The sequence below is a fragment of the Typopeltis vanoorti genome, chromosome 11 (genome assembly GCF_054136105.1).
Source record: "Typopeltis vanoorti isolate ZY-2024b chromosome 11, IOZ_Tvanoo_1.0, whole genome shotgun sequence".
NCBI lineage: Eukaryota > Metazoa > Arthropoda > Arachnida > Uropygi > Thelyphonidae > Typopeltis > Typopeltis vanoorti.
Window position 1 is genome coordinate 100384644 of NC_143559.1, and position 1020357 is coordinate 101405000.

At 35.8% G+C, this 1020357-nt stretch overlaps 2 protein-coding genes and 1 non-coding gene across 3 annotated transcripts; 2 read left to right on the forward strand and 1 right to left on the reverse strand.

The window, feature by feature from the left end:
• The first annotated feature begins 34028 nt into the window (after positions 1-34028).
• LOC150101876 (uncharacterized) lies at positions 34029-35354 on the forward strand. The gene has a single exon (XM_090399923.1). It carries the CDS (start codon positions 34029-34031, stop codon positions 35352-35354), a length of 1326 nt encoding a protein of 441 aa, XP_090256049.1.
• A 77403-nt stretch (positions 35355-112757) lies between these two features.
• LOC150101877 (serine/threonine-protein kinase ATR-like) lies at positions 112758-973354 on the reverse strand. Its single transcript, XM_090399924.1, has 62 exons — positions 973231-973354; positions 955549-955719; positions 941176-941306; positions 913970-914052; positions 888263-888377; positions 865607-865740; positions 857435-857564; positions 829990-830169; positions 823099-823310; positions 799797-799890; positions 788615-788703; positions 781135-781310; positions 775592-775665; positions 756856-757023; positions 753617-753720; positions 745433-745531; positions 735531-735589; positions 707504-707599; positions 676359-676473; positions 666252-666519; positions 645434-645508; positions 634433-634546; positions 631442-631636; positions 611971-612147; positions 592850-592942; positions 564434-564591; positions 525400-525519; positions 510277-510381; positions 497859-497973; positions 493629-493697; positions 471305-471393; positions 458299-458434; positions 446467-446609; positions 442903-443020; positions 431517-431654; positions 418763-418937; positions 403193-403374; positions 384521-384626; positions 375999-376149; positions 374638-374728; positions 362444-362506; positions 350291-350406; positions 331080-331218; positions 313974-314116; positions 307094-307193; positions 302617-302733; positions 283954-284129; positions 274060-274255; positions 260008-260118; positions 245877-245945; positions 244304-244506; positions 222205-222334; positions 210295-210384; positions 207720-207827; positions 184810-184967; positions 178456-178551; positions 166613-166766; positions 153581-153646; positions 139237-139322; positions 120029-120131; positions 116068-116181; positions 112758-112970 (listed from the first exon to the last, which is right to left on the reverse strand). The coding sequence occupies exons 1-62, from the start codon at positions 973352-973354 to the stop codon at positions 112911-112913; spliced, it is 7770 nt and encodes a 2589-aa protein (XP_090256050.1). The 3' UTR covers positions 112758-112910.
• On the forward strand, positions 576413-576494 carry TRNAS-AGA (transfer RNA serine (anticodon AGA)). Its single transcript has one exon. It is a non-coding gene; the product is annotated as a tRNA-Ser (tRNA).
• Positions 973355-1020357: the final 47003 nt, after the last annotated feature.

Genomic DNA, 1020357 nt, shown 5'->3' on the forward strand with positions numbered 1-1020357 from the left:
TAAGAGAGACACGGTTAGATGATGGTGACATCCTCACAGGAATAGCAACGAACGGATGGGATATTTTTTGTGAAGACTAACAAAGACGAAAGAGGAATCAGTGCTGGTTCTAAGGGTTCTGGCGCTAGGATGCAATTCTAAGTTCACGCCCCTTTCTTTTCTTAATGTACTTTAAATTTAAAGGTTAAGAAATCTAAACACATATTTTATGTTAAATTGTGTACTTTTAAATATATATATATTAACCATCCAACTGGCCAGTGCGTCTATATATGTCCAGGAAAATCTGGATACGATGAATGCTATCAGTTGAAAGAATATGAATAAGAAATGCGATTTGGCGGCCACGTCCATTAGAAGGTCGATAATCCTTTACACTTAAAAGAACCCCTTAACCAGATATCCCACGATCACAGCTGCGTCAACAAGAAACGAAGTTCTCTGTTCTGGGCTGGGTAACTGCAATTTTAAGTTACGAGGGTGGTCTGAAACTTTCTAGTCCTGACTATGAATAAAAGGCATTTATAATTTCACAGTTAGTTTTATTTTTCGACATAATCTCCCATAAGACTAATACATTTATTCCAGCGATGCTCGAGTGCTATTATCCCGTCCCAGTAGTGATTCTCAGTAAGATCAGCAAAATACCCCTCTACAACTGCAATCACCTCTTAATTCGGAGAAAAACGTTGACTAGAGAGGAAGAGTTTATTTTGGGAAGATATAGAGGGAGCCAAATCTGGGGAAGAGAAGTCAGAGAGAACGACATCTGGGGAATATGGTGGATGTTCCAACAATTCACAGTGCCGATCCCTTAATTTTCCCACTGCCAAAACACCTTCGTGGGCAGGTGCATTGTTCTGATGAAAGATTATTTTTTCATCTGCAAACCAGGTTTTTTCTCACGAATGGGCTTCGTCTATACTGACTAAACTACAGAACATATCTTGTTCATAAAAACAGAAAAACTTGTTCTAAAACAGCAGCAGTATATCTACATTTGTAAGCATAGCATCGTGACATGCATATTTCCATACATTGCAGTAGTGCAAGGTAAAATAAAGGATAATGTTCAAACCTTAGTTATTGTAATAAATGCTTAATGGCATTTTTTTCGGAATATTTTAAAATAATTGTTTAACACAAGCGCGGAAATTAGCAAGAAAATAATTTCCACAATCTGTTCTGTAACACATCTTCCAAAATAAAATGAATATATATATATAATGTATTTTACCTTGAGTATAATAAATGTTAAAGATACCAAGCTATTTTAAACCTGGTTTTACTCCATTTCCCAAGTAAGCAAAAGACAAACAAGTCAAGCCCCTGCAAGTGTCGCAAGTCTAGCTGACGCTGCACGTAGTGCAAGACCAAGGCAACTCATGGTAAAAGTAAAATAAGCTCTGATCACTAATCTTAATATTTACCCTTAATGCAAAGCACATCTCCTGGAGGAGATGTATGATGCTTGGTATTAAAGGCAAGGGGCACTATACCCAAAGTAAAATATTTTCTACATTTATATCTCCTCCTGAGATTTTTATTTAATAAGGTTAAAACACCTTATGGTAACTTGTTCTGGTAAAATACTTATAAGTTCTGTATTACTAAAATTTTGGTATTTCTAGCCTGGCTCCCACTGATAAGACCTCGATAGGGGTCGGAATTGGTGGGAGCTGGCTTTGAGAGGCTCTGCATGGAGATAGGTTTTTATCTGTCTCTGAGTAGAGCCACTGCTGAGATTTTGGCTCTGTCTGGTGGTGGGGTGAGCCTGCCACTGGGTAAAGACAACGCTGAGAAGTCCTTCACGGTGACGGCGTGAGCCTGTCACTGAGTGGAACAACGCTGAGTTGGACGGTCTTTCGGCCACTATGGAGTGATCTAGGGATCGTCATAATTTTAGAGAGGTCTTTACTTAAATGCACCTCAATAGGGGTCGAAACCGGTGAGGGCCATTATGAGTTAACTCTCTTAAAGTATTTGCCTTAAGGGGGAGCAATTTGAGTCTCCGGGGAAAGTGTTCTCCGGCACGGCCCGGTGAGGAGCTTTGTGGGGGAATGCTTGTCTTCGGAATATGAGTGGTTCTGCTCGGTAGTGGTGGTGGGTGGAAAGCCATCACTGAGTGGATCCAACGCTGAGATGGACGGTCTTTCGCCCACAATTGAGTGGCCTAGGGATCGTCCGAATTTTTTGAGACGGCTTTTCTTATTCATAAGGTCGAAACCGGTCTGGGTAGTGGCCCCTTGCCTTTAATACAAAGCATCATACATCTCCTCCAGGAGATGTATGATGATTTGTATTAAAGCATCATACATCAAACAGCCATTAGGCTAACCGCGAGGACGCTTTCGTACTACGCATAGTATAATAGCACCTTCTTAGTACAATATTGCTTTATTAGTAAGAAATAGAAAAACAGTAATTAAACGTACTCTCATACTAATGTGTTATTACGAATAGGAATGTAATAACTACGCAATTATTAGTACTAGTTTACTGATATTCACCATTAGCATCAATGTAATATTAATGCTAATATATAGTGAACAGCTAAAGCTATTTCTGATAGGTTTCCGCTATTTCAATATTGTTTACAGAAGAAGCGAGCTTTTAATACACTTTTAATACACGCAGGTACTGAAATAGCACATTTGTACACAACAAATGACAGAAGTCACCATTCAGGAGGAAATAGAAATCTTTATTTGGACTGCCCTTAAAAATATTTTTGCCTGTAAGAGCATTGCCATTGATTTTTGTTTATAATGGTTGCTTAACATTCTTTATCCTGTCGACAATTTTCAATTATTAAACATGGCTTGTGATGGATACCTTCCCAAGATAGCAACCTCTTTACTGTAATGTGGTTAATGTAAACTCTCGAAGTATAATGCTTTGCCGTATGCAAGCAACGACGATATTTGCACTGTTTATATTATTCCGTCAATCTTTTGGCTTTTCTCGATGAATTCTGATGGAAGACAAGGTTTATATGTACGGGAGAGAGAACTTCCTAGTATCTACCAAATTCCCACTATATTGCGTAAAACGGCTGTGCCAAGCATACATCTTCAGTGGCATAGAGAAAATTAAAGAAAACAAAACGATATTTGACAGTTGTTATTAGTAACTATGTAAGGTAGTTCGGAGTGAGGGAATTAGATTATGATAGATATTAGTGTAACCTACAATTACTCAAGCATAAGGGACATAAGCTGTTGATACGATAAGACAATATACTAATTACCTCTCCTTAATTTGGCACCTAAATCCAATTTAATTGATTCGACACACTTTAACTAAATTAGCCGAATTTTCGTTGTCGTAATGAAAGTTTTGACAATTTAATACACTATTAGAGGTTAGTATTAGAAAATTAATTATGGAAGTAAAAATGATAATGTTTATCTGCTAGTGAAAGGCGATGTACTCGTCTTCAAAGTTGTTTACAACTATGATATTACGCTCAAGGGGCACATTTGAATTTATTCTACTTTTTTCTAGAGTGGCGTCAAAATTCACTCTGAGAGGTTGTGTCTATGTCGTTACTGGAAGGGAAGTAAATGAAAAGATTGTTTAAGCCGAATAAATATTATATTTAACAGGAACTCAATCTCAATAGCTCTCAGAATTACTAAACTAGATTGGAAGGAATTTCTGAAGCTTTCTCACATCGATAGTAAACTTATTGTAAATAGCTTATCATTTGTTAGAACGTCACTTCTTCAAGAAATTCCAGAAACACTTTTGAAGTAAGTTAAAATACTTCTCGGTTCATTAGAATGAATTCTTAAAAAGAAGTTGCAATTGCTACATAACCCAGGAGTTACTTCTCCTCAAAGAACTAACAATTATTTTCAGTCATTTTGTACACATTTCACAACAAAACTTTCGTATTGTGTAGACGTTTTCCTCACTGAATTATATTGTAATAAACGAACCTAATTAAGAAAAAAGGAATCCTCCAGGTGTCCGCCAGATTATATCATTTTCGACATTAATGTCGGAATCCCTGATTTGGACAACAAGAGAAAAAGAAAACCAGAGAGAGTGAGAAATAGAGAGTACATTCTTCTTTGAAATTTGAGTGTAACGAGTGCAAATGCAAAATAGACTTCTTTGGAAGGATATTAACAAAAGATACATCTTTCAATTATCTTTCAAATGGGACATTAATAACCAGAGCACTAAACTTCGAAAGATGAACAAACGAGGTGCCGACAGAATAACTCAAGTGATGTTTTCACTACAACAAAGTCTGCAAATAAAATGCCATCGCTGAACTGAACTAGCGACAGCTAACTGAGCTACTTTGTTAGCGTAAGGTTGACCTCACTAAATAAATTAGCATCAGTGGTTTATTATTTTATTCTGAAAAGGCCAATTAAGTGATATATTCTGGAATAAAAATAGTGAAAATTCATGCCATGCTAGAAGAGTATTAGTAACTACAAAAATGAGAAATAAACCGTGTTCAGTTTTTTAACTGCGGTATTTAATAAAATATCTGTTTTATTTCTAATGAATTCTACTTACTTTTATCACTAGAATATTTTTCTATTGCGCACGAACATTAACATCCTGTGTCATTACATTTAAAACAAAGGTTGCGATTTTTATATTATAAAAATGTTGCTATTAAAATTAATTTTATACTAAGAGTAACGTGTTTGATTATTATTTTCATCTACAATACTTAATTTAATATGTGGAAGACGCATCATACTTCTACGTGGCAAGGTTGAGTCTCTAAATAAATTCGAGTGCACATCACAAAAATAATGCCAACTTTTTTCTTGATAAAAATAATCCCAGCTACAGACGAAACTTGTTGTGTGCATTATTCGCTAGGATTATAACACGAAAGCAACATTTTCGAAAAGTGAGTGTACGCGATTTCACAAGAAAGAAATATCAGAATAAACAAATATGGAATGTCTAAAATGGGGATTTTCGTCGACTGTTCTGATCGATTTTGATGGCCTTCGCAAGCTGAACTAAGAATGTAATAAAATAATAATCTGCGGAAAATATGGGCCCCTAAGATCCGCGTCCTGCGAATTTGTCAGGACGCGAAGAGATTATAGACATAATTTCAAAATACGGTGGTCACTATATGTCCATATGTACATTTCTGTATGGCCAGTTATGCAGGTCAAAAAGCCCTCCAGGAGAAAAAATCCTCCCACTTACATATGAGACCAGCTACCTCAACTTGAGTAGAAACGATTTTTAACCAAATATAAAAATCAATAACATATTCACAGCATTTAAGGAATACTTTGCAGATTACGTCTAATTTATGCGATTTTTTTCAATATACATATATTTTATCCCCTGTCTGTACCTTGCACCGCGCGTATGCGCATGTGCCGTGTGTGCAGTCCTTTATCGAGGAGATCACCTGTTATCTCTGCGTAAGAAACTCGTTGCTTATTTGAATACGAACTTAAAAATACAAGTTCAAAGTAAATTTGTTAAATTTTCGATGCTATTATTTTCACAAGCACACAGGCTTAATTTGTACTCTAATTAACCTATCGGTATGACCGACGATGTCACGATAATGAGGACACGCAGGCAATTCGATTCAAGTTTTAAGACTTTCGACATGAATTTAAATCAAGCGAGTCAAAAATAAGAACAATCTTTAAAGATGTGAATAAAATTAAAGAAGCGGGTGAAAATGTTATTTCTTTCTCGGCAAAACACGATCATTAGTTTCTCAGATTGAAACCACCCGAAGTTGGAAAAATTGCTAACTGTGTGGATCGACAATTTAAATAAAAAATCAGTACTCTTCGACAATCAATAATACTGAATAAGGTGTTACATCTGTAAAGAATAACAGCAAAAAAAAATAAATAAATTCACGAAAAGACGTGAAAACTTATCGTATTTCTTGGAACTCATCCCACATAAGACAGGGATAACCTGTATGTTTTTAGATTTTAAGTCCACGATCTAGTGAGAGCTTTTTTTTTTTTTGGTATTTCTTGACGAAACATCAAGTCCTTATTCATGGTCAGCTTTAGATCAACTCTATAACTCAGGAGTAGTGACCAGCTCCCCACATTTTAAACGCCTTCTGAATGCGATTTCCATATTTGGAAATTGTACTTCCATGAGGTTAGTGATCATGGCAAATTAGTCCCGTTTCACATCTTCAAACTGTATTATCGCAAAGGGAATTAAACTACATTACTACACATAATTTTCATCAACATTTCTTTTCTTCAGTGTTTCAAAAGGCTTTCCTTACTCGTATTAATTACAGAACCTTTTTTTGTTAGCTGTGTTGTCCTCCAAATATGGTTGGAATTCTTTGAAAAGAACTTCAAATTATGGCAAAACCGTATCGACCCTAAGTTTAAAAAAATATTCTCGTTTAGTCTGTTCTGGTGAAGAATAATTAACTTTGTTTTAGTTCTGTTTCGCTGTTTAGTATTGATTATATTATATTATATTAGAACACACACACACACACACACTCTTTGGATGCAATTTTCAATCGACTGCCTTTTATGGTTTCGTTTTTATATCTTCATTTGGACGCCTTCTTTCGTTATTCGTTTTTTGTTTATTTTTCGGTATTTGATGTTACATTTTTATTAAACAGCTGACCTTTCACTGTACATGCGAAAGGTAAATATTCATAGCATCATTTTCTCCTTCTCTTTTTTTCGTAAAAATCTAGACTAACAAAGTTTTTTTGCGTAAAAGTTATCAATATGAAATTCGTTTTTATTTAAAATATCTATATAAAACGAAACCATTAACTAAATGAAGAGAAAAAAACTATTGGTAACGAAAATTGTGTTTTCGATGAGAAAATATTTCTTTTGGTGCATGATTGCTCATCGCCAATTGCAAAAAAAAAAAATCTTTACAGCTTCGATAGGTAAACATTCAAGAATGAAAGCAAAAAGTAATTTTTCCTTACGATGTTTGTAATAAAATGCATTTCCCAGTCTGCTAGTAAATATTTAACTACGTTGATCATACATCCCGAATTTTTGTATGCTCTGAAAGTTACAAAATTGTTTTTTTAACTCATATACATATTTGGGATTATTTATTGTTTACTGGTGAGGGAACAGTAATGTTTAATTATGATGGTTCTCCGACGCAATGTCTACGAGGATTATTTTTTAACCTAATACAGTAGTCCATATCTCCAACTTAGTGCGGTCCTTCTGTTAAAGTGTATTATAAAACTGGTATACTGCTTCGAAAAAAATTTAATTGAGTACTTTAATAGGATAAATTTACTTTGTATTTCATTTTAAGATATTTAATTTTAGGGAGAATGTAGTAGTAGTTTTACTTTCTTGTAGATTTCCTAATCCTGTTGTGTCGAATCTTATTAGTTTTGTTGATGCTTTCCTGTATTTAAAAGATTCATATTCTTTTATTCGCGTTAGTAATTGGTTCAAGTTCATTGCTGCCGACATGTAATAATATCTCGCGATCTCTCCTCTCCGTTTAAGTGAACAGTGACGCAGAATTATATAAAAATCAGAATAATTCATGGCAATCAGTTAGATAATATAAATTTATTCAAGAAACATTAGCCTTTTCGTCATTGAATATGGATAAGAAAGTAAACCATTTATTATTCTGCCTGAAACGAAGTAAATTTAAGTTGTACACACAACTTACGTTTGAATAGAACATATTACAAATATCTTTATTTAATACGTTACTAACAAATACAGTTAACTTTGCAATTATCAAATTGATACACTTTTATTAAAAATGTGTTTAAATAGACGTGAAATATTGACTAGTTGTAACCTTCTTAATAAAATTGTGCCATTAAGATGCTGTTATGATCAAGATTGACACGTTTAAAAAACTTTTTTATCAAACATTTTCGACGAAACTGTGTTGACAAATATACTTCAAAACTAAATTGATTACTTTTGAAGTATAATTCTGTTTATTTTAGCGCATATAACTTGTTGTCTACTTCCTTTCAATTACCTTAGAAGGAACCTTTTTCCTAAAAGTATATTTATAGGAGAAAATACTCTGATTCTATTATTGACAAAGATGGTAAAATCATTTGAAACTTATAACGTCAAGCGCGTAAAAAATAAATATTTTGATTATGTATAATAATTATATTTTAAATAACGAATTCAAATGTAAGAAGTGTATCTGTTAATATGCTCAATATTTTGATTAGGTAGAACACATTTAGTTGAAATAATGAATATGTGAACTGTATCTGTTAATATGTTCACATTTTTCTAATAGTTAACGACTCTCTGACAGTAAAAATGTATCTGAATGATTCTAGCAAGACAATTTCACTAGAAAAACTATAATAACTTAAAGGCTGCCTTGCTTGGAAATTGTAAATATTCTCGTTTCATATATTGAAATAGTTACAAGATCTGGCTTTCAGTATTCTACTAAAAGTTTGCATCAAAAACTACAAATTCTACTGACCTGAGTGTGTTCTTTATTTAATATTTCATAAATCAGTTTAATGGCTTCAGGTCAGGGGCTGTTTTCTATTGCGTGCAAATATGTTATCTCTTGTAAAGTTGTTGATAATTTAACGGCTGAGTAACGTTTCTTGGTTATTTTAAAATTCAATCAATTTACCCCCCCTATTAGGGAAATAATACATTTAATTAAATCTTATAAATTGAATAAAGAATATCATTTACTTGCTTCAAGCACTGTATCGTTTTATTTCGATAGAAAATGGCTTCTGATATAGTTAAATCCCCCCCCCCAGAATCATAATTACAATGTTCAAATGCACGCATTAATTAATATGGCTTCCATGGTGATATCTGCAGTAATACAGGGAAGCTACATCTTTTATTTTTGTTGCCCATAATTGAAATGAAAATTCTATGAATATTTAGATAACTTATATCTGATTGGTGAAATTAATGATTCCAGCATTTTCTTTTTAAACTCCTAGAATGTTTTCCAGAGTTTTTACACACTCACACTCTGGAAATTAACTATTACAGTGACCGGCTACTAACATTCACACAATGTCACTCTCAGTTAATTTAAATCTATTTTGTGCATTATTTCTATCATGTCATGTCACTTTTTGTATCATAGTTTGCTACTGAATTAGCATGACAATATCAGTGGCAAATTCTCCATGCTCGCTGCGCAAGCTCATTAATTCAGAAAGAAGTAGTATTTATTAGTTAATAAATTCATGCATTTATAATCATTCCATTTAGGCTTTTATTTTTGTAGACAGAAGACGTCTTAAGCTTGCGCAGCAATAATTGGGCTTTGCATTGTATATCCAAGGCCAATGCTTGCTCGTCTAGTCAAAGCTACCTTGGCTTGCTCCTTTGTAGGTGCTTCCAGGTCCTCGCTGCAGCACTGTGATATCATACGCGCGCATAGCCATTTCCGTCTTCTTAAACACAGGCAATACACAATCAAAGTAGCTCTAGCCAGTAAGCATCAGCCAGCCTTTACAAGTATGCGTGTTGCTTGGGAAAATTAAGTTACAACCAACTTTTTATGTCATGTCCAATCATTAAAGACAGGAAGCGTATTCCTTAAGGCGGATATGACGTAATACTTCCGAGTTTCCATAACAATAATAGCAGAAGGAGAAAGTCACATTCTCAAGAATAACACAACCTAACAGCATAGTTCAGTATCTAGTCTGCGTCGAAAATTAGCGAAGTTCATATTTTTCGCAGTGTCATGGATAAAATAAAAATTCAGAACTAAACAATGATTCATTGGAATCGAGGGAAGAAGGGAATATTTTAACAAGCTATGCGCGCGACGATAGTGTCGGGTAAAAGATATATAATTACAAATAAATGAGATAGAAATATCTCTCACATAACCTCTGTCTAATAGCGAGATATTTGTACTTCGATAATTCTGCGATAAGGCTATCTATTTTGCACATTCAAAAGGAAGAATTATTTATAAAACACAGAAAAAATATTATTTAAATTAAGGGGATATTAAATCCCACATTGTTTTAAAACCGAATAAGAAACTCAAAGATTGGAATCAGAGAGTTTCATGTCGAATATAGTAAAATAAACTATAAAAGTTTCGGCGACTCACACTTATGGAAAATATCAAGAATAGCGTCAGAACTTTACCACCTTTGCTGCGAGTTGCCCGAGTTTGTGTTACGTAATTGGACTACTTGCATTAGCTCACGCTAGTAGTTCGCCCACCGATTAGATGTCCCTCGACACGTCTGCGCATGTCAGAAAAAAGAGAATCCATTCCGATAATAGGGTAATCAATCTGTCATCTGGGATGCGTTTATTTATTATTACAGGTTGGAAATTTTAGCTTTTCTTTTACGAACATTGTAGTTTTTAAAGTGTAACTATTTCGCTTGTATAACAGTTGGAAAAATGTACGTATTAACAAAATTAAAAATGGTATAGCATAAAACAGAAATTTAACTAAATTTATTTTTAAGAAAGTTTTCTATAAAATTAAAATAATTATACAGAAAAACAGAAATTTTTTCAAATGAACTTAGATATTCTAAACTTACAGTTGAGAGAACTGGCACACTTTAATGTCCTAAACCGATTAATTATTTATGACTTGTTGTGACTCTTTTAACAATCCCACGCAAAAAAAGTTGAAAACAAAATACCATTATCAAATCCTTTTAATCTTCATAGTCATCTGAATCGGTGTCCGAATCGCCATCACTTTCACTTAAACTGATCACCAAAGGTTCGCATAATTCTTCGATAATTCCGTCTCTGTCCCCATACATATTTTCCAATAAGGTGACATGAAAGCAATATTTTCCCCAGTTTTGAACTGTAATACTTTCAATCGCCTGTTCTGAAAGCTTAAAAAGTTTCGACATGTAACTATCTCCAGTTACGTTGCGATGGCGAATGAAACTTTTCTCTTCTACCCAAACATACTCAATAGTATTAATATCGCAATGATATGGTGGTAGCCTTAAAGCTAGAAATCCATGCTCTTTGAGCATCGTGTCTAATTTAAATAGTTTAGTTGTCGGCGAGTTTCTTTGACCAATTAAGCAATTCAATTTTTCGCATATCTGGGGAATGCGAAATGTTATTTGCAGAGAGCCAATCCATAAGAACTTGCTGCTTATTAGACAAATTTGGAACATTGTTTGATTGAATAGAGTGATATGAAAACGTTATCAATTATAACAACAGCTTTTTTAGGAAGGTTTGGAATCAGATTCTCTACTACCCACTTTTTGAAGATCGTAGAATTCATTTGCCTATGGTAATTGGCTTTGTATAGTAAGTTTGAATTCGGTAAAAAAAAAACATTTCTCCACTCGCACACAAAATTATTATGTGCCTTGAGGCATTTCCGGTTTGTAGCACTCCAATTCTTCTTTAGACTGCCAACATTTTCCATAAGTTAAATTACTATCAATCCAAGTTTCATCTAGATACACAATCGGTTTTTTCTCCTCCCTGAAACGTCTTATTGCTCTCAAATACTGCGTTCTACATAAAACAATGTCACTTCGCGCCATGATAAGTATCCTTTTATTCTGGAACTTTTTAAAACAAAATCCGATTTCATGAAGTATTTTCCTTAAAGTTTCTCTTTTCCAAGGAAAATTAATTTTTTCTTTAAGCACAGGAATCAATTTCGGAACAGTTGGCACTCTTTTATCGACCACGTAAAATTCGTGAATAGTTCTTATAAGGTCTACATCAAAATCATTCAAAGCTACGGTTTCGATGGTTTTCTTTACTCTGGCACTTTTTTTAGGAGAATTAAATTTTGGCTTACCATCACCTTTTGATTCCCTACTAACTCTTAACAGTCGACCCCGATACGTCCGCAATTGCACGTTTTATGACTTGAGAAATGGGAACAAGGAGACGATTCTTTTTCGAGAATGTCAGCACATTATTCAATATTCTTTTGCAAGAGCTACTGAAACGTTTAACAACAGAACTTGTTGACTGTATTGGATCCATCATAAAAATTAATAATAAAAAATAATGCAAAAAAGCAACAACAAAACTCAAACTAGTATATACTAGTAAAACGATAGAAAAGCACGTGATTTCGCATGTTGGCGAACAATTCGTACATCCTTCATTTCTTTCTCCCCTTCAGCATGAATCGACTATTCTTGGCAAAATGCCAAGAAGAAATCTACAAACGGTAGGCAAATTAATATAGTGCCCGATACTTTTATAGTTTATTATACTATATTCGACATGAAATTCTCTGATTCCAATCTTTGAGTTAAAGGTGAGATTGCTAATATGAGTTCGCTCTCTTAAAGTTTTTGCGTTGAGGGAGCAATTTGAGTCTCCGAGGAAAGTGTTTTCCGGCACGGCCCGTTGAGGGAGTTAGTCGGTGAATGCTTTTCTTCGGAATATGAGCGGTGCTGGTGGTGGGTGGAAGACCATCACTGAGTGGAGCCAACGCTGAGATGGACGGTCTTTCGCCCACTATTGAGTGGTATAGGGATCGTTCGAATTTTTGGAGCCGGCTTTACTTACACATAAGGCTGAAACCGGTCTGGGTAGTGACCTCCCACTATAATGTAATAACAGCATATATTTCCTAGGAAATGTGTTTTACATTATGAAAAATACCAAGAATAGCGTTCAGAACTTTGCCACCTTTGCTGCGAGTTGCTCGAGTTTGTACTACGTAATTGGACTACTTGCATTAGCTCACGCTAGGAGTCGCCGATACTTTTATAGTTTATTATACTATATTCGGCATGAAACGCGATAATTCCAATCTTTGAGTTTCTTATTCGGTTTTAAAACAATGTGGGATTTAATATCCCATTAATTTAAATAATTTTTATATCGCCGAAATGAAGCCTATTGGCTCTTTATATTTATGTAACAGAAAAATTATTTCAAGTAGCTATAGGATAGCCTGTATGTCCTATATGTGCGTGTCGGTGTATGTGATAGAGAGAGAGAGAGAGAGAATCGAATAGCAGAAAAAGAAAAGTAAAATAAGAGAAGAAAGAACCAGATAATTGTAGATATTGGTGACCCACTTCCGTTGTAACCCGTGCCCTTACTTCACTGTATCTTAAGAATAATTCATGTGACTGTTGGAATTGGTTTGCGCAGTCTGTGATCCACTCCCATGCAACAATCTGGCTACCTCCTCCTGACTTTCAGCGGCGTTTACAGTAACGATGACTCAACGCCTGCATTCATCGACTAACTGATGTCTTGCAGCCCATGTCCAAGAATTTTGTTATCAAGACCTGCCTTGTTCTCACTCCATACGCGAAATGAAAAATCACTCCAAAACGCCGACTTTTATGCCCTGGCATATTTGCACATATATCAATGACAATGCTACTTATTTGTATAAAATAAACAGAATTACCAACCCTTTTTACATATTGTACTCAATAACTCAATATTCGATGTTTTTGTCCCCAACCAGAATTATCATGATTTTTCTATTTGTTCCTTAATTTATGGAAACCAGTGTATTTTGCCAATTGAGAAACTCTATAATTCTAAACTATTTTTAAGAACTTTAAGAACATTGTAATTTTTTTCTGTATATGATGAGTCTTCGGACTCCTTGGAGGTGTCACGAATAATAATAATAATAATAATATTAATAATAATAATAATAATAATGTCGATTATGACTTGAACTATGGCAGAAACATGGAGGTAGTTCTTAAGGGGATAAATCTTTCATTAATTATTTAACACATAACTACCATCAGCTATAAATTGTCTAATGAAATAATCTGCGTTATCTCAGAATATTCATTTAGATAGATTCATTTATCTAAGGAAGATCCCATCTTCCTTTCCTTCGGAGCTAGGCTAATGCTTTGATTGCGGAGGGGGTAATCTTGAGCACTTGAGTACTTGAGTTCCTAAGATGGGATAGTGAGATTAACCGTTTACTTTATTTAACTTGAGACGTCAATGCTCGCAATAAAGGAAGTATTTTAGCAAACTATTTGAAGAAACTAAAGAGCATTAAATAACGATTTAATTATATAACGAATTTTAATATTTCCGTTAATATGGTGTTTATAAAAACTTGCTTTGTGTAATGATCAGAAAAACCAGGGGCTTTCTCAATTCCGGGTAGCTAGGAGGCTATTTCTTCTTACCGAGAAAGAATTTTCCTTCGAAATAGAAAGATCCTAACCTATCAAAAAAATAACAGAAGAATTCTTACACCACCAGATGATTAAGGTGACGAATTTCATCACAATATCTCCTTCCATTTGATTTCTCTTCATGTGAAGTTGTCTTCTAACAGGAGGACATTTAAAGTTTGTAAAGAATTATTTCTAGTAAAGACCCAGTTGATCTTCACTCCTACGTAATTGCAAAAGACTAAAAGGGTCTATTTCTACACCTCTTTCGTTATTTATTTATTTTTCAGTTGTTAACCATAATACCTACGACCCGACAAGGCTGTCTAGTTACGTTCATTGTGCCTACACAGGGCTGGCTCTACCGACAGTGAAATGCATGCATTTGCATGGTGCGACAAGTTTTGGGGGCGGCAAAATTGCGTTTGCTCTGCGTTTGACGAGCATACTCGTCTTTGCTATTTTAATGACCCATGCAGATGCACATTTTCTGAAAAATTCCACCGTTAAAGAGTTAATTGGCTCTCTCTTTCTGTAAAAACTACATAAACTGCAGTTTTTTATTAACTTTTTTTTCATTAACTTATGAATTTTCATTAGCTAAGGCTACTATTTAGAATTTATGATCAGAAATAGTGAAGCCTAGCTTAGCAATATGGCTTTTAAGACGTCATTAAAAGTGTTGGAGATAGGAGTAACAAAATATGCTATTGCACGGGGCGGCAAAATTCCTAGGGTCGGCCCTGTCCCTACCTCTGAACATGCAGTTTCATGGGATGAACTAGGTTTAAATTCACGTAGTATGGGAGCCAATTATTCTGCAAATTTAATAGCAGCATTCACTTCTAATATTTACCAAAATAAAACAATAATAAAAAAGGTCATTAAAAATTCCAAGCAGGATCTAGCATTAAACACGGTATTTTATAAATTAAAAAAATATAGAAAGGCGCTTTGTTAAAAAATCAATAACATATTTTTTTCATTTAGCTAATAAAACTGAAAATAAAACCTTTAAAACCTGAGTAGAATTAAAAAAAAAAAAAGATAATAATTGGCTTCTGTAAAACACTACATATATATTATATTTTAGTTCAGAGTGTATCTTTGCTTGAAATTAATAAACTTGAAAAATGGCTGCAAAATAGATTATGTTCTTCTATTGATAAGTCCTCAAGCAGACAAGACCTTTTTTTTTTTCTTTTAACATCAAATCCAACTTGCACTTCTCATCTTACATTGTAAGCGAAGGTCAGCAACAAATGTTGTTGATTTCAAAGAAAAACATTCTTTTCTTATTTGCCCAGCTCCTTTACGTCTCTGTCTGCCAGGAAATTGTGTTACTGATTTTGGGTTATCCAATTATGGTTGAAGTGAGAATAACACCTCATCACACTGGGAAAGATTACGTTCAATTTCTTAGAACGGAAATGAAACATCGTCAGAAGCCGTAGAAGCAAGATAAAAACGATGTCACTTATAGAGTGATATTCCCTACTTAATAAAAACATTTATGTCTGACTTTTATTTTCTGAAAAGTTGATTGATTTGATCTAAAATGCAACACAATTAGACACTGAAATGGATGAAGTAGGTGGCAACTTAATCCTTTTCATTAACTACTGGTAACCTGTGAAGTATCTCAAGTTACATGTAGCTCTTTGTTGTGCACTTGTCCTATATGTGTGTGTGTGATACGTTTTCTGTTTTCCATCTATGCTTTGAACCAGACATCCTCCGATTTCGAAGAGTGTTAGTTTGTTCAGCAAGGTTTTGTGTGTTAGTGTCTAAAATGGTTTCGATAGGCCAATAAAACAACTAATAATTTTCTGTTTTTATCTAACCCAAGCTTTTATTAGGTCAGTGAAATCTTCCAGGAATGTTGTTGTTGTTCCTTTATTTGTTTGAAATCATATTGCATTTTTGGGATGATTTCGAATTTGTCAATGTATGTGGACAGTTTGCGATACACAGTGCGCTCCATAATTTGGTTACTTACCGACACTGTGTCGATTGGTCCGTAGTTACTTATAGTGTTTCTTTTTTCGTGTTTATGTATGGGGTGAATAATGTAGTCATTACTGTATCAGGTAAGTACCCCGTCTCTACGACTTTATTTATCAGTTTAGGTTAGTTGATTGTCTTTTGATGTAATTTTGTTTGATTCCGTCTATGCCTGGTTCTTTGTTAGGGTAAATTTGATGAATTGGAAGTGAAGGTTCTTCCCTTGTTACTGTTGGGAAACGGGCTCACTAGAATGTTCGTGGTCCTAGGGGAGAATATTTCTTTATGTGAGAAGAGAGTGTTTCCAATAGTTTTTGGGAAGAGTTGAGAAAGTGCTGATTAAAGTTGTCTGCCAACTGTTGGAGTGATTTGGGCTAGCAAGCCAATCCATGTTTTATCGTTTCTGAGGCACTGGCTCTGTGTGTATTATTGCTTAGCATTTCATTGATAAGGTGCCAGATTTCCTTCATGTTTCTTTGAGTTGTTGTTAATTTACTTTTATAATAGTGTTTCTTTCTGTGGTTAATATGTCGTCTGTTATCCATGGAACCCATTTGGTTTGGGAGTATTTTGTATTTTTGTCATTGATTTCTTATATATTTTATTAAATGTAAGTTTATGATTAGTATAGAGTAGCGAACAAATTAATCCGAACATTCACATTTTAAACACTCAGACTTGAAAAATTCGGTTACTTTGCCCAATTAATGTGTTGGTGATATGTAAAAGCATGAGTGTATCACCTTAAGACACTTTTTACTCAGATCAGAAGATGCAACCAAACATAATACGAAAAAAGAATTGCAATTAGGAATATTAAGCGTTAGCTCTATCTCTGTAACCAATATGGCACTTTTAAAGGGCTGACAGCATAAACTCTGGGGGAAAGATGAGAAAAGCAGTTTTGCTACAAATAGATAAAAGTTATCTGAACGCCAGCTTGTTTATAGTGTGTGTGTGTGTGTGTGTGTGTGTGTGTGTGTGTGTGTGTGTGTGTGTGTGTGTGTGTGTGTGTGTGTGTGTGTGTGTGTGTGTGTGTGTGTGTGCGCGTGTGCGTGTGCGTGCGTGCGTGTTTCTCTGAGTGAATATGTTGGGAGGCCCCAACAGCAAAATTTAAATAGATTGCTTTGAAACGATGCGGTGGGACTAATTTAATCCATAGAATTTACTAAATAAAACAGCTTAGAGATATAAACATGCTCAGATGTGGAAAATCTCTTCACTTACTAATGAATGAAATTACTTCTCAAGAAATTATATTCTTGTTCTAATTCTTTATGTGAGTGTTAGTAAACAAAGTTTGAACTTGAATTATCTTTACGAGAAGGCTACTAAGTATATATGGGCTAATGACTTTACATTAATTGCCTTAGTATAAATTGGATAAAGGATTAAACAAGAATATAATTTTCTTGGCAAGTTTGATTTTATTACCATCGTTAATTTATTTTGCGAAACAGTACCATTTAGAGGTAGTAGATAAAACGATTTTGTTTGACAACTGAAACAATGGATATTTTGTAGAGAAATTAAATCTCCCTTTCAACTGAGCCAACAGTTATTTCGAATTTTTCAATGATACAAATTAATAATTCTGCCATAGCTGTGCAAAATTTTAAATATCGTATACTAAAGTATAGAGCCAAGACGATCCAATTAGGCATAACAAGAATAAAGTAATGAAGGATATTATAGATCCATCGATGTTTTATAACCAAATGTAGTAGAAAATGAAACAAAAGACGGAAAAGCTTTAAAAATTACTAAAGGGCTCTAGAATTGTTTCAGGTGTAATTTATGCAAACGAGGGCAATTCCAATATGTGTTCAGTGGGGATGAAATTATTCAGTGATATCCGTGAGTACAATTCTCATGCCAGGATACCACAACCATTAGAATGTTTCCGTCTAACCATGCAGTCGACCGGCCTGATAATTTTAATGCTGTGTGTTGTGGCTATCAAGCACTATTAACTTTTTAATAGTACTGTATATAATTATTTAATGGTAATATTTATTTATATCCACCCTGGGTCCCAATCCAACAGGGCTTTGGCTTAGAATCCTGCTGAGTGACGGATATTTCTCAATGGTTCAAAGAGACAGATCATGGAACGAATAGGAACCAAGAAAACTTTTTCCGAACTAAATTGCAGATTACTTTAAAGGAATTAAATTAAAAACTTCATAAGAATGTGAGAGAAATATGAAAATAAGTAAATGTTTAAGCGTCCATTTCAAACTATATAAATAATCCCGGGAAAATAGATAATTTTTATTCTAAAGTTACCACCGAATGGTCAATATTCTATACTTAGAAACAGAACAATATTTGAGACTAAACTATAAGCAGACTAGCAACGCCCTCTATAATAAATAAATATAAATTAAAAAATCCAGCTGTTGCATATAGATGAAGCTATGGTGTTATAAAATACTTTTTTGTGGTTTTGATGCTGTTGGTATTTTGTTTTTAGTAAAGAATGAGGGAAAAATTATTATTTTTTAATTTAGTTTTCTTTTTTTCGGTTATTATAATTTTCTGAGATCGATTGGTATTGCCGTCACTATCAACTGGAAAGATCTGAATTGAAATCCCATAGAAGAAACGAAATATATATTTATAAGGACTCATCAAAAACCTAAGGTGTATTAGTTGATCTTTATCTGAATTAATTGCTTAGGGTAATTAAATTCCTTAAGTAAAATCATTTACATAAAGCAAATGCATTTTTCCTTCAATAAACAACAACAAAAAAAACCTGATTGATTTATGGATGAGAAAAGTTGTTGGTTTCTAAAATATATTACATTTACTTATATTATACTTTATTTTATTTCAAATTTGCTTCGAAACTCCCTAAAACATGCAAAGAGAATTTGCAATAATTTTCTAGGAAAAAAAAAAACTTCCGTAGAAATATTTTAAATAAAATATTGGTGGGTAATTTAATAGAGAGAGCGAGAGAGAGATTGCGAGCGAAGAGCCGTTGAACTCGAATTTACAACAAGCACATCTGAAGACGTGCGTTAAATGCGATAGCATACAGCAAATAGACTCATTAAGAGTGCAGTGTGCTAACACTTAAGTATTTCTTTTTGTTCCAGCAATTTTCATTAACCCAAAAGAAACAAAATGATCCTGATTAGGGTAATTATATATATATATATATATATATATATATATATATTATCCTTAGATATTTAAGACTGATTTTATAATGTATCGAAGATACCATCTGTACTATCATGAAAATGATTAAAATCCAAGTATCTAGAAAATTCTCCGATTCTATATAAATAAATATATATATATATATATATATATATATATATATATATATATATATATATATTCTAGAGAAATTTCTCTAGATTCTTCTCATATCAACAACAGCCTAAGTTTCAATCTCTCTGACGCATACGTTGCCTCTGTTCAGTATTTGGGCACTCGCGACATCGCGTAGTCTTCGTTTGTTTGGAACTCAAGCTCGCATTTTGTTTTCAAACACAGTACTTTCTTTTTTTATTTGTTCTGTTATTACAATTTTAAGTCTGTAATTCTTTATATATTTCTTTGAATTTGATATCTGAAGATGTTGATCAATTCAACGAAACTAGTAAACTAGTGGTATCTTTTCAAATATTCCATGTCATATTTTTATCTCTCGGTATCAGCGATTAAAGCTTTTTAATAATAATAATAATAATATATATATATATATATATATATATATATATATATATATATATTATCCTTAGATATTTAAGACTGATTTTATAATGTATCGAAGATACCATCTGTACTATCATGAAAATGATTAAAATCCAAGTATCTAGAAAATTCTCCGATTCTAGTAGTGAGAAGGAATATAATTTATATTCTTGTCTCTAACAGAGGAGAACTTGCACAGGATTATGGTCCGAGAGGAGAGGTAACTTCTTTAGTATACTTGGAAAGAATACTAGTTAAGAAAGTATGAAAAGTGTTAGATGAATGGAAAGAGTCTTCTGGTATTCTGAACAATGGACAATCTGTATAAGGCTATTGATTCACTAATATAGCTGTTATAATCTAGTAATCAGAATGTATACAAGAATATCACAAACAAGATCCTTTTCCAGTCCTCAACATACTCTTTATGATCATTTATTTTCCAGTTTCCTAGTTTTATATGTTAAGATATGATAAGTACGACAAAATGAAGCCGCTGATTCTCGAACTGTGTATCTCAAGTGAAGTTTGGACTATTATAAATTTTGTTTTACGTGTGACAATTGGAATTGTTGCATGACATCCAGACAAAAAAAGTCTTGTGAAACCTTCAATTTCGATTGCTAGGTTAGATACTGGTTACTTAGAAGAGAAGAATGAGATAAAAGTATGATTTTCTTGAAGGAATACAGCATCTTCTCACCCATCCTTATGACTACCAATTTACTTTTAAACTGGAGATCTCATAAACGTTTTTCGCATACTAAATACAGTTTTAACTCAGTCTTTCCAAATACAGGACGGTTTTCATTTTTGGACTGCATGATGAACAGATACTATAATTCAACCATAGCCGAAGAACGGATACTGCACTGCAATCCTATACAAGCTGTTTGCACACAACAGCTCGAGAATTACTCTTAACACGTTTTTAAAATCAGGAAGTCGATTATTATTATTATTATCAAGAGATGTTGTTAAGAGAAACAGGAATTTTTAAAACTTATGAAATTTCATATATATTTAACTATAAACTTTTAGATAGTTTTGTAAATCTATCAAATATTTTATTTTAAATAATCCTAAGTTGATTAATCATATTTGTTAATACACCTTTACTTTTTATTTATGTAGAATTTTAAATATTTAAGTTGATTTGCTGCATCAGATTGCTGTAACCCTCCTGCCATGATCAGAGCTTTAATAACTCAATAACACCTTATCCTACAGTGTCCTCTACAGATAACGGGGAAGATGAAAAGCATTCTTGCTTCGCCCCTTTAAGCCAGTCCTTATAAGGACTATAAGGACTGCATCAGATTTACATGTGACAAAACATTTCTTAAGGAAATCTTCAATGTATTTAGTCGTTTCAGAGCCTTCGAATTTATATATCAAGCACTTTTTTCACATAGTAGGTAAGAAATCCTACTCGAGTTCATTCATAACATTAAAACTATTTTAATATCCCCGTGAAACCATGCGGTTTTTAAAAAATAGACTCTTAATGGGTCTGAAGAATAACAAAAGTCCTACATAACACTGATACAAGTGTGTATAATACACAGAAGTAGTATATTTTGGAAGAATTAAGTCACACTAACGCACTTCTGTCTGTAAATTGTATTCTACGACCAGTATGCATATTTCTAGCAAACGTTTATTTCGAGCAAAACAAAAACAGAAATTTCAGAAAGAAAAAAAATGTCGGCTCCCGTATGAAACGAATTAACACACTTTTAGTAATTCTTCTTCGTTTACTGCCAGGAGAATCGAACAGAGAAGTTTTCATTCCAACGGCATCGTTACTGTCAAGTGCGCTACGGACACTGATGTTCCGAAATAATATATTTAAGTAAGCCTTTGAAAGTTCTATCTATTAGGTGTATGGAGGTCTTGTTTTCGTTATATAACTTTTTTATATTTATTTCAATTAGGAAATGAAGGCGAAGCACATCGTTTCATACTAATCAAGTATTCGGTGATCTGATGTACTCTCAATCCCGTCTACCTTTCGCTTAAATTACTGAAATATATTCCCTTAATCAAGTATTCTTAACTGGTTGCCATATCCGCCTGAAAAGTGAATCTGCCTAGCAGAGCAGAGCAGTCCTTGGGTAATGGATACAAGTTATTGGTGCGGTCAACTTGGAAATCATTTGCTTGTCTTTAAATTCTTGGTAATCTAGCTGGGAACAGTCAGTACGTCCTTTTGTCACACTACTTATGTCTTTTCACCTAAGTAATTTAGAGTCAGTGCTGAAAATAACTTTTTACACTGATTGTCATAGAGAGAGAAAGAAAGACAGAGTGTGTGATCTTTTCTTCAAATATTACTGACATTAGTCTGTTATAGCACGAATCATCATCGCCAAAGCTGAAGCACACGCGCAATACTTCAATCACGATTATTTCCTTCTAAATCGGTTTCATTTATTTCAACATTTGAAACTCGTGTTCGGCAATTTTCCAGAACTTAATGTTTGCCGAAGCATTATTTAATGGCGATCAATACGTCATCATTTGAAAGCATCACGCGACATGCTTATATATAAATGCGAGCTCTTTCATGCAGTTTCATTTATAAGAAAATAATAAAATTATCACATTCTATATTTCATAATATAATACAAGGTTTGAAAGGTTTTGCAAACGTAAAGTCACCAATGATGCGATACAATTTCATTTCACACACACACATACATACACATGAAAAAATAAATATTTATTTTATTTTTTTGACTAGATGGGTGAAGCAAAAATGCTTTTCAAATTCCCTGTTATCTGGAAAGAAAATATATGAATAGGGTAATATAGTGCTATAAGCTCTGATCATGGCAGAACGGTATCAACAATAGCCAAAAGTGGGATATAAGCGGTTATATCGGTTACAAGGGGTGCAATTATGAGGTAAATGGTCAAAAGGTTTGGGGTAATCAGTTAGCTGTTTTAGAAACAAATGAAGAAATCCATATTGGAGAAATTAAACGATAGCATAATATTACTTTAACATTTGCCTTTAACATCTGTTTTTGTAATTGCGCAATTGACTTCTTCAGAAAATAGTGATCAGTAATCGCGTGACAATATTACCTTAAATCATTGATAAATATAAAGATAACGGCACATATAGGTTAATTAGTGTAATAACTATTTCCGAAATAAAAATAACATAGCTAAAAATTTGCTTACATAGTCTGCTAGATATTTGAATACTTTTATTATCTTACAGTTTGTTAAAGTATTTACGCAAGAAAAACTCTAATAACTTAAAGTTGCCTTGCTTGGAAATTGCAAATGTTCTCGTTCATTTGTTGAAGTATTTACAAGATCTGGCGTTCAGTATTCTACTGAACGTTTGCATCAAAAACTGCAAATTCTAGAGAACTGGGTGTTTCCTTTAACATTTCATAAATCTGTTTAATGGTTCTAGAACAGGGGCTGTTTTCTATTCCGTGCAAATATGTTCTCTTTTGTAAAGTTGTTGATAATGCACTACCTGAGTAAGGGTTATTTTAAAATTCAATCAATTTACCTCTCCTATTATCGCTAGATGATAGTTGAAAGGGGAAATAATACATTTAAGTAAATTATAGAAATTGAATAAAGAATCTCATTTACTTCCTCAAAGCATTGTATCATTTTAATTTCTATGGGAAAATGGCTTCTGATATAATTAAATTTCCCCCAGAATCATAATTACAATGTTCAAATGCTACGCATTAAAATGGCTTTCCTGGTGATATCTGCAGAAGTGCAGGGAAGCTACACTGAAAATGAAATGAAAATGAAAATGACGCATGTACGCTCCAATTTTACATGCAAGTGGTAAAACCAGGAATATTTTCCAGAGTTTTTACACACTCTGAATGGAAAGTATATGACAACATTATGATCGCGAGATAATCCGTTTACCTGATTCTAGAAACCAGAAATGGAATGTTGTCATCTAATTCAGACTCATCTAATTCCGAGATAGGAATAATATTCTGACTAGACGAAAAAATTCATGAGAAAAGACCCAGTTTGCAGAAGAAAAAATCATCTTTCATCAGGACAATGCAGCTGCCCACAAAAGCGTTGTGGCAATGGGAAAATTAAGGTTTTTGGAACATCCACCTTATTCCTCAGATTTGGCTCCCTCTGTCTTCTATCTCTTCCCAAAACTAAAACTATTCCACGCTGGTCAGCGTTTTTCTTCGAATCAGGAGATGATTGCAGCTATATAGAGGTATTTTGCAGATCGTAATTAGAACCACTACAGGAACGGGAAAATGGCGCTGGACCATCGCTGGAAAAATTTCTTAAAAATTATGTTGAAATATAAAAATAATTTTGAAATTATAAATTGTTTTTTTTTTCATTGTTATGCCGATAAATTTTCAGTCCACCCTCGTATTCAGTGTCATTATCGTCTAAAAAATAAAATAGAAAATAAATATTTGCTATATAAAAATATAACAGAAAATAAATAAATAATAAATATACATAAACGTTCACTAAATTTTTAGAGGCATATTTTCTTTTGATATGTAATCTTTGAGACCCCAGGCGCGTGCCTAGTGCGCCTATTGGGTAATCCGCCACTGACGAAGGAAGACACCTGAATTGAAAGAAATACAGGACAGCCTAAACGAGGAACTCATCACACGCACATAATAAAGAAAACATTCCTATATCTGATAGGGTAAATATGCTTTCTGAAATGAGCGAAAAATGCCTAGACTTTGAAGATTTTTGTGATATTGTAGAGTTTATTCTTTGTCTTCCAGGAAGTGCAGCACCTGGTGAGAGAATATTTTCTGTTATGAACAGTATGTGGTCAACGGAGAAATCTAGATTGAGTGTTGAGACAATAAAGGCTATGTTAGTTGTAAGACAAAATTGTGTCATGGAGTGTGAGAAGTTTTATGCTAAGGTGTTGAAAGACCAAACTTGCTTCGTAAGATCACTTCATCGGTGAAATATTCATGGTTTGATCGTGGTCTGAAAAACAGTCCCAATCTACGCCTAGCTAAATTTTTGTATAGTAATGATAAGCTCAATATGTTTATGTAATAAAACTATTTTATCGTCTTACTTTTTCATGAATACAGAATATTACATAACTCCAGTCCCGTTTTGCAATCTCAATGTCCCGTTTATGTCTCATTGTAATATGCTCAGCCTAGTACTAAATAATTACTTTGTTATAGCATGAGTAGACTTCTGTGGCTAATTGGTTCAAAAGGTATATTTCGGTGATTACACCATATTTATTTATTATTCAGTTATATAAAACACTGAAATAATAGTTCCCGACAAGTTTCGTAACTCGTAGGATTTACATCTTCAGGGGGTAAACAGTATAACTTAAAGTTTAAACAAGAGAATTAATAAATACAAATCATAACTGTCTGGCTATTCATAAACACAAATAACAAAATGCAGATATAAACCGTTATTGACGTTGAACAATACTGGACGATGTCACGTGTTCTTGTTCTCGTTCTTACAGTCCGAGCTCAGAGTGAGGTAGATTCTTTATTAGAGCTGACCAGACTTGATGGAGAATTATACCTTGACTTTTATTGCATTAGGTTGGATTTTTTAACATATTAGCAGCTTCTTTAAATTTTCTTATATAACTGTTGTTTTCTATGTATGACATCGTCGTTTTTTGCTAGAGCACATCGTGTCCAGTAGAAGTGGTATAGAAAGCAAGACCCGTTTTTTCTTCTCTTTTGTATTGTACGTCTTTTTGATGTTCAGCCATGCGTATTTCTCCAGATCTTCCTGTCTGTCCTACGTAGCAAATCCCGCAAGAGCAATAGATTTTGTAGACTCCTGGTTTTTTAAGAGGATGATGAGGTGGTTTTGGTGGATGTAGGAATTTTGAGATTTTTTCCATAGGAAGGAAGGCTACTTTTATGTGATGTTTGTTCATTGATTTGGCTAGCTTATCTGTAACATTTTTGATATAAGGAAGCGAGATTGCGTTTTTGTAATCGTGTTTTATTGTTTTTAGCTGGAGGCATTTTAAGGATTCTCTAGATGGTTTTTGTTTCATATACATTCTGTTGGAGGATTTGTGTTAAGTGTTTTAGTTCTTCATTACATCTTTCTTGTGTGCTGGAGATATTGTATGCTCTGTCTCTAAGAGTTTTAATTAAGCTTATTTTTTGTGAAGGATGGTGGTGTGAGGTCGCATTTAGAAATCCTCCAGCGTTTGTCGGCTTCCTATATACTGAGAAGGAGAGTTTACTTTCTTCATAAACTTCTAATAGAATATCCAGAAAAGGACGTTTTTTATTTCTTTTTCTTGTTCTAAAGTGAATTTTATGGTGTTGTGCAAATTGTTGAGATAATCTTTGAAATTGATAAGTTCATCTGTCGTTCCACTGAATATGATGAAAATATCGTTCACATAGCGTCGCCATATTTCTGGTTTTTTATGGTAATTCTTAAGAGCACTGTTTTCAAATTTTTCCATAAATAGATTTGCTAATACCGGTGATAATGATGAACCCATTTCCAATCCTTCTTTTTGTTACCAGATTCTATCTTTATAGGTAAAAAAAGTATTGTTTATACAATGTTTAAAAAGATTCAAGATGTCCGAAGGGAAGAGGTCTTCTAGGAGATTCAAAATTTCTTGTCTCGGGACGTTTGTAAACAAGCTGGTAATGTCGAGACTTGCTAAGATGTCTGTTGGACCAATATGTATATCTTTCACTTTTTCTATGAAATGTTTACTATTTTTTATGAAGGAAGATGTTTTTCCTATATGTTGTGAGATCATGTTGGAGAGGTATTTCGCCAAGTTGGAAGTCGGTGAATCTCTTCCATCTACTGTTGGTCTTAAAGGTATGTCTGTCTTATAGATCTTTGGAACACCATATATTCTTGGTATCAAAGGATGTTTTGATTATAAGTATTTTTAAGTTCTTCCATCCAGAGAGGCACTTTTTTATTAGCTCATTTGGTTTTTTGTGTGTAGGCCATTTCGGATCTCTGTCTATGAGTTTGTAGGTGTTGGTATCTTCTTGAAGACTTTTCATTTTGTTATCATATCCTGTAGCATTTAAAACGACAGTTGCGTTGCCTTTATCCACTTTTATTATGACAATATTTTTGTCATCCTTTAACTTTCTAAGGCAAACGTATTCATTGTAAGGTAGATTCCTACGAGGTAATCTGCTTTTTAATAGTAAAGCTGTACTTTCTATAAGGATAAGATCTGTCGTGTTGTCCGGTAGATTTCTAATTCCTTTTTCTATTTGTGCTATGATATCAATTTTTGGAAGGAAACGTGGGGTTAAGGGGAAGTTAAAACCCTTAAGAAAAAGATTATTCTCCTGTTTTGTTAGGACTCTCGATGAAAGATTAATAACTACGTTTGAATGATCTAGTTGTTTTTTATGTATTTCCGTCCTCTGAAGGAGTACGTTGAACTTATGAATTACTGTATGTTTCTTCTGTTCTGAGATCGCTATTGCTTTGTTAAATGTAACACTATCGATGTTGTTCCATTGGTAGGATGGAAGAGATGTGGCCAGTTCATTATGAAGAGAAAAAGTGTTATTACTAATTAATGCTAATACATCTCTAGTAATGACTGTAATTCTTTCTCTTAGAAAAGCTAGTTCAATTTTATGATAAATTCTGGAGTCCTTGTTTGTGTGGAATATGCATTTGATTTTGATGATTTTCGCGATGACTTCGTTATCTCTGCATCGGATGAGGAAAATTAGACGATGAATGAAGTTGAGATGTTTAATGCGTAGTTTCTCTAGTTGTATTACTTTATGCCAAAAGCACTCATCGTAAGTTTGTAATTGCAGGCGTAGACTTCTGTGGCTAATTTCTTGAGGACATACTTTGTTATAATTATATACTACAAATTTTATAACTTCAGTTCCTCAATACGATATACATGTCCGATTTCTTCTGTTTCTCATTTTGTTATTTTTAATAAATGTATTCTTAAATTCTATTTTACTAGGTGGCGCTGTTCAACACGTTGTTTTTAAAAGAATACGAATTTGTTATAACGGAAAATGGCGTTATGTTTGTATCCAGTGTACCGATATGCCACCGTCTTAAAGAGTGTCCTAAAGATGTAATATTGGTTTCCGTAATTGGCACTGGTGGAGGGAATTACAGTGAAATCTAAGACGTAAGTAGTTTGGATATTAATTACAGAATATATGTATTTCTAAAGTGCGCATAATTCGATAGAACGTCTACTTGAGGACATGAAACGCTGATTTTAAGTGCATGGCTTCTCTAATTTATAAGATTATTATTATATTCCACACACGTTATGTACAATGCTGTAATGACAATTTAAATTTATAGCTTCTGTAACTTATAAGATTATAAACACAAACTCAAATTCTGCTATTATCATTCAGTGGAAAATAGCATATAGCTAGATACATGTAGGTGCGCTCTGCTAGATATATTGTGATTCCAAAATGTAAAGTTAGGAATTTAGGATATTACGCGCGATATCTTATAGGAGTAAAACCTAAAACAAGTACTGTATTTGTTATATTGCTTTTTAATGATGTCTGTAATGCTTTTACTATCACTGTAAATAATTGTGGTCTTGTCTTTTGATGAGAGGATTTGAGTTGTAATTTCAGGAGATATGTAAGTGAACAAACTATATCAAGTTGATCTTCTTGGTTGTTTGAATAACACAAGATGCTGTCTGTAACAGCTTCTTGTATGATGGACCGTCTGTAATATACCATGAAAAAGCAATCGATGTTTCCTTCTATTTTACTTCTGTAAGAGTATATGCGATTTTAACCAGCTTTCAGTGATGTCGTTTCCCTTCATATATGTGTACTTTGCTGGATGAGATGGGATGAGATCACATATTGTAGCGAAGCGAAGGTTCGTAACAGTTGAAATCTATATTGACGTTTCCGTTGTATCGTTCGGAAGTAACTTCATGTATAAGACAAAATTCGAGTGTTTTCAGGAGAAAGATTGGGTACTTGATCAAACTCAACAAGCAACTTCGTTATCAAGAAAGGAAAAGAGAACAAAAGGAAATGGGTGAAGTTAAGTATTTGTGGAAAGAGAGGGTAAATTTTTCACGAGGAAGGACGACACACAAACCTATTACGAATTAAAACTAGAGACTAACTCAACGAACGAAATCAAAGAAATCAGTAACCGAAAGCTGAATGCTAACTAACTGTGCATATCTGATACAAAGCTTTTCCAAATGTATATGAACTAGCATTGAATACGTTGGATATAACTGCGACTTACAACTGTAAAAAACTAATTTAACCTGTGTAAGAACTTTTTAATGCTACTTCCAACTCATACCATGCAAATATTATATGGATAAGGTAAAATTTAGGTACTTTTATGTTGCTTTTCTCAAATTCAGAAATTGAATGATGTATAGATATGCTAGTATTAAGTGGGATATGAATCCAATAACTTGAATTTGGTGTATTTTCTCACGTTAATTACGACACCTTTCATGACTGTTGGGATTAGAAGCGTCCAGGTGGAATAATCCTCTTTTAAGAATAAAATACTTTTCAACTACATCCACTATAATCAAATACGCTGTGCTGCAACAATGATCATTAATGACGAAATATACTTGGTTTGCTATATATCGTGTACACAACGGCACAATAGGTTTATTTTATATGAGTTAAATAATGCTCTAAAGACATTAAAACATGACAATATTATACTAATATGTGATATGAATTTGTAGGTAAATAAGAATAATAGCAAAAGTGAAGAATATAAAACTATATTTTCTTCGCATCAGTTTCTTGCATACACAGAAGGTAATACAAGGTAAGCATGCAATTCACCAAATTGTATTAATCAGATATTTATAAGCAATGATGTGTCCTATGAGGTATCCCTCCGCAGTCTATCTAATATAACAGACTATCTCTCTATCTCTACCGCTCAGTAGTGATAGGAACAATTCTGGTAGTATTAATATAATCGAAACCAGCATAAATTAGAATACACTTGAGAAAAATATAAGAATTTACAAACTATCATGCGATGACCTATTAAATATAAATCAGTTATATGAGGAACTCGCCTAGAGTAACGGTACAAAATAAGATAGGAAGAATCCCTGCGGTTTAATTTTTGAAAATAACTATAAAAAATTCGGTAGTCGCTTAAAGAAAAAAAAACAAAATCCCCCCCCCCCAAAAAAAAGTAATGAATGAAGGGTTGGTAATCACGATCACTGCAAATACTTAACAAAACTGAAGTGAATTCCCAGAGTGCAATGATGACTCCGCTGTTCTTTTCGAAACGAAGGATCGAAAACTGTGGTAATTTCCAACTGTGGTAAATCTTGTTTTGCCCGTACAGACAAGGCGAAGTATGTAAGTCACCTCTCATGAATACCTTATTCATTTTAACTATATTCAATAAATGAGGATGAAGCAATGAATGTATTAATCGGATTAAAAATTGGGAGATATGTTCATATAAATGTCCAAAGGTTACAGTTAAAGTTTCTTTATACATTAATAAATCTTTGGAACAATGGAAATATTTAGAAAGCTTGAAGATTGCTTCAGTTCTTCCGTTATTCAAACGAGATAACAGAAATAAAATCAGAAATTAACCAATATCTATATTATCGAGTCTTAGATGTTATTATAATCCCAATAATAAAAAAAACGATTTCTAACTAACTAATCGCTAAGTACATATCGTTTTACGAGTCTAATTAGTAATGTTCAGATTCTGATTCGATACGGAAAAATTTCTGTCGGAGTTCCACAAAACAGTTTAGTGGAATAAGTAAAGGAATGCACACAATCGTCGTTTTTCTTGACATATCTAAGGCATTCGGCTGTGTGCATTATTTCTTAAATCCTTCTGAAAATATCTAGATAGATACGGTATTATAATAATATAATGATTGCTTCAAATCCTATTTGAATAAGAGTAAACAATATATATCAGCTTCCCATATCAGCTTTATTATTTTGTTACACTTCAAGAGTGTAATAAAATAATAAAATACGGAATCCTACAAAGTTCAATGCTAGTGTCGATCCTATTTACAATATACAGGGTGATCGAAATTAAAGTATCCCTGTTTAAGGCCTTGTGAAGTGACATCCAGTGACCCAAATGCTGCGAAACCTTGCAGGAATACATTGTTCTGAAGTGATGTTGGAGGGGGGGAGGGGAATTCCAAGTTTAGACCACGAGGGGAGTTGTACTCGAACATACCAGATACATTGAAATTGTTTATGATGCAAGTCGGCACGTACCAGGAGGATTTGAAAAGATGAACAAGGGATTTTTTCCTTTCTTTCGGGTTAATACCGTCCACAGTGGTGGACTAACTTTGCCCTAAAGTGAAGCTGTACTACCTGAACAATTGCAATTCTGTTACTGCACTCCGCGAATTTTGTTGCCTTAACAAATGTCGACGAGGTCCACTATCTCCATGTGCTCTGCGATGAGTATGCTCACAATATGAATATACCGAAATACTCACAATTGCAGGGTATGGGCTGCGCAAAACCCGCATGCAATGTAATAAATTCTTATGCATTCACCCCAAATTACTATCTGGTGCAGCTTTCTTATTTTTCTTTTATCATAGTATATCAATGAAAATTTATATGTATATTTCACCTTCACAAATAACGTAAATCAAAATGCAACTATTAAATGGCACGATACGAATTGTATTGGTATTCAAAATTGTAACCGGGGGTTAATCAAAATTAAAAACACACAAAAAAAATAAGTCATAAAGTATTTGGATTTACATATCGAGAGTCAACCCAAAATTGAACTCCCATATCTTATTTCTAACAAATAAGTGGAATATATTAAGATCGTGATACCATTCCTGAGTAAATTCTTTCTGGCAGTCAAGTACTCCTGTAGGGTGCAGATGAGTACAGCAATCTTTCTTAGACACGAACACAAAACAGAATAATCAGAACTAAGGCCATTGCTAATTTCTTCACATATCCAATTAGCGGCCTGTTTCCCATTATAGAATCTATTTACATAATAGAATAGCATATGAAAGAATAACATGATAATTTTCTTTGTATATATGTAGTCGCCAAGGTTAACAAAGAAATTTTTCATAAAAGATTTCGGTACTTATTACCAAGCACCTACAACAAATTCCTTCGCCGAAATAACACCAACACATACTACTAATACAAACGCTAACAGACTAACACACGGCAAAAAATAAAGTTGGTGTTTATTTTTACGTATATTATAAGATAACACTAAATGTTATATATTATTTCTCAGGAATTATGTTGTTTGTTTAATTTTAGTTTAATTTTGCAGCAACTGCCTCCATTTGTGTGTTATTGTAACCAGTAATTCGTTTAAATTTCGCATGCATGGAGATTCGGACCTACTTCAAAATGATATTAATGGCAGTAGATGGTATAGTTGTTGGAATGTAGCCTGGTTAGATAGAGGTTTAAGACAAGTGCATAGAAATCGCGTAGAAAGTTTCCTACCTCGATAAAATCTTGGTCTCTACAGTTGTCTCGTGATAATAATAATAATGACTACCTAAGAGAGGAAACTGTGGATTCAGAATGCTGATTCGTGATAACAAGCCTGATGTGTGCAAGCCTATGTTATTAGACTTCCACATGTCAGAGAGAGGCGTTTTACGTCTTATTGGATATAGACTGCTCAGTATTGACATGTCACATCTCCAAAAGTGTACAGGTCTTGACTGTGTAGACGTTGAATATAACAGCATCCAAGATTTCAGCATGAAAATAATTTCAGTTGTCCAAAGAATCTTGTAAAAATGCGCAATATTTAAATTATGAATTAAAATATTTTAAAATAATATTTTGCAGTCATGTGCTTTACATTTTGACTTATTTAAATAAATATAAGCATTGATATTTATCGCCTATCATGCTGTATGATAATTCTTTATTTATTACTGAAGGGAAGAGTGAAGAAAATTACTCTTACAGAACTACATCATTAAACAGCAGTGAATCCGTTGCTAATTCCTCTAATGAAATACATACTTTATATAGATTTATATTACTAAAGTATTACTATAATTGAGGTATAAATAAGTGAGAACGTTCATATAATTCGTGGATTGAACATTGTTTAATTAGTATATTCCGAACATTATATGTTACAATTTTCTTTAAAATTCAAAGTATTGCAAAGAATATTTATTGATAAATATACATCTACAATGCCCTAAGAATCCGTTAGAAAAGAGCCAATGGCATTTAAACTGGGGCACTCCTAAACAGAGGCAGGCAAATAGCTGTAAATGTAATAATTGCAAAGAATATTTTTGATATAAGTAAATTTTGTCTCTGTAACGACTTCACAATATTTATCACAATTCGTTTTTAATTTTTGTAGGAAAAGAAATAAATTAAAAATTAGCTGACGCAGGCAAAGAAGAGAAGCTGATGATGATGATGCCATTCTATCAACATTAAATGTACAAATTATTATTTCTCAACTAGTTATTATTAAAAACTTGGATACTAAAAATTGAGTCAGTATCGAAACAAGGACTAACTGAAAGAACTACTCAAAATAATTTAAGCAAAACTAAATCAAAAATAACCATTGCAAAGCATATGGTTAATAATAGTTGATATTTAAAAAATTACAGGAACACGTCTATTGATGTATGCTCGACAAAAAGTCATTTAAAGTGTCAAACGTTGAAAGAAATTTTAGAAACTGGATGCCTTAAATGAACTTATATCGTACAGACACAAAGAACACATTTCTCCTTTCTATTTTACGATATGACATTTCGAAATCAAGGGAGCTGAAAACACCTGTGATAGTAATGCTTAGCGAAAAGGATGTCTGGAAATATCTGTGGAAAAACTTATTTTAAACCAATTAACTTGATAAGACAATTGTTATTTCAAAGCCATTCACAACATGTTTTTTATGAAATTGTCCTAAGATATTTATAAAATCCGGGAATCTTAACATCCATTTATTCGCTCACAGTAAGAAGTCTTTCTCTTGTGCAAAGTGTGGCAAAGACTTTTCCATATTAAGTAAATTGAAAAGTGATTTGTAAAATCACACTGAAGAAAAGTCATTCTCGTGTGAAACTTGCGGGAAGGAAATTTTAAAATCAAGCAACTTGAAAACCCATTTGGTAGTGCACACTAAAAACCCATTCTACTGTGAAATTTGTAGAATGGCATTTTCACGTACAAGGACCTTGAAAACCCATTTGTTAGTTCACACTCAACGAAGATCATTCTCCTGTAAAACTTGTGGAAAGTTATTTTCACAGAAAAGTAACTTGAAACCCCATTTAGTTGTACATACTAAAGAAAAACCATTCTCCTGTGAAACTTGTGGGAAGGCATTTTCACGGAAAAGTAACTTGAAATCCCATTTAGTAGTACATACCAACGAAAAACCATTCTCCTGTGAAATTTGTTGCAAGGCATTTTCACACCCAAGCAGCTTGAACACCCATTTGTTAGTTCACACTCAACAAAGGTCATTCTCCTGTGAAAATTGTGGGAAGGCATTTTCACAGAGAATACATTTGAAAGGGCATTTGTTAGTTCACACTCAAGTAAAACCATTCTCCTGTGAAACTTGTGGGAAGGCATTTTCACGGAAAAGTAACTTGAAAACCCATTTAGTAGTACATACTAAAGAAAAACCATTCTCCTGTGAAATTTGCGGGAAGGCATTTTCACGGAAAAGTACCTTGAAATCCCATTTAGTAGTACATACCAATGAAAAACCATTCTCCTGTGAAACTTGCGGGAAGGCATTTTCACGGAAAAGTACCTTGAAATCCCATTCAGTAGTACATACCAATGAAAAACCATTCTCCTGTGAAATTTGTTGCAAGGCATTTTCACACCCAAGCAACTTGAACACCCATTTGTTAGTTCACACTCAACAAAAGTCATTCTCCTGTGAAAATTGTGGGAAGGCATTTTCACAGAGAATACATTTGAAAGTGCATTTGTTAGTTCACACTCAAGTAAAACCATTCTCCTGTGAAACTTGTGGGAAGGCATTTTCACAAAAAAGTAACTTGAAAATCCATTTAGCAGTTCACACTAAAGGCAAACCATTCTCCTGTGAAATTTGTGGAAAAGCATTTTCGCATTCACACAAGTTGAAAATTCATTTATTAGTTCACACTCAAGAAAGACCATTCTCCTGTGAAACTTGTGGGAAAGCATTTTCACAGTCAAGTCACTTGAAAGCCCATTTAGTAGTTCACACTAAAGAAAAACCGTTCTCCTGTGAAACTTGTGGGAAATCATTTTCACGGAAATTTGACTTGAAATCCCATTTGTTAGTTCACACTAAAGAAAGATCATTCTCCTGTGAAATTTGTGAAAAAGCATTTTCGCATTCAAGCAACTTGAAAAACCATTTGCTAGTTCACACCCAAGAAAGACGCTTCTCTTGTGAAACTTGTGGGAAGGCATTTTCACGGAAAAGTCACTTGAAAATCCATTTAGTAGATCACAGTAATGAAAAACCATAATCTTTTGAGAGATGTTGAAAAGCATTTACAAGTCAAGTAACATGAAGGGACATTTAATAGTTTACAGCCAAGGAAGCCATTCTCTTGTCAGAGTTATGAAAAGGCATTTTCACAAGTATACCAGATGAAAAGACATTTTTAAATCATAATCAGTAAAATATAGTATTTTGAAGTTTTGGCAAGGTATTTTCGAAACTTTGTAATCATTAAGCCATTGATTAATTCTACCTGAGGAAACATCATGTGAAATTTGTGTCAAATCATTTTCTACATTAAGCGACTTGTAAAGCCATTTATTGGTTCATACTCAATAAAATCCATTTTCTTGTGTCGTTCGCTTTGACGAGCATTCAGATTTTAGAGCCCACTTATCACTTGACAGACGCAGTAAAGAAAGACCATTTATATCTGAAACGATTTTTAACGAAGGCATTTCATCGTGAAACGTTTCCGGGATGAATTTAGTAAGAAATGCATTTAAGAGTTCAAAATCAAGAGAGACCTTGTGAACTTTATGCAAAGTTTTCCCATATATATAAATTAAAAACAACACTTTACACTTCAAATAGGCAGTTTTATTTTATGTATCTTGCTGAATTGCTTTCACAATTGAAAAGCTTGAAACAAATTTTCTTAGTTTCATCATTATAAATGTTTTTAATGTGCAACATATGAAGGAGTTCTGCAAAATAAAATGATGTTATTAATATAAGTTGTAAAATATTAAAGAAATGATATTAATAACGTTTTTGTAAAATTGTAGCCAGAAAATTTATTATTGAGTGTCATGCTATACTTTTCAAAAGCCATTTCCTTGTATATGTTCAGAAACCTAAATCAGGAGATCCAGTTTACTACATCCACTGTTACTAAGAAGAAACGCTTTCTAAGTTTATTATAATCGTATAATTAATCTCAAGATGTCCAGGCCTTCTTATGCGCTAAATTATTTTGGTATTAAACATGAATTAAATATTTTGCCATCAAAAATCAAAATGGAAAATTTCTTATTTTACATTGAGTAACGTTCTCCATTATAGAAACTCAGCAGGTTTTTGAATTCAAATGAACCGAATGATTTCATAGTCTCATAAATTTCAATGCCTTCACGAATTATACGTAATCAGTGCTGTCTATTATCAATAAATTAACATGTGTTTATTCCAAACAGTTGATATTTAGTGTATTTTAAGTGTGGCCATATTCAAAAATTCATTTCATTCTGTTTCTAAATTGATACATTTTCAGAAAGTTTCCGAAATCACAGTTTCATATTTTGGAAATATTAGTAGAATAGCAAAATATTTGGTAATCATCTGATCTTTAGACAGTAAAGAATTAGAGTTCCCAATTTATTGCTGTGGTTCTTTAATCTCGATTTGCACTTTGCGATGATTGAACAATTCATGATTGAACCATTGTTAAAGATTTCATTCTATGATTTGTAATTTATCATTCTCTTTTTTAAACTTCAAGTGGATGTCAGTTATATACGTATTTCTTTTCTCTTTTTCCTGTTTTGTCTTGTTTAGTAGTATTTTAATTTTAATTATCACGTAATATTATTTTCAAAGAAACTTCTGCTCTACCTTGTGATTATTATTTATGTTTATCCATTTTTAGAGTTTGCGAAGACAGTCCTTGTAAACGTATTTTTGTGAAGCTATTCTGATTTATCTTATTACATAAGATTAACAAAATAAATCTTATTTTAAAATATGAAGCATGTTTCTTATTCAGTGAAATAATTTACGGAAAACGCTAGATAATACTCAACTAACAGATGGGGTGCGGAATTACCTCGTCTGCTAATCGTAAAAACCACTTTGTTGAAGATAATAAATCTTTCTCTTATGCAACGTGAGGCAAAGCCTTTTCGGTATGAAGTGAATTGAAAAGACATTTATCACTTTACACATATGAGGTACCTTCTCTTGCGCAACTTGTTCGAATTCATTTTCATGATGAAGTAACTTTTAAGTCATTTTATGTTTATACTTAAGAAAAAAAAATTTTGAAAGCTGCGGTAATCTATGTTTACAGGCACATAGTATGAAAACACTTTTATTACTTGAGCATCACTTAAATTATGCATCTCTCGAATCTTTTGAAATCTTTGAAATTAACACAAATTTTGTGTTAATTTTGAAATTTCACAAAATTTTTCCATTTGAAACATTTTGTGAAACTTGTGTTAGATTATTTTCTAGATTAAGCGAATTGGAAAGCATTGACTGGTTCGAGGTCAGGTTAGTTTGAAATGCATTTAATATTTCTAAACAAGGAGACATTTTGAAAATTTATGGCAGACATTTTTCAAAAACATGAAACTTGCAAAGAATTATAAAGATTTACACTCTAGGTAGAGTATTTTATTTTGGTCAATCGTTTTTATATGCTATAAGAACATTTTTCTAAAGAGAAAATGACTGCACTGATGCGATTTTTGAAATAGTTAGTTTACTCATTTTGATAAATATCATTTTTTGTAGAAATTTAAGGAAAGAAATTTTAATAGAAACGGGTCATGCCGCACTTTTTTGAATGCGTTCAGAAACTTAAATCAGGTTATTAAGAGTAAATATATTTACATCCGGAACACACTTTTCTACAGAAAACCAGAACAGTTCTTTCGATTTGAAAAGAATCGGTTCAGTTCATTGTATTGTAAAATAGCAATGCCTTCGTTAAAAATATGAAAACACGAATTAAGGCCTTTTTATAGTAGCGAATGTTTTTACGTATTTTAATGTGAGTGAATTCTTTCAAGACGTTACTGTGAATAATTTGAATAATTCAAAAGATGCTTTTGATTGTTGTAAACTGAATATTTTCTGTGGAAATTGTTTCCTGACTAAATGCTTCATATTTTAAAAATATTAATATCATAATAAAATATTTGGTCAACATCTGATTTTTCAAACAATAAATAAATTCAGTTCTTTATTTGTTGCTGTGATTGTTAATTTTGCATAGCATTTTATGATTTTATTAATTGATTAAGAATTATTGTTATGGTTTGCAATTTCATTCTCTTTATATTAACTACAATTGGATGGTAGTTATAGGCGTGTATTTCGTTCCTATTTTTTCTGTTTTTCTTGATTAATAGTATTTTAATGTTAATTATTATTCAATATCCTACTCAGATATCTTCTGTACTTTGTGGTTATTATTTAGTGTTTATATATCCTTAGAATTTGCAAAGACAATATACTTTTGTACACGTATTTCTGTGATTTGATTTATCTTATTACATTATGATTAATAAACAATCTTGTTTTAAACTGTGTTGTGTTTTGTTATTCAGTGCAATAATTTACAAACTACGCTACAAAAATTATCAGTCGAATGCAAAAATATTTCAATATACGAAATACGTTATTCTTTACCAAAATCTTATATTACTTTATATTTAATTTTTTTTCTACCATTTTAACGATGTACAGATTGTAACTGCGTTTAAGTAGACTGTAAGCTGTGACGCCGTAGAAAAGCCGAGCCGTGGAATAAACGTAAATTATGGGAGATATTTTCAGGAGAATGAGGCATAATTTTTATATTACCAACATACGAAAAGTGGTAAACATTTTGAAGCTACGGGAAAAAAATCTACAGGAAGAATGTCGTATCCCTTTTTTACTACACAACAGGAACTGTTTAAATCTACCAGTTACATGAAATTAAGAAGCTTCCCGTCTTTCGGTTTAATTATTGCTTTTCCCATGAGAAAAGTCATTGCTAGAAATATTTTTTCCGAAGTATCTGCTCTGCTATGTAGAAATTTCTGTTGATTAGTGAAACAGTCAGTCGATATATATGAGTTTCGAAGCTTATAATTTCGATTGTTTTCCTTCCACTTCTGGAAGCATCTGATTCCGTCATTTTAATGTGTTTGTTTAATGGCTAATTTCCTTAACGTCGATAAGTTTTAAATAAAGGGATATTTATTTACACGGAACTTCATATTTTATATAACATTATATATATTCTGCTGAAGAGGTATATACAGTATTTGAATTAGAGTATATTCGAATTAATATAACTGTGACAACTGATAATCTCTTCATATATCTCGTAGTAATCCTGCTTAGCACCTGCGGCATTACAATTGCTATTTCTCTCGTCTTATAGATTAACTTCCAACCAAATAAACAAATCAGCATTGCTGATTAGCAGGCATTCTGATTCCAGTAAAAGAAAAAAAGCAAAATAAATTCTCCCTTTCTTTTATTTCACTCGTATGGATGAAGGACCGCCGTAATAAACACCGGTCACACCTCCATCTGTTGCCACTGGATGTTTCTTTATTTTAGCCCATTATCCACATTTTCTCAGAAATTAGGCTATCTGTAAATATTGTTCGAGTCGCTTAAGTTTTAAAGCTAGTTAAATGGGGAGATGCAATATCCTCTGAAGACTGCACTTCAACCAACCGAAATTTCTGATCCGGTGATTTTCACCTTTTCATGGTATTGCGTGATTACGGTGTAACTAGATACGGGATTAAAGAAGATCCTCGGGCAATCTGATAATTAGCCAAAAAATTGTTTCAGTATTGGATACCCAAACATAAAATGATGGTACAACATGAGGAAGTACCATGCGACTGTGCTATACTATCGTTAGGCTTAATAATGCCCTCTGATTTTGGCAGAAAACCAGGACGATACAGTGTCGCCCTCATCCGAATTTACATGCATTGTCTACATCACTGCTGTCCAAAGCAGTGCCCGCGGGCCGGATGCATCCCGCGGTGCGATTTTGTGCGCCTCGCTATCTGAATATAATCTGAATCAAATGCTTATTAGATATTTCAATTCCATCACCAATCCAGAATCTCGATGTTGGTGATTTTATTTGGTATTTTTACATTTCTATATACGCATGTGTTTTTCGAATATTAGATATGTCGAAGAAGTGTTCTTATACTGTTTTGTTCCAACGAGTGTACTACTGGCGCCCGCGAGGAACGTGAACGCGCAATTAGTGTTGTATGTTAAGCTATCGAGATTGTGTCGCTGCTTCTCACCAAAATACTAGATACGCATTGTAATGTGGCTCTCGGATTACCTACCTTTGGAAAGCCCTGGTCTACATAATTCTTCTTACGGAAACGAAACCAGCGTGCAAACAAAATCAGCATAGCTGCTCACAAAAAATAAAACATCGTGAGCAGTGTGTCTAAGGGCTTCGAAATGTTATACTAAAGGTAGAGTAGAATAACATGAGTCATTTGGAAATTCCAAATTTCCTATTTCCAATTTCCTATTGCCAATACAAACAGCGGAATATAAATGAATACTATAAGTGTAGAAATGGCTTTTAAAGCAAATACATTCCAGATTTTCATTCGGAACAAGTGATAAATATTATTGAACGAAATGGCATTTAAAACCAAAACCGATCGTTTTTCGATCGATTGTGAATCGATCGAAAAACAAAAACAAACATTCCACAAAAACAGAATACAATAAATGAACAAATAAAATAAGATAATAACAGTGACATAGTTTCACTTATTTCAGACGTAATTCAAAACGATCTTGTCCGTTGCTGCGGCTATGTTTCGACAGAAAATAAATACAAAAAATCGTTTTGAAAATGGATTAAAAATATAAGAAAAATCTGTTGACCACATTTTAGCTGACAGTGGCTTTAAATGGATTTTTTTTTTATTTTAGAGGGATAAATGATAATCTTAAAAAAAAGAATCAAAGGAAGCAATCTTCGGTGTAGGCTGAAATCAGTTGAAGTATTTTTGCAGAAGAAATGAATGAGTTGGAAACTAATAAACAAGACCTTGGTTACCCAGTGTGAAAAGTGGGAAGAACTGCTAAGGATAAAAACAATAATTTTCGTAAAGATGACTAAATATTCTGAAAGCTATTCAAAAAGCTTCCAATTGGTGTAAAGTATACTGTAAGAATTTCAGCGATAATAAATTCCATATAAAAATTCATATAAAGATATTGATGGCGCATGGAGCTTCTTTCTGTGACCAGGAGACATTAACTAAGAGCAAATGAACTTTAGTGAGTTAATCATCGGATACTTAAATTTCATCCGATGTGATACACCACAGAAATACTTTTTTGCACAGAAACACACGTGTAATAAACGCAATCATTAAAAACAAAGAACTTGAGTGTGAATTTTATTGCCGTAAATTTTTCTACAAACTGTGAAGGGGTTCATGAGTATGAAATTCAAAATAAGTAAAAAAGTAAAAAAGAAGACTCATCACTGAGATAATACATTTAATCCTGACTGTCTATACGTATTTGTATATTATATTATTCTTTTATATTTTGAACAACGTAGGCTTTTAAATAAATGAAAAGGAAAGGATAACCTTTAGTTTTATCATATATGTAAATAAACATTTGGTAAATGTAAAATGCTTTATTTCTACTTATTAAAATTTTCTTTCGTAATGTGTCGTATAAAAGAAATCTTTGTATGGTTACGGCCTGTCGCAAACTATTTAATTGCGATATTTATTTGTAAAAAGATATCATCCCAAAACTAGCTATTTGTCAACTTAAAAAAAAAACTTGTAAGAAGAAAATAATGAACTTTAACGACGAGGTTGGCACGTTAAGCAACTGTAGTTTTAACGTGTTTTTTTTTTACCTTTCTTGTTACTTACAGCAACAATGATGGATTTTACCTCCGTTTCGCCGCCATGTTCTTTGACGCAGCAGGCAGTAATGCGAATGGGCAACGTTTGTATTTCTGAAGAGTAAGTTGATATAATGAGAGAAATTAGAACAGAATAGGATCTAAATGTTGGACGTTTAGGGAAGAAATATAGTTTAATTGAATGGGCGTTCCTTTAGTGAAAATATAAGAAACAAACACCCCTTAATAAACGCTTAATAAACGGATTAATTTCATTTAAACGCAGCTAGCAGGAGTGTCTATACCTTTGTGCTATGTTTATTTTCTTTATGCATATTATTAATTTTGTAGGTCCTTTATCTTTAGACGATACATTTGTAGCATTAATGCAGATTTTTGTACATAGCGCTGACGAAATATAAATATTTTACACATTCAAACAATACTTAAATTCGCACTTAACACTTTTTATTTTTTTGAAATTAATTTTATTAATTAATTTCATTAAATTAATTAAGATATTAATTTTGAATTTTCTATGTCTCTCACTCAATCTATTAAGTTATCGACTTTTTACAATAATATTCAGGTTCCCGATACTGTGATAATCACTGAAAATTTATTAAACCATTCTGGTAGAGCACGGACGACAGAGTAAAAAAGAGAGACAGATGCAATGCAAGAAGAGTGAAATGTCTAAGTTCGAAGTGCGACAATACATATTCATTCCTTTGAAATTCTCTTTCTGGAGAGAACCTTACACCTTTTCAAACCGAACATAAAAAATCCAATTCCATATCTATATATAAACATTAAATTCTGATACATATTTCTTTACCAATTTATAAATTTCATTTGAATTATTTTTCCCTCTTCAAACCTGCCAGTTGAAGGTTTGAATATGCCTTAACGGAAGACTCAGTCATTATTATTGGGTGACACCCCCAAGGATTCCAAAGTCACATCGACGGAGGGCATATACTCAACTCAATCCACCAACAGCAGCAAACCGAATCATCTACACCAACGCCATATGCTGTCCACCACCACTAGTATTTTCACAGACAAACACAAACATCAATGCAAACGGCGGGATTTGAATCCCCAGCCTTTTGGATGGAGAGCGGGTTCGCTAACCACTTCGCCAACCAGGCCGGTAAAAGTTATTCTTTACCAAAGGTTTCTCTAAAGTATACAAATTTTCTGAAAATGTTTCATTTCCCTCCTGATTAAAAAATAATAATAATAATAATAATAATAATAATATAAAGATCATTAGACAATGGAGCTATCCTGCTTCTCCAACCTGAGGCTGAGTTTAAGGATTAATATAAACTTTTTATATTAATATTCAGTTTATTTTGTCAGATATTCCTTCCTCACCATGTCAAACCACAATACCCCAAAATAAACCAAATGTATTCTGCAACAAGCAAATTTATTATAATTATCATTATTAAGTGACACCTCCAAGGAGTGTTGGATTCATTGAGGGAGGGCATCTATTCTACAACTGTCCTCCACCAATTAATCCACCAACTACAGCGAACCAGCATCATCTATTTTCCACCACGACCACCAACACTAGTAATTTTTTGTCTATAAATTGAATGTATTCTCAAGGACAATTTGTCTGGACGTGGGATTACGAACCCTAGTTTCAGGAAGAAAACACCTACCTTCGTGTGAGGTCGGCTAATTCCCCTTCAGTTGAAAAACCCATAAAGAGAATCCTCTCTTCACCGCGAGAATGTAATTTAAGCCTTTTCTAATCGAAGGGCACAAGGTACCTTCGTTCCACCAACTGAGCTACAGAGGCGCTATTTGGTTCGAAGTTTCAACATCATACAACAAGCACTAAATAACAGATATTACACAAAAACACAAATATAAATTTATATCCAAAGAACCCAAAATGGATGAAGTGTTTTAGGTCCCATCAAATGAAAATGTTCAAACTGAATACAGTTACTAAATATAACCGCATCACGATAATAAAAATAAAATAAATAACAAATTTATCACTACTGAGGCACACATCCTACCTTCCTTCCCTCTCTTTCACTTCCAGCGTGCCCCAAACAGAATGAACAAAGATTTCTGGTTCAGTTATAAATCTATTCAGCTACACACTTTCTCACAATGAAATGGAAGTATTAAAGGAAGGTTGAAGAGTTGTTATTCTCTTCTCTCACCGCGAAACACGTTCCCAGAATAGAATATAAAATAAAAGCTTTAAGTATGTTGATAACGTGAGGTAGAAGAAGCGTTTGGGCGTGAGGAAAGCTGTAGAATTGATTGTGATATAGAGGAAGGGAGTGGGGAAAGTATTGAAGAATCGCCATGGAGAAGTGATGCTCGTAGGATCAGAAATCATTTCTTATGTTTGTTTACTAATACCAAAAGCATTCGAAATAAAGGGAATGATACTGTTGCACTGATGACTTGACTGACCCCAAAATTGTTGGGGTCAGTAAAGATGAGGTTAGATGAGGGTGACATCCTCACAGGAATAGCAATGAACGGATGTGATATTTTTTGTGAAGACTAACAAGGAAGATAGAGGAATCAGTGCTGGTTCTAAGGGTTCTGGCGCTCGGATACAATTTTAAGTTCACGCCCCTTCCTTTTTTAATGTACTTATTTATTTGAATACCTTAATAGAATAAATTTATTTTGTATTTCTTTTTAAGATATTTAATTTCAGGGAGAATGTAGTAGTAGTTTTACTTTTTTGTAGATGTCCTAATGCTGTTGTGTCACGTCTTATTAGTTTTGTTGATGCTTTCCTGCAATTAAAAGATTCATATTCTTTTATTCGCCTTAGTAATTGGTTCAAGTTCATTGCTGCCGACATGTAATAATATCTCGCGATCTCTCCTCTCCGTTTAAGTGAACAGTGACACAGAATTATATAAAAATCAGAATAATTCATGGCAATCAGTTAGATAATATAAATTTATTCAAGAAACATTAGCCTTTTCGTCATTGAATATGGATAAGAAAGTAAACCATTTATTATTCTGCCTGAAACGAAGTAAATTTAAGTTGTACACATAACTTACGTTTGAATAGAACATACTACAAATATTTATTTAATACGCTACTAACAAATACAGTTAACTTTGTAATTATCAACTTGATACTCTTTTATTAAAATTTGTTTAAACAGAGGTGATATATTGATTAGATGTAACATTCTTAATAAAATTGTGCCATTAGGATACTGTTATGATCAAGACTGACAAGTTTAAAAAACATATTTTTCAAACATTTTCGACGAAACTGTGTTGACAAATATACTTCAAAACTAAATTGATTAGTTTTGAAGTATAATTCTGTTTATTTTAGTGCATATAACTTGTTGTCTACTCTTTGTCAATTATCTTATAAGGAACCTATTTTCCTAAAAGTATATTTATACGAGAAAATGCTCTGATTCTATTACTGACAAAGATGGTAAAATCATTGAAGCTTATAACATCAAGCGTGTAACAAATAAATATTTTGATTCTGTAGAAAAATGTTATTTTAAATAATGAATTCAAATGTAAGAACTGTATCTGTTAATATGCTCAATATTTTGATTATGTAGAACACGTTTAGTTGAAATACGAAATATGTCAACTGTACCTGTTAATATGTTAAAATTTTTCGAATAGTTAACGACTCTCTGACAGTCACAATGTCGGAGATGTATCTGAATGATTCTAGCAAGACAATAATTTCACTATAAAAACTATAATAACTTAAAGGCCGCCTTGCTTGGAATTTGTAAATATTCTCGTTTCATATGTTGAAATAGTTACAAGATCTGGCTTTCAGTATTCTACTAAAAGATTGCATCAAAAACTACAAATTCTAACGAACTGAGTGTGTTCTTTATTTAATATTTCATAAATCAGTTTAATGGCTTCAGGTCAGGGGCTGTTTTCTATTCCGTGCAAATATGTTCTCTCTCATAAAGTTGTTGATAATTTAACAGCTGAGTAACTCATTCTTCGTTATTTTAAAATTCAATCAATTAACCCCCCCCATTATCGCTAGATGATAGGTGAAAGGGGGAAATAATATATTTAATTAAATCTTATAAATTGAATAAAGAATCTCATTTACTTGCTTCAAGCACTGTATCGTTTTATTTCGATAGGAAAATGGCTTCTGATATAGTTAAATCCTCCCCCCCCCCGAATCATAATTACAATGTTCAAATGCTACGCATTAATTAATATGGCTTCTATGGTGATATCTGCAGTAATACAGGGAAGCTACATCTTATATTTTTGTTGCCCATAATTGAAATGAAAATTCTATGAATATTTAGATAACTTATATTTGATTGGTGAAATTTCTGATTCCAGCATTTTCTTTTTAAAATCCTAAAATGTTTTCCAGAGTTTTGACACACTCACACTCTGGAAATTAACTATTACAGTGATCGACTACTTACATTCACACAATGTCACTCTCAGTTAATGTAAATTTATTTCGTGCATGATTTCTATCATGTCATATCACTTTTTGTATCATAGTTTGCTACTGAATTAGCATGAAAATATCAGGGGCAAATTCTCCATGCTTGCTGCGCAAGCTCATTAATTCAGAAAGAAGTAGTATTTATTTGTTAATAAATTCATGCATTTATAATCATTCGATTTAGGCTTTTCATTTTGTAGACAGAAGACGTCTTAAGCTTGCGCATCAATGATTCGGCTTTGCATTGTGTATCGAAAGCCAATGCTTGCTCGTTTAGTCAAAGCTACCTTGGCTTACTCCGTTGTAGGTGCTTCCAGGTCCTCGCTGCAGCACTGTGATTTCTTGCGTGTGCATAGCCATTTCCGTCGTCTTAAACACAGGCAATACACAATCAAAGTAGCTCTAGCCAGTAAGCTTCAGCCAGCCTTTACAAGTGCGCGCGTTGCTTGGGAATATTAAGTTACAACGAACTTTTTATGACGATGTTATTGACCAGTTCATAAAGAAGAATCGTAGGGTAGAATTTGTATTCAAGTAGCTAAATTGAAAATTATAGAATATCATTTGTAAAATAAATGTTGTATTTGTATGATGAGATGTATGATCAGATGTACATTTCTAAATAGATAGTTTTAAATGGTCAGCAATTCCTAATCAGACTTCAATCACACCTCTCACTCCCTGAATGATAACAAGAGCAAGCGTAAATTTCAAGACCAGCATTCTCCCCTGGACAATATTCCATTTCTGGCCTCTAGAATAGGAAAAACGGATTATCTCACCGTAGATATCTCCTCGTTGTGCTAGTGGTCAATAAACTTACAATCTGTAGTAGGGGAAGGAATGAGCATAAATAATTGAAATAAAACTATACATTGCTTTCTTTAGTGATTTTATAATTAAAAAAAGATAATCCGCATAGTAGAAAAATCAGGAATGTTAATTCAGTGTTCATACATTACGAAATAATTCGAAAGATGAACTATCAAGAAAGTATTCTATACAAATTTCTTAATTTAGTAAAATTAATAAAGTCAACTCAACAAGAATGTTATCTATGAATTAGGTGGAATAACAGCGAGGAATTGTCTGTGAATAAAAATGGGAATCTCTCTGTATAAGGAATATATTTTCATCGAAATATTGCCTTTTCCTGCTTAAGGTTTTAACGGTGTCTAAATAAAGAAAATAAATTTAATTAAAAGATCTGTCAGGTCCAATCATTTAAGACAGGAATCGTATTCCTTAAGGCGGATATGACGTAATACTTCCGAGTTTCCACAACAATAACAGCAGAAGACGAAAGTCACATTCTCAAGAATAACACAACCTAACAGCATAGTTCAGTATCTAATCTGCGTCGAAAATAGGCGAAGTACATATTTTTCGCACAGTGTCATGGATAAAATAAAAATTCAGAACTAAACAATGATTCATTGGAATCGTGGGAAGGAGGGAATATTTTAACAAGCTACGCGCGCGACGATAGTGTCGGGTAAAAGATATATAATTACAAATAAATGAGATAGAAATATCTCACACGTAACCTCTGTCTAATAGTGAGATTTTTGTACTTCGATAATTCTGCGATAAGGCTATCTAATTTGCATATTCAAAAGGAAGAATTATAAAAAACAGAAAAAATATTATTTAAATTAAGGGGATATTAAATCCCACATCGTTTTAAAACCGAATAAGAAACTTAAAGATTGGAATCAGAGAGTTTCATGCCGAATATAGTATAATAAACTATAAAAGTATCAGCGACTCACACTTATGGAAAATATCAAGAATAGCGTCAGAACTTTACCACCTTTGCTCCGAGTTGCCCGAGTTTGTGTTACGTAATTGGACTACTTGCATTAGCCCACGCTCGTAGTTCGCCCACCGATTAGATGTTCCTCGACACTTCTGCGCATGTCAGAAAAAGGAGAATCCATTCCGATAATAGGATAATCAATCTGTCATCTGAGATGTGTTTATTTATTATTACAAGTTGGAAATTTTAGCTTTTTTTTACGAACATTGTAGTTTTTAAAGTGTAACTATTTCGCTTGTATAACAGTTGGAAAAATGTACGTATTAACAAAATTAAAAATGGTATAGCATAAAAAAAAATTTAACTAAGTTTATTTTTATGAAAGTTTTCTATAAAATAAAAATAATTATACAGAAAAACAGAATTTTTTTTCAAATGAACTTAGATATTCTAAACTTACAGTTGAGAGAACTGAGACACTTTAATATCCTAAACCAATTAATTATTTATGACTTGTTGCGACTCTTTTAACAATCCCACGCAAAAAAAGTTGCAAAAAAATACCATTATCAAATCCTTTTAATCTTCATAATCATCTGAATCGGTGTCCGAATCGTCATCACTTTCAATTAAACTGATCACCAAAGGTTCGCATAATTCTTCGATAATTCCGTCTCTGTCCCAATACATATTTTCCAATGAGGTGACATGAAAGCAATATTTTCCCCAGTTTTGAACTGTAATATTTTCCATCGCCTGTTCTGAAAGCTTAAAAAGTTTCGACATGTCAATATCTCCAGTTACGTTGCGATGGCGAATGAAACTTTTCACTTCTACCCAAACATACTCAATAGTATTAATATCGCAATGATATGGTGGCAGCCTTAAAGCTAGAAATCCATGCTCTTTGAGCATCGTGTCTAATTTAAATAGTTTAGTTGTGGGCGAGTTTCTTTTGACCAAATTAAGCAATTCAATTTTTCGCATATCTGGGGAATGAGAAATGTTATTTGCAGAGAACCAATCCATAAGATCTTGTTTCTTATTAGACCAATTTGGAACTTTGTTTGGTGAAATAGAGTGCTATAAAGCGTTATCAATTATAACAACAGCATTTTTAGGAAGGTTTGGAATCAGTTTTTCTTCTGCCCACTTTTCGAAGATTGTAGAATACATTTGCCTATGGTAATTGGCTTTGTATAGTAAGTTTGAATTCGGTAAAAAAAAAACCATTTCTCCACCCTCACACAAGCAGCATTTCCGGTTTGTAGCACTCCACATTGTTCTTTAGACTACCAACATTTTCCATAAGTTAAATTACTATCAGTCCAAGTTTCATCTAGATACACAATCGGTTTTTTTCTCCTCCCTGAAACGTCTTATTGCTCTCAAATACTGCGTTCTAGATAAAACAATGTCACTTCGCTCCATGATAAGTTTCCTTTTATTCTGGGAATTTTTAAAACAAAATCCGATTTCATGAAGTATTTTCCTTAAAGTTTCTCTTTTCCAAGGAAAATTAATTTTTTTTCTTTAAGCACAGGAATCAATTTCGGAACAGTTGGCACTCTTTTCTCGACCACGTAAAATTCGTGAATAGTTCTTCTTATAACGTCTACATCAAAATCATTCAAAGCTACGGTTTCGATGGTTTTCTTTACTCTGGCGCTTTTTTTAGGAGAATTAAATTTTGGCTTACCATCACCTTTTGATTCCCTACTAACTCTTAACAGTCGACCCCGATACGCCCGCAATTGCACTTGCACGTTTTATGACTTGAGAAAGGGGAACAAGGAGACGATTCTTTTTCGAGAATGTCAGCACATTATTCAATATTCTTTTGCAAGAGCTACTGAAACGTTTAACAACAGAACTTATTGACTGTACTGGATCCATCATACAAATTATCAGAGTATATACATGGTGCGTTCTTGTACATCAATAGAACATTTAACTTGAAAATATCAAATATAGTAATAAATAAAGAACAAGGGGAGAGAGAGAGAGAGAGAGAGAGAGAGAGAGAGAGAGAGAGAGAGAGAGAGAATTTTCAGCGGCGTTTACTATAACAATGACTCAACGCCTGCATTCATCGACTAAGTGATGTCTTGCAGCACATGTCCAAGAATTTTGTTATCAAGACCTGCCTTGTTCTCACTCCATACGCGAAATGAAAAATCACTACAAAACGCCGACTTTTATGCCCTGGCATATTTGCACATATATCAATGACAATGCTACTTATTTGTATACAATAAATAGAATTACCGACTCTTTTTACATAATGTACTCAATATTCGATGTTTTTGTCCCCTAACCAGAATTATCATGATTTTTCTTTTTGTTCCTTAATTTATGGAAACCAGTGTATTTTGCCAATTGAGAAACTCTATAATTCTAAACTATTTTTAAAAATTTTAAGAACTTTGTAATTTTTTTCTGTATATAATGTCGATTATGACTTGAACTATGTCAGAAACATGGATGTAGTTCTTAAGGGGATAAATCTTTCATTAATTATTTAACACATAACTACCATCAACTATAAATTGTCTAATGAAATAATCTGCGTAATCTCAGAATATTCATTTAGATAAAGAATGAGAGACTATCTCTTGGGATGAAATAGTGCTGCATTTTATTTACAAGTATGTAAAAATGATCACTATAACTGTTAAAATAATAATAATAATAATAATAATAATAATAATAATAATAATAATAATAATACGATTTGCTACGAACCAAATATTTTCAGGAAAAGGATAATTTTCAATGACGTCATTATATAATAATGTCCAATAACATGACTTTAATGGAAATATTTTTTTTATCACGTAAATATCGATAGCTATTAATTACATGTATTTAATGTAAATGTTTTCATTATAATCTAAAGATAAATAAGTATTAATTATATAAAAAACAAGCAGTATCTATTTTATTTTTCGTCATAACTTAAATACCAATACCTAACAATTATATTTATTTAACTAAAGTAAAGTTGTTATTTATTACTAAAATGTGTCAACTTTAAATTAAAGTTTAATATGCATTCTCAATTAAACATTGCAAAATTAGTTAGGTTAGTAGTAGGAGAGCACAATGGAAAGAGCTGTGCAGTCTCGTTGTCTTTAGAAGGGCAGCTACACATGAGACTGACGTCACGATGGCAATCAACAGCTCGATTAAGTTACGGTAAATAAGTTCGTAATCTGGATCGAAGAATGAAGCAATGGAAAATCAAACCTGTAACAAGAATATAACTATTAAAAACAAACATACTATAATTGTTAAACGTGAGCGGTTTCAAGAGCACTTCAGGGGCGTGGGTTTTCTTTTGGGAACAAACAACTAAGTTGGTTTTGAACAAGCATGATTGATGCAACCATGAAAAAACAAACCGCGAATGAAAATAATGCTGTAAAACTCTGGTTACCACGGAAAAACGTTTCGGATTTTAGCATTATTACATTAGATGTTTGTAATTACATTAATACAGCCAAGGTAACTAGTAGAGATGAATTTCATGAGAGCATTCAATAGACAAACAAACATATTAAAGAAGACATCTTAAGGTTTTGCGAAATATTAAGATAGAAAATAGAAGGAATGAACAAAAGAAACTAAAAAGTGACAAATTTATTTCACTGAAAATGGTAGACTTTAAATGATACCACTAAAATGAAATAGATACGTATTAGAATAAATCGATAAAGTAACATTTTGGGGAATTCTTGGAACTGCAAATTCTCTTTCCCGACTGCCGAAGATTAAAAATTGGAAGCACTACATAAGAAGCATCCCCGAATATCGCTTTTTAATCAATATTAACATTCATCGTAACGCTAATTACGGGTATAGATCAGACTAATATGGTCTGTTCCAGTCTCATTATCCATATTTTTTCCTTTGTTAATATCCAATATTAACAAAGGATATTGTTATCTTTCGCCATCAATATACATTAATCACTTTTGCAGAACCATGCATTAGAACACAATCATTTCTCGAGTAATTCCACTGGAGCTTTTCGGATTTAATTAAGTAAAAGCAAATGACTTCACATAATTCATTAAATCACAGATACCGTTAGGATTCATTCACATTCATACGTATAATCATATTCATAATTTGACATGGACGAGGAACGTATCCCAAGAGATTGAAAATAAAGTCTCAGAATGGAAAAAAAAAATAGTTTGGACTGTTAACGCTCGAATGACATCGCATAACATAAGCATAACATTACTGGCTGGATGGGTGAAGCAAAGATGCTTTTCGTTTTCCCCTTTGTCTATTAAGGGAGTATTTTGAGTGGATTATTTAATGTGCTTTAAGCTCGTCACGTGATGGCTGTGAGTTTAGCTGTGTTTAGCTGGACGTAGGATGGACTTTGGTCTTTTGTGTTTGTATCTTTCCACTTCGTTATATTCTGAGGCTTCCTTGATCAATGGATTTGGGTGGTTGCTTGTTGTGGCAAAGAACTTCTCAGCAAGATCTAGAGGAAGGAGATGTAAGGGATGTTGATTCAATGACATAAAAAAATTAATATTTCTATAATTGCTATATATAATAAAAAAATGGTATACAACTGAACAAAAACATTCTTTAATTTTTCATTAGAAAACTTGCATTTTCTGAATAATAATATTTGAGATTTTAGTCATATTTTATTATTATGCTATCTTGATATGATTCTTCCATTGCATTCTATTTTGTGCAAGATAATTCAGTTTGTGTATAGCGTTTCCGCACCATTTGACGATGTCATCGATCCATTCTCTGTTTGGTCATCCTCTTTTGTTCTTTCCTTCAATCATTCCAAACCGCAACGTTTTTAATTTTCTCTCATCGTTCATTCTACATAACTGGCTAATAGACGTAGTTTCCTTTTATTTTTTTTATAATTTTTTTCTGGATCAGGTTTTATTTCGGTTTTATTTGTCTGTAGATTTCCTCATTGTTCACTTTCTGTATCCAGCTTATTCTCAAGATCTTTCTATACCACTTCCTCTTAAATGCCAATATCCTCCATTCACATTCTTTCAAGAGCATCCAGGCCTCGCATCCATGGAGCATGCTGCTGAAGATACAGGTTTCTACAATACGCAGTTTAGTTTGCATCTTTATAGCTCGGCTCTTCCATATTTTGTCCATGGCTTTTATACTAGTTGTTGCTCTGGCTATTCAAATTTTTATCTCTTTTTTGTGGTCCAAGTCATACGTCATTTGGCATCCAAGATATGTGAAGTGTTCCACATTTTCCAGTTGAAATGTGTCTATCGTAACTCTGTTCAGTAACTCCTGTTGTCCGAATATCGTTGTTTTAGTTTTTCCAAAGTTGACATTTAGTCCATATCTTTTTCCTTCTGTGTATAGTTCCAGCCTTGCTGCGTCTTCAATCAGGACGATGTCATCTGCAAAGTAGAGATAGTTTATTCTCATGCCATTTATTGAAATGCCTCCAACTACTTCTTTAATCTTATCTAATGTTCTTCCCAGATGTGTGATGAAGATGACTGGTGATATTGGGTCCCCTTCTCTTGTGCATTGATTAGTGGCAAACCAATCTCCAGTCTCACCTGCTATTCTGATTTTTGCTTGTGCTTAGCTGTTTTTATCTTTCAGCAGGCGGGTCAATTCATTATCCACAGCATAGGATTCCAAGACAGCCCATGTTATATTTTGGTCAATATTATCAAATTCTTTTTGGAAATCCACGAAACAGCAATATATCTTTTTGTTCTTTCTTCGAGCTTTCTCTGCTATTAGCCTTAGTGTGAGTGTTTGTTGCACTGTACTTCGATCTTGTCGAATCCGGCTTGCTCATCCGGAAGATGTGCCTCCATATGCCCCTTCAGGCGTTCTGTTAGTATTTTCATCAGCATTTTGCACTCATGCAATAGTTCTGTAAATTTGCCTTACAGACAAATATGATTGCTTTGTGTGGAGATAACACGAACATAAATTTTGAATGTTACAAAAGACTTGGAAAAAATAATGTGTGGTAAAAACTTGAAACTGAACTAAAGAGGCAGATTATCGGTATTAGTTGTGGGGCACACATTATACACAATTGTCTCCAGTATGCTGTCGACTGTTTATCAATTTATATTGAATATTTTGCAGTGAAAGTATACAAATATTTCAATTTACTGTGCGACCACAGATGCGAGACCCCTCGATATCTTCTGCGCATGACAGAAGAAGGCGAATCCATTCCGATAAAGTAATCAATCCGTTTCGTGGAATGAGTGTTTATTATTATACGTAGGAGAATTAGCTTTTCTTTTATGAAAATTCTAGTTTTTAAAGTGGTAACTATTTTGCTTGTACAGCAGTTGGAAAATGTTACGATATAAAGCACGTGATTTCGCGTGTTGGTGACGAATTCGCACATCACCTTATTTCTTTCTCCTCTTCAACATGAATTGACTCTTCCTGGCACATTGCCAGCCGACGTTCTCGTATGTGTGATCGGACAGTTTACACAGTCAGTGTTGAAGAACTGAAAAACTTTTGTGACTTTGCAGGAAACAATTACACTAAATTGTTACAGCATGGAAAACAACACGTTGGTCCCTTGGTCCATCAACTGTCAAAATTTTAAGCATGTTTAATGGTATTCATTCTTATTTCCTTTCTCAAGAAACGTTATGTTGCGAAAATTGTTTGTAGATCGCTGTGTGAAATTGTAGTTGTCATTTGCAAGAGATCAATGTTCCAAACATACAATAGCTTAATTGAAAAGATATTTTAGCTACAAAAGTAGCCATGAACATTGAAAATGTTGTAAACAATTTAGAGTCCAGAAAACGTGAAGTGTTTGTAACTACTGGTGTCAAAAAACAACTGAAAATATTAGTAGATTCAGGAAAAATTTATGAGGCTATGGTTTCTGAGGGTAGTTGAGAATTTCTATGAAACCAGCTTAGTGAAATCAGCTTATGAAGCACTGAGAAGTTCATGTGGGTGCTGCTAAGGACAATAGCGGATTATGTTCCTTTGAGGCCCTAGGCACAATTTTGTTATAAGACCCTTTATGTAAAAGATTTTTTTATATTAAAAAGACAATAAAATCCTTAAACACTCACAATGTTTTTCTTTATAATTATTTATTTATTTATCTAGTTAGCATTACAACTTACAATGTTACCTTTCCTGCTTTTAAATCTGCAAATTAATCGATATTGTTAACATAATTTAACATAACTACATAATTATCTATAAACATTATAGATAAATCATTTAAATTAGTCTATCCGAAACTATTTCTTAAACGTTTTGTTTTTAAGATCGAAAAAGAACGTTTGCCACTAGCATTACTCATTGGTAAAGTAAAAAAAAATTAAGATTATCTCTACATTAGGAAATCTACTTTGCAAACCATCTATTATTGTTTTATACATTTGAAGAAGACACGATCCTCTGTCCAAAACGAAACCGAACTTTTCGAAAATAGAAGAAACTAGATGCGCCTCCTGTTATATCTTTTTGTTGCCGCTTTAGACAAGCGGCAACCTTTCTTAGTGTTGTGTCAACTGTTCATGACATTTGTTTCATTAGAAGCCGAGTGAGAGTGCGTTTTGACGAACGGTCGGAAAATGAGTTTCAAACCGAGAACTGCAAACGACTTTTGTGTTAAACTTGGTAAACGTTTTACCGAAATGCATCATGTGCTTCAAAAAGCATACGGTGATGAATGCTTATCCCGTACCCAAGTTTAGAGTGGTTTAAGCAATTTCAAAGTGGTCGTGAGACGCTTGAGGACGACTAAAAGTCGGGCCGACCAAAAACTGAACTGAGCGAAGTTAACCTCCAAAAAGTGAGTGATTTCATCAAAGAAAACCCGAAATCGTCCGTGAAATTTATTGAAGATGATTTGGGGATTCCACAATCAACGCACAACATTTTGACCGATATTCGGCCTTTCGTAAATTGAATTCGCAATTTGTTCCCCACAAGTTAACCGACGACCAAAAAACGTGTCAAAATGAACACTGCAAGGACCTCATTAAAACCGCTCGTAAGGATTCCAACTTCCATGAAATGATCGTTACTGGTGAAGAAACGTTTCTTCACCAGTAACGTGTTTTGAGTATGAGCCCGAAATAAAGCGCCAGAGTGCTGCGTAAAGACACCAGAAGAGGGACATCCAAAAAAAAAGTCGCTTGGAGAAGTCAAAGTAAAGACAATGCTGATTTGGTTCTACGATTCCAAGAGCATTATCCACAAAGAATTATTCGTTCCTCCTGGCCAAACGGTCAATGATGAGTTCTATCTCGAAGTCTTGAAGCGATTGATAGCGAGAATTCTTCGCGTACGGCATGAATATAGTGACGACCGACCATTCGTCAAAACACGCTGTCACTCTTGGCACTATAACTCGGCTTCTAATGAAACAAATGTCATAAACAGTTGATACAACACTAATGAAGGTCGCCGCTTTCGACAACAATAAGAAACAACAGGTGGTACCATTAGTTTCTTCTATTTCGAAAAGTTCGGTTTCTTTTTGCACTGAGTAAAATGAAAAACCTCATCTTCAAAATACGAGGGTGGTCTGAAAAGTTTTCAGCCTCGACCATAAATGGCAATATCGGCAAGATTTTTTTTAAGTTGGTACATCTTTCATAAGCATCCATATGAAATTCTAAGTCATTCTATCGAGTAGTTTGTTTCATACAGCTGTCTGTATCCCTTTAAATGGATAAAATTGGGTATCGTTCGGTTATAAAATTCATTCTAAAAGAAGATTTAACGCCAAACGAAATTCATTCGAAGTTCGTCAAAGTTTATGGACACTCTTCTCCTTCGTTTTCGAAGGAGAAGAGTAATGGAAATGGAATTAGGAAATGGGCTTCCGAGTTTAAACGTGGCCGTACCAGCCTTGAAAATGATCCACGTGAAGAAGGACGTCAAAAAAGTGTAATAACACCAGAAATCGTTTCTCAAGTACACGATATGGTATTGGATGACTGGTGAATCAAAGTGCGTAAAATTGCTGAGACTATAGGTATTTCAAAAGAACGTGTAGGATATATTTTGCATGAAGAATTGAAAATGAAAAAGGTTTACACAAGATGAGTGCTACGCATACTCACAGCAGATCAAAAATGCACTCGCATGAAAATCACTGAACAGCGCTTGGAGCGTTTCAACAAGAATAAAACTGATTTAGTGAAGCGATTTATTATTATGGATGATATTTAGATTCACAATCACACACCAGAATCCAAACAGCTGTCAAAACAGTGGACAGAAGCCAATTGTTCAACGCCAAATAAGTCGGTTCCATTAGCAGGGGAGGTCATGGCATTGGGATTCTAAAGGCATTTTGTTTATTAATTATCTTGAAAAGGGTAAAACAATAACCAAGGAATATTGTTATGAGCTTCTAACTAGACTAGACGAAAAAATTCGTGAGAAAAGACCAGTTTGCAGAAGAAAAAATCATCTTTCATCAGTACAATGCACCAGCCCACAAAGATGTTTGGTCAATGGGAAAATTAAGGGAACTGTACTATGAATTGTTGGAGCATTCGCCATATTCCCCAGATTTAGCTTCTTCTGACTTCTATCTCTTCCCAAAAACTGAAATTCTTCCTCGTTGGTCAGCGTGTTTTTCTTCGAATCAAGAGGTGATTGCAGCTGTAGACGGGTATTTTGCAGATCTTACCGAGAACCACTATAGGAACGGGATAATGACACTGGAGCATCGCTGGAATAAATGTATTAGTCTTAACAGAGATTATGTTGAAAAATAAAAGTATTTCTGAAATTATAAATTCGTTTTTTCCATTGGCCTATAACTTTTCAGACCACCCTCATATTTAGTGTCAATATCGTCTAAAAATTAAACTAGAAAATAAATATTAGCTATACATAAATATAATAGAAAATAAATAAATAATAAATATAAATAAACGTCCACTAAATTTTTAAGGCCTTTTGTCTTTTTGGTATGTAATTTTTGAGGCCCCAGGTACGCCCCTAGTGCACCTATTGGGTAATTCGCCACTGACTAAGGAAATCAGTATTAGCTATATAAAAATATAATAGAAATTAAATAAATAATAAATATAAATAAACGTTCACTAAATTTTTAGAGTCATATAATCTTTTCGGTCTAAGGAAGAAACCTGAATGGAAAGAAATACAGGACAGCCTGAACGAGGAACTCATCGCACTCACAGAAACAGAAAAAAACTCGTGTATTCGATTAAGGCATTTGGATACATGTAACAAAGAAAACATTCATTTATCTAATTAAAAGAAACACACGTATTAACCACAGTGAAAATTATTTAATTGTAAATATTTCATCCTAAGTATCTTAGGACATCATCAGTACAGTAGTTTAAAAACAATAATAAGAATAACATACAGTTAGGGCGAATGATTACAATAGAATCTCATTAAAAGTGCGTAACGTGTTACAGAAATTAAAAAAAAAATTTTTTTTATTAATTATTTAACACAATTTTTTATGACAATTTCCAGTACTTTAGGAATAGTAAGAACGTCGTTGCGGTTTAAGTTTGGTCTGTGTAGTAGGGCTTCAGAACTTTCTTTGTATAAACGTTCATGTTTATATAAAGATCTATGTAAAAGTTTAGACTTTTCCCAATGGATCCTATGGCTTGGATTTTCAATTCCGTGTTGAAAGAGGCCAGATTTCTGCTGTTTAAAAAGACGAATGTGGTCTTGATGTTCCGAGATGCGTTTCTGAACAGACCTACCTGTCTGTCCAAAGTAAGACAATTTGCATGAGCATGGAATTTCATGAACGTCAGGCAACATCAAAGGTGAGAGTTCATCCTTAAGAGAAGGTAAGAAGTTGTAAATTTGGTTGATAGGTTTGTAAGTAGTGGCAAAATTGCATTTCTTCATAATTTTAGGAAGACGTTCGGAGATGCCTTTGACGTAAGGTATGGGAATCCTATGGACTTCTTCCTGTCTGGTTTGATGTGTGTGGAGAAGTGACTGATGATTTTTTGAGTTGTTTTCGGATTATATCCATTTAGAATAATTTTCACTGTGGTTTATACGTGTGTTTCGTTTGATCGCGCCACAGGTTTCGTTATTTAAAAAAAAAAATTTCTTTATCTGATAGGGTACAGATTTTTTCCTGAAATGAGCGAAAAAAGCGTAGACTTTCAAGATTTTTTGCAATATTGTAGAGTTTATTCTTTGTCTTCCAGAAAGTACAGCGCTGTTGAGAGATTATTTTCTGTTATGAACAGTATGTGGTCAACGGAGAAATCTAGGTTGAGTGTCGGGACAATAAGAGCTATATTAGTTGTAAGACAAAATTGTTTCATGGAGTGAAATAGTGTAGTATAATGATATACTACAATACCACCATATTTTAATAAAATAATAATAATAATATTGTAATGAATGCAATAAAAGTGAATACTGTACGCTCATTTTTAGTAACTTCAGCTACGCCACACAGTATATATATATGTCCCGGTTTCTGCTGTTTCTCATTTTGTTATTTTTAAAAAATGTATTCTTAAATTCTATTTTAGCAGGTGGAGCTGTGCAACACGTTGTTTTAAAAAGAATACGAAGTTGTTATAACGGAAAATGGCGTTATGTTTGTTTCGTGTGTACCGATAGGCCACCGTCGTAAAGGGTGTCTTAAAGATGTAATTTTGGTTTCTATAATTGGTACTGGTCGAAGGAATTACAGTGAAATCTAAGACGTAAGTAGTTTGGATATTAATTACAGAATATATGTATTTTTAAAGTGCGCATAATTCGATAGAACGTCCACTTGAGGACATGAAACGCTGATTTTAAGTGCATGGCTTCTCTAATTTATAAGATTATTATTATATTCCACACACTTTATGCACAATGCTGTAATGACAATATTAAGTTTATGGTTTTTGTAATTTATAAGGGTATTAACACAAACTCGAATTCTGCTATTATTATTCAGGTGAAAATAGCATATAGCTAGATACATGTAGGTGCGCTGTGCTAGTATACAGTATTGTGATTCCAAAATGTAAAGTTAGGAATTTAGGATATCACGCACGATATGTTATAGGAGTAAAACGTGAAACAGGTATTTGTTATATTGCTTTTTAATCCCGTCTGTAGAGCTTCTACTATCACTGTGAATTATTGCGGTCTTGTCTTTTGATGAGAGGCGTTGAGTTCTAATTGCCGGAGATATGTAAGCGAACAAACTATATCAAGTTGATCTAATTGGTTGTTTGAATAACACAAGGGATGCTGCCTGTAACAGAGTTCTTGTATGATATGATGGACTGTCTGTGATATACTATGAAAGAACAATTGATGTTTACTTCTGTCATAGTATATGTGATTTTAATTAGCTTTCAGAGATGGCCTTTCTTTTGATATATGTGTTCTTTGCTCGATCAGATCACATGAGATTCAAGAGTAGCGAAGCGAAAGTTCGTAACAGTTTGAATGTATATTGACATTTCCGTTGTATCTCCTGAAAGTGACTTCATCTATAAGACAACATTCTTGCATTTTCAGGAGAAAGATTGGTATTAGACCGGCAATAGCGCAAGCCACCTGGAAAGATATTGTCCTGTATCCTTTAATTATCCGTAACATGTTGAAATTTGTTTTACGTTTTTTTGATTTTTGTGCATCTTTCCAATCAGATGCAACGTGCAATATCAATGAAAATGTAGCTCTGGTATATGTTGCACTCAGCGTTCTTTGACCAAATCCCACTTTTTATTCAGTGACACCAAAATATTAGAAGTAAATGGATGGCGGAAGCAAAAGAAGTCAACCAGATTGTAACGGAACAGTTTGATGAACAACTAAAGCCAGTGACTTTCTATATAGCGAGTACTTGATCAAACTCAACAAGCAACTTCTTTATCAAGAAAGGAAAAGAGAGCAAACGGAAATGGGTTCAGTTAAGTATTTGTGGAAAGAGAAGGTAAATTTTTCATCAGCAAGGACGGCACACAAACATATTACGGATTAAAACACCAGACTAACTCCGCGAACGAAATCAAAGAAATCAGTAACCGAAAGCTGAATGCTAACTAACTGTGCATATCTGAAACAATGCTTATCCAGATGTATATGAACTAGCATTTGAAAACCTTGGATCTAGCTGCGACTTACAAGTGTAAAAAACTAATTTAGCCTATTAAAAACCTTTTTTTATACTATTTCCAACTCATATCACGCAAATATTATATGGTTAGGATAAAATTTAGATAATGTTATGTTGCTTTCCTCAAACTCAGAAATTCAATTATGTATAGATAGTATTAAGTGGGATATGAATCCAATAACTTCAAATTGATGGATTTTTGGACGTTAATTAAACAGAGAGTGACTGTTAGGATTATAAACGTCCAGGTGGAATAATCCTGTTTTAAGAATAAAATACTGTTCAACTACATACACTATAATCAAATACTGTGCTGAAACTGATAATTTATGACATAGTAAGAAATATTCTTATTGCTATATATCGTGTACACAATGGCATAATTGATTTATTTTATCTGAGTTAAATAATGCTCTAAAGATATTAAAACATGAGAATGTTATATTCATTTGTGATATGGATTTGTAGTTAATAGCATAAATGAGGAATGTAAAACTATATTATTTTCGCATGGGTTTCTTGCATACAGAAGTAATACAAGATAAGCATGCAATTCACCAAATTGTATTAATCAGATATTTATAAGAAATGAAGTGTCCTATGAGGTATCCCTCTACAATCTATTTAATATAACATACCACCTCTCTATCTCTACCGGACAGTAGTGATAGGAGCAATTCTGGTAGTATTGATATAATTGAAACTAGCATAAATTAGAATACATTTGAGAAATATATAAGAATTTACAAACTATCCGGCGATGACCTATTAAATATATAAATCAATTATATGAGAATTCATCAAAATAATTAAATGCAGATTTCAAATCATAATATATTAAAAGAAGTGTTAAAAAAGGATAATCGCGTACGCTTGATTACAGATGGATTAAAAATTATTAGGACTAAAAATTAGCATAGGAAGTATCCCTACGGTTTAGTTTTAGAAAATACCTATAAAAATTTCGGTAATCGCTTGAAGCAAAAAATAAAAACGAAAAAGAAAAAAAAGTAAGGAATGAAGGGTTGGTAATCTCCATCACTGCAATTACTAAAAAAGTCTGAAGTGAATTCCCACAGGGCAGTGATGACTCCGCTGTTCTTTTCGAAACCAATGATCGACTTTTCCAACTGTGGTAATTCTGATTTTGCTCGTACAGACAGGGCGAAGTACGTAAGTCACCTCTCATGAATAACTAATTCATTTTAACTATATGCAGTAAATGAGGATCAAGTAATGGATGTATTAATCGGATTAAAAGATTGGGGAATTAAAAGATTGGGACAAAGTTAGTGATGGCACTAACTTTGCCTTTATACATATTAATAAATCTTTGGAACATCGGAAATTAATAGAAAGCTTAAAGATTGCTTCAGTTCTTCCGTTATTCAAACGAGATAACAGAAATAAAATCAGAAATTACAGACCAATATCTATATTATCGAGTCTCAGGGGTTATTGAAATCCCAATTTAAAAAAAAAAAAAAAAAAAAAATAACGATTACTAGCAAACTAAGTATATATTCTTTTACGAGTCTAATTAGTACTGGTTCAGATCCGGGTTCGATACGGAAAAAGTTCTCTTGCAGTTCCACAAAACAGTTTAGTGGTATAAATAACGGGATGTACATATCCGTCGTTTTTCTTGATATATCTAAGCCATTCGGCTGTGTGCATTATTTCTTAATTCCTGAAAATATCTAGATACATACGGTATTATAATAATATAATGATTGCATCAAATCCTATTTGAATATGAGTAAACAATATACCAGCTTCACATATCCTATTTATTAGTTTGTTACACTTCAAGCGTGTAACAAAATGATAAAATACGGAACCCTACAAAGTCCAATGCATACTGTTTTCAATATACAGGATGATCCAAATTAAAATATCCGTGTTTAAGGCCTTATGAAGTGACATCCGGTAACCCAAAGGCTGCGAAACCTTGCAAGAATACATAGTGCGGAAGCGATATCGGCGAAAAAGAAAAAGAAAAATTCACCCATCAGGGGCGTTGTACTCGTAAACACCAGATACATGGAAATTGTATATGATGCAACTCGGCAAGTACCAGGAGCATTTGAAAAGATGGACAAGGGATTTTTCTCTTTTGGGTTAATTCCGTCCACAGTGGTGGCACTAACTTTGCCTTAAAGTGAAGATGTGCTACCTAAACAATTGCAATGCTGTTTCTGTATTCCGCGAATTTCATTGCCTTAACAAATGTCGACGAGCTCCACTATCTCCTCGTGTCAGTATACTCATCAGATGAGTATACTTGACAATATGAATATACCGAAATACTCACAATTGACGTGTATGGGCTGCGAAAAACCCGCATGCAATGTAATAAATTCTTTTGGATTCACCCTAAATTACTGTCTGGTGCTGGTTTATAGCTTCGTTTATCATTATATCATTTTTCTTTCGGGGCATTTGCCAGTCGGGCTCTGTAACCTGCTCAGTTACTGAGCAGGTCACACGAACCGGCAATATGATAAACAATTTTTTTGTGCATGGATTGAGTTATTTTCATGCAGGATGGGTCCCTCCACACTTTGGTCGATCGGTACAAGAGTTTGATCAAGAACATTTCACGGACGCCAGAGAAAAGAAGCATGCGTTTCCCATTTCATGAGCGCCTCGTTCACGTGATCTGACCACCCCTGTGTGACTTCGGGCGCTGGGGATCTCTCAAAAATAAGGTTTATTGGGGTCATCCTGATAACTTCCAAAATTTGAAAGACAAAATAACTCATGATGTGCGTAACATCTGTCCCGTCCAGCTGAGTTCTGCCGTTGAACACACTGCTAAGAATGCACTTTGTGACATACTGGGAAGGGCAGCTGATTGAAAACCACAGCCCGTGAATACTTAATGGAAGTGAATAAAAATATGTAAGTTATGCTTCTGTCGTTTTCCTCCTTCCTTCTTACACACACACACAGGGATATTATCATAAATACATTCGGTACATCATAGAGTGCCCTCGGTTGGTAAATTTTGGAACAATATTTTCTTAAATATCACTCTCGCATGATGGACAACGTATTCGTGAAAAGTTTCGCAGCATTTGGTTCACTGGATGGCAAACAGCGATAGTTTATTTTGATCACCCTATATGTTAATGATTTGTGTGAGCACAAATGTTTTGGCTAAATCATATCTTTCGCTGATGAGACTGCATTAGTATATACAGAAACAACCATTGAGGATTTGAAAATTCGGATTAAACATGATTCGTTGAAACTAAATCAATGTTTTAGAATGATTGGTGTTAAAATCAATATCAATAAAAGTTATTTATATATATTTCACCTTCACAAATAACGTAAATCAAGTTATATAACGTATAACTTGTAAATCAAGTATATAACGGAATATATATATATATTAAGATCGTGATACTATTCCTGAGTAAATTCTTTACGGCAGTAAAATACTCCTGTAGGTTGCAGATGATTACAACAATCTTCTTCCTTTGACACGAACGCAAAATAGAATAATCAGAGCTAGGACTATTGCTAATTTCTTCACATATCCAACTAGCGACCAGTTTGCCATTAAGAATCTCTTTACATAATAGAATAGCATATTATTATTATTATTATTATTCGTGACACCTCCAAGGAGTCCGAAGACTCATCGCGGGAGGACACCTATTATACAACCGTCACCACCACTACACCGAACCTCTACTACCAATCATCTCCAGCATGGCCATCGACCGCCCACCACCATAACTAGTATGAAAGAAAATATGAAAGAATAACATGATAATTTTCTTTGTATATAATGTAGCTGTCAAGGTTAACAAAGAAATTTTTCACAAAACATTTCAGTACTTACTTACCAAGCACCTATAACAAATTCCTTCACCGAAATAACACCAACACATACTACTACCACTACAAACGTTAACAGACTAACTCACGGCAATAAGTAAAGTTGGTTTTTATTTTAACGTATATTACAAAATAACACTAAATGTTGTAATTTATTTCTCAGGTATGCTGTTTATTACGTGTACGTGCCGTCATAGATACAGAAGTTTAATGTTACAGCGACTGCCTCCATTTGTATGCGTATTGTAACCAAGTAATTCGTTTAAATTTCGCATGCAGGGAGATTCGGACCTACTTCAAAATGAAATTAATGGCAGTAGGTGGTATAGTTTTTGGAATGTAGCCTGGTTAGATGGAGGTTTAAGTCGCGTGTTTCCTACCGCGATGAAATTTTGGTCTCTACATTTGTCACGTGATAATAATAATAATAATATTTTTTTTTTAAACATTTTATGTCTCAGTATAAATTACATACAATAATAATATTTACAATGTTTACAATAAGGTTTATACAGAATTTTTGAATTTAGAATATAATAATAATAATAATATTTTTTTTTTTTTTTTTTTTTTTTTTTTTTTTTATAAACGACTTATTTGTTTTTACAATGAAAATGATAAGGTTTACTATCACACAGAGTATCTGCACACACACAATGAAAAACATATTATAACACACACAATTCAATAATAATAATCATTTTTTTTTTTTTACATTTTATTGTCTCAGTATAAGTTACATACAATAATAATATTTACAGTATTTACAATAAGGATTATACAGAATTTTTTTTTTTTTATGTCTCAGATGAATTGCATACATAGTTGCTATAGTAATTATATGTATATAATATTTATAACGCATTACACGTGTGTATAACAGATACTTGCAAGTTAGTAATTTTCTTCCTCGAAGCTTAGCAGAGCTTATCTGAGGAAGATAATAGATGACAGAGGGTGGTGGTTTCATGGTTGTGTTCCTATAGTGGTCACAAGCCAGGTGTTGATTTTACTGTTTGTTGGTACGTGCTTGAAAGACATCGACTGCTATTACAGTTTAACTTTTTTTTTTTTTTGTGCAAATAGGGTTGGATTTAGACATGGTGTGTTTGTTTCTTTGTGTTCTTGTAGTGGTAGTTTTTTGAGAGGGGGGGGGTTGTTGTGGTTTGTGTGTGTGTATGTGTGGTGGGGGAGAGAGAAACAGGAATTGCTCTAATTTTCATTCTCGCTATAATATTTATATAGTGCCTGTTTCAGCTCTCTGTATGTTCCTAGGTTTCTGTTGTCGAACGGCAGTTTGTTTATCATGTCAGGTACGTAGAAGTTTCGGGTGGCTTTACCGTAGTGATTGTTGTACTTATATGTTATGTAGTTTGTTGACTGTGGTCTTGTTATTTGATATGTTGTTCTGGTTACTCTATATGTTGGGCTGTAGTAGCGTTTTAACATGACTGTGTAGTGGCGTAAGTGTTTCACCTTAAATATTTTGTGTTTTGTCCATGCTTCCTGCATAAGAGTGGGTTGTTCCCAGAATATCAGTTTTATCATTTTATCTTGCAACCATTGTAGCCTGTTAAGTCTGTAGTCTGCGCAGAATGCGTATGATGTGATTGCATATCTTAAAATGTTTTCACATAATGCTTTATAGATTAGTATTTTTATGTGGGTTGGGGCAATGTCTTTTAATCTGTATAGTTTGCTTGCTATTATCCTAAGCGTGGTATGTAGGTAGAGTGTATGGCTATTCCAACTTTGATCTGCATCGAAGTGAAGTCCAAGGTAGCGTGTTGTTTTCACCTGTGTGATGGTTGTGATTTTAGGTTCTGCACTTTGTGTATAGAAGGATGAATGTTTGATAGTGAGATATTTAGTTTCTATGGGCAGGGTTTGGGGGTTTTTGAATATCATTAGCTTTGTTTTTCCAGGGTTTATAAATATGCCGTTTTCGGTTAACCAGTTAGTGATTTGATTGATGTCGTGTTGCATATTTTTGTAAGCGATTTTTGCAGTGTTGTGAATGGATACTATGGCAGTGTCGTCTGCATACAATAAGATTTTACTTTTTAGGGGGAGTTGGCTTATGTCGTGTGTGTGTATATGTTAAATAGAATGGGAGATAGGACAGCTCCTTGCGGTACTCCACAGGTTACATGTACCTCTTTGCTGTGTGCTGATCCTATACGTGTGATGTGCTTTCTGTTTTTTATGCTTTAAACCACTGGTGTAGAAGACCTCCAATTCCGATATGGGTAAGTTTCGTTAACAAGGTTTTATTCGTTAGTGTGTCAAATGCTTTTGTTAGGTCAATGAATACCACTAATGTTATTCTGTTTTTATCCAGTGCAGCGTTTATTAGATCTGTGAAATCTTCCAGGAGTGTTGCTGTTCCTTTATTTTTTTGAAAGCCATATTGTGTTTTGGGTATGATTTGAAATTTTTCAACGTATGTGGAGAGTTTCTGATGTACAATGCGCTCCATGATTTGGTTGATTACAGGCAGCGTGGCGATAGGTCTGTAATTACTTATTATGTTTCTTTTTCCCTGTTTGTGTATGGGTGTGATTAATGCAGTCTTCAGTGTTTCAGGTATGTGTCCCGTTTCGAGGATTTTATTTAAGTTTTTGTATAACTGGAAGTAGGTCGGTTGAGTGTTTTTTGATGTCTTTTGGTCTTATTCCGTCTATCCCCGGTCCTTTGTTAGGATTAATTTGTTGAATTGCCAGTGATAGTTCTTCTTTTGTTACTGTGGGGAACCACATCGACTGGGTTGCTCGTGGACCTAGTGGAGAATGTTCGTATGTGTGAGGAAAGGTTGTTTCTTGTAGCTTTTGGACAGAGTTCACGAAGTGCTGATTAAAGTTGTTTGCCAACTGTTTAAGGGATTTGGGGTCGCAGGCAAAGCTGTATTTTATTGTTTCTGTGGCAGTGGTTCTGTGTATATTGTCCAGCATTTCATTAATCAGGTGCCAGGTTTCCTTTATGTCATTCTGTGCTGTTGTTAATTTCTTGCTGTAATAGTTTCTTTTTGCCGTTCGAATCTGGGTTGTTAGGAGATTCCGTTTTCTTTTGTATTCAGCTTTTAAAGCGATATTGTTCGGTGACTTCTTAAGTTGTTTCCATAGGGCATCTTTTCTTTGTATGTCTGTTAGTATGTTGTCTGTTATCCATGGATTTTGTTTCGTTTGGGGGCGTATTTTTATTTTTGTTAATGCTTTGTTGTATATTTTGTTAAATGCAAGTTTACGATTATTATATACAGCTTCAGCAGGGTCTAAAGATGCTATCTGCATCCAGTCTGTTTTTCTGATTTCATCGTTCACTATTGCTTCGTTTACTGATACTGTTTTGTAGTCTCAGTGATTTTTATGGGTTCTGGTTCAGTGTGTAACTGCAATGCTGTGAAATAATGGTCTACTAGTTTGCATGTTATGACGGCTACTGTGTGGCTGTTTGGAGGGGCCCTTATATTTATATGATCAATGCAGGTTGAGGTTGTTGTGTTTCCGACTATCTCTTCTCGTGTATACGACTGTATGGATGGGGTTATGTTATATGCCGATAATAGGTCTAGGTATTGTTCTGTGTTGTTATTTATGTTCCTAATGTTTATATTAATGTCTCCTATTATTATCAAGTATTTTGAGGTGCCTACTTTCGTGGCTGAAAGCCATCTATTTAGTTCTTCTACGAATTTTGTGGTGCTTAAGTTGGGTGGTCTGTAAATTGCGTTTAATATCAGGGAGTTTTCTTGTTTGAAGTTTTTAATTTCGATGCATATGTTTTCTGCGTATTCTAATTTATAGTTTATTTCTGTTACTTCTAGTTTATGTCTGGTAAATAATAATAATAATAATAATAATAATAACTACTAAGAGAGCGAACTCTGGGTTGAGAATGCTGATTCGTGATAACAGAGGCTTGCACATATCAGAGAGAGACGTTTTACATCTTATTGCATATAGATTGCACAATATTGACATGTCACATTTCCAAAAATGTAAAAATGTTGACTGTGGAGACGTTGCAAATAACAGTATACAAGAATTCAACATAAAAATAATTTCAGTTGTCAAAAGAATCTTATAAAAACGTGTAATATTTTAATCATGAATTAAATTATTTTAAATATTTTAAAATAATATTTTGCAGTCATGTTCTTTACATTTTTACTTATATAAATAAATATAAGGCTTAATGTTTATAACCTATCATGCTTTATTATAATATTATAATTTTGTATTCATTACTGAAGGGAAAGGTGAAGATAATTACTCTTACAGAACTACCTCATTAAAAAGTTGTGATTCCTTTGCTAAATCCTCTATATAGATTTATAATTACTATAATTTGGGGTATAAATAAGTGAGAATGTTCATATAATTAATGGATTGAAGATTGTTTAATTAGTATATTTCGAACATTATATGCTACAACTTTGTTTAAAATTCAGAGCATTCCAAAGAATATTTTTGGTGGAAGTAAATTTTGTCTTCAAAATTTACTTATACTAAAATTTACTATCAATTCACAATTTTTATCACAATTCGTTTTAATTTTTCTAGGAAAAGAAATAAATTAAAAATTAGAAAAAAAAAGAAGAAAAGCTGATGATGATGGTGGTGCCTTCTATCAACATTAGATGTACAAATAAATAATTCTTAACTAGTTGTAATTATTAAAAACGTAATACTAAAAATCAAGCCAGTATAGAAACAAGGACAAACTGAAAGAACTACTCAAAATAATTTAGGCAAAACTAAATAAAAGGCAACCATTGCAAAGCATATGGTAAAAATAGATGATATTTAAAATATTACAGGGAACAAGTTTGTTGATGTATGATCAACATAAAAGTCATTTAAAGTGTGAAATTTGAAAGAGATTTTAGAAACCATTTTAGATTACACACACAAAGAACACATTTCCCTTTTCTCTTTTACGACAAGATATTTTGAAATCGAAGAAGCTGAAAACACCTTTGATAATCCATGCTTAGCGAAAAGGATGTCTTGTGATATATGTGGAAAAACGTATTTGAAACCAGGTAACTTGATAAGACATTTTTAGTTCACAGTCATTCACAACAGGAATCTTATGAAATGTGTCCTAAGATATTTACAAAATCCGGTAATCTTAAACGCTACTTATTCGCTCACAGTAAGAAGGCTTTCTCTTGTGCAACGTGTGGCAAAGACTTTTCCATATCAAGTAAATTGAAAAGTCATTTGTTAATTCACACTGCAGAAAAACCATTCTCGTGTGAAACTTGCAGGAAGGCATTCTCAAAATCAAGCAATTTGAAAACCCATTTCTTAGTTCACACTTCAGAGAAATCATTCTCCTGTAAAATTTGTTTGAAGGCATTTTCACGTTCAAGCAACTTGAAAACCCATATGTTAGTTCACACTCAAGAAAGACCATTCTCTTGTGAAACTTGTGGGAAAGCATTTTCAGAGACAAGTCACTTAAAAACCCATTTAGTAGTTCACACTAAAGAAAAACTATTCTCCTGTGAAACTTGTGGGAAGGCATTTTTACGGACAAGTGACTTGAAATCCCATTTGTTAGTTCACACTAAAGAAAAACCATTCTCCTGCGAAACTTGTTGGATAGCATTTTCAAAGACAAGTCACTTGAAAACCCATTTAGTAGTTCACACTAAAGAAAAACCATTCTCCTGTGAAATTTGCGGAAAGACAGTTTCACAGTCAAGTAGCTTGAAATCCCATTTGTTAGTTCACACTAAAGAAAAACTATTCTCCTGTGAAACTTGTGGGAAAGCATTTTCACGGAAAGGTGACTTGAAATCCCATTTGTTAGTTCACACTAAAGAAAAACCATTCTGTGAAACTTGTGGGAAAGCATTTTCACATTCACTGAACTTGAAAACCCACTTGTTAATTCACAATAAAGAAAAACCATTCTCTTGTGAAACTTGTGGGAAGGCATTTTTACGGACAAGTGACTTGAAATCCCATTTGTTAGTTCACACTACATAAAAACCATTCTCCTGTGAAACTTGTAAAAAGGCATTTTCACAGTCACGCAGCTTGAAATCCCATTTGTTAGTTCACACTAAAGAAAAACCATTCTCCTGTGAAACTTGTGGAAAGACATTTTCATACTCAAGCAACTTGAAATCGCATTTGTTAGTTGCAAACTAAAGAAAAACCATTCTCTTGTGGGAAGACATTTTCGCGAAGTGACTTGAAATCGCATTTGTTAGTTCACACCAAAGAAAAACCATCCTGATGTAAAACTTTTGGAAAGACATTTTCAGTCAAGCAACTTGAAATGCCATTTGTTAATTCACACTAAAGAAAAACAATTCTCCTGTGAAGCTTGTAGAAAGGCATTTTCACAGTCAAGCAACACTTGAAATTCCATTTGTTAGTTCACGCTGAAGAAAACCATTCTCCTGTGAAATTTGTGGGAAAGCATTTTCACATTCAAGGAATTAGAAAACCTATTTTGGTTCACACTAAAGAAATACCATTCTTTTTGGAGGTATGTGAAGTAACATGAAGAGACATTTAATAGTTCACAGCAAAGAAAAATCATTCTCTCGTCAAAGTTATGGAGAGGCATTTTCCCATGTATACGAAATGAAAACAGTTTTAATTCATAATCAGTAAAAAATGATCATCTGAAGTTTTGGTAAGGTATTTTCGAAATTTTCTAATGATTAAGTCATTTACTAATTCACCTGACACGAAATTATGTGAAATGTGTGTCAAATCATTTTCGACATTATGTGAATTGTAAAGCGATTTACTGGTTCATACTAAGTAAAATCTATTTTCTTTTGTAGTTTGCTTTGATGAGCATTCAGATTTTATAGTCGCTTATCAGTTCACAGACGCAGTAAGGAAAGATTATTTTTATGTGAAACGATTTTTAACGAAACGAATTTCATAGTGAAACGTTTGCGAGATCAATTTGGTAAGAAAGGCCTTAAAAGTTCAAAATCAAAACAGAAACCGCGTGAACTTTAATGCCAAGTTTTTCCCGTGTATGTAAATTGAAAACAATAATTTACACTTCAATTAGGCAATTTTCTTTTATTTATCTTTCTGCATTGCTTTCACGGCTGAAAAACTTGAAAAGAATTTTCTTAGTTCATCATCATTATAAATGTTTCCAATGTGCAACATATGAAAGATTTCTGCAAAATAAAATGATGTTATTAATAGAATTCGTAAAATATTAACGAAATCATACTAATTAGTGATATTTTTGTGGAATTGTAGCCAGAAATTTATGGCTGAGTGCCATGTTATACTTTGCAAAAGCCATTTGCTTGTATATGTTCAGAAACCAAAATTAAGAGATCCAGTTAACTAAGAAGTTAACTGTTAATTACTAAACGAAATGCTTTCTAAGTTTATCATAATCGTGTAATTAATCTCTCAAGAAGTCCGTTTCTTCTTATGCGTTAAATCATTTTGGTATAAAACACGAATTAAATATTTTGCCATCAAAATTCAAAATGGAAATTTTTTTATTTTACATTGAGTGTCGTTCTCTAATATAGAAACTCGGCAGGTTCATGAATTCAAATGAACCGAATCATTTCATAGTCTCATAAAATACAATGCTTTCGCGAATTGTCCGTAATTAGAGTTTTTCATTATCAATAAATTAACGCGTTTTTATTCCAAACAGTTGCTCTTTAGTGTATTTTAGCTGTGGTCATATTCAAAAATTCATTTCATTCTGTTTCTAAATTGATACATTTTCAGAAAATTTCCGAAATACTTTACTTCATATTTTGAAAATATTAGTAGAATATCCAAATATTTGGTGATCATCTGATCTTTCGAACAAAAAAGAATTAGAGTTCCCCATTTGTTGCTGTGATTGTTAAATCTCGATTTGCACACTTTGCGTTGATTGAACAATTCATGATTGAACCATTGTTAAGCTATTCATTTTATTATTTGTAATTTATCATTCTCGTTTTTAATCTTCAAGTGGATGTCAGTTATATATGTATTTCTTTTCTATTTTTCCAGTTTTGACTTGTTTAGTAGTGTTTTAATGCTAAGTATCACGTAATATTATTTTCAAAGAAACTTCTGCTCTACCTTGTGATTATTATTTATGTTTATCCATTTTTAGAGTTTGCGAAGACAGTTTTTCTTGTAAACGCATTTTTTAAAGCTGTGCTGATTTATCTTTTTACATGTGATTAATACACTGTATTATTTTAAAATATGACCTGTGTTTTTGTTATTCGTGAAATCATTTACAGAATACGCTAGAAAATACTCAATTAACGGATAGCATAAGGAAGTACCTCTTCTTCGAATCTTAAAAACCACTTATTTCACGATAAGAAATCTTTCTCTTATGCAAAGTGTGTCAAAGCCTTTTCGATATGAAGTAATTTGAAAAGATTTTTATCACTTTACACATAGGAGGTACCATTCTCTTGCATAACTTGTTCGAATTCATTTTCACAATGAAGTGACTTGATAAGCCATTTTACGTTTATACTCAAGAAAAAAAAATATTTTGAAAGCAGTGGTAATCTATTTTGACAGGGAAATAGGATGAAAACACTTTTATTACTTGATAATCACTCAAAGTATGCATTTGTCGAATTTTTTGAAATCTTTGAAATTACTCCATTTGAAACATTTTGTGAAACTTGTGCCAGATTATTTTCTAGATTGAGCGAACTGGAAAGCCATCGACTGGTTGGCACTCAGGAAAACCAACTTTCCTGTAAAATCTGCGGTGTACCGTTATTAGTTTACACAAGAAGTCAGGAGAAGCTATTTTTTGAAAATTTGGGGAGACATTTTCAGTTTGGTTTGAAAAGTGTTTATTACTTCACACTGGAAACAATTTTTTTATGAAACCGTTTTCGAGGTCAAGTTAGTTGGAAAGGCATTTAATACTTCTAAATAAGGAGACATTTTGAAATTTTATGACAGACATTTTTCAAAAAGATGTAAATTGAAAAGACGTTTATTATTTACACTCTAGGTAGAATGTTTTATTTTCGTTAATTAAGTTGCCACAAGATGCTCACTGCTAACTAACTTTGAAACACACTTCTTTCTTTACATTCAGTAGAAGTCGTTTCTATATGCAATAAGAACATTTTTCTAAAAATAAAACGACCTCATTAATGCAATTTTTGAAATAATTAATAAACTCATTTTGTTAGATATAATTTTTATAGAAATTTAAGAGAAGAAATTTTACTAGAAATGGGTCATGCTACACCTTTTTGAATAGTGCGTTCAGAAACCTAAATCAGGTTATTAACTAAGTATATTTACATCCGGAAACACAGAAAATCAGCACAGTTCTTTCGATGTGAAAGAATCGATTCAGTTCACTGTATTTCAAAATACAATGCCTTCGCTAAAAATATGAAAATACGAATTAACGCCTTTTTATAGTAGCGAATGCTTTAACGTATTTTTAATGTGAGTGAATTCTATCCAGATGTTAACTATGCATCATTCAAAAGATGCTTTTGATTAACTGAATATTTTCTGCGGAAAGAGTTTCCTAATTACTTCATATTTTGAAAATATTAATATAAAAAAAATATTTGGTCAACATCTAATTTTTCAAACAATGAATAAATTCAGTTCTTCATTTGTTGCTGTGATTGTTAATCTTGCATACAGTAACATTTTACAATATTATTAATTTATGAACAATTCATTTTATAGTTTGCAATTTCATTCTCTTTATATTAATTACAGTTGAGTTGTAGTTATAGGCGTGTATTTCTTTTCCTATTTTTTTGTTTGTGTTGATTAATAGTATTTTAATGTTAATTATAATACTATTTAATATTAATTATTAAACATTTAATAATTATTTAATATCCTACTCAGATGTCTTCTGTACTTTGTGATTATTATTTAGTGTTTATATATCCTTAAAGTTTGCGAAGACAGTTTACTTTTGTAAACGTATTTCTGTGTTCTGATTTATCTTATTAAATTGTGATTAATAAACAATCTTGTTTTAAAATGTGTTGTGTTTTGTTATTCAGTGCAGTAATTTACAAACTATGCTACAAAAAGTATCAATAGATTGCAAAAACATATTACAGTATAACGAATACGATATTCTTTTCCGAAATCTTATATTACTTTATATTTAATTTTTTTTCCTACCATTTTAACAATGTACAGATTGTATCTGCGTTTAAGTAGACTGTAGACTTTGATAATGTGGAGAAGCTGAGCCTTGGAATAAACGTAAATTATGGAGATATTTTCAAAAATGAGGCATAATTTCCAAATTATCAACATACGAAATGTGGTAAATATTTTGAAGCGATAAGAATAAAATCTCCAAGACGAATGTCATCCCTTTTTTACTACACAACAAAAATTGTTTAAATCTACCAGTTATATTGAAATTACGTTTCAAAGGCTGTTTCAATATATGAAACAGCCAATTTCCGGAAATCATTAATATAGATTAATAAAAAATCAATTGTCTAATTAGCTTTCCGGCTTTCGATTTAATTATTACTTTTCCCCATTAGAAAACTCATTGCTGGAAATATATTTTCCAAAGTACCTGATCTGCTCTGTAGAAATTTCTGTTGATCAGTGGAACAGTCAGTCATGATTTCAGATTCTAAGCTTATAATTTCGATTGTTTTCCTTCCACTTCTGGACGTATCCGATTCCGCCATTTTAATGTGTTTATTTCATGGCTAATTTCCTTAACATCGATAAGTTTTAAATAAAGGGCTATTTATTTACAGGCAACTTCAAATTTTATATAAATTGATATGTTCTTTTAAGGGGATAAAAATCCTTTATTATTTTACAGCCAGTATGCGAAACTCTAAGAGCGAAAACTACGATCTACGAGTTTCACGCAGACGAACTATCGGCGAATCCAAGCGTAAGTGACTACTTGGTAGTACAACACCAAAGCAACTCGAAGCAAAGGTGGAGCAAGCTCCCTCACTATCCTTGATATTTTCTCATAATGTGAAAGCATAGCTCCTAGGAGATGGAATACTGTTTTTACATTATGAGGAGAGGTCACTACGCAGACCGATTTCAACCTTTTTTGAATGTAAAAGTGAAACGGGCTCTAAAAATAAGTGATCACTTATTTTTAGAGCCCAACTCTGCGTTGAGCTCACTCAATGACAGGCTCACCCTGTCACTGAATGAGCCCACTATCCCGAAAGATCTCCCAACTCTGCGTTGTTCCACTCAATTGCAGGCTCACCCTGTCACCGAGAGGAACCTCTCAGTATTGGCTCTTCCCAGTGGCGGGCTCGCCCCACCAACAAGCAGAGCCATAATCTCAACGGTGGCCCCACTCAGAGACAGACAAAAACCTATCCCCAAGCAGAGCCTCACGAAGCCGCTCACTGGTTTCAACCTTTTTTGAGATCTTATCAGTGAGTAGGTAGACCTGGATGATATCAAAGTTTAAGTGAAAAGAACTTACATACCTTCACCTATACGAATGCCAGAGTGGTGTGCCCATATATATAGCCTTTCGGGGATAAAACCGTTTGAAAATATAGCCGTTTGGCTTTTCGTCTTAATTATAATATAATATATAATATATATGGGCACACCACTCTGGCATTCGTATAGTGAAGATAGGTTCGGTTTAAATATAGAGTTAATTACACCTATTATTTTTAAATATTTTGCAATTTTTACGTTTATATCTTTTTCATTTTCATATGATCATGCATCCTAGGTAGTTAAATGAATTCATTTGTTCTAAGATCTTGTTATCTAATACTATTTTAGTTCTTGCTGGATCTTGTCCTTTAAAGGCCATAGTTTTTTGTTTTTCTGTTGGTATTATCATACCATAATCTTTGGATATCTCATTTAGATCTAAATGAGATACTCGTCTTTACCCGCATTCCTCCTTTTATCCGTCAATTAACCCCTCCTCTCATTAGCCTCAACATCGCAGTTCAGCTCTTCATTCGAAGAAGAGCCGTGAACTGCGAAAAAAAAAAAAAGATTCAAACTTCCGTTCAAAATTGTCGTAACTACTATTCTCCTTGCCATTCCAGAGTGGGTGAAGATAATCTAGCAATCTCAGAGCTCTCAAAACAAAGTTCCCCCCCCCCACACACACACACACCTTTCTCGTGAGGAACATCCCGCTTCTCTCCTCATCTTACATGGTAATATTAAGATCTCCGTTTCAGATCAGATTTCTCTTCTTTGGCTGACTTGGACCTTGAGCGTTTCCTGGAATGCCATATCCTTATTGTGGTGAGGCAGGGATTTTCATAACAGAAACGCAAGTTTCTTTTCATGAAAAAAAAAAGCAAGCCAGACGGGTAAATTACTCACAATTAATAGCCTCAATGCAGCGACATTATAGGTCAGCTGGTTCTGTCTTAATTACAACGAAACGAAACCTAACTGTCATCGCATCCACAGGCTCCTCATCTTCTTCCGAAAACTAGGCATTCTCTTCCATCCAAGGCATTTTTTTAACTGCACACAACTACTAATCCATTAAATCTCTTTAGAATACTGTTCTCCCTTTGGGAAAGCGAAACCAAAAATCTCCCTGAAAATCTTCGACGAAAAGAGAGAAATCTGCCTAACTGATATCCATTATTCACCCATCCTCACACACACTTTCTGCCTTTTCCCTCAGGTATTTTCATAGACGCCGCATTTTCTAGATGGCCACCATCATTCCTCCATTTCCCTCTGAACACGAAAGACTGGTGACCAACTTACAATTCGTCAATTCATTTTTCCTCGTCAACTTGCGTTTAATGTGATTGTGTTGATCGTGAAAAGGACCGTCAATTTTGGAAATTTAAGATACTTTGGCGGATATCCTACGACCGTCAGCAGGGAAATAATCCGCCGCGTTAATACTATCGCATAATTTTCGATCTCTCCAAGACATTTAGAGACTTCTGCATTATTCGGTTTTCTTTTTTTACAAAATCAGTCTAATTATCGATTCGAAGTATTCCTCTGGATCGTGATTCGAATCCATCCCTGACTGGAACTAATTTTTCATTGAGTGTTTTGGTAAAAATCAAATTTATACAGCGTCAACTGTCGCCGTCCTTTTCGTTACTACGTTCTCGAATAGAAATAATTCTATTTTGTCTCTCACAAGGACAAGAAACATCTTCTTAGTTACTAATTCGTAATGTCGAGTGATCTCGAAAGCAGAAATTCGATCCACATCTCGAAGTGTTATCAACTTAAGCCCGCGCGTATTTTCAAGAGTCTGTACTAAAAATCGCGATTGAACGAGATTGCAACGCATTCTTTATAAATGAATTCCAAGGCTTGTTTGGCCATCCATTTATTTTTAATTTATTTATTTATTCGGTCATTTTAATCTATTTTTTTTATTTAACCTTTACAGTTAAGGATTGCAAAACTAGAAAACTGATGCTCGAAGGTTTTGATCCAGCCAATCCCTTCACTTGGCACTTCTGCGTCGGCGGCCATTTGCTCGAGGAAGGTAATTAAGATCGCAATTAAAAGCAATTTTTATTATTCTTACGATGATTACAAACTCAGTTTCCACAAACAGTCTTTTCTGTTTATCTTTTTACTTTCTGACCATCCACTGCTCGTTATTTCGATGCATCCTTCTCGGCTTATTTGCCGTCTAAGCTTTTCTCAGTTTTTACGCTCTTCGTTTCTGGCGAGATGCCGCTGACGAAACCCGTCAGAATGAGCAGAATTCGATTCACGCACGCAGAGGACTCGGAGTTCTCACAGATTCTCCACTCAACGAATGGAGAATTTTTTATGAGTGTTTTTGTAAACCGTGACATGTTAGAGTTTCTTTGTTTTTTCTTGTTTTGATCTGATGTATCTCTGAAAAACATGAAAACCCCATCGAATGTATTTTGTAACGTACATTTACTCTCGTGCCCAGCATGCAATTCGTAGAATTCACGTCGATTTTCTGCTGTAGCTAAATGAACGTTTCTTGTTTGAAAAGTGAAATCCTAAATCAGTCCAAAGTTATTAATCGTGCAACACGTGCATGCATATTGCATACACATGAGTTGCACGCACCAGCAGTATCTGTTGCACATCTGGTCAATGAAAACTGTTTCTTCTCACGGATTCTACTTTTAAATAGTTGTTTAATGTGATGCTCGAACAGTCGACATCCTTCTTCGAAGCTCACTCTAGAATTGCATTCTTCAGTTAATCATCGTCTTGTGTGATTCCCTTCGTCCAAAAAGAAACCGAATGTTCGATAGAAAATAAAACACAAGCCAGTTATAATTATTCAAATCATTTATTTCAATCAATCTACTCTCCCTCAGCTTCGATGCAGCGTTTGGCAGTCAATTCATTCGTTGAATGAGTTTTTAATATCGGTTTTGGGAATACTGTTGAGGGTCGTCGTTACTGCCGCTTAAACGTTTTGAATAGTATCGTATCGCTTTCCTTTCATCGGCAAATGAAGTCGGGGGAGAGAAAGTAGTTACAGGGTGCTAAATCAGTTGAATACGGAGAGTGATTCAATACACAAACTTAGTTTTTACTCAAAAACTGTCTCACACTGTTCGAACGGTGAGATGGTGCATTATCGTGCAAGAGTGACCGGCTGCCTGCATCACGATATTCATGCCGTACGCGACGAATTCTCGCTATCATTCGCTTCAAAACTTTGAGATAAACTCACCATTGACTGTTTGTCCAGGCGGAACGAATTCTTTGTGGATAATGCACTTGGAATCGTAGAAACAAATCAGCATTGTCTTTACTTTTGACTTCTCCAAGCGACTTTTTTTCGGATGCCCCTCTTCTGGTGGTCTCCACTCAGCACTCTGGCGCTTTATTTCGGGCTCATACTCGAAACACCACGTTTCGTCACCAGTAACGATCGTTTCAAGGAAGTTGGAGTCCTTACGACCGGTTTCAATGAGGTGCTTGCAGTATTCAATTCGATACATTTTTGGTCGTAGGTCTACTTATGGGGAACAAATCGCGAATTCAATTTACGAAGACCCAAACGTTCGGTCAAAATGTTGTGCACAGTTGATTGTGGAATCCCCAAATCATCTTCAATCAATCTCACGGACGATTTCGGGTTTTCTTTCATGAAATCACGCACTTTTTGGAGGTTAACTTCGCTCAGTTCAGTTTTTGGTCGGCCCGACTTTTAGTCGTCCTCAAGCGTCTCACGACCACTTTGAAATTGCTTAAACCACTCTAAACTTGGGTACGGGATAAGCATTCATCACCGTATGTTTTTGAAGTATTTGATGCGTTTCGGTAAAACGTTTACAAGTTTAACACAAACGTCAATCGCAGCTCTGTTTGAAACTCATTTTCCGACCGTTCGTCAAAACACACTCTCACTCTTGGCACTATAACTCTGCTTCTAATGAAACAAATGTCATAAACAATTGACCCAACACTAATGAAGGTTGTCGCTTTCGACAACAAAAAGATACAACAGGTGGCGCCATTAGTTTCTTCTATTTTCGAAATGTTTGGTTTCTTTTTGGACAGAGGGTGTATTGCAGCGTTGGCATTGAGTGAGATTGTCACCAGGCACTCGCTGTAGTAATGCGATTCTACATCTCCATTTCGCTCTCACGAACACTAGGCACGTGACCTCGCTGTTTCAACTATTCTTTCAAGCGTCGGTGTGGGCTTCGTTTTGAGGGTTTTTAGAAACTCGCTTTAAGAAGAACGGATGACGCAAACCGTGTCCTGCAGCTTTCTTATTCCCACCGCATTTCAAAAACTGTAGATTACGTCAAGGACTTTAATTTGTACACGTAAGAGGTATTTCTCCGTTCGTAATCGACGTCATAAACTGCAATTAACATTGTTGAGAGGAAATCAAAGTTTAAGTAGGATTCACATAAGACCTTGTTTTGGGTTTGTTCCAAAGTGAAGAGATCATTTGAAGCTTCCCTTCGGTTTATCCTTCAGCCCGAGAATTAGCACGGAGTGCCACAAACAGTCGTACGCGAATGACGAGAAGGGGAGTTCGTTTCGAATTATCTCGAGAACTCATTTTTTCCTCTCTTGTGTGAAATATCAGCTCGAACGGACTGCGCTCCTTTCGCATCCACCTCAATTCACGCAGAAAATTCCGTGGTCCCCGTCCAACTGATTCGTCTTTCGAAATTACTTTTCTGATCCCCGCACGAACTGACATTTAATGTGTCCATCCGACATTACGCTTCCCGACCGAAGGCATTTCGACTGAATCCTTCCTTCGCTTGCATTTCTTGCGGTGTTTTGACTGAGTCCGAGAGGGGATGTCCCGCTCGGTTCAATTTCTTTGTCAAATGATCAACTTGGCGCCCTCTGTTTTGAAGTGGGCGAATCCATCTGACGCCAACCCTTCTTTAATACGAAGTCGCCTTTGTTTTAGAAATGCCAGTGCAACTAACACTACGAGGGGGAAACCTGCGCGAAGTATGTCGGACGATGCTGGTTGTTGTACTGTTTCGTGGAAAAATGCGTGCAAAACAAGCGAAGGTTCTACTGCGTGTGCGAGAAAAACTTGCTCGGAAGAACAGTGCAGAGTAAGAACGTTTCAATAATAATAATAATTAAAATTCGCTTTTCGAGAACCGTAGCTCAGTTGGTATCAACGATGTCCATCTATTCCGAAGTGCATCGTCGCGACAGGCTTTGTACTCCGCAAATCGGCCAGAAGAACATGCGAAAATCAGAGCAGTAATTCTGCCCTTACGACGACATTTGCTGCGTTCGTAATTCTAAACACCCTTTTTCTGAGGAGAAAAAGGCGGGGCGCAAACACGCTCTTTCAGGATTAAAACAATCCGGTCGGAGAGGAGAAGGCGGGATTTCTGCTCGCTGGAGTCGTGGAATTGGACTTCGATGGGTCACCACTCTGAGCAAAGTGCCTGCGGTCCTTCTTCGTTTCTTTCCCACTCCAGAGATTGCGCAGGTCTAAATCGGAAACTGAACACTGCTGCTGTTCTGTTTCCAGAACAGCAGCAGTGTTTTGCCACAGCGAATCGCAGACGACAGGATTTAATCGTTTTTGAAAAATCGGTATACGGAGAGTTCATCGAAAAAAGAAAGAGTTAATCGAATGAACAATTCGTCGAAAATGCAATTCATAGAAAAAACAATTCACCGAAAATTTTAACTTTTCGAAACTGTTATGATGAAAGTGATCCATTAGAACAAATAGTGAACCGTGCCGAGTGAGAAAGCAATGGTACTTTAATAGGGAATAATTATAGAGCAATATGGCTTCTTATTGTGTTTCTTGCCCGATAACTGTTTCATGTCTGTTCATGGGTCTGATTTGCCTGTTACCTGAAGGAAAAGCCCAGCCTACGCAGGCTCCATTATTATTATTATTATTATTATTATGGTTACTAGTAGCAATATGCGACTTCAATTACAGCAATTATTATGGGATGATTTTTATTCATTCGCTCTTTGAAACTTTTACAAGAAAATGTCGAACCGTTCCAGTTTTCAGTTCAGCTATATTCGGGGCAACAAAGAAATCACGTGTCCAAATTATGTATTACAATAACTCTCTGACTTAGCGGAATTTGTGATTTCAAGAAGCCGTCTGCACCGTTCAGTTTTGGTTCTAAATGGATCACTTTTATCATAACATTTTCGAAAGAAAGTTTCGCAATGATATTTAGCGATTCCGATTTGGCTGGATCAGTTTAATGACATTTTAGTTAAATTGGTTTTTCGATGAATTTTCATGGAACCGAAAAAAACGCATCGCTTAAGAACGATGCAAATCCAAACCACGATGATGATTGAAAAGCCACATGCTTATTCTTGACTCCCTCGGATTAGTCACAATGCGTCCTTTGCTGTCTCCCAGAACGCGACGAGGATCGTCAGGTAACTCAGAAATGCAAATAGGAGAGCAAGCGACTGAGTCCGTCCAAAAAGGACGCACGGAGTTAAAGGACATTGATGTTCTGGCTCGGTCTGTGATGCTTCGGCCGTCACACGAACCGTTCCTGTAGGATTCATAAGAACCAATTCACAAACGCGCGAGAGGGAAGGGCATACAGGCACGTTACAATACGATGACGCTGCTGTTGTTGTATGCAGCCAGAGATTCTGAGGAGGTGATTGCCATCACAAGCTTTGTTCCATAGCGTGGGAATACTTCAACTGCAACGGTTCCTTCAGCACTTCGACAGGGAAAATGGAAGATCTTTCTCTGTGTTCCCATCCCAACCTGGAAGTGGTTTGAAAATCCGCCATTTTGGCAGCGATCACGAAGTGGAAGACGGTGGTTTACGTGGCTTGGCGATTTTCTCCACACAGGCATACAACGGCTTGTACGCTGCTGCACCAAACGTATTCAAACTCACTAAGAAATGACGTATTTGTACGATTCCTATTGATCGGTTTTACTTCATTCATTGCGCTGTTCTTGGACTTGCCTTCGCATTTTATGGTTCAAATTCCGAGACTATTGCTTCGAGATGGAAGTGAATTTGGATCAATGGACTAGCGGGAGAATAATCACGTGACTGAAACTTGTGAAGTTTGGGCTGTTTGGAGTTGCGGCCCAAGCAAGTGAGGCTGCGCTTTCTCTCTTTCGCAAGATGGAATCCCCGAGTTTCGGGGATCAAAACAAAATCTGGTCGTGTATTCAATGTGTTCATCTGCTGCAGTTGGGGTTCTTTTCTTCTTGTGTAGGTTGGAGAGCTTAGCACAAGAACCTTTGCATGATGCGGGGATGAGCGCATTAAAACTAAAAATTTCTTTTGGCGAGCAATGCGACAGTCGATTTCTGACTGAAATTGTCATCAAGACAACTTCGTTCAATTAGAATGGTTCATACAAATTGGATTTTGCATGAACCGTGTAGTGACAGGCATTGTACATTGCTCTGCTAACAGGGCGTACAGGAGACGAGGCGAAGAAACAATTCATACAATTCATCATTTAGGGTCTGTACTGTATTATTCGTATATTTTCACCAGAAAAGACCCGCATATGCCTTTGTAGTATTTAGAAATCCGTGCAGAAATATGCAACAAAGGATGATTATAAGGACGCCACTATGGCTGGCATTTTTTTTAAGGGAAGACGGAACGTGGAGCTTTTCCAAGTAAGCAGGGTGGTGGTGGTGGCCTCGCGCTGGAAATCTTTTGAGGACTTTCTCAAACGTCCATTGGGATTCAATCCTGTTGGGTGGAGATGCTGTCCATCAACCGGTCAGGTAGAGTGGACTATAAGGAAAGAGCAAGGGGGGAGGCTCATAAATTCTTCATAAACGTTTAGTTAAAAGTAATTGTAGGCGTTGAGCAAAAAATTAATTTCAATTCTATTTCATCTCCCATAGCTTGCTTAAGAACAGTGTTCTTTGTGCGGCAGAAGTCAACATCCTTCAGTTGCCTTTAGTTGGGTCATCATCAATGTTCTCTGGTTAACGCAAAAAGATTACGACAGGTGACGCATCATGTGGCGCCTTTCGCTGTCCAATGAATTTGCTGATTTACATGTCTTGAAGACGAAGAAAGAGAGCAGGCAAATATTCTTTTAACTTCCTGATTTTGCACTCACGTGATTTAGCATTGCTTTCTTTTTACCGGGTTTGTGCATTTAACGCGATTTTGTTTTGCTGTTCTTTTCAATTCTGTTTTGCACAAACTGCCGACCTCGTTTAGAGATACGGTTGAATGCCTCGTACGCGCGTGAATGAATAGGGCAGATTCATTCTGCCACTTGGAGAAGTGACATTACAGACTGCGAAAGCAGGATTCGCTGCTCTGATGAAGAAAGGGTTGGGGGGAGGATCAGGAACCTACCAAATTATCACACCCGACGTGTATTTCAGCTGACAAGTCTTGCATTTAGCTGGATGGCTAAGTGATACATATTCTTTAGCTGTTCACTCTCACAGTGACACAGACGGACCTTACCGGTCATTACCTTTGTCGAACGAGCATCTCTAGCTTTTCGGCAAAATTGAAATACGTGAGGCGAACACCTCGTGATAGTACTGATGGTGCATCCAAGTGGACCTGGTTCTCATGGGCCAGATTTTCAGTCGCCATCTTGCAAGCGTTTCATTTGATAATCCAAGCACAGTCGAAGGATCCCAAGAGAAAAGCGAATCTTACAGCTCGGCGCAATGTACAAATCCGAACCTCCTCGAAAAGGGAACGAAGGTCACTTGACTTCGGAAGCGTAAGCGAAAGTTAAGATTACCGACGAGTGGTGATTTTGCGTTCGCCAATGATGTTAAAATATTAACCAAAACTCTGGGGTTCTTTGGGGGGGGGGAATAGAAACAGGATCCAGTGATGGGGTTGTTAACAGGCGCATCAAAGATTAGAAGAGTGTGCTTCCACACACAGCAAATAAGCACCCCTGTATTCCAGTAGCACTTGGAGGAATCCTCCACTCCAACCACAGCAGCGCAGTAGTTGGATGGGCACGCAGGTCAAATAGCGTTGATTTCCTGTGTGTGGGATGGTGGAGTGAAGGCGGCCATTTCAAGATTCTTGATGCGGCTTCATATTAAATTTGGTGTGATGGGGACATTTCGGGAAATGCTCACTGCAACAAAAAGGGAGGGAAAATTAAAGAACGCATAGGTCCCCGAGATTCGTACATTTATGAAGAGTCATTCTTTCATTGGCATCTTAAATGATACAAAAAGAGAAGCTTGGTGGAGTTTAAGAGCAGGTGATCAAGGAGCTCGTATTTAGGGGCCTACAAAGCCTTGGGATGCCCATTGAAGCTTCCCCCGTTGCACATTCACATTTGGATTTCGTTTCTAACTTGAGTCTCGTTAAGATGTCGCTCCCGGCAACTTTTGAGATTTGAGAGAAATCTTCCGAATGGTTCGTGTTGGAAAAGCCCTCGAGCAAGCAGAACTCTAATGTGCGTGTCAAGCAGAACTCATGGGCAGCTCGTGCATAGACACTGCGGAACTGCAGCTCCCCAATTTTTCTCGATATATAAATATATTTATTAATTTATTTACATTTGCTTATATTGTTTAATTTTATCATTAGCAATCCTATACAATTCTCTTATTTTATATAAAAAATAATAAAAATTCATCTTGTAGCACTTAGGGGGGGGTCGAAGGAGGCTAGCAGCACTGTGTTTATTACAGTCATATTGCTACGCGGGCAAGCATATGCACGTCATAGTGAGATGCGAGCTATTAGCGTAATGTGGTACTGTCCGTCGCACAGTTCCACTGTTGTTTATATGTAGTTTACGCCAGTAGTAAAGTGTTCGTGGTGCTTATCGTGTTTACTCCGTCTCTTTAAATATTTGGACATTACAATTAAAGACATAAGATTTGTTGTAGTTTTTATTTTAGAACATTATTGGGGTTATTGACAATTATGACCTCAGAATTTTTAAGTAATTTTGCATTATATCGAACTGTATATTTTTATCCATAATAAACAATATTTGTTCATATTTAATTTTGTTTTTAATTTTTACCATAATTTTGATATTTTATCCAAACACGTATACAGTATGAATGTATATTTGGAAAGTTGCAGCACCCCCACGATTTCAAGCCACGAGCCGCCTTTGTTCATGCTACTTCTTAACCAAAGAAGCCACTGATGCGCCGTTTATTGCAAGTGGATGACTTCCAGGAAGAGTGTTTGAACTGTAAATTCGCCTATAAGTGCTTACGAAATGCATTTAATGCGTCGACACTTCATTTGGGTTCCCCGAACGAGGGAAGCGCAATTTTAAGCTGGTACGGGAATCGATTACTTCGAACTCTCCTACATTCGCTTCAAAACAAAACAAATTTTTTAATTTGGTGCTCGCTATAATTAAGGACGATACATTCACACTTTTTTTTTTTTTTTTATAAAACTCAGTCAGTAATATTTAGTAATTCCTCATAGGCTCACTTTAGTGAGTACGGGCATGGCGTACCTGATGCTGGACCATGCTTTGCTTCATGTAATATACGTCTGTTATACTGGTCCCTCCTCTTCTTTCTTCTCTCCTTGCTCCCCACCCCGAAGGAACTAGGAGACGAGTATAAATAAGTGTTCTACTCTGGAGCGAATAAAAAGGGAAGAAATACTGGAGGTGGGTAGAAGGAACGACAGGATTATGCGAATGAAATTGGGTCTTGGAGAAGACCAAGTGGTAATCTTATGTGAATATGCCCCGCAAGTTGGCTGTACAGCAGAAGAGAAAGATGAATTCTGGTACGTGCTAGATGAAGAAATGAGGGAACTGGAAGAAAACGAGATGGTGATTGATCGTCGGTGGAGACGTGAACGGACACATAGGGAGACAGAATAAACTGTGAAAGGGTGCATGGTGGCCAAGGAGTGGAAATGGTGAACCAGGAAGGAGAGAGGATTTTTGACTTCGCAATAGCGTTTGATCTGGCAATTGCGAACTCCTTTTTCTGTCAGCGAGAAGAACATTTGATAACACTCAGAAGTGCAACAACAGTTCACAGATTGACTACATTTTGACTAGAAGAAAACATCTTAAGGCAATAACAAATTGTAAAGTAATCCCAACAGATCAAGTGGCGCAGCAACACCGGCTGCTGTGCAGACTTTAAAATAAGATCGAATATAAGAACCTTTGGAAGCCATGGGAGGAAGACAAGTGATTTCGCTTAAAAGAAGAGAATGTGAAGAACCGTTTTAGGGAGAAGATGTAAGAGAGGATTTCGGATGGACTAGAAAGTGTACAAGATTGGTGGAGACATAATTCAAAAGCAATTCTGAGTTGTGCAATAATAATGCACAAGAAGCAGTGACGGTTAAGAGGAAGGCGGCCAAGCCTATGTGGGAGAGCCAAGAGTGGAAGAGGACGGAGAGGAGTACAGAGAGAGAAAGTGAGAAGACAAGAGAATTGTTGCCAGGCGAGGGCAATGGCATATCAAGATCTTTATGATCAATTAGAAACAAAGGAAAGACAGAAAAATTTATTGATTAGGAAAAGGTAGAAATAAGGCATCAAAGGATATATTACATGTGAGACAGATCAAAGACTGGGGGAAAGGTATTAATGAGAGATGTGGATATAAGAAACAGATGGAGAATATATTTTGAAGGGCTTGTGAATGCAAGGAATCACAGAGAAGATGGGGAGCTTTATGAAGGGATGGTGCAGAACATTAGTAGAGTGGAAGTGAAGGAGGCCATAAAGATGATGAAGAATGGAAAATCGGTGGGCCCTGACAGGATCCCAGTGGAGGCATGGAAGGCACTAGGGGAAGAGGGAATTGACCTGCTATGGGACCTGTTAATAAAAGTTTGTCAACAGGAAAATATACCCAAGGAATGGAGGGAAAGTACTCTTGTCCCCATCTATAAGGGTAAAGGGGATGCGCAAGACTGTAAGAATTACAGAGGAATTAAAGTTGATGTCCCACACAATGAAAATCGTAGAAAGGGTTCTTGATGGAAGATTGAAGAAGGAGGTGGAAATCGCAAAGGAGCAATTTAGCTTCATGCCTGGTAGTTCGACGATAGATACTATCTTTGGGTCACGGCAGATGATGGAAAAGTTTCGAGAGAAGCAACGGGAGCTATTTCTGGTATTTATTGATCTGGAGAAAGAGTATGATAGAGTGCCAAGGCAAGAGGTCTGGAGGTGTCTGAGGGAGAAGAGGTACAATAGATGTACAGAAATGTGAAGACAAGAGTTTGGACCTGTCTTGGAGAGACAGAAAGTTTACAAGTGACAGTTGGCTTGCATGAAGGGTCAGTATTAAGTCCGTTCCTGTTTAATATTGTGATGGAGGAGGTGAGAGAAGATGCGCCTTGGAAGATGTAGTATGCAGATGACATCGTGCTGTGTGCAGAATCAGCAGCCGAAGTGGTAGCTAAACTGAAAAGTTGGAGGAAAGTACTGGAAGAGAGAGAGGTATGAGACTGAGCAGAAGGAAGACCGAGTATATGTGTTTCAAAGTGGATGACAGCCAGGGGACAGATCTGGAGATGGAAGGAAATGTCATCAGGAAGGTGAATGACTTTGGATACTTAGGTTCAAAAATGAAAGAGGATGGTGAGGCTGAGAAGGAAGTGGGATGCAGGATGGAGGAACTGGAGATAGAGAGAGAGAGAGATGGCTGGAGTGCTATGCGAAGAGGGTGCCAATCAATCTAAAATGAAAATCTACAGGACAGTAGTGAGACCAACTATGACATTTTCTCTGGAAACTGTGGCCCAGAGGAAAAATAACATCAGCAGGATGGAGGTAGCGGAGATGAGAATGCTTAGGTGGATGTGCGGTGTAACCCAGAAAGGATCATCTGAGAAATGACTACATAACTGGAACGGTGAAAGTTACGAACTTAGGAGCGAAGATACAGGAGGCAAGGTTGAGATGGTTTGGTCATGTGATGAGGAGGGAGGAAGTGTATGTGGGAAGAAAGGTCATGCAGATGGATGGATGTGCAGGGGAGGAGGAAGCGCGGACAGCCAAAGAAGAGATGGAGGGAGATGGTTGAGGATTACTTGAGGATGAAGGAATTGGATGTGGCTACAGCCCAAGAAAGGAGGTTGTGGAGACTCACTACAAACAGCGACCCTACTTAAGTGCGAAAAGCTGCAGAAGTAATATTTACTAAACGAATCTCTCGCTCCTCAAAAGGTTAACTCATGGAGTTCCTTGGATGAGTTAGATGACTGCACAAGCGATGACATTCTTTCTACAAACCAAGCATTTCTGTGTCTGAAATCCTCCATTAACATAATGAAGGCCCCTACTAGCGCTCCCACCCCGTGGATTTTAACTGAAAACAGCACTCGTACAAACATTCATGGAGTAAAAACATTTCGGTCTTTGGACTTTTGGCGATGAACCCACCGAAACTAAAACTTTTGCAAAAAAGCTTTCTTGAGTGAGTTTTATTCTCCTTAACTTCCCCAACTGTCTTTTAGAAAAAACGCTCACGAGCAGAATATTATGAGTACCCACCTAATTGCGTGTTGGTCCTTTGAACCCGTCTTCGCATCGATTTCTTTAATCCAAGAAAGATGTCTTAAGATATTGCGGATCACTTACAGTGAATAACATTCAGGAGGTCAGCGACCGAACTAGGCACTGGAGTCGGCCATTCGATGCTGCGTTACACGTGATCCCGCAAATGTTCAATGGCATAAATATTAGGCTGACAGGGGAGCATACGGAATGCTTGGATACGCTCTTTTGAACTGTGCTTGCACGATGCGATGGATGTGACAGTGGGCGTTGTCTTGCTGGAAGAGTCCAGACCCATTGAACCCTGGTTGTCCGAATGGTTAGCGTAGACGCTCTCCAGCCAAGAGGCTGCAGGTTCGGATTCCGCCAGGGGCATGGATGTTTGTGATTGTCCTACTAATCAATTACCATCGTACTGCTGTGACTTGTGTCCTAGCTCAGGATGACCTTTGTGTTTGTTCCATAAAAAAATTCAAATAAAATCCAAAGAACTATGCAGGACCTTACGTAGTCAGACACGATTTCCCAAGTAAGAATTGGTCATCATGAAGGTGTTCATTAGGGATGAGAGGGGCCCAGTGTTATTCCCGAGAAAACCCTTCATAACAGTCCACTTAGCCAGAAACGGATCGGGCAGTCGTAATGTTTGGCTCACGAGTGTATTTCTACAGGAGTTTGTAAGGAATTGCAAGAACAATTTTTTCCTGTTCAGCTCTTGATTTTGAATTTCGTGTTTCGTTGTAAACTCTGCTTGTCATTTCAAACACAAGAATGCATTTCAGTAGCGATTTTATACGAACGTTGTCGAACTCTTTTAGCGATGTTAGTTACGAATCATCCAGAAATAAAAAATCAACCAACTCAATTAGTTCCAGTAAGTAAAACACTGATGGCGCTAAGCTTAAATTTCTGTGAAAATTCTCTGGGATGTCTATTTTAATGACATCCTTTCCACGTGTTTCTTTTTTCATTTGAGATATTTGTTTAGATTCTCAGTCTTTCAAGATTTATTAAAATTAAGATAACTCGGTAACGTAAATGTGTTATTTGATGCTTCTTGTGTCTTGAGAAGATTTATTTTCATTGCATTCCCTCTCAGGCAATCAGTTTTGGTATGCCGAAGGAATGAAGAGCACGTACCTTCCTCCTCCCTCAGGATGGAAAGAAGAAAAGGTCGGATTCATCGGAGAAAACTTTTTTGTTGGGTGTATCTCTTCTTAACCTCTTCTCGTGACGATGATCGCATTTGCAAACACTTTTCGATTCTCTTTCATGAGTGTCCCTTTCTTTCAACAGTCAACACGTTCAAATCAGTGCACACGTCAGTGATGTCGAACAAATCTCTTTTAATTTCTGATCGTCAATCTTTCTTCATTGCAGTCTAAAGATGGATTAGTGCACCGCGACTCAATCATGAGCTTCGTCTCTTTTCCAAGGGATGCTCTGTGGGATTCTGATCATCAACATTCTAGAGCGACCCCGCCACTTCAAAAATTCCGTTTTCCTCAAACCTGACGCAGGCGCAGCTTCATCCATCGAATAATAAAACAAAATCTCCAGAGCGTAGGACAGCGCGAAGTTGTAGACTTGAGGGTAAGAAAGGATTTGGGGACAAGTGTCAACAGTTTACTCCAAACAACAAGCAGCGGTTCCAGCCGATGATGTGCATATCACCCCTAGACTCTGAGACAGATGTATAAAATGTAGATTAGGTCACATCGGAATGTGGTGCAACGCAAGTTGTCGTGCCACACGACCTCTGTCGATTGTTCTCATTCCGAGAAGAACGGGTGACACGAGATGCACGACTCCAAATCACGTGTGCAGATGGAAATGCAGCTTCCTGTGGATGGTTAAAGCGCTTTCGTATACTCTTGGTGTTGATTAGGAAGGGACATCCTTGGGAAGGATGAAGGAATCGGAAGAAGATGCTTACACCATCCCCCTTTTAAAGATTCGCCGTTGTATCGCCCTCGGTCCTACATATTTTCATATCGTGAGCGACTCGGACAGTTTCTGATTTCGGAATTCAAGCAGATGGCGGCAGAGAGTTGCCGATGTGTGAAGCAAACCTTTCATCGAAATGAGAAACTTCTCGTTACGAGGGGCTTCTGAATCGCCGAAGCCCTTTTCACAGTCGGTTTGGCTTTTGCATGCGCCATTAACAAAATCATCCGAACTGGTCAGTCCCGAAATCCGTTTCTCGTGCAGCTTCTGACTTCTCGAGCCCACATCTCATTCTCCTCTTCAATCTATCTACTTACGTTCCACGCGGCAATTCTCTCTTGCTCCTTCCCCTGCAACTGCTGAAAACGCGCACCAACAGATTCCTGCTTTCCCTTAAACCCAAACACGATGCGACGTGCAACATTTCGCGTGAGGACCTTGAAAAACATATTTACATTCCTTAAAGTTAATTATCGCATAAGAACTAAGAAACTTATTAATTTTTATGCAGCAAGCATGTCTGACACCGTCTCGAAACCAGAGAAAGAGGAAGAAGAAGCTGCCAGCCAAAGCAAAGATTCGAAACCTCTAGAAGAGTCCAGGATTGAAGAGCCTTCCGAAGATGACATGGAAGCGTTGGACGAAGCCTTGGAAGAGGAAAGGAAGGAAGAAGCAAAAGACACCACCTCCAGCGCGCCAGTTTCGTGGTCATCTTCCCTTCGTTCCAACTTCGTGGTGGTCGTGTTCGTGTGTATTACAGAAGCAGTTTAACTTGCGAGTCTCTTGCAAGATACGAAATCTTGCAAGAGACTCGCTTAATTCGTCCTTATTGCTTTGTACTTAAATAAGTTGTGCATTTTTAACGATAGAGGGCGTCATATACAGTGGTTCCAAACAGGTATGGGCATGCCTACAATTTGGATCCGGACAGCGTCACGACAGATGTTTGGTGTTGAGATTTTTTATTTGGAAAACGGGGGGAGGGGAATCAAGAAAAGACCTCTTGAGTTTTTCCAAGTTTGCGCTTAGCCCAGAATCCTCGAAGCACGTGAAAAGTCTTGAAAACAGCGTAGGGCTGGTGTGTGTGTGTGTGTGTGTATGTGGGGAGGGGGGGTTGAACATGAAAACAATTTCGTTTCTGCATTTACTTTTTTTTTGCTTGAATTTCATTTCACCTCCTTCAAAGTGCTTACGATTTATTAATTATTTCAGTCCGTCCGCTCAGACTTCGTGCTTGCGGTCATCACAAGAATTTGCGGAGGAATTTTGTTAGTCAGACTAACAAAATGAACACTGGAGCACGTGATTTAATTGGACTTTCGATCGGATCATTTCGTTGGCCAAACGATCTCAGCCGATATTAACGAGTCGCATTGCGGAAGAAGAACGACCGCGATATTTTGGAGAAGCCCCTTTCATGCGAGTTGAGTCGTTTGGAAACAAAAGGACTCGTGTGGCAACCAAGAAAAAAACAAGACCAAAGGCAGTAAATGTGCGATGATGTTCGCTCACTCGTCGGTATTTTACAAAAAGGCTTACCGATCGATAGCCCTTGGTGAATATCGTAAAATTGTCGGATATTTCTCGAAGAAAATAATCACAATCGCATATCCAACCTTGATTCTTCTGATGAATCGGGAATTCCTTGCTCATTCGAAGAAATGGGCTTTTAGAGGTTGCGTGTGCTAGCCGTTCAGAGTTTGCAACCGCGGTGTGTGGGGAGGAGGGGATCAAACTACAGTGCACTACTTCGAGGCGGACCATTTTAATTAATGAAATCAAAATTGGCTGCAGTGCATGGTGGCGCCACCAAAGAGGAAAACATGTTACTAAAATGCTCCTCAACGAGTGTTTGCGATCAATTTCTTGCGTTTTGAAAGCTGAATAAAAAAACTACGGAGTTCGGATTTCAAGGCCTCGGATTTTTGGGCTATTGAAAGAGGGAAGGGTCAAGTTTTGAGAAACACTAGCGATACCGCATGTTACAGGGCAAGCAAGGGAATGTTTGATTTCGAGCCCCCCCCCCCCCCTTGCGTTCATTGGTATTGTGTGTTGTAACTGTTTCACCAAAAGACTAAAGTCCTGATTTTGGCGCCCTCTATCTGAAAAAAAAAAAGCTATCATATATTACTAGAGTCCTAGAAAGTGCTAGTTTTTTCTTAATATGACTGTCTCCCAGATCTTCGGCAAGTTAATACAGCCATATTTGTTGAGATTTGGAGTGTGTTTTAGGGCTTCTGTCGCCTCTAAGAACAATCTCTCTGATTTATACGGGTTTCTGTGTATAGAGGGCGCCAAAATCAGGACTTTAGTCTTTGTGTTGCTGCTACAATTTTGTTTAAGTACACCATGTTGTTTTAGTCTCGCGTATTGTGACAAACAGTGTTTTTGTGCTCTGAAGATGCTGGTTATAATACCAGCGAAATATCAGCATCAAGTTAATAAATTAATTATTTACTTAGTTTCTGTGTTCTATTATACCGTTAAAATAATAAACAACATGTTCGACGAACACATAAGTCTGTCCACACGTTTAAGGATTCTTCACGGAGACGATATCGTACGCAAGACACGACAATATGGTAAGTGGAAGTTGAAATTGTCGCGGCAACTAAACAGGTTAGCCTTCTTAAAGAGGTGCCGAGACACCAAATTAATACCGAACTGTTTTAAAATCAAAAACAAGTTCCACTCGGCCAAAGCCCAACGCATCTATAAACGAGCGAGTGTAGGGCTTTTACGTGAACAGATTAACACCACTCGCCGGGAATTAGCACAAGCAAATACAACCATCAGCGCATTACGAGAATCACTGCATAATATTCTAAATACGGAACTTTGGCAGATCTTAGAGAACATCACCGACGCAACGGCAAAAAAAGAATTCGACAGAGTCAAAAACCGGCACCAAAATAAGTTCGAAAATCTACAACAACGGAACACCATACAACGACCGCAATTACAACAAGACCTCGTCGTCGTGAATCTATCGTCACTCACCTTAAGCAAAGAAGCCACGACTGCTTTAAGTCGAGGGCACAACTTTGCCATAACTCCCAAGCAAGTTCCAAAAGCCGAAATAATGGCGTCCATCGAACGAGGAATATACGACATGCCTCCAACAATAGCTAACAACATACGTTTAGATATGGCCAACATCCTAATCAAGTCCAAGCCTCCCAAAAATAATATCCCACATGAGGAATTCATTGCTATAAAAGAGCTACACAACAACAGCCAGATTACCATAACAAAAGCAGACAAAGGAAATGCAACCGTGGTGATGTACACAACTGAATATGAAAACAAAATGCACACACTATTACAAGATCAGTCAACATACAAAATTATATCTCGCAATCCCACCAACACACAAAAGAATAAGGCACGAAAATTATTAAAAAAAGTCACTTCCTGGCCCAAAGACACAGTTAACAAACTCAAACCCTTCCATGTTAAAACACCGAGGATCTATGGATCACCAAAAATTCACAAACCAGGCACACCCCTACGCCCAATTGTGGACAGTATAAATAGTCCCACATACAAACTGGCTAGACATTTAGCGAAGCTACTAGCCACTCTCACTAACAATTCTCCCTCCTTTGTCAAAAATTCAGCACACTTAAAAAGCATCTTACAACACCTTACCCTAAAAAGCTCAGACTTAATAGTAAGCTTTGACATCACTTCACTATTCACAAATGTACCACTAATAGAAACCCTCAATCTACTGAAGTCACACTTCCCCCCTGATATATTTGAACTATTCAAATTCACAATACATGCAGGATATTTCACATGGAAAGGGAAAATATACAAACAAATTGATGGGACAGCCATGGGCTCCCCCATTCCCCCCCCCAGCCAACTTTTACATAGAACACCTGGAAAAAGAAGCAATCAATACAGCCACTCTCAAACCAACACTTTGGCTACGCTATGTTGATGATGTGCTTGTATTTGGCCACATGGCCGAGACATTGAAAACATTCTTAGCACATTTAAATAGCCAACATCCAAAAATCCACTTTACTATGGAACTGGAAGCCAACAACTGTCTGCCCTTCCTGGATACACTCATCACACGTCTCCCAGATGGTTCCTTATCATTTTCAGTTTTTAGAAAACCCACACATACAGGCAGATACTTACACAAACAATCACACCATCATCCTTCTCAACAATATGGCATATTAAAAACGCTAACCCATAGAGCGAGAGCAATCTGTTCCAATGACAAGGCTCTTACTGCTGAACTGACTCACTTACGCCACACCTTCTTGGCCAACAGCTACAATCCACATAAAATAAACAAAATACTAAACACTCCTAAGAAACCCCTCCCACCATCCACCACAGAGAACTACAACAAAATAGTCACCATCCCTTACATTAAAGGCACATCCGAAAAGATCTCAAGAATTCTCAATAAACATAAACTACGCACTACATTCAGACCATGTAGCAAATTAGCCACCCTCATCCGCTCACCCAAGGACAGCATTCCTCCTTTATCACATCCAGGAGTCTACCAAGTACCCTGCTCATGCATTCAAGCCTACTACGGTCAAACAGGAAGAACTGTGAATATCCGCATCAGCGAACATAAACGATACGTCCGGAATTATCATTATGGGAAGTCGGGCCTAGCAGACCATGCACTGGATACCCCTGCACACAGGATCAACTGGAAAAACACAAAAGTACTACACAGAAACCCGTATAAATCAGAGAGATTGTTCTTAGAGGCGACAGAAGCCCTAAAACACACTCCAAATCTCAACAAATATGGCTGTATTAACTTGCCGAAGATCTGGGAGACAGTCATATTAAGAAAAAACTAGCACTTTTCTAGGACTCTAGTAATATATGATAGCTTTTTTTTTTTTTTCAGATAGAGGGCGCCAAAATGAGGACTTTAGTCTTTGTGTTGCTGCTACAATTTTGTTTAAGTACATCATGTTGTTTTAGTCTTGCGTATTGTGACAAACAGTGTTTTTGTGCTCTGAAGATGCTGGTTATAATACCAGCGAAATATCAGCATCAAGTTAATAAATTAATTATTTACTTAGTTTCTGTGTTCTATTATACCGTTAAAATAATAAACAACATGTTCGAAGAACACATAAGTCTGTCCGCACATTTAACACAAAGAGATGTTTGTAACCTTCGCTGGTTTGCTGATTAAAGGTTATCGATCGGCGAGTGGGAAAGAATAACCGAGTACATCCTAGGACGTTGTGCGCAGCGAAGAATTCTGAAGGCATTTTTAAAATTTCATTTGATTTTAAATTGCGGACAGTTTCTGTAGAGAAATGCTGGCCTTGCATTTCTCTGCAGACGTTGCACCGCTGCTCTTCGACCAGCAAGTTCGCCCTGCGTAGCCATGGATGTTTTCCCTCACCGAGGGATGGATTCATACCCCCCTAAATCGTTTTCGCATCTTTACGTGAGTGTACGGTATTAATCCGTCATATCGCTTAACATGGTGCGACAGAAAAGCTTGCCTATTCCAAAATTCGGTTACATTACAGCCAGACTGTGGTAATGACTGGGAATGTCCATGAGAAGACATCTTGCTTCACGTGGCTTAGTGCTATCACAGCCCACAAGTATCGTTTGGGATTTCTTACAGTACCCACATTTCCTTGATAATCCTTATTTAACACTGCTATTCGGCAAGGTCGTCCGCTGATGGCATATCATTAATGTCGATGCTTCAGGAACATTCCAAGCGGGCAATAATCCTGCTGCTACTCACGCGAGGCACTTCTCCAGCTTGTACGAGATTTAGTGGTGAGCGTGTTGCCGAAGCCCGCGATTTGTTGCAGGTGGAAGTCTTCACAGGTGTGTAGCATTTATTCCAACATATTTCCGTCTCCCTCGTAATTTCAACTTGGCTTTCGTCCGTACGCATGTTACCAAACAACAAGCCAAGCTTCTCCCAAACACTTCTCTCCTCCTCCAAGTATACCGCAGTGGAGAGTGTTGTGTTCTCCCCCAGATAGAATAGAGATCGCATATAGAACGTAGTTTTCATCTCCTAAGGAGCAACGCTGACACTCTAATCCAGGGGTTGGCAACCTTTTCAGACTCCCAGGCCACATTCAACTTTTATTTTTAATAATCGGGCCGCAAGCGTTTAATTAAGAGAAAATAGTGATTCAAAAAAAATACTTAAGTTATCAATTTTTATTATAGCAATCTTAGTAACACAGAACTATTTAAAGTACGACACAAGCATGCAAATAAAACGCAATGAAAATTATTATCACGTAAAAACAAAGTAATATAGTTTATGCATCACGCTACGTGTGTCTCCCTGCTTAATGTGAACTTTGTGATTATTTTCCCTTAGCCGAATTATCTAGATCTACATTATAACCTGAGGAGCAAATTCGAATCGAAGCATGCAAATATTCATCAGGCATTCGAAAACAAAATTTATTTTTTCTAAAACTCATGGCAGAAAATTCTTGTTAATGTATGTGCTTCGAAATGCGACTATCATCTTCTTTACAAAACTGATTAATCCTTCAAAAATTTTTTGGTAAGCATCGATAAATTTAAAATGCGCTCTTTAATGTTTCTCGAAACTGCAGACCAAAAAATTGCAAGGTTTGAAGGCATTTCTTCGATTTTTCATAGGAATTTGTTAACGGTTGTTCCGAGTCGCATTTTTATCATCTTCTTTCCCACAGGTAAAGTACGCCCACAGATACGAGCCCTTCGACACTTTTACGCATGTCATAAAAAGAAGAATCCATTCCAATAATAGGTAATCAATCCGTCTTCTGCGATGAGTTGTTTATTATTACATCGAAAAATTAACTTCTCTTTTATGAATATTGTGGTTTTTAAAGTGGTAACTATTTTGCTTGTATAACAGTCGGAAAATTTTACGTATAAAGCATGTGATTTCGCGTGCTGGTGACCAATTCGTACATCGCCTTATTTCTTTCTCCCCTTCAACATTAATTGACTCTTCTTGGCAGTCTTCCAACGACAGCTCTCTATACTGTGGGCGGACTATATCTATGTGTAGTCTGCAAATGACCCTGTATTGACTCACTTCCGAATCTTTGCTATGCAATGACCGTCGAATTTCTCTTGCTTTGGTCTTTTCCGAAGAAAAACCATTCACATCTCCAAGATGCAAGCCTTCATACGAATGAGCTTCCAGGCAATTCCTCCGTTAAAACCTTGCGAACGTTTGGGAGGACATCGGGTTAGGGAAAAAAAAACTCTACATTGAGGCCAGCGTTGGAAAGGGAAGAAAATATCGCTTTCTTCACAATAGACTGACCGCAATGTCTTGTGAACACCGGAAGAAAAAATATCAAGAAAAGCTAATTAATCACATTTAAAATAAGCAAAAAATATAAATAAATAAATAAAAAACCTCAAAGAAATGAGCAACAAACTGATCCCCACATAAGAGAGCAACAGCGCGAGGTCATTTGTGTGCTACAATACTTTAAATCGAACAACACACACAGAGAGAGAGAGAGAGAATTAAAATGGAACGACTTGAAAATATCTCGCTACCATCTCAGCTGTACTGAGAGCGAGCGACCTGACAGCAGAACGCATTTCTCATGTGAGGCAAAGAAGGAACGAAGTGTTGTGGTGCTGCCTTGTCAGGGACATTTTTATTGCAAACAAGAATTCGAGTTTTCAGCAGAATGAGCTTGACTGAAGTCGAATCCCATTCGCGGATTCAAACAAGAAACGCGTATGCAAGTGAGTGTTCATCTCCTCGTTGTCTTCTGTTAAGACAGTCGCAATAGAGGAGAGGTTCGACACCCCTTCACACTTCAACTGCCGACTCGCTCAACCAACAGTCTTGTTTTCTCTTTATTTCTTACTTTCAAAATTTTGCCGTCGCCTCTAAAGAGGACGATCTTCAAATAGCTTTCGTCATTCTCCTTAACTTTCAAGATACGCTCATCCTCGACATTATCACACAGCGGATTGGACAGTTTTTGGGATCGAATAACGCCTCGAAGAACTCATTAGGGTGGTTGTTTTAGTTCCCCGATTTGATTAAATGTGTTTTCAAGATACGTACCTCGTGCGAATGGCTCTTGGTCTCCCAGAAGATCGTACATTTTTCCAACGATGTGTCTGTCGCCCACCCAACCACTCGAAGCTGCTCTGTACTTGTGCTCGAGCCCTTCATCGAACCAGTAATCTCCGCCTAGCAAGTGAACGAAGGAATGAACATTAAATAGACAGAAGTCAACAGAAATGCGAACTAATTTCGATAGGATTTTTTTTCCTAGAAATATTCTCGAATGTGCTTGCTGAGCTTATTTCATTGCAAAATTGTAATGCTGGCGCAATTTATGTGGCGTGATAGTTTTATGAACTCACGACCCTGTGTGAGTACAGTTCCGGTAGGCAGCCACCGGTGAGCTCCCGATATTCTTGGCTGCATCCGTTCAGCGTACGATACAACAGCCAACACTTTCCGGCGAAAGTTTTGCAGAACTTCCCAGAAAACGAAGGGGAAACAGTTCTAGAAGAAAATGCAGCGTTAAACATCAGCTCTATAGAAAGTTCTACCTAACCGGATCGAGCGCGATTTCTTTCCTTTATTCATGAGTCCCCATGGAAGCGTTTAAAAATTTCATCTTACCACGGAATGAAAGAATAAGGAATATCCGCTGAGGTCGTGTTAGAGCTAAGAAAGCAAAGAAAGTTTTGATTTCGAAGGTGATTTACCAACAAAACACCTTTCGCAAGAGTTGCCGACGTGTTGCGCTAAAACAAAACTACAGTTGCTGTTCAAGAATCCGTATGTTTGCCTTTCATTAGTTGTTTGCAGATTCTAAGTGTTAGCCCTCATCAAAGACAAGGCATAAATCCCCAAGCGGGCAATATCCTCTCGAAGAGTATCACAGCTAGTTTCCTGCTCGCAAATTGTGCATTTTGCATTCTGACCTGCAGTGGACTCCTGATTAGTGCAGAAATCGATGCCAAGTTGAGTAGTTTCAGGCTTTTTTTTCTTCAGTCAAACTAAGGAGTAATCAGGAATGTACTTATGAAAAATACCCAACGTCTGGATTGAACTGGCTGAAATACTGTTCCCGAAGTTTTGACCATTTCGGTTCTCTGCCCCGAGTATGCTGATTGGTGTTAACTATTCGAAACACATGTCACGAAGCAGTCAAGATTTAGTAAGTAGCTGTTTTTAATTAGAAATTTCAAAACTACACTGCCTGCAACATATTATCCTATCGTAACACCTCTTTCAAACTCCGTCAGTTCCTCGCAGCAATTTCACCGTTGCACTGAATTGGGAGCATAATAAATTCTTCAGTTTACACCGGCTACAAACAGCTGACTCATTACATGTCACGATGCATCTTGCCCATGTGGGTGTTCATTGACTCTTTGCATTGAAATTTCTAATTAAAAAGAGCTACTTACTAAATCTTGACTACTTCTTGAGATGTGTTTCGGTATCACTTGCAGTTGACTGCCTGTGCTTGCATCTCAAATTGGGCCATCCCAGATCATTAGTCAGTGATACCATATTGAGATGCAAACGCAGGCAGTCAACTGCAAGTGCTATCTGCCATGGAAATCACAAAATGATTTCCATGGCAGAACCGCAATATGCAAGCCCTGTATTATCCGATCCAACACACAGCGTCGTTTTCAGTGATGCAAAGAGCGTGTACATCGTCTACCGAACAGATGTATGGGTGTAGGTGTGGCGGATGCCCAGTGAAAGGGCGTATCCCCAACTATGAAATTTGGAAGTGGCGGACTTCTGTTTGTGATACCATGAACATTGAACTCCGAGAGGTATCGAACCATTCTGGACAACGCTATGCTTCCTACTTCGGCATTTCTACGGAACTGACCACTGTCTTTCAGCAGGCCAATGCTCCGTGTTACAAGCCTGTTGCTGCTTTAATTGCATGGTTTGTGGACATGAACCTCACTACACTTGACTGGCTTCCACAGAGGCCCTATGGAACAGGCTCTGTGGGAAGAAATTCGGGTGAGATCGAGAGACATCCGCGCCACAACCCAGGAAGAATGGTTCTTGATCGCTATCGCACCCTTGTGGAAAGTGCCCGTAGGATTGCTGCAGTCATCGCAGCGAGAGGAAGTCCTGCATCTTCCTTTCGCTGCGATGTCCGTTGCAGCGAAAGGAAGATGCAGGAAAGAAATCGACGGACACTACGGTGTCCGTCGATTTCTTTCCAAACTGTGGGATTTTGCTTTTAGGTTAGCCGTCATCTAGAAACGAGTGAACTGTTCCAGCGAGAAATAGTACATGCCTGTCTAAACGGCGTAAACAGAACAATTAGGTTATCCGCAGAAGTTCCATTTTTACGACAAAAGTGTTTGTAAATATGATAAATAACCGTCATTTATGGGAACACGCACCAATAGAAATGAATAATAGAAATGAAACAAGCAGCGGCAAATTACGATCGTGGAGATGCAGACAGATTAGGGCCGAACTAATCGGGTATGCCGAAACAATGTTTAGCGGGTGCGACTCGTCTAAAACGCTCAAGATCCAACTGGTTTCAGACAAGATGCAAACTGCCATACGAATGAGCTTCTAAGATGCGAAACATGTGGGAGGACCATCTCCCGTGCTAAAAAAAAAAAAAAAAAAAAAAAAAAAAAAAAAAAAAAAAAAAAATCCACATTGAGGCCAGCGTGGGAAAGGTAAGAAAATATGGTTTTCTTCACAAGAGACTGACCACCGGAAGAAAAAAATATTAAGAAGTGCTAATTAATAATCAGATTTAAAATAAGCAAAACAAAACAAAAAAAAAATCTGAAAAGAATGAGGTACAAACTCATCCCCACAAGAGAGCAACAGGTGAGGTCATTTGTGTGCTGCAATCTTTGAGATCCAACAACAGAGAGAGAGAGAATTTCAGAAGATTCTACTGACTTATGATTCTATTTCAGATGACTGAAGTAGAATCATTCGCGGATTCAAACTAGAAACTCGTATGCGAGTGAACGATGAAAGAAAGAGTAAACTGAATGCCGTTTTTAAGCACATCATTTCAAATGAAGGGCGAAACGGGAACTGCAGAAGGAAATAGAAATCAACGTTCTGGGACTTTGCTTCAGTAAAGGGCACGATTGTTTATTCTCCCCGTTCAGGACAGTTTCGAAACCCAGAGGTGGAGTTTTCCAGAAACAATTAAAATAGAGGTTGACATCGCGAGAACGCCATAATAAGATCAGTTGATATTCCTGTGCCTAGTCTTACCTCTCGATTGTTTGCTGGCATTAAGCGACACCTGGTGGGTGCTGCTGATGTTGTCGTTGTCCGGAAGATGCAATATCCATGGGATTGTAGCCCAGCATATCCAATAGCAGCCAGATCGGTGGCCAAGTTTAAAAATGGGCATCTTGAGAAAACAGATGCTCCCAAGTCAGGAAGAACTTCCACAGCGATCACACCTAAAAACATCGATGTATTGCATGCTATGATCTTTGATGATAGACGAATACTAGTCAAAAACATTGCAAAGACTGTGGGGATATCCAGGGAAAACGAATTGGGATCATTATCCGCGAACATCTGGACACGCAGAAGCTCTCACCAAAGTGGGTCCTCAAATGTCTGAATTTGAGGACCGACAAAAAGAGAGAATGTCTGTCATCTCAAGTGATTTTGGGTCATTTTGAGAAATCAAGTGCCAATTTTTTTTTTTTTTTTTGCTTGTATTCTGTTAATAAACATTACTTCATCACTATTACCCAGAGACCAAAAAATAGTCAATGGAGTGGAGACACAAAGGTTCTCCACCGCCAAAGAAGTTCTGAACCCAAAAGTCGGTAGAGAAGGTTCTTGCTATTGTCTTTTGGGACATGGATGGTGTAATCCTTATCAAATCGCAAAATAAGTGAAACTCTTACAGCAGCAGATTATTCAACAGTTCTGAAGGAAATGAAGGAAAAACTCCGTTGGAAACTGAGCAGAGGAGTGTTGCTTTTGCAGGACAATGCACATGCTCACATTGCATATAAATCCCAATGGAAAATACACAACTTGGGCTTTCAATGTCTGCCTCACCCACTGTTTTCCAGATCTGGTCCATCTATTTCCTATTCCTAAATTTAAAGAAACACTTGAAAGGAACAAAATTTACCACAGACGATGAAGTCATATCTGCAGCTGTGAACTGGTTTGTGCAACAAGAGAAAGTATTTTTTTCTCAGAGATTGCAAATGATGCGGCAGCATTGTAACAAATGCATAACGCTTTGTGTGGAATATGTAGAATAATGTGTAAGTTACATGTTTCTACCTCAATTCCTACATGATGATTATCACAACTTTTCAGCACACCCTCGTATAGCCTTTCTTAACAGAAAATTCTGAATGTCTGGCAATCCTCTAGGTCAGTGGTTCCCAACCTTTTACCACTTGTGTACCCCTTTTAAACCCATTTCTATAAATTGTATCCCTTGTTTTTAAAACAGCTGTTTTTAAATACTGACACTTTTGATGCACTTTTCAGTGCATCAAAAGATGCAAGATACCACCGGTTGGGAATAGATGTTTTAGGTCAAGCCTATATGATTTTTTTTCCAAAGTGAAGGCAGTGTAGCTAGATTGGCTACTGCTAAGTTCTTTGATGCAATGATTCGAACCAACACTCGAAACTCGTGTCCCTCTATTACATGCTACCTTGGGTAATTATCTCTCAGAAGCTGTTATAAATTTCATTTCCTTCCTGCTCTGTGACCTTTTCTCCTCCCAATCTATGTCCCCATAGTTGAATAATAATTACTCAATCTGCACTCATCTTGCTACTTTGCCAATTAATATCATCTATATTCACCCTTATAATCACTGGATTATAGCGGCAACCAATTACACATTTTATTCTGTTGGTCTCTATCTCATACCAAACAGCCTCAAATGAACTGCTCTCTGCATCTGTTCACCCCCCCCCCCCCAATGTACTTCTACAATTTTTGGCTTCAATTTCTCTGCTATCATTGGCAACGCCTATCCTGCTCCTTCTGTCCTCTCTGAAGATTCCATATGCTAAAAATTCCTCTCTTATTTCAAATACTTATGTCATTAGTATACAAAAACTGTAATACCCCTTCGTCCCACAAACTCTCTTACACCTTGTATTGCTTAGCTCACTAAAATTAAGAACCTGGGATGCTACATTTAATATAATGTGATCATTCTCCCACTTATTTGCCTTTAGGTTGCCTTGGCCAATGCTCAAAACTTTCTACCTTTCCTGACTCTGCACTTCCGAACTATCACTGAATAACACTTTCTCAAGATCCTGATCCCAAAATGATTCAAATGCAAGCCTTATCTACTTTACATAAATCTTTCCATCAAACTCACTCCACACCATTCCTCCCACAATCTGTGCACTCTCAATAGTGATCATGGCTCTCTCTCTGTCTCAGCTTGCCTCTATCATATTATGGCAACGGATTCCCAACCTTTGGGAATCCGTTGCACTGGCAATTGTTTCATCATTTTGCATAACTTGTCACCGGTACCTGCCAAAATAAACATCTCGTTCACGTTCACTCTTTGAATCCTTACAGCATCAATAACATCCTTAATTTTTGCCCCAGGAAAACACAATTTCATCCCACTCCTCTGTTCAATGAATCATCATACAAAATCTGATCCTTATTCTCACCTTCACGCTTTCATGTTCCCTTGCATCTCTCCCTTCTTTCGCTTCCGTACCTCACATTTTGTCCTGTGGAGAACTGCATGCAAGTGCACTATCCTTTCCATTATCATCTGGTCATTCTCTTCATTTTTCACTACTTCATTCATACTCATACTGCTTGTAACACCAACTTCACAATTACATTATTATGCATTTCGTCTTTCAACTCACTGCTATCATTCTTCTTACTCTCTTCACACTTGTGGTATTCACTCCTGAAAGATTTTTTTTTACCACAACACAATTTAACTGCGTTGCTTTTTCACTAAAAAAAAAAAAAATTACTGTTGCTTTTAGCCATGACTGTCAATCGCAGTATAGCTTGAAACTTATGCAGAAAGTGACCATAAGAGAGTTGGTTGAACATGTTTTCCTGAATCAAACATTAAAGATCTGATGTATGTTATACAGAAAAACAAAAGGAAACCGAGATATTCATATTAGTAGGAACTTTAGGTTTTTTTTTTTTTTTTGCAGAACTAATCTGACTATAAAAGTTCAAGGGTTAGTAAAGCCAATCTCATAAGTATCATGCTTATATTTGATAGTGAGGAATATCTGGTCAGAACAATGGCAGCGCATTAGTTATTATCGGAGCGTGCCCAAGCTTGTCTGTGGATTCTTCATTGTATGTATCGTTTTATCAGTAACGAGAGCTAGTTTCATAAAGGTAGTTATATACCTAAGCATAGATGATTTTAATGAGCTTGGTAAGACCATACCTGATGACATATTTAACAAATTTAAAGGAGAAATCAAAGAATCATTCACAGTACCTAAGAAAGAATCAACAAAGAAACTGTTTTCAGAATATGATCAGTGGAAGTGGCACCAACAAATAAAAGGCAGAGCAAGGTGTTTCTCAAAATATATCAATTGTACCGACAAAACCAGAGGATCCGGAAGAAGATAAAACAACAGCAAAAAGAATAGGGGATAGTACTGGTTTAAAAATAGATAAAGAACAGGTATTTATGAGAAAAGAGGAAGAAGAGAACATGATACCTGATGAACGGGGAAAAAAAGAAGCAAACATCAGTGCTTTTACCACAGTGAGACGGAAAAAAAAAAACAAGTTCGTACCTAATGTAAAACCGAAAAAGGAAAACCGGAAAGAGAAAGGGTCTGCTGCTGTAACAATTTATGAATAAGTCAATTAAGATAATTAGCATGAATTGTAATGGAGTAAATAACCAAGTCTCCCAAAAATTACTAACAAATACAATATACCAGAACCACGCAGACATAATCATGCTACAAGACACCAGATTACAAACACACTCAGAAACAGAACAAAAAAATACACAGAAATCTGCAGTGCCATTACTACATTATCGGCGAACCAGCACAACAGCAGCATTGCAGGTTTAATGACTTTAATAAGAAAGAGAAGTAACATACAAATAATATCACATTGCACTTTAACAGAACACAGAGCACTAGAGGTTGAAATAGTCTGGGAAGATCAAATAGTGATTAGAATTAGAGCAGTGTTTGAGGAGATGACATATTGATGTCAATGCAGAGATGAGTATCGCTGTCCTGTTTATGAGGAAATGGGCACCCTAAAGGCAAAGTCATCATGTTTGACACCTCCCATCTCCCCTGGTAGCCAGTCACCCAATAGGGATACAACTAGACAGAAGACTCTGCTTTACGCCCCATGCAGATTAAAACTGTTCAAAAGCAAACAAAGCATTAGGACAACTTAACCCATTACTGAACTGATGCAGTCGGCTATTCACAGAAAACATGTTGCTCCTATACAAGACAATGATCAGACCAATACTGTCATATAAATTGCCAAGCTAGGGACACACGGCAGACTCAAACATCAAAAAAAATATATATATATATATAGACAAATCATACAATACAAGTGCATCTGCATGGCAGTCATTGCTCCACGGTTCATGAGGAATGTACAGCTTCATCAATAAGCTGATATCCCATATATCGCAACTTTGCAACATAAAATGGCCACAAACATTTTTGCCACCCATTAATTCACCAGGCACTGGACTATGATGAACACGTCTTCAAGACACAAATGTCCCAAAACTGTACTGTTTAAGTAAGTATGAAATACAGTGCTAATCAGCCCAGAATGGGTGAGCCAAGTGCTCACTATGCAAATCTAACTTTTTTTTTCCCCTTTCAAAAACAGATAAAGAACCAAAGGTTGAGTTCAACTTGTTAGCGGCATTATCTGACCCTGGTATCTCTTCTGGGTCTGGCTTGAGAGTCTGAGTGTGTTCAGAGTTTGATGAGTTTAGTGGTGTTCCTTTTGGATCACTCATTGCATTATACACATCTGAAGGGGGTGTGCTTTGCATTATGGGATACAACAGCATATGACGTCACTGGCCTCTATATACACTTGGTCCAAGTAGGTTTAGTTTAATCCTTTATCCACATGTAAACAAACAAAGTTTGTGCCTGAAGTATCTTCAGGACTGAGGCAACTCGTAGTAAAGGTGGACTAAAGTTCATATCACTTGTTTTAGTATCTTCCATAATGCAAAGCACATCTCCTTGCGGACATGTATAATGCTATGCATTAAGGGAAGGGCCACTACCCAGCCTGGTTTCAACCTTTTTTGAGGTCTCATCAGTGGGAGCCAGACCCAGAGGTGGTGATACTAAGGCGGAAGTAATGGAGAAATCATATTTACCTATACGAGTTACCAAAAGGTGTCTCACCTTATTATTAAATTACTCTGGATTAGAGAAAGATGTTAGAAGTTTTTTTCTGTTTGGTTAGACTATAATAAATTTAAGTTTAATCCTTTGTCCAACTTTATTAGTAGTTGTGACGAGACCTCAATAAAGGTCAAAACCAGTCTGGGTAGTGGCCCTTCCCTTAATGCATAGTATTATACATGTCTGCAAGGAGATGTGCTTTGCATTATAGGAGATACTAAGACAAGTGATGAGAGCTTAGTCCACCTGTACCACGAGTTGCTTCAGTCCTGAAGATACTTCAGGCACAAACTTTGTTTGCTTATACTTGGATAAAGGATTAAACTATATTTATTATAGTCTAACCAAGTGGAAAAAACTTCAAACATCTTTCTCTAATCCAGAGTAATTTAATAATAAGGTGAGACACCTTTTGGCAACTCGTATAGGTAAATATGACTTCTCAATTACTTCCACCTTAGTATCACCACCTCTGGGTCTGGCTCCCACTGACGAGACTTCAATAAAGGTTGAAACCAGTCTGGGTGGTGGCTCTTCCCTTAATGCATAGCATTATAGATGTCTGCAAGGAGATGTGCTTTGGATTATGGGAGATACTAAGACAAATGATGAGAGCTTAGTCCACCTTTACCATGAGTTGCCTCAGTCCTGAAGATACTTCAGGCACAAACTTTGTTTTCTTACACTTGGATAAAGGATTAAACTAAATTTATTATAGTCTAACCAAGTGGAAAAAACTTCCAATATACAAGTAGGCTAGTTGTGAATGTACTTGATGTGCAAACTTTGCTTACACTTAGATAAAGAATGCAACAAGTATATACTTTCTTGAAAAGTTTTAATTTAATGAAAATAAATTGAGAATTACAAAGGAATTTCTCTACTGAATGATTTGTTTTAGATAAGATTATTCAAGCATAGTTGAGAAGAAATGAAAAAAAAAAAAAACTTTGGAAGTGAAACTTGGAGAAGAAGTTGGATTCTTGGCAAAGATATTGTGGAGATCAGATTTTTACTTTAAAACAAACAGCCAAGAAATTATGGGACCACAACAATAACCTGCAGTTTAGATTTGTAGAACTGAAACAGACAAATACCATATGGCGTTAAGAAAAAATATGTTCAAAACTCTACGATTATATGGATAAATGGAACATTATATGGAGCAATATCAAAGGAAAATGAAGTATAAGAAAAATTAGGAAATAAGTTAAATATGGAAGTGCATAATAGAATAAGCAAAGCTGATCAGATGGGAAAAGTTGAAGACATTCACATGAAATAACAGAGGAATTAGTGCAAACACTAAACTATTAGTTTTAAAAGACAGTGCCCAAACTAATTTTAACTTATTGATGGGAAAGTTGGGTTGGCAATAAAACAGTTGTTCAGAGACTAGAGACTGCCAAAGTCAAGAGATTACATTAATGGCAGAATATTAAAAATAAGGGTATTAAAAAAGGAACTTGACATTATAATGAAAGGTTAGCAAAATAGCTGTTTGATGCTAAAATGAGGCAGAAAAAGACAACTTGGAAAAAGACGGTCGAAATCTAGGTACACTGATATGATTAGTAGTGCTTTAGGAGATTAGAATATAAGATAAGATCTGATGATATTGGATTCCTGACAAACAGATTAATTTGAAAGGAAGAATAATCTATTGAAATTAATTTTTAGTGGAACCTGTGGCATAGTAATTAAATAATAAAGCAACATGTTTTGAGGTTGCGACTTCGTTATTCAAAAGCAAATTACCTCCATGCAATTTATCAAATGCTGAAATTAAAGGTCTAACTTCTTTAAGAAAAGATAATACAATATCCATTTCTAAGGCCGATAAAGGAAAAGCTAATGTAATCATGAATAAGACTATGAGACAAAAGTATCCAGCATATTAGAAGACACCACGACCTACCAAGAGATCACAAGTAATCCTACTAATTCACTAATTAAACAACTAAATAAATTACTTGATGAGGGTATAAGTTGGGATCCTAACTACGTGGATAAAATACGCACCTACTTTGGAAGAACTCCTCGTCTTTATGGACTCCCAAAAATCCATAAAGAAGGCTGTCCTGTACAACTTATCATAAATTGCATTGATTCTCCAACTTATAGGATTGCAGAAGTATTATCACGTTCCTTAAGTGCTCTCACTGGTCATTCCAGATCCTATATAAAAAACTCAACAGCTTTTCTTGAAAAATCAAGGATATTAAAATTACAGATTCTGAAATATTAGTCAGTTTTGACATAATTTCTCTCTTCACCAATATCCCATTAATCGACACAGTCAATTCTTTATATGAAGATTACCTCCAGATATTGCAAGGATATTCGAATATGTCATCCACTCAGGTTATTTCAGTTGGGGAGGGAAAAAAAAAAAAATTCTACAAACAAATTGAAGGTACTGCCATGGGTAGCCCTCTGTCTCCACCTTTGGCAAACTACTATTTGAAACAATTTGAAGATACTATGTTCTCATCCATTCTTCCTCAACCATCTCTTTGGTACCGTTACGTTGATGATTTTTTGCTGTTTGGCCACACAGTGAAGATGAACTTTCCACTTCTCTACAACGGATAAATAACCTTCACCCACGCATCCAATTCACTATGAAAAAAGAAAACTCTGGTACTTGACCATTTTTGGGCATCCTCCTTACTAGAACGTCTTCTGGTACCTTATCTACAAGCATCTTTTGAAAACTCACATTTACTGGCAGATACATTCAAAAAAGTCTGCGTACCACATGTCTCAAAAATTTGGCATTCTTAAATCTCTAATTCATAGAGCACATAAAGTTTGCTCTTCCCCAATAATCTTACAACAAGAAATTTCCATTATTAAAAAGTTAATGGAATCAAATGATTACAACTCCAATCAAATCCAACAGATACTTGACTTTTATGTTCCAACACCTACAGTCCGCAGGTGTTGGAACTGCGGACTGTTGAAGACAGTCCGCAGTTCCTATTCCGTACATTCCAGGAATCTCAGAACCTATAGGTAAAATTCTGAAAAAGTATCAATTGATTCCAACATATATTCCTATCAACAAAATTTCTTCTTTATTACCTTCTACAAAGGATAAACTGTCTTCTCTATCTTTGGCTAGTGTTTACCAAATACCTTCCGAATGCGATGTCTCTTATTTTGGACAGACTGGCCGTTCTTTGAAAAAAAGAATAAAAGAACATCAATATTATATTGATTATAATAAACCTCTGAAGTCTGGTATGTTGCAGCACAGTATTGACTCTACTCATAGTGTCCAGTGGGATAAAGCAGTTCTCCTCCATAGATGCAGATTCAAATATGAACGCTTATTCAAAGAAAGTTGTGAAACTATCTTACACCAACCGAATGTAAATAGAAATGACTGTATGTCTCTCTCAAAAATCTGGGAGACTTTTATCTTATGTAAAAAAACCTTTATCTTAATAGATTAAATTTGTTATTTCTATTATTTCCTAGCACACTGTAACAATTGTATTTTAATAGGTGATCCATCGAACGTTTTGCTTGTATTCCATTCCTATTACTGCTACAGACACTGAAGATGTACTATTAATTTTAGTACGAAATATCTGTCCTTTTACTAATTAAAGATATCACTGTGGTTTTTACGTGTTGCTTTATAATTTAATCTATTGAAAGTAAGCTAACAAAATTCATGATTAATCATGGAGTACTATCACACAGTATTCCATCTAAGAGTGTACATATTAGGAATTTAATGATGATCATTTCCTAATTTGCACACAAAATCAGTTCTAGTAGGCCACAATATACTAGTAATTTTCATTAGTGGGTTGGTTATGTTTCAAAGAAAGCAAATCCAAGTATTGCTCATGCTATTTCTTTTATATGCATGTCTAGAAAGATTGTCATTTTCTAACACAGTATTATTTCAAAGGTAACGCAATGCATTATTTTATTTCTTACAAGGTAGGAAACTATTTCTCATATTTATTTAGCCTTGTTAAGTCTTATGTACACAACAAAACTTTCAAAAGCTCAATATCAAAAAATCAACTTCATCTTTTATTTAATAAATAATATTAGTTCATACTCAAGCTTAAATAACTAATGATGAGAATGTTAGAAATGAAATAAATCTCTAAATACAATGTAGATCTTTTTGTGTGTAAAGAATAGGAACTAACAGGGATAAAGAAAACAAACACACACACACACACACACACACACACACACACACACACACACACACACACACACACACACACACACACACTTCTTAATTAAATGCAACTGTATATAAAGTTTATTTTTGTAATTTGCTATGTACATTGAAGAACATACAAAATTCAAAATGAATTTTCAAAGCTTTACAGATAAGAACTGATACAGTTCATGTTAAGACATTAAAAAAATGCCAGCCACTAGCAAATAAAAAATTTCTTTTGAAATATTACATATATGCTGCCCATCCAACATACATTTGACAAAGATTTTTTTGATCAGTTGCTTCCTGAAATAAATAAAAAAAAAATAATTTATCAGTTATATAAAGAAGCACTGCATTTTCATGATGCATTTACAATTAAAATATACAAAATACCATCCTCAATTTTGATCTAGCTTGTCTTAAATGAACAGTCATAAATTCATTTAGAAAGATTTTCATTGTTTCAAGGTTTCTGTGGAGCTAACATATAATCACAGCATTTAGTATAAATCCACTATGTTCACATGGGACAATAATGATTTTTGATAGCAGATAAGATAAAGAAAGTATAAATTCATGACTCATAAAGAATACATCATTCAGGATGATTATTTAGATTTATTTATGCCAAAACAACTTTGGTGATGAGTAATATTGCTATGTTGGTAAATTGCATGTATATTCTGGCTGGTTTGTATGTTTTGTAGGATAAAGAACATGAAATTCCTGGAATGAAAATCCTCACTACCATATGAGACTGACTAACTTGTAGTTCAAAAAAGGCCCTTATAAATGTTCCTATAATGCTGAAATGGGAATAAAATCAAGTTCTTTCTGATCAAAGGATAGTTACTCCTGACTACACAGTTGTTTGTCCTCCACAATCTTCCACTTATCTTCTCATGGACAATGTTCAAAAAATTAGCAAAACATATAGGAAGAACTGTAAATCTCTAAGTAATAAACAGAATGGATCTATACTAGATTAGAGGAATTAATTAATATTCCACTGGTTTAAAAATATGATTGGAAATGTTCCAATTACTTTTAACATTAACATACAATAGCTCAGAAAGACCACATTACTAATGTACTATATAGGTTTCCCGATAATGAATTATCCGGCTGGAAAGTATGATATGACAAGCTTAGGAGTTTGATTGGTTCAGTGCATAGCATGTACAACTGCAAGGACTAGAAGTTGATAGTGCATGGGAGGTGGTTAAGAAGTGCTTGCAGGAGGCAATGGTTGACTGTATACCAAGAGTCCGAATAATAAATCAAGTAGGGATTAAATGGATGAATAACACCATTAAGCTTGAGCTGCAAAAAAAGAAACAGCTATGGAGGGAATTTAAGGAGAAAAGTGACTGGCAGGCACATGAACGGTATAAAGCGCAGGCCAGAAGGGTAACGAGTGTGGTAAGAAAAGCAAAAAAAGGATTACGAAAGAACATTGGCCATGCAGGCTAAAGAGAATCCTAAACAGTTTTTTAGATACGTAGCAAGTAAAAGGAAAAATGTACATGGCAGAATGATTTTAAAGAATGCCGATGGTAGGGAGGTAACTGAATCAGTTGATATAGTTGAGTTACTGAGTGAGCACTTTGCAAGAATATATCATCCAGGTGGTGACATTGCAGAAACGAATAAACCAATAGATTATACGGGAATTGTGGTGAATGAAGTGGAGGTGAGTAGTCTATTGAATATTCTCAATGTCAATACATCTGTGGGATTGGATGGTATACCAGCTCGTGTTGTACGAGAAGCAGCTAAAGAATTGTCAGTACCCTTGACCATTTTGTTTAATTTGAATCTTGGGTCTGTGTTAGTCCCAAGGGGGTGGAAAGAGGGGAAAATAGTTCCACTGCATAAAGGTGGTTCCAAGACTGCTGTTGTAAATTATCGACCGATTAGCATATCAGGAATCATTGTCAAGGTCTTAGAGAAATTAGTCAAGAAAAGAATACAGGATTGGATAGATGAAAATGGAATATTGTATGGGGAACAACATGGTTTTGTGAAGGGTAGATCATGCCTCAGTAACTTGCTCACATTTTATAACACAGTGACGGCTGAACTGGATAGGGGTAATGGGTTTACAGTAATACTACTGGACCTTGCCAAGGCTTTTGATAGGATACCATATGGAACCCTAATCAGTAAACTGGAGCAGATGGGGATAGATATAGGGTTGGTGAGATGGATAGGAGGGTGGTTGAAGGAGAGGTACCAGAGAGTGGTTTATTCAGGAGTGGAGTCTAAAAGATGGCTTGTGACTAGTGGAGTGCCGCAGGGCTCTGTTCTTGGACCACTGCTTTTCAATTTGTTCATCAATGATATAGGAAAGGATTTGAGAGGAAGTGTTCACTTGTTTGCTAATGATGCAAAGTTGGGTAGAGCAATTGTGAGTGCACAGGATGTCAAAATTTTACAGGTTGATTTGGATAGTTTGGAGGACTGGGCTAGGAAAAATGGATGTCAATTTAATGTGCCAAAGTGTAAGGTTATGCACTTTGGGATGAAAAGAATAGCAGCAATATATCGCATTGGTGGAACTGTACTCCAGGAGATTGATGAGACCAGGGATTTGGGAGTGTTGGTGGATAGGGAATTGAAGTTTAGGGGGCACATTGCAAAAGTGACTAAAACAGCTCACCAAATCACTTGGCTTCTGAAAAATACTTTAACATGCAGAGACAAACAAGTTGTTGTTCCTCTATATCGAGCCTTGATAAGACCCCATCTGGACTACTGTGCCCAGTTATGGGCACCAGGGTTTCTTCGTGATGGGGAGGAAGTGGAGAGGATCCAGAGACGAGTGACCAAGATGATAGCAGGTCTATGGAATGAACCTTATGAGAATAGGTTGAAGATTTGTGGGTTGCAGAAATTGGTCGATAGGTGAAGGAGGGGTGTATGATTGAGACATTCAAATTACTGAAGGGTTTCTATAAGATTGATCCAGAAGATATTTTTGAAAATATGACTGGTGGTGGGAGGACTAGGAGCCATGCATGGAATCTGGAAAGAGCGTGGTTGACAAGGGTGTTAGAGCTAGGTTTTTTCCTTGGAGAGTGGTGAACGAGTGGAATAAGCTTCCAGAGTCTGTTGTGGGTACTACGACCGTGAATGAGTTCAAGGCAAGGTATGATAGATACTGTGTGAATGTCGAATAGTTGTTCTTGACATGATTATGGCCTCCCTCGATAAGTCTGTCGACTCCTTGGAATTGCCCGGAACAATAATAATAATAATACGTTTTAAAACATTTCATGCGTGCAATTGATCAGAAATTTAGGATGATATCCTGACTGATTATTGCATTGTTTTATCCATCTATGTAATTTATGTATTCACTTTACATTTTCTTATAACAGAACAAATGCAACCATACCTGAATCAAATAGTTCCCCTGTCCTTCTATTGACAATGGAAGACCCTGTGGTTTATTCTTTCCCCGAATGATTCCTTTTAAACGCTGCTCTATATCTTGAACATGAATCATAGCCTAATAAAATAAATTATATATAAATATAATTCTTCATTCTCATAAGTTGTGCAATAGTTTAATGTTATTGGATGAATTTTATTAAGCCCACAACACTAAACATCCCATCCCATTTTGTCTTTCAAGTCAGGCTCCTGACTTTGGCTTCTGCTTACTGGATAGGGCAAGTAATCCTATCTGTTGCACTGTTAACTGTGCCTGTAAATTATGCATGTTCAAAAACACAATTTGACAAGAATCAGCATATTAAATTGCAGAAAATTAAAAAAAGTAACAGTCACTGACTGACTATAACTTTTTTTTTTAATTATTAAGATTCAGAGTTTAAATGAAGCATTACTCATTTAAAAAAAATGTCCTTCTGAGAATGAAGACAATTCTATATTACTTTCTGCAATATGGAGAAGCAAATAAAGGTACACAACACCTAAGATCTATGTGAGATGAATGAACTGAATGTTTCATTACCAAACAGAATGCATTCTACTTTTAAAGTCTGCAAATTATTCAAATGCCTGGTTTTTATTAGGATGACCCAAAAGTTTTAGCCTTCAGAATTTTAATTATACACCTCATAAAATTGCAAATGAAAAAGACTATTCCAAACAATATATAATCTATTATGTGCTATGGTCTTGATCCACAAGTAGTTCAAACTCTCCAAAAGACTGCGGGTTCAAATCCCGCCTTGGGCATGAATGTTTGTGATTGTCTGTCGAAATACTAGTGGTGGTCGGCAGTAGATGGCATTGGTGTAGTAGTGGTCAGTTGGACGATTGATTAGTGGAATCAGAGCTGTAGAGCAGGTACCCTCCCTCGATGAGTCTTTGGACTCCTCGGAGGTGTCAGATAATAATAAAGCAAACATCCGGTCTCAAATGGCTGCCCTCAACAATAGTGAGACATAACCACAGAGGAAGTGAACCACCAACCAGAGTAAGCAATAACCAGGTGGCACTACGTCTAGACTGTAGGCTTGGGGAGGTAAAAGTATATTTTTATGCTACATCACTATTCTTAAAATAACCATAGGAATGATGGAACCAGATGCAGGCATCTCCTCATGCATAACATTAAAAATCTCTTTATACAGAGAAATATGCAAACTAAGACATCTCATGTACAAAAAGTGAGGCAGCATCATTTACCTGGAATAACATTTACCATAACATTCTAGTGAGCAACGCTTTGTGCTAATTTCTAGCCAGATGGGTATATTAATGATAAAGATGAAAAATTTTAAGGATATTTTCTACATTCTACATTAGAGGGCCTCAAAGCAAGAGTTGAGATATACATTTTCTGGAATGCTCCAGTTTCTTTGTATTAATTTCTTATTAAATAATTAAGGTAATAATTTAGTATTTCCATAAATGGTTATAGATCAGTACTAAGAAACACCTCTGGTCATAAAATTTGGTTTCCTTCACTGTTAACCAATGTTTCCTCTAGGCCCTAGATGGCGAACCTATGGCACAGGTGCCAGAGGTGGCACGTCCGAGAATTTTGCTGGCATGCCAATGATTTACAGGTGATATCCTTTTATATACTTATAAATTATTCAACTTTTTTTTTAATTATTACAATACATACAAGTTAAATTTTGTTTTACATGAGAGAGCAGCAATGAAGACGTGCATATGATAGGTGCGGTATTAACAAAAGATCACACAACCCAAAGACAAAGGCAACCGACGATTGTTGAGTTGAAATGCTAATTCTCTTCAACCAAATTCCATAACATCTGAAACTGTCATAACAACATTCACTATATATTTCTTAGTTTTAACACATTCATGACGGAGTGTCATTTATCATTCCAAAGGAACTTCTCATTACTGGCAGGCTCAACTCACAAAGTTTCAACCCTTGGTTGAATTTTATTGTTGCTTGTTTGCATTTGAGCTGGCAGGCGAACTCATACACTCATTATGTGGCATATTTCAATTCAGAGTAGAATTTTATTTGTAGTTATCCTTTGTAATCTGTCATAACGATATTGAGCATTTCAAATACAATAAAGCAAACACTTATTTCATGTAATTGAAAAATTGGACAATAGTTTTTAGTTAGATACTGTGGTTCGGTGCAACATATGGTTTTGCTTGAGTCTATACAGCATAGTTTCTGTGAGAGGGGGACATGTGATTCATTAGTTAGTGCCGTTTTTATTCCAGCTGTGTCTAATTTCACTATTTTTTGAGAAATGTATTACACAGACTGCAAAAGCCTCTGTACCTTATTTAGGGATACAATAAAACTACTTGCTTTTCTTGCATCTGCAGTATAATGGCTGTTGAGGAGGGCATGTTGTTGACCATGGGACTGTGTTACTATCACTTCATTAACATGTTTAAACATTTTTTGTGTGCAAGGTATATGCAAAACTTTTTAATGTCTTTTTTCATAAAGTAAAATCAGGGGTGCAAGTTATACGCGAGGGCAAGTTATATTCGAGTAAATACGGTAAGCATTCTGCCAACAAATTGACATCCATCTGCTACTTCCCCTGCTCAGCTGACTTCTATGGTGAGTTGCAATGCATAAATATTTTTGTCATTACCATTTTTTCAAACCAACATCATTAAAATAAATTTAATAATACAATAATCAATTTTGCACTGAATAATATTATAAATTTATATATAAATAAATATTATTATAAATAAAATATTATTTATAAAATGATAAATAATTACTTATAAAATATATATATATATATTATAAATTTATGAATTAATTAATTTTCTATTAATTTTTCCCCTATTAAAAACTGCCGGCACGTCAGCAACTTGATTTGTAAATTTTTGGCACGTGCACATAAAAAAGTTTGCCACCACTGCTCTAGGCTGTGATTGTGCACACAGTTGCTGGGAATCACGGCAACTGTGTACACAAAATTTTTGCTTACTGAATTTCTAATTTACAATCAATATTTTTTGAATGTAATATAACAGTGAATGATAGGGTAAATCATATGTGTTGCTTATTTTATTTAGTAAATTCTTCAATGTTTCCGCTCCCATATTACTTTAACCCTTTCCAAATTAATATAATTTAATTAGCTACTTTTAGCCTATACCATGTGAACAAACCAACATTGATCAGCAAGTCTGCAGGGGCATATTTGTTTAGCATCTGCTGTCTTGATGGTATAGTCACTTGGACTTGTGCAAACAGTGATGAATTTTTGTAGCAATGCAAAATTAAGAAAATTTATTTAGTGTTCACAATTTTATAGGTTATAGCTAAACAAAAAAAAAAAAAAACATTAATATGAAAAATATAATATTAGCAGTTTTAGTGTGTAAAAACCCTCAAAATATCACTGTTGAAATTAAAGCAGAAAAGAACTACAAATTCATTTAAATTTGAGTGGTTGAACAAATTTGGCATAATTTGTTTATAAGCTACATGTATATGCCATATTTAAATAACTTAAAGGATAAGCATTCAGGTTGCCCTTGTGGAAAAATTTAATATGCAATGTACCAAATCCTGTAACAAAGATGATACCACAAATTTTAGGCATATCAAGAGTTTGTGGGCTGTGATTTTCACTATTGTGAGCACAGGCTACTACACACATTGAGTCGAGTCTGAAACTTGCACACAAAATGTTTTTTATGCATACATGGGCCAGAAAAAATTAGAGGGCACATTGCTGTTAACCTAATTCTTTGAAAATCTAGATGTCAACTAAATATCTAAATGTAATGGAAGGATAAAGATGGTTGTTAATTTACAGTAAGAACAAGTTTTATTTTCCCTCAGAGATCAGATGTTAAAATAGCTTCACAAAGTTTTAATTTTAAGTATATCAAGTTCTACAATTTCATGCACTAACCTTTTCATTAGTAATTTCTCCTGAATCTGCTGTTTGACACCGTGCACCTCTTGATGGTTTACTCCATTCCACTAGAGGATCATGTATGAAGGGTTTTAAAACGCTATAACAAAAAAGTTTACTTCTTAATCATAATAAAACAAAAGGGAAAAAATTCTGATGAAAAATTTTCATTCGAAAATCATAAGATGTTGAACAGCATTCAAAGTAACAGATTATTTTTCTCTAAATACTTAATGCTAAATATCATAATGAATACAATATACTACAATCATGAATCCGGCAACAGAGATAGAATTCAACATAAAATAAAAAGATTTCCTCTTCTTATACTTTACATACTGCACATTACTGACTGCTTTATAAAAACTGTTTCAACAGAAACTGTCAGGTCAAGTGGATCAAATCTCTCCATTTCTTTCTATCCTCACAAATTTTTACTTCAGAAATACTGTAGCACCTCTGGTTTATTTTTTGTAGATCTTCTCTTGGCTAGTCTCTCCACCTTTTCTATGGTCTTCCCCTCAAATTTCATTTCATACATTCTTCTTGATATTCTTCATAAACTCATTCACATTAGAAGTCAAAATCACTTTAAGCAAGAATTCAAAAGCATTTCTACAACACGTTTTAGTCCTAAACTATTCCCAATTTACATTTTTTTTTCTATCTTTTCTTGTTTTTGTTAACACTGTTCTTAACACGTTCACTGCCACGCTACTCGGGCATAGTTTGTTACCGTATGCCAAGCATTTTCACTTCTTCAAGGTCAGTACAGGTAATCTCGTTGCCGGTGGTAAGCGTCATACGAGTATATTCGTAGTTGGCTTGTAAGGCTCATATACCATCTACGAGCATACACACTTTCGCTGACAGCTCCGCACACCAAGCATTTTCACCTCTTCATAGTCAGTACAGGTAATCTTGTTGCCGGCAGTATAGTATGCATCATACAAGTATATTCGTAGTTGGCAGCGAATGTGTTAAAACTAATTTCTATTGCAAGTATTCTATTCATGTCTCTTTTTTGTTAGTCTCTCTATCTCTGTTGCATAAAAAACAGGCAAAAAAATAACTTGTTAATCTGAAGCTTGCATTTCAGTGGGACTTCACTGTCCCAAAACAGACTACCTACAGTGTTAAAAAAAAGTTTAGTCCAATGAAATCCTCCTCATTATCTCCTAGTCTAAACTTCCACCACTAGAAAGTATACTTTCCAGATATTTGAGGTTTTCACTACTCTTCAAATCTTGCAATTGAGTCTGACAGCATTAACATTTTCATTTCCACTACAATTTTAAACCATATGTAAACCAATAAGACACGAGAATTATAGAATGTCTAGGGAGGAAAAGAAAATTAAGCAGCGAAATAAGAAACAACAAAGCACAGAATCAGGTAAGTCCATAAGTAATGAAAATCAGGTAAGTCCATAAGTAATGAAAATCAGGTAAGTAATGTTGCGTAAAAAGGATGTTATTTGGTATGGTGACTCTATCATAAAACACACTGTTGAAGAGTGGTTTAACTTCGAGTTTTCCAGCAGCAAAAACTAAAAATATAATGCAAGCAATGCAAAAACACAAAAAGAAAAGAAAATGAGATCATAATTGTAGTGGGTATTAATGACTTAACTAGCGACAAGTTCAGTATGAGAGAGGACATGAAAGGGCTGTTGAAAGAAGCAAGAGAAAGTGAAAACAGTAAGTATATTACCTCTATATGATAAAAATGAATTAAGAAGAAGGGGCACTCTATACAAACAAAATCATCAACACAGCCAAAGCAGTTCAAGGAGCACATGGAAACATCGAAGGCTCTTCAAAGGACGAGACAACAACAAAAACAACAACAAGAAGGAGTGGCTATGATGGGAAACGATTCTATGCATATTTTTTCTTTTAAGGTTACATGGTGGTCAGCATTCATATTTATAAATTTAGGGATACAAAATGTACATGTTGAAAATATTATTTTATTAATTATTAATAAAATAACACTTGACGTTTTGACTCCTGTACAGAGGTCATCATTAGAAGGATGCATGCGTATAAGGAACCAAGCTACATGCTCTAGCTCTGTATACTGGTAAACTAAATCTACGTAGTTAATTAATCCTTTTTCCTAGCCTGACCCTAGGGATGAAAAAAAAAAATTAAAAAAATAAAAATAAATAGATTAATTAAATTAAATAAAAAATACAACTACAATAAACCGCTGAAGTCCTCATGTATTAATATTCTTCTGGATTTGTACAGTTCTGATTGTTATAATATGATTTCCTTCAGTTGCTGTTGCAAACACTTCACCAGGTTGTCTTCTTATAGTGGGATTTTTCTTCGGCTTGTTTAGGTTGTTATACAGGTTGTAGATGGGTCCTCCGCATTCTTGGAATGGTCAGGCCATCATTTTTGTTGCAATTTGGGCTATGTTTGAGCATTTCACATGACTCTTTAAATTTCTTTTCAAACCAGGTTTTGGTGTGGTATAGGGACTTGGTATTTTTCTGATCAATTCTGTGGTATGTTTGGAGTGCATGGTCAGAAAGGCCGGTTTGTCCAAAATGGAGGCATTTAATGTGTCATTTGTGTTCGTCTTGACTAACTGGGATAGTTTGCCCTGTTTCCCCTATGTATGTTACATATACATTGTATATGGTATACCCCTGGGTGGGCTAGGTGAGGAAGAGGTTCTTTAGAAGAACTGAGTAGGTGTCTATATTTTTAGTGTTCTGTCTATTTTTTCAGAAATGCCTCTAACATAAGGAATGGCAATAGCATTCCTGAAATCTTTTTTGTTCTTACTGCTATCTTTGTGAATAGTTTTTTTACTGTATCCATTTTTTATAAATGTTTGGTTGATGATCTTGTATTCCTGGTTTAGAGCTTGTTCATTAGAACAAATAGTTTGAGCTCTGTGTTTAAGGGTGCTTATGACACCTAGTTTTTGTGTTGGGTGGTGGTAAGAATTTTTGTGTATGTATTGGCCTGTGTGGGTAGGTTTGCAGTAGACTGAGAAGGAGAGACAGCCAGAGAGAAGATGTGTGATAAGTGTGTGTCTAGGAAAGGAAGAGAGTTGTTTTTTTCCATTTCAATGTTGAATTGGATATGTTTTGGATGATTTGGATATGAATTGGATGTATTTAGTGCTTCGCAGCCATGGGGCCAAATGGCAAAAACATCGTCGACATATCTGAGCCAAATTTTGGGTTTTAGACATGCTGTCTCTAGAGCATGTTTCTCAAAGTCTTCCATATAAAAGTTAACTATTGTGTGTGTGGGGGGGGGAAGCGATGAGCCCATGGCTGTACCTTCTTTTTGAAAGTAAAAATCGTTTTGCCACACAAAATATCTGGAGCAGAGTACGTGGACAAAGAGGGCCATGATGTCTTGTAGAAATATGTTCTGTAAGAGCAAGATAGTGTCATTGATTGGGACATTGGTAAAAAGGGAAGTTATGTCTAAGCTGACTAATAAATCTTGGTCATTGAGTGTAATGTTTTTAATTTTATTTATGAAATGTTGTGTTTTTATTTTTATTTTTTTATTTTTTATGTAGGAAGGGGACTGACCTACCAATTCTTTGAGTGTGGCCGCTAAATTTTTGGCTAAGTGATAATTTGGGCTGTCAATTCCTTCAACAATCGAACATAATGGTGTGTCTGCTTTGTGTATTTTTGGTAGGCCATAAATTCTGGGCGTGCGGGCATAATGAGGTTTTAATTTTTTTGTTGTTTCTTCAGGCCATGTGTGGACCGAAGTGTATTTTTTTTATTTTTGGCAGGCCATAAATTCATGCCCAGAATTTATGGCCTGCCAAAAATACACAAAGCAGACACACCATTACGTCCGATTGTTGAAGGAATTGACAGCCTAAATTATCACTTAGCCAAAAGATTAGCAGCCACACTCAAGGAATTGGTAAGTCAGCCTGCTTCCTACCTTAAAAAAATAAAAAAATAAAAAAAATAAAAAAAATAAAAAAAATACACATTTCATAAATAAAATTGAAAACATTACACTCAATGACCAAGATTTATTAGTCAGCTTTCACATAACTTCCCTTTTTACCAATGTCTCAATCAATGACATTATCTTGCTCTTACAGAACATATTTCCATACGACATCATGGCCCTCTTTGTCCACGTACTCTTCTCCGGATATTTCGTGTGGCAAAACAATATTTACCTTCAAAAAGAAACAGCCATGGGCTCACCGCTTCTCCACCCCCACCCCCAATAGTTAACTTTTATATGAACGACTTTGAGCAACATGCTCTAGAGACAGCATGTCTAAAACCCAGATTTGGCTCAGATATGTCGATGATATTTTTGCCATTTGGCCCCATGGCCGCGAAGCACCAAATACATTCCTCAGCCACCTAAACAAACAACACAAACATATCCAATTCAGCATTGAAATGGAAAAAAACAACTCCCGTCCTTTCCTAGACACACTTATCACACGTCTTCCCTCTGGCTGTCTCTCCTTCTCAGTCTACCGCAAACCTACCCACACAGGCCAATACATACACAAAAATTCTTACCACCCACCCAACACAAAAACTAGGTGTCATAAGCTCACTTAAACGCAGAACTCAAACTATTTGTTCTCATGAACAAGCTCTAAACAAGGAATAAGATCATCAACCAAACATTTATAAAAAATGGATACAGTAAAAAAAACTATTCACAAAGATAGCAGTAAGAACAAAAAAGATTTCAGGAATGCTATTGCCATTCCTTATGTTAGAGGCATTTCTGAAAAAATAGACAGAACACTATGCAAATACTACATTAAAACCACCTTTAAACCCCTGAATAAGTTAAGACACCCACTCAGTTCTTCTAAAGAACCTCTTCCTCACCTAGCCCACCTAGGGGTATACCAAATACAATGTATATGTAACATACATAGGGGAAACAGGGCAAACTATCCCAGTTAGACAAGATGAACACAAATGACACATTAAATGCCTCCATTTTGGACAAACCAGCCTTTCTGACCATGCACTCCAAACATACCACAGAATTGATTGGAAAAATACCAAGTCCCTACACCACACCAAAACTTGGTTTGAGAGGAAATTTAAAGAGTCATGTGAAATGCTCAAACATAGCCCAAATCGCAACAAAAATGATGGCCTGACCATTCCAAGAATGCAAAGGACCCATCTACAACCTGTATAACAACCTGAACAAGCCGAAAAAAATCCCACTATAAGAAGACAACCTGGTGAAGTGTTTGCAACATTCAACAGCAACTGAAGGAAGTCATATTATAACAATCAGAACTGTACAAATCAAGAAGAATATTAATACATGAGGACTTCAGCAGTTTATTGTAGTTGTATTTTTTATTTTATTTTATTTATTTATTTTATATATATATTTTTTTCATCGCTAGAGGTCAGGAAAAAGGATTAAGTAACTACGTAGATTTAGTTTACCAGTATACAGGGCTAGAGCATGTAGCTTGGTTCCTTATACGCATGTATCCTTCTGATGATGACCTCTGTACAGGGGTCAAAACGTCAATTGATATTTTATTAATAATTAATAAAATAAATCATGCCAACTACAGACAAGAGCACAAAAGAAGTATATGCAGGTAGATTATTATGTCTATACACAAATGCAAGGAGTATCAGAAACAAAGTTTGTTGCCTTGGTCAATATGATTGGAGCTCAGACTGTAGGCATTAGTGAGATCTGGCTATCAGAATCAGATATATTAACTGGTATTGAGTATAAAGGGTAGAGTATTTTTAAGAAGGATAGACAGGATAGGAGAGGGGGGGGGGGAAATGCTTTAATGATATCAGATGACATGAATCCAGTTAGTGTTGAGACCTATGATTGTAGTACTAGTAACAGCATTTTATGTGGCAGTGAATTTGAAGATATCTAGGTGAGGTGGAATCTAACAAGATCAATTACATACTGGGGTTTTGTTACAGACTTGGTGGATCAGTTGCTAGTGATGAAGAAATGAATCACCAAATTGGGGTAAACGCTCATGAGAAGAATGAAACTGAATTTGTTGAACTGTTGTGAGACAACTTCCTCAAGCAGCATGCAACAGAAGGAACAAGAAGTTAACAAGAAGTCAAGAACAAGTCAAAGAGTGTTAGATTTGATTATAGTGTCAGAGGGTGTTCCAGTTAAAGATGAAACTAATCTGCCTCGTCACCATGAAAAACGAGGTGACCAAATCTATGTTAGAAAGGGCTCATAGAAGATGGCAAAGGTGGTAACTGGTCTTTAGAATGTGTAGCATGAAGACAGATTGAAAGAATGTAATTTGCAAGTCTCATGAAATAGAGGAGGGGGGGGGATATGATTGAGACATATGAGTTGGTCGAGGATCATTACCAGATTAACATGGAAGAAAGTTTTCATAGAATGGGGAGGGGGGGTATAACAAGAGACCATTCCTGAAAACTGTGGAGGACCTTGACATGAAGAAATAAAGAGGTCATGATTCCACTGTCAAGGTCCTCCACAGCATTGTTATTATCTAATGTGATGACTTCACAACTTGTGAAATGTGGCCACTGAATTTAAGGTCCTTGTCCACGACCACTTCCAGATTTCTCATCTCTTCTACCTCATTCAAAGATTCCCACCAAGTGTATACTTTGCAACCCACTATTGCTCATCAGATTTCAAAACCTTACACTTTGCAACACTGAGCTGATGGTTCCACTTACCTGCCCATTCATACAATTCATTCACATCCTCCTGTAAGGCCATAACATTTGCTTGACTCTTCATTGTTCTCCCCAATTTTGCATCATATGCAAACAGTTGCATATCATCAGTTAAACCCATTCCAATATCATTAATATACAAGTTGAACAACAACAACAGCACCAATACAGATCCTTGCGGCATGCCACTTGTGACTTTCCTCTTTTGGGATATTACACTCCAAACGTGTGCATAAAGTTACATAAAATGTTTTGTGCAACTTTGGATCAGAAGACTAAAAAACAATAATCAATCATAAAGGTCATCCCACTTAGCATTATTATAATTGCCAGACACCACATGGATAAAAGTGGGTGTGTGAGTGTAGCTCTGGCAGAACAGAAATCAACTATCATTATGATAGTTGATTTCTGTTCTAATAACATCCACTAGTAGGCTTAGAAAGATCTCCACCTTGTATATTACAAGCTTAAGTAAGGCGGTTAAAAAAGTTCCATATTTGGTCTCTAGAGAGTAAGATTTCAGGATTAATTATCCCTCAGCCAATGTATACTATTAATGGCAATATACAATATGTTTTACAAAAAAAAAAAAAAAATCAATAATGATGACTATCTTCAATCAAAAATAGTCATTATCTATATAACAAACATGAATAAGGCAGGGATAGCAGAGAAAGAAAATACAGAAATACAGAAATGTCATCATATTACCAAGATAAAAAAGGATGTAAATAATAATAAATGTAAATAATAATAGGCAACAGTGTTTGGGGCATAAAATTCTTAAATGATGGTCATTTTCAAGTAAAGTGATACAGACAAATTTCAAAATGAGAAACTAAAAAACATGTCACCCTTTCATGATACCATCAAACTGAAAGTACCAACAATGATGGAAAGAATTTCTTGATTCCTGAGAGAGAGAGAGGGGGGGGGGGGCAGATGACAAAGAAAAAAAAGGAAAAGCTGGTTCTTGCTGGAGAATTAAACAGCAGAGAAGGAATCACAGATATACTCAATTCAGGGAAAATTTTTAATGTCAAGGACTGCATGATTTTTGTCCAGGACAAAGACTAATCACTAGACATCATCTTCCAAATCACACACATACTCAATTCATACAGAGAAGAACACACACAAGAAATAATAATAATAAAGTCTTACTAGTTATCTATAATCTTCAAACTAGTTTAGGATACAAGATATGCAGGAGATATGAAATAGGAAGCAATAACCATTTAGTTCTGGGCAAGATAAAATTTTTCATTATTATTACAAGGATATCTCTGCAGAACCTGAAGACTCACTGTAGGAGACCATAATAACTCTATTCACACAAGATTTATCATATCTCTAAAACCAGACAATGGTGGCCCATCCCATTCATTCACCACTAGATTGTCTATTTCACCCTCATCCCCTCTATTCTTGTATTGAAAAATTTCCTGTTATCAATCATATAAAACTTTTTTAGTGACTTTGTTTTATCATATGCCATCTATTTGGGTCATCAACCAACTCCTGCAATCCATAAATGTTCATAAATGAGGAAGTAATGGATTCATGTGACCAAGATGGTAAGTGGTCTGTGGACACATGAATCCATTACTTCCTCATTTTTGAGATGTAACTGTATCAAAGTTTCAAACAAAGCTTGCACCTGAAGTATTTTCAGGACTGGGACAACTCGTGGCAAAGGTGGTATAAGTTCTCATCACTTGCCTTAGTATCCGATAATGCAGACATGCATAATGCTATGCATTAAGGGCACGGTCACTACCCAGACTGGTTTCGATCTTTATTGAGGTCTCATCAGTGGGAGCCAGACCCATAGGTGGATATTAAGGTGGACGTAATGGAGAAGTCATATTTCCATATGCCAGTTGCCAAAAGGTGTCACACTTTATTATTAAAATTCTCTGGATTAGATATGAGTTGATGGAAGTTTTTCACTTGGCTATGCTACCAATTATATATTTGGTTTAATCCATTATACAAGTGTAAGCAAACAAAGTTTGTGCCTGAAGTATTTTCAGGACTGGGGCAACTAGTGGCAAAGGTGGTATAAGTTCTCATCACTTCCCTCAGTATCCCATAATGCAAAGCACATAACCTTGTGGACATGCATAATGCTATGCATTAAGGGAACGGTCACTACCCAGACTGGTTCTGACCTTTATTCAGGTCTCATCAGTGGGAGCCAGACCCAGAGGTGGTGATACTAAGGTAAAAGTAATGGAGAAGTCATATTGAAAATACTTCAGGTGCAAACTTTGTTTGCTTACACTTATATAAAGGATTAAACCAAATATATAATTGGTAGCATAGCCAAATGAAAAAACTTCCATCGACTGTATCAAAGCATTACCTCTCATTTTTCTTTTCACCTCTTTTACCTTGCGGTGTCGAGGGTTTATTAATCACCGGACCTCAATCATTCACAAGATAAGGTGGTCAGCCCTATGCCCCAGTGTATCTGCAGTGGAGTTAAGTTAGTTCTCAAGGCCAGTCTGCCTGCTTTGTGGGATGAAAAACTCCAGGTAAACTGGGGAGAAAAACCCTACTGTCCACGCCCAAGACTGGCTAACTTGGCTATGGCTGAGGAAGATCCTTTAGCTCCTCACGTCACCGAACGGAATCGAACCTCGGACACTCCTTCCCCAGACATATGGTTGCACACAGCCACTAGGCTAACCGTACAGACTCAAAGAATGATAATCACTTCCATATTTCTGCTTATCAGTGTGTCATTCAATAACTAAGTAATCCTATTTACTTTGGAAATATGTCTTCTGAACTTCAAATCCCTAACTAAAATCAATTTTCGGGAGTTCAGTTCCATCAATGCAGTACAGCTTGTGATGATAAAAAGTGAGTAAATTACTCACTTTTTATCATCACAAGCTGTACTGCATTACCCTTCTCTATGGAAGACAACATTCAAAGCCATGTTGTCTTCCATAGAGTGGCATATTTCTATGCATCCATGGCTGAATTTTGCCTTTGGCCAACTATTACAGTGCCTTTCCAACCACTCCAGAGATACTAGTCATTCTCTAATTTGTTAACCTTTTATCTTCTTTATGCAAGAGAATTATTTTGTTCTTCCACTACCTGTTGGGACCAGACATGAGACCAAAAATTAAACAGCCTGATCAGAAACACTGGTAATTTGCACATTCTCAAAATATACAAGCAGTATATTCACATTAATATATTCTGCAATATCCTAAGTATTTCCAATTCATCTGTCTCTATTCACAAATCAGTTCCAGCCATACAGTCATTGCATCGAATCATCTGGGATTTTCTTTAGCCTGCTTAGCTAATTTCTTCTTATAGTCTAATTTTGCCTTGCCCACACCCTGTTGGTCACCTCTTTGTGCCTGTAATTTGAACTTCCTTTGCTCTCTGCAAATGTCATACTTATAAATAAATGCAAGTCTTCAGACCTCTTTAAAATGGAATAATTGCTATAACAAATTTGTAATGAAAATTGTCATTAATAAAGACAGTATGTCAGGTGAGCGTAAGGCTGAGAAGAAAGAAGAGGTGTTAGGTATGAAAAAGGAATTCACTCGTATGACAAAGTAAGAGAAGAGAATAAGGAAAGAGTCTTTTATGATGAATCTATAATAAGAGGTGTACATAATGAGAGAAAGACTAAATCTTGTTTCCCTGGTGGAAAAATTAATCATATCAATGAGGCTGTTAGAATGTAAAAATGTGATTGAGAAGAGATATAAGAGAATTACTACGTGAAATAAAAGAAGATTTTTCTCTATGATGGAGGTGAGTTGAGGGAAGAGGGCCATGAGTGCAAATGAGTCAATGGGTTGTGTAGAATGGTGAGCAGTTGTAGACTTTTGGACTGAATATGATGGGTACAAGGAATTTTATATTGGGCTGACAGACTGCACTTAAATGGATTTGAAGTAGGTGTCGTGAGAAAGCATAGTCAGAGAAACTTGATCTACTGGGGGGGGTGAGAACTCATATAGGCATTGATCCTATCCCTGTTTACCAATCAATGCCTATATGAGGAGGTACAATATTTTCAGCGAAGAGAGAGAGAGAGAGAATAGGATGAAGAAAGGGGTAATATTGTTGATAACAGTAGAATTTCAAGAAAAGAAAGAGCAAGAGTTCACCATGAAGACAGAGATGTAGAGGGCAGTGCATCTGAGTCAATCTTGCATAACAATGGGGCCCAACAGGTCAAAATATACATTTTGTTGCAGGAAAATGATACTGCTGGAGTTTCAAAGGCATTTGACATGATAAAGCATGGAAATTTTTTTATACAAACAGGAGCAAATGGGAATGGATATGAAGCTAGTCATATGGATACTAAGGTGGCTGATGGAGAGATACCAAAGAGTAGTATATTGAGAAGTAAAATCCATATGCCTAGCAGTGTGCTACGAGACGTTGTTCTTAGACCACTGTTATTTAAATTTTACATTAATGATATATGAAATGATTTGAAGAAGAAAAATTGAGTGTTTGTTGATGATGCAAAAGTGGGTAGTGTAATAGTTAACCAAGGCAATGTAGAGAGCTAGAAGAATTTATTAATGAATTCCAGTTTAATATGGAAAAGTGTAAGGTTATGCAATTTTGGATGAAAAGCGAAGAAGCTTTGGAGATGTTGGTGGATAGTGAGTTGAAGTTCATTCAACATACTGCAAAAATGGCCAAAGTATCTCATAGGATTACTTGGTTAATGAGGAACACACTAACATGCAAATAAGGAAGTTACTATTTCTTTTTATAAGCTTCAATAGTCACATCTAGCTTACACTGATCCAGGGCCGGCAAGTTTTTTGGAGGCGGCAAAGTTGGCATAAACTATACGAAAAAATAAGGGAGAAGGGGCAGCAAAACATGCTACTGTATAGGGCAACTATACGAAAAATAAGGGAGAGGGGTAGCAAACTATGCTACTGCAAGGGGCGGCAAAATTCCTAAGGGCTGCCCTGCACTGATCATTGTATGGTCACGTGGTTTTCTACAGGATGAGGAAGTGGTAAAAATCCAGAGATCGAATGACAGAGAGTTTGCAGGTGGCAAAAGTTGGTTGATGGGCTGAAAAGAGTCGATATGATAAAAATGTGTAAGTTACTAAAGAGTTTTATAAGGATTAATACAGAGGAAGTTTTTCAGAACTTTGTTTGGGGGGGGTGGAACAGAACAAGGTGTCATCCTTTGAAATTAGTAGGAGTGTGGTAAATAAAGGCCTTGAGACTAGATTTTTCTTGGATTTTGAATGGTGAATGAGTGGAATGAGTTGTCAGTCTATTGTTAGCACTTGGTCAATGAATGCATTCAAGAAGTATAGCAAGCATTGTGCGGATAGTCTGGGTCTTCTGTGATGAGTCTTCAGACTCCATGGAATGATTATAATAATAATAATAACTCATGAAGATAGGCAGGATGTGAAAAACATCAACTGCATTCTTAATAATAATGCTGGCCTGATTGGCCAAGTGGTAAGCATATATGTTCTCCATCCAAAAGGCTGCGAGTTTAAATCCCACGTGGGCATGGATGATTGTTATTGTCGGTGAAAATACTACTGGTTGGTGGTAAGCGGTAGATGGCATTGATGTAGATGATAATGCAAGTTGAAAATTGTTGTAGTTGGTGGATTGAGTGGTGGACAAGGAGAGTTGTATAGTAGGTGCCCTCCCTCGGTGAGTCTTTGGACTCCATGGAGGTGTCGCGTAATAATAATAATAGTTTATGGAATTTCTGTGGAACTACAAAATATTTGAGCATGATTTTTGGTGAGGACAGTAAATTAAATATGAAAAGAGAGAGTAAATAAAGCTGATGTACTTGGGAGAAACTGAATTAATCTCGGTATTCAAGTCAACTTTAACTTATGGATCTGAAAGCCAGATCAGAAACAGAGGAGCAATCAAATAGTGGAATCATTAAAAATAACGATATCAAGAAAGGAAGTTGACATTGTTAGCAGTGAAGAATCTCTGAGCAGAAGTAATTCAAGGTGGTATATGGTTACTCAAAGTTCAGAATAAAGATCATAATAAATTTAGTTTAATCCTTTATCCAAGTGTGAGCAAACAAAGTTTGCACCTCAAAATATCTTCAGGACTGGGGTAAGGTGGTACAACATCAGGCAATTCTTTGCAAAGGTGGAGCAAGCTAACATTCCTCCTATCTCAGTATCTCCCATAATACAAAACACATCTCCTTGCAGATATGTATAATGTTATGCATTAAAGGAAAGGCCACTACCCAGACTAGTTTCGACCTTTATTGAGGTCTCTTCAGTGGGAGCCAGGCCCAAGTGGAGATACCAGGCAGAAGCATTAGCAAGGTCAACTCTATCTATAGAAGTTGCCAAACGGTGTGCCACCTTTTTATTAAATTACTCTGGATTTAGAGAAAGATGTTGAAAGTTTATTTTTCACTTGGTTAGACTATAATAAATTTAGCTTAATCCTTTATCCAAGTGTGAGCAAACAAAGTTTGCGTCTGAAAGTATCTTCAGGACTAGCGTAAGGTGGTACGACACCGGGCAACTCGTTGCAAAGATGGAGCAAGCTAACATCACTCCTATCTCAGAATCTGGAAACATCTGATTTCTCAGAGCTTAACCAGGTGAATTATTATGAATAAAATCAATCATAGGCACATTCAGCATTGTTTAGTATATAGCAGTGGTGTTCGACCTTTTTTACTACGCGAGCTACTTTTCTATAAAAAGTTATTCGCCGATCTACTCTCTTATATAGATCACGTTCCCCCAACCTGATATCTGATTACGCACAAATAAACAACTAAAAAAAAATACACAACTAAAAACTTTATTTGTGTATTTAAAAATTTATTTATCACTTTTAATTATTTTAATACAACAAATATTTTAATACAACAAAAAAAAATATATATATATTGAAATAAAATATTTATTTCTCTATTTTGGAAAACCAAAGTTGGAAAAAACAACAGATTGATTACAAACTCACAAATTACAGGAAAGGCCGGTTGATTAAAAAAAAAAAGTTAACGTGAAATTTGGCATTGTTTGGACCTCGCAATATTTTCATAGTCAAGTTGATATGAAGAAGTGGCCAATCGCAGACAATCATCCAAATGAGCATTTGTAATTTGGTTTCTTAATTGATTTTTTATGACGGTCATATTTGAAAAAGCAGATCCTGGCAAGTATGTCGATCCGAAACACGACAGAATTTTTCGAGCAATATCAGTTAATACTGAGAATTTTTCATGTGCATACTTCCAGATGACGTCATTGTTTACTGATTTTAAATGTAAACTATTCTGAATGTTTATTATCTCAAGTTCTACTTCAGCTTTGTTTATATCAAACAGCCCACTAATTTTATTTGAAATTTCTGTGATGTTCAAGTTTTTTTGAAATGGATTGTGAACTGGATTTCTTGAAATGTGATTGTTGGTGAAAATACTACTGGTGGTGGTAAGCAGTAGATGGCATTGGTGTAGATGATAATAATAGAGATCATAAATATCAAATTTCATTAAATTCCATTACGCTAAAAAGAGTTTTTATCATTTCAAATAAAAACTGTCCAACTGTAGCAAAAAGAATCTTTCATCGAGCAGTCATCGCATTGATAAAAGATACAATAATTTCAGTTTTATTAAAATCTTGAATTTATTTCTTCCTCAACTAATTCTATTGCATGAATAAATTCTTTTAAATCATAGCGAAGCATTGAAATTTTAATAAAGTTTAATAAATATGGGAGATGTCTAAATTCGAGGTCATTTATATTTTTCTTTAATAAAAGTAAGTATTGTTGGAAAGTTTCTATTGAACTTAACATGTCAATTAAATGTTTATCTCTACCTTGTAACTCAAAATTTCAATTGCTTAATTTTATACAGAAATCTACTAAAAATTATAAGTGTAACAACCATCTTTTATCGCTCAATTGTGGATAAATATCTCCTTTTTCATCAAGAAAAATTTTTATATCGATAATTAATACAAGAAATCTTTCTAAAAATTGACTTCTGCTGAGCCAGCGAACATTATTGTACAACAGAAGTTCTCTATCATCATCTGCCTGTAATTTAAATAACCACCGTTGCAGGGCTTTTCCTCAAACAGAATTTACAATTTTAAATGTAATATCCAAAACATCTTTTATGTTTAATCTTTTACTGCACAGTACTTGTTGGTGAATAATAAAGTGGTACATTAAAAAATCTGGATATTTGTCATCGTTTTTACATAATGAAATGAAGCCTGATTTATTACCTATTATTGCAGGAGCACCATCAGTAGTAACAGACACAAGTTTAAAAAGCGGAAGTTTGTGTTGTTTCACAAATTCATCAAATTCCGAAAAAATGTCTTCTCTCCTAGTCCTTCCCAATAATTGTATAATTTTCAAAAGTTATTCTTTACTTGAATAATCTTGAAATGCCATGGGAATAAATACCATTAACTGAGCAATATCAGTGAAGTCGTTTGATTCATCAAATTGTAATGAAAACGCAACACACTGGTGAATGTCCGATTCCAGCCAGGTTAATCTGACATTAACCTGACCTGGAAACTTTTCTCTGGCAATTGGAACTCTTCCTTTTGGCAATTTGAAACCTTGTCTGTGGCCTAGAAGTAGTCTCTCTCTCTCTCGCAACATCTCGAACTGAGAAGCTCCTTTCTGGAAGCAGGAAACTCCTCTCTCAAGCAATGTGGATCCGGACAGTTTCTCTGACGGCGACTCTGGACCGGGCGGTCTCCTTTCTGACAGCAATTCTGGAACCGGGATCTCTTCTGCTTGCTTCAGTCCCTTTTTATTAGGCCCTCCTCTGAGACCTCGCATGAAGTTTGGCAACCCCACAAAGAATCGGTATGACTTTCATCTTAAGTTTCAAGTTCGGCACACTTTTTGTTTTCCTCCACTTTCTTTTGATTGTAAGTTGCCGGCCATCGGAAAGTTGTTTGAACTCTTTCTGACTGACTTCGGAGATGTTTACACTTAGAGCCTGCAAGCCTTTCTCATACATACAAGTTTCAATAACAATCTTTCTAATGCTGCCATGTACAGCTTCAGCGACAAAAACATTGCCTTTGTTTTTAACACTCTAACATATTCTTATTAAAGCAGTATATACAGTTAGCTTCAAAAGAGTGATTTACAAAAATATCTAATACCAACTATAACAAGACAAACAATTTTATATTTTATATTTTATATTTAATAAAATATAAAATTTTATATTTACAATATAAAATTTTACAATTTTACAATATTCATATGGGACTTAACCTAAGTAAAAAATCGATGTAACGTGCTTTGGAATATTTAATATTTAAGCTACGATCGAATTTTTACACTTTGCTTATAATCGTATTCACTCGGCTCGCTGTTTGACTTCCACTGATCCAAATTAATTTATTTACCCAGACTTATAAGAAAATTACTGATTTGACAATTTTAACGATAAATAAATAAACAATAGCAATACACTTAAAGCAAATTAAAAATAATACAAAATAATGATAAATAAAATATTATGTTTTCAGTTTTAATTAAATTTGTAAGTAAGGAGGAATACACAAGAGCTCGACCAAAAATCGCTCTGCGATTGACGGGTTGACCACCCCTGGTATATAGTATAGAAGTAGAGCAGAAGTAAACTATGGATTATATAGTAAATATAGTAAACTAAGGATCAGGCAAGAAAGGCTAAATCAAATTATGAGAAGTTAGCCAAGCAGGCCAAAGGAAATCCCAAAGAATTCTTTCATTATTTGGCAAGTAAGAGGACGAATGACTATGGAAGATGAGTGATGATAGTAGACAGAAGCAGATAAAATAGTTGAGATACTGAGTGACCACTTTGCAAGGGTATATCATCCTAGTGAGGCCACTGCTTTAACTTATATGACAGACATTAATGTGGGAATAGAGGTGAATGAATTGGAGGTTATTAGAATATTGCAGAATATCAATGAAAATACAGCTGTGGGGTTAGATGGGATATCAATGAGGGTTTTGCGAGAATGTGCAAGAGAACTGGCAATGCCTTGACTAGACTCTTTAAGTCTCAGCTGTGGTAGTGTTCCAAGAGAGTGGAAAGAGGACAAAATAATTCCTTTATATAAGGTTCTAAGACTACAGTATCAATTATAAACCAATCAGTATCTCAGGCATGGTGGTAAAAGTACTAGAAAAATTGGTGAAAAAGAGAATTCAAGAATGAGTACATAAAAATATGATACTGTATGAGAGTCAACATGGCTTTGTGAAAGGTCAGTCATGCCTTAGTAATTTACTAACTTTTCATAATAGAGTAACAGCTGAGTTGGATAAAGAAAATGGCTACATGATTATTTTGCAAAGGCATTGACAGAATATCACATGGAACTCTGTTACACAAATTAGACATTTGTGTCTAATTTGTGTAACAGATTAAAAACATTAACTTTGTTTCCAAAGTCAATGTAAAACACTGACTTTGGAAACAAAACTCAACATTATTAAGGATTTTGAAGGCGGAATGAAAATTTGTGAGCTAAAAAGAAGTTCGATCTACAGGAATGCATAGTAAGAACAATCATAAAAGAAGGGTTTACAGATTTTGGAGGACATAGATTCTGACGAGGAACGAATTGTAGTCACAAGGTAAGGAATAAAAAAATCATTAGCTTGCTATGAAGAAATTTTGCGTGACAAGAAAAAGACATGCCGTCAGACGAATCTATTAGATTTTATGAAACCATTGACATCGAAATAACTTTCTTTTTTTTTATGTACGAAAATCTACAATTATGATTATATTTCTTAAAAAATATAGGTGTTTTTGTAAACCTTTGGTCCCAATTAACTAATATTTTGTATGTAAAATTATACCCAAGTTACACGAATTTGACATACGCACTTTTTGTTGATCCCACCTACTGCGTAACTTTGGGGTATGACTGTATTCAGTTGTTTTCTGATGATGCGAAATTAGGTAGAGTAATAATTAATCAAGGCAATATAGAGCTTGCAGGAAAATTTAATAGGCTGTCAGTTTGGACAAAAGATAATGGGTGTCAGTTTAATGTTGAGAGATGTAAAGTTATGCATTTTGGGATAAACATATTACAAGTCGTGTATCATATTGATGGGAATGTACTCCAGGAAAAAGATGAAGCTAGAGATTTAGTGGTGGTGATAGACAGAGAGTTAAAGTTTAGAGCACATATTGCTAAGGTAGCCAATAGGATTACTTGGTTATTGAAAAACACATGTGACAAGTAGAGATAAGGAAGTTGTTATTCCTCTTTATAAGGCCTTGATACATCCACATATGGACTACTATGCTCAAGTCTGGTCCCATGGGTTTCTTGGGAATGAAGAAGCAGTGGAGAGGATTCAGAGGTGAGTGGCCTGTGAAATGTTCCCTATGAGGATAGACTGAAGGTGTGTGGATTGCAGAAGTTGAGGGATAGGAGAAAAAAAAGGGGATATGATAGAAACGTTTAAGTTGCATAAAGGAGAGACACACATGGAAAATGTTTCAGCACTTAACTAGAGAGAACAGAACAAGAGGTCATCCCTGGAAGTTGAATAAAGGTGTGGTTAGTAGGGGTGTGAGGACTAAATTATTTGCTTGGAGAGTTGTGAATGAGTGGAATGGATTGCCAGAGTCAGTTGTAAGTGCTTTTTCTGTTAATGGGTTCAAGGAGAGGTATGATAGATTATGTGGATAGATTGGGTCTCCTGCGATGAGTCTTTTAACTCCATTGAGGTACCCGCATAATAATAATCATGGGAAGTGAAAAAGAAATTATCTTTGAAAAACAATTCTTTTGGTTATGAATGCAAAAAAGCAACTAAAATCACTAAAAGTAACAGTAATAATCCACATGTAAAAAGGAACATTTCTGATTTAAAATGGTGGCAGCATGCATTATGTAACAACTGAAGACTTACTAATTCAAAAGTAATAGTAATCCACATTAAACAAGGACAATTTCTGATTTGATATGGTGGCAGTGTGCATTTTATATACTCAATTTAAACACATGAATTTCAAAGGTGAAAAAAAATGAAAAACAGCATTTCTTCATCATCATCAAATTCCTGAATGTACCCTCAAGGGGTGTACAGGATATGATAGTACTACATGAAAAAAAATTACATCATTACTAACTTCCTATCTACAATTTTCCTCCAAATCAGTCTGTTACTTGTGAAGACTCCAACATTACCAGATCTTATATTTCTATTGTCTAAGGCACTTTGTAGCGTATCAATCCACCTATATCTTGGTCTTCCTCTGGATCGTTTTGCCTGCCAACCTGGCAGAGAACACTTGTTTTGCTAATCTTTCTTTGCCCATCCTGTTTCAGACAGCATGTCAAGACAGCATTTCTTTTATATATAATTATATAATACATACTACTCAGCAGAAATACAATATAAGATTCATAACACAGTGTACATAAGGGCATAATATAAATATGCTATTTTACCTCATGAGAGCATCTGTCTGGCTTCTTGTAACTCTCAAAGTTACTTCACATGCTTTACGAAATATGCCTTCACATCCTAAAGGACCCTATGTTGTTAAATTTTTAACATTAATATACAAGGTCATTTTAGTGCAGAAAAATATATAATTTTTTAAAAATAAAACACAATATAAAATATTAATGAAGATGGTTTTCTTTTAAGTTATTCAGGAAACTCCAATTAACTCATTATTAATTGGTAATTTGATTACTGGAGAAGGATAAAAGTGGATTTCATTAATTCCTGTCAATTATATATTGTTTTGTGTAATATGTTAAATGTCTTAAAATAGGATAGTTAAGTTTTAATTGGAATACTAAATCAAGTCAAACAGAAAATTAAAAGTACTTTTCATCCATCAATACCTTTTCATGCCTGCATTTCTTTTCTGGACCCAACACATACCGTGCATTTTTCAAAAGTATCAATGTAATATTAAATTCAAAAATTTCCACTATACCTATAAATAATGGAGCAGACATGGTTGCAAACTATTCCTTCCTGCAACTGGACAGGTACACTACTGACTGAGGAAAAATTTATATGAAGCATGTAGGTGATGTTAGCTGTAGATAAGTAATTATTTACAGCTAGCATCAATTATAAGCTGATGTAGATAAGTAATTATTTTTAGTTATATCTTACTTATTTTAGATGAATGAGCAAGCATGTGTATGTGTGTATTGGGGAAATTTTATATGGGATGTTGTTTTAGAAAACATTTTAATACATGCTACCAATGTGTACAATGAAAATGGCTGCCGAGTTTAGCACGAGGAATCTAGTACGATGTAGCATATGTTATATGTATGCATTGACAAGAATGAACTGGTAGTAATATGAAAGTGTGAATGAAGAGAGAGAGAAAGAACATGTCATAAATGTTTCATGTGCTATTGCAAGAAATGCGAGTTGTGAAGAAAGTGGGAAAATCAAATGATGAATGTTAACAATGTAAGGAAGGATAGCACGAAAAAAATGGCTGATGAAGTGATGATACGGAATAATAGTGCTCAAAATGAGCGCATGAAAGAAGAGGCCAATGAATTGATGATAACGAGTGAAATAGCACACTTATGTTACATCCTTAACAGGACAAAAGAAATGATTGTTGTGTGGCATAGCAGGTGGGAGAATGAAAACAAATGTAAATTTGAAAAGTATGAAAGTGCGAGAAACTGCAAATAAGGATATGGTGTTGTACAGAGATTTGATTATAATAATAGCAAATAAAGAGGTATACTAAATGAGCAAGTGACAAAAGCATGTTTCCCAGGTGCAAAAATCAAGGATGTTATTGACACCGTTAGTCTGCAGAAGGGAGAAGTGGAAGAGATGATTGTTATGACAGGAACAAATGATTTGAAAGGGGAGAAATATGCAATGAGAGAAGATATGAAAGAGTTGTGGCAAGAAGTAAAAATGAAGAGTGAGGAAGTAAAAACTGAGAGTCTGCTGCCTCGGTATAACAGGACAGTGTTATATTTTTTTTCTTTCGTTCTCTTTATATTCAGTTAATTTCACTTATACATAAAACGTTTCCTTCGAATGGTTAAAATACTATATACAGTTGATCAGGTGCTCGTTGGCACAAAACACATCGTTTCCTTTTCGTATGGATTAAAGCATTGGTTTTTAACAAATTTACGATTTTCGGACAGTCAGTCTAATGAGATTTAAAATCTTCAATATTCTGCTTAATCTTCTAAGTTCATTTTTCATTCTGAAATACAAAATTTCTTCCTTTCACAATCATCCTAATGTTTAAGGGACAAAGAATATGTAAAGTACTTATCTACACCGCACAGGTTTTCAGGGTTCCTTCCTTCGTAGTGGAAACTTTGTTGTTCAAGGTCTGTTGCCACGTGGGAAATCACGTGTATTCTTCGAGTCTGGCCTCGCTTCTTCAAGAGTTACATTGGTGCATTTTTTCTTTACTGACAGCCCGTTTCTTTATCTGCTGTGATGCCTTGGCGGAACTTACGGTAGTCCACTCCGGGAACGTAGGAGATGGACATCACTGACCACTGAGGAGCACACGGAGAGAAAACCGGAACAAACAAAATGGGGGGGGGGGATCCAGACCTGTGTTGCTGCATATATTCTCCCTTTCCAGTGCCCTCTTTTCGAATTAGATTTGGCATATTCGGCTTTTCGATTTGTCCCCGACTGGGTGACCTCATCACACCGCCATACAGGGCTTTCCATTTTCGGGAACATGTGCCTCTAGATTTTTTCCACGGGCGCTTACAATACTACAGTGGCATTTGAGCAACATTCTGACATTCCTGCATGTGTAGTTATAAATCATTAGTACTTATCTTTACACATATTCTTTGATTATTTTATATTCATAATTCTATTTTAGATCTATCAAAACGTATACTAAATATTTCTTTCATCTTATTGATCATGATATTAATTCTTTTATGATATGTACTAAATCGCTGAATAGACAAATATGCTCTTTTAGTGGGGAATATTCTGTTAGATTCTGGATGGATGACCGCATTGTAAGTGAGGTTGCCCCCTTTCAGATCTAACAAAGGCCCCCTGCTTCTAAAAAAATTTTTCCCCGAGAAAATGTTTGTCCTCAGTTTCCCTCCTCGATGCAATCCATTGATTTGTGTTGGGACCTTCACTTGTTGCTTGATACACATGGTTAGTTTTATTCTTCACATCCTGCTTATTCAGACCAGCGCACTCATCTCTAGTTAGATCATTCTTCTCTGCTTCCTTTCCTTGATCTTTGCCAGTTTCCGGTTTTCCATTCTTTTCCCTGACCTTGGCGATGTTTGATTCCGGCTGGGTGTTAGCTATGTGCCCTTCCCTCTTTTTCTCGAGTTCTATAACCTCCTTACTTTCAGATCTGTTGGACGAGGATTCTTCGCCTTCTCTTTGATTTCTTTGCTTCTGATTTCTTACAGCATCATTTCCTTTTCCTCGGAACTTAATGTTCTCTCTCGGGTAATCGCATTAGAAGCCATGCTTCCTAAGAAAATCCTCTCCTAGAATTAATCCCACTCGAGACGAGTTCCCAGGTAGAATTAGGAAGTTATGCCATGCATGCAGATTTAACCCAAGTAGCTCAATCCTTAGTCTAACATATCTTGTGGCATGAATTGTGGAAGGAGATATTCCCAATAATCTAACTGGATTTCTCAGTCTTTTAGCTCTTTTACTCACGTAGGCCCCAGTTCCCTGAGACAATTCTCAGAGATTAGGGAAACTTGAGAACCAGTGTCAAGCAGTATTTTAAGATTCCTTCTGCAGACCCTTGCATTAGTTGTTGTTCCAGAGAACTGTTCCTTGCCCTGTTGTTCCTCATTATCAATTAGTCTGGCACAAATGTGAGACGTGGTTTCAGACTGGTACCTAGTTCTCAAGGATTCCGGTGTTATAAAACAGTCTCGGGCCAAGTGTCCTAATCTGTTACAACTAAAACACCTGGGAATCTCTCGACGGTAGCCTCTTTTAACCAATCCGTCCGAAGACAAAGGAGAGTTCGATCCACATTTGGCCGACAATTAGTTTTTCCATAAGGGTTCCATTCTGTCCAGCAGTGGTTGTTGCAATTTCTCAACCTCCCCATGAATGAGATTAGTAATCTTACTCTCTTGTAACTCAGGGGGCTTCTGGTCACTAGAACGATCTAGCATTAATAGACTGATGACAGAATTAAGTCGTTCCATGAGAGGCTGTTGTAATCTCTCGACCTCTTGCCTGACCAAGGAGCGGACTTCACCAAATTTGCAGGCATTGACAGTGACACTGAAGACTGTTTCAGTTTTATTTTCTCCAGTAGTACTCCCTTGCATCCTCTGACTTTTTTCCTTCTTTGCTATTCCTTCCTTTGTTAGACTTGGGATCCTATCATCCTCTCCGTTATTTTTTACAGCATTCACATGGCTTATAGCAACTGAGGGACAGATGTCCCCAAGCAGTTGTTCTCTTTCAACAACGGCATCATAACATTATTTCAGATTTGTTATTCCCTTTGCAAAGGCTGCCTCCCTTAGTTCCTGTCTCAGACCGACCCTGAAGTGCTGAAAAACAGCCCAATCTAGATGGCGTTTTTCTTCGTCAAGTACACTCAGCGTGTTTGCAAAAGTGAGCAACCTGTTGCAATATTCTGGGACGCCTTCTTTTTCCTTCTAGTTCATCTCTTGGAGTTTCCAGAGATTAGGTCCTATGTTCTTGGCCTTGGCAAATTGGGAAATAAGGATCCCTTTGAATCTCTGGTAATCCAACGTTTCTTTCAGGAGGGGTGAGGAGTAGAAAAAGCTTTTTGCCCTTCCAGTTAACTTACTGTGAAGCAGTATAAGCAACTGGAAGTCGCGCCATCGCCCTATCCTTCTAAGTTCCACAATGTACTCAAAAAAGGCCCTCACATCGTCGGTTTCTTCTCCCGAAAAATGAGGGAAAATCTGCTGGGGGTTGATGCGCCTAAAAAATTCTGGATCACTTAGCTCTGTACTAGTTGGGAGAGACATACTTATCCCTTTTAGCTTACACTACAAAATTTCCCTTCAAAAAAAAAAAATTTTTTTTTTTTTTTGTTCTTCGCATGTGACTGACACCAACTCATTGTATCTGATTAAATTCTTTCCTTTTCATGGATCAAATACATCCTGTTGACTGCGCCATTGTTATATTTTTTTTCTTTTGTTCTCTTTATATTCTGTTAATTTCTCTTATACATAGAATGTTTCCTTCAAATGGTTAAAATACTATATACAGTTGATCAGGTGCTCGTTGGCACAAAACACATCTTGTTTCCTTTTCGTATGGATTAAAACATTGGTTCTTAACAAATTTACAATTTTCGGACAGTCAGTCTAATGAGATTTAAAATGCTCAATATTCTGCTTAATCTTCTAAGTTCATTTTTCATTCTGAAATACAAAATTTCTTCCTTTCACAATCATCCTAATGTTTAAGGGACAAAGAATATGTAAAGTACTTATCTACACTGCACAGGTTTTCAGGGTTCCTTCCTTCGTAGTGGAAACTTTGTTGTTCAAGGTCTGTTGCCACGTGGGAAATCACGTGCATTCTTCAAGTCTGGCCTCGCTTCTCCAAGAGTTACATTGGTGCATTTTTTCTTTACTGACAGCCCATTTCTTTATCTGCCGTACTCTGCTGTGATGCCTTGGCAGAACTTACGGTAGTCCACTCTGGGAACGTAGGAGATGGACATCATTGACCACTGAGGAGCACATGGAGAGAAAACCGGAACAAACAAAATGGGGGGGGGGGGGGGGTCCAGACCTGTGTTGCTGCATATATTCTCCCTTTCCAGCAACCTCTCTTTTCGAATTAGATTTGGCATATTCGGCTTTTCGATTTGTCCCCGACTGGGTGACCTCATCGCACCGCCATACGGGGCTTTCCATTTTCGGGAACGTGTGCCTCTAGATTTTTTCCACGAACTAGCACTCACAGGCGCTTACAATACTACAGTGGCATTTGAGCGACCTCTGCCCTTTCTTAGGCAGTATACTGACATTCTTGCATGTGTAGTTATAAATCATTAGTACTTATCTTTACACATATTCTTTGATTATATTTTAAATCTATCATAATTCTATTTTAAATCTATCAAAACCTATACTAAATATTTCTTTCATCTTATTGATCATGATATTAATTCCTTTATGACATGTACTAAATCGCTGAAGAGACAAATATGCTCTTTTAGTGGGGCATATTCTGTTAGATTCTGGATGGGTGACCTCATTGTAAATGAGGTTGCCCATTTCAGATCTAACAACAGTGAGAAGAAGGGCCAAAATTGCTAATGTGTTCATGAGAAGATTGTGCCAATGGAATGGTGTGCAGATTATTGATCTATGGTGAATTTGATGGATGAAAGAACATATATATTCCTGCTGGATCACATTTAAATGGTTTCGGAGTTAGATGTTTGGAAAAGATGTTGTTTAGTGAGAATTTGGAAGTGTAAAATCAGGGAAACTAGAGATATTAGGAAGGTTGCAATCAAGGATGTGTCTGGCCAGCCTTGTGATAAATGAGTGTACAGAAATTATTGTTATTATTATTACTTTCAAGAGACCTCCATGGAGTCAAGGGACTCATCACGGGAGGTCCCACTCTCACATGCACAGCCCATCGTACCTCGACTTAAATGCATTCACCGTACCTGCACTCACAACCACTCTTCATGCAAAAAATCTACTTCTCACCCTCTTGCTCACACCTACCTTATACAGCGTTCAGGAATGGCCTCTTGTTCACTCCTCTGTCTTCAAATAGTCTATGAAAAATCTCATCCATTCTCAATTTGTCCTCGTATTCCACATTCCAGATACCAGAAGTCAACTTAGCCAATTATCTCTGGACCCTCTCCAACATCTCATTATCCGTATGAAAACCAAGCGACCAAATCTGTGCACAGTAATCCATATGAAGCCTGATCAAAGTCTTGTACAATGGAATCAAAACATCCTTACTTCTATGCATCAGTGTTCTGGAATCAAAACATCCTTACTTCTAGACATTATTCCCATAATACACTGCATCATCCTCACAATTTTAGCAAAATGTCCATGAAATTTCAAGTCTCCATCCACCACAATCCCCAAATATTTCAGCTCCTCTAGAATATCTCCACCATTCCTATAATCTGCATTCCATCTCTGCTTCCCAAATTTTAAAACTTTACACTTTGCAACATTAAATTGACATCCCCCCCCCCACACACACACTTGCCCAACCAGACAGCCTATTTAGGTCCTTTTGCAAGGCTGCAACATCTGCTCTCCTTCTCATAACTCTCCCTAACTTTGCATCATCTCCAAACAACTGTATATCACCATTTAAGCCCTTTCCAATGTCATTTACATACAAATTAAACAACAATGGCAACAAAACAGACACTTGGAGCACACCACTAGTGACTCGCCTCTTCTGGGATATCACTCCCTCATACACAGCCTGTTGATACCTATAAGTCAGTCAATCTCTAATCCAATGCACTAATCTACTATACAACCCCATCTGTTCCAATTTAACTACTAGTTTGTCATGTGGTCTATCAAAAGCCTTTGCAAAATCTAAATATACTACTGTATGTGCATCCCTCTTGTCCAAAGTATTTGTCACCTTGTTATAATAAATAAGCAGATTGCTAAAACACGATCTTTCTTTAGCAAACCGACACTGCCCATTAAAGAGAATTCTACTGCTGTCCATCAGTTCTGAATCCTTGTCCTCACTAGCTTCTCCAACACCTTGATCATGACTCCAAACAAGCAGATTGACCTATAATTTGAAGCCTTAGTCATCACCCTCTTTATGAAGCGGAACAATTCTGCCATCTTTCCACTCCTTAGGAACCTGGGCTAACCTAAGACTCATTAAAAATGTATGTTTAAAAAAAAATAGTAGTTCCAAAATTCACCACCATAGAGCATTCAAACACGGGATTTTGGGATTTTTCCCTTCGTTCTAATTGTTAATACCATCCATAGTGATGGCACTAACCTTGCTGCAACTAGCTTTGCTTGTGGAGTTGTACTTCCTAAACAATTGCACAGCTGTTGCTGCTCTCCATGAATTTTGTTGCCTGAACAAATGTCGACAAGGTCAAGAAACAGGATCATTGGGAATTCGACCTGGCAGAGATTGCAAACCAATCAGTTCACAACAAGTGAAAGAAGTTGCTACTGCCATTGTCGAGTAGGCCATGAATAACAGCATAGGTTCCTGCAGTGAATGCAACGTATCAAGACACATGGATGTGCCTTTCACAACTGTCTGGAAAATTCTACAGCTGATTCTGCATTTCTACCCATTCAAGATAATCCTGACACAGGAGTTGTGCCTGCAGGACTTTGAAAGTCAATTGACATTTATTTTAACATTCCTTGCTCAAGTGGAGTTGGACGCTGCATGACCATGGATGATTTTGCAGGGAGATGAAGCTCACTTTCACCTGAATGGAGCTCTGAATACCCAAAATTGCCAGATATGGGCTACATAAAACCTACATGCAAATGAACAAATTCCTTTGCATTCACTCAAAGTTACTGCCTGGTGTGGGTTTACAGCTTTATCACTGGCCATTCTTTGAGAACAACACCAGTTGGATCCTGTGACCTGCTTAGTTACTGCCAAGAGGTATCACAATATAATAAATGATTTTGTTGTGCCACAGCTACAACAGCACCTGTGTATGGATTCCATTATTTTCATGAAGGATGGAGCTCCTCCACACATCAGTCGATCTGTACAGAAAGTTCTTCAAGAGCATTTCATGGAAGCCAAGACTGATCAGCCATGCTTTTCCCCATTGCATGGCCACTTCATTCACCTCATCTGATCCCATGTGATTTCTGACTCTGGGGATTTTTCAAAGACAGGGTTTATCATGATCATCCTGGTAACTTGCTAGTGTGCTGAAAAACAATACAGTGCAGCATGTGTGCAACATCAGCCTTGACTAGCTGCATTGTGCCATTGAACACACTTGGCAAATGATGCAGTTTCTGGCATACCAGGAAGGGCAGCACATTGAACAGCCTCTGAATGTGTAATAGAAGTGAATAAAAATGTGTTATTTATGCTTGTGTCACTTTTCTCCTTATATACACAGAAAAATTATGCCTATATCCAGTATATTGCACAGCACCACCTGGTGGTGAATTTCTAAACGACTTTTTTTTTACCCTCTGATATCACTTCTGCATGCCATGCAATATATCCTTACAAAGTTTTGCAGCATTTGGATCACTGGGTGGCATTCTACAAGGCCTTAAACTGGGATACTTTAATTTTGATCACCCTGTATATTATTGCTATTATAACCACAATATGAAACTATTACATAGTAGAAACTCCAGTAACTGTGTTAAAATGTACTTTTAATTTTAATTCATTTATTTCATGATGATGATTTATAATATGTATAAGTGAGTTTTACTATATCACATTATTTTTGACAGAATGTACACTTTGAACAAATATCTGGTTTAACAAATGGAAATGGAATAAAATACTGTGTGTATGTTAAAAAGACAAGAAACTATGAAAAAACCCAACTGCTAAAGTTACAAATGCCAAACTCAGGCTAGTAAAACCACATTGATATGGCATGTAGTTTCGATACAATGATTTACTGTTGTAAACAAGAAGAAATGTATCCATGCAGTTCAGTTTTCTAATATTTGTTCTTTGTACAGCAGTCCTAACAATGCTATTTAAAAAAAAAAATAAATAAAAAAAACTGGTAACTTTTTTAGTGCATAAGAGAAAGGAAGAGAACAAGAAGTTACCGTGAAAGTGGTGTAAGAGTGTGGTTAGCAAGGGTGTTAGGACTATGTTTTTTTGCTTGGAGGGTGGTGAATAGGTGTCCAGAGGTGGTTCTGGATGCCTCATCAATTAATGAGTTTAAGGAGAAGTATGACAGGTATTGTGTGAATGATGGCTAGTGCATCTGAATAAATGGATCTCCCATGATGAGTCTTCCAACTCCATGGAGATACCTGTATAATAATAAATTATTAATAAACTTTATAGTGCTTCTGTGCATTTCATAGTTTGTTTTCTACGGTGCAAGTACGACTTAAGAATAATAATCTTATTTTTAAAAAATAGCAATATTATTTTCTAATTTCTGTTTAGTGTAGATCTAGATATTTAGTAAAAATTCAAAGTGTTGCATGATTAATGCAGCACATGGTATCATACGATGTTAGCATGGAGGACTTTGTGATTGGTGGGGTAGCATATGTGAAATGTACTTGTTACCAAGGGTAGATATTTTGAGGTTTAAAAGTGAGAGTGGTTAGAGAGTGTACACTTGTGGGTGTAGTAAGTATTTCAAAAGTGAGATGGAGAGTGAAATAGGAGATCTCAAGTGTGAAAATGTGTCAGACAGAAAGCAGAGGGAAATGAGAGAATGAGTATAAGTGACCAAAATACAAATGATAATAGAAGATGTGGAGAATAATTATTATTATTATTATTATTATTATTGTTCCGGGAAACTCCAAGGAGTCGACACTCATCGAGGGAGGCCCTAACATCAGGTCAAGAACAACTATTCAACATTCACACAGTATCTATCATACCTTGCCTTGAACTCATTCATGGTCGTAGCACCCACAACAGACTCTGGAAGCTTATTCCACTCATTTACCACTCTCCAAGTAAAGAACCTAGCTCTAACACCCTTGTCAACCACGCTCTTGCCCAGCTTCCATGCATGGCCCCTAGTCCTCCCACCACCAGTCATATTTTCAAAAATATCTTCTGGATCAATCTTATAAAAACCCTTCAGTAATTTGAATGTCTCAATCATATCACCCCTCCTTCGCCTATCGTCCAATTTCTGCAACCCACAAATCTTCAATCCATTCTCATAAGGTTCATTCCACAGACCTGCTATCATCTTGGTCACTCGTCTCTGGACCCTCTCCACTTCCTCCCCATAATGAAGTAGTTGTAATGATATATATATATATATATATATATATATATAAGTTGTACAATAGGTAATATGGAAATAGTACATGAAAAGTGCAGTACAATGACAAAATTTTCTTGGCAGTGCTTCAAAATGCAAAGTGAGAGTTGGAGAGACTGGAAGAACCACTTATTAAGTATCGGGAAGGATGCGAAATATGATGATTCTATGATTAGGAGTGTTCTAGATGAGAGAATAATGAAAGCATGTTTTATGGGATTGAAAATTTTCAGTGTGACTGAGACCATATGCAAGAAATGGATGATATGTTGAATGAGGTGAAAAAGGACAGCAACACAGTTAAGACTGTAAGCCTGTTATTGCCAAGGCATGACATGAATGAGGTTGAGAGATGATTCCTAATAATTCAATGTGCAGCCTGTGCAGAAGAAGTGAGGTGCAGTCAGCAGTGGCGCACCCAGAGGGGTAGCCAAGGGGCCCGGGCACCCCCCAAAGAAAGAATAAACACTAGAAAATTTTCCAAAAATCTTTTCCTAATTAAAATTCATTTTTTTTTTATTTATGTTTTGTCGTGTCTTCTATTTTTATACTACTTATGAAGTAGCGATCACTGCAGATGCTCAGTCATAGGTCGTATGCGATGCATAGTGTGTATTCGCAAATCGTCCACTCAACTCGCCCCCACCCCCAGGTTAAATCCTGAGCGTCCGCCCCCCCTCCAAGATTAAATCCTGAGTGCGCCACTGGCAGTCAGTATGTCAATGTATGAAGTGTTTTTTTATTGCAGAAAGGATTTGTACTTGCAGGATGATTGACATCAAACAGATTTGGTGTTAGGCACTTGGAGAAATTGTTCAGTGAAAGAGGGAATACACGTAGTGGGGAGGCTGAAATGGCAAGAAGCATTAAGCGAAACAACATGTGAAAAGCAAGATTGTTATAACACAAAAAGTGAAAGTGAGAGAAGGATAGTATGGGAAGAATGAACTCAAGAATGATAGCACTAGTTTAGTCAGACAAGAAAAGCAGTGACTGTAGCAGTGGAGGTAAGGAATTTGATTGATAAATCAACTCAGCATGCTAATCATGCATGTTCACTAATGCAAGAAGCATCAAGAATAAAAGCAACAAAAAACCTGGTTAACAAAAAGGGAATATCCTTACAGAAATGGGGAGAATGTTATTAGTACTACAGATGAATTGAATCTAACTAAAACAGAGATCTGAAATGGTGGCGGTAGTGGTAGTATGAGTGATCCAAGGAATGGGCTCAAGGTTGTGTGTTGTGACATAGTGGTTAAAAGAATAAAATATATAGTTGCACGCTGCTACAGACCAGGGGCATCAGAAGAGGAATGTGACTGCATAGACAAATAAACCTATTGGATACAAGTGGTACTTTTTATCATACTTGATGAAACACTATGGGAATATAAATTGAATAGAGAGAAAGAGAGAGAGAGAGAGAGAGGTGAAATACGCATGACAAGAAAAAATAGAATTTATAGATATATTGAGGGATAACTACCTCAATATATCTATAAATATATTGAGATAGTCAGTTATTGAGAACTAAGTAGCATGTGATGGAAAAGACTCATGGTGCAATAAGAATAGTTCTAGTAACACCATCTGAGAATTTGTATATAAATGAGGTAATTGTTTTGCTTCCAACTGGAGATAGTGATCATGCAGTTTTAACTTGGGAAGCTGGTCATGCAAGAATGGTGAACATAAAGAGATATACGCATAAAACTATTAAGACTGGTGATCATGATGAATGAGAAGACAGCTTGAAGCAGTGCCTTAGCATGACAGAGTATTCAGCTTTTTCTGATTGTGTCACTAGTTAAAATAATAAATCACATTACAGCTAAATAGAGGATTAAACTTTGAAGTAAAAGCTGTATAAAAAAAGAAAGAGTTGTGAATTCTATAGTGCGAGAAAGGTGATGACCAGGCCCAGGAGAAGAAAAAAACATGATAAGAGAGCGGTAGACACAAAAATAAAATTGGTCTATGAAAAGCACTTAGCCTTGAGGACAAAGAAAAGATATATATTTTTTTTTTTTACTTATGATGTGGTAAGTAAAAGGAAGAATGATTCCCTTGGTAAAGTATAAAAATAATAAAAGTTTAAATGAAATAAAAATGAATTAAAATCGAAAAAAAAAAAAATCCTAACCTTATGCAACTATCTCTGGTATCTATTTTATTCCGGATTTTTTTTTTTTTTTTTTTAATGAACTGATCGTAGAATCTTCCATCCGTGTTTAACGCACGGCTATTTAAAAGTAACTTCTTCCTTCGGCTCATCTCTTTCAATGCTCGAAATGAAAGCGGACAACTTGGTGTGTGTGTGTGTGTGTGTGCTAGAGTCGAGAGGGAGTCATCGCTTTAGTAATATACATCATAGGCAGACCCATCAACTATCTCGGTACTAAGACAAAATTATATGAAAGGACAGAGGAGGATGAGTTGGAGGTATTAAAGCTACTGCAAAGCTGAATTCAAGCACAGCAGTGGAATTGTGTTAGATATCATTGAGGATGGTAAAGGAATTGAAAAAGTTGTTTTTTTTTTTTAATTTTTTTTTATAGTATGATACAAAATTGATTTCAGGTTAGCAACACTCTGAAGTTGTAGAGGTTATCCTTTGCGTAGAGGTAATGTAGAGGTTATCCTTTGCATAACTCAAATATACATTTATGTCCACAATGGGTATGGAATGAATTCATTTATTCTGAAATATTTGTGCCTTTATTTAATTATTTTTAAACTAATTCTGTGAATATTTGTCATTTAGATAATTCTCCAACTCACAAATAACATTGAAATAATGTTTTAAAATATTTTTTTTGAAATTTTCAAAAAAAAATTCAAAAAGCCTCTCATTAGCCTCTATATACAAGTAGACCAGTTGTGAAGTTATTTCACACACAAACTTGTTTGCTTACATCTGGATAAAGGATGAATCCAAGAATATAATTTTTTGGCATCTTTAATTTAAAAAATATATTTTTATTAGAGTGAGGTACTGAAAGTATCTATTAAGATTTGAAATATTCCTCAATTCACTTTCTCTCTCTCTTTTGTATAAGATAAAAAGAAATCTTCATGAATGTTTCTATAAAAAAAACATGACTTTACCATTTCACCAAAAAATCTATAAAAAATCATTTAGAATAGATTACTGTATGAATTTAGAATAAAAAGACATTTACTTAGTATCACTGGGAAAAAAAAAAAGTGATTTCTCCAATATTATGGAATGAAAAAATTAATCAAACTGCCTTAATATGTATATTTTGCCATAATTTTAATTACAGGAATCATCAGGGTACTAAATATACAAAGAATTACACAGAAAGAACTACAAAAGTTCTTATATAGAAGCTACTGTTAAGTAGCTAGTATATATATTTAATTAATCATGTAATCTGATTAATTGTTTGTAGTTCTTTGTATAATTCTTTATATTTAGAAATTGTAAAGATGCTGAAAAACAAAATTAAGGCAAAACATACACAGATAACAATTTCACAGAACTAGAAATGGAGAATGGATAAGTATCACAATTTTACCCTTTAATTTTCCTTAAGAGAATTAATACTAATCAAACAGTTTCATATCACCACAGGTGTTTACAGGGGATAAACATCACAATTTCATCCTCTTATTTCCTCTAAGAGGAAAAAAGAAGCCAATCAAGACAGGCACATATATTGGTGAAATGTACTAGAATGACAAGAAATATAATTTCAGCGATAGCACAATAATAAAGTTATACTGCAGGGCAATTTTCAAAATCTTCTGCTATCAAAAGTTATCTTTGATTTCTATGAGACATTTACCATCGCTTCCACCATATTATGAGTAAGACGAAAAGGAACACGTTCAGGCCAATCAAAAGTTTCTCCCTAAAAAAAAAAAAAGCAGTTGAAACTTAAAAAATTTTTAGTGATTTTGTACATTGGATATTTATAAAATGACCAGTAAAATAGGATACTTTAAAAGTGAGAAGAATGATATTACTAAAAAATTACTTTTTCCACTGATATTATATATTTAAAATCAAATGAAGATATTTCATAGAGTAGAGGGAGGCAAGGGTAAAATTAGAGGCCATCCATGGAAGCTGTATAAAGAAGGTGTGAGTAAGGGAATGAGAAGCAAGTTCTTTCCATGGAAAGTGATTGGTGAATGGAATGCATTGCCTGAAAAAGTGCGGTGAGTGCAGAAACTGTGAATGGGCTCAAGGCACAGGTAGATAATATTTTAGCATGAGAGAGTGCAATGAGCCCTTTGACTCCATGGAGGTCAGATGTTAACAATAATAATAATTCATATGAATGGATATGTAAATTTATTTATATAAATTATTGCTTATAAAATAAATTCAATCATATAGTGTTAGCTTGTGATAACAGATTATAACACATGAACTGTAATCACAAAGTAACATATATTAAATATTTCATGAGCAATAATTTAAATTTTCATGTAAACATAAACTTATAAAAACAAAATTATCAACAGGAAAAATAGCACTTTATGAAATGCTATTTTTCATAAAAAAAAAACATTTGCAATGTGCAAACAGAGTCTGTGGAAAATATGGGTTTAAGTCCTGCAATTTTTGCAGATTTCTCCCCCCCACCTCAAAAAAAAGTTATGAATCCCACTTGATAAATTTCAATATATTTATTTTAGACTCTATTCAGCTATATTCTGTTTATTTACTTATCCTGTACCACAAAATTAGTGTTCAACAGTCATTCTCTGAATAAACCAAAGCAACTTCGCAACTTTATTTCTTAGTATAAAAATAACAGAACAATAAAAGAGTACTGAAATGGTATGTTACATATGTTCCATGCTAACACATTTAAAATATGAATCCCTACAGTTGTTAAACTCACAAAATAAATGAACTTCTTTTCTGAACTGACTGCAATTTGTGTAATTTAATTAAAATCAGTATGATATAAATTATAACAAAATAAATTCCACTACCATATTTTTCTGTTCAGACATTTCATCATCATCCTACCTATCAACCTTAGAATGGGTTGAGGCTACCATGAACAATAGCTTTCCAACCCAATCTATCTGCAACCAAGAGATTTAAATTTCTGTAAAAGTTCAGACCACATATACTCTTGCTGTTTTTTTTCAATTTCCTTCTAGGTCTTCCCCACTTTAATTGTTTTTCTTTGATTTTCTTGGTGTTACTGAAATATATCCAGTATATTGCACAGCGCCACCTGGTGGTGAATTTCTAAACTATTTTTTTTTACCCTCTGATATCACTTCTGCATGCCATGCAATATATCCTTACAAAGTTTTGCAGCATTTGGATCACTGGGTGGCATTCTACAAGGTCATTCTACTCTGATCTCCATTTCAGTCCATGTTATTTTATTTTTTCAATATACTGAGTACCTCCAGTTCATCTAACTCAATGTTCACATCAGTCTCTGTTACCTCAACTACCAGGTATCATCCAAGGTCACTTGGATGATACCTGGATGATATACACTTGCAAAGTGATCTAGTAACTGAACTATTTCTTCTGTTTCTGTCACTTTTCTACCATCAGCACTAAGTAAAGTTATCTTTGTATAATCATTCTTTCTCTTACTTGTTACATAGCAAAAAAACTTTTTTAGATTTACTTTATCCTGCTTAGCTAATTTTCTCTCAAAATCTCATTTAGACTTCCATACCATACTAGTTACCTTACTTGCTTGTGATTTATATTGCCCATGGGAATGCTGATCACCTTGTTGTTTACATTCCTTCTACAATGCCTTGTTTTTTTGCAGCTCCTGCTTTAGACTGCTAGTCATTCACTTAATATCTATTTGGTTTATCCTCCTGACCTTGGGTATGCACTTTGATACTTGCTCAAACAGTCCTTGAACACTTCCCATGCACTAATAACATTCATTCCATGTAGTTTCTTATGCCATGGCATTGCTCCAAGTTGCCTCCTAAGTTTGTCATAATCACCAGTTTTATAGTTTTACATAAACCCTTTCTTGACTGAAATTTCCATATGTTGAGCAGCCTTCCAGTACAAGACTGCATGGTCACTTTCTCTGATCAAAGGCAGAGTTGTTACTGCAGTACAGACAGATCTTCTGATGTTATTGCCAGATCCAACACTCCCAAACCCCTGGTCCCTTCCATCATGTGCTGTTTCAGGTAATTATCTCTTGGTAACGGTATAAATTCCATTTCCATTTTGCTATGTGCCCTTTCCTCCTTCCAATCTATATCACAAAGTTGAAATCTTCCATGATAATTGCTCAGCTTGCACTCATTGTACTAATCTGCTGATGTATATCATCCACATTTTCTTCTGGACTCCCAGATCTACAGCAGCAACCAATAATGCATTTTATCCTATTGGCCTCTATCTCACACAGACATTCTCAAATGAACCATTTCCATCAGATCTACAATCTTCCTTAACTTCTATTTTTGTTGGTTGAAGTTCTTTAGCCATCATTAATAATACTGTCCTCCTCCTGTCCTATTTCTTCTATCTTCTCTGAAAATACAATATCGATTACATTCTATTCCTGTAACTACATCATTCTCTGACAATCAGGCCTCACTGATGACAATAATTTCTGGCCAAGTTCATGTACATGTATTTCAACATCCCCTTGGGCCCACAGTTACTTGTACATAATGCCATTACCTGCCAAATTAAGATTCCAAAGCTGAGAAACTGCACCCAGCTCTTTATAATCATTCCTGCACACTCATACTTATCTATCTCAGGGGGGCTAGACACATGATTGCTTCCCCCCCCCCCCAATATCTCTAGTTTCCCTAGTTTTGCACTTCTAAATTCTCACTGAACAACACTTTCTCTAAGAACCTAACTCCAAAACCAATCCATACTGCTTATACATCTGGAGTGGGGCTCCAAAAAAGGCTCCCTCAAAATGCTTGACTCAATACAGAGGGGGGGGGGGGGGCAATTAGATTGATAAATGACCCATCTCTTACCAACTCACTCCCCAACTTTAACAAAGACATTTAGTCTCTGCAATTTGTATATTATATAAATATTTCCATGACAAATGTTCATCTGAAATAGCATCCATAATTCCCCATACTCAGTACTAAGCCCGTTGAAACACACACTGCTGCCCCAACATCCTTTTACAGTACACCTTGAAACTCACAGAACAAGTTTCTTTTCCTCTTCCTTCATCCCTGCTACTGATGTATTTCCCAAGGAATACAATATACAGGCGTAGATCAAATGTAAACAAGTTTCTCCTTTCCCAATCCACTATCCAGATATTTTATTAATGTACTATAGGTTGATCAACCAACCTATCGTATATGGCACAACATAAAAAGTGCAGTCCATTAGGCATATACAGGTCCTTATGTCCATTGAAATCACTCTACACAACTATGAACTGCACCATTCCTCCTGCACAATCTTCTCATTGACAGTCATGGTCCTTTTTCTCAATTCTATCTTATCATACCAAGACAGCAGTCGCAGAATCTTTACTTTTTTACTCTTCATTTTTGCTTCTTCTAACAACTCTTTCATATCTTCTCTCATTGCATATTTCTCACCATTCAAATCATTTGTGCCTGCCAAAACAATTAATTCATTTGCTTCTTTCCTCTGCAAACTTAAAGCTTTGCTGACATCCTTTATCTTTGCATCTGGAAAACATGCTTTTCATCACTTTCTCATTCAGTATACCTCTTATCACTGAATCTCCATACAATACTATCTCTTTTCTTTCAGTTTTTCCCACTTTTATACTTTTTCCATTCACTCTTTCTTTCATTCTCCATCATTCTGTACCACATGCCAATCGTTGCTCCAGCTGAATGCACCATTCTATAGAGAAAAATCTAAGTGCATTCGTTCTAAACTTCCATGGATGCTCTCTCATCCTTTCTGCACCCTCCATAAAATGAAAAATTCCAACTACTGATATCCTGCATGAGCTTTTCAGAAGTTTGTAAGTCACAATTATATCACCCCCCATCTTTCTTCTATCTATTAACATCTGCAGCCTATAAATTCTCAGTCTTCACAACCTGCATTTTACAATCCTGATATCATCTTTAACACACTCTAATGTATCAGCATTATCACAGAAACCAGGAAACCAGATCTGCATACAACAGTTCAAGTGAGGTCATATTAAGACCTTGTAAAGAGGCAAAATGATTTCCATATCTTTATGTGTTAATATTTGTTTCAGCATTGCAAAAAAAATTATCCTCTAAGTTTGATTTGCAATATTTGCTATATGGCTTTCGAATTTAAACTTTTTATCCACCAAACTCCAAGATCTGTAACTTGATCGATTTCTTCGAGCATAATCCCATCAATATATGACATTGGATATCTCATTACACCAAAGTGTGTGACTGCATTTACTAACAATGAACTGAGAGCTGTTTCTACATACCTAAAATTCTAGTCCATTAAATCATTCTGCAAGTACTGCACGTCAGCTGAATGTCACCTTTTCAATCCTTCCCAATGATGTTAACATAAAGATTGAATAACAATGGATCAGGGACCAATCCCTGTGGTACACCACTGGTCACCTTAAATCCTGCAAACTCACATCTCCTATATACCACTTTTTAATATTTGTCGGTCAGCCATCCTCCTACCGATGCAATTCATCCTGTTTTTGATAGTTTCTTCATAATTTAACCTGTCAGTGATCAATGAACCTTAGTAATTGAATTTTTTAAGCTACTCCATTTATTGCCTTCCCCTTTTAAGTTCTCCATTTCTGCATATTTTTGCCATTGTTTTGATTTTACAAAAATTTATCTGCACTGCATAGTCCTTGCTATTTTTATGTAGATTTCATTCATATACTTGAAGTTTTCCTTATCTGTAAAAAATAATATATCATATGAATATATGATGTAAATATTGTGCATTCACAGTTATTCCCATGTTTTCAGGGATAGACTCTTTTACCAGTTCCTCTAAGGACAAAGGTTAAATAAATATGGTGAAAATAGACATCCTACATGATACCTTTCATATCAATGGGTATCTCAGAAATTTCAATTGATTCAAATTTTATTACTATAGTATTTTGTATCATGGAAGATGATATTAACTATATTTATTTTTTGTTCTAAAATTTAAAACAATTTACAAGTATTTCTGCTTATTTAGATAAATGCTTGCTTAAAGTCTATAAAGCAATAGTAAAGTTGTTTTTTTTTTATCCCACATCAATTCAAATAATTGCAAAAGACTATAGATCGCATCAATTGTAGATCTTCCTCCCCATAATGCATTTGCAATTCTTCTAAATTTTCTCACAAGTTGCTTTAATTCTGTTCTATATAATTCTAATAAATAATTTATATGTGTGACTTAATAAGGTTATTGGTCTATAATTTGCACATTCCTGAATACCCCTTTTTCCAGAATACAACAAATTCCAGTCATTAGGAATTTCTCCAGAACTTAGGATTAGTTGAATAACTGCACTAAATAATGCTTTACTGCTTTTCCAAAATTTGCTATACAACAGTGGTCAGGAATCTAATGTATTGTATGACTGAGATATGCCTGTATGCTAATTATGCATTATGATGGATAGCTACATTATGACATATATCTGCTTTTTCATTAATCAAATTTGATTTTGCTTCTCTACATTTAGATCCAATTTTATTTTTTAACTGTTTGTCATTTTCTAGTAATGGAGGAAAGTGGAAGGAAAGTTTTTTTTTTTTCTTTTGATGCGAGAGGCCTATTATTTCAGTGGTAAGAAAGGTAGTATTAGGTCTCCCTTTTTTCTGTAATGTTTGTTTTATGTCCTCGAGAACTGCATTTTTTTCCTTCTTGCCAAAATTCTTCTGTTTTCAAGAGTTAAAATTCTCATCATATAATTATATTAGGTATAGTTTCTGGGAAAATTCCCATGCTACTCCTCTTAAACACTATTATTATAATTAGGGCTATTATAACCTGTTTTTGTTTAGGAGTGTCCCTTATTTTAAATACATTGGATATTATTATTCAAAAAAGGGGTATATATATTTTAGGGCATTGTGGGTGAGTATAGAAGGCAATTTTGTACATACCTTGTTTGAATACTAGGATGTCTTCAAATTTCATGATCCTGATGAAGGTTGTTTATAACGAGGGGGGAGGGGGAGGAAGGAAGGGAAATATAAATTTGGAAACCCAGGTTTTATGTTAATAATATATATATAAATATATATATATATACACTATTGTGTTTAGGGGTGCATTGGGGGAGAGAGAGAAGGGGAAGGGTTTACTTATGGAAACTACCTCCATTTCAATTCATACCACTCATATTCTGTTAAAAAATCAGTCATCCTATCACAATTTATCAATACTTACAAATTCTCAACCAACAGTAATTATCTTAACATGGAATTAAAGTATTTAACACAGGTTTTCAAAAATTGCAACTATCTCACACATCTAATAAGTTATGCGAACAGTATGGCAAAATCCCGTCATAACAATAATACAACCAAAACAGACTTCCCTACACATATGGTTATCAAATTGCCATACATCCAAAACACATACAAAGTCTACAAATACATTTTCAAACACACGGACTATAAATTAGTATTCACCACAAACCAAAAATTAGCAACTCTCCTAAAACCCACTAAATCTCTCACACACAAAGAAATATTCGAACACCACAACATAGTCTGCAAATTTCCTTGTCAAAAAGACTGTGACGTCACCTACACTGGCTCTACAAATAGGTCTTTATGGACTAGACTACAAGAGCACTTCAGGGATTGCAATATTCCCATTCTAGATTATCTGAACACAAAAAAAACATCAGAAATTGCAGCTCATGCCCTTGAACTGAAACATATCCCCCAAATCGACAAGGCCATAATCATAGACAAACAAGACAATGAAACAATGCTAAGAATATCTGAAACTATTGTCATAAAATGCGATGAAAATTCAATCAACGTCCACTGCCTCTACCTAATTTCCAAATGTTGGACGATCCAGAACTTACAAATTAAGCCATGCCTCTGGCTATTTAGCGACAATAAATGCCCTTATTTGGCAGATTCAACTTTCAGTCTTGACATAGCCCTACACTCATTCCGAAAATGTTCCGATGATGATCAGTCGACCGAAACGGTCTACACCTCGTTAATGCTCTCCCCTGCTGCAGTTTCCCCATAAGTAAACCCTTCCCCTTCTCCCCTCCCCAATATGCACCCCTAAACACAATGGCGTATATATATTATTAACAGAAAACCTGGGTTTTCAAATTTATTTTTTCTGCGTCAACCGCCCCTCCCCACGCTCCCTTCCTCCCCTCCTCGTTATAAACAACCTTCAGCAGGATCATGAAATTGGAAGACATCCTAGTATTCAAACAAGCTATGTACAAAATTTTTCCACCTCTTTTATTCTGCTATAATTGCCTTCTATACTCACCCATAATGTCCTAAAATATATATACCCCTTTTTTGAGTAATAATAGCCAATGTATTTAAAATAAGGGACACTCATAAACAAAAACATGGTATAATAGCCGTAATTATAATAATAGTGTTTAAGAGGAGTAGCATGGGAATTTTCCCAGAAACTATACCTAATTTATATTGTGGTTTGTAACCTTAAAACCCTTTAACCGTTGGCTCTCTCTACTCAATACCCCCCCCCTTCTTCCCCCTCCGTCACACAAAATACACTTTAATAATAAGATCGTTTTAGCACACGCTCCAAACACTAGGCTATGTCATGGGCTCATGTCATACATTCAACGAATGTATAACCCTCACAAAAGTAACCTACCAGAGAATCATCCTCACATACACGGTACAAAAAATACACATAACATTCCTCAAGAATTGCCTACATCACAATGTCACACCAAACTTTGCTACAGTACACAGTAACTGCTCCATTCCCGGGAATAAAAAAATTTGCTGGCGGGCATCACACGCACTCGTAAAACAGGCCATACATGACAGGATTCAGAAAGAAAAATCAAGCTTATTCATACATGCACAATACAAAATGTAGATTGAAAACCTTAATGACCCCAAAAGAACGGGCAGTTTTCTCTGAAAGTACCCAAACACACATCAATGACTACGTGCTGTTAATTGAAGCTCGACACGCAAAAAAATAGTATGCCTTAACAGGCACCAAATACATAATACATACTGTTCCCAATCCTTCAGACACCACCACCTCACGACCCACACACGACAACTCCATCAAAAATCTGTCACACCACATTCTCACACCCGACGAAATCACCATCCTAAACAAAGGACTTAACTTCGCTATATCCCCTAAATATATACCAAAAAAAGGCATCATGATTGAAGTCCAAGCGAAACTTGAAAATGACCCAAACAGAGATACAATATTCCAAAAAATAAACAACATTATAAATAGCAAAATAATAGTGAAACCCAACATTACTCCCAACTTACAAAGAGTCCTTTTATTTTTAAGATCATGATCGCAAAAGCTGACAAAGGAGATACTGTAGTCATCATCAACAAAACCGATTACCATAACAAAATAACGGCCATCTTAAATGACCAACACACCTACCAAAAAATCCACAATGATCCTACCCCCGACCTCATAAAAGAAATCAACAGCACCCTACACACCTTAAAAAGTCAAAACAAAACAGATAAAACCACAATGAGACACACAACCACACACACTACCTGCATCCCCTATATGTTCGGGAACATCAAAACCAAAAAAGACAGTTATCCGATATGACCCATAGTCTCCTACAAGAACACCACCACAGCTCCTTTATCAAAATTTGTTGCCAAACTCATCAAACCACTACTAACAACGTCTATCTGTATGATCAAAAATACGGCGACCTATTCCTGAAAATAAATAACACTACTCCATCCCAAGATGACATCCTCACCTCACTAGATGCAGCTTCATTATACACCAACGTGGATGTCCTCAGAACATTAGATGCCATATACACATACTACTCACAGAAGACCACACCCTACACACACACAAACACAAAATTAACACCAAATGACATCATTAACTTGATCAAACTCACAATATCTGCCAACTTCTTTAAGTTCAACAACTCCTTATATGTACAAATTTTCATTCTCCCAATGGGCCAAAACATCAGTGGACAACTAGCAGAAAGAATTATTCCTGGCACATATAGAATCACTTCTACTTCACCATTCCCCCCCCCCCCCCTCGGCATCACCTTTTATGGCAGACGATATTCTATGCATTGGTAAACCCTCACACATCTCTGCCTTACAAACATCCCTCAACGATTCACCATGGAAACAGAACAGAACAAATCCATCAATTTTTTAAACCTGACATTAATCAGAGGCAATAACAAAATAGCTACGAAGATATTCCACAAACCTACACATATCAGAAACTACCTCCATTTCAATTCATAGCACTCATATTCCATTAAAAAATCAGTCATCCTATCACAATTTATCAATGCTTACAAATTTTCAACCAACAGCTTAACACGGAATTAAAGTATTTAACACAGGTTTTCAAAAATCGCAACTATCCCACACATCTAATAAGTTACGCGAACAGTACAGCAAAATCTCGTCATAACAATAATACAACCAAAACACATACAAAGTCTACAAATACATTTTCAAACACACGGACTATAAGCTAGTATTCACCATGAACCAAAAATTAGAAACTCTCCTAAATCCCACTAAATCTCTCGCACACAAAGAAATATTCGAACACCACAACATAGTCTGCAAATTTCCTTGTCAAAAAGACTGTGATGTCGCCTACACTGGCTCTACAAATAGGTCTTTATGGACTAGACTACAAGAGCACTTCAGGGATTGCAATATTCCCATTCCGGATTATCTGAACACAAAAAAAACATCGCAACATCAAAAAGAAAAATAAAACACAGAGCACAGGGAAGACAGAAATTGCAGCTCACGCCCTTGAACTGAAACATATCCCCCAAATCGACAAGGCCATAATCATAGACAAACAAGACAATGAAACAATGCTTAGAATATCTGAAACTATTGCCATAAAATGCGATGAAAATTCAATCAACGTCCACTGCCCCTACCTAATTTCCGAATGTTGGACGATCCAGAACTTACAAATTAAGCCACACCTCCGGCCATTTAGCAACAACAAATGCCCTTATTTGGCAGATTCAACTTTCAGTCTTGACATAGCCCTACACTCATTCTGAAAATGTTCCGATGATGGTCAGTCGACCGAAACGGTCCACACCTCGTTAATGCTCTCCCCTGCCGCAGTTTCCCCATAAGTAAACCCTTCCCCTTCTCCCCCCCCTCAATATGCACCCCTAAACACAATAGCGTATGTATATATATTTTTTTTTTAAACACAAAACTGGGTTTCCAAATTTATTTTTCCTGCATCCATCCCCCCCCCCCCCTTGTTATAAACAATCTTCAGCAGGATCATGAAATTGGAAGACATCCTAGTATTCAAACAAGCTATGTACAAAATTTTTCCACCTCTTTTATTCTGCTATAATTGCCTTCTATACTCACCCATAATGCCCTAAAATATATATACCCCTTTTTTGAGTAATAATAGCCAATGTATTTAAAATAAGAGATACTCCTAAACAAAAATAGGCTATAATAGCCGTAATTATAATAATATAATTATATTTTTTCTGAAAATCATTTTATGTATTAAAATCTTTAATACATAAATAATACATAATTTAGTGGCTATGCACTTTGCAACCATATGCCCGGGAAAGGAGTGTCCTGGGTTCGATTCTTGTCAACGACATGAGGAGCTTAAGGATCTTTCTCAGTCACAGCCAAGTAAGCCGGTCTTGGACATGGACAGCAGGATTTTTCTCCCCAGTTTATCTGGGGATTTTCCTTCCACAGGCAGGCAAACCAGCCCTGTGAACACACGCAGCTACAGCCATAGAATATATGGAGGCATAGGGCTAGTCACCTTATCCTCGTGATGGGTATGACTTAGAAGAGCTTAATATAGCTCTTCTTAAGACAGCCAGTAAGCCTAACACGTAGAAGGAAGAAGATCAGCTATAATAAGCATTCATTATAAACACCTTTTTCCTGACTACTGTGAACTCTTGTTATAAAAGACTTTTATTATACCTGACTTACTTTATTGTACATTTAAAAATTACCAGAAAGGTGGGGGGGGGGATTAAAAATAGGAAGTGAATTTAATGGACAGAAATGCTCAAATACAGAGGTATAAAAGTTTTACAGAGGCTGCACTGCATACTTCAGAAAGCCTGGTCAGAGAGTCAAATTCCAGATGATTGGAGGAGAGCTCTCATAGTATCCATCTATAAAAAGGAAAATAAAATTGAATGTGAGAATTACAGAGATATTTCCATACTAAGTGTTCCTGGTAAGATTTATGCAAGTGTACTTGAGAAATGCTAAGAGAAATTATGAGAGGGAGGCTTCGTGAAGAACAAGCTGGATTCAGGCCCAATAGAGGTTGTCAGGATCAGAATTTCACTCTTTATGAACAAATAGTTGAGAAATTATGGAAATATAACAAGAATTTATATTTAAGTTTTGTTGATCTGGAAAAGGCATATGACCAGATGCCAAGAGGAAAGTTCTTCAAAGTGTTACTGTTATATGATGTAAATGGGACATTTTATCAAGTAATACATAGTCTCTACTTACTTATTCATTATCTATATGGATCACATTATAAAGGAAAGTGGTATGAAATCTGATATCAAAATTGATGCTGTTAATATTAGCTCAGTACTTTATGCAGGCTAAATTGAATAACTGTTGTAATAAATTTGGTATGAAAATCAGCAATAAAAAGACAAAGACAATGAAAATAGGCAGAAACATTGAAAACATCAACTGTATCCTGAATGGTGAACCTACAAAACCAAGAAAACATTTCAGCTGTTTAGGCTGAAATCTTTTTAGTGAAGATGGTAAATTAAATATGGAAATAGACAACAGAATTAGTAAAGCTCTGTTGTGGTAGGTGAGCTGAATAAATTTGTATGGAATAAGAAAGAAACTAGTCAAAACACTAAATTAGCTGTATACAAAATGGTGTTCAAACGAATTTTAACTTATGGATCTGAGAGCTAGGTTAAAAATAAAACACTTGCTCAAAGACTGAAGACCTTTGATATGAGGGTTCTGAGAATGATTAATGGCAGTATCACATTAAAAATGAGGATATTAGGAAAGAGTTAGCTATTGTTAGTATTCAGGAATGCATTAGTAGAGCTAATCTTAGGTGGTATGGTCACTTAAACAGAATGGGAGAGGAAAGATCAGCAAAAACAAGTGTTCTTTGCCAGGATGGCAGGAAAAAGACCAAGAGATGGATTGATACAGTAAAAAGCACCCTAAGAGATAGAAATATAAGATCTGATAATATTGGAATCTTGACAGATAGATTAATTTGGAAGAAAATTTTTGAATGGAAGTTAGTAATGGTGTAATTTTTTCATGTAGTACTATCATAATTATTCTATAGGACTCCCCCCCCCTGTGGGTACATATCAGGAATTTGATGATGATGAGTAAATTTAACAGCGAGAGTTGGAGATTTGGCTAGAAATGCAATTAATCAAGGTAACTTTCATGATCCATAAAGCAGGTATCAAAAAATTATTTGCAAATAAACAAATCAGTAAATAGCAATGCCACAAAAGATTGTACTGAATATTAAGATTTTCTAAGAATTTCATTAATATATAATGACTACAAATATATTTTACTTAAATTATTATTTTTCTTGTTCAGAGAAAATCATCATCATCAGATAGAGAACATCAAAGAATATGTACTACCTTATTGAAGAGGCAGTTAAAATCCACATGGACAGTGTCACCATTGCTGGAGTCAAACAGAATGTTTTCACCATGTCTATCTCCCAATCCTAAAATATAACCTACCACACTTATCACTGCTGTAGTACGAGCATAAGCAAGTCTAGCCATGTACCTAAAGAGAAAAATAAAACAAATTCCAAGGAGTTTTATTCTGCATGGGACAAGAAAACCCGAGTTGTCTCAAAAATGCACTTATAAATTTACTAAATGAATACAGATATCAAAGTTACATAATTGGAAGAAAAATTGCAAAAAAAAGTTTTTTGTGGCATGCAGAAGTAAAGTTGTTCAAAAGACATTCTGAGAATCATAGCTGTTGACTAAAATGATGAATCAACTAACTCAATAAAGCATTACGCATATGCCCAAGGTAGAGCCTTTGAAATCTATGACGGCAGTTCATGGCTAGCTTGATACATTGATTGCTGAGGACTGTGCATGTGTATATATGCACAGCCTATATAGGCTTTTATATATATAGTCCTCGGCAATCAATGCATCAATCTAGCCATGAACTGCAGTTATTGAAGTCAAGTATACAACAGAAATACAGAGAAAATATTATGCCCAGTATTCCTACAATTAAGCTGTTATAGGATATACTAGTAAATGACAAAATGCTTACAAATTTCTTATAACTTTTAGAAAAACATAAGGAGCATTTATGATAAAGATTGAACAATGGGAATCCCACATAACGAGAATATTATTTATACAAACGATAAATGCATGCCACAAAAAACTTCCTTGCAATTTTTCTTCTGGTGCTGTTTTGGGTAAATGTCTAGATGGAATATACTGAATTCCAGTATATTCTCTCTAGACAATCAGAAATTGAATATAGAAAAAAGTTGTATGCACAAGACTGGTAACCACAACAAACAGCCACACAGTAATGTTACATATACAAAACATTTTAAAGAATTTTCATTAATTATTTGATATTCAATCTCTTAGTGTTCACATAAATATTATTATTTTGCATGGGAATCTCCATAGAACAGAGTCCAAAGCCTGACTGCAATCTATCCAACATGATAATGATATTTACTATATCTCTCTTCTTCTTCTTGAGTACATTTTCACCAACAAATCATTCACAATCCATTCCATTCATTCATCACTCACCAAGCAAATAATGTAGTCTCTGAGACCTCACTCATTGCTTATTCAGTTTTCAGGGATGACTTCTTATTCTGTCCATCTAGACAAGGGCTAATCAATTTACTCTGTATTAATTCTATAAAACCATTTTAAAACTTAAATATTTCTATCATATTCCTATTTTTGACTTATCAACCAATCCCGAATTTTGGAGATAATTTATGGCTTTATTAAAACTTAAAAATGAAAAAAAAATGAAGGTCATGAAAGTGGATAAGGGCTATGCAACTGTAGTCTAGTCTGCAACCACTTAGATTTCACTCATTTTTAAGAATGTAATTTGAGTAGCAACCCTTCTAAGAAGACCGATCCGCCTATGACCTGTTAAACTACTATCAGAAAACCATTCACCTACTTCTGATAAATGTCACTTCCTGGTCACTGAAAGACACAAACAAATTAAAACCTTATAATTCCAGATCCCTCCCCCCCCCCTTTCCCTCAATATATAGGCTGCCTAAAACTGAAAGAAAATGTGCCATTATGCCCAATTATGAATGGCACAGATTTGCCTGCCTACAAACCAGTCAAACACTTAGTCAAAGTGTTCTCTCATAATAATACCCCTTCATGTATAAAGAACTCTGCTCACTTTAAGTGCAGCACAGAAAATCTCATCCTCCACAACACTGACTTAATGGTCAGCTTTGATGTTGCCTCTTTATTCCCCAACACGAAAAGGGAGATATTGAATATGACACCTCTGACCTAATTTGCAAGCTGAATTTCCTCCCAATATGTTCAATCATAAACTCATACTATTCAACAAGACAAATTCTACAAACAAATAAAGGATCTAGAAATGTTCTCTGCTCTTCCTATCCCCTATTCTACAAATATAAAGGATCTAGAAATGCTCTCTGCTCTTCCTATCCCCTACCAATCTAAGCAGGCCTTTGTGGAGAAGTTGGAAGAGCATGCCTTAAACCAGTGGTGGGATTCAGCTGATTCGGCAGAACCGATACCTAATTTTTTGTTGAGTTCAGCAAACCGGTTGTTAAAATGGCACTTGTAATCAGGGCTCTCTTTAAGGTGGGTGCCTTGACAGCTGCCCAATGTGGAAATCACAAATTTACATTCCTTACTCTTTTTTAATGTTCATCTGCGCAACAGCGTATTCTAAGCACCCGTAGTAATGTTCATTTCATCCATAGGTGAAAAAAATTAGACGGAACTATGCTTGTAATATTTATTTATTCATTTAATAAAACTCGTTATACCTTTGATGAAATACTAAATTTTTATTCCCTTGCGTTTGTTACTTGTAAACAAACACATAACAAAGAGAAAAAGTGCCAAACAAGGAGGGGTGACATGCTGTCATTTGTTTCAGCTTTGTGTTACGCCCCAAATTCCCACAAGATATTATGAGTGCGATGGTGTTCCCTGATCGGTAAACTTTCCCGTGACAAACAGGTTTGTCATACACGTTATTCTATCGTATTTAATCTGCATAGCCTTTATTAATTCAGCAAGAAATTTTTGTTTAGTATCAATAAAATGAAGAAATGTATGTTCTGACTGAATGTTTATCAATACTATAAGCACAGTGCTTTGTTTATATGATGAAAATGCAACAAAGTTTGACAGATTTTTTCAATAAGAAACCAAAATCGGTGTTGTATCAGAACTGGAATTGGATGGTACAAAACAGTCACAAGCACAACCACTCCAATTTGAAAAAAGCAGCACGTCAATTATTGAAATAAAAAATGATAACAACTCCAAAATTGAAAATAATCTTCCTGAATGCTGGACAGTGCAACAATATAAAAATTTTGAAGAAAAATATGATGGACTGGTAATTTCTAACAAAAAGTTAGGTTGCGAGTATTGTGCAAAATATGACTTTATAAAAGAGAAAAGTGTTCGTGTGTCAAAAGAATGGAAATGTTTTCAGATTGAGACATCAGGGAAAAATAAATAAATGCAACAAACTTCTCTAAAGAAAAAATGAAAGAGCATTTGTCATCAAAAGTTCATAACATTTGTAAAGAGAACTTAAAACAATGTGAGCAGGATTCAATAACAAAAGTAATAGATATCTTCTTCTCTTCCGTCTAAGATGGGTTGAGTCTTCTCTTGAGCAGGATCTTCCAGTCTTCTCTATTCCTTGCTGTTTGAAAAAGTTCCTTATATGTTCTGCATCCCGAGATGTTCTTTATTAATTTCAGCCAGGTAATTCTTGGTCTTCCGGGTCTTCTTTTTTCAGTTGGAAAAGTATTAATTAGAACGTTAGGAAGTCTGTCTGCGTCCATGCGTACAGTGTGTCCAAACCATCTCAGTTGTTGTTTTCTAATTTTTTCTATTATTGTCTTTTTATACAATAGTTCTTGTCTGACTGTGATGCTTGTTTTCTTTTCTATCCAACTTGTTCTATTTATTTGTCTTAAGCATTTCATTTCAAATGCCAGCAGTTTTTTCTCCTCTCTTTTTTTAACTGTCCAAGCTTCTGCTCCATAGATGACTGTCGGTATAATTATTGCTTCATATAATTTGATTTTGGCTTGCTTAGATATCTTGTTTGTTTTCCAGATTTTCTGTAATTTTCCCATGGTGGTCCATCCTATCGCTATTCTGTGTTTGATTGTTTTGAGCTCATCTATTGTTTCTGTTAGTTTTGATCCAAGGTATATGAAGTTATCTACTTGTTCTCCATTTAGGGTGGCTGAGATGGTAGTTCTGTTCCTCCCTATTTTCATCACTTTTGTCTTTTGTATATTTATTGTCATGTCATATGTTTTACAGGTTTCGTTTAGCTTGTTGATCAACTTTTGTAGTTCATTTGGGGTTCTTGCAAGAAGGACGAGATCATCTGCATATTTGATATTATTTATGTTTAAACCATTGACATTGATTCCAGGCTCATTGTCTATTGCCTTCTTTACAACTTCTTCTAGATATATGTTGAATAGGCATGAGGATAATAGGCATCCTTGCATTACTCCTTTTTGGATCTCTATGGGTTCTGTTGTGAGTGTGTCCTTTTTAATTATTGCATTTGTCTTAGAGTAATATTTTATCAGAGACTGTATTATATATTTGTCTATTGCTTTTTCTAGTAGAATTTTAAGAAGGATTTCTCTGTTGATGTTATTGAAAGCTTGTTTAAAGTCAACAAAACAACAATATAGTTCTTTATGGTCTTCCCAGCTGAGCTCTGCTAGTTGGTGCAATTGCAATGTGAAAATTTGGTCTACTGTTGAATAGTTTCCTCGAAAACCAGCTTGTTCTATACCTATCATTTCTTCATAGGTGTTTTTTAATCTATTTTGTATAATTCTTATGAATATTTTATAGTTGTGAGGGAGTAAATTGATTGGTCTGTAATTTCTGCAGTCTCTTTTGTCTCCTTTCTTGTATATTGGGATGATCTTTCCAGTTCTCCAGTCATCTGGGATCTCTCCTGTTTGTAGTATTTTATTGAATAAGGTTATTAAATATTCTATTGATATGCTGCCTCCATATGACCACAGTACAGTAGGGATAGTATCAATGCCTGGTGCTTTATTGTTTTTCATCTGTTTTATTGCATATCTAACTTCTTCTTGTAAAAATTTTGGGTGATCATTATTTTCTTCTATTGTTGGCATTGTAGTTTTGTTTCCTTGGTGGAAGATAGTCCTAAAATGGTTTGACCAGATTTTTCTTATATATTCAATATTCCTAGTTTCAGTCATCTTGTTGTTTATCATTGTTACTGCTTTTGTTGAAAATTCCTTTGTAATTTCTCTTACAGTATCATGGAAGACTTTTAGGTTGTTTTGTTGGTATGCTTCTTGGCATTTCTTAGCTTTTTCTTCTAACCATTTTTCTTTGGCTTTTTTGCATAGGTTATCAACTTTATTTTTTAGTGCTCTGTATTTTTGTCTATTCTCTTCATTGTTTCATTGGTTTACAAGTATCTTGGCCTCTCTTTTCTCTTCTATGGTAGCTATGATTTCTTGGGTTATCCATTGTTTATTTTGGGTTTGGAACCTAGAGTGTCTTTTGCAATTGATAACACTGTTTCTTTTCTTTCTTCCCAGTATTTTCCGCTGTTCTGGAAGATGGAGGGTTTTAATTTCAAGCACATCTGTTCTAAAAATCGACTTCTGTTTGAGCTATCTTTTAGTTTTGATAGGTTGATGTTTTCTTTTTTCTGATATTATTTTTCCTGTTGAATTTTATCTTCACTTTGGCAGTTAATATTTCGTCATCAGTGTCAAAATCAAAACTTCTTAATGTTCGTACATTATTTACTGATCTTTTCCATTGTTTGTTTATGATGATATAATCTATGCAGTTCTTTATATTACCATCTGGGGATGTCCATGTATATTTATTATTAGGGCGTTGATAGAACAATGTTGATGAGAACAATGTGTTTGTAATCATTAGATCGTTTGCTTTACAGAAGTGGAGTAATTGTTCTCCTCTGTCGTTAAGCTCTCCATATCCAAATTTTCCGATCACATCTTTTTTGTCTGCTGTGAACTGTCCTATTTTAGCATTAAAATCTCCCATCACTATCATGAGTTCTCTATTTTTGGGATTATTTATTTCCTGTTGTAGTTCTTCATAGAAATTTTCTATTTCTTCCTCTGAATGGTTACTGTCTGGTGCATATATTTGGATTATTTTAATTGTTTGACCTTTTTCTTTTGCTTGAAGTTTGGCTGTTATTATTCTAGGAGACACTGGGTTTATTTCAATTACTGAATGTGTAAGTTTCTTTTCAATTAATAATGCAACTCCTTCACTGTGTATGTTATCTTTTCTTCCTGAGAAGTACAGTCTTCCTTCTGGTAAATCCATGAATCCATCTCTGCACCAATGTGTCTCTGATAAACCTAAAATACTCCATTTCAGTCTTTTTAAATTTTCCTGGACTAGTTGCAATTTTCCAGGTCGGTATAGTGATCTTATGTTGAGGGTGGCTACATGTTTCACATCTGACCACATTGCTGATTTCTCACCTACTCTATGTGGTCTTCGAGTAGGCGCGTCGGTTGTCCCGTATACAGTAGCACTATCTTGGTTTGTAGACTTTCTCCTGCTCATGAAAGTTATTGGCATAATAATGTAGCCAGCTTGCCATGCCTCTGCTACATCCTTTGGTCCACAGCACTTTATTCTTTAATCAGAGCAACCCATTTGGGTTTCCCCCATCCGCCACCCAGGGGACATGCCTGGTCTTGTAGAGTATTTAATACAGTTTACAGCCTGGCAAAAAGATGTAAACCGTTTTCAGACATAGAAGATGAGATAGAGGTGCAAATTAAAAATGGATTATATATGAGAATAGGATTACATTCTTGTAAAACTGTTGTGAAAGTAGTTGATTTCATTGCAAAGGAAATTAAAAAAGAAATATTTAATAAAATTATTGAAAATAATCTGAAAGAATGTTTGATTATTGACAAAGCTTCATCGATATCCTGCAAACCAGTTATTATACTTTTCTTAAAAGTTGAGGATTCAGTTACATCACCAACAATTTTCGTTGAACTAGTTGAATTGGAAAAACAAGATGCAGAGACAATATGTTCTTCAGTTATGGAAAGTTTAAATAATGTTGGGCTTACTAAGAACTACCTAGAAAAAAATTTAATAGGATTTTGCTCTGATGGTGCCAGCGTTATGCTTGGGAGAAAATCTGGAGTGAGCACTAGGATTGCAAAAGAGTTTCCAAACATAATAATATGGCACTGTTTAAACCATCGCCTCCATCTTGTTTTAGATGATTTTCGATAAAGGAAATAGAGCAAGTAAATCATTTTAAAATATTTATTGATAAGATATATACTATTTTTCATCAATCCAATAAGAACCAAACTGAACTTTCAAATATATCTGAACAACTTGGAATTGAAATTATAAAGATTGGTAAAGTTTTGGGACCAAGATGGGCTGCCTGCAGTTTAAGGTCAACCTAGGGTTGACCTTAAACTACAGTGCTTATCCAGCACTACATCACTATTTTTATTCAAATAAAAAGTACTTAGGTATCACTGCCCGTCTTGAAAATATAAATTTTATAACTCATTTGTCATTGATGATTGATATTTTAAAAGAAATTTCTCTTCTTTCAAATGCACTGCAAGCAAGAAATATAGACATAATGAAGGCTGAAAAACTTGTGATAAGATCTATTAAAGCATTTCAAATGCTTGGAAAGGAAAAGGGTCCATACAAAAAAAAAGTTGATGAATTAATTACTTCAGAAACCTTCAAAAATATAAAATTTGTAGAAAATCATTGATTTTTCGATCTTCCTCGGGAAAGACTTTTAGAAAACATCGTAACGAATTTGAAAAAAAAAGACTAATGGATTGTGAATATTTAAAAGCAATTTGTAGCCAATTTCAAGATAGGAATAAATTACAATTTCTCAATTTTTTGCAGCCAGATTACTGGAATATTGAAGAAGTACTAGTTTCATTTAAAGCAGCTGAAGAACAATTGCTCGTATTTAATGACATTTTTAATTACCAAATTGATATTAATGATTATCGAGATTTCGTGGAAAACATTTTAAAAAATAGCGCTTTGATGGTTGTATATCGTGCCTCCTTTCCAATGTTATATGAGTGTGTTTTCCTTACTTTTTTTTTTATTTTAAAGTATTTTTTCCAAGCTTTAATGATGAAGAGAGAAGCAGTAAAATTTGCTAAAGAGTAGAAAAGGCAATAGAGCCATACTGTCGGTTGTATGAAAAAAAGAAACAAAATGCCCGCCAAACTATGTTAGCTCAATTGTTTGTTAAGAAGTAGAATAATAAAATTTATATTCTGAATATGTTTTACTGTCTTTCAGCTTCATGGTTTTCCTTTAACTAGGCCCTGAGACATACAAAAAAAGAAATCTGACGAACGAATTATACTGTTTCCCATAGGTTTCAGAGAAGAGAATCGCCTAACTGTTTCTAATATATCAAACACAATGACTATTAGTCTAATCAGTCTACAAGGAATGGGATCCTGCTCCTACAGTGAACATGCAGAGACAAACAAGTTGTTGTTCCTCTGTATCGAGCCTTGATCTGGACTTCTGTGCCCAGTTATGGGCACCAGGGTTTCTTCATGATGGGGAGGAAGTGGAGAGGGTCCAGAGACGAGTGACCAAGATGATAGCAGGACTGTGGAATGAACCTTATGAGAATAGGTTGAGGATTTGAGGGTTGCAGAAATTGGATGATAGGCGAAGGAGGGGTGATATGATTGTGACATTCAAATTACTGAAGGGTTTTTATAAGATTGATCCAGAAGATATTTTTGAAAATATGACTGGTGGTGGGAGGACTAGGGGCCATGCATGGAAGCTGGGCAAGGGCGTGGTTCACAAGGGTGTTAGAGCTAGGTTTTTTACTTGGAGAGTGGTGAATGAGTGGAATAAGCTTCCAGAGTCTGTTGTGGGTGCTACGACCATGAATGAGTTCAAGGCAAGATATGATAGATACTGTGTGAATGTTGAATAGTTGTTCTTGACCTGATGTTAGGGCCTCCCTCGATGAGTCTGTCGACTCCTTGGAGTTTCCCGGAACAATAATAATAATAATAGGTTATTATGTAATATATATATATATTCGATTAATGAGCCTGTTTTAAAGAACGCATTACGCGAACTAATCAAGGGATTGCAGTATAACTCTTTCTTATAACATAATCTAGTTTTGTGTACCTCTTTTATTGTTCTTATTTAAGTATTAATTGTATGAAGAAAGTTTGTTTTTCACTTGGTTAGACTATAATAAATTTAGTTTAATCCTTTATCAAAGTGTGAGCAAACAAAGTTTGCACCTGAAAATATCTTCAGGACTGGGGTAAGGTGGTACAACACCGGGCAACTCATTGCAAAGGTGGAGCAAGCTCATAACACTTCTATCTCAGTATCTCCCATAATCCAAAACACATCTTACGGATATATATAATGTTATGCATTAATGGGAGGGCCACTACCCAGACTAGTTTTGACCTTTATTGAGGTCTCTTCAGTGGGAGCGAGGCCCGAGTGGAGATACCAGGCAGAAGCATTAGCAAGGTCATCTCTACCTATAGGAGTTGCCAAAACGGTGTGCCACCTTTTTATTCAATTACTCTGGATTTAGAGACAGATGTTGAAAGTTTATTTTTCACTTGGCTAGACTATAATAAATTTAGTTTAATCCTTTATCCAAGTGTGAGTAAACAAAGTTTGCACCTGAAAGGAGATAGGAGAGATAGAAAGGAGATTGGTGTGTTGTGAGCTTGCTCCACCTTTGCAACGAGTTTCCGGGTGTTGTACCACCTTACCCCAGTCCAGAAGATACTTTTAGGTGCAACTTTGTTTGCTCACACTTGGATAAGGATTAAACTAAATTTATTATAGTCTAACCAAGTGAAAAATAAACTTTCAACATCTTTCTCTAAATCCAGAGTAATTTAATAAAAAAGGTGGCACACCATTTGGCAACTCCTATAGGTAGAGATGACCTTGCTAATGCTTTTGCCTGGTATCTCCACTCGGGCCTGGCTCCCACTGAAGAGACCTCAATAAAGGTCGAAACTAGTCTGGGTAGTGGCCCTCCCCTTAATGCATAACATTATACATATCTGCAAAGAGATGTGTTTTGGATTATGGGAGATACTGAGATAGGAGTGTTGTGAGCTTGCTCCACCTTTGCAACGAGTTACCCAGTGTTGTACCACCTTACCCCAGTCCTGAAGATACTATCTGATGCAAACTTTGTTTGCTCACACTTGGATAAAGGATTAAACTAAATTTATTATAACTGTATGAAATAATAAACTACCTTTCGGTATATCATTTTTTTTATACTTAAAATGTTCATTAAGGGAGCGAACTGGTTGTTAAATTATTTGAATCCCACCACTGCCTTAAACTCTGTCCCACTCAGACCTGACACTTGGCTATATGATGCAGATGACATGTTCACCACTTGGTCATATGGCCTACATACTTCATATACTTTCTTTCTCATTTGAACAGCCAGCATCTATCTAATTCACTTTAGAAATAAAAAGCCAACAACAGTCTACTCTTCCTTCTTCACTCATATTCTATGTCGACTATGGGTGACACTATAAAGGTGACAGTCCCAACCTAGTTACTCTAGGTGTTTCTAAATACCTGGAGTGACTATGTTAGAAGTGTTGGAGAACACAGAATTTGTCCATTTTCTAATATTATCTATCCAGGTGATTCTGTTTTTTATTTTTATCAGAAGTCAAGCCCTCTGGTGCTATTTTGGGTAAACCATCAGATCTTACCATGTGGCTCAACTACCAGAGCTGTGTTCTGACAATGGAGCACATTTTCCTTCTAACCTCATCATTTGTTATGCTGCCATGTATGGTATTTTCAAAAGTTTTCTGTAGCACTTCATCTCGAAAGCCAATAGCCTTTTCTCACCTCCAAAGAGTAAGACAGAGTTAACAAGGATGTTGATGAGGTAAAATATTATAGTTAGCTGTATTTATTATCCTTCCAAAGGGCTGTAACTCTGAAGGATGACAGTTACTTCAGCAATGCATATTTTAATATCATGTTTAGATTGGCCATCTCTGTGTTGTACACATCAAGTGAATCTTTCTACTTCTTCCAACTGTTCATCATTAACCAAAATTTTCATATGCTTTTGCCTAAAGATATCATGTTTGGTTTGTGAATGCTGATCTTTAATCCATAATCACAAAGCGCCTTAGCAACGCTGTCTGTTAATTCCTGTAACGGATTTTCATTTTATCCTTCCTAGATATCCTGATTACAGACAGATCCTTGAACTTTCACTGTTCAAAGAACCCCCCCCCCCAAAAAAAAAAAATATATATATAAGTAAACACATCCACCAACCATCCTTCTTTCTATCTCAAAGACCAGCTACCTCTGGATCTGACTAGGGCTTACCAAGTAGCCTGTAGTTGCAATCTTTCTTACAACAGGTTACTTTCTTATTTCTTACTAAACAGGCAGGAAAGTAAACATCAGGATATCATGCCTTGCATACCTGCCACAGGATCCACTTGAAAAACATAACCTTATTTCACTAAAGCAAACACAAATATAAGAGATTATTTCTTGAATCTGTCTCTGCTCTCACAAGCTATCTTAACCTTGGCAAATATTGATGCATTAAACTGCTTCTCATGTGGGAATTTCTCATCCTCAGATAACCAACCCCCAGTGGCCATGAATATTCAAATCTAGTCAAATAGGTGGCACACACACACATACACTATTTAACACTACGGGTCTTGCTTTGTTTCTCTCTTTCAGTTTCACTTGTTCACCTGCATGCATTACATGAGTTGTCCCCTAAGAAATGAAATTATGAAAATTAATTAAATAAATTAAATTAAATTAAAATAATAAAGCAGTTGTCGATGTTCAATATTATCCCTTAACTACAATGGTTTGGCATATTAGAGTAGTACTTCTACTAGTTTACTTCCAAGTACAATTATGTGATGTGAACTTGTTTGGAAACTAAGCGAAGTTTTCTATTCCAAAACAACCAGAAAGAGATTTGACTTTCTTTTTCTGGATTTTAAAATCTAAACATATTTTACTAACAACATATAGTATTCAGTAAAGCTAAATTTAAATACTAATTTGCATTTCTTTATATTGCCAACAGTAAAACAAAAATTACTTACCAAGCTGTAGGATCTGTAAATGTTTTTAAAAACCATTCACTAAATACAGGAGGATAGCGAGGTAGAAATTTTGTCTTAAAAATATTCAGTTTCTGCCTTAGAAAGGGGAGATTAAAAGAAAAAAGAGCTTTCAGATTAATCTTGTATAAAAAATAATTCGAATTTTTTACAGAAACAATAATAAATCTAAAAAATAATTCAATCTTCTTGCCTTTGAAAATAAAGATTCAGTTAACTTTAAAAAAAAAATACTGATTTCTGAAATTAAAATAATAAAGCAGTGGTCAATGTTCCATATTATTAAGCTAATAAATAATTTATTAACTATAAATGAACTTATAACTGATTTATGGCTTAACACTATATGTAACGATTTCAACTTAGAGATAACTTTGCTTGAATTTTCAGTCTGGTTGTTTTGATTACACCTAAACAACTAAGTACAATAGACAAGAGTAATCACTTCTGTAAACTGCATGAATTTTTCTGCTGGTATGCATATTATGCAGGATGAAGCACCTGAGATTCTAGGAGAAAAAGTCCTTTTGCTATTTATGCAGAAAGAAAAGAATCCTAAATTTAACTGCACACACTTGGCCTATGCATCTAGTTCAGTTTCAGACTCCACTAGTCTGGAACTATGTCGCCACTCAATGACAAAGAAACTCCTCCCCCACAAGTACTGTTATGTGGCAGTTTTCACCAAATTTTGTGAAAGGCAGAGATAGAAATCATTTCTATTACTATTAGGATTTCTTACAATTTCATTTATTTTATAGAGAAACAAAACAACTGAAATTTAATTATCATTTTTGAATAATCATCTTTTTTTGAACCATTTTAGTAATCCATCACTACTTCTAACTATAAATTCACATGTAAGCCACAGTAATTAACTTTTTAGTAATATGTAAATATTTCATCTTAAGTATCATAACACATCATCAGTTATCCTCAACTGTATAAAATAGTCCTGTATACATAGAGGGATTCCAATGTAAGCATGAGCATTAATGTTTTTTGAATGTAATTACTATTGTTGTTTATAACAGTACTGATGATGTATTATGATACTTAAGACGAAATATTTAGATATTATTAAAAAGTTAATTACTGTAGCATATGGGTGAATTTATAGTTATGAATACTCCACAAGTTTCTCTATATAAGAAAACTACTTCTCCTGTTAAAGAAACCTAATATAACATTTATGGTAATTCGATGTAAAGGAACTTTTAGGTCGCCTTTTGGGTATACAAAGTCAAAGAGAATTTTTTGGTGCAGTATAAAACCATTTTGATATAATGCTTATTATATGAAAATGGTTTTAACACCATGCCCAAAAAAGAGGAAGGGCAGAAGTGTCTTGACTGGCAGATCTACTTTGTGAATTTTAGATAAGCTATTAGTGAAGAGGATTATTATCATCATCATCATCATCTGACCTCAGAAAGTCAATTATTCACTATGGACGATCCTAACTTTAAAATGCAATGCTCATCAAACTGCATTCACTACTTTCTCAAAAAAAAAGACATCACCAGCAAATTTCCAAGAACTTGCAACATTAAGTTCTTGGAAATGCAACATTGTTACACTATCAATAAATACAAAAATTCGTTGCGACGGCTACAGTCTCTGGTCATTTGATCGACTACGAGTGGTAATATTAGTGTTACATTTTTTTTGTTCAGGATTTCATTTGATAATAGGTAAGTTGTAGGTAATATAGGAAAATTTTCTTTAATATATGTTTTTATTTTGGTTTTTTCTTCTTTTTTTTTAATAATTAAAATAATTTTAATCAGGATTAGAGTTTTGTGGTCGAAAAAGTGGATAGCCGTTAGGTGAAAAAACGAAATAAATGAAACTTCTTAAACATTAAAAGGACAAAATCTGAACAAGCAGAAACAAAGACATCTGAAGATACAATAAAACTTTGTGAAGAATCAAATTTTTCATAAAGCGAGCCAGTTGTTAAAAATTTACCAACACACCACTGATCATGACTGAAAATCAATAGTCACTTGTGTACGTCTTGAAATCACTTCTTGGTTAAGATAACTTTACTTAATCTAACTGTTTTAGGTGGTGCAGCAAAAATAAATAAATATTCCTAGAGCTCTATGAGAAGATAGATTTCAAGAACTTTGTGTCTTGGAGGTACTATGTGACTCTTCAGGGAAGATCGGAAGCATAGAACACAAAATTAACAGTAAAAGAGATTGGGACACAACAGGTGTATAAAACAAACTACTTGATAGAATGACTTTCAATTCCACATGGATGCTCATGAAAGTTGTACCAACTTAGGAAAAAAAATTCGTGTCGATAGTGTTGCCATCTATGCTTGAGGCCAAGAATTTTTCAGACCACCCTCGTATGTATTTCTAAACAAATCTAGAATAAGTCTTTAGCATCTTAATTAAACTGACTAATTGGTGTAACAAATTCAGTATGAAAATTCAACAATAAAATGATGAAATTATAAAAATGGGCAGGAACATGGAAAACAAACTGCATTCTCAGTGGAGTACATGAAACATTTCAGTTATTTTGCATTTTTATTGAAATGCCAAATTAAATGTATTATTATTACAGGAAACTCCAAAGAATCCTTACACTCACCAAGGGAGGCCCTAAACATCACATCAAGAATTATCCAACATTTGCGCAGTATTTATCATACTTCGTTTTGAACTCATTCACGGTCAAGGAACCCACAACAGACTCTGGCAATCTATTCCACTCATTCACTACTCTCCAAGCAAAAAACATAGTTCTAACACCCTTGCTAACTACACTCTTACTCAGTTTCCATGGATGACCCCTAGTTCTCAATCATACCTGTTCTGAAAAATTTCCTCTGTATTAATCCTGTAAAACCCCTTCAGTAATTTGTATGTTTCAATCATATCACTCATTTTCCACCTATCAACCAGTTTCTGTAACCCACAAATCTTCAACCCTGTTCTTGTATTCCAAAGACGTGCTTTCATCTTGGTCACTTCTCTCTGGATCCTCTCCATCTTCTCCTCATCGCCAAGAAACCCTGCCGCCCAAATCTGCATGCAGTAGTCAAGATGGAGTCTTATCAAAGCTTGATAAAGAGGAACAATAACCTGCTTGTCTCCGCGCATCAAAGTATTCTTCAGTAACCAAGCGATCTGATGAACTGCTTTAGCAACTTTTCCTATGTGGCCCCTAAACTTTAACTTCCTATCCATTTAACACTCCCAGGACTCTGGGAATGTTAAATGGATAGGAAGTTAAAGATTAATGTCAATTTTCTGGAATACAGTTGGTACTCTTTTCACACCAAAATGCATAACCTTACACCTTGCTACATTAAACTGATATCCATTCTCCTTTGCCCAATCTGCCAATCTATTCAAATCATCCTGCAACATTTTGACATCATCTGTGTTAACTGTTGTCTACCCAATTTTGCATCATTGGCAAATAACTGAACAGTTCTTCTCAGATCCTTTCCTATATTGTTAATGAACAAATTAAACAGTAGCAGTCCAAGAACAGAACCCTGTGGCATGCCACTTGTCACAGGCCTTCTTTTGGACTCTACTCCTGAATAAACTACTCTCTGATATCTTTCCATCAACCACCCTCCTATCCATCTCACCAACCCTATATCCATCTCCATGTACCGTAGTTTACTGATAATTCCATGTGGTATCCTGTCAAAGGCCTTTGCAAAGTCCAGCGGTATCACTGTAAACCCATTTCCTTTATCCAACTCAGGTTTCACTGTATTATAAAACATGAGCAAGTTACTGAGTCATGACCTACCCTTCACAAAACCATGCTACCCCCCCCCCCCATACAGAATCCCATTTCTATCTATCCATTCCTATATTTTGCTTGACAAGTCCTGATATGCTGACCAGTTGGTAGCTACATCAGTTTTGGAGCTTCCTTTATGCAATGGAACTATTTTCCCCTCTTTCCACCCCCTCAGGACAAACCCAGAGCTGAGACTTAGATTAAACAATATGGTCAAGGGCACTGACAATTCCCTCGCCACTTCATGTAATACTCTAGCTGGTATGCCATCCAATCCCACAGCTGTATTTGCATTAAGGTTCTGTAATATGCTATGCATCCATTTCATTTACCTCAGTTCTCACACAAGCCTTTGGCTCTCTCGTTCCTGCAATATCACTACCTAAATGATATACTCTTGCAAAGTGTTCACATAGTATTTCTACTATTTTGACTGATTCAGTTACCTCCCTACCATCGGAATTTATTAAAATCATTCTGAGATATACATTCTTTCTTTTACTTGCAGCATATCGAAAGAAATGTTTGGGATTCTCTTTAGCCTGCATTGTTAACTTCCTTTCGTAATCTGCTTTTGTCTTTCTTACCACACTAGTTACCCTTCTGGCCTGTGCCTTGTAGTGTTCAAGTGCCTGCAGGCCACCTTTCTCCTTAAATTCCCTCCACAATTGTTTTTTTTTTTTTTTTCAGCTCCAGCTTAATGATGATATTCATCCATTTAACTTCCACTTGATTTACTCTCTTGACTCTAGGTCAAGTGCAGTCTGCCATTGCTTCCCTCAAACACTCCTTTACCACTTCCTATGCACTATAGATATCCAGGCAATCTCCTAAGCTTCTCATACTTACCAGCTCTACAATTCCACATATACCCAGTCTTAACTGAAAATTCCACACATTTAGCTACCTCCCAGGTCAAGATCACATGATCACTCTCACCAACTGGTAGCAATGTGGTCATATTCATTATGGACAAATTTTCAGATGCAATTACTAGATCGAGCGTTCTCAAACCCTTAGTATATTCCATCACATGATGTCTCAGGTAATTATCCCTTAATAACTGCATAAATTCCATTTCCTTCCTTCCTCTCATGTGTCCTCTCCTCCTTCCAATCTATGTTCCCATAGTTGAAATCACCCATAATATTTACCTGCCTTTCACTCAATGAGTCTAGTTATCGATGCAAATATGGAACTAGATAGTGTAGATGAGGAGTAAGTTAAATAGATTTAAATGGAATAAGAGATAAATTAGCTAATTACTAAACCAACATTACAAGGTTTTCAAACCAATTTTAATTTAGGGATATAAGGAAAGATCCGAGAAGCCTCACACAGCAACAAGTCCTCCTTCCTTGGTGTTGAAACAGTTTACACGCTTGCCACAGAAGTCTATCATATAATGTGTACATGAGACAGGAGTTAGCAGTGCAAGCATACAGCACATTCTTAAAGTAGCATGAAAAATTTACATCCCAAGATTATTACATGCAATGAATGAAGACGATCCTGATTGAAGAATGCAGTATTGTGAGTGGTTTCAACACATGGTAGATGAGGAGTTTGTGAGGAAGATGATTTGCTCTGATGAAGCACAATTTAAGCTTAAAGGAACAGTGAATTAGCATAATTATGTTTACTGGGCTCCAGAAAATCTGGGCATTCATGTGGACAAGGCGGTCAATTTATCGGGGCTCAATGTCTGGTGTGGATTGTCATCTAGGGGTTAAATAGGACCATTCTTCTTTGAAGGTTCTGTTACTGGTCGTGTACCTAGACATGCTACGCACATCCATTTTACCTGCCATTCATGCACTTTATGGTAACGATCAATTTCTCTTCCAACAAGATGGCGCAACACCAGACTACCACAGAGCTTACTTCGATGAGAGTTTGCAGGGACAATGGACAGGATGAAGAAGTGCAGTTGAGTTCTCATGTTCTCCTGATTTAACACCCTTGGACTTCTATCTATGGGGGACTCTAAAGGATGCAGTGTATCGTAAAAAAACAGCTACACTGGTGGCCCTTTGGAAAGGAATTGAAACGGCATGTGCAGCAATCCCACTGGACACTTTGGCAAACATTGCACGGGCAGTAGTTCATCATAATAATAAGTGTCTGGATGCTAATGGTAACTACTTTGAGCACCTCGTGTAATTGTAGAAGTCAAAGGTAACTTGTATTCATCCCTTGATGTCTGTATAAATTTAGTATTAATTGAAGTGTGTACAGATTTTTTTGATGGACTCTGTATATATATATATTAGAAATACTACAGGAAATAAATATATCATGTATTAGAAAGAAATGTCACAAATTAGAAAGATGAAATGGTAGCATATGTTTACTATTTGATGATAAACTGCTATAGTGTGACTAGCTTATATAATTTCTATGATTATAAGGATTCAAAGCCATCATTTATGAATAAACCAAACAGACTAATCAGATATAACATTATTAGGCATACTTCTCCACTATTAAACATGACTCCAAACTAGTTTATTATTATTACAAAAAATATATAGGAAATGGAAAATAACTTACTCCAAAGGGGTTTTTAACTCGGGCATTATGTTACGAACTTCTCTTGCACTGGTATAGATTCCTTTTTCTTTATAAATTTTATTTAAAATTTGACGCAAGCCTGCAAGGTTTGGTACCCATTCAATAAGTCCACATTCTTCATTTAGTGGAATGACAGCCTAAAAGAAACAAATATAACATTAATATAACATTTATGTGTATTTAATATGATTACATTCAGAACATTAAAGTTAATTGCATTCACTGATTTACACAGCAATTCTCATTAAACCTCATAGTGTAAATGACTGAAATCAAAGATATCACAATGTTGAAATGAATGAGCTGGCTACAAAAATTCATACAAACTTATGGCTGCAACTATTTTGCTAGTAAGAACAGGAGATATGAGGAAAGAAAAGTAAACAAATACCACAATAGTGAATCCAAAGTTTATTAATCATGAACAAACAGCATCTGGTCAGTTACAAATAGTTTACAAAAAGCATTTAAACTGTACACTATTACAGTCAACACATACTGAGCCCTGCTGTAACAAGAATTCCTAGTTCACTGAAGAACAGATAAATTATGTATCACCATCCAAGGGTTTCAATAGTATTCCATTGCTTGTCACAAATGTTATATTGTTGGGCTCCTCTCCAGATGGCTTGCACAAGCACATAAGGAGGAGAATGGGAGATTCAGAAGACCATGAAACTGGTCTGTTTCTTCTGTTTTATTCATCAACTGGCTGTCCAAATATCACTTGATATTGCAAGTGGAATAGGAAGCAATACGACACTGTCTGTTGTGCTGTGGAAACTGCTCTGACAGAATTTGTAAAATAGGTTGGGGGGGGGGGGGGGGCTGATAGTCATGGTAGTAGTTCATAAATACCAAATATTCCTACTCATACATTTACTATAAACTGCTGTTGAAATTACATTTCAGTGCATGAGTGTGACTGTGAATTTTCATCAGCGATATGTGCTAGTTATAACTATTCAAAATTTCCATTTAGTGTGTGAGACCTGCTTTCTTCATCACTAACACTCAGCTGAGAAAGGTTGGATACAACTATAGAAGCCATTTGCAGAGAATAAACAAGTTGTATGTAAAAGAAATACATACTGATCATGTAATACCTGTCACACGGTTAACCAGGAAATTTGGTTATGAGCAACTGACTACATGGCATTCTAGAATTATTCAACAACATGCAGAACATCTTCCATATTCCTTTCCTTTATGCTTACACAGCAATCAGAATACATCATGAAAATTATGGAAACAACTACTGTTTAATAGTAATTAATAGTAACTCTTTCTTCTTTCACTACGCATTATTCCCGCTTCCTATGCAGGGTCCGTGTGTTACTCAGATGCGACTTCTTGTTAGTACCACTCCCAACCGACCTGTCGCCTAGCCTGCCACTAGGGGGGGGAGATATATTTTTCACTTTAGAAGCATATGTTCACTGGGACGGTTTGCCTGCTTGCATGATGAAAAACGCCAGATAAACTGGCGGGAAAAAGCCCTACTGCCCGCGTCCAAGACTGGCAGTAGATACTACCAAAGTTTATTATAAACCAATATATATATATATGCTAACTCATATCACCACCCTTTGCAAAAATTTGGAGTCATTAACACTTAAAAACAAAGTTAAAACAATTTGCTCTAATGAACAAGCTCTTAAACAAAAATTACAAATTATTAGCAATACATTTATAAATAACGGCTACAGCAAAAATACTATTGATAAAATTCTTCATAAAACTTTATTAAAAAATATTATTATATATTACAGTAAAACCACAGCTATTCCATATATAAAGGATTATCAGAAAAAATTAAGAGAATCCTACACCATTATAATCTTAATGCCACATTTAAACTACCTTTAAAATTAAAAAACACATTCCACTCCTCTAAGGATCCTCTCACCCAGGGCTGAATTAACCATTAAGCAAAATAAGCACATGCTTAGGGCATCATGGAAAGAGGGGACACCACAGAATTTCTGCTTTAGTTTGATGACGAATTTAATTTAAATTAACTTTTAATTAGTTTTTCATTGTTTTTATCTTTTTTTACTGTTACTTACTGTTTCAATAAATAATGATGTGTAGAAGGCCTAATAAAACTCTAACCACATGCATGACGGTTCGTTTACGCCGTATTATCGCTCACGACACTTTCTGGCACTACCATTGCGTCAAATGAGGTAATTTTTTATAATTAACGTAACCATTTTATTTTTTATTTTCCTGTCTGTTTTAATAAATTATGTCTTATAAAAGGCTCCAGAAGCAAATATAAAAATCACACGGTATGTGATTTGTTTTATGTGTAACTGTAACTAATATTCAACAAAATAATCTTTTTATTTCTGTATTTAACAGATTCCAAGAACCAAGATGAAACATATTCAGTTAAGTGGTGCACAAAAGCGAAAACTATCAAAAAAGAAACAAGAGGAAACTTTGGAATTAGATTCCAAGACGGCAAAGCTGACTGATTTCTTCACACAAGTTCCACAACATCATATACCAATTCCTGATCAGAGCCAATCTCAGTCATCAGAAGTGGACACAAATACCACTTTCATCACTTCAACATCAAAATATGATGATGTTGGAATCATCTAGGTGTCACAAGCAGGTTCATCTAGCACATGTCTCACTACTGACCTCACTTTGTCTGTAAATTCTCTTGATATCTCTACTGCAAATGTTGATGCAAGTTGCTTTACACAACATTCTGAGGTTGAAATAATTGCTGAAAATGAAAGTTTAGTGGGCCATGGTGATGGTGGTGAAATGATTCAGTCTGCAAAAGATGAAGTAAATATAGCAAAAGAGCCAGGGTTGTGGCTTGATTTCTCTGCTGATGATGTGGCTTATTGGACTGCTTGTGGACCCAGTGATTGTCAACACCACAATGGGCCATTTGACAAGTCTTACTGACATTTCAGTAGTGGCAAACCAGTAAGATACTGTTTGCAGAAACTTTTCATTGGGACAAAAGCTAATGGCGAGGAATACAAGAGAGAGTGGTTATTGTATTCACCATCAACGGGATCAGTTTATTGTTTTGTTTGTAAACTGTTTGCTCCTAAAAATTTCTCACATTTTGTTACAAAATGTGAGAAATACTATTGTATTTCTCACATACAATTTTATTTTCTCACATTACAATAGTATTGCGAAATACTATTATAATTGATCAATGAAAAAAGCACTACTCACCGAGACTCTATACTAACATACTTAACTCGCAGACAAGGTGTAGGGTTGGGACAACATTTGGAGAAACAAATTCAGGAAGAGTGTGATTACTGGGAACATATCCTGAGGCGTGTCACAGCTGTTATTCGTACGTTAGTTGAATGTGACTTGGCTTTTCACGGAACAGAAGAAAGATTTGGATCATTGTGAAATGGGAACTTTTTAGGGCTGCTTGAACTCATAGGTCAGTTTGATCCATTTTTAGCAGGTCACATTGCAAAATATGGAAATAAATATGGCAAAGGAAATCCTTCTTATCTGTCCAAAGCCGCCTGTGAGAAACTCATTCAACTGATGGCCCCAAAAGGTCCACGTGCTTATTGTTGATGAAGTAAAATCTTCTGGTTATTTTAGTTTGTCAGTTGATTCAACATCAGATCTGTCACATATCGACCAGTTAAGTGTTGTACTTAGGTACTTAAAAGGTGAACGCTTTTTAACCTTTCTGGAAATGAAAAGTCATACCAGTGAGGAAATGGCAAATCAGGTGTTGCAGTACTTAGGTAAAGTTTGTCAGCTAAACTTTCCAAAATGTAGGGGCCAGTCTTATGACAATGCTGCTAACATGTCTGGGCGTTATAAAGGATGCAGCAAAAAATTTTAGAAACAAACAAGTTTGCTATATATGTGCCCTGTGCAGCTCATTCACTAAATTCGATAGGCCGAAGTGCTGTTGCTGTCAAGAGGCAGTTAATTTCTTCTCTACAGTGCAGTTGCTCTATACCTTTTTCTCAGCCTCAACCAGCCAGTGGACAATTCTTAAAGGTTGTATTAGAAATGAAAATGTCTTAAAATCCCTCTCTGATACCAGATGGGAGGCACATGCTATGGCAACAGCAGCAATTTTGAAATCTTTCCTTCAAATTTTAGAAGCGTTAGACTCTATAGCCGAAGACCAGTCACAAAAGGGAGACACTAGAAGAGAAGCAGATAATATTGCAAATGCAATGCAAGAGCTAGAATTCGTTTTTATGTTGATTTTTTGGGATGAGATTTTGCAAAATTTTCATGGAGTAAGCCAAGTGCTACAGAATGAGGATGTCAACTTAAAAACATGTGCAGATCTATATGGATCATTAGCTGAACAATTGTGCACTTCACGGAATGAATTTGAAAGATATGAAGCAGCTACAAAGGAGTGCTACCAGATGTTGATTACAAGGCAGCTCAAACTCGCAAACGTATCAGAAAGAAGGTACCCAATGACAGAGATGCTCCAGAAGTATATCTGAATGCCAGAGATAAATTTCATATCACCACCTTTTACACAATTGTTGACAAACTTGAAACTGAGATGAGAAGAGGAGGAGAGATATACAAAGAAATATCAGAGAGATTTTCTTTTCTAAGTGATGTGCCACATAATGCTGCTTCAGTGACTTCATCATCTACTGAAATTGAAAGGTATTCTCAGTGTTGTCAAAAGCCGATTGATGCTTATCCAGAGGACTTGAACACTAATTTCTCAGCTGAGCTTCAGAAGTTTCACTCATATGTGCACCATAAGTTCAGGGCAACAAAAAATGTAAAAACAAAAAATGTAAAATGTAAAAACTGAACTTTATTTTATAAAGTTCAGTCATGCTGAACTTTATAAAATAATTGTAGAAGACAATATTGAGTGTGCCTTTCCAAATGTAGACATTGCCTTTTGTATATTTTTAACATTAATGGTCACAAATTGCTCAGCTGAGCGTTCATTTTCTCAGTTGAAGTATATTAAAAATCCCATCAGAACTATGCAACAAGGCAGGTTGAATGCCTTATCTCTACTAAGTATAGAAGCAGATGTGTTATGTAAGATTAATTTTGAGGATCTGATCAAAGACTTTGCAATTAAAAAAAGTAGGAGAAAACTTTTCAAATCTAAATAAAGTTGAAGTATCCAAAAATAAACATTATTTTCCATCTTACTATAAGTTTTGTTTCATTTTGAAAAATAAAAATTTATTTTATGATTTATTATTGTTTATATTTTGAATTACATATATATGGGGCACCAAAATCTTTTAAGTGCTTAGGCCCTCTATGGGTCTTAATCTGGCCTTGCTCTCACCCCACTGGCACATCCTGAAATTTATTGCATCTATTGCACCTGTAACTTACCTTATATTGGGGAAACTGGACGTATATGTAAAAAAGAACACAAACGACACATTGAATTTAACAATTTTGGTGAAGCAGGCCTCTGAGATCATGCTCTTAACACCCTACATCAAATTGATTGGAAAATTACTTGTTCTTTACATCATACAAAAACCTGGTATGAACGGAAATTTAAAGAAGCCTGTGAAATTTTGATTAACCACCCTAATCTTAACAATAATGGTCATAAAAATCACAAGAATTTGGATGGCACACATTCAGCCCACATTTTACAGCAATCCTGACTTTAGGACTCTAAGCAGTTTTTCAGCTTTTATTGGCCACTATCCATACCAGTTGGTTGGAATTTATATGTATACTTATATAAGTAATTTTCTTTATTATTATTAATTTTTTTTATAAACATGTTGCTCTCCAGCCTAATTTAACTTTGTAACCTAATAGATAATAATAATAGGACTCTAGCTTTGATGCAGTAAGGTTTTTTTTTTTTTTTCCCACTAGAGGTCAGGCTAATAGTTATAACAGTTGGTCAGTAGCTTTAGCAAACCATGTAGATTGTAGTGCAGCTTGTTTCTTTGTATATACCGTATTTGCCAGCGTATAAGATGCACTTTTTTCTTTGAAAATAGTTCTGAAAAAAAGGGTGCATCTTATACGCTGATACTCAGTTTTTTATTACTTTCATTTCTGGAAATTTTCTCTGTTCCAAATTATGCGATTTCTTTCTTGCTTCCTTGTGGTGTGTGTGAGAGCATTCCAGTTATGTAGAGTTCAGTGGACACATATGCACTGTCATTGACAATCACAGTTGTGTTCCTGTTTGTTTAAACTTTTCAATTGTTGTCAAGGTTGTTGTGAATGGTGATAAATTTCTGCCGTAAAATTTTCTCTAAATTTCTTCACAAATTATGACTGAAAAACGTCGGCATTGCTACAATATTGCATTCAAGCTATGTGTGATTGCGTATGCTAAAGAATATAGAAACAATGCTGCAGAGAGGCATTTCAGGCCATCACAACTGAGAAAATTATAAGAACTTGGCAGAATCAGGAAGAGGAACTAAAAAATCTTTTTTTCCTAAAAAATGTGTACAAAAAAGGGGATGTGTCTTATATGCCGGTGCATCTTATACACCGGCAAATACGGTATGTGTATACTCCAGATGATGACCTTACATGAAGGTCAAAACGTTGAGCGTTCATTTTGGTTTATATTAAACTAAAGTTTTACTCTAACATGGTAGTTGTTTCCATAATTTTCATGATGTATCTTCCATATTCATGTTGCTTCACCATTAATTAACATGTACCGACATTGTATGGGTTTAACTAAATGATTGGTTTCTCTGCATTTCAGTGCTTCCATATTCTTGCCGGCTGAGTGGTCAGCATATCCACTCTCAAGCCAAAAGGCTGTGGGTTCGAATCCCACAATGGGCATGGATGTTTGTGATCGTCTGTGAAAATACCAGTGGTGATGTTGGATGGCATTGTTGGAGATGATGATGATAGTTGTGGTTCATTGTAGTTGGTGGATTCGGTGGTGGAGACAGAGAGTTGTAAGTAGGTGCCCTCCCTCAATGAGTCTTTGGACTCCCTGGAGGTGTTATGCAATAATAATAATAATATTTGTGCCATAGAGTTACTATTAATTGTCCACGAGGTTAGCCTAGTGGCTTTGTGCTTCGCAACCGTATGCCTGGGGAAGGAGTGTCCCAGGTTCGATTGCCATCGAAGACGTGAGGAACTTGAAGATCTTCATCAGCCATAGCCAAGTTAGCTGGTCTTGGGTGCAGGCAGTAGGGTTTCCCCCACCAGTTTATCTGGCGTTTTTCATCCCACAAGCAGGCAAACCGGCCCCGTAAACATACGCTTCTAAAGTCAAAAATATATTATCCCCCCTCAGCGGCAGGCTAGGCAACAGGTTAGCTGGGAGTGGTACTAACAAGAAATCGCATCTAAGTAACAAACGAATCCTGCACAGGAAGCGGGAATAACGCGTAGTGAAAGAAGAAAGAGTTATTAATTATTTACATGAAAACACAAGGAATAAATATTTATTTAGATAAAGTTAAATATTTCGGCCTGAAAATTACAGATTATCTTGAGTGGCAATGATCATTGATTACAAGGTAGAATGCTAACAACAGATTGATTTGGAACAGAAAGAGCCACGTGATGTTATCCATAAAACAGCATAATGGTATAAATGAAGACACATAAGTTAATCAGATAAGACTTTCCCATATTTTAGATAAAGATAGGCAGTCTTTATGATTCAAGTTTGGGTAGTGAAGCGAGGCCTCAGCACTCTCTTTAAACAACAAATGCACATATTTGTACCAACAATGAAGAAGTAAGCCATCAATCCTACTTCAGTTTGTCTGAAGTAGGATAGATGACAATCACAATCACTCCCTCGTACACCAGAGAGAGAGATACAAGGAAGCATTTATCTTTTGAAGAGGGAAAAACAATAAGATCAGCAATAAGATGTATATTAACCACAACTTCATGTTTACCTGCTTGGAGTTGATTGTGTACAAGAGAATAGGCTTGCATTAAGGTAAATGTTACGAGCACTTGGAGATTTCATAGTTTCCTTCAGTTTTGTGAAACTATCAACTTGTTTCCCCCTCTTCAATAGATAAATGCTTCCCTATGTCTCTCCCTGGTGTATACCAAGTTCCTTGTGATTGCCATCTATTCTACTTCGGACAAACTGAATGCTCAGCAGAAAAGAGAATACAAGTGTTATATCTTGTTTGTTTTGTTGTTGATATTATTAATGCTTATTAAAACACTTAAGGAATTGAACAACGTAGTTAAGAATATATATTAAATTATACTTTAATAAATATTACCAATATTTTGGCAACGTCACGTTGCCATCTTCTAAAGGAACTTACAAAAAAGGTACGTGCACGTAGACACTACAACACAGTAACTGGGAATGAACAGATGAAGCTATTATTCTCCTCAAAGTCCTGACTGTGCCCTCTAGCAGGCTGAGTAGGCGTTCTTGGCCGTTGGGCTGAAGGTCTACTGATGTAAGCCTCCCAAATTTGGGGCAGTCGCAAACAAAATTCTCCAAACCTCAACAACCAAATTTGTTGAGGTTTGAAGAATTTCTTAGAATTACAATCCCACCAACTCTCAAATTAGAAAACTTCACAGACTCCTTAAGAAAGTCACTTCTTGGCCTGTAGAACCACCAGATTAAAGCCATTTAACTCTATACCCCCCCCCCCCCTATTTACGGACTCCCAAAAATAGATAAAGAAAATGTGCCATTACGTCCCATAGCGGATGGCATTGATTCCCCCCACATACAAATTAGCTAAACATTTGGCCAAAGGGCTCACACACACACACACACACTATACTGGCAACACACCATCACACATAAAAAAATCAGCCCATTTCAAAGCCAGCATAGAAAAGCTTACACTCCAACATACTGACATAATGGTCAGCTTTGACGTCTCCTCTTTATTCGCAAATGTCCCACTCAAGGAAACTTTAGAGCTAATCCAAGCTAAATTTTCTCCTGATATCTCAGCCTTATTTCAGTTCACAATGAACTCGGGCTGTTTCGTTTGTCAGGGAAAATTCTACAAACAAACAGAGGGGTCAGCCATGGGTTCACCACTCTCCCCACCCTTGGCCAACTTCTTTATGGAGACCTTTGAAGAAAAAGCCTTTGCCTCTGCCCCACAAAAACCAACCATATGGCTTCACTACGTTGATGATGTGTTCGCTATTTGGCCACATGGCTCTGAAACACTTCTTTCCTTCTTAACACACTTAAACAACCAACACCCCAGAATCAAGTTCACCCTGGAAAAAGAGGAAAACAACAGCCTCCCTTTCCTAGACACACTAGTCACCTACCAGCCTAATGGAACCTTGGTTTTCTCAGTTTACAGAAAATCCACCCATACAGGCAGATACATTCACCAACAATTCCCCCCCACACACACACAACAATATGGAGTGGTGAAAACACTATACAACAGGGCTAAACTAACCTGTTCAAACGACTTGGCCCTAAACACTGAACTAAATCACACCCTCAACACTTTCTCAGTCAATGGCTACTACCCCCCCCCCCCCCCCAAAAAAAAATCCAAAAAATATTAGAACCTACTAACCACAGATTCCCCCCCCCCCCCCTCCACAACAAGGATTACTCTAAATCCATCACCATTCCCTACATCCGAGCACCTCAGAAAAGATTACCAAAATCTTAAAAAAACATGACCTGACCTGTTACAGACCTTACAGAAAATTGACATCCCTTATCCATTCCACTAAAGACCAACCACTTCCCCTAGACCTACCTGGTGTATACCAGGTCCCTTGCAGTTGTTGTAAACTGTCTTACTTTGACCAAACAGGCAGGGCGGCGAATATCAGAATTTCTGAACACAAGGACTACATCTGTTTTCACAAGTACAGCCATTCTGGTCTTGCAGACCATGCTCTGGATACATGCCACAGAATATGGTGGAAGAAAGCTACACTAATACACCATAGCAAATACAAATTCGAAAGACTATTTATGAAATCAGCCTCAGCCCTAAGAAATTCTCCAAACCTCAACAAATTTGGTTGTATGCGACTGCCCCAAATTTGGGAGGCTTACATCAGCAGACCTTCAGCCCAACAGCCAAGAACGCCTACTTAGCCTGCTAGAGGGCACAATCAGGACTTTGAGGAGAACAATAGCTTCATCTCTTCATTCCCAGTTACCATGTTGTAGTGCCTTCGTGCATGTGCCTTTTTTGTAATTTCCTTCAGAAGATGGCAATGTGATGTTGCCGAAATATCGGTAATATTTATTAAAGTATAATTTAATATATATTCTTAACTACGTTGTTCAATTCCTTAAGTGTTTTAATAATGCATAACCAATGTATAAGCCTGTCTACAAGTATTAATGCTTAATATTGTTACTATTTTACATATATGTGTATACTCCATATTTCTCATATTAACTATAGTTCGCCCACAGATTAGAGACCCATTGACACTTCTGCACATGTCCCAAACAGGAGAATACATTACGATAATAGGGTAATCAATCAGTTTTCTGGGATGAGTTTGTTTATTATTACAGGTCGGAAAATTTAGCTTTTCTTTTAAAAATTACGAACATCGTAGTTTTTAAAGTGCGACTATTTTGCTTGTATAACAGTTGGAAAAATGTACGTAGAGTATTAACAAAATTAAAAAAAGGTATAGCATAAAACAAAAATTTAACGAAATTTATTTTTAAGAAAGTTTTCTATAATATAAAAATAATTATACAGAAAAACAGAATTTTTTTCAAATGAACTTCTGATTTTTTTCAAATGATATTCTAAACTTACAGTTGAGAGAACTGAGACACTTTAATGTCCTAAACCGATTAATTATTTATGACTTGCTGTGACTCTTTTAACAAACCCATGCAAAAAAAAGGTTGGAAAAAAAATACTATTATCAAATCCTTTTAATCTTCATAGTCATCTGAATTGATCCGAATCGCCATCACTTTCACTTAAACTGATCACCAAAGGTTCGCATAATTCTTCGATAATTCCGTCTCTGTCCCAATACATATTTTCCAATGAGGTGACATGAAAGCAATATTTTCCCCAGTTCTGAACTGTAATACTTTCAATCGCATGTTCTGAAAGCTTAAAAAGTTTCAACATGTCAATATCTCCAGTTACGTTGCGATGGCGAATGAAACTTTTCACTTCTGCCCAAACATACTCAATAGTATTAATATAGCAATAGCATTAAAACAAAATCCGATTTCATGAAGTATTTTCCTTAAAGTTTCTCTTTTCCAAGGAAAATAAATTTTTTCTTTAAGAACAGGAATCAATTTCGGAACAGTTGGCACTCTTTTCTCGACCGCATAAAATTCGTGAATAGTTCTTCTTACAACGTCTACATCAAAATCATTCAAAGCTATGGTTTCGATGGTTTTCTTTCTCTGATGCTTTTTTTAGGAGATTTAAATTTTCGCTTACCTTCACCTTTTGATTCCCTACGAATTCTTTTAACAGTTGACCCCGATACGCCTGCAATTGCACTTGCACGTTTTATGACTTGAGAAAGGGGAACAAGGAGACTGTCTTTTAATGATTCTTTTTCGCAGAATGTCAGCACATTATTCAATATTCTTTTGCAAGAGCTACTGAAATGTTTAACAACAGAACTTGTTGACTGTACTGGATCCATCATACAAATTAATAATAAAAAAATAATGCAAAAAAGCGACAACAAAAATCAAGCTACTAGTACAGCAACAGACAAGAAAGCACGTGATTTCACATGTTGGCAACCAATTCGTACATCCTTCATTTCTTTCTCCCCTTGAGCATGAATCGACTATTCTTGGCGAAACGCCAAGCAGACCTACAAACGGTGGGCGAACTATACCTCTTAAAACTCTTTCAAAGATAAATCTTGTCTTGTTTAACCCTCAACTATATTCCTTGTCTGCTGCGCCTTTGTTGTAATCTTTCGAGGCCTCTCCTTCAATCTTAAATTGTGTGCAAAGTCTTCAAACAAGGAGAATTCTCCCTGATCTATAAATTCTGGGGTCAAGTCCTTTTCGGAATCAAGAAAATTTTTTTGTTTAGCTGCACCATCTTGATTGCTATACAAGACAGAACTTCTTGTCAGGGATTTGACCTAGAGATTATCACGATTCCAATAAATATGAACATTAAACAAGCCCTTATTAATATTTCTAAACAGCAGTCTTAACCATTTCCTGCGTTTTTTTACTTATATAGGTTCGATATTTTTAGCAGGTGGTGATTGGCTTGGAAGATCATACACATATTTTGGGTTAAGAAATAAAGAAATTTATTCATTCTAAAATACAATACATGTTAATCAAAAACTAAGCTAAATGGAGGTCCCAAAAATTAATTATGCAAAATTTAACAAATAAGATCTAGTTCACAATAGGTATCTCTCATTAGGTGATATTAACAAATCCAAACTGTCCTTAATCCGATTACTTAACACAAATATGTAGATGCATGCCTTCCTTCTTCCTCAATTAATGCAGATACAACACATCGAATTCAAACTAATGACAATTCTTGTAACTCTACACTTCCATAACTACAAAGATCCTTGTTAGAGGAATAGGTACTAAAGTCCTAAAAATCTGTCTGAACAAGCCCGATCCACAGGAAATTTTACACTGTAGCTCACTCTGGCCTAAGAATTACACAATACAATAAGAAATAAAGTTTTACATTACCAACCAGATGAATTCATTAGGAGATACTTCTCATCATGTCTTCTTGTAGGTTTCCTTTCAGGTTGTCACCCTATTCATTGAGCTGTTGTTCCTTGCCTTGACTTCTTTACCTTATGTCCAAGAATTTGTCTGGCAGAAGGGTATGGCTGGAGCTATACAAAGTTTCAGCATATGCTGTTTGTCCCGTCGCATAGATGACTATGCTCAAACAAGTCCGCTATTTTGACCATACCGCCGCCACTGAACGACTCCCGCTCGACTCCGTCACCTCGAAGCTACGACCCTCCACACGGAAAACCACAGAAACCTTAACTAGGAATGAAAAAGGCAAAAAGACCGTGAACTCGCGTCGCTAAGACTTTTATATGTTCCATGTCTGTTCTCTCTAATACGTCACTGATTTGCAGATGCCACCTAATTCTCCTTGCACACCACACCTTCTCCTCTCATTGCGTTTCTGCGTGGGCATCTTGCACGTGCCTTGGGTTCATATAGCAACTGCCTGCAGTCATGTTTATAATAGGATTACAATAGTTTATTCTAAACTCTGACCTTGTTGTTACAATGTCACCTCTACATTACCTTATTTCTTGTCAGTTATTTAAGGAACATATACAAAATATTTACATAGAAAAATTACATGAATGGACTATTATTATTAAATATATACAAGGATTTCTATTATTATCTATTTACAAGTAATTCTTTTTAGGAGATTTCTTTGCACTTCATTTAAATCCTGAATGAAATACTCAAAGACAATTTAAGTGTTCATTCCAGATTTAACATATTTAATTTGGAAATAATATTTTTTGTATATTACTGAATATTGTCACCTCAAGGGGTTTTGTAAAAGAACAGAAAAATAAGTGTAAGATTAATTGTGTCTAAAGAAACCTCTTAGTCACTGGTAATTCTAGATGGATTAAGGTATTAACAAATGACCCGGGGCAACTGTAACCTCGAGGGTCAATAGTGTGCGGGGGTTTCCTGTCTAAACGCAATGAACGAGAAGGGTGACGGGTGCAGACCACCGAAGTACCAACGAGCGATAACATAAGCGAACCCCAAGATCATCCGAGACAGATAAATAGCAGGTTGCAATGGCGAGAAAGGGAGTTCAGTGCAGCGATTCAGTTTGGTTCCTGGCGGAGCAGTTCGTGGAGTTCGAGTTTGTCCGGTCCCATTCCCGGATCAGCAAGAAGTTTCGAGGTCACATGGGTTCCGACCAGAAGTTATGGGTTCCAGAAGTCGACGAGGTTCCGGAGTTGAGAAGTATGATGATATGATGTACATTATGGCAGCAGAGTTTTGATAACATCTTGGGAAATGATTTCTAATCGCCATTGGAGACTTACGTTCCAGATAGTAAATGCCAAGAAAGCGACATGACTAAGATAAACGGTTTTAGAAGAAATTAGATGCTGAGTTTTCATGCCGTTAAGATCCAAATGTTTGCCAATATTAAGAGGAGATCTCACAAAATTCCCAGAGATGATATCCAAGTGCAATACTAAAGTCAGACGGTAATAGAAGGAAGTGCTTTCAGGGATCATTCAGAAAAGACCAAACATCTGTTCAAAGTAAGATCTTTCCTTTGTTTAGCTAGAAATAAGAAGATTGTGATGGTGATTTAATTAAGGGACTTGTTTTATAGGGATACTTGAGGACTTTAGGCCTTATGCTGATATTTGAAGTATTTTGCTATATGTGAGAGAAGGTCTGGCTAAAATTTAAGGTGAAACATTGTGTATTTAATGTTATAGCTATTGCCTAAACCTGCAGAATGTTATGTGAAAATTGATCTGAGTATTACCAAGTTTAATGAGAGAAAATTATAGACACTTGGTCTTACTAGAATTGATTATGATAAGGAACTAAATTGTAAATGTAGTCATTAGTTGTGATTTGAGGCATAGAAGCTAATTTACTTAGTACTTAAAATTGAGCCATTGTACATTTCACTGATGTTAAATAAATTGTTTTCTTGTTTAAATAACCTGCCTGATTTCTATTTCCAATGCACTACTCATTAATTCGAATCTGTAAGCCTTAAGGTAGATATTGTCACAACTGCATAACAAAAAATTTAAGTTGCTAGATTTATTCAGAATTAAGAGAGTAAAGTTCTGTGTGGTTTACTGTGTTATTTTACATAGGGAGATTCGACTCCCACCCACGAATCTGGTGGCGCAGCTAGAAACTAAATAAATTTTCCAAATTCAGTTGAGAATAAATACCAGTGAGTCAATCAAAGAAATTGGCTCTGGCCTGAGGTGATTTCTTTGTCCTGCAAGTTTTGCACACGAGCTTTATATTATTTGCGGCCATAAGTCAGAAGTATAGTAAAGGTTAAGAAGAAAGGTTTAAATGAGATAACTATAGTTTTTTCAAAGGCGAAGAAGACAAGATATATTTGAAGATTTGATAACATTTAAAATAACTATAATTTAACAATGGTGCAGCTCTCTTTAAACGACAAATGCTCAAATTTGTACCAACAATGAAGAAATAAGCCATCAATCCTACTTCAGTTTGTCTGAAGTAGGATAGATGGCAATCACAATCTCTCCCTGGTATACACTAGGGAGAGATACAGGAATGTTTATTTTTTGAACGAAAAACAATAAGATCAGCAATAAGATGTATATTAACCACAACTTCATGTTTACCTGCTTGGAGTTGATTGTGTATGAGAGAATAGGCTTGCATTAAGGTAAATGTTTATGAGCACTTGGAGATTTTATAGTTTCCTTCAGTTTTGCGAAACTATCAACTTGTTTCCCCATCTTCAATAGATAAATGCTTCCCTAAGTCTCTCCCTGGTGTATACCAAGTTAGTTGTGATTGCCATCTATTCTACTTCGGACAAACTGGATGCTCAGTAGAAAAGAGAATAAAAGAACATCAATCTCATATTTACTAAAGGAAATCTGATACATCTACTGAAAGTTCATATTGGAAAGTCCCACTATAAAAAAATTCATCCGATTTCTTAGATAAATTGAAAATGTTTCCTTACAACCCACAGATCTTATGGTGAGCTTTGATATAGAATCCCTATTTACCAACGTACCTCTTAAGGAGATATTACAGCTACTGTTAAAAGGGACCAGAAGACAGAGTTTCCATTTAGACAAAATGTAAGTGTTCTGCTATTGATTTATGAAGTCACATTTGGATTTGCTGATGGCTGTTTTGCATTATTATACATGCTTTTGCACAGGATGAATATGAAGCTGGATTCTTCTAGCAAGCCACATGCAGTAAACGGAATTTTACTCTTAATTGCTTTAGTATATCTTCCATTGAACCACGGCTTGGAAAGTGGATAAGAATTTTGGATAGAATGGGGAATGAAGGCTTCATGCTAGTGAAGATAATTTCTGTAACTCACTCAGAGTAAGTGTTTGGATCAGAAGAGTAGAAGCAATAGTCAGTTCTTGAGGTTATCCCACTCAGTACTTTTGTAATGCTGACCTTGTATGGGGTTAATTAAATGACTGCTTTCTCTGCATTTCAGTAGGGTGACTTGGAGGAAGTTCTATGTGAGAAGAAACTTGCACAAGATTGTGATTTGAGTTACCAAGAGGAGAGGTGATCTGAATAGTATATCTAGATGGAGAACTGGTTAAAAGAAAGATCAAGGGTAATTGGGAGAGTGGAAATTACGAATTTTGAAAACCACTTCGAATTCTTCACAGCTTGGTCAGTGGTATTGGAAAAGGGAAGTCAGTTGGAGTTATGGACATTAAAGTTACCTAGGAAAAGGACTTTGATTTTTGGTTAGCTAGACCAGTGCTTCCCGACCAATGTGCCATGGCCCACCAGTGTGCCGCAAAAAATTTAACCACAAAGTCCTGATTATGGGGCGACAGTACCGGAGAGCTAGGCTGCCGAGTGGTTCCCTTTTCGCTTTATTGCTCTTTTCTAGCTGTGCACGTGTGAAGGCGACCTCACAGAATGTCATAGGCGCCATTCCTCCCTCCCTCACATTTTGCATCTACGACGCAGAAGATCATTACTCTGCTTCAGTTCCACCTCGTCTGTTGTGTTATGAGAGTGCCAGTCGAGTGGTACTAGAAGCGTATCATTTTTGTAAGAACTGCGTTCAAGTGGATGTTCAGTGTTGCTAAGTGGTCTGTGTAAAACACCTTACCAGGAATGTCTTATTGCATCTTTTTCTGAATTTGTGTTTTAACAAATGTGATAGTTTGTGGAACATAAGTCGAATTGTTATTATTTGCTGACAAAGACGCTTTTTCCTGTTACTGTCGATCTATAACATTCATTTTAACTGAAGCCATAATGGTCATACAAGAAAGAAGTACCTTCGCATGATAAAATAAACACTGGCGAGTCATTTTTTTCTTATAGTTAACCATTTTTTCGTAATGTATTTTTTTTGGAATCAAAAGGTATCCGAGATATTTTCTGAACAATGGACGCTGACATTATGAGTTACAAAATGATTAATGTGTAATTTGTATAGCTTAAGCTTGGTAAATGCAGACTTTCTGTCATTAATCAGCATTTTCCTAACATAGTTTTGCGTGTTCGGTATTTTGGATGCCCTAGTTACAATGTCTATTTGATATCCTCGATTATAATGCAGTATTTTTAGTTTCATGTGATTTATATTCTTTCTATTCAATGGCTTGTTTATTTGCATATATTTTAATTCTATTAAATTTAATTTTCAGTTACCCACAATAATGGATTTTCTAAAAAAAATCAGAAAATCCATCAAATTCGCGAGCCCAAGAAAGTGAACCAAAGAAAAAGTTTAAGATGCAACATAGTCATAGACTATATAAAGAGGATTATCTGAAATTTGGTTTCGTGTGCTCCAATAATTCTTCTGTGCCTCAATGCCTCATATGCCTGGAAATTTATCAAATGAAGCGATGGTGCCAAGTAAACTACATCGACACCTTTCTACCAAGCATCCTTCATACATAGATAAGGATTTTAACTATTTTAAACATCTGCAAACTCAAATTCAAATTTCTTTCATGAGATCAGCCACAACGGTATCTAATGGAGCTCAGGAAGCAAGTTACAAAGTTGCGAGATTGATAGCCAAGAAGCCTCACACAATTGCCGAATCACTCATTTTACCAGCTTGTGTGGAAACTTTCAAAACTATGCTGGGAATCAATGAAGTAAAAGAAATTGAAAAAGTACCGCTTTCAAAGAATACGATCAGCAGGTGCATCGAAGACATGTCAGTTAGTATAGAAGGAACACTAATCCACAAAATTCGTGAAGTTAAGAAATTTTCCTTACAGGTTGATGAATCAACAGATGTTAGCAACTGTTGTCAGCTAATTGCACTTGTTCGAATTCCTGATGAGAAAGGGTTGAAAGAGCATTATTTATTCTGCAAAGAACTTCAGAAACAAACAACTGGGAAGGAAATCTTTAAAGTGATCAATGAATACTTTGATACAAACAAAATTTCATGGAAAAATTGCGTAAGTTTATGTACTAATGGCACAGCTGCAATGACAGAAAGGGTCAGAGGCTTGTCATCCGAAGTTCGGTCTGAAAACCCTGATGTTCAAATAATACACTGCTTTATTCATAGAGAAGCTCTCATGTCAAATAGTTTACCTCTAGAATTAAAGTCCACACTTAACGACATTATAAAAATGGTGAATTTGATCAAAAGTAGACCAATTCAATCGCATCTTTTTTTCAATTTTATATGATGAAATGGGATCAGAGCATCAATCTTTGTTGTTCCATACTGAAGTTCGTTGGCTGTCCAGAGGGAGAGTTCTGTCCAGAGTTCATGAGTTTTTAAAGTTCAAGAAGAATTAAAAGTATTTTTTGAGGGTAACTCTCAGTTACCCTCAAAAATATTCAGCTAAGTTGGAAGACAATTACTGGTTGCAAAAAATGGCCTACTTAGCTGACATATTTGAATACCTAAATGAACTTAATCGAAAAATGCAAGGACCGCTTGAGAATATATTAACTTGCACTGAGAAAATTAATGGATTCAAAAACAAAATTCAACTTTGGAAAGATGTGGTGAAAAATGGTTCCCTTGAAATGTTTAGTCAGTGTTGTAGTTAATCCTAAAAAAAAATTACTAGAACTTGTAGATCAACACCTATGCATGCTTGAGAGAAAGCTTCATCACTACTTTGAATTAACGGAGACAAAGAAATTCGATTGGGTTCGAAATCCATTTGCATCTTCATTAGATCAAATGGCATTCGATTTATCAGTAAAAGAAAAGGAGGAGTTATTAGACTTAAAAAGTGATCGTACCCTTGAAGTTGAGTTTAAGGATGTTCCATTATCTCAATTCTGGGTAACTGCAAAAAAGGAGTTTCCATCCATCGGCAAAAAACCTATAAACATTCTTTTACCATTTGCTACAACATACATGTGTGAACAAAGTTTCTCTTCTATGCTCACTATTGAGAATTTAAAGAGATCATCATCGAAGAGTCTTGGTCATGAATTGTGTGTAGTTCTTTCGACCATAGACCCAGATATAAAAAAGTTGTGTTCACAGAAACAAGCCCAAGTATCTCACTGAAATAAGAAGGAAATATATGTATTAACTGTGGCAAAAGAATATTGTAGATATTTATATTAATACTTAAAATGTTTATTTTGTCATTAAATTATTATTATTAGCATATTTGTACATAGTCAGCAATTCTTTTGTATATAATTAATTTTACTTTTGTATTTTCACATCATAATTTTGTAAAATAAGTGTTCTAAAAATTTAATCAAAGTTTTACTCAGTCAAATCTGACAATTTAGTTCATAGATATGATATAAAAACTATGTCAAATATCAATCATTGAGGATGTATGGATTAGGTATTTTCATTCCATTTGTTTCATTTATTTCATGCTTATGACTGCATAAGAAGACTTATCTGAAACGAATGTCTAGCTGGAATGTTTATGTATTATAATGCAAAAATATTTGAAAGAAAGATCTTATTAATTGAATCTCTGTATGAAATAGAAGAAATTAATCATGTTAGTAGAAAAATGTTCCTTCATGGTGTGTCGTGAAATTATTTATGCTTGTGAGATGTGTGGTGCCGTGAAAAAGGTTGGGAAGCACTGAGCTAGACTGCAGAAGATCTAACTTCATGGTAAGAGGTTAGATTTTTGAATTTGGGAGGGGTCAAAAGCAGAGGAATTCTAAATTAGGAATTTTTTGGCAAGAATGTCAGATCCTTTAAAGGCATAGGTGCCTTCTTGTGGTAAAAGGAATTATGAAGTAATTTGGAGAATGACAGTGGATGGACTGCAATCGATGAAGCTGCAATTTGGTTTCTTTCAAGAGTAGGTCAAGTTCAGATGTCTGTAATTGATGAGGTATGTCACTGATGTCACATATGTTGGTAAAGTGAATATGCAAGTGATTTTTCCCCCCTTTTCTTTTGTAGGGATTCTGATATATTGTACTTGGTTTGGTTTATTTGTTGGGATCAGTTTTTAAAGGAGATTTATTTTGATTACAGTTTGATGTTGTTTGTACATTTCATTTCGGTTCAGTTACAAAATGATAGAAAGGAGGCATGAAGTGAGAGGAGACAGACTTTTGACATGACACTTATAAAGATAGCAACCAATCTCCTTACCATCTGCATGGTGGCCTAAAAATTTCAAGAAGATGGATGGCATACATTTGGCTACTTATCTTTTTAAATATTTCAGCAAACCTTCACGTTAGGATCTAAGCAATAATTTCAGCTCTTATTTCACATATTGGCCACCATCAATACTGCTTTTGTTCTAATTTAACTGTGAGTAATCTCTAGCTTGGTGTGGAAAGAGTTTGCAGGATGTGAGTCACCTGGCAATGGGCAGAGGGAAATGGCAAAGAATGGTGAAACAGTATCACATACCAAAATGAAAACTGGACATATGGGCACTAAACTAATGATGATGATGAATTTCTAGCCTAACTTTTGTTAATTTATCTGTTAGTAATTTCTAGCCAACAGACAGTTTTGATGTAATAAAGTCACTTCACTGTGACTTTAGCATGTTATGTGTATTGTAATATAGCTTGTTTCTTTGTATATATGTATATACTCCAGATGATGACTATGATATGAAGGCTCAAAACATCGGGTGATTATTTTGGTTTATGATATTATAACACAACAGTTGTCTCCATAACTTATTAAAATGAATACTGATCACCATGTAATTATAATAAATAATAAATTTAATTTAATCCTTTATCCAAGTGTGAGCAAACAAAGGTTGCACCTTAAAGTATCTTCAGGACTGGAGTAAGGTGGTACAACACCTGCAAATTGTTGCAAAGGTGGAGCAAGGTCACAACACTTCTATCTCAGTATCTGCCATAATGCAAAACACATCTCCTTGCAGATATGTATAATGTTATGCATTAAGGGGAGGGCCGCTAACCAGACTAGTTTCAACCTTTATTGAGGTCTCTTCAATGGGAGCCAGGCCCGAGTGGAGATACCAGGCAGAAGTATTAGCAAGGTCATCTCTACCTATAGGAGTTGCCAAATGGTGTGTCACCTTTTTATTAAATTACTTTGGATTTAGAGAAAGATGTTAAAAGTTTATTTTTCACTTGGTTAGACTATAATAAATTTAGTTTAATCATTTATTCAAGTGTGAGCAAACAAAGTTTGCAGCTTAAAGTATCTTCAGGACTGGGGTAAGGTGGTACAACACCTGCAAATTGTTGCAAAGGTTGAGCAAACTCACAACACTTTTATCTCAGTATCTCCCATAATGCAAAACACATCTCCTTGCGGATATGTATAATGTTATGCATTAAGGGGAGGGCCACTACCCAGACTAGTTTCTACCTTTATTGAGATCTCTTCAGTGGAAGCCGGCCCGAGTGGAGATACCAGGCAGAAGCATTAGCAAGGTCATCTCTACCTATAGGAGTTGCCAAACGGTGTGTCACCTTTTTATTAAATTACTCTGGATTTAGAGAAAGATGTTAAAAGTTTATTTTTCACTTGGTTAGACTATAATAAATTTAGTTTAATCCTTTATCCAAGTGTGAGCAAACCAAGTTTGCACCTTAAAGTATCTTATGGACTGGGTAAGGTTGTACAACACCGGGCAACTCCTTGCAAGCTCACAACACTTCTATCTGGCTCCCACTGAAGAGACCTCAATAAAGGTTGAAACTAGTCTGGGTAGTGGCCCCTTAATGCATAACATTATACATATCCACAAGGAGATGTGTTTTGCATTATGGGAGATACTGAGATAGAAGTGTTGTGAGCTTGCTCCACCTTTGCGACGAGTTGCCCGGTGTTGTACCACCTTACCCCAGTCCTGAAGATACTTTAAGGTGCAAACTTTGTTTGCTCACACTTGGATAAAGGATTAAGCTAAATTTATTATAGTCTAACCAAGTGAAAAATAAACTTTTAACATCTTTCTCTAAATCCAGAGTAATTTAATAAAAAGGTGACACACCATTTGGCAACTCCTATAGGTAGAGATGACCTTGCTAATGCTTCTGCCTGATATCTCCACTCGGGCCTGGCTCCCACTGAAGAGAACTCAATAAAGGTCAAAACTAGTCTGGGTAGTGGCCCTCCCTTTAATGCATAACATCATACATATCTGCAAGGAGACATGTTTTGCATTATGGGAGATACTGAGATAGAAGTGTTGTGAGCTTGCTCCACCTTTGCAACGAGTTGCCCAGTGTTGTACCACCTTACCCCCAGTCCTTAATATACTTTAAGCTGCAAACTTTGTTTGCTCACACTTGGATAAAGGATTAAACTAAATTTATTATAGTCTAACCAAGTGAAAAATTAACTTTTAACACCATGTAATTATGAAAGAAAGGACAAGACTAAGAGATCTGGAACTGTGCCAATAACAAATATCAATTCAAAAGTACTGTATATGAAACTTCTTTAAAATGTAACATCAGTTGTCACAGAAATTTATTCTGAAATATGCCCTTAAAACTACTTATTGTAAATTTTCCAAAATAAAAAATTTAGTTTCAAACATACAATTAAAATTACTTTTATGTTTGATAGTTGGAAGTGTTTGTTTCTAGCTATGGTTGTATTGTAATAGAAGCAATGTGTTTAATATTTATTTTTTTATTTAATATTTAATTATTATATTATTTATTAATTTTATTAATAAATATTATTATATTTATTTAATATTTGAGTGTAATTTATAAAGCTTTTAAATTACACTCAAATTTTTTAGATGAAATCACCTTCATCACTTACATATGTTCTGATATAAAGCTGTCTCTTTCTTGATTCTGGATCTCTCTTTAAGTACTTATTTACCAAATTGTTGAATTCCATAAGCCTGCAATCTTTTCTCAAGTCATCCTGATTAATCAAAAAAAAAAAAAAAGTTTAATTTATTTATGAAGGAAAACTGAATATATTCTATATAAATATACAGAGGATAGTGATCTGTCAGTTATCTGATTCTTGAATGGGTTTTTGTGTGTGTGTCTCAATGTGCTTATGGGCACTAATGATGATGAATTTCTAGCCTTACTTTTGTTAATTAATCTGTTAGTAATTTCTAGACAACAGATAGTTTTGATGTAATCTGGTATGCACCATATAATAGTATCCTCAATTATACAACCATTCAATTATTTGACTGGAAAACTGCTCTCCTACTGTGGCATGCGCACGCACAGGTATGGAAATCATTTGAGATAACATTAAGATTATTTCACAATGGCATTTTTATAAAACAATATTATTCATTATCGCAGCATTAGGCCTAGAATTGTTTTTGGTAAGCTTTTTGATACTGTAAGCTTAATATATCATAATTTGAATCATATGCTTTTGTATTGTTTTGTCTAAGGCCACTAAAAGATCTAATTTAAACCAAAATGGAGATGAAAAATATTAATCTTTTATCTCTTCCATCCTATAATGGAAGTGATTAAATACATGTGCATCCCTAGTCAGAAGTTCAAAGGTATTTAATGCAGCTGGCTTGCTATTCCTCTGTTGCATATAACCCTAAGAGCAGGTATAAAATCTGCAAATATATGTATTCATGGAACTGGTTTCCCAGATTGTACAAACCTCAGTTACTAAGAGAAAAAAAAAATTGTCACCTCTGAATGATACCACTAACTCTCCTTCAGTTCAAAAGGGATATATAAAGGTTCTGCGCATCATATGAGATTCAAATCTAGGTGTTTCCACTCAAGGGGCTAATGTAGTGAAATCCCTGTAATGGTATCCCATAAATGAACTATGGAGACTCTTCTCTCATAGAATATTGAAAATATTTAAAAAAAAAAACTCAAATTTAAAATTTTTTTAAATTTTAAAACAGGTACTTGGAGCACCACCCAAATGTGAGAGCAATATTCTACAGTCTGACAGATTTGGGATTTGTATAGAGTTAGCTGGACAGCTGAAAATAATGTCTTGTGGGGGAAAAAAAAAAAAAAAAAAACCAATGGTAAGATTTGAAGCGTCTGTAGAATGGTTAGAGTTAAGCATCAATTCAAGAAGAGAGAGATGTGGACTCTTGAGCTGAGTTATCACAGGGAAGAAGTATTAAGATCTTTACTCTGTGGAGGGGAAAAAAATTGAATTTCTGAAGCACAGAAGATGAATAGGTTGTCATTACATTGAAGGATGGTATGGAGATCAATATTTAGGACTTTGGTCATAGAAGATCTTGAAGCTTGGGATGTTTGAGCATTGCAAGGTGTGTCACATGAATAGGAGAATAGAGAATGCTATCACCAGCAAACCTATCAATGGTTATCTAGTCCTTGTACTCATATGACAAACTTTGCTATGCAAGAAGATCATTCATGGGGTATGATGAAGAAGACAGATCATACAATAGATTCCTGAGAATACTTGCATTGGTAACTAAATCTGAAGAAGAACACTACACCATATATGTAACGAATGACCCAAGAGAAAATTGGAGATTCAATTACAAAAGTGCAAGGCAGTTCATAAGATGGCAATTTCCTGAGCAGCCTCTATGCTAGACCCTATCATACACTTAGATTTTCTTACTTATATTTCAGATTTTGAATTTTTTTAAGTTTCAATGAAATTCTACCTCACTATTTTACTTATCATTAATATCATATTCATTCATCACGATCTACATTCACAATTTCGACTTCACTGCCAAATAGAGCAAAGGTAGGCAGTGATATCCTCATATGTTCATTAATGTCATCATTAATTACTGTCTTAATTTAAAAAAGCTGCAGTCAAAAACACATTCTGGTGGGAAGGGACCCCATAGAAATAAAGGTTTGCTTATGTTTTTACATGAATATTAGTTACTAATAATGTTAATAAGCTAATACTTCATTTACTGTTTTAGTAGGCACTATCAGAGTGAACAAGATACAACAGCAATTTGAAAAATAATTCAGTTGAAAGAAAGACTTGTGGTTATTATGTGTTAATAATGCTGATAGTGAGTGAATTGTTTTTAGCACTGCCATCTGGTTTATATATAAACTTTTTATATATAAAAAGTTTGTATATAAAATATCTATTAATAAATAAATATCAATAAATAAAAATCTTGATTTTTTTTTTAATGGCTATCCCCATCCAGAATTTGGTTTTATAGATTGTGGCTGATTATAACCTCACAAGATTTTTTTACTGCATATTTATAAGCACAATGATCTAGTAATGATATTCTGTTACAGTGAATCTGATTTATTAACAAGGCATTATCAGCTAATCCTGATTTATTTAGAGAAAGTTTTCGAACAAGTTACAATTTTGAAGATTACAGAAATAGTCTTTGAGTTTAAAAAAATAAATAAATATTTACCTTAGGCTTACACATCATTATGTAGAGATTACCATCACTACCTCTAATAGTAATTTTCTTGGGTTTTTGCAATGATGGGAGTATTTCCACCTGAAGAAAATAAATTTAAATCTATAGATTTAAATACAAATTTAAATCTATGCTTATAAACACTAGCATTTATAACTCATTATTCACTCAAAGTAAATGAGTTATATTCATTTACTTTGAGTTAATGTTCTTGGAAAATTCTTCATTTTCAATGGAATATTTTTACATATATGCATATTGTTGCATGCATGTAAAAATGCATGCAAATTAAATTAAATGTTTTCTAAAAAGTACACAAAAATAATTGCTAATGTTCAAGGAATATACCAGTCAAGGTCAATTTAAAATAGGTTGGAGTGTCATTATCAAATAAATTAAAGTCTACAGATAATAAAAGGAAGGATAATATGGATCTGTTCATATTTTATTGCCAAATACAAAAACTGAAAAGTTTTAAAATTTACTAGAGAGCTTATGAAAATATAAGCTTCCTTGGCTTGCACTACTTCAAAGACATGAAGTAGTAATAAATTCTACTATTATTAGTAGACTTTATACTACTAATAAATTTATTAGTAGTATTTCCAATACTACTAATAAATCTGCCCCAAGAATCTTAGTGAGCTTTTCTTACAATATTTTTTTTTTAGTTCTGTAAACTTCTATCAACTCTGGTGTTTGTTTCTGCAAGTACATCTTTGAGTTTTTTTTTTTTTTTTTTTTTTTTTTTTTTGTCTTCCAAAGCTGTTGCTATTTATCCCAAATTTTCAGTCCTTTTTCCTCTTGATCTTTGTTTTGGTAACAAGAACCTCTTCTGCTGTTTGTTTGATTAATTTTCTTCTTATCCATTTTATCCATTCTTCATTTATGTCAGTAGAGACATTTCATTTATTTATTTAGCTAATAACATCTCATACAGATAGAAAATGATAAGAGAATAAACAGATGGAACTATTACATAAAACAAAAAAAGCACTAGTTTAACAGTAAGATTATGAATCTACAATAAAATTTCAGATTCATATATTTAATTTAATATCAAAAAATTACATAAGTTTAATAAGATTAATGGTCTGGCTAAGCTGCCACAATCACAGTATGGAGAATCATTCCATTTCCTTTTGTGGAGCATCTCTTTGCATCTTCCATGTCTTGTCCTGATCCAGTTAAGTGCGGACCATAGATGCCTTGGAAGATCAAAACTCTTTATTCTGGCAGTTGTATCATAACATCTAAGGTAGAGGTTTAGTTTGGCCAATATAGTTTCCAGGCTGAAGTAATATCAGCAGATTCATGCAACAGCACTTCTCTAGGCAGGTTCTCTAGATTTCAGTCTCTGAGTAGCTGTGTGGAAGATTTTGTATATTGACAAGCCACCATTCTCAATCATTTTATTCCATAAGTTGCGTAAAACCTTTTTCTTGCATAGTGGAGGAGGAGCAATATTCCTATTTGTTGGAAGCCAGTAAGTTGGTACTGATCTTATTGTTCGAGAGATGTCTCATAGCCTAATTTGAGATGGACATCAATGAATGGGATACAATCAATTGGAATTAGTGGAATACGCTAATTCCAATTGTCAGAATGTTTAAGTGATTTTTGAAACTCAAGGATCTGTCAAGAATTACTCCATGATACTTTGTGGTTCTGTTGTATTTTTCCATGCTATTTCTAAAGTACTTTAGAAGTATAGTTTGATTGGTTGTTATTTATTATTAAAGCAGTGATTTCCATTTTCTGAAGATTGGGGTTGTAAGCATAAATATTTAAAGTAGATGTCAAGTTTTCATAAGTTCTCTGTTAGTATATTTTCTTCAACTTGAAAGATGGTGCTCTGAGTTGCAGTTGTAGTGTCATTTGCATATATAAATATCTATGAGACTGTGATGTGGATGTCGTAAGTGTGTATAGAATGAGGAAGGACATAGCATAATTTTTGTAAACATGCATTGAACTGTGGATGTCTTGGTACAAGAAATAAAACACCTATCATGGGCCCACTCTTTACTTTGATAACCAAAAACGCAGCCGACATGCATGCAATCTGTATGCATTCTTAATTTTTGAAATGGTTTTTTGTTATGATTTTTGTATGAAGTTGGTAATTGGTAACAAAATTTGTATGGATGATTTATGCTGAGTCAACTGTAGATGTGATATGTTTATGCCAGTAGTCAGTGAATCAAGAAAGAAATTCAGCTTGATAAAAGACTTACCTACTGAACTACTAAACGTTAGCAATTATATATTTAGTTTAATCCTTTATCCAAGCGTGAGCAAACAAAGTTTGTGCCTGAAGTATTTTCAGGACTGGGGCAACTCGTGGTAAAGGTGGAATAAGTTCTAATCACTTGTCCTAGTATCTCCCATAATGAAAGCACATTTCCTTGCGGACATGTATAATGCTATGCATTAAGGGAAGGACCACTACTCAGACCAGTTTCGACCTTTATTGAGGTCTCATCAGTGGGAGCCAGACCAGGATGCCAGACCCAGAGGTGGTGGGTCTGGCTCCCACTAATAAGGCCTCAATGAAGGTCGAAACCAGTCTGGGTAGTGGCCCTTCCCTTAATGTATAGCATTATACATGTCCGCAAGGAAATGTGCTTTCATTATGGGAGATACTAGGACAAGTTATCAGAACTTATTCCACCTTTACCACGAGTTGCCCTGGTCCTGAAAATACTTCAGGCACAAACTTTGTTTGCTCACACTTGGATAAAAGATTAAACTAAATATATAATTGGTAGCATAGCCAAGTGAAAAAAATTCCATCTACTAAAAGTTAGATTTCGTTATTACTTGCCAAAAGGCAAGATCTTTTTTGCAACAGAATATTATCCTTTGTTTATCTTGTGGCTCTGAAATTATTTTAAAAGTTCTTTATATTGTTGAGTTTAGAGAACAGGTAGAATTATTAATGATATCCTCTTGTTTGCCTCTATAATTTCTTCTGCTATTGTCCAAACTTGCAAAAAAATTTAAGTAGCATGCATCTCACCATCCATTTGCAGTCCAGTTTTGCCCTGACTGTATTACTATTACTTCTCTTCATTTATCTGTATCCTCTGTCCAGTAAAACAGGCTTTCTTCATCAGTGTTTCATAGCAGCTAAAATTTGCATTAATTTAAAAGGAGAATTAACAGTCTCTTTCCATCTCTCTAAACTTGATCCTACCTAGAGTGCTAGTGTACCATAGCTTTCAACCTTTCATGGTTGCTAAAGGGGGAAAAAAAATTCAACATGTCTCTTATATTGTGTCTCTTTTTTTTTTTTTTCTTTTTCCATTGTCTATAAAGGATTACTTTTAAGACCGAGAGAAAACTTGCATTCATCAACTAAAAGAAAAGTGAATCACTCCATGATACTTTGTGGTTGTGTTGCATTTTTATCATGCTATTTCTAAAGTACTTTAGAAGCTTAGTTAAACAACTGTCAGGCCAGTGCAACCTAATTTAAACCCCTAGGCAGGGCGCATCAAAGCACTGCTTATAAATTAATGAAATATTTGAATAAATCAGAAAAGGAAATGCATAAATTTCAGGAATGAGTGGAATGGAACATTACAAACAACTATGGTACAATCCATCCCTTAATAAAGAAGAAACAGAAAATGAACATGTAAATAAATACAGGAACAGATTTATTAAAGATGGTGAAATTGGAAAATGCTTCATCAACAATAAAATACAGAAAAGCAGAAGAAATGATGGAATCATCTCAGAGTTAATTAAGTATAGTGATACTGCTTTTAAAGTAAGTATTTTAAAGTAAGTTGAATCTGTTAAATAGTTATTGGATTACCTGCAACATATTCCAAGAATAGGAAAAGGCTAAAAAAATATCAGTTTTTAAGAAGGGAGATAGAAGCTTATGTGTAAATTACAGGGACTTTAGCTTATTAAATACAGCATGTAAATTGTATAGTAAGATTTCAAATAAAAGACTAGTCACTACTGCTGATAGTTTGTTATTAGAGGAACAGGCTTGATTTAAGAAAGGTCAAAATTGTATTGATGATGTATTCACACTAAAACAAATCATAGAAAAAAGATGAGAATCTAATTTTCAGGTTCACCTGGCATTTATATATTATGTTTTATGTATTATGCCTTTGACCAGGTAAAGACAAATATTATAGAATACAATAGAACACTAAGGCTATTCAAAACAGTTATTAAATGCAATTAAGAGTGCATATAAAAATACAACTAAAAAATCATAAATATTAATTAATACATAGCAGAAAAAATAGAAACTAATCAGGGTGTCCTGCAGTAATGTAGTCTTCCTTCTACCCTATTTAGTGTGTGTGTGTGTGAGAGAGAGAGAGAGACCAAATATACTGTATATATATATATAGATGACCTAATAAGAAAGTAGAAATGAAATCTGTAATCAAACAATGCTTCTGCTAATGATCAAATCATCATACACAATTCAGAAGACATTTACAACAACTAGCTAGTGAATACAATTTACTAATTTCATTAAAGAAAACTAAAACTATGGTATTCTGGGATAAATATTGCTTGAAAATCAAACTCCAAAACAAGTAACACCTTTTCACTATTTATTTTCAATGATGAGTCTCTTGACTCCATGGAGGCCTGAATAATAACAATAATTTTCAATATTTATTATCTACATTATAGATAATGATGCAGATAATAAATTACACCATTTTAAAGCAATGTGTGGTACTATAAGACGAAAAACAAAATGAAATTTCTTAGAGCAGTTAAGCAATGTACAAGAACGGATAGAATATGGAAGAAGGAAGACCACCAAAGGAAGCAATAAAACATAAACATTAAATAATGGCATAGTCTTTTAGATGCTAAACGCTTTTAGACTATAAGTTGAAAGAAGATTATGATGATGTGGCAGGAACTCAAAAGTTCACTGCATTGATTGTTTTATATCATATACATGACAAAATATTTTCAGCAAAAACAGAGACTATATGAAATATGAGGCTAAGAAAAGAGGAAGAAAAACAAGCCAGGCTCAAGATAAAACAGACGTTTCTAGTACCAGACATTTACTTCAAGCCAAAGAGTCAAAAAAGCATGGGAATATAGCAAGGATCTACATTAAAGTTTTATGTATTCAGAAATGGCTTGTGATGAGGTTCTCAGAGAAAAATATCCAAAAAACTACAATTATATATGGTGTAAATGGGACATTATACATAGAAAGATATAGCCTATACTTAAGTTATAAGACAGGTGTCAGAAGTGAAGGGGATACCTGGAAGACAGTTTGCAGTAACAAAGGTTATGCCTGATTCATCAATTATATGGATAGCGTTATAAAGGAAATTGGCACTAAATCTGAGGGACCACTTATCTTCTTCTTTCATGAGTGCCACAATATCAAAATTGGAGATAGTACAAGATATTCACTTTAAGCCAAGGAGTCAAAAAAGCAAAGGAATATAACAAGATTCTATATTCAAGTTGTGTGTATTCAGAAATTCAACTCAGCTCCTTATGCAAGATGCTATATTGCTTATTTTTGTGGATCCTTTAAAGAAAATGCAAATTAACGGAAACAGCAACAGTGAATATTTAAAAAAAAAAAGAAGAACAACGGTGAGTGTTCATAATTCATGTTGTATTAGTCTTTCTTTCAGGGTTACATGTTTATCAGCAATTCATTATAAACAATTATGGAGAAACACTACTGTGTTAGAGAACTTCTTTAATTAGGTTAAAATAAAATTGGATGTTTTGAACTTTACATTGAGGTCATCCTTAGGAATATATATATATATATATATGAAAGAATGATTATTAACTCCGTTAACATACATATTTTTATGAAGAATTGAATGACTAAACTGAAATTTAAGTAAAAAAGGTTTTAATATAAAAACACGACTAGTTTTGGCCTGTAACTTCATCAGGTGACATTATAAAAGAAAGAAAAAAGAAAAAACACTAAACACTGAAGGTTAAAAGACTATGAACAACATAGAGAGTCTCTATACATAATTAGCATGAAAATGTTGTAGTTGTATTTAAAGCTGTTCTTTCGTTTGTTGCATTGTTGGGAGAGTGCATGCTTGCAGCATCACGTGAACGCCAGTACATGATTACAGCTGAATGACTATCTGGGAGGTTGTAGCTCAAGTTATTATTTAGATGAACAGGATTGAAGATGATTTCTCTAGATTCCACAATTTTTCTCTCTAATTAATCATTGCAACGGAAGATGTTAGTAGATATTTTTCCCAGCAGACTTTGTGACTTTGGTTTTCATCATTAGGATTAGCCGAGAAAAGGATATGACTTGAAAACCAAAGTCACAAAATCTGCTGGGAAAAATCTACTAACATCTTCTGTTGCAATGATGAACGAGAGAGAAAAATCGTGGAATCTAGAGAAATCATCTTCAATCCTGTTCATCTAAATAATAACTTGAGCTACAACCTCCCAGATAGTCATTCAGCTGTAATCATGTACTGGCGTTCACGTGATGCTGCAAGCATGCACTCTCCCAACAATGCAACAAACGAAAGAACAGCTTTAAATACAACTACAACATTTTCATGCTAATTATGTATAGAGACTCTCTATGTTGTTCATAGTCTTTTAACCTTCAGTGTTTAGTGTTTTTTCTTTTTTCTTTCTTTTATAATGTCACCTGATGAAGTTACAGGCCAAAACTAGTCGTGTTTTTATATTAAAACCTTTTTTACTTAAATCTCGGTTCTAGTCATTCAATTCTTCATAAAAAAAAAAAAAATATATATATATATATATATATATATAAATGTACACTACAGTGGGCTAAATATAGCTGCTTTGGTCAACCACTGGTCATAGCCTGACCTCTAGTGAGAAAAAAAATTAAACATCGATGGTTACTTTAAAGTTCTGGTCATTGTCTGATACTCACCAGATCTTAATCAAATTAAATTCCTGTTCTTTAGGTATCCGAAATATGTGCGATGTGTCTGTTTGAAAAATTGTAGTTTTATATATATATATATATATATATATATATATATCCAGTATCCAGGTAGATACTTAACAGGGTGCATCGTGAGAATATATGGCCAGCCTGGCTGGCCGAGTGGTTAGCGTATCTGCTTTCCAGCCAACAGGCTGCAGATTCGAATCTCACCGTGGGCATGGATGTTTATGATTGTCTGTGGAAATGCTAGTGGTGGTGGTCAGTGGTAGATGGCATTGTGGTCAGTTGGAGGACTGAGTGGTGGAAACAGAGCTGTAGAGCAGGTGCCCTCTCTGCATTCCTTTAAAGGCTATGTGGAGGTCTCCTCTCAGTTATACAGTTTTGACCTTAACAGTCAGATATGAATATTCAATAACCGGGGGGGGGGAACTGTTACAACATCTTTGCGATAACATAAGCAGTTTAACAGTGGTAATAATCAAATGTTGCATCAGAAATATACACAAGTGCCTACAGTTTCTTTCTTATATTCTCATATAATCTCTCTCTACTACTTTGAAAGTGCTATACTTTCTATAACATAGAAGAATTAATCTTTACTTTGATATTAATTTTCTATTTTATAATACATAATACTATATTAATAGAAATGGAAAAAAGAAAGTAAAATATTCAAAGAAATTTAAATGGGTGTTGTTCCCTGATTATGGAAGGGGATTGAAGTAAACAGAACATAGTGTGACTGCTACTCAATATTCAAACTAGGCACCACACTCCATCCATTCACCATGCAAAGAATAATAGAATGTTTCTCTCTCTCTAAAACATCAACATGAAAAGTATTCATTTGCAAAACATTTAACAATACAATCTCACCAATCTACTAAGCTGCACATGCACAGACATACATACATGTATGCATGTATGTATTTTTAAAATGTATCACAACAACCGAGTAAAAGCCGATTATCACATCTATAGCCTAAATGACGAGGCGTCTCTAATGAACATACAAAGGAATTTTAAAAAAAACATTGAAGAAAATAGGATTGAAAATAAACAGGTTAGTGTTCCTCAAACGTAAGTTCCATTCAGTTTTTCCCAATTTCATCTCTTTTCAAGAAAAGATAATAACGGAACACGCTAAAAGAATTTACCGTAAAGCTAAGATGGATCTCCTCAACGAAAGAATTTCATACACAAAACAAAACGCTGTTTAGCTTTTTTGTTCAGCACAAAAAAGATCCTTAACTCAAAAACTTGAAGAAATTATGGATAATGTTAACTTACATGATTTTATCATTAGCAGTGAAGAACAAGCCACACAAATACAAAACAAGAATAAATATACTCTTATCAGGAAATTTAACAATCTAAAAAGGATACAAAACAGATCTGGTCATAGTGAAGCCCGTATTAATCCTGAAAAAGTTGTAGTGAACAAATCTTCTCATATTTTAACGGATGCGGAAACGGATATTCTTAGCAAAGGTCTCAATTTCATTCCCTCACCAAAATTTATCCCTAAAGAATCTCTCCTTACAAAAATAGAAAAGGCAAGTACACTCATTCCTAATCATTTCTAATCAAAGGCAAAACTTCTTCGTATTGAATCGATTTTCATTATAAATAATGCTAAACCTCCAACAGATAATATTTCTCTGGCTGAAAGACAAGCCCTAAAAAATCTAAATCAGAACAGTAGCATTATTATTTTACCTGCGGATAAAGGCAATTCCACGGTCATCCTCAACTCCGAAGATTACCACAACAAAATGCTTCAATTACTTGGAGATAGTTCGACATATTCAATTCTTCAGGAAGATCCTACAAGAGAATTACAAAACCGTACAAACAACTTGTTAAAGACTGCGAGTGAACTTCCTCATAATGTTCACCTCTCTTTACGCTCTCTACAACCTCTTATCCCACGCATCTATAGAGTTCTCAAAATATATAAAGAAAACATCCCTCTTCGCCCAATTGTAGAAGGATTTGACTCACCTACGAACTTTCAAAATATCTAGCAAAGTACCTCAAGTGTTTCTCCAATAAATCTTCATCTTTCATCAAAAACACCACAGATTTTGTTTTGCATATAAAAGATATTCCCATCAATGAAAATGACATTCTAACAAGTTTTGACATTATTTCTTTATTTACTAACGTTCCTATGGACAAGGTACTTACATTACTAAAGGACAAATTATCCAAAAAAAATGTTTACTTTATTAAAATATTGCATTCATTCTGGTTACTTCAGATATCAGGACTCCGTTTACCAACAAAAACAAGGCCTGGCAATCGGCAATCCTTTGTCCCCAGTTCTAGCTAACATCTTCCTTGAAGATTTTGAAACGAAAGCCATATCTTCCTTCTCATTTAAACCAAAAGTTTGGAAACAATATGTTGACGATATCTTCATTATTTGGAATCATGGGCACACATCTCTCACAGATTTTCTTCATCATCTAAACATCCAACATCCTAATATAAAATTTACTGCTGATCTAGAAAATAATAACTCCTTAGCTTTCCTGGATGTCATGCTTACATGATGCTCTGAAAGATTAAAAATCTTTATGCACAGAAAACCTACTCATACTAATAGATCTGCATAATCTTTCTCATCATTTTCCACCACAAAAACTAGGAACTATATCTACCTTAGGACACAGAGCACGCTCTCTCTTGAATGAACCAGATGAACTACAAAAAGAAATAAATCACCTCACTCTTATCTTTAAACAAAATGGATACTCTGAAAAAAAACGATTAAGAAATTTCTTCTGGATCCTCCTAGACAGTACACAACAGAAACTATTAATTTTAAAGGTAGCATCTCCATTCCATACATTAGCACAGTCTCTAAAAAATTAGCTAAAGTCCTTAAAAAATATAATATCAAGACGTTCTTCACCACACTTCCTAAAATCGGTTCTCTAATCAGCCACCCAAAGTCTATTCATCACAACATAAAATATCCAGGTGTATATAAATTATGGTGCGATTGCAATATTCCTTATTTTGGACAAACTAACAAATCTATTGAACAACGTATAGAAGAGCATAAGAGAGACATCTCTTACAAAAGATCTCATGCAACTGCATTATCCAGTCATGTTCTTTTTTCAAATAATCCTAATGATGATCAACAAAGCCACTCCGTTTGCTGGGATAGATCAGAAAATATCTTTTGCTGTGATGATGAGTTTGAGAGGAAAATTGTAGAATCAAGGGAAATCCTGCTGAACCCTGTCCACTTAAACAACAATTTGAGTTATAACATCCCAGATAGCCATGCTGCAGTTATTCAATATTGGCGTTCACGTGAGCCTGCACGCACACTTGCAATAAACAATGGCACACCTGTTAGAACAACTTGAAAAAATACAACGTTTTTTATGTATCAATTACGTGTGGCAATTTTTACCTGTAATTTCCAGTTTGTTTAGATATTTCAATGTTTATTACTATTCTTTTCCTTTAAGAATACCTGAGGAAAGCTGTTATAAGCCGAAACTAGTCGTATTATTCTTATTAAAATCTTTATCAGTTATCTCGGTTTTTAAAATGTATCACAACAACCAAGTAAAAGCGATTATCACATACATATATACAGGGTGTTCGGGATAAATTTGACATATTTATAATTAATTATATTTTTCCGTAAGTTACATGTATTAACACACACTTCTCTTCATTTAAAAGTTTGGACCCTTCTTCATTCATATACAAGATGTCAGAAAGGATGGATAGCTGGAACCCACCTGAATCATGGAAGAGAATAACTTGTATCATGATGATTCGTGCCCGCCATCAAAATAAGGATATTACGACTGCTGCCCAATGCTCCCTGAATACAGTAAAAACAATCAGGCATGAACTAGAGACTTGCAATGGTGACTACGAGGATGTAGCAAGAAGAAAGATCCCTAGCAGACGATCTGATTGCGTTCGTACAGCAGAATTCCTCGCAAATCTGCAGGAACAGGTGTTGAAGAACCCTGGCATTGGAATTCGGGCTTTGTTCGTGGAGTTGCTAACTGTAGTCAAGCCCTGGATAACAAGGGTAGCCAATGGTAGGCCGTATGTATGGCAGCAGGATTCGGCCCCTTGCCACACCTCTGGGAAAAGTCAAAAATGGTTGTCTGAAAATTTCTACGACTTCACCAGTCCAAATGTTTGGCCTCCAAACTCCCCAGACCTTAACCCCATGGATTATTTTGTATGGGGCGCAGTTGAAAAAGACACCAATCGCACTTCCAGTAATACAAAAGCCCAGTTAATGGATAAAATTAAAACAGTTTTTGCGGCCCTTCCCAGGGAGACTGTAGCATCAGCTTGTTCGAGGTTCCGAAGCAGAATTGAAGCTGTGATCGATGCTAATGGTGGTTATTTTGAGTAAATCTTGTTGATAGTATTGTAATTAACTCTGCCTGTAATGTTTTTTTGTCAATTCATTAAATTTAATAGATACAAAGAAGATTTTCTTTTTCCTTACGAAACTGTCAAATTTATCCCGAACACCCTGTATATATATATATATTGATGTTTTATATTCATATGGAATATTCCAAATTAAAAAAAAATTATGTAAAATGCAGACTTCATTTTCAATGCGAGACTTTTCTGTATAAAGGGATTTTTGTATGCATCTGGGAGGTTGTAGCTCAAGTTATTATTTAGATGAACAGGATTGAAGATGATTTCTCTATATTCCATGATTTTTCTCTCTAGTTCATCATTGCAATGGAAGATGTTAGTAGATTTTTCCCAGCAGACTTTGTGACTTTGGTTTTCAAGTCATATCCTTTTCTCGGCTAATCCTAATGATGAAAACCAAAGTCACAAAGTTTGCTGGGAAAAATCTACTAACATCTTCTGTTGCAATGATGAACCAGAGAGAAAAATATAACACAATTCTGTATAACATAATTTAAAAAACTACTTACAGTATCTTGGAATCCTTGAATGTACACACATTTTTGAGGGAAGGGATTATGATCATTCCCAATACTTGAATCACTGGGAAGTATAACAGATGTGGTAGACTGAAGTGGTAGTAAGATTTGGCTAAAAGAGCTAGAAATTTTTGAGATAATAAACTATCTAAATAAATAAATAAAACAGAACAGTTAAAAATAAATATTTAACAAAAAAGTAATAAAGCATATGAACTCTAGAAATATTTTATTTGGTCTTCAGCATTATTTATTAAACTTTATTATTTAAAATCAATCTACTGATCTTTTATGAAAAATTTTATTTGACAAAATTATTTTCTTTACATTATTTATTTTTAATATGTCTTCTGTGAAAGATTATAAATATACATTTTATTAGTACTGTAGATGGGGTAAAGATTTTGTAAAAAATATTTTTATTTATTTTTTAAATAATCTGGAAATCATGTTCTAGAGATCACATATGAAACTTTTGCAATAATAAGTAATGCAGTGGTATTGCATCGATCATTGATTTACTGATGCTTGAACATTCCCAAATGCCCAAACATCAATAACTTAGTTGAAAATCTTCAATAATAGTAATAATAATTATTATTTAATTGGGAATAACTATGATGTCTAACGACTGATCACAGGAAGTGTTTACTAACTGCAATACATGTTATGCCGCTTTTTAAACTTTTTGCTGACAGAGGACAGAGCATTCACAACTGCCTCTGGCAATGCACTGAACTCATTCACTCACTCAATCTTTCTCTCTCTACATAAAAGATCTAGTCCATATGCTGTCCATTGCAGAACAATTTAAATAGGCTGTCAGTATGGGCAAAAGATAATGGGTATCCATTTAATGTGGAGAAATGTAAAGTTATGTATTTTGAAATAAACAGATTGTAAGCTGTGTATCACATTGACGGCACTGTGCCCCAGTAAATAGATGAAGTTAGAGGTTTAAGGGTGGTCAGACAGAGAGTTAAAGTTTAGAGGACATGTTGCTAAGGTAGCCTATAAAATTACTTGGCTATTGAAGAACACATAAATAGGTAGAGACAAGGAATTTGTTATTCCTCTTTATAACGCTCGATATGTACACATCTGGATTACTGTACTCAAGTCTGGTCACATGGGTTTCTTGGGGATGAGGAAGCAGTGGAGAAGATTCAGAGGCAAGTGACTAAAATGGTGAGTGATCTATTCCCTCTGAAAATAAATTGAGGATGTGTGGAATGCAGAAGTTGGTTGATAGGAGAAAAGGAGGGGGATATGATAGAAACATTTAAATTGCTTAAAGGGTTTTAAGCAATATAAGAATGATGTTCTGATCACTCCAGCCAAGTGCCGAAATGTTTCAGAAGCACTTGGATGGAGGGGCCAAAACAAGGGGTCATCCCTGGAAGTTGAATAAAGTGTGGTTAGTAGGGATGTGAGTGCTTTGTCTGTAAATGGGTTCAAAGAAAGGTACGATAGATTGTGTGGATAGTTTCAGTCTGCCACGATGAGTTTTTGGACTCCATGGAGATGCCTGTACAATAATAATAATATACCCTTGCTAACCATGCCCTTACATAATCACCAGGTGGGACCCTCCTTTCCCACCTTGTTCTCTAATCATGTATTGAAAAATTCTCTTTTCTGTCTGTCAGCTCAACTTTGTAACACACAAATCTTCGGTCTATCCTCATATGGAGCACTCAAGAAACCCAGGTAAATAAATCTGTGGACAATGGTTTTAACATCCACATCTTAACATATTTCTTAATAATAAATTTAGTTTAATCCTTTATCCAAGTGTGAGCAAACAAAGTTTGCACCTGAAAGTATCTTCAGGACTGGGGTAAGGTAGTACAACACCGGGAAACTCATTGGAAAGGTGGAGCAAGCTAATATCACTCCTATCTCGGTATCTCCCAAAATGCAAAACACATCTCCTTGCGGATATGTATAATGTTATGCATTAAGGGGAGGGCCACTACCCAGACTAGTTTCGACCTTTATTGAGGTCTCTTCAGTGGGAGCCAGTAGGTAGAGATGACTTGCTATTGCTTCTGCCTGGTATCTCCATGTCTGGGTCTGGCTCCCACTGAAGAGACCTCAATAAAGGTCAAAACTAGTCTGGGTAGTGGCCCTCTCCTTAATGCATAACATTATACATATATGTAAGGGGATGTGTTTTGCATTTTGGGAGATACTGAGATAGGAGTGATGTTAGCTTGCTCCACCTTTGCAACGAGTTTCCCGGTGTTGTACTACCTTACCCCAGTCCCGAAGATACTTTCAGGCACATACTTTGTTTGCTCACAGTTGGATAAAGGATTAAACTAAATTTATTATAGTCTAACCAAGTGAAAAATAAACTTTCAACATCTTTCTCTAAATCCAGAGTAATTAAATAAAAAGGTGGCACACCATTTGGCAACTCTTATAGGTAGAGATGACCTTGCTATTGCTTCTGCCTGGTATCTCCACGACTGGGACTGGCTCCCACTGAAGAGACCTCAATAAAGGTCGAAACTAATCTGGGCAGTGGCCCTCCCCTTAATGCATAACATTATACATATCTGCAAGGAGATGTGTTTTGCATTTTGGGAGATACTGAGATGGATAATGTTAGCTTGCTCCACCTTTGCAACGAGTTGCTCGGTGTTGTACTACCTTACCCTAGTCCCGAGGATACTTTCAGGCGCAAACTTTGTTTGCTCACACTTGGATAAAGGATTAAACTAAATTTATTATAGTCTAACCAAGTGAAAAATAAACTTTCAACATGTTTCTTAATATCCAAGTGATCCTTTGAGCTTTTTTACCAACCTTTGCAATATGTTTGCTGAACTCCTTTGTTTACCATTATGACCTGATCCTGGCTTCATCAATTCTTATAGTCTAGTTCAATCAGTACAGCACACAGCTTTTAATGTTTTCATACTAAAGTGAATAAGTTAAATTTTCTATATTAAGCTAACAATTACTATGACAAGACCTCCCTTCTGAAAGTCATGCTATCTTCCTGGGGTATCCTATTATTCCTATCCACCCATTCCTGAATTCTGTCGTTAAACTTTCCCGATATTGTACCACCACTCCTGAGATATAATTGGTGTATAACTTGTTACTTCTGTCATGGAGTATCCTTGAGATAACAGAACTATCTAGACCTCTTTCGACTACCTTGGAACTCCACTTGTGCTGAGGTACTACCATTTCTCTTGCACTTACCCACAACATGTACAGGCCAATATCCTATCAATCTCATCGTTTTGTTCTCCATCATCACAGAACCAGGTGACTATATATGAGCACAACAGTACAGATGTGATCTTATCAAAGCTATGTAACGTGGAAGAATAACTTTCTTATCCCTACAACTTAATGTTCTATTCATCAGGGACTCTGCAGCATAACTGGGAAAATGATGGGACAATTGCACTCTTTAACTGGTAAAAGTAAAGAGGAATGTGTTCTGTAAATTGCATGCGTTCTCTGGCTGATTTGCATATAGGCAAATCAGCCAGAGAATGCATGCAATTTACAGACAAAAATTACTGCTGGTATGTTATATATGCCACTATGTATGTGTGGTAGATAGTGCTATTGTGTGCAAATGGATGATGAATTAGTGAGATGATGAGTTGTGTGGGGTGAAGAACAAGGCATACCCATTTTTCCTTATCAAACTCTGCTGTCGCTCTAAATTAAAGATACCACGAAATTTATAATAAAATAAATTAATTAAATAAAAATAAAAATAAAAAATAAAATAATTAATTTATAGAATAACCAAGTGGAAAACTTCCAACTGCTGTCACTATATTTCAGAATATGAGCATATTGCTGAAGCAAGACCTATCTTTAGCATACCATGCTCTCCTCTATAGAGGATCAAAGTGCTATTTACCTATCCCTGAATGTAGGTCCTAACCAGCTTATCCAATCCTTTAATGATCACTGCAGAGATACTATCAGTCTATAATGGTTGCATAAATTCTAACCCTACATTGTATAATATAATTATCTTACCCTCCTCCTACTAATTAAGTTGAAGTAATTAACTAATTTGAAAGGATGTTTGCTGATAATGCAAAGTCGAGTAGGGTAATTGTTAATCAAAGTAACGTAGAGAGCTTGCAGGATGCTTTAAATAGGCTGACAAAACATAATGGATGTCAATCTAATGTAGGAAAGTAGAGTTATGCATTTTGGGATACAAAGATTACAGGCTGGGTACCACATTCACGGAACTGCACTCCAGGAAATCGATGAAGCCAAGATTTGGGGGTAGACTTGAGGTTTTGAGGGCATTGCTAAAGTGGCTAGAGTAGCTCATAGGATTACGTAGTTATTAAAGAAAACACTAAAAAACAGAGATAAGGGAGTTATTATTCCTCTTCATAAAGCCTTGATAAGACCACATCTAGATTATTGTGCTCAAGTCTGGTGACTAGACTTGAGCACAATATTGATGAGGAAGCGGTGGAGATGATCCAGGCAAGTGAGCAAGATGGTGAGTGGTCTGTGGAATGTTTCCCATGAGGTAGAATAGAGGGTCTCTGGATTGCAAAAGTTGGTTGATAGGTGAAAATGGGGAGGGATATGATAAAAACATTTAAGTTACTTAAAGGATTTGCAGGGGAAATGTTTCAGTACTTTGGCTAGGGGTAGGGGAGGAGTAGAACAAGAGGCAATCCCTGAAAGTCTGGTTAGCAAGGACGTGAAAACTAGATTTTTTGCTTGGAGAGTGGTGAATGAATGAAATGGATTGCCTGAGTCAGTTGTGAGTGCTTTTCTATTAATGGTTTCAAGGAGAGGTGTTAAAGATTTTGTGTTGATAGTGTGGATATCCTACAATGAGTCTTAGGACTCCATGGAGCTGCCTATGCTATTATAAATAATAATTAAGAAGCATATTCATATCAAAACTCAAGTTAAACAAAAAGATTAAAAGTTTATTTTTCACTTGGTTAGAGCAAAATAAATTTAGTTTAATCCTTTATCCAAGTGTGAGCAAACAAAGTTTGCGCTTGAAAGTATCTTCAGGACTGGGGTAAGGTGGTACAACACCAGGGGCACTCCTTGCAAAGGTGGAGCAAGCTACCAGCACTCCTATCTCAGTATCTCCCATAATGCAAAACACATCTCCTTGTGGATATGTCTAATGTTATGCATTAAGGGAAGGGCCACAACCCAGACTAGTTTCGACCTTCATTGAGGTCTCTTCAGTGGGAGCCAGGCCCAAGTGGAGATACCAGGCAAATGGGAGATACTGAGATAGGAATGTTGGTAGCTTGCTCCACCTTTGCAAGGGGTGCCCTGGTGTTGTACCACCTTACCCCAGTACTGAAGATACTTTCAGGCACAAACTTAGTTTGCTCACACTTGGATAAAGGATTAAACTAAATTTATTATACTCTAATCAAGTGAAAAATAAACTTTCAACATCTTTCTTTAAATCCAAAGTAATTTATTAAAAAAGGGTGGCACACCATTTGGCAACTCCTATAGGTAGAGATGACCTGCTAATGCTTCTGCCTGATATCTCCACTTGGGCCTGGCTCCCACTGAAGAGACCTCAATAAAGGTCGAAACTAGTCTGGGTTGTGGCCCTTCCCTTAATGCATAACATTAGATATATCCGCAAGGAGACGTGTTTTGCATTATGGGAGATACTGAGATAGGAGTGTTGGTAGCTTGCTCCACCTTTGCAAGGAGTGCACTGGTGTTGTACCACCTTACCCCAGTCCTGAAGATATTTGCAGGCGCAAACTTTGTTTCCTCACACTTGGATAAAGGATTAAACTAAATTTATTAAAAAGATTAAAAGTAACGATAATTCTGTAGCACAATTCTTTAGCCTGCATGCTGATATACCATTCAATTCCAATGAAATGTTTTTATTATTATTATTATTATTTCGGGAGACTCCAGGAGTCCTTAGACTCATCGAGGGAGGCCCTAAACATCATGTCCACACATCTATCATAATTTGCCTTGAACTCGTTCACCATCATAGCACCCACAACAGACTCTGGCAGCTTATTCCACTCATTTACCACTCTAAAAGTAAAGAACCCAGCTCTAACACCCCTGCTAACCACATTCTTGCCCAGCTTCCATAGGTGTCCCTTAGTTCTCCCACCACCAGTCCTGATCTCAAAAATATCCTCTGAATTAATCCTATAGAATCCCTTTAGCAATATTCTCAATCATATCTCCCCTTTTCCGCCTATCAGCTAGTTTCTGCAACCCACAAATCTTCAACCTGTTCTCATATGGTTCATTCCATAGACCTGTTATCATCTTAGTCACTTGCCTCTGGATCCTTTCCACTTCCTCCCCATCAAGAAAGAACCGAGGTGACCAAATCTGGGCACAGTAGTCGAGATGAGGTCTTATCAAGGCTCGGTACAGAGGTACAAATACTTGCTTGTCTCTGCTCATCAAGGTATTTTTCAACAACCAAGTGAGTTGATGAGCTGATTTAGCTACTTTTGCAATGTGCCCCCTAAACTTCATCTCCCTATCCACCAACACTCCCAAGTCCCTGGCCTCATCAATCTCTTGGAGTACAGTTCCCCCAATGTGGTATACTGCTGCTAATCTTTTCACCCCAAAATACATAACCTTACATTTTGTCACATTAAATTGACATCCATTCTCCTTAGCCCAGAACTCCAATCTATCTAAGTCATCCTGCAAGACTTTGGCATCTTCTGCATTCACTATTGCCCTACCCAACTTTGCATCATCAGCGAACAAATGAATTGTTCCACTTAGATCCTTCCCTATATCGTTAATGAACAGATTAAACAGCAGTGGTCCAAGAACAGAACCCTGCGGCACACCACTAGTCACAGGCCATCTTTTGGACTCTACTCCTGAATAAACTACTCTTTGATATCTCTCCATCAACCAACCACCTATCCATCTCACCAACCCTATATCCATTCCCATATGTTGTAGTTTACGGATTAGTATTCCATGTGGTATCCTGTCAAACGCCTTTGCCAGGTCCAGCAGTATCACTGTAAACCCATTTCCCTTATCCAGTTCAGCCGTCACCTTGTTATAAAACTTGAGCAAGTTACTGAAGCATGATCTACCCTTCACAAAGCCATGCTGTCCCCTGTACAGTATCTCATTTTCATCAATCCATTCCTGTATTTTTCCCTTGACTACTTTCTCAAAGACCTTGACAACGACTCCTGATATGCTGATCGGTCGGTAATTTGCAACCGTAGTCTTGGATCCTCCTTTATGCAGTGAAACTAATTTCCCCTCTTTCCACACCTTCGGGACTAAACCAGACCTGAGACTCAGATTAAACAACATGGTCAAGGGCACTGATAATTTCTTAGCTGCTTCACGCAAGACCCGTGCCGGTATACCATCCAATCCCACAGATGTATTCACATTAAGGTTCTGTAATAGACTAGTCACCTCCACTTCATTCATCACTATTCCCATATAAACTAATGGTTCCTTCATTTTTTCAATGTCACCACCTGGATGATATGCTTTTGCAAAGTGCGCGCTCATTAACTCCACTATATCGACTGATTCAGTGACCTCCTTACCATCGTCATTCCTTAAAATCATTTTGCTGTGTACAGTTTTTTTCTTACTTGCAGCATGTTGAAAGAACTGTTTGGGATTCTCTTTTACTTGCATAGCTAGTTTTCTTTCATAATCCGCTTTTGCTTTTTTTACCACACTCGTTACCTTTCTGGCCTGCACTTTATACTGTTCGTGTGCCTGCAGGTCACCCCTTTCTTTAAATTCCCTCCACAGTTGTTTCTTTTTTTGCAGCTCAAGCTTAATGGTGTTATTCATCCATTTAACCCCTACTTGTTTTACTATTCAGACCCTAGGTATACAATCAGCCATAACCTCCTGTAAATGCTCCTTGACCACTTCCCATGCTCTATCGATGTCCAGCCCTTGCAGTTGTACATGCCATGGCACTGATCCAAGCAATCTCCTAAGCTTGTCATACTTGCCAGCATGGTAATTCCACATATACCCTGTCTTAATTGAAAATTCCACACCTTTAGCCACCTCCCAGGTCAAGACCTTATGATCACTCTCACCAGTAGGTGGCAACATGGTCATATTCATTACAGTCAAATTCTCAGATGCTATTACCAGGTCAAGCACTCTCACACCCCTAGTATTTTCAATTACATGCTGTCTCAGATAGTTATCCCTTAATAATTGAATAAAATCCTTTTTCCTTCCTCACATGTGTCCTCTCCTCCTTCCAATCAATGTTACCATAGTTGAAATCCCATATAATAATTACCATCCTTCCACTCATTTCATCAATTTCCCTATGCATACTATCTCCACCATCTATTCCATCACCTGGTCTATAGCAGCACCCAACTGTATATTTTATTCTGCCAGTCTCAATCTCACACCAAATAGCCTCAAATGAGCTCCTTTCACTATCCTGCGATACAACTTCAATTCTCCTTGGCTGCAGTTCATCAGCTATCATCAATAATACCCCTCCCCCCATTTTATTCTCTCTGTCCCTCCTAAACACACTATAACCTACACATTCTATCCCACTAACTATATCATCTTCCGTCAGCCATGTTTCACTAATGCCAATAACCTGTGGCCAGGAAGAGCCAATCAAGGCCAAAAATTCTTCCTTCTTGTTCCCAATACTCCTGGCATTAGTATACATGAAATGCAGTGATCCCTTAGTCCCACCCCTATATTGATGTGTTATTCTAAATGACCCATTCCCGTTTTTTGTCCTTAGTGCTGGCTCGGGTACATTATATACATTCTTACACTCATCTGTCAGTGATGTCTGACAGATGAGTGTACTTATTATATAGTTGCTTAGTCTAAATTATTATGTGAACAACTAACCATTTGCTGGGTGTAAAATAATAACCAAAATGTGAAACGGCTGACTTCTGAGACACATGGTGCCTCCCCCCCCTTCCACTGTGATGCTACGAAAGGATTCTGCGAGTGGTGCTAAGTGCCGCGCAACATAGTGAAAGCATGACGTATACATCGATGATGAAAGAGAGAAACGGTGCGGTGTTTAAAAGGAGATGTAACGCTACAAGCAAGGTTTTTAGACGTTTTCCTGCTGCTGTATTCCTGTGCCACAGAAGTCTGGCTGGTATGGAGCCTCCACGTGGGTTTCCTTTGTTCGAGGAAATTACGACCAAATGACCAAGGGAAGTTACCAGTCGGATATAAAAGCCCAGCAGATTGTGATAGTGGAAAACTACAGAATAATTCCAGTATGAAGTATAGAGGGAAATCGTATAGAAAATCCTGAGGAAGTGTGAAGAAAAGCGATCATATAAGGTTGTTGTCTGACGAAAAATTGAAGTGACCAAAGTAGCATACCAGCAAATCGGTAAGGTGAAAACTTTATGTCTACTAACTAATGAATTGAATGTGAAGATTTTAATGTGTGTGCTAAGAGACATTTCTTTGAACGGTTGCTGATAGATTTAGAAGGAAATATAAGTGTCTCATAAATGTATCTTGAAAGAGAGTGAATTACAAATGTTCTTATTTAAATCTGAGATATATGTAAAATTTGAATAGGATTGTTAAAGAGAATCTTGAATGGAATTTGATAAGTATTAAGAGTAAATTTTAAGTGATTTGAGTAGAAAATTGAGACTAAGTGATTAAATGTTAGTATTCATGTTTCTAAGATAGAAATTCATAAAAAGGGATGATTAACTGTATGTAAGAGTGCTAATACTGTATATAAAATTTAGTTGAATGATTAATTAAGTGCTTCTAAGTGTAATATATGATTTCTACATGTAATTAAAATGTTTTGTTTTAATGTGAATGTTGTCTTGCCTGTACTTGATCCTACTGCACTTGCTCATAAAATATAACAAACCACAAAAGGGTGGGAAATTGTATAATATAAGGTCATGACTGCAAGTTGTAAATTTATAGCTGAGAAGAGTGGTTGCTGACTGTGTTCTAACTCCTTGGTCTTACATGTTTAGTTTATCCTAGGATTCAGGGTGGCACAGCATATACAAATAAATTTTCTCTGAATTTGAAAAGGGAGATAGAACCAGAGCTGAGACAAAGAAATAGGCATCCGCCATTTGCATTTCTTTGTCTCACAAAACAACAGCTTCATTATTATCAGGGATTCGGTCAGTAGCGTTATTGATAAGAAAAGATTAACCTGGGAGTAATAAGTGTAGGATAGAAATAAGAGTTATAATATATATATAGTTGTAATAGAGATAAGAAAGGCACATAAAGATAAGATATGACACAACACCTGGTCATCACTATGCTAGTGATATAGTGACACAATCATCCCTTCCATCATACACTTTTGGTACTTCAACTTACTGTATTATGATTTTACTTTTATACTGAGCAGTACTATTTTTTAAGTTCTGTACCTAAAAATCCTTTCAGTAATTTATTATTATCCCACAGGCATCTCCATGAAGTGAAGATGCCTATGGGATAGAGAAGGAGAAAGGAAGTAATGATAGGTTATACACAGGACAAATACACTCACCCACTTGAGACATGAGATATACATGATTTATGCCTCATTATTTTTGATTCACCTTTTGAATATAGTTAACGATCTATCTCTCTGATGATGTCCACATAAACGTTGGATGGATATATTGGAGTTTTTAATAAATTCTATATAATTTTTGTTACCTGTGTAAGCTGCGAATGTTATTTAAATGTCTAGTGCATATGTTCCTCTTAAATATATTAATTAGTAACTTATGTTTCTAATATATCCCTCTATTTCACCTATTAATCATTTTTACTAAACCACAAATCTCAATATCTATCCTTACATAGAGAGAGAGCATTCCAAGATATTTCTCACCATTTTTGTCTCTCACCTACGAAATCTCTCCACCACTTACTTCTTCATTATCTACAAGAAACCAAGGAAACCAAACCTCTGCACAGTAGTCCACATGTAGATACTAAAGCCTAACACAGAAGGATTATAATAACCCCCTTGTCTCTGCTTGTGTTCTTCAGCAGTCATACTATGAGCTAGTCTGCCTAATTTACAATAATATAGCAGATTTTCTAATTCTACTCTCTATTTCCAAATTTAATTTGCCATCTAAACTAAAAATTGCACCTAAATGGTTGAAATGATTTACTTGTTCTATAGGTTCTCCATTCTGGATGCAATTAATGTTTTCCATATTTCTGCTCATTTTCACTGTCTTTGGCTTTTTATTGCTAATTTTCTGACCAAATTTATTACAGCATTTATTCAATTTAATCAAAAAATCCTGCAGACTTGAACTGGATTTATAAATATAATATCATCTGCATAAAATAAACAGCTGAAGTTAATATTTCCGATTTTGATATCAGGTCTAATATCACTTCCTTCATAATGAAATCCACAATATGATGATGAATAATAGTAGTGATAATGTACACCCTTGTGTACATTATATGTACACAAGGGTGTACATTAATTACACTTGATTTAACATCCAGCCATCTTTCTGAACCTTTTTCAATTCTAACTGCTGACTTACAACTCAAATACAGACCAAGTATTGCTTGATATAACACCCCATTTACGCCATATAACTGAAGAGTTTTGAACTGTTTTGAACTGTTTTCTCTTAACAATGAGTAATATGCCTTTAGCAAATGCACAAAAATACATACAGTTCCTTATTATATATATTCCAGTGGCATTGCGTGCCCATTTCGGTTGGGTGTGCTGCCATGTGGGTTATACAACACACAACACATGCTGCAAATTCACGTCAATTTAACTGTATGCATGGGCGTGCGTCCATAGAAAATTTTCCAGAGGAGGGTGGGGGGGCAAAGCTTGGAGACAAATAATTACAAATTTTTATAACTATCGATTTAATTAAAGAATTACATCAATAAACGTCTATTAATTTTTTAATGAAATTATTTATCAATGTAAACTATAAATACAGTACATTATTTTCATTTTACATCAATTTTAATGATCTTTAATTCTTGGAAAAAAAAAGTATTCCGAATTAATACAGTTTTAGCATAATTTCATATATAAAAAAACTGACCGGCATATTTTATTAAAAATCAACCATTTAATTAATCCCAAAATCCTAAATTAAATTATTTCAGTTTAAAAGCAAAAAAATCATAAAACCAACAAATAAAAATAATATTAAATTACATACACTTACCTTTTAAAAATGTATTTTTCTGTTTAAATTTGTTTCACTATAAATTTATAATTTACACTTCACTCAGTGACTCACTTAGACACAGAGGGCAAACGAACTGGTCTCGTTGTTCACGAATCAGAAAAAGATAAACCAAAAACAGGAACACATGTTTTATTGCTGCAATAAAACACGTATTCTATGGCTACCCTGCCATGGGCCAAAATCATAATACAGACCAACTCAATAAAATTTTAAGACAGACAAAGCTTACATATAAGGTTACATATCTCAATCACTTTTACGATTATGATTTGTGGAATTTTTTACTCGAGCCTGGGGGGAGTTCCTTGATTGCTTCCCTCCCTCTGCAGATGCCCATGACCGTATGACTGCATTTTTATCGATGTATGAAAGTTTTGAGAGTGCAGAGCGCATCAGCACTCATCTCAATTGGTCCAATGCAATTAATTGCAGGATAACTTTGAATACTTCTACGTAGAGTGGGGGAACAATCTGTTTGTTTTAAGATTTATTAGAAAACAACAATGAAGGAGAATGCTATAATCGGTTGGTATATTTGAAATACTCAAAGATGAAAATATGTGAACCATCATTTATAAGACATGTTAGAATAAGAAATGAAAAGAAAGAATAAGTGCAGGTAGAAATACTTTCATTAATTGTAAACGAATTATTAATAATTAACATTTGTCATGTGTGTATAAGTTGCTGAGTAGAGCAAATAGTACGATCCTATAAAGTCTAGACATGAATAAGTGAATTTATGATGGCATAATTAAAAAAAAAAACTTACGAGGAGACAGAAAATGGCAGGAATAAATATCATTTGATGGAGCAGTGAATCATCTCATAAAATTTGTTGCCCGTGTTATGTGTATTTCTCTGGTTTGTGTATATTTTGCTCCATTTTTCCAAGAAATTTCTTTTGTTTACTGAGACTCAGTATACATAACATCTGATCATTATCGGAATTATCCACACTTTCAAGAATCCTACATTCATCAGTTTTTTTTTAATTTTTTTTTTTTTTTTATCAGCAGTTCTTCTGTCTTATCAATCTCACATATGCTGGTATTTTGTTGTAGATCAACGTCTTATAATACACAGAATATTCATTTTTATTCAGGAATAGATTTTTTTTACTGTCTGTTGTTTCCGAAGATTAGAATAAAAATGTCTCAAATACCGTTAACTTTGCAACCTTAACAGATGCTATACTGCATAGCAAGAGAAACATTTGTTTTTTCTCCTAACATTCACTTTCAAATTTTCAGTTCCAGAAAACATGTGCAACAGCTGTTTGTAATAAAGCCATTGGATATAGTAATCGCTCAACTCATGACAAGTGACAACATTCAGTTGGATTGGTTGACACAATAACCAATCACAGCCGCTAGGTGAGCTCAAAATTTTAGTTCACCCAACCCCGCCTTCTCAGCAGTTTAAAAATATAAGAAAGCTAAGAATTTGGCCTGCTGCGCCCTCTTTACATCTTTTCAAAGGGCGCAAAGGTTTATGCATTTTGAAAGCACACCAGGGGGCTATTAACGCGAATGTGACGTAATGTTTACACAGCAAAAAGTGCCTCCTTCATGAAGCACTAACGTATTACCCTCGTGAAGAGGACAATGAAGCATTAATACAGTATATTGTGTTCAATTTTAGGAATCGCGCAAAGTCTGCAAACAATTGGGGAAGTCGAATGGGAATAAATGCAAAAATATAATATAGGTGATACTGATATTTCGTGGATGAGCACTGCACATCTAGCACACCCGGAATATTCGCCCCTGATATATTCCAATATCTATATATATTCCCATGATTTCTCAAGTTTGTCTTAAAGGAAAATCTGATCCTGATAATCTGTTTGGGTTCATCTCCAAGCTTTCCTTCTATAACTTTTCTCATATTCAGTTTTATTTCCCTTTTATAGAAGATTAATGTAATAGATCTACTCCAACCATCTGCAATTCTACTCTCTAACCAGGCCTTCTGAATTATGCAGTGTAGCCACAGTAAAACTTTTATACCTCCATATTTTGAGCAGTCCTGGATGAATTTCATCTACTCCAGCTGCCTTTCAGAGTTTTCATGGCTTTTTTCACTTCAAATATTGATATGTATTCTTGATTGCATTCCTGTTCAGTGCTTTTCTGTCACAATGCTGTCACTGCTTGTCTAATTTAGCAATGTGTCAAAGTAATAGGTCATAGGAGCAGAAGAGATATCCATAACTAAGGTGGACACATTACCTCTGATTTTGGAAAGTGACCATGCAGTCTTGACTTGGAAGATTGCTAAAAATGAGGAATATTCTGCCAAAAAGGGGGAATAGGACAATTGGTTCTAGGACAGAAATCTCCAATTACAGACCAGTCTATATAACTACAGTTGTGGTCAAGGTGTTGAAGAGATTGGTTAGGAATAAAATAGAGGATTGGGTTAATGGATATAGCATTCTTTATGATAGTCAGCATGGATTTGTAAAAAGTTGGTCATGTTTTAGAAATTTACTTGCATTTTATGATAAGGAAACACATGTGTTACATAAGGGAAAATCATATACAGTAATATTCTTGGACTTTTCAAAAGCATTGATAGATTACCATATGATAAGTTCAGTATGAGAGAGGACATGAAAAGGTTGTTGGAAGAAATGAGACTGAAGAGTGGGAAAGTGAAAATAGTAAATATGTTACTTCAATATAATAAAAATGAATTAAAAAGAATGGCTACGATGGCAAATGATTCAATGCATAGGCTGTGTAGAAGGAATGGATGTGAGTTTTAGGATGTGTGGAGTGAATCTGAGGGAAGATTAGATTTGTATAAGAGGGATAATCTACACCTGAATGTGTTTGGTGTTAGGAGTCTTAAAAAACTAACAACTGGTATGATACCTAACACAGTTTTGGGAAAATTAAATTATAATAGGACAAATAGTGAGAATATGAGCAACAATGTTATATAATTGTGCTAATGATGGGAATGGGCATTATCATGACAATGATTACGAGGAGAGAACTCGTATGCCCTTGTCTGCAATGTGCATGACTTTGTGTTCATCCAGTTCGAGCCCATCAGACGTGTGCAAAGATGTCTACACGTATAAGGCATAGAAAAGAATAGAGATCTGCAAGTTGTCCAACTGAGTTATGCACATTGCAGACAAGGGTGTACAAAAGAACATGCAGGTAGGTTATGTTTATACATGAATATGCTAGGAGTATCAGAAACAAAGGAGTAGAGTTTGTTGCCTTGGTCAATAAGCTGGGAGCTCAGATTGTAGACATTAGTGAGACTGGCTATCAGAATCAGACATACTAACTGGTATTGAGTGTAAGGGGAGGGGGTATAGTATTTTTAGGAAGGATAGACAGAATAGGAGGGGGGGGAGTGCTGCTAATGATATCGGATGACTTGAATCCAGTTAGGAAAAGCCATCCTCTTAGTTACGTTATTATAAACTATTAGCGTAGTTAAGAGGATGGTTGACTGACAGATATCAAAAAGTTGTATACATGGGATCTGAGTGCAAGATTTAACGTAATTAGTTGTGTACCACAAGGATCAGTCCTTGGCCCACTGTTATTCAATCTGTACATTAATAATATTGGGAAGGATTTGACAATAAAACACAGGCCGATTATAATGATTGAAAGCATTTATTTCAATCAATATACACTCCCTCAGCTTCGATACAGCATTTGGCAAGGTCAATTATGGAAAGAATCAAAGTTGGAAAGAATTAATTCATTAAATGAGTTTCTTATATCATTTTTTGGGATACTGTTAAGGGTCGTGGTTACTGCCACTTTGAACGTTTTCAGTGGTGTCGTATCGCTTTTCTTCTATCAGCAAATGAAGTCGGGGGAAGAGAAAGAATCACAGGCTGCTAAGTCAGGTGAATACAGTGAGTGATCCAACACACAAACTTGGTTTTTACTCAAAAACTGTCTCACAATGTTCAAATGATGAGATGGTGCATTATCGTGCAAAGGTGACCAGCTGCCTGCATCACGATATTCATGCTGTACGCGACGAATTCTCGCTATCAATTGCTTCAAAACTCGAGATAAAATTCACCATTGCCGTTTGGCCAGGCGGAACGAATTCTTTGCGGATAATGCCCTTGGAATCGTAGAAACAAATCAGCATTGTCTTTAATTTTGACTTATCCAAGCGACTTTTTTTCGGATGCCCCTCTTCTGGTGGTGTCCACTCAGCACTCTGGCGTTTTGTTTCGGGCTCATACTCAAAATACCATGTTTCATCACCAGCAACGATCGTTTCAAGGAAGACTGAGTCCTTATGAGCGGTTTTAATGAGGTCCTTGCAGTGTTCAATTTGATAAATTTTTTGGTCGTTGGTCAACTTGTGGGGAACAAATCGCAAATTCAATTTACGAAGGCCCAAACTATTGGTCAAAATGTTGTGCACAGTCGATTTTGGAATCCACAATTCATCTTCAATCAATCTCATGGACGATTTCGGGTTTTCTTTGATGAAATCACATACTTTTTGAATGTTACTTTGCTCAGTCCAGTTTTTGGACAGCCCGGCTTTTCATCGTCCTCAAGCATCTCATGATCACTTTGAAATTCCTTAAACCACTCGTAAACTACGGAATAGGCATTCATCCATATGCTTTTTGAAGCATTTGATGCGTTTCGGTAAAACGTTTACCAACTTTAACACAAAAGTCAATCGCAGCTCTCTGTTTGAAACTCATTTTCTGACCATTCATCAAAACACACTGTCACTCTTGGCACTATAACTCGGCTTCTAATGAAACAAATGTCATAAACAGTTGACGCAACACTAAAGAAGGTTGCTGCTTTCGACAACAAAAAGATACAACAGGTGGTGCCACTGGTTTCTTCTATATTTGAAAAGTTCAGTTTCTTTTTGGACAGAGGGTGTAGAGTACTTGCGGAATGATTTGAATAGGCTGGAAATGTGGGTGGGCATGGGAAAACGGATGTCAGTAAATACAAAGTCATGCACTTTGGAGTGATTATATATCTAATGTCTTATTATATTGGTGGGATTATGCTAGAAGAAACTGATCAGGCTAGGGATCTTGGAGTGTGAGTATTCTGTTCTTTGTTATGATACTTTAGTTTTCGAGAGAACTGTTAACACCAATTTCAACGGGATTAGTAAGCTGAAGTTCAGGGGATATGTAGCAAAGATTGCCAATACAATTCAATAGATAACTGCATTGCTTAAAAAGAACTTTCACATGTAAAGATAAGGATGTCACTTTGCCTCTTTACAAGTCCTTGATAAGTCCTCACTTGGACTATTCCACTTGTGTCTGGTCTTCTGGTTTCCACTGCGATTCTGATACAGTGGAGAGAGAGAGAGAGAGTGCAAAGGTGAGTGTTAGAAATGATATTAGGATTGTAAAATAGTGATTATGAAGACAGATTGAAAATTTGTAGATTGCAGACACTAGCAAACAAAAGAAAGAGGAGTGATATGATTGACCCTTACCAACTTCTGAAAGGGTCATACTGGATTTCAGTTGATGTTGATGGAATTTTTCATTTTATGGAGAGTGGACAAGAGGGCATCCTTGAAAGCTGAGAATGAATGCCACTTAGAAGTGGGTGAAAACTAGATTTTTCTTTCACAGGCTAGTGTGTGATTGGAATGGATTGCCACTGGATGTTGTGTGTGCAGGCAGTGTGAATGAATTCAAGAATAAGTATGTGATAGCTAGTGCGTGTAGTATGTGCCTCCCTTGATGAGTCCCCAACTCTCTGGAAGTCTTTTAATATTTGGTGTACAAGCTGCAGAGGATGGGAATAAAGAATATTGGTTAGATGAACTAGAGACTGGTTCTCTGAATGATCAGTAGGTTGTGTATGATGGAACAGTGTCTCAAAAAAGGAGGTAACCAGTGGCATTCCCCCACTGTTCTTATGCCCCTGCTGTTTAACTTGTTTGTGATCGACATATCATGTGGACTGTCTGGGATCTTCAGCTGTTTGCTGATGATGCAAAGTTGGAAAGAATTATAAGTAGTACTGCTAATGCTAATTTATACCAGGAAGATTTGAATGGACTTTATACATGGAGAAAGGAGTAGGCTTGTAGTTTTAATATCAGTAAGTTGTAGTTTTAATATCAGTAAGTGCAAGGTGTTGCATTTTGGAGTGCTGAAATATAAGCAAACAACTGAAGATCCCCAGTTTAGTGGGCATATTGCTAGTGTTGCAAAGGCTACATATCAACTCACCCCAATAGGGACGGAGGAGAAAAGGGAGGAAATGCCATATGAATAAATAAATAAATAAATAAATAAAGGACTATGGACTGCTGGCAATGGAGAGAGGTTGAAAAAATGTGGATTGCAAAGTTTGGCAGATAGGAAGAGGATTTTATCAGATTAATCCAGATGAGATTATAAAAAGAGCAGAAGGCAAGAGGGGAAAAACTAGAGGCCATCCCTGGAAGTTATGTAAGAGTGTGGTGAAAAGGGGTGCGAGAAGTAGAATTTTTTTACATGGAGAATTGTCAATGAATGGAATGCATTACGAGAATGTGTTGTTAATACAAGGAGTGCTAAGGATTTTAAGATTCAGTATGATAAATAGGTTGTCTGTTGAATGAACCTCCCATGATGAGTCTGCTGACTCCATGGAGAGTGTAATAATAATAATAATTCAAAGTGTGAGAACGATCAACAAGTATAGAATCTAGTCTCTCAAGCCAAAATATTGAAAAGGATATTCAATTCAGGAAATAACAGTAGTTGGGGAGCTTAAAGGGATGATGCAATTTCTATATACTAATGCCAGACGTATCAGGAACAAGGAGGAGGAGTTGGTTATTGCAACCTCCCCAAAAGGTGCAGGCATTAGTGAGACTTGCTAACAATAGATGATGTAGTTTCAGAGAATAGAATGTGAAGGGATTAGTATTGTTAGGGAAGATAGAGAAGATAAGATGTTGTGTGTGTGTGGGGGGGGGGGAACTGTTGATAACAGAAGATGAACTGGAGCAAAAAAAGAAAAGAAAAGAAGCAGGAGAGTGGTTGTTCATTCGCAGCACTCTGATGTGAGATCAATGCCAATAAGACAAAATATACAGTTGGTTGCTGCTATAGGCCATGGGCTTCCAGGGATGATCTGGACGACACACATCAGCAAATTAGTATGAGTGCAGTTCGAGTGATTATCATGGGGACTTCAACTATAGAGATATAGATCGCAAGGAACAGAGATCACATGGCAGGATAGAAATGGAATTTATACAACTGAGAGATAATTACCTGAGGTCACATGTGATGGAGGCAAATTGAGATGCAAGAGTATTGGACCTAATCATATGATCAGAAGAGATATCCCCATAACTAATGTGGACACATTACCTCTGATTGGGGAAAGTGACCATGCTATCTTGACTTGGGAGATCATTAAAAATTAGGAATATTCTGCCAAGAAAGGTATGTGTTGAATTACAAGGCAAGTGATTGTGTGAAGCTGTGCTATGGCATAAAACCCTGCAAGGGAAGAATGTTAGTACTGCATGGGAGATAGTTAAGGGACATCTACAATAAGCTATATTAAATTGTATGCCTAAGGTAAGGAGGGTTAATCAGATAGGAGTGGGATGGATGAGTAATATCATTAAGCATAAGCTTCAGAAAAAGAAAATGCTGTGAAGGGTATATAAGGAGAAAGGTGAGTAGCAAACTCAAACAGTACAAGGGTCAGGCAAGAAGAGTTACCAGTATGGTAGGCCAAGGGAAACCCCAAAGAGTTCTTTTGCTATGTGGCAAGTAAGAGGAAAAATGACTATGGTAAAATAACCTTAATAAGTGTTGCTAGTCACAAGGTGACAGAAGCAGATAAAATAGTTCAGTTACTGAGTGAATAACCACTTTGCAAGATATATCAAAGAAGTCAGGTTAATGCTATGATGTATGTGACAGAGACTTATGTGGAAATGGAGGTGGATGAATTGGAGATTTTTGGGATATTGCAGAATCTCGATGTGAATACAGCTGCGAGACTAGATGGGATATTAGCTCAGATTTTGAGACAATGTGCAAGAGAACTGGCAATGCCTCTGACTATGCACTTTAAGTTTTAGCTCTGGTAAAGTTTCAAGGGAGAGGAAAGGGGGCAAAATAATTCCCTTGCATTGCATAAATGAGGTTCTAAGATAGCACTAGAAAATTACAGACCCATCATTATCTGAGGAGTCATGGTAAAAGTACTGAAAAAATTGATAAGAGAATTCAGGAATGGGCAAGTAGAAATATGATACTCTATGAAGGGGGTAGCAGAGCTCTGTGAAAGGTCGGTCAGGAGTTAGTGATTTGCTAACTTTTAATAATGGAGTGACAGCTGAGTTGGATAAGGGATATAACTACATGATGATTCTGCTAAATTTTGAAAGGCATTTGACTGAATACCACTCTGTTACACAAATTAGCTGTTGGAGACAGATATTAAAAAGCGGTATGTGAAAAAGCAGAATCCAAGCAAAAGCTGGTTATTAGGGGCGTGCCATGCTAGGACCACTACCGTTTAATTTGTACATAAATGATATAGGAAATAACCTGAAAGGAAATATTCCATTGTTTGTTGATGATGCAAAATTAAGTAGAGTAATAGTGAATCAAGGTGATGTGGATTTCATTGCAGGACGATTTAAATAGGCAATAAGTATAAATGTAAAGTTATGCATTTTGAGATAAATAGATTACAAGTGGTGTACCACATTGACGGAACTGTACTCCAGGAAATAGATGAGGCTAGGTATTCAGGAGTGGTTTTGTAGACAGAGATTGAAGTTTAGAGGACATATTCAGTCTCCCGTGATGATTTAGACTCCATAGAGGTGCCCACACAATAATAACAATAATAATTACTCCAGACATCTAGAATATCTTTTTCATGTCTCCTTTATTACCTCTGATTCCTTTTACAGCATTCCTTCTTCTGAGCTTTTCAATAGCCTCCAGAATATTACCACCTTCCTGATATTTATTTTCTATGTTCTCACCAAAATCCTACCACGACTTTTGTCTAGCTAGTTTTACAGCATAGTTTGCTTTCTTACATTTTTCTCTGTATTCTTTTAAGAGCACAAGCTGACTCACTTGCTAGGAACTTTCGATACGTTTTCTTCTTTCCCTTGACTGACTCTTTAACTTCCCGAGTCCACCATGAAGTGTTGAATTTTCTATTCTTGTATACTACCTCACAGCATGCCTCTTTAGCTGATTCAATGTTTTCTCCATGGTTTGATTCTTGTTTTCACACTATTTCATTTTTACTTGAATAATGTTTGTGTATTTCAGTCACCAGTTCACCTCTGAAAGCTGTTCAACTTTGATTTATTTTAAACTTTCATTCGCACTCTTCTTTTCAATATGAAATTCAACTTTATTCTGATCAAAACTAAATGGTGATTATTTCCAATTTCAAATCCCTTGTATACTCTAATGTCTTGAACCAGTGGATGAACATCATTATCAATAATACCATAGCCAATGAGACCTTTCTTATTTCTTGTGTCTTCTCTCCAAGTGAATTTGTGCATGTCTCTATGCTGTAACTTGGTATTAGTAATAACTCTCACTAAAGCAAACTTTATAGAGAACTCACTAACTATAATATATGACTGACATAGTCATTGAATAAAGTCCTGACATAGGGGTACAATAGTATCAGTGCTATTCTAAGATAAATTTGGTCCTCATGATTTCACCAAAACTGAGAAATGAATGTATAAGTCATCACTGGTAATTAATTCAAAATACATTTACTGTGCATAAAATTGGAAAAAAAAATTGAAGAAAAATTTCATGGAATATTTTCTCAATTATAATTTTAAATTTTAATGTAAACATAGCTTACCTATCCTCCACCATTCTAGGTAGGACACGAAAGTGCTGATTGATACTTAATGTAGCGGCATCAGTAAAAGTTTTGTTAGTCAGTTCTAGAAGTTTATCAACAAATCGTGTAGCATCTTGAATAAATTTAGATAGCTCAGGTTTTAATGCTTTAGCTCTGGTAAATATTTCTTGACAACGCTGAACTCTCATAGGATACGATGACTGTAAAATACAATTTTCATTAGAACAAGTTCGCTGACTCTTGGATTCAAAATCTCTGAAAATAATTACAATTAGAATCAATATTTTAAATTGATATAATATGTCCTCCATAACCTTAAAAATAATTCATTTATTATTAAAAATTATCCTGTCTACCAGCATCTCAGTCCACATATTCTCAATCAATCCTGATAATCTACATTCCATAATCCTGATATCATCTCTATAGCTCTTTGCAGACTTTCCATACCATTTTTTCATTCATTTGGAACCCAGGAGACCAAATCCACACACAGTAGTCCAGCGGCAGTCATATCAAGGCTTTGTAAAGAGACAAAATGACTTCCATATCCTTACATGTCAAAGTTTGTTTCAATATTGCAATTATTCTCCGAGTTGTATTTGCTATTTTTGCTATGTGACCTTTGAACTCAACTTTCTATCCACTATAATTCCAAGATCTCAAGCCTCGTCAGTTACTCCACACATAATACCACCAACAGAATGCACTGTTGGATATTGCATCACACCAAAATGCATGACTTTACACTTACTAAGATTAAACCGAAAGCCATCATAATTTGCCCATACCTCCAGCCTATTCGAATCATTCTGTAAGTGCTGTATATCAATACTGATTGCACTGCCTATCTTTGCATCATTAGCAAACAACTGAAGATCTCCTATCAACCCCTTTCCAATATTATTAATGTATAGATTAAACAATAATGATTCAAGGACTGATCCCCGAGGCACACCACCAGTCACCTTAAATCTGACAGATTCACCCCCCCCCCCCCAAATATCACTTTTTGATACTCTGAGATTCCAATCCTATATTCTCCAGTTTATGCAACTGCCTTTCATGTGGTATCCTATCAAATGCCTTAGCAAAGTCCAATAGTATCATAGGCTGTCCATTCCCTTTATCCAACTCAGGTGAAACTTGATTATAAAATATGAGCAAACTGCTCAGACATGACCTCCCTTTAGTAAATTCATATTGTTCCTTGCAAAGTATATTTTGTTTGTCCACCCATTTCTGTATGCGAGTTCTTACTAATTCTCTTAAAATCTTTACAATTACTCCAGAGATACTGATATGTCACTAGTTAGATACAGTTTTTGCCACCCTTGAGCAATGGGATTACCATATATTCTTTCCATTCCTGTGGGATCTTTCCTGAGCTAAGACTCAAATTATACAAACATCTCAAGCCAGTATGGTTGAACATTCCTTTAGCATATGTGTGATATCCCATCTGTCCCAGATGCCAAATTCTTATCCAGGTTATGTAACAGCTCTAAAACCTTCTTCTTATAATAAAAAAATATCATTTGAAACAATTTAAATAATAATAATAAAGTACCTTTGATACAGCCATCATCATCCACATTGCCTGCTGGGAATAGGTTACTAATAATTTGGCTATGATTTCCTACAAGTAAAAAAGAAATGATTATGCATGTAATATTTAAAAGAATTAAGTTATTAGTGGGTATAGAAACATACAGTAAAAATTTAATACTGTATTGAGTACTGAATATAAGTCCATTTTTACTACTTTTGTGTACATGTCAATATATTTAATCTAAAATCTTTACAATTACTCCATTACAATTACTAATAATATTTGATCACAAAAGAAATGAATTATGAAATAATTAAAAGGGGAATCAGTAATAGAAAAAATTAAAAAATATAAACATAAATGGATGGAACACGCTGAAAGAACGAAAACAGAAAGATTACCAAAACAAGTCTTAAATTACAAACCAGGTCACCCTCTTAAGAGATTCAACAATGACTTCTAAGGCAGGAACAGGCCATTCTAGGCCTAAATCCTTGACAAGCATGATGATGATGATGATGACAATTACTAATTGGTTCATAGTTAGAATCATCAGTCTTTGCACCATCCTTGAGCATTGAATTATCATACATTCTTTTCATTCTTTCCTATGGGATCTTTCCTGAGCTAAGACTCAAATTATGTCAATGTTTTAATGATAGTAATTTGTTTGTTCTTTTATTTATAATGGTCATTTTATACAACTGCATAAATATTAAATAACACCCAATAACTATATTGGGTGTAATTTAATATCTGCCATCTGCCAGACTGTTGTGAATCACAGAAGAAGATTGACTGAGAGGAATTAACATGAAATAATGTACAGTGATTTCTCAATTATCCAACCTTCAAATGAACAAACTTCCAATTAACTGACTCTTGAATGGATTAGTGATGACTTCTGATACAGCACCATGTAATTATACCTTTAATCATTCATTCAACCAGCAAATTGTCTATGATCAGGTAATTGAGAGATTACTGTATTTGTATCACTTCAGAATTGTCCCTTACAGCCATTTGTATTTTAATAAATTGAATGCTTATTTTTGACTGTTCAACTGATTTAATTTTTGCATTTATTCTTCCTGCACAATTTATTATTATTTGAATGCACAATTAGTTTCATCTTTTTAGAAGACTTCATCGGGTGCATAATACGAAAAGAGAAATACAAAAATATACATTACAAGAAAACAAAGGCCATAAATTAAGTTGCAAATATACTGCTGACATTTGAAGGATGGATGCCATTTTTACACTGCCATGATATCCTGTATGCCAAAGTTGGAAAGCTGAAGAGGGACAGACAACCAGGTTATAGCTAAGGTTAGTATTAAGATGGAGCAGACTGAGGACAATTTCTATTGATTCCACAAATCTTTTCTTAAGCTCATCATAGAATCTAGAAATGTTTTCTGATTTGTTCCAGATCACTGAGTGAGTGATAGATTCTTCATTGCTAGAGTGAGCAGAATTAAGAAAGTGATTAGATAGTGCACTGGTTTTAGTTCTGCCATATGAGATGCCTCTTACATGCTCATGTTATACATTTGATGAAGTCTAAGAAGACAAAACAAGTTTTGTGTTTAAATAATAAATAGTTTCCCCCCCCTCTATTTTGGTATCTCTCAGCTTCTAGTCATTTATTTTTTTTCTTCAAAATATATATATTTATATATATAGTGACTGTATTAATCACTATATATTGTTGAGAAAACTTACTTTGCCACACTAAAATAATAAAATGTCACAATTAAATTCAAGCCAAAGAATTTTGGTTCAATTTTAAAGAACATTCTAATTGCTCATGTCAATGTTTAGCCTTCATTGGATTTTATAATAAAAATAAAATAAAATAAAATAAATCTGATGTTTAAGGTTAATTTTTTGTCAGTGTTAAAATCACATTCGATTTTTTTAAAAAAAACTTGCTTTAAAAAAAGTGTTAAATTGTTTAGTGTGGCTTCTATTTTTTTTATAATAGTGCCCCCCTCCCACTCCCCACTCCGAAACTGGATAAAGGTGTTCTTCAGTAGGTTCATTATCTTAATTTTGCTGGTTTGCATTGTTGTTATTTGTTTTCCTTCTGATGTTATACAATATGAAAAATTTTGCACTGGATTTTTCTCAGTGGATGTGTGGAGAAATTGTTACACATATGCATCAAAAATGTCAAACATTTATGGACTGTTAGAGTGAATTGAAACGAATTAAAGTATTAATGTGTGTGTGAGAAAGAGAGAGAGAGGCATAATAATAGGTTAGGGCATTCCAAAAAAGAGAAAAGTGTTGCTAAGAGGAGTCAGAAAATGAACAGAAGAGTTAATAATGACAGTAATGAAATGGAAGAGCTTGCAAGAGTTGAAAAATAAAGAATCAAATGAAACATTTGAAGTATGACATTGAATGTCTAAAGAAGAGATTGACTAATGTAAATGAGGAGGAGAAAGTTAGTAGTATGAAGCAAGTGTCAAAAGATAATCATGTATTATAGGGATGAAATTTTGTGGTAAATAACAGGGTATGTAAAACACAGTTTCCAGGTGGACCATTGAAACAATAACCAATGATTTGCATGTAATGAAGGAAACAGAATCAGGATTGGCAGTAGTTGTAGGCACAAATGACTTGGATGGCAAAAAAAGGAATGCAGATAGGGATTTGAGGAAGTTGCTGCATTAGGTAAAGAATAAGGTGTTGGTGGGACAGTGGTTAGCATGTTATTTAGAAATGGTAATAGCGAGATGATAAGGAGAGCAGAGATAATGAATGGTAAGATGGATGAAATGTGTGAGGCAAGGACTGCCTCATGCATTTTGTGGATATGTGTATGGAGTGAATTTGAACAGAAGTTGGAATGGTTTAAGGTTAATGGTTTCCATTTGAATGAGTCTGGTGTTGGATATTTGGAGAAACTGTTTTTTGCTGAGTGCAAAAGGTGAGACAATGTTAGTGTAACTAAGGATCAGAGAGGGAGAGAGACTGTGAAGTAGATTGTAGAAGAAAAGGAGGAAAATGGATGCAAGGTTAAGAAGTGATTATAGCTGGATAGAATGATGGAATGCATAAAGTTGGGGATGAGAGTGATATGAATAGAAATCAGAGTAAGAATTAGGGAAATGGAGGTGATTAACCAAAGAGAGAGGTGAACTAAAGCAGCTAGAGTATGGAGTAATGGTACTGGTGGGATGATCTTAAAAAGAGAGTGAGATTGTTATGTTTGTATACCTGTTAGGAGTATCAGAAATTAGGGAGCTCAGTTTGTTGTATTGATTGAGTCAGTATGCCCAAAGACAATTGATGCATGTGAAACTTGGTTGTTCAAGGATGATTATACTCCATGCAGGAGGTTTAATGGAATATTATCAGCACTGAGAAAGGATTAAAAACAATTTTAATACTTCCAATATTTCGTCTCTGTCACAGAGACATCTTCAGGGATTACAAAAAAACCTTTTGCAACAACACACACACAAATATAATACAATAGTAAGTGAAACTAAACTAAACTGAAACTTTTGGATACAACCCACAGGATCTCCTGGAAAAAAAAACACCATGCTCTGCCATAGTAAATTCAAAAAAGAAAGACTATTCTTTGAATTTGCATCTGCACTCAGGAATCAACCGAATTTAAACAAATACGGTTGCATTAAACCTCACAAAATTTGGAAACAATTATTATCAGAGATCCCTCTTTACATCCTAGGCCACCTGCTAATGCCCATAGAGGATGCACCACCTAGATAGGACTTTAGTTTCACTTACTATTGTATTATATCTGTGTGTGTGTTGTTACAAAAGTTTTTTTTGTAATCCCTGAAGATGTCTCTGTGACAGAGATGAAATATTGGAAGTATTAAAATTGTTTTTAATCCTTTCTCAGTGCTGATAATATTCCATTAAACCTCCTACATGAATTCTTCACAGCACTTTATTTGTCAGAAGTTGGAAAAAGGAGAAACATGCTGTTAATAATAGCAGAGGAAATGTGTCCAGTAAGAACGAAAGTTGAAAATGGTAGTACATGTGAAGGTTTTAAATCTGTTTAGTATGAGGTTGAAATCAATAGAATAGCATATCTAATAGGATGTTGTTATAGGCCAGAGAATGTAGAGGGTGTTGATTGTGAAATGTGTAGGCAAATTGGTTGGGCATGAAAAAGGTAATCCTGATGGGAGATTTTAATTATAGGAATACGGATTGAAATGAGAAGATTGTGTGGGAACATGGACAGTGAATTTTGATGCTATCCTGACAGGATGTGGTTGTTAATGAGGTATCAACAATGCCACTGGTATGTAAGAGCAATGATGAGGTACTTGTTTGGGAAATGGTGAAACAAAAAAAAGAATACATATGAAATTATAAGGTGGATAATTATGAGAAGCTCTGTAGTCAACCAGCATCAATACCCTTCAACAGAGATACCTAGGTTGATGAGTTGTGCAGAAAAGAAACTCACAGAGCATGAGAACTGATTAGGAAGCATTTGATACAAGCAATGCACAACTGCATACTAAGTTAAGTGAATAAATAAAGTAGGAGAGAGAGAGAAATGGATGAACAGAACAGTTGGTAGTGATCAGGTGCATGAAGTATAGAATAAAAACATGGTAAAGAATGAAAAAGTAAGTAATATGATGGAATTCTTTTGCTATGTGGCAAACAAGAAGAACAATAATTATGAAAAAGTGACAATAGCAATAGTTATGGTAGCAGAGTGACCAATACAATGGATATAGTAGAGTTATTTAGCGAGTTATCAGTACATATTATATATTATATTACTGTAAGTTATGTTGTGCAACATGTAGAAGAAGTGGTAAATATTAGGAGAATTAGAGGTGAAAGGATCACAGGTTTATGAGGTATTGACTGGGTTAGATGTTAATAAGGCTGTGATAATGGATGACCTATCACCATATATTTTAAAGGCAATCCTTGCCCTAGTTATTTAATGAAAGCCTGGCATTGGGAAATGTTGCTAACAAATAGAAAGAAGGCAAAATAGTACTATTCCACAAGCATTGTTCAAGTCAGAGGTTTCTAATAATAGGCCAGTCTGTATATCTGTAGTTGTAAACAAGGTAATGGAGAAGTCGGTTATGATTACAATACAGAATTGAGTTCATAGATTAGTTTACATGGGTTTGTCGAAAGCAGGTCTTGTTTTGGCAGTCTAATTGCATTTATGATGAGGTGATGAATGTGTTGGATAAGGGAGAATTTTATACAGCAATATTCTTTTCCTTTACAATACATTTGATGGATTACCTCAGGATAGGTTGGTGCACAAATTGCAGATTTGGGAATGGATAATGGATTGGAGATTAGTCTCTGATACCAGCAAGTTGTGTATGATGGAGCAGTTACCCTCTGGTAATTGCTCCATCCCTTTGGCACACCACTGGTTACCCTCTTTCTCAAAGAAAGAGGGTAACCAGTGGTGTGCCAAAGGGATGTGTTCTCGGGTTCCTGCTGGGAATCTTCAACTGTTTGCTGATGATGCAAAGCTGGGGAGAATTATAAGGAACATTGCTGATATTAATACCTCTCAGGAAGATCTGAATACCTTTTAGCCTGGAAAAATAAGTGGAGTTGTAGTTTGAATATTAATAAGCGCAAGGTGTAATATGAGTAAAACATTCTTTTATAATGAACAGCATTCCCAAGAGATGCACAAGAAAGTCAACACAAAAAAACTGACACAAAACATAAAACTAAATCAGAATTATGTACATAAATCTCCTCCTCTTCATCTGCCAAAAGTGGGTTGAGACTACCATGAACAGTAGCTTTCTGTCCAATTTATCTGCCGACAAGTTATTTAAATTTCTGTAAGAGTTCAGACACCATTTATACTCTAGATGTTTTCTATCCATTTCCTTCTAGGTCTTCCTTGCAGTATCTTTACTTCTACTCTTCCATTTTGGAGAATTTGAGGAAACCTTTCAGTATGCATTCTGTACACATGTTCATATCATTGTAATTGTTTTTCTTTGATTCTTGTTATTATTGAAATATGGTTGTGTAATCCTTCTCCGTTCTCCTGAACTATTTTTATTTTAGTCCATGCTGTTTTATTTATTTTCTTCAAACACTTGTTTCCAAAGCCTGTCACAATTTCTGTTCTCTTCTATTTGATAACCCATGTCTCTGCACCATAAAGAATTGTAGGGAATAGCACTAAGCTATATATTTTGATTTAAAATCTTTGAAGAGATGTGTATTTTTCCATATATTGGTAAGTTTGGCCATAGTAAACTACCCTCAACTTATTCTGATTTTTGATAGTTATTTATAACATGCCAAGTTATTGAATTTTTTAATGTCTTTTCAGTTTATTTCCTTCCATTTCTATCTACTGCCACGGTTTTGGTTTTACTTTACAATAGTAAAAGTTATCTGCATGGCATAGTCCATGCTGTTTTTATGTAGGAGTAGGTAAATAAAATTGATGATTAAACTGAAACATCTTTTTCTAGTTTTAACTCATTAACTAAAAATTCTCACTCATTGGAAGGAGCAAATGAGCACATTTTTCAAGCCATGCCTTGCATGGCTTAATATGTTTCCACAGCAATTAACCCTTTGATCAATAAAACAGTACATAATACATTGCCATGCTTCTATCTCCAAAACAGTATTGACTTATATATCTGTTCAAATTTTAACTATAGTAAAGCTATAAATTTAAATCAGCTTTTGAGTTTTGGTGGGAGGCACTCAATCTCTTAGCAACCTTCCCTTTTTTTTTCTTTTTTTTCCCATGTATTTATAAGCCATAAGAAGGTGAGATATGTATTTTTAACTCCCTGCTCAAAGGATTAAATAGTATTCAAATCAACCAAACAATATCTCTGCTATTTTCTCCTAACTTAGTGCAAGTTATGTTGCAACATTCTATATCATTAATGATTAAAAAGTATGCATTTAGCATATTTTGTCATTCTTATATAATGAGCTAAGAAAGAGGAATAAAACAATGAACTAAATGCAAATCTAAGAGCATCTGCATTTAATGAGCACTACAAGCTTCCAGTGGACAAAAACTCATTCCACTACAATACAAAAACTTTACATAAGAGTGATATTATTATTATATGGGTGTCTCCATGGAGTCATCGTGGGAGGACCACACTAACCTAACCTTTATACACACAAGACCTATCATACCTCTCCTTAAATTCATTCATTGTCAGGCACTCACAATTAATTCTGGCAATCCATTCCACTCATTCACGATACCTCAAGTAAAAAATCTAGTGTGCACACACTCTTACTAATCATACACTTACACAATTTTCAAGGGTGATCTCTAGTTCTCTCTCTCTCTCTATGTTGAAAAGTTTCTTGGTTCAATCTTATAGAATCCCTTTAATAACTTTCTAAGTATTTATCGTGTTCCCTCTTTTCCACCTATCAACTACCCCCCCCCACCCACACACACACCTTCAACCTATCCTCAGACTATTCCTTTTCCACAGACCTGTCACTAGCTTGGTCGCTTCTCTCTGGATCACCATCTCCAATTTCCAAGAAACCCAGATGTTCTAGGACAGAGCCTTGAGGCACTCCATTAGTCATCCTCATTCTCCTAAATTCCACACCACCATATACTAATCTTTGGAGTTCCTCTGTTAACCCTTCCTTCAATCCATGCCACCAGTCTCATATCTATTCCCATTTGCTCCAATTTATGTGCTAATTTTCCATGCAGTATTCTGTCAAATGCCTTTTTGAAGTTGAAAATATCACAGTATGGCCATTTCCCTTATCTAATTCTGTTGTCACTCTATTATAAAATGTGAGTACATTGCTAATAGCAGGAACTACATTTTAAAAAACTGTGCTTCCCATGTAGAGTATCATATTCCTATCTACATATCCCTAGATTTTACCTTTAACCAACTTTTCCAGTACTTTAACCTCTGCATCTGAGATACCAATTGGTCTAGAATTTGCTACTTATCTTGGAGCCACCTTTATGTAATGAAACTATCTTATCTTCTTTCCACACCCTTGGAAACTTGCCAGAGCAGTGACTTAGATTTAGCAACTTTGTCAAAGCCAGTGTCAATTCTTATAACACACAGGCTAACATGCCATCTCATCCCACTGTTGTTTCATGTTGATATTTTTCAATATGCTAAGCACCTCTAGTTTATCTACCTCAATTCTAACAGCAGGCGTTGTCATATCAACAACTGCAAAATCTTCACCCTGATGATACTTTTGCAAAGTGATCACTTAGTAACTCAACTATTTCTTCTGTTTCTGTCACCTTCCAGCATCGATTAAAGCTATTCTTCCATAATTATTAGTAGTACTGGCAACTCCAAGGAGGTCTTACACTCATCAAAGGAGACCCTAACATCATGTCAAGAACAACTATTCAACATTCACACAGTATCTATCATACTTTGCCTTGAACTCATTTACAGTCATGGCACCCACAACAGAGTCTGGCAGCTTATTCCACTCATTCACCACTCTCCAAGTAAAAAACCTAGCTCTAACACCCTTGCTAACCATACTCTTCCCCAGTCCTCCCACCACCAGTCCTATTCTCAAAAATATCTTCTGAATTCTTCCTCTTATTTATTACACAGCAAAAAAACTCTTTTGGATTTCTTTTAACCTGCTTAGCTAATTTTCTCTCAATCTAATTCTTGTCATCTTTCTTGCCTGCATTTTGTACTACTCACAAATATGCTATCACCTTTTCTTTATATTCTTTCCACAATGATTTCTTTTAACCTCTTCTTTTATATCACTATTCATCCACTTAACCCTACTTGGATTTTCTTCCTGATACTGGGTATGCAGTCCGATACCATTTCTCTCAAACAATCTCTGACCACTTCCCATACACTATTGCCATTCTTTCCTTGTAGCCTTGTTAAGCCATTGCTCTAAGATGTCTGCTAAGTCTATCATAATTACTGGTCATAGTTCAACATAAACCCATTCTTGACAGAGCATCTGACATGTTTAGCAATCTCCCAGAACCAGACTTCATGGTCACTTTCTTGATTGGAGGGAGAGTATGTACCTTAGTTATGGATACATCTTCTGATGCTGTTACCCAGATTCAACACACTCAAATGCCTGGTCCCCTCCACAACCATGGTAAGATGAAAATGGAATTTATACAGTTTCTAAGGGATAATTACCTGAAACAATATAAATTCCATTTTCATCCTGCCATGTGTTCTTTCTTCCCTCCAATCTATGCTCCTATAGTTGATGTCTTTCACAATAATTGCTTGGCCTGCACTCATTGTGCTAATCTGTCAATGCATTGCATATAGATCAAAGAGTCCACATCTTTCTGTGGACTCTCTGGTCTATAGCAGCAATCAACAACAAATTGTTTGGCCTTTATCACACACCAGACAGACTCAAATGGACTATCTCCCTCAAACAAAAAAAATCTTCATTAACTACTATTTTTGTAGTCTGCAGTTCTTCAGATAACATCAGCAATATTCCTCCTTTTGTCCTATTCCCTCTCCCCGTGTCCTGAAAATACAGTACCTCTTGCATTCTATCCTTGTATCTATATCATTTTCTGTCAATCAGATCTTGCTAATGCTTATAAATTTTGGCCACGTCAAGCTGACCAATACCAAAAACTCTTCTTTATTTCTGATACTTCTAGCATTCATGTACATGCAGTTCAATATATTCTTGGATCAACAGCTACCCTTACATAATGTCATTACCAACCCATTAGAAACTTTATATCTTAGAATCAGATTTATTTATCAGGTATATATCAGACATACTCATTTGTCCTAGATTAATCATTACAGATATAAATTATTATAAGAAAGGCAAATATGCAGTTGGTCCTTATTATATAATAAACACCATTGAAACAAATTTGGCTACTATAACAAACTTCCAGAAAGATCCAACTGAAGTCTTATAGACACAATGCTGTTCTAATAAAATTCACTACAGAAAACTATCCACTGCAACAAACTACTCCTGCGATCCTTACAGGATACAGTCAACTCTCACTATAAAGAATAGTGAGAGTTGACTGTATCTGAGAGTTACTTATACCCATATATGAAGAAAATTAAAAACAAATAACATTAACACTCAATTACCATCTTGAAAAGAAATAAAAGGAATTATAAGTAAACATAATGATAAGCTTAGGTGTTAATGATTATTCATAATAGTGCTTTACAGCATAAATAACATCAGAAGACCAAAATAAATAATTTACTGACTTACTAATATTTTGCTGGAATTTCAAATCAGCATGTTCAGAGCCCAAACTACAACTGACACAGCACTTAATTAGATTGCTGCACAAACAACTCAAATTGTAATTGAAAAGAAACTAATATCCTATCAAGATGTCCTCTAGAGACTGGATAAAAAAAATAGTTACTTCAGAGAAGGCAAGATAAATGTGGTCTTAGAATGAGTGTTTCCCAGATCTTAGGCAAATCAATGTAGCCATACTATGAGGGTCAGGGAAGTGTTTCACTGCCATTGCAGATTCAAAGAACAGTCTCTCAGAATTATTGTGACCTCTATGCAGTAAATTGTCCTCTTCCATTTAATGATGCATGAAGGAGCATTCAGGGTATGGCCTTTGAGTCATGAATTTCTATTGATTGTAAATGTAGTTTTTATGTTCTTCTGAACTCAACTACATATGCAATATGATGGTGAGACAATGGTTGACACTTTTTATCCAAGGGCTACAATCCCCACTAGATCAAAAAAAAAAATTAACTAACACCCCCCATAGCCAACCTTTCCCCTTGCTTTACTCTAAACAGACTACAAAAATCTCTCACCATCCCTTATATACATATCATATGTAAAAAACTGTTAAGATCCTAAAAATACGATCTGATGACACCTTCAAAACACATAAAAAAATTATCATCTTTTATCTATTCTACTAAAGATCTAGTAACTACCCCTGAACAGAATATACATCTGTACAGAACACCAGTACAGATATAATGAAACATGGAAGTGTAATCAAAATTATTATTATTCAAGCCTCCATGGAGTCAAGAGACTCATCGTGGGAGATCCTTCTTAGGAAACACAAAGTCTATCAGACCACTCCTTGAACTCATTGACCATTCTTGCTCTCTCACCACTCTCCCTCTCAGGCAATGCATTCCACGGTTCAACCACCCTCCACGCAAAGAAACCACTCCTCACCCTCTTGCTCACAGCTTCCTTTCGTAACTTCCAGGGATGGTCCCTTGTCATCGCTTCTTCCCGCTGTTCCACCAAGTGAAAGAACTCCCCAGTGTCCAGCCTGTAACTGCCTCTCAACAGTTTAAATGTCTCAATCATATCGCCTCTCCTCCTCCTTCTATCCACCAAACTCTGCAGTCCACATTTCCTCAGCTGATCCTCATAACTGATATTATACAATCCTAAAACTATCTTTGTTATCTGTTTATGTACCCTTTCCACAGTTAATTAATCCCCTTCAAATCCTGAGGACCAAATTTGAGAATAATAGTCTAAGTGTTGTCTGATCATGGTCTTATACAACAGAACGATAACTCTTTTATCTCTGCAGGTCAGCATCCTCCTCAGTATTGCAGCAATCCTCTGGGTTACCATCACCACCTATATAATATGCTCTCTGAATTTCAGTTTTCTATCAATCACCTACCCTCCCCAAATCTCTAGTCTCCCCTACTTCCTCCAGTACAGCTCCTCCAATTGAGTATGCAGCCTCCCATCAATGGATCCCAAACTTCAAGACTTTACATTTTGCTGCATTAAACTGACACACTCCATTCATTTGCCCATCTGTATAGTTTATTCAAATCCTCTTGCAGGGCTGCCACATCTGCACTATTACTGATAACGCTTCCCAGCTTCATATCATCCGCAAACAACTGAATATCCCCTTGCAATCCGACAATGTCATTAATGTAAAGGTTGAACAATACAAGTCCCAGTACTGAGTCCTGGGGAACCCCACTTGTAACCTTCTGCTTCCTTGATATCTCCCCCCATACACAACTCTCTGATACCTATCAGACAGCCAATCCTGAATCCAGTTGAATAACCCAACATTTAAACCCATGTGTTGCAACTTAAATATCAGCTTATGATGTGGCACCCTGTCAAATGCGTTTGCAAAATCCAAAAAAATGGCAGTATATGCCTTTCCCTCATCAACTGCTCTTGTCAATTTATTAAAAAAGGCAATCATATTACAAAAGCAAAAGCGCCGCTTAACAAATCCATGTTGATTATCACAAATAACATTACCCTCATCTGCCCAATGCTGTATATAGTCCCTCACTAATTTCTCCAAGACCTTATAAACTACTGATGACACACAAACTGGCCTATAATTAGACACTTCCAGTCTGCTACTGCCCTTATGCGATGCCACTATCTTACCTTCCTTCCATTCCTTGAGTACCTTTCCCACAGCCAGACTTTTATTGAAGAGCCAGGTCAATGGAGCTGTCAGTTCTTTAGCACATTCATTCAAAACCCGTAGCGAAATACCATCCAGTCCCACAGCTTTACTGACATCCAGAGTACTCAGTATTTGGAACACACTCTCTTTTGCACCTATAAACCTGCCCTATCCCTCTAGTATTAAAACCTTCTTCTCCAGGATGAAATACTCCAATAAAGTGCTCATTGAACAACTCCATTATGTCCTCTGCATCAGTCACTCTATTCCCATTTTTATCCCGCATACACCAAATTGTGTCTGCTTCTTCATTCATCGAATACAGCTTGCTACTGCTGCTAACAAATATTCCTTCACAATTTCCCAAGCACTAATGATATCCTGGCCTTCCAATTCCGCTCTTCATGGAACTGCTCCAAGTTGATATCTAAGACTATTATAATCACCTGCCTTATAATTCCACATACCTTCCCATTTCTTTGATACTTCTGCATGTCTATTCATCTTCCAAGTCAAAACTACATGGTCACTCTCTCCAACTGGTGGGAGAGGTGTCATCTCAGTTATTATCAGCTCTTCTGATGCTATGACCAAATCCAAAACTCTCGAACCTCTTGTTCCCTCTATTACATGTTACCTAAGACATTTGTCCCTCAAGAATTCTAGAAATTGCATTCCCTTATTACTACATGCATTTTCCTCTTCCCAACTTATACTGCTATAGTTAAAATCTCCCATAACAATCATTCTTCTTGCAATTGCCAAGCTTAACTGCCTAAACATCTCCTGCTCTCCACCTCTGTGCTCCTTGGTTTGTAGCAATATCCTACTAAATTCCTGTCTTGGCCACTTCTACCTCACACCATATGCTTTCATAACCATTAGTGTCACTGATTTCCAAAGCCACCACTCTTAGAAGACATAAGTCATCACTTATCATAAGCAGTACTCCACCACCACGTTTTCCTTTCCTATCTAATTTGCCAAGTAATTTGTATGCCAACAGTACTTACTCTGGTTAGTAATTTGGCTATGAAATAAAATTAATTTGGCTCATCATCATCAAATTCTTGCCATGTACCCTCAAGGGTTGTATAGGATATGATGGTATTACATGAAAAATTTACATCATTACTAACTTCCTATCTACAATTTTCCTCTACATATTAAACTCCAACATTATGAGATCTTATATTTCTATTGTCTAAGCACTTTGTACAATCCACCTATATCTTGGTCTTCCTCTGCGTCTTTTTTCCTGCCAACCTAGCAGAGAACACTTGTTTTGCTAATCTTTCCTCATCCATTCTGTTAAAGTGACTATACCACATGAGATTAGCTCTGCTAACGCATTCCTGGATGCTGACAATGTCAAGTTCTTTCCTAATATCCTCATTTTTAATAAGATATTGCCATTGATGCCATCTGTTCATGCCCCTAATCTTTCTCAGGACTCTCATATCTGCAGTCTCTAGTCTTTGATCAAGTGTTTTACTTCTCACCCAGCTCTCAGATCCATAAGTTAAAACTGGTTTGAAAACTGTCTTGTATACAGCTAATTTAGTGTTCCGACTAATTTCTCTCTTATTCCATATGAATTTATTCAATTGACTTCCTACCATACCGGCTTTGTTGATTTTTGGCTATATAAAACAAAATTTGGCTATGAAATAAAATTAATGACTATTTTAATCATTAACCTACCTTTAGCTGCTCAAATATTCCTGAATGTGAATGACATATTCGTGAAATCATCTGAGGAAATGCAGTTAAAAATTGGTATGGTGGCAACTTATCAAGCAAGCTGGCTATAACCTAAAAAAAAAAAAAGAGTTAACAATTAATTTTCACAATAAATATTCTTTGTTGCTATTTCTGGTTTAAAATATCAGGAATCACTTTTCTTGGCTATTTAACAGTCTTAAAGCAAGTGCATTTATTTTACAGCTAACTGTTTTAAAATACTGATGTTTTGTCTGTGTGCTATTGAAACTGGTATGAAATATACCATTCTTTCTTCAAAATGTAGACAAGAAAGATCTAAGCAATGAAACCTGATATGTTTTCAGGGCAGAAACTTAATAATAATTTATTCGTTTTATTAAAAATGTGTTAAAATATTTAATTAAAGTATAATATAGTCAGTGAATTTAGAGCTCATGTAAAAGTCAGGTTTTTTATCTGTTTTATTATGTTTTACTTTCAGAAAATGAGTACAGGTAACCCTCGTATAATGCAGATGTTAGGTTCCATAGAAATGCCGCGTTATACGAGACTTAGATCACATAGAAAAAGTAGGGTTAGGTTCCAAAATCGTTTTTTTTTTTAAAATAATATAAACAACAATGACATATCCAACAAAAACAATATTTTTATTTAATTCAGGTAATTCATGCAAGTTAAGAAAACAAACTACGAGACGAATATGTAGTATAAAATTATAAAAATTACAAATTGTACATAAATTTCATTGCACATAATGCCTAAATGTTTTTTAGACACAATGAAATAAAGCGCATATTTTAATCGTCATCACTGTCTTCAGATATAATATTTCATAGATGTTCTTTAAGTGGCTGGAGGTCGTCACCACTTGAAATCTTTTGGATATCATTTGTATAATTCTCATATGTATGTAACTCACCAGAAAATAAACTGCTCAGCTTGAGAATAACACACTTATGATTTTAAATGCGCTTTACTGGCAGAAAACGAAATCAATTTTTAACAATAAACACTTCATACAGTAAACCTTAGATGGTGAACATTATGGCACTCATGCCAGAGGTTGCATGTCTGAGAATTTTGCTGGCATGTCAACGATTTACAGCTGATTTCCTTTCATATGCTTATAAATTATTCAAGTTTTTTTTTTTTTTTAATTGTTACAATACGTACAAGCTGAATTTTGTTTTACACAAGACAGCAGCTATAAAGATGTGCATATCATTGGTGCGGTATTAACAAAAGATTGTGCGACCCAAAGACAAAAGCAACAGACAAGTGTCGAGTTGAAATGCTAATTCTCTTCAATCGAATTCCATAACATCTGAAACTCATGGCAATGGCAGATCCAGCTCTACATAGTATCACTTACAGAAACTAATCTCTTAACATAAATATCCATTTTGCTATTTAAGAAAGAGTGGAAGAATATTACGTATTTCGAGTTTTAGCAACAAAGTGGCAGCTGTTCTTCACCATAATTAAAGATAATCTTACCTTCCACCAGTAAAATATAAACATTTATTATAATTATAGTCATTTCAAAAGTTCTAAACACAAGAAATATAATAAATTTAGTTTAATCCTTTATCCAAGAGTGAGCAAGCTACCAACACTCCTATCTCAGTACCTCCCCATAATGCAAAACACATTTCCTTGCGGATATGTCTAATGTTATGCATTAAGGGAAGGGCCACAACCCAGACTAGTTTCGACCTTTATTGATGTCTCTTCAGTGGGAGCCAGGCCCAAGTGGAGATACCAGGCAGAAGCATTAGCAGGTCATCTCTACCTATAGGAGTTGCCAAACGGTGTGTCACCTTTTTATTAAATTACTCTGCATTTAGAGAAAGATGTTGAAAGTTTATTTTTCACTTGGTTAGACTATAATAAGTGGAGATGACCTTTCTAATGCTTCTGCCTAGTATCTCCACTTGGGCCTGGCTCCCACTGAAGATACCTCAACAAAGGTCGAAACTAGTCTGGGTAGTGGCCCTCCCCTTAATGCATAACATTATACATATCTGCAAGGAGATGTGTTTTGCATTATGGGAGATACTGAGATAGGAGTGTTGTGAGCTTGCTCCACCTTTGCAACGAGTTGCCCGGTGTTGTACCACCTTACCCCAGTCCTGAAGATACTTTCAAGCACAAACTTTGTTTGCTCACACTTGGATAAAGGATTAAACTAATTTATTTAAATTAAATAAATTTATTATAGTCTAACCAAGTGAAAAATAAACTTTCAACATCTTTCTCTAAATCCAGAGTAATTTAATAAAAAGGTGGCACACCGTTTGGCAACTCCTACAGGTTGAGATGACCTTTCTAATGCTTCTGCCTGGTGTCTCCACTTGGGCCTGGCTCCCACTGAAGAGACCTCAATAAAGGTCAAAACTAGTCTGGGTAGTGGCCCTCCCCTTAATGCATAACATTACATATATCCGCAAGGAGATGTGTTTTGCATTATGGGAGATACTGAGATAGGAGTCGTGAGCTTGCTCCACCTTTGCAACGAGTTGCCCAGTGTTGTACCACCTTACCCCAGTCCTGAAGATACTTTCAGGTGCAAACTTTGTTTGCTCACACTTGGATAAAGGATTAAACTAAATTTATTATAGTCTAACCAAGTGAAAAATAAACTTTCAAAACACAATAAATGTTTGGTTGTAAAATTAAACATTTATTTAACAAAATGCATTTACAGGATTTTAATGTAATCTTCATTGTACCTTATCACTGCTTCTCAATATAACAAAACATTTCTCACAGTGCTTTTTTTTTTTTTTTTTTTTTTTTTTTTCAAATTAGGTAACAGACTGACACCTGGAGATCTTGTAGGAGGGCAGTACTGAAGGTGGGTGAGGTGATATTTACCATCCAAAGTTATGGATACTTTCCAGTACCCATAACAGATACTGCTGAACATGAAACATGTGGGCTCATATGAATGCTGCTCTTCGCAAAATATCCATGTGATGATGTAATGTTCTTACTTCGGTTGTAAACCAGATTATGAATATAAACATAGTATACTCGTTTTCCATTTCTGGATGGGATTTTTGTTTCATGAAATAAGACTTCAAAATTAAATCAGAACTGGAGTCAAATTCTTATTTAATTTTGAAGTCTTATTTCATGAAACAAAAATCTCATCCAGATTGGAAAACAAGTACGCTCGTTTTCCAATCTGGATGGGATTTTTATGAATTATGAATTTTACGTACTATGAATATAAACACAAAAATGTGTTTATATTCATAATCTGGTTAACAACCGAAGTAAGAACATTACATCATCACAATGGGCAAGCATATGGTGTGCAGAACTTTTGAAAATACTAGTCCACATAGGATGCTCTGGAAGAGACTTTATTTCTATGACATAGTTAAGAGACAACTATTGCTGTTTAAGTGACTGAGCAGGTTCATTCACCAGAACAATTGCAATAGATGATGTGCAAAAACCATTTTATGCTACTCTGCCTTGCAGAACTGTAGATTTGAGATCCATAGTCCAGTTTTGAATGTATACGTGCACATTAAAAATGAAGCAATGAAAACTGATTTCTCCCCATTCATTAGAAGACAGACTCTGAAGGAGATTCAGTGATATCTTATACTATTCTCTAAGTTGATCGATGAATATGTGGAAGGATGAATCTTAAGAACTTGACTTCTGTTTATTCTTAATTATTCTAGATGAAAAGTGTGTTTTTCGTAGAACTATACACACTTACTTTTCTTTTCTGAAAACCTGAACTAATTACTAAGAGTCCATGAAGAGATATGATCAACTGATTGTTGAAGTTGTCTTTCATACCTTTATGTTACAAAAACTGACAGTAAATTGTGAGTTATTGACAATAAAGCATTGCCTACTGTGGGAGGAAGCTGTTCAGTAACAGTTAATTTTGATAGCAAAGAGTGCGCCACACTTAAGACAAAGTTGGGGAATGCCCTGTTCTTGATGACATGGCTGAGGCAGCATACTTTCCATGGACTTCGTAGACTCGACTAAACAGAAAGTTTTTAATAAATACAGAAAATGGCCTCGAAGTCTTAGATTACAGTTCTTTTAATATGCCATATCTCCAGGCTGTGTCATAAGCTTTTTCCATGTCAAAAAACACTGAAACCAGATGTTCTTGTTTCAGGAATAAGCCTCTAATATAAGTTTCTAAATGAACCAAATCGTCCCATGTTGAACGAGGTCTAGGAAAGATACATTATATGGGTTGAACAAAAGATCACTGCTTTCTAATTAACAGAAAAGTCTGGCATTCATAGCAGATATACAGGTGACTGTTTCATAAACAAATTTAAACTGAAACATCACTCCATCTCCACTCAATGTGTCAGGCTTAGTAACCTGTCTGGGTCAAGTCATATGGCTTTATATAAACTTTAATTGTGTAGTTTGCTAAGTTTGTAAAGCACATATTTTCTAGCCAGTTTGTATTTCTTGTGGGATGAAAAACTCACATTTGTAACAGATCTGTAGTTGAAAAGTCCTTATACAGGAAGGTGCATCTATGCATCCTATCTAGGATTCAAAATTGGTTTTTTTCCAACCATAACATGCTAATATGAGCTATAGAAGCTGTATTAAACAAAAAAAGAAATGACTATGGTGTGTTTTCATAAGGGATTGTAATAATTAAGCAACTGTATAAATTATTGAGTTCAGCAAATATATTTCAACAACAGACTAGGAATATCTTTATAGCATGTGGGACAACATACATATCACCATGGTCAAACTCTTGATATGTAATATACAAAAAAATTCACCAAAAACAATTTATTGAAAGAGAATTTATCGAACAACAATTTACCAAAAGGCAATGCACCAAAAAAACAATTAATCAAATAAATAATTCATCAAAAATTCATTCAACAGTTTATCAAAAGACAGTTCCTTCAGTAAACAATTCATCAAAAAAACAATTTATCGAGAAGCAAATCATCAAAACTACATCAAATGAACACTTCAATCAATAATGAATTATAAGGTGTGAGGAGAATGTTTATCAAATGACTTCAGTTATATTGGATTGACTGTGATGCTGTTGAAGCTTACCAGCCAGTATATTTAAGTACAAGAAAAAAGCAAAGAAGTAACTTGTTTTGTTGATACACAAATGTGAGGAGCATAAGAAACAAAGTAGTTAAGTTTGTTGCTTTAGTGAATACATTGTAGCATAAAATTATAAGCATTCATGAAACCTGGCTCCCAGAATCAGATGTAGTAACTGGAATCAAGTGTAAAGGGTATAGCATTTTTAGAAATGACAGAAGTGATAGTAGATCGGGGGGGATACTGGTAATGATATCAGATGATGTAAATCCAGTTAGAACAGAATCTCTTCAGCACAATAATGGTAATAATATAGCATGTAACTGTGTATCAGGAAATATGAAGCTATCTGGTATGAAGTGGAGGCCAACAGAAATAAATACATGGTGGGATGTTGCTATATACCTGGCAGTTCATTTGATGGGATGAAGAAATCCATTGCCAAATTATCCTGATGGATAACTATTATAAGTGACTTAAATTATTAAAATATTGTTGAGCAGCAGAAAAAATTCATGATAAGAACAAAGGAGAATTTACTGATCTGCTATTTCAAGCAGTATGCGAAAGACAGAACTCAAGGTCAAAGAGTGCTAAAATTTGATCATAGCATCAGAAGGTGTCTCAGTTAAGGATGTGACTGTTCTGCCACCAGCTGGTGACAGCAATCAAAGTAGCAAACTATATGGATGTCACAATGAGGACAGGTTACATGTTTAACTACAAACCTGAAATATGACAAACTCAGGAGAATACTAACTTTGGTTCTATGGCATCAGTTACTGAATGGGAAGGATATCAAAAGAGCATGGAAAGCTTTGAAAAGGTATACTTAAATGATGTGGTATCTGAATGTGTCCCTAGAGTTCAAAGAATAAACATGATGGGAATGATATGGATGAGCAATCTTATTAAGCAAGAGATCCATGACAAAAATGTCAGGGAGAATAAGAGCGTGTGAGGCGTTATGAAATATATCAAGTACAGGCAAGAAAGGTAGCAAGGATCATATGGAAAACTAAGTTGGATTATGAAAAAAAAATTGGCTGCACAGGCTAAAAGGCAACCCACAACAGTTTTATCGCTATGCTGTAAGTAAAAGAAAAAATGAATGCTGAAGAATAACTTTAGTAACTATGGACAGAACACTTATCCTTCTATCAGAAGCAGATGCAATACTTCAAATAATAAGTACTCACTTTGTCAAGATCTATCAACCTAATATATATATATATATATATATATAGAGTGCACAGTGAATAGTTCCGTGGCACTCCTTGATGTCAGCAAACGTCTTGCTGAACAGTACCGTACATTTTTTGCAATTCTTCAGTGACCATCTCATCTCGAAAGAATTGTGGCCTCCAAGGTCACCAGATTTGTCACACTAGATTTTTTTCTTTGGGGATATCGCAAAGGTGTTGTTTATTCAGAATAATCCTCAAATGAAGGTTCAATTATAATCTGTATTTGTAGCTATTTCATTTTTCAATACTTTTAATTAACCTTGAAACAGATATGTGTTATTTCTGGGTTGGGCAACTTTACGATCACCCTGTATAATGAATACTGTATGTGTATATATATATATATATATGGAGGCTTAAAGGAAGTGACTTGTAAAAGTCTGTTTGGTCTTGAGTAATCACTGTCTACACAATGAAGTAGCACATACACTTGCAGAATAATATTCTAAAATACAACAAAATAATTATTACAAGTCTGGATGACCACTCCATATGTTATCTGCATCTTGGCTAATATTAGATATTGTTACTGAATATTTATAAGCACTACTATTTCCTAAAAAAAATTACTTTTCTGATGAATTATGAAAAGAATTCATTGAAAAATTATTTGTGAATTGTTTTTTGATCAATTGCTTTGGAAATGAACTGGTGTTCAATTAATTGTTTATTCAATGAAATGATGCTTTTCAATGAATTGCCATTCTTTAAATTGCGGTTTGCTAAACTGCACTTTGATAAACTTTCAATTAACTATTTTCAATGAATTTTCATGAAACTCTTATTTGTACTCTCAAAGGATGTACAGAATATTACACACATGCTATTTCTACATATTTAAGTCTACATTATAAATAGGTTTCCTATTAATAATTTTCTATCAAATAATCTTATCTGTCAAGTATCTGATACAGTTACACCTAACAATTCTATCTTATGGCACTTTTAACTATGTTAATCAACCTACATCTTTTCTTCCCAGTTTATCTGGGGTTTTCCCTCCCGCAAAGCAGGCAAACCAGTCTTAAGAACACAACGCTTCACAGACAATTACACATGGTTGAGCATGGAAGGGTAACAACCCCACCTCGTAGTGAGTTATGAAACCTAAAAATGGGAGGCCATGGCCCCCTACATGGGGATGTAGTGCCAAAGAAGAAAAAGAAAAATCAACCTACATCATGGTTGTCCACTGAATCTTTTTCCTACCATCCTGGCAAGGTACATCTATTTTGCTAGCCTTCTTTCTTTCTCTCTCTGTTTAAGTGACCATGACATCTCAGATTAATTCTGCTCACACTTTCTTGAATGAAAACAAAGTCAAGTTCTTTTCTAAGATCATCAGATTTAATATGATTCTGCTCTTGATGCCAACTGCTCATGCTCCTAATTTTTCTCAGAATTCTCATGTCTGTAGTATAGTCTTTCATCAAGTATTTTATTTTTAACTCAACTCTGAGATCCATAAGTTAACATTGATTTAAACACTTTTATATACTGCTAGTTTAGTGTTTTGGATAATTTCTCCATTATACCATATAAATTTATTCAAATGGCCACTGAGCCTCTACATCTCAATCAGTATTGACTTGGTGATACCTGGGTTCAAATTCAGTGTAAGACACAAAGAATATTTATAAGAGTTTTTCTCATTTGAAGGTCAGTTAGCTGGTCTCATAATATGGAGGTAGGAGCATTTTTCCCTGTAGAAATTTGTTTTTTAATCTGCAAAACAAGCAAACTAGAAGAATTCATGCAATTTATAGATATAGTATACTAATCTCACAGTCTTAGCTACTTCAGACAACAATCAACTGTTTCTCCACCACATCAGCTTTGCTCATTCTATTATCTACTTTTAAATTCAATTTGCCATATTCACTAAAAATCATGCCAAAATATTTGAAGTATTTAACTTGTTGATTTCTTCCAGATTTCTCACTGTTTTTCATAGTTTTGTCTTTTTTATTGCTTGTTTTCAAGCCAACTTGTTAGAGCAGTTCTTCAATTTAATTAACAAGAGTGCTGAAGACTTGTACTGGATTTATTTAGGAATATAACATCATCTTCATAAAGTAAGCAGCTGAATTGAATATTTCAAGTTTCTATTAGGCTTAATGCCACTTTTCTTTTTTTTTCATAATGTGATCCATATAATAATGAATAAAAAATAGCATATATCCTTGATCTTACACCTGATTTTTCATCAAAGCATCTTCTTGTACTTCCTTCAATTCTAAAGCTGATTTATAACTTAATCTAGTTACTTATATTTGTGAAGGGTAGATCATGCCTCAGTAACTTGCTCACATTTTATAACACAGTGACGGCTGAACTGGATAAGGGTAATGGGTTTACAGTGATTCTACTGGACCTTGCCAAAGCCTTTGACAGGATACCACATGGAACTCTAATCAATAAATTGGAGCAGATGGGGATGGATATAGGGTTGGTGAGCTGGATAGGAGCTGAATTGAATGGATTCAATTCAGCTCCTATCCAGGAGCTGAATTGAAGGGTGGTTGATGGAGAGATACCAGAGAGTGGTTTATTCAGGAGTTGAGTCCAAAAGACGGCTTGTGACTAGTGGTGTACTGCATGGCTCTGTTCTTGGACCACTACTTTTCAATTTGTTCATTTGATCAATGATATAGGAAAGGATCTAAGAGGAAGTGTTCACTTGTTTGCTGATGATGCAAAGTTAGGTAGAGCAATTGTGAGAGCACAGGATGTCAAAATTTTACAGGATGATTTGGATAATTTGGAGGACCGGGCTAGGGAAAATGGATGTCAATTTAATGTGGCAAAGTGTAAGGTTATGCATTTTGGGGTGGAAAGAATAGCATCAGTATATCACATTGGTGGAACCGTACTCCAGGAGATTGATGAGGCAGGGGATTTGGGAGTGTTGGTGGATAGGGAATTGAAGTTTAGGGGGGCACATTGCAAAAGTGGCTAAATCAGCTCATCAAATCACTTGGCTTCTGAAAAATACTTTAACAAGCAGAGACAAACAAGTTATTGTTCCTCTGTATCGAGCCTTGATAAGACCCTATCTAGACTACTGTGCCCAGATATGGGTTCCAGGGTTTCTTCTTGATGGGGAGGAAGTGGAGAGGATCCAGAGACGAGTGACCAAGATGATAGCAGGTCTGTGGAATGAACCTTATGAGAACAGGTTGAAGATTTGTGAGTTGCAAAAATTGGTCGATAGGCAGAAAAGCGGTGATATGATTGAGACATTCAAATTACTGAAGGGTTTCTATAAGCTTAATCCAGAAGACATTTTTGAGAATAGGACTGGTGGTGGGAGGACTAGGGGGCCATACATGGAAGCTGGGCAAGAATGTGGTTAGCAGGGGTATTAGAGCTAGGTTTTTTACTTGGAGAGTGGTGAATGAGTGGAATAAGCTGCCAGAGTCTGTTGTGGATGCTACGACCGTGAATGAGTTCAAGGTGAAGTATGATAGATACCGTGTGAATGTCGAATAGTTGTTCTTGACATGATGTTAGGGCCTCCCTCGATGAGTCTGTCGACTCCTTGGAGTTGCCTGGAATAATAATAATAATATGTACCAATTGCAAACTTCTGATAATATCTAATATGTGTAATAAATTGTTTTTAGTCTCTTTTTTTGTATAGCTTTTGATAATACCTCTGATAATGTAAGTCTGATGACTTATGGAACTAGTAGGGTTATGTTCGTTTAGTTTTATTAAACTCATTATTTATCTTAAAACATGGTCTCAATACCAGAAGCTGTTTTCAGAATTGCTAAATCACAGAAACTTACATATTCATCATATATAACCCTGTATCATATTCCATTTATACCATATAAGTGTAGAGTTTTGAAGAGTCTTATTCTAGACACTTTATCATATGCCAAGCTCCAATTCTACAAAACTTAAATTTAGATCCTTGTTTTATTCTTGATTTCTCGACAATCTGTCTTAAAGTAAAAAACTGATCCTGGTAATTCCTATTGGGCCTGAACCCAGTTTGTTCTTCAATAGGTTTCTCTTCTGCAATTTTTCGTAAGTTTTTCTCAAGTATGCTGGTATAAATCTTACTATGAACATGCAATGGAAAGTTCCTTAATTGTTACATTCAATTTTATTTCCCTTTATGATAGATGGATACTATGATGGCTCTATTCAATCACCTGGAATATGATCTTCTGACAAGCTTCTGAATCATGCAGTGTAACCACTGTAAAACTTTTATACCTCCTATATATAAATACCTACATATTTGAGCAATTCTGTTTTACATCCCCTACTCCAAAGTGCTGATATGTAGTCCGACTACATTCCTCATGTATATTTTCTACCATTGTTCTGTCATTCTCATTTAACAATTTTTCAAGTATCCAGACATCCAGAATAACTTATCTTCAGTTTTTATTTCACCTTTGCCATCTGTGATTCTCTTTAGAGTAGTCTCTCCTCCATTACAAAGCTTTCAGTAGTCCTAGAATATTTTTGCTATCTTTGTGATATTTATCTGCCAACTTCTGTCACTTTCATACAATGCTGTCATACATTTTCACTACATTCTTACTGCAATGTAAAAATCAGAACTTCATTGAGTCCACAATGAAGTTCTGATTTTTCCATGTTTGCAGAAAACATCACTACATTCCTCTTTGACTGAATCAAACTTGCTTTGTTTAGATTTTGTTTTAGTTCAAGTCTTTAAATTCTTTCATTTTTTTCTCCAATGTACAAGCTGTTCAACTGACCCTTTTTCAAACTTTTGTATATATTTCTGTTTACAATATGATCCAGCTTAAAACTAAATGGTGATCACTTTCTGTTTTAAATCCCTTATATGTTCTTGTGTCCTAAACAAGTATGAAGATATCAGCATACACACACAGTAATATAAGCAATATAACTTTTCCTATATTAATGCCTCTGTAGCAAAGTTAGAAGAATGGCAGAACATCGTGCTCTTTGACCGGAAAAGAACTGAGTTCAATTCTCATCATGGAGATGATGAGAGTAATCGAGTATGGACTTGAACATCTGAAAGTAAGTTAGCCAATATCACATGGAGGAAGCAGTGTTTTTTTTTTTTTCCCCTATAGAAATTTGGGTTCACATCCCCTACATAGGTAAATCACACAGAGAACACATGCAGTTAACAGACAAAAATACTACTAAGCGGTAGATGCTATAGTGTCTAGATGAAGCACTGAATAGTGTAGACAATGTGTTTTGTAGTATGGGGTGTCCTCATGTGATACGTTCGCGAACATGGAGACATTATTAATAATAATTCTTATTATTATTTCTCGTGTGCTCTCTCTCCATGTGAATGTATGGGCATCTTTATGATGGAACATTTTATCTGTAATGATTAGTCCAGAAACCCAGCACATGCTTACCATTACATATGCACACTTTTTTTTATTTTCTTTTATTTTTATGTGGCTCTCATGCATTAAAGGGTTATTTGTGAACCTATAGTACATTCATACTGTGGGTGGGTTAAGGATTTTTTTTATATATTTTTATTCATTTTTTTATTATTATTATTTTTTTTTTATCTGGTCTGGAAACCTTGCTCTAAAGACCAAACATGGAACTCTTTCAAGCCACTTCAATAAATGGGGCAGTAGCCTCATACTGCTATGAAGGTCATTATTATTATTATACAGGAGTCTGAAGACTCATCTCGGGAGACCAAATCTATCCACACAATCTACCTCTTTTAGACTTTTGTAAATCTATAATAAGTGTAATAAATTTAGTTTAATCCTTTATCCAAGTGTGTGCAAACAAAGTTTGCACCTGAAGGTATCTTCAGGACTGAGGTAAAGTGGTACAACACCAGCAACTCCTTGCAAAGGTGGAGCAAGCTACCAACACTCCTATCTCAGTATCTCCCATTTTGCATTATGAGAGATACTGAGATAGGAGTGTTGGTAGCTTGCTCCACCTTTGCAAGGAGTTGCCCGGTGTTGTACCACTTTACCCCAGTCCTGAAGATACTTTCAGGTGCAAACTTTGTTTGCACACACTTGGATAAAGGATTAAACTAAATTTATTATAGTCTGACCAAGTGAAAAATAAACTTTTAACATCTTTCTCTAAATCCAGAGTAATTTAATAAAAAGGTGGCAAACCATTAGGCAACTCCTATAGGAGGAGATGACCTTGCTAATGCTTCTGCCTGGTATCTCCACTTGGGCCTGGCTCCCACTGAAGAGACCTCAATAAAGGTCGAAACTAGTCTGGGTAGTGGCCCTTCCCTTAATGCATAACATTATACATATCCGCAAGGAGATGTGTTTTGCATTATGGGAGATACTGAGATAGGAGTGTTGGTAGCTTGCTCCACCTTTGCAAGGAGTTGCACCACTTTACCCCAGTCCTGAAGATACTTTCAGGTGCAAACTTTGTTTGCACACACTTGGATAAAGGATTAAACAAAATTTATTATAGTCTGACCAAGTGAAAAACAAAATTTTAACTATAATAAGTGTGCCCAAATCAAACCATATTGATAAGAACTGAAGCAAGGAGAGATTATATGCCAATCACAAACATCAATGCCTATGGTGGGATTCAAACCCGCAGCCTTTTGGTTGGAGAGTGGATACACTAACCACTTGGCCAACCAAGGCTGACATAAATATCCTGGTGTTTCAAATGTATAATTTAATTTTAGAAATGTTCAATGCATAGTTTTAGTTATTACTAAGTAACTGATATTAATAAATTTAGTTTACTCCTTTATCCAAGTGTGAGCAAATAAAGTTTGCACCTGAAAATATCTTCAGGACTGGGGTAAGGTAGTACAACACTGGGCAACTAGTAGCAAAGGTGAACCAAGCTAACATCACTCCTATCTCAGTATCTCCCTTAATGCAAAACACATCTCCTTGCAGATATGTATAATGTTATGCATTAAGGGAAGGAACCACTACCCAGACTATTTTTGACCTTTATAGTCTCTTCAGTGCTACGAGTTGTCCGGTGTTGTACTAACTTACCCCAGTCCTGAAGATATTTTCAGGTGCAAACTTTGTTTGCTCACACTTGGATAAAGGATTAAACTAAATTTATTATAGTCTAACCAAGTGAAAAATAAACTTTCAACATCTTTCTCTAAATCCAGAGTAATTTAATAAAAAGGTAGCACACCTTTTGGCAACTCCTATAGGTAAAGATGACCTCGCCATTGCTTCTGTCTGGTATCCCCACTTCTGTGCCTGGCTCCCATTGAAGAGACCTGAATAAAGGTCGAAACTAGTCGGGGTAGTGGCCCTTCCCTTAATGCATAACGTTATACATATCTGCAAGGAGATGTGTTTTGCATTATGGGAGATACTGAGATAGGAGTGATGTTAGCTTGTCAGTCCTGAAGATATTTTCAGGTGCAAACTTTGTTTGCTCACACTTGGATATTTTCAATAAGTAACTGAGTAGACAAAACACAAACTTGCTAAAATATCAAACTTTAGTGGTTAAATGTATCAGAAACGAATTAAGTTATTGCAAAATATGCTTTATAATAAAAGCAAATATCAGTATAAAATATTTATAAAGTTAACATAATTTACATAAAAAGGGATAAACTGAAAATGTGCCAGCATCGTAGAGAAACACAGAGTAACAACATGTTAAGGGACTTTACATTTATGTGTAATACAAATCACAAACAAAAAAACAGGCAAAATCATTAAGTCATTACCTTTGATGTAAGCTGATTAAGTAATGATTCCAAATTATTAACATTTGAGCTACCTCTTTTAGACCTTTGTAAATCTATAATAAGTGTGCCCAAATCAAACCATATTGATAATAATCGTGGCATAGAGTGGTATATATGCTTAGAACCAAACTGAAGGGAAAGGCCAAAATATTTTGCAACATGAACCATAAGTTCCCTGAAATTATAAAAAAATGGATATCAGAATTTAAAATAGTATTTGACAGCTTAAAGTAAGCATATAATAGAACATAATAGTAATAAAATGCATATACAGTAAAACCCCATTTTTACATTCCAGCAATTTACGTTTTCCTGTCATTTATATCATTTTCTGTTGGTCCCATCTTAAGGCCTATTCTTACGATATATTGTTTTCCCACCATTAACAACTTGATGTGGACGTTATTTCCCATGATTTGCGATTTGTTCTTGGGTGGCAACACTGATTTTCGAATCAATTTCCTCTCATTCAAATCGATTTCTGTTCCCAGAAATCGATTTGAATGAGAACTGGGAACAGAAATTTGCACAATTCTGTTCCCAGTTGGTGTTTCTTTTGGCTGTGGTTTCGTTTCTACCATCACAGTGAGTAGCATGCTTGCAGCAGTGATGTAGTAATGAGCGATACTGTGAATTTTCAATCAGAGTACAAATTGATACCATAAAGTTTTCATATCAGTAATTTTAAATTGTCAGTAGCTCGTGGCACCCATAATGCGTTGTGATGTGATTTTACATTCACAGTGCTGTATTGAAATCATGAACAAGGATCATACACAAATTGTGAAATCACATTCACACTTCTACCAAGTATGGATTGATAGTTTCAAGACTCATCACAATATTGTGTATAATCACAATATTGTGACAAGTCTTGAAATGACCTTGAAAAGTGTGTGGAGAAAGTAAGAGTGTTTCAGGGAAAACTGTAAACCAGTGGAAACATGAACTAGACTATTATTCAGGACTACGAACTGAAAAATATTTTTAATGTTGATGAAACTGGGCTCTTTTATAACATTCTGCCAAGTAAAACATTGCGTTTTAAAGGAGAGAAGTGTCACAGTGGAAAACTCAGAAGCAGAGGGTAACTATTTTGCTCACGGTCAATGATGATGGATCATTAAAATTACCTCCACTGGTAATTGGTAAATTTAAGAAGCCAAGGTGTTGTAAAAATGTGAAAAATCTGCCTACTAAGTATGATGCCAACAGCACAGTATGGATGACCTGCAGCATCTTCACATCCACCATGCATGCTCTGGATGCTAAAATGGGGGGGCAAATCACCACAAAATACTACTACTGCTAGACAAATGTCCTGCACACCCTATAAATCTGCAGCTCAGAAACATTACATTAGTTGTTCTTTCCTCCCTAATTGTACAAGTGAGCTTCAGCCATTAGATCTGGGCATCATCCATGCATTTAAATGGAAATATAGAAAAATGCTTGTAGAAAAAGCTGTGTTTATGCATGATAATGGTATGGACCCAAAACAAATATATATATATATATATATATATAAAACCATAAGAAAGAACATACTAGTAGCAGAGTTATGAAGATAACTTATATTATTATATCCTCATATGTTCCTTCTTGTAGTTATATCAGTTGCTTTAATATCCTTTTTGTTCTAGGTATTTATCAGAACTTTCCAGACCCCTCCATGTATTTACATTAGTGGGATAACACTAATCTGGCAGTCTTTCATACGTTTCTCACATCAGATATCACTGAGAAAACCAATTTTTTGTTGCTATTAATCTTCAATAGAATCTGTTATTTTAAATAATGGACACAATTGTAACACCTAGTCATATGATAAATAGGAGTCTTACTTTAAAAAGGAAGGATGTAATTATCACTGCAAGCTAAATGTTAAGAATTACTTTGTGTACATCTTCTTAATAAGAATTCCTAACAGAAAGAAAGAAAGAAAGAAAGAAAGAAAAAACTTTAAGAAAGGTTTCTGCCATCCAACAGATACCTTCACCAACACATACACACAACCAACAGTCATTTAATTCAATCAAAAAAACAATTTTTTAACCATGTTTTGGATGTTAGGAAGCACTTTAAAACATTCAAATTTTGTATCCCTTTTTATCAAACATACTTAAACAAATACTGTTATTAAAAGTAAATAAAGCTCTGCACTCTTTCCACAGGCTTCAAAATCCTGGGAACAAAATTTGTGCACAATAGTCCAGGTTGTGGTCTGATCAGTGCTTTATACAATGGAATGACAACTCTTATCTCTGTAGTTTTGCATCCTTCTCAGTATTGCAGCAATCCTATGGGTTGCCTTCACCATCTTTGCAATATGTTCCTTGAATTTCAGGTTTCTATCAATAATCATTCCCAGATCCCTTGCTTCCCCTACTTCCCCCAATACAGTTCCTCCAAAAGAGTATGCAGCCTCCCATCAATGTATCCCAAACTTCAAGACTTTATATTTAGCAGAATTAAACTGATATCCCCCATTCATTTGCCCGTCTGTCCAGTTTATTCAAATCCTCTTGCAGGGCTACCACATCTGCTGGCCGGGTTGGTTGAGTGGCTGGCATATCTGCACCCCAACCAACAGGTCGTGGGTTCGAATCCCACCATTCCACCTAAAAGACAATCACAAACATGGATGTTTGTGATTGTCATTTAGGTGGAACATGAATTTCATTGCCTGGTGTGAGACCCCACTTACTGGAGTCCTGAAGTGACTGAAAAAGTTGCGTGTTTGATCTCTCAAGCAGGGTTTCTGGACCATGTAGAAAAAAAAAAAATTAAAAATTAGAAAAATATATAAAACTGACAAAAAAAAAAAAAATCCTTAACCCACCCACAGTATAAATGTACTGTGAGTTTAGTAATCATCTTTCGTGGGTGGTAACCACATAAAAAAAAAAAAATCTGCACTATTACAAATAACCATTCCCAGCTTCACATCATCTGCAAACAACTGAATATCTCCCTGCAATGCATTGACAATGTCACTGATATATAAAGGTTAAACAATACAGGTTCCAGTATTGGGACCTGTGGGTCCCCCACTTGTAACCTTATGCTTCCTTGATATAGTCCCCTCATACACAACTCTCTGATACCTATCTGATAGCCAATCCTGACTCCATTTCACTAACCTGACATCTAAACCCATGTGCTGCAACTTAAATATCAGCGTATCATGTGGTACCCTGTCAAATGCCTTTGTAAAATTTAAAAAAAAAAAAAAAAAAAAAAAAGCAGAATATACTTTTCCCTCATCAATTGCTTTTGTTACTTTATTATAAAAAGCAATCATATTACTAAAACAAGAGCATCCCCTAATCCATGCTGACTCTCACAAACAGCATTATCCTCACTAATTTCTCCAAAATCTTAACAACTACTGATGAAATACAAACTGGTCTATAGTTTCGCACTTCCAGTTTGCTACCACCTTTATGCAATGGCACTATCTTACCCTCCTTCCATTTCCTTGGGCATCTTTTCCATGGAAAGACTTTCATTGAAAATCCAGATCAACAGAGCTGTCAGTTCTTTAGCACATTTGCTCAAAACCCATGGTGAAATCCTGTCTAGTCCAATTGCTTTATTACCATCCAGAGTACTCAGTATTTAAAATACACTCTCTTCTTGTACTTCTGAAACTCAAACCTGCCCTATCCCTCTACTATTAAAACCTACTGCTCCAGGATGAAATATCCAATAAAGTATTCAATGAACAACTCCACCTTTGCATCAGTCACTCTATTCCCATTTTTATCCAACAATGTCATTCTTTTACAATCATTTCTCCTCCTACCCACAAGAATTCCTTAAGATTTTCTTTAGATCTTGGGGCCAATCAATTCTCATATTCCAGTTGTGTCTTCCTTCCCATACTAGTCACTCTCCTGGCTTGAGTCTTATGTTCCTCATGCATCTGCTCTCCAACTCTCTCCTTATATCTTTTCTATAATCTCTTTTTTACCTGCAGTTCCTGTTTGATATTGTTTGTCATCTACACCAAACTGTATATGCTATTGCTGCTAAAAAATATTGCTTTACAAGTTCCCAAGTTGATAATATCTTGCTCTTCCAATTCCTCCATCCATGGAACTTCCCCAAGCTGATATCTAAGACTATTATAATCACCTGCTTTATAATTCCACATAACTTCCTTTCTCTTTGATACTCCTGCATGTCTATTCATCTTCCAAGTTGAAACCACATGGTTTTCATCCTTCTCTCCAACTTATGGAGGGGGGGGGGCAGAGATGCTATCTCAGTTATAATCAGATTTTCTGATGCTATGACCAAATTTAAAACTCTTGAACCACATATTCCTTCTACTGCATGCTGCCTAAGACATTTGTCCCTCAAGATTTACAGAAATTTCATTCCTAACTACTACTACATAGTTTCTTCTTCCCAAGTTTTACTGCTGTAGTTAAAATCTCCCATAACTACCTATCATTCCTATAACTCTCTCTCTCTCACATTCCTACTCAGATTTACTTTGAATAGTTATTTCCGGTCACCTAATCTCTTCTTTCATGCTTCTTAACTTGTTCCTGAGACATTCCACTTCTTTTTTCAGCACATCTCTCTCTCTCTGCAAGCCGCTTACTCTTGCTTGATATTCACCATCCCAATCAACACCACACCATCTTCGAAAACTTCATGATGTTTCAAACCTACTACACTCCCTACTTTTATATTTTTATTCACAATCCACTCATTTTCCTTGCTCTCAATCATGCAACTCCTCTCTCAGTCAGTATTCACCCATTTCTGACATAACACTGTCGAGATCTGTTAAGCAAATTTCTTAATCATAAAGTTCTTCCTATTTTCTATATTTTCCACAGGCATGGACTCCCTAGTCTCTTACCTGCCACATCTTTGTTATTTGCAGAGGCATATAACAAAGATGATATAAAGACTGTATAATGTTTATAATGTTTAGACTTTTAAACTGTAAGAGGTAGTTACAGGGTTGGGACTAGGGAGTTCTTTCATTTGGTGGAATAAGAGAAGGATTGAGGAAAAGGAGCTATCCCTGGAAGTTACGAAAGGAAATCGTGAGCAAGAGGGTAAGGAGTGGTTTCTTTGCATGGAGGGTGGCTGAACTGTAGAATGCATTACCTGATAGAGTGGTGAGAACACAAATTATCAACAGGTTCAAGGAGTGATATGACAGACTTCATTTTGTAGGATGCACCTCCCATGATGAATATTGTGACTCAATGGAGGCCTGAATCATCATAATAATAAATACAATTCTGGTTCTAAGAGAACCTTGGTGATAGTGTGAATGAACTCAAGAAACAGTATGACCAGTGGTACGGATGATACAATGGCCTCCTTGATGAGTCTCTGACTCACTGGAGGTCTCTGGTACCAACAATAATAATACCACACTTATTAATACTTAAATCATTTGTTCCTATGAGTGCTACCATCTCTTTTATTTTCTGTTTCTCAGTTACATTCATGACATCTTTAACTTGCACTCCTGCAAAGCTAGAAATAGTGATTCTATCACTGAGTGCAAATTTAATAAGCAAATCACTGTACCATATTATATCCTGCATACTACATTCTTCTTGGCTTACTTTATTATTATTGTTATTAACATTATTATTACTAATTGACATCTTACTAACTTCAGTGTTTTATTGTCTCTTATGCTTATCCTGAGATTTTCTAGACATTTCACAACTTTTCTAATACTGCAATGATTGTCTAATAATTTGTTTTAATGTAGAAATTTGATGCACCCAATTATTTCCTATTTCTTCATTGATATTATCAATATTAAGGGTGTATTGTTTTTGTTCAGAGGGTCAAAGATTCTTGTCACTAGAATCAACATAGCCTTTGATTTTAATGCAACTCTACTGTTTTTCTGTCAGGGTTCTGCCATTTTTACAAACTACCTTCAATTATTAATGCATCTATAAATATATTAGAAAATACACCAAATACAATAGACACACTAAAAATCACAATGATATACTGAAATAATAATTAATCTAGGAAAACATTCAATAAAACAAAACAAAAAAATTACCCGTCTTAAAAAAGCATTCAACAATTTTTTGGACTGCAGGAAGTTATTATACAATAACAACAATAAAATTATGTCTACACTGCTTGGAACAAAGTCAAGGGACACCATAGTATGAGGAACAAAAGCAATGGTGCCCACCTTAATAAGATCTAGGACCTCCTTTCTCTGTGATGACTGCAGCAATCCTACGCAGCATACTTTCCACAAGCGTGTAATAACGATCAATGGGAATTTTGGACCATTCATCCTGTAGGCATGTGATAAGGTCTTGTACTGTTGTGGGGCAGATGTCCCTTGACCTCACTCAATGCTCCAGTTCATCCCACAGATGTTCAATATGGTTGAGATTAGGGCTCTGTAGAGGCACGCCAGTCAAGTGCAGTGATTTTCATGTCCACAAACCAACTGCAATTGTATAGCAGCAGCCTTATGACATGGTATTGTCTTAATGAAAGAGGTAATGATCAGTTCATAGCAATACCACAAACTAGAAAGCATCGCATTGTCCAGAATGTTTAGATACCTATCAGAGTTCAATATTCATGGCACCACAAACAGAGGTCAAACCAGGAAAAACAGGACGACACTATCACACTGTCACCTCCGAATTTCATAGTTGGAGTTAAGTACTCTGGTAAGAGACGTTCGCTAGGCATCTGCCCCATCCATCTGCTCAGTAGAAGGCGTAATGTGATTTGTCGTGCATAACACAACTTTCCAAGCTTCCATGTCCCACTATACACACTCTTTGAACCACTAAAGATCATGCTGCCTTTTGGTTTGGGTAATGTGGGGTTTGCATATTTCGATCCTACCATGGAAACCCACTGTAATTGCAGTGATTCTTGGATTGGAATGTTTTTGTGCAGATTCATGTTTCAGTCAATGCCCAAAACTTGACATTCAACATGTCGACCAACAAATGGCGTTTTTTTTTTCTTTTCATATTATCCTTCGTAAGCACCCTACAGTCACATTCAGAAAGTGTGGTGAGTCATCCACTGAGGGTAACACTTGCAGTTGACTCTCTGTGCTTCCATCTCAGTATGGTATGTGGCATCCTATCACATTGCCTATTTCACCCAGACACAGTTGCACTTATTTGGGAGTATCATATTCCTCCAATTTATACTCGACTGCAAGCATATGACTTGTTATGGCACGATGAACTCTGCCCATGGGAGGTGCAGGGGATGTCCATTCACTTCTTTCTAAGCAGTGTATGGTGCATGTCAAAAAAATAGTTGTAGGTTCAATTGTTGTAATAATGAATGAGGCTGCTATTCTGATCATATACACTGTTTATTTCCCAACCAGAATTCCTGACAATCCTCTCAAATCATCTGATGTGCTGGATATTTTCTTATCCAGCTTTCCTTCAGGTACATTGTGGAAGTAATTGCTCCTCTAGATAATTCGGATCACAATTTGATTCAAGTTTCATCTCTAATGGAATGCCTTCCCCTAAGCCATTCACGACCTCATGTATTGTCATCAATACAAGTGGGAAGATTTCTGACTTACTCATCCTTTCCATGGTTAGACTACTGTTTGCCTTGTTGTTTATTTTTTAACGGTATATATTAGAACACAGAAACTAAGTAAATAATTAATTAATTAATATAGTTAAAAAATAAACATGTTCGACAAACACATAAGTCTGTCCACACGTTTACTGTTTGTCTTCTACAGATGCAGATATTTGTTGCAATTTTGTTATATATTATCCATTTTGGAATGAGGGCCTGCATTCTATACTCTTCTCAAAATTCCAACCCAACATCCAAGCCTTAGTTTTTCAAAATGTGTGCCAGGGTGGTCCTGGCTTGAGACTAAAACTTCAGCTTGATTTGGCTCATTATTCACCCACTTCTCTCTTTCAGATGGCATTGCTACCATCTGGGGGGGGGGGGGGAGGTTACCAGGTGATAATAACCCAGTCTTTTTCAATGCTTCCAAAGCAGTTTTGACATTTTTCTCACAAAAAAAAAAAAATCTTAATTATTCTCCATTTACCTTTGATGATATTTGGCTCAATAGCCAAGACTAGATCTTTCTTCTTGGAGTGACTGTTATTCCTGGCATGATCACACCATTTCTATAGTAACCTCAGCTTCCAAAAAACTTAATTCTTTTCTTAGTAACCTCAGCTTCCAAAAAACTTAATTCTTAAAACTTAAGACATTACTTTATTACATTCTTTTCATCCCCTCCCCCATCAGCTCTCTTCAGCCACTGTCTCATGGAAATATCTATATGAAGCAGTGTGTTCCATACAGATATTTCCATGGATACTGTTCAGCAGAATTAGCATCCGTCTTGCCCCCCCCCCCCCAACTCCATTTCTACTAAAATTTAAAATAACAGTAGAAGTTCAACAGTAAAAACAGCTGAACTGTCAACTCACCAACTTGTTATTCCCATTCATCTATCATTTTATCTACCTTAGTATGAATAGTGAATAGCCTTCCACATGAAATATTTTCCAAAGATTACAACTTCTAGCTCTTCAAAAAGAATACAACAGATTATCTTGCTATTGATCTACACATAGCATTTATCTACTATAAGTCTTGCAGCCTTTCTCATGTGTGAGTGTGATATTAAAAAAAAAAAAAAAAAAGAATACAATTATGGAACAAATCTTATCATTATACACAATCATTTCCTTATATTAGAAAATTTTCATGTATGTTGATGATACTAAATTTACATTAGCAAAATATTATTATTATTGCACAACACCTCCAGGGAGTCCAAAGACTCATCGAGGGAGGGCACACACTCTACATCTCTCTGTCATCATCTACACCAGCGTCATCTACTGCCTACCACCACCACCACCAATAGTATTTTCACAGACAATCACAAACATTCATGCCCATGGTGGGATTCGAACCCACAGCCTTTTGGCTGGAAAGTGGATATGCTAACCACTCAGCCAACCAAGCCGGCAATACTGAATTTAACTGAATTAATACTGAAGTTAACTAAAGAAATAGCAATTTCTAAGGTTTATTATGTGTGTTTAATTTCTGTAAATTTTAGGCATGATTAAATCATCATCATCATCATCATCATCAAATTCCTGCCATGTACCCTCAAGGGGTGTACAGGATATGACAGTACTACATGAAAAAATTACATCATTACTAACTTCCTATCTACAATTTTCCTCCAAATCAGTCTGTTACTTGTCAAGACTCCAACATTATCAGATCTTATATTTCTATCGTCTAAGGCACTTTGTACCGTATCAATCCACCTATATCTTGGTCTTCCTCTGGGTCGTTTTCCTGCCAACCTGGCAGAGAACACTTGTTTTGCTAATCTTTCCTCTCCCATTCTATTTAAGTGACCATACCACCTGAGATTAGCTCTGCTAACGCATTCCTGGATGCTGACAATGTCAAGTTCTTTCCTAATATCCTCATTTTTAATATGATATTGCCATTGATGCCATCTGTTCACGCCTCTAATCTTTCTCAGGACTCTCATATCTGCGGTCTCTAGTCTTTGGTCAAGTGTTTTACTTCTGACCCAGCTCTCAGATCCATAAGTTAAAATTGGTTTGAACACAGTCTTGTATACAGCTAATTTAGTGTTCCGACTAATTTCTTTCTTATTCCATATGAATTTATTCAATTGACTTCCCACGATACCAGCTTTGCTGATTCTGTTGTCTATTTCTATATTTAGTTTATGATTAAATCATAACATCCTATAATATTGCAGTGCATAAGCATATTATATTCATAGTTGCCTTATTCAATTATCTATTTTTGAAACTACATTTAACATACTGAACTTACGCTTTCTTTTCAGGTTTGTCCATAGCACTAAGCACTCTATCAAAATATTTAGCCAGATGAAAATTACTTTCTTCCCATTGTGGTTGAATGGTTACTACTTCTCGATACATATGAATTAAGGCATTACTTTCAACTACAGCTGATTCTTCACTGTATTTAGCTAGCAACAATTTGGCCTGCAGAAAATAATTTGAAAATTCTAAAACATGCAAACACAGTAATAATAAATATCCCTTACTGTTTTATAACAAAGGGTCTTTGAAATTTAAGAATTAAGTTGATAAATAATGTGAATTAAGTTGTCCAACAATTTAGTTTACAAAAAAAGCAAATTCTATTACATCCCTTAAAAGAAATAGTTATAAAGAAATTCATGGTTATCTTCCTTTGAAACATTAGAAGTTCTGAAAGAGTTTATGAGGATACAGCTTTCAGCATTAGAGTTGACTTGATATTGTATAATTTAAAAAACAACAAACTTGCATTTTTCACATGTAAATTATAACTATGCAGAATATTTTTTACACTTGAATTTATAAAATGATCAAGAGTTTAATATTTACAAATACATCTTTCAATTATGCATAAATAGCTAAAATGTTTTACTTGTTCAATAGGAGAACCTATTGAACAAGTAAAACATCAACATGATGCAGTTGATGTTTTCCATGTTCCTGCCTCATTTTATTGCTGATTTTCAGATGAAATTTGTTACAACTGTTAGTAAACATGTATTTAAGCTTAGGTACTGATTTACACCCATAATTAAATTTAATAGAATAAATAGAACACAAACAAATAATTAAACAATAAGTTTAACCACTGTGATATTTTATTCCTGTCACAGACACATCCTCAGGCATACAATATTAAAACTGTATTAACACACATAAAAATAAAAATACTGCTGTTAGCTAGCTGTAGCTGTTGGACAGGAGACCTAAGAATTAAAATTTTCCAAATCTTGGGATATCAACAAAACCATATTTATTTAGATTAGGATGGTTTTTTAAAATCTGCTACTCATTTTAAAATCCTACTATGATAAAGCATAGCAGTTTTTTCCATCTGATTGTGTGCAAATTATCCAAGGCATGGTCAGCTAGACTTAACTGACACCATAGTGGTGGCAGTGGATGTATTTCTTGTGTTCACCAAGTGGATGTCAACAGATCCTCCTAGTTTGACCATAATATAATAAGTTGCAAGAACAAAGGAACCCTGTAAGCACCTGAAACAGAGAGAGGAGGAAGAAAATCCATGGGGGGGGGCTCAGAAGTAAGGCCACCTTCAAATGAGGTGTGAAAGCAGTGTAGATATTTCTTTTAAAGTTCTGGCTATTTTCTGTGGTAACCTGGATATAGGGAACAGTAATAGTATTACTCTAGTCTATGCTAAGAGGGATCTGAGGAGATGAAAGGAATAGCTAACCAGTTGATCTTTTTGACATTACCACTGGACAGAAAGGGCAGGTGAATAAAGAAGAGGTCAGCTGAATGGGAAGCCTGGGTAGAACACAGGTTGGAAGCTATGCCAGCAAGGGTTTTGATGACACCATATTGTCAAGAGGGATATGCTAAAAAAAGTTTGTATTCTGTGTGAGTAGCTTTTCTGTAGAGTGAGAAAGAATGGGCACCACTGGGCAGATGTGTGATTAGAGTAGAAAAGGTAAGCTACAGATATTTTCTTTTTCTAGAGTGAACTGGATTCTTGGATGCTGCTGTTAAGGTGGAGGAGGAAAGAGTCTCAACTTCTCAACTTGATGATGTGTTCTCTGAGCCAATAGAGAACACATCATCACCAGGCCAAACAGAAGATTTAAGAATGGCAGTATCAAGAGCCTGTTTTTCAAAATGCTCTATATAAAAATTGGCCAGAAAGGAGAGAAAGAGAGAGAGAACTCATGGATGTACCTTCTATCTATTTATATAAGGTATTCTTCTAAGAGAAGTAACCAGTATGGATGGCAAAATTAACATATTGACACTGGGTAGTGTTTGCATGTGTAAACTGCCAGCAGAAACTAAGCTTTAACATATGTATGCAGCTTCCACATCAGGGAGTTGCATTTTCACAAAGCTTATACAACATGTTTGTTGCAACTTATGTGAAGGGTCTTGATGAAACTGAATATCTCAAATGTAATTTGAACTGATTTCAAGTTATACATATATTCTCACACACATCTTTTTGCTTATATAAATTGTATGCTTTCTGAACCTAATAACTTTAGTATATAAACAGCTGTTACACGTATTTTTGGAACTCAAAATTTGAAAGCAGATGTTAGGACAAATGTGTTTAGTTAGCTACAAGGTTTAATGTTACAATAAATCTGTTTTTCTTGCATGAGTGCAGCACAGAGTCTGAGGGAGGGGAGCGTTTTTCATTAATGAATTGCCATTCCAGTTGTCACTAATTACAACAATTGTTATCAAATATAGAAGCATGCTGGCATGAAGAAATGAACAATGTCAACTTTACCAGATCAAGTCGCAAGGCTTGGTTACTGCTCCCCAGACTGGGAGGCACCTGCACACTTCAAACAAAACCAAAGGAAAAGTAAACCCTAACAGTACTGCAAAAATCTTACCTCAAAATTCCCAATAGATACTAAAAAAAGAGATCCACTGATTTTATAAAAAAAAATTTTTTTTCTTATCATGTCCTACATCTACAGCAAACTTCATTCCAGTAACCTTAGATGAAATTAATGCAGCATTCAAACTAACTAAAACAGGTAAAGCTCCTGGCGCTGATGGCATCCTTCCAAACTTTCTTATTCACCTTGGCCCAAAAGCCAAATCCTGCTATCTAATGTCTTCTCCTCAATAATATATGATGAATGGCTCCCAAAACTTTGGCACAAATCAAAGATAATAACCTTACACCTCATTTACCCATTAAGTCAACTGATGACCCTAATAATTTACACTATAGTATAATTCTGCAATCCTTACAAACCTTTTGAAAGGATTATCCTCTCTATGATTTCTCCGATAATAGAAGCCATCATAACCAGTGAACACACTAGGTTTAGACCTAGTAGAAGATGCTGCAACCAAGTCCTAGCTCTTGCAACCAACATAGAAGATGGATATCAAAAGGGTTTAAAAATAACAGGTACTGCCTTCATAGACCTAATATTAGCTTATAACACCATATAGAAGAAAGGGTTATTGTATAAAGTAGCCAAAATACTTTAAAATTACTAGAAAAAATGCTGTCCAATAGGAAAATAAAGGTTCATCTGAATTCACAAAAAAGTAAAGCATTTATCCTGCAGGATGGATTGCCACAAGGATCTATCTTCACCCCAGCTTTACTCAACCTGCACACAAGCGATATCCCTCCAAAAAAGTTTGTTGAAAGTTTATCTATGCTGATGACATAGCTATCATCACTCAAAACAGTACCTTTCAGGCCTTAAGAAAACACTGAACAAAGATCTGAGTTCACTATAACATTATTTTGAAAGCTGGAGATTATCTCATAATTCCAGATAAACTATTGTTTCTATTTTCCACCTAAATAACCACGAGGCTCATAGAAAACTAAAAATAAACTGCAACAGGACTCTAATCCATGAAAGGAACTCTTGTTACCTTGGTGTCACCCTCAACCATAATCTAACTAACTGAAAACATTTGGAAAAAACTAAGATAAAGATATCTACCAGGAACAAGATCATAAACAAGCTGACAGGCACAATTTGGGGTTGTAATGCCTCGACTCTTAGAATAGCATCCCTCACTTTGGTCTTCCCTGTTACAGAGTATCGTTTACTAGTTTGGAGTTAAAATCACCACACAACTCTCGTGGACACACAGCTTAACATAACAATGACAGCCATCTCTGGTACCTTAAGATCTACTCCTCTCCCATGGCTAACTGTTGTTTTCCACATCACTTCTCCATGCTTCGGAAGAGAAGAAGCTACCATCAAAGAAATAAAGAAAATCAGAAATAACACATACCTTCTTAAAAATCAAGATATCTCTCCACTTCCAACTCACCACTTTACCTCAGTGGAAGTATCAGGCAATAGTCCCAGGACTGGTGGAGGAAACATTGGAACAAACTAAAACTACAAAGAAGTACCTGATTGCATATTCAAATATCAAACCTTCAGGAATCAATTTACTACAAGACCTCTGGAGCCATTTAATAAATGGGCACAGTGGCCTTGTCTGATCCTAAATCAGTTTATCTGGCTCCAGAAGTCTCGCAGTAGATTGATTCCTGAAGGTTTGATAGTTGAATCTGTTTGGTTAAATACGAATGGTTTCAATATGTATATAGTTCTGCTCATTCTTTCCAATCAACAAATACAAAATGTTATATTCTAGTAATAAAAATCAGGGAAAAGAAGGAGTAGCCATAGTATTCAGCACTAAATATGAGGATCTTCTTAAATGGTAAGCAACATCAAGTAGAGTGATTTGGGTTAATATCAGAATGAGGAACTAGACAATGAGACTTATTTGTGCTTATGGTCCCAAAGAAGGTTCTACCAAGGAAGAAATGGAGGAATTTTTGGAGGCATTAGAGAAGGCAACTGACACAACAAAAAAGGAAAAGTTGGTCCTTATTGGAGATCTAAACAGCAAAGTAGGAAATGATTACCAGATATATAAGAATGTTTTGGGAAAATTTAGAGAAAAGAGCAAAGTTAATAATAATGGTAAGTACTTGCCAGAATTCTGCTCAGGACATGGATTAGTTATTGCTAACACTATGTTCCAACATAAAAATATGCACAAATTCACATGGAGAGAAGATGCAAGGAATAAGAAAAGTCTCATTGACTATGTTATAGTTAACAGTGATATTTTCCTACTGGTTCAGAACACAAGTCTATACAGAGGATTTGAAATAGGAAGGGTTTGTAAAGAAGTTTTGAAATGAATCAAAGTTGAACACCCATCAGATGTGAACTGTAGTCAAATACACAAACATTATTCAAGAAAAACTGAAACAGTTTGAAAACTTTGATTGATTAGCCAGAGAGCCATGTGGTGAGGTAATCTGTAAGGATAGAAAAATTAGAACTCCATGGTGGATTCAGAAAGTTAAAGAGGTAGTCAAGGAAAAGAAGGAAGCATGTCGAAAGTTCCTAGCAAGTAAGTCATCTTGTGCTCTTAGGGAATACAAAGAAAAATGTAAGAAACCAAAGCATTGTGTAAATTAGCTAAAAAAAAAAGTCACAGGAAGATTGGTAAGAACACTGAAAATAAATATCAGGAGGGTGGTAAAAGATTCTGGAGGCTATTAAAAAAGCTCAGAAATAGAGGAAAGAGTACTGTAAAAGGAATTAGAGATGATAAAGGAGACATGAAAACTGAGATATATGGAGTAATTACTTGGAAATACTGCTAAATGAAACAAGCAATGACAGCATGGAATATACGTAGGCTGTTCAATACGTAATAAGACTATATTTATACAGAAAACAGATTACCTTTAATCGTCATCATTTACATGGTCTTTTTCGAAGTAACTACTGTGAGACGCGATGCATTTGTCCCAACATTGCGTCCATTTCTTAAACACATGTGAGAGTCCGTTTTTTGAGAGTTCTTCCAAAACCACCTCTGCAGCTTTTACACATGCTTTGATGCTTTCGAAATGGCAGCCTCTTAGTGGTTTGTTGAGCTGAGGAAACAGCCAGAAATCGCATGGTGCGAGATCAGGACTGTATGGAGGGTGTGGTAGGATATCTGTGTTGTTCTTCTGCAAAACGTCCACTACACAACCAGCAATATGTGGCCTTGCATTATCGTGGTGCAATAAGAAGCCATTCTTCAGCAATGGACACTTCCCTTTGACGTGCTTGATGATAATCGCTGCTGTGTTGATCATTGTCTCTGTGATGGACGTTGAAGGTCTTCCCTTACATTCAAGATCTTCCACATTTTGCCTTCCTTCCTTAAAAGTGTTATGCCAGCAAAAAACAATTGCCCTCGACATTGCTTCATCATGGAAAGCTTTGCGTAGTGTCCGATGCCGATTTTTGCAAACGCACCCAAAATTTAATCGCATAACGCTGTTCCAGTGACGCTTCCATTTCGAAGACTGGTCGCACCTCGTAGGTGCGGTGATTAGCACTTGCGTTTAGTCACGTGACACTCTGGCACATCAGTCCGTATACGCCATCTATCAACCTTTTTTGTTAATACATACAGCAACATTTCTTTATTTCACAGAAATTAATATTGTGATGAGTGGTTTTGCCACAATAAAATTAGTCTTATTACTTATTGAACAGCCCACGTATATCTGTACTTGAAGTAAAATAAAGCTATCACAAACCTGAAATGTTGAAAGCCAGTTGGAGTAGATGAGATTCGATCAGAAATTCTAAAATATAAAGGTATAAAAGTTTTACAGTTTTGCATAATTCAGAAGGCCTGGCCAGATGGTTGAATTACAGATGACTGGAATAGAGCACTCATAGTACCCATCTATAAAAAAGGGAATAAAGCTGAATGTGAGAATTACAGAGGAATTTCCTACTGAATGTTCCTGATAAGATCAACTTCATTGAATTCCTGCCATGTACTCTCAAGGGGTGTACTACATGAAAAATTTACATCATTACTAATTTCCTATCTACAATTTACCTGCAAATCAGTCTGTTACTTGTCAAGACTCCAAAATTATTAGATCTTATATTTCTATCGTCTAAGGCACTTTTTACTGTATCAATCCACCTATATCTTGGTCTTCCTCTGGGTCTTTTTCCAGCTAACCTGGCACAGAATACTTGTTTTGCTAATCTTTCCTTGCCCATTCTGTTTAAGTGACCATACCACTTGAGATTAGCTCTGCTAACACATTCCTGGATGCTGACAATGTCAAGTTCTTTCCTAATATCCTCATTTTTAATATGATATTGCAACTGATGCCATCTGTTCGTGCCCCTAATCATTCTCAAGACTCTCATATCTGAAGTCTCTAGTCTTTGGTCAAATGGTTTACTTCTGACCCAGCTCTCAGATCCATTAGTTAAAACTGGTTTGAACACTGTCTTGTATACAGCTAATTTAGTTTTCCCGACTAATTTCTCGCTTATTCCATATGAATTTGAATTTATTCAATTGACTTCCTATACCAGCGTTAGTTGATTCTGTTGTCTATTTCCATATTTAATTTACCATCTTCACTAAAAATCGAGCCTAAGTAGTTGAAATGTTTTACTTGTTCCACAGGTTCTCCATTCACAATGCAGTTGACATTTTCAATGATTCTACCTACTTTCATTGTCTTTGTCTTTTTATTACTGACCTTCATACCATATCTATTACAACAGTTATTCAATTTACTCAGGGAATCTTGCAAACTTGTAGCGGATTTATTTAGAAGTATAACATCATCCGCATAAAGCAAAGAGCTGACATTAACATCTCCAATTCTGATATCATGTTTAATACCACTTTCCTTCATAATGTGATCCATATAGATAATGAATAACAGAGGGGGATAATGTACATCCTTGTCTCACACCAGATTTAACATTAAGCCATCTTCCTGTACTTCCTTCAATTCTAACTGCTGACTTACAACTCAAATATAGACTAAGTATTGCTTGATATAATGCCCCATTGACACATATAACTGTAGCGTTTTGAATAGCTTCTCTCTTGGCACCTTGTCATATGCCTTTTCCAGATCGAAATACAGATCTTTGTTATATTCCCATGATTTCTCAACTATTTGTTGTAAAGTGAAGATCTGATCCTGACAGCCTCTATTTGGCCTGACTCCAGCTTGTTCTTCACCAAGCTTTTCTTCAACAATTCTTCTCAACCGTTTCTCAAGTATACTTACATAACTCTTGTCAGGAACACTCAGTAGAGAAATACCTCTGTAATTCTCACATTCAGTTTTATTTCCCTTTTTATATATGGGTACTATGAGAGTTCTACTCCAATCATCAGGAATTTGTCCCTCTATCCAGGCCTTTTGAACTATGCAGTGTAGGCACTGTAAGACTTTTATACCACCATACTTCAGCATTTCTGGTCGAATTTCCTTTCCACATTTCAAGCCTTTGATGGCTTTTTCTACTTCAAGTATGGATATGTATTCCCGACTGTGTGCTTGTTGAGTGTTTTTTACCACTGTGCTATCAGTGCTTGTTTCATTTAGCAATTTTTCGAAATAATTACTCCATACTTCAAGGATATCTATTCTCCCGTTTTCATGTTACCTTTAAATCTCTAATTCCTTTTACAGACTCTTTCCTCCATTCCTAAGCTTCTTCAACAATCTCCAGAATATTTTGCCCCCTTCTTGATATTTATTTTCTATATTCTTGCAAAAGTCCTCCCATGACTTTTGTTTAGCTAGTTTTACACAGCGCTTAGCATTCTTGCATTTGCCTCTATATTCTCTAAGAGCACAAGCTGACTTATTTGCCAGGAACCTTTGATATGCTTTCTTCTTTTCCTTCACTGCCTCTTTAACTTCCTGTGTCCCCCATGGAGTTCTGATTTTTCTGTCCTTGCAGAAAATTCAGCCTCTCTGGCTGAATCAATCAGAGTTTTCTTCAATGCTTGCCACTGAATCTCCAAGGTTTGGTTCCTGTTCTCAAACTCTTTCGTTTTTTCTTCAATAATCTTTGTGTATTTTAGTCTACAGTTAATATCTGAGAGCTGCTCAACTTTTATTTGCTTCAAAACTTTCTTACATGTTATTCTTTTCAATATGAAATTCAATTTTATCCTGCTCAAGACTAAATAGTGATCACTTCCAATTTCAAATCCTCTGTACACTCTATTGTCCTGCACCAGGGAGAAAACATCACTATCAACAATAACATAGTAAATGAGACTTTTCTTCTTCCTTGCCTCTTCTCTCCATGTGAATTTGTGCACATTTTTATGTTGGAACATGGTGTTAGTAATAACCAGTCCATGTCCTGGGCAGAAATCCAACAGGTATTTGCCATTATTATTAGCTTTGCTCTTTTCTCCAAATTTTCCCAAAATATTTTTACATGGCTGACAATCATTTCCTATTCTGCTATTTAGATCCTCAACAAGGACCAACTTTTCCTTTTTCATTGTGTCAGCTGTTTTCTCTAAAGCCTCAAAAGATTCCTCCACTTATATCTTAGTAGAGCCTTCTCTGGCACCATAGGCACAAATAAGTCTCATTGTCCAATTCCCCATTCTGATATTTGCCTACATCACTCTACTTGACACTGCCTGCCATTCAAGACGATGAGCCTCGTATTTTGTGTTGAATACTATGGCTACTCCTTCTTTTACTTGATTGTCATTGCCTGAATATAACATTTTGTATTTATTGCTCAGAAAGATCTCACCAGTTTTTGTCTTTTTTGTTTCCGTCACCCCTATTATGTCGATTTGGTACTTATCTAATTCCTCAGCTAGCTCCATTTCTTTGCCATTCAGGCTTCTTATATTGATAGTACCGATCTTTAACTCTGGTGATGTTGAGTTGGGGTGTGTGCTTTCAGATTTGTTCCACTAGCTGACTTTTTGCTGTTTGCCCTGGTTCCCTGGCGAAAGCAACAGGGGCCTTGTTTAACTGGGCGATGCCCCAGCTGGCATGAAATTTTGTCATGTTGTACCATCATTTTGTATATTGATTTAAGCCAATAAGAATACAATTTGGCCGGCTAAATCCCAAATTGCCAGCCTATCCTCATTCATTCAGTATCCAGGTAGATACCCAACAGGGTGCACTACGAGAAGGTGAGGATTGGACATTAGGTCAGAAGTCCTTGTCAGTTCTCTGCATTCCTTTGAAGGCTATGTGGAGGTCTCCTCTCAGTTATACAGTTTGACCCTTAAGCACCCCTCTTGCATAAATCTTACCTCCTGGTCAGATTTATGCAAGTATTCTTGAGAAATGGCTAAGAAAAACTGTAGATGAGAAGTGTGGAGAAGAACAAGCTGGGTTCAGGCCAAACACAGGGTGTTAGAATCAATTTTTTTTTTTTTACTTTAAAACAAATAGTTCAGAAATCATGAGAATATAACAAGGAGCTGCATTTAAGTTTTGTATATCTGGAAAAGGCATATGACAAGCTGCCAAGAGGAAAGCTCTTCAAAATGCTACAGTTATACGGTGAAAATGAGACATTACATCACTCAATACATAGTTTCTATTCAAGTTGTAAATCAGCAGTTAGAATTGAAGGAGCTACAGGAAGATGGTTTGATGTTAAGTCAGGTATGTGTTATTCATTATCTATATGAATCACATTATGAAGGAAAGCAGAATTAAGCCTGATATCAAAATTGGAGATGTTAATCTCAGCTCTTTACTTTATACAGATAATGTTATACCTCTAAATAAATCCAGGAAAAGTCTGCTGTATTTCCTGACCAACTTGAATAACTGCTGTAATAAATTTGGTATGAAAAAAGCATTAAAAAGACAAAGACAATGAAAATAGGTGGAAAATATGAACTGCATCCTGAATGGAGAACCTATAATATAGAACAAGTAAAACATTTCAGCTATTTAGGCACAATTTTTAATGAAGATGGCAAATTAAATATGAAAATAGACAATAGGATTAGCAAAGGTGGTATGATAGGAAGTCAGTTGAATAAATTTACATGGAATAAGAGAGAAAATCAAAACACTATATTAGCTATATACAAGAGTGTTCAAACCAGTTTTAGTTTATGGATTTGAGGTCTGGGATAGAAATAAAACACTTGACCAAAAACTGGAGACCACCACAGATACGAGAAAGTTTAAGAGAGTTCTGAGAAAGTTTAGGGGAGTGAACAAATGGCATTGATGGCTGTATCATGTGAAAAATGAGGATATTAGGAAAGAACTTGACATTGTTAGCAGAGCTAATCTCAGGTGGTATAGTCACTTAAACAGAATGGGAGTGGAGAGATAGCAAAACAAGTGTTCTTTGCTAGGCTAGAAAAGAGGAAGGTCAAGATCTAGGTGGATCAATGCAATAAAAAGTGCATTAGATCACAAATATAAGATCTGATAATGTTTAAGCAACTCTGATCCACTCTTCTAAGGATAAACTCTATTCCATAGTAAATCCTGCAGTGTATAAAGTTACCTGTCAACTACTATGAGACAGACAGGAAGATCTGTTAACATCTGCTTTGAAGAACATAAAAAATACATTTGCTACTATTATTATGGCAAGTCTGGATTCGCAGACCAAGCTTTAGCCACCCTTTCATACAAGATTAGATAGAAGAAAACCAATGTGCTACATAGAAATCATTACAGATCAGAAAGATTACTTTTAGAGTCAGCCAGGCTATGAAGAATTCCCATAAACTGAACCAGTATGGATGCAGTAATTTGTCAAAAATTTGGGAAACTGTTATTTTAAGATCAACTCCTACATACCTGTAATACTTCTTTTTTTACAACATTTCGGAAGATAGATGGATAATTTTTTGGCAGCTCTGCAACACTTGGCTATAGCTCCAAGAAATTATCAATATGAAAACAGCTGGCATCAGAAATCAAAAATAATCATAGTATTTCTTTTTTATTTTTATTATTATGGAATCCAAAGATTTATTGCAAGAAGTGGACATTATCCTACACAAAACTAATCAAACAGTATCTTAAACTCATTCACTATTTCTCAGGCAATAAATTCCATTCACCAACCATTGTCCATGCAAAGAACCTACTCTTACTCTTCACTCCCCTGCTCACACCCTCCTTTATACATCTTCTAGAGATGCTCTCCTTCTATCCATCTTTCTCCATTCTATAAAAAATATCTTCCGCATTTAACTAATAATTTCTTACACATTTATATGTCTCAAACATATCATTTCTCCTGCTATTCACATAACTCTGTGAATAGGATTTCCTCAATTTGTTCTTATACCCAACACTGCCTTAGTCAACCTTCTCTGGACCCTCTCCAAAATATCCTTCATCACATGAAAAGGGGAGTAAAACAAAATGGAGCAATGTCATTTCAGATGATTCTCTCTCACACAATTCACTTAATTATGAGATCATTGGTGTTATCAGCAGCAGCAGATGAATTCTCTTGACCAGCTTTAAAACTTGACTTTTTTTTAACATATAAGTCCTTTCAGACAAAGTTTTCCAAAATGATCCATCAACTTAAATTTATCCACCAACCATTCCATTCACCATGGAAATTCAACATCCATAATGCTGATCCATCAACATTAACTTATTAAGCTTATCATGTGTTTCTCATTAAAGAATAAGTCTCATTTTATCAACTCTAAATGCTTGATAAAGCACTATAACTTAATGTTACAAAATTTTGACACGTTTTTGTAAATTCAATTGCTGCTTTGTTTTTTTTTTTTTCAATGACACTAGGCAATTCACCAGGCACTTTTATATTATACAAACAAGCCTGAGCTTTAAACTGCATAAACCACTCACAACTCACCTAGAAAGGTGTCGCATATATGCTAGCCAGCCATTTTTAAATGATACTGGCACCACAAGCAGTGAAGTGAGATGAATAAGTCACTCACAAACATAAATGTCCACTTCCAATATGTATTCCAATAAGTAAGCCAGTTTAATGATATGTGTATCACTAGAACTAGGAGCCAGTTCTGCTGGAATAACTACAATTTGTTATCCTCTGGCAAGAATATATCAGAGCTTTAGACACATCTTTTATGCTGTTGGGGGGGAGGGGGCTTCCTTCTACACTGAAGGATTTTGTGTTATGATGGTTACATCAAAAACCAGTTTATAAATAGTTTTTATAGATGGATATTCATAGTTCAAATGTTTATCAAGAATACGTAACACATCCAAATATTTAATTTTTTTTCAACGACATTTTTAACAACATGCTATCAAGCACTTTTGTAGCATGGTCAGTGACATGTATCCTTTGGCTAAATAGACCTGGTTCATTCTCTTTGGACTTAGTCACATTTAAATGGTTGTGGTTATTTAACTATTACAGCAAGATCTAAGGCTGTGAACAATATGAATTATATTTGTCAACTGTGTGTGTGTGTGAGAGAGAGAGAGAGAGAGAGAGAGAGAGATACCAAATACCAAGAGTTAACTGCAAGTTAACACTTGGTATTTGCTCAACAGGAACATCTGCAGTTCCACCATGAGGATAATCATGGATAAAAGGTTCTAGAAAATGGAAATGGAAATAAATGACATTTTTTAAAGCTGTGTGAACTCTACAACTGAGAGGTCACAAGACCTATAACATAATCATACTATGTGTGAGCAAATGATTAGGAGGTAATCTATTGAAGTGTTTCTTGAAGAGCTGAGGTTGAAGAAGCTTATATGAGAAAGACTGTCATAAAGAATAGAGGTAGATGGAACAAAAGATGAAGACTTTGTGAGGGGAGTCATCTGTTAAGTAGAGTGTCCTCTTCTGGGCAGCATCACTCTTGGGATAGTTTTTTTGACACACTACTTCAAATATGAAAAGAATATTCTAAGGATGGCTAAATTTAGTATTTATAAACAGTTAGGTAAGGATAATGCAGGTGAAAAGTAGTGATTTGAATGAAAGATGACAGTAACGTTTTTTGGAGACTGGCAAGGCTATGCATGTGATGATAGGACAGATGTCAAAATTAATCCAAGAAGAGAAAATTTCATCTTGACCAAACACTGAGAGGAGATCTGAATATTATTAAAAGCAGAGGGAATGAAGTAAGATCTCTGGTCAGAGAAATAAGAAAGATTAAGTTTTGGTAACATTGAAATTCAGTAGATTATCTTATCCTTCATGGGAGGAGAATGGTGAGGAGATATGTTTAACACATTGTAATGGAAGATTTGAAGTTTGAATCATTTTGAGTACTACAAGTTTCTCAATATAAAGTCTACTGTCATAAGCAAAACTATGGTGAGGATTTGATATTAATGAAAGAAGGTCATTGATGTACAGGAAGAAGAGGTGAAAGAATAGAGCCCTGGGGTACCTAATCATAAGACAAGGAAAAGACATCACAAGTGAGTAGCCTGATAAGAAGGCCTCTATGCAAGACCAACCCAAGTGTTTTGGAAATGTCAAGAGCGACTACACAAGTTTCTCCCAACTTTTCCATTCCATGGACATGTCCAGAGGTGAGTAAATAAATGCATTTGATGAGGCCAGGGATTTGGGAGTGTTGGTGGACAGGGAGTTGAAGTTTAGGGGGCACATTGCAAAAGTGGCTAAATCAGCTCATCAGATCACTTGGTTGCTGAAGAATACTTTGACGAGCAGAGACAAGCAAGTTATTGTTCCTCTTTATCGAGCCTTGATAAGATCCCATCTTGACTATTGTGCCCAGATCTGGGCACCAGGGTTTCTTCTTGATGGGGAGGAGGTAGAGAGGACCCAGGGGCAAGTGACCTAGATGACAGCTGGTCCATAGAATGAACCTTATGAGAACAGGCTGAAGATCTGTGGGTTGCAGAAATTGGTTGATAGGTGGAAGAAGGGTGATATGAATGCTGAATAGTTGTTCTGGACATGATGTTTAGGGCCTCCCTCGATGAGTCTAAGGATTCCTTGGAGTTGCCCACAATAATAATAATAATAATAATAAAATGAATACCCACAAGAGGTGGTAAATAAATGCATCAACTTTCAACAAAATTCTACACATCAGCAAAATAATAGTGATAAATCCCATTATATGGGCCTTGTTATATGCTCAAATGAGATATGTAGCTGATAGTTAAGCAGCTATTCATCAAAGGCAGAGTGATCACAATCAAGCTGCGTTTATGTATTACTAATTCTCTTTGATGTTATAGGACTAAAAAGAAAAAGAAAAAAATAGAATAATAAATATGCATTCATTCAAGACAGTATTCACCAGAATGTGTTGTTAAATGTACTGCCTTAAAGTTATTTTAATAAAACATTACAAAATTACACATTACCTGAGACTTTCATATGAAATATAACAACATTGTTTTCAGTTAACTAATGTGTTGGACGAATAAAGTGTACAATCTATTAATTTTGATATATTTCTGTTCAAAATGGACTAGCATTTGCAAACATTGTGTTCTAGCATAAAGAGGTGCATAAATTCACATGGAGAAAACACACACACACACACACATACACAAAATATAAAGATATACTATGTGATTGTTAAAAGTGATATCATTATGCTGGTTCAGGACACATGAGTATAAAGGGGTTATGAAATAAGAAATAATCATAATTTAGTTTAAGTCAGGATAAAAATGAATCTCATATCAAAAATAAAAATGTATATAAAAGTTTTGAAAAGAACCAAACTTGATCAATTTTCATATGTGAATTGTAGTCTCAAGTTAAAATAAACTTACCAAGAAATTACATTCTTGTTTATTCTTTTATTCAAGTGCATACAAAGTTTGCATGTAAAGAATCTTCATAACTAGGTACTTGTATACAGAGATTAATGACTTCATATTAATTGCCTTGGTATTCCATAATGCAAAACATACATTGTTTCAGACAATGTTCAAAACCAGACCAGTTTCAACCTTTATTGAGGTCTCATCAACAGGAGCCAGACCCAGAAGAGATACTAAGTTTGAAGTAAAGCAGAAGTCATGCATTTCCCATATGCAACTAGTGAAAGGTGTGCCAACTTGTTATTAAAATTTTCTGAATCAGAGATAGTTCTCAAAAGTTTTCACTTTGTTAACAGTTAAATTGAAACTTGCCAAGAAATTATATTATTGTTTATTCTTTTATCCAAGTGGATGCAAACAGTGAATCACCATGCAGCCCAATCTTTATGACTAGGATACTTGTGTATAGAGGTTAATGACTTCACATTGATTGCCTTATATTGCACAATTCAAAGCACACATCCTTTCAGATGTGTATAATGCTATGCATTATGAGAAGATCCACTACCCAGACCAAACAGTTGTAGAAAGTTTTTTACACTAGACTCAAATATACAGATATTATATATAAAGATACATATACAGATATTAATGGAAAAGAAATGAAAGAGTTTGAAAACAAAAAGCAAATCTTGGGATCTCAGTGGCAAACTTGAAAATATTGACTGTTCAGCCAGGGAGGTATATGGTGAAGGTGTTTGCAAGTACAGACAAACATCCCAACTTCATTGGGGGATCAAGGATTTCAAGAGGCAGTCCAGGAAAACAAGAAATACTAAAAATTCTTGACAAGTATGTCAGAAGATTTCCTGAAAGAATACAGAGAAAAAAAAAAAAAAGTAAGACAGCTAAGTCACAGGAAGACTGGGATGAAGAAAGAAGTTAAATATTATAAAGATGGCAAAATGTTTTAGAGGCTATTGAGAAAGCTGAAAAATGGAGAAAAGAGTACAATTAAAATAATAAGAGATGAAAAAGGTGACATAAAAACTAAACATAAAGAAATTCTAGATGTCTGGAGTAATTACTATGAAAAGTGTTACATGAGTGACAAAACAGTAGCAGAAAATGTGCATTACATTATTCAAGGAGAATGCAATAATACATATCTTGAGGTAGAAAAGTCACTAGAAACTTTAAATGTGGAAAGGCAACTAGAACAGATAATATTTGGCAGGAATACTCAATTATGGATGTATACAAGTTTTATTCAAAGGACCGGTCAGGACAGATTCCAAATGACTTTTTTTTTTCAATGTGATCCCTCCAATAGAAGTTATAACCTTATACAATCAGCTCTTTCAATAGCAAATATCTTATAACAAGCTTCCTCACTATAACAAAATACTGAGTCCTGACCAAATCCCCTAAATACCTTAGGGGATTTGTTAAATGCTATGTTAAAAGAAATTTGGTATAGAAAACTATCTGCTATATCAAACTAACTGTTCCAGTAGTCCTCACAAATATGCTATAGTGAGAGTTGATTAGAGTACATTAGTATTATGGATGGCTTATGGATTTTTTTCTATTTTTATTATTGTATATAATTTTTTGTATCTTTATTTTTTTCATAACTATATGTGGAACTTTCTCAAGCCAATTCAGGGCTGCAATAAATGAAACAGCAATCTCACACTGGGTAATGAAATTCATCTCCCAGATAAAGACAATCACAAATCCATTCCCATTGTAGAATTTGAAAACTGCAGTTTGTTGGCTAAAGTGTAGATAGAGAGAAGATAGAAAGGTTTGGAGTAAAATTTTCACAGTACCCATCTATGAAAAGGAAAATAAAACTGAATGTAGAAATTACAAAGGAATTCTTGATATTCTAAGTAAGATATTCCAACTTACTTGAGAAGAGTAAGAAAAATTTTCGAAGAGAAACTTGGGATAAAAACAAGCTCATGCAGAGAAAATAGGGGATTCTCAGGATCAGATTTTTACCTTAAGATGGATAGTTGAGAAATCAAAGGAATGTATTTATATTATATGTATTTATAGTATATGTATTTAAACTTTGTAGATCTGGAAAATGCATGTGATAATGTGCCAAGAGAAAAAAGCAATTAAAAACCCAAAAACTGTACAATGTAAATTGGAACATTATACAAAATATTTAAGATAGATATTATTTCAGGAAATTTTTTTCCATGTTACTCTTCTAAATAAATATTAATTTATATGACTATTTTGCCTATTTTTCTTTAGGAGTACCCATAAAAGGGGTAATTTCTAAAGAAAAAAAAGGCAAAATAGCCATAAAAATTAACAAAATACTTAAGTTGTAAATCGAATGCTAGAATTGAAGGCAGGTACAGAAAGGTGATTTTATGTAAAATCAATTGCAAGAATGCAAGCTACTTCCATTCTTTTCATCATCTGTATGAATCATATTATGAAAGAAAGTGGCATTAAACCTCATATGATGCACTTAGAAACATTTAACTCAGCTTCTTTCTTTATGGAGATGATGTTATACACCAAAATAAATTCAGTATAAGACTTCAGCACTCTTTAACGAAATTTAATTATTGATGAAACAAGTCCGGTATGAAAATCAGCAATAAAAAGTCAAAAACTATGAAAACATATAGGAACCTAGAAAAGATTAACTGTTTACTCAATGGAGAATGTATAGAACCTACCTATACAAAATCCTCTGGTTATTTAGGTGTAATATAATTTTTAGTATAAATGACAAATGGTACAATAAGCAAATATGGTATGGTGGGGAGCCAGTTGAAAAATTTTATATGTCATGGGGGGGGTGGAGGAAGGGAAAAGATTAGTCAAAACACTAAATCAGCAGTATACAAGTAAGTGGTCAAGAATCTGATAAAAGATATTAATAAAAACAGCTGATTCAAAGGAATAAAAACAGTCGATCAAAGACTTTATTTCTAACCCACAGATATAACAATTTTGAAAAAAAAAAAAAAATAATAATAAGGGATGCACAGATGATCAATGATTGAATCATTAAAAATGAACTATAAGAAAGTAATGTAAGTAATAATGTAAACTTTTCATGTAGTATATACTTGTACTATCATAGTATCTTGTACACCCTTGAGGGTACATATCAGGAAAATCATCGGGACTGAAGAGTTACTCTACTAATGCATTATTTAATTCACTGACAGTGAAGGTTATTATTGTGTAATTTTAATAAACATCAAAATTGAGTGATAATTTTTTCTCAAAGTTGTAAATGTTAAACCTTGAAGCTATCATTCTAGTTTTATCATGTAAATACACATCAAACAAAAGATAACCAATGGATGCTACTTATTAATTTACCTTGGCAAAACTTAAATTATCAGTCTGTAGAGAACCACTATTCAATTTTGCTATATCTTGTGGGAAATGATCCAGAATACCTTTCTGAAGAGTTGTAATAGCCTGCTCACCTTCTCCCTATATAAAACAAATTAATAAATAAGAATATTAATGAAATATAAATTTAAAAGATATATAGAGTTTCAATATTATTTTTACACATGAAAAGTTGGTAACTTATAGATAAAACATAATGGAATAGCATACCTATATCTTGCAATGAAGTTACTTTGTCATTTTCTTATTACATTCTACATGTTTTGTGAAAACTTTTTTATTGCTTATCATAAACCTGTCAATCACATAAGAATAATAAAGAATACTTGAATGCAATAAATTTATTTTAATCCTTTATCCAAGTGTGAGCAAACAAAGTTTGTGCCTGAAAATATCTTCAGGACTGGGGTAAGGTAGTACAACACCAGGCATCTCGTAGCAAAGGTGGACCAAGCTACCATCACTTCTATCTAAGTATCTCCCATAATGCAAAACACATCTCCTTGCGGATATGTATAATGTTATGCATTAAGGGAAGGGCCACTACCCAGACTAGTTTCAACCTTTATTGAGGTCTCTTCAGTGGGAGCCAGGCCCAGAAGTGGAGATACCAGACAGAAGCAATGGCGAGGTCATCTTTACCTATAGGAGTTGCCAAAAGGTGTGCCACCTTTTTTATTACATTACTCTGGATTTAGAGAAAGATGAAAGTTTATTTTTCACTTGGTTAAACTATAATAAATTTAATTTAATCCTTTATCCAAGTGTGAGCAAACTATTAATAGTGTCTGTTAATAGCTATTATAGAACACATTGTACTTCGGATAACCTATACCACTAAATGGATCTTATAATCTCTAAATGCTTCAATTGTTGGCATGCCTACCAGAATACAGATAATTCTAAATGCTCTTGATTTTTTTTTACCAATAATCCATCTAATACACCAATGATGTTGCTTGTTAGTTCAGGTTGCATTCTAGTGTTGATTTGATTTTTCTCCTATGGAACAACACACAAGAAGCCATTCTCATTTGTGTGTTGTTTGGTAGAATAATCTTTGGTCATTCTACTAAGTAGAATGATTTAAGAATAGCATCATAACTAACATTAAAATCTCATCTTCCTTTCCTGTTATCCTATGATAGACCCCATGTAGTCAAAGACACATCACAGGAGGACTCATTGTCATGAACAAAGCTCATCATATTGTGTGTTAATACATTCACAACTCTCCATGCAAAAAAAAACCTGCTTCTCACTTCCTTGTTTATGCTCTCCTTATACAGCTACCAGGGATGATCTTGTTTTCCTCCTCCTACCATTTTATGAAAAATCTTTTCAACATTAATCCTATAATAACCCCTTATCAACTTGTACATCTATATCATATCGCCCCCCTCTTCCTCCTATCAACTGGACTCTGTAAATTGTATCTCCTCAACCTTTGTTTATACTCAATATTCCAGAGACCAAAAACTACCTTAGTCAATTGCGTCTGGACCCTTTTCAGTATCTCTTTATCCTTTTGAAAATCGGGTGACCAAATTTGGGCACAGAAGTTTATGTCATCTCATCAGAGCACTGTACAATGGAACAAGAATTCTCTTACTTCTACAAGTCAGGGTCCACTGCATCAGCACTAAAATTTGTTGTGTGCTCTTCACAACTCTGGCAATATATCCTCTAAATTTTATATCCTTACCTACCACCACCTCAAGATCTCTTATATCCTCCACCAATATATCCCCACCAAGCATGAACTCTACATCCCATCTTTGTTTTCCAAATTTTAAAACCTTACATTTTGCAACATTGAACTGGCATCCCCCAGTCTCATGCCCATTCATGAAGTCTATTCAATTCTTCTTGTAAGGCTACATCTTCTTCTTTACTCTTCATAGTTTGCCCCAACTTTGCATCATCTGCAAACAACTGAATATCACCATTCAAATTTTCCCATTATCATTAACAGACAGATTAAACAGTAAGGGTCCTAAAACAGACCCTTGAGGCACACCATTAGTGACCTTCCTTGTCTGGCATACTGATTCCCCATACACAACTTGATGATATCTATCAGATAGCCACCCTTTAATCCAACATCCTGATCTAGTATCCAACCCCATCCACTCCAGTTTGAATATATCAGCTTATCATGTGATAATCTATCAAAAGCCTTTGCAAAATCAAAGTACACTACTGTGTATCCATCTCCTTTGTCAAATACAGCATCTCACCTTATTGTAAGAAGTAAGTAATTTACTAAAACATTACCTCCCTTTAGTAAATCCATGATCTCCATCAAAGATAATACTGCTGTTGTCAACCCAATTCTGGATCCTGGTTCTCAATAACCTTTCCGACACTTTAACCACAACACATGAGACAGATTGGCTTGTAATTCAATGCTCAAGTTTGTCACCTCTCTTGGAAGTGGTACAGTCTTGCTTTCCTTCCACTTCTTTGGAATTTTACCAATGTAAGATTCATATTAAACAAATATGCCAAGGAAGATGTCAACTCCCTGGCATATTCCCTCAAAATACATGGTTTGATATATCATTAAATCCTACATCCTTATTAACATTCAGTTCACTCAATTCCTCATATAACTCTTGCTCACTCACAATCAGTCTTTCCTCCTCTACTTCTCTTAAACTTTCCATGATGTCACATTCATAAGGCTGAAAGACCATTATGAACTGCTCGTTAAATATCTCAACTATATCCTGCACAGTAGATATTCTTATACCATTCTCTCCAATCAATGTCATTCTACAATAATCTTTTTTTTTCCTGGCTATATATCAAAATATATATATATATATATTTAACTAAATTACTAAAAGCATATGAAGAGCCAAAGGCTTCAATTCGGTGACGTAAAATTATTTAAATTAAGGCAGTGTTGCACTACCAAATGGGTTATGTGTTGCACTATCCAGGTATTTGCTTACACTTGGACTCGCCAAATTTTATATAGTTTCTATATTCGGCATGAAACTCTCTGCATTTCTTTTTCGGCTGTGAAACAATATGGGATGTAATATCCCTTAATTTGAATACTATATATTTAAGTTTCCAAAGTACATGAATAATAAATGACTCTGAACCATAACAGATACTATATTTAAAAATTATTTCATTTGTAAAAATTCAAGAATTTTTAAATATAACACCTGTCAATCCACTAACCACTGTCCAATTAGCAGGATTGAATCCTGCCATGTATGCATGAAGTGGCTTAAAATGTTCCATGTTTGGTCACTAGAGCAGGGTTTCTGGACTAAGTAAAAAAAGAATATATATATATATATATATATATAATTGATAGAAATAGAAAAAAATATTTAGGTCCACCCACAGTACAAACATATTATAGGTTTACTAAAACCTTTCATGTGATGGAAGACAGACAAAAACTTAAACAGCTTACTAACAGCTGCAGGTAACCAGTAGGTCTCCTATGAAAATAATATTCAGACAAGCTTAACAGAAAGTCTGTAAACTAATTTTTAACTCCAGAAAATTATTATAATAATTAGTTAAGAATTAATTTTTTTTTCTAATTTAGAACTGGCCTTTCATAAATCATCATTCAAAATACATGAGGTACTTTATAATCCCTACAAGGATAGATTCAGATTTGCCAGTTGCAGAAATTGGTTGACAGGCAGAAAACAGGGTATATGGCAAAAACATCTGAGTTATTAAAAGACTAATAGGATTGATACAGAATAAATTTTTCATCACTTGGCTAGAGGGGGCATAAGAAGAGAGAGAGAAAGAAAGAAAGAAGAAAATGACCCCAAGTTTGATTCTCATTGTGACAAGAGGAAACTTTATATGGGGTTTTTCAACTGAAGGTGAGTTAGCAAATCTCACATGGAGGTAGCAGGATTTTTCTCCAAGAAACTCAGGTTTTTCATCCTGCATAAAAACAAATCAACCACGAGAATACATCCAGTTTATGGGGGGGGGGGCTATTAGTGGTGATGGTGGGCAGTAAATGCCATTGTGTATAGTTGGAGAATTAAGCAATAGAGATAGTGAGTAATTGGAGAATTAGTAGTAAGATAGACAGTGGAACGTACATAGTGTTGTGGAGTAGAGAACCCTCCTGCTACGAGTCCTTGGTCTCCTTGTTGGTGTCAAGTAATAATAATAATGATAATAATCATCCCTGGAAATAGGATGAGAGTGTGACAGTAAAGGCCTCGGGATTAGATTTTTTGCTTGTAAAGTGGTGAATGAGTGGAATGATTTGTCAGAGTGTGTTGTGAGTACTTTGCAAGTTAATATGTTCAAGGAAAGCTATGAAAGGAATTATGTGGATGGTCTGGGCCTACCCACACCAAGTCATACGACTCCCTGAAGACTCTCATACATTAATAATAATAACTAAAATGTTCACGTTTCAAGCAATTTCTTCAGGTACCTTATTCCAATGCCATTTGGCCTTCTCCATAAACACTTTTGGTGAACTAATACTTCCAGCTTCTAAAAGACAACTATATGCCCTCTGTTGATGACCACTCCTATAAAAATAGTAAAATAAATATACCAGTTTATTTCCTTATAAAAATATAATAATAATAATCCTAAAGTTTCACCTACATACTTTGACTTTTTGTTATTAATGAATATATAAGTATAATTATTATGCCTCAATTTTGGCATTTCAACATAGTAAATATATGCTGCAACAAGCAATTGTGTTATCGCAATTGCTGTTCATTGTGGTGATGAACAGTGTCCTAGATGTGGTTAATGACTAGAAAGGTGAAATGGCAGTGTTTGCATATGATGTAGTGATTTGGGCACATTTAGAAGAAGAACTACAGAAGAAACTAGCAAATGGAATAGTGTGACACAGAACTGTGGATTACACATTAATAGTAGGAAGAGTGATAGCATGGTTTAAAATCGTAATGGAAATATAAACATTAATGGTATTAGTTACAATGGGCAAGATTGAAGAGTAGTGAAAACTTCAAATATCTGGGAAGTATACTTTCTAGTGATGGAAGTTTAGACCAGGAGATAATAAGGAGGATTTCACTAGGTTAAACATTTTTTTAACAGTGTAAGTAGTCTACTTTGGGATAGTGAGACCCCACTTAAGTGCAAGCTTTTGATTAACAAAAGTTACTTTTTTTGCTCATTTTTAACTCATGCAGAAGAAACATGGAAACTAACAAAAAGGGAGATGAATACAAGCAATGGAAATGAAAGTTTTAAGGACAATGTTGGCAAAAATAAGGAAAGACAGAATAAGAAATGTGGATATTAGGAATAATTTATGGCTAAAAAATTTTAAGAGATTCTTATGAACACTCACTTGAAGTGGTTTGGACATTTAATGAGAATGAACTTAGAACACTAAGAAGAATAAATGAAATGAAATTTGAGGGGAAGAAACCAAGAGGAAGACCTTGGAGAGACCAGATAAGAGAAGATCTAGAAAGAAGAAAAAACATATGTATTTGTCTGCTCAGAAGTGAGCAACTTACAGCTTTATACAGCATATAAAAAAAATTGGTATCTACTTTTAACTTGTGAATACATAGCAAGGGACTGCAGAATATTCATAGTATATCAGCAGCTAATGTACAAAAAGGTTTCTGGGAATTGTTAGGCATGTAGCAAAAGGAGAATGAAATCAGAAATATGCTGCCATATTGCACCCAATATGGCACATGCCTTTTCATTTGGAAGATCTAGATTCTTGTTGGAATTTGAGAGGAACATTCATAAGTTATAAGGATTTTTCGACTAATTTTATTTTTAAATGCTGCATACAGAGGTGGCAGTTTTACCGCTCAGAAATTTGGGTTCTTCATATCATGAAATATGCAAATCATTCATAGAACACATACACACACACACACACACACACAAATATAAATATACTAACTGGAGAGCAAGTCAAGGTGCAGGGATATTCAGTCATAAATGTCACTGTGATGATTTTTGTATTTTTTAAATAACTTGTGTTAATAAACTTCTTAGAGTGCACTATTGACTTAGTATACTCCTTTTGTGAAGAACACGAAAATTACATATGTGATCATCTGTAGGGGAAATCAGGACTAGCCTACCATGCTCTGGATATGCCTCACACAGGATTAAATGGAAGAACTCTGGCATTACATCACTATAGGTCTGGGCAGTGCCTTTTTTGCTGGCGGTATGCAACAGTATGCAGTACAGGCACCTTTTTTCTTAAGTTTTTAAACATTTTGCGATTTATTGACAGCAAAATGTATTATAAATATTCCGATAGATGGTACTGTGTTCACAAATTTAATTTTCAGTTTTGATTACTCATAAGTTGGTATCTTGCTTTCCTGTTTCATAGGTTAGTACGCAACCCGAAATAGGAAGTTGTGTTCACTTCCGATTGCTTCCAATATCAGTTTATCAGTTCTATATTCACTCTGCAACAGGCAGGTGTTCACGTGAGTTTTGAATTAATCTAAGTTAAATCAGTGCAATCATTGTTCAAAATGAGTAAAATAAGTAGTTACTTTATGCCAATGAGTAAAAAAAGGAAGGAAGAAGAAGAAATTGTGGAATCTACTTGTGATACTGTAAAACAGAAAACTAGCACCAAAAATACACTTGGTGAAGAGGATCATGAAACCAAGACCGAAGATCCACGTGGTCAAAAGGAAGCAGATTCTGATAATGATTGGCCCGAATATTGGACACTCGCAGAAAAATGACTTCTGCGAGAGAAACGAGTGGCTGTATGTCAAGAATAAAATGTTGGGCTGTAAAGTGTGTAGTGACGTGCAAGTCTTGCCGTCGATAAACACATGGGAACAAAAATTTCAGTAGAGTGGGCAAATGGTAAAATCAGTCATTTTGGAGAATCTTGCAAACAACAGTTAATGTCATTAAGAAAAAATATTTACAATCATAAGGAGAGTGCAGTGCACAAAGCATGCCAAAAAATAAAATCTGAAGCAAAAAACAAAACATTAGAGAAAGTTTTCCTAAATACTTTGTCTCATAATAAAGACGTAACAGGAAAAGTGTTTCGAACCGCTTACAAAGTCGCGAGGAGAAATCAATCATTTAACAACTTTGAAGACGAAATAAATTTACAGGAACTTAATGGCCTAGACATGGGATATATTCTTCATTCTGCAAATGCTTGCATTAACATTGTGAGCCACATCGCAAATGAAATGAGAAAAAAATTAATAGACAATATAGTGAACTCCAAGAACAAAATATCGTTACTTGATGATGAATCGACAACTGTGAGTAACATAACATTGATTGTTACTGTTCATGTAGTTTTTCCTGAACTTTCGGCTCCTGTGAGTCTTTTTCGTAAATTTGATCAAATTATCAGATGCAACTGCAAGAGGAATTCTAAACTCTTTTAATTAGTCATCTTGAGTGTTTAGGATTATCTGAAGATTACTTACAGGAGTATTTATTGTCTGTAACTTGTGATGTTATAGCCATGTGTTGCTTGGTGTGCATAATGGTGTAAGGAGGCTAATGCAAGAGTATCTAGGTAGTATCTAGCTTTCACTGTTTCTGCAGCGTGGCAAGACTTTGAAGCCCTCGTCCATCACTTTCTGGAGGCAAAAGAAGACAGTAGAAGAAGCAGCAAAACAGATCGCTTTCTTTATCAGGGCCTTTTAAGAAAAATACAGTCATGCGAGTTTGTTCTTGATTTGGGCCTTATGCGTGATGCTGTCCAAGAACTTAGCGAACTAAGTCTATTACAAGAAAGAAGCATTGACTTGTACAAAGAAGACAGGAAGATAAAGAATACAGTTCAAATTTTTGAAGAAAGAATTGAAAATCCTGGTCCGTATTACGGTATTTCTCTTCAAAGTCAGAAGAACATGAAATTCAAAGGGATTGAGCTTCACAAAAATGAAAGACACAGTCCTGCAATAAGTTCATCTGCTTTCTATAAGAGTCTGAAAGAAGCTGTTGGAAAGTGTCTGCTTAAAGGAAATGATGCTGATTTGCCTGAATGTACTAAGATTTTAGATTCCGAGTATTGGCCAGAAAATCCAGAAGCATGTGACATTTGGCGAAGCTGAAATTAAAAAGTTAGCACGCAAATTTCGCTTAAATGAAAGAGAAGCAGTTCGTGGTTTCTGTGAATATCGTCAAGAAAATAAAGTCCCAGACATACTACATCCTCTAAAGCACACTTTGGACACAATCTTCCAGTGAATGTGAAAGGGGTTTTTCCTCAGATGAATCTTATAGTAACTTCATCTAGATCATTTTCTGCTTGTACGGACAACTTCTGCACTGATGTTCATCAGGATAGTATGACCTCCTCTTACTCAGTTCAACCCTAGCAAATATGTGGACTCATGGCTTCTCCAAGGTCGTCATTCTGCAGTTGATACCAAAAGCAAGAAGCGATCTAGAGACGATGAGTATATTGGAGGATATGTTAAAAGTGTGGAAGTTGCTGTAATAACATCTTCATGGTGAGTACCAGCACCTTTTTTCCCAGGAAAAAAAGTACTGGGTCTGAGAAACTATTTTTAGAATCAGCCCTGGCTATGAATTACTCCCCCAACCTTAACAAGCATTTTTGCATTAATTCAAAAGGTCTGGGAGAAAATGGCCTGATTTTTCCAAATTAACTTAATGTTCCATACAGACACTGTGTTACGGCATTAGTCTTTTTCAGTCACTATTTGAATTGTTTTTACAATGAGCACTGCATGCTTGTCATGGTTATAATTTTGCTCCGATGATCATGCTAGGGAGAAAACAGCGAAATATTGCTAAGTTCAATAGATTAATTGCTTTTTTTTTTATCTTGGTGCTGTTTAAATCAGTATAAGTGGATACAGCCAAATCTCTATAATATACAGAACCATAATAATGAACTCATCATAATAAACTATAAAAGATCCCAGCCAAAGTCTAAATATCCTAGCTAATAAATTTTGGCCAGTAATAAACCTTTCCTCTGGTCTTTTACTAGTTCACTATAGAGAGAGTTGAATGTAGTAACATAATATATCATGACTCTACAATATGTCAGATCCATCATGTGCAAGAAAGATTTGCAGCATTTTTCAGCACCTAGGAGATCTTGCTGAATTTTGGCACACTGGATCCCAATTATAGTGAGGTCCCTTACTAAAAATACATGATTTCACATGTTCATTTTAGTGAAACTGGAGAATTTATCTGCAATTTTATACAGCTCAAATATTAAATATAATGGCATATATTATAAAAAAAACAGCTCTCAATTATATATATGCTGGACTTGCACATTTCTGCTCAGCAAAGCAAGAGTGTTAATTATTAGTTAGGCAGGAGTTGTTGATTGTTCATTTTTGGCTGTAATCCCAAGCAGTGCAACTCCAAGAAAATCATAATGTGACAGCATCAACTGTCTTCTTTTAAACAGAAATCTAAATCCTAATTTTGTACAAAAAAAAGGCAGATTTAAAAAATATACAATATCATAACAGTACAGACACACATTATTGTATGGAAGTGAAAATATGAGTATTAAAATAAGGTAAATAAAAAATAAAATCAAGTGGAATGAAACTGAAGAGAAAAACAGCAGCTATACATATGACACTTTAGTGTTATAGGTCTTGTGACCTTTCATTTGTGAGGTCATCAAAATCAAAATAAGAATACTATTATTATTTCCTATTAATCTCCAATCCATTATCTGTCAGGACTCCAATATTGTACGATCCTATATTTCAGTCTTCTAAGGCAGTGATTTCCAAATTTATGGATGTAAAGGCCCCTTTTGGAAAAATTAAAATATTTCACGGGCCCCCACTGGAAAAAAAAAAAAAAAAATCAGCCACTTATCCATCTCAGGGTTAAATTTTTAACATAGAATAGATCAAATAATAGCACCACGTACTGATAACGGCACTCCACATACTAACAAGATGAAATTAGTGAATAACGTAAATAAGGGAATCCCCAACATTTATGGTTCTGATGCATGTGATCTGTGCTATCAGCACAGTCGCCCTCATAAGCATATATTTACTAACATTCATTAAGCTCCGAAATACACAGGAAGCAAAATTTGTGAACCAACACCAATGTGTGATTTTTTTCCATTACAATATAAAAAATGGCAAAAAAGAAATAATAAATAATAAAAATTAAATACATTTCTTTTAAGATTAAAAAAAACATCTACTTAGTCTTAAAACATTTTAAATTTGTTTTCATTATTTCACAGACCCCCCCTCAACAAAACTAAGGGCTCCCAGTTTGGGAAGTGCTGTTCTAAGGCACTTCTAAACAAGAAGGCATTCAGAAATTAATGTTAGAAGGGAAACTGGATGGAAAAAGAGGGAGAGATAGACCTAGGAGAATGTGGTTTGAACACATTAAGGACTGGACTGGCTTGAATTATCATAAATATCCCAGAGCAGCAAAAGGAAGAAAAAAGTTCTGTGACATAGTTGCCAACCTCCTCCTTCCAGGGGGGGGGATGACAGTCGAAGAAGAAGAAGGCACTTCTTACTGTGTTAATCTACCACAATTTTAGTCTTCCTCTGGGCCTTTTTCCTGGAAACAAAAAGCACTTATTCTGTTAACCTTTCCTCTTCCATTCTGTGTAAATGACACACCACCTATGAGTAGCTCTGCTCACACATTCCTAAATGCTAAATAAGGAGAATTTACATTATAGGTAAAGTGAGATATTGCAGCTCATGAAAGGTTGGTTAGTTGGTTAGCTGGCTGTTTTGGATTTATGACCAAAGCAACTAAGGCCTGTGTATTATGTTTGTGAATTGTGTGGTTTTCTGTTCCAGTTTGCCAGTTTTGCCAAATGAAAAACCTCAGTTTCCAGAAGGAAAAACCCTGCCACTTCCATATGAGACTGGCTAACTCATGGAAGGTGGATGGAGAATTCAGAGTTTTCTCTGGAAGTTGAGTAAGAGTGTATGTAGTTAGGAAGCATGTAAGGTCCAGATTATTCTCATAGCACATATTACGTCAGTGTGAAAGAGGGTACTGTTTGTTTTTGTGAATGCACTTCAGTGATTGTACTCAAAGAGGAGATATAAGTATTTAGTGTGACATAGACAGGACCCACCCTTGATGAGGCTTTGGATCAACTAGATAAGCACCACAATAACAGTAATAACATTTAATGTTATAAAATTTAATTTAGAAATTGGGTGACCCACTGTTTTCAATAAATAAATTTTAACTTTTCTTCCCTTCAAATATATTAGTATTGCATTTGTCATATGTAAGGCTAAAGTTACTGAAAAAAGATTTTAAGTAAAGCTTTGAAAGAATTTAAATGAATAACTTACTTTCTTGCCAATTTAGCACTCTGTAGCCAACACTGTACCATTTCACTATCAAAACGAGATGATAGTTCTGGGTGTTGAGAGCGAGCCATAGTTAACAGCACCCGCTGGAGGTTTAAAACTGGCTCTTGATATCTGAGTGAGGACTAAAATATATGAAAATAAAAATAAACATGCAACTATTCTATCCAGTGAAACTTTAATATTTACATACAGATTTATCTTACCTTTTCTTTTCATTAACTTATTATAACTCAATTTCATAATTCAATCCCCCCCCTTTCCCTAGATTAAACTTAATTGCATCTTCATATATGTGGTTGGTTTGTCTGTTTGATGAAAGGGAAAGAGAGTTCTACATTGTATTTGACTAGAAATTATATTTTACTGCAATCATTTACAAGTGTAAGCAAACAAAGTTATTATTATGATGATTCAGGCCTCCATGGAGCTAAAAGACTCGTGGTAAGCCCATCCTAGAAAACACAAAGTACCACTCCTTGAACTCATTGACTGTTCGTGCGAAAATCATCAGCAATGCATTCCATGGTTCAGCCACCCTCTAAGCAAAGAAACCACTCCTCACCCTCTTGCTCACAGCTTCCTATCGTAACTTCCAGGGATGACACCTTGTCCTCACTCCTTCCCCGTTCGAGCAAGCAAAAGAACTTCCCAGTGTCAACCTTGTAACTGCCTCTCAACAGTTTATCATTCATATCATCTCTCCTTCTTCTATCTACCAAACTCTGCAGTTAATATTCCCTCAGCCTGTCTTCATAACTAACATTGTACAGTCCTGATACCATCTTTGTCATCTGTCTCTGCACCCTTTCACAGTTAATTTATCCCCCTTCAAATCCTGGGGACCAAATTTGAGAACAATAGTCCAAGTGTGGTCTGATCAGGGCTTTATACAATGGAATGACAACTCTTTTATCACTGCAGGTCAGCATCCTTCTCAGTATTGCAGCAATCCTCTGGGTTACTGTGACATGGCTGGCAACCATGTCACAGAATGTTTTCTTTCTTTTGCTGCTCTGGAACATTTATGGTAATTCAAGCCAGTCCAGTCCTTAATGTGTTCGAATCACATTCTCCTGGGTCTACCTTTCCCTCTAGTATTAAAATCTACTTCTCCAATAAAGTTCATTGAACAACTCCACTATGTCCTTTGCATCAGTCACTCTATTCCGATTTCTATCCAACAATGTAATTTTTCTACAATCATTTCTCCTCCTACTGGCCATATAACAATGTAGTCCTTAAATGGAAGAGAACTTGGTGACAAGCCATTAGTAAACTGAGCTGCAGCTTCTGCCATCATTCAAACAGTGCACGAAGAACTACTACAATTGTACTAAAAATTGTTTTTAAGTACAATTTCCCCAAATGCAAATTACTTTATGTTGTGTTAATTAAAGCAAAAAACTAATAAAAATAACGAAAACTTATCTTTTTCTTCTCTGCTACCTCTGAATGCATCTGAATCTGACCTCACCCTCTCGGTAAGAATAAACCAGCAGAAAAACACAATATAAAGAACAACAAAATTCCAATAACAACACTACTGAAAGACACTTGTAATAAACTGAAAAAAATGTAGTGCAATTTGTAACAAAAAGCCACACTATATACTGATTAAAAACACTTTTTTTAGCATAGCTCAAATCTACTGCTACATTCTCTTGCAACTCTAGTTTGCACATGAAGTTTCTTCACGACTAGTCCACTTGTATATACAGGTTATTGACTCCATATCAATATCCCATAATGCAAAGCATGCTTTTGAACCTGTATATTGTTGTGCATTATGGGAACCAAGTAAAAAATTTCTAAAAACAGCATTTCAGAGGCGGGACAGCTATTGCTGTATGAAACTGGCTAATTAACAATCAGCTGGAAAGTATTTATAAACATTTCTCATATCATTGATGGAATTTGTAGATGAGTATTTCTAATCAAAGGGCACAAGTCATTTCTAGTGAAAAATTATGCAAATTCATATTCTGCATTTTTGAAGTACATCCATTTTGTAAAGCTTTTAATATGTATAATGACATAAGCCAAAAATTATTTATAGATCCAAAAATTAACTTTAACTGTCAATGTTCACACAGATACTTTGTGGTTTAGCTCTTGAGAACTCATGTTCACATTTTAGCTAAGCACTGTTAATTATTTCTAAGATTTATTAGAATCTGAGATGGATTATCATCTTTGGGTTTTATCAGGGTGGTGATATCACAGCGCAAAGCAAAAGCTATGTGTTGCACATGTTCTACAGACAAGTCTTTTATTTTAGTGGATATTAGTAATTATTTTTAGTTACTACTTATTTTAGACTGTTAAGTTGTGTATGTTTGTGAAATTAAAAAGGGGTTATTGTTTTAGAAAGCATTTTAATACATAGCGCCAATGTGTACAAGGAAAATGCAGTAGAGTTTAGCATGACTGATCTTGTATGAAGTAGTGTATGTATTATGTATGCATTGCCAAGAGTGAATGGGTTTGTAGTACAAAAGTTTGATTGGAGAGATAATTTGTCGTAAATGTTTCATATGCCAGTGCAAGAAATGGGCGTCGGGTAGAAAGTGGGAAAATGAATTGACAAATGCTAACAACGTAAGGAAAGATAGCAAAAATAGTCTGGTGAATACGGAAGTACTAAATGATAATGCTTGGAAGGAGAGTGTGAAAGAAGTGGCTGATGAAGTGACAGTAAGTAGCGAAATAGTGCATTAATGTTGCATCTTTCACAGGACAAAACAAGAACCAAAGTGACTCATGGGTACAGCAGGCATGAGAATGAAAGAAAATGTGAATTTGGAAAACATTAAAGTGCGAGAAACTGCAAATAACGATAAGGTATTCAATATGTAGAATTTGTGGAGGGAAAATTCTTATTATGTATATAAAAATTATTTTATTTATGTCAATTAATTCATTAAATAAGATATTATTTATTTATTTGTTTTATTTTTTTATTTTTTCACCAGAGGTCAGGCTAGTGTACACAATTAACAGAGTATTTAGATTTAACCCACCCAGAAAAACCCACCTTATTAGATAAAAAACAGAAACAGCGAAATAATTAAAAATCTTAAAATCAATTCCATAACAGACTCAATGATTAAATATAGGAAAAACTGGCTAGACCATATAGCAAGAATGCAGAGAGAGAGAAAGATTACCAAAAAAGATTTCAACATATAACCCTAGAGGAACAAAGAACAGGGGACAACCAAGAAGAGGATGGACTGAGTCCGGAACAGGCCATTTGGCCTAGAACCTGGATAGGGAGATGACGACGATTTAGATTTAACTTACTATAGCATAAGCTAAATCTAAATGCTAAGTTGCTTGTGTCCTGTCCATATGTAGGTTTTCCTGATGATGGCCTCACTATAGAGGTTGAAGTATTGAGAGTTATTTGCTTAATTGTAAGTAAAGTAATTAGTCCAAAATGAGAGTTTAGAGTAATTACTTTAATAAATTCTATACAATGAATGCTGACCACTGCATAACCTTGAACAAAAGAAGGATGTGGTATTGTATGGAGATTTGTGATAAGAGGTATATTAAATGAGCAAGTGATGAAAGCATGTTTCGTAAGTGTGAAAATCAAGGATGTTAGTGATGCTATTAGTTTGCAAAAGGGAAAAAGGTAAGGTATGATTTGAAAGGGAAGAAGTATGCAATGAGAGAAGATGTGAAAGAGCTGTTGCAAGAAGTAAAAATTGTGAGCCTGCTGCCTCAGACAGAGTTGAGAAGAAGGGGTCATGATTGTTAATGAGTCTAAGAGAAGATTGTGCAGGAGGAATAGTGTGCAGTTCACTGATGTATGGAGTGAATTTGATGGAAGAAAGGACTTATATATGCCAGACAGACTACATTTAAATCGTTTTGGGGTTTGGAGAAAGTGTTGTTTATTAAGAGTTTGGAACTGCAAAAACAAGGAAACTAGAGATAATAGGTAAGACACAAACAAGCATGTGTCTGGCCACGCACCCCCCTCCCCTGTGATAAATGAGAGTTTTCAGAAATGATTATGCAATACCAAATGCAATTTCACAGGTTTCTGATTCAGATGGATTGGTAATGACATCGTACAAGGGTAATTGTGGTTACAATAGTATGTTCTTCTTCCTCTTCCTTTACATATTAGGCCTAGTGGCCTCTTACGGATGTATTAGGCCTAGTGGCCTGATACGATTCAAAATTGAAAATTCCACGGAGTAGGTGAGTCAATCCTTATTCCCAGAGTGTCCTATATCTGTAGATGTGTGTGTTCACGGGGCTGGTTTGCCTGTTCTGGGGAATGAAAAACTCAAGTTTCCAGGTTAAAAAAAACCCTACCTCTGTATGAGACCGGTTAACTCACCATTTGTCGAAAGAGAACAGATAAAGGTTCCTCACATCATGGACATGAATTGTGCCCAGGTCTTTCCGACTAAAGGGTTTCGTCTATACCAACTGAGCTATGGAGGCTATACAACAATATGTTAAAATGCATATACATGAATGGAAGAAGTATCAGGAATAAGGGAGAAGAATTTTTGACACTGGTAAGCTCGACTAAGCCAACAATTATACATCAGTGAGACCTCGTTGACAGAAATGATATACTTACAGGGATAGAATGTAAAGGGTATTGTATTTTCAGGAAGGATAGAGGGAATAGTACAGAAGGTGGGATATTGCTGATGATGGCTGAAGAATTACAACCAAATACATCAAAACTGACTAATAAATTGTCTTTTTCTAATGTAATGTGTTTGATAATGTTTATAAGGTGTTGTGTGTTTCTGATATAGGAGTGGGAATGACCTACCAACTCCTTGAGTGTTGCCGCTAATTTCTTGGCTAAGCGATAATTCAGGCTATCTATTCCCTTTGACTATTAGCCGGAGTGGTGTGTTTTCTTTGTGTATTTTGGGTAGCCCATAAATTCTTGGGGAACGAGAGTAGTGCGGAAATAGTTTTTTGACCATATCTTCAGGCCATGTGGTAATTGACTTCTGTAGTTTCTCTGTTTTCTTTTTTTATTCTATTGGTTGGGTTGTAGTTAACGAATTGGTATGTATTATTGTCCAAGACCAGCAAATTCATTTTTTCTAAGTAAGTGGTTCAGTTTAAAATAACGGTGGCACTATATTTATCGGCTCTAGTTATAACAATGTTCGGATTCGATTTGAATGATTTTACAGCTGTTAATTCGTGTTTTGTTAAGTTGCTTGTTATTGTTTTGTTATGATTTAAAATGTTGGCAGTTTCTAAATGTATTTTGTCTGCTATGTTATTTGGGATGAATCTCATGCTTTTTCAATATTATAAATAAATTCCAGTTTCTTTAACAATCTGGGTGCTACTGCAAAATTTAGACCTTTTTTGAGTACCAAGAGTTCATCTTTGTTTAAAGCGTGGTTGGATAGGTTCAATACATTACCGTTACCTGCAGGTGATTGGTGGCTCCTGTTGTTTCTTGCTTCTGGTTGGCTGTTATCATTCATCATGGAGAAATTTGAATGACTGTTGGTTTTGTCGATCTTTTAGTCTATAAAATTTGGAAATTAGATTTTCTTTCTTTGTTTGAAGGATATGGTTCGCCGTGTTGTCTGTAATATTTTCCAGGATCATCCAGATATCTGTGTTTAAGTAGCTTGAAAGTTCCGATTTTTCATTTTGTAGCTGGTTTTGAGTAATGGCTAAGTTCTTCCTAGTAGCCTGGATCTGATCTTTGACACAACTCTCTGGCCGATAGTCGAAGGGATAGATAGCCTGAATTATCTCTTAGCCAAAAAATTAGCAGCAACACTCAAGGAGTTGGTAGGTCATTCCCACTCCTATATCAGAAACACACAACACCTTATAAACATTATCAAACACGTTACATTAGAAAAAGATAATTTATTAGTCAGTTTTGACATCTCTATCCTCTTTACGAATGTCCCAATCAATGACACAATCCTTCTTCTACAGAACAAATTCCCTCCAGATATCACAGCGCTCTTTGCGCATGTATTACATTCTGGTTATTTTGTATGGCAAAATGCTTTCTACCTACAAAAAGAAGGCACAGCCATGGGCTCACAATTATCCCTCCCTATTGCTAACTTCTATATGGAACATTTTGAGCAACATGCTTTAGATTCCAATGAATTGTGATCTGGTCCCATGGCCACCAGTCACTAGACACATTCCTTAGCCACCAAAACAAACAACACAAACAGTTCACAACTGAGATTGAAAAACAGAACATTTCCGCTTCTAGATACACTTGTCACACATCTTCCTTCTGGCAATCTTTATACCAGAAACCAACACATACTGGCCAATATATACACATAAACTCCTACCACCACCCAACACAAAAACTAGGTGTCATTAATACTCTAAAAAACAGAGCTCCGAAGATCTGCTCCAGTGAACATGCACTGAAAGACGAATTTAAAGTCATCAGCAATATTTTTCAAAAAAATGTGTACAGCTAAAACACTATTAACAAAATTGATAACTAATAATTAAGGAATTGACAGCATACACTAGAAATATAAATTAAATAAACATTAATATACACTTTTCGATATTTTGGCAACGTCACATTGCCATCTTCTTGGGAACTTAATACAAGACAAGTGCATGCAAGTACTACATAACAGCAAATGAGAAACAAAGCGAGGAAGCTATCGTTTTCTTAAAGTCCTGATGGTGCCCCCTGGCAGGCTATATTGGTAGTTCTTGGCCTTTGGGCTGAAGTTCTGATAAATGTTTCCCAAATTTGGTGCAGTCTCATGCATCCAAATTTGTTGAGGTTTGGCATGTTCCTAAGGGCTGAGGCTGATTTCATGAATAGTCTTTCATATTTGAACTTGCTGCAGTGTATTACTGTGGCTTTCTTCCACATTATTCTGTGGCAAGTATCCAGAGCATGGTCTGCAAGCCCAGAGTGGCTGTACTGGAAATCAGATGTAATCTTTGTGTTCTGAGATTCTGATATTTGCTGTCCTGCCTGTTTGGCCAAAGTAGGACAATTTACAGCTGCAAGGGACCTGGTATACACCAGGTAGGTCTAGGGGAAGTGGTTGGTCTTTAGTGGAGCGGATAAGGGATGCCAATTTTCTATATGGTCTGTAACAAGTGGTCCAGTCATGTTTTTTTAGGATTTTGTTGATTTTTTCTGAGGTGCCTTGGATGTAGGGAATGGTGATGGATTTAGAGTAATGTTTTTTGTGAAGGGGGGGGTGGAGGTGGATTGTGGATAACTGGTTTAAGTATTTTTTGGATTCTTTTTTTTTTGGGCAGGGGGGGGTAGCCATTGGCTGAGAAAGTGTCAAGGATGTGATTTAGTTCAGTGGCAAGGGCTTGATCATTTGAACAGATTAGTTTTGCCCTGTTGAATAGTTTCTTAATAACTCCATATTGTTGTGGGGGGGGGTGATGGGATTGTTGGTGAATGTATCTGCCTGTATGGGTAGGTTTTCTATAAACTGAGAAAACCAAGGTTCCATCAGATTGGTGGGTGACTAGTGTGTCTATGTGTCTAGGAAGGGGAGGTTATTGTTTTTCTCTTTTTCCAGGGTGAACTTGATTCTAGAATGTTGGTTGTTTAAGTGTGTTAGGAAGGAGAGGAGTGAATCTGGGCCATGTGGCCAAATAGCAAACACATCATCAATGTAGCGAAGCCATATGGTAGGTTTTTGTGGGGCTGGGTTTAAGGCTTTCTCTTCAAAAGTCTCCATAAAGAAGTTGGCTGGGGGGGTGGGGTGGGGGGTGAACCCATGGCTGTCCCCTCTATCTGTTTGTAGAATTTTTGCTGCCAAACGAAATAGCCTGAGTTCATTGTAAACTGAAATAGGGCTGAGATATCAGGAGGAAATTTAGCTTGGATTAGCTGTAAGGTTTCTTTGAGGAGGACATTCGTGAATAAGGAGGAGACGTCAAAACTGACCGATGTCATTATGTTGTTGGAGTGTAAGGTTTTCTATACTGGCTTTGAAGTGGGCTGAGTTTTTTATGCGTGATGGTGTGTTGCCAGTATAGTGTGAGAGTGCTTTGGCTAAATGCTTAGCTAGTTTGTAAGTGGGGGAATCAATGCCATCCACTATGGGATGTAATGGCACATTTTCTTTATGTATTTTTGGGGGGTCTAGAGTTATATGGTTTTAGTCTGTTGGTAATCTCCACAGGCCAAGAAGTGACCCTCTTAAGAAGCCTATGGAGTTTTCTAATTTGTGAGTTGGTGGGATTGTATTCAAGAGGAAGGTAAGTAGCTCGATCTAATAGTAAAGCCTTAAGCTTACCTGTGTAGTCATTATGATTGAGTACCACAGTGGCGTTCCCCTTATCCGCTTTGGTGATAACTATTTCTTTGTTTTTCTTCAAATCTTGTAGTGACTTGTATTCACTAATGGATATGTTGGTTTTTGGTGGTTTTGCTTTTGTGAGAACACAGGCTACATCCAATCTAATATCGCTGGCGATGTGGTTTGGGAAGGTGGCGAATCCTGCGTTCAATCTGAATCATTAATTCCTCAGCCGGTAATTTCCTAGGAGCAATGGCGAAGTTGTGACCACGTGACAGAGCATTGAATGCTTCAGGCTTCAAGATAACTGAAGAGAGGTTAACTACAGTGTTGGTTTGTAGTTTAGATTCGGACGCGGAGTTCTTTATTAATTTATCAAACTTGTTGATATGTCGACTCCATATTCGTTTGAATTCTTTATTTGCCACCGTACACGAGACGTCATGTAGAACTGACCAAAGCTCGTGATTAAGCGTATTTGAAAGCTCTCATTTTTAGTGCTAAAATAGCTCTGTTTATGTCGGCTAGGGAACTGCATGTAGCGGTAATTTGCTCCCGAAGTAAAGCTTGGCTTGCCCAGTTGTAGATACGAAGAGCTTTCTGTGAAAAGAAGCGGTGTTTAAATTTTACACAATTAGGGATGACTTGACTATCCCGGCAGCGTTTTAGGAATGCCAGATGGTTCAGTTGTCTGGATAACTTCAGCTTCAGTTTGCTGTAATGGCGGGCCTTGCGTGTGAAGGAATCTCCATGGATGATCATAATTCTTGTAGTGAGGCTTATACGCTGATTAAACATGATAACTAATAATTAAGGAATTGACAGCCTAACTAGAAATATAAATTAGATAAACTTTCATGTATACTTTCCGATATTTCAGCAACGTCACGTTGCCATCTTCTTGGGAACTTAATACAAAGACAAGTGCACGCAAGTACTACATAACAGCAAATAAGAAACAAAGCGAGGAAGCTATCGTCACCCACCAACCTGATGGAACCTTGGTTTTTTCAGTTTATAGAAAACCCACCCATACAGGCAGATACATTCACCAACAATCCCATCCCCCCCCCCCTCTCATAACAATATGGAGTTATTAAGACACTATTCAACAGGGCAAAACTAATCTGCTCAAATGATCAAGCCCTAACCACTGAATTAAATCACATCCTTGACACTTTCTCAGCCAATGGCTACCCCCCCCCCCTGCCCAAAAAAAAAGAATCCAAAAAATACTTAAACCAGTTATCCACAATCCACCTCCCCCCCCCCCCCTTCACAAAAAACATTACTCTAAATCCATCACCATTCCCTACATCCGAGGCACCTCAGAAAAAATCAACAAAATCCTAAAAAAACATGACTGGACCACTTGTTACAGACCATATAGAAAATTGGCATCCCTTATCCGCTCCACTAAAGACCAACCACTTCCCCTAGACCTACCTGGTGTATACCAGGTCCCTTGCAGCTGTAAATTGTCCTACTTTGGCCAAACAGGCAGGACAGCAAATATCAGAATCTCAGAACACAAAGATTACATCTGATTTCCAGTACAGCCACTCTGGGCTTGCAGACCATGCTCTGGATACTTGCCACAGAATAATGTGGAAGAAAGCCACAGTAATACACTGCAGCAAGTTCAAATATGAAAGACTATTCATGAAATCAGCCTCAGCCCTTAGGAACATGCCAAACCTCAATAAAGTTGGATGCATGAGACTGCCCCAAATTTGGAAAACATTTATCAGAAGAACTTCAGCCCAAAGGCCAAGAACTACCAATATAGCCTGCCAGGGGGCACCATCAGGACTTTAGAAAAACAATAGCTTCCTCGCTTCATTTCTCATTTGCTGTTATGTAGTACTTGGGTACACTTGTCTTTGTATTAAGTTCCCAAGAAGATGGCAACGTGACGTTGCCGAAATATCGGAAAGTATATATTAAAGTTTATTTAATTTATATTTCTAGTGTACGCTGTCAATTCCTTAATTATTAGTTATCATGTTTAACCAGCGTATAAGCCTCTCTACAAGTATTAACAAAATTTTCTACAAGACCTCAATAAAAAGCAAAGACAAACCAGGTTACAATAAAACTATAACCATTCCTTACATTAAAGGGACATCAGAAATGATAGTTGTGGCAGGAACAAATGATTTGAAAGAAGATAAAAGTGCTATGAGAGAGGACTTGAAGGAATTATTAGAGTTAGTAAAAGAAAAGAGTGAGAGAGTTAGGAAAGTGAGTCTGTTGCCACGGTATGACAAAGAAGAATTTAGGAGGGCCATAATTGCAAATGACTCTATGTGCAGACTATGCAGAAGATGTGGTGTGAGTTTCATGGGCGAAAGGATTTGTACAAGATGGATGGCTTGCATCTGAATGGATTTGGTGTGCGGAGACTGGAAAAAGTGTTGCTGAATGAAGTGAAAGAGTGGATGTGTAAAATCAGGGAAACTAGAACTATTAAGGGGGGGGGGGGAAAGAGGATATGTAGACATCAGTGAGGCAGTTGAGTGTAAGAATGTATATAATGTGCCTGAGCTAGTACAAAGGACAAGAAATCAGAATGAGATAGTTAATATAACGCATCAAGATATTGGGACTAATGGACCTCTGCATTTCATGTATACTAATGCCAGGAGTATTAGGAACAAGAAGGAAGAATTTTTGGCCTTGGTTGGCTCTTCCTGGCCACACATTATTGGCATTAGTGAAACATGGCTGACAGAAGATGATATAGTTAGCGGGATAGAATGTGAAGGATAAAGTGTGTTCAGGAGGGACAGAGAGAATAAAATGGGGGGAGGAGTGTTATTGATGATAGCTGATGAACTGCAGCAAGGAGAACAGAAGTTGAATTGCAGGATAGTGAAATGAGCTTATTTAAGGCTATTTGGTGTGAGATTGAGACTAGCAGAACAAAATATACAGTTGGGTGCTGCTATAGATCAGGTGATGGAATAGACAGTGGACATAGTATGCATAAACAAATTGATGCAATGAGCGGAAGGAGAGTAATTATTATGGGGGATTTCAACTACGGTAACAGTGATTGGAATGAGGAGAGGACACATGTGAGGAAGGAACTGGATTTTATGCAGTTATTAAGGGATAGCTATATGAGATAGCATGTAATGGAAAATACTAGGAGTTCGAGAGTGCTTGAACTAGTAATAGCATCTGAGAATTTGACTGAATATGACCGTGTTGCCACCAACTGGTGAGAGTGATCATAAGGTCTTGACCTGGGAGGTGACTAAATGTGAAAAAATTTTCGATTAAGACAGGGTACATGTAGAATTACCGCAATGTATGACAAGCTTAGGACATTGCTTGGTTCAGTGTCATGGCATGTAAAACTGCAAGGGCTGGATGTTGATAGGAACAAGAATGACAGGAACAAGGATGTTGATAGGAACAAGATGGGAAATGGTCAAGGAGTGTTTGCAGGAGGTAATGGCTGATTCTATATCTAGAGTCCGAATATTAAATCAAGTAAGGGTTAAATGAATGAATAACACCATTAAGTTTGAGCCGCAAAAAAAGAAACAATTGTGGAGAGAATTTAAGGAGAAAGGTGACCTGCAGGCACACGAACAATATAAAGCGCAAGCCAGAAGAGTAACGAGTGTGGTAAGAAAAGCAAAACGGGATTGTGAAAGGAAATTAGCCATGCAAGCCAAAAAGAATCCCAAACAGTTTTTTCAATATGCTGCAAGTAAGAGAAAAACTGTATATGGCAGAATGATTTTAAGGAATGCCAATGGTAGGAAGGTCACTGAATCAGTTGATATAGTGGAATTGCTGAGTGAGCACTTTGCAAGAGTATATCATCCAGGTGGCGACATTGAAGGAATGAAGGAACCATTAGTTTATATAGGAATTGTGGTGAATGAAGTGGAGGTGAATAGTCTATTACAAAACCTTAATGTGAATACATCTGTGGGATTGGATGGTATACCAGCACGAGTCTTATGTGAAGCAGCTAAAGAATTGCCAGTGCCCTTGACCATATTGTTCAATCTGAGCCTCAATCTCTATAAAATATACTGTATTTATTGCACCTGTTAACATATCTTATATAGGGATAACAGAATGCACAATTCCTATCAGACAAAATGAACATAAATGGCACATTAAATATAATAATTATAGTGGAGATCTGATCATGCCCTGAACACCTTACATAGAACTGACTGGAAAAGCACTAGTTGGGGAAAAGCACTCCTTAAATTTACATACATACCAGAACATGGTATGTATGTAAATTTAAGGAAGCCTGTGAGATTATTATCAACCACCCCAATCTGAACAAATCCCAAACAAATGGAAGGCACATATTCGACCCACGGAACCTTCCTCTCTAAGAGTAACTATAAACAGGACTATAGTTAATCCAGGATCCTAAATCAAAAATAATAATTGTAATACTAAAAATAGGACATCATTGTTACTGAAAGAAAACTATCTATAAGAAAGAATGTTATTCATGTTATTATACATACAATTTAGTTTGATGTAGTTTCTAAATGATTTAATTTTTTTTTTTTCCACTATAGGTCATGCCAGTGGGATAACCTATGATGAAATCATTGTTTCTCTAGCTTGCTGTATGTAATGTAACTCAGCTTATCCTGTATATTTGTATATGCTCCAGATGATGATCTTAATATGAAGATCAAAACATCGGGAAATTAAAAGAGTTATTTATAACATGGTTGTAAAATCCATAATTTCTAATATGAAAGGACTTAGTTCACTTACATTTTTCTCTGTATTCTTTTAGGGCATCTGCTGACTTATTTGCTAGAAACTTTTGATATGCTTTCTTCTTTTCCTGCACTGCTTCTTTAACTTCTTGTGTCCACCATGGTTATCTTATTTTTCAATTCTTGCATACAACTTCACCACATACCTCCCTAGCTGAATCAGTCAATATCTTCTTCAGAGTTTGCCACTGAGATTCCAAGGTTTGATTATTGTTTTCAAATTGCTGCAAATATTCTTCAATAATGCATAGTTGAGTCTATAATTTACCTGTAAAAGCTGCACAACTTTAATTATTTGTAAAACTTTCTTACATACTGTTTTTATAATGTGATATCCATTTTTGTCCTGCTTAGTACCAAGTAATGGTCACTTCCAATTTCAAATCCTCTGTACACTCTTGAATGCTGAACCAGCTTTATGACATCACTATTAATGATATCACAGAGCTGGTTCAGGATTTCTTATTTCTTGTGTCTTCTCTCCATCTGAATTTGAGCACATCTTTATGTTGAAACATGACATTAGTAATGACTAGTCTGTGTCCTGACCAGAAGTTCAGGAAATACTTACCATTATTATTAGTTTTGCCCTTTTCTCCAAATTTATCACAATTTTCCTATATCCCCGGTGAGATTCATTTCCTACTCTGTTGTTCAGGTCTCCAACAAGGTTCACTTTTTCCATTTTTGTTATGTCAGCTGACTGTTCTAATGACTCAAAAAATTCCTCCACCTTGGAAGAATCTTCTGTGGGCACAAATAAGTCTCATTGTCCATATCCCCATTTTGAAGTTTGCCCACATAACTCTACTTAAAGCTGATTTCCAATCAAGAAATCTTCATGTTTAGTGTTGAATGCTATTTCTACTCCTTCCTTTCCTTGATCATTACTGCCTGAAAAAAAAAGCATCCCATATTTAGTAATATATCACCTGCTTTTGTCTTTATTGTCTCAGTAATGCCAATTATGTCCATGTGGTACTTTTTCAATTCTTCTGGAAGTTTTATTTCCTTTCCATTAATACTTCTTATATTGATGGTTCCTATCTTCAGTTCTTCTGATGTTGAATTTATTCTTCTTCTAGATGTTGAGTTGGAGCTTGTTCCAGTAGCTGACTTTTCAATGTTTGCCCTGGTTCCCTGACGAAAATGAAGGGGAAGGGGCTTGTTTAACTGTGTGATGCGCAGCCCGCATAAAATCTCATGGTATTGTACCATCATATGCATTTGTGGTTTAAGCCAAAAAAAATTACAATTTGGTCAGCTAAGTCCCAAATTACCAGCCAACCCTCATTCATTCAGTAGCGAGTAGATACATACTAACAGGATGCACCATGTGAAGCTGATGATTAGATATTAGGTCAGAAGCCCAGTCAGTTCTCTACATCCCTGAAAGGCGATGTGGAGGTCTAATCCCGGTTATTTGGCTTTGACCCTTAAGCGACCCCGCTTGGGGATTCTATTCTATTCCCTCAGCCATACAGCTGATAGAGGATAGCTATATGCTACCATACTAGAGAAATGATTATGAGCAAAGTGGTTTCCAATGCCTTCCTTGCTGTACTATATCCTATGACTGTAGCCTGTGTGTTCACGGGGCCAGTTTGCCTGTTTGCAGGATGAAAAATCCCACATAAACTGGTGGGAAAAAACCTGCTGTCCACGTCCAAGACTGGCTAACTTGGCTATGGCTGAGGACGATCCTTAAGCTCCTCACATCATCAATGGGAATTGAACCTAGGACCCTAGGAATATGGTTGCTAAGTGCATGGATAGCCACTAGGCTAACCATGCGGCCTGCTTGGAGATATACAACAGAAAATTATGGCTAACTGGTAATCACAAATTTATGTAAAGGGTGGTCATGTTTTAGTAATATTACAATAAAGTAATAGACACATTGGATGCAGGAGATAGATACCATCAGTAGTATACTTAGACTTTATAAAAGCTTTTGATAGATTACCACATGATAAGTTGATAGTTAAACTAGATCAGATGGGTTTGTATATTAGACTAGTGCACTGAATTGGAGATTGGCTGTCGGATAGGTATTAACAAGTAGTGTATGGGGTAGCAATATTCTGGAAGAGGAAAATCACTAGTGGTGTGTGCCTCGGGGTTCATTTTTAGGACCATTGCTGTTTAACTTGTTTGTTAATGATATTGGGGGAGGTATGAACTATAAGGAGTTGAGCAGATGGTGTTGCCTTACTAATACTTGGAAATAAATCTCACAAACAATGATACCATTTCATATTTTTTATCTGCTCTCATCCTAATAGACATTGCCTAGAAGTTAATTTTATTCCGAATGTATTCTATTGAATAAGATTAATCAATAGTAAATCCAAGCATTATCACTAATAATTAGAGTGAACTCATTGACCGTTCTCACTCTCACCACAATATCAGGTAATGCATTCCACGGTTCAACCACCACACAAAGAAACCACTCCCCACTCTCCTGCTCACAGCTTCCTTTTGTAACTTCCAGGGATGGCCCCTCGTCATCACTCCTTCCCGCTGTTCCAATAAGCGAGAGACCTCCTCAATGTCCAGCCTGTAACTGCCTCTCAACAGTTTAAATGTCTCGATCATATCACCTCTCCTTCTTCTATCTACCAAACTCTACAATCCACATTCCCTCAGCCGATCCTCATAACTAATATTGTACAGTCCTGAAACCATCTTTGTTATCCACCTCTGTACCCTTTCCACAGTTAATTTATCCCCTTCAAATCCTGGGGGACCAAACTTGAGAACTATATTCTAAGTATGGTCTGATCAGGGTCTTATACAACGGAATGATAACTCTTATCTCTGCAGGTCAGCGTCCTTCTCAGTATTGCAGCAATCCTCTGGGTTACCTTCACTACCTTTGCAATATGTCCCCTGAATTTCAGGTTTCTATCAATCATCAACCCCAGATCTCTTGTCTGCCCTACTTATTCCGGTATGAATCCTCCAATAGAATATGAAGTGTCCCATCGACGTGTCCTAAACCTCAAAACCTTACATTTTGCTGCATTAAACTGGGGTCCCTCATTCATTTGCCCATCTGTCTAATTTATTCAAATCCTCTTGCAGAGCTACCACATCTGCACTATTACTAATAACCTTTCTCAGCTTCACATCATCCACAAACAACTGAATATCCCCCTGCAATCCACTGACAATGTCATTGATATAAAGGTTAAACAATACAGGAACCCCAGTTCATTACTGGGGTTCCACAGGTCCCAGTAATGAACCCTGTGGAACCCCACTCGTAACCTTCTGCCTCCTTGATACTGCCCCACCATACACAACTCTCTGATACCTATTGGACAGCCAATCCTGAATCCAGTTGAACAACCTGACATCCAAACCCATGTGCTGCAACTTAAATATCAGTTTATCATGTGGCACCCTGTCAAATGCCTTCGCTAAATCCAAGAAAATGATCTTAGATGAATGAATTATAATATCTAACAATATTGGAGTCCTGACAGATAATGGATTGGAGAATCATAGAAAATTAGTAATAATGGAACCTTTTCATATATTACTATCATCATATCATGTACATCCCTTGAGGTTGCATATCAGGAATTCGATATTAAAAAAACAGGACAAAAATTATTAATCATGGAGAATGGGAAAGAAAGGATCTAAAACTAACAGAAGTGCAGTTTTGTGAAAATGAATGACAATTATAAGCTAGGGTAGAAAGATATCCTAAGGTGACTAATTAAATAAATATGGTTGTGCTACACCACTCTTTTGTATGAAGATATCTTGTTGCATTCTGATCAAAGTATACTACCTCATTTGTATAAGATATTTTGCAAACAGCAAACTTGTTAATAACGATTCAGTTAATTTTTTTTTATTTTGCTAATTTTAGATATGAAATTTTTAAGGTATATTAAATTCTTATATATTGAGTAATTCAGAATTACCGATACTGATTATCATTCCTTTTTGAATTCTATATTAGTAGTCATACACACACACACACACACAAAAAAAAAAAAATTCTTACAAACCTGCAGAAGCTGTCTTCTTGCATTCCATTCTGAGAGTACTCTTTCAATGCTTACTTTAAATCCAGATAAGGTGTTAGTCTCATTTGTAAAGCCAAAAAAAGTTTCAACTCCTTTTTCTAGGTCAGTTAGCATGTGAAGTCTAGAATAAAAAAAGTACAAATTAAGAATTCACATAAGGTCTTTCAGTTCTAAGAGTAAATAAATACTGTGTATTTTAAACAAAAAAAAACAACAACTGAATTTATTGTTGGTAACATCTTACCTTGCAAGATGTTACTTTTATCGTTAGCTGTTGTGGGAAACTGATTGACTATGCCCTCTTCCATCCCCACTACACACACATTATGTCTGTGTTGTGGATAGGAAACAATTCACTTATTTATGTATTAATATTCCTTGATACATAAATAAGTGCATTACTTAAATTCGAGAAATGGATGTGATGTGCTTGTGTCACAAAGGCTAGAAATAGAAATCAGCTCAGGAAGAGAAATTTGATCTTAACTGAAAATCTGCATATTATCAAAGGTAAGGAAAAATTAAGTGATATCTTTTTTGAGAGAAATAAGAGAGGATTATATTATAGTAGCAGTGAAGTTCACTCTGTTCTCATCCACAGCATCTATAGAGTTAGTATCAACAATACCCTTTGCTTAAATAGAAACATCCTGGGTATACTGTCTAGCATTGACAGTATAACCTTTATAAGGGCTTTTCATCAACTAAAGCTAATTTAATATGGAAGTAGTAGGGTTCCCCTCCTCTAAACTCGAGTTTTTCATTCCAAAAATAAGCAACTCAGCCAGAAGAATACACGCAATTAACAGACAAAATGCACTAGCCTCATAGCCTAAGCCGCTTCAGCTGTAAAATTACTATTATTATTACCCCAAGACCTCATGGAGTCAAAGACTCATCAGGGAGGTCCTTTTATCACACACACAGCTCATCATACCGTGTCTAAACACACTCAAACTCCTTGCAGACACCACACTCTCAGACAAGGCATTCCAATCATTTACAACTCTGCACAAAAAAAACCTGCCTCTCACTCCCCTACTCACACCTTCTTTATACAGTTTCCAGGGATGACCTCTGGTTCTTCCCCGATCTCACACTATTTTCTGTAGAACTTCTCCAGCATTGATCCTATAACAACCCCTTATCAACTTGTAGTTCTCTATCATATCTCCCCCTCTTCCTCCTGCCCACCAGACTGCAAATTACATCTTCTCAATCTTTCCTCATACTCGAAATTCCAGAGGTCAGAAACTATCTTAGTCAGTTGCCTTTGGATTCTTTCCAACATTTCTTCATCCTTCTGAAAACTAGGTGGCCATATCTGGACACAATAGTCCATGTGTGGCCTAATCAAAGTCTTATACAATGGAACAAGAATCTCCCTACTTCTACACGTCAGGGTCCTCCGCATCATTCCCAGAAGCCTTTGTGTTGTCTTCACAATTTTGGCGATGTGTCCCCTAAATTTCAGATCCTTATCCACTATCACTCCCAGATCTCTTATTTACTGCACCCCCAACAATATATCCTCACCAAGCATAAATTCTGCATCCCATCTTTGTTTTCCATATTTTAAAACCTTACATTTTGCAACATTGAACTCACATCCCCATTTCCATGCCCAATCACTCAATTTATTCAAGTCTTCTTGTAAAGCCACAACATCTTCACTACTCTTCATGGTTCGTTCCGACTTTGCATCATCTGCAAACAACTGAATATCTCCATCCAAATCTTCACCAATATCATTAATATATAAGTTAAATAGTAATGGCCCCAAAACTGACACCTGAGGCACTCCACTAGTGACTTTCCTTTACCTGGATATTGCTCCTCCCATACACAACTTGTTGATACCTCAGATAGTCAGTCTCCAATCCAATGCACTAATCTAATATCCAACCCCATCTGCTCTAGTTTGACTGTTAACTTATCATGAGGTACTCTATCAAAAGCCTTTGCGAAATCCAAGTATATTACTGTGTATCCTTCTCCTTTATCCAAGAAAGCAGTCAGTTTATTGTAATAAGTAAGTAGATTACTAAAACATGACCTCCCTTTAGCAAATCCATGCTGTCCATCCAACTCTGGATCCTAATTGTCACAAGCTTCTCCAACAACTTAACCACAACACCTGACACACAGATAGGCTTATAGTTTGATGCTTGAGTTCGATCACCTCCTTTACGAAGTGGCACAATCTTGCCCTCCTTCCACTCCTTAGGAACTTGACCGAGTGCAAGATTCGTATTAAAAAAATATGTCAAAGCAGGTGTCAACTCCCTGGCACATTCCTTCAGAATAAGTGGTGATATATTATCAAGTCCCACAGCTTTATTAACATCTAGTTTACTCAACTCCCCATACACCTCTTGCTCACTTACAGTCAGTCTCTCCTCCCCATCATCAACTGCTCTCAATCTCTCCATGAAGTCACATTCACAAGATTGAAAGACCTTTATGAACTGCTCATTAAGTATCTCCACCACACATTCCACAACAGCTGTCTTTACTTTATACCATTTTCTCCAATCAATGTCATCCTTCCATAATCATTCTTTCTTTTGCTGGTTACATATCGAAAGAACTCCTTAGAATTCTTTTTGGCTTCATTAGCTAACTGCTGTTCATGCCTCTCTTTAGCTACCCTCACCAACCAAGTTACCCTCCTTGCTTGGTCTTTGTAGACCTCATGGAACTGGTTATTTCCACTTCTCTTATGCTGCCTCCACAATGCCCTTTTTCTCTGTATCGCATGCTTAATCTCTTTATTCATCCATCTCACACCAACCTTATTTAACCTTCTCACCCTTGGAATACATTTAGACATTGCATCTACTAGATAGTTTTTGAAAATCCCCCAAGCTGCATTGATTTCTTTTCCAGCTAACTCCTCATTCCATGCTACACCCGCAAGCTGTCTGCTGAGCTCTTCATAATTACATCCCCCTCCCCTTGTAGTTCCACATATACCCTTTTTTCACACTGCTGGCAACCACCCAGGTAATCACCTCATGGTCACTCTCACCAATTGGTGGATGATTTGACACCTCATTTATAATTACATCCTCTGATGAGATGACCAAATCCAAGACCCTCAATCCTCGTGTGCCCTCTGTTACAAACCGTCTGAGATAGTTATCCCTCAAAAACTCAAGAAACTCGTTTTCTTTACTTCCAGTTGCTATCTCATCATTCCAGTCTATATTGCCATAATTAAAATCGCCCATAATGATGACCCTTTTCTTATTTGCTTGGCTAATTTGATTATACATTCCATTATCACCACCATCCACATTACCTGGTCTATAACAACATCCAACCAAGTATTTGATTCCATTCACCTCTATCTCACACCATACTGCCTCAAAAGCACTGGCACTATTTCCCTCTTACATCTTTACTTTGTATTGACATAACTCTTTCTCTATCATCAATAGCACTACACCCCCCCCTCCCTTTTTACTCCTTCTATCCTCACGAAACACATCATACCCTTCCATCTGTATTCCTGTCAGGATGTCGTACTCTTCCAACCATGTCTCACTTATTCCGACAATCTTTGGGTGAACAAACGCAATTAGTGCAACCATTTCATCTGCCTTGTATCTTATACTTCTAGCATTTGTATACAAACACAACAGCTCATTTCTGGATCTACAGCTAGATCCACTGATACCACTCACTCGATGTGATCTCTGCATGCTCAACTGGGGCCATTTCCCTTTCTGCTTATTCATTTTAGAACCCTTTTCAATTTCAACCTGTTTCCTCTTGATCCTAGGTCATCCCATTTCTTTCCTGTCTACACATGCTCTCACCTCCTCTTGGAACATCCACCTTTCTCATGCTGTGTACCCCTGTTCACCTTGAGCCTACCCGTTTCCCTGCTCCTCTTGCATACCCATTCTCTCATTTTCTATACTCATACATCATAATTCCAAACATCCCACTGAAAGAAGATGAGGGAAGTATTTAAGTTATGGTAGATCATGAAGCTGGGATCATTTGAATGCTACTAGCTTTGACAGACAAAAGGGAAATATATTGTATATTGTCATCACAAAAACTACAAACAAGATTTGAGATTAATTAGAAAGGTTACTAACATAAAAGAAGTATGAAAAGTGTAGATAAAAGTACAGAGTCTGGAATACTCTAGTGCCAATAAAGAAATCTGAAGAGAGGAAACCATCTATCATGACATGTAGTGAATAACCAGAGAGGATCCTGGTATACAAAGGACAAAACAAAAAGATGGTAGCTTGGTAAGTAAGTCTCTATGCCATAACGAATCAAATGTCCTGGAAATATCAAGAGCAGCCACAAGTTTTTTCAAACATTTCAACTGATTGTATTATAATGATGGTTAGACTGGCCAGATCTGCAGTGAACTATGAGTGGCAGAATCCATATTGGCGATTACTAATTAATTGGTGGGTTTCCAAGGAGTGAGAAGTTGGCTGTTTTTCAATGTTTTTGAGAGCAATGAGACATAGGTTAATGGATAACTTTCATTATTATTTTATTTATTTACTTATTTTCTTTTTAATGGGCTGAATATAGAATGGCTTCCATGCTGTCAGATAGATTCCAGATACGACTTGTACAGAGAATACAGGATGGGTGTTAATTCTAGATTCTAAAGTGCAAATGCTGAGCACAAATTGGGGAGGGGGGTAAAGGAATATAATTTTGATCAGGAAGCATGTTGTAATCATGAAATTAAGGACTTTGTATGTCTTTCTCGAGTGAAAGATTACAGAAGGCATGTAGCAAGCTGGTCTGGGTATACATGGGAAGTGATCTGCCTTAGTTCACTATACAAGAGCTGAAAGAGCACACTGAAGACAGGTGGTCAAGTTTTATCTTTGGGTGATGTTACTATGTCACCATCTAGATGTGAATGATGGAAGCGTGGAAAGACAGAAATTGTGAACCACAGCTTTGGAAAATGAGAGTAAAGAATGATTGCAATTTGAACAGGAGGCAAGTTTTTATTGCATTTAGCCATTTTCAAAATTAGAATTGGATTTGTTTTTGTTATAGTCCAATGCACCACAACCTAAGATTTTTGACACATTCACGTGATATATGCTGCGCTTTCATTTTTGAATACTTTGTCATACTTATTAGAGAACCAAGACTTGGATAATAGTTGGGGTTTCATATAGAGTACTCACATAGAATTCCAATGTGAGTCCCCATTCCAGAAAGGACTACTTGTTATTTGGCCAAAGCATATATGGAAAAAGCAGAGCACAAACAGTGATCAGACTATAGAAAGAGAAGAAATCATAGTGGTAGTTGAATTTTTATGATGGCTTGGGGTTACAAGTGGGGTCCGAGATGAAAGTCCTCATTTCAGGAAGGATTATTTGCTATTTAGGCAGAGTATATATGAGAAGAGCAGAAACAGTAATCAGACTATGGAAAGGAAGAAAAGAAATCATGGTGGTTGTTGGTTTGAATTTTTATGATGCATTAGTGACTGAAGTTATCAAGTCAAAAATAAAATTAACATAAAAGTGCTAATAAAATATAAATTAACTTTTTGTAAAAATTTAAAAATATATGGTATATATGTTGAGTCAGATAAAATCCATCTGACCGTATAAGGCTCGGGCAGATTATTAAAATTGGTAAAATAATGACTGCACTCATTAAAATAGTGAGGGCAGTTGATTATAATATAATGAACAGTCAGAGTAGGTGAAAAATACTTGCACATAGGCATACATATCATCATGCTTCAACAGGAAAGTGTGCGTGAGATTAGTGTAACCTATGAAGAACTAAACAACAACTTCCTTTCTATGACCCCTGTGCAGACTGGACTGCCAAAGTTTAATTTTAGGCTTAATTTGGTATAGTTTGTTGTTTTCTCTGTGTCAACCAGCCTAGTTGGCCGAGTGGTTAGCATATCCGCTCTCCAGCCAAAAGGCTGCGGGTTCGAATCCAAACATAGGATGTTTGTGATTGTCTGTGAAAATACTAGTGGTGGTGATGAGCGGTAGATGGTGTTGGTGTAGTTGTGGTTTGTTGTAGTTGGTGGATTGAGTGGTGGAAACAGAGTAGGTGTCCTCCCTCAATGGGTCTTTGGACTTCCTGGAGGTGTCACGTAATAATAATAATAATAATGATAATTATTATTATTATTATTATTTGAAATCTTTATCAAATGGACTAATAAAAAACGAATATATGGATCACTTGGGCAGCGCTCATGTCTTCTAAATAGTCCAAGATAAGGCGACCTGGGGATGCCAAGGATTACAAGGATTCTCATAAGTTCTCAAGGTCAACTTACAAAACTTTCATAGTTTCTACAAATATTCAGCTTTGAAATAATGTAGGATTTAATACCCACTTTGCATATGTAATTTTACATCACCGAAATGAAGCCTTTTGGCTCTATGTTTAATAATTGCCTTATAATATCTCTTATTCATGTAGAGAACAGGAATGTGGTATATTAGGGAATGGGTAACAACATCTAACAGCATCTGCAGCCTTGTTTTCTTTGATCCCAACATGGCTTTGGAACCAACATAGGCAGATGTCCAGATGGAGCCTTTTTATCTGATATAATAAATGAAGGATGTGGGAGACCACTGGAAGTTGTCGTTGGTATGCCAGACTCCTTAGCAACTGAGGAAAGCTTCTCAAATTGGTATAATAATGCAGCTATGGGAGCTTTATTGCACATAGTCAGCAATATATTTGATACATTCTTGTGGGATCTGATTAGATAATATACTGTCTGGGTAGACAGCTGCAGATTCCACTAGAGACTGATTTTGTACCTCTATATACTGCTTAAAATCAAAGTTTTTCTGTTCTGTATTTTTTAAGATACTGCTGATAGAGGGAGGGGGTAGAATGCTTGATTAATCTGCACAAAAAGAAGATACATGATGAACAGCTGTGGCATGATGGTAGCATATGGAAGTATATGAAAATCTGACAGAATTGGCAATGTGAGATGGTCTAGAGGGCATTTTATCTGGATCAAATATAGTAGAGAGGCGATGACATCTATGTAAGAAAGGTGGTTCATTTGCTTCACCATCTGATGTTTGAAATGCTGCAGTTGTAGTCCTGATAGCAGATTAGATCTAACTGTTGCATATGTTATCTGTGGAAAAAGCTGGAAATGAGACTTATAATCAAATCTTGCTGTGATAAGTGCTTGACATAAGCAGAGCAATAAATATTTGTCTGTACCCAAAAAGCAGAGCGTAGAGTTTGAAAGATGTTAATGTTCACCTTTCTCTGGTACTTATTTTACAAATGACATATATGAAGAAGAAATGCCAGTTTTTTTTATTGAATACGAGTCCCAAGTACCTTGCTTCCTTCTACTGCAACTAGGTTTATCATAGTCTTGGTATTGGTTCAGATCAGGATGAACAATACATTTGCAACAAATATGATGCAAACAATTTTTGTGGCAAAAATTTGAATCAATGTACAAACACCTACTACAACTCTCTCTCTCTCTCTCTCTCTATGACCTTCATGATTCAAGAATTATAAAAGGATGGTAAAGCTATCCACACAAAGGTCATTACAATTAAAGGAAGTTATGTTATCAAGTTAACTATGTACAGCAAAGAGCATGTCACTTAATGCAGAACACTGTGCAACTCCCACATCTGACAAAAGGGTTGAGAGAGGATTGATCCCACTCAAACTTGAAAGATTGGTCAGATGTAAAATTTTTAATAAAGAGTCCCCCCCAGACATAAGTTGTATGATTCTTTCAATATGGCAAACATGTAAGCTGTGTCGTGTGCTTTTCTTCATATCAAAAACTGCAACTAAATACTCACCGGGAAGACATCTTTAATAAATGCTTCCAGTTGAATTAAATGATATAGTGTAGAATGATGTTTTCAGAATCAGAGTGTGTCTTAGTTTCGAAGTATGATGGTCAGCATTCGTTTTGTAGAATTTATGGAGACAAAAACACGTAATTACTATACTTACAATTAAGAAAATAACACTTGACATTTCAAGCTCTATATCCGAGATCATCATCAGAAAAACATACATATGCATAGGACACAAGCTACATAACACTACACAAAAGTAAGCTAAATCTAAATGCTTTGTTAATTGTTTAAACTAGCCTGAATTCTAGTGAAATTAAATTTTACTTTCAATAGCTATCTCTAATCCAGAGATTTCAGTAATAAGGTGTGACACCTTTTGACTAATTGTATATGGACTTCTGCATTACTTTAACGTTAGTATCTCTTCTGGGTCTGGCTCCTACTGATGAGAACTCAATAAAGGGCAAAAGGTCCAAAAGCTGAGATTATTTCTGAATACCAACATTCTGTGCTTAGATTGCTACAACATTCTAGCATTGACATTCTTTCCACTAAAAAAAGTAAAATTTGATATAAAGAAATCTTTAATCTTTTTTTTGCCACAAACTTCTGCAGTTGGGTACTGACAACAACGTTTTGTTTTATAACTTACTGAAATTCCAAGGATACCCTAACACGGTCAATCTTGCTTGGAAAACTGCACATGGCTACCTTCCAGTCAATACCATCAAATGGAGGTACTTTACATCGGAGATCCAATCTGTTACTGATTGGAAACAGTAGAACATGCACTCTACAGCTGCCCTCTTGCCTTCATCAAGTTTATGAAGATCCTCAACTCTTTTTATGCAGTACCTGTCACCCGCCAGCAATGGGAAGAATTTTGATTTTTATAATTAATGAATTAAAATACCATTTATGGAAGGTTAGAAAGAAACATGGATTTGAAAACCAGCAATATTACATACAAATGGCTTTATAATAGGGGGGTGGCCACAATGTGGCTTGTGAGGCGCATGCGGCTAGCGTCCACACGTCTCTTCCCAATCTACCAGGAAAAAATAAACAAAAAGAGAAGAGAAGACAACAAAAAAGAGAAACAAAATAAAAAAAAAAGAGAGAAGAGAGAGAGAAAAACAGGGTTAATAACAATTACTGCAATGAAAAAAGTTTAATTCGAAACATATCAAATAAAATTTACTTTGAACAATTAAAATAATTTTAAAGTCGAAACACAATAATTTTTGTTACTCATTTACTAGCAGAAGCTTTCCTTGTATCCAATTTCTTAGTAAGCTCCTTAAAATTATATGTGTAATTAGTCAAAGCAGTTCTTACAAGCTCGTTACAACCTCACCATGAGCACACTCATTTACTCCCATACCATTGCATCGGTCAAAGGTTGCGGCTCTACTAAGTTTTACCAGAATTATTTTGGCTCCAAAAGAATGAGTAGTTGGCTACCCCTTCTTTATAATATTCTATTGTGGAAATATCAGTCAGACGATTTTTGTATTTAGAGAGAAGCATTCTAGGAGATATCAAATTTTTGGCTGAGTGGTGTAGACCAGCGCTTCCCAAACTGTGGGCCATGGCCCCCCTTGAGGGCCGTAGGTTTTGTTGAGGGGGGCCGTGAAATAATGAAAACAAATTTTAAATGTTTTAAGACTAAGCAGTTCTTTTTTTTTTTTAATCTTAAAAGAAACATTTTATTTTTATTATTTCTTTTTTGTTATTTTTTATATTTTAATGGAAAAAATCACACATTGGTGTTGGTTCACAGATTTTGCTTCCTGCATATTTCGGCACTTAATGAATATTAGTAAATATTTAATTTTTATTATGTATTATTTATTTTTTGTTATTTTTTATATTTTAATGGAAAAAATCACACATTGGTGTTGGTTCACAAATTTTGCTTCTTGCATATTTCGGCGCTTAATGAATATTAGTAAATATATGCTTATTCATATACATTTCATTTCAAAGCAGAAATCTACGAATTGCAGTTTCAAATATTTCACCTGATATTGGTGTAGCAGTACTGAAACACATCCATCACATTAAATTGTTATTAAACTTCTTTTATGTTTTTAATTCATTCTTTATTACTAATCGTATTACGTTTCACGTGCTTGTACTGCAAATGTACAATAACAATATATCTATCTATATAAAAATATGAGATAATGCACCATGTGAAATGTGTATGTAAGATGCTATAAATGTAATATTTGCATTTGATTTTTGCAATATTCGCTGAGTATCTTTTGTATCGAATATAAATACAATAAATATTATAATAATATATGCCTGTATTATGATTTTTTTTGACGGGGGCTGTGAAATATTTTAATTTTTCCAAAGGGGGCCCTGATATCCAGAGGTTTGGGAAGCACTGGTGTAGACCACCCACATTATGCAATATTCACCAGGGGAAGATAAAAATTCTGTCTATTTTTACTATGAGAGGTTTTTTAAATGATTCCATCCTCTTAGTTCAATGTGGTCTTATGGTCAATTGCAGGGATGACTGGAGAGCAATCCCACGCAGAGAAGGCCAACTCAAGGTAAGGCTAACCACATGGGTATCAGCCACCTTTGCACTTTAGTTTCAGGTCTTTTGGGTTGTTCATCTGCATGAGACTGGTGAATAGGAAAACTGATAGCCTTTGGCTATATGTTGATATAAAAGAGCTCAGGCCTTTTCCTCTATCTCTCATACTATCTGTCTTTTCTTTCCTCAAGCTCTCTTGCATCCCTATACTAATTACTCTAGGCCAATGATGAGCAGCACCTTAACTTTTTCACCTCAATAAAGGTCGAAACCAATCTGGATAGTGGCCCTTCCCATAGTGCATAGCATTTATACATGTCTATAAGGATATGTAACCTTGCATTATGGGATACTAAGGCAACTGATGTGAAGTCATTAGTATCTACATACGAGTAGCCCAGTGTGAAGTTACCTCATGTGCAAACTTTGTTTGCTTACACTTGGATAAAGGATGAAACCAAGGATATAATTTCTTGGTATCTTAAACTTATTGGAAGCCTGGCTAGAAAAAGTTGCATGTTGGATGGTTTTGTCAGGATCAGTTGGCTGGTGGGCTTACTTTCGAGGAGCATTGGTGTTGTAGTAGGCCTCCTTCCCTATGGTCAAGTTATTGCTTATCACTTACTGGCATCCACGCATGACTCCATGGTGGAGGGGAAGCTCTAGCTCTGAATGTTTCCTCATTTTGAGAATGAATCTTTGATCATCAAGTTTATGAAGATCCTCAATCCTCAACTAGTCCCTACTCAGTAGAAACCATTGCCACTTTGTCTAACAGGGAAAAAAAAAAAAAAAAAATCAGAGATATCTGCATATTCCACCTTTCCTCATTATTCTTTCAATAGATGAACATCCAGTCAGGAAAATGTCATCCTTCTTTATTAAGATATGTTTAGATTTGGCAGTTCCTCACATTCTGCTAAAAATTCATTCAGAAAACATTACTGAATCTTATGAACCCAACTTATCAAAAACATTTAGAGCAATCTCCATAAAACATTGAACTTTTCATGCAGAGTAATATTAGAGTGGGACTTCATCAATGTTCCTGAAAAGGAAATTTGCTCTGAGTTAAAGATCAAGGAATGAGCCATAAGAAGAATTCTCATATAGACAGATGGTATCCTAGTACCAATCAGGAATAGCATCTGTATACATAACATCCCTTGTTAAGCTTTATATCTGAACTATTTGGACTGCTTTGACTGTCAGAAATACAGTAATGTTCAGACTACTTATCGATAGTGACTCTGCTATCTGTGTCCATTATGGCAGTAAAGAACATGAGATGTGCAAAACAACCAAATGCACTAATTGCAAGGAAAAACATTCAGCCCACTCCTGAGTATGCCAAAGGTGGAAGAATGAAAAGGGAATGCAAAAGATCAGACCTAAGCAGGGCTCTGGAAATCCACTCACCATGGGTGAGTTGTCAGAGGCAAGTGGTGAGTGAATTTTCAGTCTCATTTTAAATGTATTCAAAACATATTGCCTTATTTTTTTCACATAAGTGACACATTTTGTTCATTTTAAAACATCTCAAGGGCAGCCTTCAGTGAATCTAATAAAGAAGTTTTATTTTCAATCAAGAGATAGTATAGTATCTTATGTAATTAATTTAATAAGTTAATTCCTTTGTAGACTGTTTGCCCCTGACAAAAGTTACATCTTCAAAAATTATGGAAACAACTACTGGGTTAGAGTAAAACTTCAGTTTAATATAAACCAAAAAAATCACTTGATGTTTTCACCTTCACATTAAGGTAATCATCTGGAGTATACACAAATATACAAAGAAACAAGCTGCACTACAATCAACATGAAGTTACATTGATTTGGTCAACCATTTGGTCAACTACTGGCTTGACCTCTGGTGGAAAAAAAAAAAAGAAAGAAAAAAGAAAAAACTTATAACATCAAAGCTAGAGTCCTGTTATTATTATTATCTATTAGGTTACAAAATAAATCAAATTAAGCTAGAGAGCAACATGTTCACACACACAAAAAATTTACTCATATAAGTATACATATAAATTAAAACAAACCAGTATGGATGGTGGCCAATAAAAGCTGAAAATTTGCTTCCAGTCCTAAAGTTAGGGTTTATTAGAAAACTTGAAGAACTAAGCGGGCCAAATGTGTGCCATCCAAATTCTTGGGATTTTTATGCCACCATTATTGTTAAGATTAGGTCGATTATTCAAAATTTCATAGGCTTCTTTAAATTTCTGTTCATACCATATGAATGGTCACAACTAGTGATCTTTCTCTTTTGGGATACAACTTTCTGATACCTATCTGAGCCAGTCCCCAATTCAACTCAGAAGTCTGTTATCTAATCCAATCGATTTCAATTTATTTAATAGCTTGTCAAAATCTAAGTATACCACTGTATATGTATCTCCATTGTCCAAGACATTTGTCATCTTGTTATAGCACATAAGCAAGTTAGTTAAACATGATCTCCCTTTAACAACCCATGCTGACAACAACAGAGGATATTGCTGTTATCAACCAGATCTATATCCTAGTTCTCACCAATCTCTCTATTACTTTTACCACAACTCTAGATATATAGATTGGCCTATAATTTTTAGCTCAGCCTTATCACCATCTTTATGCAGTGGAGCAATTTCACCTTCTTTCCAGGTAAAACTCTCTTGGAACCTGTGCTGGTCTAAGACTCTTATTAAACAGGATTGACAATGTTACCACTAAAAAACTCTCTAGGGTTTTCTTCACCTGATTTGCTAATTTCTGCTCGTACTGCACTTTCGTTGTTCTTACTTAGTCACTCTCCTGGCTTGCTCTTTTTACTCCTCATGAAACTAATTATCACCATTATTCATCTTGTACTGCCTCCAGAGTGCCATCTTCATCTAGATTTCATCATTAATCCCCTCCATCCATTTTATACCTGCTTCATTCAGCATTTTGACCTTCGAAATACATTCACACATTGAACTGTTATATATATTTTTTGTCAGTTCCCAGGCAGCATTTATTTCCTTACTGCTCAACTCCTAATTCTATGCTATAGCTCCAAGGGCTCCCCTAAGCTTATTATAATCACCAAGCTTGTACTTCCACATATATATAAATGGCTCAATGAGTACCACAACTACTCTGGTACCCAAATCAAGTTGATTTCCACTTTCTTCTAAACCATGGTGAAATTCAGAATGTACAGCATCAAGAAAACCCAAACCAAACTTTCTGCAGATATCTCACAACCTGAATCTTAGCTGCTGTCAAACATGCACATGATTGAGCAAGATACATGTGCCATCAGAGCCTAAAGGATATGTAGATCTCATTCACATCTCTGAATTGGCTAATCAACAAACACTAAAAGGTTTGAGATAAAATCTAGAAAATGAAGGACAGATGTTTCTCCCACCTCTCTTTGAACTTGTGAATAGTAACAATTGCAGTTACTCTCAGGTAAAATTTGCCAAAGCATCAGCAACATCCTCTTGTACTCCATCAGATTCCTGGCTCTTAAAAAAGTAAAGCAGAAAAATATCAAATTCTGTTCACTTCAAATAGCTTGGAAAATTACATCAGGCTGTTATGACAAAAGAACTGAAAGGGTGACATCAGTCAAGTGAACTTGGCTTCAATGGCTAACAGGGTGGGATACCATTCTGAAATGGTAAAACACCTTTCACCATCCTATGAATTAGTTGCTCTATTCATTTAAAGGAATTTTCTGTGAAAATGAATTTCCAAAATCCTGGCAAAAGGCAATTATTAAGTGGTCTTTCCAAAGCCACTTAAGGATCCAAAAATACCAGCAAGTTACTTTCCAATTGCTCTGACAAGCTGGTTGTGTAAGATCATTATTACCTCTAATTTTTATGGTAGAGAGAAACAGTCCTTTTTCTAAGATACAGTCCTCATTGTGTAGAATTAATGGAGACAAAAACACAATAATTATTATACTTACAATTAAGAAAATAACACCTGATGTTCGTTTCGACCTCTATATCAGAGATCATCATCAGGAAAACAAACATATGCACAGGACACAAGCTACATGACATTACACAAAAGTATGCTAAATCTAAATGCTTTGTTAATAGTTGAAATAAGCCTGAAAAAATAAAATAAAATAAAAAAATTTAAATATATATAAAGAATAAATGATTACAAATTTCTTGTTTAATAATTAAATATAATCATATATATAATCAAATGTATAAATAATATAATTTTTTATACATAATAAGTATAATAATATCGTTCCTCCTCCTTTATGTGTCATCTCCTATCCAGGAGGTTGACCACTATGATATAATTCATGGTTGACTATGGGCAATTGTTGTAAGTATTCATGGCTGTAAATCTGTGTGTTCACAGGGGCAGGTTTGCCTGTTCTGGGGGACAACCTCCACACGAGACTGGCTAACTCAACTTTAGTAGAAAGAGACCGGATAAAGCTAATCATGTCATGGACAGGAATCAAACCCAGGTCTTTCGAACCAAAGGGTTTCATCTATATTGACTGAGCTACAGAGGCTCTTATAATAATATACAGATGATTAAAAAATTTACAATGGAACTACATCACATCTCTACAATCCTCTTATCTTGAGGTTCTGCTATCATGTTCTGGATGCTATATAGGTTACAGATAGGTCTTCCAGATTCTTGGAATTACTAATAGAATCCATCATTCTTGCTAAGATCAGGATGATGTTAAGCATCCTAACACGCTTCCTTGAATTTTCTTTCAAGCCTGATGGAAAGCATGTGAGAAGTGTGTCTAGAAAAGGAAGAGAGTTATTGATTTCAAAAGATGCCAAGAAATTATATTCTTGGTTTCATCCGTTATCAAAGTGTAAGAAAACAAAGTTTGCATGTGAAGTAACTTCATGACTGAGCTACTTGTATATAGAGGCTAATGACTTCACATCAATTGTCTTAGTATCCCATAATGTAAGACACATATCATTATAGACATGTAAATAATGCCATAATGTTTTGCACTATGGTATCTTTAACTTATAGAGGAACCAAGTAAAAAGAACTTTCAACAACTGGCTCTAATCCAGAATATTTTAGTAATAAGGTGCAACACATTTTGACTATTTCTATATGGGAAATATATGACTTCCGCATTACTTCAACCTTGATATCTCTTCTGGGTGTGGCTCCCACTGATGTGACCTCAATAAAGGTCAAAAGAGATCTGGGTAGTGGCCCTTCCCATAATGCATAACATTATGGGATACTAAGCTAATGACTTCACATCAATTGGCTTAGTATCCCATAATGTGTAACATTATGGGATACTATTGGAATACACAAGTAGTCCAATTGTGAAGTTACTTCACATGCAAACTTTGTTTGTTTATGCTTGGAAAAAAGATGAAAGCAAGAATATAATTTCTTGGCATCTTTGACTTATAGCATAACCAAGTGAAAAAACTTGGTTATACTATCAGTTAAAGTATAACTTATATTATAAAATATTATATGTTATACTATAACAACAACAAGCTTCTAATAAGCAGGGAGTGGTTTCACACTGGGTGATTCATTTCATCTACAACCTAAAAACAATCGCAAACATTCCATGCCTGCAGTGGGATTTGAACCAGCAGCTTGTTGGTTGAAGAAGGGATATGCTAACTACTTAGCCAACCAGGCCAGCAACTATGGTAAAAAAAAAGTACAGAAAAAAAGGAAAAATGAAAACAAGCTAGAACCATCACTGAGAAGTCCCCTTCACATGGAGGGGAGAAATCCTTAAGGTTATCCCATGTGGTATCATTATGATGCCAGTTGATACAAGACTGAGAATAACTGGGCGAAGGATGTTCTGTTAAAAAGGAAATGTGGACAAGGTCATCCATCAATTTCCTTATATGTACCTTCAAGGGGTGTCAGGGCTACTACTACAACGGCACTATATGATTAAGTTTACATCATTAGTGATCTCCTATCAACAATTTTTTTTTTTTTTTTTAAATTAGTCTATTACTTGTCAGCACATTCCTCTGGGTCTCTTTCCTGCCATTTTGGCATCAAACATTTGCTTTGCTAATCTTTCATCTCCCATTCTGTTCAAGTGACCACACCATCTTACATTAGCCCTCCTAACACATCTTAGAATGCTAACATTGTCATGTCCTTCCTAATATCTTTGTTTTTAATATGAATCTGCCATTGATGCCATTTGTTCAAGTCACTAATTTTTCTCAGAAGTCTCCAATGTATGATCAAATGCTTTATTTCAAATCAAAGATCATCATCTAATTACAGGTATAGACCATATTGGTCTGTTCCAGTCTCATTATCCATCCAATATCCTTTTTTGAGGTCTACCCTACCTTCTCTTTCCAATTGGCTTATATTTTAGTATTTGTTTAGAACGTCAGGTGTTGGCCATTCGGTTTACATGTTCAATCCATTTTTGTTTATAATTGTTTAGTTTTTCTTCTTTTCAAATCAAAGATCGATAACTTAAAACTGGTTTGAACATTGTCTTGTATACTACTAGTTTCGTGGTTTGGCTAATTTCTCTCATATTCCATATAAATTTAATTAACTGGCACCTCACCACACCAGCTTTGCTTATTCTGTTGTATATTTCCAAATTTAATTTTCATCTTCACTAAAAACTGTGTCTAAATAGCTGAAATATTATACTTGTTGTACAAGTTCTCCATTAAGAATACAACTGAAGTTTTTCTATGATTCTGCCTATTTTCATAGTTTTGGTCTTTTTATTGCTAATTTTCATGCCAAATTTGTTATTGCTATAATTCAATTTAGTTAAATCATGAAAACTTGCAGTGGATGCGTTTTGGAATAAAACATCATCTGTGTAAAACAAAGCTAAATTTGACAGATCCAATTCTAACATCAGGTTTAATGCCACTTTCCTTCATAATGAAATCCATATAGATGATGAATGATAACAGCTGCCAAGCCTTGAAACTTAATTTAAGCACTAATAACAAAACGCAAACATATCCCATTTTTTTTTAGGGAATTAAAAGCCACAGGATAATAAAGAGGTGAAGAAAATCATATGGATTGCTGCAAGACCTTGGAAGGCAATTGAAAGAGGGGTGTCTAGGTCAGTGCTTGTTTTTCACGTAATGAAATTCAAGGCAACTACTGTGATGTAAAGTTTTTTATATATATTAGAAGAATATATTATTATATTCTTCTAAGCTCTGGTATTTTGAAGCCCTTTTTTAGTTTCTTTTTGTATTGTGTTATAAAATATGACTGGACACATATCTTCAATTTTGATAAATTGTGACAACATGAGCCCTACTACATAAGACTGATTTGGAAGAAAATGGCCAAGCTACTAATAGTAATGTAGATATAATCATGTAGAGCTATTCTGTCATATACCAGTCAGGATACATATCAGAAATTCGATGACAATGTCAAAAATGAGTGGAGATATATAAGATTCCACAAATCAAAATGTGCCAAGAGAACGACGATACTATTAACCTGATTGTTTAATACAAGTCCTGCAATTAAAAAAAAAAAAAAATCTATATATGTCATACAACAGAGTGAAACAGTGCCAAAATGAAAGCATTAAGCTACAGTATAATTTACATTTTTTTAGTGATAGTTAAGAACTTGGAAATATTGGTAACAGCTCATTTAGTCAATCGGGTAAATGAAGATGAGATCCTTTTATAGAAGCTAATTTGGATATGTTAAAGAACAGTCTCGTTTTCATAATATGGTCACAGTTTATAATGTAACAAGAATCACTGATGATGGAAATACATTTATTGTGATTCTAGAAGCAATTGACAGATTTCAGCATAATGAGTTGATATATAAGTTGCATTGAATGGGTTTAGATAATCAGCTACTAAACTGCAATATCTATTTGAGAGATATCAAAGAACCATATAGGAGAAGTAATATAAAGCAGAAAGAAGAAAGTAAATAAAATTAGACATAGTTTAGTACTATTCAGCTTTTATGTTAATGACATTGGAAGTAGATTATGTTCTTTGTTTACATGCAAAGCTAGAAAGTTCATGGGAATGATGAATGAAGCGACTCTTCTGGAAAGGTGATAAATGAGTGGGTACTAGCTGAATGTAGTTAGGAATGAGATTTTAACATATTTGTATCCATAGTGGTCAGGGTGTCTATGCTATTAATGGGACTATAACTACACTATGGCAAATGGAGGAAGCAAGGGATATTGGGATGGCAGTTAACAGGGAGTTAAAAGCCACAGGACAATAAAGGGATGAAGACAATCAAATGGATTGCCGCAAAGACCTTGGAAAACAATGACTAACAGAGATATGGATGTGGTAGTTAATCAGAACAAATCTGGATTGGTAATGTGCAGATCTGGTCACCTAGATTGTGAAAGAATTTTTATAAAGTACAAGCAAGTAGAGACTAAAGGAATATTTTTGTTATAGTTAAGTATGCTATAGTGAATTTCATATAGAATAGCATTAATGCTTTGGAACACTGTACAGGACTTTGTGGTAGTTTGTGTGAGGACATAATGTTTATTTAACATATTATTTAACATGAAACATGTTATTTAACATATTATTTTAGGATACAAAATTCACCATGTTTTGTATAACTTCATAAAATAATGCTAATAAATAATAATACATTATGAGTAAGAAGGAAAACACTATGTAAATGTTCTATTTCCAGCTGATAATGTATACTGAGTTATATATTAATGTATATATTAAAAATAAAGACCATATAAAAAGAGTATATATTAAATCAGTTAATGAGTATCATTTCAAATGCTAAGTTTTAGATACCGGCACAAATACTGATATCCTCTTTGATAGGCTCCATCTTCCATTGATGCGGCTGCCAAAGGTCCCATCTGCATACTACGAGTCATTTTCAACATTTCAGTGAAGTTGACAACATCCTTTAAATATGGAATGCAAATAATTATGAAACATCCATGGGTTACTTTTTTTTTTTTTCCCTGCAGAAAAAGAATCTATGCAAAATACCAACATATCTTCATGTGAAAGATGAGCAATAATAGAAACACTGAAATGGAAATGAAACAACACAAATTGCAATCAATTCTCACTGTAGCAAACCCATAGGGACTATGAGAATACTGTCATAATGGACAGTTGGCTATGGTGAATGCTTTTGTATAGCATTTTACTTATGGGACTTAGGATGGAACTTTTCAGTAGTTTGTTATAATGAGTGAGTTCATTACAATAGTATTTGCAATTACAATAGTAGGAATGAGTGTCAATTCTAACACATATAAACAAACCAAAATTAAGTTTGCCTATGTTTAACATTAAGTATAATAATTTAAGTTAGTAAATGGTAGCAGGGTTTTTTCTCCCAGAAGCTCAGGTTTTTCATTCTGCACACAGACAAATCAGCCTTCAGAACACATGCAATTTACAGACAAAAAATACTTTGTTGGCAATGATGGGCAGTAGATGCCGTTGATGATAGTTTTGTGTAGTAGGAGAATGTGTTTACCGCAGTAGAGTAGAGTGTCCTCCCGTGATGAGTCATTGAATTCCATGGAGGTGTTACGTAATAATAATTTAAAAAAATAATAATAAACTTAATCTTAGTTCAATTACATATTTAATAATCCATTTTAAGACTTTCAATGTCTATATTACATGATAATCTCAAAATCTCAATTGGACATTTTTCAATGGAAGAAAAATATGATTTTAGTTCTTTTAAAATACTATTACAGTCTATTACTCTGTCCAAAACAGGTAATAAAGATAACCAACATGTTTTGCTGTATCCTAATAGATTTATATTCTTCATCAGCAAAGTCACAAAGAAATCTTAGCTGTTCAATCCTTATGGTATAAATATGCGGATATTGATAAAATTTCATAAGAATATAGAGTATTTTGAAAGTCGGCAATCACTCTGTGACATTTTGCATAAGATTGTGTTAAAATGTGGGCTGCACATCCCATTTGAATGATATATCTTTCTGTAAAATATGATCAGTAATTAAATTGACATATCTCCAGGTAAATCAGTCAACTCCAATACTTTTGTTTGGACTCCTTTTTGTAAATAATAATAAATTAAAATTGGTACTAATTTTATGTCAATATGAATTGAGCTATCAATTAGTTTAATTTACGTTAGTAAGTAATTACTTGTTCCATTGCTCATGGAGAGAGAACATTTCTAATTATTGCTTGTGTTTTCATTTGGGAGTGAGTAATCTTTGTCACATAGCTTCTTGTTATTATTATTATTTATTTGGGTGAGCAAATCCATTGATTGAACACTATGGATTATTAGTGGCAACTATATCTTCTTTTCTTACATTGTTGTAGATTCTTTTCCATACATTGTTGTGGATTCTTCTTTCTTTCTTTGTTTAATTTTTTTTTTCTTTTGATATGTCAAAAAATACTGGAACATCCTCTATGTCCAACAGAAAACTATGCATTACATATGGCACACTGAACCATTTCAATATCATCATTTTTGAGATGTTTTCAATAAAAAAAAGTAATTTCTTCCTTCACTTATTCACTAAATACATCTTTTGGGCATGACTATTGGTTTTAATAATGAACTTAAATTTTTTTTGGTAATTATAACAATAAATATTAACTCAAAATATATAAAAGCATAATGTATAATTCTATAACAGTGATTATTAACACTGAGTAACAAATTTAATTATCTAGGAGGGAGACTGGAAAGTTCTGATAAATACCTAGAACAAAACGATATTAAAGCAACTAATATAATCACTAGAAAGAATATACTAGTAGCAGAGTTACTAATATGTTCCTTTCCTTCTCCAATTAATTATGCAATGTACAAATTATAACATCACTATAAAAATAAAATGGGGAAAAAAGTGATACTATGGCAAATCTGAGAGGTTAATTTTTGAATGCAACATTAACAATGAAGCATTCATTAGCAATGAATATTAACAAGAATGGCTGATGAATTTTTAAAAAATTTGAAAATTTTTATCGTAAGCCCACCTTTACACTAATAATTGATCTAGGTCTAACTAGATCAACTAGCCTCAATTTTCTTGGACCTAGATAGACAGATAAAGAGAGGGAGACAGCAAGATGGATATGCAGCTATTAATTAATGATTTAAAAAAAAAATTATTTATTAATTTAAATAAAATTTGGAAACGTTCATCTTAAGTCCACCTTCCCTACTAATCGATCTATGTCTAAGAAAACAAGAACTTAATTTTTTGGGGGGAGATATCATTTTTTTTTAAAATTAAAAAATAATCTTATGTACATATATAGAACATGTGTAGGCATCAATTCTTCTGCTGTTGGTTGTTTAAAACCTGCTTTTGATATGATTTCTAGCACAGCCATCTGAAGTGCAGATTTGATATGTCCATCTTTTCAGTTAGGTTTCTATATTCTTCTGCCAGAGATTGAGAGATGCACCATGTGAGGTTTGCAGATAAGATGCTTTGAGTAAGATGCATCAGTGGGAGCCAGATGAGACCTCAATAAAGGTTGAAACCAGTCTAGGAAGTGGGCCTTCCCATAATCCATAGCATTATACATGTCCATAAGGATATGTGCATTGCATTATGGGATACTAAGGCAATTGATGTGAAGTCATCAGCCTCTATATACAAGTAGCGCAGAAGTGAAGTTACTTGACATGCAAACTGTTTGCTTACACTTGGATCAAGGATGAAATCAAGAATACAATTTCCATCATTGGAATTTGTGGAGCTTTGTGGGAGTAGATAAGGTGTTATGCCAATAATAAATTAGTTTAATCCTTTATCCAAGTGTGAGCAAACAAAGTTTGTGCCTGAAAATATCTTCACGACTATGCCAAAGCCACTACTGCATGCATGTATGTATCTGATCTCTTGCATCTTGTTTTGTATAGGGGAAATCCCACTGAAAGTTGGGTGGCCAGAATATAAGAAAAAGAAAAAAAAAACATATTCAACTCTTCTAAGGATTCTTTCCCCCCATTGGTACACCCTGGAGTTTATTGCATCTATTGCACCTGTAACTTACCCTATGTTGGGGGAAACTGGATATAGAATCCTTATTCATGAAAAAGAACACAAACGACACATTAAATTGGACAATTTTGGAGAAGCAGGCCTCTCAGATCATGCTCTTAACAACCTACACCAAATTGATTGGAAAAGTATTTATTCTTTACATCATACAAAAACCTGGTATGAATGGAAATTTAAAGGAGCCTGTGAAATTTTGATTAACCAAAATGGTGGAAAATTATGAGAATGATGAAATCTTTCTCATCATTTTCCACCACAAAAACTTGGAACTATATCTACCTTAGGACACAGAGCACGTTCTCTCTTGAATGATCAAGATGAACTACAAAAAGAAATAAATCAACTCTCTTCTTCTTCTTCTGCAGCTTCTCCCACTTAAGTGGGGTCACTGTTTATTATGAGTCTCCTCCACACCTTCCTGTCTTGGGCTGTCACCACATCCAAGTTCTTCATCTTCAAGTCCTCTTCTACCAGCTCCCTCCATCTCTTCTTTGGCCGCCCACGCTTCCGCCTTCCTTGCACATCCATCTGCATGACCCTTCTTCCCACATATTCGTCCTCTCTCCTCATCACATGACCAAACCATCTCAACCTTGCCTCCTGTATTTTCGCTCCTAAGTTCGTAACTTTCACTGTTCCCCTGACATAGTCATTCCTCAGATGATCCTTTCTGGTCACACCGCACATCCACCTAAGCATTCTCATCTCTGCTACTTCCATCCTGCTAATGTTATTTTTCCTCAGGGCCACAGTTTCTATAGCATATGTCATAGCTGGCCTCACTACTGTCCTATAAATTTTGCCTTTCAGATTGATCGGCACCCTCTTATCACATAACACTCCAGCCATCTCCCTCCAGTTCCTCCAACCTGCTTGTATCCTGCATCCCACTTCCTTCTCACCTCCTCCATCTTCTTCCACTGTCGAACCTAAGTATCTAAAGTCTCTCACCTTCCTGATGACATTTCCTTCCAGCTCCAGGTCTGTCTCCTGGCCACCGCCCACTGCGCAACACATATACTCTGTCTTACTTCTGCTCAGTCTCATACCTCTCTCTTCCAGTACTTTTCTCCATCTTTCCAGTTTAGTTTCCGCTTCTTCTCTTGAATCTACACACAGCAAGATGTCATCTGCATACAGCATTGTCCAAGGTGCATCTTCTCTCACCTCCTCTGTTACCACCTCCATCACAATATTAAACAGAAACGGACTTAATGCTGACCCTTGATGCAAGCCAACTGTTACTTGAAAACTTTCTGTCTGTCCCAAACAGGTCCGAACACTTGTCTTCACATTTCTGTACATTTCGTGCACCAACCTGACATATTTCTCCGGCACCTTCTTCTCCCTCAGACACCTCCAGACTTCTTGCCTTGGCACTCTATCATATGCTTTCTCCAGATCAATAAATACCAGATGTAGCTCCCTTTGTTTCTCTCGATATTTTTCCATCATCTGTCGTAACCCAAAGATAGCATCTGTTGTTGATCTACCAGGCATGAAGCCAAATTGTTCCTTTGCAATCTCCACCTCCTCCCTCAATCTACCATCAAGAACCCTTTCTAGGATCTTCATTGTGTGGGACATCAACTTTATTCCTCTGTAATTTTTACAGTCTTGTGCATCCCCTTTACCCTTGTAGATGGGAACAAGAGTACTCTCCCTCCATTCCTCGGGTATATTTTCCTGTTGGCAAACTTTCATGAACAGGTCCCACAGCAGGTCAATTCCCTCTTCCCCCAGTGCCTTCCATGCCTCCACTGGAATTCTGTCGGGGCCCACCCCTTTTCCATTCCTCATCCTCTTCATGGCCTCCGTCACTTCCATTCTACTGATGTTCTGCACCATCCCCTCAGAAGGCTGCCCATCTCCTCTGTGAGTCCTTGCATTTTCCTCATTCAGAAGTCCCTCAAAGTATATTTTCCATCTGTTTCTTATGTCCACATCCCTCCATAATACTCTTCCTTCAGCATCTTTGATCTGCCTCACATGTAAGATGTCCTTAGCTGCTTTATTTCTACATTTCGCAAGTTGGTAAATTTTTCTCTGTCCTTCCTTTGTTTCTAATTGATCATACAGATCTTGATATGCCATGGCCTTCGCCTGTGCCACAACTCTCTTGGCTTCTTGCTTTCTCTCTTTGTACACCTCTCTGTCCTCTTCCACTCTTGACTCATCCCACTTCTGCTTTGCCTTCCTCTTAGCTGTCACTGCCACTTGTACATCATTATTCCACCACCAACCCTCCTTCTGCTCTCTAATCTTTCCAGATGTCTCACCAAGCACCTCAATTGCACAGCTCAGGATTACTTTTGAATTATGTTTCCACCAATCTTGTACACTTTCCAGTCCATCCGAAATCCTCTCTAACACTCTCTCCCTAAAATGATTCCTCACACTCTCTTCTTTTAAGCGAAACCACTTAATTGTCTTCATCCCATGGCAACCAGAAGTTCTTATCTTCGATCTTAATTTAAAGTCTGCGCACAGCAGTCGGTGTTGTTGTGCTACTTGATCTGTTGGAATTACCTTACAATTTGTCACAACCTTAAGATGTTTTCTTCTAGTCAAAATGTAGTCAATTTGTGAGCTGTTGTTACCACTTCTAAATGTTATCAAATGTTCTTCCCTCTTGAAGAAAAACGAGTTCTTAAAAATCAACTCTCTCTTATCTTTAAACAAAATGGTTAATCTGAAAAAACGATTAAGAAATTTCTTCTGGATCCTCCAAGACAGTGCAACAGAAACTATTAATTTTAAAGGCAGATCTCCATTCCATACATTAGCACAGTCTCTAACAAATTAGCAAAAGTCCTTAAAAAATATAACATCAAGACATTCTTCACCACACTTCCTAAAATCCATTCTCTAATCAGCCATCCAAAGCCTCCTCATCACAACCTAAAATATCCAGGTGTATATAAATTATGGTGTGATTGCAATATCCCTTATTTTGGACAAACTAACAAATCTATTGAGCAACGTATAGAAGAGCATAAAAGAGACATCTTTTACAAAAGATCACATGCAACTGTGTTATCCAGTCATGTTCTTTTTTCAAATAATCCTAATGATGATCAACAAAGCCACTCCATTTGCTGGGATAGATCAGAAAATATTTTTCGCTGTGATGATGAGTTTGAGAGAAAAATTATAGAATCAAGGGAAATCCTTCTGAATCCTGTCCACTTAAACAACAATTTGAGTTATAACATCCCAGATAGCCATGTTGCAGTTATTCAATATTGGCGTTCACGTGAGTCTGCACGCATACTTGCAATAAACAATGGCATGCCTGTTAGAACAACTTGAAAAAATATTTTTTATGTATCAATTATGTGTGGCGATTTTTTACCTGTATTTTCCAGTTTTTAGATACTTCAATGTTTATTACTATTCTCTTCCTTTAAGAATACCTGATGAAGGCTATTATAAGCCGAAACTAGTTGTATTATTCTTATTAAATCTTTATAAGTAATCTCAGTTTTTAAGTCATTAAATCTATTTTTAAAAATGTATCACAACAACCGAGTTTAAGCATATAATCACATTTGTGTGTGTATACTCCAGTTGATGACCTTAATGTGAAGGTCGGAACGTGGAGTGTTAATTTTGGTTTAATATTAAACTAAAGTTTTACTCTAACGTAGTAGTTGTTTCTAATTTTCATGATGTATTCTGATCACCATGTAAGCATGAAGGAAGATAATTTCTTGGCATCATTAATTTATAATATAAATAGTGAAAAAAATTTCCAACATCTATCTCTAATGCAGAGTGTTTTAGCAATAAGGTGAGACATCTTTCGTCTACTTGTATATGGAAATGTGACTTTCACATTACTTCAATGTTGGTATCACTTCTGGGTCCCCTCTGATGACATTTATTAATGCTCATCATTAGGTTTACTTACTTACAGTTGAGTAGAGAGGTTCCACTCGGTGGCAGGTTTTGCTGGGTAGAATCACTGATGAGTTTCCTGTCCTGGAGTGATCCAGGCCAGGAGTAATGAATTTAGTAGTGATCCTTTAGGATCACTCAGTGAGATTTAGTGTCACTCAGTGATTTTTTAGAGTGATCTCATAGATCACTCAGAATATTTGGAGAGGTATCCCTGCACTTAAACATACCTCAGTAAAGGTCAAAAACCAGTCTGGGTAGTAGGAAGGGCCACTAGTCAGTCTGGGTACTTCACATGAAGAAGTTACTTCACATGAAAAGTCTGCTTACACATGGATAAAGGATGAAACCAAGAATATAATTTTTTGGCATTTTTAATTTATTCCAGCTGAGTTATCAGACCACTGAAGTGGTAGTCGTATGATGTAAACTGTTTTTGTGATGAACCCTGAATGCTCTCGAGAAAACAGCTCAGTTGATAGTGTCCCTTCAGTGTGTGTGTGTGTGGGAAATAATGGCATCTGTTTCTTCTTCCTCATCATCCAAGGATTTGTGGACTTTAAACTCATCATCCCCTTCTGCTGGTTGTTAGAATGGATGGAGCATGCTTGAATATGGCATTTCTGTTGTGCAGACACATTGGTTATGTTTTGGCTGTTTGGTTAATTGTCTTCCAACATTGGCTGTGCTTCTTCTCTAAAGTTGCTTCGAGTTGGTGCCTGAAAGGTTTCTTCCAAAGGTGGAATTTCAGCAGCATTTCTTGATTTAGAATCTGATTTTACCATCTGGTTTTCTGGTCTCTTATCATTCATGCTGGTGTCAGCTAGTTTCACTTTTTTCAGAATATATGGTCATACTTTTTTTTATGTGATTCTGCTTGTGGTAGTAAAAGCACTGAGTAGTCTCAGTAATGAAGAACATGTAGGCTACTCTGTCAATTTCAATGTTTATTATTTTTAGTATGGAGGGAATCAGTGTTTCTACAAAGTGCATTAAAACTTACCTCAGGAAGCTTTTGATGCAGGCAAACTCAGACCTAGTTGTAGAGTCATGCAGAGTGCATATTTTGCCCATATTTCAATAACAATCTCTTGATTTCTGGCAGAATGTTTGAAATAGTTAATCTTTATGAGAAAAAGCATAATGGATGAACCATTAATATGCCATGTGTCAATATTAATTCCCCTTTCTATTAATTCTTCAGACCGTGATGTCATGTTAAAATACATTTAAAAGTGCCTGCTACTCTTAAGACATGAATAATGTTTTTCAGCAGAACCTATTTCTCTACAGTTTTAAAGTATTGCTCTGGCAATGTGATTTCAATAGCAAAAATAACTATTCCATTGTATTGGGAAATGCAGTCATCATTTGCTTCTGCATTAATAGGACGTGTGGCAGCTTACCAATGGAAGAAATTCATGTGGGGTTATTTACAGCAATTATATATGCATATGAAGGAGAAATTACTGACATTTGACCATTACTGTAAGTAGTGTTCTGGCTGTTGTCCTTTTCATGGTCATCATAATCTTGCAACCTTTGACTAACTCCTGCTGAGCCAGAGATAGCAACTGTTGTTAGTGGTGGAGCATCAATGCATACTGTGGCTATGTTAGCTGAGCTTTAGCTGGCAACAGGTTTATGAAAATTCAGGGAAGCATATGCCTTGGCTACTACCCATAACCCTAAGGCTTACTGTTGTTGAGTTGATAAAGGAATTATTTTTTAAAAAACTCAAAATAACTAACTTTAGGTATTTAAAAAACTAATTTTGTAGCACAATAGATCTGGTGTTTATGTGGGTATATAACATGCAAGTAACTGAAATTTAAAAGTGCACAAAAAATTAATTTAAAGCAGGAGTGAACTTGCACATGTCTGCTTCCTTTCGTGACTCTAGACAAACATACATGATCTAAATAGACATGTTTTCTTTTTTACTAAACAATTAAATATATACATTTGAAGAAACAGAAAAACAACACATTATTTACATTTTACAAAATGCAGAAAAACAGACACGTAAACGAGAAAGAAAGACAAGTCTCTCTTGATACAGAGACCACGTTGCAGTTCTGGGTGGCTTCTTATCTTTACAAGAAAGTTCATTTTATCATCTCCAATTCACAGAAAAGCACTGCTTGGGTTCCACTCTCCATTGAATTGGGCAATGCCATTTTGTTCTCTGTGGCGATGGTATTTGAACAACAGTCGGCTGTATAGCTTCTATGTAAGTTTTTCTTGCAGTATCACTTGGACTCAGTGACTTATGGGTACTGGATTTCTTTCTTAAGTAAAAATTCTAGATTACAGCCTTAGCAGTAATAATGAGGAAGTTACATATCCTATACATTTTTTGTGGAGTAGATGTCAATAAAATGCATTGCATCTGTATGGTTGCAGGTCTGGAGACAGTATCAATGCCATATGAGATTATTCTCCCTGTTTGCAGGACAGGTCAGATGTGTGTGTTGCAAAATATCTTGGGTGTTGCAGAAGAAGCAAAGATTGTATTTTCTGGGTTGGAATTTGTGGAGCTTTGCAAGAGTAGGTAAGATGTTAAGCCAAAGCTACTACTGCATGTATGTATCTGGTCTGCTGCATCTTGTTTTGTATAGGGAAATCCCGTTGAAAGTTGGGTGGCCTGGATAGATGTACAGATGTGAATGAAAATATGGATGCATATATAAAAGGAAAAGGTGGAGGTGGTACGTGAAAAAGTGGTATATTTTCTTGAAGGTTAGTGGGTAGAAGTTGCAGGGAAGATTCAGATGACACTAGCCAAAAAGTCAATTGTGTGTTTTCAGTAGTAATTTGGATTCCTCAAGGTGAGGTGATGTCTGGAAGGATTTTTATGATGGCCATTTGCACATATTTGTATTGCAATTTTGCTTTTTGGGTTCTCATCAGTAGGCTGTTGAGTACTATCAATTTCATGTTATCAGTTAGGAGATCTCTATGGTTCTTTTCCAGCATTGTAGAGCATCTCAGAAGAATGAAGTTAACTTGGGAGGTAATAGAGTGTTGTGTATTATGGATAGTGTGAGACCTCTCATGGGTCTTTCAGGATATGTGTAATAGATGTTTTGCAGAACTGACTGGTCTGAAGTATCTTGAGTAGAAGAAAAATCCTAAAAGAAAGGTAATTTTGTTCGTTTTCAGTGGAGAGCAGACCATGGCCTCCATAGTTGAGTGGCTTGCAGAGCGCTGCAATAGTTGTCCAATTGGTTTGATTCTAGATAACACATGTGATTGCCCTTTGAATCTGAAAGAGAAAATCTTTTTTTTTTTTTTTTTTGGAGGGGGGGGGGGGAGCAGTACTTTGACAGTGTGCCAGAGTACCTATGTGTTCAGTTGTAGGCATTACCAAGGTGAACTATTATGCAAGACCTGTAATTGAAGATTAACCTATAAGCATATGCTCATGACAGTACAATTATTATATAATTTCATGTGCAATGAGAAGAAAATTAAATCAATTACACAGCACATAAATTTTATACTTAATCCTCTGGTACAAAATTTAACTTGGGGAAAACAAATTAAACTTCTGCTCTTCACTTGACCAGGTGAACTTGATAGGAGCATCAGTTCCATACTCACATTTGCCTCTCCACAAGACAGGTTTTCCCCAAGTTTAATTTTGTACCAGAAGATCAAGTATAAAATTCATGTGCTGTGTAGAACGATTTCATTTCCTTCTCATTGCATATGATATAATATGATATGATGATGTCATTAGCATACACTTATAGATTTCTATAAGAGTATGCTAGATGGAGCTCTAGATGGAGGGTGGTACCAAAAATTAAGGCCAATTTAAGAGCCTCCAAAGAATGAGATTGAAAATTGAAGAATTAAAAGCATAAATAATTAATATAGTGCAAATATAATGCAAATGCCTGGACGATGCGAACCTCTTCATCTTAATTTGCATAGTCTTATGCATCACTTGGATGTACTGAAGCAGTGTCCAGCACAAAGAGGACTTTAAATGGAAGCCCCTTTTCCTCAATGTATTTCTTGACTTTGAAGATGAAGCCAGTAGTGAAACCAGTTCAAGAAGTGGTTCTCATAGTCCAGGCATTTGCATTCCACATTCAGTATACAGGCAGTATATTCTTCCTATGTTATCTAAGAGTTTTTGGGTTCTGCATGTGGAAAATTAGGCCAGACTTTGTCTTCTGCTGCACTGTTCAAACTAGCAGTGTAACCAGATCTCATGCTATTCTAATGCTGAAGCCTTCTGTTTGATGGCCATATAAATACACTATAAGGCATCTTCTTGCTGTCTCTCACTGACACTGAAAACCTGTTTAGTTTATATCCCTTCTCTTCAATGAGCTTGACTGTGCACAGCAGGCCTCAGACACCTCATGATCTGAAGCAGACTAGCCTGTAATCTTTACATTATGAAGTGAATAATGCTTCGAGAAATAAAGAATGAGGGCATTAGTGGAAATCATACCAACATTCATACCACATATTTAACAGTAAGAATTCACCAGTTTGCACTGCCTCTCTGATCTTGGTTTCCTGTTTCTTATGTATCATACAGTACTTTTGTTGATACATGAGCCCTTCTTAACATTTATCTAGAATCGAGATTTTCTCATTCAAAGTCATTATTTTCTTGGCCCTTTTAGGCATTTCTCATCATTAGATGCACAAGTTCAGTTTAGAACCCATGGGTATTAGCATAAGCAAGGTAATATTTTTAAGCATAAGTAGCCTAATGCAGACACACACAAAGGTGACAAGCCATTCTACCCAAATGACACTCACTGAAGACATGCAATTTTATAACTGCCAACACAAAAACATGAATACAGATCCTGCAAACATGCAGACCCGACTGACTGAACTGATACTTCTTTAGAGCAGTTGTAAACATATACAATAAACATTCATGTGATATAATCAAGCCACATAAAAATTCCTTTTCTTCTATTAAATTAAATGTTTCTGAAATATGATATATTAATGAATTATTCAAATATGTTACCCTCTGGTATGCAAATAGAAGTATCTTTCCTACTCCAACACTCCAAACATCTGAATACATCTCCTATGAAATAAATAAATAAACAGATTTTATATATACATTCATTATAATATGACAACTCATTTCAGTAGAGTAAGCTCTTTTACTTATACCAAATCTCAAAAACTAGTGGGATTCAAGAAATTCACTTAAATACTGAATATTTATTTTTAATATGAAAAAGACTTACCTTTGGCTTATAACAGAGCAATAGCTTACATGACATACTTTCCACAATTTCTAAACTTAATAAAAATATTCATATCATAAGATCATCATCATTATTCATGCCCCTCTAGATAGTCCAAGGAACACTGACGGAGTGCCTTTTAGCAACACAGATACTTAAATACCTACATCTCTCTCTCTCTCTCTTTAAATACATTCACCCATCTCCTCAGATATATATCTCCCCATCTCCTCAGAATCTAGGCAACCATATCTGGACATAGTAGTCATGATTTTCTTGTACTGAGAAATAATTATTTCCTTATTCCTACATGTTAGTGTTCTCTTCAATATTGCAATTATCCAATGTGATGACTTAATCAGCTTAGCAATGTAGCCCTAAATTCTAACTCCCTATCTATCGTTATATTCTGGTCTTAAATAACCACTGGTAGAAAATTAACATTAATATTATGATACCTGTGATGTGTCTTTTCACTCCATTGAGGTCTGGTGTTAATAATAATGATATCCTCAGTCCAGAATGCATAACCTTGCATTTAACAACATGAACTGACATTCACTGACAAACGTCCCTTATCATCCTTTCTAACTTTACATCATCCACAAATAATTGTCTATTACTATCCACACCAACCCAATTTTATCAATAATATTATCAGTAAGTAATATACAAATTACAGAATCTTGTGGTACTCCACTGGTCACTCTTCTCTTAGACTCAGCACTCCCACGTACCTGTCAGTAGGCTACTCTCCTATCCATGCCACATGCTATTTTGCATAACCATTCCTATGAGTTTGTATAACAAACTTTTATTGTGTCGAACCGTATTTACTCGAATATAACTCACACTTTTTTTTGCAAAATTAAACCTAAAAAAATCGTGGTGCGAGATATATGCAGGGATTTTTGAAAACTAAAGTTTTCAGGAAAAAACTGTAAATGGGCATGACATACCAAGAAGCTCCTATTCGCTATTGCTAGCCTAGAGAGAGAGAGTGGTTTCCTTTTGTGCATCATACCCAAATAGCATCATCTTCTTTCCCATTATTTCAAGCAAAAATTACCAGTAATTTACAAGACTTGAGATACGCAATGAACAATCCTTCACAAATGACTAATGAGAAGTGAAAGCAGAGCGCGAAACAGACAGCAATGGTAAGCCAGTAGAGATAGAGCAGCTGCAAAACATGCACATGATTGGTGCGGTATTAACAAAAGATCACGAGACTCAAAAATAAAAGCAAGCCGACAATTTTTCAGTTGAAATGCTAATTCTCTTCAACCGAATTCCATAATATCTGAAACTGCCATAACAACATTCACTATATATTTCTTAGTTTTAACATGTTTGGTTATATTTTATTGCTGCTTTGCATTTGAGCTCGCGGGCAGACTCACACACCATTGAACTAAACACAATACTTTTTAGTTAGATATTGTGTTTACCGGTGCAACATATGGTTTTGCTTGAGTCTATACAGCATAGTTTCTGTGGGAGGGGGACATGTGATTCATTAGTTAGTGCTGTTTTTATACCACTTGTCTCTAATTGCACTATTTGTTGAGAAATATATTACACAGACTGCAAATGTCTCTGAACCATATTCAGCGATACAATAAAACTACTTGTTTTTCTTGCATCTGCAGTATAGTGGCTATTGGGGAGAGTGTGTTGTTTACTGTGGGGAGCGAGTTGCTATCACCCTGACATGAGCGTGTTTAACCCAGCATTAGTAAGTCAGGGTGTCACAGACCCCAAAGATTTTAAATTGACTATAACTGTGACACCCCACCTTACTAACAGTGGGTTAAACTTTTTTTCATGTGCGAGGTATATGCAAAACTTTTTAATTTCTTTTTTCGTAAAATAAAATCACAAAGGCGAGTTATATTCGAGTAAATATGGTATTCCATTCCTCTTATCCAAGTCTGCAGTCACTCGGTTATAAAATATAGCAATTGCTAAAGCAAGACTAAATGTTTACAATACCATGCTATCCTTTATACAAGACTGAGGTGATAAAAATCCACTCATGTGGATCCTAATTAACTTCTCCAACACCTTAATGATTTACGATTTATTTATATAATAATTTACGAAAAGGACTGAGGACTTACAAAAACTGATTCTGCGATTTGAAACTACTGGAACTCTAGAAGCGCAGGTAGGCAGTGGATGCAAACCAATCAATCACCAACAAGTTGAACAAGTTGCAAATGCTATTGTAGAACAGGAGATGACGAATGTGTAGGGTACCAGCAGTGCACGAGCAATATCCCGGCAAACGGATATCACATACACAACGGTGTGGAAAATCCTACAGATGTTGAAGTTTTACCCCTATAAAATCAGTCATGTTCAAGAATTGCACCTTGGTGATGTGACCACACGAATCGACTTCTTTGAGATTCTTAGCGCGCATGGAAGTGGTTGATGCATGGCCGTGGCAGATTTTATGGAGTGACGAAGTGCACTTTTATTTGAATGGCGATATTAACACACGCAACTGTCACATTTGGGCTGCAACTAATTCGCACGTGTGTCTGCCTATCCACTCGCCCAAAGTCACAGTGTGGTGCGGACTTACGGCATCTTTTATCATCAGTCCATACTTTTACAAGGAAAATCGCCAAAATGGACCAGTGATCATCTGTTCCGTCAATGCTAACAGGTATGCCAATACGCTACAGAACTTTGTGGTTCCACAACTGCAGCAAAGAGGATGTCTCAATTCAACCATCTTCATGTAGGATGGTGCACCACCTCACATCGGACTTCAGGTACGCGTGTTTTGTGACAACATTTCTCTGACAGAAGAATCATTAGTCGTGCATTTCCCAGGCCATGGCCACCAAGATCACCTGATCTCAATCCTTGTGACTTTTGGCTGTGGGGATTTCTTAAAAGCATTGTGTGTCAAGGACATGTACCCGATATTCCAACTTTGAAAGATTGAATAACGTTACACTTGAGACAAATCAATTCCGATATGTTGCAAGCCACTAGAAAATGTCGTGCACCATATGCAGTTCCTGGAACATTTGTAATTAACAATAAACGTCATGAATCAATAAACGTTCTTACCTTATTTGTAATTAACAATAAGCGTCATGAAATTGATGTGTGCTGTCTCTCATTTGCCATTTAGTCATTCATTAGTCACACCTACTAAAATTAATTTGGCAGCACCAAAATTTCCTCTGTTGACGACTTTTGGTACTATTTTTTTTTTCGTTAAATGAATCCCCACGTTCCACTGTGTACGTCTACCAAATATTGCTGTGTTTCGTCCAATACATTACTCGCTAGAGGGCTCTGAACACTTGACGTTATTTTATAATCACCCGGTAGAGTACCTTGTGCCTCTAAGCTGGCTTACTTCATACAGAAAGGCAGATCAGCAATCATCCGGTTAGAAGAACACAAGTCATACATCTGCAATCACGATTATGGTCAATCTGGCCTTGCAGACCATGTTTTGGATACAACCCACAGGATCTCCTGGAAAAAAAACACCATGCTCCACCACAGTAATTTCAAAAAAGAAAGACTATTCTTTGAGTCTGCATCTGCACTCAGGAATTAACCGAACTTAAACAAATACAGTTGCATTAAACTTCCCAAAATTAATTATCAGAGATTCCTCTTTACATCCTAGGCCACCTGCAAATGCTCATAGAGAGGACACCACCTAGATAGGACTTTAGTTTCACAAAAATAATACAATAGTGTGTGTGTTGTTACAAAAAGTTGTTTTGTAATCCCTGAAGATGTCTCTGTGACGGAGACGAAATATTGGAAGTATTAAAATTAGTTTTAATCCTTTGTCAGTGCTGATAATATTCCATTAAACCTCCAACATGAATTCTTCGCAGCACTTAAGCCTCAACACACGTCTTCTAAGAGTGGAGGCTTTGGAAGGCAGTGACAATAAAGATTTTGAAAGCATATGGTGTGAGGTAGAGGTGGGCAGAACAGGATATTTAGTGGGGTGTTGCTACAGACCAAGGAGCACAGAGGGAAGGGAACAAATGTCTAGACAGTTGAGCCTGGCAAAGGCAAGAAAAATGATTGTTATGGGAGATTTTAACTACAGCAATATAAATTGGGGAAAGGAAGATGCATGTAGCAATAAGGGAATGAAATTTCTAGAATTCTTGAGGGACAAATGTCTTAGGCAACATTTAATAGAGGGAACAAGAGGTTCAACAGTTTTGGATTTGGTCACAGCATCTGAAGAGTTGATAATAACTGAGATGACATCTCTCCCACCAATTTGAGAGAGTAACCATATGGTTTTGACTTGGAAGATGAATAGACATGCAGGAGTATCGAAGAGACAGGAACGTATGTGGAATTATAAGGCAGGTGACTGCAATAGTCTTAGACGTCAACTTGGGGAAGTTTCATGGAGGGATGGGATATCATTAGTGCTTGGGAAATTGTGAAGGAATATTTGTTAGCAAAAATAATAAGCTGTATTCCATGAGTGAAGAAGAGGACACAATTTGGAGTAAAGACAGGTGAAGAGAAGATGCATGAAGAATATAAGACACAGGCCAGGAGAGTGACTAGTATGGTAAGGAAGGCAAAACTCGAATATGAGAAGAGTTTGGCCCTAAGATCCAAAGAAAATCCTAGGGAATTTTTTTTAACTATGTGACCATTAGGAGGAGAAATGACTGTGGAACAATGACATTGTGGGATAAAAATGGGAATAGAGTGACTGATGCAGAGAACATAGTGGAATTGTTCAATAAACACTTCATTGGAGTATTTCATCCTAGAGGAGTAAATTTTAATACTAAAGGGATAAGACAGGTTCGAGGTTTAGAGGAGATGGAGGAGAGTGTGTTCCAGATGCTGAGTACTCTGGATGTCAGTAAAGCTGTGGGACTGGATGGTATTTCACCATGAGTTTTGAGAGAATGTGCTAAAGGACTGACAGCTCCTTTGACCTGACTTTTCAATGATAGTCTGGCTACGGGAAATGTACCCAAGGAATGGAAGGAAGGTAAGATAGTAGCATCACTTAAGGGCAGTAGCAGACTGGAAGTGTCTAATTATAGTCAGTAAAGCTGTGGGACTGGATGGTATTTCACCACAGGTTTTGAGAGAATGTGCTAAAGAACTAACAGCTCCTTTGATCTGACTTTTCAATGAAAGTCTGGCTACGGGAAAGGTACCCAAGGAATGGAAGGAAGGTAAGATAGTGGCATCGCATAAGGGCAGTAGCAGACTGAAAGTGTCTAATTATAGGCCAGTTTGTGTGTCATCAGTAGTTATTAAGATCTTGGAGAAATTAGTGAGGGACCGTATACAGCACTGGGCATATGAAGGTAATGTTATCTGTGAGAATCAACATGGATTTGAGAAGTGTGCTCTCGTTTTAGTAATATGCTAGCCTTTTATAATAAAGTTACAAGAGCAGTAGATGAGGGAAAAGCATATACTGCCATTTTCTTGGATTTAGCAAAGGCATTTGACAAGGTGTGCCACATGATAATCTGATATTTAAGTTGCAGCACATGGGTCTGAATGTCATGTTGGTCAATTGGATTCAGGATTGGCTGTCCGATAGGTATCAGAGAGTTGTGTATGGTGGGGCAGTTTCAAGGAGGCAGAGGGTTACAAGTGGGGTCCCACAGGGATCAGTAGTGGGACCTATATTGTTTAACCTTTGTATCAATGAATTGTCAGTGAATTGCAAGGGGATATTCAGTTGTTTGTGGATGATGTGAAGCTGGGAAGGGTTATTAGTAATAGTGCAGATCTGGTAGCCTTGCAAGAGGATTTGAATAAGAATGGGCAAATGAATGGGGGAAGGGGTTTCAGTTTGACGCAGCAAAATGTAAGGTCTTGAGGTTTGGGACACATCGATGGGATGCTGCATACTCTATGAGGAGTTATACTGGACAAAGTAGGGGAGACAAGAGATCTGGGGTTGATGATTGATAGAAACCTGAAATTTAGGCAACATATTGCAAAGGTAGTGAAGGTAACACAGAGGATTGCTGCAATAATGAGAAGGACACTGACCAGCAAAGATAAAAGAGTTATCATTCTGTTGTATAAGACTCTGATCAGACCACACTTAGACTATTGTTCTCAGATGTGGTCCCCAGGATTTGAAAGGGATAAATTAACTGTGGAAAGGGTACAGTTGCAGATAACAAAGATGGTTTCAGGATTGTACAATGTTAGTTATGACGTTCAGCTGAAGGAATGTGGACTGCAGAGTTTGGTAAATAGAAGAAGGAGAGGTGATATGGTTGATACTTTAAAGTTGAGAGGTGGTTGCAGGGTTGACACTGGGGAGTTCTTTCGCTTCGTTGAACTGCAGGAAGGAGTGAAGACAAGGGGGGCCATCCCTGGAAGTTACGAAAGGAAACTGTGAGCAAGAGGGTGAGGAGTGGTTTCTCTGCATAGAGGGTGGCTGAACCAGGGAATGTATTGCCTGATAGAGTGGTGAGAGCGAGAACGGTCAATGAGTTTAAGGAGTGGTATGATAGACTTTTTTGTTTCCTAGGAGGGACCTCCCACGATGAGTCTTGACAGACTTTGTTTCCTAGGAAGGACCTCCCACGATGAGTCTTTTGACTTCATGGATGTCAAAATAATAATAATAATAACAACAACAATTAGTAATTTAAGATGAAATGTTATCAGATGTTATATATTCACTGGATAATTTTTTGCAATCTCAGCTCACACTTAACACTGTAGCAACAGACATCCGAATTTGACTCTTTCACACCTCACTCAACAACTTCTTGATACTGTACTTTACTTATTTCCTTTCAAATCAGTATAGTTTTTTTGTTCTGACCAACTTAATTATATCACTACTTGCTTACATAATAGCCTCGATTGTGTTAAAACTGTAAAAAATTGTTTCTGGAAAATATGCTGTCATTATGCATCATCCAGCATGGTTGTAATTATGGTTCTAATCATATTTTTCATAAACAAGTGAAAAAAAAATTTTTGCATGAAAATTTTTTCTAACCTACACATCCTTCTAATTCATTAATTAAATGTTAAAGTGTCGAATTATTAGCCAATACATTATAAATCGAGTCCTCATATAGAATCTCTTTTTTGACAAGTATAATGCTCTTTACGTAAGTAAGCGTAAAGTAAAAAGCAACAATGCATCATGTGCGTGGGAACAGCGCATTCAGCAGCAATCTCCCTCGGCAGCAGGCAATCGGCACATGTCTTCAACAGTTTCTCTGTTGATTTTGGGTTTGAGAAATAGGTTATTTGTGTATTTATCATTAAATATTTTGTGCAACATGGCTCTTACATGCCCAATCAAAAAACCTTGCGAAGAATCACAGAAAAAGAGGAAAGCAATTGATCTTGAATTGAAGTTGCAAGTCATAAAGCAATGTGAAGCTGATAAGTCCATCAATGTGATCACACATGACTTTGGATGGTCTCATTCTACAGTGACGACCATTTTGAAAAATAAGGATAAAATCGTAGCGGCTGCGAAAGGATCTGCTTCCATTAAATCGATGACAGTGACGAAGTAGCGACAGGCCCTATCGGTGATATGGGAAAGCTACTTGCATCATGGATAGAGGATCTGAACCAAAAGCAGATATTCCTTGCACAATGACCATAACCGCTAAGGCACTAAGTCTCTTCAAGATGTTGAAGGAGGAAGCAGGGCCCAATTACAATTATGAATTCAACTCTTCTTCCCATGAGATTCAAGCAATGTTTTGTACTGCATAATGTGAAAATGTATGGTGCAAGTACTGATGAGAAGGTTGCCAAGGAGTATGTAGAGAAATTGGATCAAATTATTACAGAGGAAAATTATTTGCCACAGCATATTTAATATGGATGAGACCTTGTTTTAGAAAAAAATGTCTGAGCAGACATTCACCCGCAAAAAGCTAAAATCTATGTCTGGCTTCAAAGCTCTTAAAGACCGTTTTAGGATTCTGTTAGGAAATAATGTGGCTGGATATAAACCAAAACTATTTATGACATGGCACAGTGAGAATCCACAAGCCTTCAAAAACATTAGGAAGCATACTTTTCCAGTTCTTATCGGAGCAATAAGAAGTGGTGGATGACTCAAAGATTGTTAGGAATGCCTTAATCAACTGTTATGCAAGCAAAATGGAAAGTTATTGTGTGAAAGAAAATGTACAATTTAAAATTTTATTAATTCTAGATAATGGCTCCAGGTCATCCACCTTACATTGGTGATCTTCACCCCAAGATCAAGGTCATGTTTCTCCTTCCAAACACTACTTCATAGATCCAACCGATAGATCAGGGAGTTCTTGCATTGTTTAAGGCTTATTATCTATGGAGAACTTTTTCACAAGCCATTTCTGCCACTAAAAGAAATTATCAGACTCTCATGCAATTCAGGAAAGCATTCAATATTTATCATGCCATTAAAAATATTGCTGTGGGCTGAGACAAAGTGACCTCTCAATGTAGAGTGGCACATGAAAAAAGACATTAACAAAGTTTGTGCATGATTTTGGAAGTTTTGAAAAAAAAATAAAAATGAAGACCTTTGTAAATTGAGTGAAGAAATAGTGGGCTTAATAAACAATCTGAATCTCGAAATGAATGATGACATAATTCACTCACAGATATAGACACTGAAGAGTTGACCAATGAAGAATTGGTTGAACTGGAGGAACAATGCTTTGCAGAAGAGGAAGAATGAGAAAAGAGGGAAAAGAGAAACAAGAAGAGGTAGTTAAATAATTCACAGTGAAGGGTCTTACAGAAATGTTCTGTAAGAGTTAGCGATGTTCTCAAAATGACCGAAGACATGGACCTAATGATGAATGCTACTTATTAGTAAAAAGGAAAGTACATGATACATTTGCTTGCTATAAACAAATTTATGATGAAAAGAAAAGGAAGAATAACAGGCACATTACACATTTTCACCAAAAAAAACAAAGGTTACACCAGAAGAGCTACAGTCTAGTCCTTCCAATAGGAAAGGTAATGAGGATGTGATTGTGAAGGAAGATTTGGGTGATTATTTTCCTGTTTTATAGTGGCAGTAACACACAGTACTGTTAAGGTTTAAAAATGAAAATGATATACTTATTACAGCGTTAAGTCCCTAACCCCTATAACTCTGTTGAGTTAATATATCGACTTATGTCCTGCCGGATAAAACGGAATCCCAACGTAAGTCAAGGGATTACTATGTTTGGAAAGGAAAGATAAGTTGTATTTAAAAAATATTAAAAAAATTGGTGGTATTGGATTCATTTTAATGCCTTACTGTTTTTGTGTGAAAAGCACCTGGCAAATGGTATGTCAGAGAAGCATAAGAAGAGGGATGGCCAGCATTGATGAAAGACAAAAAATAGTCTATAGACAAAATTAGAGTTCAATAGAACAATTGTAGTAAGTTGCATAGATAAAATAATAATAATAATAATAAATAAATAAATAAAACTTATGAACCATTAATAGTGATTACATCCCAGTACTTGGATATTAGCATACAGTCTGATCAGCTCAAGTTCGGATTTCTTAGTATTTCACATGCTTGAAAGAAAACACAATTAAATTTGAACTTGAAGCATGAGAAATGCTAAGAAATTCAAAGAACTCTGTGCCTAGTCTCAATAGCATGAAAATCAAGATCACACTTGTCAGATTCCAAAAATATATTATAGTTTTGACATTCTTCAATTCTAATCAATGCAGAATAGTCAGTCTGTCCAGAATAGAAAAGATGACATGAGCAAGGTATTTGATAGACACCTGGTAAGAAAAAGGTGGTAATGTATCCTTTGTTGATTTGATAAATTTTAACTTTTTATAATAGATTTTATATTTTATGGTAATAAATGATAAAATAGGCTAGTATCTACATATATTTTATACATTCATAACATACCTAATTTTTTTTCATTTTTTCGATGTTTCTAAGCTAAGTGGTTCTTCTGCGAGTTGTTTTCAAATCATCACAAATCTCCAAAAACTTTTCCAATATATTTCTTGAAAACAACTACATATAAGTGGACCCACAGAGTTCAAACCCATGTTGTTCAAAGGTCAACTGTATTTAGGTTTATCGGAATTAATTTTAAAGCCACCTTATATGATGCATATTGTTTTGCATATTCTTAAAAGTTAAAAGGATTTTGTTTAGAAATGTTTTTTTAATATTCTAGTGTGCAGTTACTTGCCAGCTGGCAAAATATACTTCCCATGGACAAGTAAACAATCATATTTATCAAGCCCTGATTATAGGCACTAGCAAGACTTAATTGAAAGAGAATGAATTCTGCTGCCACATAAAATCCATAATAAAAGTGCATTTAACCAATTCAGTAAACATGAACTGACTTTCCATTATAAAACACCAATGTATGACTTGGAAAAACTGAAATAAAGAGCAGCTGTCACTAGTTCAGGGTGAACCTATTATCTCAATGTTTAGAGATGTGTCCATCTAGTCACTGTTGGTGTTTGTGCTGCAAGTACAAAGGGCTGTATCTCAAATACATGGATATTAATAGGGTGGTACGACTTGATGATGTATCACTGTGTTTTTTGAGAGAATATTCCAGAGAATTAACATTTGGTTTTGACATATTTTTTTAACATCAAGTCTTGCACAGAGCCAAGTTCCAAAGGAGTGGAAAGAGAACAAAATTGTTTTACTTCATAAGGAAGATGATAAAAATGTAGTTTCATATTATAGGCAAATCTGTGTATAAGAAGTTGTAGTTAAAGGGGTGGAGAAATAGGAGGACCAAGATTTATAATTGGATTGACAACATCATCATCCTCTTTGATGGACAGAATGGATCTAAAGGTAGATCGTGCTTTAGCAATCTACTTAATTATTATAATAAGTTGAGAAATGTATTGGACATAGACAATGGGGGGGGGGGGCATCAACAGCAGTATACAACCTATCATACAGTAAAGAAGAGGCAATATGCAGCAGCATATCAACCTGGCATACAACCTATCAAACACCTTTTGATAGGTTGCCACTGGGAAAGTTGGTAATAAACTGGAATGGATGGGGTTGGATAACAGATTGGAGACTGGCTGTTTGAGAGTATAGGCAAGTTGTGTATGGGGGCAATACCTCAAAGAGAAAAGTTACTAGTGTAACCCAAGGTGTATCGCAAGGGTCTTTTTGTATGATAATAAGACAAGATTGAATGAGGATATGAAGTTATTTGTAGATAATGTAAAGTTGGAAAGGACTACAGCAGAACAGATGTGGGTTTACAAGAAGACAATGACCTGGGTGAGTAGGCAATTGAGTGGGAGTACCAGTTTAATGATGCAATGCATAATGTTTTAAAATGTGGAAAGCAAATATGGGATGGGGAGTACACAACTGGTGGTGACATCTTAAAGGAGGTGAAGGAGATAAGTATCGCAGGATAATGGTCAATAAGGACTTAGAATTTTGGGAACTCATTGCAAAAATTGCAAGGACAGCACAATGGATCATGGAAATGCTGCAGAGGACATATAAAGTATGAGGGATGTATAGAAGTAAAGTGATTATGGATCTATTGCATAAATCTTGGTCACACCACACATATCACCAGTGACAGCTAGCTGAATCTGGTGATTTCTGGTCTCTGGAATGTTTGCATATACAGATATAGTAAGGAAATGCAATATGCAACATCTAGTGGCTCCTTGGCATTTAGGAGGGGATATGATTGAGACACTGAAGTAGGTAAGGGATGATTACTAAATTAATGTGGAAGAAGTTTTTCACAAGAGGCCATTCCCAGAAACTATATAAGGAAAGTGCGAGCAGGGAGAAAGGGTACAGGATAGATTCCCCCCCCCCCCCCAAGATATAGGAGAGAGAGAGAGAGAGAGAGAGAGAGAGAGAGAATGAACATTATCATAATCTAATTATAAATGCTATCAATGGTAAATATCTGACTATAATAAGAGAAGTAACTCTTACTGGTTTGAGAAATGATTCAAGTCCATCCCAATCTGCAAGCTTCCAAGCAGCCTCAACTCTGTAAGGATTCAATTCTTTTTCCCACTGAGGCCTAGAAATTAAAAAGTTGTTCATGAAATAATTAATATCAAAAATATTAAGTTAAATAATTAGTGTATGTTTATGTGTTTATATGTACACAAGCACCACAATGTTATAATTTTCATTCAATGCATGAATCTCAGTTCCCTGTCATAGCCAATTAACTTGTCATTGTAGAAAGTGAATTAATACTGCAATAGAAGGTTCACCTTATGTACAAAGGTGTGCATGTAATTGGTTTGACTTCCATGCAGGATGAAAAGTGGATTATTGAAAAAAAAAAAATGCTATCTCCAAATAAAACTGGGTAACTTAATCTTCAATTGTTTATCAACAGGATGTGATAAATTGGCATTACTGAAAACTTGTATATCCATATGACATATGAGTTTTTATTGTTTCTATAGTCACTACTAAAATGATATCCTTTGGTTGGAAAGACCTAGGCTCAAACCCTGTTTTATATATAAATATAAGAAGTGTGTAATTCATCATTTCAAAAGAATGAGTCTTCACAATAAACCACATGCACAAAATCACAATGAAATAGTTCATAGCTTAAACTGAAACTAAATTTCAATATCCACAGATAATTTTCTACTGTGGTATTAATAATGCAAGTTGTCATTATAGCTAAAGCACTTCAGTCTTATCATTCCTATTTTAGAAGTAAATATCCCTATGAATGTTTCTTTTATTTCTGTTTCATTTTAAATTCATTATTGAACTAGCATTTATTTCCTTCCCTCTTGTTCAGATCTCCAACATGAAACAGTTTTTCCTTTTTTCTTTATGTCAACCATTACCTCTAATAACTCAAAAAACTCTGCCTGTTCCTTGGTAGAATCTTCTATGGGACCATAGGCACAAATAAGTCTTATTGTACAAATTCCTATTTTGAAATTTGCCCACATCACTCTAGATTTCCTCGAGATTTCCTGTCATTTAAGAAGTTTATCTTCGTGTTTAGTGTTGTTGCTATTTCTTCCATTTCCTGATCTCAAACAGAGGTGGCAGGGTTTTTTTTGCCAATCCCAATTATGTGGACATGATACTTCTTTAATTCTTCTGCAAATAACAATGAATAAAATTTTATTTTATAAATTCAACTAACACCCAAAACTAGAGAAATTCTTCTATCGATCATACATCTTCTTTCTTAATTTAGTTATTGTACTGCTAAATCAATTAACAAATTAATCATAAAACTATAAAATTACCACTGACATATTTATTATATATATATAAATATATATATATATATAATTATATATAATAACCTTTTATTTAGCACTCCAGTTGCATATGAAAGAGCAGTATTACACTGATCAAGGCCCATTAGACACCTCAATAAACCTTGATGATGACTCATTTCCTGTGGCTCCAATTTCACTGCTTTTTCATAGCAAGCAAACGCATCTTGCATTTGACCTAAAATGAAAGTAAAATAATATGCATCTTTATTTGCAGCATTACAACAACATTACAGCATTACAACCTTTAAAACTGTTATTATAACTGCTGGCCAGAATGGCTGACAGGAATGCCTCTCTCTCACACACAAGCCACTTGTGCATTGTTTGCAAATATTTCAGTGGCAAATCAATTAAATAGCCCATGCAATACTTGACATGCATGATTACTGAAAGTCTAAAATAGCTTGCAAAAATTTTGTGTTTAGTTTCTAGTGCAGGCATTCTCAGATTATCTAACTCTTACTCCATTTTCAGCACCGATATATTGTTGTGTCCCATTCTTGTTTATTTATATATCTCCCTTATACTTTACTTTCCTTTATATATCTTATCATTTTTTTTCGCGTATCGTCACTAGAAATCTAAGCTCTTGCTCCTCTGTATCCTAAAACATTTATTTTTTAAAGTTGCGCCATTTAGGATATTTAGTTTATAAGGAAATTTACAACAAGAAGCAAAATCCTAAATAAGTCTAGAGGTGAATTCATCATGCAGTCGTAACCTTGATCGCATAACTTAACCCCCCCCCACACACACACCTAGGTTCGTACGTTATAACAAGCGGTGCATTGAATGGCAATCTCAGACAACTGAATATCTGATAAGCAAAAGTTTATTAAACTCATAAATACAATATAATACATTGAATTCTAAAAACTACAATTCACTACTAAGATGATATAATGTTAATAAGACTAGAAAAATACAAAAAATGAAAATTTCACACCAGCACGCGGGACAATAATATGACCAATAACTCAATTAGACACACTTGGATTATACACATTAATTCACAAGAGTTATGTGGGCTTAGCAATTCCAATGCTACAATGAATGCCACATTCAATTCTTTTGACCTTCTTAGTTTAGGGTAAACTACATATACTAGTATCTATACACACTATTGCTCATTCAGCAATACTGATAAACTAGTTCCCTCTTCCTCTATACTATTAAGGAAGCAGTCCTAGTTCAAGTCTCATTCAAATCCTTCAAATTGCTTAGTAATACGAACTACAATTACAGCCATATTAAATTAATTGAATCAACATAAAATCTTTCACAATACCGTTTGATGAAGCTCTTCTACTAGACGTTACTTGTCTGCGATTCCTCAAGAAAAACTCCTTCTGTAGTGGGACATATTTGGGATACTTCAGATCATGAGGGCCATCTCGGTTGCAGCATATCAGGCTTCTTCTAAGGAAACACAATCTATCTGCTGTTCTGCAGTCATCAGATTCGCCATGAGGATATCCACAATTTCTACTGATAGTCTCCTTCCTTTAGACCAGGGTTGGCTTAGTATACAGTAAATACCTTTCATCCCGACCATATGGCATCCTTTGTTCTCGAGGAAAATGGGACCAAAATCCCACTTGCTAATGTTCCATGCCGTGGCGGATGGAGGGGACTCCTGACCATCACTCAGGAAACTGCATAAGTTAACCTCCAAAAGAAAACTGGCAAAACACCTCTCATGGGGGGTTGGGGTCCTAACCCTTTTATATTATGACCCTACCAGCACCTCTTGTAATTACCCCCCAAGCCCAACATTAGGATACGTTTCTCGTAACCTATTAGGGTGGCAACTCCCTGCTGAACTTTCCATCTTTGGTGGGCCGTGTGTGCACGTGACTGACTCGCGGCAGTGTCTAAATCGGGAATCGTGACCTTGGACTTTCTTTGGTTCTAGGTAACCTATGAGTCAGCTTTATCAAACTATCAGCTCACCTATTTTTTCTAAGAATTAGCATAACTTACAATCTCTTGTTTCAAGCGTATAACAAGCAAGCCTTTTTACATGCAAAATTCTTATAACTAAACACTGTAAATTAATTATCTCACTTTTCTAATATTATACAATTAATGTTCTTCTACGAGTTAACAATTATTCTTTTCAATATATTTATTTCATTTTATACTTAGATGCAGACACGATTTTCTTATTAAGGTTTCAACTTGTTAAATTGTGATCAAGTAAATTCTCATATGAAGTTTACAAAGATCACAAATTTAATAATATTGCTTTACAATTTTTTGTGAGTGGGATTCAAATAAAACAAAACAAGTTTAGCTCTACTTAACAAATTCACGAATTTGTGCAGTAGAGCTAAACTAATGTGGTATGGTCATGCAAACAGAATAGTAAAGGAAAGTTTACCAAAACAGGTGTTCAATACCAAGAGTTCAGGAAAAGACCCAGAGAAAGACTAAGATTCAGGTGGGCTGAAGCAGTTTACACCTGCGGACCAGGGAAAATAGGAGAAATATTTAGTGGACCGACTGACGACTAAGACAGAAACATAAACCAATGTAGATAGTAATTTTTTTATTAAATCCAATGTTATAAAATTTGATATACATGGCTGGAGCATTGTTTCTGAGAGTTGAAGAACAAGGCCGTAGAGAACAGAAATATAAGATCTTTCAATATTGGAATGATGATGATATTACATATTAATTTTTAAATTTGGAAGAAAAAAAAAAAAAAAAAAAATTTAAATCCATATCCATATGTTTATTAATAACTGGTAATTAGTTTACGGAATTAACAACGCATATAAAGTATATTAATTAACGGTAACTTTAATGAATAACTTCTATATTTCGGCAACGTCACATTGCCATCTTCAGGAACATAAAGATATCATATGTGCACTCAGGAACTAACACAAAGCAAATGAGGAAGAAAGCAAGAAACTAATATTGTTCCTAAAGTCCTAATGGTGCCCTCTTGCGGGCTAATTTGGTAGTCTTGGCAGTTGGGCTGAAGTTCTCATAATGAAAGTCTCCCAAATTTGGGGCAGTTTCATGCACCCAAATTTGTTGCGGTTAGGAACGTTTTTTAGAGCTGCTGAAGATTCTTTGAATAATCTTTCGTATTTAAACTTGCTGCGATGAATTATTTTTGTTTTCTTCCAACGAATTTTATGGTGGGTATCTAAGGCATGGTCTGCCAGCCCAGAGCGGCTGTACTGGTGAAACCGGATGTAGTCTTGGTGTTCTGAAATCCTGATATTTGTTGTTCTGCCTGTTTAGCCAAAGTAGGACAATTTGCAGCTGCAAGGGACCTGGTATACACCAGGTAGGTCTAGGGGAAGTGGTTGGTCTTTGGTAGAGCGGATAAGGGATGCCAACTTTTTATATGGTCTGTAACGGGAAGTAAGGTCATATTTTTTGAGGATATTGGTTATTTTCTCAGAGGTGCCCTGGATGTAGGGGATGGTGATAGACTTGGTGTAATCTTTATTGTGGAGGGGGGTTGTGGTTTACAGGTTTTAGTATTTTTTGGATTTTTTTGGGGTTATAGCCATTGGCTAAGAAAGTGTTGAGGATGTGGTTTAGTTCAATAGTCAGGGCCTTGTCATCTGAGCAGATTAATTTTGCCCTGTTATATAGTGTTTTTATCACCCCATATTGTTGTGAGGGGGGGGGGGGATTGCTGGTGAATGTATCTGCCAGTGTGGGTGGGTTTTCTGTAAACAGAGAAAACCAAAGATCCATCAAGCTGGCAGGTGATTAAAGTGTCTAGGAAGGGGAGGGTGTTGTTTTCCTCTTTTTCTAAGGTGAACTGGACTCTGGGGTGTTGGTTGTTTAAGTGTGTTAGGAAGGAGTGGAGTGTGTATGAGCCATGTGGCCAAATAGCAAACACATCATCCACATAACGAAGCCAAATAGTGGGTTTTTGTGGGGCGGAGTTTAAGGCTTTCTCTTCAAATGTCTCCATAAAGAAATTGGCCAAGGGTGGGGAAAGTGGTGAACCCATGGCTGTCCCCTCTATCTGTTTGTAGAACTTTCCTTGCCAAACGAAATAGCCTGAGTTCATTGTGAACTGAAATAGGGCTGAGATATCGGGAGGAAACTTGGCTTGGATGAGCTCAAGGGTTTCTTTGAGTGGGACATTAGTGAATAGGGAGGAGACGTCAAAACTGACCATTATGTCAGTGTGTTGGAGTGTGAGGTTTTCTATACTGGCTTTAAAGTGGGCTGAGTTTTTTATGTGTGATGGTGTGTTGCCAGTGTAGTGTGTGAGTGTTTTGGCTAAATGTTTGGCTAATTTATATGTGGGGGAATCAATGCCATCCACTATGGGACGTAATGGCACATTTTGTTTATGTATTTTTGGGAGTCCATATAATCGGGGGGGGTCTAGAGTTACAAGGTTTAAGTTTGTTGGTGACTTCCACAGGCCAAGAAGTGACTTTCTTAAGGAGTCTGTGGATGGTTCTAATCTGAGAGCTGGTCGGATTATATTCAATGGGGAGGTAAGTAGTACGGTCTCGTACTAAAGAATTTAGCTTACCTTTGTAGTCTTTTTGATTGAGTACCACAGTGGCGCTTCCCTTATCAGCTTTGGTGATTACTATTTTTTTGTTGTTTTTCAATTCTTGTAGGGCTGTATATTCGTTTTTGGATAAGTTGGATTTTGGAGGTCTGGCTTTAGTGAGAACACCGACTACATCTAGTCTTACGTTGTTGGCGATATGGTTAGGCAGGTTGAGAATTCCACGCTCTATTTGGATCATGATTTCTTCAGCAGGTATCCTTTTAGGAGCTAGTGCGATATTGTGACCACGTGAAAGTGCGGTGAGTGCTTCAGGCTTTAAAACTGCCAACGAGAGGTTGACTACAGTGTTGAGTGGTGGCTGGGGTATGGAAGTAGAAGTCTTTGTCAGGTTTTCGTATTTTTTCACGTGCCGACTACGTATTTTTTCGAATTCCTTTCTTGCCGATGCGCATGAGATGTCACGAAGTATAGACCATAGATCAAGGCCGAGTGTATTCGAAAGCTCTTCCTCTAGCACCCGTAAGGTTTTGTTTTCATCGGCAAGGAGAACGCACGTCGCGGTAATTTGTTCTCTTAACAGAGCGAAGCTAGTGCGGTTATAAATGCATAGAGCTTTCTCGGAAGTAAAACGGTGCTTCAATTTGACACAATTAGGGATCACTTTGTTATCCCGGCAGCGTTTTAGGAACGTCATAGCCATGGGTTCACCGCTTTCCCCACCCTTGGCCAATTTCTTTATGGAGACATTTGAAGAGAAAGCCTTAAACTCCGCCCCACAAAAACCCACTATTTGGCTTCGTTATATGGATGATGTGTTTGCTATTTGGCCACATGGCTAAGACACACTCCACTCCTTCCTAACACACTTAAACAAAACACCCCAGAGTCCAGTTCACCTTAGAAAAAGAGGAAAACAACACCCTCCCCTTCCTAGACACTTTAATCACCCGCCAGCTTGATGGATCTTTGGTTTTCTCTGTTTACAGAAAACCCACCCACACTGGCAGATACATTCACCAGCAATCCCCCCCCCCCTCACAACAATATGGGGTGATAAAAACACTATATAACAGGGCAAAATTAATCTGCTCAGATGACAAGGCCCTGACTATTGAACTAAACCACATCCTCAACACTTTCTTAGCCAATGGCTATAACCCCAAAAAAATCCAAAAAATACTAAAACCTGTAAACCACAACCCCCCTCCCCCCCTCCACAATAAAGATTACACCAAGTCTATCACCATCCCCTACATCCAGGGCACCTCTAAGAAAATAACCAATATCCTCAAAAAATATGACCTTACTTCCCGTTACAGACCATATAAAAAGTTGGCATCCCTTATCCGCTCTACCAAAGACCAACCACTTCCCCTAGACCTACCTGGTGTATACCAGGTCCCTTGCAGCTGCAAATTGTCCTACTTTGGCCAAACAGGCAGAACAACAAATATCAGGATTTCAGAACACCAAGACTACATCCGGTTTCACCAGTACAGCCGCTCTGGGCTGGCAGACCATGCCTTGGATACCCACCATAAAATTCGTTGGAAGAAAACAAAGATAATTCATCGCAGCAAGTTTAAATACGAAAGATTATTCAAAGAATCTTCAGCAGCTCTAAAAAAATTCCTAACCTCAACAAATTTGGGTGCATGAAACTGCCCCAAATTTGGGAGACTTTCATTATGAGAACTTCAGCCCAACTGCCAAGACTACCAAATTAGCCTGCAAGAGGGCACCATTAGGACTTTAGGAACAATATTAGTTTCTTGCTTTCTTCCTCATTTGCTTTGTGTTAGTTCCTGAGTGCACATACCATATCTTTATGTTCCTGAAGATGGCAATGTGACATTGCCGAAATATAGAAGTTATTCATTAAAGTTACCTTTAATTAATATACTTTATATGCGGTGCTAATTCCGTAAACTAATTACCAGTTAGGTCTAACCAACGTATAAGTCTTGCTACTAGAACCATATGTTTATTGTGGGCTTCCCCTGTGATGAGTTTTGCGGACTCATCACAGAGGAAGCCCACAATAAACACAATGTCTATCATACTTTCGTTAAACTTGTATAGGAAGAGTCTTAGACAATATTCCACTCATTTGCTACTCTTCAACAAAAAAAAAAGTTAGTCCTCCTACATTTCCTAACCATGTTCTTACATAACCTCCAGGGGCAACCACATTTTCTGCAGCCATGTACTGAAAATTTTCTTGATCATCTGCTTTATAAAATTCTTTTAGTAACTTGTGTTTCTGTCATTCTCTCTTTTTTGCATATCATATAAATTTTCTAATCTACAAAACTTCAGTATATCCTCATAGAGAGAGAGAGAGGGGGGGGGCACTTCACTCTTTGTCCTGTCCCTACATCCATATATTGAAAAATTTCATCAGTTGATATCTTATAACACCCATTCAAAACTTTATATAACTCTATCACATTCTCCCTCTTACTCCTATCTACCAGTGTCTACACTCCACATTCTCTCAGTCTATGTTCCATAAATCTGATGTTATTTTTATAAGTCTTCTTTGCACCCTTCCTACAGCTTCTTTATCCCTTTAGAACCCATGACACCAAATCTTAAAAGAGTGGTCTAGGTGGGGCAATAATATCAAGGCTTTGTAAAGAGGCAAAATGACTTCTATATCTTTATATGTCAATGTTCATTTCAACATTACAATTATCTTCTTGGTTGTATTTGCAATTTCGGCTATGTGATACTTGAACTTCAAATTTCTGTCTATCGTAACTCAAAGATCTCTGGCCTTGTGAGTTACTCCAGGAATAATCCCACCAATATGACAAAGTGCATAACTTACACTTACTAACACTGTATTGATAGACATTATCATTTGACCACACTTCCAGCCTATTCATATCCTGTAAATGCTGTGTATCGGTAGCATCTCTGAGAGCCTTACCTATCCTTCCATCATCAGCAAACAAATGAAGATCCCCTGTCAGGCACTTTCCAATATCATTAATATACAGATAAAACAACAATGGTCCAAGGACTGATCATCTTAAATCTGTCAGATTCACATCCCCTTTCACATCCATATACCACTTTTCTAATACCTGTCTGTGAGCCACCCACTTATCTAAGCCAATAATTTATATTCCCATCACATATTCTCCAGTTTATGCAACACCCTTTCATGTGGTCCTGTCAAATACCTTAGTGAAGTACAATAGCATCATAGTGTATCCATTCCCTTTATCCAACTCAGCAATAACATTATTATAAAATATGAGCAAATTGCTTAGATATGACTTCCTTTTAGTAAACCCGCACTGTTCCTTGCAAAGCATATCTTCTTTGTCCACCCATTTCTGTATGTGAGTGCTTACTAATGTCACTAAAATCTTCACAATCATTCCAGAGATATGGATAAGTCAATAGTTAGACACATTAGTCTTTGCACCACCCCTGTGCAATAGAATTATGATACATTCTTTCCATTCCTGTGAAAGCTTTCCTTAGCTAAGTCTTAAATTATACAAACATGTCAAGAGCATAGCCAGTTCAATTGAGCATTCCTTTAGCACACATGCTGATATCGCATCTATCCCCCATTGTTGAATTCTTATCCAAGTTATGAAACTGTTTTAAAACCTCCTTTACTTGCATCTCTATCTCCTCATCCAGTGTAGTAGCACTGCACACTATGTTATATACACTAGTTGACAGATCTTGGACAAGTGAGCACTCATTATTTGAACTACCCCAAATGCTTCTGAAACTAGGGTCCTTTCTGCATTCAGTAGTCTTCAGAATTCATTCTTTCTTTTACTTGCATCATAGCAATAAAATTCTTTGGTTGCCTTTAGCCTGTGCAGCCATTATTGCTTAAAAGAACTTAAAATTATTTAAATTCTTTAGAATCATTGAGAATTGAATTCTCTTTGCCAATGATATTTAAAAATATATGCAGATTGCACAAATGCCACTTTAAGAAGATTTGCACTGTTATATATTATACAAAAACTAATAAACTTGAAATAAACATAAAAATATAAACCTGTAGCTTCATGCTCCAAAATTTGCTCATGAAGAGTTGGTTCTTCATTCCTGATTGCAGCTACACCTGCAACACCATCAGGTTCATCTAGAGCAACACAGAGCTTCTAAAAATATACAAACATAAAATACTATAGAAAATTCTTCACACCAAAAAAAACATTACTACATTAAGTAAAGAAAAAAAAAATCTTATTTTCTTTATTCAAGATATCCTTATCACACAAACCATTACCATACCTTGCTAAAGTGGAATTTAAAATGAATACAGATGTAAGTAGGAGAGGGACACAAATATAGTATTAAAACAAAATAAACATGCCAGTCTTATATTACCTATTTCCATATTTAAATCACAACTTTCAGCAATAATTGTACTTAAATAGCTGTAAGATTTAACTACTCTACATATAATCTACTCAGCTGATGTTTTCATAGCAGACAGGAAATCATAGCCATATTATTTAATTTGGCTAAGAACTATTGAAGACATTTAGCAAATCATTTTAACAGGATAACAGAAAAACAGCTTATATCATCAATGCTTATACTGCATTTAATATAACTGAATTCCTGATATGTACCTTCAAGCAGTGTAAAGGATACTATGATAATATCACATAAAAAGTTTTTAAATTATTAATAACCTCCTATGAACAATTTCTCTTCAAATCTGTCCAAGTGGCCAAGGCTTCATTCCTCATTGAGTTTTGAATGTGCACATGCATGTGAGTGTGTGTGTGGAGGGGGGGTATGTTTTTATTTACTCCCTCACTCTCGTATGAATTAACTCATAAATTCAAAAATAACAATGCTGCAACTAAACTCCAAATCTAGCTTGCACACAATGTTGTATCCCAGAATATCTCACATGTAATTTAACCTTTTAAAGTACCTATTTAACTCATTAAGATGTGTTATAAGGTGTGTTTGAAGACTTGCTCTCATCAAAAGAGGGAGTCTTCTAAATACACCTTACAATATATATACACACACACACAACTATATAACTAAGCATGCCAATATTTTCTTCAGATCATAACACTTCAAAACAACCTGAAAAACACTTCAAGTACACAGCTTCTCTTCAGTCACATAAGACAACAGTTATCATCCACTATGGACAAAACTTTTGGAATTTCAATCTGTCTCCTGCAGGAACATTTATTCTTTCTTGAATTCACACAGGAGAAATGACTACCACAAAAACTGCTCTCTGTACAACACAGAGCAGTTTTTGTGTGAAAAATTTGCTATCAAATTCTTCTTGCATCTAAAATCACAGAATAAATACTAAAGAAAAAGTATCTTTTCATCTAAAGAACTCCAATAACTTCACTTGCTATATAAAAGCAGCAACAAACTCCACTAAACACTACTAAATACTTTCCCAACAGTTTTGTTCCTACAGATAACTAAAACCATATCAACTGTTAGAAATCACTTATCAAGCTGAGAATCTTAAATAAAACAATAATAAACTACTATAGGTCCGTGCAGTTAGCTGAGTGGCTATGTGCTTGGAAACCATATGCCTGGGGAAGGAGTGTCCTGGATTTGATTCCCGTTGGAGACGTGAGGAGCTGAAGGATCTTCTTCAGCCATAGACAAGTTAGCCAGTCTTGGGAGTGGACAGTAGGGTTTTTTCCCCAGTTTATCCTAGGGTTTTTCATCCCGCAAAGCAGGCAAACCAGCCTTGAGAACTCAACACTATGGATATGGATATAGGATGCACCAGAGCATAGGGCTGATCACCTTATCCTGTGAACGATTTGAGGTCCGATGATCAATGAACTCTCAATACCGCAAGGTAAAAGAGGGTAAAAGGAAGATGAGATGATAAACTACTATATTAACTACTATAATAAACTTCAATTATCTCTTCATACATGAATATCCTTCAGTCTTCCATTACTAAATCTTCTTCAAATTTTGAATTATTATTTGGAAGAGACAGAAACTCCACAGCCTTTCTCCTATTGTGTCCTACTTCCAAAAAGCTGAACACTTAGCAATGTCTGATAACATTCTTTTCACTTCTGTCATGCTTGGAAATGCAACTAAGCAATTTCCACTCCAGTCAATTATTGTGTGCTGCCATTATTGTTTTCAGCTTGAAATAATAATAAGAATTTTTTTCATAGTGCAGGATTTATAACAGTTCTCTAGTTCACAAGCTTTTAGCACTAAGATATGTTCATTTAATCTTCTGAAATACAATCTGATCTTCGCTTCCCTCATCATTGACAACATTCTGCATATAACGTTTATTGAGATAATGAGCATCTCAGCACTATACAACTGAATACAAAATTACAATTAACTGCTAACTAATTTTAATAAATTTATTTCACATCTAAGCAAGACTTCAGGAGCCAAAGGCAAAAAAGGCCATTTCAATACATCTTGCTTGAGACATACAAAAAAAGACACATTTAAATAACTATTAAAATGCCTTATTACTAACATCTTAGCTTAGCTTTAATTCATTTTTAGATTTTGTGTGAGATATCTAAATTTTAATAGATAACTTACAGTTTTAGGTGTCTTAGAGTTGAGACCTAGGACTGCAATATCAGTAGCAGTGAGTTTGAAGTCATCTGGTGTGAGGTGGAGTTGAACAAGATCAAATATATAGCAAATGGTAAGTTGCTAGTGATGAAGAAATTCATTACCAAATAAAGACAATAGGCACAAAGAGAGTAATCATATCATAATGGGAGACTTTAATTATCCAAACATTGATTGGGTAGCAGTAAATCTCATGAGAACAATGAAACTTAATTTATTGAGCTGTTGTGAAACAACTTCCTCAAGAAGGAACTTGAGGTCAAAGAGTGTGAGATTTGATTATAGTGTCAGAGGGTGTTTCAATTAAAGATGTATCTATTCTGCCTACAGTTGGTGACAATGATCATGTAGTACTCACTTAGGAAGTGGTATCCTACATATTAACTCTTTCATGCCATCATGATTTATTTTAATAGTCTTGACCTGAATTCTCTTAATTTCATTCCGCATCCATTTCATTTCTTGCCTCATCCAATCTAATTCACTTTCCGAACCTCGCGACACATTCTCTCTATCATTAAGGGGTGTGCAAGAGGAGCAGGGAAACGAGGAGGCCCAGGGTGGACAGGGATACACAGCGTGAGAAAGGTGGATGCTCCAAGAGGAGGTGAGAGCATGTGTAGGCAGAAAAGTAATGGGATGACCAGGGATCAAGAGGAAACAGATGTTGTTGCAAAGGGTTCTAAAATGAAGAAGCAGAAAGAGAAATGGCCCCAGTCCAGCATGGAGAGAGCACATCGAGTGAATGGTATCAGTGGAACTAGCTGTAGATCCAGAAATGAGTTGTTGTGTTTGTATACCAATGCTAGAAGCATAAGAAACAAGGCGGATGAAATAGTTGCACTAATTGTGTCTGTGTACCCAGAGATTGTTGGAATAAGTGAGACATGGTTAGATGAGGACGACATCCTGACAGGAATAGAGATGGAAAGGTATGATGTGTTTCGTGAGGATAGAAGGGATAAAAAGGGAGGGGGAGTGCTATTGATGATAGAGAAAGAGTTATGTCCATACAAGGTAGAGATGCAAGAGGGAAATAGGGCCAGTGGTTTTGAGGCAGTATGGTGTGAGATAGAGGTGAATAGAATCAAATACTTGGTGGGATGTTGTTATAGACCTGGTAATGTGGATGGTGGTGATAGTGAAATGTATAGTCAAATAAGCCAAGCAAATAAGAAAAGGGTGATCATTATGGCTGATTTTAATTATGGCAATATAGACTGGATTGAAGAGATAGCGACTGGAAGTAAAGAAAATGAGTTTCTTGAGTTTTTGAGGGATAACTACCTCAGACAGTATGTAACAGAGGGCACACGAGGATTAAGGGTCTTGGATTTGGTCATCTCATCGGAGGATGTAATTATAAATGAGGTGTCAAATCATCCACCAATTGGTGAAAGTGACCATGAGGTGATTACCTGGATGGTTGCCAGCAGTGCAAGGACCCCTGTGAAAAAAGGGTATATGTGGAACTACAAGGGGGGTGATTATGAAGAGCTCAGGAGACAGCTTGCAGATGTAGCATGGAATGAGGAGTTAGCTGGAAAAGAGATCAATGCAGCTTAGGGGATTTTCAAAAACTATTTAGTAGATGCAATGTCTAAATGTATACCACGGGTGAGAAGGTTAAATAAGGTAGGTGTGAGATGGATGAATAAAGAGATTAAGCATGCAATACAGAAAAAAAAGGCATTGTGGAGACAGCATAAGAGAAGTGGAAGTAACCAATTTCATGAGGTCTACAAAGACCAGGCAAGGAGGGTGACTTGGTTGGTGAGAGTAGCTAAAGAGAGGTATGAACAGCAGTTAGCTAATGAAGCCAAAAAGAATCCTAGGGAGTTCTTTCGATATGTAGCCAGCAAAAGAAAGAATGATTATGGAAGGATGACATTGATTGGAGGAAATGGTATAAAGACAGCTGTTGCAGAATGTGTTGTGGAGATACTTAATGAGCAATTCATAAAGATCTTTCAATCTTGTGAATGTGACTTCATGGAGAGATTAAGAGCAGTTGATGATGGGGAGGAGAGACTGACTGTAAGTGAGCAAGAGGTGTTTGGGGAGTTGAGTAAACTAGATGTAAATAAGGCTGTGGGACTTGATAATATATCACCACGTATTCTGAAGGAGTGTGCCAGAGAGTTCACACCTGCCTTGACATATTTTTTTAATACGAGTCTTGCACTTGGTCAAGTTCCTAAAGAGTGGAAGGAGGGCAAGATTGTGCCACTTCATAAAGGAGGTGATCGAACTCAAGCATCAAACTATAGGCCTATCTGTGTGTCAGGTGTTGTGGTTAAGTTGTTGGAGAAGCTTGTGAGAACTAGGATCCAGAGTTGGGTTGACAACAATGGTATAATCTTTGATGGACAGCATGGATTTGCTAAAGGGAGGTCATGTTTTAGTAATCTACTTACTTATTACAATAAAGTGACTGCTTCCTTGGACAGAGGAGAAGGATACACAGTAATATACTTGGATTTCGCAAAGGCTTTTGATAGAGTACCTCATGATAAGTTGACAGTCAAACTAGAGCAGATGGGGTTGGATATTAGATTAGTGCATTGGATTGGAGACTGGCTATCTGATAGGTATCAACAGGTTGTGTATGGGGGTGCAATATCCAGGAAAAGGAAAGTCACTAGTGGAGTGCCTCAGGGGTCTGTTTTGGGGCCATTACTATTTAACTTATATATTAATGATATTGGTGAAGATTTGGATGGAGATATTCAGTTGTTTGCAGATGATGCAAAGTTGGGACGAACCATAAAGAGTAGTGAAGATGTTGTGGCCTTGCAAGAAGACTTGAATAAATTGAGTGATTGGGCAAGCAAATGGGGATGTGAGTTCAATGTTGCAAAATGTAAAGTTTTAAAATTTGGAAAACAAAGATGGGATGCAGAATTTATGCTTGGTGAGAATATATTGTTGGAAGTAGAGGAAATAAGAGATCTGGGGGTGATAGTGGATAAGGATCTAAAATTTAGGGGACACATCGCCAAAATTGTGAAGACAACACAAAGACTTCTGGGAATGATGCGGAGGACACTGACATGTAGAAGTAGGGAGATACTTGTTCCAATGTATAAGGCTTTGATTAGGCCACACTTGGACTATTGTGCCCAGATTTGGTCACCGGGTTTTCAGAAGGATGAAGAGATGTTGGAAAGGGTCCAAAGGCGACTGACTAAGGTAGTTTCTGACCTCTGGAATGTTGAGTATGAGGAAATATTGAAAAGATGTAATTTGCAGAGTCTCGTGGAGAGAAGGAAGAGGGGAGATATGATAGAGACCTACAAGTTGGTAAGGGGTTGTTATAGGATCAATGGTGGAGAAGTTCTACAGAGAATAGTGGGAGATCAGGGGAGAACCAGAGGTCATCCCTGGAAACTGTATAAGGAGGGTGTGAGTAAGGGAGTGAGAGGCAGGTTTTTTTCGTGCAGAGTTGTGAGTGATTGGAATGCCTTGCCTGAGAGCGTGGTGTCTGCAAGTAGTTTGAATGTGTTTAAGACACGGTATGATGAGATGTGTGTGTAAGATAAAAGGACCTCCTAGATGAGTCTTTGACTCCATGAGGTCTTGTTTAATAATAATAATAATAATAATAATAATATTACATTGTATATCTCTATATTGTATTACATTGATGGGATTATGCTAAAAGAAACTGATCAAGCTAGGAATCTACGAGTTTTAGTAAAAATGAAGTTGAAATGCCATAAAGCAAAGATAAGAAATACAACTCAGAGAATAATTGTAATGCTGAAATAAATCTTGACATGTAAAAATAAGGAAGACATTTCTTTTTGTTACAAGGCCTCGGAAAAGCCCTTACTTGGATTATTGTGCACGTGTCTAGTCTGGTTTCCATGTCATTCTGAAACAGTGGAGAGAGTGCAAAGGAGAGTGTTAAAATGATATCATGATTATGGAATGCTAATTATGAAGACCGATTGAAAATGTGTAGGCTGCAGACACCAGCAAATAGAAGTAAAAGTGGTCATGTGATTGAAACATACAAATTTCTGAAAGGGTCATACAGGATTTCAGAAGATGGAATTTCATTTTATGGAGGGTGGGGAAAGTACAAGTGGACACCCTTGGAAGCTGAGAATGAATGCTGTCAAGAAGGGGTAAGGGCTAGAGATTTCTCTCATAGAGTGCTGTGTGATTGGAATGAATTGTCATTGGATGTGGTGTGTGCAAGTAGTGTGAACGAATTGAAGAACAAGCATAAGAGCTGGTGGGGATGATATGGCTTCCCTTGATGAGTCCCCAACTTCCTGGTGGTCTCTCTTAATAATAAAAATATTAATACACTAAGGTAAAATAAGAGTGATAACAAGAATTTCTTGTCAAGTATAATTCAGTTTTATAATGATATACAAATAAGATTGATACATAAAAATGTATACAGTTCCATTTCAAATATAACAATCATACCAACCATTACAATTTATGTTATCAGATTTGTAATTTATACCAATTTAATACTTCCACAATTGGCACGAAAAAGTTGTCCCATGTTGTACTTGGACATGTCACAGGGCATAAGATTTTGTCTCGTACTTCCTATTTGCCTGTCAGGTGGGCATGCCACAAATTATAGCATGTACTGCACTGAAACTACAAATACACAGAGGAGGATGGGCAGGGACAGGACTTGGTTTCTGATCTATCCTGAAAGGATAGATGAGAAACCAATTATTAAGAAAAATTCTATATCTGATTGGTATATTTAAATTACTTAAAGATGTAAGAATAAATTAAGAGGATAAAAATCCCTTACTATTTTACAGCCGGTATGCAAAACTCTAAGATCAAAAACTACGATCTAAGAGTTTCATGCCGAAGAACTATCAGCGAATCCAAGCGTAAGTGACCACCTGGTAGTACAACACCAAGGCAACTCGAAGCAAAGGTGGAGCAAGATCCCTCACTAACCTTGATATTTTCTCATAATGTAAAAACAAAGCTCCTAGGAGATGTAATACTGTCATTACATTATGAGGAGAGGTCACTACCCAGACCGGTTTCAACCTTTTTTTGAGGTCTCATCAGTGAGTAGGTAGACCTGGATGATATCAAAGTTTAAGTGAAAAGAACTTACATACCTTCACTATGCCAGAAAGGTGTGCCCATATATTAAAACTAAGATGAAAAGCCAAACGGCTATTTTTTTTCTTTTTTCAAAATAGCCGTTTTGCTTTTCATCTCAGATGTAAGAATACTTAAAGGTGTAAGGAATTATATGCCAACTTACATTTATGTGATAAGAAACAAAAATGGGCAAATGATTGGGCACCTTAAAGGAATAGGTGTGAACAGAAATATATCTATAGTAGACAAATGAATTATTGATAATCAGAGTTGTATTATGTGTAATCCAATAAGTTGCCGTGTGTCATTATGAATTACATACCACCCCATAACCTCCAGAATACATGTTTGGATTTATGATAGGAATACTTTGGAAAAAAAAAAAAACTTATGAGGAGTGGGAGAGAGAAATTTGTTGCAAAAATATTATTATTACATGGGCATCTCTATAGAGTCCTAACAATAAATTGTGAGCAACCCAAACTATCAATACAATCATACCTTTCCTTGAAACAATTAACATAAAAGCACTTAAAACTGACTCAGGCAACCTATTCCAATCATTCACTACTCATCAAGTGAAAAACCTAATACTCGTGCCCCTACTAACCATATTTTTACTCAATTTCCAGGGGATAACCTCCTGTTCTGCTGCCTCTAGCCAAGTGCTAAACATTTTCCTCTACATCAATGCTATAACAGCCTTTAAGTAACTTAAATGTTTCTATCTTATATCCTTTTTTTCATCTATCAACCTACTTTTGCAATACAGAAACTATCCAACATTCCACAGACCACTCACAATCTTGGTTACTCACCTCAGGATCCTCTCTACCAAGAAACCCAGGTGAGGTCATATTAAGGCTTTATAAAGAGGAATGATAACTCCCTTATCTCTGATTTTTAGTGTGTTCTTATATAACCAAATAATCCTATGAGCTACACTGGCTACTTTAACAATATGCCCTTTAAACTTCAGCTGTCTATCTATTACTACTATCCACCAAATCCCTGGCTTCATAAATTTCTTGGAGTATGCTTTCCTCAATGTGATATATAGCTTGTGATCTTTGTATCCCAAAATGCATAATTTTACCTTTTTCCACATTAAACTGACACCCACTATGTTTTGTCTATACTGTCTGCCTATTCAAATCATCCTGCAAACTCTCTACATCACCTTGATCAACTATTACCCTAACCAACTTTCCATCATCAGCAAACAACTGAATAACTCCATTCAAATTATTTCCTGTATTATTTATACAAATTAAACAGCAGTGGTGGTCCAAACACAGAGCACTGCACTACCACTAGTTACCTGTCTCTTCCTGGATTCTGCTCCTCCACATACTAGTTTTTGGTATTTGTCCAGCAGCCACCCTTTTATCCAGCTTCCTATCTATCCCCCATTTATTGCAGTTTGAGCAACAGAATTCCATGTAGCATCCTGTCAAACACCTCTGCAAACTCCAGAAGTATCACTGTGTAGCCATTCCCTTTATCCAACTCAACTCAGCTGTTGCCTATTATAAAAAGTTAATATGTTACTAAGGCATGGCCTACCCTTCACAAAGCCATCCTGCCAATCATAGAGTATCATATTTTAATCCACCCAACTCCCGAATTCTCTTTTTGACCAACTTTTCCAGTACTTTACCACCACTCCTGAAATACTGATTAGTCTAAAATTTGCTACCACAGACTTAGATCCACTTTATGCAAAGGAATTATTTTGCTCTCCTTCCACTCTCTTGGGACTTTGCCACAGCTGTATTTGCATTCAGATTCTGTAATATCCCAAGTACCACCAATTCATCAAACTGTTCTCACATCAATCCCTGTCAAAACAATATCAGCACTTGGATAATATACCTTTGCAAAATGATCACTCAATAACTCAACAATTTCATCTGCCTCTGTTACCTCTCTATAACAGTGATTTTCAACCTTTTTCATAATATGGCACACCTAGACTAATTATTAAAATTCTGCGTCACACTAAAAATATATTCTTTTAATTTTTTTGACAATATGGCAAAAAATAGGCATAATTTTGATTGATTCACCAACACCGTAAGTTTCATAAAATATAAATAAGGGAGCTTCAGGTGTGCATGGAAGACCAGACACTAATAAATAAATGCACAAATTATGACATTATTTCTTTCAATTAATTTGTTTTCACAAATCTTGCGGCACACCTGAAGACCTCTTGAGGCACACCAATGTGCCGCGGCACAGCACACTGGTTGAAAATTGCTGCTCTATAACATCTGCACTCATTGGGACTTTACACTCAGTAAGCGAAGTTATCATTCCATAATTCTTCTTTCTCTTCCTACTTGCCACATAATGAAAAAACTCTATGGGATTTTAGAGAGTGAAAATGTGACGCAAGATTTTAAAGTTCAGTTCATTAAGATGAGGCAAGAGATGAAACGGATGCGGAATGAAGGTAAGAGAATTTGAGATATGTATGGAAAGGTGAAAATGATGAGAATGAATAATATTGGTATAAAAGAGATATTGAAAGACCTGCTAGTGGTGTTGTATGGTGATTCAATTATTAGAGGTGTGCTGGATGAGAGGATGCAAGGTTTATTTTCCTGGAGGTAGAATGAGTAGAGTGATTGAGGCATTGGATATGAGAAGTAAGTGAGCAAAAGAGTTGGTAGTTGGAATAGGAAAAAATGACTTGACTGAAAACAAATAACACATCAGATTGAATATTGAAGGTTGTTGAGATGGATAAAAGATAACAGTGTGATAGGAAAGGTAGTAAGTGTGTTGCTCAGGTATGACAGTGGTGAGATGAGGTGGAAAGCAAGGATTATGAATAATATGCTAGCAGAAATGTGTGAGGAGAAAGGAGTACAGTTTGGAAATGTGTGGAATGAGTTTGAAGGAGGAAGTGAGCTGTATAAGAGTGAGGACTGCATTTGAATGGTTTGATGAGTCACTTGGAGAGACTACTGCTGGGAGGTGGAAAAGTGAGTGCAGAGAATGAATCTGATCAAGTGGGAATCGATGTGAAAAAATGGGAGAGTAAGACAAGAGAGATTGAAGAGATGGTTATGAATGAAAAAGTGAGTGGCATGAGTAAGAGGTGTGCAAGACAGACAGAGAAACGGGGAGGTGCAGAGACAGGGGAATGCAGCATGAGAAAAGTTGATGATCCAAGAGGATGTGAATGCATGTGTAGACAAAAAAGGAAGCTAATAACTTGGGATCAAGGGAGGAAACAGTTGGATTTGAAGAAGGTTCTAAGAAGAATAAGGAGAAAAAGAAATGGCTCAAGTTATACAAACATAGCAGTCACATAAGTGGTATCAGTGGAACTAGCTATAGATCCAGGAATGAACTGCTATGTTTGTATAAAAATGGTAGAAGTGTAAGAAACAAGTGTAAGGTAGGGATGCAAGAGGGAAATAGTGCCAGTGGTTTTGAGACAGTATGGTGTGAGATAGAGGTGAAAGGAATGAAATACTTAGTCAGATGTTGTTACAGACCTGGTAATATGGATGGTATTTAACATGAAATGTATAATCAAATTAGCCAAGCAAATAAGAAATGGCAATATACATTGGGATGATGAGATAGCAACTGGAATTAAAAAAACGACTGAGTTTTTGAGGGACAACTATCTCAGACAGTATATAACAGAAGGTACATGAGATTGAGGGTCATGGATTTGATCATCTCATCAGAGAACGTAATTATAAATGAGGTGTCAAATCACCATCCAGTTGGTAAGAGTGACCATGAAGTGATTACCTGGGTGGTTACCAGCAGTGTAAGAACCTCTGTGAGGAAAGAGGTATATGTGGAACTACAAGACTGGTGATTATGAGAAGCTCAGGAGACAGCTTGCAGGTGTAGCATGGAATGAGGAGTCAACTGGAAAGGAGATCAATGCAGCTTGGGGAATATTCAAGAACTGTCTAGTAGAAGCAATGTATAAATGTATTTCAAGGGTCAGAAGGTTAAATAAGGTAGGTATGAAATGGATGAATAAAAAGATTAAGAATGTGATTCAGAGGAAAAGAGCATTATGGAGACAGCATAAGAGGAGTGATAATAATCAATTTCATGAGGATTACAAGAATGGCAAGGAGGGTGACTTGGTTGGTAAGGGTAGCAAAAGTGGAGTATGAGCAGCAGTTAGCTAATGAAGCCAAAACAAATCCTAGGGATTTCTTTCAATATGTAGCCAGCAAAAAAAAAAAAAAAGAATGATTATGGAAGGATGACACTGACTAGAGAAAATGGTATAAGAACAACAGCTACAGAAGATACTTAATGAGCAGTTCATAAAGGTCTTTCATTCTTGTGATATCATAGAGAGTTAAAGAGCAGTTGATAATGAGGAGGAGAGACTGAAAGTGAGCAAGAGGTATATAGGGAATTGAGCAAACTTGCTGTTAACAAGGCTGTGGGACTTGATAATATATCACCAAATATTTTGAAGGAATGTTCCAGGGAGTTGACATCCGCCTTAGCATATTTTTTTTTTTAGGAAAGATTGACTTCTATTTGGGTTTGTAGGTCAGATTTATTTCAAACTAAGTTATACTAACTAGTTTCGCCAACCAAGCTGTTGGCTTCATCAGGGTAAAAGATATATAGATAAGATCACTTAAACGCTAAAACTGTTACACTAAAACTATAAATGAACCGAATATAACTACATTTTTACAAAAAACAGAACACATACATCACACGCATAGAGTGTGTATGATCTCACTTGTTGTTATGGAAAAACGTTCTATAATTTGTAGCAAAATTTAATTCTGGCAAGTTTAAAGATTTAATGAGGGTCTTCTAGATCCCAGGCAGAATTAATCCTTGGTTTCTATTCAGATTTTGTTTTGAACGATAAAAGAAGCCACAAGAATAACTCTTGTGGCTTCTTTTATCATTTGGGAGCAGAAATCTTCCTCTAAGTAGGGAATGGAGCTTTTGTCCCATTCTATGGTATGGTTTGTCCTAGAGAAATGAAAGGCTAACCCTGATTTGTCTTCTCTATTATTGATCTCGTCTCCTATGTGTTCCTTTTTCCTGATTTCAAAACTTCTAGAAGTCTGGCCAATATAGTTCAAGCTGCACAAGCAGGGGATGTTGTAGACTCTGACATATTTGTAAACAGGATGACTGTCTTTTGGAGATCTTAAGAATTGACGGATGCTCTTTGAAGGTTTAAAAGCTACTCGTATTCCATGTGGCTTGAGGAGTCTGGTAATCTTATTGGAAACTGTCAATATATACGGAATTATGATAGTGGAATTATAATGTATATCTTCAGGCTGTCGTTGTGGGGGGTCACAGATATGCCGGAGTCTACAACATCCCCTGCTCGTGTGGCTTGAACTATATTGGCCAGACTTCTAGAAGTTTTGAAATCTGGAAAAAGGAACATATAGGAGACGTGAGCAATAATAGAGAAGACAAATTGGGGTTAGCCTTTAATTTCTCTAGGACAAACCATACCATAGAATGGGACAAAAGCTCCATGCCCTACTTAGAGGAGGATTTCTGCTCCCGAATGATAAGAAGCCACAACAGTTATTTGTTCAAAACAAAAGCTAAATAGAAACCAAGGATTAATTCTGCTTGAGATCTGGAAGACCCTCATTAGATCTTTAAACTTGCCAGAATTAAATTAAATTTTGCTACAAATTATAGAACGTTCCTCCATAACAACAAGTGAGATCATACACGCTCTATGAGTGTGATGTATGCATTCTTCTGTTTTTGTACAAATGCAATTATATTCAGTTCATTTACAGTTTTAGCATTTAAGTGGTCTTACATCTATATATCTTTTACCCTGACGAAGCCAACAGCTTGGTTGGCGAAACTAGTTGGTATAACTAAGTTTGAAATAAATCTGACCTACAAACCTAAATAGAAGTCAATCTTTCCTATAGTTCTTGTGGTCAAAAATAACTGTTTCATCATTACATTTCTTTTTATTATGAGTCTTGCACTAGGTCAAATTCCAAAGGAGTGCAAAGAGGGCAAGATTGTGCTACTTCATAAGGGAGGTAATAGAACTCAATCATCAAATTATAGGCCTATCTGTGTGTCAGGTGTTGTGGTTAAGTTGTTGGAGAAGCTGGTGAGAACTAAGATCCAGAATTGGGTTGACAACAATAGTATTATCTTTGATGGACAGCAGCATGGATTTGCTGAAGAGAGGTCATATTTTAGTAATCCACCTACCTATTACAATAAGATGACAGCTTCACTGGAGAGAGGAGAGCGATACACAGTAGTATACTTAGATTTTGCAAAGGCTTTTGACAGATTACTGCATGATAAGTTAATAGTCAAACTAGAGTGGATGGGGTTGGATATTAGATTAGAGAATTGGATCAGAGGCAGGCTATCTGATAGGTACCAGCAAGTTGTGTATGGGACAGATATCCCAAAAGAATAAAGTCACTAGTGGTGTGCCTCAGGCGTCTGTTTTAGGGCCATTGCTGTTTAACCTGTATGTTAATGATATTGGCAAAGATTTGGATGGGGATATTCATTTGTTTGCAAGTGATACAAAGTTGGGACAAACTATGAAGAGCAGAGATGTTGTAGTCATACAAGAAGAGTTGAATAAATTGAGTGAATGGGCATGTGAATGGGGATGCGCGTTGAATGCTGCAAAATTTTTAAAATTTGAAACAAAGATGAGGAATAGAATTTACGCTTGGTGGAGATATATTGTTGAAGGTGGAGGAAATAAGAGATCTTGGGGTGATAGTGAATAAGGATCTGAAATTTAGAGGACATATCATCAAAATTGTGAGAATAACACAACAAATTCTGGGAATGATGCAGAGGACACTGACTTGTAGAAGTAAGGAGATTCTTGTTCCATTGTATAAGACTCTGATTAGGCCACACATGGACTACTGCACAGAATTCGTCACCTGGTTTTCAAAAGAAGAAAGAGATGCTGGAAAAAGTCCAGAGGTGATTGACTAAAGTAGTTCCTGATCTCTGGAACAATGAATATGAGAAAAGGTCAAGAAGATGAATTTACAGAGTCTAGTGGATAGGAGGAAGAGAGGTGATATGATAGAGAGCTACAAGTTAGTAAAGGGTTGTTATAGGATCAATGTTGAAAAGGTTTTACAGAAAATGGTGGGAGATCAGGGGATAACCAGAGATCATCCCTGGAAGCTGTATAAAGAGGGTGTGAGCAGAGAAGTGAGAAACAGGTTTTTTGCATGCAGAGTTGTGAACGATTGGAATGCCTTGCCTGAGAGGATGGTGTGTGTGTGTGTGCAGAGGTTTAAGGCACGGTACAATGAGCTGTGTGCATGACAAAATGATGAATCTTTGACTTCATGGGGTCTTAGGGTAGTAATAATAATAATTTCCTTTCACCTATTTAGTTAATTTCTTCTCATAATCTGATTTTGTCTTCCTTACCATGCCGTCACCTTTCTTGCCTGATAGCAATATCACAATATCTGCAATCATCTGCCTAAACAAAGCAATATCACGCTATACAGTGTCATTTGATGCTCCCAAATCTGGACACAATGCAACTCTCTGGATTTGGGAGCTCATATTCCTCCAATTTATAGCAGCTACAAATCATGCCATAGACCATCGTGCCCATAGACCAAGTCATTTGACTTGGTCTATGGCACGATGCATCTTTCTTATGAGTGCCTATAACAGCAGAGGACATGCACTTCTTTCCAAGAAGTGTATGTCCCTCTGTTGTTAGCCAAGTCTCACTAATGCCTATAATGTTTGTTGCATTTGTACTAACTAATGTCACAAACTCTTCTCTCTTATTCCTAATGCTTCTAACATTAGTATACAGAAACTGCAGCATCCCCTTAAGTCCCCCAACCACCTTTACATCCTCAGTTGACTACCCCATTCAATATCGTTGCTTGAGAGACTAAATTCCACAATTTTTGTTCATTCACACGTTCATTCACTTCATGGGTATCTGCACCCATACTTGACTGCATCTGCCATAATTGCTTTAGTTTCCTGAGTTTGTGCTTCCACACTCTCAGTGAACAACGCGCTCTCCAAATCTCTAACTCTGAATTCATTTAAGTGCAATTCATCAAATGTTTCCATCCATCAAACTTAGGCCATAGGTTCACAAACTCTACATCATTCCTTCTGCACAACATGAATCTGCACAACTGATTCATTAGCTATCACTGCTCTCCTCATTTTGCCTATATCATAAGCATGGCAGTATAATCGCAAACTTTATCCTCTCGCTCTTCCTTTTCACTTCTTCCAACAAGTCTTTCACATCCTTCCTCATACAACCGGGTCATCGATTCCAGCCAAAACAATCAACTCTTTCACATTTCGTTTCTGCATTTTGACAGCATTACTAATGTTCATTAATTTTTGCATCAGATAAGATTTTGTAGCATTTTCATGAAGAACTCTCCCCTTAATAACTAACTAATAATAAACAGCACCTGTATATATCAGAAATGGTCCTATAAATAGAACCCCCCAACACACACATCCATAGACAATGCAATGCACAAATGCAGTAGTGTCCTAATAACTTAATCTCAAAACAAACGATAAGGGGAAAAAATTTATTCTAAGAATTTGTGATGATGTCACATTTTATCCTTCTATACTTTTACTCCAATTAAGAAAATAAACTTTATTTTTTGGAGTTTATTTCCAAGAAAAGCAATGTTAATCTTTTAATCTCCCCCCACTCTGAAATCAAATTTCTAAGGAGATATTAAGTAGAAAGTCAAGGGAGAGCACCTGCTCTACAGCTATCCATCTCCACCACCAGTGAACCACAAATCTACACCAACACCACCTACTACCCACCATCACCATTAATATTTCCACAGACAATCACAAACATCCATGCCCACAGCGGGTTTTGAACCTGCAGGCTTTTGGTTGGAGAGTGGATATGCTAACCACTTGGCCAACAAAGCTGGCATCCATATCTTAAGTTTTCATGTCACCTTTATCATCTTTAATTTCTTTTACAGTACTCTTTCCCCCATTTCTAAGCTTGTTTTGCCCCCAGAACATTTTGCCAACTTCCTGATATTTATTTTTTATATTCTTAATAGTCTTCCCATGACTTTTATTTAGCTACTTTTTACACACAGCTTAGCTCTTTTACATTTTTCTCTGTATTCTTTTAGGGCATCTGCTGACTTATTTGCTAAGAACTTTTGGTATGCTTTTTTCATTTCCAGAACTGTTTCTTAAACTTCTTCTGTCTACTATTTCTATCCATGCAGACAACTTCATCACATACCTCCCTAGCTGAATCAATCAATATCTTCTTCAGAGTTTCCTACTTAATAAACTGTATGTTATGATATTCTTCATTTGCGGTTATTATTCTAAAAACGTTATCCCTCTAAGGAATAAAAATATCAGTAAATATTTTTTTAGATTTCTTTTTGTATCATTTTAATTTTCAATTTTTTTTTCTAGCAAAGAATGAGTATCAGCATCTATTGTGTCACAAAAACACTGTATGTATATACGTGATATTTATTATTATAGTTTTAAAGTTGTCATTTCTCTCACACTTTATTTATTTATCCTCATCTGTGCCATTGTTTTGATATTTTATATTATACTGGTTTTGTAACAGTACTTTAATTTATTATAGTTATTATTACCTCTCTCACACTTTTTATTTGTTCTACCAACTGACTGACTCATCATTCATTATATTTAACTTATTGAGTTTATGAGTGTGAGATTCTTATACTATAATAAGTATGTGTGTTATTCCCCCCTTTGCATCCAACCAATAGTTAAAGATAGTCGTGGAGTGAATTAACAATAATTTAAAATTTTAACCCTTTGTTGGTTAGATTATTCCATGTTCATATCCTGGGATAATGCATCGACTTCGGTATCACTATGTTGTTGCACAAATTAATGAAGCTGAATAAAATTTCATATTTACTTTAACATTAATTTATATACAAGAGATAATTAATCATAAAAACTTTACATAATTAATCTTAAATTTAACATTAATGAACTTAAACTCTCTCTCTCTCTCTCTCATATCCTATTCATTGTTTAGTAACAAATACAAATTAATTTTACCAATGAAATTTAGCATTCTAGCTCAACTTGTGTAAGCTTACCTAACATTATTTAATGTAACAATCTTTCAACTATCTGACATAGACATTTACTACAAAATAAAAACAGAAACATATTACTACTTGAGTAATCTTAGTGTAATTCCAATTTCCTGAGCTTTAACAACAGATTCCAAACTCTTCTGAAATGTATTTATCACTTCGGCATACATTTGCTGTATCCTTGGAAATATATTCCTTATCCTTTGAAAAGTATTCTTTCTGAGTGATTCTTCACTTTGCTGCCAACTCGTGTCTTTTCGATTGTGGTGACAAACTAGGATGATTACTCTGTTGTCTTCCTTGTCTTCTCTCCTTTTTTCTTATCTGCAACATCTCCCTTGTCTTACAAAATGACAACTTTTATACAAAAGTTTTACAACCTATGTGTATCTATCCTCGATTCCGAGATTCACAGCGAGAAATCCACATCATACACATATCAGCCATTATTAAAATTTTGACATCACAAGACAATCTGAATAATGTGAAGTATATAATTTGCATTATTCAAATTATTAAATTATCACGCAAATTGTATTTTGAATACAAGTTATATAACTGAAACGTATTTCTCACAAATAATAATTTTTACCAAACAAAACTTGTAAAAGTGAACATATTACATAAGACATCCATGTGAAATTTTACATGCATGCACCAAAAATGGTGAGAACAACAACCAAAGTAAATTTATAAACTTCACTTCAATAAGATATTTTAAGCAAAATTTGAAATTACTAAACATTATTACCTGAAAAAAAAAAGTCTCCAAAAGTTAGATAGCGCTAAATGGCCTCACCTACTCCCCGTATACGGGAATAAAAAGGCATTAGCTGATTTATTTATTTTTTTTTTTTAATTACCTGAAGAAAGCCAATGCAGTTTCGAAGCTCAGAACCTTTTCCTTTAATGTATAATTCCAGATGCATGAGAGAGCGTGCGTAAGCTTGACAATGAAAAGATGCTCTGGCTAGAAGATTTTGAGGAATCTTGGACACAAAGTCTTTAACTGATTTGTATATTTTATCTTCATTAATAGGGATCTCTACAAAATGAACCAATACACAATATTTTAATTGCCTGCATATGCAAGATTAAAAAATGTATAGCTATAATAATAAAATAGCCAAATATTAACTTGATTTGCAACAATTTATCGACTTTATTGCAACAGTATTTCTTTAAATAGATAGGCAGTCCTTCCACCAGTTGTAGCAGATGGAAGGATGGTTAAACAACTAAAGGAAAGGGTAGTTTTTAAGAGAGACATTTCTGAATTCAATGCAGTATAAAAGTGGTTTCCAAGGGGATAAATGCTGATTCACTTTTTTATTTACATTTATTATGATAATGACTAGGAAATTAAGAGTTGGATGTGAAAATTTAGAAATGATTCTAATATGAGAAAATTAAGTAATTAACGTGGAAAGTCAGCTGGAGTAGATGAAATTCAACCAAAATTACTCAAATATAAAAGTTTAACAGTGGCTGCATTGAATAATTCAGAAGGTCTGTTAGTGGATCAAATTAGAGATGATTGGAGCTGAGCTCTCCAAGTACCCATTTATAAAAAGGGAAATAAAACTGAATGAGGAAAGGTACAGAGGTATTGTTCCCTGCTGAGTGTTCTTGGTAAGATCTATGCATGCATACTTGAGAAACAGCTAAGAAAAATTGTGGAAGGGAAGTTTGGTGAAGAACAAGCAGGATTCAGGCCAAATACAGGTTGTCAGGATCAGATTTTCACTTTAAGACAATAGTTGAGAAATCTTAGGAATATAACAAGGATTTATATTTAAGTTTAGTTGATCTGGAAAAGATATATGAAAAGATGCCAAAAGGAAAGCACTTCACAATTATATGGTTTAAATGGGACATTATATCAAGCAATACATAGTCAGTGTGTAATAATGTTGGCATCTTGACAGATACCCAATTACTTTGGAGGAAAATTGTTCATTGGAAGTTAGTAATGGTGTAACTTTTTTGTGTAGTACTATCATAATTATCCTTCCCCTTTAGTATTGACTTTAGTATTTATTGACTTCCCTTTAGTACGAGGGTTGTTTGAAAAGTTTGGTAAAAAAAATAAGTTAAATACATTTTTTTGGAAAAATCACCTTTATTTCTTAACATAGTCTCCATCGAGGTATACACATTTGGTCCAGCGAGTTTCCAATTTTTTCATCCCATCTAAAAAGTAGGATTTGTCAAATTGTGCAAAATAGTCATTGACAGCCTTGATGACATTCTCATTTGAAGAAACATTTTTCCCACCGAGCCAAATTTTTAAGTTTAGGAATAAGAAGTCACACAGGGCCAAGTCCAGAGAATACAGTGGATTTGGAACCAATTCAAACCTCAACTCATGCAATTTTGCCATTGTGACGGCTGATGTGTGGGGCGGTGCATAGTTATGATGAAAGAGCACTTTTTTTTGTGCGCCAATTTGGCCATTTTTTCCTTCAGTTCTTCTTTTAAATGGTCGAATAATGACAGATAATAGACTCCCGTTATTGTCCTACCCTTTTCCAAATAATCCATCATGATAATTCCTTGGGAATCCCAAAAAACAGTGCCATCACCTTCCCAGCTGACAAAATGGTCTTCACTTTTTTCAGTGCTCTTTCACCAGACATTGTCCACTGTTTTGACTGCTGCATCATCTTTTTCATGACCTCTGGCAAAATTTTAGCCACACGTGGCTAAAACTTTGCCAGGGGTCATGACAAAGATGATACATGCCGACACTGAATGAATGAATGAATAGTGTTGCCATCTATTGGAAATTTACCAAACTTTTCAATCAACCCTCGTAAACCTATGCTGTTCTTCGAGTAGAGCTTGTCAACCCATTTCTGTATGCAAATTCATACAGCTTTTCTAAAATCTTCACCAACACTCCAGAAATACTGACAGGTCAGTAGTTAGATATCAGTTTTTGCACCATCCTTGTACAACAGAACTATCATACATTCTTTCCATTCCTATGATCTTTCTGAAGGTAAGACTCAATTTATACAAACTATTTTGGCTAGACATTACTTAAGCCTATGTTCCAGTATCCTAACTTACCCTACTGTTGAAGTGATATTCAGGTTATACAACAGTTGAACTTCCTCCTCATAGACTTCTATATCTTCATTCAGGGTAACCCTGTGTACCATATTACATACATCTTGTTGATAGAACTTAGTGAAGTGATCATTCATTATTTTATTGTTATTATTATACAGATATCTCAGTGGAGTCAGAAGATTAATCATGGGAGACCTATTATTCATACATTAGCCTTTATTCACACACCTCTGGCAACCCATTCCACCTATTCACCACCTTTCAATCAAAAAATCTAATCCCGACACCCTGGCTAACAATATTCTTGCACAATTTCCAGGGGTGACCCTCCATCCAATGTATTGAGAAAGGTCTTCAGTATCAATCCTATAAAATTCCTTTAATAACTTATATGCTTCTATCATGACTCCTCTTTTTCACCTATCAGCTAGTTTTTCAAGCCCACACACGTTCAATTATTCTCACAGGGAGCATTCAAAAGACCTGCTCCAAATCACTTGCCTTTGGATCGTTTCCACCCTTCCTCATTCCCATGGAATCCAGGTGTTCAGATCTACATGCACTAGTCCAGATGTAGCTTTACAAAGGGGTCCAATAGCCTCCCTATCTTGTCAGTGTGCTTTTCAATGATCATGTAATTTGATGTACTGTTTTGTCTACCCTCTAAAATTCAGCTGTGTCCACCATCAACTCTAAAGTCCCTGGCTTCATCAATTTCTTGCAGTTTAGTTTCTTTTTGATAGAGGACACACAGCTTGTGATCTCTTCTTCTCAAAATGCATCACCTTACGAGAGGGAGGGGAGCTGAAAAGTTCAGATTTACATCTACCACAAAAATGATATTAAAGCAACTGATATAGCCACAAAAATGAACATATTTTTAAACCCTTTAACCTCCATGTTTCATCAAATTGTAATAATTTGTTCTCTTTCTTTTAGGATATAAAAGACATTTCAGAAGTTTTGAAGAAATTCGAAGACTGAGAGGTGCGGGCCATCATCAAGTTTTTTGTGCTGTAAGAAAAGTCTGCAACTGAGATTCACCAAACTTTGTGTGAGACTTGGTAATCTACCCTAGCATATCTAACAGTTGCCAGATGGGTGGCCAAGTTTAAAACTGGGCATCCTGAGACAACAGATGTCCCCAAGTCAGGAAGACCTTTCACAGCGATCACACCTGAAAACTTCGATGCAGTGCTCGCCATAATCCTTGATGCTTCCTGTGGCTATTTCTTATCCCCAGAATCTTTGCAAAAACATTGCAAAGATTCTGGGGATATCCAAGGAAAAAGTTGGAGTCATTATCCACCAATATCTGGACATGCAGAAGCTCTCAGCGAAGTGCGTCCCCAAATGTTTAAATGCCGACCAAAAGAGAGAACATGTACAGTCATCTCAATGGATTTGGGGGCATTTTAAGAAATCAGGTGCAAATTTTTTTAGCTCGTATTGCAATTGCTGATGAAACATGGCTTTATCAGTATGATCCAAAAAAACAGTCAATGGAGTGGAGATACAAAGGTTCTCCATGGCCAAAGATGTTCCAGACCTAAAAGTCAACAGGGAAGGTTCTTGCAATTGTCTTTTGGGGTATGGACAGTGCAACCCTTACAAGTACCTCAAAAAAGGTGAAACTGTTACAGCAGCAGTTTATTCAACAGCTTTGAAGGAAAAATGTTGTGGGAAACTGAGCAGAAGCATGTTGTTTTGCAGGACAACATATCTGCTCATGAAACCCAACAGACAATACACAAATTGGGCTTTCAATGTCTGCCTTACTCACCCTATTCACAAGACCTGGCCCCATCTAACTATTTCCTATTCCAAATTTAAACAAACACTTGAAAGGAACAAAATTTAGCACAGATGATGAAACCATATCTGCAGGAGAACTAGTTTATGCAACAAGGGAAAGACTTTTTTTCTCAGAGGAATTGCAAATGATGCAGCAGTTTTTGTATTCCCTGCAAAGTGCATAACACTTTGTGGGGAATATGTAGAATAATGTGCAAGTTACATGGTTCTATCTCAATTCCTTCATCATGATTATCACAACTTTTCAGCACACCCTCTTACAAGAGATCGTACAACTGGGCACGTTAAACTGGCAGTCATTTATCTTTGTCCTTACTGCTTGTCTATTCAAGTTATCTCAAGATCTCTACATTACCTTAATTGATTTTTTGCTCTTACCAGTTTTGGATAATCAGCAAACAACTAAATATTTTCAATCATTTCCTATATCACTAATGTACAAATTAAATAAACAGAGGACTAAACATGGAAAGGCTCATATGTTCACGTACCTGTTATTTTCATAGTAATGATAAGAAAATAATATTTATTAACTTATTTGCTGATATTTTGTTGGTATTATATCCAGCATCTTCAGAGCACACAAACACATAGTATGCAAAACAACAACAATTTGGTATAACAGTGGGACTAGTTTAAAAAAAAAAAAATGTAATGGAACACAAGAAACTCAAGTCCTAATTATGGCTGTATAAATTTACCAAAAATCTGGGAGAAAGTCATTTTAAGATCTAATTAATATTTGTTTTCTCTCTTTTTCAAACACAGATGGTACCTAATTAGGACCTCATTTGCTTGTGTTGTGTTACATTTTTTTTTTTTCTAAAAAAAAAAAAATCGTCCCACTGTTGTTTCGTTTCGCGAACTGTGGCAAACTGTTTTTGTGCTCTGAAGATGCAGATATAATACTGGCAAAATATCAGCAAATAAGTTAATAAATATTATTTTCTTTTCATTCTGTGCTGTCATCAATACAACGAAAATAAATAAGAGGACTAAGTACTGAGACCTGTAGTACCATTAGTCACATGCCTTCTCCTGGACTCGAGTTCTCTAAATTCCACTCTTTAATATCTCTATATCAGCCGCCCTCAAATTCAAATTACCAGATTCATATCTAACCCCATTTATTCCAATTTATACAACCAAATTCTATGTGGAATCCTGTCAAATGTCTTCATAAAGTTTGACAGTTTCAGTGTAGTCATTTCCTTCATCCATCATCGAACTCCAATGTTACTTCATTATAAAAAAAGTAAGCAAATTACCAAGGCAAGACCTATCCTTCACAATACCAGGTTGCCCTTTATAAAAATCATATACTTATCCACTTGGTCCTGAATTCTGTCTTACATGAATTAACCCAATACTTTAACCACCTCTAACGAGATACTGACTTGTCTTTAATTCACTACTTCTGTCTTGGAGCATTCTTTATGCAGAGGGACTATTTTGCCTCTTTCCCACTCCACTGGTGCCTTCCCAGTAGTGAGACTTAAATTAAACAGCTTAGTCAGAGGAGATGATAATCTGCTTTCATATTCTTGTAATGTATGGGTTGATTTTTCATCTAATCTAATAGTCATGTTTGCATTAAAGTTTCTACAATATCTTAGGTACCTCCAATTCTTGAACCTCTACTGTCCCATTAATTAATGACAGTCAGCATCGCAACATTACTACACAGATAGCACACCCTTGAAAAACAATCATACGGTAACTCAACTATTTAGTTTGCTTCTGTTACCCCTACCATCAACAATTTTTAAAGTCATCCTTCCATAATCATTCCTACTTTTACTTGACACATAACAAAAGAACTCTTCAGAATTGCTTTTGGCCTCATGGAATGGATTTGGTATCAGGAGCCTGGGAAAATGACACTGAGGTGAGACATAATGCAGAGGGTCTTGGGTAACTAGATCATCATCAGAAGAATGGCGAGAATGCATAAGTTCAGCTATTGCATGCAAATGAGATAATGATATGAATGACATTGAGTATGGCTATGTATCTGATGAAGGGATGGAAATGTACACTTTGGGTTCAGACTTTTTAAGTGCATTTGGGGCAAAAAAAAAAGAAAAAAGCTGTTCAACAGCACCAAGGATAAATCTAAGTATAAGAAAAAGCCAGGAGCATCAGAAACAAAGGGATTAAGTTTGGTGCTTAAATGAATACATTGTGGCACTAAGATTTCTAGAATTAGTGAAACCTGACTATCAGTGTCAAATGTTTACACATTTGACACTGATTTTTTTTATTTGAATTTTATGGTGCAAAGACATCAAAGGTCATACTGCACCAGAACACAGATCACAGCAGTACATATGGTAACTGCTGTGATCTGTGTTCTGGTGCAGTAGTAGGACAATCACAAACAATCATGCCTGCGGCAGGATTCAAACCCACAGCCTATTTATTGGCTGCAGAGTGTATATGCTAACCACTCGGCCAACCAGGAATGAGAGAACAGATAGAAGAGGAGGGGGAAAGAGTACTAGTAATGATATCTGATGACTTCAGGTGATTTATCGATAGAAACACTTGGAAGTAAAAATGATAATGACATCCTATATAGCGATGAGTTGAGACTATCTGGTGTAAAGTAGAGGCTAAAAGGATGAAATATATGGTGGGGATGTTGCTACAGACAAGGTTCAGTTGATGAGGATGATGAAAGGAATTACCAAATTTCTCTGATTGGTAGTAAACAAGTAACTGTTATGGATGACTTAAATTACTCAAACACTGATTGAGGAGAAGAGATATCTCATAATAAGAATGAAGAGAATGTATAGGGTTGTTGCAAAACAACTTTCTCAAGCAGCATATGAAAGATAGAACATGAGATCAAAGCATGTGCCATATTTAATCATAGTGTCAGAAGTAGTGTCAGTTAAGAATAAGACTATTTTACTACCGGTTGGTAACAGCGATCATGACATACTTTCCTGGGAAGTAGTTAATTATACAAATGTTCCAATTAGAATAGGTTACATGCTAAACTAAAAGGCTGGAAATTATGACCAATTAAGGACAATATAATCAATGATCCCATATATCAGTACTGAATGGAAAAGATATCAGCAATGCATGGTAATCTTTGATTCTCATGCATGCAGAAAGATACAGTAGCTGAAATAGAGTTCAAAGAACAATGTGCAACCTTATTAAGATGAGATACATAAGATGATGGGGATGAAATATCATGAGAATAAGATTGAGAGAAGTTATGAGAGATACAACATGCAGGCCAGAGAAGTTACAAGTATTTATGGGAAAGCTAAATGAGAGAACGAAAAGAAATAATGGCTATGTATGCTAAAGGCAATCAAAACAAATTATACTGTTATGCCACAAGTAGACAATATAATGAAACACTGAATGCAAACAAGTACTCATGTCAGAAGCTAGTAAGACTGTTCAATTAATGAGTGCTTACTTTGCTAAGATTATATCAACCAGGTGTATGTAACATGATACTACTATTACACTAGATTAAGAGATACAGGTGCATGAGAATGAGGTTGGAAAGCTGTTGCATATCCTGGACAAGAATTTGGCAATAGGGACAGATGGAATATCAGCATGTAAAGGTCTTAACAAGACCTTCACCCTCAGAAGTTTTGTTAAGCATTTAATGAGATACAGCTGGTATTGTACACCTTGAACTCTTGTCACAAAACCAAACAATCAGAGCTGAAGTATACTGTGAACAACTCTATTGATTTGAATGAAAAATTGAAAGAAAAGAGGTGTTCTCTGGTCAATCGAAAGGGCATTGTTTTTTATCCTGATAATGCACACTCTCCCAGTGCAAGAATCACTTGTACCAAGATTGAGTAACTCGGGTGGATAAAGCTTCCACATCACAATATTCTCCTGTTCTTGCACCTTCAGATTACCACTTATTTCGAAGCTTGCAACATTTCATTAATGAAAAACAATATGATACATTATAGGCAAAGAAATTGAGCCTATGCAACTTCTTTGCCTTCAAACCTCTTGAATTCTATAGAAATGGCATTATGAAGCTTTCACAATGTTGGAAGAGTGTTACTGATTCAAATGGAGAATATATACTTGATTAAATTTATATCCTTTCAAAACTTAATGCTAAAAAAAAACATTACTTTTGGGATGATGTGATAATAATGCAGGTCACACTTCTTGCCTGTGCTTTATACAGTTTATGGACATGATGTTCACCTTTTTCTTTATATTCCCTCCACAACGTTTTGTCTACAACTCCTGCTTAATGATGCTGTTCATTCATCTTACTCATCCATATTATTCTGAATCTTATATACTTTGATAACACTTTCTCCAAACATCCCCTGACCACCTCCCATGCACCAACACCATCTCTCCCTCCAAATTCCTAAGCCGTGAAACTGCTGAAAGCAGATGCCTCAGTTTTTCATAATCACCTGCTTGGTATTTCCACAACATATCTCTTCTTCAGAAAATTCTACATGCCTAGCTATATCCCAGGTCAAGACTACATGGTCATCTTCCCTAAGCAGAGGCAGCATAGCTAGATTGGTTACAGATAAATTCTCTAATGCTATGACTAGATACAAAACTCTTGAACCTCGTGTCCCCTCCATTACATGCTGACTGAGGTGATTATCTCTCAGCAGCTGTATAAATTCCATTTCCTTCCCTCCATGTGACCATTTTCCTCCTCCCAAACTACACCTCCATAGTTGAAATCCCCACAGTAATTACTCATTCTGCACTCTTTGTGACAATTTGCCAAAGCAAGTTCTCTATCTCATACCAGGCATGCATCTCTAGATGTTACATCCATTCCCCATCTCTTCACCATCTTTCACAAAAAATATGAACGTCGTCATTCACATAATAATAATAATATAAAAAAAAGGTAATCTCCATGTTAAAATATGACGATTTATTGTAGATCAGATTTAAGAATATATTTATCATTAAACTCCTGCCATGTAGCTCAGGCAGTTTACAAGATATTATGATAATTATTATCATAATAAAACTATATGAAATATCACAATTATTAACTTCAAAACTACAATTTTCCTCAAAATTAATTTGTTATGGGTCAAGACATTATCAAAAATTATATTGCTGCCTTCCAAGCCAGTTAATCAATCCCCTAAATCTTGCTCTTACTCTGGGTCTTTTCCTAGCCTTCCTAGCAAAAGAGAAATTGTTTTGCTAATGTTTCCTTTCCTATTCTGTTTACCTGCCCATACTCCCTAAAATTAGCTTAACACATTCCTGAATGCTAACAACATCAAGTTCTTTCCTAATATCTTCATTTCTAATGTAATAATGGCACCATCTGTCCATTTATCTGTTCTTTCTCAGAACTACCATATCTATGGTCTCCAGTCTTTGATCAAGTTTGTAATCCGACTCTCAGATCCATAAGTTAAAACTGGTTTGAATACCACCTTGTATACAGTTAATTTAATGTTTTCACTAATTTCCATCTTATTCCATATGCATTTATTCATTTGGCTTCCTGCCTGAACAACTTTAATAATTATTTTGTATAGTTCAATATTTAATTTGCCATCTTCACTAAAAACTGTGCCTAAACAGTTGAAAAGTTTAACTGCTTCTAGAGGTTCTCCATTCAGGATGATGAAGTTCATGTATTCAGTGTTTCTGCTTATTTTCATTTTCTTTGTCTTTTAATTGCTGATCTTTGTGAAAAAATTATCACAGCTGTTATTCAGTTTAGTCAGGGAATTCTGTAGCTTTGTACTGAATTTCTTTGGGAGTATAACTACATCTAAATAAAGTAAAGAGCACATATTAACATTTGTAATTTCGATATAAATTTTAATGTCACTTTCTATCATAATGTAATAAGTTTAGATGATGAATAATGGTGGAGATAATGTGCAATTTTGTGTCACACCTGATTTAATATCAAACCATCTTCCTGTACCTCCTTCAATTCTAACTGCTGACTAACAAATCAAATATAAACTAATGAACTATAACATCATCATCAAATTCCTGATATATACCCTCAATGAGTGTACAGGATACGATAGTACTACATGAAAAATTACATCATTATTAACTTCCTATCTACAATTTTCCTCCAAATCAGTCTGTTACCTGTCAAGACTCTAACATGATCTTATATCTCTATCTTCTAAGGCACTTTTTACTGTATCAATCCACCTATATCTTGGTCATCCTCTGGATCTTTTTCCTGCCAACCTAGCAGAGAACACTTGTTTTGCTAATCTTTCCTCGCCTATTCTATTTAAGCGCCCATACCACCTGAGATCTCTGAGAACACATTCCTGGATGCTGACAATGTCAAGATCCTTCCTAATATCCTTGTTTTTAATATGATATTGCCAATGATGCCATTTGTTCATGCCCCTAATCTTTCTCAGGACTCATATATCTGCAGTCTCTAGTCTTTGGTCAAGTGTTTTACATCTGACCCAGCTCTCAGAACCATAAGTTAAAACTGGCTTGAATACTGTCTTGTATACAGTTAATTAGTGTTTTGGCTAATTTCTCTCTTATTCCATATAAATTTATTCAGATGACTTCCTACCATACCAGCTTTGTTGATTCTATTGTCTATTTCCATATTTAATTTACCATCTTCACTAAAAACAGTGCCTAAGTAGCTGAAATGTTTTACTTGTTCTCTAAGTTCTCCATTCACGATGTAGTTGATATTTTCAATGTTTCTGCCTATTTTCATTGTCTTTGTCTTTTTAATGCTGCCCTTCATATCATATCTATTACAACAGTTATTCACTTTAGTCAGGGAATCTTGCAGGCTTGTAGCGAATTTAATTAGAAGTATAACATTGTCCACATAAAGCAAAGAGCTGACACTAACACCTCCAATTTTGATATCAGGTATAATATTGCTTTCCATCATAATGTGATCCATATAGATAATAAATAACAGAGGGGGATAATGTACATCCTTGTCTCACACCAGATTTAACATTAAACCATCTTCCTGTAGTTCCTTCAATTCTAACTGCTGACTTACAACTCAAATATAGACTAAGTATTGCTTGATATAATGCCCCATCGACATTGCTTGATATAATGCCCCATCGATATAATGCCCCATATAACTGTAGGGTTTTGAATAGCTTCTCTCTTGGCACCTTGTCATATGCCCTTTTCAGATCTTCAAAACTTAAATACAGATCTTTGTTATATTCCCATGATTTCTCAACTATCTGTCGTAATGTCCAAATCTCATCCTGACAGCCTGAATCCAGCTTGTTCTTCACCAAGCTTTTCTTCCACGATTTGAATGGTTTTCAACCGTTTCTCAAGTATACTTGCAGAACTCTTACCAGGAACACTCAGTAAAGAAATACCTCTGTAATTCTCACATTCAGGTTTTATTTCCCTTTTTATATATGGGTACTATGAGAGTTCTACTCCAATCATCAGGAATTTGTCCCTCTGTCCAGGCCTTCTGAACTATGCAGTGCAGTCACTATAAGACTTTTATACCTCCATACTTGAGCATTTCTGGTCAAATATCATCTACTCCTGCTGCCTTTCCACATTTCAGACTTTTGATGGCTTTTTTTCTAGTTCAAGTATGGATATGTATTCCTGACTGCATGCCTAGTCAGTGTTTTTTACCACTGTGCTGTCATCACTGCTTGTGTCATTTAGTAATTTTTCGAAGTAATTACTCCATACTTCCAGGATATCTTTTTCTCCCATTTGCATGTCACCTTTATCATCTCTAATTTCTTTTATAGTTGCTAATCTTTCCTCGCCTATTCTATTTAAGCGACCATACCACCTGAGATCTCTGAGAACACATTCCTGGATGCTGACAATGTCAAGATCTTTCCTAATATCCTCGTTTTTAATATGATATTGCCATTGATGCCATCTGCCATCTTTTACAGAACTCTTTTCTCCATTTCCGAGATTCTTCAATAACTTCAGAATATCTTGCCACCTTCTTGATATTTATTTCCTATGTTCTTACCAAAGTTCTCCCATGACTTTGTTTAGCTAGTTTTACAGTGTTTAGCTTTCTTACATTTGTCTCTGTATTCTCTAAGAGCACAAGCCATCTTATTTGCCAGGAACTTTTGTTATGCTTTCTTCTTTTCATTTCTTCCACTGCCTCTTTAATTTACTGTGTCCACCATGGAGTTCTGATTTTTCTATCCTTGCAGACAACCTCACCACATGACTCTCTGGCTGAATCAATCAGTGTTTTCTTCAGGGCTTGCCAATGAATCTCCAAGGTCTGGTTCCCATTCTCAAACCCTTTCATTTTTTCTTGAATAATATTTGTGTATTTTAGTCTATAGTTCACATCTGAGAGCTGCTCAACTTTTATTCACTTTAAAACTTTCTTACGTGTTCTTCTTTTCGAATATAAACTAACATGTTCTTCTTTTCAAATATGAACTATATATTGCTTAATCTAATGTCCCATTTACATCATAGAACTTTAACATTTTGAACAGCTTTTCTCTACAGACTTTGTAATATGTGTTATCCAGATTCATACATTCCCATGATTTCTCAATTATTTTTCTTAAAATGAAAATCTTATCCTGATAACCTCTATTTGGTCATAAACCATCTTGTTCTTGTCCAAGTTTTCTTTCCACAATTTTTTTCTTATCCTTTTCTCAAGTATACTTACATAAATGTTACCAAGAAGACTCAGTAGTGAAATTCCTCTGTAATTCTCACATTTAGTTTTATTTCCCTTCTTACATTTCTGTTGAGAGCTCTACTCTATCATCTGAGATTTGCCCCTCTGACCAGTGCTTCTGAATTATGCAGTGTAGCCATTGCAGAAAAATGGCCAGTGTAAAAAAAAGCCATTGTAGCCATTCATACCTCCATATATGAGTATTTCTGGTTGAATATCATCTATTCCAGTTGTATTTTTTGCCAACATTCTGATATTTATTTTCTGTTCTGATCAAACTTTTTCATGATTTATGTTTCATGCATTTTACACAGTGCTTCACTTTCTTACATTTTTGCTGTATTTTTAAGAGAACAAACTGACTTATTTGTCAGAAACTTTTGATATGCTGTTTCTTTTCCTTTACTGCCTCCATCTTCCTGAGACTACCATGGAGCTCTGATTTTTCTATCCTTTCAACCTCACTATATAACTCTCTGGGTGAATCGAGCAGTGTTCTTCAGGGTTTGCCAATAAATCTCCAAAGTTTGGTTCTTGTTTACACACTTTTTTTTCATTTTTTTTAAAAAAAATGTTTGTATATTTCAGTCTATAGTTCATCTCTGAAAACTACTCAACTTGGATTCATTTTAAAACTTTCTTACACACTATTCTTTTCAATATGAAATTCAATTTGATCTTGCTCAAAATTAAATGGTGATCACTCCCAATTTCAAATCCTCTGTATGCTCTTGTGTCCTGAACCAGTGTGAAATCATCACTATCAACAATAACATAGTCAATGAGACTTTCTTATTTTGGCATTATCTTCTCTCCATGTGAATTTGTGCACATATTCACGTTGGAACATACATATTGTTAGCAACAACTATTCCACAACATGAACAGAGATCCAGCACTTACCATGATTATGAGGTTTAGTCGTTTCTCCACATTTTCCCAAAGTATTTCTATATGTACGACTCATTTCCTAATCTGCTTTTTAAATCAACAAAAAAAAAATCAACTTTTCTTTTTTGTTGTGTCAGTTTATTTCTTTAGTGCCTCAAAAGATTTTTCCACTTCTTCCTTAGTAGAACAGTCATTAGCTTCTATATAAAAGTAGCCCAGTAGTGAAGATACTTCACATGCAAACTTTGTTTGCTTACACTTGGATAAAGGATTAAACCAAGAATATAATTTCTTGCCATCTTTAATTTATAGAACCTTCTCTATGACCATGGGCACAAATGAGTCTTATTGTTCAGTTCCCCATTTTGATATTTGCATCAATCACTATACCTGAAATTGTCTGCCATTAAAGAAGATTATCCTTGTATTTAGTGTTGAATACTATAAATACTCCTTCTTTTCCCTGAATGTTATTACCTGAATATAAAAACTTGTATTTGTTGCTTAGAAAGATCTCACTTTTTTTATCTTCTTTGTTTCAGTAAAACCTGTTATTTTTATCAGGTACTTATCCAATTCTTCTGCTAGTTTTCCATTTCTTTTCCATTGATGCCTCTTATGTTCATGGTGCCAATCTTGAACTCTGCTGACCTTCAGTTGGAATTTGTTTGAGTAGTTAACTTTCTGCTGTTTACCCAAGTTCCCTGACTAAGATGAGGAGAACAGTATGGTGGTTTTAATGACATCATAAGTATGCTTACAGTCATTCCCAGATAGATTATGAGATAGAGCAACTAAACAAGCTTATGGAAAGTAGTATAGTAAAGATAGCTGTAGTGCTATTCTAAATAAATCTGCTACAAGTCTGCAAAATTCCTTGACTAAATTGAATAATTATTGTAATAGATATGGTATGAAGGTCAGCAATAAAAAGACAAAGAATGAAAATAGGCAGAATCATTGAAAATGTCAACTGCGTTGTGAACGGAGAACCTGTGGAACAAGTAAAACATTTCAGCTACTTAGGCACGATTTTTAGTGAAGATGGTAAATTAAATATGGAAATAGACAACAGAATCAACAAAGCTGGTAGGAAGTCAACTGAATAAATTCATATGGAATAAGAGAGAAATTAGTCGGAACGCTAAATTAGCTGTATACAAGACGGTGTTCAAATCAGTTTTAACTTATGGATCTGAGAGCTGGGTCAGAAGTAAAACACTTGACCAAAGACTAGACACTGCATGAATGGCAATATCATATTAAAATCGAGGATATTAGGAAAGATTTTGACATTGTCAGCAATCAGGAATGTGTTCACAGAGATCTCAGGTTGTATGGTCACTTAAATAGAATGGGAGAGGAAAGATTAGCAAAATAAGTGTTCTATATCAGGTTGGCAAAAAAAAAGACCCAGAGGAAGACCTAGGTCTTCCTCTGGGTATATATATTGTGGACTGATACAGTAAAAAGTGCCTTAGAAGATAGAAATATAAGATCTGATAATGTTGGGTCTTGACAGGTAACAGACTGGTTTGGAGGAAAATTGTAGACAGGAAGTTAGTAATGATGTAAATTTTTCATGTAGTACTATCATATCCTGTACACCCCCTTGAGGGGACATAGCAGGAATTTGATTATGATGATGATGGTTTAAGCCAATAAGAATACAATTTTCTTAGCTAAATCCCAAATTGTGAGCCCATTCTCACTTGTTCAGTATTTAGATAGTTACATAACATGGTGCACCACAAGAAGATTAGGATTAGACAATAGGTCAGAAGCCTTAGTTGTCTGCATTCCTTTAAAGGCTATGTGGAGATCTCTTTCCAGTTTTACAGCTTTAGCTCTTAAGCATCCCAAAAATATTCTTTAGGTAAAAAGTTGGTTTACCAATGCAAATGATCAAACTCTTTAAAATAATTCTTTAAAAATCATGACATTTATGAAATTCAAATTAGATAATTACCATTTTTTTGTTTAAGCTGCTGGCTAGAAATTTGAAGTCGCTGTTGAATCCAACGAGTAAGATAATCCAGAACTGAAAACACAGTTTGTGTACTAAGATGACAGAGATCAGAATGTGTGGTGGGATGCTGTGTTACTTCCTGAGTGCTCAAAACTGCTATGACTTCATTGTAAATCTACAGGTTGAAAGAAAGTTATAACTAAAACAGTGAGATCTACATAGAGAATAACTATAACAAACACAACTTGTCTGAAGCTTGTATACTACTATTAAAATATATGTTTAATGTAAATGGCATATGGCATCCCAAAAGAATTACAAAAATCAAAGTTATGTAACAATAATGAAAGATTAAAATACAGAAACAACCTCGGCACTTCAAAACAATATCAGCCAGTTTCTGACAACTTTTATCCCTTTAACTAAATTTCAATCTGGCTGAGATATTATCTCTAAATAACCTGCTCTTTTGATACATTTCTACTATCAAACTTAATTCTGTACATTTCTAGGATATTATCTAATTTTCTTTGGTCCATTAGGATCACAAAGAAGAAGGCTGTCAGAATGTGTATGTATCTGTATAAAGAGAGGTTATAATATAACGTTATAATATAAATTACACATACTGTGTAATTTATATCAGATAAATGCAGTTTATAATATACTTTTAGTCAGTGTGTAGTGTTTGTTTGAGATACATTTGTTTTTTTTACTTGTAATGTATTTATTATTTAAAGTGAGCGTGTGGAAATAGAAAGCAAGACAGAATGCCAGTGTTATAAAAATTAATGTCAAAAGTGTTCATGTCAAAAACAAGAAAGCAGTCTTGTGAAATTTTGTGAAAATGCAAGTGCTGAAGAAAACAAACGAAGGAATGAATAAAAGTGTGAGTACTAAGGAAGATAATATGAACCAACAGAAGTGAAAGACAAAGAGAAGAGAAAGGTGGTTTTAATAAGAGATTGAGTTTCAGAGAGATAAATATCTTAAGCAGCATGTGACAGAAGCAACAAGAGGATTTATAGTGCTAGATTTTGTGGTATCTCCACAAGATGTAGTTGTTAATGAGGTATTAACACTGCTGCCAGTTGGTGAGAATGAACATAAGGTACTTGTTTGGAAAGTGGTGGAACAAAGAAAATTGCAAAAATTATATATGTAGAGTTATAAGGTGGATTATTATGGGAAGCTTTGTAGTCAACTAGCATCAACATATTGGATAGATGAGCTGCAAAGAAAACATGTTGACAGTGCATAGGAATTCATAAGGCAGTATCTAACACAAGCAATGTATAACTGCATATACCAAAGAGATAAGCAAATAAATAGAGCGGAGGTGAAATAGATGAACAGTGATACCAAGCAAACTATGTTGGAAAAGAAACAAGACAGTTCATGGATCTCAGACACGTGAGAAGTATAAAGTGCAGGCTAGGAAATTATTATTATTATGTGACAATTCCAGGGAGTCCAAAGACTCATTGAGGGAGGACACCTACTCTACAACTGTCTCCACTGCAACCACCATCATTTAAACCAATGCCATCTACTGCCTACCACCACCACCATTATTTTCACAATTGCAAACATCCATGACCACGATGAGATTCAAACTTGCAGCCTTCTGGCTCAAGAGCAGATATGCTAACCGCTCGGCCAACCAGGAATGTGACAAGCATGGTAAAGAAAGAAAAGATGCAGTATGTGAGGAGATTGGCTAGTCAGGCTAAAGATAATTCAGGAGAATTCTTCCTCTGTCACAAGAAGAAGAAGAAGGCACTTCATAAACTCCTGGATGTGATAAAGAAGAGATTTTGTCCTTGGGTGAATGGTTGAGATTTGCAAATTTGACATAAGGTTTAAATAGAGTACATAGCTGATGTTTACTAAGCACTCTAGATATCTTTTCAGATGTACCTTGAATTTATGGGATGTTAACAGTTTTTCTGTAATCTTGTGTTGTAGGCAATGGGGGGGGGGAGATGATTTCTGGGGAGCATTTAGTATTTTTTTCTATCCTATGGGGATTATAGCCATTGGCTAAGAAGGCGTGACGTGAGTGAGTGAGTTCAGCCGTGAGAACAAATCACTCTAGTTCTGCGAGTTAATGTTTTTAGAATACCATACTGTTGAGATGAGTGGTGGTGGTGTGACTGTTTGTGCAAATATCTCCCTGTATGTGTGGAGAGAACTGTGAACATCCAGTTTAGCAGATGTTCACAGTTCATAACAGAACATAAAAAGTTCAGATACCCCTTCACACAGAATCAATTGGAAGAAAACCAAAGTGCTACACAGAAGTCATTATAATTCAGAGAGATTGTTGTTGGGATCAACAGAAGCTCTAAAACATACCCCAAACTTCAACAAGTAGGCTGTATAATATAAATTTGCCAAAAATCCAGGAGACAGTCATTTTAAGATCTAATTAATACTCTTTCCCCCCCAACATAGATGGTGCCTAATTATGACCTTAGCCTTTGTGTTGTCCGTTACAATTGTTTAAATTAATCCTACTGTTATACCATATTGTTGTTGTTTCATACTGAAAAACTGATTTTTTTTTTTTTTTTTTGCTCTGAAGATGTTGGATATGATACCAGTGAAATATCAGCAAATAAGTTAATAAACAGTAATTATTTTCTTATCATTTTGTGTTATCATCAATACTGTAAAAATAAATTAACACGGACTACGTACACATAAATCTTTCCACATGATTATGGCAGGCTGACATTGGTAGATAGTTGTGGCAGCAGAGTGACCACTGCAAAAGATATAGCGGAATTATGAATGAGCACTTCATCAGTGTATATCATACTGGTGAATAATGCTGTGTAATATGTGTAAGGGAGGTAACTATTAGAAGAATTAGAAGAGAAAGAATCAGAGGCTTGTCAGGTATTGACTGGGTTAGATGTTAATAAGGCTGTGGAGATTGGATGACAATCACCAGATATTTTTAAGGAATGTGCAAAACTCTCTGTCCACATATTACCCACAAGTCCCTAGCCTTATCTATTTACTGTAATCCAGTATCATCAATGTGATGTACATTATGTAACCTTTTCAACTCACAGAGTGAATACCTTACCTTCTGCAATATTAAAAAGTCATTTAAATGCTGCAAAATTATCCTTTGCCCACAATACCAATTTATTTAAATCATACTGCATGATTTCTAATACTTTTATCAGTTATTGCCCTCCTCAGTTTTGCATTATCATCAAACAACTGAATATTATCCCCATTCCCTTAAATATTTCTCTCTATCATTAGTATACAAATTAAAGAGGCTAGGAATAATTGTGGAAGAGAAATCTAGGAATTCATTTCAATAAAAATTATGGAGACTACAAATGTGTTAGGAATAATTACTTTAATTTCCCAACATTTCGACTTTCATATTAATGTCATCATCTGAAGTATACATATGTACATACAAAGACAAGCTATATTACATTTCAAACAGTAAGCCAGTGACTCTACTGGCATGACCTCTAGTGAGGAAAAAAAAAAAAGAAAAAATACTACATCAAAGCTATATTCTATTTATAACATAATCAGAGAACAAATTCACATAGATAGTTTTAATACAGCAAAATTGGTGGCCTAATCCATAAATTAACAATTTTTACTGAAATTAATGCTGATCACCATGTAACACTAAAAGAAAAGAAATCCAGGAAAGAACAAGTTCAATTATGGAAGTAGAGATTATTAGGATCAGTATTTTATACAAATAGTTGAAAAATCATAAGATTATTATTATTATAAAGAGAGACCTCAAGGTATAGAGGGAGGGGGCATTCTTTTAAGCTTACACAGTGATCCAAATGCATTTTCGAAAATTATGGAGACAACTACTGTGTTTGAATAAAAACTTTAGTTTAATATAACTAAAATCTACATTCGACGTTTCGACCTTTATGTCAAGGTCATCTTCTGGAGCATACAACTATACACAGAAAAATTAGATCCGGCATAAGTCAGGACTCAAGCCAATCTTCAGCTAGTATTAGAAACCATTCCATACCAACTGGTTGGAATATACAAGTATAATCATGATGTTAATATATGTATATAGATAGATACTTGTTGTTACACCCAATGTATTTCTACAACCAACAGATAACACTAATAATAGGACTCTAGTGTTGATGTATAATTTTTTTTTTTTTTTCGCCAGAGGTCAGACCAACAATTGTTGCAGCGGTTGGTCAGTATCTTTAACAAACCAGTTTGATTGTAGTGCAGCTTGTTTTCTGTGTATAGTTGTATGCTCCAGAAGATGACCTTGACATAAAGGTCAAACCATCGAATGTAGATTTTAGTTATATTAAACTAAAGTTTTTATTCAAACACGGTAGTTGTCTCCATAATTTTCAAAAATGTATAGAGGGGGGCCACATACTACACACACCAGCAATCATACTTATTCTTGAATTCATTCACACTGCCTGCACACACAACATCCAATGGTAATCTGTTCCAATAATGCATAATCCTGTAAAAGAAAATTACAGCCCTCAACCCCTTCTCAATGGCATTCATTTTCAGCTTCCAAGGATGAAAAATTCCATCAACTGAAATCCTGTATGATGACCCTTTCAGATGTTTGTAAGTATCAATCATATCACCCCTCTTTGCTAGAGTCTGCAGTCTACAAATTCTCAATCTGTCTTCATAATCAGTATTATTCCACAATCCAATCCTGATATCATTTTTAAAACTTTCCTTTGCACTTTCTCCACTGTATCAGAATCACAACAGAAAGCAGGAGACCAGACCTGAGCACAATAGTCCAAGTGAGGACTTTTCAAGGCCTTGTAAAGAGGCAAATCCTTACTTTTACATATGAATGTTTGTTTCAGCATTGCAATTATCTTTTGAGTTGTATTTGCAATCTTTGCTACATTGCCCCTAAACTTCAACCTGCTATCTACTAACACTCCAAGATCCCTATTCATTTTCTTCTGATCAGTTTCTTCTAGCATAATCCCACAAATATAATATGACACTGGATATCTAATCATGCCAAAGTGCATGATTTTACATTTAATGACATCCATTTTCCCATGACCACAATTCCAGCCTAATCGAATCATTCTGTAAGTATTGAATATCAGCAGCATTCTTCATTACCCTACCTATCTTTACATCATCAGCAAATAGCTGTATGCCATCTGTCAAATCCTTCCCAATATCATTAATGAACAGATTGAATATCAGTGGACCAAGGATTGATTCTTGTGGTACATCACTAGCTACCTTAAATTTTGCAGACTCACATCCCCATATACCACTTTTTGATATCCGTCAGTCAGCCATCCTCTTATCTATGCCAATACTTTATAATCCAATCCCATATTCTCCAATTTATGCAACAGTCTTCCATGCTGTATTCTGTCAAAAGCCTAGCAAAATCAAAAAGTATCATGGTGTATCCATTCCTATTGTCTAGTTCAATAGTAACATTATTATAGAACGTAAGCAAGCTGCAAAAACATGACCTTCCCTTAGTAAACCCTGTTGTTCATTGTAAAGTAAAGATTTTTCTGGATTTTCCTATTTCTGAATACAAGACCTAACCAATTTTTCCAAAATCTTCACCACCACTCCTGAGATACTGATTGGTCGATAGTTGGATACAATGGTCTTTGCCAACCCTTATGCAATGGGATTACCATACATTCTTTCCATTCCTGTGGAATCTTCTCTGTTCCGAAACTCAAATTATATAGCCTGGTCAAAGGAATAGCCAGTTCAGCTGAACACTTTTAGAATCTGTGCTGAGATCCCATCAGTCCCTATTGCTCAACTGTTATTCAGTTTGTGCAACAGCTCTAATGCACCCTCTTCATAAACCTGTGAAAAGGTAGCAGTGAACTCAATGTTGTATACACCAGGTTATATTTTTGAGCAAAATGGGCACTCATTAGCTGAACAACCTCTTCTGCATCTGTCACCCCACATCATCATCATTCAGAAGAGTTATTCTTTTATATTCATTCTTTCTTTTATTTACAACATATCAATAGAAATCTTGCAGAGCCAGTTTCTTTTCATACTCATGGTGTGATCGATGGTGATGGTGTGATTCTTTGTGCACAAAGAATCACATCATCACCTATCTCAACAATATGGTATCCTAAAGACACTAACCCACAGAGCTAGAGCAATATGTTCCAATGACAATGCTCTCACTGCTGAACTCACTCACTTATGTCACACCTTTTTAGCCAATGGCTATAATCCCCATAAGACAGATAAAATACTAAATGCTCCCCAGAAATCACAGCTCAATGTCTACCACAGAAGACTACAGCAAAACTGTCACCATTCCATACATTAAAGGTACATCTGAAAAGATATCTAGAGTGCTTAAGAAACATCAGCTACGCACCATATTTAAACCATACATCAAATTGGTAACTCTCATCCATTCATCCAAGGATGGAATCTCTTCTTTATCACATCCAGGAGTCTATGAAGTGACCTGTTCATGTGATTGAGCCCACTATAGACAAACAGGAAGAAATGTGGACATAAAAAATACATCTGGCACTATCGCTATGGCAAGTCGGATTCCCCTGCATACAGGATCAATTGGAAAAAAACAAAAGTACTGCACAGAAGTTGCTATAAGTCAGAGAGATTGTTCCTGGAATCAACAGAAGCCCTGAACATGCTACAAACCTCAACAATTATGGCTGTATAAATTTACCATTGATTTTGAAGAAAGTGATCTTAAGACCTAATTAATACCTGCTTTCTCTCTGTTTTTTTTTTTTTTTTCCAACACAGATGCCGCCGAATTAGGACTTTAGTCTTTGTGTTGTACATTACAATTGTTCAAACTAGTCCCATTGTTATACCAGATTGTTGTTTCGTGTTCTGTAACAAACTGTTTTTGTGCTCTGAAGATGCTGGACAGAATACCGGTGAAATATCAGCAATAAGTTAATAAATAGTTATTTTCTTATCAGTCTGTGTTTGCATCTATACCGTTTAATCAATTAAACGGTATAGATTAATCAAAATTAATCAACATGTTGGAACATGGTATTAGTAATAACCAATCCTATCCTCAGCAGATATCCAGCAAATACTTATCATAATAATGGTAAGTAAGCTAATAACAATTAACTATGTCATTTTCTCCAAACTTTCCTAAAAATTCCCAAAACTTTGTTATATGCCTTGCGGTATTTATTTCCTACTCTACTGTTTAGATCTTCCCCCATCTTCTTATGTCAGCTGCCTATTCTACTTACTCAAAAAAATTCTTCCATTTGTTCCTTAGAAGAAGTGGAAGAATTTTTATGGTCCCACAAAAGGTGGGACCATATGCACAACTAAGTTTTATGGCCCATTTCCCCATTTTGAAGTGTGCTCGCATCACTTTACTTGAAACTGCCTTCCAATCAAAAAGTTTATCTTCAAGTTTGGTAATGAATGTTATCACTGCTCCTTCCTTTCGTTACTGTCTGAATTTAACATCTATATTACTGTCTGAATATAACATCCTATACTTGTTATTTAGCAAGACCACTGTTTTTGTCTTCTTTGTCTCAGTTAATTATGTCCATGTAGTACTTTTCCAATTCTTCTGCAAGTTTGATTTTCTTTCCATTAATACTCCTTATATTGATGATTCTCATCTTCAGTTCTTTTGACTTAGGATTTAGTATTATTTTTCTATATGTTGAGTTTCTATTATATACATATACATATCGTATTTTTCACCTCATAAGACACAACGTTGTATTTTTCATGTCGAATTTTTGGGAAAAAAGTTCTTCACAGTATAAAATGTACGAATTATGCATAAAATGTTTCATGTAAATATTTATTTATTTTTTTTAATTTAAAATTTTACTACATATATTATTAGACAAAAAAAAATTATTCCTAAAAAATCATAAAGTCATTAAAAAATCTAACATAATAATAATAATAGTATTATTGTTATTATTATTATGCTCTGAGACCTCCAGGGAGTCAAGGACTCATCGAGGGAGGCTATAAATTACCCACACACCAGCTGTCATACCTTTCCTTAAATTCATTCACACTAGATGCACTCACTATCCCTAAAGGCAAACTATTCCACTCACTCTGCTCTCTGAGAGAAAAACCTAGCTCTTACCAATTTCTTGACTGTGAACAAACTTAATTTCCATGGATGCACCAGAGCTCTCTCCCCACCTTCCATATAAGAAAAAATTTTATCAGACGATATCCTATAACACCCATTAAAAAGTTTATAGACCTCTATCATATCACCCCTCTTTCTCCTGCTAACCGGTCTTAACCACCTTACTGGCCATTATGCATCAAATAATGGATATGAAGCGTATCCTCATACGCTTCATATCCATCATATATTTCAATGTAATATCAATGGTATTACAATTTTAATATGCACTTCGCATCCATGATAACCTTGACATCTATAGACGTCTTGGCCAGTAGCGTGGTTAATCAACATACTTGTAATCTGTCCTCATAATCTAAATATGATCTTTGTAACTCTTCTTTGCATCCTTTCCACAGCTTCTTGATCCTGTTGGAACCTGGGAGACCAAATCTGCGCATAATAATCCATGTGGTCTTATCAAAGCCTTATAAGAGGCAAAATCATTTCCTTATCCTTACATGTCCATGTTCGCTTCAACATCACAATTACCATCTGAGTTGTATTTGTAACTTTTGCTATGTGAACCAAGATCGATTGCCTCCTCCATTTCTTATAGCATAACCCTGTTAATATAATATGCCACTGGAACTCTAATTTCGCCACAGTGCATAACTTTACACTTACTAACATTAAACTGACAGCCATTTTCGTTTGCCCAAATTTCTAGCTTATTCAAATCATTTTGTAAGTGCTGAATATCAGTAGCATCCCTGATTGCTCTTCCTATCTTTGCATCATCAGAAAACAATTGCACATCTGAAGTTAGACCCTGCCTGATGTCATTAATGTATAGATTGAACAATAATGACCCAAAGACTGAACTCTGAGGTATACTGGTCACCTTAAATCTGGCAGATTCATACCCACTCAAGTAAAGTCAAGAGTTTATATTTCAATCCCATATTCTCAAGTTTATGCAACAGTCTTTTGTGTGGTATTCTATTAAATGCCTTAGAAAAATCCAACATTATCACAGGTGTATCCATTCCCTTTATACAACTCGGCTATAACATTGTTATAAAATATGAGCAAATTACAAAAACTTGACCTTCCTTTAGTAAACACATTTGCTCATTGCAGACTATAGCTTGTTTGTTTACCCATTTCTGTATGTGATTCTTACTAGCTTCTCCAAAATTTTCACTACCATACCAGAGATACTGATAGATTGGTAGTTAGAAACATCAGTTTTTGCACCACCCTTGTACAATGTACTATTATACATTCTTTTCATTCTGTGATATCATTCCTGAGCTAAGACTCAAGTTATACAAACATGTGAAAAGCCTAGCCAATTCGGCTGAACAGTCCTTTAGCAAATGGGCTGATATTCCATCTGTCCCTATTGACAAATTCTTATCCAGGTTATGCAACAGCTCTTCAACCTAATTTTCATGAACCTCTAACTCTTCATACAATGTAGCAGTAGCACTGTGCAACATGTTACATATACCTGGTTGATATATATGTTAGCAAAGTGAGCACTCATTAACTGAACAATCTCATTAGCTTCCGACGCCCGAGTACCATCTGCATTCCATTAAGTTATTCTTTTACATTCATTCTTTCTTTTGTTTGCAGCATAATGTTAAAATTCTTTTGGATTGCCTTTAGCTTGCATACCCAATTTCTTTTCATACTCCGATTTAGCTTTCCACACAATACTCGTTACTGGCCCAAGCTTTATATATTTTATAACTCCTCTCACTCTTATTATCATGATATTCTTTCCATATCATCATCTTCTTGTGGATCTCTTGCTTAATAAGGTTGCACATCCATTGAACTCCCAACCTATTTATTCTTCGAACACTAGGGACACATTTAGATACCACCTCATTTAAGCACTTTTTCAAAGATTCCCATGCATTGCTGACATTTTTTCCATTCAGAAACTATACCATGGATCATAGATAGTATTCTCCTAAGTTGATCATAATTTCTAGCTTTGTAGTTCAGCATGTAACCTGTTTAAATTGGAGCATCAATACAATTAGATACTTCCCAAGAAAGTACAGCATGATCACTGTCACCAATTGGTGGTAAAATAGCCATATTCTTAACAGAGACAACTTCTGACACTATAAGCAAATCCAACACTCTTTGACTCAGAGTTCTTTCTTTCACATGCTGCTTGAGAAAGTTGTCTTGCAATAATTCAATTCAACATCGTATTCAATAAAGCAAGAAACTCAACTCCTTTGTTTCTGATGTTCCTGGCATTTGTGTATAGACGTAATAAATTACCACCTAGCTTATTCTTATAATTAGATATGCAATCTATTTGATCTTGTTCTAGAAATTCTATTTTCCCTCACCAGACATACTTAAAAGATCCGAACCCAAAGCATATTTTTCCACCTCCTTTGCCACATACATAACCATGTTCAAAGACACTCATGTCTTTATCACGTTTGCATGCCATAGCTGAACTTTCAGACACATTTTTTCCATTCCTCCCATGATAATCTAGTTTCATTGACTCTCTGCATTAGGTATAACACCAAGAAGTAATTTCTCCAGGCTCCTGATGCCAAATGAATTTAAGTGCAGGCCATCCCTCTTATACAAGTCTTTTCTGAGATCAAACACACTCCTCCACACATCTAAAAACTCACATCCATTTCTTCTACAATATATATAATCAAACTAATTTTTATAAATTTCATTAATATTCTTTTCAAATCTTTATCATCATCATCTTCACTCTCAAAATTTTCTAAACTTGATTCTTCATCTGAAACTGCGTCATCGCTGTCTTGAAATAATAAATCATCCTCCATACCATCAAGAGAATTACTAATGCCACACTTCTGGAAAGATTTCATAATAATTTTGGGTTTTACTTCATTACATGAAATCTTTACCCATTTGTACACATGTGAAATTATGGCCTTCTTTCTCCTACCTGTAGTTGTTTCCTCAAAATTTGAAGATTGCATCCAATTGACCCATTTTTCCTCATAAATTCTTTAAATAGTTTGTTTGTTGATACATCTAAAGGTTGAAGCACAGGGATACTTCAACAGAGCAAGGATTATAGCTATTTTTGTATTCATTTTGCAAACTTCATTCTTAACAGTTTGGTTTTATGACACCTAAATTGATCCCATATTAACAAAGCAGGTTCTGACATAAACAGCCAGGATGTCCGGACTGCACCTTTTTTATCCATAACTTCATCCCTTCCTCATCCATTCATTCTTTTGGATGAATATGATTATAAATCCTTTGTGAAGTTTTTCTCTGGGCATTGTTTTTCTTTATAAAAAAAAAAAAAAAAAACGGTAGCAATTTTGTTCCACCCACAGCATAGCATGGCAAAACAACAGCTGTTTTCTTTGTGACCAGAGGTTTTAACAATAATATATTTTTTTAATCTTTGGAGTCAACAGTCTTGTTCAAGGGTACATCAAAAGTCAGAGGCACTTCATTGATATTAGCTATCTGTAAAAACTGTCTTGTTTTCTAGCATTTATGATGAATCTGTGAAACACAATAATTTTATTTTTGAAATTTTGTGGCATTTTTCATGATATTTTTGCTTTTGCATGCATGTATGCATAAATCATTTCTCTTCATAAATCTAAAGCACCATGATGGTGATCCTGTAAAATTTATGATATTATATTTACGGCTATTTTGCCTGCTTCTATTTATCCATAATATCCATAAATTGATGATATTTCTTTCTGTTGCCAATAATTTTATTCACTGAAAAATCATTTTTATAGATATGTAACAACCTGATCTTCTTTGATCTATTATCCAAGTTTTTAATTCATTTTCAATTTCTGGTCATTTTGCTGGTTTTCTGCAGAGATTGTGTTTTTTTAGAATATGCTTCTATTAATTGCTGCTCTTGCTTCCAAGTTCATACCATTTTTTCTGTAGATAGAAGTCCAAAGTGCTGCTCTGCTACCATGTTGTCATTCTTTTTGGCGTACTTAATCACACTATGCTTAAACACAATTGTATAGCTATGTCTGTGCTTCATAGAATCCATTGGTCATAAAAAATATAAAAAAATTAAATATAATAATGTACTGATTATTAGCTTAAATGCATGACCATTAACAACAGTGCAGCTATTCAAGCTGATTATGCATTACTGACAAGTGATGATGCACCGTAACAGCATATACATAAAAAACACATTGGTGTATAAGATGCACCAGTTTATAAGATGCATTTGATTTATAGGACGCATCCTAATTTTCAGGTACAAAAAAAGCATGTCTTACAAGGCAAAAAATATGGTATATATCACTACTGCATATAAGAAGTTGTAAAGCCTACAGGAAATCAATGCCGTGTGTGTGTGTGGGGAGGATGAAGAGAAACATAATCAGTTGATATTCTTTTTGGAAGAACTAGAGATTGTAATCTTGGGGGAATATTGTGAGGAAGGCCGTTTCACAGAATCAAAGTAAATGGAATAAAACATGAATGGTATAAAGTAACATTATTTTCTTTATAAATTATATTCATTTCTGAAATAAAATATAAAATATATTTAAGTAAGAAACAATCATGGTTTATACTAACCTCTTCTACTTCTTTTTCAGAACTATCTTGTATAGCATATAACATGATATAAGGTAACAAATATAAAGCTGCATTGATATCACGTTTAACAATCATAGAGCAAGCTTGAAAGACTTGACAAGCAGATTTTTGTTGTACCTATAAACAAGTACTTAAATTAGACCTTTCACTAGAAAAATTAAAATATATTTGCTTAATTCACTAGAGTTACAATTCAGATATACAAATATAATATAAAAAATGTTTTACAAGAGTTAAATGCTAAATTGATGCATTAAAAAAAAAAAAAAAAATATATATATATATATATATATATAAAATATAATAACTAATCTTAAGTTTTAAATCTTGCAATACATATATGACCCCTTGGTTTCTTACTGGCTTATTTTTTTAAAATTTTTCTTGAAGTGGGATGGGAGGGAAAAAGAAAGAGAGAGAGAGTTTTTTATAAAATGCATATTAAACTGGATAAACTGCAGGAAAACAAATCCAAGATATTTCAAATGGAAAACTATTACTTCTACATGAGCTTGGTTAACTTACTGTCAGTGGTGATACCATTCATAAATGCTCCTCCCATGCAATGGTAGGAACCAAACATCATCACTACCATTTGCACTATGAGGTGCAGAGAGACTTCAACATATACTGGGGGAAAAAATAAATATTATAAAAAAAAATCTCAGATGTTATATCCAGTCCAAATATTATAACTACCTACATTATTCACAATCAGCCATTCCACTTCACCAGGTGGCACTTCCACAATAACACCCAGAATACATGATACTGAAGGTGTGTGAAAAAGCATTCATTCGAAGTTGCTGATCAACATGGGTAAGACATATGATTGAAAGACTTCAAAAAAATAAATAAATAAATAAATAAAATGCATGAATATAAGCTGTTTAAGAGTTGTAGTTAAGGTGTTCCAAGGATGGAAAGATACTGGGCCAATGGATAGTGGGAAAACACACTTCATACGTTTGTGATGAATGCAGGTTGTCCCATCTTGCAAAACTCGTGAACAAAAAAACAAACTCTCAAATTGCTGACCATGAAATTTAACCAGGGGAAGAACAACAGTGTTTCCCAGACCACTATACAATGCACCCCCCCCTCACTCCATATGGTCAAGTAGGTGCTCAGTCAAAGTATCAATGCTTATGCCTAATCATTGATGACTGTCTACAGTTTGCATCTGAGAGACATCACTGGACCATTAAAGAATGTAAAAGTGAATTCATCCAAAAAGGCACTCTTCAGTGCCTTTTTGGATGAATCTTGTTTCCCTGCTGTTGCGTGGACAGTAGTTGAGGAGTTAGACAAAAACCTGAAGAGATGAATGACCCCAATATCAAGGTCCAGCAGAAGTTGGCAGGAGAAGGCAACATTATGGTATGGTGTGATCATTTTTTCCTGGGAATCTCTTGGGGGCCTGATACCCATAAACTGTATTAAGAATCCAATCACCTAGCAATTGTAGCTGATCAGGTACATCTCTTTATGGTGCCCCCCCCCCCCCCTCTGGCCTGAAACTAATGGTGTGTTCCAGCAGGACAATGCACAACGCTGCATCGCCAGTATTGTTTTAAAGTCACTTACTGAACATGACAGCAACTTCCAAGTGTTACCATGGCCACCAGATTCGAATCTCATAGAATACTTTTGAGATTACATGGATTAAAGAGTTCTGACTAAATTGTACATAAACCCAAATTTAAACCTCACACTTCCATTTTTTTTTTTCAGAGACAAAGCCTTAAAAATCATCTTAATTTAAATAAGAATAATTGTTTGCTCTTCTCCAAGTTCTTTGCAACTATCTTAATGCAAAAGCAAACCATTTTGTATAAAATGTGGCACTAACCAAGTAACTCAGCCAAATTTATTTTCTTCATGGCCCATACTAAGAAAAATCTATTTAGGTCCAGAAACCATAATAGAGGAAATTAATAAAATACTTTGAAATACATTATTTTCTTGCCTAATGAAAAATTATACTACAAAATTAAAGTATTAATTCATGGTAAAAATGCATTTTTTTTATCTTAAAGTAACTTTCCATCCAAATCAGTAATTGGAGAAGTAGTTATGTAATTAATCATGTATTTACAAATATGTAAATACATGACTAATATATCACATTAAGAGCATTTTTATTGAAATAAGAACACTATCCTGTATTGCCATTAATTATCTAGCATCATCATCATCAGGATAAATAGGTATGATAACTAGAGAAACAATATTGAACTATAATAAATTTAGTTTAATTCTTTATCCAAGTGTGAGCAAACAAAGTATGTGCCTGAAAATATCTTTGGGACTGAATACAGCTTGCTCCACCTTTGCTATGAGTTGCCCAGAGTTGTACTACCTTACCCCAGTAAGGTAGTACAACACCATATTCAGTCCTGAAGATATTTTCAGGTGCAAACTTTGTTTGCTCACACTTGGATAAAGGATTAAACTAAATTTATTATAGTCTAACCAAGTGAAAAATAAACTTTCAACCTCTTTCTCTAAATCCAGAGTAATTTAAAAAAAAAGGTGGCACACCTTTTGGCAACTCCTATAGGTGGAGATGACCTCGCTATTGCTTCTGCCTGGTATCTCAACCACTGGGAGCTACTGGGCTCCCTTAATGCACAACATTATACATATCCGCAAGGAGATGTATTTTGTATTATGGGAGATACTGGGATAGGAATGTTGGTAGCTTGCTCCACCTTTGCTACGGGTTGCCTGGAGTTGTACTACCTTACCCCAGGGTAGTACAACACCATATTCAGTCCTGAAGGTATTTTCAGGAGCAAACTTTGTTTGCTCGCACTTGGATAAAGGATTAAACTAAATTTATTATAAAGAAACAATAGTTTTTAAAAACCATAAATGATTCAGAGCTGGGAGCAAACTCATACACATGATACATATAGCACATATGCTTTCTGCAATTCTTTGTTCACACAGCCTATAGGTAACTGTTGGCATAGGGAAGATCTGGTGCATTACAATGACTAATGAGGAAATCTTGCCAGAGACCCTGGTTCAAGTTCAGACTGTCATAAGAGCAAACAACTTAAGACAGACTCCCTGAAAAAAATGAGAGGAGGGGGGACGTTACTGAGAAAAGGCACTGAAGTAGATTTAAATTATACTTGATATGAAATCATATTCTTGTTTAATTCTCTATCCAAGTATAAACAAAGCCATGGAGAAAGTTGGAGAAACTCATGTGGTTGCTCTCGACATTTCAAACGCATTTGATTGTGTTTGGTACAGGGGCATACTTACCAAACTGCCATCCTATGGTCTGTCTTCCTTACTCTGCAAATGGATCACCAACTTTCTCACTGGTAGCTCACCACATGCCATGGTGGACTGTTTACTCTCCTCAGATTTCCCCACCAATGCAGGAATATCCCAAGGTTCTGTTCTTTCACCTACTCTCTTCCTCTTGTATATAAATGCCCTGCTCTCACACACTTCCAGTCCCATTCATAGCTTTGCTGAGCAGTACACTCTATTCCTCCTTTTCATTCAACAAACCTTGTAGTGCTCAAGTATTAGAATCCTCAAGATCTACCATAACCAGGGACCTGAACGCAGATCTCCTAGGTATATCCCAGTGGGGCAAGAACAAATGTGTTAACTTTAGTGCCACCAAAACTCAGTTCTGTGTGATCTCTCACAAGAAAGAGCTCACTTCCTTTCTCTGCTCACTGCTTTCAATAATACTTTGATATCCAAACACGATCAGATTTCTCTTCTTGGACTGATCTGCACCTCTGATCTTTCCTGGCACAACCACATTTCATTTAGACTATAGCTTCTGCAGCGACCAAAAAACTTGGTGTACTTTTTTGCACAAAACACTACTTCACACCTTCACAGCTGCTAATTCTATACAAGGCCCAAATCCACCCTGCCATGAAATATTGCTCCCATATTTGGGGTGGTGGACCAAAATCCTCTTTAAGTTTGCTCAAATCTATTCAGAAGAGGGCTATTTATGATCCCTCTTCTTATGAGGAGCTAATTAACGATCCCCCTCTCACAGACATTCAGTTTCTACCTTGTGCCTCTTCTATACTTTCTGATAGTGCTCATCTGAATTGGCCAATATTATTCCCTCCAATTCATCTGAATTGGCCAATATTATTCCCTCTCCCCCTCCAAAATCATCAAAACAAGAACCACTGGTAACCAACACCCTTTTACAGTCTATCTCGAAACTCACCGAACCAACTTCACTGCCTCCTCTTTCATTCCATCTACTTCTGTCCTTTGGAACAGTCTCCCCAAATCTGCCTTTCCCAAAGATTACAACCCTCAGCTGTTCAAGCAAAATGTAAACAGATTTCTACTTTCTTCTATTCCTCTTGCCCACACATAGCACTGATGTGCTTGTAGCCTTTCATGTGTAGGTCAGATATAAAAATTCAACAGAGCAATTCTTCATTCATTTTGCAAATTCCAGATGCAGATGGGAGTTCTGAAGGAGGAGGTTTGCAGAAGGTAACAAATGAAAATGACAAGATAGAAGCAAGAGAAAAGAGAAGTGACTGGCTAGAAGTCATTGTGTAGTAACAACCTAACAAGAAGCCAGAGGCAAAGTGCCTAATGCATCTACACAAAAAAGTGACTGATAACTGGTAGCTCAGGATTAGCTAAAAAGAATAAAGAAATTATGTGAGTTTTTGCTAGAGCAATCAGCGAAAAGATTTTGAGAAGTATGAGAAGAAAGATTTCTCTGCATGGAAATTCCCACATCCAAGTAACAAAGTTCAAATCAATATCACTAGTAAGAACAGCTCCTAATAAAAGAGGTTTATGGTAGGTTCTTAGCCAATAACATCACAACTTCGGGGGGGGGGGGGGGGGGGAGAGTCTCCCCTACACTTCCTTTCTCAAGGTCTACCCAAGGAGGATACTGTTCAGAAAATTTTGCTCAAGGATGCATCTATCCAGATGAGACCACTACCTAAAACCCATAGCAAACACCTATCCTCAAGTTTATTCAAAAAAAAAAAAAAAAAAATAGACACAACTATTTGTCAGCAGAGAAACCGTACTTGAAGTTTAATTTCTCTAAAGAAATCAAAAGCTGCAGAACAATTCATGGTTGGAACTATTTGAAATCCTCAAATTAAGAGTACAGATGACTAAGAAATAAGCTTACTGGGAATAATCCAGACTCTTATGTCTCAAAGCTAATGAAGAATTGTGCATCCTGCTAGACAAATCAGTGTGCTAATAGGCTGAGAATATTTGTGTTTGTACCACTATGCTTGTACTATGGAGTTTCTCCCGCTTCGTGAACTGCACTTCACTGTGTATACATATTTAAGGTAACTAACATGTTTTGTGTTAAATGAAATTTGTTAACTAGGACTTTAGAACCTCAAAAAATTCTATAGCTAGTGCGGAGGTAAATAATTAGAAATTGTCTAAAGTTGATGTTGAATTTAAGCAACTAACTTAAGAATATGAAATCACATATTGCATTTGTGTGTTTGTTAGAAGGCCACTGTTACTTAAGTTGTATGAGTAAATATTTCTCATTGCAGGAAGTTAGCCCACTGAATACAGTAAATTCTTACAATGGGAGTATCATGAATTGTACAAAAATACATATCAATGATATCAAGAAGGTCCATCTCCAGTTTGGTCATTATTAATAAAAATAAAATGCTGAAAACTGGGTTATCATTAAGGTTTAAGTATATATCCTGTGGAGACAAACAGATAGGTTAATGTTTTTGCAGAAGGACCTTGACATCATCGATATTTTGTACAATCCATGATACTCCTATTGTAAGAATTTACTATTCTTTTGAATTTGTATATATTTAACTAATTTCTGAGAGTACGAGGATTTATGTTTGTGTGTCTTCTTTCTGAGTTTGGAAAGGCTAACATCCAACTTATTTGTCTTAGGAAAAATGCATATCATATATCATGTGCCATGTCTGTGAGAGATGTTTTCTTTTCCTTTTATTTACTCCATGAATACATATGTATCAATTTTTCAAAGCCATTATTTATTTTATTTTTACACTATATTTTTTGTTTAGCCAGATCATACATAATGAGATGGATAAGACAGCCATATAGGTTTGTCCCTTTTTGATCTTTTCCTTGCTGTAATCAATTTTTTCAAATAAGAAGACTTCATACTAGATCAAGGATGGGGAATCTTTAGGTTAAAAGGCTGCATATCACTTCACAGATTCCTCATAAGGCTGCACACTTCACATATAATAAATTTTGCTAACATTATGAAAATCAATATCAGACATTAAATATCTATTAAAACTCTCAAGTGTTTTATTTATTTACAAAAAAAATTAATAGTTCAAGAATGGAGTTCTAAAACTAAACATATCAACAGTAATAAAACACTTCATTTTATTATATTCTAGGAACATAAGCTTAATGTTAAATTATTTAACTAAGTGGTACATAACTTAATGACTAATTTTAAATGCCTTATTCCTGGAGCTGATAGTGTGTCAGTGAAATTATTGAGAGCAGCTGAAGATGAAGTAGTGAATATATTGGCTAAAATTTGTCAATGGATTTGGAAGAAAATATACTGGCTTAGAGATAGGAAAACGTCAGTATTCATTCAATTCCAAAAAAATTAAATCCCAGAAATTGTGAGAATTATAGAACCATAACTTCAATTTCACATGCAAGTAAAGTTATGCTGAAAGTGATCCAACAAAGGTTGGAGCCATATGTGAATAGAGAAATGCCACAAGAACATGCAGGCTTCAGGAGAGGTAGAGGAACTAGAGACCAAATAGCAAACATGAGATGAAAGAGCAAGACAATTTCAGAAGGAAGTGTTCATCTGTTTTATTGATTATAAGAAAGCTTTTGATTGCATGGATCACAATAGACTACGGATTGTAATGTGATTAATGGGAATACCCGAACATCTACTTCTCTTGATAAGAGAGCGGTATGACAACCAAGAAGCTTCAGTAAAAACAGTCTTTGGAGAAACAGACAGTGTCTGGGTGGATAAAAAAGGTGCGGCAGGGTTGTATACTGTCACCCTACTTTTTAAATATTTATAGTGAATATGTTATGCGAATAGACGATTTAGCAAAATCCAGCTGGAATTAAGATTGGTGGCAGAAAAATAAATAATTTAAGATATGCAGATGATACAACCCGCATAGCGGAAATTAAGGAAAATCTGGAGCGGTTGATTCTATTGGCTAAGATGGAAAATAACAAAGCTGGGATTAATTTAAATCTCAGCAAAACAAAAGTGATGGCTTCTCACAATTTAAATGAATTTATAATAGAGGGGAATGAAATACAAATCGTCATTAAATACTTTATTCTCTTCCTTAATTTTATTTTCTTGGTATTTTTTGGCATATATGGGATATCAAATAAAATTTTAAGCAATGAATAAATGAATTAAACAAAAACTTCTATTTGTTCAGCTTGTTACAAAATAACTATGCATACAACAACATCACAATATAGCAACACATGCAAAACTAAACTGTTTTTTTTTTTTTTTTGAAAAAAAGAAATGAAAAAACTGATGTTGCACTGAGTGCTTGTAATGGACTCCAGAAGACAAATTAATATAATATGAGAGTGCACTAACCACTGAACAATGCATAAGGATGACATGCAGCCATAGAACAATGGATATATCCATAAGAGCAGTTCATTTTTTTTAATACTGTGCTCATTATTATTATCAAGAGAGACCTTCAGAGAGTCAGGAATTTATCAAGGGAGGCCATACTATTTGTACCAGCTATCATACCTGTTCTTGCATATGCTACTTGCACACACACACACACACACACACACACACACACACAACAGCAATCCATTCCAATCACATATCACTCTAAAGAAAAAATTCTAACCCTCACCTCCTTCTTGACAGCATTCATTCTCAACTTCCAAGGATGCCCTTGCATCCTTTCCCCACCCTCCATAAAATTAAGAATTTCATCTACAGAAATTCTGTATAACTCTTTCAGAAGTTTGTAAGTCTCAATCATATTACTTCTCGTTCTTTTGTTTGCTAGTGTCTGCAGCCAACAAATTCTCGATCTGTCTTGCAAAATCAGTATGGCACAATCCTAATATCATTTTTGACACTCCTCTTCGCACTCTCTCCAATGCATCAAAATCATCACAGAAACCAGACCAGTGTGCAATAGTCCACGTGTATTCTTATCAAGGCCTTGTAAAGAGGCGAAAGGACATTCTTATATTTACATGTCAAGGTTTGTTTTGGCAATGCAATTATTCTCCTTCTTGTATTTGCAATCAACCCTTGCATTTCAACTTTCTGTCTATTAAAACTTCAAGATGCCTAGCCTGATTATAATCCCAACAATATAATACGACACTCGATATCTAATCACACCAAAGTGCATGATCTTACATTTATTAATACTGAACTGATAGTCATTTTCACATGCCCACAATCTCAGTCTATTCAAATCATTCTACAAGTACTATATATCAGCAGCACTCCTGATTACCCTACTTATCTCTGCACATCATCATCATCAGCAAACAGCTGTATATCACATGTCATATCCTTCCCAATGTCATTAATATATACAAACTAAATAACAATGGACCAAGGACTGATCCTTGAGGCACATCACTAGTTACCTTAAATCTTGCAGATTCCCACCCCCATATATGACTTTTGGATATCTATCAGTAAGCCATCCTCTTATTCATGCCAATACTTTATAATCCAATCCCATATTCTCCAATTTATGCAATGGTCTTCCATGCCGTATTCTGTTAAAAGCCTTAGCAAAATCCAAAAATATCATGATGTATCCATTCTCCTTGTCTAACTCTGTGGTAACATTATTACAGAATGTGGGCAAGTTGCTAAAACGTGACCTTCCCTTAATAAAACTATGATGTTCATTGCAAAATAGAGATTTTCTGTCAACCCAATTCTGAATGTGAACCCTTACCAACTTTTCTAAAATCTTCACCACCATTCCTGAGATAATGATTGGTCGATAGTTAAATACATCAACACCATACATTACCATACTTGATTTTTATTTACCATACAACCATAGTTGAATACATTAGTGTATATTCTTTCCACTCCCTTGGAATCTTCTCTGTTCTGAGAATCATATTATAGCCAGGTCAAAGGAATAGTCAGTTCAGCTGAACACTCCTTTAGCACCTATGCCGATATCCCATCAGTTTCTATTGCAGAATTCTTATTCAGTTTGTGCAACAGCTGTAGTACTTCCACCTCATACACATTAGTTTCTTGATACTTGAAAAATAGCGATTTTTCAAATACAATAATTAAAATACAACACTGTCTGAGAATGCATAATTTGTAAATTATGAAGATACATAATTGGCAAAATATGCAAAAAAGGTCACACTGAATACCTCAAAAGGTCACAGGTTCTGTATCCTGCAATAGTTAATGTATTGGTAGCTTCCTCTACTGTTTTATCACTTTTTATATCCCTCTACTATTGGAAGTAGGCTGCATATTCTCCTTTGCAGTTTTATGCATTTAGGCTTTCTTTCATGGTAAGATTTATTATTGTGCTCTTTACTGCCACATTTAGCAGAGATGATATAACAGGCAGTTCAGATGCCCTTACTGCAGAACCTAGATTCCTCTATTTTGCTCATTTCTCTGGAAATTTGTGTTGATTTGCAATTTGCTTTGTTCAAATGAAAGAAGAATAGTCCAGGAAAATATTTTTAAATACAATCAGCTCTCACTAAAGAGACAACGCTGTTTTAGTAAATTTACTGCCAATAACAAAATATCAAAGAGTCCTAGGAAAAATCTCATGATTTCACAACTATTTTTAAAGAAATGCACTTTGACAAATTTTCTACTATAATAAACTATCATTTTAAGTTTGCTATAGTGGAACAGTCAACAATGACAGCTGAGTTGATAAAGTGGATGTTTCTGTTCTCCAACCAACATGTTGTGGGTTTGATTCACTATGCCACATATGGTGGTGAATATGCTTAAGTAGAAGCAGAATTTCATCCTCATGAGATCACCTTAGTTATTGAAGGTATGACATGGCATGAAACATTTCCATATTTAGTATCTAGAATATGGATTGCTGGAATATCTTACTCGGGGAAAAACAAAATTGTAAAATATCAGAAATGTAACAAATGTGACCAATAAATGAACAAACAGCAAATAAAAAAAAGTAGGTAGGATTTCCTACCTACTTTTTTTTTAAGTAGGTAGGAAATCCTACTTTTTTTAAGTATTTTCATTTTTGTAGTGGTACAGTAGATATTCAATATAACAAATCCCTTCAACCAGATAAATAGTACATGGTTTACTATAGTGAATGTAAGGGGAAAAAAGATTGAAAAAAAAATAATAATAAAAATTGAACGCTGCTGGCCTGATTGGTTGAGTGGTTAGTGTATCTACTCTCCAACCAACAGGCTGTGAGTTCGAATCCCATGTGGGCATGGATTTTTGTGAACATCTTTAGGTGAGATTTCATTGCTAAGCCACTGCACCGCTTATCAGAGGATTGAAGTGGCTTCAAAAAGTTCTATGTTTGGTCTCTAGAGCAGGATTTCTCGACATGGTAAATAAAAAATCCAAATATATATATATATATATATAAAATCAATAAAAATAGAGGGAAAAAAATTCTTAAACCCACCCACGGTACAAAATACTATGGGCTTTTGTGGGAGGGAGTCACATAGAAAAAAAAAATTAATAAATGAAAAAATTCAGCATGATGATTTACAATTAAATAAACAGTGAAACAATTCAAACACAAGTGGCTGTCCCAGTAAAAAAAAAAAAAAAAAAAAAAGCTGTGATATGTGCATACCTTGATATGAATATGTTTAACTTATGATTATTAGAATGCAAATGTCTTCAATTCTTTTTCATAGTACTTTGAAAAATAAACTTTATTACACCAATTATTTATAATATGCTCTTATCCAGCAGCTTCATAGCTATTTTTAACAGAACCCCAGAGGTTTCAGTCAATGTTATATAATTTAATAAATAAGTAAGATCTCAAGTTTCAATAATACTTCACTGCATTTATTGTCATGGAATCAATGAATATACATCATGCAAGAAATAAGAACTTTGGAAATATCTCTGTAACATGATGCTATTAGTTTCTTATTATTTGTATGTCCTCAAAGGAAACAGGAAGTTGAGTGATTATTAAAACTGTTATCTGATCAGTTATAAGATGTTATGAGTAATCAGTTATGAACTGTTATGAGATCACTCATTTGTTAAAGAAACAACATCAAGCGATTCAACATATGATATTCTGCTAAAATCTACTTTCATATAAGAACTTAATCTCACCTTATTCAATAAGTCAGATATCCATGTGGTGACCCAATCTTTAAAAGTATTTCCCATTGAACTGCTATAAATTGGTCTGGGAAAACAGATGGGTTTACTGCTTGTAGACAAAATATACCTAAGTAAAAGTAATTGATTACTTTTTTTTTTAATTTTATATGCATACTAAAATCTAAAACAATCTTCCATAACGTACGTACATACGTACGTACATGTGTGTGTGTGTGTGTGTGTGTGTGTGTGTAATATCTCACACAGAGATATTACACACACACATTTATACATATGTATGTACGTACGTATGTATGTAAAAAAATAATCTCATACGTACGTATGAGATTATTTTGACATATTTCTACTACCAAAGTCATCTCCATCACATGCTGTTTCTATTAATTCTCTTTTACACACACATGCGTGCGTGTGTAAAAGAGAATTAATAGAAACAGCATGTGATGGAGATGACTTTGGTAGTAGAAATATGTCAAAATAATCTCATTATATCAAGGAGATTCCAAGAAAGAGATAGCAAATTACAGACCATTTACCATCTCAAGAGTAGTGGTTAAGATATTGTAGAAGTTAGTCAAAGACAAAATTCAGGAAAGGGTTGATAAGATACGATGCTTTATGGGCGAGAGAATGGCTTTGCAAAAGGCAGGTCATGTCTTAGTAATTTACTCACTTTCTACTAAATGAAAGTTGCATTGGATTATTATACAGATATTATTATCTGTATAATAATAAGAGCAATGTAAATGGAGAGTCTCTCAGATCACAAGCTTAATTGCTTGCCAGGAACTTATGATATGCTTCCTTCTTTTCCATCACTGCTTCTATATATTAAAGATATAAAGAAATTATATACTTGGTTTAATCCTTTATCCAAGTGTAAGCAAACAAAGTTTGTGCCTGAAGTATTTTTAGGACTAGAACAACTCGTATAAGGCAGCTAAGACTTCACATCACTTGCCTTAATTTATAGTATAACCAAGTGAAAAAACTTCTAACAACTTTCTCTAATCCAGAGTAACTCAATAATAAAATGCGACACCTATTTTTTTTGCATTTTTAGCAAATGTTACAGATTTCCTAAGGATGCAGTTAAGGAATTAATGTACAGTGCTTACAGAAACTATGCAGAGAGACATTTCAGTATGGAATATGCCAATCCCAAACTGCACTGCAACGCTCACAATATTGTACCATACTTAGCACCAAGTAATTCAGGAGTTATTGAGACAAACTGGCCCACTTCTCCTTCAGAGCAAGGATAAGGCAGCATTTTCTGGAGGGCAATTTCAAGCAGTAATTGAAAAAATTACTATTGTATCTCCTAAACATGTTCTATGGGGCTGAGATGAGGAGAGAATGCTGGCCACTCAATTTGATTAATATCCATGGTTTCCAGAAATATTTGCACTGCTCACATGAAGTAGTGCGGCATTGTGTCATCCATAAAAATGAATTCTTCACCTACAGCACCATGTAACAATCGAAGATGACGTTGAAGAACTTCAGCGCAATATCATTCACTAGTCATAGTCCCTCTTTTCCCAGACCACATGCAGCTCAGTGCATCCATTAAGCATAATGCCTTCCCACACCATGATCCTAGCATTGCCATATCTATCTATCTCTCTGAAGAACATTCTCACGAATGTAAGCAGTACCACTTTCATGCCAGATCAAGCATCTAGAATTGGAGGAAAGACTAAAACGACTCTCATCTGTAAAGAGCACATTAGCCCATTAATGTCTTGTCCAATTTTTATGGATACATCATCACTGAAAACGTGCCCTATGACATGCTGTGAATAAAGGGATGCATTGAATTGAGCCTGTGCTTGAATTGAGCCGACTTGCAAGCTGATCTTCCATGGTGCATTGATTATGTTTTGCTGTTAACCAAAAATCTGTCTTCACATGCTACGTGGCAGAGTTAGACTCTTGGCAAATGTCTGGAACACATTCTACTGTTTGAAATGCTGCCCTGAGCCTAGGGCATAGATACAATGCTATGTGCTGCAAACTCTCAAACAATATCAGTAATTCTGCAGCCTTCTTCTAGCTTTCCAGTAATTCTTTCCTGCATGAAATTATCTAGTGATGTCTTTGAGACATTACAAGACATCCAAGTTTGCAACCTTATTCCTAATGAAAAAAGCTTCCTTCAAATACAATTTGCTTTGCACAGCCTTTTGCCTTTTATCCTGTTGAGTACTACCATGTGATCCCTTTGCACACGATTCAAATATTTGGATTTGTATCCACTTTCTACTCGAAAGTGGATTCATCAGTTATACAAATTGCAACAAGCCGATTAATCTAAATTTGTATTTGTAATTTTCAGAAAAAATAGTATTTGTCTTTAGGATTTGGACGATGAAGCAGCATAAGATTTCAGATGTATTTCAAAGAACTTGGTGACCCTCTGTTAGGGCATTATGCAGGCTAGCTGAAGATACCATTCTATGTCTGTGATACACTCTTTGTTGAACTGCACTGCTGAAGAGGCTTTTTTCATCTGAAATTCTGCAGTCACATGAGAGGAAATAAACTTTAAGATATTTCAGAGGACTGTGATTAGAATAAACAGAACAAAGGAAAAACTGTATTCCTTTGTAGTCTAATGGTAGAGGGAAATGATGTTTTTATTTTACACTCCGTAATAATTCTGGTTAACTTCTCTGAATAAGAGCCAATGCAAGAAAGAAGGAAGTAAAATCTTCAACTTCCACATTGTCTGGAGTACACCAAGAGTGTGTGTCGGGGGGGGGGGGGAGATCATGATCATTTTGTAGAGGTTTTTTTTTTTTTTTTAATATATAGAGAGACAAAATAGAATTCTGTAGTTAATTCAACCTCATCATAAATATGACAGCAATCTAAGCGCTTAGTGATGAACAGTGCCTACTTTTTCATGTTTATAACAGTGTGAAGAGAGATGAAGATATCTGTTAGTATGGGTTTCTATAGATAGAGTTTTTAGTTTTCTAGAGAAATGGTCAAGTTTTAAAACCAAGAAAAGGAGACACCCATCTGACTCTTATTCAGCAGTAAATCTCATATTGAAGTATTGATTATTGAAGTGGTCTAATAACTTATTCATTATGAACATCAAAATTAAAATTTCACTCTGTGTGTGTGCATATGCATGAGTGCATGCATGTGAATATTGTGGTGAATATGGTACTGACCAGAGGTCATTTACCATAACTAATGTAAGAAATATTCAAATGCTCAAAACGCTTACCTTGATAACAACAAATACAAATGTTTTCTTTGTCCAGAAATCAATGCAAACACAACCATAATCTCCAATGATTGAATGGTTTGTTGATGTACATTTAACGAAAACTTTGAATGAGCATAACAAAAAACTATTTTCTAAAGATTTACTAACTAAAGATTTCACATATTTATATCTTTAAAAAAAACAGAATTTTGAAAAGATCTCCAGCATTAATGCAAAATATAGATCTATAAACTCAATAATGAAAAAAATGAGTTTATAAACCTATATTCATTTATTATGAAGTTTTTTTTTAAATAATTCCCCACCTAGAATGAAGTAATGGCAAAAGAACTTCTTGAACATCTACAGGAAACCTGTTCCAAAGGTGAGAGCCAGAACTACTTGAATCGCTAGTATCTGTACAACCATAGATCTGTAAAATTTCTTGAAGGGCATAAGATGAACAGTCCTGAAATATAGTATATAAAAATGACTATATATATATATATATATAGTTGATAAGAAATGTCTTAAAAAAACAGCTAAAATTTAAACTAAAATTCAACTTTTAGAATTAGAAAATTAGAATAGCACATATAAATTCATAGATATAAGCAACACGCAAAGTAAGACAAAAAACTTGGCAGACCAAAATCTAGAATCCTCACTAGAAGAGCACTTATGTTGCAACTAGAGATGCCTAAGAAACCAGTGTGCATAAGTCTACTGTTTCCAATATTTTGGAAAGTTTAACACATCCATCGATTTAAATTAAGCTGTTTTTTTAATGACAGCTGCAGATTCTAGGAAAAGTCTTTTACTTTTGAACTTGATGAAACTCCACCCCTGCCCCATATGATTCTGTGTGCATCTTCAATGCATCGTGTGCCAGACCTGACTGCCTGTAGTCATGATTAAAATTAAATTAAATATTTTTTTACCTTTGATGCTTGTAGACGCCGTATGGTCACTCCCATACCTCACTGTACCCACTTTCACAATGTGTACCCATTTTCTACTCTATCTATATGTTCACTGGAAGTGAACATATAGATAGAGTAGAAAGTGGGTACACATTTGCCGTATGGTCACTCCGATGCTCAGTAATGTGTCACACCAGGCCTCGCCATGTAGTCCTGTTGTCTGCTTTTCTGGAGACTTCAACTCTCTGAAGATTTGTTGCTCCACACACACACACACCATCCATCCATCTCATTGATGGTCTACCCCTTCCTCTTTTTCCAGAAACTTTACCTTCTATTACTGTTCTGAGCAGTCCTCCTTCCATCCTTTCAATGTGCCCAAAATATTTTAACTTTCATTTGTCAATATCCTTAAGGAGCCTTAAAGTTTATATAACACTGCTAAATTGGTTATGCCCTTTCCAAATGCTGTTTCTCCTAACTCTTGCCTCAAATCTATCCTGAAATGTTGGAAGACTGCCCAGTCCAAGTGATGTTTGTTTTCACTGGAGACGTTCAAGGTATTCAAGAGAGAGTCAATAATCTGTTATGGAAGTCAGATACACTCTCCCTATCCTCTTGTACTATCTTCTGGAGCTTCCAGAGGTTTGGTCTTACATTCTTTACTTTGGAGAACTGTGAGATCAGGATCTCCTTAAACTCACAGTAGTCTAGGGTCTCCTTCAAGATTGGCGATGAATAAAAATAGGTTTTGGCCTTTCCTACCAACTTACTGCGTAGCAGTACAAGAAGTTGGAAGTTTGACCATCGGCCAATCCTTCTCAGTTCTTCATAGTCGAAAAACATGATCACATCATTGGTCTCTTCCCCCCCCCGAGAATTGTGGGAATACTTGCCCAGGAATAATTGTTTGGAAAAACTCCGAATCATTTATTTTGGAGCTCGATGGGAGAGACATACTTGCACCTTAGTTTACAGTAAGATTTCTCAAATTTATCACAAACTTTCAATTGATCTTAATAAGTAACCTGATTGACTGACATGAATTCAATACCAACTCACTGTGTTCGACTGAGAAATCTTAATTAAAGCAATCAAACACATCCTGTCGGCTGCACCATTGTTAAAATGTTTCTATTTTATTATTATCTTATTAAAATATGTTATCAAATCTTAAAATATATCCTGTCTTCTGCGCCTTTGTAAAAACTATAGTTATCTCATTTAAACCTTTCTTCTTACCCTTTACTATACTTCTGATTTATGGCTGAAAATAATAAAGCTCAAGTGTGCAAAACTTACAGAACAAAGAAATCGCCTCTGGCTGGAGCCAATCTCTTTGTCTGACCTACTGGTGTTATTCTCAACCGAATTTGGAAAATTTATTTAGTTTCCAGCTGCACCATTAATATCTGTTATACAGATTTTGAAAACGCTTTTGACTTTGTAAAATGGAATAAGATGGAAGTAATGGAAAAGATTGGTATAGACTGGAAAGACAGAAGGCTAATCATTTCATTATATATGGTGAACAAACTGCCATGGTGAGAGACATATATGGTACAACAGAACCAGGCATCATTGGACGAGGAGTAAGACAAGGCTGTTCTCTGTCACCAATTTTGTTTAACATATATTCCGAAGCAATGTTAAAAGAAGCACTGGAGAATTCGGAATAAAGAATAAAGATTGGAGGTAGGCAGATATTTGCAATAATATATTCAGATGACAAGGCATTATTGTCAAATACTGAAACAGGACCTCAACATCAGTTGAACAGATTACTGGAATCCTGTATCAATCATGGACTGAAAATTAATATCAGAAAAACAAACGTAATGAAAATAGCAAGGAAAGAGGCAAATATGGATATCAGAATAAATGGGGAAAAATTGAATCAAGTAAAGAGATTTAAATATCTAGGAAGTGTTATTAGCAGTGATGGAAGATGTAAAAGCAAGAATAGTGATGGGAAGAGATGCCTTTAATAGAAAATGGAATTTATTCAGAAGTAAAATGGATAGAAACCTAAAGAAAAGACTAATAAAATGTTATGTGTGGAGTGTTGCCCTCCATGGAGCTGAAACTTGGACACTGAAGAAAGAAGAAATTAAGATTTTGGAAACCTTTGATGTGAATTTGGAGAAGGATGGAAAAAATCAAATGGACAGATAAAATAATGAATGAAGAGGTCTTAAAAAGAGTAGAAGAAGAAAGAATACTATTATGGAGGATAAAAAGAAGCAAGGGAAACTGGATCGGACATATTCTGAGAGGGAATGGAATCATCAGAGATGCCATCGAAGGAAAAATAGATGGAAAAAGACAAAGAGGAAGAGTAAGGAAAACAATGCTGAATGGAGACATGTACACAACCTTGAAAGAGAAGGCTCAAAACAGAAGAGAGTGGAAGGAAAGTTTCTGCTACTAAAAGAAGAACCTGCTCAATTGCAGAATACTCAAGAAGAAGAAGATCAAGTTCACCATGGAAAGTGAAAAAGATAACAAATTATCCTTTCTAGACATCCTTCTCTTCTGCTCACTATCAGGTAATTTAAATACATCTGTTTACAGAAAACCCACTTTCACTGGATGTCACATTCTCAAGCAATCTACTCATCATCCTTCTCGAAAGACAGGAATCATTAAATGTTTAATTCAACAAGCGAGAACTAATTGTTCAACTCCCCAGCAGTTACAGAAAGAACTTTCTACTATCAAACATTACATGAAGTTAAATGGTTTCTCTGAAAGGACCACACAACATCTGTTCGAATCCTACAAGCCAAACCAAAGCAACAAAGAATCTATATGTTGAGTTCCAATCCTATATATCTCCGGAATTTCAGAACCAATTTCAAGAATTCTGAAGAAATATGAAACAGCTACTTATATTCCTATCAATAAAATATCCACCTATTTCCTATCGTCTAAAGATAAATGCTCTATTATGTCTCTTCCTGGTGTATACCAAGTTCCATGTGACTGCCATCTTTCTTACTTTGGACAAATCGGACGATCTATTGAAAAAAAAGAATACAAAAACATCAATCTTATATTCTTCACAACAAATCTGATAAGTCTGGATTGGCATAATATGGAATAGATACAAACCACAACATTCTCTGGTCTAAAACTCGCCTTCTACACAGATGCCAATATAAATTCAAACGCCTATTCAAAGAGAGTGCTGAGTACTTCAACGCCTAACCTGAACTGAAATGACTGCATATCCATGTCAATTTTTTTTTTTTTTAATACCTTCTAGATACCATATCTGTCTAATGATATCTTTAATATGATTTTATAAATTAAGTTTTTTGTATGACATTGTGAACTTATACATGTAATTTAATTGTGCACTCTTATGTTTACATTTCTTCAGTGAAATGATATCATGATTAGTGATGTAACATCATGTGGCTCATTCTAATTTTGAATGATCAATTGTTTGTATTCTACCTTGTAAAAGACTGTTTCCTGTCAAGCCACTGATGATAGCAATATATTAAATAATCTTCTTGTGCTAATGTGTTGATAATTATTAATTTCATGTCACAAATTTAACTCATAAACAAAAAAAAAAAAAAATGAATAGGGTAGTCAGTTCAGAAAATAAAGGTTGGGAGACTAAAGGGATGCTGCAGTTTCTATATACTAATGACAGAAGTATCAGGAACAAGAGGTAGGATTTTTGGCATTAGTGCAATCTCTCCAAACATTAAAGACATTAGTGAGACTTGGCTAAAAGCAGAGGGAGTAGTTATAGGGATAGAATGTAAAGGGTTAAGTATTTTCATGGAAGATAGAATGGGAGGAGGAGTACTGCTGATGATAGTGGATGAATTGCAGCCAAAATGAATAGGAGATAGGTGGGAGGGTGGTTGTTCATTTCAAGTAGTCTGGTGTGAGATTAAGGCCAGTAAGACAAAATATACAGTTGTTGCATTAGACCAGGAAGTTCCACAGATGATCTGGAAGACATGCATCACCAAATTAGTACAATGAGTACAGGTCGAGTGATTATTATGGAGAACTTCAACTATGGTGATATAGACTGGAAGGAAGGAAGATCATGTGGCAGGAAGGAAATAGAATACACCTTCTAAGAGATAATTACTTAAGGCAGCATATGATGGAGGGGACTAGGGGAGGGAAAGTATTGGACCTGGTTATAGGATCAGAAGAGCTACCCATAACCAAGATGACAACATTACCTACAATTGGTGAAAGTGACTATGCGGTCTTGACTTGGGAAATTGTAAGACATGATGAATATTCTATCAAAAAGGGATATTTGTGGAACTACAAGGCAGGTGATTATGACAAACTTAGGAAGAAGTTTAAATCTGTGCCATGACATAAAACATTGCAGGGTAAGCATGTTAGTAGTGCATAGGATATAGCTAAGGGTAAATCTAAAGGAAGCAGTATTAAACTGTATACTAAGGGTAAGGAGGGTTAATTGGGCAGGAGTTAGATGGATGAGTAACATCATTAAGCACGAGCTGCAGAAGAAGAAAATGCTCTTTAGGTTTCACCTTGCTGCAACCTCACTAGGGTGATCAGCATGGTCACCCTAGTTAGGTTACTGCTTTAACCTATGTGAGAACAGAGGTGAATGAATTGGAGGTTCTTAGGATATTGCAGAATCTAATCGCAAAGTAAATACAGCTGTGGGAAGGAAGGCAAAATTAGATTATGAGAAAAATCTAGCCAAGGGCCACAGGAAAGTCCAAAGAGTTCTTTCATTATGTGACAAGTAAGACAAAGAATGACTATAGAAGATTAACCTTAATGAGTGATGATGGTAATGAGGAGACAGAAGTGGATAAAATAGTTGAGTAACTGAGTGACCACTTTGCAAGGGTATATCATCCTAGTGAGGTTACTGCTTTAACCTATGTCGGAACACAGGTGGATAAATTGAAGGTTCTTAGGATATTGCAGAATCTCAAAGTAAATCCAGCTGTGGGATTAGATGGGATATCAACTAGGGTTTTGTGAGAATGTGCAAGGAAACTGGCAATGCCTTTGACTATTATTATTATTATTATTTTATTATTATTATTCAGGGTGATGAGTCTTTTGACTCCAAGGAGTCAAAAGACTCATCGAGGGAGGTCCTTCCAAGACATAAAGTCTGTCAAGACTCACTGAGGGGAGGTCGCCCCCTGAGAAACACAAAGTCTATCATACCACTCTTTAAACTCACTGACCGTTCTTGCTCCCACCACTCCATCAGGCAATGCATTCCACGGCTCAACCACCCTCCACACAAAGAAACCACTCCTTACCCTCTTGCTCACAGTTTCCTTTTGTAACTTCCAGGGATGGCCTCTTGTCATCACTCCTTCCCGCTGATCAACCAAGGGAAAGAACTCCCCAGTGTCAACTCTGTAACCACCTCTCAACAGTTTAAAAGTCTCAATCATATCACCTCTCCTTCTTCTATCCACCAAACTCTGCAGTCCACATTCTCTCAGCCGATCCTCATAACTATCCTTGTACAGTCCTGAAACCATCTTTGTCATCCGTCTTTGTATCCTTTCCACAGTTAATTTATCCCCTTCAAATCCTGGGGACCAAATCTGAGAACAATAGTCCAAGTGTGGTCTGATCAGAGACTTATACAATGGAATGATAACCTTCTTATCTCTGCAGGTCAGTGTCCTTCTCATAATAGCAGCAATCCTCTGTGTTACCTTCACCACCTTTGCAATATGTCCCCTAAACTTCAGGTTTCTATCAATCATCAACCCCAGATCTCTTGTCTCCCCTACTTCCTCCAGTATAACTCCTCCCATAGAGTATGCAGCATCCCATCGATGTTTCCCAAACCTCAAGACCTTACATTTTGCTGCATTAAACTGACACCCCCATTCATTTGCCCATCTATCTAGCTTATTTAAATCCTCTTGCAGGGCTACCACATCTGCACTATTACTAATAACCCTTCCCAACTTCGCATCATCTGCAAACAACTGAATATCCCCCTGCAATCCACTGGCTATGTCATTGATATAAAGGTTAAACAATATAGGTCCTAGTACTGAGCCCTGTGGGACCCCACTTGTAACCCTCTGCCTCCTGGAAACTGCTCCACCATACACAACTCTCTGATACCTATCAGACAGCCAATCCTGAATCCAGTTGACCAATCTGACATCCAGACCCATGTGCTGCAACTTAAATATCAGCTTATCATGTGGCACCCTGTCAAATGCCTTCGCCAAGTCTAAGAAAATTGCAGTATATGCCTTTCCCTCATCTAATGTTCTTGTAACTTTATTATAAAAGGCTAGCATATTGCTAAAACAAGAGCGTCCTTTCACAAATCCATGTTGATTCTCATAGATAACATTACCCTCATCTGCCCAATGCTGTACACGGTCCTTCACTACTTTCTCCAAGATCTTAACAACTACTGATGACACACAGACTGGCCTATAATTAGACACTTCCAGTCTATTACTACCCTTATGCAATGGCACTATCTTACCTTCCTTCCATTCCCTGGGCACCTTTGCCAAAGCCAGACTTTCATTGAAAAGCCACGTTAAAGGTACTGTCAATTCCCTAGCACATTCTCTCAAAACTCGTGGCGAAATACCATCCAGTCCCACAGCTTTACTGACATCCAGAGTACTCAGTATCTGAAACACACTCTCCTCCTGTACCTCCAGACCTCGTACCAGTCCTATCCCTCTAGCATTAAAACTGACTCCTCTAGGATGAAATACTCCAATAAAGTGTTCATTGAACAATTCCACTATGTCCTCTGCATCAGTCACTCTATTCCCATTTTTATCCCACAATATCATTCTTCCACAGTCATTTCTCCTCCTACTGGCCACATAGCTAAAAAATTCCCTAGGATTTTCTTTGGATCTTAGGGCCAATCTCCTCTCATATTCCAGTTTCGCTTTCCTTACCACACTAGTCACTCTTCTGGCCTGTGTCTTATATTCCTCATGCATCTCTTCACCTATCTCCTTATATCTCTTCCATAGCATCTTTTTCGCATGCAATTCCTGTTTAATATTGTTTGTCATCCACTTTACTCCAAATTGCGTCCTCTTCTTCACTCGTGGTATACAACTTACCATTGCTGATAACAAATATTCTTTCACAATTTCCCATGCACTGGTGATATCCCGGCCTTCCAATTCCTCCCTCCATGAAACTTCCCGAAGTTGACGTCTAAGACTATTATAATCACCTGCCTTATAATTCCACATAAGTTCCCGTCTCTTTGATACTCCTGCATGTCTATTCATTTTCCAAGTCAACACCATATGGTCACTCTCTCCAACTGGTGGGAGAGACGTCAACTCAGTTATTATCAACTCTTCTGATGCTATAACCAAATCCAAAATTTTTGAACCTCTTGTTCCCTCTGTTACATGTTGCCTAAGACATTTGTCCCTCAAGAATTCTAGAAATTCCATTCCCCTATTGCTACATGCATCTTCCTCTCTCCAATTTATACTATTGAAGTTAAAATCTCCCATAACAATCATTCTTCTTGCACTTGCCAAACTTAGCTGTCTAAACATCTCCTGGTCCCCATCCTCTGTGCTCCTGGGTCTGTAGCAACACCCCACTAAATATCCTGTCTTGCCTACCTCTACCTCACACCATACGCTCTCAAAATCATTTGTCTCACTTCCTTCCAAATTCTCCACTCTTAGAGGACATAGGTCATCACTTATCATAAGCAGTACCCCACCACCACGCTTTCCCCTCCTATCCTGACGAAAAATGCTATACCCAGCGACTTCTATTCCTGTTGTTATATCCCCTTCTGTCAACCACGTCTCAGTGATCGCAATAATTTTTGGCCAGGCTGATGCTATCTGCGCCACCAATTCCTCTCCCTTATTCCGGAAACTCCTGGAATTAGTATACAGCATATAAATGCCATTGTTTCTATACCCAGCATTATCTCTTCTGGACTCCACTGGGCTCAGTGTTACCTGACATTGTCTCCCTTCTCCCAAGTATCCATTCCCACAAGAGGCCACCCCTGCTATCATCCTCCCTGGGACACACTGACTCGTTCAGAACAGCAATCTCTCCAGATGCCTACGTCCTTCCTCATTCAAATGTAAACGGTCTCTCGCATACAACTCCTCTCTTTCCTCAAACACACTCCAGGCATCCACGTATACCAGTCCTCTCTTGTCACACATTCTCGTTATTATGCCATTCAATATCACCGCTCTTCTGCTCAGCTCATCATTATCATACCTAGGCAACACGCACACTATTTTTCCTCTCTCTGTCTTCTTCCGTACAGTCTCAAGCAAAAATCTCATATCTCTCGCTGCCCGACTCACATTACCACTCAAGTCATTCGTTCCTACCATCACAATCATCTCATCCACCCTTTCACCTCTCTTAATTGCCATAGCCACCCTTTCTATTGTTCCTCCTGGCAAACACTCCTCACGCATCCTATCTTGAACACCACGGATCATTGAGTCGCCATACATTATACCTCTTACCATTCCCTCGCTCCTATTGTTTCCATTCTCTCCTCTTCTTTCATTCCCATACCTCTCTCTTCTACTGTTTCCATTCTCTCCTCTTCTAGCACTCCCATACATCTCTCTCATTCCCTCTCTCCTACTGTTTCCATTTTCTCCACTTCTAGCACTTCCATATCCCTCTCTCATTCTGTCTCTCCTACTACTGTTTCCATCCGCTCGTCTTCTAGCATTCCCATACCTCTCTCTCATTCTGTCTCTCCTACTACTGTTTCCATCCGCTCGTCTTCTAGCATTCCCATACCTCTCTCTCATTCCATCTCTCCTACCGTTTCCACTTGGCTAGGCCCTTTAATTTAAGTCTCAGCTCTGGTAGAGTTTCAAGGGAGTGGAAAAGAGGACAAAATAATTCCTTTGCATAAGGAAGGTTCTAAGACTGCAGACATTGATCAAAAAGAGAATTCAAGAATAGTTAGATAAAAATATGATACTGTATGAGGATCAACATGGCTTTGTGAAAGGTCAATTATGCCTTAGTAATTTACTAACTCTTCATAATGGAGTAACGGCTGAGTTGGATAAAGGAAATGGTTACAGAATGATTTTGTTGTATTTTGCAAAGGCATTTGACAGAACACCACATGGAACTCTGTTACTTAAATTAAAACAAATGGGGATGGATATGACACTGGTTAAGTGGATAAGAGAGTGGCTGCTGGAGATATATCAAAAATTGGTATATGGAGGAGCAGAACCAAGGTGAAAACAGGTGACTAATGGTGTGCCACAAGGTTCAATGCTGGTACTATTGTTGTTTAATTTGTGCATAAATGATATAGGAAATAACCTGAAAGGAAATATTCAGTTGTTTGCTGATAATGTGAAATTAGGTAGAGCAATGAGATGTGGAGAGCTTGCAGGACGATTTAAATAAGCTGTCAGTATGGGGCAAAAGTTAATGAGTGTCAGTTTAATTTAGAGAAATGTTATGTTATGCATTTGGGATAAATAGATTACAAGCCATGTATCACACTGCTGGCACTGTAGTCCAGGAACTAGATGAAGCTAGAGATATAGGAGTGGTGATAGACAGAGAGTTAAAGTTTAGAGGACATATTGCTAAGGTAGCCTATAAGATTACTTGGCTATTGAAGAACACATTAACATGTAGAGATAAGGAAGTTGTTATTCCTCTTTATAAGACCTTCATAATGACCACATCTGGATTACTGTGCTCAAATCTGGTCCCGTGGGTTTCTTGGGGAGATGAGGAAGCAGTCGAGAGGATTCAGAGGTGAGGGACCAAGATGGCGAGTGACTTGTGGAAAGTTCCCTATGAGAATAGATTGAAGCTATGTGGATTGCAGAAGTTGGTTGATAGGAGAAAAAGAGGGGATATGATAGAAACATTTAAGTTGCTTAAAGGGGTTTATAGGATAGATGCAGGGGAAATGTTTCAGCACTTGGCTAGAGGAATCAGAACAAGGAGTCATCCCTGGAAGTTGAATAAAGGTGTGGTTAGTAGGGGTGTGAGGACTAGATTTTTTTCTTGGTGAGTTGTGAATAAGTGGAATGGGTTGCCAGAGTCAGGTTGTGAGTGATTTGTCTGTTAATGGGTTCAAGGTGAGGTATGATAAATTGGGTCTTCCGCAGTGAGTCTTCGGTATAATAATAATAATACTTCTGCGATCAAGGAACAATGCTAATTATGTATCCCCTTCAAAAATGCTTTTACATTTTATTCAGAGATATTTTCCATGGGAAAAAAATAAATAATAAAAAGAAATATTAGTACCTTTTTTTTTTAAATTGTATTTTTGCATTACATTTCTGCACTGATCAAGACAAGTTCTCTGTTTATCAATCTTCAGTTATAACACTACCAGTATACAAAAAATATCATGGTTGTAATATATAGAATAAGTGTGCAAAATAGATGAGTATAATGTTCCTGACATCCTCAACAGGGCTCGAACACATCTTTCTCTCAGCTATGCAATATAAATAGAGATATACAATAACTCAACAGAGAGCCTATTTTCTATCGTCATGTTTCAGATGCAATTTTATGGCATTTGAGTCAAAAATAATTTGGCTCTTTTTTTTTCTGATATGTATATCAGAAAAAAAAAGAGCCAAATTATTTTTGATGAAGTTAAAGGCGTATTCTGGAGTCAAAAGAAATCACCCTCTATTCCAACCAGATGAATAACAGCATTAGCTACAATTTGCCAGATCCGCATAGCTCTGCTATTCAGTGCTGGCGTTCTCGCGAGATCACGCGCGTGCGCATAAATGTAGTTAGAACTGAAGCATGGCTCCAATTTGAATTTAACTGTTTATATTTTTTTTTTTTTTTAATTCAGAATGTAGTGAAAATCCTTCACTTGTCCCTAGGACAAATACTAGTTTAAGACTCCTTCAATTAGGCACTTTGTTATTAATTACATTATAAGGTAATCTGTATCTGCACCGAGCTTTCAATAATTAATCCAGATCCAAAATGTGTGAAAATTGCTTCTTAGCTCCAGTTTACTTAAGTATAAAGATTTGCAATTATATACTTAATATATATATATATGTGCACGCACATGCGCACACATTATTCAGCATTAGCCAAATTTGATGAAAAAGATATTTAGAAAATAAATTCATTAAGGAACAAATTATATAACTAAAGCTAAATATATCGACTTTTAAGTAAGAATGTGGTTAACAGTTAACAACAGTAGTATTATAATACCTGAATTCTACTGTCTTCAGCAGCAAGAAAAGAGCGTACTAATTCTTGGATCAAACCAAATGAAAAATTTTCTTCATCTATACTAAGAATTAAGGGAGTTTGAGTATCTTTTGGACTGAAGCTCTTTTCTTCCAGTCTAGAGAACAGAATAAGAAATATCACAACATGATAACAAAATGCATCAGAATTGTGAGCAAGAAAGAAAATATTCCGATTTCTGTGGATGAGGAACATGTTCAATTTTTATGTCTGGTATATATATTCCACATGGAGATAGTTTGTTGAACCATTATTTTATTAAGTTTAAATTGCTACTAGTTTTGCTTAAATTGTACTACACTTCTTCAGGATTAAAATAAAAAACTAACTGATATCAAATTGACTGAGTTAAGCAACAAGCAAATTAATAGTAGAAATAATATGGAATATTTGAAATAGACCAACAATGTTGCCTGCACATGATTCATGTTGCATTAAGAGGGTTAGCAGCATGATAGTGTCCAAGAATGTGTGCACCAGGTTTTTGAAGTAGGATCATGCATTGTTTCTTATTACACTGATTAAGGTTTTGTAAAAATTTCTGATGACTCTTTGAATGCTCTAATAAATGGCCTACACTGATTACAATTTCTTCATCAGAGTATTCATGAAACCATCTAATACCTAGAGATGGTCACAAATATCCATTTCAATAGTGGAACTGAACCCAGAGTCTGATGGATGAATAGCAGATATGCTATCCACTTGACCAACACTAATTTCATAATAATCTATACAAACAGCATTTTTTAAAAATCTGGCCTTTAAATACAAGATATTAAGCTAAGTTCTTTATTAAACAGATGATTTTATTCCTTAAAAAAAAAAAAAAAAAAAATCTGCTGTAAATTTTCGAGTCTTTATCAATCTCTAAATAACTGGCCTGACAAAATTTTCTATGAAAATCAGCAATAAAAAGACTGTTATATTCCCCTGAAGGATGTGTATATATAGGATAGTATGAGACTTTTAATATTTAAGTTTGCATTTCACTTTATATAATATATATACAGTAGAACTCGGTTATAACGAATTCCACAGGATCGCATATATTTGTTTGTAACAACTGTTATTCGTTATATCCAAGAAGGTCATAATTTTAGCGAATTAAAAATGTTTTCAGATTTTTCTCAACATAGGTATATTGGGTAACATAAATACATATGTGCATACATATATATAAAGAACAAAAATTTATTTTTAAAACTTCACATTTTTACATAAAAAATCATCAAGTGTGCTTTGCTTTGCACAAGACGCATATTTCATACGTTTGAAATTGTTCTTTATACCACTAAGATGCTTGAATGTGTCATCTGAACTTACAGATCACGATTCCATAAATCTTGTTAAAATATGTAAAGCACTTTCTGCTTCACACCAGGTAACGATTTTCTCATCATTGCTATTTTCTTACTCGGAGTCACTACGACTATTATCTTCTTCTGGTGTATGAGAGATTTGTTTTAAGATGTCAGCGTCTGTCGGTATACCCGAAGTTGTGACGCCATTATCAATGTCTATAAAATTATCAATCTCTGTGCACGTTTCAAAATTGTTCGAGTTTCGTGCTTTTAACCACGCTGATAACGGTAAGTTATCCTCTTCATCTTCTTCACATTCGCACTCGTATTCTGCAAGACCGGCTTTCTTAAAACAGTTTTGTATCGTAGACAATGACACCAAATTCCAAGCATCACTCATTAAATGTATTGCGCGAAGTACACTGATCTTCGAGTCGTAAGCATAAGCATTTTCCTCCGCAGATTTTTCTCTGCGTTCTATCAATTCCAAGACGAACAGATGACGAAAATGGGATTTAAAACATCTAATTACGCCATGATCAAATGGTTGCAAGACAGACATCACATTTGGTGGCAAAAAAACAAGTTTTATGTTTGTTAAATTAGCCACTACAGGATGGGCAGGACAGTTGACTATCAATAACAAAATTTTCTGGTTTTCACTGCGAAGATTTTTATCCCACTAGCGAATTTCATTTTCGAAAATTGAAGAGGTCATCCAGGCCTTCTTATTCACTGTATAATCAAAGGGAAATTTCTTTATGTTTTTAAAGCACTAGGCTTTGCCGATTTTCCAATTACAAGAAGCTTTCTTTTATCGCTATCGTTCATGTTTGCACAAACTAAATATGTGAGTCTATTTTTGATAAGTTTTCCGCCAATGCACTTTTTGTTTTTAAATTGAAAAGTTTTATCAGGCGTTAAATTATAAAAAACCCATGCTTTTTATAATTTATAATTAATTTTATAATTAATCTTCTTGCGGCCACGTCCACAAGAAGATGTGTGCACATCTCCTTGCGGACATGGCCCTTCCCTTAACGCATAGCATTATACATGTCTATAAGGAGATGTGCTTTGCATTATGGGAAATACTAGGGCAAGGAGTGATGAGAGCTTCGTCCACCTTTACCACGATTTGCCTCAGCCCTGAAGATACTTCAGGCACAAACTTTGCTTGCTTACACTTGGATAAAGGATTAAACTAAATTTATTATAGTCTAACCAAGTGGGGAAAAAACCTCCAATATCTTTCTCTAAAACCAGAGTAATTTAATAATAAGATTAGACACCTTTTGGTAACTCGTATAGGTAAAGATGACTTCTCCATTGCTTCCACTTTAGTATCACCACATCTTGGTCTGGCTCCCACTGATGATACCTCAATAAAGGTCGAAACCTAACTGGGTAGTGGCCATTCCCTTAATGCATAGCATTATACATGTCCGCAAGGAGATGTGCTTGGCATTATGGGAAATACTAAGACAAGGAGTGATGAGATCTTCATTCACCTTTACCAGGAGTTGCCTCAGCCCTGAAGAAACTTCAGGCGCAAACTTTGTTTGCTAACCCTTGGATAAAGGATTAAACTAAATTTATTATAGTCTAACCAAGTGGGGAAAAACTTCCAACATTTCTTCTAACAGTTGTGTATATATCCAATCTCTTCCAAATTATATTAAAATAACATTCAAGGCTTACAAAAATTATATAGAATTTTATTCAACTCCAATGTATTTCATCCAACATTACATGGATATCATCAGGGAGAGCAGCACTTAACTATATTCAAAACAAGAATCATAATAATGAGTATAAATCATGTGTATATTAGCTCATGTCTTGGTCGCAGCTGAAGTATGTGATATTACACTATTAGAGTTGAAAGAACATCTATAGAAAATTGTGTAAATAAAAATTAATTTAAAATAATTATTAATTAAAAAAAACAACTAAAGAACACTTAATAGTAATTCCTTCCCAAAACTTGAATAATGGCATGCAGTCTGATCAGTTCAGGTCCAGATGATTTTGTATTGTTTCATACATTTCAAGGAAAGGAAGGTTCAAATTTGAACTTGCTAGAATGAAATAGTTTTGTCTTGTTCCAAAGAACTCTGTGCCCAGTGCCAATTGCATGAGAAGCAAGACCGGACTAGTCAGATTCCAAAAATTTAACATATCTTGATGTTCTTCAATTCTAATCAATACAAAATGACCAGTCTGTCCAAAAAAAGGAAAGATGGCATGTGCAAGATACCTGATAAGGAAAGAGGTGATAATGTATTCTTTGCTGATAGTAGGAAGGAAGGCAGTTTCCGAGCTGGTTTGAAGGAAGCATACAAATTGAATTTATGAAGAATCCATGCTATTTGTTCCAAGGTTCCTTTAAAGTAGGGTATTGATTGTAGTCTTGTAAAAGGATGATTAATATTATTATCTGAGACTTCCAAGGAGTCAAGGACTCATCTAGGGAGGCTATAAGTCACCCAATCCATCTGTCATACCTGCCCTAAAATTCATTTATACTAGATGCACTCATCATCATCATCATCAAATTCCTGCCATGTACCCTCAAGGGGTGTACAGGATATAACAATACTATATGAAAAAATTACATCATTACTAATTTCCTATCTACAATTTTCCTCCAAATCAGTCTGTTACTTGTCAAGACTCCAACATTATCAGATCTTATATTTCTATCATCTAAGGCACATTGTACCGTATCAATCCACCTATATCTTGGTCTTCCTCTGGGTCGTTTTCCTGCCAACCTGGCAGAGAACACTTGTTTTGCTAATCTTTCCTCACCCATTCTATTTAAGTGACCATACCACCTGAGATTAGCTCTGCTAACGCATTCCTGGATGCTGACAATGTAAAGTTCTTTCCTAATATCCTCATTTTTAATATGATATTGCCATTGATGCCATCTGTTCACACCTCTAATCTTTCTCAGGACTCTCATATCTGCGGTCTCTAGTCTTTGGTCAAGTGTTTTACTTCTGACGCAGCTCTCAGATCCATAAGTTAAAACTAGCTTGAACACTGTCATACAGCTAATTTAGTGTTCCGACTAATTTCTCTCTTATTCCATATGAATTTATTCAATTGACTTCCCACCATACCAGCTTTGCTGATTCTGTTGTCTATTTCTATATTTAATTTACCATCTTCAGTAAAAATCGTGCCTAAGTAGCTGAAATGTTTTACTTGTTCCACAGGTTCTCCATTCACAACACAGTTGACATTTTCAATGATTTTGCCTATTTTCATTGTCTTTGTCTTTTTATTGCAGACCTTCATACAATATCTATTACAACAGTTATTCAATTTAGTCAGAGAATCTTGCAGACTTGTAGCGGATTTATTTAGAAGTATAACATCATCCGCATAAAGCAAAGAGCTGACATTAACATATCCAATTTTGATATTAGGTTTAATACCACTTTCCTTCATAATGTGATCCATATAGATAATGAATAACAGAGGGGATAATGCACATCCTTGTCTCACACCAGATTTAACATTAAGCCATCTTCCTGTACTTCCTTCAATTCTAACTGCTGACTTACAAATCAAATAAAGACTAAGTATTGCTTGATATAATGCTCCATTGACACCATATAACTGCAGCGTATTGAATAGCTTCTCTCTTGGCACCTTGTCATATGCCTTTTCCAAATCGACAAAATTTAAATACAGATCTTTGTTATATTCCCATGCTTTCTCGACTATTCATCGTAAAGTGAAGATCTGATCCTGACAGCCTCTATTTGGCCTGAATCCAGCTTGTTCTTCACCAAGCTTTTCTTCCATAATTCTTCTCAACCGTTTCTCAAATATACTTGCATAAATCTTGCCTGGAACACTCAGTAGGGAAATACCTCTGTAATTCTCACATTCAGTTTTATTTCCCTTTTTATATATGGGTACTATGAGAGCTCTACTCCAATCATCGGGAATTCGTTCCTCTGTCCAGGCTTTCTGAACTATGCAGTGCAGCCACTGTAACACTTTTATACCACCATACTTCAGCATTTCTGGTCGAATATCACCTACTCCTGCTGCCTTTCCACATTTCAAGCCTTTGATGGCTTTTTCTAGTTCAAGTATGGATATGTATTCCTGACTGCATGCCTGGTCAGTGCTTTTTATCACTGTGCTGTCATCACTGCTTGTTTCATTTAGCAGTTTTTCAAAGTAATTACTCCATACTTCAGATATATTTTTCTCCTGTTTTCATGTCACCTTTATCATCTCTAACTCCTTTTACAGCATTCTTGCCTCCATTCCTAAGCTTCTTCAACAACCTCCAGAATATTTTGCCACCTTCTTGCTATTTATTTTCTATATTCTTGCCAAAGTCCACCCATGACTTTTGTTTAGCTAGTTTTACACACTGTTTAGCTTTCTTACATTTGTCTCTGTATTCTGTAAGAGTAAAAGCTGACTTATTTGCCAGGAACTTTTGATATGCTTTCTTCTTTTCCTTCACTGCCTCTTTAACTTCCTGTGTCCACCAGGGAGTTCTGATTTTTTTATCCTTGCACACAACCTCACCACATGCCTCTCTGGCAGAATCAATCAATGTTTTCTTCAGAGTTTGCCACTGTATCTCCAAGGTTTGATTCCTGTTCTCAAAGTCTTTCCTTTTCTTTTCAATAATCTTTCTGTATTTTAGTCTACAGTTCACATCTGAGAGCTGCTCCACTTTTATTCGCTTTAAAATTTTCTTACATGTTATTCTTTTCAATATGAAATTCAATTTTATCCTGCTCAAGACTAAATAGTGATCGCTTAAAATTTCAAATCCTCTGTATACTCTGGTGTCCTGCACCAGGGAGAAAACATCACTATCAACAATAACATAATCAATGAGACTTTTATTATTCCTTGCCTCTTCTCTCCATGTGAATTTGTGCACATTTTTATGTTGGAACATTGTGTTAGTAATAACCAGTCCATGTCCTGAGCAGAAATCCAACAGATATTTGCCATTATTATTAGCTTTGCTCTTTTCTCCAAATTTTCCCAAAATATTATTGTATGTCTCACAATCATTTCCTACTCTGCTATTTAGATCCCCAACAAGGACCAACTTTTCCTTTTTCATTGTGTCAGTTGCTTTTTCTAAAGCGTCAAAAAATTCCTCCACTTCTACCTTAGTAGAACCTTCTGTGGGACCATAGGCACAAATAAGTCTCATTGTCCAGTTCCCCATTCTCATATTTGCCCACATTACTCTACTTGATACTGACTGCCATTCAAGAAGATTAGCCTCGTATTTTGTGTTGAATACTATGGCTACTCCTTCTTTTCCTTGATTGTCATTGCCTGAATATAACATTTTGTATTTATTGCTCAGAAAGATCTCACCAGTTTTGGTCTTTTTTGTTTCAGTCACCCCTATTATGTCGATTTGGTACTTATCTAATTCCTCAGCTAGCTCCATTTCTTTGCCATTCAGGCTTCTTACGTTGATAGTACCGATCTTTAACTCTGGTGATATTGAGTGGGGTTTGTTTTCAGATTTGTTCCAGTAGCTGACTTTTCGCTGTTCGCCCTGGTTCCCTGGCGAAAACAACAGGGGCCTTGTTTAGCCGGGCGACGCCCCAGCCGGCATGAAATTTTGTCATGTCGTACCATCATTTTTTATTTTGGTTTAATCAATAAGAATACAATTTGGTCGGCTAAATCCCAAATTGCCAGCCCATCCTCGTTCGTTCAGTATCAAAGTAGATACCCAACAGGGTGCACCACGAGAAGGTGAGGATTGGACATTAGGTCAGAAGCCCTGGTCGGTTCTCCGCATTCCTTTAAAGGCTATGTGGAGGTCTCCTCTCAGTTATACAGCTTTGACCCTTAAGCACACTAGATGCACTCACTACCCCTAAAGGCAAACTACTCCACTCGCTCACTGCTCTATGAGAGGAAAAACCTAGCTCTTACCCCATTCTTCACTATGAACAAATGTCCATGGATGCCCCTGTGTTCTCTTCCCACCTTCCATATAACAAAAAATTCCATCAGACAATATCCTATAATATCCATTCAAAAGTTTATAGAGCTCAATCATATCACCACTCTTTCTTCTGTTAACCAGTCTGTAATTTTCACATACTTGAAATCTGTCCTCATTATCTAGATCCCGTAATCCAGATATAATCTTTGTAACTCTTCTTTGCACCCTTTCCACAACTTTGTGTATTGAAATTCTTTTCACATTGTCTGGTAGAAGAATAATAATTATCAATAATTTTTTAAATGGTAGATTTTTTGTATCCATTACATATCAGATTGCTTTTAATTTTATTCAGTTTCTAACAAAAGGGAATCAGAAGAGCAGATTGTATGAGCTCTATGTACAAGATTCTTGATAATACACATTTGATATGGTGGTGGGAAGACAAGTGAATGTATCTGCCAGTAATGGTTGGCTTCCAAAAAAACTGAAAACTTATCCAAATTATATTAAAGTATCCAAAAAGAGTGGTTATTGGATTCACATTCAATAATGAACGTGATATGGTGGTATAAGGAGTTTATTTTCTCTAGGAGCTGAAGTAAACTGGACTTAGAGTGGGCCCAGACTGGAAATCATCTGAACCTGAATCGATCAGACTCCATACCAATATGAAAGTTTTGGAAAATGATCACTATTAACTGTACATAAGTTTCTGTTTTTTTAATTACTCTTATTTTAAATTATTTTTTTTTTAGCTATGCAAATTTCTACAATTGTTCCTTTGAACTCTAATAATATAATATCATGTACTTCAGCTGTGACCGAAACACAAGCTAATACACGCATGATTGATGACTCATTATTGTCACTCATGTTTTGAACGCAGTTAACGGCCTCCTACCTGATACTGTCCATGTAACATTGAATGAAATATGTTGGACTTTTTGAATAAAATTGTTACATGTGCAATATGTAAGTGATTTTAAAATATCTAGTGTTCATGTTCCATTAAAACTATTTAATCTCTTCCCAAAAAGAGAAGATAAAAGTCTGCCATCCAACTACCAACCAATTGCCAATACCTCAATGCTTACCAAAATAAATGAGAAAGTTATTAACAGTCGATTTCTCTTATTACCTACAGGCACATGAGTTAATAAACAACCACCAATTTGCATTCCACTGTTCAAGGTCCATGGCTGAGCTCTGCCTGCATTATCTGTCACTCTATACATGCCATGCAGAGGTTTGAAAAAGCATGTACTCTCACTCTTGACATGTCCAGTGCATCAAGATCTGATAATCAAATTGTCATCCATTGGTCTACTTGCCACTCTCATTGATTAGGTAGTCAGATTTCTCTCTGGTCATTTAAAGAATATCGTGGTGGATTGCTCCATCTCTTTGAGCTTCACCACCAATGCAGGACTGACTCAAGGCTTTCTTTTCTATCATCTGCTTTCTTTCTAGCATACATAAATTACCTGCTTTCAATACTACCAATCCTATTCACAGTTTTTCCGATGAAAATATGCCCCATTTATCATTTAACAAGCCATGCAGTACTCAGACATCCCAAGCTTTAAGATCATCTTTAACCAGTGCCTTAGACACTGATCTCCATACATCATTGAACAAGCTGAGGACAATATGGTCAACTTCAATACCACCAAAATGCAGTTTTGCCTTTTTTCTCACAAAAGGAATCTCAACTCATCTACTCTTACCTTCAGCAATACATAAATCACCAAACAGGATTGCATTTCTCAGTTTGGACTAACATTTATTTCCAGCCTCTCCTAGCATAAACACATCACATTTCTTACTCAGAATCTGAAAAACTCTTCTGCTCAGGATGCTATTTGTTACCGGCCCATCTGCTATCTCTATGTAATCCCAAATGTACCCATCCTTAGAATACTGCTCATGTTTTAGTTAGTGTACCTAAAACCTTTCTAAGCATGCTTGATGCTATCCATAGGCAGGTAGGTATTCTTACCACAGAGATCAGCTATAGTTCAATGTCCAATGTTGAAAGCCACTCTAGTGCCTCCTTTAACACTTCATGTATCTCCTGCAGGTCACCATGGAAACAGCAAAGGGACAGTCACAGTAATGACTATTTGTCATATTTATGTAGGAGGTAGCCACATCTGCCCTGGTTCACCCTGATTCTGTTGATAGTTGTCCACAGTCTTCTAGGAAGGTTGAAGCTGGGCTGGCAGCTGCAGGGGTCTATCACAAGAGAACCATTTGTTGGCAAGTTCATAGTCCATTGTTGGCTCCACATGTTGTGAATCGAAGGTGCTGGGCCAAAAAAAAAAAAGACTCTGGTTATGTCCCAAATGGGTACCTTGACTTCAACCAGGTTCTAGGGGGATTTATAAGAGTTGAATGGAGAAGCAATAAGGAGTTATTTGTAATTTTCTCCATTCTTTTAGTGAAGCCTGTCTTCTTCGTATATTTGGTGGAGCTATGTTGGAAAGCACTGGTAGCCATGGCAGAGGGGATAGATTTCAAGGTCCCACTAATCATGTGCATGGTTATGTTCAGTTGGAAGTCAATAATGTTTGTGTGAGCACTTCTTTCCCTGACTGGTGCACAGTACTCTGCAGCAGAGTAAACAAGGACCAGGTTCAAGATCCTAAGTACCTCGGTTCTGCAACCCAGCTAGTTCCACTTAGTCTTCAGATGATGTTGTTTCTCGTTTTTATTTTGTTTTTTACTTTATAAATGTGATTTCTGTAGGTCAGACTTTTATCCAGATTCACTCCTAAGTATTGTGGATGAGGATCATGCTTGACTGCTGCCACAGAAAATTAGATTGAGTTGGCAGTTTGTCTCTTTGTTGTTAAAATGGAAAGGTGTGGACACTGTTTTGGTACAGTTTGGCATTAAGTGCCACTGCTCGAAATATTCTAAAGAATCTCTAAATCTGTGTTCAAGGTGTCCTCCAGAGGGTCAAAAGAAGGCGATTGGTGAAGTATTAGCATATCATCAGCATACATATATTTGCTTGATCTTGTTGAGGAAATGTCCACGTTATAGATGTTAAAAAGAGTTGGAGCCAAAACAGAGTCCTGGGGGGGGAGAGCCATTCGGAAGGAATATGGATCTACTTCTCCTTCCTCATATGGACCCGAATTTTTCTGTTTGTGAGCATGGATTCTAGGAAGAAATTTCTCTTCTATCCATAGAAGAGAAATTTAATCAAAGGTAATACCTCTCTTTATAGCTTCAAGCTCTATCTCACAGATGCAATGTTTCAGCACTATCTGTTTTGCAGGTAGTTGCATCACTGCTTGATTGAACTGGGAGACATCATTTTTCTGTTGGGCCTGTTAAAAAGAAAGCAGCAGCTGTCCAGTATCTCTTTTCATTGTAACTGCAAACACATCAAACCTGCTTCTCCTATTCCTCTTTTTACTCTATCTACCTTCTACCTCTGTTCTCTGGAACAACCTTCCTCATGAAGTACACCCTCTGTCCAAAATGAAACCGAACTTTTGATTGAAAATAAAACACAGGCCAATTATAATTATTCAAATAATTTATTACAATCAATATACTCTCCCTCAGCTTGGATACAGCATTTGGCACAGTCAATTAACTTGTTAAATGAGTTTTTTATATCGGTTTTTGGGATACTGCTGCTTGAACATTTTCAATGGTATTGTATCGCTCTCCTTTCATTGGCAAATGAAGTCAGGGGAAGAGAAAGAAGTCACAGGGTGCTAAATCAGGTGAATACGGCGATCACTCGCCATATTCATCTGATTTAGCACCATTCATGTATTCACTCACAATGTTCGAATGATGAGATGGTGCATTATCGTGCAGAAGTGACCAGCTTCCTTCATCATGATATTCATGCCATACGTGACAAATTCTCGCTATCAATTACTTCAAAACTTCAAGATAAAACTCACCATTGACCGTTTGGCCAGGCGGAACGAATTCTTTGTGGATAATGCCCTTGAATCGTAGAAACAAATCAGCATTGTCTTTACTTTTGACTTCTCCAAGCGAAATTTTTAGATGCCCCTCTTCTGGTGGTCTCCACTCAGCACTCTGGCGCTTTGATTCAGGCTCATACTCAAAACACCACGTTTCGTCACTAGTAACAATCATTTCAAGGAAGTTTGATTCCTTACGAGCGGTTTTAATGGAGGTCATTGAAGTGTTCAATTCCTACATTTTTTGGTCATCGTCAACTTGTGGGGAACAAATCACGAATTCAATTTACAAAGGCCCAAACAATCGGTCAAAATGTTGTGCACAGTTGATTTTGAATTCTCCAATTCATCTTCAATCAATCTCACAGACGATTTCGGGTTTTCTTTGATTAAATCATGCAATTTTTGGATGTTAACTTTGCTCAGTCCAGTTTTTGGATGGCCCGGCTTTCAAGCGTCTCACGACCACTTTGAAATCGCTTTAAACCACTCATAAACTTCAGTGTGGGATAAGCATTCATCTCCGTATGCTTTTTGAAGCATTCGAGCTTCGGTAAAACTTTTATCAAATTTAACAAAAGTCAATAGCAGGTCTCTGTTTGAAACTCATTTTCCGACCATTTGTCAAAACACACTGTCTCTCTTGGCACTATAACTCGGCTTCTAATGAAACAAATGTCATAAACATTGACACAACACTAAAGAAGGTTGTCACTTTCGACAACAAAAAGATACAACAGGTGGCGCCACTAATTTCTTCTATTTTCGAAAAGTTTGGTTTCTTTTTGGACAGAGGATGTATTTTGAGCAACTACAACCTACAATTCTTCCAGAAAAATGTACATAAACTTCTTTTCCACTCTAGACCTATCATACCCCACACATGGCACTGATGTGTTATTGGTTCATCTACTTCAAAAAAGATATGATCTAGTATCCAAGGAGATGAGGAGACAATTAAAAAGATTCAGCAGTAGGTAACCAAAATGATAACTGGGCTATGGAATGCTGTACATGAGGACAGATTGAGGGATTATGATCTTCATAGTTTAATGAATAGGCAGAGGAGATAGGAGATATGAAAAAAACGAAGAGGATCTTACAAGAAAGACAAGCAATATTTTGTAGCTTGTGGATGGTGGAGGTAGAGCACAGGGTCATCCCTGGAAGCCACATAGAAGTGCTGTTAGCATGATGTCTAGGAAGCATATGAGGTGTAGGTTATTCTTGTAGTGTGTTGGGGTGTATATGGAAGGGGCTACTGCAGCCCATTCCATATACTCCTTGAATGTGTTCAAGGAGAGATATAGATAATTAATATATTATACTGTTAATAACAGTTAATGTATGTAGTTTATTGCCTATGATATTTCTTTCTTGTTACATAGACATCATCAGGGAAAAGTTGGTTGACCTCACAAGATATGAATCATGTAATACTCATTTACTTTCTGCATCTCAGTCACTGTAGAGTAACAGGAGAATACACTATTATGTTGTATGCTTTTGCTCAGTACAAGTCAGCAGGTAACAGTACTTTTTTCATTTTTTCCATGATTTCGAGAAAATATTATCAATGCAGCATTCTTGTAAGACAACAGTATACATCAAATGTTAATTTTGTTGAAAATACATAATAATAAATGTATTGTATGGAGTAGAAAAAAAAAAACCACCTAAAATGCTAAATAAATTCATAGTATTTTCTAAAATAGAGGAAAACATAACAAAATAACCTGCCAGGGTCTACTGCTCCAATTTCTCCTAAACATTCTGCTAAAGTAATCCTGGCACGAGCATCAGTCTCCCTGCATCCTGACATTATCTACAAATAATTATGCCAAGATCAAATAAAATGTATTTCAATTTGTATACAAGTGTATATGAAATTAATATAAAATATCTTAAAGATTATATAAAATATACCAAATGATAACAGACCAAAAGCTAACGCAGGAAATTCATTTTATCTGCTGCATGAGGAATAAATATGCTCAATTTGAATGTTCACTCCACTTCAAGTAAACATCATTACATCAATAATGAGTTTAGTTTAATCCTTTATCCAAGTGTGAGCAAACAAAGTTTGCAGCTGAAAGTGTCTTCAGGACTGGGATAAGGTAGTACAACACCAGGTAACTCGTTGCAAAGGTGGAGAAAGGTCTCATCACTCTTATCTCGGTATCTCCCATAATGCAAAGCACATCTCCTTGCAGATATGTGTAATGCATTAAGGCAAGGGCCACCATACCGGTTTCGACCTTTATTGAGGTCTCAGTAGTGGGAGCCAGGCCCAGTAGTGGAGACACCAAAGCAGAAGCAATGAGAGGTCATCCCAAGCTATAGGAGTTGCCAAAGGGTGTACAACCTTATTATTAAATTACTCCAGATTCAGAGAAAGATGTTTAGAGTTTATTTTGCACTTGATTAGACTATAATGAGTTTAGTTTAATCCTTTATCCAAGTGTGAGCAAACAAAGTTTGCACCTGAAAGTGTCTTTAATAATAAGGTTCTACATCCTTTGGCAACTCCTATAGGTTGGGATGACCTCTCATTGCTTCTGCCTTGGTGTCTCCACTACTGGGCCTGGCTCCCACTGACGAGACTTCAATAAAGGTCGAAACTGGTAGTAGTGGCCCTTGCCTTAATGCATAGCATTACAGATATCCGTAAGGAGATGTGCTTTGCATTATGGGAGATACTGAGATAGGAGTGATGAGAGCTTGCTCCACCTTTGCAATGAGTTCCTGGTGTTGTACTACCTTACCCCAGTCCTGAAGACACTTTCAAGTGCAAACTTTGTTTGCTCACACTTGGACAAAGAATTAAACTAAACTCATTATAGTCTAACCAAGTGAAAAATAAACTTCTCAATATCTTTCTCTGAATCCAGAGTAATTTAATAATAAGGTTGTACACCCCCTTTGGCAACTCCTATAGATTGGGATGACCTCTCATTGCTTCTGCCTTGGTGTCTCCACTACTGGGCCTGGCTCCCACTGACGAGACCTCAGTAAAGGTCGACACCGGTATGGGTAGTGGCCCTTACCTTAATGCATAGCATTACACATATCCGCAAGGAGATGGGCTTTGCATTATGGGAGATACTGAGATAGGAGTGATGAGAGCTTGCTCCACCTTTGCAATGAGTTGCCTGGTGTTGTACTACCTTACCCCGGTCCTGAAGACACTTTCAGGCGCAAACTTTGTTTGCTCACACTTGGATAAAAAATTAAACTAAACTCATTATAGTCTAACCAAGTGAAAAATAAACTCTCAACATCTTTTCTGAATCTGGAGTAATTTAATAATAAGGTTGTACACCCTTTGGCAACTCCTATAGGTTGGAATGGCCTCTCATTGCTATCTCCACCTTTGCAACGAGTTGCCTGGTGTTGTACTACCTTACCCCAGTCCTGAAGACACTTTCAGGCACAAACCTTGTTTGCTCACACTTGGATAAAGGATTAACTAAACTCATTATAGTCTAACCAAGTGAAAAATAAACTTTCATCATTACATCAATGATGATATAATAATGCCTACTTCATCGCTGATGAAATGATGTTTACTTCATTACATGTCTTCCACAGCTTATAACTGCCTCTTCAAAGAATTGCATTTATTTAAAATGGTACTGAAGTAAATACTCTATTAATGCTTTCCAAAAAAACTCTCTTAGGATCTCCAAGAATGTCCACCTACCACTTGTTCCTAGACTACTCTCTACTGTACTGTTGAAAGTACACCTAAACCTCTTTTTACGCAATAGATACGTTCCTAAAAATTATGCGTAAATAGAATTTGCGTAAAAAGAACTAATGACTCCATAGAAAAAATTGAAGATTGGTTCCAAACCTGAAATATAAGCAAAATAATGAAAAAAACAAACAATAAATTCGTTAGGATCATAAGATTTTTATTTACATTTCATGGAGAACACACATACATATAATGAATTTTAATAACTTTAAAAAAAACATATTCGTTTCAGTTGTTTGCTACGGATTCTATAAAAAATTATGTTATTCGTTATCAGTTACTGACAATAAATGCGAAAGTTTTCATTTTTCGTTAGACTGTAATAATGGTATTATCATCATCGACTTCCACCTCAACTTATGGAATTCTACTGGCATGTCTTGAACAAAAGCACCACTGGTTGTTTCAATAGTTTTAGGCATGAACTCAGTTATTAATCGCTGTGTTGAGGCTTTAGATAAGTCGCGATATAATTCTCTGTATGAAGACATTAACAACTTAAGCTCATGTGAAAATTTCCCAGCATGTTCATTTGGATCATGTCAGGCAAAATAATTGCCTAAATTACTGGCCAGTTTAAGACCTTCTTTAATTATATCAGCAGTAAAAGTAGGATTATCTTGTTCGTTATCATTAACTTCTTCGCTTTCAGGAATCTCAGAAACAATCTCCACTATTTCGTCTTCGCTAAGAGGTTTATCAATTAACAATTCTTCGATATCTGCTGACGTAAGATCATCGAATCCTTCTCTGTCAATTTCACATGCCAAACTTATTATATTGGGGAATTCTGCAGTATGATTGAAGGGAACAGGAGCATTCTCTTTAACACATGCGAGTCAAATAGTTTCCAACATGCATTCATAGTTTCTGGTCTCAATTCAGATAACGATAATCGAACCTGATCAAAAAAGTCCATAACTGAAAATTTTTTCCACACATCCATAACTGACAGTGTTTCATCATCATTTAGCTTGTTCAAAATGTACTGAAATGTTCGTCTGGCATAATATGTTTTAAAAGTTGCAATTATACCCTGATCTAGAGGTTGTAGCAATGATGTGGTATTGGGCGGCAGAAAAAAAATTGCACATTTGGGTGTTATATGGCAGGATGACTGGCTGCATTATCAAGAATCAAAAGCACTTTAAATTTGAGACCCTTGTCATTCAAATAATGTCTAACTTCTGGCACAAAATGTTTGTGGAACCATTCAGTGAAATTATCAATGGTCACCCAAGCTTTTTTGTTGGCCATCCAATGAACTGGCAATTTTTGAAAATCTATGCCTTTCATTGGCCGTGGTCTTAATGATCGATTTATAAGCAGTGGTTTTAACATCCGATCTCCTAAAGCGTTCGAACAAAATAGGAGTATTATGGTGGATTCAAAGCAGCAAAGGATTTTTTGCTGCTTTGAACCCACCAAGAGTTTTTTGCATTTTTGATAAGTAAGTTCTGTTTGGCATTTTTTCCAGAAAATGCCGGTTTCATCCATATTCCAAACTTGTTCACGAGTGTAACCTCCATCTTCAATTATTTTAGCACGATTTTGTGGAAATGCTTTAGCAGCTGTTTCATCAGCAGAAGCCATTTCACCTTTAATTTTTATATTACAAAGAGCATGTCTTTTAATAAACTTAGACAGCCAACCATTGCTTGCATGAAATTCATATTTTTTCCTCGATTGAGATGAAGTATCTGGCTGCAGTTTTTTAATCTGTTCATAAAATCTCAATGCTGATTGCTTGATGGAATTTCCGTCAACTGGCATTCTTTTTTGTACATTATCTTCTATCCACATCACTAAAGCTTTTTTGGCTTTTTCTAAAACAACGTCTCTTGTGTATGATGATAATTTCGCACTTGATTTTGTACCAGAACATACCTCTTTTCTAATAGCCTCTTCATTTTTCTTTATAGATCTGACAGTTGATTTAAGGACTCCAAAATGCTTACCCACAGCCTTCCCCAGTTTGAAGACGATCTAACATTTGAATTTTTATATCCAAGGAAATAGCTTTCCTTTTTTTTTTTTTTTAGTTATCGGCAACATCATGTGAGGGCTGGATTAAAATCTTTGGTTAATGAAATGAAAGTTTGAAAATTACATATAGCTTACCATTTATTATTTCTTGGCAAAATTATTAATTTTATAATGCGATTTTTATTTTGATTTCACTTAAAAAATGCAAAAAATGCGGTAACTGTGTTGTCTACTCAAACACCAAATTCAAACTGCAAAGAACTGCTTTTTTTATGCACAGTCAGTTATGTAATTCGTGGAATTCCCAATAAATGAAATTCGTAAGAATTTAGAATTTTCTTAATTGAAACGAGAATGCAATTCTCGTTTCAATTAAAAATTCACAAAATTCTCAGAATTTTCTTGAATTACGGATTTTTTCCTAACTTAGGCTTTAGGTTGGTTGCGTAAAAGTGAATAAAAATCACATAAAAAAAATTATTTTTGATATCCCAATTCGCGTAACTCCGAATTTGCGTAAAACAAATTCGCATAAAAAGAGATTTAGATGTACATAATTGTCAACATGATTAACTTCAAGCTCAGATGCAATACCCAATGACCCAGATTCCTGCAGACCATAAAAATATGTCAATTACAGAAAATGCAGTATTCCTAATGGCAACTCAGACACTGTTGGGATACTTCTCTTTTGAAAATTTGTCCAGTTATCATTTCAGTAAAAAGAGACATTGATACTTTCAACTCAACAGCACCCAATGTGACACTGTTTATGAAGTCCAAGAATGTTTGTAAGTACTAGACTACATTAGTAGATCATGAATTATGCACATTTTGGTGGCAATACAGTTTTTATTTTATTTTATTCTTATGGCAAAAAATAATAAAATGCAGTTATAAGTTAATGTCTAGTCCAGAAAGCCAATCCAGGGCTTCATCCATCACCATGTGGATGTCTTGGAGGTTACCATGAAATTGGCACCTTGGGCAGTCGTTCACAATATGAGTGATTGTTTGGACTATGTGGGAACAGTCACAATAAGGGTGGTCTGACAGTTTCCATTTGTGTAGCAGGTAGCCACATCTGTCCTGGTTAGTTCTGATCCTGTTCACAGATGACAAAAAACAAAACAGCAGCCCAAGAACAGAGCCCTGTGGCACACCACTAGTTACAGGCCTTCTTCTGGACTCTACTCCTTAATAAACTACTTTCTGATACCACCCTCATATCCACTTCACCAGTCCTATATCTATCCCCGTGTGCTGCAGTTTACTGATTAGAATTCCATGTGGTATCCTGTCAAAAGCTTTTGCAAAGTCCAGCAGTATCACTCTAAACCCATTACCTTTATCCAAATCAGCAATCACTGTATTATAAAATGTGAGCAAGTTACTAAGGTATTACCCGTCTTTCACAAAACCATATTTCCCTCATTCAGTATTATCCTATTTCCATCAATTCATTACTGCATTTTGCTCTTGACCAACTTCAACAGCACCTTAACAACTCCTGATATGCTGATTGGTCAGCACATTAAAGATGCCAAGCAATTTTATAAACTTGGTTTTAATCCTTTTTCCCAAGTAAGCAAACAGACAGGTAAGTCAAGTTTGCGCTTGAAGTATTTTCAGGTCTGAGGCACAATTCAGGGTAAAGGTGGAGTAAGCTCTGATCACTTTCCCTTAGTATCTCCTCTAATGCAAAGCACATCTCCTTGCAGACATGCATGATGCTATGCATTAAGGGAAGGGCCACTACCCAGACCGGTTTCGACCTTTATTGAGGTCTCATCAGTGAGAGCCAGACCCTGAGATGCCAAAGTTGAAGTAATGCAGAACTTATAAATTTTACCTATACAAGTTGCCACTTGGTGCTTTGACCTTATTAAACAAAAATCTCAGGATGAGAGAAAGATGTAGAAAGTTTTTTTGGGCCTATTTTCCAATGCATGCTATCCTCATCATTTTTTTCATCTCCTGGTCTATAGTAGCATCCAACTGTATATTTTGTTCTGCTGGCTTCTATTTCACACCAGATAGCCTCAGATGTGCTATTTTCATTGGCCTGCAGTTGAACTTCTACTCACTTTAGTTGCAGTTCATCAGCTATCATCAATAATACTCCTTCCTCATTCTTTTCTCTCTATCTTCCCTGAATCCACTATACCCTTTACATTCTAGATGTTGAAAGTTTATTTTTCACTTGGTTAGAGTATAATAAAATCAGTTTAATCCTTTATCCAAGTGTGCGCAAACAAAGTTTGCGCCTGAAAGTATCTTCAGGACTGGGGTAAGGTGGTACAACACCAGAACAACTCATTGCAAAGGTGGAGCAAGCTACCAACACTCCTATCTCAGTATCTCCTATAATGCAAAACACATCTCCTTGCGGATATGTCTAATGTTATGCATTAAGGGAAGGGCCACTACCCAGCCTAGTTTCGACCTTTATTGAGGTCTCTTCAGTGGGAGCCAGGGCCAAGTGGAGATACCAGGCCGAAGCATTAGCAGGTCATCTCTACCTATAGGAGTTGCCAAATGGTGTGCCACCCTTTTTTAATAAAGTACTCTGGATTTAGAGAAAGATGTTGAAAGTTTATTTTTCACTTGGTTAGAGTATAATAAAATTAGTTTAATCCTTTATCCAAGTGTGCGCAAACAAAGTTTGCACCTGAAAGTATCTTCAGGACTGGGGTAAGGTGGTACAACACCAGGACAACTCATTGCAAAGGTGGAGCAAGCTACCAACACTCCTATCTCGGTATCTCCTATAATGCAAAACACATCTCCTTGCGGATATGTCTAATGTTATGCATTAAGGGAAGGGCCACTACCCAGACTAGTTTCGACCTTTTATTGAGGTCTCTTCAGTGGGAGAGTTTTTGAAAAGTTTGAAAAGTTTATTTTTCACTCTAACCAAGTGAAAAATAAACTTTCAACATCTTTCTCTAAATCCAGAGTAATTTATTTAAAAAGGGTGGCACACCATTTGGCAACTCCTATAGGTAGAGATGACCTGCTAATGCTTTAGCCTGGTATCTCCACTTGGGCCTGGCTCCCACTGAAGAGACCTCAATAAAGGTCGAAACTAGTCTGGGTAGTGGCCCTTCCCTTAATGCATAACATTAGACATATCCACAAGGAGATGTATTTTGCATTATAGGAGATACTGAGATAGGAGTGTTGGTAGCTTGCTCCACCTTTGCAATGAGTTTCCCTGGTGTTGTACCACCTTACCCCAGTCCTGAAGATACTTTCAGGCGCAAACTTTGTTTGCGCACACTTGGATAAAGGATTAAACTAATTTTATTATACCTTTACATTCTATCCCACTAACTATATCACATTCTATCAGCCATGTCTCACTAATGCCAGTAACCTTTGGACAGGATGAAGTAACCAATGCCAAAAATGCCTTCCCTGTATTCCGAATGCTCCTGGCTTTAGTGTACACAAAGTGCAAAAGCCCCCTCGAGACCCACTGCTATCCAAACATTTTATACTAACTATCCCAAAAGTAACTTTTCCCCAAGTGAGGCTTGAACTCACCCTCAGCATAAATCACAGATACTGTCTCATAAGTACTATGCACTAACCAATTGTGCCACTGGAGAGTTAAAGAATTAATATGTCAAGGTATTTTCTGACCACAGCAAATTCAGACAAGTATTGTAATACATCAAAAATTTTCCACGATTGGTAACAGAGGAAAAATATTAATATACAGAATGCATGCACTGAAAAACTATTTAAATATCAACCTTGATTTTAATATACTTGTTTAGCCATTATATAAACTTTAGTTATTCGGCGATTATATAAAGACATACAAAGACTACACAAATCCAAAAATGCCAGCATGCATAGAGTCCGATCATTTAATTTTTTTTTTATATATGATCATTTCTTTAATGTAACTCCCATCCAAAATGTGGTTTTTTTACTTTTGAATTTCATCTCCCAACTACAATATTTACACACATCCATGACAATGGTAGGATTCAAACCCACTACCTGCAGGTTGGAGAGCAAGTATGATCACCACTTGATCAACTAATGCTAGCACAAAAGGTTATAACCTACAGCACATTAGTACTGTGAGTGGAGCAGGATTACATTATCTGGAAACTTTGTTTATTGAATGTGCTAGTGTAAGACAACTAACCTGTTTAATTGAGGCACTTTGGGACTCCAACAAATAGGCTGATAGTTCTCACACCAGGCAATGCAAAGGATTTGCACTGCCTGGTGTATAAGCTAGTAGTAGTATGTTTGGTAAGCAGGATCTATATGCCACTAATCAAAATGTGAAGTGACAAAGTGAGTGCCTCCAACCTTTGCATGGAGCAAGTCCATGGGTGGGTAGTGTAGACAAAGAGATTTGCAATACATTGAGAATAGTAAAATCCATAGTAGTAGTACTTGCCAATTGGTGGACTTTCTCAAGTGATGTAATTGATTTATCCATTATCTTAATAAAAAATAGTAATGGCAATTCAACAGTTCACTGGCAAACCAATGTCTTTCTCACTTTTTTTTTTTTGATCAAAACTGAATATAGGCTTGTTTCCATCCACAGAGAACAGGTTTTGGGGGGAAAAAACTGATAAAATATCATCAGGGCCAAAAGGTTTTTTGGTATTCAAGGTGTTCAAAATTTCTGACACAAGACTAGTACATAAATCATAGTGAAATAACACACATTATTAAAAATTATTAATCTTAATAATTAAATTTTATGAATTAAAAATCTAAAATCAGAAGATAATTTGATATGTAAGAAAAAAAATTCTTACATTATATCAAAATATGACATATTAGGTGCCTTGACTGGTTTTAGTTTACAAACATTAATCAGAGCATGAAAAACAAATTATGTCTGAAATTAAAGAATGTATGTTAAGGAAGTGCCAATAAATGTCATCTGGTATACGATTGGTTCATCATCAATAGGCAAGGCCATTATTATTATTATTACCCCCAAGACCTCATGGAGTCAAAGACTCATCAGGGAGGTCCTTTTATCACACACACACAGCTCATCATACCATGTCTTAAACACATTCAAACTCCTTGCAGATGCCGCAGAGGCATTCCAATCATTTACAACTCTGCATGAAAAAAACCTGCCTCTCACTCCCCTACTCACACCCTCTTTACACAGTTACCAGGGATGACCTCTCGTTCTTCCCCGATCTCACACTATTTTCTGTAGAACTTCTCCAGCATTAATCCTATAACAACCCCTTACCAACTTGTAGGTCTCTATCATATTTCTCCTCTTCCTCCTGTCCACCAGACTCTGCAAATTACATCTTCTCAATCTTTCCTCATACTCAACATTCCAGAGGTCAGAAATCAAATGTGTGGCCTAATCCAAGCCTTATACAACAGAACAAGAATCTCCCTACTTCTACATGTCAGTGTCCTCCGCATCATTCCCAGAAGCCTTTGTGTTATCTTCACAATTTTGGCTATGTGTCCCCTAAATTTCAGATCCTTATCCACTATCACCCATAGATCTCTTATTTCCTCTACCTCCAACAATATATCCTTACCAAGCATAAATTCTGCATCCCATCTTTGTTTTCCAAATTTTAAAACCTTACATTGTGCAACACTGAACTCACATTTCCATGCCCAATCACTCAATTTATTCAAGTCTTCTTGTAAGGCCACAACATCTTCACTACTCTTCATGGCTCGTCCCAACTTTGCATCATCTGCAAACAACATCTCCATCCAAATCTTCACCAATATCATTAATATACAATATACAAACAGTAATGGCCCTAAAGCAGACCCCTGAGGCACTCCACTAGTGACTTTCCCTTTCCTTGATATTGCTCCACCATACATAACTTGTTGATACCTATCAGATAGCCAGTCTCCAATCCAATGCACTAATTTAATATCCAACCTCATCTGCTCTAGTTTGACTGCTAACTTATCATGAGGTACTCTATCAAAAGCCTCATGATAAGCCTTCTCATCTGTCCAAGGAAGCAGTCACTTTATTATAATAAGTAAGTAGATTACTAAAACATGATCGCCCTTTAGCAAATCCATGCTGTCCATCAAAGATAATACCATTGTAGTCAACCCAACTCTGTATCCTAGTTCTCACAAGCTTCTCCAACAACTTAACCATAACACCTGACACACAGATAGGCCTATAGTTTGATGTTTGAGTTCGATCACCTCCTTTATGAAGTAGCACAATCTTGCCCTCCTTCCACTCCTTAGGAACTTGACCGAGTGCAAGATTCGTATTAAAAAAATATGTCAAAGCAGGTGTCAACTCCCTGGCACATTCCTTCAGAATAAGTGGTGATATATTATCAAGTCCCACATCTTTATTAACATCTAGTTTACTCAACTCCCCATACACCTCTTGCTTACTTACAGTCAGTCTCTCTTCCCCATCATCAACTGCTCGCAATCTCTCCATGAAGTCACATTCACAAGATTGAAAGACCTTTATGTAGAAGGTAGAGGAAAAGGATGTTAGAAGGTCAGCTTTTGTCTCAAGTCACTTTACTATACTTGGTAAAATCAGAAGATAATTTGATATGTAGGAAAAAAAATTCTTACATTATACCAAAATATGACATATTATGTGCCTTGACTGGTTTTAGTTTACAAACATTAATCAGAGCATGAAAAACAAATTATGTCTGAAATTAAAGAATGTATGTTAAGGAAGTGCCAATAAATGTCATCTGGTATACTACTGGTTCATCATCAACAGTCAAGGCCATTATGTAGAAGCTAGAGGAAAAGGATGTTAGAAGTCAGCTTTTGTCTCAAGTCACATTACTATATTTGGTCTGGATTGCCTTAACAGAATGGTTGAAAACTAGATATCAGTAGAAGGTGGAATATTTCAATGGAACAGGAGATTAACCTCACAAATAGATGAAGCATAATTACTCTCCTCTGCCATTAATCCCTGAAGGTGACTGTAGAGTCATTAGCAGATTAACTGTAATGGAGTGACCTTTGTGCAACTTGACTTAAAGTATACTTTTTACTTGGAATTTGCTTCACTGTCCTTCAATATTAACTTTTTTTGGCTGTACAATTTATTTATTGTGTCAGTTCTCAAAGATAACAATGAATTTGATACTATTGCTTGACATTTATGAGGATGAGCCTCTTAATCTTGGTCATGAATAGACGGTCATTCCGATTTAAGTTTGGGCAGTGTTAAAGTGCTTCAGCACACTCTTTTAACAACTGCTCAAACCTAAACTGGCACCGATGTAAAATGTGTTGCAACCAGCTACAGTATCTCTGACTGGATAGTAGTGGAGACTGAATTGCCTACTCAGTCACTAAAAAGTAAGAAAGACCTAGGAATACACCAAAGTTAAATCAATATATATAGAAAATATAAGGATTTTCTACATCAATTTAACCTCAGTATCTACATGGGGTTAGATCCACTGATGAGACTGCAATAAAGGTCAAAACTGGTCCAAATAGCAACATTATGACAATTTTTTTTTTGCATTATGAGATATTCAGGCAAGTGATACAAAGTCAACGGCTTCTATACACAAGTAGACTGGTTACAAAAATATTTAATTCAGACAGAAACTTTGTTTGTTTGTGTTTTGGTAAAGGATTAAAACAAGAAGACAATTTCTTATCAAGTATAACATACTTGGTAACCCAGAGGTAAAACCTTCCAAAACTATCACTGATCCACAGTATTTAATAATATGGTGATATGTCACGTTACTACTTGTATATTAAAAATATATGATTTCTGCATTGATTTAACCTCGGTGAACTCCTGGGTCTAGCTCTTGCTCTTTGGAATAAGGGAGTAGAGCACTTCTGGTTGGTGGTAGGTTTTACCTGTCACTGGGAGGAGCCACTGCTGAGTATCATGGAATGATGAGTTGAGAGTGATCCTCAGTGAGGTTTAGGGTTATTTCCACAGAAGATCATCCACACCTGATAGCTGATTTAACAGCAGGGTGAGACAGTAATTAACTTCAATGTGACCTAAGACACAGCCCTATCTTCTTTCTTGTACTAAATATTTCACTTTACCACCTTTACTTCTGATATGGTTAATGAAGTGGAGGTGAGTAGTCTATTGCATAACCTCAATGTCAATACATCTGTGGGATTGGATGGTATACCAGCTCGTGTTGTACGAGAAGCAGCTAAAGAATTGTCAGTACCCTTGACCATTTTGTTTAATTTGAGTCTCGGGTCTGGGTTAGTCCCGAGCGGGTGGAAAGAGGGGAAAATAGTTCCACTGCATAAAGGTGGTTCCAAGACTGCTGTAGTAAATTACCGACCGATTAGCATATCAGGAATCATTGTCAAGGTTTTAGAGAAAATAGTCAAGAGGAAAATACAAGATTGGATAGAAGAAAATGGGATACTGTATCAGGGACAGCATGGTTTTGTGAAGGGTAGGTCATGCCTCAGTAACTTGCTCACGTATTATAACACAGTGACGGCTGAACTGGATAAGGGTAATGGGTTTACGGTGATTCTACTGGACCTTGCCAAGGCCTTTGACAGGATTCTATATGGAATTCTAATCAGTAAATTGCAGCATATGGGAATGGACATAGGGTTGGTGAGATGGGTAGGAGGGTGGTTGACGGAGAGATATCAGAGAGTGGTTTACTCGGGAGTAGAGTCCACAAGACGGCCTGTGACTAGTGGTGTGCCACAAGGATCTGTTCTTGGACCACTGCTGTTTAATTTGTTCATAAATGATATAGGAAATGATCTGAGAGGAACAGTTCATTTGTTTGCAGATGATGCGAAGTTGGGTAGGGCAATAGTGAATGCAGATGACGTCAAAATTTTGCAGGATGATTTGGATAGATTGGAGGTCTGGGCTAAGGAGAATGGATGTCAGTTTAATGTGGCAAAATGTAAGGTTATGCATTTTGGGGTGAAAAGATTGGCGGCAGTTTACTGCATTGGTGGAACCGTGCTCCAGGAAATTGATGAGGCACGAGATTTAGGAGTGTTGGTAGATAAGGAATTGAAATTTAGGGGACACATTGCAAAAGTGACCAAAACAGCTCATCAAATCACTTGGTTGCTGAAGAATACGATGACAAGCAGGTTATTGTTCCTCTGTATCGAGCCTTGATAAGACCCCATCTAGACTACTGTGCTCAGATTTGGTCACCTAGGTTTCTTCTTGATGGGGAGGAGGTGGAGAGGATCCAGAGGCGAGTGACCAAGATGATAGCAGGTCTGTGGAATGAACCATATGAGAACAGGTTGAGGATTTGTGGGTTGCAAAAATTGGTTGATAGCGGAGGAGGGGAGATATGATTGAGACATTCAAATTACTGAAGGGTTTCTATAAAATTGATTCAGAAGATATTTTTGAGAACAGGGCTGGTTGTGGGAGGACTAGGGGACATCCATGGAAACTGGGCAAAAGTGTGGTTAGTAAAGGTGTTAGAGCTGGGTTCTTTACTTTTAGAGTAGTGAATGAGTGGAATGCGCTCCCTGAGTCTGTGGTGGATGCTGTGACAGTGAATGAGTTTAAGGCGAGGTATGATAGATACTGTATGAATGTCAAATAGTTGTGATGAATATGATTTGGGGCCTCCCTCGATGAGTCCAATGACTCCCTGGAGTTGCCCGTAATAATAGTAATAATAGTAATATATAATCAACTCTCACTATAGTGAACTTGTAGTAATTTGTAGAGCCCACAGGAATATGAACAGACAGGCAATTATTCATCTTAATTTTTAATGGTATTAAATAATCCCTTTAAAATAAAATAAATATTATTACCTTGCCAATATTTTTCTGGATCAGAATATTCAGAGCATAAACAACTTATTATTATTTTTATTATTATTTATAACATCTCCATGGAGTTCCAGAGACTCATTGCAGGAAACCAAAATCAACCACCGTATGCACAAATCCAATCAAACCTCTCCTTGCATCCACTCACCAACAGGGAATTCACAACAAATTCTAGCAATCCATTCCACTAACTCGCCACTCTCCATGCAAAAAAATCAGGGTCTGCACACACCTCTACTAGTTACACTCTTACACAACTTCCACGGATGGCCTCTAGTTTTCCAATTATTTGTCATATATTGAAAAATTTCACTTGCATCAATTTTATAAAAAAACTCATTTAATATTCTTAAAAGTTTCCATCATGTCCCCCTCTTTTCCACCTATCAACTAAACTTTGTAACCTACAAAGTTTAGTTGATAGGTGGAAAAGAGGGGGACATAATCCCTCTTTATAAAAGAGGGATTATTATCCCTCTTTTATAAAGAGGGATAATAACTTCCTAATCTTTACTTGTTAGTATGTTACTTGTAACTTGTAACCAATTTTTCATGTAACCTGTTACATGAAAAATTTGCAATCTTCCAATAACATGCAATGTGCTAACAACAACAACTTCGAGATCACATTATTGTGAATTAATCACTATAAAATGAAATAGAAGCTGCCAATGCCCTCAATCAAAGTCATAACTTTGGCATAAAGCCTAGTAACCAAATTAGAAGTTATGGTAAACATAGAATGCAAGATCTATACTTTACTTCCTACAAGAGAAAACAATATTTGTTTAGATGTGGGAAATATCCTGACTAATTCCAAACTACTTAAAAGTAGTATTGCACAGAAAGAAATAACTGACATCAAAAAAGTAATGCTCCTTTGACATTAAGAATCAAAATAACAAAAAATGCAGAATCTTCTAAAAGATAATTATGCTACAAAATTGTACATGAAGATCCCTGTAATACAGAAAAGGAAAAAAAAGTTTTTAAATGACTGAGAAAAGAAAAAAAAACTTGTTAATGATGTCAATGCATCATTAACATCATTAACCTAAATCCATCATTAACAAGTTAAAACACTTTTATGTTAATCTCCCTACATAAAAACACACAAATCTAACACTTCTCTCCTCCACATCCAATAGTTGATAATACAGATAGTCCCACTTACAAACTTGTGTGAAAGAGAAGTGGGGAAAGTCATTTTTCTCATCACAGGTAACTCAATTCCTCTATAAAAGATTTTATTAATTTCAAAATCTGATATTCTTTCAAAAACGTTCTAAATTATGGCGCTGATGCATACGAGAAAAATGGTGACCAAATATCGATGTTGACTGATAGCAATATATGGGATTTAGTGTGATGTAGCGTGTTTAATGCATTCATTGCCAAGAGTGAATGGTTCATGGTATGAGAGTGATAATAGAGAGAATATCTATCTGAAATGTTTCATATGCAAGTGTAAGAAATGCAAGTTGTGTCAGAAGCAGAAGAATGAAGTAACCAATATTATAGGTATAATTGCCATATTGCAAAAGTGTTCTGGAGAATGAACAGAGCAGTAAATGATAATGCACGAAATATAAATGAGAGGTTCAAGGAAGTGGTTGAAAGTAATAATGTGGATGATGAGATGCCAGCATAGAAAGAAATTGAATGCTTATGCAGAAGGAATCTGTATAAACATTCAATTAGTTTCAATTGAATTGATTAGGACGAAAGGTGAGCTCAAGAGACTGGAGAAATGATTGGCATGTGGTACAGAATGACGGAGAATGAAAGAGTGAATGAGAAAAGCATAAAAATGAAAAAAAAAACTGAGAGAAAATAGATAGTATTGTATAGAGATTCAATGATTAGAGATATACTTAATAAGAAAGTGACAAAAGCATGTTTTCCAGATGTGGCGATAAAGGATGTTAGCAAAGTTGTAAGTTTGCAGAAGAAATAAGCAAACAAACTAATTGTTTTTGCAGACACAGATGATTTGAAAATTGAGAAATAAGCAATGAGATAAGATATGAAAGGGTTATTAGAAGAAGCAAAAATGAAGAGTAAGAAAATAAATATTATGAGTCTTGCCTTGGCATAACAGGACAGAATTGAGAAGAAGGACCACGATTGATAATGAGTCAATGAGAAAATTGTGTAGGAGGGATGATGTGTAATTTATAGATGTTTGGAGTGAATTTGATAGACATAAGGACTTTATGGACCTTAGATCTGTTGTAATTTGATTTTCCTTCCTATTCATTGCTGTATTATAACAAGTATTCGTGTTCTGAAGATGCTAGTTTGATATCCAGTGAAATATAAATAATTGAATAAATATCTCTTATGATTTATTGTTTTAGAGTTGTAATATGATGAAAAAGAAGAGATGACTAGAATCTTTAGAGAAAAAAAATTTTGTTACACCGACACTAACAATTAGTACTGGAAAATTCAAATGGCAATGAGCAAAAAAACTAAAGTTTTATTTTGTCATCCTCTAATAATGGATAAAAGCAGAAATTATAGCTGTTGGGTTTTGGAGTTTGATTCACATTTGTTGATTTTAGGGAAGTGCTTCATTGCTGCTTCTCTCACCAACATAGTCTTCAACTTGTAATGACTTCCTTGTAGCCTTTTTTTATATGATCCTGTGCAGAGATGTCCAAAGCATGATCTGCCAGTCATGACTTGCCATAACGATGGTAATCAACGTGTCATGTGTGTGTGTGTGCGCGCACGCGCATAATATTCCAAACTACAGACACAGGGCAGCACTTAATATGCTCTTGGAGAAGATGCAGTTTGGGTAAGTTGATAATGGTTGATAATTTTAAGTGTGGTATGAACATCTGTGTGGATTATAATTATTTAGTACTTCAGGTATCTTTTCAGATGCATCCTGGTTATAGGCAATAAGAATAGTTTTTCTCTGGTCTTGTATTACTGGAGGTGGGTAGTATATCATCTATTATATAAGTTATAACCATTAGCAAACCATGAGTGGCAAAAGTCATTGAGTTGTATGGCAAAAGCCTGTCATTAGAAACAAAGAACTGGGCTTGATGAGTTAGTATTTCATGGAAATCATATTGCTACACCTGGATGATGGTATATATGTATCATATGCACACTGCTTGAAAATAAGTCAATGGACAACATAGGATGAAGAACAAACAGCTGTGGCACCCACATTAATAAGATGTAGGGCCTCATTTTGCTGTGATGACTGTAGCAATCCTACGGGATATACTTTCAACATGCATACAATAGTGATCAATAAGAATTTTGGACCATTCTTCCTGTAAACATGTATTGAGATCTGGATTGTCGTAGGGCAGATGTCCCCAGTTCATCCCAGAGATGTTCGGGGCTTCTGGGAGAGGGCAGTCAAGTATGGCGACACTCGTGTCCTAAAACTATGCAATTACGGCAGAAACCTTATGACAGTGCATGTCTTAATGAAAGAGACATTGGTGAATTCTGTAGAAATGCCACAAAGTAGGAAGCATTGCATTGTGCAGAATGTTCAAATACTACTAGGAGTTAAATGTACATGGTACCACAAACAGAGGTCTGAGGCCAAACCAGGAAACACAGGACCATACCATCACATCGGCACCTCTGAATTTCATAGTTGTGGTTATGAACTCTGACAAGAGACATTAACATGCCATCTACCACACCAACACCAATTCATTTGCTTGCTGTAAGGTGTAGCATGATTAATCGCTCCATAACAGTTTTCCGAGCTTCCACGTCTCACTGTGCATGCACTTTGCACCACTAAAGATGACACTGCATGTCAGTTCAGGTAATGTGGGGAGTGTACATTGCAGTACTACCATGGAAATCCATATTGTGAGCCTCAGTTTTGAATTATGACAGCAGTCATAATTCAAAACTGAATGTGGAGTTCCAGGTCAAAGCCTGGAACTCCACATTCAATGAGTCGGCTGATGAATTGCAGGTTTTACATATTATGCATATTTTACATTTATAGCACTCTATGATAATGTTTGGTGAGAGTGGTGAGTTGTCCACTGCAAATAGCACTTGGATTTAACTCTCTGCACTTCCATCTCAGTGTGATATCACTGATCGTTGACCTGAGATTTCCCAATTTGTCAACAATTTGCTGAATAGATAGGCCTGAAATATAGCATCCTATCACAATGCCTCTTTCAAACTTTGTCAGTTCCCTTCTGCAGACATTTCACCTGGACACAGTTGTTGCACTGACTTGGGATCATCACATTCCTCCAAGTTATACTGGTTATAAACATGTGACTCGTTACATGGCACAACGCACCCAGGGGTGTCTGTTGACTTCTTACCTAGCACTGATGGTATATATGAAGCATATGTATAGATGATGGTGTAAATGTATCATGTGTATATGTATGCCAGCTATTTATTTATTTATTTTTTTTATAAATAGACAAAGATGACCATTTGAAAGGTCTGTAAGATTCCTTAAATTATTTTCTGCATTACTTGTATTTTAGGATGGCTTGTTAACATACATTAAAAACAAATATAATGTACCTGGACCTATGACCAAATGACAGACTAATCATATACAATAAGTAAAATCACCTACATATTGCATCTAGATAACATGTTTCAGCAGCTGTGTTGAGTATTGTTGAGTATTTTGTTCACTAAATATTCGTATAGCAACTTGTCATAGCAAGAAAGAGGAAATCCATGTGGTTCCATCTAGTATTTGTAATTTTTTTTTATCTTTTTTATATGAAATAACCTGTATGTACTGTAATTTTCAATAATTCAAATGTACCTTGGTGGAAGGTGGAATATTATTAAACCAAGGGTCTGCTAATATTACATTAGGAAACACAAAAGTAATATGAAAATTAATCACGATGTCAGAAAATTTTAAGCATATTTTTTTTAATATACTTTTTAATTTTATCATTGTTATTTATATGGAGTCATGAAGTAAAAAGACTCATTGCGGGGAGACTCACTTTATTCATTAACACAATACTTATCATACATCTCCTTAAACCTATTCATTGTTGGGGGTGCTCACAACTACTTCTGGCAATCTCTTCCACTCACCACTCTCCAAGTAAAGAACCTAGTCTGTGCACAGCTTACTAACCACATGCTTAGACAACTTCCAAGTGTGACCCCTTGCTTTCTCCCTACTCCCTATGTATTAAACAAATTTTTTTGTGTCATCTTATAGAATTCCTTTAATAATTTATATGTTTTTATCATCCCCCCCCCATCCTATGCCTGTCAGCTTTCAGTCTATTTTCATAGGGAACATTCCACAGAACTATCACCAGCTTTGTCATTCATCTCCAAATCCTCTCCACCACCACCTCCTGATACCAAAGAAATGCAGGTGGCCAAATCTTTGCACAACAGTCAACATGGTCAAATCATAGCCTTTACTTGTCAATGTGTTCTTCAGCATCCAAGTCATCCTCTGAGCTGCTTTCCCAACTCTTGCAATATGTCCTCTGCATTTCACCATTACCCCCAGATCCTCTCCACCACTTCCTGATCCCAAAGAAATGCAGGTGACCAAATCTTTGCACAGCAGTGAACATCGTCAAATCATAGCCATTACTTGTCAATGTGTTCTTCAGCATCCAAGTCATCCTCTGAGCTGTTTTCCCAACTCTTGCAATATGTCCTCTGCATTTCACCATTACCCCCAGATCCCTAGCCTTATCAATTTCCTGTAAACCAGTACCATCAATATGACAGGAAGTATGTAATCTTTTCATCCTGAAGTGCATTACCTTATGTTGTACAACACTGAATTGACAAGCATTGTCCTTTGCTCATGGTGCCAATTTATTTAAATCATCATGTAAGATACATCACCTTCATCAACTATTGCCCTCCCTAAGTTTGCATCATCAGCAAACAACTGAATATTCCCCTTCAAATCTCCCACTATATTTTATTAATGTACAAATTAAAGAGTAGTGGTCCTAATCCAGAGCCCTGGGCACTCCACTAGTCATCCTCAATCACCTTGATTCCACTTCACCATACACCTGTCTGATATCTGTCTATCAACTATCCCCTTATCTATGCCACCATCCTCATATCCCTTTCCATTTGCTCTAACTTATATAATAGTTTTACATGCAGTATTCTGTCAAATGCCTTTGCAAAGTCCAGCAGTATCATGATGTAGCCATGTCCTGTTCTATATACAACAAGGTGACAGCAGATCCAATTCTGCTGTGACCTTATTATAAAATGTGAACAAATTCCTGAGGCAGAACCTACCTTTTACAAAGCCATGCTGCCCCCTATAGAGAATCATATTCCTATCCACCCATTCCTGAATTTTAACCAACTTTTCCAATACCTTAACCATCACTCCAGAGATACTAAATGGTCTGTAATTTGCTACTTCTGTCTTGGATCTATCTTTATGTAATGGAATTATCTTACTCTCTTTCCATGACCTTGGAATTTTCAAATGTACCTCAAGTATATGGGATAGGAATAGTAGAACTTTTGTTTCATGTGTTCTGGAAGGAGGAGGAAGAGGAGGTAGGGTGTGATATGTAGAATTTTATCTATGTTGTAGGAGCTGTAGCCACTGGCCAAAAAAAGTGTGGCAATAATAGTTAATTCTGTAGATAGTTGTACTAACTAGAACAAATAGAGTTGGCTCTATGAGTTGGTGTTTTGAGGATCCCACACTGAGGGGCTGGATGATAGTTTAATTGATTTTGCTAGTGTGTTCTGGTGTGTGTTGGCTTTCAATAAATAGAAAAAGATAGTGAGCCATCTGAAAGATATGCGACTTGTGTCAACTTTTTCTAATGTGAAATGTATTTAGGATTTGGTTTACTGTTTAAATCAGTTACAAAAAATCTCCAGTATCACCTATGGAAGCTGGGCAAGAGTGTGGTTAGCAGGGGTGTTAGAGCTGGGTTCTTTACTTTTAGAGTGGTAAATGAGTGGAATAAGCTGCCAGAGTCTGTTGTGGGTGCTATGACGGTGAACGAGTTCAAGGCAAGGCATGATAGATACTGTGAGAATGTAATTGCATAGTTATGTGGACATGATGTTTAGGGCCTCCCTCAATGAGTCTAAGGACTCCTAGAGTCGTCCGAAATAATAATAATAATAATAATCTTTTCCAAGGGCAAAATGGAAAACATATTATCCACATAGCCAACACTCTAAAAGACACTTTACACAAACAGCCAAATAACTGTGCCCTTTCTTGATTCACATATCCTTCATATGGTTCACTATCTTTTATTTTCTATTTATAGAGAGCCAACAAACACTGGAGGATACTAGAACCAGAGATAATTGTTCTAGAGATATAGCCATTGCCATACAACTTGACTAATTTTTGGCCAATGGAATATTTCCCTTATATTTCCCTTCTAATAATTTCCTATATCATTTATGTACAAATTCAACAGTGGTTCAAGCACAGAGCCTTGCAGCACATCGCTAGCTACTTGCTTCCTCCTGAATTCTGCTCTTCTATATACTCCTTGGAGTCTGTCTGTCCATCAACCATCCTCATATCTAAATCACTAGCTCCATATACATTCCCACTTGCTCCAATTTATGTAACCGATTATAGAGTCAGCAATGGCTAAGAAACACTCCTAATCCCAACAATTGTGGCTACATTAAGCTGTCAAAAATTTGGGTCATTTTATGTTAAAAGTAGACAATGTTGTGTATAGAGATTTGGATTTTCTGAAGTATTTGTTGTAGTGCTTGTCTTCAAGACCTGTAGTGCTCATGTGACATAATACATAGAGTTAAACATGTAGCAGCATTTCATTTGGTATTATCCAAGTACAGTCAGATGGATGACATTACATTTGTTTAGTTGAAAAAGGTCTTTGTTTGATTCTTAGTACTTATATGAGACACATATCTTTGCAATAAAAGACCAAAGATAAGTTAGCTATTCTCAAAAGGTGCAGAGATTTTCCTCCTATAAGATATGAGACTTGCCAAAGAACATATAATGAAGTCAGGCAAGAACATTGGTGCATAATGGGCGTGAATTGCAGAGATAGGGGACATAGATAGCATTTTAAACACACACATGCTGTACATGTGTGTTGCATGTAGGAACTAAACTAAGGATTAAAATATTGGAAACTTGATCTGAAAGAGGAATTAGGAAAACTTGGATTAAGAAATATAATAGGAATTGGAAGGTAAGATGGTGCATATACAACTGATTAGGAAATTGACCCAAGGGCTGACTTAGAGACTGATGACTACAGGACAGGTCTTCCCTATACACAATAACCAACCAAGGATATTATGTAATTAATTATTAAAGAATTTCCCCCACATCTTAAGAATTCAAGTCTTAAATAAAAATTAAATAAAGACTCTTATATCATTCCCAGTAATAATGTGTAAACCTATCATCTCATCACATGCTAGCATCATAGGTGTAATCTTTTTTGAGAGGTAGAACTGTAATTAAAAATAGAATAAGATTACAACATTACCATTATAATCAGATGAGACATAAATGGATTAACAGATTCTCTTCCTTGAAGATATTCATCAACAGTAATCTGAAAGCACAAAATTGAAAATAAACATTTCAACAAACCAAGATGTTTCAATCTATTTTCAGAATTTTATATTTCACATATTCTCATTTTTACTGTAAACACAAAATAATACTTACTATTCCTTGAGAAATAAACTCAAACTGATTACTTATGTAAAGAAAGTAATTTATGAAGCAAAATTTTCATTCAGTGTTTTATAAGTATCCTCAGTAAGTAATCAGTTATTAGTTAAAAAATGGAATAGCACTAATGTATATGACAGACGGATCAATGTTAGATGTGACATAATAAGTTGTAGAGCAGCAAGATCCTGAAGTACTGATATAGACTAATAAAAGTATATTAAAAAAAAAAAAACACATAAAACCAATTATTGATGAGGAGTGTTAAGTAATAATATTTGTCATGACAGGAATAAGCATAGTCCATCAGATACATAAAAATTTGAGCAGAAAGTGACATTTGTTAACTAGCTAGTCTGCCTATGAAAAATCTGATTTTATGTAGGAGCTGAGTCATGAGTCAAGTTCTGACAAATTGTAATTTACTAGTTCAAGAACAGCAAAGGTCACACTGAGCCATTACAATATTTATAACTCTGTGTGTGTGTGTGTGTGTGTGTGTGTGTGTGTGTGTGTGTGTGTGTGTGTGTGTGTGTGTGTGTGTGTGTGTGTGTGTGTGTGTGTGTGTTGCATGTAGAGATGATGTATGTATTTATGAGCAGTGAAAAGATTGCAGACAGGATGGAAATGCAACTTGAAGATTAAGAAGTGAAGTAATTAGATATACCTCACTTCTTACTGGCTGTGAACTCGGAGCTTCCTTGGACATATGAAATGGCAACACAATTAATGTCTTCTTCAGTGGCTGAAAGTGGAGTAGCTCTATATTTTGCATGAAACTATTATTAAAGTCATCACACAAAGAGCATGAGCTAAGTCTTTTAGCTCATGCTCTTACATTTCTGGATTTCTCTTATCAAAGAAGTGACAAAGAGAATAGATACAATATATAATGTGCATCTATGTGCCTATTTCTGGAAAGGAAAGGATTGCACAAAAGACTACAGAAGGCAAGCAGTGCACTGCTTCTGGTATAGATGGAAGTTCTATAAACCTCAGTCACTAATGCAGAAGCTGGAGCAGAAGAATAATGCTGGGGGGGGGGGGGGGGGGGAAGGTCAGCTTTATCGTTAGGATTCATTTTAAGCTTTTTAATGTGTGCACCTTTTTCTAGAAAGGAAAGAATTAGGTGAAAGACTGCATGAGGCAGGCAGCAGTGAACTGCTTCTGCTATAGAAGAAAATTAATGCTCCAGTCACTAATTCAGAAGCAAGAGGAGAAAATGATACCAGGATATCACTTTGTCATTAGGTGATTTTAAGCTAGTGCTGTCTGAATGAAGTTAGAAACAAAGGTGGGGAGAAAATAGCCTTCAAAAGGATCAGAAGCTACTCCTGCCATTTACAGAAGTGAGTTTTCTGCAGTTCATCATTCAAAGTCAGGTTAGCATTTGTTGATGATTGTGTTATAGTTGTTGTGAGCTTCATTATAGGCTGAGAATAAAGCTGGGGATGTCTCAGCTCATGAGTTTTTTTTTTTTTTTTTAAGTTGTGGTTTTGGAAGGAGGGAAGGCTGCCTTGGCATATCTGTTAGAAAACCATGTGCTGAATTAGAGAGTAATAGAAGCCTTCATTACAGCAAGAATAATTTCTCTAATTTGATCAGAGCAAGTGTTTGGGCATGTGTGTGTGTGTGTGTGTGTGTGTGGTAACAGTAGTCTGATCATAGAAAGAAAGAAAGAAAGAAAAGAAATTATGGATCTTGCTTTTTCTAATTTCACATGAATCCCATCCATAAAATCTAAATTTAGCACTGCGGGAAAGTAGTTCATTAAAGAGCAGTTTAATGAACTTTAATGAGAGGGTATCTGGTATTTTAATAGGCAAATTATTTCCATTTTCATTTGCAATATGCAGTCTAATTTTAATTAGACTGCATATAATAAATACCTCGGCATCTCTTCTAGTCAGGTAAGTGGAAACAGAAAAAGCTAGTCAACCACAGTTGAAAATTGGGTATATTAACGTTATTAATGAATATCACTTCAGAGTTTAAGTAGCTGGATGGCAAAAAATACAGCTTTACCAACAGAATGTCAGAGTGATTACCAGAATATGAAAATCATACTGAAAGGAAGCCTTAAACCAGAGGTCAGAGGTAGAGAGGATTATGGAATAGACATTCTCTGAAATGGAATATCAGAATGTACACATAAGTACCATTCTTGTTGTGAAAAAATACAGATCGTACATATCTTGTCAAGATGTTCAGTGGTAACTTATCAAGATATATATTAGTAACTTGTCAATAACTTGCTAGTCTGGTTGGCCAAGTGGTTAGTATACCTGCCCTCCAACCAACTGGCTGTGGATTCGAATCCCGCTGTGTGCATAGATGTTTGTGATTTCTCCTTAGGTGGGATATGAATTTTGTTGTCCAGCATGAGACTCACTTATTGGAGACCTAATCGGCTTAAAAAAAAAAGGTTACATGTTCAGATTCTAGAGCAGGATTTCAAGACTATGTAAAAAATCAAAAAATACAAAATACATATATATAATTGATAAAAATGGGGAAAAAATATCTTTAGCCCACCCAGGGTACAAAATGTAATATAGGTTTCATGAGTGAACAACATAAAAAAATAAATAAATAACTACAATTTGAGATTTATATAAAAACAGGAGTTGAGTCTGGAAAAACAGGAGCAAGAGTGGTGTGCATCATTTATATTTATGGAGTGAATATAATTGTTTTGATTGGATTTTTGGTTTCATGTGCACATCACTTAAGAGTCCAAGCTAGTAGGTGACTGCTATGTAGCCTGTAAGGAATGAGGAGAACAGACAAGACCTCTGAAGTAATATCCAATCCCCACTTTTTCAGTGTACCCTATTGTTGGCCAGTCACCTGGATAGCAAATGGAAAGGATGGGTTGGAAATTTGGGACTTAGTTGACCAAATAAGATCGCATAGTAGCTTAAACAATGAACATGATAGTACAACATGATCAAAATGTCACTAGCTTAGGCATTGACAATTAAACAAGGCCTATTCAGTGTTTTTGTCAAGGAACTAAGGCAAAGAATGAAAAGTCAGCTAGGGAAACAACCTTAAACTCAATGGAACTGAAAAGTTATCTATGGAAACAAGTCTAATCTTTAATCAGTATTGGAAACAACATGGAGTCAGCAGATGAAATACAGAAATACTATCTTTACATAATCTGATTTATTAAGAAGACAACGACAAAAAGAGAACATATTTCTAAATAATAATTATAACATGATAAAATGAAAATGAGAATCAAATGTCATCAAGAGAAAGCAAGAACCAAACCTTAGAAACCCAACAGCAATATCATCTAAGAAAACAGACCAAGTCAGCCAGAGAAGCATATGGTGTAGCTGTCTACAAGGATGGAAAAATTACAACTTCATGGTAGATTTAGAAAGTAAGTCAGCATGTATCCTGAAAGAAATGTAAGCAAGCTAAACTATCTTTAGAGTAACCAAACAAAAGTTCACAGGAAGACACTGTGAAGAACATAAAAGAATAAATATAATTAGGAGACAAATATTCTGCAGGCTATGGGAGGAAAGTATGGGTGGTGTAAAAGGATCAGTGGAAGAACATTAACTTTACCAGCTAGTATCACCACTATTAAATCTCTATTATGATCATGTTCATTTTCGGTGAGACAAAGAGTATAAACAAAATTATGATAACTATTATTTACAATCTTCTATTTTCTATGGGGCAATTACTTTTCATATAGATAATAAACACTTTTAACATCATCTAGTGTACTAGTTCTCACTAAAGCAAAAATTGGTATAGTGCACTAGTTCACTATAATAAACTATCAAAAAATTCCTAGCATCAATTCCTAGCCCATAGCATCAATTCTACTCTAAAGAAAATTCTTTATAACAATTTATTCTTTTGGTCCCTATGAGTTTGCTATAGTGAGAATTAATAGTGGGAATTTCATTTTTTAAACCATTTTAAAGTGCTATTCATGAAAATGCTTTTTTTCATGTACAGCACTTCAATGCTCATAATTATACTATTTCAATAACAATTTTTAACTGCTTACTTGATGAGATTTAAGTATTTGCTTTATTTTTCTTAGGGCATGAAGTTTAACATTGAGATTTTCATGGCTCATTCCTTTCACAGAATGATTTAATGCAGAATAAAAATCCTCTTGGCTGAGAAAAATTAAAAAGATTGAACAGTTACAATAAGCAGAAAAATGAATTTAATCAATGATGACTTGATTAAACCATGAAAATATAACAATGATCTTTATATGTATTGGTTACACTTTTAAAAAGATTAATAAACAGCTTATATATTTAAGTTGCATATCAGCAGTTAGAAATAAAGCATTAAGAAAATGTTTGATGTAGAAATAAGTACAAGTGTAATTCCACACTGTAGTATTATTAAGGACCATATTTTCGAAGAAAGTAATATTACACCAGATATCAAAACAGAGAAATTATTTTCTTGAATATATACTCTTTATGCTTCCAAAACTTATTAACCAAACTGAATAATCATCATAAAAAAATAAGCAATAAAAAGATCAAATGTATGAAACAGGTTAAAAAAAAAAGGAAAAACATTATACTGAGTCTTTTGACTCCATGGAGGCCTGAATAATAATTATTATACACAATTTATGCGGGTTTCAAACCAGACCACTGGTTGGAGAGTGGATTAGTGGCATCTGTTTACATCAACATTCAAAAGTAGCAAGTTAAAAGGTCATGCATCATAGAAGTGACAATGGCTTGTATACCACACAACAGAGTATTGCACATGCAAAAGTGGTGTCATACAAAATGAACTTGGGAACTGTAGCTTCCCCCATGAGAGTTACCTAACAATGAAAGTATTTATGAAGGGAGATGTTATAGAGAATTTTTTTTATCTGCACGCAAACCAAGTTTGCACATAAAATATATTTGGCTGGGCTACTTGTATACAGAGGCTGTTGATTTCGATGCAGTTGATTCAGTAAACATGTTAAACAGCACATTTCATTTTGGAAGTGTATATTGCTATACTTTATGGGAACAGTCACTGGTTTTGACCTTTATTGAGCTCTTATCAGTAGCTAGATCAAGATTCTCAGGGTTAAATCAACTCTGGATCATTATGGGATACTGATGTGAAATACACAGCCTCGTTGTACACTATAAGTAGCCTAGTTATAAAGATGCTTCACATACAAAGCATAATTTTGCATGTGAAGATAATGAATGCTGTCGACTTGGCCGACTAAGGAATTTCTTAGTAATATAAGAAAAATATTTAAAAAATTAGAATTTTTTCAATTTTTTTCAAAATTAGAAGTATACCTTAGTTCAGTCTAGAATCATTCATATTTACTTCAGACTAATGTATTTATTTTAAAAGCTCATCAATAAAGAGGGAGAGAATTAATATTATCTGTTTTTCTAATGAGTTTCCTTGTATATAGAGACTGTTGACTTCACATCAATTCCCCAATATCCTATAATGCGCAGCACACTTCCTTTTGGAAGTATATATCACTATGCATTATGGGAAGGTTCATTACCCAGAGGTTAAATTGATGCAAAGTTCATATAATTCCCGCATACATGTAGTAAAATGGTGCATCACCATATTATTAAACCACTGGATCAGATAAAGTAACAGAAAGATTTTGCACTTGATTGCAAAGTAAATTATATAAGAAAAGAAATTATCTTGTTTTAATCCTTTACCCAAACATAAGTAATCATAGTCTGCCATAGTCTGTCATCTTCATGACAAGACTTCTTTTACCAATTTTGCTAGTGAAATCAGTTTTCCTTAATGCAAAGAAATTGAATATGTGAAGAAAATTTGACTGTAATAATCTTCAGCTACTGAACTTCACATTTCAATTTGATTAACACCTCCACTTATTTATGTCAGACATAGGATTCACTTCTGCTTAAAAATTATCTTCAGACACCCTGTTACATATAATATTTTTATATGAATTTTCTAAAACAAACTCTCTGATCTCCATTCCTATTTTCTCTCTCTCTTTCCCCCAGTTCCTTGGCATCTGATGCACTCAGAGTTTAGCTGAGAATCACCTACAAATTGCTTTGGTATGCATACATAATTGTTCAACAAGATGGAAAGCACAGACATACCGATTAATAATGACTGCTACACATTATGAAACAAGAATCCCTTTTATGACAAACAAGTATTACTGTGCAACATTTTAAAAATTTCAGTGAACTAAAGATGGGTGAAATTATTACAAATATCAGGTCTCTGGTAAGTACAGTTAAAACAAAACAAAAAATGTTTTCTGAAACACATCACGATTCTCTAATCAGGCACATGATAAGGGCATACATAGTCAAAAAAACCAAAATTAACTAAATAATAGTTACCATTGTAAAAATAACCACACTTGTAAGTTGTTTATGAACAAATAGACATTTATATATCTGGGAATCTGTCATCATTGTTGTTTGAGATCTTTTCAGAATGGGTCATAAAAGAAACAGAAATACAAAGAGTTCATCTCAATTAATGGGGAGAAAAAAAAAATAGCACCTAAAATATACAGTGCTACTTATGAAAAGGACCTGCAAAGTACTGCTGATAAAATTAACACAGGTATGTAATAAATTCAGTCTCTAAAAATGAATGAATAAATAAAAAACAAATAATAATGATAATCATATAATGGGATGGATAAAAACTTTAAACATAGCTTTAGAAGGTTACCCACAGAACAAATAGACACATTTATATATCTGGGAATTCTAATCATTTGTGATGGGAAATGTGAATAAGAAAAGAAAAAGAAGAATTTAAATAGCAAAAACAACTTTTTATTAAATATAAAATACAATACTTCCTAACAGAAAAGTCAATATAAATACAAAAATGTGACTGATAAATTGATATAGCTATCTAACATTCATGTAAACTTTAGAAATATAGCTAATGCAAAACATGCATACAGTTTTAGTGTCCTTAAACATTAGTGAATGTATGGAAAAGAGCAATTATGTCAACCATTGACTCCTTTTTTCACTGATTTTCTCCATTTCCATCACACTTATGTTTTGTTTCATGCACAGATTGCTATTTACAAATGCCAGTTTTGTAAATAGCAATCTGGAAATAGATATTTCCAGATTGCTATTTACAACTCACTCCATCTTGTTCAACCATGTAGTGTACATGGTTGAACACTACATGAACAACTAAGTACATTCAACCCTGAATTGAATGTACTTAGTAGTACATTCAATTCAATTCTATCCACAAATAGAGGAATGTTTACATTTGAAAAATAACAGATATACTGATAGTAATGGGAGATACGAATGCAAAAGATAGGAAAAGGAAGAGAGGATGGTCTGATGGGCCCTTGAGAGAAAGAAATGAAATGGGAAACAGATTGGTGGAGTTTTGCAGAAAACACAAATTGATAGTGACTTAACACCTGGTTTCAACAACATGAGAGAAGACTGTATACTTGGAGAGCACCTGGACAGAGAGGTGAAGAAATCAGAAATCAGATTGATTATATATTAATTAACTCAAGATATAGAAATGTAATAACAAATGCAAAAACTTATCCTGGAGCAGACTACAATAGTGACCATAACCTGTTCACAATTAAAGTAAAAATCAGATTAAAATGAATAAATAAAGAAAATGCAACTAGAAAAATAAGAATTGATGGACTAAAAAGAAAAGATATCAGAGAAAAATATCAAGCTGAACTAGAAAATAAGATCAGCAGTATTGATACTGATAGACCCCTAGAAGTAATCTAGACTGATCTAAAAAAGAAAATCAAGGAATGTGCTAAAGGTCTTCTGGGTAAGGCAGAGAGGAGAGGAAGGAAGCCATGGATTACTGGGGGAGGTGATAGAAAAAATGGACGAAAGAAGAAAATGGAAGAATAAGAACAAAGATGAAGCCCAAGTCAGGTATAAAGAGATCAATAAACAAGTAAAACTTCTGGCTAAAAAGGCAAAGGAAGACTGGCTCAATCAGGTCTGCAAGGAAATAGAGGAAAATGATACAGCAAAGGATATGAGAAAGGTCTATGAAGGCTTGAACTTGATTTCATGGAAGAAGAGAAGAATAAAAAGCAGTACTTTGAAGGATGAAAGAGGAAAGATTTTGTTGGAAAAAAATGAAAAAATGATAAGATGGAAGAAGTATGTTACAGAACTTTATGGAGATGAAGATAATCTGGAATGTGATCAGATAGAAAATGATGATGCCCCAGAAATTAAGGAATGGGAAACCGAAGCAGCCATTAAAAGAATAAAGGGTAGGAAAGTTCTAGGAGTGGATGATATTTAAGGAGAGCTGCTGAAGCCATTGGGAAAGGAAGGAATAAAACTTCTATTCATCATCTTTAATAAAAGTCTGGAGGAGGATAGAATACCTAAAGACTCCGTAAGATCTATTTTTATTCCTATTCCCAAGACTACAGGAACGATGGATTGCAGCAAGCACAGAACTATCAGCTTGATTAGCCACGTTGCAAAAGTCCTAATCAACATAATATACAGAAGAATAGAACAGATTCATTTAATTCCCTCTCTATCAAGAGAGGGAATTAAATGAAGCAAAGTTTGGTTTTAGGGGAACCAGGGAAGCTATCACAACACTACGGATATTGGGGGGAAAAATGATCAAGTGCAATAAAGATTTATATCTATGCTTTGTGGACTATGAAAAAGCTTTCGGTATTAACACTCTGTTTTATTTGATATTTTGCATAACATAGGAATAGATAAAAAAATATTATGAGAATTTTGTTCAGAATTTACAAAACTCAAGAAGCCAGGGTCAGATTTGAAGGAGAGGACACTGAATGGATCCCCATAAGAAAGGGTGTGGGATATCCCCACTCCTTTTAATGTCTATAGTGAATGGATGATGAGGGAGGCCTTGGAAGATCTGAAGGATGGAATAAAGATAAATGAAAATCTGATAACTAATATAAGATATGCAGATAACATCGTACTTATGAATAAAACAGAGGAAGGCTTGCAAAGAATTTTGAACAGACTGAACAGGGTTGGAAATGAGAGATATAAAATGAAAATAAACATTCAGAAGACAAAAGTGATGAAGATTTCAAGGAAAGGAAATGATGGGATGGAAATCACTTTGAACAGACAAAGAATAGAAAATGTAAAAAGTTTTGAATACCTTGGGAGTTGAATAACAGAAGACGAGATCTAATTATGTAATTAAGAACAGAATTGAAAAAGCAAAATCAGCATTTTCCCAAATATACCACATATTATGAAATAGAAATCTGAACAAACAGATGAAAGTAAGAATCCTCAAGACAATGATCTGGAGCATGGGGACATATGGATGCGAGGATCAATAAGGAGATGATTGACCGAATGAATGTATTTGAAATGCGATTAAGAAAAAAAGATCGCACCAGCTGGACTGAAAGAGTGAGCAATAAAAATAGCATTTGCAGGCCATTTAATGAGGGGTTCTTCTGGAGAGCTTCCCACAATAGTATTGCAGGGGATGGTGGAGGAAAGGAGAGGAAGACACTGACTGCAATGGAAAGACAACATCAAAGATTGGACGGGCAAGAATCTTACAGAAGCAAGAGATAGAGAAGCATGGAAGCGGACTGTTCATCAGCTGCAACGCTTTTAAAGAGGAGGCCACAGGATTAGATTAGTAGTACATTCAATTCAGCTCCAAACTCAACAACTTTTTCTTCTTCATTAGTCACCCCCCCCCCCTCACCAAAATCTTATCATTCTCTGGGAAAGCATTTCCTCTTCCTATTTATTTCCTAAAGCCAAAACTTACATCAGCTCAATTTCCTTTAAATAAGTTCATTGTATCCTTCCATGTCACTGGAAATTTATGGCGGCACCAGAAAATACCTTTCATTTCAAGGAATCATTACTCAAAATGGAGAGGAAGACATCCTTTCATAGATCAAGGGATGTCTTCCCTTCATCTATGAAGGGATGTCACTATCAGAAGGGATGTCAAAGTCAATAGCAGAAGAATTCAGGATAAATGCCATCAACAAGTATCAATGTAAAAGATATGTATGAAAGGTATTTATTAAGGGTCAAAGAGAGATAACTAAGAGCAGACCTCCACATAACCTTTTAAGGAAAGTGGAGAAATGACCAGTGTTGAAATGCTTCTGCCTGGTATCTCCACTCAGGCCTGGCTCCCACTGAAGAGATCTCAATAAAGGTCTCGAAACTAGTCTGGGTAGTAGTCCTTCCCTTAATGCATAACATTATGCATATCCACAAGGAGATGTGTTTTGCATTATGAGAGATACTGAGATAGGAGTGATGTTAGCTTGCTCCACCTTTGCAAGGAGTTGCCCAGTGTTGTACAACTTTACCCCAGTCCTGAAGATACTTTCAGGCGCAAACTTTGTTTGCACACACTTGGATAAAGGATTAAACTAAATTTATTATAGTCTAACAAAGTGAAAAATAAACTTTCAACATCTTTCTCTAAATCCAGAGTAATTTAATAAAAAGGTAGCACACCGGTTGGCAGCTCCTATAGGAGGAGATGACCTTGCTAATGCTTCTGCCAGGTATCTCCACTTGGGCCTGGCTCCCACTGAAGAGACCTCAATAAAGGTTGAAACTAGTCTGGGTAGTGGCCCTTCCCTTAATGCATAACATTATACATATCCGCAAGGAGATGTGTTTTGCATTATGGGAGATACTGAGATAGGAGTGATGTCAGCTTGCTCCACCTTTGCAAGGAGTTGCCCAGTGTTGTACCACTTTACAACAGTCCTGAAGATGTTGTACCACTTTACAACAGTCCTGAAGATACTTTCAGGTGCAAACTTTGTTTGCACACACTTGGATAAAGTTTTAAACAGTGTTTAGCTTCCTTACATTTGTCTCTGTATTTTCTATCAGCACAAGCTGACTTATTTGCCACGAACTTTTGATATGCTTCCTTCTTTTCCTTTGCTGCCTGTTTAACTTCCTGTTGTCCACCATGGAGTTCTGATTTTTTCTATTCATGCAGACAACCTCACCACATGCCTCTCTGGCTGAATCAATCAGTGTATTCTTCAGGGCTTGCGACTGAATCTCCAAGGGTTACTTCCTGTTCTCAAACTTTCATTTTTTCTTGAATAATATTTTTGTATTTTAGTCTAACGTTCACATCTGAGAGCTGCTCAACTGTTATTCGCTTTAAAACTTTCTTACATGTTCTTCTTTTCAATATGAAATTCAATTTTATCCTGCTCAAGACTAAATAGTGATCGCTTCCAATTTCAAATCCTCTGTATACTCTGGTGTCCTGCACCAGGGAGAAAACATCACTATCAACAATAACATAATCAATGAGACTTTTATTATTCCTTGCCTCTTCTCTCCATGTGAATTTGTGCACATTTTTATGTTGGAACATTGTGTTAGTAATAACCAGTCCATGTCCTGAGCAGAAATCCAACAGGTATTTGCCATTATTATTAGCTTTGTTCTCTTCTCCAAATTTTCCCAAAATATTTTTGTATGTCTGACAATCATTTCCTACTCTGCTATTTAGATCCCACAACAAGGACCAAATTTTCCTTTTTCATTGTATCAGTTGCTTCCTCTAAAGCCTCAAAAAATTCCTCCACTTCTACCTTAGTAGAACCTTCTGTAGGACCATAGGCTCAAAGAAGTCTCATCGTCCAGTTCCCCATTCTCATATTTGCCCACATCACTCTACTTGAGACTGCCTGCCATTCAAGAAGATTAGCCTCATATTTAGTGTTAAATACTATTGCTACTCCTTCTTTTCCTTGATGTCATTGCCTGCATATAACATTTTGCATTTATTGCTCAGAAAGATCTCTCTGTTTTTTGCCTTTTTTGTTTCATTCTGTTGATTATGTTGATCTGGTACTTATCCAATTCTTCAGCTAGCTTCATTTCTTTGCCATTCAGGCTTCTTATGTTGATAGTACTGATCTTGAACGCTGGTGATGTTGAGTTGGGGTGAGTTTTAGGATTTTTAGGATTTGCTCCAGTAGCTGACTTTTCGATGTTTGCCCTGTTTTCTGGTGAAAACAAAGGGGGGGAGGCCTTGTTTATTCGGGCAATGCCCCAGCATGCATGAAATCCTGTCATGTTGTACCATCATTTGAAATTTTGGTTTAAGCCAATAAGAATACAATTTGGTAGGCTAAATCCCAAATTGCTAGCCCATCCTCGTCCGTTCACTATCCAGGTAGATACCTAACAGGGTGCACCACGAGAAGGTGAGGATTCGACATTAGGTCAGAAGCCCTGGTTGGTTCTCCACATTCCTTTAAAGGCTATGTGGAGGTCTCCTCTCAGTTATATAGCTTTGACCCTTAAGCACCCGATTCTAACATGACTAAGGAAACAAACTCTAGCCCTTTGTTTCTGATAATCCGAGCATTCAGGCAGAGACATATAATAATCTACCTGCTTATTCTTTGGTATACTCTTGTCTGCATGACACAGTTGGACAAATTGCAGATGTCTATTGATCTTGGCACACGTTTGATATGTCCAAACTGGACAAATGCAAAGTGAAATTGTTCTCAGTTCGTAATAATTTCCACAATAATGCCCATTCCCATCAATAGCACAATTATATAACATTGTTTTTCTTACACTCATATTCTCACCATTCCTTCCATTATTATTTAGTTTCCCTGACTCTCCAGGTTAGGTCCCATACCAGTTATTAGTTTTTTAAGACTCTTGATATCACAATATCAAGAAGGACAGCCTACACATTGATGTGTTGGCTGTCCCTCTTATACAAATCCAATCTTCCATCAAACTCACTCCACATATCCAAAAACTCGCATCCATTTTTTCTACAATCTATGAAAATTATATCTATGAAAATAGTTTATTACAAATGCTGAACTGTATTATTTAATGAAGGGCATGTAAATCTTAAGCATATGAGATACACATGTTATAAAGGTTTTATATACAACAATACTTCAAACAGTGGATAACAAAAATATTCATCAGTACTAACTGAAACTGGACTGAGCAAAGCATTAATATAACAGGTTTCAGTGCAATGCATGCATTCCAAATAGACAATTACTGTATTGGTGAAAAAAATATGATTACAGATCCTTAAAAGGCATTATTTGATATACTTAAACAATACATGATACTTTATACTTTTTTTTTTGTAATACTTAGAAACACACTGCACCTTAATTTTGTATTAACAAAAAGAGGCAGTTCCCTTCCCTTCTACATGTGTCCAAAATATTGCACTATTCTCTTGTCAATTATGTTTATCAGTCTTATGTCGATATTCAGTTCTTCTAGGATACTTTTGTTTGTTCGTTTTCTCTGTAAGACACTCGTAACAATCTTCTCCAGCACCAGAGCCCAAATGCCTCAATTCTTCTTCTGTCATCTTTTGTCATTGTCCAAGATTCAGAAGCACAGAGAAAGATTGAATAAACTAAGGTTTCCACAAGCTTAAGTTTGGTCTTTTTGGAGATGTGTCTGTCTTTCCAGATCTTAATTAAATCAGTCATCACTTTCTTAGCTAGTGCTGTTCTTCTTCTTATCTCTTTTTAACATCCATTTTTTTGTTATCATCACTCCAAGGTAATTGAAATTGTCAACAACTTCAATTCCTTCTACAGCTATCTCTTTTGCATTGTTTATAACCATTATTTTGGTTTTGTCTTGATTTATTCATAAACCATGACTTAAGCTTTCCCATTCTAATTGATTTAGGATGGATTTTAATTCCTGTTCATTTGTTGCTATTATCACTATATCATCTGCGTATCGTAAGTTAGTGATTGTTTGGCCACCTAATTTAATGCTTCCATTCCACTTTTCTAGAGATCTTTTCATTATAATTTCGCTGTAAAGGTTGAACAGTAATGGTGAGAGTATGCATCCTCGTCTCGAACCTTTTTCAAATTGGAATGCAGGGGACACTGAGTGTTCAATTCTTGTATTAACATAAAATGTGATCAATACAGTTGCCTTCCTGATGAAATTGCAATAAATCTACTGTACTGTAATACATTGTATACTAATTACAAACTGTATTATAGTGAAACCTACATTATGTATTTCACTACTGAAACTGCATTATGCGAGATATATATATACTATTAGTATTATTATTCAAATCTCCGCAGAGTCATTAATGAGATCCTAGAAAAACACAAAGTCTATCATACCACTCCTTGAACCCACTGACCATTCGTATTCTCACGCTCTCAGGCAATACATTTCACAGTTCAAAGAAACCACTCCTTACGTTCTTGCTCATGACTTCCTTTTCAAACTTCCAGGAATGGACTCTTTGTCCTTGCTCCTCCCCCATTCCACCAAATGGGGGAAGTATCAATCCTGTAATTACCTCTCAAAGTCTAATAAAAGTCTCAATCATATCATCTCTCCATTGTATAGTCCTGATACCATCTTTGTTATTTACCTTTGCACTCTTTCCAAGATTAAATTATTCCCTTCAAATCTTGGGGACCACATTCGAGCATAATAGTCCAGGTGTGGTCTGATCAGGGCTTTATACAATAGAATGGCAACTCTTTTATCTCTGCAGGTCAGCATCCTTCTCAGTACTGCAGTAATCCTCTGGGTCACCTTCACCATCTTTGCAATAAGTTCCCTGAATTTCAGATTTCTATCAATCATCATCCCCAGACCTTCCCTCCCCACTTCCTCCAGTACAGTTTCTCCAATAGAGTATGCAGCATCCCATTGATGTATCCCAAACTTCAAGGCTTTAGATTTAGCTGCATTAAACTGATAAGAGAATTTATTCAAATTCTCCTGCAGGGCTACCACATCTACACTATTACTAAAAACCCTTCCCAGCTTCACATCATCTGCCTGCAAACAACTGAATATCAACCCCCCCCCCCTTTAAGACAACTCTCTGATATCTATCAGATATCCAATCCCAAATCCAGTTCACTAATCTGATATCTAAACCCATGTGCTACAACTTAAATATCAGCTTATCACGTGGTACCTTTTGGATTTTACAAAGCCATTTGACAGGGTTTTGTAAAATCCAAAAGACTGGCAGAATATGCCTTTCCCTCATCAACCACTCTTGTCACTTTATTATAAAAGGCAATCATATTACTAAAACAAGAGTGCCCCTTAACATCTCCATGCTGACTCTTAAAGATAACATTACCATCATCTGACCAATGCTGTAAATGATCCCTCATTAATTTCTCCAAAATCTTAACTACTACTGATGAAATACAAGCTGGTCTATAGTTTGACACTTCCAATCTGCTACTACACTTATGCAATGGCATAAGTGTGGTAGCAGATTATCTTACCCTCATTTCACTCCTTGGGCACCTTTCCCATGGCTAAACTTTCACTGAAATTTCACTCAATGGAGATGCCAGTTCTTTAGCACGTTCTCTCAAAACCTGTGATGAAATCCCATCCAGTCTCATTGCTATACTGACATCCAGAGTAGTCAGTATTTGAAACATACTCTCTTCTTGCATATCTAAACCTTGAACCTGCCCTATACCTCTACTATTAAAACCTACTTCTCCAAGAAGGAATATCCCAATAAAGTGTTCACTGAACAACCCCACTATGTTCTTTACATCAGTCACTCTATTCCCATTTTTATTGAACAATGTCATTCTTCGACAATCATTTCTCCTCCATATAACAAAAGAATTCCTTAAAATTATCTTTGAATCTTAGGTCCAATCTCGTCTCATATTCCAGTTATGCCCTCCTTACCATACTAGTCACTCTCTTTATATTGTCTTATATTGTTCACACATCTGCTCTCCACCCCTCTCCTTATATTTCCTTCTACAACTTCTTTTTTTACCTGCAGTTCCCATTTGACAACTTGCAGATGTATTGTTTGTCAACCACTTTACACCAAACTGCATTCTCTTTTTCACTCGTGGTATACAACCTGTTATTGCTGCTAATAAATATTCCTTCACAAGCTCTCAAGCACTGATGATATCTCAATTTTCCAATTCCTCTATCCATGGAACTTCCCCAAATTGATTTCTGAGACTATTACTGATTAGTGAAATCATATAATTTTCTTTGTATTTAATATCAATACAGTGTGGAGTGCTGCTGAAAGTAACAGATTAATTTGGAAGAAAACTGTTGATAAGATTATTAATAATGTAAACTTAATCACATAGTACTGTCATGATATTCTGCCCCCTTGAGGTTATATATCAGGAATTTGATGAACGATAATTATTTGAAAAGTTCGGCAAATGCACCAAGTCTAATTTACTATAATATTAATGAAAAATTAGATTTTCAACAAACTTTAAAAAATAACTAAATTAAAATCATGCAGCTTAATTTCTTTAAATTATGTGTATTAAATGAACGAGTTAAATGATTTGGAAAAAAAATAATAATAATAGCAGCAAAGTAGCGATAAAATGTTCTTAGTAAATAGATACATATGAATACCTTGCTGGCTTTTCTGTATATTTCTTTAAGACTACATTCACTTGAAGTAATTCTGGTATCTCAGGAACAAAATACAGATCATGAAAAAAATCTTGTAGTTTAGATCTGCAAAATCAAATTAACTTGAGAAATTTATTTTTTGAATCTCTGATAAGCAATACATGAACTAGTTATAATTGTAAAAAGGACAAAGAACATCATAATATCTAAAATGTTCAGGGACAAAAAAAAAGAATATTTTTTTTTAGTCTTTTATAAAAATTAATGATTTATATTTGGTGTAGAATATGTTCTTTTGTTGTTATTTAAGGAATATGTATCTCCATATAACTGGTGTATCTCTGTTCATCATAACAGATTAACATTTTTTTTTAATATCTCCTATTTTAATGTGGATTAATAACTGTTCCCTTAATTATGGTTACGGTATGTAAATTACACAGGCCTAGGACATGAAAAAATTCAATAATTCAAGTACATGAAGTGACAAGTACATTTTCTATTTTGTACGAATTTACATATTTTAATTTTTTTTGTGTATTCTAATAAAACGTGTTCAAATATTTTTTAGTAACAAAACAGAGACCCATATACTACAGAGTATCAACATGTTGGTGATAGAATAACATTCCAAAATTGCACGAGCAATAAAATAGAATTAAAATACAGTCAAGTCTGAGAATGGAAAAGAGTCTGAGTACCATATTCTAATTAAGCACATTAACTTTAGTTTGGCTGTATAATTTTATCATTTTAATACATGGAAAAGGACAACCACACATTAAGGAATTTTAGAAAAATGAATATTATGCACAATTTGTGATAAAACTTGAGAATCATGATAAACTGCAGGCATCATGCTAATTTGTTACATGTGTTAATTAATTAAATAAGTGAATTCAAACAATAAAGAAGTTTCTCTGATAATATATAGTGAACCAATAAAAAAATAAAAGACATGGAAAAGATTTTTCTCTTAGGCTATAGACAGGCTTAGACTATTCTACCTGATCCTGTCTATTCCAGGTGCAATTCAAGGCCATAACACCTGGAATAAAAAGAACATGTCAACTGAAAAAAAGATTCCATCTTCCATTACTTCATAACTAGAATTGCTTCATGTGACTGCCAATATAACTGATAACAGCAGAGTAGAATCGTCACAACTGTTGTGCAGAAAGCAAAGTCTGAGTATGAAAAGAAACTTGCTCTGTGTGCTAAAGACAACCCATAAGAATTCTATCGATATGCTGCAAGTAAAAGAAAGAAATGAATATGAAAGAATAACTCTTCTAAATACAGATGATGCAAAGATTACAGATGCAGAAGAAGTTCTTCAACTGATGAGTGCCCATTTTGTTAAAAGATATCAACCTGGTGTACACGATATTGAGTTCAATGCTACCTCTTCACTGGATGAAGAAACTCAGGTGTATCAGGACGAGATATTAGAGCTGTTGCACAAACTGAATAAAAATTCAGCAATAAGGACTGATGGGATATCAGCATGTGTGCTAAAAGTGTTCAGCTGAACTGGCAATTCCTTTGACCAGGCTGTTTAATATGAGTCTCAGAATAGGAAAGATTTTCCAGGAATGGAAAGAATGTATGGTTAAAGAATGAATTCCATTCCACAAGGGTAGTGCTAAGACTGATGTATCCAACTATTGACCAATTAGTATCTCAGGAGTGGTAGTGAAGATTTTGGAAAAATTGGTTAGGGCTCGCATTCAGAAATGGGTTGACAGCAATCTCTACTTTCTACTTTTAATGAAAACATGGTCGTGGTTTATGTTTTAGCATCTTGCTAAAACATAAGGGAAAGTCATGTTTTAGCAACTTGCTCGCATTCTATAACGATGTTTTGTGTCCTTCAGTGGTGTTATTGTTTGAAACTGTGTTGTATATATTGTGTTTTCACTGCCGTTGGTTTCACTGCTTCAACATGTAAAGATGGCATCCAACAAGAAACATACGCAATGGTGCACAGGACTTCTACACAAAAGCCTGGCTCAGCATTAGATTTTTTGCAATGGATGTATTGCAGAAACTGTTATATGTATGTGCCGAAGAACGTGAGGGATCTGTGGTACGTCTGGCTAAATGAGAACAACAAAAATGTCGACACATGTGAGAAGTGTCAGGATAGGCTGGAGCGTTTAGGAATGCAAGCTGACATCGGGATCGTAGCAGAAGAACTTCGGCGGGAGTTCATGAAAATGAAAAATGACCTTCATCTTCTGCATGAGGAATTGAAAGTGCTCAGTAAGGAGATACTGGAAGTTAAAACTGAGTTTAATGTGTTAAACAGAGAAATTAGGACCATAGAGATTACTTTAGCTGAAGTAACTAGAACAGGATTCAGTATGGGAGAGTCTTTGGTGATTGATGAAGTAATAAATAATATGGGAGTGATTGGGAGTCAACAGTATGAAAGCACAAGAGGTCTAGAAGAAACGAAATGTTGTGCGAGCGAGGGAGTAAGTAAAAGAGCATTGAGTAATGAAACTGGGAAAGTCATGCTGAATAGTGTAGAAAATAAGGCCGTGAGTGATGCTTGTATGGACTTGAATGAAATTAAGAGTGGTAAGATATATGGTGATTCTATGATTAAGGGTATGGAGAGCGGTAGGCCTAAGGAGTGGTTGGCTGGTGGGACAATAGAAAGAATGGCTTTAGCAATAAAGAGAGGGCATGATGCAGACAAGATGATAGTTATGGTGGGTACAAATGACCTGAGTGGTGTATAAATCGGGTAGCAAAAGATTTAAGTTGTGAAGATATTGATATTGTGAAGAAGAAAAGTGTCAATGGGAGGATAGTGTGTGTGCTACCTCGTTTTGACAATCAAGAGTTAAGTAGACGAGTGATGATAATGAATGATATGATTGCAAAAAGGTGCAAAAAAAGAAGTCTAGAATTTGTTGATGGAGTATATTTGAAGGAAAAAGACAGTTGTATGCTAGAGATGGGCTGCATCTGAACATGGAAGGACATAAGCGATTGAAGAAGTTACTGTTTTCTGAACAAGTTGAAGTAATTGGGCAGGGAAACTAATATTGAAAAGGTTGAGTGTAAGAGAGAGAAACTTTAGCAATGATTGTATATTTATTGATCCTTATTCACAGAATAAATTGCAGAAGAGAGGAGATAAATATCGCATGGGACTACTGATATTAGTGACTTGTATATCAGTTCTAAAGCCGGTACAAGAACTAAAGGGAATCTGCAATTTTTGTATAGCAATGCAAGAAGCATTCAAAATAAGAGAGAAGAATTTTTGTCATTAGTCAGTGCAATCTCACCAAAAGTTGTAGGCATTAGTGAAACTTGGTTGTCAGCAGATGTGGTCATTGGAATTGAATGTGATGGGTACAGTATTTTCAGGGAGGATAGAGAAGATAGAACAGGGGGAGGAGTACTGTTGATGATAGCTGACGTGTTGCAGCCAAAGAAAGTAGTATATCAAAATGATAGATATGTGAACGAGAGTTCATTTGAGGCGGTCTGGTGTGAAATAGTGACCAACGCAACCAAACATACAGTTGGATGCTGCTATAGGCCAAGGGGAGATATTGAATTCATGCATCATCAAATTAGTGCAATGAGTGCAGGTTTAGTGATTATTATAGGGGATTTTAATTATGGTGATATCAATTAGGAGGAGGAAATATTACGTAGCAAAAAGGAAATGGAGTTCATACATCTTCTATGAGATAATTACTTGAAACAGTGCATAACTGAAGGAACACGTGGTGTAAGAGTGCTGGCCTGGTTATTGGTTCAGAGGATATATGCATAAGTAAGGTGTCTTCGTTACCTCCAATTGGTGAAAGCGATCATGTGGTATTGACTTGGGAGATTGCAAATTCTGTGGATTTTTCTGTTAAGAAGGGGTATATACGGAACTACAGGTTAGGCAATTATAACAAACTTCGGAGTCAGCTTCCAGCCATCCCATGGCAGAACATATTGCAGGGGAAAGATGTTAGCAGTGCATGGGATAAAATCAGTGGGGATCTGAGGAAAGCAATATCAGATTGTGTCCTCCCATGGTCAGGAAGACAAACAAGGTAGGCGTTAGATGGATGACCAGTAGTATCAAGCTTGATCTGCAAAAAAAAGAAAATGTTATGGAGAATGTACAAGGAGAGATGCGATCAGTACACCCATGAGCAGTACAAGGCTCAAGCTAGGAAGGTTACCAGCATAGTAAGAAAAGCTAAATCAGATTATGAGAAGACCATGAGCCAATGAGATCAAGGGTAATCCCAAAGAGTTCTTCCGCTATGCGGCAAGTAAAAGGAAGAAATACTTCGGAAGGATAACTTTAGTGGGTGCTGATGGTATTGAGGTGACAAAATCAGATATAATAGTCAAGTTACCGAGTGATCACTTTTCAAAAGTCTATCACCTAAGTGAAGATATCTCTGTACCTGTAGCAATAACCAATGTGAGAATTGAAGTTAAGAAATCAGAGGTATTTAATATATTGCAAAATTTAAATGCAAACACTGTTGTAGGTTTAGATGGAATATCAGCTCGGGTGTTGCGTGAATGTGTAAAGGAATTGTCAATCCCTCTTACTTGGATATTTAACTTAAGTTTGAACTCTGGTATGGTGGAAGTTAGGCAAAGTGGTTCCTTTGCATAAAGGTGGCTCTAAAACTGCGGTAGTTAATTACAGACCAATCACCATCTCAGGAGTAGTGGTAAAAGTATTGGAAAAGTTGGTTAAAGACAAAATTCAAGAATGGGTGGATCAGGATATGATACTCTATAGGGGCCAACATGGTTTTGTTAAAGGTAGATCCTGCTTTATCAATCTATTAACTTTTCATAATAGAATGACATCTGAGTTGGACAAAGGAACTGGCTACACAGTGGTACTTCTGGATTTTGCTAAGGCCTTTGACAGGATACCCCATGGAACACTGTTACGCAAATTGGAGCAGATGGGAATGGATACTAAATTAGTGATATGGATAGGAAAATAGCTCAGGGAGAGATACCAGAAGGTGGTGTATGGAGGAGCAGAGTCCAGGATGAGGCAGATGACCAGTGGTGTGCCTCAGGGCTCTGTACTGCGCCATTGTTGTTTAATTTGTATATAAATGATATAGGAAATGGCTTAAAGAGAGATATTCAGTTGTTTGCTGATGATGCAAAGTTGGGTAGCGCAATAAAAAATCAAGCTGATGTTGAAAGTTTGCAGGATGATTTAAATAAGCTGGTAGAATGGCAAAAGATAATGGATGTCAGTTAATGTGGAAAAGTGTAAAGTTATGCATTTTGGGATTAAAAGATTACCAGCTGTGTAACACACTGATGGAACAGTACTCCAAGAGATTGATGAGGCTAGGGACTTGAGGGTGTTGGTAGATAGGGAGATGAAGTTCAGAGGACACATTGCTAAGGTGCCCAAGATTGTACATAGGATTACTTGGTTGTTGAGGAACACACTGACATCCAGAGATAAAGAGGTCATTATTCCCCTTTATAAAGCGTTGATACTTCCACATTTGGATTACTGTGCTCAGGTCTGGTCACCTGGATTCCTTGGAGATGAGGAGGTTGTGGAGAGGGTTCAGAGAAGAGTGACTAAGTTGGTGAGTGATGTAAAAAATGCTCCCTACATCGATAGATTGAGAGCTTATGGATTGCAGAGGTTAGTTGATAGGTGGAGAAGAGAGGATATGATAGAAACATTTAAATTACTGAAAGGTTTTTATAGGATTGATGCAGGTGACACGTTTCAGCTGTGTGATAGTGATGGAGGAACAAGAGGTCATCCCTGGAAATTAAAGTGTGGTTAACAAGGGTGTGAGAACAAGGTTTTTTGCCTGGAGGGTGATGAATGTGTGGAATTCATTGCCTAACTTAGTTGTGAGTTCTTCATCTGTAAATGATTTCAAGAAGAGATATGACAGGATATTATTTTGATAGTTTGGATCTCCCATGATGAGTCTACCGACTCCATGGTGATACCTGTAATAATAATAATAATAATAATAATAATAATAATAATAATAATGTTACCATTGAACTAGAAAAGTGGAATGAATACACCATGATACGTTTGGATTTTGCTAAGGCTTTTGACAGACAGAATACAGCATGGCAGACTGTTGCGTAAAATGGAGAAAATGGGTTTGGGTTATAGAATATTAGAATGGATAAGAAGATGGCTGACCATGAGATCATGGCTCCGACTGCCGCCTGACACGCCTACTGCATATTTCCATGCAAGGGTGAAGGCTTGGAGTTCCATCACTTAGATGGCTGATCCCACACCTGCGGCTGTCAAGAATTGCACAGTTAGAACTATCTTCTTCCCCCATCTGCAGAGAGGCTTTCTATAGCCCATTAATACCAGAAGACTTTAGGGGGGCTAAAGGCTGGTCCCATTATCAAGGTACTTTAATCGAATCAGCACCCGCAGAACACAAGAGATGGGCATCTCTGTTGCACTGTTCTGTAGATGGTGCTCTTTTAAAAGAGTCATACCTGGTGCCTCCCCAGCATGACTGGGTAAGAGATGGCACCAGACTCCTCCCTGGGGTCGAGTATATTGACCTTATCAGAACGAGGATCAATGCCCTGCCTACTTGAGCCCACACAGCTCGATGGGGTAGTGACGACTCCAACTGTAGGGCTTGCCAGCACTACAGTGAGACATTGTCTCATATAGCCCAGTGTTGCTTCCACACCCATGGGGTCCACATGAGGAGGCATGATGCCGTGGTCTCCATTCTGAACAACCGCTTTAAGAACAAAGGTTGAGAGACTGCGGTGGAACCACATTATAGGACCTCCACGGGTTTGCGTAAGCCAGACTTAGTGATTAAAAGAGATGGTGACGTTTGGGTAGTTGATGCCCAGGTGGTGGGAACAGGGTGCCACTAGCCTATAGCCATAATAATAAGGTAAACTATTATAAGAATAACCAAGATCTAGTTAGTAAGATACGAGAGGAGCATGGGGCAACTCCGAGGTTTACCAGTGCCACTATCTCTTTACATGGCGTATGGAGTGCAGATAGTTATAAGGACTTAAAACAGCTTGGGCTTATGCAGAAGGATATAAAAGTTCTTTCCTTGAGGGCCCTACAGGGCACACTGGTGATATGGTGTTGCCGCCAGAGAATGACTACAATGATAACTAGAACAGGCATAGGGTAAAACACTTGTAAAGGCTTAGGCCAATATCAAGTCTGGACGAGATGTAAGGGTAGTACTGCCATTAACCAGTACAAAGATTAATAAAAAAATAAATAAATAAATAAAATAACCAATAGCGTACCACAAGGATCGGTGCTTGGTCCACTGTTATTCAATCTGCACATTAATGATATTGGGAAGGATTTGACAAGTGACATAATTCTATTTTCTGATGTTGCAAAGATAGGTAGGGTAATTAGGAATGCTGCTGATATGCAGTACTTGCAAAATGATTTGAATAGGCTGGAACTGTGGACATGGGAAAATGGATGGCCCTAGGGAGTGGAAGTTAGGCAAAGTGGTTCCTTTGCATAAAGGTGGCTCTAAAACTGCGGTAGTTAATTACAGACCAATCACCATCTCAGGAGTAGTGGTAAAAGTATTGGAAAAGTTGGTTAAAGATCATGCCAAAGTCATGCACTTTGGCATGATCAGATATCCATTGTCAAATTATATTGGTGGGATTATGCTAGAAGAAACTGATCAGTATTCATAGATAGTAAGTTGAAGTTCAGGAGCAATGTAGCAAAGATTGCAAATACAAACGATAATTGCAATGCTGAAACAAATTTTCACATGTAAAGATAAGGATGTCATTTTGCCTCTTTATAAGGCCTTAATGAGACCTCACTTGGACTATTGTGCTATGGTCTGGTCTCCTGCTTTCTGTTGTGATTCTGATACAGTGAAGAAAGTGCAAAGGAGTGTGCTAAAAATGATATCAGGATTGTGGAATATTGATTATTAAGACTGAGAATTTATAGACTGCAGGCACTAGCAAGCAGAAGAAAGAGGGGTGATATAATTGAAACTTACTTCTTAAAGGGTCATACAGGATTTCAGTTGATGGAATTTTTCAATTTATGGAGAGTGGGGAAAGGACAAGAGGACATCCTTGAAGCCGAGAATGAATGTCGCTAAGAGGGTAAGTGCTAGATTTTTCTCTCATAGTGTGGTGCATGATTCGAATGGATTGCCATTGGGTGTTCTGAGTGCAAGCAACGTGAATGAATTCAAGAATAAGTATGATAGCTGGTGCATGTAGTATGTGGCCTCCCTTGATGAGTCCCTGATTCCCTGGAGATCTCTATTAATAATAATAATAATAGATTCAAATGCCTAACTCTGAGAGCAACTGCATTTGTTCATACCCTACACTAAAAGCAACTAGCACTTTTACTATTATAAGTTGCAATATAACTAATACTAATTAACGAGCTTTGCCAGACCTGTTGTTGTAAAACCTAACTAATTAAATAAATAAACTTACTACTCTCAGATACACTCATAACTTGTTCTATCATAAATTATTACTTAGTATTTATCATAAACCTACACATCTGGCCATTTACATATCACCAACCAAAACAGAAAATCATCATCATCCTTCACATCTCTAAGGCAGTATGAGGTTCATGAACAATAGCTTACTAACCTTGCCAGCAAAGGTTGGTCAATTGGTAGAACCTCTGCTACTAATGACTCATGCAAAAATTAAGCAAGTTTGAGCAAGGTTAGTAGTTGGAAGAGGTTAATCATTCGATGCTGTTGGCACACTCTCCCTTAATGAGTCTCTGGACTACCTGGAGATGTCACATAATAAAGGCCAGCCTGGTTGGCTGAGTGGTTAGTGTATCCGCTCTCCAGCCAAAAGGCTGTGGGTTCGAATCCCGCCATGGTCATGGATATTTGTGATTGTCTGGGAAAATACTAGTTAGTGATGGTGATCGGCAGTAGATGGCATTGGTTTAGATGATAAAGGTAGTTGTGGTTGGTGGAGATGGAGAGTTGTGGAGTAGGTGACCTCCCTCAATGAGTCTTTGGACTCCCGGGAGGTGTCGCATAATAATAATAATTATAATAATAATAATTCCAATCTATCTACAGTCCATTACTTAAATTTCTGTAAGAGTTCAGACCACTTAGACGCTTGATGTTTTCTATCTATTTCCTTAGAAAGAAATGGATAGAAAACATCTATCCATTTTCCTGACAGTACAGTAGCTTTCCTTCTACCGTAGTTCCCCCCCCCCTTATCCTCAAGTTCACTATCCACAGTCAACCCTGGCCCAAAAATATTAAATGGAAAGTTCCAGAAATAAACAATTTATAATTACATTGGCAAAGTTGATATTAGTCCTCGCGGTTAGCCTAGTGGCTGTGCGCTTCACAACCATATGCCTGGGGAAGGAGTGTCCTAGGTTGGATTCCTGTCGGTGATATGAGGAGCTCAAGGTTCTTCCTCAGCCACAGCCAAGTTAGCCGGTCTTGGGTGTGGACAGTAGGATTTTTTCCCCAGTTTATCGTGGGGTTTTTTATCCCATAAAGCAGGCAAACCAGTCTTGAGAACTCAACACTATGGACATAGGATACACCGGGGCATAGGGCTGACCACCTTATCCTGTGAACGGTTTGAGGACCGATGATTAATAAACCCTCGGCACTGCAAGGTAAAAGAGGGTAAAAGGAAGATGAGATGAGAAGTGGATATTAGATCCAACATTATTTCAAAGCTAAATGCTTGCAGAAACTATGAAAGTTTCGTAAGTTGACCTGAGAGCTTATGAGAATACAATCCTCTGCATCCCTGAATCGCCTTAGCTACTTAAACCGAATAGTGCTAGCTAAGGCAATTAACGGATGCCAAGGACTGTATTCTCATAAGCTCTCAGGTCAATTTATGAAACTTCCATAGTTTCTACAAACATTTGAAATAATGTTGGATCTAATATGTAATTTTACATCACCAAAATGAAGCTGTATGGCTCTTTCTTTTAGTAATAGACAATTCGTAAGCTTTAAATTGTATGCCGTTCTGAGTAGTTCTCAGTTATCAGATCAACTTTCGTGGTGTCGCAGTGCTTGTGTTCAACTAACCCTTATTTTACTTAATAATAGTCCCAAAGCACAAGTGTAGTGATGCTGGCAATTCAAATATACCAACGAGAAGTCATCAAGTGCTTCTTTTAAGTGAAAAAGCAGAAGGTTCTCAACTTCATAAAATAATAAATAATAATAATATAAAACATATGCTGAGGTTGCTAAGATTCTGTTCACATTGAGATAACTTTTATTACAGTATGTTGTTATAATTGTTCTATTTTATTATTAGTTTATTGTTGTTAATCTCTTACTGTGCCTAATTTTTATATTAAACTTTAGCTTAGGTATGTATGTACAGGAAAAATCAAGCAGTTTCAGGTATCTGTGGAGTGCCTTGGAACGTATACCCCGCAGATAAGGGTGGACTACTATACTTTTCTATTTTGGAGAATTTGAGGAAATCTTTTAAAAGGCATTCTATATGTGTGTCCATCCAAATGCAACTGTTTTTATTTGATTCTTTTTATTACTGAAATACGGTACTTCAATTCTTCTCTAATCTCTTGACTGGTTTCCATTTGAGTCAATGGTGTGTCATTCATTTTCCTCAAACACTTGTTTTCAAAAGCAATCAATCTTTGTTCTTCCTTCTGCTTGATAACCCAAGTCTCTGCACCACAGAGAACTCTGTATTATTCCATATATTTGTAAGTGTGGTCATAGTAGACCACCATATATTTTTTCTATGTTTGATAGCTTCTTCATAATTAATCTGTCCATGATCAATGTGACTAAGTAATTGAATTTTTTAACTTATGTATTTAATTTTAAAAAAAAGTTCGTTTTTCTTCTCAGTTATTTTCTATTTCTACCTTTTGTCATTGTTTTGGTTTGTGCAATCTGCATTGCACAGTCCTTGCTTTTTTTATTTAGGTTTTCAAATCATATACTTTAAGTTTTCCTTATTGTCTGTAAATAATATTATATCTCCTGGATATTTTATATGTAAATTTTATCCATTCACAGTTATTCCCATGTTTTCTGGGATACTACCTTACCAGTTGCTCTAGGGGCAAAGGTTAAACAAATATGGTATATTTGTTGAAAATGGTATATTCCTACACAACACCTCTATCAACTGGTATTTCAGAATAAATATGTAGATTTTCGACCAGTAAAATCAAATTATAAGAAGGAATACATTGGATTTATTTGGCCATATTAATACAATTAAATGAAACTGACTAGTTCTGCCACATATACCTTTGGCTTCTTCTGGGTTAGGATTAGGATGAACAAAAAAATACAATAAAAGGCTAATATGAACCATAACATCACTAAAATAAAGAAACATGTAGAAACTATTACAATAAGTTAAAAACAGAAAACATGTGGAGTGTGGAAGCTAGCACAGGCCAGCTATTGTTTATTCTTGTGTAGAGGCTTAAGTGCTGTGAGGACATTATGTTGGAGGTTTAATGGATTTTTTACAACACTCAAAAAGAATTAAAATAGAATTTAATACTTCCTATATTTCGTCCTAGTCACTAGGACATCTATGGGGATTACAAAAACAATTAATGTAACATGCACACAAAACCTTACAATACTAAGCCCAACCACGTGGGTGACACTAAAGTCCTATCTAGGTGGAGCGCCCTCTAAGGGCGGTAGTAGGTGGCCTGGAATGTAAGGTGGGACCTCTGGTGATGAGTGTTTCCCAAATCTTCGGAAGCTTAATGCAACCGTATTTGTTAAGATTTGGTTGGTTTCTGAGAGCTGCTGCTGCTGCTTCTAAGAAAAGTCTCTCTTTCTTGCAAGAAAGAGAGACTTTTGTGTGCATGTTACATTAATTGTTTTTGTAATCCCTGTAGATGTCCTAGTGACTAGGACGAAATATAGGAAGTATTAAATTCTATTTTAATTCTTTTTGAGTGTTGTAAAAAATCCATTAAACCTCCAACATAAAATAAACAGCTATTGTTTAGTGATGTTTGCATGCTGAAAAGTTAAAGTCTGAAGTGCAAAAATATCTAATGAGCTATTTCCAAATATCACATAGGATCATTCCTTGGTTTCTACTGAGAGCCTTGTGAGTGGATGACTATAGTAGATTCTTTTATGTTGCAGGCAGTGAAGTTGTTCTCTATTATTATTATGTGACACCTCTAGGGAGTCCAAAGACTCATCGAGGGAGGGCACCTACTCTACAACTCTGTCTCCACCACTCAATCCACCAACTACACTGAACCGCAACTACTACACCAATGCTATTTACCGCCCACCACCACTATGTAAGGCATGGAGCTCTCATCTCATTGAATGTTATGATGTGTGTGGGATAAATGAAAAGCTAAGCCCGGGCTGTCTTCTCTGTTGTTGTTTACATCTCCAATATGCTCTTTTTGTCTAATTTCTAAACTTCTAGATGTCTGCACTATGTAAGAAAGGACACAAGAACAAGGAATATTATAATACCCAAGATCTTTATTGAAAGGGTTGTACTCTATCTTTAGGTGAACATAATAAACCTCATATAGTTAAAATGAATTTGAAAGCAACTCTTATGTCATGAGATTTGAGAGGCTGGCGATTTTATGCCTGTCTTCTATCCTTTGAACTAGGTGACCATTTTCCTCTCTGAGTGTGTAGTGGATTGTTTGCTATCATCAGACATCTCCCACATACTAATGCCAGAAACTTTCCAGTGTTTCATAGTGTCAGTCTCACCTATACTCTTCCTTCTATACATAACTAACCTTCTCTTACTGACCTAAGTCCTATTCAGTTCAGCTACACAGCACACTCCATTCTTTCTCTTCAACTGACAAACCTAGTAGTGCTCTAACATCCTAAGCAACAAGATCTACAACCAATACCTTAAACATTGATATATCCCTACCATTCTTCAGTGAATGGATAAAAATCTCATCATATATCCAATGCTATTAAAACACAGTCCTGTCTTCTCTCTTGCAAGAAAGATCATTTCAATTTGCTATACCTTTGATATAAAAGTCTTACAGTGGCTGCATTGCATAGTTCAGAAGAATTGGACAGAGGGACAAATTCCAGATGATTGGAGTAGAGCACTCATAGTACCCATATATAAAAAGGGAAATAAAACTGAATGCGAGAGGTATTTCTCTACTGAGAGTTCCTGATAAGATTTTCTCAAGTATACTTGAGAAACAGTTGAGAAGGATTGTGGAAGAAAAGCTTGGCGAAGAACAGGCTGGATTCAGGCCAAATAGAGTATGTCAGGATCAGATTTTCACTTTACAATGGATAGTTGAGAAATTGTGGGAATATAACAAAGATCTGTATTTAAGTTTTGTAGATCTGGAAAAGGATTATGACAAAGCAGCAAGAGATAAGCTATTCAAAATGCTACAGTTATATAGTGTTAATGGGGCATTATATCAAGCAATACTCAGTCTTTATTTGAGCTGTAAGTCATCAGTTAGAATTGAAGGAAGTACAGGAAGAGATGATTTAATGTTAAATCTGGTGTCACACAAGGATGTACATTATCCCCTCTGTTATTATCTACAAGGATCACATTATGAAGGAAAGTGGTACTAAACTGATTTCAAAATTGGAGATGTTAATGTTGGCTCTTTGCTTCATGCAGGTTATGTTATACTTCTAAATAAATCTGCTACAAGTCTGCTAGATTCCCTGATTAAATTGAATAATTGTTGCAATAAATTTAGTATGAAGATCAGCAATAACAAGACAAAGACAATGAAAATAGGTAGAAGCATTGAAAATATCAACTGCATTGTGAATGGAGAACCTATAGAAGAAGTAAAATTTCAGCTACTTAGGCATGATTTTTAGTGAAGATGGTAAACTAAATATGGAAATAAAGTTGGTATGATAGGAAGTTAACTGAATAAATTTATATGAAATAAGAGAGAAATTAGTCGTCATCTGAGCAATTCAGGTATAGGCTTTTTATGTCCTGTTCCTGCTCTGCAGGAACAGGACATAAAAAGAGAAAGATAAAAAGGACAAAAAGAAAAAGAGACCGCGGACATCTTGGATGTCCGCAGTCCCTTCTTCCTGTAGGTTTATATTTATACTAATCCTATTGTTATTCATTCTTTCTATGTGGTGTAGCCAAGTTTGCTGATATCCTTCTATTTCTTGTATGATGTTTTTTGTATCTAATCGTTCTCTAATTTCTGTGTTTTTCTTTTTATCTAATGTGAGTCCAAGGAAAGGTCTTAGAAACTTCATCTGTGCTGCTTCTAGTCTGTTTGTTTCTTTGTTTTAGAATCCAAGTTTCACTTCCAAATTTGAGAGATGGTTTAGATGCCATGTTATATAATCTTAATTGAGTAATCTTTAGTCATTTCTTTTCCAAATTTCTTTTATTGGAAGCAAGACTACAAATTTGTAGTCTTGCTTCCAATTGTGAATCAGTATTGTATTGAGAGATTATATTTCTCAAGTACTTTAATTCTGTAACTTGTTCTATTATTTTATTGTTAAGCATAATTTTGACTTTTTTTAATCGTGTTTCCACACATTGCCATAGCTTTTGTTTTTGTTTCAGAGATTTTCATTTTAAATTTTTTTGCTATTTCATTTTGATGGTTAGTCGCAATTTGGAGTTTATGAATTTGAAATTAGTACTAGAGAGAAATAATACATTCACACATGTCATAGCTTCATTTAGTATTAGAGGGAATTAGTGAAAGTACTAAATTAGCTGTATACAAGACAGTGTTCAAATCAATTTTAACTTATGGATCTGAGAGTTTGGTCAGAATTAAAACACTTGACTAAAGACTAGAGACTGCAGATATGAGAATCTGGAGAAAGATTAGAGGCATGAGGAAGACTAAGATATAGGTGGATTGATACAGTAAAAAGTGCCTTTATACCGTATCAATCCAGCATTGGAGGAAAATTGTAGGTAGGAAGTTAGTAATGATGTAAATTTTTCATATAGTACTATCATATCCTGTACACCTCCTTTCAGGGCACATGGCAAGGATTTGATGATGATATAAGGCACTAAAATTTAAACAGAAGATCTCCATTCTAAGTATACTAATATTCTACTTACTGGCTATCCACAATCAAGAAGCGAAGGATTTCAGCAACGCTCTCACAATTTAACTCGAGAAGGGGAAGTAAAGCTGCTGTGACTTGATTTAACATTGGTCCTAAAGATGCTAGCTCAACACTGTTGGAAATAAAAATTTATTAAACATATTTTATAACATAAAAATTATTAATTTTTGTAAGACTAAGTATTTGTTTATATCAATGAAAACAAAACAGTTTCTCAATGAATCAGAAAAAAATAGTATTATCTATTTACGGACTCCCAAAAATACATAAAGAAAATGTGCTATTACGTCCCATAGTGGATGGCATTCATTCCCCACATACAAATTAGCTAAACATTTGGCCAAAGATCTCACACACTATACTGGCAACACACCATCACACATAAAAAATTTAGTCCACTTCAAAGCCAGCATAGAAAACCTTACACTCCAATGACATAATGGTCAGCTTTGACGTCTCCTCCTTATTCACAAATGTCCCACTCGAGGAAACTTTAGAGCTAATCCAAGCTAAATTTTCTCCCGATATCTCAGCCCTATTTCAGTTCACAATGAACTCAGGTAATTTCGTTTGGCAGGGAAAATTCTACAAACAAATAGAGGGGACAGCAATGGGTTCACCACCCACCCCTGGCCAATTTCTTTATGGAGACCTTTGAAGAAAAAGCCTTGGCCTCTGCCCCACAAAAACCAACCATATGGCTTCGCTACGTTGATGATGTGTTCGCTATTTGGCCACATGGCTCTGAAACATTCCTCTCCTTCTTAACACACTTAAACAACCAACACCCCAGAATCTAGTTCACCCTGGAAAAAGAGGGAAAACAACAGCCTCCCTTTCCTAGACACACACTAGTCACCTGCCAGCCTGATTGATGGAACCTTGGTTTTCTCAGTTTATAGAAAACCAATCCATACAGGCAGATACATTCACCAACAACCCCCCCCCCCCCCCGTCACGACAATATGGAGTGGTGAAAACACTATACAACAGGGATAAACTAATCTGTTCTAACAACATGGCCCTAAACGCTGAACTAAATCACATCCTCAACACTTTCTCAGCCAATGGCTACCCCCCCAAAAAAATCCAAAAAATATTAAAACCTACAACCCCCCCCCTCCACAACAAGGATTACTCTAAATCCATCACCATTCCCTACATCCGAGGCACCTCGGAAAAAATTACCAAAATCTTAAAAAAACATGACCTGACCTACTGTTACAGGCCATACAGAAAATTGGCATCCTTTATCTGCTCCACTAAAGACCAACCACTTCCCCTAGACCTACCTGGTGTATACCAGGTTTCTTGCAGCTGTAAACTGTCTTACTTTGGCCGAACAAGCAGGACAGTGAATATCAGAATTTCTGAACACAAGGATTACATCCGTTTTCACAAGTACAGCCATTCTGGTCTTGTAGACCATGCTCTGGATACACGCCACAGAATACGGTGGAAGAAAGCTACAGTAATACACCGTGGCAAATACAAATTCTAAAGACTATTTATGGAATCAGCCTCAGCCCTAAGAAACTCTCCAAACCTCAACAAATTTGGTTGTATGCGACTGCCTCAAATTTGGGAGGCTTACATCAGCAGGCCTTTAGCCCAACGGCCAAGAACACCTACTTAACCCGCTACAGGGCACCATCAGGACTTTTAGGAGAACAATAGCTTCATCTCTTCATTCTCAGTTACAGTGTTGTAGTGCCTATGTGCACGTGCCCTTTTTTTGTAAGTTCCTTTTGAAGATGGCAACGTGACATTGCCGAAATATTGGAAATATTTATTAAAGTATAATTTAATTTATATTCGTATCTACGTTGTTCAATCCTTAAGTGATTTAGTAATGCATAACCAATGTATAAGCCTGTCTACGAGATTAATAATTGTAACTTTTATTTATAGCAATGCCAATTCTGTGGTAAATTTTAGGTTATAAATATTTTGTATTTTTACCTCACTTATTGTGTCTATTGGGGGGGGGGGGGGGGGGGCATGCCAGTCATTACAAACTGTTCTGAGCAATTGTTTTGCTGATTATGACTGATTTTGATGTAATGAAGTACAATCTGCAAGAGAATAGGTATGCAGGCAACATAAAAATATTTAAAGAATGCTCAGTATAATGCAAGTAACTAGATATTTGTGGCACAGCAATATGTTTTAGATAATTGAAAGAATAATACACACACATAAATACCATGGCTTCATTTAATGACACAGCAGAGGGTTATCTCTAAAAAGAAAAGATAAAAAACATTCCCTAGTTATACCTATGTAACTTTTTTTTTTGTATGTTTTCTGGTGGTATGATTAGATCCCTTACAGAAAAACTAGATAAAAAGAATTTTAAAAAAAAATTAAAATGTTAAGCAGCAAAAAGAAGCAAATATATCACTCATCTGAGTGCGTGTATCACCTATTACTAAGAAGACACCTGCTGACGGCCCAAAACATATACTTTAAATATTACTTCTTTCTAGTAAGAGAAATTCATATGTTGTTTAGCATCATTCCTGTTGCAAACATTATTATTATTGTGCAAATATCTCCATAGAGTGAGAAGACTCATCATGGAATATCTATTATTCACACAATATTCATACAATACCTATCATATCTCTCCTTAAACTCATTCACTGATGAAGTACTCACAAGCTTCCAAGCAAAAAAATCTAGTCCTAACATCCTAGGTTAACCATCACACTCTTAAAGAATTTCCAGGGGGTAATCCCTGGTGTCTCTCTTCATTCTATGTACTGAAAACAGTCTTCAGTGTCAAACCTATAATATCACCTTTATCAACTTATATGCTTCTATCATGGCCTCTTTTCTACCTATTGGCTAGTTTTGAAGGCCACAGATCTTCAATCTATTCTTATAGCAAGCATTCCATAGACCTGCCACAATCTTTGTCACTTGCCTCTGGACCCTTCTCCACCACTTCCTTATTCCCACAGAATCCAGGTGTCTAGATCTGCACAGAGCAGTCCAGATGTGGTTAGCTCTCCTTTCCAAATTCTTATGCAATGGTACTGCTGAAAGCTGACTCCTCAGTTTGTCATGACCACCTGCTTTGTAATTCCACATATATGTCCTTCTTAAGAGAAAATTCTTCATATCTGGCTATATCCCAAGTCAAGACTACACGGTCACTACTCACAAGCAGAGGGAGTGTAACTAGATTAGTTAACTGTTTTCTCTATGCTATGACCAGCATTCTCAAACCTTGTGTTCCCCCCATTATATGCTGCCTCAGGTAATTATCTCTCAGCAGCTATATAAATTCCATTTCCTTCCCTTCCTGTGACCATTCCTCTTTTCCAATCTATGTCCCCATAGTGGAAATCTCCCATAATAATTACTTGATCTGCACTCATTGTGCTAATTTGCTAATGCATGGCATATACATTCTCCCTTATAGTCTCAGGATTACAACAGCAACTAATTATATATTTCATCCTATTGGCCTCACTCACACCAGATAGCCTCAAATGAACCGTCCTCTGCATCTCTGTCCTTCTGGTGTGTTTTTACTTTGTTTGGGTTCAATTCCTCTGCTATCATTAGAAAACTCCTCCCTCCATCCTGTTCCTTCTGTACTCTCTGAAGCTACTGTATCTTTTGCATTCTATTCCTATACCTACCTCATCCTCAGTCAACCAAGCCTCAGTAATGCCTATCTCTTTGACCAAGTTTAGCTAACCAACTTGGTCATATATACTAATGCGAGAAGTATTTCAAATACTTCTGGCATTAGTATATATAATCTGCAATATTCCCTTCATCCCATATCTTCCCTTATACCTTGTCTTGCTTAGTTCAATAAAGTTAAGAACTTGGAGTGCTACATTTTGTATCATATGATCACTCTCCCACTTACTAACCACTAAGTTGCCTGGATCCACACTCATCTTCATCTCCCCTAAACATTCTAGTTTCCCTGACTGCAATTCTGAACTCTCCCTGAACAACATTTTCTTAAGATTCCTGACCCAAATCCATTCAAATACAAGCCATCCAGATTATGCATTATTATTATTATTATGCAGGCATCTCCGTAAGTCAGAAGACTCATTATGGGAGATTCATTTATTCACACACTAGTCATCATTTACACAATACCTATCATAATTCTCCTTAATCCTTAAACACACTAATATACATACTATACATAGAGGGATTCCAATTTAAGCATACGCATTAATGTTTTTTTTTTTTTTTTTTTAATTTCTTCCTATTGTTGTTTATTAATTCTACTGATGATGTCTTATGATACATAAGATGAAATATTTACATATTAAAAAGTTGATCACTGTGGCATATCACTGTGTGATTTTATACTTAACTCTTTGATATATGTCCATCAGCCACCCTCTAATCCAAATCACCAGATTCATATCCATTCCCATTTGCTCCAATTTATGCAATAGAATTCTATGTGGAATATTGTCAAATGTTTTTGCAAAGACACTGAATTTACCATTTACCTTAACCAACACCATTGTCACTTGCAGCTACTGTATCTTTGATTATAAAAAGTAAGCAAATTACAAAGGCATGACCTACCCTTCACAGAGCCATGTTGTCCCTTATACAGTATCGTATTCCTATACATCCGCTCATGAATCCTATCTTTCATCAATTTTCCTAATACCTTACTCCTGAGATGCTGCATAACTTTGGCCAAGTTAAGCTAACCAATGCTGAAAACCTCTTGCCCTTATTTCGAATAATTCTGCGATTAGTATAGATAATCTGTAATATCCCCTTCATCTCATAACCTCCCTTAATAAGGATTAAGAGAATAGTAATGGTTTTGATTCGAACTGACAATTTTAAGATTGTCAATAATTTAATAATGTGCATTTAACTTTCACCATAACAAACTCCTAAAAAAGTCCTTACTACTACACCATAGGTGCACTAACAATTACAGCATATTCTTCCTGTGGTCCCTAGGAATTTGTTATAGTTAGAATCACTATAACAAACTCCTAATAATATTAAATGGAATTTTCTCCTTATTCTTGTTTATTGTTCTGTTATAGACAAAACCAGCACATGAAAGGGGGGGGGGGGGTCTGGAAAGTTCTGATAAACACCTAGAACAAAAATGATGTTAAAGCAACTGATATAACAACAAGAAAGAACATACTAGTAGCAGAGTTATGAAGGTAACTTATGTTCTTATATCCTATGTTCTTTCTTGTGGTTATATCAGTTGCTTTAATATCATTTTTATTCTATGGGGTTTATCAGAACTTTCCAGACCCCTCCCCCCTCATATGCTTAGCTCAAGGTTATTAGTAAAATAAAAGTTCTGATAACCATAGAACAAAAATTATATTAAAGCAACTGATATAACCACAAGAAAGAACATATGAGGATATAAGAACATAAGTTACCTTCATAACTCTGCTATTAGTATGTTCTTTCTTATAGTTATATCAGTTGCTTTAATATCACTTTTGTTCTAGGTATTTATACCAAAGGTATATGAATTATACACCAAACATGTCTCTAAAAATAGTAAAAAATACAAATTGAAGTATCTCCACAGCTCACAAATTATTAATGGATCAGATACTGAACTTCATACATTTTCCAACTCAGAAAAATGTGAAGTGTAATTAGCAAAATTAAAAATCTAAAGCATACTTAGAATCAATTAAAGCTTTTGAAATAAGACTCAACTATAAGACTATTACACTTTTTTATAAAATCTTTATCAAGTAGCTTTATTTTTATCTTCCTACATGTTTCGCCAATCTGTTTCTATTGGCATCCTCAGGGAATACAAATCAGTAAGCACAAAATGAAGGTTACAGACTAGGTTATAACCGATGGTTCTAAATCATACAAAAAATTGGTATTGTGCGTGACAATGTGCGTGTCTCGTTAACGTGATTTATTCGTGATGACTCATGACGTAATTGTTATGAAAGTTCATTTCTTTGATATTTAATGATCTGATAAAAGTTTTCCAAATTTCTGGTAAAATTAGACCTTGATTCTTGTTTAGGTTTTCAGTTTTACGGACGACTGTAGCTGCTTCTTTAAAGGTTCTTGAATGGTAGTTATCTTCTATGTATGGCATAGCTCTTATCCCACTCAATGTGATGGTTAGTAGAGGCAAAGTGGCATGAAAGGCCTGAAATGTCTTGTCTGTTATTTCTGACATATCCTATGTGTTCTTTCTTTCTCGTTTCGAAGCTTCTAGATGTCTGACCTATGTAACTAATACCACATGAGCAAGGAATATTATATACTCCAGAGTATTTGTAGAATGGGTGAGGATCTTTCGGTGATCTTAAAAATTTCCGAATAGTATTGATTGATTTGAATGCCACTCTGATCTTGTATGGTTTTAAAAGGTTAGCTAATTTTTTGGAAAGGTTGTTGACAAAAGGAATTGTAATTGTACTGATGTATTGGACGTCACCACGTTGTGGATGTGGTATATCAGTAAATAGAATCTTGTTATAGAGTCTTTTAGGGTAACCATTTAAAGAAAGTTCTCTGGATATTGTGGTTAATTCTGTTAGTAGGTCATCCTTGTCTGTCGTATACTGCATAGCTCTTTTCTTGAGACTATGGATAATGCTAAGTTTCTGAGCTATGTGATGAGCTGAGTTGAAATGGAGGTAATGTCCAGTATTTGTAGGTTTTCTGTATACAGATAGGTTGATACTATTATTGGATTGTTTCTTTATTAAAATGTCAAGGAATTGATTCACAAATTCACTTTTGTGAATTCTTTTTTTGCTGGAAAAAAAAAAAAAAAAAAAAAAAAAGAATTCACAAAAGTAAAAAAGCAAACACCTAAAGAAATTTGAACTACTACAACAGCGCCAACATACGAAGTCCCGACCGCAACTTCGACGAGACCACGTGGTCGTAAACCTATCGTCTGAAATACTCACTGAAGAAGCCAAGAACGCTCTCAGTTTAGGACATAACTTTGCCGTCGCGCCCAAACAAATTCCTAAACTCGAAATTATGATGAAAGTAGAACGGGGTATCCACGATCTTCCGCCAGCAATGGCCAATAACGTGCGACTAGACATAGCAAGTATTATAAACAAGGCTAAGCCTCCAAAAAGCAATATGCCACGTTAACAAATAACTGCCCTAAAAAGTTATATAATAATAAAAATATTATTATTACAAAAGCCGATAAAGGTAATGCAACAGTTATCATGAATAAAGAAGAGTATAACAGAAAAATGCAGGATCTCATATGTGACATTTCCACATATCAAATTATACATCGAGACCCTACGATGTTGCAAAAGAAAAAAGTCCGAAAATTACTGAAAAAAGTGACATCATGGCCCAAAGAAATCATCAGGAAAATAAAACCAATTCATGTTAAAACACCCCGTATTTATGGATTACCCAAAATCCACAAAACTAATATTCCCCTACGCCCCATAGTGGATAGCATAGATAGTCCCACATATAAACTGGCCCGGCATTTAGCTAAGTCGCTTGCCCCTCTTACTGGCAACTCCTCTACTTTTGTAAAAAATTCAATCCATTTCAAAACATTGGTTAAAAATCTAATCCTAAAAAAATCAGACATAATGGTTAGTTTCGATGTCACCTCCCTATTTACCAATGTACCACTTATAGACACTCTTGATTTAATCAAGTCTAAATTCCCCCCAGATATTTTTGAATTATTTCAATTTACCATGAATGCAGGTTACTTTACATGGGAGGGGAAATTCTACAAACAGATCAATGGTACTGCTATGGGTTCCCCCCTTAGCAAATTTTTACATGGAACACTTTGAAAACAAAGTACCTACCACAGCTACATACAAGCCACTAGTGTGGTTGCGCTATGTAGATGATGTGTTTGCCATCTGGCCCCATGGACAAGACACTTTGGATGCTTTTGTCACCTACCTAAACAGCCAACACCCCAAAATTCACTTCACAGTAGAAAAAGAATCAAATAACTGTTTACCATTTCTTGACACATTAGTCACCCGCCTTTCAGATGGATCACTATCTTTTTCTATTTACAGGAAGCCTACACACACAGGAAGATACCTACATAAACAATCACATCATCATCCAGTCCAACAGTACGGCATTTTAAAAACACTGACACACAGAGCCAGAGCCATTTGTTCTAACGATACAGCTCTGACCACTGAACTCCAGTACCTGCGCCATACGTTCTTAGCCAACGGCTACAATCCCTACAAAATAGATAAAATACTACATAGGCCTATTACTTTGCCCTCCCCTAATACACAAGAATACAACATGACCATTTCTATTCCCTATATCAGAGGTACATCGGAAAAGATAGCCAAAGTATTGTTGAAACATGGCCTTCGCACCACCTTCAAACCTCATGTCAAGCTGGCAACTCTGATCCGCTCGCCAAAGGATAAACTTCACCCTTTAGCACACCCAGGAGTGTATGAAGTTCCATGTGACTGTGACTTGGCCTATTATGGGCAAACAGGAAGATCAGTGAACATCCGCCTGGAAAAACATGAAAGATACATTCGCTACTATTACTATGGCAAGTCGGGACTGGCAGACCACGCTTTGGACACTCCTTCAAACAGGATTAGATGGAGGAAAACAAATGTGCTATTTAGGAGTCGTTATAGATCTGAAAGATTATTTTTTGAGTCAGCAATGGCTTTGAAGAATTCTCCCAACCTTAACAAATATGGTTGCATTAATTTGCCAAAAATTTGGGAGACGGTTATCCTAAGAAAAACTCCTGGATAACTGTTTTTTTTTTTTTTTTTTTTTTTCGTTAGAGGGCGCCAAAAATAGGACTTTAGATCTTTTGTCTTTTGCAAGTATATTGTTTCACTCATTCACTGTCGCATTTGCATGTGTGTTGTGCTCTGATGATGCTGATTTGAAAATCAGCGAAATATTAGCATTAATAAAACATCTTTGTTGATAAAAGTGTTTGTGGTGTTGTTAATACCGTGAAAAATAAGTCATGTAGTATTAGGAGTTTATTATAGTGATTCTAAGTATAACAATTCCTAGGGACTGAAAGGAACAATCCATTATAATTGATAGTGCCATGCTGAATTTATTTTAGCATATCACTGCACCTATGAGGCAGTAGTAGGGACTTTAGAAATTTCTTCTAGTGAGAGTTAAATGTATTAACTCTTAAAATCGTCAATTCTAACTGAAACCAATTTTTTTTTTTTTGTACTAATGGTGTCCATGATAACTACAGCTTCACCCTTGTCTTCTTTCCTTATGGTGAGATGGTAATTATGTCTCAATGATTTTAGGGCTTGATTACAGCTAGCCTCACCTTGTAAAATGCAATGATGACCAGTTAGTTCTGGTTGAAATATTTGCATTTGATATCCTTCACAGGCAAGAAATGACCAAAAAGACCAGTAAACTTGGAAAACTTTCTGTTTAACAAGGTAAGCAATGAGTGAGGATTTGCTTTTTAAAACAATGCCACAATTTAAAGATAATTCCTAACTTAAATTCAATGTTAATTACGCATTTGTATGCAACTACAAGCCACAAAACGTGTTCTTGCCCTGAATATTTGCAACAGCTCCTCTCTTCAAGATATAATATCTTCTATCTTAATGACAGTGATTCTTGTAGAAAGACTTATACGTTGGCAACACATGACTATTAAATTATTTAAGGAATTAAGAAACTTTAATAAATACTTCCTATATTTCAGCAATGTCACATTGCCATCTTCATGGGAACACACAAATATGACACATGCATACAGGCACTACAAAAGGCAAAAGACGAGAAACTATCGTTGTTCCTAAAGTCCTAATGGTCTCCCCTCCACCCCCCCATGGGCTATAATATTGGGTTGTCTTAGCCATTGGGCTGATGTGCTCATGATTTAAATCTCCCAAATTTGGGACAGTCTCATGCACCCAAATTTGTTGAGATTTGGAACATTTTTTTAGAGCTGAGGCTAATTCTATGAATAATCTTTCATACTTAAACTTGCTGCGGTGTATTACTTTGTCTTTCTTCCAATGTATTCTGGGGCAAGTATCCAGAGAATGGTCTGCAAGCCCAGAGTGGCTGTACTGGTGAAACTGGATGCAGACTTTGTGTTCCAAAATCTTGATATTTGCTGTTTTGTCTGTTTGGCCATAGTAGGACAGTTTACAGCTGCAAGGGACCTGGTATACCCCAGGTAGGTCTAGGGGAAGTGGATAGTCTTTGGTAGAGCAGATAAGGGATGACAATTTTTTATATGGTTTGTAAACAAGAAGTCAGGTCATATTTTTTAAGGATTTTGGTTATTTTTTCAGAAGTGCTCTGGATGTAGGGAATAGTGATAGATTTAGCATAGTCTTTATTGTGAAGGGAAGGGAGGAGGGTTGTGGTTTACTGGTTGTAATATTTTTTGGATTTTTTTGGGGGGTTGTAGCTATTGGCTAAGAAAGTATTAAGGATGTGGTTTAGTTCAGTGGTTAGGGCATTGTCATCTGAATGGATTAATTTAGCCCTGTTATTTATATAGTGTTTTAATAACCCCATATTGTTGTGAGGGAAGGGGGATTGCTCGTGAATTTATCTGCCTGTATGGGTGAGTTTTCTGTAAACAGAAAAACTCTGCCCCATAAAAACCCACTGTTTGGCTTCGCTACATGATGTGTTCGCTATTTGGCCAAATGGCTCAGATACACTCCACTCCTTCTTAACACACTTAAACAACCAACACCCCAGAATCCTGTTCACCTTGGAAAAGAGGAAAACAACAGCCTCAATTTCCTAGACACTCTAATCACTCACCAGCCTGATGGATCCTTGGTTTTCTCTGTTTACAGAAAACCCACCCATACAGGCAGATACATTCACAAGCAATCCCCCCACCCTCACAACAATATGGGGTTATTAAAACACTATATAACAGGGCCAAATTAATCTGTTCAGATGAGAATGCCCTAACCATGGAACTAAACTACATCCTTAATACTTTCTTAGCCAATGGCTACAACCCTACAAAAAATCCAAAAAATATTAAAACCAGTAAACTAAAATCCCCCTCACCTCCTTCACAATAAAGATTACACTAAATCTATCACTATTCCCTACTTATCCAGCACATCAAGAAATTTGATAACTTGAAAAAGGGCTCTACCTGCGTATCACAGCAACCACTCAACACTGTAGTCAACCTCTCTTCTGTTGTTTTGAAGCCTGAATTACTCATCGCTCTTGCACGTGGCCACAATTTCGCCATATCTCCTAAAAAATATCTGCCAAAGAAATAATGATCAAGATAGAACATGGTACCCACAACCTTCCAAACCATATTGCCAACAATGTCACACTGGACGTAACCGGTGTTCTCACCAAAGCAAGACCACCAAAAATCAACATATCCAAAGGTGAATATAAAGCTCTACAAGAAATGCAGAGAGAAAAACAAAAGAAAAACAAAGAAATAGAAATCACCAAACCAGATAAGGGAAACGCCACTGTGGTTCTCAACCAAAAGGACTACACAGGTAAGCTCAATGCTTTATTATTAGATCTGGCTACCTACCTCCCTATTGAATATAATCCCACCAGCACTCAAATTAGAACACTCCATAGGCTCCTTAAGAAGGTCACTTCTTGGCCTGTGGAAGTTACCAACAAACTGAAACCTACTCTATACCGCCCTTCCCCCGAATATATGGACTTCCAAAAATCCATAAACAAAATGTGCCATTACCTGCCATAGTGGATTGCTTTGATTCCCATACACATAAATTAGCCAAACATTTAGCCAAAGAGGTCACACACTACACTGGCAACACACCATCACACATAAATCATCCCTCTTCAAAGCCAGTATAGAAAACCTCTCACTCCAACATACTGACATAATGGTCAGTTTTGATGTCTCCTCCCTATTCACAAATGTCTCACTCAAGGAAACCTTAGAGCTCATTCAAGTCAAATTTCCTCCCAATATCTCAGCCCTATCTCAGTTCCAAATGAACTCGGGCTATTTCGTTTGGCAAGGAAAATTCTACAAACAGATAGAGGGGACAGCCATGGGTTCACCACTCTCCCGACCCTTGGCCACCTTTTTTACAGAGACTTGAAGAGGAAGCTTTAAACTCTGCCCCCCACAAAAACCCACTGTTTGGCTTCGCTACATTAATGATGTGTTCGCTATTTGGCCACATGGCTCTAATACACTCCTCTCCTTAACACACTTAAACAACCAACCGCAAAATCAAGTTCACCTTGGAAAAAGAGGAAAACAACAGCCTCCCTTTCCTAAACACTCTAATCACTCGCCAGCCTGATGGATCCTTGGTTTTCTCTGTTTACAAAAAACCCACCCATACAGGCAGATACATTCACAAGCAATCCCCTGCCCTCACAACAATATGGGGTTATTAAAACACTATATAACAGGGCTAAATTAATCTGTTCAGATGACAATGCCCTAACCGCAGGACTAAACCACATCCTTAATATTTTCTTGGCCAATGGCTACAACCCCCAAAAAAATCCACAAAATATTAAAACCAGTAAACCACAACCCCCCCCCCCCCTTTCACAATAAAGATTACGTAAAATCTATCACCATTCCCTACATCCACACCACCTCTGAAAAATAACCAAAATCCTTAAAAAAATATGACCTGACTTCTTGTTACAAATCATATAAAAAATTGACATGCCTTATCTGCTCTACCAAAGACCAACCACTTCCCCTAGACCTACCTGGGGTATATCAGGTCCCTTGAAGGTGTAAACTGTCCTATTTTGGCCAAACAGGCAGGACAGCGAATGTCATGATTTCGGAATACAAAGACTACATCCAGTTTCACCAGTACAGCCACTCTGGGCTTGCAGACCATGTTCTGGATACCTGCCACAGAATATGTTGGAAGAAAGACAAAGTAATACACCGCAGCAAGTTTAAGTATGAAAGATTATTCATAGAATCAGCCTCAGCTCAAAACGTTCCAAACTTCAACAAATTTGGGTGCATGAGACTGCCCCAAATTTGGGAGACTTACATCATGAGAACATCAGCCCAACGGCCAAGACAACCCAATATAGGGGGCACCATTATGACTTTAGGAACAATAATAGTTTCTTGTCTTCTGCCTCATTTGCTTTTTTGTAGTGCCTGCGTGCATGTGTCATATTTGTATGTTCCCATGAAGATGTCAATGTGACATTGCCGAAATATAGGAAGTATTTATTAAAGTTTCTTTTAATTAATATTCCAGTATACATTGTAAATTCCCAATAATAATGTAATAGTCTTAATGACAATGACTTCTACCACCTTCCCTGGCCACCACAAAGCCAGAAATAGAACCCCGTTGAGAATGCATGGAACATGAAAAACAGATCCAGGGGCAAAGCCTCTTCCATCAAATCTGAGCCAGTTAAAGGATGGTCTGGTGAACACCTGATATGCTAGTGCAATCCAACACCTTGCAGAATCTATGTCAAACCGCATATATGCTGTAATTCAGATTAAAGGTCTAACATGGTATTAAATAAAAATATCTAATTTAGTGGCCAGTATGTGTATAAACATTATAACACCATAAGTCACAGAACATTTCTCTGGCTGAAGTGGATTTAACTAACAGCATGAAAAATATTTTGTGAAAGATCACTGATTTGTACATGTAAAGATTTAATATGAACATGATGAAAAAGTTTTCTCATCACTTGTTCTACATCTACAGCAAATTCCACAACAGTAAGTCTACATGAAATTGATGCAGCCCTCAAACTAGCCAAAGCTGGTAAGGCTTTTGGATTTTCTTACACACCTTGGTCTAAAAGCAAAACCTGACTATCTATCTTCTCCTCAATAACAAACGATGAATGACTCCTGAACCTTTGGCATGAATCAAAGATAATAGTCTTGCTAAAATCCAACAAGTCAAATGATGACCCTAACAGTTACTGTCTTATAGCATTGCTCTCCACTCTTTACAAACATTTCTAGGATATTTCAAAAATAGAAGCCATCTTACCCAATGAATATGCTGGGTTTTGGCCTGGCAGCAGACACTGTGAGCAGGTCCTGGCCCTTACAATCCACACAGAAGCTGGATACCAAAAGAGTTTAAAAACAAGTACTCTCTTCATAGACCTAATATCAGCTTATGATACCATATGGAAGAAAGGTTTATAGCAGGGGTGTTCAACCCGTCAATCGCAGAGCAATTTTTGGTCGATCTCTTGTGTATTCCTCCTTACTTACAAATTTAATTAAAACTGAAAACATAATATTTTATTATCATTATTTTGTATTATTTTTAATTCGCTTTAAGTGTATTGCTATTGTTTATATATTTTTCGTTAAAATTGTCAAATCAGTAATTTTTTTATAAGTCCGGGTAAATGAATTAATTTGGATCAGTGGAAGTCAAACAGCGAGCTGAGTGAATACGATTATAAGCAAAGTGTTAAAACTCGATTGTAGCTTAAATATTCCAAAGCACAATAAATTTAGTTTAATCCTTTATCCAAGTGTGAGCAAACAAAGTTTGTGCCTGAAAGTATCTTCAGGACTGGGGTAAGGTGGTACAACACCAGAAACTCCTTGCAAAGGTGGAGCAAGCTACCAACACTCCTATCTCAGTATCTCCCATAATGCAAAACACGTCTCCTTGCAGATATGTCTAATGTTATGCATTAAGGGAAGGGCCACAACCTAGACTAGTTTCGACCTTTATTGAGGTCTCTTCAGTGAGCCTGGCTCCCAAATTTTTATTTGTTTATTTAAAAATTTTTAAATACACAAATAAAGTTTTTAGTTGTGTATTTTTTTTTTAGTTGTTTATTTGTGTGTAATCAGCAAACAGGTTGGGATAACATGATCTATATAAAAGAGTAGATCACTGAATAATTTATATATAAGAGAGTAGATCACCAAATAACTTTTTATAGAAAACTAGCTCGCGTAGCAAAAAAGGATGAACACCACTGATTTATAGTATAAAACTTATAGTAAAAAATAAATTTAAAAAATAGCACACGGCAGATTAATTTTAAGGAACGCCAATGGTAGGGAGGTCACTAAATTAGTCGATATAGTGAATCACTGAGTGAGCACTTTGCAAGAGTATATCATCCAGGTGGCGACGTTGAAGGAATGAAGGAACCATTAGTTTATATGGGAATTGTGGTGAATGAAGTGGAGGTGAATAGTCTATTACAGAATCTTAATGTGAATACATTTGTGGGGTTGGATGGTATATCAGCAAGGGTCTTACGTGAAGCGGCTAAAGAACTGTCAGTGCCCTTGACCTTATTGTTTAATCTGAGTCTCGGGTCTGGTTTAGTCCCAAAGGGGTGGAAAGAGGGGAAAATAGTTCCACTGCATAAAGGAGGTTCCAAGACTGCTGTTGAAAATTACTGACCGATCAGGATATCAGGAGTCATTGTCAAGGTCTTGGAGAAAGTAGTCAAGGGAAAAATACAAGAATGGATTGATGAAAATGAGATGTTGTATGGGGGACAGCATGGTTTTGTGAAGGGTAGATCATGCCTCAGTAACTTACTCAGGTTTTATAACACAATGACGAATGAACTGGATAAGGGTAATGGGTTTACAGTGATACTGCTGGACCTGGCTAAGGCCTTTGACAGGATACCATATGGAAGTCTAATCCATAAACTGCAACATATGGGAATGGATATAGGGTTGGTGAGATGGAAAGGGGGGTGGTTGATGGAGAGATACCAGAGAATAGTTTACTCAGGAGTAGAGTCCAAAAGACGGCCTGTGACTAGTGGTGTGCCGCAGGGTTTTGTTCTTGGACCACTACTTTTCAATTTGTTCATTAACGATATAGGGAAGGATCTGAGAGGAACGGTTTATTTGTTCGCTGATGATGCAAAGTTGGGTAGGGCAATAGTGAATGCAGAAGATGTCAAAATTTTGCAGGATGATTTGTATAGATTGGAGGTCTGGGCTAAGGAGAATGGATGTCAATTTAATGTGGCAAAATGTAAGGTTATGCATTTTGGGGGTGAAAAGATTAGCAGCAGTATATCACATTGGCGGAACTGTACTCCAGGAGATTGATGAGGCCAGGGACTTGGGAGAGTTGGTGGATAGGGAGTGAAGTTTAGGAGGCACATTGCAAAAGTGGCTAAATCAGCTCATCAAATCACTTGAATGCTGAAGAATACTTTGACGAGCAGAGATAAGCAAGTTATTGTCTGGTCAACAGATCTGGTCATCTAGGTTTCTTCTTTGATGGGGTGGAGGTTGAGAGGATCCAGAGGCAAGTGACCAAGATGATAGCAGGTCTATGGAATGAACCTAATGAAAACAGGTTGAAGATTTGTGGGTTGCAGAAATTGGTTGATAGGCAGAAAAGGGTAGATATGATTGAGACATTCAAATTGCTGAAGGATTTCTATAGGATTAATTCAGAGGATATTTTTGAGAACAGGACTGGTGGTGGGAGGACTTATTCCACTCTTTTACCACTCTTTTAGAGCGGTAAAAGAGTGGAATAAGCTGCCAGAGTCTGTTGTGGGTGCTATGACAGTGAATGAGTTCAAGGCAAAGTATGATAGATACAGTGTGAATGTCGAATAGTTGTGATGGACATGATGTTTAGGGCCTGCCTCGATGAGTCTAAGGACTCCTTGGAGTTGCCCGCAATAATAATAATAAACTGCCAAAAAAAAAAAAAAAAAAACTCTAAATTTGCAAGGACAAATGCTTTCCAATAGGAAAATAAAGGTTCATCTGAACATGAAGCAGAACATGTATCCTACGGGATGAAATGCCATAAGGATCTATGTTTACACCAGCTCTATTCAACTTGTATACATGTGATCTTCCACCAAGATCCTCGTATCTACACTGACAGCATAGCAAGAGCAACCCAAAATAACATCTTCCAAAGCCTCAAGGAAACACTGAGGCAAAGATCTGAGTTTACTGCAAATCTGTTTTTCAGCTTTCCACCTGAATAACCACATGGCTCACAGAATACAAAAATTCTGCAACAGAACTATAAGCCATGAAAGCAATCCAAATCTTCCCCAATATCATTAACACATAGGTTAAACAGCAATGGCCCTAAAACAAACCCCTGACGCACACCACTGGTGACTTTTCTCTTCCAGAATGTTGCTTCCTATACACAACTTGCTGATACCTATCGGATAGCCAATCCAATGCACTAGTCTAATATCCTATTCACATCCACTCTAGTTTAACTTTCAATTCTTATCATGCAGTCATCTATCTAAAGAATTGCAAAATCTAAGTATACCCAATTCTCCATTTACATGATAGATTGGTTCCAGAAAAAAAACATGTAAATGAAAATCACAAATGTAAAAAGGAATACAGTGCATATGAAAGAAAAATAGAAGAATGGTTCCAAATGTGAAACCCCCGACACAAACAATAAGTTATTTTCAAACAAAACACGAAAATCATTGAACGAAACCCTATTTAATTTTAATAGAATTTTTTTTTATTTTAAATACTTATTTCAAGTATATACATATGCATCTTTCTTAAAGAAAATAGTATGTCACTAATAAAACAGGCAGAGAAGGATTTGATGATTATTCATTTGCAGATGAAAAATTATCAAATCATTCTCTGTCAACTGCATGTACTAATCTGATGATATTGGGATATTCAGTTGTATGCAAAGGTACAATTCTGATAATGCCAACTTAGCAAGTTTGATGCAATCCAAAATAAAAAATTTCTTCCATATATCAATAACTGTCAGTAAATTATTCATTTTAGAAATTATGTACTTTACAACTGTGTTATAAATAACTATTTTAATTTCCCAACGTTTCGACCTTCATATTAAGGTCATCATCTGGAGTATATACAAATATACAAGGACAAGCTGAGTTATAATTCACACAATAAGCTAAAGAAATAATGATTTGATCACTGGTTATTTTACTGGCATGACTTCTGGTGAAAAAATAATATATATACAGATAAAATTACAAATTAATTAATTAGTTAGAAACTACATCAAAGCTAAATTCTATTTAAGATAACATGATAGAAACATTCCTTCTTATAGATAGTTTTCTTATAGTAACAATGATGTCCTATTTTTAACATTACAACTGTTATATTAGATTTAGGATTCTGGATTATCTACAGTCCTGTTTGTAGTTAACTCTTAAGGAGAAAGGTTCTGTGGGTAGAATATGTGCCTTCCATATGCTTGGGATTTTTAGACAATCATTATTGTTCAGATTGGGGTGGTTGATAAGAATCTCACAGGCTTCCTTAAATTTGCATTCATACCATGTTTTGGTGTGATGTAGACAACTGGTGCTTTTCCAGTCAATTCTATGTACAGTAAAGTGTTCAGGGCATCAGAAAGGCCAGATTCATCATAGTTATTATATTTAATGTGTCGTTTATGTTCCTTTTGTCTGATAGAAATTGTGCGTCCTGTTCCCCCTCTATATGGTAGATTACGGGTGCAGTAAATACGATATACTCCAGGGTGGGTCAGCGGAGGGAGTGGGTCTATGGAACACACGAAAACACACAACACTTCATATGCATAATCAAAGACATTACATTAGAAAAAGATGATTTATTAGTCAGTTTTGATGTCTCTGCCCTCTTTACGAATGTCCCAATCAATGACACAATCCTTCTTTTACAGAACAAATTTAAAGTTATCAGCAATCCTTTTCTAAAAAATAGTTACAGCCAAAACACACAAAATTCTCTAGAAGACCTCAATAAAAAACAAAGATAAACCAGACTACAATAAAACTATAACCATTCCTTACATTAAAGGGGCATCAGATAAAATAAACAGACTACTACAGAAATACAACCTCAAAGCCACCTTTAAACCTCCTGCAAAATTAAAAAGCTTACCTCATCCAAAAACCCACTCCCTCCATTGGCCCACCCTGGAGTATACCGTATTCAATGCACCTTTAATCTAACATATATAGGGGATTCTATTTCTGTACCACAACAACCACTCAACACGGTAGTCAACCTCACTTCCGTAGTTTTGAAGGCTGAAGCACTCACCGTGCTTTTGTGTGGCAACAATTTCGCCCTAGCACCTAAAAGAATACTTGTCGAGGAAATAATGATCCGAATAGAGCATGGGATCCGCAACCTTCCTAACCATATTGCCAACAACGTCAGACTGGATGTAGCCAGTGTTCTCACCAAAGCAAGACCTCCAAAAACCAACTTATCCAAAGACGAATATGCAATCTTACTAGAAATGAAGGAAAAAAAAAAAATAGTAATCACCAAAGTGGATAAGGGAAACACCATGGTGGTTCTCAACCAAAAGGACTACACAGGTAAGCTTACGACTTTATTATTAGACCGTACTACCTACCTCCCTAATGAATATAATCCTACGAGCTCTCAGATTAGAACTCTCCGCAGACTCCTTAAGAAGGTCAATTCTTAGCCTGTGGAAATTACTAACAAACTAAAGCCTTTTAATTCTAGACACCCCCCGCCCCGATTATAAAGACTTCCAAAAACACACAAACAAAATGTGCTATTACGTCCCATAGTTGATGGCTTTGATTCCCACACATAAATTAGCCAAACATTTAGCCAAAGCACTCACATACTATACTGGCAACACACCATCACACATAAAAAAACTCAGCCCACTTCAAAGCCAGTGTAGAAAACCTCTCACTCCAACACACTGACATAATGGTCAGTTTTGATCTGCTCCCTATTCACAAATGACCCACTCAAGGAAGCCCTAGAGCTCATTCAAGTCAAATTTCTGTCCGATATCTCAGCCCTATATCAGTTCACAATGAACTCAGGCTATTTCGTTTGGCAAGGAAAATTCTACAAATAGATAGAGGGGGACATCCATGGGTTCACCACTTTCCCCCACCCTTGGCCAACTTCTTTATGGAGACCTTTAAAGAGGAAGTCTTAAACTCTGCCCCACAAAAACCCACTATTTGGCTTCGGTACGTGGATGATGAATTTGCTATTTGGCCACATGGCTCATATACACTCCACTCCTTCCTAACACACTTAAACAACCAACACCCCAAAGGTCCAGTTCACCTTGGAAAAAGAGGAAAACAACACCCTCCCCTTCCTAGACACTCTAATCACTTGCAGCCTGATGGATCTTTGGTTCTCTCTGTTTATAGAAAACCCACCCATACAGGCAGATATATTCACCAGCAATCCCCCCCCCCCCTTACAACAATATGAGGTTATTAAAACACTATATAACAGGGCAAAATTAATCTGCTCAGATGACAATGCCCTAACCACTGAACTAAACCACATCCTTAACACTTTCTTAGCCAATGGCTACAACCCCAAAAAATCCAAAAAATACTAAAACCAGTAACCCCCCCCCCTTTCACAATAAAGATTACACTAAATCTATCACCATCCCCTACATCTGGGGCACCTGAGAAAATAACAAATATCCTCAAAAAATATGACCTAACTTAAGTATAATTTCTGGGAAATTCCCATGCTACTCCTCTAAAACACTATTAATATAATTAACGGCTATTTTAGCCGTTAATTATATTAATAGTGTTTTTGTTTAGTTATATTAATAGTGTTTTTGTTTAGGAGTGTCCCTTATATTTAATACATTGGCTAACATAACTCAAAAGGGGTATATATATATAATTTAGGACATTACGGGCGAGTGTAGAAGGCAATTATGGCAGAATAAAAAATGTTGAAAAATTATGTACATACCTTGATTTTGGTTTAAAGATGCCTTCTAAATCCAAGCTCTTGTGGAAGGGTGGGGGGGAAAGAACATGGGGATGTACTTGGGACACGGGGAAATAAGTTTGGGAACCCGGGTTACTATTAATAATATATATATAAATATATATATATATATTATTTTGTTGTGGGGAGAGGGGGGGAAAGGAAGGGTATCCTTATGCCCCAGTTTCCACATAAGGATACCCTCCCCCCCCCTCTCCCCACAACAAAATAATATATATATATATATATATATATATTATTAATAGTAACCCGGGTTCCCAAACTTATTTCCCGTGTCCCAAGTACATCCCCATGTTCTTTCCCCCCCACCCTTCCACAAGAGCTTGGATTTAGACGGCATCTTTAAACCAAAATCAAGGTATGTACATAATTTTTCAACATTTTTATTCTGCCATAATTGCCTTCTACACTAGCCCGTAATGTCCTAAATTATATATATATACCCCTTTTGAGTTATGTTAGCCAATGTATTAAATATAAGGGACACTCCTAAACAAAAACAGGCTAAAATAGCCGTTAATTATATTAATGACCTAACTTCTTGTTATAGACCATATAAAAAGTTGGCATCCCTTATCCGCTCTATCAAAAACCAACCGCTTCCCCTAGACCTACCTGGGATATACCAGGACTGTTGTAGCTGTAAATTGTCCTACTTTGGCCAAACAGGTAGGACAGTGAATATCAGGATTTAAGAACACAAAGACTACATACAGTTTCACCAATACAGCCACTCTGGGCTTGCAGACCATGCCATAGATACCTGCCATACATAGAATTCATTGGAAGAAAACTAAAATAATACACCGCAGCAAGTTCAAGTACAAAAGATTATTCATGAAATCATCAGCAGCTCAAAATAACATTCCAAACCTCAACAAATTTGGGTGCAGGAGACTACCTCAAATTTGGGAGACTTGCATCATGAGAACTTCAGTACAAAGGTCAAGACAACCCAATTAGCCCGCTAGGGGGAACCATTAGGACTTGAGGAACAATATTAGTTTCCTGCCTTCTTCTTCATTTCCTTTTGTTAGTGCCTGAATGCACATACCATATTTGTATGATCATGAAGATGGCAACATGACATTGCTGAAACACTGAAGGCATTCATTAAAGTTTCCTTTAATTAATATCTATTTTATGCATTGCAAATTCCTTAAGTTAATTATCAGTTATGTATGACCAACGTATACGCCTTGCTACAAGAACGTATATATAGGGGAAACAGGACGCACAATTCCTATCAGACAAAAGGAACATAAATGACACATTAAATATAACAACTATGGTGTAGCTGGCCTTTCTGATCATGCCCTGAACTCTTTACATAGAATTGACTGGAAAAGCATGAGTTGTTTACATCACACCAAAACATGGTATGAACGAAAATTTAAGGAAGCCTGTGAGATTCTTATCAACCACCCCAATCTGAACAATAATGATTGTCTAAAAATCCCAAGCATATGGAAGGCACATATTCTACCCACAGAACCTTTCTCCTTAAGAGTTAACTACAAACAGGACTGTAGATAATCCAGAATCCTAAATCTAATATAACAATTGTAATGTTAAAAATAGGACATCATTACTCTAATAAAACTATCTATATGAAAGAATGTTTCTCTCATGTTATCTTAAATAGAATTTAGCTTTGATGTAGTTTCTAAATAATTAATTACTTTGTAATTTTATCTGTATTTTTTTTTTCACTAGAGGTCATGCCAATAGAATAACCGATGATCAAATCATTGTTTCTTTAGCTAACTGTGCGAAATGTAACTCAGCTTGTCCTTGTATATTTGTATATACTCCAGATGATGACCCTTAATATGAAGGTCAAAACGTCGGGAAATTAAAATAGTTATTTATAACACAGTTGTAAAGTCCATAATTTCTAAAATGAATGCTGATCACCGTGCTACACTAAAAGAAAGAAGTCAGTAAATTATCCTTATCTAGTTTATCTAAAATGTATTGGAATCTTCTTATGTAGTAAGTTTTGTAGGTAGTGATTACAACCTGGTCTAGTCGCTGTATTAAGGATGTTGTATTAGGTGGCAGAAAACAAAATTCTGCATTCGGGTGTTCTAAAAGAGGCGCATTCTCTATAACCAATAAAACTTTAAAGTCCAGATTTTTTTCCCATCAAATAACATTTAACTTCATTGATGGAACCATACATTAAAAATTTCTTTTGTAATCCAACCTTTTTTATTTGCCTTCCAGTGCACTGGTAACATGGTAAAATCCACACCTTTCATTGCCCACCGTCTTAGAGACTGATTATTGAGTACCGGTTTTAACATCTGATCTCCTGAAGCATTGCTACAAAATAATAGTCACATGATCCTTAGCTGCGTTAAAGCCGCCCAACACTTTTTTTTGTTGGTGCCTTTAAAATAAAGTCATCAACAAAATAAATAAGTTCTACTTGGCATTCCCCCCACCCCCAAAAAAAGGCCAGTCTCCAAACTCGATCAGGAGTGTAGCCACCATTTTCAATAATTCTAGTTTAAGTACATATGTACCGTTCTAGGAAATGATAATAATTACAGCAATCCCTCGATTAATGCGTCATTTCTTTTCGATACCCAAATTTAATTAGTGTGCCTCTAAAATTCGATTAGTGTGCCTATATACATCTTAAAAATAAATGTTAAAGATTTTAAAAATTTTCGATCTATACATGTTTTATGGCTAACCATTTTAAAAAATCACTCGCAGTATGAAATAATTTAGTTACCGATTTGAAACATTTTACAAAGTTATTTTTTAATGGCATACTACACTATTACCATGTACACTATGTTTCAAATTTACGGCCAAAATTTATGTCGTCTGCTTTACAAAGCATTTTGCTGATCATATCCCGTGCAATTGTTTTCCTTACTTTATTATTTTAAATTATTTTTCTAACCTTTAATCATGAGTAAAAGAATTAGTGAGTAAAAAATAGAAGTGTGAAAATTATTCGAAAAGTAATCTGATTGGACGAAAAATTTGTAATAATAAAGAAAAATGAACAAGGCGAGTCCATATCAAAAATAGGACAAGAACACAAAAATGGGTGAATCAACTGCTGAATACAAAGAGAAAGGTAAGGCTGCTTGAAGTTCATCATGCATGCACTGAAAATCAAAGTATTATAATGATTGAATTAGAGAGACTTCTTTTTACATGGATCGAAGTTTGTAACCAAAAACGGATCCTGCAATACACTGGCCTTATTAAATCAAAAGCATTGTCTCTTTGTAACCTGGAAAGAAAGGGCTATCAATGATGGAAAAGAAGGAGAATTCCATGTTAGTGCTGGGTGATTTGAGGATTTCAAAAAGTGAAATAGTGTTACTGTAATTAGAACTACATAATGTTCTAATTACAGCCAAAGCTGCAATTGCAGATAAGGAGATATCCAGAGATTTAGAAGAAAATTGTGTAAGAAGGGGACTATTGTGATCAACAAATATTTAATGTCAATGAAACCAGCCTTTTTTTGGAAACGAATGCCTTCCAAGACTTTTCTAACCAAATCAGAGAAATCTCAGCCTGATTATAAAGTCGCAAAGTCCAATGAAATTACTGCTAGCAATACGCGAGTCGTTTGGAAGCACATTCTTCCACATTGTGCAAATGATTTTAGAAGCTTTTCAAATTAATCTAAGTTAATTAAATCTCATTCTGAGAAGTTGAGTGATTCAGATCTGCTAAATTTAGATACACACCGGGAAGATCCTGAAGAATATGAAGAAAATTTTCATATTTGTATTTACTACGGTGTATTATCATGGCTTTCTTCCACTGTATTCTATGGCAGGTATCCAGCGCATGGTAAGCAAGACCAGAGTGGCTGTATTGGTGAAACCGGATGTAGTCCTTGTGTTCTGAAATTCTGATATTTGCTGTCCTGCCTGTTTGGCTAAAGTAGGACAGCTTACAGCTGCAAGGGACCTGGTATACACCAGGTAGGTCTGGGGTGGGGGGGTTGGTCTTTAGTAGAGCAGATAAGGGATGCCAATTTTTTTATATGGTCTGTAACAAGAAGTTAAGTCATGTTTTTTTAGGATTTTTGTAATTTTTTCCGAGGTGCCTCGGATATAGGGTATTGTGATGGATTTAGAGAAATCCTTGTTGTGAGGCGGGGGGGTAGCAATATTTTTTGGATTTTTTTGTGGGGGGGGGGGGGGGATAGCCATTGGCATGGAAAGTGTTGACAATGTGGTTTAGTTCTGTCGTTAGGGCATTGTCATTTGAACAGATAAGTTTAGCCCTGTAGTGTAGTGTCTTAATGACTCCATATTGTTGCAAGGAGGGATGGTGGGATTGTTGGTGAATGTATCTGCCTGTATGGGTGGGTTTTATATAGACTGAGAAAACCAAGGTTCCATCAGGCTGGCGGGTGTGTCTAAGAAGGAAGGCAGTTGTTTTTTTCCTCTTTTAGGGTGAATTTGATTCTGGGGTTTTGGTTGTTTAAGTGTGTTAGGAAGGAGAAGAGTGCATCGGAGCCATGTGGCCAAATAGCGAAACATCATCAACATAGCGAAGCCAAATGGTTGGTTTTTGTGGGGCAGAGGCCAAGGCTTTTTCTTCAAAGGTCTCCATAAAGAAATTGGCCAAGGGTGGAGAGAGTGGTGAACCTATGGCTGTCCCCTCTATTTGTTTGTAGAATTTTCCTTGCCAAACAAAATAGCCTGAGTTCATTGTGAACTGAAATAGGGCTGTGATATCGGGAGGAAATTTATGATACGAATTGAACGCGGGATATGACACCTTCCAAACCACGTCGCCAACGATATTAGACTGGATGTGGCTTGTGTTCTGACCAAACCTAAACCACCAAAACCCAACATGCCCAGTAAGGAAATTAAATCTCTACTAGAATTAAAGAAAAACAAGAAAATAATAATCACCAAAGCTGATAAAGGGAACGCCACAGTATTGCTTAACCAAAAGGATTACACAGGTAAGCTGAAAGCTCTATTGTTAGATCGGGCTACCTACCTCACTATCGAGTACAATCCCACCAACTCACAAATTAGAAAACTCCACAGGCTCCTTAAGAAGGTCATCACTTCTTGGCCTGTGGAAATCACTAACAGATTAAAACCATTTAACTCCATAACATTTAACTCCGAGTACAATCCCACCAACTAACAAATTAGAAAACTCCACAGGCTCCTTAAGAAGGTCATCACTTCTTGGCCTGTGGAAATCACTAACAGATTAAAACCATTTAACTCCATAACCCCCCCCCCCCCCTGTATTTATGGACTCCCAAAATATATAAGGAAAATGTGCCATTACGTCCCATAGTGGATGGCATTGATTCCCCCACAAACAAACTAGCTAAACATTTGGCCAAGTTCTCTCACACTATACTGGCAACACATCTTCACACATAAAAAAACTCAGCCAACTTCAAAACTAGCATAGAAAACCTTACACTCAAACACACTGACATAATGGTCAGTTTTGATGTCTCCTCCTTATTCACAAATGTCCCAATCAAAGTATCCTTAGAGCTAATCCAAGCTAAATTTCCACCCAATATCACAGCCCTATTTCAGTTCACAATGAACTCAGGCTATTTTGTTTGGCAAGGAAAATTCTACAAACAAATAGAGGGGACAGCCATGGGTTGTCCACTCTCCCTTCCCTTGGCCAACTTTTACATGGAGACTTTTGAAGAGAAAGCCTTAAACTCTGCCTCACAAAAACCAACCATTTGGGCTTCGCTATGTTGATGATGTGTTCGCTATTTGGCGACATGGCTCCGATGCACTCCTCTCCTTCCTAACACACTTAAACAACCAAAACCCCAGAATCAAATTCACCCTGGAAGAAAAAAAAAAACAACTGCCTTCCTTTCTTAGACACACACTAGTCACCCACCAGCCTGATGGAACCTTGGTTTTCTCAGTCTATAGAAAACCCACCCATACAGGCAGATACATTCACCAACAATCCCACCACCCCTCCTCGCAACATTATAGAGTCATTAAGACACTACACTACAGGGGGGCTAAACTTATCTGTTCAAATGACAATGCCCTAACCACAGAACTAAACCACATTCTCGACACTTTCTCTGCCAATGGCTACCCCGCCCAAAAAAAATCCAAAAAATATTGAAACCAGTAAACTTATGTAAACCCCTCACACAACAAGGATTATTCTAAATGCATCACCATACCTTATATCCGAGACACCTCGAAAAAAATTACAAAAATCCTAAAAAAACATGACTTAACTTGTTGTTGTCTTGTCCTTTGAAGAGTCTTAGATGTTTCCATGTACTCCTTGTACTGCTTTGGCTATGTCGATGATTTTGTTTGTATAGAGCTGTTGTTCAGGATTAGGATCTATTTCTTGCAAGGCTGCTGTAACTGCTGGACAGGTAAAGATGTGAGTGGGTGTCAGTTCAGTATTGGGACAGTTGTTGCAGTCTCTATATGTTCTCGTATAATCTGTATTGATCTTCATTACTCTATAATGTCCTGTTCGTAGTCTAGCTATCGTGGTGGAAGTCTTTTTTGTCAGCAGTGATTTCGGGAATTTGATGTTGTATCACTGATTTCAGTGGAATTAGTTTAGCTTTTGCTAGTGCACTGGCATCAGCAAGAGTTATCATGTGAGTTTCTTAGTTGAGTTCTCTGGCCTCTTTTGCTAATTTATCAGCTGCTTCATTGTAATCAATGCCTACATGAGCAGGAATCCATTGTAAAATGCAACTTTTTCCTAAACACTTTAGTTGATTTAAGAGTTTATGGATATCTTGTGTGAGCTTGGTATTGCCATTTTTAATTGCCTCCATAGCTATGAGTCATCTTGAGTCACTGTAAATTATAATTCCTTCAGATTGTTGAGATGATGATAGTTTTAAGTAGGCTTCCAGTGCTTTATTTGTTGTGTAGAGTTCGCTGGTAAAATTGGAAGCGATTCTCCCAGATCCAACTTTTATTGAAAGTTTTTCACCGTTCAGGAGTAGAAGGAGAACAACAGCGCCTCCATTAATCATATTGGTGTCTGATGATCCATCGGTATAACAAATAACCTGTTTGGAGGATGAAAGAAGGTTGATAGTATTTAGGCCTTTTTCTTTGAGCATTTCCTTTGGTTCTTTTTTTGTACAGAGTTTGGTAAGGTTTAAATTTATGGAGGTATTTGAAGGTAAAGGACTGGAAAATAGAGGTTCTTTGTTTATGTGGGCATTTAGCTGATCAAGACCTATTTCTTTCCTGATAGTGTCATCATATTGTAAAGTTGATATCTGTGAAGTCTGCATTTCTGATTCCAATGTTCATAAGTTTTTTGGGAGATATGATCACTTTGGTAGCTTCCGATATTATTTATGAATTTTATGGCAGCAAATTTTCATCTGTCCTCCAGCAGGTCAAGCCCACATTCCTGTTGGGCTCTGATGTTGTTAGTGAATGAGACTGCACCAATGATAATCTTGGATGCTTTTGCTTGTATTTTGTCTAATTTTTCGTTTACCGATGAGGCCGAAGGTGACTAGATAGGTGCTGCATATTCCATTATTGGCCTTATTAGTGTAGTGTTAGTAGTTTTGAGGATTTTTGGCTTTGAGCCCCAATTTGTTCCACAAAGCCTTTTCAGTATATTTAATTTTTTTTTAGAGCTCTGTTGGATGTGTTAGAGATGTGTTGTGCAAAACGTAATTCCTGATCAAGCATAATACCAAGGTATTTTGGATTTGTGACTTTTTCAATTAGCTTGTTGTTGATCATGACTTTGGGATTGTAGGAATGTCCATTTTTCCTGTCTGTACTAAAGGTACTTAGTTTTCTTTTGTTTGGGTTGATTTTGAGTTTAAGTTCATCTGACCATTTGTCTAATCCTCTCATGGATTTGTTTAGAATCTCCTCTGATTCTTTAATTTTAGAACTAGTGTGCCAGATGGCTATATCATCTGCATAGCAAGTTACTTTTGTATCTTCTGTAAGGTAGGGATGAATGTTATTGACATATAGAAGGAATAGTAAGGGACTGAGTACTGAGCCCTGGGGAACACCAGCCCAGGTTCTCTGCTCATTTGATATTGCTGCATTGATTCTGACTGATCTTTCTTTCTCTAATGAAATCAGCAATCCAGATTAAAGCGTTTCCTCTAATTCCAATATCATGTACTGATTGTATTAATTTTTTGATTCAAACATGACCATATAAAAAATTGGCATCCCTTATCCGCTCTACTAAAGACCACCTCCCCCCCCCTCCCTTAGACCTACCTGGTGTATACCAGGTCCCTTGCAGCTGTAAACTGTCTTACTTTGGCCAAACAGGCAGGACGGCAAATATCAGAATTTCAGAACACAAGGACTACATCTGGTTTCACCAATACAGCCACTCTGGTCTTGCTGACCATGCACTGGATACATGCCATAGAATACAGTGGAAGAAAGCCACAATAATACACCGTAGTAAATACAAATATGAAAGGCTTTTCATGGAATCAGCTTCAGCCCTAAGAAACAATCCAAACCTCAACAAATTTGGCTGCATGAGACTGCCTCAAATTTGAGAAACCTACATCAGAAGACCTTCAGCCCAATCGCCGAAAAGAATACCAACATTGCCTGCTAGGGGGCACCATCAGGACTTTAGGAGAAATAATAGCTTCCTGCTTCTTCCTCACTTACTGTTTGTTGTGCCTGCATGCATGTGTCTTGTTCTTAAGTTTCTTGAAAATGACAACGTGACGTTGCCGAAATATTGAAGTATATTAAAATTTATTTTAATGTATATCCTAGTTGACGTTGTAATTTCCTTATTAAATTATTTAGTAAAAAATGCATAACCAACGTCTAAGCCTTTCCACGAGAGTTATGAAAGGTTATGAATGTGTGAGTGAGTAAAATGGTCACGACTCTTTTAATACAAATTTATTTTGTATATATGTATATATAAAATAAATTTGTATTAAACTTTATATATACTTTGTTAATAAAATATATAAAAAGAAAATTTAGTTCTCATGTATGCAGACAGGGAAACACCAAATACATAGGCCTGGGGAAAGAACCTGTAAATTTAAGGGAAAAATATATATGTAAGAACCTCTAATAAAATTAACTTAGGACTTGAGTCTTTTCCAGTGAAAATCCTGTTGTTAGAAATGGCAGCATATTCTGCAAACTGTTCCAGCTCATGGTTCTTGACGTAATTTTAATGTTGCTTGTAATGAACAGCTGAAGATTTACTGGAATAGCCAAAGCAGGATAAATCACAGGGCACAAGAGAGATGAAACATTAGGGAAAGCCAATAGTAAAAACCTGTTTTTCACCAAAGCCAGAAATGAACTCTTATGGACTAGGCAATATACCATGTGAAGAACTAGAGATTTAAGTATCTTTACAATACATTCAGACATGACTTTTAACATAAAGAATGTCTATATGGGTGGACTTCCTCATGGAAGGCTGAAAGATGAACTCTACAGATGTTGAAAGCTTTGCTGATGAGCAACTTGCTGAACCATTAATGCCAACAAAAGCTAATACCAATAAGAAAGTATTTTATGTGCTACATTTCTTGCTGCCCAAGGCAACAGTTAAGCAAAGGCAGTGAACTTAATGGATGCAAGGATTCCTATAGTGCCAGATTTCTGACAAAGATGAGAGTGAGATTGAGCAAAACATTATGACTGATATATGTGTGTGCTCTTATCTTTTGAAAATCTGAGAACTGAAGTCCCAGTTTGGTCTGATAAAGAATAAAGAGATCCAAAAAGCATAAATGCTATGAGTATGAGCTATTTCTTATATAAACTGTATCTTGTGATGAACAATGAAAATAGGCAGGAATATGGAACATTAACTACATTTTCAATGGAGAATTTATAGGATAAGTAAAACATTTCTTTTTTTATGACTCCTACCCACAAAAGGCTGTAAATCTATGGATATAATAATGCTACAGGTGAGAAAATTTTCATTTTTTTACATGCTGCAGAAACAAAGTGGCCCAAACAAAGAACTTTTTTGAGCTATTCTTGGCCTCCAATAAGAGGGATAGTAGTCTCACACACACACACTCACACACAGGGTGATAAAACTCATTAGAACTGCCTAAGTATATCTAAGATGAGATAAAGGCTGCTGTTTCTAGGAAAGTGGTTATCAAATCAGCTAACTTCAACAAAGTAAACAGATAAGTAACAATTCTGAGTTTTCTGGCGATCGTGCGTTTGGAAAGTGCATGTGTTCAGGTGGAATAATGTTTTAAACTGTAATTTGCATCATGACACTATATATAGTATCTTCATATAGAGTATATCTTGATATGATTATTAAACTGCATACATACATGCTGTTATCAAGCTGAAACTGTTGTTGATGTTGGTTGGACTTATGGCCAAAGTAATTAATGCCACGTGAGCAGTGTATTATGTTGTAAATTGTGCATGTTCTCTTGGTTGATTTACTTTCCTGCTCTATGTCAAGCTGTATACAGATATACAAAAATCTCATAATCTGCAAACAAGAAAAGTTTGAAAGTATTTCACTGTTATTTAGTAGCAACTCTCATGTCTGCCCACACAAATGTTCAAAAAGACAAAAATCTGTTGTTCGTGTCAACAGAAGAAGCAAACAGTACTTGCCAATAAAATAAACTGGTTATTAACACGTTCACTGCCAACTAAGAGTATACTCGTAGTTCGTATATGAGCTTCACAAGCCAACTACGAGTATACTTGTATATAGATTTACCGACCTCCTATGCCAAACATGAATTAACCCTTAGTATAATTAGCTTAATTTGGACCCTTGGATTCTGAATAAAGTGGAGAGCACGTCTGGGGGCTTGTTAGAAGGGAAATAATGTCAACTAAAATATAGTATATTATATATGTGCCTCAGAAGCCAACTAAGAATATACTCTTATGTCAATTACCTATTGACATAAGAGTATATTCGTCCTCCTATGCCAAGCGCGAGTAAATCTGTAGTATAACACGTAATTTGTAAATCAATTTAAAACTAATAAAATCAAAAAAATAATAAAAACCAATCAATAAAATAAAAAAATCAATAAATAAAATAAAAAAAAACAATTTATTCAAATTAAGAATGGTACATTTTAAAACAATTTTCCACACAATGGTGGTTTTTCCTGGCAAACAGGACAATAATAACGTGTTTCGCATAGTTGTTTGTTTCGTGTACACACACGGCATAGCTTTGTCGGGCGATTCTTTTTTCTGTCGGTGGTAAAATTTCCAAATAATGAAAATCCCAATTCTTCCTGATATTCTCTGATGCTGTAAGCTCATCCATTCCAACAAAAAATGACATAAATTGATCTCTAAATTTTAACGCAGTCATTGCATTTCCAGTAATCCTGTTATAAAATTTATGCACATTTCGAACATATACATCAAAAAAGCATATTGCCAATTTCTTTGGCCATCTAATTGTCTTTCGTAAGGTGGAATAATAAGAAAGCATTTGATCAGAAAGATCGGTGCCTGACATACCCAAATTATAATTCCTAACGATATTTGGTTTTAACTGAAATTTACCATTCCGATTTTGCACTTCAACCATTTCAAATTTGTGCATATTTGAAATGGAAAGAACTTCCCTCTTATCCTTCCATTTGCTGACTACAACAGGACCTCTTCTTTGCCAGACAAATTCCCCCTTTTTAGTTTCTTCTAAATAACATCTGGTGGATTGTTTTTCCTATTATTTCTCGGTGTTTCACATACGTATGTTTTTCTATCGGTAAGCGATTATGCAAGAGCTACAGAATTATAAAAATTGTCCATATGCAATACATAACCCCTGTCTAAATATTCTTCCATCAAGTGGAATACAATATCATATGCGTGACCCATTTTCGCTGAAGATGATTCAGATTATCTTGTACAAATTTTTATTTTTTATCACCAATCCATTCAATTCACATAGTTCATAGAATTTCATGCCATATTTGTTTTTTGTTTTTTATGTACTGCCGAAACACCAGTCTACTGCGCCACAACACCATTGACTCATCAATACATAAGTTTCTGTCTGGTGTGTAGCTATTTCGCATTACACTATTAAAATGATCTAGGAGTGGTCTTAATTTGTGCAATTTATCATTAGCTGCTTCGGAATTATCTGTGAAATGCAAATGATGCAATAAAATTTGAAATCGATTTCGGCTCATTTTAGAGCGCCAAAATGGCAAATTGTAAAGTTGATTTGTGATCCAATAATGCTCAACAGATGGTAAAGCTTAATAGACTTTTTTTGATCTGCACTCAGCTTTGCTCAATATTTTGTAAAGCATATAAATTGGTTTGTTCTACTAAAATTGTGAGAAATTCTTCAGAAAAGTTCAACTAACCTTTTGATACTGAAATTTCCAGTGTCAATTTTAAAACCTGCAGTTTCAACAAAGTCAAATTATGGGGGCTCTTGTTCTGAATTTTCCCAATAAGTAGATGTTGATGTATTTGGCTGGATGATAACTTCATCTTCAAAAGTTTCTTCATCATCTGAGTCACCGCTAGCGTCATCTGTAGGATCATCTTCGGAATCGGAACCAAATATTTCATGAAATTCATCATCATTCATATTAGCATAAGCTTCTACTTCTATATCAGTAAGTTTTCTTTTACTGGCCATGACAAAATTGAAGGTTCTTAGAGACTAGAAACTAAAACTATACTAGACGCAATAAATAGCATCGTCAGTGCATGTAATATATAGGTGGAAGTGATACAAGATTACTCGTAGTTGGCCTATGAAACAAAATTCTATCTGATAAGCTGGCTACGAGATTACTCGTAGCCGGCTTATCGACCTTGAAGATGGGGGGGGGGGGGGATACGAGATTACTCGTAATTGGCGTATGAAACAAAATTCTATCTGATAAGCCGGCTACGAGATTACTCGTAGTGACCTTAAAGACGCGAAAGCACTTGGCGTGCTGGAACAAACTATGCCTGAGAAGCATGTCAGCAAACATGTTAATGAGCTGCTTGTATGAGTGAATGTGGATAAAATTTAATGTTTAGCTTCTTTAATATTGAGCCTTCATAGCTCAATTTGTTCTGATGAAAAACTGTTGCAAGGACCCAGGTTTGAATACTGTCTAGGATATGAAGAACCTCATCAGGATTTTGCAATTAAGGGTGAGTTAATCACTCTCGAATAGAGGTGACAGGGTTTTTCTTTCCAGAAACTTGTTTTTTTTTTTATTTTGAAACAAATCAAACTGGCCAGGATAACACATTCAAATCTACACACAAAAAATCTACAGTTAGGCATAAGACTGACCACTTTATCCTTAAATTACTAACTATTATAATAATGGAATTAACTCATGTAAATTATTCTTTATTCATAGAATTTTCACCTGAGTATCACAGGCATCATCAATACAGCTAAAAGGCTAATTAAACAATAACTGTTATATTCACAAAGCGCCACCTAAGTAGCTAAGGTTAAATTTCCTAAATTTATTTAATTATTATTATTATTATTTATTTATTTATTTTTAAGAATTTAAATTTAATTATTCAATTATAATAATTTAATTTTTTTTTTTACTTTTTTTTTTTTTTTTTTTTAAATATATATGTATACAATTATATGTTAGGAAAGATTTGCTGCTTTATAAAGTACATCTCCCACAAGGGGGAAAGACGTAGACCATTGGATCTGTTTAGGTTAGGGGAATGAAGTAATGTTTCACATGTTACTCTGTATAGCCTTCCATTAGGAACCGACTTTTGTGAATGACTTTTGTATTGTTCCACTTAACTCTTTGTCTGGTGTTGATGGCATGTTCTGCAATTCCAGACTGTTTGGGTTCAAGGTACTGGATGTACGACTGGTGTTCTTCTAACTGGACCTGAGCAGATCTTCCCATTTGCCCGAAATATGATAAGCCACACAAGCAGGGAATCTGGTAGACACCTGGATAGCTGAGATATGAGAGCTTGTCCTTTGGAGACATTAGGAATGTGGAGATTTTTCTGATGGGTTGAAAAGCCACACAGATATTTAGTGGTTTTAGCACCTTAGCTATGCATTCACTAACCCTGTGTACATAGGGATAGGTATACGTGTAGGTTCATCTGTACTTGAAGAGGATACTGGAGCACAACTACTTAAAGCTCTTTTTATGAAGGACTTCTTATAGCCATTGGATATGAAGGAGGAATTAATATACTGTAATTCTTTTTGTAAAAGTTCTTCTGAAGAACAAAAGGAGTTGGCTCTATAAACTAGTGTTTTTATAGTATCTGCCTTTCGGCTGGGATGGTGATGTGATTCAGCGTGGATGTACTGGCCTGTATGAGTCTCTTTCCTATAGACTGTGAATTGTAGATAACCATCTGGATGGCGAAGAATTGAGAGGTCTAGAAAGACCAACTGCTTATTTACTTCTACTTCTAGGGTGAACTGGATCCTTGGATGAAGTGCATTAATTTTTGAGAGAAACTGTTGTAGTTCTTCTGAGGTGCCCTTCCATATGGCAAAAATGTCGTCCACATATCTGAACCAAATGTTAGGTCTGGGTGTAATGTTGTCAAAGATACGCTGTTCGAAATGCTCCATGAAGTAGTTGGCAATAGCAGGAGATATTGGATTACCCATTGCTGTCCCTTCGATTTGTTGGTATAACTGGTTTTTGAAGGAAAAATAACCGGACTTTATTACAAATTCAAATAATTTGACAGTGTCTGGAGGAAATTCTTGGTATAGTAATTCAATGCTGTCTGTCAACGGAACATTCGTAAATAGCGAAACAACATCTAGACTAATCATAATCTCCGAATCTTCTAGATGCAGATCGGAAATTTTATTTCTGAAGTTCACAGAATTTTTTTATATATGTAGCAGTTCTTCTAGTTGAAGAAATGGGTAAATTTGACAGAAAGTTTGATATTTTGCAAGTGGGACAACCTATACAGTCTACAACCGGTCTTAATGGAATTCCAGGCTCATGTACTTTTGGAAGACCATATAATCTCGGTGGGTGCCCGAAGGAGGTCTTTAGCGTTTTCTTTTTATCTTCATCCTATATCGATATTTTTTCTATGAGGGCATTAAGCTTTTTTATTTGACTACCAGTAGGACCTGAAGTGAGGGGCCTATAAGTCGAATAGTCGTGGAGTAACAGTGATATTTTTTTCTTGTATTCTCTTCTGTCTTGGATGGCTACAGCCTTCCCTTTGTCAGCTTTTGTAATAATTAGGTTCTTGTTATTTTTTAGCGATTTCAGCGCTTTTTGTCCAACATACGATAGGATCGGCTGCTGAGGCTTGGTGTTAAAAAGAATTTTTGCACACTCGAATCTTGTTCTGTTAGCAGTTTTTTGGGGGTAAGGATCGAATACCTCTGTCTATACTATGGAAAAAGTCTATTATGGGTACTTTATGCAGAGCAACAGAAATATCATGCCCTTTTGACAGAACGAAATGTTTGCTGTCTGTCAGTGGGCAGACTGATACGTTGATCACTACTCTATCTGTATCAATGACAATATTACTTTCCTCCAGACACTGTCAAATTATTTGAATTTGTAATAAAGTCCGGTTATTTTTCCTTCAAAAACCAGTTATACCAACAAATCGAAGGGACAGCAATGGGTAATCCAATATCTCCTGCTATTGCCAACTACTTCATGGAGCATTTCGAACAGCGTATCTTTGACAACATTACACCCAGACCTAACATTTGGTTCAGATATGTGGACGACATTTTTGCCATATGGAAGGGCACCTCAGAAGAACTACAACAGTTTCTCTCAAAAATTAATGCACTTCATCCAAGGATCCAGTTCACCCTAGAAGTAGAAGTAAATAAGCAGTTGGTCTTTCTAGACCTCTCGATTCTTCGCCATCCAGATGGTTATCTACAATTCACAGTCTATAGGAAAGAGACTCATACAGGCCAGTACATCCATGCTGAATTACATCACCATCCCAGCCAAAAGGCAGGTACTATAAAAACACTAGTTCATAGAGCCAACTCCTTTTGTTCTTCAGAAGAACTTTTACAAAAAGAATTACAGTATATTAATTCCTCCTTCATATCCAATGGCTATAAGAAGTCCTTCATAAAAAGAGCTTTAACACGTTCGCTGCCACGCTACTTTGGCATGATCTGTTCCCCTACGCCGAGCAGTTTTCCTTCTTCAAGGTCAGTACGATAATCTCGTTACCGGAGGTAAACGTCCTACGAGTATACTCGTAGTTGGCTTGTACAGAGCATATACGTTCTATGGGAATACACAGTTTTGAAGCTAGCCCCACAAGCCAAGCATTTTCACTTCTTCAAGGTCACTACAATAATCTCGTTCCCGGCGGTAAGCGTCCTACGAGTATACTCGTAGCTGGCTTGTGAAGCAGGTTTACCCACTACGAGTATACTCGTAGTTGGCAGCGAACGTGTTAAATAGTTGTGCTCCAGCATCCTCTTCAAGTACAGAAGAACTTACACGTATACCTATCCCTATGTACACGGGGTTAGTGAACGCATAGCTAAGGTGCTAAAACCACTAAATATCTGTGTGGCTTTTCAACCCATTAGAAAAATCTTCACATTCCTAATGTCTCCAAAGGACAAGCTCCCAAATCTCAGCTATCCAAGTGTCTACCAGATTCCCTGCTTGTGTGGCTTATCATATTTCGGACAAACAGGAAGATCTGCTCAGGTCCAGTTAGAAGAACACCAGTCATACATCCAGTACTTTGAACCCAAACAGTCTGGAATAGCAGAACATGCCATCAACACCAGACATAGAGTTAAGTGGAACAATACAAAAGTCATTCACAAAAGTTGGTCCCTAATGGAACGGCTATACAAAGAAACATGTAAAACATTACTTCACTCCCCCTAACCTAAACAAATCCGATGGTCTACGTCTTTCCCCCTTGTGGGAGATGTACTTTATAAAGCAGCAAATCTTTCCTAACATATAATTGTATACACATATATATATTTATAAAAAAAAAAAAAATTTTTTTTAATTAAATTATTATAATTGAACAATTAAATAATTATTATTTAATAATTAAATAACTAAATAATTAAATTTAAATTCTTAAAAATAAATAAATAAATAAATAATAATAATAATAATTAAATAAATTTAGGAAATTTAACCTTAGCTACTTAGGTGGCACTTTGTGAATATAACAGTTATTGTTTAATTAGCCTTTTACCTGTACTGATGATGCCTGTGATACTCAGGTGAAAATTCTATGAATGAAGAATAATTAAAGAATAATTTACGTGAGTTAATTTCATTATTATAATAGTTAGTAATATGTCTACTAATGGTATTTCCTTACTGAAACCTTAAATTATGGTTAAAAAAAAAAAATCTTGGCAAGTACTGGGCCCAACATCTATACATACTGCTGATTATTAAACTGTCTATTATTAAAAAAATAATATCAACAATATTATTTTTGCTTTTGCATTTATTAATATTACCATGGAAGATATTGTGTGTGTGTGTGGGGGGGGGGGGTTATGAGTGGGTAAATGTTTATTTTTTTTATTTTTTTTATTTTTTTTTTTGCTACTTACAGACTAAGGAGTCCTGTAGCAAATAGTAACTTTAAGTTGTTAGAAAAATTCGAACAAGCTCTTGTATTAATTCTTTAATTTCACACACAGAGGTGTAGAAAAACTAATATGTTAATATAACAGTTTCACAAAACTATATAAATAGTTTCAAAATTTATTACAAAAATATTTTGTAACAGCATAACAATAAACTATCTTTGCAAAAAAGAGATATTCAGTAGCTCTCCTTGAATACATTCATCCAGAATATCATCAGTGAATTCCAGGGCAGCCTTGAAAATCAACTGCTGGAAAGCAAAAAATTTTAAAAAATACAAGCCACCATGACAATAAGAATGTGCATTTCGAATGGCATTCTTGTATGGTGATATCATTCACATTATCACAACTGAAATAAGAGCAGTTTTTGGAATAATTGGGAGGGGGGGGGGCAAGTACAAACTTTCTAAAGTACATAACAATTCAGAGAGTTTACTTAATATTATATGTAATAATTTTGTACTATTCTGAAATATTCTGAAAAATTTTGTCAACTTATATAAACTATATAATTTTGAATCATTTTGCTTATTTTGCTACATAAAAAAGATCAAACTAAAATGATATGATAATTTTTAGTAAAGTTCATTATAAAATCTCATTTTTCACTGAAATCTGTGAAGTAGCTGTGTCATGATTATTCACTTACTTGTGTACAAAAGTGTTCCAAGCTTTGCAACATATCTCAGGAAATCCACTGTCGGTAAAACGAAGAGCAATGCGTAATGTTGCCATTAGTTTCATACGAACAGTTGTAACATGCCGTTGACCCATCAGTTTCATAATAGATACAAGACTTTCAAGTGCCTATTTTAAGAAAATCATTTCAGATGAATCATCAAAATTGCAATGTTGCAAATAGAAATACATAATAAAACACAATTACAAAATCAAACCATTATTAAAAATATGCATATGTGCCAAATTCTTTTCTTATTTAGGCAACTTATTTTATGTAAATGGCACAGTTAATATTCAGATTTTTCCATTTAAATTCCTAATTAATTAAAATTTAAATTGAAAGTTATTATTTGGTCCTTTTCATTAAATATTGAAACATACTATTTGATTTTCAAGACCATGGATTTAATAAACATTTATACAAATTGTCTACTAGTTTCGCTAGCTGTAACTGTCTAGCTTTGTCAAGAACAGAAAGGTTATGCTAGTATTAAATGCAAACAACAAAAGAATGAAGTAATGGTTTAAAAACAGTCAGACAAATTGGAGAGCATGCGTGACATCACACGCATAAGGCTTGAAGACTTAGTTATTGTTTTCAAGTCGCGTTTTATAATTTTTCGCATAATTTAGTTCCCGTTAAACAACCTGCAGCAACAACCTCGGATGACCCAGTACGTATCATCCATTGTCATAACCTACGCTGGATCAGTCTCCACCAAAATAGCAAGAATCATGAGACCTTTTAACATCAGAGTTACTTTTAAACCCACCACAACTACAAGACAGTTATTAAGATCCACTAAGGATAGCGTCACTTTCTACAAATACACAGGTGTTTATAGCATACCATGTACGTGTGAACATACCTACATAGGCCAAACTTCAAGAAGCCTAGCAATTCGAAAGAAGGAACATGTCAGAGACGTCAATCATAATAGAACAGACACCTCAGGGTTTGCACATCATTTCTCAACTTCAAACCATTCAATTTATTTATTTATTCGTATGTAGTTTCCTCCCTATTTCTCCCCGTCCTACTGGGATGAGTTGAACTCATGTGATCAAGTATTTATGATTGTAGATCCATGTGTGTGTTCACGGGGCTGGTTTGCCTGCTTGCAGGATGAAAAACCCAAGATAAACTGGTGGAAAAAACCCTGCTGTCCATGTCCGAGACCGGCTAACTTGGCTATGGCTGAGGAAGATCCTTAAGCTCCTCACGTCATCGACGGGAATCGACCTAGGACACTCCTTCCCCAGGCATATGGTTGCGAAGCGCATAGCCACTAGGCTAATCACGCAGACAAAACCATTCAATAGATTGGGACAACAGTTCCATGACATGTATCAAAGAGGATTTTAGATGTAGAACCTTTAAAGAAGCTGCAGTAGTCCTATGAACAGGAAATAATCTCAATAGAAACCAGGGAATAATATTAAAACACATGTGAAAAAATCTGTTAAATTCATTAAGTTTAACAGAACTAAATTACGCGAAAAATTATAAAACGCAACTTAAAAACAATAACTAAGTCTTCACGCCTTATGTGTGTGTGATGTCAGATGTGCTCTCCAATTTATCTAACTGTTTTTAAACCGTTACTTCATTCTTTTGCTGTTTGCATTTAATACTAGCATAACCATTCTCGTCTTGACAAAGCTAGACAGTTACAGCTAGCAAAACTAGTAGAAGATTTGTATAAATGTTTATTAAATCCACAGTCTTAAAAATCAAATAGTATGTTTCAATTTTTAAAATTTAAATTATTATTTAAAATTATATTTTCTTTAAAGCAAAATAAATAATAATATGCTATGAGGGGTTCCAAGCCTTTGACCACCTAGAATCTAGTACTGTGCATAAGTGAGATCAAAATCACATAGAAATCAGCTTTATCAATGCAACTGCACTAAGAACAACTCCCTCTCCCAGATATTTATATCTAGAGGAGGGGACATTCTTTAACTTTTATCCTAATATTACAACAAGTAAAACAATTATAAAGTATGCAAATCCTATTACATTATTATGTCCTACTGTTTAATAAATGCACCAGAAAGAGCATTATATTTGTTCACTTTAGAAAAGTAGAAGTTCCATAAAAATAAAAAATAGAAATAAACCAACAGTCGGTATAGACAAAGTCCTTCAGTCGGAAAGACCTGGGTCCGATTCCTGTCCAAGACATGAGAAATCTTTATCTGGTCTCTATCAACAAAAGGTGAGTTAGCCAGTCTCACATGAAGGAAGGGGGTTTTTTCACCTGGAAACTCAGGTTTTTCGTTCCCTAGAACAGGCAAACTAGACCCATGAACACACACACATCTACAGACACAGGACACACTGGGAGGCATAGGGCCAACCACCTTATCCTCGATGCGGTCATGGTTGTGAAATCCACAGCTAAGAATCTTAATGGTTCATGAAAGATTAAGAAGAACAAATAAACCAAAAGTGTAATATAATAAAATAATAAGCATAAGATCAACAATAAACTAGCAAATGAATAATTAATTTTTCTAAAAAAAATTATAATGCAGGGTAAAAAAAAAAAATATCATCATCAAATTCCTGACATATACCCTCAAGGGATATACAGGATATGATAGTACTACATGAAAAATTTACATCATTACTAACTTCCTATCTACAATATTCCTCCAAATCAGTCTGTTACTTGTCAAGACTCCAACATTATCAGATCTTATATTTCTTCTATCGTCTAAGGCACTTCGTACTGTATCAATCCACCTATATCTTGGTCTTCATCAGGGTCGTTTTCCTGCCAACCTGGCAGAGAACACATGTTTTGCTAATCTTTCCTCGCTCATTCTATTTAAGTGACCATACCACCTGAGATTAGCTCTGCTAACGCATTCCTGGATGCTGACAATGTCAAGTTCTTTCCTAATATCCTCGTTTTTAATATGATATTGCCATTGATGCCATCTGTTCACACCCCTAATCTTTCCCAGGACTCTCATATCTGCGGTCGGTATAATATAATAAATATAATGGTCAAGTGTTTTACTTCTGACCCAGCTCTCAGATCCATAAGTTAAAATTGGCTTGAACACTGTCTTGTATACAGCTAATTTAGTGTTCCGACTAATTTCTCTCTTATTCCATATGAATTTATTCAATTGACTTCCTACCATACCAGCTTTGTTGATTCTGTTGTCTATTTTCATATTTAATTTACAATCTTCACTAAAAATCGTACCTAAGTAGCTGAAATATTTTACTTGTTCCACAGGTTCCCTGTTCACAACACAGTTGACATTTTCAACGATTCTACCTATTTTCATTGTCTTTGTCTTTTTAATGCTGACCTTCATACCATATCTATTACAACAGTTATTCAATTTCATCAGGGAATCTTGCAAACTTGTAGTGGATTTATTTAGAAGTATAACATCGTCCGCATGAAGCAAAGAGCTGACATTAACATCTCCAATTCTGATATCATGTTTAATACCACTTTCCTTCATAATGTGATCCACATAGATAATGAATAACAGAGAGGATAATGTACATCCTTGTCTCACACCAGATTTAACATTAAACCATCTTCCTGTACTTCCTTCAATTCTATCTGCTGACTTACAACTCAAATAAAAACTACGTATTGCTTGATATAATGCCCCGTTGACACCATGTAACTGTAGCGTATTGAATAGCTTCTCTCTTGGCACCTTGTTATATGTCTTTTCCAGATCAATAAAACTTAAATACAGATCTTTGTTATATTCCCATGCTTTCTCAACTATTTGTCGCAAAGTGAAGATCTGATCCTGACAGCCTCTATTTGGCCTGAATCCAGCTTGTTCTTCACCAAGCTTTTCTTCCACAATTCTTCTCAACCATTTCTCAAGTATACTTGCATAGATCTTGCCAGGAACACTCAGTAGGGAAATACCTCTGTAATTCTCACATTCAGTTTTATTTCCCTTTTTATATATTGGTACTATTAGAGCTCTACTCCAATCATCGGGAATTCGTCCCTCTGTCCAGGCTTTCTGAACTATGCAGTGTAGCCACTGTAAGACTTTTATATCACTATAAAAAAAAAATATATATATATATATCTTATCTCATCTTCCTTTCCCTCTTTTACCTTGTGGTGTCGACAGTTTATTAATCATCGAACCTCAAACCATTCACAGGATAAGGTGGTCAGCCCTACGCCCTGGTATATCCTATGTCTGTAGTGTTGAGTTCTCAAGGATGGTTTGCCTGCTTTGTGGGATGAAAAACCCCAGGATAAACTGAGGAAAAAACCCTACTGTCCACTCTCAAGATCGGCTAACTTGGCTATGACTGAGAAAGATCCTTTAGCTCTTCACGTCACCGACAGGAATCAAATCTAGGACACTCCTTTCCCAGGCATATGGTTGCAAAGCGAACAGCCCCTAGGCTAACTGAGCGAACATGTATATCTTATATGCCATTCAATTTTATTAGCATTGTAAGCCTACCACTAGAAGACTGAAAGGATGAAATGGCATAATTACCCATATTCATGCTTCATACCTATACTAGCACATGCAACATTTTTTGCCTCCCCTTCCAAACAACAACAAAAAAAAATCATGTGGGTGTGGAGGAAAAACCAAAAGCACATGAAGAGTAGAAATTGACTAACTTAATTCTTAGTTAATTCTTAGATTCTTTGTGCTGATAGTGGGAAAAATGAACTGTAGTGAACAGTACTCTGATTAATCACTACTATATCCAAATTGATAGATGTAATACCAGATTTAACACCATCCTCCACATGCAGAGTGAAATGTTTAAATCATACTTGCAGTTTAAATACTCCTCTCAAATCTATCTTTTTATTACTTATCACTTATTTTTATATACCTATAAAAAACAGTTCTTGTGGAAAGGTTTAGACGTTGGTTATACATTCTTACTAAATAGCTTAAGGAAATTACAACATACAATAGAATATAAATTAAAATAAATTTTAATACACTTCCAATATTTCGACAACGTCACGTTGCCATTTTCAAGAAACTTAAGAACAAGACACATGCATGCAGGCACAACAAACAGTAAGTGAGGAAGAAGCAGGAAGCTATTATTTCTCCTAAAGTCCTGATGGTGCCCCCTAGCGGGCAATGTTGGTATTCTTTTCAGCGATTGGGCTGAAGGTCTTCTGATGTAGGTTTCTCAAATTTGAGGCAGTCTCATGCAGCCAAATTTGTTGAGGTTTGGATTGTTTCTTAGGGCTGAAGCTGATTCCATGAAAAGCCTTTCATATTTGTATTTACTACGGTGTATTATCGTGGCTTTCTTCCACCGTATTTTATGGCTGGAATACAGCGCATGTTTGCAAGACCAGAGTGGCTGTACTGGTGAAACTGGATGTAGAATCATCCTGCTTAGTTCCTCATTTACTGTTTATTGTGTGTTGTGCTTGCGTGCGCATGTATTGTATTTAAGTTCCTGTGATAATGTAAAGGTGATGTTGCCTAAATACTGGAAGTGTATTAAAATTTATTTTAATGTATATTCTATTGTACGTTGTAATTTCCTTAAGCTATTTAGTAAGAATAAAATACAGTTGTACAACAGCAATAGCATGTACTACAGTGCTAATTTTTCCTGGTGCCTCAATCCTCTGTTTGTTGTGCTACGAACATTGACTCTGATAGGTATCTGAACATTCTAGACAATGCTTTCTACTTTGACCTGAACTGACCATTGTCTCTTTCAGCAAGACAATGCACCATGTAATGAGGCTGCTGCTGTAACTGTGCGGTTTGTGAACATGTATGTTGTCACAACACATGACTGGCCTCCACAGAGCCCTGATCTCAACCCTATTGAACATCTATGGAATGAATGGGAGGTTTGGGTAATGTCAAGGGATGTCTGGCCCCACAACAAGTCAGGATCTCATTACATGCCTACAGAAAGAATGGTCTAAAATTCCCATTGTTCACTATCATATGCTTGTGGAAAGTATGCCTCATAGGATTGCTGCAGTCATTGCAGCAAAAGGAGATCCTAGATCTTATTAAGGTGGGCACCATGGCTGTTTGTTTTTCATATGGTGTCTACTGACTTCTTTTCAAGCAGTGTACATATATGTATATATATATAAATACACACGCGCACACACAGAGGTAGGTGTGCTTAAGGATCAAAGCTATATAACTGAGAGAACTCCACATAGCCTTTAAAGGAATGCAGAGAACCGATCAGGGATTGTGAATGTCCAATCCTCACCTTTTCGTGGTGCCCCCCCCTCCCCCCTGTTAGGTACCAACCTGGATACTGAATGAACGAAGATGGGCTGCCAGTTTGGGATGTAGCCAAATAAACTGCACTCTTATTGGCTTAAACCAAAATAAAAAATGATGGTACAACAGGACAGTTTCATGCCGGCTGGGACATTCGCCCGGTTAAACAAGGTACACCCCCCCCCCCAAGTTGTTTTCGCCAGGGAACCAGGGCAAACAGCAAAAAGTTGGCTACTGGAACAAATCCTAAAACCGACTCCAACTCAACACCGCCAGAGTTCAAGATCGGTACTATTAACATAAGAAGCCTGAATGGCAAAGAAATGGAGCCAGCTGAGGAATTAGATAAGTACCAGTTCGACATAATAGGGATGACTGAAACAAAAAAGGCAAAAACTGGTGAAATCTTTCTGAGCAATAAATACAAAATGTTATATTCAGGCAATGACAATCAAGGAAAAGAAAGAGTAGCCATAGTATTCAATACTAAATATGAGACTAATCTTTTCAAATGGCAGGCAGTCTCAATTAAAGTAATGTGGGCAAATATAAGAATGGGGAACTGAACAATAAGACTTTTTTGAGCCTATGGTCCCACAGAAGGTTCTACTAAGGTAGAAGTCGAGGAATTTTTTTAGGCTTTAGAGAAAGCAACTGACACAATGAAAAAGGAAAAGTTCATCCTTGATGGGGAACTAAATAGCAGAGTAGGAAATAATTGTCAGACATACTAAAATATATTGGGAAAATTCGGAGAAAAGAGCAAAACAAATAATAATGGCAAATACCTGTTGGGTTTCTGCTCAGGACATGGACTGGTTATTACTAACACAATATTCCAACATAAAAATGTGCACAAATTCACATAGAGAGAAGAGACAATTAATATGAAAAGTCTCGTTGACTATGTTATTGTTGATAGTGATGTTTTCTCCCTGGTGCAGGACACCAGAATTTACAGAGTTTACTCTGTACCAGAATTTAGTAGAGAAGATTTGAAAGTGATCGCCCTTTAGTCTTGAGCAGGATAACTTTGAATATCATACTGAAAACAAGTACATGTAGAAAGTTTTAAAGTGAATAAAAGTTGAGCAGCTTTCAGGTGTGAACTGTAGACTAAAACACACAAACATTATTGAAGAAAAAATAAACGAATTTGAGAACAAGAAGTAAACCTTGGTGAATCAGTGGCAAACGCTGAAGAAAAAACTGATTAAATCAGCAAGAGAGGCATAGTGAGGTTGTCTGTAAGGATAGAAAAATCAGAACTCCATGGTGGACACAGGAAGTTAAAAGAGGCAGTGAAAAAAAAGAAGAAAGCATATCAAAAGTTCTTGGCAAATAAATCAGCTTGTGCTCTTAGAGAATATAGAGACAGAATTCTTACACAGTATTTAGCTTTATTACAGAGATGTAAGAAAGCTAAACACTGTGTAAAACTAGCTAAACAAAAGTCATGGGAGGACTTTGGTAAGAACATAGAAAATAAATATCAAGATGGTGGCAAGATATTCTGGAGGTTGTTGAAGAAGCTCAGAAATGGAGGAAAGAGCGATGTAAAAGGAATTAGAGATGATAAAGGTGACATGAAAACAGGAGAAAAAGATATCCTTGAGGTATGGAGTAATTACTTTGAAAAACTGCTAAATGAAACAAGCAGTGATGATAACACAGTGGTAAAAAACAGTGGGCAGGCATGCAGTCAGGAATACATATCCATACTTCAAGTAGAAAAAGTTACCAAAAGGCTGAAATGTGGAACGGCAGCAGGAGTAGATGATATTCAATCAAAAATGCTCAAGAATGAAGGTATAAAAGTCTAACAGTGTCTGTACTGCATAGTTCAGAAGACCTGGACAGAGGGACGAATTCCTGGCCTTAAAAAGCGAAATAAAACTGAATGTGACAATTACAGAAGTATTTCTCTATTGAGAGTTCCTGGTAAGATATATGCAAGTATACTTGAAAAAAGTTTCAGAAGGATTGTGGAAGAGAATCTTGGTGAAAAATAAGCTAGATTCAGGCCAAATAGAGGCTGTCAGAATCAGATTTTCACTTTACGACAGATAGTTGAGAAATCATGACAATATAACAAAGATCAGTATTTAAGTTTTGTCGATCTGGAAAAGTCATATGACAAGGTGCCAAGAGAGAAGCTATTCAATACGCTGCAGTTATATGGTGTCAATGGGGCATTATATCAAGCAATACTTACTCTTTATTTGAGTTGGAGTCAGGAGTTAGAATTGAAGGAAGTACAGGAAGGTGTTTAATGTTAAATCTGGTGTTAGACAAGGATGTACATGATAACTAATATTTAAGGAATTTGATTCCCCCACTTACAAACTAGCCAAGCATTTAGCCAAAGCGCTCTCACACTATACTGGCAATACACCATCACACACAAAAAAACTCAGCCCACTTCAAAGCCAGTATAGAAAACCTTACACTCCAACATAATGACATAATGGTCAGTTTTGATGTCTCCTCCCTATTCACAAATGTCCCCCTCAAAGAAACCTTAGAGCTAATCCAAGCTAAATTTCCTCCCGATATCTCAGCCCTATTTCAGTTTACAATGAACTCAGGGTATTTCGTTTGGCAGGAAAAATTCTACAAACAGATAGAGGGGACAGCCATGGGTTCACCACTTTCCCCACCCTTGGACAACTTCTTCATGGAGACGTTTGAAGAAAAAGCCTTAAACTCAGCCCCACAAAAACCTACCATATGGCTTCGCTACGTTGATGATGTTTTTGCTATTTGGCCACATGGCCCGGATTCACTCCTCTCCTTCCTAACACACTTGAACAACCAACACCCTAGAATCTAATTCACCATGGAAAAAGAGGAAAACAATAACCTCCCCTTCCTAAACACACTAGTCACCTGCCAACCTGATGGCACCTTGGTTTTCTCAGTTTATAGAAAACCCACCCATACAGGCAGATACATTCACCAACAATCCCCCCCCCCCTCCCTCACAACAATATGGAGTTATTAAAACATTATTCAACAGGGCAAAAATAATCTGTTCTAATGATCAAGCCCTAACCACTGAACTAAATCACATCCGTGACACTTTCTCAGCCAACAGCTACCCTCTCCAAAAAATCCAAAAAATACTTAACCCAGTTATCCACAACCCACCACCCCCTCCCCTTCACAAAAAAGATTACTCTAAATCCATCACTATTCCCTACATCCGAGGCACCTTGGAAAAAATCAATAAAATCTTAAAAAAACATGACTTGACCACTTGTTACAGACCACATAGAAAACTGGCATCCCTTATCTGCTCCACCAAAGACCAACCACTTCCCCTAGACCTACCTGGTGTATACCAGGTCCCTTGCAGCTGTAAACTGTCCTACTTTGGCCAAACAGGCAGGACAGCAAATATCAGAATCTCAGAACACAAGGATTACATCCGATTTCACCAGTACAGCCACTCTGGGCTTGCAGACCACGCTCTGGATACTCGCCACAGAATAAGATGGAAGAAAGCCACAGTAATACACCACAGCAAGTTCAAGTATGAAAGACTATTCATGGAATCAGCCTCGGCCCTTAGGAACATGCCAAACCTCAACAAATTTGGATGCATGAGACTGCCCCAAATTTGGGAAACTTTTATCAGAAGAACTTCAGCCCAAAGGCCAAGAACTACCAATATAGCCTGCCAGGGGGCACCATCAGGACTTTAGGAAAACGCTAGCTTCCTAGCTTCAGTCTCATTTGCTGTTATTAGTACTTGTGTGCACGTGTCTTTGTAGTAAGTTCCCAAGAAGATGGCAACGTGACGTTCACCGAAATATCGGAAAGTATATATTAAAGTTTATTTAATCTATATTTCTAGTATACGCTGTCAATTCCTTAAATATTAGTTATCATGTTTAACCAGCATATACTCTCAACAAGAACAAGGATGTACAATATATCCCTCTGTTACTCATTATCTATATCGATCACATTATGAAGTGGTATTAAACCTGATATCAAAATTGGAGATGGTAATATCAGCTCTTTGCTTTATGAGGATGATATTATACTTCTAAATAAATACGCTACAAGATTCCCTGACTATAGTGAATAACTGTTGCAATAAATATGGTATGAAGGTTTGAGCATTAAAAAGACAAAAACAATGAAAATAGCCAGAAACATTGAAAACATCAACTGTATTGTGAATGGAGAACTTATAGAATAAGTAAAACATTTCAGCTACTTAGGCACGATTTTTAGTGAAGATGGTAAATTAAATATGGAAATAGACAACAGAATCAACAAAGCAGGTATGGCAGGAAGTCAATTGAATAAATTTATATGGAATAAGAGAGAAATTATCCAAAACACTAAATTAGTTGTATACAAAACAGTATTCAAGCCAATTTTAACTTATGGATCTGAGAGCTGGGTCAGAAGTAAAAGTCTTGACCAAAGACTAGAGATATGAGAGTCCTGAGAAAGATTAGGGGCATAAACAGATGGCATGAATGGCAATATCATATTAAAAACGAGGATATTAGGAATGAACTTGACATTGTCAGCATCAAGGAATGCTTTAGCAAAGCCAATCTCAGGTGGTATGGTCACTTAAACAGAATGAGTGAGGAAAGATTAGTAAAACAAGTGTTCTCTGCCAGGTTCACAGGAAAAAGACCCAGTGGAAGACCAAGATATAGGCAGATTGATATCGTAAAAAGAGCCTTAGAAGATAATGTTGGTGTCTTGACCGGTAACAGACTGATTTGGAGGAAAATTGTATATAGGAAGTTAGTAATGATGTAAGTTTTCATGTAGCACTATCATTATCCTGCACCTCTTGAGGGTATATATCAGGAATTTGATGATGATATATATATATATACAGTAGTGTGCAAAGGATTAGACAATCCAACTCTGCTGTACAAACCCAAAATTGCTTGCTTTTTCAAGCCATTTCTGGTCATATGCAGGTTTAACACTGGGCAATGGAATTCATTTACTACCTCAAAACATTCACAGCATTACTCAAACTAACAGCCTGTAAGTAAAAGTGTCTGGAAAGCAAGCCAGAAAACAATTCAATAATGAAGTGATGTCTACAAGAGATAGCATGCATAAGACTTGTGATACAAATGTATTGACTGGATTGAAACTTCCACTACTCAGTGAAATTCCTCATTCAACAGTGGAAATGACTTTCCAACATTGGTTTCAGTAAATGTAGAGTTTCAGTGGATATGTTCACCGAAATCACAAATGAAATTGGAGATGTTGTTCAACAACTATACCCCCCCCCACACACACACAAATGGACCAAAACCAGTTACTCATTATCTGAACTATAACTATCCTAGTGGTTCAGATGTTTAAGAAGGTATTATCATTGGCCAGTTATATCTTCCAAACATTCAGACTATCAGCTTAGAGCATGAAAATATCAGTGTATTTTCAAAAGGGGAATGCAACACACTGGAAAACAATGCAATCATATTAATAGACAACAAAATGCATTCCAACTAGAAGGCAGATATTTTAAGCAACTATTATAACAGCTTTACTAAAAGTAAGCTTCAATAAAGGCTTTACTTTACTGTATTCTCTGAGAAAATAAAAAGAAAATTATAAAAGTGAAGCAATCAGAGCAAAAGAATTCAATATGATAATGGTGATATGAAAACCAAAGATATTCTAGATGCCTGAAGCAGTCGTGGCCGAGTGGCTAAGGCGATAGACTAGAAATCTATTGGGGTTTCCCTGCGTAGGTTCGAATCCTGCCGACTGCGATTTCATTTTGGGTGGCGCTAGTGTCCTTGGTAAATGTGGCGGTCGAGTTTAGCTAGTCTAGAAAACGTGTTTTTAAAGTTAAATATAGTGTGGCTTTTTGTCACAAATTGTGCTGCAGTTGTGCATCGGTTAGAAACAAGTGTCCTTCAGTGGTATTATTGTTTAGAACTGTGTTGTATATATTGTGTTTTCACTGCCATTTGTTTCACTATATCAACGTGTAAAGATGGCGTCCAACAAGAACCGTACGTCAGCGGCGCGCAGGACTTCTACTACTACACGAAAGGCTGGCTCAGCGTTAGATTTTTCGCAATGGATGCGTTGCGGAAACTGCTACATGTATGCACCGAAAAATGTGAAGGATCTGTGGTCGGTCTGGCAAAATGAGAAGAATGAAAATGTCGACGTATGTGAGAAGTGTCGGGATAGGCTGGAGCGTTTAGGAATGGAAGCTGACATCGGGACCGTAGCGGAAGAACTTCGGCGGGAGTTTATGAAAATGAAAAATGACCTTCATCTTCTTCATGAGGAAGTGGAAGTGATCGGTAAGGAGATACTGGAAGTTAAAGCTGAGTTTAATGTGTTAAACAGAGAAATTAGGACTATAGAGATTACTTTAGTTGAAGTAACTAGAACAGGATTACATATGGGTGAGTCTTTGGTGAATGATTCAGTAATAAATAGAATGGGAGTGATTGGGAGTCAACATAATAAAACCACAAGTGGCCTAGAAGAAATGAGATGTAGTGAGAGTGGGGGGGTAAGTAATAGAGAGTTGAGTAATGAAGCTGGGAGAGTCATGCTGAATAGTGTAGAGAATGGGTCCATAAGTGTGGACTTGAATGAAGTTAAGAGTGGTAAAATATATGGTGATTCTATGATTAAGGGTATGGAGAGTGGTATGCATGAGGAGTGCTTGGCTGATGGGACAATAGAAAGAGTGGCTTTAGCAATAAAGAGAGGGCATGAAGCAGACAAGATGATAGTTATAGTGGGTACGAATGACCTGAGAGGTAGTATAAATCGGGTAGGAAAAGATTTAAGAACATTATTAGATATTGTGAAGAGGAAAAGTGTCAATGGGAGAATAGTGTGTGTGCTGCCTCGTTTTGACAATTACGAGTTAAGTAGACGAGCAATGATAATGAATGATATGATTGCAAGAATGTGCAGAAAAAGAGGTCTGGAGTTTGTTGATGTTTGGAGTGTGTTTGAAGGAAAAAGGCAGTTGTATGCTAGAGATGGACTACATCTTAACATGGAAGGACATAAGCGATTGAAGAAGTTGTTTTCTGAACAGGTTGAAGTTATTGGGCAGGGAAACTAATATTGAAAAGGTTGAGTGTAAGAGAGAGAAACTTTAGCACTGATTGTGTATTTATTGATCCTTATAGGCAGAATAAATTGCATAAGAGAGGGGATAAAAATCGGCATAGGACTACGGTAGTTAGTGACTTATATATCAGTTCTAAAGCCGGCACAAGATCTAGAGGGAATCTGCAATTTTTGTATACCAATGCTAGAAGCATTCGAAATAAGAGAGAAGAATTTTTGGCATTAGTCAGTGAAATCTCAAAAGTTGTAGGCATTAGTGAAACTTGGCTGTCAGCAGAAGATGTGGTCACTGGAATTGAATGTGATGGGTACAGTATTTTCAGGGAGGATAGAGAAGATAGAACAGGAGGAGTACTGTTGATGATAGCTGATGTGTTGCAGCCAAAGAAAGTAGTATATATCACGATGATAGACATGTGAATGAGAGTTCATTTGAGGCAGTCTGGTGCGAAATAGTGACCAACGCAACCAAATATACAGTTGGATGCTGCTATAGGCCAGGGAGTACGGGGGGAGATATTGAATTCATGCATCAGCAACTTAGTGCAATGAGTTAAGGCTTAGTGATTATTATGGGGGATTTTAATTATGGTGATATCAATTGGAAGGAGGAAATATCACGTAGCAAAAAGGAAATGGAGTTCATACATCTTCTATGAGATAATTACTTGAAACAGCACGTAACTGAAGGGACACGTGGTGTGAGAGTGTTGGACCTGGTTATTGGTTCAGAGGTTATATGCATAAGTAAGGTGTCCTCGTTACCTCCAGTTGGTGAAAGCGATCATGTGGTATTGACTTGGGAGGTCGCAAAATCTGTGGATTTTTCTATTAAGAAGGGGTATATATACTTGTACGGAACTACAGGTTAGGCAATTATAACAAGCTTCGGAGTGAGCTTGCAGCCATCCAATGGCAGAACATATTGCAAGGGAAAGATGTTAGCAGTGCTTGGGATAAAATCAGCGGGTATCTGAGGAAAGCAATATCAGATTGTGTCCCCATGGTCAGGAGGTCAAACAAGGCAGGCATTAGATGGATGAGCAGTAGTATCAAGCTTGAACTGCAAAAAAAGAAAATGTTATGGAGAATTTACAAGGAGAAAGGCGATCAGGACACCCATGAGCAGTACAAGGCTCAAGCTAGGAAGGTTACCAGCATAGTAAGAAAAGCTAAATCAGATTATGAGAAAACCTTAGCCAAAGAGATCAAAGGTAATCCCAAAGAGTTCTTCCGCTATGTGGCAAGTAAGAGGAAGAATGACTTCGGAAGGATAACCTTAGTGGGTGCTGATGGTATTGAGGTGACAAAATCAGATGTAATAGTCGAGTTACTGAGTGATCACTTTTCAAAAGTATATCACCCAAGTGAGGATATCTCTATACCTATAGCAATACCTAATGTGAGAATTGAAGCTAAAGAATCAGAGGTATTAAATATATTGCAAAACTTAAATGCAAACACTGCGGTAGGCTTAGATGGAATATCAGCTCGGGTGTTGCGTGAATGTGCAAATGAATTGTCAACCCCTCTTACCTGGATATTTAATTTAAGTTTGAACTCTAGTATGGTCCCTAGGGAGTGGAAGTTAGGCAAAGTGGTTCCTTTGCATAAGGGTGACTCTAAAACTGCGGTATTGAATTACAGACCAATCACCATCTCAGGAGTAGTGGTAAAAGTATTGGAAAAGTTGGTTAAAGACAAAATTCCAGAATGGGTGGATCAGGATATGATACTCTATAGAGGCCAACATGGTTTTGTTAAAGGTAGATCCTGCCTTAGCAATCTATTAACTATTCATAATAGGATAACATCCGAGTTGGACAAAGGAACTGGCTACACAGTGGTACTTCTGGATTTTGCTAAGGCTTTTGACAGGATACCCCATAAAACACTGTTACACAAATTGGAGCAGATGGGAATGGATATTAAATTGTTGATATGGATAGGAGAATGGCTCAGGGAGAGATACCATAAGGTGGTGTATGGAGGAGCCGAGTCCAGAACGAGGCAGGTGACCAGTGGTGTGCCTCAGGGCTCTGTGCTTGGGCCAATGTTGTTTAATTTGTATATAAATGATACAGGAAATGGCTTAAAGGGAGATATTCAGTTGTTTGCTGATGATGCAAAGTTGTGTAGTGCAATAAAAAATCAAGCTGACGTTGAAAGTTTGCAGGATGATTTAAATAAGCTGGTAAAATGGGCAAAAGAAAATGGATGTCAGTTCAATGTGGAAAAGTGTAAAGTCATGCATTTTGGAATTAAAAGATTACCAGCTGTGTACTACATCGATGGAAAGGTACTCCAAGAGATTGATGAGGCTAGGGACTTAGGGGTATTGGTAGATAGGGAGATGAAGTTCAGAGGACACATTGCTAAGGTGTCCAAGATTGCACATAGGATTACTTGGTTGTTGAGGAACACACTGACATCCAGAGATAAAGAGGTTATTATTCCCCTTTATAAAACATTGATACTTCCACATTTGGATTACTGTGCTCAGGTCTGGTCACCTGGATTCCTTGGAGATGAGGAGGCTGTGGAGAGGGTTCAGAGAAGAGTGACCAAGTTGGTGAGTGATATAAAAAATGCCCCCTACATTGATAGATTGAGAGCTTGTGGATTGCAGAGATTGGTTGATAGTCGAAGAAGAGGTGATATGATAGAAACATTCAAATTACTAAAAGGTTTTTATAGGATTGATGCAGGGGAAATGTTTCAGCTGTGTGATAGTGATGGAAGAACAAGAGGTCATCTGTGGAAATTAAAGAAGAGTGTGGTTAACAAAGGTGTCAGAACAAGGTTTTTTGCCTGGAGGGTGGTGAATGAGTGGAATTCATTGCCTGACTTAGTTGTGAGTTCTTCGTCTGTAAATGAATTCAAGAAGAGATATGACAGATATTGTTTTGCTAGTTTGGGTCTCCCGCGATGAGTCTACTGACGCCATGGAGATACCCGTAATAATAATAATAATAATAATAGTAATTGCTTTGAAAGATTGCTAAATGAAACACGAAGTGACAGAACAGTAGTAGAAAATACCTCAGAGAAATGCAATCAGTAGTACATATCAATGCATGAGGAATATAAGGACATCAAAAAATAAAGTATGGAGGGACAGATGGTGTAGATAGTATTTGACCACAGTGGTCAAATATTATCTACTCCAGCCATCTGACCAGGTCATGCAGTCAGAGGGCTGAATTCCAGATGATTGAAATAGTGCTTTCATAGTATCTATCTATGAAAGGAAAATAAAATTGAATATGAAAGAATAGGCAAGATAAAAAACGAAGAGATAAGAACACAGTTATCCATAATTAATATAACAGACGACATCACAAACTATAGAAAGAACTGGAAAATCCACATTGAAAGAATGAATGAGGACAGATGGCCAAACATTGTCTGGAAATATAAACCAAAGGGACACCAATCAAGAGGAAGACACAGAAGATAGATGGGCAGAAGAATTTTTAAACCCTTTGAAACATTACAGGCAAACAATTGCCTAATATTGGAAGCCAAGAAGAAGAAGAAGAAAATTGAATATGATAAATTACATTACAAAGAAATTTCTTTGATGAGTGTTCCAGGGTAGGGTTTATGCAAGCATACTTTAGAAAAGGGTGAGAAAAATTGTTTATGGGAAACTCAGAGAAGAACAAGCTTGATTCATGCCAATAGAGGCTGTCAGGATCAGATTTTCATCATAAAAGAAATAGTTGACAAATCAAGAGAAATAAAAGAAATCTGTATTTAAGTTTTGTAGGTTTGAAAAAGGCATATACAAGGGTGGTCTGAAAAGTTCTCGGGCTAACAATGAAAAAACGAATTTATAATTTCAAAATTATTTTTATTTTTCAACATAATCTCCCTTAAGACTAATACATTTATTCCAGTGATGCTCCAGTACCATTCCTGTCCCTGCAATGGTTCTCAGTAAGATTTGCAAAATATCCATCTACAGCTGCAATCACTTCTTAATTCTAAGAAAAATGCTGACCAGCGAAGAAGAGTTTTAGTTTTGGGAAGAGATAGAAGTCAGAGGGAGCCAAATCTGGGGAATAGGGTGGATGCTCCAACAATTCATAGTCCAAATCCCTTAATTTTCCCATTGTCAAAACACCTTTGTGGGCAGGTGCATTGTCCTAATGAAAGATGATTTTTTTCTTCTGCAAACCAGGTCTTTTCTCGCAAATTTTTTCATCTAGTCTGGTTAAAAGATCGGAATAATATTCCCCAGTTATTGTTTTACCCTTTTCAAGATAATTAATAAACAAAATGCCTTTAGCATCCCAAAACATTGATGCCATCACCTTTCCTGCTGATGGAACCAACTTTGTTTTCTTTGGCACTGAACAACCGGCTTCTGTCCACTGTTTTGACTGCTGTTTGGATTCTGGTGTGTAATGGTGAATCCAAATATCATCCATAGTAATAAATCGACACACAAAATCAGTTTTCTTCTTGCTAAAAAACTACAAGCACTGTTCAGAGATTATCATACGAGTGCATTTTTGATCTGCTGTGAGCAAGCAAGGCACCCATCTTGCACAAAGATTTTTCATATGATATTCTTCATGCAAAATATATCTTACATGTTCTTTTGAAATGCCTATAATCTCAGCAATTTCATGAACTTTGACTCGCCGGTCATCCAATACCATCCAATACAATCTTGATCTTAATCAATGATTTCTGGTGTTGTTACACTTTTTGAACGTCCTTCAAATGGATCATCTTCAAGGCTGATATGGCCATGTTTAAATTCGACAGGCCATTTCTTAATTGTTGAAAACAAAGGAGAAGAGTGCCCATAAACTTTTATGAACTTTGAATGAATTTCTTTTGGTGTTAAACCTTCTATTACAAAGAATTTTATAATTCTTTGTAAAAGAAATTTACAAAAGAAAAGAATTTTACCACACGATACTCAATTTTATCTATTTCAAGGAACACAGACAACACTTTTGCTTCAGCTGTATAAAACAAACTACTTGATAGAATGACTTGCAATTTCACATGGATGCTTATGAGAGATGTACCAACTTTGAAAAAAAAATCTTGCCAATAGTGTTGCCATCCATGGTTGAGTCTGAAAACTTTTCAGACCACCCTCATATATGACAAGATATCAAGAAAATAGCTCCTTGAAAAGCTAAAAGTATGTGATGTATCTGGTGTTAGATCCTGAATGGAGGATTTTCTAAGAAGTTGTTCATTCAGAATCTAACATGAAAATTCTAACTAATTTAAGATAATACCTGCACACCAGCAGAAAGTAATAAGACCTTGTTTGTTGTATATGAGAATGTGCATTAATATATATAATGTATTAGAAATATTTGTAGTCAAAACAGAAAACTAAATTAGAGAATTATGTCAAATTAGTGATTATATGTAAAGGAAATATTGGCTTGAATTTGTGTCCTATTAAGCTATCTAAAATAACGTAAATCGCCAGACAGTAATGAGTAACAGTGCAAAGGTCACGTCTGAAGCGTAAGTATCGTTCGTAACGCCAGAGGCTAAAGCATACGCGGAAAATAATGCAAGCGCGCTTTCCTCGAAGAGAGCACCTAACAGCAATAGTGAGATTAAGGATCATCTTAAGGACATTAAAACTAAGGGTCATGCAAAAAAAAAGGATACAGCAAAAAGAGGGCGCCTGAACACAGAATATAAGCCAATGCGCACCACATTGCAAGGCTTTTTGTTCCGGATTTCATCTCAAAGATTCTTGACCGGTGGTCAGAGAAAGGACGAGCCAGGGTTCTATGATGTCGGACAGCGGGCTGTTTTCCTGATTATGCTGAACAAGATTCCACGTGAATCATCAGCCTATGAAAAATCGTGCCAGTCGCTGGGTGTCCCATCAGAAAGGAGCGGGGATAGCCCTCAGTCGCAGCAGAAACTAGTTCGAGTCCGGCAGCAGTAGAAAGGATGACGTAGCCAAAAGTCAGGCGCTGAGATAGCCGATCGAAGGATGACCAGAACAACACGTGGTAGTTAATAGACCTTCGGAAAGAACTGGGTAATGCAGAGATCTTTGTTATATGTTACGGAAGTGATAGAAGATTGAAATTTGTGTTTGATTAAGTAATGTGGACAATCCTTTAGAGAACTTTGATAAGATTTCGTATTTGAGACAGCAAATTCTGTTGGACAGAATTTGCTGTCTGAATCAGGAATGAATCTAATTGTATGTGACTGCAGTAATAAGTGTATTTTGTTTAGTAGATAACCTTAACTGAGAAAGCAACAAGTTGTATAGTATGTACTCTATGAATAGCATGCATGAGAGAATCTTAATTAAGTGTAATATTGTCATTGCTTTCTATTGTTCTGCGTGATTAACAATTTGATCTGTCTAGGTGAACTTGATTAATTTAGAATTGTTTATCTTACCATGAGATTTAACTTAGCAAGAGATTTAGAAGTTTTAGTAATTTGATTCAATTTAATTGTAATTGTCATTTAGTTCCAATAAACATGTTTTATTGCATATGCCTGAGTCATGCCTGAATTTGAGATATCAAATTACCACTTATAAAATTAGAACCATAGTGGGAGAAATTTTAGATATATATATATATATATATATATGTTTAAGTAATAGATCATTGGTCACGATTGCAAAGTACCGATATCTATTTAAGTGTGTTAGAGTGTATGCCAGTGAATCTAGGAATATTTCCCTGAACTTGAATAAATTCCTGTTATAGGATACTGGCTGGCGCAGTATAAATACAAATTTGCCAATATTCGAAAAGGAAATATCCCTACGTGGAATCTAGTTAGGCTACTAAGAAACTAGAGAGAAACAACGACGTAACACTGGATGTTATACTGAATAATATATATATATATATAGTCTATACTGAGTTATAAGTTACCAGTTGGAATTGAAAGAGGTAGAGAAAATGGCTTGATGTTAAATCAGATGTGAGACAAAGGTGCACATCTCCACTTTTATTCATCACTCTACAAGGAATACATTATTAAGGAAAGTGACATTAAGCTTGATATCAAAATTCAATATTTTAGGCAGATGATATTTATACTCCTAAATAAATCCAGTACAAGTTTGGACAATTCCCTAACTAAATTGTATAACTGCTATGATAAATCTGGTAAAAAAATCACCAATAAAAAAGATTAACACTAGAAAACAAGCAGGACATTAAAAAAACATCAACTGCATCCTGAATGGAGAACTATTAAACAAGTAAAACATTTCAGGTATTTATGCACAAACATTCAGTGCAGATTAAATAAAGAAATAGACAACAAAATTAACAAAGCTGAGAATAGGAGGTTGAATGAATACATTTATATGGAATATGAGAAAAATTTAGTCAAAATAGTAACTTATGGATCTCAGAGTTAAGTTAGAAATAAACAACACTTAATCAAAGACTGGAGACTACATCAGGGGGAGTGAACCAATGGCAAAATTTATCCATCTATAAGCAAACAAAGTTTGTGTGTGAAGTAACTTCACAACTGGGCTACTTGTATATAGAAGCTAATGACTTCACACCAATTGCCTTAGTATCCCATAATGATATGCATTATGGGAAGGGTCACTACCCAGACCAGTTTCGATCTTTACTGATGTATGTTAAAGTGCAGGGATACATACTCAAAAACTTAGAATGATTTACTTATACAAGATCGCTATAAATTTCATTGAGTGAGCCTAAAGGATCACTACCAAACTCATCATTTCAGGACAGGAAACTCAGCAGTAGCTTCAACCTTTACTGAGGCCACATCAGTGGGAGCCAGACCCAGAAATGGCACCAAGGTTGAAGTAATGCAGGTCATATTTCCATATACAAGTAGCCAAAAAGTGTCAACACCATATTATAAAAATACTCTGGATTAGAGACAGATGTTGAATGTTTATTCACTTGGCTATACTATAAATTAAAGATGCCAAGAAATTATATTCTTGTTTTCATCCTTTGTCTAAGTTAAGCAAACAACGTTTGCACAAAAAAAAGTCACTTCATAACTGGGATAGAAATATGACTTCAGCATTACTTCAACCTAGGTATCGCTTCTGGGTCTGGCTCCCACTGACAAGAGAATCAAGGTCAAAACCAGTCTGGATCTGCATAGTATTATATATGCCTGTAAGGATGTGTGCATTGCATTATGGGATACTAAGGCAATTGATGTGAAATCATTAGCCTCTATATACAAGTAGTCCAGTTGTTAAGTGACTTTATGCACAAACTTTGTTTGCCTTACACTTGGATAAAGGATGAAACCACGAATATAATTTCTTGGCATCTTTAATTTATAGTATAATCAAGTGAAAAAACAACAGGAAGGACCTTGATATTATTAGCATTCAAAAAACACGTGAACAAATCTCAGGTTGGATGGTCACTTAAACAGAATGCGAGAATAAAGGGTAGTAAACAGGTATTTGTTGCAAGAATGTAAAGAAAAACTATGGGAATTAATACAGTAAGAAGTGCCTTAGAAGACCAAAATATAAGATCTGACAATACTAGAACCCTGAGATATAACAGATTAATCTAGAGATCCAAAAAGAAACCGAACTTTTCAAAAATAGAAGAAACTAGTGGTGCCACCTGTTGTATCAACTGTTATGACATTTGTTTATGACATTATAGTGTCAAGAGTGACAGTGTGTTTTGATGAACAGTCGGAAAATGAGTTTCAAACAGAAAACTGCGATTTACTTTTGTGTTAAACTTGGTAAAGGTTTTGCCGAAATACATCAAATGCTTCAAAAGCATACGGTGATGAATGCTTATCCCATACTAGTTTACGAGCGGTTTAAGCGATTTCAAAGCGGTCGTTAGATGCCAGAGGACGAAAAGCCGGGCTGTCCAAAACTGGACTGAGTGAAGTTAACATCTAAAAGGTGCGCAATTTCAACAAAGAAAACTTGAAAGGAAATCGTCCGTGAGATTGATTGAAGATGAATTGGGGATTCCAAAATCAACTGTGCACAACATTTTGACTGAGAGTTTGGGCCTTCGTAAATTGAATTCGCGATTTGTTCCCCACAAGTTAACTGATGACCAAAAAATGTATCGAATTGAACACTGCAAGGACCTCATTAAAACCACTTGTAAGGACTCAAACTTCCTTGAAACAATCGTTACTGGTGATGAAATGTGGTGTTTTGAGTATGAGCCTGAAACAAAACCCCAGAGTGCTGAGTGGAGATCCCAGAAGAGGGGCATCCGAAAAAAAGTCGCTTGGAGAAATCAAAAGTAAAGACAATGCTGATTTGTTTCTACGATTCCAAGGACATTATACAGAATTTGTTCCGCCTGGCTAAACGGTCAATGGCGAGTTTTATCTCGAAGTTTTGACGTGATTGAAAGCGAAAATTCGTCACGTATGAATTCTCGCTGCCTACATCACGATATTCATGCGTACGGCACGAATATCGTGATGCAGGCAGCTGGTCACTTTTGCATGATAATGCACCATCTCGTTGTTCGAACATTGTGAGACAGTTTATGAGCAAAAACCAAGTTTGTGTGTTGGATCACTCGCCATACATATTCACCTGATTTAGCACCCTGACTTCTTTCTCTTCGCCCGACTTCATTTGCCGATGAAAGGAAAGCGATACGACACTATTGAAAACGTTCAAGCGGCAGTAATCACGACCCTCAACAGTATCCCAAAAATCAATATAAAAAACTCATTTAATGAATTAATTGACCGTTCCAAACACTTGTATCGAAACTGAGGGAGAGTATATTGATTGAAATAAATTATTTGAATAATTATAATTGGCCTGTGTTTTATTTTCTATCAAAAGTTCGGTTCCTTTTTGGACAGATGGTGTACAATCCTGCTGCATCCCTTTTCCACTCAAATACTGTCTGTTTCTCCAAAGACTATTTTTACTGAAGCTTCTTGGTTGTCATACAACTCTTATATCAAGAGAATTAGGATACATGTCAGGAATTTGACAATGATAATGATTTAAATAATAAGTTTTACCATGTTATTAAAGCATTGAGTAATTGTTTTGATTCTAAAATAAACATCCATACAATGGTAAAAAAATTACCATGTGATTGTGCTCTTCGAAATCTGACTTCTGTTGATACATATATATACATACAAACTTTTTTCCTTCAACCAGTCAAGGAATCAATTCCTGAAGTTTTGTTGATTGCTTCTGTAAAATCTTATACAGATATACACGTAATGTTTTCTCTCATGATAATTCTACCCATAGTAAATCAGTATCGATATCAGGGTTAGAATGACCAGGAGCACTTTTCATGAGACCAAATATAGTACTTTAAAAAAAAAAAAAAAAACTGTTGCTGACACCAAGGCAATGAAAATCATTTACCACCTAAATATATTCACAAGCATTAGCATGCAACAATGGAGTTTGAACCCACACTCCCTGCAGGATGAGGAGCAAAGATACTATCCACACATTTGGACAGCCATCAAACATGACTGTAATTATTGTTTTCATATCTTTACCTACGATAAACTTTTTTTTTGTTTAAGTTTTCAGATCACATATTCATAAAATAAAACACTCTTCACATCGAGTTTTAGGAACAGCCCAGTACCATATGAACTTCAGTATCATATGAATATTTAATTATGAAAATAGTCATGCACTCAAACATATAGGGGTCTGAAGAGACAAGGTTTAAATACAGAAGATATGCATGCAATGCTTTGTTCAATATATTATTATTATTATTTTACGGCATCTCATCTCCACGGAGTCCAGAGACTCATCGTGGGAGATCCAAATCAACCATCATACACACAAATAATAGCATGCCTCTCCTTGAATCCATTCATAATCAGGGAACTCCCAATCAATTCTGGCAATCCATTCCACTCATTCCATTCTCCACATAAAAAATCTGGTGTGCACACACACACACACACACCATTACTAACCACACTCTTATACAACTTCCACAGATGGTCCCTAGTTCTCAGACTATTTGTCATATATTGAAAAATTTCGCTTGCATCAATTTTATTAACAAATATTAACAAAGCCCTGTTAACATCTTAAAAGTTTCCATCATGTCCCCCTCTTTCCGCCTATCAACTAAACTTTGTAACACAAACCTTCAACCTATCCTCGTAGGGAGTATTCTACAGACCCGTCACCATCTTGGTCACTCATCTCTGAATCCTCTCGACCAATTCCTGGTCCCCAAGAAACCCAGGTGACCAAATCTGTGCACAGTAGTCAAGATGTGGCCAAATCATAGCCTTATAAAGAGGGATAATAACATCACTTGTTTGCGTGTTCTTCAACATCCAAGTAATTCTTTGAGCTACTTTACCAACTTCTGCGATATATCCTCTGAACTTAACTCTTTGTCCACCATTATCCCCTAATCCCTAGCCTCGTCAATTTCCTGCAATCCAATACCATCAATATGATAAACAATATGCAACCTTTTCAATCCAAAGTACATAACCACACATTTTGTAACATTAAATTGCCAATCATTAGCCTTTGGCCACAATGACAATTTATTTAAATCATCCTGCAGGATATCTAATCACCTTTATCAATATTGTTCTCCCCCAGTTTTGTATCATCAGCAAACAACTGCATATCAGCCACCCTTAACCATGCTACTGGCCTCATATCAATTCCCATTTGATTCAGTTTTTTTTAATAGTTTTCCATGTGGTATATTGTCAAATGTCTTGATAAAGTCAAGCAGTATCATTATCTTCATCCAATTCTTCTGTCACTTTAATATAAAATGTGAATGAAATAAGTTACTAAGACAAGATCTACCCTTTACAAAAGCCATGCTGCCCACTATAGAGTTTCACATCTCTATCCACCCACTATTGTATTTTACCTTTCACCAACTTTTCCAATACTTTAACAACCACTCTTGATATATTAACTGGTCTGTAATTTGATATCTCTCTCTTGGAGCTACCTTTATGCAATGGTACTATCTTACCCCTCTTTCCACTCCCTTGGAACCCTGCAAGAGCTGAGACGTAGATTGAACAACTTCATCAGAGGTAGTGCCAATTCTCTTGCACATTCACGTAGTATATGGGCTGATATGCAATCCAGTCCCACTGCTGTGTTCATATTCATATTTTTTAATATGCTGAACACCTCCTGTTCATCTTCCTTAATGTGATATGCATCTCTGTAACATCAGCAACTGTAAAATCAACTATTTCTTTTGGTTCAGTCACCTTCCTACAATGAGCATTGTTTAAAGTCATTCTACCATAGCCATTTTTACTCTTACTTGCTGCATAGCAAAAAACTCTTTTGAGCTTACTTTGGCCTGTTTGGCTAATTCACTCTCATAGTCTGATTTGGCCTTTCTTATCATACTAGGCAGCACCCTTCTTGCTTGCAATTTGTACTGTTCATTGTTCATGAGTATGCTAATCACTTTTTTCTTTATATTTCCTCCACAATGTTTTTTCCCCCCTACTCATATCCCTACTCATCCACTGAATTCCAACTGGTTTTTCCTCCTGACTTCATGTATGCAGTCTGAAACTCTCAAGCAATCTCTGACCACTTACCATGCACTACTGTCATTCTTTCCTTGTAGCTTCTCAAGCCATGGCATTGTTCCAAGATGACTCCTGAGGCTCTCATAATCACCAACCTTAGACTTGAACATAAACTCCCTTCTTGACAGAGAACTCCATGTGTTTGGCGACTTCCCAAAACAAGACTGCATGGTCACTCACCCCAAATGAAGGCAGAGCGTCTACTTTGGTTATGGATACATCGTCTGATGCTATTATCAGATCAAAAACACTCTCAAACTCCTTGTCCCCTCTATTACATGTAATTATCCCTTAGCAACTGTATAAATCACACTTTCATCGTGCCATGCCCCCTTTCCTTCCTTCAATTGATGACCCCATAGTTAAGTTAGTCTCCCATAATAGTTGTTTGGACTATACTCATTGCCATATAATCTGCCAATATATGGCATCTACAGCTTCCTGTGGAACCCCCCCCCCCCAATCTACAGCAGCTCCAATAACATATTTTGTCCTATTTGTCTCTTTCTCACACCAGACAGCCTCAAATGAACCATCTCCCTCAGACCGAAAATCATCTTTAATACTAATTTTTTAGGTTGTAATTCTGAGCAATCATCAGCAATACTCCAACTCCTCTCCTGTTCCTTCTATCCTCCCTGAAAATACAATATTCTTATATTCTATCCCTGTAACTATATCATTTTCAATCATCCAGGTCTCTCTGATGCCTATAATTTTTGGCCAAATCAAGCTTACCAATGCCAAAAAATGATTTATCTGTTAGACGGTATATTATTATTACGGGTATCTCCACGGAGTCAGTAGACTCATCGCGGGAGACCCAAACTAGCAAAACAATATCTGTCATATCTCTTCTTGAATTCATTTACAGACGAAGAGCTCACAACTAAGACAGGCAATGAATTCCACTCATTCACCACCCTCCAGGCAAAAAACCTTGTTCTGACACCTTTGTTAACCACACTCTTCTTTAATTTCCACAGATGACCTCTTGTTCTTCCATCACTATCACACAGCTGAAACATTTCCCCTGCATCAATCCTATAAAAACCTTTCAGTAATTTAAATGTTTCTATCATATCACCTCTTCTTCGACTATCAACCAATCTCTGCAATCCACAAGCTCTCAATCTATCAATGTAGGGGGCATTTTTTATATCACTCACCAACTTGGTCACTCTTCTCTGAACCCTCTCCACAGCCTCCTCATCTCCAAGGAATCCAGGTGACCAGACCTGAGCACAGTAATCCAAATGTGGAAGTATCAATGCTTTATAAAGGGGAATAATAACCTCTTTATCTCTGGATGTCAGTGTATTCCTCAACAACCAAGTAATCCTATGTGCAATCTTGGACACCTTAGCAATGTGTCCTCTGAACTTCATCTCCCTATCTACCAACACCCCTAGGTCCCTAGCCTCATCAATCTCTTGGAGTACCATTCCATCAATGTAGTACACAGCTGGTATTCTTTTAATCCCAAAATGCATGACTTTCCACTTTCCACATTGAACTGACATCCATTATCTTTTGCCATTCTACCAGCTTATTTAAATCATCCTGCAAACTTTCAACATCAGCTTGATTTTTTATTGTGCTACACAACTTTGCATCATCAGCAAACAACTGAATATCTCCCTTTAAGCCATTTCCTATATCATTTATATACAAATTAAACAACATTGGCGCAAGCACAGAGCCCTACGGCACACTACTGGTCACCTGCCTCATTCTGGACTCGGCTCCTCCATACACCACCTTATAGTATCTCTCCCTGAGCCATTCTCCTATCCATATATAATGGTATAATAGGTATATCATTTTACATTATCATCCTAACATAAATAGACTGCTGTAATGAATACACAGTGAACTGCAACAATGAAATTTTGTCTGATATTGTATAGATTGATTTTTAAGTTTTTTTATAGCAATTTTCACATATTAAAAGATTGACAGAAACATAAACATAAGAAATTAATAAATAATAATTTAATAATACAGATATTTCAATATAGATCTAACAGCTATTCACCAGTGCATAGAAAGAAATTCAAAAGGTTAAAACACAATAATGGACTGTTACTCTCTTCCAGTGATGTGACTGATGCTAGAGACACACCAACAAATGATAATTAAATACATACAAATTAAAATGTAAATAGAATTTTTATTCCATTGCAATAAAATAAGAATTTATTCTAAGGATATGTTCTTTTAACTAAAAATGGTTGAATATAAAACTGCAAAAACATGAATTTGCTCAAAGAGAAATATAATAAGAAGTGTTGAAGGTATTAGCAACTAACGGAGGTCTTCTCCAATATCTCCTAGGAAAGTATTCTGAATGGTAATAATAATAATATAATAAATTTGCTTCCATATTATACATTTTATTTTAAATTTAAGTGACATTGGCAAAATTAATATTTGAAGAATTTAAAATAATTACCAATTTTTTATCATCTAAACTGATGCTATGATTCAGAAGTTGTGAATCAAAAAATGTAAGAAAACCCAGTAGTCTGGGTTGGAGAAAATTTGCCTAGAAAAAGTAAACAACAAACACGTTAACTTAAACATAAACATTCACACATTTATTTAACTAAAATATATAAATAAAACTTTGATTTACTATGACATTACTCATAAACATTACAACTAAAAATTGTTTTTTACAAAGTACATCATCATCAAATTCCTGCCATGTACCCTCAAGGAGTGTACAGGATATGATAGTACTACATGAAAAAAATTACATCATTAATTTCCTATCTACAATTTTCCTCCAAATCAGTCTGTTACTTGTTAAGACTCCAACATTATCAGATCTTATATTTCTATCGTCTAAGGCACTTTGTACCATATCAATCCACCTATATCTTGGTCTTCCTCTGGGTCATTTTGCTGCCAACCTGGCAGAGAACACTTGTTTTGCTAATCTTTCCTCGCCCATTCTGTTTAAGTGACCATACCACCTGAGATTGGCTTTGCTAAAGCATTCCTGGATGCTGACAATGTCAAGTTCTTTCCTAATATCCTCGTTTTTAATATGATATTACCATTGATGCCATCTGTTCACGCCTATAATCTTTCTCAGGACTCTCATTTCTGTCGTCTCTAGTCTTTGGTCAAGTGTTTTACTTCTGACCCAGCTCTCAGATCCATAAGTTAAAATTGGCTTGAACACTGTCTTGTATACAGCTAATTTAGTGTTCCGACTAATTTCTCTCTTATTCCATATGAATTTTTATTCAATTGACTTCCCACCATACCAGCTTTGCTGATTCTGTTGTCTATTTCTATATTTAATTTACCATCTTCAGTAAAAATCGTGCCTAAATAGCCGAAATGTTTTACTTGTTCCACAGGTTCTCCATTCACAACACAGTTGAAATTGGAGATGTTAACGTCAGCTCTTTGCTTAATGCGGATGATGTTATACTTCTAAATAAATCCGCTACAAGTGTGCAAGATTCTCTGACTAAATTTAATAGCTGTTGTAATAGATATGGTATGAAGGTCAGCAATAAAAAAACAAAGACAATGAAATTAGGCAGAATAATTGAAAATGTCAACTGTGTTGTGAATGGAGAACCTGTAGAACCACTTTCCTTCATAATGTGATCCATATAGATAATGAATAACAGAGGGGATAATGTACATCCTTGTCTCACACCAGATTTCACGTTAAATCATCTTCCTGTACTTCCTTCAATTCTAACTGCTGACTTACAACTCAAATAAAGACTAAGTATTGCTTGATATAATGCCTCATTGACACCATATAACTGCAGCATATTGAACAGCTTCTCACTTGGCACCTTGTCATATGACTTTTCCAAATCGACAAAACTTAAATACAGATCTTTGTTATATTCCCATGCTTTCTCGACTATTTGTCGTAAAGCCTCTATTTGGCCTCAATCCAGCTTGTTCTTCACCAAGCTTTTCTTCCACAATTCTTCTCAACCGTTTCTCAAGTATACTTGCATAGATCTTGCCAGGAACACTCAGTAGGGAAATACCTCTGTAATTCTCACATTCAGTTTTATTTCCCTTTTTATATATGGGTACTATGAGAGCTCTACTCCATTCGTCGGGAATTCGTCCCTCTGTCCAGGCTTTCTGAACTATGCAGTGCAGCCACTGTAAGATTCTTATACCACCATACTTCAGCATTTCTGGTCGAATATCATCTACTCCTGCTGCCTTTCCACATTTCAAGCGTTTGATGGCTTTTTCTACTTCAAGTATGGATATGTATTCCTGACTGCATGCCTGGGCAGTGTTTTTTACCACTGTGCGGTCATCACTGCTTGTTTCATTTAGCAGTTTTTCAAAGTAATTACTTCATACTTCAAGGATATCTTTTTCTCCCGTTTTCATGTCACCTTTATCATCTCTAATTCCTTTTACAGCACTTTTTCCTCCATTCCTAAGCTTCTTCAACAACCTCCAGAATATTTTGCCACCTTCTTGATATTTATTTTCTATATTCTTGCCAAAGTCCTCCCATGATATTTGTTTAGCTAGTTTTACACAGTGTTTAGCATTCTTGCATTTGTCTCTATATTCTCTAAGAGCACAAGCTGACTTATTTGACAGGAACTTTTGATATGCTTTCTTCTATTCCTTCACTGCCTCTTTAACTTCCTGTGTCCACCAGAGAGTTCTGATTTTTTTACCCTTACAGACAACCTCATCACATACCTCTCTGGCAGAATGAATCAATGTTTTCTTCAGAGTTTGCCACTGAATCTCCAAGGTTTGATTCCAGTTCTCAACTCTTTCATTTTTTCTTCAATAATCTTTGTGTATTTTAGTCTACAGTTCACCTCTGAGAGCTGTTCAACTTTTATTCGCTTTAAAACTTTCTTACATGTTATTCTTTTCAATATGAAATTCAATTTTATCCTGCTCAAGACTAAATAGTGATCGCTTCCGATTTCGAATCCTCTGTACACTCCAGGGAGAAAACATCACTATCAACAATAACATAGTCAATGAGACTCTTCTTATTCCTAGCCTCTTCTCTCCATGTGAATTTGTGCACATTTTTATGTTGGAACATGGTGTTAGTAATAACCAGTCCATGTCCTGAGCAGAAATCCAATAGATATTTGCCATTATTATTAGCTTTGCTCTTTTCTCCAAATTTTCCCAAAATATTTTTGTATGTCTCACAATCATTTCCTACTCTGCTATTTAGATCCCCAACAAGGACCTACTTTTCATTTTTCATTGTGTCAGTTGCTTTTTCTAAAGCCTCAAAAAATTTCTCCACTTCTACCTTAGTAGAACCTTCTGTGGGACCATAGGCACAAATAAGTCTCATTGTCCAGTTTCCCATTCTCATATTTGCCCACATTACTCTACTTGAGACTGACTGCCATTCAAGAAGGTTAGCCTCGTATTTTGTGTTGAATACTATGGCTACTCCTTCTTTTCCTTGATTGTCATTGCCTGAATATAACATTTTGTATTTATTGCTCAGAAAGATCTCACTGGTTTTGGTCTTTTTTGTTTCAGTCACCCCTATTATGTCGATCTAGTACTTATCTAATTCCTCAGCTAGCTCCATTTCTTTGCCATTCAGGCTTCTTACGTTGATAGTACCAATCTTTAACTCTGGTGATGTTGAGTTGAGGTTTGTTTTCAGATTTGTTCCAGTAGCTGACTTTTCGCTGTTTGCTCTGGTTCCCTGGCGAAAACAACGGGGGCCTTGTTTAACCGGGCGACGCCCCAGCCGGCATGAAATTTTGTCATGTTGTACCATCATTTTTTTTTATTTTGGTTTAACCAATAAGAATACAATTTGGTCGGCTAAATTCCAAATTGCCAGCCCATCAGTTCAGTTCTCTGTTCATATCTAATGCTTCACTTATACAGGGAGTCCTCGAGTTACGTCAGAGATCCGTTCCTACAGACTGATGTAAGGCGATTTTCGATGCAAGTCAGAATTACCACAGCCTAAGTTTCTTACCTAACTTAAAACACCCTAAATTCATACATATATATCAAGAAACAGAACTAGGCCATAGGAAAATGAAAGGGAGAACATAATTATTGTATTTAGAACAAGAAGCCTTTCCATCTCAATCATGAACCTACTACGTTTTTTCGTAATCACAGTCGATTTCATGGGCACCAATCCTTTCACGTGTTCAAGGATGCAAACTTTATCCTTGATAATTGTCCCGACTGTGGTACGACTTAAGTTCAATACGCAGCTGATGTTCGTTGCCGTTTCTCTCTTTTTTGCCCTTTTAACAATGTCTAATTTCACTTCTAATGGCTTTCCTTTTCTTCGACACACTGCCATCAGAAGAGTCTACCTTACATTTGGGAGCCATATTGAAGGGTAACAAGTCACAAAAAAAAACACAAACACAAAAGTGAGAGAGCGGATGTCAACAAAGCACATGTACCCAAAGAGTATATGCTGGGACCCAAGCGATGCCACCTCTCCCAAACAAATGCCACGTATGGCGTATTCTTCCCCCTCACTCACAAACAAGTTCACCCGTGATGTTTGAATTTTACATCACGCTACTTCTGTAAAATTCGATGCAGCATCATAATTCTTATGATGTTTAATTGCATCAATTTTACAGGAGTCACATCCGAAATTCAGAGAATTGTAAACTTGTATATAATAGATGTAAATAATAATATCAGCCCATATAAAATTAGCCCAGAAAAATTTACATGATACTGTAAATAGAAGATATATGAGTGTGTATTTCAAAAGAAAATCCCTTAGAGAGCAGAAGTATGTTAGAATAACCTATATAAGTAATACAAAATGCCCATCTGTAGAGACCCCGAGGAATTAAACATGCTAAAATAAAGTAAAAAGTATCTAAAAATAGAAGTTTAGGGGCAATTACCTTAGAGTTCGGAAATACATTTGATGTATCACTTGGTATAGGGTAGAATGGAAACCCACTGTAACCAAAGCAGTCCGACACCGCCGTCAAGGTTAATAGCAAAAGGGGGCAGTATACATTAGAAGCTGTTACGCTATGCTGAAAAAGGGATTAAAGTTGGAACTTTAATCCCTTTTTCAGCATAGAAGATAGAAGTTGGAACTTTCTAGAAGGAAAGGAGAAGGAAAGTTAGCACATGATAGGTACTGGGATCTCAGACCTTAATTCAAAGTTTGCGTGAAAATATATGGGGTCAAAAAAAAAAAATTCGCGCAGGGTCCTGCGAGAGGCGAAATAAAAGGGTCAGCAATGGACTAAACTAGCAAAGGGTAAATGGAGGCAAAACCTTATAGAGAAAGTAGCGGCTCAGGACCCGGATGGCACGGCTTTGACCGTCAGACCGCATGTCCTAGTGCCTACAACGCCGAAAGATCGAGCTCCAGCCCCGCGAGAAATTCCAGAGGAGAACACAGTTTCCATGACGCATCTGAAGCGATAGAGCAAGCCTTAAAATAGAGGGGGGGGGATCCAGAATAAGCCCTAAGAGAAGATACGACTAAGTGCAATTGTGCCTATGAAAGAATTAATGCAAGTTGAATTTTTTTGTTGAAAAACTTTCTCTTAATTATGTGAAGGACTATTTCGGATAGACTGAATTCTTAGAACTGAAGGATGTAATAGATTGAAAACTTATTAGCATGGAGTGAATCTGTTTGCTTTTTGAATAATTTGAAGGGATATTAATGAAAGTTTAAGCTTACGTTGTATTGTGTTGAAATGATTTAAGAAAATTGATAAGAAAATTATAGAATTGGAATTGTAATGGTGTGAGAAGTTGGTTGCTAAGTGAGTGTTACATTTTTTTTGTGAAAGTTAGAATTGGAGATTTTATTAGTCAAAGCATGATAATTCCTAGATTGTAAATGGGCTGATAGTTATTTGATATATAGAATTAATTGTTTGATGATTTATGTCTTTGATGTTTAGAACATGCCTAAGAGTTGTCCTATGTGATGTTTTAATTTTGATGCTTAGCCTTGAGAGGAAATGATAGTAACATCATTTAAGTGTACATTGTATTATTGTCTTAGTGTGAATAAATATGTTTGTTTTATTTATAGGAAGTGCCGACTGATCTTTTTAGCAACTGCACTGTTCTCAAATAAAATCCGATCCTGTAAGCGGGAAAGAGATCAAGCCTTAGTATGAATTTTAAGTTAGGAGTTAGCCACAACTGTAATTAACTGTATAGAGGTGCTTTACTGGAGGTATAATTAATTTCTTATGCCAATTAAAGATTTTTAGTGGCGCAGTCTGGAATAATCAAATAAATTTCTAGAAATCTCAAGTATAAGTATAATATACTGAAAGTAGAGAAAAGGTATTAAGATTAACTGACTATATAGAAAGGTAGCAGATAAGGATAAAGTAAAATAAAGTTGATGAATGAAAATATAGAAGACAAGTATAAAGAAAAGATAGATATATTAAAGAAATCGATAGACAGAAGATTAAAAGAAACAGATAATATTATAAAGGCACGCAGTAACGATAACATTAGTAAAAGGTAAAGAAAATTTATATTAAATAAAGAAACATCAAAAATTTGCACTTCAAGTCGAAATTTATTTTTAAAATTATTTATGGGATTACCACTGTAAAGTCGAAACGACGCATGTCGAGGACCCTCCTGTACAGATATCCCTGCACATAGAAAATAAATGAACACGCAATCATCCTTTCTTCATTAAAAACAAAGTATAGCATGGTCCTCAATGGCATGTTTTATGAGGAAATTGCCATATCAAACAATATCCTTCTTTTTATATTCAATGCTACTTAACTGATAGTCATTACTTACTATCTAACTTGCTTTGGTGAACTCTTGTGTTTCCTTTTGCTGCTTAACTTTCTTGTCCTTCCTATAATACTCCTATACATGCCTCTCAACTTTTTGCAATTCCTATATAATCTATATCAGGGCTGTTTAACCTTAGGTAATCCAAGAGCCACATTAAAAAAAAAAGATTTATCTCAGGACCACATCACAATGCGTATCTATTAATCTGGTGAGCAACAGCGAAGCAACCTTGATATACAAACGAACAATACTAATTGAACACTAATCACTTGCTCACTTTCCCCGTGAGAGCCAGGAGCATGCACATTGGAACAAAACAATGTAAGAACACTTCTTTGACACATCTAATATTTGAAAAACACGTGGGTATATGGTGATGTAAAAACACCAAATAAAATTATCAACATCGAGATTATCGATTAGTGAAAGAATTGTAATATCTAATATGCATTCGAATCAAATTGTTATTTTATTTTATCGCTCCTGAAAACTAAAACCCACAGGCAGGCTGCACAAAATCGCACAGTGGGCCGGATGTGGCCTGCAGGCAGTGTTTTGGACAGCCTTGATCTATATAATAATGTGTTTTAATCTCTTGGGATTTCAGAAGTTAATTCATCTTCAATATCCTGATGTTTTTGCTACTGTATTATTGTGCATTTTTGGTGAAATTTTACTGCAATACTCAATATTGTAATATCTCAAAAAAATTTTATGAAATACTCCAAATACATTAAAAACATGAAAATCAGTAATATACTACAAAACATAATTTTTCTAAGAAAAAACAATATAACAGATAAAAATCACTTAATATATACAAGCAATAAACTCAACCAACATATAACAATATAACACCACACATTTTTATTGAAAAATATATATATACAGAGTCCATTTCTTCAGCATAAGAAAAACCTGTATAAAAATTATAATACTAAATTTATACAGATATCAAGGGAGATAAATACAAGTTACGAGAGATAGATTCCAATATTGAAACCACATGTTTATTAAATACGAACAGGATAAGTGAAAATCCAACAAGTTTCGTAAGTTGTATGACTTACATCATCAAGGAAATTGGTGTATCAAAAAAGTGAAATAGAAGAACATAAAAAATTACCTTTTCCGGATATCCTCATAGAAAAAAATGAAGAAAAAAGTTTAACCATTTCCGTTCACAGAAAACTGACAACTACAGGAATATTTCTTAATGCGGCTTCACACGACCCCCTCACAAAAAATAGGTATAATAAAAACCTCAACTACACCTCTTCGTCCTATCCATTGTCTTTGCAAACTCTCATCGAGGTAAGCTCTCACATCTCAGTGGTAGTCTGGTGGTGCACCATCTTGTTGGAAGAGAAATTGATCATTCCCATAAAGTGCATGAATGGCAGGTAAAATGGATGTGCGTAGCATGTCTAGGTACACTTGACCAGTAACTTCAAAGAAGAATGGTCCTATTAAACCACTAGATGACAATCCACACCAGACATTGAGCCACAGTAAATTGACTGCCTTGTCCACATGAATGCCAGGATTTTTGGCAGCCCAGTAAGCACAATTATGCTGATTCACTGTTCCATTAAGCTTAAATTGTGCTTCATCAGACCAAACCATCTTCCTCACAAACTCCTCATCCTTATCTACCATGTGTTGAAACCACTCACAATACTGCAATTTTCAATCAGGATCATCTTTATTCATTGCATGTAATAATCATGGGATGTAAACTTTTCATTTAGCTGCTTTAAGAATGCACCATATGCTTGCACTTGCACTCCCGTCTCACATGCACATTGTATGGTAGACTTCTGTAGCAAGTGTCTAAACTGTTTCAACACCATAGCTGAGGAAGCAGGACTTGTTGCTGTGAGAGGCCTCCTGTATCTTCCCTTCTACACATCACATATGGTACCATGAATCTCAAACTTGTCATGAATAAGTGCAATTGTCAGGCACGTTGGAGGTTGTGTTGCAAACTCACACCTCCATTGTCATTGAACTTCACCAACAATCTCAAATTTGAAATACCACTTTAAAATGATCTTGCGTACCTTGAATGACAATTGTGCCTCAGCCATTTTGTTTGGCTGTCCTACTGGTCACGTGTTGATGCTAGTATTCATGTGAGTAACAACATCTTTTGAGAGAACTTCATACTATGCATTGCTACCGTAATTTAATCCAACTATGAAAAAGTCCATAGATGACACCTGTTAAAGTGTGTATACACAGCTCTTAAAGTGTATATACCTTTTTTGACGGACTCTGTATAGTGAATACTAATAAAAAAACAAAATTTAAAAATACAGTAATGAAATTTAATGATGAATATAATAACTGTGGTCTTAACCAACACAATTAAATTATAAATAAACACAAATAACCAATACAAAAAAGAGACGGCGCTTGTGAGGCAAGCATAGCAGCGATGTGTAAGAAGAGCCACAGATTCAGATAAGTTATTCTTGAAATAATTAATTGTATATGAGTGTTTGTTTGAGTATGAGCTGCTATAAAAGTTGTGCACTACTAGTATTAATAATGTGGGATATTTTGCTTAAACTTAATTACAAATTCGTTGCTATTAGACCTTAGAGTAGTAACCAGCAGAGGAGAGATGGTGGGACCGGCTTTGTCATTGCATGACTTTAACTTAGACTTCATTTGTTTTGTGAAGTGTGAGATGTGCTACATGTACTCTTTTGATTACATTGATGATTTGTGGATAATTAGGTGCAGATGGAAGGAGGGTGTGTGTGAAGTGTGAGCTAAACAAGGATTTGATGTGAGCTAATATCAATTTGATGACAGAAAGTGTTCGTAGCAAGCATGTTGCAGGCAGAATGAGTGCTCGTTCGAAAGAGAAGGATGGTCTGAAAGGCGAAAAATTATTAAAAACTAATTGAAAAAGAAAACGAGTGATTTGAAAACTGTAATGAATGGAAAAAAGGATGAAAGTGAGGCGAATGTGGTGGAAGACAACGAAATTGAGAGAACAAATGAAACCGGAAATAGTGTGACACAAGATATGAATGAAACCAGAAATAGTTTGACATAAGTTTCGAAAGTGGGAAAAATCGAAAGGGTGCTTAATGGTCAAAGCTGTATAACTGAGAGGACACCTCCACGTAGCCTTCAAAGGAATGCGGAGAACCGACCAGGGCTTCTGACCTAACGTCCAATCCTCACCTTCTCGTGGTGCACCCTGTTGGGTATCTATTTGGATACTGAACGAACGAGGATGGGCTGGCAATTTGGGATTTAGCCAAACAAATTGTATTCTTATTGGTTAAACCAAAATATAAAATGATGGTACATGACAAAATTTCATGCCGGCTGGGGCGTCGCCTGGTTAAACAAGGGCCCCCGTTGTTTTCGCCAGGGAACCAGGGCGAACAGAGAAAAGTCAGCTACTGGAACAAATCTGTAAACAAACCCCAACTCAACATCACCAGAGTTAAAGATCGGTAGTATCAACGTAAAAAGCCTGAATGGCAAAGAAATGGAGCTAGCTGAGGAATTAGATAAGTACCAGATCGACATAATAGGGGTGACTGAAACAAAAAAGACCAAAACTGGTGAGATCTTTCTGAGCAATAAATACAAAATGTTATATTCAGGCAATGACAATCAAGGAAAAGAAGGAGTAGCCATAGTATTCAACACAAAATACGAGGCTAAACTTCTTGAAAGGCAGGTCAGTCTCAATTAGAGTAATGTGGAAAAATATGAGAATGGGGAACTGGACAATGAGACTTATTTGTGCCTATGGTCCCAAAGAAGGTTCTACTAAGGTAGAAGTGGAGCAATTTTTTGAGGACTTAGAAAAAGCAACTGACACATGAAAAAGGAAAAGTTGGTCCTTGTTGGGGATCTAAATAGCAGAGCAGGAAATGATTGTGAGACATACAGAAATATTTTGGGAAATTTTGGAGAAAAGAGCAAAGCTAATAATAATGGTAAATATCTGTTGGATTTCTGCTCAGGACATGGACTGGTTATTACTAACACCATGTTCACATAAAAATGTGCACAAATTCACATGGAGAGAACAGGCTAGGAATAAGAAAAGTCTCATTGACTATGTTATTGTTGATTTTCTCCCTGTTGCAGGACACCAGAGTGTACAGAGGATTTGAAATTGGAAGTGATCGCTATTTAGTCTTGAGCAGGATAAAATTGAATTTCATATTGAAAAGAATAACATGTATAACAATAACAAAGAATAACAAAAGATGAGCAGCTCCCAGATGTGAACTGTAGACTAAAATACACAAAGATTATTGAAGTAAAAATGAAAGAGTTTGAGAACAGAAATCAAACCTTGGAGATTCAGTGGCAAACTCTGAAGAAAACATTAATTGATTCTGCCAGAGAGGAATGTGGTGAGGTTGTCTGCAAGGATAAAAAAAATCAGAACTCCCTGGTGGACACAGGAAGTTAAAGAGGCAGCGAAGGAAAAGAAGAAAGCATATCAAAAGTTCCTGGCAAATAAGTCAGCTTGTGCTCTTAGAGAATATAGAGACAAATGCAAAAATGCTAAACACTGTGTAAAACTAGCTAAACAAAAGTCATGGAAGGACTTTGGCAAGAATATAGAAAATAAATATCAAGAAGGTGGCAAAATATTCTGGAGGTTGTTGAAGAAGCTTAGAAATGGAGGAAAGAGTGCTGTAAAAGGAGTTAGAGATGATAAAGGTGACATGAAAACTGGAGAAAAAGATATCCTTGAAGTATGGAGTAATTACTTTGAAAAATTGCTAAATGAAAGAAGCAGTGATGACAGCACAGTGGTAAAAAACACTGACCAGGCATGCAGGTAGGAATACATATCCATACTTCAAGTAGAAAAAGTTACCAAAAGGCTGAAATGTGGAACGGCAGCAGGAGTAGATGATATTCAATCAGAAATGCTGAAGTATGGTGGTATAAGAGTCTTACAGTGGCTGCACTGCATAGTTCTAAAAGCCTAGACAGAGGGATGAATTCCCGATGATTGGAGTAGAGCTCTCATAGTACCCATATATAAAAAGGGAAATAAAACTAAATGTGAGAATTACAGAGGTATTTCCCTACTGAGTGTTCCTGGCAAGATCTATGCAAGTATACTTGAGAAACGGTTGAGAAGAATTGTGGAAGAAAAGCTTGGTGAAAAACAAGCTGGATTTAGGCGAAACAGAGGCTGTCAGGATCAGATCTTCACTTTACAACAAATAGTCGAGAAAGCGTGGGAATATAACAAAGATCTGTATTTAAGTTTTGTCGATTTGGAAAGGCATATGATAAGGTGCCAAGAGAGAAGCTAATCAATACGCTGCAGTTATATGGTGTCAATGGGTCATTATATCAAGCAATACTTAGTCTTTATTTGAGTTGTAAGTCAGCAGTTAGAATTGAAGGAAGTACAGGAAGATAGTTTAATGTTAAGTCTGGTGTGAGACAAGGATGTACATTATCCCCTCTGTTATTCATTATCTATATGGATCACATTATGAAGGAATGTAGTATTAAACCTGATATCAAAATTGGAGATGTTAATGTCAGCTCTTTGCTTTATGCGGATGATGTTATACTTCTAAATAAATCCGCTACAAGTCTGCAAGATTCTCTGACTAAATTGAATAGCTGTTGCAATAGATATGGTATGAAGGTCAGCAATAAAAAGACAAAGACAATGAAAATAGGCAGAATCATTGAAAATGTCAACTGTGTTGTGAATGGAGAACCTGTGGAACAAGTAAAACATTTCAGCTACTTAGGCACGATTTTTACTGAAGATGGTAAATTAAATATAGAAATAGACAACAAAATCAGCAAAGCTGGTATGGTGGGAAGTCAATTGAATAAATTCATATGGAATAAGAAAGAAATTAGTCGGAACACTAAATTAGCTGTATACAAGACTGTGTTCAAACCAATTTTAACTTATGGATCTGAGAGCTGGGTCAGAAGTAAAACACTTGACCAAAAACTAGAGACTGCAGATATGAGAGTCCTGAGAAAGATTAGAGGCGTGAACAGATGGCATCAATGGCAATATCATATTAAAAACGAGGATATTAGGAAAGAACTTGACATTGTTAGCATCCAGGAATGCGTTAGGAGAGCTAATCTCAGGTGGTATGGTCATTTAAACAGAATGGCCAAGGAAAGATTGGCAAAACAAGTATTCTCTGCCAAGTTGGCAGGAAAATGAACCAGAGAAGACCAAGATATAGATAGATTGATACAGTACGAAGTGTCTTAGATGACAGTAATATAAGATCTGATAATGTTGGAGTCTTGACAAGTAACAGACTGATCTGGAGGAAAATTGTAGATAGGAAGTTAGTAATGATGTAAAATTTTCATGTAGTACTATCATATCCTGTACACCCCTTGAGAGTACATCGCAGGAATTTGATGATGATGATGATGAATGATAGCGAAAGTTGGACGCATGGACCAAAAGGACGAAAACTCAAAAGGATGAATGAGAGTGAAAGTGTGAAGCTAGGGTCGAGAGGTCAAAAATTAGAAAGATTGAATGATAGAGATAATGTGATGTGAGATTCGAAAGTTCGGTTGGGTTGGATAAGGCAAGAGATGAAATGGATGCGGAATGAAATTAAGAAAATTGGGGTGAAAATGATTAAAGCAAATCATGTTGGTACAAAAGAGTTAATGAAAGATGAGTGAGTGGTGTTGTATGGCAACTGCATTATTAAAGGTGTGCTTGATGAGAGGTTTGCCTAAGGTATGTTTTCCATGCGGTAAAATGAGTAGAGTAATTAAGGCATTGGTGAGGAGGGAGCGAGCAAAGGAGTTGATGGTTTTAATGGGTACATTGGAATAATAATGACTTGACAGAGGACAAAGAGCACATCAGAATGGATATCAGGAAGCTGCTAGAGGGATAAAAGAGAATAGTGTGACAGGAAGGGTAGTAAGCATGTTGCCTAGGTATCACAGTAGTGAGATGAGGTAGAGAGCAAGGATTATGAATTATCATTCATAATCCTTGCTCTCTATCTCTACCTGTTAGCTGAAATGTGTGAAGAGAAAGGAGTACAGTTTACTTAATGTGTGAAATGAGTGAAGGACGACGTGAACTATATAAGAGAGATGGACTGCATTTGAGTGGTTACGGTGTGAGTCGCTTTGAGAGACTGCTGATGGAAGGTAGAGAAGGATGGTGTGAAAGGTGAAAAATTGTTAAAAAATAATTGAAAAAGAAAACGAGTGATTTGAAAACTGTAACGGATGGTAAAAAGGACGAAAGTGAGGCTAATGTGGTGGAAGGCAACGAAATTGAGCGAACAAATGAAACCGGAAATAGTGTGACACAAGGTATGAAAGAGTACAGAGAATGAATCAGATTAAGTGGGAAGTGATGTGGAAGAGCAGGAGAGTAAGACAGGAGAGATTGAAGAAGTGGAAATGAATGGGGAAGCGAGTGATATGAGTATGGAAAATGAGAGAATGGATGTGCAAGAGGAACAGAGAAATGGGGAGGCTCAGGGAGGACAAGGGTACACAGCATGACAAAGGTGGATGTTCCAAGAGGATGTGAAAGCATGTGTAGACAGGAATGGAATGGGATGACCTGGGATTTAGAGGAAACAGTTGGAATTGAAGAGGGTTCTAAAATGAATAAGCAGAAAGGGAAATGGCCCCAGTTTGAGCATGAAGAGATCACATTGAATGAGTGGTATTAGTGGAACTAGCTGTAGATCCAGGAATAAGCGGTTGTGTTTGTATACAAATGCTAAAAGTGTAAGAAACAAGGCAGATGAAATGGTTGCACTAATTGAGTCTGTTCACCAAAGATTGTTGGAATAAGTGAGACATGATTAGATAATACGACATCCTGACAGGAATAGAGATAGAAGGATATAATGTGTTTCATGAGGATAAAAAGGGTAAAAAGAGAGGGGAAGTGCTATTGATGATAGAGAAAGAGTTATGTCCATACAGAGTACAGATACAAGAAGGAAATAGTGCCAGTAATTTGGAGGCAGTATGGTGTGTGATAGAGGTGAATGGAATGAAATACTTAGTTGGATGTTGTTATAGACCAGGTAATGTGGATGGTAATGATAATGAAATGTATGATCAAATTAGCCAAGCAAATAAAACAAGAGTGATCTTTATGGGCAATTTTAATTATGGCAATATAGATTGGAATGATGAGATAGCAACTGGAAGTAAAAATGAGTTTCTTGAGTTTTTGAGGGATAACTACCTCAGACAGTATGTAACCGAGGGCACGTGAGGATTGAGGAGGGGGGGGGGATCTTGGATTTGGTCATCTCATCAGAGGATGTAATTATAAATGAGGTGTCAAATCACCCACTAATTGCTGAGAGTAACCATGAGGCGATTACCTGGGTGGGTGCCAGCAGTGTGAGGACCTCTGTGAGAAAAGGGTATATGTGGAACTACAGGGGGGGGGGGGGATTATGAAAAGCTCAGGAGACAGCTTATGTGTGCAGGATGGAATGAGGAATTAGATGGAAAAGACATCAATGCAGCTTGGGGGATTTTTAAGAACTATTTAGTAGATGCAATGTCTAAATGTATTCCAAGGGTGAGAAGGTTAAATAAGATAGGTGTGAAATGGATGAATAAAGAGATTAAGCATGTGATACAGAACAAAAGGGCATTATGCAGGCAGCATAAGAGAAGTGGAAATAACCAATTCCATGAGGATTACAAAGACCAGGCAAGGCAGGTGACTTGGTTGGTGAGGGTAGCAAAAGTGAGGATATGAACAGCAGTTAGCTAATGAAGCCAAAAAGAATCCTAGGTAGGTCTTTCAATATGTAGCCAGCAAAAGAAAGAATGATTACAGCAGGATGACATTGATTGGAGAAAATGGTATAAAGACAGCTGTTGCGGAAGGTGTGGCAGAGATACTTAATGAGCAGTTCACAAAGGTCTTTCAATCTTGTGAATGCAACTTCATGGAGATATTGAGAGCAATTGATGATGGGGAGGAGAGCCTGACTGTAAGTGAGCAAGAGGTGTTTGGGGAGTTGAGCAAACAAGATGTTTGTTGTAGAACTTGATAATATATCACCACATATTCCGAAAGAACGTGCCAGGGAGTTGACAACGGCCTTGACATAATTTTTTTATTATGAGTCTTACACTGGGTCAAGTTCCTAAGGAGTGGAAGACGAGTAAGATTGTGCAACTTCATAAAGGAGGTGATAGAACTCAAGCATCAAAGTATAGGCCTATCTGTGTGTCAGGTGTTGTGGTCAAGTTGTTGGAGAAGCTTGTGAGAACTGGGATCCAGAATTGGGTTGATAACAATGGTATTATCTAAATACCATTGCTAAGGGGAGGTCATGTTTTAGCAATCTACTTATTACAATAAGGTGACTGCTTCCTTGGACAGAGGAAAAGGATACACAGTAATATACTTGGATTTCAGAAAGGCTTTTGATAGATTACCACATGATAAGTTGATAGTTAAACTAGAGCGGATGGGGTTGGATATTAGATTAGTGCATTGGGTTGGAGACTGGCTACCTGATAGGTATCAACAAGTTGTGTATGGGGGGGGGGGGGAGTGATATCCAGGAAAAGCTAAGTCACTAGTGGTGTGCCTCAGCAGTCTGTTTTAGGGCCATTATTGTTTAACTTGTATATTAATGATATTGGTGACGATCTGGATGGAGATATTCAGTTGTTTGCAGATGATGTAAAGTTGGGAGGAACCATGAAGAGTAGAGAAGATGTGGCCTTACAAGAAGACTTGAATAAATTGAGTGATTGATTGGGCATGGAAGTTTAATGTTGCAAAATGAAGGTTTTAAAATTTGGGAAACAAAGATGGGTTGCGGAATTTATGCTTGGTGAGGATATATTGTTGGAGGTGCAGGAAATAAGAGATCTATGGGTGATAGTTGATAAGGATCTGAAATTTAGGGGACACACAGCCAAAATTGTGAAGACAACACAAATGCTTCTGGAAATGATGCAGAGGATACTGACTTGTAGAAGTAGGAAGATTCTTGTTCAATTGTATAAGGCTTTCATTAGGCCACACATGGACTATTGTGCCCAGATTTGATTTGCCGATGAAAGGAAAGTGATATGACACCATTGAAGCCATTCAAGCAGCAGTAACTACGACCCTCAACAGTATTCAAAAAACCGATATTAAAAAACTAATTTAACAAATTAATTGACCATCCGAAACACTGTATCGAAGCTGAGGGAGAGTATATTGAATAAAATAAATTATTTGAATAATTATAATTGGCCTGTGTTTTATTTTCTATCAAAAGTTCGGTTTCTTTTTGGACAGAGGGTGAATGATAAAAGGACCTCCCAGATGACTCTTTGACTCCATGGGGTCTTGGATGATAATAATAAGAACAACAACAACAATAACAATTCCAAAAAAAGCAAATAAAAAAAAAGCATTAATTTTTTTCTCATATTACTATAAATACGATTTTCAACATTTAATTTGTATTTGTTCATTAATTTAATGCTATTCAGTACATTACTGATCTGAAAGTGTGGTGGATGCTTTGTGAATTACTGTATATACAGGGTGAGCCACGAAGGACGAGCACTTTGAGAGCTTATAACAATTTTTTTTTAATATAAAGCTTTATCTGAATATTACTGATGAATGATTATGGAGCAATGGCTATTTAAAGTACAAAAAATAAAATAAAAAATTACTAAAGAATAAAGAGAGCAGAATGTTTATTCATATTTCATCTAAGTGTGCAGCTGAACAAGATGTAGCTCAACAAGAAAACATTACTGCAAAAAACATTCAGTCCAGGTAAGTACATGAAAGATTGCCAATTGTCTCGGTATTCCACAAATGAGTAAGTAGAATACTACATAAAGAAGGATTTTATCCAAATCATAAACCATTTAGCAGTTTGGACACTGGAATCACATTCAACATATGAATTTTGTAATGCCAATTACATCAATACATCTTGTTTTGTAATAAAGTTCAATTCGCCCATAACGTGTCACCAATACTAACAATTCATTATTATTATTAACATGGGTATCTCCATGGAGTCACTAGACTCACCATGGGAGATCCAAACTATCAAAACAATATCTATCATATCTGTTCTTGAATTCATTTACAGACGAAGAACTCACAACTGAGTCAGGCAATGCATTCCACTCATTCACCACCCTCCAGGTAAAAAACGTCATTCTCACATCCTTGTTAACCACACTTTTCCTTAATTTCCAGGAATGACCTCTTGTTCTTCCATCACTATCACACAGCTGAAACATTTCCCCTGCATCAATCTTATAAAAACCTTTTAGTAATTTAAATGTTTCTATCATATCCCCTTTTCTCCACCTATCAACCAACCTCTGCAATCCACAAGCTCTCAATCAATCAATGTAGGGAGCATTTTTTACATCACTCACCAACTTAGTCACTCTCCTGTGAACCCTTACCACAACCTCCTCATCTCCAAGGAATCCAGGTGACCACACTTGAGCACAGTAATCCAAATGTGGAAGTATCAACGCTTTATAAAGGGTAATAATAACCTCTTTATCTCTGGATGTTAGTGTGTTCCTCAATAACCAAGTAATCCTATGTGCAATCTTGAACACCTTAGCAATGTGTCCTCTGAACTTCATCTCCCTAGCTATCAACACCCCTAAGTCCCTAGCCTAATCAATCTCTTGGAGTATCATTCCATCAATGTAGTACACAGCTGGTAATATTTTAATCCAAAAATGCATAGCTTTCCACTTTTCCACATTGAACTGACATCCATTTCCTTTTGCCCCTTTTACCAGCTTTAAATCATCCTGCAAACTTTCAACATCAGCTTGATTTTTTATTGCGCCACCCAACTTTGGATCATCAACAAACAACTGAATATCTCCCTTTAAGCCATTTCCTATATCATTTATGTACAAATTAAACAACAGTGGCCCTAGCACAGAGCCTGGAGGCACACCACTGGTCACCTGCCTCATCCTGGACTCTGCTCCTCCATACACCACCTTCTGGTATCTCTCGCTGAGTCATTCTCCTATCCATATCACCAGTTCAGTATCCATCCCCATCTGCTCCAATTTGCACAACAGTATTCCATGGGGTATCCTGTCAAAAGCCTTAGCAAAATCCAGACGTACCACTATGTAGCCATTTCCTTTGTCCAAAACAGGTGTCATTCTATTCTAAAAAGCTAATAAATTGCTAAGGCAGGATCGACCTTTAACAAAACCATGTTATGAATATTGTTATGTTATGTAATATTGTTATGTAATATTCGTGTGTGATGATTAGAGATAAATCCTCATACTACCACAAAAAGTAATCTTCAACTGTTTGAAAAGACATTAGTCCTAAGGAACTAATGAGATACATATGAAATACATAGATGGGCTGCACTGTGTTACTTTTGAGAACCTGCCATAAACACGAATTCTAGATTCTTACACATTTGACCAGGTGTCTGTGTGCTTATTCTTATTCTATACCACTGAAGGCTTTACAGCATTTTTTTTTTCCATTCAAACACTCGTTACTTTCTTACCCTTAGTATCAGACCAATCTAATGTTCATATGAAGTTTTTATACACAAAAACTCTGCTATAAACTACTGAAAATATGTATATTTTTCCAATGACTTACCTGTATATTATGTAAAGAAATTTAGTATATGATACTTCAAATATGAATTTTGTAGTTATAAACAATAAGTAAGAGCAGTGAAATAATATCTACTATATAACATTTGTTCTATACTCCCTAATTTAATTTACCATGTCCTCATGAATTCTAATAGGCTGTGGACCCTGGTAATTTTCATCATTAGCTGCTAGCATAGCAAGCCCAGCAAACACTTGGTCAAAATGGGTGCTCAGGTGTAACAGCAATTCATTATGGATCCGCTGATAATCACATCTAAGTAAGCTGCCAATTTCAATATCTGTCTCATTCTGTAAATAAATGTAATTAGAAATTAGTCAAAACTATTCTTGTGTTTATTTGAATTTTGAACTGGAGTAAAATATTTTACTTCAAATCTAAGAAAAATGTTTCGATATATTTATTGCTCTAATTTACAAGGTCATCTTAGACTTGTGATTAAGGACTCCCTTATGTACATAAGTTTCTGCTTTTTTATGCTTCAACTTAAAAAACTGCAAAAAGTAAAGAAATGTTAGAAAATAAATTGAAAAAAAATGGAATTATTACACAAAGACAGTATATAAATAGCAAATTTAAAATAAACATTAGACCAGTGGTTCTTAACCACTGTTCCGTGAACTGGTTACGAGTGTTCCGTCGGTGAAAGATGTCACATAACACAGATCTAGCCAATTACACACAGTTCTGAGTGTAATTGGCTAGATCCTAACAACTGAAGACTGCTATGTGCTTTGTTTTCTAAAGCAACAGAATATCGTTTATAGGTCATGTGTTTGCAGGATATATTATATCTACACACTATTTTTTGTAAAGAGAATCCCTAGTTTGAAAAAAAAATTACCAGCAATATTAAAACCTGTACTAGATCAACTTGTAAATATGGTAAATTACGTCGTCAAAACCTTTAAAAGCAGGCTTTTTAAAAAACTTTGCATATCTATGGAAGTCAAGTACGAATCTTTGCTTTTGCACACAGAAATAAGATGGTTATCAAGGGGTAAAGTGCTATTCCAAATTTTAGAACTTAAGAATGAATTATTGGCCTTTTTTCAAAATGAAGGTACAGATGCTTTTGTAAAATGTCTTCAAAATGATATTTGGTGTGCTAAAATGGCATATTTAGCCAATATTTTTAATTACTTAAATAGCATTAATGCAAGTATCCAAGGAAAAAATAAAAATATTTTGACATCCATTGACAAACTGTCAGCTTTTCAGAAAAAAGTATCTCTTTGGAAAAACCACATACCAGAAAAAAATACAGCAGATATGTTTCCTTCGCGCCATAATAAAAATGTTGAAGGAATTATTTCTGTTATAACAGAACATTTAACAATATTGGAAGAAAATATTTCATGTTACTTTCCTTCCTTAAATACACACAATTATGACTGGATATGAAATCGATTTGGCACAGTTAATACATCGAGTTGTGAATTTTTGTTACAAGAAGAACAATTAGTTCCCTTGTCAATGGATCATACTCTAAAAATGAAATTCTCTGAAATAACTCATGAGGAATTTTGGATTTTTGTCTAAGCTGAATACCCAGCTCTCTCCACAAGGGCAATGAAAATTTTGTTACAGTTTTCAACATCATATTTGTGTGAACTGTCCGCGCGGTTAGCCTACTGGCTTTGCGCTTCGCAACCATATGCCTGGGGAAGGAGTGTCCTAGGTTCGATTCCCGTCGGAGACGTGAGGAGCTGAAGGATCTTCCTCAGCCATAGCCAAGTTAGCTGGTCTTGGGCGCGGGCAGTAGGGTTTTTTCTGCCAGTTTATCTGGTGTTTTTCATCCCGCAAGCAGGCAAACCGGCCCCTTGAACACACAGCGATACAGCCAAGAATACCTTGAGGCATAGGAGTGACCATTCTATCCTCGTATTTCGGTTACGAAATCCAAGCATGCTTGGAAGGTTGTGGGCCTTAAAGGCCTGTTAAAGCCATTGGGATAGATATTTGTGTGAACTCAGTTTCTCAATATTAACCAATATAAAAACTAAAAAGTGTGAAAGACTTCTAATATAGACAAAGAGATGAGGGTAGCTATATTACATATTAGACCTGATATTGCTGAAATCTGCAAAAGCAAACAAGCTCAAGAATCGCATTAAAATAAGTTCCATTTTTTATAAAAGGCAACTCCATGCATATATTTATTGTTAGTTTTATGACCCTAATGCTTTTGGTGTTCCCCACATTTTTCTCATAATCAAGTGTTCCATGACATTTAAAAGGTTAAGAACACTGCATTAGACAAACAGCATACAAAAGCAAACCAGAAAATATAAAGTAAAATGAACACTTTTGATTTAAAGAAGAAATCAAACCAAAAAACTATTTGAAGAGCATTTATTATTATTATTACAGGACACTTCCAGCAAGCCCAAGGATTCATCACATCACACTATATAACTGTAACATTGTACAATCCACCATCTTCAAACTGCTATCAACCAGCTAATATATAGCAGTTTTTGCCTGTTGATTATGCATGAGCATAGGCTCTCTGGCTGATTTGCTTGTTCTGCAGGACAAAAAAACCAAAGTTGACAGGAGGAGGAGGAGGGAGGGAGGGAGGGAGAGAGAGAGAGAGAAACATCTGCTATCTCAGTGTGAGATCACCAACTCATCTTCAAATGAAAAAACCCCATATAAAGATTCCTCTAGTCATAGAAAAATCAAGCTCAGGTCTTTTTCAATCAAAGGGTACGTATCTTCTCTTTCTTCCAACTGCACTATGGCGACTCTATATATTTAATAAACATTTATAATTTAAAACTGATATAGTCAAATATTAAGAAAATAATACAAAATGAAAAATAATAAAAAGAGGAATAAACAAACAATACTGGAAAGATTAGTCCAAATTACAATATAACTTTTATGGAGCAGAAAATGATATATAAAATTATGAAAAATAAAAGAAAAAAATAAGACATACGTAAATAAGTAATAAATAATGGAATAAAACATACTATTTTGAATTTTGAATGAAAGACTTCAAAAAATTGAAAAAAAAATCTATATTTAAAAGAACCAAATTACTTTTTTTTTTTAAATCATAAAATAATAGTTATGTTTTAAAAGAAATTACTGGGAAAAAAAGAATTTAATTGGGAAATGCATTTAGCCATTACAGATTATGAGAAAACTTTCGATAAAATATAGAGAAAAATTATGCAGTGTGATGACAAAACAACAACATCAATAATATTATGCACAAGCTCTAAAAAGTTTATAAAAAGATACAAAAATAAAGTCACAATTAGGTAATAAATTAGCATAAGAGATGAAATTAATCAAGAATTATTCCTCGATTAATTTTAGAGAGGAATATTTTGTATCCATGCTATTCAAAATATATGTTATAGTTAAAGTGTATAATTCTGTCATTTTACAGAATAACTAGATAGCCTGACATCTTTGCTTATACACACATTTCATAAAACCTTAACTTGAACCAGCTGACTGTGCTGTAGATATATATACCATTCAAACAGATGCTTTTTCTGGCAGTATTTCTTCAGTGAAAATAAGTCTATCCTCACAAACACTAAACTGTGACCTTACATATAATTTTATCATTCCTTTTCTACTGCCATATAAAACCATCCTCAGTTTTTTCAAAGTATAATAACTAATACAGAACAAGGACCACTTTTGCCACAGTTACTTTGGGAACCTTAATAAGCTGTAGAACCAATACAAATTTCAGGATGTCTGGTGTTAGAAGTAATTTTATTTTTTTTTTGCTTGTAAAATTAAAGCTACTTTGGCCTGTTCTTGTTCTTTTAAATTAGTTTTTTATATATATACATTTATAGATTCAAATGTATATAAATAATCATCATCATCAATTTCCTGACATGTACCCTCAAGGGGTGTACAGGATATGATAGTACTACATGAAAAATTTACATCATTACTAACTTCCTATCTAAAATTTTTCTCCAAATCAGTCTGTTACTTGTCAAAACTCCAACATTCTCAGATCTTATATTTCTATCATCTAAGGTACTTTGTACAGTATCAATCCACCTATATCTTGGTCCTCCTCTGGGTCGTTTTCCTGCCAACCTGGCAGAGAACACTTGTTTTGCTAATCTTTCCTCACCCATTCTGTTTAAGTGACCATACCACCTGAGATTAGCTCTGCTAATGCATTCCTGAATGCCGACAGTGTCAAGTCCTTTCCTAATATCCTCGTTTCTAATATGATATTGCCATTGATGCCATCTGGTAATGCCTCTAATCTTTCTCAGGACTGTCATATCTACGGTCTCTTGTCTTTGGTCAAGTGTTTTACTTCTGACCCAGCTCTCAGATCCATAAGTTAAAACTGGTTTGAAAATTTATATGGAATAAGAGAGAAATTAGTCAAAACACTAAATTAGCTGTATACAAGACAGTGTTTTGACAAATTTCTCTCTTATTCCATATAAATTTATTCAGTTGACTTCCTTCCATACCAGCTTTGTTGATTCTGTTGTCTATTTCCATATTTAATTTACCATCTCTAAAAATCGTGCCGAAGTAGCTGAAATGTTTTACTTGTTCCACAGGTTCTCCGTTCACAATGCAGTTGACATTTTCAACGATTCTACCTATTTTCATTGTCTTTGTCTTTTTACTGCTGACCTTCATACCATATCTATTACAAGTTATTCAATTTAGTCAGGGAATCTTGCAAACTTGTAGCGGATTTATTTAGAAGTATAACATCGTCTGCATAAAGCAAACAGCTGACATTAACATCTCTAATTCTGATATCATGTTTAATACCACTTTCCTTCATAATGTGATCCATATAAATAATGAATAACAGTGGGATATAATGTACATCCTTGTCTCACACCAGATTTAACATTAGCCCATCTTCCTGTACTTCCTTCAATTCTAACTGCTGATTTACAACTCAAATAAAGACTGAATATTGCTTGATATAATGCCCCACTGACACCATATAACTGTAGCGTATTGAATAGCTTCTCTCTTGGCACCTTGTCATATGCCTTTTCCAGATTGACAAAACTTAAATACAGATCATCTTTGTTATATTCCCATGATTTCTCGACTATTTGTTGTAAAGTGAAAATCTTGTCCTGACAGCCTCTATTTGGACTGAATCCAGCTTGTTTTTCACCAACCTTTTCTTCCATAACTCTTATCAACTGTTTCTCAAGTATACTAGCATAAATCTTACCAGGAACACTCAGTAGAGAAATACCTCTGTAATTCTCATATTCAGTTTTATTTCCCTTTTTATATATATGGGTACTATGAGAGCTCTACTCCAATCATCAGGAATTCGTCCCTCTGTCCAGGCCTTTTGAACTATGCAGTGCAGCCACTGTAAGACTTTTATACCACCATACTTCAACATTTCTGGTCAAATATCATCTACTCCTGCTGCCTTTCCACATTTCAAGTATTTGATGGTTTTTTCTACTTCAAGTGTGGATATGTATTCATGACTGTATGCCTATTGAGTTCACTGTTTGTTTTATTTAGCAATTTTTTGAAGTAATTATTCCATACTTCAAGGATATATTTTTCTCCCATATATAAATAATATATATGCATATGCAAATACTTATATGTATATGTAATATATATGTATTTATATATGTATATAAATGCATTTCTAAAAAGAAAGATGTACAAAAACAAGTATATAAAAACGGATAAAAATTAGTTTGTAAAATAATCAATGAAAAATTGTAAAATGTTCTAAAACAACAAAAAAAGGCCTTAAAAGGGTACATAAAATCTAATAAAATCTACCTGAGTATATAGGATTCGGAAAGATTATGAATACAACTAAAATAATAACTGTGCTCATTCATGAAATGAGGACATTCAAGTAAAATTTGACTGGAGATCTGATATTACAAAACTCATATACAGGCATACTATGTTAGGGGTGGGGGACTCTCTCTCTCTCTCACTGACATGACATTTGTCTCACTGACAAACTTCTAACTCCAAATTCAAGTGCAATCTATCAGTCTTAAATAAGTTCTTTTATCCTTCCATCAAATTCAGTCCAGAGGCCTATAAACTGTGAATCAGTCCTTATATACCTTTTAATTATTACTAAAATATATTAATCATTTAAATTAAATCAATGATTACAATTAATAATTATTATTCAATTAATTAAATCTGCACAAAATCTAAGTTAAATTATATAAAATAATGGACACTCCCATTCTATTGTCTCAATCGGAAATGAGATTTTTAAGAGAATAAATATAAAAATTATATCATATAAAAGATGAATATATTAGAAGAGAGTCAGCTGTTTATGGTTTAAAGAAAAATATCAGAGAATATAGTGAAAAATGTGAAATCTGCTGGAATATCAGAGGGCGCTAGTGGGCCAAGTGCTGCAGACGCGATTTGAAGAGCTCCTGATTCAGATAAGTTTTACTAGGAATAATTAAGTATATATGCGTAATTGTTTAAGTAAGAGCGGCTGTAAATGTTATACGCTACCGATATTATTAGTGTGGGGGTTTTTTCTTGCCTAAACTAAATTACGAAATCATTATTATTAAACCTAGTAACCTGCAGAGAAAAAAAAAATGGCGGCGGCATTGTCATTCCATGATTTTAATTTAGATTTCAGTCATTTCGTTAAGTGTGAGGTCTGTTATATGTATTCCTTCGATTACATAAATGATTTGTGGATGTTTAGAGCGGATGGAAGAAGGGTGTGTGCGAAGTGTGACCTGAACGAGGAACTGATGAATGCGAATATGAAATTGATGTCAGAACATGCTAGTACCGATTGTGTCGCGAGTGTACGTTTGAAAGAGAACGATGGTGAGTAAGAGAGGCGAAAAAATGTTAAAAAATCAGGAAAAAAGAAAAAGAGCAATTTGACAACTGATGTTAAAAGGGACGAAAGTGAGGCGGAAAGAAACAAAATTGAGAGAACAAATGAAAGTAGAAATGCCGTGATGCAGAAATTGCAAGTAAAAAAAATCGAAAGAATAAATGATAGCGAAAAAAGAATGAATGATGGTGAAAGTTGGACGCATGTTGGAACGAAAGTACTGAACCAAAGAAAGATGAATGACAGTAAAAGTGAGAAGAATGATAGTGAAAGTTGGACGCATGTTAGTCCGAAAGTACAGAAACAAAGAAAGATAAATGAGAGTGAAAGTGAGAAGAATGATAGTGAAAGTTGGACGTATGTTGGACCGAAAGTACGGAAACAAAGAAGGATGAATGAGAAAGAAAGTGAGAAGAGGGGGGTCGAGAGTTAGAAAGTTAGAAAGATTTAATGATAGAGAGACTGTGTCGCGAGGTTCGGAAGGTGAATTGGATTGGATGAAGCAAGAAATGAAATGGATGCAGAATGAAATTAAGAGAATTCAGGTCAAAACTATTAAAATAAATCATGATGGCATGAAAGAGTTAATGAAAGATGAGCAAGTGGCGTATGGCGACTCCATTATTAAAGGTGTGCTAGAGGATAAAATGCACAAGGTATGTTTTCCAGGTGGTAAAATGAGTAGAGTGATTGAGGCATTGAATATGAGGTGGGAGGGAGCAAAAGAGTTAATTGTATTAATTGGTACAAATGATTTGAGAGAGAACAAAGAGTATGTCAAAATGAATATCAGGAGACTGCTTGGAAAGATAAAAGAGAATAGTGTGACAGGAAGGGTAGTCTGTGTTGCCTAGGTATGATTGTGGTGAAATGAGGCGGAGAGCAAGGATTATGAATGATATTCTGGCTGAAACGTGTGAGGAAATGGGAGTACAGTTTGTTAATGGGTGGAATGAGTTTGAGGGACGAAGTGAGCTGTATGGGAGCGATGGACTGCATTTGAGTGGTTATGGTGTGAGTCGCTTGGAGAGACAATCAGATCAAGAGGGGAGTGATGTGGAAGAGCAGGAGAGTAAGACAGGAGAGATTGAAGAAGTGGAAATGAATGGGGAAGTGAGTGGTATGAGTATAGAAAATGAGAGAATGGGTCTGCAAGAGGAGCAGTGAAACGGGGAGGCTCAGGGTGGACAGGGGTACACAGCGTGAGAAAGGTGGATGCTCCAAAAGGTGAGAGCATGTGTAGGCAGGAAAGTAATGGGATGACCAGGGATCAAGAGGAAACAGATGGAATTGCAAAGGGTTCTAAAATGAAGAAGCAGAAAGGGAAATGGCCCCAGTCCAGCATGGAGAGATCACATCGAGTGAGTGGTATCAGTGGAACTAGTTGTAGATCCAGAAATGAGTTGTTGTGTTTGTATACCGATGCTAGAAGTATAAGAAACAAGGCGGATGAAATGGTTGCACTAATTGCGTCTGTGCACCCAGAGATTGTCGGAATAAGTGAGACATGGTTAGATGAGAACGACATCCTGACAGGAATAGAGATGGAAAGGTATGATGTGTTTCGTGAGGATAGAAGGGGTAAAAAGGGAGGGGGAGTGCTATTGATGATAGAGAAAGAGTTATGTCCATATAAGGTGGAAATGCAAGAGGGAAATAGGGCCAGTGGTTTTGAGGCAGTATGGTGTGAGATAGAGGTGAATAGAATCAAATACTTGGTGGGATGTTGTTATAGACCTGGTAATGTGGATGGTGGTGATAGCGAAATGTATAATCAAATAAGCCAAGCAAATAAGAAAAGGGTGATCGTTATGGGTGATTTTAATTATGGCAATATAGACTGGAATGAAGAGATAGCAACTGGAAGTAAAGAAAATGAGTTTCTTGAATTTTTGAGGGATAACTACCTCAGACAGTATGTAACAGAGGGCATACGAGGATTAAGGGTCTTGGATTTGGTCATCTCATCAGAGGATGTAATTATCAATGAGGTGTCAAATCATCCACCAATTGGTGAAAGTGACCATGAGGTGATTGCCAGCAGAGCAAGGACCCATGTGAAAAAAGGGTATATGTGGAACTACAAGGGGGGTGATTATGAAGAGCTCAGGTGTAGTATGGAATGAGGAGTTAGCTGGAAAAGAGATCAATGCAGCTTGGGGGATTTTCAAAATCTATTTAGTAGATGCAATGTCTAAATGTATACCATGGGTGAGAAGGTTAAATAAGGTAGGTGTGAGATGGATGAATAAAGAGATTAAGCATGCAATACAGAGAAAACGGGCGTTGTGGAGGCAGCATAAGAGAAGTGGAAGTAACCAATTTCATGAGGTCTACAAAGACCAGGCAAGGAGGGGTGACTTGGTTGGTGAGAGTAGCTAAAGAGAGGTATGAACAGCAGTTAGCTAATGAAGCCAAAAAGAATCCTAGGGAGTTCTTTCGATATGTAGCCAGCAAAAGAAAGAATGATTATGGAAGGATGACATTGATTGGAGGAAATGGTATAAAGACAGCTGTTGCAGAATGTGTGATGGAGATACTTAATGAGCAATTCATAAAGATCTTTCAATCTTGTGAATGTGACTTCATGGAGAGATTAAGAGCAGTTGATGATGGGGAGAAGAGACTGACTGTAAGTGAGCAAGAGGTGTTTGGGGAGTTGAGTAAACTAGATGTAAATAAAGCTGTGGGACTTGATAATATATCACCGCATATTTTGAAGGAATGTGCCAGAGAGTTGACACCTGCCTTGACATATTTTTTTAATACGAGTCTTGCACTTGGTCAAGTTCCTAAAGAGTGGAAGGAGGGCAAGATTGTGCCACTTCATAAAGGAGGTGATCGAATTCAAGCATCAAACTATAGGCCTATCTGTGTGTCAGGTGTTGTGGTTAAGTTGTTGGAGAAGCTTGTGAGAACTAGGATCCAGAGTTGGGTTGACAACAATGGTATAATCTTTGATGGACAGCATGGATTTGCTAAAGGGAGGTCATGTTTTAGTAATCTACTTATTACAATAAAGTGACTGCTTCCTTGGACAGAGGAGAAGGATACACAGTAATATACTTGGATTTCACAAAAGCTTTTGATAGAGTACCTCATGATAAGTTGACAGTCAAACTAGAGCAGATGGGGTTGGATATTAGATTAGTGCATTAGATTGGAGACTGGCTATCTGATAGGTATCAACAAGTTGTGTATGGGGGTGCAATATCCAGGAAAAGGAAAGTCACTAGTGGAGTGCCTCAGGGGGCTGTTTTAGGGCCATTACTATTTAACTTGTATATTAATGATATTGGCAAAGATTTGGATGGAGATATTCAGTTGTTTGCAGATGATGCAAAGTTGGGACGAACCATAAAGAGTAGTGAAGATGTTGTGGCCTTGCAAGAAGACTTAAATAAATTGAGTGATTGGGCAAGCAAATGGGGATGTGAGTTCAATGTTGCAAAATGTAAGGTTTTAAAATTTGGAAAACAAAGATGGGATGCAGAATTTATGCTTGGTGAGAATATATTGTTGGAAGTAGAGGAAATAAGAGATCTGTGGGTGATAGTGGATAAGGATCTAAAATTGAGGGGACACATCGCCAAAATTGTGAAGACAACACAAAGGCTTCTGGGAATGATGCGGAGGACACTGACATGTAGAAGTAGGGAGATTCTTGTTCTGTTGTATAAAGCTTGGATTAGGCCACACATTGACTATTGTGCCCAGATTTAGTCACCTGGTTTTCAGAAGGATGAAGAGATGTTGGTAAGGGTCCAAAGGCGACTGACTAAGGTAGTTTCTGACCTCTGGAATATTGAGTATGAGGAAAGATTGAAAAGATGTAATTTGCAGAGTCTAGTGGAGAGAAGGAAGAGGGGAGATATGATAAGAGATCTACAAGTTGGTAAGGGGTTGTTATAGGATCAATGGTGGAGAAGTTCTACAGAGAATAGTGGGAGATCAGGGGAGAACCAGAGGTCATCCCTGGAAACTGTATAAAGAGGGTGTGAGTAGGGGAGTGAGAGGCAGGTTTTTTTTGTGCAGAGTTGTGAGTGATTGGAATGCCTTGTCTGAGAGTGTGGTGTCTGCAAGGAGTTTGAATGTGTTTAAGACACGGTATGATGAGATGTGTGCGAGATAAAAGGACCTCCTAGATGAGTCTTTGACTCCATGAGGTCTTGTTTAATAATAATAATAATAATAAAAAATACAATTTATAATGAAATGCTAAATGTAAAAAAAAAAAAAACAATTGTGATTAAACTAATTTTTAAGAAAAAAAAATTGCCTAGTGAATGAATGATGAAAATTTGTAGGAAGTTTTTTCACTTTGTTATAGAGTATATAACAGTGCATAAAGAACAGTCAAGGGGTATCTGGAGGAAGCAATATCATGCTATATATATATTCCAATACTATAATGGAAGGTAAATTGAGTAAGAGTCAGATCAGGGATTGGCAACCTTTTTGGATTGAAGAGCCATTTTTAAAATTATATCTGTTAAAAAAAATTTAGAGAGCCACATGCAGTGATGAGCAACCAATGGTCCACGATATGCATATGGCCCTCTCAGGTTTTTTGTGCATTCTACGGTATTCGTTTTGTATAGCAGAATTAGTCTATTTTAATTAAAAATCTATTTTATGAATGTTGATTTTTACATGTGGATTTATTTGTGCAGGTTAAAAAATTAAAATATGCCTAAATAATGGAAAATAAATTAATACTTTCTTATCAAAGAAAAAGAAAATATTCTTTATGCAGATCGAACCGAGTATTTGATTTATTATTTAATTGCTCATCACTGCTTCAGATTAGAAACTACATTTAAAAATATTATAATTAAATTATTTATTCAGTTTTTTTTTTTTTTTTTTTTACAGTAACACGCTATCATACTTGTAAAACATAGGGGTTGGCATGTCACACGAAATTATATGATATTTTTAAATATTAAATAATAAAACAATGATTTCCTCCTTCTTACAAAAACATATGTATAAAATCCAATAACATATCTATTTCTTTAATTTTTTTTTAATTTAAAATATATTCTTAGTGCGACTTTTGCTGTTGAACTTCTTGGGATAGTTTCTCAATATGCGGTGAATACATCGTAATTTTCATTTTCAAACATGACGAAAGACTCGCATTGTTAAATTGGTTTCTCAACTTACTTTTAATAAAATTCATATTAGAAAATATTTGCTCACAGAAATATGTCGATCCGAAAATCGTTAGAAGTCCAAATGCTTATGTTTGAAATCACCGAATGTAAGTGTCCGGTAAACAATTCCACGTGTCAAATACAATCTTGCTTTTTAAGATCTTTTATTTCAGACCATTTATGTTATATTGCAAGGGCAGATTTTTGTCTTTCCAACTCCTCTAGGTCAGCTTTAAGATTTCTAAATTTTGAATTCCACAAATCCTGGGTTTTCAGGGGTCCTCTAACTGAAGTTGAAATGCAGCCTCATCAATTCCAGCAAAAGGTGAAAAATTTAGTTTGGCAGGATTAATTTCAAGTGGTCGCAATAAAAATGACATAGTTGCCTTGTTCTTTCTAAATTCCTCAAATCTCCCATTAAATGCAGATTGCATATTTACTCAATATGCAATCTGCATTTAATGGGAGATTGTATGTATAATGTGCCTTTCTCTAAGTCTGTCGCAAGCAAATATAATTTTTGTTCAAACGAAATCTAAAAGCAAAACTGATGTATTTCCCTTTCCCTGTAGTTTCTTATTTAGTGCGTTTAAATGGGAAGTCATATTCACCATAAAGTAGAATTTTTGTAAAATGTAAATAGAATGTAAAGAAGGATTATCGTGTATGATTTCAAAGAGTTCAAACATGAAAGTATTACATTTTTCAGCATCGCATATACTATTTCCAATTGTAAAATATCCTTCACTTAATGTAAAACGTCCTTAATTTATTTTAAATGCTGAATTTAGGGTTTTTAGTTTCTAATTTAACAAATAACATTCATTTTGCATTATTCAAAAATAGATTGCTTAATAACAGAAAGAGCCGCAATTATTCATTCAAAGAGCCGCAGGTTGCCGACCCCTGAGTTAGGTGAATGAGTAGTATCATTAAGCATTAGCTGCAAAAAAAAAAAAAAGAAAGTGCTATGGAGGGTATATTAAGGAGAAAGGTGACCAGCATGGTAAGTAAGGAAAAATCAGATTATGAGAAGTTAGCTCAGCAGATAAAAAGAAACTCCAAAGGGTTCTTCTGTTATGTTGCAAGTATGAGGAAGAATAACTACGGAAGGATAACTTTAATGAGTAGTGATGGTAGAGAGGTGACGGAGGCAGATGAAACTGTTGAGCTACTGGGTGATAACTTTGCAAGGGTATATTATACAAGTGAAGATATTGTTATGGCAGAAGTGAGAGGGAGGTTATTGAAGAACAAACTGATAAGCAGAAATAAGGGAGTTTGTTATCATTACTCTTTATAAAGCTTTGATACGACCACATTGCATTATTGTGCATAAGCACACAAAGTTTGCAGACGAAGTACAGTAAACCCTCGATATAACGAACTAATTCGGGCGGGGGGGGGGTCCGTTCTGGTGTGAAGTTAATGTTCGATGTTGAGGCGCTTGGTTTAGGTAATCCTGCTTTGAAAAAACTATCAAATTTTTTTTTGAACTTTTGAATTTTGCTTTTTTTTATAATTAACTCCCTAAAATTATGAAAATGTGTGTGATAAAGCTGAATTTCATTATCTGATGAATTGTCAATAAATGTTATTAGATCGTCGAGATGCGATCTAATCACTGATAATTTAACATCTGGACGTGTTGTTTCTTCTTCCTCATTATCTTCACTCCCATCCTCACCTTCCAAGGCCATAACCTCATCCGCTATTTCATTTTCATTTAAATAATTGATTTAAATAATTTTAACATCACCAAAGTGAAGCCTTTTGGCTCTTTATTTCATTAATTTATCTGTGCACCTTTTTGACAACTCGTACTGTAAAGTATTAAAGCTATTATCTCTATAATCTTGGTATTATTTGGTCTACCTACTCACTGATGAGACCTCAATAAAGGTTGAAACCGGTCTGAGTAGTGACCTATCTCCCTTAATGTAAAACAACATACATCCCCTAGGGGACGAGTTTTACATTAGGGTAAATACTAGGAATAGCGATCGTAGCTTTATCCACCTTTACAACGAGTTGCCCGATATTGTACCACCCAGGTGTTTGCTCATACTTGGACTCGCCGAACTTTTATAGTTTGCTATATTCGGCATGAAACTCTTTGATTTTTATCTTAGAGTTTTCTTATTCAGCTTTGAAGTAATGTGGGATAAAATATCCCCTTAAAAAAAAAACATTCAATATTAGTAACAACACAATTCACACTGAATTCCCTATCAGGGGAATTCAGTGTGAATTCCCCTGATAGGGACAGTAAAGGTGATGGCGTGGCCTGTGGAAAGCACATCTTGAAACCATTTTTCTGTGAAGGTAACAGAACTTGCAAAATGTATTTGACCTAGTTAAGAGACAAATTAATGCTGACACTAGATGGGCTAGGGGAAGATCACCAAGAGTGATTCCAACAGGATAGCACCATCCCATTACACAAAGGAGTGGTTGGATGATAATTTCTCCAACTGCAGTGGACAATGTGACCATGTGAAGTGGGCCTGTATGCTTGCCAGATCTGAGTCCCCCCTTGGCTTCTTCTGGGATATGCTAAATGCTCAGGTATATCAGCAAATATCAGACACACAATTCATCAGAGGCAACACATCACTAATGCATGTACAAGGTAGATGGAAATGGTGCATTAATGCACCACATTCACTGCACTTTGCACAGTACACTGAACCACATACTTAATGAAGGACAATATCATTTAACATAACATGTATTGTAATGTTATATCAATAAACCATTGATTATGTATATTCAGCTATTTTTCCAGACTTCGTAGTCATCCTGTAATTACCCAAACAGTGACAATTTTTCATTGATATTCCACTATCTACACCCTCTGTCCCAAAAGAAACCGAACTTTTCGAAAATAGAAGAAACTAGTTGTATCTTTTTGTTGTCGAAAGCGACAACCTTCATTAGTGTTGTGTCAACTGTTTATGACATTTGTTTCATTAGAAGCGAAGTTATAGTGCCAAGGATGACAGTGATGAACGGTCGGTCATCACGATATTCATGCCGTATCCGATGAAGTCTCACTATCAATCGCTTCAAAACTTCAAGATAAAACTCACCATTGACTGTTTGACCAAGCGGAATGAATTCTGTGTGAATAATGCCCTTGGAATCATAGAAACAAATCAGCATTTTCTTTACTTTTGACTTCTCCAAGCGACTTTTTTCAGATGCCCCTCTTCTGGTGGTCTCCACTCAGCACTATGGTGCTTTGTTTTGGGCTCATACTCAAAACACCACATTTCATCATGAGCGGTTTTAATGAGGCCCTTGCAGTGTTCAATTCAATACAATTTTTGGTCGTTGGTCAAGTTGTTGGGAACAAATCGCGAATTCAATTTATGAAGACTCAAACTCTCGGCCAAAATGTTGTGCATGGTCGATTTTGGAATTGCGCTTCGCAACCATATGCCTGGGGAAGGAGTGTCCTAGGTTCGATTCCCGTCGATGACGTGAGGAGCTGAAGGATCTTCCTTAGCCATAGCCAAGTTAACCAGTCTTGGGCGTGGACAGCAGGGTTTTTTCCCCAGTTTATTCTGGGGTTTTTCATCCCGCAAAGCAGGCAAACTGGCCTTGAGAACTCAACACTACAGACCATAGGATACACCGGGGCATAAGGCTGACCACCTTATCCTGTAAACGGAGTGAGGTCCGATGATCAATGGACCCTCGACACCGCAAGGTAAAAGAGGGTATAAGGAAGATGATGAGATGATGATGAATTCATCTTCAATCAATCTCACGGACAATTTCAGGTTTTCTTTGATGAAATCACGCATTTTTTAGATGTTAACTTTGCTCAGTCCAGTTTTTGGATGGCCTGGCTTTTCGTCGTTCTCAAGCGTCTCACGACCACTTTGAAATTGCTTAAACCACTTGCAAACTTGATTACGGGATAAACATTCATCACCACATATGATTTTTTGAAGCATTTGATGCGTTTCAGTAAAACTTTTGCCAAGTTTAACACAAAAGTCAATCGCAGCTCTCTGTTTGAAACTCATTTTTTGAGTTTCAAACAGAGAAAACAAAACACACTGTCACTCTTGGCACTACTTCTCAGCTTCTGATGAAACAAATGCCATAAACAGTTGACACAACGCTATCGCTTTCGACAACAAAAAGATACAACAGGTGGAACCACAAGTTTCTTTTATTTTCGAAAAGTTCGGTTTCTTTTTGGACAGAGGGTGTATAATTCACAGAAGGCCCTCTTCTCTAACTTCACAGACCAAGCTGGAAGAGAAGTACAACTGTTTGCTGTGAGTAATGATCTAACATAAATCATTAAACAACCTAGAATACCAGATAATCCTCATCATTCTCCTGGTATTCAGCTTCACTTCAAATACACTGCTGATGTTAGCTCTCCTCTTGGCAACTCTGACTTTGTTCATGCTTAAATTGTTCATATTTGGTCTAATGTATTAAAACTGTAAACTTTATTAATAAGAGACCATACGATTTAATGAATAAAATACAAATTGCCAACCAGTTTCACTAGCTACTGTCTAGCATTATCAAGGCTGTACTGGTGTAAATACATATGCACCAAGTTACATGAATACAGAAACGTTAGTACCTATAGGCTGTTACATTTGATAATTCTTGTTTGGAAGTGCACATGCGTTAGTCAGAATCCGGTACATGACCACGTGTTGTGTGGTTTTTCGCAAATTGTAGTTCTGTTGAGCTGAGAGCATTGATGAGATTTTTCCATATGTCTTTAAGAATAGCACCCTGATTTCTATTTCTCGAAGTCTTGAAATAAGACAGAAAGAACATGTGGGAGACGTAAATCACAACAGAATAACCACATCAGGTTTAGCTCACCATTTTACGATATCCAATCATATTATAGACTGGAAAAACAGTTCTATGCCTTACATCGAGAATGACTACAGACACAGAACTTTTAAAGAATCAGCAGTGGTGCTACACACAGGCAGCAATTTAAAGAGAAATCAGGGTGCTATTCTTAAAGACATATGGAAAAATCTCATCAATTCTCTCAGCTCAACAGAACTACAATTCGCGAAAAACCACACAACATGTGGTCATGTACCAGATTCTGACTAACGCATGTGCACTTCCAAACGAGAATTATCAAATGTAATGGCCTAATAGGTACTAACGCTTCTGTATTCATGTAACGTTGCATTTGTATTTACACCAGTACAGCCTTGATAATGCTAGACAGTAGCTAGCGAAACTGGTTGGCAATTTGTATTTTATTCATTAAATCGTATGGTCTCTTATTAATAAAGTTTTCAGTTTTTGTTCATGCTTATTTTTTTTTTAAAGATTATCCTTCTCTCAGCTGAGTATCCTATGGCACTACAATGGTGCCAGTTGGGATAATTGTTAGGATTTTCATATCTCCTTTCCATGGGCTGTTATTGTTATTATTTCTGCTCTTTAATCCAAGCACATAAAGTGAACAACTGAAATTATTCTTGCAGGAATGCGGCCCTTCATTCCTCACTCCACTGCAAATCCTAGTCCTCCACCCAAGCCCTGGTTATCCAACAAATGTGCCAAAGCAGAACAAGACAAAATTCAGGCACACATTGGATGGCTCTAGTTAAAAACTCCAGATTCTCACTTGGCTTACATTACAGCCCAGAGTAGATGTCATAAGAGTTAAACGAAACAATAAGCTTGCCTCCTGAAAAAATGGCAGCCGAGCCTTCTGTTCTCTTGTCATGGCTGTTGAGCAAAAGGACTTCAGAAAAATACTGAACAGCCATGATACTAATAAATCTTCTAGTCCAGATGGTATCCTTCCAGCTGTGCTAAAACTTGTGTTCCAGAATTAATAATCATCCTATATCATCTGTATAAGCTGTCACACTCAACTGGCATTTACCTAACAACATGGAAGTGAGCCTTTTTTTTTTCCAGATTGCCCCTAAAAAGGAAGATGCCTTTATCTCAATACTCTCGAAATTGATGCCATTCAACAACCAGCTTCTTTAATACCTGGAGATCCATCTGTTAATCAGTGATGACTAATACTGATTCTGCCATTCTTATTCTACAGATCTCCTTGCTAACATTATCCACCTTTGGAGAGGCCATGGAAAGATTTGGAGAAATTCATGCAGTCACTTTAATGTTTCCAAGACATTCAATTATGTTTGGCATCAAGATCTTCTGCCCAAGCTAACGTTTCATGGTCTGCTTCCTATCCTTCATGATTGGATTGGATTGTCAGTTTCCTCTCTGATCATTACTATATGTCATGGTGGATAATTGCTTCTCACGGATTCTTTATCAATGCTGAAGTACTCCAGGGTACTCTCACTCATACTATACTTTAATGACCTAAGGATGCAAGGAATCTTTATAAGGACTTTTCAACTACATGTAAATTAGCTGGCCTCTTCATGAAATAGTAAGATTTTTCATCCTATAGCAGAGCCAAACTGGATGGAGGGCATGTACACATAACATAGATAAGATTAACCAACTTATCACAATATTAGGTATATTTACACAGAGGAAATTACTTGTTGGTCACTGGCTGCTGATTCTAACACATTACTGAGATGTGAAATTTCTGAGGCACCCTCCGAGGACTGCTTTTGGCTTTGACAATAATACTATAAGTAGATACAGTGAAAGCCATTCAACTAAAGAGACTATTTAATGCTTCCTAAATTACTTTTAAATTAGCTTTAAATATTAGTGAACTTAATACTGGTTTTAACAATATGAAATATATAACTAATTGTATTATTTTGAAAACACAAAAATATATAAACAAGTTTTCATTCCTGTGTGTTTGGGGGGGGGGGGTCATCGTCATCAGCCATTGTCAATCCACTGCTGGATGAAAGCCTTTCCAAGATTACTCCAAAACTGTCTGTTCATGGCTCTCCTTTACCATGTCACTCCTGAAAATCTGATGATATCATCAATACACCATGATTTAGGTCAGAGTCGTGGTCATGTTTCTTCTCATGGAATCCACTACAGCACTTCTTTTGTCCATCATTGATCTCGTCTTTGAGCAATATGCCCAGCCCATTGCCACTTCAGATGTTTCACTCTTCCTATGATGTCAGAAACTTTGGTTTGATTTCTTATCCACGTTTCTTTTGTGATCCAGTCTTGTGATACAATAGTCTTGTGATACGAAGCATACTTCTCTCCATACTAACTTAATTTTTCAATTTCCTTTGCATTTAAGTGTCCATGTTTCACAGCTATAAGTCAATATAGGAAGAATACATTGGCTAAAAACTTTTCCCTTCAGGCATAATGGCAGCTGGCTTTTGAATACTGACTGTAAGTTTCTAAATGCTTTCCAACCAAGCATCATGCATCTTTTAATTTCGTCCATGATATTTTGTTCCAATGATATCTGTTGTCCTAAGCATATGTAATGATATAATTTTTTTTAATTTTATATACTTTATTTAATTTCATCATCATTATTTATTATATATATGTGTGTGTGTGTGTGATATACTATTTTTGCATTCTACTGCAAAAGTCACAAATTTCAAAAACAACCAGTTCATTATTACTGTCACATACCTGAACATATATGAGAGCTTTTCTGAGTTCTTCATTTTCACAATGACAGACCAAATAAGAGAAGATATACTTAAAATTATTCATCAACATTTCCCTACGATGCATGTGCATCTGCTTGGCAAGTATCTTCAATAATGAGGAAATCTGAGGTGTTGCCTTGCTGACTAAGTAGGGTAGAACATAACGTACAGTACTCTAAAAAAGAATGTAAAAAATTCTGCATATGAGTCAAACCTTAATTTTTAAGATATCTCAAAATGTATGTTCAGAAAAAGTTTCATCCTTAATATAATACAGATTTGAAGTCCAAAACTTGAAGATTATACTTTTAATAAATATATTAACTGCACCAAGATTTGAATATTTATTAACTTTTTGTGGGTGGATGCCTAGAATAACTATATAGGAGATAAAAAGTCATTTAAGTAGTCAAAATCCTCAATGAAAGAGGATTTTGATAACCTAAGTAAAAAGCCTGAGTGTTTTCACAGGTGATATCTTAGTCAAGCCATTACAACCATGTTCTGGAACACAGGGAGCTGGGATCTTCATTGCAGAATTTGTGGTGAGAGGCATCAAACTTAATTCAGAATGGTAACTGATTACATTGAAGAAATTGAAACCTGCATTTGTAGAGTTATACAGTCCATCAATATGAAAAAATCCTGGTTCTCCATAACAATCTGACCTCATACCCATTTGTGCACAAGGGACAGTTTTAATCATGTATTAAGGCTTAAGTGCTGGGAGGACATAATGTTGGAGGTTTAATGGAGTATCACTAGGAAAGATTAAAAACTATTTTTAATGCTTCCAATATTTCATCTGTCATTGAGATATCTTCAGAGATTACAACAAACATTTGCAACACATACACACAAAGGTAACACAATATTGAATAAAAAGTGGCTATGACTCGAGAGTCCTAGGTGGATGGTGTGCCCTCTATGGGCCTTTGTAGGAGACCTAGGTTGTAAATTGGGATCTCCAAGGATTAATGTTTTCCAAATTTTGGGAAGTTATTTGCAACCATATTTGTTTAAATTTGGTTGATTTCTAAGTACCGCTGTGGATTCTAAAAACTTTCTTTCTTAAATTTACTGTGATGTAGCATGGTGGTTTCTTCAAGGAGATCTGTGAGTGGTATCCAATCCATGGTCTGAAAGACCAGATTGACCATAGTTGTGATTGCACGTGTAAGTTTTGTGTTCATCTAAATGGATGGAGTATAAATTGCGTGTGGTGTGAGAGAGCATATTTTAATTTAATTTAGTATATTTTAATAATTTATTCCAATATGTGTTGGAGAGTTCTTTCACTTGGTGGAACGGCGGGAAGGAGCGATGACAAGAGGCGTACACAAGAGGCTGTACACAAGAGGGTGAGGAGTGGTTTCTTTGCATGGAGGTTGGTTGAACCTTGGAATACATTGCCTGAGAGAGTGGTTGGAGCGGGAAAGGTTAATGAGTTCAAGGAGTGTTATGATAAACTTCGTGTTTTCTAAAAACGACCTCCCACAATGAGTCTTTTGACTCCATGGAGGCCTGGATAATAATAATAATAAATTAAAGATACCAAGTAATTATATACTTGACTTAATCCTTTATCCAAGTGTAAGCAAACAAAGTTTGCACCTGAACTATTTTCAGGACTGGGGCAACTCGTATATTGAAGTTAATGACTTCACATCACTTACCTTAGTATCCCATAATGCAAAGCACATATCCTTATGGGTATGTATAATACTATGCATTATGGGAAGTGTCACTACCCTTCCCATAAAATACTCTGCATTAGAGAAAGTCATTGGAAGTTTTTCCACTTGGTTATACTATAAATTAAACATACCAAGTAATTATATACTTGGTTTAATCCTTTATCCAAGTGTAAGAAAACAAAGTTTGTGCATGAAGTAATTCCATGACTGGGCTACAGCGACACCTTTTGAATACTTTGTGTGTGGGGGGGGGTATGTTTTAATTAAATTTAGTATATTTTAATAGTTTATTCCAATATGTGCTGAAAATTGAAGTATTTGAACAAATTTGCTATTTCATTGCTGTCACAGCAACATCAAAAAAAAACTCCCAGTCTGTTGCTCTAATTAGAAATGCTCTTAACACCATAAATTCTAGAGGATTGCTAGGAAGTGCACACTCTGGCTGCATGATTGTTATTCCTTGGTGTTAAGCCGACAGCTAGCTTTTCTGTTATCTATGAGGGTGTCCCAAATTTTTTCCAGCTTTGTACAAATTATAACTTCAATACTAAAGACAAACAAAGATTACATAAGGATTACATGGAGAACCATGATAAATCCATGGTTCTCCATCAGTGCACCTACAGAGTAAAAAAGATTATTTAAAGAATCTGTTAATGCAATTTTAAATATTTCCAACTTCTGCATAAAGCTGCCAAAAATTTAGGATACTCTTCTACATCAATAAAAAGACAAAGTCCAACAGAACATAATTTCAAGATTACCACTAATTAGCATACTTTTGTGTAACAGATTTTATCACCTCACTGAATTTGTATGTGATAATACCAATGTAACTGTGATTCATTAAAATAGTTTAATTTTCCAAATTATGAAATTTCCTAATTTCCAAATTAAAACCCTCCAACATCTCTAATAACCAGCATTCAATTCTCCGAAAAAAAATATTTAAATGAAAACTACAAAATCTTCATTCACAATGAAATTTTTAAAAATGTGAAAGTTTCTTTTCCCAAGTCAATACTTAATATATATAAATTAAGTGGATATTAAATCCAACATAATGAATGGAGAAATTATGGTTAGTATCTCAAAAACTGCTACAGCCTACAGCCATAAGTCTCAAAATTATTTTTGCAAACTCCTATTTTTCACTCAATTTGCTACATTAAACATTTGATTCAAATTTAATAAATCTCAGTCAGATTAAGTTCTTAATTTGACCAAAATTTGATATTTCAGTATATACAAACATATGCTTATGTACTCACAGAAAGAAATGATCTGGTATCTGAAAAGTGAAATGCATGCCCAATATCTGAAATCACGTTTAAGGGTTGTCTATTTCCTTGAATATTGTAATCCAGCATAGCTTCTGTTAGAAACTAGAAAAAAAAAATATAATATATTTTCTAAGTCACTGAGATATTCATTTCATTACTTATAGTCCAATATAGTGAATTAGTTACATAATATCCCAAATTCCAGAAAACTGGAATTTTGGATACCTTTTCAAACTCCAACAATGACAACAGGGGTACTTAACGGTCAAAGCTGTATAACTCAGAGAAGACCTCCACATAGCCTTTAAAGGAATGCGGAGAATCGACCAAGGCTTCTGACCTAATGTCCAATCCTCACCTTCTCGTGGTGCGCCCTGTTGGGTATCTACCTGGATACTGAACGAAAGAGGATGGGCTGGCAATTTGGGATTTAGCCGACCAAATTGTATTCTTATTGGCTTAAACCAAAATACAAAATGATGGTACAACATAACAAAATTTCATGCCGGGAGGGGAGTCACCCGGTTAAACAAGGTCCCCGTTGTGTTCGCCAGGGAACCAGGGCAAACAGCGAAAAGTCAGCTACTGGAACAAATCTGAAAACACACCCCAACTCAATATCACCAGAGTTAAAGATCGGTACTATCAATGTAAGAAGCCTGAATGGCAAAGAAATGGAGTTAGCTGAGGAATTAGATAAGTACCAGATCAACATAATAGGGGTGACTGAAACAAAAACAACAAAAACTGGTGATATCTTTCTGAGCAATAAATACCAAATGTTATATTCAGGCAATGACAATCAAGGAAAAGACGGAGTAGCCATAGTATTCAACACTAAATACGAGGCTAATCTTCTTGAATGGCAGGCAGTCTCAAGTAGAGTGATGTGGGCAAATATCAGAATGGGGAACTGGACAATGAAACTTATTTGTGCCTATGGTCCCACAGATGGTTCTAAAGGTAGAAGTGGAGGAATTTTTTGATTTCTCATTAACTATGTTATTGTTGATAGTGATATTTTCTCCCTGATGCAGGACACCAGAGTGTACAGAGGATTTGAAATTGGAAGTGATCACTATTTAGTCTTGAGCAGGATAAAATTGAATTTCATATTGAAAAGAATGACATGTAAGAAAGTCATAAAGCGAATAAAAGTTGAGCAGCTCTCAGATGTGAACTGTAGACTAAAATACACAAAGATTATTGAAGAAAAAATGAAAGAGTTTGAGAACAAAAACCAAACCTTGGAGATTCAGTGGCCAACCTTGAAGAAAACCCTGATTGATTCAGCCATGTGGTGAGGTTGACTGCAAGGATAGAAAAATCAGAACTCCATGGTGGACACAGGAAGTTAAAGAGGCAGTGAAGGAAAAGAAGAAACCAACCTTGCCGGCAAAGGTTGGTTGATTGGTAGAGCCTCTGCTACTAATGGCTCAGTTAAGTAAGTTTGAGCACGGTTAATAGTTGAAAGGGGGCCAATCGTTCGATGCTGTTGGCACACTCTCCCTCGATGAGTCTTTGGACTCCCTGGAGGTGTCAAATAATAATAATAATAATAATATCAAAAGTTCCTGCAAATAAGTGCTTGTGCTCTTAGAGAATACAGAGAAAAATGTTATCTGTAACGTATAATTTGACAAAACACGTTACAGATAAGTATGGCACCTGTGCGAAGGAAAATGGCGGCCAGTAATCAAGGTTCGCCATCGTTATCAAAGAACGGTAGCATAAAAGAAATGAGTAAGTGTACTAGCTGTGAAATGTACGCTTTACGGAGTGCGGTCGGAGTGTGGTTAGATGATAATAAAGGATTGAATGTGTGTAGAAAATGTAGGGAGAATGCAGAATTGAAGTGTATTTCGGATCGTGAGTGTGATATTTTTGTCAACCTTCAGAATGAAGGAAATAGGGATATGACAAGAAACGGCAAGGTTGTACATGAAAATTGTGAGAGTGTGAATGTAGAAAGTGTGAATGATAGTATAAATGGTTTCTCAGAGAACAAAAAAGATGAGATAGATGCATTGAGTGAGATCGCGTTGTTGAATAGTGCGATAGAAAGAGCAAAACAGCAGCTAGAGTGCATGAACAAAAGTAGACTGAATGAACCAACCAATAATAAAAGGTATGACAGGAAAAATAGACGTATGAATGTGAACATGAACAAAATGAAGGATAGAGTGCTGTATGGAGACTCGTTAGTACGAGGTGTGTTAGTAGAGGATTTGACAAAATCGTACCAACCTGGTGCGACCATAAAGGACGTAACTGCGTCTATTAGAGAGCAAAAGGAAAGGGTGAAAGAAATGATTGTTGTGGCAAGTACGAATGATTTGAAAGGAGATAAAATGGAAATGATAGAAGACCTGAATGAATTGTTTGAGGTAGCAAAAGAAAAGAGTGAGAGAGTTAGAATGATTAGTCTTTTGCCACGGTATGACAGTGAAATGTTTAAAAGGAGGGCTATAATTGCAAATGACTTTATGCGTGGGTTATGTATGACGAGTGGTGTGGAATTTATGGATGTGTGGAGTGAGTTTGATGGGCGAAAGGATCTATATAAGATGGATGGCTTGCATTTGAATGGTTACGGTGTAAGAAGACTTGAGAAAGTGTTGCTGAATGTAGTGGATGTGCAAATTCAGGGAAACTAGATTTGTTAGGGGGGGGGAGAAGAGATACAGTCCTTATGGAGGCAGTTGAATGTAAGAATGAATATAATATGCCAGAGCAAATAAGGACAACAAATTTGAGTGGGATAGTTAATATAAGGCATCAAGGTAGGGTTGGGGCTAATGGGGGTCTTAAATTCATGTACACTAATACTAGGAGTATTAGGAACAAGAAGGAAGAGTTTTTGGCCATGGTTGGCACTTCCAGACCACAGGTTATAGGTATTAGTGAAACATGGCTGACTGTAGATGATATAACTAGTGGGATTGAATGTGATGGGTATAGTGTGTTCAGGAATGACAGAGAGAATAAAATGGGGGGAGGAGTATTGTTGATGATAGCTGATGAGCTCCAGCCAAGGAGAATAGAAGTTGAATTGCAGGATAGAGAAAAGAGCACATTTGAGGCCATTTGGTGTGAGATTGTGGCTAGCAGAACTAAATATACAATTGGGTGCTGCTATAGACCAGGTGATGGAAAAGATGGTGGTGACAGTATGCACAAGCAAATAGAAGGAGGGTGATTATTATGGGAGATTTCAACTATGGTCGCATTGATTGGAGTGAGGAGAGGACACACGGGAGGAAGGAACTGGATTTTATGCGGTTATTAAGGGATAACTATCTGCAACAGCATGTAATGGAAAATACTAGGGGTCAGAGAGTGCTTGACCTAGTAATTACATCTGAGGATTTGGCTGTAACAAATATGACCACATTGCCACCAATCGGTGAGAGTGATCATAGGGTCTTAACTTGGGAGGTGGCTAAAGGTGTAGAATTTTCAATTAAGACAGGGTACATGTGGAATTATCGGGCTGGAAAGTATGACAAACTTAGGAGTTTGATTGGTTCAGTGCCATGGCATGTACAACTGCAAGGACTAGAAGTTGATAGTGCATGGGAGGTAGTTAAGAAGTGCTTGCATGAAGCAATGGCTGACTGTATACCTAGAGTCCGAATAATAAATCAAGTAGGGGTTAAATGGATGAATAACACCATTAAGCTTGAGTTGCAAAAAAAGAAACAACTATGGAGGGAATTTAAGGAGAAGGGTGACCGGCAGGCACATGAACGGTATAAAGCGCAGGCCAGAAGGGTGACGAGTGTGGTAAGAAAAGCAAAAAAGGATTACGAAAGAACATTGGCCATGCAGGCTAAAGAGAATCCTAAACAGTTTTTTAGATATGTAGCAAGTAAAAGGAAAAATGTACATGGCAGATTGATTTTAAAGAATGCCGATGGTAGGGAGGTAACTGAATCAGTTGAGATAGTTGAGTTACTAAGTGAGCACTTTGCAAAAGTATATCATCCAGGTGGTGACATTGCAGAAACGAATAAACCAGTAGATTATACGGGAATTGTGGTTAATGAAGTGGAGGTGAGTAGTCTATTGCATAACCTCAATGTCAATACATCTGTGGGATTGGATGGTATACCAGCTCGTGTTGTACGAGAAGCAGCTAAAGAATTGTCAGTACCCTTGACCATTTTGTTTAATTTGAGTCTCGGGTTTGGGTTAGTCCCGAGCGGGTGGAAAGAGGGGAAAATAGTTCCACTGCATAAAGGTGGTTCCAAGACTGCTGTTGTAAATTACCAACCGATTAGCATATCAGCAATCATTGTCAAGGTCTTAGAGAAAATAGTCAAGAGGAAAATACAAGATTGGATAGAAGAAAATGGGATACTGTATCGGGGACAGCATGGTTTTGTGAAGGGTAGGTCATGCCTCAGTAACTTGCTCACGTATTATAACACAGTGACGGCTGAACTGGATAAGGGTAATGGGTTTACGGTGATTCTACTGGACCTTGCCAAGGCCTTTGACAGGATTCCACATGGAATTCTAATCAGTAAATTGCAGCATATGGGAATGGACATAGGGTTGGTGAGATGGATAGGAGGGTGGTTGACGGAGAGATATCAGAGAGTGGTTTACTCGGGAGTAGAGTCCACAAGACGGCCTGTGACTAGTGGTGTGCCACAAGGATCTGTTCTTGGACCACTGCTGTTTAATTTGTTCATAAATGATATAGGAAATGATCTGAGAGGAACAGTTCATTTGTTTGCGGATGATGCAAAGTTGGGTAGGGCAATAGTGAATGCAGATGACGTCAAAATTTTGCAGGATGATTTGGATAGATTGGAGGTCTGGGCTAAGGAGAATGGATGTCAGTTTAATGTGGCAAAATGTAAGTTTATGCATTTTGGGGTGAAAAGATTGGCGGCAGTTTACTGCATTGGTGGAACCCTGCTCCAGGAAATTGATGAGGCACGAGATTTAGGAGTGTTGGTGGATAAGGAATTGAAATTTAGGGGACACATTGCAAAAGTGACCAAAACAGCTCATCAAATCACTTGGTTGCTGAAGAATACGTTGACAAGCAGAGACAAGCAGGTTATTGTTCCTCTGTATCGAGCCTTGATAAGACCCCATCTAGACTACTGTGCTCAGATTTAGTCACCTAGGTTTCTTCTTGATGGGGAGGAGGTGGAGAGGATCCAGAGGCGAGTGACCAAGATGATAGCAGGTCTGTGGAATGAACCGTATGAGAACAGGTTGAGGATTTGTGGGTTGCAAAAATTGGTTGATAGGCGGAGGAGGGGAGATATGATTGAGACATTCAAATTACTGAAGGGTTTCTATAAAATTAATTCAGAAGATATTTTTGAGAACAGGGCTGGTTGTGGGAGGACTAGGGGACATCCATGGAAACTGGGCAAAAGTGTGGTTAGTAAAGGTGTTAGAGCTGGGTTCTTTACTTTTAGAGTAGTGAATGAGTGGAATGCGCTCCCTGAGTCTGTGGTGGATGCTGTGACAGTGAATGAGTTTAAGGCGAGGTATGATAGATACTGTATGAATGTCAAATAGTTGTGATGAATATGATTTGGGGCCTCCCTCGATGAGTCTAAAGACTCCCAGGAGTTGCCCGTAATAATAGTAATAGTAATGTAAGAAAGATAAACACTGTGTAAAACTAGATAAACAAAAGTCATGGGAGGACTTTGGCAAGAACACAGAAAATAAATATCAAGAAGGTGGTAAGATATTCTGGAGGTTGTTGAAGAAGCTTAGAAATGGATGAAAGAGTGCAGTAAAAGGAGTTAGAGATGATGAAGGTGACATGAAAACAGAGAAAAAGATATTTTTGAAGTGTGGAGTAATTACTTCGAAAAATTGCTAAATGAAACAAGCAGTGATAGCACAGTAGTAAAAACACTCAACAGGCAGTCAGGAATACATATCCATACTTGAAGTAGAAAAAAGACATCAAAGGCTTGAAATGTGGAAAGGTAGCAGGAGTAGATGATATTCGAAATATCATCTACTCCAGAAATGCTGAAGTATGGTGGTATAAAAGTCTTACGGTGGCTGCAATGCATAATTCAGAAGGCCTGAACAGAGGTACGAATTCCTGATGATTGGAGTAGAGCTCTCATAGTACCCATATATAAAAAGGGAAATAAAACAGAATGTGAGAATTACAGAGGTATTTCTCTACTGAGTGTTCCTGGTCAGATTTATGCTAGTATACTTGAGAAACAGTTAATAAGAGTTATGGTAGAAAAGGTTGGTGAAGTAAAGGCTGGATTCAGTCAAATAGAGGCTGTCAGGATCAGATCTTCACTTTATGACAAATAGTTGAGAAAGCATGGGAATATAACAAAGATCTGTATTTAAGTTTTGTCGATTTGGAAAAGGCATATGACAAGGTGCCAAGAGAGAAGCTATTCAATATGCTACAGTTATATGGTGTCAATGGGACATTACATCAAGAAATACTTGGTCTTTATTTGAGTTACAAGTTAGCAGTTAGAACTGAAGGAAATACAGGAAGATCGCTTAATGTTAAATCTGGTGTGAGACAAGGATGTACATTATCCCCTCTGTTATTCATTATCTATATGGATCACATTATGAAGGAAAGTGGTATTAAACATAATATAAGAATTAGAGATGTCAATGTCAGCGCTTTGCTTCATGCTGACGACGTTATACTTCTAAATAAATCGGCTACAAATTTGCAAAATTCTCTGGCTAAATTGAATAACTGTTGTAATAGATATGGTATGAAGGTCAGCAATAAAAAGACAAAGATAATGAAAACAGGTAGAATCGTTGAAAATGTCAACTGTGTTTTAAACAGAATACCTGTGGAACAAGTAAAATATTTCAGCTACTTAGACAAGATTTTTAGTGAAGATGGTAAATTAAATATGGAAATAGACAACAGAATCAACAAAGCTGGTATGGTAGGAAGTCAATTGAATAAATTTATATGGAATAAGAGAGAAATCACTCAAAACACTAAATTTGCTGTATGCAAGACAGTATTTAAGCCAATTTTAACTTATGGATCTGAGAGCTGGGTCAGAAGTAAAACACTTGACCAAAGGCTAGAGGCCGCAGATATGAGAGTCCTGAGAAAGATTAGAGGCAAGAACAGATGGCATCAATGGCAATATCATATTAAAAACAAGGATATTAGAAAAGAACTTGACATTGTCAGCATCCAGGAATGCATTAGCAGAGCTAATCTCAGGTGGAATGGTCACTTGAACAGAATGGGCAAGGAAAGATTAGCAAAACAAGTGTTCTTTGTCAGGTTGGCAGGAAAACGACCCAGAGGAAGACCAAGATATAGGTGGATCAATATGGTACAAAGTGCCTTAGACGATAGAAACATAAGATCTGATAATGTTGGAGTCTTGACAAGTAATAGACTGATTTTGAGGAAAATTGTAGACAGGAAGTTAGTAATGACGTAAATTTTTCATGTAGTACTATCATATTCTCTACAACCCTTCAGGCTACATGTTCAGGAATTTGATGATGACAATAACATATAAAATTTTTTCATTCTGATTTCTATAATATGCAGTTTTTCTGATTTCTAATATTAGATAGGGATTCAATATTTAGTTTTGCTTTTGACAACTAAATATTGAATCCCTATCTAATATTAGAAAATTTCAAAAATCAGTCATCATTATATTCATTATTTGCAGCCTTTCCAATTAACTGAACACCAAATATCTGCCCTTGTCTAATGCTAGAAAAAGAGCAAAATAATTTGCAATTTTATCAATGAGTTGCACAATGCCCCTGGCACTGCCACGTCTATTGCTTTCAAGAAAATTCTTGCGCTGGTAAGCAGTACCACTTTACGCATGATCAAGTGTCATCTAGAAACATAGTAAAGACTAAAATGACTCATCTGTAAAGAGTACATTAGCCCATTGGTGCCGTGTCCAATTTATGGATACAACACTACTGAAAATGTGCTCTACAATGAGCTGCAAATAAAGCAATGCAGACTACAGGCCTTCGAGTGTATAGGCCTACTTGTCGCAAACGTCTTGCCACAGTTTGTTGAGATATCTGCACAGCTCTGCTTGAATGGAGCTGTTAAATCTGGAATGAAAGGTTCAATTTGTTATTGAGCATTTCATTGAGGATTTAACTAGGATCTAAAAACTCTATAAAAAGGAAATGCTTGTACATAGGTGTAAGTGAAAACTTTAATGTATTAATATTTTATTAACAGAATTTTGCAAGTGATAAATTGTAAACTGCCTTATAAATAACATACCAGAGTCTAAATGGTCTTAGCGAAAGTTACTTTAGAAGGAAAAAGTTTAAGCCAAGTCCACTTTAGCCTAATCAGCTTTTGAACATAACCCCGGGGCTTCGCAATGCAAAGTCCAAGATACGTGTATGGTCCACATGATGGGGAGCATTTCAGGGAGTAGCATAGGGGAGTGTGCAAAAAAGAATTAGGTGTCACGAGCAGTGACGTAGTTGGGAGATCGGACAAGGGGATATATAAGGATTTGGCAGCGAAAATAGCTCTCTCCCAGTCCTCTGTTCTTCGTGGTGTCTCTCTCCCTCAGCTGCGGATTCCGATGGAAGCAGTTCGTGGCGACAACTAGAAGGATGGTCAACGACAGCTACAAAGTCAGATAGCAATCTGTTTCAAGCATAGCAGCAGCACAGCCATGCAGCTTGCGGAGACTGTAACTTCCCGAACCACAACTGTTCCTGTAACTTTAGCGATACTGCTTCGACGTATAGGCATGTACGACTCTGCATAAAGCTGCGGTAACTGCTGGCTGCATGGTTGTGCCGCTGCTATGCTTGAAAGGGATCACTACCTGACTTTATAGCCATCGTTGACCATCCTTCTAGTCGTCGCTGCGAACTGCTTCCATCGGAACCCACAGCTGAGGGAGAGAGAGACACCACGAAGAACAGAGGACAGAGAGAGAGAGCTATTTTCGTGGCCAAATCCTTATATATCCCCTTGTCTGCTCTCCCAGCTACGTCACTGATTGCTCACAACACCTAACTCTTTTTGCACACTCCCCTACGCTACTCCCCGAAATGCTCCCCATCACGTGGGTGCTGTAGAAATGTCTCGGACTTCGCATTGAGATACCCCAGGGTTTTGTTCAAAAGCCAATTAGGCTAAAGTGGACTTGGCTTAAACTTTCTCCTTCTACAGTTTACAATTTATCACTTACAAAATTCCATTAATAAAATATTAATATATTAAAGTTTTCACTTACACCTATGTACAAGCATTTCCTTTTTATAGAGTTTTTAGATCCTAGTTAAATCCTAAATGAAATGCTCAATAACAAATTGAACCTTTCATTCCAGATTTAACAGAGCCAACTTGCAAGCTGACTTGACATGATGCATCGATTACATTTTGCTGTTATAATCAAAAATCTGTCTTTAAAACGCTGCCCAGAGCCTGGATACAATACTTAATAAAGTTTGCAACTTTATTCCTTCAATAATAATCTTCCATCAAACACAATTTGTTAGCGCAGCCTTTTGTCTTTTATCCTGTTGACTAATAAACTCATTCCGCACAGTAACGAACTATACTCCCGTCTCCTCACACATTTCAGCCAGCATATCATTCATAATCCTTGCTCTCCGCCTCACTCACCACTAGGCAAAATGCTGACTACCCTTCCTGTCACACTATTCTCTTTTATCCTTCTAAGCAGCCTCCTGATATCAATTCTGATGTGCTCCTTGTACTCAGTCAAATCATTTGTACCGATTAAAACTATCAACTCCTTTGCTCGCTCTCTCCTCATATCCAATGCCTCAATCTCTCTACTCATTTTAGTGGCTGGAAAACATACCTTGTGCATCCTATCATCCAGCACACCTTTAATAATGGAGTCGACATACAACGTCACTCATTCATCTTTCGTTAACTCTTTCGTGCCATCATGATTTGTTTTAATAGTTGTTACCCGAATTTTCTTAATTTCATTCCGCATCCATTTCATCTCTTTCCTCATCCAATCCAATTCGACTTCCGAATCTGGCGTCACGTTCTCTCTATCACCCCCCTCTTCTCACTTTCACTCTCATTCATCCTTCTGTGCTTCTGTACTTTCAGCCCAACATGCGTCCAACTTTCGCTATCATTGATTCTTTCGATTTTTTTCCACTTTTGATTCCTGCATCATGCCATTTCCAGTTTCATTCATTCTCTCAATTTCGTTTCCTTCCACCACTCTTGTCTCACTTTCGTGCTTTTTAACATCCATTACGGTTTTTAAATCACCCTTTTTCTTTTTTACTGATTTTTTAACATTCTTTCACCTCTCTTTCACACCATTCTTCTCTTTCCCCATGACATTCTCGCTACTAACGCTTTCTGTCATCAATTTCATATTTGCATTTATCAATTCCTCATTCAGGTCACACTTAGCACACACCCTCCTTCCATCTGCCCTAAATTATGGTTGCAACTCTTCCATAAAAACTCATACAGCACTCACTCACTCTCTCTCCATGTCAGAGAAACACTTATGGAAATGCTTACAGCTGCTTGCATTTCCAATGTGGATTTTGGAATGCTTAATTGTGCATAATAGCACATAAAGACATTTTCCCCAAATGAAGTTCAACTGTCATTTTTCCTTTGAAAAGCTGTGAACTCTTTCCATGTAGTCACTGTTTGGCACACAAGATCAAAATGACTTCTGAGAAATCTGCTTTATTAATCACAAACTTTGCATAGTTATATCCATTTTTCCAATCAGAGAGTAATCTAAGACTTCAATAAAATAGTGTAAGATGTAGCAACAAAATAATAATAATAATAATAATAAAATAAAATGACCAAAATACTTATAATACAAATCATTAGTATTGAATTATTAAAAAGACAACTGATATAACTACTTCATTGGTGTAGATATTCTAAAAACTATTCCAAAACAGTACTCAATAACTTCTTTTTTTTTTTTTTGCAAAAACATAAATCAGAGATTAACTTACCTTACATATTGGTTGTTTAAAAGTTTTTAATAAATCCTCCATTTTTATTCCTCTTATATGAGAAACTTTTTTTAACTATAAAGAAAAAAGAAAATTGCATGTCAGATAATGAGCATTACATACTTTAACAGTATTCTTATATTCTTCAAGAATACTTGATTTTCATAGGATATCATTTCTGATTTGTAATGCATCAAAGATTTAAAAAGATTTTTTGAAACTGTAATCAATTAAAGTCTACTCGCACTATTGCAAACACCATTAAAATAAATAAAAAAAAAAAAAATCCAAAAGTCATAGCAGTGTTAAGCTAAAATAAATTCACCAACAAACTGTTTCGGTAGTCCCTAGGAGTCTATTATCATAAAAGTTGACTCTATTTAGAATAATCATTCCAGTAATCAATAACAGTAATTACGATAAACTTTTAAGATTCAACTATGATACTTATAACTGGTGATTAGTTTACGGAATTAACAACGCATATAAAGTATATTAATTAAAGGTAACTTTAATGAATAACTTCTATATTTCGGCAACGTCACATTGCCATCTTCAGGAACATAAAGATATGGTATGTGCACGCAGGCACTAACACAAAGCAAATGAGGAAGAAAGCAAGAAACTAATATTGTTCCTAAAGTCCGAAGGGTGCCCTCTGGCGGGCTAATTTGGTAGTCTTGGCAGTTGGGCTGAAGTTCTCATAATGTAAGTCTCCCAAATTTCGGGTAGTTTCATGCACCCAAATTTGTTGAGGTTAGGAACGTTTTTTAGAGCTGCTGAAGATTCTTTGAATAATCTTTCGTATTTAAACTTGCTGCGATGAATTATTTTTGTTTTCTTCCAACGAAGAGCTTTCGGATACACTCGGCCGTGATCTATGGTCGATACTTCATGACGTCTCGTGCACATCGGCAAAAAAAGAATTCGAAAAAATACGAAGTAGGCACTTGAAAAAATACGAAAACCTGACAAAGAATTCTACCTCCTTACCACAGCCACCACTCAACACTATAGTCAACCTCTCGTCAGCAGTTTTAAAGCCTGAAGCACTCACCGCACTTTCACGTGGTCACAATTTCGCCCTAGCTCCTAAAAGAATACCTGCCGAAGATATCATGATCCATATAGAACGTGGGATTCGCAACCTGCCAAACTATATCGCCAACAACGTTAGACTGGATGTAGTCGGTGTTCTCACTAAAGCCAAACCTCCAAAAACCAACTTATCCAAAAACGAATATGCTGCCCTACAAGAATTGAAAAACAACAAAAAAATAGTAATCACCAAAGCTGATAATGGAAGCACCACTGTGGTACTCAATCAAAAAGACTACAAAGGTAAGCTAAATTCTTTAGTACTAGACCGTACTACTTACCTCCCCATTGAATATAATCCGACCAGCTCTCAGATTAGAACTCTCCACAGACTCCTTAAGAAGGTCACTTCTTGGCCTGTGGAAGTCACCAACAAACTAAAATCTTATAACTCTAGACCCCCCCCCCCCCCGATTATATGGACTCCCAAAAATACATAAACAAAATGTGCCATTGCGTCCCATAGTGGATGGCATTGATTCCCCAACATATAAATTAGCCAAACATTTAGCCAAAACGCTCACACACTACACTGGCAACACACCATCACACATAAAAAACTCAGCCCACTTTAAAGCCAGTATAGAAAACCTCACACTCCAACACACTGACATAATGGTCAGTTTTGATGTCTCCTCCCTATTCACTGATGTCCCACTCAAAGAAACCCTAGAGCTCATCCAAGCCAAGTTTCCTCCCGATATCTCAGCCCTATTTCAGTTCACAATGAACTCAGGCTATTTCGTTTGGCAAGGAAAGTTCTACAAACAGATAGAGGGAACAGCCATGGGTTCACCGCTTTCCCCACCCTTGGCCAATTTCTTTATGGAGACATTTGAAGAGAAAGCCTTAAACTCCACCCCACAAAAACCCACTATTTGGCTTCGTTATGTGGATGATGTGTTTGCTATTTGGCCACATGGCTCAGACACACTCCACTCCTTCCTAACACACTTAAACAACCAACACCCCAGAGTCCAGTTCACCTTAGAAAAAGAGGAAAACAACACCCTCCTCTTCCTAGACACTTTAATCACCTGCCAGCTTGATGGATCTTTGGTTTTCTCTGTTCACAGAAATCCCATTCATACTGGCAGATACATTCACCAGCAGTCCCCCCCCCCCCCCTCACAACAATATGGGGTTATAAAAACACTATATAACAGGGTAAATTAATCTGCTCAGATGACAAGGCCCTAACTACTGAACTAAACCACATCCTCAACACTTTCTTAGCCAATGGCTATAACCCCAAAAAAATCCAAAAAATATTAAAACCAGTAAACCACAACCCCCCTCCACAATAAAGATTACACCAAGTCTATCACCATCCCTTACATCCAGGGCACCTCTGAGAAAATAACCAATATCCTCAAAAAATATGACCTTACTTCCTGTTACAGACCATATAAAAAGTTGGCATCCCTTATCCGCTCTACCAAAGACCAACCACTTCCCCTAGACCTACCTGGTGTATACCAGGTCCCTTGCAGCTGCAAATTGTCCTACTTTGGCCAAACAGGCAGAACAACAAATATCAGGATTTCAGAACACCAAGACTACATCCGGTTCCACCAGTACAGCCGCTCTGGGCTGGCAGACCATGCCTTAGATACCCACCATAAAATTCGTTGGAAGAAAACAAAAATAATTCATCGCAGCAAGTTTAAATACGAAAGATTATTCAAAGAATCTTCAGCAGCTCTAAAAAACGTTCCTAACCTCAACAAATTTGGGTGCATGAAACTACCCCAAATTTGGGAGACTTACATTATGAGAACTTCAGCCCAACTGCCAAGACTACCAAATTAGCCTGCCAGAGGGCACCATTAGGACTTTAGGAACAATATTAGTTTCTTGCTTTCTTCCTCATTTGCTTTGTGTTAGTGCCTGCATGCACATACCATATCTTGATGTTCCTGAAGATGGCAATGTGACGTTGCCGAAATATAGAAGTTATTCATTAAAGTTACCTTTAATTAATATACTTTATATGCGTTGTTAATTCCGTAAACTAATCACCTGTTATGTCTGACCAATGTATAAGCCTTGCTACTAGAATTATGATACTTATATAAATAATTCTTTCTTTACAGAAGCTATTTTTCTGTAACACAGGTCATTCCTTCTCAGAAAAAGACCAAGAACAAACACACACATATAGATATTATATATTCAAAATTATCTATGACAGTTTTGTATATATAAGAGATTTCAATAAAACTCAGTATAAGTACACAGTCTTGCCATATATATACTGTTACAACTGCCCTGCCCAAAGAATTGTGTGAGCCCAATTCCATTAGTAGCACTGTGCAAAGCCAACATTTGTGCATTTAATAGCAGAGAGAGAGAGAGTGAGAGTTGTCTAGCTGAATTGATTAAAATGCAGTAAGGAGATTATGAGACCTGTGCAGATGTAATAGCACTTCACATGGTTGGAATGCAGCCACCTGTTATTTTCAACATGCTAAAAACACTCAGGATCAGTAAGATGTTTGTGTATCGGACTATTAACCATTATAGTGATTAAGAAGACGTATCTGACTACCAAAGAGCAGGTCAACCACGTTGCATTAGGATGCATCAGCTTGTGAGAATGCAGAAAATGATGTTGCGAGAGATGAACGTTCCACAGAGATTGAAGATGTCACATGCACTAACTGATGACCTGGGGATGAGAGCCTATCGTCATTCTACTGGACACTTCCTAACATCGCAACTTATGCAGAAGAGGGTGATAAAATCAAAGATCCCTTCTCATTTAAATCACCAGAATCCATTAAAATATCACATGTAAACAACAGACACGGAGATATCCTCTTCACAGGTGAGAAGATTTTCACCAATGAAGAGTCATTTAACTGCCAAAACAATCAGGTGTATGTTACAATGCTGTGCGCCCATCTGATGGTTGCACAGCACGTGTCATATCACCCAGGATTCAGAGAAGTCATCACCCCATCAGTGATGGTTTGGTGGCAGTGAGTAGAGGTGACGTGTCAGGATATCCAAGCTGCATTTCTGAAAGAAAGGGGGTCAAAACCTCTGCTAAAGTGTATCAGGACACCATGATGGAACCAGTGGAATGGTCCCTGAACAACACCTTGTTTCACAGTAAGCAGTGAACCTTCCAACACAACTCCCCTGCACACAAGGATCACAAAACAGTGGTTGGAGGCGAAATTGCCTGACCACATATCACCATCTGATTGGCCATCTGGAAATCCCAATCTGAATCCACTGGACTTCAAATTGTGGTCAAAGCTTGATAGAGTGGCCTGCAAGAAACGATACTTCAGCATTGCCAGACTGGATTTGGAGCAAGTGGTGGCATCATGTCCATTGAATGTTGTGTGTACCACCATTGATATGTGCTCACAGACTTTTGGGCATGTGCGAAGGCAAAAGGGAGATATTTCAAACATTGAGTGCTGCTATATATACGTCATACATGTGGTTTGTATGTGATAAAAGCTTAAATGATTTACTGATGGATTCAAGGTTTATGCACTGTTCAAGCTGTAACAGTATTTATGGCTAGGTTAGATAATAACTCTCATATATAAAACCTAATTCTCTGTGAGAGGCTAAAATTAGTCCTGACAGGATCAAGAATGACATGGGAAAAGATATGCAGGGAAGAACTGTCATTAGAAAACTTTCAGTAATGAACAAAACAAAATATTAACTGTAAATATTGAGAAGAAAGTAGCAACACCATCATCAATGCCAACCATTTAAAAGCCCATATGTAGCATGTAAATGGAAGTAGGAATATGCTTGCATTAATTATACCACATATAACATTTGTGACTCACAAATAAGACATTCAGATGAAAGTATATGGGGACTATTCAGTAATTCAGAATAAGTTCACGATACCAGAGTAAAGCTTGTTGATCAAGATTGAATGAGTTGCATGTGCACTGAATGCACACATACACACAGAGTACAGGTCAGATACCAGAGTAAAGCTTGTTGATCAAGATTGAATGAGTTGCATGTGCACTGAATGCACATATACACACAGAGTACAGGTCAAATCTAAACTTAATAAATGGAAGTCCTTTGAAGGAGGTGTAAAATGTGCATGATGCAGTTTTAATGGTTGCTCTGCACTATCAAAAAATGATAGACAGTGGATGGAGTCACTGAAATGGTTTTGCAGTAGAATGACCTTGTGACATATCTGTCTTAATCTTACTAATATAATTTCATACATCAATACAGTAGAAATACTGATAGTTACCTTGGTAACAGAGGTAGTCTTAATCCATGCATAATGTAGATACTGATACAAAACATTTGATAATATCAGTGTCAAAGCAGACTGCTGTCTAGGATTCACAGGATCCTAGATCTTTGTACCCTAGACAGGACACTGAATCCTGTCTAAAATGCAGAAAACCTTGTAAGGTTGTTTTTTTTTTCCCCATTTGAAGGCGAATTAGCTGGCCTGATATAGAGGTAGCATAGTTTTCTCCTCTTGGAAACTCAGGATTTTCATTGAACAAAACAGGCAAACTGGTCAGAAGAATCCATGCACGTTACAGACTTAATACACTGACTACACAAATCTGGCTGCTTCAGTCATAATTCCAAATAAGCACAACTATTTGTGAAAGTAATCTGCTTTTGGTGTACTACAAAGGACTGAAACATAGCTATGTCCACTGACATTTAAGGTAAACCTGAAGTCATTTGCATTCCATTCTATCAGAATGACATCGGTGCACTACATTCAAATTTACATTGAAAGAATTAAATTTTACAGCAGTGAAACATGAAAAAAAAATGCCCAAAACAATCTTCCTTATCATTACTTCATTAATGATTAAATTATTCCCATACTATTATACTTCACTATTATATAACTACTAACTTCACCTGTTTTCATATGTGGGGACAATACTCAATTCAAAAACTAAATAAACAGAATAAGGAATCCATATTTGCAAAGGTAATGCTTTTATTTTACTTTCACTGTCACTGAAAGCTTTTCTAATTCACTCCAATAAATCAAATATTTTTCCTTATATATATATATATATATACACACTTCTGAGTAGTGTTTAAACTATGATCCTTGAAATGTAAAAGCATTATAATGCTAAAGAAGAAAACTATTTCCAACAAGCAGGAATATCAAAATATTACAAAAATGAAAAGTTGTATAAATTACCTAACTTAATATTCTAAAGGTATTTTAATAATGAGTACAAAAATTCACTGATTATATATCCAAGCTCAAGTTTCTGAAGGCCAAAAATATGCACTGAAATATTTCAGTATAAATTTCATTTCTGCTAATACAGAAAAAAACATTTTTTTGTGTTACAGATTTGTGGGAAGAGGAATATTTGTCAAGCTCTTCACATTTGTTTCTAAATATAGTTTTTCACTTTCTTGCCATCATTTGGCCAAGTGATTAGCAAAACAGTGCTTCGCTTCCTTATATTTTTCTCTGTATTCTCTAAGCACACGAGCTGACTTAGTTGTCAGGAACTTTCGATATGCTTTCTTTCTTTTCAACATAGAGTTCTGATTTTTTTTATCCTTACAAACAACCACTCTCCAATTCAATCAATGTTTTTTTTCAGAGTTTGCCACTGAATCTCCAAGGTTTGATTCTTGTTTTCAAACAGTTTAATTTTTTCTTCAACGATATTTATGTATCTGAATCTACAGTTTACGTTTTTCCATGCTGAAAAACCATTGGCTCAAAATACAACTATGGGAGTCATGCTGTGGGAAATACTGCGTAAAATTTCTTAGTGTTTTGCATTAAAACTAGAATATAAAAGAAAGGATAAATCGGTACACGATAAATAATGGAAAAAACTCACGTAGAAAGATTATTTATTAGCATAATTTTTGCCTGTGTGTCACAGGCATCTTCATCTGAAGATGCCTGTGACACACAGGCGAAAATTATACTAATAAATAATCTTTCTATGTGAGTTTTTTCCGTTATTTATTGTGTACCGATATGTCTACTCACGGTTTACCTCTTTTAAAACTTAGAAAGGATAAAGATAGACTCCCACACCATGCACACACACACTGCCTTATCATTGTTTTTGACTTTTGTACGGAAGGAAGCGAAATCATTTGTATTTGTGAATCAACTATAAAGACATGGATGAAAATACCAAAATTTTGTTAGCTATAATAAAATAAGGAAAATATAAATAAATAAATAACAGGCAGAAAGGATAAGCTGGAGAAACCAGCATGCAAGGATATACAGAATTTTCACTACAAGAATTTTAAAATGTATATTACTAGATGGCAGGAGGGGGGGGGCTAATAAATACACAGCTTGCAGCCAAGAGAACAGGATCTTCTACTGAAAAGTGATAAAAGAATCATAAATTTGAGGATATGACTGTTACTTGAGGTAAGCAAAGGTAATGGCAGAAAATTGATGACATGACACAAAGAACTTGCAGGAACCATACAAAAAGTACACAAACAACATGAAAATCCATTTAGCTTAAATTAATGTCACTTACCTGAAACCTATATATGTGTGTGCAATCTGCAATAAAATTAAAAAAGAAAAAAAAAAAATTTGATAGTCAACTTTATAACTGATCACTTCTGATTAATATAAAAGAGAGAACACAAGTCAAGCATTAGTTTGGTTTGATTTGTTAGTGAACAAATCAGCTTCATAAATGATCCTAATTATACATAGCTGACATAAGTTGATAAGGTTCACTTAAAACTATATATTATAGAAATGTGATACAATACACAGTATTTCTTTAAAACAAAGTTATGAAGTTAGCATCAATAACAGCTCATTTTGTGTTTGAAAATATAATTCTTTATCTATAAGGTAAAAAATGATAAACGGTTGTTGATAACCATGCTGATTAATTCTTTTAATGAAAATAAAGTATTTTAGATACATGATATTGATATTTAAGAGAAGAACGCTTTAAATGAATACTCATTTAAAGTATGCCAGTTAAACCCTTCATAGTAAATGCAAATTTCTTTTATGAACATATCTTTAAAAAGAACCATGTAACAAATTCCTCTATATTTTCTGCAATAAAGGAAACATGAAATCTGGAATAACATATACAGCGTGAAGCTATAACTGATTAGTTAGCTTCTTGCTGTAATAGTAATATAAAAACTGCAATAAAAACTTAAGAGTACTGCAGTATTGCTCTACTAAAAATGTTCACTATTGAACAAATATTTGAGCTGCACCTAATTCAATTAAAATACTTTTAAGTGATCATAAATGTCTAGCAATCAGGTACAAGGCATTTCAAAATACACCAATCTCTCAATTATCTGAATTTTAAATAAACGAATCTTCAATTATTTAACCCCTGAATGGCATAGTGCATCAACCAATTAATCAACCTTTCAATTATCTGGCTAGCAAATTGATCTCCCATTGCAGTTACATAATTGAGGAATTATCGCAACTCAGTTTCACATTTCAGGAATTTTATATTTTTATAATTTTATAATTTTATATGAACCAAATGCCAAATCAGAACTTCAATCCTAAACTTTAAAAAAATAAATAAATAAAAAATAAAATAAAATAAAAAAAGGAGTGTAAAATTAATAGCATATAATTATTATTATTATTATTATTTCAGGCTACTCCAGGGAGTCCTTAGACTCATCGAGGGAGGCCCTAAACAGCATGTCCACACAACTATTCGACATTCTCACAGTATCTATCATACCTTGCCTTGAACTCGCTCACTGTCATAGCACCCACAACAGACTCTGGCAGCTTATTCCACTCATTTACCACTCTAAAAGTAGAGAACCCAGCTCTAACACCCCTGCTAACCACACTCTTGCCCAGCTTCCATAGGCGTCCGCTAGTTCTCCCACCACCAGTCCTGATCTCAAAAATATCCTCTGAATTAATCCTATAGAATCCTTTTAGCAATTTGAATGTCTCAATCATATCTCCCCTTTTCCGCCTATCAACTAGTATCTGCAACCCACAAATCTTCAACCTGTTCTCATATGGTTCATTCCATAGGCCTGCTATCGTCTTAGTCACTCGCCTCTGGATCCTCTCCACCTCCTCCCCATCAAGAAGGAACCGAGGTGACCAAATCTGGGCAGAAATAATGCTGAAGTTAAAATCTGAAATTCAGTAAAAAGTATCGCAAAGATATTAAAAGTAAATTTGATAGATTATCTAAAATGAAATCATTCTGTAGACACAGTCAGCCATGAATTTAAATGGCATGTATATCTGGATAGGTTAAGAATGAGCAAAGCATATTCCTTGTTCAGGAACTTAAAATTATGAGCATTTAAATAAGGAAAACTATTTCCCATAAATAAAATTATTGAATATATTTATGAAAACCAACCCTCAGTTGTTTTACAGCAAAAGGGAGTCTGAAGTGATTCTTGTGGCATGATGAATGGACGGGGAGAAGGATATTACGGCCTATGTGTTAAGTGGTAAGTAGGAGAAACTCATGTTAGAGGTTTGATGAAGTGAAACAGCACTGAAAAAGAGTTAAAACTAATATTTAATTCTTCCAATAGTTTGTTTCAGTCACTGAGACATTGTCAGGGAGTACATATGATATTTGTAACACACACACACACAAAGGCTACACAAAACTAAGTGAAACACGTGGACAAAAGACTAGAGTTCTGACTAGGTGCAGCACCAGTTAGCACCTGAGGATGTAGAAAGTATTTTTAACTTGGGTATAGTTATGTTAAAGATACCAAGCAATTTTAAACCTGGTTTTACTCCATTTTTTTTTTTTCCAAGTAAGCAAACAGACAAAATGTCAAGTTTGCGCCTGCAATATATGCAAGACTAGCTGATCCCACAGGTAGTGCAAGACCAAGGCAACTCGTGGTAGAAGTGGAGCAAGCTCTGATCACTAATCTTAATATTTACCCTTAATGCCAAAACACATCTCCAAGAAGGGGATGTATGATGTTTTGTATTAAAAGCAAGGGGCCACTACCCAGACTGGTTTCGACCTTTATTGAGGTAGAATGGGAGTTCATGTCTTTCATCATCGGCCTTTGGAGTATAAAGATTGCTGAGGGTCAGCCGGTAGTAATAGGGAAAGTTAAAGAAAGGTAGCGTAGGATAGTAGGAGGTAAAAAGAGGCCTCAGTCAACCTGTTTAGCTGTATAACCCAGAGGTTGTGGCTAAAAGGTCTGTAAAACATAATTTCCTTGCACCTGTTCGAAAAAAAAAACTTAAAATTTACATTTCATTTTACCCGAAAAAACAAAACTTTCGAATACATTAATCTAGGTGTCTGGAGACGTCATCTCGTAACCCCTAAAGAAATAAAGAAAAATGTTTGTTAAAATTTGGAACTTAGATTATTCTTAGACTATGCCTTACAACTGGAAAAAATAAATAAAATAAAATAAAATAAAAAAAAACTGCGATAACGGGATCCGTATTGAGGTGGACTTTATCAACCAGAGAACCGAGAGTTGGGGGAAGAGCCCGGCCCGAGTGATGCAGCCCACAAGGAGCTGCACCGCCTCGCTGTAGGCCTTCGCAGCTCGGGTTCTCAGGTCTGCCCCCTCCTATGTGGACTAAGTGTGGATACACAGAAACAAAACCAAAAGAGAGAACTTAGAAGGGGCTTTTTTTTTTTTTAGGTCATATTTGCTGTCCAATTTTTAATCGCTATCTCAAAGTCTTTTACCACATTTTCCATCACTGTGAGTACGTGTACTGACTCTTCATCATTTAGTTTCCATATTCTCTTCAAGCTTTCATTCCATTTCGTTCGGTGGTAATTAAAGTTATCCCACTTCATCCATATACTAAGACTATCTATCTCGCCTTTACATTGCAAACAAGCGTCTCCTTTTTCCTGTATAGCTGTGTGGCCCTTGTGCCTTATCTCGGGTTTGTCCCTAAGATCGAGTAGGATTCGTCTTGTTATATTCGAATTTTCATATGTGGGATTTTCTCCTTCTACCGGTTTTGTAATGGGGTGAGAAGAACCGGTATTTGTATCTTCTGGTTTTGGATCGTTTCCTTGCTCTGTGTCCTCTTCTGATGAGGTTTCTTCCTCATTTTCTGTGTTGTTTTGCGTTATTATCTCATTTCCTTCCTCGTCTTCTTCCGAACTTGAAGCTTTTATTTGGCTTTCAATGTCTTGTTTGCTTCGTTTAATTTCTCCTTCTTCTGGCGTGATGGGTCGTTTTGTTGAACTGGTATTGATTTCCATTTCCTCTGTTTCTGTGCTGTCATTGTTGCCTTCCGATTCAATGGTGTAAGATTTCTTAGTGTTCTGTTTCTTTTTCTTCCTAATATTCCCTTCTGCGTTCCTCCCAATTATTGCCTGATTTCCTAATGTGGTCGTTGCGATAGCTTGTGGTTGGAGGGCTGGAAAGTCTTCTGATTCCATTGTTTGTGGTTCGTTTACTGTTTGGCCGGTAGTTCATGAGTCCTGTGATGTGAGTTTAGGACTGATTACTGGAATGGCTACTGCCGCAGGTGTTATGGAGCCTCCTGCTCTTTCTGCAAGTGTCCTGTTAGGACAAACGTCTATTCTATGGGATGTGTTCCCACATTTACGGCACGGTGACTCACATTTATCCAATATGTGTTCTGTCGATAAGCAGTTGCGGCATTTGTTGTTTTTCGGGCAGTGAGCGCTAAGGTGGCCCAAAGCGGTGCACCGAAAACATTGTTTTCTTACTCCTGGATAATTGACTATTACTTTTGCTGAGCCTAAAAAAATCAAGTTGGGGATTTCTGTTTTCATTTCAATTGAAATGCTCACTTCCCCTGATTTCCACTCTGGGATATCCGTGTCTTGTCCGATTGTTACGTTTCGGACAATCCCCCACTTTGAAAAAATGGTTTTAATGCTTTCCTCCCCTTACTCTAGATATTCGAGTGGAAACCTGTCAATTTTTACGGATTTTAAAATACTCCCGACTAGGAAGGGTAGGTATTTTCTTCCTTCACATTCTATGCCTTTAAGGAGCGTTTCCCTTGTCTCTATGTTGTTCGTTACTAATTGGAATCTCCCCCCCCCCCCCCGTAAGGGGTAAGCCCGTAAATGCTTTCTGCTTTGGCGACTTTGAGAAGAGCTCTCACAAATGTCGCTTTGCCGATGTTTGGGTCAATTTCGATCCCGAGGGTACGAACTCTTGGCAAGAATTTCGACACTCTTTAAAAGCAAACACCTTACCAACGGAATAGCAAATTTCAGTCCCCAAAAGGAAATGACCTAAAACGGACCTGCACCGATTGGAACGAGGCCGCAAAAATAAAAGCCAACAAAAGAAAAACTAGAAGGGTTCTTACCAAACAATACTGGAATAGGAGCTCTTTCTCGGGATCTGGTAACTGGCAACTGGAATCCAAAAGAAGACTGGAACATGGAGCTTTCTCTCGGGGCCGCTGAAAACAGGTCTTATCAGTGGGAGACAGGCTAGAAATACCAAGATTTAGTAATGCAGAGCTTGTAAGTATTTTACCAAAACGAGTTACCATAAGGTGTTATAACCTTATTAAATAAAAATCTCAGGAGGAGATATAGATGTAGAAAGTATTTTTAGCTTGGGTATAGTTATGTTAAAGATACCAAGCAATTTTAAACCTGGTTTTACTCCATTTTTTTTTCCAAGTAAGCAAACAGACAAAATGTCAAGTTTGCGCCTGCAATATATGCAAGACTAGCTGATCCCACAGGTAGTGTAAGACCAAGTGAAACACATGGTGGGATCAGCTAGTCTTGCATATATTGCAGGCGCAAACTTGACATTTTGTCTGTTTGCTTACTTGGAAAAAAAAATGGAGTAAAACCAGGTTTAAAATTGCTTGGTATCTTTAACATAACTATACCCAAGCTAAAAATACTTTCTACATCTATATCTCCTCCTGAGATTTTTATTTAATAAGGTTATAACACCTTATGGTAACTCGTTTTGGTAAAATACTTACAAGCTCTGCATTACTAAATCTTGGTATTTCTAGCCTGGCTCCCACTGATGAGACCTCAATAAAGGTCGAAACCGGTCTGGGTAGTGGCCCCTTGCCTTTAATACAAAACATCATACATCCCCTTCTTGGAGAAGTGTTTTGGCATTAAGGGTAAATATTAAGATTAGTGATCAGAGCTTGCTCCACCTCTACCACGAGTTGCCTTGGTCTTGCACTACCTGTGGGATCAGCTAGTCTTGCATATATTGCAGGCGCAAACTTGACATTTTGTCTGTTTGCTTACTTGGAAAAAAAAAATGGAGTAAAACCAGGTTTAAAATTGCTTGGTATCTTTAACATAACTATACCCAAGTTAAAAATACTTTCTACATCTATCTACATCTATATCTCCTCCTGAGATTTTTATTTAATAAGGTTATAACACCTTATGGTAACTCGTTTTGGTAAAATACTTACAAGCTCTGCATTACTAAATCTTGGTATTTCTAGCCTTGCTACCACTGATGAGACCTCAATAAAGGTCGAAACCGGTCTGGGTAGTGGCCCCTTGCCTTTAATACAAAACATCATACATCCCCTCCTTGGAGATGTGTTTTGGCATTAAGGGTAAATATTAAGATTAGTGATCAGAGCTTGCTCCACTTCTACCACGAGTTGCCTTGGTCTTGCACTACCTGTGGGATCAGCTAGTCTTGCATATATTGCAGGCGCAAACTTGACATTTTGTCTGTTTGCTTACTTGGAAAAAAAAAAAAATGGAGTAAAACCAGGTTTAAAATTGCTTGGTATCTTTAACATACCTGAGGATGTAACCTGGAATCTTCCAATTTATTCTATGAACAATATCTAAAGTATAGTCCAAAAGGTCTGATTGACCATAGGAAAATATGGGAACACTAATACTTTGAGATCTCAGTTTACATCCTAGATCCCAACAAGTGCCAAAGAGAGTATCACATCTAGTTAGGACCCTAGTCTTTTGTCCACATGTTTCACTTAGTTTTTTTTTGTGTGTGTGCATGCGCACGCGCATGAGTGCACATGCTACAAGTCTCATATTGTATTCCCTGACGATGTTTCAGTGACTGATACAAAATATTGGAAGAATTAAATATTATTTTTAATCTTGTTCAGTGCTGTTTCATTCCATTGAGCCTCTAAAATTAAGATATTACAGTGTTCACATTGAGCCAAAGCACTACCTAAAGGGAGAATGACCTCATTATTAATATTCTGTCCTTGTAGTAGTTTTGTATTCCAAGTCTTCAAGCACTATTAATTCACTGATAATTAAGAAAAGAGTATTAATGAAATGCGAAGTTGATTATATGATGTATAAATGCACTGGATTGCTTCACTTTACATGACCAGCAAGTGAACAAGAAGCAAGTTGAAAAAGATATGGGACATAAAAGAAAAATAATATAACAGAATTAAAAGATTAAAGAAAACAGAAAATATGAAAAAGTAGAATAAAATAGTGCTGTTAAAATAAATGCTGCAAAACAGCTAGCTTGACAAATGAAAACTTTTTGATACAGTGAAGGAAAGAAAACAAGCTAATATATATTACTGTGATCTTGACTTTGAGGTAAGAAAGGCCTGCCCTACATAGAAGAGATACAATGGGAATTAACTGATCCTGTGTGCAAAACAAAGTTTAGTAATGAAATCAAAGTGCAAATCACATTTTGCTGTGATTAATTTCAAATCCCTTCAAAATTGTAAACTTTCTGTGGATATGATGAATATAAATGGTTTCCACAATTAAGAAGATGCCAGGAAATATCTAAAAAGTGGGGTGCAATTCTAGCTCACCTCCTCGTGGTGCACCCTGGATAATGCTAAAGAGCTAGAGTGACTTGGCAACCAGACTATCTTCTCAATCTCCTGGTTACAGCACACATAAACTCAAGCACATGAATTAGCTCTCTTAAGGGAAAGATGACTAAAAATATTGGATGTGTTGTCCGAATTTGCCAAATTAACATTGAGGGTATATGTAGAGCAAATGTGAATACCTCTCAAAGATTTTATATGACTACAATGTCGACATTGTTCTTGTTCAAGAAACTTACTATAAGGATGAGAATCAGCTTCACCACAGGGGCGGAATTATTGGTTACATTTTCATTGGAGCCACTTACCATCATGCACTTGGCCTCGCCACCTATATACGTAGTACCCTAGAAGATTCCCACCTCATTACAACCAGCATTGTCAGTGGTGAGAATCTGATAACAACTATGATAGGGAACATAACCATTACCCTGCCCTCTTGTGGCCTCCACAAGTTCTACCAGAGTACAACCACCCTTCGATGCACATAGGCAACTTTAACAGCCACCACACACTATGGAAATATGTTTCAACAATGAATGCAGAGTGACTCTGACTGAATGGGCAGAAATTCGCAACATGCACCTAATTTTCGATGCAAAAGATAGATCTTGCTTCAGTCAGCAGCTTGGAACAGGGAGTACAACCCCGACCTCTGCTTCATCACCCAAGACAACAACAGACAAATTACTTACATAAAGAAGCATTCTCTCCAACTTTCCATGAAGCCAATATAGACCAATTATATCAGAAGTAGGTCTGCAGGTACCCCTTGTTAGATCCATCCAACATCCTCGGTAGAACTTCCAGAAAGCTGACTGGGATACATTTGCTGCCTGTCTTGACAAATATGTCCGTTGAATCACCCCTGACATTGCAGATGAACCCATTCACGGTCTTGATACTAACTGACAGACGAAATGGACTGAGACAGTAGAAAGACTCGATTTTCAGCACTCTGGTAGAAAAGCATGGAGATTTCTAAGAAACTAGGTAGCAGCAACTTGACTGTCCAGTAACAATCACCTATTTCTCCTAACCAATATGCATCACATATTATCAACACATCAGGACATACCGCCAAGGACAAAGAACACACTTTTCAAATAAAAAGAGAACTTACATATTTGTAAGTTCTCAAAATAACAGACCATTTGATCCTTTATATTCGCGACCTTTCACTCTTGAAGATATTGGAAGTTTCCCCCCACTTGGTTAGACTATAATAAATTTAGTTTAATCCATTATCCAAGTGTAAGCAAACAAAGTTTGCGCCTGAAGTATCTTCAGGACTGAGGCAACTCGTCATAATAGTGGACAAAGTTCTCATCACTTCTTGTCTTAGAATCAGAATCTCCCATAATGCAAAGCACATCACCTTGCAGACACATATAATGCTATGCATTAAGGGAAGGGCCACTACTCAGACCCAGAGGTGGTGATACTAAGGCAGAAGCAATCGAGAAGTCATATTTACCTATATGAGTTTCCAAAAGGTGTACCACCTTATTATTAAATTACTCTGGATTTAGGGAAAGACATTGGAAGTTTTTTCCCACTTGGTTAGACTATAATAAATTTAGTTTAATCCTTTATCCAACTGTAAGCAAACAAAGTTTGTGCCTGAAGTTTCTTCAGGACTGAGGCAACCTGTGGTAAAGGTGGACCAAGCTCTCATCACTCCTTGTCTTAGTATCACCCATAATGCAAAGCACATCTCCTTGCGGACATGTATAACGCTATGCATTAAGGGAAGGGCCACTACTCAGACCGGTTTTGACCTTTATTGAAAGTTCAATTACAGGTCAAACTCCAAAAACTCAGCGTTGTCCCCTCAGTAATAGGCTCACCCCATCACTGAGCAGAGTTACTCATTTGCTCATATGTCATCTGAGGGATAACAGCAACAGCCATGCCTCAGTTAACTTCACAGGCTACAGCATTGCCATTCATTACTCCCCACCCAGGACCTGGGTGACAGCAACAGCCGAGCCTCAGTTAAAACTTCGTGGGCTACAGCATTGCCCAAGCTTCCAACCAGTTTCGACCTTCATTGAGGTCTCTTCAGTGGGAGCCAGACCAAGAGGTGGTGACGCTAAGGCAGAATCAATGGAGAAGTCATATTTACCTATATGAGTTGCCAAAATGTACCACTTTATTAATAAATTACTCTGAATTTAGAGAAAGATGTTGGAAGTTTTTTCCCACTTGGTTAGACTATAATAAATTTAGTTTAATCCTTTATCCAAGTGTAAGTAAACAAAGTTTGTGCCTGAAGTATCTTCAGGACTGAGGCAACTCGTGGTAAAGGTGGACCAAGCTCTCATCACACCTTGGAAACTGGTATAGGTAAATATGACTTCTCCATTGCTTCTGCCTTAGTATCACCACCTCTGGGTCTTGCTCCTACTGACAAGACCTCAATAAAGGTCGAATTACTTGCAAGTACAGATTTTCTTCTGTGCTTGCAAGTAATGCAATGTCGTCTGCAAATTTTAAATTTGTTACAATTTTCCCATATATTTTGATTCCAGAGTCTTCATTGTTTAAGGCCTTATTGGGTGCTTCTTCCAGTGTAAGATTGAACAGGTTGGGTGACAGATTGCATCCTGGTCTTACTCCGCTCTCTGTGTGGAACCAATTGGTTAAGGTGTCCTCCATTTGTACTGCACTTTCAGATTTCTCGAACAGATTCTTTATTATTCTTATTGTTTTGTTGGGAATTCCAAATTCCTCCATTCCGTTCCATTCCGGATTGAATCAAATGCCTGACAAAAGTCTATGAAATTTATATAGCAACTTTGGTTGTACTCTAGTGTCTTTTCTATTAGCTGTCTTAAGGTGAATAGTTGATCAATTGTGCTTCGTCCTGGTCTGAAACCTGCTTGTTCTTCTCCTAGTGCTAGTTCTATATATGGCTTAATTCGTTTTTGGAGTATTCCATCAGTATTCCTCAGTATTCCAAGTAAGGTTTTTTACTTTCATAAAAAACCTTACTTGGAATATGTATAATGGACATGTATAATGTTTCATTAGCCTCCTCATTAGCCTGAGGAGGCTAATGCCTCTGTAATTATTGCATTCTGTTTTATCTCCTTTTTTGTATATAGGAGTTATAGCTGATTTGGTCCAATCAGCAGGCACTGCTTCGTTTTTGTAGATCCTTTCAAATAATATTTTTAAGGGTTACAAAAGTTGTTCCTTTCCTGCTTTTAAGAATTCTGCGTGTATTTGATCATTGCAAGGTGCTTTCCTAGTTTTGAGTTTTTCTATGCTGTGTGCTATTATTTCTTTGGTAAAGATATCTGCTTTCTTTTTCATTTCAGTGGCTGAAATAGTAATATACTGGGAGCTGTTTTTATTATATAAATCTCTGAAGTATTCTTCCCATTCTTTTTGTTTAACTTTCAATTAGTTGTCTATTTGTTTTTTGTTGTTGTTGTTTGTTTCTGATCATTATAATTTTTGTTGTCCGTGTCTTACTAATTTGGTCTATTTGTTTATATAATCCATGGAGATTATTTTCTTTTGATAGCTTCTCTGCCATTTTGCATTTTTCTTCTAACCAGTTATTCTTGTCTCTTTTAACTAGTTTTCTAATTTCTCTGGTTAATCTATTATAGTCATTTCTGTTATAGTTTTGTTATAGTTTCATGCTTTTCCTTTGATTACTTAACCTTTTTACTTCATTCGAGATCCAACTGTTATATTTCGTTATCTGTGCCATTGTTAAAATATTGTTTATTTATTTGTATCTTTCTTTCTTTCACTCTTCCTTTTATATTTATTTATTTTACCTTACTTACTTTTCTTATATTTTCTTTACTATCTTCACTGATATAATATACTAATATACTTCCTTAAGAGTGCCTTACTCAACCCCACCCAGGAATGCTTCCTTTTCGGACACTGGCAAATTTATTTTTTATTGCTGCGCCAGCCAGAGTCCTATAATATGAGCTTATTCAAAATTCAGGGAATATTCCTAGGTTAATTGGCATTCATTCTAATATACAGTAAATAGATACTGGTACTAATTGCAATTGTGGCCAATAATCTATTACTCAAACACTTTCATTAAGTTCCCTCCCGCTATGGTTCTAAATTTTTTGCAAGTGGTAATTTGAATTCTCGAAATCAGGCATGAGTCAGACATATACAACAAAACATGTTTATTGGAACAAATTACACTTTACAGCTATAATTGGAATAGGATACTAAGCTTTTCAAAATCTCTTGCTAAGTTAGTTACTCAATGCTAATTTAACAAAACACTCACAGATCAAATTGCTAATCACACACAAACTATAAAACATAAAAACTAGCTAACTATGTTATTCTTAATCAAACTCTTATTGAATGCTACATTTAAAGACATTTCACAATCCGTTACTATTCTGGTATAGATGATCTACAAAATTACAAATTCACATATAATATCAGTCACATGCAGCTAAAATTTCACTCCTGACATTCCTTTGTTCAGCAGAATTACTCTATCTCAAAATACAAATCCTTATTATAGTCCACTATGAATTGTCCACTTAATATAATCTAACATTAAATTCTGTCTCATTCAAACATATAGTAAAGGTCTTTACATTACCCAATCTTTTTTCCAAAGGTCTGTTAATGGCCATGTGTTATTCGGGTCCTCCTTTGATCGGTTGCTTCTGCAATAGGCTTATGACTTACACCATCCGTTTTACATTCTTCCAGACTCGAACTTCTCACTGCCTCGATACAGTGTTGTCTCTGCTCCTACTTGAGTGGGACATCCGGCGACTGGCACAATTTCTGTGTAGGCCAATGATTCGTGTGCTGCTCATCATGGAATCTTGTTCAGCTTACTCAGAATGCTTGTCCGCTATCCAGCATTATGGGACCCTCTTGCTCGTCCCTACTCCATCCACTAATCAGGAATCCTCGAGGTGAAGTCAGGAACAACCAGAAAAAAGTGTCGCATTATCGCGCGCATTGCCTTATATTTCGTCCTTTCTTTTCCACACGACCCTTAGTTTTCATGCCCTCAAGATGATCCTCAAAGTCCTAGCTGCTGTTAGGTGCTGTATTCTAGGGAATCCTGCTTGCGTGATCTTCCTTGTACGTTGTAGCTTGTGGCATTACGGCCGATACGTGCGTAACTTGACCTTTGCACTCATACTCTTAACTTCTCTGGCGACTTATTAAGTTTAAGACAGCTTAATGGGACAAGATTATACTACTATTTCCTTATTACAAATTCATTAATCCGATAATCCTTTAGTTTAGTTTTCAACTACAAGATTTTTCTAGTGCGATTTACATGTTACTACACAACTTCCTATACAACATAAATTCAGAACTGTGTGCTGTTAACCAGGTATTATCTGAGTTAGCCAAATTCTTATGTTAGATTCTGAATGAATAGTTTCTTAAAATTTCGTCCATTCAGGATCTAACACAATCCTTTTTACTTTCTCTTTCTGTGTAACCTATTGTATTTTCTGCCGATTTTAATATTATTTCCTTTAATTTGCACCAATGTTCTTCGATGTTTATATTCTGTTTTGGTAGTTCCTTCAGGTTTTTATCTAGTTCTAGTTGATATTTTCTTAGAATATTGTTGTCTTGTAGTTTTTTTATTCAGTCTCCTTTTGACTCTAAACGTGCTTTCAGATTTTAACTTTATTCTTAGGTTTGCTAGTACTAGCTTATGGTCTGATCCACAATCTGCAGAAAAGGATCTGCAGATTATTATAATGATGTTTTCTGTAGTCAGAGTTGACCGTACAATAATAAAACATGTCTGTGACTCAATATTCATATGAAAGCTCCAATTCTGGTATAAAATATTAATGCATTTTGATATTATTATTAATACTTTTTCATTATCTTATTTCTTTATTACAATAAAAATATTTTATATGCAGAGCAAAGTATGCTTACCTGCTGATGAGCAACAGCAATGACCAAAGGATAAGGAGAAAGTAGACTCTCCAAAAGGCTGATGATAACTATAAGAAGCAACCCATCATCTGCCACTTGCCCTAACTGACCAACTGTTAGCAGAACTGTTTCCATAAGCCTAATGTTGTTCTGCTTCTTTGCCAACAGTAGTGCTGTTTTCAGTTTAGATATAAGTAAATTATCCATGTCAGAAGTCCAGCTTCTATGTTGTACATTTTGAGGTTTGATCAAATGATTAATGTTTTTACTGTTTCAAAAAATACAAAAAAAAAAAAAAATCAGTAAGACAAATGAAACATTAATTTATGTTTAAAATAAATCATTATTACCAAAATCAAAATATTAGAAGGAAAAGAACAGAAATTTTCAATTTTCATAAGATAGAGAGATATGATAGATATTTTCTGTAAGAACCAAATGAAAATGTTTTTCAAGTCACTGCAATTCACACAAGGCTGCATCTTTTTTTACATAATCATCTTTCATTGTGTGTCTGTTAATATTTTCTTGTTTATGTGAAAAAAGAGAGCCAAAAGGCTTCACTTCGGCGATGCAAAATTATTCAAACTAAGTGGATATTGAACCCAACATTATTTCAAAGCCGAATAGAGAAACTACAAGAGTTTCATGCCGAATATAGAAACTATAAAAGTTTCAGCGGATCCAAGCATAAGCAAACCTTTCATGACAGGGGCAACTCATAGTTGCCCCTTTCAGGGTGGAGTAAGCTTTAAACATTATCCTTAAGGTGGAGTAAGCTCTAAAGGCAGAGTAAGCTCTGATCACTATCCTTAGTATTTCCCATAATGTAAAACACATCACCTAGCTGATGTGTGACGTTATACATTATGGGTGGGGTCACCACCCAGAACGGTTTCGCCCTTTGTTGAGGTCTCGTCAGTGGGAGCCAGACCCAGTTGTAAATACTCAAGTTGAAGTGATGCATGACTCATCCTTTACCAGACGAGTTGCCAAAAAAAGGTGTCACATCACAAAAGGCACCAAGAATTACTGAAAAAAAGAGTAGTATAAGTTTTGCATCACTTCAACCTGAGTATTTACATCTGGGTCTGGCTCCCACTGACGAGACCTCAGCAAAGATCTAACCCGGTCTGGGTAGTGACCCCCCCCCCACCATAATGTATAACATCATACATGTCTGCTAGGAGATGTGTTTACATTATGGGAAATATAAGGATAGTCTGCATCAGAGCCTGCACCTTTACTACAAGTTGTCCCTGTCATGAAAGGTTTGCTTATGCTTGGATACACCAATTCTTTTATAGTTTTTATATTTGACACGAAATTCTTGTGGTTTCTCTATTTGGCTTTGAAATAATGTTGGATTCAATATCCACTTAATTTGAATAATTTTATTGTTTATTTCCTTAATAGTTTATTATTAGAGAAGTTTTCATTTTTAGATATTTCTAAAATTTAGAAATGCTAAAATATAATGTATAAAAATTTATATCAGCTTCATTATAATTCAGAAAGCTTATTCAGAGGGTCTTATCTAGGATGAAGCTCTCATTGAATACTACCCATCAATTCATATGAAAGCTCCATGACTAATGACTAGCCTTCTTTTAATTTCATCTTCCGGTCTATAAAAAGGGAAATCAAACTGAATATGAGAATTATACAGTCAAGCAAACAGCCTCAGAAAACTTGGGAATATAAAATATTTCTGTATTTTAATTGAAGGCAAGAAACAACAATTCAGTTCCATTTGTACCCAAGATAGGATTAGTAACCCATGCAGAAAGGAGATCATCTCAAATTATTCAAGATTTTCAAACATGAAGTTATAGGTAGATATTAACAGTAACTTTATTAACCTTGTAAGAGGAATGAAGTAAAATGATATTCAGAATAACACACACAGAGAAGTAAGAGAGAAAACTATAAGCAGATGATCGTGATCATCTGCTTACTGCTTTGTAAGTAACCAAGTTGTTTATATGCAACAGAGAAATAAACAGAAAAAACATACAAAGAGCTGTATACTGATTTTTAAAAAAACTGCAATGACCTTTGGATAAATAAATAAAACAACTAAAACAAACATAGCATTCAAAGTGTGCACAACCAATAAGATGGAAAAGTCATAAAGAACAATATAACAGTACATGTTAATTTTTATTTTTACTTAGGATGTAAATATTTACAATGAAAAAGAAAAGGAAAATAATAATAAAATTGACAAGTTTTCAAAAAATAACAGCATTACTAAATAGAACTGCAAAACATTGTTTTACACTTATTTTTAATAATACTGCATTTTTTGAACAGAACTGTAATGTATAAGAAATAGAATACATTTTGGAAAATTATGGAGACAACTACTGTGTTTGAGTAAAACTTTACTTTAATATAAACCAAAATCAACACTCAACATTTCGATCTTTATATCAAGATCATCTTCTGGAGCATATACACTATATACAAAGAAACAAGCTGCACTACAATCTACATGGTTTGCTAAAGTTACTGACCAACCGTTACAACAATTACGGACCTGACCTCTGTGTGGAAAAAAAAAAAAAAACCTTGACTACATCAATGCTAGAGTCCTATTATTATCTATTGGTTACAAAATTACGTTGGGCTGGGGAGCAACATGTTTATATATACATATTAAAAACACGATTATACATATAAATTTCAATCAGTTGGTATGGAATAGTTTCCAATACTAGCTGAAGGTTGCTTCAAGTCCTAAAGTATGCTAGATACTAAATATTAAGTAGGCTGAATATGTGCCATCAAGATTCTTGGAATTTTCACGCCACCATTATTGTTGATATTTGGGTGGTTAATCAGAATTTCGCAGGCTTCTTTAAATTTTCTTTCATACCAGGTTTTTGCATAGTGTAAAGGGCGGGTACTTTTCCAATCAATTTGGTGTAAGGTGTTGAGAGTGTGATCTGAGAGGCCTGCTTCACCAAAATTGTTATATTTAATGTGTCTTTTGTGTTCTTTTTTTACAAACAGGGATTGTACCTCCAGTTTCACCAATATAAGGTAAGTCACAGGTGCAGTAGATGCAATAAACTCCAGGACGTGCCAATGGGAGGAGAGGATCCTCAGAGGAGTTGAATATATTTTTTAATTTTGTAGGTGGTTTAAAGGTGGCACATTGAGATTATAATGGTGTAGGATTCTGTTGATTTTTTCTGATAACCCTTTAATGTATGGGATGGCTATGGTTTTACTGTAATCTAAATTCTTTTTTTTTGATGAAGTTTTATGAAGGACTTTATTAATAGTATTTTTGTTGTAGCCATTATTTATAAATGTGTTGCTAATAATTTTTGATTCTTGTTTAAGAGCTTTCTGATTAGAGCAAATTGTTGTAGCTCTGTTTTTAAGGGTGTGAATGATTCCATATTTTTGTGATGGATGATGGTATGATTTAGCATATATGTATTGGTCAGTATGTGTCAGTTTGCAGTAGATCGTGAAGGATAGATTGCCTGAAGGAATACGTATGACCAGTGTATCCAGAAACAGGAGTGAGATCTGATTTTCAACTTTACTAGTAAATTCTATGCGTTCATGTTATTTGTTCAGGTGGCTAAGGAATGTGTCTAATGTTTGTCACCCATGTGGCCAGATAACGAAAACATCGTCAATGTATCTAAGCCACACTGTAGGTTTTACAGTGAAGGAATCAAGAGCGCTTTGCTCAAAGGCTTCCATATAAAAGTTAACAATTAGGGGGGGGGGGATAGTGGTGAGCCCATGGCCATACCGTCTTTTTGTAGGTAAAATTTATTTTGCCACACGAAGTAATCGGAGTGTAGTACGTGGATAAAGGGGATCGTAATGTCGGGCAGAAATTTGTTCTGTAGGAGAAGAATTGTGTCATTGATTTGGACATTTGTGAAAAGGGCAGAAAAGTAGAAACTGACTAATAGATCATCTTTTCCGAGTGTTATGTTTTTAATTTTGTTTATAAAGTGTTGTGTGTCCTTTATATAGGAGGACGATGACCTACCAACTCCTTGAGTGTTGACGCTAATTTCTTGGCTAAGTGACAATTAGGGCTATCTATTCCTTCAACTATCGGTCGAAGCGGCACATTTTGTTTGTGTACTTTAGGAACACCACATATTCTGGGAGAACGGGTATAACGAGGTATAAGTTTTTTAACCGTGTCTGACAGCCAAAAAGTGACGGATTTAGTAGTTTCTCCGTTTTTTTACTTTATTCTGTTAGTTGGGTTATAGTTTACAAGCTGATAGGTGCTGTTATCGGCGACTAGTTAATTCATCTGATGGATGGATGTTGACCTGTCAAGGACGACAGTGGCATTACCTTTATCCCATTATTTTATGATTATCTCTTGATTAGCTTTCAATGACTTGATTGCTGCCAGTTCTGTTTTTGTAAGATTGCTGTGTAAAGTTTTCTTATTATTCAGAACATTGCTGGTTTCTAATTGAATTTTATCGGCTATGTAGGAAGGGACCTGATGCCTCTTTCTATGTGGTATATAGAATCCAATTTATTCACAATTTTCAGTGCTATTGCAAAGTTAAGGCCTTCATGCAGTAGTGCAAGTTGGCCGTTATTTAAGGTGTAACTAGATAAGTTGATCACATGACTTTTGCTTGGCAGTGGTTGGTCGCTCCTTGTCTCACTTGTTTGTTGTTCACTGTTAGAGCTGTTTACCAGAGAAGCATCAAGGAGTTGGTAGGTCATTCCCCCTCCTATATAAAGAACACACAACACTTTATAAACAAAATTAAAAACATAACACTCGGAAAAGATGATCTATTAGATAGTTTTGACTTTTCTGCCCTTTTCACAAATGTCCCAATCAATGACACAATTCTTCTCCTACAGAACAAATTTCTGCCTGACATTACGATCCCCTTTATTCACGTACTACGCTCTGGCTACTTCGTGTGGAAAAATAAATTTTACCTACAAAAAGAAGGTATGGCCATGGGCTCACCACTACCCCCCCCCCAATTGTTAACTTTTATACGGAAGCCTTTGAGCAAGTGCTCTTGATTTCTTCACTCTAAAACCTACAGTGTGGCTTAGATATGTTGACGATGTTTTCGTTATCTGGTCAAACGGGCGACAAACATTAGACACATTCCTTAGCCACCTGAACAAACAACATGAACGCATACAATTTACTATCGAATCAGAACTCACACCCATTCCTGGATACACTGGTCACATCTTCCTTCAGCCAAGCTATCCTTCACGGTCTACCACAAACCAACACATACTTGCCAATACATACATGCTAAATCATACCACCACCCATTACAAAAATATGGAATCATTCACACCCTTAAAAACAGAGCTACAACAATTTGCTTCTAATCAGCAAGCTCTTAAACAAGAATCAAAAATTATTAGCAATACATTTATAAATAATGGCTACAACAAAAATACTATTAATAAAGTCCTTCATAAAACTTCATCAAAAAAAAAGAATTTAGATTACAGTAAACCCATAGCCATCCCATACATTAAAGGGTTATCAGAAAAAATCAACAGAATCCTACACCATTATAATCTCAATGCCACCTTTAAACCACCTACAAAATTAAAAAAGATATTCAACTCTTATAAGGATCCTCTCCTCCAATTGGCACATCCTGGAGTTTATTGCATCTACTGCACCTGTAACTTAACTTATGTGGGTGAAACTGGACGTACCATCCCTATACATAAAAATGAACACAAAAGACACATTAAATATAACAATTTTGGTGAAGCAGGCCTCTCAGATCACACTCTCAACACCTTACACCAAATTGATTGGAAAAGTACCCGCTCTTTACACTATACAAAAACCTGGTATGAAAGAAAATTTAAAGAAGCCTGCAAAATTCTGATTAACCGCCCAAATATCAACAAGAATGGTGGCATGAAAATTCCAAGAATCTAGATGGCACATATTCAGCCTACTTAATATTTAGTATCTAGCATACTTTAGGACTTGAAGCAACCTTCAGCTAGTATTGGAAACTATTCCATACCAACTGGTTGAAATTTATATTTATAATCATGTTTTTAATATATATATATATATACTAGGGGAGGGCTGCACCCTCCTCATACCTACAGCGCCCAACCCTCCGTGTTACAGACTGGTAGGCCAGTTCTCTTTGAATTCTGATGACTCAAATTTTGAAGACTCAACAATCAGGATAGTCCCTGAGTTTCAAAATGTGACATACAAACGTAACATAAAAAGGCTTATCATTTTATATATATAGGGCAGATAAACATGTTGCTCTCCAGCTCAATGTAATTTGTAACCAATAGATAATAATAATAATAATAATAATAATAATAATAATAATAATAGGACTATAGCATTGATGTAGTCAAGGTTTTTTTTTTTTTTTTTCCATCATAGGTCAGGCCAATAATTGTTGTAACAGTTGGTCAGTAACTTTAGCAAACCATGTAGATTGTAGTGTAGGTTTTTTCTCTGTATATAGTGTATATGCTCCAGAAGTTGATCTTGATATAAAGATCGAAACGTAGAGTGTTGATTTTGGTTTATATTAAACTAAAGTTTTGTTCAAACACGGTAGTTGTCTGCATAAATTTCCAATGTGTATTCTGATCACCGTGTAAGCCTAAAAGTATGAGAAATAGAACTGTAAAACATTTGTTTTATAGAACTGCAAAGCACTGTTACAGCACTATTCTCACATTATTTTTTATGTGGTTTTAAATGTAAAACCAAGCAAAAAATATAACAATAAGAAATTCTGATATATTATTATTATGGGTATCTCCATGGAGTCAGTAGACTCATTGTGGGAGACCCAAACTATCAAAACAATATCCATCATACCTCTTCTTGAATTCATTTACGGACGAAGAACTCACAACTGAGTCAGCCAATGCATTCCACTCATTCAACACCCTCCAAGCAAAAAATCTAGTTCTGTATATACACCCTTGTTAACCACACTTTTCCTAAATTTCAAAGGATGACCTCTTGTTCTTCCATCACCATCACACAGCTGAAATATTTCCCCTGCATCAATCTTATAAAAACCTTTTAGTAATTTAAATATTACTATCATAATCCCTCTTCATCACCTATCAACCAAACTCTGCAATCCAAAAGCTCTCAATCTATCAATGTAGGGAACACATTTTTTCCATCACTCACCAACTTAGTCGCTCTCCTCTGAACCCTCTCCACAACCTCCTCATCTCCAAGGAATTCAGATGACCAGACTTGGGCACAGTAATCCAAATGTAGAAGTATCAACATCTTATATAGGGATATAATAACCTCTTTATCTCTGGATATTACTGTGTTCTTCCAAGTAATCCTATGTGCAATCTTGGACATCTTAGCAATGTGCCCTCTGAACTTCATCTCCCTATCCACTAACACCCCCCAAGTCCCTAGCCTCATCAATCTCTTGGAGTACAGTTCCATCAATGTGGTACACAGATGGTAATCTTTTAATCCCAAAATGCATAACTTTACACTTTTCCACATTGAACTGACATTCATTACCTTTTGCCCATTTTGCCGGCTTATTTAAATCCCCCTGCAAACTCTCAACATTAGCTTGATTTTTTGTTGTGCTACCCAACTTTGCATCATCAGAAAACAACTGAATATCTCCCTTCAAGCCATTTCCTATATCATTTATGTACAAATTAAACAATAACAGCCCAAGCACAGAGCCCTGAGGGACACCACTGGTCACCTGCCTCATCCTGGACTTTGCTCCTCCATACACTACTTTCTGGTATCTCTCCATGAGCCATTCTCTTATCCATATCACCAGTTTAGTATCCATCCCCATCTACTCTAATTTGTGCAACAGTATTCCATGGGGTATCCTGTCAAAAGCCTTAGCAAAATCCAGAAGTATCACTGTGTAGCCATTTCCCTTGTCTCAAATGTCATTCTATTATAAATTATTATTATTATTATGTGACACCTCGAGGGAGTCCAAGGACTCATCGTGGGAGGGCACACTACTCTACTTCGCTAAATACATCTCATCCTCTCCACTACTACTTAATTCTTCAACTACAACACGACTACCATCAACGCTGTCTATCGCCGATCATCACCAATAATAGTATTTTTTGTCTGTAAATTGCGTGTGTTCTGAAGGATGATTTGTCTGTACGAGGGATGAAAAACCCGAGTTTCCGGGAGGAAAAAACCCTGCTACCACCGTATGAGATCGGCTAACTTGCCTTCAACTGAAAACGCCCATATATTATGATTCCCCTCATCACAATGAGGATCGAGTTAATAAAGTTAATAAAATGCTAAGGCAGGATCGACCTTTAACAAAACCATGTTGACCCCTATAGAGTATCATATTCTGATCCACCCATTCTTGAATTCTGTTCTTAACCAACTTTTCCAATACTTTTACTACTCCCGAGATGGTGATGGGTCTGTAATTTAACTACTGCAGTCTTAGAGCCACCTTTATGCAAACAAATCACTTTGCCTTCCTTCCACTCCCTAGGGACCATACCAGAGTTCAAACTTAAGATAAATAACCAAGTAAGAGGCGTTGACAATTCCTTTGCACATTCACACAACACCCAAGCTGATATTCCATCTAAACCTACAGCAGTGTTTGCATTTAAATTCTGCAATATACTAAGTACCTCTGATTTATTAAGTTCAATTCTCACATTAGTTATTGCTACATGTACAGAGATATCCTCACTTGGGTGATAGACTTTTGAAAAGTGATCACTCAGTAACTCTACTATTACATCTGAATCGGTCACCTCAATACCAACCATCAGCATCCACTAAGGTTATCCTTCCAAAGTCATTTTTCCTTTTACATTATATAATAATACTTCCAGTATGATAATATGGATATATAACACAGACGATGAAACGATCGATGAATCATAATATAAGAAATGAGAGACATGTAGAAAACTTTCTGGAACCATTCACATTATTTATTTTATTATTCTATTTATTTTTTATTTTGTGGTAATGGAAATTTCTACTTTCTTCTCGAGGAAAAAAATATGAAATACGAAATTTGTCCGTACTATATTTGAAGATCTGCAGATTTTAATCTTTACAAGATAATGGCATCTATTCCAAGAAACAGCAAAAGAAAAAATGAAGAAAAAAAAATTCTAAGAGTTGGAACCAGAACTATGAAGTTAGAAAGAGAAGCAAATCCAATTCTAATGAACTGCACCATCCACTATGTGTCTACTCTAGTGCCAAATACTGATTCCTGCATAGTATTTGCCATTCCTCATTGCCACTAATGCTCAATATTTTTCATAAGCAAGATTCCTTAGTAATCGGAAATATCAAATGTCTGAAAGACTAAATGACCTCTCAATTCCAAAATTAAAGATTACAAGTAGCATCAGATATCTCTGCTCGGATAACACTTAACCATCATCAGAGAGTACACTTCAATGAATAAATTATCTTACTCGTTCACTATACAATCTTGTCAAAAGATTAAAAAAAGCTATAAAAAGTGAGAAACGTCAGTTATCAAAAAAGGAAATGAAGATCCATAGTGAACAACATCTAGTGGACTGTTCTATATCCCACATATCAAAGCCATCAACAAATACAATGATGTATAGCTAGGTAATGGTTATAAAATATTCACTTCCTCATATCAAGTGTAGGCACCAGGATATGCAAAATTCAAGCCTCGATACTATGTGAAGCACTGATTTTGACCCCCCCACCACCACCACCAACTCTCAAACTTCCAGTAATTTCTATATTTTCTATAACTTCCATTAAGTGAAATGAAAAGAATTTGAATAACAACACAAATAGTGTCATTGAGTTAAATTATGCATAAATATATGCATGGTTTAACCTGAAAGACTAAATAAGTAGTAACATAAACATCACGCATGGTACATTTATTAATCATTAATTCTCAAAAAAAATTTCTTCCAAAAACATTAAAAAGAAATGTGCAAAATTACAGAAATGCTATCTTTAGAATCAATGATGAACAATGCGGTCTATGTTAATCAAATTATTATGAATATATATATCAGTTTAAAATATCATCAATAATTTGAAAATGTATCAATAAATACCTGAAAAGAATACGAATATCATAATCTTCATCAACCACTAATTTTAAGCATGTCACTAGAAGTTTTTCGTTGATATCATTATGCAAAAAATATGAAGGAAAACTGCTGAATGTTCCTATAAAAAATAAAGTATATTACTAAAATAAAGCGCCAAAGGCCTCATTCTTAAAAAGTAAGTTGTAAAGGAAATATCCATGTAGAATTTATAGTCAAATTAAAATATTCCTGAGAGCTTATGAGAATATAACCTTTGGCATAGGTTTTATTTTGCCTTGGTTTACAGTGTTAAAAAGGAATGAACTCAGTCCACGAGTCCATATAGTTACTTTTTATTAGTGCATTTAGGTTTTACTGGTCTGACAGCTGTTTGGAACTGTTTGGTTCTCATCAGAGACCAGGCAGAAACCTAAGGGGACAAAAACCCTCTGTGTAACCCATAACAATTATCTAATGTCGGACAGTTATATTTTTCCATAAATTAACTCTCAATAGGTGCATATCTCTCAGACTTTAGATGATTGCTACAGGTTAGACACACATACACTGCTGAACAGTAAATATAAGGGCTCATGGACTGAGTTCATGTCTTTTAAGGAGGGCAAACCAAGAAACTCACATGCCAAAAGTTATATTCTCATATGCATTTAGGAAAATTTAATCTGACTATAAACTCTAAATGGATAAATAACATCCTTTATGTAGTTACATGCCGTGGGGGTATGTGTTCAATTTACACAGATACAAATATATATGCATACCACTGTCCAATGAGGCTGCATGTTCATAAAAACTTTCCAGATGCAAACTAATATGAGCAAAATTAATGGTTTACAGCGATATAAAAACATGCATGACCATCACCACACTTGACTGGTCTCCACAGAGCCCTCACCTGAATTCTATTGAACATCTTGAGCATTGGGTGCTCAAGATGTTCAATGAACAGTAAATGACAAATACAATGACAGTACAACTGCATCCCCATCTTTCACTAATATTCTAATAACACTGTCTAACAATATTTAAGAAGTGTGTTAGAGAATACGCTGCTTGAAAAGAAGTCAACAGGCACTATAGTGTGAAGAACAAACAGCAATGACACCCACTTTAATGAGATGCAGGACCTCCTTTTGCTGCAGCAATCCTATGGGATTACTACAGAATTTATAAACATGCATATTAGCAATCAATGGGAATTTTAGACCATTCTTCTTGTAGGCATATAATGAGGACCTGGAATGCTGTGGGGTGGACGTCACTTGTCCTCACCCAATGCTGAAGATGTTCAATAGGATTCAGGTGAGGGCTTTGTCGAGACCAGTCAAGTATGATGATGGTCATGTCCATAAACCATGAAGTTAGAGAAGAAGCCTTATAACACAGCACATTATCTTCCTCAAAAAGCCAATAATCAGTTCCATAGAAATGCCACAAAGTAAGAAGCATTACATTGTCCAGAATGTTCAGACACCTCTAGGAGTTGAATGTTCATGTCACCACAAATAGAGGTCCAAGGAAAAAACCAGGAAAAACAGAACCATACCATCACACTGCCACCTCTGGATTTCATAGTTGGGTTATGCACTCCAGTAAGAGAAATTCTCTTACTGGAGTTCTCCATCTGTTCAACAGAGGGTACAGTATGATTCATCGCTTCATTTCACAGCATTCCAAGCTTCCACATCCCACCGTACATGCTCTTTGCACAACTGAAGATGACGCTGCACGCTGGTTTGGGTAATGTGGAGATCGCGTTGCAGTCCTACCATGGAACCCCATGTTGTGAGCTTCAGTTTTGAATGTTTTTTAACAGATTTGTGTTCCAGCCGATGCCCAGAACTCTGCATTCAATATGTCAGCCAACAAACAGCAGTTTTTACATATTATCTTTCATAGTACCCTACAGTCTCGTTGGATGAGTGAGGTGAGTAGTCCACTGTGGGCAGCACTTGCACTCCCATTTCAGTATGGTATCACTGATTGGGATGGCTGAATTTGTTAACAATTTGCTGAATAGATAGGCCTGCAACATGACATCCTATCACAATGCCTCTCTCAAACTCTATCAGTTCCCTTCTCACAGTGATTTCACCTGGACACAATCATACTGGCTGAGAAGCATCATATTCCTCCTATTAATGCATGCTACAAACACAATTTGTTACATGGTTCGATGCACCTTGCAAATGGGGATATCCATTCATCTTTCTGAGCATGAATTTTGCCATATATATATACATATATAAAAGAAATACTTTTACTTAAATTTAATTAATGAAAACTAGAAGAATGTTGCCATATTTTTACAAAGAATATGCTGTGTAACAAGTTTTGTAATAGGTATTGTAATTGCGGATGCTTAAGGATCAAAGCTATATAACTGAGATGAGACATCAACATAGCCTTTAAAGGAATGCGGAGAACCGATCAGCACTTCTGACCTAATATTCAATCATCACCTTCTCATGGTGCACCCTGTTAGATCTACCTGGATACTGAACGAACAAGGATGGGCTGGCAATTTGGGATTTAGCCAAACAAATTGTATTCTTATTGACTTAAAACAAAACAAAAAATGATGGTACAACATGACAGAATTTCGTGCTGGCTCAGATGTCACCCAGTTAAACAAGGCCCCCAGTGTTTTTTCCAGGGAACCAGAGAGAAACAGCGAAAAGTCAGCTACTAGAACAAATCCTAAAACCCACCCCAACTCAATATCACAAGAGTTCAAGATCGGTTCTATCAACATAAGAAGCCTGAATGGCAAAGAAATGGAGCTAGCTGAGGAACTGAATAAGCACCATATCAACATAATAGGGGTGAATGAAACAAAAAAGGCAAAAACCGGTGAGATTTTTCTGAGCAATAAATATAAAATGATATATTCAGGCATTGACAAACAAGGAAAAGAAGCAGTAGCAATAGTATTCAACAGTAAATACGAGGTTAGTCTTCTTGAATGGCAGGCAGTCTCAAGTAGAGTGATGTGGGCAAATATCAGAATGGGGAACTGGACAACAGACTTATTTGTGCCTATGGTCTCCCACAGAAGGTTCTACTAAGGTAGAAGTGGAAGTATTTTTTTGAGGCTTTAGAGAAAGCAACTGATACAACAAAAAAAGGAAACGTTGGTCCTTGTTGGAGATCTAAATAGCAGAGTAGGATATGATTGTCAGACATACAAAAATATTTTGGAAGAATTTAGAGAAAAGAGCAAAGCTAATCATAATGGCAAATACCTATTGGATTTCAGCTCAAGACATTGACTGGTTATTACTAACACAATGTTCCAACAAAAAATGTACACAAATTCACATGGAGAGAAGAAGCAAGGAATATGAAAAGTCTCATTGACTATGTTATTGTTCATAGTGATATTCTCACACTGGTACAGGACACTAAACTGTATAGAGAATTTGAAATTGGAAGTGATCACCATTTAGTCTTGAGCAGGATAAAATTGAATTTCATATCTGAATTTTATATTTCATTGAAAAGAAGAACACGAAGAAAGTTTTAAAGTGAATAAAAGTTCAACATTTCTCTCAGATGTGAACTGCAGACTAAAATACACAAACAAGATTGAAGAAACAATGAAAGAGTTTGAGAGCAAGAACCAAACCTTGGAGATTCAGTGGCAAGCTCTGAAGAAAACACTGAATGATTCAACAAGAGAGGCATGTGGTGAGGTTGTTTGTAAGGGTAGAAAAATCGGAACTCCATGGTGGACACAGGAAGTTAAAGAAGCAGTGAAAGAAAAGAAGAACGCATATCAAAAGTTCCTGGCAATAAGTCAGCTTGTGCTCTTAGAGAATACAGAGACAAATGTAAGAAAGCTAAAAGCTGTGTAAAACTAGCTAAACAAAAGTCACGGGAAGATTTTGGTAAGAACATAGAAAATAAATATCAAGAAGGTGGCAAGATATTCTGGAGGTTGTCGAATAACTTCAGAAATGGAGGAAAGAGTCTGTAAAAGGAATTAGAGATGATAAAGGTGACATGAAAACAGGAAGAAAAAGATAGGCTTCAAGTCTGGAGTAATTATTTCGAAAAATTTCTAAATGAAACAAGCAGCGATGAAAGCACAGTGGCAAAAAACACTGACAAGGCATGCAGTCAGGAATACATATCCAAACTTGAAGTAGAAAAAGCCATCAAAAGCCCGAAATGTGGAAAGGCAGCAGGAGTAGATATTCGACCAGAAATGCTCAAGTATGGAGGTATAAAAGTCTTACAGTGGCTGCACTGCATAGTTCAGAAGGCCTGACGGATGGACAAATTCCAGATGATTGGAGTAAACCTCTCATAGTACCCATATATATAAAGGGAAATAAAACTGAATGTGAGAATTACAGAAGTATTTCTCTTCTGATTGTTCCTGGTAAGATTCATGCAAGTATACTTGAGAAACGGTTGAGAAGAGAAGCTTGGAAGAACAAACTGGATTCAGGCCAAATAGAGGTTGTCAGGATCAGATTTTCACTTTATTATTATTATTATTACGGGCAACTCCAGGGAGTCATTAGACTCATCGAGTGAGGCCCAAATCATATTCATCACAACTATTCAACATTCATACAGTATCTATCATATCTATCATACCTTGCCTTAAACTCATTCACTGTCACAGCATCCACCACAGACTTTGGCAGCCCATTCCACTCATTCACCACTCTAAAAGAAAAGAACCCAACTCTAACACCTTTACTAACCACACTTTTGCCCAGTTTCCATGGATATCCCCAGTTTCCATGGAACCTAGTCCTCCCACAACCAGCCCTTTTCTCAAAAATATCTTCTGAATTAATTTTATAGAAACCCTTCAGTAATTTGAATGTCTCAATCATATCTCCCCTCCTCCGCCTATCAACCAATTTTTGCAACCCACAAATCCTCAACCTGTTCTCATAAGGTTCATTCCACAGACCTGCTATCATCTTGGTCACTCGCCTCTGGATCCTCTCAACCTCCTCCCCATCAAGAAGAAACCTAGGTGACCAAATCTGGGCACAGTAGTCGAGATGGGGTCTTATCAAGGCTCGATACAGAGGAACTATAACCTACTTGTCAACATATTCTTCAGCAACCAAGTGATTTGATGAGCTGATTTGGCCACTTTTGCAATGTGCCCCCTAAACTTCAACTCCTTATCCACCAACACTCCTAAATCTCGTGCCTCATCAATTTCCTGGAGTATAGTTCCACCGATGTAGTAATCTGCTGCTAATCTTTTCACCCCAAAATGTATAACCTTACATTTTGCTACATTTAAATTGACATCCATTCTCCTTAGCCCAGACCTCCAATCTATCCAAATCTTCTTGCAAAATTTTGACATCATCTGCATTCACTATTGCCCTACCCAACTTTGCATCATCTGCAAACAAATGAACTGTTTCTCTCAGATCCTTTCCTATATCATTAATGAACAAATTAAACAGCAGTGGTCAAGAACAGATCCTTGTGGCACACCACTAGTCACAGGCCGTCTTGTGGACTCTACTCCTGAGTAAACCACTCTCTGATATCTCTCCGTCAACCGCCCTCCTATCCATCTCACCAACCCTATGTCCATCCCCATATGCTGCAATTTACTGATTAGAATTCAATGTGGTATCCTGTCAAAGGCCTTAGCAAGGTCCAGTAGAATCACAGTAAACCCATTACCCTTATCCAGTTCAGCCGTCACTGTGTTATAATACATGAGCAAGTTACTGAGGCATGACCTACCCTTCACAAAACCATGCTGTCCCCGATAGAGTATCCCATTTTCTTCTATCCAATCTTGTATTTTCCTCTTGACTATTTTCTCCAAGACCTTGATAATGATTCCTGTTACGCTGATTGGCCAGTAATTTTCAACAGAAGCCTTGGAACCACCTTTATGCAGCGGAACTATTTTCCCCTCTTTCCATCCCCTTGGGACTGACCCAGACCGAGGCTCAAATTAAACAAATTGGTCAAGGGCACTGACAATTCTTCAGCTGCTTCACGTACCACACGAGCTGGTATACCATCCAATCCCACAGATGTATTGACATTGAGGTTCTGTAATAGACTAGTTACCTCTACTTCATTCATCACAATTCCAGTATAAGCTGTTGGTTCTTCCATTCCTGCAATGTCACCACCTGGATGATATACTCTTGCAAAGTGCTCACTCAGTAATTCCACTATATCAACTGATTCGGTTACCTCCCTACCCTCAGCATTTTTTAAGATCATTCTGCCATGAACATTTTTCCTTTTACTTGCAACATATTGAAAAAACTGTTTGGGATTCTCTTTAGCCTGCATGGCCAATTTTCTTTCGTAATCCTCTTTTGCTTTTCTTACCACCCTTTTTACCATCCTGGCCTGAGCTTTATACTGTTCCTGCGCCTGCTGGTCACCTTTCTCCTTAAATTCCCTCCACAATTGTTTCTTTTTTTGCAGCTCAAGCTTAATAGTGTTATTCATCCATTTAACCCCTACTTGATTTATTATTTGGACTCTTGGTATACAGTCAACCATTGCCTCCTGCAAACACTTCTTAACCACCTCCCATGCACTATCAACATCCAGCCCTTGCAGTTTTACATGGCACTGAGCCAAGTTCGTTACATGTTCGTTACAGCCACATTCTCAGTTGCAATTAGTAGGTCAAGCACTCTCTGCCCCCTGGTATTTTCCACTACATGCTGCCACAGATAGCTGTCCCTTAATAACTGCATAAAATCCAATTTCTTCCTCCCATGTGCCCTCTCCTCTTTCCAGTCAATGTTACCATAATTGAAATCACCCAAAATAATTATCCTCCTTTCACTCATTTCTTCTATTTGCCTATGCATACTATCCCCACCTTCTATTCCATCACCTGGTCTATAGCAGCACCCAATTGTATATTTTGTTCTGCTAGATTTTATCCCATACCAAACAGCCTCAAATGTGCTCTTTTCTCTATCCTGCAGTTCATCTTCTATACTCCTTGGCTGCAACTCGTCAGCTATCATCAATAATACTCCTCTCCCCTTTTTATTCACCCTGTCACTCCTGAACACGCTATACCCGTCGCATTCAATCCCACTAGCTTTATCATCTTCTGTCAGCTATGTTTCACTAATACCAACAACCTGTGGCCTGGAAGTTCCAACCAAGGCCAAAAATTCTTCCTTCTTGTTCCTAATACTCCTGGCATTAGTGTACATGAATTGCAGAAGCCCATTAGTCCCACCCCTACTTTGATGCCTTATACTAACTATCCCATTCTCATTTGTTGTCCTTCGTACTCGCTCGGGCATATTATACTCATTCATACACTCAACTGCCTCCTATAGTCTGCATATCTACTCCCCCCCCCTTAATAAATCTAGTTTCCCTGAGTCTGTACATCCACTTCCACATCATTCATCAACACATTTTTGCAAGTCTCCGTACACCAACTCCATTCAAATGTAACCCATCCATCTTATATAAATCCTTTCGCCCATCGAACTCACTCCACACATCCACAAATTCCACACCACTCTCCATGCATAACCCACGCATAAAGTCATTGGCAATTTTGGCCCTCCTTCTAAACACTACACTGTCATACCACGGTAAAATACTCACCAACCGAACTCTCTCACTCTTCTCTTTTGCTACCTCAAGTAATTCCCTCACATCCTCTATCATTTCCATTTTGTCTTCTTTCAAATCATTTGTTCCTACAACGATTATCATCTCTTTCACCCTCTGTTTTTGCACCCAAATAGATTCACTGACGTCCTTTATGTTCGCACCCGGCTTTCGTTGATAGTTGAGAATTTGACGATTTCATCGAACTCTCAACTATCACACCTCTTAATAGCGAATCCCCATACAGCACTCATTCCTTCATTTTATTGACGTTTACGAACATTCTATTATTTGTCGTCACAGACTTTCGCCGTTTATTAGTCAGTACGTTCATCACACATTTTTCCATACGCTCCAGTTGCCTTTTTGCTCTGTGTATCGTTCCATTCAAACGTGCGATTTCACAACTAGCATTTATCTTACCATTTTCATTATCAATCAAATCCATTCGTTCTGTATTTCTACCCTCATTTACACTTTCAACGACGCTCTCACACCTATCTGGCACTACCACACAATTCGCTATCACACAGCCATTTTCTACATTCTGACTATCGTTAACGATATCACTCTGCCACCCGAAACACGCTTGAGATCCTCATTCTCCTTACACTTTCTGCACATATTAACTCCACTATCATTATTTAACCAGACTCCCACCGCTCTTCACAAAGCATACATCTCACAGACAGCACATTGCATAAATTCGTTTACATCATAACTCTTAAATAAACATGGCGACCTGGCGCCATTTTTTTTTTTTATCGGTGCCATATGTACGCTATCTTATCTTAAAAATAATAATTAAAATAACACAGAAAACACAAAAATTGCACAGATACACCAAGAAACAAACGCAAACAATACTACATAAAATTCTAAAATTCGTAAAATTGCCAATTATAACACAAAATACTACTAATCTTTTCAGCAGCTCTCAAAAGCCAACGATCATATCAGTGCGACACCTAGCCTCGAACCCAACATATAGTTATGACAGATAGTTGAGAAATCATTGGAATATAACAAAGATTGGTATTTAAGTTTTGTGGATCTGAAAAAGGCATATGACAGGGTGCCAAGAGGGAAGCTATTTAAAATGCTACAGTTATATGGTGTCAATGAGGCATTATATCAAGGAATAATTAGTCTTTACTTGAGTTGTAAGTCACCAATTAGAATTAAAAGAAGTACAGGAAAATGATTTAATATTAAATCTGGTGTCAGACAAGAATGTACATTATATCCCTCTGTTATTCATTAACCATATGGATCACATTATGAAGGAAAGTGGTATTAAACCTGATATCAAAATTGGAGATGTTAATGTCAGCCCTTTGCTTTATGCAGACGATGTTATACTTCTAAATAAATCTAGTACAAGTCTGCAAGATTCCCTGACCAAATTGAATAACTGTTGTAGTAGATATGATATGAAGGTCAGCATTAAAAAGACAAAGACAACGAAAATAGACAGAAACAATGAAAATATCAACTGCATTGTGAATGGAGAACCTATAGAATAAGTAAAACATTTCAGCTACTTAGGCATGATTTTTAGTGAAGATGGTAAATTAAATATGAAAATAGACAACAGAATCAACAAAGATGGTATGGTATGCAGTCAACTGAATAAATTTATATGGAATAAGAGAGAAATTAGCCAAAACACTAAATTAGCTGCATACAAGACAGTATTTAAACCAATTTTAACTTATGAATTTGAGAGCTGGGTCAGAAGTAAAACACCTGGCCAAAGACTAGACTGCAGATACGAGTCCTGGGAAAGATTAGGGGCATGATCAGATGGCATCAATAGCAATATCATATTAAAAACGAGGATATTAGGAAATAACTTGCCAGTATACAGGAATGTGTTAGCAGAACAGTATGGTCACTGAAACAGAATGGACAAGGAAAGATTAGCAAAACAAGTGTACTCTGCCAGGTTGGCAGGAAAAAGACCTAGAGGAAGACATAGATATAGGTGGATTGATATAGTACGAAGTGCCTTAGAAGACAGAAATAAAAGATCTGATAATGTTGGAGTTCTGACAGGTAACAGACTGATTTGGAGGAAAATTGTAGATAGGAAGTTAGTAATGATGTAAATTTTTCATGTAGTACTATCATAACCTGTACACCCCTTGAGGGTATATATCAGGAATTTGATGATGATAATGGTATTGTAATATATAAATATATATATATATCATTAAAATATTATATAAATTTAAAAAAATATATAGAGTATAATATATTTATGAGTTTCAAATCATAAACTAGAATACTGGAAGGATCTGAAATAACAAGGCATAAGCATAGGGCAAAGATGAGGTTGAGCCACGTAAAGGGAAATAAATCAATAATCAACATCATGTGCGTTCCCAAATTCTTTTACCTATTTGGGACACCCTCAAGGCAGCTACCACTTTGCTTCACATAATTCCTATCTTCCACAATGCTCATTGTTGCTGGTTTAAGTCATCAAATCCTTAATCATACTATTTTAGTGTGCCTTCTACACTTCCCTGGTTTTTCAATGCTAGATATTTATCCATCTCTACACACTTCCTAACCAGATTGGTTAGGTGACAATGCTCACTAAAAATAAAAAGGTCAATTATTCTGAGAAGCAGTTTTAAATTTCATCCCCACACTACAAAATATCCTTTTTAAATGCACTTCTTATCTCCTCCAATCTTTTGCATCCACATCAACTGTTTTATTATCTCCATAGCTAAAGTAAAGCATTGCTGCTCATACACAGATGAGCAGCAATGATCATCTTCAAGCTAGTATATGCATCCAAGTTTAGAGGACATATTGCTAAGGTTGCTAAGGTAGTACATAAGATTACTACAATAGTAAATTATAGACCAATCAGTATCTCAGGTACTAGAAAAATTGGTAAAAATGTGAATTCAAGAATGAGTAGATAAAAATGTGATACTGCATGAGGGTAAACATGGCTTTGTGAAGGATCGGTCATGCTTTAGTAATTTACTAACTTTTTATAATAGAGTAACAGCAGAGTTGGATAAAGGAAATGGATACACAATGATTATGTTGGATTTTGCAAATGCATTTGGCAGAATACCACATGGAACTCTATTACGCAAATTAAAACAAATGGGGATAGACATGACACTGGTTTAGTGGATAAGGAAGTTGCTGCTGGACAGATATCAAAAAGTGATATATGGAGGGACAGAATCGAGGCGAAAACAAGTGACTAGTGGTGTGCCACAAGGTTCAGTGCTAGGACCATTGCTGTTTAATTTGTACATAAATGATATAGGAAATAACCTTCAAGGAAATATTCGGTTGTTTGCTAACGATGCGAAATTAGGTAAGTAGTAGTTAATCAAGGCAATGTGGAGAGCTTGCAGGACGATTTAAACAGACTGTCAGTATGGGCAAAAGTTAATGGGTATCAATTTAATGTCAAGAAATGTAAAGTATTCATTTTGGGATAAATAGATTACAAGCTATGTATCATATTGTTGGCACTGTACTCCAAGAAATAGATGAAGCTAGAGATTTGGGGGGGGGGGATAGACAGAGAGTTAAAGTTTAGAGGACATGATGTTAAAGTTGCTAAGGTAGCCCATACAGGGCCGCCCCTAGGAATTTTGCCACCCCCTTCTCCCTCATTTTTCATATAGTTTATGCCAACTTTGCCAAAAAAAAAACTTGCCACCCCATGCAAATGCACATCTTGCACCGTCGGTAGAGCCGGCCCTGAGCCCATAAGATTACTTGACTAGTGAAGAACACATTAACAAGCAGAGATAAGGAAGTTGTAATTCCTCTTTATAAGGTATTGATATGCCCACATCTGGATTCCTGTGGTCAAGTCTGCTCCCCTGGGTTTCTTGGGGATGAGAAAGCAGTGGAGAGGATTCAGAGGCGAGTGACCAAGATGGCGAGTGGCCTGTGAAATGTTCCCTATGAGGATAGATTGAAGGTGTGTGGATTGCAGAAGTTGGCTGATAGGAGAAAAAGATGGGATATGATAGAAACATTTAAGTTGCTTAAAGGATTTTATAGGATAGATGGAGGGGAAATGTTTCAGCACTTGGCTAGAGGGACCAGAACAAGGGGGTCATCCCTGTAAATTGAATAAAAGTGTGGTCAGTAGGAGTGTGAGGACTAGATTTTTTGCTTGGAGAGTGGTGAATGAGTGAAATGGGTTGCCAGAGTCAGTTGTGAGTGCTTTTTCTGTTCATGGTTTCAAGGAGAGGTATGATAGATTATGTGAATAGATTGGGTCTCCTCTGATTAGTCTTTGGACTCCATGGAGGTGCTCGTATAATAATAATAATAAATAAACTTAACCCAAGTCAGGCAGGTTATGCTAACTATTTGGATCCATACTTGCATCTATTCCTCTGACACACATCAAAATATAATTTTCTATTCTTTCAATATAAAATTTACATAGACATATTCAAGCAGACTTTGATGAAGACAGAAAGTACTGCTATGTATAATTCTCTAACAGCGCAGTGTCCAAAATGATGAGGTTGATATATACAGCAACTGGCAGAGATTGAAAGACAACTCTAAGTTCATCTTTTTCTATCGAGACAGTAAGTGATGACCGCCCAATGAAGTGCAACGTTTTCTTAGAAGACAGTTCTCTGAGAAGGAACATTTAGATTACCCCCCCCCCTCTAACAGTAATGTATCATGCTGCATAAACCTTGTTTTTGAAGAAATGAGTAGGCCCAGGCCATTCCAAAAATTGTAGTCCAGTTTCTAGTTGACTCTCTCCTTATAGTAAACACCATTAAATCAAACTCACTCACTACACAAAACTTACAAAAAAGTCTCAACCAAAATCTCTAGAGGCATAATACTATGCAAAAGGAAATTCACTATAGCAAACTATTATAACATATGCAGACACACTTCATGTGGTCAATATTTGTTTACTAGAATGAAAGAATGAAACATTTCACAGAATTCTTCAGACATTTCAGTATATGAAACAACCAGAAATCTTTCAATGTTGGAATTATGCAGCTCAGGTTGTAAAGCTCAAATTTAGAGAAAAAATAGTGAAAGTGAATTTCCTTCCCTAGAATAACAACTTCAAGATATTCCTAGCATAAACATGCCACCAAAAGCTGCCTCTATGTTTGATTTATAGAAAACAAATGCTTATCATATCATTGAAAAATTAGAGATACATCCAAGTACAGAATACTGCTCTCAGATTTCAACAAAAATCACAATACTTCCTTAAGAATTCTAAGTTCTGTTCAACAGACAATAACCAGCTGCAGCTTATTTGACTCCTTCCAATTCCCTTCTAGCATAGATACATTCTTTTTATGTCCCATGCATCAACTACAGATATTTCTGCAGACACTTCAACCACTCACTTGCATTTTCATCTAACATGTTACCAATGCTCTTAACATCTTAATGCTCACAACATCACCCAATCAACATTAATCTGTAGACCATCATACTAACTACTTACTACCTTCATTCCACTCTGCTACCTATATATATTCTTGTGATAAGTCCAACAGTGTTATTTCCCAGAGACTACAAGCATAAAATGTTGATAATCTTCTCCTTTTGTAGGTTCACTGCAAGTAGATTTGGATGAATAATAAATAACCAGGTTTCATCTTGCAGATGTTTTTTTATAGCTGACAGCATCTTCAGGAGGTTGTTTAACATAAGTAAAAAAACCAACAAAAACTAAACATTTCCCAATAGCCACTATTTCTATAAATTGAAAATGATCATATCCCCTTATATTAGTCCTGTTCGCACATTCTTGAATGCTAACAATGCCAAGTTCTTTCCTAATATCTTGTTCTTAATATGATACTGCCAATGATGGCATTTATGGCCACCAGTCTCTAATCAAATGTTTTTATTTTTAACCCGGCTCTCAGATGAATAACTTAAAATTGGAATTTACACTGTCTTGTATAGTACTAGTTTAGTGTTTTTACTATTTTTTTCCTCTTATTCCAAATAATTTCATTTCAACTGGCATCCTACCATACCAGCTTTGCTTATTCTGTTGTTTATTTTCATATTTAATTTGCCATCTTCACTGAAAACTGTGCCTAAAAAGATGAAAGATTTTACTTGTTCTGTAAGTCCTCTATTGAGAATATAGTTGAAGATTTCTGCCTATTTTCATAGTCTGGGTATTTTTTATTGTTGATTTTCATACCAAATTTGTTAACTGTAATTCAATTTAGTTAGAGAATCATCGAGACTTGCAATGGATGTGTTTAGGAGTACATCATCATCTGCAAAGAGCCAAGTTTGATATATCCAACTGTAATATAAGGTTTAATGGCACTTTCTTTCAACTTAAATATAGCCCATGCATTGCTCGGTATAATGTTCCATTTACCTCATAACTGTAGCATTTTGAAAAGCTTTTTTTTTAAGCACCTTGTTGTATGTCTTTTCCAGATCTAGTGTAAATTCCAGTTATATTAATTGAAGTGTGGATTCTAGTTATATTATCACAATTTCTTTTCCAGATCTAGTGTAGATTCTAGTTATATTAATTGAAGTGTAGATTCTAGTTATATTATCACAATTTCTATACTATTTTTTGTAAAGTGAAAATCTGTTCTTGACAACCTCTGTTGAATTGGATTTAAACGGTATTGAATCGAACACAGATTGATAAGAAAATAACTATTTATTAACTTAAAAGCTAATATTTCGCTGGTATTATATCCAGCATCTTCAGAGCACACAAACAAAGTTTGTTACAAATGCAAGACAACCACAATTCGGTGTAACAGTCGGGCTAGTATAAGTAATTGCAGTAAAAGCAATTTAGTAATTGCACTAAAGTCCTAATACGGCACAATCTAAGTTGAAAAAAAAAAAAAAAAAGTAGTCCAAAGTTTTGAAAAAAATATAGTAGTCCAAATAGTAGTAGAAAAAAAGAAATTAAAATAAATAAAATTAAAATAAATAAATATTAATTTGGTCTTAGGATGACAGTCTCCCAAATCTTTGGTAGATTTATACAGCCATACTTGTTAAGATTTAGAGTATGTTTTAAGGCTTCTGTTGATTCCAGGAATAACCTCTCTGATTTGTAGAAGCTTCTGTGTAGTACTTTTGTTTTTTTCCAATTGATCCTGTTTGCAAGGGTATCCAAAGCATGGTCTGGCAGACCATGCTTTGGATACCCCTGCACCCTATTGTAGATAGTATAAACAGTCCTACACATAAACTAGCTAAACATTTAGCCAAACTACTAGCCACTTGCACAATTCTCCCTCTTTTGTTAAAAATTCTACCCACCTAAAAAGTATTTTAGAAAACTGCACCTTAAATAGTTCCGACCTAATGGTGAGTCTTGATATCACATCATTATTCACTAATGTACCATTGACTGAAACACTTAACTTACTAAATTCACAATTTCCCCCCTGATATATTTCAGTTATTTAAATTCACAGTACAGGCAGGCACTGTGAATTTAAATTTCTGTGAATGTGAATTTCCCCCCCCTTAGCCAACTTCTACACAGAACATCTGGAAAAGCTAGCTATCAACACAGCCACTCTCAAACCTAGTCTCTGGCAACGCTATGTTAATGATGTGTTTGCTATTTGGCCACATAGCCCAGACACATTGAAAACATTTTTAGTGCATCTAAATAGCCAGCACCCTAAAATCCACTTTACAATGGAACTAGAAGCCAATGACTACCTGCCCTTCCTGGACACACTGATCACACGTCTTCCAGAAGGTTCCTTATCATTTTCGGTTTATAGAAAACCCACACATACAGGGAGATATTTACAAAAACAATCACACCATCACCCTTCTCAACAATATGGTATCTTAAAAAGACTAACCCATAGAGCAATCTGTTCCAATGACTTTGCTCACTGCTGAACTTTCTCACCTGCGCCACACCTTCCTAACCAATGGCTAGAATCCTCATAAGATAGATAAAATACTAAATGCTACCCAGAAATCTCCCCTACTATCTACCACAGAAGAGTACAATAAAACTATCACCATCCCACATATTAAAGTCACATCTGAAAAGATATCTAGGGTGCTCAACAAATACCAACTGCGCACTGTATTTAAACCTTATGTGAAATTGGCAACTCTCATCCATTCACCTAAGGACAGATTCACTCCTTTATCACATCCAGGAGTCTATGAAATGCCCTGTTCTTGTCATCAAGCCTCCTACGGACAGACAGGAAGAACTGTGCACATCCGTCTCAGTGAACACAAAAAATATATCTGGCACTTTCGCTATGACAAGTCGGGTCATAGCGAAATGTCTGGTAGAAAGTGCTTTGGATACCCCTGCACACAGGATCAATTGGAAAAAAACAAAAGTACTACACAGAAGTCTCTACAAGTCAGAGAGATTGTTCCTGGAATCAACAGAAGCCTTAAAATATACTCCAAACCTTAACAAGTATGGCTGTATAAATCTACCAAAGATTTGGGAGACTGTCATCCTAAGACCAAATTAATATTTATTTATTTTAATTTTATTTATTTTAATTTTTTTTTTCTTCAAAACTTTGGATTACTATTTTTCAAAACTTTCAAGGACTACTATTTGGACTACTATATTTTTTTCAAAACTTTGGACTACTGTTTTTTTTTTTTTTTTTTTCAACTTAGATGGCGCCGTATTAGAACTTTAGTCTTGCGTTGCACCCAGCAATTACTTATACTAGCCCCACTGTTACACCGAATTGTGGTTGTCTCGCATTTGTAACAAACTTTGTTTGTGTGCTCTGAAGATGTTGGATATAATACCAGCGAAATATTAGCTTTTAAGTTAATAAACAGTTATTTTCTTATCAATCTGCGTTCGATTCAATACCGTTTAAATCCAATTCAACATGTGTGACGAACACATAAGTCTATTACGTTGACAACCTCTATTTGGCCTGAACACAGCTTGTTCTTCTCAAAGTTTCTCTTCTGCAATTTTTCTTCGCCTCAAGTATGTGATATACTCAGTATAGAAATTCCTCTGTAATTCCAATATTCGGCTTTTTTTTTTAATGTAAAATTTATAGATGGATACTATGAGCACTCTACTTCGACCACCTGGAACTGAACCTTCTGATTAGGCCATCTGAAGTATGTAGTGTGGCCATTGCAAAACTTTTATACCTCCATGTTTAAACATTTCTGTTTTGCCCTTCCACACCTTTCAGGCCTACTACCACAAGTATTGATAACATTCCAACTGCATTCCTAATGAGTGTTTTCTACCACTATGCTGTCATTACTCATTTCATTTAGCAATCTTTCCACGTAATTACACCAGATGTCAAGAATATGTTTATCTTCTGTTCATGTCAACTTTATCATCTATGATACCTTCTACAGTAATCTTTCTTCCATTTCTAAGCATTTTCTAGAGTCTCAAAAATATTATGCCACCTTCCTGTATTTATTTTCAAATGTTTTAATCAAAGTCTTCTGTGACTTCTGTTTCATTTGTTTTATACTGTACTTCACTTACATTTTCTCTATATTCCCTCAGAGCACAAGCAGACTTTCTTGCTAAGAACTTTCAATATGCTTTCTTTTCTTTTTTTAACTTAACTGCTTTTTTAACTTCCTGATTCCACCATGAATTCTGATCTTTTTAATTTTTCTATCCTTGCAGGTAACCTCACCACATGCCTCTTTGGATGAATCAATGTTTTCTTCAGTTTGTCATTGAATTTCCATGTTTCAAACTCTTTCATTTTTTCTTCAATAATATTTGTACAATTTCGTCACCACTTCATCTTTGAAGGCTGCTCAAGTTTTATTGTTTTTAAAACTTTATTGCAAACTTTTCTTTTCCATATGATATTCAACTTTATCCTGCTCAAAACTAAATGGTGATCTCTTCCAATTTCAAATACTGTCCATGCTCTTGTGTCCTAAACTAGTGAGAAAATATCAATATCAACAATAACATAGTCAATCTTGCATGTTCTGTCCATGCAAATTTATGTACATTTTTATGTTGTACGATTTTATGTTTTTATGTCTTGTGTCCTAAACTAGTGAGAAAATATAATATCAACAATAACATAGTCAATCTTGCATGTTCTGTCCATGCAAATTTATGTACATTTTTATGTTGGACCATAGTGTTAGTAATAACTAGCCCATGTCTTAAACAGAAATCCAGCAGGCACTTACCATTATTATTAATTTTGTTCTTTTCTCCAAATTTTTCCTAAATATTTCTATATATCTGGTAACTATTTTGTATTCTGCTGTGTAGATCGACACCAAGAACCAAGTTTTCATTTTTTCTTATGTGAGCTGTTTTCTGTAATGCTACGATAAAGTTATCCACTTCTTTACTAGTAGTAAATTCTGTGGAACCGTAGCTGCAAATAAGTCTCACTGTTCAGATCCCACTTCTCATATTTGTCCGCATCACTGTACTTGATACTGTCTACAGTTCAAGAAGATTATCCTTATGTTTACTTTGGTAACATCTATTACGTTGAAAGATAATACAGTGACCAAAATCAATAAGCTTGATTAGTGCTTGGAATAACAGATAAAAAACTGTTACAGCATAGTTTCTTGCTAGAAAAAAAAAATTAAATTTCCAGTCTCATCAAAAGGAATATATCATTGGGGGAAAACCATTTCAAGTAAACAAGTAAATAGCATGTAGCAGTGCACTTTCTGAAAAATTCTGAAACATTTCATAATTTCTATAATAACATATCAAATTCTATTTCTCCAACTACATATTAATCAAAATTTTTATATCAAATTCCTGACACATACCCTCAAGAGGTGTACAGGTGTGTACAATTTTCCTCAAAATCAATCTATCACCTGTCAAGACTTCAACATTATGAGATGTTATATGGGTGCTTAAGGGTCAAAGCAGTATAACTGAGAGGAGACCTCCACATAGCCTTTAAAGGAATGCGGAGAACCGACCAGGGCTTCTGACCTAATGTCCAATCCTCACCTTCTCGTGGTGCACCCTGTTGGGTATCTACCTGGATGCTGAACGAACGAGGATGGGCTGGCAATTTGGGATTTAGCCGACCAAATTCTATTCTTATTGGTTAAACCAAAATAAAAATGATGGTACGACATGACAAAATTTCATGCCGGCTGGGGCGTCGCCCGGTTAAACAAGGTCCCCGTTGTTTTCGCCAGGGAACCAGGGCGAACAGCGAAATGTCAGCTACTGGAACAAATCTGAAAACAAACCCCAACTCAACATCACCAGAGTTAAAGATCGGTACTATCAACATAAGAAGCCTGAATGGCAAAGAAATGGAGCTAGCTGAGGAATTCGATAAGTACCAGATCGATATAATAGGAGTAACTGAAACAAAAAAGACAAAAACTGGTGAGATCTTTCTGAGCAATAAATACCAAATGTTATATTCAGGAAATGACAATCAAGGAAAAGAAGGAGTAGCCATAGTATTCAACACAAAATACGAGGCTAATCTTCTTGAATGGCAGTCAGTCTCAAGTAGAGTAATGTGGGCAAATATGAGAATGGGGAACTGGACAATGAGACTTATTTGTGCCTATGGTCCCACAGAAGGCTCTACTAAGGTAGAAGTGGAGGAATTTTTTGAGGCTTTAGAAAAAGCAACTGACACAATGAAAAAGGAAAAGTTGGTCCTTGTTGGGGATCTAAATAGCAGAGTAGGAAATGATTGTCAGACATACAAAATATTTTGGGAAAATTTGGAGAAAAGAGCAAAGCTAATAATAATGGCAAATATCTGTTGGATTTCTGCTCAGGACATAGACTGGTTATTACTAACACAATGTTCCAACATAAAAATGTGCACAAATTCACATGGAGAGAAGAGGCTAGGAATAAGAAAAGTCTCATTGACTATGTTATTGTTGATAGTGGTGTTTTCTCCCTGGTGCAGGACACTAGAGTGTACAGAGGATTTGAAACTGGAAGTAATCACTATTTAGTCTTGAGCAGGATAAAATTGAATTTCATATTGAAAAGAATAACATGTAAGAAAGTTTTAAAGCGAATAAAAGTTGAGCAGCTCTCAGATGTGAATTGTAGACTAAAATACACAAAGATTATTGAAGAAAAAATGAAAGAGTTTGAGAACAGGAATCAAACCTTGGAGATTCAGTGACAAACTCTGAAGGAAACATTGATTGATTCTGCTAGAGAGGCATGTGGTGAGGTTGTCTGCAAGGATAAAAAAAAATCATAACTCCCTGGTGGACACAGGAAGTTAAAGAGGCAGTGAAGGAAAAGAAGAAAGCATATCAAAAGTTCCTGTCAAATAAGTCAGCTTGTTCTTTTAGAGAATACAGAGACAAATGCAAAAATGCTAAACACTGTGTAAAACTAGCTAAACAAAAGTCATGGGAGGACTTTGGCAAGAATATAGAAAATAAATATCAAGAAGGTGGCAAAATATTCTGGAGATTTTTGAAGAAGCTTAGGAATGGAGGAAAGAGTGCTGTAAAAGGAGTTAGAGATGATAAAGGTGACATGAAAACCAGAGAAAAAGATATCCTTGAAGTATGGAGTAATTACTTTGAGAAACTGCTAAATGAAACAAGCAGTGATGACAGCGCAGTGGTAAAAAACACTGACCAGGCATGCAGTCAGGAATATATATCCATACTTGAAGTAGAAAAAGCCATCAAAGGCTTGAAATGTGGAAAGGCAGCAGGAGTAGATGATATTCGACCAGAAATGCTGAAGTATGGTGGTATAAGAGTCTTACAGTGGCTGCACTGCATAGTTCAGAAATCCTGGACAGAGGGACGAATTCCCGATGATTGGAGTAGAGCTCTCATAGTACCCATATATAAAAAGGGAAATGAAACTGAATGTGAGAATTATAGAGGTATTTCCCTACTGAGTGTTCCTGGCAAGATCTATGCAAGTATACTTGAGAAACGGTTGAGAAGAATTGTGGAAGAAAAGCTTGGTGAAGAACAAGATGGATTCAGGCCAAATAGAGGCTGTCAGGATCAGATTTTCACTCTACAACAAATGGTCGAGAAAGCATGGGAATATCACAGAGATCTGTATTTAAGTTTTGTCAATTTGGAAAAGGCATATGACAAGGTGCCAGGAGAGAAGCTATTCAATATGCTACAGTTATATGGTATCAATGGGGCATTATATCAAGCAATATGTAGTCTTTATTTGAGTTGTAAGTCAGCAGTTAGAATTGAAGGAAGTACAGGAAGATGGTTTAATGTTAAATCTGGTGTGAGACAAGGATGTACATTATCCCCTCTGTTATTCATTATCTATATGGATCACATTATGAAGGAAAGTGGTATTAAACCTGATATCAAAATTGGAGATGTTAATGTCAGCTCTTTGCTTTATGCGGATGATGTTATACTTCTAAATAAATCCGCTACAAGTCTGCAAGATTCTCTGACTAAATTGAATAGCTGTTGCAATAGATATGGTATGAAGGTCAGCAATAAAAAGACAAAGACAATGAAAATAGGCAGAATCATTGAAAATGTCAACTGTGTTGTGAATGGAGAACCTGTGGAACAAGTAAAACATTTCAGCTACTTCGGCATGATTTTTTACTGAAGATGGTAAATTAAATATAGAAATAGACAACAGAATCAGCAAAGCTGGTATGGTAGGAAGTCAACTGAATAAATTCATATGGAATAAGAAAGAAATTAGTCAGAACACTAAATTAGCTGTATACAAGACAGTGTTCAAACCAGTTTTAACTTATGGATCTGAGAGCTGGGTCAGAAGTAAAACACTTGACGAAAGACTAGAGACCACAGATATGATAGTCCTGAGAAAGATTAAAGGTGTGAACAGATGGCATCAATGGCAATATCATATTAAAAACGAGGATATTAGGAAAGAACTTGACATTGTCAACATCCAAGAATGCGTTAACAGAGCTAATCTCAGGTGGTATGGTCACTTAAACAGAATGGGCGAAGAAAGATTAGCAAAACAAGTGTTCTCTGCCAGGTTTGCAGGAAAACGACCCAGAAGAAGACCAAGATATAGGTGGATTGATACGGTACAAAGTACCTTAGATGATAGAAATATAAGATCTGATAATGTTGAAGCCTTGACAAGTAACAGACTGATTTGGAGGAAAATTGTAGATAGGAAGTTAGTAATGATGTAATTTTTTTCATGTAGTACTATCATATCCTGTACACCCCTTGAGGGTACATGGCAGGAATTTGATGATGACGATGAAAGCACTTTTTACTCTATCAATATACCTATATTTTGGTCTTTCTCTGGGTCTTTTTCCAGCCAACCTGGAAGAGAAAACTTGTTTGTTTTGCTAATTTTATCTCTCTCATTCTTTTTAAATGACCATACCACCTGAGATTAGCTCTGCTAACACATTCCTGGATGCTAACAATGTCAAGTTCCTTCCTAATATCCTCATTCTTAATGATATTATCATTGATGCTATCTGTTCATGCCCCTAATCTTTCTCATGGTTCTCATATCTGCAGTCAATAGTCTTTGGTCAAGTGTTTTATTTCTAACCCACCTTTCAGATCCGTAAGTGAAAATTGCCTCAAACACTGTGTTGTAATTTAGTGATTATTTGTAATTAGTTGTAATTAGTACAGTTTTTGTTCTCTTATTCCACATAAATTTATTCAGTTGACTTCCTCCCATACCAGCTTTGTTGATTACGTTGTCGATTTCCATATTTAATTTACCATCTTCACTAAAAATCATGCCTAAATAGTAGAAATGTTTTACTTGTTCTATAGGTTCTCCATTCACAAGATAGTTTCTATTTTCATCGTCTTTGTCTTGGTATTGCTGACCTTCATACCATATCTATTACAACGGTTATTCAATTTAGTCAGGGAATCTTGCAGACTCGTACCAGATTTATATAGAAGTATAACATCAACTGCATAAAGTAAAGAGCTGAGATTAACATCTCGAATTTTGATATCATGTTTAATACCACTTTCCTTCATAATGTGATCCATATAATTAATGAATAACAGAGGGATATAAGTAATGTAAATCCTTGTCTGACACCAGATTTAACATTACACCATCTTCCTATACTTCCTTCAATTCTAACTGCTGACTTACAACTCAAATAAAGACTAAGCACTACTTGATATGATGCCCTAATAATACCATACAACCGTAGTGTTTTGAATAGCTTTTCTCTTGGCACCTTGTCTTATACCTTTTCTAGATCTACAAAACATAAATATAAATCTTTGTTATATTCTCAGGATTTCTCAACTATTTGTCACAAAGTGAAGATCTGATCCTGGCAGCCTCTATTTGGCCTGAATCCAGTTGTTCTTCACCAAGCTTCCCTTCCACTATTCTTCTCAACCGTTTCTCAAGTATACCTGCATAAATCTTACCAGAAACAGAGAAATACCTCTGTAATTCTCACATTCAGTTTTATTTCCCATTTTGTATATGGATACTATGAGAGCTCGACTCCACTCATCTGAAGTATTGGTTCTCTATCCAGGCATTCTGAACTCTGCAGTGCCACCCCTATAAGACTTTTATACCTCCATACTTGAGCATTTCTGGTTGAATATCATTCACTCCAGCTGCCTTTCCTGAGTATTCCTGATTGCATGTCTGTTGAGTGTTTTTTACCCCTGTGCTTTCATCACTGCCTGTTTCATTTAGTAATTTTTCAAAGTAATTACTCCATACATCAATGCTATCTTTTTCTGCAGTTTTGATGTCACCTTTATCATCTGTAATTCCTTTTACTGTACTCTTTCCTCAATTTCTGAGTTTTTTTAACAGCCTCCAGAATATCTTACACCTTCCTGATATTTATTTTCTATATTCTTGCCAAAATCTTCCCATGACTTTTGTTTAGCTAGTTTTACACAGAATTTAAAACTAGAAATTAAATTAAATTTGTAAGCTTTTAAAAAGGCTTACAAATGTAAGCTTTCTTACATTTGTCTCTGTATTCTCTAAGAGCACAAGCTGACTTATTTCTAGGAACTTTTGATTTCATATGCTTTCTTCTTTTCCTTCACTACCTCTTTAACTTCCTGTGTCCACAGTGGAGTTCTGATTTTTCTATCCTTGCAGACAACCTCACCACATGGCTCTCTGGCTGAATCAATCAATGTTTTCTTCAGGATTTGCCACTGACTCTCCAAGGTTTGGTTCCTGTTCTCAAACTCTTGCATTTTTTCTTGAATAATGTTTGTGTATTTTAGCCTACAGTTCACATATGAGAGTTGCTCAACTTTCATTCTTTAAAACTTTCTTACCTGTTCTTCTTTTCAATATGAAATTCAATTTCATCCTCACTTCCTATTTCAAATCCTCTGTACACTTTAGTGTCCTGCACCAGTGAGAAAATATCACTAACAACAATAACATAGTCAATGAGACTTTTCTTATTCCTTGCCTCTTCTCTCCACGTGAATTTGTACATATTTTTATGTTGGAACATTGCATTAGTAATAACCAGTCTATGGCCTGAGCAGAAATCCAATAGGTATTTGCCATTATTATTAGCTTTGCTCTTTTCTCCAAATTTTCCCAAAATATTTCTGTATGTCTGACAATCATTTTCTACTCTGTTATTTATATACCCAACAAGGACCAACTTTTCCTTTTTCATTGTGTCCATTGCTTTCTCTAAAGCCTCAAAATATTCCTCCATTTCTATCTTAGGAGAACCTTCTGTGGGATTATAAGCACAAATAAGTCTCATTGTCTAGTTCCCCATTCTGATATTTGTCCATATTGAGATCTCTTGCCATTCAAGAAGACTAGCCTCTTAATTACTGTGGAATACTATGGCTACTCCTTCTTTTCCTTGTTTGTCATTGTCTGAATATAACATTTTGTATTTATTGCTCAGAAAGATATCACCAGTTTTTGTCTTTTTTGTTTCAATCACCCCTATTATGTTGATCTGGTACTTATCCAATTCCTCAGCTAGTTCCATTTCTTTGCCATTCAGGCTTCTTATGTTGATAGTACTGATCTTGAATTCTGGTGTTGTTGAGTTGGGGTGTGTTTTAGGATTTGTTCCGGTAGCTGAGTTTTCACTGTTCCCCCTTGCAAAAACAATGGGGCCTTGTTTAACTGGGCAATGCCCCAGTAGGCATGAAATTCTGTGATGTGGTACCATCATTTGCATACAAGGTGCTATATTGCTATAGCACCTTGAATGCAAAAGCACAGAAGGTGCTATAGCAATCACCTTTAAGAATGCAATTCGGTTAAATCCCAAATTGCAAGCCCATCCTCGTTCATTCATTATTTATTCTTGTAGTGCACCCTGTTAGGAAGTACCAGAAGAAGGTGAGGACTGGACTTTAGGTCAGAAGCCCTGGTCGGTTCTCCACATTCCTTTAAAGGCTATGTGTAGGTCTCCTCACAGTCATATAGCTTTGACTCTTAAGCTATCTGAAATGATATTTTACCTTATATAAAAAGGGACACACCAAAAATATGCAAATATATACTTCAAGTGAGATCTTTTATAATATGTTTCATAATAATCTAATCAGCCTATAACGTATAACATCCTACCAAAATTCACAGAACATCACTCCAATTATAATGAAGAAAATAGAAGTGACTGACCATCAACATGCAAATTTTCTTCTATAAAATATGAGGTGAATCCAGAAAGTAAGGTGTGTTCAGAATTTGCTGCTAAATAATATAATGGATAGGTGTTGCACATGCATAGAGTGACTCATTAACCAAGTTTGAATTTCTGGAAATTTCACACTCAGTCATTTATGAAATTGTGACAGAAAAGCTGGGATATAAGAAATTGTATGCCAGATGGGTCCCAGAAATACTGACCAGTGTGCAGTAACGAGTGGAATCAGCTCAAATGACCAATTTACTTTCATTCCACTATCATTTGTTGTCTTACAAATAATTTATAATGCGTGCTGTGATAAAAAATCCTTGTGAGGGTTCTGGTGTGATGTGAATTTTGTTTGCAGAAAACAACCATACTGCAGAAATTCACCAATGACTGTGTACTACTGCTCTTGAACTCTTGTGACGTTGAGTTGGGGTGTGTTTCAGGATTTGTTCCAGTAGCTGACTTTTCGCTCTAAGGTTTATGAGCCTAATGAACGAGTTATCGTAATGACTTTGTTTGTTAAAGAGAAGGGTGCAACAATATGCATGATGAAGAGTGCAGTGACAGACAGTTTGGTGGAAAGAGTGAACATGAAAATTAATTATATTTCCTTGTTGAAGAAAATCAATGAGCAAGATCCTTTTTAGATACCTGAAGATAATGGCCATCATTTTTTTTGAACAACAGTGCCTGCTTGATTTTTTTTTTTTTTCCCCAGAGATGATGAATGCCACCACTGCACTGATTCTTGTTTTTACTCAATATTTGTGTACAAAATCCACGTTATATCACCAGTCACGATAAGAAAAAAAGTTCATATCCATCCTTCATTTTCATAGCACTCTAAACATTTTTGAGCTGATTTCACTTTTGCAAGTGCTGTGAAAAAAAAATTTTTTTTATTATTACAGTACTCATTATAAATTATTTGTAGAAGACAACAAACAAAAGTAAAATGATCAACAGCTAGCAAATGAGTCATTCTATGCTACTAAGCATGCATGATCCCTCTTCCATATATTATCTGGCAGTAAATTCTAAATGTGCTACTTTTCTGGATGCACCTCATATGTCAATAATTAATTTAGAAGTACTTCAATCTTATATGAAAATAAGTACATTTCAAGTTTCTGTGTGGAGAAATGTCAGAATTTCAGAGGGAATGATAATTGAATGTAATTTGAAGAAAATGTACATGCTGCTGCTGAATGGCACTAAAGTATCCTTGTGCACAGTTAGTAATGTGCTAAAGAAATAGAAGTCAACTCAGGTAATACTGAGCCTTGATAATGTTTCTTTGTTATAAAACTGTGATCCAGTTGCCACGTGTAATCTCAAAAGTATTTTTATGATTATGTGCAAAGAGCTGCATACCACAAATTTTCATAGCATGAAGCTGCAGCCCACATGCCTCTGTTAAATAAAAAGGAATGCAGTTTACTCTGACTATAATAAACTCACTAAATGTAATAACAATCAACCAAAAAAAGGCGAGACTAGAACCCATAACAATTTGCTATTCAAAGAAAATTCACAATAGCAAACTATTCATTATATAAAAAATAAAACTATTCCTATTACACAACTGAATCTCACTGCTACAGTAAGATTCAGTTGTGTAACTACATTAACTGGCATAGCCAAGTCATACAGAATTTGGCTGTGGAGTAATAGAAATATGAGGGTAGTCTGAAAAGTTCTCGGCCTCGACCATATATGGCAACACTATCGGCAAGTGTTTTTTTCTAAGTTGATACATCTGTCATAAGCATCCATGTAAATTGCAAGTCATTAAATCAAGCAGTTTAACACTAAATGAAGGTTTAACACCAAAAGAAATTCATTTGAAGTTCATAAAAGTTTATGGACACTCTTCTCCTTCATTTTTGACAATTAAGACATGGGCTGCCGAGTTCAAACGTGGCCGTAGCCTTGAAGATGATCCACATGAAGGATGTCCAAAAAGTGTAACCACCAGAAATCATTGATCAAGTGCACAATATGGTATTTGATGACCGGTGAGTCAAAGTGCATGAATTGCTGAGACTGTAGGCATTTCAAAAGAACCTGCAGAATATATATTTTGCATGAAGAATTGCAAATGAAAATGTTTTGAGCAAGATGGGTGCCATGCTTCCTCATAGCAGATCAAAAACACACTCGCATGAAACTCTCTAAATTTTCATGGAGCGTTTTAACAAGAACCAAACTGATTTTGTGCATCGATTTATTACTATGGATGAGACTTGGATTCACCATTACACACTGGAATCCAAACAGCAGTCAAAACAGTGGACAGAAGCTGGTTGTTCAGCGCCAAAGAAGACAAAGTCAGTTCCATCAGCAGGAAAGGTCATGGCATTGGTGTTTTGGGATGCTAAAGGCATTTTGTTTATTAATTATCTTGAAAAGGGTAAAACAATAACTTGGACATATTATTCCGATCTTTTAACCAGACTAGACAAAAAAATTCGTGAGAAAAGACCCGGTTTGCATCAGAACAGCACCTGCCCACAAAAGTGTTTTGGCAATGGGAAAATTAAGGGATCTGCACTATGAATTGTTGGAACATCCACCCTATTCCCCAGATTTAGCTCCCTCTGACTTCTATCTCTTCCCAAAACCAAAACTCTTCCTCACTAGTCAGCGTTTTTCTTCAAATCAAAAGATGATTGCAACTGTAGAGTGGTATTTTGCAGATCTTACTGAGAACCACTACAGGGATGGGATTATGGCACTGGAGCATCACTGGAATAAATTAGTCTTAACACGTTCATTGCCAAGCTGAAAATTGGAATTTCGTGTGGTGGCCAAATTTTTTTTATTTTTTTATTTAGTTTTTATTGTGCCCAAAATAAGTTAAATATATTATTTATATGCTTTTATTATTATGTACATAGGATTTATGTACTCTAAATATCTATTACGCGATATCGCGTGATATGTAATTCGGTCAAAAAGTTATATATTTTACAAATAAAAAACATTTAAATATAATAATTATAACTTTAATTATCAGTCTTTTATAATCACATAGAATTTTTAAAAATAACGTACAAATAGAAAAAAATAATTATCAAAAATCAACATTTATAGGGAACTTACTAAAAAAAAAAACAAAATAAATAAAAACCAAACTTCAAGCATGCTAAATCAATGAATAACTAAACAAAATCGTTGCGCCGTCGCCTTGTCCGAACGGCGCCACTGTGCACACTGGCTAACATAAACAATAGACAATGGCTGGCGGGCATCCCCACTCCACGAAAGTCGATCCCTTCCCTAGTGGCCAATATAAATATTACGCGCCGTTTCGCTGTGGCCACTATACTATTCCGCTCAGAAACTTGATAGTGATGGTCACGCGATAACGCGTGATCGGCCGCAAGGTGAGATCTCGCATCACGCGATGTCACGTGATTGGCAATGAATGTGTTACAGTAGATTATGTTGAAAAATAAAAACAAATTTGAAATTATAGATTTGTTTTTTCATTGTTAGGCCGAGAAATTTTCAGACCACCCTCGTAAGTCCTAAGGAGCAACAACTTATGCTATGTTTCTTCTAGTATGAGTGATATACAGGGTGTTCGGGATAAATTTGACATATTTATAATTAATTATATTTTTCCGTAAGTTACATGTATTAACACACACTTCTCTTCATTTAAAAGTTTGGACCCTTCTTCATTCATATACAAGATGTCAGAAAGGATGGATAGCTGGAACCCACCTGAATCATGGAAGAGAATAACTTGTATCATGATGATTCGTGCCCGCCATCAAAATAAGGATATTACGACTGCTGCCCAATGCTCCCTGAATACAGTAAAAACAATCAGGCATGAACTAGAGACTTGCAATGGTGACTACGAGGATGTAGCAAGAAGAAAGATCCCTAGCAGACGATCTGATTGCGTTCGTACAGCAGAATTCCTCGCAAATCTGCAGGAACAGGTGTTGAAGAACCCTGGCATTGGAATTCGGGCTTTGTTCGTGGAGTTGCTAACTGTAGTCAAGCCCTGGATAACAAGGGTAGCCAATGGTAGGCCGTATGTATGGCAGCAGGATTCGGCCCCTTGCCACACCTCTGGGAAAAGTCAAAAATGGTTGTCTGAAAATTTCTACGACTTCACCAGTCCAAATGTTTGGCCTCCAAACTCCCCAGACCTTAACCCCATGGATTATTTTGTATGGGGCGCAGTTGAAAAAGACACCAATCGCACTTCCAGTAATACAAAAGCCCAGTTAATGGATAAAATTAAAACAGTTTTTGCGGCCCTTCCCAGGGAGACTGTAGCATCAGCTTGTTCGAGGTTCCGAAGCAGAATTGAAGCTGTGATCGATGTTAATGGTGGTTATTTTGAGTAAATCTTGTTGATAGTATTGTAATTAACTCTGCCTGTAATGTTTTTTTGTCAATTCATTAAATTTAATAGATACAAAGAAGATTTTCTTTTTCCTTACGAAACTGTCAAATTTATCCCGAACACCCTGTATAGGTTTTTCCTGATAATGTTCTTCCAATGATGAAAATTAGCAATAGCAGTGGAACAATGCAAGTTGTTTTCTGTGATATGTCATGAGGCTATGGTCCTGTTCTATGAAAATTTTATGGTAAGAATCTTTACATCTTCTATCATGATAATGCTACATCTGTAAACAATGAGTTCTATTCATTCCACAGTTCTATTCTAAAACCTCTTTGGGATGAAGTGAAGCATAGGATTGGGAACATCTAATATAGCAAACCCTACTTTTGTTAAAGAGGAGCAAAGCACAATATCACCAACTTTTTTTTCAGAAATCAGTTGAAAATCTAAAATGCATTGAAAGTAATCATAACCAAAGGCAGGACAATATACAGTAAAACCCTTTTTTACATGTTTCAGGGGACTGATGGAAAAAAGCAAATAGCAGGAAAGTGTAAATAGCAGGAAATGTAAAAAAACATTAAAAAAAGGGTAAAAGATAACTTACTGCTAGTATGTGAGTCTACATACTAGAGCACAAAATTTAATAACTGAAAATAAATTAATTTACAATGTACTTGCATTTATCTATTTAAAAAAATCTTTAATTTCTGATTGTTTTTGCTTTTCGTTTTTTTTTTTTTGACTTAACGCCAGATTGCTTTGCAAAGAGTTCATTGCTTGACCTGTTTTTTACTATCGTGTTCAAAGTGGACACAGAGAGTCCAAGATCTTATGCTAAATGCACACGTGTTCCGGCATGCCAATTTACACATCGCAGAATTGCCATCTTTTCTTCTACCGAAATACATTTTCTGTCTTTTTTCTCCATGTTATTAACATGGATAATCCACCACCGCAAAGCAACTTTCACACGCTAAATTACGTTGCAGAAATTCTGCAATATCAATTCGTGCTGTGATTGAAAAATCACGGTATCGCTCATCACTACAGTGCTGCATGCGCGCAAGTCACCATCATCGCAGAAACGAAACTACAGCCGAAAGCAACGCCACCTGATAACAGAAATGCGCAGATTTCCGTTGAAATCGATTCGAAAATCGGTATTGCCACCAAGAAAAAAAACGCAAAGAACGGGAAATAATGTCCACATCAAGTTGTTAATGGCGGAAAAACAATACATCGTGAGAATAAAAATAAGAATTTACGCCATTTTCTGTTGGTCCCGTCTTAAGACGGGACCAACAGAAAATGGCGTAAATGGCAGGAAAATGTAAATTGTGGGAACGTAAAAACGGGGTTTTACTGTATTTCTATTTTTTTTTGTGTGTAAAATAAGCTTTGGTTATATCTGCATGCATATTGACAACACAGCATAGCATAGTTATTATAGCTTGGAAACGGACCACTTAAATACTGAAAAATTAATATCAAAATTTTTGAGTAATATAAAAATAAAAAACAATCTTAGTTCATCCTGTTTTGTTTACCTTCACGAACAGTTTTATCAGCATTCTCCAGCAAAGTTAGAAACACATCACACAATGTATTATCTGTAGTTCTATTCTCTGCATTATGGCTATTTCCTAGATAACAAAAATAAAAACGAATTAGAAAATCATTTGTCAATCCTTCACATTCAGAAGTTATTTCTATCTCAAAGTCTGGTTTTCTATATACCACATATTTAATAGCTTTCTGCAAAAGCATACAAGGTGCTATAGCAATCATCTTTTATTAACAAAAAATACTAAGATATATTGAATATAAGAATATACTTCTAACATATCTCCAGAGTTTTTTAGACGTGGCAAATAGTAGAAGGAAGAATGATCATGGTAAGATGATGTTAATGAATGAAAGTGGTAGAGTGGTAACTGCCGCAGAAGACATTGTTGAGGTATTCAGTGATCAATTTATAAGGGCGTTTCATCCTGATCAGGGTGGAATTGTGAGGAACTTAAGTGTAGAGAACATTGGAAAGGATGGCTTAATTGTAGGTGAGTAGAAGGTATTTGGTAAAATAAACTTGATGTCAATAAGGCAATAGGATTTGATGACATATCACCATGCATCTTAAGGGAATGTTCCAGGGAATTATAAAAGTCTTGCAACAGCACAGGTTCCAAGGGAGTGGGAGGAGGGTAAAATTGTTTCACTGCATAAAGGTGGTAATAAGGCTGTAGCTTCAAATTATAAGCTGGTCTGTATATCTGGAGTTGTCATGAAGGTACTGGAGATTGGTGAGAGGTAGGATACAGAAATAGGTTGATAACAGCAGTATTCTGTGTGGTTAGCAGCATGGGTTTGATAAGGAGAGATCATGTTTCACTAACTTATGTATTATAACAAGGTGACAATATCTTGGACAGGGGAAGATGTATATACAGTGGTGTACTTGGATTTTGATAGACTGCCACATGACAAGCTCTTAAATATATTGAAACAGATAGGACTAGATAATAGACTTCTGAGTTGGATCAGTGACTGGCTGTCAGATAGGTATCAGAAAATTGTATATGGTGGAGTGGTATCCCAAAAGACAAAGGTCACTAGAAGTGTGCCACAGAGGTCAGTTCTGGGAGCCATTGTTGTTCAATTTGCATGTTAATGATATTGGGATGGGGTTTAACTAGTGATATGCAGCTGTTTGCAGATGATGCAAAACTGGAGAGAGCAATGTAGTCAAGTGGATGTTAAAGACTTACAAGAGGACTTGAATAGATTGCATGAATGGGCAGTCAAGTGTTGCAAAGTATAAGGTTTTGAGATTTGGTAAGCAATGATGGGATTCAAAGTATACACTTCGTGGGGAAACTTTAAAGGAAGTAGAGGAGATGAGAGATCTAGGAGTGATGGTGGACAAGGAACTAAAAATCTGGGACCACACTGCACAAGTTGTGAAGATGTCACATCAGATAATGGCAATGATGCAGAGGACCTAACATGCAGAAATAGAGAGGTCATGATGCATTGTATAAGGCTATGACCAGGCCTCATATGGATTATTGTGCATAGATTTGGTTGCTGGGTTTTCATGATGATGAGGATATGTTAGAAAGGTCCAGAGAAAATTCACAAAAGTAGTCAGTGGTCTTTGAATATGGAGTACGAGGACAGATTGAGATAATGTGAGTTGCAGAGCCTCGTGAATAGGAGGAAAGGGGAGGAGATATGATTGAAACATATAAGCTAGTCAGGGGCTGTTACCAGGTTGACATGGAAGAGATTTATCATAGAATGCAAGAGGTGGTAGAAAATGAGGCCATCACTAGAATCTGTATAAGGAGAGTGTGAGCAGAGGAGTGAGGAGAAGATTCTTTGCATGGAGAGTGGTTGGTGAATAGAATGCACTGTCTGAGTGTGTTGTGAATGTAGACACACTGAATCAGTTTAAAGCACAGTTGGATGAGCATTGTGTGCAATAGTGTGTACCTCCCACAATAAGCCTCCAACTCCATGGAGATCAGATGTTAATAATAATATCTGCTTTATCATAATATTTGGCTTGCTGCCATTTTCCCTTCTAAACTGAATTTACCATTTTACCTATTTAAGTATATTCAAAATTTATTGAGATCATCATTGTTTTGAGTACAGAATAAATAAAAAAAGCGATAAAAAAAATATTAACATAGATAGTTCCAACAGGTTTCAGGTTTAAAATATACATTATGCAATTTATGGAAACAACTACTGTGTCAGAGTCAAACTTTAAGTTTAATATAAACCAAAATAAACATTTGACATTTTGCCCTTCACATTAAGGTCATCATCTGAAGCATATACATATAGACAAAGAAACAAGCTGCACTACAATCTACATGGCATGCTAAAGTTACTGACCAACTCATTACAATTGCTGGCCTGACCTCTGGTGGGGGAAAAAAAAACCTTACTACATCAAAGCTAGAAGTCCTATTATGATTATTATTATCTATTAGGTTACAAAATTAAATTAGGCTGGAGAGCAACATGTTTACAAAAAGGAAAAAATTAATAAATAATAAATAAAAAAATTATTACTTATATAAGTATACATATAAATTACAGCCAACTGGTAAGGATAGTGGCCAATAAAAGCTGAAAAATTGCTTAAAGTGCTAAAGGCAGGGTTTGCTGGAAACTTTATTAATTTTTTCCCTTTTTGTAAACATGTTGCTTTTGAGCAACATGCTCTTGATTCCTTTACTCGAAAACCTACAGTTTGGCTTAGATACATTGACGATGTTTTCATGATCTGGTAACACAGTAGCCAAACTTTAAATACATTCCTTAGCCACCTGAACAAACAACATGAGCACATACGATTTACTAATGAAATTGAAAATCAGAACTTGCTCCCTTTCCTGAACAGTCACACGTCTTCCCTCGGGCTGTCTATCCTTCACTGTTTACAGCAAGCCTACACATACCAGCCAATTGTTAATTCTGTTTCTAATTTAGCAATTTTTTTTCTTAAACTTTCTCTTTATATACCCCTTTACATCTCTGTCAAGTCAATGAAGTGCAATATTCAAGCTTTACTCACCCAGTAGCTAAGTTTCAAGAACTGCTAGCTATGCTGACTATGTTTACAGTTTCCCATGGATTTTCCTAAACAATATCATGTTGATGGCCAAAATCAATAGAAAAAACACGTCTGTGGTCATTCCATTTTCACTTCATATAACTGTCCATCCTTTTAGTGTGTTTACTATGATGTGATATGATAAGATACTCATCATAAATTACGTTTCATAATTGTTTTATTTTTTAAATTAATTTACATGTTAATATTAATATTACAATTAATATTAATTAACATGTACAATAAGTTCATCATGTGATGAAAAGTTTTTTAGCACAATTTAACAGCCAATACCACACAATTTGTTCCATCATTGAAAAAGAAATAAGAAGTGTCTATTCTTCTGAGACACTTGAAAACTTCAAGGCTAGCTACCAGACCCTTTTCTGTCTACAGAAAAACCTTCTAGGTATCCATCATCAATCACATCAGTTCCCCTGTCTCCATGCAGTATGATATTATCATAACCTTTGTATATAAACTAGAATAATCTACTCAGACCATACTAGCCTGTCCACTGAAATTAATCATAATATATAAGACAACTTTTAAAGCAGTGTCTTCCCTTTTGTAAAATCAACATACCTCTCAATCCATCCCCAACCAACCCCACACCCCATAAAAAAAATTCCAAAAAAAAAATCTATTGCATGCCTGAAAAAAATTCACAGATTTTAAGCAACATAACATACAGACTTCCTTTAAACCATACCAAAATATTAGCTGTTCTTATCCACTTATTAAAGTATCCTCATCATCATCTAGATTATCCTGGGGCCTACAGTATTAAAGTTTATAAAAGAGCTAAGTAACTAAGGTTTGTGAGTCTCACTATTTTTTTGTTTCTGGGAATGAGATCCCCCACCCAAAATATTGGGGCATGATTAAGGCCGAGTCAATTTTAATAAAAATGTTCAAAATTTTGGTATCACTTTCGTTTCATCGGTCATTATAGCCACAATGTTTTATCAAAATTATTCCAAATTCTTACATTCCTGAGTCTATAATATTCTGAATATAAGTTGACAAATATTTTTCTGCGTAAACTAATCCCAAATTAAATTTTTTGTCATCTCAATGAAAATCAATACTGAAATACCTTTTATTTCCAATACTGGTCAGCTCATCCAAAGAAAGACTAAAACAGTGATCTGATTCTATTAATTATTCAATTTTTTTTTTTATATTTGCTATTCTTTTTTATGCCAAAAATTAATTTTAAGATATCTTGCTGGTTCTGTAATTATACTAACTATAATTCCACTTTCAAACGGATTTGCATATAAAAGAATTATTGGCAGTTGTTCAAACTGAGATTCCATCTTTGGCAGCCAATCCAGATATGATCTCACTCAACTTTCTTGCTTTACAAAAATTTAAAATTGACTGCTCAGTGTTAATTCTGAGCTAATCAAAGGTTCCATATATATTCCCTCAGAACTTCTTTTACAATGTAATTCTTGCATATGTCATAAATGCCTCATCAGTCTGCAAGTGTCTGATCTGTTATTATGAAATTTGCTTTGGACAGTAACTGAACTGAGTCACTTCTTATTTTTACATTTCTTAAAGTGTTTCTCAAACACAGATTGATTTGTTTTAATTTTAAAACTAAAGTGAAAATATTAAAATTATAAAATTTTAAAATAATCTGGTGTCCTGGTGCAGGACACCAGAGTTTACAAAGGATTTGAAATTGGAAGTGATGAACCATTTAGTCTTGAGCAGGACAAAATTAAATTTCATATTGAAAAGAAGAACACACGAAAGTTTTAAATCGAATAAAAGTTGAGCAGCTCTCGGGTATGATATGTAGACTAAAATACACAAACATTATTCAAGAAAAAATGAAAGAGTTTGAGAATAGGAACCAAACCTTGGAGATTCGGTGGCAAGCCTTGAAGAAAACACTGAATGATTCAACAAGAGAGGCATGTGGTCAGGTTGTCTACAAGGATAGAAAAATCAGATCTCCATGGTGGACACAGGAAGTTAAAGAGGCAGTGAAGGAAAATAAGAAAGCATATCAAAAGTTCCTGGCAAATAAGTCAGCTTGTGCTCTAAGAGAATACAGAGACAAATGTAAGAAAGCTAAATACTGTGTAAAACTAGCTAAACAAAAGTCATTGGAGGACTTTGGTAAGAACATAGAAAATAAATATCAGGAAGGTAGCAAAATATAATAGATGTTGTTGAAGAAGCTTAGAAATAGAGGAAAGAGTGCTGTACAAGGAGTTAGAAATGATAAAGGTGACATGAAAACTGGATAAAAAGATATCCTTGAAGTATAGAGTAATTACTTCAAAAAATTGCTAAATGAAACAAGCTGTGATAGCACAGTAGTAAAAAACATTCAACAGGTATGCAGTCAGGAATACTTATCCATACTTGAAGCAGAAAAAGTCATCAAAGGCCTGAAATGTGGAAAAGCAGCAGGAGTAGATGATATTCGACCAGAAATGCTGAAGTATGGTGGTATAAAAGTCTTACAGTGGCTGCACTGCATAGTTCAGAAGGCCTAGACAGAGGAACGAATTCCTGATGATTGGAGTAGAGCTCTCATAGTGCACATATATAAAAAGTGAAATAAAACTGAATGTGAGAATTAGAGGTATTTCTCTACTGAGTGTTCCTGGTAAGATTTATACAAGTATACTTGAGAAATAATTGAGAAGGATTGTGAAATAAAAAGCTTGGTGAAAAAGCTGGATTCAGGCCCAATAGGGGCTCTCAGAATCAGATTTTCACTTTACGACAAACAGTCAAGAAATCATGGGAATATAACGAAGATCTGTATTTTTGTAAGTTTTGTAGATCTAGAAAAGGCATATGACAAGGTGCCAAGAGAGAAGCTATTTAAAATGCTACAGTTATATGGTGTCAATGAGGCATTATATCAAGGAATAATTAGTCTTTACTTGAGTTGTAAGTCACCAATTAGAATTAAAGAAAGTACAGGAAAATGATTTAATGTTAAATCTGGTGTCAGACAAGAATGTACATTATATCCCTCTGTTATTCATTATCCATATGGATCACATTATGAAGGAAAGTGGTATTAAACCTGATATCAAAATTGGAGATGTTAATATAAGCTCTTTGCTTAAGTATAAAGAGCTAATAAGCTTCATTTCGGCAATGAAAACATTACTTAAATTAAGGGGATATTAAATCCCACATAGTTTTAAAACCGAATAAGAAACTCAAAGATAGGAATCAGAGAGTTTCTTGCCGAATATAGTAAACTATAAAGTATCGGCGAACACTAGCGTTAGCCAATGCAAGTGATCCTGGTACAAGGTACAATACTGGGCAACTCGTTGCAAAGGTGGAGGAAGACGTTCAGATCGCTATTCTTAGGTATTTTCCATAACGTAAAAACACATTTCCTAGCAAATGTATGCTGTTATTACATTATGGAGGGAGGTCACTACCCAGACGGTTTCAGCCTTTTTTGAGGCTTCATCAGTGAGTAGCTAGACCTAATATCAAAGTGTATAGCGAAAAGAACTTATGTACTTTGCGAACGAGTTTTCCAAACAGGTGCAACCATTAAGTTACTTAAGTATAAAGAGCTAATAAGCTTCATTTCGGCAATGTCTAAGTGATGTCTAAGCTCAGTAGGATATCTGTTGGATCCAAATCAATATCTTTAATCTTGCTAAAGAAATCCTTTGTTTTTTTTTATGTCAAAAGATGTTTTTTTACTAGATGTAGAAATAGCACAGTAGCTAGATATTTGCAAAGATAACATGTCAGAGATGTAATGTGTGCTACATTACACACGGGAGACAATCTGGAAAAATCTGTAGAAAAGAACATGTCAAAGATGTGGAAAAACAACAGTTACTAGGATGGCTCAGAGAATGCCAAATTCTAAATTCAATAACTATGTTCATAGATTCAAACAAAGCAGCGAAAAGTTGTCCAACCTAGTGTACAAAAACCAAAAGCTGTAAATTAGAATATGATTCATTGTATAACATAATGCAACAATCAGCCACACATCTGATATCTTGATGATATGTTCATCATCTAGTTTAAGTTCATTTTCTATATGACCATTGTTACTTTATAAATCATTCTTAATAGAAGCTTTTTTTTTAATCTATAATTTATTCTGAACACGTATGCATCAAATCATAGGAAACATTTCACATTCATGAACGTGAATTATAATATGCTTTACATACAGAATATTGAAGTACCCTCACATGGTCAATGTTTAGTTTTTAATCCATTGTATTCTTTAATTTTCTAACATTATGTATTTTCCTCTCTAGTGCTTTTTTCAACCTTTCTTATAATATCAAAAAGGCTTCTGATAGAGTAGGCCTGTTGAGTCACAAAATTACCAGTTTTCTAGTTTAAAAAAATATTTTTTTTTTATATACTCTTTACACCTGTGCAGCTCAGTGGAGATGGCATGTGCCTTCCACGGCGCTAAATCACCCAAAGAGAGCGTTGTAAGTTCGATTCTAGTCGCAGACTAGAGAAACTTTTACTAAGCCTTTTTTCGGCTGGTTCCCGAGTCAGTCGATCTCTGGCATGGGCAAGCAGATTTTTTCTCCAAGAAACTTGGGCTTTTTTGTCCTGTAAACTCAAGAAAATCGACCGCAGAACCCACACTATTTTCAGACAGCAAACATAGTGTTAGGGACCACAAGATGGTGGCACTTGTCAGTAATAGCCTTGGGCCAGCTATCTCTGATTGGCTACGAGTGGAGATCGTACTGGCCCTCAGTCTCCAAAAGTTAGATGGGGCTAAAATGGCCTCATCTACTCCCTATATGGGAATAAAAAGCATTAGCTGATTTGATTATACTCATCGCATCATGTGATCATTATACTGAAACTATCTCTGATTGGCTGCGAATGGAGATTGTACTGGCCCTTAGTCTCCAAAAGTTAGATGCGGCTAAACTGGCCTCATCTACTCCCTATATGGGAATAAAAAGTGTTAGCTGATTTGATCATATTCTTTACATCATGTGATCATTGGATCATTATACCAAAACTACAATGAATGTCTTCAAATCCAGAGAAGACTCAACCTAACAATATAAATTATTATAAAAGTGATAATGATATGTGTAGAGATTTTGTGTTTTGTTTTCCATAAAGAAAAACTACCCAAATGCAGAAACTGGGAATCTTTGAAAGTTAAAACTCTGCCACTTGTTTTAAGTTATACAGTTACCCCGAGTTATGTAACACGCGACTTACGTAAATTCGCAGTTACATAATAAATCTACCAGCATGTATGAACACGTTTGCGGTTTTGCACAGGTGCATTGTTGACAGCCTTATTGCAGTACAGCAGCGGTCTCGCACGGTTAGCTCAGTCACTTGATATCACTGCTAGTTTCTTTGTTTTTTTACCTTAAAATGGAATGCAAACACAAAACCGAATGCGCTGGGAATAAATCTAAAAAAACAAAGCTCTGCAATTACTTTAGAAAACTTGAAAATAATCACATGTATGAAGGCAGGAAAATTCTATCAACAATAGCTCGGGAAATAAATCAACCTATTTCAACAGTGAATACAATAGTGAAGGATAAAGTTCGCATTGTTGAAAGCACGAAAGGTGCGGTAACATTGAAGGGCACAATTATTACCAAGAAGAGACTGGGCCTGATATCAGAGATGGAGAAATTGTTGTCTCACTGGATTGATGATCTGACACAGAAGCGGATACCGTTAAGTTTGATTATCCAGAAGAAGGCAGTCTCCTTATATAAGAATTTAAAAGAGCAGGCTGGCATCACAGATGCAGAGAGTACATTTAAAACTAGTGCTGAACGGTTCGAATGATTCAAGAAATGTACAAATCTGAACAGCGCCAAGATCACGGGTGAGGCAGCAAGTGCAGATATAGACGTGACAAGTCGATTTCCCAAACTTCTGGCAGAAATAATTGAGGAAGGGGAATATTTGCCTGAGCAAATATTTAATGTCAATGAAACGGCTCTGTTTTGAAAGAGGATGCCAACATAAACATTTATTGCAAGAGAGAAAAAATCTATCCCTCGATTCAAGGTCACAAGAAATTTTTTAATTTGAAAAGTGAATATTTTAGATTGTTTTTATATTCTTTTATATTATGTATTTTTCATACTTTCATATTTACAGTATGTATATTATTCAAATACAATTGATATATTTTTAATAACTGAATTTTTTTTATCACCGAAAAAATCAAAAATATTAAAAATGGAAAATATCTGCTTAATGACAAAAAAATGAATGTAAGATAGCGGAATGATTAGCCATTAAAGATTTTATTGTATGTAGGTAATTTACAAATTCGACTTACGTAAAATTCTAGTTACATATAGGTTTACGGAACGCATTACTTACGTAACTCGGGGTGTAACTGTATTTTGTTGCTAACTATGTTTCTGATTAAACAATAAACAAAACATAACTTAAAACAAATGGCAGAGTTTTTTAAGACTTGGGCATATGCAATTAATTTATAACACAATTATTTAATAAAAGTAATTATCTTCAATAAAGTTCTTCAAAAAAAGCACTATCAGCTAAGCATAATTATGAAAATTTTTTTCATATTTTAAAATTTTTAAAATATAAAGAATTAATTTTTTTCAAAAAAATTACTAAGATTTTGTTTGACATTGTTTTTCAAATTGAAACAATCTTTATGTGCAGTAAATGATTCCAACCATTATCAGAAAACATGGTTTTTTAACCAAAGATAAAAATATATATAGGAGTGCTTAAGGGTCAAAGCTGTACAGCTAAGAGGGGACCACCACATAGCTCTTAAAGAAATGCAGAGAACCGACCAGGGGTTCTGACCTAATGTCCAATCCTAACCTTCTCGTGGTGAACCCTGTTGGGTATCTACCTAGATACTGAACGAATGAGGATGGGTTGGCCATTTGGGATTTAGCCGACCAAATTGTATTCTTATTGGCTTAAACCAGTATACAAAATGATGGTACAACATAACAAAATTTCATGCCGGGAGGGGAGTCGCCCGGTTAAACAAGATCCCCGTTGTGTTCGCCAGGGAACCAGGGCAAACAGCGAAAAGTCAGCTACTGGAACAAATCTGAAAGCAAACCCCAACTCAACATCACCAGAGTTAAAGATCGGTACTATCAACATAAGAAGCCTGAATGGCAAAGAAATGGCGTTAGCTGAGGAATTAGATAAGTACCAGATCGACATAATAGGAGTGACTGAAACAAAAACAACAAAAACTGGTGAGATCTTTCTGAGCAATAAATACCAAATGGAGTAGCCATAGTGTTCAACACTAAATACGACGCTAATCTTCTTGAATGGCAGGCAGTCTCAAGTAGAGTGATGTGGGCAAATATCAGAATGGGGAACTGGACAATGAGACTTATTTGTGCCTATGGTCTCCCACAGAAGGTTCTGCTAAGGTAAAAGTGGAGGAATTTTTTTTGAGACTTTAGAGAAAGCAACTAATACAACAAAAATATGAAACGTTGGTCCTTGTTGGAGATCTAAATAGCAGAGTAGGATATGATTGTCAGACATACAAAAATATTTTGGAAGAATTTAGAGAAAAGAGCAAAGCTAATCATAATGGCAAATACCTATTGGATTTCAGCTCAAGACATTGACTGGTTATTACTAACACAATGTTCCAACAAAAAATGTACACAAATTCACATGGAGAGAAGAAGCAAGGAATAAGAAAAGTCTCGTTGACTATGTCATTGTTGATAGTGATATCTTCACACTGGTGCAGGACACTAAGCTATATAGAGAATTTGAAATTGGAAGTGATCACCATTTAGTCTTGAGCAGGATAAAATTGAATTTCATATTGAAGAGAATAACATGTAAGAAAGTTTTAAAGCGAATAAAAGTTGAGCAGCTCTCAGATGTGAACTGCAGACTAAAATACACAAACAAGATTGAAGAAACAATGAAAGAGTTTGAGAAACCAAACTTTGGAGATTCAGTGGCAAGCCCTGAAGAAAACACTGAATGATTCAACAAGAGAAGCATATGGTGAGGTTGTCTACGAGGATAGAAAAATCAGATCTCCATGGTGGACACAGGAAGTTAAAGAGGCAGTGAAGGAAAAGAAGAAAGTATATCAAAAGTTCCTGGCAAATAAGTCAGCTTGTTCTCTTAGAGAATACAGAGACAAATGTAGGAAAGCTAAATGCTGTGAAAAACTAGCTAAACAAAAGTCATGGGAGGACTTTGCAAGAACATAGAAAATAAATATCAGGAAGGTAGCAAAATATAATGGATGTTGTTGAAGAAGCTTAGAAATGGAGGAAAGAGTGCTGTAAAAGGAGTTAGAAATGATAAAGGTAACATGAAAACAGGAGAAAAAGATATTCTTGAAGTATGGAGTAATTACTTCAAAAAATTGCTAAATGAAAAAAGCAGTGATAGCACAGTGGCAAAAACATTTAATAGGCATACAGTATCCATACTTGAAGTAGAAAAGCAATCAAAGGCTTGAAATGTGGAAAGGCAGCAGGAGTAGATGATATTCGACCAGTAATGCTGAAGTATGGTGGTATAAAAGTCTTACGGTGGCTGCACTGCTTAGTGCAGCCACCGTAAGACTTTCCTTACGGTGGGACTGTACTTCACCGTAAGACTGTCCTTGACAGAAAGACGAATTCCTGATAATTGGAGTAGAGTTCTCATAGTACCCATATATAAAAAGGGAAATAAAAATGAATGTGAGAATTACAGAGGTCCCGGTAACTCTCATATAACGCAGATATTGGTTCCATAGAAATGCCGCATTATACGTTATATAAATCGCGTTATATGAAACTTAGATCACATAGAAAAAGTAGGGTTAGGTTCCGAAATCGTTCTTTTTTTTAAATTATATAAACAACAATGACATGTCCAACAAAAACAATATTTTTATTTAATTCAGGTAATTCATGTAAGTTAAGAAAACATAAACTATGACAAATACGTAGTATAAAATTATAAAAATTACAAATTGTATATAAATTTCATTGCACATAATGCATAAATGTTTTAGACACAATAAAATAAAGCGCATATTTTAATCGTCATCTCTGTCTTCAGAAATAACATTTCGTAGATGTTCTTTAAGTGGCCGGATGTCATCACCCCTTGAAATCTCTTGGACATCATTTGTATAATTCTCATTGCATAATTCGGCTGGTTTAGTCATCAAGAAGTCAGTAATAAGCCTTTGCTTTTCACTATGTTGCAATTTTTTATTAAGTTCATAATATGGCACTAAACAAATATCCAATTGTCTCGTGAATTTTCCCGAGCACTCCATTGAGGGATCATTATCTGTAAAATAACTTCCTAACTTTCTTGCCAAGTCCAATCTGTCTGCCAATTTCTTTAAACTGAATTCTGTAACGGATTCATCACAATCAGAATCTTCGGCAGAACTTTCCCCGCCACTTGGTTCGACACCATCTATTAATTGTACCAGTTCCTCCTCATTTAAATCTGTTTCTCCATCAATTAATTCACTAATTTCGTTTTCAACCATATAGCAAAAGCCCTCTCCATCAAAAATGTGTGCGACATTTATTATACGACATAGCTCGGCATCCACTGGAGGTGCGAAATTTTGTTCCAGAACAGCTTCAGGCCATATTTTTTTCCAGCAAGCATTCAATGTAGAGGGTTGTAATTCCTTAATAGACAGAGAAATAAATTTTACACAATTCAATATTGAAAACTCTTTCCACGCTTGAGGCAGTGTCATGTTTGGATTAGATTCCATTTTTTCCAAAATTAATTGAAATGTTTGCCGAATATAATATGACTTAAATGCTGATATTATTCCTTGGTCGAGTGGTTAAATAAGTGAAGTAGTATTAGGTGGCAAAAAAGTTATTTTAATATTCGGATGGCTTAAATTTGTTGGGTGGCCTGGTGCCTTATCTAAAATTAGTAGAATTTTGAAGTCCATATTCTTTTTCTTTGTGTAACTTTCTACATCGGGTACAAAACACTTGAAAAACCAATTTTCAAACATGCTAGCTGTAACCCATGCCTTTTTGTTGGCCCGCCAATAAACAGGTAGGATGGACTTGTCAAGCCCTTTCATTGCACGAAGATTAGCAGATCGGTTAATAAACATTGGTTTTGTCATGTGATCACCTGATGCATTACTACAAAACAGTAGAGTAATTCTATCTTTGGAAACTTTGAAGCCAGGAGCTGATCTTTCATTTTTCAAAATATAGGTGCGTTTTGGCATTTTTTACAATATAACCTAGATTCATCCACATTAAAACACCTGGTCTGCACTGTAACCACCATCTTTAATGATTTTTAAAAGTTCTGCTGGGTATTTCCGGGCAGCTTCAACATCTGCTGATGCTGATTCTCCCTGGATTTTAAGATTATACAAAGAAAACCGCTTTTTAAAGTTTTCGAACCAACCCTTACTGGCAGAAAATCCATACTGAAAGATCTCTTCTGAAGAATCTTGATCAATTTCTTTTAAATGTTTATAAACTTTGCGAGCTTTTTGCTTAATAAGGTGTCCATCCAAAGGAATTTTCTTTTGAGTGCAATCCTCTATCCAAATGATTAGAGATTTCTCCATTTTTTCTATTATAATATCGTGAACACGGGTAATGCACTTTGCACTTACCGTTGACCCAGCAATAACACTTTCTTGGATTTTATGTTCATTTTGTTTGATTATTAGAATTGTTGATTCATTTAAATTCAGAGTCCTTGCAACAACTACTGGTTTTTTTTCCTCCAATTTTCAATTGATCCAAGATTTCAATTTTTTTCTTCGAGAGAAATGAATTTCCTCTTCAGTGTTGGTTTTTTCCCTTTCGTTCCAGCTTTAGTGGCCATTACAATAAAAATAAACTTTTACATTAAAAGAAAAGCATTACATATGTATGTAACTCACCAGAAAATAAACTGCTCTGCATGAGAATAACACACTTATGATTTTAAATGTGCTTTCCTGGCAGAAAACGAAGACAATTTTCAACAATAAACGCTTTATACAGTAAACCCTAGATGGCGAACCTATGACACTCATGCCAGAGATGGCATATCTCAGAATTTTGCTGGCACTTCAACGATTTACAGGTGATATCCTTTTATACACTTATAAATTATTCAAGTTTTTTTTTTAATTGTTACAATACGTACATGATTTTTTTTTACACAAGTTGAATTTTGTTTTACACAAGACAGCAGCTATAAAGATGTGCATATGACTGGTGCGGTATTAACAAAAGATCTCGCGACCCAAAGACAAAAGCAACCGACAAGTGTTGAGTTGAAATGCTAATTCTCTTCAATTGAATTCCATAACATCTGAAACTGTCATAACAACGTTCACTATTAGTTTTAACACATTCACAACAGGGTATCATTTATCGTTCCGATGGAACTTCTCTTTACTGACTGGCTCAACTCACACAAACGTTTCAATCCTTGGTTGAATTTTATGGCGTCTTGTTTGCGTTTGAGGTGGCAGTCGAACTCACACATTCGTAATATGGCATGTTTCAATTGTTGGTAGTCTTTTATTTTAAGTTAACTTTGTGATCTGTCATAATGACATCGAGAATTTCAAATGCAATAAAAAAAAACTTATTTCATAATTGAAAAATTGGACAATAGTTTTTAGTTAGATACTGTGTTTCGGTGCAACATATGGTTTTGCTTAAGTCTATACAGTGTAGTTTCTGTGAGAGGGGACATGTGATATATTAGTTAGCTCCACTTTTATTCCATGTCTCTAATTGCACTATTTTTTGAGAATGACTGCAAAAGCCCTCTATAAAGTACCTTATTTAGTGACACAATAAAACTAAATTCGATACTTATAACTACTTGCGAGATACGGGCAGACACAAATTTAACGAAGATAAAATTTGATTTTTAAGTCCTGCTGAAAAATATGAAAAAAAAAAATAATATAAAAAAAATAAAGGGTTACTAGAAATTGTAGACTGTGTTATATCGAAACTGCGTTGTATAAGTACCGCATTACACGAGGGTTACCTGTATTTCTCTACTGAGGGTTCCTGGTAAGATTTATGCAAGTATACTTGAGAAACAGTTGAGAAAGATTGTGAAAGAAAAGCTTGGTGAAGAAACTGGATTCAGGCCAAACAGAGGCTGTCAGGATCAGATTTTCACTTTACGACAAATAGTCGAGATATAATGGGAATATGACACAGATTTGTATTTAGTTGTGTAGATCTGTAAAATGCATATGACAAGATGCCAAGAGAGAAGCTATTCAATATGCTACAGCTATTTGTTGTTAATGGGGCATTATATCAAGCAATGCTTAGTGTTTATTTGAGTTGTAAGTCAGCAGTTAGAATAGAAGTAAGTACAGGAAGATGTTTTAATGGTAAATCTGGTGTGAGACAAGGATGTACATTATCCTCTCTGTTATTCATTATCTATATGGATCACATTATGAAGGAAAGTGGTATCAAACATGATATCAGAATGGGAGATGTTAATGTCAGCTCTTTACTTTATGCGGACAATGTTATACTTCTAAATAAATCCGCTACAAGTATGCAAGATTCCCTGAATAAATTGAATAACTGTTGTAATAGATTTGGTATGAAGGTCATCAATAAAAAGACAAAGACAATGAAAATAGGTAGAATCACTGAAAATGTCAACTGTGTTTTGAATGGAGAACCTATTAAACAAATAAAACATTTCAGCTACTTAGGCACGATTTTTAGTGAAGATGGTAAATTTAGACAACAGAATCAACAAAGCTGGTATGGCAGGAAGTCAACTGAATAAATTTATATGGAATAAGAGAGAAATTAGTCGGAACGCTAAATTAACTGTATACGAGACTGTGTTCAAATCAGTTTTAACTTATGGATCTGAGAGCTGGGTCAGAAATAAAACACTTGACCAAAGACTAGAGACCGCAGATATGAGTTTCCTAAGAAAGATTAGAGGCGTGAACAGATGGCATCAATGGCAATATCATATTTAAAACAAGGATATTAGGAAAGAACTTGACTTTGTCAGCATCCAGGAATGTGTTTGCAGAGCTAATCTCAGGTGGTATGGTCACTTTAACAGAATGGGCGAGGAAAGATTAGCAAAACAAGTGTTCTCTGCCAGGTTGGCAGGAAAACAACCCAGAGGAAGACCAAGATACAGGTGGATTGATACGGTACAAAGTGCATTAGATGATAGAAATATAGAATCTGATAACGTTGATCTCTTGACAAGTAACAGACTGATTTGGAGAAAAATTGTAGATAGGAAGTTAGTAATGATGTAAATTTTTCATGTAGTACTATCACATCCTGTACACCCCCTTGAGGGTACATGGCAGGAATTTGATGATGATTAAACATATATATTATATATGGAAATTTCTCTTATTTTATTCTACCGAATCAACAACAACGAAATCAATATAATTATAATTTGTTGTTATGGCAAAAGAACTAAAAATATAAAATATTAGACAATCTAATATAAGATACTAGACAAACTGGATGTATAAATTTTATATTTTTAGTTCTTTTGCCATAACAAATTAAAATTTTATTGATTTTGTTGTTGTTGATTCGGTAGAACAAAATAAGAGACATTTCCATATATATATATATGATGATGAAAAATATATATATATTTTTCATCATCCTTATCAAATTCCTGCCATGTACCCTCATCAAGGGATGTACAGGATATGATAGTACTACATGAAAAATTTACATCATCATAACTCAGCACTTTCCAAACTGGGGGCTGTAGGTTTTATTGAGGGGCCATGAAATAACAAACACAAATTGAAAATGTTTTAAAATTAAGTAGATTTTTTTATCTTAAAAGAAACATATTTAATTTTTATTATTTATTATTTCTTTTTTGTTATTTGTTATTTTTTATATTTTAATAGTGATTAAAATATAAACTAAAAAAAAATCACACATTGGTACGGTTCACAAATTTTGCTTCCTGCGTATTTCGGCGCTTAATGAATATTAGTAAATATATGCTTATTCGTATAAGTTTCATTTCAAAGCAGAAATTGCAGTTTCAAATATTTCACCTGATATTGACTTTTTGTGTAGTAGTATTGAAACACATCCATCACATTCTTTCTTTATTACTAATCATTTTACGTTTCATGTGCTCGTACTGCAAATGTACAATGACAATATATCTATCTATATAAAAATATGAGATAAAAAATATGAAATAATGTGGCATATCAAATGTGTATGTAAGATGCTAAAAATGTAATATTTGCATTTGATTTTTGCAATATTCGTTGTATATGTTTTGTATTGAATATAAATACAATAAATATTATAATAATATATGTCTATATTATGATTTTTTTTTGAGTGGGGCCATGAAATATTTTAATTTTTCCAAAGGGGGCCCTGACATCCAGAAGTTTGGGAAGCCCCGTCATACTAACTTCCTATCTACAATTTTCCTCCAAATCAATCTATTACTGGTCAAGGCTTCAACATTGTCAGATCTTATATTTCTATCTTCTAAGACACTTTTTATATCACTCCACCTATATCTTGTTCTTCCTCTGGGTCTTTTTCCTGCCAACCTGGAAAAGAACACTTGTTTTGCTAATCTTTCTTCTCCCATTCTGTTTAAGTGACCATACCACCTGAGATTAGCTCTGCTACCACATTCCTGGATGCTGACAAAGTCAAGTTCTTTCCTAATATTCGCGTTTTTAATACGAGATTGCCATTGATGCCATCTGTTCACGCCTCTAATCTTTCTCAGGAAACTCATATCTGCGGTCTCTAGTCTTTGGTCAAGTGTTTTATTTCTGACCCAGCTCTCAGATCCATAAGTTAAAACTGGTTTGAACACCGTCTTGTATACAGCTAATTTAGTGTTTCAACTAATTTCTCTCTTATTCCATATGAATTTATTCAGTTGACTGCCTACCATACCAGCATTGTTGATTATGTTGTCTATTTCCAAATTTAATTTACCATCTTCACTAAAAATCATGCTTAAGTAATAGGTTCACCACTCTCCCCAATCCTGGCCAACTTTTATATGGAGACTTTTGAAGAGAAATCCTTAAACTCTGCCCCACAAAAACCAACCATATGGCTTCGCTATGTTGATGATGTGTTCGCTATTTGGCCACATGGCTCAGATACACTCCACTCCTTCTTAACACACTTAAACAACCAACACCACAGAATCATTCACCTTGGAAAAAGAAGAAAACAACAGTTTCCCCTTTCCTAGACACTAATCACTCACCATTGATCCTTGGTTTTCTCTATTTACAGAAAACCCACACATACAGGCAGATGCATTCACCAACAATCCCCCCTCCCACAACAATATGGGGTTATAAAATCACTATATAACAGGGCAAAATTAATCTGTTTAGTTGACAATGCCTTAACCACTGAACTAAACCACATCCTTAACACTTTCTTAGCCAATGGCTACAACCCCCAAAAAATATTAAAAATAGTTAACCACAAGCCCCCTTCCCCCCCACCTTTCATAACAAAGATTACGCTAAATCTATCACCATTCCCTATATCCGGGGCACCTCTGAAAAGTTAACCAAAATCTTAAAAAAAAAATGATCTCACTTCTTGTTACAGACCATATAAAAAATTGGCATCCCTTATCTGCTCCACCAAAGACCTCCCCTAGACCTACCTGGGGGTATACCAGGTCCCTTGCAGCTGTAAACTGTCCTACTTTGGCCAAACAGGCAGAACAGCGAATATCAGGATTTTGGAACACAAAGACTATGTCGGTTTCACCAGTACAGCCACTCTGGGCTTGCAGACCATGCTCTGGATACCCGTGATACTCGTGAGAGTGATATCGTTGTTGAAAATCAGAAAGTAGAAAATAAGTGATATGCGATGTAAGAATAGTGATATTTGCAAGGTAGTACCAGATAGCTGTGAGAGCGGTTTTAAAAATGAGAATGAAGATAAAAATACAGAACAAATGAATGGATTAATGGATAATAAAAATGATGACACAGATGTAATGAGTGAGATCGCATGGTTCCGCAAAGCAATACATAGGGCGATTCGGCAGCTGGAGCGTTATCAAAAATGTTTACCGAGTGTACCAACTAATAAAAGACAAAAGTATTACAAGAAAAATAACAGTATGATCGTGAGTGTAATCAAAATGAAGGATTGAGTGTTGTACGGAGATTCTTTAGTAAGAGGTGTGATAGATGAGAGTTTGATAAAATTACCAACCTGGTGCGAACATTAAGGATGTAAGCGAGTCTATTAAAGCACAAAAGCAGAAAGTGAAGGAATTGATGGTAGTAGCAGGAACGAATGATTTGAAAGGAGACAAAATGGCTATGAGAGATAGGATTTGAAGGAATTACTTGAGGTAGCAAAAGAGAAGAGTGAGAGAGTTGGGACGGTGAGTCTGTTGCCATGGTATGACAGTGAAGAGTATAGAAGGAGGGCCATAATTGCTAATGACTTTATGCGCGGATTATGCAGGAGGAGTGGTGTGGAATTTGTGGGCGTGTGGAATGAGTTCGATGGGCGAAAGGATTTATATGGGATGGATGGTTTGCATTTGAATGGATTTGATGTACGGAGACTTGAAAAGGTGTTGTTGAATGAAGTGAAAGTGGATGTGCAGAATCAGGGAAACTAGAGTTACTGGGGGGGAGGAGGAAGTAATGCAGACTTTAGGGAGACAGTTGAGTGTATGAATGTGCATAATATGCCCGAGCGAGTATGAAGGACAACAAATCAGAATGGGACAGTTAGTATAAGGCATCAAAATTGGGATGGGACAAATGGGCTTCTGCATTTCATGTATACTAATGCCAGAAGTATTAGGAACAAGGAAGGATTTTTGGCTTTGGTTGGCACTATCAGGACACAGGTTATTGGCATTAGTGAAACATGGCTGACAGAAGATGATATAGCTAGTGGGATTGAATGTGAGGGTATAGTGTGTTCAGGAATGACAGGGAAAATAAAATGGGGGAGGAGTATTACTGATGATAGCTGATGAGTTGCAGCCAAGGAGAATAGAAGTTGAACTGCAGGATAGAGAAAAGACCACATTTGAGGCCATTTGGTGTGAGATTAAGGCCAGCAGAACAAATTATACATTTGGGTGCTGCTATAGACCAGGTGATGGAATAGATGGTGGAGATAGTATGCATAAGCAAATAGAAGAAATGAGTGGAAAGAGGGTAATTATTAAGGGCGATTTCAACTTTGGTAACACTGATTGGAAGGAGGAGAGGACACATGGAAGGAATTGGATTTTATGCAGTTATTAAGGGATAACTATCTGCGACAGCATGTAATGGAAAATACTAGGGGTCAGAGAGTGCTTGAGCTAGTAATTGCATCTGAGAAATTGTCTAACAAATATGACCATGTTGCCACCAATTGGTGAGAGTGATCATAGGGTCTTAACTTGGGAGGTGGCTAAAGGTGTGGAATTTACAAATAAGACTGGGTACATGTGGAATTATTGGGCTGGTAAGTACGACAAGCTTAGGATTTTGATTAGTTTGGTGCCATGCCATGTAAACTGCAAGAGATGGATGTTGATAGTGCATGGGAGGTGGTTAAGGAGTGTTTGCAGGAGGCAATGGCAGACTGTATATCTAAAGTCCGAATAGTAAATCAAGTCGGGGTTAAAATGGATGAATAACACCATTAAGCTTGAGCTACAAAAAAAGAAATAAACAACTGAGGAGGGAATTTAAGGAGAAAGATGACTGGCAGGCACACGATCAGTATAAAGAGCAGGCCAGAGGGTTAACAAGTGTGGTAAGAAAAGCAAAAGTGGATTATGAAAGAACATTAGCCATGCAGGCTAAAGAGAATCCCAAACGGTTTTTTCAATGTGTTGCAAGTAAAAGAAAAAATGTATATGGCAGAATGATTTGAAAAAATGCCGATGGTAGGGAGATAACCGAATCAAATGACATAGTGGAATTACTGAGCGAGCACTTTGCAAGAGTATATCATCTAGGTGGTGACACTGCAGGAATGAAAGAACCAACAGCTTATACGGGAATTATGGTGAATGAAGTGAATAGTCTATTACAAATCCTCAATGTCAATACATCTGTGGGATTGGATGGTATACCAGCTCATGTCGTACATGAAGCAGCTAAAGAATTGTCAGTGCCCTTGACCATTTTGTTTAATTTGAGTCTCGGTCTGGGTTAGTCCCAATGGGGTGGAAACAGGGGAAAATAGTTCCAGTGCATAAAGAAGGTTCCAAGACTGCTGTTGTAAATTACCGACCGATCAGCATATCAGGAATAGTTGTCAAGGTCTTGCAGAAAATAGTCAAGAGAAGAATACAGGTTTGGATAGATGAAAATGGGATACTGTATGGGGGACAGCATGGTTTTGTGAAGGGTAGATCATGCCTCAGTAACTTTCTCACGTTTTATAACACAGTGACAGCTGAACTGGATAAGGGTAATGGGTTTACAGTGATTCTACTGGACCTTGCTAAGGCCTTTAACAGGATACCACATGGAATTCTAATCAGTAAACTGCAGCATATGGGGATGGATATAGGGGTGATGAGATAGATTGGAGGGTGGTTTATGGAGAGATATCAGAGAGTGGTTTATTCAGGAGTAGAGTCCAAAAGATGGCCTGTGACTAGTGGTGTGCTGCAGGGTTCTGTTCTTGGACCACTACTGTTCAATTTGTTCATTAACGATATAGGAAAGGATCTAAGAGTACCTGTTCATTTGTTTGCTGATGATGCAAAATTGGGTAAAGCAATAGTGAGTGCACAGGATGTCAAAATTTTACAGGATGATTTGGATAGTTAGGAGGACTGGGCTAAGGAGAATGGATGTCAATTTAATATGGCAAAATGTAAGGTTATGCATTTTCAGGGGAAAAGATTAGCAGCAGTATATCACATTGGTGGAACTGTCCTCCAGGAGATTGACGAGGCCAGGGATTTGGGCATGTTGGTGGATAGGGAGTTGAAGTTTAGGGGGCACATCGCAAAAGTGGCTAAATAGTTCATCATATCACTTGGTTGCTGAAAAATACTTTAACAAGAAGAGACAAACAGGTTATTGTTCCTCTGTATCAAGCCTTGATAAGACTCCATCTAGACTACTGTGCCCAGATATGTGCGCCAGGGTTTCTTATGGATGGGGGATGAGGTGGAGAGGATCCAGAGGCAAGTGACCAAGATGATAGCAGGTCTATGGAATGAACCTTATGAGAACAGTTTGAAGATTTGTGGGTTGCAGAAATTGATTGATAGGCGGAAAAGGGGTGATATGATTGAGACATTCAAATTACTGAAGGGTTTCCATAAGATTAATTCAGAAGATATTTTTGAGAATGGGACTGGTGGTGGGAGGACTACGGGACATACATGGAAACTGGGCAAGAGTGTGGTAAGCAAGGGTGTTAGAGCTAGGTTTTATACTTGGAGAGTGGTGAATGAGTGGAATAAGCAGCCAGAGTCTGTTTTGGGTGGGGAACTAGGGTGCCATGGCTGTAAATGAGTTCAAGGTGAGGTATGATAGATACTGTGTGAATGTCAAATAGTGTTCTTGACATGATGTTAGGGCCTCCCCTGATCAGTCTATGGACTCCTTGGAGTTGCCCGTAATAATAATAATTTATTAAAGTTTCTTTTAATTAATATTCCAGTATACGTTGTAAATTCCTTAAATAATTTAATAGTCATGTGTTACCAACGTATGAGACTATCTACAAGAATTCTATCTTTACTTGTCAATGTGTTCTTCAGCAAGGGTGGTTATGCATTCAGCAAGGGTGTTAGAGCAAAACCTAGCTCTAACACCCTTGCTAACCACACTCTTGCCCAGTTTCCATGTATGGCCCCTCACCACCAGTCCTATTCTCAAAAATATCTTCTGAATTAATCTTATAGAAACCCTTCAGTAATTTGAATGTCTCAATCATTCACCCCAATTCTTGCAAAATGTCGTCTGAATTTCAAATCTCTATCTGGCATCACCCCCCGATTATTAACCTCATCATTTTCCTGTACACCAGCACCTAGACCTACTTGGGGTATACCAGGTAGGTCTAGCACCATCAATATGACACAAAGTATGCAATATTTTCATCACAAAGTGTATTACCTTATATTGTATAATATTAAATTGACAACTGTCCTTTGCTCACACTGCCAATTTATTTAAATCATTCTGTAAGATATCTACATCACCTGTATCAACTATTGCCCTCCTTAGTTTGGCAAACAACTGAATATCCCCATTCAAATCATCCACTATACCATTAATGTACAAATTAAAGAGTAGTGGTACTAGTACAGAGCCTTGGGCTCTCCACCAGTCACCCTCATTCACCTCGATTACATTCCACCATGCACCACCCTCTGATCTCTCTTTATCTCTCTCATTCACCCTCTATTCATGCCAACCTCCTCATATCCATTCCCATTTGCTCCAATTTATGTAATAGTTTTCAATGCAGTATTCTATCAAATGACTTGCATAGTCTAGCAGTATCATGGTATAGCTATTCAATATTGCTGTCACCTTATTATAAAATATGAAAAATTACTGAGGCAGGACCTACCTTTTACAAAGTCATGCTGTCCCCTATAGAGTATCATATTTCTATTCACCAATTCCAGAGATACTAATTGATCTGTAATTTGCTACTTCTGTCGTCAACCCACCATTATGTAATGGAACTATCTTAGCCTCTTTCCACTCCCTTAGACTCAACTTTAGTCCAAGTCTCAACTCTGACAGAGCTGAGACTTAGACTAAACAACTTCATCAAAGACACTGCCAGTTCACTCGCACATTCTCATAGAACACCAGCTGACATACTGTCCAGGCTTACTTTCTGCTGTATTCACACTGATATTTTTCAATATACCGAGTCCCTCCAGTTCATCTACCTCAATGCTTGCATGTCTCTGTTACCTCAGTCACTGCCTGGATGATACCCTTGCAAAGTGATCACTTAGTAGCTGAACTATTTCTTCTGCTCACATTCCTACCATCAGCAGTGAGTAAAGTTATCTTTACAGAATCATTCTTTCTCTTATTTGCTACGTAGTGAAAAAACATTTTTGGATTTACTTTGGTCTCTGCTTAGCTAATTTTCTCTCAAAATCTGATTTAGAGATCCTTCTTGCTTGTGCTTTATATTGCTCATGTGCATGCTGATCACCTTGTTATTTATGTTCCTTCCACAATGCTTTCTTTTTTTTTTGTAGCTCCTGTTTTATATTGCTAGTCATCCACTTAATCCCTACTCAGTTTATCCTTCTGACCCTGGGTATACACTCTGATACTGCCTTGCTCAAACAATGCTGACCACTTCCCATGCACTAATAGTATTCATTCCATGTAGTTTCTTATGCCATGGCACCTGCTAAGTTTGTCTTAATTGGCAATTTGTAGTTCCCTTTCTTGACTGAAATGCAGCCTCCCAGTACAAGATGGCATGGTCACTTTTCCTGATTAAAGGTGGAGTTGCTACTGTAATTATAAACAGATCTTCTGATACTATTACCATATCCAACACTCTCAAACCCTTGATCCCTTTCATCACGTGCTGTTTCAAGTAATTATCTCTTAGAAACTGTTTAAATACAATTTTCATTTTGCCATGTGCCTTTTGCTCCTAATCTAAATATCACCATAGTTGAAGTGTTCCAAGATAACTGTTTGACCTACACTCATTGTGCTAATCTGCTTATGTATGTCATCCAAATCTTCTTCTGGACCCCCAGGTCTACAGCAGCAACCAAATGAACCATTTCTATCATATCTAAAATCTTCCTTAAATTATATTTTTGCTGGTTGAAGTTCTTCAGCTATCACTAATGATATCCCCCCCCCCACACACACACTCCTTCCATATTTCCTCTATCTTCTTTGAAAATACAATATCCATTACATTCCATCCTTGTAACTAGATCATTCTATAACAACCAGGTCTTGCTGATGCCATAATTTTTGGGAAAGTTGAGCTGTTCAATGCAAAAACTGCTCTCCTTTATTTCTGATACTTCAGGCATTTGTGTACATGCATTTCCACATCCCCTTGAGCTCACAGTTAACCTTACATAATGTCATTATCTGCCCATTCAGATATGAAACCTGGGAAACTGCACCCAGCTCTTCACAATCATTCCTGCACTCATAGTGATCTATCCCAGGAGTTGCTATTTCCACATAGTCATTCCTGCACTCACTCATTTGTTCCAGAGGTGGATAGACAGATGCTTGATTGTTCCCCCCACACACATATGCAGTATCTCAGTTTCCCTGGTTTAGCACATCCAAACTCTCAATGAACACTTTCTCCAAACACTTAACTCCAAAACCATTTAAGAGCAGTCCATCAGGCATAATACGTCCTTATGTCCATCAAATTCACTCCACACATCTATAAACTACACACCATTCCTCCTGCACAATCCTTTCATTGACACACTGGCAATCATGGCCCCTCTCAATTCTGTCCTATCATACCAAGGGGGCAGGACTCACAATCTTTACTTTCTTACTCTTAATTTTTGCTTCTTCTAACAACCCTTTCATATCTTCTTTCATTGCTTATTTCTCACCTTTCAAATCATTTGTGTCTGCCAAAACAATTAACTCATTGTTTCTTTCTTCTAAAAACTTAAGAGCTTCACTAACATCCTTTGTCTGCACACCTGTAAAACATGCTTTCGTGACTTTCTCATTAAGCATATCTATTATCATCAAAATTATCGAAGCAACAGCCGTACCCCTATTCTTTACATGCTGCCTCTTCTTACGGAATATGCTGTACACATCACATTCTGTTTCTGTAAGGATATCCTCTACTGTTAACCATGTGTCACAAATGTCAATAATTTTGGTCATAAATCTTGTACCATTTCTAATAATTCATCAATTTGGAGACTCAATGGCAGACTTTGAAGAAAACATTGATTAATTCAGCCAGAAAAGCATTTGGGGACGTTGTCTGCAAGGATAGAAAACTCACAACTCCATATCAGAATCAGGAAGTTAAAGAGGAGGTCATGGAAAAATAGAAAGCATATCAAAAATTCCTAGTGAGTCAGCAACGTGCTATGAGAGAATATAAAAATTAAAAAACTATAAAATAAAAATTTTCAAAAAACTAAGAAACTGGCAAATTTTAAAAGTAGATTTTAAAAAATCCTGGAAAGACTTTGTAAGAAGATAAATATTAGGAAGGCAGCAAAATGTTCTGAAGACTATTGAAAAAGCTTAGAAATGGAGGAAAATATGCTGTAGAAAAGAGATGATAAATGTGACATGAAAAGTATGAAAAGAAAGATATTCTAGATGTATGGAAAATTACTTTGACAGACTGCTAAATGAAAAAGAAGTGACAGAACAGAAGTACAAAATATGCAAGAGGAATGCAATCAGATGTATATTGTCTTGGAAAGAAAATCAAATTCCAACAATTCGCACAGAACTCTCATAGTCAGAGATCCTGAGTTATGTGGAAAATCTAAAAATCTATAAGAAAGATATAGATATTACACGATTTGATGATGAACTGGAATACTTTCTACTCACAACAAAAAGAAGATAAAGACAAATTCAATACTGCCACACAAGTATACCAGGTTGCAAGAGAAATGTCATCTTTTCCAAATATAGAAATTTTTAAGGGTCCTATAAATTTTACTGCTGGGTGCATCAAGCCAGCTTAATCTGCCCCTGCTTATAGTACCCATCTATAAAAAAAAGGGAACTAAAACTGAGTGTAAGAATTTCACTACTGGCTGTTCCATACAAGATTTATAAGAGAAACTGCAAGTGGTATCAGAATTTGATTTTATGTAAAATGTGGTGTAAGACAAGGGTGCACACTATATCCACTATTATGTATCATAAAATGAAGAAAAGTGGTCTTAATCCTAATATCAAAACGGGATATGTTAACCTTTGCTCTTTGTGCAAATGATGTTATTCTCATAAATAAATCTAGAACAAGTCAGCAGAATTCATTAGGCAAGCATATTCAAGTAACCAAAACAACCTGACTGAAAAACAGCCTGAGTTGATTTATCTCATAAATTCCTTATTCTTCTTGCTGCAATCATTTCTTTACTTTTTCTGACATAACTATTCCCACCATTTTTGGGACTATCTCAGTCATGCTATCATCTATCATTCTCTCTCTCTCTCTCTCTCTCTCATCTTGGTGCTTGTGTTAAAATTCTCCTTCAGCCACACACACACACCCTGTCATACTACCTGTATTTTCTCCTTCAGCCACACACACACCCTGTCATACTACCTGTATTTTCTCCTTCACCAAACGACAATTTCTCCAAGCACCTAATACCAAGTCCATTTTAGGTGTAGATCCTTCTGAAGATAGAAGTGCTTTCTACCATCAGAAATACTCCATACATAACATATTATATATTTCTTCTGCTGAGACTGCTCACTGAACCATCAATCAGCTCTTAGCAACAGGCTCACAGTCTTTACTCTTTTATTCTTCTTCTGTGCTTCATTCAACAATTCTTTATGCTGAAAGTTTTTCCACTTGATTATACTACAAACTAAAGATGCCAAGAAATTATATTCTTGGTTCAATCCTTTATCCAAGTTGTAAGCAAGCACGTGAAGTAACTTCACGACTGGGAAACTCACATATAGAGGTTAATGACTTCACACCACTTGCCTTAGTATCCCATAATGCAAAGCACATATCCTTATGGACATGTATAATGCTATGCAGTATGAGAAGGGTCACTACTCAGACCAGTTTCAACCTTTATTGAGGTCTCATCAGTGGGAGTCATACCCAGAAATGATACCAAGGTTTGAAGTAAAGTTTATTTTACAACAATTCTTTAAATATCTTATTTATTTTCTATTTTATATGAAACTACATTATACCTCACCAAATTTGACATTCAATCTTTGTTTTAATACTTACTGTTATCACATGTACTGCATTTTAAACATAAATTAGATGAACCATCCTTTTTGATCGATCTGAAAGAAAATAAAGGAAAGAAAATAACGTGAAAGTATACACGAGAAACAAAAAACAATTTAAATTCTGTATTCTGTGTAGAAAGCCTATTACAGAGATGGTATAAACAAAAACAACTACACTTTAAATTTCATAGAGAAGTCTGCATAGCCTTATAGAAATATTGCTTTCATAATGCTAGCCTGCCAAGAAGGCATACCATAGGGCTCTAATCACCAAGAGAAAAATTTTTCTAGACTTTTCTTTCTTTAGTTCCTGAGTTAGTCAATATTTGGTGGTATATAGAGCATAGGTATATAGGGTTTCCCCTCTCTACTGTATACAGCATGTTTTTAATTTCACAACTCAAGAAAATTAACTTCAGAACTCACACTATTTCAGACAACCCAACAAAATGAATGTTGTTAGGGATCAGAGACATAGCACATATCGGTCATACGATCACTCCAAGGTCTTAGAACTCATGAACAGCTCTCAGCTGTTGGTGATGGACTGTCTACATTATTATTAATGGATAGTTAATAGTCTGAGGTGCTGTAGGAACTAATTGTGAATTTCAATACATTATGCAAAAGTCTTGATTTTTATTTAGGATTCTGCATGTGTATGTGTATATATATATATATATATATATATATACAGGGTGTTCGGGATAAATTTGACATATTTATAATTAATTATATTTTTCCGTAAGTTACATGTATTAACACACACTTCTCTTCATTTAAAAGTTTGGACCCTTCTTCATTCATATACAAGATGTCAGAAAGGATGGATAGCTGGAACCCACCTGAAGAGAATAACTTGTATCATGATGATTCGTGCCCGCCATCAAAATAAGGATATTACGACTGCTGCCCAATGCTCCCTGAATACAGTAAAAACAATCAGGCATGAACTAGAGACTTGCAATGGTGACTACGAGGATGTAGCAAGAAGAAAGATCCCTAGCAGACGATCTGATTGCGTTCGTACAGCAGAATTCCTCGCAAATCTGCAGGAACAGGTGTTGAAGAACCCTGGCATTGGAATTCGGGCTTTGTTCGTGGAGTTGCTAACTGTAGTCAAGCCCTGGATAACAAGGGTAGCCAATGGTAGGCCGTATGTATGGCAGCAGGATTCGGCCCCTTGCCACACCTCTGGGAAAAGTCAAAAATGGTTGTCTGAAAATTTCTACGACTTCACCAGTCCAAATGTTTGGCCTCCAAACTCCCCAGACCTTAACCCCATGGATTATTTTGTATGGGGCGCAGTTGAAAAAGACACCAATCGCACTTCCAGTAATACAAAAGCCCAGTTAATGGATAAAATTAAAACAGTTTTTGCGGCCCTTCCCAGGGAGACTGTAGCATCAGCTTGTTCAAGGTTCCGAAGCAGAATTGAAGCTGTGATCGATGCTAATGGTGGTTATTTTGAGTAAATCTTGTTGATAGTATTGTAATTAACTCTGCCTGTAATGTTGTTTTGTCAATTCATTAAATTTAATAGATACAAAGAAGATTTTCTTTTTCCTTACGAAACTGTCAAATTTATCCCGAACACCCTGTATATGTAAATAAGTTTTTTTTTTTTACCTTGGGAATAATGTATATTAGGGTTAATATACATTATTAACCTTTAGACTTGAACTACGTTCAGGCACAAACTTAACTGTTTGCTTACTTGGGATTAGGAGTAAAATAACCAAGTTTATAAAATTACTTGGTAACCCTAATATACATTATTCCCAAGGTAAAAAAACTTATTTACATTTACATCTATATATCCTCCAGAGATTCTTATTTAAAATAAAAACACCTTGTACCAACTTGTACAGGTAAAGTTGATAAGGCTCTGTATTACTAAAACCTTGGTGTTTAGGGTCTAGCTACTCACTGAGGAGACCTCAAAAAAGGTTGAAACCGGTCTGGATAGTGACCTCACCCATAATGTATTGCAGTATACATCTCTTAGTGAGATGTGCTTTACATTATGGAAAATACTAAGAATAGTGATCAGAGCTTTACCCGCCTTTACAATGAGTTGCCCTGGTGTTGCACCACCTTTAGACTTGAACTACGTTCAGGCGTAGTTAACTGTTTGCTTACTTGGGATTAGGAGTAAAATAACCATGTTTATAAAATTACTTGGTAACCCTAATATATATATAGATATATATATGTGTGTGTGTGAATTTTTTTTTTTACCTTGGGAATAATATATATTAAGGATACCAAGTAATTTTATAAACTTGGTTTTTTTTTTTTACTCCTTCTCCCAAGTAAACAAAACAGTTAAGTTTGCGCCTGAACGTAGTTCAAGTCTAAAAGGTAGTGCAACACCAGGCAAGTTGTTGTAAAGGTAGGTAAAGCTCTGATCACTATTCTTAGTATTTCCCATAATGTAAAGCACATCTCACTAGAAGATGTATACTGTTATACATTATGGGTGGGGGGAGTCACTACCCAGACCGGTTTCAACCTTTTTTTGAGGTCTCCTCAGTGAGTATTTAGACCCTGAAATACCAAGGTTTTTAGTAATACAGAGCCTCATCAACTTTACCTATACAAGTTGCTACTAGGTGCTTTTACTTTGAATAAGAACCTCTGGATGAGATAAAGATGTGAAATTTTTTTTTCCCCTTGGGAATAATATATATTAAGGATGCCAAGTAATTTTATAAACTTGTTTTTTTTGTTTTTTGTTTTTTTTTTTACTCCTTCTCCCAAGTAAGCAAAACAGTTAAGTTTGCGCCTAAACGTATTTCAAGTCTAAAAGGTATCCTTAATATATATTATCCCGAAGGTAAAAAAAATTTTTACATCTTTATCTCATACAGAGTTTCTTATTCAAAGTAAAAGCATCTTGTAGCAACTTGTATAGGTAAAGTTGATAAGGCTCTGTATTACTAAAAACCTTGGTATTTCAGGGTCTAGCTACTCACTGAGGAGACCTCAAAAAAAGGTTGAAACCGGTCTGGGTAGTGACCCCCACCACCCATAATGTATAACAGTATACATCTTCTAGTGAGATGTGTTTTACATTATGGGAAATACTAAGAATAGTGATCAGAGCTTTACCCACCTTTACAACGAGTTGCCTGGTGTTGCACTATCTTTTAGACTTGAACTACGTTCAGGCGCAACTTAACTGTTTTGCTTACTTGGGAGAAGGAGTAAAAATAAAAATTAAAAAAAAAACAAATTTATAAAATTACTTGGTATCCTTAATATATATATATATAGAAATACATGATGTGCTAAGAAATTTTGTTCTAAAAAAGACTCAGTAGTAAGCAAACAAATCCATGAAATAGTTTATTTCAAATGAAATAGTTGATTTCACATGAAAATTGGACTCAATTTCTCTTTTCTGTTTCTACAGTCTTCATTCTCGCGGATTTCAGATTTTATAAGCATATGGCAATTTATGGAAAAGACAGTGTCTTCCAAATTCCCATTTGTTCTTATTCAGTTTTGCATGACATGAAAATAATATAGCATTCTCAATAGGGAGAAGAAAGGATAGGATTGCTTTGCAAAACATTAAAATGCAAAAACAATCTGCTATTAAATTATTTGACCTTTTTAAAGAGATGAAAAAACAATTTGATCATAAGAGAACTTTTACTTTTAAAAGTGAAACAACATGATATATCTAATGGTAAGTACATATATGAAAATACAAGCTTTGTTATGTTAATACAGTAAATCCCCTACAACCGGATTCAGTTAAAATAATGACTTTTTTTTTATTTAGAGAATATTTGCCCAACATACATGACAGGTGGATTAATAATGCAGATATGAAAGCATGAATAAAATATTAGCAACATATCTAATTATAATTGAAACTAGGTTTATATATACATTGTTTGGAAAGAAGTCAACGGACATCTCCTATGGATAAAGTGCATCATGCCATGCAACGAGGCTCATGTTTGTAGCTGCTATAAATTAGATGAATATGATACTCCCAAGACAGTGCAACTCTGTCTGGATGAAATGGCTGCAAGAAGGGAACTGACAGAGTTTGAAAGAGACACCATGATAGGATGCCATGTTGCAGGCCTATCTGTTCAGCAAATTGTTGACAATAAAGGTTCAAACTGGTCTGGGTAGTGGCCCTTAATGCATAGCATTATATATGTCCACAAGGAGATGTGCTTTGCATTATGGGAGATAGTGAGACAAGGAGTGATGAGAGCTTGGTCCACCTTTACTACGAGTTGCCTCAGTTCTGAAGATACTTCAGGTGCAAACTTTGTTTGCCTACACTGTAAAGGATTAAACTAAATTTGTTATAGTTTAACCAAGTAGAAAATAAACTTCCTACAAAAGATAATATGTAAAACCACCATTCATCAGCTGACACATTCAATGCAGAATTCCAGCCATCGAATGGAACATGAATCTGCACAAAAACATTCAGAACCGAAACTCACAACATGGATTTCCATGGAAGGACCATAATATGCAAGCCCCCCCACATTACCCGAACCAACATGAAGCGTTGTCTTCAGTGGTGCATAGAGCATGTACAGTGATACGTGGAAGCTTGAAAAGTCCTGAAGATACTTCAGGCGCAAACTTTATTTGCCTACACTTGGGTAAAGGATGCTTGGTGAATGTCTCTCTCCAGAGTGCATAATTCCAACTATGAAATTTGGATGTGGCAGTATGGGCCTGTTTTTCAGTGGTTTGGCCTCGGACCTCTGTTTGTAGTGCCACGAACATTGAACTCAGAGAGGTATCTGAACATTCTGCACAATGCAATGCTTCCTAATTTGTGGTGTTTCTATGGACATGATCATCGTCTCTTTGAGCAAGACAATGCACCATGAAATAAGACTGATTCTGTAACTGCGTGGTTGTGGACATGAACATCACCACACTTGACTGGCCTCCACAGAGCACTGATCTCAACCCTACTGAATATATGTGGGATGAAACTAGACCATTGGGTGAGGTCAAGAGATGTCTGTCTCACAACAGTCCAGGACCTCATTACATGTGTACAAGAAGAATGGTCCAAAATTCCCACTGATTGCTATTATACACTTGTGGAAAGTATGCCCCATAGGATTGCTGCAGTCATTGCAGCAAAAGGAGGTTCTGTGTCTTATTAGGGTGGGTGCCATGGCTATTTTTAACTCAGACTATGGTGTCTGTTGACTTCTTTCCAAGCAGCATATATATATATATATATATCAAGCAAATATTCAAGGTGTGCTAGATGTGCGGTGCACATCCACAGAATAACAACATCACTGATATTATATTTTTACATTTATTCCCATTAAAGACTCCCCTAATTGTTTCCTAGCTTTGCGTGATTCCTAAAACTAAACAGAATATACTAATGCTTCATGAAGAGAACACTTTTCGATGCATAAAGATAAATTAAAAGATTCAAAGTTATCCCACAATTAATTGCATTGGACCACTTAAGGTAAGTGCTGATGTGATCTGCACTCTTAAAACTTTCATACATCAATAAAAATGCAATCATACAGTCAGACTGACATGAATTTTGTAGTGCAGGTTGCATAAGCCACACGACAGCACACCCAACTTAAATGGGTATGCGACACCACTGATGTGAGTGTGTGTGACACAGTATTTTAATTTACACCTCAACTGAAACAGATCTTTGAGTTAAATAGCTTTCAATACAGCAGTTACAACATACATTGCTTTTTTGCTAACATAACAGATTCTACAATTTCGAATTGTAAAGTGAATACTGTCAATAGAATTTACAGAATTGTAAAGATCATATGACAAAAGATGTTTACCTCTTTTGTCTTTCAGTATAATTTTTAGTCTGAGAGAATTATGAATGGTGTATCATAGGGTTCTGTATTTGGACCACTGTTGTTGTTTAAGTTTTATATTAACAGTATTGGGTTTCAGCTAGAGAGTGGCATCCATTTATTTGATGATGATGTAAAGTTAGGGTGAGTGATAAGGCCATATCTGACACAGAATCTCTGAAGGCTGACTTGAACAGACTAATTCAATGGGCAATAAATGTTAGTGTCTGATTGGCTAAAGTAATTGCAAAGAGGAAACTGCAAGCAAATTATTATAAAAATTTAGGAGCTGCACTGCTAAGGTTTTAAGCAACTACCTCAGAAATAACTGTAGCACTAAAGAGAACACTAACTTGTAAGAAAAATGAAGTTATTCTCCCACTTTACATGGCTTCAATAAAACCACTTTTGGATTACTGTGCACAGATATAGTCACCTGGGTTCTAAAGATGAAATGATCCAGAAGTGGATAATCTTATGGAATTGTGTAATGTGAGAACAAACTGAAGGAATGCAGTCTTCAACGTCTAAGGAATATATCAATGAGATGAATAGGATAGAAATATATAAATGGTAAGGGGGATGGGATATAAATGGTTAGGAAATATGTGAGGTCTGGGTTCTTTCTCAATCTCAATGATGGGTAGTAAGCATGTCAAATGGGCAATCATTAGATGTTGTAAGTGTACCTTAAGGCATGCATGACTAAAATGGATCCCTCACTTGATGAGTCCCAGGACTCCCTGAAGAAGCTATGATGATTACAATAGTAATAATAAATGTCTTTTTATTCCACAAAGGGAGAAGGAGGAAGCACTCTCTGGCCTCAATTTTTGGAAACTGGTTGGCAGCTAGTCTTCACTTTGTTATTCATCAGAAGAAAAGCGAAATCTCTATTGACAAGCACAGACAAAAGTAAACAAGGATATGATGTGAAAGATAACTGCTGTCATTTTGTGGTCCTAATCCTGAAATGGTAGTACTGTGCACATGTTTCATGGCTATTTTTTTTTTGAGTTAAAAAAAAAAAAAAAAAAAAAAAAAAAAAATCAGCTAACACCTTTTTATTCCCGTATACGGGGAGTAGGCGAGGCCATTTAGCCCTATCTAACTTTTGGAGACTGAGTGGGCAGTTCAATCTCCACTGGTACCAATCAGAGATAGATGGCCCAAGGCTATCACTAATTAAGCAGTACACAGTGAAGAGAGACGGCTCAAACGTGCCGCCATCTCGTGGTCCCTAACCCTAACACAATATATTTAATGTCTGAAATAATGTGGGTTCTACGGTCGATTTTCTTGAGTTTACAGGACGAAAAACCCGAGTTTCAGGGGGGAAAAACCCGCTTGCCCGTGCCAGAGATCGACTAACTTGGGAATCAGTCGAAAAAAGGCTTAGAAAAATTTCCTCTAGTCGCTGACTAGACTCGAAGCTAAGTCTTCCTTCGTGCAGCCAAGCTCCGTGGTGTGCAAATGCCACATCCACTGAGCTACACAGGCTATTTTTTTGAGTTGTGAGATTAAAAACTTATATTTACTGCACAGAAAAACTGCATTTATATATGCCAAAGACCAATTAACTCAGAAAACAGCCTTAAAAAAAAGCCTAGAATCAAAGCTAGAGCATTCTTTTTCTTCTTCTGGAAACATCATGAATAATAACCATAAGGCTATGCAGGCACCATACTTATTATTTATTTTCAACGAAATATGTTTTCTCAAAGATTAACTGGAGAAAAGAAGGGATGTTATAGGAATAATGAAAGGATGGCCTGTTACTGGAAACAGAAAGAAGAAAGGGAGGATATTTTGATTAATTGGTATTCAAATAATTTTTTAAAAAATAAACAGACTGCAACAAATACCAAAAAAGTCATTATTTTGAAAGCAATCATAATTTTTGTAAATAAAAAAAAAGTTCTATGTAACTACGGTTAATCTCTATCTACTCAGCATTTTTTTTTAATGTAGCTCTTATCCACAAAACATTACATGCAAGCCACAGCACATTTATGCCATGGGTGGGCTAAGGATTTGTTTTTGTTTATTTTTACCAATTTTATGTATTTTTTGTATTTTTTAAAATTTATTTTTTACAAAGTCTGAAATCCTGCTCTAGAGACCAAACATAGAACTTTTTCAAGCCACTTCATCTTCCACCTAAAGACAAACATTCATGCCCACAACAGGATTCAAACCAACAACCTGTTGGTTGGAGAGCAGATATACTAACCATTCAGCCAACCAGCCTGGCAAACTTTGTGTTAAAGTCAGAAGCAGTAAAAGTACTGAATATTACTAGTAAACAAAATTGGAAAGTGATAAGGCAAAACTTGCCATTGACAACACTAGAAAAAAAATTCAAAAAAATTCATTATTATAATTATTATCAACACTTGACCTCCATGGAGTCAGAGACTCATTGTGGGAGGTACTCACTATTGCATACAATGCTCATCCAACCGCATCTTAAACTGATTCAATGTGTCCACTGTCCACATCCACACCACACTCAGGCAATGCATCCCACTCACCAACCACCCTCCATGCAAAGTACCTACTTCTCACTCCTTTGCTCACAACCTCCTTATACAGTTTCCAGCAATGGTATCATGTTCTACTCCCCTCTACAATTCTATGAAAAATCTCTTCCATGTCTACCTGATAACAACCCCTGACCAGTTTATATGTCTCAATCATATCCCTCCTCTTCCTCCTATTTACAAAGCTCTGCAACTTACATTCTCCCAATCTGTCCTCGTACTCCACATTCCAAAGACCACCTTTGTGAATCTTCTCTGTATCCTTGCCAACATATCCTCATCACCATGAAAATCTGGCAATCAAATCTGTGCACAATAATCCATATGAGGCCTGATCAAGGCATTGTATATGCCAACCTCTCTGCATAATTTCTGCATGTCAGGGTTCTCCGCATCATTGCCATTATTCAATGTGATATCTTCACAACTTGTGCAATGTGGCCCCTGAATTTCAGGTCTCCTTGTCCACCATCACTCCTAGATCTCTCTCATCTCCTCTACTTCTGTCAAAGTTTCCCCACCAAGTGTATACTTTGCATCCCATCGTTGCTTACCAAATCTCAAAACCTTACACTTGGCAACACTGAACTGACAGTTCCACTTACCTGCCCATTCATGGAATTTATTCAAGTCCTCTTGTAAGGCATTAACATCAGCCTGACTGCATTGCTCTCCCCAGTTTTGCATCAACCACAAACAGCTGGATATCACTAGTAAAACCCAACCCAATATCATTAACATACAAATTGAACAACAATGGCCTCAAAACTGACCCCTGCGGCACACCACTGGTGACCTTTCTCTTTCGAGATGCTGAACCCCCATATACAACTTTCTGATACCTATCTGACAGCCAGTCACTGATCCAACACAGAAGTCTGTTATCCAATCCCATCTCTTTCAATTTATTTAAGAGCTTGTCATGTGGCAGTCTATCAAAAGCTTTTGCAAAATCCAAGTTCACCACTGCATACGCATCTCCTCTGTCCAAGGTATTTGCCACCTTGTTATAGTACACAAGTAAGTTAGTGAAACATGATCTCCCCTTAACAAACCCATGCTGATAACCACAGAGAATACTGCTGTTATCAACCCATTTCTGTATCCTACTTCTCACCAATCTCTCCAGCACCTTCACCACAACTCCAGATATACAGACCAGCTTATAATTTGAAGCTACAGCCTTTATGCAATGGAACAATTTTACCTTCCTTCCACTCCCTTGGAACCTGTGCTGTTGCAAAACTCTTGTTAAACAGGCATTCCAATGCTACTGCCAGTTCCCTGGAACATTCTCTTAAGATGCGTGGTGATATTTCATCAATCCTATTGCCTTATTAACATCAAGGTTATTTATTTCCTCAAATACCTCCTACTCATTAACAATTAAGCTATCCTCTCCTATGTCCTCTACACTTAAGTTTAATATAAAATATAACATATTATAAAAAATATAACACAAAAAAATGCAACAATACAGTTTTGATATTAATGAAAACCTATACCTAATTAGAACTGTTTTTCCAGATGAAACACAGCTGAGCTTTCCCAAAATATTTCCAATGGCAGTGAGAACTTCAGTTAATGGTTCCTGAAGGCTAGTTCTAAAAGTTTACAAAAATATAATTATAATATTATATAATAAAACCATAGTATTAATAATAAACATTAAAATATTAATAACTAAATATTGGAAAATATCCTAATAAGTTTACATTATTATTAATGAACTATCAATAATTTTCCTCCAAACTAGTCTAGTCAGCATTCCAATATTGTTATATCTAACATTTCATTCTTCTAAGGCAGTTCTGATTGAATCAATCCAAATACACTTTGGTCTTCCTCTAGGTTTCTTTCCTGCTATCATGGTATCAAACACCTCTTTGGCTAACTTCTCCTCTCCCATTCTGTTTAAGTGACCAAACCACAAAGTGTAAGGTTATAAAATTTGGGAAGCAAACAGGGGATGCAAAATATAGGATTGGTGGGGATATTTTAGAGGAGCTGGAGAAGATGAAATATCGGGGGAGGGGGGGGGAAGGGATTTGAAATTTCATGGACATTTTGTTAAAATTGTGCAAATTATGGGAATGGTATGGAGAAGTAAGGATGTTATGATTTCATTGTACAAAACAAAGCTCTGAATCAGGCTGCATATGGATTACTGTGCACAGATTTGGTCGCCTGACTTTGAAAAGGATGATGAGTAGTTGGAGAGGGTTCAGATACGATGAGTAAGTTGATTTGTCTCTGGAATGTGAGGACAGATTGAGAGAATGCAAATCATAGTCTAATGGATAGAAGGAAGAGGGGAGATGTGTAAGTTAGTAAGGGGTAATTACCAAATTAACATGGATAAGATTTTTCATAGTATATCTGCAGATAGGTAGGGAAGAATGGGAGGCAATTCCTGGAAGCTGTATAAGGCGAGTGTGAGCAAGAAGAGTGAGGAGTAGATTTTTTGCATGCACATCTTTGAGAACTGTTTCAATAAATGCATTATAAACAGTTCAAAAGTGAACTAGTTTCTCCACGTATCCTAACTTACCAATTTACAATTTCTAAAAAAAATTATAAAAAAGCAAATTTGCATGACAATGTCATTTTGAAAGTCTTTTTTGATTGAGATCTTTTTATTTTTGTCATTTTGATCTTTTGACAGTCAATTCCATTATTTAATATATATATATTGACATTAACGAAACAAAATTCTCATAAGATGGTTGACTGATGAATTCTTATGAATTTCATATTTTTGGCAGTTAATTCAAAGTATGAGTTTATATATATATATATATACACATATATATATATATAAAACTTGGTTTTAATCCTATTTCCCAACTAAGCAAACAGACAAGTAAGTCAAGTTTGCACTGCACGTAGTGCAAGTCAGGGCAACTCCGCATGTAGTGCAAGTCTGCGACTCGTGGTAAAGGTGGAATAAGCTTTGATCACTATCCTTGGTATTCACCATTAATGCAAAGCACATCCCTTAGCGGAGATGTATGATGCTATACATTAAAGGCAAGGGCCACTACCCAGACCGGTTTCGACCTTTATTGAGGTCTCATCAGTGGGAGCCAGGCTTAAGAAATGCCAAGGTTTAAGTAATACAGAGCTTATAAATTTTACCAAAACAAGTTGCCACAAGGTGCTTTGACCTTATTAATTAAAAATCTTAGGCTGAGAGATAGATGTAGAAAGGTAAAAAACTTTCTACACACACACACACACACACACACACACACACACACACATGTAAAAAAAAAATATATATACACATAAATATACAGGGTGTTCGGGATAAATTTGACAGTTTCGTAAGGAAAAAGAAAATCTTCTTTGTATCTATTAAATTTAATGAATTGACAAAAAAACATTACAGGCAGAGTTAATTACAATACTATCAACAAGATTTACTCAAAATAACCACCATTAGCATCGATCACAGCTTCAATTCTGCTTCGGAACCTCGAACAAGCTGATGCTACAGTCTCCCTGGGAAGGGCCGCAAAAACTGTTTTAATTTTATCCATTAACTGGGCTTTTGTATTACTGGAAGTGCGATTGGTGTCTTTTTCAACTGCGCCCCATACAAAATAATCCATGGGGTTAAGGTCTGGGGAGTTTGGAGGCCAAACATTTGGATTGGTGAAGTCGTAGAAATTTTCAGACAACCATTTTTGACTTTTCCCAGAGGTGTGGCAAGGGGCCGAATCCTGCTGCCATACATACGGCCTACCATTGGCTACCCTTGTTATCCAGGGCTTGACTACAGTTAGCAACTCCACGAACAAAGCCCGAATTCCAATGCCAGGGTTCTTCAACACCTGTTCCTGCAGATTTGCGAGGAATTCTGCTGTACGAACGCAATCAGATCGTCTGCTAGGGATCTTTCTTCTTGCTACATCCTCGTAGTCACCATTGCAAGTCTCTAGTTCATGCCTGATTGTTTTTACTGTATTCAGGGAGCATTGGGCAGCAGTCGTAATATCCTTATTTTGATGGCGGGCACGAATCATCATGATACAAGTTATTCTCTTCCATGATTCAGGTGGGTTCCAGCTATCCATCCTTTCTGACATCTTGTATATGAATGAAGAAGGGTCCAAACTTTTAAATGAAGAGAAGTGTGTGTTAATACATGTAACTTACGGAAAAATATAATTAATTATAAATATGTCAAATTTATCCCGAACACCCTGTATATATATACATATTTGTTTTTGTTTTTTTTTTCATAAACACCAGCATATCATCTATAAACAGCATTCCAAATCTCAACTTTTTTTTGGCAGTCATGAAGAATGTCATGAACTGGCAAAAATTGAATAATTTTTACCAATTTGATCAACTGAGTTACAAAAGTTTGAGATTTGAAATTTTGAGTTATGGAGCATTTCCTCTACATGTTATATCCTTTAAAAGCACCAGCTGGCTCAGGCATGTGGAAAGAATGGATATGTACATATTTTTATATTAACCCCACACATGAATTATTATGAAATTATATATACCTGTGCACTATATATATATATATACATATATTATGTACACGGCTCGACAAATTATGATAAATTCTTTGATGTAAAATAATCTTGCTCTTTCAAATAACGTTCACTGCCAGGCTGAAGTCATTCACAAGGCTCTTTTTTCATTGATTATGATTTCAAGATTGACTGAGCATTCACTGATATAAAATAATAATTTCGAAACACAAACTGCTTCAGTATTCTGGGTTTCTGGCGTGACTTCTGAGGAGAAACAAGAGTTTGATATAGCTGTCAGGATAGCAAAACAAAATCACTGAAAAAATGTGAAAAAATATACTATTTTTTCCTCTTTGGCAAAGTTGTTTTTTAAGTAGTGTAATACTAAAGCAACTCAAGGCAAAGTATACGATTATAAATAATTACACTCAATGAACAATGTTCATAATCATTACACTCAATAAATAAGGTACTCATTAAGTAAGGGTTCATCATCAAATATTATCACCGGAATCACATTCAATTTAAATGTCTTTATTTGTAATTAAATGTACATAATTCCAGTAATAATATTTTATGATGAATTCTTCCTCTTACATCTCAATTTTTAGAACATTAAAGTAAGGTTTTTGTAAACTGCTTTTAATGCTGCTCTTGTTGATTAATGAAAATAAAGACCAATCATTTCCACTGCCTCTGTACATTCTATTCTAATTGCTGCTGGAGAATATATTATTATTATATATTGACTTCCATGGCATCAAATACTCATTGTGACAGTTCCTCATAAGTGCACCCTAAATTCATATACTCTTTTTCACACCATCAAACTTGCTAATGCATTTCCTCTCTAAGCAAAACATCTGTTTCTCACTGCCTTGCACAAACAATCCTCATAAAACCTCCAAAAATGGTTGTTTGTTATGTCACTATGAAAAATTTCTTCTGTATTAAATCAGATACAAACCCATCATGAAATGTGCACTAAATAAAAATACTAAAAATCTCGGATGAGAACCAATCAGTTCAGAATAGCTGTCAGGCCAGTGAAACCTTAAAAAATTGACCAAGTTAGAAAGCGAATATATGGATGCCTGATTTCTGAGGAGAAACAAAAGTTTGATATTCATTTTAAAAATTTTATGGAATTTACAACCTTGTTAAAAAAAAACTTTTTTTATTATCCCGACGTTTCAATCCTCGCATCAAGATCATCATCTGGAGCGTACATAAATATACAGAATAAGCTGAGTTACATCATTGACTGTAAGCCAGAGAAACAATGATCTGATCACATGTTATTCTACTGGCGTGACCTCTGGTGAAAAAAAAAAAAAAAAAAAATTACATCAAGCTAAATTCTATTTTACAATGGCAGGAATAAACATTCTTTTACATGGTTTTCTTTCAGAAACAGTTGGTGTCCTATTTTTAGTATTACAATTCTTATTTTTGATTTATACTACTGGATTTTTTACAGTCCTATTTATAGTTGTTCTTAGTGAGGAAGGTCGAATATATACCTTCCATGTGTTTGGGATTTTTAAACCATCATTATTGTTCAGGTTGGAGTGGTTGATAATAATCTCACAGGCTTCCTTGAATTTCCGTTCATACCATGTTTTAGTGTGATATAGACAGCTGGTGGTTTTCCAGTCAATTCTGTGTAAGGTATTCAGGGCATGATCAGAAAAGCCAGCTTCACCATAATTATTATATTTAATGTGTCGTTTATGTTCCTTTTGTCTAATAGGAATTATGCATCCTGTTTCTCCTATATATGGTATGTTGAAAGTACAATAAATCCGGTATACTCCAGGGTGGGCTAGTGGAGGGAATGGGTCTTTGGATGAGTTGAGTAAGCTTTTTAATTTTGCAGGAGGTTTAAAGGTGGCTTTGAGGTTGTACTTTTGTAGTACTCTTTATTTTGTCTGATATTCCTTTAATGTAGGGAATGGTTATAGATTTACTGTAGTCTGGTTTGTCTTTGTTTTTTATTGTGGTTTTTGTAGAGAATTTTGTTAATTGTGTTTTGGCTGTATCCGTTTTTTTGTAAGTTATTACTGATAATTTTAAATTCGTCTTTTTGTAATGTAATTTCTTTGATGATGTTTATGAAGTGTTGTGTGTGTTTTTGATATTGGAGGGGGAATGACCTACCAACTCCTTGAGTGTTGCCGCTAATTTTTTGGCTGAGTGATACGTTGGGCTATCAATTCCTTCAACGATAGGTTTTAGCGGGGTGTTTTCTTTGTGAATTTTCGGTAGCCATAAATTCTTGGGGAGCGCACGTAGTGCGGAAACAGTTTTTTGAACGTAACTTCGGGCCATGTGGTAATTGACTTAAGTAGTTTCTCTGTTTTGTTTTTTTAGGCCTAAGATTCATACCTAATAACATAGCAGACAAAATACTGCCAACATTTTAAACCATAACAAAACAAGCAACATAACTAAACACGAATTAACAGCAATAAAATCACTTAAAACAAATCCGAACATAATAACCAGAGCCGATAAAGGAAATGCCACTGTCATTTTAAACCATACCACTTATATAGAAAAATTGAATCTGCTGGTCTCTGACAATAACACATACAAATTAGTTAACTACAACCCAACTAGCAGAACAAAAAACAAAACAGAGAAACTACTTAAGTCAATTTAAGGAATTGATAGCCCAACGTATCACTTAGCCAAAAAATTAGCGGCAACACTCAAGGAGTTGGTAGGTTATTCCCCCTCCTATATCAAAAACACACAACACTTCATAAACATCATCAAAGACATTACATTAGAAAAAGATGATTTATTAGTCAGTTTTGACGTCTCTGCCCTCTTTACGAATGTCCCAATCAATGACACACTCCGTCTCCTACAGAACAAATTCCCTCCAGATATCACGCCGCTCTTTGCGCATGTATTACGTTCGGGTTATTTTGTATGGCAAAACGCCTTCTACTTACAAAAAGAAGGCACAGCCATGGGCTCGCCATTATCCTCCCCTATTGCTAACTTTTACATGGAACATTTTGAGCAACTAGCCCTAGATTCCTCCGCCTCTAAAACCCAAAGTCTGGCTTAGATACGTTGACGATATTTTCACGATCTGGTCCCATGGCCGCCAGACATTAGACACATTCCTTAGCCACCTAAACAAACAACACAAATGCATACAGTTCACAATCGAAATTGAAAAACACAACACACTTCCATTTCTAGATACACTTGTCATACGTCTTCCCTCGGGCAATCTTTCCTTCACGGTTTACCGAAAACCGACACATACGGGACAATATATACACATAAACTCCTACCACCACTCTACACAAAAAACTAGGTGTAATCAACATGCTAAAAAACAGAGCTCAGACGATCTGTTCCAGTGAACAGGCACTGAAAGACGAATTTAAAATTATCAGTAATAACTTACAAAAAAACGGATACAGCCAAAACACTATTAACAAAATTCTCTACAAAACCACAATAAAAAACAAAGACAAACCAGACTACAGTAAAACTATAACCATTCCCTACATTAAAGGAATATTAGACAAAATAAACAGAGTACTACAAAAGTACAACCTCAAAGCCACTTTTAAACCTCCTGCAAAATTAAAAAGCTTACTCAACTCATCCAAAGACCCATTCCCTCCACTAGCCCACCCTGGAGCATACCGGATTTATTGTACTTTCAACATGCCATATATAGGAGAAACAGGACGCATAATTCCTATTAGACAAAAGGAACATAAACGACACATTAAATATAATAATTATGGTGAAGCTGGCCTTTCTGATCATGCCCTGAATACTTTACACAGAATTGACTGGAAAACCACCAGCTGTCTATATCACACTAAAACATGGTATGAACAGAAATTCAAGGAAGCCTGTGAGATTATTATCAACCACCCCAACCTGAACAATAATGATGGTTTAAAAATCCCAAACACATGGAAGGTATATATTCGACCTTCCTCACTAAGAACAACTATAAACAGGACTGTAAAAAATCCAGTAGTATAAATCAAAAATAAGAATTGTAATACTAAAAGTAGGACACCAATTGTTTCTGAAAGAAAACCATCTAAAAGAATGTTTATTCCTGTCATTGTAAAATAGAATTTAGCTTGATGTAATTTTTTTTTTCACCAGAGGTCACACCAGTAGAATAACATGTGATCAAATCATTGTTTCTCTAGCTTACAGTCAATGATGTAACTCAGCTTGTCCTGTATATTTATGTATGCTACAGATGATGATCTTGATGTGAAGATCGAAATGTCGGGATAATAAAAAAAGTTTTTTTTTAACACAGTTGTAAATTCCATAAAATTTTTAAAATGAATGCTGATCACTGTGTATAAAAGAAAGGAAGAGTTTGATATAGCTGTCACGATAGAAAAACAAAATCACTGAAAAAAATGTGAAAAAATATACTATTTTTTCCTCTTTGGCAAAGTTGTTTTTTAAATAGTGTAATACTAAAGCAACTCAAGGCAAAGAAAGTAGGCAATTATAAATAATTACATTTGCTATGTGTGGCTAAGCGGTTAATGATAAGAAAAAAATTATGTGCAAATGTATTTCTTGAAAACCTGAGGGTTGTAATCATTGGAGAAAACAGGAAGTGACTGGGCAGAGTGTATGTTTTCTAAAGTGGTCCGTGCTAGGGCAACTCGTAAATGCCGGCGGGCGTATTCCTGTAAACTCTCTGGTCAACTTATTGTACGAAACTTTCATAGTTTCTACATTTGGCTTTGAAATAATGCTGGATCTAATATCCACCTGATTTTGATAATAAATAAAAATACTATTTTTTTTTTTTTTACTGAATTACAAACTGACACTAAAGTGAATCTTTCTATCTTATTTTCCCTAAAATAAGAAATGTTTCCACACTCGATTTAAATAAATGTGATATATAAAAGTATCTAAATGGACCATAGTAAAAATAATATCAAATTCTTGAATTTAGAATGCATCCTAATTTAAAAGAAAAACAGCACTCAAAATAGCATTTAAGTCAGTATTTCTTTAAATAAAAAAGTTAATTAAAAAAATTAATATTATCTTGTGATGATTTCAGAATTACTTTCATGTAGCTAATTTATCAATATCTCCTTCATATTATATATTATATACTTCAGATGTAATAAAATTTTTAAAAATACAAATTTAGTAAATACTTACATCAATATCTGAGTAACAAACTCAGAGCAGCTAATACCCAGTGAATGTAGATATACAGGCAACAATAAAATCACTTGACTTTTAATCTTCTTATCTTCCTGATGCTTAAGAAAAATATGAGAAAAAAATTTAATTAAGCAAATTGTTATATATTTGATTTACAAATGAGGGCTGAAAATTAAACAAGTGAACAAATAGAATTAAAGGTATGGATTGCACTATATAAACAAATTCTATTGCCATTTAATTAATGAGATTTAATGTTTTCAGCAGAACTTATTTTTGTAATCAAGGTTCCTAAAATATCAAGAAATATGACCAGTGAATGTCACTGGTCACACCCCACACACAGTTCAACTTCAAACTCATTAAACCAACTTTTCATCCTCCATCTTCAGTCCCTACACCTCTGCTCTTTGGAAAAGTCACTTCCTATTTTCTCCAATGATTACAACCCTCAGGTTTTTTTTCAAGAAATACATTTGCACATAATTTCTTTCTTCTCATTAACCGCTTACCCACACATAGCACTATCATATCACAGGTCTGGTGACCTCTCATGTGTAGGACTGATAATAACAACACCTATATTTCATAATGAGTATCTCATCACATTAACGGACTGAACCACAAAAACTGGAGTATTATATGACCTGAGAATGAATATAAAAAAGTTACAAAGTGCATTCTTTTTATGTACAGCTTTCCTGGCCAGTAATATAATACGATTAGAAAACCCAATGGCAATGAAGTGCAAGGATCATTACATAGATGAAAAATTCTTATACGAAAAAATAAAGTAAATGAAAAGAATATGTGTGGTGTGTATCAAGGGTATATATTCTGGGTGTGCAGTGAACACTCACGGAATAGCAATATCACTGATATTATATATTTGCATTTATTCTTGTTAAAACTCCCCTAATTGTTTCCTAGCTTCAAGTGATTCCTAAAAATAAACACAATATACTTTTCCATCACATTTGTGTTAATGGCCTGGGTGTGCAGTCAAAAATATGTACACCTTTCAGCCCATTGAACAGACATACAGATGGTGTAGCAAGTCAAATTCTTAGCATTCCAGTGGTTTTAAACCACCTGGAAGGTGTCATGGCAGGGTGTCCAATTCAATTGAATGTTGTTATTTGTCAGGAGTCTGTTTTTGTATTCTGAATTTCATCTGTTTTGCATGAGTGAAGTGTGAACTGATGTGTTTAGGACACCAATATAGACAAGTAACTTTTTATAACTAATTTATAACTTTTTGCCCATACTTACAATGGAAAACAGTGTTGATAATCCATTGAATGTCCCGTTTACTGCCAAAGCTTTCGTGGATTGTATGACTGATTATAGTCAAAGGAGGTTGGAACTTATGTATAAATAAGTAAGTAAAAGGAGTTATTCCAGTTTTCTTTGGTTCAATCCAGAAAAATAATAATTTCCCAAGTGATTAATTTTCTGATTTCTATGCATATTATATGGCTGTATTTAAAATTTGTATCAAAATTAAAATCATCCGTGTCTCACTAGTATTTGCCAATGACAACCTAATCTCACCACAAAGTGTAACCCCTTTGTGGTTCTCACATAAATAGTACACGTGAAGCATAGCTGTTGTTCATTTGACCTTTATGCTTTCAATAATTTAAAATTATATGAATTGATAAATTAAAGTATTCAAAGTTCCTACAATTAATTGCATTGGACCAATGAGCATATATGTGTTATGCACTCTTCAACTTTCATACATCGATAAAAAGGCAAATTGACAGGAATTTTGTAGAACAAGTTGCATAGGCCACACAACAGTACACCCAACCTAAATGTGCATGTGATGGCACGTCAATTATATATATATATATATATATATATATATATATATATATATAATTGAAGAAATTAAATTACTATACTAAAAGCCAAGAGATGCCAAAATAGAAAATACTGTTTATTATTTGAATGCACAACCAGTTTCGTCTTCTTAAGACTTCATCCAGTGCATAACATGAAAAGAGAAATACAAAAAATATACATTGCAAGAGAACAGCTATAAATGAAGTTGCAAAGGTATTGTTGATATTTGAATGTGTTCTGGATGCCAAAGTATTGTCATGCACATTAATTTGGGCATGATCCTGTGTATGCCAAAAGTTGGATAGCTGAAGAGTGACAATCAGATAGGTTACAGCTAAAGTTAGTTTTACAATGGACTAGATCAGGGATGGCCAACCTATGGTACCTGTGTCAAAAGTGGTGCACTGGATGATTAGAAATTGCATAGGCCACTATGAGATGAGACTGGCAGGACATGTATTGAGGGGATCAGCAGGACAGAGTACACTAATTGAATAGTGAATTCAATGAACATTGGGAAAATGAGTTCTTATTTATAGTGAATCCATCAGGAAAACCATTGTGCATTGCTTGCAAAAACACTTTCTTACATAATAAAAGACTTGATCTTAATAGACACTATAAAACATAACATCAGACTGAAATAGAAGAAAAACTGAAGCTAGTGCTTCGGTTTGCATTACAGAACAAATATGTGATTTAAAAAAAAGGAAGAAATCAAAAGAAGATAAAATATGTTCGTCAAAAGTTATGAAAGTCTGGCAATGACAGAAACGTCTCATAAAACTGCTTAGTGTTGGCCAAAAAATGAAAGTCTTTCTTTGATGGAGAAGAAATTGTTAAGTCATGTCTCCAAAAATTTGCAGGATGTCTTGGTAATAAAAATATTGAAAGGAAAGTAGATGAAATTGCTCTGTCAAAGCAAACAGTTATGAAACACACCGAAGAACTCTCTCATGATGTATCAAAACAGACTCAATAGTCTCATTAAGGTAAGTAATGTTTATCTTGTTTTTATATTAAATCAATATATCATGTCTATATTAACATATTTTACAGGGAATTTTCAAGGGTTCAAAAGTTGTATGGCGCATCTGAAAAAATTGGCACATAGAATATAAAAGGTTGGCCAGCCCTGGACTAGATTAAAGACTATTTCTGCTGATTCCACAATTCCTCTCTGTTCACTCCCCTAATCTTTCTCACAACTCTCATATCTGTGGTCTCCCTGAATGAGTTCTCGCTTCCGTGGAAGTTTACTTCTTATATGATGATGGTGATAAAATTATAACACTAAAACAATTAAGTAATTAACTAATTAACACAAATTTAGTATATAAAACGTACTATATAGCATGAAAGTAGTACAAAACTCTACTTACCAAACCTCTTTTGCAAACATTTATCCTCCAAATAGGAGAAATATCACTGGGAAGTAGACCTAAAGCTTCAATGCAATGAAGCTGTACATCAGAAGCAGCCAAATGAGTGCATGAAGTTAACAACTCAGGAGCAGTGTCTCCAAGATGTAAATCACACAAATCATTCTTCTAAAGTTCAGAAATGAAAAAAAAAATAAATAAATAAATAAATATATATATATATATATATATATATATATATTATTATTATTACAGGCAACTCCAAGGAGTCCTTAGACTCATTGAGGGAGGCCCTAACATCGTGTCAAGAATAACTATTTAACATTCACACAGTATCTATCATACTTCGCCTTGAACTCATTCACAGTCATGGCACCCACAACAGACTGGCAGCTTATTCCATTCATTCACCACTCTCCAAGTAAAAAACCTAGCTCTAACACCCTTGCTAACCACACTCTTGCCCAGTTTCCATGGGTGGCCCCTAGTCCTCCGACCACCAGTCCTGTTCTCAAAAATATCTTCTGAATTAATCTTATAGAAACCCTTCAGTAATTTGAATGTCTCAATCATATCACCCTTCTTCTGCCTATCAACCAATTTCTGCAACCTGCAAATCTTCAACCAGTTCTCCTAAGATTCATATATATATATATAAAACAAAAAAGTATATTCAAAAGAAAACTAAAATAAATGGAGATGTTACATACTTTCAATGAATTTGTGGGCCAAATATAGAATGGAGCTTAATTGGCTAAGTCACAAATTAGTCACATATCAGTTGCGAATTCAAAGACTACCACCATCATCATTCACTCACATGGGAAGTGAATGATGGTGTTAGTGATGTCTGGAAATCATTGATTAGATCTCTCAACATTACAGAGTTTAACTTTTCTAACAATATTACCTCAAAAAAAAAAAAAAAAAGCTAGAAGACATGATGCAAGCCCCATATCATTGACTACTCAATCTTAGATTTTTTATTTTAGCACTAGTCAAACAGTTTATCTGAGGTTTTTTTTTATTTTTTGTATTTAACTTATGTTTACATCATTTACCATTCGAAAAAATCCCCCAATTTATTGTAGCAAAACTCACTGCTTTTTTTGTGTGTACTTCAATCTCAATGACTATCACGACAAGTTTTTTTTTTTTATCCAAGAAAATGTAATTTTTTGGATGATGAGGAGAAAATCTTTGTAATATGTTTATGCCAAGAGAGATTCAGGGCAATCTAAAAGAAAATCTCATTTTGTAAAGAGATTTGAGTGGTGTAAAAACATTACACAGGAAAGTTCTCTTCTGCAAGCAATAAGACAGGACTAAGTTTTACTAGAATGGAAATTAACAAAGTTATCAGTACTAATAACTTTGTTAAAGAAACTTAAAGAATGGTTTGGAGATGCAGATTTCAGGATTGTACAAGTAAATATTCTAGAAGTTTTTGTGATTTGCATAGTGCAAGGTTTTCAACTGAGAAAGAGGAGTGCAGTAATACTGTCATTTGCAAAATTGCATACTGTATTTGCAGTTAATTAAAAAAGGTTACTGATATTTAGAAGGAAGAGAGAAGATTAATGAATGAATATTGCCTATACGGAAGTTGCAAGTCAGCAGTTAGAAGTCAAGGATGACATGAAGATGTGCCTTCAATAATCTCATCATCCTATATGGATGAGATTATATCCTTAAGTAAAATCCAGCACTAGTCTTGAAGACTCTAACTAAACTGAATAACATGAATCCAACTTGATCATACCACCTACAATTAACCAAAAACCATAACCATACTTGAAATTGCCTTCCAATGAAGAAGTTTATCTTCGGGTTTGATTTTAAATGCTATTGCTGTATCTTCTTTTTCTTGATCATTGTTGCCCAAATATAACATCCTATTTATTTATTATTTAATACGATCTCACCTATTTTTGTCTTCGTCTCAGTAATGCCAATTATGTATATGTGGTCCTTTTCCAGTTCTTATACAAGTTCAATTTTCTTTCAATTGATACTCCTTATGTTGATGGTTCATATCTTCAATTCTTTTGACATTGGGTTTGTTCTTGTTTTTCTTCTAGACACTGCATAAGAGGTTTTTTTTTTTTTTCACCAGAGGTCAGGCTAGAGTAAGCGATTAACAAGACATTTAGATTTATCTTACTTTTGTGTAGTGTAATGTAGCTTGTGTCCTGTGCATATGTATGTTTTCCTGTTTCCTGATACACAGGTCAAATGTTGATTGTTATTTTCACAATTAAAAGTAAAGTAATTACTCCAAGTCATGTTAGAGTAAAGTAATTACTATTATTAGACACCTCCAGGGAGTCCGAGGCTCGTTGAGGGAGGGCATCTACTCTACAACTCTCCATCTCATTCACCAACCGCATCATCTACACCAATGCCATCTACTGTCCATCACCACCACTAGTATTTTCACAGACAATCACAAACATCCATGCCGATGGTGGGATTCGATCCCCCAACCTTTTGGCTGGAGAGCGGATACACTAACCACTCGGCCAACCAGCTGGCATTACTCCAACGTGTGTTTTTGTCTACATATATCCTTCACAATGAATGCTGGCCACCATGTAACCTTAAAAGCAATGAGTAAGAGTTTGTTCCAGTAGCTGTCTTTTCAATGTTCACCTTGGTTCCATGACGAAAACAGCAAGGGGGTTGTGTTTAGCAGAGCAACATCCCAGCTGACATAGAACCTCGTCATGTTGCACCATAATGTCTATTTCTGGTTTAAACCAACAGAGTACAATTTGGTCAGCTAACTCCAAAATTGCCAGTCCATCCACATTCGTTCACTATCCAGTGGATCCTACAAATAGGGTGCAACAAGTGAAGGTTAGGATTGGACATTAGGTAAGAAGCCCCAGCCAATTCTCTGCATTCCTGAAAGGTGATGTAGAGATCTCATCCCAGTTATTTCACTTTGATCCCCAAGTAGCTCCAAATCCAATAATAAGAAAACTTAATTGTGCTGGACTGTCAATCACAGTATAATGTACACCCTTGATGGTAATATCAGTTATTTTCAATAAGGTGGAGGATATTGCAACATTTTGTTCAATTTTAAATCAAACAGGCATTGTTGAATGAATCATCCAGTCCCACTTCATGGCCAAAATCTCCTGACTTCACATTAATGGATTTTGTTTTCTGCAGTATCTGCATAAAATAACAAGACTACTTGCACACAATCAGAGAAGTCAAGTAATAACAATAACTCATGGTTACATCACAAAAATAATTAAATGAAATACAAAACATTTTTTGACTACCATTTTTTCCCATGCATTTGTAATGCATGGAATGGAATGAAAGCAGAGTGACAAACAGGTGTTCATAATAAATTACTGCCAACAGAAAAGAAAATAGTTTCAGTTTACCTGTGAAAATATAAATTTTGTTTTCAATTATCTTCAACAAATAAATATTCAAAACTAAAAAAAGTCCAAGAGCCTGTGTAGCTCAGTGGATGTGGCGTTTGCACACCACGGCGCTTGGCCGCACGAAGAAAGACTTGGTTTCGAGTCTAGTCGGCGACTAGAGGAAATTTTTCTAAGCCTTTTTTCGACCGGTTCCCGAGTTAGTCGATCTCTGGCACGGGCAAGCGGGTTTTTCCTCCCGGAAACTCGGGTTTTTCATCCCGTAAACTCAAGAAAATCGACCGTAGAACCCACATTATTTCAGACATTAAATTTTTAGGGTTAGGGACCACGAGATGGCGGCACATTTGAGCCGTCTCTCTTCACTGTGTACTGCTTAATTAGTGATAGCCTTGGGTCATCTATCTCTGATTGGTACCAGTGGAGATTGAACTGCCCACTCAGTCTCCAAAAGTTAGATAGGGCTAAATGGCCTCGCCTACTCCCTGTATACGGGAATAAAAAGGTGTTAGCTGATTTTTTTTTTTTTTTTTTAAAAAGTCCATTCTGCAACTTTCTTTAGATCATTTAGTTCTAGATTAAGGAGGTTACAGTCTACTATAGTGAATTTTCTTTAGAATAGCATTGATGTAATGGTGCTTGCTATAGTGAGTCAACTGTAGTAGTGTAGCTCTATTTCTTAACTTTAATTTGGGTACAGTGTCCAAAAGTTCTCAGACTGCTGTTGTACTTAAAAAAAAATTTTGAGACAGGATCACAAAACTATACCTGTATTATATGCGAGATGATTCACATATAATACATATACCTGCATTAGATGTGAATTGTCTCATTTTTATTATTATACAACAGTGATCTTCATAATGCTAACTTGTTACTACCTGTCTGCAGTGACTCAGTCATGCCTTGGCATTGCTACCACGAAGTCGGGTTTAGTGTTAAATGAGCATGTTTAAAATAAGCATTGAAACAAATCTTTGATGATAAATGTTTATTTTGATGAGAGATTTCTAGATTTCAAAGTGACTGAAATGCTAAAAGTAATATATAATGTGGCCTCATTGAATTTAAAGTTAAAAAAAAAAAAAAAAACTAATAAATCAGGATTTGAGAAATAGCAAAGGACCTCAATGGGTTTAGTCATGGATTTTGCTATTAACCACAAAAGAGTTACAGAATCAAATGATTTTTTCTATCTCATTCGCTTTACTGTTAAACAAAAGTGTAAATGAGCAAATACTGACTCAAGCAAAGATATTTCAAATATTTTCCCTGGTGAACTTTATAATTTCTGCACACATTTAAATATTTATTATGTTTTAATATCACCTATTATATTACTATAGAAAACACCATTATTTCTCCATGACAGTAATTATCAGTATGCTTGTGTCTGGATGATTAAACAAATTTCAGTGTCATATCTTATTCCTGTTAATAATATTTGCTCTTTTCTTTTTTTTCCCCTTTATTTTACCTTACATAGGAATGTAAAACAATGTATAACAGCAAGAACATGGAAAATACAAGCGCTCTGAAACTCACAAAAACATGGAAAAGAAAATTCATCACAAAAAATCCAAATCTACCACTTTACAAATTTAAACTTCTATATATCAGAGAAACACAAAAATATAGTAAAATTTCAGGTATAAAACTAAATGGTTTCTAAATAAACCAAATGACTATCATAGTTAAAACATGCCACAAGAGGATATGAAAAACAAATGGAAACCATCAAAACTGAAAGCAGGAAGTTGCCCAGGAAACAGAGAATGACAATCAGTCTTGAAGAAGTAAACATGACAGATTAAGTAACTGTATAAAAAAATTTTCTATGCATATGAAAACTGGAAAATAAAACTTTTTTTTTCTTCTCAAAGGATGTATTCAATTTCATTCTTAGAATATATCAAAATATCTTCAGGCATTTTAAATGCTCTGAGATAAGCATAGTACAATTTGGGGATTTTAACAAACTGGATAAAAAAATTTTCGCTAGTTATCACAAGTTAAAAAAAAAAGTAGGTTAAGAAAGGTCTGGTAACCTTTCTTTTTTGTTGTTGTTCAATAGTAATGGCTTCATTACTATTTGCTTGGTAGTAATGGCTGGTTAAAATGTAGCAAGATGTGTCTGTCTTATGTAGTTCCATGGTGTCAGCTTTAGTAATCTCAGAACATGAGAATTGCTGGTTAAGTGTTAATTACTCAAGAGCATAAGTCAATGTATAAATATTATTATTACACAATATCTATCATACCTATCCTTGAAACTGTTAAACAGACAAAGCATTCACAACTGACTCAGGCAACCAATTCCACTCATTCACCACTCAAAAGGTGAAAAATCTAGTCTTCGTACCCTTGCTAACCACACTCTTCCCCAACTTCCAGAGATAACATCATGTTCTGTCCCCACTAGCCAAGTGCAGAAACATTTCCCCCTTGCATCAACCTATAAAATCCTTTAAGTAACTTAAACATTTGTATCATATCCCCCTTTTTTTTGCCTGTCAAAAAACCCCTCAATCTATCCATACAGGGAGCATTCCACAAATTACTCACCATCTTGTTGGCTCACCTTTGGTTCCTCTCCACCAAATCCTCATCCCCAAGAAACCAAGGTGACCAAGACCTGAACACAGTAATTCAAGCCTTTATAAAGAGAAATGATAACTCCCTTATCTGCCTGTTAGTGTGTTCTTCAATAATCAAGAAATCCTGTGAGCTAACCTGGCTACTTTAGCAATGTTCTCTCAATGTGGTTTCTCTCTAATCTTTGCATCCCAAAATGCACAACTTTACACTTTTCCACATTAAATCGACATCCATTATATTTTGCCCATACTGTCAGCCTATTCAAATCATCTTGCAAGCTCTCTACATCACCTTGATTAACATTTATGCTACCAACTTTGCATCATCAGCAAACAACTGAATATCTCCCTTCAAATTATTTCCTATATCATTTATGTGCAAATTAAACATCAGTAGTCCAAGCACAGAGACCTACGACACACATACCATTAGTCACCTTTCTTCTCCTTTACTCTGCTCGTCCATATACTACATTTTGGCATCTGTCCATGAGCTACCCTCTTATCCATATCACCTGTTTCATATCCATTTCCATTTGTTGCAGTTTGCATAATAGAGTTCTATGTTATATCCTGACTAAAATTAACATATGTGAACCACAGTAGTAGGTTTTTATTATGTAAATATTTCGTCATAGGTATCTTAGGACATCATCAGTACAGTAGAACAATACTAGGAATGACACAAAGGATAGGGTGCGTACGTACAATGGAATCCAAATTACATGCAGTGGCGCATTGCAGCCTGAAGATTAAATTAGATTCACTTTAATCTAATTTAATTCAATTAGATTAAATTGAATTAAAATTAAATTACAGTTAAGTTATTTTTACACAATTTTGTATGACAATTTCCCATACTTTAGGGATGGCAAGAACATCATTGTGGTTTAGATTTGGTCTGTGAAGTAGAGCTTCAGCACTTTCTTTATATAAGCGTTCATATTTATATGAAGATCTGTGCAGGAGTTTTGTCTTTTCCCAGTGGATCTTGTGGTTTGGGTTTCAACTCCGTGTTGAGCGAGGCCTGATTTTTGCGGTTTGATGAGGCAGATATGGTCTTGATATTGCGAAATGCATTTAAAAACTGATCTGCCTGTCTGTCGATAATAAGAGAGTTTACAGGAGCATGGAACCTTGTATACACCAGGTAGTAGCATAGGTGAAAGTTTGTCTTTGGGCAAAGGTAACAGGTTGTGGATCTGGTTGATGGGTTTGTAGGTGGCAGTAAGATTGTATTTCTTCATAATTTTCAAGAGGCGTTCGGAGATGCCTTTGATATAAGGTATGGGAATCCTATGGGCTTGTTCTTGTCTAGGCTGATGTGTAGAGAAGTTGCTGATGATTTTTTGAGTTGTTTTGAGATTCTATCCATTTAGAGTGGCTGTTTTTTTTTCATTATTTCCAATTCTTGTTTTAGGGAATCCTCAGAGGGGCAAAATCTGTGTGCTCTGGTTACCAATGATTTAATGATGCCAAATTTTTGAGAGGGAAGGTGAGCAGAAGAATGGTGAATGTAGCAACCTGAAAATGTCGGCTAGCGATAGATAGAGGTGGAGATGGAACCATCTTCTTTTTTTTGGATGTGTAAATCCAGAAAGGGGGTGCCCTGTGGGGATTCTTTTTCTAATGTAAATTTGATGCGTGGATGAAGAAGGTTGATTTTTTCTAAAAACTGAAGTAGCTCTTGTTCAGAATGACTCCAGACTGCGAAGATGTCGAATGACAATGTCGAAGCTAATTAGCATGTCAGTTTTCCGCAGTTGAAAGTCTTTTATTTTGGCGTGAAATTCTGCGGAATTTTTTATTGAAGACGTTGAATGGCCTATGTGGGGACAGAGAAGGTTGGATAAGAATTTTGATAACTTGTAAGTTGGGCTGCTAATTGAATCAACGATAGGTCTGAGTGGGACGTTGTTCTTGTGAAGCTTGGGTAAACCGTATATTCTCGGAGGTGTAGCATGATATGTCTTGAGTTTTTTTGAAGTTTCTTCATCTAAAGACTTTGTTTCATCGAATAACTTGTTCAGTTTCTTCAGCTGTCTTTTTGTGGGATCATATTCAAGATTTGCATAAGTATTTCAGTCTCGGAGTAATAGATTCATTTTTCGGTCATATGAAACAGTATCAAGAACCACTGTGGTATTTGTTTTGTCGGCTCTAGTGATGATTATGTTTTGATTATGTTTTAAGGAAGTAAGAGCCTTCAATTCTGAAGGTGAAATGTTTAAGACTGAAGGTTTGGCATCGAAAATTATTTTTGCTATTTCAAAATGAAGTTTGTTGGCTTCAATACTGGGAAGGTGGCTGATGTTTCTTTCAATGTTGTGTATGAAATCTAGATATGGGAGACATTTAGAGGGAATGGCAAACTTATGGCCCCTTGCTAGAACATTTAATTCATCTTTAATTAATACTGGAAAATGTACTCACAAGTCCATTTCAATATGTACCTTCCTTCAAGTCCTTACGATCCTATTCTGTTTCTGCAGGCTGTCTGACTTGTTCTTCTGTGCAAGCCATCTTTTCTTGATTCACTTGCAAGAAGAGTAATTCCTGTTAGCTGATGGTACTGGATCGAGTTGAAGGAGCACTAGGTCCGATGCACTGAGCAAACTCCTAACTGCAGTTCATTGCGGAAATTCCTGCTGCTCCTCTACCGCTACCCGTAATCACGGGTGTGTTCCAACGAATTCTAGTCAAGTCTGCGAACTGTCCCAAGAAGAAGAATGAAGAGAGAGAGAGAGAGAGAGAGCCTTCCTTCCAAGGCCCTATATACTATTTTTTTCAGGTCCCTGTTTTAGGGTCGGAGACCCCCCCCCGAATGTCCCACATGCACGCTGATGTCAGTCATCATGACCTTCATTTCAGAGCGGAAAGAGTTCCTTGTTTCAGGGTCAGAGAGCCCCAAATATCCTGCAAACATTCTGACGTCGGCAGCAGTGACCTTCAATCCACTGTTCACTTTCACATAGATAATCCTCTGTAATTCCTTTTGCTTGGGGCATAATCACTTCAAAATTAGGTCATCTCTACAACTTTACTCTGAGAATTAAATAAAGTGCACAATCTTAACCACTATTTTAACTTACAATTTACAATCATTTTTGCATTGTTGCATTTTTCAGATACCCACGGGTTTAGAAAATCTTCAGCAATGAGTAGTCTAGAATTATATACAATATGAATGACTTCTGTAAAAATTGATGCTAAACTAAAGGAACTTCTGCTGCATCGAATTTTAAAATACCCTTATATACCCTTTAAAAATTATCACTCGGTAGCTCAACAATTTCATTTGCCTCTGTCACCTTTTTACCATCTGCAATCATTAAAGTTATCCTTCCAGTCATTCTTCTTTCTACTTGCCACATTTCAGGATTTCCTTTCACCTGTTCAGCTAATTTCTTCTCATAATACAATTTTGCTTTCCTTATCGTGCTGGTCGCCTTTCTTGCCTTATCCTGGTACTGTTCATGAGTTAGCTGGTAATATTTCTCCTTATATATTTCCCACAAGATTTCCTTTTTTTGCAGCTCATGCTTAATGATATTACTCATTCATCTAACTACTACCCATTTTACCCTCCTGACCTTGGGTATAAAGGGTAATACTGCTTCTCTCCAGATATCCCTTGAAGGACGTTCACAGTGCATCGGGGGACCATCGTTAACAAACCTTCCCTTGCAAATCTTTATGGTACTGCTTCAAGTTACCTCCAATGTGTATCATAATCAGCTGCCTTATAGTTCCACATATATCCCTTCTTAACTGGAATTTGCACATTTTTCAAATCCTTCCAACTTAGTTGAGGTTCACAGGAATAAGACGACAAATTGCTAATGTTGCCAAGGTAGTAGTCCCAAATCTTTATCTTCATCAATTTCCTAGAGTGTAGTTCCCTCAATGTGGTATACAGTTTGTAATCTTTTTTTATCCCAAAATGCATAATTTTACACTTTTTCATGTTAAACTGGCACCCATTATATTTGCCCATACTGTCAGCCTATAGCCTATTTAAATCATCCTGAAAGCTGTCAATACTGTCTTGATTAACTATTACCCTACCCAATTTTGCATTATTAGCAAGCAACTAAATATTTATCTTCAAATCATTAATGTACAAATTAAACAGTAGTGGTCCAAGCACAGAGCCTTGCACAGCACACTGCTAATCACCTGCATTCGATTTCCCATATACTACTTTTTGGCATCTGTCAGTCAGCCACCCTCATATCCATCCATGGCTTGAGAAGCTACAAGGAAAGAATGTCAGTGGTGCATGGTTAAGTGGTCAGAGATTGCTTGAGAGTATCAGGCTGCATACATAAAGTCAGGAGGATAAACCAGTTTGGAATTAAGTGGATGAGTAGGAGAGAAAAAAAAAACATTGTGGAGAAAATATAAAGAAAATGTGATCAGCATACTCATGAGCAGTGCAAAGTGCAAGCAAGAAGGGTGCCTAATATGGTAAGGAAGGTCAAATCAGACTATGAGAGAGAATTAGTAAAACAGGCCAAAGTAAGCTCAAAAGAGTTTTTTCACTATATAGCAAGTAAGTAAGAAGAAAAATTACTATGGTAGGATGACTTTAAACAATACTCATGGTATGAAGGTGACTGAACCAAAAGAAATAGTTGAGTTGCCGAGTGATCATTTTGCAAAGATGTATCATCCAGGTAGTGATTTTACAGTTGCTGATATTACAGAGATGCATATCAACATTAAGGTTGATGAACAGGAGGTGTTCAGCATGTTAAAAAATATGAATATGAATATGAACACAGCAGTGGAACTGAATCGCATATCAGCGCATGTAGTATGTGAATGTGCAAGAGAATTGGCATTACCTCTGATGAAGTTGTTCAATCTAAGTCTCAGATCTTGCAGGATTCCAAGGGAGTGAGGAAAGAGGACAAAATAGTACCATTGCATAAAGGTAGCTCCAAGACAGAGGTAAAAAACTACAGACCAATTAGTATATCAGAAGTGGTTGTTAAAGTATTGGAAAAGTGAAAGGTAAGAAACAACAGTGGGTGGATAGGGATGCGATACTCTGTAGTGGGCAGCATGGCTTTGTAAAGGGTAGGTCCTTTCTTAGTAACTTATTCACATTTTATAATAAAGTGATAGCAGAATTGGATAAAGGTAATGGCTACACTGCTCGACTTTGCAAAGCATCTGACAGAATACCACATGGAAAACTATTACAAAAACTGGAAAATAGTATATGGTGGAGTGAAAACTAGCAATAATGATGGGGACTAATGGGATATCTCAGGGTTCACTACTAGGGCCACTACTCTTTAATTTGTATATCAATGACATTGGGAAAGATTTAAGAGAAAATATTCAGTTATTTGCTGCTGATGCTGTGAGATTATTTAAATAAATCGTCATTATTGTGGGCAAAGGATAATGATTGTCAATTTAATGTTGCAAAATGTAAAGTTTTGCACTTCAGGTTGAAAATGTTGCATATGGTGTATCATGTTGCTGGTATTGGATTGCAGGAAATTGATGAGGCTAGGGACTTGAGGTGGACAAAGAATTGAAGTTCAGAGGGTATACCACAAAAGTTGGTAAAATAGTTCAAAGAATTACTTGTATGTTGAAAAACACACTAACAAGTAAAGATAAGAAAGTTATATCCCTCTTTATAGAGCCTCAGTCGGTATAGACAAAGCCCTTTGGTCGGAAAGACCTGGGTTCGATTCCGGTCCATGACATATGGAACTGTTATCTGATCTCTTTCAACTAATGATGAGTTAGCTGGTCTCATATGGATGTAGAGGGTTTTTTACTGGAAACTCAGTTTTTTCAACCCTCAGAACATGCAAAGCAAACCAGCCCTGTGAACACACATGGATCTACAGTCATAAATACTTAAATCCCCATGAGAGGGCCCAACCCATCCTAAAGGGACGGGGTGGGGGGGAGAGAAAGGAGGAAACTCCATATGAATAAATAAATCCCTCTTTATAAGGCTACGATTCGGCCACAACTTGACTATTGCACACACACACACATGCATAGATTTGGTCACCTGGGTTTTTTTTTGGGGGGGGGGGGTACCAGGAGGCGGTATAGAGGATTCAGAGATGGTGAAAGGTTTGTGGAATACTCGCTATGACGATAGGATGAAGGTTTGTGGATTACAAAGTTTAGTTGAAAGGTGGAAAAGAGGGGACATGATAGAAACTTTTAAGATATTAAAGGAGTTTTATAAAATTGATGCAAGTGAAATTTTTCAATTTATGACAAACAGAGAACTAGAAGACATCCATGGAAGTTGTGTAAGAGTGTGGTTAGTAGGGATGCATGGACCAGATTTTTGGCATGAGAATGAGTGGAAGGATTGCCAGAATTGGTTGTGAGTTCCCAGATGATGAATGGATTCAAGGAGAGGTATGATAGGATTTGGGTTTAAATTGGTTAATTTGGATCTCCCACAATGAGTCTATGGACTCCATGATGCCATAAAATAACCACATCTTCATCCTTTTGAAAACCAAGTGACCAAATCTGTGAAAAGTCCATATGTAGCCTAATCAGAGTCTCATATAATGGAACTAGAACTTTCTTACTTCTACAAGTCAGTGTCCTCCACATCATTGGCAGAATTCAATTTTGGCAATATGGTCTCTAAATTTTAGATCCTTACCACCATCAGCTCAAGATCTCTTATTTCCTCCACCTCCAACAATATATCCTCACCACAAGTAAATTCTATATTCCATCTTTGTTTTCCAAATTTTAAAACTTAACATTATGCAACACTGAACTGACATCCCGACTCACATGGCCATTCACTCAGTCTATTCAAGTCTTCTCGTAAGGTTACAACATCTGCTCTACTTCTCACAGTTTATCCCAACTTTGCATCATCTGCAAACAACTGAATATCCCCATCCAAATCTTCCCCATTAACATTAAACAGCAGCAGCCCTAAAACAGATCTCTGAGGCACGTTACTAGTGACTTTCCTCCTCCATACACAACTTGTTAATACATATCTGATAGTCAATCTCCAATTCAATGCACTAGTCTAATATCCACCCCCATCTGCTCTACTTTGACTATCAACTTATCATGTGGTTATCTGAAGTCTTTAGACTTTGTAAAGTCTAAAGTCAAAAGACTTTGTAAAGTAAGAGTAGATATGCAATAATCTGATGAAGGAAGGTGGCAAGTTTGTTTTAAGAATGAAGCAAACAGCAAAAACATCATCAATATAATGAAACCAAAGAAAGGGTTGGGGATGTGTGGATGAGAACAAGGTATCTTCCAGATGGTTCAAAAGTGTGTTTGCCAAAGATGAAGACAGGGGGCTACCCCATGGTTATGCCTTCAGGCGTCATGGGTCTCCCTGAAGCTTATAACAAGAATTTCTATCAAATTTTCATGGAATTAAATGGTTACAACTCCCATCAAATCCAACAGATAATTGACTCTTACATTCCAACACCTAAGAATTCTTTGACAGACTTCATGGTTCCAATCCCTTATATTTCTGAACCTATTGGTAGAATTTTGATAGAATGTGCACAGTTGAAACAATAAAGAATTCAGAATGTACAGTCTGACAGAGAAATTGAAATCCTCTGCTTTCACTGACGTTGGAGATCTTGGGATGTTAGATGTAAGGATGATATTCTTGGTTGGTACAAGGACACCATTCCTATGTATGAGAATTCTTTTATGGGTATAACACCTTGATCTTTTAATTCAGAGCAAAGCCTTTCAATCAGAAACATCTAGGAATTCCAACTCTAATATCACTTCTCTCAGAAAGTTCACAATTGTGTGTGTAGGGGAAAGGTTACTGTAATTGATGTTACATAAAAGAGTTACTGTATATGTTTCTGGCAAGATATTTGAACTACAGTGTCTCTTGAATAGTATTAACAGATTTTTGGGATCTTCCAATCTTTCTGGACCAAGAAGGGTGACAGTTTCTAATGCATTATAAGGAATGATGGTACAATAGAAGATGCCTCTTATCTTTGATATCTGATGATGTGGCAAGGGTTTCAAAACTTGGCTAGGTTTATTGAAACTCCCAGTGAACTTGGGAATGAAAGACATACTCAAAAAAGGAAGAATTCAGAACCAGAGCTCCCTGACTCACCATGAAGCCATACATGGATGTCTGCTATCTGACAAGAAATGAGCTCAGAAATGGAATGTCAGGGACTGTCCTGGACACTATACTGGCACCACAGCAAGCCTTGAACCCTGTCATTGGACCAAAGGAAAGGAGAACCTTGGACCAAGGAGAACTACTGCAACAAGCCCAAAAGTTTATTCAAGTCACATCATCCAGGATCACCTATTGGCAATGTATGACTATCAGAATTTCCTCTTTATAGATGTCCACAGATTGCATGACACAGCAAATACAGCAACAGGTTTATAAGGTTGGAAGATAAGATAGTAAAAAAATCCAATAAAAGTAAAGAATACAATAAGAACAGAAACAGATAAAATTAATGAGAATGACCAATACCTCCCAAAGAAAGCGTAAACAAGAGAATGGCAATAAGTTTTATTTAAGTTAGACCTGTTGTAGCTTCAAGTGATTAATTTTTTTTTCACTTCTATTTAAACAAACATTTGTGTAAGGCTGGTCCCCTACGGGAAAAGATCAGACACTACACCAAAAGGATCATAGCATGAAACCCTAATATTTTTTTATTTCTATATCCCAAAGGAGGCATTTCCTCTCTGGACAAAGTATAATCATTTGTAATAGCAGTCTTTGGTAGATCCAAAGATGAGAATACAGCTGAAGATGGTTGTTGATAATGCAAATAAAAGGAAATTATCCTAATGCCTAGCATAATTTTGTACAGATGTATCGAAAGTTAGACATCAAGATTTTGGCCATATTAGGCACAGCAATTATGAGAAAAATGACTACATCAGAAAAAGCTAAAAATCAAACCTAGACAAACAATTTGCAATGGTCATTTTAAGCAATCTGACAAATAATATAACAATGAACAAATGAATGCTTAAAAATATCAAAGATCATTATGCTGACTAAAAAAGTACGCATCCGTTCTACATCCAAACACAAAAGATTATTACATTGGAACTATAAAAGATGATGAAAAACCTAGTAGTGTCACAACTATCAGGTAGGTCATGCAAATTAAAAGCATCTGATGCACAGTATTTATCATTGATTGTACAAATATTTTGACCCAACAAGTTCACCACGTTGCAGAAGAAATTATGTACACACTTGTCAGGTGCATTCAGTATTTTGTGCTTACATTATTCCTGTTCTCTGTTATCTTTGAATAAGTTAGCTGCAGCACTACCAAAATATGGTATTGTAATAAGTTAGTTGCAGCACTACCAAAATATGGCATTGCAATGCAAGTTTATTAAAAGTTTATATTACATTACTGTCAAAAGCTTCATTTGATAATTTTGCAAATCAAGTCACAATATGACTAGAGTTTATAGATATAGACATTCAACACTTGAGTTTTATAAGGCCACATTAAGTAGAGGGGAAACTAACAACCTACAATAATAAAGCCACTTAAAGAACTAACTAATTATAGTTATAAAGTTATATGTTAGTTATAAAGAATAAACTAACATTCATTAATGAAACAAATATCTTGTGGGCCTAAATAAAAACTGGTTTTCCCACAATTTTGTGAGGAATAAATCATCCAATTAGGAGTTGAGCTTTGTTTTTTTTCTATTCACAAGTGTCATAAACAAAATAAATTACATGGCAATATTATTATTATTACTATATTATTATTATTGAGAGACCTCCAGGGAGTCAGAAATTAATCGAGGAAGACCATACCACTTGCACCAGCTGTCATACCTGTTCTTGAATTCATTCACACTACTTGCACACACACACACAACATCCAAAGGCAATCCATTCCGATCACACACCCCTCTATGAGAGAAAAGTATAGCCCTAACCCCCCTCTTGACAGATTTTATTCTCAACTTTCCATGGATGCCCTGGCATCGTTTCCCCATCCTCCATAAAATTAAAAATTCCATCTACTGAAATTCTGTATAACCTTTCAGAAGTTTGTAAGTCTCAATCATATCACCCCTCTTTCTCCTGTTTCCTAGTATATGCAAGCTACAAATTCTCAATCTATCTTCATAATCAGTATTCCATAATCCTGAAGTGCCTAACCGTCACACTCTCCTTTGCACTATCTCTACTGTATCAGAATCAACACAAAAACCAGGAGACCAGACCTGCATGCAATAGTCCAAGTGAGGTCTTATCAAGGCCTTGTAAAGAGACAAAATGACTTCTTTATCTTTACATGTCAAGGTTTTCCGCATTGCAATTATTCTGAGAATTGTATTTAGGATTTTTCCTATATGGCCCTTGAACTTCAACTTCCTGTCTACTAAAACTCCAAGATCACTTTCTTCTAGCATAATCCTACTAACATAATATGATATTGGATATCTAGTCACACCAAAGTGCATGACCTTACATTTATAACATTGAACTGACAGTCATTTTCGCATGCTTACAATTCCAGCCTATTCAAATCATTCTGCAAGTAGTGATTATCAGCAGCACTCTTCATTGCCCTACCTACCTTTGCATCATCAGCAAATAGCTGTATGTCATTTGTCAAATCCTTCCCAATTTCATTAATGAAAAGACTGAATAACAGTGGCCCAAGCACTGATCCTTGTGGTATACCACTGGTTACCTTAAATCTTGCAGACTCACATTCCCCATATATACAACTTTGATATCTGTCAGTCAGCCATCCTCTTATCCATGCCAATACTTTATAATCCAATCCCACACTATCCGATTTATGCAACAGTCTTTCATGCTGTATTGTGTTAAAACAATTATTATTATTATTATTTTGACACCTCCAGGGAGTCCAAAGACTCATCGAGGGAGAGTGTGCCGACAGCATCGAACGATTGGTCCCCTTCCAACTACTAACCGCGCTCAAACTTACTTAACTGAGCCATTAGTAGCAGAGGCTCTACCAATCGACCAACCTTTGCCGGCAAAGGTTGGTTGATTGGTCAAAAGCCTTAGCAAAATCCAAACATATGAGGGTGTATCCATTCCCTTTGTCTAAGTCAGTGGTAACATTATTATAGAATGTGAGCAAGTTGCTAAAACATGACCTTCTCTTAGTAAACCCATGCTGTTCGTTACAAAGTACAGATTTTCTGTCAACTCATTTCTGAAAGTGAGCCCTAACCAATTTTTCCAAAATCTTCACCACCACCACTCCTGATACTTGGTCAATAACTGGATAGATTGATATTTGCATCACCTTTGTGCAATGGAATTACCATACATTCTTTCCACTCCTGCAGACTCTTCCCTGTTCTGGGAATCATATCATAGTCAGGTCAAAGGAATAGTCAGTTCAGCTGAACACTCTTTGGCATCCACCTGATATCCCATCAGTTCCTATTGCAGAATTCTTATTCACTTTGTGCAACAGCTCTAGTATTTCTGCCTCATATACACGAGTTTCCTCATACAGTAAAGAGGTAGCAGTGAGTTTAATGTTGCATATACCAGGTTGATAGCTTTTAGCAAAATGGCTACTCATTAGTTGAACAATCACTTTTGCATCAGTCATCCACATACCACCTGCATTCGGTAGTTATTCTTTCAAATGCATTCTTTCTTTTACTTGAAGCATAAAGATAAAGTTCTTTCGGGCTTCTCTAACTTGCAGAGTCAGTTTCTTTTCATACTCACACTTTGCTTTTTGTACAACACTAGTGACTCTTAACATGTTGCTTATAATTATCATAACTGACATCATCCTTATGCATGTGGTGTTCCTTTCACATCATCTTTTTCTTAAAATCTCTTGCTTAACTAGATTACACATCCATTTAACTCCTATTCTATTTTTCTTCAAACTCCTGGATCACATTCTGATATCGCATCATTCAGGTATTTTTTAAACACTTCCCAAGTACTGTCAATATCCTTCCCATCCAATAACTGATACCATAATACAGAACTCAGCGTACCCCTCAGGTGGTCATAATTTCCTGCTTTGTAGTTCAGCATGTAACCTTTTCTGAATGGAAGATTCATAAACTTAGCTACTCTCCAAGTGAGTACCGCATAATCACTGTCACCAACTGGTGGCAGAATAGTTATATCTCTAACTGAAAACTCCTCTGACATTATAATTGGATCTAACACTCTTTGAGCACGAGTTCCTTCTATCACATGCTTACTGAGGAAGTTGTCTCTCAACAGCTCAATAAATTCAGTTTCATTCTTCTCATGCAATTTCATAGCTACCCAATCAATGTTTAGATAATTAAAGTCCCCCATTATGATTACTCTTTTCACATCCATTATTTGGTGATGCACTTCTTCATCACCAGCAACCAATTCACCAGGTCTGTAGCAACACCCCATATGATAAACCCTCTCTGCATGATACGGTTCGACAACCCACAGATCATTGTTCTTATCTAGTTCCTTACTATAGAAATCGTCTGGACGAACACAGAATTGTTCTCTCTTCATAATCATTTCCATAATAATAACCTTTCCCATCATTAAGGCAGTTATTTAATATTGTCTCTCTTAGACAAAGTCTCTCACAATTCCTCCCATCAGAATTCAGTTTCCCTGTCTCTCTGTGTTAGGTCTTATATCAATTAAATATAATTTGATTTATCAAGAAAATAGCTTATAATATTTAAAAGAATTCTTACCAACTCAAATAACCAAGGTACTGATAAAATAATACAAACATTGTGATAGGCACTTGAATTCCAGCACAGAACATCTGAAAAAAACCAAACTGCTTTAAAAAAAAAAAAAGTGGATAATTTATTTTTAATTTTACCAATAATTTTAGAGTAACTCACCTTGAACATTAATTGGGTACAGTAATAGGCAATACATGTAATGATGGAGACCTATAATAAGTATGTCAACTGAATCACTGCTATGCTAGTGAAACCTTCACATACTTAAATGAACTGGACCAACTATATTTTCAGAGATTAAGTATACAAGAACCATAAAAACAATTTTGTTTTTTCTTTCAGAGAGCAAACAAAACAACTGACATTATATTAGCAATTCATAAGGAAACATTAAATTTCCTCATGTGTAGTTATATTTTTTCACAGAGGGAAGCAAAGGTAGAACAAGAGGCCATCCTGGAAAGCTGTATAATGAGGATGTGAACAGGGGAGTGAGAAGTAGGTTCTTTGCATGGAGAATGATCGGTGAGTGGAATGCATCACCTGAAAGTGTGGTGAGTGGATTTAAGGCACGTTTGATGATCTTTTTGCATGAGAGAGTAGAGACTTCTTTAACTGCACAGAGGTTAGATGTTAATAATAATAATAAAAAGTGCCATAAAAAACCAAAATATAATATCTGACAATATTTGAGTTCTGAAAGATAACATATTAATCTAGAGAAAAATTGCTCATAGGAAGTTAGTGATGTAAACTTATTTTATCTAGCACTTTCATAATATCCTTTACATTTACTTTGAGGATGAATATCAGGAATTTGATGGTGATAATGAATTTTTATCAAATTAAATTCTCATGCAAATGATCTCATCTAAATGGAGAGCTTTTTTTTCAAGGTCAAAATGCATTTCCAGTCCGTCCATGATGGATATTTAATCATCTTCAGTTTTTCTTCCCCCACCTTTCTTCTAGCATGCAGTTTTGGTGATGGCCTTGCTGGGCATACTTTAACACTGTTATCATTATACTGCAGGCTGGTCAGCAGATAGTGCATGGAACCAAACCCAATCAATGCATCTGTTGTAGGCTTCTGCTAGCGAATAATCCTGCTAGATCATGTCTGGAGGAGACATGATCCCCCTACAATAGTATGCAGGGGGGACACTGTCTGAGGCTACACTTGGACTGGAGTCTGGGCACTCCAGCTGCATGTCCCTACTCTGTTTTCACAAAAATACTAGCATTTTAACTGCAGATACAAAAAAATCTCCCATAAAAAATAACAAAAAAAACTAAAAATATGAAAAATATAACAAAAAAATTGGAACAAATAACAAAAATACACCCCAACCTACCCACAATAACACCATTTTTTTTTCCCAATAAAATATACATCTATTTCACCAACATTTAAAACATTATTACAAACATTAGTGACATTCACCAATACTTACACACATCAAAACCTGATCTTTTGTTTTTCTAATAGAACCCCAATGGCATCCTGCACAACCACAGTCCACCTTAACTATCCCAGTTACATCATACTCTATGCATTTTGCAAAAAAGGATGGAACATGTGCTTTTGTGAAATCTGATATCGCCTGTCAAAGGCTATCCAACTTAGAATCCTCACTTTTTGATCTGCTCAGGCTCAAGATTTCCCTACCTCATTTTACAGCTGTCATGTTATCTTTACTGCTCTCCTAACTCTGACAATCTTGCTGCCCTTTTTGACAATCTATCACTAAAAATTAATTTCTTACAAACTAATTACCCAAACTATGATAAGACTGCCCTCCTTGGAGACTTTACTGTCCGTAACACAAACTGGTTCAACCTCACAGATCAAGCTAGTAGGGAAGTTAAAGCATTTGCCATCAGTCATGACCTAACACAAATAGTTAATGTACTAACCAGAATACCGACAATCCTCATCACTCGACCACAAAAGTTTTTTTCCCCCCACCACACTGCTCTCTCCCTCCAAATACACTAGGGATGTCTGCTTTCCCCCCTTAGCAATTCTGACCACAATCTTATTCAAGTCTCCTCTATAGTTTGTCCTCATCCCAGCCAATCTCAGCCTTCTACCCTATGGCACTATAATTGTTCCAAATGGGATGACTTCTGGAATTCTTATGCTGCTTTCCATGGTCAGATAACTGCTTTTGCTCTCCCAATCCAAACACCTGAACTGAACTAATAACCAAACTAATCCTCCCTGGAATGAGAGCTTTCATTCCCCAATCCACTGCATAACCCCAACCTGTATCCAAGCCCTGGTTCTCAAATAAAATGTGCCTCTGCAGGCCATGATAAAAATGCAGCCTTATGTTCAATTGCTTAAATTAGAAACTCCAGCTTCTCATTCAGTTTACACAACAGCCAGAAACTGAATGAAAAGCTGGAGTCAATGATAAAATTTGGAATCAATGATAAAAAAAGTTATCATTGACTCCAAAGCAGACTTCATAAGAATAAAATGCAATAAACTTGGCTCCTGCTCAACTGGCAGTCAAGTCTTCTGATCAACTGCTAAGGATGTTGGGCATAACTTCTGCAATTCCATGTTGACACCTCTCTTGCATCCTGATAGTAACCTCACCAAAGGAAAAGGCAGACCTCTTGGAATCAGATTTTATTTCTCCAACTCCTGCCTGGATGGCTAAAGTAAATCAACTTCTGTACTTCCACAATCTTCCCACTATATGCTTCCTCTTAACTTTTGGCAAAAGGATATCAGCAAAACCCTGATCTAGACTTCAAGTCTAGATGGTATTCCTGCAGTTGTGCTCAAGACTGGTGCTCCAGAAATCGCACTCATCCTGTATCGCCTATATAAACTATCATGGTCTATTGGCATCTACATAACAGCAAGGAAGGAAACCTACATCCAGTCTAATGACATAATAAATGACATAAGGTGTGTCCAAAAAGTAAGGTCCGTTCAGAATTTGCTGCCAAATAAGATATGAGAGAGGTATCAGGCATGCATGATAGCATAGCATAACTCATTAACCAGCTGTTGACCATTTTACCTTCATTTCATTTTCATTTGTTGTCTTCTATGAATAATTTATGAGTACTGTGATAAAAAATCCTGGCAGTGTGAGGTTCGTGGTGTGATACGGATTTTACTTCTTTAAACAGAAAACAATAGTGCTGTAGAAATTCACAGGTGACTGTGTAAGGTTTATGGGCCTAATGTAATGAGTGAAAGTAAAGTTAGGCAATTATGTTGTTTGCTTAAAGAAAGGCATAGCAATGTTCACAATCAAAAGAGCAGTGGCCAGCCAAGTGTGGTGACAGACAATTTTGTGGAAAGAGTGAACATGAAAATGTGTGAGAATTGTCGTTTCACAATTAGAGAACTTTCTTTTGAATTCCTAGAAGTTTTACGGTCAGCCATTCCTGAAATTCAGACAGAAGAGCTGAGATATAAGAAACTGTGTGATAGATGTATCCCAGAAATGATGACTGATTCATATAAGAAGCAACAAGTGGAATCAGCTCAAAAGTGTTTAAAATAAAGGAAGGAGCAGGAACTTTTTTCCTCAAATCATGACTGATGAGGAAATGTGGATTTTGTACACAAATGTCAAAGCAATCAATGCAGTGGCACCATTCATCATCCGTAAAAAAAAAAAAAAAATCAATCATCATTAGTCAAAAAAAAAAAAAAAATTGATGACCCCTGTCATCGATTTCATCTTCATCATCTTCCTTGTTGAGTTTCTTCAGCGAGGAACCACAATTAATTTTCGTGTTCACTCTTTCTTCTGTGATCTTCATTGTGAACACTGTTGTGCCCTTCTTTAAACAAATGATACCATTGCCTAAACTTATTGTCACTCATTACATTAGGGCCTTAAACCTTACATAGTAGTTTGTGAATTTCTGCAGCACTATTGTTTCCTGCCAACAAAATCCATATCGCACCATGAGCTTCACAATTGGGGGGATTTTATCATGCCACTCATTATAAATTATTCGTAGTAGACAGCAAACGATAATGGAATAAAAGTAAAATGATCAACAGCTAGCTAATGATTCATGCTATGTGCTACCTCTCTGCAATATCTTATTTGACAATAAATTCTTCATGGACCTTTACTTTCTAGACATGTCTTATCTAGTAACCAGTCTTACCAACAAACACAGTTGTAATTACCTTTATTGGATTAGCATTATTCTAGACTTACAAAGACTATAATTCCTTTGAAATACTTGGATATTGAGGGCCTGTGTAGCTCAGTGGAAGTGGTGTTTACACTCCTCAGTGCTAACCTGCCTGAAGAAAGAGCACTGCGAGTTTGATTCTGGTCGCCAACTAGAGGAACTACTTCTAAGCATTTTTTTTTTTTTTTTTTTGACCAGTTCCCAAGTTAGCCGATCTCTGGCATGGGAAGTGGGTTTTTCATCCCATAAACTCAATTGACCTTAGACCCCACACACTATTTTCAGGCATTGAAAATATTGTGTTAAGGTTAAGCACGCGTTAACTATCTCTTCACTGCGTGCTGCTTAATTAGTTATAGCAATGAGCCAGTTATCTTTAATTGGCTACCAGTGGAGATTAAATTGCCCACTCAGTCTCCAAAAAAGTTAGATAGGGCTAAAAAGGCCTTGCCTACTCTATACGGGAATACAAAGGCATTAATTGATTTTTTTTTAAATTTGGATATTGGTCCCTTATTTTTGCATTATGGTTTTATTTTTATTTATTTATTTTTTTAAGTCAATCCTCTCCACAAAAGAGTGTAAACCTAGAGCACATATAATGGATGAATGAAGAGCTAAAACGTTGCTCCAGAGATGACCAACCAGGGTACTTTTTCAAGTCATTTTACCTGCTTCTGAGAAGCAGAGCAATATCTCATAGAGGACAATGAAGCAGTCAAATATCTAAATACTTAACAAACACCCAGGCCACAGTGAGATTCAAAAACTGACAGCATGATGGTCATGGTGGAAAGCCTACCCACATTACATCCCCATTTAAAAAAAAAAAAAACAAATCTCAGACCTCTCTCCAAATTTTCATTAACCTATAGTTGTTTCCTTAGTATATATTTTTATTCTAGTAAAACTAAGATATTCTTATTTTTTTGATACTACACAATTATACATCAAATCAAATTAAAAATAAAACATCACACAGATACTTATTTTAAAAATTAGAACATCTAAAGCTCTCGGAATATTAATAACAAGTATTGCAAGTAATTTTAATGCTACATTAAAATCAGTAAATGGAATATCAAATACATGCAGGAGGTGTGCAATAAATTAAACAATAGTATTGACATTGCTTTGAGCACTCCTAGAAATTGTCTTGCAATTCAACTCCCTACAGGGGACATGCCCCACATCAACCAGATCAGATGCTTGATCACTTTCCTGACAACATTATAAAATAGTATGTGACCACATAAATTTACACAGATGTAGACATACTATGAAAATGGCAAGTAAATTAACTTTATTCAGCAGAAATAAAAATAATACTAACTTATTAAGAATGAAAAGAAGCAAATAATTACCTTGGGAATGAAGCAACAGAAGTACAAGATTGACAATATGCAAAAATATATCGCTGTTTGCTAAATGCAGAGAGACTAATAAACTGTTCATCAATTCGATAAGTCCATTAAAAATATCTGGTGGTAAATGAGAATCATTTTCAGATAATGCAGTTCCAGTGGAAGGACTAGAAATGCTATAAAATAACAATTAATAAGTATTTATATATATATATATATATATGTATAATATATGTATATATAAAATAACAATCAATAAGTATTTATTTATATATATATATATATATATATATATATGTATATAATTATTTATTTACGCATATGGCTTTGTGAAACTGACAAGTGAAATGTACAATCACAATCTCCAGAAACAAATGATGAAAATCTTAACATGTAAAAGTTCTTTACATAAAAGGCATGAACTGCATTCCAAGTCTTCCTTTTTTTTTTAAAAGAAAAAAAAAAAGTAATGTGTTATAATCAAGTCAGGGAAAATTATCATCCTACTGTACCAAATATGACAAGACTGCATGTTCTCTCAATGCATCACAATACAAATGTAGCTGTATCCAAGGTTTCATTAGAGTGACTATTGTGAAAACTTGATCCATTAGAGAAAACCCTTTTCACTTTGCATCATCATCATCTTCTAGCACGAGGAGGAGGTCTACTGAGACTTCGACGAGGACTATGAGAATAACATTTTCGTGGTGAACAAGACCTTGAATCTTCTATTTCCTCCATAACCACTGCCACCACACGAACTACAGGTCAATGTCCAGACTGGAAAGCCAATTCAAGGCCTCATCCGTCACCTTGTGGATGTCCTGTAGGCCACCACTGTGAAATTGGTACCTTGGGCAATCGTTCACAATATGAGTAATCGTCTGAGCCACAGGAGAACAATCACAATAAGGGTGGTCACACAGCCCCCATTTATGTAGTAGATAGCCACATCTGCCCTGGTTAGTTCTGATCCTGTTGAGTGATGACCAAATCTTCCTAAGAAGAGCAAAACCAGGCTACAGAGCACAGGGATCTTCTACCAGGAAGCTGTTTGTTGGGAGATTGTTGGACCAGTATTCTCTCCACATGTCCTCCACAGGGTAGCTGAAGAGAGTTCGTCCATGGCCCAGAGAGGCTTTCTAGATTTTTAGGCGAAGACCAGGTGGATTTATAAGAGCCTGGTGCAAGGGCAGAAGTGGGTTGCTCATTGCTTTATTAAATTCTTTAAACAAGGCTTGTCTTCTCCATATGTTTGGTGGAGCAATGTTAGACAGGCAGCCAGGAGAGAAGGGTGCTTCTCACTGTCCCACTAATTGTATGCATGGTAGAATTTAGCTGAGTGTCTATAATGTTAGTATGAGCACTTCTTGCCCAGACAGGGGCACAATATTCTGCTGCAGAGAATGCGAGGGCTAGTGCAGACAAACTTAGGACTTCTGCACCAGAACCCCAGGTCATTCCAGCGAGCCTTGAAATGATATTGTTTCTCGTTTTAATTTTGTTGGACAGGTTGGTGATGTGCCTTTTATAGGTTAGGCTTCTGTCCAGGCTCACTCCAAGATATTTTGGGTGGGGCTCGTGCTCTACCATTTTTCCACAGTTGAGGTGTCGATTCGCCTCTGCATTGTTTAGGTGAAATATTATGGACACAGTTTTTGTTGGATTTGGCTTCAAGTACCACTGCTTGAAGTACTCTTCCAGGATGTTCAGGTCTGTGTTCAAGGTTGATTCCAGGTTGGCAAAGGAGGTAGATTGATGTAGGATCGCTAGGTCATCAGCGTACATATACTTGCTTGAGCTGGTGTGTGGTAAGTCATACACGTAGATGTTAAAAAATAAAGGGGTAACACAGAGCCCTGAGGGAGACCGTTGTGAAGGAATCTGATCCTGTTCTTTTTTCCACCAATATGGACCCAGATCTTTCTGTTGGAGAGAATGGATTCAAAAAGCTGGAAGAAATTCAGAAAGTTTTTTTGCACCTTATAATATTTCCTAGCTTTAAGAGGAGGCTCCTGATCCAGAGTGTGTCATAGGCTGATGTTAGGTCAATGAAAGTGGCTTCAGATTTAAATTTCTTCTGGAAGCCTGCTTCAAAGTGTGTTGTCAGGGCCAGGACCTGGTCACAGCAGCTTTTTCTCTGCCTGAAGACAGCTTGTTCAATCAGGAGTGCTCTTTCGATGGGTAGTGAAATTCTTTCAAGGAGAATTCTTTCAAAGAGCTTAAAGGTGGAGCAAAGCAAGGAGATATGTCGTAGATTTTTCACATCATTTGGATCTTTCCTTGGTTTGGGCACAGCAATTATTTTAGCTTCCAGCCACAGATTCGGTTGTTTACCAGACATTATAATTTCTAAAAAAAAAGGGTGGCCAGCCATGGTTGGCCATGTTGACCAAGATGTTTTAAAAACTCAGGGAGGATACATCTACTCCTGCAGCCTTGCCATTCTTGGTGAGTTTTAAAGCTACATGTACCTCTTCCCGAGATACTGAGTGTACAATTTCAGGAAGCTCAGGTCCCGTCTTCAGGATTTGTCTGATGGAAGATTGTACATCAATTTTCCTGATAGAGCTGGGATGTATCTTGGAGGTTTTCAATAAATGTTTAGCCATTTGATCAGGAGTTATCTCTGTTGTTTTGTGTGATGTTGGTTCTGCTCCACCTAATTTTCTTACAAGTGACTAGCTTTTCCAGCTAGATGTGGAGAAATCAAGTTCATGGATGACTGAGATCCATCTTTCCTTTCTGTTTTTATCCAGAGTTTATTAACTGACTTAAACACCGAGAAAAAATATAAGAGATTTAATAAGGTTTCACTACTAGTTTCATCAGAAATGCCGACTTTGTACAGTACCATGGAGGTAACATCTTAAAAATATATTGTACTTTAGACAAACACAGATGCCATCTGTTGAGGATAATAATTCTTCACACAACTCTCAAAACTTAAAACTAGTTTGAACACTGTCTCATATACTTCTAGTTTGATGGTTTGGCCTAATGTCTCTCTCTCTCTCTTCTTCTATATAAGTTTATTCAATTGGCTCCTCCTACACACAAGTATAGCTTATTCTGTTGTCTATTTTCAAATTTAAATTTCCATCTTCACTAAAATCTCTACTCAAATAGCTGAAATATTCTACTTGTTATATACATTCTCCATTGAGAATGCAACTGAAGTTTGTAATGTTTCTGCTATTCTCATAGTTTAGTCTTTTTATTGCTGATTTTCATGCCAAATTAGTTACAGCTATAACTCAATTTAATTAGAGAATCCTGGAGGCTTGCAATGGATGTGCTTAGGAGTACAACATTATCTGCATAAAGTAAAGAGCTGAGTTTTGACATCTCCAATTTTGATATAAGATTTCATGCCACTTTCTTTGATAATGTGATCTATATAGATGATGAATAAGAGTAGAGATAATGTGTATCTTTGTCTTAACTCTGATTTTACATCAAATGATTTTATATCGTGTATTTTCTTCAATTCTAACTGCTGACTTACAGCTTAAATATACTTATTTACACTTAACAAAAAAAAAGTACTTTTATTCAAAAACCGCAGTATATTTCATCCAACGTGAACATCAAGGAGAACCATTAACTACATTTAAAACATGAATCACAATGAGTCATAAATGATGCATATATTAACTCATAGCTTGGTTGCAACTGAAGTGTATGATTACAATATTAGAGTTCAAAGGAACAAATGTAAAAAGTTGCAGATATAAAGAAACAATTCAAAATAATTATTTAAAAAAAAAAATTATGAACAATTAATAGTGATCACTTCACAAAACTTGGAGATTAGAATCAAATCTGATCAAGTTGAGATTTGGACCATTTAATAGCATTTCACATGTCTCAAGGAAAAGAAAATCAAATTTTGAAACTTTTGAACTTATTGGAATGAAGAAGTTTCATCTAGTTCAAAAGAATTCTGTACCTAATGTGAATAGCATGAGAAGCAGACTTGTCCAATTCCTTAAACTGTAATACAGTTTTTCTGTTCTTCCATTCTAATCAAAGCAGAAAGGCCAGGCTGTCCAAAATAGCAAAGATGACAAGAGCAGACTACCTGATTGACACTTGGTAAGGACAGAGGCAGTAATGTATCCTCTGTAGATAATAGGAAGGAAGGAAGAGTTTCCAAGCTGATCTGAATGAAGCATATAGATTTAATATATGAAAAATCCATATTCTGAGGTTCCTTTACAGAAATTCTTTTTGCATCATATTGTAGGTAGAAGGATAATAATGATCAATAATTTTTTGAATGGTACATGACACATCATGCTTTTAATTTTATTCTAACATCTAACAAAAGGGAATTAAAAATGCAGATCATATGAGCTCTAAGTACAAGACTCTTGATAATACCCATCTTCTGTAATGAATGATAGTGGTAGGACAAGTGATTGTATTTACCAGTATGGTTGGCTTCTGATAAACTGAAAATTCAGCATGACCTGTGGAATTATGAATTATTAAGGTATCCACAAAAAGGTAGTTGCATACAAAATACAAAATTCATGTTCAATGGTGAACTTGATCCAGGAGCACAAGACATTTCCACTTCACAATAATGTCACTTATAGTTCATTGAGGGAGCAGGAAGCTACAGTAAGCCAGAAATTTCTAAAACTGAGTTATTGCAAATGTGGCATCCTGTGATAGCACCACCTCAAAAGTCACTAAGCTCTTGAGTATGGTGTGTTAACGTTTAAAATTTGTCTATGAAGACTGCAAGACCATCTGCTTCCATTTACACATGTGGAACATGACTGTGATGTATATATATTCACTACTGCAAAGGAGTGTCCTCATATTTTTAATCAGATAGTATATTTACAGATAATTCCAATGCAAACATTCAAATACTATTTTACAATATAGGAGGGTGGTCTGAAAAAGTTCTTGGAATAACAATGAAAAAACGAATTTATAATGTCAAAATTATTTTTTATTTTCCTATCTCACTTAAGACTAATACATTTATTCCAGCAATGCTCCAGTGCCATTATCCCATCCCTGTAGTGGTTCTCAGTAAGATCTGCAAAATACCCCTCTACAGATGAAATCACCTCTTGATTCGAAGAAAAACGCTGACCAGCGAAGAAGTTTTAGTTTTGGGAAGAGATAGAGAGATAGAAGTCAGATGGAGCCAAATCTGGGGAATAGGGTGGATGTTCCAACAATTCATAGTGCAGATCCCTTAATTTTCCCATTGCTAAAACACTTTTGTGGGCAGGTGCATTGTCCTGATGAAAGATGATTTTTTTTCTTCTGCAAACCGGGTCTTTTCTCACGAATTTTTTCATCTAGTCTGGTTAAAAGATCAGAATAATATTACCCAGTTATTGTTTTACCCTTTTCAAGATAATAAACAAATGCATCCAAAAACAGTGATGCATGACCTTTCCTGCTGATGGAACCGACTTTGTCTTCTTTGTCACTGAACAACCGGCTTCTGTCCACTGTTTTGACTACTGTTTGGATTTTGGTGTGTAATGGTGAATCCAAATCTCATCCAGAGTAATAAATTGATGCACAAAATCAGTTTTATTCTTGTTAAAACACTCCAAGCACTGTTCAGAGATTTTCATGGGAGTGTGTTTTTGATCTGCTGTGAGTAAGCGTGGCACCCATCTTGCACAAAGCTTTTTCATTTGCAATTCTTCATGCAAAATATATCCTACACGTTCTTTTGAAATGCCTATAGTCTCAGCAATTTCATGTAATTTGACTTGCCAGTCATCCAATACCATATCATGCACTTGATCAATGATTTCTGGTGTTGTTACACTTTTTGGCCTCCTTCACATGGATCATCTTCAAGGATGGTACTGCCACATTTAAGCCCTGCAGCCCATTTCTTAATGTCAAAAATGAAGGAGAAGGGGGCCCATAAACTTTTATGAACTTCGAATGAATTTCTTTTGGCATTAAACCTTCTTTTACAAAGAATTTTATAACCGCATGATACTCAATTTTATCCATTTCAAGGCATACAGATAACACTTTTGCTTCCGAGAACTGTATAAAACAAACTACTTGAGAGAATGACTTGCAATTTCACATGGATGCTTATGACAGATGTACCAACTTAGAAAAAAAAAAAAAAAAATCTTGCCAATAGTGTTGCCATCTATGGTCGAGGCCAAGAACTTTTCAGACCACTCTTGTATTATTATTATTATTGGACGAACACCTCCACGGAGTCTGAAGAGACTCATCATGGGAGACCCAAACTATACACACAATCTATCATACCTTTCCTTAAACCCAATAAACAGACAAAGTGCTAGTAACTAACTCTGGACCCATTTCATCCATTCAGGTAACCCCTGCACATAAACATGGAAACCAGTTTGGGTAGTGACCCTTCCCATAATGCATAGCATTATACATACCTGTAAGGATATGTGCTTTGCATTAAGGGATACTAAGGCAAGTAACGTGAAGTTATAAGCTTCTATATATGAGTTGCCCCAGTCGTCCCGAAAATAGTTCAAGCACCACAAACTTGTAATTAACATTAATAAATTAATGTATGGTAATTAATATTAACATTAATAAATATAATTAAAACTATTAATAAGAGATATCCACAAATAAGAGAATCTCCCAAACTTTTGGGAGGGGGAGAGAGAGAGACAATCGTTATGAATCAAGTTAGGCCAATGTAAAAGGGCTTCACAACTGTCTCTGAAACAGTGTTCATATTTAAAAGTGCTTTTATGGAGAAGATGAGCTTTATCCCACAGGATACTGTGTTTAGTATCAATATGCTGTTGCTAGACCAGATTTTTGAGGTTGCATGTATTCAATGTAGTAGTGATGTTCATTAATTCTTATCCAACAGAATGGTCTGTGGGATTATGTCAAAAACAAATTATGTCAAATTATATTCACAAGGGATCTGATAAACAGAAGCTAAAGATAGAGGTGGAATTTTGTATTTTGTAGATGGTGAAAGATGGGAATATTTAGCGATAAGAAAATGTGAGATTCAGGTGATACTTCAAAATTCTACCAATAAGTTCAGAGATACCAGAAATATGAGATTGGAACCCTGCAGTCTGTCAAAGAATCCTTAGGTGTTGGAACACAGGGTCAATTATCTGTTGGATTTGATGAGGGTTGTAACCATCTAATTCCATTCAAGTTTTGATAGTAAGAAGTTCTTTTTATAAGCTTGAGGGAGATATCTGTATGAAATATAATGTATAATGTAATTTTGTTGTTTTATAGTTATGCCACAGATACCTTTAAAAATAAGCAAATGGTTAATTAGTTAACATTTATGTGTGTACACATACAAAACAGTTTGTAATAGTTAATTTAAAGATTTTTAAAAAAAAGTTTTTTTATTAAAGTTTTAATATAATGAGCACAAAAAGACCTGAAAGAATCTATTTTAAAAATAAAAATAAAATTCAACAGAATTTTGAAAAAAAAACATATATACCTGAAACCAGAAGAATAAATATGTACAGCACTACTCAACAGGATGTCAACACAACAATATATTCCATTAATTAAAGAAGGGGATGGAAGCTGTAAAGAATTTAAACACTGTTAAAACTCTGTGTGTTGAAGTTGAAGTTTAAGTGCTGTGAGGACATCATGTTGGAGGCTTAATGGAATATATACAGCACTCGGAAAGAATTAAAACTGATTTTAATACTTCCAACATTCAGAATTGATGGCAAAGGAAAAAGAGATCTAAGATATCAGAAGGAAAAACGTTTTTTAAGAGTGTTAAGGTTTCACTTTTTTAAGAGTGTTAAACAGAGAGGTGATGTCAAAGCTTACCAATATGTCTGTATTATTTAAAGTTAGATTTTCTATCACGGTTTTAAAATGTGTAGTGTTTTTTTATATAGGATGTGGTAAGTCCAGTTAAGGGGGAGTCAGAGTTAGCCAGCTGCTTTGACAGTTTGAAGCAAGGTGCATTAGTGGCATCTACTATAGGTCATATGGGGCGATTAGGTTTGTGGATTTTTGGTAAACAGTATATTCAGGGGAGATGAGAACAAAAAAGGTTTGAGTTTTTTGTAATGTCTGGAGGCCAGGAGGATACTTTCTTAAGTAAGTTATTTAATTTTTTAACTTGTGTTTTTTGGGGGATTGTGTTCCAGTGGGATGCAGGTAGCACAATCTTCGAGGATAATCTCTCAGTGCCTGGAGTTTATAAAGTACTCTATACCTGCAAGCTGGCATACTTTGGACAGACAGGTAGATCAGCAACCATCTGCTTAGAAGAACACAAATCATACATCTCCAATCACAACTATGGTCAGTCTGGCCTGGGAGACCATGTTTTGGATACAACCCACAGGATCTCCTGGAAAAAAAAACACCATCTCCACCACAGTAAATTAAAAAAAAAAAAAAGACTATTTTTAGAATCTGCAGTAGCACTCAGAAATCAACCGAATCTAAATAAATATGGTTGCATTAAACTTCCGAAAATTTGGGAAACATTAATTATCAGAGATCCCACCTTACATTCTACAATCGCCTATAGAGGATGCACCACCTAGATAGGACTTTACAGTCACCCATATGTTTAGCTTAGTGTTGTGTTGTATTTGTGTGTGTTATATTAGTTTTGTGTAATCCCTGAAGATGTCTCAGTGAATGAGATGGAAGTTAAAATCAGTTTTAATCCTTTCCGAGTGATGCATATATTCCATTAAGTCTCCAACATCCAAAAACAAATATACTATTAAATATTATAACAAAGATTAGTAAAAATTGCAATAATTATGTTGCCAATCTTTTGGCAAAAAAATTAAATCTCGGTTGACTGCAACCTTATTTTGTTAAGGATATATAAGATATTAGAAAATTTTCTGAATTTTTTTCTGAAGTTAATGAATGCTCATTTAGCAAAATGAGCATTCATTAACTGAACAATCTCATCAACTTCTGACATAAAAGTGTCACCTGCATTCAGTAAATATATTCTTCCACATTCATTCTTTCTTTTACTTACAGCACAAAATAAAATTTTTTTGAGTTCCCTTTAGCATGTTCAGCCAATTTCCTTTCATACTCAGATTTAGCTTTCTGCACAACATAACTTTTCTAGCTTATATTATGTGTATATATATATATATATATATATATATATATATATATATATATTTACATACACAGTTCATACTACAGCATACAATAGCTACAGGCCATACTACTACAACTCTTTTTTTTTCCTTGTAAATCAGTTTATAGCATGCAATAATGTCATGGGTTTTCTCTTGTATAAGCATAATTTTTATTTTTGAAAAATTATGGAAACTACCACCATGTAATAGTAAAACTTCAGTTTAACATAAATCAAAATAATCACCTGACATTTCGACCTTCAAATCAAGGGTCAGCACGTGGAGTATATAGTCTGCCCACAGAGAGAACCGTAGCTGACAGAGTGCCAAGAAGAGTCAATTCATGTTTGAAGGGGAGAAGAGAATAAGGGATGTACAAATTTGTGACCAACAAATGAATCACGTGCTTCATACATAAAATTTTCCAATTGTTATCCAAGCAAAATTGTTACTGCTTTAAAAAGTAGAATGTTCATAAAAGAAAAGCTAATTTTTCAACGTGCAATAATAAATGCTCATCTCACGAAACGGATTGATTACCCTATTATCAGAATAGATTTGCTTTCTTCTGCCATACATAGAAGTGTTGAGGGTTTTCTCATCTGTGGTTGAACTATAAACATATAAAAAAAACCTTACTACACATATGAATCACTGAATTAGAAACCTTTATGCAGAAGTACATAAATGTCACTTACTCAGCATAATGCAAAATTCTTGGATTTTAAATTATGCTGAGTGCATCACAATGCGTTCTAGACAACTATTTAACCCATTAACATACAAAGACATCTGTGACAAGTCTTTTGTTTATTGCACCAAAATTGATTTTGACGTATCGCAGACGTTATGGAGTTCGCATCAATTTCAAACGAATTTAGAGCCAACTTTAAAAATAATTTATATGTCAAAGGGTTAAGAATGCTACTGGTCAGAATCATCGACAGTGTTAATCACAATGGGAAAAACAAAGGATCTTTTCAGAATCATGGCAACAATGTTCAGATATTCCTTGGAGAAGGACACCAGGACTTCCAGCAATATCAGGGGACCTTCCGTACCAACTGAACATGCTCCACACCATGACACCACCTCCAGAACTTCGGGTTGTGTTTACAAGGCAAGCTGGGTTCATTGCTTTATGGGGCTCTTGCCAAACTCTCTATTTACCATTTGTACAGAACAAGGTATACTGCGACTCATTGGACTACATGAACTATATGAGTCACAGTGTTCCTCGCATCACTGTAGGTGAATTTTCCAATTCTTCACAGAAATCACAGGTTTCTGTATAGGCATGCAACTGCCAGTACTAATCTTTTTCAATTCCCTGCACATAGTTCAGTGAGATATGATCAGGCACAACCTTCATTAAATATTTTGGTCAAATGCTTCACACAGGAAGTTCTGTTTGTCCGTACAAGCCTTCTCAGATGATGGTTATCTCATTCTTGACAGACCATCTTAGGACCATACTTGTGCCTCTTAGACAAGTAAAGTGGGTTAGTTATTTATCCACTGATTAAACACCTGAAGTATCTTTCATTTTGAGAAACTAGTCAGAAAATGTTTTCAGAATCATGGCTCCAGCCATGATTTCATCTATTACTCATCATTTGAATAATGATGAATAATAGAAATATGGAAATATAGAAATAGAATAATGAAATCATTTGAATAATGAAATTTAGACATCAAAATTTCATCTATTAAAACAACAGAGAGATATTAACAACAATCATATAAATATAACCAATCATGATATCTCTTCCTAGGCATACCAGTCTAGGAGCAGCCAACTGCAAACAGAGGAGAATAGAAGAGACTAACCACCTACAAGTAACAGCTATGTGATCAAACTATCTAGCCACACCTTATATAATGGTGAACTTTCATTACTCAATCAATGCATAAACTTCACAGCAACACTTAGAACTGTTAATAAATAAACTGGATGCTATATACGAAATTGAAAGAGGCATTAATTTTCTTCCAAATAATATAGCTGATAAATTCCTTTAGAAACCCATAATATTTTGAATAATATGAAAGCTATAAGTAGCAAATCGCACCAAAATAGAACCAGCAGCCATCGAGTCATTAAAAGCTAATAAAGATGGTGCTATAACAAAGTCTAACAAAGGTAATGCTACGGTCGTCTTAATCAGATCTACTTACCTCCATCAAATGAATCAACTAGTCTCTGATACAACACTTATCAACTTGTAAACTATAATCCAACTAACAGAATTAAGAAGAAAACTGTCAACTTACTTAAGTCTGTCACTTCTTGCCCATCGGACAGTATGAGAAAACTGTTACTACATTATGCTTGCTACCCCAGAATTATTTGGGTTCCCCAATTAATTCTGACATAGCAAGTATAATGTTCCACACTGGCTGATAGTTGAAGGTATAGATAGTTCTATTATTATTATTATGTAGCCAAGAAATCAGCATCAACACTCAACGAGTTGGTAGGTCATACCCATCTCCTATACTACCTTATATTGATGAAACCAGATGCACAATTCCATCCATAAAAAATCATAAATAACACATTAAATTTAATAATTTTGGTAAACCAAATTTGTTGATCAAACTGATTGGAAAGGTACCTGTTCTTTACACTACAAAAACCTGGTATGAGCCAAAAGTCTGTGAAATATTGATCAACCATCCTAATCTAAACAATAATGGTGGCATGAAAATCCCAAGACGATGGATGGATGGATGGCACACATTCAGCAGCCCACATAAATTCTTAAAATTTTCCAGCAAACTCTCACTTTAGAACTCTGAGCAATAATTTCAGCCCTTATTAACCACCATCACTACTGTTTTTGTTCTAACTTAGCTATGAGTAATGTCTAGTTTAATTTATCTCTTAATGATTTCTAACAAATAGCAGGACTTAGCTTCGATGTAGCGAGTTTTTTTGTTTTTTTTCACCAGAGGTCAGGCCAATAGTGTTAATGGTTGACTAAATTAGTGTGATTTTAGCAAACTAAATACAAGCTTTAGCTATATACTTCAGCATACTGTGTAGCATGTGGAATGCAGCTCGTTTCTTTGTGTGTGTGTGCGCGCGTGTGTGTGTGTACTCCAGATGATGACCTTGATATGAAAACGTCGGGTGATTATTTTGGTTTATATTAAACTGAAGTTTTACTATAATACAGAGTTGTTTTCATAATTTTTCAAAAAAATGAAGGCTGATCACTGTGTAATTACGATAAAAAAAAATGTATAAGCATAAGACTTATCAGCATTTTTGTTGATATGTCTCATGTGACATGTTGGCAATCCAAATAGCCAATCATTTTTCCAGTTCTTCTATTAATATTCTCCTTTCTTAGAAGTGATCATATATTGAAATAGATGAACTTTTCATGTGCCGCATAATGGGAACATTATCTTTTATGGTAGTTCTAACAGTCGATTCATTGATTTCATACGCATGTGTAATTTTTCTATGAAATTAATACCCTTTTCATGCCATTTAATAATATCTGCTTCAGTCTTCATAGTCATGAGGTGCCTCATCTTACCACTGTGAATACATGTATTTATTTCGATCAGTTTACATTTCTCTGTTGTTCTATATTTAGGATTTATATTTCTTTTTCAATAAGTACTATGTAGGTTCACAAACAAGACAACTGGCATTCTAGGTAGAAACAAACAAAATGGCAATGACATGGTGACCTGTGCATCTGCTTAGTAGGAAAGTCATCTGTTATGTTCATAGTAACGCTTGATAGAGAATGTTGCTGGTAACAAGTTGAAGTATAACAATTGTGTATGTACAAATGCACATAACAGCAGTACATGTGTGAGGAAATAGTTATTAAGAAAGAAGGAATCTAGATTTTATTTTTTTATTTATTTTATTTGTTTATTTTTATTTTTGAAACAGCTAAACATTCAGCTCTCTTAATACAGAGCAACAAATGGCTTATATGCAGAATGCTATACTGTTTACAAATTAGTTGCCAAATGATATTTAAAATTGATTTGCCACTTAATAAACTGTATAGTATCTCTGCTAATATGTTCTTTAAAAAGTTGGCTTTCCAACTATTTCAAAAATATATCAACAGATTTTTTTTTTCTTCTTAATAATCATTTGTCAGCTCACAGCACTGATGTCCCATAGGTTTTATAACCTGTGTATGGGGGGGGGGGAATATATATATGTATATACACATGCACACAGGGTAGCCATAATTAAAGAGGAGGTGTTCAGAACCCTGTAGTGAAAAATGTATTGGACAAAATTCAACCAAACATGGTGTAAGTACATTCTGGAACATGGAGTTTTTATTTACAGAAGATAAATACAAAATTCTGCCATCAGGGAACATTTGGCACTATAAGCAGGTGGTCTGAGATTAATTAAACAGTAATGGCTAGAAGAGACACAACAAATCAATTTTCGTGTTCATATAACTTATTGATGTGGTTAAATATGTCCTCCTTTCAGATGTTCTAAGAACTACATTCTGTGAATGACATTTTCTACAGTGGAATACACCAGATGTGCATTGATTTGCCTCACATGCTGCATTATTCTATCTTTCAAGATTACTAAATCAGGAACATGTCCTTCATATACCATGCGTTTCAGATGTCCCCACAACCAAAAGCCACAGGAATTAAGATCAGGGAAACGAGGTGGCCATGCTGTGAGAAATGCACAATTAATCACTCTGTGTTCTGTGAAGTATTTTCATATTTTCATTGTACCAGCAATCCAATGTGCAATGCCGCTTCATCCTGCATGAATACAGTAGAGTCGAGGCCACTTTACTGCAATTGCAGAACAACAAAGTTGAGTAGCATCTCTTGATACTTAACAGCAGAGACAAGTCACTGGTCCTGTCGGGTGAAGTTCTTTGAAAAAGTACAAACTGATAATAAACAATGCAGTGAAACCACGCCACACTGTGACTTTCGGTGAGTGTAACGGGAATGGAATACATGAGGATTATTTGCAGCCCAAATGTGGCAATTGTGCGAGTTAACACTACCATTCAGATAAAAATATGCCTCATCACTCCACAACATCTTCCACGGCCATGCATCATCCACCTCTATTTGAGCTGAGAACATCAGGATAAACTGCAGTTGAGTTTCTGCATCACCATAAAGCAAAGATTGAGTATGGGAGATCTTGTAGGGGAAAAACCTCAGCATTTGATGCAGGATTTTCCCACACAGCTGAGTATTGCCAGAGCACTGCTGGACCCTTGTGCATTATTCATTCTGTGTTCCATGATGGCAGTTGCAACTTTGTCAATTTGTTAAGGAAAAATCCATTTGCACCCAGTCCTAGCCTCACTGCTAAAGATCTGCTATCTTCAAATCATAAAATCATTTTTCTAAGATTTGTTATTGTCATTGGACCTTTTCTCCTATCCTTCAAACACTGAAATTCTTGACTAGTAGTGCACGTTCCAGTAAGGTGAGATCCATAGCACTTCAGTCTTATCAGAATGGTGCAAATCCATTTTGGTGTTCCTTATGTCTGCATCAACTCGTCAGTAGAAACAGTGAGATTATGCAAATATCATGCAATTCTATTGCCAATTGTCCACTGGTGGCAGAATTTTGTACTTTTTGTTTGTTTGTTTTTTTCTGTAAATCAAAACCCCATGTTCCAGAGTGTACTTACACCAAGTTTGGTTGAATTTAGTCCAATACATTTTTCACTACAGGGCCCTGAACAATTCCTCTTTAATTATGACCACCCTGTATATATATATTTCATGCCATTCACCAGACATGTACTGTTTCATACATGTCCATGGGGCAGGACGCACAAATTTTTTAATACTTCCAATTTATGCAACAGCTAGGCATATGACAACTCTTTTGTCACCTGTCTGGCTGATTTGTTTCAGGCTATATAAATAACTGATAATGAAGAGAGTCTATATTTGGATGGTATATTTATATTATTAAATGTTGTGAATTTGTTTACAAAATTTGTTTCAACCTACATTAATGAGACATGAACCATTTAAACACGACAGTAAAAATATTCTCATCACAAACACACACAACGCATGCCAAACTGTATAGCAAAACAAAAGTAGCAATGTTATTGTAGCTCTATTATAGTACATCATCTCAACACTCAATCGAAAATAATTGATAAGAAAAATATATTCTGAGAATTTTCAAAGATTATCCTTCTATTATTTTATCCGAAAAAGGAACTTCTTTTGGTTTTCATAGTTAATTTCTTTATTTTTTAATGCAATTCCCACTCATTAAAGGTTTTAGGCCTTATAGTATATTAGTACTGTGAGTGGTAAAAGATTTTTTTGCTATTCTTATTAATTTTAGTTTTTTGCATAATTAATTTATTTTTAACCCTGCTCTAGAGACCAAACATGAACTTTTTTCAAGCTACTTCACACCTGCAATAAGTGAAGTGGTTAAAATCTACAACTGAAGATTTTAACAAAATCTTCAGTTATAGAAAATATAAGTAGCCACAGTAGTTCATAATTAACATGCAGTAAGAAAACATTCCAAGTAAAACCCATGCTAATCCTTGAATCTCTTTTTATTTTTTGGAAATCACCTGAGATAAAATGAAGGAAATAAAATATTAGGAAGCTTTATGCAAAATCTGCATTTTGAAACCTGTTGATATTCCAGTAACTTTATTTGCTACAGAATTTATTTATTTGCATTATTTATTTTACTGATATGCCATATTACAGGATTTAGAATTTTCTTCAGCACTTGAAATCAAAGGTATATCCTTATTCAACATTTGTGTATGCACACACATGTGTGTGTGATTTTCTTTAATGTTTACTATATGTTTTTAATGTTTTACTATTTTTGATGACCATAGGAGCACTAAGAATGGAATTTCATTCCTCAGTTTAACTTTTGCATTTACCATCTATATATAAAAAATCATTGCAAGTTCAATGAACTGACTGATAATTAGAATAAACATAAATTTTTCTTTCCACAGACTTCATATCTTGATCTAACCACTTTCTGAAAACAACATTTAATTAAATTTATTTTTATCAAAATCTTCAGTTGTAGAAAACATAAGTAGCCACAGTAGTTAATAATTAACATGCAGTGATACTTTTATATTGCTGGAATCTTTGGGAAGAGAAACTCTGCTGAAAGTAATAACTGCTTTGCTTGCTGTTTCTGTGCATAATGTTTATGATATAATGACAAAATTAAAATAGTGCTATACATTCATCACAGAGAACAGAAACCAAGCCATTTTATGTAATTAATGATATATCAAAAAAGTTTTTTTTTCCCCCTGACTTGATTTAAGATATATTACCTCTGAGATTTTCTATTCCATTAAGACAGTTCCCCAATACTAGTTTTAAAGGAAAATTTTATGAACAATAAAAAAGTGAAACTGGAATGCCATATATACTATTAAAATGTGCCTACTTGATGTGGAAGGTACATGATATATAGTAAGCTCTCACCTGATATGCAAAACAAATGAAACACAGCCTGACATGATATGCCATTGAAACTGAATAAATGCAATGGGGAAAAAATAAAAATGGAATGAAAATCAGCAATACTAAAAAAAAAAACTATCTTTGGAAAGAGAGCTACTGAAGAATACCAAAAAAATCGAAAAATTTGTCTTAGCTATTTTGATGATATGGTCATCATTTGGTTACCTTTCCTTGACATTCTCCTAGAAGTATCTGAAGAAAAAAAGACAATTTCTCAGTTTCAAGAAAATCCACCACAGGGGTGATAATACTTTTTTTTTTGAAAAACAATAGGTGCCAGTATGCATTCTTTACTAGCAGGAAAAGCTGAACAAACAATACTGCATCCACATGTCACGTGTTACTGTTAACAAAGGTGCTGGTATGCTGTATCATCCCAAAAAATTAATGGGGGCGATAACATTGAACGACAAGATCTACAACATCTTCAGTAGTACCGATAAATGAAACAAAGAATTTTGTTATCTCTAACATGTCCTATCCCTTAATGGGTACAGACTCAAGACAATCAACAAGATTTTAGAAACCCCTGAGATGCCAACTAAAAAGCAAGAATTCAGAAGCAAGCTTGAAAAGCTTAGTAAACAACGAAATAAATGTATATGTAACAAGAAATACAACAGATCCTCAATAATGATAACCTTTTTGTTAGAAAGGCCCTAGGTTAGAATCCCATCTAGAATATGAACTTTACAAGGACTTGTTAACTGATGGCAAGTTAGCTGGTTTAATACAGAGGTAGTAGGTTTCCTTCTTGGAATGTCTTGTTTCTCCCTGCAAAATTGGCAAACCAACCCAGGATTAGGTACAAAACCACAATGCTACTTATCAGAGGCCTAAAGTAGCTTGAGAAAGTTCATGCTCAGTTCTTAGAACCAAATGTAATTACAGCAAGATTCCATGTTAACATGATAGATCATAAAAATGTACAACAGGCTTATAACATTTTATGTTTATGTCATGGATGATAATGACATGAAAAATATGTTATCATAACATAATGCATTATATTATGAATCTACATTACTTGGCCATGGCAGGCCACTGAACCTAACACATTAATGGAAAGATGAGATAATAAAGTAATTTGTGAAAACACCAAATTAGCAACACAGAAAACTGTTCAAACTATTGTAATATATAGACTTAAAAGGCGAGTTAAAAGTAAAAAGCAAAGGCCAGAAGCAACCGATATACTTTGGTCATTTAAATTTAAAAAAAAAAAAAAGGAAAATTAAAAAGTAGTGAAAAAGATTTATTTAAAATAAAAACATAGGACAATCACAATATAAGTGGGTTGATGTGGTTATATATGAAACATAACTTATCAGATAACTTATCATTTTTACATAATAACTAAGAACTGATTAAATTAGACACTTAACAAAAAAAAATTGGGCTGAAAAAGGCATAGTACCCTGATCTGAAACTTAAAACTGATCCATAGAGGATACATTTAAGAAACAGAGCAGACATAAGATATTTAACAGTGAACAGCAAGTACTCTACATTTAAAATGCAATGAAATTCTTGTAATGAACAGTAGTTGCTAATGATATATGAATAAAAAAAATAATAAAAAAAAAAACTGAATTACTCTCTTAAAATGAAATAGTGTTTTTACTGAAAATTAAATACAGAGCATTTTTACATATCCAAACCAAATAAAACAATATTATTCACAAGTCATTTGTGACTGGTCTTATGTTTGCATAAAGAAATCCTAAAAATATGACACTTTCAAATCTGCAGCAGCAGCTTGATGGGATAATGGAAATATATATGTTAAAAAACTATTATACTAGGTAAAATTTCTCCTAATTTTGCAGAAAAAAAAAGTTCCTTCAATTATCTTATATTCAGAGCTGAGATTTCCATATATGAGAATGGAGAGAAATCGAGTAATTTGACTATATTTAAAGGAATATATTTTGCAATTTAAGATTATAACACTAAGAAAAAATAAATGAAATCCTTTTCCTATATAAAAAATTTCCATTGTTTCTACCTGTTCCTTTGCAACATCTATGTGATGCTGAAGTCTATCAAGTACTGATTTCCATGTTTCAGAATCCTGTTTGATCACCTGATAAGTTGGTGGCCTAATAAAAATTATAAGTTAAAGACAAAAATATTTATAAGTTGGTGGCATAATGAAAACTGCAAGTTAGACAAAAATATTTATATATTATATTTTGTATAATATACTGTAAAGATCATTTCAAGAACTTCACTGAAAAACGAAGCAAAAATTAAGAACAACTATGATAGAGATGAATTGAGGAAGGTAATGATAGCAAACAAATCAACACGCAGGTTGTACAAAAGGAATGTAGGATTTGTGGACCTATGGTCTGAATTTGATAGAAAGTATATTTATAATGCTGATAGACTGAACAAGATTATCTAAATGGTTTTTGTGTTAGGTGTCTAGAGAGAGCTTTGTTCAAAAAGCATGCTGAAGTGAAAATTCAGAAAAGCTTAAGCAATTAGGGTGAATGCAAATGAATGTGTGTAAAAGCATCCATGAGGTTGCGCTTCGCAACCATATACCTGGGAAAGGAGCATCCTAGGTTCGATTCCCGTCAGCGACATGAGGAGCTTAAGGATCTTCCTCAGCCATAGCCAAATTAGCCAGTCTTGGGCATGGACAGCAGGGTTTTTTCCACCAGTTTATCTGGGGTGTTTCATCCCACAAACAGGCAAACCAGCCCCGTGAACATACAGGATACAGTCATAGGATATAGTATGTCAAGGAAGGCAACGGAAAACCACCTTGTCATAGTCACTCCCCTAATATGGTAGGATATAGCTACCCCCACCAGCCGTATGGCTGAGGGAATAGAATATAAGATGATATACCCGTGAAAAGTGGTTATAGCATTTTCTTCTTCTACAGCTCGTGCATAATGATATTACTCATCCATCTAACTCCTACTTGATTAAGCCTCCTTACCCCAGGTATACAATTTAATTCTGTTTCCTCTAGATAACCCTTAACTACATCCCATGCACTATTAACATCCTTATCCTGCAGTGTTTTATGCCATGGCATAAAACAATGCAGGATAAGGATTTAAGCTTCTTCCTAAGCTTGTCAGAGTCATCCACCGTGTAGCTTCACATATGCCCCCTTCTTGAAAGAATATTCCTCATGTTTTACAACCTCCCAAGTCAACTCCCACCCACATTTACTTCCTGAATTGACTAACTATCCTTTTCAACATTTTTATTTGAGAGACTAGATTCCACACTTGGTCATTCTCACACTCATTCGCCTCACGGGTGCCTTCACACAAACTCACTTGCTTCCACCCTAATTGCTTAAGTTTTCCTGAATTTGCACTTCAGCATGCTCAGTGAGGTGACATGATAGAGACCTATAAACTTCTGAAAAGATCATACAGGATACAAGCGGATAGAATTTTTCATTCTATGGAGGATGAGAGAGAGAGAGAGAGAGAGCATCCTTGGAAGTTGAGAATGAATACCATCCAGAAATGGTGAGCTAGATTTTTCTCTCATAGAGTGGTGCATGACTGGAATGGACTGCCATTGGATCTTAGAGTGCAGGTAGTGTAAATGAATTCTAGAGAAGGTATGATGTACTGTGCGTAATATATGGCCTCCCTCAATGAGTCTCTGACTTCCTGGAGGTCTCTTGTAGTAGTAATAACATGCTACTTAACCTGGCAGTTGAAGAAAGTGACGCCCCTAATTATCCATGGAGTTGGTAGGTCATTTACTATCTTATGGTCTGGCATCTAGCCTTCTGATATTGAATTTCCATAATCCTTTCAGGATATCCCTGCATGTCATGGTTGAAAGCTTACTAATGATTTCACATTAATGCTGGAGTACCCCAGGACTCTGAAAAGTTTTAACTACTCTCTTACTCCTGTACATAAATTACCTTCTCTTGGTGACCTCAAATCCTACAGTATCTTTGCTCATGACAGAACCATTCCACTTCTTTGATGAGCCCTGTAAGTGTACAATCATCAAAACCTTCAAGATCCTCCATAGCTAATACCTTACATTTTATCTCCTTATTATTCTTCAGTGGGTTAGTGACAACCATGTGAGATCAATACTACTAAAACACAGTCCCGACTTATTTCATAGAAAGTTTTTTCAATCAGTTATAAATTAAATTAAACTTGCCAAGAAATTATATTCTTGGCGAGTGAAGTATCTTCATGACTAGGCTACGTATATATAAAGGATAATGACTTAACGTTAATTACCTTCGTATCCCATAATGCAAAGCACACATCCTTTCAAACATGTACAGCAATCCCTCGATTAGTGCATCTAATGCGTACTTTAAAGGTGCGTTAATCGAAAACGCACTAATCGAATATAATAACCTATGGGAAAAAGTATAATTCATTCCTCAAATTTCTTTTTTGAACCTTAATTTTTTTATAAAAGAATTAAGGCATGTTTCAGGGCCTAGTTAAAGGAAAACCATGAAGCTGAAAGACAATAAAATATATTCAGAATATAAATTTTATTATTCTACTTCTTAACAAAGAATTGAGCTAACGTAGTTCGGCAGGCATTTTGTTTCTTTTTTTTTTTCATAGAACCGACGGTATGGCCTTATTGCCTCTTCTACTCTTCTGCAAATTTTACTGCTTCTCTCTTCATCAGGGTCAGCCTCTAAGCATTGCTGCTTAAAAACTTCAACTGTATGAAAAATATTTTCAAATTGTTTCTGTGAAATCTCTTTTGGCTGACTATCAGTGGCTAAATTTTCTTCATATTCTTCGAGATTTTCCCACTGTGCATCTAAATTTAGCAGGTCGGAATCACGCAATTCTTCAGAATGAGATTTAATTAACTGTTGGACGTTATCATTGGTCGCCAACGCACGAAATCACGTGCTTTATAGATAAAATTTCCCAACGGTTATACAAGAAAAATAGTTACCACTTTAAAAACTACAATGATCATAAAAGAGAAGTAAATTTTCTGATGTGCAATAATAAACAACTCATCCCAGAAGACAGATTGATTACCCTATTATTGGAATGGATTCTCCTTTTTGTGACATGCACAGGTGTCGAAGGGTCTTGAATCTGTGGGCGTACTATAGCAGACGACATAAATTTTGGCGGTAAAAATTTGGAATGTAGTATACATGGAAGTAGTGTAGTATGCTATTAAAAATTACTTTGTAAAATGTTTCAAATTGGTAACTAAATTATTTCATTCTGCTGAGTGATTTTTAAATTTTTTTTTTTTTTTTTTAGATTAAAGCCATTAAGAGTTATTCTAACATGATACTGTATAAGATCATAAAAGTGGAAGAACATAGGAGTTTCTATTGCACAATATTGTCTATTTACATGAGAGTGCCAGCTGATTAATTTTCGCACTGTTAAGCACAACAATCCTTCTTTTTTCCCCTTTCTTTGGGGGGGGGGGGGGATGGTGTCACTTCTACGCTGGAAAGTGAATTATAATGCAGTCGCCCTGCTCAGCCAGGAGTTGATTCCGTGGATTCCAGTCTTGGTGGAAAAGATCTAAGGTGTTATATTGCCTGTGGTGGTGATACTTGTGTAGGATCCGACTTCTCACCTTTTGTTGGAAGGCTGCAGTGAGTTGGTCAGTTGCCTCTCTCTGTGAAGTTGCTGTGCTGTCTGGTCTTGTATGTCTGAGGTAGAAGTTGTATATTACCGCTTTCGCGGTGATGAAAAGGTAGTTGCAGAATGAATGGTTATTTGACTCCGCATGGACGAGATTGAAATATTCCTCTTCTGTATGAAGACTACCACAGGTGAGAGCTGCCGTTTCCCGAGACAAACTGATTAATTGGGTGTTGACTGGGCATTCCAAGTAGATATGTCGGACTGTTCCTAATTGGTAGCAGAACAGGCAGTTATCTGATACATTTGAGTTAAATTTTCGTAATATAGTAGGAGTGGGTAATATATTGTGCCACATTCTCCACTGAATATCTGCATCAGGTTTGATGGCTCTTGTGCGATATGGTAGATCCCATTGAAATAGTGTTTGATCCGATGATGCAGGATTTTCCAATAAAGTGCTTTGGTTCGTCTGTTGTGTTAGAGTGCTGTAGATCTTGTTGGTGTTGCTGGGCGTAAGTTTCTCCCATGAGTTATTGGTTTTTATCAGAAAGATAGGCACCAGATCTGAGTTGGGAGGGCTAAGCCCCTCTTCTGTTATGCTATCAGGCATAGCGGCTTGAAAAGCGGCCTTTACATTGTCTATCTGCTCAGACTGATTCCCATATTCCAGGTTTTCGAGAGAATTTGGAAAGTGTCAGGTGAGGCTTGGAGAAAGAATGTCACCCAAGATCCTCATGCTTCGCCAGCTCCATGGAGGAAAGAAAAACTCTTTCTGAGTGATTTTTTAAATTAGCCATAAAAATATATAGATAGAAAATTTTTAAAATCTGTAACATTATAGTAGATGCCATTATAGTAACATTATAGTAGATGCCACCAATGCACCTTGCTACAGACTGTCTAAACAGCTGGCCAACTCTCTGATCCCCCTCACCGGAAGGTCCACTTCCTATATAAAAAACTCAACCCACTTTAAAGCCCTCACAGAAAATGTAACCTTGAATAATACAGACATATTGGTAAGCTTTGATATCTCCTCTTTGTTTACCAATATTCCCTTAACTGACACCTTATCTCTCTTAGAAAACGTTTTTCCCTCTGACATCTTAGATCTCTTTTCCTTTGCCATTAACTCTGGGTATTTCTCTTGGAAGAACAAAATCTACAAGCAGATAGAAGGGTCCACCATGGGTTCCCCCTCTCACCCCCCTTGCCAATTTCTATATGGAAGATTTCGAAAAACGAGCCATAGACTCAGTCCCACTCAAACCTTCTATCTGGCTAAGATATGTAGATGATGTGTTCTCTATTTGGCCTCATGGCCCAGACACGTTAGACTCCTTCCTCAGTCATCTCAATAGCCTACATCCAAGAATCCAGTTTACTATGGAAAAGGAAAAGAACATTTGTTTACCCTTCCTAGACACCTTAGTCACACGACTGCCTAATGATACACTTGCCTTCACTGTATACAGAAAACCCACACACACACAGGCAGATACATTCACAAACTCTCCCACCACCACCCCTCTCAACAATATGGCATTATTAAAACTCTTACCAAGAGAGCCCACAATCTTTGTTCGTGGAACCGCCCTCACTACTGAGCTTAACTACATACACAACACTTTCCTCTCCAATGGCTACAGCAATCACAGTATCAAAAAAATAATCAGTTCCTCCAACATTCCCCGTCCTTCTCGTTGACAAGATTTTAAAAATGCCATCACCATACCCTACATCCGTGGCACATCCGAAAAAATAGCCAAGATACTAAAAAAGTACAACCTACACACAGCATATAAGCCCCACCGCAAACTTGCTACCCTTATCTGTTCTACGAAAGATCAGCTCCCTCCTCTCTCTCTGCCTGGAGTTTACAAAGTACCCTGTTCCTGTAAGCTGGCGTACTTTGGACAGACAGGCAGATCAGTATCCATCTGCCTGGAGGAACACAAGTACACAAGTCTTACATCTGTAAACACAACTATGGCCATTCAGGCTTGGCTGACCATGTTTTGGACATCACCCACAGGGTAATCATGGAAAAAAAACCACCATGCTCCACCACAGCAAATTCAAGAAAGAAAGACTTTTCTTAGAAGCAGCAGCAACTCTCAAAAACCAACCAAATCTTAATAAATGCGGTTGCATTAAGCTTCCGAAGATTTGGGAAACACTCATCACCAGAGGTCCCACCTTACATTCCAGGCCACCTACTACCGCCCTTAGAGGGCGCTCCACCTAGATAGGACTTTAGTATCACCCACGTGGTTGGGCTTAGTATTGTAGGAATTTTGTGTGCATGTTACATTAATTTTTTTGTAATCCCTGTAGATGTCCTAGTGACTAGGCCGAAATATAGAAAGTATTAAATTCTATTTTAATTCTTTGTGAGTGTTGTAAAAAATCCATTAAGCCTCCAACATGATATGTGAAGTATCTTTGGATGCAAGCATATTTTCACATCACGAAGATCGCACGCAGACTTTGTTTGCTTTCACTTTGATTAAGAATTAAATAAGAATATAATTCCTTGGCAAGTTTAATCGTCTTATTTCGTGGAGTAAGAAAGGTCATACTTCGCTTCTTCTTAAGCTTGATAACACCTGGCTCTTTGCACATCAGGTTTCTCTTCTTAGGTTTACTTCTTCAGCCTTTGGAAATTGTGTAAGATATGATTAGAAAAGGTGTTAGGACTATATATTTTGTTTGGAAGATGGTGAATGGGCAGGATGATTTGCCAGAGGTGGTCGTGAGTATAAAGAGAGGTATTGTGTGAATAATAGCTAGCATGTGAATAAACATGTATGAAAGATATTGTGTCAATAATAGCCAAATAATGTGTGAACAACGGGTCATCAGATCCTAAGGAGATATCAATATAATAATAATGGCCTCTTGAGCCTCCAAAAAACTAGGTGTGTGTTTCTATTCAATGCATTACTTCTCAGCCGTACAGCTGCAATATAAATCCAAATCTGCCCAATCTTGAAATAACTATAGAATAACACGTATGCCACAGTAAGTAACTTTTTTATTATGTGAATATTTCATCTTATGTATCATAAGACATCATTAGTACAACTAATAAACAACAATAGGAATTGAATTCATGGATTAAGAACTATTGGGCTGAAATTAAAATCAATTATATGAAATTAAAATATAGCAGATAAATTATTGAATACAACTGAGCATAATTTCCCAAACTTTTGGAATAGTGAGGCAGTCATTTCGATTAAGATTAGGTCTATGAAGTAAGGCTTCAGCACTTTCTTTATATAACAGTTCATGTTTATATGTGGATCTATGTAGTAACTTGACATTTTGCCAATTGATCCTGTGGTTAGCATTTTTAATTCTGTGTTGTTCAAGGCCAGATTTGTGAAGTTTGATAAGGCAGATGTGGTCTTGATGTTCAGAGATATGTTTATTTATAGATCTTCCTGTTTGTCCATAGTAAGACAAGTTACACAAATATGGTACTTGGTATATGCCAAGTAGCATCACTGGTGAGAGTTTGTCTTTTGGAGAAGGTAGCATTGTGAACATCCCCAGCTTGCAACCTTCAATTATTATTATATTCAATAATTTATCTGCTTTATTTTAATTTAATTTAAATGATTTTAATTTCAGCCCAATAGTTATTAATCCATGAACACGCGACTATATATGTAGAGGGATTCCAAAAAACAAGCATGCACAATATTGGTTTTTGTTTTTTGACTTCAATTCCTATTGTTGTTCATTAGTTGTGTACTGATGATGCCTTATGATACATAAGACGAAATACTTACATAATAAAAAAGTTATTTACTGTGGCAAACGTATTATTCTATAGTTATGGATACCCCACAGGTTTCACTATATAAAAAAAACAACCTTGGAATGTTGCCTCACATTTAGGATTGATAAGCCTAACACCTCCCTATGAATACTTGATGCTATCTAGAAGAGAGTAATTTAATCAATTAAATGATAACTCCTCTCATAGATTCACTCCACTTACTCTCTCATAGACATTCTGTTTCTGTAGTTATTTCAACAAACAATGTTCTAACGAACTGGCCACCATCATTGCCCCACTTTCTTCCAAGAATGTAAAAACACAAGCAGCTGCTGGTCAATATCTATTTAATGTCAAGTTTTAAACTTACTGAACCAATTTCTCTTCCTCTTCTTTCATTCCATCTACCTCTATTCTTTGGAACAATCTCCTTCATTCAGCCTTTCCCCAAGAAAAACATCAACAGATTCTTTCTTTCTTTTCTTCTTACCCTCTTATTACATGTAATATGCTATAGGTTTTGCACCGTTACTGTGTGTAGATCTGATATTTTAATAAAAAGTAATGAATAAATAAATAATAAATTCACCTTCCCATAAAAAAAAAACAAACAGCAATGTAAATAACATTAAAAACACTACATTCCATAACAGCAAATATATTACCATACATATACACTGCTTAGAAATAAGTCGACAAACACCACAGAGTGAGGAACAAACAGCCATGATGCCTGCCTTAAGATGTAGGATCTTCTTTCGCTGCAATGGCTGCAGCAATCTTACAAGGCATACTTTCCACCAACATATGATAGCGATCAATGGGAATTTCAGACCATTCTACCTGAAGGCATGCAATGAGGTCATTGACTGTTGTGGGACAGACATCCCTTGAGTTCTCTCGATGCTCCAGTTCATTCCACAGATGTTCAAGGGTTGAGAGATCAGGGTTCTGTGGAGGCCAGTCAAGTGGGGTGACGTTCATGTCCATAAGTCAAGCAGTTACAGCAGCAGCCTTATATTCCATAGAAATGCCACAAAGTAGAAAGCACTACATTGTCCAGAATGTTCATATACCTTTTGAAGTTCAGTGTTCATGGCACAACAAACAGCAGTCCGAGGCAAACCCAGAACCATACCATCACACTGCAAAATTTTATCTCTCTTAATTTATTTATTCTTATCATTTACTCTATATTTAGTCTATATTCTCTTATTTTTACCTCTTGATTATTCTTAATTTTACTAAAACTTTATCTTCGATCTTAAATATCTTAACTTCAATGTCTCTTTTGGCCAATCTATACTTACAAGAACGATGCTAGTGGTTTGTAGGACAAAGGAATTACTAATGACGGATACCAATTCCCTTGTCTCACACTGGTTCTAATTCCTTTTTCGGATTCAGGGAAAATTTATTTTTTCACTGCGCCACCCCGAATCCTAGATTAACAGATAGTGTAGAATCGAGAAACCAGAACACAGTTTAGCATACAATCTTATTATCATTCAAAGAAAACCTTCTCTAAAGTCCTTCCTAAAGTTTACATACATTCCTCTAATACACATATACACATAATAAAACATGTTCTTCACTATCTACCATATACATACTGTGCCTATTGGCCAATACATGAACACAGATTCTTACCACTACCATCACAAAAACCAGGTGTTATTAACAACATCAAATATAGAGCAACAATTTGCTCAGATGAGTAAGCATTAAAGAATGAATTAGAAATAATTAGCAAAGCATAAAATGAAGGTTACAGAAAAAAAAATTCACAAAATTTTCAAGTTTGCACCTAAAAATCAAAAAGATTATAATAAGGCCATAGCCCTTTCATATATTAAAGAAATAGCCAAAAAAAAGTAGATTTCTACACAGATACTACACATAAATAACCTTAATGTCACTTTGAAGCATCTTATAAATTGAATAGCTATATATATATATATATATGCAATATCAATGCAAAAAAAGAACATGAACATGCTAGATTAAATAAATAAGAGAAATTAGGCCTTTCTGATAAATTCCACAGAAATTATTGAAAAGGTGTCCATTTCCTTCCATAATACCAAAACTCAGCATGAAGCAAATTTAAAGTTGCTAATCAACCATCCTTATCTCAACAGTAAAGATAGCTAAAAATCTCAAGGATATGGATGGCCCACACGTGATCCATATACAGGGTGTTCGGGATAAATTTGACATATTTATAATTAATTATATTTTTCCGTAAGTTACATGTATTAACACACACTTCTCTTCATTTAAAAGTTTGGACCCTTCTTCATTCATATACAAGATGTCAGAAAGGATGGATAGCTGGAACCCACCTGAATCATGGAAGAGAATAACTTGTATCATGATGATTCGTGCCCGCCATCAAAATAAGGATATTACGACTGCTGCCCAATGCTTCCTGAATACAGTAAAAACAATCAGGCATGAACTAGAGACTTGCAATGGTGACTACGAGGATGTAGCAAGAAGAAAGATCCCTAGCAGACGATCTGATTGCGTTCGTACAGCAGAATTCCTCGCAAATCTGCAGGAACAGGTGTTGAAGAACCCTGGCATTGGAATTCGGGCTTTGTTCGTGGAGTTGCTAACTGTAGTCAAGCCCTGGATAACAAGGGTAGCCAATGGTAGGCCGTATGTATGGCAGCAGGATTCGGCCCCTTGCCACACCTCTGGGAAAAGTCAAAAATGGTTGTCTGAAAATTTCTACGACTTCACCAGTCCAAATGTTTGGCCTCCAAACTCCCCAGACCTTAACCCCATGGATTATTTTGTATGGGGCGCAGTTGAAAAAGACACCAATCGCACTTCCAGTAATACAAAAGCCCAGTTAATGGATAAAATTAAAACAGTTTTTGCGGCCCTTCCCAGGGAGACCGTAGCATCAGCTTGTTCGAGGTTCCGAAGCAGAATTGAAGCTGTGATCGATGCTAATGGTGGTTATTTTGAGTAAATCTTGTTGATAGTATTGTAATTAACTCTGCCTGTAATGTTGTTTTGTCAATTCATTAAATTTAATAGATACAAAGAAGATTTTCTTTTTCCTTACGAAACTGTCAAATTTATCCCGAACACCCTGTATATATATATATATATATCAGTGGCGTCGTGTGTCCATCTATTTTGGGTGTGCTGTCATGTGGCTTATGCAACCCGTGCTACAAAATTCACCTCAATTTGACCATATCATTGCATTTTTATTGATGTATGAAAGTTTTAAGACTACATAACACATCAGCGCTCATCTTGAATGGTCCAATGCAATTAATTGTAGGATAACATCGTACACTAAGTTAATAATTAATATAATTTTAATATGGAAAGTATAAAGTTGGCAAATACTACAGTGAGACAGATAATTTGAATTTTCATATGATATTTTAATAAAGATATAATATGCACAGAAATTGGAAACATTAATCACTTGGGAAATTATTTTGGCAGAAAACGGGACATTCAGTACATCGTTCAACACTGTTTAACATTGTAAATATGACCAAAAAGTTATAAATTATTTATAAAATATATATATATATATATATATATATTAAATACTTGTCTATGTCTTCACGCATGCAAAACAGATGAAACTCAGAAAACAAAAACAACAACTTATAATATAATAAATGACAACGTTCAATTGGATTGCCCCACAAAATAACCAATCACAGCCACTATCAACTTCTGGGTGCTATTATCTTGGTGGACACCCAGCCTCGCCTTCTGGGCCTTTTAAAACCACTGGACCACTAAGAATTTGATCCACTGTGCCATCTGTACGTCTGCTCAAAGGTGTCTCTATTTTTGACTGCAAACCCGAGCTTTAAAGCTACAATGGGTCCTCTTCATGAAGCATTAATATACTGTGTTTAATTTTAAACACAGTATATTAACGCGAAGCCAGGAAACAATTAGCCGAGACGTTAACAGGAATAAATGCACAAATATAACATCGGTGATATTATATTTGTGCTATTCTGTGGATGTGCACCGCACACCTGGAATATTCGCCCCTGATATATATATATATATATATATACACATTTTAATATTACTCTATCCATGAAAGGTTGTAAACCTATAGTACATTAGTAACCATGGACAGGCTAAGGATTTTATTATTATTATTGGTTATTTTGTTTTTATATTTTACATTTTTTATTTATTATTTTTTTACATAATCTGGAAACACTGCTCTAGAAACCAAACACTGAACTTTTCCAGCCACTGCACGCCTCCAGTAAGTAGGACAGTGGTCTCACACCAAGTGATGAAAATTCATCTCCCCTTAGGGAGGAAATTTTGATCAAGAGGAGAGGTCTGGGAATAATGGTGGATGGGAATCTAAAGTTTAGGAGTCAAATTACAGAAGTTGTGGTCATCACACTGGATTATGACAATGATGCAGAGAACCTTAACATAAAAGTTCTTAAAGTCCAATGTATATTTTTATATATTTATGCTAAAAAAAGAAGTTTGTTAATTTTTTAAAAAAGTTATATTACAATAGATATTGTTGTACTATATGGATCTGTTAACTGTAGTTCTGGTTTCAAAAATACAGAAGATGAAATTATTTAATTATTTTACCTAATCTATATTACAGGTATACTTGATTAATGCGATTAATTAATCTCTCGACGTTACCGCATATATCAAAATTGCATTAATCAAGTATAATAATCAATGGTAAAAATTACAATTCATCCATGATCGATTACTGTATTAATAATTTGTTACATTAGTCACTGCAATTTTTTTTATCAAAAAAAGTTATCAAGAGTCATTTGAATAGTTTTAGTTTTTTTCTTATCAGCATAAATTCTACGATAACAAGCAAAATGACTCTCTAGACCTCGGCAAACAAGCATTCTTCGATTAACATCTAGATCCATATGTTCTAGATGTTGTTGTTGTTCAATTTCAAGAAGATTGTTGTCATTGAAATCTTTTGAATTTGAATCCAATAATTCTTTAACACCTTCTGCATCAACACCATCAAAATCAAGGTCATCACCAATTGCAACAATTTCTTCAACCATGTTGTTCACAGGATTCTGAAAACCACCTAAGTCACTAGAGCATTCTGGCAAAAGGTTTTTTTCCAAACAGCTCTAATTAAAATTTTATTTTTTCCACCAAACACAACATCATTGCTACAACCCATGGACATGGATGTCATTGCAACTTTCAAAGCCTATTTTCTTTAAAAGACGTTCTCAAAGGCAGTAGAAACAACAATGGGAGAAGACACTTGCTCCAACGAGTCTTGAATGTTTTCAATTGCATGTTTAATGTTAAAATTTTTCCAAAATTCTTGGAGTGATCCAAGAATTTTGGAAAAATGAATTGCATTTTCTCCCATTGTTGTTTCTACTGCCTTTGAGAACGTCTTTGTAAGAAAATAGGCTTTGAAAGTTGCAATGACACTCACATTGATGTCGTGTTTGGTGAAAAAAAATAAAATTTTTACATTCTCACACAGATCATAAGAGAATTTGAATGACCAGGTGCTTTGTCTAAAAGCAAAAGAGCTTTGAAAGCTGAGTTATTTCTCTTGCAATAAGCTTCAACTGACAGACAAAAATAAGACTTAAACCAATCTTCGAATAGGCTTTGGGTAACCCAAGCCTTCTGAATTGCCCACCAAATTACAGGTAAAGTTCTTGTTGCATCCTTTTAAAGCCCTTGTGTTCTGAGTTCGATAGACAAGCAGCAACTTCAATTTAAAATCTGCATTAGCATTCCCTCCAAGCATAGCAGTTAAGAAATCTTTTGACACTTTATAGCCAGACTATGCTGCTTCTTTTTTTGATAGAAAAGTTCTAGATGGCATTTTTTTTCAATAGAGGCCAGTTTCACCTACATTGAAAATTTGGTGGTAATAGTAATCATTTTCTTCGATAATTTTCTGCAGCTCATGAGGAAATGTAGATGTAGCATCTTCATCAGCACTTGGCACTTCACCTGTTATTTTCACATTCTTTAGGCCCTAGATTTAAAATTTTCAAGGTAGTTGCGAATTTTGAATTATCTTCTTTATATTTAGTCTCTTTAAGTCTTGAAAAGAGGCTTAGAGCTTTGGCTGTGATATTATAGGCACTAATTGGAATTCTCTTTTCGTTGCAGTTTTCCAGCCAAATAATCAACAGATCTTCTGTTTCACCTATTATAGCACTTCAGTTACATGTGCATTGCATAAATGCAGATGTAGATGCAACTTTACCTTGCTTGCAATACTTATCAGCTTTGGATAAAATAGTCTGTATTGTAGACTCGTTAAAATCAAATTTGCTTGCAATCTTACTTTTACTTTCACCACGTTTAAATCTTTTAATTATATCAAGTTTTATATCTAAGATAATTACTTTCCTCCTCTTTTTTTCACTTAATGACCAGGTTGTGGGATTGCTCTTATTCTTAGACATGATTAATGGACTGTAAAATTTACAAAGAATGTAATTTATAAATACAGAATGACGTCGTCATGCTCACGACTTTCTTTCTCTCGGCCAGGAAACACTCCTCAAAGGTTGCATGTTTTTGCATGGTTAATTTAAAGGTGGGTAAATTAAATCCTGTGTTAAGAAAGGGATACATGTTTTAGTGACGCTAGCCAATTAATGAATGAAAGATTATATGAAGTGATTATATGAAGAAATTACAGTTGCAAAAAGTGGTCATGTTTAGATATCTTTGTATATTTACACTACATGGAACTATAATGCCAGCTATAAGCTGTTCCAAGACTGTGTGAAGAGTCTAACTTGTTACTAGTCTTTCTGCAGCAATGCAACTGAGAAGCAAACAGATGAATATCAGAATATCTAAAAAAGGAATGGAGACTGCTATGGGCAACAAAAAGGATGAAACATAGAGATTGCAGTGGAGTAAAAAAATCGCTTCATTAGGAAAAAAAAAATTTTAAGTCTAATAGGAAGAAATAAAGTTGCATTAAGAGAGAAAATAAAATAATGCGGAATGCAGTGAACAAACATTAGTCAGGAAAGTAGAGACTTTTTATAACTTTTGGAACAATTTAGAAATATCATTCCTGTTGACATAAGCATAAAAAGAACATTCATATAAGTTCACTTAGAAAAATAAGATGGAAGATTCAGTCCACGTGAACAGTGTTCTTAAAGGAAAAAGGAAAGAAAAAAATTTGAATTTTTGTTAATTTATTATTCTTGATAATGAAAAGTAGATCAGATTGGGTGAATGTTTTAAGATACAGAGGTAATAAATTTTCTTATTTTTCTTCTTCTGGAATGAGAAAAAGAGAGCGAGTACACCTCAGTCCTGAACGAACAGTAAATGATGAATCTAAAGAATTTTAATGGTCAAAGAGGCATTTCCTAGTGTGAAGCATCCTACCATTACAAGAAAATAAACTAATCTACATTTGTTTCTGACAACTGGCTCTGACTGGCTGGAACAGTTTCATGCATTTTTGTGTTAAAAAAAAAGTTTATTAATTCATTAATCTGAATTTTGCTAGAGTAGAAAAGTATGTGTATGAGGGAGATAAAATTTCTTTTCTATTTATGCCAATTAATTTTGAAGTTCAAAATAAAAGCAAGCCAGAAGTCTTAACAAGCAGGATACTACACATATTCCATATATGAAGAGATGTATTTTGGCCAATAATTTTCAAAGTAGAAGATCTCTATAGTTAGTTACTTCATTGTTTATGTGTGGTTCCACAAAAAGTTCTATTCTTGAGAGACACTTGTGACATGAAATTAAGAATTATCAACACATTAGCACAAGAATATATTAATATTTGCCAAATATTTCAGTCTGAAATTAACAGACTATCATCAGTGGCTTGATAAGAACAGTTTTTTTACAAGGTGAAATACAAACAAGAACTAGAAGGTCTCAATTGGAAAAAAAAAAAAAAAACTTAGCGTGTTATCCAGATTAAACTTTCCAATATTTTTGAGAAGGATAGGCAATCATTTCGATTCAAGTTAGGGCATTGAAGTAAGGCTTCAGCACTCTCTTTGAATAGGGGCATTTTAATTTATAGCGACATCTGTGTAGAAGGCGAGTCCTGGATCAGAGAATGGTGTGGCTTGTCTCTATCCCATGTTGCACCAATTTTATCAGAGTTGTGAAGAATGTACGATTGATGTTCTTGATTTCTATAGATTTATATTTTAATAAAAAGAAGACTGAAATCTATGCACCCCTTAACTCCACAGTTATATAGAATGCTCAGGATACATAAGATTCATATTCCTCTTTGGTCTATTGTAGATGTTATTAGCTTGCCTACTTATTTGTTATCAAATAAGTAGGCTTATAGAGCAGCACATCAGACACAGACTTCTTCATCAAAAACTTGCAACACTTTGTAGAAAAACCAGGAGACATTTCTATCTTACCAACAGGCATTCTAGCTAGTCTAGAATCTTTGTTCACAAATATTTCTGATGAAGTTATGGAACTTGTAGATGATCTGTTCCCTCCTAATATTCCCATCTCCCAACTATTTAGACAGTGTCTCAACTCAAATTACTCCCAACGAAATGAGAACATCTACAAACAACTATCTGGCCTTGCAATGGGAAGTCCTCTCCATGAGCTGACTTATTCATGGGAAACTTTGAAAGAGATTTTCTGCTATCTACAAATCCAAAACCATCACTTCGGTGGAGATATGTAGATGACATTTATAATCTGGAAACTCAGTGTGGCTGAGTTACACGATTTTCTTTCATCTATTAACTCCTTCCACGATAAAATTAAATTCACTTGAAAATGAAGGAAAATTACCTATCCAAAATGTTTAATTTCGAAAAAAAAGCAGGAGTCGTCTCTCTTAGCGTATACTGTAAGCCCACTCATACAGATTGTTACCTACATTTCTCTTCATTGCACCATACATTGAAAAAATTAGGTATTATACATATGATAAAAAAAAGGCCAATCTTTATTACAGGTGTTAAGTTCTGAATGAAACTGAAACTGTATTAATTTATATTTTCTTCAGAGCTTAACATGGATCTTACATTTTGGCATATACTGATATATCAGATGGATAAAATTGCTTGTAAATGACCAGAAACGTTAATAATTTAAGAATCCTTTTATTTTTCCATAGTGTTGTAATGTATTGACTGTGAATAGTCCATTGTTTAAACTTTGCTAAATTTGTATAAATACTTGTATATTACTGAGAGAAGGCTAATCAGATTAAGTACCAATAGCAGGAGCAAAACATGTACGCCAAAGTACACGTGCACTGTGGAAGGGGAGCACACAGTCCCCCCCACACACACACCACCACCACCGAAGAGCATGCTAGGGGAGATTATGGCACTAGGTGCTGGGAGATGTAAGGTGACGTGAGCAAAGAGGGAGAAATTTAATGACATAGTAAGGAAGTGTTGGCGTGGAATTTAAAAAGCGAAGCATCGCCAGCTCAGAACTTTTTGGTTGGCATTTGTCTTTAGTCATCCTCTTTGCTTGCCGATGTTCGTCCCCGTTCCTTGGAGGGATCGTCAAAGCAGAGATCGTGGGATAATGCCAAGGAATCCTTGGGAAATCACTGGTTAAGGATTTGCCCAGCAGAGCTGAGTTCCTAATTGCCGCAGAGACAGCTAAGCCTTGCCAAGTCTGATGACCAGTGGATGGTGAGTACGTGTCTTCGTCGCTGGAGATATATCTAGTCCGGACCATTCAGTGGGGTAATGCAGACCAAGCAGAACGAAAAGTGGACCTGGAGGTGATGTTATATCGAGATATGTATGATGTTCTAATGGTTCCCCAGCAATTGGTAAAGTAGAAACTTTGATCTGTTCAGTGAATATATAAAGGAAGAAAGATTGTAAAATTTAGTTGGACATTAAGTTTAGAAGGTTGTGAATTTTATGCAAGGACTTTAGAGATACAATTTAAGAGGGCAGTGTAACTCTGAGACATGAATGAAGAAATTAGGGTTAAATTAATGTCTATGAATGAATAACCTATAGTATTGTGAAGTTTAGCTTCTGATTTACCTTTGAAAGAATGTTTTAACTGTACTGATATTTATGTATGCTAAGAGAGATTAAGAAGGGTTAGATGATTATGTTTTTTTTTATTGAAATTGATATTGAAGCTAGCATGTGCCAAAGTTTATTCATGATATGTAATCTGTCTAGAGTGTAATAAAATGTTTTCTTTAGATTCAATAGTTGACTTGCCTGATTTCATTTTCTATTGCACCGCTCATAAATAATCGAACCACGGCAGGAGGTAATTTATAGGGGAGGCTACGGCTGCAAACTAAGTTAAAGATAGATGAGGTTTGAACTACTTCATATTGTTTAAGTAATTAGGGATAGTGTTCTATGCTAAGTTCTGGTTCTTTGATTTTTCATTGTTCAGAAATCTAGGGTTCAGGGTGGCGCAGTATAATTGAAATTTTCCCTGAATCCGAAGAAAGAACCAGCACTGAAACAAAGGAATTGCCATTGTCCATTGGGAATCTCTTTGTCCTCTACCCATGTGCAATATCCTTAAAGATGTTATCGGCCCAAAGTAAATGTTGAGACTGCATAAATTAAAGAGTTAATGAAGTATATTTAAGGCTCTAACAGAAAGTGTTGAATTAAGGAATTATTAATGATATAGACATGAAGTAAATATTATAAGCCAAGTAAGAAGAAATATAAGGAAAATGAGGACATAACACAGGAGATAAAGAAACACTAAAAGAAGAATTGCATGCTCTTCTCCAACTATTGGTGAGCAATGGATAGTCTAAGAAAATGTAAAGAATACTATTCTCTACTCTTGCTATACAACAGATCCTTGACATTTACTACAGAGCCTTGGTTTTTCTATCCCTTATATTGGCAAACTTTCTCTCAAAATCACCAATCTCCAGAAATCTTATGATAAGAGTGGCTTTCAAGCCTATTGTGGCTATATAAGCTCTATTACATTCACCTAAGGACTACAACCCTTTCAACAAACATCCTGGAGTTTACAATATTCCATGTTTTTGTGGCCTTGCTTACACATATATTTTCAAACATCTAGAAGTTTAAAAATGAGACTAAAAAAAAGCATATTGGAGATGTTAACAAAAGTGAAGACAGCTCAGGCCTAACTTTCCATTTCTCTCACACTCACCAGAATACTGAATGAGAAAGTTCTATGCCTTACACAGAAAACAACCTAAGTGCCTACAATATCATAGAGGATACAATGGTTATCCACTCTCAAGGCACACTCAACAGAAACCAAGGAGTGATTTTATGTTATATTAAGAAGTCAATTATTAGCTCTTTCCACACATCAGACTTTAACTTTTCTGTCAACTATCATATATAACCTACTGAACAATGACTGACCGGTGCCAGCTTCCATGCTCCCCATGTTTCATTTTTTACTTTTGTGTAATGGTTCCTACATGTTCAGTTTTAGTTATGTAATGGTTCATGTTTACTGATTATTTTATTTTTTTGTTCTTCCTAATCCAGTGGAAACCACTAGAATATGTAGTGAAACTAGTTGATTTAACTATCTATATTATCAACCTATTAAACACAATGTTAGTTATCATTTTCACAGGTTATTATAAACCTATAATACATTTCGTACTGTAAGTGGATTAATGATTCCCCCCCCCCCATTTCTATCAATTTTATATTTTTTTTGCATTATTTTAAAATTTATTTTCATTAAATTAATTTAATTTACAGTTTGGAAACCCTGGTCAAGAGACCAAAGATGGAACTTTTTCAAGACCGCCACTTCAGGCATCCAATAAGCGGGATGGTAGTCTCACACCAAGCAATGTAAAAAAAAAAAATCACACCAGGATCACTGTAAATTATTTTAATTAATTTTATGCATTGTTTATTTTTATTAAAGCATACAGCAATCCCTCGATTAATGCATCCCCGATCAGTGCATCATTTTTTTTTCTATAACCCAAATTCAATTAGTGCGACTCTAAAATTCAATTAATGCACCCATATACATCTTAAAAATAAATGTTACAGATTTTAAAAAATTTTTATCTATACATTTTTATGGCTAACTATTTTAAAAAATCACTCCCCAGGATGAAATAATTTAGTCATCGATTTAAAACATTTTACAAAGTTATTTTTTAATGGCATACAGTACTACACTATTTGCATGTACATTATGTTCCAAATTTACCACCAAAATTTATGTCATCTGCTAATTACATAGCATTTGCTGATCATATCTCATGCCTCCTTTGCAATCATTTTCCTTACTTTTTTTTTATTTTAAAATACTTTCCCAACCTTTCATCATGAGTAAAAGAATTAGTGAGCAAAAAAGTTTGAAAATGACTGGAAAAGTAATCTCATTAGGAGAAAAACTTGTAATAATAAAGAAAAATGAACAAGGCAAGTCCAGAGCAAAGACAGGATGAGAACACAAAATAGGTGAATCAACTATAAGAGCAATTTTAAGCAAAGCTGCTGAATACAAAGAGAAAGGTAAAGCTGCTTAAAGTTCATCATGAATGCACTCGAAATCAAAGTATCATAATGATTGAATTAGAGAGACTTGCATGCTCTTCTCCAACTATTGGTGAGCAATGGATAGTCTAAGAACATGTAAAGAATACTATTCTCAACTCCTGCTATACTACAGATCCTTGACATTTACTACAGAGCATTGGTTTATTTTATTGCTTCTCTTCATCAGAGTCAGCATCTAAGTTGCTGCTTAAAAACTTCGGTTGCACAAAAAATATTTTCAATTTGTTTCTGTGAAATCTCTTTGGGCTTGTCAGTGATTAAATTTTCTTCATACTCTTCGGGATCTTCTTGCTGTGCATCCAAATTTAGAAGGTCAGAATGACTCAATATCTCAGAATGAGATTTAATTAACTTTGATTCATTTGAATCTAAAATCATTTGCATAATGTGGAAAAATGTGCTTCCAAATGGCTCACATATTGCTAGCAGTAATTTCATTCGACACTGATCGAAGATTGTAACTGAAAACAGATCCCACTAAGCACTGACCTTATTTGGAAACTTGAAAGAAATTCTCTTTGTAACCTTGAAAGAAAGGGCTATGAACTGTGGAAAATAAGAATTCCATGCTAGTGCTGGGGTGTTTTGAGCAGTTCAAAAAAAGAAATAGCCTACATAATGCTCTAATCACAGGTGAAGCTGCAAGTGCAGATAAAGAGGTGGCTGCAAATTATCCAGAAAAGAAAAGGGGGCTATTGTGACCAACAAATATTTAATGTCAATGAAACCGGCCTATTTTGGAAGCGAGTACTTTCCATTGTGACTTTATAACCAGCAGGGATTTCTCTGATTATAAAGTCACAATGTCAAATGAAATTACTGCTAGCAATATGGGAGCCATTTGGAAGCACATTCTTTCACATTATGCAAATGATTTTAGAGGCTTTTCAAATGAATCTAAGTTAATTAAATCTCATTCTGAGATATTGAGTCATTCCCACCTGCTAAATTTAGATGCATACCGAGAAGATCCCGAAGAGTATGAAGAAAATTTAATCACTGACAAGATCTGAGATTTCTTGACAATCACTGAGATTTCACAGAAACAAACTGAAAATATTTTTTGTCCAACCGAAGTTTTTAAGCAACAATGCTTAGAAGCTGACCCTGATGAAGAGAGAAGCAGTACAATTTGCAGAAAAAGCAACAGAGTCATACCGTCAGTTATATCAAAAGGAAACAGAATGCCCGCACAAACTACTTTAGCTCAATTCTTTGTTAAGAAGTAGAATAATAAATTTATATTCTGAATATGTGTTATTGACTTTCAGCTTCATGAATTTCCTTTAACTAGGCCCTGAGACATATCCTGATTCTTTTATAAAAAAAAATTAAGGGTCAAAAAAGAAATTTCAGGAACAATTATACTTTTTTCCAAAGGTTATTATATTCGATTAGTGCATTTTTCGATTAATGCGCTGTTTACAAGTAGCATTAGGCGCATTAATCGAGGGATTGCTGTATTTCTCTTTTTATTGAGTGAGTCTTTCCTAAAAACTAGAAGAGAAGTTATAATTTGTTATCTGAAAAAATCATTTCCTTTACCAATCAGCATAAAAATGAGAATATTTAAAAAAGAAAAAGAAAATTAATACAGGTGTACCCAACAAGGACAGCACCAGAGGAAAGAAAAAAAAGTAGGAGGTTAAATCTATACCTAATGATAGTCAACTCTTAGTAAACCTTACCCACATGGTTCATATTGCAGTATATCTCATTTGTAACTAAATCTCTTAAATTCCTATTTAACTATTAAACCCAGAGATATCTTTATCTAAGATACAGGGTGATCAAACTTGAAGTATCTGTTTAAGGTCTTGTGCAGCTGGCAGAATGTACAGCAGAATGCAGCTGGTCAGGACTGATGTTGTACACATGCTGCATTATACTGTCTTTAAGTGCTTGTAAGTCATTAGGATGATCCCGATAAACCCTGTCTTTGAGAAATCCCCAGAGCCAGAAGTCACAGTGGATCAAAATCAGGTGAATAAGGTGGCCATGCCATGGGAAATGTACAGCTAATCACTCTGGTTTCAGTGAAATGTTCTCAAAGAATCTCCTATATGGATCAACTGATGGAGGGGCCCCATCCTGCATGAAAATGACTGAATCCATGCACAGGCTATAGCACGACAAAGTTTTTTTTATCATATCGTGATACCTCTCAGAAGTAACTGAGGTCACAGAACCTGAATGACAAATGTCTTCCAAGAAGAATGATGAATGGTCCAATGATAAATGAAGCTGTAAACCTGCACCATTCAGTAACTTTGGATGAATGCAAAGGAATTTGTTGGATTGCATGCATGTTTTGCATATCCCCCACACCTGCCATTCACAGCTCCGATCAGATATAAGCAGGCCTCTTCTCCCAAAAAATCATCCATGGCCATATGTATCCAACTCTACTTGAGCAAAGAATGTTAAAAGTGAATGTGAGAATTGCAGATTCAACTCTTGTATCAGAGTTATCTTGAATGAGTAGAAATGCAGCATCATCTGTAGAATTTTTATAGCTGATCAACATTTGTTCAGGTGATGAAATTCATGAGTGCAACAACACAATTGCAATTGTTTAGGTAGTACAGTTTCACAAGAAAAGTACATTGGGCAATGTTAGTGCCATCACTGTAGATGTTATTAACAACCAGAATGAATGGAAAATATATTCCGCATCCATCTTTTTAAAACCCTCCTTGGCAGGTGCCAGGAAGGTTTTATAAAGTGTTTACAACACCCTAAGTGGTGAATTTTGGAACTTTTTTCTCCTCCTCAGATATTGCTTCTGCATGATACAATGTGTTCCTTCAAGGTTTTGCAGCATTTGGATCAGCTCCACAAGGCCTTAAACAGGGATACTTTAATTTTAATTATTGAGCCATTATACTGAAATCAAATTCTTCACAGTCCTCTACTGTTATAACAACAGCCATAACAACTTCTCTTACTACAAATCTTCTACTTTGTTTCCAAAAACACTCTCAAATCTTATTTTTAAAAATTTTTTTATTAATTTTGAGCTCAACACAAAAAAATAAAATGAGTCAGTTCATCTTCTGTATATGTATGTATGTGTGTGTGTATATATATATATATATATATATATATATAGATAGATAGATACACACACAAACACAGAGCGAGAGAGTAATCTCTCAATTATCCAACCAATGTATGAACATTGGGTTTAAAATGAAACAAGGCTGAGATTTTTGTAATTACATTAGTGGGGAACTATTCAGATGAGAATATTTCAAAAGATGGCAACATTACCACCTCCTCTTGTATGTAATCCTTATGACTTAGAAAATAGAATCATAAAATTAATCATTCATATTCAATAAAAACCATAACTTTGGTCTTACTACTTACTTTGTAGCATCAGTTATCATTATAGCATAATTCCTCTTTCTTTTCTTATTTTTTTCTGCACCATTAGAATGACCAATAGTAATACAAGATGGTTGTAACGTAAGTACTGGAGGAGAGCTAGTTCCTGGATGTGGCAAAAGTGGACTGTCATTTAAAGAGCTGTGCACTTTTAATTCTTGCTGCACCATAAATATCAGCAATGGAACTAAGCACTAAGAAAATTAAAAAAATAAAAAAACTTGTATATAAAAATTATTTTATAAAACATGATAGTGCATGTCGTACATTTAATATTTCCATACCTAATTAATAATGTTAATGATTGAAATATAACAATTCAAAAGCACAGTCATTTCAGAAATTATAGACTTTACAACTGTGTTATGAATAACTATTTTAATTTCCCAACGTTTAGACCTTTATATTAAAGTCATCATCTGGAGTATACACAAATATACAATGATAAGCTGAGTTACATTTCACACAGTATGATAAAGAGACAATGATATGATCAACGGTTATTCTACTGGCATGACCTCTAGTGAAAATATAATACTGCATACATGTTTTTCTAAATATATGGTTTGATTTAGAATAATGGTGGAACTGCCTTTATTGGCTCTAGTTATTAAGATGTCTGGATTTGATTTTAGTGATTTCACCGCTGTTAAAGCATGTTTCGTTAAGTTATGTAGATAATTTATATAAAAAAAATAAAATACAATAAAATAAAAAAATAAATAAAATTACAAATAAAAAAAAATTAATTAGAAACTACATCAAAGCTAGATTCCATTTAAGATAACATCAGAGAAACATTCTTTCATATAGATAGTTACCAGCAAAGCTTGGTCGATTGGTAGAGCCTCTGCTACTAATGGCACACGAAAAAAGTTAAGCAAGTTTGAGTGCGGTTAGTAGTTGGAAAGGATCAATCATTCGATGCTATTAGCACATTCCCTCAATGAGTCTTTGGACTCCCTGGAAATGTCACATAATAATAATACTAATAATAATAGTTTTCTTACAGTAACAATGATATCCTAATTTAACATGACAACTATTATATTAGATTTAAGATTTCGTGTTGGAGGCTTAATGGATTGTATACAGCACTCAGAAAGGATTAAAACAGAATTTAATTCTTCCTCTAGTGAAATTTCACTTTAATAGGAAGAATTAAATTCTGTTTTAATCCTTTCTGAGTGCTGTATACAATCCATTAAGCCCCCAACACGATGTCCTCACAGCACTTAAGCCTCTACACACAGATTTAAGATTCTGGATTATCTACAGTCCTGTTTATAGTTAACTCTTACGGAGAAAGGTTCTTCGGGCAGAATATGTGCCTTCCATATGCTTGAGATTTTTAGACCATCATTATTGTTAAGATTAGGGTAGTTGATAAGAATTTCACAGGCTTCATTAAATTTACGTTCATACCATGTTTTGGTGTGATGTAAACAGCTGGTGCTTTTCCAGTCAATTCTACGTAAAGTGTTCAGGGCATGATCAGAAAGGCCAGCTTCACCATAGTTATTATATTTAATGCATCATTTATATTCCTTTTGTCTGATAGGAATTGTGCATCTTGTTTCCCCTATGTATGGTAAATCACAGGTGCAATAAATACGGTATACTCCAGGGTGGGCCAGCAGAGGGAGGGGGGGGTCTTTGGATGAGCTGAGTAAGCTTTTTAATTTTGCAGGAGATTTAAAGGTGGCTTTAAGGTTGTATTTCTGTAGCAATTTGTTTATTTTATCTAATGTCCCTTTAATGAATGGAATAGTTATAGTTTTATTGTAGTCTAGTTTATCTTTGTTTTTTAGTGAGGTCCTGTAGAGAATTTTGTTGATAGTGTTTTGGCTGTAACCATTTTTTAGGAAAGTATTACTGATAACTTTAAATTCATCTTTAAGTGCTTGTTTATTGGAACATATCTTCAAAGTCCTGTTTTTTAGAGTATTAACCAAGCAACCGGTCAGGGATGCACATATACATCCACATTTCCATGGATGCGAAGGGCAAATTAAAATTGTAATACCATTGATATTACATTGAAATTTATGATGGATACGAAGCTTTTGAGGGTGCGTATTTGATCTTTAATGGCCGGTAAGGTGGTTAATGAGATCTAGTTTTTGTTTTCGGTGGTGGTAGGAGTTTATGTGTATATATTGGCCTGTATGTGTCGGTTTCCGGTAAACAGTGAAGGAAAGACTGCCAGAAAGAAGACGTGTAACAAGTGTATCTAGAAACAGAAGTGTGTTCTGCTTTTCAATTATGAACTGTACGCATTTGTGTTGTTTGTTTAGGTGGCTGAGGAAAGTATCTAATGTCTAGCAGCCATGGGGCCAGATAGCGAAACATCATCAATGTATCTAAGTCAGACTTTCGGTTTTAAAGGAGAGGAATCTAGTGCCTTTCATATGCTTGAAAATATTCCATATAAAAGTTAGCAATAGGGGAGGATAATGGCGAGCCCATGGCCGTGCCTTCTTTTAGAAAGTAGAAAGAGTTTTGCTTCTTTTAGTAGGTAGAAAGAGTTTTGCTACACAAAATAACCAGAACGTAAACCAGATATCATGGTGCAAAGAGCACCATGATATCTGGAGGGAATTGTCCTGTAAAAGAAGGATTGTATCATTGATTGGGACATTCGTAAAGAGGGCAGAGATGTCAAAACCCGACTAATAAATCATCTTTTTCTAATTTAATGTCTTTGATTATGTTTATAAAGTGTTGTGAGTTTCTAATATAGGAGGGGAATGACCTACCAACTCCTTGGGTGTTGAGGCTAATTTCTTGGCTAGGTGATAATTCGGGCTGTCTATACCTCGACTATTGGCCGGAGTGGTGTGTTTTGTCTGTGTATCTTGTATCTTTGGTAGACTGTAAATTCTCGGAGAACGATCGTAGTGCAGAAGTAATTTTTTGACTGTATCTTCGGGCCATGTGGTAACTGATTTAAGTAGCTTCTCTGTTTTCTTTTTTATTCTATTGGTTGGGTCGTAGTTAACAAGCTGATATGTACTGCTGTCCGAGACTAGTAGATTCATTTTTTCTAAATATGTAGTTCGATTTAGAATAACGGTGGCACTGCCTTTATCAGCTCTAGTTATTAAGATATCCGGATTTGATTTTAGTGATTTCACCACTGTTAATTCGTGTTTCGTTAAGTTGCTTGTTATTGTTTTCTTATAATTTACATTTAAAATGTTGGCAGTTTCTAAAAGTATTTTATCTGCTATGGAAGTTAGGATGAATCTGAAGCCTCTTTCAATATTATAAATAAAATCCAGTTTGTTAATCGATCTGGGTGCTACGGCAAAGTTTAAATCTTTGCTGAGTAGCAAGAGTTCATCTTTGTTTATGGCGTGGTTGGATAGTTTGACCAACCATGGCCATAGACAGACACTTTCCTCAGACACCAAAACAAACAACACAAACGGTTTACAATTGAGATTGAAAAGCAGAACACACTTCCGTTTCTAGATACACTTGTCACACGTGTTCCTTTTGGCAGTCTTTCCTTCATTGTTTACTGGAAACTGACACTACTGGCCAATATATACACATAAACTCCTACCACCACCACCCAACACAAAAACTAGGTGTCATTAATACTCTAAAAAACAGGGCTTTGAAGATATGCTCCAATGAACAAGCACTTAAAGATGAATTTAAAGTTATCAGTGATACTTTCCTAAAAAAATGGTTACAGCCAAAACATTATCAACAAAATTCTTTACAAGACTTCACTAAAAAACAAAGATAAACTAGACTACAATAAAACTATAACCAGTCCATACATTAAAGGGACATCAGATAAAATAAACAGAATACTACAGAAATACATCCTTAAAGCCACCTTTAAACCTCCTGCAAAATTAAAAAGCTTACTCAACTCATCCAAAGACCCTCTCCCTCCGCTGGCACAAATCCTGGAGTATACCATATTTATTGCACCTGCAATATACCATATATAGGGGTAATAGGACGCACAATTCCTATCAGACAAAAGGAACATAAGTGACACATTAAATATAATAACTATGGTGAAGCTGGCCTTTCTGATCATGTCCTGAACACTTTACATAAAATTGAATGGAAAAGCACCAGTTGTTTACATCACACCAAAACATGGTATGATGTTTTGGTGTGACGTAAATTTAAGAAATCCTGTGAGATTCTTATCAACCGCCTTAATCTTAACAATAATGATGGTCTAAAAATCCCAAGCAATGGAAGGCACATATTCTACCCAAGGAACCATTCTCCCTAAGAGTTAACTATAAACAGGACTGCAGATAATCCAGAATCTTAAATCTAATATAACAATTGTCATGTTAAATTAGAACATCATTGTTACTGTAGGAAAACTATCCATATGAAAGAATGTTCCTCTGATGTTATCTTAAATATAGCTTTGATGTAGTTTCTAATTAATTTGTAATTTTATTTATTTTTATTTTATTTTATTTTTATATATATATATATTTTCACTAGAGGTCATGCCACTAGAATAACCGTTTATCAAATCATTGTCTCTTTAGCATACTGTGTGAAATGTAACTCAGCTTGTCCTTGTATATTTGTGTATAGTCCAGATGATGGCCTTAATATGAGGGTCGAAACGTCGGAAAATTAAAATAGTTATTTATAACACGGTTGTAAAGTCCATAATTTCTAAAATTAATGCTGATCACCGTGTAACATTAAAAGAAAGGATCAAAAGCACAGTTTTTAATTATACATTAATAAATATATTTATTAATAATGTATTCATTAATTAAAATTAATTCAATCCACATACCACAAGTTTAATTTCAAACTAAGATTCTATTTAAGTCTTAATTCCATTAAAATTGATGAAAATGAGAGTTGTTTAGTGTTTAATAAATTAATTCCATGTGATATTTTCAATAAATTAAATTCCTGTGCAAAATGATCCCTTCAGGAATAAGGTGAATGTTGGCAAGTTATATATTTCCAAAAGGAATCACTACAGATAAACAGTTCAGAAGAAAGTAAACAGATTTCTACTATAATAAGATTCATATTAGGTTAAAGCACTTACTGCATTTGCACTCCTGTGCAAATGTGGTAAGTGAAAGAGAGCAATGGAAAATTACATAGTAAAGGTGGATATCGGTAAGAAAAAAGAGGAAATGGAAAAAACAAAGTGGAATGGTAAAAAAAAAGGCGGTATAGTAATGAAGGCTGATATGAAAATGAGTGATGATATTAGAATTGAAATGGTGAGGATGAGGAAGGAATTAAGGCACGTTCAGAGTGAGATAAATTAATTTAGAAAATATACACTGGCCACTGAAGAAAGAAAGGAACAATGAGGAGATAATGATGACAGTGGAACTGGATAAAGGAAATGGCTACACTCTGATACTACTGGATTTTGCAAAGGCATCTGACAGAATACCAACATGCAAAAACAAAAACTATTACCAAAGTTGGAATAAATAGGAATGGATATGCAGCTAGTAGCATGGATGTGTGTGTGTGTTGCTGATAGACATCAGAGAGTAGTATATAGTGTTGGAGTGGAATCTAAGAGAATGAGGGTGACTAGTGAAGTACCTCAGATTTCTGTACTGAGGTACAGAAATTCCTATCCTAATGTAAAATAGTGGAAATGAGGTAATGAGTTGGGAAAGGAAAACTACTACACTATAAGCCTATGGATGTATGCGTACCCCCCTGGGGGTACACGTACCACCGGTTGGGAACTGATGATATAGTGAAAACTTTAAAATGGATATTAAATTTTTGCTGATGATGCAAAACTGAGGAGGCAAATAGTCGATAAAAGTGATGTAGATATCCAGCAGGATGATTTAAATAAATTGGCATTGTGAGAAAAAGATGACTGTCAATTTAATGTTGCAAAATGCAAGGTTATACACTTCAGGATGAAATGAAAAAGTTGCGTACCACATTGATGGTACTGGATTGTGCAGAAAATTGATGAGGCTAGAGATAATGTGGACAAAGAGTTGGAGTTTAGAGGGCATGTTGCAAAAGTTGCAAAAACAGCTCAAAAGATTACTTGGATGTTGAAAAACATACTAACAAGTAAAGATAGGGAAGTTATTATCGCTCTTTATAAGGCTATGATATTCAGCCACATCTTGACTACCGTACACAGATTTCGTCACTTCAGTTCTGGAGGTGGTAGAGAGAATTCAGAGATGAGTGATCAGGCTGGTGACAGGTCTGTGGAAGTCCTTATAAGGATAGGTTGAAGGTATGTGGGTTACAAAGTTTAGTTGATAGGCAAAAAAGAGGGGATGTGATAGAAATTTATAAGATATTAAACAAGTTTTATAAAATTAACACAAAGGAAATTTTTCAATACATGACAAATAGTCAGAGAACCAAGGATTATCTGTGAAAGTTGTGAAAGAGTGTGGTTAGTAAAGGTGTGCAGACTAGATCTTTTGTGTGTCGGTGGAAAACAAGTGGAATGAACTGCCAGAATTGGTGACGAGTTCAATAAAGTCAACATTTGCACTAATGTCAGAGAGAGAACTTCTTTTCTTTCAGTCATGAGAAATTTCCCTTATACTGAGAGTGCCTGCAAACAAGTTTAAATAATCTGCACAGTAATATTTAAAAAAAATAATGATAACAATAATAATAACATTACGTCATGCATTTGTATACTCATTTATTAATCAGAATAATATTTAACTAGTTCCAATGCTTAAACAAATGTGAGCTTCTATGTCATCATTTACATAATATAATAAAGAATAAAGAACATAATATTACATTCAGATTCATAGTATATTTCTTCAAACAAAATAAAATTCAGTAATAAAATTATAATAGATCATGAATGAAATATATATAATTAGACTTAATCCATACCTCAGAATTTTCAAGTTTTCCTATATGGGCAGGAAGTACTCTGAAAAAGTTATCATAAACTGACTTGGAAACAGTCCATCCAACAGAATGAAGTAAGGTTATCAGTGATTTAACTCCATTACAAAGTGATATCCTAAGTTTATTACACTGGATATTCCATAGCCCAAATTCACAAATAACCTGATATGAATTAGGAAAAACATAAATAAAAATTTACAAAAACATTAATGAATTCTCATTAAAAGCAACAGACTATTATAGTAAAAAATAATGTGCATAATTTGCAATTATGCTGTTGATATGTAACAGTAAAAAACTTAATACGTAAGACAGTTATGAACTGTTTAAAAATACCAGCTAAATGTAAACAGGTTTGGATTAATAATTAATATAATATACAAAAACATGCTCATAGGATACTCCCACAGATCACCATTTGTATAAACTGTCACATGTATTTCTTGAACATTTATTGAAGTAAAATGCACATGGCTTTAATTATAAATATATTTCATCTACACAGACATCAGAGTGTTAAAAGTACAGTGAAGCAACTCAATTTTTCTTCAATCCCCCTCCCATTTTTTTTAGTAAGAGGGAAATCACTTCTGTATGAGATCCTCAGTGAAGAGCTCCCTTATAAATGGTCCTTAAATCTTAGACATTGTAATCTAGGTCCTTTAAAACCAAAAGTCATAGGCCATTTTTAAGTGTGCTACAAAGCAACTTGATATGTAGTTATTTTTCTCTCTTGTTCATCTTTTACTTCTTTGTTATGCCATTTATCTCTAAATTCATCTCTGATTGGTTATTAATCTTTAGCTTTGATTGACTGTGTTAGTTATTCTTGAATTATCTGACTTACCTTCAATTATTTACCTCTGAAGGCTGATTTTTCTACATTACATTTCTACAAACAGAAATATCATAATTTTTGGATATTCCAATGCTCATGATTTAAACTGAAATTCCATCTCTTAACTCTACAGATCCATCCATCATTCAGGATGAATAATCCCAAGGATTTTTCCAACACCTCAGCCCTTTTCTTAACCTGCTCTCCATCCAAATACATGGTACATTATCAATTTCTTGATAACGTGAACTATATTTTTAACCACATTTCATTATACAGAAAAACCACTTTTACTCATCATAGCCTTATGTATTCTGGCACCAGAAAAGGTACCAAATACGAAAAGATACAAAAAAAAAAAAAAAAAAAGAAGTAGAGTCTGGTTTGAGGCTATTTTGTGAGCAGAAGCGTAATTTGAAGCTCCTTTAAGATATTTTTTATTTATTTATTGAGTGTTTTTTAGATTACTGTAGTTTAACTATTATTTTGTGGTTTTTACTGATTTCATTATAATTAGCACATTTTTTAAGATATTTTGTGATATGGTGTTAAATTAAAATAGTTTTTATAAGTGACACCAAAATTTCTCACAGACCAATAAAGCATCAAAAGCTAATGATAATGTGGAACCCAGAAATTGAAATCTTTATATTGATGACATAAATGAAGAAATATAAACGTGAAATTTTCAGACTAAAAGGAATTATTTCAAAATCAATGAGGGAGTTAGAAAGCAGAGAAATGTTTACAAGAACTAAGGAGGAAGGAAAATGTGGAAATTTGTAAGTTATCGATGAATAATAACAAGATAAGTCAATTTAAGAAAAAGGAAGTAATATGGTACGGTGATTCAATAATTTGATTCGATAAAAGAAGCAATGGGAGTGCAAGCCGTAACTAACGATTTAAGTAGTAATAAATATGGTACAAGATAGGATACAGAAAGCTTGATGGAAGAAGTAGCAAAGAAGAGTAAAAAAGTAAAATTGGTTAGTTTCTTATTCTGGTAGAGAGGCTTGTATATAAGTCGGCTATTCATAACTAATATTTTTAAGGAAATTACAATGTATACCGAATATTAATTATAACTTTAATTAATACTTCTGATATTTTGACAATGTTACATTGTCACCTTCAGGGATAGCACAACAATGATATGTGCACACAGGCATTAACTGTAAATGCAGACCCACCATTCCACTTTTATCTAATTAAGCAAAAATATGAGCAGTTGCTGATCATCATCTGTATGCAGTTGAGATTAAAATTTATCAAGACAACTTCTGTTTTCTCTCCCTCCTTTTTCTTTGGCACAGCCTTTCAATACTGTTTTTCCCCCAAGAACTTAAACCTCCAGTGGTTTCAGAAACACCCACTTTTCCCCCTAATGTTGTATTATAAGTTTATCAATCTCTCATGTGTGGAGTGGATATATATGAATATATATATATATCATCATCATCATCAAATTCCTGTTATGCCCTCAAGGGGTGTACAGGATATGATACTACTACATCAAACTTACATCATTACTAACTTCCTATCTACAATTTTCCTCCAAATCAATCTGTTACTTGTCAAGACTCCAACATTATTAGATTTTATATTTCTGTTTTCTAAGGCACTTTTTACTATCAATCTACCTATATCTTTTTCTTCCTCTGTCTTTTTACTACCAATCTGGCAGAGAACACCTGTTTTGCTAATCTTTCCTATTCTGTTTAAGTGACCATACCACCTGGATGCTAACAATCTCAAGTCCTTTCCTAATTTACTCACCTTTAATATGAAATTGCCATTGACGACATCAGTTCATGCCTCTAATCTTTCTCAGGACTCTCATATCTGTGGTCTCTAGTCTTTGGTCAAGTGTTTTATTTCTAACACAGGTCTCAGATTCATAAGTAAAAATTAGTTTGAACACTGTCTGTACACAGCTAATTTAGTGTTTGAACTAATTTCTCTCTTATTCCATATAAATTTATTCAGTTGACTTCCTACCATACCAGCTTTATTAATTCTGTTGCCTATTTCCAGATTTAATTTACCATCTTCATTAAAAATTGTGCCTAAGCAGCTGAAATATTTTACTTGTTCTATAGGTGCTCCACTCACAATGTAGTTATTTTCAATGCTTCTGCCTATTTTATTGTGTTGTTATTGCTGACCTTCATACCATATCTATTACAACAGTAATTCAATTTAGTCAGGGAATCTTGCAGATTTCTAGCTGATTAATTCAGAAATATAACATCATCTGCATAAAGCAAAGAGCTGACATTAACATCTCCAATTTTGATATTAGATTTAATACCACTTTCCTTCATAATGTGATCTATATAAGATAATGAATAAGAGAGGGGAAATATACATCATTGTCTGACACAAGATTTAATATTAAACCATCTTCCTGTACTTCCTTCAATTCTAACTACTGACTAACAACTCAAAAAGTAAGTATTGCTTGAATAATGCTCCACTGACACCATATAACTGTAGCGTTTTGAATAGCTTCTCGCTTGAATAATGCTCCATTGACACCATATAACTGTAGCGTTTTGAATAACTTCTTCTGGAAAAGGCACCTTGTCATGTGCCTTTTCCAGATCTACAAAACTTATATACAGATCTTTGTTATATTCCTATGATTCTCAACTATCTGTTATAAAGCTTCCCTTCTATAATCCTTCTCGGGGACACTAAATAGAGAAATACCGCTGTAATTCTCACATTCGGTTTTATTTCCCTTTTTTATATGTGGGTACTATGAGAGCTCTACTCCAATCATCTGGAATTTGTCCCTCTGTCCAGGCCTTCGGAACTATGCAGAGCAGTCACTGTAAGAATTTTATGCCTTTATATTTGAGCATTTCTTGTCGAATATCATCTCTACTCCAGCTGCCATTCCACATTTCAGAATTTTGATGGCTTTTTCACCTCAAGTATGGATATGTATTCCTGATTACCTGCCTGTTGAGTGTTTTTTACCACTGCACTGTCTCTGCTCATTTCGTTTATTATTATTATTTTCCAAGGGGAGGATTGAGACAGCCTTACCCATGTCCCATCCCCACCACCAGTAGTGTTACCTTCTGGTACGTTGCTGGTGCTTCAGACAAAAAAAGCCCCAGAGATGAATCGCAGGTAGCATGAAGCTAATTTCTCTAAAAAGGCGTCCAAAGGTACCAAGCCTCCTGGACCACTTACAGCAACTATGATGAATACAAAACTTAAAATGCTCCATGCCAGCTCAATCGTCGCCCGTAATAACAAGGATCATGTTGCTTGTTTGGGTGGAGGGAAAGCTTCGAAAAATAAATTACAGTCCTCTAAACAACTCTCTCTCAAGATATGTTCCCTAAACATAGAAGGACTATCTAAATCCAAAGCCGGAGTCATCGGCAAAATAGCCAAAGACAAAGCAATTGCCATCTTGGCTCTCCAGGAAACCCCTGGAGAGCCAAGATAATAACTGCCATCCCAAGCATAACCTGTCCTCAAGGACATAACCCAATGTGTACCTGATGCAGAATACTCCATAGGTATAAAGTTCAAAATACCACCATCTACAATGTTTACAAACCCGTCGCAACCCTGGACTCATCATCAGATGGACCGGCCACCACCTCATCCAGCTATCTATGTTGGTGACTTCAACTCTCATCATGCCATGTGGGGCTATTCCTCTAACAACCGGGATGGTAATAATCTAGTTAACTGGATAGATGCATATAACCTGTATTTGATTTACAATGCCAAGCAGGAAGGCACTCTCCACTCAGCCAGATGGAACAGAACCTACAACCCAGATCTCTGCATAGTCTCTAAAGACTCTGAAGACCACCCTCTGCCAACAAATAGAACCATCCTCAACAGATTCCTTAATAGTCAGCATCGTCCTACACTAATAGAGACATGCACATCAATCCCAGTCATCAACGGAACACCAATCGCTAGATGAAACCTTCGCAGATCTAACTGGAATGCATTTTAGAAACAAATCGAGCAAACCATTAGAGCAATTCCACCCACTCCTAATTGTTACCCAAGATTTGTTAAACTAATCAAAACTGCAGCCAAAGCCTCTATTCCTAGAGACTACAGAAAACAATACATCCCATGCTGGAGTAGAGAAACTGAGGAACTTTTAGCCAAATATGAAAAAAACTGAAGACCCAAACTGTTGCTAAGGAGTTCATAGCAACGCTAGATAAAAACAGACAGGAAAGATGGATCTCAACCATCCATGAACTTGATTTCACCACATCTAGCCAGAAAAGCTGGTCACTTCTGAGAAAATTAGGTGGAGCAGAACCTACAACACACAAAACAACAGAGATAACTCCTGATCAAATGGCTAATCATTTATTGAAAACCTACATGACCCAGCTCTATCAGGAAAATTACTGTGCAATCTTTCATCAGACAAATCCTGAAGACAGGCCACGAGCTTCCTGAACTTGTACACCCAGTATCGCAGGAAGAGGTACAGGTAGCCTAAAAACTCACCAAGAATGACAAGCCTGGAGGAGTGGATGGTATCCTCCCTGAGTTTCTAAAACATCTCGGTCAACAAGGCCAAACATGGCTGGCCACCCTTTTCTCAAATATTATAATGACTGGTAAACTATCAAATCTGTGGCAGGATGCCAAAATAATTGTCGTGCCCAAACCAGGCAAAGATCCAAATGATGTGAAAAATCTACGACCTATCTCCTTGCTTTACTCCACCTTTAAGCTCTTTGAAAGAATTCTCCTTAAAAGAATTTCACCACTCATCGAAAGAGCACTCCCAATTGAACAAGCTGGCTTCAAGCCAAAACTGTGTCATAAGTTGCTGTGACTAGGTCAGAAAGAATTCTTCAGTCTCCTTTCTTTTAGGCTTGCACGGTGATCCGAATGCATTTTAGGAAATTATGGAGACAACTACCGTGTTTGAATTTCGTAATTCAAACACGGTAGTTGTCTCCATAATTTCCAAAAATGAATTCTTCAGTCTGTGTTGTCCTGGCACTGACAACACAGACTGAAGCAGGCTTACAAAAGAAACTGAAATCTGGAGCCACTTTCATTGAAATAACATCAGCTTATGACACAGTCTAGATCAGAGGCCTTCTGCTAAAGCTACGAAATATTATGTATAAGGTGCAAAAAAACTTTCCAGCTTTTAGAATCCATTCTCTCCAACAGAAAGATCTGGGTCCATATTGGCAGAAAAAAAAGCAGGCCCAGATTCCTTCACAACGGTCTCCCTCAGGGCTCTGTGTTATCCCCTTTATTTATCAACATCTACGTGTACGACTTACCACATACCAACTCAAGCAAGTATATGTACGCTGATGACCTAGCGATCCTACATCAATCTACCTCCTTTGCCAACCTGGAATCAACCTTGAACATAGACCTGAACATCCTGAGAGAGTACTTCAAGCAGTGGTACTTGAAGCTAAATCCAACAAAAACTGTGTCCACAGTATTTCACCTGAACAATGCAAAGGCGAATCGACACCTCAACCTTTCCTTCTGTGGAAAAATGGTAGCACACAAGCCTCACCTGAAATACCTTGGAGTAACCTGGACAGAATCCTAAACTATAAAAGGCACATCACCAACCTGTCCAAAAAAATTAAAACGAGAAACAATATCATTTCAAGGCTTGCTGGAACAACCTGGGGTTGTGGTGCAACAGTCCTAATGTCATCTGCACTAGACCTCACATTCTTTGCAGCAGAATATTGTGCCCCTGTCTGGGAAAGAAGTGCACACACTAACATTATAAACACCCAGCTAAACTCTACCATGTGCACAATTAGTGGGACAGTGAGAAACACCCCTCTCTCCCAGCTGCCTGTCCTATCTAACATTCCTCCACCAAACATATGGAGAAGACAAGTCTTGATTAGAGAATTTAATAAAGCAATGAGCATAAATCATGCTACTCCTGCCCCTGCATCAGACTCTCATAAATCCACCTAGTCTTCACCTAAAATCTATAAAGCCTTTCTGCTCCATGGACGAACTCTCTTCAGCTGCCCTGCCATCAACACCTGACATGTGGAGAGGATACTGGTCCAACAATCTCTCAACAAACGGCTTCCGGGTAGAAGATCCCTGTGCTCTGTAGATTGGTTTGCTCTTCCTAGGAAGATATGGTCATCAATCAACAGGATCAGAACTAACCAGGGCAGATGTGGCTACCTACTACATAAATGGGGGCTGTTAGACCACCCTTATTGTGATTATTCTCCCATGGCTCAGACGATTACTCATATTGTGAACGACTGCCCAAGGTGCCAATTTCACAGTGGTGGTCTACAGGACATCCACAAGGTGACAGATGAGGCCTTGGATTGGCTTTCCAGACTGGACATTGACCTGTAGCTGTTCTGTATTCCTTTTGCCATAAGAATAAATAAATTGTTATCCAAGACCCCATGGAGTCAAAGACTCATCTGGGAGGTCTTTTTATCATACTCACAGTTCATCATACCGTGCTTTAAACACACTCAAATTTTCTGCAGACACAACCCTATCAGGCAAGGCATTCCAATCATTCACAACTCTGCATGAAAAAAACCTGCTTCTCACTTCCCTACTCACACCCTCTTTATAGTTTCAAGGGATGACCTGTGGTTCTCCCCTGATCTCCCACTATTTTCTGTAGAACCTCTCTAACACTGATCCTATAACAACAACGTACTAACTTGTTGGTCTCTATTATACCCCCCCCTCTTCCTCTTGTCTACCAGACTCTGCAAATTGCATCTTCTCAATCATTCCTCATATTTGACATTCCAGAGGACTGACTAAGGTTAGAAACTACCTTAGTCGCCTGTGGACCCTTTCCTACATCTCTTCATCCTTTTGAAAACCGGGTGACAAATCTGTGCACAGTAGTCCATATGTTGCCTAATCAAAGCCTTATACAATGGAACAAGAATCTCCTTACTTCTACAAGGCAGTGTCCTCCACATCATTCCCAGAAGCCTTTGTGCTGTCTTCCCAATTTTGGCTATGTGTCCCCTAAATTTCAGATCCTTATCCACTATCACCCCCAGATCTCTTATTTCCTCTACCTCCAACAATATATCCCACCAAGCATAAATTCTGCATCCCATCTTTGTTTTCCAAATTTTAAAACCTTACATTTTGCAACATTGAACTCACATCCCCATTTCCGTGCCCAATCACTCAATTTATTCAATCTTCTCGTAAGACCACAACATCTTTTCTACTCTTCATGGTTCGTCCCAATTTTGCATCATCTGCAAACAGCTGAATATCTCCATCCAAAGCTTCACCGATATCATTAATATACAAGTTAAACAGTAATGGAACTAAAAAAACCCTGAGGTTTTTTAGTGACTTTAATTTTCCTGAATATCGCTCCCCCATATACAACTTGTTGATACCTATCAGATAGCCAGTCTCCAATCCAATGCACTTATCTAATATCCAACCCCATCCGCTCTGGTTTGACTATCAACTTATCATGCAGTAATCTATCAAAAGTCTTTCCGAAATATAAGTATATTACTGTGCATCCTTCTCCTCTGTCCAAGGAAGCAGTCACTTTATTGTAATAAGTAGATTACTAAAACGTGACCTCCCTTTAGCAAATCCATGCTGTTCACCAAAGATAATACCATTGTTCTCAACCCAATTCTGGATCCTAGTTCTGAAAAGCTTCTCCAACAACTTAACTACAACACCTGACATACAGACAGGCCTATAGTCTATCACCTCCTTTATGAAGTGGCACAATCTTGCCCTCCTTCCACTCTTTAGGAACTTGACCCAGTGCAAGACTCATATTAAAAAAATGTCAAGGCTGGCATCAACTCCCTGGCACATTCTTTCAGAATATGTGGTGATATATTATCAAGTCCCACAGCCTTATTAACATCTAGTTTACTCAACTTCCCATACATCTCTTGCTCACTTAGTCAGTCTCCCTCCTCATCATCTACTGCTCTCAATCTCTCCATGAAGTCACATTCACAAGATTGAAAGACCTTTATGAACTGCTCATTAAGTATCTCCACAACACCTACCACAACAGCTGTCTTTATAACATTTTCTTCAATCAATGTCATTCCTTCCATAATCATTTCTTGCTTTTGCTGGCTACATATCAAAAGAACTCCTCGGGATTCTTTTTGGCTTCATTAGCTAACTACTGTTCATCCCTCACTTTTGCTAACCTCACGATTCAACTCACCCGCCTTGCCTGGTCTTTGTAATACTCATGGAATTGGTTATTTCTACTTCTCTTATGCTGCCTCCATAATGCTCTTTTTCTCTGTATCGCATACTTAATCTCCTTATTCATCCATTTCGCATCTACATTTAGACATTGCATCTACTAGATAATTCTTGAAAATCCCCCAAACTGCATTGATCTCTTTTCCAGCTACTCCTCATTCCATGCTACACCTGCAAGCCATCTCCTGAGCTTTTCATAATCCCCCCCCCCCTTGTAGTTCCACATATACTCTTTTCTCACAGAGGTCCTCACACTGCTGGCAACCACCCAGATAATCACCTCATGGTCACTCTCACCAACTGGTTGGTGATTTGACACCTCATTTATAATTACATCCTCTGATGAGATGACCAAGATCCTCAAATCCTTGTGTGCCCTCTGTTCAGGGCCGGTTTTATCATTAGGCAAACCTAGTCAATCACCTATGGAAGCCAAAACTTCGGGGCACCAGATTTTGCTACATATAAAACTATATAAAACTAACGGGAACTCCTGTATGCCATAAAATTCATATATGTAAGTGTACCATTTCTTTACTGGACTTACATACACGTCCAGCAAACCTGGATAATATTCTGTCCACCTGCTGAAAGAACATGGATAAGAAGTGGTTTGACAGTCATGTCCATTAGAAGGAGCAATAATCCTTCACGCTGAAAAGAACACTTAACTAGATTACTTGGCATATGTAATAGCTATGTTCAGTTGCCTACAGCAAGAAACGCAGTTGTTTGCCGTTTGCTCGGTAACCAGAATCTAAGTCATATCAGACTAAATACCTATGTGTTATATTCATTTTGCAGCTTGTTTTTATCGTATAATTATAGTTTTTAATGCCAGCACAAAATAAAAAAAAAATCCTTTCATACTTTCTTCACTTCATATTGTATCACTTTGGAAGATCAATGTCACTATCAATTTTTTGGCTAATTATTTTAATCACCAATACATTGTAAAATTCTCCCAGAACTTGATTGAAGATAATTATTTTTGTCAAACAATTATTTTATAAATTTATGAAAATCTGAATCTAAAAATGAATACAGCTTCCATCTGTTCCTAATTAAGTTTTCTTTTTTATTCATAATCTTAGTTCGAAGGTTAGTTCACAGATTGCACGAAGGTTTGCACTTTTAAATTTTGCTTTATAGAGAATCATATGTAAATCTTGAATCATATCATGTAATGCATAATTTTTATAAACATAATCTGTAGGTTTTTGCATTTCAATTGGCTTGGTTTCCTCCAATCACTCCCTACCAATCGAAATAAACGGCAATTATGAAGTCAACTGTTATGTATATATTTTTGGTATTATGCGGCAGTTTTGAAGTAGCGATATTTTCCCTACACTTTATCCTTCGAAACATGTGTAGGTGCATGCATCAAAACGAAATTTTATTTCCAAAATTTTCATAACAGAATTAATTCGCCTTTAATGGCTAACCCCCTCCCAAAATTATCAACACCACACACACACACACACACACATGAAAAAAATACTGCTAGATAACATTTGCACACGTTCTTTGTTTGAATTCGTTATTTTTTCAAAGTAATTGTACTGTTGCAGTTTTAAGCAAAAGACAAAGGTGAAGAATCTCTGATAAAATAACATTGGATATAAATTTTTGATATTAAAAAGACTCACAATCGGAAACCCAGAGTAATGTTTAACATCATTTGTTGTTCATTAAAAAAAAACGTTCCTAAAATTGAAATGTGCGACCCATATAATTTTATTTTCAAGGAAAGAAAGCCAAATGTCATATTTATTTCAATAAATGTTATTTAAAAAATATAAATATTTGACATATTTCCAATGCAAACAAACGTTTTGATTATTTATTTTCACACATGTGAAATTCGTTTTTATTTGGGAAGAAACACAATAAATAAACTGTGCAGCAAAAAGGGTGAAATATCGTAAGACAGTAAAGAAATTCAAAGCAATACAGTGCACATAAAGACAATAATCCGTTAATTAACAGAGAGGGGAAGGTAATTGCATTTTAACAGATAGAATGCTGAAGAAGTTTCATCAGCATTCTATTATTATTACTATTATTATTAGAGTCCTTTTAATTATGAACTTTATAAATATATATTTAATAAATTAGTTGTATTTTTGTGTTTTTAAGTAAATAAACTAGTTTCATTTTGTCACAGATGGTTTTTGCTTCTGAACTACCTGGTCTATTGTTCTTATCAATATTACTAAATTCCAATCTCCTTCTCTGGAAATTTACTCTTAGTAAATGTTTGACTTGTATTGACTAACCATTGAGTGACTCAGCAGTTTAATCCAGAGATTAAATATACAGTCAATTTAATCCATAACATTCTTAAGAATATTTCACCCTGTGATTTCCCAGAATCCTGTTAAGAAAGAACAGATAGTCGAGTATTGAACTTGCAATCATTTTGAAACACGTTCCTGAGACAACAGAGGTTTTTTTTGTGTGCTGCTACTATTTGTATTAATTAGTTGGGTAAGAGCAGTTTCTATATCACATAAACAGAGCATCTGATTTTCAAGTTTATTATTATTTAAAATTAAATGATTTTTCAGTTCATTTTTTTGTGCATCAAAATTCTAGTTATTTTAGGATAAAATGTCAAGTAAAAAGTGGATGTCAGCAAGCATAGCAAGTTATCGTTACTATTCATTGTCTCTATGTTTTAACTAAAGCTGGAATTATTATGCTTATTACTGCAACTTAAAAGAATCAAATCTGGAGTTATATATATATATAAGTTATATGTGGTGATCAGCTTTTACTCGGTTGTTGTACATTTGAAAAAAATATAGATTTAATGACTATAAAACCAAGATAACATATAAAGATTTTAATGATAAATACTACTAGTTTCGGCAGCCTTACAGGTACAAATTGCCTCACATAATCGATACATAAAAACGTTGTATTTTTTCAAGTTGTTCCAACTGGCGTGCCATTGTTTATTGCAATTGTGTGTGCAGGTTCACGTGAATGCCAATATTGAATAACTGCAGCATGGCTATCTGGGATGTTATAACTTAAATTGTTGTTTAAGTGGACCGGGTTCAGCAGGATTTCCCTTGATTCTACAATTTTCCTCTCAAACTCATCATCACAGCGAAAGATATTTTCTGATCTATTCCAGCAAATGGAGTGGCTTTGTTGGTCATCATTAGGATTATTTGAAAAAAGAACATGACTGGATAACGCAGTTGCATGAGATCTTTTGTAAGAGATGTCTCTCTTATGCTCTTCTATCCGTTGTTCAATAGATTTGTTTGTTTGTCCAAAGTACGGGATATTGCAATCGCACCACAATTTATATACTCCAGGGTACTTAAGGTTGTGATGAGTAGGTTTTGGATGGCTGATTAGAGAACGGATTTTAGAAAGTGTGGTGAAGAAGGTCCTGATATTATATTTTTTAAGGACTTTAGCTATTTTTTTGGAGACTGTGCTAATGTATGAAATGGAGATGCTACCTTTAAAATTAATAGTCTCTGTTGTGCACTGCCTAGGACGATCCAGAAGAAATTTCTTAATTGTTTTTTCAGAGTATCCATTTTGTTTAAAAATAATTCGAGGATTAAAACATCGAAGGAGAAATCTACAGATCATATGAGTATTGTTGATTCTGAAGCTGGTTGTTTTACAGATCCAATCATAAAGGGATTTGATTTTACAAATTTAAATTATAATGATCCAGCAACTTGGTGTCCTGCAAAATTTTCCAATATCAATCAATTACGTCAACTATTAGTTGAACATGGACCCGAACAGATTCATAATTTTGATCTTCCGAAAGATAACAATAATAGAAGATTTTCAATGACTCATTATACTCAAAGACTATTTAACGGTGAGACAATGCAGCACCTGTGGTTATTGTACTCAAAATCCACGGATTCTGCATTTTGCTTCTGCTGTTTATTATTTGATCAATGGCGGATTAACCTTGTGGATTGAGGGACTGTAAAAATGCTTCTTCTATTTTAGCTGTGCATGAAAAAAGTCAAAGACACATTGAAAATTACTATAAGTGGAAAGAATTAGAAATTCGAATAAAAGAAAAGAAAATCATTGATGAAGAGAACTTGCTAGTTATTAGAAATGAGAAGAAACATTGGGTGCAAGTATTAGAATGACTCTTTGCTTTAGTTCAGACGTTAGCTATTCAAAATTTATCATTTCGAGGAACAAATGAGACATTGTTTTCGCATGGAAACGGAAATTTTTTGAAATTTGTAGAATTTCTAGCCAAGTTTGATCTAATAATGAATGAACATCTTCGAAGAATAAAAGATAAAGATACATATGTGCATTATCTTGGAAAAGATATTCAAAATGAAATAATAAACATCTTTGCCAATGCGATAAAAAAGAAAACTTTAGAATCTGTTATTGCCACAAAATATTATTCCATAATTATTGACTGTACGTCTGACATTGGTCACACGGAACAAATGAGCATAGTACTTCGATTCACAGACACTAGTAATAGCACGGTTTCTATAAAAGAACACTTTTTTGGGATTTATAAAAATAAAAAATACCACTGGAGAATTTTTATCAAATGAAATACTAGGAACTCTAGACAAATTTTCATTACCAACACAAGATTTACGAGGTCAAGGATATGATAACGCCAGTAATATGAAAGGTGACGTAAAAGGTGTGCAGCGACGAATTTCAAATATTAACCCGAGAGCAATGTATATACCCTGTAGTTCACATTCATTAAATTTAGTAGTGAATTGCACTGCTAATACTTTAGATGCCCGGTTCGACTCGTCGATGGGAATACCTCAAAATACACATAAGTAATTTTACACTCAAACCAGTCTGTGATAAACGATGGGAGAGTTGAATTGACTCATTAAAGCCCCTAAGATATAATTTGTCCGAAGTTTGCGAAGCACTGCAAGAAATATCTCAAGATGATAGTTTAAGTGGATTAAGTGGAAATACCATGAAATTAGATGCAAGTAGTCTTCTTAAAACTTTAAGGAAGTTCAAATTTATCACATCCTTAGTAACATGGTATAATATACTTTTGGAAATAAACTTTACAAGTAAACAACTTCAGAATACAAGCCTTGATATAAATGGTGCCATAAATTGTATTAATGATACAAAGAATTTTTTAATGAAAATCCAAAATGAGGATGAATTGGAAAAGATGTTAACAGATGCGGAAAAAATCGCTGAGGTCTTAGGTGTAACACCTAATTTTGAACAAGAGTTAGACTTAGAAAAAAAAAGAAATAATTTGTGTATGAAGCAGAGGATGAATTCATAACAGATTTTAAACAAAAATATAAGGTAGATTTTTATTTTTCAATTATTGATACCGAAATTGCATCTGTTGTTGAAAAATTCAAGCACATGTTTACAATTAACGAAAAGTTTGGTTTTCTTTAATATATATGAATTTCAAAAAATTACTTCAGCAGAACTGCTTAAAAAATGTTTGATATTGGAAAATTATTTAACACATGATAATTCTAGAGATATTGACGGAATAGATTTATGTAGTGAATCACAAATAATAGCAAGGCGAATTCCAGAAAATACTTCATTAGATGTCCTATCATACATATGCAAAAATAATTTAGAAAATAGTGTTCCAAATGTGTTTATTGCTCTGAGAATTTTTTCGACGTTGCCAGTATCAGTAGCAAGTTCAGAAAGGAGTTTCTCGAAATTAAAACTTACACTCGCTCTACGATGGCTCAGGAACGACACTCTGGTCTAGCAATAATATCTATAGAGCATGAAATTGCGTCTACAATCAATATAGATTTGCCAAAGCAAAAGCCCGAAAGATTAATTTTTCATAATTTTTGTATTCAAGATTAATTTTCTTGCTATACAGATATTAGAAGTAATGATATATGTATACAAATGTATTGGTTTTGATTAATAAATTTTATATATAAACTTTTACATATAAATGTTCTTAATGATATTATTTTTATAAATATCCATATGTGTAGGATAGTTGCTTGTGTAAGTATAACAAAATATATATACAGCAATCCCTCGATTAGTGCGAATGATGGGTTCTTTAAAACAGGTGCATTAATCGAAAATGCACTAATCGAATATAATAACCTATGGGAAAAAGTATAATTCGTTTTTCAAATTTCTTTTGTGAACCTTAATTTTTTTATAAAAGAATGAGGGTATGTCTCAGGGCCTAGTTAAAGGAAAATCATGAAACTGGAAGACAATAAAACATATTCAGAATATAAATTTTATTATTCTACTTCTTAAACAAAGAATTGAACTAAATTTTGTAAGAAAAATATTATATGCCGCCATTTATTATAATCAGCTTGCAGGCAATTTTTATGATCGGCCATAAACAGCGGTATTCTCTTTCCCGATTGCTGAAAGATTTCGATGTGTGAAAATTAACAATAATTCATGAATATTTCCATGTTTAAAAATATGCCACTTGGTCACTGACATTTGCTACACAGATATCATTTCCTTCAGTTTTGAGAACAGAGGACGCCGCCAATTGTTATAATCCGCTTGCAAGAAATTTTTATGACCGATCATAAACAGCGGTATTCCCTTTCCCAAATGTTGAAAGATTTTGATGTGTAAAAATTAACGATACACAAATATTAGGCATTCTGGGTCTGAGCTTTTCGACACATTCTCGAATATTATTCTCCTCAGAATATTTCAACTATAAAATATTTATTCATAAAAAATGCCACGAAAACTAAAATGACAAATTCCAGGAACTTCTTGTGGAACACAGTTTGAGAAACCCTGGTATACATAGTGTACATGGAAGTAGTGTAGTATGCCATTAAAAATAACTTCGTAAAATGTTTTAAATCGGTAGCTAAATTATTTCATTCTGGTGAATGATTTTTTAAAATAGTTAGCCACCATAAAAATGTATAGATAGAAAATTTTTAAAATCTATAACATTTATTTTTTAAGATGTATATAGGCGCACTAATCGAATTTGGGTATCGAAAAAATGCTTTCTTTACTTCCAGTTGCTATCTCTTTATTCCAGTCTATATTGCCATAATTAAAATCGCCAATAAAGATTACTCTTTTCTTATCTTCTCCAGTTTTCATGTCACCTTTATCATGTCTAATTCCTTTTACAACACTCCTTCCTCCATTTCTGAGCTTTTTCAACAACCTCCAGAATATCTTTCCACTTTCTTGAAAAGTGGAAAGATATTCTGTGTTCTGTGGAAAGTGTTCTTACCAAAGTCTTCCCATGACTTTTGTTTAGCTAGTTTACACAGTGTTTAGCTTTCTTACATTTGTCTCTGTATTCTCCAAGAGCACAAGCTGACTTATTTGCCAGGAACATTTGATATGCTTTCTTCTTTTCCTTCACCACCTCTTTAACTTCCTGGGTCCACCATGGATTCAGATTTTTCTATCTTTACAAACAACCTCACCACATGCCTCTCTGGATGAATCAATCAATGTTTTCTTCAAGATTTGCCACTAACTCTCAAAGGTTTGGTTCCTGTTCTCAAACTCTCATTTTTTCTTGAATAGTGTTTGTGTATTTTAGTCTAGAGTTCACATATGAGAGCTGCTCAACTTTATTCGCTTTAAAACTTCAATTTTATCCTTCTCAAGACTAAATGGTGATCACTTCCAATTTGAAATCCTCTATACACTCTAGTGTCCTTTTTCTTTTTCTTTATGACTGCACTATTAAGGATCACGTAAAAGAATTGTTTTTCTTTCCCCTACATGCATGAGAAACATTCAGCTAAGCACAAGAAATATCTCTTAAATTAACTCTAATTCAAACAACTCCTAATTCTTAATATCAGTCCGTCGTGGCTATCACTATTCTTTGTCACACAGGTTTTATATTTTTATGAGACAGTGCATTGGTAAGGCAGGATCAGGCAAGCTATTAACAAAAGAAACATGTTTATTCGTTTTAAGACAAATTAGGAAGAAACTACAAAAATTTAAACTGCACATATCAAGTGTCTGGTTCAGCCTAAAACAACTAGATAACAATGGAGACAATACAAATCACATGTCTAATTCTCCATATGATCATTCAAACTTAGCTTAATCCTTTATCCAAGTGTGAGCAAACAAAGTTTGCACCTGAAAGTATCTTCAGGACTGGAGTAAGGTGGTACAACATCAGGGCAACTCGTTGCAAAGGTGGAGCAAGCTACCAACACTCCTATCTCAGTATCTCCTATAATGCAAAACACATCTCCTTGCAGATATGTCTAATGTTATGCATTAAGGGAAGGGCCACTACCCAGACTAGTTTCGACCTTGATTGAGGTCTCTTTAGTGGGAGCCAAGCCCAAGTGGAGATATCAGGCAGAAGCATTAGCAGGTCTTCTCTACCTATAGGAGTTGCCAAATGGTGTGCCACCCTTTTTTAATAAATTACTCTGGATTTAGGGAAAGATGTTGAAAGTTTATTTTTCACTTGGTTAGACTATAATAAATTTAGTTTTATAGTCTAACCAAGTGAAAAATAAACTTTCAATATCTTTCTCTAAATCCAGAGTAATTTATTAAAAAAGGGTGGCACACCATTTGGCAACTCCTATAGGTAGAGAAGACCTGCTAATGCTTCTGCCTGATATCTCCACTTGGGCCTGGCTCCCACTGAAGAGACCTCAATAAAGGTCGAAACTAGTCTGGGTAGTGGCCCTTCCCTTAATGCATAACATTAGACATATCCGCAAGGAGATGTGTTTTGCATTATAGGAGATACTGAGATAGGACCGTTGGTAGCTTGTTCCACCTTTGCAAGGAGTTTCCCTGGTGTTGTACCACCTTACCCCAGTCAGTCCTGAAGATACTTTCAGGTGCAAACTTTATTTGCTCACACTTGGATAAAGGATTAAACTAATTTTATTATACTCTAACCAAGTGAAAAATAAACTTTCAAGATCATTCAAATATTTTTGCTTAAGCTTTAAGACAAAGACATTAAAATTTCACATAAATTTGCAGACACATGGATAGACTCAAACACAGTTTATCTTTACTCAAGCTATAAACAGGAAAAGGTTAAAGCTTTTTAACTACATTCAATTTAAATCCACATTCAATTTCTTTGCATTACACAACATCAGCAAATTCCTTAAAACTCTATATAATACTTATTCGGATTCAAACAGAAGTATGGCCTTCCAACTTCTCTAATACTTTCTTTGCTAATCGACAATAGAACCAACATTCATCGCTTAATTTTCACAATCTAGGAGTTAACATAAAAGATCTTACTTACAATCCTGCCAGCTCATTACATATAGTCCTAGATCCTAAAGGTATATGAGCACGTTCCACTTCTTCCAAGAAAAAAAATTTCCGATCAGGCTCTAAGTTATGGCAGCAATACTACAGCACACACGTATATCATTGAAGAATCATATGGTAGGACATCTCGAAAAGACCGTCTCCGTTGCTACCTAACTTCCCATCTTCATCGGAACTGCATGCTTGCAGGAACATGACTCTCCCCGTCCTCGGAAAAGGCCTGGTACACGAATAAAACCTCGAAACGAGAGCCCTTTGGCCCCTCAATTTCTGCCCCTTTTATCTCCTTCTTCAAATTTAGTCCACTGGATTAACTGGAGGGTTTTTCTCGGCTACCTATGCTATCGTTGAGTTTTGGCAGGGGAAACTCATAATCTGGTGACCTTTGCTATATTCACTAGCCTTAGGTCTAATTGTCTAATCCTGTCTAAGTTTATTTTCTGTTTTTACAATTCTAGAGGATCTTATAACAATATTCTAACAATCTGTTACCAGATTTAATACAGCAAAGTGAGTTATTACATTAATTTTATTACAAGTATTTTATATAAATTTAATTTCCTATGTAAAATCGACATATAAAAAATTACTTCTAAATTTTTTCTATACAAGATTTTACACTATCATTGCCTGAATATAGCATTTTGTATTTATTGCTCAGAAAGATCTCACTAGTTTTTGCCTTTTTTGTTTCAGTCATCCCTATTATGTCGATCTGGTACTTATCCAATTCTTCAGCTAGCTCCATTTCTTTGCCATTCAGGTTTCTTATGTTGATAGTACCGATCTTGAACTCTGGTCATGTTGAGTTAGGGTGCATTTTGGGGTTTGTTCCTGTAGCTGACTTTACGCTGTTTGCCCTGGTTCCCTGGTGAAAACAACGGGGACCTTATTTAACCGGACGATGCACCAGCCAGCATGAAATTCTGTCATGTTGTATCTTCGTTTTATATTGCTGTTTAAGCCAATAAGAATACAATTTGGTTGGCTAAATCCCAAATTACCAGCCCATCCTCGTTCGTTCAGTATCAAAGTAGATACCTAACAGGGTGCACCATATATAAATTCCAATTTTCACGTGTTTTTTTTCAAGATCAACAAATTGTTAATAACCAATATTTATACTATATAAATTTTACATGTCCATCAGGATATGAATTTGAAGCCCAGACTTCAGAATGCATTACAAATTGAACAAGTTAAGACTCAAATAAGTAATTTTCAGCATTGCCATTATTCTCTGAATTATATCTACAATTTTTGTTATATGACTCTTGAACTTCAACTTCCTATCTACTAAAAGTCCAAGATCACTAGCCTGACCAGTTTTTTCTAGCATAATCCCACCAATATAATATGGCATTGGATATCTAATCACACCAAAGTACATGACTTTACTCATATTTACATGACTTTACATTTATAACATTGAACTGACAGCCATTTTCACATGTCCACAATTCCAGCCTATTCAAATCACTCTGCAAGTAATGCATCAGTAGCATCCTTGATTGCCTTACCTATCTCTGCATCATCAGCAAACAGCTGTATGTTGAATGTCAAATCCTTCCCAATGCCATTAATGTACAGATTGAATAACAGTGTTTCCCAAATCTTCAGAAGATTTGGGAAACACTCATCACCAGAGGTCCCACCATACATTCCAGGCCACCTACTACCGCACTTAGAGGGCGCTCCACCTAGATAGGACTTTAGTGTCACCCACGTGGTTGGGCTTAGTATTGTAAGTTTTGGTGTGCATGTTACATTAATTGTTTTTGTAATTCCCGTAGATGTCCTAGTGACTAGGACGAAATATAGGAAGTATTAAATTCTATTTTAATTCTTTTTGAGTGTTGTAAAAAATCCATTAAACCTCCAACATAAAGACTGATCCTTGAGGCAAAAAGTGATATACGGGGAATGTGAATCTTTCAGATTCACATCCCCCATATAATATTTTTGATATCTGTCAGTCAGTCATCTTCTTATCCACAGCAATATTTTATAATCCAAACCTATATTCTCCAATTTATGCAACAGTCTCCCAGTGCTGTATTCTGTCAAAAGCCTTAGCAAAATCAAAAAGTATCATAGTGTATATATTCCCCATTGTCTAGCTCTGTGGTAACATTGTTATAGAATGTGAGCAAATTGCTAAAACATGACCTTCCCTTAGTAAACCCATGCTGTTCATTGAAAAGTAGAGATTTTCTGTCAATCCATTTTGGAATGCTAGCCCTAACCAACTTTTCCAAAATCTTCCACTACTAATCAGATACTGATTGGTCAATTGTTAGATACATTGGTCTTTCAAGTACTGCAGAATCTTCCCTCCTGTTCTGAGACTCAAATTATATAGCCTAGTTAAAGGAATAGCCAGTTCAGCTGAACACTATTTAAGCACCAGTGCTGATATCCCATCAGCCCCTATTGCTGAATTCTTATTCAGTTTGTGCAACAGATCTAATATCCCCTCCTCCTCACAAACCTGAGTTTCTTCCTCCAGTGAAGAGGTAGCAGTGAGCTCAATGTTGCATATACCAGGTTGATAGCTATTAGCAAAATGGGCACTCATTAGTTGAACAACCTCTTCTGCATCTGTCACCCTCACACCATCTGCATTTAGTAGAGTTCTTCATTCATATTCATTGTTTCTTTTACTTGCAGCATATTGATAGAATTCTTTAGGGTCATCTTTAGCTTCCAAAGCCAGTTTCTTTTCATACTCAGACATAGCTTTCAATACAACAGTTGCAACTCTTCTGGTCTGCTGCTTATAATTTTCATAATGGAAAATTATGAAATTTCCTAACCTTCCCATCCAATAACTGATACCATGGTACAGAACCCAGCATATTACATAATTTCCTGCACATGGTATTCCTTCCACATCATCTTTTTCTTAAAAATCTCTTGCTTAATTAGATTACACATACATTTAACTCCTACTCTATTTATTCTTCAAACTCCTGGGATGCATTCCGATATTACATCATTCAGGTATTTGTAAACACTTCCCGCACACACTGTCGATATCCTTCTCATCCAATAACTGATATCATGGTACAGAACCCAGCATATTACATAATTTCCTGCTTATTGTCACTTTGGTCTCAAAGTAAGTGATGAAATTCCTCTTGCACATAAAAACAATCACAAACATCCAGGCCCATGGTGTGATTGGAACCCTCAACCTGTTCTTTTGAAAGCAGGTATGCTAACCAGTTCGCCAACCAGGCAGGCAGTTGAGGATGTTATATTCAAGCAATAATTATCAAGGAAAGGAAGGAATGGTGATAGCATTTGACACCAAACATGAAGATAAATTTTTTGATTGGAAGGCAATTTCAAGTAGAGTTATGTGGACAAAATGCAAAATGGAGAAATAGAAGGGTAGGAGAATAATTTTTCAAGTCATTAGAGTAGGTAGCTGACATAAAGAAAATGCAAAATGTGGTCCTTGTTAGATATTTAAACAGCAGACTGGGAAATGAATCCAACCAGACAAACCTAAATGTTTAGGGAAAATATGGAGAAAGCAGCAAAGCTAATAATAACGGCCAGTATCTGCTAAATCTCCTCTCAGGATATGGACTAGTCATTACTAACACCATCTTCCAACATAAAGATGTGCACATATTCACATGAAGAGAAAACAGTCTCATTGACTATGTCATTGTTGATAGTGATATTGTCAGCTAGTTCACAATACAAGAGTATATATAGAGGATTTGAGGATTTGAAATTGAAACTGATCATCACTTAGTTTTAAGTAGGATAAAATGAATTATCATTGAAAAGAACAATATGTAAGAAATTTTAAAAAGAATTAAAGTTGATTGGGTTTTACAGGTAAACTGTAGTTTTAATATACAAACATTATTAAAAAATAATTAAAGACTTTGGAAATAAGAACCAAACCTTGGGGTCTGAGTGACAAACTCATAAGAAAAACATTGATTAATTCAGCCAGGTTGTCTGCAAGGACAGAAAAATAAGAATCATCATGGTAGACACATGGCATTAAAGAAGCAGTCTTGGACAATAAGAAATCATAAGTTGGCAGATATCCTGAAAGAATACAGAGAAAAATGTAAGGGAGCTAAGCTATATGTAAAAGTATCTAAACAAGTTCGTGGGAAGACTTTAATAAGAATATAAAATCTAAATATTAGGAAGGAGCAAAATTGGAAGTATTGAAAAAGCATAGAAATGGGGAAAAGAGGAATCAAAGATGATAAAGGTGACATGAAAACCGAAGATAAGGATATCCTAAATGTATGGAGTAATTACTTTGAATGACTGTTAAACAACAGTTGCCATCAAAAAACTATGCACAAGTTTTTGATGGCAACTATAATCTGCAGATAATACTCAACCAGAAATGCAAAAAAATCTGAGGGGTATAAAAGTTTTGAAGTGGCTGTCCTGCATAATTCAGAGGGACTGGTCAGAAGGATGAATTCCAATGATTAGAGTGGAGCTCATAGTTGCCATCTATAAAAAAAGGAGACTACGACTGAATGTGAGAATTACAAAGGAATTTTTCTACTAAGTGTTCCAGGAATGATTTATGCAAACATACTAGAAAAGAGGTTGAGGAAAATTGTGAAAAAGAAACTTGTAGAAGAACAAGATAGGTTCAGGCCAAATAGAGGTTGTCAAGATCAGTTTCACTTTACAAATAGTTGAGAAATCATGGGAATATGTCAAGGATCTATACTTAAGTTTTGTAGATCTGGAAAAGGAAACAGGACTAAGTGCCCAGAGAAAAGCTTTTCGAAACACTACATATATATGGGGTAAATGGAACATTATATAAGAGCAATACATTGCTCTTGTATAATGGTCACTGATATAAAACAATATATTGATATAAAATCTGGGATAAGACAAAGATGCACATTATTAAAGAAAGCGACATTAAACCTGATAATAGAATAAGTGATATCAAACTTAGCTCTTTGCTTTATACAGATGATGTTGTACTCTTAAATGGGGTTCTCTAACTAAACTGTATAACAGCTGTAAGAAATTTGGTGTGATTAGCAATAAAAAATCAAAACTATGAAAATAGGCAGGAATGTAAAACCTTCTAGTGCATTCTCAATGAAAAACCTTCAGAACAAGTAAAATATTTAGCCATTTAGCACAGTTTTTAGTGATCACAGCAAATTAAATTTGGAAATAGACAACAGAATAAGAAAAGCTTGAATGGATGGGAGCAAATCGAATAAACTTATATAGAACAAAGACATTAGCCAAACCACCAAACTAGCAGCACACAAGAACAGTGCTCAAATCAGTTTTAAGTTTTGAATCTGAGAGTTGGGTTAGAACACAATTATGAAGTTCTGGGGAAAAATTACAAGCCTGAACAGATGACATCAATAGCAGAACCATATTAAAAATGAAAACAATAGGATGGAATTTGACATTCTTTGCATTCAAGACAACCTGGACAGAAGTCATTGGCATTAGTGACATGGTTGACTGAGAATAATATGGTTATAGGAATAGAAAGCAATATCCAGTCTTCAGAGAGGATAGAAGGAACAGGACAGAGGTAGGGGGGTTTTGCTAATGACAGCAGAGGAATCAGGAGGGACAGGGATTTGGAGGGAAGTTCATTTGAGGTTATTTGGTGAGATAGAGGCCAACAGGACTAAATATGTAATTGGTTGCTGCTATAATCCAGGAGGTATATGAGATGCACTCATAAATTAGCATGATGAGTACAGGTCAAGTAATTACTATGGGGACATAGACTGGGAAGAGGAGGAATGGTCACAGCAGGGAATGGTATTCATACAGCTTCTGAGAGATAATTACCTGAGGCAACATGTAATGGAGGAGACACAAAATTCAAGCGTGCTGGATCTGATCATTATGTCAGAGAACTTAATGATACTTAACGCTAAAAAATCTAGCTACGTTTCCTCTGCTTGGAGAAAGTAATTGTGTAGTCTTCACCTGGAAAATTGCCAAACATGCAGAATTTTCTGTTAAGAAGAGATATGTACAGAATTACAAAGCTGGTGATTATGACAAGCTGAGAATACGGCTTTCAGCAGAGCCATGGGATAAGAATTTTGAGGGGAGAAATGTTGGTGGTGTTTGAAGGGTTTGCAATCAAGGGGGTGATTGAAGAAAGCAGAATGTGTATCTAGAGTCCGCTGGATAAATCAGGTAAGAGTTAAATGGGTGAATAGCTTCTTCATTAAGCAGGAGTTGAACATAAAAGGTTGTGGAGGGATTATAAAAAAAAGTGATCAGCATGCCAACAAGAAGTATAAGGTTCAGGCAAGAAGAGTGACCAGTATGGTGACCCTTCTTGCATGAACCTTCTTTCACTAGGTGGCAATTAAAAGGAGGAATGACTATGGATGGATAACTTTAAAAAAAAATGATTGTATGCAAGTAACAGACCAAACCAAACAGTTGAATTACTGAGTGAGCATTTTTCAGGGGTGTACCATCTAGGTGGTGACAATGCAATGCCAGATGTAACATTGACTGATAGGAGAAGAGAATCTGAAGATAAAGAAGTGCTTGAAATGTTAGAGAACCTCAATATGAACACAGCCATGGGATTAGATAGCATCATGGCTCATGTATTATGAAAAGGTGCTGTACAATTATCAGCTCCTCTGACACCAAGCTGTTTATAGGCCTGGGAGGATGCTAATGGAGTGGAAAAAGTGCAAAATAATCCCATTACATAAAGGCGCTCCAAGACAGAAGTAGCAAATCATAGGCCAATCAGCATATCTCAGGAGTGGTGGTTAAGATATTGGAGAAATTGGTGAAAGATAGAATTCAAAACTGAGTGGATAGGAATATTATACTCTAATAAAGGACAACATGGTTTTGTGAAGGGAAGTTCTTGCTGTTTACTTTTTATACAGCAATCTTGCTGATTACTTTTTATAATCAAGTAATAATGGAGTCAGATAAGGAAAAGTTAAGCTTTTAAGTTAATAAATAGTTATTTTCTTAATCGTCTGTGTTCATATCAAACAGTGAAATCTATTACAAAAATGTCTGACAAAAACATCAGCCTATCCACGCGAATAAGGAAAATGACTACTTGGTGATAGTGCTAGACTTTGCGAAAGCATTTGACAAGATCCCACATAGAACTCTATTGCATAAATTGGAACAAATGGGGATGGATATGAATCTAGTAATTGAGATTAGAAGGTGGCTGATGGACAGATATCAAAGAGTGGTTTACAGAGAAGGCGAATGACCAGTTGTGTACCATAGGGCTCAGTATTTGGTCTTCTGTTGTTTAATTTGCACATCAATGATATACAAAATGAACTCTCAGGAAATATCCAATTGTTTGCTGATAATGCTAAACTGGGAAGAGCAATGGTAAATCAAGGTGATGCAGATATACTGCAGGAAGCCTTAAACAGACTAGCAGTATGGGCAAATGTAAATGGCTGTCAGTTTAATGTGACCAACTGTAAGGTGATGTGTACTTTGGGAAGAAATCAGAAGTTGTGTACTATACTGATAGAATTGAACTACAGGGAAATGACGAGGCCAGGGACTTCGGGATGATTATGGACAGGGAGTTGAAGTTCAGAGGGCATATTGTGAAAGTAACCAAAACAGTGCATCAAATTACATGATTGTTCTGAATGTACTAACATGCAGGGATAGAGAGGTTGTTCCCCTATGTAAAACTTTAATAAGACCATATCTGAACTACTGCACACAGATCTGGACTCCCAGATTCCGTGGGGGATGAAGAAGTTGTGGAGAGAATCCAGAGACAAGTGACAAAGATTGTGGCAGCTCTAAGGAATGCTGCCTATAAGAATAGACTGAGTCTGTAAGCTTCAAAAATTAGTTGATAAGTGAAATACAGGAGATGCAATAGAAGCATTTAAGATATTAAAGGAGTTTTACAGGATTAACAGTAAAGACTTTTTTCAGTACATTTCAAGAAGGGAGAGAACAAGGGATCACTAGTGGAAGCTGTGTAATAGTGTGGCTAGCAAGGATGTTAGGACTAGATTTTTTTTCTTTCTTGGAACATGATGAATGGGTGGAATGGGCTGTCAGGGGTGGTTGTGGGCACTTGATCAGTGAATGAGTTTAAGGAGAGGTATGATAGGTATTGTGTGAATGATGGATCTCCCATGATGAGTTTTCTGACTTCGTGGAGATGCCTATATAATAACAGTAATAATAATTTATTTATTTTATTATTTATTTATGATTTATATTTATTTGTATTATTTATTTATGCTTTATATTTATTGAAGCCTTTCAGCTCTATACTTTAGTATACTTATGCTTATTTTATGAATTTCAAAGGAACTTTTATTAATTAAAATGAGCTTTAAAATGAGTGGTCAAGCACCTTTTAGCACATTTGTGATCTTTATTGGGAAAATATGCCAGAGAATTCTATATAAGAATTAAAACTTTTTCAGTAAGTTTCCTTTGGTATTTATTTATTTATTTATTTATTTTTCAAATTACAAATCATGTTGACCAATAAAAGATAAAAATCACCCTTAAAAACAATACGATTTAAGTATTTAATATATACAAAATTATGCCGATATATTTCTTCTTTAAAAGTAGGACTACCAACTACACTGAAATTAACATTTAAATTTAACTCTGACATGACATTTTTTTTTGTTGTTGTTTAATATTTATTGGCACAGACCTGAGAAAGCAGAAAATATATGCCTAAGTAGGAATGCCAGAACTACTTTAAAAATAAAAAATAAAATAAAAAAATCGACTAAATTTAAGCTATAAAATCAGAAACCTAATTTGTTCAATACTAACAAAACAGAGAAGTTCAGAAATCGAACTGCATCTCGATTGCATCCTCAATGAATATATAAAACAAAGCTAGAACAAGTTGTCATAACTATTCTAAACATTACTTGAGAATACAATCAGGAAATGACAATGATTAAAAACAGATAAAAATTTCAAGCATTAAATTAATGAAATTAATACACTTAATTAAAAAACTACACTCACTTTAATTATCCCTTCCATCAAGTGATGAAGAGTAAAGGTATCCAAAGTAAACCATGCTTGGACATCTTTTAATCTTGCCAAAACTACATCTAAAGTTGAAGAGAGTGCTATTTCTAACTGCTCTGAGTGTCTAAATATTATAATAAAATAATGATATGAGAAGTATTAATGACACTATTAAACTGTATGAAACAATCATAAACAACTAAAATCTGGAAGTAAGCAGTTAATAGTTTAGTTTACAGTTCTCCATTGGGAATGCAATTCACATTTTCTAGTTTCAGTCTTTTTTCACAGTTTTAATCTTTTTGTTACTGATTTTCAATACCAAACTTGTTACAGTAGTTATTCAACTTAATAAGAGTCCCTTATGCATCTGCATGAAATAAAGAGCTGAGCTGAATATCTTCAATTCTAATATAAGGTTTAATGTCATTTTCCTTCATAATATGATCCAAATAGATGATGAATTACAGTGGAGATAATGAAAATGTGCACCTTTGTTTCACTTGATTTTACATCAAAGCCCCTACCTAGTAATACATCGTTCAATTCTAACTACTAATTTGCAACTTTAGTGTAGGCTATACACTGCTCTGTATAATGTTCCATTTATGCCATATAACAGTAGGGTTTTAAATAGTTTTTCTCTTGGCACTTTTTCCAGACCAACAAAAGTTCAATAGATTACTATTATTGTATGGACACCTACATGGAGTCCGAAGACTTATTGCAGGAGACCCAAACTATCCCCTCCACCTATCATATCTCTCCTTGAACCTATTAACAGACAAAGCACTCACAACTCACTTTGGCAACTCATTCTACTCATTCACAACTCTCCAAGCACAAACTCTAGTCCTCCCACCCATACTAACCACACCTTTATTCAACTTCCAGGGATGATCCCTTGTTCTGGCTCTTCTAGCCAAGTGTTGAAACATTTTCCCTGCATCAATCCCATAAAATCCTTTAAGCAACTTATATGTTTCTATCATATCCCCCCTCTTTTTCTCCTATCAATCAACTGCAATCCACACACCCTCAAGCTCTCCTCATAGGGAACATTCCACAGACCACTAACCATCTTGGTCCCTCGCCTCTGAATTTTCTCCACTGCTTCCTCATCTCCAAGAAACCCAGGAGACTAGATCTAAGCACAGCAATCCAAGTGTGGACATATCAAGGCCTAATAAAGAGGAATAACAACTTCCTTATCAATAGCTGAGTAATCTTATGAGCTACCTTAGGAATATGTCCTCTAATCTTTAACTGTCTACCACCACCACCCCTAAATCTCTAGCTTCATCTATTTCCTGGAGTACAGTTCCATCAATGTGATACATGGCTTGTAATCTATTTATCCCAAAATGCATATCCACATTGCTTATTTAGCCTGAACCAGTCTGTTCTTTTCAAGTTTCTGTTCAACAATATTTCTTAGCTCTCCTCTAGACACTTGCATAAATCTTAACTTGAACAATCAATAAGGAAATTCATCTATAAATCACGTTGTTTTATTTCCTTAAAAAAAGATGGGTGTTATGATAGTTCTCTCCCAATCATCTAGATTTGAAACCAGCCATTTTGAATTATGCAGTGTAGTTGCTGTAAAACATTTATAACTCCATATAATTAGCATTTCTTGTTGAATATTATTTACTTCAGTTTCCTTTCCACATTCAGCTGTCTGATGGCTTTTCTAGCTACGTTATCAACATGCATTCATGCTTGCATTGCACTTGAATATTTTTTATTACCATTTAGGAATCACACTGTTAGGTGGTTAAGTTATTACATCAGATAACAGCACTATTAAAGAGAATTCTAACTTGTCAGAATAGGTTATTCTCCCACTTTACAAGACTTTGATAAGACAACATGTGAACAGATATGGTTTCATGGATTGAAAGAAGATGGAGATTCAGCTGGAAAGATTCACCAATGACAAACCAAGATAATAACTGGCATATGGAATTATGTATACAAGGAGAGACTGAGGTAATGAGGGCTTCAAAGTAATAAACAAAAGACAGGTAATGTGACAGAAACATAATAAGGAAATCTTATTTTATAGACCCAAGTTATGGATGGTGGACAGAACTTGAGGGGGGGGGCATGCAAGGTCCAGGTTCTACTTGCTTTACACCATGAGAAGAATGAGGAATGAGTTAACATTAAATGCTATAAGCACGTCCCTGAATGCTGGGTAGAGGTGCAGAAAGCATGTAAGGTCCTGGGAATCTTGTGACATATAGTAAGTATGTGGAATGAGCTAATGTGTGAGTGCATCTTTAATAAATGTTTTCAGGGGGAGATACACTGAACAAAAATATCTGTTCAGTGTATCTCCCTTTATAGTGGATATGTTATATACATCACATTCCAAAAAACCAAAAGCTGTGTGCTTGAAAATTTTTTGTACAGTCTTTCTAGAAGAAAATAACTTTTGTGTAACACTTGGGTTTTGTTCCACTGAATCCCATGTTTTGTAAATAATGCATGGCCTGCTGAACAGGATTTGTTGGGTTTTTTATGTGAAATATATTCCTGATGTTCTTCAAAACAAATTTGTACAGAATGACAGTTTGTCCATAATAAATAACGATTTTAATCGAAGACTGTATGGCCTTCCTAAATTGCATAAAGAAAATGTACTGCTGATACCTATTGTGAATTGCATAGGATGTCCTATGTATAAAGTCTCAAAATATTTACTTAATCTTCTTTCTGCATTTACTGGAAATTCTGCTTCCTTCATAAAAAAAGTCGACTGATTTTATGAATAAAATTTCAGGACTATCCTTATAACCCACAGATCTTCTAGTAAGTTATGATGTAGTCTCACTCTTTACAAGTATCCTTCTGAGAGATACAATTGAATTATTTCATAATAACTTTCCTCCTGCTGTTGTAAAATTATTTGACTTTGTCATTAATTCAGGATACTTTAGCTGCCAAAACAAGCTGTACAAACAGACAAAGGGAACAGCTAAGTGGTCTCCTGTTACACCTGATATCTTAAGAAGATAGAATTCTCAGCTATCATGGTGTAACATCAAGAATAAATAAAATAAATTAAAAACCCTGCATGAAAGATAATAGTTGAATTAATTAAAAGAAAAAGAAAGATTCTTGCATCCAATAAAATATATAAAAAATGAAGGTGTTTGTTAAACTAACTAACAAAAGAAAGAATATATTAATATTGTGATATGATTTAAAAGAGAAAATTTAACTAAATAAGACAGAAAAGGATTAGTCATAGGAGATGGTATGTGAGAGGCTAGAGATTAAGTTATTAAGTAAATTCATAGAAAAATTTTGGAAAGGGGATTAAATTAGAGGCTAGCAAAAGAAAAACAACAGACTATCGCTCAGGGCCGATTCCCGGATTGAGACATCGTTATGGGCTCGCCGATCAAAGGACGTTTGGCAGAAAAACGCCACCCTAATTGGTTGGTGAAGTAAAAACGAGTAGCTGGTGGAGAAAAGAAGTTAAAAAAAGTGCCGTTAGGAGAGCAGGTATAAAAGGGTTGGAAACCCCCCACCCCTGGAGGCTTTTTGGTTTTTGTTTTGGTTCTGTTCCCGAGGAGTTCTCTACGAGCTCCGTGGCAGAGGTTTCACGTGGTTTTCCTGAGTGGAGATTGGAGTTATATCTCCATCGTCACAACATGGAAACAAAAGTGAGCGGGATTTCGATTCCGGATTTCCTATGTAAGAAGCGAAGAATGCCATAGAGTCAAAGAAAAGGAAACACATTCTTTGTGTTTCAACTTCAGTAACAACCACGAAAAAAGGAGAGCTGTAAAGAAATAGATGTCCACATCGCGAGTTGCACAGCCGATATATAGATGATTCAAAGTGTGTCCGGAGTTACGAAGAGTTAAGACCGCGTAAGCCTAGTTCAGCTCCAAAAGGAACGTAGGAGAAGCAGATTATCGAAGAGGTCATACCAAGTTAGTTCAATCAGAAAAAGGTAAAGGCCCACGTGGAAAATTCAAGAAAGAAAGGTACTGTAAATTATATCTAATGTTAACTAAAATTTGTCTGTAATAGGTATCATTATTCTGATACGGAACTGTTGAAGTGACCAAGGAAAAATTATACTAGGACTTTAGTATCTGACAGAATATATTAAAGTTAAGCTGACTAGTGTTAATGTTATATGAATAATTAAGTGTCCTGAGAATTTTGCATGTCTATTATAATGTATAGGAAGGTTAAATGTCATAGTTATGTGTTAGTGCAGTAAATGGTTTAGTTAATCTACTTAAGTTTGGATAGTTAAATAGTGTGAATTAATCTTATATGTCCGTGTCAAATGAATTTATGTGTTGAATGTGTATGGCGGCATGATCGTAATACCGATTATTGGATCATAGCCTAATTACTTGTAATAAGTTAATGTTAGTTTGTAAGTATTTAGTTTAGCATTGAATCGAGTAATAACAAAAATTGAATTGTACCATGTTAAAGTTTTTAATAAACCTTTTGTCCAATGATAAAACAGTTGCCTGAAATTGCTGTCCAATGCACCACTTGAAAAATTACGAACCTAATCACGCGGGAAATTAATGTGTTAAGAAACGAGATAAAGTGTCACGACTGCAACATTGTTTCACTTTCAGAGATATTTTAGTTCTTTCTCCTTGTTTTTGTATATAATATCTCAAACTAAATATCCCAAAATGCGCAGTATAAATACAAATATTAGGGGTACTTAAGGGGAGAAATAACTTAAGTATTAGTAAATTTTTTGGTGATATCTCGTGCGTAGATAATAGAAGAACATAGATAAGAGGAAATTATTAGATAGAATAAAAATCATAAATTGGGACACAACACTCCCCTTTTCCCAACTCTAGTTAATTATTTCATGGAACATTTCAAAACATATTTTGGATGTTTTTTGCACTTAAACCATTGGTTTTTTACAGATATGTTGATTATGTCTTTGCTGTATGGAACTCCCTCCTTGTCTGATCTTCATGAATTTCTTGAAAAAATTCAATAAACCCAAGAATCAAATTTATTCTGGAAGTAGAAGATAACAATTGTCCTCTTTTTTTCTTTTGTTGTCATTCTACGTCAACTAAATGGTGGTCTGCGATTCTCAGTATATAGAAAACCAACTCATATACTGGTAAATATATTGATTCTAACTCACATCATCACTCTTGTCAGAAATATGGTGAAATCAAATCTTTAGTCGACAAAGCTCATAAAATATGTTCTACAAATTCTCTTCTAAACAAAGAACTGTTTATTATCAGAACTACCTTTATCTCTAATGGCTATAATGCAAAAACTATTGAAAAAATAATAATTATGGCTGTTGTCTTAACCTGCCTCAAGAAGTAATTACCAGAATTTGCATTCCATATAACTTTCAGAAAAAAAAATAGCAAAATTATTTTGATATTACCTTACAAGTCTCTTTCCATCCAGTTCGCAAACTTAATACCTTCCTTATCTCACCTAAAGTGAAATATCCTTCTCTTTCTTATCCCCCTACTCTTGCAGGTATGTTATCATGGACAAATTGGTTGTTCTGCACAAATTCGTCTTGAAGAACATTGGGAATACATTCCACTTAAAGAACCCAACAAATCCAGTTTAGAAAGCCATGAATTATCTACAAAACACAGGATTCAGTGGAACAAAACTTAAGTATTATGCAAAAGTTATTTTCTTCTGGAGAGACTGCACAAAGGAAGCTGTAAAGCACACATTCACAACCCAAACCTGAACAAAAAAAATGATTGCCTAAAACTTTCCTTAATTTGTAATTAATATTTTTTGTTTATATTTAAAAATAATTTAATAACAAAATTATCTTATTGGAATTTATTCTGAATATCTATTAATGCAGAAAGATAGAGCTATTCTCGGCAATTGAGAGTGAACATAATACTATATGCTTTCAGTCAAAATGTTATTTTCTTTTTGTGTTTTTCTATAAGTGTATTGACAATGGCTACAAAACTTAGCAGAAAATTTTACAAATAAAGACATTTAAATTAAACACGAGTGATTCTGGTAATAATATTTTATGATGAATCCACAATTCCAACTGGCTCCCTTACTCTAACACTACTGACCAAGCAGGACGAGAAGCAAGTCTTTCTTATAAGTAACAACCTAATATAAATTGTACATCTACAGATAGACAGCAGAGGTCACTTCTCCTCTAGGCAACTCAGACCATAAATTGGTACAAGTCTGCTTTCTCACAGAAAGCCCCTCCTCCAACTACTCCCAACTTCACATCCTCTGGCACTACCTTGGGATGACCTCCAGAATTTCTACTACTCCTGTCCTTGATCTGATTATTGCTTCCACTCACCTGACTAATATCTGCTGCAAACAAGTCACAGATGAAGGCCTTCAATCCCCATTCAACCCATAATCCTTATTTGCTGAAAATGTATCAAAGCAGTCAAAGGAAAAAATGTATTTTTTTTGATACATATCACATGTGGCTCGAATCAAGAACTCCAGCTTCATACTCTGCCTATACCAAAGCATGCAACATATGCAAATTATTCATCAGCAGATCTAAATCCAATTAAGGCCAACAACAGAAAACTTGCTTCCTATCCACATGGAAGCCATGCATTCTTATCCCTTGAAGTTGGATGCAACTTCTCTCCTGCACTTCCGCCCCTCTCTCTCATCCTGATGTTACTTCACCAAAAAAGCTGACCTCCTGTCACCACTCTTTTCCTTGAACTTCTGCATAGATACAGTGCTTGGATTTCAGTATAACAGGAGGTGAAATTACCTCCCATCATACTGAAATCCAAGCACTGTATGCCTCCTACAGTTTTTCGATAAAAAGAAATCAGAACACTACTAAATAACTTGGATATTAAAAAAAACTTCTGGTTTTGGGGGTATCTCTCCAATTGTTCTCGAACATTGTGCTTCAGAGCTAACATTCATCCTGCATCAGAATTATTTGGTACTTATCCCAATGGACAAAAGCAATCAATCTCATATCCATCCTATTCCAAAAAAGGGAATTAGAAAATCATTAAACTGCCAACCAATATTGCCATTGCCTTTGTCCTCTCCAAAATAATGGAGAAAATAATCAACAGCCTTTTTCTAACAAAAGAGATCTCAGCTGACCTACCCTTACTCTCAGAAATACACAAATTACCAGACAAGATCCAACCTATCTACTTGGACTAACATTTACCTCCAATCCCTCCTAGCATAAATACATCACATCAATAGACCTAAAACTTCCCTTAAAATTCATTATGCTGTCCAGAGGTGAGCAATTAGGCTCAGTGATGAGCCCTCTCTTACTGATTCACTTCAACCTCTATCTCACACATGCAGTATTTCAGCACTGTATCTATTCTACAAGTACTTCCATGTGAACTGCAAACATCGTTCCATCACTTTCTGTTGCACCTGTCAATACAAGAGCAGTAGCTTCCCAGCATCTCTTCACTGTGCAACTCCAAATACACTATGAACCTGCTTCTAATCTTCCTCTTTTATTCCATCAACCACTGCCCTCCAGAACAGCCTTCCTCATGAAGTATTCCCAACTACAACCTGCAACTCTTCAAAAAAAAAAAAAAAAAAAAAAAAAAAAAAGAAAAAAAAAAATCAACTTATATCTCAGTCCTTATCTGCCCACACACAGTACTGATGTGCTTATAGGTCCCTCGACCTCTTGTGTATGAACTTGATATTAAAAAAAAAAAAATGGCCTTGAAGTCATCCAAGATTCCTTTCAAATCTCTATAACTGGTGCAAAAAAAAAAAAAAAAATCTCTAGTCCTCGACTGAAACACTCACTACTGAGTTCTAAATGCCTCTGCATGCAATTCAAGCATGTTTGTCAAAAAATGAAGAACATGGGTTTCAGTGGCATTCAACTGCACACAAGTCTAACATAAGCAAGGGCTTATGGAAGTAGGAGCTGAATGTAGCATCTATTGTGACACAGCTTTCCTCTTATTTCATGCTCTGATGATACACTGAGTAAAATATTAAACTTGAAAAATAATGAACTGAATTTGACTTACAGTACATGTATCATTCCTTTATAAACTTTAATTAGATGACTGCTTTGCAATCATTCAAAATGGAGTTATGTAAGTGAAGTAATTCGAAAATAAGGTTTATTCATAATCAACAGAATCTTACCCATATGTAATGACTCTTCCTGAACATAAATAAGCAATCAGAGCATTCAGATTAATTAACAGATAGCTTATAAGAGCCTCAGAAATTGGAAAACCATCATTCTTTAGTATTTTTTTAATCACCAGTAGTGATACCTACAAAAATAATGATGACAATAAATACATAAAAACTTAAAAAGTTATTACCTATATAAATAAGAAATACAGCAATTCTTATATTCCTGAATAATCCAGAAATATAGCTTAATGATCAAATATGATAATACTTTTTAAAACCAGTACAGGACTCTGATAAGCAATGTCATATGATTACACACTAAGTGATGAAAATTGCCTCCCACCTAATTAAACATATATTAAACCAAATGGCCACTTTACAGGGCAATTTGGTTTAATTTTTCAGGAACCAACATTTCAACAAAGACTAACAATGCTGTCTGTGAAAAATATGCTGGAATGTCTGTCAATCAAAATTATTAGCTGTCAGACACAATCAACAATACACAGGGGTGAAAAGACTTTAAAGTGTATAAATGTAATAAATTATAAGTGTAAACCCATAGTGATGTTTACACTTATAATTAAATTTAATGGAATAAATATAGCACAGAAATAATTAAACAGATTTAATAGTTATATTTCATCAATGTCATACAGACATCTTCAGCAATACAATATTGCTGAAGATGTAATGAATAGATTTTCAGCCTAATGCCCAATGAAAGAGCATCATCTATGGGTGCTTATTGGCTAGATCTTAGCTGTTGTGTAAGAAGCCTAAAAAAATTTTTATGTTGTGCCACCCATGAATGGTTTATTTGTAAACCTATAGCACATTTGTACTATAGGTGGGCTAAGGATTTTTTTTTTCATTTTTATTGATTTTATATATATATATACAGGGTGTTCGGGATAAATTTGACATATTTATAATTAATTATATTTTTCCGTAAGTTACATGTATTAACACACACTTCTCTTCATTTAAAAGTTTGGACCCTTCTTCATTCATATACAAGATGTCAGAAAGGATGGATAGCTGGAACCCACCTGAATCATGGAAGAGAATAACTTGTATCATGATGATTCGTGCCCGCCATCAAAATAAGGATATTACGACTGCTGCCCAATGCTCCCTGAATACAGTAAAAACAATCAGGCATGAACTAGAGACTTGCAATGGTGACTACGAGGATGTAGCAAGAAGAAAGATCCCTAGCAGACGATCTGATTGCGTTCGTACAGCAGAATTCCTCGCAAATCTGCAGGAACAGGTGTTGAAGAACCCTGGCATTGGAATTCGGGCTTTGTTCGTGGAGTTGCTAACTGTAGTCAAGCCCTGGATAACAAGGGTAGCCAATGGTAGGCCGTATGTATGGCAGCAGGATTCGGCCCCTTGCCACACCTCTGGGAAAAGTAAAAATGGTTGTCTGAAAATTTCTACGACTTCACCAGTCCAAATGTTTGGCCTCCAAACTCCCCAGACCTTAACCCCATGGATTATTTTGTATGGGGCGCAGTTGAAAAAGACACCAATCGCACTTCCAGTAATACAAAAGCCCACTTAATGGATAAAATTAAAACAGTTTTTGCGGCCCTTCCCAGGGAGACTGTAGCATCAGCTTGTTCGAGGTTCCGAAGCAGAATTGAAGCCGTGATCGATGCTAATGGTGGTTATTTTGAGTAAATCTTGTTGATAGTATTGTAATTAACTCTGCCTGTAATGTTTTTTTGTCAATTCATTAAATTTAATAGATACAAAGAAGATTTTCTTTTTCCTTACGAAACTGTCAAATTTATCCCGAACACCCTGTATATATATATATATTTTTTTTTTTTTTGTATTTTTTATTTATTTTATACAAAGTCCAGAAACCTTGCTCTAGAGATGAACACAGAACTTTTTAAAGCCACTTCAGGCCTCCAGTAAGCGAGGAAGTGGTCTCACTCTGGGAGTGAAATTTATCTTCAGCTTGAAGACAATCACAGACATCCATGCCCATAATGGGATTCAAACCCACAGCCTGTTGGTTGCAGAACAGATACGCTAATCTCTCAGCCAATCAGGAGCAGCCCATTAGTTTCCCAAATATTGTGAAGTTTAAAGAAACCATATTTAATTAGATTAGGGTGTTTTTTTAAAAAGAAAAAAATCTGTTACCGATTCTAAAAAGTCTTTCAAGTTGATATTTGTTGTGATGAAGCATAATAATTTATTCAAGGCATGGATACCTTGAATGGATGATCATAATTGTGATGACAGATGTGATGCCAGGGTGGTAACAAATTTTCTATTTACCAAGGCAGATCTCCCAGTATGGCTATAATGTGATAAGCTGCAAGAATCCTATAAAAACACTTGGAACACAGAGGAAAGGAAGGATCTTTAGGAAAGTGGGGAAGTAAGATCAGTTCAGACAAGATTTAAAAAGCAGTGAAGAGATTATATTTCTTTAAAGTTCTCGCTATTTTTTCCAAGATGCCCTGGATACAAGGAATAGCAATGGTCAAACTGGGAGATCTACAGCATTCACCTTGGCAAATACAAGAAATATTATTATTATTATTGTTCCGGGCAACTCCAAGGAGTCGACAGACTCATCGAGGGAGTCCCTAACATCATGTCAAGAACAACTATTCGACATTCACACAGTATCTATCATACCTTGCCTTGAACTCATTCATGGTCATAGCACCCACAACAGACTCTGAAAGCTTATTCCACTCATTCACTACTCTCCAAGTAAAAAACTTAGCTCTAACACCCTTGTCAACCACGTTCTTGCCCAGCTTCCATTCATGGCCCCTAGTCCTCCCACCACCAGTCATATTTTCAAAAATATCTTCTGGATCAATCTTATAGAAACCCTTCAGTAATTTGAATGTCTCAATCATATCACCCCTCCTTCGCCTATCGACCAAAATACATCCCTTAACAAAACTATGGCTAGTCAGATCTAGAAGACCATCCCTTTGATACCTTGCACATTATAATAAATTTAGTTTAATCCTTTATCCAAGTGTGAGCAAACAAAGTTTGCACCTGAAAGTATCTTCAGGACTGGGGTAAGGTGGTACACAACACCGGGCAACTCGTTGCAAAGGTGGAGCAAGCTAACATCACTCCTATCTCAGTATGTCCCATAATGCAAAACACATCTCCTTGCGGATATGTATAATGTTATGCATTAAGGGAAGGGCCACTACCCAGACTAGTTTCGACCTTTATCGAAGTCTCTTCAGTGAGAGCCAGGACCAAGTGAAGATACCAGGCAGAAGCATTAGCAAGGTCATCTCTATCTATAGGAGTTGCCAAACGGTGTGCCACCTTTTTATTAAATTACTCTGGATTTAGAGAAAGATATTGAAAGTTTATTTTTCACTTGGTTAGACTATAAAACTAAATTTATTATAGTCTAACCAAGTGAAAAATAAACTTTCAACATCTTTCTCTAAATCCAGAGTAATTTAATAAAAAGGTGGCACACCGTTTGGCAACTCCTACAGGTAGAGATGACCTTGCTAATGCTCCTGCCTGGTATCTCCACTTGGGCCTGGCTCCCACTGAAGAGACCTCAATAAAGGTCGAAACTAGTCTGGGTAGTGGCCCTTCCCTTAATGCATAACATCATACATATCCGCAAGGAGATGTGTTTTGCATTATGGGAGATACTGAGATAGGAGTGATGTTAGCTTGCTCCACCTTTGCAACGAGTTGCCCGGTGTTGTACCACTTTACCCCAGTCCTGAAGATACTTTCAGGTGCAAACTTTGTTTGCTGACACTTGGATAAAGGATTAAGCTAAATTTATTATAGTCTAACCAAGTGAAAAATAAACTTTCAACTTCGATACCTTGCACAGGATCAGATGGAAAATAACTACTATACTTCATCACAGCAAATACAAATTTGAGACTCTTTTTTTTAGAATTAGCAGCATATTTAAAAAACTAGCTCAATATAAATAACTGTGGGTGTGTTAAACTTCCCAAGATTTAGGAAACTAATTCTTAGGCCTCTCACCAAACAACGCCCATAGAGGTTGCCCCTCATAGGATTTTTTTAGGCTGAGTCTAATTTCTTCCATTTAATGTTGTGTGTGTTATTGCAATTTTAATATTGCATTCTTAAAGATGTCTCTGTGACAGAGACAAAATATCAGATCAATTAAACTTATTGTTTGTTTATTCGTGCTGTATTTATTCCATCAAATTTAACTATAAGGTTCCCACTCAAGACAACTTATAGTCAGTATTTTCAACCAGTAATCATATTTATGTACAACATCAGATGGAAAATAACTACTATACTTCATAATAGTTAGCTGTAAAAGTGCCCAGGAAAATATCTGTAAAAAGGACACAAAAAAAAAAAATTGACCATCTGAGACAGTGGCTGTAGAGAGTGTAAGAGATAGGCAGAGAGAGAGAGAGCTGTCAATTAGTTGAATTGTCCTCTTCTGGACATCATCAATATTTTTTAAAGAGATTTTAATTTGAGATTTGTACAAATTGCAGCTAGAAAAATTAAAAATAACATCTTGAGCAAAAAAAAGATGCCAAAGTGATGTTTTGTGTCAGGTCTGAAAGGGAAAAAAAAAGAAAAGAAATCTGGACTGTTGGATGGTGTTAAAAGTAACAGAAAAGAACTAAGATCATTTTTTATGATAAAAAAGGGAAAATTGTGTTTTAAAAGCATTAATATCATCAAGTTGTCATCACTTCACTGAAGTATGGTACAGAAATCAGTGTTTAGAACACTGATTGTAGAAAAAGCTTGATATGTTTGAGCACTGCAAGGTGAGGAACTGAGAGCACTATCATCATGATGAGCAAAATATCAGAGCCCCAAAGAATATCTGCATAAATAGGAAAATCTGAATAGAGAACACTCTACACTGTTACATAATAAATGACCCAAGAGAAAACTCTTCAGAAAGAATAGCAATTTGCTGAGAAGCAAGCACTCCACTCAATGCCAAATCCTATGAAATACCTTGGAAATAATGACTACAACAGCACAGGCTTTTCCAGACCTTCCAAGGCACATGTCCAGAGATGGGTAATATAGGCAAGGAGATATACAGATCTTGCCTGGTGGAATCCATATTGGTGGTCATTTATTACTTAACATTTCTTCAAGTGTTGAAGAAGTAGACTATTGATGATCCTCTCCATTACTTGAGACAGCACTGGAACAAGAGCAATAAGTTGAGGCAGACACTTATCTTTTTTTTTTTTTTTTTTTTTTTTTTGAATATGGTCTTCTTTCCATATGGTTTGGAAGATATTCTTAAATACAGTTCATAGATGATAAAGAACAAGCACTAGTTCAGGAATATATTGCTTAAGCACAACTAATGGGATACCATAAGGGCCAGAAAGGCCTGTTTTGTATTTCAGGCTATTTAGATTGTTCTGATATCTTAAGGCTACAGGAAGCATGTGGCGCAATTCCAAATATATTTTGAGGTGACTTCCTTTGTTCATCTATGCAGGAGGATTAGATTAAATGAATGATGCCATGGGGTTGCCATTAACTTTAGCAATGTTGCATTACTACCATCATTATTGTAGAACTGGTGAAAAAAAAAGGAGGGGAACACAGACACGCTTTCTGTCTGTGTTATCCTCTGGAACCCAACGGCATTTAGCAAGACATGCCATTTGTGCAATATGCTAGTTTTTCTACATGTAGTTCTTTCAAAGTCAAATTAAGCTTTGTTAATGACTTTTAAAATTGTTGAAGGATTCAGTTGTTATTGCTCTGCAGTGCTGTAAGTTCTCTACAGAATGATCAGGTATACAGGAAATTGGACTTTAATATTTAATGAGAACAAATGTAAGTCATATTCGGTAAGATCACTTAATACACGATCCTCTTATTGATTGCCCCAACATCCAAACCACTGTATTAATGAAGCTGAAATGAATGGCTACAATGGTTTGTCTCTTGCTGTTTCCCATCAACCTTTGGACTGCCTTGACACACTTTCTGAAAAACCATATTTTGGATATCGGATGGATTATGAACAGAGTTGAGAATGAAGATCTTCATTCCAAAATGAATAATTATCTATGGAATTAAAGATTGTTATAACTGCTACTTGTCTTACCAACATGATTGCTGAACTTAATTTCCTATCAACTAAAATACCAAATCTTTGTATTTATGAACTCATTCTAAAGACTGTCCATTCAACTTAATACAGCAGTTTGGACATTGGGCAATCAGTAAGAAGATCATGTATTAAATGAGCTTATAGAATATGACATACGTTTGTTCTCTTTAAATATTAAAAGCCAATTCCTGTATACCTGCTAATTCTGTAGAGAACTTATGGTTATGTGGAGCAATAACAACTGACTACTATGCCCAGCTTCATATCACCAACAACGAGAGAAATTTTAACATTTGAACCTAAATCACTTTTATGAATATATTAAACATTTAACATTTTACTCTTTTGTTAATGCTAATTGTTGCTTATATCTATCATCAGATGTGTTAAATTAGAATCATTCTATACATGCAGTTGTATGTTTCTTAAGTTAAATTACTGGGCTAAAAATGATAATTAAAGTAAATTATATATGATACAAGTTATTTAATACAGTTGAGGATGATAATTTCCCAAACTTCAAGGATGGTAAGGCAGTCAAGGTCTGGTCAATGAAGTAGGGCTTCAACACTTTCTTTGCACAAGCATTCATATTTGTACATAGATCTGAGCAATAGTTTGGTGTTTTCACATTGGATCCCATAGTTTGTGTTTTCAATTCCAGGCTGTGCAGGCCATTTATGCAGTTTAATAAGCTGGATGTGGTCTTGATGTTCAGAGATGTGTTGACTGATCTTCCTGTTCGTTCATAGTATGACAGCTTGAACGAACACAGTGCTTGGCATACACCACGTGGCATCACTGGTGAAAATTTTTTCTTTGGAGAAGTTAACAGATTGTGAATTTGATTGATGGATTTAAAGACAGTGATGAGCTGCTATTTTTTCATAATATTTTCACATAATATTACATTAATAATCTCATCCCTGAAGTTTGAGAAATTATCGACTGTAATAAGTTGTGCCATAAAAAATTAATTTTAATTATCCTGCATGTATAGAGGGATTATAATTTAATGCATGCACTCTACTGTTCTTTGGTTCAAATTCCTTACTATTATTCTTTGCTCACACAAATGAGATGAAATATTTGTACAATTAATAATTTTCTACTGTGTTACATGTATGATTATTATGGAAACTTCACATATCTCACTCTACAAGAAAGGCATCAATTTCCTGATATGTACCTTCAAGGGGTGTTCATGTTACGATGATTAAGCCACATGATTAAGTTTACATTATTACTCTTATATCAACAATTTTCCTCCAAACCAGTCTATTACTTGAAAACTCCAGTATTGTCATACCTAACATTTTGTGCTTCTAAGGCACTTCTGACGAATCCATTCACCTAGACCTTGATCTTCCTCTGGGTCTCTTTCCTGCCAATCATGGCATCAAACACCTGTTTTGCTAACCTTTCTTCACCCATTCTATTTAAGTGACCATACCACCTTAGATTAGCTCTGCTGACATATTCTTGAATCCTAATAATGTCAAGTTCCTTTCTAATATTTTCATTTTTAATATGATTCTGCCATTGATGCCATCGGTTTGCTCTCCTAATTTTTCTCAAAACCCTCATATCTGTGGTCTCTAGTCTTTGATCAAGTGCTTTATTTTTAACCCAACTCTCAGATCCATAACTTAAAACTAGATTGAACACTGTCTTGTAAATCGCTGATATACTGCTATTATTAAAACACTTAAGGAATAGAACAACGTAGTTAGGATATAAATTAAATTAAACTTTAATAAATATTTTCCGATATTTCGGCAATGTCACATTGCCATCTTCTAAAGGAACTTACACAAAAAAGCACGTGCACGTAGGCACTACAAACACAGTAACTGGGAATGAAGAGATGAAGCTATTGTTCTCCTAAAAGTCCTGATGGTGCCCTCTAGCGGGCTAAGTAGGTGTTCTTGGCCGTTGGGCTGAAGGTCTGCTGATGTAAGCCTCCGAAATTTGGGGCAGTCGCATACAACCAAATTTGTTGAGGTTTGGAGAATTTCTTAGGGCTGAGGCTGATTCTATAAATAGTCTTTCGTATTTGTATTTGCTACGGTGTATTACTGTAGCTTTCTTCCACTGTATTCTGTGGCGTGTATCCAGAGCATGGTCTGCAAGACTGTACTTGTGAAACCGGACTACATCCGGTTTCACAAGTACAGCCATTCTGGTCTTGCGGACCATGCTCTGGATACACGCCACAGAATACATTCCCAGTTACTGTGTTTGTAGTGCCTACGTGCACGTGCTTTTTTGTGTAAGTTCCTTTAGAAGATGGCAATGTGACATTGCCGAAATATCGGAAAATACTTATTAAAGTTTAATTTAATTTATATCCTAACTACGTTGTTCTATTCTTTAAGTGTTTTAATAATGCATAACCAACGTATAAGCCTGTCTACGAGAAGGATATACTGCTAGTTTAGTGTTTTGTCTAATTTCTCTCTTCTTCCATATAAATTTCTTCAGCTGGTTATCCACCATACCAGCTTGGCTTATACTGCTGTCTATTTCCAGATTTAACCTGCCATCTTCACTAAAAATTGTGCCTAAATAGCTGAAATATTTTACTTGTTCTATAGGGTCTCCATTCGGAATGCAGCTGAAGTTTTCTATTCACCTGCCTATTTTCATAGCTTTGGTCTATGATGATTTTCATTAACATTTGTTACAGCAGTTATTCATTAGAGAATCTGGAAACTTGCACTAGATGTGTCTCAGCATAAAGAAACGAGCTACATTTCCAATTCTAATTTCAAGCTTAATGCCATTTTCTTTCATAATGTGATTGATATAGATGATGAATAAGAGTGGAGATAATATGCATCTTGTCTTACCCCTAATTTTACATCAATGCATCTTTCTGTATTTCCTTCAATTTTAACTGCTGACTGACAAATTAAATATAGACTATGTATTGCTCTGCATAATGTTCCATTCATTTCATATAACTGAAGTGTTTTGAAAAGCTTTTTTTCTGAGCACCTTGTCAAATGCCTTTTCCAGATCTACAAAACTTAAATACAGATCTTTGTCATATTCCACTATTTCTCAATGATTTGTCTTGAATTGAAAACCTCTATTTAGCCTCAACCTAGCTTGTTCTTCTCCAAGTTTCTCTTCCATAATCTTTCTCAACACTTTTCAAGTATGCTTGCATAAATCTTATCTGGAACACTTAGTAGTGAAATTCCTCTGTAATTCTTACATTCAGCTTTATTTACTTTTTTATAGATGGATACTATAAGAGTTTGATTCCAATCACTGGGAATGTGACCATCTGACCAGGCCCGCTGAATTATGCAGTGTAGCCACTGCAAAATCTTTCTACCTCCATGCTTAAGCATTTCTGGTCAAATATCATCTACTCCAGCTGCCTTTCCGCTTCAAGTTTCTGACTTTTGTGAAAATTTTCTAGTATAGTTCTGTCACTGTTTGGTTCATTTAACAGTATTTCAAAATGATTACTCCAGACATCTAAGATATCCTTATCTTCAGTTTTCATTCCCACTTTTATCATCTCTAATTCCTTTTACAGCACTCTTTCCTGCCTTTCTGAGCTTTTTCAACAACCTCCAGAATATCTTGCCGCCTTCTTGATGTTTATATGTTCTTACCAAAGTCTTCCTGTGACTTTTGTTTAGCTAGTTTTACACAGTGTTTAGCTTTCTTACATTTGTCTCTGTATTCTTTTATTACATCTGCTGACTTATTTGATAGGAACTTTTGGTATGCTTTCTTCTTTTCCAGGACTGCTTCTGTAACTTCTTGTGTCCACCATCATGTTTTTATTTTAGTGTCCTTGCAGACAACTTCACCACATACCTCTCTAGCTGAATCAATGACTGTCTTCTTCAGAATTTGCCACTGAGACTCCAAGGTTTGGTTCTTGACTTCAATTTGTTTCATTTTTATTTCAATAATACAGGTTACCCTCGTATAACGCAGTAATTATACAGCATGGTTCCAACATAATGCAGTCTACAAATTGTAGCAGCCCTTTATCTTTTCATATATATTTCACCATGAGACTTAAAAATCAAATTTTATCTTCGTTAAATTTGCGTCTGCCGTATCGCGCATGTAGTTATAAGTAGTGAATTTATATTAGGGGAAATATCCTTTAGCATGCATGTACGTCAATTGTTTACCATATAAAGTGTTTATTGTTCAAAATTGTCTTCGTTTTCTGCCAGGAAAGCGCATTAAAAATCATTAGTGTGTTAATCTCAAGCTGAGAGCACTTTATTTTCTAGTGAGTTATATATAATATGTAATGCTTTTTTAGTAAAAATTTTATTTTTATAGTAATGGCCACTTAGAGAGCTTTGGTGATGTGGTTGAAAACGAAATTAGTGAATTAACTGATGGGGAAATAGAATTAAATGAAAAGGAACTGGTACAATTAATAGATGACATCGAACCAAATGGCAGGGAAAAGTTCTGCCGACGATTCTGATTGTGATGAATCCGTTAAAGAATTCAGCTTAAAGAAATTAGCAGAAGGATGGACTTGGCAAGAAAGTTAGGACATTATTTTACGGATAATGATCCCTCAATGGAGCGCTCCGGAAAATTCACGAGACAATTGGATATTTATTTAGCTCCATATCATGAACTTAATAAAAAAAAGTGCAGCATAGTGGTAAGCAAGGTCTTATTACTGACTTCTTGATAACTAAACCAGCCGAAGTATGCAATGAGAATTATACAAATGATGTGCAAGAGATTTCAAGTGATGATGACATCCGGCCACTCGTAAATAAAGAACATCTACGAAATGTTCGTTTTGAAGACAGTGATGACGATTAAATTATGCACTTTATTTTATTTTGTCGTTTATTTATACACATTTAAATACATGTATAAATATGTGTTTATTTATACACATAATGTATAAATGTTTTATACAAAACATTTATACATTATGTGCAATGAAGTTTACGTACAATTTGTATAAGTTTATACTATGTATTCTGTTTCATAGTTTATATGTTTTCTTAACTTACATGAATTACCTGAATTAAATAAAAATATATTTTTGTTGGATATATCATTGTTGTTTATATGATTTAAAAAAAAAGAACGATTTCAGAACCTAACCCTACTTTTTCTGTGATCTGAGTCACGCATAACGTGATTCATATAGCACGGCATTTCTGTGGAACCTAACATCTGCGTTATATGAGGGTTACCTGTATTTGTATAGTCAAATCTACAATTTACATGTAAAAGTTCAACTTTAATTATTTTTAAAACTTTCTTACACACTGTTCTTTCAATGTGATATCCATTTTTATCCTGCTTGGCACTAAGTAACGATCACTTCCAATTTCAAATCCTCTGTACACTCTTGTATCCTGAACTAGCATGTTGATATCACTATTAACAATGGCATAGTCTGAGGCTTTTCTTATTTCTTGTGTCTTCTCTCCATGTGAACTTGTGCACATTGCGTTGAAACATGGTGTTAGTAATGACTAGTCTAAGCAGAAGATAACTACCATTATTATTGGTGCTTTGCCCCTTTCTCCAAATTTTCCTATATGCCTGTTGGGATTCATTTCCTACTCTACTATTCAGATCTCCAACAATGACCATTTTTTCCAAATCTGCTTGAAAAATGCCTTCCAATCAAGAAGTTTATCTTCATGTTTGATATTGAATGCTATTGCTACTCCTTCCTTTCCTTGATCACTATTGCTTGAAAATAACATCCTATACTTAAATATAGACTATGTATTATTATTTAGTAAGATCTCACCTGCTTTTGTCTTCATCTCAGTAATGTCAATTATGTCCAAAAAGTACTTTTCCAGTTTTTCTGCAAGTTTGATTTCCTTTCCATCTTCTTCCATTAAATAATGTCTCCCAGTTAATAAATACTTCTTAATCTTCTCAATATACCATCAGAGCTGTTTTTTTTTTAAATTCCATTCTTGATGTTTTCTACATATCTTTTCTCCCCTTAATTCCTCTTCTAAACTCAAATAACTGCCATCACACAAGGTTTCGATATAATTAATATGGTCCATCATTAATTCCTGTGATTGATTTATTATAAAATCCAAGATCCTATTGTCTGCATTTGATGCTCCAAAAATTTACTACTAGTTGCATTATCAGTGCTTGCATTTTCATATCAGTATCTCCAATATTAATATCTCCAATTAATAATGCTACATTACTTGTTCTTGTCTCTTTACGTAACTGGCTAATAATATTATCACTACTTACACAGATCCTATACTTATGCACTTTGCTATGTAGATTCTTTTCCCAAATAGGAATTCAACATATCATTCTTTCCCGATAAATGATAACCTGCCCCACACTCTTCTTTTACCTAATCAGTCTTCCTGATGACATAATTACCATCATGCACATCGTGAATGTTATCATTCAGCAAAGACACAGAAATCTGTATAATCATGCAGCTATTGATTTTTCCAGTTAATATTTAAACCACATACTTATTCTGAGGTTGCTTAAGAGTCAAAGCTGGATAACTGGGAGGAGACATCCACACAGCCTTTTAAGGAATGCAGAGAAGTGCCAAAGCTTCCAACCTAAGTCCAATTCTCACATACTGAATGAACAAGGAGGGGCTGGCAATTTGGGATTTAACCAATCAAATCGTATTGTCACTGGCTTGAACCAAAATACAACATTACAGAAGCTCATGCTGGCTGGAGTGTCCCTCAGTTAAACAAGCCCTCCACTGTTTTGCCATCAGGGAAAAAGGGAAAACAATGAAATGCCAGTTACTGTAACAAACTCCAACTCAACATGAGCAGTGTTCAAGATTAGTGCCATTAACATAAGTGTCAATGGAAATGAAATGGAAGTAGCAGAAAAACTGGATGACCAGATAAACATAATTGGTATTACTGAAACTAAAAAGAAAAATCCGATGAGATTCTTCTAAGCAACAAATACAAGATGTTATTATTCAGGCAATAATTTTCAGGAAAAAAATACATACCTATAGTATTCCACACCAAACATGAGGTTAGCATTCTTGAATTGCAAGCAATATCAATTATTTAGAAATATCACACATGTGACTTATTTGTGCCTATAGTCACACAGCAGGTTCAACTATGAAAGAATTGGAGAAAATGAATTTTTTGAGGCAATAGAAATGGCAAGTGGCAAGTAACACAAAGAAAAAGGAGAAATGTTTGGAAAAATTTGGAGGAAAGAGCAAAGCTAATAATAATAATGGTAAGTACCTGCTAGATTTCTGTTCAAGACATGGACTAGTCATTATTGACATAACATAAAGATGTGCACATCACACAAAGAGAGAAAAGACATAAGAAATAAGAAAGTCTAAGTATGTGTATACTATTAAAAAATGATCAAAGTTGGGGAAATTCAGAGGTGAAATGTAAACTCAAAAACAATTATAAGGAAAAATGAGAGTTTGAAAAAAAGAACCAAATCTTGGAGATTCAGTGGCAGACCATTAAGAAAACACTGATTGATTCCACAATGTGGCATGTGGCAAGTCTGCAAGGAAAGAAAAATCAGAACTCTATGGTGGAGTCAGGAGGTTAAAAAGGCAAAGAAAAGAAGAAAGTGCATCGAATGTTCCTAATAAGTCACAGGTACTCTGAAAAGAATACTCAGAAAAATGTAAAAAAACATAACAGGATGTAAAACTAACTAAAAAAAACAAAAGTCAAGGGAAGACTTTCATAAGAACATAAATGATAAATATCAGGAAGGTGGAAAAATGTTCTGGAGGCTTTTGAAATAGCTTAGAAATGGAGTAAAGAACTGTAAAAAGAATCAGAGATAAAAAAGATGGCATGAAAACTGAAAATAAAGCTATCTTAGATGTCTGGAATAATTACTTTGAAAGCCTGCTAAACAAAACAAGCAGTGACAGCAATACAGAAACATTCAAGAGGAATGCAATCAGGAGTACAAATCAATATTTGAGATAGAAAAAGCCAAAAAATCCTGAAATGAGAATAGGCAGTTGGAATAGATGATATTTGACCAGAAATGCTCAAATATAGAAATATAAAAGTTTTACAGTGACTACACTACATAATTCAGAAGGACTGACCAGAGGGTTGAATTCCAGATGATTGGAATAGAACCTTCATAGTACCATCTATAAAAAGGGAAATAAAACAATGTGAGAGTTACACAGAAATTTCTCTACTGAATGTTCCTGGTAAGATTAAGGCAAGCATTCTTGAGAAATGCTAAGAAAAATTGTGGAAAAGAAACTTTGAGAAGAATGAGATGGATTCCAGCCAAACGAAGGTTGTCAGGATCAGGTTTTTGCTTTAAGACAAATAGTTGAGAAATCATTGGAATATAACAAAGATCTGTATTTAAGTTTTGTAAATCTGGAAGAGGTGTGACAAGATACCAGGAGAAAAACTGTTCAAAATGCTACAATTATATGGTGTAAATAGGATATTATATTGAGCAATACATAGTCTATATCTGAGTTGTAAGTCATCAGTTAGAATTGAAGGAAGATGGTTTCGTGTTCTGAATTACATGAAAGCAATTAAGTCAATGATACCAGGTCATAGATTTTTGTTAATTGATATCATTCTTTTCTGATTTGCTAGCAGGACAAAAAAAAAAAAAAAATCGTGTTTTTGAAAGGAAAACTCTGCTACAGAACGTTATAGATCAAAACTTGCTTTCAGTTGAAACTCTATTTTAAAGATTTTTTGCAGTGGGATTCAAACCCAGGTCTTCAAAACCTAACAGCATCATAATTGATACTGATAGGGTAAGGTGGGAAGAATGAGAGGCTATCCCTATAAATCGTGTAAAAATGCAGCAAAGAAGAGTGTAAGTAGATTTGTTACGTGGAAAATGGCTGGTAAGCAGAATGCATTGCCAAGAAATATGATAAGTCTACTGATGCCATGGAGGTTACTGTAATAATAATAACAATAATAATAATTGACTGAGTTACATAGATCCCTGATAAACAAAAGGGAGACCAGGAAGTAAATTTATCCTTAACACATTTAAGATGGGCAGTATCTCATGAACGTTGCACGCCAAGCAGCTCACTTGATTCATTATCATGTCACTTCTGCATCTGACAATGAAGTTTTTATAAATCATTCAATATACATAACATGCTAATTTGAAATTTTATAATAAAATTTTATTTGTAAAATTAGTTTGGGAACTGCCTTAATGAGAACAGAATCAATCTCAAATGATGTCCTTTGTTAGAAAGACCTGGGTTTGAATCCCATCTATTATATGAAGACCTTCATCAAAGCATTTGAACTGAAAGTAATTTACCACTCTCTTATTGGGGGGGGGGGGGGGGGAGTTCTCCTGGAAACTACAGTTTTTCTTTTTGCAAAAAAAAAAAAAAAAGATATAGGGAATGATTGAAAGGAAGGATATTCAGTTGTTTGCAGATGATGCAAAACTGATGAAAGATGATGAAACAATGATAAATGTGATGTAGATATTCTGCAAGATGACTTAAACAAATTGGCATTGTTGGCGAAGGATAATGGTTGCATGAAATGTCTCAAAATGTAAGGTAATGCACTTCAGGATGAAAAGATTACATAACTTGTATCATACTATGGTACTGGATTGCAGGAAATTAACCAGGCTAGAGATATGGAAGTGATGGTGAACAGAGATTTAAAGCTCAAAGGATGTATTACAAAAGAAGTCAAATAGCTCAAAGGGTTACTTGAATCTTGAAGAACACAACAAGTAAAGATAGGGAGGCTATTATCCATCTTTATAAAGTATGGATTTGGTCACATGGGTTTTTTGAGGTATAAGAGGTGAGGGAGAAGATACAGAGAAGAGTGAACAAGCTAATAACAGGTCTGTTATTAGCTGTTATTGAAATGCTCCCTATCAGGAGAGACTGAAGGTATATGGATTGCAGAGTTTAGCTGACTGGCAGAGAAAAAAGAATATGATAGAAACATATAAGTTACTAAAGAGATTCTATAAGACTGACATGAAAGAAACAACTTTTCAACATGACAAGTAGGGAGAGCACAAGGGATCACCCCTGGAAGTTTGTAAAAGTATGATTAGTAAGGTTGTAAACTATATATTTTGCTTGGAGAGGATGAATAAGTGAAATGGACTGCCAGAGATAGTTGTAAGTGTTCCAATAGTAAATGAGTTTAAGGAGAGGTATGATACATATTGTGTGAATAATGGTTAGTGTGAGTCTCCTGCGATAAGTCTTTTGACTCCATGGAGTAATATAATAATTACAGGCATTATACAGGTTTCTAAGAAGTTAACTGCCATGTAGCCACAGGTAGCTGAGACAAACACAAAAGGATGATAGGATGGAAACATGAGAACTACTATCTTTATGTACAGAAAAGCTCAAATGTAATGTCATTTTATTTCAAAACATAAAAAAAGAACTTAAATTAAGGGGATGTTGAATCCCACATAGTTTTAAAACCGAATAAGAAACTCAAAGATTGGAATCAGAGAGTTTCTTGCCGAATATAGTAAACTATAAAGTATCGGCGGACACTAGCGTTAGCCAATGCAAGTGATCCTAGTACATAGTACATTACTGGGCAACTCGTTGCAAAGGTGGAGGAAGACGTTCAGATCGCTATTCTTAGGTATTTCCCATAATGTAAAAACACATTTCTTAGGAAATGTATGCTGTTATTACATTATGGAGGGAGGTCACTACCCAGACCGGTTTCAGCCTTTTTTGAGGCTTCATCAGTGAGCAGCTAGACCTAATACCATAGTGTATAGCGAAAAGAACTTATGTACTTTGCGAATGAGTTTTCCAAACAGGTGCAACCATTAAGTTACTAAAGTATAAAGAGCTAATAAGCTTCATTTCGGCAATGAAAACATTACTTAAATTAAGGGGATGTTGAATCCCACATAGTTTTAAAACCGAATAAGAAACTCAAAGATTGAAATCAGAGAGTTTCTTGCCGAATATAGCTGCTCACTGATGAAGCCTCAAAAAAGGCTGAAACCGGTCTGGGTAGTGACCTCCCTCCATAATGTAATAACAGCATACATTTCCTAAGAAATGTGTTTTTACATTATGGGAAATACCTAAGAATAGCGATCTGAACTTCTTCCTCCACCTTTGCAACGAGTTGCCCAGTAATGTACTATGTACTAGGATCACTTGCATTGGCTAACGCTAGTGTCCGCCGATACTTTATAGTTTACTATATTCGGCAAGAAACTCTCTGATTCCAATCTTTGAGTTTCTTATTCGGTTTTAAAACTATGTGGGATTCAACATCCCCTTAATTTAAGTAATGTTTTCATTGCCGAAATGAAGCTTATTAGCTCTTTATACTTTAGTAACTTAATGGTTGCACCTGTTTGGAAAACTCGTTCGCAAAGTACATAAGTTCTTTTCGCTATACACTATGGTATTAGGTCTAGCTGCTCACTGATGAAGCCTCAAAAAAGGCTGAAACCGGTCTGGGTAGTGACCTCCCTCCATAATGTAATAACAGCATACATTTCCTAAGAAATGTGTTTTTACATTATGGGAAATACCTAAGAATAGCGATCTGAACTTCTTCCTCCACCTTTGCAACAAGTTGCCCAGTAATGTACTATGTACTAGGATCACTTGCATTGGCTAACGCTAGTGTCCGCCGATACTTTATAGTTTACTATATTCGGCAAGAAACTCTCTGATTCCAATCTTTGAGTTTCTTATTCGGTTTTAAAACTATGTGGGATTCAACATCCCCTTAATTTAAGTAATGTTTTCATTGCCGAAATGAAGCTTATTAGCTCTTTATACTTTAGTAAAAAAAGAACATTATTTCTTTTTGAAAATCTCCTTATATAAATTTATACATATTTCAAATAACCATTTCAAATTATTTTGAATAATGTTGCTTGTACTATGTTTAGTACTTCAATGAACTCTACTTTCTTTTTCTTGTGTCTGTGCTGTATGGTGTGTAGGAGGGGATGTTTTTCATAATACAGACCAGTTGTTTCTAATACCACTAAGTACTCTTTTCTGTCACTAAATATGAGACATATACTCCAATTGTCTATGTACTGTATTTAGTACTCTAGTATATGTGCAGTATGGTGTGTGTGTGTGGGGGGAATCTGGACCATACCAGGCAGGCATATTCAGCAGAAGAATAGCAAAGCACCAAGGCAGATCTCAGTGTTCTAGGGTCTTCACCCCCATTTGGAGAAGGTAAGCTTTCTTTGTATGTTGTTTCTTGCATTCACTTTTGCCTTCATTTTTTCTATGTGTGCTTTATATGAAAGGGTGCGATCGAGAGTCACACCAAGGTAGATTAGGTTCCAGGAATGTTCTAAATCAGAGCCTTCCCAAGAAATCTGTAGCTTCCTTATTGTTAAGGTGGAAAAGGCCAGTCTGGGTTTTCAAGGGGTTTGGTTTTAATTGATTGCTGCTATAATATGTGGTTAGACTATTTAAGACAAGTGATAGAGTAGTTTCAATGGACTTGAAATTTTTTGATTGAGTAGCTATGGCAAGGTCATCAGCATAGATAAAATATCTAGTTCCTGTTAAGATGGGGAGATAACTGATGTAAATGTTGAAAAGTAATGGTGATAATACTCCTGGGAGAGGCCATTTTTGGGGGTATTCCAGCAGCTCTTCCTACCCCCCCAAGGTCCACAAACATCTCTTTTCCAAGAGTGACTGGATCAGGAGATCAAGGTGATAGTCGCTAGTATTTATTTCTGAGTGTGAGATGATTTATGGTATCATATGCTGCAGGTAGGTCTAGAAAGGCTGCTCCTGTGGCTAGTTTTTGCTCATAACCATTTTCTATATATTGAGTGAGGTTGAGAATTTGTGATGTACAGGATTTGCCTGGTCTAAAACCAGCCTGCTCAGCAATAAGATAGGGTGCAATTAGGGGCTGTAGCCTATTCAAGTCTATTAGGGAAACTGTTGATAAAGTTCCATGCCTTTCTGCTACTATGAGTCATAGCAAGGGCTTCTATTTCTTTTTTCCAAGAGGAATGCCTTTCCTCTGCCATCTTGGAGCATAATTTTCTCCTGCTTGGATAGTCTCCTCTGAGAAGGGGTTGGTGCTATAAAGTTGTACGTAATTAGCATACTGGGCTTGTATGTCACTGGAAAGGCCTGGGATATGGTTTGTGCAACATCCTCGGGGGATGTGTTTTGTAGAGATTTTCTTCGGTATTTTTATGAATTCGGGATACTCTTGAGGGTTTGGAGGGACTGGTTCTATGGAGCAGTCAAGATCTTTCATGAAACCCTTCCAGTTAGCTTTTTTGAAATTAAATCGTCATCTGTAAGAGATTGTGTTAGGCATAATGACTGGGTTGAATTGAAGCATTATATGTCTATACTGAGTATGTGGAATGGGATTTAAAACCCTTTTTAACACAAATGTTGGATATTTTTGAGCTCACAAATATGAGGTCAGGTTTATAGCCTCGCTTCCATCTGCCACTGTTGAAAGATGCCGGGAATTTTGGATTATGTATCAGGTTTAGGGAAAGGTTTTCAGCCCATTTTTCAACAAGTTCTCCATCTTCGTTGGACTTTGTGTAACCCCAGTTAATACTATGGCTGTTAAAGTCACCTAATACAACATTAGTCATGCATGCATTATTATTGAGGAGGATGTCAGGGAAGGAAAAAGCTTCTTCTGGTGGTTTATAAACTGAGGTAATTGAGATTTTTTTAAACGTGATTCTAATAATCTCAATGTTTCTGTTGTTTGTTGAGTCAATGGACAATGAAATTAAGTTTTCTTTTGTAAATATTGCATTACCATATTTATCATGGGGTATCTCTTTGATGAGTTTCATGCCATGGATGTAAGGTCTTGCAGCACTTTCCCCTCTGTGAGTTTCTTGCAGGCAGAGTACATCACAGTCATTATCTCTACAAATATTTGCAATGAGATCTTGCTTGACACTGGAGAAACCTTCAATATTAAATGATATTATTTTTAGGCCTGGCCCCAGGCCTAAAAATAATATCATTTATCTAATATCTAAAAATCAATTTGGGAGCATTTTAGTTTGATCACTTGCGTTTGGTTGATAGCAGCTTTAGCTTCCCCTACAGGGTACTAACAGGGTGCAGGAACGAGAACCTAGCGCAGCCCTGTTTTTCACTGATTAGTTATTTATACTTTGCAACAAATCTCTCTCTCCCTCTCTTCTTAAGTTTTTCCTCTTCAAATTATGCCCATACAAACATGTATGTCTAGAGGCTTGACATGTAATGTGGTTTTGGTCTCATTGGAAAAACACATCACAATCTGCGGTGTTGTCACCCATGCAGACAGTATAAGACAAATTCTTGTGTCCTGCTTCATGAGCAAGTACAACATGAGATGATCTGTCCCTGGCCATTGTGAATGTCTTAAGAGAGAGAAAATTGCTCTTCAATATTTTCAATCCCACTTGCATTTAAAAGATAGCCTTTTACGCATGCAGCTATAATCAATAACATTCAAATTCTCCACTGTTCTAGTTTTTAATGCTGATGATATTTTGGGATAAATAAAATATCTGCTATTAACTGGTTTTAGTTAATTCAATGTTCACATTCAAGAGTAAATGTTTCTTTCTTAAGTCATCATGAACAACATGAAGATAGAACAGGTCATATGTGAAATTCTCTACACAAGAACATGGATCAACCATCATCCTCATGCTGCTGCTGTATACATTCTACATTTGCTCATGGGGGAGGAACCAGTCTTCCTCCAACACTAGTACACATTTGCAAATGTTTATGTTAATGTTATTCCATGATGAGAAACAACGCAATTGTATACAATGGCACGTCCATTCCTGTAGCAAAAACTATATACCAAGGGCTTGACAAATGATGAAAAATCCTACTCATCACGAAAAAAAAATGTACTCACCCACGATCTCCACCCCATCCAATTTTTTTAATGAAACTAAAAACTTGCAAAAAAAAAAAAAAAAAAACATCTTGAGTAATCGTTTACTCAAGTGTAAGCAAATAACGTTTGCGCATGAAGTATCTTCACAATTAGGCTACTTGTATATAGAGGTTAACTTCACATCGATTGCCTTGGTATCCCATAATGCAAAGCATACATCTTTTCAAGTGTGTATAATATGAATATAAATGTGAATGTATAAAGTGTGCATTATGGGGAAAACCACTACTCACACCAGTTTCGACCTTTATTGAGATCTCATCAGTGGGAACCACCAGACCCAGAAGATATATCGAGATTGAAGTAATGCAGAAGTTATATATTTCCTATATACAAGTATCAAAAAAGGTGTATCACTTTATTAATAAAATACTATGAATTAGAGATAGTTGTCAAAAGTTTTTGCAATTGGTATAAATTAAATGTGGTCATTAGCATCTATATACAATTAATCTAGTTGAGAAGACACTTCACATGCAAACTTTATTTGCTTATGCTTCAGTAAATGATTAAACTAGAATATAATTTTTTAGTGAGTCTAATTTTGTTTATAACCAAATTATAAACTTTGAAAAGTCATAAAAAAACTTGAGACATTTAAATTTTTAAATGTCCCAGCAAGTCAACAGAAACTCTAATCGAGCAGTATACTTGTCGTTGAAATATTTCCATTATGTGAGAACCATTCCAAGAAGTAGTAGTGAATAAATAATAAGAACAGGAAGAACAATAAAAACAACATTGCCTTTTTAGAAACTATAATTTATGTTAATTTTAGTTACTAAAATTGCCCTCTATATTATGCATATTCTTCTGTATTCTCTTAAAGTTAAATAAAAAAAAGTTTTATTTATTAAATATATTAAAATATTTTATTTTGTCCACTCTATAGCTACTCGCCACGGGTAAGTTTATTTGTCGAGCCTTATGTATACCAATATGTACACCAATAGTATGTTGGCATATTCACCATGTGAAAATGTTAAGAGACACTGTTCAACCATGTTTGCTGAGACATAGAGTATACCAAAGCAGCATAAGATTATAGTAGTGCTCCTTCATCACTATTGTTCAATCCCAACCTAGAGTCAAACTAATCCATGATGTATATGAAAATTTCTGCTGAAAATGATCTCCATAGCATACTGTTGAAGTTTGTTGATTATCTCACATAAAACACTTTGTATATTTAACAAGATGTGGCATCAGTTCAGCATTTTTTTCAATATTTCCCCAAATAGCAATATTTCTGATCAGGCATCTCAGTTATAATAATGACATCATAAGATAAAGTTATTACTCCAATCATTAAAGGTGGTAAACAATTTGTAGGTGATATGATAAAACATATAATAAATAAGATCTTTCAAAAATGGTTTTGATTCCTTTTTTAACATCTGTATTTAAATTAAATCATTTCAATTATTTAGAAATTCTATTCATGCCTAATAATCATGACAACTAATTTTTCTTGTTTTTATAGCAACACACACACACACACATTTCTAGAAAAAATTACTGAAACAAGAAAGCTGTCCTCTCTTGTCCCTGAATTAATAAGGATTCTTCGGTATAAATACTTACAATTTTCACGAGAAACGTTCCTGTTTCTAACTGTACACACAAAAGATACCAAAGTCTCTCAGTATAATCTGGAAGATACTGAATTATGTCACAACTTAACCTTCCTATTATTTTCCTGTAGGAAGAGAAAACAAGTAAAGGAGTGATTGCAATCATAACAAAAGATATATTTCATATCATATCAATAACAACTGAATCTAGAGCCATTTTTCAGCATAGGTACTAGAGATATAGCTTTATTCTGCTTAATTATGCCATTAAAATGATTCAGATGGAATGTAAATGAAATGATTCAAGTGAAACAACAAAATTTTTAACAACAATTCTAAAAACCATATTTCATTAAACAATAGAGGAAATTCAAATTATCACTTAAGATCATTATTATTATTATGTGACACCTCCAGGGAGTCCAAAGACTCATATTATGCCAATGAAAACAGACCAGTATATTATTGGAGGGGGGGGGGATGTGGAAGGAAGTAAATCTTTCAAACAGTATTAAACCTTGGATTATTTCAAAAAATAAAAATTAATTGCTGCACTACAATGTATATATTAATCAAATACATATCATGTTAACAAGCTCTTTTAATATTATACACGAAAAATGTTTAAGGTTCAAAGTTAGATAACTTTGAGCTAAATGGTTACCACTTAGCCATGTGGCTAAGTAAGGTGATACACTTTGGGAGAATGAGATCACATGCTGTGATGGAATTTGAAATTGAAGTTGATGAGGCAAGGGACTTAGGGATGATTGTGGATAGAGAATTGAAGTTAAGAAGGCATATTGCAAAGATAGCCAACACATAACATCAAATTACACAGTTGTTGAAGAACACGCTGACAAGCAGTTGTAAAATCTCTTAGGGTGAAATAAAGACATATTTTTTCACCTATATCGATTTTATAGGTCATAAAACATATAAAATTAGAATTGTATATAACCTGCTTTAATGTATTAAACTTTGTATTATATTGTGAAAATAATGAATGTAGAACTACAAGTATATGTAACAAAAAGGATTAGATAGGATTATATTAGTGACTCCAGCCTGGCTGGCCGAGTTAGTGTATCTGCTCCAGTCAAGAGGCTGCAAGTTCAAATCCCGCCATGGGCATGGATGTTTGCGATTATCTGTGGAAATACTAGTGTTGGTGGTCAGCGGTACATGGCATTGGTGTGGTTGTGGTCAATTGGTAGATTGTGAGTGGTGGAGGCGAAGTTGTAGAGTAGATTCCCTCCCTTGATGAATCTTTGGATCCCTGGAGGTGACAAATAAATAATAAAATAATAATAACAGAGAGGAGACGTTTTACAATACCTATGAAGAATGCATAGAACTGGCTGAAGTTTCATGGTTTTATGAGGGGTAGATCTAGCTTTAGTAATTAACTTAATAATAAAGTTACATTAATAATAAACCAATAGTGGAGTTGGATAAAGGAAATGCTTAGTGATATTACTGGACTTTGTAAAAGCATTTAAAAGAATTCCACATAGTACTTTGTTGCATAAATTAGAGCAAATGGGAATGGATCTGAAATCAAATTATGATTTCAGATCCATTCTCATTTGGATTACAGGGTAGCTGATGAACAGATATCAAACAGGTTTATGGAGGAGTTGAGTTCAGGAGAAAGCAGCTGACTAATGATGTACCTCAAGGCTCAGTACATGGTCCTCTGTTGTTTATTTGTATATTAATGATATTGGAAATAATTTGACAGGAAATATCCACTTATTTGCTCGTGATGCAAAACTGGGAAGAGTCATAATCAATGAAGGTGATGTAAAGATCTTGCAGGATGACTTAAATATGCTTGCAGTATGGGCAAAGTTAAATGGTTGCCACTTAGCTATGTGGCTAAGTAAGGTGATACACTTTGGGAGAATGAGATCACATGCTATGATGGAATTTGAAATTGATGAGACAAGGGACTTAGGGATGATTGTGGACAGAGAATTGAAGTTTAGAAGGTATATTGCAAAGATAGCCAACTCAAGGAAACTTTAGAGCTAATCCAAGCTAAATTTTCTCCCGATATCTTAGCCCTATTTCAGTTCACAATGAACTCAGGCTATTTTGTTTGGCAGGGAAAATTCTATAAACAAATAGAGGGGACAGCCATGGGTTCACTACTCTCCCCACCCTTGGCCAATTTCTTTATGGAGACCTTTAAAGAAAAAGCCTTAGCCTCTGCCCCACAAAAAAACCAACCATATGGCTTCGCTACGTTGATGATGTGTTCGCTATTTGGCCACATGACTCTGATACACTCCTCTCCTTCTTCTTAACACACTTAAACAACCAACACCCCAGAATCAAGTTCACTCTGGAAAAAGAGTGAACTTGATTCAAAACAACAGCCTCCCTTTCCTAGACATACTAGTCACCCGCCAGCCTGATGGAACCTTGGTTTTCTCAGTTTATAGAAAACCCACCCATACAGGCAGGTACATTCACCAACAATCCCCCCCCTCACAACAATATGGAGTGGTGAAAACATTATACAACAGGGTTAAACTAATCTGTTCTAACGACAAGGCCCTAAACACTGAACAAAATCACATCCTCAACACTTTCTCAGTCAATGGCTACCCCCCCCCCAAAAAAAAAAATATCCAAAAAATATTGAAACCAACAAACCACAACCTTCCTCCCCCTTTCACAACAAGGATTACTCAAAATCCATCACCATTCCCTACATCCGAAGCACCTCGGAAAAAACTACCAAATCTTAAAAAAACATGACTTGACCTCCTGTTAGAGACCATACAGAAAATTTGCATCCCTTATCTGCTCCACTAAAGACCAACCACTTCCCCTAGTGTAAACCAGGTCCCATGCAGCTGTAAACTGTCTTACTTTGGCCAAACAGGCAGGACAGCGAATATCAGAATTTCGGAACATAAGGACTACATCCGGTTTCACAAGTACAGCCATTCTGGTCTTGCAGACCATGCTTTGGATACACGCCACAGAATACAGTGGAAGAAAGCTACAGTAATACACCGTAGCAAATATAAATTCGAAAGACTATTCATGGAATCAGCCTCAGCCCTAAGAAACTCTCCAAACCTCAACAAATTTGGTTGTATGAGACAGCCCCAAATTTGGGAGGCTTACATTAGCAGACCTTCAGCCCAACAGCCAAGAACACCTACTTAGCCTGCTAGGGGGCACCATCAGGACTTTTAGGAGAACAATAGCTTCATCACTTCATTCTCAGTTACTGTGTTGTAGTGCCTACATGCATGTGCCTTTTTTGTAAGTTCCTTTTGAAGATGACAACGTGACGTTGCCGATATATCGGAAATATTTATTAAAGTGTAATTTAATTTATATTTTTATCTACATTGTCAATTCGTTAAGTGATTTAGTAATGCATAACCAACGTATAAGCTTGTCTACGAGAAATATAAAATTAGAATTGTATATAACCTACTTTAATGTATTAAACTTTGTATTATATTGTGAAAATAACTGAGTATAGAACTACAAGTATATGTAACTAAAAGGATTAGACAGGATTATATTCTCACAATAATCTCTAAGGTCACTGAAATATAGGAGTTTTGCTGCCAAGACCTAAAGGAAGCATAGGTGACGTCAGGGCACTTCCGGAAAATCCGGGAAGTTTGGATGGTAAGACAAGGGACGTCGAATGACATAAAAGGCCGTGATTGGCAGGCAAAGGGCTTTCTATTCTTTCAAATTTTTCTGGAGCCTTGGGAGGAGGAGAAGCGTAGAGAGTCCCTCAAGGAGTCATCTGGGAGATCTTAGGAAGTTTACTGGTAGGTAACCCCAGTGCAAGGGGGGAGGGGGAGTCAGGAGAGGTCATATTCAAAAGAACCCTCCAAGATGTTCTTCGATGAAAGTACTGACCCACGTGTATCATGATATGCTAAAACCGGAGCAGTTCCTAACATCGCCGAAGAACTATATTACTTTTCCAAGGGAGAGAACTTGCAAGACAACAACCGTTGAATAGTACCCGATAGCAGCGTTTCGCAAGAATGAGGAAGGAATCACCAGAACTCACCCATACCCCTCGAAAACCCTAGGACTTTACAAGATACTGAGAGCTAGTAAGTAGATTGCTCTATGTTAATGTCCAAGATTGTTTGGGTAGATAATTGATGGTAGTCCTGTTTAATCAATTGTAGTACGTTGCAAAGAAGTTAGAGAGCAGAGTGTTAGTCTGTATGTGCATAAATGAATGGTATAAGTGCATAAATGAATGGTATAAGAATGGTATAATGGTATAAATTGTATATTGCTTGTGTTAACTAATGCATAGAAAGTGTTACATATAATTTGTCTTAATTTTTATAAAATTGAATGCAAGGCTTTACGGGCTAAGGACCTTTCACATGATAAATAAGTCGAGTGTGAGATTCCTTTCTTTAATGTCTCAAGTGGCTTTACTTCATAAATTGTGATTGAAGCACGTGATATGCCCATTGCTGTTTGTAAAATATTTGTCTTAGTTAAAATAAACATGTTTTGTTTAGTAAATAGCTTGCCTGAACTTTGTTAAACAATGCACTGTCTCACAAAAACTAATTGGACCTGTGTGACCAAGGTAAAGTAACTGCGACAACTGTACAATTCAGAGTTGCTTGAGATTAATGAACAAAGAGCTCTTACATGTGCTTAGCAGAAAATTTTTCATGTTTGTAAAGAATAAAAAATTTACATAGCCCTTGATGGCACAGTAATTAACTAATACAAATTTTTCAAGGCCTATTAAACATGAGCATTAGCAATCTAAATTGAGGATTTGCCCTTAACTAAAGGTCATCTCATTATTTCGTGACACTAGCACATATAATGTGTTATATCTCTACCTTATTTGTGTATTATTATGCGTGTTCTCCCTTTGTTTTGTTCTTATGTGTCTTATGTATTGTGTGGCCTTTTTAACTTCTTAGATTGCAGCCTTGCTATAATATGAATAACTGTTATATTACGTGTACTTAATTAAGTTGATGTTCCTTCCCAAAATAATTCTTCTATCCCTTTTTTCTACCACTTGAACTTTGAGGTTCCTACAAAATGGTGACATTGCTAGTGAATATGCCTGTGAACTAGGACAATTCATGACTACAGATAACTTTCTCCTATGCTAAAAGAAATCAGGAAAATTTATTTTTATTTATGACTACGCCACCTGAGTTCTTCACGTAAAGCGTCAGAGATATATCATAGCACCTTTAGGAAATAGACAAATCTAATTGTGGGCTTGTTAATAGTCGTGGCAATCCCCCAAATTCTTAGCATACAGATTTGGAGTTTATTGCGAGGCACACTGTACAAAAATCAGGCGATAGTCTCTATTAAGCAAACAAAACACATTTATTGTAACTTAAGGTAATTCTATACTATTATACACTTTTCAAACAACTTCTTTCATAATCTTATCTTGAATTTCAATTACTGTCTAACATTATTAAACTTGCCATTTACAGTGAGAGGAGATTCTCATATTCTACAAATCTGGCTGTCACTATTCCTAACTTATGTTATGTTAACATTTTCGATTTCAAACCTTGCTATCTGCAACAATACTAGTAACCTTATGTCCAGTGGACTCACAATCATCCTTCTGCACTTAACTATTATTACAAAAAATCTACTCACAAGTCCTTAGTAACACATATAGTCCTACATAAGATGCTTGGTTGGTTTTGCCGATTGCTCTGATCCACTCTGTGTAATGGATTGCTTCATTCGGTGTTTGGTAGCCATCCTTCCGTAATTCACTTATGGGAACAGCAACGAATCTTCGCTGAAGGGATTAGATCGAACAAAGGCGTCCTGCTTTCGGTGCACAAGAGAAGTTTCCTTACTTGCTACACATCACAGAAACTTTCAATGCTTCTCCAGGGCTCCCCATTTCCCACGGGTTGCATACCGACGAATCCAATTGAGCCTATGGACTGCTTAAGGCTTCCTATATACGGTTTTTGGGAATTCCATGTTTCAGGGTCAGAGACCCCCGAACATCCTGCGATCACTCTAACATCAGCAGTCTTGACCTTCAATGTAGGCGGGTAAACTTCATTGTTCGAATGACCTTCAGTGCTATTGTTTGCTTTAAAGTCCCAGACATAATCCACTGTAATCCGTTTTACTTGAGGTAGAAACATTTCAACACCAGGCTATTTTTACAATATCACTCCTGTATTTACATAAAGTTCACGATTTTGAATATTTATACTAACTTAATATTTTTATGAACAAATTCAGTATTACTCCTTTTTGCCAGATACCCGTGTGGGTTTACAATCAGTATGGCAACGTATAGTTTTATTATATTTACAATATTTATGACCTCTGTAAAAGGCGATGCCTGCCTAAAAATTAAGAACTTCTATTGCATCGAATTTTACAAAGGGTATAACCTTACGATGTTGTGGGGGGGGGGGGGAGTAAGTTAAGTGGGTTACAAGCGGACTAAAGTCAAATTATAGTATCAGACGTGAGTTTTAAGATTAGAACATTTTAGGCAAATATAAAGGTCTGTCTGTCGACATCACAAATTAAAAAAAATAATAAATAATTACATAGTGACAGGGAAGTTATTGTTCCACTTTATAAGAAATTAATAAGGCCACATTTGGACTACTGTGCACAGATCTGGTCGCCTGGATTTCTTGATGAAGAAGTGGTGGAGAGGATCCAGAGGACAGTGACAAAGATTAAAGCAGGTTGGGGAATGCTTCCTATGAGAATAGATTGAAGATCTGTGGACTCCAAACTGATTCACAGACAAAAGATTCACAAACAAAACACACCACTCCAGCCGATAGTCGAAGGTATAGATAGTCCCAATTATCACCTAGCCAAGAGACTAGCATCAACACTCAATGAGTTCGTAGGTCATCCCCCCCTCCTATATTTAAAACACACAACACTCTGTAAGCAAAATCAAAGACATAACACTGGAAAAAAGATGATTTATTAGTCAGTTTTGTCGTCTCTGCCCTCTTCACAAATGTCCCAATCAACCCTTCTATTACAGAACAAATTCCCTCCCAATATCACAGCACTCTTTGCGCATGTACTACATTCGGACTATTTTGTGTGGCAAAACACTTTCTACCTACAAAAAGAAGGCACAGCCATGAGCTCACCATTATCCCCCCCTCCGCCATCATTGCTAACTTTTACATGGAACATTTTAAGCAACGTGCTCTAGATTATTCTCCTTTAAAACCCAAAGTCTGGCTTAGATACGTTGACGATGTTTTCACTATCTAGCCCGATGGCCTCCAGACATTAGACACTTTCCTCAGCCATAAACCTAAACAAACAACACAAACGCATACAATTCACAATAGAGATTGAAAAGCAGAACACACTTCTGTTTCTAGATACACTTGTCACATGTCTTCCTTTTAGCAGTCTTTTCTTCACTGTTTACCAAAAACCAACATATACTGGCCAATATATATACATAAACTCCTACCACCACCACCGCCCAACACAAAAACTAGGGGTCATTAATATGCCAAAAACAGGGCTTTGAAGAATTGCTCCAATCAACAAGTACTTAAAGAGGAATTAAAAGTTATCAGCAATACCTTCCTAAAAAATGGTTACAGCCAAAATACTATCAACAAAATTCTGTACAATACCTCACTTAAAAACCAAAATAAACTAGACTACAATAAAACTGTAACCATCCAGACATTAAAGGGATATCAAACAAAATAAACAGAATACTACAGAAATACAACCTTAAAGTCACTTTTAAACCTCTTGCAAAATTAAAGAACTTACTCAACTCATCCAAAGATCTACTCCATCTGCTGGCCCACCCTGGATTATACCATATTCATTGCACCTGTAACTTGCCCTATATAGGGAAAACAGGATGCACAAGTCCTATAAACATTAAATATAATAACTATGATCAAGCTGGTCTTTCTGGTCATGCCCTGAACACTTTATATCAGTGACAGCGAATCTATGACACGCATGTCAGCACTGACACACTTGAGGGTTTCAGGTGACACACCTTGGATGTTGGTATTCTGATGAAAAAACTGCGATAAATCATGTAAGATTGCTCTCAGTTAAGGTGAAGGTAGGTTTCGGTTCATTGAAAGAATTATATTTTATAATTAGCCTATTTCTATTTTATTTTGTAGTTAGCTTATTTCTATTTTATTTTGTAACTAGCCTATAAACAACGAGCGTTTTAAGTTTACGTTTTCTTTCTTAATCATTATAATTTCTGTATAGTCATATGATATTATAAAAACTTATAAAAATTATTATCAATATTATATGATACAAACTTATAAAAATTATTATCAATATTATACTATACAAACTTATATGTGCTTTATATATGATAAACTGAAAGTTTTCATTTGACTTCTGTGTGAAATTCGTTCATGCATGCATTTCAAGTCTCTCGACTGAGTAATACAAGTTCTAAACATATTTAAAACCACTTTAACAGAAAATATAATTCGCAGCATTAAATATTGAATTTATCTGAGTAAATAATGTAAATATTTTTATAGTTGTAATAAATTCAGTAAATTTTGTTAAATAATGCAAATAGTAACAACTTACGATGACGTCGCAACAAAACCTACTAAATAGCTGCTATTTAGTAGCATGATAGAGAGTAAAACGTAACAAGGTTGCTACAAACATATCGGTAATAAATCTGGCAACTCTGCTGAAAGAAGTAGTGGTAGTCTTCATGGTCTGCCACTTAAGTAATTGGAGTTGCTGGTATATAATTCATTTCCAGTAATTGTCAGTTATTAATTATTACCTTAATTACTGCTGTATATAATTGTCCTCTTTTTTAATTTGTGAACCCTTTTACAATGCAGCTAGCACTAATAAAAAACTAAAATTATCACAGAAAGGAAGTGGAAGAAATTTCCAAGACGCCTGGACTGAATTATGGTGTTATTGATAGAGGCGATAAAGTTCGCTGTAAATTGTGTGGTGAGCTATCTGTGAGTAGAACTTGGAATGTAAGATACTTTGAAAATAAGCACAAATGCCACCTAGAAAAAACTTTTGAAGAACGCAAAGAATACATATCGCAACATCTAAAACTGGCAGAATCATAATCAGGGACTTTAATTAAATTCGTTTCAGGACCTTCAAATTTAGTAGCTGCAAGTTACAGTATTTCACATACTATTGTTAAACATGGGAAACCACTTAGTGATGGTGATTATACTAATGAAGCTTTCGTAAAGTGTGCACCATTTTTATTTGAGGACTCTCATAATAAGGAAGCTATTGTAAAGCGCATGAAAGAGTTACCATTAAGTAGGAATATTATTAAAGACAGAATTATATCAATGAATGCTAGTATAGAAAATCAAATACAACAAGACTTGAACTCACTGCATTGTTTTTTCATTTGTCTCGACGAAACTACAGATATTACCTCATCAGCTCGATTGGCTATTATTGCAAGGTATGGTCACAGTGATTTTATGCACGAGGAATTGATCAAGTTAGAAAATTTACCCGAAAACACGACAGGTAAAGACATATGCGACTGTGCTTAAAGTGTTCTGTGAGAAACAGATAGATTTATCAAAAATATTTTCAATTACAACTGATAGCACGCCTAATATGGTTGGCCGTAATGTCGGTTTTATCAAACAATTTACAGAATATGCTGGTCATCCCCTGGTTTATTTCCATTATATTACACATCAGGAGACACTGTGTGCAAAATCAGGCTTAAAGGATTTGCATGATGTGATGAGAATTGTGACAAAGGTAACTAATTTTATTGCTGCCAGGGCTTTAAACAAACGAGAATTTAATTCACTTTTAAGCGAAGTTGAATCAGTATACAATGGTCTACTAACCCCTTAACATACAAAGACGTCTGTGACACGTTTTTTGTTTATTGCACCAAAATTGATTTTGAATTTTGGTTTCACATATAAATACAACCGAATATAGATGCTAGACAATCTTGTGCCTATTTCCTTTCAGCCGAGAAAAGTTGCCAACAGCGTGTATTGGCTATTTCATTTGCGTTTGCACAAATTCATCATTATTTTTCAAATAATGATGAATTTGATCCAGCAAATCACCCTTGCCCAAAAAATTGGCAGAAAAACAACCACTTTCTGATTTTTAATTGGTACGTTAAGGGGTTAATGTACAATAATATTCGATGGTTGAGTCGTGGCCAAGTACTTGAACAGTTTGTTGAATGTTTAAATGAAATTAAATTATATTTAAATATGAAGGGCATGGAGCATGAATTTTCTCAGTTGAATGATTCTGTTTGGCTCAGTAAGCTGATGTTTTTCACAGATTTTTCATTGCACCTGAATGAACTTAATATACAATTGCAAGGTTTTGGAAAATCTGTCGATGTTATGTTTGGCACGATAAAGAGCTCTTTGAGAATAAACTCAAAATATTTCAATGTAACTTAGAAAGTAACAATTTTAAGTATTTCCCAAGAGTGAAAATTTTTTTTAATGAAACCAGCCCCAAAAATCGTGAACAATATATCAACCAATCTATCGAAGTTCTAAAGTCAGTAACTGAGCAATTTTCTTATAGATTTGAGCAATTTCAAATGTTGGAACAAACAATCCAATTCATAAAGTATCCTGATGAAACAGAATTCGTGGATCTTAAATTAGATGGCTTTGAGTGGTTGGATTTAAAAGATCTAGAAATGCAACTAGCCGACTTCCAGTGTAATCCGATTTGGAAAAGAAAGTTTATTACTCTTAGAAATGAATTAGAAGAACTTGAGCGGAACATCTGCATGACACTGATTGTAAAAATTCAGACTGTGAAATTTTAAGAGTGTGGAATAGCCTTCCCGAAAACTTTCATGCTCTTAAAATCTTCTACATACTCTTGTGAAACTCTATTTTTTGCCTTAAATAATATCAAATCAAAATGGAGAAATAGATTGAGCAATGATTTGAGAGCTGCCTGTGTAGCATTAAAATGTACACACTATAGCCCTTCTATAAAGCAACTTTCTACCAGTACTCAGCAACAGAAAAGTCATTAAATGTAATGTAAGTTAGTAATTTCACTTTATTAAATTAATTGTATAATATGAATTCATAGATTTTATATCAATGTCCTATTAAATAAATCGCCTAATATATGTATAAGTCACCATCTATGATTATGTAGTTAAATTTATAATGCATGTATGCAAATGGCACATCAACATCAATATTTAAAAAAAAAAGATGCTTGACACACCTGGGTAAAAAAGTTCACCATCACTGCTTTACATAGAATTGACTGGAAAAGCACCTGTTGTTTACATCACACCAAAACATGATATGAATGTAAATTTAAGGAGGCCTGTGAGATTCTTATTAACCACCCTAATCTGAACAATAATGATGGTCCAAAAATCCCAAGAATATGGAAGGCACATATTCTACTCACTTAACCTTTCTCCCTAAAAGTTAGTCATAAATAGGATCATAGATAATCTAGGATCTTAATTCTAATATAACAATTGTCATGTTAAATTAGGACACCATTTTTACTGGAACAAAACTATCTATATGAAAGAATGTTTCTCTGATATTATCTTAAATAGAATATAGCTTTGATGTAGTTTTTATTTTATTTCATTTATTGTAATTTTATTTTATTTTTGCTAGAGGTGAGGCCAGTAAAATAACCATTGATCAATTCATTATCTCTTCAGCATACTGTGTGAAATGCAATTTAGCTTGTCTCTGTATACATGTGTCTACTCCAGATGATAACGACCTTATTAAATTTTGAAATGTCATTATTTCAACTGTTTCACAAGAGTTACCATTATGTCTGTAGTAAATTTGTCTTATTCAAAGGGCTCTTCTGAATGGTGGTGGTGTTGCTCTTGTAAAAATCCAATAACTGCATTAAAATAACTTCTGACATGCTTATTTATGAAATGTCAACTTTTTTATTATGTACTCTAGACAATTTTGTTCTGCCTAATTACAACAACAGAAATGTCTGATTATAAACAAAACTAGTGCAGGATTATTATCATCATCACCACCACAGAGTTCAAGATGCACTGAGATAGGACATACATCACCCACACCAGATGTCATATCTTCTTTTAAACTCATTCAAACTAGCTATACTCTCCACTTCAGCATGCTCCCCATCTTCCATATAGCAAAAATTCTATCAACTGGTATAACAGCTTTTCAGAAGTTTATGGACTTTTATCATACCATCCCTCATTCTTCTATTTACCAATGTCTGCATATTCTCTATTTTTTGTCCTAATAATCTGCATTCCATAATCACAATATTATCTTCTTAATTCTTCTTTGCACTTTCTCCACAGCTTTTTCATCCCATTGGAACCCAGAAGAATAAATCAGAGCACAGTACTCCACAGTATCTAGTAGTCCAGATCTAAATAAATAAATAAATAAATAAATAAATAAATATATATATATATATATATATATATATATATATATCCTACACACGAGAGGCACATGAACCTATAGCACATCAGTGCTGCATGTGGGGTGCAGATAAGGAATGAGAAAGAAGAAACCTATTGTTATCTTAAAGAGCTGTAGGTTGAAATTGTTGGGAAGCGCATCATAGGGAAGGTTGTTCCAGAGGACAGAGGTAGATGGAATAAATGAGGAAGGAGATAAGCAGGTTCGATGACTTTGCAGTTGAACTGTTAAGTGATGTTGGACAGCTGCTGCTCCAACAAGTACCTGTAAAAGAGACACAGAGCTGCATCTGTGAGATAGTCCTGAACAGGAACCTCCAGTGTCTGGGTCACACCATGTTGAATGTCCTCAATATTGCTGAGACACTCTACTTTCAAAGCACATTTCATCTTTGGGAAGAGGAAAATGTCTGGGAGCCAAATCTAGTGAATAGGGAGGGGGGGAGGATGTTTGATTACATAGATTAACTATGAAGCCAGAAACTGCATCACAGGCAGTGCAGAGTGCGTGGGTGCATTGTTGTGCAACAGAAACCAATTGTTGTTGTGGAACAGTTCTTTCCTGACATGTCACATGCGGGCATACAGATGTTGCATTACTCCGCCTAAATAATACTGGCCATTCACTGTGGTGTCTTCAGTAACAAATTCGAGGCTGATAATTCCAGCAGCATTGAAAAAAACAATGATCATTGTCTTGACACATGACTTTGTAACCTGACTTTCTTCTGCCAGGGAGAAGATGTTCCATGCCATTCCATGCTCTGGCTTTTAATTTCCAGATTAAACTGGAAACATCAACTTTCATCACCAGTGACAATTCTTTGTAACACATCGCAATTTTGATCAACTGTGTGGATGAAATTTTGACAAAATGCAACTAGGTGCTCTCTCTGTTTGTGTGTCAATGTGTGTGTAGTACTAACCGCGAACAAATTTTGTTTATCTTGTGAATATATGTGTCTAATAATCTTTACTACGTCAAAAGTACCATTAAGAAAAAAGCATAGCATTCCTGTCAACCCATTTCCTCACACTGCTTCTACACAGTCTGTTCATCAAATTATTTGTTATCACAGCTTTCTTTCTTAACTCAGTACTATCATATATAATGGAGTAACGATTTTCACTCTCTCCCTCTTCTTTCTTGCTTCTTACAGCAATCCTTTCATATTCTTCTCTCACTGGTAGACAGGCTTATACATTGGAAATAACAATGTATGCTAAAATATTAATTATAATAACTTTAATTAATACTTTCTATATTTCAGCAATGTTACATTGTCATCATCAGGGATCACATAAACAATGATATGTGAATGCAAAAATAACACTGGACAAATGAGGCTGAAGAAAGGCATCCAAAGTCAGTCCTAGAGACCTAAATGGAACCTCCCTAGTGGGTTAAATTGGGTGGTCTTGGATGTTGGACTGAAGATCTAGGGATAGGTGCTTCCCAAATTTGGGGTAGTCTCATGTACCCAAATTTGCCAAGGTTGGGAATTTCTGCAGTGTAACAGAGTGGCCCTCTTCCAGCATAACCTGTTTGTTTTTTGTGGTTTAGCATGAGAAGTACAATAGCTACAGCTAGTCTGATGTTGGCAATGTGATTGGGAAAGTTGAGGATACCTCATTCTACTTGGACCATTATTTCTTCTGCAGGTATTTTCTTACATGCTAGTGATAGCTGTGGCAACAAGCGAGTGCACTAACTGCTTCCAGCTCAGGGTGAAGGATGCTAAGTTTACTATGGTATTAGGAGGTATTTGGGGCTTGAAAGCTGTGTATTTTATAGAGTTTCATATTTCTTGATGTGCTGACATCTTATTTTTTGAAATTCTTTGCTTGCTGAAGCTTTCAAGACATCGGAAAGGATCATCCAAAGATCGACATTCAGCCCAGTGGCAAGCTCCTCTTACTATATTCAACAGTTTCTTAGACAATGACTACAATTCCCCCAAAAATACGAAAACCTGAAACTGCAACCCCAACCCCCCCCCCCTCTTCATAGTAGAGATTATACAAAATCTATCACCATTCGATATATCTGGGTCACATCAGAAGAATTAACAAAAATCCTAACAAAATACAACATTACAACTACTTACAGACTGCATAAAAAATTATTATTATTATTATTATTATTTTGGGCAACTCCAAGGAGTCGACAGACTCATCGAGGGAGGCCCTAACATCATGTCAAGAACAACTATTCGACATTCACACAGTATCTATCATACCTCGCCTTGAACTTATTCACGGTCATAGCACCCACAACAGACTCTGGCAGCTTATTCCACTCATTCACCACTCTCCAAGTAAAAAAACCTAGCTCTAACACGACTGCTAATGACATTATTGCCCAGCTTCCATGTATGGCCCCTAGTCCTCCCACCATCAGTCCTATTCTCAAAAATATCTTCTGGATTAATCTTATAGAAACCCTTCAGTAATTTGAATGTCTCAATCATATCACCCCTTTTCCGCCTATCGACCAATTTTTGCAACCCACAAATCTTCAACCTGTTCTCATAAGGTTCATTCCACAGACCTGCTATCATCTTGGTCACTCATCTCTGGATCCTCTCCACCTCCTCCCCATCAAGAAGAAACCCTGGCGACCATATTTGGGCACAGTAGTCTAGATGGGGTCTTATCAAGGCTCGATACAGAGGAACAATAACTTGTTTGTCTCTGCTTGTTAAAGTATTTTTCAGAAGCCAAGCGATTTGATGAGCTGATTTAGCCACTTTTGCAATGTACCCCATAAACTTCAACTCCTTATCCACCAACACTCCCAAATCCCTGGCGTCGTCAATCTCCTGGAGTACGGTTCCACCAATGTGATATACTGCTGCTAATCTTTTCACCCCAAAATGCATAACCTTACACTTCGCCACATTAAATTGACATCCATTTTCCTTAGCCCAGTCCTCCAAACTATCTAAATCATCTTGCAAAATTTTGACATCCTGTGCACTCACAATTGCTCTATCCAACTTTGCATCATCAGCAAACAAGTGAACACTTCCTCTCAGATCCTTTCCTATATCGTTAATGAACAAATTGAAAAGTAGTGGTCCAAGAACACTACCCTGCGGCACACCACTAGTCACAAGTCGTCTGTTGAACTCAATTCCTGAATAAACCACTCTCTGGTTTATTCAGGAGATAATTCCTTAGCCGCTCCATCAACCACCCTCCTATCCATCTCATCAACCCTATATCCATCCCCATCTGCTCCAGTTTACTGATTAGAGTTCCATGTGGTATCCTGTCAAAGGCCTTGGCTAGGTCCAAGTAGAATCGCTGTAAATCCATTACCCTTATCCAGTTCAGCTGTCACCGTGTTATAAAACGTGAGCAAGTTACTGAGGCATGATCTACCCTTCACAAAACCATGTTGTCCCCCATACAGTATCCCATTTTCATCTATCCAAACCTGTATTCTTCTCTTGAGTAATTTCTCCAAGACCTTCACAACGATTCCTGATATACTAATCGGTCAGTAATTTACAACAGCAATCTTGGAACCTTCTTTATGCAGTGGAACTATTTTCCCTTCTTTCCATCCCCTCGGGACTAACCCAGACCCAAGACTCGAATTAAACAAAATTGTCAAGGGTACTGACAATTCCTTAGCTGCTTCACATACGACACGAGCTGATATGCCATCCAATCGCACAGATGTATTGATGTCAAGGTTTTGCAATAGACTACTCACCTCCACATCATTCACCACAATTCCCGTATAATCTATTGGTTCATTCATTTCTGCAATGTCACCACCTGGAATGATATATTCTTGCAAAGTGCTCGCTCAGTAATTCAACTATATCAACTGATTCAGTTAACTCCTTACCATCGGCATTCTTTAAAATCATTCTGCCATATACATTTTTTCTTTTACTTGCAACATATCGAAAAAACTGTTTGGGATTCTCTTTAGCCTGTATGGCCAATGTTCCTTCATAATCATTTTTGCTTTTCTGACCACACTCGTTACCCTTCTTGCCTGTGCTTTATACCGTTCATGTGCCTGCCGGTCAATTTTCTCCTTAAATTCCCTCCATAGTTGTTTCTTTTTTTGCAGCTCAAGCTTAATGGTGTTATTCATCCATTTAACCCCTACTCGATTTATTATTCGGACTCTAGGTATACAGTCAGCCATTGCTTCATGCAAACACTTCTTAACCGGCTCCCATGCACTATCAACTTCTAGCCCTTGCTGTTGCACATGCCATGGCACTGAACCAATCAAACTCCTAAGCTTGTCATACTTACCAGTCCGATAATTCCACATGTACCCTGTCTTAATTGTAAATTCCACACCTTTAGCCACCTCCCAAGTCAAGACCCTATGATCACTCTCACCAATTGGTGGCAACGTGGTCATATTCGTTACAGCCAAATTCTCAGATGCAATTACTAGGTCAAGCACTCTGACCCCTAGTATTTTCCATTACATACTGTCGCAGATAGTTATCCCTTAATAACCGGATAAAATCCAATTCTTTCCTCCCATGTGTCTTCTCCTCTTTCCAATCAATGTTACCATAGTTGAAATCTCCCATAATAATTACCCTCTTTCCACTCATTTCTTCTATTTGCTTATGCATACTATCTCTGCCATCTATTCCATCACCTGGTCTACAGCAGTACCCTACTGTATATTTTTTTCTGCTAGTTCAATCTCACACCAAATAGCCTCAAATTTGCTCTTTTCTCTATCCTGCAGTTCCACTTCTATTCTCCTTGGCTGTAGCTCACGAGCCATCATCAATAACACTCCTCCTCCCATTTTGTTCTCCCTGTCACTCCTGAACACACCATACCCCTCACATTCAATCCCACTAGCTGTGTCATCTTCTGTCAGTCATGTTTCACTAATGCCAATAACCTGTGGTCTGGAAGTGCCAACCAAGGCCAAAAATACTTCCTTCTTGTTCCTAATACTTCTGGAATTAGTATACATGAATTGCAGAAGCCCATTTGTCCCATCCCTATTTTGATGCCTTATACTAACTATCCCATTCTGATTCGTGATCTTTCCTACTCGCTTGGGCATATTACACATTCACACACTCAACTATCACCCTAAAGTCTGCATATCTACTCCCCCCCCCTCTTAATAACTCTAGTTTCCCTGATTCTGCACATCCGCTTCCACTATATTCGACAACACCTTTTCAAGTCTCTGTACACCAAATTCATTCAAATGTAAACCATCCATTTTATATAAATCCTTTCGCCCATCAAACTCATTCCACACATCCACAAATTCCACACCACTCATCCTGCATAATTCACGCATAAAGTCATTAGCAATTATGGCCCTCCTCCTATACTCTTCACTGTCATACCGTAGCAACAGACTCACCATCCTAACTCTCTCACTCTTCTCTTTTGCTACCTCAAGCAATTCCTTCACATCCTCACTCATAGCTATTTTATTTCCTTTCAAATCATTTGTACATGCTACCCTATCAATTCTTTCACCCGCTGCTTTTGCATTCTAATTGACTCGCTTACATTCTTAACATTCGCACCAGGTTGGTACAATTTTGTTAAACTCTCAACTAACACACCTCTCACTAAGGAATCTCCATACAACACTCACTCTTTTATTTTGTTTACACTCATTATCATACTTTTGCTGATTATTAGTCGGTACGCTTGGTAAACATTTTTGCCAATATTCCAGCTGTCGATTTGCCCTATGTATCACTCCACGTAATAGATCAATCTCACTCACTGCGTCAGTGTCATCATTTTTATTCTCCGATGATTCATTCAATCGTTCTGTATGTTTACCTTCATTCCCACTTTCAACCCCACTCTCACAGCTATCAGGTACTACCTCGCAAATATCACCATTCATATCTCGCATATCACTGTTATCTAAATTCTCACTTTCAACAATGATATCACTCACACAACCTGAAACACTCTTTAAATCCTCACATTCTTTACACTTTTTGCACACATTCACTCCACTATCGTTGTTTAACCAGACTCCAACCGCTCTCCTCAATGCATATATTTCACAAACGGTAGACTGAATCAAATCCTTTAAGTTAAAATTTTTAGATAAATATGGCGACCTGGACGCATCTTTGTATTCCTCTTTATGGGAGCCTTGTGCACAGATAATCGTATCTATCAATTTACTATTAAAATACTCAAAAAACACACAGAAATCACCTAGACACGCTAAAATACTAAGTAAACAATACTATGTAAATACTATGCAAATTATCACTTATCTGTTCAGGAGCTATCCACAAACACTACCAAATTATAAATTCATTTTTTCATCGTTAGCATATCATCCCTTATCTGCTCTGCCAAAGTCCAATCACATTCCCCAGCCCTATCATGTCCCTTGCAGTTGCAAATTGTCCTAATATGGCCAAACAGACAGGACCAGTATCAGAATTTCTGAATACAAGGACTACAACTGATTCCACAATTACAGCCACTCAGAACTTGTTGACTATGCTTTGGACACCTACCACAGGATATACTGGAAGAAGGCCACTCTATTACACTACAGCAACTACAAATGTAAGAAGCTATTCCTCAAATCTATCTCAGCCCTGAGAAACTTTCATAACCTCAACAAATTAAGGAAGAACTTGTCCTCAGATCTTCAGCCCAACATCCAAGACCATCCAATTTGGTCAACTAGAGGGACACCAATACAAATATGTATTTGTTTGTTGGTGTGTTTCTGAACATCCAAGTTTCAGCTATTTTGTGACAATCCTCCAAACTTCAACTCTGTCCCTCAAAATTCCATCAATTTCTTGCAATCCAGTTACAGAAATGTAACACACAGCCTGGAGTTTTTTTTCTAGAGCAGGTTTTCTTACACTTTGTAAGAAATCAAAAATTGTCAGGTAATCTTACACTTTGATACAGTGAATTGTCAGCAATTATCCTTTGTTCAACCAGTCTATTTAGATCACCCTGCAGGATCTCCACATCATCTTTATTAATACGTTAACTACCACTGGCTTGCTGTGTCAAATTGCCACCAATGCTAAAATGTTGTTGGTATTTTCTCTTCAAAAATATATAAATGCAATTACATTTTTCACTATGTCGCTTTGTTACTTAAAAAAAGTTTGCTTGCATGTTTATATTATTGGTTCAAAGTTCTTAGACCAAGACAACAAGGAAATGTTAAGCTCATTAGAAGCAAGCAGCAACAAGGGTACATAACACCAGGATGCAGTTACCATAAGCCACTAGCCAAAATGATGTTGGTATTTTCTCTTCAAAAATATCTAATTCCTGGTATATTTTTATTTTGCCAACGTAGCAACAAACGTTTTTTTCATAAAAAGGAGCCAGAAACGAATTCTCATAGTTGGTGTATGGATATATAATTTTTTATATATACTATCTACAATTATCTTGACACAAGTTATTGCATATCTAGGCTCCAGAAAAAAATTAGCTTACGCATATAAAGGATAAGCAGCTTTTGGTAACTGCATATTGATATAACCCTGGTGCCACTCACTTCTAATGAGCTGGATGCTTCTTTTACAGATGTTGAGAAATTTTCAACCAGTAATATAACTGCATCAGCTCTCAAAACATATCCGTCTAACTCTAAAAGTTATTCACTTGTAAAAAAGTATTTAATTTTGATTTCATTATACCTACCCTGTATGTCCAGCTTTCCATTCCCCCATTTGAAATACCCACATCTGCCACAAATTATCTTGTGGTCTGTAACAAAGCACAATATAATGAATACAAGATAATTCATGGTCAGTGACCTGGCAATCTAAATAAAACCATTTATGTCTTTTGAATCTCCCTACTATCAGAATTCATTAATGTTATGCTTCAATAATCATTCTTTTCTTTTTACTCCCCATGTAAAAAAAAAAAACACTCTTAAGGATTTCCATTGCCATGTTTGACTAATTTTCTTTCATAATCCTCTTTAATACACTTTTTTCGTTGCTTTCCATTGCTCATGGGTCGGCTGATCACCTCCACTCTCCCCCATTCCAAGATCCTGTGTAATGACGATACAAATGACACCAATTCTTCTCATTTCTGTTGCCTAGTTCAACTAATTTTCTCTCATAATTTTCTTCGCTATACCTTTTCCCTGTTGCTTTGCACTGCTGATAAGTTAGCTGATCACCTCCCCTCTCAGATCCTGTGTAATGATGATACAACAGACCCATATGACACTAATTCTTCTCATGAACATCCCAAATCTCCAATTTTATATTAAATTTAATTTAGTTTGTTTAAAAATTACTAAAATATATGTAATTCTGTAATATTATGTCTTTTTTCTGAGCTCATGCAAAAGGTGTTGAAACACAAATTTTATAAGGATTCCAAATATCAACTTTGAAATCAAACTATATTTGCAGAATAATTTATATAGCGGTAGTTGTTAAAACAAATCGAATTGGTGCCAATATTTATCAAAATGCAGCAAAAAACCAGAAAAGTATAGTTAAATTAATAACATTATTAACTATACACTGTGAGGTGCTTAAGGGTCAAAGCTGTATAACTGAGAGGAGACCTCCACATAGCCTTTAAAGGAATGCGGAAAACCGACCAGGGCTTCTGACCTAATGTCCAATCCTCACCTTCTCGTGGTGCACCCTGTTGGGTATCTACTTTGATACTGAACGAACGAGGATGGGCTGGCAATTTGGGATTTAGCCGACCAAATTGCATTCTTATTGGTTAAACCAAAATAAAAAATGATGGTACAACATGACAAAATTTCATGCCGGCTAGGGCGTTGCCCGGTTAAACAAGGCCCCCCGTAGTTTTCGCCAGGGAACCAGGGTGAACAGCGAAAAGTCAGCTACTGGAACAAATCTGAAAACAAACCCCAACTCAACATCACCAGAGTTAAAGATCGGTACTATCAACGTAAGAAGCCTGAATGGCAAAGAAATGGAGCTAGCTGAGGAATTAGATAAGTACCAGATCGACATAATAGGGGTGACTGAAACAAAAAAGACCAAAACTGGTGAGATCTTTCTGAGCAATAAATACAAAATGTTATATTCAGGCAATGACAATCAAGGAAAAGAAGGAGTAGCCATAGTATTCAACACAAAATGCGAGGCTAATCTTCTTGAATGGCAGTCAGTCTCAAGTAGAGTAATGTGGGCAAATATGAGAATGGGGAACTGGATAATGAGACTTATTTGTGCCTATGGTCCCACAGAAGGTTCTACTAAGGTAGAAGTGGAGGAATTTTTTGAGGCTTTAGAAAAAGCAACTGACACAATGAAAAAGGAAAAATTGGTCCTTGTTGGGGATCTAAATAGCAGAGTAGGAAATGATTGTGAGACATACAAAAATATTTTGGGAAAATTTGGAGAAAAGAGCAAAGCTAATAATAATGGCAAATATCTGTTGGATTTCTGCTCAGGACATGGACTGGTTATTACTAACACCATGTTCCAACATAAAAATGTGCACAAATTCACATGGAGAGAAGAGGCTAGGAATAAGAAAAGTCTCATTGACTATGTTATTGTTGATAGTGATGTTTTCTCCCTGGTGCAGGACACCAGAGTGTACAGAGGATTTGAAATTGGAAGTGATCACTATTTAGTCTTGAGCAGGATAAAATTGAATTTCATATTGAAAAGAATAACATGTAAGAAAGTTTTAAAGCAAATAAAAGTTGAGCAGCTCTCAGATGTGAACTGTAGACTAAAATACACAAAGATTATTGAAGAAAAAATGAAAGAGTTTGAGAACAGGAATCAAACCTTGGAGATTCAGTGGCAAACTCTGAAGAAAACATTGATTGATTCTGCCAGAGAGGCATGTGGTGAGGTTGTGTGCAAGGATAAAAAAATCAGAACTCCCTGGTGGATACAGGAAGTTAAAGAGGCAGTGAAGGAAAAGAAGAAAGCATATCAAAAGTTTCTGTCAAATAAGTCAGCTTGTGCTCTTAGAGAATATAGAGGCAAATGCAAGAATGCTAAACAGTGTGTAAAACTAGCTAAACAAAAGTCATGGGAGGACTTTGGCAAGAACATAGAAAATCAATATCAAGAAGGTGGCAAAATATTCTGGAGGTTGTTGAAGAAGCTTAGGAATGGAGGAAAGAGTGCTGTAAAAGGAGTTAGAGATGATAAAGGTGACATGAAAATGGTAGAAAAAGATATCCTTGAAGTATGGAGTAATTACTTTGAAAAACTGCTAAATGAAACAAGCAGTGAAGACAGCACAGTGATAAAAAACACTGACCAGGCATGCAGTCAGGAATACATATCCATACTTGAAGTAGAAAAAGCCATAAAAGGCTTGAAATGTGGAAAGGCAGCAGGAGTAGATGATATTCGACCAGAAATGCTGAAGTATGGTGGTATAAGAGTCTTACTGTGGTTGCACTGCATAGTTCAGAAAGCCTGGACAGAGGGACGAATTCCCGATGATTGGAGTAGAGCTTTCATAGTACCCATATATAAAAAGGGAAATAAAACTTAATGTGAGAATTACAGAGGTATTTCCCTACTGAGTGTTCCTGGCAAGATCTATGCAAGTGTACTTGAGAAACAGTTGAGAAGAATTGTGGAAGAAAAGCTTGGTGAAGAACAAGCTGGATTCAGGCCAAATAGAGGCTGTCAGGATCAGATCTTCACTTTACGACAAATAGTCGAGAAAGCATGAGAATATAACAAAGATCTGTATTTAAGTTTTGTCGATTTGGAAAAGGCATATGACAAGGTGCAAAGAGAGAAGCTATTCAATACGCTGCAGTTATATGGTGTCAATGGGGCATTATATCAAGCAATACTTAATCTTTATTTGAGTTGTAAGTCAGCAGTTAGAATTGAAGGAAGTACAGGAAGATGGTTTAATGTTAAGTCTGGTGTGAGACAAGGATGTACATTATCCCCTCTGTTATTCATTATCCATATGGATCACATTATGAAGGAATGTAGTATTAAACCTGATATCAAAACTGGAGATGTTAATGTCAGCTCTTTGCTTTATGCGGATGATGTTATACTTCTAAATAAATCTGCTACAAGTCTGCAAGATTCTCTGACTAAATTGAATAGCTGTTGTAATAGATATGGTATGAAGGTCAGCAATAAAAAGACAAAGACAATGAAAATAGGCAGAATGATTGAAAATGTCAACTGTGTTGTGAATGGAGAACCTGTGGAACAAGTAAAACATTTCAGCTACTTAGGCACGATGTTTACTGAAGATGGTAAATTAAATAGGGAAATAGACAACAGAATCAGCAAAGCTGGTATGGTGGGAAGTCAACTGAATAAATTCATAGGGAATAAGAAAGAAATTAGTCGGAACACTAAATTAGCTGTATACAAGACAGTGTTCAAACTAGTTTTAACTTATGGATCTGAGAGCTGGGTCAGAAGTAAAACACTTGACCAAAGACTAGAGACCGCAGATATGACAGTCCTGAGAAAGATTAGAGGCGTGAACAGATGGCATCAATGGCAATATCATATTAAAAATGAGGATATTAGGAAAGAACTTGACATTGTCAGCATCCAGGAATGCGTTAGCAGAGCTAATCTCAGGTGGTATGGTCACTTAAATAGAATGGAAGAGAAAAGATTAGCAAAACAAGTGTTCTCTGCCAGGTTGGCAGGAAAACGACCCTGAGGAAGACCAAGATATAGGTGGATTGATACGGTACAAAGTGCCTTAGACGATAGAAATATAAGATCTGATAATGTTGGAGTCTTGACAAGTAACAGACTGATTTGGAGGAAAATTGTAGATAGGAAGTTAGTGATGATGTAATTTTTTCATGTAGTACTGTCATATCCTGTACACCCCTTGAGGGTACATGGCAGGAATTTGATGATGATGATGACTATACACTGTTTGGAAAGAAATCAGTGGACATCCCCATGGGCAAGGTGCATCATGCCATGTAACCAGGTGTGGCAGACACCTGGTAAATGTCTCTTACCAGAGTGTGTAACTCTTCAACTGAAGGTGATAAGATGATATGGTCCTGTTTTTTCCTGGTGTGGACTTGGATCTCTGTTGTGACACAAACATTGAACTCCAAGAGGTATCTGAAAATTCCAGACAATACAATATTCCTTACTTTGTGGCATTTCTACAGAACTGACTATTGTCTCTTTCAGCAAGATAATGCTCCATGTCATAAGGCCGCTACTGTAACTGTGTGGTTTATGGATGTGAACATCATCACACTTCACTGGCCTTCATGAAGCACTGATCTCAATCCTACTGAACATCTGTGGGATAAACCAGAGTGTCAAGTAAGGTCAAGGGGCGTCTGCCCCACAAAAGTCCAGAACCTCATTACATGCCTACAGGAAGAATGGTCGAAAATTCCCACTGATTGCTACTATGATGGCTTGTGAAAAATATGTCCCATAGGACTGCTGTGGTCATCACAGCAATAGGAGGTCCTACATCTTATTAAGGTAGGTAATATGGCTGTTTGTTTCTCACACCATTGTGTCCGTTGACTTCTTTCCAAGCAGTGTATAATAACAATTTCTTTTTTCATCATCATTCATTCTTCCCCCTCCTCAATCCTTATATTAAACAAATAATGACAAAAAAAAAAAAAATATATATATATATATATATATATATAAAGTGCAAAAACAAATTTTTGGCATTTTTTAAGGTAATAAAAAACGAGCATTATGAAGTCTAATATCCATGTATTAGCATAATTCTAAAGAGAATCGATTTCTCTTTTCTCTTATGTCGCCAGTCCTCCAAAATGAAAATTCCATTTCTTCATTACTGTTTCTTCATTAGTCCTGTGCACATTCCAGCAAATGCACAGGACTAATAAAACCTACTGTACAGCTTAGTATTTTGAAATTTTCCCACATTACTATTTGAAATGGCTTCCCATTCAAATAAAGCAAAAAAAAATGCTAAAAAGCCTTATCTGTTTTTGTGTTCCTGTCTTATTGTCAATGACATCACTTATGATATTTGGAAATCAGAAAACAGAAAAACTAGGTTCCAAAAAACACTTTCCACTTTTCAAGGAAATGTAACAAACTAGATCCTTGTCAATGCTCCATGTATGTGGTGATAGATCTCCTCTAGTCATCCAGATTCAATCCATAAGCAAAGATTAAATTAAATTATGATGCATAATTTAATTAGAATTAGTCTTTCTAATTAAATAAGTTGTAATATTTATTAGAATACAGGAAAAATATTTCAACTTACATTAGTTTTGCTTGGAGTTCTTCACATACAGAAATATTAGAAAGAATTAGAGGAACATCATTAAGTTCTAATTTTTCTTCTTCCTTAAAAAGAACCAAATTTAGCGATATGCATCATATAATAGATTATTTGTTCTTAGCAATATTTTTAACCGCAATAATATCTGAAGTGCAGTAATATTCAATTATCTAACAGCAGTGGAAATTCAATTTGTTGTTTAAGAGCCATGAGAGGTTTCTTCAAACTAACATGAAAAACTCCAGGAATAAGTGATACTATTTATTTAAGGCCAAATATTTCAGACCATCATCAGTGGTGACATTAGTTAATTGCAAAGTAGAATGTGAACAATGGATTGATTTGAAAAAGCATGATATTATACATAAAACAATGCAATATAAATTATGAAATATTGCAATATTGATAATTCATTAGCTATGTAAAAAAAAAAATATTGTTGCTACTGATGATGACCTATAATATTCAGGATGAAATATATGCTTTAAAATTATTATTATTACACCCTCCATGGAGTTGACACACTCATCGTGGGAGGTTCATTCAACTGACAACATATTTATCATATAGAATCTTAAAGTCCTTAACACTCCTTGCATTAACAATGCATTCCATTCACTGACAATTCTCCATGTAAAAAATCTACTCCTCACACCCTTCTTCACCACACTTTTACATAACTTCCAGGAATGATCTCTGATTCTTACCCTCTTACTTTCTACTCTTTTTTTATAATCCCCTCTGGATTAATCTGATAAAATCGTCTCACTAACTTAAATGTCTCTATCATATCACCTCTCTTCCTCCTATCCACCAAACTCTGCAATCCACATTTCTTCAACCTGTCTCTCCATAGCCAGCATTCCAAAGTCCCGATATCGTCTTAGTCACTCACCTCTGGACTTTATTCTCTCCAATGTCTCCACATCACTTTGAAAACCAGGTGACCAGATCTGAGCACAACAGTCGAAGTGTGGTTTGACCAGTGCCTTATACAGTGGCACAACCACTTCTTATCCTTGCATTTTACAGTACTTCTTATCATAGCAGCACTACAAAGTGCAATCTTTGCAACCCTAGCAATATGCCCTCTAAACTTCAGTCTACTATCAACCATCACTCCCAAATCTCATCCACTTCCTGTAATACGGGACCATCGATATAGTGCACAGCCTTATATTTCTGCACTCCAAAATGCAACACCTTGCACTTATTGATATTAAAACTACAATCCCATTTTTTGTCCAAGTAAAAAGTCTATTCAAATCTTCCTGAAGGGATTCAGCATCAGCAGTGCTACTTATAATTCTTCCCAACTTTGCATCATCAGCAAATAACTGAAGATCCCCAGTCAGTCTACATGATATATCGTTTACAAAAAAGTTAAACAGCAGGGGTCCAAGAACAGAACCGTGGGGCACACCACTGGTCACCCTTCTTTTTTGAGACACTATTCCATCATACACAACCTGCTGGTATCGTTCAGAGAGCCAATCTCTGATCCATCTAACTGTCTATTCCCATCCTCTGCAGCTTGATGTACAAGCTGCAGAGGATGGGAATAGACAGTATATTAGTTAGATGGATTACGTTTGATAGATTACTACTCATGTAGTAATCTATCAAACACTTTTGAGTCTAAGAATATCACTGTATATGATTCTCCCTTATCTAACACACTCTTCACCTTATCATAAAATGCAAGTAAATTACTGAAACAGGACATATCCTTACAAATCCATGCTGACCTTCATTAAAGAAAGCCATGTCCATCAACCCAATTCTGTATTCTATTCCTTACCAATCTTTCCAACACCATGACCACAACTGCAGTTATACAGACTGGCCTATAGTTGGAGATTTCTGTCTTAGAACCATGCTTGTGGTGTGGTACTATTCTGTCCTCTTTCCACTCCTTAGGAACCTTAGCCACTGCAAGATTTTCATTAAATAACCAGGTCAAGGGCATAACCAACTGTGATGCACATTCCTTAAATATACGTGGTGATATGTCATCCATTCCCACATCCTTATTCACATCTAACCCAACCAACATCTGATACCCCCCCCTGTTTCTTTCACTTCCAATTCTCCTAATACCTGCCTCTCTTCTATATATTGTACCGGATCATTTATACCAGTATGATACATGCTGATAAAGTGCTTGTTCAATAATTCCACTATATCTTTTGCAACTGTTAGTCTGCTACCATGACTATCCACCAATGTTAGTCTGCCATAATTATTATTCCTCTTTCTTGCCATGCAACGGAAAAATTCCCTAAAGTTAACTTTTGCCTGACCAGCCAATCTCCTCTCATACAGCACCTTTTCTTTCCTTACCATGCTCGTCACCTTTCTAGCCTGCACCTTATACTCTTCATGGATCTGATCACCACCAACTGCCTTGTACCTCCTCCATAACATTTTCTTTTCCAGCACAGCTTGCTTGATTTCGTTGTTCATCCATTTCACTCACACTCTATTTACTTGCTTAACCTTCGGTATGCAGTCATACATTGCTTTTGTCAGATACTGCTTTATGAGTTTCCATGCAGTGTCAACATCCTTTCCGCACAGCTCATCTACCCAACGTACTGATGCTAACTGGCTACAGAGCTTCCTATAATCACCTGCTTTATACTTCAACATGTATCCATTTTTGGCAATGACTTTTTCTTGTTTCATCACTTCCCAAACAAGTACCTCATGATCACTCTCACCAACTGCCAGCAGTGTCAACACCTCATTAACAACTACATCTTGGGAAGTTATCACCAAATCCAAAACATTAAAGCCTCTAATTGCTTCAATCACGTGCTGTTTAAGATACTTATCTCTCAGAAATTCCACAAACTCGCTCTCCTTGTTCCCATACACTATCTCCTCCTTCCAGTCTATATTCCTGTAATTAAAGTCTCCCATCAAGATCACCTTCTTTTAACATGCCCAACTAATTTGCCTAAGCATTTCACAATCAGTATTCTCTGCATTCCCTGGGCTATAACAGCATCCTATCAGCTATACTAACCTGTTTATTTCAACTTCACATTACACAGATTCAAAATCTGTGCATGTACCATCAACTTCCACTCTTTGCAGACACAATTCCTCAGCAATCATTAACAGCACTCACCCTCCTCTTTTCACATCTCTATCCTTCCTGAAAATTATATATCCTTCTAATTCTATTCCCGACATCCCATATTCCACAGACAACTAAGTTTCGCTTATTCCAATTACTTTTGGGCATACCGTCTCAACCAATGCCACAAACTCAGCTCTTTTGTTTCAAATACTCCTTCCATTTGTGCATAAACATAACAAGCACTGTGTGTTTGAGGCCATCCTACCAGTAATGACATTCTCTATGTCATTACTGGTAGGATGCTATACTACACCTCTCTCTTCGGTTTGACCACTCCTGTTTCCCTGATCCTGACTGTGATTTCCATTCTTACCTGTCTCATCCTCATATTTATGCATTTCATCACCTTATGCTGCTGCAACCACATCTTCAACCTCATATCCATCTTCCTCCTGCTGTACAATCTTTTGATTTGTGCTATCCTATTTCAGAAGTAGACTGTGATCATTTGCTACATTAACTTCTTGACTCTGTGCCTTCTCAGAAAATAAACTTTCTAAATGCCCAATACCAAACCCATTCAAATGTAATCCATCAGTTTTATACCATTTGAACTGCCCTTCAAATTCACTCCACAGATTTACAAACTGAACTCCCTTTGCCCTACACAACTCAGCCATCTTACTATTCATTATCTCTGCTCTCCTTCTCAATTCAATGCTATCATATCTGGGCAACACGCCTATGACTTTCCCAACAACATTATTCTTCTTTACATGCTGCAACAACTTCAAGTTTCTATCAACATTCTTCTTCTCCCTCCCCCAACTAAATCATTTGTGCCCACGACTACCACCACTAATTTTGATGCCCAGTATTTCCTTTTCTGCAACACATCTGTCCCCATACCCTGATACACGACTATCCTTTGATGCTTTCTTTATTACATTAATTTCCTCCTCCTCCTTATCATTAGCCAATCTCTCCTTTAGCTGTTTAATATCCTCTCCCAGATTGTTTCATTTCATTTTTCATTTTCATTAACTCCTGCTGAAGTTCCCATTTCTAATAGCTCTAATCTATCCAAACCCTTTTCACATATGTTAACGCTTTCCTTCTTCTCGTTTATCCAAACAGTCCACAGATCTTTCACAATTTTCGGTGCATACATATAGCAGTTTTCGCAACACATCCATTGCAAAAAATCCAAGGCAAAGCCAGACTTTCATACAGAAGCCTTCCGTGCTGCTGATGTACATTTCTTTATGGGAAGTAGTGCAACAAATAAGTAGCAAAACACAATATAAACAACAAAAAAATTTCAACACCACCACGGAAGGACACTTGTATCCAAACTGAAAAAAAATGCAGCACAATTTGCGACAAAAGTTACACTGTACACTAATTAAAAAACAAACAAACTTATCTCTTGTGTTTTTCATGTTAATTTGGAAAAATCAATTTGCTGAGTAGATACTTGAATGGGTGGTTAATTCACGGTACAAATCTACACCTTGAGTTAACCACCCATTCACTATGACAACTGAAATATACACCATATACTTCTTGGAAAGTTTAACACAAATGTTTTAGCATGCAAGAAATGACATAGCTCACATTAACATATAAAAAGAAAAGAAAATTTTATGCATGTAGAGATTTAAAGAATATAAATTATCTGTGTTAAAAAAAAGTATCTGATCAAATTAACAGTTGGGAAAAAGCAAGTGATCACTGAGGAAACAAATGTGTATCATTCCCCAATGTGGAAATCTACAATTGTCTGTGCCCGTGTAAAGCATAGAGAAAAAGTTTATAAGGTAAATTAAAGATGACAAGAAATTACATTCTTGGTTTAATCCTTTCTCCAAGTGTAAGCAAATAAAGTTTGCATGTGAAGTAACTTCACAGATGCAGAGCTTGTATATGGAGGCTAATGACTTCACATCATTTGCCTTAGTATTCCATACTGCAAAGCGCACATCCTTACAGATTCGACCTTTAATGAGGTCTCATCAGTGGAAGCCAGACACAGAAGTGATACCAAGGCTGAAGTAATGCAGAAGTCATATTTTCACATAAAACTAGCCAAAAGGTGTCACACCTTATTATTAAAATACTCTGGATTAGAGATAGATGTTGAAAGTTCTTCCACTTGGTTATACTATAAATTAAATATGCCAAGAAATTATATTCTTGGTTTAATCCTTTATCCAAGAGTAAGCAATGTTGCCAAGTGTAAGGCAAGTGATGTGAAGTCATTAGCCTCTATATATGAGCTGCTGAGTCATAAAGTTACTTCACGCACAAATTTTGTTGGTTTAAACTTGAAGCAATCACAGAAAGCTAAAGTGAAATTCTGCCAACCGACTGTCAAAAGCATATTGAGTCCATGCCACAAAGGATGAAAACCATCATTTTGGCTAAAGGAGGAATAACAAAATACTGAGTTTGGTGATAGGATATATATTTCCCAATCAAAGAATAACCTCATACTTTTTTCTTCGGTGTTTGATTTCCATTCACGTAATTTCTGGTTAAAACTATAAAATATGTTTTTGTAATAAATTTTATTTCTTTGTTAATTGTATTTATATTCATAACCATTCAAATTGAACACAATTTATGCATTTATATATACAATGTATATACATATAACTAATATATATAATGTTATAGTCGATTGGATATTTTTTGCCAGGGGCTGTAGTTATACTGTGCTATACCAGAAGTTAGGACATACTAATCCATTCAAAGGATCAGTTAATGGTTGGATAACTGAGAGATCGCATTTATCCAGAATTAAGAAAAATTATCATTTTTATTTATGAAAATATAAGTGACACCCACTATAGCAAGCATCTTAATAATAAACTCATAAAAGGTCTCCATCAAAGCTACATGCAAAAAGAATTCCCTATAGCAAATCATACACTATAACGAACCAGTTCAATGTAAGTAAATGTAAAGTCACGCACTCTGGTGTAATGAGATATCTAATGTCATATTCTATTGGTGGGATTATGCTAGAAGAAAATGATCAAACTAGATTGGAGTTTTAGTAAACAGAAAGTTTAAGTTCAAGAGCCATATAGCAAATACAACTCAGAGGATAACTGCAATGTTGAAACGATCCTTAACATGTCAGGATAAGGAAATCATTTTGCCTGTTTATAAGGCCTTCATTTGACTTCACTTGGACTGTTGTGTGCAGGTCTGATCTCCTGTTTCCATGGTGATAGTGATACAGTGGAATGCTGAATATGATATCAGGATGGTTGAATGTATATTATGAAGGCTGATTGAGAATTTGTAGTCTGCAGATACTAGCAAACAGGAAAAAGAGGGATGATATGATTGAGGCTTACAAAATTTTGAAATGGTAATACAGGATACTGGCACATGGAATTTTTCATTTTAATGATGGCAGGGAGAGGACAAGAGGGCATCCACGAAAGTTGAGAATAAGTGCAGTGAAGAAGGGAATAAGAGCTAGATTTTTCTCTCATAGAGTAATGTGTGATTAGATGTAAATGGATTGTCTTTGGAGATCGTGAATGCAGGTAGTGTGAATGAATTCAAGAAAAGGTATGACAGCTGGTGCGGAATATGTGGCCTTCCACAATGAGTCCCTGACTCCCTGGAGGGCTATCTTAATAATAATAATAATATATTAAATCTATTTTTCCATACCATAAGTTTTCCTTATATTCTTCTTTTTTCCATGCCATAATTATTCTGCATACAATAAACATGCATAGCGAATACTATTATAAAGAAATGAAGTGAATTTCCTCACAAATGATGTCCTAATCTGTCATAAAATTGGCTATTGGGTGTAATGCTGTGAAATGTACTGCATAAATGTTATTCAAACTTTGTATTAAAACTAAAAATAAAAAGAAAGGAGAAAAGTGTAGCTGAAGTCAGTAAAAAAAAGAAGGCAGAAAACAGGACAAAAAACAGTATGAAACAACAAAGAAATGGCAGGAAATAGAACAAAAGAAATTATGGAAAATCATAAATTGATAACAAAACACAAAGGACTGAGAAGTAAATAAACCACACATAAAATACACAGAATGGCAGTACAAAAAAGTAAAAATATAAATAATAATGGGAGACATAAGAAAGAAGAGAACTGGAACAATATGAAATTATAAAATATGAAAATCCAGAATTAATGTTTAAATTTCAAGATGTCATGTTAGCTTAATTAAGGTCACTTTGATGGACTGTTCGTAATGAGTGGTCTGTACTTTGATTACGAACACTTCACTTTGATGAAGTGTTCGTAATGAGTACCATTAAAATCAAAAATAACCTGAAAATATCATAAGTGAGTCAACTTTATTAATTAGTCAACAAATTGGTCACCTCCAATTAGAATGAGGGAAGGGACATAAGTGATGAACAGCTTAAGCCTCCCAAGGGACAAGATTGGGGTAAGGGGTACAGCTAGTGTGAACAGGTTAGTTTCCTAATTGCACAGAAACCTAATATTCATCGTTAGGTCTTAATCCAATTAGAAAAATGACTTGTTTAAACTAGCTATGCCAACCCCTGCCTTCAGGATAACTGCAGGCTACCTATTTATTATTTGTGTCCCCTGCCTCTTTCTAATCAGAGCTGACTAATTAAAATGTTGGCTGACCACTGAATTTAAGTGACATTAATTTAAGCTAACAATACATCTCAAAATTAGAAATTACTTCTAGATTTTTATTTTCATAATTTTATATTTTTCTAGTTCTCTTTCTTTCTGTTGTTCCATTATTGTATGCAATATTTTTCATGTTGTTTCTTGCCAACCCTTTGTGTTCTATCAATGTAAAATTTCATGCCATTTTCTTTGCTCTCTTTACCACCATATTCCGTGTCCTGTTTCCTGCAATTTCTTTGTTGTTTCCTGGAAATTAAGTGAAAGTGTTGGGAGAGGAAGGGGGTCAGTCTTTTTCTTTTGCGACATTCAATATAGCAACCCTGCAGTAAAACAAACTGTTTCTCTGGACCCCTAGGGGGTTCACTATAGCAAGCATCTACTTGCTATAGTGAAAGCGAGAGTCTTATATTTTGACATACCATCTTTCGTTCTTATACCCACCACAGTTAGCAAGCTCTTTTCATATGGCAGAATGACTTTACAGGTTCAATAACTTTTTAGTTATTAAAGACAGAGGTCACTGTGAAATTTGACATTGATGTATAAGGGGAAAATGGCAGTCAAGGCTTCCATGTTCACTGGGTTTAGCATGAGGGATTTAATACGATGTACTAGTGTATGTTCTATATACTCATTGCCAAGAGTGAATAGTTTATGGTATGAAAGCGAGAGGAGAGAGAGAGAGAGAGAGAAAGAGAGAGAAAGAGAGAGAGCGTGTTGGAAAGGTTTTGTGTGCAAGTGCATGAAACATGAGTCATGTAGAAAGTGGGAGAATGAAGTAACTAATATTAATAAGGCAGGATAGCAAAAGTGTTGTAGAGAATGTGAAAGGAGTAAATAAGTGCACAAAATATGAATGAGAGCATGACAGAAGTGACTGAAGGTAACGTGGATGATGAGATCACAGGAGTGAAACAGTGTGTTTCACAGGACAAAGCATGAGCTAGAGCAACTAGAGAAATGATTGTCATTTACATCAGGAGGAAGAATAAAAGAAAGAGTGAATAGGTAAAGTATGAAAGTGTGAGAAACTGAGAGTAAAGAGAAGGCATTGTATGGAGATTCAACGATTAGAGGTATACCTATAATGAGAAAGTGAAGAAAAATATTTCTCAGGTGCAAAGATCAACAATGTTTTGTGAAGATATTAGTTTGAAGAAAGGAAAAGGGAAAGAATGAATTGTTTTGGCTGGCATGAATGATTTTAAAAATAAGAAATAATGCAATGACAGAAGATATGAAAAAGAGTTGCTGATAGAAGTGAAAAGAAGTGAAAAAAAGTTTAGTCACTGGGTTTGTTTACAAAAATAAACAAAAAGTTTAGATTAGTTAATTAAAACTGGAATAAAATTTGTTACAAATATGTTAATAAGTATGTTTGTTAAAACAATATTCTGATGTAAGAAAAATATAGCAGCAGTACTTGTAGTTTCACTATTTGCAGTACTGGTAAGGCCATTAAGCCTAACTGCACTTTGTGGTTTAGTCACTGGTGGAATTATTTGCCAATTTAGCAACAACAAGAATTGGCAAGATGTACATACCTTCTTCCTATGCCACTGTCCGTGGTTAGCCGAGTGGCTATGCACTTTGTGACCATATGCCTGGGAAAGGAGTGTCGTGGGTTCGATTCTCTTTGCCAATGTGAGGAGCTTACGGATCTTCTTCAGACATAGCCAAGTTAGTTGGTCTTCGGCATGGACAGCAGGGGTTTTCTCCCCAGTTTATCTGGGGGTTTTCCTTCTGCAAGCAGGCAAACCGGCTCCGTGAACACACATGGATTACTGTCAGGAATACTTAAGCCCCAGCCATAGGCCTGATTCGTCAGCTATGCCAGTCCTGAGCCTGGATAAAATTGGGGGAGGGGGGGGATAGAGATGATGCTGTACTTCCCCATAAAAAGGGGACTCACAGGCATTATATCATCATACAGTATATAAAAAAATAAATAAATCCTATGCTGTTGAATTGAAATACCAGTAAAGTTTTTTTTTTTTTTTAATTCTGAGTACATGAAGTCATCAAGAGAAAAAAGAAACTTCAATCACATATCACTAATAAACATATCCAGTCCACCATTGCTAAAAACTTCTCTTTATGTGTTATACCCAGCTGTCATGACATCTTTACGAAATTGCAAGCAGTGAATACAGTGTGTGCTCTACTGTGATATGAAATAACAGCTGATGAACACAAGAAAGAGAATATATGTTCTGTCTTACAGAGAAATTTGTTGGGAACAAATGCTGATTTTTAATAATTACTTATTTGTTTAAGTTCAGACAAGATAATGTATCTTCACTCTAATTTTTTGTTTGCAGAATGACAGTTGTCAAGTAAAAATGCTCCTAGCAACATTCCAAAATTGTTATTTTGTTTCATTGTTGGATAGTTAAAATGCATGAAATAAATTGTTAATGTTTTTGGTACTTGCCTTAAACAGAAACTGAATATAATCACAGTAAAATAGATATTGAAGACAGACATACAAGTTGTCATTTCCTTGTGTGATTGTGTACAAGGAAATTAGTGTTTTCACCTTAGAGAATTGCCCTTAATTCAAAATGCTTGATTAATGTGAAAGATATCTGTTTTGACTTTCCAGAATATGACTGGCCAGGTTTTCTGTCTGGGTCTCTGAATGAAATATGTTAACTTCTCAGCTATTTTGTATTTAATGTCAGAAAAGATTCAACCCAATGTTTTAAGGTTATGAATGTGTGAGTGTGGAAGGATCACTCATTTTTTTTAATATACAATTTCATTCTATATGTTGTATTTATACCCACACACTTTGCTAATAAAATATTTAGGGATAGAACCTGTAAAGTTAGGGGAAACATACATTATATAACAGGACTAGTCGACAAACTTTTAAACTGTGTACAGAAATGAGTGTGAAGTGATTTTTCTAGCTACATAAATTTAAGCAAATTAATTTTGTACACGTGGATAGGCTTATGTGTTCGTCAAACATGTTATGATAGGTTTCACGGTATAAAAGAACACAGATGGTTAAGCAAATAACTATTTATTAACTTAAGGCTAATATTTCGCTGGTCTTATATCCAGCATCTTCAGAGCACACAACACAAAGTTTGTTACAAAGGCAAGACAATCACAATCCGGTGTAACAGTGGGGACAGTATAAGTGATTGCAGCGTGCAACACAAGACTCAAGTCCTAATATGACGCCATCTAGGTATTAAAAAAAAAAAAAAAAAAAAAAAAAAAAAAAAAAAAAAAAAAAAATTCAAGTTTCGAAATAGTAGTCCAAATGATAAAAAATATAAGTAATAGATATTAATTTGGTCTTAGGATGACTGTCTCCCAAAGGGGTATCCAGAGATTAAAAATTCTACCCACCTAAAAAGTATTTTAGAAAACCACACCTTAAATAGTTCAGACCTAATGGTGAGTTTTGATATCACCTCATTATTCACTAATGTACCACTGATTGAAACACTTAACTTACTAAATTCATAATTTCCCCCAGATATATCCCCAGCTATTTAAATTCACAGTACAGGCAGGTTATTTTACATGGAAAGGGAAAATATACAAACAGTTAGATGGGACAGCTATGGGTTCACCTCTTTCCCCCCCCTTAGCCAACTTCTACATAGAACATCTGGAAAAATTAGCTATCAACACAGCCACTCTCAAACCTAGCCTCTGGCTACGCTATGTTGACGATGTGTTTGCCATTTGGCCACATGGCCCAGACACATTGAATATATTTTTAGCGCACCTAAATAGCCAGCATCCTAAAATCCACTTTACAATGGAACTAGAAGCCAATGACTGCCTGCCTTTCTTGGACACACTGATCACACGTCTTCCAGAAGGTACCTTATCATTTTCTGTTTACAGAAAACCCACACATACAGGGAGATACACAAACAATCACACCATCACCCTTCTCAACAATATGGTATCTTAAAAACACTAACCCATAGAGCTAGAGCAATCTGTTCCAATGACAGTGCTCTCACTGCTGAACTTTCTCACCTATGTCAAACCTTCTTAAACAATGGTTATAATCCCCGTAAAATAGATAACATACTAAATGCTACCCATAAATCCCCTCTATCTACCACAGAAGACTACAACAAAACAATCACCATCCCATACATTAAAGGCACATCTGAAAAGATATCTAGGGTGCTTAACAAACACCAAGTACGCACAGTATTTAAACCTTATAAAAAATTAGCAAGCCTACTACGGACAGACAGGAAGAAATGTGGACATCCGCCTCAGTGAACACAAAAAATATATCCGACACTTTCGCTATGGTAAGTCGGGTCTGGCAGACCATGCTCTGAATACCCCTGACCACAGGATCAATTGGAAAGAAACAAAAGTAATGCACAGAAGCTTCTACAAGTCAGAGAGGTTGTTCCTGGAATCAACAGAAGCCTTGAAACATACCCCAAACCTTAACAAGTATGGCTGTATAAATCTACCAAAGATTTGGGAGACAGTCATCCTAAGACCAAATTAATATCTATTACTTTTATTTTTTATCATTTGGACTACTATTTCAAAACTTGAAATTTTTTTTTTTTTTTTACCTAGATGGCGCCATATTAGGTCTTGTGTTGCACGCTGCAATCACTTATACTGTCCCCACTGTTACACCGGATTGTGGTTGTCTTGCCTTTGTAACAAACTTTGTGTTGTGTGCTCTGAAGATGCTGGATATAAGACCAGCGAAATATTAGCCTTAAGTTAATAAATAGTTATTTGCTTAACCATCTGTGTTCTTTTATACCGTGAAACCTATCATAACAAATTAATTTTGTGCTTGCAATTTTTGATACTTCTGGGATTCATGTAAATGCATTTCAGCACCCCCTTGGATCCACAGTTTTCCTTTGTGTACTGTGATTACCAAATCTGAATGGGTTGGTAATGACAGTATACACAAAGGGAAACTGGGGATCCAAGGGGATGCTGAAATGCATGTACATGAATCCCAGAAGTATCAAAAATTGCAAGCACAAAATTAATTTGCATAAATCCATGTAGCTAGAAAAATCTAACACTGTTTACATGAGTCCAAGTGAATGTACTGTCTAGACAGTAGCCAATCTAAACAAATATGCCTCTGCAACTTATTGATGTCAGTGTAAGTTTGCCCACATGGCACAAGCTAAAAGTAACTAATTAATGAGTGTATTAAGTTGGAATAGGTTAGAGTAATATTGGAGTGGATACATTGGAGAAATTACTAAATAAAATAAATGACAAGTATTAAAACTAAGATGAAAAGCCAAATGGCTATTTATTTCTTTTCTGGCGAAGTTACCGTATTTTCCGGTGTATAAGACGCGCTTTTTTACCTTAAAAATTCATCTTAAAAATGGGGTGCGTCTTATAAAATGAAGGTAAAGATTGTTTCCTCTTTTCAAAGTCATACGCACTCCCTTTTATGTTCAAAGATCTTTGTAGGCAGTTAATGGTACAATCAAACTGATGCGTGACCTTCACGTGACTTCTAGCACGTCATTGGCTAAGAACGGGGAGACCCTATTCAAGTTTCATACTATCTTATCGGAGTAATCAGTTTCCGATGTTTATCAGTATTGAGTTGATGTGTTGAGATATTTTGTGTTCAGTTTGATATTTCCTCATAGATTTTAGTGATGGAAAAAAACAGGCGACATTCATATACTTCAAGTTAGAAATTGCAGGTTGTAAAATATGTGGAAGAATATGGGAATTGGGAAGCTGAAAGACATTTTGGACCTCTGCCTACAGAAAAAATGATTAGAACTTGGCATGGTCAGAAGGAGATTTTGTACAATTTGCATAATGAAAAGTGCATGGAACGTGGAATAATTGCGAAGTGGCCAGAACTAGAGACTGAAGTTTGAAAATGGGTGCAAGAAAATCGGCAAAATGGCATTGCCATTTCAACAAAAATGATTCGTACACATGCAGTCAAAATATCCTGTGAGGTTATAATAAATTTAGTTTAATCCTTTCAACATCCTGTGAGGTTGTTTTTTTTTCCAGAAAATTGTATTAAATTTCTTGGGTGCGTCTTCATCATCATCATCATCATCAAATTCCTGCCATGTACCCTCAAGGGGTGTACAGGATATGACAGTACTACATGAAAAATTACATCATTACTAACTTCCTATCTACAATTTTCCTCCAAATCAGTCTGTTACTTGTCAAAACTCCAACATTATCAGATCTTATTTTTCTATCGTCTAAGGCACTTTGTACCGTATCAATCCACCTATATCTAGGTCTTCCTCTGGGTCGTTTTCCTAATCTTTCCTCTCCCATTCTATTTAAGTGACCATACCATCTGAGATTAGCTCTGCTAACGCATTCCTGGATGCTGACAATGTCAAGTTCTTTCCTAATATCCTCATTTTTAATATGATATTGCCATCGATGCCATCTGTTCACGCCTCTAATCTTTCTGAGGACTCTCATATCTGCGGTCTCTAGTCTTTGGTCAAGTGTTTTACTTCTGACCCAGCTCTCAGATTCATAAGTTAAAATTGGTTTGAACACTGTCTTGTATACAGCTAATTTAGTGTTCCGACTAATTTCTTTCTTATTCCATATGAATTTATTCAATTGACTTCCCGCCATACCAGCTTTGCTGATTCTGTTGTCTATTTCTATGTTTAGTTTACCATCTTCAGTAAAAATTGTGCCTAAGTAGCTGAAATGTTTTACTTGTTCCACAGGTTCTCCATTCACAACACAGTTGACATTTTCAATGATTCTGCCTATTTTCATTGTCTTTGTCTTTTTATTACTGACCTTCATACCATATCTATTACAACAGCTATTCAATTTAGTCAGAGAATCTTGCAGACTTGTAGCGGATTTATTTAGAAGTATAACATCATCTGCATAAAGCAAAGAGCTGACATTAACATCTCCAATTTTGATATCAGGTTTAATACCACATTCCTTCATAATGTGATCCATATAGATAATGAATAACAGAGGGGATAATGTACATCCTTGTCTCACACCAGATTTAACATTAAACCATCTTCCTGTGCTTCCTTCAATTCTAACTGCTGACTCACAACTCAAATAAAGACTAAGTATTGCTTGATATAATGGCCCATTGACACCATATACCTGCAGCGTATTGAATAGCTTCTCTCTTGGCACCTTGTCATATGCCTTTTCCATATCGACAAAACTTAAATACAGATCTTTGTTATATTCCCATGCTTTCTCGACTATTTGCCGTAAAGTGAAGATCTGATCCTGACAACCTCTATTTGGCCTGAATCCAGCTTGTTCTTCACCAAGCTTTTCTTCCACAATTCTTCTCAACCGTTTCTCAAGTATACTTGCATAGATCTTGCCAGGAACACTCAGTAGGGAAATACCTCTGTAATTCTCACATTCAGTTTTATTTCCCTTTTTATATATGGGTACTATGAGAGCTCTAGTCCAATCATCGGGAATTCGTCCCTCTGTCCAGGCTTTCTGAACTATGCAGTGCAGCCACTGCAAGACTCTTATACCACCATACTTCAGCATTTCTGGTCGAATATCATCTACTCCTGCTGCCTTTCCACATTTCAAGCCTTTGATTGCTTTTTCTACTTCAAGTATGGATATGTATTCCTGACTGCATGCCTGGTCAGTGTTTTTTATCACTGTGCTGTCATCACTGTTTGTTTCATTTAGCAGTTTTTCAAAGTAATTACTCCATACTTCAAGGATATCTTTTTCTCCTGTTTTCATTTCACCTTTATCATCTCTAATTCCTTTTACAGCACTCTTTCCTCCATTCCTAAGCTTCTTCAACAACCTCCAGAATATTTTGCCACCTTCTTGATATTTATTTTCTATATTCTTGCCAAAGTCCTCCCATGACTTTTGTTTAGCTAGTTTTACACACTGTTTAGCTTTCTTACATTTGTCTCTGTATTCTGTAAGAGTAAAAGCTGACTTATTTGCCAAGAACTTTTGATATGCTTTCTTCTTTTCCATCACTGCCTCTTTAACCTCCTGTGTCCACCAGGGAGTTCTGATTTTTTTATCCTTGCACACAACCTCACCACATGCCTCTCTGGCAGAATCAATCAATGTTTCTTTCAGAGTTTGCCACTGAATCTCCAAGGTTTGATTCCTGTTCTCAAACCCTTTCATTTTCTTTTCAATAATATTTCTGTATTTTAGTCTACAGTTCACATCTGAGAGCTGCTCAACTTTTATTCGCTTTAAAACTTTCTTACATGTTATTCTTTTCAATATGAAATTCAATTTTATCCTGCTCAAGACTAAATAGTCATCACTTCCAATTTCAAATCCTCTGTACACTCTGGTGTCCTGCACCAGGGAGAAAACATCACTATCAACAATAACATAGTCAATGAGACTTTTCTTATTCCTAGCCTCTTCTCTCCATGTGAATTTGTGCATATTTTTATGTTGGAACATGGTGTTAGTAATAACCAGTCCATGTCCTGAGCAGAAATCCAATAGATATTTGCCATTATTATTAGCTTGGCTCTTTTCTCCAAATTTTCCAAAAATATTTTTGTATGTCTCACAATCATTTCCTACTTTTCAATATGAAATTCAATTTTATCCTGCTCAAGACTAAATAGTGATCACTTCCAATTTCAAATCCTCTGTACACTCTGGTGTCCTGCACCAGGGAGAAAACATCACTATTTAGATCCCCAACAAGGACCAACTTTTCCTTTTTCATTGTGTCAGTTGCTTTTTCTAAAGCCTCAAAAAATTCCTCCACTTCTACCTTAGTAGAACCTTCTGTGGGTCCATAGGCACAAATAAGTCTCATTGTCCAGTTCCCCATTCTCATATTTGCCCACATTACTCTACTTGAGACTGACTGCCATTCAAGAAGATTAGCCTCGTATTTTGTGTTGAATACTAAGGCTACTCCTTCTTTTCCTTGATTGTCATTGCCTGAATATAACATTTTGTATTTATTGCTCAGAAAGATCTCACCAGTTTTGGTCTTTTTTGTTTCAGTCACCCCTATTATGTCGATCTGGTACTTATCTAATTCCTCAGCTAGCTCCATTTCTTTGCCATTCAGGCTTCTTACATTGATAGTACCGATCTTTAACTCTGGTGATGTTGAGTTGGGGTTTGTTTTCAGATCTGTTCCAGTAGCCGACTTTTCACTGTTCGCCCTGGTTCCCTGGCGAAAACAACGGGGGCCTTGTTTAACCGGGCGACGCCCCAGCCGGCATGAAATTTTGTCATGTTGTACCATCATTTTTTATTTTGGTTTAACCAATAAGAATACAATTTGGTCGGCTAAATCCCAAATTGCCAGCCCATCCTCATTCGTTCAGTATCAAAGTAGATACCCAACAGGGTGCACCACGAGAAGGTGAGGATTGGACATTAGGTCAGAAGCCCTGGTCGGTTCTCCGCATTCCTTTAAAGGCTATGTGGAGGTCTCCTCTCAGTTATACAGCTTTGACCCTTAAGCACCCCTGGGTGCATCTTATACACCTGAAAATATGATAATTAAATTAAAGGGATAAAAATCCCTTATTATTATACAGCCAGTATGCGAAACTTTAAGATCTAAAATTACGATCTAAGAGTTTCATGCTGACAAACTGTCGGCGAATCCAAGCGTGACTACTTGGTAGTACCACACCAAGGCAAGTCGAAGCAAAGGTGGAGCAAGCTCCCTCACTATCCTTGATATTTTCTCATAATGTAAAAACACACAGCTCCTAGGAGATGTAATACTGCTTTACACTTTACATTATGAGGAGAGGTCACTACCCAGACTGGTTTCAACCTTTTTTGAGGTCTCAAAAAAAAAAAAAAAGTCGTTTGGCTTTTCATCTTAGTTATAATATAATATAGGAGCACACCTTTCTGGCATTCGTATAGTGAAGGTATGTAAGTTCTTTTCATTTAAACTTTGATGTCATCCAGGTCTAGCTACTCCCTGATGAGACCTCAAAAACGGTTGAAACCGGTCTGGGTAGTGACCTCTCCTCATAATGTAAGGCAGTATTACATCTCCTAGGAGCTGTGTTTTACATTACGAGAAAATATCAAGGATAGTGAGGGGAGCTTGCTCCACCTTTGCTTCGAGTTGCCTTGGTGTGGTACTACCAAGTGGTCACTTAAGCTTGGATTCGCCGACAGTTCGTCAGCATGAAACTCTTAGATCGTAGTTTTCAATCTTAAAGTTTCACATACTGGCTGTATAATAATAAGGGATTTTTATCCCCTTAATTTAAGTGACAAGTATAATTTGTTACAATTCATTTTTATAACATGTTCAAAAATCGTTGCTTGTAAATTAAAAATTCTGAAAGCAAAAATTTTGTGTTTGCAGTTACTATGCATGTGCGCATGCTTTTCACTGGTGTGTACATACACAGCTTAGAGGGAACATTGGAAATGGCTATACCACAATATTGCTGAAATTTGGAAAAGCATCTGACAGAATATTGCATGGAAAACTATTTAAAAAGTTGTAGCAAACAGGAATGGATATGAAGCTGGTAGCAAGAATGGGAGAGGGTAGACAAACTAGTATATAGTGTAGCAGAATCTAGGAGAATGAGGATGACTAATGGAGTGCTCAGGATTCTGTACTAGGGCCACTGCTCTTTAATTTGTATATCAATAATATATGGAAGATTTAACAGGGAATATTCAGTTGTTTAGAGGTCATGCAAAACTGGGGAGAACATCATTATCATCATCAAATTCCTGCCATGTACCCTCAAGGGGTGTACAGGATATGACAGTACTACATGAAAAAATTACACCATTACTAACTTCCTATCTACAATTTTCCTCCAAATCAATCTGTTATCTATCAAGACTCCAACATTATCAGATCTTATATTTCAGTCTTCTAAGGCACTTTTTATTGTATCAATCCACCTACATCTTAGTCTGCCTCTAGGTTTTTTTCCTGCCAACCTGGCAGAGAACACTTGTTTTGGGTAATCTTTCCTCTCCTATTCTGTTTACGTGACCATACCACCTGAGATTAGCTCTGCTAACACATTCCTAGATGCTAAAAAAGTGAAGTTCTTTCCTAATATCCTCGTTTTTAATACGATATGGCCACTGATGCCATCTGTTCATGCCTCTAATCTTTCTCAGGAACCCTCATATCTGTTGTCTCTAGTCTTTGGTCAAGTGTTTCATTTCTAACCCAGCTCTCAGATCCATAAGTTAAAATTAGTTTGGACACTACTGTATAGCAAATTTAGTGTTTTGACTAATTTCTCTCTTATTACACATAAATTTATTCAGTTGACTTCCTATTATTCCTTCTTATTCAGATTTGTTGATTCAGTTGTCTATTTCCATATCTAATTTACCATTTTCACTAAAAATTGTGCCTAAATAGCTGAAATGTTTTACATGTTCTATAGGTTCTCCATTCAAAATACAGTTGATATTTTCAATGCTTCTGCTTATTTTCATTGTCTTTGTCTTGTTATTACTGACATTCGAACCATATCTATTACAACAGTTATTCAATAATTTAGTCAGAAAATCTGGCAAACTCATACTGGATTTATTTAAAAGTATAACATCATATGTATAAAGTAAACAGCTGAGATTTGCATCTCTAATTTTGATATCAGGTTTAATACCACTTTCCTTCATAATGTGATCAATATAGATAATGAATAACAGAGGGGATAATGTACATCCTTATGTGATACCATATTTAACATCAAACCATCTTCCTACACTTCCTTCAATTCTAACTGCTGACTTACAACTCAAATAAAGACTAAGTATTGATTAACATAATGCCCCATTGACATCATATAACTGTAGCGTTTTGAACGGCTTGGCACCTTGTCATATGCCTTTTTCCAGATCTACAAAACTTAAATACAAATCTTTATTATATTCCCATGATTTCTAAACTATTTGTCGTAAAGTGAAAATCTGATCCTGACAGCCTCTATTTGACTGAATCCAGCTTGTTCTTCACCAAGCTTCCCTTCTACAATCATTCTCAACCATTCCTCAAAAACATACTTGCACAAATCTTACCAGGAACACTCAGTAGGGAAATACCTCTGTAATTCTCACATTCAGTTTTATTTCTCTTTTTATCTAGGAGTACTAAGAGAGCTCTATTCCAATCATCTGGAATTTGTCCCTGTGTCCAGGCAGTGTCCTGGGATCTATGCAATGCAGCCACTGTAAGACTTTTATAACTCCATACTTGAGCATTTCTGGTCGAACCCAGGTGATTTTTCCACATTTCAGGCTTTTGATGGCTTTTTTCTATTTCACGTATGGATATCTGTATTTCCTTTAAAGAGTATGAGAAGGTCTCCTCTCAGATATATAGCTTTGACCCTTAAGCACTAGGGAGAACAAAAGTTGATAAAGTGACATACATATCCTGCAGGATGATTTAAATAAACTGGCATTGTGAGTGAAGGATAACGATTACCAATTTAATGTTGCAAAATGCGAGGTTATGCACTTCAGCTTGAAAATGTTACATACTGTGTATCAGATGGTACTGAATTGAGAAAATTCATTAGGCTTGGGATTCGAAGATAATGGTGGACTGGAAGTTGAAGTCTGGACATTGCAAAAGTTGGTAAAATAACTCAAAGGATTACTTAGATGTTGAAAAACACAGTAACAAGTGAAGATAAGGTCATTATCCCTCTTTATAAGTCTGGTTCATCTGTATCTCAACACTGCACAGATTTGATCACCTGCATTTACTTGAAGATTAGAAGGTGGTGGAGAGGATTCAGAGATGAGTGATCAAGCAGATGACAGGTCTGTGGAATGCTCCCTATGAGGATAGGTTGAAGGTGCATGGGATGCAATTGGTTGACAGGTAGTAAAGTGAAGAGGTTACATGAAGGAAACTTATAAGTTATTAAAGTTTTTTTTTTTTTTAATTTTAATGTTGCTCTCGCCCACGAAAGGCAATCACAAACATCCATGCCCATAGTAGGATTCGAGCCCATAGCCTGTCAGCTGGAAAGTGGATACACTAACCACTCAGCCAACCAGGCACTGGCTCTATACAAGATTAAAAAAAAAAAGGAGGGGTGGGGGGGATTTTTCAACATCTGACAAATATAGATTTAGAGGTCATCTCTGGAAGTTGTGTAAGAATGTGGTTAGTAAAGGTGGGCAGACTGGATTTTTCACTTAGAGGGTGAATGAGTGGAATGGACTGACAGAATTAGTTGAGAGTGACCTGACAATGAATGAGTTTAAGGAGAGGTATGATAAGAATCATGTGTATAAAGGTTAGTGTAGGTCTTCTGACTCCACACAAATATTATAATATGAGTAACAACATAAATTTAAAAAAATTGGTAGAAATAGACAACTTCAATACTAGAAGTTGTTACACATGGTGAGATGAAAAAAGCAGTTCATTATTAGCCAAAAAATATGTGTTGAAATGTATGTGAAAGAACACACATACAAAAATATAAGTGAGCTACAGGTGATAGTACAAGAGTGCAGCTATTTCATAAAGTTAGGAAGGAGATTTTCATAGTACTTCCTCCAGTCATATTATTTACATTGTGTGGCAGTTTTTCTTTGCAAACTGTACTGGCTTTATGAGCAAAATAATACCATTCCTGTTTCATTTATTTAGTGGCAAAGCCTAAACATTAATTAAAGTAATAAAGCTGACTGCCATGCATTAACATACTAACAAGCAAGAAAATTATTGGAATAATCATAAAAAAGATGCCTTTTGTGTGACATATTAGTATTCCTGTAATAGTGACATAATTTGTTATAACAGTAATTAAACCTAGAGCATTATTAAATAAACATTAATTTATGTACTGCAAACATATAATTTGGAATACGTTCCACTAGTATTAAATTAGTAGTAGTAATAGTAAGTTTCATTTAGTACAGATTCTGCTAAATGAAATGAAATTAGAAGTTCTAACATTTAGAATTTAAATTGGGGTGCTTAAGGGTCAAAGCTGTATAACTAAGAGGAGACCTCCATATAGCCTATAAAGGAATGCGGAGAACCGACCAGGACTTCTGACCTAATGTCCAATCCTCACCTCCTTCTCATGGTGCACCCTGTTGGGTATCTACCTGGATACTGAATGAACAAGGATGGGCTGGCAATTTGGGATTTAGCCAAACAAATTGTATTCTTATTGGCTTAAACCAATATAGAAAATGATGGTACAACATGGCAAAATTTCATGCCGGCTGGGGTGTCACCCGGATAAACAAGGCCCCCATTGTTATTGCCAGGGAACCAGGGCGAACAGCAAAAAGTCAGCTACTGGACCAAATCCTAAAACACACCCCAACTCAACATCCCCAGAGTTAAAGAACGGTACTATCAACATAAGAAGCCTGAATGGCAAAGAAATGGAGCTACCTGAAGAATTAGATAAGTACCAGATCAACATAATAGGAGTGACTGAAACAAAAAAGACAAAAACTGGTGAGATCTTTCTGAGCAATAAATACAAAATGTTATATTCAGGAAATGACAATCAAGGAAAAGAAGGAGTAGCCATAGTATTCAACACAAAATACGAGGCTAATCTTCTTGAATGGCAGGCAGTCTCAAGTAGAGTGATGTGGGCAAATATCAGAATGGGGAATTGGACAATGAGACTTATTTGTGTCTATTGTCCCACAGAAGGATCTACTAAGGTAGAAGTGGAGGAATTTTTTGAATGCTTTAGAAAAAGCAACTGACACAATGAAAAAGGAAAAGTTGGTCCTTGTTGAGGATCTAAATAGCAGAGTAGGAAATGATTGTCAGATATATAAAAATATTTTTGGAAAATTTGGAGAAAAGAGCCAAGCTAATAATAATGGCAAATAACTGTTGGATTTCTGCTCAGGACGTGGACTGGTTATTACTAACACCATGTTCCAGCATAAAAATGTGCACAAATTCACATGGAAAGAAGAGGCAAGGAATAAGAAAAGTCTCATTGACTATGTTATTGTTGATAGTGATGTTTTCTCCCTGGTGCAGGACACCAGAGTGTACAGAGGATTTGAAATTGGAAGGGATCACTATTTAGTATTGAGCAGCATAAAATTGAATTTCATATTGAAAAGAATAACATGTAAGAAAGTTTTAAACGAATAAAAGTTGAGCAGCTCTCAGATGTGAACTGTAGACTAAAATACAGAAAGATTATTGAAAAGAAAATGAAAGAGTTTGAGAACAGGAATCAAACCTTGGGGATTCAGTGGCAAGCCTTGAAGAAAACCCTGATTGATTCAGCCAGGGAGGCATGTGGTGAGGTGGTCTGCAAGGATAGAAAAATAAGTACTCCATGGTGGATACAGGAAGTTAAAGATGTAGTGAAGGAAAAGAAGAAAGCATATGAAATCAAAAGTTCCTAGAAATAAGTCAGCTTGTGCTCTTAGAGAATACAGAGACAAATGTAAGAAAGCGAAACACTGTGTAAAACTAGCTAAAAAAAAGTCATGAGAGGACATTGACAAGAATATAGAAAATAAATATCAAGAAGATGGCAAGATATTCTGAAGGTTGTTGAAGAAGCTTAGAAATGTAGGAAGGAGTGCTGTAAAAGGAGTTAGAGATGATAAAGGTGACATGAAAACAGGAGAAAAAGATATCCTTGAAGTATGGAATAATTACTTCGAAAAATTGCTAAATGAGACAAGCAGTGAGAGCAAACCTGTAAAAAACTCAACAGGTATAGTCAGGAATACATATCCATACTTGAAGTAGAAAAAGCCATCAAAGGCTTGAAATTGGAAAGGCAGCAGGAATAGATGATATTCGACCAGAAATGCTGAAGTATGGTGGTATAAACGTCTTACAGTGGCTGCACTGCATAGTTCAGAAAGCCTGGACAGAGGGACGAATTCCCGATGATTGTAGTAGAGCTCTAATAGTACCCATATATAAAAAGGGAAATAAAACTGAAAGTGAGAATTACAGAGGTATTTCCCTGAGTGTTCCTAGCAAGATCTATGCAAGTATACTTGAAAAACAGTTGAGAAGAATTGTGGAAGAAAAGCATGGTGAAGAACAAGCTGGATTCAGACCAAGTAGAGGATGTCAGGATCAGATCTTCACTTTACGACAAATAGTCGAGAAAGTATGGGAATATAACAAAGATCTGTATTTAAGTTTTGTCGATCTGGAAAAGGCATATGAAGGTGCCAAGAGAGAGAAGCTATTCTACAGTTATATGCTGTCAATGGGGCATTATATCAAGCAATACTTAGTCTTTATTTGAGTTGTAAGTCAGTAGTTAGAATTGAAGGAAGTACAGGAAGATGGTTTAATGTTAAATCTGGTGTGAGACAAGGATGTACATTATTCCCTCTGTTATTCATTATCTATATTGATCACATTATGAAGGAAAGTGGTATTAAACATGATATCAGAATTGGAGATGTTAATGTCAGCTCTTTGCTTTATGCAGACGATGTTATACCTCTAAATAAATCCGCTACAAGTTTGCAAGATTCCCTGACTAAACTGAATAACTGTTGTAATAGATATGGTATGAAGGTCAGCATTAAAAAGACAAAGACAATGAAAATAGGCAGAATTGTTGAAAATGTCAACTGTGTTGTGAACAGGGAACCTGTGGAACAAGTAAAACATTTCAGCTACTTGGCACGATTTTTACTGAAGATGGTAAATTAAATATGGAAATGGACAACAGAATCAACAAAGCTGGTAAGAAAGAAATTAGTCTGAACACGAAATTAGCAGTATACAAGACAGTGTTCAAACCAGTTTTAACTTATGGATCTGATAGCTGGGTCAGAAGTAAAATACTTGACCAAAGACTAGAGACCGCAGATAGATTAGAAAGATTAGAGGCATGAACAGATGGCATCAATGGCAATATCATATTAAAAACAAGGATATTAGGAAAGAACTTGACATTGTCAGCATCCAGGAATGCGTTAGCAGAGCTAATCTCAGGTGGTATGGTCACTTAAACAGAATGGGTGAGGAAAAATTAGCAAAACAAGTGTTCTCTGCCAGGTTGGCAAGAAAACGACTGATTTGGAGGAAAATTGTAGATAGGAAGTTAGTAATAATGTAAATTTTTCATGTAGTACTATCGTATCCTGTACACCCCTTGAGGGTACATGTCAGGAATTTGATGATGATGAGAATTTAAATTTAAAATGTAATTTAATAAAATCTCAAATTTAATTAAAAATTAGAAATTCTAACATTATAATTTCAAATTTCATTAATTCGATTTAAGTTGAGCATAATGATTACTATCATTTCAATCAATTCTGTGAATTTCTAACATTGTCAAATTTGGTCAATAAAATTGAGTCTAATTAAAACCAATATGAAATTGAGTGGACATCTGAAAACCAAATTTTATTCAATGCCATCCAGACAGAGCAAAGTTCAAGTTTTATATTTCTGAAATACTACCAAATTTTTGTGGAAAGGCTTAGACGTTGGTTATACATACTTACTAAATAGCTTACGGAAATTACAATGTAAATAGAATATACATTAAAATAAATATTAATACACTTGCAATATTTTGGCAACGTCACGTTGCCATTATCACAGGAACTTAAATACAAGACTTGTGCATGCAAGCACAGTGCACAGTAAATGAAGAACAAAGCATGAAGCTATTCTTTCTCCTAAAAGTCCTGATGGTGCCCCCTAGCGGGCAATGTTGGTATTCTTGGCTGATTGGGCTGAAGGTCTTCTGAGATAGGTTTCCCAAATTTGGGGCAGTCTCGTGCAACCAAATTTGTTGAGGTTTGGATTGTTTCTTAGGGCTGAGGCTGAATCTTCCATGAATAGCCTTTCATATTTTAATTTACTATGGTGTATTATCGTGGCTTTCTTCCACTGTATTCTATGGCGGGTATCCAGCACATGGTCTGCAATACCAGAGTGGCTGTATTGGTGAAAACAGATGTAGTCCTTGTGTTCTGAAATTCTGATATTAGCTGTCCTGCTTGTTTGGCCAAAGTAGGGCAGCTTACAATTGCAAGGGACTTGGCCAAAGCCCTCACACACTATACTGGCAACACACCTTCACACATAAAATAACTCAGCCCACTTCAAAGCCAGCATAGAAAACCTTACATTCAAACACACTGACATATTGGTCAGTTTTGAGGTCTCCTCCCTATTCACAAATGTCCCACTCAAAGAATCCTTAGAGCTAATCCAAGATAAATTTACTCCCGATATCACAGCCCTATTTCATTTCACAATGAACGCAGGCTAATTTGTTTGGCAAGGAAAATTTTACAAACAAATAAAGGGGGACAGCCATGGGTTCTCCACCTCTCCACCCCTGGCCAACTTTTATATGGAGACTTTTGAAGAGAAAGCCTTAAACTGTGCCCCACAAAAACCAACAATCCGACCATTCCCCCCCCCCCCCACGACTTCGCTATGTTGATGATGTGTTCGCTATTTGGCCACATGGCTCTGATACACTCCTCTCCTTCCTAACACACTTAAACAACCAACACCCCAGAATCAAGTTCACCCTGGAAGAAGAAAAAAACAACTGCCTTCCTTTCTTAAACACACTAGTCAACTGCCAGCCTGATGGAACCTTGGTTTTCTCAGTTGATAGAAAACCCACCCATACAGGCAGATACATTCACCAACAATCCGACCATTCCCCCCCCCCACAACAATATGGAGTCATTAAGACACTACACAACAGGGCTAAACTTATCTGTCCCAATGACAATGCCCTACCCACAGACCTGAACCACATTCTCAACACTTTCTTAGCCAATGGCTACCCCCTCCAAAAAAATCCAAAACATAATGAAACCAATAAACCACAACCCCCCCTCCCCCCTTTCACAACAAGCATTACTCTAAATCCATCCCCATTCCCTATATCTGAGACACCTCAGAAAAAATTACATTCTAAAAAAACATGACTTAACGTCTTGTTACAGACCTTATTATTGGCATCCCTTATCCGCCCCACTAAAGACCTACCTGGTGTATACCAAGTCCCTCGCAGTTGTAAGCTGTCCTACTTTGGCCAAACAGGCAGGACAGCTAATATCAGAATTTCAGAACACAAGGGCTACATCCGTTTTCACCAATACAGCCACTCTGGTCTTGCAGACCATGCAGTGGATACTGTTGCTGAAATATTAGAAGTATATTAACATTTATTTTAATGTATATTCTATTGTACATTGTAATTTCCTTAAGCTATTTAGTAAGAACTACCAAATTTTGTCCATACAAATTGCCAAAATGAAATAAAAATAGAAAAGATCAAATTTTTTAAAAGATTCCAAATATCAAATTCCAATGAAATTCTTCATCCTCATCCAAGGAATGTCATACATATGGACAGACAAACAAAATGAATAATATAGTACCTCTTTAAAATAGTACTCTTAAATAATTTAAAATTTTCATTTTAAATATATTCCTCTAAATTTTTTTACCTTTACAGTTTCTGCTGAAAGTTCCTCTCTTATGGCAAGAGTTTCCTGTGATGTGAAGTACTGATGGATAACAAAATCAGAATTAATATTATCTTCATCGTTGGGCAGCTTTTCAATGAAACATGCAAGATCTGATAATTAAAAAATAAGACCCAAACTTAATAAAAAAATATATATATTTAAAAAAAAAGATGTATAAACTATACATTAAAGCAAAATTAATACTTGCCACCTTCCATGTATATATTATGATAATATATCTGATGAAATGTAATTGTCCCTCACATACTGGTACTAAAATTTAAAAAGTTACCACACATAAAACTGTATATCTGTATAATTATCCAAACTGACCAATGATAATAATTTTCCTTCAGATTTTTCAAACTTTTTCTGATTATTATTAATGAACAGAAGCTGAAGCCAAACTGCAACAATTTCACTTCAATTACTGATTTACTTTTTTAAGTAATATGTAATGTTCCTCAAGATGGCAAAGAAATATAATGCACTTTTCAAGGGAATATATATAAGAGTTTCTTGTAAAATATTGCCTAGTTTTACCTCATAGTATCCTTAAGTGCAGTGGAGTCGTGAAAAAAATTCAGTTTCATATATTTGAATTATGTGAAAATATTTGCTATTCAAATGTAATTTAGTTAAAACTAAACACTATCACCAGTTTAAACTTAACACTATTTTTGTGAAATTAAATTAATGGAGAATTGCATACAGAATTCACCCTGATGTATTGTCAATTTTATATTACATACTGCTATCTACCATCAGGAAATAACACTTACTCAACATCTTGACCAAAAGGAAGAAGCACAAGTTTACATATTCAAAAATATTTAGTAAATTTAGTAATGAGGAAAACGTAAAAATTATTCTGAATCTTTCATAAGCGAAATCTGGTTAAATTTTTAGCTGATAATTATTATTTGACACCTCCAGGCAGTGGTGTTAAATTTAGCGAGCCTGTTAATGTTTTTAAATTGGGTGAGCCGGTTATTAAAATTCTTTATGAAAGGATAGATGATGAATGGTGGTATATACTTTTTCTCGTAAATATTTTGAAATTGTATAATAAACACTTACATATATTATTATTATTATCAAAAATAAATGCATAAAGGAGAATTCACAAAACACAAACTCAATTTACAAACGGGAATTTGGAAATGAATTTATTTACTAAATAATATCTTTATTCATTAAAACACAAACACGTTATCAAAACTCCCGAATTGAGTATTTGAATAAACAATAATGCCTTATTTTTCGGTAAATTTCCAAGAATTTGCAACATTAAGTTCTTGGAAATGCAACATTGTTGCACTATCGATAAATACAAAAATTCATCACGATGGCTACAGTCTCTGGTCATTTGATTGACTACGAGTGGTAATATTAGTGTTACATTTTTTTGTTCAGGATTTCATTTGATAATAGGTAAGTTGTAGGTAATATATGTTTTTATTTCGGTTTTTTCTTTTTTTTTTAAATAATTAAAATAATTTTAATCAGGGTTAGAGTTTTGTGGTCGAAAAAGCAGATAGCCGTTAGTTGAAAAAATGAAATAGAATTACAAACCTATTAGCAAAACTTCTGAAACATGAAAAGGACAAAATTTGAAGAAGCAGAAACAAAGACATCTAAAGATACAATAGAACTTTGTGAAGAATCAAATTTTTCATAAAGCGAGCCGGTTGTTAAACATAAAGCGAGCCAGTTGTTAAAAATTTACCAACACACTACTGCCTCCAGGGAGTCCAAAGACTCATCGGGGGGGGGGCATCTACCACTACTATGATCTACCATCTACTATCAGTATCCACCAATGAATACTCCAACTGACCACAACTACACCAACACCATCTTCTGCCAACCACCACCACCACTAGTATTTCCACAGACTATCACAAACATCCATGCCCACGGCAGGATTCGAACCCACGGCCTTTTGGCTGGAGAGAGGATACACTAACCACTCGGCCAGCCAGGCTGGTGATTCTCACCTAAGAAATATTTTAAACTGATAGTTCATTTGTATTAGTATTGTGGGCTAAGGATTAGACAATAAAAAAACATTATCTTGAGACCAAACAGGAAATTTTCAAGCCACTTCAAACCTCCAATAAGCGAGGTGGTAGTCTCACACTGGGTACTGAAATTAATCTACCACCAAAAGAAGACCTAATGCCAACTTATATTTAACAAAATAATGTTTAGTTTTGCAACAAAGAAATCTAGACTGATTGCAAATATCTGAGATGTCTGAAAATTTGAAGGTGATTTTTCTCCTCAAAATCACCCAGAAAAATATTTCTGAGTGATTTTTAGGGAGGAAAAAAAAAAAACTACTGTCAAGAATGAAAATTAAAATGCATGTGTGTACTGCATTTTATATCTAATTATATTCTGCTAGCTTTTACACTATTTGCCATTAATTTCTATAGCTTCTTGTTGTTATTGTTACTTGCATTACAACAGTTGCAAAACACAAATCAGTAAGGTTTTGACCTGAAAATAAACTTCAGGTATTAATTCTGATGAATACAAATTTAGATTTACAAATTTTGCATCACAACATAGTTCAGAAAAAAATAGTAATGGTCACTTAAGTATAAAGAGCTAATAAGCTTCATTTCGGCAATGAAAACATTACTAAAATTAAGGGGATATTAAATCCCACATTGTTTTAAAACCGAATAAGAAACTCAAAGATAGGAATCACATTTACACACCTTTGCAACGAGTTGCCCGTGATTGTACTACGTACTAGGATCACTTGCATTGGCTAACGCTAGTGCTCGCCGATACTTTATAGTTTACTATACTATACTCGGCAAGAAACTCTCTGATTCCTATCTTTGAGTTTCTTATTCGGTTTTAAAACAATGTGGGATTTAATATCCCGTTAATTTTAGTAATGTTTTCATTGCCGAAATGAAGCTTATTAGCTCTTTATACTTAAGTAACTTAACGGTTGCACCTACTTGGAAAACTCGTTCGCAGAGTATATAAGTTCTTTTCGCTATACACTTCGGTATTAAGTCTAGTTACTCACTGATGAAGCCTCAAAAAAGGCTGAAACCGGTCTGGGTAGTGACCTCCCTCCATAATGTAATAACAGCATACATTTCCTAAGAAATGTGTTTTTACATTATGGGAAATACCTAAGAATAGCGATCTGAACTTCTTCCTCCACCTTTGCAACGAGTTGCCCAGTAATGTACTATGTACTAGGATCACTTGCATTGGCTAACGCTAGTGTCCGCCGATACTTTATAGTTTACTATATTCGGCAAGAAACTCTCTGATTCCAATCTTTGAGTTTCTTATTCGGTTTTAAAACTATGTGGGATTCAACATCCCCTTAATTTAAGTAATGTTTTCATTGCCGAAATGAAGCTTATTAGCTCTTTATACTTAAGTAACTTAACGGTTGCACCTACTTGGAAAACTCGTTCGCAGAGTATATAAGTTCTTTTCGCTATACACTTCGGTATTAAATCTAGCTACTCACTGATGAAGCCTCAAAAAAGGCTGAAACTGTTATGGGTAGTGACCTCCCTCCATAATGTAATAACAGCATACATTTCCTTGGAAATGTGTTTTTACATTATGGAAAATACCTAAGAATAGCGATCTGAACTTTACACATCTTTGCAACGAGTTGCCCGTGATAGTACTACGTACTAGGATCACTTGCATTGGCTAACGCTAGTGTTCGCCGATACTTTATAGTTTACTATACTATACTATATTCGGCAAGAAACTCTCTGATTCCTATCTTTGAGTTTCTTATTCGGTTTTAAAACAATGTGGGATTTAATATCCCCTTAATTTTAGTAATATAGTAATGGTCATTTATAAATTTTTGTAAATAATCATTGCTTACTAAATGCTGGCAAAGATAGTAAGTAAAACATTGTGATATTCTCTTCTTCCTCTTATGCTCATGGCAGGTTCAGTTCTTCAAAGACAAATTTTTGCCAGTTCTTTCTGTCTGCTGTCTTTTTGTATGGTTCTGTTACAGGTGTTTTCTTTTATGTTGTCAATCCATTTTTTTTTATTTTTCTTGGTCTTCCTCTGCTGGGCTGTCTCATTCAAATTCTGCAATTTAATAATTTAATTTTTTATTTCATTTTCATTTCTTTCTGAGTTCATTCTTGAAACATGTCCAAACCAGCTTGGTTAGCTCTATTTTAGTGTTGTAATTAATGTTTCCTTGAAGTTCTTCTCTGACCTTTCTGTCAAGGTTGTTTTACTGATTTTTCTTAGGCATTTCATCACAAAAGCAGTGAATTATCCATTTCTTTTTTAATTAGTATCCATGATCTGAGCCATAATGTACTGTGGGTATTATCATCATCATCAAATTTCTGCCATGTACCCTCAAGGGGTGTACAGGATATGATAGTACTACATGAAAAAAATTACATCATTACTAACTTCCTATCTACAATTTTCCTCCAAATCAGTCTGTTACTTGTCAAGACTCCAACATTATCAGATCTTATATTTCTATCGTCTAAGGCACTTTGTACCGTATCAATCCACCTATATCTTGGTCTTCCTCTGGGTCATTTTGCTGCCAACCTGGCAGAGAACACTTGTTTTGCTAATCTTTCTTCGCCTGTTCTGTTTAAGTGACCATACCACCTGAGATTAGCTCTGCTAATGCATTCCTGGATGCTGACAATGTCAAGTTCTTTCCTAATGTCCTCGTTTTTAATATGATATTGCCATTGATGGCATCTGTTCATGCCTATCATTTTTCTCAGGACTCTCATATCTGCGGTCTCTAGTCTTTGTTTGGTCAAGTGTTTTACTTCTAACCCAGCTCTCAGATCCATAAGTTAAAACTGGTTTGAACACTGTCTTGTATACAGCTAATTTAGTGTTCCGACTAATTTCTCTCTTATTCCATATGAATTTATTCAATTGACTTCCCACCATACCAGCTTTGCTGATTCTGTTGTCTATTTCTATATTTAATTTACCATCTTCAGTAAAAGTCGTGCATAAGTAGCTGAAATGTTTTACTTGTTCCACAGGTTCTACATTCACAACACAGTTGACATTTTCAATGATTCTGCCTATTTTCATTGTCTTTGTCTTTTTATTGCTGACCTTCATACCATATCTATTACAACAGCTATTCAATTTAGTCAGAGAATCTTGCAGACTTGTAGCGGATTTATTTAGAAGTATAGCATCATCCGCATAAAGCAAAGAGCTGACATTAACATCTCCAATTTTGATATCATGTTTAATACCACTTTCCTTCATAATGTGATCCATATAGATAATGAATAACAGAGGGAATAATGTACATCCTTGTCTCACACCAGATTTAACATTGCAAATAGTTTTATATATCTTTAGTTTGAGTTCTTTACTAAATCTTTTATTGTTCCACATTTTATCTAGTCTGTCAATTGGTATCAATTCATTATGGATTCTATGTTTTCGAAATAATGGAAATCGCTGAGCTAGGTAATAGAATTTTTTATTTGTTTTATATTATTGTTTCCTATTTTCATTTGGATTATTATTCTTTTTCTTTAGTTTTGTTTTACTAAAATTGATTTTCAGATCTTATTTGTTACTTGTTTGATGAGTTTGGTCAGAATATTTTCTAATTTTTATTGGCTGCCTGTAGTGATATGTCAATCTTTTTTAATGTTTTGACATTTTGGAATGAATGCTTCCATTTTTTTAAATTAAAGATATCAAGAAATTATATACTTGGTTTAATCCTTTATCCAAGTGTAAGTAATCAAATTTCCCACTTGAAGTATTTTCAGGACTGGGAGAACTCATGTAAGGAAGCTAGGACTTCACATCACTTTTCTTAGTATCCTAAAATGCAAAGCACATCTCTTTGCAGACATGTATAATGCTATGCATTATGGGAAGGTTTATTACCAAGACCAGTTTTGACCTTTATTGAGGTTCTCTTCAGTGGGAGCCAAACCCAGAAGAAATACTAAGTCCTTATACCTTATAAGGACTGGCTTAAAGGGGCGAAGCAAGAATGCTTTTCATCTTCCCCGTTATCTGTAGAGGACAGCGTAGGGATAAGGTGTTATTGAGCTATTAAAGCTCTGACCATTTTTTATTCATAATTATATATTCTATACAGTTTTTAATTTCCTTGTCTGGTGATGTCCAGGTATATTTATGCTGTGGCCTGTGGTAGAATAAGGTATTTGTGAAAAACAATTGATTTTTATTACAAAAATTAACCAAGTCCTCCCCTCTCATTCATATCTCCATGTCCAAATTATCCCATTACTTCTGCTTTATCCTCAGAATAGCAACTAATCTTTGCATTAAAATCTCCCATAATAATCATAATATCCTTTTTGCTTGTTTGACTGATTTCTTCTTGCAAATGTTCAAGAAATTGGCTATATTCCTCCTATTTGTGTGATTGGTCTGAGGTATAAACCTCTATTATTTATATATTTATTTACACACACACACACACACTTGGATCTCTTTTTATGTGGTGCATAACTTCAAAACTTATGTACCGTTGTACATAATGAACAGCGTGTTGCAGCACATTCTGGTGTAACATGTAAGCAGTCATTGTCCATGAAGTTTAATTTTGCATGTGAGTAAGTGTTTGTCTTTTCATTATCGTAAGTCTAAATTTTGCTAATTTTTATTTTAAAGATTTAATTTGGCCCAATGGAGAAAAAAAAACACTAAAGAAAAGCAATTTCTTTGGAAATGAAAATTGCAATTTTAGATCGATTTGCAAAAGGAGAGGGATCTATGGTGATTGGTAAACATTTTAATTTAGGCAAATCTACTATAAGAGCAATTAAAAAGAATGAAGTTGCAATAAGAAAATCTATCATTTCTGGCACAAAACTAAGTGCCAAATTATCATCATACTCAAAGATGCTTTATTAGAAAAAATGGAACGAGTGCTCATAATTTGGATTGAAGAATTAACTCAAAGAAGAATTCCTATAAGTGGTTATTTAATTAAACAAAAATCTCTTCGGTTTTATGGACAGATGAAGCAATTGGATCCATCTACTTCCGCTTCCCAGGTTAATAAAGAATTTCCGACTAGCAAAGGATAGCTAATTGGGTTTTTAAAAAGGAATGCACTTCATAACGTTAAGATTAAAGGCGATATTGCAGCAGCAGCCAAAAATTTTCAAAAGAAGTTAGTCAAAATTATTGAAGATGGTAACTATTGTCCTGATCAAGTGTTTAACTCTGACAAAACAGGACTGTTTTGGAAGAAAATGCTAGTCAAACTTACATTGCAAAGTCTGAGAAAAAAGCAAGTGGGTTTAAAGCAAGCAAGGATCACGTAACATTGTTACTTTGTAGCAATGCATCAGGGGATCAAATATTGAAACCCCTTCTAGTAAATCGATCTCTAAGACCACATGCTCTAAAACAGCTGCCGGTACATTAGATGGCTAATACAAAGGCTTGGGTAACAACTACTGTATTTACTGAAATGGTTCAATAATTGCTTTGTACCAGAAGTGGAAACATGTGAAGCAAAAAAGCTCTCAATTTTAAAGTTTTATTAATTGTTGACAATACACCAAGTCATCTGCATTTAGAACATCCAAATGTGCAGGTAGTGTTTTTTCCACCCAATACAAAAAGCATTATTCAGCCATTCGATCAAGGTAATTGCTATTTTTAAAAAATATTACGTTAAGCACACTTTTCAATTTATATTGGATAAACTAGAAAATGAATCATTAACAGTAATTGTCGTTCAGAAAAAATTTCTATTTTAGACTGCTTAAATCATGTTGTATCTGCTATTGTTGAAATAAGACCACAAACTTTAAATGCCTGCTGGAAAGCAGCTTGGCCTGGATGTGTTGCAAACAGTGCAACCATTCAAACATCTACATTATCGGCTGAAATCATTACTTTGGCACATGAAATTGGTGGAGAAGGTTTTGATACATTTAGCCAGAATGATGTAGATGAATTGCTTGTGGATAATGCCTTAAGTGACGATGATATTATTGGATATCAATTAACTTTAGATATCGTCGAAGATCCAGAAAAAGATAGTGAAGCGGAAGAAAAACCTGTCCCCCTCACTGCAAATATAATTCGAGGAGGTCTTGAACTGTGCAATAAATTGGAAAATCATTTTCTTGTTAATGACACAAATTCTGAATGAGCCTTTAAATTCCAATGTGAGTTGAAGAACTGTATGTCTTGATATCGCAAGCTGTACAAAAAATTAGTAAAATCATCATCGCAAAGTTTAATCACTGATTACACTGTCAGAAGAAAAAAATCAGCACAGAATGAGGGTGAAGCTAATTCTGTTTGTGAAGACTGATGTGCTGACTATCTCTTCTGGTGATGAAAGTAATTTCGCACCAATTCGCAAACGTTGCCGAATATTGTCTAATAGAGATGATAATTCTGATGAAAAAATGTAAAAAAAATTGTTACTTTTCAATAAAATTAAATGAATAAAGCTTTATAACAAACTTTGGCATTCTTATTTTCCTGAATTTTTTTTAAACTTTTTAATGCGATTTTAGTTTTACTTTAATTCATTGCTTCGGTTTTATGCAGTTTTAGAAAATTATGGAACGTATCTCTAATTTTTCAACGTAAGTTAGGTCTTGTGTGCGATTTTTTATATGCATCTACTGCATAAAAAGATACCCGACTGTGTGTGTGTGTGTGTGTGTGTGTGTATTCCTTTTCTTTTGCTTGAAACCTCATTGAGATTATTCTAGAAGAAACTGGTCTTACATCAAAATTTTTCAGTTTAAGAGACATTTTTCGGTGATTAGTGCTACACTTTCTCCATGATGGTTATCATTTCTTCCTGAGAAGAATTTTTGAAGAATTTTTAAACTGCTTGCATTTTTAAAGTCAATTTTCCCCACATCTGTCCAGTGAGTTTCTGCAACTCCCCCTATTTTCCATTTAAACAGTTCAAGCTCTCTCTCTATTCAGGTTTGTATAGTGTTCTGATATTGATTGTTGAAACATTATATATGCAATTTGCATTCCACATAGCTGTCTTCACACCTACTCTATGTGGACTTGAGTTAGGTGCATTGGCTTCCTTGTACATGGTAGCATTATTTCTACTTTCTCTCTCTATTCAGGTTTGTATAGTGTTCTGATATTGATTGTTGAAACATTATATATGCAATTTGCATTCCACATAGCTGTCTTCACACCTACTCTTTGTGGACTTGATTTAGGTGCATTGGCTTCCTTGTACATGGTAGCATTATTTCTACTTTTTCTATTTGCTAGCTGATCCATCTTCAAAGATTTTAGACAATTCATGCAGCTTGTTTGCTGCTCCTATGATGCATATGTTAATTTGGGTAGAGCACAGACCCTGAGGGAAGTAGGCTGCTCCTAACCTGGGGTACAGATGCTTTTTGCAGTTGTCCTAACATGGGAGACAGATGCTGCATTCACAAGTAACCCTCAGCTGGGACCCTTTCTAGGTACTGACAGCCAGAGCCAGCTGAGCCCATGTTATTTATAGAGGTATTGTTGGATTGTGATAGAGTGGAATTTTAGGAACTCTTATCTTATCACAATCTAACATGCGTTTCCAAACAAAAAAGGAATATAAATACAGGTGATTGTCTCTGAGTATAAAATTATTGCTATGTAAATATATCAAGCAAATTTTGCTACGAAAGATTAAATAAGTGTACATTTTGTACCATTCACAAATGAGTTAAAATCAATAATGAAAGTGTAAACCTTTAGTAGAGTTTTATAAAGTAATATGTATTAGTAGATATAGAATGTTAGCACAAATTCAACATGGGGGAGGGGTGAAGTCCAAAGGTCACGGACAGTGACGTGAGGGAGTGGCTCGCCCCAAGCAAACAGCGTGACGTCAGCGCACGTGCGATAGCGGAGAAGGCTGGACACTGTGACGTAAGACCACATGAGTGTGTTGGCTGGACATCGCGAAATGCGAGAAACACCGAGAAAAAAGAGGGAAATATAAGGGTCATGCACCCCTGAAAAAAGGCTTTTTGTTCCTGGATCTCCTAGTGTTCGTCTCTCACGGTGGTGAAGGGTGGCAGTGCCTCCATACCGGAGGATTCCGATAAAGGCAGCAGCGGAACTCAGCGGTCGTATCTCCACAGAAGAAATAAGCACGGCAGTCCATAGAAAGCCAGATTCTGGTAAACCATTGACGCAATACAGAACAAAAGGGCAGATAAGTAGACTTTATTTGTATTTCACTGAATGTGAATGAGAGATATGTGCCACGTTGATAGAGCAGAAAAGGGAACATTAATGATATTGATCAAGACTGTTGCTACTGTTTAGAGAGGGTTGCCTTAAGTCTTACTGTCTACCACTGTGATAAAGTTCCTTAATATGTTATAAGTTATGAATATGTCTAGAGTGAGGAATTGCTAATTTATAAAGGGATTGTAAAAGATATAAATGCTATCTTGTGTGGTTTGACAGAACTACTGAGAAATAGAAAGATTGTGATAATCATGCATGATTAAGGTATTTAAGAGTATAAATAAGATTCTTGCTTTAGAGAATTACAGCATAATCAGTCATAAGAATATTTGTAGTATTGTAATATTTTAACTCTATCCTGACTGCCATTAACTCCCTTAAGATGGGAATTAAGCTAATAGTATTGAATGTACATAATTTTGATATATAATAAACCTTGCTTTTGTATCTAAGACTATCTGTGATTTCTGGAATCCAATGCACCTCTTATAAAAATAATACAAACCTATGCGGAAGACTAGAAAGAAGTAAAGTTGGCCATGTCTGCAAAGTTGCTAGGTATCATTTAAGTACTGTCCTGAGATCACCTCTTGATTGATAATACTGTTAATCTAATAGCGCTAAGTAATGCAGCGAAATATAAATTTTCTTGGCGTTTTACGAGAGGTAAATCTCAGACACTCTGATACTCTGGTGTTGCCTCGATCTCGAGGAGATTCCATTGTCCCTCAGAGGTACCACGTGATACCCGTATGAAATTTTGATGGGGAACTGACCCAAAGACTAAAGAATAGTTATAGTAGTAGAAAGTTGACACAACAGTATGCTCTTCAGGTTTTTCCACATCCATCATCATTGAAAAGTTTACTACCAAATATATGGTCTTACAAAGGGCTCAACTCTGAGGGGTAGATTCTTTTGTATGGAGAGTAGTTGGTGAGATGAATGCACTTCCTAACAGTGTGGCAAATGTGGACAAAATGAATAAGTTTAAACCATAGCTCGATGGGCTCTGTGCATGACGGTGTGTACTTCCAGCTATAAGTCTTAACCACATGGAAGTCTGGTGAATAACAATATGTGGTTTCTAATAATGCCATACAATATCTTGAATCTTGTATCATAGGTATCAAGAATAAGTATTAAAGAGCCCAGCTAAAGAATCAAACTTCCTCCTGATAATATACAGCTCATATTACACAAATCATCTATAGAAAGATTAACAAGTGGGTTAGAAGGTTTTTGGGAGATATTTCTTTCAGTCTGAACCTTCAGTATTCTGAAAAAGGAGTTCAAAGTACATGTTCAGCTGGGCACTGAAATGGAGCAGAGTTAAGGGGAAGAGAGGGTATAACTGGATTAGACCAGCAAATCATCTGCAATCTGATAAACCAGTGGAATGCACTGATTTATCATATTACAAATTAGATTACTGGCTTGATCAAATCATGTATAAATGTCCTCAGGTAGATTCCCAATGAATTACCTTTAATACACAAAGCACAGTGCAAAAGTAATGCTTCCTATGTTCTCAGAAAATATATTTTATTTAACAATGAAACTTGTATAAGAATTAATCCTCCGTCTTTCGTGAGCCTTCTGTCAATTTTCAACATCTCCATTATTCTCTCTATACACTTTTGCCAATGCTGAGTGAGACATGTGCTGACCTCATAAGTCATTATTCCAATGTCAGAGCTCTTCATGAACAGCTGTTTCAGCACCTCGTCATAAGCAAAATGGTATTCTAGTGCATCCTGCAAAGGACCAAACAGGTGGTAGCTAGAGGATACCAGATCTGGGTTATGGACAGGATGAGGAAGATCAGACAGCCAAATGTTGCACTGCATTCCTTTTATTATAGAAATGCTTTTCAACTTGATTAGAAATTAAATTATACTAGCCAAGAAATTATATTCTTGTTTAATCCTTTATCCATGGGCAAGCAAACAAGGTTTGCATGTGACAACTAATCTCCTTGTACACAGATCAATATATTTCATATCAATTGCCTTAGTATCCCATAATGCAAAGCACTTCCTTTCAGAAGTGTATATTGCTATGCATTATCTTCTGGGTCTGGTTAGTGAACCTTCCTGTAATGCATAGCAATATCCGTCTGAAAGAAAGCATGCTTTCATTATAGATTACTAAGGCAACTGAGGTGAAGTCATCAGCCTCTATATACAAGTAGCTTAGTCAAAGATACTTCATGTGCAAATATTGTTCGCTTATACTTAGATAAAGAAGTAAACAAGAATATAAAGTCTGGCAAGTATAATTTAATTGCATTCCTCTCCTTTTGAGCAAGTGATGTGAGGTTGAGCATTCTCATGGCAACAGAGGACTTCCATGACAATGAAATGATGCTCTGTTTCTGTGTTTCTGGTCAAACTCTACAGGTGCATTTTTTTTTTTTTTTAATTTCTGTGACATCTTGAAGTATCATTCTTAATTAATCATTGTGCCTCTCTCCAAAAGTTCCACAAGCAAGAAACCCATCTTTTTTTTTTTCCTTCCCAAGAACACAGATGCCATGACTTTCGACATGGAGGGCTGTCTTTTAAATTTCTTCTTGTGTGATGAAATCATGCCATTTAAATAACTTTCGCTCTGTTTCAGTCAATGGTGAACCCATGTTTCATTGCTTGTAATTATGCACCATAAGCTTCCCCCCCCCCTGCACACACCGTTATCATAGCACTGGAACAGTTCCATACAGATGAATTTCTGGGTTTCTTTTTTGTTCATCACTAAGCATTTCAGGACCTACTGTATTGTAACTGAAGTTGTTAATGATGGCCTTCAATATTGGTTTACCAATACTAACTGAATTTTTCCAATACAACTATTCACAAACTGGAAGCAACCATCCTCCTTGATCAACACATTGGTGCTTCTTTTGTTGTCCATCATCAATGACACTGCTAACGTTGCTTCATGGCTTATCTCTGACCTGGGTTTCACCAATCTAAAAGTGCTCACATCAACAGTATAGCCTCTGTACACATTTTTCAAACAGGTATGAATTTCCATCAGACTCGTTGTTGTTTATTATTTTAACGGTATAATAGAACACAGAAACTAAGTAAATAATTAATTTATTAACTGGTATTATAATCAGCATCTTCAGAGCACAAAAACACTGTTTGTCACAATACGCGAGAATAAAACAACATGGTGTACTTAAACAAAATTGTAGCAGCAACACAAAGACTAGAGTCCTGATTTTGGCGCCCTCTATCTGAAAAAAAAAAAAAAAAAAAAAAAAAAAAAAAAACGCTATCATATATTACTAGAGTCCTAGAAAAGTGCTAGTTTTTTCTTAATATGACTGTCTCCCAGATCTTCAGCAAGTTAATACAGCCATATTTGTTGAGATTTGGAGTGTGTTTTAGGGCTTCTGTCACCTCTAAGAACAATCTCTCTGATTTATATGGGTTTCTGTGTAGTACTTTTGTGTTTTTCCAGTTGATCCTGTGTGCAGGGGTATCCAGAGCATGGTCTGCTAGGCCCGACTTCCCATAATGATAATTCCGGACGTATCGTTTATGTTCGCTGATGCGGATATTCACAGTTCTTCCTGTTTGACCGTAGTAGGCTTGATTGCATGAGCAGGGTACTTGGTAGACTCCTGGATGTGATAAAGGAGGAATGCTGTCCTTGGGTGAGCGGATGAGGGTGGCTAATTTGCTACATGGTCTGAATGTAGTGCGTAGTTTATGTTTATTGAGAATTCTTGAGATCTTTTCTTGAGATTATACCGTTAAAATAATAAACAACATGTTCGACAAACACACAAGTCTGTCCACACATTTCCATCAGACTCATTCTCAGCAATAAAAAATTTAATCATCACTCTCTGCTCTGTATATACATAACATATAACAGCTGCCATTTTGAACTATTTGTAAGGTACGATCATATGACCAATCATAGCTCCACTCATGATGGAACTACAGGCTACCAATCTCCATCAGTAACATGTAAAGCTTTCTTAGGCATTACTTTCATACGATCATACCATCCCTCATATGTACATAAACACACACACACACACAATCTGAAAGCATGTATTACATAATTCAAGTATCATTTTACCTTCTGAAAGTTGAAACATTTGATTTATTAACCTACGAAAGGCCAAGGGATCTCTTGTTTTAATTAGCTGTAACAAATCTACAAGTAGATCTATGCAGATGCCATGTATTTCAGTGATGGAAGTATTACTGAGGAGAACAATCACTCTTGTTATCAGCCATTCTGTGAAAGCTTTAAAACAAAAATAAACAATATATATAACAAGGAATCTATTAATAATTGCTATAAAATATAAACAAAACTTCATGCAATTTAATGAATTAAGTTTTAATTAAAATTATTTCAGATTAAATTTACTAAATTGTTAAAAATTGAACAAGATGATGTCAATAAACTTTTTTTTTACTGATGCGCATTTATTTTGTCCATGCCTATTTAAAACCACATATATTAAATTTACAAGGTTATTTCCATGTTAGGTTTAAATGTTCATTTAAACATTTCTGGTTTCTTTTCAGTATATTCACTTATTCTGGCAAAAACCATTCTAGTTTTTCCCCAAACTACCAAAACTCATTCACTTATCTCTAAAATTATTTACTTATCTCTAAAATATGACAAAAGAAATTATAATACAAAATAAACATTTAATTAAATAACTATATAAACATATTATTTACATTAGGAATTATAAGAGAATAAACTTTCTCTCTTACACTCACCAGGTTGAATTTAAATTCAGGAATTGAAAAATTCCAACAATAAACAAAACAGAGGAAACAAATTCCTTTAGCAATCCTATTCAGAGTTAAACAACCATTGGATTTTAATCACTTCCAATAAAAGAATCTCCTACTCTAGCTCAAAATTAGCACTCCTTTATAAAATAAGTAACACACCCTTCCTCTGTAGCTTGAGTACAAATTATCTTCAGAAATATTTACCTCACTCAAAAAAGTTAAACATGAAGAGAAAATACTTAGTGCAAACTGTTTGCCCTACAGTTCTAAAAACACGATCTTCATTACATATATTCAGTTCCTATCCTTAACTGAATAATAATGTTCTTCTTGTCTTCAGTATTCTGTAATATACTTTCATTTAGAAGAAACACAAACTTTTTGCTTGAGATGAAATGTTTCATCTTCATGTCATTTGTTGACAGGAACAAACACTGTTATTTAAATAAATAGTAGAAAAAAGTTCTAGAACTTGCTTACTTCAAACTTGAGCTACTGTTATTTCTTACATCAAAAACTGTATATGGTTGGTTAAGTTTTCTTCAGTCCCTTGAGAATATTGCTGTACTTTATTTTGGGACTAAAGTTTGAGTAAAATCACTTCTGAAACAATATAATATCAGAGCACAATTTCCATGTAACACAGTGCAAAACACCACCTCATGTTGCAGTGTTGCTGCCAAGGTGTGAGAGTGATGAAATAAAAAGAAGAGGAGATATTGCAAATGTTATGATGAAGTTGTATAAGAAATACTGTAAGGAAATGTAAATGAATATTCATTGCATCAAAGTTTGGAATGAATTTTGATGAAAGGAAGGAATTTTTAAGAATTAATTACAATTTAATTGGTTACTTGTTTTGCATTTAAAGCATCTATTGATACAGAATAAAGTGAATAAGCAAAAAGTAGGAGGCAGTTGTTAGGAAAACATTTGTTTGGGTTTGCTTTAATAATACAGCAGTTACTGATTTCTGTATATGTGACATTAATGAGAAGGGAAATTGTGCATGGGGCACTATCCAGAAGAAATAGGAATGGATTTCTCTTGTGTTTTAGTGGTGCACTCAGGATTTAATCTTGGGGGGGGGGGGGAGTTGAGTATATGATTTGAGAATACACACTATGCATCACATACGACCTATGACTGAGCATTGCAATGATCGCTAATTCATAAGTAGTACAGAAACAGAAATAGAAGACACAACACAACATAAATAAAAAAATGAATTTTAATTAGGAAAAGAGTTTTGGAAAATTTTCTAGTGTTTTTTTTTTTTTTTTTTTTTTTTTTTTTTATATTTGGGAGGGGGCAGAGCCGCTTCCCCTCCCTCAGGGTACATCATTGGTTGTAATGATGATTGTTGGGGAAAGTTATGCTTGGTTACAACAACAGAAGAGATTTTTGATAATCTTAAAACAAATCACACTTTGCATGTGTGCAAATGCTTGGAGTATCGGGAACAAATCTGACAAAATTGTTGAATTCAGCCTCAAATTTTTGGAATAATTGATCATTACCACTAATCCCACTAACACACAAGAGAAATCCATTCTCTCTCTTTTGGACAGTGTCCTATGCACAATTTCCATTCTTATTAATGTCACATGTGCAGAAATCATTAACTGCTGTATTATTAACAGCAAAAACTCAAGCAACTGCTTCCTAACAACTGCCTCCCTCTTTTTGCTTATTTACTTTAGTATGTTTCGACAAGGTAGAGGAAATAGAAAAGGAGGTTGTCTGTTAATGATAGCAGACAAGTTGTATCTACTGAAACTGGTGTGAAAATGAAGGATTGGCAGTAACATTAATGATATTTTATGTGAAATTAAGATAAGTGGGATAGATGTATGGTCGGATGTTTGTACAAGCCAAAAGATGAAACAGAAATGTTTCAACAAATAAACATAATTCAATTACCTTTCCTTAAATGTTAATTTTCTTCATCTTCAATCCAGCCTTCCTAACAGTGAAGTCATCTTCCTCGGACATTTCAATGTTCACAACACCAGCTGGCTGCATACAACTGCATGGATCAAGCAGGTAGAGAAGCTGAGACATTTGCAATCATAAATGATCTCACACAAACTGTTCACATACTAATCAAAATACTAGACAACCCCAAACCACTCCCCCAAATACCCTGGATCTCTTCCTTACTAGAAATCCATCTAAGTATGCAGTGAATATTGTTTGTCCTCTAGTCAGATCAGACCACAATCTAATCCAGATCTCTTCCCCATTGAGCAACATTCTTGTATGGCATTACAAGAAAGCCAAGTGGGATGATCTTCACAACTTCTATGCCTCATTTCTTTAGTCAGATTACTGTTCCCAGCAGACAAACCTATGTACAGGATGAATCATTGAAATAATTCTTATTGGTATGGAAACATTTATTCCTCACTCCACCCTAAATTCCTGTCTTGAATCTATGCGTGCTGTACAAAAGAAGAATCAGGCATACTGCATCTGGCTTGAATCCAAAACTCCATCTTCCTATACTTCTTACACCAAAGCCCAGAACAGCTGCAAGAAAATTATTGCCACATCAAAAACTGACTTTGAGAGAGAAAGCTAAAAGAAGAAACTTGAATACTTTGGCCATAACTTCTTCCCAACATTACTTTCACTACTATCACACCCAGATGACAATTACCTCATCTCCCCACAGAAAAAGCCAACCTCCTGTCTTCCTACATCTCCTCCAATTCTTGCATAGCTGATCATGATAAATGTCCCCAACCATTCGAAACACTCAACATTGCATTTGACCTTTGGCCAGAAAGAGATCAAAAAATTTTGCTCAAGTTGGATACCAAAGTCTCCTGGGCCCCAATGGCATTCCTTCGAAATTAACACATATAGAACCAATTCCTAAGAAGGGCAACAAATCATTACCTTCAAACTAATGTTGAATTTCTATCACCTGAATTCTTTCTAAATAGAAAGAACCATCAACACCGAACTTCTATACTACCTTCAAAACCCTCGTCTAACAAATGACTGATAGCATGGATTTTGTCACTGTCAATCAACAGGAGATCTACAAACCTATGTCACCATTTCTGGACAAACACCATAGAAAGGTTTGGCAAATCTCAAATGGTTGCCCTTGATATCTCCAAGGCCTTTGGTTGAGTTTGGTACAAAGGCCTATTATGTAAACTCCCATCATTCAATCAGCCTCCCATGACGTCTGCAATTGTGTAGCCAGCTTTCTGACTGGATGCTCACTTCGAGTGATAGTGGACAGTTTCTTATCTTCTATCGATACAACTACTGCTGCTGGAGTCCCACAAGGCTCTATTATTCTTTCACCCACCCTCTTCCTTCTGTACATAAATGATCCCAGCTGACTGCCAATCTGGTACTCCGTTTTGCTGATGACAGCACACTGCTTTCCTCCTTTTCACATTTGTCAAACCTTGCAAAACACAAATTACCACAACATGGAGAAATTTTATATATACTATTTTAAATTTTGATCTTCAAAACATTCATTAATGGGGTTTGGATAATCTTGTCAATGTCAGTACTAGCAAAAAAACAGCTCTGCATTATTTTCCATAAAAAAGAACCATTTTCTCCTAGCCTTAACCTTGACAATACCCAAATATCTATTCAAGATGAGATTTAACATTTTTGAGATAACTCTAACCTCCAATCTCTCCTGGCACAAACATATCACAAATACTATCACCTCTGCAGCCAAAAAAATTAGGTTTTTCTCTTTCACTCACATTACTTTAACTCCAAACAGTTCCTACCCATATACAAATCACAAATCCATCTGATTAAAAATTAAAATCCATATTGAATACTTCTCTGAGGTGGTGCCCCTAAGAGCGCCCTAAAAATACTGAATTCTATATAGAAAAGGGCAGTTAGATTGATTGATGACCCTTCTCTCACTAATTACTTTCATACAGGCACTCAGTTATGCAACCTGAATTTTCTATAAATGCTGCTATGGCTGCTGTTCATCAAACTGGCATCAATAATTCCCCAACCCACTGTCAAATCCATCTAAATGTATCCAGCAACCAATCAACACCCTTTCACAGTTCAACTCCTCCTCTACAAATTTCTCCTCCACTTCATTCATCACTTCTACTGCTGATCTCTGGTACAATCTGCCATTTCATGTCCCAAGGAATACAATCCACAGCTTTTCAAGTGAAATGTAGACAAGTTCCTTATTGCCTCTCCACAGTTAACCAACTTCTCGTAGATGGATTCTCCATGATTGTCTTTTGTCATATTTCCCATGATGTTCCTTTGTCATATTTCCCACAATTTTCCTCTGTTATATTTTCTCTTGATTTCCTTTGTTATGTTATTTCCTATAATTTCTTTTACCTTTTCATGATTTAATGTTTTGTTTCTAGCAATTTCTTTTGTTTCATGGGAATGAAGTCTGGGGAGTGGAGTAATTTTGCTTAAATTCACTACAGCAAACTTTGTACTATAATAAACTATGTCTCCAGTCCCTAGGGATTGGTTATAGTGATCAGCTAATGAACATGTACACCAATTTGAAGAGTGGATAGCTTATGTATCTAAAATAGATCAAAACATAAAAGCACAGATTTTTACTTGTGGACGTCTAATTTATGAGGGTGGATCCATAAGTTTCCAGCCTGACTAACTTTTAGAGGCGATAGAAAGAAAGCAATTGTGTCACTTTTCAACATAATCTCCCTTACTTCAACACACTTTTCACATTTTTGAATTAACATTTTTATGCCTTTGAAAAAAGTTTTTTTTTTTTTTGTCTGTAAAACAACCTAAAATTGCATCTTTCACCTCAATGTCATCTGCAAATTTTCTTGCTTGAAGTTCTTTCTTCAGTTTCAGGGAGAGGGAGTAGTCACTGGGTGCTAGATCTGGGCTGTAGAGTGGGTGTTCAATCTCCTGGAAGTCACAGTCCTTCACTGCAGCCTTCCCAACAATAGCCATATGGACTGGAGCATTGTGGTGAAGCAAGCAAAAACTATGACTCAGCATTCCTCATCTCTTCCCCTTAGCATTACACAGTTTGTGCAGGAGTGAAGCATAATATTCAGCATTCACAGTGATATTCCTTTCCTTGAAGTCAATCGAGAATTTCCCAGCAATCCCAAAAGATTGTTGCCATGATCTTCTTGGTGAACTGAATTACCTTGGCTTTTCTTGGTGGTGCTTCGCCTGGTTTGTGCCACTCCATGGACTCCCTTTTGGAAAGAAGATAATAATAAAGGACCATGGATTCCAGCACTCCATTCTCTCCAATTCCCTTGGCAAAGTTCTAAAAACTGCAGGGACAGGTCACATGATGCTCCTTCTGAACTGTAGACAAAAGTAAGGGCACCCACCTTGCACTGACCATCATGTGAACCATCTCGTGAATGATGCGAAAAATGGTTGTTATAGAAAGCCCCAACCTTGCTGAGATTTGAGTTTCAGCCATCTGTCATTAAGCAGTTCCTCCTAAACAAGAAAGACATTTTCCTCAGTCATCGCTTCCACTGGCTGACTATCACAAGGATCATCTTCCTCATGATGGTCGAGAGGCAAAACTGTTTAGCCCATTCCTTCACGGTGGAACATGAAGGAGAAGCTTCCCCATAAACACCAACCAACTGCTGTTTGATAACACTTGGATAAAGCCTTTCTTTGATGAAAAACTTTATCACAGCACAGTACTCAATTTTTAACATTACAGCCACTTAGCGTGGCATGTATTAGTCAAATGAGTGCCTTCAACTGAATGACGCAGGGAGAGAGTTGAAACTGGTACACTAAGCTCCCCATAGATGGTGCTATCTGTCATGAATGGAGTTTTAAAATTGGCACAAATTTTGTATGTCAGGTGGAAAACTTTTGGAAATGTGAAATTATCATAAATAATGTCTATCAAATATCATGAGTGACTGAAACAACATCTTCAGGGATTATCCAGGCTAATGCCCATTAACACAACAAATGCATTAATCAGGTCAGTTCAACATATTCTCAACATCAGTAGTGCCACTTCATCCCAGCTGCAAGTCATGTCTATTATCATTATCTATTGTACACAGTTCTACGAAGTTATGCGTAATATCAATGAAACGTGCAATGCACTGCTAGGAAAGGTCAAAAGACACCCACACAGGCAAGGTGCATCATGCCATGCAATGAGTCATGTGCTTGTAGCCAGTATAAATTGGATGAGTATGATGCTCCCAAGTCAGTGCAACTGTGTCTGGGTGAAATGGTGGCGAGAAGGGAACTAATGGAGTTTGAAACAGGCATTGTGATAGGATGCCATGTTGCAGGCCAATCTGTTCGGCAAACTGGGCTATCCCAGGTTAACAATCAGTGATATCATGCTGAGATTGAAGCACAAGGAGTCAACTGCAAGTGCTACTTGCAGTGGATGACCCACCACACACTCACAGAATTGTGACTGTAGGGTGCAATGAAAGATAACATGTAAAAACCGCCATTCAGCCAACACGCTGAATGCAGAGTTCCAGGTATTGACCAGATCATGCAAAAACATTCAGAACTGAGGCTCACAACATGGGTTTCTATGATAGAACCACAATATGCAAGCCCCACATTACCCAAACCAACATGCAGTGTCATCTTCAGTGGCATAAAAAAACTCCCTGTGCTTCAATCTCAGCATGATATCAATGATTGTTGACCTGGGATAGCCCAGTTTGCCAAACAGATTGACTTGCAGTATGGCACCCTATCACAATGCCTGTTTCAAACTCCATTAGTTCCCTTCTCGCTACCATTTCACCCAGACACAACTTGGGAGCATCATATTCGTACAGTAGAACATGGAGCGATGAATCACGCTATACCCTCTACCAAGCAGATGGATGGGTGTGAGTGTAGTAGATGTCTGGTGAATGTATCTTACCAGAATAAGTAACTACAATTATGAAATTTGGAGGTAGTGGTGTGATGGTACAGTCCTGTTTTTTCTGGTTTGGCCTCAGACCTCTGTTTGTGGTGCCACGAACATTGAACTCCGAGAGGTATCTGAGCATTCTGGACAATACAATGCTTCCTACTTTGTGGTGTTTCGCACTGTCTCTTTCAATAAGACAGTGCACTGTCATAAAGCTGCTGCTACAACTGCGTGGTTTGTGGACATGAACGTCACCACACTTGACTGTCCTCCAAAGAGCCCTGACTCAACCCTAATGAACATCTGTCAGATAATCTGGAGCATCAAGTCAGGTCAAAGGACATTTGTCCCACAACAGTACAGGACCTCATTAAATGCCTACGAAAAGAATGGCCCAGAAATCCCATTGATCATTATTGTATACTTGTGGGAAGTATGATCCATAGGATTGTTGCAGAATCATAGCAAAAGAAGGTCCTACATCTTTCATGTAAGATGTAGGACCTCGCACTACGGTATCCGTTGACTTCATTCTAAGCAGCATATATGTCTCCAATAAAACACAATCTTATGAAAAAATACCAGATGTTTGCAATTAGTATTCTGCTTTGTTTTTATTACTCTAATTTAAGCATTTTAAATCTGATATCTGCTAAGGCCTTCCCCACCCCTATAGGGAGTAGGCGAGGCTGTTTTAGCCATAGCTTTTGAAGACTGAATGGGAAGTTCAATTTCGACCACTAGCCAATCAGATAGCTGGCTAGTGTAAATCTCTTCACTAATTGTAAATTGCATCCAGTGAAGAGATGACTGACAAGTGCCACCATCTCATGGTCACTAATCCTAACACTATATTTTCGTAGACAGGCTTATACGTTGGTTATGCATTTCTAAATCACTTAGGGAATTGAAACAACGTAGATCCGAATATAAATTAAATTATACTTTAATAAATATTTCCGATATTTCGGCAATGTCACATTGCCATTTTCAAAAGGAACTTACAAAAAGGCAGTTGCACACAGGCACTAACAATACAGTAACTGAGAATGAAGATATGAAGCTATCGTTCTCCTAGAAGTCCTGATGGCGCCCTCTGGCAGGCTAAGTAGGCGTTCTTGGCCGTTGGGCTGAAGGTGCCTCGGATGTAGGGAATGGTGATGGATTTAGAGTAATCTTTTTTGTGGAGGGGGGGGGCTGTGGTTTGTAGGTTTTACTATTTATTACGATTTGGCCACATGGCTCTGAAACACTCCTCTCCTTCCTTACACACTTAAAAACCAACACGCCAGAATCAAATTCACTCTGGAAAAAGAGGAAAACAACTGCCTCCCTTTCCTAGACACACTAGTCACCCGCCAGCCTGATGGAACTTTGGTTTTCTCAGTTTACAGAAAACCCACCCATACAGGCAGATACATCCACCAACAATTCCCCCCCACCACCACCACCACAACAATATGGAGTGGTAAAAACACTATACAACAGGGCTAAACTAATCTGGTCTAACGACATAGCCCTTAACAGTGAACTAAATCACATCCTCAACACTTTCTCAGCCAATGGCTACACCCCCAAAAAAATCCAAAAAATATTAAAACCTACAAACCACAGCCCCCCTCCACAAAAAAGATTACTCTAAATCCATCACCATTCCCTACATCCGAGGCACCTCAGAAAAAATTACCAAAATTCTAAAAAAACATGACCTCACCTCCTGTTACAGGCCTTACAGAAAATTGGCATCCCTTATCCGCTCTACCAAAGACCAACCACTTCCCCTAGACCTACCTGGTATATACCAGGTCCCTTGCAGTTGTAAACTGTCATACTTTGGCCAAACAAGCAGGACAGCGAATATCAGAATTTCTGAACACAAGGACTACATCCGGTTTTACAAGTATAGCCATTCTGGTCTTGCAGACCATGCTCAGGATACTCGCCACAGAATACGGTGGAAGAAAGCTACAGTAATACACCGGAGCAAATATAAATTCGAAAGATTATTTATAGAATCAGCCTCTGCCCTAAGAGACTCTCCAAACCTCAACAAATTTGGTTGTATGCGACTGCCCCAAATTTGGGAGGCATACATCAACAGACCTTCAGCCCAACGGCCAAGAACGCCTACTTAGCCAGGCAGAGGGCACCATCAGGACTTATAGGAGAACGATAGCTTCATATCTTCATTCTCAGTTACTGTATTGTTAGTGCCTGTGTGCAACTACCTTTTTGTAAGTTCCTTTTGAAAATGACAATGTGACATTGCCGAAATATCAGAAATATTTATTAAAGTATAATTTAATTTATATTCGGATCTACGTTGTTTCAATTCCCTAAGTGATTTAGAAATAACACTATATTTATTGTCTGAAATAGTGCGAGTTCAATTTTCTTGAATTTATGGGAGGAAAAACCAGTTTCCACGAGAAAAAACCTGCTTGCCCATGCTAGAGATCAACTAACTTGGGAACAAAACCTATTAAGAATCATCAACTATATTATTATACAGCCATCAGCAGAGAGTACAAAGACTCATTGCAAGAGGCACATTAAACATTTCACCAACATTTAACCACCATTTGCATAGTACATGATCATATTGACAAAGCACTCACAAGTGATTCTGGCAACTGATTACACTCATTCACCACCCTCCAAGCAAAAAAAAAGCACACTCTTGATAATCATATTCTTTCTCAATTTTCAGAGATTATCCCTTCCTATAATAACTTGATAATGAAATATCAGTGATATTAGAATAACACCAAACTTCCTAAAAAGAAATATCTACAACCAGTGTGTACTCTCAACAATGACCTATGGTAGCAAAACCTGATGTCTGACTGAAAAAAAAAACCTCTTGAGAAAATGAAAACAACACAAAGAAACAAGAACCATTTTGAGAATAACCCCAGTTAGAGAGATAATACTTGGATAAGGAGGCAAACAAAGGTAATGGACACTAACTTAGTAATAAAAGGCAACAAATGGCACTGGAGAGGACATGTGAATGACAACAGAATGCACACTAAGAACTGGTTATCAGAAACCAGGTAGACCAGTGGTAAGATGGGACAATGAGATATTGGACATTTATGGTGTAGAGATGGACAAGACTCGCTAAAATGGAAGCAGCATGGAGAGGCATTTGTCCAGCAGTGGACTGAAGAAAATTATTGATAATGATGATCCCTTTCTAAAAAACTTTTCATTTTTATTTATTTTTACTGTGCATCAAATAATTTTAATAACCCACAAATCTTCAATCTATCCTTATAAAAGCATACCATGAACAAGCTACTATTTTGGTCACTTACCTCTAGACCAGATCTGTGTGCAGTAGTCCAGAGACTGCATCAAAGAGGTATAACTTATCTCTGCTTGTCAGTGTGTTTTCAATAACTGTGTAATTCTGATAGCCATTTCAGCCACTTTGCATTATGACCAACAAACTTCAACTCCTTGGCCATCAGTATACACATCAAATCTCTAGCCTCAATTTGCTACAGTTTGGTAATTTTTTTATTCCAAAATGCATCTGCCAGCAGAGTCAACTGATAACTATTTTATTTTGCCCATAATGTCGGACCTTTTCAATCAACCGGCAAGATTTCTGCATCATCCTCATTAACTATTTCTCTACTCACTTTTATATCAGCAAATAAATTAATATTTGCCCTCAAATCATTTCTATATCATTAATGTGCGAGTTAAACAGCAGTAGCCCGCGCATAGAGCACTATAGTATACTGCTAATCACCCAACTTCTCCTGGACTCTATCCTTCCATAAACTACTCACTGATCAGCCACCCTCTTATCTACATTAAGTTTCATATCAATACTCATTTCTTCCAATTTGTGTAACAGTTCCAGGTGGTATCCTGTGAATTGCCTAACTAAACTCCTGCAGTATTGTCCTTTCATCCAATTCAGCTGCCACTGTATTATAAAAAAAGTGAGTAAATTACTGAGGCATGACCTACTCTTCACAAAACCATGCTTATCCCATACTATACATCATATTCCTATCTGCCCATTCAAGAAGTTTGCCTTAACCAACTTCTCCAATACCTTAGCCACCACTCTTGAGATGTTGATTGGTCTGTAATCTGTCTTAGATCCTCTTTTATATAATGGAATTATTTCTTTTGCCTTCCACTCCCTCAGGATCATACCACATATCAGACTTAAACAGTCTGGTCAGAGGAATGCCAATTCCCTAGCACATTCTTGCAATATGTGGCCTGGTTGGCCGAGTGGTTAGTATATCTGTTCTCCAGCCAAAAGGCTGTGGGTTCGAATCCCACCATGGGCATGGATGTTTGTGATTGTCTGTGAAAATACTAGTGGTGATAGCCAGTAAATGACGCTGGTGTAGAAAATTATTGATAATGATGATCCCTTTCTAAAAAACTTTTCATTTTTATTTATTTTTACTGTGCATCAAATAATTTTAATAACTCACAAATCTTCAATCTATCCTTATAAAAGCATACCATGAACAAGCTACTATTTTGGTCACTTGCCTCTAGACCAGATCTGTGTGCAGTAGTCCAGAGACTGCATCAAAGAAGTATAACTTATCTCTGCTTGTCAGTGTGTTTTCAATAACTGTGTAATTCTGATAGCCATTTCAGCCACTTTGCATTATGACCAACAGCTAGGGTGCCCTCCCTCGATGAGTCTTAGGACTCCCTGGAGGTGGTGTAATAATAATAATATGCAAGCTGATATTTCATCTAATTCTATAACTGCATAGGCATGAAGATTCTACAATATCCTAAACACCTCTAGTTTGTCACCTATTAACACATCAGCCACTGTCACATCTATTGCTGCAATATCTCCACCTGAATGACACACACACACACACACACACACATCCCTTGCAAAGTGATCATTAAGAAATTCAGCTATTCTGTCTGCTTTTACCATCAGTATTCATTAGTTATCCTAATAAAGTCATTCTTCCACATATTCACCACAATTAATAAGAGAACTCTGAGAATTTGTTTGGCTCGGTCAACTAACTTCCTCATACCTTTTGATTTCATGTTCTTTACCATGTTACTTCACCCTCTTCATAGGCTCTGTACTGCTCACAAGCTTGCTAATTACCTTTCTTTTTAAATTCCCTTAACAAGCTTTTCTTTTTTTGAAGCTCCTGCTTAACCACCCAATAGTCATGGTAAATGAAATATATCAACCCTCTTACGCTCTGCTCTCCAGCCAAAAGGCTGTGGGTTCGAATCCTGCTGTGGGCATGGATGTTTGTGATTGTCTATGGAAATACTAGTGGTAGAGGTTGGCGGTAGATGCTGTTGGTGTAGTTGCGGTCAGTTGGTGGATTGCGAATGGTGGAGACTGAGTTGTTGAGTAGGTGCTCTCCCTCGATGAGTCCTTGGACTCCCTGGATGTGACAAATAATAATCTTAAAGTTCATAACCATGTTAGTTCAATGGTATAGTGCATGATTCACATCCATGTTTTGAATGACAGAAAAATGTCATGGCCAGTAGGGTGGTTAATAATGCTACTCATTCATTTAATTTCCATCTGATTTATCTTCCTGACTCTAGATATGTAGTCTAATATTACTTTCTTCAAACATCTTGACCATAATGGAGAAAGTCATCAATTGCCAACTCCTCTGCTATTTACGAGGGTGGTCTGAAAAGTACTCAGCCTCGACCATAGATGGCAATATTATCAGCAAGATTTTTTTTTCCTAAGTTGGTACATCTGTCATAAGCATCCATGTGAAATTGAAGGTCATTCTATAAGTAGTTTGTTTTATACAGCTGTCTGAAGCAAAAGTATTGTCTGTATCCCTTGAAATGGATAAAATTGGGTATTGTGCAGTTATAAAATTCTTTGTAAAAGAAGGTTTAATGCAAAAGAAATTCATTTGAAGTTCATAAACATTTATGGGCACTCTTATTCATTTTCGACAATTAAGAAATGGGCTACCAAGTTTAAACGTGGCCGTACCAGCCTTGAAGATGATCCACGTGAAGGACATCCAAAAAAGTGTAACAACACTAGAAATCATTGATCAAGTGCATGATATGGTATTGGAAGACGGCCAGTCAAAGTACATGAAATTGCTGAGACTATAGGCATTTCAAAAGAACGTGTAGGATATATTTTGCATGAAGAATTGCATATGAAAAATCTTTGTGCAAGATGGGTGCGACGACACTTGCCATAGCAGGTCAAAACGCACTCACATGAAAATCTCTGAACAGTGCTTGGATCACTTTAACAAGAATAAAACTAATTTTGTGCATCGATTTATTACCACTTACCACTGGATTAGAATTGGATTCACCATTACACACCAGAATCCAGTGGTAAGCTATAAGGGGCTCGTGCGAACACTTTGTTAAATTTTTCTCAAATTTGAGAGCCCCTTGTTCTTCTTGTTTAATAATCTTGTAGAACTAGAAAATACCACTGGAATGTATACATGCTACTATAATTGCTACTTTAAATTCATATGGATTTTCTGATAACTATATAAAAAATCATTTCCTTGCATTTTGTTCTGATGGAGCTAGTGTAATGTCAGGAAACAAATCAGGTGTTGCAATCAAACTTCTACAAAAATTTCCCAATGTTGTGATTTGGCATTACGCTCATCGTTTACACTTAGCATTAGATGATTCGATAAAAAAAACATTAAAGAAATAAATCATTTTGAAATATTTATGGATAAATTATATGCTTTTTATCACCAATCACCAAAAAATCAACGAGAATTAAATACGATTGCAAAAGACCTTGTTATAGAAATTTTAAAGATCGGCAGTGTGTTTGGACCACGATGGGTAGCTTGCAGTTTACGAACGGCTCTTGCTTTGTGGAGAAATTACCTAGCTTCCATGCAAACATTTTGCATCAAACGATAAATATAAGGGCTTTTTAAACCAACTTCTCAATTTGGAATTTTTAAAAGATCTAGCATTAATGATTGATATCCTACAGGAATTATCATATCTGTCAGAAACTCTACAAAGTGCAATATAAGTATTATAAGGGCTAAGTTAGGTTTTTTTTTTTTTTTTTTTTTTGCTCGACAATACGAGCCCTTTGTTAAAATTTTCATAGCTCACCACTGCCAGAATCCAAACAGGAGTCAAAACAGTGGACAGAAGCCAGTTGTTTAGTGCCAAAGAAGACAAAGTCGATTCCATCAGAGGGTCACGGCATCGATGTTTTGGGAAGCTAAAGGCATTTTGTTTATTAATTATCTTGAAAAGGGTAAAACAATAACCAAGGAATATTATTCCAATCTTTTAACCAGACTAGACGAAAAAATTCATGAGAAAAGGCCCAGTTTGCAGAAGAAAAAAATCATCTTTCATCAGGACAATATACCTGCCCACAAAAGGGTTTTGGCAATGGGAAAATTTAGGGATCTGCATTATGAATTATTGGAACATCCACCCTATTCCCCAGGTTTGGCTGTCTCTGACTTCTATCTCTTCCCAAAACTAAAACTCTTCCTCGCTGGTCAGCGTTTTTCTTCAAATCATGAGGTGGTTGCAGTTGTAGAGGGGTATTTTGCAGATCTTACTGAGAACCACTACAGGGATGGGATAATGGCACACCTCGCAGAGGTCCACCAATTAATCAGCAACCACTAGTACAGATTCTGTTATTCATGATCCACAGCTGACCTCATAGCTTACATCACTCACTACTGGACATGTGCCATGGAAAGGTTCAGAGAAACTTTTGCTGTTTGACATTTCCAGAGCTTTAGACCATGTGTGGTACATAGCCTGCTTGACAAATTGCAAATCTTTGGTCTCACTGTGACCCTCTATAATTGGGTAAACAGTTCTTAGCAGTTATGGTAGATGGTTCCCTCTCCTCGAGCTTCGCTATCAATGCTGGAGTACCATAAGGCTCTGTCTTATCACCTACTCTCTTTCTGTTCATAAATAACTTAATCACCACTAATCCTATCCACAGCTTGGCAGACAATAGTACTCTCCATGCATCATACTCATTTAATAAACATTCTATTAAATGAGTATGATGAAACATTCTATTAAATGGTATGTAAACATTCTGGGCAATACACTGCTTTAGTTTGTGGCATTTCAATGGAACTGACCATTGTCTCTGTCAGCAAGACAATAACACTGGGTCACAAGGCTTCTGCTGTAACTATGTCGCTTGTTGACATGAACATCACCACACTTGACTGGCCTCCACAGAGCCCTGATCTCGATCCTATTAAACATCCCTTGACCTCATCTGACAGGAGCATCAGATGAAGTCAAGGGCTGTCCACCTCACAATCCAGATCCATATTACATGCCTACAACAGGGATCAATAGGATCAATTTCCATTGATCCCTACTGTACACTTATGGAAAATATCCCTCTAGGATTGCTGAGGTCATCATAGCAAAAGGAGGTCCCACATCTTATTAAGGTGGGTGTCATGGCTGTTTGTTCCTCACACTATGGTGTCTATTAACTTCTTTCCAAGGATTGTATTTTGTCCGGTTAACTCCTATTCTGATACCAAACAGTCTCAAATGCTGTTGTTTCCCTGTCTATCCTCCTAATGAGCTCCTACTCTTTCTGGCTGCAATTTCATCTGCTATAATCAGTAACACTCCATCTCTCTCTCTCAAGCCTGTTCTATTCTCCCTGAAAATAGTAGATCCCTCATGTTCTATTCCAGTAACAATAATCTTCTGTCAACCATGAAAGCAATGGTGACTACTTTTGGTGAAGAATAACTAACCAATGTCAAAAATTCCTCCAACCTGTTCTGGATACTCATGGAATTAGTATATATCAAGTGCAGTAGGCCCCACAATTATTCTTAGTCTGTGTACTGACTATCGTACTCAAATTCATCATCACCTGAAGAACTATATTCAGCATTATTTGATTTCTCACACTCACTCACTTTAATGGTAATTGTATACACACACTCACCTGCTTCTAACACCTATTAATAATCTTAAAAGATACAGATATCTCCAAGTAATTTCTTACAAGAATGGAGCAGCACAAAGCAACTTCCAATAACAAAATTATAAAACATAATCAACACACACACACAGATTCCGATCACTTTTTTTTCCTTGAGATTTTTGAACTGATGTTTTTACCTTTCCTTGAAAGTCTAAAACTGCCACATAACAGAACTCCAGCCTGATCAACGAATGCCACAGAAGTTTTCATATACCACTCATTTTCTTCAATATTATGAACCACAGCAAAGGATGTTTCACGTTTCAGATTATTTCACATCACTGATTTTTAACCAAGTAGACAGTGACTGAATCCTACTATGGAATAGATGTTTATCAGTAATATTAAGTAGTATTAAGAGATTATTTTCATTATGTAGTGTGATATAGCTTAAAGGGCCACAGTAGTCTTGGAGTACAAAGCTACTGCAAGCCTTATAGAGCAGGAGTCCCTAATTATCTAACAGTAGTCTATTTACTTTTCACAGCAGATTTATCATTAAAAAATTCCAACTGCCACATCACACAAAACAAAAATGCTGATCTACAATGTAAGCAAAACTTACCAACAAAAGGCCAAATGGAGAATGTATATAATTTTAATCCTAATTTATATATCAAAACAAAGTATTACAGATTTTGTGTAAGAAGTCACCTTCAAAAATATTCATATACATTTACATAAAGATGAAGTAGATTTAATTTCCAAGACTGAGCAATAGATCTTATTTAAAATTACTGAACAAAAAATAAATAAAATTTTATGAAATAAATCTGATGTCACTGTTTTAAAATTCAAGTGGAATTAAAAATCCTGCATGCCTGCATAACAAAGTTACGAAAATGTGTTCCTTGTGATTTAATAAATCACAAAGAACACAATTCTGTTCATTTAAAAAGAATTTTGTTAAATAGCAAAATTCTTTTCTTTTAAATTATTACAAAATATCGGATAAATCAAGTTTTATCAAAACAAAAATAACAAGTGATAAAATCTTGTTGCTGTAACCCTTTTTGCAATAAATACATGGCTACAATATAAATTTCACTTTGTTTTTTAATTAATACAAAGATTAATTTTGTCAGTACTACTATACATACCCAAGGATAACAAATTATGCTTTTCCACAGACAAAGGAATGTCTCTTACAGGTCCTGATGACTCCTGATCAAGTTCCAAAGAAAATGGAATTCCCAAAGCAAAGATCAGAGGAAATTCTTTCATACAATGCCAAACACAATTTAGTAATTTCTGAGACAAAGCAAAGTATTTCTGCTGATTATCTGTCACTAAAAAAAATAATAATAATAAATAAATAAATACACACACAACACAGTGTGTGTGTGTTTATTTATAAAACTTTATATTATTTATAAATAATAGTAACTATTTTCTACTCAAATTAAAAATGAAATAACATCAATTCTTAACCCTGAATACTGCTGATCTATTTTATTTTTGCTGTGCTTTGTCATAAAAAATAAATTATATCCAACCACACTAAAATAACCTAAGCAGCCATATAAATACTGCAATTTATAAGACACAGATAAAGTTGACCTCGTTTCTTTGTCTCATTACACACCAAAACAGCAAAAAATTCAACTTACTTCTGAAGTGCATTACACATATTAACAAAATGATAAGAGGCGATAAGAAAATTATAAATATATAGTAATTTTAATGAAGTTTTATCACATGAACTTTATGCAACTACTAAGGGCTCTGTCCATACAACGTCAGGTGACTAACTCCATGCAAAATTTCAGCTGCTTATTTGCTCACATAGCTACACACACATTACTTATACAGGGTGGTTCAAAATTCCACGTACAAACTTTGAGGGGAGGTAGAGAACATCAAAATCAACCATTCTTCCAGAAAGGTCCGATACTTCTGGAAGTCCAGTCAGGGTGGTAACAGGTATGGGCTGACTAAACAGCCAATGACGATACCTGCCCATACATTAATGGAGAAGCATTGTTGTGCAGCATGTCATCGCACAGCATGTGGGTTCTCATGGGCCCACACATGAGCAGTGTGGTGATTGAAGACCCCCTCGCAGGTAAATGAAGCTTCATCCGTGAACAAAACAGAAGTTGAAAAATCCAGGTCTACGGCACTTTTCTGCAGAAACCAATGTGTGAATCCCACATGTCGAGGATAATCTTCGGCCATCAGTAACTGGACACGTTGCAGATGAAATGGATGCAAGGACTCAGAGTGCAAAACGTGCAATACTCTGGATCGAGATACTCCTATAACAGAGGCAATGGCACGTGTGCTTGTCTCTGGATTGTTGTCCATCACATGCAACACCTCCACTTCCATGGCGGGATTTCGCATCGATCGTGGCCACCCACTATCATGCCTGCGATCCCTGAATGATTCATAGTCACACAAATTCTGATGCAAATGCGCAAACATTTGGTGATGCAGTACACGTCTATTTGGGTACCTTTCGCGATACATTCATATAGTGGCTAGTCTATTACCATCAGGCTAACCCATAAACGAGGTGCATGTCTGCCATCTCAGCATTCGTAAAATGACACATGTTCTTCATACGATGTCGAAAGCTTGAACTAGGAATCCCCAATTGCTCACCTGGAGCGCTGCCGAATAGCATCACCTATCACTTTTGGGTGATGTTTCCAGTCATGCTTTCCTATGTGAATATGGTTGATTTTGATGTTCTCTACCTCCCCCTCAAAGTTTGTACGTGGAATTTTGAACCACCCTATATATGTAATGCTATTGATATTATTATCGAAACATAGATGCAATATTATGAGGTTCTATTTTGAATATAATTCCAACAAAACATTTGAAGAATAGCACCACACAGATATACACAACAAACTGGGATATAAGCATTAAATCACTCTGAGTGGAGTAAGAAGGTCACTTAACTCACAGTATTATATTACTTATAATTAATATACAGGTAATGGACTAAAAACGAAAACACTGAGCTATTGTGTGTCTATGATGCACCAAACACAGATGCAACTGATATGCAAATGTACTCCTGACATTCCTAGGAATGTGTGTATAAAGGCAAACGGAGACCTGCTGGTGTTTATTGCATCTGTTAGAATGGAACCCAGAAAGGACCTCAGTGACTTTAAAAGGGGGGGGGGGGTGATTGTTTAAGACAGGATAGCAGGTGCATCTGTAACCAGAACAGCTGAAATTGTACATATAAGTCAAGGTTATGTCAGCATGGCACTTGACAGGACAAACATCATCAGCAAAATGCAATAGTGGACAAACATGTTTACTGAAAGAGAGGGACATTCCAGCATTAGGCGCTGTACCATGAAAAATAGGCAAGATACTGCTGAGCAATTGTGTGAAAAATTCGACACTAGTCATGAAAAACCCATTTCAACAAAAACTGCATACTGGAAACATGACATCCAACACAGAGTTGGATATCAGAGTCAAGTTGCCTTACACAGATATGCATTATGTTCACTATGATACACTATGATCACATATACACTGATGATCATTCCCATCAATGTGTGTCATCATGTCCAATGGTGCAAAGATTAAACAGTGGACTACACAACAGTGGAGGGATGTGATATGGTCCAATGAATCCACGTTCACACTTTCTGCTGCAAACGTGGCATCAGACAAAGGAAGCTTAATAGTCAGAGTGCTTGTTTCCAACTGTGAAAGGTTTTGGTTCTGTAGTTCTGTAATGATCTTAGGCATGCATTCTCATGACATGGTTTGGGTCCACTTTGTACTGGAAGGCAAAGTGGATGCTGCACATTATCTTTCAATCATAAGTGATCATCTTCATCCCATGTTGGCATCAGTTTTTCTCCTATGCAGAAAGCTATGTTTCAACAGGATACTGTTCCCATTCACTGAGCAAATGTGGTCACTCAGTGGTTTGCAGAACATGAGAGTGATGTCCTGTCTGCCCTGGCCATCCAAATGCCACACTTAAATCCTATAGAACATTTATGGGACATTTTAAAGCGAGCTCTCAGGCAACATTTCCCGCCTCCAAAGAACAAAGGCGAATTGATCCAGTTTCCATCAGACAGATTGTATAAAATTTCTTCTCTTGAGTTCAAAGCACTTACAGAGTTTCTCCCTCAAAGAATACAGGTTGTACTAGATGACCACAGCAGACCAATGCCATATTAATCAAAATGTGTCATGGTTTATATTTTTGTTTTGAAGAAATATTGTGTCACTTAATTTAGTCGACATTTTTCTTTTCAACTACAAAAAAAAATAATAATAATAATAAATAAAAAAATTTAATTTTTCCTGATACCACTGATCCAAATACCCATAAAACAGCTTTTCACATGTGCATCCTTTATTACAGCTTCTGATTCTCTGTAAAGGTTTATGACTATCGTTGTAAAGTGTAAATTTTCAAAATTTTGGAACTACTTAAAAAAACAGTTTACACATTTTTCTTATCTAATATACAAAAATCACATCACACAACTGATGTAAAATGAGACTTATGAAAATCTAAATCAAGCAAAGGTAAGATTTATAAAATAAATATATAACTTAGAATAGAACAACTAAAGTTAGAATAATAAGTTAGAAAAACATGTAGTTGACTCTCACCATAGCAAATTCATAGGGAACACAAGAATAAATTAAAGAATCAGGAAATTATATTCATGGTTTATCCAAGTATAAAGAAACAAAAGTTTACACATGACTTAACTTCACGCCTGGGCAACTCGTATATAGAGGCTAATGACTTCACATCCCATCCCTTAGTATCTCATAATACATTGCACATTTCGATTGGAAAAGGCCCGAGTTCAATTCCATAGTCACAAGAGGAATCTTTATATGGGCTTTTTCAGTTGAATGTGAGTTAGTCGATCTCTTACAGAGGTAGCAAGGTTTCTTCCTCCCGGAAACTCGAGTTTTTCATTCTGCATGTAGACAAATCGGCCTTGAGAACATGTGCTATTTACAGAGAAAAAAAAATACTAGTGGTGGCAGTGAGCAGTAGGTGGCATTGGTTGTTTGGTATGGTTGGTAATCATGGTGGACACAGAGAGTTGTGTAAAGTAGGTACCTTCTCTCGATGAGCCCTTGGACTCCTTGGAAGTATCATGTAATCATAATAATAATACAAATCACGTCTTTACAGATATGTATAATGCAATGCATTATTGCAAAGGTCACTACCAAGACTGGTTTCAAACTTTATTCAAGTCTCATCAGTGGGACCCAGACCCAGAAGTGATACCAAGGTTGAAGTAATGCAGAAGTCATATTTCCATATATAGGGAGCCAAAAGATGTCACACCTTATTACTAAAACACTCTGGATTACAGATATATGTTGAAAGTTTTTACTTGGTTATACGAGAGTGGTCTGAAAAGTTCTCGGCTTAACAATGAAAAAACAAATTTATAATTTCAAAATTAATTTTATTTTTCAACATAATCTCCCTTAAGACTAATACATATTGTGCCTAAATAACTGAAATGTTTTACATCTATTGGTTCTCCATTCAGGATGCAGTTATATTTTCAATGTTTCAGTCTATTGTCTCTGTCTTTTTCCAGCGATGCTCCAGCACCATTATCCCATCCCTGTAGTGGTTCTCCGTAAGATTTGCAAAATACCCCTCTACAGCTGCAATCACCATTTGATTCGATGAAAAATGTTGCCCAGTGAGGAAAAGTTTTAGTTGTGGGAAGAGATAGAAGTCAGAGGGAGCCAAATCTGTGGAATAGGGTGGAAGTTCCAACAATTCATAGTGCATATGAATTTTCCCATTGCCAAAACACTTTTGTGGGCAGCTGCATTGTCCTGATGAAAGATGATTTTTTCCTTCTGCAAAATTAGGTCTTTTCTTATGAATTTTTTCGTCTAGACTAGTTAAAAGATCAGAATAATATTCCCCAGTTATTGTTTACCCCTTTTCAAGATAATTAATAACCAAAATGCCTTTAGCATCCCAAAACACTGATGCCATGACCTTTCCTGCTGATGGAACTGACTGTCTTCTTTGATGCTGAACAACCGGCTTCTGTCCACTGTTTCGACTACTGTTTGGATTCTGGTGAGTAATGGTGAATCTAATTCTCATCCATAGTAATAAATCGACTTACAAAATCAGTTTTATTCTTGTTAAAACGCTCCAAGCACTGTTCAGAGATTTTCATGCGAGTGTGTTTTTGATCTGCTGTGAGCAAGCGCATCTTGCGCAAAGCTTTTTTTCATTTGCAATTCTTCATGCAAAATATATCCTACACATTCTTGTGAAATGCCTATAGTCTCAGCAATTTCATGCACTTTGACTCACCAGTCATCCAATACCATATTCTGCACTTGATCAATCATTTCTGGTGCTGTTACACTTTTTGGATGTCCTTCATGTGATTCACCTTCAAGGCTGGTACAGCCATGTTTAAACTTGGCAGCCCTTTACTTAATTGTCGAAAATGAAGGAGAAGAGTGCCCATAAACTTTTATGAACTTCAAATGAATTTCTTTTGGTGTTAAACCTTCTTTTACAAAGAATTTTTTAACCGCACAATACTCAATTTTATCCATTTCAAGGGATACAGACAACACTTTTGCTTCAGACAGCTGTATAAAACAAACTACTTCATAGAATGACTTGCAATTTCATATGGATGCTTATGACAGATGTACCAACTTAGAAAATAAAATCTTGCTGATAGTGTTGCCATCTATGATCAAGGCCGAGAACTATTCAGACCACCCGTGCATAAATTAAAGATGCCAAGAAATTATATTCTTAGCTATATTTAATCCTTAATCCAAATGTAAGCAAAGTTTGCACGTGAAGTAAATTCATGACAGGGCAACTTGTATATATAGAAGCAAATGACTTCACACCAGTTGCCTTAGTATCCCATAATGCAAAGCACATATCCTTATAACTCCACAGATTACTGAGGCAAAAGCAGTTTTTCTTATGCCAATGTGTCTAATTACAAATTAATCAAACTATCATGGCACTAAACTGCCAATGGAAATGAGTACAGTATAAGAGCTAGTAATTCTAGTAACTTGTTCTGAAATTTTAAAAATATTTAACAGGAATACAGCACTATAATACTGCCTGCAGTCAGTTCTTAGCACAGTAATATTAACAGAATAAATTTTTCTGAAATACACACCCTTATCCAAGTCACAGAGTATATTCAAAACCAGTTTATTTAGGGTTTTTCGAAATCTAAAGGCTTGGGATTCTGGATGTTCACTACTATGGCTAGAAGTACTAAAAAAATAAAAAATAAATAAGATTAGATTAGATTATATAAAATGTAATGAGATCATAATAAAAATATAAGAAGTATGAAAAGTTATGTAAAAACATTTCAGTTCTCCAAAATTAATTTATATTAGCAAAAGTATATACAGCCAACTCAATTTGCTAAACTCACTCAATATAATAAATGACCAAAAAGACCTTACTAAATCCCCTTTGGAAAAATGTTTCTGAAGAAAATTCACTACCACAGAAGTGAATAGCAAACTCTGCACCTGATTAAAAAATAATAATAAAAAAAAAAACATTTTCTTGTTTTCATTCATATTTTAGCCTATTTGTACATGATGCATCTTCACATCCAGGTTACTTGTATACAGAGAGCAGCTGACTTCACATCATATTGCATTTCATAATGCATAGCACATCCTCTTTAACACATAACTGGTAATTAGTTTACGGAATTAACAACGCATATAAAGTATATTAATTAAAGGTAACTTTAATGAATAATTTCTATATTTCGGCAACGTTACATTGCCATCTATAGGAACATAAAGATATGGTATGTACATGCAGGCACTAACAAAAGATCAGGAAGAAAGCAAGAAACTAATATTGTTCCTAAAGTCCTACTCTGGCACCATTAGGACTTTGGATTAGGACATGAAACTACCCCAAATTTGGGGTAGTTTCATGCACCTAAATTTGTTGAGGTTAGGAACGTTTTTTAGAGCTGCTGATGATTCCTTGAATCATCAGCATGTGGTGCTCAATCAAAAGGACTACAAAGGTAAGCTTAATGCTTTAGTACTAGACCGTACTACTTACCTCCCTATTGAATATAATTCTACCAACTCTCAGATTAGAACTCTCCACAGACGCCTTAAGAAAGTCACTTCTTGGCCTGTGGAAGTCACCAACAAACTTAAACCTTATAACTCTAGACCCCCCGATTATATGGACTCCCAAAAATACACAAACAAAATGTGCCATTACGTCCCATAGTGGATGGCATTGATTCCCCCACATATAAATTAGCCAAACATTTAGCCAAAACGCTCACACACTATACTGGCAACACACCATCACACATAAAAAACTCAGCCCACTTTAAAGCCAGTATAGAAAACCTCTCACTCCAACACACTGACATAATGGTCAGTTTTGACGTCTCCTCCCTATTCACTAATGTCCCACTCAAAGAAACCCTAGAGCTCATCCAAGCCAAGTTTCCTCCCGATATCTCAGCCCTATTTCAGTTCACAATGAACTCAGGCTATTTCGTTTGGCAAGGAAAGTTCTACAAACAGATAGAGGGGACAGCAATGGGTTCACCACTTTCCCCACCCTTGGCCAATTTCTTTATGGAGACCTTTGAAGAGAAAGCCTTAAACTCCGCCCCACAAAAACCCACTATTTGGCTTCGTTACGTGGATGATGTGTTTGCTATTTGGCAACATGGCTCAGACACACTCCATTCCTTCCTAACCCACTTAAACAACCAACACCCCAGAGTCCAGTTCACCTTAGAAAAAGAAGAAAATAACACCCTCCCCTTCCTAGACACTTTAATCACTCGCCAACTTGATGGATCTTTGGTTTTCTCTGTTTACAGAAAACCAACCCATACTGGCAGATACATTCACTAGCAATCCCACCCCCCCTCACAACAATATGGGGTTATAAAAACACTATATAACAGGGCAAAATTAATCTGCTCAGATGACAAGGCCCTAACTACTGAACTAAACCACATCCTCAACACTTTCTTAGCCAATGGCTATAACCTCAAAAAAATCAAAAAAAAAATTCTAAAACCAGTAAACCACAACCCCCTCCTCCACAATAAAGATTACACCAAATCTATCACCATCCCCTACATCCAGGGCACCTCTGAGAAAATAACCAATATCCTCAAAAAATATGACCTTACTTCTTGTTACAGACCATATAAAAAGTTGGCATCCCTTATCTGCTCTACCAAAGACCAACCACTTCTCCTAGACCTACCTGGTGTATACCAGGTCCCTTGCAGCTGCAAATTGTCCTACTTTGGCCAAACAGGCAGAACAACAAATATCAGGATTTCAGAACACAAAGACTACATCCGGTTTCACCAGTACAGCTGCTCTGGGCTGGCAGACCATGCCTTAGATACCCACCATAGAATTCGTTGGAAGAAAACAAAAATAATACACCGCAGCAAGTTTAAATACGAAAGATTATTCAAGGAATCATCAGCAGCTCTAAAAAACGTTCCTAACCTCAACAAATTTGGGTGCATGAAACTACCCGAAATTTGGGAGACTTACATTATGAGAACTTCAGCCCAAATGCCAAGACAACCAAATTAGCCCACCAGAGGGCACCATTAGGACTTTAGGAACAATATTAGTTTCTTGCTTTCTTCCTCATTTGCTTTTGTTAGTGCCTGCGTGCACATACCATATCTTTATGTTCCTGAAGATGGCAACGTGACGTTGCTGAAATATAGAAGTTATTCATTAAAGTTACCTTTAATTAATATACTTTATATGCGTTGTTAATTCCGTAAACTAATTACCAGTTATGTATGACCAACGTATAAGCCTTGCTACTAGAATTATGATACATCCTCTTTATAAATACAACACCACAGATATAGCTAAATTAATATGGATAACTTATATGAAAATTCATTTTTTTTATTGATATAAAATTTTTTGTTCATGTTCACAGGTATTTTCAGTATGAAAAGTTGGAAGAGAACTTACAAAGATAACAGAACAAATTCGACAACGTGCCACCAGGTTTGTTTGTTCAGTGTTTTATAGTGCAAGGACAGCTATAGTCATATTGCTCCAGGAAAGATCATATCAGTATATAACATAAAAATGATTTGATAACTAATGAAAACTGATATGGATAACAACATACAAAAGGTAAATAGAAATGGCATACAAGAACAAGTATAAAAAGGTATATAAAAGGTAGCTATAAAAACAAGTGTAAAAAAATAAAAAAAAAACCATAAAATACAGATAAAAACAACCAGATATTAAAAGGCTATATATATTGCATCAATAAAAAATAATGTAAATGATTCAAAAACTGAAAAATATTGATATTCTATATAAATTTAAAAACAAAAGAGATGCTGAGTCTGTTAAAATCTGCTTGAGTGTCTAAGGCTCAGACAGATTACAAATACAGATGAAATATTGAACTGCACTTATTAATGAAATGAGATTGGTCAATTAAAATATGACTGATGATTAGTGATGGTTAGTACACTACAGAACTCAAAATACAGGCATGATGTCATCACCCCTCTAAAGGTAAGAGTACGATGACCATGACCTATGAGGAGCCAAGTAAGAACAACTTCTTCTTCACTGTCCCTGTGTAGACTAGACTGCCAAAAATCAATTTCAAGCTTGAATCAATAGAAATTATAATTGATCTCTCTATTCCATAATGACCACCACTTGAATAAAAGTGTGTTGTCTGATGATCTGTCAGTAATCAGTGTATGGAAGAGGCAGAATAGTGGAAGCTTGAATATGAGCTGACCTAGCTGCAGCCTCATTTCTCTTAATCTTAATGTGGTTTACGATCAAACAGAAGTATACATCCAACTGTAGCTTTCATAACTGAGAAAGGTCATGTTGGATTCAAGAGAGCACTGGATGTTTCTGTAGCTCAAGTCTTCTTATCACCTTTAGGGAACTCTGAAACTGTATATATTATGCTCCTTTGGTAGCAATGCATATTATGCAGCATAATGCAAGCTCTGTAGCATACAGCTTAGCAATAAAAAATTATACTGAATTAATTTGGTCTTAAACAATAAATAATGAAACCAACTAGATTTGCCACTAATCCCAGTAGCTTTTTCTGGGTTAGAATGACATAAAAAAAAAAAAAAAACTATAAAAGGATAACATGAACTATAACATTAATAAAATATATAAAACATGCAGGAAATGTAGTAAAACATGTGAAACATGGGAGCTGGTACGAGTTAGCTAATATTTATGTGCTTCTGAGTGATTTCCAAATATCACATAGGATCAAGTCTTTCTATTGAGTGTACATTGTGAACAGATGACCATAGTAGATTCTTTTATGCTATGAGAAGTGAAGTTGTCCTATATGTAAGGCATGGAGCTCTTATTCTATTTAATGTTATGATGTGGTGTGTGGAAAAAATAAAAATCTAGGCCCAAGTTGTCTTCTCTGTTGTTATTGACATCTCCGTGTTCTTTCTGTCTTGTTTCCAAACTTCTAGGTCTACCTTATGTAAGAAAGGCCGCAAGAATATGGAATGTTATAAACCCAGGATGCTTGTAGAAAAGGTTGTGGTATTTAGGCAAGCACAGTAAACCTTGTAGCCAAAAACAGGCTTGAAAGCCACTCTTATGTCATGAGATTTGAGGAACCTAGCAATCTTGTGTGAAAGTCTGCCAATGTAAGGGATGGAAACTGAAGTCCTGTAGTGAAAGTCGGAATTTTGTAGTGGAGCAGGAGTAGAGAATAACAATTTTTCACGAGTTTCTTAGACTATCTGCTGCAAACAAGAAGTTGGAGTAAAGTTTGTAATTCTTCCTTCAATTTTTCTGCATCTCTTGTATTAGACACCACCCTTTTTTTTTGAGCATATATATAATACTAGTTTTTGTGATATATGATGCAATAAGGATGAGGGCAAGTAATGCCCTACATGAGTGGACTTGCAGTATACAAACTGAGAAACTTTCTTCAGCTTTTTTTTTTTTGTAATTAAAACATCTAGGGAAGGTTAGTTTTTCCTTCATTTTTTAGGTCCAAAGTAAATTTTATTTTTTGGTGGAAGGAGTCAATGGATGGAAAACATTTGGAAAACATTTTGCACATCAATAAACAGCAAAGCTTCAATTTGGTGAAGATATGTAGATGACATCTTTAAGACAGAAAGACCATATCGAAAACATCAATAAAAACAGAGAAAACAATTTGGGCCTAGCTTTTCATTTTCCAACAACACACACACACACACACACACATCATAACACTGAATAAAATAAGAGCTTCATACCCTACATAAAGGGCAACTTCATTGCACATAACATAAAATAATCCATTATAGTCATCTGTTCCCAAGAAACATTCAATAGGAATAAAGGATTGATCCATGTCTTTTATATACAGGGTGATTCTAAATTATTGTTGGGGTTTCCATGGCATATAATTTTCAAACCAGAAAGAATAAAATAAAACTGCTTACAGAATATCAAAGGGTAACTCAAAAGGTTTTATTACTTATAGAATCAATACTGCAGAATGCTAAACAACTTCAACAGCACACGGCACGCAAGATGTCCAAGCAATAATCAATTTCCTTCCAAGTGTTCTCCATCATTTACGACATAACCGTTTCTATCGCAGTCTTTGGTTAATCAAGGGAGGTCACAGGGTCTGGTAAACAATCTCCTTCACGTATCCCTACAGGAAAAAATCAAGTAACGTAATATCGGATGAGCATGGAGGCCATGAAATTGGTCCATCACACCCGACCCAGCACTCAGGAAAATGTATGTCAAGAAACTCTTGGATAAGAGCCCAATGTGGCAGATGTGATGTTCCATCTTGCTGGAACATCACATCTGGCAGATTACCTAAGAACTGGGGTAACAGATATAGCTGGAGAATATCCAGATAGTTCACTGCTGTCACTGTTTTTTCCGCTAAGAAAAAGGATCCCAAAACTTCCAAACATGAAAGCACACCAAACATTCACCTTTGGACTATCTCTTTCAAATACTCAAATGGCATGAATGTTTTCTGATCCCCCCATATTCTGCAGTTATGACGATTTATCCTCCCTGATATGCAAAAGGTTGCTTCATCACTAAATATCTCCGAAAGTAATTTTCATCAGCTTCGACTTTTGACAAAATGTCTTATGCAAATTGGAAACGGCAAGGTTTATCGTCCAGCTGTAAAACCTGCACAATCTGCAGTTTTAGGCACAGAGTAGACCCTCCAAACTGTCATTTGTGGTATACGTAACTACAAAGAAGCTCATCTAGTTGATTTTTGTGGAATTCGATAAAATGCTTCCTAGATTCGATCAACATCATCCTGCAAAGTGCTTGGTCTTCCTGCTCCATTTTGGTGCTGAACACTACCAATCTTTGAAACTGCTTAAACAAAAGTTGGATAGCATTATCTCAAGGTGGATGCTTTCCATACCAAGTTATGTAACAATGTCGCATTGTGATAACGGACTTTGTTTCAATAAACCAAAGTACATTGCTTTCTCTTGAACAGTTACCATTTTGAAGTATGACCATATTATTTCCCAGACATCAATGCAGTGTGAGTACAGCATTGCCAAATAAAACTTTTTTGAGTTACACTTTCATATTCTGTAAGCAGTTTGATTTTGTTGTTTCCAGTTAGAAAATTATAGGCCATGGAAATCCTCAGGCTAATCTTCTTAAATCACAAGCAATATCAAGTAGAATAATGAATAGTGAGATCTTTCTGAGTAATAAATACAAAATGTTATTTCAAGCAATGACAATCAAGAAAAAGAAGGAATAGTCATAGTATTCAACACTAAATACGAGGCTAATCTTCTTGAATGGCAGGCAGTCTCAGGTAGAGTGATGTGGGCAAATTTCAGAATGGGGAACTGGACAATGAGACTTACTTGTGCCTATGGTCCCACAGAAGGTTCTACTAAGGTACAAGTGGAGGAATCTTTTGAGGCTTTAGAGAAAGATTGAAAATGAAAAACGAAAATTGGTCTTTGTTGGAGATCTAAATAGCAGAGTAGGAAATGATTGTCAGACATACAAAAATATTTTGGGAAAATTTGGAGAAAAGAGTAAAGCTAATAATAATGGCAAATACCTGCTGGATTTCTGCTCAGGACATGGGCTGGTTATTACTAACATAATGTTCCAACATAAAAATGTGCACAAATTCAAATAGAGAGAAGAGACAAGGAATAAGAAAAAGTCTCATTGATTATGTTTGTCGATAGTGATATTTTTTCTCTAGTGCAGGACACCAGAGTGTCCAATTTCAAATCCTCCGATTTGAAATTGGAAGTGACCGCCATTTAGTCTTGAGCAGGATAAAATTGAATTTCATATTGAAAAGAATAACATTTAAGAAAGTTTTAAAGCAAATAAAAGTTGAGCAGCTCTCAGATGTGAACTGTAGACTAAAATACACAAAGATTATAGAAGAAAAAATGAAAGAGTTTGAAAACAGGAACCAAACCTTGGAGATTCAGTGGCAAGCACTAAAGAAAACACAGATTGATTCAGTCAGAGAGGCATGTGGTGTTGTTGTCTGTAAGGATAGAAAAATCCTCTTTAACTTCCTGTGTCCTCCATGGTGGACACAGGAAGTTAAAGAGGCAGTGAAAGAAAAGAAGAAAGCATATCAAAAGTTCCCAGCAAATAAGTCAGCTTGTGCTCTTAGAGAATACAGAGACAAATGTAAGAAAACTAAACACTGTGTAAAAATAGCTAAACAAAAGTCATAGGAAGACTTCAGTAAGAACACAGAAAATAAATATCAAGAAGGTGATGAAATATTCAGGAGGCTGTTGAAAAAGCTCAGAAATGAAGGAAAGAGTGTGGCAAAAAGGAATTAGAGATGATAAAGGTGACATGAAAACTCCAGAAAAAGATATCTTTGAAGTATGGAGTAATTATTATTATTAAGTAACACCTCCAGGGAGTCCGAAGACTCATCGAGGGAGAGTATGCCAACAGCATTAATCGATTGATCTCTTCCAACGACTAACTGCATTCAAACTCGCTTAACTTTTTGCATAAGCCATTAGTAGCAGATGCTCTACCAATTGACCAACCTTTGCTGGCTTCGAATTACTTCTAAAAATTGCTAAATGAAACAAGCAGTGACAGCACAGTGGTAAAAAACACTCCAAAGGCATGTAGTCAGGAATACTTATTCATTCTTGAAGTAGAAAAAGCCATCAAAAGCCTGAAATGTGAAAGGCAGCTGGAGTAAATGATATGGAGGTATAAAAGTCTTACAGCGGCTGCACTGCATAGTTCAGAAGCCCTGGACAGAGGGATGAATTCCAGATGATTGGAGTAAAGCTCTCAATGTATCCGTATATAAAAAGGGAAATAAAACTAAATGTGAGAATTACAGAGGTATTTCCCTACTGAGCATTCCTGATAAGATTTATGCAAGTATACTTAGGAAACGGTTGAGAAGGATTGTGGAAGGGAGCTTGGTGAAGAACGAGCTGGATTCAGGACAAATAGAGTCTGTCAGTATCAGATTTTCACTTTACAACAATTAGTTGAGAAATCATGGGAATATAACAAAGATCTGTATTTAAGTTTGCAGATCTGGAAAATGCATATAACAAGATGCCAAGAGAAAAGCTATTCAAAATGTTAAGGCGGTGTCAATGAGGCATTATATATATCAAGCAGTACTTAGCATTATATAACAAGCAATACTCAAATCTTTATTTAAGTTGTAAGTCAGCAGTTAGAATTGAAGAAAGTACAAGAAGATGGTTTTATGTTAAATCTGGTGTCAGACAAGGATTTCCATTATCCTCTTTGTTAGTAATTATCTATATGGATCACATTATGAAGGAAAGTGGTATTAAACCTGATATCAAAATCGGTGATGTTAATCTCTGCTCTTTACTTTATGCAAATGATGTTATACTTCTAAATAAATCCAGTACAAATTTGCAAGATTCCCCTGATTAAATTGAATAACTGTTGTAATAGATTTGTTATGAAGTTCAGCAATAACAAGATAAAGACAATGAAAAATGCCAGAAGCATTGAAAATATCAACTGCATTGTGAATGGAGAACCTATAGAACAAGTAAAACATTTCAGCTATTTAGCCACAACATTTAGATGGTAAATGAAGATGGTAAATTAAATATGGAAATAGACAACAGAATTAGTCAAGCTGGTATGGTAGGACATCATTTGGATAAATTTATATGGAATAAGAAAGAAATTGGTCCAAGCACTAAATTAGCTGTATACAAGACAGTGTTAAAAAAAATTTTATCTTATGATTCCAAGAGCTGGGTTAGAAATAAAACACATGAATAAAGACTAGAGACCACAGATATGCGAGTGCTGAGAAAGATTAGAGGAGTGAACAGATGACATCAGCGGCAAATCATATTAAAAACGAGGATATTAGGAAAGAACTTGATATTGTCATCCAGGAATGTGTTAGCAGAGCTAATCTCAGGTGGCATGGTCACTTAAACAGAATGGGAGAGGATAGATTAGCAAAACAAATGTTCTTTGCCAGGTTGGCAAGAAAAACACCCAGAGGAAGACAAGATATAGGTGGATTGTAAAGTATAGTGTCCACATGATTAGCCGAGTGCCTATGCACTTTGCAACCATGTGCTTGGGAAAGGAGTGTCCTGTGTTTGATTCTCATTGCTGATGTGAGGAGCTTAAGGATCTTTTTTGGAAATAGCCAAGTTTGCTAGTCTTAGGCATGGACTGCAAGGTTTTTCTCCCCAGTTTATCTGGGGTTTTTCCTCCTGCAAGAAGGCAAATCGGCCCAGTGAACACACGCATATACAGACATAGGATACACCGGGAGGCATAGGGCTAGCCACCTTATCCTCAGGACAGGTACAGCTTAGAAGAGCTAAGGATAGCTCCGTAACAGGCCACTAGGCCTAATACTTAAAGGGAAGAAGAAGAAGAGTAAAGTACACTAAAGAGACAGTAAAAAGATACAGTAAAAAGTGCCTTAGAAGATAGAAATATAAGATCTGATAATGTTGAAGTCTTGACAAATAATAGATTGATTTGGAGGAAAATTGTAGATAGGAAGTTAGTAATTGTGTAAGTTTTTCATGTAGTACTATCATATCGTATCACCCCTTGAGGGTACATATCAGGAATTTGATGATGCTAGAAATCCACAATAACTTAGAATGACCCAGTATTTTATTAATGTTAATATTAGTCTTTTATGGTATATTTTTATTTCATCCTAACCCAGAAGAAGCCACAAGTATTAGTGGCAAAACTAGTCATTTTCATTGTTTACAACTAAATAAACCCAGTGTAATTTCTTTGATAACACAGTCTCATTGGTCAAAAGCTTACATATTAAATATATTGCTATATTCTAATGGGATATGAGCAGATATTGTGCTGTCTGTGAAGATGGCACAAAATCGGAATATTCAATTCTATGAGTTTGAAAGAGCTGCTGGTAGACAATGGGTGTGAAAAATTTACATAGCCTGCAGAGAGAAGAGTTGCATGGTGGTATGAATGCCACAGTGAAAGTGTATTTACTTGTGTATGTACTATGTTGTCTATTTCAATATCTAGAGTTTGTAAGAGAGCTTTTAATTGCAAAAAGGGTCATGTCAAAATCTCATGGGTTTTGTACAGATTCTCCCACTAATGGTAAAAATAGTTGGCCACATGGGATGGTCTAGCAGGGATTTTATTTTCATAGCTTATAATTGTGCATGCATTATGTTCAAGGATAGAGAGCTGGTGAGTGGTGTATCTGGCTTTCATTTTCTGGATTTTATCCCATACTTGACAATCCACCTATATCTTGTCTTCCTCTGGGTAATTTTCCTGCCAACCTGGCAAAGAACATTTGTTTTGCTAATCTTTCCTCTCCCATTCTGATGCTACAGAAGATGAATATTCCTTCTGGCTCTGATGACAAATGAATCCTGCTTAGACACAAGCATGTTTGGAAACAATGTGTGAGATATCAGTGGAAGACACCGTGCTTTCTTCTGAGCTTCCCTGGTTGGGATACAATCATCATTCCACCATGGCTTAAAAAATATGGAAACCTACTAGATGTTTCAGGAATTTTAATTATTGTATCTTGTGTAATACAGCATCACATGGTTCACTGCAATACTGATAGGAGATGAGCTCACTGTCGAAAAATTGAATTCTGCTGAAGTAAAGAAGGTGGGTTAGCCAGCTTGCTCATTTTTCCATCATGATATCCATGATGAAGTACATGGTTGCCAATGTACAACCTCTGTCCAAAAACAAATCGAACTTTTTGAAAATAGAAGAAATTAGTGGCGCCACCTGTTGTATCTTTTTTGTTGTTGAAAGCGGCAACCTTCTTTAGTGTTGTGTCAACTGTTTATGACATTTGTTTCATTAGAAGCCAAGTTATAGTACCAAGAGTGACAGCGTGTTTTGACGACCGGTCGGTCGCCACGATATTCATGCCGTACGTGATGAATTCTCACTATCAATCGTTTCAAAACTTTGAGATAAAACTCATCATTGACTGTTTGGCCAGGCAGAACTAAATCTTTGTGGATAATGCTCTTGAAATCATAGAAACAAATCAGCATTGTCTTTACTTTTGACTTCTCCAAGCGACTTTTTTTCGGATGCCCCTCTTCTGGTGGTCTCCACTCGGCACTCTGACACTTTGTTTTGGGCTCATACTCAAAACACTAGTTTTGTCACCAGTAACAATCATTTCAAGGAAGTTTGAATTCTTACGAGCAGTTTTAATGAGGTCCTTTTAGTGTTCAATTCGATACATTTTTTGGTTGTCAGTCAACTTGTGGAGAACAAATCATGAATTCAATTTACGAAGGCCCAAACTCTTGATTTACGAAGGTGAAAATGTTGTGAACAGTTGATTTTGGAATCCCCAATTCATCTTCAATCAATCTCACGGATGATTTCGGGTTTTCTTTGATGAAATCACACACTTTTGGATGTTAACTTCGCTCAGTCCAGTTTTTGGACGGTCCAGCTTTTCGTCGTCCTCAAGCATCTCATGACCACTTTGAAATCGCTTAAACCACTTGTAAACTTGAGTATGGGATAAGCATTCATCACCGTATGCTTTTTGAAGCATTTGATGCACTTTGGTAAAACCTTTACCAAGTTTAACACAAAAGTCAATCCCAGCTCTCTTGTCACACTGTCACTCTTGGCACTATAACTCGGCTTCTAATGAAACAAATAACATAAACAGTTCACACAACACTAATGAGGGTTGCCGCTTTTGGCAACAAAAAGGTACAACAGATAGACCACTAGTTTCTTCTATTTTCGAAAAGTTCGGTTTCTTTTTGGACAGAGGGTGTAAGAAGGATGATAATCATAGGGAAATGGTACAAGTTGTCTTCAGTTTCTCACTTGAACAGCAAAAAAGAGGGAGAAGACAATGAAGTCAGTGGCAATGAGTGTCCAGCTTGGCATGTGGAAGAAGTTGCTTTCATGTTCAAGAGGGATAGACTGTTGTTGTTGAGCATATGCTCAACAACTCTTCCTCTGATGTTTGTTCAGGCACTCCTCCATAGTACTATTTAAATTTAAATGTGTCTATTTAAATCCCCCATTAAAAGTAAAAAGGGACAACTGCAATATCACATCATCAAAGTCATCCTAAGAAATATCTGTTGCAGGAAGAAGGTAGATGCAACATACCATCATAGAGACAGTTGCCATCTGCATTGGTATTAAGTGGGACTTGCTGGAAGTGGACATGGTTTTTGCCACTAGAATGGCCACTCCTTCATGGGCAGGCCAATTTCCTTTCCTGTAGAATGATAGATTGCATAATGGCATATCATCACCAAGCTTCAGGTATGTTTACTGCAGGCAGAAGCATATTGACATATACTTCTGCAAGAGTATGTTTTGTTGGAATCCTTTACAGTTCCATCATAAGAATACTTTCATTATTTATTTTTGGTGGTATCATCTGGCTTCCTGAGAGGTTTTGTTTGTTTTCATGAATTTGGTATTTTTTTTATTTTTTAAGAATTGTGGATGGCCAGTATTCATCATTTCTTCTTCAGGATAAACATCCAAAATGTTGTCATACTGGACTCCCTAGAGTACTAGGAATATTAATTGTTTTATATTTAGAGGAAGCCAAGTTACCTGTTAACAGACCACCTATTAAAGCATCTGGATTAAAATGTTTGATCCTCTGTGATTATTTTTTTTAATAAGATTTTCATATAGTGGGACCATTTTTGGCATGTCCTCAGGAGTGAGTCCAGGGATGTTATAGTTGTGAGAAGATGAAATTAAGAGACATGTTTCCTTGGAATAAGAAAACAGGTGCTTTCTTAGAGTAAGAGGGCTTAGCAGATGTTACTACTGTTGTGATGCATTGTTCTACTTTTATTTTTTTGGATCTCCTGTTTGGCCTTCCACCAATGACACGCTCAGGAGTAGGGTGATCTCTCTCACAGTTAGAGCATTTCAGTGTCTTCCTTTTAGTCTTTATTCTCATGATTTTTGTAGTGTGCAAAGATGGTTAAACCACAACAGGCAATTTGAGAAGGACCATATTTCTGCATTTGAAGCAGCACAAAGGGTCATGGATATAGAACCTTACTGGACAGCTGAGATAGCCTGCATTGACAGATGTTAGTGATTGGGTGTTAAAAGTAAGGATGATGATCCTGACAGGAACCAGGTGCCCATCCCTACCTATGAGGATTCTTCTTATGGCTGTCACTCCTTGGCTCCTTGGTCCTTGAGTTCAGAGCAGATCTCTTCTTCAGGAACATTAAGGAGGTTCCCGAAGAAGAGATCTGCTCTCAACTCAACTTTTCTAGAGGTTTACACCTCTAGAAAAGTTTAGGGTTTTGCAGGGGTGTAACCATAATTGGTATTCTCCCAACAGATGTGGAATGAAGTAATTTTTCTGATTGTATAATAATAATAAAGTTTCTTTACAGATTTTGGAGATCCTTCCAAACCCTTCTGGATGAAGAAGGATGACATTTTTCAAAGTGGATGTTTCCCTGTTGAATGAAGGATTGGGGAAAGCAGTATATTGTGTCACCTGATGTTTTCTGTTTCTTATTTTGGTTTTCTGTTGATGTTTCTATGGTTTTTGAATATGGCTAGGACTTCTTAAGGGCCTTGATAAACAAGAGAATGAAACATTATTCATCCTCAAAGGGAGGGAGTTTGATTCAGTATCAATCATGGAGCCACACATGTGCCCATTCTCCAGCAATCATAAATTAAAGATGCCAAGAAATTATATTCTTGGTTTCATCCTGTATCTAAGTGTAAGTAAACAAAGTCTGCATGTGAAGTAATCTCACAACTGAGCTACTTGCATATAAAAGCTAATGACTTCGCATCAATTGCATCTCAGTATCCCATAATATAATGTGGAAACTTCACTCACAAACTTTGTTTGCTTACACTTGGATAAAGGATGAAACCAAGAATATAATTTCTTGGCATCTTTAATTTATAGTATAAGCAAGCGAAAAAAAATTTCAACATCTCTCCCTAATCCAGAATATTTTAGTAATAAGGTGTGACACCTTTTGACTACTTGTATATGGAAATATGACTTCTGCACATTAATTCTTATAAATTAATTAACTGTGCCTTATAAGTTCAAAGGTTGTATATTCTCATCAAATTCTGTGATCTTGAAAAGAAGACAAGAAATCTTGGGTGGCATTTATGTTTTTTTAAGACTAATATTAAGTGTATAGGCCCTTTTCTCTTTTTAGGAGATAAGTTTTTATTTATAATGCATATTTGTATATAGCACTTGCAAAACAAACATTTTACACATACTGTTAAAGCAATACCATAAATCTACACTAATGTTAATTGTTTGTAAATAAAGATATTAGTTTTGTTTTTTTGTTGCCTCTCACTCAATCTCTTAAGTTAACTAATTCTAATAATAATATCTCAGATCTGAATCTGTGATATTAAGTAAAAAGTTAATGAACCACTCAGGCATACTACTCTGGTATATATATATATAGGTGAATATTCCAGGAGTGCTAGGTGTGCGGTGCTCATCTATGAAATATCAGAATCACTGATATTATATTTTTGCATTTATTCCCATTAAAGACTCCCCAAATTGTTTGCAGACTTCGCGCAATTTCTAAACTCGAACCCAATATACTGTACTAATGCTTCATTGTCCTCTTCACGAGAATAATAAAGCATTAGTGCTTCATGAAAAAGGTGCTTTTTCGCCACGTAAACATTGCGTCACATTCGCATTAATAGCCCAGGTGTGCTTTCAAAATGCAGACACCTCTGATCCATTAGAAAAGATGTAAAGAGTGCGCAGCATGTCAAATTCTTAGCTTTGTATTATTTTTAAACCGCTGAGAAGGCGTGACTAGGTGAGCTAAAATTTTGAGCTCACTCAAAATGATTAGTTATTGTGTCAACCAATCCAATTGAATGTTGTCACTTGTCATGAGTTGAGAGATTACTATATCCGATGGCTTTATTACAAACAGCTGTTACAGATGTTTTCTGGAAATGAAAATTTGAAAGTAGATGTTAGGAGAAAAATGCTAATTTTTTTTTTCTTTTGTTTGAGCAGTATAGCATCTGTTGAGATTGCAAAGTTTTTTAATGGTATAGAGACATTTTTATTCTAGTCTTCGGAAACGACAGTAAAAAATATCTATTCCTGAATAAAAATGAATATTCTGTGTATTATAAGATGTTGATCTACAACAAAATATCAGCATATGTGAGATTGATAAGACAGAAGAAATGCTGATACTAAAAAGAAAATAATGAACTTAGGATTCCATAAAGTGTGGATAATTCCAATAATGATCGGATGTTATGTATACTGAATCTCAGTAAACAAAATAAAATTCTTGGAAAACAGAGCGAAATATACACAAACACAAGCGAAATACATAACAGGTGCAACAAATTTTACGAGATGATTTGCTGCTCCATCAAACCATATTTATTCCTGCAATACTCTCTCTCTCTCTCATAAGTTTTTTTTTTTTTTAATTATGTCATCATAAATTCACTTATTCAAGTTTAGAATTTATAGGATAGTGCTTTTCACTCTACCCAGCAACTTATAGGACACACATATCACAAATTATAATTATTAATTATTCTTTACCATTAATGAAAGTGTTTTTACTCACACTCATTCTTTCCTATTCTCACATCTTATAAATGATGGTTCACATATTTTCATCTTCGAGTATTTCAAGTATACCAACCAAATATAGCATTCTCCTTCATTGTTGTTTTCTAATCAATCCTAAAACTGATTGTTTCCCCCTCTCTATGCAGACGTATTCAAAGTTATCCTGCAATTAATTGCATTGGACCAATTAAGATGAGTGCTGATGCACTATGCCCTCTCAAAACTTTCATACATCAATAAAATGCAATCACACGGTCATGGGCGTCCACAGGGGAGAGGAACTGGGCACTTCCCCCGGGATCAATTAAAAAATTCCACAAATTATAATCGTAAAATTGATTGAGATATGTAATCCAACACCCTTGATCCTGGGAATGCTTTGTCTGTCTTAAAATTTTTCTATGGGTTGGCCTGTTTACAACCAGGAGGGATAGCCATAGAACACGTGTTTTTGGTTAATCTTTTTCTGATTTGTGAACAGTGACCAGTTAGTGTCCAGTGAGCTACAGAGTGAAGTGTGAATTGTAAATTTATAGTGAAACAAATTTAAACAAAAAAAATACATTTTTAAAAGGTAAGTGCATGTAATTTAATATTATTTTACTTGTTAGTTTTATTTTTTTTTTGCTTTTAAACTGAAATAATTTAATTTAGGATTAATTAATTAGTTGATTTTTAATAAAATATGCAGGTCAATTTTTTAATATTGAAATTGTACTAAAACTATTTATTGTGAATACCTCTTTTTTTTTCCAAGAATTAAAGATCATTAAAATCAATGCAAAATGAAAATAATGTATTTATAGTTTAAATCAACAAATAATTACATAAAAAAAAGCTAAAAGATATTTATTGATGTAATTATTTAAATCATAATTATAAAAATTTATTGATGTAATTATTTGTCTCCAAGTTTCTCCCCCCCCCCCCCATGGAAAATTTTCTGTGGATGCACGTCCATGCATACTGTTAAATTGATGTGAAATTTGTAGTGCGGGTTGCATAACCCACATGAAAGCATACCCAACTGAAATGAGCAAGCGACACCACTTAATATATATATATATATAAAACCAGGGAGAAGACATACAAGTGGGTTAATAATTCTGCCATACATGAATAATTTAGAAGGTGACAAGTATGGAAGATGAGATGATATGGAAGAGGATGAAGTTAGGTCTGGAGAAAGTCTTGTTTGGCGAGAGAATGAAAGTGCAAAATCATTAGGACTAATACCATAATCACTTTACATAATTACCTTAATTACTTGAGACAGAGTGTGCACATGCATGCACCCTTGGAGTAAGTGTAACAATAAGAAAAATGTGAATGCAGATTTTCATATCTGAATGCAATTGTTAAAAAGTGAGGGGGAGGAACCCAAAAAGGATAGTACTGTTCAGATATGCTAATGCTAGAAACTTATGAACAAGGGTAAAAAGTTAGCAGCACTGGTCATCTTGACTTAGCCAAAAATTATAGTTTAGTGAGATTGGTTGAAAGATGATATAGTTACAAGAAGAGAATGTAAGGGATATTGTTTTTCAGGGAAAATAGATCAGAATGGGAAGGGGAGGGAGTTCCTGCTTATAACAGAAGGCAACCAACAAGAGTAAACCTTCAGCATGAATGAACATTGAGGAAGGTAGTATATTTGATATGGATAGCATACATGAAAATTAATTTTTATAATAGAAATGGAGAGAACATGGGGCTATCCCAGAAAGTTGTATGAGAGTGTAATTATTAAAGACATCAGAACTAGATTTTCAGCTTGCTTGGAGAGTTGTAAATGAGTGGAATGGATTACCAGAGGCAAATATGATTACGATGGTAAATGAGTTTAAGAAGAGTTATTGAAGGCAATGAAAAATGGTTAGCGTAAGCTTCTCACAATGTGCATTCTAACTGTATGGAGATGCCTGTTAATATTAATAATTATATGCCCTTTGGTAGTATCTTCTCTACACACATGCACACATAGAAATCTGGCATCATCATGATAAAAAAAAGCAAATATTAGAAAAATACACACATTATAAACATGCCTAGCAGAGATTTTTGAATGCTAATATTAAGCTTCGAAGACCATTATATCATTTAGACATATATTATTCTTTCTAGGTCAAGTGTTATAGTTGCCAAATTTGCCAACCTGGTTGACCAAGTGGTTAACATATCCACTCTCCAACTATCAGACTGTGGATTTGAATCAATCTCCCTGCAGTGGGCATGAATGTTTGTGACTGTCCTTAGTGGGTGAGAGATATGCTTATAGGAGGCTTGAAAAAGTTCCATGTTTGTGTGGTCTATGGAGCAGGATTTCCAAATTATGTAAAAAATAAATAAAAATACAAAAAAAGTATAAAATTAATAAAAATGGGGGGGGGGGGGGGATCCTTAGCCGACTCTTGTACTAATGTACTCTAGGTTAACAACCTTTCGTGAGTGGGAGTCACATAATAATAAATTTAAAAAACTGTTTTGTGTAGCTTAGTTCTTTTATGTGATGCAAATTGATAAGGGATTTTCAGACATCATCTGGTTCAGGAAGTGTGATCAAATTATTTCAGCAAACTCCATGAATACCATTTGTTTCATCAAAAGAAAGGTAATCATGTGCATTTTTAAACATACATTACTAGACAGTTTATGAAATGCACTAGTACCAGCAAACAGGAAAAAAAATGATGTACTAGCAAAAATTAAAATCCTACCAAGTCTATTAACACATTAGATTTTTTTTTTTTTACAAGATTTTATTTTCTATATAACAATCTTGGTTCAACAATGAATATTTATATTTAACTAACTAGTTTCTAGAGCAGGACATCCACATTATGTAAAAAATCTGTCCAATTTCATCATCAGTACCTGCATGACAGACCTAGTATGAACTGACTGATGGTGAAACCAGACAACCAATTGTAACATTACACTGAATGTGAGGTTATTCTAACTGATTCAGATAAGACTTTCATTTCTTAATGCCATAGGGAAGCAAAAGATTTTGTTTTTATATAATTTATATATCCTTTCAAAATACCCTAATTGGCTTTTTTTTTACTAAATATGGTCCAAATTAAAATCAAACTGTAAAAAATCTGTCCAATTTCATCATCAGTACCTGCATGACAGACCTAGCATGAACTGACTGATGGTGAAACCAGACAACCAATTGTAACATTACACTGAATGCGAGGTTATTCTAACTGATTCAGATAAGACTTTCATTTCTTAATGCCATAGGGAAGCAAAAGATTTTGTTTTTATATAATTTATATATCCTTTCAAAATACCCTAATTGGCTTTTTTTTACTAATTATGGTCCAAATTAAAATCAAACTGAGATGATTTTCAAATTTGGTGGTGATCCCAATTTTTTTTTATCATCATCATCATCATCATCAAATTCCTGCCATGTACCCTCAAGGGGTGTACAGGATATGACAGTACTACATGAAAAAATTACATCATTACTAACTTCCTATCTACAATTTTCCTCCAAATCAGTCTGTTACTTGTCAAGACTCCAACATTATCAGATCTTAAATTTCTATCGTCTAAGGCACTTTGTACCGTATCAATCCACCTATATCTTGGTCTTCCTCTGGGTCGTTTTCCTGCCAACCTGGCAGAGAACACTTGTTTTGCTAATCTTTCCTCTCCCATTCTATTTAAGTGACCATACCATCTGAGATTAGCTCTGCTAACGCATTCCTGGATGCTGACAATGTCAAGTTCTTTCCTAATATCCTCATTTTTAATATGATATTGCCATTGATGCCATCTGTTCACGCCTCTAATCTTTCTCAGGACTCTCATATCTGCGGTCTCTAGTCTTTGGTCAAGTGTTTTACTTCTGACCCAGCTCTCAGATCCATAAGTTAAAATTGGTTTGAACACAGTCTTGTATACAGCTAATTTAGTGTTCCGACTAATTTCTTTCTTATTCCATATGAATTTATTCAATTGACTTCCCACCATACCAGCTTTGCTGATTCTGTTGTCTATTTCTATATTTAATTTACCATCTTCAGTAAAAATTGTGCCTAAGTAGCTGAAATGTTTTACTTGTTCCACAGGTTCTCCATTCACAACACAGTTGACATTTTCAAAGATTCTGCCTATTTTCATTGTCTTTGTCTTTTTATTGCTGACCTTCATACCATATCTATTACAACAGCTATTCAATTTAGTCAGAGAATCTTGCAGATTTGTAGCGGATTTATTTAGAAGTATAACATCATCCGCATAAAGCAAAGAGCTGACATTAACATCTCCAATTTTGATATCAGGTTTAATACCACATTCCTTCATAATGTGATCCATATAGATAATGAATAACAGAGGGGATAATGTACATCCTTGTCTCACACCAGATTTAACATTAAACCATCTTCCTGTACTTCCTTCAATTCTAACTGCTGACTCACAACTCAAATAAAGACTAAGTATTGCTTGATATAATGCCCCATTGACACCATATAACTGCAGCGTATTGAATAGCTTCTCTCTTGGCACCTTGTCATATGCCTTTTGCAGATCGACAAAACTTAAATACAGATCTTTGTTATATTCCCATGCTTTCTCGACTATTTGTCGTAAAGTGAAGATCTGATCCTGACAGCCTCTATTTGGCCTGAATCCAGCTTGTTCTTCACCAAGCTTTTCTTCCACAATTCTTCTCAACCGTTTCTCAAGTATACTTGCATAGATCTTGCCAGGAACACTCAGTAGGGAAATACCTCTGTAATTCTCACATTCAGTTTTATTTCCCTTTTTATATATAGGTACTATGAGAGCTCTACTCCAATCATCAGGAATTCGTCCCTCTGTCCAGGCTTTCTGAACTATGCAGTGCAGCCACTGTAAGACTCTTATACCACCATACTTCAGCATTTCTGGTCGAATATCATCTACTCCTGCTGCCTTTCCACATTTCAAGCCTTTGATGGCTTCTTCTACTTCCAGTATGGATATGTATTCCTGACTGCATGCCTGGTCAGTGTTTTTTACCACTGTGCTGTCATCACTGCTTGTTTCATTTAGCAGTTTTTCAAAATAATTACTCCATACTTCAAGGATATCTTTTTCTCCCATTTTCATGTCACCTTTATCATCTCTAACTGCTTTTACAGCACTCTTTCCTCCATTCCTAAGCTTCTTCAACAACCTCCAGAATATTTTGCCACCTTCTTGATATTTATTTTCTATATTCTTGCCAAAGTCCTCCCATGACTTTTGTTTAGCTAGTTTTACACACTGTTTAGCTTTCTTACATTTGTCTCTGTATTCTGTAAGAGTAAAAGCTGACTTATTTGCCAGGAACTTTTGATATGCTTTCTTCTTTTCCTTCACTACCTCTTTAACTTCCTGTGTCCACCAGGGAGTTCTGATTTTTTTATCCTTGCACACAACCTCACCACATGCCTCTCTGGCAGAATCAATCAATGTTTCCTTCAGAGTTTGCCACTGAATCTCCAAGGTTTGATTCCTGTTCTCAAACTCTTTCATTTTCTTTTCAATAATATTTCTGTATTTTAGTCTACAGTTCACATCTGAGAGCTGCTCAACTTTTATTCGCTTTAAAACTTTCTTACATGTTATTCTTTTCAATATGAAATTCAATTTTATCCTGCTCAAGACTAAATAGTGATCACTTCCAATTTCAAATCCTCTGTACACTCTGGTGTCCTGCACCAGGGAGAAAACATCACTATCAACAATAACATAGTCAATGAGACTTTTCTTATTCCTAGCCTCTTCTCTCCATGTGAATTTGTGCACATTTTTATGTTGGAACATGGTGTTAGTAATAACCAGTCCATGTCCTGAGCAGAAATCCAACAGATATTTGCCATTATTATTAGCTTTGCTCTTTTCTCCAAATTTTCCCAAAATATTTTTGTATGTCTCACAATCATTTCCTACTCTACTATTTAGATCCCCAACAAGGACCAACTTTTCCTTTTTCATTGTGTCAGTTGCTTTTTCTAAAGCCTCAAAAAATTCCTCCACTTCTACCTTAGTAGAACCTTCTGTGGGACCATAGGCACAAATAAGTCTCATTGTCCAGTTCCCCATTCTCATATTTGCCCACATTACTCTACTTGAGACTGCCTGCCATTCAAGAAGATTAGCCTCGTATTTTGTGTTGAATATTATGGCTACTCCTTCTTTTCCTTGATTGTCATTGCCTGAATATAACATTTTGTATTTATTGCTCAGAAAGAGCTCACCAGTTTTGGTCTTTTTTGTTTCAGTCACCCCTATTATGTCGATCTGGTACTTATCTAATTCCTCAGCTAGCTCCATTTCTTTGCCATTCAGGCTTCTTACGTTGATAGTACCGATCTTTAACTCTGGTGATGTTGAGTTGGGGTTTGTTTTCGGATTTGTTCCAGTAGCTGACTTTTCGCTGTTCGCCCTGGTTCCCTGGCGAAAACAACGGGGGCCTTGTTTAACCGGGCGACGCCCCAGCCGGCATGAAATTTTGTCATGTTGTACCATCATTTTTTATTTTGGTTTAACCAATAAGAATACAATTTGGTCGGCTAAATCCCAAATTGCCAGCCCATCCTCGTTCGTTCAGTATCAAAGTAGATACCCAACAGGGTGCACCACGAGAAGGTGAGGATTGGACATTAGGTCAGAAGCCCTGGTCGGTTCTCCGCATTCCTTTAAAGGCTATGTGGAGGTCTCCTCTCAGTTATACAGCTTTGACCCTTAAGCACCCCTAATTTTTTTTTAAATCTATCTAATAAGAGTCGTTATATGTGTAAGAAAATAGACAATCTAATGCATACTTGTGTATTATTGCAAAATACACCTAAAAAGCAATAACAGATTTTGAAACCAACTTTTATTTTTTTTTGTCAAAGTGGACTTTTCAGTTTATGTGGGTAAAAATTATAGATCCAGAGGTTTTCATGTTTGTAATATCTTCTTTTTTCACTATTCAAGCACACTACAAGTAGTGTGCTTGTAGTGTCTCTGTTTTCAAAGACCATTCCACAATCTTTTCTTTAGTCTTCCTCCATTTCTTTTTACCTTTGATACTCAGTTCTTTACTTTCTTTGTCCATCTGTTATCCTGCATTTATATATCTTTCTCTATGATTTTCCATTCTTCTTTCCATTTTTTGGATCCAATCATTCATGGGCTGTATATTGTATATTACAATTTTCTTTAATTTGCAAGTTCTGGATTTTGTTTAATACTGTTAAATTTTCCAATTTTTCTTAATGTTTTCATCTCAGTAGTTTCACCAATTTATCTAATTTGTGTAGTTGATGCATGTTTCTGTCGCATGTGTCACCATATGCGAGTATGGTCTGATTACTCCTTTATAAATTCTTATTTTTGTTTCTTTGCTTATATTCTTATTCTTCAAGATGAAACTACTCAGAAATCCAGATATTCTACTAGCTTTTATTGCTCATTCTTGTACTTCATTTTATGTGATGTCCTAACTGTTTATGTTTGTAACATGGAATGCATAAATCAGTGAATTGTATATTACCTTTTTTAGTCAGATAATTCTCATTAATATTCCTTTATTATAATTTCCTTTTATATACAACATTCATTTTGATTACAATACTATTATGGTTCAATAAGATGAAAAACAGTGTGAACACTTCATCAACTTCTTTCTCTCTCTTTCAATCATGCCACTTTAAGAGAGAGTAAAGATACTGAAATAATAACTAAGATATTTACAATATGCTCAGTTCTTACCTTTCCATTTCTTGTATAGCAGTCAGAGCCGCCATTTGTGGTGCTGTACCTGTTGCCATGATTTATAACTTAAAATTGTAACTGAAAGAAATTAGAAAACAGAACATATAAAAAATGCTTTAAATTAGAGAAAATAGCTTTTTTCAATTATGAAACAAAATAATATAATAAGGAATTTTTTTTTTTTTTATAATGTCACAGTTTTTATAATTATTGATAACTCAACTACTGCAATGCATGTAAAGCAAACTTCAACAGGCATGTTGGTTAGTTATGGAAATATCAAACTTCATACAAACTATTAAAATTATATATTAATTACTTAGATTTAACTTTCCCCCCTATAATATCACAGAGCATTCATAGATCAGTCAGTATTAACAATACCCTTTGACTGACACCTGGAATCAAATTTAAGTTTAGAATGAAATGATCTTTAGAATGGATTTTCGACAGAAGATAAATTAGACATCGTATACAGAGGTGGTAGGGTTTTTCATCCTGTAAAATAGATAAAGTGACCGTAGAACTGCACAATTGTTATTATTAACATCTGACCTCCATGGAGTCAGAGGCTCATTGTGGAAGGTACACACTATCACACACAAAGCTCATCCAACTGTGCTTTAAGTTATTGTGGTTTTTGCTTTAAATGGACGTCGGATTGACTGAACTAGTTAGTTGGTAAGTAAGGTGGGGGGTTCTCTTTTAAATACAATATTGTTGGCATAGTACCAATGTGTGGATGAACAATGGCAGCAAAGACCACATCAGTGGGCAATTTGAATTTTTTTATTATTATCATTATTATTATTCAGGCCTCCATAGAGTCAAAATACTCATCGTCGTGAGAGGTCCCTTCCAGGAAACACAAAGTCCATCATACTACTCCTTAAACTCATTGACCGTTCTTGCTCTCACCACTCTATCAGTCAATGCATTCCATGGTTCAACCACCCTCCATGCAAAGAAACCACTCCTCACCTTGCTCACAGTTTCCTTTCGTAACTTCCAGGAATGGCCCCTTGTCATCACTCCTTCCCGCTGTACAACCAAGCGAAAGAACTCCCCCCAGTGTCAACCCTGTAACCACCTCTCAACAGTTTAAGTCTCAATCATATCACCTCTCCTTCTATCCACCAAACTCTGCAGTCCACATTCCCACAGCCGATCCTCATAACTAACATTGTACAGTCCTGAAATCATCTTTGTTATCCATCTTTGTACCCTTTCCACAGTTAATTTATTCATTTCAAATCCTGGGAACCAAATCTGAGAATAATAGTCTAAGTGTGGTCTGATCAGCGTCTTATACAACGGAATGATAACTCTTTTATCTCAGCTTCCTTCTCATTATTGCAGCAATCCTCTGTGTTACCTTCACCACCTTTGCAATATGTTTCCTAAATTTCAGGTTTCTATCAATCATCAACCCCAAATCTCTTGTCTCCCCAACTTCCTCCAGTATAGCTCTGCCAATAGAGTATGCAGCGCCCCATCGATGTGTCCCAAACTTCAAGACCTTACATTTTGCTGCATTAAACCGATACTCCCCATTCATTTGCCCATCTGTCTAGCTTATTCAAATCCTCTTGCAGGGCTACGACATCTGCAATATTACTAATAACCCTTCCCGGCTTCACGTCATGTGCAAACAGCTGAATATCCCCCTGCAATTCACTGACAAAGTCATTGATATAAAGGTTAAACAATATAGGTCTCAGTGCTGAGCCCTGTGAACAGTGGTGTGTTGGTAAATTTTTAACAACCGGCTCGCTTTATGTGACCATGGTCCAGTGCAAAAATTTTCCTATATTACCTACAACGATTATTATTATTATGTATTATCAAATGAAATCCTGAACAAAATAAAAAAATGTAACACTAATATTACCACTCATTTATGACTGGCACAATTATATGCTGTGAATAGTTGATCAAATGACCAGAGACTGTAGCCGTCACAACAAATTTTTATATTTATCAATAGTGCAACAATGTTGCATTTCCAAGAATGTGCATTTCAAGAGTGTTCCAAGTTCTTGGAAATTCGCCAAAAAATGAGGAATTATTGTTTATTCAAATGCCCGATATGGGAGTTTTGATAACGTGTTTGTGTTTTAATGAATACAGACACTGTTTAGTAAATAAAATCATTTCCAAATTCCCTGTTCGTAAATTGAGTTTATGTTTTGTGAATTCTCCTTTATGCATTTATTTTTTGGTGATAATAATAATATACGTAAGTGTTTATTATACAATTTCAAAATATTTATGAGAAAAAGTATATACTATCATTTATCATCTATCCTTTCATAAAGAATTTTAATAACCGGCTCGCCTGACTTAAAAACATTAACAACCAGCTCGCTAAATTTGAAAAATTTTAACAACCAGCTCGCATGAGCCGGTCCCAACACACCAATGCTTTGGATTATGCAGGATTTTATTCAGTGCAGTGTGTCAAATTTATTCATCGAGAAAATTAAAGGATGCATGGAAGGAAACTGAAACTGGAGAGAGAGAGACTGTGCATTAAGTGTTTCAAAAGTGAGCATCTGTTAGGTGATGAGAACACAGAAAATATTGGTAGAGTAAACAGTACCGATGGTAACTTTCTTTTAGTGTTGCATGGTGATCAGCATTCGTTTTAGAAATTATGGACTTTACAACCGTGTTATAAATAACTATTTTAATTTCCCAACATTTTGACCTTCATATGAAGGTCATCATCTGGAGTATATACAAATATACAAGGACAAGCTGAGTTACATTTCACACTGATCAATGAGACAATGATTTGATCAGTAGAATAACCGTTGATCAAATCATTGTCTCATTAGCATACTGTGTGAAATGTAACTCAGCTTGTCCTCGTATATTTGTATATACTCCAGATGATGACCTTCATATGAAGATCGAAATGTCAGGAAATTAAAATAGTTATTTATAATATGGTTGTAAAGTCCATAATTTGTCACACGAACATCTGACAAAATCGTGTTTTACAGATGCAAAAATTCGCAATATTAGCCACACCATCCAGATACAAAAAAGTAAGTCAAAGGAAATGATTGTCTTGGTTGGTACAAATAATTTCAGAGGAGAGAGATGTATTCCATGAGGGAGGATATAAAGGAGTTATTAGAAGAGGTAAAAGTAAAGAGCAAGAAGGTTAGAACTGTAAGCTATCATGCTATGAATGAGGCAAACTGAGGAGGAGGGCATTTATAGCTAATGAGTCTATACATAGATTGTGCAGAAGGAATGAGGTAGGATTTGTGGATCTGTGCTATAAAAAGAAGGATTAGTACAATGCTGATGAATTGCATCTAAATGGTTTAGTGTTAGGAGTCTAGAGAGAGCTTTGTTCACCAAACATGCTGAAGTGCAAATTCAGGGAGAATAAAGCAATGAGGATAGAAGCAAGTGAGTTTGTGTAAAGGCACCCATGAAACGACTGAGTGTGAGAATGACCAAATGAGGAATCTAGTCTCCCAAGCAAAAATATTGAATACGATATTTAATTCAGAAAGTACAGGTTGGTAGGAGCCTAAAGGGATGCTGCAGCTCCTATATACTAATGCCAGAAGTGTCAGGAAAAAGAGGGAGGAAGGAGTTTTTGGCAATGTTTAGTGCAACCTCATCAAAAGTTATAGGTATTAGTGAGACTTGGCTAACAGCAGATGATGTAGTTACAGGGATAGAATGTAAAGGGTTTAGTATTTTCATGGAAGATAGGATGGGGGGAGGGGTACTGATGATGATAGTAGATGAACTGCAGCCAAAAAGAATAGGAGATATGCGAAAGGTTGACTGTTCTTTTGAAGCAGTCTGGTGAGAATAAAGCCAGTAAGACAAAATATACAGTTGGTTGTTGCTATAGGCCAGGAAGTTCCACAGATTATCTGGAAGACATGCATCACCAAATTGGTAAAATGAGTACAGGTCAAGTGATTATTAAGGGCACTTCAACAATGGAGATATAGACTGGAAGGAAGAAAGATCACATGGCAGGAAGAAAACAGAATTTATACACCTACTAAGAGATAATTACTAAAGGCAGCATGTGATGGAGAGGACTAGAGGAGGGAGAGTATTTGACCTGGTCACAGGATCAGAAGAGTTAACCATAACCAAGGGGAGTGACAACATCACCTCTGATTGGTGAAAATGACCATGCAGTCTTGACTTGAGAGATTCTAAAACATGAGGATTATTCTGTCAAGAAGGGAAATATATGCAACTACAAGGCAGGTGATTATGACAACTCAGGAAGAAGCTTAAATCTGTGCCATGACATAAAACACTGCAGGGTAAGGATGTTAGTAGTGCATAGGATATAACTAAGGGTAATCTAGAGGAAAAAGGAGGGTCAATCAGATATGAATTATATGAATGAGTAACAGTGGTGGTTGGTGAAAATTCTAAGTGGGGGTGCTGCATATATAAAATAAGAAAAATAATTCATTTTTTCCTGATCATTAACCAATTTATTAATAAGTAAATTTACATATTTAAAAAATTACTTTATTAAAAATATTTGGCCCTCACTATGAACACACACCAATAATAAAAGTTTTGCACACAGAAATAACGTGCACAAGCATACAATTTATCTGTAGCGACACTGCTTGTTGAGCAGTGTCGGTTTCACCATTCTGACACTGCATTAAATTGCAGTGCATTTGTTTCATGTAACAATAATTTTTCATGTAACTGAGAAATATAATTGAGAAAATATAATTCTTTTCATATTTCCAACAGTAACACTCGTTATAATTCAGTCTTGTTCTATAATAAATAACTGTTATTTTAACAGAACAAAATAAGATTTATCAAAAATATTTCACACTCACCACGAATACACACCAATAATAAAAGTTTCGTATCTCACAGAAATAACGCATGCAAAAATACAATTTATTTGTAGCGACGCTGCTTAAAGAACAGTGTCGGATTCACTTGTTACATGCAGTGACAACTACAAATGAATATCAGTAGGTCTAGCCGAAATTGACCGAACGTGATAATTCCGCCAATGCGTTAGATCACAGTGCATTTGTTTTGGAATCTAAAGCATTAATCGAACAATTCCAATTATTAATCAATGCCGAAACATAAGATGTAACCTTTAACATGTTGTATTGCATTTATATAATGTTGTACGCAGAGGCATAGTTAGAGGGGGAGGTCAAAACTGAGGCACTGTAAACATTTTTGAACTTTTGCAGTTAATTCTAAAATACAGTCTCAAGAACTCAGTTCCAACTATTGTAATACTACAACGAATTTTCCTCACAATTGCTGTAAGTGTTGCTAGTTGTGAGAGGAGTTTTCTAAATAAAATTGATTAAGAATTACCTACATTACTATGAAATGACTTTGACAATGTCATCGACTATTTTGCTAACAGAAAAGCAAGAAAAATAACATTTTAGAATGTTGAAATTAAAGTTACTTCAAAAAAATAAACATAGTGTTTTAATTTATTTCCCTATACATCGTTTTGACTTTTTGTAGTATTTTTGGTGTGTATTGAAAGGGGCAGCAAACTCAGGGACTGCCACGGCCGGCAAAAGCTCTAGCTACACCACTGGTTGTAACCATTGTTATTATTTATAAACACAAACAAAATTTAATTTGTTCATTTTTTACTTAGGGGTGCTGCAGTGTCACAATGCTTATTGTTATTGTTATTATTTATCACCTCCAGGGAGTCCAAAGACACATCGAGAGAGAGGGCATCCACTCTACAACTCTGTCTCCACCACTCACAATCCACCAAATGACCGCAACTACACCAACGCCATCTATCGCCGACCACCACCACTAGTATTTCAACAGACAATCACAAACATCCATGCCCACGGCAGGATTCGAACCAGCAGCCCTTTGGCTGGGGAGGCGGATATACTAACCACTCGGCCAGCCAGGCTTATGTACAAGCCACGACTGATAAGTAATATCATTAAGCACGAATTGCAGAAGAAAAAAATATTGTGGAGGGTATATAAAGAGAAAGGTGACCAGCAAACTCATGAACAGTACAAGGCTCATGCAAGAAAGGTGACCTGCATAGCAAGGAAGGCAAAATCAGATTATGGAAAGAAGCTAGACAAACAAGTCAAAAGAAATCCCAAAGAGTTCTTTCATTATATAGCAATTAAGAAGAAGAATGACTATGGAAGATTGACCTTAATGAGTGATGATGGTCATGAGGAGACAGAAGCAGATAAAATAGCTGAGTTATCGAGTGACCACTTTACAAGGGTATATCATTCTAGTGAGGTTACTGCTTTAAAATATGTGACAGACACTGATGTGGGAACAGAGGTGGATGAATTGGAGATTCGTAGGATATTGCAGAATCTCAATATAAATACAGCTGTGGGATTAAATGGGATATCAGCTAGGGTTTTGTGAAAATATGAAAGGGGACTGGCAATGCTTCCGACTAGCCTCTTTAAGTCTCAGCTCTGGTAGAGTTCCAAGGGAGAAGAAATAGGGCAAAATAATTTTCTTGCATAAGGGACGTTCTAAGACTGCAGTAGTAAATTATTTACCAATCAGTATCTCAGGGATGGCAGTAAAAGTACTGGGAAAATTGGCCAAAAAGAGAATTCAAGAATGGGTAGATAAAAATATGATACCGTATGATTCAACATGGCTTTGTGAAGGGTCGGTCATGCCTTAGTAATTTACTAATTTTTTATAATGAGTAATAACTGAGTTGGATAAAGGAGTAAATGATTTTGCTGAATTTTGCAAAGCCATATGACAGAATACTGCATGGAACTGTTATGTCTTGTTATTTCCTGTTTCAGTTCTATTTCTCACGGTTGTTATACTTTATTATATCTTATCTATTATACCTCATACTCTTAAGTTCTCCATCATGTATTATCTTTACTTTTGCTCCTAAGTTGACTATGCTATTGTTATATCTCCTATCTAGCCCTTGTTATAACTTGTACTTTCATTCTATTCTTTATTTTCTACTATATTTATCCTATATTCCTGCGAATCAGAGATTTCGTTTCCAACAAATTTATTTTTAGAACGACTGTGCCAGCTGGTAACTAATTCCTGATACTCAGTTGATTATCTTGGCAACCTTAGTTAACATAGGGATCACGTGGTGAGCAGTAGTGGTTTCCCCCCTCTATCTTGCATGAAATGTTTCCTCTCACTCACACAGGTTCGAATATTTTTTATAAGTGGTAGGTCAGTCTCAGAACAAAAACAGAACTTATAAACTTTGGTTTAAAAGAATACATTTATTATAGCACAAGAAAAGATACACATTTCATTAGACATTCTAAATATACTTGAAATAATAACGTCATTGCTAAATTACCCGCTTGTTCAGAATTGCAAGTCTGAATCCCCCCCCCCCTTTTTAGATTAAGTGATCCAAAATTTCATTCTCTAAGCTTAAGTATTTCAACTAGATATCTCTGCATCACATTTAAGCTCAAACTCACTTCATCTTTACAGAATTAATCAATACTCATTTTCTATGTACAATCGTACGTAAGGTTTACACATGGCATCTCAAATTCACACTATTTTAAACTCTAACATGGAAGACAAAGTTTAACTCTGTAAAGTTTCTATGCCCCACACTTTAAGTGTAAGTCAGGCTAACATTCAATGCTACAGCTATTAGCTTCTTCCTAACAAAGTGTTCAAGAGTTATGTTTCCTTTTCGGCACAAATTTAGAATAGCACGAGTCTTCTTGACACAGACAATTAGCCCAACACAGTCACTAAGGCACTATGAGCAAACAAATGCATGGAGCTCTTCAAATCCTTCCCCCTTTTCTTCTTTATGTTTACAATTATATAAGATAGATAAAAAGGTTGTACTTTACCATCTTGTCTTTACTAATGGGGTTTCCGTGACTTCATCCATGCTTTCATTTCGGATATGGCAAGACTTCCGTACTCATTAGCCACTTGCTTCTATGGCTGCTGTGACTTACTTATTTCTTCTTCGAAGGTTGTCCTTCGCTGTATACAGTGAATGTAATCCCCCCCCCCCCATCTCAGCTAATTCCGGCCACAATCTAATGCTTACCTCCTCCCCCCATGCAACATTTACACAACCACTCCAATACAATAGTTGGGCATTATAACACTGCCAGGTGGGACAGCCTCTGTGGCTTCACTGCCTCATTCCCATGGCTGGACTATTGTTTGCGCCTTCCAATCCAAACATATACACAGAACGTATCACTGAAGTAATCCTTACTGGCATGGAAACATACATTCCCCACACTACTCTGAACTGATGTCCCATATAAAAAATCAAGCATACTACAACTGGCTCACATCAAGAACTCCATCCTCCTTTAGTACTTATATCATATGTCACTTATATACTCTCTTACTAAACTGATATCTATCCCACAGCCTGGAAATTGGCATATAGTTAATGCATTCCCAAGAAGAAGGCTGACAAATCACTGCCATCAAACTACTGCACTATCTCATTCACCTTAGTCCTATTTAAAGTAATGGAAAAAGCCATCTATTCCCAGCTCCAACAATATCTCGAAGGCACCCAGCTAATAAATGTTCAATAGGAGATCTACTTATATATATCACCCATCTCTGGACAAATGCCATGGAGAAGTTTGGTGAATCTCAAGTGGTTGCACTTGATATCTCCAAAGCTTTTGACTGGGTCTGGCACAAAGCCTTACTAAGCAACCAACATCATTTGGTCTGTCTCAGGACTTCTACAGTTGGATTGCCAGTTTTCTTTCTGGACACACACACTGTGTGTGATGGTGGATAGTTCCTTATCCTCTCACCATTCAACCAATGCTAGAGTTGTACAAGGTTCTGTTCTCTTGCCAATTCTCTTCCTTCTATATATCAATGACCTACTTCAGTTGACTTCCAACCCAATAAAGTTTTGCAGATGACAGCATATTGCACTCCTCCCTTTCATTTGATAAAGCTTTACGCTGCACAACCCACCTCAACCTACAGAACATCAAACACCACTGTCCTCGATTTTGATCTCCAAGCCATCCTCCAATAGGGTTCAGATAACCTCATCAATTTTGATGCTAGTAAAACCTAGTGCTGTCTTATTTCTCACAAAAAAAGAACCATTTTCAACCAGTATTATTTTTGACAACACTCAAATTTCCAGACAAGATGAGATTTCTCTTCTTGGAATCACCCTGACATCGTGCCTCTCCTGGCATACACATCACAACCATTGCATCCTCAACTTCTAAAAAACTAGGATTTCTTTCATTTAAGAAATTACTTCAACTCTGAACAGCTGATAACCTTATACAAATCACAAATCCACCCAGCTATTGAATACTGCTCTAACATTTGGAGTGGGGGCCCCTAAGAGCTCCTTCAAAATGCTTGAATCAATACAGAGGAGAGCAATTAGAATGACTGATAATCCATCTCTTACCAACTCACTCCTCCCACTTTCGCACAGCATTTGGTTTCTGCATTATGTGTATTCTATAAATATTTCCATGGCAAATTTCATCTGAAATAACAGCAATAATTCCCCCACTCAGTACTACGTCCGTTGGAACACGTGCAGCTGCCACCCAACATCCCTTCACAGTACACCTTGAAACACACAGAACAAGTTTCTATTCCTCCTCTTCAATCCCTGCTACTGCCATATTATGGAACAGTCTTCCCCCTGATGTGTTTTCCTAGGAATATAATATACAGACTTTTAAATCAAATGTAAACAAGTTTCTGCTTTCTCAACCCACTACCTATACATGGTACTATCATACTATAGGTTCATTAACCAATCTCTCGTGTATGGGCTCAACCATAAAAAAAAAGAGCCCATGTTCACAGTGAGGCTTTTATTTACTTGATAGTTGTATTAAGAAAATAAAATTACTTTTATTTGCTTGAGGGCTGCATGATTCTCATTTTTTTAATATGTGGTATGAGAGTATTTAGTGATATAAGAGCATGTTGTGCTCTTTTTTTCCTCTCACCTCCATGTAACATATTATTATTATAATACAGGTATCTCCATGGAATCAGAAAAATCATTCAATGACAAAGCATTCACAACCACCTCTGGCAACCCATTCCACCTGCTCACCATCCTCCAAGCAAAAAATCTAGTCCTAATGCCTTTGCTACTCTCACGAAACTCTGACCCACTCTGACCCCTTGTTCTCTACCCTCTTGTCATGTATACTGAAAAGACTTCAGTGTCAATCCCATAAAACCTACTTAATAACTTATATGCGCTATCATGTCTCCTCTTTTTTGCCTATTAGCCAGTTTTTGAGGCCCACAGCCAGTCAATCAATTATCATAGGGGGCATTCCATACACCTGAACCATCTAATTACTTGCCTCTAGATTCTTTCCACCACTTTTACATCCCCACAGAATCCAAGTGTCCAGTACACAGCTTATGATCTCTTCTTCCCAAAGTGCATCATCTTGCACTTGGCCACATTAAATTGACAGTCATTTATCTTTGCCTATATTGCTAGTCAATTTAAGTCTTTCTGGAGGATCTCTGCATCGCTCTTCCCAGTTTAGCATCATTAGCAAACTCTCATCATGACGAGAGGAATCTTTATATATGAACACTCTCAACTCAAGGTGAGTTAGCTGATCTTATATGGAGGTAGGTTTTTTCTACCAGAAACTTGAGTATATCACACAAATCAGTTATGAAAACACACTATTTATAGACAAATATCAACTGGTGATGGGCAGTAGATAGCACTGTGTTGATGGTAGTAGTGTTGTCTAGTTGGATTAAGGAACTTAAAGTGAGATAGTGAGTTTTATTGGAGTAGTGTGCACCACACAATGAGTCCTTAGAGGTGTTGCATAATAATAATAATTTCTTCAGATCATTTCCTATATCATCGATACAAATTAAACAACAGAGGATCAAGTACTGTACCCTGTGGTACACCACTGGTCACCTACCTTCTCCTGACTAAACTCCTACATAACCCACTACTCAAATTCGTATCCAGTGTAACATATTATAAGTGACATACTACATTCCTATATTTCTTATAGTATTAGCTATGGAATTTTCGGTTAACAAAACAACAAGAGTTATGACCATAACCCCCTAAAAAAAATTAAAAACTTGCTTCAAATAAGAAATATTAATATAATCAAAACTTTGTTCAGCTTAGAACTCAACAATTTTTAAGATCCTTGGGACATAAGTTTTGAGATTTTAAGGCACGAGAAAATGGATATCTGACAACCAGGTATAGGCTATAAGTACTAAATGAGATCAGTACATTTTGGGGGAAGGAAAAAAAAAAAAAAAAAAGCAATGGTTACAGACATAATTTCTTCTTATATAATATTACTGATGACTGTTATATGGTATTCAGATATATATTCAGTTGTCACTACTCTTACAATGTTTTAATAAATGTGCCTACTTCGAATTCACTAAATTTCATTTCCAAAATAATGATATTTGGCTACGACGGGATAAAGCTTCCAAGCATTTTCAATGAATTTCTTGTGTGCTTCGGTGAGAAACCACTACTTCTGGAACTTCAGAAAATGCATGGTTTCTTTTTAAACTATGCTTCTCTTAATTCCAAACTAAGGAACTGTTGATCTAATTTTAAGAAGCAATTACTTACATTAGCTAAGTTTTTTTCTCTTGTATTAAAAATATCATAATAATAACTAATTGCTGGTACTCAATTCATAATTTCAAAACTTCAACAGAAAACATTCGCATGCGAGTACACATTTGGCGCTACGAAAACTCACAAACGACATCCATTGGCCTCCGATTCCTCATCAACCAATCAGCAAGGAGAAAATAATTTCCTCAAAATAGTTGGTTTTTAAATTATATCTTTAAAAATTATTTTAAAGTAGTTTCTATTGTTTTAATGAAGCAATTTATTTCTTCACAAAGAAAACAAATAAATGGATATTTTTTCTATCAACCGTTTCATATTTCCTTTAAAAACCCAAGCAAAATCATGGTCTGTTTCTTTACCGAACTGAAACAGATAACATTGCAAAATTGCTCGGGTATAATGAAAAGACTATTTCGTGTAAAGTAACGGAAATTAAAACAGAATAACATATTAAACACAATATTTTTTTTCTTCTGCTACTTTTTCTCTGTAAACCGGATAACTAATAGCCTGACAACCGTGGCATAATGAAAGTACTGTTAAACTCCGCAATGCAGGGAAGACTACTCAGGGAGTCCTGGAAGTGTGTAAAGGTTTCCAACGTTTGATAGGGGGCAAAAAAAAAAAAAAAAAAAAAAAAAAAAAAAAAAAAAAAAAACATGAGAGGAAAATGCTGCAAGGATCCCAAAACAGTATAACAATGATGTGAATAGCAGTGGGGAATTCAGGAAAGAATCTGGAAATTTTTTTAAAAAATGGAATAAACGATTTTTTTTTTTTTTTAATTAGCGTAATTGTTTTCTACAAATTAAAAAAAATTATCGGAAGGTTTGGAATGATATCAACCAAAAACGTCAAATATGTTAATATAAATTTGCATTATTATTTTTAAAAGTAAACGACAAGAATTAGAGCCTGTGTAGCTCAGTGGTTGTGGCGTGGTGAAGTGGCTGGACTCAGACCAGAGCAGACGTGTTTTTGTGTGCCGAGAGTAAGAGGATTAGTGCTGCTTAAGCCTTTACCAGTGCGGGCACGTTGCCCTTAACGTACCGTCTGCTTTCATACAGCATGTCGTCGATCGCGGAAAAATCTTCACTTGCTAATACAAGCTCACCTATTAAGGCTACTAGCTTTCAACAACTACCGGAAGGAAATGTTTCATCTGGCAATACCTCTTCAAGTACCAAGGCTACTGGATCTCTGAAGGATACATCCCCAGTCTCTACAGTAACAAATCTACATAACACAATGGAACAAGCATCAACGACCGTCTTTCAGTCACCTGCTGCCAGTACAACGAAGGATTTCAATTCAGATGTTCTCTCATCGTTGAATCTCCCAGATGAACTAGATTGGAATAAGGCCTGCATCCTAAAGTGTGATCCTTCTGGCGCCCCATAATCAGAACTGGATATCATTGAAAGTTTGAAAGGCAAGGTAAGAGGTTCTGATGTATGGCACCTTGGCTCCTTAAAGTTCAGTTATATTTTCATAATTTCATTTAAACATGTTTTTTTGAAAGAAAAATTTGCTAAATTACAATCACTTAATGTTAATAACCATACATGTAAAATTATCCCCATTGTGAGATCTAGAAAATTAGATATTTTAATTAACTGGTTTTCCCCCCCCCCCAAATATCTAATAGATTAGTTGGCATGCACTTTGAATCATTTGGTAAAATAGAATGTATTGAAAATGTATCCAATATAAAAGATAAAGAATGGGCGCATGTATTATCTAACAAAAAAAGATTAACTATTACATTGAATGACGATGCCAGAATAGAAAATATCCCGTACATTATAAAAGTTTCTAAAATGCCAGGCTTAGTGATCATTCCAGGAAGACCTCCTGTATGCTTCAGATGCAGGCAGGTAGATCATCTAAGAAGAGAATGTACAGCATCGAAATGTGAGCGATGCAAGAGAATCGGACACGATATTAAACAATGTCCAGGGCAGACATATGCCTCCATGTTGGCCACGCGCCCTTCGGGCAGTCAACCGAACACATGCGATGAGCTTGAAAAAGCAGAAGACTTCCAGGAAATAACCTCAAGTATTGAATATGAGGCAGAGAATCGGGTCAATGAGAGCAGCACCCCAGGGCTTAACACCTACGGGCACGAGGAATGTAATGAGAATAACTCTCTGCTAAAGGCAAAGGAAGGGATTATCCGGGCAGGCGAGGAGACTAACAGCCAAAGGTCAGTTTCAAATTCAGAAAAAGTAACAAAACCTGAAACTACAGAGAAAAAAAAATCACTCCGAATAACACAAATGAAGAATTAAATAATAATTGCCCGGTTGAAGATGAAGAACTTCCAAACATTGAAATAATTCAAACCATCTCGGTAACACAAATTACAGAAAAAAGTAAAACGGATTTAGAAAACGAAATAGAGAAATCAGAATGGAATACTAAACAGACCCCAGTAAAGAAGCAAAAATGAAGTTTATGCCTAACATCACCAAAAGCCGGAAGTCAAAACCCAAAGAAAAAAAAAATAGCTAAGAGTCCAGAAAGGAAAAGGCTCTAGAAAACTTTCCACTTTCTAACTATGACTCACAATCTAAAAATCATCACACTAAACGCAAACGGGATAAATAATAAAACATCGATTCAACTAACAGTTAATTTAATCTTTCAACACAGACCCGATATACTTATGATACAAGACACTAGACTACACAACAACACTGACCCATCAAACAGCTTCAAATACAAGTTACAAACAATGTACCATATCGTTGCCGAAGAGGCTCAGACCAATGGAATAGGTGGAGTTACTACACTAATAAAAAAATCGGGTAACCTCCAAATATTATCGCATAATGTCGTAATCAGGCATAGAGTTCTGGAGGTCGAGCTCCTTTGGCAGAAAAAAATACACAACATAATTAACATATATGGACCAGCCACACATAATCATAAGACCACCTTCTGGGAGGAAGTGCGACACTATATTCAACAAAAAAATAACCCAATAATAGCAGGAGATATGAACTTTACAGAACAACCACAAAAGGATCAAGAACACCCAAACTTACTTCTGCAGAAAAATTTCACAAGAGTTTTCACCCACTGTGGCCTATCAGATGCCTTCAGAATCTTGCATCTCCAAAAGAAAGAATTCACATATTTTGCACCCGGAAACGCCTCTAGAATAGACCGCATATACATCCAAACATTCAGAAATATAAAGGTCAAAACTGTACAACACACACACACCTGTCATGTTCAGCGATCACCATATGGTGATGGCTGAACTACAATATCAACAAACAGAAACAGCTGATAAGTTTACAAACAGAAATTTCCCCCTATGGAAATTTAATAAACACCTCAAAGATGATGATGAATTCAACAATAATATAGAGAAAATAGTTGAGGAAATAGAATCCATAGAAAATGCTGTAACAGCATGGGAGAAATTTAAACACATGACAAAACAAACAGCAATCAAAATTAGTAGAATAAAAAAGCAGCAACAAAGGAACAAACAGAACGCTGACACGAAGAAATTATCAAAATTGTATCACCACCATGACAGAAATAATGAAAACATCAGAACAGAAATAGAAGAAATTAAAAACCGCATAACAGCAAAACAGTTTCAGGAAATAGAAGGAGCGTGGCTACGTGCTGGTCTCAAAATAATTGAAAATGATGAAGGGAAGACCTCGACAGCATGGCTGTTTGAGAAACAACGGAACGCAAAACAGAGAATAAAAACCATAACATACGAAGGCCAAACCCTAAATAAAGACTCCGAAATAATTCGTGGTGTTCAAAAATACTTTTCTTCACTATTTCAAGAAAAACCCAGCAGTCAGGAAGAAAGAGAAAGATTCCTTTCACTCCTCCCCAAAATCACCCAGCAGGAGGCTGAGGAGATCGACGCACCAATCACCGTAGCAGAATGCCGTCTTATAGTGAAACAGTTCCCGGATAACAAATCACCAGGTGAAGATGGACTAACAGGCGAATTCTATAAAGAATACTTCCCAAAATTTTAACATATTTTTATTAAAATGATCAACACGATGATTACAACACAGACAACGCCAGCAAAATTCAACACAGGACACATTGTACTACTACCAAAGGTTGGGGATCAACAGAAGTTACCAGACATAAAAAACTGGAGAGGTATAACCCTACTGAATACTGATTACAAAATAATATCTAAAATACTTACAAACCGAATACAAAATCACTTCCATAAACTTATCTCACCAGCACAATCATGCGCAGTGAAAGGAAGAAATATTCTTGACACAATAATGCACCTCCAATGCATTTGCGATTATTACAGCCTCACAGAAAATCCATGTATTGTAATGGGTTCAGATATTCAAAAGGCATTTGACACAGTTAGCCACCAATACCTGTTTGAAACATTAGACCGAATAGGAGTTGGAGTAAACTGGAAAGAAACGATTAAGCTTTTGTACAGAAACACGGAAAGTAGGCTGATCATTAATAAAAATCTCTCAGCCTCTTTCCCAATAAAATGTTCCATCCGGCAAGGAGACCCACTGTCCATGGCTCTATTTGTTCTAGCCCTAGAACCACTCATTATAGCCATTAACACAAACAACAATATCAAAGGAACACATATACACGGAGAAAGTGACGCCAAAATTTTGGCATATGCTGATGACGTCCCTTTAACACTAGGAACACAAAAATCTTTGGACACAACACTCAAAATAATAAAAGACTTCAGCAAAGCCTCAGCACTGAATGTGAATCTGGCAAAATCCCACTGCAAAATAATTGGAAAGTGGGAAAACCAACCAAGGATTCCTTCAGGAATACAGGTGAATAATTACATACCGGTTCTGGGCATCAACATCGGAAGCTCAGAATCACACAAAGAACAGTGGAAAGAACTCCATGACGGCATAAAGAAGAAAATTAATGCAATGCGCCCTAGACAGCTGTCCATCAGAGGAAGGGCCCGGGTTTGCAACATCTACCTAACATCTCGCCTGTGGTACAAGATACACAACACCCCGTATCACGGAAGGTGGGCCGAAAAAATACACAGGCTCTGCGCTGCATACATCTGGGGCTCACAGTACGAACCCATGCGCAGATTAACACTCTTCCATGAAGTTGAAGCTGGAGGTTTAGCATTGCTAAACATCCATCTGAAAACTCTCATCGGCAGGGCAATAACAGCAGCCCGAGCACACACAAAAACCTATCATGCCTATGCGGCAACATTCTTACAAAAGTGTTTGCCGCATAGGTTTATAAGCTCACTTCCAGATATAAAAAAATCAAGCCTGAGAATGTTCAAAGAAATAGCCGAAGGGTACACATATATAATGAAACACTCAGATACCGAAACCTTACTGACAATCAAACCAAGAAAAACTATATAAAACATTAAGTCAAGTGACATTCCCACCTCCCCAACACAGGGAAATAAGAAAAGGAGAAATTAGGCTACGTCCGGTGCTTAGCAAAGTTTTCCGACTTCCAATATCACCAAAATACAAAACATTCTTCTATAAAGTACATCATGCCTGTCTCCCCACAAAAATGTGGTGTGTAGCAAAAAAAATCCCACTACAAGGCCCAGCGAAGTGTCATTTCTGTCCCGACCCA

Excerpts from the sequence above, each read along its gene's own strand:
- LOC150101876 (XM_090399923.1), top strand. The coding sequence starts at position 34,029 with ATGGCATTTTCACGTACAAGGACCTTGAAAACCCATTTGTTAGTTCAC.
- LOC150101877 (XM_090399924.1), bottom strand. The coding sequence starts at position 973,354 with ATGAAAGAATTTCCTCTGATCTTTGCTTTGGGAATTCCATTTTCTTTG. Across the intron at positions 676,474-707,503 it reads TGATAAAACTGTTCGTGAAG|GAACATTCAGCAGTTTTCCT; the intron begins GTAAACAAAACA and ends TATTTTTTATAG. Across the intron at positions 493,698-497,858 it reads AAATACTTAAATCTCATCAA|ATTACTGTTGATGAATATCT; the intron begins GTAAGCAGTTAA and ends TTGTGCTTTCAG.